This window comes from Heteronotia binoei, chromosome 2 (genome assembly GCF_032191835.1).
Source record: "Heteronotia binoei isolate CCM8104 ecotype False Entrance Well chromosome 2, APGP_CSIRO_Hbin_v1, whole genome shotgun sequence".
NCBI classification, from domain to species: Eukaryota; Metazoa; Chordata; class Lepidosauria; order Squamata; family Gekkonidae; genus Heteronotia; species Heteronotia binoei.
In genome coordinates, this window is record NC_083224.1 from 133,002,352 (window position 1) to 133,944,869 (window position 942,518).

The following is a 942,518-nucleotide window of genomic DNA, read 5'->3' on the forward strand; positions in this document are numbered from 1 at the left end:
AGGTGCCCTTGAATGTGTTATTGGTGTGAGGATGGGGGTTAATATTCAAAGGACAATAATCAAAAGACAAAGCTAGAGTTGCTTATTGGACCCTGGCCAATATGTTTGTACACCAGGCAATGTGCTAGAATGTAGACAGTGTATCAATTTCTAATACCTATAAAACATTGCTCTTCGTATGCACACCTGTAAAAAAAATAGTCCCCAAGAACTGAAAATTCTTTTTGGAAGTTGGTTAAAACAATTAAAGTGAAACAGAACTTAGCCAATGTGAACACAAAATGTTCTTTGGGAGGCCACAAAAGCCTTGGATGCCAGCTTGAATCCATTTTCAGAAGATCTTAACCCTAACAATGCTAGGCGTTAGTGTAAGCAAACAAAGCCATAAGAATTAAGACGTGTTCCATTCCTGCAAGTAGATCAAAGAAACTTCAGGGACTCGGCCAGATGGCACTGCTTTCTCCAGATTCCAGCCTGTCGTCATAGAAGCAATACCAAACTATCTGTCTGAAGGTCTGGTGCTGCTTCGGTGATCAGGCGCTCCCTTTCTCAGCAGGCATCGCAGGACTCCGGACAAAGGAAAGTTTGTTCTCCAGGCGAGTGAAATCAGGCGTGGCATGCAAGCAATATTTGGAGACTTTTAAAAAAGAACCTGATAATAGAGAAGAAACTCTGGCGTGTCCTTGCAGAATGACCAACGGGAGAGAAATAGCCTCTGGTGGTTTTCTTTTCCGATTTGAATGCAAGGAAATACATGTCAATAAGCAACGCTTATTTTAAGCCATTACATATTTGCATGCTTTGTCACTGAAATCAACATCATCCACGATTTTCTTCTTTTCTTTAAAACCTCTTTCTCAAAAATATAGCTACAGCCATGAATCAAAGCCAGTCATGTGATGAAGGGGAGGTGCTGAGCTGGCTCTCAGCCAGTGGCAGAAGCTGATGGGTGGAACAAACCGGGCATGAAAAGACTAACGTGACTAACGGATCTTAGAATTGTGGTTCCTTATTTGGATCTACAGGAATGTAGACTCTAGCTGTTTTGCATCTCTTCTGCCTCAGACTGGATCTGTTACAAAGCAGAATCCTGCTGCTTTGAGGGGTACGAAAGAACATGGCCTGCATTTTGAAGGTAAATCTCTATCTGTTGCTTGAATGGATTGTTAAAAAAGCGAGAGAGAAAAAAGACCCCGTTCGCTGCTCTGAGTCACTGTGGTCCGATTGCATCTTTAGCTGTCTTGATTTCCCTCCCTATCTCTGGAAAATGATGCCAGGAGATTCCGAAATGTGCTGCCGTGGCTCATCTTCCCGTTTCTGCCATTCTCTCTCTGCATTGTCAGAATTGCAGGCTAGCGCGGGTGAGGGGGAAAGGGCTGTGTGCTGCATAATCGGCAAGGCAGGAAGGGGGAGGGGAGCGGGGCTTTTCCTTTGGGACTTTTTTGGTTTGGTTTGTTTAATCAAAATGCCTTCAGGGTCTACAGTGGAGAGCAGCAACTTTAAACTGTACAAGAGAGGCATCTTTTCAGGAGTGAAAATTGGAGACATTTTTCTTTCCCTCATCAAACGGTGTGCAGAGCTGAACTGTCTTTCCGATTTGTAAACGTCGTTCAAGTTGATCCATAAGCACACACAGAAATCTTCCCTCCCTTTATTCATTTGTGAGAGCCAAACTCCATCCAAGAGAAACATTTGCTAGCTGGCTGCCTCACTGTAATGGGATCCCTTCTGTTGCATGAGCACCTTCCTGACTGTGGCACCTCCCCCAACTCAGTCCATCTCCCTGCTTCCTTCTGATGATAAATACGTATAGAGATCCACGGGACCTTGGCACCCCAAAAGTACCAGGAGAGAGAGAAAGCGGAAGTGCCGGCATCAAAGCATGAGCAGTTCCAGGTCTGCTTCCGTGCAATATTGTCGCCAGCCTCCAGTCCCTGCTTTCAAGTCCCACACTCTAAAAGATACATCGACCAAGGGATCTGAGTCACCAACTCTTTCCTCTCTTATTCCCGCTCTTTGTTTTACATCCAAAGGCAAACTTTCACCTCCTTCAGCAAACTTGCTATGGTGCTCTGGAAAGTCCCTTTACTTTATCCAAAACTGGAGGTAATGAAAAAGAACTCTGGTTCAGCTCAGCAAAACTGTTTGCTGAATTATCTGCGGTGTAGGCTGAAGTCCAAAATATTAAAACACCCTCTGATTTTTCTTAAAAGTGCATAGATACGTTCTGCTGGCAACCACATATATTCCTGTGGTCCGCACTGTCCTGTTTGCAAAATTTGCCATAGGGTAAAGGCATCATTACTTCGTTGAAATCCACACACCTAAAGATGTCTCAAAATGTACTTGGCAAAGAAGAAGAAACAATATCCTGCTTGAAAGCTTATGGCAATAATTACACCACAAAAAGAAACAATGTTGATAACTAACCATTGAGAAAATGTGTTTGAACTGTACATTGAAAACACTAGATACATTGTATTTAAAAGGTTTCCTGACATTGGGATAAGTAGCTATTGTGTAAGTACTCTACTGATATTATGCATGTCCCACCCCAATGAAAATGTCCATTAGTGCAGCACTAAGCAGTTACACCCTTCTAAGCCTGTACTGGACTTAGAATGGTGTCACTGTGTTTAGGTCGTTTGAATAATTTAGACTCTTGCCTTCTTCCCATCCTCCCTCTGCAAGGCAATTTTCAGGAATCATAAAATCTGCCAAATTAACTAATCCCTTAATGCATTAATGATCTGGCATGATTTAGCAATGTCTGGCTTCTAGGAGGATGTTGACTGATGGGCCAAAGTCACTTGACTAGTCAGTGTGTTAGAAGAAGTTTTCAAATGTTATGAAAATGAATAAAGCAAACACAAGTCTCCTTGTAGATGAACAAACTTTTCCTAGTTTATTTAGGAGACTCTAGGCTTATGTGAGCTTCCCTAAGTTATCACACAGTACCTTTGGGCCTGTCTTCAGATTTGAGAATGCAAGGCCTTCCTTTTAAAAATAAATTTATTACTGAACTATGGCTTTTCCCCAAATGTTCTGCTCCATTACATGCTTCACGTGAAAGAGCCAAACACACGGGAATTGTGTAATTTAAAGAGTACAGACCAGCCTAATGCTTAATCTTGTTAATGCTGGCAAGTTGTAAGGATAAACAGAGAAAGATCTATGGGAAGATTAGGCACACCGTGAGACAGCCTAGGCTTTCCCAGCTAAATAGCTTAGGAAGGGAAGACACTACCTAGGTACATAATTTACATTCATTTGAAGATTCTGGCAATCTCAGCTGTATAAAAAAGGTACCTGTTAAGAATGCCCTGTCTACAAATTAAGTTTAAAAGTATATTTTACTTGTCATATTGTAGCTGCTGAACATATTTTATAGACCAAATACATTCCATCAAGCCTTTGCTAACTATGAGAGACTCCCACCTAAGCTAATTCTTACCTGAGTTCTTTAGAGAGCCAGTGTGGTGTATTGGTTAAGAGAGACAGATTCTAATCTGGAGAACTGGGTTCAGCTCTGCATTCCTCCATATAAAGCCAGCTGGGAGACCCTGAGTCAGTCACCACTCTTTCACTCCCTTAGCCCAAAAATAAATCTAGCTTGCCACTCAGTGGAGCATAATGGAAAAGAGCTAGAACTTCAGATTTCAGACAGTCTTAGGATCTCCTGGCTATACTACACACAGTGCCATACAATAATAATTATTATTAGTAGTAAAATTTATGACCTCTGCACAGTACATTTTTTTGTCTGTGGATGTTAAGAGCATGAGTTAGATGTCTCTGTTAGGTAATTGGATATAATTTCTTACTTTTGTGTTTCAAACTTTCAGCTATGACTCAATCTAGTTGACATAAAAAGGAAATTCACAGCTTGTAACATAAGTCATCAGTGGCAGAGGTAGGGGAAGAGATGGAGCTGTGGTTCTTATTATCTTTCTGCCAAAGATAATGGTATAGAGTAAAAAGATAATTTTGGTATAGAGTAAAAGCTTTCTACAGGCTGTGGTGAAGCATTTCACAAAGACACTTTCTTAGCTTTGTCAAGATAATGCCCAATGAGCAGATCACTGTACTGGGCGCACAGTTTTCTCTGTTTTCCTTTTCCGCTGTGTCCACAATGAAAAATGTTGTGTGCAGGAAACACTGGTCTTCAGTCTTTTATTTTATGGACTGGCGAGTTAAGCCTGTTCCATAGAGTTGATACTTTGCAATAATGTTAGGTTCTTTGCATGTACATAATCAATGCAGGGGCTTGTTGCTGTTCTCACTTGTGCATACACTAAACTGTAAGTGCTCCTGTGTTTCCAAACTAATTTAAAGGTGACTTCTAATGCTGCATTCCCCCACTTGTGCTGTATGTGTTAAAAGCAAATGCCAGTTGTGGTGATTACAAAATCCTGTATCATTTCCCTCCCTGTTTATCTCAAACATGAGACAGGAAATAATTTTGAATAATGCTGAATGTAGTGTAAAGTAAAGGTAAAAGTAGTCCCCTGTGGAAGCACCAGTTGTTTCTGACTCTGGGGTGACGTTGCATCACGTTTTCATGGCAGACTTTTTATGGGGTGGTTTTCCATTGCCTTCCCCAGTCATGTACACTTTATGCCCAGCAAGCTGGGGACTCATTTTACCAACCTCGTAAGGATGGAAGGCTGAGTCAGCCTTGAGCCAGCTTCTTGAACCCAGCTTCCACCAGGATCGAACTCAGGTTGTGAGCAGAGCTTGGACTGCAGTACTGCAACTTACCACTCTGTGCCACAGGGATCTTCTGAATGCAGTGTAGTAAAGGCATTAATTCCGTTTGAATGCAACAGTCCATCTATGATATGTCTAAGTCTTGGGCTTGCTCTGAGTTTTGGGCTTGCATGCTCTTTCATAACCTTCCTCCTTTTCTTTGCCATGGTCACCTTCCCTTCCTACTGTTTGGAGTCAAATGACCCTTAATATTTTGACTGATTTCATCTTGGCAACTGGTGACTTTTAAAGGATCTCTAACTCTCCCTCTTTTGACAATTCATATTTGTTTGGTGGTGCATTGCTCCCCTTTCAGATTGGTTGCACTAAAATGGAAAGATAAAGGAGTGAAATTTGTCATTTCCATGCAGGTAGCAGTTTAGATACTTCTGTAACTGTTTGGAGAGGAAGACGCCTGACCTTGCATTTAAGACTAGTTTCCCTATCAGTTATGTGACAATTAAGGACAGTAGTACTAAATTTACCTCTGTAGATAGTTTCTACAGACATCCGCCTCTCCAAACAAATTACAGTATGCTACACAGTAAGTTTTCAAGTAGTTGTAGTGTGACTGTCACATATCAGAAGCTATTTCTTAATGAAGTCGTTAGAGAGTTTGGATGCAAGTGTATTCTAGTCTGCACAGGTCTATTCAGGCATGCTAGCCTATAATGGTCTTGATGGACGTGACCCTTTCATCTATTGATGTATTGCTGGGAAAGTTGTGCCCTGTTTTCCTCCAGAACCTCAACCATTTGGTTGAGCTCTTTTCATCAGTTCTATATTATGGCTTACAAGGTGCTTGAAAACTTAAAAGCTTGTGTTACCTCTGTCCTTGTAATTCTAGGCAGGCAGGGGAAAAAAAGAGGGGATTATATAACACCTCTGCATACTTGAGCTGCATTTGGCTTTGTGGTTCTCAAGTTGTGCAAATCTTTGTTAGAATAGCTACATTGTCTTCTGTTGTCTTTATAACAATGATGAAGCTGTGATCGCTTCACTTTATCCTGATTGATTCTTCCTGGCACAAATAATCTTTGCTGTTTGCTTCAGTTTATCTTCTCACACAGACTGTGCTTCTCCTAACAGAAACAGTAGCAAATTTTTATCTGCTCTGTCAAAACTTACCACAGTACTAATATGTCAAGCGCTGGTAAAGGTTATCTTTTTAGTGGGAGATAATTTGGCATATAAATGTGGCGATTTCAGCTGGACCCTGATGCTGTTTCTGCTTTGAGTTTGGTGATAATTCCTGGCTTTCTTTGACAAATGCTTCAAAAACAACAACCAGGAATTGTTGCCAAAAACTTGTTCTTTTTCAATATTGGCTTCTAAAAATGGCTTTAGCCACAATAACCAGTTGTGGTAAAGAAACTCAGTTGCTATGATATTGTCCATATATAATAAGGCATATTTTTGTATTATGCTTTTTGTTTTGGCATTTTTCTGCAACTCAGTGCATTATGTTGCTGTTGCCTGGTTTCAGTGTCTCATAGAACTAAAACACAGAATTAAATATTATAATTCAGAAAAAAATATGGACTGTAATCCTTTACATATATATCTGGGGTAAGCTCTGTTGAATGAAATGGGACTAACTTCTGAGGAAAACAAGCAAATGATTGCTTTCTTTAGCATACAACACATAACTAAAGGAATTAATAGCCACAAAATGTGTTGGTGACTACTAGATGGCTTAAAAGTCCGCCTTTTTTCATCTTAGACGGGCGAGGCAGTTAACCCCCTTCCTGGAGCGCAGTGACCTGGCAACAGTGATCCATGCTATGGTCACCTCGAGGTCAGACTACTGTAATGCCCTCTACATGGGGCTGCCCCTGTACCGAACCCAGAAACTGCAGCTAGTGCAAAATGCAGCAGCCAGGCTGCTATTAGGACTGCCTTGGTGGGAACATGTGCAGTCTGGGCTGCGGGAGTTGCACTGGCTGCCAATTGTTTACCGGGTTTGTTACAAGGTGCTGGTTATTACCTTTAAAGTCCTATATGGTCGAGGACCTGTCTACCTTAGGGACTGCCTCTCTCCATATGTTCCCCAGAGAGAACTGCATTCAAGCTCAAAAATTTTTTTGGAAATCCCTGGACCAAAAGAAACCAAATTAAAAACTACCAGAGAACAGGCGTTCTCCACAAAGGCCCCCCAATGGTGGAATCAACTGCCGAAAGAGGTGCGGGCCCTACAGGATCTTAACCAGTTCCGTAGGGCCTGCAAAACTGCCCTCTTCCAATTAGCTTTTTAAGACGGAACTCCTGATAATATCGATAACACCGAGCCATCTTGCACATATTCTGATTGTACTATAATGTTATACTGTTTTATTGGTTTTACTGTTTAAATTATTAATTATGTATTCTGTTTTATTTGTATCATGGTTTACCATGACTTGTTAGCCGCCCTGAGCCTGCCCAGGTGGGGAGGGCGGGGTATAAATAAAAAAAATATTAAAAAAGGATCACAGCCCTAGGAAAAATGACACTGTGACAAAGTGGAGATGTGAGAATTCACAGGAAATGAGAATAATTATGATCTAGACAACATGTACTCCAGACTCATGATATATAGCCTGTTACTGAAATCATCTGTTGACAACATTGCTCAGAATAAGTAGGGCTAAAAATCCCACTTTTTCTGTGTTAAAGGAACAATCCTTGTTTGCCATTGAAAGGGAGCATTCCTGAATGCATGTGAATCTTCAGAACAATTCCTCCTCTGTGAGATCCTTTGAGTCTTAATTTGCTGCTGAAAGAGTAGGGCTGCCAAGCTCCTGCGAGGGGTGGGGGATCCCCCAGTTTGGGGGCCCCAACTCACCTGCACAGAGCAGGATGCTGGGGGATCCCCACCCCCAAAAGAGCCCTATGATTGCGTGCATGCCCTTCATGATGATGTCACCCAGAAGTGATGTCATCATACTGGGCATGTCGTGACAGAGACACTCTAGGATTTGCAGTAAAATTCTGTGGTACTACGCATCCTAGCGTGTCCCAGGTGCAACGTGCCTGGCACGATGATGTCACTTCTGTGTGACATCATTGCACTATGTGCATCTCCCTCCACAGTCGCAGAGGGACTTGGCAACTCCACAAAAGAGGTACTACGGTGGCCAAGACACTGCTGAATTATTGGGAAAGAGAACCCTGGGAAAATTAGATTGAGTTGTGCAGCTGTGTTGGCCTGAAGCAGCAGAACAAAGTCTGAGTCCAGTGGCATCTTTAAGACCAACAAAGTTTTATTCAAGATATGAGCTTTCATGTGCTAGGGTTGACAGGTCTGTGCTGGAAAATACCTGGAGACTTTGAGGGTGGCTCAGGGAGAGGGTGGAGTTTGGGGAGGGTAGGGGCCTCAGCAGGGTACAATGCCATAGAGTCCACCCTTCAAAGCTGTAGGGTACAATGCTATAGAGCCCACCTTTCAAAGCAGCCATTTGCTCCAGGGGAGCTCTCTACCAGCTGGAGCTGAGTTGTAAAAGTGGGAGATCTCCAGACCCCACCTGGAGGCTGGCAACCCTAGTACATGCACACTTCTTCAGATATAATGAAATGGAAGAAAACCATTCAGACATAAACAGAGGTTGAACAGCAAATGAACATATAACATGATGAGGATATTTTAAGATATGCGGAGACAAGCATATTTTAAAATATCTAAATAATGTGTGCTAATTTGCAAGTATGGCTCTATCTATAAGTCTGAATTATTTTCTTCCATTTCATTACACCTGAAGAAGCATGCATGTACCCTGAATAAAACTTTGTTGGTTTTAAAGGTGCCACTGGACTCAAACTTTGTTTTAGGGTCTCAGTTAATTACATTGGGGACCTTTCTGGTAAGGAATGTGAACATAGCTATATGGGGTTGGGGCTCTTTTTAAAAATAAACCCTTGATTTGGTTTGGTTATATTTATTACTATGGTTCTGTTTTAGTTATTCAGTTTACATTTCATTTTCATTGATTTCTATGGAAAAACACAATTCCTCCTGTAATTTTAATGGGATAATACTTTTGGGGATTGTATGCCCCCTCCACAAAGGATTTTCCCTAGTAAGGGGCATCCATTTTATATGCAGAATGGGCAGAGGAAGCTGTTTGGAAAGCAACCTGTCAAAGAAGATAACAGAGCAGAGCAGACACCCATACCATATGCATAATAAATAAATTGGTGTTTGGCAGGCACAGCATTTAGCAGAAGTGTGTCAGGGATGCAGTGAATGGATCAGAGCCATCTAGTTGGTCTCTGCAAAAGACATTGTGCAAGATTAAACATACAATGGTCTGATTCACTGGGGGAATTTTCTTATACTCACAGTTGCTTTATTATATTCAGCAAAACTTTGTCATTCGGAGTAAGAGACATAATGTCGTGTGTGGTTTCATTTCCTGGGACACATGCTACTGACTCCTCACACCAAGTTTTGCCAGTATCACTTAAAATAAAATCTTGTAATGACATTTTTTCATTGTTGCTTGGGAGCAGGGAAAAAAGATAGCTAGTCCCAGTGCTTCTCACTTCTTTTTCAAAGTACAAACTAGTTATGAATCAGTTAGCACAGGTGCTGTACTCAGATATTACATTTTCAGAAAGCACCCGAGATTTTTAACAATTAAGTGAATCCTATTGGATGCCCAACTAATTTGAAGTCCCTTGTGGATGACTCTTATGTGCTATAATCAGGTCTTTTTCTGAGCAGGAATGCAGTTCTGGCTGGCTTGGTGCCTGGGGGTATGGCCTTATATGCAAATTAGTCCCTGCTGGGCTTTTTCTACAAAAAAGCCCAATGTAAAACAATGGTGATATCAGGGGGTGTGGCCTAATATGCAAATAAGTTCCTGCTGGGCTTGTTCTATAAACAAAGCCCTTGCTATAATGAAAGAAGCACACCTATGAGATTGCTTTTGCCACTGCCAAACCATTTAAAACATACACTTTTACATGCTTCTGTCTGTGCAGTATATTCCAATTTATGGACATTTCATTACAAGAATGATAGGATAATACAGCATCAAGGAAGTGACAGGGTATGTTTTATTGGTTCATTATTATGCATACTAATAGGGTGATGAAGCCTCCCTAGGCATGTATGAATAGGCCCATAAAATTGGTCTTGAGTATTAATAGTAGTAGTAGTAGTAATGATAATAATAATTAATAAAAATAATATTTTTGTGATGTGTGAAAATATGAGAATGCCTTTTTCTTGCTGTATATTCCTTGCTTTTAAACTACTCTATCATTCCCTCTGGAAAGAAAAAGCCCTTTTTATTACCTTGTGCTATCAGAGTATTTATGGAGAAGAAAGCTAGTTTGCACTCTCAAGGGAGCTAGCCGGTCCTACAGGATATGCTTGAATGGGGAAGAAGAATGAAAAACTGGAAATAACACCCCCCCCCCCCAAAAAAAAAGATGTTAGGGCTCTGCTCATGATTCTTAGTTCTCCACTAGAAAGCTAATTCTCATTACTGTACAAACTAATTTGTATTTCTTCTCTAATGGGAGAGTAATCATTATTAAATGCCTTGGTATGCTGAGTTCTTTCCCTGACCATTATCTCTAGTTAAATAGACCTTTCAGGTTTTGAATACACTACAAAAATATGTCAAACCTGTTTATTAGAGAGGGGAAACTGGTGTGTGTGTGTGTATAATCATAGTGCTTTTGTGCAAGACTTTCAGCACTTTGAAAACAAAATAAACTGTCTCCAGTTGGAGGTTGCTTCAGTAAAGAAAAGAAGGCACATCTGTAGTATAACAAATTCCTTCTCTTTTTTTGTACTAGCAAAAATGTCAAATTTGTTCTTGTGTCCAGTGGCATCTGGTGCCTAATATTTCATAAAGACTTTTGACCCACATGGCAACTTTTGCATAGCCTGCAAAGCTAGTTAGGCATAGTAGGGAGGTGTTGGATTAAACCTAGGGAGACCCATATGCCAATGCTACCATCCCCTCAGTCATAAAACTGAATAGGTGGCCTATTTATCAGCCTATTCTGCCTCACAAGATGGTTATACAGATAAAATTGAGAAGAATTCTGCACTGGGCTTCTCTAAATGATTAGTTGTTAGGGTTGACAGGTCTGTGTTGGAAAATACCTGTAGACTTTGGGAATGGATCTGGGAGAGGGTGGGGTTTGGGGAGGGAAGGGGCCTCAGCACCCTCCCCTCCTCACCCTTCAACGCAGCCATTTTCCCCCAGGGAGCTGATCTCTGCCAGCTGGATATCAGTTGTAAAAGCAGATCTCCAGGCTCCACCTGGAGACTGGCAATCCTACTTATAGAATTCAAGTTATTTTATTTTAATCATATTTTCTCTGACTACCAAAAATCTGAGTAGAATAAAAAGAGGGATACAGTGACCATTAGGCTTCTATTACCTGTTCTCCAACTCAGTGTAATAATTAAAATAAACCAATATGCCTGTAACATAAAAACGTTATTTTTGCAATAAGCTTCCATTTAACCCTGTTGACACTAGCCCATGTTCACAAGTTACAGTGAATGCACATACAAGAACACTGAATGTACAGTGTATGCTTGACTTTTTCTTTATATGTGTGTTGAGTAGTTCTCATGTTACATTAAATGCATGCAAAACTGAATGTATGATTGAAACTGCACATTTATAAAGGAACTGGTTCCCACTTTTCATTTGTTAGATGAATGTACGTTAGCTCTTTATTACAGACAGACATATGCAGGATGTACCAAGGTTCACTGTATGATGTTGACAGGGCTAGAGTAAATGCTTGGACTGGCCATCACGGCAAGTAGAAAATAATACTAATAATTGTTGGGATACCATAATTTGGAACGCATTGAACAGATGAAAAATAATCATGATTAAATTTTAATGTTTACATGCTGTTGTGGGTATTCTAACAAAACTCCAGTCTGGAAAATGGTGGACTCTTAAAGGAACAAAAACTTCAAATTGAAAGGTTGTCTGTCAGATGTAAATGGTTGTTTTTGAGTGTGGTTGTCATTTTAGTTTCACAGATTAAGATACAATGCTAGATGAACTAATTGTTTTCATTGGCTGTCTGCAAACTTCCTGGTTTCATTCTTAGTGATGTTCAGTTGCCATCTTATCTACTTTAATAGCAGTCTTCTGGTACCTTCACTCTGCCTTTTTTTTGTAGAAAAAGCTTGGCAGGGACTTATTTGCATATTAGGCCACACCCCTGATGCCAAGCCAGCAGGAACTACGTTCCTGGGGATTCCTGCTCAAAAAAGCCCTGCCTTCACTGTGTAAATACTTATAATAGATTTTCATATTCTCATCTCTACTATTTTGAAGGGGTGTTTATGGGGTTTCTTGCCCCACTTGGTGATATAACTCAGGGGAAAATTACAAGAAAGTACAATGTTTTGTGTTTTTGTGGTTGATTCTAATAAAAGGTATTTCATTACTTATGTTTTTGGGCTGAAGTAGAATTACATTTAAACATTGCTTCTAAATGTGGTCATATAAGAAAAAGAAAAGTTAGTTTTTTACCCCTCCCTTCACTAACCAAAAGAGTCCCAGAATGGCTTAAAATCACCTTCCCTTCCTCTCCCCACAGCAGACATTCTGTGAGGTAAGTGAGGCTGAAAGAGCTCTGAGAGAACTGTGGCTGACAAGTTCACCCAGCTGACTGTATGTGGAGGAGTAGGAAATTAAACCCAGTTCTCCAGATTAGTGTCCGCTTCTCTTAACTACTACACCAGACTGGCATTCAGGGAAAAAGTGAATGGCAATATCTAATGTTTGTGTGAACTGCTACAGAGTAATTGGGTAACTACACAACAGTGTTTTTGAAATTTGTTTTAAAAAGGAAAAAAGGCCTCTTTTGCTAAACCTGAGGCAGGCCAGCTGCTGTCCAACCTACTTTGCTTGGTGACCACAGTTTTTGCTTGCTCAAATGAACTTGCAATTCATCCAGAAAGTTCATTGTATTTTCTTTTGTAGCCTCATGCCTCTTCATTATTGTTTCCCCGTTGTGCTCTTTTCCTGCAGCTTGAGCAAAGAGCTTCAGTCATTCAATATAGATGGCAAAAGCTGTCAAACAAACTGCTTGCCATTTCATTTATTCTTCCCCTCATCTTCAGTTTTGAAAACTTGGTACCTCCACAAAAAGGAAGGCGACAATCCTGTGCTAAAGAGTGATTTTTGTTTTCCTAGACATGCTGTGTGCCAAGTAGGTCAAGGACCTCAGGAAATGGAGCATGGCTACTTTCAAAACAGCATGAAAACATTGATGGTAAAAGCCGAAAGAGGAAAATTAAATGCCCTGTTTTTATCTTGTCTTCCAAAAGCTGGCAGACTTCTTCCCTTGTCAGTGAAACTCAGGCATTCCAGTGATGCATCCCAGTCCTAGGAACTATGACTGGCCATGCCCCCCTAATGGCTCTATTAGCACTTCGCTCCAGCTTATCTGTAAAGTGCCTTGTGAAGCATTACATGAATGGAGCCAGAAAGTAGTTTGGGAAAGTTAATCCACTTATCAAAAATAAATGTATCTGTAGGAGGAGGCAAATGGAATGCACGTCAATAGTTCAAGTATAACCTGAGAAAGGTCTTGTATAGAAAACCACATGAGTTAGCCAATTATTATACACATATTTGTACAATGGAAACTAAAAAAACCCAAAAACCCTTTGCAGCTTATGAAGAAGAAACATTACTTTCCAAGAAGTCCTAGAACCAGTGTGATGTAGTGCTTAAGATTGTCAGACTAGGAACCAGGAGACTGGGGCTCAAATCCCCACTCTGCTGTGGAAACTCACTGGGTTGACTTTGGGTCAGTCACGCACTCTCAGGGTGGGATCAGATGAGGTGGTTGCCATGGTGGTATCTCGGCTTTTAAAAAGCTGGTCATGTTTGAGATGCACTGCAGCAATCATGGCACTCGCAACACAGTCACATTCCTGTGAGGTCAGGACAGGCCTCACACATGCTGAAGGAGCAATTACAGAGCTCCTGTGGTTCCTTTGCACACCCTGGCTGATCACATGGCTGGAAATATGCCATGAAAGCGATGCAACAACTTTGTCACTGGGAAATTCCTGGGGGCTGTTTAATCCATTCCCGGGCCGTCATAAGACAAAGTAAGGATGAATGGGCCATTGCGACAGTTGTGTATGTGTAATTACACACATTAAATCTGGAGGTGGGGTGGCTATGGTGGGCCAAAAACTGTCTAATTGCAACCTCAGTCTAATCTACCTCACAGGGTTGTTGTGAGGAAAAACTTGGAGGAGAGAAGAACAATGCAAGCTGTTTTAGGTTCCATTGGATATAAAGGAGGGATATACATGAATTAAATAAATATCTTGTAAACATGCGTCAACTACTTGAAAGCATACTTTCCTTGCTAATTAGCTCTTCAAATACCTTTCTTTTAACCTTGATCAGTTTAATATCATTTATCTGATCACTGTGCTAGTAGAAACACTTTTGGGACCAGGTTTTTAATACCTTTTATTCAGAGTTCTGAGTACTTCATATAACTGTCAATAAGAATTTTAATTGAAGAAGAAATTTTGATTATATAACTCTGTAGAATTATTATATAGCTCAGTAGAAGCAAGAGCCCCATGGCACAGAGTGGTAAAGCTGCAGTATTGCACAGTCCTAAGTTCTGCTCACGACCTGAGTTTATCCCGGTGGAAGCTGCATTCAGGTAGCCGGCTCGAGGTTGTCTCAGCCTTCCATCCTTCCGAGGTCAGTAAAATGAGTACCCAGCTTGCTGGGGGTGGGTGGGTGGGAAGTGTAGATGACGGGGGAAGGCAATGGCAAACCACCCTGTAAAAAGTCTGTCGTGAAAACACTGTGAAAGCAACACCACCCCAGAATCGGAAATGACTGGTGCTTGCACAGGGGACTACCTTTACTTTTCTTTTCTTTTTAATTTTAACCATTTTATTATAACGAAAGTAATTGTCCTTATACAATTCCATAAGCTTTGTAGTAGGCACATACATAGAATCCATTACAGATGTAGAACTTCTTTAACATACATTGTTTATAAAACAATAAAATCCAACAATTCAGGAGGTATCGATTCCGCTACAGAGGCATTTGAATTCACGTATTCCAGATATGGAGACCATTTTTCCAATAAAGTGTTTTTACAGTTAGGTGATTCCATAATTAATATTTGTGAAGACAGTTTGTCTTGAACCATTAATTCTCCAACCTTCACATTCCATTCTTCTGTTGAAGGGGTACCCTTTTTTGCCATTTCTGGGCCAATATTACTTTTCCAGCTAATAACAATAATGAAATGAGGTTTCTATGTAAGGGGGTAGAAAATTTTTCCAGCCAAAGGTTTAATAATATTGAGTCTACCATAAGTGGAACTAGACAACGTACAATTTCTGATATTTTGGCCACTATAAGAGACCAGTAGTTTTGGATTTTGGGACAGGACCACCAACAATGAAGAAAATTACCTTCCAGCCCACATCCTTTCCAGCAGTTGGCATTGTTACTTATTTTACTTCTAAAAATCTTTAACGGCGTTAAGTACCAGCGTTAAGTACCAGCGGGACAAGAATTTGTATTGTTGGGTATGAATATTTACAGCTCTACTCTTCAAGGTGGACCATATTTGTTTCCATTGTTCTTCTGTAAAGTGGATACTGCAGTCTTTTATCCATGCATTTTGTTGGGATGTGGGTTTGTTCCAAATTTTTTCCATTAGTATTCTATAAATTATTGTCATTTGGCCTTTTGTTGTAGATCTTCCTTCTTTTAAGACTTTTTCAAAACCATTCAATTTGGTTTTACCTATTATTGGCAGAATTTGGTTAAAGGCCTGATGTATTTGATAATACTAATCTTGTTTTTTTTCCCACAGCTGTTCTTTAGTTCCTAGTCTTCCCTTAATAACCAAATCATTTAATTTAAAAAGATTTTTCTCCCTCCAATTTCTAAAAGCATTTGGAACCCTTCCTGGGATGAACCAGGTCTGGCCCAAAAAAGTCATCATAAGTGATGCTGGAGGAGCTAGTTGTCCCCTAACTTTATCCCACATCCCTAGTGTGAACTGTAAGTAGGGATTCAGAGTGCCCTGCCATTTCCTATTCCTATTTTCATTCCAAACTACTTCATTGAGAAAGGGATGTGAGAGGGATGATTGTTCGATGTGCACCCAAGATATTTTTTGAGATGGACTTGCATACTCTATCACATGGCATAGATTAGATGCCAAATAGTACATATGTATATCTGGAAGGCCTAACCCTCATCTATTAGAACTTTACCTTTTTTAAATAAATATTTTATGTAGGAATGAGCCCACAGAACTTAATGGGATTTTGTTAAAGAAAACAGAATTAGAATTTGAAATTGATGATCTTAACAAAAAGAATTCTGACACTTCTAGCAAGAGGAAACACCGCCACCTTCTGTGGCAGTGAATTCCACATGTTAATCACCCTTTGGATGAAGAAGTACTTCCTTTTATCTGTTTTAACTTGACTGCTCAGCAATTTCATCGAATGCCCACGAGTTCTTGTATTGTGAGAAAGGGAGAAAAGTACTTCTTTCTCTACTTTCTCCATCCCATGCATTATCTTGTAAACCTCTATCATGTCACCTTGCAGTCGACGTTTCTCCAAGCTAAAGAACCCCAAGTGTTTTAACCTTTCTTCATAGGGAAAGTGTTCCAGCCCTTTAATCATTCTAGTTGCCCTTTTCTGGACTTTTTCCAAATGAGACTGCACCATCGATTTATACAGGGGCATTATGATACTGGCTGATTTGTTTTCAATTCCTTTCCTAATAATTCCCAGCATGGTGTTGGCCTTTTTTATTGCAATCGCACACTGTCTTGACATTTTCATTGGGTTATCTACCACAACCCCAAGATCTCTCTCTTGGTCATTCTCTGACAGTTCACACCCCATCAGCTTGTATTTGTAGCTGGGATTCTTGGCCCCAATGTGCATTACTTTGCACTTGGCCACATTGAACCTCATCTGTCATGTTGATGCCCACTCACCCAACCCCAACAGATCCCTTTGGAGTGCCTCACAATCCTCTCTTGTTCTCACCACCCTGAACATTTTAGTGTCATCTGCAAATTTGGCCACTTCACTGCTCACTCCCAACTCCATATCATTTATGAACAAGTTAAAGAGCATGGGACCCAGTACTGAGCCCTGCGGCACCCCACTGCTTACTGTCCTCCACTGCGAAGACTGCCCATTTATACTCACTCTCTGCTTCCTATTAATTAGCCAGTTTTTGATCCACAAGAGGACCTGTACTTTTACTCCACGACTCTTGAGCTTACTAAGGAGCCTTTGATGAGGAACTTTATCAAAAGCTTTCTGGAAGTCAAGGTAAACAAAATCTATTGGGTCTCCTTTGTCCACATGTTTGTTCACCCCCTCAAAGAAATGCAATAGGTTAGTGAGGCAAGATCTTCCCTTACAGAACCCATGCTGAGTCTTCCTCAATAATCCGTGTTCATCAATGTGCCTGCTCATTCTGTCCTTGATAATGCTTTCTACCAACTTTCCCGGTATTGAAGTCAGACTGACTGGCCTGTAATTTCCCAGATCTCCTCTGGAACCCTTTTTAAAGATGGGGGTGACATTTGCTACCTTTCAGTCCTCAGGAACGGAGGAAGATTTCAATGAAAGATTACATATTTTTGTCAGGAGATCCACAAGTTCAACTTTGTGTTCTTTCAGAACTCTTGGATGTATGCCATCCGGACCTGGTGACTTATTAGTTTTTAATTCGTCTATCAGTTGTAGGACCTCCTCTCTTGTCACCTCAATCTGACTCAGGTCTTTCAACACCCCTTCTGGAGTGGGCAAACACTTCTCGTCTTCCACAGTGAAGACGGAGGCAAAAAATGCATTCAGCTTCTCAGCCATTTCCCTATCCTCCTTCAGTAATCCCTTGACCCCTTGGTCATCCAAGGGCCCCACTGCTTCCCTGGCTAGTTTCCTGCTTCTAATATATTTGAAGAAATTTTTATTGTTGGTTTTTATGTTTTTTGCAATATGCTCCTTTTTGCCTGCCTGATCACAGTCTTGTTCTAATCCTGTTCTTCCTCCAAGTAGTTAGTGTTTTCTCCTACCCATTTTATACTTACAACCACTATGAGATAGGTTAGGTTGAAAGAAAGTGATGGATCTCAGGGCACCAGTAAAGTTCATTGAGTGAAATGAGGACCTTGATGCTGTGTCTCTTCAGTCATCATTCAGCTGTTACATCTCAACTGGCTTGCTTGGAACATATTGAAGGCTGCTTTACAAATATGCTAATGAAGTGGCACACAAAATGCATAGGAGTCTTTGTATGGAATAGAGAAAAGCATTTCCCCCCATTGTACCACTGCTTACTCCCTCTCTGCTTTGACTCTGTATTGGTACAGCCCCCTCATTTTCATTCTTAGTGGCTAGCCACCACATGTTCCATTGTTCTGAAGCCAGTATCCCATGGCACTGATAAGCAAGCTAGCTATACCTGCAGAAAAACTACAGCTATGGTCCTTTCCAGGGATTGTTTTGTAGAAAAATAGGTGGTGGAGTTCATCCAGGATTGTTATGCAGCTGCACCTAATATTCAATGGACAAAGTGGGAAGGAGGAGGTGGAACTCTCACAAAGGTTCAGGAGCTGTGCTCCTGTGAGCTCCCACTGAATCCAAGGCCTGGTTCTTTCCAGATCAGTGGACTGTTCTGTCTCAAGGCAGCAGCCCTACAGTGGGGGCTCATTCATTAATGCACCTATATAGGCAATTAAAACCAATTACTCTGTGGTTGCTCTCTCTTGTAATTGCTTTCTTTTCCATGCTGCCCATTTCTCATGCAGGCCACAAAAGGAGGTAATGAAATATAATAGGTGTCATTCTCTTCTCTGAAAATACAGAAGGAAGTAATTTAATTTAGTTGGTGTTGTTTCTTTGAAGTATAATGGCTGGTTCAAAGCATTGCAGCAGTGCTAGTTTAAAGCAACATATGTTTTGAAACTCTGCTTTCAAAAATCCATAATTAATACCACATTTTTTAAAAAGTGGCTTGTCACTAAAATTTCCTTCTGGAGCCTCTATGATAACAGATAATGAAGTTCAAAGCTGAGTTTAATTCATATTTTAACTACTGGAATACTTCCCCAATTCTCATGGGTTTCCAGGTTTATATTGATGCCTCTAATAGTCTTCACCTGCTACTTCAATTTCCAGACATACATCTTGTTACATGAAGATGATAAAGCAAGCGAGCAGTCTGTTTCTCATGCTTTGTTCCCATTTTATTTTCAGAATTAGGAGTCTAAATAATATCCTCCTGGATATGTTGTCCTAGAAGATTCATACTACAGGGAAGCATCTGCAGTGGATCAGTTTTCACATCTCAAAAAAACTGGCAAAACTTCACTAATTAGCAGAAAATCAAATTACTTTCACTTAAAAGCTGCTCCTTGACAGGTGTAAAGAGATTTGGTGATTTGCTAGGTCTTGCAAAACCTAAGACAACATGATATTAAAAGCCTCATCTACCATGGTTCTGATTTTACAATAAATAAGGTAATTTATGGGTTTTCTTTAGTATATATCTTGAATTGAAATGCACTTAACATTTGCATCATCTTGTCTACTGGATTTCACAGCTTGTTCATGCCATAATTCTTTTGAAAAGCTAATTGTTTTCAACATTAATCTGAAATCCATCTTATCTCTATGTGTTTTGCAGTGCTGTAAAATACTAATTATGTATTTATTCCTAACCTTACAATGCTCATCATAGTAACTGAGTATCTCAACTAGGGTTACCAGCAGGCCTGGAGAAAATGCTCTGTCCCTTTATTTGAGCCTTAATCTGTGGAAATGGGCCATTGAATCTTTTCATAGCAAGGAGGTGAATAACATCATATCAAGCTTCTGTTGAAGTGACAGGGCATTTTTTGGCAGGCCTAATCTCAGTTGAGATAATTTTGTTTCATTTTCTCTTGTTCCATTAACCAAGGTGCACTGTTGTGAAAGAATGAGCAGAATATCTCCAAGCACTTTTTTATTTTTAAATTTTCAGATAAAAATAGTTGACATTTTTATGTATGTGTGTATGTTTAGAGCAGTAGACTTCACCTTCTACCCTTTGGGAATCCTTTCTGTATTGATTTGCCTATTGTGGAATATTTTGTGTGTTTATTATATGCAGTTTCGACTGTGACAAAATTTTTTTGAATGGATTATGGAGCATAGTTAGTTTGTGTAGAGTAGTGGTCAGACTTTTTGGACTCAGCTGATACTTCACATAAACTGAGTATGCCAGAGAATGAGCTTCCCCACAGCTGTACTTTTCAGAGATAATATCCTGTATGGTCATGTTGCCTGGAAGACAGTTCATCCACCATTATGTATTTTCATTTTGCAGTCGTGAGTATTCTGTTTTGGGGGAAAAAGATTGTAAAGTGTCAGGACAGACAACAGAGTGAGAACTGAGGAATGTGGAAGCTATGTTGAAGATCCAGTATTGGCAGCGGTTTTGTTCCCACTCAGCTCTAAATTCAAATATAGGTTTTGAGGGATAGTGGTGAGAAACAAATTCCCATTTGCCCAGGGTCCTGCATTTGGATGTGATTGTGAATTCAGAAGGATTTTCAACCTGGACACTTTCTGTTCTCTGCACTCCTCTCTTTATTGTGATCTTCAAATGCATATATGTGAAGCACATTGGGAACTAAAAGTATGCTATTTATTAAGGAATTTCATTAAAATATGTATGGTAGCAATCTATTGGCTTGGATCCTGCAGTCTATTCATATCACTCTGCTCCTTGGTAAACCAAGAAGCCATATCCCTCCTTGGGGAAGGGGAAGGGTTCTGAGGAGCAACCCTGTCACTAATTTCTGCTATTAGCATTCCATACTGATAAAAGAGACTCCAAGACAGGGGTGGCCAAACTTACTTAATGTAAAGAGCTACACAGAATAAACGTCAGATGCTTGAGAGCCGCAAGACATGAACAAATATCACAAACATGTCTTTATTAAAACTATTATTTCTTAGCACAGAAAGATAAAACACATATGTATGCACTTTACAACACAACCATGCTAGAAGGAGACTTTTTAAAAAACAAAACAAAAGCTGGGAATAACAGTCCTCATAAGACCAGCATAGGGAAAGGTTAGGGAATTGTTCAGTGGGAAAAGGAAATACACATGTTCCATATAAATTACTGATCACTAGGGCTTTTTTTGAGCAGGAATGCACAGAAACGCAGTTCCAGCTGACTTGGCATTGGGGATGTTCCTAATATGTAAATAAGGTCCTGCTGGGCTTTTTCTACAAAAAAAGCCAAGCAAAACAATGGTGTCATCAGGGTGTGTGGTCTAATATGAAAATGAGTTCCTGCTGGACTTTTTCTACAAAAAAACCCCTGCTGATCACCATTTGCATCCTTATGCATCTCTTTGCCTTGACACCAAGGTTAGTAAATACAGCTCCTACAAGAGGTATGAAACTAAGGGGGAACCCTGCGCATCCCTCTTTAATTCTGCCCTCCTACCAGTGGCTTTCTTGGCACTTGCACTCTCTTTCTCTGCTCTAGGTCTCTGGGCGACCTCTGTGGTGGAGAACAGCCTGCAAGTCTGCCTGTTACCCCCTCCTCCCCTGCTTCACACATGATGGAAATAGTTGCTTAGAGGCTGAGGTCCCAATGCTAAGCATGCTTACTTGAGAATAAGCCTGCATTAATTTCTTCCTTGAGCTCCAAGAGCCACACAATATGTGTGAAAGAGCCACATGTGGCTCCTGAGCTACAGTTTGGCCACCCCTGCTCTAAGACATCCTGGCTCTCAAAATTATGTTCTGGGTCATCCAGAAACCAGTTGGATTCATCAGCCTTGGGGGGCGGGGTCAGACTATGGGTGAGATCACACAAGAGATTTGATGTGGCAGTATCCCAGCTCTGAAAAAGCAGGTTCTCTTTGATCCATGCTGCAGCAATCACACAGCTCCCACCCTGCTGCCTCATGCGCATGCTGGACAGGTGCAGGGTTGGTGCAGTGTCTGCCTGGCCATTCAGGCAGCCAGGAAATGTGTTCTGCATATGTTTTAGAGGTTTGCTACTGGGTGAGAACTTCCTGGTAGCAAATAGCTATTTAATCTGGTCCCAGCCCATCCTCAGACAAGATAGGTATGGGCGAGACTCGGGTGGGGAAACGGATGTGCATGTATGATTGTGCACATTAAATCTGGAGGGGAGGCATGGCTATGTTGGGTCAAATCTCTTGTATGATCACTCCTTATCTCTTACCTTTTTGGAGGGAGGGATGCATTAAAATCTACTTGACTACATGAGGTAGCTTAAGCTTTTAATGATGTCATCAAGATGGCCAAAGCCAATTTGTCCTGTTTTTTTTTTTCTAATTTTTCTAATTGTGAACCAGTTGGCCAAATTCAAATTTTAAAGCACTGTTGGAATGCTAATAAATTCACCTATAAATACCTAATAACAATAATGCCTTTGTTCATTATTGTTTTTTATGAAATAAGGTGTAAATCAAAGAAAATGTCAACTTTTACCACATTTTTATAAGATTTATGGCATATAACACTTTACTTAACCCAGGTAGTCACCTGAAGTATACTAGACAATTGTAGTTTATTCCTTTGCCTCTCCAGTGAGCCACAGCATAAAAAAATCTATTTTGAGATACCTCAGTTGAGTGCATGAGAACAGATCCACATTTTAAGTGATTTTTGTCCAGTGTAATTGGATAATAGATACCTTTGTGTTACTGCAGCTGTTCAATATGCATGTTTCATTTACAAATCTTTTATCATTTCATAACAGCTAACACCTAATTTTTTCCAAACTATTTTCAGGGCTTTTTTGTAGCAGGAACTCCTTTGCATATTAGGCCTCCTGATGTAGCCAGTCATCCTGGAGCTTACAGTAGGCCCTATATTAAGAGCCCTGTAAGCTCTTGGAGGATTGGCTACATCGGGGTGTATGGTCTAATATGCAAAGGAGTTCCTGCTACCAAAAAAATCCCTGACTATTTTTAATATTTATCATAATTGAAATAATCTTCTGATTCAAATTTAACTGAAGAGCCCACAGAGGTTTTTTTTGTTTTGGTTGCTACATGTCTGTGATTTACACACAGTGGTCCAGGTAAGTCCATAAGACAAGTATCAGCAGTTTGGCAGTTGACAGAAATTCACACACTTGTGTGATAACATCTTCAAAATTGCAGTTGTTTATTGCGAGTAGTTTATGTACCCAATCAATGACAAGATTGCCATCTCTGTCTGTCATTCATCCATACTCATTTGGGCTAGGTACATTTGGCTGGCTTTGCAAATTCCTGCCTGAAAGTTGGCTGTAAGTATGTGTATGAATAGATAATCTTTGCATGGTGGAAGTTGGCTGGACTCCATGCTTGGCACAAAAAAAATCATAGTATAGTACAGAAGTAGTATAGGTATTTGGAACATATAGATAAATCTAATTTCTCCCCTAGTTGACTGAATATGTCCTGGTAGTTTTTTACTTTTCTCAGTAGTTTAAAGGGGGTAAGAGCCCTGTGATGCAGAGTGGTAAAGCTGCAGTACTGCAGTTGGAGCCCTCTGCTCACAACCTGAGTTCAATCCTAGCAGAATCTGGTTCAGGTAGCCGGCTCCAGGTTGACTCAGCCTTCCATCCTTCCGAGGTCGGTAAAATGAGTACCCAGCTTGCTGGGGGGAAAGTATAGATGACTGTGGAAGGCAATGGCAGACCACCCCATAAAAAGTCTGCCATGAAAACATGAAAGCAACATCACCCCAGAGTCGAAAATGACAGGTGCTTGCACAGGGGACTTTCTTTACCTTTTTAACTTACCTCAACCTGAAAAAGCCAGTGAAGGCATACAATCCAGTCAAGGCAACAGATGCATTTTGTGCAAGGAAATTTCTGAGTTTGCTTATGACACCTATCTAGGCATCCTCCACTATTGAAGGTTTGTTAGATGAGTTGCATAGATACCTTTAAAACTGCTGGATTCTGTGAACTGGTGCGATGTTCTTTGCCTGGTGTTACCCTAAGATGGAGGTGTCAAACATATGGCCTGAGGGTCAGATCAGACCCCTGGAAGGCTCCTATCAGGCCTGCAAGCAACTCACTGGCATCTACTTCCTTCTTTCTATCATGCTTCCTTCTACATCACCACTTGCTTTGCCAGGCTTGCTCAATCACACAGAGCATTTTCTCAATTGTGTTTGTCTATATCCTATTAGCTAGGCAAAGGCTAATAGAGTTTTGTCAAGAGAACAAACTGGTCATAGCGAACACCCTCTTCCAACAACCTAAAAGACGGCTCTACACATGGACATCACCTGATGGGCAACACAGAAATCAGATTGATTATATACTCTGCAGTCAAAGATGGAGAAGCTCCTTACAGTCATCAAAAACAAGACCTGGAGCTGACTGTGGTTCAGATCATGAGCTACCCATTGCAAATTCAGGCTTAAACTGAAGAAAACTGGAGAAGCCATTAGGCCATTCAGGTTTGACCTTGATGACATCCCTTATGAATTTACAGTGAGGTGAAGAATAGATTTAAGGAACTGGAGTTGATAGAGTGCCTGAAGAACTATGGACTGAGGTTCGTGACATTGTACAGAAGGCAGCAATCAGCACCATCCCAAAGAAAAAGAAATGCAAGAAAGCAAAGTGGCTGTCTGATGTGGCTTTACAAATACCTGAGGAAAGAAGGAAAGCGAAAGACAAAGGTGAAAAGGAAAAATTCACCCAACTGAATGCAGATTTCCAGAGAACAGCAAGGAGAGATAAGGAGGCCTTCCTGAAGGAACAATGCAAAGCAATAAATGAAAATAACAGAATGGGAAGGACACGAGATCTCTTCAAGAAAATTGGAGAAATCAAGGGAACGTTTCGTGCAAAGATGGCCATGATAAAGGACAAAAACAGTAGAGACCTAGCAGAAGCAGAAGAGATCAGGAAGAGGTGGCAAGAATACACTGAAGAATTATACAAGAAGGATCTCAATGTCCTTGACAACCATGATGGTGAAATCATTGACCTCGAGCCAGACATCTTGGAGTGTGAAGTCAAATGAGCCTTAGAAAGCATTATTAACAACAAAGTGAGCAGAGATGACAGTATTGCAGTTGAGGTACTCAAAGTCCTGAAAGATGATGCTGTTAAAGTGATGCACACATTATGTCAACAAATTTGGAAAATGCAACAGTGGCCACAGGATTGGAAAAGATCAGTTTATATTCCAATCCCAAAGAAGAGTAATGCCAAAGAATGTTCAAACTATCGCACCATTGCACTCATTTCACATGCCAGCAAGGTCATGTTAAAGATCCTACAAGCTAGGCTTCAGCAGTATGTAGATCAGGAACTACCAGAAGTTCAAGCTGTGTTTCGGAGAGGTAGAGGAACTAGAGATCAAATTGCCAACATTCTCTGGATTATGGAGAAAGCACGGGAGTATCAGAAAAACGTCTATTTCTGTTTCATTGACTACGCTAAAGTCTTTGATTGTGTGGATCACAACAAACTGTGGCAAGTTGTTAAAGAGATGGGAGTACCAGACCATCTCACATGTCTCCTGAGAAACCAGACCACCTCACATGTCTCATTGCGTTTCACTTCTGAACTAAATTAATTCCATCAATAATGCAGGTATATGGGGCTGGTATGTTTTTACTAGAGATAAATTTTTCCAGCACTCTGGCAGGCACACCTTGTAAGTCTTTTGGATTGATTCATCTTGACTTGAAAGTGCCCAAGGCAAAGGCCCCATAAGATATACTAAGACATTTTTCATATGCAGCTGTTTACTTTGGCAAACAAGGACCATATGCCCAAAGAGGTTTTGGTCAACCTTGAATTCAGCTTCCTTAGTTTTACCATAACTGCATTTTGTCCTTTTATTGACACTGGAAGATGTTATTGGGTTCTGCTTGGACATCTTATCATAAGAACTGGTAGTTAATAGAACTTCCAAATACATCTTGAATTCCAAATATGTTGCTTCTCCAATTTCATGAGCCATTGCAATCAGCCAGTTATTCATCATCAGGTGAAGTAAAGCTTGGATATTTGCCGCATCCTTTTTTATACTAGTCAGATGGAAATCTGGGTGTGTCACCTTACTGCTGCATTGACCAGTTATGCCTCTCATCTTCTTCAAAAGCATGCTCTTGCATTCAGATGTCAGAAGGTACTTATGTGGATCTGTTCTGAAGTACCTAACTGTGGCGTATCAAAATGTATTTCTCTATGCCATGGCTTATTGGAAAGACAAAAAAAATTTCCTCTTCCCAATGTTATTTAGCATCTATATGCACCCTGTTGAGCTGGGGTGTCATTGGTATGCTGATGACACCCAGCTGTATCTGTTGATGGCTTTCTGACTGGGACATCTGTGCAGGTGCACATTCAGTCAGTGCTCTGCCAATTGTAATGGCTTCTGGTTGAATACTGGATAAGTTCAAGGTGATGGTCCTAAGCGGTTGGGGACCAACATATGTACCAAACCACTTCTCCCAATAGGTCCTCTGAAGGGCTCTACACTCATCTCAGCAATATCTTCTTCAAATCCCCAGCCCAATAAATAAGGTTGCCAATCCCCAGGTGGGGGCAGGGGATCCCCTGGTTTGGAGGCCCTTCCCCTGCTTCAGGGTCATCAGAAAGCGGGGGGAGGGGAGAGAAATGTCTGCTGGGAACTCTATTATTCCCTATGGAGATTTATTCCCATAGAAAATAATGGTGAATTGATCCACGGGTATCTGGGGCTCTGGAGAGGCTGTTTTCTGAGGTAGAGGCACCAAATTTTCAGTACAGCATCTAGTGCCTCTCCCCAAAGTATCCCAAACGTTTCAAAACGATTGGGCCAGGGGGTCTAATTCTATGAGCCCCAAAAGAAGGTGCCCCTATCCTTCATTATTTCCTATGTAAGGAAGACATTGAAAAGGTATGCCGTCCCTTTAAATGTGATGGCCAGAACTCCCTTTGGAGTTCAATTATGCTTGTCACAGCCTTGATCTTGGCTCACCCCTTATGTCTCCTGGCTCCACCCCCAAAGTCCCCAGATATTTCTTAAATTGGACTTGGCAACCCTACCAATAAATCCATTTAGCCTCAACCAGTGCCATCTGGCCTGGTGGAACATGGTCCCTAGTGAGATCTGGGCCCTGTGGAACTTAGTACAAATCTGCAGGGCTTGCAAAATTGAGCTGTTCTGCCAGGCCTTTGGTTGAGGTGGAGGTTGTCAAATTCTATTGGCCTTCCCTGCTCTAACCTGTCTGTGACTATGCATTATACCATCTGTGCTATCATCTGTGCCTTGGGTGTGGCCTGGTCCCACCTGTCAATATGCCAGGCTTTAAGCTTGGAGGCAATATAAACCCAGTGCCTGGAGACTACTATCATTTATAAATTAATGGTTCGTATTTGTAATGGAATTGTTTGAGAGTTTTATTGTTTTATTGCTTTGGCGTGATTCACCCTGAGCCTGCTTGTGGGGGAGGGCATGTTGGAAATATCACGAAATAAATAAATAAGTTACAGTTGTCTCATATACCTCAGTAAAGATTAAATAAAGTGTCATATGATATGTCGTATAAAATTAGGTGAAAATTGATGTATGCCTTATATCACACAAACAGTAATGGATAGAAGCATCATTGGTATTAGTTATTTATAGGGGGATTTATTAGCTTTCCAACTGTGTTTTAAAATTTTAAATTGGACAATTGGTCCACAGTTTATAGCTCAAATTAGAAAGGTAGGACAAAGTGGATGACATCATAAAAAGCTGAAACTATCAATTAGAATGGGTTATCACATCAAAACCTTTCAGAAAGACATAAAGGAAGTTTTGTCAGCTTACTTGATACAATATGTGTTCTGGACTGTGGACTAGAACCCCTGATAGAAAGCAGAAAAGAAACTTAAATAATTGAATTAAAGGAGTCACCATTCATGATCCCATAGTATGCTTATTCCATTTAAAATTTTTAGCTGACAAGTGGTTGTTTTTTCTGATTCCATCTTATAGCAGTTTTACTCATTTTAAGTAGGACTGAAACAGAATGCTCTCTCTGCCACATGAAACTGCATCTCATCTATGTGCTTATTTTTGGGGTGAAGGAAAAGCTGTTACCTTGCCAATTCAAATACCTGAATTAACATGCTCTTTTGTTTGCCTGGCATAAAGCTTGAAGCATCTCTCCACTGCTCCTCCCCCCTCTCAGAAAAGGGGTGATGGAGCCTAGTGAACATATTACATTTTGTTCCCAGAGTAGGCTGAGTGATTTGTAGCCTTGCTCTGCTTTGATTTTCCCCAAGGTCCTATTTAACATCCATATTCAGGTTGATTAACTTTCACATAGGCAGAATATAGAATATGGCTTCATGAAATTATACAACAGGGACTTTGCATGAGGGAGGCGTGTTGCTCATTATGGATAGACCATTTCTATTATGTTTCTTAAATATAAAGTGATGAATCAGGGAATGCCTTATGCGTAAAATCGTGATGTGAACAGAGCATGATGTACTGGGATGATTGCATCCAGCTGTCTGTTCCTGCAGAAACTGCCTCTGGCCAAATTGGATACATTTTTTTAAAAAAATCCTTAAATAGTTCTAGTTGCACTTTTTCAAGCACATGTGCATAAGTCCTTTGAGCTTTGGTTCAAAGGCTTGTTGTGCCACAGTACCATTTTCAGTTTGCAAGCTAGTTTATGCTGAAGACAAAAATGCCTGATTTACACTTTCAGCTCAGAGCAAGGCCAGCTCAGATGGCATGCAGGCATATATAGGCTACTTGGAAGCCATAAAAGCTCATCCATGATCAAACAAATGCTATATTCTGGATCCTAGATTTGGAAAGGCTAGATTATGAAGAAATAACTGTAATAGAATCATAGAAATGGGAGTACAAAAGGCTACAGAGTCCAGTCTCCATTTCATGACTATCCAATGAATGGATTCCATACAATATTAGATAAACCTGGCAGTTGAGGGTTGTGATTAAAAAATCTAAGCTGATTATCCCTAGGAAATGTTTGAGAGATTACATGTATAATTTATGGATTGGTGGACCACAAATACATGTAGTTGTCCAAATTTAAAACATCAAGATATGATTTAATCTGATGGTACATGCAGATCAAACCAATGATAAAATTCTTGTTTATGTCTCCTCTTACATGGAGGAAAAGATATTCTAGTCACCAATCTGGTATGGAATGAAGAGATAGTGCAAGTAATGCTATGGAGAGAGGCAGTGAAACTGAGGTGCCCCAGTAACCTCCATGTAAGAGTGCTGTTTCTGTTGGAATAGGTGACAGGGCAGCCACATCCACACCATATCTTGTAAAAAAAAGGTAAAGGTAGTCACCTGTGCAAGCACTATGTCATTAACAACCAATGGGGTGATGTCGCATCATAACGTTTTCTTGGCAGACTTTTTATGGGGTGGTTTGCTATTGCTTGTACAAGTAATTGAAATAATTTCCACATAAAGCTTTGAATTTGTTTGAATATAATGTGTAAATGACACTTGATCCCACCCTGTAACCAATCATAAAATTAAAAGAGGGTGTTTAAAAAGTGTTTACTGAATGTATGGAAAAATAAGCTTGCTAAATCACATCATGTTCTATTTAGAGCATCAGACAATTTTGCAATGTATATGTTTTCCCAAAACCCGCATATCACTGCATGCTATAGTGCAGGGGTGGCCAAACTGTGGCTCAGGAGCAACATGTGGCTCTTTTACACATATTGTGTGACTCTCAAAGCCCCCACCATCCCATTTGCTGGCTTGGAGAAGGCGTCTCTTTAAATCTCTTCTCCAAACTAAGCCAGTCAGCAGTTTGGAGAATGTATTTAAAGTTGCTTTCTTTCCACCTCTCCATCCCTCTTCTCTCCTCCATCTATTTTCCTTCCTTCCTTTCTTCCTTCTCTCAAACATCTGATGTTTATTCTATGTGGCTTTTACGTTAAGCAAGTTTGGCCACACCTGCTTTAGTGGAAGGCAAGACTCTTCTCAGTCTTCTTCAGTCTGTATATACCAGCAATCACACACTCTAATGTTAGTTGTTACTCGATTCTGAATAGGCTTGCCAGTCCTCTGGTCCAGGTGGGGGATCCCCTGGTTTTGATGGCTCCTCCCTGCTGCCAGCCAGATGGTGAGCAGGAGGAAGCCCTGCCCCAACAGCCACAATGTACCTGTAATGTACTGAGAACCGAGACGGTTTGAAGGCAACATGGTTTATTCAGTAGCATATTACAAGAGAGAGAGCACGCGGGCCGGGTCCCGCTTATATACATTACCCGGAACTGCCCCCTTGACTGACCAAACCAATCCTGGCCAGTCAAACTTCCCGCCGTAGATCTTGATGGGCGGGGCGTCAGGCGAGCCGCATCAGGGGACCCGTAGGTCGCCTTTAGCAGCGATCGCCATGCGGTACAACAGCTTATGTTCAATTCATAACAGTACCTTTAGATTTCAGGCAGGTTTAGAAGCTAGCAGGCTGCTCGTGTTTTAGAAGGTGTATGTGCCTTTAAATCTCAGCAAGACTAAAGCTTATGGGGCCGGGTGAGCAGGCAGAGCCAGGTGTGTGAGAGAGGAAGAGAGAGAGCCCTCTGTTCATTTGCATTCCTTTAAGAAGCTGTTTATATAGTGAAAGGGATAGTAAAGAGTTAACTAGAACCTGATTATGGGATAGAGGTAAACTCCACCCTCTAGACCTCTCTCTCCTTAGGTTGTTTGAAATGCAGCAGATTGTTACATTCAGCAATTGCACTGAGTAAAGCTATCTATTGCATTGTCCCAGGAGGATCATAAAAATGTGGGCATGTGAGCTATTTATTTTGGCTACTTTGTGCGTGTGTTCATTTTAATTTAGTGGAAGTGCAGCTTCTGGGGAACAAAAATGGGGGGAAAGAGGATCAGGAAATGAAGACTGTATTCAAGGGAACTGCACTGCTATATTTTTATTTTTTTTGGAATGGGAAAGTCTCCTGGCTTCACCCCCAAAATCTCCCAGCTCCACACCCCAAGTCTCCAGATATTTCCTGATTTGGACCTGGCAACCCTATTTCTGAATAACTGGTGTGTGTTAAGTAGTTGTAAGATCTGAACGGATTCCCAGTATTTCTGTGGTTTACTGAAAAGAGATCATTCTCCTGATACTCTTGCCTACTCTGTGTGAGGCATGATTTAGTTTAGTGGTCTTTAACCTTTCCAGACCTGGGGCTTTAATTCCTGGGTGTTACCACAGGACCCACTGAGCTGCAAGCACAGAAGTCACATGAGTGACATCATCCACTTAATGCTGAGTATGAAGCATGCCATTACTATTATTTAGGAATGCTTTAAAAAAAAAAAAGCACCCATAGTTTTATTCTTTGTCGCTAGTTTATCCTCTTCTCATTGTTTATTTTTTATCCTACCATTGAGCTTCCTGATATCATACCTTTCACAGACTTTTCCTTGTCAATTTGTGCTGTTTCCTTTGCCTTCTTGGTGTCTTCCACCTTCTGCCTTTCATAAGCTTCCTTTTCCATTTGTCTGTGTTTTGCCTTTTCTCATTCTATTACAGTCATCCTGTCTTCTCCAGCATGCATGCACCATATTGTCTGGGTGTAGTTTCCACAGCTAATATTGATGATTACCAATACATTTATTTATATGTTCATAATAGGGTTGCCAAGTCCAATTCAAAAAATATCTGGGGACTTTGGGGGTGGGGCCAGGAGACATTGGGGGTGGAGTCATGAGCAAGGTACAACTGAACTCCAAATACAATTGAACTCCAAAGGAAGTTCTGGCCATCACATTGAAAGGGACTGCACACCTTTTCAATGCCTTTCTTCCATTAGAAATGATGAAGGATAGGGGCACCTTCTTTGAGGGCTCATAAAATTGGCCCCCCTGATCCAATCCTTTTGAAACTTGGAAGGTGTTTTGAGGAATGGCATCAGATGCTATGCTGCAAATTTGCTGCCTCTACCTCAAAGAACATCCCCCCCCCCCCGAGCCCCAGATACCCATGGATCAATTCCCTATTATTCCCTATGGGAATCATTCTCCACAGGGAATAATAGAGTGCCCAGTAGACATTCCCCCCCTTTCTAAAGTGGGGGGAGGGCCTCCAAACTGGGGAATCCCCTGTCCCCTCCCTCTCTTTACACACACACTTACTGGGTCTGGTTCCTCCACAACTTTACTTGCTCTGAAAACAAAAGCAAAACAAACTGTGCTCTGACGAAACTGCTACTGACCCTTCCCCATGAAGCCTGTTTCTTGCTCAACTTTAAAGGCACACATTTTAAAAACGGACCTGTTTGCAGGTTTCCAAACCTGCCGGAGCTCTAGAGGTACATGGTGACTGTGAGGGCGGGGCTTCCCCTGTCAACCAGCTGGGGTGGGGGGAAGCCTATAAAACCAGGGGATCCCCCACTGGTTCCTGGGGATTGGGAAACCTAGTTCATTAGTGATGTTCTATACCAGGGGTGGCCAACGGTAACTCTCCAGATTTTTTTTTGCCTACAACTCCCATCAGCCCCAGCCATTGGCCATGCTGGCTGGGGCTGATGGGAGTTGTAGGCAAAAAACATCTGGAGAGCTACCATTGGCCACCCCTGTTCTATACATTAAAGCAAACAAACAAAAAAGCAGTGTCCACTTCTCTGAGGAGCTTGCAGTTCTAAGTTTGGCAGTTTGGAGAGGCAAAATAGAAAAGGCATGATGGAAAAGAAAAAGGCAGTAAGAAAGAAGTGTTGGCAAATGGAATTACATGTAACACAAGCTTCATCTTGTATATGTTTTCTTGGAACTAAGCCCTGTGGTGTTTAATGAGGCTTGCTCTCGAGTAAGTGTGCTTGAGACTGCGCATGGATCAGGACTTGTTGAACGACTTCAGGGATTATACGTTTGCCCCTCCTGTGAGGACTGGTTACTCTTGGCATAGTGGTTCATCACTACACAGAAGCTCTGTACCAAGCTGCTTCCATGTTACTAGCATCCTGGTCAGCCATTTGGAATGTGACTTAATTCTCTACAAGACAATGCTTGGGTCTTATGGCTTCATTAAATAATGTTCAATAATGCATTATTTGCATACCACAAAATGGAAATAGAGTCCCAACTGCAACATTTTGAAGACTTTCTTTTCTGAAGACTTGCCCTAGAACAGGGGTGGGGAACCTCTGTCCTGAGGGCCGTATACGGCCCTCAAGGCCACTTGGTGTGGCCCTCGAGGATCGCTGGACCAAACCGAGCCATGTGGCAGCCTCCCTGCAGGGCCTGGAAAAGTTACTGTCACAGTTCAGTTTGCACTTGATTATCCCAGATGGTGTGGTCTAATATGTTACTGAGTTCCTGCTGGGCTTTTTCTGCAAAAAAGCCCTGGAACTAGGCATTTGCCTAGGGTGGCGGCCGTGTGTGTGTTTGTGTGCATGCCAGATTAGGCTCTCCCCGCATAACTTCAAATAGAAAAGCAATTATTTGCATTTATTTTGCTGGCCTGAATCATTCTCCCTCAGCGGAGCACTGTTTTATAAGTTGATAATTTTTTATGGCCCATGAATGATGTTATAAATATCCATATTCCCCTTGGCAGAAAAAAGGTTCCCCACCCCTGCCCTAGAATAAACACGTCTCAGCTGGGCAAATAGCATGAAAATATTTGCATTGCCTACTAAAAGAGACCAGTAGCTAATTTATTCTTCCCTGATGCTGTTGCATGTTGTAAAAATTGGCAATACATCTTCCTTCCTTCCTTCTGGTTTCTCGGAAACAGCATGATTCCATTTGCAAAAGCTTGATTAATATTCAGTGATGTTGGTTCAGAATTGTTGTTTGCCAGTAGTCTATGAAATTATTATTTTTGAAAATAATAAAAATGAGAGGCGCTAAAATGTTAAGGTAAAGTACCAGTATGGTATGCTGGAATGGACTGGTGGATTTGGACCAAGGAGATCCAGTTCAAACCCCCACTCTGCCAAAGATTCAAGGCTGTTTTGCACACATGCAGCAGCTTTCTGTACTGAGATTATCTCTGTATGGGAAAAACGTTAATGTATGACAACACATTGAATTAACTCAGCAAGTTTATCTATTCATTTATTTATATTTTAGATTTGTGAATTTCCCATCCCTGAATGCACAGCACTCTGGGCGATATTTAACAAATTAAAATATCAACATTGTAACATTAAAAATTATTCAAACAATCATTAAAACAGTCATTCTTACATTATGAACAATCTCAGATAGCATTCTTAATTTAAATTTAAAACCCACTCTGAAACATGCTGCTATCTCATGGGCAGGATGAGGAGGCTGAAGTGAGAAGACAGAAGAAAAGAAGATAAGAGGGTGCCAACCATGATGAAAACCATTGCTGCCCTCAATCATCTCTGCCTTGCAGGCCCTGCAAAATTGCATTAAGTCCTGCAGGGTCCTAATGGTAACTGTGAGAGAGTTCCAGCAGGTTGGCACCAGGGTCAAAAAACCCCAAGGCCTCAAACCAAGATTCAGTTACATATTCCAACGGGCAGAGTGAAAAGCAGTCCAAGGGTTAGATTGCAATAATGATTTCAAAACAGATTAGACAATTGATGGGGTAATCAATACAACTGTAGACACTCTGATCCCACATTGGCTGCAGCCTTTCCGAAGCCTTATATAGGGAGTTTCCCTACAGATGTTGTTGGTTCCCACGTTATGCTCTTCGCTACAAGCTGAGTCAGCTCCTCTGCTCATGAGAATTATTGGGGCCCTGGTCTTGTGGGGATTTATCAGTCTCTTCTAACATTTCCTTAGTAGAGGGGAAGCTGGAGGTTGCCAGCTGCATACTCCTGTACTTGGTCCATGCCTCAGATCTTGCCCTGTGTTTCTGAGGTGCTTCAGGAGACAGTTGCAGCTCTAGTCACAGACAGGTCCATGCATGGGTCTCCAGGCTCTGCAGGCTCAAGGGGTGGCATTCATGCTCTCAGGGTACCTTCAGGAAGGCTCTGAGACTCCTGCCAGACAGGAAAGGTCTGTCATGGTGGAGATGCGGGTGAGTTGTCCTCTTCCTCTGGTGTAGCATCCTCCCATGATACACCAGGGTAATCCATGACAACAGCCATCTCATGTTGCATGAGCATGACCTCAGATTTCCTGAGTGAAAGGGGTAACAGTTGTTTGATAGTGCCTGTTAAATCAAATTATATAACACACATGTTCAAATAGTACTGAAAATATATGATTGTTTTGTTAATATTATTACTGCATGGATGTGTGCCCAAGTATTGCTGTGATATTTCACCATTATATAGAAGACATTTAGTTGGTTCCATAGTTTCTGTCCCAGTAATACTGTGGCACCTACTAGAATAAGACTCTCTCTCTCTCTCTCGGCTTGACTTCGCGAACGAAGATTTAAGAAGGGTGCAGTAGTCCACGTCTGCTGCAGGTTCGCTGGTGGCTGACAAGACCAATGCGGGACAGGCAGATCCGGCCACAGTGGCTGCAGGGAAAAGTCTGATTTGGGGTTGGTGCTGTAGCAGTGCGATTCTTCCTCAATCTCCTTTTGTCCTCAAGACCAGCTATGCGTGCGTTCTCAAAGGAAGAGACAGCCTGGTGGATGGTGTGCCTCCATGCTTTGCGATCTGAGGCTAGGTCAGACCACTGGTGATGGTTGATGCGACAGGTGCCAACGGATTTCTTCAAGGAGTCCTTGTACCTCTTCTTTGGTGCCCCTCTATTTCGATGGCCGGTGGAAAGTTCTCCATACAGAGCAATTTTCGGAAGGCGGTGGTTTTCCATCCTAGAAATATGCCCTGCCCAGCGCAGCTGCGGCTTCAACAGCAGTGCCTCGATACTTGTAACCTCCGCCCTCTTGAGGACTTCAGTGTTGGTCACAAAGTCACTCCAGTGGATGTTGAGGATGGTGCGAAGGCAGCGCTGATGAAAGCGCTCAAGGAGTCGCAGGTGATGACGGTATAAAACCCACAATTCGGAGCCGTAGATGAGGGTTGTCATCACAACCGCTTTGTAAACATTGATCTTTGTGCCTTTTTTCAGATGCTTGTTGCTCCACACTCTTTTATGCAGTCGGCCAAATGCACGGTTTGCCTTTGCCAGCCTGTTGTCAATCTCCTTGTCGATCTTGGCATCTGAGAAGATGATGCACCCCAGGTAGCTGAACTGCTGGATTGTCTTCAGAACTGATTCACCCACAGTGATGCAGGGAGGGTGATAATCTTCCTGGGGTGCAGGCTGGTGGAGAACTTCTGTCTTCTTCAGACTAACTTCTAGGCCGAATAGCTTGGCAGCCTCTGCAAAGCAGGACGTCATATGCTGCAGAGCTGATACCGAGTGGGAGACGAGTGCAGCACCATCAGCAAACAGTAGCTCGTGGATAAGTTTTTCCATTGTCTTGGAGTGAGCCTTTAGTCGCCTCAGGTTGAACAGGCTGCCATCGGTGCGATAGCGGATGTAGACACCATCGTCATCATCTAGATCTACTGTGGCTCTTTGAAGCATCATGCTAAAGAAGATCGTAAAGAGAGTTGGCGCGAGAACGCAGCCTTGCTTTACACCTGTGCCTATTGGGAAGGGCTCCGAGAGGTCGTTGCAGTGTCTGACTTGGCCTCGCTGGTCTTCATGTAGCTGGATGATCATGCTGAGGAATCTTGGGGGACATCCTAAACGTTCCAAGATTTGCCACAGGCCTTTCCTGCTAACGGTATTGAAAGCTTTGGTAAGGTCGACAAAAGTCACATATAGACCCTTGTTCTGTTCCCTGCATTTCTCTTGGAGCTGCCTGAGAACAAATACCATGTCGGTGGTGCTCCTGTTAGCTCTGAAGCCCTACTGGCTCTCTGGGAGGAGTTCTTCTACAATGGTGGGCACCAGTCTGTTCAGGAGTATTCTGGCAAGGATTTTGCCTGCGATGGAGAGCAGGGTTATCCCCCGGTAGTTGGAGCAGTCTGACTTTTCCCCTTTGTTCTTGTGTAGAGTGATGATGATTGCATCGCGAAAGTCCTGTGGTAGTTTGCCTTGTTCCCAGCAGGTGACAAGTACTTTGTGAAGTGTGCTATGTAGTACTGTGCCCCCATGCTTCCAGATCTCTGGTGGGATTCCATTAACTCCCGCTGCCTTGCCACTTTTCAGTTGCTTGATGGCGTTAACAGTCTCTTCTAGGGTGGGGATCTCATCCAACTCTGTTTTCACTGGTTGAAGTGGGGTGAGGTGGATTGCTGAATCTTGAACTACGTGGTTGGCGCTGAAGAGAACCTGAAAATACTCCGACCACCGGTTCAGTATGGATGCCTTGTCTGTGAGGAGCACTTGGCTGTCTGCACTACGCAAGGGACTCTGAGCCTGATATGATGGGCCATATACTGCCTTCAGGGCTTCGTAGAACCCTCTTAAATCACCAGTGTCTGCACACAGCTGGGTTCTTTCTGCAAGCTTGGTCCACCACTCGTTCTGAATGTCTCGAAGCTTGCGCTGGAGGTTGCTACATGCAGCGCGAAAGATTGCTTTTTTCCCGGGACAGGAGGGCTGAGCAAGATGTGCTTGGTAGGCAGATCTCTTTTTTGCTAGTAATTCTTGGATCTCTTGATTGTTCTCGTCAAACCGGTCCTTGTTCTTCCTTGTGGAGAACCCAAGGACTTCTTCAGAGATCGACAGGATGGTAGTTTTTAGGTGTTCCCAGAGTGCTTCTGGAGAAGGGTCTCTGGGGCAACTGGAGTCCTCAATTCTTGACTGGAGTTTTGCCTGGAAGGCAGCTTTAACTTCGGCTGACTGAAGGCTGCCAACCTGAAGCTTCCTCCGAGGGATACCTCCTCTCCTGGGTGTGGGTTTAAAGTGAAGACGGAGATTGCAGCGTACAAGACGATGATCCGTATGACATTCCGCACTGGGCATTACTCGGGTGTGTAAGACATCTCGAAGGTCTCTCTGGCGCACCAGAATGTAGTCGATAAGGTGCCAGTGCTTGGACCGTGGGTGCATCCAGGTTGTCTTCAGGCTGTTCTTCTGCTGAAAGATAGTGTTGGTGATGGTGAGCTGGTGCTCCGTGCAGAATTCTAGCAGGAGGCACCCGTTATCATTGCAGTTGCCAATGCCGTGTTTGCCAAGTACTCCTTTCCAGGCTTCCGAGTCTTTACCTACTCTGGCATTGAAGTCGCCAAGGATGATCACCTTGTCCTCTGTAAGGGTCTTCCGTACGAGGTTGCGTAGATCAGCATAGAACTTGTTCTTTTCTGCAGGATCCGCTTGAAGGGTTGGGGCATACACACTGAAGAGTGTTGCATATTGCTTGTTTTGAAGTGGGAGGTGCATGGACATGATGCGATCTGAGTGACCTGTTGGCAGGTTTTCGAGTTTGGAGGCAATGGAGTTCCTGACCATGAAGCCAACGCCAGAAAGGTGGCTCTCAGCCTTTGACTTACCCGACCAGTAGAGGGTATAGCCAGCACCGTATTCTTGAAGAGTACCTTCCTCAGGGAAACGGACCTCACTGAGAGCTGCTATGTCGATATTCAACCTGAGAAGTTCGTGGGCAACTAGAGCAGAGTGTCGTTCAGGGTGACCACTGTCTACTGTGTCAAGCATGGTTCTGATGTTCCAACATGCAAGCTTTAGTATTTGCACACTTTGTGAGGCAGGTGCATGCCTTTTCTTTGTTGTTATTTTTCAACCGCAAGTAAGGATGCCCATTGACCGCGGCTAGCCAACTCGGGTGGGGGAGACGAGCTCTGTTTAGGCCACCTTTTCTAGGCCCCTCTCCGTGTGGAGCAAGCACTGCTGTCGCTAGATAAGGCTGCTTGGTCGTTCAGGGTGCTGCCGAAAAATGCTTTCGTCTCCGGGTCAGCATCAGGCGACCAATACCCTGAACCGCCTACATGCAGGATCGGGACTGTGGCTTCCAGTGGCATCTTCCACCTGCCGTTTTGCCCCTTGCCCATCGCTGCAGGACTTGGTGCGTTGTGGGTTGTGGATGTGGATATGCCCTTCAGGCCTGCGCAGAGGAATTTTTAGGTGAAGCACAGTGTGCGCGGTACTGGCTTTACCCTTTCACCTTGGGGTCATCTGCCATGGCCCAGTAAGCCGGGATGCCGGCAGCGAGTCCTCCAGGTGGTAGGTGTTACATTAACGAGCTCTATCTGCCCGGGTTTGATGTTAGAGTTTTCCTTCTCTTGGCTGGCGAGGTTGGTGAGCCCAGCCTGCCCATCCGGTTATACTTCCGGACATTCGGTCACACCATGACGTGGCAAACTCTGTGAGAAATGGGGGGGACCAGCGGGAAGGTGTTGCCACGGATGCAGTAATGCAGGAGAGGCCATTGCAGTGACCATCTGCCAGGCATAGCCGGACAGTGACCACGCGGCGTTCACTACACCGGGAGAGGAGAGGCTATGTATTGCGCATACACTTTCCCTGGGGGGGCAGGATACCCAAGAGGGAGCCCACCCCTCCCCCCCCAGAATAAGACTGCACATACCAGATATCCCTCGTGTTATTTCCATGGGTGCAAGAGTGCCCATGTCACCTTTTTTGGCACTCACCAAGGATTTTTAGAAAGTGAGCAGATCCAGGTGAGGCTTTTGCCCATCAGAATTTCTGATTGGTCATTAGAGATTTGATTGGTCGTGCAGATTTTTAAAAAGATTTCATAGGCATAAATTGCCACAATAACATATTGATCTCTACTGCATGATTAAAGAGGTATGCCAGAAAATATTTTCAAACAATATATTCATTTCAAAAGGCATTTTGTTAAACAGAGCTTCTGCTTTAAATATTGTAGAGTTGCTATTAGAGATATGCATGACTTCACTCCTGGACATTTTATTTTTGACTCTGCTTCTCAGGGCTTTTTTGTAGCAGGCACTTCTTTGTATGTATTAGGCTGCACACCCCTGATGTAGCCCATCCTCCTGGAGTTTACAGGGTTCTTTATTACAGGGTATAGTGTAAACTCTTCTTACAGCAACCATTTGGTAGCTACCTCTGTGGCAGCCATTTTGTGTCTTAACCAATATATTGTCCAGTAAGGAAAATTCATAAAGATCTATTTTCTTGAATATCATTTATCTCCTGTGTTTTGCAGTTATTGCCTGCTGTTAATATTTTTCAGACTTAGCTTGGGATACTGTACAACTAATATGCTATGTAAAAGCCTTCTAGTTGTTTTTGGAGTTTCTTTGTTATTTACACTTGCTATTTATTATCATCTGCTTAATTTGCTATTCACTTGGTGAGTAAATTAGCAACTTTGCAATTAAAGCCATTTTTGGTTTTGGAAGCATTTTGTCTATATTTGATCCAGATCCTCCTGGGTTTTTAATTGTGGGTTTTTTAAATATTACAATTTATAATGTAACAATTTTGTTGTATTCTGCTTTGGGAATTTTTTGTTGCAAAAGCTATCCATGCCATTGGAAGGAGTTCCAATTAAGATGGCTACAGAGTAACAACTTGCTGAAGAGGCTCCTATTAATTTTGTTGTAATGGTTGCTTTTTGATATCCAGGCTGCTTAACTGATAGTAGTGAAATTTGGATAAGTCTGTGTGATGAAATGCCTTCTTTGCTGGAACTCACTTTTTAAAAGGTCCCCCCCTTTGGGAGGGAGTCAGCTTATAACTATAAGGGCAGCAGACTTCTCTCTCTCTCCCCCCCCCCCCACTTCTTAACCGCAGAGGAGGGAATCATTTCCTAGAGAAGGAGAACAAAAACTGGAAGTTCCAGACATGCTTTGGGGCTTTTCTTCCCAGAGTGCTCTAGGAAAAGGTGACCAGTTCCTAGGTGGGAAGGAGAGTTTTGAGATATTCCCCACCGAGGGAGAAAGGGGATGGAGAGTGCTGGGCCCTCAAGGAGAGCAGACCTCTAGTTGGGCTGTGCTACATAGCAGCCATTTTGAGAGACCAAGGCAGCCTGTTAGGAAGCTGCAGATCTCTCCAGTGATGTAAAGGGCTACAGACCAAACTTGCAGCTTTCTAAGATTTGTTATGCGTACTCTGCTCACAGCATCTAGCTAGAGTATGTGTTAGAGGAGGGAAAGGAGGAGTGCATTTATTCCAAATTCCTTTTGTTTTCGGTTTGCTGATCTGGTGCTGGGTTTGATTCTGGCAGTGTTCTCTGGTTCACATAGTATCCCCACCACTTGGACATGCTATTTAATTGCCAGAGGGGCCCCCAGATTGGAAGGAAAGTGGTGAAGGCACTTGTTGCTAGCCATCCAGGAAAGAGTTCCAAAGAAGGAATTTGGTCCCTGTATTAACCAGGCACAGGGTAATAGGAGACCAGATGAGGAGCCTCAGGTTGAGAAAGGGGTCAGAAGTCTGTCCTTCCTGGCAGGAAGGCCCCAAAAGGACAGTGGTAGCAGTGATACCCTTAAGTGGCAGGAAGTAGAATAGTTCCCTCCAGAAGTTGACAACCCAATGGAGGGAGTGGGCAGAATGGGGAAAGGTGGGCCAGTTCCAGCACAGGCTGCTATATAAGTGAACAAACAAATATAATTCTTGGACTAGATCCTGATGGTAATTTCCACCACTAGCCTTCCCTAGTAGCAGCCCTCTGCTTTGTTTTTGTGGGTTCCTTGTCCCCCCAGGAACAGTATTTTGTGGAGATGAATGGTTTGAAGTGCGAGAGGTAGGGGAGTTCCATTCCACTAGTGGAAGTGCCCTCCAACAACAGAGACTATCACAAGGATCCAACCCAGCAAATGGTGAGGGGATGGATCATGTGGAGCCTGTCCTGCTCAGCTCTTCTCTGTTTGCTGCCACTGCCAAGGCAGGGTGCCTTTTCTACTTATGCTTCCTCCCAGTCTTGATTAATGTTAACCATAGCTCAGATTTCTGACCAGTATAATATTTCTGAGTGTGTGTATGTGTATACATTGTGTCTTTCTCACTTCCCTCAGTTAGCATTTGTATTATAGCCAATGGTGCTATCAGCCCTTCTTCATTTAAGAGTCTTACCGAAAAAAATGGTATTTACCTAAATGTAAGACTGAGTTTTTTCACAGGCATACCTTCAAAAATAGAGGGAATTGTCTTATATTTGCATTTAAATTAGTTAACATCCAATAATTTTTGTTTCTGTGTAAAAATTTTAAGATGGTCTTCTTACATTCAGAGCTGATTTTTGTTAGAGTAAATATGGTAAGTGGAGAAAGCAAAATAAAGTAAAGCCGGCAAACATAGTAACAGATGCAAAGCAGATCTAGATAGATGTTTATTAATTTACTGACATTTAAAATGTGGATGTGGGTACTGCTATATTGCACAATAAATAAAGCCTTAACATTATGCCCAAATTAAAACAGGAGGCAGCTTCTAGTTACCAGCTGGTACACACGTAATGCACCAAAAGCTGATAACAACCCCTTAATAAAAATCTAATTGTAAGACTTTTCTCGTTGTCTTATATATGATTGGGGTTAAGGAAACATAATGCAAACATTGAGGAAATACTGTGATCCTGCAAGTTTTGTTGTGCGCAACTCAATTTAGACATGCTGGGCATCAGTGCTAATGTCGAAAATGGGAGACAGCACAGTAGTGACTCAGTGGAAGAGTACTTTTATTGCATGAAGAAGTCCCCCAAATTCAGTCTCTGCATCTCCTTTTAAAGAGTAGAAGGTATTGGGAAAGACTTTTGAAGACCTTGGAGAGGTCAGCGGAGACAATGGGTGGGATCAGAAAAGCCAATTGCCGTGGCGGTCTCTTGGCTTTTAAAAAGCTTCCTCATTAGCGATGCGCTGTGGCAATTAGACAGTGCCCACTCAGCAGCCATAGATGTTAAATAATGTAGGCAAGAGAATAGCTCCCTGCGGCACTCCACATATAAGTGGGTTTCACAGGGAAGTCTGCTCACCAAGCATCACCCTTTGTCTCCATCCCCGGAGGAAGGAGGAAAACCATTGTAAGGTCACCCCCCACACCCTGGCAATGGCAAGGCGGTGGGTCAATAGGTCATAGTTGTCCATGTTAAATGCTGCTGATAAGTCAAGAAGAATCAGCAGCTCTGACCCGCCTTGGTCCAAGTGCTTTCTTAGGTCATCTGTGAGGGCGACTAGTACCGTCTCTATCCCATGGCCCAGGCAGAAGCTGGACTGGAATGGGTCCAGGGTGGATGTTTCATCCAGGAAAGCCTGCAGCTGCTCCGCTACCGCTTTCTCGACTACCTTTCCCAGGGACAGCAAATTAGAAACTGGGCGGTAGTTAGCTAGCACACTAGGGTCCAGTGAAAGTTTTTTCAAAAGCGGGCAAATTACAGCCTCCTTTAATATCTCTGGAAATGTCCCACTTGTCAGGGACAGGTTAAAAATATCACCCAGAGAGTCCCTGATACCATCCTGGCAAGCCTTCACAAGCCAGAATGGACAAGGGTCCAGGGAGCAGGTGGTAGATTCACTGCAGCTAGGATCCTGTCTACATCCTCCAATGTGCGTCAACTGAAGCGGTCCGATATTGGACCATATGATGGCCAAGGGGCTTCCAGTTCACATACTGTATCAACAGTGGCTGGGAGGTTCTGGTGGAGAGTCAAGATTTTATCTGCAAAAAATGTCGCAAAAGCCTCAGAGCCGATATCCAATTCTCTATCTTTTTGGTTGCTCAATGGCAAAGTTGTCAGAGACCGAATCATTCTAAATTGGGCTGGGTGTGACTTTGCAGACTCTATGGAGGTTGCATAGAAAGTTTTCTCAGTGGACTTCACAGCCTTCTCATAGACTTTCATAAGCGTTCTATAAGAGGTTCTGGACTCTTCATCGTGAGCACGCCACCACACTCTCTCTAATCGTCTAAGCTGCTGTTTCATCCTTAGCAGGTCCAAGGAATACCAGGGAGCTGCTTTGGTGCAGGAGTGAAGAGGGCGCTGGGGGGCAATGTCGTTGATGGCAGTAGAGAGTCGGGAATACCAGTCCTCCACAAGCTCATCTAATGACCCGGCAGGGGGCATCAGATCCCGCAGGGCCTCTTGGAACTGCTCTGGATTCATTTGGCTCCGTGGGTGAGCATAGACCTGCTCGCCGCCTAAACAGGGTGGAAGTTGCAGGTCCAGCTGGACTTTTAAGGCATAGTGGTCTGACCATGGAACAGCATTTGCCTCCATCAGATCCACTGATATCTCTGCCCCGAAGATCAAATCTATCGTGTGACCGGCCCGGGGTGTGGGAACTGATACAAATTGGTTGAGTCCCAGTGTTTCCACGGATGACACCAGGTCCTGTGCCTGCAAGGATGCTGTGTCATCAATGTGGACATTGAAATCCCCCAAAACTAAAAGTCTGGGGAAGTCCAATGCTCAAGTGGACACCACGTCCAGCAGGGCAGGTAGGCTCTTCGGTGGTGCTTTAGGCAGTCGGTACAACACCCAGATCGCCTAACTCTCCTCAGTTTCCCACACCAGGCTGGTACACTCTATGCCATCGATGTTCAGGTCAGGGAGTGCCCTGAAAGAAAAAGAGTCTTGAATGAGCACGGCAGCTACCCCCCACCCATTTGTCCGAGACTGCTGAAGGACGGCAAACCCAGGTCGAGTAAGCTGGTTCAAGGCGACAGTTTCGCCATCCTGCACCCAGGTCTCCGTCATACAGGCCAGGTCCACTTGCTGTGCTGTAATAAAGTCCTGCAAAGTAGTGGTCTTATTATTAATGGACCTGGCATTTGTCAACACCAGTGAAGGAGATGGGTGATTGATCCTAGCCCCACATCCAGCATGTCTCGGGATGGGACATAGGTGAGAGGGGTCTGAGCATTTCCATATGTCCAGCTCCCTCTCTGTTTTCATAACCTATTCCCACCATCATACTTTCCCCGCCCTGTTATAACTGAAACCCCCGACCCTGACATGGCCTCCCCCACACAGTGCTGTTTGACCGAAAGAGACTCTGCTAGCATCTGCTGACAAAAACCCAAGGAGCGACCTCTCATTCGTTAATCTACCCGCCCACTCCTTTCTCATGCACAATGCTCTTAATTTCAGTTTGGCTCCCTACTATTTGTATTATTATCTAACTTCCCCTAAAAATCAAGCTCATTAGTTGTCTCACTATCTAACAAATCAAATAACATCTAACAGTTTAAATTAATCCTACTACTAATCAGTACTGGCAAGCCAATTAGTAATAATTACCCTCCCACAATTTTCCACCCTCCCCGTCCTACACAACCCAATTAATTAGCTAGGTAAAATATATTCAGTAGCACTTTAAAAGGTCCAATTTAAATGATAAATTCCATTAAACAATTCATTAAATTCCTAAAATCAAATTGATCGTATAATAGCAATTTAGAGCTTGAATTAAAAAGTTAAGGCTTCAAATACAGATGAATGTGCAAAATAAGATGCTAAATAAAGTGCTGAATAAAGTGCTGAGTGCTAGGTCAGTTCTTCCAGGTTTTCCTGAGTCCACTGTCTGTCTATGGTGGCCCAGTGTGGTCTAAATTCATTATGAATGTTCGTACTATTCCTGAGGGTAATCCAGCAGGCCGGCCTTGATACTGCTTTGTATCAAGTCAGACCATGGATTCAGTTGAGCCCAGTACTGTCAAATGTGACTGGTAACCCCTCTCTAGTGTCACAAGTGGTAGTTTTCCCCAACACTTGCTACTTTTTAAGAGGAGAGGGAAGGACTGGAACTGGGACCTGCTACCTACAAAGCAGATCTGTTGCTGAGCACTGTCTTCAACCAGGACTCTTGAAGGTCTTACTTTGATTTTTTAAAAATTGAAAAGGTTTAGAATTGTGTGAGCATCATTTTACAAGTACCACATTTACCCCCTTTATTATTGGCATTTCTCCCTGTCTGTGAGAGTACATGCATGTCTGTTGTCAAGGATAGCTTTCACTTGGCACAAATGGAAGTAATTAGCCTGTCTTCTGTGAGACTTGCTTTCTCTGCATGTAAGAGAGTATCCTGTTTCTTGCAGAATAAATATTCCTTTCCTGGCAGGAACATAATACAAGCAGATCCCCCCCCCCTTGTTTGAAAAGTTAGAAAAAGAGAAGAAAAGCTCTCAAACGATAAAAAGCTATGCAAAATTATTCATGGATGGGAATTGTACTTTAGGAAGATCTCAGCAGTTGCTTCCAAGATACATATACATGTAATATCTTTCTCTTCAGTTACCAAGCTGCTTATGACCCCAGCCTAGGGACACCATTTTGCTTTTAAGTATTATACTAGCCATGAAAGAGTGAGGAGAGGTGTTTGATATCCCCATGTTCCTTTTTAAAGTACAACTTGTTCTCAGAAAAAAAATTCAATTTAAATAGAAACAAAAGAAGATGGTTCAGGGGATATTCACAAACTGGAGCAGAGTGTTTGGTATTCAAAACAGATTATCCTTAACTCTGTGTGGAGGCTTTGGCAAACAAGCTAGAAGATTTATATAAATAAGAACACATTTCAATACTATAAAATAGGCAACAAACAGCACCTTTAAAATCTAAGAGACAAGGTGCTTAAATTCTCTGCTGCTGGAGAGTAATGGGACACTCTTGGAGTCTAAAGTGCCTGGCCCACTGATGTAAATGACAGAACAATAGAGGACATTACACTCACATCTCAAATTAATAACCTAATGCATTAAAGGGTTTTGTGGCAGTAGTGACTGGAAATGTATTGTCTAGCAGTCATTTAGTTGACTGACAATGCCAGCCGAATTAGAGTTACACTCTTATAATCTGCCCGCCACTTGGAAGCTAGCTGATGGTCAATGAAAATGTACCCTCTGTGCTCTCACTGCAGCTAAAATTCTTGTATTACTACATTGGAGAGATAAATGCCCCTCTCTAGTAAATCAATGGATTGAGGACTTTAGAACTTTATCAATATTTGAATGTATGGCGTATAGATGACAATTATGCATGGACTTATTTTAAGTATTTTGAAACCTTTTATAGAAACATGTAGATCTGCTACCATTACCGCTATATTTTTGTCTTACTCTATATATACCTTTTCTTTTTCTTTAAATTCTATTTAGTTGATGGATTTTGAGTTCTTTCCACTTGTTCTTTTTTCTGTTTTTTTTTAAACAAAGCAATAGAAGAGTCACACCCTTCTAAGTGAAGGATATAACTCTGCTCAGGGCTTTTTTTGCAGATTGTTCAAAGCCACCAAGTAATACACCGTCTTTCAGTTTGCAAAAATATATTTTAAGAATTGTGTACAACACATAATAAACAGCACAATAATGATAGAGGCCAGCAGTGCTAGGGCCTTTTAAAGTAACAGAAACCCCAAGTGGCCAAAAAACCCTGGCTCAGTTATTAATCATCATTATTATTATTATCATTGTAGTTCCTAAATAATTGAGCCATTAAACGGAAGAAAGAAATGTCACTGAAATCTAGAGAGATGTCTTTTTAAGAAAGCGGCTGTGTTGAAGCTACACTCCTCAGGAGCACCCACCTTGTGAATTTCAGTTGGACTATTTCCAAGTTTGGACTTACATCTATTTATTTGGGGATGAGGTTTTTTGGCCACTTGGGGTTTCTGTTACTTTAAAAGGCCCTAGCACCACTGGCCTCTATCATTATTGTATTGTTTATTATGTGTTGTACACAATCCTTATAATATATTTTTGCAAATTGAAAGACGGTGTATTACTTGGTGGCTTTGATCAGTCTACTAATTGCACCAAGTGCCATTCAAGCAGCAGGGCTTTTTTTGCAGCAGGAACTCCTTTGCACCCCCGATATAGCCAGTCCTCCAAGAGCTTACAGTAGGCTCTGTAAGAAGAGCCCTATAACCTCTTGGAGGATTGGCTACATCAAGGGTGTGTGTGTGGCCTAATATGCAAAGGAGTTCCTGCTACAAAAACCCCCTGAGGTCTCCACTTAAGGATGGCTCAGTAACAACGCTGGCCCAAGGGCATGTGGCGCCCTAGGCAGGTGCCCCCTGCTGCCCTCCCACAGCATTGCAATGCAGCGCTGCACTCTGTTGCACCCCCCCAGCGCACCGCCTGCCATCTGTGCCTCCTCCGCTGGCCCACTGCCACTGTTGCTGCTGTCCACTGCTGCCTGCCCCTCCTTTCCCTTCCCTTCTCTTATTTCCCATCCCCTCCCCCCATGCGATCACAGTGCAAGCTGCACCATGGCCGGCAGGGCCCAGGCGCAGTGCACTGTGATCGCAGGGGGTGGGGGGAGGTAACGGGAAGGAAGGGAAAGGAAGGGCAGGCAATGGTAGTGGTGAGTGGTGGAGGAGGCACGGGTGGTGGATGGGTGGGCGGTGTGCTAGGGTGGTGCGAATGGAAGGGAAGGAGGGTTTGGCGACGACTGCGGTGGCGGTGGGCGGAGGAGGCAGGCCATCTAGGTGCTTGCCTGGGGCATGGGAGGGGGGACCCCAATTTGGTGCCCCCACTTTCCCGATGCCCTAGGCAACCACCTAGTTTGCCTAGTGGGTGAGCCAGTCCTGCTTAGTAAGAATCACAGAGGGGTTGGCAGGAAGAGCTGGCTCTGGCTGCTGTTTGTTGAGCTGCTCTGATTATACAAGCAAAAGAACTTAAAGTAGATGGATAGAAGAAGTAGGATCTAGGAAAGGAACAGCAGTAGGACCATCAATAAGGCCCAGTTTTTAAAGCTTGCTCTTTGCAACAAGGATGGAACTCCAAAATCCAAATCCAGTGTTGATTTAGAACATCTCTACATGGGCTGGAGTTAATTAATTATCAGAGCTACACTTAAAGTATTTAAGATCTGAACATTGCATTTGTTAATGTGCACTTCAGGAGAAATGTGTTAGATTTAACTGGGTGAGCAGGTTAGTAATATGTGTGCAGCCTTTATATGTAAAGTTACCCATTACCCACAGTAAGCCATTTTGTAAGAATGGAACTCTAGATGTAAATCTATGTGCAGCCTGTTTATGAATGCTTCATTAAGCAGTTGATCAATAACTATTTTACAAATGAATTTACAGCATTTGCTAAAGTTCTAAGGGCTGTCCTACTTCATTATAAGTGACTTATTGAATGTTTATAAAACTGTTTTCGAAAGATGAGCTGCCTTTAAAATGAATGTGTTTCTAGCAATGATTGATATCATAAATACATTGGAAATTACTAGCGCACTGCTTAGCAATTTGCTGTGCATCATCTAAAAGTGTTTGTTTATCAACAGCTCCTTAGCACTCATTACTTGGGAATCTTTTAAAATACCAAAGGCTGTATCCTCAGGACACTTACACTAGAGCAGTGATGGCGAACCTTTTAGAGACTGAGTGCCCAAACTGCAACCCCAAATCCATTTATTTATCGCAAAGTGCCAACATGGCAATTTAACCTGAATACTGAGGTTTTAGTTAGAAAAAACAACTCATAGTGACATTAACAAACTGAAAGAACATTTGGTCTGGATAGCACTTGCTTAGGAAACCAACAAAATAGTAACATGTCAGAATGGGAGAATGATGGTGAGAGTGTCATAAGGCAATAAATGGAGGCTGATCATTGCTCTGTTGCTTGCAGGTCTGGGTTAAACTGAGAACATGCCTTTCCCAGAGGTGTTCCTGTCCACCTAATTTACTTTTGAACATGTAGCATACATTATAAATATCATTCTAGTTTGCCATTAGGGAAAAAGAATACATTAAAATATAATGTGTTTAGTAGGAGCTGGTGGTTAGGGTGTCTAAATCAGATCTGGGAGGTCCTGATTCATATGCCCACTCTGCCCTGGCAGCTTGCTGGGAAACCTTGGACCAGTAATATACTCTGAGTTAACCTGTCTCATAGGATCGTTGTGAGGATAAAAGAGAAGGGGAGAGTGTGTCAAACCACTTCAGTGTCCTTTTGGGGGAGGAAGGCAGGGGATACATGATGTTAGTTAATAAATTAAGTTGATGAAAGTAGTCCACTGATTTATATGGCTAAATCTCAGTCCAGCAGCGCCTTAGAGAACAAGATTTTTGAGAGTCAAAGCTCCTTTTATCTAATCAAAGGAGCTCTAATTCTGGAAAGCTTGTGTCCCATCCCCCAAATCATGTTGGTCTCTAAGGTCTCTAACAAATCTAGTTGTTCTACTATGGACCAGCATGGCTACCCTTGGAAACTTCAGGGATAGTCTGAATTGTATTAACTAGAAAGTCTGATGTGAGAAAGGAGGGCCAGTTTGGTGTAGAGGTTAAGTGCGTGAACTCTTATCTGGGAGAACCGGGTTTGATTCCCCACTCTTCCACTTTCAGCTGCTGGAATGGCCTTGGGTCAGCCATAGCTCTCACAGAGCTGTTCTTGAAAGTTTCTGGGAGAGCTTCTCTCAGCCCCACCCATCTCACAGGGTGTCTATTGTGGGGGAGGAAAATAAAAGATTATGAGCCGCTCTGAAATGCTGAGATTCAGAGTGAAGGGTGGGATATAAATCCAATATCTTCTTTCTTTAAACTAAAACTGCAATCCTGTGCATGTGTAGAGAGTAGGTGCCACAGTGCTCGCTGTAGATTACTTCTGAGTAACCATGGAGAGCAAGCCCAATGAGGAAAGGCTAAGGGACTTGGGGATATTCAGTCTGGAGAAGAGGAGGTTGAGGGGGGAGACACAATTGGGCTTTTGAAGTATTAGAAGGGCTACCACTTAGAGGAGCGCAGGGAGCTGTTCCTGCTGGCAGCAGAGGAGAGGACTGGCATAGGAAAAACTTTTTAACAGTAAGAGTTGTTCAACAGTGCAGTCGACCCCCTCACTGGCAGTCTTTAAGCAGCAGCTGGACAAACACTTGCCAGGGATGCTCTGGAAAACTAGGACAGCAGTGCAACAGTTCAAAAACAGCTTATCAACAATTTGCCTTATGGTCCCTATAGCTTGAAAGAGCTCTGCTCAGATTCTGCTATCAGAAGCATCATATTTGAAAGCAAGGAAGCCTGTAGTTCCTCCCTTTCCACTCCTAAACCAGAGGCAATCCTGGCCACTGTTTCTGCCAGATTAGTGGGATCCAACATTTCCTGTAATAAACCCACATCCCTTCAAAAACACATGCTTGATTCAAGGTCCTGATCTCTCCTCCCCCCCACCACCATCCCTCTCTCTCTCTCGGCTTGGCTTCGCGAACGAAGATTTAAGAAGGGTGCAATATTCTCTTCTTCCCTTTGACTTGGACCATGACACAGCAATTTTGAAATATGAAACGCAACCAGGTCTTGGCCACATGAAAACATGAAGCTGCCTTATACCCATTTCTGTAGTGCAGGGGTTGCCAAACTGTGGCTCTTTCACACACATTGTGTGGCTCTGGAAGCCACCAGAGAAGGCATTTGTCTCTTTAAACCACTTCTTCAAGCCAAGCCAGCCAGTGGCCTGGAGAATGCATTTAAAGTTCAAGTTGCTTTCTTTCCACCTCTCCTTTCCTGCTCCCTCCCCACCTATTTTCCTTCCTTCCTTCCTTCCTTCCTTCCTTCCTTCCTTCCTTCCTTCCTTCCTTCCTTCCTTCCTTCCTTCCTTCCTTCCTTCCTTCCTTCCTTCCTCCCTCCCTCCCTCCCTCCCTCCCTCCCTCCCTCCGACATCTGACATTCGTGTCTGGTGGCTCTCATACATTTGACATTTATTCTATGTGGCTCTTATGTTAAGCAAGTTTGGTCACCCCTGCCCTAGTGGGTCCCATCTAACCCCTTCCCTAAAACTGCAGGAACACTTGCAAGGAATTTTTCTCTGTGTGTTGTGCTTGGGGGCTGTATTGTGGTTGCACCCCCCCCATCAGAATTCCAAAGGTGCCACGAGCTCAAAAAGCACCCTGTTGTCTCTCTGAAGGAGGCCCAGCTAGGGTTGCCAGGTTTGGGTTGGGAAATACCTGGAGATTTGGGGGAAGGAGTCTGAGTTTGGGGAGAGGAGAGGAGGCACTTCAATGAGATATGACTCCAGAGCCTCATGCGCAGGAAGGGGGGGGCAGGGCGAGGGAGTGTGTGTGCCCACAGAGAGGGCTCTGAATGCCGCCTCTGGCACCTGTGCCATAGGTTCGTCACCACTGCACTAGAGTAACTTCTCTTTATTTCAGTGGAACAATACATTAATGAAGGACTTCAAGACTGAAGTTACATTAATGCAATGTCTATCAATTGGTGCAGAAAGGGTAGTTTTTATGACTCGCAGTTATATAATAGTGGTATGATAAGTTTAGGAAAGTGCTTTAAAATGGAAGTTTTTTTCTGTTAAAGTGGGAATGAAGGAGACTGGGTGGGAAATGTGGAGAATGAGGTCATTAAATTGATTTAAAATAAATGCAGATACTATTGGTACATCCATTGAAAGGAACTGCCTACAGTCAGGCCCCTTTACTACACTGAAGATTTGCATCATAACCAATACTCCCTCTAAGCTGTGGAATCTTGTGAGCAAAAGTTCTACTTCATGAGCTACTGACATTAAAGTTATAAGGTACTGCATCGATTAGTTTGCTCTGGGGCCATTTTTCCTGAGCTAAGACAAAAATGTGTGAGCCAGAGGCTAAAAAATTATGAGCTAGCTCACAGTAACTCAACTTAGATCGTACACTGATTGTAACTCATAACAAACTGTTTCTTTGGGTCATACTCCATGCCATACTAGTTACGCTTGAATAGTTGAGTTACGCAATTACCACTAACTCCAGTGGAAGCACACCTCCTGAATACCAGTTGCTGGTCCCCAGCTAAAGTAGGTAGCTTTCATAAATCCAAATGCTCTGCTTCAGCTGGTTTGTTCAGCCACCCTCAGTAGGGTTGCCAAGTCCAATTCAGGAAATACCTGGGGACTTTGGGGGTGGGGGCAGGAGACATTGGGGGTGGGGCCAGGAGACATTGGGGTGGAGTCATGAGCAAGGCTGGAACAAGTACAATTGAACTCCAAAGGGAGTTCTGGCCGTCACATTGAAAGGAACTGAACACCTTTTCAATGCCTTCCCTCCATTAGAAATAATGAAGAATAAGGGCACCTTCTTTGGGGGCTCATAGAATTGGCCCCCCTGGTCCACTCCTTTTGAAACTTGGAGGGTGTTTTGAGAAAAGGCATCAGATGCTATGCTGCAAATCTGGTGCCTCTACCTCAAAGAACATCCCCCCCAGAGCCCCAGTTACCTGCAGATCAATTTCCCATTATTCCCTGTGAGAATCGTTCTCCATAGGGAATAATAGAGTGCCCAATAGACATTCCCCCCCTTTCTAAAGCTTTCTAAAGTGGGGGGAAGGACCTCCAAACCGGGGAATCCCCTGCCCCCTCCCTCCCTCTCTCTCTCTCTCTCTCTCTCTCACACACACACACACACACGCACACACACTTACTGGGTCTGGTTCCTCCACAACTTTACTTGCTCTGAAAACAAAAGCAAAACAAACATAGGGTCTGTGCTCTGTCGAAACTGCTGCTGACCCTTCCTCAAGAAGCGCTTCATGTTTCCTGCTCAACTTTAAAGGCACATATTTTAAAAACGGACCTGTTTGCAGGTTTCTAAACCTGCCGGAGCTCTAGAGGTACATGGTGACTGTGGGGGCGGGGGGAAACCTTTAAAACCAGGGGATCCCCCGCTGGGACCTGTTGATTGGGAAGCCTAACCCTCAGTCATCCTAATGAGATGAAGACATATGTCGGATCTGAATGCTAGTAGAAAGTGAATACTATTTGAGGGGACTTTGTTCCCTTTAGTTGCAGTGGAAGTAGAATACTGTGGGTTTTAAGTTAATTTGTGCCGTCTGTTGAGTAGGGTGGCACCTCTTTCTACCTTTTGCATTGGGTGATTTTTGAGAATACCAATTAAGTTTTTTTTTAGAAGAAAGATTAATTATAATAACTGAGGGAGGTTTTATAAGTATATAAGAAATGTGTTTTTTATTTCTCTACAAAATTATATATATATATATTTTCTTTCTGTTATTAAGATTCTTTTAAAGTTAAGGATATCTTTTGATATTAGTATTTTAAGTAATTGGCACCGGCGGGGGTCAAGATTTGGGGGGAGGGGAGGAGGAAAAAGAGTAATATATGGGGAAGATATTAAGTGTTTACTATTTTTTTATTAGTATAGGATATAATTACCATATAATTGCCATATGTTACCAAATAAAAATTGTTTTAACCTGATTGTGCTTCCAGTTTGCGTACATTCAGACTTCTAGATAATTTTCCTGTGGGGAAGTTCTGCTTTTCTAATTTTGTATATTTATTTGTGTTCCCAAAGTGGTCCACAGTGACAAAGTCTTGGTGTGAACTGAACCATGTGTTCCTTTTTCTGGGCTAGGAAGTATGTATTTTCCAAGAGGAACAATGTGTCACTATTTGACCTATTTAGAACACCTTCCTTCACAGAAACAAGTTTCAAAGAGAACCTGCTGAATCCCACAACCGCTCAGTGCATTTCTTAATGATCTGTGAACTTTTGAAGTCAATTGCATAGTATCTGCCATTTTATGCTGTGTGCAAGGGAAGAATCTGACCATTGTGGAATATTGATTCTTAATTGATCCCAGAGACAGCTGGATGGAAACATGTTCTCTCTTGCTGCTTCTGTCCACGGGGTTAAGCTAAAGGTAGACAGGGCACTGCTCTGATGTGCTTCTCAGTTTTATAATAACCTATTAATCACATGTTTAGAAAGAAACTCAAGAGTATCCTGCAGGAATATTATTTCCAAAAATTCAAAAGCTACAATTCAAAGCTGTAGTTGGATTTGAAGGATTAGAGGAACCAGGGATGGGGGGAGCCTAGAAGGATTTCTAAAAGTTACTTATGTAGGAAACGATATTTAAATGTGTATTGAAGCATTCTTCAGAAATAGATATAAATGTGACTCACCACATGCATCTTATGTCTATGCCCACTTACGACTGTTATGCAAAGACCTTTTCCATCCCTGCAGGGACAGCTTATTAAAACACTATTCTGTCTTTGATCTATTCTTTTTTTTTTTCAGTTGCAGCAACTACCCTCTGAAATTTGGGGGAAGTTCAGCAGGTTACTTATTCACACAGCATGAAAGACTTTTCTTCCAAAAGGCATTCATCCTTCTATTTGTTTAATTCATTTTTGTCCCACCTTTCCTCCAAAGAGCTCAGAGTAGCATACAGCTTTCTTTCCCCTTCTTTATTTTATCCTCACAGCAACCTAGTAAGGTAGGTTAGACTGAGAGAGAGTGACTGTCCCAACGTTGCCTAGTTTGTTTCATGGCAGGCAGAGGATTTGAACTTGGGTATCCCAATTCCTGGTCCAGCATTCTAACCACTGTGACATACTGGCTTTCAATATAATAAATGAGCAGGCTGGCTCAAGGTATTTTATTACCCGAAACAATGTACAATTTTGCTGCTGATCCATTCTAAAGATTCACTTTCTAGTTCCTCAGTCTCAGACTTCTAGGTGCTCTTTTAAATCTCTTTTCTCTCTGTTTTCTGGTACTCATTATGCAAAATATGAAGCTAGTGATGCCTTCTGCTGCCTGATAGAAGCTGTTTACATGTCAGGCTGCTTGCCATGTGGCTCTAATGATTTGTAGCATAAAACTACTACCATTCCTTTTATCCCAGAGTGTGCTATGAAATGTGGGAACTACCAAAGCTGCAAAGTTTGAGAAAGTGTTATACAGTTTAATTTTTCTCCGCATCCTGCATGTCATGGACATCTTATAAGTCTGGAAGAGAGACAGTTACTTTAATCACTCTATCCTTACAAAATGAATGAAAACAACAGTTCAAGAGCCCTCTCTGATTCATGACCCTCAGGTGCATGGGGTGGCTGTAGAGATGATAGCTTTAGATTAAACTTTAGCATACTGGACCTAGCTTTCTACTGTAGGTGAAGTCATATTTGTGTTGGATCTCATCTGAAATTGGAGTCAGGTTCCATCCAAGTATATGCAAAGATATAAAATCTCCTACCTCCTCTGAGTTTGGAAGATCCATGTTTCATGAATATGTTGAAACTTTTCTAGGCAATTGTTAAATCGCTGAGATGCAGCTGCTCGATTGAAATGTGCTGGGCAGATGTACAACTGAGTTTGTATGCGAAAAGGTATTTGTGGCTAATTGCATTCTGATGTGCTGGTTTGGCAACCTGAGATGTGCCTCCATAATGTTTTAAGCTAGTGAATATTTTCAATAAATACTTTTGTTCTGAAGCTGAATAATCTAATTCTCTGAAGTGACAGGAAGGTAACATTGCTGTATACTTTGTGATACACAGTTTGTAGCTGTCAGTCTGATCTATGTGTAATAAAAATGCCTGCAAGTTTTGATTGCTGGTTCCATTTATTATTATTATTTATTAAATATTTCTGTCCCACATATTTCCAAGGTGGCTAACAACAAAGGTTAACCTATAAGGCCCCTTTCAAATTTATGACTTTTATCATTTTAAGGTTAAAATTACAAATCAAGAAATATAGAGACAGTTGGAATGATACTACTGGCCCTACACACAATGAAGAATGGGAGCAGGGAGTATGCTTTACCCTTCCACCCACCTGGTGCACTGCTCTCACTACCAGTGTAGTGGCAAGTTGTCCAACATGCATATTTACTGTTTAGATAATTGAAAACCTAGATTAAAGATAGTGCTTTGGTGGTATGAAGCCTCTACATGTTGGAATTGGCCATGTCCATATATTATGCTGCTATGTGGGCCTCTGTTGGTATTATATGTGGCACTGGTGCACTGTATGAGAGATAGTCATCCTGTGCATGCTTGGAGATATTTTTCTTTGAGAACTCAGCACTGGAATGAAAGGAGCATCCTAAGGGTTTTAACAATTTGCAAGGGTTAGCTGTTGCACCAGAGTGTGTTAGGCACCCTCAAGCTTTCTTGCCATGTTCTGAAGTCTTAAAATAAAGCTGGAAGAAACATCAGTGAAACAGGGACAACTTAGTACTTACCCATCACACTAACGATACAATGTGCTCTGCTGCATTTTTGGAGGATTCTGATTCAACATTCCTAGTGCTTTTTTGCACTTTTAGAGGACTTTGACTACAGTTTTGGATTTGAATATATTTGACTGAGTCCTTCTAAGCAGCTTTGAGATTTATGTCATTGGGTTTTTGCCCCATCAATTGCTGTCCTTTTGTTAAGGAATATACACTGTATTTAGTGTATATTTGGTTTTACTGTGTTTGGAATATATATTTTGTAGTTGCTTTATTTTTGGTTATTTGTGCTATTAATAGAGGCTGGTTTACCATGGTATCTGGGGTTTTTCTGCACTTCACTTGTCCGTGCATTCTCTTGGATTGCTTAACCTCTAGATGGTGGCTGGAGATCTCCTGAAGTTATAACTGATCTCCATCTTCTGCCATCAACTGGCCAGATGGTAGGTGGGAGAAAATCCCCCCCCCCCCGACAGCAATACCATGCACAACACCCTAATGTCGCCTGGAAGTGATGTGAGTGCATTGGTAACATTGAGAGGGACACTGTTTTTTGGCAAAACTCTATGGTTTGAGGCCAGTTGTACCATAGAATTTTGCACAAAAAGCAGAGCGTCACTTCCGGGTGATGTCAGCATGTTGTGCAACAGCCCCATCCATCCCTAGAACACCCCCCAAATCCCCCTGCTGGTGTGAGGAAGCGATCTGGAAACCCTAGTCCCTCCCCAAAACCATGCCCTCACTAGTGTCAGCCCCCTGATATCCAAGATTCCCCCTACCCACAGCTGGCAACCCTATAGCCAAGGGGTGGCCAATGGTAGCTCTCCAGATGTTTTTGTCTACAACTTCCATCAGCCACAGCCATTGGCCATGCTGGCTGGGGCTGATGGGAGTTGTAGGCAAAAAAATCTGAAGAGCTACTGTTGGCCACCCCTGCTATAGCCTGTTTATCAGATGTGTGAAGTGAATATCTGTTTAGCAGGTAAGTATTGTATTTAGCTTCTAGGGGAAAAGTCAGTAAATTCATTAATATTTTTATTTTATGTACCTTTTTGCATGCTGCCATATCTTAAGTGAGTGACCAACAGCTATAATGGGAGTGGAGTTGTGTTGTTATAACCTTGAAGGCTTCATTAAAGGAGTGTGCTTACTGTATGGCAACTATAGTTATACGTGAGGCTTAGAGTACAATCGTTTTATCACTCTCCTAGGAATAAGCCCCACTTGAAAATACCTGAGCAGGATTCTGGGCAGACCTGGCTAGGATGGCTCTCTGTCATAATAATAGAGGAACCATTCATAACTGCCTGGACAAGCTGCTCCCAACAGTATACAGGAAAGAGGCAACAAGGAACAATTGGAAGGACAGCTTAGCCTACCTAGAGCAGTAACCAAAGCAGCTGTTTATAATCATTTGTGCAAAGAACAAGCCCTATGAATGGGTATATAATCCCTCTGTTGGGAACTGTACTTGAGTACTGGGTTTAGTTGGTTCAGTTGTATGTTATCTTATGATTTTGTATCTAAGTAAAAGTAAGTCACTTTGAACACAGAGGACAGCAGGATATCAATCTTTCTCTTTCTAAATTCAGGACAGTCAGAAAGTCATGAGTATAGATGGTGTCACGAAGATACCAGACAGATTCACAGAGAATAGTCCATTGATGGGCACTAATGGGACCATCTGTGTTTACAGGCAGGAAACCTGAAAATGTCAATGGTCAGAGGTGAGATTAGGGGAAAGCCTAGGCCATGCTTGTTGGCCCTTCAGGGCAATTGATTGTCCACTGTATGAAGCAGGATGCTGGGCTAGATGGATCACTGGTCTGATCCAGCAAGGCACCCTCTTATCTTAATATCATTTTTAAAATAAATAGGCATGCCTCCTAAGATTGTCTAAGTGTAGGGGTAGACTTGTATAGCGAATACACTGGTCAGACAGCAGAGTTGTGTATTATTACAGTCACTACTAAAGATTGATGAGGAAATAATTCTTTTATTACCCTATTGGACTTAATATACCCCCTTTAACTAATGCAGTGCTGGTGTCACACAGAACTGATGAAGCATTATAAGAGCAATTGATTGTCTTTCACATTTTTCAAATGTGTATTTGTTCTACTAAATTACCTGTTCCTCACTCTTTAAGTCTTCAAGAGAAACAGTAACTGTGATACTATGGGTATTCTTTTTATGACTACATATGTGATTCTTCTTGGTGCTTTAATATAACCTTCTGCTTCTGACCTCACCTTAAGCTTTCTTTTAATACTTAAAACCAAACATCTTATTTCCTTGAATCCTCAAAATTCCACATGTTTGCACTGACCTAGATTTTGCTGGCTGCCAAGTACTGATAGCTGAGGTGAGTTAAGCTATTTTCTGTTAAAGCTTTACATGTTCTTTATGATAGACTAGAATTAAGTTCCATTTTGAGAAAAAATACAATGGGGTCTAGAAAGAGGCTCGAGGCAAGTGCCCCTCCCACCCTTGCTGTCTTCCCACTCACTCAAGTAAAGGTATTCACTACTCCCCATCTTTCTTGTCTTCCTCCCCCCGAGCTTCTCAACCCCCTCCAACTACCCCCAACCCCCTCTTCCTCTCAACTACTCCTGTGCCCTTGGCACTCCACTACTACCCACACCTGTGCTATTCACTCACCTCGTTACCCTTGCTGTCTTCCCACCCACCTGCAACCCTTGGCATTCACTCACCCCCCCTCACTGTCTTCCTACCCACCCAACAGCTGAAACAGATGCCAGCTTCCCAATTTCTCTCCCCGCCGCATGAGTGTGTGTCTCCATGCCTGTGGTGGCTCAAAGTCTTGAAAAAAGCCCAGAATGGAGAAAAGGAAGAATAATTATAGGGGTCTCAGGGGGACATGATGATGGTCACACAGACACTGAAGCTGATCATTCCTTTTTTTTCAGTGCATTGTTGCTGCTTTTTCCTGTCATATTCAGCCTTGCAGTGTTTAGTATCACTGCGTGCTTGTGGCCTGGCATGGTTGTGTTATGGTATACCATAGAATATGTGCCTCAAGGTGGCCATTTTCTGAAGGGGAACTGATCTGACTCCAGCTTTCTATCTCCTTCCCCCTCCCTGCAGCCTCTACCTGGGAAAAGTATAGTCTTTCTCTACAGTGTAGACCAAAGCAGGAGGGAAGCATCCTCAGCAGGGTAGAATGACACAGAGCCCCCCCCCCCTGCAAAGCAGCCATTTTCTCCAGGGGAGCTGATCTCTGCCATCTGGAGAGCAGTTGTAATTCTGAGTGATCTCCAGCCCTCACCTGGAGATGACAACAGTGGTTCTCTGGGCAGAAATGGCTGGTTTGAAGGCTGGAGTCTATGGCATTGTGCCTGTCTGAGGTCCCTCCCCCTCAAACCCCACCTTCTCCAGGCTCCACCCCTCAAATCTCCAGGAATTTCCCACCCTGGAGTTGGCAACACTATCTCCTTTCCAGGCAACTATTAATTTCCTCCACCCTTCCTGCAGGCTTGACCTAGGAAAAGGACAGTTTTTCTACACAGTGGGGACCAAAGCAGCTTACATCATTCTCCTCTCCCCCTTTTGATCTGCAAAACAACCCTGTCAGGTAGGTTAGGCTGGGGGTCTGTATTAATAGTATTATGGTTATTGTCCCCAACTGGTGCTATAACATTTACATTTTTTACCAAGCTCTGAGCATTACTTGGGACCAAGTCTAGGATCTTATCACCTCTCTGCGCTGTTTAATTTGCAAGTGAAGATAAATGAAGCCATCGGTAAGGCAGTTTTGGAACCAGGGTGCTCAAAATGCAAGTATGCAACTTGCTAACAGCAACTTTGTTAATGTTAGGGTTGTTTGTTTGAAAATAGATTTAAAAAAAAGACTTAGTCATGGCATTTTTTTTACAAAACAGTAGTAGCTATGATTTTGTGTAGGTGCTGTGATCTTCAGAATAGACAAACCAGAACTAGAATCTCAAGGATTTCATTTTAAGAGAGTTAAGAGAAATGGATTTTTAGAATTGCAGACAATAGGCCTTTTATCTTCCTCAGAAGAAGAAAAAATATTGCTCTTGTATCACTTGATGATGCTTTATATTAGTTGAATGGGTTTCTGGAGCCTTTGTTAACTCCTTTTAGGTTAGTATATGGATATTCTGAAAGAAGCAGGGACATATTTTTCTATTTAAATACCCTGAATCTCTGGACAGCTGACCTGAGCCCTGAATAATGGGATCAGTGCAGTGATGGACTGTAATCTCAAAAATGGTGCTTGTGAAATGACTGCCATGCAGAGGAGATGTTAAATTTGTTCCTTTGGCAGCTGTCCTCCTGTGACAAGCCATGTGTCATGTCTGTTGAGGATTTCCTTCTTACTATCACTTTCTGCGTAAAAGATTCTATTTCAGAAGAATCTTTAAAAGTGGCTGATGGCCTGACAATGAATCCTTCTCTTGGAGACTCCGGAAATGATCAGAATTACATTATGTTTTATTTGGACATGGAAACTTGACTGTTATAGTCTCTGTATCACATTGTCTTTCTGTTATGCCTGTTGAAATAACTGATAATCATTGCTAACTGATTCAGCTTTGTAGTATTATAAGGATATAAGTTTCAGCCCAGTACTATTGCTGTTTAATTTTCCTTATTTACAACAAACCTGTTCTTCAGAAGTGAACATTTTTAGACCACAGTTTCCCCCCCCAAGTCAGTTAATATTTGTCAAGGAAGCCTGAGGCTTAACCTTGCAGGTTCCGAGGGCAAGTGCACACAAGAACCAGACTGTTGTTTATAGAATAATATTGTTTAGTTAAATGATATTAATAAGGAAAATTTATTGCCACACCATTATTCAGAAATCATACAGAACAGAAAATAACAAAAGTAGCATCAACTACATAATGCTGTCCAGAGCTATGTTAGGTGGCACCAAACTTAGTTTCCAAACGAAGGCCGCAAATCAGTGTTACCTACATCTCTAGCAATTGCATTTCATAGGCTGGGACTATAGTCCATAAAAATTTTAGCTAGTGTGTCTTCTCTGTGGCCACAGTTCAGATATATTTTTCTGGGCCCAGCTAGTCAGGCTATGATGCTATTCTATCAGAACGTGTGTCAAAGAGAAACTTCTAGAAGATTACCTCATACTCTTGACCGCCCCCTTCCCATCACAGATCTTAAGTTCCCCTGAGAAACCAATTAGCAGGCTCCACCACCCTTGTTGGCCTTGAATATGATAAGAGGTATATAGGCCCACAGAACAGTTTAGGTCCATTGCAATCCACATTAACCCTTTAGGGAAAACATCACGGGGTGGGGAGGAAGATGTTTTACTTCACAATATTGCTCATAGGACACACAGTGGCAGCTAAGCACCAAAGAGGTACTTTCAGTCATCAGGCTGTGTAATGTTTCAGGGCTGCTCAGAGAACCATGAGTGTGGGTCAAGGGATCTATGCGGTTGGTGGTAACCGAATATGATTTTGACTTTACAGAAAGTCAAAATGGTTACTATTGCTACATATACTGTACCATTTGTTCAAACATAAAACAATCCATGCAGGTGGAGTAATAACATGTATTTTGAGAATATTAAAAATTTCCTCATCTGAATTTTTTAGTCCTCATAAATGAATCTTCTGTCACCACTGCATACCAATATACTTCCTTTGGTACAACTTTTTCCTGTGGTACAGCATTGTCTTCCTCGCCACACACACCCCGCCTCTGTTCCCTGATGTGTTTCAGATGTTCTCCTCCTTTTGAATATACTCCTTCACCAAGCTGCCTGGTATGTCTATCTACTCAGTTTTTTATTCTGTTTTCTTAAAGGCAGTAAATGTTCAGGGGAGGAGGCAGGTAATATGACACATCATGATTGGCACCAGAGCCAGGGCCAGCCTAGGGCACATGGCACCCCAGGCAGCCTTGCTGCCCACTGCCCCCCTCAACCGCACCACCTCCCTCTGCTGTGCCTTCTCCTCCCTCCCTTCTTCACAATTTCAATGCCTGGGAAGGGGCGGTGGAGTGCTGCACTTTCCGAGCTCTTTAAAGGCCAGCCCCTGCCGATCAGCTGATTGACAGGTAAAATGCATTGGAGGCTCATGGCTCCTATGCCGGCCCTCCAACACGATCAAGATCAGTGCTGGGTTGAGGGGGCAGCAGTGGTGGGAAGGACGAGCAAGCCAATGAAAGAGAAGCTACCTCCACCTCCCCCCCTTCCTTCCTGGATCATGGGGAAAGGAAGGGGGGAGGAGGAGGCAATGGCAGTGGCCACTCTTTCAGTGGCTCACTCATCCTTCCTGTCGCTGCTGCCCTCTCAACCCTGCACTGATCTTGATCATGCCGGAGGGCCGGCATAGGAGCTGCAAGCCTCCGGTGCGTTTTACCTGTCGATCAGCTGATCGGCGGGGATGCAGCCTTTAAAGAGTCTTGGGAGCACTGTGCTCCACTGCCCCTTCCCGGCTTTGAAATGGTGAGGGAGGGAAGGAGGAGGAGGCTGGGGAGGCAAATAGGGATTTGCCTAGTGGGTCGGCAGGGGGGAGGGTTGAATTCGGTGCCCCCTGCTGGCGTCCTAGGCAAATATCTAATTTGCCCAGTGGGCAGGCCAGCCCTGAGCAGAGCTAACCAATCAGTAATATTTAGATCTGGCTTGTGCTGAAAGCAGTCCTTGGATTCAGTGGAAGCTCACAGGAGCACAGCTCCTGAACCTTTCTGATAGTTCCACCTTCTCCTTCCCACCTTGTCCATTGAATAGTAGGTGCAGCTGCATAATAATCCCTGGATGAGCTCCACCACCTTTTTCCCCTACAAAACCACCCCTGGTTGAAAGCATGAAGAATTAGCTGTTCTGAAGCACAATTTCAATTCAAAATTTTTATACATCTGTCTAAAAAGAATTTAGTGTGGATCCATAGCATCTTTGCCACTCAAAAAGTGCATAGCCTTAAGATTATCTTTAAAGCTTGCTTTGGAATTCCAGTTCTGTCCTGTTCAATACAAATCCTCATCTCCATTGATATTTCAGCAGCCATGCTGTTAGCAGTAGTTAATTATTATCCTTGGTATTTAAAGAAGAATAAAATTACTGTAACTAGGCAACTCTGAAAGATGAAAGTAATAAGGTGATATAACACTTAGAATATTCAAAGGCCATCTTGTGGAGCATAATAAAAGAATAAGAGTGCAGCTCTCCACCTTTCCTTGTAGATTAAGGTGAATATTGGTATGGCACTTGTTATGCTTCATCACATGTTGCTGAAAACATCCAATAAAACACGGAAAATTGTTTAAAAATGGGAAATGCACCCCAGAATTAGTCTTTTGGTGGGCTTTGGGTTTTATAACCTGTCTGGGTGTAGAGGACATTTTATCGAGGACAGTCAATTGAATTGCATATGTAAGGAAAGCTTTTGGAAGAGGCAAAAACTTATGAGTAAGTGAGATGTTGCCTCAGAAACTCATTTCTAGTCTGATAGATTGAGAGGGTGGCGGTGTTGTTCTGCAGCAGAACAGCTAAGTCTGAGTCCAGCACCAACCGAAAGTTCAACAAAATTTGGGGACTATTATTTTCAAAAGTGAAAGTTCCTTTTGTGAGATTTGTAAGGCATCTGATGAAGGGAGCTCTGACTCTCAAAAGCTTATACCCAGAAAATCTTGTTGGTCTCTCTTTTTTTTAATTTTAAATGTATATTTTTATTATTAATACATTATCCGTTTCTCTACATGGTTTCTGATATCCTTTTTACATTTCCCCCCAACCCACCCCCCTTAGTCTATACATCCTTTTCTTCTTCCAGCCAGGGACAAAGGACTCGAAGCTTCCACTGAATGTCCACTCTCCTTTCTTCCTTCGCCCATTTCAGATAGGTCAGCCACTTTTCTTTTATTCTTGATCTTCTTTCTTCCCATGATTCTTCTTGCAACATTATAGCGGCTATATCTGACTGGACAAAATCAAAGAGGTAGTTATGCCAAGTACTTTCCTTCCATTTACTTTTATCCTTCCATCCTGCCGCTATTACCGCTTTACCCGCTGATATCATTGCTTTTAGTAAATGTTGGTTGTTCTTCCCTATTTTTTCATTCCCTAATAAACTCATCTGCATTAGTTCAAAGTTAATTCTTGGCTCTACCTGAAAGAATTTCTTTATCATTCCCACTACCATATCCCATAGTTTCTTGGCCTCCTCCCACCACATGTGGGAATACCATCCCTTTTCTTTCTTACAGTGCCAACACTTAGGGCTCAACCCAGGAAACATATTGGCTAAAGTAGCCGGAGTTCTATACCATTTGGTGAAAAATTTCAATTCCATTTCTCTAACCTTATGTATCTTAACTTTTTTTAAACCTTCCATTATCTTCTCCCCTGTTCGTTTTGTTATTTGGCCTTCTAAACTCCATGACCGTTGAAGGTAGCTTATTGCTCCTTCGTTACCTGAATTCATGCTCCTGTATAGGATGCCTACTAATCCTTTTTTTGTTTTACCCATTCATTTATAAAACTTTTCCATAGGTTCTTCTTCATTTAAGTTACTCTTCTCCACTTCCTTCTTAACTTTAGTATACAATCCTGTAGCCTTAAGCCAGTATTGTATTCCTACGACTTCTTGAAATTCATGTAATGGTTTTAACTTATCTAGTATTAACAAATTTTCTACCCTTCTAAATCCTTTAGCCTTAAGTAGTTCGCTCCACCTATGCTCCTTGTCTCCTTCCATCAACATTTCTAATGGCGTCCATCTAGATACCCGATTCAGCCATTTCGGTTGCCATTTCTTCCAAACATTTAGCCCATTTTTCCTTGGTCCCACGTTTAAATTAAGTTCCTTCGCCCCCATGTTCGTAAAGATGCCATGTTTTCCTACCCCATTATTAGCTTCATTCTCAAACCTTATCCATTTCTGATCCCCTTCCTTCTCTATTTCTAATAATGCCTTAAGCTGAAATGCTTCATAATAATTGACTATATCTGGGACGAAAATCTTGTTGGTCTCAAAGGTGCTCCTGGACCTATTTGTCTCCAATCTGAATCAAATCAGTACTGTAAAACAGATTTCTTTTCAGGCTTTGTCAAGTCTGTTTACAAAAATGTACTGATTTTTTTTTAAAAAAAACTTTTTAATTTTGTTGTCGGTGTTCCTAGTGTTCATTTTTACATTGAAACAAGAACTGGGGTGGAGGGTAAGCTGAACTGAGACAATTTTCTTTCTCAAGATAAGCAATGAAGAGTTGTCTACCTTTGTCAAGCTGCCTAGTTACAAACTTGCTGCCCCCTATCAATAATCCTTATTATACTGCTGCAGCTAGTTGTGCTTTCAGACAGTGTCCAGACATGATATTCTGCCAGAATTTTAGCAACAAAATTTTAGGGCTGGAGTATTGCTCACTGATGAATTGCTATAAAATAGTTAAGTATATGTGTTAGTGATTATTGGTTACTGATCTGTCTGTTCAGATCCTCAATGGACATATCTTTATAGTGGTATGGGCATCTATTTTTACTACCATTTTAGAAACCCCTCCCTCCTTGTGATCTTCCCACACCTTCCCCTTTAGTCATTCTGCCTGTGTACATATACTAATAATTATGGCAGCTTCCACTGACACACAAGCACCTGCCTCCATAAATCTGGCTTTGCTTTTGCCGGTAACAGTTGTGATGCCTAATGAGCACCTGCAGTTTTGAAAGCCATGGCGTTAGTCAATATGTTACCTCAGGGCTAGTGCTGCTGAGCCTTTCAGTTTTCATTTTCCTTTGTGCCAAATGATGCTCTCCTCAGACATCCCTGAGTAAATAGGCCATTATCCTCTGGAAATCGCCCACTGAAACCTGTCTGAGCTGAAGATGGGCAGCAAAATAGCAGGGGAGATTTTTAGTTTTATTTCTGTAGTCTAGTTTCCCCCCTCTGTTTGCAGAAAAGATTTTGCTTTGCACTTTACTGAGACCTTGTACAGGTCTCTGTTTTGGACCAGAGGAAGGAAGGAGGACTCACACAGTACTGAATTTGGTTGAGCTGCCTGCTGTATGAAGTCTTTTGCTGTCATGGGAGTAAGGGAGAGGAACAATACAGAATAATACTTCCACAGATTTTGCCTCTTTCTGTTGTTTTTCATTCATATTAGCGAGGTTGAAATATGTAGTCAACAAACCCAGAAAATCATAGACTAGCATGTCAGAAACAAGTGAAGCTTTGAAATAATAAATGACAAATGAAAGAATAACCGATTATACTTCAAACTTTGCATAGAGAGAGAGACATCCTTCAGTGAGAGAACAGGGTCTTTGTTCACACCAGAGGGCGCTCTTGGAACTTTGAAACAAATATCAAGAAGGAATAATCCTCAGAATTTTATAATAGTTTATTTCGTTTGATGGCAAACTGTACTGATTTCTTATTGGTAATTGGTGTTGTTTCACATTGGTAAGTGGAAATGGACACTTTAAAGCATATTGACTCCTCCAGGCAGTTCGACACTTTTATACTGCAGCAGGTAGGTTTTTTCCTATTAGGATACCAGTCTGTGAAAGCGACATATAGGAACAGAGGTTTCAATCACAAACATAGTTTATATTTTATTTCACTATGACCTAATGCAAATACTTAAAAGGAGGCAGAAGGGGATACAACTCAGTGGTACAATGTGCATGTTGCAACCGTAGGGCCCTAGGTTCAACTCCTGGTGCCTCTGGTTAAAAATTTCTGTCAGCAGAGTTGGAAAAGGTCTCTGCTTGAGGCCTTGGAGAATTGCTGTCAGACAAAACTAAGATCAATGGACAAATGATCTGACTTGGTATAAGGCAACCACACTATCTTACAATGTATGCTTTGATTTTACTGCAGTGGGAATACTTTTCTACAGATATGGAAATATAAATGAGCAATGGGATTTGGGGTTCTACTTGATCACTTTAAAACTCCAAGGTATATTTTAGTTTTGTCAGATAATTTGTCAAGTAAATACACCAGCATGGTGTGAGCAGACAGAGGAGTGGACTAGGATGTGGGAGACCAAGATTTGAATCCCTACTCTGACATGTAAACTTGCTGGGTGACCTCAGGCCACCAAGTCTCTTTGATCTACCTCGCAGGGTTGTGAGAATAATATAGAGGGGAGATCAATTCTGTAAGCTACTGAAGCAGAGAAATAATGAGGTCCGCGCAGACGTACTGGTTTGAAGCGAGGTTTACTGTATGGTACCATAAGCAGAACCCAGTCGGACATGGGCCCCCAAAATGACTGAGTTAAAATCATTCTACATACAGACAGTTTTATTCACACAGAAAACAAGCAGGCAGGCACACAGGCTTATCTGATTTCAAAAGCCCCACCTTCACAGAACTCCTAGTAAATTTTCCATGACGAAGTTACCTTACTTATCTATATACAGCAAGTTGCCTGTAGGAGGCTGTTCCCTTATCTAATCTTACAGCTGGAGCTCACACCCACTGGGCGGTAGTCAGTTTCTAACAGCAGTTTTACAACAGACCCCTTTGTTTGAAGACAAAGGCTATTTTTACTCAATATGACAAATATTATTGGGGGTTATAATTAATTATTCAGGGCTCTCCTTCACTACTTTGGATTCATGTTGGAGAGAAAAGCTGGACATAACTATATAAGTTTTAAAAAATAATTTCTGGCATGAGGACAGAGAAAATGTAATGGGAAACAATTCTGGCTAGTTCACTTCTGGATATGGATGGGGGATTCACAGGCTTCTCTTTCAATCTTTGCAGAATAAGAAAAAATACAGTATAAAAATCGGAAGTGCATCTGATTTCTATTAAAAATGCTAAAAAACATTTACTTGCCTGTTTAAAGTTGCTCTGTTTTTGCAGCATACAGGGACTGAATGTTGCACATGAAAGGGCATGGGCCTTGTGGTCAGTCTAAGACCTTTGAACTCTTACCAGCAACTGCCAAATGCCAAAGGGCACAAGTCATAAGCCTTTCTTATCACAGGCAGTTATCACGGGGCACAAGTCATTGGTGGTTTTTTGTGGCAATGTGTAATTGAAGTGACTGAATGCTGTTTAGGGGCCCCAGTTCCTTCTGTGCCCCCATAGGAGTGGATCTGTTACCTTTGTGCAGAACCATTGCATCTCAATACCTTTGATGGTGCAATGACCCCACTGATAGCTAGTGTGCCTGGATACAATCTAAAGACAGACAATATTGTTAATGCAACAGCATCAATTTTGTGGCTTTGTTATTAGAAAGAGGATCGTAGAATAATGTGGTATGAACTTGTACTGCTGAGTTTCCTGTAAGTCCTTGGAAGCCTTCTGTAGTCTACTTGAAGTGCCACTGTTGAAAACAAGCAGGAATCCTGTGGTGCCACAGAATTATTGTTTAATATATTTTAAAACAATTACTAGTGTTTAAGGTCCCACCCACCCCTTTTGCTTTGTTGTTGCTTTTGCTGCAACAGACTAAAATAGCTACCCTCTGGTGAAATAGCCACTGCTAGCCTCTCCATCAAAACAGCTTCGGAAAAACTCAAGGTATGAGCTTGTGTTGAGTCCTGCTTCTTCAGAAGATAAAAGTCCTGTCTCTGAGATGTCTGCTGTAGAATTGGTACTGTTTTCCAAAACCAAATCTTCACCCAAAGGGTGATTAACATGTGTAATTCACTGCCACAGGAGGTGGTGGTGGCCACAAGCATAGCCACCTTCAAGAGGGGGTTAGATAAAAATATGGAGCAGAAGTCCATCAGTGGCTATTAGCCACAGTGTGTATGTGTGTGTGTGTGTGTGTGTGTGTATTTTTTTGGCCACTGTGTGACACAGAGTGTTGGACTGGATGGGCCATTGGCCTGATCTAACATGGCTTCTCTTATGTTCTTATGTTCAAAGAAAGGAAGATTCTTATATCTCTCAGCTATTAGTTGTTGCTGGTTAGTTGTGGCGCAGAGTGGTAAAGCTGCAGTACTGCAGTCTGAGCTCTCTGCTCATGACCTGAGTTCAATCCTGGCAGAAGCTGGGTTCAGGTAGCCAGCTCAAGGTTGACTCAGCCTTCCATCCTTTCGAGGTCAGTAAAATGAGTGCCCAGCTTGCTGGGGGGAAAGTGTAGATGACTGGAGAAGGCAATGGCAAACCACCCCGTAAAAAAGTCTGCCATGAAAACGTGATGCGATGTCACCCCGGAAACGACTGGTGCTTGCACAGGGGACTACCTTTACCTTTAGTAGTTGGAAATAAGACACGAAAGTTAAAAAAACCCCCTCGTATTTGTTATAAATAATACTATAAAGGTGATGGATGTATTAAAGCCAGTGCAAATGGTACAAACTCTTTGTTGCCACCATGAGAACTTTGGAACACATGTGGTTTATATTTTTAGTTTCTGCTGTGATCCTTGTGCTTTTTCTTGATGTTTTATTTTTAAAATTGCATTGCCAAATCCCACTATTCCCCCACCTATCACAAGAGTTTTAAGCATGTTTGTATTTTAAGTTTTAAAAATAGTATCTTTAATTGCGTTTCTCTGTATCCTTTACAAAGTGTATTTCTCCACTACCTTGCATTACATTTTATGATACGCATGGCTTGGCCCCACAAAATCCCATTTATGTCAGATTCGGCCCTCATAACAAATGAGTTTGACACCCCTGATTTTGAGCATCACTTTACTATCATGAGACATTTATGTGATGGTTTGATAGTTGCTGCAGTCTTTGATGTCTCCTTTATTGGAATTGGAATGCAGATTGAGCATTTCCAATCTGTGGGCTATTGTTCCATTTTCCATATTTGTTACAATATTCCTGTTAAGATTTTGATTAATTTCATTTTTGTGGCTTGAAATAGCTCTATTGATATCCCATCTACTCCTGGTAATTTGTTCCTCCAAATTGCTCTTAGTGCAGTTTGCAATTTACTTTCTAAAACTGCAGATTCTTTTTCAAAAGTTTGTTCATTGAAGGAATCTGCCACCTTTTCCTCTCTATTGTATAGTCCTTCTTTGTATTGTTCCCATCTTTTCTTTTGTCCTGTTCAGTTAATTTTTTGTGTGTCTGTTGATCTTTTAGCATGCATAACTGTGCTATAAATTTCTTCTTTATTTTTTTGGCTCTTGTGGAATAGATCTCTCATTCTTTTTTTTTGTTCCAGTTTGGTGTAGTGGTTAAGTGTGCGGACTCTTATCTGGGAGATCTGGGTTTGATTCCCCACTTCTCCACTTGCACCTGCTGGAATGGCCTTGAGTCAGCCATAGTCTGGCAGAGGTTGTCCTTGAAAAGGCAGCTGCTGTGCAAGTCCTCTCAGCCCCACCCACCTTACAGGGTGTCTATTGTGGAAGAGGAAGATAAAGGAAATTGTGAGCTGCTCTGAGATTCGGAGTGGAGGGCGGGATATAAATCCAATATCTTCTCCTTCTACAGATGGGGTGTATTAGGGATGTGAAAATTTTTTTGATAAAATCCAGATTTGGGACTATTCAGGGGCAAAATATTTGGGAGGCTGAATATCCCTGAATATCAGGGATTCATGAAATTTATTCATGAAATTTCCAGAATGGGCTTTATGTGTATGTGTGTTTTTCTTCAGCTGGAAAATGTAACTAAATGGGAAATCTAAACTGAAGTGGGGCTTCTGTCTTTCTGAAATCAGGCTGACTTCAGTTTTTTAAGGCCTTGCTTACTCTCTCCTGATTGGGTACATCTCTAAGGAATAGCCATGGATCTAATTGAACAACTCTTTTCAATATTTTTAAATACAGTGCTGGACTTCTGCAGCTGTTGGGTTTAAATAATTAGGAGGGTTCTTTTTTTAAAAAAATAGAGACATAAGTTATAAAAATGTACAGACACTGGTTAAGGATCTTTCCCCCCTTCTTTGCTTTGACAGGGAGGTTCAGAGCTAATGGTGAAATATTGGCTGTGTCTTGCAAACTGTCTGCACTTTCATTTATAATTCTGTCAACTATTTATGCCAGCCGCTAATGACTGGCAAAGAGATGGCATTTTGTTACTGAAAAAAAAATCTAAATTATACTCCAGACAGGTTGACACTGATGCCCCAAAGTGCAGGTTTGCAAGATAATTCCTAATCTCAGTAGAAAAGAGGTGTCAAATTCAATTTCATTAAGGGACTGATTGCAATTTCCATTTTATCTCCAGGAGTCTACTGCAGGGGGATGAAAATGGATTGATGTACCCCTCAATGATTTCCTCCACAGTTTCCTTCCCTTCTGTTCATATCTAAATATTCCATAGCTCCCATTGCAAGTGGTTTTGTTGTGCTTTCAGTTTGCTCTTTGTCCTCTGATATTGTATTGTCATATTATATCTATTAATTCTTTGATAAAATCCACAAGTTTACTTTGTAGGCTGCATGACTGAATACAACTCAGTGGTGCCTCATTATGAGAATTATGATCCATTCAGTATGATTTGTTGTGTGTTTGTGAAATAGGTATCCTGATCTAGCACACGCAGAGACACAAGACTGACCCTTCCAGTCTCAAGGGTGGGGATGGTGGTATATATACTTGTCTGTATGCAAAGCCTATTGAAATGAGTGATGAATTCTTAATACATAAAAGTGACCTTGTATTAGAGTGCTTAGTTCTGGTATCTATGGCTTCTAAAGGTATCAGAAGGGCATTAGAATGGCTGTCTTGCTAGTTCTAGAAGAATGAAAAATACCACATGGGGCATAGGGTTAGAAGGAGCTATAGAAATGACATCACTGTTCCAGGACCACAAAAAGTCCTTGGACTGTGTTTGACCATGTCCATGACCTTGAGGATCAAGGGAGTTGCTGAGCCAAACAGAATTGCCTGGAATGACACCATTCAGAATGTGAAGTGGAAGGGAGGCATCCCTACCCCTGTATCCCACTCAAATGAGAAAGCTATATCAAAACTCTGAGATAAATTCCTGTATAAGAATACACTAACACTGTGGAATGGGGTAATGTTCTGTCTGGCACCACTGCTCCTCACTGTCTGTGATGGTGCAGCAACACTGGTGACAGGTGCTGTGCCTGGCATTGCTGGATGTGCTGCCATTTTCATTGTTACCTGCACCCCCACACTTCTGCCACTCCTGGTCTAACATTCAGACCAAGAAAACCCTCAGTGCCAAAGTTAAATCTCATGCCAAAATTTACCATTTAAGCTTGGCACTTATAGGAACTTGTTCCAACATCTCCCCACCTTGCAAACTGCAACAGAAGGAGTTGCCCTTCATGCATCTGAATAGCAACATTGACACATTCACTTATTTGCTGTATGACCTTGAGCAGCTCATTTCTCCCTAATTTGCCCAACTGTGTGTATGTGTTTTTAAAAGGAGGCTCATTGTAGCATTACACTGGTATTGTGTGGGTTGATTAGTTAAATTCTGAACTGCACTTTGAATGGATAAAGTACTATTATCCTGGAAGCTGAAATGTCAGTCACTTTTTTTGAGAGAGAAAGAGAGGAGGTGAAAATTAACCTTTGAAATCTGAAAACCACCTTGGTTACTGAGTAGAATTTTTAGTGTGATAAAAGCTCTGTTCTGTCTAGGGTTGGCTCAGCAGGGACAAGAGAGACTGCTTAATTTTGGCAGGAACGGCATAAATACAAAGTAATTACGTACATGAAGGTAATGCTCTTGTGACATCGCAATGGTATTATAGCATACTTAAGTTAGTGGAGCTTCTCTTGCATAAAGAAACCACAAAACCATTAAAAATCTTGCTTTCCATCAAGGACTTAGTTCTGGGTGCCAGCAGAATGAGATTCAAGTAGGTGTAGACACTAGACATCTTAGAGAAGAGTGAGTGGGCTAGGGTATGGATCCCAGGCAGCCAACCCAAAGGTATGGTTTTTGCTGTTTGCATGCAGCAGGCAAGGGAATGAAACAGAAGGCAGTGAAGGATAAAGGGAGTTTGGAAGCACAGAGAATTCTTCTAGTATTCAGAGACAGAAGGTTGCCCATTTTGATGGAGCATAGCAGACCTATGGGTGATATAAATGGCAGTAGCAGGAGAGTCACCTTACTCCAAAGCTCAGTAGATTTCTGTCCTGTGACATTTTTTTCCTACCTTTACCTTTTCTTACCAACTCAAATTTCCTGGGGAGTGGAGAGTCAGTACCTAACCTAAAGGTTGCTGGGTTTGAATGCCACTGTGCCTGATATGGTAAAAAGAAACTGATAGTCCATTTCTCAGTATTGATTATTTTCAAAAGCCTGCGATATGCATTATTAGTGCTCGTGTTCTATAGTTGTTTGGGTACTGGATGAAGATATGGGACACCATTGTTGAGGGCTTTTTTTTCTGGAAAAAGAGGTGCTGGAGCTCTCAAGAGGGAAATGAAGAAGAAACACATGGATACCCCTCATGATCGGAACTCTGTTCCACTGCGTTCCTCCAGGGAAAAAAATCCTTGCCAGTGTTCAAAATTCTACTCTACTACAAAGACCTCTGGGTGACTGTGGGCCAGTTATTGGCTGTCTCTCTGCTTCACTAACCTTATAGGGTTGCTGCAACGGAGAATGGGATGTGCCACCCCATGCTCGTTGGAGGAAGGGAGGGATAAAAATGCATAGGATATCTTGGTCTTTACTAGGGATACTAATTAAGAACAGGGCTACTATTCTTTACTAGGGCTAATTAAGAATAATTCGTTATCTGCCTTTTAATTTATTAATTCAAGTTAAATACCCTTTCCCTAAGAGTGGGTGTCTTGTCTTGATTTTGGTTGCTAATGTTGAAACTAATGAACCAATATTGAAATAATAACGTGCCTGAATTGAATTAGTGTGCAAAAATAAAACATGTGTTCCCTTAACTGTCAGTCTCACAATTTAAAACTGGCTTTTGCAAATGAATTAATGGAGTATTTTCTTGGTTGATATACAAAGTTCTCAGCTTTTACATTCTGAATATTGTCTTCCTGATGGGTTTCTAGGCTCAACTGAATACCCAGCTATGGTTCACTGCTGAAGATGAAAAATCCAAAGCCATCTAAGTTGTAGCTTGTTTTATGGTGGTGACAGCCACTCTCAGTGTACTTAGTGTGATTACTTTGCCACCATACATCATGCAATAAATACACTGGATGATAACTCATGTCTCCCTTAATATGCTTTGCTGAAATATAGCTCTTGGGCTGATCTACCAGACTTCCTCAGAGGGTATTTCACTCAGTCTTCTGTATATGATAACAAAAAAAAAAAAGAAGTGCCATCTTACTCCCCTTTGTTTTAAGATGCCTCCCTGCCTAATGGTAGAATGCTGAATATCTGGTGCAATCCTGCATCTATTTGAAGTTGCTGGAATTGGTGCTTTGTGTTCTGCTGAGACTTGTGCAAGGCCACTGACCTCCATCAGTATTTTGGTGTCTCAGATCTGAAGGTGTGTCTGTCAGAAGAATTGTGATGATATCACTAACAGCTTCAGATGTTACAAACATGCTAATAAAGGTAGTCTATGGCTTGATTCTTCTTGGGTAATTTGCAAAGTGAGAATTTGCATATCTTCAGTGATACAGATCACTCTCAGATCACTGCAAGGAAACACACACAACTTTCTGATGTGTACATCACAAAAGAAGTGCAAATCAGGATGCTTGTGGCTGATGCACTTATATATTGCTGTTGCAAATTTATAGCTTCCAATGTTGCCTCACAACTTTTATGGGTGCCATCCCTAACCTGTGAAAATTTCTGGTGATCCATGAAAGAGAACAGATGAACCTGCACAGATTCCACAGAGAAAAGAAGAACAAATCCCCACGCAACTAAACATCTTCCCGTTTTGTGGAAATACTTCCCACTCTTCAACTCTACTCTGAAATGCTAACTCAGGAGCCCAGAAACCTTCCTACAAACATACCCAAAATATTCAAATGAGACTCTCATGTGATTTCATCCTTAATGTTCTAGATTATTGTGCTGTCAAATGCATGCATATAAATGTTCTATTTCAGATCACTAGGCACGGGAACAACATCATTCTCTCTCTGAGGTGGAGGACATCTTGCTGGGTGCTGCTAGGTCCCAGCAAGATATCCTCTGCCTCAGAGGGAGAACGGTTATTGGACACTTACCATGAAGGGCCCTTCTCCTCTAAGTACAGAAGGACATCTTGGCCCTCCCAGTGCCATCCCTCTGTCAAGAATCTTGGTTTACTTTCTGTCTCCGTGTTTCTACTTCATCTATTACCCATTAACTGTTTCCATTCAGTGTTGTGTTTCGTTCCATTCCATTACTGTATTATTTAAATAGGTTAAGGTTATGTTTTCTGATTTTGGAGATTCCAGAAGGGTGACCTCCACATTGGAGACAGAATGTTGGAAGAAAATTGTTCTTGCCTCTCTGATTGGATGGTGGGAACCACCCAGAAAATATCCTGTCCTCAGAGGAGAAGGGCTCTTCATGGTAAGTGTCCAATGGCTGTTTTTCACAAGTGGGTCCAATACTGGGCATTTGGATAGATCAAATTATAGTTTAGACCATTACTGAGCATCTGGATAGACCATTATAGTTTAGAGCATGGATACTTCACCTACATTTTAGACTTTTTTTTCTTTTTTAAAATTGTTACTGAAATCACAGCAAAAAAGGGATGCCATATTAGCTGGATTTACTGAGAAATCCTGCTACTGTTACACTGTACCTGTAACTAAAGAAGCATGGGATGTATAGCCCAACCTCTTAGTTGCTGGATTCTTTGGTACAGCAAACTTTAGAACAAGTGAGTGCATGTGCACACGGTTATCAAATTTGGATGTTATCAAAATTGACAAAGCAAATGTAGAAATAGATCATAAGCAGCAGCAAAAAATACAAATGGTCATTTGTACAGTCTCTTGTTAGTTTTCTTTCTATCTCTGCTACATTACCAAAAGTTGGAAATAGTGTCTTTATGTTTGACTAAAATGGCATTCTGAGAAGCATGTGGGCTTATTTTTGTATCCTCAAAGCAGGGCCAGTGTGTCCATTAGGCAGCCTGAGGTGGCTGCCTGGAACATGGCCCTGGGAGGAAAGTGCCGGTTTTGGCCCTTCTGCCCACCCTCACCTCTGACGCGAGGAAAATAGCAAGCTCAGCAGCGGCTGCCATGGTGCTTCCAGGCTCAGCGTACATGCATGGTGCTCACTCCCCATCGCTCTGCCCCTCATGTGTGTGCACGCTGAACTTGGAAGCCCCATGGTAGCCGCTGCTGAGTTTGCCCTTGTTGAGAAGGCAAGGGGTAGTGGGGGCACCTGGCCTGGGGCGCTGCCCTTCCGCAGGCTCCCCAGTGCCAGCACTGCCTCAAAGCAACCAGATTAACAAGAGAGTAGTACCTTAAGAAACCAGTGCATACTTATTTTTCCAAGCTTAATCAGAAGTAGGAGTCTGATGAATACCACTAAATGTAGAACCAATACAGCATGCTAATTTTTCTTCCTACTAGCAAGGAATCCACTGCACTAGCATTATAATGACCCTATCAGTGGGGAATTTGGCTGAGATCTGCTCAACATAGTACAGACTGGGGAATGGGTTCAGGTATTGCTCAGTGTGAATATATTTCTAAGATTAGAGTCAAGGTGAGGATGGATGAGAGATGGAAAGTGAACTTAATTGCAAACTGTAACTGAGAATGTGCTTTATTTATGTGCTTTAAAGTATTTTGATGCTACCCACAAAAGTTTTATTTATTATCCCAATATTCTGAGCCAGAATGGCTCCTGAGGTGGCTTCCATTCTAAACAAAATACAGAAAAACCCATCAAATACAGTAAAACCCATCAAAACTCATAAAACAGCAAATGGCAATGCTATAGAAAAGCTCAGAGGATATTTCAACTATTGTAATAAGAAAACCAAAGCAGGTGCATAAGGAGGAACCTTAATGTAAATGAAAAGCCTGAGAGGTAAAAAAAGAATTTTCCAACTGGTGCAAACAAATGAACAAACAAACAAACAAACAAAGGCACAATTAGCTAGTCCACTCCCTGCCCAAACACTGGGATTGTAATCTTCCTCAAACCAGAGAGGTTTGCTGCTGTGTGTGTTCTGTACTAATTTAAGTTTCTGTATTAATGTGACAATCTTGTGATTTTATTAGTGTTATAATTTTCTTTTATCAGTTATTCGGTAATTGCTGCGCCAAATAAGGTTATGCTTGTTTATTTAAGCAGTGATTACCAAGAGATCTGGTGGAAAATGCTCAGTAAAATCAGTGTTTTCATCTTGGTCATTAACTCTAGGCTAGTTTGATAATCTTTCCCCTTGGCATATTTTTCATTTAGCACTCTCAAACAAATCTTCAACTTTGCATTTACAGACTTTAAAGTAATTCATACTTTCAGTCTATGAAAAGAAATCAAATTTTGAAATATTAAAATAATGAAGATCGCTTAAAACATTATCCATCTGGACTGAGCAGTTTGAAAGGAAACAGCCTTTCTTAATGAAAAAAAATCCAGGAATTAAATTATTATTATTATTTTCATTTCTCGTTCTTGTTAATGATCTAGCTGCCAATTTTCAACCAATTATAGCCTTCTAAAGATAACCTTATAATGACTGGTATGCACAGAAAATGGCTGGAGATTAAATAGCATTGGCCTTAATTACTGCTTTCATTATGACAAATGGCTGATGAGTATATAATATTACCAAAGCCTCAGTTTCTTTAACTAAAATACTGTGATGGTTTCCCAGGCACTTGTATAATTGTTCCATTTAGATCCATCTGTGTGACTTCTTCAAAAAAGGAAAAAAAACCCTTCATGCTGCTCTCTTGGTTTTGGTTTTAAAGCAGAACAATTAATATTTGGGAGAACCACAAGGAAGGTGATCAGTGGTTCATTTAATTCTTTTAGATTTATGTGTTTACTCCTTTTTTAAAAAGTGTGTGTTCATACATTGTTTTTTTAAAAAGGGTAGTAAATGAGCCCCATGGCGCAGAGTGTTAAAGCTGCAGTACTGCAGTCCTAAGCTCTGCTCACGACCTGAGTTCAATCCCCGGCAGTAGCTGGGTTTTCAGGTAGCTGGCTCGAGGTTGACTCAGCCTTTCATCCTTCTGAGGTCGGTAAAATGAGTACCCAGCATGCTGGGGGAAAAGTGTAGATGACTGGGGAAGGCAATGGCAAACCACCCCATTAAAAGTCTGTCATGAAAACGTCGTGAAAACAACGTCACCCCAGAGTCGGATATGACTGGTGCTTGCACAGGGGACCTTTCCTTTTCCTAAATGATGCAATGTTTAATTTATCGGCCTTGGAATAAACAATGACACCATAGGCACTGCCCTTCAAAGATGGCACTTCAGTTAGAATTTAAACTTTTACCTGATGCACAAAAAAACTCACAAAAAGCCGCCCTGAGCCTGCCCCGGTGGGGAGGGCGGGGTATAAATAAAATTTTATTATTATCATTATTATAAATCTTTATTTTCATTGACCCTTTCCAGTTTTTCTCTAAAGGTCACTATGCAGTTTCCCCCACAAAGATAATATTTATAATTTTTGTTCTAAAACAATCTCCATGAAAGGGAAAACATACTGGTTTCTATGGTACCCTGGCTGAGGGAAGTGAAGTAAAGGACTTAAGTAATGAAGATTTTCCCCGTGGCAGTTTATTGCTAGTGCGTTACATTGGTATATAACTCACAGAGAAAGCTTCTAACATAGTCACTTGGCTACTTACTGGCATCTGTTTATTTTACTGGCATGTATTCTCCCAGCAGACTTTCTTATTGTTCTCTTCATTTTAAAAGGGTAGTAAATGTCAGCACCACTTCCTGGTTTATCAGACCAGCCGTGATCATGAGGTGCATTAGAAGTAGAGGTGTGCAAAAAAAAAAAAAGTACTATTCTGATTCGGAAATATTCAGGAGGAAAAAATATTTGGCATAGCTGAATATTTTCAAATACCGTATTCAGAAATAGCTGAATATATGGGAGATATTCAGCTATTCCTGAATATACGGCCCCATTATACCCTATGGGCCTTTGAAGTCAATGACAAAATAGTGTATAATGAAAGGCAGCTGGAGGGGAGGGGGTTTGAGGGAGAGGCCCCAAAATTGCAGGGGAGCTGCAGGATCCTCTCTCACACAGAACCCCCAAGTCCCAAAAAGATTGGACCAGGGGGTCCAATTCTGTGAGCGCCCAAAGAGGCCCATTTCCCTCAATAGTGGGAAAAAAAGCAATCAGTCACTTTTCCCACTGTGATTACAGTGGGAAAAGTGATTCTGGGGAGCAGAGGGTTTTAGGGAGAGGCCTCAAACTTGCTGGTCAGCTGTAGGGGCCCTTCCCCTGCAGAATCCCTAAGGTCCAAAAAGATTGGACCAGGGGTTCCCAGTTTAGGGGCACCACAAAAGGCCCATTTTCCTCTGTGGTGGGGAAAAAAACCAGTCACTTTCCCCATTGTAATTATAGTGCCTTAGATCAAATTGGGGTAGTGGCTTTCTGCAAGGACTGCTGCATAGAACTAGTGTGTTGAGTGCACTATTGTCATGCAGCAGAGATGGGGTATGGTCTTCCCACACATGAAACATCTGCCCACTGAACCACAGCCCCACAGAAGAAATAACTGTGTGCTATCTAGTTTGTCACTGAAAGAAAATCCTGGGTTTTAAAAGCAGCTGATGAAAAATCAAGGCTGCTCAAGTGGAACCTTCAGGAAGACTGCTGAATTGTCCAAGGGTGCAGGTGAGAGTGATGTCGGTCGACAATGTCATCCATATGCAAAAAGATGTACTCACCTTGCATGCTCATTGGTGGGCATGGGAGGAATGCCTGGGCCAAGCAAAGAGGTCTGGCCAGACCACCTCCTTTGTGACGCATTAGCTCAACAGACATATGTCCTGTGAATTGTAGAGCTCCGAAAGGTAGTCCCTCATCATCACAGTACCCATCGCCACTCTCAGAGGGGCCGATGAGCTGCCTGATGACTGTCATCTCAACACTCTTCATGGTGGGAGCTGTCTAACAGGGGACGTTGGGGATGAACAGCAGCAGCAGCAGATCTGCTTTCACCTCCCTCCTCCTCAGCTCCCGGCAACATGCCCCTCTTGGCCCTCCAGCGCTTGAGCTGCCAGGAGATCTTATCTCTCAAGTGATCAAGCTCATTGATCTGCTTGGCAAACTTGCCCTTGATGCATGGGTCACACATGGTCACCAATATGTATGCCTTCTCCTGTGTGAAAGGCTGAAAGCACGCCTTGAGCTTTTCCTGAAACCTAACAACCAGAGCATGCACCACTGGAAGCAAGTCTGCATGGCTTTGAGCTGGCACTAGAAATGAGGCCGGGTCCTCATCGGCCATGTGGACCACCAGTGCCACACTCACCATATCAGATGAGAACATCTTTGTGTAGGTCTTGAAGGGCCCAAGAATGTGCACAGTCTGAGAAATGGTCACCCATTCCTCCTGGGTGAGCGAGTTCTCTGTCCAAAAGACCCTGGTTTCAGAGACCAAGGCTTCCAGGGCTGCTCTCTGCTCCACCAAGAGTTTCAGCATGTGCTAATGTCATTCAACAGGCTATGATCTGGCACACCCATCAGTGTCTGTTTCTCATGCAGCAGATAAGTGTCCTTATTGCCAGTATTTCTGGAGCAGAAGCTGGTACTCATGGGCTGTGGCAATGTACCGGTGCTCCATGCTGGATGCCAGGCCCAAAGTATCCCTTACCACCAGGTGGTGAAGGTGAACTACACAAATGAAGCATTCTAGGCCCTGATGCCTTGATGTTTGAGCCATCATCTGTCACCATAAAGCCCATGGTGACGTCCCTGCCTTCCCACTGTTCTAACTGCTGTGAGATGATGGCTCCCAGATTGTCTGCTGTGTGCAGCGCATTGACTGCTTCAGTGTGCAGCAAAGCCCAGCGATAGCCAGCCTGGCAGCCCTGGTCCTGCATACTGCTAGCACCACCCCCAGCCTGAAGCTAACTGGGTTGCCACCACTGCGCAGTCAGGGAGAGATACTCTTCTTGCACATGTTGGGGGCTCCAGAGATCTGAGGTGAAGTGAACAGGCCCCCCAGCAGCAGGGGACAAATGCTCCTTCACCACGGACCTAGTTGCCCTATAAACAGATGGTACAATGGTCCTGATTATGGTGGTTTGAGCAAGAATCTTGTACCAGGGCACCAGGTACTCGAGCATCCCCAGCACCCCAGGATTCTTTATCATTGTGAAGGGAAGCCATGAAGGCAAAGTTCCAGGCAAGCACCCTCCTGCTGTACCTCATCCCCCTAGTGCCACACTAGTGCCACCTTCACCAACATCTACAGCAGAGATACTTGGCATTCCTGTTCTGTTGCAGAACTCTCTGGGAGAGCTCTGGAGGTGGTTGCAGTAGGATTCACCTCCTGGCTGGGTGGTGGTGGCTGCTTGGGCACCCCAGCAGAAACTGGTATTTTCCCGTGAAGAAGCACAGCCTGGTGGTGCATCTTCAGGTGGTTCTGCATTCCCGCCAGAGCCAGGTAGGAGGGGTCCTGTCCACGACTGATCCAAGCCCTACACAGCTAGCACTGTGCATAGCAGGGATCCTCCATCAGTTGGAAGTGCTGTGAAGGTGAATGGATGCCCCTGATGACCAGCAGCTTGTATCTCCAATGGAGCCATCTCCTGTGAAGGGCTTGGGGTAGATGCCATGTGTCTTGAGGTGGCAAGAGATCGCTGCCTGGGAGAAGGGGGCTGAGATGGCAGCACCTTGTGCATCTCTATTTCTTCCCCCTTCATCCCCTGCAGCCTTCCCTCCTCACCATCCCCATGCTGGTGCCTAGAGGAACCAAAGAAGTGGTCTGGTCATTGTCAACCATAACTGCCATGAGATGATGGCTCCAAGATTGTCCCCTGTTCAGCTCCTCCACCACACTCTGCATCCTCCTTAGGTTGATCTGTGACAGAAGCTGTCCCCAAGCTCAGCTCCAAGGAAAACTGCTCTTGTTGCCCCTCCTGCCACTACTGAGACCAAGAAACATCAGTTGGAGGAGGGACTGCCTGAGCAGCAGACCCATGCCCAGTGCCAGCACCTATGCGCACCTCTGCTAAGGCTGCCCCAGCAGCAGCCTCAATAAAGAGCCCAAGGCGGGGCTTCTTTATTGCACCACTATGGTCAGAGCTTGGAGTGGTGAAAGGTGGCTGTGAAGTGGTCCTGTGCACAGATGGAGGAAAAACCACAGTCCTCCCCCTCCCCCTCAATCCCTTTAGTCTTCTCCCTTGCCTTGCCCCCAGGGCCCTTCTATATCTGCTTCCTGTCACTCATGTTACCTTTGGCCAATCTCTACCTTGTCTGAAAGATGGAGTCTTAACACAACTCACGATGCTGAACCCTGAACCAAGGAGAGACTGACTTCTTTTTAAAAACCCTCCCATCAAAAATCTGGTTTTTATACGTTCCTAACCTAGAAGTTTACCTTGACTTCCAGAAAGCTTTGATAAAGTTCCTTATCAAAGGCTCCTTAGTAAGCTCGAGAGTCATGGAGTAAAAGGACAAGTCCTCTTGTGGATCAAAAACTGGCTAATTAATAGGAAACAGAGAGTGAGTATAAATGGGCAATCTTAACAGTGGAAGACGATAAGCAATGGGGTGCCGCAGGGCTCAGTACTGGGTCCTATGCTCTAACTTGTTCATAAATGATTTGGAGTTGAGAGTAAGCAGTGAAGTGGCTAAGTTTGCAGATGACACTAAATTGTTCAGGGTGGTAAGAACCAGAGAGGATTGTGAGGCACTGCAAAGGGATCTGTTGAGGCTGGGTGAGTGGGTGTCAAGGTGGCCAAGTGCAAAGTAATGCACATTGGGGCCAAAAATCCCAGTTACAAATACAAGTTGATGGGGTGTGAACTGGCAGAGACTGACCAAGAGAGAGATCTTGGGGTCATTGTAGATAACTCACTGAAAATGTCAAGACAGTGTGCGATTGCAATAAAAAAGGCCAACCTCAAAAAGGATATTATAGCATTGGAAAAAGTGCAGAAAAGGGCAACTAGAATTATTAAAGGTTTGGAACACTTTCCCTATGAAGAAAGTTAAAATGCTTGGGGCTCTTTAGCTTGGAGAAACGTCGACTGCGGGGTGACATGATAGAGGTTTACAAGATTATGCATGGGATGGAGAAAGTAGAGAAAGAAGTATTTTTCTCCCTTTCTCACAATACAAGAACTCATGGGCATTCAATGAAATTGCTGAGCAATCGGGTTAGAACGGATAAAAGGAAGTACTTCTTCACCCAATGGGTGATTAACATGTGGAATTCACTGCCACAAGGGGTGGTGGCAGCTACAAGCATAGCCAGCTTCAAGAGGGGTTTGAATAAAAATATGGAGCAGAGGTCCATCAGTGGCTATTAGCCACAGCATATTATTGGAACTGTCTGGGGCAGTGATGCTCTGTATTCTTGGTGCTTGGGGGGGAGGCAAAGTGGAAGGGCTTCTACCCCCACTTGTGAACCTCCTTTTTTTTTTTGGCCATTGTGTGACACAGAGTGTTGGACTGGATGGGCCATTGGCCTGATCTAACATGGCTTCTCTTATGTTCTTAACCTATAAAAAGTAAGAACTTCTCTTCATGAGTTTATTGTCATAAGGAAGGAAACACAACTGAAAAAGTTACAACTTTGAATAATATTGCTTGTAGCAGAAGATTTGATAATGGCATATAGACACAGAATTGTCCATCTTTTTGTTTCAGCAGAGTCTTTGTGCCTTTGAAATTTGTAACACAATTATAGGTGTAATAGCTTTCCTTCTTGTGCATCCCATCCTTCCTGAATGACCTCTGAGCAGTGTACAGGAGATTATACTCTACATCAATCCTTTGAGGGAGGCTAGGCCAAAAAATATTAACAGGCCCTAGGTTACACTGCATCATGGCTAAAATGAGACTCAAATTAGGTCTTAACAGTCTAACTTCATCCTTCTGTTAATACTGCACTATGTTGGTTTTATATAAGTATTTTTAATAAAATTTTAATTAATTTATGAAGACAAAAATAGACACATACCATAATGCAGTGATTAACGGGCATACGCAAGACACAGAAAGTTGTCTTACACAAACAATCATCTTTCATCTTCTACAACTACAGGTTTGATATAGGTGTTTTAGTGTGGTTTTGTCCCTGAAACAAAACATGAAGCTACACTAGTGTAAGTAATTTTGAGAGAACATTAAGACTGAACAAGCAAATTAATTAAAGTATGTGGAGGGCTGGTTATTTCCTGGCTGAAGATTATATGAACATATTTTCAGCATGTTATGCAAATGTATTATTTAATGGCTGCCTTCAGCGACTCTACTTCACAAAGTATGTTAAATTCTGACCCCAAATTAAATATCTGAAATGATGACCTTCAGACCAAGGAGGCTTTTAAATCTGGTTTTCTATCATTCATCCTTGTGTCCTCTTTCTGGCAGAAATACTGTATAAATGCATTATCCATAAGATTGATTGACATGAACATGTTTCATGCTAGACTGATAGTTTTGAGCCTGTAGTGGAACAAAGGGGTTCTTAGTGGAGAAGAGTCTGCAACTGTAAACTCAGGAATAAGTGTAATTATGCTTAACGAACGTGTCATGATTGGGAGCTGCCATTACATTTTTGAGCAGGAATGCACAGGAACACAGTTCCGGCTGGTTTGGTGTCAGGAGGAGTGGCCTAATATGCAAATAATTTGCTTCTGGGCTTTTTCTACAAAAAAGCCCTATGTGTGATATTATTAAAGCTGAATCTAAATTTGAAACCTTTTAGTATAATCTCTCCTGTATTGAAGGTGAAGCTCTTAAAGACATGCAAATTATTATTAAGCCAGCAGACAGGGGTGGTGCGAGTATGAAACAAGACAAGAAAGTATTACTGTGCCAAAAGCAGGAGACAACTTGCTGATACAGATAGTTATAAGCCCATTCCTCATGATTCTAAAGTAATAAAGGTAGTAGTGAATGAAACTGAACAAATGGGTGTCATTGACAACAACTGCACAAGTTTTTGTATAATGAACATCCTAGAGTGCCTGTGTTGTACACCCTGCCCAAAATCCATAAACCTGGATTCCCCCACCAGGAAGACCTATAATATCTAGCTCCAACTCTTTGTTGGAGCCACTGTCAAATACATTGATCTTTTTTTTTTTTTTTGCATCGATATAGGACTGAGTCATGTTTCCATGATACAGGTGACTTCATATCCAAACTGGAGGGCATTACTGTTCCTGCTGAGGCTGTCTTGATGGCTTTAGATGTTGTCTCCCTGTATGCTATTGCTAATATCCCGCTGGAGGATATACACTGGGTACTTGAGGATGTGTTGGATCAGTGCCAGATCTAAACCCTCCCACATACATTTTGTTGGAATTCATTATTTTAAATTTGAGCAGGACTTCTTTTTCCAGATTTTTTTTTTTCTGGGGGGTTTGCAAGGGCAGCAGTTTTGCACCCTGTGTGGCTAATTAATTTATGGCAAGACTGGAAGGTGATTTGATTTGCCATAAAATTAAAAACCCATTTTTGATGTAATTTTAGTGTATAAACGTTACATAGATGATCTGTTTCTTGTCCTCAGAGATGACAGTCATACTTAAGATCTTATAGCATGTTTAATAATATCCATAGTAATATCAAATTTTCAAGCCAAGGGGCCTCCAGATGTATTGCATTTTTGGACAAGACAGTTTACTGCACTGCAAGTAATAAACTAGCTATGAAGATATATAAGAAGGAAACTGACACGAGTTCCTACTTGCATTACCAGTCTTTCCACCTGTCCCACTTAAAGAGAAATTTACCATATGTAGTTGGCGGGGGAGGGCGGGATATAAGAATAAATTTATTATTATTATTATAGTAGTCAGTTTATCAGGGTTAAGAGGAATTCTACTCAGCAGAGTTATTGTACTTGAGACTATAACGATATGGTTGCAGATGTCAGCTGAAGAGGATATCCAACAGATCATTCAGAATGCTAGGGACTGGGCAGATGCCAAAGACAGGACTTCCTTATTTGAGAGAACTAATAAGAATGCACATAAGGGCCTTTCTGTGCCTTTGACTTCACCCTCTTTTCAAATTCTGTGCACAGTATTGTATTAAAGCACTGGCATTTGCTCTGCAATATACCAGGGTGTGAGAATTTGTCTTTTATTTGCCAGTTCTAGGAAGGAGGGGGGAGAAAAACCTTCTCCCATGTGTGCTTTCGAAGGATTAGATGGTGCGTTGCCTGCATCAAAGCCAGTAGGGTCCAGCCACAGCGTGGTGCAGTGTGCTGTGACGGGCGGGCAACGGAGCGTGGCGCTACATTGGCGGTGGGCAGGGGGGCGGTAGGGCAGCGGGCAGGGAGCTTGCCTGGGGCACCACACGCCCTAGAGCTGGTGCTGACTATGGTAGGAATGATCTTGATTTTGGTCACTAGCAACACATCCTTACACTTAAGGGTCTTTGGTAGCTCTTTCATGACTGCCCTTCCTGGTTTGAATCTCCTGCTGATTTCTTCTTGGTAGTTCTATTGTGGCTGGTGATAGAGTCAAGGAATAGAAGATCTTGAACAATTTCAGTTTCTTCATTGTCAGCCTTAAAGTTGTGTAATTCTGCAGTAGTTATTACTTTGTTTTTCTGCTGTTCAGCTGTAATTCTGCTTTGGCACTTTCTGCTTAACCTTCATAAGGAGTCATTTCAAGTTTTCACTGTTTTCTGTCAGTAATGTGGTGTCATCTTCCAGATGTAGGTTGAAGAGATAGGGAGATAAAATACATCCTTGTCTGACAACTGGAAATTATTCTATTCATATTCTGTCCTAACATTACTCTCTTGTCCAGAGTACAGATTGCTCATTAAAACAATCAGATATTGTAGTACACACTGTGGCAGAATGTGTCAACTCTGGCCAGGGCCGGCGTGTGGGGGTAGGCCAAGTAGGAGGCTGCCTTGGGTGCCACTTGGTCTAGGGGCACCGTGAGGTGTGCCTGCTGCTTCCCGGCTCCGTCTGCCTCTCTACGCTCGCCGCCGCCTCCCCGCCTCCCCTCGCCTGCCACTGCTCACCTCCTCCCCACGCCACCACCTGCCATCTTCCCGTGCCCCCAACTGCCTTCCCGTGCCTGCCACAACACGCTTTCCTGCCCCTGCCCGCATCTCCACCGCCTCCTTTCGCTGGCCACCACTCACCTCCTCCCCACACCACCGGCCACCACCTCCCCTCACCTGCCGCTACCTCCCCTTGTCCATCTTCCTGCAGCTGCGGGCCACCCACCCACGCTTCAAAGGGAGCTGGCTGGACTACCACATGGTAGTCATGGACTACCACAATCAGTTCCTTGTTTTAGTCTTGTTTTAGCAGAGAACAGAGCTTCTTCATCTTCAGCATCCAATTATGTAATCTATTTGATTTCTATATCGGCCATCTGGTGATGTCCACATACAAAATTGTCTGTTCAGTAGCCTGAAATGTGTTTGCAATGAACAAATTGTGGTCTTAAACAGAATTTTATGAGTTGCTCTACTGCTTCATCTCATGCGCCTAGCTCAGATTTTCCACCAGTATTTGATTCTGCTTTGTTTCCTACTGATGTATTCTAGTCATTTATATTTATCAGTACATTTGTGTGATCAGTTTCGTCCTGTGTTCTTGCATGCATTCAGTTTCTTCCTTATCAGCCCCTGTAGTTGGAGCATAAATGTGAATGATGGTCACGTTGATACCCTTTCATGAAGTCTGATTGATATTATTCAATCAGACTTTGCATTATAGCTTATGCCTGCTTGTGCTACCTCTTACCTCAGTATTAGATAGGGTTGCCAGGTCTTACCTGGCTGCCCGTGGAGGATGTTCCTCATGATTGCAAAGTGTGTGTGGTGTGATGCTGTCACCCAGAAGTGATGTCATCACATCGGGCATGTCACATTTAGATTTAAAAACTCTATGGTGCCATAGATTAAGATTTAAAAACTTTATGGTGTCATTGTGCTGGGTATGTTGGACACCAATGGAACTTTTTGGGGCGGGGATCTCCCTGCTAGCCAGCTCTGTGCCGGAGGCTTGGAGGCCCTACCAGGGGAACCCTGGCCCACAGCATGAGGCTGGGAACCCTAGTATTAGAGAAACTCTATTTCTTCTGTGTTTGTCATTTCTCAAGTAAAACACTGTTATATTCTGACCAAAAATGTTTTAATGCAGTACATTTTAGTTCACTCACTCCTGGGATTGCAGTGTTTAAATGCTCCATTTCTCATTTACAAAGATACCTGCTAATAAATAGGAATGGAGTTGGGTCTTCTGCTCTAGTGTACTTATGACTCATGCCTATGGGGTGCCATAATTCTTGTAATTCTTGTATTCAGATACAGGGTGAGAATTTGAATTGGAAATTCTTTTCTGTGTCATTCCATTTGTGGTTTGCCCATCATAGACTCCTGTTGCAGTGGAGGCATCAAAATATTGTTAATACAATGACAGTACTTAATAGCTGAATTAGCAGCTATATAGCAGCTATAGTGGTGCAATAGTATTTCAGAGAAAGTAGATCTGAATTAGCAGCTATATAGCAGCTATAGTGGTGTAATAGTATTTCAGAGAAAGTAGATCAGAAGCAACATGGGACAAATGTTTTAATATAAAAAGCTAAAATAGATTTCTAGGACACTGATTGTGCTGTTCCTTTATTATTATTATTTTAAAGATCAGTTGGACAGGTCTCTCTGTATTGCCATGTCTCTTACATTTCTGTATCTCATACTTTGGTAGGTCACAATACTCAAATGGAACTATCACATCTTTTATGTCAAGCTAAATGTTAGAGTTACACAAACTGTAAATTGTAGACCTCATTTTAGACTAGATCAGAAATAAGAAATTAGTAACTCAGATAAACATCTGAGGCAAATTGCATTGTAAAATGAAACACTAGATTATAGGAGTGATCTTTGAAAATTACTCTTTCTAGAATTGCCATATGGCCAGCGACATACTGCCAATATTTTAAAAAAGAGGCTCTCACAGAAATGCTCTCCATTTCCTGTGATTTAAACTCCATTTAAAAAAAAGAAGGGAGCATGATGAAGTCAAGGAGAATTGACTCAGTGTCTATACTTTCAAACAAAATGCTGTGTCATAGAAATAGGTGAGAGGCATGAGGAGATGATGTGAAATGTGCATTTCTAATTTGTGTAATCAATTTTTAAAGCTTTCCATTTTTGAACTGTAATCCTTTGTTCTACTGATGTAAATTGTGCCATCTGATATGGGAGCACAATGATCTGACAGGCATCCCTCCTTCAGTAAAACATTTCAAGAATGTTTATTGAGCAGCTTGCTTTTCACTAATGCCATGGTAGCAGAGGTTGTGATTGTTGTTGTAATATTATAATTCTACCCTCCCTCAAAGGGCAGAGTACTTTTAAAGAACATGAGTGTCACTTCACTTTGCCACAGCTTTGCAGCATAAAGGCAATGAGTGACTCAAGGTTATCCAGTGAGTGCTACATGGTCAAGTGGGTGTTTGTACCCAAGCCTCCCAGCACGCTATCTACTACAGATTCTTCTGGCAATCAAGTAAACAGTTTGATTTTCAATGGGATTAGTCCATCCCCTCCCATGCCTCTGCTTTCTCTATCCCTTGGCTGTCCTGTTCTTAGACTACACATCAGCATCTCCAGTTCAGTTGACCACTGGCTGTATAGTGATGCAGCCACCAACCTGCAACCTGTATCAAGTCAAATGAACGTTGATAAACTGTGGGGCTAAAAGAAGAACTGTGGTAAATGCCCTTCTAGCATCTTGTCCCATGCCACTTTGCCCCTCATTTGGAAGTGAAGAATATTCCACATAACTATGTCCTATTTCTTGATGCATTGTGAAGAAGCAGCCCCTGAAAATGAAAATATATCCTCACTCTACACAGCCTCCCATTGTCCCTCTGAAATATATTTTGCTGTCCCATTTCCTCTTACATAATGATCATTTCATAGTACTGCCTCTTCCATGGTTGACAGTGGGACTGGATCACTAGAGCAGATGTCTCATCCTGCACCTTTATGAGGGGCCCTACCAGGCATCTGATTTTTCCTGTAAGACAGCTCCTTCATTCTTCTCCCCTGATTCAAATGGAGCTTTTATAATATAGTGCCCATAAGATCAGAAGAGAGGAGCAGTTTTGCCTTGGGAACCAGCTTTTATGGGCAGCAGAGCAGGTTGATTTGCAATGCAAATGTGTTTTCTCAGAGTTCTGGATTTTAGCTGAAGCCAGTGTAAGGACTCTTCTGTTTAACAGATCTTTTGAAAAGTCTCTCTCACACATATATTGATTAGGATAGTTCAGTAGCATCGTTGTATGAAGTAGAGTGACTCTGAATCTCTCATATGCATTACTTATAAATCCCAGGTATCTATATTTTGTATTCTCTTGGCAGAAAGACAGATATGTTTGGTTAGTGCATAGTCTAGGATTGCCAGCTCCTAAGAGAAAAAATCAGACTAGCTGCATGGGGCCCTGTGGAGACAATCCCAGCTGGGTTAGGCCTGCAAGAGTCTGAGGAGAGCCTAGCAGCAAAGGGGTAGACCCTGGAGAAAACAACCTGATCTAATTTTATTTCTCATATTGTGAGTTCTGTCTGCCATCAAATGAAACATGCTGCCTAACCTACACAGATGAATATTTATTTATTTAGATATTTATATCCAGCTGTTCTCTTCTAACACAATATAGACAATAGAATGTGTTGCAAGCACAAAGCAAGAACTTTAAGTACATAAGTATTGTGGTGATCCCAGCCACTTAATATGCATTGAATCACATATATTTAGCATGCCTCACTAACCTGTTACATTTCTTTGAGGGGGTGAACAAACATGTGGACAAAGGAGACCCGATAGATGTTGTTTACCTTGACTTCCAGAAAGCTTTTGATAAAGTTCCTCATCAAAGGCTCCTTAGAAAGCTTGAGAGTCATGGAGTAAAAGGACAGGTCCTCTTGTGGATCAAAAACTGGCTGAGTAATAGGAAGCAGAGAGTGAGTATAAATGGGCAGTCTTCGCAGTGGAGGACGGTAAGCAGTGGGGTGCCGCAGGGCTCGGTACTGGGTCCCATCCTCTTTAACTTGTTCATAAATGATTTAGCGTTGGGAGTGAGCAGTGAAGTGGCCAAGTTTGCGGATGACACTAAATTGTTCAGGGTGGTGAGAACAAGAGAGGATTGTGAGGAACTCCAAAGGGATCTGTTGAGGCTGGGTGAGTGGGCGTCAACGTGGCAGATGCAGTTTAATGTGGCCAAGTGCAAAGTAATACACATTGGGGCCAAGAATCCCAGCTACAAATACAAGTTGATGGGGTGTGAACTGGCAGAGACTGACCAAGAGAGAGATCTTGGGGTCGTGGTAGATAACTCACTGAAAATGTCAAGAAAGTGTGAGTTTGCAATAAAAAAGGCCAACGCCATGCTGGGAATTATTAGGAAGGGAATTGAAAACAAATCAGCCGGTATCAAAATGCCCCTGTATAAATCGATGGTGCGGTCTCATTTGGAGTACTGTGTGCAGTTCTGGTCGCCGCACCTCAAAAAGCATTGGAGAAAGTCCAGAAAAGGGCAACTAGAATGATTAAAGGGCTGGAGCACTTTCCCTATGAAGAAAGGTTGAAACGCTTGGGACTCTTTAGCTTGGAGAAACGTCGACTGCGGGGTGACATGATAGAGGTTTACAAGATAATGCATGGGATGGAGAAAGTAGAGAAAGAAGTACTTTTCTCCCTTTCTCACAATACAAGAACTCGTGGGCATTCGATGAAATTGCTGAGCAGACAGGTTAAAACGGATAAAAGGAAGTACTTCTTCACCCAAAGGGTGATTAACATGTGGAATTCAGGAGGTGGTGGCGGCCACAAGTATAGCCACCTTCAAGAGGGGTTTAGATAAAAATATGGAGCACAGGTCCATCAGTGGCTATTAGCCACAGTGTGTGTGTATATATAAAAAATTTTTCCACTGTGTGACACAGAGTGTTGGACTGGATGGGCCGTTGGCCTGATCCAACATGGCTTCTCTTATGTTCTTATGCTGTTAAGGAATGAAAGATTTAGTAAGCATTCTGTTAACTGTGTTAATGACGAGAACATTGAGGTTGAGAGTCTCTCTTCTGAAAGACAATCAGTGTAACCTTTCTGAAAAGAACCTAAATACCACGGTGAAGCAGCAGTGCCAAGCCACAGTGCAAATCAGTCTAGCAGAGGGAATAAAAAGCTCCATGCAAAACCCAACAGTCACAGAAATGAGATAACAGAGTCTCTCTTCCGGTCACACAGACACAGAGCTATTGATGTTGGGTTCATCCTTTTGGGACTGGCTGACAGCAGCCTACAGCAGCAAGCTTGTAACTGATGGGATGCTTCAAGATCAAGAGTGATGCATCAACCAAACAATTAAATGAATGAATAGGAAAATGAAGAAAAATTGGGCTTCCCTCAGTTCAATTATGAAAACAGTAGTGGGTATTGGTAACATTATGGGGTATCCTTTGTCCAAAGCTGGTGAATGCTTGGAGTTAGCTCTTCAAGGTCCTCCTCCTTATACACTAAACCAGACATCTGTTCATCTGTCTTTCCTTTACCTAACAGTAGCTTTTCCTGTCTTTAAAAAAAACCCTAATCTTACCCTTTGCAGCACAGTAGCACTAGTAGTCTCCAAGGCAATTAACAGATTTTATTGTAAATGTGTATCCTGGCTTAGTCAAATTGTAGAGGGACTGATGCTATCCTGACTGTTTTGTCCTAACCAGAAGGACAGCCACTTTATCCAGAGCTTCAGCAAGGGACCTTTATCATATCCATGTGCAGGCACTTCAATCATAGTACGGACATTTGCTGGCATCTGAGCCAGAGGATAATTATTGACTGTTCTTTGTAAAAGCAGTTCTTTGTTAGGTTTTCTTGACAGCATAATAGGACAGAGAGACATAAGGGAGTATCTTTCCCATCAACATATATACACAAAAATATTCTCAGTGAAGGAGCTGCCATTCCAATCAACAGAGGCCCAAACTGTGCTGAGAAAGCTACAGTAGTAATTAAAACTGTCTCCAGCAGCTACTGCCAAAACAAATCACAAGACTGTCCAGCCTGGCAAAAGGATGCTATTCTGCTTCTCAGTCACAAAATACACGCTCTCCCTGAACGTGTGAGAGAAGACAATAATAGAGAATTGGAAGGCCTCATCAAGAAACACTTTGCTATAGCTCACATTCTCTTTGTAAGAGGGGTGCTTCAGACAGTTATTAACAGCATAACTCTTTGACTATTTTTCTGAAATGATACGGGTCCTCAGAATAAGAATATAAGTAAAATCTGTTCTTATGTTAATTAGTACTTTATCATACAGGTCAATTTGGTGGCTTTGTAAACAACAAAAATAATGTAGTGGTGTCATAGTTATATCATAGCTGGTCTAGGACAGATGCAGTCCTATGCATCTTGGAAAGCTCCATTGACTATAGTGGGACTTAGATCTATTTCACATATGCAGGAGAATAAGGTAGTAATTATGTGGGCAGACATCTGTGCTGGTGAATGGATTGCACCACTCTGGACTGCATGTGGTGGATTCCTGCAAATATAAAATTAACATAGCAGGACTAAAAGCTATGCTAGTTGTGCTGATTTTCTAGTTATGAAGTTTTCCACTGGAAAAATGTGGCAAAATGGAACCTTCTGTGATTTTTCACTTGCAATCTAAGTGGTATATCGCATACATTTGTGGATTTTTAAATACAATCCATCACATAGAACAGGTGTCCCCAACTTGGAGCTCATGAGCTACTGACTCTTCATGGCTGCTGCAGAATAGCTTGTACATCCTCAAGAGACCTAGGAAAAGATCATCAAAAGATCTGCTTCAAGCTGCTGTTGCTTCAGAAAAAGCTTTTATTTCACAAGATTTTTCCCTGTGCTTCTTAGCTCATAGCTTAGTTTCTGGCACTCTTGCTAGTCTATGTTCTGTTTGAAACATAGTTTGGGAGGGTTTTTTTGTTTCTTAGAAGTAGCCTTCATTAAAGAAAAGCTTTGTGACCACTAACAGACACTTAATACAACTGAACAATAAATACTTTAGATAATCTGAGATTTTCCAAAAATTTAGAGCACATTTCTCACAAATGAAATATCAGTTCTCTCAGAGCTCTCGCAGCCCCACCTACCTCACAGGGTGTTTGTTGTGGGGAGGGGTAGGGCAAGGAGATTATAAACTGCTCTGAGAGTCCAAGTGATGGGCAGGGTATAAATCCAATCTCCTCTTCTTCTCTTCACAGACCACTGCAAACTTAATCAAAATTAGTGAAAGTTCATTGTGGTTCTTCAATTCATGAACATTGCTTTGTGAACCACACAAAAACCAAAATTTGTGATGAACTTTAGTTCGTCTGTCAGTTCAAGACAATCCCTAGTCCCTTGCTGTATTTCAGCTTTGGTTTTTATAATGTCATAGTCTATTGTGTTCCCTGCTGGCTTACAAACAGCTGCTCTCCTGCTCCAAGTAAGAATCTCCTCTGAACAAACTATTGTATATCTTAAGAGAGCAGATGCTGATTTTCCTTCTTCTCACAGTTATACATTATTAATTTCAGCATGTATTTGTTGACTAGGGCTGCAATTTTCTCCAGGTCTAGTAAGTTTCATGTAGGGAAGGTGGCATGGTACAGCCCTATCTTGTCAGATCTTGGAGGTTGAACAAGGGTCAGTGTTGGATTGGAAACCAAGGAAGGCTCTGCAGAGGGAGGCAACAGCAAACCACCTTGGCTTCTCATTCGCGTTGAAAGCCCCTGTTTTACAAATGTTGTCTAATGTATGTAAATAGTTAATGAAGCTAGTCTTAAAACGTAGAAAAGTCACTATACTCACACACATACACACCCTTTCATATCAGTGTGTTCTAACATTGTGGGTTGCCCATTTGGAGAAGAGAGGATATATTGTGCCTCTTATTAAGGATCTGCCATGTCCAAGCTGGCAGCATGATCTATTGTACAGAGAATACTCTTACATGTGCTTACAAATATATGTACTGGGGCTGGAAGGTAAGAAAAAAAAGCCTATAATGCAGCTAGTGGTGATATATTTTATTGAGATTTAAATGTCACAGTATTTGGAAGCTCGTTTAAGAGGTGAAAACAAGCTATGCTGCTTAGAGACATAAAATTGTGACTGTTGAGGCAAATACTTCGTGTTTGCTGACCATGCACTGACCTTTAAAATCTGCCCCCAACTGCAATAATGTGGCTTATTTAATATCATCAGAAAGGACACTGCTACCTTTTTGAGGTTGTAAGCAAATCTGGTTAGAATTACAATAAATGTCAGAGATACAAAAGAGAATTCTACCTGACCTGGTCTTTGGAAGGCGACACTGACCATATGAGGAAAAAGTGGAAATGTACCTCAGTTCTTTGCATAGCCTCCTTTATATCACACCTATATCTACCACTTAGCAAGGTCTATAGTTGCATCTATACATCACTGGATAGTGTGCTATCTTGGTGCTATTGTTCACAATTTAGATTTTTCTGTGTGGACAAGCCAGTGCATGATTACTATTCCACAAGTTTAAGTGACTTGTAGATGAGACCTTTGGGGGAAATCCTGATTACTAGTGAGAATTGTGCCTTTTGAATCAACACTACCTCAGAGTTAGTGTTGTTATCTAAACCTCCTATGATTATGGTGAAAACTGTCAGTTTAAGCTTTTCCCCAAGCACAGAGAAACAAAAAAGGGAAACTTGTTAACTTTCGGGGAGTAAGGGACTATGTTTCTGTCATTATGAAGGTTTCAGCATTGCTTGAAAAGACATTGTCTTTCCTGTCTCAGTTGTCTGAAAGTATCTTTTGGACTGGGAACCAAATGAGACAGAGAGTCATGAAACTGCTAACATCTTGAACAGTTCTAAATTAAGGAAAAGTATATTTGTATTTATTATGATCTGTTCATACTGGGTGTTGCTAGTTAATCTGTCCACCTGAATGTTCTGTAGAGCAGTTGTAACTTTTGAGTGATCTCTAGCCATCACCTGGAAAGTGGTAACAATGGTTCCCCAGGAGGAAGTGACTGGTTTGGAAGGTGGAGTCTATGGCATTTTATCTGTCTGTGGTACCACCCCAACCTCAAATCCCAACCTCTCCGTGCTCCACTCCTCAAATCTCTAGGAATTTCCCAACCTGCAGTTGGCAACTCTATCTCCTTCCCAGCCAGCTATCAAACAATCAACCATGGAAGGAATGCACTCCACAAATTTTGAGTTTCTAGGTCCAGGGGTTTAGGCTGGGCATTGATGTATCAGTCAGGACACCTGTTCAGCTGTCTACAGTCTCCATTAATTGATTTTTATCTCAGAACACAGAGCTCCACAGTTGACAGGTCCTCTTGTGGATCAAAAACTGGCTGAGTAATAGGAAGCAGAGAGTGAGTATAAATGGGCAGTCTTCGCAGTGGAGGACGGTAAGCAGTGGGGTGCCGCAGGGCTCGGTACTGGGTCCCATGCTCTTTAACTTGTTCATAAATGATTTAGAGTTGGGAGTGAGCAGTGAAGTGGCCAAATTTGCGGATGACACTAAATTGTTCAGGGTGGTGAGAACCAGAGAGGATTGTGAGGAACTCCAAAGGGATCTGTTGAGGCTGGGTGAGTGGGCGTCAACGTGGCAGATGCGGTTCAATGTGGCCAAGTGCAAAGTAATGCACATTGGGGCCAAGAATCCCAGCTACAAATACAAGTTGATGGGGTGTGAACTGGCAAGAGACTGACCAAGAGAGAGATCTTGGGGTCGTGGTAGATAATTCACTGAAAATGTCAAGGCAGTGTGCGTTTGCAATAAAAAAGGCCAACGCCATGCTGGGAATTATTAGGAAGGGAATTGAAAACAAATCAGCCAGTATCATAATGCCCCTGTATAAATCGATGGTGCGGTCTCATTTGGAGTACTGTGTGCAGTTCTGGTCGCCGCACCTCAAAAAGGATATTATAGCATTGGAGAAAGTTCAGAAAAGGGCAACTAGAATGATTAAAGGGCTGGAACACCTTCCTTATGAAGAAAGGTTGAAACGCTTAGGGCTCTTTAGCTTGGAGAAACGTCGACTGCGGGGTGACATGATAGAGGTTTACAAGATAATGCATGGGATGGAGAAAGTAGAGAAAGAAGTACTTTTCTCCCTTTCTCACAATACGAGAACTCGTGGGCATTCGATGAAATTGCTGAGCAGACAGGTTAAAACGGATAAAAGGAAGTACTTCTTCACCCAAAGGGTGATTAACATGTGGAATTCACTGCCACAGGAGGTGGTGGCGGCCACAAGCATGGCCACCTTCAAGAGGGGGTTAGATAAAAATATGGAGCAGAGGTCCATCAGTGGCTATTAGCCACAGTGTGTATGTGTGTGTGTGTGTGTGTGTGTGTATATATATATATTTGGCCGCTGTGTGACACAGAATGTTGGACTGGATGGGCCATTGGCCTGATCTAACATGGCTTCTCTTATGTTCTTATGTTCTTATGACCAATCAGAGACAGGGATGTGGAAGCAGGCAGCAACCTGCCAGCCATACAGCACAGCTTTAACCCATGCAAAAACACATTTTACCCCTTTTACCCCTTAGGGGTGGAATCTGTAAAAAATCTCTTCTTAGTGGGTATCTATGTCAGGGAAGGAATGCACTTCTTGAATTTTGGGTTTCTAGGTACAGGGGTTTGGGCTGGGCGTTGATGAATTAGTCAGGGCACTTGTAGATAGATAGATAGATAGATAGATAGATAGATAGATAGATAGATAGATAGATAGATAGATAGATAGATAGATAGATAGATAGATAGATAGATAGATGGATGGATGGATAGACAGACAGACAGACAGACAGACAGACAGACAGACGGACGGACGGACGGACGGACGGACAGATTGTAGTGGTAAAATGCACAGATTCTTATCTGTGAGAACTGGGTTTGATTCCCCACTCCTTCACATGCACCTGCTGATGCGACCTTGGGTCAGCCACAAGTTGTCTCATGGCTGTTCTGCTCAAGAGCAGTTCTGAGAGAGCTCTCTCAACCCCACCTACCTCACAGGGTGTCTGTTGTGGGGAGGGGAAGAGAAAGGAGATTTGTAAGCTGCTCTGAGACTCCTTTGGCTAGTGAAGGGCGGGGTATAAATCCAATCTCTTCTCTTTTCTTCTCAGTGAGGGGGGGGGAGAGTGAGAGATATTGGCTATTGCTTCATCTATTTAATCTACAATTCTTAGAATTCCTTAAAACACAACTTTTATAAAATGACAAAGCCACATAGGTATAATAAGGTAGGTGATTGATACAGGTTTATTTTCTAGAGACTTTTGACAGCAAATGTTGGTGATAGTGGATACAAATGCTCCATTGCGATTTTTGAGGAATACTATTGTAATATATACATTAGTGTGTGTGTATATATATAGGTATAAATTCAGTAGCACAAGATGGCCCTTAAAATGTCCCCATTCTATCAGTATCTTTTTCAAAGTAATGTATTTTATGATAGGCTGTATTGTGCCCAGAAAACTGCTTCTCATGGATGACCCCCGTTCAATTATTTATTTATTGTCTCTGATTTAATGACATTTTCTTTAGGTTTATGATTTTATAATAGCTTACCTTATGCCTTTGGCAGGTTTGACTGCTGTGATAACAGTATAGGCTGTGCAAACATTTTTTGGTTCTGTAATAACATAGTTAATTACTAGCAGAAATTCATAACTAGTTATATGCAGGCCGCATTAGACACTTGATACAAACAGACATTACAGTTTATCACGGGTGTTGCTTAAAGTCTTGTTGCTTAAGAGGTGGGATTAAATCAGAAGAATATATGTTAAACAGAACAGTCCTAAATAGTTAGGCCTATGACTTTAATGGATTTAGAAAGACTGTAACTGTGTTTAGGATTGTAATGTAAGCGCCACATTCAAGACTAAAGTCCAGTTTTCAGCAGCCATTCCAATACTTCCCATTTGTGTAATTTTCCCCCTGACATTCTTAACACTATAAAAATATATTGACAGATTTAGCAATTCCCTGGGTCCAAGTTTACAAAACATATTTAAGGTTTACATTTATTTATGTCAAATGGGAACACTGATTGGGATCCCAGAACTTTGATTAGCTAGGTTAAAAGCCTTCTTCCTGTAGAAACATTTCTTCCTCTGAAGGAATGCTCCTTTCACAGGTATAAGTCTTCACACATGGGATGTGATAAGATGAGCAGTTAGGTCTGCCATAGCCACTCTCCCCTTCAGATTAAATAGGTGCTATCACACACACACATCTGGCCCCCATGCCCTACTTGTCCTTACCCCATGCTACAATGACTCCCAGATGGATTATATCGCCACCAACAAATTCCTGGTGGCTACCTCAAAAGAGCTTCCATGGCGGATTTCTGAATGTCTGATCACTGAGGCGCACCATGAAAATGCATGAGCAATGTGATCACTCCACTTTGTTTCCAGACTGTCCTTTCCTCCCGCCAACTCCACTCTGAGGAGTGCTTGCACACTCATTTAGTCCTGTGCACACACAACTGGACTAAAAAACCCCATTCTGTAGCCTCCATGCCAGACCACCAACTTGAATAAAGGTGGCACATCTGTGTCTTATGCTACCCTGATATGTTGCACCATATCCTCAGAGGGCACAAATCCAGTGTCTGTGAACCAGAGTGCCAACCATTTTGCAGACATGAGGCAGCCCAACATAGGGGCTCTGGATATCTGTAGTAGACTAAAGAGAGAAGGCAGATCTGCCTGGGCCTGAGGGCAATCTATAACAATTGCCAATCCTCAGGTGGGGGCAGGGGATCCCCCAGTTTAGAGGTCCTCCCCCCCTGCTCACGGTCATCAGAAAGTGGGGGGAGAGGAGGGAAATGTCCGCTGGGAACTCTATTATTCCCTTTGGAGACTGATTCCCATAGAAAATAATGGAGAATTGATCCACACGTATCTGGGGCTCCGGGGGCCCCTGTTTTTTGAGATAGAGGCACCAAATTTTCAGTATAGCCTAACTATTCAGTATAGCATTCAGTCTCTCCCCAAAATACCCCCCAAGTTGCAAAAATATTAAACCAGGGGCCCAATTCTATGAGCCCCAAAAGAAGGTCCCCCATCCTTCATTATTTCCTATGGAAGGAAGGCATATAAAAGGTTTGTGGTCCCTTTAAATGCGATGGCCAGAACTCCCTTTGGAGTTCAATTATGCTTGTCACACCTTTGCTCCTGGCTCCACTATCAATGTCTCCTGGCTCCACTCCCAAAGTCCCCAGATATTTCTTGAATTGGACTTGGCAACTCTAATAACAATGCCCCTGCCTTCTTCCCCCCTCAGGCAAGTATTAACTTCTCAGAGCTTCTAAACTCATCAAGTATGTATAAAGGGCTTAATCAGAAGGTCTAGCACCAAAACGTCTTGCCTTTGTCTCCAAAGGAGGAACACCCTTGCTAGTTCCTGCTTCTGCTCCTGGAATTCCCTCCTTTACATAACCTTGTCAAGATCTTATTGTCTAAACTACAGCTCTGCTTGCCACCTATTGTCAACTCCTCTCTTACTCCAGGAACCAATACAATATTTTTCAAATATCCGCTATTGTTGGGGCCACCACCTTTCAGGATGTGTCCATTATGGAACTATTCACCTTTTGGTTTGAATGGAAAACCTTTTGCTGGGTGTTCCAGACCCACCTTTTTGGGGAGGTGTTCCAGATCCTCCTCTTGCTGGGCATTCCAAACCCACCTCCTGCTCCAGTTTCAACCAATCCCTGTCATTTGCATCAGCACCCTGTCATCAGGCCCCTTCCCACTGCTTTTCACTCCAACATACAGTTTAAATATACATGTCTGAATGCACATCTGTGAGTTCACTCTAAGGGCCCACTTTCTGAGTTGCACCGCCAAGTACCTTGTGCTTGGGCCTCTGAGGTTGTGCACACTGATCATTCACACCTCCCCACTCTCCATGAACTTCTGCACATCTGGATGGTAAATATGCCTGCAACAATCCTCTCCTTTGTCTTATCTCCCATTCCAACCTATTTTCCATTGTGTACTTATATGTATGATTTATAATTTGCTTGTGTGTGTGTTTAAGTTCCTATTTAATGTCTCTTAATAAAATCTTTATATTAATTTGAGATCTGTGTCAGTGAGAAGTTTTGTCCCTCAGAACTGTCCCTGTTATACATAGGTGGTGTTTCCTGCCTGCTATTCTTGTCTGCTGTATTTGAGCTCACGTTAGCTCCTCCACCTAAATTTGAGACATGGCAGTTCAGGTAACAATTCCCCATAGTTCAGTGGTTGCGGTGTGTTGCCAATGTGAATAGTCAACCAAGAGCCTGCAGCACTTTGGTGCTGGCTTAGCAGCCACTATCTGATTGACAGGAGGCAGCGCAAAATTGGGTGGCTTTTTCAGACAAGGGATGCTGCTGTGGCAACCTGCTGATCTGATCGCACCCATGGATTCAATGCAGTATCTTCCAGTTTTTCTTTTAAAATAATATGCCAAAGCAGCTATTTATAATTTATAGCTCCTGACAAATGTAGTCCTCTTTGAAGCAAAGTCATCTCTCAACTTCTAGGTTTTCTGTGCAGCAAATGTAATACAATCCATTCTCCATATATGTGGTTAACTGAAGTTGAATGAAATTCTTCAGCTGATGGAACTTCTGCTTTATTTAACACATATTCAATGCCTATTTGCAAAAATGCTGGGCCAAGATCCAAAGGTCTGTTTTAGATACATCTAAGCAATTAGTAATGTCTATTTTTTTGTTTTTAAACAGTAGATTCCAGTGCCACAAACTGCCCTTGAAAATCTCTTCAGCTTCTGCCATGTAATATAAAATAAGCAATCCAAAGCCCCACTGGCCAAGAGGAACTGCTGTCATAACATCTGGTATATATCTGATACACATTTAATACGAACACTTTCTGCAGTCTGTGGTTGGCTGGAGCTCTCCGTCCTGAGAGCCATTTTCATGTAATGGTTAAGAGTGGTGAACTCTAATCTGAAAAATGGGGTTTGATTCCCCACTCCTCCATATAAAGCCAGCTGGGTGACCTGGGGTCAGTCATAGTTCTCTCAAAACTTTTTAAGCCCCACCTACCTCACAGGGTGTCTATTGTGAGGAATTGAAGGGAAGGTGATTGTAAGCTGCTCCAAGACTCCTTTTGGTAGTGAAGGGCAGAGTATAAAACCAACTATGCTGGAGTCAGACTGAGCACTTAAATACTAGAGTAGGCTCCAATTAGGGCTCCTACTCCTCTTCATCCTTAAATCACCTACTTACATTTGGAGTCTTACACTCCTCTGGCACTCTGTGACCTCCTGTGGGCCCTCTTATGTCTCCCGCAAGGAGGGCAAACAGACAATGATTGTGGTGACCTTTGGAAGGGCAGGTCTGACTCAGGACCAGATATACATGTTTTTTGAGGGGGGGGGGAAATTAAAAACGACGCCCCCTTTTGGGCCATTTGTCTTATGGTCCCATAGACTACAATGGACTCCATGTCCAATTTGGTGCCCCCCCTCCATCGGTGCCTGGGGCAAGCACCCCCCTAGATCCAGCCCTGGTCTGATTGCATGCTTTCCAAAGGTTCAGGTTTTGAGAAGCTACATCCCCTCTCCCATTTATTATTATGGGACTGCTGGTTCTGGCAATTTATATAAGCCTGTACAAGGTACTAGAGTGGAGGACTCTTCATCTCTGTGTGCCTCTGTGTGGCCTTGCAGTCAGCTTCTCAAAGCCCCTCTCCCTTGACCACAGCTGGAAGCAGGAAGCCCAACGAGGTCACATGGCAATTGCCTACTAGGGTAAGGAGCTGCTCCTCTCCTCTCTGGGGAGATTCCCTGCTAACCCCCCCCCCCCGCCCTTAATGGAAGACCACTGACTAATATTTGTGTGAGATGGGAAAAAATTGGAGAGGGAACAGTGCTAACAAGAATGATGAACAGAATACATTTCAAGTGCAAACTCTCTCTCTCCCTCTCCAGGGCCACCCCTATGGGAAAAGGTGTGATTTTTCCTTGGAACCTGAGATTATTTAAATAGTAAGCATGGGAGGAAGTGACATTAGGAGAGAGGACAGGGAAACCTGAAAAGAGTGACCTTGACTAGAAAAATATTTTGTAAAGGTGGAGAATTCACTCTTTGATGAATCCAGCTTACTAGATTCTTTTGATAGCTCCTTTGACTGTCAATAGAAAAAATATGCCTTCTATATGGATGAATATCTTTCATCTGGTTCTTCAAGGTGTTTTTAGAGTGGTTGTACCAACTAAAATGAAAATAGTCTAATCAGTGCAACAGCTTTCCTTAACCAGATGATACTTTCAGAAAGAATGTTTACATTTGAAATTTACTCTGTTCATCGTTCTTTATTGTTAGCACGGTTCCCTCTCCAATTTTTTCCTATCTCATACAAATATCAGTTTATATAACCCAAACCTTTTTTGGGTGATCTTCTATGAAAGAGAAAAGAAAAACCTTCCTGATGTTGTGTGTCAGAAATGACGGATAGTGTTCCAGAAAAAGAAATTGTGGGTCCTTAACCTGCTCCAACTAAAATTAATGGCAATGTTCTGATTGGTTTCAAAGGAAGAAGGATTGGCTTGGTATGTGCTGCGAGGTATCTTGTTAAAGGATTTCTATGCCTATTTTCACCTGCAGAGTCTGATTAGACTAGTTTTTCCACAGTTAGAATAAAGAACAACCAAGATTCCTTCTTGAAATGCCTGTTCTATTACAAAAAGCAATGTTTGTGTAAGGATGCAAGAAAGTTTATGGATCACTTTCACTTGCATGTATAACTGTTCTGCATTATCCTAAACATCAAATAACAATCTGTTTTGGAAATAATTCCTGGATCATTTGCAGTTTGTTTATAAACTGCATCAAGTGCAGTAGAGGGTCAAAATTATTCCATGCTCCATTATATTTAATTCCATGGAAGAAAGTATCTGCTTAAAGCTTTCTCCTATGGTAGCACCAATACAAATTCAGGATTAATTTTAAATGTATCACACCTGAGGAAAAGTACTGAGTCTTCTATTTTGTATCTTTACTACATACTACTTATGTTGGTTTTCATACAGAATGACCTAAACTATTCCATTCTGTACTAGGATTGCCAAGTCTGGCCTGGCAACCAGTGGAAGTTAGTGATAATCATCTCTAAGAATCACTGGAAACTCTGTGGTTTTATCATAGCATTTCCAGCTTGCATGTCATAGAGATGTGTGACATCAATTCTTGGTTTTCTCCAGAAGTAATGTAACGTCATTGACTCAAAATTTTCATCTTGTTGCCACTTGGGAATGGGAGTGGGGGATCCCTTGTTCCCACTACGGACTGGCAACCCTATTCTATACAGATTTGAGCTTGGTTTATACTTTCAGAAGAATGAAGTGGTAATGAGGGAGCAGACTGCTAAGGTGAGTGGACCGCAGAGCTTGAAGTGAAGAGCTGCATATTTCACAATTCCTGGTAAAATGGAAAAACTGGCATAGCATACAAATAACTTTTCTCTTTCATGTGCTAATCTTTATAATTTTTAATATGGAAAGGAATAAAAATATGTTCATCTACAGTCTTCAGTGCAGCTCCCCCACTGGGATTGCATCCAAGCAGGCCTGTCATAGGGAGATTCATTTCAAAGCTAAAGAAATCCTCTAGAGAGTGCCCTTCTCCCTTTGAGACATTGCTTCCTGCCAAAACGGTCACATGGTTGATAGGAGAGGACATCTTCTCACCTTAGTTCCTTTTCTGCCACAGTTGGAGAAGGTTCATTTCAGCTATCCTGGTCTAAAAAGGCTTCTTTTGTTCTAGCATTGATCACCCAAGGGAACAAAGGTATTATTTACTTGGATTTCAGGCAAGGAGAAAATAACAAGCCTAGCTGGACAAAAGGAAGCTGCATGCTCCTCTGCCTTGTGCCTATCATTTAAGGCCGAAGGGTTGCATTAGCACCCTGTATTGTTTTGTAAACTGAGTATTTCTCCCCTGTCCACTCAGGACAGAATGGCTCAGAAAGCCCTATTTTAAAAATGTACCTGGTGCAATATTAAAGTACTTCATTCTGAAAAGTGTAGTTTGTGCTTTTTATGCCTCGGTGAAGAACACAATGCGGGAAACTGCCAGGTATGCCAGCAATTCGCCTCTAAAGCTGAGAATGATAGACTAAATCTTACGGACCCAAGGAAATTCTGATTGACACTTTGGGATCAATCAGAAATGTTTCTCCAAGCCATATTGGCAAGGGATCTTGGAGGTTTTTCTCATCTTCTGGGCATGGAACAGGGGTCATTGGGGATGTCTGTGTGTGTGGGGGCGGTATTTGTGAATTTCCTGCATTTTGCAGAGGGTTGGACTAAATGACCCTGGAGGTCCTTTCCAACTCTATGATTCTAAGCACAATGAGAAGACTAAATCTATGGCTCACCCCCAGTGGTCCCCCAAGTAAACTCCTAAGGATCCAGTGCCTGAATCTGAGGGTCTTCCCCTCTATTCCTCTAAGGACTCCTTTAATATACTCAACATCACCCATCCATTCTGTTTTGGAGGTGGATCTTCTGATGGATATGATGACAGCTTCATATCCAAGACCAATACAGATGGATCCATTGGGTTCAGCAGCTTGGCAGAGAATGGCCCATCCCCCTGGCGCTTTACTGCACCTGTTCCATCCCACCAGAGGAGGAGTAGATGGTTGGCTGCCCTGCTGCTGGATTATGGCCCAGGCTCTTTCTCCCTCCCAGCCAACCATGAGGCGTGCAGGCTTCTCCATCCACAAGACCTCCCGGGTAGGGTAGGGGGAACCAGGAGAGGAAGGGCCAGGGAGAGGGCATGGCACATTCAGGGGCATCATCTCAAGGTCCCCATGGTTATGGGCCTGATCCATACCCTCCATTTCTCTGTTGACCATATTCATACTACATGTCCCAGGCTTATCTGTAGGACTGGTCTGAATGCCCTCCACCCCCACATTGTACTGAAGAAGGGTTCTTTCAACCCTCTCAGTGTCAAAGCAATCACTCAGCCTTTTTATTGATCCCACTGAGGACCATGACTCACTGCCCCCCATAGGCTCCAATGAAGAAGAAGATGACATTGGATTTATATCCCACCCTCCACTCCGAATCTCAGAGTCTCAGAGCGGCTCACAATCTCCTTATCTTCCTCACCCACAACAGACACCCTGTGAGGTGGGTGGGGCTGAGTGGACTCTCACAGCAGCTGCCCTTTCATGGACAACCTCTGCCAGAGCTATGGCTGACCCAACGCCATTCCAGCAGGTGCAAGTGGAGGAGTGGGGAATCAAACCTGGTTCTCTCAGGTAAGAGTCCACACACTTAACCACTGCACCAAACTGGCTCTAAAGTTAATAGGAAAAAAAGCACCTATTGTCAATGAGAGCTGAGACAAGAGTCCAAACATAGTTCAGAGATAGCCTCAGACCTGTCACCCAGTGACCAAGTTGGGGATCTTACACTGATAGCACCCAATGAGGACTTGTGCAGAGCAAATGACCAGAATGACTCAGGCTTTGGAGACTGACATTGTGACCAGGAAACTGAAGCAGAAGAACAAAAATTCTTGGTCAACTGTATTCTGATAATCTGAGCACTTCCAATATTGGAAGGTATTAAAAAGACATTTGGAAAAAGACCTGACTCAGCTCCTGCCACCTCCAACAAGCAAATATGAGGTTAAACAGGAGAATGTGATGTTTCCGTCCACTTATCCACCACCATCCTACTTGATAACTGAAGAGCTGCAGAACAAGTTAAGGCCATCCTTTCTTCTTCTGTTTTCTTTACATAGGGAGCATAATAAAGGATCTCTGGTTACCGATGAAATATGAAGGGAGCATGGTTTAACTGAAGAAAGTTTCTCCCAGCAAACTGGGATTCCAAACCAGGATTTAATCTATGCTTAGAATCCCAATTTGTCTGGGATGGGGAGCAGGCCGGCCCAACACCCTCGAGCGCCCTAGGCAGACTTGCTGCCTGGCGCCCCCCACAAAGCGCCCCACTGTGGCTCCCCCCTGTGGCTCTGCACCCCCTCCCTCCCTTCCCCACGTGTCAATTGCAATGCCAGAACCAGCTCTAATGCCGCGTTCCAGCAATCTAAACACCCCCCCCCCCCGGCAATGACTTGCTCGGCAGGTAAAACTGCACCATGGGGCCTTGCTTGCACTCTGTCTGGACCGGCGTCCTGAAAGGGTGGCCTCTCTGTCGCTGACTCCTCCCCTCCCTCTTTCTTGGATGAGAGAGGAGTCAGCAACAGCAAGGCTGCCCTTTCAGGACGCTGGTCCAGACAGAGTGCAAGTGAGGCCGCATGGCGCGGTTTTACCCGCCGAGCGAGTCATCGCTGGGGGGGGGGGTTAGATCGCTGGAATGCAGCGTTAGAGCTGGTTCCTGCATCGCAATTGACACGTGGGGAAGGGAGGGAGAGGGGGAGGCATGGGGGGAGGCGCAGTGTAGTGGCAAAGGGAAAGGAAGGGAGGAGCGGCGATGGTGGGCGGTGGTGGTGGGTGAGGAGGCAGGCAAACTATGTGCTTGCCTGGGCCACTGGGAGGGGGTGGGGAGCTGAATTTTCCACCCCCAACCTTCCAGCGCCCTAGGCAACCGCCTAGTTTGCCTAGTGGGAGAGCTGGCCCTGATGGGGAGGTAAATCTGGTTAAACTACATGATTGCATTCATATGAGATGGTTAATTGCACTTTTAAACCTAGATTCTTTCATTGAGATCTGGGTGAGAAGGGGTCAATGAGAAATGCATGCAAGCCTGGCAGCAGTCAACTCTGGCTTAATATTGGCTTGATTTATGTCTGAATGCTACCCAAGTCTTCTCCATAGATCTTTCCAGCACTCCCACAGAAGCCGCCTATCTTGCATCAAATTATCTCAATTTCTAAACATCTATATTTATTCCTTGTGAAGGCTAATCAAGCTCCCTTTCTATTTGCTGGTATAAAAGCAGAACAGATGACTTTATTGGTGCAAATATATTTTGGCTGCTCTGACATTTATGTTTTCAACTGTGATAGTTGAATTATTTCAATGGAAGTAAATCATGTGCAAAAGACTAATGGTGTAAAAATGCCACAATAAGGTATTTACTTCCACTCTAGCAGAGGACAGAGAGTTTAAAATCATTTTAAGTTTGACAATAGATGTTTTTTCCCTATTAACTTTAGAACCAAACAGAAAGTATCACTGTGCCACATGGGAAGCTATTGTGTAAGTTATCTCTGAAGAGGATATTATTGCTATCAGGGCCTTGAAAAGGTTATTATTGTGTGAGCAAGTGTCTTTACAATCAGTGGGACAGAAGTTGGACATAATGCATCTGACTTTGGACTGGAAGCACTGTCTGTACGTCCAAATACATCAAGACCCTGAATGACAATGAAGTTGCTAAATCTTACGGTCCTCAACTTTTTCCCAGGAAGGCTATTCTACAAAGAGTGTAATTATGAAAAATCCTCAATTCGTCATGGAGTTCAAACAAATGAGGTCAGCAGAAGATACAGGAAGCAAGGCCTATTGGCCAAATCTAGAAAAGCACTAGTATCCCAGATGTGTGATTTCCATATAAAGGGTTTACATGCAACAACTTGCAGTGGACATTTAATCTGACCCTGCTTCAGTAAATGATGTAATAGGTCTGGCATTGGTGTTTATGTATTCATAGTATCTTGTCCAAGTCAACAGATAGCAATAAATGCAAGTTGTCTTCAAAGGCAGCTACATACATTGCATGGTATAGTAATCCAACCTGTAGCATGGATCCTTGTGCCCCGATCATTTATATCTTGGAGGGAAAAGACATAGGTCCTTTTCACATTACCATTCTAAACCAGATGGTATTTGTTGTTGGTCCAATTTCAAGTAAAGTGACACAGGGATGGGGGTTCACACAGTGAATTTCATTCAGTTAATGAGCCATCTCTGAAGCAATCTGGCAATTTCAAACAGCACCACTTTTTTCCTGCCCTCCCCCCACGCACTCTTCCTCAGAGTTTTTAGATGTTCTGTGTTGAATTCTACTGCTCTGAACCAATCCCACAATTAAGCATTTCACTGACCCCATTGAAATATGGCACTAAATGACATGCAGATTTACATGAGAGTAGCCCCATTGGCTTCAGTACATTTGCTTTTGTGTCAGTAACAGGAGGCTGCCACACCATCACTGCTTTTCCTTTGTGGGATCTCTTGAGAGGCTTTCTATCCTCTCAGACCAAGTTAGCCTCATGTCATCTAAAACAGGAATGTCAATCAATATTGATCGGCCATGTTATCTTTTCATCTTCTGTGTAAATTTCCTACACTAACTCTTTTAATGCTGTTCTTGTTATATTTGCTACCAAACAGAACCATGGGCATGAACAATTAATTACCTGTTAAGAGTGACTGTCCCATGGAACAGCTGGAGTTCTTTGTGTAATATGAGCTTGCTGCCTTTTACTGTTGTTCTCCCTTCCCTCCTGATAGCAGTGTGGTTCCTGTTTAGTGTAGTCGTTAACAGCACAGATTCTAATTTGGGAGAACCAAGTTTAATTCCCCACTCCTCCACATGCAGCTGGTGGGTGACTTTGGTTCCATGATGGAACTTCCATCACAGTTCTCTCAGAGCTGTTATCTCAAGAACAGTTCCTTCAGAGCTCTCTCAGCCCCACCTACCTCACAGAGTGTTTATTGTGGGGAGAGGAAGAAAAGGAGATTATAAATTTCTTCTTCTTTTTCTTCTTCTTCTGTCTTTCATTGTGGACTCTTGTTCTATATAAAAAAAGAGAAGATAATTGTCTAGATCTATATATACATGTTGCTATGAAAGAATTCTGCAGGAATCAACCTCTGTGATTGGGAGCCTGGATAAATCACACAATTTATTTGGAAGCAACTGAGATGAGAAATTATGCAAATAATTTTTGTTTATGAACAATAGTGGGTTTGGGATGGCAAGACATCTCTTTGATTCCAGTAATCTGTCATTTAACAGAAGTTTTTTATATCCCTTACAGTTGTGAATTTAAATGTATTTACCATAGCCATCTAGTATTCAGAAATGTTTGCAATACATATTTAAGAGCTATAAGTTAAATCAATGTGTATAAATATACATATCTTTTGAACAAAGCAGGAGTCAAGTGAACCTTTTAGACCAACCAATTTTTATTTAGAACGTAAGCTTTTGTGTGCTTGTAAGCATACTTTAGATCTAATTTGTTTCCCTAGCAATCAGGTATTTCTGAACTGCTATTTTAATATACAGATGAACAGTAAATCAGGGCTGTGATTCTCTATAGCATGTGGCCAGTGGTAGATTCTTCAACAACACATATCAAGTTTTATGGCCTGCTAGGGTTTTATTTAGGGTTGCCAATCCCCAGGTGGGGGCAGGGGATCCCCTGGTTTGGAGACCCTCCCCTCCGCTTCAGGGTCGTCAGAAAGCGGGGGGAGAGGAGGGAAATGTCTGCTGGGAACTCTATTATTCCCTATGGATATTTATTCCCATAGAAAATCATGGAGAATTGATCCACGGGTATCTGGGGCTCTGGGGGGGGGCTGTTTTTTGGGGTAGAGGCACCACATTTTTAGTACGGCATCTAGTGCCTCTCCTCAAAATACCCCCCAAGTTTCAAAACGATTGGACCAGGGGGTCCAATTCTGTGAGCCCCAAAAGAAGGTGCCCCTATCCTTCATTATTTCCTATGGAAGGAAGGAATTGAAAAGGTGTGCCGTCCCTTTAAATGTGATGGCCAGAACTCCCTTTGGAGTTCAATTATGCTTGCCACAGCCTTGATCTTGGCTTCACACCTAATGTCTCCTGGTTCCACCCCCAAAGTCTCCTGGCTCCACCCCCAAAGTCCCCAGATGTTTCTTGAATTGGACTTGGCAACACTAGTTTTATTCCTCCATTTTGCTTTTTAGCACTGGAATGAAATCATCTCAATTTTGGCCACTTAGCTTCTCTCATATACTGTTGGGAGTATTTGCAATAGTACAGTAAAAGCAGAAAGCAGCATAAGCATGGAGCCAGTCTGTCATGGATCAAAGTAGCTGAGAACAGCCATTGGCATGGATTGTCTTGCTGCCAGATTTTGCCCTGTTGACATATGTTGGTATGAAGTGATGTACATTGTCAAAATTCTGATTGTTGGAGGATTTGTGATGAAAATGACAAAACGGAGGCTCACTGTGGCTGCAGTCAGTCTGGAAGGTTAGTGCAGTTTGGGTGCACCACTAATTACTCCATTGCATTTTTGTGATGGAGATTTTTGATCATCCCACCCTGATCTGGCCTCACCATGTGTTTCTTCTGTGGTTGATCATTCCGATTAGTGCTGCATATCGACCACAGAGCATGCAATCTGGTCTTATTTGTTTAAAGAACAATGTTGATGTTTTTTAAAACAAATTATTGAGAGCTCATTCATGCACATGCACATATATACTACCATTTCAAAGACAGAATGGTGAAAATGGAATTAAAAGTTCACACTTCTGAACCAGTTTGAGCATGCACCTGGGGAGTTCAGACATCCAGAAACACAGGATGAATGCATGAACTTCCATAAGTACTGGAATTTCTCTGGTGGCTGTTTACTGTGTATCCAACTTGTCATTGGATGGAGTATGACTGAGGAATGGGTGCCAGATGCAGCTGCCTGAATGGGCCCATTTAATCCATAAGGGAACAGCAACTATGTCGGGCCAAACTGCCTGCCTGCAGCCAATAAAATGCCAAAAGATTATTCTGTTCTTAATGTTTGAACTGCTGTTTTGTTGCAAATAACTGCCCAGATTTTCTTCATCTTTTCTTTGTGTGGTAATTATGTCTTGACTTTTGTGATAGGTTAAATACAGAGATTACCTTCTAAGTCTTATGTATCACAATATGTCTTTCTTGTCAAGATTCAAAGTACATCAAAAAAATTAAAATCTACATCAAATACCATTAATAAAAATCATTGATAAGCCTTCAACAGACATTACAACTAGGTGCAACAGCATTCCATGTTCATTAAACACCCTCCTAAAATTGGTTTTACACAGTCTGTAAAATAATAACAAGAGGGCCTTCCTGACATTATTAGCAGAAGAAGAGATTGGGTTTATACCCTATCCTTTTCTAGCCAAAGGAATCTTAGAGTGGTTTAAAATCTCCTTTCACTTCACCTCTCCACAACAGACAACCTGTGAGGTAGATGGAACTGAGAGAACTCTAACAGAATTGCTCTTGAGAGGAACAGCTCTATGAGAACTTGTAAGTGACTCAAGATCACATCAGCAGGGGCATATGGAAGAGTGGGGAATCAAACCCAGTTCTCCCAGATAAGAGTCCACACACTTAACGACTACACCAAGCTGCCTCTTACTTAAGTCATTCTACCAGGTGGGACCCACAACTCAGAAAACTTGAATATGGACAGCCTCTGCTACCAGCCTTCAGAAGCACCTGCACGGATGAGTGGGGCTATCCCAGATACAATTATATGCTTCAGATGTAACAACAAATTTTAGTATGTCATTGTATCAATTATCTCAGGATCACGAACTTCTTCCTTTCCACTTCCTAGCATCACTCAGTAATCAGGCTTCCATGCTATTACAGCTAATCTCACACTGTGACTTGTATTCTTCCCTCCAATTCAGGATTTCGGTCTCTGATTTAATCCTCATTTGGAAGGAAGAACAATAACCATAGGTTGTGGTTTGTATATAACAACAAACTATTGCTTATCCCAGAAGAGAAAGGCCGAGGTCAGACGCACATAAACTGATGAGATGGGCATGGATGAAAGCCAGATGCATGTCGGATTTTATGCGGTTGTCCAAACATCAGCATCTGGCAATGATCATTGGCTCATTCGTGTCCCGAACTGCCACAACTGAGAAGCAGACTTTTTTGATAGTACATTAAATCCGGAATAAGAATGCTTCCGACGACTCCCGCGCGTACTTTCTATGTTTGAACGCTCCATTGTAGCCGACTCGTCACAAGCGCACATCCGCTTCCCTGCGAGAGCCCACTCCAAATGATATCATTGCGCCAGCAATTGTTGACTCAGCCTTCCAACCTTCCAAGGTCGGTAAAATATGCACCCAGCTTGCTGGGGGGGGGGGGGGGAAGTGTAATGACCGGGGAAGGCAATGGCAAACCACCCTGTAAAAGGTCTGCCGTGAAAACTTTGTGAAAGCAGCATCACCCCAGAGTCGAAAACGCTGGTGCTTGCACAGGGGACCTTTCCTAAATGGGGCAGGAGGCAGATTGCCCACCTTTGCTGTCTCCCCGGCAGGTGGAGAAAGCTCCTGGGCTTCCCTTCCTTTACGGGTGTTTAAATGGGGGGGGGGGGGAGGAAGATCACCCACCTTTGCTGTCTCCCCGGCAGGCGGAGAGACAGCAAAGAGAGCTCCTGGGCTTCCCCTTCCTTTCCGGGTGTTTAAATGGGGGGGGGGGAGAGGAAGATCACCCACCTTTGCTGTCTCCCCACCAGGCGGAGAGACAGCAAAGAGAGCTCCTGGGCTTCCCCTTCCTTTCCGGGTGTTTAAATGCGCGGGGAGGAAGATCACCCACCTTTGCTGTCTTCCCGCCAGGCAGAGAGAAAGCAAAGAGAGCTCCTGGGCTTCCCCTTCCTTTCCAGGTGTTTAAATGGGGGGGGGGCAGATTGCCCACCTTTTCTGGCACCTTTAAAAAAAAAAGCCAAGCACGATATCCACAGTACTGCGCTTGCGCAAGTGTGGAATGCCATCTCAAAAAATGAGGTCCGGTTGAGACCAACGACGGGACCAATGCTGCTTAGAACTGAAGGATGGAGGGATGTCTGATCAGGAAATTTGTTGTAAAAAAGCTGCAGGGTATAATAGCGACGGGTTAGGGATGGATTTAATGGTGAGTGTGACCGTGGCCAAAGTGTGTTATTTCTGCTGTGGAACCGGAAGGCTAGACTAGATGGGCCTTTGGTAGGAATCAGCAAGGTAGGTAGATTATTTTGTTGAGCTTTTCAGAGTGCAGGAAATCAGACAAACTTTCAGTATTTAGCAGAAGTCTGCCTAATTCGGAAGTATGAGAAGAGGGAGAAGGACCAGAAAGCATCAAGAACAAGGATTCATGAGGTCATCAGATCTGAACTGTTCCTCTGTATTTAATATCCTGTCTTTCCCTCCAAATACTTGCTTGAAATTTTGACCTGATTTTGTGATAGATGAAAAAAAAATGTTCATTAGTAAATACAGAGCAACCACTATACTCTCTCTTCACATATCCATTAAGTGTTCATATGCTCCAGCGGACAAGGCTTTTGGGCAAACAGGCAGGAAGCTAGCAGGTCAAGACTGCAAATTTTGGAGCTGTATGTTATCAGTGGTGCAGGAGGGCCAGGAGGATTTTGGCTGTTGTGAGAGTGTACCAGATGGAATGACTACAGTTCCCATCTGAGAATCTGTGTCTTGAGATGCAGAATTCCTAGTTTGGGGTTTCAGGCCCTGACAGTTACAATACTCACTAAAACTGTGTGCTGCATAGACTGCATAAGTGGGGGAAAATTCTGTCTCTTCCATAATGTGAACATTTGGTGTTATTAAGGGTGGCAGCAGGTTCAGAATACCAACAAAAAGTACTTGTTCGCACAGCATAATTAGCTTATAGAAGTCACTGTCACAAGATGGCTGTTTGTTTAGATGGCTTTACCAATGGATTTGACAAAATCAAATCTGTTACAGTTATTGATTCTGGTACCTCAACAGAACTTCCGTGGTAGAGGACAGTATGTTTCAAACCAGGACTAGGAAAAAACAAGAAAGGCCATAACCTTCTGTTCCTGCTTGTGAATTTTCAGGGGAATATGGCTGGCTGCTGTGGAACCCGAAGGCTGGACTAGATGGGCCTTTGGTACAAATCAACAAGGCTGTTAGTTTATTTTGTTAAGCTTTTCAGAGTGCAGGAAATCAGACTGAAACTTACAATATTTAGCAGAAGTCTATCTAATTTGGAAGTATGAGAAGTCTTCTTAGATTGCTGTCATGATGTATGAAACTTATTTCAAGGCATCACATTAAGATTAAAAAACAAAACAAAACCCTTGTTCATGCTGTTCAAGTAGAAATTTCACAGTGATCAGAGAAGACTGACCTGTGGGAAAGAACGAAGATAATCATCCGGTACCAATGCAAAAGGGGGGGGGGGGGAAAGGAAAGGCCAGAGAACTAAAGCACTTTGCTAAATGTCAGTGAATACAGCAAAGCATTAAAATTCAGAAAATGTACTCGGTCTTTTTGTGTGTGTGCTTGAAAAGAACAGAAGAGGTGCATGGATCTTCCAAGAGACAGAGATCAGTGGGATAATTTTTTCTTAAAAGCATAAGACTAAAAGCCTAATAAATGGCTTTGGAAAGGAAGAGGGAACGGTTAGTAATTATTTTTTAAGTAATGTTTGCAAAAAAAACATATCTGATGACTTGGGGTTTGCTCTTTCACACTGATTTAAGTTTAAGGAAAGTGAAAGGGCATGTAGGTTGACTACTGTGATCTTTTCAAGTGCCACTAACTTCAAGCTAGCTGCTACAGCTAAGCGTTTCTGGATTCCCTAGGACTTTAATTCATTATGATTTAAACATTGAACAGAAGTATATTTTGTGTGCCCCAGTTTGTGGACAACTTCAGTTGGACATCAAGGATTGTTCTTTAGCAAGGATATGGTTTTACTCTTATTTGCAGAGCATTTAATTAAATGGGATCATTCTGTTCTTCTGCTATCTTATCATATAATTGGCCCATCATGGCTTCTGTGAGCAAAGAGCCTCCAACTGCAGAATGTCATAGTCACCCATTTGGTTGCCAGGCTGCCTGGAGATTAAACTCACACACATCTGCCAGAAACTTTGGGTTTTGTCTACCAGAATATAAAGGGACATATGTGAGTACTAACAGCCACAACATTGCAGCAGCATTTCATACATACGGAAGAGTGCTAACCAGGAGAACAGATGGTTTCCAGTCGCTCTGCGCGGTCCCCATCTCGGCCATTGTAATGGAAGAAGTTGCGCCGCCAGGAACTGTCCAAGCAAGCGGTTTTCAGCTCAACGACAGAATCGGTAGGGAAAGGCTAACAGCCCCAGCAACTATCTTTCCATAGTGCCAGACTCCATAACAGTGAAGCCGGAGGCTCACGTACTCAACAGATGTCACCTGTGCAGAGGGCAATCAAGCTCACCCCAGGAGGGGACCCTGTCAGACTGCCTAAACTTTTGTCCCACGGAACCCAAAACAAAGGATGGTGCCAGCAGAGGAGCAACATCTTCACCTAAAAGCCAAGTATCTTTGTGTAGACCTGGCTATCCATTGTCACCTTTTAGACATGTTTAACAGCTTTCAATCACCCTCACCCCAGGAGTTTCCCCCCATTCTTTCCATTAATGGTCCTCCTGGAGCCTCCCTGGAAGACCAATCAGATAACTAAGGCCAAATCTGCTCATTGGCTAGCTATGAGCATCCAATCAGGGACTGCCAATTAACTGGCTATTGGCTACTGCATAAGTCCAGCTCTTATGGTCACTGCAGAGCCTCCCCTTTTTCTGAGGTCATGCACCAGCTGACCACCTGTTATCCGCCCCTGTACCTCCCATCCCCTAAGGGCTCAGGGGAAGCCTTATAACCTCTGACCCAACTTTTTACACGTGCGCATCTAGCAGTACCCCAGTTCTGCTGTCTAGGTACATCCCCGATTCTTGGCCAGTTGAGGGTCCCTTTCCCCTAGTCCTCATTTTTCTGCCATTGGAACCTTCCTAGGAGACTATGATTGGTAATTTTCACCCTATTTGTACATCCCTATGTTATCTCTATATTCTTCTCTCTGTTTTATTAAGACTGTATGTGTGTTGTATAATTTCATGATCTTGTATGTGTGTGTTCTATATTTTTCTGTAATAAAGTTTTGATGGTTTCACCTAATTAGTGTCCTTGGTAAATTTAAGCAATAATTTCTGGAAGTGGAATCCTGTATACACAGATTCAAAGATCCTTTTTAAGCCAGGTGCCCACCTGTCAATTCCCCAACCTCATTTTGAGGGCATTTTGGCTTACACTCCCTCAGCCTCCCACTGGCAGACTCCCCTGGCCCCACCTACTGCAGCCCTGGGATTGTTGAATAAAGCACCAAAACAGTCTTACCTCAGAGACAGCGACATCTCCAACTCATCTCTCTGTTAACTAGCCTAATGAAAGGCATTATCGGCAACAGACCTCTGCTGCTTCCCACACTACTCCACATGCACCTGCTGTGGGCCCACACAGATGGCCTCCCAGTACATGCAGCCTCCGAAGGCCACAGAAATAGCCAGGGAGCTGCTGCCACTGTAATGCAACTAGGTGATAAGGCCTGCCCCCACTAGGAGCATTTCCTCAGAGACCATGGCTGCCATCTCTTTCCTGTCACTCCCTCTTTCCCTCAGCTTCGCCCCTAGCCAAGGCTGCCAGTAAAGAGAGTGGCTTCAGGTGCATAGAATAGCATACAGTCCTCCCTCCAAAGCAGTTATTTTCTTCAGGATGGGGGGAGAGATCTGTTGTCTGGAGGTTTTTTTTAACAGCTGTGTTCAGAAGGGCTTCAGGCTCCACCTGGAAGTTGGCTACCCTAGGCCTGGCAGCACCATGTGGGTGACTTGATGCCACCTGGCTGACATAACTTAAGTAGATCTGGCTGCTTGCACCTGTTCAGCCTATGACAACCAGTGTGACTTAACAGTTGCCAACTCCAGGTTGAGCAATTTCTGGATATTTGAGGGGTGGAGACTGGAGAGGGTAGGGTTTAAGGAAGGATGGGACCTCAGGCAGGTACAATGCCATAGATACCACCCTCCAAGTCTTCCTGGGGAACCACTGTTGGTAATCTTCAAGTGAGGGCTGGAGATCACTCCCAGTTACAACTGCTCTCCAAATGGCAGAGATCAGCTCCCTTTGAGGTGGGGGGTGGGAGTGAATGCCTTCATTTGGATAGGTGGGAAGACAGCAATAGTGGGAGGGCACTCACCTAAGCGTCCTTCTAGAGCCCATTATATTTTTATTCACAACAGGCCTTATCCCTAGTTTACTAATAAAGGGAGAATAAACATAGGGAGAAGACAAACAATATTATAAATGTAATGCAACTACCATGATTTTTCCATGTGAACTGGTTGTGTAGTTGCTTCAAATTGTGTGCAAATTGTGTCCAGATGTGCATTTATTCAGCTCATTAGGGTATTTTGTGGCAAAAGATGTATGTGTCTGAATAGAACTGTTTGGTTGCCAGTAATGGAATAACAGCCCTGCTGGAGTAGACCAGTGGTCCATACCCACAAGAGTCAATCCTATGCTCTTGAACAGTCACAAGCAAGGCACAGAGGCCAAAGTATCTCCTGTTGTTGCCCCAAGGTACTCTACTTTGAACATAGAGGTTCTTCCAACAATCATGCCTAATAGCGATTTATGGATTCTTTTAAAGTCTTCTAAACTAGTATAATAATAGAATTATAGAGTTGGAAGGGACCTCCAGAGTCATCTAGTCTAACTCCCTGCACAATGCTGGAAAATTTAAAGCATTTTTGTCTTGCTTTTCTCCACAAGGAACAAATCTTAAGCACATTACGTAGTGGTTAAAGTTGGACTAGGCTTTTGGAAACCCAGGTTTGAATCACCACTCTGCCATGGAAGCTTTCTGGGTGACCTTGGGCCACTCTCATACTGAAGAAGGAGGAAGAGGAGATTGGATTTATACTTTGCCCTTCACTTGGAGTCTCAGAGTGGCTTAGAATCTCCTTTTCCTTTCTCTTCCCACAACAGACACCCTGTGAGGCAGGTGGGCTGAGAGTCCTCTCTAGGGTTGCCAATCCCCAGGTGGGGGCAGGGGATCCCCCGGTTTGGAGGCCCTCCTCCTGCTTCAGGGTCATCAGAAAGCGGGGGGAGGAGAGGGAAATATCTGCTGGGAACTTTATTATTCCCTATGAATGTGTATTCCCATAGGAAATAATGGAGAATGGATCCATGGGTATCTGGGGCTCTGGGGGGGCTGCTTTTTGAGTTATAGGCCCCAAATTTGCAGCGTAGCATCTGGTACTTCTCTCCAAAATACCTTCCAAGTTTCAGAAAGATTGGACCAGGGGGTCAAATTCTATGTGCCCCAAAAGAAGGTGCCCCTATCCTTCATTATTTCCTATGGAAGGAAGGCATTTAAAAGATGTTCAGTTCCTTGAAATGTGATGGCCAGAACTGCCTTTGAAGTTCAATTGCGCTTGTCATAACCTTGGTCCTGGCTCCACCCCCAATGTCTCCTGGCTCCAAAGTCCCCAGATATTTCTTGATTTGGGCTTGGCAACCCTAGAGTTCTCTGAGAACAGATCTTGAACAGAATAGCTCTCAGAGAGTTATGACTGACCCAGGGTCACTCCTGCAGTTGCAGTTGCATGTGAAGGAGTGGGGAATCACACCTGGTTCTCCCGGATGCACTTAACCACTATACCAAATTGGCTCTCTGCTCTTGGCCTAACCTACCTCATAAGGTAGGATAAAACTGAGGAGAGGAGAAGGATGTAAGCTGCCAAGAGTCCCCATTGGAGAGAAAAGTGGAATACAAATAAATAAATAAAATCAATATATTAAACCAACAAATGGAACTGTAAGAGAAAGATGTATAAATGCAATCATCCATGGCAGCCATTAAACAACCATGAATTAGAAAAGGCTCTTGTATTCTGTTTTACACTGTTGCTGGGTAGCAAACAATGCCTGGGTCTTTCTAACATATACTAGAAGGCCATTCCATAATGACAGGGCATGGCAGAAAGATCTGAAGCCTGAATAGATGTCCTGGAACATACTAGGTGCAAGGCAGGTCAGCCAACTGGAGCACGAGCAAGATGAAGCATGGGCACAATTGGCACAGCTTGGTCAGAGTCTGGCTTCCAGATTGAACACAAATATTTCACACAATTTTTAATTCCTTCCTATGGGAGACCCCAAGAATAAAGCTATATCATTGGAATAAACCTTGCTGTGTAAAAGGGTATATAAAAGGAAACAAGGTATTGTAATAAAATTACTAAAATAATATGAATGGCAACCTGAGCTATGGAATTCACATCATAGACTAGATTGATCTCTGGTTTTTTGTCATACTAGTGCATATCCAATTCAAAATTACAACCACCATAAGGTCATGCTTTGCTTACACATCCATTATACCAACATTAGTGGTATTTCTACTTTCTCCCAGTGTGAGGAGCCACAGATGGCTCTTCTACTGCATCAGTGGAAAGCTCAGTTGCACTGGACTTTGCGAAACAGAACCACAGGAACCAACCCAGTGTTTCATGTTACAGTCATAGGAGTTACCTTGTGCACTGAAAATATGGCAACAGAAGGTCCAGAGACTGCTTTGATTCTGACACTGTTGATTATTTTCTTTTTTTAGAAAACGGGGAATTATAGATTTTTGAAAGACTGTCAAGAAAACTTGCATGTCAGTCTGTTGTAACAAAATTAAAGAAAAGCTCAGTGGCATCTTAAAAGACTAACATTTACTTCAATATGAGATGTTGTGAGTTATGGGTCACTACTTCAGAGAGTTGCATGTTTTATTGCATACTATTTGCAGTATCTCTACTGGATTACCGGTATGTGGAATGAGGCCCAAGCCATTTATGCCTTCTTGGTCTTATTCTTGAAAGGTAGCAGAAGCCTCATACAGATGCTGTAGAGTTCATCTAGGCTTGCCAATCCCCAGGTCACAGCTGGGATCTCCTAGTTTTGCAGGCTCTTTCCTGCCCCCTGCCAGCAGGGGGAAGCCCCACTGCAACAGCTGCCATATGCCTTTCCATCTCAGATGACTTAAGAAGACACTTGGGAACAGTTGCTTTTAGAAAGGTGTATGTGACTTTAAATCTCCAGAGCCAGGCTGAATAGGTGCAGGACGAGCTTGCAAAACAACGTGGCTATTGTGAGAAAGGAAAGGGAAGCAGCCCTGTTCCTTTGTTTGTTTTACAGTCCCTCCAGAACTCATTTGCACAGAAAAATAGAGAGTAAATAGTAAAGTTGAACCTCTGGTTTCCCTGTGTTAGTCTGAAGAACTTGGTTGAGTATACAGCATTTAACAACTTCCATGTTGAGTAAATTGCCCTAGTGAGACCACAAAGTGTGTGTTTCCAAACTGTGTTTATTTTGGCTGCTGTGTGTGTGTGTGTGTGTGTGTGTGTGAGAGAGAGAGAGAGAGAGAGAGAGAGTGTGGAAGTGCAGCCAGCTTCTGGGGGACATGGAAATGAAGACTGTATTCAGGGGAAATGCACTGCTGTATTATTTATTTATTTATTGTAGGGAATGGGAAAATCTCCTGGCTACATTCCTGAAGTTTCCTGGCTCCATCCTCAAAGTCTCCAGGTATTTTCTGGGTTAGACTTGGCAACCTAAATAATTCCAATCCTGGCTGTTTCCACAAATCATTAGATACTGGGCTATTGTTGTTAGGGGCAAGCATAGTGATTTTGAAGCCCTAGGGAAAAGTCCAGTATGGGGCCCGAGAATCACTGTTTCCACTCTGCCAGGGTTGCCCCACATTTGTTGTACTTCTGCCACTAATCATGGAGGTGATTGTGTGTCATACTTAGCACACTGAGGTCATCAGTAGTGTGAAGTTTCTGCTAACAAAATTTATTGCATTTGTACTAAAACTTTATGGCTGGTTTACTGAAGGGCTGCAAATGTCCTTGCTAAAGTCTGCTTTTGATCCAGTAGCTAGGATGCCAGAAGTGTCCCTTACGTAGATATGAACTGCTTTGCTGAATCAAAACTTCTGATCCAGAGCCTTTTAAAAATGAATTTCAACTGGGAATGCCATGTTGCGCTCTCTCTCTCTCTCTCCCTCTCTCTCTGTCTCTCTGTGATTCAACACAAACGGAGCTCAAGCATAAATCAACAAAACAAAGTAGGAGGTCAAGTCACAACTTTAATACCAGCCAAGTTTTATTCAGAATGTAAGCTTTCATCTGAAGAAGTACGCATGCATACGAAAGCTTACTTTCTGAATAAAACTTTGTTGGTATTAACTTGACTCCTACTTTGTTCTACTGCTTCAGACCAACATGGCTGCCCACTTGGATAAATCAACAGAGTTAAACTTTCTGTTTCACAGTCTGAAGTCAATACTCTCAATAGGAAGTAAGATCCAGGAGAGAAAGCTAAAATTATACAAAAATAAAAGTAAACCAGCACAATTAACTTTTGCTATTTAAAATCTTATTTTTATATTATTTGGGAGTGGCCCTTCATTGGGGGTGGGTGAGCTGAAGGATATGACTGGGTGTGTGCCCCTTTACTATGTTAGAAACTGATCAAATCCAGCTTCTCATTTCCATCAGCAGTCAGGCAAATGTCTCTGGAATTTACAAGCCAGTGGAAAAGACAATTCTCTTTTCAGTCTCCATTACTGAAATTCAGAGATATCTCTGCCTCTGAACAGGGTTTCATCATTTCAGAATGTTCATGGTTCTTTATGGAGTAACTGAAGCTAGGGGAATTGGCTCTTTGATTTAATTCCTATGTCTAGGATTCAGAAGAGGGGCAACAGAGATTGCTTTTGGAGGGGGTAATTAACACAGCAATGGTGCACAATCTGATTAGAGATAGGACAGATAAAGGTTTATTTAGGAACTAACATACTTGATATGTTATAGGTTCCTAACTACATCTCTAGTTGAAAGAGAGGAAGACTGAGAGTGCAATCACATGAGAGATTTGGCTAGACCTAGCCATGCCTCCCATCCAGATTTAATGTGCTCGATCACATGAGCTCATCTGCCTCCCATGTTCTGCCTGTACCTACCTCGCCTCAGGATGGGCTGTGACCAAATTAAATAGCTACTGGGAACATCCAGGTAGTAAACCTCTAAACCAGGGGTGGAGAACGTCCATCCCAAGGGCTGTATACGGCCCTTGAGATCACTTGGTGTGGCCCTCAGGGATTGCTGGGCCAAACCGAGTCATGTGGCAGCCTCCCTGGGGCCTGGCTGGCCAGTGAGGATCGTGGGGCCCAGTTGCGCTGTGCAGCAGTCTCCCCAGGGCCCAGCAGGGATCACAGGGCCCAGCTGCACTGTGCAGCAGCTTCCCTGGGGCCTGGCTGGCCGGCCAGGATTGCTGCGGGGCCTGGAAAAGCTACTGTCACAGTTCAGGTAAGTTTCCCCCTCATTTCTTTATTTCCCTTTCTTTCCATTTCTTCCCCCCATTTCTTTATTTCCCTTTCTCCCCTTTATTCCCATTTCTTTATTCCCCTTTCTTTCCATTTCTTCCCCACATTTCTTTATTTCTCTTTCTTCTCCCCTTTCTTTCAATTTCTTCCCCATTTCTTTATTTTCCTTTAATTCCATTTCTTCCACCTTGTTTACCTTTATTCCCCTTTCTTCCTCTCATTTAATTTCCCTTTATTCCTCTTTCTTCCCCCATTTCTTTATTTCTATTTATTTTCCTTTCTTCCAGATTTAATTTCCCTTTCTTTTCCTTTGTACCCCCTTTCTCCCCCCCTTTCTCTCTCTCTCTCTGTAGAGCCAATGCGGTGGGCATTGTGAAGGACTACTGCTGGGGTATGTGGGTGCCTTTAAAGGTCTGCTGGGAGCAGCTGCAGTTTCTGCATTAAGGGAGGGAGGGAGGGGTGGCAGGGGTGGGGAGCTACCACCAGTTCAAGTTGCACTTGATTATCCCAGATGGTCTGGCCTAATATGCTAATGAGTATGTGACCTAATATGCTAATATTAGGGATGTAGTCTAATTTGTTAATGAGTTCTTGCTGGGCTTTTTCTACAAAAAAAAGCCCTGGGCCTATGCATTTGCCTAGGGCGGCGGGCTGTGTGTGTGCCAGATTAGGCTCTCCCCACATGACTTCAAATAGAAAAACAATTATTTGCATTAATTTTGCTGGCCTGAATCGTTCTACCTCAGTGGAGCACTGTTTTTTAAGCTGATAATTTTGTATGACCCATAAATGATGCTATAAATATCCATATGGCCCATGGCAGAAAAAAGGTTCCCCACCCCAGCTCTAAGCCATATGAAGGGCACATTTCCCAGCTGTTTGAATGGCCAGGTGCATGCTGCACCTGCCCACGCCCACCTGACATGTGCATGAGCAGTTTGAAAACTCCTCTTGTGCATATGCAGCTGATGCCTCTCCTGGCAGCCGGGTGGGGGCTGTGTGAATGCCGGGGTATGGATAAAAGAGAATTGTCTTTATTGGAACCAGGATAATGCTGCACCTAATCTCCAGTGTGATTGCACCCTGAATGTGGCACTTCGTGAGAAGAAGAGGAAAATCACCCTAAGAGTAGCGATCTAGAGACAGACAAGGAATGACACAGAACAGAAGAGAGAAGGTGCTGTCTTCACTATCCTATATAATTGTTTTTTTGCTACTCCCATCAGGATCTTCTTCTCTTCTTCTTTGTACACCAGACATTGGCTTTCTCAACAATTGCTTCTTGTTCCTTCCTTGGAAACTCTTTAATTTGCTTTCCTTTTTTGTGGGAAGTCTTAATAAGAGAGCTCCCATGAAAATGTGACCCATAACTTTGCAAGCCCCTGATGGAATGGGCATGAGTGACTTCCACTGAGCAGCTTGCCTAAGTCCTGGACAGGGGAATGGATACTTGTGGGGAAGAGGAAATCTTAATGCCTCTCTCTTTGAGGATTCCTCCACTTCTCCTTTACTCTTTTTCATCCCCTGTGCAGCTCTGTTTTCTTCTTACCCTTCTTCCCTTGTTATCTTTTTCCTGCTGCCTTTTTTTTTCTTTCCCTTTTCATCAGGTCTTTTCATTTGCTATTCCATAGCCCTCATTGTATTTTTCTTTTCCTTCTCATACCAGCTTCTTTCCCCTCCTTCCCCTCCTCATTGCAGGTCTGTGTTGGAAAATACCTGGAGACTTTGGGGGTAGATCCAGGAGAGGATGAAGTTTGGGGAGGGGAGGGGCCTCAGCATGGTACAATGCCATAGAGTCCACCCTTCAAAGCAGTCATTTTCTCCAGGAAAGCTGATCTCTGCCAGCTGGAGATCAGTTGTAAAAGTGGGAGATCTCCAGGCCCCACCTGGAGGCTTGCAACCCTACAGGTTGCCCATTGTTTTCTTTCCTTAAATGATCCCTGCCCCTTTTGTTTTCCTTTTTGAATTGCCTGTTCCCCCCCACTCCAATTTACCTTTCCTTCCCAATCTCCCACTACCTAGCAAACTCTTTCTGCCCAACCCATATAATCACCAAAATTTCCACCCCCACCAGTCTGCCTTTTGTTTTTTCCCTTTTGGTGGACCACCTCCCCCCCCAAGCTTTCGTAGACATAATTTTCCCCCTCTTCTGACATGTGTCCCTGCACAGACGTCACTATTATGTGTGTCTCTGTGTGTGGGGGTATTATTACGCAGTAATGTTTAAAGCATTATTATTATTATTATTATTATTATTATTATTATTATTATTATTATTATTATTATTATTATTATTAATGTAGAGGTTACCCCAGGTTTGGATATATACACACACACAGATTTGGATATATATACGCACGTGTGTGCACAAACACACATTTTTAATTTACCCAGGAGTGCATGTGTTTGTGTGTTGCTCATCACTATTAGATACATGAGACCCGTCAAGTAAGAAAGATCAAAGGGTGATCGCATGTGGTTACAAACTGGAATTAATTAGTGAATTTTACACTGCAGAGATCTCAGTAAATCATTGGAGTGACTAGCTCAAAGAAAGCAATTGTCTTTCTTGTGGTGCTTATTTGCATTATGGATATTGCTCTACTTTTTGACCACCTGAATTGCTAGTCCCAGCTGGGTCACAAGCATACTGTTTGTATCTTGTATTTTCTTGCTTGGCTTCTGTGTCCATTTATGCTCTGCACAATACTTCAATGCACCATTTTGTGCATCTGATGTTTATCTTGCTTCAAGTGTCTGATACTTTTTTACTGCCTTACCTGTGCAGGCAACTAACAGCAGCCCAACACCAATGTCCTTTTTGTTTTGTTGCCCCGCAGCACATTGCTCTCTTCATGCAGTCCACTGTAAAGAGAACACTGTGAATTCATGAAAGTGTATGAGCACAGCTGGTACCTGGCCTGTAATTGGCTTTGCTCTCTTCTGCGCCTTTCCTTTCTCTGTGTTTGTCACAAACTCACTTCCATTGTGAGCCATGGAACAGCACAGTAAGCAGCCTTATAAATTTCACTGCCTTTTTAAACCTTTTGCTCCCCCAGAACTTGTCATAGGAAGTAGAAGCTGCTGTTCTGTTAAGATCATAGATCTTGGAAGCTGCTGCTTTTGTTAAAGTTTTGTGGTTTCACCCTGTGAGGCTCTTCTTTCATTATATTCTGTCTTTTGAAAAATGATTTAACATCTGATCTGCTACAAAAACTAAGGATTTCCTGTATCCCGTAAATGAAATTTCTATGATACACTTGAAAATATGTATATGTACATCCAAGAATTGCTTGTCTTGTGCCTTCAAAGGACTGAATTAACAGGGTATGCCTTTGTGATGCAGAACTAACATCCATTAATCAATAAAAATAATTCTCTTAATCCCAAAGCTATGCAAGTGGAATAGTATTTGCTATAATGTCAACTCAATCACTATTCAGAAGGACCTGCCATAAACCCAATCATTAAAGCCATATCCAGTTAATAAAAAATACAATGTAGAATTTAACAAGCTAAATCAAATATGATGACTTCGTAGATTTAATCCTGGAGATGAACAATGATTCATAAAGCTTATATTTAAAATTTCTTAGATGGCATAAGTTTTATATAACAAGTCAGAGTAGTTTAGCATGGAAGTTAAGTTTGCACTCAGCTCTCCTGACCACAGTGTGTAATAATACTCAAAAGGTTACTGAAATAATGCATAACAGTTATTTGAATATATCGGAAAAGTACATAAAGGTTCAGTATTTCTTAGTTCATTTTGATCTGCTTACTAACAAATGTTTGTATAAGGCAGTTGCTTTGTTTCCATCAGGGATTATCAGAAAGGATTTTTAACATCCTAAAAAGGCAGTGAATGGAACAGTACTATTGGGGGCCAGCATTTGCAATGATGTTGGTATTTTTGGAGAAAAGCTGGTATGTGCTCCACTTATGTCTGATTAACCTTCTAGAGCTACTTTCCCTTTTTCTCTTCATTCTTTGATAGTCATGCAATCAGGTCCACCCACTGCTGAGATCCTCAGTGCCATTCTTGTCTCAGAGTCGGAAGTATTTCCATTTCTCTTTCATTTGTAAAAATCAGTGCTCTTTGTGTTGATATTATTTCCTCTAACACAAAGATCTATAGACCTGTTGGCATTACAGCTTGCAGAGAGAAAAACATATCTCTTAAAGTTAGCTTTTGTAAGGAAGAAAGGTAAAGGTAGTCCCCTGTGCAAGCATCAGTCGTTTCTGACTTTGGGGTGACGTCGCATCACAACGTTTTCACGGCAGACTTTTTATGGGGTGGTTTGCCATTGCCTTCCCCAGTCACCTACACTTCCCCCCCAGCAAGCTGAGTACTCATTTTACCATCCTTGGAAGGATCGAAGGCTAAGTCAACCTTGGGCCAGATACCTGAACCCAGCTTCTGCCGGGACTGAACTCAGGTCATGAGCAGAGAGCTTGGACTACAGTATTGCAGCTTACCACTCTGCGCCATGCGGCTTCTAAAGGTAAAGGTGCAAGCACCAGTTGTTTTCATGGCAGACTTTTGACAAGGTAGTCTGCCATTGCCTTCCTCAGTCATCTACATTTCTCCCCCAGCAAGCAGGGTACTCATTTTACCAACCTTGGAAGGATGGAAGACTGAGTCAACCTTGAGCCGGCTACCTGAACCCAGCTTCCAGCTATAACTGCCCCATTTAATTCAGAGTTGTCAAACCTATGGGCCAGATCTAGCCCACCCAGTGTTTCAATCTGTCCGGCAGCTCTCTTCTCCCCCCCCCCCCCACCTCCTCACCTGCCTATTCTAGAGCCCATACAAGTCAGTTGGCATTCTTGGCTCCCATAATCTCCAATAGGCTTTCAAGTCTCTCCCATCTCAAACCACCTTTTAAAAAGCCTCAGACCTTGAAGAGTGGGATATTTATTGTATATATGTAATGGAACAATCTGCTCTCCCCAGTATCTGTATGATTTAGTTTGGTCCTATTGGGTGGAACTCATTTCAGTTCCCAGTTTTTCATGCTAGCTGTAGTTGTCCCCTTGCAAATAAATGTTTGATATTTTGAGCCAGCTTTTCTCTGCTGAAAATGGGTGTCTGAGTGAGTACTTTAACTGGGGAACCCACAGCCAAAGGGGGACATTCATGGAGAGCCACTGCTACTTTGAGTAGACCTAATGGGCAGGAGAAGCTTGCAATACCCAGCCATTTCATGTTTTCCTAGGCTCAGAACATTTTATATTTTTAGTTTATATTTTCAGTTTCTGCTGTGATCTTTGTGCTTTTTGTTTTTTTGTGCATATGTGAGTGTGAGTGTGTGTGTGCACTTGGAAGTCATAGCAACCTCTGTTGACTGACCCTTACTAGAGGCATGGAGGATATTCAAAGAGGTGGCCTCCTGCTCTGGTATAGCAAGGAGGTCTCCCATCCAAGTACTTCCCTGGGTCAGCCCTGTTTAGCTTCTGAGAGCTGATGTGATCAGGGGCTATGCAGATCAGGGCTATCCTTGTGCTTTTTCTTGGTGTTTTATTTTTTAAAAATTGAATTGGCAAATATCCCTATTTCCCCACTTTTCCATTTTAGGCTGGTATGTTTTAAGGGGGGGAAGGTTTGGGAGATGACAAATATCAAAGACTGTTAAATAAAATATTTCAAAGAGTGTTACTGTTTTAAGCATGTTTGTATTTTAATTAAAATGGACTCAGGTCAGCAGGAACAAAAATTGATCAATAATCACTACATTAGGACGCTGAGTTTAGGAATAGATGGATCATATTTCAATCCAGAGGAAGGCAATAGACATCCCAACAGCTAGAATACAGTTTAAGGCTACCTGAAACTGGATATTATCGATTACCGGTACAGCTTTTCTTCTTTAAGTAGTCAAGTCTCAAGTGGCCAGAGAAGAACATTGTTGGTTGAGCCACACTTTTGGACTGACTTGATATTTACTTCTCAAGAGCAACCTGCTTTTGTATTGATTATTGCACTGTGTTATATTGTATTACTTTGTTGTATATTTTGTAAGTAGAATTCCCTTGTTAGAGTGGAACAAAAATTGAGGCAAAAGCAAAAAAGATTGTCCAGCCAGATGAGTTCAAAAGGAAAAAATATGCCTTCTGTGAAATAGCTGATGTTTGGGAGCATGTGGCCTGCCAGTTTGTGAGACCCAGTTTGGTGTAGTGGTTAAAAGTGCAGAATCTAATCTGGGAGAACTGTGGTTGATTTCCCACATGCAGCTGCTGGGTAACCTTGGGCAAACCACAGTTCTCTCAGGGTTGTTCACTCAAGACCAGTTTTCTCAGAGTTCTCTCAGCCCCATCTACTTCAAAGTGATCCTTGTGACGGTCACCTCCACACTAGATTACTGTAACTCGCTCTACATTGGTCTACCCTTGAGACTGACCTGGAAGCTCCATCATGTCCAGAATGCGGCAGCTCAAGTCTTGTTGGGAAAGCCATGGATGGCACATATACAGCCTGTGCTATGCCAGCTACACGGGCTTTGGGTTAAGTACTGAGTCAGGTTCAAGATTTTGTTTTTTGACCTTGAAGGTCTTAGGTGATCTGGGACCAATGTATCTACAGGACTGTCTTCTCCACCATGTCCCTGGTAGAGCAATGCACTCTGCTGTTAGCAATGCTGGTAATCTCTGGCCCCGAAGAAGCCCAGCTGTCTTCAACTAGGACCAAGACTTTTTTGGTCCTGGCCCCTACCTGGTGGAACTTTCTGCTAGATGACATCCAGGCCCTGCAGGATCTTTTACTATTCCGCAAGGCCTGTAAAGCAGATATGTTCTGCCAGGCTTTCAACTTAGACAATGGTTGGCGCCTTTCTTTTTTGTCCCCCCCCCCATTTTTTTTTTCCTTTCCCCGCACCCCCCTTATGCTCTGACAGTCTGGTAAGAATGAGTGGAAATTAGCAGGATACCATCGGGGTTTTATTGTCTTTAAAATTAACTAATGTGTTTTAATGTTGTTTGCCTTTTACATGATGTACATCACTCAGAGCCTGGCCTGATGTCTGTTGTGGGGAGAGGAAGGGAAGAAGATTGTAAGCCACTCTGAGATTCGGAATGAAGGGAGGGGTATAAATCCAATCTCCTTTTCCTCCTCTGTCTTCTTCTTAGTCCCTTTAAACCCCGAGCTGAAACTTGCTGGATCAGGAATGGATCAGAGAACGTGGTCACTATCGTTGCTTTCCAACTGCTCTTGATTAGAAAAAAGCTGAACATCTGAAGAGAGGGCTAACTGTCTGGGGAGCATATTTTTAAAGGTACCAGGGTAGTGCTTCTCCCAGCCACTCCAACCACATTGGCTGATGCAGCTGGCCTTGTCCCCACAGCCTGCAGGCAGCATGAGGCTGCAAGCTACACTTCTATTGCTTTGTTTACCTCCCATACTGCAGTGAGCATCTCTCAGTGAGTCGGGGCAATATTTGTGGAACTTCTTGACATTTTTTGATTGACATTGCCCCCATGGCATCTATTTAGCAGCAATGTTCACTACACTGTATCAAAATTCCAAAAATGACAACAGGCTTAACAATGTTGAGGAACCCTGCACAAGTGATCTATTAGAAATTGCCCAGTGGCCTGGCAGTGTTCTAGCTTCTGCCCATCCTAATCTATATTACTGTAAATATAGCCAAGACCAGAAATTATCTTCTTCTCTTTTCTCACTTGAATTATTGTGATATTCTATGAAGGCATCTCAAAGTAATTGGTAAATAGTTTTACAGGTTGTATTCAGTTTTAAATTAGATTTTGATTAATACATGGTTCATAAAGCAGCCTCTAATGGAAAAAAAAACATTGCCAATAAAATGTACCTCGGGTAGTTTGTAGAAAATTCAATCACTTTCTTTAAAATGACTGGAATAAGTTTGTGTAATAGATAACTAGCTTTTCTTTACTAAGAATATAATTGTCAGTGGTTGGTAAAATACTAAGAAGAGTTTATGCCCAAGTATCCATTTGTAGTTAATAAATGAATAAGACAAAGGAGAAATTAAAGGTTTAACTGAAAGTTTCTAGTGCAACATAGACTGGAAATCCTCTTAGCTATAGACATTAAAGAAATGAAACTTATCACAGATCAGACCAGACAACTTTCATACACATACACATTAATATCCTCAAATATCCATTAAACAAAAAAAAAAAAGTTCATTTAAATTTATGGGCATTATACACTGGGTATTGAAACAATCAAATAGAAATCAAGGCTGAAAGCTCTAATTAATTAATCAGTGAGATTAAGTAGCCAATAGCTCAATTGCAGCCTTAAAAATTAATTGGAGGTGCTATCTGTGCTTTCCCGCTGATAACATCTTGACCTGATTGTACTTCTGGCTGTTGATTCTTCCTCTTCACCTCCTGGCACATCACTTGCCACTAGAACTGGAAGCAGTTACTGTGTGCCCGTCTTGAATGGAAAGCCACGGACAGAGAAATGTGCATAAGAATGGGTTATTTATTATCATTGCTGTATTTTGGGGCAGTGTTATATTGGTTTACAAAGAGGTCTATGGTGCAGAGTGGTAAACTGCATTATTGCAGTCCAAGATCTGCTCACGACCTGAGTTTGATCCCAGAAGAAGCTGAGTTCAGGTAGTCGGTCAAGGTTGACTCAGCCTTTCATCCTTCTGAGTCTGGTAAAATGAGTACCCAGCTGGGGTTAAAGTGTAGATGACTGGGGAAGGCCATGGTAAACCACCCCATTAAAAAGTCTGCCATGAAAAACATCATGATGCAATGTCACCCCAGAGTTGGAAATGACTGGTGCTTGCACAGGGGACTACCTTTTTTTAAAAAACCTATATTGGTTTTGATGAGAAACTAATGTTCGCTTGTAATTTGGGATAAAATTCTCTGGAACTGTACCATTTGCTGCAGGGATTCTCTGTTTCCACTTTCAGACAAGTAGAACAAAGTTTGTTTATCTGATGGGAAATTAAAATTCTTCATTGCAAGGCAAAATGGCTTTTGCAAGATCTCTCCCCTTCCATTCTGCTGACCTTAGTGAACTGCTGCCAGTAGAAAGGAGTGAGGGCAGATCTCCCGAGAAGAGGAGAGGCTTTTGCAAGAACTCCTCCCTTTCATTCTGCTGTCCTCAGGCAGCTATGGGGAGTAAATGGGGAGGTTTGTGGTTCATATGACCTCACAAACCAAGAATAGGGATGAACCTCCATTTTCCTGGTTCATGCCTATTCCTAGTTTAAGTCTTTTGGCTGGATAGCAGCTCTGTTAGGCATATTGTTAGGCATATATTTGCCTTGTAGCCCATGTAAAGAATAGAGTATCTTGTTGAATTTTTTAAGTAGGGAGTAGTGCTGTAGAGCAGAATGCTTCATGCCTGTACAGTGGAGGGACAGTAATTCAATAATAGTTTTACAATACCAATTCATCAATATGCTTATATGTTGCTTTCAGGCGGTAGCAAAGTTGCTACCATTTCTGATAATACAGAAAGATCTAGGTCCAAAGACAAACTCTGATAAGTATTATACAGTTTCATTGCAGCAGTACAACTTTTTTCTTGCATCATCCAGGTGGTTTTGTAAATAAATAGTTCTGGTTGAAACACTGAGGTGGTTTAAAAAGATTCTGTTCACTGCCCTACAACACTTTTCTACAAAGGAGTAATATTCATCTTGGAAGATGTGTGAAGACAGCCTGAGCAGATTTCATTTTGGTTGATTACATTAGAATAATTGATTTCACTATATACAAATAGTTAAATGAACTGCATTAGGGAAAACAGTGTCTTAAGAGAAATGCAGGTGCTGCATGCAGACATCTCGTTTGCTTTTTTAAAATCTTGATGAACCTTAATCATCTGGCCAGCTATTTCCAAGTATGTTTTAAGGTATATTGCAATGTAAGTTTTTAATGTAAGTTTAGTATAAGTCCTTAATTATTTGTGTGTGTCTGTATAAAAAGTCTTAAATTTAAAGTTTTTTAATGTAACACACACACACGCTATACACACACACACACGTGTACACATACTGAAATATATTTGCAGGTTCAGCTGGACATGAAGTGTAAACCTTGCATGGGGGTTTATACTATAATTCACAGGTTGAGGGTTAAATGGGTCTCTGTCAGCCTCTTAGTTTTTCCATAAGTACAACTGAAATTGAATATACAATAAACGGATATCATTTTCAAATTTTGGGTTCTTTAACTTGGTGTGAATATCTAGTTTTGTTTCTCAAGTGCTCTTCCAACACTCTTGGCTGCATCACACTTCCTGGGTGAGTGTATCTTAAATATTTATAAGATGGATACTTTGGTGCATGGTTATTTTTCACTCTATTTTAATTGCTGGTTATAGCCAAGAATTGCTGGCTATGTAGTAATGTCATTGGGCTGTGAACAACAAAAAAAATCCCCATGAATCTTCTTGCTTTATTATGGAAATACAACTTGGGACAGTTCTCAGAAGGATGTGGCAATGGAATGAGTGTAATTTCATTATATACCATGACCTTGTTTAAGAAATGCTCCTGCTGTGGAACCAAGATGGATCAGCCCAACACTTATAACTGTGGCTTGCTTTGCTTCAGAGAAACCCATGACATCTTGAGCTGTTTGTTTCCAAGCAATTTTCTCCCAAAGGCTAGAACTCTATTAGAAATAACCCTGAAAATGCCAGATTTGATTGCAGCTCTACCAAGAGAAAACAGCTCTGAGGGGATCTTTGTGCACCATCTCCGTTCCACCACCTTGGTTCCAGCCTTGACTGCTGCATTGGTTCCATTGGCTTCAGTGCTGATTCCATGGCCAGAATTTTCTCCTTGCAGCCAATCTGAATCACCCAGAAAAAAACTAAGATCAAGACTATTAACTTGGATAGTTCTATATATGCTAGCTGTTCTATTACATCAAAATCTTCTCAAAAGAAAAAGACCAAATCTTCCATCCCCTCAGTTCTAGAAGACCTCCAATTCAATGCTGCTTCTGAAAACCCTGTCACACTCCTTGGCCAAGGTATCATTCATTGCTCTCTCTTTCTGAGGATAAATGGTAGAAGGGGTGGATGCTTCTATTCCTGTCTTCCCATTGGGTTCTTCTCTAGAGTTCAGAACTGTCCCATGCCCAATTTCAAGATGGATTTCCAATATTCTTCTTCCATATCTGGAACTGCCATCTTATGACTGTAAGTGGTGACACCAAAGGATCCAGTATTCATCCTATAGCATCCCTTTTAATATTGCCATCCTTATCAATATCATCACCATCATCACTTCTATTATCCTGGTTATGATGATTATTCTTGTTCCTGTTTGGAACTAAGAACTGACCATCTTCTGCTTTACAAACTGGGCCTTATGCTGTTGTGAGATCAAGACCCTTCTCTGGAACCATGCACAGAGTAATCATGGTTCTGAGTCAGACATCACTTCCAAACTATCTCCATCTGACTTAGCTGCTGAGGATGATATTGCTTCTCTAAGTGAAGACCTTTGCCACTGGGGAAATGGAGGGTGGAAGGCAGCTGTGAATTTCCTCTATTGTGCAAGGTGTTGAACTAGATGACCCCAGAGGTCCCTTGCTGCTCTATGTTTCTAGATACATGAAAACTTTTACAAAAGGCTAAGTCTTTGGAAATAGAGATCACCTGCTTGGCTTCTACCTCCACAGTCCTTGTGTTTAGTGTCCTGCACTTGGAAGCCATGGGTTCAGTGAACTTTCCTGTAATATAGGACATGCTAACATTACTGAGGATATTTGGTTTAGACTAGCTTCCGTTGCTGCTACTGTAAAACAATAGGATAACATAAGACCAGATAGGAAAGTGCTGCTTTCCTCTTTACTTTTTGTTGTTGTTCAGTCGCACACTTGAGTCCGACTCTTTGCGATTCCATGGACAAAGTCACACCAGGCCCTCCTGTCTTCCACCATCCTCCGAAGTCTGCTCAAATTCGTGTTTGTTACATCAGTAACGCTGTCCAGCCATCTCATCTTTTGCCGTCCCCTTCTTCTTTTGCATTCTGTCTTTCCCAGCATCAGGATCTTCTCCAGTGAGTGCTCCCTTCTCATTAGGTGGCTAAAGTAGTTGAGCTTCAGCTTCAATATCTGACCTTCCAGAGTACAGTCTGGGTTGATTTCCCTTAGGACTGACTGATTTGATCTTGCAGTCCAAGGGACTCTCAAGAGTCTTCTCCAGCACCACATCTCAAAAACATCTATTCTTCTGCGCTCGGCGTTCCTTATAGTCCAGCTCTCACAGCCATACGTTACTACTGGGAATACCATCACTTTGACTATATGGACTTTTGTTGGCAGGGTGATGTCTCTACTTTTTATTATACTGCCCAGGTTTGCCATAGCTGTCCTCCCAAGGAGCAAACGTCTTTTAATTTCATGGCTACAGTCACCATCTGCAGTGATCTTGGATCCCAGAAATGTGAAGTCTGTCACTACTTCCATGTCTTCCCCCACTATTTGCCAAGGGGCCAGATGCTATGATCTTAGTTTCTTTGATGTTGAGTTTCAAGCCTACTTTTGTGCTTATTCTGTCTCAAATTCCATAGTAACAGAGTTACTGCAGGAAAAGTTTTCCCCAAAGGCCTGTCCCATTCTCCACATATAGCAAAGAGAGTTATATAGGAAGTTCCTGCTTCTATTGCAGAGGGTGTTTTTCTGGATACTTTATAGTAGACTAATGATCAGGCAGCATCCATCCAATATTGGATCTTCATTTTCTAAACAAGTTGTTACAAAAAGTTTCCATGAGAGCTTATCTCTGTTATGCATTCATGTTTGGTTTGCAGCAATAGACCTTCAAAATACTTACTGACATATCAAAGACAAGTTTCATAAAGTTTCTTCATTTCCATTGTGGTTGCTACTTATACCTTCCTCCCATTTGGTCTCTTTTCTGCAGCAAGGGTATTTGGAAAAATTTAGTGGTAGTTTGCTACTTCAGGGAAAGAAGTTGCAACATTTTTTCCTATCTGGATGATTGATTAATTACATCACATCTCTGTTATTCTGCATAGCCTTCAAGCCTTAACCCTGGAGATAATGGTCTTTTCTCCCACTTTAGTAATTTCTCAAGAGGCTGGTTTATCTTAATCTTCCCATCATTTCCCCCACTCCTCTACTCTTTCCTTAATTCTTTCAGAACTCATGTCCAGTCCCACCAAACCACTGGTCATCACCAGTTCCTTGTCACTTCTTTCAGCCTAAACTGCCTTTTTGGTAGCTAACACCTTGGCCAGGAGACTGAGCAAGATTTAAATACACAGGTCAGATCCACTTTTCTTCAAGTTCCACAAGGAGTAAGTGGTGCTTCATCCCCATCTTCCCTTTCTACCAAAGGTGTTGTCCTTCTTCCACCTGAATCCAGATATAGTACTCCCTCTCTTTCCCCCCCCTTGTCTAAGGACAACAATGGGAAGACATTACATTCTTTGGATATCCAACATGCTCTTTCTTTTTATTTACATAGGATGTGTCAATTTAGGAAAGACAAGCATCTCTTTGTGGCCTTTCAGGGACCCAAACAAGGATGTAAATTTTCTTCACAATGGCATGGTGGGTTGTTTTTCTCATTGGGTAGCATTATAGGAAGTAAGCATATCCATTCCCTCTCCAAATCAGGCCTCTTCTTCTATCTTGAGATCTGGAGTCCCTGTGCATGAAGTTTGTGAGGCAATCACTTGGTTGAAAGCTTATACCTGGAATAAAACTTTGTTGGTCTTAAAGGTGCCACTGGAATCAAACATTGTTCTGCTGCTTCAGACCAATCTGGCTACCCACAGAACCCATCTACCTTTGTTAAGCATTACATTATTAATATGGATTTCAGTCATTTTGTAGAAAAATAGGTGATGGAGCTCATCCAGGGATTGTTATGCAGCTGCACATACTATTCAATGGACAAGGAGGTGGAACTCTCAGAAAGGTTCAGGAGCTGTGCTCCTGTGAGCTCCCACTGAACCTGAGGTCTGGAGTTCATAGGCAAAACTGCAGTACACAAAGCAGTCCTGCATACGCTTTTTCATTAAGAGATTTACTCCCATCTTCTTTGTAAGTTTGCTCACTACTTTCCCATGTGGGACTGTACAGAAGACACAACAATGAAAATCCTGTTGTACTTATTTATAACTGATGTTCATTGAGTGTTCTTTTGTGCATCTCTTCCTCTTACCCCACCACATCCCTCCTTCTTAACCCACTGTGTCCCAGGAGCATGGGCGGGCGAATTGCAGGTGGGGAACTGACACCAGCATCTTGACTTTGGAGTATAATGTGGCCCCCCTCTCTCGGCTTGACTTCGCGAACGAAGATTTAAGAAGGGTGCAGTAGTTCACGTCTGCTGCAGGCTCGCTGGTGGCTGACAAGACCACAGCTTTATTAAACATCGCAGAAGCATTGGCACAGCATAGGCTCAGTGTAGGTGTGGCTTCTGGTTATATAAGGGAGAGGCAGGAAGATAAAGCCCACCAGGATTTCCTGCTTCCTCTCAGCCCCCCTGGTGCAGATCCATGCAGAGTCCTAACTGCTGTTTATACTGTGGCATCCTAAAGTAAGTACTGTAAGGACGCTGAATTCTCAGACTTTTTGGTATCTTTTTACTAAACTTCTATAATAAAGTTTTCATTGGTAGAGAATGCAGTTCCCATGTACAAATCAGCTTTACAAATGCTTGGTAATTTGACTTTGTTATGAAGTGGGTTATCTATATAACCTATGCTTCACATATGCATATATTACATTCAAAGCTTAGGGCTTTGGGTTGTTGCAGTGAACATGAATGCTGCAATCTAGCGAAGAAATATTGACTCAGCATCCTCTAAAAGGTCTTCCCAGGACTATGACACAGGCGTCCATTCAATTGACTGAAATATCTCCTTTTTTAAACTATGTGAATGACTGTGAGTGCTACCTTCATTCCCATTTACAAGAGAAGTCAGAAAGTAACCAAACAGATAATTTTTGATGAACATTTGAGAGCTTGTTGGCAAGACCTTTATGGGTTCTGTGAACACTATATTTTAAAAAGCAAGTCAACATTTCTGTTGATAGAAACTAGATAGATTGAAACTAGGTAGTATCTAAATAGCCCTGAAAAGTAGTATAGACTTAGCCTTTCAAAAACCTTAGGGCAAATGGTTGTGAGATAGCTGCTGCTAGTGTTCTGTTTATTAACATGTTTCCTGCTGAGTGTCTCAGCAATGAGAATTCAGAGCATTACATAAGAATGTTTTTTTGTATAGACTAAGACATGATAAAGAATATATTTTAAAATAAAACCAACCAACCATAAATGCCATTCCCAAATAAGATTCAAAAAATTTTTTTTTTAAAAAAAAACCCTCTCCACAATTATTTACATGAAAAAAAAAAAAACAGAACATTTTAAAAATCTCGATTAAAACAGAAACCCAGAATGGCATTTAGCTGTTCCTGAAGCCTGGTAGGACTGGTTGGCTTTTATGGATTATTTAGTGCTCTTTCAAAGATAATATAGTGGAGATGGCATTCCACATAAGTGATTCCACTATAGAGAAGATGCTGTTCTGATTCACCAAGCAAGTCTTCTTAAACTGGGGCATAGATCACTTCTTCTCCAGCAGATCACCCTTGTTATGCATCTCAGGTCAAAGGAAGCACTCTTGGAGGTACCCAGTTCTGTTTCATTCAGGACTCCAACACAAGCTTGCATGGTCCCATGGACAGAATTTTTGTGACACAGTCCTGAACTCTGGAATGGGCTGTGGCTCAGTGGAAAAGCCTCTGCTCTGCATGCAAAAAGTACCAGGTTCAATTCCTGGCCTTTCCAGTTAAAAAGTCCAAGGTGGTAGGTGATGTGAAAGACTTCTGCCTGAGACTCTGGTGAGCTGCTGTTAGTCTGAGTAGAAAGTACTGATGATCTGATTCAGTATAAAGTAGCTCCATGTGTGTGTTCATGTGTGTGCTTTTGTGTATACATGATGCCTATTCCTTGTAATGTAGAAAAATAGACTCTGTCTATCTGCAAAGCTGAATTTTTTGAGTTTTCAGTGTCAGGCATTTAGCTGACCCCCACCCACTTTCCTTTTGTTAGATATTTTGGTTTTCGTTTTTATGTAATCATGCTGCTTTGGTAGTCATGTTATAGCATAGTCTTCATATAATATATCCTCTTAAACTGCAAGACGTTTTAATGCTTTAAAGCTATTTTAAATCATTTTATACACTTTTTATACACTTTAATGTCTTTTAAAATGTATTACTATTACTATTTATTACTATTACTATTTTCATATACTTTTATTGTTATACCTATAGATGTTTTATTTTGGGTTTTTAAAAAATGCAAATGAAGGAATAATTTTGGTTGAAGGAGAGAGGTATAAATATTTCACACACATTATTTCAGTCACCCCAAAAGTACTTATTACAGCAATATGGTATTTCCAGGTATGCATGGTGTTCTTCTTCACACAAGTGGTGCACAGTGTGTAGAAGCCTTTCTATGGCCAAATGTGTGATTATTCACATTTATATAAAGAATGTAAGAGAGTGGAACAAACAGAAGAATTCTCACAATAATTGATAGTGAGTGACGGGGGTCAAAGCTCAGGAATAGAAGATGCTGGACCCTCATCTAGAGAAGGTGAGATAAAGAAAAAAGACATGAAAAAAGAAAGAGAAAGAGGAAAAATGAATGCAAAATAATTGCTGTGAACCTGAATGGACTAAATTCTCTCTCTAAATCAGAGGTCCATGGCCTGTTAGCAATCGGTCGTGAGCTGTATAATTATTTCATTATATATTACAATGTAGTAGTAGTAGTAATACTACTACTACTGCCCTGCACTCCGAATCTCAGTGTCTCAGAGTGGCTCACAATCTCCTTTACCTTCCTCCCCCACAACAGACACCACGTGAGGTGGGTGGGGCTAAGAGCTCTCCCCAGAAGCTGCCCATTCAAGGACAACTCTGTGAGAGCTATGGCTGACCTAAGGTCGTTCCAGCAGCTGCAAGTGGAGGAGTGGGAAATCAAACCCGGTTCTCCCAGATAAGAGTTCACACACTTAACCACCACACCAAACTAATAGAAATAAAGTGCACAATTGTATCATCTCAAAACCATTGCACCCCGCACCCCCCCCCCCCGCCCTGGTCCCTGGAAAAATTGTCTTCCACAAAACTGATTCCTGGTTCCAAAAAGGTTGGGAACCACTGCTCTAAATGATCAAAAATCTTTGATCAATTGAAAAAATTCAAAGCAGACATATGTATTCAAGAAACTTACATAAAAAAGAACCAAGAACATATATTGAATTGTAAAATATTGGGTAATGTCCATATTGCCTTTGCTGACACTTAAAAAAAAAAGATGTAGCAATATATATGGACAGCCAAAGCTTGGGAGTTCTTGAAGAATGAAAGGACCAGAATGGAAGATATTTGATTTTGACTACCAGAAGGACAAATTTGGACAGTAACATCAATATATGCACCAAATGATAATAAGAATGCATTCTTTGAAAACTTCTACCAAACACTATTAGACTTCCATGCAGGTGAAATTCTGATCTTTGGTGATATGAATGGGGTCCTAGACCCTAAAAAAAAAAACAACCCCTAAATATGTTGGTAGTAAACTTCTGAATAATGTATTCAGATACATGGGGATGTTAGAAATGGCAGATATCTTGAGAACCCTTTATTCAGATGAAAGATTTATTTTTCCAATAGACATCAATAATATTCAAGAATAGACATGTGTTGGATATCAAAAACTTTAATCACAAAAGTTGGAAAAAGCAGAGCTTTTGCCCAAGACTCTAGTGAACCACTATTCAATAGAACTAACTTGGAAGAATGGAAGTGAGTAAGAAGGAAGATGGAGATTAAATGGCACAGTTCTATTACAAGATGATGTAAAACCAGGGCTTTTTTGGTAGAAAAAGCCCAGCAGGAACTGATTTGCATATTAGGCCATACCCTCTGACATCACCATTGTTTCACACAGGAATTTTTTGTAGAAAAAGCCCAGCACGAACTAATTTGCATATTAGGCCGCACCCTCGGATACCAAGTCAATCAGAACTTTTGTATCTGTTCATGTTAGTATTGGGGAGAGAAATGAGGACCTTTGCTGGAAAAGCTACAAAACTTCAATAAAGAATTTGCCAATTATGAGTTACAGAAGATCTAAAGATAAGAAAATTAATGGATCTGGCAGACATTTTGCATCCTTTTTACTAAAAGAATGATTTGATAATATCAAATGGATGCACACATTTTGATGGAAAAAGAGATTTTACCTTTGGATGGAAAAGGAGACTAGGGGCAAGTAGACTATTTTGTTGCTTCTGCTGACTTACCCAGAAGAATGGAATTCCTGGAAATGAGGATTATCGGTGTGTGTGTGTGTGTGTGTGTGTAATCATTACTCTGTACAATTATGACTAGGTGTTTACTGTCTCTTATCTCAAGTAACGAACTTAGCACTAACAGACATATAATGCCTTAAAATCTTTGAGGTGATGTGAAGCCATTGAAGTGAAAGCAAAAACATAAATGGACCTGATAAAAACCAGATATACAGGTTCCCAAATAATTAGGAACATGGGTAATATGGATTTTTTAATGGATTTAATTGAATCCTTCAAGCCTTCCTTGGTAACAGCAAAGCCCATAGGACACAGTACATGTGACAGAAATAATTGGTACAATTCTGACTGTAAGGCACTCAAAAGATCAATCTGGTGCCTATATAGACAGTTTAAGAACTAAATATAGCAGAGATGCTGCTGAGTATTTTGAAACTGAAAAGCAATATAAAAACTGTTGAAATTTAAGAAGTCTTGAGTCCTGGAAAAGAGATTGGAACAGTCTGCTCTGGGACATAAAAACAAAAATGGAAAGATTTTCTGGATCATAATTGCAAAAGGATTAAACACATTGCTCCCTGTACCCTGTCATACTCTAGTCACTGTTTAGAAGCTTCTTTTACCTCTGTTTTTGCAAATGGAAATAGAGATATCCAGGAAGGTAGGCCTATGTTGCCATTGGGTATGAAGGAATGGCCCCCAGTAATGGCCAGTGAGATTAGGACTTTAATTTTTATTTATTTATGTATTTATTAAAAAGGGAAAGCATCTGGGTCCAACTTAATACCAGTTAACTTCAAAACTGACCCAGACTGGCGGATACAGATTTTGGCTGCTTTTTTCACTGAAGTATGCCCAACGTATGCTCAAAGTCTGGAGTAGCACAGTAATCGTTCCAATCCATAAAAAGAGGGATCTGATTGACCCAATCCATTTAGCTTGCTATCCACTATAGGAAAACTTTATGCTGCAGTGCTTCTTGAAAAGCTGGGATTTTGAGTTGAAAGAAATAACATTTTGGGAATGAACAGGCTGGTTTTAGAAAAGGAGAACGTACCATAGACAATTATACCCTCCAGTTCTTGGTTGATAAATACTTGAGTTCTGGAGAAGGTACGTTTGCAACTGCCTTTGTGGACCTAAAATCAGTGTTTGATATAGACCCTGGCTATGGGAAAAACTGATGTAATATGGCACTGAACCATGTCTCCTCTACTTAATTTAACAACTTTACAACCACCCTTCTGCCTGGGTTAGATGCGGGGAGTTAAGACAGCTATTGGAGCCTTTTACCCTAGATAAAGGAGACAAGCAGGGACTGAGGATCTGATTCAGTATAAGGCAGCTTCATATGTTCATATGAAACCAGGATTCATATTTTCCCCAACAAAATGGATCTAGAGTAGAGAATATTGTACAAATCTCTCTTGGAAGATGACCTACACATTTGGATCTGTCTCTTGAAGGAAGCACATTTATCCAAGCACGAAGTTCCAATCCTTCTGTATGCTGATAATGCAATGATAATGTCTAGAGCAATAATGGGCCTTCACAAGCTGATAAAAATTTTTGAGCTTTACTGTTATTATGAAGGCTTGCCTATCAATGTGGCAAAATCCAAGGTTATAATATTCACCAAAATGAAAAGGGGAATATCTTCGAATGGAACATAGCTGGGCAACCTATGGAACAAGTCACTCAATTTGAATACCTGGGAAGCATCTCTTACATGGAAAATACACTTGGATCTAGCAGGGAACACGGCCTTCAGAGTAGGGAAGACAATTGTAAAATACTTCTAAGAAGTGAATTTGTCCCCTCGGCCTTAAAGGCATTTAATGCTAAGGTTCTACCAATTCCTGTACAGTGTGGGAATCTGGATTCAGGCTGCTTCTGAAAAAATGGATTCCATCCAGTATGACTTTTTCGAGCATTTATTGACTACTCCCAGATATGTCTCAGGCATAGCACTGAGAGCAGAACTAGGCAAATTATCGATGAAAGCCAGGGCTTGGATTACAGCATTTTGCTTTAATGTAAAGGTTTTTTAAATCTGAGGGAGTGTTTGCTCTACTTGGGTTTATCCAGGAAGATAAACATTACAGCAAATGGAACCAACTACTGGAAAAGAAAATGAAGTGCCTAGGAATAACAAATGATATGATTAAGAACACAGAAGCTAAAAACATTATAAGATAAAAAAATGTGTACGGAAGCTGAATGTTGCAAGTAAATCTGTGAGGGTGCGCAGGGTATGTTCATCACTCCATTTGAGAATTGCCCTCCTGATGCAGCTGCCGAAATATTTTTATTAACTGAAAGTCCCAAATCTAAGGTTTATTTGGCAAGAATGAACACTCTTCCTTTGGCAGTTTTGGGAGGCAGATATAATAGTGCATCATACTCTAATGGAACAGATGCTCATATGATAAAATCAAAACTATAGAACATATGATTATGATGGAGTGCCCTACATTTAATGAGTTGAGGGCTAATTTAGTCACCTCTTTACTTAAAAATATGGAATTGCTAAATGTGCAAGTCCAGATGTCATGGCTACTATTGGATACAAATTATCGTGTTGCCCTCTCAGTGGCAAAATTCATAAACATAGTAATCAAATATAAGAGAACTAACACTGAGTAAGGTCTTTTAAAATAATTTTTGGTTCTAACTTTTGCTGCTGCTGAAGAAGAAGATATTGGATTTATATCCTGCCCTTCACTCTGAATCTGAGAGCTTCAGAGCAGCTCACAATCTCCTTTAACTTCTTCCCCCACAACAGACACCTTGTGAGGTGGGTGGGGCTGAGAGAATTCTTACAGAATCTGCCCTTTCAAGGACAACTCTGTGAGAGTTATGACTGACCCAAGGCCATTCCAGCAGTTGCAAGTGGAGGAGTAGGGAATCAAACCTGGTTCTCCCAAATAAGAGTCCATGCACTTAGCACTACACCAAACTGGCAATAACCATATGAGCAGAGATAGATAGATAGATAGATAGATAGATAGATAGATAGATAGATAGATAGATAGATAGATAGATAGATAGATAGATAGATAGATAGATAGATAGATAGATGATGCCATTATGCTCACATTGTATCAATTTTAATTGACTTCACCCTTTAGTAAAAAAAAAAATCTAAAGTAATCCTCAAAAACCTGCCATCAAATCCCATAGACTTGTTACACACTTTTGAATAAGTCTTCTTTGTCTTATTTAACAGTGAATAAACTAAAATGAAAAATGCTTTACCTTAGAGATTGATTAACATAGCAAGAATTTTTAGACATTTTGCAGAGTGAAAATGGTTGATGGTAATTTTTTTAAAAAATCTAAAACTATCCAGCATTATATATCCAATCACAATCTCCTTTGGAATGATAGGCAGCTAGTGAGTTGAATGAAAATGCTAGTGGTTTTAGATGGGATCCAAGGTTTGAAACAAAGTAGAGAGAAAAATCAGTAACAGGCAGAGAAGGGCATTGGAAAATAAGGCTAAAAAACATATCCCAAAGCAGAAGCAAATCTGCTAAGAAAATTGTCAGACAGCAAAGCAGGAAAGAACAAACCTGAGACATGAAACTCATGAGAGCACATAATGGGATAGAGAGAAAACCAGATTCAAAATGAAATCTTGTAATAAAAGAACTGTCAGGCATATAATGAGGCAAACCAAGATCAAGAGAATAAAGAGTCAAGAAAAGGCAAAGCTAGATTCTCTTTTGCAGTCTTGAAATAATCAAAAGGAACCTCAAGAGGCAAAGTGTGAGGGAGCTCCTGATTCCTAATGGCAAATTGCAAGTAATAAAACAAAAATATCAAGACAAATATTTTACAAATTAATGGAAAAGTAGCTCCAAGTGACAAAATGGGAGGCTTCAGGACAAAAGTGTCGAAATCAGGATTGCCAGTTTTTCCTGTGAAGTAGAGTAATGGAAAGCAAACAGAAATTCAGCAGGTGAAGATTTTCCCATTACTGTGCATGAGGAAAGTATTACTTCCTTAATGTTTGCTTGTTATGTTAGAGCCTGATAAGAAAAAAAATATTCAACAATATCAAATGTAGAGCAACTGTCTTGTCTGCTGAAATGGAGGTAGAACTTCACCAGAAATCCTTGCCTTTGAAACTCAGCTCTGTTGAGATAGTATTAATAACTTTTATTTGATCAATGAGGTTAAATGGATATGGATTAACCATTTCTGCTAGGAGCATACAAATCCTGTACTGTGGCTTGCATCCAATGAATCAGGGTTCCAGTAGCATGATATAGTTCTTCTGGGTTGGATTCAGCAAAAATGGGGAAAAAACCCAACAAACCAAACAACTCAGTAGGGGAAGGGTGAGGGAGATTTTTCCAAGTTTTCCCTTCCTGCAGCAGACCTCTGATCCTATCCAGTGACTCCTAGGAACAGCATTTGGAATTGCAGTGGGAGAGGAGAGGCAGAGAAGTCCTGCTGCTCTTCTTAAAGAAATTTATTGAAGCACCACAAGCAGGGATTGGAAAGGGAATGTATGTCCTGGGAAAGTATCATAGGTGAATGAAACCACGGCAACAAGATTTCCTCTCTGTATGCAGGCTGCTGGGCGATGCTGCTGAACAAAACTGGGAATTCTGCAGTCAATAAACTGCAGCTAACACAAACCATAGATAACAAACCAAGTTCAAACCATGGTTCTTCTAACCTCAGTTTAGTATTCATCACAAAGTACCAAATCAGTACCAAGGTTTTGGTTGTCACCTTCAAGGGTCTTAACAGTTTGGGACCAATGTATCTTTGGGACTGCCTCTCCTGCTATATGCCCTGAAGAGCATTACACTCAGCTGATAGGAACTTGCATGTGGTCCCTGGTCTGAGAAATATCTGGCTGTCCTCAACCAGGGCCAGGGTTTTTAGTACCTTGGCCTGAACCTGGTGTAACTCTTTCCACTTGTTCTCTCTGGACCATAATTGAAAGGCATACAATGAGAAACATCTCTCAGCATGTATGCTATTGAATAAGGCATAAGTAGGCTTAAGTAGGCCTCACAAACATTCTTTTGCCTTCTGTAATCTATTCTTGATTTTTAAACTCCTTTTTTTTTGGTCCTATATCAACTTGTATAGTGTTTTCATATATTGCATCAACTATTGTATTTAGGGTTGCCAAGTCCAATTCAATAAATATCTGGGGACTTTGGGGGTGGAGTCAGGAGACTTTGGGGGTGGAACCAGGAGACATTGGGGTGGAGCCAGGAGCAAGGTTGTGACAATCATAATTGAACTCCAAAGGGAGTTCTGGCCATCACATTTAAAGGGACCACACATCTTTTAAATGCCTTCCCTCCATTGGAAATAATCAAGGATAGGGGCACCTTCTTTTGGGGCTCTTAGAATTCGATCCCCTGGACCAACCTTTTTGAAACTTGGAGGGTATTTTGGGAAGAGGCATGGAATGCTATGCTGCAAATTTGGTGCCTCTATCTCAAAAAAAACAGCCCCCCCGAGCCCCAGATACTCACAGATCAGTTTTCCATTATACCCTATGGGAATTGGTCTCCATAGGGAATGATGGAATGCCCAGCAGGCATTTCCCTTCCCCCCCCCACTTTCCGATGACCCTGAAGTGAGGGGGAGGGCCTCCAAACCAGGGAATCCCCTTCCCCCACCTGGGGATTGGCAGCCCTAATTGTATCATGAGTTTTTATGTAGAGATGTTGTTTGACCATTGAAGAAGACATGTTTGGGCCAAAATGTGTCAGGTCACAATAGTTCCCATTTGTATACTTCGTATTTTTATGCTGTAATGAGGCTACAATCGGGCTCATAAGTGTTTTTAACCATTACATAAGAAATGCATGTCTTTTTAAAATAATTTTTAGTTGTCATATATAGTTTTTAGCAATTGGCCCTTTATTAATTCACAACTAACTTTTTTGGTTCTTGATTCAATTTGTTTGTGATAATTTCCCCCCCTCTTTTCCTTTCTTTCCTACTGGAATGCCTGAAATCCAAACTTGCAATTATTTCAGTCCATTTTTGTCTATGTGCAGCATCAAGTTCATGGAGTAGTTAATTTGCTACTTCTGGGTTTTCTCTGTCAAGAAAATTTGGATACAGCTCTGATCACTCCAGCCTGGACTATATCCTTTCCAATATCCTTGAGGAACATGCCTTTTGGCCATAGATATAATATCTCCAATCAGGGCTTTTTTTTTTTTGTAGCAGGATAGGCCAACCCCCCCCCCCCCCGATGTAGCCAATCCTCCTGGAGCGTACAGTAGGCCCTGTACTGAGAATCCTGTAAACTCTTGGAGGATTTGCTGCATCAGGAGTGTGTGGCCTAATATGCAAAGGAAAAAAAAGCCCTGCAAATGAATCAGCAGTAGCACTCAAGACACCTATTAATATCTTCTCTGAAACCTTTCCAGTTCATCCTCAAAGTTCCATCATGGTTTTGGAAAAGACCTGTTAACTGTTATTTGTATTCTTAATTTGAGGATTACAGGTCAATGCTGACTGTGTGGAAAAGCCTCAAGAACATGTCTGGATATAACTGGGCTGACTTTTCTAGTCAGATTAAACAAATGTTAAATGCTGCTGATCTAAAGGTGCCTCTTTCTTTAGCTTTTAAAATGAGATGCAAGCCATGTTCTTCAGCCCAGTTGACAAGTGCCTTACTGTTCTTATCATGAACTGTGTATCTCCAGTTTCCATGGTAGCTGTTAAAATCACTGATGTATACAGCAGGGTTAGGGTAGGTTGATAGGACATGTGCTGGCCATGAAAGTGTAGAAGGTTTGTAAACGGCTTTTTTTGTAGCAGGAACTCCTTTGCATATTAGGGCTCTTCTTACAGGGCCTACTGTAAGCTCTTGGAGGATTGGCTACATCAGGGGTGTGTGGCCTAATATGCAAAGGAGTTCCCACTACAAAAAAAAAGCTGTGTTTGCAAACTTCAACAATGTGTGCTTTCCCAACTTTTACTACGATTGTGTGGATGTCACTGTGGATGTTGGTCAATACCTGCTTCACATTTTCAATGTTGCTTTGGGTATAAGTCACTATGCTTTCAGTATGATGGTATGTGATGCCAATTACATCATATCCACAATTTTCACTCTGTGTGGCAGGCTTGATTTTTGTTATCAAGATGAGTTTCTTGAACAAGAACTAAATCTATTTTATTGTCCAGTAAGATTTGTGAGAAGTATTGCAATTTAGACTTGCTTATATCTTTAGTATTCATTTGGCAGGTTTGGATGCAGTCTCCTATACTCCTTGTCGTGTAGTCCTGTGAAGGTTTGGTTGGTTGATTGTTTAGTGTTGTGTAGCCAGGAGATCCTACAATTGTCTGGCAGCCAGAACTTCTAGCTCTTTAATGTTGTCCAGGGTGCACCATGAGGAGGTGAGCTAGAATTGCATCCCAGGAACTGAATAAGCAGTCTGTAACTCTCTCCTGATTGGTTGACTAATGTGCATCTGAACAACAACAAGAAGAAGAGATTGGATTTATACCCAGCTCTTCACTTACAGTCTCCTTTCGCTTCCCCTCCCCACAACCAACACCCTGTGAGGTAGGGGCTGAGAGAGCTCTTTTGAGAACTGCCCTTGAGAAAGTAGCTCTTTCAAGAACTGTGACACTGACCCAAGGTCACTCAGCAGGTGCATATGGAGGAGTGGGGAATCAAGCCTGGTTCTGGGTTCAGGTAGCCAACTCAAGGTTGACTCAGCCTTCCATCCTTCCAAGGTCTGTAAAAAGAGTACCCAGCTTGCTGTGGGGGGGGGGATGTAGATGACTGGGGAAGACAATGACAAACCACCCTGTGAAACGTCTGCCATGAAAGCAACATCACCCCAGAGTCGGAAATGACTGGTGCTTGCACAGCGGACTACCTTTACCTTTTATGTGGATAAAGGTATAAAATTTGTCAAGCAGAGCAGAAAGTAACCAATGATCAAGGCACAGAGATATGCCTGCATTGGAAGTTATTTTGTGAAATTGCTTCAGTTTTACAAAATCCCTCTTCATGCTCTTTAAAATAAATGTCTCTTACTACCACTCCTAAAAAGATGCTGAATCCAAGGAAGTTATTGAGAAATGCAAACTTTGGGCTCAAGGTGATGTGCGTCATATTTGGAGATGAAAAAGTTAAAAATTTATGCAGTTCTATTGGAGTGAAGCTACCTGGGGTATTGTGTGCTTATAAAGAGGACAAGGGGACTGCGTGAAAAATGATGCCTTAAGGATTAGAACTTTTGATGGCAACAATAAATAATGTACAAAATTCAAATGCTGAATAAAAAACAGACCTAAGTAGGCTACCTCTTGCTGTGATTCCCTTTCAGACACTGCTATTCATGTTTCTTTCTACTGATATGCTTAGAACAACAAGCCCACCTCATGAGAATTTTATTGCAGGGCTGTATTTCAGTGCATTTTCATGTTTTTTGAAAGCAGGTATTCAACTGTTGCCTAAAAACAGGGAAAATGGAGTCTGGGAGGGCTCTCAGTTTTAACCTGGACACCATCCAAGACTTGGGTCTTTACGCAGCAATTGCTTTGGTGAGAAGTCATGTAAAATTAATTGATCACTGCAGCTCTGCTTTTAGAGCACACCATACCTGTTTATCCCTATTTTTTGTATTCCCCCACTGAAGTCTCTTTTTTATTATACCTATCCATTTACTTCCCAGAGCCTTTCATAAACTCATTTATATCATTCTTTCATTTTACATAACATAATGTAGTATATTACAAAACCATTACTGAAAATATCAAAATACAGGCTAATACTGATATAACAAAACTTGCAAAATACATTCATAGACAAACCAGTCCTTGTTCTAGATCTCACATCTTCAGCCTCCTTCAAAGGCAATCCTTGCTTACAATCCAATGTGTAGACTTGTGAGTAATAGTCTCTTTCAGAAGAGAAATAAATCCATTATTCAGAATCAAAAGCCTCTCAAATAAAGTTTCATAACCTTTCCAAATAGGACAAATGCAATCCACATATACATAATAGTGTAAGGAAGGCACTAAATATCTTCTCAGTTCTGGCCAAAAACCCTGTTAACCTGATTGTTCATTTCCCCATTGGCTTTATTCAGGACAGGACCGACCATGCTGATGTACCAGCTTTACATCTTTACAGTGGACTGAATTTCTGCCTTGGCAATGTTATGGTCAGACCACTATGCCTTAAAGGCCCGTATGGCCGTGTCTCCACAACCCTGTCTAGGCGGCGAGCATATTTTGGCTTGCCCATGGAGTCAGATGGACCCTATGCGGTTTCAGATGGCACTGCAGGATCCTTGGCCCTCTGGCAACTCACTAGATGGCCTAGCGGAGGCATGGCACCAACAACTCTCCGTAGCCATTGACGAGATCGCCCCCCGGCGCCCTCTTCGTCACCGTGCTCAGCTGGCACCACGATACACCCCGGAACTGTGGCTGATGAAACAGCAACTAAGATGGCTAGAGAGGCATTGGCGGCATACTCGCGACGAAGTGACAAGAACATCTTATAGGCTGTTTATGAAGTCCTATGAGATGGCAATCAAAGCTGCAAAGAAGGCTTACTTCACAGCTCAGATTGCGTCTGCGAACTTTCACCCAGCTCAATTATTTAGTACGATTCGGTCACTTACAAACTTGCCACAGAGCAAGCCAAATGATAGGAAATTGGATGTAGGCTGTGAGGCTTTTGCTGATTATTTTGCAGATAAGGTCTTGACACTCTGCTGGGACCTCCCCGCCAATTTAGATACAGTACGTGAACTCGAGGCTCCAAGCCCATCACATGTTCCAACGTTGGACCATTTCGCTCCACTTGGTCTGAGGGAAGTCAACAAGATCCTCTGTTCTGTGCATCCGACTACTTGTGATCTGGACCCATGTCTGTCCTGGCTGGTAAGGGCGTGCCGGATGGAATTATTGGTGCCACTTCAACAGATCATTAATAGCTCCTTGACAGAAGGGACCTTCCCTACGCCCCTCAAGGAAGCAGTGGTTCGTCCACTTCTTAAAAAAAAAATCTTTAGACCTGGTCAAATTGGCCAACTATCGACCGATGTCAAACTTGCCCTTTTTGGGCAAAGTCATTGAGAGGGCAGTGGCAGCACAGCTACAGGAGTTTTTGAATGACACTTCTGCATTAGACCCATTTCAGTCCAGTTTTTGCCCGGGACATGGGATGGAGATGGTACTGGTTGCCCTCTTGGATAATATTCTAAGACATCTGGATCAAGGCAGATCAGCAGTGCTGCTGTTATTAGATCTGTCAGCTGCTTTTGATACAGTTGACCACCAGCTGCCGTCGCACTGCCTTGCCAACACGGGGATTCAGGGGTCTGCCCTTCAATAACTTACCTCTTTTCTCCAAGGTCGGGGACAGAGGGTGGCAGTGGGTGAGAAGTCGTCACGGAGACACCCACTAGCATGTGGGGTGCCTCAGGGGGTGGTTCTCTCCCCAACACTATTTAACATCTACATGTGCCCCCTCGCCCAGATTGTCTGGAGCTATGGGCTGGGATGTCACCAATATGCAGATGACACCCAGCTCTACCTCCTGATGGGAGGCCAGGCTGACTGCGTCCCAGAAAATCTGGATTGGGCATTACAAGCCACTGTGAAGTGGCTCAGACAAAGTCAACTGAAATTGAATCCAGCAAAGACGAGGGTTCTGTACCTAAGACAAGGCAGCCTGGGAAGAGACATCCCTTTACCGACCTTCGATGGGGCACCTTTAGTGCCAGCTTCGAGGGTCAAGAGTTCAGAGGTTCTCCTGGAGCTTTCATTAACTATGGAGGCCCAGGTGGCAGCCACTGCCAGATCTGTATTCTATCATCTTAGGCAGATAAGACAGTTGGCTCCATACCCAGAACTCAGTGACTTGGCTTTAGTAATTCATGCAACGGTCACCTCGAGAATAGACTACTGAAATGCCCTCTACATGGGGCTGTCCTTGACTCAGACCCAGAAGCTGCAACTGGTGCAGAATGCTGCGGCCAGGTTGGTATTGGAGCTGCCTTTATGGGTGCACATCCAACCTGCACTGGAGACGCTGCATTGGTTGCCTATAGTGTTCCGAGCCCGGTTCAAAGTGCTGGTTATAATCTTTAAAGCCCTATATGTCTACCTTCAGGACTGCCTTTCCCCACATGAGCCCCAGAGAGCACTTTGATCAAGCTCGTTAAATCTGTTAAAGATCCCCAGGCTAAAGGCTGCCTGGTTGACCACCACAAGGGCAAGAGCCTTTTCCTTGACTGCACCTGCCCTCTGGAATGCCCTCCCTGAGGAGACTAGAACCCTGCGGGATTTATCACAATTCTTCAGGGCCTGTAAGACATATCTGTTTAGTCAGGCTTTTAATAACTAGATTAACATCTAGATTTTAACATCTATGGTGGTGTGTACTATCTGCTCCACAATATCATCACAAATTAATCCAAAACAGACAGAATGCCATCTGAACTGTATTTAAACTGTTTTAATATTTTAATGTTTTAATAATGTTTTATTGTTATAATTTGAATCTGTCATCGAATTGTGACTGTTGTTAGCCGCCCTGAGCCTGTCTGGGGAGGGTGGGATATAAGTGCAATAAACAAACAAATAAATAAAATACTGAAGCTCTTAATTCATGCTGAACACAAACCAGATTGGCTGTTCTGGTTCAACTAGTCAATTCCTTGTCAGTTGCAGTAATTTTATATTGGGGAAATTAGCAAAAAGGCAAAGCTAGTGAGTCAGGTACAAACAAGATCAGGCTACCAATATTTGCAAAGATTGTTTCCTAGAGAACTCTCAAAATTAACCAGACTTTTTTTTAACCAAGAAAAGTTGTTTTATTAAGAGAAAATAATATAAATGCACACAGAGAAACATACACACCAGTTGCAGAAATACAAGGGATGTGAGGGATTTCTAGGAGGAATTTCAGAGGGTTAATAGCTATCTATCCAGAAGAGGCCTCAGGTCTAATGAGAAGAGCAAGACATCCAGCATCTTGGGTGCGCAGTTTGAATCAAGGAAAACACATACAGAGAAAGGGTAAATGCTAGCTCAGATATAGACAAAAATATTACCTTGGGGCATGGTGATGTACCTCTTCACTAAAACAATGCACTGAAGGGATTAACGGGGAGTAAAACAATGTGTTGAGGAATGTTGAATGAGATTCCTAGAAAAAGGGAAAGATGTCATAATGGCATTTGTGTGAGTGTCTCTTGATTTATTTATTTATTATTTTAGATTTCCCTCCTGCCCTTTCAAAAAATGGGCCAAGAAGATAGGTTTGTTAATGTTTGCTGATAATAAATGGCTAGAAAGAAAAGGATGCCCTGTTTGGTGAATGGACCACTGAGTAGGGTGATCTGCTCAGGGAGGAAGGAACCAGATTTTGTGATAAGAAGTGATTTCTTCTTTCCTGTGGGCTCCGTAATAGAGAAGAATGCTTCTTTTGTTTTAGCTGGGGGGGAAACCATTAACCTAACAGATGCCCTAAAGTCACCTTACCAAATAGCAAGTCATACTTGCTTTAGCTGCCACAATTATTTTGTTTGGTTCTCTTCCATCTTGGTTTACACTGTACACATTCAGGTCACACTCTGGCTTACTTCTAACCCAGGCATGGCTGACACTAGTACTGAGAGTATTGGGGGGGGGGGGGGAGGATGAGGGATATCTTGTACCCAGGGTGCCCATAGCAGGGGTGCACAGGGGATTTACAGACTCTATAACATTATACCTCATTGAAGTCCCTCCCCTCCCCTAACCCCACCCTCTTCAGACTCCACCCCCAAAATTTCCAGGTATTTCTCAACCTGAAGTGGCAATCCTAAATCTACACAGATTAGTCCCCCTGTAGAGAATGGCTGTTAGAGCATTACACCCCAGAATTTTCAAGCTCCACCCCCAAATCACCAGCAATTTCTTAGAGTTGATAATCCTATGTATAGTAGACTCACTGGATTATTTTAGATGGTGCTGGGTGCAAAACTGATTTTTCAAGTTGCACTAAATTGGATTAAAGGATAGAAAAATGTGAACAGAGTAGTCAATAGTAAAGTGTCTTTAGTCATAACAATTATATATTCTGAATGCCCTTTTAAAAGTGCCAAAAACATGTGGAAAACTAAAATCAGCAGATCCCTACTTCAATGTTCCCTCTAAGCTGCAGAGTCTTGTGAGCAAAATTTTTTGTTTATGAGCTACTGGCATTAAAATTGGGAGTTACTGCATAAATTATTGTGCTCTGGGGTCATCCTTCCTGAGCTAAGACAAAAATGTGTGAGCTGGAGGCTAAAAATCTGTGAGCTAGATCATGCTAACTCAGCTCAGAGCGAACACTGCCCTGTTTGCAATCTCAAGAACACAGAGCATACAACAATTAACATATTAATCGGAATAGAATCAAAGGTATCACATGTAGCATCAAGAAATATATGTAAGAGAAGAATTTTTTTAAAAACTTTGAGTAGGACCCTGAGAAGTTCCACAGAGAAAGGGAATACTACAGAAAAAAGAACAAAGAGGGCGTTTTCGCACTTAGCGTTTGCTGCCGGTATTCCACAGAGGAAATATGTCCGGATCATTTTCCTCGTTTTCGCACATTGCCTCTTTTGCGCAGTCGCTTTCCATGAAGCCCCGGCTCAAATCGTTTTCGCACTAGCATTGACTTGAGTTCGATGCCCTGTCAATCATTTTTTTTTAAGCGCAAGTCTGGTTGCGTCACTACGTAACAACGTAACAACGTAACAAAGCTTTACAGGCGCTGGAGGTGGGGGGGCGCGAGGAAGAAGAGAGCCCGGCAGCTTAATAAATAGACACCCACTTTGGTCGGGGGGGAGGAGGAGTGGGGGGGGGGCGAGCTAGGCAGCCCAGCTGGATGTGCGCGGCGGCAACCAGGGCAGCTCCTGCGGCGCCCGGCCTTCCAGTGTGTTGCTCTCCTTGGTGCAGAGGCAGCTAACTACGTAACAATGTAACAAAGCTTTACAGGCGCTGGAGGTGGGGGGGCGAGGCAGAAAAGAGCCCGGCAGCTTAATAAACAGACACCCACTTTGGTTGGTGGGGGGAGGAGGAGCGGGGGGGGGGGGCGAGCTAAGCAGCCCAGCTGGATGTGCGCAGCGGCAGCCAGGGCAGCTCCTGCGGTGCCCGGTGTCACGGCTGGGGCCGGGTCAGGCAAAGTCCAGAGGCAGTCCGAGGTCTGTAGCCAGTAAGCAGGAGGGTCTGAGGCGCCAAATCCAAATCAGTGTACAAGTATCGCAGGTCCGAGGTCCAGAAGCCGAGGTCAGGGAGTCCAGAAGTCAAAAGCCAAAGTCAGGGAGTCAGGAACCAAAGTCAAGCCGGAGTGGATGCTAGGATGTCAGGGAGATGACTAGTTGCTTCCACAAAGCCTCCTCCCAAAGCCCACAGCTATATAGTCCTCTGCTGGCTGTTGCCCGTTTGGGCTAATTGCTGGCTCAGGGAGGCAGCCAGGATCCTGTCATAACTCAAGCATCCTTGCTCTTAGGAGGGCCAGAATCCTCTCAGAACTCAGGGCTCAGGGAGCGTCTTGCTTGTGAGCGTGCCGCCCTCCTCCGATCCCTGAGGTCCTGCCGGAGGCGGTCACGCACACGAGCCACCCGAGAGGGCGAGGCAGGGGGGCTGGGATCTTCTCCAGCAGGAGGCAGGGGCACTGGTGCAGGTGGCAGGGGCACAGTTTCCTCGTCAGACTCAACTTCCTCTGCAGGGTCCCCAGCACCCATGACACTATCCCCCCCCCCAGGGCCCCCCTCCGTCGAGGGACCTGGAAGGTCGGGGTGGTCGTTGTGGAACCGGTGCACCAAGTCCGGGGCATGAAGATTGTCCTCGGGCTCCCAAGACCGGTCTTCTGGGCCATATCCCTCCCAGTCCACCAGGTATTGGAGGCCTCCACGATGGTACCGGGAGTCCAGGATCTGGCGCACCTCATATTCTTCCTCGTCATCCACCAACACCGGTGGTGGCGGCGGTGGGCAAGGAGGCCGAGCTGGGTCAGGGGGTGCAGCTGGAACAAGGAGGGAGCGATGGAACACAGGGTGAATGCGGAGGTGGGGTGGCAACTGGAGCCTGAAGGCGACGGGGTTTATTTGGTCCGTGACGGGGTAGGGTCCAATGAACCGCGCATCCAGCTTGTGAGACCGACCAGGCCGGCGCAGGTAGCGAGTTGAGAGCCACACCTGATCCCCTGGCTGGATTGGGGGGCCTTCCTGCCTCTTCCGGTCCGCAGCCAGTTTATAGGCTTCCTTGGCCCGCTGTAGCTGCTCCCGGAGCAAGTCTTGGCTGGCGCGGAGTTCTTGCAGGTAGGCCTCGACGGCGGGGACATTCGTGGGTGGCAGGATCGCCGGGAAGAACCGAGGGTGGTACCCGTAGGTTGCAGCAAACGGGGTCATTTGGGTGGACGAGTGGACCGCGTTGTTGTATGCAAACTCCGCTAGAGGCAACAGACTGGTCCAGTCGTCCTGCTGGTAGCAGGTGTAACAGCGGAGATATTGCTCTAGTGTGGCATTGGTGCGCTCTGTCTGACCATCAGTCTGTGGGTGGTAGGCTGAGGACAGGTGCACTTGAGTACCCAGGCTGGAATGGAGGGCTTGCCAGAACCGAGAGGAGAACTGGGGGCCCCGGTCTGAGATCAGGTGGGCTGGGAGTCCGTGCAGACGAAAGATGTGTTGCAGGTAGAGCTGGGCTGTCTCCTGAGCTGTGGGAAGTTTCGGACACGGAATGAAGTGGGCCATCTTGGTAAATAGGTCGACGACCACCAAGATGCAAGTCTGACCTTTGGATCGTGGGAGTTCTGTAATGAAGTCCATCGAGATGGTGTCCCAGGGTCCTGAGGGTGCGGGCAAGGGCTGTAACAACCCCGAGGGTTTGGCCGGGACGTCTTTGGCCCGCCGACAGACATCACAGGAGCTGACATAGCGGGCAACATCGGAGCGCACTCGTGGCCACCAGAATTCTCGCGTCAGCAAGTGGGTGGTCTTATGCTGTCCAAAGTGCCCGGCGGGTAACGAGTCATGAGTCAGGCGTAGCACTTCTGCCCGCAAGGGCCCGGGCGGCACATAGAGGCGTTCGCGGTGTAGCAAGAGACCGCCTCGAGTCGTGAACTCGCCTGCTGAGTCATCTTGGAGTGCCTGGAGGTGTTGCTGGACCCAGGGATCGTTGGCCTGGCTAGCACGAATGTCCTCCACGAGTGTGGGTGAAGTGGAGGTGGCTGCAAATACTGAGGGCGGCAGGATGGGAGCAGCGGGCGCGGCCTCAGTTGAAGCAGGGGCGTATTCCGGTTTCCGGGACAGCGCGTCTGCTTTCCGGTTCTGGGTATGGGGGATGTAGGAGATCCGGAAGTCAAAGCGAGAGAAGAATAGGGACCACCGGATCTGGCGCTGGTTGAGACGGCGGGTGGTCTGGAGGTGCTCTAGGTTCCGGTGGTCAGTGAGCACTTGAACAGGGTGGCGAGCCCCTTCGAGGTAGTGCCTCCAAACCTCAAAAGCCGCCTTGATCGCGAGCAACTCCCTCTCCCAGATGGTATAGTTCCTTTCCGCAGCCGTGAGCTGGCGCGAGTAATAGGCGCAGGGCTGGAGTGGCTGAGACGGCTCCTCGCGCTGGGACAGCACTGCTCCCAGGGCCACGTTGGAGGCATCAGCTTCCACCGTAAAGGAAAGCTGGGGGTCAGGGTATCTCAGGAGTGGCCCGGTGGCAAAACGGGTCTTCAGGGTGGAGAAGGCGTTATCGGCCTCTGGGGACCAGCAGAAGGGTTCTTTGGGGCGGAGTAGTTGAGTCAGGGGTGTTGTCAGGGAGGCATAGGCCGGGATAAATTGCCGATAGTAGTTGGCAAAACCAAGGAATCGCTGCAGGTCTTTGCGATTCTGAGGAGCCTGCCAGGTCAGGACCGCTTCTACTTTTTTCGGGTCCATGAGGATCCCTTGCGGGGACACAATGTGACCGAGGAACTCGACAGAGCGCAGGTCGAAGTCGCACTTCTCCAGCTTGGCGTAGAGGCCATGGGTTCGTAGGCGCTGCAGGACCTGGCGGACGTGCTCGGCGTGCTGGGCAGGATTGCGGGAGTAAATTAGGATGTCATCTAGATATATGATTGCGAAGCGGTCGAGCAGGTCCCGGAATATGTCGTTCATGAACCTCTGGAAGACAGCGGGGGCGTTGGTCAATCCGAAGGGCATCACCAGGTGCTCGTACTGCCCGTACCGGGTCCCAAATGCGGTCTTCCATTCGTCTCCAGGTCGTATGCGCACCAAATTGTACGCTCCACGGAGGTCCAGCTTGGTATAGATTTGGGCCCCCTTTAAGCGATCCAAGAGTTCAGGGATCAGTGGTAGAGGGTACCGGTCGCGGATGGTGATCTTGTTCAGGGCCCGGTAATCATTGCACAGCCGGAGCTCCCCACTTTTCTTCTTCACGAAGAGGACTGGAGCAGACAGGGGAGAGGTTGAGGGTCGGATGAAGCCGCGTTTCAGGTTCTTATCTAGGAAGTCTCGCAGAGCGGCCAACTCAGGCTCCGACATTGGGTACAGACGCCCCACCGGGAGTGGTGCCCCAGGTACCAAGTCAATGGCACAGTCATAGGGCCGGTGAGGGGGAAGCTGATCCGCTCCCGTCTCTTCGAAGACATCGGCGAAATCTGCATACTTCTGAGGGAGCTGAGGACCACCACTCGGGATGCCAGCTGCCAGAGTGGTGGGAGGAGTCAGATGGGGGCATGGGTCTTGGAAACGTAGTTCCTGCTGGGCCCAGTCCACAATGGGGTTGTGCAGCTTCAGCCAGGAAAGGCCCAGAATCAGTGGGAAGCGAGGCATGCGGGCGACATTAAACTGCAGCTGTTCTTGGTGCTGCTGGACGTGGAAGGTGATGGGACAGGTCTCCTGGGTGACAGGCCCAGAACGGAGGAGGCGCCCGTCAATAGCCTCCACCAGCGACGGAGTCTCTTTTGTCTGCACCGGGATCTGGTGCTGTTTTACAAAGGCGGCATCTATAAAACAGTGGGCTGCTCCCGAGTCCAGCATGGCATACACGAACAGCCAGCGTTCGTCAGGCAGACGGAGTTTGACTGGTAGCAGGAACGGGCCCGGGGTATCAGCCCGCTGTTCGGAGGACCCAGCTAGTCGCCCCAGGCTGGGGGGTCCACTTACGCCTGGGGCTGCCCTTTTGGCGGCGGTGGCGGTGAAGGCCCGGGTATCTGATGCTTAGCAGGGCAGCCAGAGGCATAGTGGCCTGCCGTGCCGCAGTAGAGGCACAGATTCTGTGTGCGGTGTCTGGCCTTTTCCTCTGGGGTCAGGCAGGGTCGAGCAGCTCCAAGCCGCATAGGCTCGTCCTCGGCGCTGGTATGAGCTGAGGATGGGCGAGGAGCCAAGTGGCACGGCGCAGGGAGCTGGCGCCCTCTGGTCTTGGCTTGGCGGCGACTTTCCAGGCGGCCATCGATGCGGAGGCAGAGGGTGATAAGTTGTTGAAGCGTGGGTGGTGGCTCCACCCTGGCTAGTTCATCCAGGACCTCCTCTGCCAACCCCTCGGTAAACTGGTCCATCTGGGCAGCCTCATTCCACGCCAAGTCTTGGGCCAGGAGCTTGAATTCAGTGGCATACTGAGCCACCGAGGATTTGCCTTGTTTCAGTGCCCTGATCTTCCGGTTGGCTGTGGCTGCTTGGACTGGGCTAGAGAAAGCAGCAGACAGGTGGGCCTCAAAACCTTGGTAATTAGTTAGTAGGGGAGAGGATGCGACCAGCAAGGGTGTGGCCCATTTGGCCGCCTGCCCCTTTAACAGACTGATGATGAAACACACCTTTGTCTTGTCATTGAGGAAGTCCCGTGCTCTCAGTTCAAAGTACAGCCGACACTGTGCTAGGAAGGCAGGAAATTCTTCCACGGCACCCCCAAATCTGTCAGGTGGGGAAACTGGGCACTTGGCTGGAGCACTGGCCGCAGGTTGTTGCTGCAAGTGCACTACTGCCTGTGTTAGCTGCTGTACCTGGGCTTGGAGCGCAGCCAGTAGTTCTGTGGTTTCACTTGCTTCAGCATCCATCCTGTGGAGTGGGTGTTTGTCAGGTGGAAGCAATCTGTCACGGCTGGGGCCGGGTCAGGCAAAGTCCAGAGGCAGTCCGAGGTCTGTAGCCAGTAAGCAGGAGGGTCTGAGGCGCCAAATCCAAATCAGTGTACAAGTATCGCAGGTCCGAGGTCCAGAAGCCGAGGTCAGGGAGTCCAGAAGTCAAAAGCCAAAGTCAGGGAGTCAGGAACCAAAGTCAAGCCGGAGTGGATGCTAGGATGTCAGGGAGATGACTAGTTGCTTCCACAAAGCCTCCTCCCAAAGCCCACAGCTATATAGCCCTCTGCTGGCTGTTGCCCGTTTGGGCTAATTGCTGGCTCAGGGAGGCAGCCAGGATCCTGTCATAACTCAAGCATCCTTGCTCTTAGGAGGGCCAGAATCCTCTCAGAACTCAGGGCTCAGGGAGCGTCTTGCTTGTGAGCGTGCCGCCCTCCTCCGATCCCTGAGGTCCTGCCGGAGGCGGTCACGCACACGAGCCACCCGAGAGGGCGAGGCAGGGGGGCTGGGATCTTCTCCAGCAGGAGGCAGGGGCACTGGTGCAGGTGGCAGGGGCACAGTTTCCTCGTCAGACTCAACTTCCTCTGCAGGGTCCCCAGCACCCATGACACCCGGCCTTCCAGTGTGTTGCTCTCCTTGGTGCAGAGGCAGCTAACTTTGCTGCCAGCAACACCGCAGCTGCAGCCGGGTGGGGATGGAAGAGCTCCGGATAAAATGCCCGTCATTATAAGATGCGCGCGCGCCTGGGTGTGCATCCATACATCCAGAGACGCATGCATGCACAGATCGCCATCCTTTGGGATCTCTTCCTGGGCTTGGAGGGGGGGGGAGTTCTACACACTCTTGGGGAGAGGGGCATGACAGTTTTAGCTCTCGACCCCCTAACCCCCCCCAAAAAGAACAGCCACCATTCTCTTCTCTGGTAGAAGTGAAAGGATGTACTCGGGAACACCGCCGGGATGTTGGTGCCTGCGTGTGCGGGGAAGGCTCGCTGCCTGTTCCGTGGCCCGGTTTGCCTTACCTCTTGAGCACTGGCTCGGCCCCCCCCAGATCCCGCCCCTTCATCTGCATAGGCTCGTCCTGGGTTCTTTTCCTTGGTCATGATGAGCTGCTGGGAAGTGGCGTTTCTACCAGGGAAGGGGAAGAAACAGCTGTGACGCCTCATTGTTACATCGCAATAACGCAATTAAAGAGAAGTCGCAAAAAAAATCCAGCAGGCAGCCGCCGCCTAACCGACAATGATGCAGGCTCGCTTCTAACCATGTGTGATCTGACGCATGTGTTGTGTATGCTGTATGGCACTTCATTGATTTTTTTATTCATTGAAATTGCGAAATTTTGTAGCTGTGAAATATCGCTATTACGCAAGGAACTAAAATGAAGAAAAAAATGGCCGTGCGGGCACTTTTGGGAAGTGCCGCGAACGGCTGATGATTGGCCAAGGGGGTGGATGGAGTGGGAGGACGGAAAGGCAGAGGGTGCCGCCCACAAAGCAGTCGATGCGGGGTGGATGGATTTCCCACAGCAAACTCCGCAGAGTGGATCCGGTGTGGATCCGCAGGTTTTTGGAAACTCCGGAAGCACGTGGATCAAGATACTCCGGGGTGAAACCCCTGAAGCCCCGGAGCAAACCGCAGCCGTGGAGCAACATGTGCGAAATCCAGGAAAAGATCCGGAGGTAAATGGGATGCCACCCCGGAGTAAACGCTAGTGCGAAAACGACCAGACAGAAATAGCACAAGGGAATTGTGGTTTAGTAAAAGGATTACTGTTTAATGAATGGAAGGAGGTGTGGATCAAAGCTCCATCTAGTCTAGCATTTGATTTCCCTAACAGACATCCAGATGCCTTTGACATGATAAAAGCGCAGTCTTCTGCTAGCATTCAATGTATACTGCCTCTGCAGTTGGAGGTTTCATTTAGCTGTAATGGTGAATAGCCTGTGAATTAATCCAGTCTTTAAAAAAAATTGTGGCCACAACTATATATTGTGATAGAGAATTCCACAAGTTAATTATGCATTTTATTTGTCCTGAGCCTACGGTCACTGAATTTCATAAAAAGAACCAAAGTTTTGTGATATGGTGAAAAAATTCTCTGTCCACTTTCCCCACACTATTAATAATATTTATAAACTTCTATTTCCATCAGTCATATTTTTTTTCTAAACTAAAAGGCTCTAAATCAGGGGTATCAAACGTGTGACCTGCAGGCCATATCAAGCCTGGAGGGCTCCTATAAGGCCTGTGAACAACTCACTTTTGTCTGCTTCCTTCTCCCTCTCTTGTTTCAGTTTGTTCAGCCCCCAAACTATCCCCAGGACCTCTTGCTCTACAGCACTACATTTTTTTTCTCTGGAGAGTAACTTGCAACTCAAATATACAATAGGATGAAGACACCCATTAGGATCTTGCATTAGAACGGCATCTATGCCTATTCTGTTTGCATCAGTTCTGACTAAAAAAGGTTTGGTATAGTCAGGTGGTCCTTTACCTGAAGTTTAACTTGCAGATGGCAAGAGAAAATGTTTGTTCCACACCAAGGATAGTTTTACTTTCTGATTCTGGATATCAACAGTCAGAGTCTGAACACACAAAAGTGTAAGCAGGAAACACCATGAATCTGTATCGATATCTATGCATAGAAATAAACTGCCTCGTTGTCCCAGTTGTTCCTGCTGCCAGCTGTCCCCCCACATGTCTCTATCTCTATACTGTTGTCAAGCAATAGCGTGATGAGCCTTGTTATCTCACTATTTTAAAGAAATAAAAATAGCACTCAACACTATGCCTCAAGTTGCTATTTCACAAAAACTATTGTATCACCCAAACAGTGAGATTCAGATCTGCTGTTTTAAGCCCTCATCTGTATAAACAAAACCATCATCATCCCTAGAAAGAAATAAACCATTTAGAGCAGGAGTGTCAAATTCATTTCTTATGAGAGCCGGATCTGACATAAATGAGATCTTGTTGGGCCGGGCAATGTGTCGTAAAATGTAATGCCAGGTGGTGGAGATATAAACTTTATAAATGACCGAATGTATGGAAATGTTTAAAAATTGCCAGCTTTGGTAGTTGCAGCTTTTGTTCACAAACCTTTAACTTAAGTGTGTCATGGTCCCTGTAAAAACTTGCCCCATTTGTACTTTTTACACAGGAGCTGCCCCCAGGACTTGCAGCTGCAGTATGGCTGCAAGTTCCCATGGCATTATGTAACATAACACCTAGTTTGGCTCTCAGGTCTTCCAAGCAGCAGGCTGAAATTTCAAAGCTGCTAGATAGCCCCTTTATTCATGACGCTTGTTGGATGCCCTTTGGACAGGCACTCCACACTGGGTTGTTGTCAGTATAAATAGGATGACAGGAAAAGTGTTTATTTTCTTTAAAGGCCCTTGTCCTTGGTTTGGTGTACACAGAGGCCAGTTTTTCATGCATGCCAAGAAGAAACACTGGATATGTACTGTACCTTCACAAAAGGTTTTGCCCCCACAGACGGAAGAAAGAGATGGACACGAGGGTTTGGGTAAACTAAGGGCCACTTTCTTTATTAATACAGTAACAAGGGCTATAAACATTAAAGCAGCATGGCAGGGCCAGGGGACAAAACACCCCTCCCCTGCCGCATAACAGGTGAGCCACCCTGCCCCTAAATATAGCCAAATGAATGGCTTGTACCCGGCCGGCATAGCAAGGGTCATGCCCTGGAGTTCCAACCCCCAGCCACACGGCAAAAGGGTGGATCGATCCAGGCAAATCCCAAGGCAGTCTGCTTCATCACTCAGCCAGTTCGCACGGCCCAGGAATGATTTAGCTAGACCCCATGCCCCAAAGCTGGGGTACATAACTGAAGTTTAGGCAAAACCCAGCCACCGCAAGGCCAAGCCTCTGCTTAGGCCGCTGCACCCACTAACACCCAGTACTTCCTTAAGCCCTTGTCTAAGATTGTCCAAAAAAGCGCCATCTTGCCTGTAAAAATCCGTGCAGGCTGCATGGATTGCAGGGTGTGGGAGAAAGTGACCCAACTCCTCCTCAAGAGCTTTCTTGATCTCCAAGTTAGCTTTTCGCCGAACTCTCTCAATGGCCTGTGGGTCCCAGACCCCACACCACACCTGGCGTGGGATCATGGCAGACTACACAATCAAAGCCTGAGGCCAGCAGCTCTTAATGACTCTAAAGTCATTCTTGGCCTGCAGCACAAGGGCTTTTCCTTTGAGCAATCCCAGATCATTCTCTCCTAGATGTATCACCACAACGTGTGGTGGCAAAACATGAACATTTTCAAACAATAGGGCAACAGACCCGACCACTGGAGACCCCACCGTTCATGCCATTCAATGATGGCCCACTTGCTGAGCCTCAGCTGTGACTCGGCTGAAGTCTTCCTGGCCTGATGGGCAGCCCAGAACACGAAGCTGTGTCTACATATGAGGATGCGTCATCTCTCTCCATAGACCACAACACCTGAGAAAAGAAGAAGTAAATAACATCACCCCTAATAACCTGTCATCAGCTACTGCAGCACAAGAGGGTGAACATAGCCTTTGTAGGCCGAGTAATGCCACCTACCAAGCTTCTGAATGGCCAGTGGGGAGTACCCTAGGGCAGCGGCTGTAGATGCTGCACTTATGTGGAAAGAGTGAGTGCCGAACTTAACCCCCGGCAGGCCCAGCTTTGCGAGGGCTTTGACCATCACTGACCAAAATTGATGCTTCATCAGGGGACTACAGACCCCATGATGGAACAACAGGCCGGCACCAGAACCGCGGGCAGCAAGGTAGTGCGTTAAAGCAGCTACTGGACAGAGCTCTACGTCAGAACAAGAACCCAAACTAATAGTGTTCCCCCACTGCAATTGGTTGGACTTGGAATGACGAACTGTAATATATACAGATCCGTCAGCCAGGCGAATGTCCTGGGCCATCAAGGCCCTGCCCGAAACGTCCCTTTTGGACTGAGCCACCAGCTCGCTCACCCTGAGAGCTCCAAAAAATGGCACAATGGAGGCTGCATGAAGAAAGCAGTGTTTCGTAATCTGACAAACACACCTGGCCCCAAACTGAACCCCTAAGAATCCCGGGGGAAATCGGTTGCCTGGCATCCGGCCTGAGCCCGGCTTTTCTGGACCAGCCTTCCAGCATTTTCTTAATGCAGAAGTCACCGGTATGCTTCCGGTACCCCATGGCCTTACTGCTGAAGGCCAAAGCCGACAGCCAGCCCCTAATGGATTGAACTGCTTAGGCCCCTGCACCTTAAAGACACACTATAGTGGAGTAACTGCTCCACTGGAAGAGGCCATCCCCTGAGGTACCCGACTCTACTTCTAAAACTTTTGAAGTGGCTTACTGCCCTATATTATTTTTTTTTGTGCTGGGAGCAATGGTGAGACTTATCGCTCTGCCGGCCTTGACCTACCAATCATCCATATCTTGGGGGGCATCCCTGTTGGGAGAAGATCTGCGTCTGGGGCAAGCTGGTGAAACCTCAGCATATGTTTGCGAGAGAGAGCATCAGCCACCCCATTAGCCACCCCGGGCACATGCCTGGCAAAAAATAAAATATTAAGCCACAGGCAGCAAAGAGTGAAAGTCCACACCAGTCTCATAACCCTGGGGGATTTGGAAGTGAGGGAATTGATGACATGTACCACAGCTAAATTGTCACACCAAAAGTGGACTGTGTGGTCTGCCAACTCATCCCCCCACAACCAAACAGCAACCAAAATCGGGAAGAACTCCAAAAAGGTCAATTCTCTGTTCCACCAGGCTGCTACCCATTCCAAAGGTCAGTCCTTCACGCACCAATGTCCACGAAAGTAGATGTCAAACCCGAGCGACCCCGAGGCGTCAGATGTAATTTGAAGCTCAGCTTCCAGCTGCAAATCGGTCCTCCAGATTGAGACACCATTAAAGGAGGTTAAAAATTCCTGCCATAGTAAGAGGTCCTCCCTCAAGCTTCTAGAAATCCTAATTCTGTGATGTGGCTGGTGGAGTCTTGCCATGGCAACACACAGCCTCCTCAAGAAAGGACGACCAGGAGCTACCACCTTACAAGTGAAGTTTAGGTGTCCCACCAACTGTTGCAGTTCCCTCAAGGTTGCCTTTTGTCGCAGCAAAAACTGAGCAGCCATCTCCTGGAGACCTAGAATTTTGTCCTTTGGGAGGCGCGATGTTTGCAGGAAAGAATCCATCTCAACCCCTAGGGACGTCAATTACTGGGTAGGGCCCTCTGTCTTCTCATGGGCTAGGGAAACACCCAGCTCCTCAGACTGCACTGCAAAGGCCGCCATCAAGGGGGCACACTTGCCGGAGCTCAAGGGGCCTGCAAACAAAAAGTCATCAAGGTAATGTACCACATTGCTCAAACGAGCCCTGTGGCACACACCCCATTCTAAAAAAGACTTAAAGCACTCAAAGGCAGTGCGAGAAACGGAGCACCCCATGGGCAAGGCTCTATCCATATAAAACTGCCCTTCAAATTGGAAACCCAGCAATTCAAAATCCAAAGGGTGAACAGGGAGAAGATGAAAGGCTGACTTTATGTTGCATTTCGCAAACTCAGCACCTACCCCACAGCGCCTTACCATCTGAACCGCTTGGTCAAAGGAGGTGTTCCACACGGTACATAACTCTTCTAGTAAGGCATCATTCATTGATTCTCCATGAGGATAGGATAAAAGGTGGATCAACTTGAACTCCCCTGGAGTCTTTTTAGGGTCAATGCCCAAAGGAGACACCTGCAATCCTTCCCAGGCTTTTGATGCACTATGTGCTCCATCCCTTTAACTGACTTCAGGTTACTAGCCATAAACGGCTTTCGGGGGCCCTGGAAAGAAATTCTAAAACCAAACTTGAAACCATTTAACAAATAAACTCTATCCTCCACCTTCGGATAATTACGGAGCCAAGCCTCAAGCACTGTCACCCTTATTGGGCTGGGGCCCTTTTCCAAACAGTTTATCTGTGCTGCCTGGGCCCTGCTTGCACTGTCCCCACCTGGGTTTACCTCTGGAATAACTCATGAATGAATGAGACCCCCCGCACAGAGGGCACTCATGCTTATATGGGCAGCTCTTCTTTCCACAAACCCCCTGAGATCCAAACTCCCAGCAGAGCGGGCGGGGTTGAACCGCCTGCCCTGCACTGCTGCGGGTACCAGAGGCAGTGGCTCTGCACAGCACAATATGGTCACTATCTGACCTATCCCCCAGGTTAGGTCTTGCCGGGGACATAACCTGCAGCCATAACTGTGGCTAAATCTGATCCCAATGTAAAGCTGGGTTCAGGGCCGCCCTCATCCTGAACTCCTCATCATACTGGAGCCAGGCAGGGCCAGTAAAGCTGGTGTAACTTTTGTAAATGATATCGAAGTACTGGAAAAGGGAAGTGGCCCTCCAGGGTTGAGACATGGAAATAATTCCTCCGTAAATAATGAACATGGGAACCCAATTTGCCCAGGTCCTATCAACTTTCCGCTGCTTTTCTCCTTTTCCCTATCATCCAGGTCCTCTTTATCCTTTTTCTCCAGCTCCCTATAGAGCAGAGAAAACAGATCCACAAATTCCCTTTTTAGTATTTTGTCCTTGGTGCCTGGCAACAAGTGATCCCCAAGGGGTAAGGCCAGGTCGCCAAAAGGTAAGGCCTTCGCTGGCACCGTAGAATTTGATGGGCCCCAGGGATAAGAAAAACCCAAGCCCCCATAGGGTGCTGAGGACACTCCAGGGATCTGGCCAGGCAGGCCTCCCCAGGTACCCAAAGGGCTAGCCCGGTTAAAACCCCAAGCCCAAGGCTGGGGATTATTAAAGGCTGCAGGTTGACTATTGGCAACTGTCCCAAATGCAGCTGACTGCCCCCACGGCCCTCATGGCCAGGCTGTGTTATTGTGTTGTGCAAACTCACCCCTGCCCCACTGAAAGCCTTGGGAAGTGTCCACATCAGACACCTCTGCTGGAAGAGGTGACACTCCAACCGTCTCGTCCGTGGAAGACCTGTTTTTGAGGGAAGACAAGCGATTAAGGATCTCTTCCTGGAATTGCTTTTTAGCAGAGCGCTCGTCTGCCTTGGAAGACACACCCATTTTTCCCACCACAGACTGCACAGGCTGCCTACTGCCAGAACCCTCCAGAGTGGCTAACTTAGCTAAAACTGATTGCTCAAAAGTGTAATCCTCATCTTCCGACAATGAAGGCTGAGGCCCAGGGCGCTTAAGATTTTGGTGCTTGGGTTTTGGTGCAGGGCTTGGGTTTTGGTGCAGGGCTCATGCCCTTTGATTTACCCTGTCCCTTAGGCATGGCTGCCTACCACTATTACCAAATAGCCTGCTGCCAACTCAGTGGTAATGTAAATAAGCACCAAAAGTCTCCCTCAAAACGGCCGCTCCTACCCGAGTCACAAAATGGCCGCCAATCTCCCCCGGCAACAGTGGGGGAAGAACCACAATTGGACTACAAAATGGACACCGGAGGCAAGCCTTAAAATGGCTGCTATGCCTCTTCAAGGTGCAGCCCTCCCCCCACTGCTAAGCTGGCTGGGAACTGGACTGCAGCCTAGAAAAGCTGCCAGTCAGATGAAAAACGGGAAGGCCTAGGTCCTGGCAAGGCAGCACTAACTGCCGCCAGAGCCTCAAAGCGCACTGTGTGTGTGTGTGTGTTTCGATGCAGGCACTGGGAAGTGCCGCGGCCTCCCGCTACCCTCCCCAATAATAAAGCTGACCGGGATGAGAAGGTAGGTGATGTGAAATGTTAGCTGTGTCAAATGACGAGGCAGGCAGCACCTGAGGAGGACAATGGCCAGCTAGACTGGAAGAGAGAGAGGCAAAAAATGGGGCAAAAAAAGAGGGGATGAGGTGGGCGAACGTCGCAGTAAGCAAGCAAACCCTGTGTCCGCAGATGCGACAGCCGACGCTCCTTCCACTGCATATAATTTAAACCAAGCAATCCTAATAGTTTGGTGTAAACATTGGACACTGCAGTGCTAATTGAAGAGCACAGCCTCTCCTGTTCCCATTTTATTCTTTTAAAATTAGTCTTAACGGCAGGGATGTTTAAGAAGCCTGCTAGTTGAATCCGCATAATGCATAATAGTTGCCCCTGGTGAATTGATTCTGTCCCCCCCCCCCCTTTAATTCAATAGTCAACATTGTAGCATTCTGGTTTCCCCCTTGTTTGAATTAGATCAGCTCCCATTCTCAAAACATTTTAATGCACCAGGTATTTGTAAACACATTATTGCCTTGAAAATACATTTCCAGACATCCATGAGAATGTAAAAGTAGTTTGTTCAAAGTGGTACAAATTTTAATAATAGTAATATAATAAAATGTTTACAGCTGTATTTCTGGCTACATTTACATAATAGTAAAACTCCACTGAAATAAATAGGCTGCATTCATGTACCCATGATTAGAATTGAGGAGAATTGACAGCAAGCTTTCATACATCATATGATTAATATAGCTCTTCTATATTCTAGCAAATTTATAGCTTGGTGTGATGGACTGCACTTTTAAGAAACTTTGAAGTGCTGTACAAACCGTTGAAAGACTGTGAAGGGTTAATTCTTCATAGAAACAGAGAGCCTTGAGCGACAGCCTTCTCCAAGCAATCTGATTGGTTAGCATCTGTTGACCAGACAAAGTCATGAGAAAGGTGCATACTGAGAAGCGATTCAGTCAGATTTCTACCTTAACTGAGAAGAAACATTCAGTGAGACCATCTAAGACTAGCCCTGACGGAAAAAGGGTTTAGCGCTGACAGAGTCAAATTTCAACCTTAACTGAATACAGTCTGAATTCAGCATTAGCTGAAAGCAGTTTGAACACAGACAGAAAGCTGTGGGAAAGTTTGGCAAGGAAGTTTGGGTTATAGAGAAGACTCTCATTCAGATCAAAGGAAAGGAGATAGATCTTCTAGAGAGAGAAAAAGATTCCCTACCTAGTCAAACAGGGAGAATTATCTCTGAAGAACACAGAATTCCATGATCTGGTGTGATTAGAAACTGCCTGTAGATACCTTAAAAGTGAGTGAACAACTCAAGAAGAGTACTGATGTTCCATGTGCCCATTAGTTTGGGTACTGAGAAGAGGGTACCAACCTTCTGGGTACCAAAAGATTCAGTGATTACTCAAATAAGGTGTACTACAGTGTTTGGGTAAACACTGGAATGAAAGCCTCACAATATAAAGATCTAAGTAAACAGGAATAATTTAAAAACCTCTCATTAGCTTGCTGTATGGGTGCTTTGGAGGGTGGCTTTATGGCATTATACCCCTCTGAGGTCCCTCCCATTCTCAACCCTGCTTTTCTTAGAACCCCCAAATTTCCAGAAATTCCCCAACTTGATCTGCTAGGCACATAGCAATGTTATGCTCCTTGCAAACAAACACTCTCACTGCGGTTGATTTTCCACTGCAGAGATTCTCTAGGAGAATCTGATTGCTGCTTGTGTTTGCCAGTTTTTCCCATCATAAGAAACAATGAGGAATTGGGCAATCACTTTGGGATCCCATAGAATGGGACCCCCTGGTCCAGTCTTTTTGGAATGTGGAGGTTCTCTGGGGGAGAGGCTCCTGCAGCTACACTGCAAATTTGGTGCTTCTCCCTCAAACCCCTTCCCCCTAACCCCCCTAGATTACACCTTATTTTGCATTGACTGTAGTTGTCCTTGGTGGGATGGGGGCATCCTCTTTGGGTACCCCTAGAATTGGACCTCCTGGTGCAGTATTTTTGAAACTTGGGGGTACTGTGTAGTATGGGCATCTGCAGCTGCTTGGCAAATTTGGTGCCTCTCCCCGCAATCACCATTCATTATACCCTATTTTGCCGTTGACCTCAATGGCCTACAGTGTATAATGGAGCTATATATTTGGGAATAGCTGAATATCTCCCAAATCAAATTTGGCTGCTGAACCTGATATTCAGGGATATTCTGCCTCCCAAATATTTTGCCCCTGAATAGTCCCAAATCTGAATATTATCAATTTTTTTTGCACATCCCTAATATACCCCATAGGTAGTATATCTGTTTACTTACTTATTTAAAGTATATCCAATTTTCCTCTCCAGTTGGGGATCTTGTCCTTCTCTTTTGCATCTTCATTACAACCCTGTGAGGCAGTTCATCCAGCATGCTTCTATGGTAGAGCACAGATGCAAACCTGAGTCTCCCAGATTCTTATCTTGGAGAACAGAGTCTGATTCCCTACTTCTCCACATGCACCTGCTGATGTGATCTTGAGTCAGTCACAAGTTCTTGCAGAGCTGTTCCTCTCAAGAACAGTTTCTGTCAGAGCTCTCTCAGCTCCACCTACTTCACAGCGTATCTGTTGTGGGGAGGGGAAGGGGAAGGAGATTGTAAGCCACTCTGATATTTCTTCAGGTAGTGAAGGGTGGAGTATAAATCCAATCCCTCCTCATCCACCTTCTAAATTTTCTAAAAAAAGGAACACCAATAAACTAAGATACATTAATTTATACATTCATGCCAAGATTGCATGTCTTAACTATAAATGATGTTATTTCACAAAATAATAATAGAACAATTAAATTTCTATAATTTTTTTCAAAGAATATGTTATATTCATTTTACATTTTTCTTCCCCTTTTACATACAGTAAGCATGATAATTTCCCCATTTTCCCCCAAATTCTTTAATCAGCCTCTTATTTATACAGGTAGTTAATTTAGCCATAGTCACATATTCCGCCATTCTATCTTTCCAGCTTTCTTTATTTGGACATTCCTCAGCTTTCCACTTTGCTGCCCATGTTATTCTGGCTGCAGTTAGCATATATCTAAACAATTATTGAAGTGTTTGTTCTGACGTTTCTGGCAAAATTCCGAGTAGCATTGTCTCAGGCTTCATTTCATATGAACATATGAAGCTGCCTTATACTGAATCAGACCTTCAGTCCATCAAAGTCAGTATTGTCTACTCAGACTGACAGCAGCTCTCCAGGGTCTCCAGCTGAGGTTTTTCATGCCTATGCCTATTTGGTGGACCCTTTTTAGTTGGAGATGCTGGGGATTGAACCTGGGACCTTCTGCTTACCAAGCAGATGTTCAACCACTGAGCCACCGTCCCTCCCCTATAAGATTTATATCCTGCCCTTCACTCTGAATGTCAGAGTAACTCACAATCTCCTTTACCTTCCTCCCCCACAACAGACACCCTTTGAGGTAGGTGGGGCTGAGAGAGCGCTTTCAGAAGCTGCCCTTTCAAGGACAGCTCTGGGAGAGCTGTTTTCTGACCCAACACCATTTCAGCAGCTGCAAGTGGAGGAGTAAGGAATCAAACCCGGTTCTCCCAGATAAGAGTCTGTGCACTTAACCACTACACCAAACTAGTGTTTGATTTTTAAAATTTTCTGCATCTCTTCATGAATTTCTTTCCAGAATTTTCTTGCTTTTTTGCAAGTCTACCACGTGATACAAAGAACCTTCTGCCTCTTTACATTTCCACACCTAAATAACTCTGGTCCATTCTTGATATCTTTAGGAGTTATATACCAATAAAAAAACATTTTATACCAATTTTTTCTTAATGCCTGACAGAAAATAATTCTAATAGCTCTTGTCCACAAATTTTCCCATTGTGGAAATGTTATTTCTGGTCCTAAATTCTGGGACCAATGCACCATACATGATTTAACTTGTTCTGTTTCTGTATCATATTGGAGTAGAAGTTTGTAAATTCTTCCCAGCAAATGATCCTTCTGCTGAGATATTTTTTTCAAAGTCAGTTAACTGATTCAACCTCCATAGTCATGCATAGCCTTGAAGTTAGTTGAAGATATACAAGCCATTTATTTTTCCCTTCTTCTTCTATTTTTGCCACTATTTAATTTCCCTAAAACTGTGCCAGAAATTACCAGAAAGCAGGAAAGAGCTACAGAGCTGAGCATTTGACCTGCTGAGTTATGTTTGCAATTTAACTTAACAAAGTGATTTTGCTGTTCTATTTCAGTATATGTTACTAGCTATTTGTTTTTGTGTATCTTTATATGAGAGAAGCTCACAGTGGCCAAAGGAGAAATTAATTTGGTTCAAAACTTAAAAGTATTGATTATGCACCCTGGATTCTTGTGGTTTGACAGGGAAACAAATCTTGCTAAGAAATGCTTATAAACACCTCTCAGAATATTCCAAAGCATAGCTTATTTTTTCCACATTCCCACAAGGGTGAGCATATATCCCTTATAAATTCCTTTGTCTTTAAGGATTTCTCAAATGGATAGTGTGGTTTCTCTAACATTCAAACCAATACTGAATGACAGCATTGCTGGAGCTGCTCGGGGAGAAAGGCTTTCTGTAGGGGCGGGGGGAGCTGGTCTCCAGCCTCGGATTCAGTGTGCCTGCTCCAGGGGAGGAGTCATGTGACCCAATCATGTGACCCAGTCACCACAAATCCTTCTCTGGCACAGGCACATTGAGATCGAGGATCCTGTGAGAAGAATTTGGAAATTTCAGTCAAGCATGATGATCTTTAATTTTCACCTTTGCATCCACATTTCACAGGAAAGTAATATGATCCACATTCTCATTCCATATCAAATGGGACCCTGAGCTTTTCTTTAAAGAGCCTTCTTTCTAGAGGATAAATTAAGAGCACCCAGTGTCTGGACAACTGGAAGGAGTATTTCTAATGTGGGCTTCTATCTCAAGAACACATGGAGCTGCCTTAACCATTTGTCTGTCCAGGTGAATGTTATCAATTTTGTCTGGCAGTGACTCCCTAGGGTCTCAAATAAAGGTCTTTTATATCACCTGCAATCTCATTCTTTTAACTGTATATGCCCAGGATTGAAATTAACACCTTATGCATTCAAAGCAGATGTTGTACCACTGAGCCATGGCCCCACTTTATGAGCTGCATTTATGGTGGAGAGAGTGGAAGAGAGTTGCACTCTTTATTCCTCCATACAGAAGATTGTGCCACATGATGTGATTGCAGTCTTGATTGGCATTGCTTAAGTACAGTGACACATACCTGGAAGATTTGAAGATAAGGTTATAGTTATCACTCAACCCAAATAAGCACTAGTTCTGTGTATCTCAGGATGGTAACAATATAAACAGTGCTGAAAAAGTAAGGGTGAGCTGTGTAAGAAGCCAGCCAGAAGTGTGCAAGTAAAAAACATGCCTATGGCAAATATCCCATTGGACATCTTCAGTCCTGAGAGTCTGCTTTCATTTTCTGCTTATTACATTTCATGCATTTTTGGAAGGTAATCGGCTGGTAGCAGATAGTCCTGTGTTGGTGCTAAAAGGGTGGTAAACATGGTGGCTAAACATTCAGTTTGTTTTGAATAGGTGTAAGGGTTATTTACCTGTGTATAAAAACTGAAAGGGGACTCTTGCCAACAATGTAGTCTAATATTGCATGATGGTATGTAATATTCTTCTGGTTAGAAGAGTATGTTTAAATTAAATCTCAGCTGGGCATTAAAAACTACTTTGATAGAGTGGTAATTACTTTAAAATCTCATTCCAATAAAGTTGGAAGGTTTATATTTAGGGAAGAGAAATTAAAAATGAATGGCTCCCATGCCGCTAATTACCACGGAGTATCATAATTGAAGCATTGTTCATACTTTAATTTAGCCTTGCAAATAAGGGTTGAGAATAAGGTTGCCAACCTTTCTTTCTGGTCCTGGCAGAGTTCCAGGACCCTTAACAGTCCCTCAACACGCTGAAATTCATCAGGCAATGCTTTTCTTGGTGTGTGGTTGCAAAGTTTAGCTTAGCTTTCCCACCTGGATTTGTGTTGCTAAAACGAGAGCCATGACCCTGCTGAGGCCAGAAAATTGCAACAAAGTTGAGGAGCTGAGTTCCAAGCAGAGCATCTAAGTTTTTCTTGCAGGGCTACTTTCCACCATGTGCTTCTGGATATGAACTAAATTCAGCCTTGGATGGTGAAGAGTCAGAAAAGCAAAATAAAGAGAAAGAAAATACAGAAGCAGCATGAGAGCCAAAGCTTTGAAGTCCTATGCATGTGCAGTACATTGTGGTTAGGAATAGATTTGTCTAAAACAAATGGATCAGGGAGCTGATGGCTTTGCTGATACAGCTCTTTTCTCTGAAGAGAGAGATGGAGGACATCAAAAGTCATCTAATCCAACTCTCCATCCAAAGGCAGGTGCATACATTATAGAATAAATTTACACAATCTACATAAAAATATGCTGCAAGCAAGCAATGCATACACTGCATAAAAGTACCTGTGAGAAAATGGTTCAGGCACATTTAATGTAAATGATTGGGAAAGGACCAGAATATCTATAACAGTGGGAATCTATTGTGCAAGGATGGGAGAAATAAAATTCTTCTCTGATGCCTAATATGAAGGTCAACACAGGAGATACTTATCTGGATCGCCTGTTGGTATTACTTTAATGAAGAGTGGGGGGGGGGGAGGTTCTAAAATGATTGAAACTTTTCCCTCTAGCTCCATTGCTCAGTTGGAATTTGAGGTCTCTTGTGGCAGCATGAAAATGAATTAAACATAACAAACAATAAGCAGACAATTGTTCCACCAACTAGAAATGGGGATGGATGAGCCTGCAGCACAAGCTGTGCAACTGTGAGTGAAAATCTGCTGAAGGGAAAGTTTGTGAGAGACTTTTGGAATACACCGTATCAGAATATTTAGAAGTCTGTTCATGAAAAGATTGATTGTGATGTAAAAAAAAGGAATTGATTCTGTGCTATTATAAGATAATTATGTGCTGTTTACAACTTCATGAAAACAATGTCAGGACCATCTGTATCTGTGTAACTGCCAGATCAAAAGTTGACAGATAAGATACTCAGGCGCTTGCTGAAAAATGGATAGGATTAAAGTGGGCAACATATTGGAAAAATTAATTCTTTATTTTTAATATGCCTAGTTCTTGAGTCTTGGAAATTGGAGGCAATATAGTTTTTCCTTCTTTTGGCCACACAGACTGACCACCCCCCTCATCCAATGCTATAACTGATTTAAGTGCTGACCACTGAGTTTTTCCATTCTTTTTCCTCACACATTTCTTTTGTTTGTTGTTCCCTAGGCCTTTTACTTTTAGTCAAATATCTGTGCGTTGTTTTGTAGCTAATGAATCTCATCACAACCCAGCAACACAGTTTTAAAAAACTGTAACATTTCATGCATGAGGTTTTGGTGTGCCATGTTGAATTAAGATGTATTCTACTATCCAAATGATGAGTCTTCAGGGTTTTAGAAACAAGAGTGTGTATTTTGAAACTATTTCAAAGTTGTGGAAGGGAAATGTGTGAGATTTCCCCCTGCCTTTGGGAGATGTGTGATTGCTCAACACGGTTTGCTATTTCTATTTTTCAAATGTTGGAGGTATACTAACTCTGACTCCTTATTCCCAGTGCTCATATATATTGTTGTTTGAGCAGTCAATCTACCAATCTGAGTATTATTAAACTTTTATTGACTATAAGGAGAAGTAAAACAATCCTTCAAACCCCTACAGAATAATATGTTGCTCAACCTCTCAGATTTAGAGAGCAAATGTACATGAACATTTTCAGAAAGATATTATGGGCTGAAGTGAGAACCTGGCCAAATTCATTGGGACACTTATAATGCCATCCCAAGCACAGTCACATCCTTCTAAGCCCACTGACTTCAGTGGTAGCATCTAGAAGTCATCTGCAAAAGATATGTAGGTGTGGGTATGTATTTACTGGCATTGGTATGCACTGGTGCTGAGACACCTCCATAAAAGCTGTGGCATACATAGTATGGACTGGGACAGTTCCTGCAAACTAATTGGGGAATGCAGGCAAAATGAGGTGAACACATTCACAGTAGGGATTTGCATTTGGCTTGGCTGAGTTGAAAAAAAAATCCCCTGTATAATGCTTATATGGTATTATTAGGGCTCCCAAGAAGCTGGGTCAGATTCTTTGATCTGATTTGGCTTCCCAAAAAGATATTGCTGCATATAAGCCAGTCTATTTGGCTTCTATGCAGCAATTGCTTCCCCAGTTGGCCAGAGAGCTGGCTTGGGAAGCAAATGGGAGGGAGAGATTCACTTCCCTCCCCTTGGAAGCAGAAAGGAGTGAAATGGATCCAGCTCTACTTCCCTTTCCCTTCCTTAGCTGCCGGCTACAGCAGGACAGTTGGGGAAGGAAAGGCAACAGCAGCATGGCTGTGGGAGAAAGGGGGAGGAATTTAAATGCCATCCCCTACCTTCTCCAGCTAGGCTGGGGAGTCACACCACAGCACAACCTCTTCATTGTACCCTTTGAGAGAGATGGGGGTCTAAACTGGAGTCATGCCTCAGCCCTGACTCGATCTCTCCATTGTTCCCTATGTTTCCATAGGGTACAATGGAGACAAAGAAGAAGGTGAAATGATTTAAATCCCTTATCTCTCTACTTACCCACACAACCACCTTGGGAGGGTACGGGGAGGCATTTAAAGGTGCCTCCCCAGTCCCTCCAGCCTTCTCCAGTCTGCTCACTATGGCAGACACACTGGGAAAGGCATGGGGAGCATCTTTAAATGTCTCCTCAATCCCTCCAGCCTTCCCGAGCCTGCTCGCTGTGGTAGGCACACTAGGGAAGAAACGAGAATGCATTTAAAGGTGCCTCTCCAGCCTTCTCCAGCTGGCCCACTGCAGACCAGTGGGAGAAGGGAGAAAAGATTGAGGAGGCATTTTAAAAAACCCTCTCTGAAGTCTCATGGGGGGTGGCAGGCTCCTATCATTAAAGGAAAGGCAAATTGCCTTCCATTCAATGAAGGGAGTGTGCTAGCTCTGCAGTGCAACTCTGGGGCAACAACTAAACTTTTAACCCTCTCAGTCTCTGGAGTCATGCTGCAGAGGTGGCATGTCCCCTTCATTGAAGAGATGGCAATTTGTCCAACCCTTTAATCATTCTAGTTGCCCTTTTCTGGACTTTTTCCAGTGCTATCATATCTTTTTTGAGGTGTAGTGACCAGAATTGTACACAGTATTCCAAATGAGGCTGCACCATCAATTTATGCAGGGGCATTATGATATTGTCTGGTTTATTTTCAATTCCCTTCCTAATAATCCCCAGCATAGTGTTGGCCTTTTTTATTGCGGTTGCACACTATCTTGACATTTTCAGTGAGTTATCTACTATGACCAAGATCTTTCTCTTGGTCAGTCTCTGCCAGTTCGAACCCCATCAACATGTATTTATAGTTAGGATTTTTGGCCCCAAGTGCACTACTTTGCACTTGGCCATGTTGAACCTCATTTGCTACTTTGACACCCATTTGCCCAGTCTCAACGGATCCCTTTGGAGTGCCTCACAATCCTCCCTGGTTCTCACCACCCTGAACAATTTAGTGTTATCCATAAACTTAGCAACTTCACTGCTTACTTCCAATTCCAAATCATTAGTGAATAAGTTAAAAAACCCTGCGGTACCCCACTACTTACCACTCTCCACTGTGAAAATTGCCCATTGTGGATCAATTTTTTGTGGATCAAAAACTGGCTAATTAATAGGAAACAGGGAGTGAGTATAACACTCTCTGTTTCCTATTAATTAGCCATTTTTTTAAATCCATAAGACTTGTCCTTTTACCCCATGACTGTTGAGCTTACTTAGGAAGCTTGATGAGGAACTTTATCAAAAGCTTTCTGGAAGTCAAGGTAAACAACATCTGTTGCGTCCCCCTTGTCCACATGTTTGTTCACCCCCTCAAAGAACTCTAACAGGTTAGTGAGACAAGATCTTCTTTTACAGAACCTTTCTCAATAGTTTTTGTTCATCAATGTGCCTACTAATTCTCTCTTTAATAATGGTTTCCATCAATTTATCTGGAATTGACATCATGCTGACTGGCCTGTGATTTCCCAGATCTTCTCTGGAACCCTTTTTAAAGATGGGGGTGACATTAGCTACCTTCTAGTCCTAAGGAATGGAGGCAGATTTTAATGAAAGATTACATATTTTTGTTAGGAGATCCACAAGTTCACATTTGAGTTCTTTCAGAACTCTTGGATGTATGCCATCTGGGCCTGGTGATTTATCAGTTTTTAAATTGTTTGTCAGTGTAGCAGGAAAAACCCTCAGTAGGCAATTGATGGTTCATTCAGTGACAGATGAGGCCTGAGGCGGGATCAGGAAAGCAGCTTTTTCTTTATTGAAATAACATGCACATGGATCAGGCCTATGTGGCTCATGCCAGAAGGTATGGGTCTGACCCCAATTACAGAAAGAACACAAGGTTTTATACTGCTTAAAGTGATACATCAGCAAAATCAAGCAAATTGGAAACATGTCAAGAGACAGGCGGGGCACAATTCGGCATTTGTTGTACTTTCCATACATGGCATTACATGGCATCATTATTTGCAGTCATAAGACAAGCTAAACCACAGCTTTCCAGTTCAGTAAACAACATCTTTGGGATTCTCCAGGAATTGTCTCCCGGGGTGCAATACATATATGCATGTTTCAGCAAGCTGCCTTTCGTAACATCAGTTTGCTAGCTAGCTAACCACAGTCTCATTTCCTGGGGTCCTTTGGGACTTTCCAAGCAATGAAGCAAAGCCAGCTTTTCGCAACACAACAGACATATTTCACGTCATTTGAAGTGCCTTTTACACTGCCCTTCAAGCCAAGCTTATTTGCTCCTCTTTGGCTCAACCAGTTCGATCTCGCCCTTTTACTTATCAATTACCTATCAATAGCCAATTTTATTTTGATCCTTAATTAACACCTGCCACATCAGTCATAGGACCTCCTCTCTCATCACCTCAATCTGACTCAGGTCTTTCAGCACCCCTCCTGAAATCAGTGGTACATGTCAAGTTATCAAATTCAGTCAATACTGTTTTTCTTTTGTTTTTGCAAAGATAAGAGGGGATGGACTGAAGCCAAAAATGCAGTCTTATTTTTTCAACTGATGCAGAGGCTGGCAGTTCTGTTTTTCTTTCTATGGGACTTTGGGACATTTTCTTGCTCCATGGGAGCATCCCTCCTCTGCCTTACCTTCTTATTTTTTTCCATGGGGTCTTTGAAAGTTCTGCCTAAACTCCTTGGTTGCCATCCCCCTTCTGGAGGCAGGGAATCCTCAATTCCTGCCACTGGTCAGCTGGTTAGTGGGGGGGGACTTACCAGGAGTAGAAGGGAAAGACAGGCTACATTGCTGGCAACGGCAGCAGTATTTATCATGTTGGTGTTCTTGTATTTGGGCTAAAACTCTGTGGTAAAAGCAATTCTTACGATAGAGTGTTTGCCCAAATACCAGAGCATTGTTCGGATGTCTCAATGTACCAATGTAACTTCCAGTACATTCTGGGAGTGATGTTGCCATACTGCCAGAAATGTAATCTGGGGCTTGGCCCTCCCTCTTGCTCCTGGTAAATCCCCCCTTCCCTGTTGGTTGCCCAATCTGAAGGTCATCAAAACAGACAATGTACTCTGCCCACCTCAGCAGACAGAGGTCAGATAAACTTCTCTCTGTTCAGTCCTTTTCTCTTAAAAAAATCTTCTTCCCTTCTTTAAATTCTTCTCTTTCCCTTTGCTGCTTATGGCTGTTCCCTGGTTCAGAACTCTCATTCAGCCAGAGGCTTGACTCTCATTCACTTTCTCGTTTAACGCTTTATACATATATCCTTATGAATATAACAATTTTATTGTTCTTATGCTTGTATATTTTCAATTAATGTATTCCTGTATTTCCCTAAATTACGAACTCCATGGCACAGAGTGGTAAGCTGCACCACTGCAGTCCAAGCTCTGCTCATGACCTGAATTCGATCCTGGCAGAAGCTGGGTTCAGGTAGCTGGTTCAAGGTTGACTCAGCCTTCTATCCTTCCAAGGTTGAACTGGGGAAAGCAATAGCAAACCACCCCATAAAAAGTCTGCCATGAAAATGTTGTGATGCGACATCACTCCAGCATCAGAAATGACTGGTTCATGCACAGGGGACTACTTTTGCCTTTTTTATTTCCCTAAATAAACACTAAACCTTGTTTTGGAAGGTTGTTACTGGTAACCTACTACAGGTACTTTGAACTTCACACTATCCAGGTAAAGGGATCTACACCATATGTTCTGCATCTCATAGAATCATAGAGATGGAAGGGACCTCCAGATACACTGTCTGTGTAGAAGAGTAATACAGAAGAAGGGGTGGGGAACTGGCAAGAATTTAAATTTTTCTTGGTGATGAAATGCATATTGTTATATTGGAAAGAGGAAGACTTTCTTGATGTTTCTTATGCATTTATTTCATTATGATTTTTTTTAGATGACGTTATCATTATGTGTGGTGTCTTACAAGGTCTAGGGCCCTGCCCTAACAAGCTTAGTGTAACATAGGCACACTTCTAGGGTGAAAAGTCAGTGGATTCAAAGGGTGTAACTCTTTTTTAAGGTTGCACTATAAGTGCCAACAATAGGAAAGTGAGAAAAGCAAGACAATGTTCTGAAGTATAAATTGTAGTTCTCCTTCTGCCCAGGAATTAAAATATGCAAGAGTCAGACATGCTTCCTTCCAACTATCAGCTGTGTAGATATAAGTGAAGTATGTACAAATATTTTTATAAAGGAAAAAAAGTTAGAAAATATTGTGTAAAACTAAACTATGAGCGGTTACTGTGCTGTGGTGTTTCTTTTCTTCTCCTGATTGCACCTGATATAACCAGAGAGGTATTTGTCCTTTAGTGCCCAGATTAATTACCATCTCTATTCTTTTTAGTGTATCTCATACTGTTTCCCACTTTTTCACAGAAAAAAAGATAAATCAGCTGTTAACTTTGTCACCACAGATACTGGGATTTGGAAAGTTGACTGGTCTTGAGTAAAATGTTCTGCACTGTGGTGCCTTGTGTACTTCTTACTCTTTAAAAAGCCCCACCTCTTAACTTGTCTTTTGACAGACAGTGGAGAAGATAAATTATTTACTATGGACATTTCTCTTTTAACATATTGCGCTGTGTCTGAAAAGGGGGTTATATAATTTGACATGAACACTGCTGTCCCAGTAAGGCCTCTGCAAGGTTTGTTTTCCCCAAGAGATTTTCAAAGTAACATAACCTGGATGTAGAAAGTGACAGGATATGCTTTCAAAGTACTTTCAAAAGTGGTGAGATATTTAAAGGCAAATCCTTTAAAAAGGTTTTTTTGTGCATTTGACAAAAGCTACATATCTCCTTAAGGAATAGATTTTTCCAAAGGATTTTGCCATAAGCATTCTCAATCCAACAATTATCATATATAGTCACTGGTTGGTGAGTCCTGGCATAATAATGCTTTTTTCCTAGGCTAGTTTATTAACTTTTATGCTAGGTTGTGGGGTAACCTAATTTCATAATCAGAACTATCAGCACACAAACTGCTGGTTTATTAAAAGATGTGTAGTGCAGAAAAGAATTTCCACAGTTAACAGTACTGAATAGGATGAAAGAATCTGCCTTGGAATTATATGTTGCATTTTCCCTTGTAAGTTTACTATAGTAAATTCAAGTGGATCTACTACATATTCTTTTGGTATATTTTTGTTTTTTCTTGAGTTTGAAGCATTAGTTGTTTATTGATTGGAGCAGGAAAATTTGGTGCCATCACATGTGAAAAGCTAAGGCAAATCTATATAAGCTTGATTAGGGTTTGTAGAATCTTTCGGGCTCAAGTGCCGTGTTCTACTGGAGAAAGTTTTTCTTCCAGACGTTTCGTTCTCGGCTGCGGAGAACATCCTCAGTGGCGTTGCAGCCGGAGCAGGCGCTCTGACCTTTTTGGCTGCTGTGCATTGAGTGACTCAATGCACAGCAGCATTGACTCAATGCACAGCAGCCAAGAAGGTCAGAGCGCCTGCTCCAGCTGCAACGCCACTGAGGATGTTCTCCGCAGCCGAGAACGAAACGTCTGGAAGAAAAACTTTCTCCAGTAGAACACGGCACTTGAGCCCGAAAGATTCTACAAACCCTAATGATGTTACCAGCCGTGAAAACCTGAAATCTTTCATATATAAGCTTGGTTAGTTTCTGATCCCGCTAAGGCAGATGCTGAAACAGGCATTCATAAATGAATCCGTGATAGGAATCTTGTGCAAAAACGGACGCTGTGTGCACCATTTTTCTAGTCTGAACTGTCAATCTTGGCTGTATGTCTAGGCTTATAAAACAAATTGGAATTGTACCACTCTGCAGTTTGGGAGGGGAAGCAAAGGAACAGTGTTTCCAGTTCCAACCAAAGACCTGGTCAATACAATTCCATCTTCTTTTAGTGGAGATACATTCACAGTCTGACTCCTGACTATTATCTGACTACACTGTTGCACTAGGGCATTTGTGATTAACAATGGATATTAAGAGATATATTTTTAAAAAAAAAACTGCAAAGAAGAGTGAAATGCAGATCTGATGGTGAAACTTTAGCATCTGGTTCTGTTGGACTTCCCTGCATGTAGGAAAATCACATGGAGGGGAGAGACACTCTGATCACCAACTTATTCATTTGCAAGGTAAAAATACAGGTCTAATGAAAAAGGAAAGCCTCATTAATTTTGCAAGTCTGCAAGCAAATGAAAAATGATCAGCTGATGAGTGATACGCAATTTGTTCTTTAACTGCTCTAATAATATAAGAATGTCACATTACATAATGGTTACAATGATTAAACCAAGTGATGAAATAACAGGATAGATCTTGTGTTCATCCCCTTGACTACTGGACAACTTGTCTCATTAATCTCTCTCAGTGGAGTAGTCTTAAATTAAATAAACAGCATTATTTGCTGAAATTTATGAATAAGAAGAAAGACCCAGTAAGGCAATCTTCACTACTCTGTTTCAGCTGTTGAAGATTTTTTTAAAAAATCGCAATGGCTATTTATGGCACTTCCCCAGTATCAGGCAAGTTTGTGCACTAAAAATTAGTTCCCAGTGAAGACGGAGGCAAAAAATTTATTCAGCTTCTCAGCCATTTCCCTATCCTCCTTCAGTAATCCTTTTACCCCTTGGTCATCCAAGGGCCCCACTGCCTCCCTGGCTGGTTTCCTACTTCTAATATATTTGAAGAAATTTTTATTGTTGGTCTTTATGTTTTTTGCAATATGCTCCTTATAGTCCCTTTTTGCCTGCCTGATCACAGTCTTGCATTTGATTTGCCACAGCCTGTGTTCCCTTTTACTAATCTCACTTGGACTGGTTTTCCACCACTTAAAAGAGTCCTTCTTATCTTTTACAGCTTCCATTACTTTGTTTGTTAACCATGCAGGCCTTTTCTTATGCCTGTTTGTGCCTTTCCTAACTTGTGGTATGTATTTTATCTGACTTCTAGGATTATAGTTTTAAATAGTCTCCAAGCTTCCCCAAGGGTTTTGACCATATTTACCTTTCCTTTCAGTTTCCTCCTCACATGCCTCCTCATCTCAGTGTATTTACCCCTTTTAAAGTTAAACGTGGTTGTGGCGGTCTTTTGGGGCAGCTCCCTATTTATACAAACGGTGAAATCAATAACATTATGGTCACTGCTCCCAAGCCGGGCAATCACTTTTACATCTCTCACCAAGTCTTGGGCATTACTTAGGACCAAATCCAGGATCGCCCCACCCCTGGTAGGTTCTGAGACCATCTGCTCCATAGCACAGTCATTGAGAGCATCAAGAAACTCAATCTCTTTCTCTCGACCAGAACACATATTGACCCAATCAATCTGCGGCTAGTTAAAATCACCTATTATGACACAGTTTTTATGTTTTGCCGCTATCTTTAAGCCTTCCATCATATTATAATCGTCCTCTCTCTTTTGATTTGGTGGGCGATAACGAACTCCCATAGTTAAATTTCCTTTTGGGCCCTCTATTTCAACCCAAAGCATTTCTAAAAGTGAATCTAATTCTCTGACCTCAGTCTTACTGGACCGTATATCCTCTCTGACATACAGAGCCACCCCACCTCCAACCCTTCCCTCCCGATCCTTCCGATATAACATATCCAGGAATCACCGTGTCCCACTGATTCTGCTCATTCCACCAAGTTTCTGAAATTCCCACAGTGTCTATGTTTTCTCCCAACACTAAACATTCCAATTCACCAATTTTACTTCAAACACTTCTAGCATTTGCATACAAACATCTCTAATTTCCCAGGCAAGCTAGGCCCGCCACCTTCCTCCTGCCGCCTCGAGACTCTGGCAGACAGTCCATACTGTTTGTCACCATCACAGTGGACAACTCTGGTTCGTTACCTGGTAGAAAAATAGCAACCAACCCTTCATCTCTTTGAGACGAGTCCTCCCGAACCAGAGACATTTCATCTCCTGTCGGCTTTCCCCCAAGATTAAGTCTGTATATCCAGTTAAAGAATCTCAGGTAGTACAGTCATGACAGGCCTCTGCTTGACACCATGAAAAGCTGCTTCAATGCAAAGGTTTTGTGTGAGATGGCTTTATGACCTCAGTTTTGTGTGAGATGACTCTATGACCTCAGCCAGTATATGGCAGCTTTGTATAGCCATATGATTAAGCAGCCAATAAAGTAATATGGCTGAAACAAGAATGAAACCACTCAAATGTATAATTTTTGTATTGGTTTTTAAAATTAGTATTGAAGATTTTTTGCAATGATGAATGAGATGATCATATTTCAGTATTTATAAAGAGGGTATCTTGATTTGTAATTTGCTAATGGAATTAAGTGTGCAGAACCCATTTCTATATATTTTTTTATTTTGAATTAGTCCATGCAGTGTTGTATTACAAATGTAAAATATATATAAAGCAGATGAAGCTGCATTATACTGAATCAGACCATTGATCCCTCAAGATCAGTACTGTCGACTCAACTAGCAACAGTCTGTACACCATCTTCCCTGAACAAATCAGTAACAGTCCTGAGAACTAGACCTATGGGTAGTAGGAGGGGCAACATGAGACTAATGAATAAACATGGGAACATATAAGTGTTGTCCACATCTCTAAGGAACACTTCCATCTTGTTGCCTAATGCAGTTTCTATCTCTGTGCTTGTATCCTGCCATTTTTCGCAGGAACTCAAGATGGCATATGTGACAGAGTCCATCTGCATTTTAAATTCAGCATCCTATCAATAAGGTCACTTCAATGCAGAGTGGGGATCTGAACCCAAGATTCACAGATCTTAGTCCAAATCTCTAATCCAGGGGTGTCAAACTCAGTTGTTATAAGGACTGGATCTGACATAAATGAGACCTTGTCACATTGGGCCATGTGTGTCATAAAATGTAATACCAGGTAAACTTTATAAAGGACACAAATACAATGAAAGATTTTTTAAAACTTAAAATAAAATTTGCTTAAGAGCACTCTTACAATATTTTATTTATTTAACTGACACCTCTTGCTCTGAAATACTGCATCAAAAACTGGATTATAATTTCTGTGCTGTAGCAATCTTGAGTATGCTGTTCAGGTGTTGTACAGGTGTGTATATATAAATTGCAAACCTACTTTTGTTTTATTGACATTCATTACAGAAATCTCATGGTCAATGTTTTGAGCCTAAGACCCAGAAGAAAACATGAAATGGCTGGGCATTGCGAGCTTTTGTACATAAGTAGCTTCTTGTGCTGGTCAAGAACCTGTGAAGGCACCATGACACAGACTGAGAGCTATGTGTTTGTCTACAAAATGATAGTCTTCCCCAGAGAAATAACTACAACTCCCAGGGCTTTTTTTGAGCAGGAATGCACAGGAACACAGTTCCTTCTGGCTTGGTGTCAGGGGATGTGGCCAAAATGCAAATGAGTTCCTGGTGGACTTTTCCTACAAAAAAAGCCCTGTCAACTCCTATTTGGCAGTGCAAGAATACAGAGACAACCATGTGTATAGTGGTCATTATCAGCCTTCTTATCTGGGAAGCCTAGGTTAAAAATCCCCTGTCTACAGAGGAAATATGTTGGGTGAACTTGGTCTGGATACACATTTTCAGCCAAATGCACTTCACTGGCTTTTTGTTATTCCTCATCTAAATAATTCAGATTGCTTTCCTACTGAGAAAAACTGGATCATGTGGTAATTATTACAGTGAAATAGAGAAGTGGAACCCAGTTGTACTCAGAAGAGCTCAACAAAACTCTCTCTCACACACACTCTTTCTCTGTAGTAAGACAAAAGCTCATACCTTGAATAAAACTTGGTTGGCCTTAAATGTGCTTTCTTTGATCTCTCCCATGCAACTGAGGGAACTGGATAAAGCAAGCTCTTTTGCTTCCTCCATCCCCAAGTGAAGAGCCTCAGTCAGTAAAGAAAATAGAGGCCTTGCTCTGTAGCTCCTGTGGAATTGAGCAAGCCTGGCAAAGCAAGCTGAGATTCAGAAGGATGCAAGAGAGGGAGAAGGAAGCAGACAAAAGTGAGTTCCTCGTGGACCTGGTAGGAGCCTTCCGGAGGCCTGATATGAGCATATATGAACATTATATTGAATCAGACCCTCAGTCCATCAAAGTTAGTATTGTCTACTCAGACTGGCAGCAGCCACGTGTTTGACACTCCTGCTCTAAACATTATACCACATTGCCATTCAGATGAACCAATATAGTTTGCAGTAATGCTGTATTCCTATATAAAACTAGAGAAAGGCCAGTCAAATTCACTGAGTTGTAGACTTTGCTGAATTGGAGGCAAGTTGTAAGAATTCTTCCCTTACACTTGTACTAATGCCTTTCGCTGACAAAGCAAAGTGAACCATATAAAGTAAAAGCATTGCAATATCTGTACACTCTCATTTTGTAACATAAAATGTGCCAGCCAGAAAAAAAAAATAGTCATCTCTAGAAGGAGATGGCCAGGTCAAAAGCCATGCATGAGAAAAATAAAATGAGAAAAATTGAAATTTATTTATCTTATACGTTTATACCATGCATTGGGACCCAAAACATTTTACAACATTATCCTGCCCTCTTCCATTTTATCCTCACAAGAATGAGTATGTTGGTCTGAGGGGAAGTGACTGGCCCAGGGTCACCCAGGAAGCTGCCATAGCAGAGGAGGTTCGAACCTATGTCTTCCTGATCCTAGTCTTGCATTCTAACCTCTGCACCACACCGGTTCTCCTTTCAAAGTTAGTTGCATCAAACAAGACCCACTTCTCTCTTCATAGTCAGGCATAGAAATTTTTGCTTCTCTTTTGCATCCTCCGCTTCATCCTGATGGACTTCAGCCTGCTTCTGTACATGTGAAATGCAGTGGTCTGGCTTGGCAAATGAATTCTAGAGTCTGCTGTTGGGAACTGTTTCCTGGGATGGACATAGCTTTTTCCCTCATGAGTAATGTCACCTGGTAGGTAGTGAGGCAATGTATCTCTCCTGTTGTTTAGAAGAATGGAAGTGGCACCTGAGAAATTCAGTGTGACCAAGCAATGCTAAACTATTAGTTTGTTGGAGTCCAGTGGCATCTTTAAGACCAACAAAGTTTAATTCTGGGTATAGGTTTTCATGTGCATGCACACGTCTTCATGCACATGAAAACTTATACCCAGAATTAAACTTTGTTGATCTTAAAGATGCCACTGGGCTCAAACTTTATTCTATTGCTTCAGACCAGCACAACTACCCACCAGAATCTATTGTTTTGTTTGTTTTAATGTATGACTATTAACAGTCCAACAAAAAGAAGTCAGTTGGATATGTTATCCTCCATAAACTTCACTAGTTGTGTCTAAATTCTTTGGCTTATTATTGTATTCTATTGAGAAGAAAGCCTAAGCTTTCAATCTTGCTTGAAGCAGAATTTCAGTGGGGTAACTCTAGCAGTAAAAGGGCAGCAGGGGAGGTGCCAGAAATTCCCCTGGCTTCCTTCCTTCTCCTCTCTATAGATGTGAGCACCCCCCCCCCCCCAAAAAAAAAATAAACTGGAAAAATTCATAACTGCCCCTCACCCCCACATTTTCCACATTTATTGTTCTAGGACTTTTTTCTGCCTGTTTTTCCAAGAGACAAATTTGGAAATTTGCAGGGCCACTTAAAAAACCCAGCCTCATATGAAACATTTTCTCGTTTAAAATGAGTGAAATGTTTCTTGTAAGAGGAACTTTTTTAAAAAGAAAAGAAATGCATAGCATGAAAAGTCCTCAGACTGTTTCTGTTTTTCCAGTGGAAAAATTGGGAAATTTGGAGAAATACTGAAAAGAACTTCTATGATTTTTTTTTCCATTTTGAAATGAGTTTTACTTAAAGTTTTATTCAAACCAGGACATATAAAAATATTTATGTAATACAATATACAGTATTAGATAGTATTACTGTAGACAGAGACACCATTTTCAATAATATATTGTTTAAATGGAAATAATTTTGGTAACAGTTTTCTGTGGTGTTCAATAATAATACTTTATTAATGTTTTCAATGTTAAATTTAATTTAATATTCAAATATTCTAGTAATATTGCCTATTGTGATGGTATGATAGTGTTTCTGTCCAAAGAATACCTTTGCTTTTGTTTACCACAGAACTTGTGGTAAACAACAAATCAACTTGTATACATACCCTATATACATATACATTTATACATATGCTATGGTAGCAAAGAGTGCAGCAATATGTAACTCTTTCTCTCAAGTACTAGATATACTTGCCATTATTCTTGTAGGAAACAATGTCATTTATACTTTTTCTATTCCACAAATATGCCGAATACAATTTTAAAGATAAACTAATTTTAAAATAATGTATTTATGTTGCTAAGCCAGTAAAAGAGGTTAAATATTTATTATTTTTCATTTTCCCTGCAAATATCATTGGGAGAGTGGAGGTGGGGAAAACTGTTGCCTTCCTGTGGCTTCAAAATTTCCAAAAATTTTACATTCGTCTCTCAGTTTCTTCAGAAGTTTATCACATTAGCTTTTTCTCTGGACAGCTCCTTGGCAGTTTTCCCTATAATGTGTCCCATCATCCCTTCAAAAAAGAGGGTCTAATTTACATTTCATAAAGCCAAAATTAAACAAAACTGTGCACAGTGTAATTGAAGCTAGTTTCTTTTTTTCAGCACACTAATTCAACAGAAATAAAATTCCAGAGTGAGTTATTATTATTATGGAAACTTTCCAGCAAGCTTTGATCTACTTGGGAATGTAAATCTTCTATCTGATTAGATTAGGTCTACAGTGACCTACACAGAATAAATCTGTCTTCCCTTCCTGTGATTTGTCAAGAGGTTACAGCAAGTTTGTCCACACAGCATTCACCATTATTTTCAAGGCAATAAAAGTAGCCATGCAGAAAAGCCACCCATAAAGAAATGTATTTTGTTGCATTCCAAGGGCTTTGAAGGTTGAGTTCAATTCACTTAGCCTGGCCAGGACAGGCAGTGCAATATGATGATTGAATATGTGTTTAGGTGGGATATGTATGTTACTGTTCCTCGACTGCTGTCAGGAATAGTGAGAGATTAGCTTTCACTACCTAATGGAATTTCTTCAGGAAAACTCTATTAAATGTCAGTTTTTTTCTTGTTCTGTGGAAATTGTTCTTAGAATAATGTAATGGTTGCATGATTCTTTACATCTTGGATTTGATGTTTCATTTTTTTAAGAAAAAGCTAATTTATAATGAAAAAACATTTATGCTTGTTTATCACTGAGAAGGCAGACCTTGCTGTATATTCTAAAGTATACTGTATTCACACTGGCATTACCATTATTGTCAAGGAGCTGACAGAGCTGAAGTAGACCCAACTGGAGCAAATCTAATTTTAAAAATTATTTTTGAAAGCTAACAATATTTTTTTCTATCAGGGATCCAACTATGGACCATGAGGCTATTTCTCCTGCCTCCCTCTATATTATAGAGGATTTAAAAAATCTTTTAAAATGACACATTCTTCTGTTTCTTACGCATTTGCTGTGTTTCCTAAAGTCAAATTTACCCATCTGCTTTCCTCCATGAGATGCTTCTATACCTGGAGGCTTATACATCTCATGGGTCTGTGTGTGCCTATAAACAGTATGCTAATGACATCAAGCTCTGTTTCTCCTTGTTGCTGAATCCAAGCAAAGATGATGCTTTTTTTAATATAGGTCCTGAATCAGTAATGGGTTTGACGAAAATTAATAAACAAGCTCAGTCCAGATAGCACCAGTTTGATTATTGTAGTGGTATCAGTGGACTGATTAGCAGGGGAAATAGCTTTTTCAGGATGTGGCCATACTTGCACAAAGAGGTAGTTTGGGATTATTAGTGGGCCTGTTGATGTTTCTGGAAGCCCAGATAGAAGTCATGTTTCAAAGTGTTATCTTCAGATGATAACCAGCTATTCTTGCTGCTGGAAAAAAATCAATAACCGTTTTCGCACACTGCTCACCTTTGAGTCACGTCCCTCTTCACTGCGCAGCGTCTGCTCGGATTTCCCACCATCTGCGCCGGAGGAGCAGGAAGAGCTGCAGCTTCTGCGTCACAAACTGAAACTGGGTTTTAGCGATTTCCATTTGCGACGCAGAAGCCATGACTCTTCCTGCTCCTCCGGTGCAGATGGTGGGAAATCCGAGCAGACGCTGCGCAGTGAAGAGGTACGTGACTCTGAGGTAAGCAGTGTGTGAAAACGGTTAATATGTCTAATTCTCCGTGTGGTGCCATATGTGGACATTTAATTCTGGAGACTGAAGTTTTGCATAGACAAGAGAGATCTTTCTGCAAACTTGAGGAAAGCCCCAGTTTTACAGAAAAATCTGAAATCTAAAAACAACAACACTGGAGGGTGAAGCACCCTGAAAATAATGAAGCAGCTCCTGTATATTTCAAAGATGAATGCCTTCTGTAGTGGGGGCATTGCAAGGCAACCATAACATTATTGCTAGTCTCCAAGTCTTGGTTTCTGTCAGTAAAAAGTGGGGGGAAAGCCCCTTTCCAGGACTATTTTGGCCTTTGAGAGAGGACTCAGTGGGGCCAAGCTCAGCTGCTCATTACTGTTCAACAGTAGCCACTATCCAAAAGCCAGTGTGATGTATTTATTTATTTATTCTGGTTTATATCCCACACTACCCCACAAGCAGGCTCAGGATGGTTCACATCATGTCATAATACAACAGCAGTTTAAAACATTAAATAGTCATGAAGAAATAAAATATTAAATAAGTAAAAACATTAAGCAATCAACACAATAGTCTGGGTTTCCTAACCAACAGTTCAGCATTTGATTACATACTAAAGTATGCTGACCTCATGCTAGAAGGGTTGATGGATCAAGATAGATCAGGTTAGCTGCTCCTGGCTGCAGTTGATATATGAGTGCCATGGGGAGCCAATGCAGGGGAGGCCAATGTCATTGGACATCCACTGCCTCAACCAAAGGCCTAGCAGAACAGCTCCATTTTGCAGGCCCTGAAGAATTGTAACAAATCCCGCAGGGCTCTGATCACAATTGGGAGCATGTTCCACCAGGCCAGGGCCAAACAAGCCCTGGCTCTGGTTCAAGCCGTATGGACATCTCTTGACCAGGGACTACCAGCCAGTGCTGGTCAGCAGAATGCAATGCTCTATGGCGCATATATAGGGAAAGATGGTCCTGCAGGTATGCTGGTCCCTAGCCACAAAAGACCATAAAGCTTAACACCATGACCATGGACCCAGTATTCAACTGGCAATCAATGCAGCTGGTACAGTACTGGCTGAATGTGTGTCTGCTCAGGCATTCCAAGTGGTGGGAATTTTGTACCAGCTGGAGTTTCTGGATTAAGTTAATGGGTAGGCCTGCATAGAGTGAATTACATCAATTAATCCTGGAAGTAACCATTTCATGGATCATTGTTGCCAAGTCATGCAAGGAAAGGTAGTGAACTAGTTGCCTAGCCAGCCTCAGATGATAAAAGGCTGATCTAGTAACAATGGTGACCTGAGCCTCCATAGAAAGAGAGGCAACCAGACTCCTCACTGTTGGTGCAGGGGTCAATGGAGCCCCCATGGTTCAGAAACAGGCCTCTATCTTGACAGGATTGTTTAAACCAGCTCTTTTTTAGCAGGTCAGCCACAGTCTCTAAAGCCCTGGTTAGATTTTCTGGGGCAGAGTCTGACTGGCTGTCCATTAACAAACCCTGGATTAACTGGTTGAGGGGACACATATAGAAGTTAAATAACATTGGGGAGAGGTTTGCCTCTTGTGGGACACTACATACCATAGGGTAACGTGGTAAAATCCTCTCCGCAAGCACCACCCTCTGTCCTCAACCATGGAGAAAGGAGGACAGCTATTGTAAGGCAGTTCCCCGAATCCCTGTTGTGGTTGACCCTGCCGAACACTGCTGTTAGATGGAGAAGCAAGAACAGTGCTGACCCACCTTGATCCAAGTGTCTCTGGAGGTTGTCTGTGGGGGCTACCAATGCAGTCTCTGTCCCATGGCCAGGGCAGAAGCCCAACTAAAACGGATACAGGTAGAGGAGTTATCCAAGGACACCTGGAGCTGTCTAGCCACCATTCTCTCAACTACCTTACTTGTATCTGTCTGTCATCATGCATGTTTTGGTGACTTGCAGTTTTAGAGTACTGTGATGCACCCTGTGAATGGCAGATCTTGAAAATACTTCAGAAGCTAGTGTTGCCATTTGATTGCCAAGAGGTACTTGGCAAAATCTTCATGATTCATGCTTTGTAGACCTCTGTACTGATTATCAGTTTGCTTTGAAACCATATTCAAGATGTTGTTTTTACTCTTTAAGGCCATAAATGTCATGGAACCTAGAACTTCTCCCATATGATGTCCAACCCCAATTTCTGAGAGTAGGAGAGAAACCAAGGTTCTGTGATAAACCAGCTTCAAATTATCATAAATATTAAACACAATACAAAATCATATTCACAATAAGAAAGATTTAAGCAAGATTTGAGCTGCTGCACTTGAGAGTTTGAGGTGCCTTGAAGCATTCTTGCCATGTTCTGATACTAGAAGCAATAAGCTGGGGAAAACATCAGTGAAACAGGGAATATTGAGTACCATCCTGTCACACAAAGGATTCATCATGCATAGTTGTGCACTAAAGAAGACTGATGCATAGCCACACTATGAGGACTTTGTTACTTATTGTGAATATGATTTTGTATTGTGTTTAACACATAGGCTTTTGTCTCATATTTGGGATTCCTGTTTGAAAAATTGTTGAAATATTGTTGGAAATTTGTGAATTGTTTTCTGTTTGTTAAAATTTTTACTATAAGTAATAGAATTGTTTAGTAATTATTTATATTTATGATAATTTGAGGCTGGTTTATCATGGAACCTTGGTTTCTCTCCCGCTCTACTTATCCATGATTTCTCTTGGGTTGCTATTCGTTCCAATTTCTGAGAGTGGCTTATGAAGTCCTGAATTGAATTCCATCATGGAGGCTTGGCATCCCAAGTCTCAGAAATGCACTTTGCGGGAAATTTGTACTGCTCCTTCACTGTTACCTTACCAAAGGACAATTTTCTATTTTGTTGGGCCTCTTGTAAGTAATTTAAGGATTTCTGTTCTGATGACCAGTTGTTTTATTTATTTGATCCAGGCCTCAGATTCAGTGGGAGCTCACAGGAGTGCAGCTCCTGAACCTTTCTGAGAGTTCCTCCTTCTCCTTCTGAGAGTTCCACCTCTTTGTCCATTGAATAATATGAGCAGCCGCATAACAATCCCTGGATGAGCTCCACCACCTATTTTTCTATAAAATTACCCCTGTTGACGTCCTAATTGATTTTATATTTTTTGTGTTGAATGTGTATGGTACATCAAATTGGGAATTTTATATTGCTATCTCAGTATAACACATTTTAATTAAAGTCATCATTTATTATGATTGAGCCAAAAATTAAAATAAATAAATATGTTCATGTACACTCAAATTTGTCCTTCCATGTTAAAGGGATATCAACCAGTGCAGGCATATTCTTGAAGTTTCTGAGTTTAATCACAGAAGGAGATGTTCCTTGATAGGAAAAAATGGAAAGGATGTGATGTTTTGTAATCCAGACACTGTATATTATCAGTACAGTTGGAGCTATGCAAATATTGCTTTCAATTTTGGTACAGAAATACACATTGATTTAGTACTGATTTCCCAGAAGTGGTACGATGGGGCAGCACATCTTTTGCTGTGGGAATGTGAGCATGCTCAGGAGCTGGAATAGTTGTTGATGTTCTTCTGTCATCACTGGATAAACCCCCTCTATATGATGGAGCCCTTTGCCAAAGGGGGATGATGATGGAGATGGGGTACTGAGGGATGTTAAGCCACTCACAGCCTCTTTTTATCTTAAAGTTACAGCAGAAATCCTGTCTTTTCAGTACCAGCAAGAGACAGCACTAGCATAAATGTGCAGTAAATTGACAAGAGATTAAGAGATAAAATGCATAGGATGTTACATTGACTCACAATTGCTATCTTTAAAAAAGGGCTTGTGTTGTGCTCCTGTGCCTTGTAGGGGCTGCCTTCATAACTAATGTCACAATGCCAGTTAGGATATTAGTATTAAGATGAATTAAACCTGTACATTTTTATTTATCTGCAGAGAGTCTTCCTTGGGGCAACTTGTGATAACCTTTAGATCAAACCCTCTGAGAATCAATGAGCAGATTTTTCAGCGCAAAAGAAACCAAGTTGCACACAGCACAGAAAAAGATGCTTTGCATTCGTACTGCTGTGGCATCCTGCTGCTCAGATTATATCAGCTGTTCCAAGTTAAAGAGGTCAGCTGATGTCAGTACATAACAGCCAAGCTCCTGGGAATCTGTGGGAGCATCAGGAAATGGTAGTAGTCCCTTCTCTTTTAGCCTTAGATAAGTGTTAGTGCACACTGTATAGCACAAAGTACTTCCCCGCACATGAAATTGGCCTAAAATGTTGAGTGTATGATTCACTGTTTAAATGTATAGCCAATGTTCAAGTTGTCCTTATCTGTCCCGAACAGGGATATTGCAAACTTGAACATGAATGCAATTGTCACTGGAACTCACTGTGATCAAACTATTCATTTACATGGGAGTCAAGCCCCAGCCTGATGGCTTTTTGCTTGAATGCTATGTCGACAAGCTTTCTGGTTGTGTAATAATTGTTTCTACAGGCTTTCCTGCATAACTTGCATTAAATGTTTATTTATTTATTTTATTCGATTTATATCCCGCCCTACCCCACCGAGGCGGGCTCAGGGCGGGGTTATGAACAGGTCATATCTGGATAAATAAGCCTTATAGTAAGTGTTGAGGCCAATCAAAGCAGCACAGTGTTATGACCCAGGACAAGAGTTACAAAGTTGACTAGGAAATAATATCCTCCCTGTAACTGCAACACTCAAGAGGCAGTGTGAGAATGGGCATTCATAAATCTATCCAGATCTGTAGCGTTTGCCAGCCATTAGTGAATACCAGGTTCATCCATAAGTGGCACAAGAAGGCATGTCAGTAGTAAGTTGCTGTGAAATGTTAACTTTTTAAATAATGTGGCAAACAGCAAATGAGAAGGCAGTGATAGTTCAGAGGGAACCACAATAAAATATGTCAATCGCACAATCATCTCTTTTCATTATCAAACATATTTCAGTTGTCAGAACACAGTGGAACTGTTTGAGGAATGTTCAACTGTGATTATCACAATTTATGAGCAGACTGTGTACTAATGCAGCAAGTGCCTGAGCATCCTTGATTCCAAATACTAGGCACACCTCATTCTGGATGCTACAGGACTGCAATCAATTCACAGTATAATCAGTCTTGTACGTATCATAGAAGATTAGGCTTCTTATTACCCATACTACTCCCATACACTACATATAGAATATGAGTGTAGGGGCCTGCTGTGGGAGACTGTACTGTCAAATCAGTAGATGTCCACAGCAGAACTTCTTCAGCAGTAACTACCAAGCTGTTGAATTCCCTTCCTTTACCAGTGCAACCTGAAGACTTAGTGTGTTCTTGGAGCCCTATTTAAGCTAATGTTTTTTGGGCACCAGTGTTCTCTACTGGTCTTATGAAGTTCTTAGAATGGTGTTACAATATTTGTATTTTTAAAAGAAACTCGTTTAAATTTTTTAAATTGCTACTAAACAATTGTAGCCTGTTAAACTGAATAAAGTATAATTTTATTGTTCCTTAGTATTATTGACCATTTTACCATTATTTAAAAACAACACTCCATAATGAATAATTAATACTTCAGTGAGGCATTATTGATTTTTGTTATTTTTATTTGATCCTTCCATCATCTTTCAAGATAAAGGACTACAGAAATTGGAGATGACAGACAGACAGATAGATGATAAATAGATAGATAGATAGATAGATAGATAGATAGATAGATAGATAGATAGATAGATAGATAAACAATTAATGCCCCAGGAGAGAATAGGCACATAGGATTTTTATCTCACAGATGCTGATTTTCTACCCTCAAGTATTTCTCCTCTGCTCTAATCAAGCTGCTGACAATACACATTGTCCCTTTGCATTCTTTACAGGCATTCTTTATAACATCTCTCCCACCTTCTGTGTGTGTGTGTGTTAAGTGCAGTCAAGTTGCCTCTCAATGACTTCCAAAATGTCCTATTGTCTATACCAGTGGTGTCAAATGTGTGGTCTGCGGGCTCGATCAGCCCCTGGAAAACTCCAATCAAGCCCTGGAGTAAGTCTGCTTCCTTCTTCCTCTCTCTTGGTTTCTTCTCCATCACAGCTTGCTTTGCTGGGCTTGCTCAATCATACAGGAGCTACAGAACAAAGCCACTATTTCTCCCATTGGCTGAGGCTCTTCTCTTGGGGAGGAAGAGGGGGAGAGGAGAGCTAGCTTTTCCAGGCTCTCTCAATCGCACAACAAAGCTACCAAGCCAAGAGACTGTTTCTTCTATTGGCTGAGACTCCTTCCTCTCCTTATCTCCTGGGGGGGGGGGGAGGAAAAGAGTGAGAGCTTGCTTTGCCCAGTTCTTTCAAATCACATGGAAGAGATACAAAGCACCTTTAAGGCCAACCAAGTTTTCTTCAACGTGTGGCAGAACAGGCACCTGCCCTCAGTCCTTGCAACTGTGAAGCTGTCTGAGGCTTGCAAGTCCTGCTGCCGCCCTACCCCACCCCCTGTGGATGTAACCTTTCCTCAGTTTCCTGCCACCACTCACTGAATTTGTCTTAGAAGGACAGTGAGACCCCTCTGGCAGAACCTCCTTGTTTGGAGGTGAAATCTCCAATCTTTGGGGTGGCCCTGGAGAGCTGGCAACTCAAAAAACAGGCCTCTCCTTTCTCTTCCCAGGGTTCCCTTTTCTTTCTTGGTAACGTGCAGAGCAGGGGACACTAAATGGTCAGAGCACAATTCCAGAGTTAATTCCAAAATATAAGGGTTTATTCAAACTATTTACATTATAAACGGGGAACACATATATTGTTTGGGAAAGCACACTACAAGGGAAAGCTTATACTGGGGACCAAAAGGGCACAAATAAAACAGAGGAAAAACACAGTCCTCTGCCCCTACACACCTCCCTAACTACCTCTCTCCCTGGGAGGTTGTAGTGCAGGAGAGATCTCTTCTCCACCAGGCCTCCAGCTCTTGTTCACCTCTCTCTCTCTCTCTAGAGAGAGAAAGAGAGAGAGAGGGCAGGGAAACCTCCAGTCTACCCCAGACTGATTGCAGCTGAATGCTTTGGGGTTCCAACTGACTTACAGGGTTTTCCACCTCTGTGGCCTGGCCAGCCTGCACAGTCCTTCCACAGAAGTCTCTCCCACTCTCCAGTAGAACAAAGATCTCCAGTAGAACAAAGACTACCTGTTTCCTGGTTGGATAGGAGTCTTATAGAGGTCGCCCCACCCCTTGGGGAAGTTCTTTTCCCCACACTTTTTAGATCCAAGGGCTGCTGGACCTTGTAGGTCAGAGGAGGAGGACATTTTACATCTAAACTACAAACAGCAGCCATTTTAAAACCAGCCAACTGCCAGCACTTTAACAATTTCGTTACATAAGGTATGAGCTTTTTGCCTTGCTATAGAGAAAGAGAGAGAGAGAGGACCGAGAGTATTGTTGGGCTTGTTATGTCAGGGGTCTCCTGGGTTCAACTGGGTTTACCTCCCCCTTTTCACTGTATACATGCCTTCATGATCCAGGCTTTCTCAGTAGGAAAGCAATGTGAATTATTTAGCTGAGAATAACAACAAGCTAGTGAGGTGGATGAGGCTGAGAGTGTGTGTCCAGATCAAGTCCACCCTTTGTAGACAGGGATTTTGAACCTAAGCTTCCCAGATAAGAAGGCTGATACTGACCACTATACATTACTGTCTCTGTATTCTTGCACTGCCAAATAGGAGTTGTAATTATTTCTCTGGGGAAGACTATTGTTCTGTACACAAACACATAGCCTTCACTCTCTGTCATGGTGTCTTTACAGGTTCTTGACCAGCGCACAAAGCAAGTTATGTACAAAAGCTCACAATGCCCAGCCATTTCATGCTTTCCTCTGGGTCTTAGGCTCAACGCATTGACCATGAGATTTCTGTAATGAATGTCAATAAATCAAAAGCAGGTTTGCAACTTACAGATGTACATTTGAACAACATACTCAAGATTACTACAGCACAGTCATAGACTCTATATTTTAATGCAATAATTCATAGAAAGAGGTGTCAGTTATCGGAGACTAAGAGTGCTTTTGCTTTAAGTAAGTTTTAAGTTTTGTTAAAAAATGTAACTGTTTATTTATTTATTTAATTTTTATTCCGCCCTTTCCTTCGAATAGTCTCAGGGCGGGGCACAGCATTTAAAACATTAAAACAATTCAGCAATAATTAAAACCATTAGGATTATAGATCAGTCAGTAGAAGCACTTAAATTTCAGTGGAAGGTGAATCCATTAATAAGCCAGAAAGATGTTATAACAGCTTTACAGCAGCATAACAGCTTGACAGCACAGCAAGGGAGGCCAATTTAGATGTATCATGGACGCCTGCTGCCTCAGCCGAAAGCCTGGCAGAATAGTTCTTACAGGCTCTACAAAAAGATAACAATTCAGATAGGGCCTGGATTTCTACCCAGAGCTGAATCCACCAGTCTGGGTTTAGGGCAGTGTTTTTCTGTGCCCTTTATAAAGTTTATATCTCTGCTACCTGGTATTACATTTTATTACACACATGGCCTGGTCCATCAGGGTCTTACTTATGTCAGATCCATCCCTCATAACAAATGAGTTGGACATCCATGGTCTACACCCTTGCTCATGTCTTGCAAACTAAGGGCTATAGCTTCCTTGATTGAATCAATCCATCTCATATTGGGTCTTCCTCTTTTTCTGCTGTCTTCAACTTTTCTTAGCATCCTTACCTTTTCCAGTGATTCTTCTCTCTTCATAACATGACCAATCAATCAATCAAAGTTTAATACGGTCAAAGACCAGTCAATTAAATACAAATAACTTAATAAAATACAATCAGATAAAAGTACTATAATGAAAATAAGACATACATGGTATAAAATATGATTTCCTCCCCAAAACACTGATTAAGTTCCAGAACCGAGGCATTCAGTTGGGTATTTCCCTTAGAAATTGCTTCCGGAGACTTATAGCTCGCGAAGCAAATTTTGCCACACTTAAAGTGATTCCTTTGTTCCTATTGGCCAATAATTTATCTAGCTGAAATCTAATATTTCTTCCAGGGACCCTGGAACAGATCGGGAATATGTAATCGGCCCTAATGCGCTGATATAATTTACATTGGAATAATACATGTTCCCTATCTTCCGGTTTATTGTCCCCACAAATGCACAGTCTCTCCTCGTATAATTGTCCTCTGTATCTGCCTTCAGTAATAGCTGACGGTAACATATCAAATCTGAGAAGAGTAAATGCTCTTCTATACTCTGCTTTGTCAAGATTTTGCGAGTATGGCATCAGTGTTATTTTGTGTAGCTCCTCTATTCCTGGTAGATAACCTTTACGCTGATTCAGATCATGCTGTCTTTCGACATCCAAAATCCTCTGTTTGAGAAAGGGTTTAACCAGATTATGCTTCATATTGAGCAAAAATTGCTTAGATAGTCCATAATAACCCAACTTGGACTCCGTTTCTCTGATCCACGGAGGAACAAACAAATCTCTTACTATCAGCACTGCCAAACTGGTGGGCTGAGTCAATAGTTTGTACCAGTAGAGAATAGCAGCAATCCACAATCTTGCTTTCACTGTAACCATACCCGTTTCCACTCTGATAAGTGAGTTGGGAGCACATGGCAGGACTTGTAATATATGCCTAAGAAATTTAGATTGCACTTTCTCCGCTAGATGCCAAAGATGCTGATATGGTGTTATACTCAAAGGTGCCCCATATAATATTTGGGCGAGGGGCTTGGCCTTAAAGACCTTGACTGCAGCCGCCACATTCTGCCCCCCGGTGGTCCAATAAAATTTCTCTGTAGCTCCTGAGCTTTTTGCTGCACTTGTTGTGACATAGTCCACGTGTGCCTTCCTGGCCCCTGAGGCCTGAAAAACTACCCCTAAATACTTAAAGCAGCATGTCTGTTCAATAGCCCCATAACATGACCAAAGAATGATAGCCTCAGTTTACTCATTTTAGCTTCTAGGAGGAGTTCAGGCTTGATTTGATCTAGAACCCACATTAGTATTTTTATCAGTCTGTCATATCTGTAATCTCTCATCCAGCACCACATTTCAAATAAATCAACTTTCTTCTTGTCAGCTTTCTTCATTGTCCAAATTCCAGACCCCTGCTTAATAGTGCGGAATACTATAGCATGAAGTAACTTGATCTTCATTGCCCGCAACGCATCCTTACACTTAATGATCTTTTCGAGCTCCTTCGTGGTTGCCCTTCCCAGTCTCAATATCTTCTATTTTAATAGCCACTTGTGGCCCCCATCTGTGGATAGCTATCCATGAATCAGAGCCACATGATTAAAGAGATTTTTTTGCAAACTTGGGGCACTCCCTAGCTTTGTGGAAAAATCTGGAAAAAAATACACAGGGGAGTTTAAATCCCTCAAAAATTATCTGAGCTTGCAGAGCTGGTAGCAGTTGAAAGAGTTTTGGTGAAGAACTGAGTAAATGGATTCAGAACATCAGCCAACCCACCTGCAGGCTGATGAGAGACATTCCCCCAGCTGCTGGAGGATAACATAGAACGGCAGTTTGTGGGATTTTGCATGGGCAGAAGCCACAGAGAGGTGTCCCCTGCCACTTGAAAATGAGGATGTCTTGACAGTCCCCAAGCTGGCTATGTCCTCCAAAAGCCCTCACCCAAAATTCTTTAAGGGGAACCCTATAGACAGGGGGATATGGGCATGCAGGCTGAATTCCCCCAAAAATGGATCTGTCCCAATGATGCCACCACTAACGCAAGTGTGACAAAGAAAGCACTAATAATGAAAACCAGCAGGGATGGGAAGGATGGGCGGGTGAAGCCATGAGTGGCCAAACAGTGTGACTGGCCCAACAATATCCTAAGCCCATTGGCTGCTCTTAGGGGTGGCATGTGAGAGTACGCAAGGTAGGCGGCTGCCTAGTGCACCACTTCTCTGCAGGGGTGGGGGCAGGCACTCCCTCCCCCTCCCCATTCATGCTGACCACTCAGAGTGAAGAAAGAATGCAGCAGCCCCTGCTCAGCTCCCTCTGAAGTGGACAGGGGCTGGGCAGGGGGTGTGCTGAGCGTTCTTTCTTCGCTCCAATCAGAGTGAAGAAAGAACATGGCAGTCCCTGCTCAGTTCCCTCTGAAGCAGGCAGGGAGCTGAGCAGGGGATACATAGAGCATTCTTTCTTTGCTCCGACTGGACCCTCTGTTGGACCAGAAGTGGAAATACTGTCAAGCTAGGAGAGAGTAAACATCCTTGAGAGACATCCATGGATTTGGAAAAACAGAGTGGGAATAAAAGAATGTCTGTATTTTAAGTGAAATGTGGCAGTAGGGAAAGCTTAGATTAGGGACAGTTTTTATCCTCAAATGTCTACTAAATCTGGTTGTCTGTCAATGAAATATTGCTCTGCCAGTTCTTTTTGAAGCCATAATAATCTTTTTGTTTTATTTCTTCTTTCAAGTTAAAGATGCCACTAAAATGTCTTTTTTCTCTCCCTTGGCTTCCAGACCAAGCTGCTCATCTGATTGACACTTAAATTGCTGTTTTGCAAGAGTGGCATTGATTGAGAGATATGACAGTCTTAAGAAAAATATGAAAAGTAACCATCTGGTTCTCTTTTCTATGCTACTCAATAACAGCTATGGCCATTCTTAAGGATGAGTGAGAATATCTGAGAAAACCATGGCTAGTTTTCACAATATGTAATTAGAAATATCATACACACACTGGGGCATCAGGCCTTTATATGCCAAGACCATCACTGAATGTAAAATGTGCAACTAGACATGTATTCTACATACAACATAATTGTCAAGCAATTAGATCTCAAAGAAATCAGTCCTTAATTTGAAACAAAGTATGATTTATTGATAATCCAAGATTGAGCTAAGGATTGGAACTGATACATAGTAACAGTGCAAGGTATACTTAAAGGTGGCACATCAAAGGGTTTTCTAAACAAAGTTACATTCTCTAAACAATGCTGTATTCACGTGTGAATCTTCACACAGCCATTCCTTATCTCCCCTGTGGTTTCCTTCCCTGGGATAAGGCTTGGGAACCTGTCCCTGGAGGCGCTTATCTTCAAAGGTGAATTCCTGCATTTGTTAGTAAAAGCCAGAAAGGCAAAAGAGGCGCGAACTACCCCCTAGATATTTTCGGCTTTGATGTGCCCAGCTTGACCCCTGGTTAGTAACAATCATGAAGCTTTACAGATACATCCAGTTGCATTATACTATTAGCATTATATTATTAAAGGAAAGATGTACATTGCTTGACAATAATGGGCTCAACTCTTGTGATCCAATGGATAGAGACTGTGTAAATTGGGGATATTCCCATGCAAATGCATTCAGGTACATTTGCATTACATATCACATTTTACATTTAGTAGCATCATGGCCATGACCACTTTTGATGGCATACAGAATTTCTGGCTGAAAAGTATTCATGATTGGTCTTTAGTTTTCAGAAGTACTAGATCCTCAATGTCACCACCAATGTTTTTGCTGTTTCTTGGAAGAAAAGAAACAGCCTATACCAGTACCTTGCCTGACAGCAAACTGCAGAAGTCTTTTTTTTCTCCTCCTCCTCTTTGAGTGGTTTTTAAAAGGAAAATGAAGTGGTAAGCCAGTTTCTATTGTTAGCTGCAAATCAGACATGCCTGCAAGTAAGCGTATCCAGAATATTTAAAGGAAAAGCAATCTCATGGAACTGGCAATTGGCAATTGAATTTCACTTCTTTGTGGGTTCTGCTTTTCTTCATTTCTTTCCTTCCTTATAAAGTTTCCTACCAAGTACATTAACTGGATGTATGTTGTACAATGCCCAAAGTTTTCCTGCTGTCAAATCATCCACATTATTCGAGCCTCAGTCATTTTATAAATTGTTGTTTTAAGGTATGTAGAGACTATATAGAACTATGGATCCATGCTTAATCTGCCAATGGCAAAATGGAACTTTCTTGCCTCCCTCCTCCCACTGCAGGCCATTGATCTCAATGAAATGCAAATAGGAGAACCTGAGGACTGGCAAGAGGGGTATCTGCAGCATGAAGGGGGGAGCTGGCAGAAATCGCCAAGCTAATCTGGGTCCAACCCTATACATAGCTACAAGAAAATCATGTTCTCATCTAAGCATAATCCAAGATACTGGTTTGAAGAATTTCAGAAGAGCCCTGCTGGATCCAACTGGCATGAGCCCATCAGATGTACCAGGAAGCCCAATAGCAGCATTACTTGCTATCACAGAACAAAGGTTTTCTCTCACCATGGGCATATATTTAGCTATCATTCATAGCTAATATCTATTGCAAGACTTGCTAGACAGATCCATTGATGATAGGGATATTCTCAGATAATTCCATTACTCAGTCATGTGTTACATGAAGCTGCACTCTCATCTTTCAATCTTGGGTCTGTAATTGTTTTATTTTACAGTGTTCATAGTCCACCCCTCCCCCAAAGATTCAAGGTTGTAATGTCTGTATTATACATATCATTTTTTGAACAAATTGTCTTTTTTCATCTCTAAACCAAAATAATTTGACCCAAAATACATTAAAAAAACCCTACCTGATGCCTTTTGCATCCTGCAACAATATCTGAGATCTGCAGCCTTATAATGAAACCAGGATTAAACTGCAACAAAAAAGCATTCTTGGTGCTCATAGAGCTTGTTCCAGATATGCCACAGTCCAAGCCTGATCATTTCTTGAAAGAGCGGAAAAACTTGTTTGAGTTGGCTTTTGGGGCTTAAGGTTTATATTGGCAAAGGGTGCAAAATGCCAATCATATTTTAGTATGATAGAATTATATAATTTAACTCAAGCTTATTTTCATTTTTTAACCCACTCCAAATCTTCAGAATAAGGACAGCTATAAATGTAGTTATCCAAAAATTTAAAGATTTTATATTTGAAAACGAAAATTAGTAAGATTGAGATAAACTGTGTCTTTATGGAGTCATTTCATTTCCTATTATTTTGTGATAAATGGTAGCATTTGGTGAGATGATTCTAAAGAAAAAAAATAAAACGGTTTTTACATACACTAGTTCTTGAAATGAAACAAATTTACTAAGTGCAGCCATTATTGTTTTCAATAGGTATTACACTTGAGTAAAAATCAAATGAAGCCTGAAAACCTGCACCACTTTGATAATAAAAGTACTATAATGTGCAGGAGTATTAAAAAGTGATTGAGTTCTTCATTACAGTCATAAAAATAGATATTGCGAAACCAGTACAATATTATATTGTATCATGTCTAAGAGACTCAAACCTTTTGCATTAATCTTTACCTTTGATTTGTCCTTCTAGGTTTGGTGTTATCATATATTCAGGAAAATACATAAAATAAGGTTCATAAAATCCATATCTCTCTCTCTCTGGTAACATTCCACCCCTTCCTCTTTCAATAATTGCAGTGCAGCTTAAGTGAGACTTGAATAGCTCTCCTTGTACAGGGTTCATAACTGGATTTGAGAAGGCGAAAAAAATAGGGTACAGAAAACTGGTTCCTAAGAAAGCATTGTTTGCACATATTTGGAGACCTTGAACAAGTTACTTAACCTTTCTTAGTAGTTCTTGCATCTTTCTCACACACCCAATCTTTCTTTTCTCTTAACTGGTGCCATAGAGTGGCAAACAGAATGACCCCCCCCCCCATCTATGATTTATCAAACCAGCTAAGCTTAAAAAAGGAGCAAGTTTAACAATTTTCTTATTTCAGTGAATCATTGTAAGAGATTACTATTTTTTTTTAGTCCTCTCTGGAAAGATCAACAGAAGAGCCTGGCTGGATCACACAAAAATCCTTCCTTTCAGTGTCCTTGTCATGAATCTTTTCATTTATACAATAAATTCCCTTTAAAAATTAGAGTGAAACTATTGCATCAATGGTATATTGTCTCAATACATCTTGCAAGAATAAGTAACACAAATAATGATAAAAATATTGGATAAACTATAATTAGCAAAGCAGTTATATTCACATGTGGTGGTCATGCCCTATAGTGTTACAGTCTTGGGGGAAAAAATTTCAGACATGGGAAATATCATTCATCAAATTATTTATGTCACACCAGCATTGACTCTGTTAACAATTTGTGTGGGGGGGGGGGACCAAATGAAAAGTGACATCTAAAGGATTAACAGAAATTATGTTGATGGCAGCCTGTAAGATAATAGCAAAAAGTCGGAAATCTGCAGAATTTTTAACATTACATTTTTGGTATTTTGAGCTATTACAAATAGCCATGGCAGAAAAACTGACCTATCGACAGAGTAATTACAGGTAAAGCCAAAAAGTCAGCCTTTTCAAAATGTGGCGTGATTTTATCGTATATACCAATCAAAGAACATAAGAGAAGCCATGTTGGATCAGGCCAATGGCCCATCCAGTCTAACACTCTGTGTCACACAGTGGCCAATATATGTGTGTGTGTGTATACACACACACACACACACACACACACATATATATATATATATATATATATATATATATATATATATATATATATATATATATATATATATATATATATATATATATACACTGTGGCTAATAGTCACTGATGGACCTCTGCTCCATATTTTTATCCAATCCCCTCTTAAAGGTGGCTATGCTTGTAACAAAGAGGCACTCAACATTTATCCTAGTCTTTCTTCAAACTGTAGGGGGGGAGGGAATTAAGTATGAAGTACATAAAGAATAATGCATAGGAAAATAACAATCCTTAACAATAACAATCAGTATTTTTTTCCCTCTCTCTCTTAGATATACCAGTAAGATAAACTTCCAAAACATGCTGAATATTAAGCCCTCTGTCAATACTTTGATTCAACAATATTTCTTTGTATTATATGTATTTTTCTTATTAATTTCTTGTTCTTTATGTTGGTAATTTATGTTTTGCTTTTGTCTTTTTTGTAGAGTGGTGGCTATTGTTGCTCCCCCCCTTTTGTATCTCATTTAAAACTAATAAATATTTATTTAAACAACAATTAGAGCGATCATGTTGAACTCTTCAGGCAACTTTCACTTACACATATACTGCATTTAAAACCATAGTAGTCAGTTGGTATTCCACCTTTCTGCTTGTGGAAGCATCCAATTCTGCATCTTGCCCCTCCTTCCAATCAGATGAAATGCCATTGACAATTGCTCTTCGGGTGTGGTTCTTTAACTAGTTCCTTGTCCACCTAACCTAGAGTCTAATCTGCAGTCCTCCAGTTTACTCATCAGAACATCGTGGGGAACCTCAATAAAAGCTTTACTGAAATCCAGGTAAAAAACATCAGTGGTGTTCTTCTCATCTAGCAAGCTTATCACATAATCAAAGAAAGAAATGAGATTGGTCTGGAAGGATCTGTTGGGGACAAACCTCTGTTAACTCCCCCAGATCACCAAGTTGTCCTTCAGATGCTTGCAGCATCTGCTTTGATATCTTCCTTAGCACTGAGGTCAAACTGACTGGCTTATAGTTTCCTAGGTCATCTCTCCTCCCTTTTTGAAGACAAGGATAATAGTTGCCCTTCTCCGGTCTTGTGGCCCATCTACTATCCTCTAAGAGGTCTTGAAGATTCTCTGCAAGGTGTCTAAAAAGTTCTTTGTGCACTTTTGGGTATACACCATCTGGTCTGGGGAATCTGCACTCATCCAATGCAGCAAAGTGCCTCTCGATAACCTAGGGTTGCCAATTCCCAGTTGGTAGCAGGGGATCCCCTCCCAAAGTCCCCAGATATTTCCTGAGTTGGACCTGGCAAGCCTACAATAACCTCTCTGTCCATGTCAACCAGCAGCCCAGATACCATGCCTTGCCTACTACCATCTCTAGATAAGCCTCCCCACCAACCAGGAAAGGAACTGAGGCAGTATGCTGATGACACCCAGCTCTATCTATTGATGGGCAGCCGAGCTGGCGACGTCCCGGTAAATCTGGACCAGGCATTACAAGCCATGGCTGATTGGATTAAGCTGAGTGGGCTGAAATTGAACCCAGCAAAGACAGAGGTCCTTTGTCTAGGTCACGGCGATCCAGAGAGAGAGAGATCTCCCTTCCAGCTTTTGACGGGGTGCCATTGGTACCAGTGTGCGAGGTCAAGAGCTTGGGAGTCCTAGTGGAGTCTTCCTTGACAATGGAAGCCCAGATAGCAGCCACTGCCAAATCTGCCTTTTTCCATCTTAGGCGGGCAAGACAGTTGGCCCCCTTCCTGGAGCGCGGCGACCTGGCAATAGTGATCCATGCGATGGTCACGTCGAGGTTAGACTACTGTAATGCCCTCTACATGGGGCTGCCCCTGCACCGAACTTGGAAACTGCAGCTAGTGCAGAATGCAGCAGCCAGGCTGCTAGTGGGACTGCCTCGGTGGGAACATGTGAGGCCTAGGCTGCGGGAACTGCATTGGCTGCCAATTGTATACTGAGTTCGTTACAAGGTGCTGGTTATTACCTTTAAAGCCCTATATGGCCGAGGACCTGCCTACCTTAAGGACCGCCTCTCTCCATATGTACCCCAGCGAGCACTGCGTTCCAGCTCACAAAACCTTCTGAAAATCCCTGGGCCTAAGGAGGCTAAGCTTAAAACAACCAGGGAGCAGGTCTTCTCTATAAAAGCACCCCAATGGTGGAATCAGCTACCGGAAGAGGTGTGGGCCCTGCGGGATCTTAATCAGTTCCATAGGGCTTGCAAAACCGCCCTCTTCCAAGTGGCCTTTTAAGACAGAACCCAGTGATTAACATCAAGCCATTCTGTATAATTGAGATGGTAGCACCACTATACTGCTTTTAGATTAATTATTTTAATGTTAACTTATATTGTATTTATTTATATTACTTGTATTGATGTATACTGTTTTATTGTTATATCATGATATTTTATATCATGTCTTGTAAGCCTCCCTGAGCCTGCCTCGGCAGGGAGGGCGGGGTATAAATAAATTTATTATTATTATTATTATTATAAAATAGGCATTGAGCCTTTTTTGCATTCTCTCTATGCTCTGTCAGAGTTTCTCCATTTTTACCACAAAGTGAGCTTCTTGCCCCCTTTTACCCATCAGCTCCAATGACTGGCTGATCCTTTTCCAAGAGGTGCATGTCCTCAAGCTCCTTCAGGACACCACTGATGTGGTGTTCACCCATCCATCCAGCCTTGGCCAAGTCATCCATCTGATTAAAGGGTTGGACTGGGTGCTGGCCTCCACACTAGAGCTGGCTGTTCTCCCATTGCAGAGAGGTTGAAAATGGGCATCATCATCAGGTTGCATCATTTCTGCAATAACAGAGTACAAACTGGCCTATATAGACTGTGACCCCCAGATAAAAGGAAGCATTTCTCTGCTATATGCAGAACTTTTGCAATGGAAGCATGAGCTCTGCAAAGACTGGTGGCTGCAGGCCAACCGATGTAGCCAGAGGGAACAGCAGGTGGAAGGACCTGGGGAGGAAGAGGACCTGCAGCCCAGCACCTCTGCTTAAAGAGCCCAACCAGGGAGAATCCCCACTAGTGGTTGTTAGTAGTAAACCAGGAGGTCAGCAGTGGTGGGAATGCCAGGCATGCAATGGCAGAGGATTTGGCAGAGGTGATGATGGAGTTCCTCACCATGTCCCCTGAGACTGCCAACGCCAGTCTCCTGTTGTACTGGTCATTCAAGGAGAGCCAGTTTGGTGTAGTGGTTAAGTGTGTGGACTCTTATCTGGGAGAACCGAGTTTGATTCCCCACTCCTCCACTTGCACCTGCTAGTATGGCCTTGGGTCAGCCATAGCTCTGGCAGAGGTTGTCCTTGAAAGGGCAGCTGCTGTGAGAGCCCTCTCCAGCCCCACCCACCTCACAGGGTGTCTGTTGTGGGGGAGGAAGGTAAAGGAGATTGTGAGCCGCTCTGAGACTCTTCAGAGTGGAGGGTGGGATATAAATCCAATATCTTCTTCTTTTTCATCTTCTTCTGGTCTGATCTCTCTTGCATGGCCATGGGCCCTGAGTCAACATAACACCCAAACCCCAAGAGAAGAGAAGAGTTCACAATCAGGAGGGTATAAAATGGTGGGTCCTCACTCAGTCAAAGCAACCAGTAGCTAAGCTCCAGTGCTCAACAGGGGCAGAGAGACAGTGGCCTTCTCCCCTGGACGGTAAATCTCCATTGTCTCTGGCTTGATGACTGAATTGTCTTTTAGAGTTTGTCCAAAGCATTTTATAGAAATTGTTTCATAATCAGTACTGCAGTCTTATTATCTTTATTATTCCTATATTTTAAATGGTAGGTTGAGGTTAAGGAGCCATGGCTTGCTTTTGTTTAAGAGGTCATTGTTTGCTTTTGAAATCATTTGTGTATCAAATAAAGATGATATTTTTCCATTTTACCTTCCAGTAAGTTATCTTGACACTGTAGAAGTGACCATTAATTTCCCATACAACAGATATTTATTGCTGTCCTTGATAACATCTGTTGCACCTTTGAGATTGCTTTGCCATATGCCAGGTGTTTGGTTTTTTCCATGTTAATGATTTCTACTTTCCACTCAGGCTATAACAAAATATAGTCATGTTGAAAAATCAACTAGAAATTATTACACTGAAAAACAGAATTATCATTTATAGTATATATCAAGATTAATTATATAATAATGAATTCAACAGGGCAGCTTCCCTTCCAGAAATGAAACTTCTGAATGATTTTTTTAAAATCAGTTAAAGTGATACAGTTAAAGTGATACAGTGGTTGATAGGATGCTATCCTATTCCCAAAGGTAAAAGCAGCCACTCAACTGAACCTATGGGAGAGCTGCTCCAACATCCAGTCACCTTCAAGAGTGGAAATTGAATGTTGGAGAAAACAACAGGAGAGAGTACAGATCTGCCTCAGGGAGAGGGCAGTCAGAGATTGGGTCTGCCTCAGTAAAACAGCAGACAGTTTAAAGGGTAACTCTGCCTGGTATTTTAGCACAGTGGTTTAACTCTACTTCTGTGAGAGAATAGAGTATCCAGTTGAGAGGTCTGTCTCTGGTAATGAGCAGACCTTGTACCTCTTAGGAAAGCACAGGCTGGCATAGGTAGAATCCTGTGTGCATGACAGAATCCAACCTAGTGGCTAGTGAGTAAAGCCAAAAGTTTCTCCTTTGATTACCTGGAGACCTGTGGTTCTGATCTGTTCTTTAAAACTGACCTGTACATAAATAAATCTTCTTTGTTCTTTACATACAACTACCCCAGTGATTTCCATGTTCTATTTGCTGGCCACAAGACTTACCTCACAGTAGTGAACCCAACATCTTTACACTTGCTAAGAACATCTTGTAGCCAAGGGGAAGGTTTTGGTCCCCCAAAATCATAAGAGGCTCAGTTGGAAGAAAAGTCCTGTCACAGATACATTAAAAAGTCAGCCTATTGTCAGGGGTAGGGGAGGGCTGCTCGTTGCAGAAGACAGTGCCAGGATCAGTCTCTACAAAAATGGCCCTGGAAAGGAGGGAGGGACGGTGGCTCAGGGGGAGGGACGGTGGCAGAGCATCTGCTTGGGAAGCAGAAGGTCCCAGGTTCAATCCCTGGCATCTCCAAAAAGGGGTCCAGGCAAATAGGTGTGAAAAACCTCAGCTTGGGACCCTGGAGAGCCGCTGCCAGTCTGAGAAGACAATACTGACTTTGATGGACCAAGGGTCTGATTCAGTATAAGGCAGCTTTATATGTTCATATATGAAAGGGCTCTGTCCTGGCCCCCAATAGATGGAGAAAGAGGAAGAGCAGGCTCACAGTGGCTACTGCTCTTGCATGGTTTGTGTTTTTGACTTGCTTTGGTGGCTTTTGTTGGAGCTCAGACTGGCTGCCTGGTCTTGACTGCTCAGATCAGCATGCAGTTCTGGTCAGCTGCCTGTTCCAGGCTTCATCCTTCACTGCTGCCAGTCTGCACTGTTCATCAAGCAGCAGCAACAGAGGCCAGCCTAACAAACAATAGCCCTCCTCAGCACTGGAGCTCCTCCCCACTAACCATAGGCAAGGTTGTAACAGATGGGCATAGGGTGGGGGAAGGGTTCACACAGCTGCTTCTGCTTTATGGAAGACTGCCTGTCAGTGGTGAGAAAAGGAGGCTGGAGGGAGATCAGCAATATTTGTTGGTGGGTGGGTGGGTAGAGAGACTACCCTATCCCTTATTCTTGATTCCATCAGTGTCCTCAGCCCCCTTCTGCTATTGACTGCCTCTACTGTTGATTGCCTGAGCCATTGCAGCTTTTTACTCAGGTGCCACAGTGGCTAGCAACAGGCTGCATGGTGGTTGGGGTGGGGCAGCATGGATGTCCCATGGCTAAAGCACCCCCAGAGTTCCTAACTGAAGTAGATAACACATTCAGAAGTCTCTTCTGAACCGGGTTTTGCTCATTTCCCCTTGGAAATATTGCCAGCAGAATAGGGCAGTGTCTGCACTTCTTTTGTTACCTTCACAATACTTATGTTTAGTCTTTAAAAGAGTGATTCATCATGTCTGATGCTTATTGATTTTGATATACATGCCAGGCAGAATGGTTCTGATTGTACAGAACTGAGACAAGAATCAGGGTTATCTTATTATCAAGACTAAATTTTTAAAATTGCTAGAAAAGTAGAGAATTCCCCACAAGGGTTGCCAAAATGTGCCAGATGTGTTTATGGGTTATTGCATTGTATATATTAAGTATATACCCACTGAGTTTTGCCCCTTAAAACAAAATAAGCAGATAGATGCTGAATAAATGTCTACTTTAGTTATTTAGGAAAGGTAAACAAACAAACAAAAAGACTTACCTGTAAGTTCAGTAATAGTTAACAGATTCAGTGGTGCTATGTTCAAGGGATCAAGGTATGAGGAAATTATTATAACTTGCATGTCTTCAAGCTGAAAATCTGCTGAAAGAAATCTCTCTCTAGTATTATCTTGGCAGCTGCAGTTTTTACAAAAGATAGGTACAATTCACTGGACATATTTTCTGACCAAGTTCCATTGAAATGAATGGGAGATGCATCATGTTTAATGTCTGCTTTCACCTTTGTGAAATTGTGCTCTTTTATAACTTGAACACATGCTATACCCAGGGCCAGCACATGGGAGCAGGTGGGGTAGGCGGCTGCCTAGGGCACTACCCTGCCTGGGGGTGCCACCAGACGCCCCCTTACTCCCCTTGCCCCTTCCTTGGAAGGCACCACTTAGCCGCTGCACTCTTCAGAGGCTTCCTTAGAAGCCTCCGAAGAGCGCTGTGTTTTAGCGCCACCCAGCCGCTTTCAAGCCTTGGAAGCCTCCAAATAGCGCAGTGTTTTAGCAGTGCCTGGCGGCTTTCAGGTTGAAGGTGCCGCTCAGCCACTTTCAAGCCAAAAGTGACCAGGTGCCACTAAAACACCATGCTATTCGGAAGCTTCCAAGGAAAATATGCCCAGTGAAAATATGCCCAAGAAAATATGCCCAGTGAATTGTACCTATCTTTTCCAAGGAAGCCTCCAAAGAGCACAGCAGCCGCTTCAGCTTGAAAGCAGCCAGGCAGCATAGGAGGAAAGCGGAGGCATGGCAGCACTCTTGTGTGCCGCCCATCGCTCTCTCTCTCCTCCCGCTTGCCACCCTGCATGATGACATCACTAGTGACATTATCTTATTATCAAGTCTAAATTTTTAAAATGGCTAGAGAAGTAGAGAATTTCCCACATGGGTTGCCAAAATGTGCCAGATGTGTTTATGGGTTATTGCGTTGTATATATTAAGTGATGTCATCATGCCATGCGTGAAATTGACAGTCGTAAGGGAAGAGCAGAGCCCCCAGCACTGGGCCTGGTTATACCAGCCATGCTCACCTGTTAAAGTGAACAAGCATACATCCTGCATGTATATGTATATATGTATTTGTAAGAAAGAGCCATCCTTTGGGGAGGGACGGTAGCTCAGTGGTAGAGCATCTGCTTGGGAAGCAGAAGGTCCCTGGTTCAATCCCTGGCATCTCCAAAAAGGGTCCAGGCAAGTAGGGGTGAAAATCCTCAGCTTGAGACCCTGGAGAGCCGCTGCCAGTCTGAGAAGACAATACTGACTTTGATGGACCAAGGGTCTGATTCAGTATAAGGCAGCTTCATATGTTCATATGTTCATCTCTATGTTAGGGATTATTAGGAAAGGGATTGAGAATAAAATGGCCAATATTGTAATGTCCCTATATAGATCTATGATGCAGCCTCATTTAGAATATTGTGTACAATTCTGGTCACCATATCTCCAAAAGGATGTTGCAGAGCTGGAAAACAGAAGAGGCCAACCAAGATGATTAGGGGGTTGACGCTCCTTCCCTATGAGGAGACTGAAGAGTCTGGGAGTTTTTAGTTTAGAAAAAAGACAACTAAGGTTGGTACATGATAGAGATTTATACCAGGTATGTCCAACAGGTAGATCGCGATCTACCAGTAGATTGCAGAGGGGTCAGAGGTAGATCACCAGCCCCACTTGGTCTCATGGTTTGCTGGACAGGTGTTTGGGTTTTTTTGATGATTGTTTGGTGTGGTGGTATTTGATTATTGGTGCCAGTATGATGAATTCTTATTTTTACTTTTAGAACTGCATGTGTGGTTTTGGCATCATCCAGAGGTCTTCAGTTCCTGTTGATCTTTAATACTTTGGGACAGTGACAGTTTTGGACCAGATTCAGCCAGTGTTAACTTAGCACCCCAACCACCCCAGTATAACAAAGACGAGTGTTCCAAAGAACAGCAAAACCTATCACTTTCATGATGAATGGGAAATGGACTACTTCTTCATCATGGTGAAACACAAGTGTTGTTGTCTACTTTGTAATGCTGCTGTATCCTTGCCCAAAAAGGATAATCTGGAGTGTCATTATAAGGCTCTTCATAGCAATAAGTTTGATGCTGATTTTCCACTCAATTCGTAAACTGAAGCTCAAAGAACTTAAATCTAAATTGGCTGCACAGCAACAGTTGATGGCGAAGCCAAGGTCACATTCGGTCAATGCAACCATGGCATCCTTCAAGGTCAGCAACCTGATCGCAAAGAAATGCAAACCTTTCAATTAAGGAGTATTTGTAAAAGATTGTTTTCTTGATGCAGCAGACAATCTTTTTGAAGGATTTAAGAATAAGAAAGCGATCATAGCTGCTGTTCAAGATGTACAATTGTCAAGAAACACCGTTGTGCGGTGAATAGAAAAGATGTGTGGAGACACAACTGAACAATCGTTGGAGGATGTTTCAGTTTGTGTTGCTTTCTCACTCCAACTCGATGAATCTATAGATAAGAGACATAGCCCAGTTACTAGTCTTTATCCGGATGGTTTTTGAAGACTTCAGTGTTAAAGAAGAACTTCTTGGAATGATTTCTTTGAAAGGGAGAACTACTTGTCAGGAAATATTCAGCTCTTTCCATTCTTTTGTGACAAAGTGTAATCTTTCATTGCATAAACTTGTTTCCATCACTACTGATGGAGCAAGAGGAATGACAGGTGAGGTTAATGGTTTCATAGGCCTCTGTAGATAGCATGATGACTTTCTAGATTTCCTTTCTTACCACTGCATCATTCACCAGCAAGTTTTGGCAAGCAAGAGACTCAATAAAAGGACTGTCATGGACATCACTTTCAAAATTGTAAATTCAATTCGTGGAAGATCACTTCAAAGACAGCTTTTCAATCTTACTCTTGATGAAGGGGTAGCGGAAATCATTTTGTACACAGATGTAAGGTGGCTAAGTAGGGACAAATTTCTGCAAAGATTTCATGATTTGCTGAGTGAAATAAGAAGTTTTTTGAAGGAGAGGGGAGATAACAAAGCAGAGTTGGAAGATGAGGAGTGGTTATGTGATCTGGCATTTCTTGCTGACTTTACAGGCAAACTAAGTGATATGAACATTGAACTACAAGGTAAAAACAAATGCATTGGCGAGATGATGAGTACAGTTTCATCCTACAAGAGCAAATTTGAGCTAATGATGACTGACCTTGCAAACAACACTTTTGATCATTTTCCTAATACGCAGGACCATCTGGGACAATATCCAAATTTTGTTTTTCAGAACGAGAAGTATGTGACAGAAATCTGCTCTGTTATCCAGGAATTTGAAAAAAGATTCTGTGACTTCCAAAGAATTGAAAAAGTTGTGGAGTACTTGCCACACCCATTCAAAGCAGATAAGGACTTTAAGGAAACTGCAGCTGCTGTCAGTAAAAATTATTAATTGAACAAGGCATCTCTTGAAAATGAAATAGTAACCTTTCAAAATGACATTTTTCTCAAGACCCGTGCTGAGCAAGAATTGTTTTGGAAGCTAGTGCCTAGGGACAAATTTCCCAACTTGAGAAGATGCAGTGAAGCTGTACACTCCTGTTTTGGTTCAATTCATTTGTGTGAATCTGCATTTTCCCATCTGAAAATGACAAAGAGTACGCAGCATTCCAACATGACAGATGAACATCTCCAGGATTCCCTGAGACTGGCCCTCACACAATATTCACCCAACTTCAAAAAGCTGGTGGATGAAATGCAGACTCAGACGTCTCACTAATTAGCAAGAGCGAAGTTTTAAAGATTGCGCAAGATCAGCCTGGATCAATACTTAACCTACATTTAACACAAATTACTCAATAAAAGTTAAAGAAAGTTATTAAGACAGTTAAAGAAAGTTATAACAATAAAAATTTAAGAAAAAATGTTCGCAGTTCTTTCTGAATCTTCGTCTCTCTGGGTTTTTTTGCTTATTTTGCTTACCAGTAAATGACAGAAATTGGGGGGGGGGGCGGTGCATTGTAAATGGGGTGGGGGCGGTGGACCCCAACTTTGGTGGGTTAAAATCTAATTTGAAACTTATTTGAAACTTAATTTTCATGGTGGTAGATCACCAGCACTTTTGTCCAGAAAAAATAGATCACAGCCTGTTCGAAGTTGGACATGCCTGATTTATACAATTATGCATGGAGTGGAGAGAGTTGAAAAAGATTATTTTTTTCTTCCTCTTTCAAAATACTGGAATTCAAGGTCATCCAATGAAATTGATGAGCAAGAGCTTCAGGAATGATGAAAGGAAATATTACTTTACACAGAGAGTGATTACAATGTGGAATTCACTGCCAGAGGATGTAGTGATGGCCACAGGAATAAGCAGCTTTAAAAGGTGCTTAAATATATTTATGGAGGATAAGTCTATTAATGGCTACTAGCTATGGTGGCTGAGGGAACCTCCACTTTCAAAGGCCCTAATCCTCTGAATCCTAGAACCAGGAGGCAATAGCGGGGGAAGATTTGGCCTCTATGCCCTATTGTTGGCTGTCCAGAGGAACTGGTTGGCCACTGTTTGAGATAGGACGCTGGACTAGATGGACCATTGGTCTTATCCAGTAAGTCTCATGTTTTTATGTTTTTGTGAGGATTACTTAAGGCACAGATAGCAAAAAATCAAGTGTACACTTTACTTGGACTGTACATGTTTGCTGTAACTTATGGAAAATGCTATTGAATCAGACCATTGGTTCATCAAGGTGAGTTTTGTCTATTCAGACAGGGAGCAGCTCTCCACTGTCTCAGGTGGATGTCTCACACATTACTGACTACCTTATCTGTAGATGCGGCCTGATCCTTAGCATTTTTTTTTTGTTAAGGGGGCACTTTAGCACGGTGATGTCAGTCCAGAAGGAGGAATGAGTGATACCATTTTCTCCCCTCTTCTGCCTTGGCAGCATATGGTAAGCAAAATAAGCAAAAACAAAACAGAGAGACAAAGATCCAGAAAGAACTGCAAACAGTTTTTCTTATTTTTTATTATTATAACTTTCCTTAACTGTCTTAAAAACTTTCTTTAACTTTTATTGAGTAATTTGTGTTAAATGTAGTTCAAGTATTGATCCAGGCTGATCTTGCGCAATCTTTAAAACTTCGCTCTTGTTAATACACTAAACTTACTCCTATCAGGAGTTCATCCTTTTATAGCCAAATTTTATACCAGTAGCAAGTTTCCTACTAAAGGGTAAGACTTTGATTGGAATTAAAATACACATGCCTCTAGGACAACTGGAAAACAAGGTCTGTTGTGTGAGGGAGAGTATAACTCCTCTGCCTGATGAAATTCTTCTGTTGTACTAGGAAGCTTTACATGGGAAACAAAATAGTGGCACTTAACAGGTTAAGTTTTCAGAATTGCAGCTTCTTTTCTATATGACTTAATCCCAGTATGAATTGCAAATGCATACAGGAATCTAAGCACACTTTAAAATACGTTAGATGTCCTCTGTGCCACTAAAGGTATTGACTTACTGATGTTAGATGTCCATGATTTTGATGGCTGTTAGTATTCCAGCTCAGTCTTAAGCATGGACATAATTAGAGTTACCAACTTTTAAATTGCTCCTCTAGCTATCACTTCAGTATCAGTTAGGTCTGCAGCAAATACCAGGTGATGTTATTTAAAGTAATGCCATTAAAATGAGACACTTAGGTGAGAAGGGCGGGGTATAAATCTTAATATAAATAAATAAAATAAATAAATAAAATCTTCCACTGTCTATTTCCATTAGTTAAACCTCTGTTAAAGGGAATGGACATTATTTTTTCCTGGCCAACTAGCAACCTCAGACATAATCAAGGCAAACCAAAAGCACTCTGAACTCCATTGACTACAGTGAAGGAGTCACTCATATATTAAAATCAATAGGAAAGTGGTGTGCTTTACTCTGGGGCTTGTTCAGTCTCACTGAACCTGCAATCTAAGAACTATTTCTTGGGAGTAAACCCCATTGAATAAAATTGGACTTACTTCCAAGTAGATCTTCAAATATGCATATTTAGCAATGCAGCCCCTATTTACCTGCACTATGGTATAGCTCCACAGGATTGTTCATCATCTTTACATCGCATAAAAAGGTCAACTCTTCCTTTTTAAAAAAAAGTTCTAAGGCAATTAGAATATAAACTGAGAGAAAATGAGCTGAGAGCAACGCAGCACCTACAATCAGGCTGCATTCTATAACCAGGCCCGTAGCCATAGGAAACCCCAGGGGGCATGGCCCCCCAACCAACCCCTCGTTTTCTCAGCCCCCACTCTCTCTGCTGCCACTTTTGTCCCTGTGGCTCTGGTGGCCCCAACCCCCTTCACGCAAAACTTCCCCCTCCCTCCCACCCACTTACCCACCAACTGGGCGAAAGAGTAAAGAGCAGGCTCCTGGGGCACTTGCAAGGCGTCCCCCCTGCTGATCTGAAGCTGGCTTTCCAGAGTGATCAGCAAGTTCAGCGCTGGGGCGGCTAGCACTGAACTTGCTGATCGCTCTGAAAAGCCGGCTTCAGAGTGGCTCTTTCTTCTGATCATGTGATCAGCGAAGGGGGCTCCTTGCAAGAGCCCCAGGAGCCAGCTCTTTACTCTTTCGCTTAGTTGGTGGGTAAGTGGGTGGAAGGGAGGGAGGGAGAGGTGCTGTGTGGAGGGGAGCGGGGTCTCCAGAGCCAGGGGGAGAAAAGTGGCAGTGGAGAGAGTGGGGGCTGAGGAAAGGAGGGGCCACAAAGGTCCGAGGGGGGTTGGGTAGGGGGCTCCCCCCGGGCCCTCTGTAGCTACAGGCCTGGTTATAGAATGCAGCCTGATTGTAGATGCTGAGTTGCTTTCAGCTCATTTTCTCTCAGTTTATATTCTAATTGCCTTAGAACTTTTTTATAAAAAGGAAGAGGCACCCCTCCATCCAAAATTTTTTCCCATGCCCCCCCCCCCCCCAACCGAACTATTCTGGCTATGGGCTTGTGACTATAACCCTGCTAGGCCGTGCGCAAAACTTTTCCCCCAGGGACAGGCAGGTGGGTCACTCAGTGCTTGTTGAAATGGCCTGTTTGAACTTCAGCCTGACAGAATGCTGCTGCCAATATGAGCTAAGAAAACAGCAGAAGTTGCCAAACTATGCACCTGGTGGGAAAGCAAAAAAATTGCCTCCTACCCATCTCCTCCTCCAAAAGTGCAGGCAGAGGCCCAGAGTCACAGCACTATTCTTCACTTGCTCCTCTGCAAAGCCATCTGTCGCTCCTTTCCATCGACAGAAGTGGAGGAACCCCTTCACTTGAGCAGTGTAGGGACCCATCACCTTGGCGCTCCTAGCACGGTGCACCCCACCCTGACAGCAGCCATTGGTGGGAACCCCCAGTGCTGCTTTGACTATATCTGTTCTAGCTTTTCACCTGTTTCCTTTTCATTCTGTCTCCTCAGTATGCAACTTGGGTCCCTCCTAGAGTTGCCAGCCTCCATGTGGGTAAAGCCAGATTTGGCTTTATTTACTTCTGAGATTCACTCTTGGCTACAGCCTCCATGTGGGGCCTGGAGATCTCTGGCTTTTACAACTTGTTGTGTATGTGGACTAAGATGGTATATATGTAATGGTGTTCCTCCTAGCTCATTGGAGCCTGCATGACTGAGCTTAGAGACTTAGGAACAATGGGCAGTAGGATCCAAATCCAAATCCCTGCTGCCCTGCTCCAATCACAGGCCCCCTGCTGGTTTGAATGATCCAATGGAGTGCTAGCATGGGAACCCTAAAGTGTATATATGTAGTGTATTGGCAGCCATACGCGCCATGCACAGAGGCGACTGGGCGGTCCCAGGCGCCTCCAGCGCGGGGTGCGAAATCCCCGCCAATCACCAGCTGTGGCGGGAAGTTTAACAGGTCAGGATTGGCCTGACCTGTCCAGTAGGCTGTACCGGGGATTGTACATAAGCGGGACCCGGCCCGCTTGTTCTCTCTCTTGCAACCTGCTCCTAATAAAGAATGTTGCCCTACTCGCGTCTCCCGATCGAGTACGTTACAATATAGTTGGCCCCCTTGGTCAAGTTAGTTAGTCTTTGAGTTCAGCCATTACTATGCTGTACTTAATAAAAGAGCTATGATTACTACATTAGTGTCTTCTCCTTGCATTGAACCCACTATATTATACAACATAGATCTCCAGCTGGCAGAGATCAGCTCCCTGAGAGAAAATGGCTGCTTTGAATGGTGGTTATGGCATTGTACCATGCTGAGGCCCTTCCTCTCTTCAAACACTGCCTTCTCCTGAATTTACTGCCAAAGTCTCCAGGTATTTTCCAACACAGACTTGGCAACCCTAGTCCTTCCCGCTTTCTTCCCCTTTCCTTCCCTAAAAAAAAGAATTTGCCAGGCAGGAGCCCCAAAGCCAGCTAGGGCTGCCCAGAGGGGTATAGGAAAGCAGACCCTATTTGACTTATAGGGGACTTGAGGGAGTGCACTTTGGCAGTCAATGGGCCTTTCAGCTGCTGAAGGTGAACTGTGGATGAAAGTGAGGACAAGGGATGTGTTCTTTCCATGAGGGGAGGATTGCCCCCACCTCAGCTCCACTCTCTCAGGCTCATTCTCCCTCCCTTCACCTTACGGCATTCATGGAGTGCACACAACTCTTCTTGTAGCTGTTTTCCTGTAGCAGCTGCTGGAGGTGGACATTGTAGCTGGAGACCAAGTACAGCAAGCATTTCTTGCTAGAGAGCTTGGTGTTGGGCAGGAGGGGCATCCAGGGCAGGCTAGACTTGAGGAGTGAAAACACCTTGAACAGTGTTCATGAGAGCAGTGTCTTCATTTGCTCATGCAAGCTTGTTGGCTGTATTCTGTTTGTACTCCTTTGTGGCTGTACAGCACCTGTCTGTTATTTTGCCCCAACATTGTTTTTGTTGGTGCTGGGTGCTCCTGGAGCCCAACTCTTCTAGTTACTTGCACCCAGAACAGACCACTCTGCCCTTGGTACAACTGGTGAAGGGACCTCTTTCAAAGCTTTTTGTGGGGTAAGGCATGTTGGGTGGAGTGTTGCCATGAGCCCCCCCTCCCCCATGGCTACCGGTCTATTCAGCCTAACCTATCTGACAGAGTTGTGGGGATAAAATAGTGGAGAGGAGAACAAATGGTCCCCCCTGAGAAAAAGGTGTATGATGAAAGTAGTATGAAAGGTCATTATAGCATTGATCCAGTGATAACCTTCACCATTTGTACATAAAGTTTCTCATCAAGAATAACTTCTGTATGCAGTTCAATGGGAGATATGTACTTATGCTCTGTTGCATGCGTAGACTGGCTTCTACCATGAGAGGAATACAGGATTCTGCCTGAGAGTCTCCATCAAAGCCTCCAAAGAACTATGAATTGAGATGCAAATATTTTTTCGTAGCTGAAAAACACACATTTCTAGTAATACATTTTGTGTGTTTGTTTGTGTTTTCTCAATTACAGCGCAAGACTATTATTCTGGTAGGTACTGTGGCAGCATTATTATTCCTGATCATTATTCGTCTTAAGAAAGAAGTCAGCTTTCCTCTGATCCTCAACTGTTTTGGTCAAACCAGTGTCAAATGGATGCCATTCTCCTACACTCAAAGACGACCTCTAAGGATCCACTATGGATATATTAACGTGAGAACCGAAGAGGTAAAGAATCATATTAAAGAACATAATATTAGTAAATATGGGTGTAATTCTAAGTAGTGTGTGGAATATTCTTTTTCTTATTCAGTAGAAAAAATTATGAATATTAAAATGGTTAACCCCTTGGACATAAACTAGTATGAACTGATCTTCATGCTGGTTTTGAATGTTTGTTTTGTGTTGTGATTCTGTCTCCTTCAGCAGTTAAATTTTAACTAGTGAACAGAAAGAGTGCCCTACTAATTGACCTGAAATGTTCAAGAAAACAGTTGCCCATTTCATATAGTACCATAAACAGCAAAAAATATGAAAGCCACCCTGTGGTTATTTCAAAGCTTTCTAGTTTCAAAAATAGCTTGCCAAAACTGAGGGTCTCCTTAATGAAAAAAGAAGTTTAAAAAACCCTGCTGGGTGCATGGATTTTAGCCTCACTGTTCCCTGGTGTTATGTACATAGTAGATGAAAACCTAGCTGTATAATCAGAAGCTAGCTCCTGCCTGAGCTTTTTTCACTGCACTACTGCAGGATATAGAAATTATCTTTTAGAATACTGAAATGACTATTTTCCTTTCAGGAGGCAGAAAGAGTAAATTACTTGTGGCGCAGCACCTTTATTGTAAAGACCTCTCTCTTAAACAAACACAACCTCTTCATAATGCAATATAATTAAATGTTCATGTTCTTATTTAGTGTAAACCACCAAGAAATGCATGTCTGGCTAACTTTGATTAAAGCTGTGCATGATAAGATGCTGTTGCTATGGCCTCCTGGAGTTGTAGCTATAGCAACAGTTAGGAGAAAGTTTTATGTACAGTAACATCCCATATTTGATGTAAATCAGATATTATTATAGTCTTAGGGCCTACGTACATTTCAAGGTTACCTTGCTCATTTTTTTGATACAATATTCTATAACAACACACCTGGAAATGTTGCATTGCATTAGGCCAGCTTTTTCTTCCCCTGCTACTGTATCTTTTAGCTCATTTTAGAGCAATTGATCTGTGTACAGGCATGATTTGGTTTCCAATATCCTGCTTTCTATGTTGAATATTTCTGGGAAATCTTGTGAAACTTTAGATTTGCAAATAGACTATATCCAACACATTTTCCCAAGTGAGTACTCTGGCTGGATGAGCATATGGGTCTGACTGGCAAGACATTCTACTTCTGGATGAATTTTACTAACTACTGAAGGTGCTTCTGAGGTTTTTTTTTTTTAAATCCTGTGCAAAAACATAATTGTGGGTACCTCTATAAATGTTCCTTTTGAATCAATTAAAAATGATACCTGATTTTATCTGGAATTTGCTTAAAACTATAGTCCCATCATTGAACCACATGTAGCTAAACAAAGCTGTTCTTTTTGCCTGAGTTTGTCCTATATATTTACTGGCCCATTATTATATCTCCTTACCATGTACCCTTTTCTAGACTGAATATACCTTTTCCTTTAGTCTTTCCTCATGTTTTGTCTAAGCCCTTTACTGCCTTTTTATACTCTCTGATTTCATCAAAATCGTATTAATTATTCAGTCACTTGTCATTTTCCCACCACAAAGCCCAAGACAAGTATGAGATGGGACTCATGAATCCCATCACTGGACTGTTGAAGAGTTAATTGGGGCCTGTTTGAAGGCCTGCTTCCCTCTATGGAAAGAAGGAAATGACACACTGGATGTTTTATGCCTTCGTCATCATTTTTGGTGGCCACATACATTTGTGGCAGGAAAAAATACAAAACTCAAACTACAATGAAAAGAAAATACCCAATACAAACTTTTTTGCTTTGTAAATAGTTAGTGGAAAAGGATTGCCATCATCATCATCATCATCATCCCTCTGTTTATTCACTCACTGTTAGCATGTAAAGCATGTATAAACATGTATAACAGTAGCAACACTGACACATGCTTGATCACAGGAAGTTTACAATGAAAAATTGGTGGTGGTGGGGGAGCAATGTGAGAGAAATAAGAGCAGGAAGGGAAGAATGTGGACCAGAACCATTTTACATGCTTAACCATGAATACCTTTAAAATAAAGAAATAAGCCAAAATACATGTGAAAAGGTGGGTCTGCGGGAAATATTCAAAGGCAAGGTGATATACATCTTTAGGGAGGAGCATCTGTACAGGGACAGCAAGGGAGAATGGGTGGAATTATTTAAAAGAAACTCATTCAACTGAGAGTGACAGAACTGGAGGAAAGGAAGTCAGCCATGGAAACTGCTGTTTGTTTACATATTTGCAGTTGCATGTTAGGAGTACGCCTTACTGCCTTTCCTCCGGTTTCCTAGCCTTCAGCTTTTGAACCAGTAACTTTGGTTGAAAGATGGAAGTAGTAAATTAGGAGAAACTTTTCAGCCCCTCCAGTGTACATTTAAACTGCTGCCTCATCTCAATGATGCAAACAGAGGGACAGAGATAAAATTGGTGGGATGGTTGCTTTCACATTGGCACAGTAGTGGCATGGTTACTGGATTGTTTGATGGAGATGCAGAAGAAGATATCTGGGTCAGATACAAGAATCACACAAGGCCACCTAAGCAGTCCCTATTTCCAGCTAAGCTAATTACTGCTAAGCCAACTGTTGATGGAGACCCCAATGTTTTTCATCAACAAGATCATATTGTTATAATCCTAAATGACAGATTCTACAATTATGGTAGAAAGTGTTAAAAAAACACAATAATTGGCTTTCAAAAAACTGTTTGTTAGATGACTTCAGTGTATTCTGTTAGCCAAACTAGATGAGCTACATTTATGTCCTTGCTAGAGTAACTGGTATGTATCAGGACTTCATACCTCAAATGCTACCAGTCAAGGGACAGTAGACCATAATAAATGGGTTTCAAAAAGTTCTGCTTCTGAGGATCTAATACTTGTGTATCATCTCAGCATTTTTACTTTAGAACTAGGAAAACTTCATAGGGTATGCACCTGTATCAGTTTCAGATGTACTGAGAAATTGCTGCTTGTCAGGAGATACTTTCTTTTAAAAGGTAAGATTATCTTTCCAGAAAGAAAAAAATTACACAGTGGGAGAACAAGTGTTAAAATAAGAATATCTAGATTAGAAATCCATAGGTAAAATAGTACAGTAAAAGCAGTAAGTGCTGCAATATAATTGCCAATCAACTGCTAATGTGACAGAGAAGAGATAAATGGGGGTTACTTATACTATGTATCCTAAGCAAATGGGAGGAAAATAATCTAAAATTCTGTGAACAAATCCAGATAGGTTTCTTTTATAACCAACATCTGAGAGTTATAGAAGTAATTACATTGTTATCCAGCAGCAAATGGAACCATTTGTACATCAATAACAACCAATATCAATTCAAGCTAAACACTCGGGGCCAGTTTACATGGTTAAGAAATGGAAATGTTGTGCATGTAGTGGGGCCATAGGACTACGTGCGCATTTCACATTGCTTGTGTGGTATTAGGTGACCACTTGTTCAGATAGGCATCTCTAATGCTTGACATTTTTTCATTTCAAAAATAGATGCATGCACATTGGCCTACTACCTACTACTTGTGCTGTATTCAAACTATAGGGGTTGTATGAGGGCTCTGTGCTGGGCTTCTCCATTGTATAGCTATTGCTTGACCTGCCACCAGTGACACTTTCATCCACAGTTACCTGCTGCTGGATGTGTCACAATTCAAGTAGCTTCTTTTAGGATTTCTACATACATTATAGGCTTGCCTCATTATTTCTGATGCTGCTGCATGGCTATGTCAGATGACACCATTCCTCTGATTTTTCCTCCATCATAGAATCTTGAATTAAGGTGATGAAGCTTGGGCTAACAGTGTTAGTTTATCAGATCTGAGTCAGATCCATCTGACTTGAATGCAAGTATGTCTACAGATCATTTATCAAAAGTATCAGAAACTCCCACTTGTCAGATCTATGGATTATTTTGAATTGATCTTCCCATCATATATAGACAGAGTCCTTGTGGTTCTGAAGGCTCCTACATACAAAGGTGGGTCTGTAACTGGACCCTTGCCATCCTGGTTGATTAAATCTTCAAGGGTTATTTAGCTGAGCTGCTTGCCAGAATTATAAAATCTTCCCTGGTATAAGGGAATTTCCCAAGGTTTTTGAAAAAAGCTGTCACAAAGCATTCACTTGTAAAACAGAGCTTTGGCAAGGGGAGATAGATCTATGTCTTCCATTTGTGGGCAAAACAACTGAGGGGTTGATGGCATACCTCCATGATTTATCTGCATTTATCTGGGCATACCTGTATGAATTTTATCCAGATTTGGTTGCTTCCTGATTACAAATGGATGTAGGCAATATTCCTTTGCTAATTCTTTGGGACACCGACTGTTTGATAGTGTGGTCATCAAATATTGTTGGACTATTTTGGAAGGGAGGTGGAGGTTACCATGACCACCCTCTGATAGATTTAGTCTTTTTTCCCAAAACACTCCGAGAATTTCTGCCAGGGATGCTGCGCTGTCAGTATGGTACTTGATATTTAATGTTCTCCAGGGCTGACCTCTCAGCAATTCTTGTAGACACCTATATAAACCATTACATCATCTATAGCTTGTGTCTGGGTGTCTTTAATACAAACCCAACTGAAGCTTTTATTATCTAAGCACACAGAAGCAGGTGTCTTAGTCTTTGGCCAATGTATCAATGACAGGGCTTTTTTGGTAGGAAAAGCCCAGCAGGAACTCATTTGCATATTAGGCCATACCCCCTGACATTGTTTGCTCAGGGCTTTTTTGTAGAAAACGCCCAGCAGGAATTCATTTGCATATTAGGCCACACTCCCTGATGCCAAGCCAGCTGGAACTGCGTTCCTGTGCATTCCTGCTCAAAAAAAGCCTTGATAAATGATATACCTAAGTATATGAAAGTGAACAATCTGAAACTGAATCCAGGTGAGATGAAGGTGATATTATGAAAGGGATTGTCTGGAAAACTTTAGATGGGATTTAGATGTCACTGTGCAAGCACGTGAGAGTTTTGTTTTGTGTGTGTGGATTGCAAAGTTGGAATTTTAATTAGCTTTTTTTCTGGGTTTCTTGTCTTTCTGTTATATACTGGTTTCTGTGTCCTATAAAATGTTTTCTGTTAACTTACCAGTGTTACCTTTCTGCTGTCTTGACTTTTTATGCTTTTTATATTCTAGTGGTAGTTTTTGTCAAATCCAAAGTTTCAAGTTCAGTCATCTTGTTATTCATTGTATTGAATCTTCAATGAGTCTGCAGTTTTCATTAGTATTTGAAGGGCAATTTGTAACCTTTTTTGATAGTTGGTTCTCTTCCATTTTCTTCCATTAGTATCTCATCTCCTTGCTTATGACTGTAAGTCTAGCAGGGTACTTCTACCTCTTGTGCACAATTTTTCTTGGAAAAGGCCACTGCATTATTATTATTTCAAAGGGACAGGAGTTAAAGTTAACTTTAGATTTCTAGACATGCAGCAACAAAGATGCTATGGTAAGAGAGTAACAGAAGCATTGCAAGACAGCCAGACTTAGGGTTGCCAAATCCAACCCCAGAAATATCTGGGGACTTTGGGGGTGGAGCCAGGAGACACTGGTGTGGAGCTAGGGGGAGGGGGGAAACGGCACTGGGGAGCGTGGCGAGCCGCCCCGCAGCTGTCACCTCTTCTTCGCTCACCGTGGCTGCTGAGATGAGCTCAGCCTGAGCCCATCTTGGAGGAGCAGCCACGGCGAGCAGAGTAGAGGCGGCAGCGGCGGCCTCTTCTCCGCTCGCCGTGGCTGCTCCTCCGAGATGGGCTCAGCCTGAGCCCATCTCGGAGGAGCAGCCATGGCAAGCAGAGAAGAGGCTGCCTTGCCCGTTCCGCCTCTGGGGTGGAAGCGGAGGGGGGGTGGAGGCAGGCCGGGAGCGTGGCGAGCCGCAAGTCTGGGTCCTAGAAGGGCCCGGATTCGCGGCTTGCCATGCTCCTGGCCTGCCTCGCCCTCCCCTGCGCTGCTGCCGCCTCTTGGCTGCTCCTCCGAGATGGGCTCAGCCTGGGCCCATCTTGGAGGAGAAACTGCGGTGGGCGGGGAGGGGGCGGCAGCAGCGCGGCGGCCTCGCCGGCTCCAGGATCCGGCAGCTCGGCGCCGTTTCCCCCCTCTCCCCCCGCTTCCATTTTTTGGGGGAGCGGGGGAAGAGGGTGGAAATCCTGGGGCCCCCCGCCAGGGCGGGAGGGTTGGGAAGCCTAGCCAGACTTGACTAGAAGATCAGAAAGTTTGAAAGGCACAGTGAAGAGCAGAGTAGTTGGGGTAGAGTCAGATAAGGTGAAAAATGGTTCCATCCAGGAATGTCCACTTCCTTTGGAAGTTCTGTCACTGAATGGACCTTGATTCTGAGATAGCTATACCAGACTGAACACTCCAGAAAGACCACCACCACAAAATAGAAAAAGCCAAATTCTAGAATGCAAATTTAGAATACCGATGTATTGATAATAATGTATGTTTGCATGCATTCTTCATCAGGAGAATGGGGAAAGGGAGTAATGTGTCTCAAGAGTAATTATTTAGTGCCTTGTTCCAAAGGAACTACTAACTTTCCAACTACGGAGATAGCTAGTAGTAATCAGCATCCAATTAATTCCTTTTGAAAAGGTATTAAACAAATTAGTTCTCCTTATACTAAATAAGGGGTGGTTACAGACTGCCAGCTTGGAGTGGCATGAAGCCGCCCCAAAGAGCTGATGGGGAAAGGGGTGGACTGGAAGCCTCCAGATGGCATGCAGCCCACCCCCAGAACAGGCACGGGCTGCATGTGCTCTGGAGGAGTTTCCAGAATGCTCGTGCACCTCATGGCCACTCCCCAGGCACTTCCCGGCTGTCCAGTTGGCTGGGAAGCACCTCAAAGCTACCTTGGAAATTAGGCACCACTTTGTAAGTGATGCCTTTTTGAGGTGGCTTTGACCCAGCCCCGGGCGGTCTGCGGTTGGGAGGGGGATGGGAGGCAGATGTGCGCGTGTGGATGCATTTTTTTGGTCCACCTGCCTTCCGTCCCCAGGGCGGATTAAACCGCCTATCTGTTATCACCCAATGAATCCTAGTATATTGGTCAGTGATGTGTCATCTGAAATATTCACTCCTTAATGCAGGCTTTTCTTTTCCCTCTCCCTTCACATCATCTAATGGCCCTCTTCATGAACAATCATAAGCCTGCTATTTACAGATAATGTTGTAAGGTTACTGAAATTTGTAGTGGCATTTTAAGATGCAAATGCCAACTGAATTATTTATTTTATTTATTTATGCAAATTTGGTTTCTGCCATAGAATTGAAGACCCGGGGTGGTTAATAAGCTTTGAAATAGCTGAAACACATAAAGTAAAATAAAAATACTTAGCACATCCAACAATATTAATTTAACCACTGTGGCAGCTGTGCACCACACTGGCTGTTTAAACATGGAACATAGCAATTATTTCAGTTCAGCAGAAAGTTGCTGCTTTGCTTTCCAAATTCCAGAGATCAAACTTGTAAGCAGGCAGCTTATGCCAAAAAGTTCTGCAAGCAAAGTACAGGTAGAGTAGGCAGTGGTTAGGTTTGATGCTTTATTCCACACCGTATTTCTTGTCCTTACCACTGCAAATATCTATTCTTTTGATCCTACATATTCGTGGGTTTGCAGGTTCTTCTAGAATCTATTGTCTTTCAGTAAAGAAATGCATTGTTGATTTTTGTTTGGGCTAAGACACTTTATAAAATGTCACAGCTACCCCTCTACTCTGCTATCCCTCTGTGATGCCTGTTGACAAAGATATCTATCACATATCTGTCCTTAACAGACCATGGATTGGCCAGGAAAGGGTAAGGTGTACTAGTACTCAGGCCTCGGATTCAGCAGGAGCTCACAGGAGTGCAGTTTCTGAACCTTTCTGAGGGTTCCACCTCCTGCATCCCACCTTGCCCACTGAATAGTAAATGCAGCTGCATAACAATCCCTGGATGAGCTCCGCCACCTATTTTTCTACAAAATAACCCCTGCTAGTACTAGCCTAGTACTATTTCCAGCATTGCAAAGCATTAAGCAGCAAACTGGATTTATTTATTTCATTTTACCCTGCCTTTCTCGCAGTCAGGACCCCAAACCACTTTCATTGTTCTCCTTTCTTCCATTTAATAATCACAACAACCCTGTGAGGTAGGTTAAGCTGAGAGCGTGTGACTCTTATTCAGGTAAGATTCCATGGAAGACTAGGGATTTGAACCTGGGTCTCCCAGATTGTAGTCCACCACACTACGCCACACTGGCTCTCCTAGGTGACTCTTACTTTATTCTTTTGATGTGGCCACATGAGGCACTCAAAGTCAAGAGAGACACATGAGGCACTCAAGGTGTTGTGTTCATGAAGTGGAATGTACCACAGAGTTCTTCTGTGTTACTGAAGACAAATCCAGGATATATTCTAAGTATGCAGTCTGTTAAGAGCACCATAGAGGCAAACTGTCTACCTTATACAAAATGATTTGTCCTACCATTTGTAATAGTATAGAGGACTCCCAGCTGGTCTTGCATTAGTCTCCACTGGCAATCTCTGGATAGAATTGAGGGAAAAGCAGTACCTCTCAAGAGGCTGAACTTGGCTCTTAGGCCACTTATTATAGACTGCAACAGTAGTAATAATTTAGAATATCAGTGTGCACAATATGTCATACAGTGGTAGTCAAGCTTAGTTAAGTATAAACAAGATGGCCTATTTTGCCCTGTAACTCTAGGCAATTTCATTGGATAGTTTTTTGCATGCCATTGCATAATTGAGAAGGGCAGGCTCTTTAGATATTTCACATAATCAATACAAACATGTGCTTGGCTCACTTTTATAGAAGACTGACAGAATAATAATGCCTAAAACGCTTTTCTGACATCAATCACTCTACTTCATATAAAATTTTTATCTCTGTTGCTCTTTAAGAACTCTCACACATTTTTACTGAAGTGGAAAATCATCTTTCATAATTTATTATCTTTCATAATTTAACCTCCCATCCCCAAGGCATCTCTACTTTGCGTTGTTCACCCGTCACATTTCTTTATCTTTAGAAATCTCTGCATTATTATAATTGAGACAGAATTCTACATTGTACAACATTCTGCTAAATGGAGTCCTGTGAATGCTTCATGAGTTGCACAGATATGGGGGAACAGAGTGTACTGCATATTGCATAGTGAGTCTTAATAAATAACCCTGGAGATGTTTAATTTAAGAGTAAATTAGCCTGTCAAGCTCAGTGGAGTTCAAACCTCTCTGCAGAAAGCTTGAAGCTTGCCCATCAAGTAGGAAAACCCATGCAGTGTAATTGGATCTGTTTTGAGAAGGAAAAAAAATCCAAGAAGAGGTTAGTGTAGCTCTCTAACGGCAAAAACAAAATGCAACGATTAGCCGGTAAATGAATTTTAAGGGAACAAGGAACAGAACTCTGCATGAGTCTTTGGAGGCAGTGGTTAAACATTGACATTTTGACAGCTTTGACACATTTACCCTCATCTTTTCATAAGGCTCATTTTATAAGGTCTCAAGTGCAAGGTTTACATCACCTAGGGGAAGAATCTGAAGAGGAAGAAAAAATCATTTCCAAGAAGAAATACACTATTTTAATCTTTCTAATGGTCTCCTATAATCTGTACCTAAGAGAGGAACAAAAATAGATCCTTCTGCGGTCTCTCATGGGGAAAATTCACAAAACAGAACCCCAAAGGATCTCCCTGAAACATAAAAACAAAACCTCTTGGAGAGAAGGAGAGGTAGTAACTTTCTTCCCTGATTCCTGAGGATTCTGGGATCAGCAGAATCAAAGGTATGAACAGATGTGATAATTGCACAATTGTTCATTGCTTGGAACTCTGAAGAGGCTGCTGACAGTCAACAACTGTGCTCTTGTGCATCTTCTGTCCGTTTCTTCTCAGCCTATGCAAGGAATATTCCCAAGGGCTTGTATCCTGTCTCTGCTTTGCATCACTTGTCAGATAGAGAGTCATATAGCACAGGTGTCAAATTCATTTGTTATGAGAGCCAGATGTGACATAAATGAGACCTTGTTGGGCCAGGCCATTTCAGGTTGGGCTGGGCCATGTTGGGCCAGGCCATATCAGGTTGGGCTGGGCCATGTTGGGCCAGGTCATGTGTATACCTATTTAAGATTAGGTAGCAGAGATGTAAACTTTATAAAGGACACAGAAAAACACAATTAAATGTTTTTTTAAAAAAAAAAAACTTAAAGCTTGCTTAAAATGTTAGCACTTGTTGGTCTTAAAGGTGTTTTCTTTGTATCTCTCCTATGGGATCCAGGGAACTGGGCAAAGGAAGCTCTGACTCCTTCCTTCCTTCCTTCCTTCCTTCCTTCCTTCCTTCCTTCCTTCCTTCCTTCCTTCCTTCCTTCCCCAGAAGACCTGGAGGGGGAGGAGTTTCAGCCAATAGAAGGAAGAGAGGCTTGGCTCAGTAGCTCCACTGTGCGATTGAGAGAGCCTGGGAAAACAAGTTGTCTTCCCCCCTTCCTCTCAAGGGAGGAGCCTTAGCCATTGGAGAAAACAGAGTTTTTGTTCTGTAGCTCCTGCGTGATTGAAAACGCCTTGCAAAACAAGCTGTTATGCAGAAAGACAAAAAACCAGTGGCGGTACAGTGAAAGCAACATAGAAAAAACTGCACTTCTGCACTTGAAGACAAAATTATTAAATCACTTATAGTAATATTTCTATTAGAATTAGACTGCAGATACAAAAGACATATTACAAAATTCAAACAAATACTTCCAAAGGTCCGGTGTCTCTTAAAGCAACAGAAGGTTCTTTCTGTATGACTCCTCAGAATTTTTCTTCTTTAATAAAAGTCACAAAAGGTCCAAAGTTCAATCCACAAAAAAGAGTCAGTATCCAGAATTTGGATCCAAAGGATAATTTTCCTTCACGTGGTTGCCGGCTAGAAGATCAACGTTCTAGTATACAAAGCTTTTTTGCAAGCTGAATAACATTCTTACTATTTGCTCTCAAAGCATCGCTTTTACACGCCCATTTCTCTAGGCATTTTTTCCAAAGCCGGAGTCATACAGAAAGAACCTTATGTTTCTTTAAGAGCTTTTGGAAGTATTTGTTTGAATTTTGTAATATGTCTTTTGTATTTGCAGTCTAATTCTAATAGAAATATTACTATAAGTGATTTAATAATTTTGTCTTCAGGTGCAGTTGTTTTTTCTGTTATGCAGAAGGAAGCAGATGACAGCCAGTTGTTCAGAGGCCTGATAGGAGCCCTCCGGGGGCCTGATTTGACTCCCAGGCCAAATGTTTGACATCCCTGTCATAAAGTCTCCAAGACAGAATAGATGGGTTATCTATTCTCAAGATATTCTGATATACTTACTACATGACTGTGGTAGTTATGATGATGTTATAGCCCACATTGTGCTATTTTAATTTGGGTATCTAGTCATTGCTTGCTAGATGGCCCAATCTCAGTCAGGATAACATTATAGTCTATGTCATAGAGAAAGCATTTTCCAGTAGCTGTGGAGGCTGGCAATCTCAGAAAATTAGTATGGGGAAAATGTCAAAACAAAAGGATTCTAAGCCCATTCCCAGCAGTGGATAAAAGTGATATTGTATCACACTCAAAATGATGGTCCTGTATTGCCTGGCAGAAAGCAAGAGAAATTTCATGTCAGTAATAGCTGGGATGCTTGTAGCGTGCAGTTTGTTGATTATCACCTGGGAACTAGCATCACAGTTTCCCTTCAGATTGCTGTTAAATGCTTCACTCTTATTCTAGTAAGTGTTAGTTATTATCTTTTTTCATTTCTAAAGAAAGAATGGCCTTGAACAAGGTTATTCAGTTTAGGCAATGAATTTTATAAATGCAACCATGAGAATTATGTTGTAAGCACTTAATACAAGTTTCCAGTACTTTTGTGTATATATTCTCTTAAAGCACACTTCTACTCACAATCTATTTTTGACACTTGAGCAACTGAGATAGCACAGATGCTCAATCACCCACCAGTTTAGTTGGCAGTTCATCCATAAGTTGCAGTCAGCACCATTTGATGTTGAACAAATTGTTTGCTTGTGTCCAAACAGTTTCCAATTGTTTGATCATTAAAAAGTCAAGTGCACATGGAAATTTTCTCTTAGTATCCAAAATATTAATATTACAACAATGCTAAATGCATCCCTCACTATTTATGACATGGGCAGTCCAAATACCAGATCTGGAACATTTTGTGACTTGGAAGCCACTTGTTCAGTAGCACAACTGTGGCCCACCACTAATTCAACAACAACAAATGCTTTCTCATAATTTCTCTTTCTGACTTCTTTTGGGACAGAATGATGGCAGAGGTAGGGGCAAGTGCAGAGGTAATGTAATATACTGGTTGTCTAAAAATGTTATAAAGATAGAAAAAATAAAACTAGTCAATACTGTTACAGAAAAATAGCTTGGAACAGGAGAAGAGGTTGCATACATGAGGGATCTTAAGCAAGGGTAATGTTTGGAGGTCCAAAGGCGCTACTGCCAGTAGAATGGGACTTCCTTGCCTTTCCTCTTTGGCTGCAGCCTCCTAATTTTCCTGAAGTGTTACTTCGGGGACATAGAACATGGTCAGGAACCATAAGAACAGCCCTGTGGTCAAGGCCATAGCCAGGATTCCAAATTTGGTGGGGCACACAGGAGGAATTTTTTTTGTTAGGGGGGCCAGGGGCTGGGTTCTGAGTACTGAAAGGTCTATTCAGGAGTAAGCCTTCCTCACAACCTCCCAGCCTGGTTGCCCAGGGCTCTGGGTGTGTATGCCACAGAGTGCTGTGTGTGTGCATGCTGCAAAGTGAAGCCAGCCAAAGGTACCTACAAGGTAGCCAGCAGCCTCCCAGAATGTGTGCCATGGTGTTGGGGGCTGTGTAGTATGTACAGAAAGTGGAGGTGCACATGAAAAAGTGGCGGTGCCAGCCGTGAGTAGGGGGGCCAGCTGCTTTCTGGAGGGATGAGGGTGGAGGGGTCTGCCTCCACCAGGGTCTGCCTGTGGTCCATCTAGTTCAGCATCCTGTCTCACATAGTGGCCAACCAGTTCCTCTGCAAGGCCAACAGCAGTGCATAGAGGCTGAGACCTTCCACTGATGTTGCCTGCTGGAACTGGCTGCCTCTGAACCAGGAGATTCTCCTCAATCACCATGGCTAGTAGCCACTAATAGACCTATCCTCCATTAATCTGTATAAAGCTGTGGTCATCTCTACAGGAACAGGTGAAGATCTGTAGTAGAATAATTTATGAAAATTGTCCTTACCTGCTGCTGACAGAAAACAGCCTTTGGATTTAACGATGACTGCCTTTTTTCCATCACTGGATTCTATTCTTATGCTTGCAGACTGCAGTGTAGATGCTAGGCTGCATGAGCAGAGTTTGCTTCCCTGGATGGGAAGAGTTGGGGGCACCCGTTTCGGCGTGCAGAGAAAAAGGCGGGATCTGTGCTCCTCGTCGGCTCCTTTGTCTTGGCAGGCGGTCGGCCCTCCCTCCTGCTCTGCATGTTATGTGGGCAATTTGCTGGTTGCCTCCTTGGAGGAGCCGGGTATGAATTTTTTACACCTTGGCTGATTGGCAGTGGCTGGGGTGCGTTTTTTGCCTACCCTACATAGCAATGCAGTGGATTGAGGATTTGGCTATCGGGAGGCGCTGTTAAATAGGCGATCACTTTAGTGGCAGGTTTTTGGGGTTTAGGGCACTATGCGGCTAGGGGAGGACTGTGAAGTATCCCCCTTTTGGGGGATTTGGGGTCTGGCATGATCAGCCTTTGGGTTTGAAGACCTGGGTTTGGAGAATGCAGACTGTCCGGGAGGCTCGGCTAGAGGGTGCCTTTCTGGTGCGTACCTCCCTGCTGGGCCTGCCTGGAGGGAGCTGGGGGGGGGGGCTGGGTCTCTCGCCTGTTAATGGCAGGGGAGCAGTCGCGGTGACCCCTAGCCCTGGCCAGGCCGCTGGTGGGGTACCCTTGCTGTTTATTAGAATATTGAATAAAGTGACCCAATTTTATACCAATACTCTGTGTCTGACTCTTTATTCCGTCCTTGGGGAGCAACCTACTACTCATCTAATGGTGGCATCTTGAGTAAGAGAAAGCACCATAATCAGCTGAATAAAGAGGTAGGATACAACCCTTTGACCAAAATGATAGATTGCATTTCCTGGAGTATTTCAGAACAGTGTATCCTTCATGTCCATATCTTTCAGTCTGAAGAAATGAATAGACAACGATGAGAGCCCTGTCTTTTTAAATGTTCCCTCCACTCAGTCAGAGAAAGATATACTATGTTGAAATATATTTGTATATGCAGTTTGTCAGTACATCATATCTACATGACTCTCCAATTTTTGTGAAGGTATGAAAAGCACATTTGCAGTGCAATCCTAAACAGAGTTACACCCTGCTAAACCCATTGACTTCAGTAGACATAGAAAGGTGTCACACTGTTAGAATTGCATTATTGGTTTCTGAAAAACAACAGTTCTATCGGGCACAGATGTATAATGAAAATAATGCATTTCTTACTTTCTCATCTTTCACTGATTTTTATACTTAAGGACTTTCTGCCAAGTTCTTTTTTTCATTATCATAAATACATTTGTAATTTCTGCTGTTGGGTAGTCTTGGCAGGCCAACTTATATTAGGTGTTAATAGGTGATCATTATCTTGCAGAATATTTCAGTGCTCATTTACACTGGAAAATACTAAAACAAATGATGACTGTGTGTGTATGTGTGTTTTCGCATTCTGTCATGGCTGTCGTACGTGTATGAAAACTTCCTTTTTAGTCCTTAAATTGTCTGAATCCTATGTTTTCATGGAGAGGCCCTGTGTTTTTATGGATTTTGTTGTGTGGGTGAAAAATGCTCTTTTAAAGTAAGATCATTGTAGCAATATACTTTTTTTTAAAAAAAGATTAGTTCTCTTTCTTTGTGTCTATGCTGCTTAACCATATCCAGCACAAAAATAGGCAGCCCTTTTAATTTGAGTGCAAAAAATAATCATCTGTGTCTACCTGTAAAGATTTTAATGTGTGGTCAAACAAAAGGTAGAGAAGGATTATACTTGGCCAGACACACTGGGAGCAAGTCAAACTGCTGTGACATTATCAGCTCCCCGGAGGCCTACCTTGGAACCAGTTGCTGTCTGTGCAGATCTGGAAAATGATGACAAACCTATGCTGTTCCCATTGTTTTCTTGCACATTGATCAATTGACCATGTACATTGTGCGTTGCTGGTTCAAATGCTATTGCCAGTGCCTCAGAAACTTGCTTTGGTTGCTTAGGCAGAGCACTGCACTTACATGCTGAGCGCAATGGTCTGGCATGCAAAGTGTTTGACACATATTCCAAAGGCTTGCCTACACCTGATCTAGCATGTGTACAGTATCATCAGAGGATATCTAGAAATTATCAGTGGTGGCTTTCTAGGTTTATTTTGGAAGGTCTCACTTTCTGATCAACACATTTAGGTCTGATCCAACAGTGTGCAAATACAGCATCTGGGATTGCATGAAGTATGAAGAATATAGCTGTTTGATAGAGAATTCCTTCCAAACAACTGACTGGCGGGATTCAGTTTTCTTTAAAGGCTTGAACACTTGCAGTTGAAGGACAGAACCACAAAATTGCTGTGGATGAACCACAAACCAAACCATGAACCCATATGAACTGGGGTTAGTTCACAAACTGACCCAGTCTTGATCGATTTGTGAGTCATTTAAAGTTTACATGTCTACTTTCTGCTCCTGGCAGCTTTTCATGGAGAACAGAAAGCAGAGGGCCATTTAAACTACTGATTTTTGCTCCCCACAAAAAGCCATAGGGAACAAAAGGCAAACCAAACAGCTGAGTGGTGGGGAGCTCCCTGCCACCCAGCTGTTTTTCATGATGAACAGAAAGCTAGGGTTTAAACCTCTTCATGACCCATCATGATCTGCATCAAAATTCATGAAAGTTTGTGGTGGTTCTTCAGTTTGCAAACATTGCTTCACGAACCATAACCCAGTCAGAATTCATGACAAACTGTAGTTTGTCAGCTGATTCATGCCCATTCCTAGTTATAAATCTATATTTATGCATGCTTTAGTTTATGTAAAAAGATTAGGAAATTTCCATTAAAATTGCAGTCACATTTATCATAAGGCTATTTATCTCTTGATTATTCAAGATAATCAGTAATATTCATGTAGATCCTCCAGTGCTATTTGATGCCAGTTTAATTTTATACCTCAAAATAAACTTGGCATGAGCTTTGATCTTTGTATAATAGTTTCCTGCAGGCTTACTATGTCATTTTCAGTGTAAGTTGAATCTGAGAAGTTGATGCAGTAGCAACTATCTAGAAACCCAGTGTCTTATACAGATTCATTTGATCCTAACACATCTGTAGACTATTGAATGTTTTTGTGATTAAACCCACTAATATCCTCCTGAATGATTTTATAGCTATTTTCCCCATACCATTAAAACAAATGCTTATGAAAAACAATTGTTTTCTATGAAAAGTAGAATATAATTGTTCAGTAAAACAGCAATATTATTGTAGAATTTTAGTATTTTAAGATATCCTTTACTAGAAATTACTACCATGATCATGTGGAACAGCCTATGTAATTTATACAGAACTCTTGTTTTATTCCATTAATGGCATGTGACAGATGTTTCTGCCACCTTGCTGTGTGCTTTTTCATTTACTTTCCCTTAGATTATTGCTGACCTGTTTAGTAATTTTTTATTCCATTTTATATCATGTATTTAATATATTTTTTAATTTACTTTTTATTTTGTTCTTTTTGAAGTAGTCCTATACCCAGCTATAAGAAGGGATTTTTTTAAAGACCATTCCAGAAATGGAGCTCCACCACTAACCCCCCTCCCCAATTACCAGTGAACTTACCTCCATGGGTGGGGGTTTGAGAAAGAAGTTCTTAATGGGGGCAGATGAAAGGAGAGAAAGTTCCCCTTCAAGTACTTCTAAGTTATATGATCACAGCAGTCTACAACAGCCCTAGTGAACATAGAACAAATTTGTATGATATAGAGTTCTTATGGCTCTCATGTAGATTACATATGCAATGGGAATTCTGTGTTTCCCAGGCACAGAGTCTAATTCTGATTGGGACCATGGCTCATGAGAAAAAAGGGGCTTTAGTTTCCCCCTGCTATCTTCCTTATCTGAAACTGCCCCAGGGAGCCAGTTTGGTTAAGTGTGTGGACTCTTATCTGGGAGAACCAGGTTTGATTCCCCACTCCTCCACTTGCACTTGCTGGAATGGCCTTGGTTCAGCCATAGCTCTGGCAGAGATTGTCCTTAAAAGGGCAGCTGCTGTGTCTCAGCCCCACCCACCTCACAGGGTGTCTGTTGTGGGGGAGGAAGGTAAAGGAGATTGTGAGCCGCTCTGAGTCTCTGAAGTTTGGAGTGGAGGGCAAGATATAAATCCAATATCATCATAATCATCATCATCACTATTTGCGATTAGAGCAAATTTATGTGTACTTTAAAAACAATCACAGAAGACTTTTCCAGGGTATTATTGCACACCATATATCCATTCTCAGGTTGTTACTGCACTTGCATACTGACATTGGTTGTTTCTACACTTGACAGAAGATCCTCTCAGTGGACATTTAAAATGTTCATCTACATATAATCATCTGCAGTGATTATAAAATGATGACATAATTTAAGATAGCAGCTAGATGTAAAAACTGTGTCATAATAGGTGATTTTAACTATCTGCACATTGATTGGGTCAATATGTGTTCAGGTCAAGGCTTCCGGTTTGGTTTTCATGGAGGATTGACGTGCTTCTCACAGAGGAGCAGACCACTGTCTCTGTTCTGGGCAGAGAAGGTGACCTAAACATCTGCTGCCTACATCTTCTAGACAAGGAGATGGCCAAGACATGCTCAGGAAATTCTGAGGGGATTTACTTTGGCTGACGAGGAATCCCAGTGGGGTTCCTTTTTGGCTTTGAAGAGTCCCCAGAGAAGAATTGCATAACAACGTCTACAGAGGGCATCTGGAGTCATTCATTCGACTTAAATTCATCATGAGCCAAAGCTTCTTTGGGACTAATTAATATCTGATTGGGAAGAGAACCGTGCTTGAGAGGATCATAACTTTTAAAGGTAAAGATTTTTATCTATCACTCCGGGACTAAAATAAGACTTATTTGGAGAAAAAACAAAGGTCTGGATATATCTATATTACATAAAGAAGAAGGAAGGGGTGAATTTGGGACTAAGAAATTTAGAGAACAAGGTTAAATTAGAAGAAAAACAAAAGTTGTTTTGCATACTTGCGGTCGGACAACCCCTTCAGAAATGAAACAGAACTGCAGATCAACAGGATGTCACAGGAAGTGGCATCACAGAAGTATCGTGAGACTTCTTAACTATAGAAAACGAGGCTTCGTGGCAAGAAAGGAAGGAAATGGCCATTAAGAGAAGGGAAAATTCTTGGACTCCTGGCCTTCTCTAGGATTATAATCATAGAGAAACATCTGCGGCCATTGAAAGAAGGTCAGAAGTTTAAAAAATGTTAAAAATACAATGGGACATTACAATTTAGCAGAGCCGGCAAATATTTCAATTAGAGGATTGGATTATATGATTGGAACTAAGTTCGGAGCATTCTAGAAGAAAAAGAATTTTTAAAAAAAGGAACAGAAAAGCCGCGGATGCCATTTTGAAGGAAATTAAATTTTAAAAAATTAATATCTCGACTTTGGGGCTTCTGGGAACAGTGATTTTGAGCTCATCTGAAAGGGCATGCTCCATTCTAAAAGATTGTACCATTGAAAAGTGAATTGGTGAGGTCAACCTTAAAGCCTATATTTACAATGGGAAGGCAGTGATGTCCACCCACAAGCCAGGAGCAAAGCAAATTGTGACGAGAGCTAAGACATTGGAAGAAGTAAAGAGGTCCAAAACGCAAGAGCAAATGGATGCCATGGAGGCAAGACTGGTTAAAGTGATAAAAGAATCTATAGCTGAATATAAGAAGGAATTAAAAAAAAGATATAGAAGTTCTCTGTAAAGATTTCCAAGCAGTGTCAAAAAAAATGCAGGAAGTTGAAGAAAAAGTAAAAGATCATGATGTTAAAAGTAATACAGTGGATTTCACAATTTAAAAAATGCAGGAGAAAGCAGTACTACAAGACTGCAAGTTAATGGAAAATCAGATACGTTTGAGAGGGGTGCCTGAGTCTGATGAGACTGATTTAAGGACATATATAATAAAAATCATTGCTGAATTCTTGGGAGATGACCCTGATGAAACCAGTTTTTTTTATGACTCCATTTACAGGGTCAGCTCAGACTATGTAAGGAGAAATAAACTACCAAGGGATGTGGTAGTGAGATTTGTGACAAAAGACTTGGTGGGCAGGATCTTAAGCAAACAGTTTGAGCGCAAACTGGAGGTGGATGGTAGTAGTGTAAGAATTATGAAAGAATTGCCAAGAAAAGTTATAAATGACAGAAGATAGTATAAAAAAATGACTGACAAGCTGAAAGTGAAATAAGATACAGACGGATACTTCCAGAGGGCCTGGGTTTTGAATACAAAGGGAAGAGATTTATCATCACAACCACTCAAGACATGACAAAGTTTTTGGAGGAGCATAAAGAATTTGGGAGTATAGACTAAAAACGGAAAACCATGATGGATTACAAATTAATCTCTTGGAATGTAAATGGATTTATTTCACCACAAAAAAGAAGGGCAACTTTTCATTGGATTGGGAAGCAAAACTGTAATATAATTTATCTACAAGAAGTACAAACAATCAAACAAATGGATTACAAATTTTTATGGAATAAGCAACTTGATGTGGAATTTTGTTCATTGGCTAAAGAGAAAAAAAAGACGTGTGGTTTCTTTACGTGAAGCAAGAACTAGACTCAAAGTTGATTTTTAAAGATGATGATGGTAGCTTTATTGCGGTGGAAGTGACATTGAATCATAAAAAAACCTTTGTTATTGGGACTGTATGCCCCAAATGGAGCAAAAGACTCTTTTTTAAAGGATATTATGCAACAATTAGATCAAGTGACATATGAGCAAATTATGCTAATGGGAGACTTTAATGGAACGGTTAAAAATATTTTGGACAGATCGGGGAAAAAAAATAATGAAGGAAAACTACCAAAGTCATTTTTCGAACTAGTTAAACAAGAAAGTCTGGTGGATATATGGAAAGAATTTAACCCTAAAGTACAGGACTACACTTTCTTTTCAGCAAGACATAATTCTTTCTCAAGGGTTGCTATGTTATGGATTACAAAAAATCTGGGACTTACAACAACAAAAATAAAGATTCTTCCTAAAGTAGGTGCTGACCACAATCCATTAATGTGGTCTGCAAAACCCATAAAAAGACTTTGAGGTGGCGGATAAATGAAGACTTGCTGCAGAATAACGTGGTAGTAGAATCTCTGGAAAAGGAGACCAAATCCTTCTTTCAAATAAATGAAAATGAGGACATTCAATTTCAAACGGTGTTGGATGAATATAAAGCGGTAATGAGGGGCATCCTAATTACATTAAATAATAAAGATAAAAAAAGCCAAGGATAAACAAATGAGAGACTTGCAAAATGAGATTGGAAAGAAAGAGAAGGAGCTCAAAAAGAGGCCTGGGAAAAAGAAAATTATAAGGGAGATTACAATATTACAAAGTCAATTGAGACATTTGTTAAACAAAGAAGTGGAATGGAATTTAAAAAGGCTTCAATGAAAATCTTTTGAAGGAGTGAATAAACCTGGAAAATACCTGGCCTGGCAAATGAAAAGAAAAAGGGAAAGTAAAATTATTAATAAAATCATTTTGGGAGACAAGGAACTTGTTGACCAGGAAGGAATTAAAAGAGAATTTTATAAATATTATGCCAAGTCATACGGTGGATAAGGAAAAAATCGATGCATATTTACAGAAAATTAATGTAAATCCCTTAACTGAAAATATGGAGAAGGTATTAAATGAACCAATTGGAAAGAAAGAAATAGAGGCGGCAATTAACTCAACGAAATTGGGAAAAGCTCCCGGTCCAGATGGTTTCACAGCAAAATTTTATAAAGTCCTCATGGAGACTCTATTACCAAAACTTCAAAAACTGATGAATACTACTACTACTACTAATAATAAATTTTTATTTATATCCCGCCCTCCCCGCCGAGGCAGGCTCAGGGCAGCTCACAGGACATGGTGCATACCATGATTACAATAAAATACAGTTAATACAATAAAATACAGTTAAATAAATTAAACCAGTGCTACAGTTCAATACATATATATATAAAGATGGCTAGATGTCATTATCAGGATTCCACCTTAAAAGCAAGTTGGAAGAGGACAGTTTTACAAGCCCTGCGGAACTGATTGCGGTCCCGCAGGGCTCGCACCTCCTCTGGCAGCTGATTCCACCATTGGGGAGCCATTATCGAGAAGGCCTGCTCCCTTGTTGTTTTTAGCTTGGCCTCCCTTGGTCCATGGATTTTTAGAAGATTTTGAGAACTAGATCTCAGTGCTCTCTGGGGAACATATGGAGAGAGGCAGTCCCTAAGGTAGGCAGGTCCTCGGCCATATAGGGCTTTAAAGGTAATAACCAGTGCCTTGTAACAAACTTGGTACACAATTGGCAGCCAGTACAGTTCCCGCAGCCTAGGCCGTACATGTTCCCACCGAGGTAGTCCCACTAACAGCCTTTCTGCCGCATTCTGCACTAGCTGCAGTTTCCGAGTTCGGTACAGGGGCAGCCCCATGTAGAGGGCATTACAGTAGTCCAACCTCGAGGTGACCGTTGCATGGATCACTGTTACGTTCCAGGAAGGGGGCCAACTGCCTCACTCTCCTAAGATGGAAAAAGGCGGATTTAGCAGTGGCTGCTATCTGTGCCTCCATTGTCAAGGAAGGCTCCAGTAGCACTCCCAAGCTCTTGACCCTGCGCACTGGTATCAGTGACACACCATCAAAGGCTGGTAGGGAGATCTCCTCTCCCAGCCCGCCGCGACTTACGCAAAGGACCTCTGTCTTCACTGGATTCAGCTTCAGCCCACTCAGCTTAAGCCAACCTACTATAAGAATAGATGGGAAAATACCTAATACTTGGAAAGAAGCAGTAATCTCATTGATACCGAAAGAAGACAGAGACACCACGAATGTAAAAAATTATAGACCAATTTCATTACTTAACAATGATTACAAAATATATGCCAGAATATTAGCAGAATGCCTGAAACAGCATTTGAACAAACTTTATTAAAGAAGAGCAAGCAGGGTTTCTTCCCAGAAGGCAAATTAGAGACAATATTAGAACGGTGACAGATATTATTGACTATTATGAGAAACATCCTGAAAAAGAAGTAGCATTATGTTTTGCAGATGCAGAGAAAGCATTTGATAAAGTGCATTGGGATTTTATGTTTGCAGTGATGGAAAAACTGAGATTGGGAGAAGATTTTGTAAGAATGGTGAAGGCGATATATACTGAACAACAAGCAGGACTTTGTATAAATGTGGATCTGACAGAAAAAATGCTAATCAGTAAAGGTATGAGACAAAGTTGCCCTCTATCTCCACTGATGCTTATAATGACTTTAGAGATATTGCTTATGCAAATCCAAGAAAAAGAGATAGAGGGACTGAAATTGAAAGGTTTTTCTTACAAATATAGAGCGTTTGCTGATGATGTAATGTTTATAAATGAAATCCAACTCAAGTTACACCATTGCTGCTTCGTAAGATAAAGAATATGGAGAGCTGGCAGGTTTCTACATAAATAAAGAGAAGTCAAAAATTTTGTGTAAAAATATGTCAAAGACTAAACAAGAAGAACTACAAAATATAACAAAATGTGAAGTGACTTCTAAAGCAAAGTATTTAGGTATAGAAATAACAACAAAAATATTGACTTGTATAAAAACAATTATGAGAAGCTCTGGTGGAAAATTGATGGAGATTTACAAAAATGGAATAAGTTGAACTAGTCTATGCTGGGCAGAATCTCAGCAATTAAAATGAATGTGTTACCAAGAATTATGTTTCTGTTTCAAACGATTCCAATAGTGAAAGATAATAAGCAATTCAATAAATAGCAAAGAAAACTCTCAGAATTTGTATGGGCTGGCAAGAAACCAAGAATTAAAATTAAAATTTTGACAGATGCAAAAGAGAGGGGAGGGTTCCAATTACTAAATGTAAAGCTATACCATGAGGCAGTTTATTTGGTGTGGATTAAGGAATGGATGACGTTATTAAACAGAAAATTATTAACATTAGAAGATCATGGAAATGTTTTTGGTTGGCATGCATACTTGTGTTATGGATAAAGTAAGACAGATGGCTTCTTTTTAAATCATTATATAAGAAGTAATTTGTTAAAAACTTGGTTGAAATACAAAAGATTCAGGGATGAGAGGAAACTGCTTTGGATTGTGCCAACAGAAGTAATAAAGTTGTATTCAAATATCAAAGAGGAGAAATGGTTATCATATAAACAATTTTTAAAAATACACGGCGGTAAGGTGGAACTAAAATCAGTGGAAGAATTGGAATATAAGTATAATTGGTTTCAATTGCAACAAATTAAGAGTTTGCTTGAACAGGATAGTAAAAATGATGGAATAAGACAAGAACGAACAGAACTGGAAAGAATGCTATTTGGCGATAACGAAAAATTGATTTTAAGAATTTATAAATTATTGTTGAAATGGTCTACAGAAGATGAAGTAGTAAAATCTCAAATGATAAAATGGGCGATTAACATAAATAAAGAAATACAGATGGAACAATGGGAGTACATATGGAAGAACTCTATGAAGATATCGACATGTCATAATACTTGGTGAGAGATGTAAAAGTGATCGCACCGCTTGGGAGCAGTGACCATAATATTATTGAGTTCACCATTTGTATAAATAGAGAGTTGCCCCAAAAGACGAACACAACCACTTTAAAAGGGGTAACTTCTTGGAGATTAGGAGGTATGTGAGGAGGAAACTGAAAGTAAAGATAAATAGGGTCAAACCCTTGGGGAAACTTGGAGGCTATTTAAAACTACAATCCTAGAAGGTCAGATAAAATATATACCGCAAGTCAGGAAAGGCACAAATAGCTATAGAAAAAGACCTGCATGGTTAACAAAGTAATGGAAACTGTAAAAGGTAAGGATTCCTTTAAGCAGTGGAAAGCTAATCCAAGTGAGGTTAATAAAAGGGAACACAGGCTGTGGCAAATAAAATGAAAGTCTGTCATCAGGCAGGCAAAAAGGGACCATGAGGAGCATATTGCAAAAAACATAAAGACTAACAATAAAAATTTCTTCAAATATATTAGAAGCAGGAAACCAGCCAGGGAGGCAGTGGGGTCCTTGGATGACCAAGGGGTAAAAGGATTATTGAAGGAGGATAGGGAAATGGCTGAGAAGCTGAATGCATTTTTTGCCTCTGTCTTCACTGTGGAAGATGAGAAGTGTTTGCCCACTCCAGAACCGCTAATTTTGGAAGGGGTGTTGAAAGACCTGAGCCTGTTTGCAGTGATAAGAGAGGAGGTCCTACAACTGATGGACGAATTAAAAACTAATAAGTCACCAGGTCCGAATGGCATACATCCAAGAGTTCTGAAAGAACTCAAAGTTGAACTTGTGTATCTCCTGACAAAAATATGTAATCTTTCATTGAAATCTGTTTCTGTTCCTGAGGACTGGAAGGTAGCAAATGTCACCCCCATCTTTAAAAAGGGTTCCGGAGGTGATCCGGGAAATTACAGGCCAGTCAGTCTGACTTCAATACCGGGACAGTTGGTAGAAACCATTATCAAGGACAGAATGAGTAGGCATATTGATGAACACAAGTTATTGAGAAAGACTCAGCATGGGTTCTGTAAGGGAAGATCTTGCCTCACTAACCTGTTACAGTTCTTTGAGGGGGTGAACAAACATGTGGACAAAGGGGACCCAATAGATGACTTCCATAAAGCTTTTGATAAAGTTCCTAATCAAAGGCTCCTAAATAAGCTCAAGAATCATGGAGAAAAAGCACAAGTACTCTTATGGATCAAAAACTGGCTAATTAATAGGAAACAGAGACTGAGTATAAATTGGCAATTTTCTCAGTGGAGGGTGGTAAGCAGTGGGGTGCCACAAGGCTCAGTACTGGGTCCCATGCTCTTTAACTTGTTCATTAAAGATTTGGAATTGGGAGTAAGCAGTGAAGTGGCTAAGTTTGTGGATGGCGCTAAATTGTTCAGGGTGGTGAGAACCAGAGAGGATTGTGAGACACTCCAAAGGGATCTGTCGAGGCAGGGCAAGTGGGCATCAACATGGCAAATGAGGTTCAGTGTAGCCAAGTGCAAGGTAATGCACATTGGGGCCAAAAATCCTAACTATAAATACAAGATGGGGTATGAACTGGTGGAGACTGACCAAGGGAGAGATCTTGGGGTCGTGGTAGATAATTCATTGCAAATGTCAAGACAGTGTGCGTCTGCAATAAAAAAGGCCAACGTTATGCTGGGAATTATTAGAAAGGGGATTGAAAACAAATCAGCCAGTATCATAATGCCCCTTTATAAATCGATGGTGTGGCCTCATTTGGAGTACTGTGTACAATTCTGGTCACTGCACCTCAAAAAAGATATTATAGCATTGGAAAAATTCCAGAAGTAGAATGATTAAAGAGTTGGAACACTTTCCCTATGAAGAATGGTTAAAACACTTGGGGCTCCTTAGCTTGGAGAAACGTCGACTGAGGGGTGACATGATAGAGGTTTAAAAGATTATGTGTGGGATAGAGAAGGTAGAGAAATAAGTACTTTTCTCCCTTTCTCACAATACGAGAACTCGTGGGCACTCAATGAAATTGCCGTGCAGTCGGGTTAGAATGGATAAAATGAAGTACTTCTTCACCCAAACGATGATCAACACGTGGAATTCACTTCCACAGTGTTTTGGGGGTTTTTTTGGCCACTGTGTAACATAGAGTGTTGGACTGTATGGGCCATTGGCCTGATCCAACACAGCTTCTCTTATGTTCTTACACTGCGTACTGCCATCACTTCTGTTCTGCTTTGCATTATCTTAAGTCATCTGCACTCATTTTCTTGAATTGGCACTGAAAGTGGTTTCACCCCAGAGTTGCTCCTCAGTTTACAAGAGTACTTTTGAACAGGAGTTTTCTTCAGTCAGATTGAATGCTCATAAGATCAGAATCTACCCTGAGTGTAGAAACAGCCATCGAAAGCTTAGTGGATTTGCTTAGGCAGTGTGCCAGTTTAGATGGTAAACCAGGCCTGTGCAAAGTCATACAGATAATTTCCTGTGTCCTGCTAGTATTGTATTTAAATAAGGCCAGAATGTTTTGCTTGAGGATAGAACTCTTAAGACCATGAATTATGACTTTACTTGAAGTAAGGCCCATTGTGAAGAATAATACAACAGGCTTTAGAGGGAGGCTCTGAGCAAGTGCCTGCCACACTTGCTATCTTCCCACCCACCCAAGTGAAGGCATTGACTCCCTCCCCACCTCAAGGGGAGCTGAACTCTGCCATCTGGAGAGCAGTTGTAAATCTGAGTGATCTCCAGTTATTTCCCAGTAGGAAACGACATTGTACCTGTCTGAGGTTCTGTCTCTCTTCAAACCCCCTCTCTGCATGCCCCACCCCTTAAATCTCTAGTAATTTCTGAACCTGGAGTTGGCAACCCTATCCTCTTCCCTTTATCTGCCCTTCTGACTTCAGGTTTTCATCACCTTCCCCCTCTCTGCAGCCTCTACATAGGAAAATGGCAGTCTTTCTTCACAGTGTGTGTGTGTGGGAAACCAAAGCAGTTTACATTATTTTTCTCTCTCCCCATGAAGCAGGTTAGGCTGGAAGCCTGTGACTGGTCTGAAATCACTCAGCTTCCACAGCAATATCCTGTGTCTGGTAAATCCACTCTGAAGCCCAAACTCATATGCTCTCCTCAAACTCCACCACAGAATCTCCAGGAATTTCCAATCAACCTGGAAAGGTTCCACTAAAGGCCTCTGGATGAGTGCCATCCCACCCTTGCAGTCTTCTAATCCACCCAGGTAAAGCATTAACTCCCCCCACACACACCTCAAGGGAAGCTGCCATCTGGAGAGCAGTTGTAATTCTGAGTGATCTCCAGCCCTCACCTGGAGATTGGCAACAGTGGTTTCTGGGAGGAAGTAGACTCAAGACACCCAGATAGGGTTGCCAAGTCCAATTCAATAAATATCTGGGGACTTTGGGGGTGGAGCCAGGAGACTTTGGAGGTGGAGCCAGGAGCAAGGGTGTGACAAGGATAATTGAACTCCAGAGGGAGTTCTGGCCATCACATTTAAAGTTTTTTCCATAGGAAATAATGAAGGATAGGGGCACCTTCTTTGGATCCTCTGGGCAGAGGCACTGGATGCTATGCAGAAAATTTGGTGCCTCTATCTAAAACAACAGCCACCCCCTCCCCAGCCCCAGATACCCGCGGATCAATTCATTATTTCCTATGGGAATAAGTCTCCATAGGGAAGAATGGAGTGCCCAGCAGACATTCCCCTCCCCTCCCTCCGCTTTCTGATGACCCTGAAGTGGGGGGAGGTCCTCCAAAGCAGGGGATCCCTGCCCCCACCTGGGAATTGGAATCCTACACCTGGAGGGTGCTACCAGGCCTAGTGTAGCCAACCTTCAGATGGAGTCTGAAGATCTCCTGAGATCAGAACTGAACTACAGACAACACATGTCTCTCCCCCCCTGGAGAAAATCACTGTTTTGGAGAGTGGACTGTATGCCATTCTGTTCACCTGAGGCCTCTCCCTTTGCTGACCAACAGCTTGTGTTGCCTAGCAACAGCCTTTGGCTAGCACTTTACAGATGGCATGCAACACTCCCAACAGGGCCAAGCCTCTCTGGCTATTTTTGTGACCTTAGGAAGCTGAGTGTGCTGAGAGGCCTCTCATGAGGCCACAGTAGCTCTGCAGCCCTTTCTGAGGTCGGTTGACAGAGAGGACACAGAGTAGAGTTGGAGATGTGGCTGTCTCTGAGAGAACACAGCTCCTAGAGGTTGTTCAACATTCCTGGGCCTGAGTAGGGAGGGCAGGGAAGTCAGCCAATGGGAGGCCAGAGGCACTGAGCAATGTGTGATGGGCCAATAGTTTGTTCTGGAAATATTAGCCAATGGCTATCCTTGATTTGGCCACAGTGATAAGAGAATTATTACTATAGACTAGCAGTAAAGCCCGTTGTAGAAAGAAATACAATAGGCCCTAGAAAAATATGGGGGGGGGGGTGATGAATGTGTAGGTGGCAGGAAGGAAAAAAGATAGACAAACAGAATGAAAAAAAGAAAAAGAGAGAGAGAGAGAAAGAATGAAAGAACAATAGAGAAAAGATAGGGAGAAAGGAGACCGAGAAAGAAAAATGAAAGGAAGGAAGGTAGACAAAATGAAATAAAAAGACAGAAAGACAGACAGGCAGGCAGGTAGGCAGCCATTAGAAGCCTCCCTTTCACCCCCTCCCACTTTCAGGCAGGGGAATGACAGGGAGCCTTCCAATGACTCCCCGCCTCTTAAAGCAAGCAGCTGACAGGTGGACCCATTCTGCTGGTGGCTGTAAGAGGCAGGGAGCCATTGCAAGCCTTCTGCTCCCTTCCGCTTGCGGACAGCGGGAAAGTGAAAGGGAGTCCATTCCATCTCTTGGGGCCATAGGACAGAGTGGAATCCTTTATATCTTATGGGTCCATAGGACAGAATGGACTCCATTCTGTGCTATCTGTTCATGGGACAAAATGGACTTCATTGTATCCTATCCCATAGGACAGAATGGAGTCCATTCCATTCTATGGACCCATAGGATACAATGGAGTCCATTCTGTCCAATGGGTTCATAGTATAGAATGGACTCCAATCTGTTCGATGGACCCATAGAGTCCTAGAATAGAGACCTTTCTATCATATGAGCCCACTGTGGCCTAATTTGGATAGAAAGAGTGAAAGAGTGAAGAGTATTTGCATGTAGAAAGGGGACTTGATACATTGTATAGTGTCGGTCTGTTTATCTGCTGCTGTTGAATTGGCCCCTCCCTGCTTTAAATGAATTCCTTTTGTGTCAGTTGAAGAGAAGTAACTGCTAATGTTTGCCTTCTGAACATGTCTCTCATACTTTGCTGTTTGCTTCATTGTTTGCTTTGCGGCAGCATTGTTTGTGGGGTGAGGGGAGACGGACTGTCCCGGACTTCCTACAACAGGCCCTGAAGAGAGGCAGTAGTGATCAGTAAGCCCCCAGGAGAACCTGTCAGCAGAGAACTGTCTCCCTCAGAGATCAGTGGCTGTCTGGTGGGGTTCTCGTCTGATGGGGCCAGTGGTGGGCGGAGGAGAGCAGAATCAGCCAGTGGCATGCCAGAGTGTGAGCCAATCCTGCATAGCCCACATCCAACCAATGAAAATCCTCAGATTTGCCACCATGGTAGGGCTTTTATTATTACTGATGATGGTGCCATCCCCTTGGGACATGACCTCACATTTCGACTCAGCCCATGGATATTCTGGCAAATAGTCAATGATGCTGCCAGTTGTGTGGGGTGTATTCCGTTAGTTTAGTACTCAAGAAGAGAATTGGACAATACATGTACGTTTTTCATGCTCGCCACAGCAACCAAAAATGTGATGCTTTCCCCCATGTGCTTTTTAAAATCTTTATTTTAAATAGCAACATGCTGAGCAGTCAGAATCATTTAAACTAGTATTAAATTAAACTGTGAATACACATAGTATAGGGATAAAAGCGGTTTGTAGACAATGACGGCTGGGGGAACAGGGAAAAGCCAACAAACCTTTGTAGCAGCAACCAACTGTTAGGCTGGTGTATGAAGGAGATATTACTGTGGGAGGGCATGTTGGTGTGTGTAAATGGTGCGGTTTAATGCCTTGAATTGAATGTGTTTGGGAAACTGTGTGAGAAACGGGGGATGGGATATTTGTATGTTAAGCATCTCCTGTGTGTGTGCATACATTAGAATGTGTGTAAATTGGTACAGGGCCAATGAGCAAAAATCCATTAATGAATGTTCTCAGATCACTTGTTGACACATATTTCTGTGCACGCAAGGCAGATCAGCATAAATGCAAGTTCTACACGTTGCTCTCTGTACAGCAATTCAAATATCTAGACCTCAGTGGAGAAGATATTTACAACACTATGGCTTGTGTTCAGAAAAATGAACAGCTGTGCTGCAAACAGAAAACACACATCTTGAGTAGGACAAGCAGGCTGAAAATTATGTGCTGGCAGTGAATGTTTTTAGTTGTACACATTTCTATGTAAAGCTGAAGGAAATATCACTCTTCCAGGATTCATACATTTTGCCACATAAATGGAGAAAATAACCTGTCAACAGAGGAGGCTTTTGTGGATTATAAAGAAGTTTTTTTCTGTTGTCCTTTCAAAGTGACAACAGTCAATATATGGAAGCTTTTGTTGCCAAATTAATTATATTTCCCTGGCAGAAGGTGGTTGTTTTAATACTCTTGAGTACATACATAGATCTGTTTCCTAGAAGAGAAAGACTTAAGTGAAAATAGTGAGTCTTTGATGTCTTATGTTAAAGTGGTAAAATAGAGTGATAACGGGCAGTTTGGGGCAGTTGGGAGGTGTCCCAAATTGGTCCAGCTCAAAAAAGAGCCACCTGGAAGCCTCCACATGCTCCCCAGTGAAGCACCTGTATCCCATCTGCCAGGCGGCCTGGTGCCTCCAGGCACAGAGGCGCCTCAGAAGCCAGACTGCTCTTTATTCTCCCAACAAGTTAAGTGCTCAAGTGCACCCAACAGTATTTAATGGGGGGGGTGGGGGGAAGGCAGAAGTGGCTTGGGGCAACTTGGCACTTTCATATAGTCACCTGGCATCCACCTTGCCACTTCCAGACGCTGACTGGGCAACTGGCTGTCGGCTCGAAATTTGCTACCATAATGAAATCAAGGGAGTAAGGAAAGGTGACATAGAACAGGGGTGGCCAACAGTAGCTCTCCAGATGTTATTGCCTACAACTCCCATCAGCCCCAGCCAGCATGGCCAATGGCTAGGGCTGATGGGAGTTGTAGGCAAAAAACATCTGGAGAGTTACCATTGGCCACCTCTAACATAGAACATAAATTTCCCTATTTGCTGATGATGTGCTAGTGTATATTGCATTCTCTATGAAATCTATTCCTCCCTTGCTTTCCCTTCTGAACCATTTTGGTCAGATTTCTGACTTGAAGTTAAATGCACAAAAATCAGAAATATATCCAATTAATTTACCCCATGATACTGCTCTAACTCTCAAAAAGGCCTTTCCTTTTACTTGGATTACAGAAAGTTGGAAGTACCAGGGTGTTAAAGTGCCAATAGATTTTCCCAAGACCCTTAAATATACAGTAATTATGATGTATTGTTTCATGATATCACTAATAGATTTGCCCAGTGGAATAAACCACATCTATTATGGGCAGATAGACTGGCAATTTTAAAAACATTTGCGCTTCCTAAATTTATCTTAATCCGGACAATACCTATGGAAATTCCAGATTCTATATTGGCAAAATGGCAAAAATCTTTTAATAATTTCTTCTGGGATGGGAAAAAACTGAGGATTCACTTCCATACCTTATGTAGACCCATTCAAAAGGGAGGTCTTTATATGTCCAATTTAAAATTCTATTAGAGGGCTGCTCAAATCGCCCAGTTGATAAAACTCTTGCAACCTTATCCAGAAGATAAATGGCTGGCTATAGAATCTGCCTATGCTTCACCTTTTCCAATGCCAGGAACAATAATAATAATAATAATAAATTTATTCTTATATCCCGCCCTCCCCGGCCGAGGCGGGCTCAGGGCGGCTCACATGACATGGTTTACACCATGATTACAATAAAATACAATCATTACAATAAAAGATAATTAAAATAGTTAAATACATTCAAATTAAGTTAAATAAACAATTAAAATATTATCCGCTACAGATTAAAGTGCTACAGTTTAATATATGTGTAGGATGGCTAGGTGTCATTACCCGGGTTCCATCTTAAACGCAAGTTGACAGAGGGTGGTTTTGCAAGCCCTGCGAAACTGATTTAGGTCTCGCAGGGCTCGCACCTCCTCTGGTAGTTGATTCCACCATTGGGGAGCCATTGTAGAGAAGGCCTGCTCCCTCGTTGTTTTCAGTCTGGCCTCCCTTGGTCCAGGGATTCGTAGTAGATTTTGGGAACTGGATCTCAGTGCTCTCTGGGGAACATATGGAGAGAGGCGGTCCCTAAGGTAGGCAGGTCCTCAGCTACAGAGGGCTTTAAAGGTAATAACCAGCACCTTGTAACGAACTCGGTACACAATTGGCAGCCAGTGCAGCTCCCGCAGCCTAGGCTGTACGTGTTCCCACTGTGGTAGTCCCACTAACAGCCTGGCCGCTGCATTCTGCACTAGCTGTAGTTTCCGCATTCGGTACAAGGGCAACCCCATGTAGAGGGCATTACAGTAGTCCAGCCTTGAGGTGACCATTGCATGGATCACAGTTGCCAGGTCGCCACGTTCCAGGAAGGGGGCCAACTGCCTTGACCTCCTAAGGTGGAAGAAGGCAGATTTGGCAGTGGCAGCTATCTGGGCCTCCATTGTCAAGGAAGGCTCCAGTAGCACTCCCAAGCTCTTGACCCTGTGCACTGGTATCAGTGACACACCATCAAAAGTTGGTAGGGAGATCTCCCCTCCTGGCCCGCCGCGACCCACGCAGAGGACCTCTGTCTTCGCTGGATTCAACTTTAGCCCACTCAGCCTGAGCCAACCCGCCACGGCTTGCAACACCCGGTCCAGGTTTATAGGGACATCATCAGTCCGGCCATTTATCAATAGATAGAGCTGGGTGTCATCAGCATACTGGTGGCAACCCAGCCCATACCTCTGGGCAATCTGGGCAAGGGGGCGCATGTAGATGTTAAACAACATTGGGGAGAGAACTGCCCCCTGAGGCACCCCACAATTAAGTAGGCGTCTCTGGGACAGCTCTCCTCCAATCGCCACCCTTTGTCCCCGACCTTCAAGGAAGGAGGAGAGCCACTGTAAGGCTAGCCCCTGAATTCCTGCGTCGGCGAGGCGGCAGGTCAGCAGCCAATGGTCAACCATATCGAACGCAGCTGATAGGTCTAACAGCAGCAATACCGCTGAGCCGCCTCGATCCAGATGTCACCGGAGGTCATCCATGAGGGCGGCCAAAACTGTCTCCGTCCCATGGCCCGGGCGGAAGCCGGATTGGCACGGATCTAAGGTGGAAGTGTCATCCAGAAAAGCCTGTAACTGCAATGCCACAGCCCTCTATAATTTTGTCCCAAAAGGGCAAATTTGAGACCGGCCGATAATGAGCCAATTCGGCTGGATCTGATGTAACCTTTTTCAGGAGAGGGCAGACCACTGCCTCTTTTAGGGGTGTTGGAAAAAAGCCCTATGAAAGAGATCTATTTATGATGTCCCGTATAGGACATCTTAGCTCCTCCTGGCAAGCCTTAATTAGCCAGGAGGGGCATGAGTCCAGATCACAAGTTGTTGGGCGTGCGGAGACAAGGACTCTGTCGACTTCCTCCAAGCTGAGTGGGTCAAAGCAATCCAAGACCAAACCAGAAGATACGCATTGGGCCTCGAGCTCACTTACTGCATCCAAGTTGGCAGGGCAGTCGTGACGGAGCGACTGGATCTTGTCTGCAAAAAATTTCGCAAAAGCCTCACAGCCAATCTCCAATTCCTTAACATTTGGATTGCCTTGTGGCAATGTAGTAAAATTCTGAATTATCCTAAACAATTGTGCCGGGCGCGAGTTTGCAGACACAATCTTAGCTGCAAAGTATGTTTTCTTTGCGGCCTTGACTGCCATCTCATAGGACCTCATAAACTTCCTATAAGATGTTTTAGTTGCTTCATCATGGGTATGCCGCCATTGCCTCTCTAGCTGTCTAAGACCTTGTTTCAGCTGGTGTAACTCCGGGGTATACCACGGAGCCAGCCTAGTCCGAGGTCGTAGAGGGCGTCGAGGTGCGATCTCATCAATGGCCCTAGAGAGCCGGCTAATCCAGGTCTCCACCAGGCCATTGAGAGAATCGCCAGAGGGCCAGGGATCCTGCAGAGCCATTTGGAACCGTTCCGGGTCCATCTGGCTCCGCGGGCGAGCCATAATGAGCTCGTCGTCTAAACAGGTTTGGGGTGGCATATCTACATGAGCCCTGAGGGCAAGGTGGTCCGACCATGGCACCGCTTCAGCGGTTATATCGTCCACCGTAACCCCGGCCGCAAAGATCAGGTCTAACATGTGCCCGGCCTGGTGAGTGGGGGTTGTAACCAATTGAGAGAGTCCTAGCGTCACCATGGAAGACACTAGGTCCGTCGCCTGACTGGAGGTTGGGTCATCAGCATGGACGTTGAAGTCACCCAGGATCACCAACCTTGGGTGCTCCAACACCCAGCCTGTCGCTGCCTCGAGCATGGACGGTAAGGTGCCTGCTGGTGCGTTTGGCGTACGGTACACCAGCCAGATCGCCAACCCCTCTCCAGCCTCCCACGCCAGACCGGCACATTCAATACCCTTGATCTTTGGGGCCGGGAGTGCCCTAAAGGAGTAAGCCTCTCGTATAAATAATGCCACTCCTCCCCCCCGCCCGCTAGTCCGCGATTGGTGGAAGACTGAATAGCCTGGGGGAGCTATTTGCGAGAGGGCTACTGTATTTCCCTCTCAAACCCAGGTTTCAGTCACGCAAGCCAGGTCCATGTCCTGTTCGAGTAGGAACTTTCGAAGGACAGAGGTCTTATTATTAATGGTCAAAACCATATTTTAAATCTCATACAGTTGCTGCAACCTAATTTTCAGTAATACTCTTAAAATTTTGGATAGACTCAAGAAGAGATTAACTTCCCCACTTCCATCTGTTTCAAGTGTTTAAATCTACATTGGTTTCCTTAAGGCAGTGATTTTAAGTCTCTCTTATCATGGCAACAGGCAGGTCTTGATAAACCTATTCAGTGGTTTAAAGATAAAGCAGTGTTAACTAAGGAAGAGGTGGAATCAAAATTACACAAGTCAGTTCATTGGTTTTGGTATATTCAAATTCGTAATATCATGCTAGGAATTAACCCCAGGAAACTCACCCTTAAACCTTAGACTGCTTTTGAGACCATTATAAATAATTACGGTTCAAAAACAAGAGGTCTCCTCTCTTGCATCTATAAAGGCTGATGCAAATAAACAAAAGTCCTGACGCATTTAGCTATACAAATACCAAAACTCACCACCTACCATTGGTGAGGGATCTTCCTACTGCCTGTTCAGTGAGCACTCCTTCTCTGTCTGCAACCTCCTAGACAGAGAACCTCTCTGCCTGCAGCCACTCCAGGAAAGAACACACCCTGTCTGTGCTTGGCCTTTTAATGCTCTTTCCACAGGTCCCACCCCTTTCTGGGCTAGTTTCAGTCCAAAACCTTACACCCAGTCAGAAGGCCAGAAAGCATCCTGGGAAATATAGGTTTTCTTTAGTAACTCCTAGGCAGGCTTCTCTGGATCCTGTAGGCCTCACTAGGCCCAGGGTCTTGACATATACCTACAGGCAGAGCTTTTTTTCCCTGGCGGAACGTGGTGTAGGGTTGCCAAGTCCAATTCAAGAAATATCTGGGGACTTTGGGGTTGGAGCCAGGAGACTTTGGGGATGGAGCCAGGAGACATCGGGGCGGAGCCAGGAACAAGGGCGTGACAAGTATAATTGAACTCCAAGGGAGTTCTGGCCATCACATTTAAAGGAACCGCACACCTTTTTAAATGTCTTCCTTCCATAGGAAATAATGAAGGATAGGGGCACCTTCTTTGGGGGCTCATAGAATGGGACCCCCTAGTCCAATCGTTTTGAAACTTGGGAGGTACTTTGGGGAGAGTTACAAGATACTATACTGAAAATTTGGTGCCTCTACCTCAAAAAACGGCTCCCCCAGAGCCCCTGAACCTCCAGATCAATTCCCCATTATACCCTATGAGAATCAATCTCCACATAGAGAATAATGCTCAGCAGACGTGTCCCCCCCCATTTCCGACTCTGAAGGGGATGGGCCTTTCTACTCATAAGATCCCTTGCACATGGATCTTATAGCCTTGATGTTGTAGACTTTGCTCTACTTGCACAAGAGGAAGTCAGGGCAATTCGTACAAGTCTCCATCCCTGCAGCAGCCCCTGGTGTCACCAGATATATTGTTCAGGAGGATCTCCCCAACTCAGCTGTGGTTTTTCAAGTGATACAGTGGGCTGTTTGGGGAAGGGACAGAACAGTCAATAAAAATGGCTTCCATGAACTCACTGATTTATTTATCTGGAAGCTCATTGGTGGTGTGTCTGACTTGCCCACTGAATAGACAAAAAGAACTGACAACATTAGTGTGTATAACCTTCCAGTGCCATGCAGTTTATTGTGTGCAAAAACCAAGAAGGCGGGGGGCATATGGAAAAGCTGGATCTATACATTATTGGATATTGCATCTTCATTGCACTACAGAAGTCACTGGCAACTGAATTGTCTTGTTCTCACAGGAAACTTTTGCTAATGATAGCACAATGATATCCAGATGCAGATGGAGTTTCAAATATTTTCAAAGAAAATGTTTTTGAGGATAAACAGGGATTCTAGCCTTGAATGACTAAGCTGTAGGCTTTATTTCAATGGAAGGTAAAGGTAGTCCCCTGTGCATCATCACTGACCCCATGGGTGACATCACATCATGATGTTTTCTTGGCAGAATTTTTGTTACAAGATTGTTTGCCATTGCCTCCCCCAGTCAACTACATTTTACCCCCAGCAAACTGGACACTCATTTTAATTTCCTCAGAATGATGGAAGGCTGAGTCAACCTTGTGCTGCATACCTTAACCTGGCTTCTGCCGGGATTGAACTCAGGTCATGAGTAGAGTTTGGACTGCAGTGAGGGTGAAAGAGGAAAGCACAAAAGTAGGCTTGAAACTCAACATCAAAAAAACTAAGATCATGGCATCTGGCCCCATCACACCTTGGCAAATAGAAGGGGAAGACATGGAAGTTGTGACAGACTTCACGTTTCTGGGATCCAAGATCACTGCAGATGGTGACTGTAGCCATGAAATTAAAAGACATTTGCTCCTTGGGAGGACAGCTATGTCGAACCTGGGCAGTATAATAAAAAGTAGAGACATTACCCTGACAGCAAAAGTTCATATAGTCAAAGCAATGGTATTCCCAGTAGTAATGTATGGCTATGAGGGCTGGACCATAAGGAAGGCCGAGCGCAGAAGAATAGATGTTTTTGAGATGAGGTGCTGGAGAAGACTCTTGAGAGTCCCTTGGACTGCAAGAATCAGTCAGTCCTAAGGGAAATCAACCCAGACTGTTGCCTGGAAGGTCAGATGCTGAAGCTGAAGCTCAAATACTTTGGCCACCTAATGAGAAGGGAGCTCTCACTGGAGAAGATCCTGATGCTGGGAAAGACAGAAGGCAAAAGAAGAAGGGGACGGCAAAAGATGAGATGGCTGGACAGCGTTACTGATGTAACAAACACAAATTTGAACAGACTTCAGAGGATGGTGGAAGACAGGGGGGCCTGGTATGACTTTGTCCATGGGGCCGCAAAGGATCAGACTCGACTGTGCGACTGAACATCAACAACAAAAACTGCAGTTTACCACTCTGCACCATGGGGCTCCTCTATTTCAAAGGAACATGTAAGCAATTAGAGATAAAGTAGTTTCTGAAATAGCAAAGAATAAGTTGATAGAATTTTTCATATAATAAAAATTTAAACTTGATTTTAGTTTGTTTCAGTAGTCTTTGCTATTAATAATTTGTTGCTTTCTCTTCATTTTACGACTCTGAAACCTGCGTACCTCTGCAAGATAATTTATAGGTAGTGAAAATGAATGGCTAATCAAAACAAAAACACCCTACAGTTAAATTTATGTTTTGTCATCTCATTCTTAGGTCTGATGTATTAGATTTTTAGAAGAGATACCGTTAGCATTAGAAACAACTTGCCATTGGACTATCATTTGAAAATGAATTACATTATGGCTGTCTTAAAATTATTGTTTTAACTCTCATGAATTATCAGTTGTTAGTACCTTGCAGTCTCTGGTACAAGATCTGACAGTCTCAGAATGAAATGTATGTTTCAGAAGCTTTTCACTTGCTCTATCATTTTGATATATATGGCAATCCTCTTTTGGACTCCCTTTCTCTATTTTTCTGATATGTGTTTCAGTTTTATAGGTGGTCAGAGTTTATGGGCTCACACATTTCTGAAACATGCTGTTCATGTGAATTAGGATTGGAAAGGTGTTGAAATAACACAGAGATTTCCAGCTGGCAGCAAATTCTGGATAGTAAAAGGAACAAAAGAAGAGGAAAGGCTTTGTAAGCAAATCTAAACTAGCTTCTAGATCATAGAAATGCTTTTATGTTTCAAGCATGCATTTGAAAACTAAAGCATCAAGGTCAGGATCCAAATGGGCATGCATCATAGTCTTCTGTGAACAACCAAAGGAGCAATCCTAAGCAGGTCTGCTGAGAATTAAGTCTCATTTTATTTAATGGCTTACTTTCAAGGAAAATGTCTTTAGGACTTCCATCTAATAGTGTATCTTAAACCAAGTTATAAAGAGTTCCGTGGCACAGAGTAGTAAGCTGCAGTACTGCAGTCCAAGCTCTGCTCGTGACCTGAGTTTGATCCTGGCAGGAGCTGGGTTCAGATAGCCGGCTTATGGTTGACTCAACCTTCCATCCTTTTGAAGTTGCTCCCTGGTGCCCTCTGCGTCCTCATTCTAAGCTGACACCATGGTATAACCCGGAACTGCGGCTGATGAAACGAAGGCTCAGATGGAGAGGTGGTAGTGGTGTACTCGAGACAAAACTACTAGAACATCTTATAGAGAGTTTATGAGGTCCTGTGAGCTGGCAGTCAAAGCCACAAACAAAGCTTACTTTGTGGTTAAGATTGCATCTGCGAATTCACGCTCGGCACAATTATTTAGTATTATTCGGACTCTTACAACTCTGCCACAAGGCAGACCAAACAGTAGGGAATTGGATATTGGCTGTGAGGCTTTCATGACTTTTTTCGCAGATAAGATCTCATCACTCCATCACAACCTCCCTGCCACATTTGAAACAGTATGTGAATTCGAGGCTTCGTGCCTGTTTTCCAGACCAGCTTTGGATTGTTTTACAGCACTCAGCCTGCAGGAAGTTGACAGAATTCTCTCCAATGTGCGCCCAACGACATGTGATCTGGACCGTTGCCCATCCCAGCTGATTAAAGCTTTCTGGATGGATCTATGACATTCTATATGGGATATCGTAAATAGATCCCTCTCTGAAGGGCTTTTTCCAAGGCCCTTAAAGAAGCAATGGTCCGTCCTCTCTTGAAAAAAACCAACATTAGATCCAGCCAAATTGGCACACTATAGCCCGGTCTCGAATTTGCCCTTTTTGGGGTAAAATTGTTGAGAGCAAAGTAGCACTACAGTTACAGAGTTTCCTGGAGGACGTTTCTGTCCTAGACCTCCACCAGTCCGGCTTTCACCCAGGTCATGGGGCAGAGACAGTAGTGGTCACCCTGGTGGATGATCTCCAGTGGCATCTGGATCAGCGGTACTGATGGTGTTGGATCTGTTGGCTGCGTTCGACACAGTTGACCATCAGTTGCTGACCCACTGCCTCAGGGATTCTGGGGTTGGCCTTGCAATGGCTCTCCTCTTTCCTCCACGGTTGGGGACAAAGAGTGGTGATTGAGGGACAGTCATCCCAGAGACACCTGCTTAATTGTGGCATGCCTCAGGAGGCGGTGCTTTCCTTGATATTGTTTAACAGTTATATATGCCCCCTTGCCCAGAGATATGGACTGGGTTGCCATCAGTACGCTGATGACACCGAACTCTTTCTACTGATGGATAGTCGGTCTGGCTGTGCCCCATAAAATCTGGACCTGGTGTTGCAAGCCATGGCAGGGTGGCTTAGAATGAGTTGACTAAAGCTGAATCCGATGAAGACAGAGGTCCTTTGCCTGAGTCGCGGTGGTCCAGAAAGGGAAATCCCCCTAGCAGCTTTTGATGGTGCACCACTTACAACAGTGCCCAGAGTCAGAAGCTTAGGGGTGCTGCTGAAGCCTTCATTAACAATGGAGGTCCAGATAGCAGCCACTGCCAAATCCACCTTTTCCCATTTTAGGTGGGTAAGACAGTTGGTTCTCTTCCTCAAGTGTGGCAACCTGGCAACTGTGATCCATGCTACAGTCACCTTGATATTGGACTACTGTAATGCCCTCTACATGGCGCTGCCTTTGAATCGAATCTGGAAACCACAGTTGGTGCAGAATGCAGCATCCAGGCTGTTATTGGGGCTCTCCATGTGGGAGTACATACAGCCGGGGCTGCGGGAGCTGCACTGGCTGCTGATAGTATACCAGATTTGCTACAAGATGCTAGTTATTACCTTTAAAGCCCTACATGGTCAAGGACCTGTTTACCTTAGGGACCGTCTCTCCCCACATGCTCCCCAGAGGCTACTTAGATATGAGACACAGAATTTATTATAAATCCCCTGGTCGAGAGAGGCAAGATTGAAAACCACCAGAGAGAGAGCCTTCTCAATCATGGACCTCTATTGGTGGAACCAACTTCTGGAAGAAGTAAGAGCCTTGTGGGACCTCGCCAAGTTCTGCAAGGCCTGCAAGACAACATTATTTCAGCTCACCTTCAACTGAACTTATAGTAGTATAAGAGGATACCCAAGAGGGCTGGATGACACCGGAAATTAATGATACTAGCACCAAAATTGTTATTATTACTTATTGTTTAATTTGTCTTAACTGTCTGAATTGTTTAAATGGTTATTGTTTAAATGTTTAAATGAATTGTTTAAATGTTTAAATGAATTGTTTAAATGGTTATTTATTGTTCTTATTGTTTTATTGCTGTGAGCTGCCCTGAGCCTGCTTTGGCGAGGAGGGTGGGATATAAATCCTATAAATAAATAAATAAAAATACTTAGGGTTGAACTGCAGAGATAGTTTGTGCATCTGTGAAATATGAAATCAAATTCCATTATTTTTAAAGGTATCTATTGAATATTTTTTATAGGACTGCCAACAGGCTGGGAAGGTCCTGATTCTTTAATAACTCTCAATGTGTGGAAGTGGCATTGAGGTGAATACATCATCTGGTAAACAACATCCCATTAAGCCTCCATTAAAGGGGAAATATAGTTTACAACTCTAAATCAAGATGTTCCTGCACATTTTTAAAAATGCTTATAGACAACAGGTAAGATAGATAACAGCCCTGGACTCTTAAAGAGGTTACTCACCAAACATCTGATCTAGGTTGAAATACATTAAGTAGTTTTTCTTGTATCATCCTATCCTGTATCATCCTATCCTGCATACCAACCCTTATTCACTGGCTTCACAGAATAGCTTGCTTCACATGCAGGTAAAAATAGTGTGAAGAGATTGGAAAAGCAATGGCAGGGCCACTCATCCATGATGCATCAAGCACCCTTTTACTTTTCTTTCAAGTACTTCACAGAAGGGCTAGAACTTCAGCCCCTGTTGTAGTCTTTGGGCGTTTTTGCACAGGGCTTACCCTGGAGCGACGTCCCTCTTCATCGCGCAGCGTCTGCGCGGATTTCGCACCAGCTGCTTCGCAGAACCCGGAAGAGCCGCAAAGTCCCACGGCTTTTGCGTCGCAAATGTAAACTGGTTTTTTGGCGGTTTACATTTGCAACGCAAAAGGTCGGGAACTTCCTGGTTCCTCGGAGCAGCCTCGGATCAGTTGGTGGGAAATCCGCGCAGACACTGTGCAGTGAAGAGGGACGTCGCTCCGAGGTAAGCTCAGTGGGAAAACGCCCTTTCTGTTTATGACAATGAACTGTTTGAGTTGGATCCATCAGAAGAGTTTACAGAAAGAATTGACAGAGGGGATATTTTCCCAGCTTCTCCTTAAAACAACCTATCATTGGTCTTGAAAGTCTTATGAGGATCAGCAGAACCCTGCAAATAAAATTAGCCACAGGATCTGGGCTGCAGAAACAAGGGGCAGTCAAGTAGATTCACCTCCCCTCCCCTCCCAGCTTGCATAGAAAGAAGAGTGAAAAAAAGGCAATTTTGCTTGATTCTTCTTCCTCACTACAGTTCTCCCTGCTGCGATATATTCTATTGGCAAGGCTTTGCCCGTCCTCAAAGAGCTATTTTGGGATAGATAGGCTGTTTGAGAAAGGGGAAGACAGGGAAAAATCTGTTCTGCCAATTCTTTCCATAAGCTCTTCTGGTGGATCCAACTGTTTTTTATTTGTTTTTGAAAATGTGTGTCTTGCATATTCTCAGAAGAGTTGTCAGCAGTTAAAATTGCTAAAAATATGACTCAATAAAGGTGGGGGGATCATTTTATTCTAGGGAGAATAGCGGAAAACCCTTATATAATCCAATCAGTAAAGCAACAAGAGGTTTTTTTTGTCACCATGTGGCACCCAATCACAGACTATTTATTTCAACAGGGTGTATTACCTGCTAATGAATATTATAAATCTTTGTTGTACTTTTTTTTTTAAAAAAAGGAAAAGGGGAAAATACACTTACCTTAGAACGTGCATACATGTTATTCATTGTTAAGCAAACTTACCTAAATTAGACACAAAAGACTGAGTTTTGATTGAAATAAGACATTGTATTATTTTACAGATTATTTGTAATGCTTTTTTGTTACTTGCTTTTCGTGTGCAAAGATGTTATTATTCTTTGTTTTTTATTATTTAGTTTTTTTGGGAAAAATAAATTATATTTGGAGGGGGGGGAGATCATGTAGATGTAATAGGAAAACAATGACCAAGCTCAACCAAGAGCTTAGGTAAACAGAAACATTTTTCACATGGTAATTAAACTAGACACCAGACAAAAAGCTCTGGGAAGAAGAGAAGCCCATAGAAAAGATCCTGTCTCTGGTAATCACCCACATCACCATGCATATAATCAGAGGTACGCAGCATTGCTTCTGATGAAGATTTCAACTTTGTGATGTTTTCATTTTGTGAAATTGTTCAGGTACTGTTTGGGAAGGGTAACTTTATATGCAGATACTCTGCTGAGTTGGAACTGTATAAAAGATGGGACACCTTATCTTTATCATAATTTATTTCCACTTCCAAGTCTGTATTATTTTGCTTATTTCTCTATCACATTGGAACTAACAGTGTAATCCTAAGCAAAGCTGCACTTCTTCTGAGCCTACTCCTTCAGTAGATTTAGAAATGTATAATTCTGTTTAGGATGGCGGTGCAAGATACTTATGACACTTATCTGAGTGGAGTTCCTAGTAATGCCTTTGAAAGTCAGACTTCGACTTCTGCTAAAGATTCATTGTACAGATGGTTTTTAATGTATAAAGCATTGTGCAGATGGTTTTGATGTATAATTCATGATCACTCCTGAGTCTTCCCACTGCTAAGGGCACTCTATTGTTCATCCTTTCTTTTTATGTTTTAGCTTATATGATTGTTATGGCCCCTCTGCCTTGCTTACAATCTTCTATATTGCTCTACAAACGTCATTTATTAAGACATGAATTATGTCTACCAAAGTGCTGTGCTTTTCTGTATCCCAGCTTGGCTCAGCGACACATGTAATTTAGAAATGAGTGCTATGTAAAAAGCACATTTTACATATTGGATTTTAGAGGGGCTACTGCAGCTTAGAGGGTATTAGTGGAGAGATTTATGATTGCAGAAAGCTATATAGCGTGTAGATTTTAATTCGTAGAATAGGTCACTGAAGCACACAAAAGGCACCTGTAGCTATTTGTATTAATTTGAGGAAAGAGTCCAGTGGGGTGGTAGTCTATGACTGTATTGCCCTGCTTAGAATATTTCACCTGGCGTTACAACTTGTGCTTGTACCTGGGGAAACTGCTTCTATTCTGATTTGCTTTTTACTATTTATTTCTGATGCTAGAACTATGGAAGGAATGGGCATTGATAATGTACAGTAGCCATTAATAATCTCTGAAACGTTTCCTCTGTGTCTTGAGATTTTTCATTCTCATGTATCAAACTTGTCAAATCCTTTTTGCATCCTACATGTACAGACTCCCCCTTGTTTCCACCTAGCTAGATTAGACAGACTCCTGAGCATAGGTTCATCAATGGCTACTAGACATGTAACCAAACAATGCCATTCTAAGCAGGCCTACACAAAATCCTAGTCCATCCAAACAGGACATTGCAAGTGACACAATTTGAGACATGGGTGCCCATTGTGGTTCATATAAAATAGATTTTCTGACCTAAAAATGCTCTGTTGGGCTCTGGCGTGCAGGGAGGGGGTACAAAAGTGTGGTCAAAATGGTATAGTAGGGAAGCTGGAATCCCCTCCATCCCTTCCAGAGTCCACTAGAGAAATGAAGCATTTTTAGGTGAATAAACCAAGCGACGGAGAGAGCAATGGCAGCGGCAGGGAGAGCAGGATGGGGAGAGTGGGGCAGTAAAAGGAGGGGCCATATAGTTGGAAGGGGGATTGGGTGGGGAGGCCTATCCCCCCTGCCACTCCATGGCTACGGGTCTGTGGCTGCTGCATGAAACAGGATGGACCACTGGTGTGATCCAGCAGGGCTCTTCTTGCTGGAGCAAATAATCTGTTTTTCTTGTGCTCATTGTGTTTTTCATGGTCAACCAAGAATATTCTCAACAATACAATCTGTATACCAGTTCAAAACAGCAAGGTCATGTAAACAGGTATCCCTTCTCCTGGAGAGCCCTGAAATCAGACCTTCTTTCAGATGCCTTGCCAGCCAGATCTTTATTCAAGGTTTCATGACTTACCAGTTTATAAATCTAAAATAATTTTACCCACCCTACTTCTGCTTTGACTGTAATGCTTCCTTCTGGCAGTAGCTATGAAATGTGCCTGTGCTGAAATTACAGCAAAAGGGGTATCGCTATAAATACTGCATTTTCCTGGCATTTAGCAGAATAATTTCTATTCAGCTTATGAATATTTTGCATTTCTCTGGAATTGTTATTTCACATTATCTCAGCTATCTGTAAAATGGCAGTAATCCTTTGCCACATTATATTTCTACAATGTTGGTGTAAATACAAAAATGCTTCACAAACTGTTAAATCTGTTACACTGTTAAATATGAGGAGGACTACTGAGGAAAACAAACCACACTACTGATTTTTTTAAAAGTGCCTTTCCAGTTTTTAGTTTTTGCTTTATGGCAGCTTTGCAACCATTTACAATATCAAGTCAGCAGAGACTAAGGTTGCAATCTGCCTGGACAAAAAATGTCCTGTGCCTCTAATAGAAGTTTGATGTGTGGAAATGGACAGCTGAGGCTTGTCATTTTTTATATTCTGCCTTTCTATCCTCAGAAATACCAAGGTGGCTAACATTAAAAACATAACAAAAACACAAAACCATTAAGCCCAAACAAAAACAATTAAATGTACGCTACAATAGAATACACATGCATAAGAATAACAATTAAAAACAGAGCAGGAGGAGAGGGTAACTGTGGGAATACCAGACAAAAACAAAGGAAGTCTTTACCTGCTGGTAGTAAATGGTAACAATAGGGGACAGGCTAATCAATCTGGGGAGAGAATTCCAGAGGTTTGGACCCATGACTGAGAAGGCCCTCTCCTGCATTGTCACCCACCTAACCTCAGAAGGCAGGGGCACTTGAAGGAGGGCACTGGAAAATGACTTTTGCCGTTCAGTAGGATTTATTCATTTATTTAAAAACATTATTAGCTGCCATTCTACCTCACAGGAACTCAAGAAGGCACACAATGCAAATAATAATAAAATACCATAAAATATATGAAAAACCACCAGTTAAAATCAATAATGCAAAACTGCTGGTAGGCAGAAGAATTAATCAAATTCTGTCAAGGATAAAGCTATCTTCAGTTGCCTCCTAAAGATTGAGAATGAGAGGGCCAGGTGCACTTCCTAAGGGATCGTCTTCCTCATTCATGGGGCTGCACTGAAAAGGTCCTCTCTTATGTACACATCAGATAAGCTTCTTTGGTTGATGGAACAGTCAAGAGGAGCCTCTCCTTATGATCTTAGGTTATTCATCCTCGTTCATCCTCATGCATCCCATCACTGACTCCAAGCACCAGTTTAGAACCTCAACAGCTTTCTCAGAATTGTTGGGAAAGAAAGGTAGAACAAGGTATCATCTACATATGGGTGAAACTTCCTAATGACTTCCTAATGACCTCTCCCATTGACTTCATGTAGATAGCATTAAATAGCATGGAAGATAAGATTGAACCCTGTGAGACCCCACAGGCCAATGGCTTGATATGGAAGCTACCAGGAGGAGGGAAAGAAAAAATAGTTTGGGTATGGGGTACAGGTGGAAGTGATGTACTCCTGCAATTCCTTGTGTGTTACCCACTGCACAGCTGAGCCTGGCTCATCCAGCACCACACAACTTGACCAGAGTTTTCTCACAAAGAGGCTTCCAGAAGGAGGGATGGAGGAAAAGCTGAGGACAGATAAAGGTATGTGGCTGGGGGGTGAAGAAGATAAAAGGAAGTCAGAAAAGGCAAGAGGCTGGGAAGGGAAAGAAAAATTACTGGAGGAAGGAAAGTATTTGTGGGTCTCCTGCTTGTATGGTTCTAAAAATGACACAGTGCATGACAACTGGCCACATGAATTTTAAATATCATCCGATTAGTATTTATCTCAATGTGAAAGAACATATTCGGGGGAGTTACTGATGAACGTATTTGGGGAAGTTCCCTCAGTTCAGGGGAGTTACTGATGAAGTTCCAGGGGCGGAAAGTTACATAGCTTAGCATGTTTTTACTTATTAGCAATTTTGTTCATATATTTTAATGTTGTGCTGTATGTTTGGGTGATGTTTGTGTTTGTTTCAATTACTTCTTTTGTCTCTCACCCAAATATAATTTCATGAGATTGTAGTCCTCACCAAATGAACTATTCCTTCAAAATCAGGCAAAAATGTGAAAACCATTTCATGAGTCAGTAAAATTCTACCCTACAGAGCAGGCATATGGAGACTTTGTGAGAAGTTTTTCCTTTGTCCTTTCCTGCCACCAGTTTCCAGAAACTGACATGTAGGGATTTTGTTCTAGTTTTATTGATTTCAGAATTTTTGTTCTCACCTTCTTTCCAATAACCCTCAAGGAGCAAGCATGGAAAAAATCAAATTCTTAAAACAATGGATCACATTGGGGGAAGAGAGTATAGACTTTACATCCTTTCCCTATGAACTCTGCTTTTGTAAGGAACACCCCTTCCACACACACACACACACTGACTTCTGCATTGGATAATCTCATCCCCACATGTCTTCCTTTAGAAGCATAAAGATCTGATCTGTTTATGGATCTCTTATCTGGCCTCGTTTGTGTTATTTAAAAAAAACAGGAAAGCTGCCTATTTTGAACAAAAGAGAACAGAGCATTGCAGAACTGCTTTCTGGCTCTTTGGCTGCCCCTTCCCAAGAGGCATGGCAGCTCTTTCCATCTTACAGAGAACACAAAGTCTTTGCCTCTGTGTCAGGGCTTCAGGAGGGAACTGGAAAAGGTTGTGGAAACTTGTTTCTGTCCACTTCTCCCCATTTTCCAGACCAAAACATTTGCCAGTTTCTGTGGTCAGGCTAACACTTTTCTTTGGGTTACCAACCTCCAGATGTGGCTTGGAATTTTTTGAGGATTACAGCTGATTTCCAAATCACAAAGCTCAGTTCCCCTGGAGGAAATGGCAGCTTTGGAGAGAAAACTCTACGGCACTATATCCTCACTGAGCTTCCTCCTCTCCTCCACATCTCTTCTTCCGCAGGCTCAGTATTCAAATTTCCAAGCCAGAATTGGCAACCCTGTAACCCCACATTACCAGCCCTAGTTTGATAGAATTAAAGCTTTCCCCAGGGGACCAACAATGTCATTGTGGAAAATGCTGTTACACAAAATGCCATTCATAGATGATAATGTATAGTTCTTATATGAGGAATATTTTGTTTGGGTACTGTTTTCCAGCTTTTTCCTCCTGTTGCCCCTTCCTTATCCCTTGCAATTTCTGATTTGCATTATAGATGGGAAGCAGAATACAGCCTAAAGCATTTGGGGTCACCAGAAAAATGTCACAGTATAGCTGAGTCAGTTTGGAGTCAAAAGTTATGTTATTTGGGTTAGATAAATTTCCAAAGGTAACAAACAATGCAATAGATTTCATTACTTTCTGAATGAATCCTAATGAAGAATTAGAGGACCAGAAATGAGTTGAAGGATCACAGGCCAGTTCCTTTTGTGAAGAACTTTTGTGGTTTAAATATGCTGATATTTCCCCCACTAGAATGTCACAAGTGTGCAGGATGCTGGTAATGCTGTACAAATATTGAGTTATATAGAATTTTAATGCTATACAAATATCACCCGTCCTTGACCATTCTTAAGTAATGTCAATGCAACCATGTGTGTCCAGTCCATTTAAGAAACCAGGTAGGCTTCATACAAATAATCAAACTCTAATTTTTGAAAAAGCAGCAAAAGCCTATAGACAAGATTATTGTTTTCTTAGAAAAAGCAGCTAATGCACCACTGTTTTCTGTTAGAAATTGTATTTTAGGTAAAATGTTTTTATCATTTCTTTTAAAAAAACAAATATAACACCAACTGAAATGAAGTGGTTACAGTAGGATCTCTCTAGTATGACAGATTTTTGTTCTCAGACCTTGAGTGTTTTCTTTCTCAAGACAGCTTCAATTTCTTCATTTTGTAAGATGATTTACAGTGCATTCTAGCTGGCCTCTTTCTCAATGCCATGCTTTCTTCTGTTATAAATCAGTTGGTTGGGTGAAACAGTATAAAATTATTTCCTGAAATCCAGATAAATGATGCCCACTCTCCTGTTGGTGTAGGGATACACTCAAGAAATTTAGCAAATTTGTCATACACAACTTTCCTTTAAATAACCTATTCTCACTGACCCTTAACTGTTCACCAATACCAGTATGCTTTATCATCTTGACAACTGATGAGTGAAATTTTACAGTCAAGAATCCCTACAAGAAAGAAACTCTGGTCTGTTTCTCTGAATCAGGGGTTCTAGAATGGAGAGGTATGGGTGGATGGAGGTAGAAGCTTATTGAAGCAATTGAAAGCAGGAACATTTCCCCAAAAATCCATGTATGAAGGTCAGTTTTCACCTTCACTTTCTCACTGATATAGAGAAACTGGGAAGAAGGGAAAAAACTCGCTATCTTTTAAAACTTAAAACTCGCTATCTTACTGAATCACTATAATGACATAAATTATGATCATGGGTTCATGTGCTTTGAGAGGTGTTTCTGTGTAATGGGTCTTAATTTTAAATCTGACCTCTGTAGTGTGCAAAAATGTGGGTGAGCAAGCTGAAATGTTTGTGGGGTTCAGGCTGTTTCTCAGTTTCCCATTTTTAATACAAAAACAGGAATAATTTAGGGTTTTCATCCCTGCCATCCAGTGCATATGAGACTAAATTACACATTTCATTTTAAAAGATGGATATGTTAAAATGTAGGGTATGAATGGAACATGCACATATTTTAAAGCATGTGCTTTACAGAGATTTATATGACATAGATGGGGATATAGAGTAAACTGTGGTATCCCAATATGTGAATCCATAAAGGACATAACATGTGTTTGTAGTTTAGTCTGTACATGAATGAGTTTTAAAAGAGGTCCTCAATTCAAATACCACCTGTACCATGAATTCACTAAGTGAATATGCAAGCCATTCTCTCAACTATAGGCCTTTGGCTGGATACTGATGATGATTTTTGCTGCTGGATGGTAGGGCATTTTTTTACCAATTCCTAGGATTACCAGCCTCCAGGTAGCATCTGGAGATTTCCCACTATTACAATTAATCTCCAGATGACCAAGATAAGATCCCATGGAGAAAACGGCTGCTTTGAAAGGTGGACTCTGTGACATTATACCCTTCTGAGGTCTCTCCCCTCCCCAAACCCCACTTTGCCCAGGCTTTACACCCCCCCCAAAAAAAAAAATTCCAGGTATTTCCCAACCCAGAGCTAGCAACTCTACCAATTCCGCCCCCTTAATGCAGACTTCTTGTTTTCTCCTCATACTGTTCATGAGAATTTATTGCCTCTCAGGTGCAGCATTTCAGAAAATCAATAGGCTACAGTAGGAGGGTGGCAAAAGTTCTGTTTTGCTATGGAAGCATTTCATTAACAAAACTATAATTAGAATCCAACCCTCCATTCTCAAAACCAAGTTACTAATAATGGCCTAATTTAACAGAAAATGTTGAGGCATTAGATGTTGAAGTTATTTATATACTACTTGTTCTTTTGCTCATGTAAATGAAAAGTGTTAAAATGTTTGTTACTGTATAAAAATATGGCATACCTCTACATTCAATTAGGTAGAATACTAAAGATGTTGTACTTTAAATGCCCTGCATTTAATACAGTGCAGCTATTACCTTAATGTAAGTAAACTCTTTGGAAGGCTATAGACAACGGAAACCCTGGATCATTTTCCACTTGGTTGCTACTGGATGCTACTTGGTTTAGGAGTACAGAAGTGGCACTCAGACTCCACATTGAAAGATTATTCTTATAAACAGCTGGGTTTAGGTATTGGGTATGCATGTTAAGATACAAATACCTATGCTACAAAAAAGGTGACAGTCCAGTGTTGACAATATTACTATAATTATGAAATATTAAAGGACCTTATAGCAATTATTGTATGCTGCTTTTTAGAATATAACAAATGTATCTGGGACTCTTGGAACCTTGCAGAATCTTTATCTTACTCCAATTTTCTCTCTCCTCCCCACACTTAAAATCTGCAATAATGCCTCTCCCCACTCCCTCCTCTCCATGCCAGGTCTGTTCTTCTTTCTAAGAAAGTGGAAAATGCACTCCTTTTTGCTTTTTGAATGGAAATTCAAAATTATTTTAGGCCACAGTGTAGCTTGTATAAAATAAATGCTTTCCAGTAATGCTGACACTGTTATAAAGCTTACTGAAGCAATTGAAAGCAGGACCATTTCCCCAAGAATCCATGTATGAAGGTCAGTTTTCACCTTCACTTTCTCACTGATACAGAGAAATTGGGAAGAAGGGCTCTCTGACTGAATCACTATGATGACATAAATTACGATCATGGGTTCATGTGCTTTGAGAGGTCTTTCTGTGTAATGTGTCTTAATTTTAAATCTGAAGTGTTTGGTATTTGAAAATCCCCAGACCATGAGCCACCATGTTTCACAGACTGGATTGGTCTGCTTGGATCATGTTGCCTGAACAGTGACTCCACCCACTTCCAGTTCACTTCCAGGTGAACCAGAAATGGATGAACTTATCGCTTGCCTCTTTGCAAAAAGCCATTAAATTTTAAATCACTTTTGCAAAGCCACATGGTGCAACAGTGAATGCCAAATGGCAAGGGTGGGTGAACTCAATGATTAGCTTCTGGGTGGGTGAACTCAATGATCAGCACTTACTTATGCAAAGCCAGAAAGTGTTCAAGTGAAGAAGAAAAGAAGAGATTAGATTTATACCTCACCCTTCACTACCCAAAGGCATCTTAGAGCAGCTTACAATCTTCTTTCTATTCCCCTCCCCACAACAGACACCCTGTGAGGTAAGTGGAGCTGAGAGCTCTGACAGAAACTGATCTTTACAGAGCAGCTTCTGACACAGTTATGACTGACCCAAGGTCACTTCAGGAGTTGCATGTGGATGAGTGGGGAATCAAACCCGATTCTCCCAGATAAGAGTCCACTCACTTAACCACTACATCAAACTGATAAGTGAGTGAAGTGAATGGCTTTCATTCAAAAAATGGAGGTCCATCTTGGTGTGTGCATGGACCAGACTCATGGACCACAAGCTGGAGCCCCATCTGTGGAAAATTTTCATCTGTGGTCCTGTCTGTGCCTATCCCTAACTGAAACTCTAAAAGACTTCTTTCCAAAATATTGTCTTTGTATCCGCCTTAGCAGGGCTCATTCCACGTAGCAATGAAATGAATGAATTTATTTATAACTGTCATAGACTAGCAAACAATTCATAAAAGTCCAATTCATAACAAATAAAAGGTGATATAAATATACAGTAATTATTATACAATACTAAAATATGATACCACCTAAAATATACATAAAATACAAATACAGACTTTAAGACACTGACACTGAAGATGTACAATAGTGTTAAAACCAAGGATAATCTAAAAACCCTGTCTAGACCTCTTTGTGTCTTCACTTAATAAATAAATTGTTTATTCACTGCCTAAGCCAGCATTTAAAGCAGTAAAATCATACAAAATTAAAACTGATTGACCATAAAATCATACATAAAAGGCATAAAATACTGTTATAAATCTACAAATATAACAAAACATGGCAGTTACAGCAAACAGATTGGCAAAGGTGTTTAGCCTTTTCCTGACTGAATTATTAGAGTTTTCCTTATTCTTGTGGCAAGCCAGCCAAATTTTGCTAATTTGTATGTAACTTTAGGGTTCCTATCATTAAGAAGATTCTTAAGTAGGCTTCCCAACCCTCCCGCCCTGGCGGGGGACCCCAGGATTTCCACCCTCTTCCCCCGCTCCCCAAAAAAAGAAAGCGGGGGGAGGGGGGAAACGGCGCCGGGGAGCATGGCGAGCCGCCCGATCCTGGAGCGGGCGAGGCCGCCATGCTGTGCCGCTGCCGCCCCCTCCCCGCCCACCGCAGCTGCTCCTCTGAGATGAGCCCAGGCTGAGCCCATCTCAGAGGAGCAGCCAAGAGGTGGCAGCAGCGCAGGGGAGGGCAAGGCAGGCCAGGAGCATGGCGAGCCACGAATCCGGGCCCTTCTAGGACCCGGACTTGCGGCTCGCCACACCCCAGGCCTGCCTCCATCCCCCTCCATTTCCACCCCAGAGGCGGAGCGGGCGAGGCTGCCGCACCGCTGCCACCTCTTCTCCGCTCGCCGTGGTTGCTCCTCCGAGATGGGCTCAGCCTGAGCCCATCTCAGAGGAGCAGCCACAGCGAGCAGAGAAGAGGCCGCTGCGCCGCTGCCGCCTCTTCTCCGCTCGCTGTGGCTGCTCCTCCGAGATGGGCTCAGGCTGAGCCTATCTCGGAGGAGCAGCCATGGCGAGCGGAGAAGAGGCGGCAGCTGCGGGGCGGCTTGCCACGCTCCCCAGCGCCGTTTCCCCCCTCCCCCCTAGCTCCACCCCAGTGTCTCCTGGCTCCACCCCCAAAGTCTCCTGGCTCCACCCTCAAAGTCCCCAGATATTTCTGGGGTTGGACTTGGTAACCCTATTCTTAAGGAGTTGCAATTTTTGGCTACTGGTAAAAGGTATGGCCGTGGAAAATGGAAGTACTTCTCGATGATCATTATAAGCCTCACAGTCAAATATGACATGGACTAGAGATTCGATACCATCATTGCAGCAGGGACATAATTGTTCTTGGAACAGCACCTTTTTATATCTCCCCTTCACCACCGCTGAAGGGAGAACATCCCACCTCATTCTCCTGTATTCATTGTTTGTTAAGCAGTAGGGCATCAGGGTCACCTGTTGATTAGTTCTATCGGACCTCACCATTTGGTTGTGCTATTGAGGTCATTTTGTCTGACAAGGTCCAATATTCTCTGTTTCACTATCTCCCTAGCATTATCATAAGTGAGAGAACTGAGATATTGTTTGGAAAGGCCCTAATGCATCTTGGGACCAAGGTATCTTGCAGAATTAAACAGATCAAGCCTTTAGGAAAAAACATAAGTTTCAACCAGAACTGGATGGCTAAAATCCAAAGCCTCGCTTCTACTGTAATTTTGCCAGTTTCAATCCTAATTAATGCATTCGGAATGCCCTTGGGTACCTGGAGAACTGTTCTTTAAAATTTTGATTGAACACTCTCTAGTTTTTGGTAGTTTGTAGTGATGTTGATTGGGGCACCAAATATTAGCTGGCAGAGGGATTTAGCCTTAAACAATCTAATTATGCATTTGCCCCCTTTGCCCCAGTAGAATTTTTGGATAGTCCCCGCACTCCTTTTGGCATTTGAGGTAATCATGTTTATATTGGTGGATCTTCTTCCATTCACTTGAAACATGATCCCCACGTACTTAAAGCATGAAACTTGTTCAATGGGAATAGAATTTAAGTACCAATGGTGTGATCTGGGTTTCTTTTTGCCAAAGGCCATTACTTTGGTTTTAGGATAATTTACCTCTAGATTGTTTTCCAGGCAATATTGAGCGAAAGTTTTCAAGGCTCTTCTGAGGCCTAAGAGAGTCCTTGAAAGTAAAACAGCATCATCAGCATAAAGGAGCACCCCTATATGTTTGTTACCTAGCTTCAGTGGGTGGCATTCTGGTTTATTTATATGTGATGCCAAATCATTGATATAGAAGTTAAATAAGTAGGGGACCATGAGGCATCCTTGCTTAACCCCTTTGTTGATAGAAATGGGGTCTGTCAAATAGCCTCGATGGGAATATTTGACCCAGATGGTTGTTTGATCATAAAGGGCCTGAATAAGAAATAACAACCGTCTATCAATGTTGGTGGCTCTTAATTTATCTCATAGGATGGTCCTAGAGATAGAGTCAAAGGCTGACTTCAGGTCTAGAAATACAGCATATAATGACACAATTGAGTTTGAGGAATATTTTACAATCAAGTGATCCAACAGCATGCAGTGGTTTAAGAAGGCACAGCCTTCTCTGAAGCCAACCTGTTCCTCACCTAGGCAAAAATCGTTCCCAAGCCAGTCTCTAAATTTCCACAGTAGGTATCTAGCATATAGCTTGCTTGTTACACTTAACAGGCTGATCGGCCTATAGTTGTTTGGATCTTCTTTGTTACCTTTTTTATATATGGGGATGATGATAGCTGCTCCCCAGTCCTTGGGAATTTTCCCTGATTGATCAATTTGTGAAAACAAAACTGCCAAAACTGGGGTCCATAATTCTGCATTCATTTTAAATAGCTCTGGTGGAATTAGGTCAATGCCTGGGGCTTTCCCTGGTTTCAAAGTATCACTGAGCTGCTTTACTTCTGTACACCCCAATGGAGGCCAAGGTGGTAAGTTATGGATGATATTAAAATTAAGTGGGCTTGTAATAGTTTCCCCATGTACCATCTTATAATGATGTAACCAAGCATCTGGCAAAATAGGGTTATTAAATATATTTGGTGACCTACATGATGGATCAGAGACTAGTTTCCAGAATAATATTGAGTTTTTTTCTTTAACTGCCTTCCAAAGTTCCTCCCAAGAAGCCATAATGTCTCCCTGTTTCATTCTTCTAATGAGGGCCTTATAGTGGGCTTTTTGGTGTTTTAAAGCTATTATGGATGTTGCTTCAGGGTTAGTTCTATATTTTGCATAGTTAACATTAAGGGTATACTTTGCCCGTTTACATTTTGCATCAAACCATGGTTTGTGTGCTCCAGTTCTTTGGTTTAATGGCCCCGACTTAGCTCTTTTCAATTCCTTCTGTATCTCCCTTGGAATTAGATTATATTCCTCTAGGCAGGTATCAGTTTTGACTGCATTCACCAATCAGTGAAGGGTGTTATTAACAGACTCAGAGGACAAAAAAAAAAAAGACCCATCCTCCTTCCAATGAGAATGTCCATCTAGGGCGATTATAGCTAGGGCCATCTGTTGGTTTTAGCCTAGTGTTATGGGATTTACCGTAATGCATGACTAGCTCTTGTAAATCAGTTTTTAGGGCTAGAGGCAAATGGTTACTATCACAATATGGAGCAACTTCAAAATGCTCTATGTGAGGAACCACCTCCTCTGATACCATGATGTAATCAATGATGCTCATTCTAATGCCCGACCAATATGTGAACTCTGCTGGATGATCGCTAGGCAGGGACCCATTTAAGATTTTGAGGTTAACTCTATTTATTAGCTGGTTAAGGAGGACACCTGCATAGTTAACCTTAGTATCTTTTGAGCACCTTTTAAAAAGCATAGGAATAAAATTTCCCCTTAATGGGTAATGCCTAGTCTTAGGTTTGGAGCAGAGATCATTGGGTCCAATTTGGGTATTAAAATCACCACCCACAATAACATACACTGCTGGATAAGTGGAAATCAGGTGACATATATAGGATTCCAACCCTAAAAAAATTGCCTGAGCTTGATCATTTGTCCTATTAGGAGGTAAGTACACATTTACAACTATGCAATAAAAATCTTGGGAGTTAAGCAAAAGGCCTAAGGCAAAATGATCATAGTGAGGGAGTACTATTACTTTTAATTGGAACAAGATGGATATTAAAATACAGAGCCCTCCTTTGGCTCTGCCATGCTTTGTGGCCTCTGCAGGTAGTGCAAAAGTCCTATACGCATTCAATGATGGTTCCTCTAAATTCTAAGTTTCCTGACCAAGAATTACATCAAACTTGCACATAAAATCAATTGCACTAGGTTCCTTCATTCTACAGTGCCAACCCCTTAAATTCCAAGATACCAGTGATAAAGTTTGACTGTAAGAAGGCTTGGATGCAGGTGACATAGCCAATCATGGCAGGGATGAAATAATATTCAGGTCCCCTCAACATCTGAAAAAATGCATCCATTATTCCCTTCCCCTCTGTGCTGTGGGAGTACATTATTTCCCTCTTTATTTTGAGTCACTATAGTTAGGCAGGACTCTTTGCCATCTGAACTCCATTGGCACCTGGGGATCTCCTCCTGTCCAATGTGCCTGTCATCCAATGTATTAATGGTTGGTGGCCTCTTACTCAGAGGGGCAGTGCATATAGGGGGCTCCTTAGGCACAAGAAAAGTCTTCTTGTAATCAGCCCCATGTGGAAACATTGTTTTCAGAGGTCTTGTTCTAACATCTTCTAGTTTATCGGTAATCAACTGTTGGGCCTCCAAAGAAAGGCCCCTAAAGGAGCTTAACAGGTCATCCTCCATTGTGTTGTCAAGTTGAGGGGGCTCCTCATCATTTAATAGGCTGGCTGACATCTCATCCAAAGTAATCAACTCAGGCTCATCACCCTAAAAGGATGCATCCTGTTGAAGCATTTCAAGTGTTTTCTTAGAATGTCCCTCTGTTGTCGTCTGAGGGGAATGTTGGTATAAATTCGGGAGGAGCAGAGTGTTTTCGGTGTTGACAAAAACTCTGGTAGGAAGAATTCCTTTAGAATGTAAATAAGATTTCTGGGCTAAAATCATGGAAGGGAAAGTTGAACTGCCAAATGAAAGCATAATTATTTGTTAATGCTTAGAAGAGTTCAACATTTCCAACTTGGTAAGATCCAAGGGCTGCTTTATGCCTTTAAGCAAATTCCTTAGATGCCTAATAGTCAAGTGTTTTGTTTCCCAAGATTGTAGGAAGCCTCTGTAAGGGCGGATTGTAAGGCACACTTTGTGTGGTTGTAAAAATAGGTGGAAGAGACTCCTGTGTGCTCTGGCCTTTCGGAAAGATTTCCTTAGCAGGGCTTTTTTGGTAGAAGAAGCCCAGCAGGAATTTATTTACATATTAGGCCACACCCCCTGACACCAGGCCAGTTGGAACTGCATTCCTGTGCTTTCCCACTCAAAAACAGTCCTACTCCTTATGAACATCCCATCTGGCTGAATTAGATTTGGTCAGATTCAGCAAAAATCTACGTGCTGTTCACTCTTTCCTTTGATAATGATATCCAGTTGGTTTAAATGTTATCTTCCTTAAGGAAAACATTTCCCTCTGGAAAAAGGCTTGCAGGTGACAAGTAGATAATGTTATATGCAAATGAATGTACAGTGTAAGCTTTACCAGCATCCCTGGGGAATGTGGTTTCCATTAAACCAACTATACTGGTTAACAAAGATTTTTACTTGATGGCAGTGAAATGGGCCATGGGTCCACAGCATAGCTGCTGTCACCCTGATGGCTATTGCTTACTTGCTGCCACCAGGCTGATTAATCTGCAAGAGTGCTAGAAATTATTCAGTCCTCTCCACTTCTCCTTTTATTATTATTTTAAAAATTTGATTCCAAATTGAAGGTGCAACTTTCACATTATTGAACTTTAATGTGGTTTTAATGGATTGTTTTAATACTGATAATTTTTATGTTTGTTGTTTTTTGTTTTAGTGTTTTTACATTGTAAGCTGTTTCAACCAGGTTTCTGGAATGATGGCATATAAATTAGCTGTCAAATTATGATTCCTAGTTGATGGTTGCTCAGATTGCTGAACTTATTAGGAAACCATATACTGCTCTTTTCAGATAATGTTATGAAGCAGATGTTGCACAAGGCTGACATTTCTCACTCAAAAATGATATTCATTTTTAACAAATGAAATTCATTTTTAACAAGTAATAACATTGGATCAATTTGTCACTGCTGTTTTCATAGTATCAGTAACCTGATAAAGACTTTAAAGAGAGATCATACAGATCTTTCTTATTAAAGATCAATGGATGTTGTGTTTCCATATCCATGATGATGTCATGAGATACTTAACTAAAGGCGCAGAATATGCAGGCACACTTTGAAAAGACAGAGTGACTTTTTACACATACACATACAAATGTCATTTTTTTCTTATAATGATCAATTGTTTTCAAGAATGCACACTTTCAGTCCCAGGGCTCATACTCCCATCTATACATGCAAGAATTATTTCAGTCCCATACCTCACATATGAATTATTTGCCTGCCTTTCCTGTTAACAAACACTGGCTCAAGATTAATGAGTGAAATAATGTAGCCTCAACACACCTCTTTTGTAAGACAAGTATAGGGCACTGCAAGATTATACATGTGTGAACTGAACTGAATCTGGGCACTTTATCAGGCTTTGTCATTAATGATCACTAAACCTAGCAGCAGTAATGTACACAGAGCTTAAACTTGCTCACTGTTTTAGATCCGAGCCATGTTGGTCTGAAGCAACAGAACAAAGCAGACTAATAAAGTATAACCTTTTATATGTATGCACACTTTTTCAGTTACAGTATAACAAGAGATCCTCAACCATTACATATGGAGGGAGGGTAATTGCCAGGAATTGAATTAGGCCCATCTGACAGGGAAAAATTGCTGAAAGAAATGGATCAGAAAAGGAGGCATGATTTCAGTGTCACATTCTTTTCTTTCTTTTTAAACAATTATCACTACCATCACTAAATTGAAAGTAGCCTGTATTTTCTCTCTAAAAACCTGTTTGGCAGGCATTTGAATTGTTTGAACCAAACCAAAGAGAACCAGTATTCGGCTTCCATCCGATTTACACATTGGAACATGGTTAGTACAATTGTCAAACACCTTTGGTGTTAAGTTCACAGCATTTGATCTCATGTGTTCCATTTGACCCAAAGGCCCGTCAGTCTCTCTCTCTCTCTTTCTCTTTCTCTCTCTCTCTGTTGTGAATTGCTGTACACGCTCACTAAGATGGCATGACAAGTGTTGCCTGATGCCAGTGAGCCAGCAGTGGGATTGGTATTAGTAGTAGTTTCCTAAGACAGATCTTGACCTCCATGGACTCTAAGCCAGGAACCAGAAAAACAGCTAGATCCAAAGATTCCAAATACTACAAATGGTCTTAATTTTTCCTCATTCAGATGTAGATAAGCAAGGCAATTTCATTTTGAGATATGATTAGTCAACATCCAAAACAAAGCCTCTTTCTTTGGGTCTAATTTCTTATTTGATTTGAGCATAAAGGAAATTAAAGAAAATTTTAGGAAAAATTTCAAAAATATTTCTGAGGTAAGGAGAACAAAACATGTTCAATATATCCTGTGTTCTTGATTAGTTTTCATATATGAGGTATAAGGCATAGTAAACACATTCTGTGAACTAAAGAAAAATCTGAGAGGGAACTTCCAAGTAGTGCTTCCTCATGTTTTATAACCTATTTATATCAGTCAAGGAGAGAGCAAGGGGGGAAAGGCTTTCATTTTCAGAGTCGACTGATGCTTCTAAGCCATGATTGAAGTAAAAAATGTTCAAATGAAAAAATTACAAAGAAAGGAAATGACCAATACTGTTCTGCAGGATCTGAGGCTTGAATGCTAAAGGCTATCACATGACCATAGTGACTGTAGTGGTCATTAGCACAAGGCATTTTTCAGCATCTTCTGAAGAAACAGATGAGATTATAGAGATGATGACCCAAAGATCTTTATTGGCCATGAATCCTATCACAGTTGGGTACGAACAACCACTAAAAACTGAATCTCTGTTAACTTTGTTAATAGCATTTGCTACTTTATGAGCTGTCCAACTCAGTTATCAACAGACACAAAGTAAACAAATAGTACTGTGTGAATGGTTCTTATTGTGATTTAAGACTTGTAAGCCACCATGAGGTATAAGGAAATGCAGAATATAAATATTTTAATAAATTATTAAGTAAATGGACTACCATATTAGATTCTTATCCACTCACTGTGTTGATGCATTTATTTTATTTTTTATTATTTTTATTATTTTATATTTGCTTGAACAAAGGGATAGATTAATGCTCAGAGCAGATGCAAGGACTCTGGGGTTTCTGGGGGGCAGGGTGTGTGAATAAATAAATGAATTCAGCCTGTATAGTGCAATCTAGCTCTAGTGGGATCTTTCAAAATCTCTTCAGTACTTGGGATCAGATGACACTCCTAGACTATGGCAAATACAAATCTTACTAAGAAGAAGAGCAAGAGAAGGAGGAAGAAAAAGTAATTGGATTTATATCCCACTTTGCACTTTGCATCTCAGAGCAGTTTACAATCTCCTTTCCCTTCCTCTCCCCACAACAGACACCTTGTGAGGTATGTGGGGCTGAGAGAACTCTTTCAAGAACTGCTCTTGAGAGAGCAGCTTTGAGAGAATGGTAACTAACTCAAAGCAGGGGCTTTTTTTTGAGCAGGAACACACAGGAATGCAGTTCCGGCTTACGATGTCAGGGGTGTGGGCTAATATGCAAATGAGTTACTGCTGGAGTTTTTCTACAAAAAGCCCTTTGTGTAACAATGGTGATATCAAGGGGTGTGGCCTAATATTCAAATGAGTTCTTGCTGAGGTTTTTCTACCAAAAAAGCTCTGCACTCCAGTAGCTGCATGTGAAGGAGTGGGGAATCAAACCCAGTTCTCCCAGATTAGAGTCTGTGCTCTTAACCACTACACCAAACGGGCTCTCTGCTTGAGAAAGTTGGTGGATCATCTTTCAACTGGCAATCTGTTGCAGGGTGGGGGCTTTTGTTCACTTCATTCACTTACTAGGACTTTCTCTGTGACTGGAACTGGATTTGTTAACACATCTTTCAGTTATCACATTTTAAAAGACTAAATCACTATTCTTTTTTTAAAGCAATGAGAAAACCTTTGGGATAAGATGTGGTAAAAGGTCAGGACCAACAGCCTCAAGCAGGGGGAAGGCCTCAGAAAGGAGGCAGGACTACTATCCTAGAAGCTCAGATAAAATATATACCACAAGTTAGGAAAGACACAAACAGGTATAAGAAAAGGCCTGCATTGTTAACAAGCAAAGTTATGGAAGCTGTAAAAGGTAAGAAGGATTTCTTTAAGAGGTGGAAAGCTAGTCCAAGTGAGATTAATAAAAGGGAACACAGGCTGTGGCAAATCAAATGCAAGACTGTGATCAGGCATGCAAAAAGGGACCATGAGGAGCATATTGCAAAAAACATAAAGACCAACAATAAAAATTTCTTCAAATATATTAGAAGCAGGAAACCAGCCAGGGAGGCAGTGGGGCCCTTGGATGACCAAGGGGTAAAAGGATTACTGAAGGAGGATAGGGAAATGGCTGAGAAGCTGAATGCATTTTTTGCCTCCATCTTCACTATGGAAGATGAGAAGTGTTTGCCCACTCCAGTACTGCTAATTTTGGAAGGGGTGTTGAAAGACCTGAGTCAGATTGAGGTGACAAAAGAAGAGGTCCTACAACTGATGGACAAATTAAAAACTAATAAGTCACCAGGTCCGAATGGCATACATCCAAGAGTTCTGAAAGAACTCAAAGTTGAATTTGTGGATATCCTGACAAAAATATGTAATCCTTCTTTGAAATCTGCCTCTGTTCCTAAGGACAGGAAGGTAGCAAATGTCACCCCCATGTTTAAAAAGGGTTCCGGAGGAGATCCGGGAAATTACAGGCCAGTCAGTCTGACTTCAATACCGGGACAGTTGGTAGAAACCATTATCAAGGACAGAATGAGTAGGCATATTGATGAACACAAGTTATTGAGAAAGACTCAGCATGGGTTCTGTAAGGGAAGATCTTGCCTCACTAACCTGTTACAGTTCTTTGAGGGGGTGGACAAAGGAGACCTAATAGATGTTGTTTACCTTGACTTCCAGAAAGCTTTTGATAAAGTTCCTCATCAAAGGCTCCTTAGGAAGCTCAAGAATCATGGAGAAAAAGCACAAGTACTCTTACGGATCAAAAACTGGCTAATTAATAGGAAACAGAGAGTCAAGTCAAGTCAAGTTAGCCTTTGTTGGCATAAAATATGTAGATGTATATATCAGAACAAATTGGTTTAAAAAAAAAGATAAAATGGAATGATTGCATACATATACATCAGGAAAAGCATAAACATAAACTATTTCTATGAGATCCTCTGGCGTGCCTTTAAAACAGAATAAAGAAATTTAGCCACTTTCTCAGTGACACTAGATGAAGTATCGTTCAAAAGATTATAGACCTTAAGTGCATCAGAACAATCAACCATGCTAACTAAAAGAGGATGTAAATACTTGTGATGAAGATCTGTATACAAATTACAATAAAGAAGAATATGAGTAACTGACTCCACACATTTTTGCTTACACAGTATCTGACTGAGTAGGCTGTCTTGTTAAATCTGCCATAAAGAATGGCAGAGGGCATGGCGTTGCATCTGGCAAGGGAAAAAGCTCTACACTGCTGTGGCACCTGCAAGATGGATAGATATGGGGCCATTTCCCCAGTTCTAAGAGAGATCTCAAAACTCAGTGGGGAACAAGTTTTCTTAGCCAGACTGTATAGGTTTTGGCACTCAATATCTAGCAACCTGTTTTTAATTTGTTGGACTGCAGTGGTGAAGGACAGCATGGACAATAGTTCTAGGGATAAACCCATTGCTTTTATTTTTCTCTCAATTTGCGCTGACCAATTTGACAAATTAAATTCAGAGAGCATTTGTGAGATATAGCTCCCTGGTTTAGTGTTGTAGTGCAAGCGTAGCCAGAATTTGAAGGTCATGAGCCATGCACTAGTAACCATTAAAGACATGCCAGTTTCTAAGCAGATAACTTCATATGGGACACATTTTGGCATGCCCAGAATTTTACGCAAGAATTTGGATTGGACATGTTCGATAGCACCTTCATATAATCCAATCCAGATTGGAATGCCATACAGAAGTTGTGAAATCACTTTGGCTTTGAATATTTTTATGTCAGCTGGCACAAATTGGTTACCTCTGCCATAAAAAAAGCAAGCTATGGCAGATGCACTGATGTTAGCTATCTTCACCTGCGATGGGTAGACCAAGTCACATTATATTGAAAATAAACACCTAAGTATTTAAAATACTTGACTTGCTCTATCTCTTTACCATCAATAACCCATTTGTAAAGTCTCCACTTTTTTGAGAAAACTAAGATTTTGGATTTCTCATAATTGAGCTGGAGCTTATTACTAGTAAAATACAGAACACAACGGGACAACAGATGTCTTAAGCGCACTCTAGAGCAGGACAACAGCACCGTATCATCAGCATAAAATAACAACGGTACATGAAATGCACCGAGTTTTGGACTATGGCAGTCAGGACCAGACAACTGAATAGCCAGGTCATTAAGGAAGAGATTGAATAAAAAGGGAGCCAAAATGCAACCCTGTTTGACACCCTTATTGGCAGCAATCTTCGATGTTAGGTTGCCTGCTAATGAGCATTTGATCTGGCAGGTGGTAGAAGTGTGTAATCTCTTAATAAGCATAAGGAGTCTTTTATCCATGTTTAGTTTATCTAGCTTAATCCAGAGGAGATCCCTGTCAACTGAATCAAATGCGCCTTTTAAATCTAAAAAAGCAACAAATAATTTCTGGTTATTATGCACAGTGTACTTGTTGATTAGATGGGATAGGGTAATGCAGTGGTCTAAAGTGGTCTTCCCTTTGCAGAAGCCCAACTGTTCAGGGCCTAGAATTTTTTCCTGCAACATCCAGAGATTGAGCTTGACTAATAGATGTTTGGAGTAAAGCTTGCCAATGATGGAGAGTAGGCTAATCGGCCTGTAATTGGCAGGGTTAGTATGATCACCTTTTTTGTATAGCGGGACCACTATTGCATTCAACCATGCCAAGGGAATTATGCCAGTTCGATCTACAATTGTAAACAGAGATGCAAGGGGAGAAGCCCACCAGTCTGGATCTAATTTTAAGATTTCGGAGGAAATGGCATCCGGGTCAGGAGCCTTTCCTAATTTCAGTTGTGTAATTAATTCTTTTATTTCCTCTGGAGGGACAGGAGGCCAGTCAGGTAAATCGGCTAGAGGAAAATCAGATGGTTCAGCACAAGTTAGATCTTGATGGAACAGAACTGAGAAGTGCTTAAACCAAACATAAGAGGAAATGACAGACATAGATGGGTCATTGGCCCAGAATGCACCTGAGACTATGGCCCAGAACTTATTAGAATGTTTTAATGCAGTAGCATGGTATAGCTCTTCCCATTAATATAATTGTGCCTCTTTTTTGTGATAAGGTGGTGCAAATGAGTCTTAAGCACAAAGTATTGTGATGGCAAGGTCAGGGCCTTTGAATTGTGGTATTGGTTGTAAACTTTACACAGAAGAGTTTTTGTTTCTTTACATTCTCTGTCGAACCATTGGTGTGTAGAATTTACTAGAATAGTTACACCTCTGTTTAGGCACCCTGAACTCAGTGATTCAGAGATATAAGATGTTAAAGAACTGTAAGTTGATACAGATACATTAGGGTCAGATGCGCATATTAAAGAGGATCTGTATTCTACAGCAGCCCCTTGTATTACTCCTGAAGGCTGGGAGGGAATAGGACTTGTACCCTTCAAGTTGGATCTGGTGTGGAGTCCAGGTTTCTTGTATTAGTATAACATCAAACCCCTTATAAACTCAGCATCCTTAGCCTTATTCTGCCAGCCGGCCACAATCCAGGAGAAGATCTTAATATCCAGAATGGTGAAGGGTTTGGATGGCGAGAGTATGAAAGGGCTGGTGAGTCAGTCTTCTTTAGTTAGTTGTTCAAGGGTGCTATTGGTATCATGAAACACAGATCCATTATCCAAGGCGCTCGAGATGTTCTTAATTAGTTGACTTGTATTTGGCCACACGATCTCACTACTGCTACTCAGAAGGGGTTCTCAGCCATTACTGGAGATGTATGAACTTCAGCTTGTGTTGATGACTCAAGGTTCTCCTTGAGATCCAATTTGCCTTCTGTGGTGGAAATTAAATCAATCTTCTCTTCAGGATTCACTTGTTGGAAGGGTGAGTGGTTTACTCCGAAACAGAGAGTGAGTATAAATGAGCAATCTTCATAGTGGAAGATGGTAAGCAGTGGGGTGCCACAGGACTCAGTACTGGGACCCATGCTCTTTAACTTGTTCATTAATGATTTGGAGTTGAGAGTAAGCAGTGAAGCGGCTAAGTTTGCAGATGACACTAAATTGTTCAGGGTGGTGAGAAACAGAGAGGATTGTGAGGCATTCCAAAGGGATCTGTTGAGGCTGGGTGAGTGGGCATCAACGTGGCAGATGACGTTCAGTGTGGTAAAGTGCAAAGTAATGCACATTGGGGTGAAAAATCCCAGCTACAAATACAAGTTGATGGGGGTGTGAACTGGCAGAGACTGACCAAGAGAGAGATCTTGGGGTCATGGTAGATAACTCACTGAAAATGTCAAGACAGTGTGTGATTGCAATAAGAAAGGCCAATGCCATGCTGGGAATTATTAGGAAGGGAATTGAAAACAAATCAGCCAGTAGAAGAAGAAGAAGAATTGCAGATTTATACCCCGCCCTTCTCCCTGAATCAGAGACTCAGAGCGGCTTACAATCTCCTGTGTCTTCTCCCCCCACAACAGACACCCTGCGAGGTGGGTGGGGCTAAGAGAGCCCTCACAGCAGCTGCCCTTTCAAGGACAACTCCTGCGATAGCTATGGCTGACCCGAGGCCATTCCAGCAGGTGCAAGTGGAGGAGTGGGGAATCAAACCCGGTTCTCCCAGATAAGAGTCTGCACACTTAACCACTACACCAAACTGGCTCTCAGTATCATAATGCCCCTGTATAAATCGTTGCTGCGGTTTCATTTGGAATACTGCATACAATTCTGATCATCGCACCTCAAAAAAGAATATTATAGCATTGGAAAAAGTTCAGAAAAGGGCAACTAGAATGATTAAAGGTTTGGAACACTTTCCCTATGAAGAAAGGTTAAAACGCTTGGGGTCTTTAGCTTGGAGAAACGTCGACTGCGGGGTGACATGATAGAAGTTTACAAGATTATGTCTGGGATGGAGAAAGTAGAGAAAGAAGTACTTTTCTCCCTTTCTCACAATACAAGAACTCATGGGCATTCAATGAAATTGCTGAGCAGCCAGGTTAGAACGGATAAAAGGAAGTACTTTTTCACCCAAAGGGTGATTAACATGTGGAATTCACTGCCACAGGACGTGGTGGCAGCTACAAGCATAGCCAGCTTCAAGAGGGGTTTGGATAAAAATATGGAGCAGAGGTCCATCAGTGGCTATTAGCCACAGCATATTATTGGAACTGTCTGGGGCAGTGATGCTCTGTATTCTTGGTGCTTGGAGGGGGGGCAAAGTGGAAGGGCTTCTAGCCTTACTTGTGAACCTCCTTTTTTTTTTTTTTTTGCCACTGTGTGACACAGAGTGTTGGACTGGATGGACCACTGGCCTGATCCAACATGGCTTCTCTTATGTTCTTACTACAGAATCCTTTGACAGCTACCACCCCTAGCAGAAAGGGATGATAACTATTTCATGAACCTTCTCCCAGCTTCTCTTCACAGCTTTTTTATTGTGCTCCTTTCCTCAGCATTTAAAACTCCTTAATCTCTGGTTCACCATCCTCAGATGTATTATTGTTGCTATGGTACTTGGTTTCTCCTGGGCCCCAGATGTCTGTTGATTCCTTCTACCCCCAGCATCACTTTTCATCTGACTCTTTCTTCCAGTAATAAGCTCCATACCATACACAGCTCTGCTTCTGTTTTTGGCACCACAGCCAAAGGGGTATATTTTAACAACAAAACAACCTTTAATGGCACATGACAGCATCACAGATAGGCAAGGAAACAGCAGTAATAATTCATTGACACTTATTAATACTGTGTCTCCTCTTGGTGGCCAGATACAAAAATTTGGCCACCATTTCCATAGTCACTACACAACAGAGAGAGTAGAAAAAGTGTCTTCCTCCCTTCAAATTTATTTTTTTGGTCTCTCAGTAACAGCTCCAAAACGATGGATATGGCGGTGATCTGGCTGCGACATCTGTCACCCCATGGATCGCCAGGGTTGATTTGGCTGATCTGGCTGGATAGGCAGGTGTCCCCTACCTCCCTTACTACTCCATGTGCATCCCTCCCAAAGCTGCATGCTTGGTGGAAAAGGATAACCATCCCACATAGAAGGAGTGTACCATTCTTTGGTCAAGGGTATACAATAGCTGCGCTCCCCTGCTAGAACCTCTCCTCTTGGTGGTCAGATACAAAAATTTGGCCACCATTTCCATAGTCCTTGTGATCTTTGTGCTTTTTCTTTATGTTTTGTTTTAAAAATTGCATTGCCAAATCCCACTATTTCCCCACCTTTCTATTTTAAACAAAAAATATTGCAAGAGTTTTAAGCATCTTTGTATTTTAAGTTAAAAATAATATATTTAATTGTGTTTGTCTGTGTCCTTTATAAAGTTTGTCTGTGTCCTTTATAAAACTCGTGGGCATTCAATGAAATTGCTGAGCAGTCAGGTTAAAATGGATAAAAGGAAGTACTTCTTCACCCAAAGGGTATTTAGGGTTGCCAATCCCCTGGTGGGGGCAGGGGATCCCCCGGTTTGGAAGCCCTCCCCCCGCTTCAGGGTCATCAGAAAGCGGGGGGAGGGGAGGGAAATGTCTGCTGGGAACTCTGTTATTCCCTATGGAGATTTATTCCCATAGAAAATCATGGAGGATTGATCCGCAGGTATCTGTGGCTCTGGGGGGCTGTTTTTTTAGGTAGAGGCACCAAATTTTCAATACAGCATCTAGTGCCTCTCCCCAAAGTATCCCCCAAGTTTCAAAATGATTGGACCAGGGGTCCAATTCTATGAGCCCCAAAAGAAGGTGCCCCGTCCATTATTTCCTATGGAAGGAAGGCATTGAAAAAGTGCCGTCTCTTTAAATGTGATGACCAGAACTCCCTTTGGAGTTCAATTATGCTTGTCACAGCCTTGATCTTGGCTCCACCCCAATGTCTCCTGGCTCCACCCCCAAAGTCTCCTGGCTCCACCCCGAAGTCCCCAGATATTTCTTGAATTGGACTTGGCAACCCTAAGGGTGATTAACATGTGGAATTCACTGCCACAGGAGGTGGTGGCGGCTACAAGCATAGCCAGCTTTAGGAGGGGATTGGATAATAATATGGAGCAGAGGTCCATCAGTGGCTATTAGCCACGGTATATATGTGTGTGTGTGTGTGTGTGTGTACACACACACACACACATATATTGGCACTGTGTGACACAGAGTTTTGGACTGGATGGGCCATTGGCCTGATCCAACATGGCTTCTCTTATGTTCTTATATCTCTGCTATCTCACATTACATTTTATGACATACATGGCCTGGCCCCACAAAGCCCCATTTGTGTCAAATCTGGCCCTACTAAGTTCAACATCACTGGCTTACAACATTGTTCTCCCCTGCTCTATTTTATCTTCCCAACATGAGATATGAGATATGCTATGATGTAATGAAGTAACTGCCCCAAGGTCACTGAGAAAGCTTTCATGTCAGAGTGGGGATGTGAACCTGGAGACCCCACAAGCAGGACATGAGGCAATAGTCTCCCCCCCCCTTTCTCTCTGCCATACAATGAGCGCTCTAAAGCACAAGACTCTGAACATAAAGATTTCATTTAGATATTAATGCTGATAGCCCTTGATTATCCAAGTTTCCTGGAATGTCTTTTGTCCTCTTTTAAATAATAATAATAATAATATAATAAATTTTATTTGTACCCCGCCCTCCCCTGCCGAAGCAGGCTCAGGGCGGCTAACAATACGGTGACCAATGGTGCACCAACAATAAAACAGTTACATTAGAAACATTAAACATTAATTGACCTTAAAAACCTGATTAAAACAATTAACTAAAACATATTATAACGCTATCCTTGACGCTCTTCTAGTTGATGCTGATGGCGGATTTTCTTCTTATCAGTATAATTCAGTTATTCATAAGCTAATTTAAAAAGGGTGGTCTTGCAGGCCCTGCGGAACTGATCAAGGTTCCGCAGGGCCCGCACCTCCTCTGGAAGTTGGTTCCAGAGATATGGGGCTGCGGCCGAAAAGGCCCGAGAGCGAGTGTTCTGTAGTTTGATTTGTCTTGGCCCAGGGGTAGTCAGTCTGTTCTTTCCTACTGACCTCAGTGCTCTCTGGGGTTCATACGGGGAGAGACGGTCCTTCAGGTAGGCTGGTCCTCGGCCATATAGGGCTTTAAAGGTGATAACCAGCACTTTGTACTGGACCCGGTATACAATCGGTAACCAGTGCAGTTCGCGTAGCCCCGGCCGTACATGTTCCCATCTTGGGAGACCAAGCAACAGCCTGGCCGCCGCGTTCTGCACTAGCTGTAACTTCCGGGTCCGGCACAGAGGCAGCCCCATGTAGAGGGCGTTACAGTAGTCCAATCGTGAGGTGACCGTCGCATGGATCACCGTTGCTAGGTCCCGACGCTCTTGTTTCTTTTTGTGGAAGCGTTTGTATAAATGAAGGATATGCTGAATTAGGAAGAATTTCCTTTTGTTTGTCTTGACTACTTTTCCAGGTAGTCCTTCCCTCCCCTGCCTTGAAATTCTTTGGTAGTATTTTCTGTGACTCTGTTCTTTCCCCCCAGAGCAAATAATATAAAATCAGCAAAGTAAACAAAAGTCTTTAAAATGTTCTTTGTTTCAGTGGTGAATGTGGCACTAAATAATTGTGACAATAATTATCTTTTTCAAACATGACATACTCTGTAGTAAACTTGCTGAAACACCCTGGTGATTGCCTTGGCTAATTACATTTTGATTTGAAATAAGTATATCTGCATGGGAATAGAAAAGTAACATGTTGAATAGTTTGTCACCCTATCTGTGGAGCCCAAACAACATTTAATCCAGTTCGTGTCAAATGGCTACAAGTAGAGGTATCATGGGAATAACTCGGTCTAGAAAGATAAGAGCCATGCTCTCTGCATTTAGCTTATTAATGCATAGGTAAGTCAGAGAGGCAGGCCTTTGACTATTCAGGTTGCTAAGAGCAGCTGCTGGGTGCTTTGCCCTTTTCAAATGTACTCTGAATAAGAATGAAACCACACTACATGTTTTGGCCATTAGATAGCATTATCTCTATGGAACGCCAATTCATATCTCTTCATACGATGTGTGGTTCTCACATATGGGATTTTAATAACCTTCATGCTGTGCTATGAATTTGTAAGTAGGCCTGACAGAGGAAAAGCACCACAGGATTTTACTTTTTTCATTATTGCTCTTTTGAAAACAAAACACAAAAACACAGCTGGTGTTTCAGTAAGGATTGTGTGATGGAGTTCACAATATTTCTGCTACCAGAGTCCATTTGCTACTCCAGAGAGTAGGATAAGCACAGTTTTTGTTTGCGATATATTTTCATCTAGGATCGATTCTTTTTCCAGATCCTCCATAACAATCTACAATGTTACAGTAGTAGCTTCACTGTTCTGATTACATAAGATATATATTTCTGTCTTCTCACAATGTAATACTGCTGCACCTTGATTTCATACTGAATACATTTTGCTAACAATGCCTTCTGATTTCTCAAGTGTGGAGCGTGCTATTATGATAGATAGTTTTTTGGATTATTTTATTACTTCCACTTTTACTATAGAAAGAACTTGATCTTGGAATGTGCATTAATAATACTGACTTGGTAGGAATCTGGTAAATGAAACAACAGCTGTTGACGTTACACATTTACAAATAATAAACTTTTCTCACATGCATTTTACTCATTTGATAAAAGAATTGCCTTATATTTGCAGTATATTATCAGTGTATTGTTTCCAATGCCAAACAATTTATATTTTAGCATAGTTAGGCAGGGAAAGCACAGACTTGGATGGCTGTGGCTAGCTCAGTCTCATCAGATCTTGGAAACCAAGCAGGTCAACCTTGGTTAGTATTTGGATGGGAGATCACCAAGGAAGTCCATGGTTGCTTTGCAGAGGCAAGCAACAGTAAACCACCTCCATTAGTTTCTTGCCTTGAAAACCCTATGGTATTGCCATAAATTGACTGCAACTTAACAGCACTTTCCACCACCTTCTAGCAAGGAAAATTCTTACTGGTCGTTCATAAAAAATAAAAACAAAACAAATAAATAACAGAGCACTACATTTGTATATAACATACCTTTGGGCACTAAGAACACTCAAATATTTTTCATTTATAAAACAAAAGAGATAATATTTTGACTAACAATATAACTTCTGAGCCATTTTTGCAAAAAGTGGGATTATGTAGTATATGTTTTAAGTGATTATCAGTGCAGTCCTAAATAGGGTTACACTTTTCTCAGTCTGTTGAAGGCCATGGGTTTATAAAGGTATAAAACTGTGCTTTTGAAGACATTGCAGTGCAAGGAATGTGTCAAGAGACTGGCTTGTCTAGCCATCTCTTTTCTTTTCAGAAATAGTGGTTCAGGCTTGAGACCCTCCAAAATTGTATAAGGTTTAGAAAACTTGAGGTCATGTTGACTGCAGTTTCAGAGAGTAAAATAAGGAAGGGAGGGAGTTTCACCTGCACATTAGCACAAAGATCCGTGAACGAGAAAAAGTGCTTTGCTTAAATAGGCCCTGTGCAGCTGCAGAGTACATGCTCCAATACACCTGATTGGATAGTACCCCTGTTGGAGCCACCTTGATTGGATAAGGTCACCTGATAAGGTCATCAGCTACGTGATCTTACAAGAAACATGAAACATAACTGTGATATGTATAGGCTACCATACTTTTACTTATGAATTGCACAAAAAGAGACAGTAAGAAACCATTTTCAACAGAGCTTATTGTTGTTTAGTCATACAGCATACAATTAACTAGTTACAATAATAGACGTGTTTCATGTTGCCCCTTCATCAGTATTGTTAATGTCTTCTTGCTGAGCTGTATGTAGTGAAGGAATAAGCCAGTATCTTTTTAAAATCTGATTGCTGGCCAAAACACTCTCCATGAAGGAACCACCTTAAAAATACAGATAACAATGCTCTGGTAAAGTTTGTTATCACACTAATATGGTGCATTTTAAGGACCCTGGGATGAATTCAAACCTTTATCCCCAAATTATTCAACTTAACTATTACAAGGAACATATTCTCATAGGATTCACCCTTTGTTGCAATATACTTTTCTATATGGAGCAGCCAATCATTTCTCTTTTATCTGGTTCAAAGCCTTCAATTCTAAAGTTGGCACAATGCTCCCAAAATGCAAGCAATGCAGTAATGAGACCTCCTGGATGAAAATATTTGCGAACTTCTTATAAGCCATTCTTCATTTTAAGCAGGAACAAAGCCTTTTCTTCTTATTTATGGCCAAAAAGCTTTAAAGATACTACCAAATACTGGTCCTTCTTAAAAGAATGTTCCCTGTAATTACATGCAGCTGGCCACATAGTCTCAAGGCCCCAAAGGTGCACAGACCAATCGAAACCTTAGTCAAGGCTGCCAAATTACTTATTTACTATGCTGATGTAACATTATGGCAATTTAATATTTTTCCTTTTTTCCTTTTTTTCAAAGGCAACCTCACAATTTATATATGGTCCATGTTTAATACAAAACCCTCTCTCTCCCCCCTATATATATATATATATATATATATATATATATATATATATATATATATATATATATATATATATATATATATATATATATCCCTGCAACATATATGTAACATATGTGTTACAGTATATGTTATGAGTTATGAGTATATGCTCATAATTGTTTTTCTTTTCCTGTATTCTATCCTCAACTTTTAAGTATGGATTCTTACTGCTGCTGTCCTCCATGTAAGACACTCTGGCAACTGCTAAAGTAAATGAGTAAATACTGTGAGAAGAACCAAGAATCAAGTCTTTGGTTTCATGAAATATTCAGCATTGATTCATGCTAGGGTTGCCAAATCCAACCCCAGAAATATCTGGGGACTTCGGGGGTGGAGCCAGGAGACGCTGGGGTGCAGCTAGGGGGGAGGGGGGAAACGGCGCCGGGGAGCGTGGCGAGCCGCCCCGCAGCTGCCGCCCCGCAGCTGCCGCCTCTTCTCTGCTCGCCGTGGCTGCTGAGATGGGCTCAGCCTGAACCCATCTTGAAGGAGCAGCCACGGCGAGCAGAGTAGAGGCGGCAGCGGCGCGGCGGCCTCTTCTCCACTCGCCGTGGCTGCTCCTCCGAGATGAGCTCAGCCTGAGCCCATCTCGGAGGAGCAGCCACGGCGAGCAGAGAAGAGGCCGCCGCGCCGCTGCCGCCTCGCCCACTCTGCCTCTGGGGTGGAAGCGGAGGGGGGAGGCGGGCCGGGAGCATGGTGAGCTGCAAGTCTGGGTCCTAGAAGGGCCTGGATTCACGGCTCGCCATGCTCCTGGCTTGCCTCGCCCTCCCCTGCGCTGCTGCCGCCTCTTGGCTGCTCCTCCAAGAAGATGAAGAAGATGAAGAAGATATTGGATTTATATCCCGCCCTCCACTCCGAAGAGTCTCAGAGCGGCTCACAATCTCCTTTATCTTCCTCCCCCACAACAGATACCCTGTGAGGTGGGTGGGGCTGGAGAGGGCTCTCACAGCAGCTGCGCTTTCAAGGACAACCTCTGCCAGAGCTATGGCTGACCCAAGGCCATGCTAGCAGGTGCAAGTGGAGGAGTGGGGAATCAAACCCGGTTCTCCCAGATAAGAGTCCGCACACTTAACCACTACACCAAACTGGCTCTCCAGGTTCAGCCTGGGCCCATCTCGGAGAAGAAACTGAGGTGGGCGGGGAGGGGACGGCAGCGGCATGGCGACCTCACTGGCTCTAGGATCCGGCAGATCAGCGCTGTTTCCCCCCTCTCCCCCCACTTCCATTTTTGGGGGGAGCGGGGGAAGAGGGTGGAAATCCTGGGGTCCTCCGCCAGGGTGGGAGGGTTGGGAAGCCTAATTCATGCACAGTTAAAGACACTGGAAAAAGAAAGAATAGCACCTGTAATATGCCCAAACAATAGCATATGTAATAAAGTCAACACAGTAATATATCCAGACTCAAATGTTACCTTTGTTTAGGACTTAGCAGGAAACCCCCCCATCAAGATGATCAGAGGAATCCTATATTAATTGATCTCCTTGAGGAACTTAATGGTATGTGTTAGAGTCTGGCTGGAACATCTAGAGATAGCTTTGGCTTTTTTACTGTTTCTTGGTTCCTTTAGCATGAAAAATTGTTATCAGAGAGGGAAGACAGAGTGGGGATGTTTGAGATACACAGAGAATTCTCATTGTCACACCAGCAGGGGACCAGGGAGGGCCTTCTACTGGCTGCCACCACCCTGGTAAGGGTCTAGAGCACACACCTGAGCCCTGTCTTCCTGCTCAACAAAACACCATCTATCCATGACCAAAAAGATGTGAGGACCCAGGCGGTTTATTGTAAGTGCTCAAAAGTGTATTGTAAGTGCTCAAAAAACATGTGGCTTTTATTATTAGTGCAACGGTAAAGGTGATATGAAGAAATAACAGCCCTGACATAACTAATTAAACGTTCCCTTTCTCTAATGCCAAAAACTTACCACCAACTTTACTGAGGGAGCCCTCCTCCAGCTGCAGCCTCTCTCCAGCCTAGCCTTTTCAGAGGAACACACTTCCCTCTTTAGCTGGCCTTTTATTGTTTCCTTCCCCTCTGGGCAAGTTTTCCCTCCCAAATGTTTGCTCACCATGCCCACATTTTTTTATTTATAGCCAGGCCTCATATTCAGTGGGAGCTCACAGGAGCACAGCTCCTGAACCTTTCTGAGAGTTCCTCCTCCTCCTCCTGAGAGTTCCACCTCCTTGTCCATTGAATAGTATGTGTAGCTGCATAACAATCCCTGGATGAGCTCCACCACCTATTTTTCTACAAAATGACCCCTGTTTATAGCTTAGTACAAAATGTATTTACTGTGGATGCTTGTAATATACATTACTAGGAAGTTGAAACTTTTGGATGGGGTGAGGTTGGGGATAATCCAAGCACTTAAATTTGGAGAGGGAGGGAAAAGCTTTAGATTCAAACTCTTATAAGGCAGTTTGACTCTTGGGTCTAGACTATAAACAGCGATGTATCCTGAAGCTAAATTTTTAGTCAGTTCTTAAATATTTTTAAAGGATGATTTTAAAACTCAGGGCATGATGTTGCAAATGGTGTTTAAGGAAACTGAGAAATTCATGGCCAGAGGTATGTATATGTTCTGAACTGATAATGTTTCCAACAATTAAAAACTCAGCAGTTCAATACGTTATTAACACTTTATTTTCATAAAATACATTTTAATAATACCACTGGCATAATTTTACTGTAATAATCCTTATTGTTATTCTTAACATGGATTAATTTTGTTTCAGAAAAAAATGGGTAATTAACATTTTAGCTTATCACTTTCAGTCCATGGATTCAAAGCAATTTGTTAGTTGGCTTTCTAAGAGTGACTCTCTAATAATGGGCCTAATTAGAAATAGAGTTCAAGTGAATTGGACTTTCCACTTTTCAGCTTCTTCACTGGGTTTATATTCCACACTCAGCTGAAAACTGCATGGTTTAATTCCTTGTTTCTTAGCCTACAAGGGCTTTCTCAAATCAAAGCACAAATTCTGGTGCTGCTGCTACAAAGTTTTTCTCGAAACTAGTTTTGATCTGGTCATTTCTCTACAGGCATTTCAAACTTGTATTGTAGAAGTTTTCATGCGTTTTAAAAGACTCCTCCCAAAGCCCCAAGGTGCAGTAATTTGCATAACTGACAGCACTTGAAATTTTTACATATCATTGCTTGCCTCATCTTGTAATTTAAATTTGTATTTTTTTTTCATTGTTGGCATGATTTCCAAGGAATCGTATACATTTAACTAAACACTGGTATTCCGTCTGCCCTCTGATCAGAGACCCATCCCCCCACCCCAAATTGAAATGCTTTCAGCAGGAAATATAGAAGTTTGGCTATTCAAAATGAGCAGAGCAATTCCCAAATGTAAAAGGAAAATAATTAAAATGGAACGGTGGCAGGCGATTTGAAGACTCTAAAACTCTGGATCAAACTGAATGTAAAAACACCCAAAAGTTCAGACCTCTCAAGATGTTTGACTTCACAAGAGAGGAGTTCAGACATCCAGGAGCACAGGATGAAGTTACCTGAGTTACTACCGTTTCATAGGGCCTGCAAGATAGAGCTATTCCAACAGGCTTTTGATTGAGGCAGCGGGCTTCCTATTCCAGCCACTATTCCATCAGTTGGCCTCCACTGTTGTGACATCATGTTTTACAGCCTTATTATGGTGCTGAATGTTATTATCAATACCATCACTTTTCTTGGGTCAAAAAGTGTATATTTGGACTGTCTTGTCAGGTGTGTGGTTGATACAATGTAATTTGCTGTGTGAGGCTGGATTTGTGCTCTGTAGGATCCTGCTTTACGGAAATTGGATGGCATTACGGTCCCTTTGAATTATGAGGGTATGAAAACTGCAGCAATAGTGTAGGCACTGACCTTTCCTTACCTAGAGCCTGCTGAGCAGGGTTGCCAACTATCCTGTCCCTTTAATAAATGCTTTATGTTTCAAAATGGACAGTTGAAGCTTTTCATGTCATGGAATAAATATACCTGATAAATAACTGCCCCTAAACTACTATTCTAGAGATAGGTTTTTTCCCTCCAGGTAATCATCAAACCTACCTCAGAGATGGATGCATTTTCAGTTGTTTTTCCCTGTTAATTAGGGGCATATTGCACCTCAGTGGACAAAATGAGCTTTGCCAGATTTGTGTGTCAAGTATCTAGAAGCAAAGTTCAATATTTCTGCTTCCCAGGATATGGTTTAGAAGCAGTAGAATCTGGTCTATTAGAGAGCACGGGGCAGTGCCCCACCTGCTTGTTTGGTGTAGTGGTTATGTTTGAGAGCCAGTTTGGTGTATTGGTTAATTGTGCAGACTCTTATCTGGGAGAATTGGGTTTGATTCTCCACTCTGCCACTTGCACCTGCTGGAATGGCCTTGGGTTAGCCATAGCTCTGGCAGAGGTTGTCCTTCAAAGGGCAGCTGCTGTGAGAGCCCTCTCAGCCCACCCACCTCACAGGGTGTCTGTTGTGGGGTAGGAAGATAAAGGAGATTGTGAGCCACTCTGAGATTCAGAGTGGACGGCAGGATATAAATCCAATATCTTCTTCTGCTGCTGCTGTGGTTGCCAGCAGCCCTGGGGGGCGGGGGGAGCAATGTCCCTTTAATAGAGGCTTAATGTGTGGATATTGACTGATGAGGCTTTTCATGGGACAGAGGTACATAGTCTTGCCTAGTAATTAACATCCTATTAAACCTCTATTAAAGGGGCTGGATATTTTTTCCTTCAGTAACACTGCCACCAACTCAGACTGCTCCCAGCTGCCTCCTGCCTACTTTCTTATTCTCCACACCAGACAGGCAAGAGAAGAACAATCTCTTGTTTTGTTTTTGTGTAGTTCAATACTGCAAGCAAGCAAATTACTTCCCCCTTAAAATAGGCCCATCAACACCAATGCCCTAGTTCCCTTGGGGCTCCTTCTGAGCCCCTAATTGCTGGTTAATAGATCTGTTAGAATCTGTTGCCCAGAACTACCAATGCTTCTTTTCCAGCGAAGAAGAGAAAAAAAATGACACATCAGGGACACTTATTCATTTTTATTTAATTAATTCAGCTTATATCCTGTTCCTTTCTCCACAAGCAGGGCTCAGGGCAACTGTCCATCTGTCCACTCTCAGATGGACACCTTTTATGGCTACCCAAACCCCAATGAATGAGTGTTCTATTTCTTTAAAGCCTCCATGCACACTCCTCCTGACCAATGTTCCCTCTAAGCTGCAGAATCTTGTGAGCAAAAAATCTACTTTGTGTGCTACTGGCATTCAAGTTTTGAGCTACTGCACAAATTAGTGTGCTCTGGGGTCATCCTTCCTGAGCTAAGACAGAAATGTGCGAACTGGAGGCTAAAAATCTGTGAGCTAGCTAATGCTGATTCAGCTTAGAGGGAACACTGCTCCTGACCCTGCCTTATACAATAAAATTGATGAATTGTTGTTTTTACCAGGGCTTTTTTATGTAACAGGAACTCCTTTGCATATTGGGCCACACACCCCTGATTAGGCTTCCCAACCCTCCCGCCCTGGCGGGGGACCCCCGGATTTGAACCCTCTTCCCCCGCTGTGTAAAAAAATGGAAGCGGGGGCCGCCGCCGCGCACTGCCGCCGCGAGCGAGTCCTCCGAGTCCTGGCCTGCCCCCGCGAATTCTGCGAATTTGATTTTTTTTCCCGAGCGAGCGGTTTACTCTTCTCATCACCTCTAAAAACTCCGTTGGTCTAAAGGTGCCCCTGGACGGAGACTTCGTCACACCAACCCCCCACATTTGGCATTCTGGTAAGCTCCTTTGCATCAGAGCGCCAAGCCGCGCTCCGTACGGAAGCCGGGAAGGTCGCGCCGCCTCTCCAGTCTCCTGGGTGAGCGCCTGAAGCTCCTCCCCCTTCAGCTGCCTGGCACTGTCATCAGCGCTGCAACCTGGAGTCGGCCGGGGTGAAGGCGGAAGCGGCCTGAGGAGGAGACCGGAGGGCAGCTGTGGGTAGCTGCCGCCTCAGCCTGAGGAGCCTCCGGCCATGGAGAGGACCTTGGAGAACGTCAGTGCCGGCTTTGGATGGCTGCCTGCCTGCCTGCAAGGGGGACCCGGGGCCTCGTGCGTGCCAGGGGGAGAGGTCATGCCAAGGAATGAGGCAGGGAGATCTTTGAGCTGGACAGCCTAGGGTGGCTTTTTAATGGGCTCTTTTTCCATTTGGAGGGCGGTGGGGCTTGATGGGGGAGATGTGACTAAAGTGAGATGCATGAAGGACCATTAAGAATCAGGGTGGGGGTTAAACAAGTCAATAATCTATGAATTATATGAAGTATTATTGGTTGTTATGGTGATGAGGGGCTCGTTTATAATTTTGAGTATGGTGGTGTTTGTCATTTTCCACCACCCATTTTTTTTTCCTGGTATGCTCAATGGTCAATGGAAGCCAGCTTGAAAAGAATGTCAGCAATTACATGCAATTTGCGTGCTAGATTTAGGTTGTTTGCCGTGCATGGGCACATCCTGAAACTGGATATTTCACAACAGAATCTTGTGTCCAAAAACGTGAGTGTGGGGTTGTGCCATGAAAATACTGTTTGTAAAAATGAAGAAAAAACAGCCTCTAAGCACATTCTTTAAAAAAAAAATAGCCTGCATTTAGGGGTGATTTTAGGGAACTACGACTGTTCTCCAGACTACCAAAAAATCGTTTTCCCTAGAAAAAACAGATGCTTTGGATGGTGGACTCTATGGCATCGAACCCCGTGGAGGTCCCTGTCCTCCCCATACTCCACCCTCAAATCTTCAGGATTTTCCCAATTTGGAGCTGGCAAAAAGGGGTCTGCACCAAGGCAAAACAAAGAAGAAACAAATTGGTATAGAGGGAAATAGAATCTTTAATAATTGAACAGTTATTCCCCTGATGAAGCTACACATGAGATGTGTAGAGGCTGTACAATTATTAAAGATTCTATTTCCCTCTGCACCAATTTGTTTCTTCATCTTCAATCCCTGCTGATGACTGGGAAGGACCTGGAAACTCTAGCCTGACTTGTAATTGTTTTAAACAATTATACTCTCTTTTTAAAAGTATGTGCTGTGTTGAGGGGAAATCCTTTTGTGCTTCTAGGGGCAGGAAAGGCTCTCTCTGCTTTTTCCTTAGAAGAAGAGCAATAGCAACAGTAGAGCTTGGAAAGGATGGGTGTATTTTGAAGTATTGTGATATTTTGACCAAGTACCAACACCTCTAGAGTCCTCTGTATCCCATGGGTATGAAGCAGAAATGATGCATTTGACAACTTGGTATTATGGCCAGATTCTGCTTTATTAGCAACGTTCTGTGTTTTTTTTTTTTAAATAGCAGTCATAATTGCTAAAACAATTTCAAGTACAAATAGGGCTTTTTTGTAGCAGGAACTCTTTTGCATATTAGGCCAAACCCTAGGGTTGCCAATCCCCAGGTGGGGGCAGGGGATCCCTCGGTTTGGAGGCCCTCCCCCCGCTTCAGGGTTGTCAGAAAGCGGGGGGAGGGGAGGGAAATGTCTGCTGGGAACTCTGTTATTCCCTATGGAGATTTATTCCCATAGAAAATCATGGAGAATTGATCTGCGGGTATCTTGGGCTCTGGGGGAGCTGTTTTTGGGGTAGAGATACCAAATTTTCAGTATAGCATCTAGTGCCTCTCCCCAAAATACCCCCCAAGTTTCAAAAATATTGGACTAAGGGGTCCAATTCTATGAGCCTCAAAAGAAGGTGCCCCTATCCTTCATTATTTCCTATGGAAGGAAGGAATTGAAAAGGTGCGCCGTCCCTTTAAATGTGATGGCAAGAACTCCCTTTGGAATTCAATTATGCTTGCCACAGCCTTGATCTTGGCTCCACCCCTAATGTCTCCTGGCTCCACCCCCAAAGTCTCCTGGCTCCACCCCCAAAGTCCCCAGATATTTCTTGAATTGGACTTGGCAACCCTACCCCTGATGCAGCCAATCCTCCAAGAGCTTATAGTAGGTCCTGTAATAAGAACCCTGTAAACTCTTGAAGGATTGAGTACATCAGGGGTGTGTGGCCAATATACAAAGGCGTTCCTGCTACAAAAAAAAAGCCCTGGACACATGCCCATTTCATTCCAAAGGAGGAAGCCATTTCCTGTTAATTAAATTATCAAGGTAGATCTTCCGGTTCCAATGACAGTCAGCAGATGCAGAGCTCTGCTGAGTGAATTTTTTTAATTTAATTTATATTAGGATTTTCTTTTCTCCCTCTGTAGTGTGGTATAGTTTGTTGCAGCCTAGGAGAGTAGATTTTTTTTTTCTTTTGCAGTGGCTGACCTTGGTCAGCTGGAATGATTTTTCCTCTTACTTGGAAAATGGAGAACCTAAGTAATCTGTTATCTAGGTATTGGTAATTGGGAGGGAGAGTTTTGGCTCTCATCTCTCTCCCCTTCTTTTCTAGTTCTTTTTTTACTATTATATTATATTTAATTTAACATAGGTTGTGGCAGAGGCTGTGTTATGTGTGTTTTACATGTTTGATTTGTTGTTGTTCTTTTATTTCTTACAAAACTGCCCTTATAGGGGCAGTTGTGTTCTGGGTTTATGCTTTTATGGTGCCAACATGTTAACACTCTCAGTTCTATTCTAGATGTTTTATCTATTTAGCTGTACCCCAGCCACTTTGTTAGCAGCATCTTTGAGCTGTAACTGTTAAATTTTAGTTTTAGTTTTATAGCTATTTTAGCTATTGTATCACTATTGCATTTTGTCAGTATTTATTATATTTTAACACCATATATTTTATATTCTACTCCTAGGGTTGCCAAGTCCAATTTCGGAAATATCTGGGGACTTTGGGGGTGGAGCCAGGAGACACTGGGGTGGAGTTAGGGGGAGGGGGGGATGGCTGCCGCCGCCTGTTCTCCGCTCACCGTAGCTGCTCCTCCGAGATGGGCTCAGGCTGAGCCCATCTCAGAGGAGCAGCTAAAATGAAGCCGAGAAGAGGCGGCCCTGCTCTTCCGGCAGTTTCTGCAGGAAACACTGCTGGGCAACTGGGCCTCCGAGGACGGTGTGCGGCCGCAGAAGCCGCCCGCCCCGTCTCGGGGAAGCCGCGAAGGCAGCAGAGAAGGGAGGGCGGCAAGGACAACCCACCGGGCCTCGGCAGCTCCATCCCCCCGGCCTCCCTCCCTCCCGTGCCGTGGCGGGGCAGGGCAGGGTGCTCACTCCCCTGGGGTTGCTGGGACTTGGGGGGGCGGCGGCGGCTGTGCTGCTAGAGGCAGCTGACCACGCGGTCGGTGTAAAGGACGGGCTTGAGGGTGCGCGAGCACTACGGGCGCAACGGGCGGGGCGTGGAGACCTTCTGCTATGGCTGGCCGCAGCGCTCGCGCACCCTCAAGCCCGTCCTTTACACCGACCGCGTGGTCAGCCACCTCCAGCAGCACAGCAGCCAATGAGGAGCACATGGAGCGCGAGCGCAGGCGGCCCCCTCAACCCCCGCCGGTGATGCTGTTTACCCCCAGCATCCTCCCCGGCAGCCCCCGACGCCGCCAGCAGCAGCAGCAGCAGGAGGACGCCGCTTCTCCCCCCGCTTCCGTTTTTTGGGGGAGCAGGGGAAGAGGCTCGAAAACCTGGGGTCCCCCGCTAGAGTGGGAGGGTTGGGACCCCTATCTACTCCCCATTAGAAAATATCTCTGTGGGTTTTAATCTGGGGGGGGGGATTATTAGAGTCATATTTTAACTTAATAGTACCTTTATTTTGCAAGCTCTAATTTAAGTCCTTAATTTAACAAGAATTATTTCACATTATTTGTTTGTTTGTTTTTATATAGGCTAGTGTCTGGTAATAGATCAATAATAATGGGGGGGAGGTCTGTTCCTTATGAGTGGGAACAAAGCAAAGTAAGATAGAGAAATATCTTCAGCAGCTTTCACCAATTGTACTCACCAGTAGGCTTGACCCTTTACTAAATGAAGTGCCAGCCCTACCTAGTTTTGAGGAGTCTATACCCTTCCAGAACCCCCCATTGACCTGAACTCTTTTGATAAATTATTAAAGGGGAATACTATCACTGGAAGAGTTCCAAGGAGCTGAGGGAAATTCTTGCATATCATACTTGATTGCAGGGACTTCCCAAAAAACATTAACTTTTTAATTGATCAATTTCAGGTCTTGGCTAGTCTGCAGGTGTGTGTGGGGGGATTAGACACGAGAGTGGGGCAATTAAAAGAAATACAGTTGATACCATGAATGAAGTGCAAAGAATATCAAGTATACCAACAAGACAACAAAGGCTTATCAGAGATGGCCTCTCTTACAGTTGCTCTAAATAAAAAATAAATAAATTGGTCAACAAAGCAGATAGCAGAAGAATATCTTGCATTTCGTCTGTGCCACCACTTTTTCATCAATTGATTTTTTCCAAGGGCAAGGAACCCCTTTTATTTTTCAATGACATCTATAAAAAATGAATTTAGACATGGTATAGGGGGGCTACAGACAGGGCCGTCCCTGCCACTAGGCAAACTAGGCAATTGTCTCAGGCGCCAGCCTTTTGGGGGCACCAAATTGGGTTCCCCCATGTGACTTGGCGAAGTTTATTTTTATGGGTGTGTGTATCAAAGGGTGTGTGTATCAAAAGTTAGCCTTGCCTAGGGTGCCAGGCAGTCTAGGGCCAGCCCTGGTTACAAACAGAGCAAATCATGCCTGAGGGGTGACTAAGAATAATTTTCAAAGTAAGCTATTTAATTCTACCACCCTCTTACCAGAGAATCAGGAGATGTTAATTGATTTGACCTCCCCTTGCCCTGAGGCAAACAGGACTGCTCTGCTGGCTAGCGCTAATGCAAAGAAAAGTGTGCAGGCCCACCATGAGGACTTTGAAAGCAATCTGTTGGCACCCTTTGGCCTACTTCCCATTTCTGAGCAAAATGATATATTTTCCAGATTGCAAAATTTAATAATCACTCTGGAAAATATTAGGACACAGAAAACTCAGGATAGTGAAAGGGACCTTTTATATGTTAAGGGACAGCCATCAATTAATCCACAAAAATTTATTTCATACAAAGCTTCTGGCATTTTGAGCCCTTTTGGCCTTTCCTCCTGCTTCCCAGCTGAAGATAGAGAAAGTGAACCTTGCCACTTCTAAATGCAAGAATGGCTGAATAAATAAAAAGAAAATACACTTTCTCTCTTGGAATATGGTCTGATGGAATAACATAATGAGTATGAAGGAAACAGGGGAACTCCTGAAAAGCTATCATATAATCTTAGTACAGGAGACTTGGTAAATGGAAAAAATATATATATCTTTCAACCTATTCTCTCAAGGCTGTAAAGGACAAGAAGAGGGGACACCCCTTGGTTGGCATTGCTTATATCAATAAAATTAGTTGTAGAAATTACAGCATTATCTAATTATTCCCCCTATGCAATAGCCTTGTTCTTGAAATTTCAACATCTCTCATTTTATAGTGATTAATGCCTATATTCCACTTGTTGTGCATAAAACGGATCTGTACAAATGCTGCAGTAAATTCAATTAATACTTTCAGTATATTAATTCTTTACATCTAGGGGCTATGTTTGTGTTGAATGGTGACCTGAATGCATGCAATGGGTCTTCCAATGAAGATTTTTTTCTTAAATAGTTTGGTGACCAATCTGCAGTTAATTTCCCTGTCAGGGTAAGAAAGTCAAAGGACATTGACATAAATTGAGCAGGGGGAAAATTAGTTTCTCTAATAGCTAATAATGGTTTGAAGACTGTTAATAGTTGTCCTCAAAAACTGTGGGGATTATTATCCATCCCAAGAGCCCTTGTAGTTTAGGCAAATACATGGTAAACTTAGGCATTTGCACTAGAGCCAAACTACAGGGATGAAAGTTGAAGAATTATGAACCTATTCCAGAGCAATTAACCTTAAGACTTTGATGTCCACTTGCCTCAGATCTTTTAGACATTTTAAATTATTTGATTTATTTATTTTGACCAACATATACCCTTATTGTTTGCTTAATGTTCTTTTGGTGTCCCAATAGGAAGCATGTGGTTTGATGCAGACTGTAGCACATTAAAGCATGCAATATGTTACATGTCTCATCAGGTTAAAAACTGTAACTCAAGGCAAATGCTACTGTATCTACTTCTGAAGCAGGACTATAAAAGTGTTGTTAAACTTAAGAAAAGGAAGGCCCTTGTAATTACTGCCCTATCAGCCTGTTGTCAGTTGTGGATAAATTATATGCATCCCTGCTGTATGATAGATTGGTAAATTGGTCAGGAACCAAGACAATCTTGGGAAAAGAACAATCTGTGTGAGTGCAATCAATCACTACCATGTCCTACAGATGATGATGATTGATAAATATACTGATAATAAGAGGGGGTTCACTAAGTGCATGGATTTCAGAAACACTTTTGATACTATACCTAGAGATAAACTATGGGCAAAATTAGGAAAACTATCTATGGATTAATGTCTCTTATTTCTTATGACCATCCAACAGCCCAAGTTTAGTGTGGCCCTTCAGGAGTACTGCTACTGACAGATCCTGTTTGCTAGATAAAGGTGTTAAGCAAGGATGCATTTTGGCCCTTCTGTTATTTAATTTATATATTAATCTCCTGCATGCAGATGACACTGTCTTGATGTCTAAATGCATGATAAGCCTGCATAAACTTATCTATTTTCTAAATACTACTGTTGGGAGGGTTTGGTAATTAATGTAGCAGAGTTTAAGATTGTTGTTTTTAGTAGAAAACAAAGTAAGGGATTATAAATGGATAATGGCTGGTCTGCCTATGCAACAGGTCACTCAGTTTAACTACTTTGGAGTACTGGTCAGTGCTGATCTTTCATGGAGAACTCAGAGCATTTTTTCAACAGGAACACAGCACCAGGGGTGTAGCCTAATATGCAAATAAGTTTCTGCTGGGCCTTTTCTACAAAAAAACCCTGTGTGAAACAATGTTGACATCAGGGGGTATGGCCTAATATGAAAATGAGTTCCTGATGGGCCTTTTCTATTTAAAAAAGCCCTAGGAGAACTCATGTGACATTGGGAATAAGAGCTGTGAACAGCATTGGGAAAGCAATCACTAGAATTTTTTTTATACTTCAGGGAGACAATATGTACCTTCAACACTCAGTATTTAACTCTAAGGTGGCTGGTCATTTGTTATATTCAGCTGGTATATGGATAGAAGCTGTTACTGAGGATATTGATGAAGCACTAACAAAGTTTCTTCACAGTATACTGGGGGGGGGAGTGCAAATGTGTGTCTGGTGTTGTTCTAAGAGCTGAAGTGGGTGAAATCTCTTATGAAGCTAGGGCATTGAGGGAGGCATTTAATGTAATGCTAAAGATCCTGCAGTCAGATCGAGAGTTAGGTTTGCTTGGTCTTATTAAATTAGAGAATCATAAGAGCAACTGGGAAACGTTGGTGAATTATAAACTAACACATCTAGTGATTTCTACAGAATTGATGGGGAGAATAAATGTTGATGAGCTAAGACATCTGATTCAAATTCATTTGAAATATGTGGATTATAAAAGTACATAGATAAGGCCAGGCAACACCGTCTAGACTGCAATTTATACACAGTGCTCAAGAGTGGATTCTGTTGACTGTATATTTTTCTGATCAAGCAGGCATGAGATTTCACCATTAAGGATAAATTAAAGCACTCTACACATGCAGTCAATTATTTTGTTACCAGAGATTTTGAAATATGTTATAATAATAATATTTTATTTATATCCTGCCTTCCCCACCATAGCAGGCTCAGGGCGGCTCACAAAATATGGCACAAAAACAAGTTACAATAATAAAACATTATATCCAGCAATATACAGTTAACAATATTTGCTATTACATTAAAATATAATTAAAATCATCAATTTAATTAGATTCTAACATTTCCAGGTGCTATATTCTAGATGTTCTCCTCTTGCAGTTTATGATGACCGGATATAATAGACTAGGATCCACATTACAAGAAGGCCAGCTAAGAGAGAGTGGTCATGCAGGCCCTACAGAATTGAGCACGGCTCCACAGGGCCTGCACCTCATCTGGTAGTTGGTTCCACCAGTGTGGAACTGTGATCGAAAAGGCCCTTTCTCTTGTCTTCAATTCGGCCTCCTTCAGCCCGGGGATTGTCAAAAGATTTTGTGCTCCTGATCTCAGTATTCTCTGGGGCACATATGGGAAGAGATGGTCCCTGAGGTAGGCAGGTCCTCGGCCATATAGGGCTTTAAAGGTAATAACCAGCACTTTGTAACAAATCCGGTATACAATTGGCAGCCAGTGCAGTTCACGCAGCTTCGGCTGTATGTGCTCCCACTTCGGAAGCCCTAGTAACAGTCTGGCTGCTGCAGTCTGCACTAGCTGCAGTTTCCGGGTTTGGCACAAGGGCAGCCCCATGTAGAGGGCATTACAGTAATCCAATCTCAAGGGGATCATTGCATGGATCACTGTTGCCAAGTCATCACACTTTAGGAAGGGAGCCAGCTGCCTCGCCCGCCTAAGGTGAAAAAAAGTGGATTTAGCAGTGGCTGCTATCTGGGCCTCCATTAACAAGGAAGGCTCCAGTAGTACCCCCAAGCTCTTGACCTTGCACACCACTTTCAATGGTGCACCATCAAAAACTGGAAGAAGAATTTCCCTTCCAAGACCGCCCTGACTCAGCCAAAGGACCTCTGTCTTCGTTGGATTCAACTTCAACCTACTCAGTCTGAGCCAACCTGCCATGGCTTGCAGCGCCAGGTCCATATTTTTTGGGGTGCAGTCAGGCCGGCCATCAATTAGTAGATAGAGCTGGGTGTCATCAGCATATTGATGACACCCAAGCCCATACCTCCAGGCAATCTGGGCAAGGGGGCGCATGTAGATTCTAAACAACATTGAAGAGAGCACTGCTCCCTGTGGCACCCCACAATCTAGCGAGTGCCTCTGGGACAGCTCTCCCCCAATTGCCACCCTTTGTCCCCGACCATCAAGGAAAGAAGAAATCCATTGCAAAGCCAACCCCCGAATCACTGCGTCAGCGAGGCGATGGATCAGCAACCAATGGTCGTATTGAACGCAGCTGATAGATCCAACAACATCAGTACTGCCACACCGCCTCGATCCAGATGCCTCTGGAGGTCATCCACCAGGGCGACCAGGACTGTCTCCGTCCCATGACCTGGGCAAAAGCTGGACTGCTGAGGATCTAAGACGGAAGCGTCATCCAGAAAACTCTGCAACTGTAGCGCTACAGCCCTCAATGATTTTACCCCAAAATAGTAAATTTGAGACCAGCCGATAATGTGCCAATTCGGCCAGATCTGATGACACCTTTTTCAAGAGAGGGTGGACCTCAGTCTCCTTAAGAGGTGTTGGAAAACGCCCCTCTGAGAGGGATCTATTTACAATGTCCTGTATGTTACATCCTGGAGGGGAAAATGTTGGGACTGCTGAAAGTCCCATTTCTGAAACCAACAATCTGGTCTGGGCTGGTGGAAAGCCTTTGACTTCTACATGTAGCTAAAGGCTTCCTAGCTTTGTGTTGCAGTAGCAGGCAATCTTTTTTGTCCTGTACGCATGTGGGATTTGAAAGGTTGTTTTTATTATATGGATGCAAACTATGTGAAAGGCTGTAATGTTCATTGAAAAGAGTATAAGAGGAAGGAACCATTAGAATCTGAAAAGGAAAATAGAGTGTTTAACCTTTCCATCGCCAATGTTTTTTCATTCCTGAAACTCCAGGCCTATTTATGAAGTATACATGGGTGCAGGACACCCATGTGTCCTGTATGGTGGAGAAGGGTGTAAGCACTCTGTTCCCTTCCAGCTTTTCTCCAGTATGAATTTGTCACTCCTGAATATTCTTTGCAATTGATGGGACTCTTTTTTGCATGCAGCTGCCTACAGTATTCCATGTAATTTTTCCTTTAGGGAAAGTTGACATTTTATTCATTGTCTTGTAACTGAGGGTAACTATTCTGGACACCATATAAAACCAATGAGGATTAGAACTTCCTTTTCACATTGCAGTAAAAGGGTGGAAGAAACCACCTTGTACTGCCTTGACTGAATATGAATGTGGTTAATATTCATTATTAGCTACAGATAGCTGTATCCATCATGGTGCTACCTATTTGGGGGTTGGTTTTGTTATTTTGTGAACATTCCATTTTAAATCTTCAGTAATCAGCTTTTTTGTACTTCTTTCACAATATTAGAACTTGGCAACACTCAGTACAGCTGATGGGTAATAGATTTAGAATAGGCAAACAAAAATAGATCTTCATTCAATATGTAATTGAATTGTGGAATTCACCACCAGTGGATGTGGTGATGGACGTTTGTGTGGATGGCTTTAAAAGGATAGTCAGAGGCAGCAAACATCTGAATGTCAGTGCTATGATGCAAGGGACGGTGGCTCAGTGGTAGAGCATCTGCTTGAGAAGCAGAAGGTCCCAGGTTCAATCCCTGGCATCTCCAAAAAAGGGTCCAGGCAAATAGGTGTGAAAAACCTCAGCTTGAGACCCTGGAGAGCCGCTGCTAGTCTGAGAAGACAATACTGACTTTGATGGACCAAAAGTCTGGTTCAGTATAAGGCAGCTTCATATGTTCAAAATCAGGGAAGCCTTTGGCCTCTATGCCTTATTTGTTAGCTCTCCAAAACAACTGGTTAGCTGGACTAGGTGAGCCACTATGATCCAGCAGTGGTCTTTTAATGAGTTTAACACCTCTTCCTTTTTAATAAGAATTTTTTTCTCCCTGGAAATACCATTACAATGTTCAGTATAGTCTTAACAAGTGGGAACCTGCAAAAACCTGTGGGAGGCATTTCACTTCTCCCTCTCCCACTATTTCCTCTTTCCCTTTCCTGAAAGCCCCTATAGTATCCTCTTTTCCTGCTTTCACTTCTCCTTCTAGGGTTGCCAGCCTCTGGCTGGGGGCTGGAGATCTCTTGGAATCACAATAGATCTCCGAACTACAGAGATCAGTTCCCCATAGGGTTGCTGGATTATTTATTTATTTTATGGGCTTCTATTCCATCTTCTCCCATAACCAGGCTCAAGGTGGATCACAACATATAATAGTAACGGTACGAAGCTATAGAACAGAGTTAAAATACCACATTAAAATTAAACAGTAAAAACAGATTGAGGTTGGAAACTCCCTGGAGATTTGGGGGTGGAGCCTTGAGAGGACAGGGACCTCAGCCATAATGCCATAAAGTCCGCCCTCCAAAGCAGCCATTTTCTCCAGGGGAACTGATCTCTGTCATCTGGAAAGCAGCTGTACTTCCAGGAGATTTTCAGTCCCTACCTGGAGGTTGGCAACCCTAGTTTTCCTGAAGGAACTTGATGTTCTGGAGGGTGAAGTCTATCTATCTGTCTAGTACTGCTCATACAACTATTGCCTTAAGCAGAAATTAAAAATTCAAAAAGAAGAGGCCTTAATGTTATTTCCCTGAAACTTACTTATTGCTCCTGTAAATTTTGCCACCAAAAGGATGACAAGATCATTTGTGTCTGCCAGTGTCCACTAGTAGCCACCTGGGCTCCCGTATTGAGCAACCCTGCATTTTCAAGCAAAGGGGTGATCAGACTAGCCTTTAACTTGTTGTATATAGCAGGGGTGGCCAACGGTAGCTCTCCAGGTGTTTTTTTTTGCCTACAACTCCCATCAGCCCCAACCAGCATGGCCAATGGCTGGGGCTGATGGGAGTTGTAGGCAAAAAAACATCTGGAGAGCTCCCGTTGGCCACCCCTGGTATATAGTGCACTCTATAAACATGCTCAATGGTTTTTACTTCATCATATGAACATTTACATGTTCTGTTTGTGTATGGTACTTTATTATATATGCCCTCCAAAACTGCTGAGGGAAGACACTCATTCCTGCCAGACTAAAAGCTCTTTTGAGCTATAGTACTGTCAAATGAAAAAAAAAAACACCTTTGGCAGTTGCATTGGGAGGGCCAATGTGTAGATAAAGTGTCAAACAAACCCTATGTGTCCTGATAGATGAAGATGGTGGAGTCAATTGCATTATACTCTACTGAGGTCCCTCCCCACCTCCAACTCCACCCTCCTCAGGCTCCTTCCCCACACAATTTCTAGAAATTTCTTAAGCTCTTTCCCTCCTCTTGGCAATCCCCATATCCTTTCTCTGAGTTATTCTCTCCTTCTTAGCCATTCACTGACTTACCTTTTATCTGCCTCCCATCTTCAGCTATATTTATTATTTCTTTACTTCATTTATACCTCATCTTTTCCACAGCGGGGACCAAAACAGCTTACATTATTCTCTGCCACTCCTTTTTATCCACATAACAACCATGTGAGGTAGGCTAAGCTGAAAGTATGTGACTAATCTCAGTTAGCTTTCACAGTAAGATGGAGTCTCACAGAGTCAGGTGGCATCAAGTCACCCAGAGGTTGCTGCCAGGTCTAGGATTGCCAGCCTCCAAGTGGGACATAGAGATTCCTCAGAATTACAACTGAACTCCAGACATCTGTCTCCCTGGAGAAAAAGGCTGCTTTGGAGGGTGGACTCTGTGGCATTATACTATGCTGAGGCTTCTCCTCTCCTCAAATCCTGCAGTCCTCAAACTTCATCACAAAATCTCCAGGAATTTTCCAACCTGAGCAGGGAACTTTAGCCAGGCCTGGCCTCAGTGAGTTCTCTCTCAAAGGACAAAATAGGGCTAGAAAGGGCCTTACACTTCCCTTGTCTTTTACTGACAGAGCAAATCTTGGAATGCAGTGGTTGTCTGGCAGCCTCTGCAGAGGGAATCTGTTACTTAAAGGGCCTGTTCAGATGCAGTTTAATCAGTTGTCACTGCTGTTTCCTACTGGATTAAAAGTGGCTGATCAGACAGCAACATCTGCCTCCTGGTAGTCAATCGTTGTCGCCCTCCCAATCCTTCTCCAAACTGGATTATTTTGTTACCTGCTCCTTTGCAGTGTTTTTTTTTAGTTGTCTGGTTTCACCTCATAGTTTTCTCCATCTGGTTAGTTCTGTGATATTAACCAACTTCTGGAAGACTGTCCCAGAGCAAAAGGTGCTTCAGACATCCCGTTTACGGTCACCATTTTTTTTTTTAACTACTTAGCGATATGTGCATAACCACATAATATAGAACTGCATGGTGCCGTCGTGTGGATGGCAGAAGACTGTTTCACTGCGGAGTGATTTGAATTGCAGTATGGCAATCTGATCGATATTATCCGGAACAAAGATATTCGGAACAGAACCAGGTCAGTTTAACACGGACTCAACACGCTGTGTGAACAGGGCCAAAATGTTCTTTTTATTATTTTCAGATATTTTTAAACTGCCCCGTGTAGGGTTTTTTTTTCAGATTTTACATTTTCCTAAAAACCTGGGGAAGGCAATGGCAAACTACCCCGTAAAAAGTCTGCTGTGAAAACGTTGTGAAAGCAACGTCACCCCAGAGTCAGAAATGACTGGTGCTTGCACAGGGGATTACCTTTACCTTTAGAAACCTGGGGCTCTTTTCAGGTTTGTAGAAAGGTCTGTGTTGCCTGTTCACAGCTCCAGTCACTGGATTTAAGTTCCCAAAGATATTTGGATTTGCTATTAGAATATACCATTATGTAAACTAAAACCTGGGGTAGGGGGAGATCCCAAAGGCCTGGGTAAGCATACTTGCTGGGTTACATTGCCTTTACAGCAAGAATATTATTTATTTAGACATTTTATATTGAAGTTGAGAATGCAAAATAGATTCCAGGAATCTTGAGTTCTGAATAATTCATACATATATTAATTCATATGTGAACTATTCTGTTGCATTTTGTTGCACATAGAAATGTCATTTTTTTTTATTTGTGCTGTTTATAGCGAGTTGGCTATTGTCCAGAGGAGAAAAAGAGAATCCAGCCATAGTACTGGGTCTTCAGAACATAACATACTTTCTAAGAGAGGTTTACATGCTATATATTGGAAACATATTGTGCAGCACTGTGAGACATTAGAAGTGAGAAACTATTTTCGTCCTTTCCTGTTGAGAATAATTCACAATTCAGCCCATGTACTTATAGTGTGTTCCTTCTCACCATGTACCCTTCAGCAGCAACTGACATTTTACCTCCTGGTGATTTCTGCTGTTTGTCAACCTGTGCCAGGCACAGGGAAGAAAGAATTCCTTTCATCCCTTCCTGATTGCTAAAGTATATTTAATTCTGTTTCTAATAATCAACTGAAAAGCAGTAAGGATTTTCTTTTATAATGCTCTTATAATAAGATGATTACACAAAATGCTGCCTTAAAAACTGTTTTTAAAAGTCTACCTAAAAATTACTAATTGTAAGCTGGACCCAGCATGCTATTGTCTAAGTAGCAGTAATTATTTTAGAATAATATTATTGAAAACAAATGGAAGAAAGTAGCTAAGAATCTATAAGTCTTTTTTTTGGGGGGGGGGGACATTGGCTGTCTCATTTCTAAGGCTAGTCATGTTTACTTAGTAGACATAGCCCAAATGGTGCATTATTTTTGGCTTTTCCTGAACACCAATACAAGACTAATGAGGGGCAGGTGAGAAACATAGTGGTTTTAAAGATGAATGGCCTTTTGGCTTCATCATTCAGCAATTGTTTGGAACACCTCCCAGGTCCTGAACTAATATCTCAATGCCAAAACTATCTAAATGCTATACATGCTTTGGTATTTTGCGGATGTACTGTACACTTTTACTGTGTGTTCTGATCATTTAGGGCTCTCTAAAGAAATTAGACATACTCCAGAACAAGTAATTTGTTAGCTTTTTAGGAGCAAGTAGATTACATGATTTTTTTCAAAAAAGGTTTGTCTGCTAACTGTATGCTAAACCCATTGTCTTGAAATAGGCTCTTGTACACAGATTGTGCTGTCAATTGTGAATTGATATTATTGTGGTACAGTTTGGGAAGAAGTCAGCATAAATAATATTACACTTCAGTGGGTTTCTTCAAAATGAGAAGTGCAAAATTAATATTATCTGTATCTCATTTCCAATTTTAATCTGCCTCTATGTGAGTTACTGAGAACAATAATTAAGAATTCGATCAAGATATAGAAATCGACTAGCTTCTGCATGCAAGACTGTGTGTTCAAAATCTTAGAGGATGAGTAGCTTTATGTATTGCACCTTGAATTTTGTTTCAAGGAGATGCTAACCCATTTCTTCTGAGAAATGGTAGATAATGATCACTGAAAGATAAGTTCAAAAAGATACTTTACTCTCATGTGAGAGAAAACTTTTATTTTGGAAACATCCCTCTAGCATTGAAAGCACTGGTTTATTTAACTTTCATCTACTTTGCCAAAATAATATACACATTTAGAATAATAGAATCATAGGGTTAGAAGGGCCCATTTAGGCCATTTAGTCCAACCCTCTGCTTAATGCAGGATCAACCTACATCATCCCTGATGAGTGTTTGTTCAGCCGCTGCTTAAAGACTGCCGGTGAGGTGGAACTCACCACCTCCCAAGGTAGCTGATTTCATTGTTGAACAACTCTTATTGTAAAAAAGTTTTTCTTCTATCCAGCTGGTATAGGGTTGCCAAGTTAAGCTCAGAAAATATCTGGGGACATTGGGGATGGAGCCAGGAGACGTTCACATTCCTTAAAATAAAATATACAGCAGTGCAGTTTCCCTGATTGTTCTCTCTCTCTCTTTCTCTCTCTCTCTCTCTCTCTCTGTCTCACACACACACACACAGAAACCAAAATAAACAGCTTACTCATGAGTTGCTGAAATTCCAAGTTCTTCAGACTAACACAGGGAAACCAAAGGTTCTGTAGCAGGAAAGACCCCTGCCATAGGCAAGTGATGATTGGTTCAGTGACAGATGAGGCCTGAGGCAGGATCAGGAAAACAGCTCTTTATTGAAGTAACATGCATGCATGGATCAGACCCATATGGCTAATGCCAGGAGAGATGAGTCTGATCCTGATTAAAGGAAGAACACAAGGTTTTATACTGCTTAAAGTTACATATCAGCATAATCAATTGAACTGGAAACACGTCAAGACACAGGCGGGACATGATTGGTTCTTTTAGGTACTTTCCATACATATCATTACATGGCAGCATTATTTGCAGTCATAAGACAAGCTAAACAACAGCTTTCCTGTTCACTAAACAGCATCTTTGGGATTTTCTCCAGGAATCTCTCCCGGGGTGTAATACATATACTCCTATTTCATCAAGCTGCATTTCATAACATCAGTTTGCTAGCTATAACCACACTTGCACTTCCTGGGTTTCTTTGGGACTTTCTGAGCAAGGCCAACCTTACGCAACACAACAGACATATTTCACACTACTAAGTATGCTTTTACACTGCCCTGCAAGCAAGCTTATCTGCTTCTCTTGACCTAATCAGTTGGATCCCAATCCTTTACCAATCAACAGCCAATTTCATTTTGATCCTTAATTAACACCTGTTCTAGTTTACTCTTTATTAACACCTGTTCTAGTTTACTCTTTATTATGCAAACAATTTCTGAAGGGGCTGTAAAACGAACAGAGGGTCTGGGCTGCTTTCACAGCTACTGGGAGTAGCCATGTTGTTCTGCTGGCTCACCACATTTCCATTCAGCCTGGTCTTTACAGATTTAAAGGCACACACAGACTGTCTAAAAGGTAAGCCTTTCCAAGCATCTTCTTAAGTCTTCCAAAGTGGAAAGGCACATGATGGCTGTTGCGACAGGGCTTCCCCCACTGACCAGCTGACTGGGGGCGGGAAGGAGCCTGCAAAACAGGGAGATCCCCTGCTGGAACCTGGGGACTGGCAAACCTAAACCAGTACCTTCCCACCCTTAATTTAAACCCATTATTGTGAGTCCTCTCCTCTGCTGCCAACAGGAGCAGCTCCCTGCCTTCCTCTTAGGGTTGCCAGGTTTGTGTTGGAAATACCTGGAGACTTTGGGGTTGGATCCAGGAGAGTGAGGGATTTGGGGAGGGGAGAGGTCTCAGCATGGTACAATGCTATAGAGTCCACCCTTCAAAGCAAACATTTTCTCCAGGGGAGCTGATCTCTGCCAGCCTGAGATCAATTGTAAAAGCAGGAGATCTCCAGGCCCCATCTGGAGGCTAGCAACCCCACCTCCTATAAGTGACAGCCCTTCAAATACTTAAAGAGAGAAAAAATATCTTCCCTCAACCTCCTCCTCTCCAGACTGAATATTCTCAAGTTCCTCAGCCTTTCCTCATAGGGCTTGGTCTCTAGGCCCCTGCTCATCCTCATTGCTGTCTCCAGGCCCCTGCTCATCCTTCAGGCCCCTGCTCATCCTCTGGACCCACTCTATTCTTTCCACATCCTTCTTGAAGTGCGGCCTCCAGAACTTTATACAATACTTCAGGTGCTGCCGGATCAATGCAGTGTACAATGGGACTAGGGCATCTTGCAATTGGGATGTTATGCCTCCAAATGTGTAATTGAGTATGCTCTTCCTAACAAATGTAGAACAACAACAACAACAAAATTTTATTTGTATCCCGCCCTCCCCGCCGGAGCAGGCTCAGGGTGGCTAACAACACAATTTAGGTTTAGTTATACAGAAATAGATAAAAATACATTTAAACATTGTAAACATTTTAATTAAAATTCTACGTAGGCTTTAAAAGTTGATTAAATTAAAATTAATAAGTGCTAATGCTATGTTTGCTGTTTATGTTTATGATGGCGGTTTCCTTAGCAATTTCCGTTTTCATCAGCGAAGGCCAGTCGGAAGAGGAAGGTCTTGCAGGCCCTGCGGAACTGTTCAAGGTCCCGCAGGGCCCGCATTTCCTCTGGAAGTTGGTTCCATAGGCTCGGGGCTATAGAGGAGAAGGCCCGGTTACAGGTACTTTGCAGCTTCACCTCTCTCAGTCCAGGGATAGTCAGCAAGTTTTTCCCGGCTGACCTCAGTGCTCTCGGGTTCATGTGGGGAGAGACGGTCCCTAAGGTAGACAGGTCCTCGACCACATAGGGCTTTAAAGGTAATGACCAGCACTTTGTAACGAACCCGGTATATGACTGGCAGCCAGTGCAGTTCGCGCAGCCCAGGCTGTATGTGCTCCCATTTAGGAAGCCCTAACAACAGTCTAGCTGCTGCGTTCTGCACCAGCTGCAGCTTCCGGGTTCGGTACAGTGGCAGCCCCATGTAGAGGGCATTACAGTAATCCAGTCTCGAGGTGACCATTGCATGAAGCACCATTGCCAGATCTTGGCGCTCTAGGAAGGGAGCCAACTGCTTTGCCCGCCTTAGATGGAAAAAGGCTGACTTGGCAGTGGCTGCGATCTGGGCCTCCATTGATAATGCAGGCTCCAGTAAAACTCCCAGGCTCCTAACCCGGTGCGCCGCCTTCAGCGGTGCACCGTCGAAGATCGGGAGAGGTATTTCCCCTCCCCGAGCGCCCCGACCCAGGCAGAGGAATTCTGTCTTCGCTGGATTCAGTTTCAGCCCGCTCCTCCTCAACCAGGTTGCCAAATCCTGCAGAGCCTGGTCTAAGTTCTCTGGGACGCAGTCAGGCCGACCGTCCATTAGCAGATAGAGTTGGGTGTCATCTGCATATTGATGGCACCCAAGTCCATGTCTCTTGGCAATCTGGGCAAGGGGGCGCATATAGATATTAAATAAAATTGGTGAGAGAACTGCCCCCTGAGGCACTCCACAATCCAGTGTGCGCCTCTGGGACCGCTCGCCCCCAATTGCCACCCTTTGTCCCCGATCCTCGAGGAAGGAGGAGAGCCATTGTAAGGCAGACCCCCTCACCCCTACATCAGCGAGGCGGCGGGTCAGAAGCCGATGGTCGACCGTGTAGAACGCGGCCAACAGGTCCAACAACATCAGCACCGCCACACCGCCCCGATCCAGATGCCGTTGGAGATCATCTACCAGGGCGACCAGTACTGTCTCCGTCCCATAACCCGGGCGAAAGCCGGACTGGCAAGGGTCTAGGATGGAAGCGTCATCCAGAAAGCTCTGCAACTGTGACGCCACTGCCCTCTCTATGATTTTACCTAAAAACGGTAAATTAGAGACCGGTCGGTAGTTTGCCAATTCGGCCGGGTCTGCTGTACTTTTTTTCAAGAGGGGACGGACCAGGGCCTCTTTTAGGGATGGTGGAAAGCGTCCCTCCGAAAGGGATCTATTTATGATGTCCCGTAAAGGACATTCAAGCTCCCTCAGGCAAGGTTTAATTAGCCAGGAGGGGCATGGGTCCAAATCACAAGCTGTAGGGCACGCAGAGGAGAGGAGAACGGCATATTTGTTTAACTAAACAAAACATGAGAGTTGATACAAGAATTTCTGGTCCTTCAATATCAGCTATGATCATTAAAACTTAAAAATGGACCACAGCCATATGTATGGATAAAGTATAGAATGAAAACATAACGTGTAAGTATACCTAAATAGCCCAATTAAAGCCTGCACTCCTCAAATACTTTTAGGCCTTTTACCTACATGCATCCTGCTAAGCTGAGACTCTCTGCCCCACTTTCATATCATATCAACTGAGATGAATTTTCCTTTTGCTTACCCAGTAGTGATGCACTGTCTCACTGAACATTTCAGGGAAACTGGCTTGCAAAGGACCATCATGTTGTACTTGTTTTGGAAACTAAGACCCATGATGACCATTTGCTTATTGTTAAATAATTTCCAAAGTTTAAATTTTGATGACTCTTAACATTAAATTTTATGAAGACAAGGATGCTTCCTGCAGTGTGAGACTCTGAGCCAACTTGCTTGCTATAATTTATAAAATGCAGGAGGAACTAGGGAATGAAACACATACAAGTAATTGCACACAGATGTGTGCGTGCATGTGTGTGTGTGTTTCATTATGGTTACAGACACTGATTTATATATGGTATTCCTGAGTGCTGCATTACATTGACACTTCTGGATTGTGAACACACAATCAAATACCCATAGCCTGTTATTTCCTTTTTAAATGTGCTGAGCTTTCTCTCTAGCAAACTTGAAAAGCTGTTGTTCCCTAGCTGAAGTCTTTACAGAACAACCATGTGTGGATGAAAACACTTTGTTCATTATTACTGAAACAGAGGGAGATATATATATATGCTTATAAAGCACAGAAAGCAATAAAAACAATCCCAGACAGTTAATGGATCTGTTGTACCTTTCATCTGCGAGACCTCAGAAGAATATCAGGAAAAATAAAGGCAAATGCAATTCCCAAATGGTATCATTAAACATGTTGTATTCTCTAAAATGAAAAATGCTGAAAATACTTTGAAAGAGCTGCAAAATAAATAGTGCTAAATTGAAGTATGCAGAGCTTTGGTACCTGCTTTGTTACAATGCAATCAAATTGGATAATTACAAGAGAAGCTCAAATTAGAGGGATAAATTAATGTGTAGTATGAGCTACTAATAACTCCCCCTCTGAAATGTTAAGAGGATTAATAGTCTCTCTCTCTCGGTTTGACTTTGCGAACGAAGATTTAAGAAATGTGATAAGGGAGAAATTTTTGGTGCTATAACAGGTCTCAACTTGTCCCAAACTTTAATAGTATTTACTATAAAAAAGATTTTTTCTAATGCTGTTTGGCCTGTTATTTGGTATTTCCCATATAGCTGCAGCTTCCGGGTTCAGCACAAAGACAGCCCCATGTAGAGGGCATTACAGTAATCCAGTCTCGAGGTGACCATTGCGTGAATCACTGTTGCCTGGTCCTGACGCTCTAGGAAGGGGGCCAACTGCCTTGCCCGCCTCAGATGAAAAAAGGCTGACTTGGCAGCGGCTTCTATCTGGGCCTCCATTGATAATGAAGGCTCCAGTAGGACTCCCAGGCTTCTGACTCGGCGCGCCGCTTTCAGCGGTGCCGCGTCAAAGACCAGGAGAGGTATTTCCCCTCCCAGAGTGCCCCGACCCAAGCAAAGGACCTCTGTCTTCGCCGGATTCAGTTTCAGTCCACTCAGCCTTAATCAAGTTGCCATGGCCTGCAGTGCCAGGTCCAAGTTCTCTGGGGCGCAGCCAGGCCAGTCGTCCATTAGCATATAGAGCTGGGTGTCATCTGCATACAGGTGACACCCAAGCCCATACCTCCTGGCAATCTGGGCAAGGGGGCGCATATAGATATTAAATAGCATCGGCGAGAGAACTGCTCCCTGAGGCACCCCACAATGTAGTGTACGTCTCTGGGAGAGCTCACCCCCAATTGCCACCCTTTGTCCCCGATCCTCAAGGAAGGAGGAAAGTCATTGTAAAGCCGACCCCCTAACCCCAACATCGGCGAGGCGGCGGGTCAGCATCAGCACCACCACACCGCCTCGATCCAGATGCCGCTGGAGGTTATCCACCAAGGCGACCAGCACTGTCTCCATCCCATGACCCGGGCGAAAGCCGGACTGGCAAGGGTCTAGGATGGAAGCGTCATCCAGAAAACCCTGTAACTGCAACGCCACTGCCCTCTCTATAATTTTACCTAAAACCGGTAAATTCGAGACCGGCCGGTAATTTGCCAATTTGGCCAGGTCTGCTGTACTTTTTTTCAAGAGGGGGCGGACCAAGGCCTCTTTTAAGGGCGTTGGAAAACACCCCTCCAGGAGGGATCTATTTATGATGTCCCGTAAAGGACATCTAAGCTCCCTCAGGCAAGATTTAATTAGCCAAGAGGGGCAGGGGTCTAAATCTCAAGTTGTTGGGCGTGCAGAGGAGAGAATTCCATCGACTTCCTCCAGGCTGAGCGGGTCGAAATGATCCAGAATTAAACCTGAAGACAGGCACGGAGCCTCCAGTTTGTATACTGTATCCAATGTGATGGGCAGGTCCTGGCGGAGTGATGTGATTTTGTTTGCAAAAAATTTCGCAAAAGCCTCACAGCCAATTTCCAATTCTCTAACATTTGGCCTGCCCTGGGGCAGTGTAGTTAAATCTCCAATTATTTTGAACAATTGTGCCGGGTGCGAATTTGCAGACGCAATCTTGGCTGCGAAGTAATCTTTCTTCGCAGCCTTGAGTGCCATCTCATATGACCTCATAAGCGTTCTATAAGATGTTCTTGCCGCTTCACCACAAGTGCACCGCCACTACCTCTCTAGTCGTCTGAGTCCTTGTTTCAGCTGGAGTAACTCCGAGGTGTACCATGGAGCCAGCTTCAAACGAGGGCGCAGAGGACGTTGAGGTGCGATCTCGTTGATTGTCCCAGTTAGCCGATCTTGCCTGGCATCAACTAGGGCATCAAGGAAATTGCCAGGGAGCCAGGGGTCCCGAAGAGCCGTCTGGAACCATTCCGGGTCCATCAGGCTCCGCGGGCGAGCCAAAATAAGCTCTCCGCCCTTACAGGGTTGGCGTGGCGTCTCCATACGGGCCTTGAGGGCTAGGTGATCTGACCATGGCACCGCCTCCAAATAATATAAAACATGAGAACAAACTTGGCCCCATCGTGCATTCTGTGGGCACCATACACAGACTGTACACCTTGTTACTCTATGTAATGGGGCCACTTCGACGTAATGCATGTCCCCATCTCCATTTTTTTCTGCATGGATGTCTGCACATCTGAACAGGTAAATATCACCTCTGTAATAATCCTGAAAGTTTATATTCCTCGCCCCTAATTTTCCTAGCCTCTTGATTGGATGTATTTTGATTGCTTATATGTGATTGTACTTCTACATGTTTTTCTAAGTAGACATTTTAAACCATTTAAACTGTAGTCTTCTTTCTGATACCAGACCTTTGTATTACTGGTGAGAGAACCCACTCTAAAATAGTTCCACCTATGGTCTATCTCTTGCTAATTCCCCCATCAAAAGAGTAGACCCAAGCAATTCTTGTAACACCTAACTGCATGTTTAGGTCATGGGGCTGTTGTGTGCATCAGGCTGCTGTGGCCCATCAATTGTGTGACTGATCAGCTCTGACCAATCTTTTTGTTGTTGTTTTTATTGTAACATGTAATGCTTGTGGAGAATTTAAAATCTCCAAGTAGATACATTTCCTTCTTGTGTGTTCAGGGAGAAATTTAGTCCATGTGGGTTGGCTGCTTTAGGTCAGATATAGATTTGCATAGGGCATTCTAAGTTGTGTATCTGATCTCAGAATCACAGCTGATGATTAAAATACTCACTTTCACCTTTACACTTATAACCATGGAACAAGTACAGTAATTCCATACAAATACAAAGTGTTGCAGTGGGAGTTATGTAGCAAGATGCTTCAATTCCAAATGGAAGCTGGTATGTGCTTGCTGATGAGCCATTCCTGAAGCCAGGGAGAACTTCAGTAACAGTCTAGTATGTAACAGGAATGATTGGAAACAAAAGAAACCAACTTATGGGCAGAAGTATTTGGACATATGTAAAGGATTCTTTGAACCCTGCCAGAGTCTAGAGTTGAAAGTGGTACATTTATTTTATTTTATTTTTATTTGATTTATATCCCGCCCTACCTCACCGAAGCGGGCTCAGGGCGGCTCATAGCATAAAATTCTAACAATAAAATTCAGAATTAAAATACAATAGTAATTTACATAATTAAAACATTAGTATCGATACATAAGTCCATATCAGTGTGCTATCTATAGACTTCCTTCAGTATTTCGGTGCCGGTCAGTTATAAGCCAACCGGAAGAGGACTGTCTTACAGGCCCTGCGGAACTGAGGATACATCCATGAGGATAAGTGAGGTAACATGGTAAAGTACATTGCAAAATAAAAATATGAGAACCAGAATAATCTCTTTGGTTAAGTAAAACATAACAACAGGTAGTAAACTGAACATAAGCAAATTTTACAAGATTGTGTGAATAATTAGTGCATTTCCCTTGAGATAAGAAGTGACTGCATATTTTCCCTCAGTTATAGAAAACTGGTTAAAGTTTTTAAAAATCATATTTACTTCTTCTAAGATGAATAAAAGTTAAGTCCTTAAATCTAAATGATTTACATGTAAAAGATGATAATTACTTGAATGGCGCTGCAGAAGATGCAACTAATTTTATGCAAAAACACTACTACAATCACTACTACAATCAAAGGTACTGCACACCCTAGAAAAGATTTCAGAATGACTCATCCAAAAACTCAAAAAATAATGAAGGGATTTGATAAAGTGAAGCAGACTGCAAGGATCATAACAAAAGTGGGAGAACAGCAGAGGTTCAAATTAAAAGGCTGAGATACAGCAGTTTATTAGGCAGAACTGCTTTGCTGGCAGAAAAGGCAACATGAAATCAAATTTCCATGGAAGGCTGTTGGACTTAATGGAAGGATTTAAAGCAGCCATAGATTTTAATGGAAAAAGAAACAGAAAAATTATAAAGTTGAAGAACAAAAATACTTGAATGGAAATCCAGACTGCTCAAAGGTAGAAAGTCTAGGCTGAAGGTCTTCAGATAAATTGTTATGGCTGCCAGCTCTGGGTTGGGAAATACCTGGAGATACCATGTGCCTTTCCAGCTCTGGAGGCTCGAGTCTCTACTTGAGAAAGGCTTCCCTCTTGGGATGGTGTGTCTGTGTTACTTTGAAGAAACTGGCAGCAACTTGTGAGTAGAGAGGCCAATCCTTTGCTTCAGAGTCACCAGAAACGGGGGGGGGGGGCGTCTGCTGAGCACTTCATTATTCCCTACGTGGAGATTGATTCTCATAGGGTATAATGGGGGATTGATCTGGAGGTTTCGGAGGCTCTGGGGGAGCTGTTTTTTGAGGTAGATGCACCAAATCTTCAGTATAATATTTAGTGCCTCTCCCCAAAGTACCCTCCAAGTATCAAAATGATTGGAGCAGGGGGTCCAATTCTATGAGCCCCAAAAGAAGGTGCCCCTATCCTTCATTATTTCCTATGGAAGGAAGGTATTTAAAAAGGTGTGCTGTCCCTTTAAATGTGATAGCCAGAACTCCCTTGGAGTTCAATTATGCTTGTCACGCCCTTGTTCCTGGCTCTGCCCCCAATGTCTCCTGACTCCACCCCCAAAGTCTCCTGGCTTCACCCCCAAAGTCCCCAGATATTTCTTGAATTGGACTTGGCAACCCTAGTTGCCAGTGATACAGGTCTAGGCCTAATTTTTCTGCCTGTAAATCTCCTGCTGGTTGGCCCCTATCCCCAGCTAAAGTCAAGCAGCTGTAATTGACAACCATTGGGGAGGGAATAACTGGGCTTAGAGCAGGGTGATGATGGGAAGAGAAAGAACAGGGAGGTGCAACCTTGGAAGTTTCAGGAGGAACAGAGAGGGGGAATTAGAGAGCATATCCATGGCTAGTCAGGAGAGGTAACAAGAATGGAGGTGGAGTCTGTTTCTGGGGGTTGAAGAGACGTCATTTGATTAGAGCGAAGGGAAAACAAGAAAGTCATCAGTAAGGATGTAGGTAAACCAGGCTGAGAGTAAGAACAGCTTGAGGAGAGATGGAGATTGAGAGATAGCAGCTTATACATTGACTGATTATGAAACATGAGCTTTGTCAAGTCCTGTAATGAAACTGAACCTAAAATGCTGGGCTAGAGAGGGATCCTTTCAAATCCAAATTTGTACCCTTATCTATCAGTGGCAAAAACAGTGGCAGGTTTTCTTCTTACTCGTGTCACTTAGAGATGCTAATGGGAAAGGAGGTGAAGTTATTCTATTGACTAAGAAGTTGATTTGTTCACTGGACTGGTCTATATTATTTTGGACTCTCCTTGAGTGAAATTGAATTAACATTAACATTATTGTCCTGAAAGTTCAGTTTGATCTGGGTATGGGGAGAGCCCATAAGGTCACAAGACAAGTCTTCAGTGACAGGGTGTGACAGTTTCTCTTTTCCTTTCATAAAGAGTGGAGGATAACATCCACACTTTTGTCTGGGAAAATTAATGTTATGTCCCAAATGTCAGGAATTCAATTATGAAGTAATGCTTTTTGGGAGAAAGCATCAAAGTAACATCTCACAGGAAGGTCACCTCATCAGGACACTGGGATTTCAAGCACGTGACAGCCGAAATGCAAGAAGAGACAAAGTCAGATAGATTCACCCTTTCCCTCTTCCTGCTGCTGATGTTGCTTTGCCCATAGATCAAAATGGACAGAGAACTATGCCTTTCTCCTCCACCTTCCACATTGCCATCTTAATTGGTGTCATGGAAACACTGCTGCCTTTCAGCCACCTACTTTTGTGGGTTTCTGCAGTACAAAAATAAGCTGAGCAATTGGTAAGGCACACAGAGCTGCCCTGTTAGCTAATTCTCCCTGGAGAGATGTATGTTGTTGGCTGGAGTAAAATGGGTATTTATGTTAGCCGAAATGCCCTCCAAACGAGGTTGGGGAATTAGTTAGGTGGGCACCTGGCTCACTAGGGATCTTTTCACCTATGTATACAAGATTAACCAACCAGAGAGTGATGCTTAAATAACGGACTCTAATTTAGTAAAACCAATTATAATTTATTAAGAAAAATATAGTCTTCCATACAAGATAAAAATACACATCCAATCACACATACAGTCCTGGAAATATAGATAGATCGATAGGGGAACATAAAGGGTAGACACACAGGGTAATATTACCTATCATAGTCTTCGAGGAAGGCTCCAATGGCGACAAAAGAGGGAGTGGGTAAGGGACCCGAAACTGATCAGGAATCGGGGATGGATCTATGCAGCGGAAGGTGGGATACTGATAGAAGCACACCTGTGGGTAGCTAGTCCACAAGTTATAAGGACTCTCTTGAGCCCTCAGGGGATGGGAGGTATGAGGGAGGAGAAAGGGGAGGCTCTGCAGTGACCATGAAGGTTGGGCTATTGCAGAGCCAATAGAAAGTTCCTTGGTGGTACCTAATTGGGTACCTGCTCTTGACCAATGAACTTCGCCTAGGTCCTGTGTACCTGAAAGAATTTCCAGATTGCAGCAGGGCCTGGGGCGGCTCCAAGGTGTCAGTCGGGAAGAAGAATGGAAATGGCTACTGGGTGGGGAAATACTTAAGATTAGATGGGCTTATCTGGGAAGGTGATAATAGGGAATCAAATATTGACCTAGGTATCCCCCGGTTTAGACAAAAGACTTGGCTCTGGCAGGAGATGGTCTTCCTCTTTTCCTATCTTCTCCTGGGCAGGAGTCTTTGTCCAGGGTTTTGCTAGACAACAGGGATGACATTTGAGTTGATAATCCACTCATGGGGCAGACGGGTTGCTTGCAGGCTAAAAGGTGACATAGGGTGTGTACGTGAGCCTTCCACTATGAGAAGATGAAGTCCAGCCTGGCAGGAAGATGGCTACGAGTGGTGTTAGCGTTACACGGTGGATTCCATGTTCAGCGCTTCATAACCGATCGCCTGGATAGCTCCGTGGCGGCGCAGACTCTTCCGCTCCATGGCTGGCCCATGCAATGACGGGGAAACATCCGTTTGTGTTAGCAAGCACTCTGTACCCATTTAGAATGCCTGTATAACTTGTGGCTGCTTGTACACATAAGTCCCTTTATATTCCTGGATAGTTTTGCCCACACTCTCTGGCCAGACATGTGTGAGCTCACTTCTCCAGGCGCCCTGGCAACCATACTGGTGACTACGATGTTTGGAAAAGGGGGCTTTTCCTCACATTTAAGAAACACTACCTTGTATGAGATATATCACTGTTAACAAATATGATGTGCTTATATGGTGTGTTTTTTTAAAGCATGATTATCACTATCCCAATTTCCTTGGAGACTATTACCATGACTCCAACGGTTTTATATGGCCATGGGAATACCAGTGAATAAACTGAGTACCTGCACCTGCAAGGATTAACTCATTCATTTAATTTGTATACCCATTACCTATTGCTTGTGTTGAAATTAACTAAAATTGCAAGAGCATATATTGGCACACCCAGAGTTCTGTCTTCAGATCCAAGATATCCAAAATCAACTACTAACAAAGACTTCAATATGTTTGCTTGTAATGCTTCATAATATATAACATTATTAAGACATATTTACAGTTCTCAAAGAGCATGAAACTTGCAATATTAACATCACTAACTGTATTGTCAGAGCTTATTTGATAGATCAGTTACTCTCCCTAATCATTATTTAAGCTGCTAATGCTCATATATCCTGACCTTGATAGCCCAGGCTAGCCTTATCTTGGCAGAACTTGGAAGCTAGGAAGGATCATCCCTGGCTAGTATTTGGACTGGAGAGACTACCAAAGAATACCACGGTTACTATGCAGAGGAAGCCAAAAGCAAACTACCTCTGAATGTCTCTTGCCTTGAAAACCCTATACATATTGGCTTCAACATGATAGGAAACAATGTCCAGATATCCTTCCCATACACATACAGATATAGCTAATCTCTGAAATATAAACAGTTCAGCACATCCCTTCTTTTTTGATCCTTAATAACCTCAGTCTCCAGTATTAAACCAACATATTTTTCATAGAAACTGAACTCCCCAGAGAACAACTTTTCTGTATAAACTTGCTTGCCATGACTTTATTTTACACACACACCTACACACAAACCATTAGGGTTGCCAAGTCCAATTTTAAAAATATCTGGGGACTTTGGGGGTGGAGCCAGGAGACATTAGGGGTGGAGCCAAGATCAAGGCTGTGACAAGCATAATTGAACTACAAAGGGAGTTCTGGCCATCACATTTAAAGGGACAGCACACCTTTTCAATGCCTTCCTTCCATAGGAAATAATGAAGGATAGGGGCACCTTCTTTTGCGGCTCATAGAATTGGACCCCCTGGTCCAATCGTTTTGAAACTTGGGGGATATTTTGGGGAGAGGCACTAGATGCTGTACCAAAAGTTTGGTGCCTCTACCTCAAAAAACAGCCCCCCCCCTCGAGCCCCAGATACCTGCAGATCAAATCTGCATTATTTTCTATGGGAATAAATCTCCATAGGGAATAATAGAGTTCCCAGCAGACATTTCCCTTCCCCCCCACCCCCCGCTTTCTGACGACCCTGAAGTGGGGGGGAGGGCCTCCAAACTGGGGGATCCCCTGCCCCCACCTGGGGATTGGCAACCCCACAAACCATAGAAGAACAAGTGGTAACAAAGATGGAAACAATTATTTTATGGCTGACTTGGAATTGCTGAGAAAAGGTACACATTTTACACAATGTTCAATGATAGTACCAGTAGGAGAAAATCTCATTCTGTTCTCATCATATTATTAATAGTTATATCTGCTTTCCCATGTGGGAGGTAACTCCTTTTTTTTTCTTGCTGCCACATTGTTGTACTCCCCCCCCTTATTCCCTTCTCAGTGTTCTCGTAACCATTTACTACTAATGCAAATGCAGATTAATACCAATATGCAGTAGTTTTGGACTTGTGACAATGATGATTGTAGTATAATGGGCTTAGTTGTTGCCACTTATCCTCCTCTGGATTCCATTGCTTATCATTATTAGTATATATTTCCTACCATTGTTAAAATTCCACAGTTTTACTTTCACCCTTTCCTTCTCTTATTGATAGACTCATCTTTATACAGGCTGACATATCCTGGCATGCAATCCTGTGAGCTCTCTAGCCTCACCTTCAATACAGCTTTTTCTTTCGTCTTAACTTACCATTATTTCCCCCCTTTTATTTTCCCCTTGCCCTACGCTAACTCCATTTTTTTCTTCTGGCCTGTTGTGTTACCCAAATGTGCCACACATGTCAGGGCTGTAACATGCAAAGACATCCCTTTGATAGCATGGAGCAAACCCATGTATTTGAGGTTCTTTAATATACTTGAGCTCTGAAGCCTATGTATGCCAAGGTCCAGATTCAGATCAACACTGGGGAATATGGGAGGGAAGACTCTTAAACAGAAAAGTTTGTTATTTGGTAAACAGAAAAATGGACCAAGTTAATTTGTGCAAGTAGAAAAATGGCAATGAAAATTACAGAAAGGAAAAAGCAATGCAGTAAATGACACAAAAAACTTTTCCATAGAAAACTGCCTACCTATTGGGAAATAAAACTAAAAGGGGGAAAACAAGATGCACAAGGCTGCTTCTGGATAGATGGAGAGAGAGTTTATTTATTAGTTACATTTTAATCCTTCCCATCCCTGCACACAGGGTTCAGGGCAGCTCACAACAATTAAAAATACAGATAATAAAGCCTTTTACAATGCTAAAATTTTGTTATGTATTAGATTTACCAAGATAGCCCACAAACCTAGGAACACACTAAATCTATAAAAGTGCCCAAAATTAAATAAGGCAGTCGGTGATCACTCCCAGTAGTCACAGAACATACCAGGTCAGGGGGTGGAGTAGGGGAGGCTAGAATAACAAGACACTTGTTGCCTGAACCAAAGTCCAGTGGAACATCTCTATTTTTCATGCCTTGTGGAACTGAAACAGATCCTGCAGGGCCCTGATCTCACACATGAGTGTTCCACCAGGCTGGAGCCAGAGCCAAAAAAAGGCTTTGAAGGTTAAGACCATAACATTGAACTGGATTTGATACTCCACTGGGAGCCAGTGCAGCTAGCAGAGCACTGGTTGAATAAATGCTCTAAGAGGTGCCCCCTGAAGGACACATGCTGCTGCATTTTGAGCCAGTTGGAGTTTCCAACTTGTCCTCAAGGGCAGCCCAGTGTAGAGTGAGTTACAGTAATCTAGTAATACAGTAATCTGGAGGGGACCATTGCATGGATCGCTGTACTTAGGTTACAGGAAGACAGATAAGGAACAAGTTGCCTGACCAGTCAAAGATGGTAAAAAGCTGTTTTGGGAAGGGCTGTGATCTGGGTCTCCATAGAAATCAAGGAATCCAAGATCAAACCCAGATTCCTCACCATTGGCATCAATGATGCCTTACCAAGGGTTGGGAGCTGGGGGCTGGGAAAACTGCTGGGGTAACAGGATGCATTCCAAACTAGCAACAACAAGTGGGGCTGAAAGGTGACTCTTAACTTTTTGCTGACACTGGGGTGATTGGTATCAGAATGTGGGTATGATAAACATGTGATCTTTTAAAGGTAAGCTAGTGTAAAAAGAACTGCTTATATGGTAAAGAGTTTCTTCCTTTTGCATGGGGAGTGTCTAAAGCATTCCTCTAAGGAGATCTGGAATTTATGATTGGGAAAGGCCAGGATTTTTCCTGTCCAATCACTTACTCTAGCCTAGTGTTTATCCAGCTCTCAGCCCTTGATGGTAGAATCTTCATGCCTTTTGAAGCCTCTGCCAATATGTTTTGTCATGAAACAGCAAAATTGCACATCTCTTTCCAGGTTTGTCCAGGCCTATAGTTTCAGGCAGCTACTAATGGTTTCTCTCTGACTCAGCTTTGTGTCAGGCTTTTCATAGCCTAACAATTGGGCAAACTAGACAGTAATTGAGGCATCCTGGAATTCCCAAGTTATGCTGCAGTTCTTCCAGTGAGACAAGCTAACTATGTGAATGCCACTGAAATAGCAGGCTTGTGGAATATCCTATCTTAAGGATGGATATTCCAGTTCGTGTGTCAATTGAGGTAATGGAAGAAACATGATTGTTACTTTGTTCTCTTTTCTTTTTTCCGCATAGCCTTTACATCTGGACTGTGACATCTGTGCAATTATTTCAAACTCAGGACAGATGGCAGCACAGAAAGTGGGATACGAGATTGATCAGTCATCATGTATATGGAGGATGAACAATGCTCCTACTAAGGGCTATGAAGAAGATGTTGGGAAGAGGACAACAATCCGAGTTGTCTCCCATACCAGTGTTCCTCTTCTGCTTAAGAACCCTGAATATTTTTTCAGGGAAACCAACAGCACAATCTATGTCATCTGGGGACCTTTTCGAAACATGAGGAAAGATGGCAATGGCATTGTGTACAACATGTTGAAAAAGACGGTGGACAATTACCCTGGGGCCAAAATCTATATAACCACAGAAAAGCGCATGAGTTACTGTGATGAAGTGTTTAAAAGTGAAACAGGAAAAGACAGGTAAGTCCTACCTTTTGAAGTGCAGTTTGATATATACATTTTCAAAGATTAAAGATCTTCCTGCGATACAGTTCTATCCTTGCCAAATGCTATAAAACCCCCTGACCAGCTTTTAAAATAGATTATTATATGTTTTTGACTGCTTGAAGCACTTGGTGAAACATCAGCTGGATATTCTTTACCCCAGTGCTGTTTCCTTCTGTTCTTTTCATTTTTGTTGGCCTGAATCCCAAACAACAATGGATGCTTACCTGAAGCATTTGCATCACTGTGTGCTGGTTTTCAGCTGAGTTTACTCTTGAGTTGACACTTCACAGATGAGAGGAATAGTATATTACTTGTGCTCATCTTTAAACAGCATTTTTCTAATTCTTCTGTTTCTAAATTATATTATGAAAATATTCGGCAGTGCACCTTCATGATTTATATTTGACCTGGATGTGGACTATCTATATTATGGATAGCAACCACAATTGTGTTGGTCATGCAGAACTGGATACAACATAAGGACATCTGTAATTAACTGTTAAAGGTTTTGCAAGTTTTCATACTTTACAAGATGCTGCAGTAAGGATAAGAGACTGTTAACCCAACCTCAGCCAATTCAATCCATTTTTAATTTTTATGTTTGGAGACATACATCAGTGTTTTAAAAGCCTTATAAGGTTTAAGCACAGGCAGATGGCTTAATCAACAACATAGTCCAATTTAGGAAGCACTGCCATGTACTAATACAGATGCATAATTTTTATATACCTCATAATGAACTAACTGCTTTAGTAGCCTGTGTTTTCTCAGTCCTGTGGGGCAAACTGTGCACCACAACCAAATGCATGTAACAAAACCTGAACACCGTTTTTCTTTGCAGAAAAGCAGGTCTGGGAAAGAGTGTGTTTTGATTACAGACTACAACACAATTGTGGTAGCCTGCTATATGGAATATAGACTGTCCACAGCCATGTAGACACTTGCCCTATATTTTCATCATCTGGGCTAGTATAGGAGAAAGAAGAGGGCTGTGTAACCATTTTCATGCTGACAATTTTTCTGCTTCCGATCTTCCCTAAATATGCATATAGAACTTCAGGGAAGATTATTTGAAGTGAAAAGTTATCCTGGAAAAAACTACATTCATCCACACTGCTTTAAAGGTCAATTCAAGATCATTCAGGAGAGAAAATTTATGTTTGAAGTTATATTATTTCCATGTACTCCACCATTGGTCTCTGGACTGAGACTGAAGAACAGTAGCTGGGTATGGGTAAAACTACCACAAAAAGACCTTGAGAGAGATGAGAAGAAGTTAAAGAAACTTATGGCCCCTTGAGTTAGAACCCTACTTAACCAATGTCTGATCTTGTACCATCAAAGCAGGGCTTTTTATGGGTGACTGGCTAGATTTTTTGTTCAGTGTGTTGCACCTTTTATTAGCAAAGTTACAGATGAAGCTAAAGCATTGGTTCCAATTTTATTGCCCCCACAGTGGGAATAAAGGTATGGACACAATATATGGAATCAACAAGGGTCGCTTTATTAACTATTTTAAACTGGTTAACAGTGAGGGGATGCCTGGAAGTGTGGAAAAGGCAGGGCAGATGTCTTCACATGACAACCTCCCTTGCCTTCCATAAAGCAAGACACCTGCCCCAGTCTCAAGACTACCTTATGGCTCTTAATCAGTAACCTGGCAAATTTGGCAGTACACCTGGCCTGCCACCCCAGAAGTTGCCTGGCCTGCTGCAATAAGCCAAACCAGGGAAACTCCAAAGCATAACACCCCATTCCCAGTCCTGAGCTGCAAGGCCCAAAGGCCATTCCTGGTGACCCCTTATTCCAACAGGAAGTGCCTGGTGCTTACCATTTCTGCTTCCTTACCATGCTACTACATTAAGTGACCAACGTAATTGTCCACCAAAGCCAATGTCTGAATCCACTGCCATCAAATGCAAGTTGGCAAAAACACTCCCCCTCACTGGCCAATAAGAGAGGAAGTGAAAAATTCTTATCTGGCCGCAACAGATTACCAGCATAAGGGTTGGAGGGTGGACTGAGCACAGCAAACAGACTGAAGTGCGCTGCGTGATTTCAAGCCTTAAAAGGCTGACCACACTGTGATGTGATGTGATGTGCAGAGCATCACACCAGAACAGTGCCTGGGCCTGTATCCAGCTGAGGGGCAAATTGGCCCCCAGCTTCCAGCAGCAAGCCTCAGAGGCCAGTAAGTACCTGCATTCCTGCATTGCCAAGATAGGTAATTATGCTGTATTCTTCCACCCTGCTCAGCTTAAAGTGTTATTTTCTGATGGTTCAAGGTGCATTACACCAACATAGTAGACTCTTCCATTGGCTTCAGAGACATGCATCTTATTCTGACAGAATGTGAACTGAATGAGTGGCAAGATACAGTCTTTAAGGTCCCAATTTATAGACAGGGATGTAAGGATCATTGAAGAGATTTATAAACATATCAAATGGAGAGGAGTGGAGCCTAGTTTTTGGATCAGATTCCAAGATAGTACTGTCCATAGATTATGTTGATTTTTCTGTCATGTTCCATATGCTATATGTTCAGCCTCCTTTCCATGGAGGGGATTGCGTATGACAGTGAATGGGTTTTTGTATCTGAATCACTGGCTGAAATGTCAAAGAATAATCAAGTTCCATATGTGGGAAAAATGGTTCTGTGTGCCTTGCCAAAAAATTAGACATTTGTTCACTCTTTCAGTTTCTCTCTCACACTTGGTTTCTTAAGCCAAATGTTCTTTTACTTCCTAGGAGAAATAGGAAGGTTCACTTTCAGTTCAGTGTTTGTTTAAATAGTCTTCTTTCCTTGCACAAACCAAGTTAGACAAACCAAATGTGTCACTATTATAAAAAAGTACAGTCCAAGTTGCATCTGTGGATATTTTAGGAGGTTCATTCCTAAAATATTAAATGTGCATACGCTATTCATTGCCAATGTATGGTAATATTTCTAGTTTGTCAAGCCTTTATAAAGTTTTCTGTGACACATCAATGTTAGATAATTTTGAGAAACTAAATATACCCACCACAAGAATATGCAACGCTGCCTTTTGGCAATGAATACTTAATAACCTTGATGCCAGAATGTGAAATTCATTTATTAACATTATGTGATGGAATGGTCAGAGCCAACCCCTGTTAAGAAGCTAACAGCCATCAATATTTCAGGTTTCCAAACAGGTCATTTCTTTATCTTAGATGAGCACAAGCATCTTCTGCTATGGGCTGCTAAATGAAGATTATTGTTCTTGACACTATAACAGTATGAATGTGAAGGCAGGTTTGCTCCTTCTAGAGACCTTCATTAGTGAATTTTCATGCGTTGAAGGCAATCTGAACTCTCATCCTTTTTCAATAATTGTTGTGCATAAATAATAGATGTTGGCAGACACTCACACTTTCGTACTAATGCCTTTTAGTTTGTACTATCTTGGAGGTACTCTAAAGCTGACAGCTTTTTTCCAGTACTTCATTAGCACTTTTCAGTGCTGTATTATGTACACAGAGTCAGATGAAAGGAGAATTTGAAGGGATGTAGCCAGCAACCAAATGTAAAAGGACTCCCCCCCCTTTGAACATTTACCTGAATTTTGATGTTTAAAGACGTAATAGAAAATCATACAGCATCCTTTAATTAGTAATAGCTGGGGAAAAAAGATCCTTGTGTCTCCATTAAAACAAAAAGATTCATTCTAGACTTGATAAAATTCATTGAGCAGCTCTAAATACGATTTAATTAGCTCTTACCAAAGCTGTTCCACCCTCAGGGATGAGTAAAATTAATGAATGCTAGAAGCAAATAGATCAATGTCACCGTATACCCTAGCCTTCTGTGAAGGTAATATGTAGGGGAGTGGCTTAGTTTGAAGGCTCATTTGGAAAACAGTCCCCCCCCCCCAAAAAAATGAGGGGGAAAGTCACTTTTACGAAAGTGATGATAAAAATGGGCACTAAATATTGTTGCTGTCTGCTAGGTAAACTGAATTTGAGCCAATTTTCAGACTCTACTGCTGTTTATCCTGCACATTTCAGATTAACAGCTCAGAGTGGTACACCCTGTTACAGTGCCTCAAGCGCAAACTGATTGGCAGTCAACTGTCAGGGGCCTGACCAATGTCTTGGTTAAGGTGTTTCTATTCAATTATTACAGCAGCCATAGGGACATTGTATTAAATTGCATCCTAGTCCGTGATGGACACATGTGGTCCTGGTTGCTACTACTGGTGCTCAGTAAGTTTCATTATACATAAGTACTGTTTATCAAGAATTTTCTGTTTAAAACTGCAGAAAAACAGTTGCTGAAGGACAATGGTTAGACAGGTCTTAGCATTCTCTAAAAACAGGGTTTACATAATATGATTGCATCCAGAGGATCCCTTACCTTTTGGTATGTTTCCCTTCACATTTGACAGATTACAGGGGGAGGAGGAAGAACTTGTGAGTTTCATTAAGGATGAGCAGGTCTGTGCTTAAGCTTAGGAACATAGATTTTGTCAATTCCTGGAAATAATTTTTGGTGCCCCATTGTTGCTGGTTGAGCCCATGACAAACTGAGTCCCTTTTTAGGGACCAAGAATAAACTAATTTTAGAAAGTTGCCAGTCTACACACACACACAAGCATACACATACACAAAATCAAAAGCTAATGGACAATTTCTGTTGCTGGAGAAGGAAAAAATGGCTCAGGCAGTGGAGACCTAGTCATCTGGAGTTTTAGACCAATGAAACTTTGTATTCATCGGCTATTCCTGAAGGCACCACAATAGTAATGAATATTTTCCTATTCCTCTTCACTTGACTAATAGAGGTGGCCTCTGGAAGACTCATTGGCTCCGTTGGCTTGAATCTTTGTCAAGTATGCCAATAAAAAAACTTAGTCTAGTAGTATATAATTTGGTGCAGTAGTATATAATTTGTGTTCTTATGGTTAATTACCATTCTTTACTCCACCTCACTAATAACAAATAAGATAAGCTGGAAGAGCTTTTAGGCATAACTCTTACATAGAAAACTTTAAAACAGCAATAGACCTTCTCACAGGCTGATTCGTCTCTACAGTCAGATCAGTTTCTTCAAGCAACACAGATTAAAAGATGCTTCAGTTCAACTACTCAACAAACTGAATTATACAAAAGTACTGAAGCTGTCATGCAAATGTAAACAATAGCACTGTAAATGTTAGTAGACTAATAAAATCTTCAATTGATATAGGTTACCTCCTAGCAGATGCAAGTTTCATCAGGAATGCATGTGGAAATTACCTAAATGAAACCAAGAGTAAAGAATCTTTAAAGATAGTGTCATGCGGAATAAATATTGCTTTGCCCATGGCTATTATTCACACACACACCCCAAAAAAATTCTTCAGCAAATGCAAAATAAAAATGTTTAGTATAAATGTGTACTGCCTGAAGGTATGCACCCCGGAGATCGTTACAATCTGCTTCGCAACATCTTTTGACTGTCCCTGGCCCAAGGAACTTGCCTCAACCAGGGCCAGGGACTTTTCAGCCTTGGCCGTGGTCTTGTGGAAACAGCTCCCCATAGAGATCCGGGCCCTGTCTGACCTATTACCATTTTGTAGGGTCTGTAAGACAGATCTATTCCGCCGGGCCTTTGGTTGAGGCAGCGGGCATCCCTATTCCAGCTGCTTTGGTTTCCTTTGCTGTGATACTACCTTACTCCTACTGTTGTATTTTTTGGGCCTATAGCTGTATCAATCTGTAAAATGTGCCCAATTGAAGTTGCTGCCTATGATGTATATTATTGTTTTATGGTTTTACTTTATTGTTATATGCTTTTAATTTGTAATTTTTAATTGGTGTCAAATTTATGTTGTTTTCTGCCCTGAGCCCACTTGCAGGAAATAATGAAATATAAGCCAACTAAAATAAATGAATAAATAAAATAGATAAATTAGTGCATTCTGCCCTTTCAAAGGAGAATATTACTATGTTTTATTAGCACTTACTCCTGGAGAAAACATCTGGAGTTTCCTGAAGATCATAATCTCATATAAAATTTGTATTCCAGGTTAAATATTATTGTGAAAACATGGATATTTATGTGTGCATATAGTTTATATTCTGTTACTCTCATGACTTCATAATGTGGCCAAGTTCCAGTTTATAAATTGGAAGCATCCCAAAACCTTTACTGTGAGCATTCCCTAAGCTATTCCATGGCCACTTCTGTTCTTTGTTTTATAAAGCAACTCCTTCAGAAAAGGTTAATGGTTTTGTCCATCTTCATTCATGAAGTGACTAATAGTTCTATTGTCAGTTAAGAGTTCTTTATTAGTGAAAAAACAAAGAGTATAAAACACAAAATGTTAATGAAATAGATGGATTTTTCATTATAAAGCACTTAAGCCTCATCCTGGATCATTCTTGGGTGCCAGCAGCTCACCTGATAGTTGTTTGGGGGCTTTGTACTTTCTACTGGGAGTTCAGAGTTAACTGATGAAGTAATCAAACCAGGAGCGGGTTAGATTTAATTCTTGTAGTTTATTAAGTGTGCTCAGGCTTTTTGTGAAGCTTTTCTAAATGGATATGAACATTTACTTCTACTTACTCGGGAATTTTACACAGTCCCTGGGCAGTATTTCAGCAAACAAGGCCATTAATCCTAATAGTGTTTTACCTTTAAAAGTACTGGCAAAACTGGATTTCATTTGTATATATAAACCTAAATTAATTGCATGTGACTATGAGCCAGTGTCATTTAGTGACTGAATTTACATGCTAGGACTCACAATCCCAGGTTCAAATCCAGACTCACTTGTGAATTTCACTGGGTAACCTTGGGCAAGTCATAGTCTTTAATTTGCTTGACAAGGTTATTAGGAGAAGGGATGGGCAAAACTGGGAAAATGGAGGTTCATCCTAGTTCATGGTTCATGAAGTGTCATGAACCATGAACCTTTCTGTTTACTGCACTGGTTTGTTTTGTGAGGTTCATGATGCGGTAGAATGGCCCCCCTTCAGGCTAGAGATGCCAAACTTAGCAGCGAGTCTCCAGCTTGCTCGCCTCTTCTACCAAGAGAGATTGCCCTCCCCTTTTCCTTATAACACTGCTATCCTTGATTTCTGGGCCTCCTGGGATGCCTCTTTTTAGCCTAGTGTCATCTGCTGACCTCCCTCTGACTGCCCCATGGGCAAGTTTCCCAGAACTCCTTCAGCTTCCATCAAAGGGAGATCGCCCCCCCCCTTTCCTTCCAACACTGCAGTCCTCAACTTCTGGGCCTCCTGGGGTCCCCCTTTAGGGTTGCCAAGTGGGGGAAGGGCCTCCAAATCAGGGGATCCCCTGTCCCTACCTGGGGATTGGCAACCCTAAGCTCAGAAGGCAAGTTCACCCGGTAACACTGCTTAGAACAGCAGCCTTAATTCAGCATGCCTACTTCAAAGAGGACTCCCAAATCAGCGTGCACAAGGTTGGGGCAGCTCTCTTCAGCAGGAAAAAGAGGCACTGCGATCTTTCTTGCGCTTAGTAGGGAGTAAGCTCAGCTGAAACACTGGGATTTGCTTCCAAGTAAATGTGCAAAAAGAAGAAGATTATGAAGAAGTGGGATGATGGAAGCCTGTGGAATGCAAAGCGGCTGCAAATTGATCCCAGCAGGTTCTCTGTGTAAACGCCGGGATTGGGAAGTGAAAGAGAGGAGCCAGAAAGCGTGGGGGGGCAATCCTACAAGGGCTAGGCAGTATGCAGCTAACTTACCACTCCCCCCTGCCCCACTCCAGGAGGCCCTCCTACCTTTGTATGCATGACTGCAACCAAAGTTCCCTTCAGAAGATCAGACGAAAGGGGTTTTGAATCTTGAAAGCTGTTTATAACCCTAAAAATCTTGGTGGTCTCTTAAGGTGTTCCTGGACTCGGCTTGGCTCTTCTCGTGCAGAGGAACTGAGCTCTCCACCTTAAGCAACTGCTCACAATGGAATCGCTCCCAGACGCCATACCCCCCACCCCGCTTCCAGATTTTTGGAAAGCAGGAGAGAAGGGGGCTAATCCTGGGGTCCCCCGCCAGAGTGGGAGGTTTGGGAAGCCTATACCCCTTTTTGGCTTGGCCTCATCTGCTGGCCTTCCTCTTACTGCCTCATGGTCCAGTTTCCTGGAACCTCTACTGCTTCTATCAAAATGGGATGCCCCCCCTTTTCCTTCCAACCCTGCAACCCAGGCCTCCCAGAGTCCCCCTTTTTGACCTGGCCTCATCAGCTGTTGACCTCCCTCAGACTTCCCCATGGACTAGTTTCCTGAAGTTCCCACCACTTATGTGAAAAGGACAGGCCTCATTTTCGACAGGAGCTCACAGGAGCAGAGCTACGGAACCTCTAAATTTTATTGTGCTCTTTCTTCCTTAACACCCCCCCCCTCCAAGTACTTGCTTCTGGGCTCCATTGTTCAAAACTCCTGTGAGAATTTTGCTGATTTGACAAACTTTATAATATTTCTCCCCACAAAAAAAGGGGAAATAACCAAAACATATAAAGCAAACAGATGGAAATCTTCATCATGCCACTGTGGCCACATAGGAGAAAATAATATAAAAAGTATGAAGGGAGTAATGTTTTATGACAATTATAATTCAGGTAGCATTTGAAGGTAGATGCTGAGCTAATTTAGTACACCTTCCAGTGATGCCAGAGGTGTGTGGCATATGCAAATGAGCTGTGCTAATGAGCTCCAGCACCTCTTTTTCTACAAAACAACTCCTGGAAAAAGAAATCACCTTCCTCTTTCTGTCCCAAGCTTTGGATCTCTTCCTCGACTCTCCTTCACTGCTGCCACTGGTGTGCACCCCTCCTTTGCCTCTCCCTCATCTCCTTCCACCCCTGACCTGGGCTTTTTCATGCTTTCCTCTGTGCCCCACAAGGTCCAATTTTGTTTGGTGGGCCACTATTGATGTTTCGAGGGCTGCAGAAGTCCACACATCCTGTGGCATTGACAAATGATCAATGCCAGCATGTCTGCTGCAGGAACCACCAACACAAACCACACAAATTTCCATAAAAATTATGGAGGTTTATTGCAGGCATGATTGCACAACCCTCAGCTCATAAACCAGGGAATTTTTGTGATGAATTTAGGTTCTTGATTAAGTTCATGCCCATCCCTAATTAGGAGATTGAAACTGGAGAGGACCATGAGTGCTACTTTATAAATTGGAAGCATCCCCAAATCTTTACTATGAACATTCCCTAAGCTTTGTCCTTGGAGAACAAAGTTTGGGGCCGAGGGGTAAAAAGTAGATTGACCAATCTAAAACAAATTGCAGTATCATTCTTCAGGACTTTGCTTGATTTTAGTGAACACCGTGCTGCTTTTGACACTGAGTGTACTCAAAAATGATCTTTGTCTCTGGATATTCAGATTCTTCCCAACCATGCCAGAACAATTTCCATGGACATAGTTTCCTTTCACAGCCAAATCTGAAATTCATAGCCCAAACTCAGAACTACATACAGTCCTGTTTTTTTTTTTTAATTATTCTTATTTTTGTAAGTAAATGAATGAAAAGAGGGCATGAGGACAGCTTTAAGACATTGAGCTATAAATCCAAGAAGTAATTTAGCCTGTGGGTAGTTGAAGGTCAAAAGAGTCCCTAATAAGCATTAGCACACATACCATATTAATAAAACCTACAATTTTTCGGCTTACTTCACATATAAGTAAAGAGCAAAGAGACGTGAGTGCATAATGCCAGAAATAACTATGGAAGTAAGTCAGTTTATTAAGGTTAGAACTGCACTGAGTGTTCATGTGTGTAGATTTGTGGGATGGAAACAGTAGACTTTTTTGACTGGGCAAGCAATATTTCCCTAAAAAACTTTTACTTAGGCAAATGTTCACTAAGCCTTTCAATTTCAATTTCTGTTGCTGTTTCAGAAATATTTTATTTTCCTTTTAAAAATTTCTTTCTGTTCCTATAATGATCTGAGTTAATCAAGGATGACATGTGGAATGTCATAATAACATAGTGATGCTATTTTAACTTGATAGTGAAGGCTACATTCAGTTCTAAAATGTGTTGGAGGGGAGGGAATATTGGAGCTGTTGACCCCACAACTGCCTGACCTGGAGTGAGGATATGCAGCTATAGCAGTGGTTTGGTATCTACAGGCAGCTCTGGACCTTGTTCTGCATCTTTCAAAGCCTTGTGGTTGATCTAAGTCTCCAGATGACCTGTAGTCAGCAGAGAGGCCTCAGGCAGCTAGTTGTGCATTTGGTCATCTGATCTGTGCTTCTGTGCAGGCTTTTTGTCTTCCTTGTTCTCAGGATTCTGGTAGCAACAATAAAGTCCTTGGTAGATTGCTTGCCTTCATGGGTCCTTCAGCAATCTTAGGTTCTGGTGGTGGCTCCTGTTTCTGAATTTCATGGGCTTCTGGTCCAATAGCCACAGCTGGCTGCAAGCTCCCTGACAGTCCCTGGGGATCAGAATGCTCAGGTACCTGAGGAATTATCATGGTTTTGTCCTCCATGGGATCTATCACCATATTGTCTTCATCTCTCTCTGATACGGAATCATCAGGCCCAGTCCTGACAACCACATTTTCAGTGTTTGGATGACTGGTTGTTTTTGTTCAGAAAGGGTGGTATGTTAAATAGCTATGGCTAAGATAGTGGGATGTGTTTCATGTGTAGGAGCTGTAATAGGTGCACATGTACAGGTTGTTGTGCTAGTTAAATGTAAATTTGTACCCCTAACTGAATAAATGTTTGATATATTGTATATATCATGTTTTGCCTAGTTTCTTTCATTTTCAAGAAAAAAGGTGTTTTGTACCAAGTATCTCCTAGAACAGGGGTGTCAAACATGCAGCCCATGGGCCTAATCCAGAGAGCTCCAATCAGGCCCATCTGTAACTGGCTATCATCTGCTTCCTTCTCCCTTGACTGCTTCCTTCGGTCGCCATTGTGTCTTTCTTCCTTGCGATAAACCAGACAGCAAAGCAGCCTCTTTTCACTCTTCCTCTCTTCCCCTTCCCTTTTCCCAAAGGGAGGAGGAAGGAGAAGGAGCCTCAGCCAGTAGAGGAGCTTGGCTCTGTAGCTCTGCTGTGTGATTAAGTTTGCCAAACACAATCAATCACACTGCGGAGCTATTGAGCCAACCCTCTCTTCCTCCTAGTGGATGAGGCTCCTCCTCCTCTTTATTCTTGGGGAAGAAAGCAAAGAGACAGAGCTTCCTTTGCTTAGTGCCCACCATTGAGAGAGATACAAAAAACACATTTTTAAGACTATCAATGCTTTATTGAAGGTATGAGCTTTTTTTGCCTTGCTACACACACACATAGAGTTTTGTTGGGCTGGTTATGGGTGCAGCTGAGTTTCCTTTCTCTTTTTCACTGTATTCATGCCCTCCAGTCTTTCTCAATATGAAAACATGTGAACTATTTAGAGGAGAAATAACAATAAGCCAGGATTAGGCTGATAGTGTGTCCAGCCCAGGTTTACCCAGAAAATTTCCCTTGATTTTTCTTTCACATTTTCCTTTGATTGGGAATCTTGAACTTCCAGATAGTAGGCTGATACTAACCACTGTACATGGCTGTCTCTCTGTTCTTGTGCTGCCACATAGGGGTTGTAGTTATTTTCCTGGGGAAGACTATAGTTTTGCAGACAAGCACATAGCCCTCAGTCTGTGCCATGGTGCCTTGACCAGCACATGAAGCAACTTATGTACAAAAGCTCACAATGCCCAGTTGCTTCATGTTTTCCTCTGGGTCTTAGGCTGAAAGCATTGACCATGAACTCTCTGTAATGAATGTCAATAAATCAAAAGTAGGTTTGCAACTTACAGATGTACACATTTGAACAACACCTGAACAGCATATTCAAGATTGTTACAGCACAGACATTGTCTGCAGTTTTTGATGCAATAATTCATAGCAAGAGATGACATTTATCAGAGATTGTAAAACAAAATACTGCAAGTGTGCTAATGTCTTAAGCATGTTTTATTTTAAGTTAAAAATGTTTAATGTTTTTGTCTACTCCCTCTATACAATTTATATTTTCACTACCTGGCATTACATTTTATGACACACATGGTACAGCCCAACAAGGTCTCATTTATGTCAAATCTGGCCCTCATAAAAAAAAATGAGTTGAACACCCCTGTCCTAGAGAATTTCTTCATCCTTCCAAACAAACGCTTTGGTGTGTGGGTGTCGAAAGTATACAAAAGTTCAGTGATAGCAAGTTGTGGATTGCTTATAGTATACAAATGATCATCTATTCAAGTCCAAAAACTGGAACACTATTATGAATCCTACCGCATTTTTGTCCAGTCTTCCACTAGGGAGGACAGGGTTATGTGTGTTATATTTCCGCTCCCCTCCTTCTTTTGTAACTTACCAATAATGTACCTTACCAATCAGGATTTTTTTTTTTAAGTTGGTCACCTAAAAATTCAGTTATAAAATTAATACAACCCTATGGACTGAAATGGGCTCCCAATTTATAGGTTATCAACCATCTCAGCTTGTTGAACGAGGATGAGTTATTTGAAGAAATAATGGTGAATAATGATGAAAAGTATTGGCAAGGACTATTCAGCCCACACAATTGATGCAAATATGTAAATTGCTAATGTTTATATACCTGGATTTTTTTAAAAAAAAATCTATAATTTTTACTTGGCCATAATAAACCAGATCAAGGTCATGTTCATCTTGGTGTTAATCATGCCTCTGTCTATTCCAGGATTGTATTTGTTCCATTTTAAAATATGGTTTAGCACATTAATTCACATTCTCCGTGTCCGTAGTACTGACACGTACATCATGGCCATGGTTGATACAGAAGCATTAATAATTTGGCCCCTGTGGGTGGGTGGATTATTATAGGAGGCTTTAGAAATAATTGCCCACTAAGGTGAAAAAGTAGAAATATGTACAGTATTATATTGCTCATAATGTAATCATTAAAATAACAATTATGTGATAATGAAAGCACTCATTATGCTTTAGTTTATCTTTACATAATGTTAATAGCTAACACAAACTGAAAAGATTACATCTAATTAAATTGAACAACATTACCAAAGCTCCTTGGTAAAAAGGCGATCTTTTGCATAGAATAGTGCCTTCATGAGAAGTGTCACTCAAGTCTATTTTTTAGGTATTCAAAAATGCAACCATTTTGTAATCAACTGTAACTGATTCTTTTCCATTAAATGAATTGGAAATGCATTCACTCAGGACAAATCCATTAAATGCACTTGAAATTATGTTGATGTGAAGTCCCTGAATAAATGAGAAATAGAAAATTACACGATAATTTGTGCGATTATTATTATGGCCTGTTATTCCAAAACTGCTGCTAAGACCTGATGTTGATTGCCAATAGTTCTTCAGAATGGTAACACAAATCCAGGATTCTTGTATTACAACTCCTCCTCCCACAAGTAATCCATGTTTGGATTATTTTTGTCTTGGGTGCTGCTTGCTAGCCACAGCAAATGCTTATGCTTCACTTTGATTTGAATGATTTCCCAGAAAATGGCATTATCAGATCCTTCCAAGGAAGGAGCATGGAACACTTCCAGGCAATCACTTTTGGAAATAAGCCACAGAGACTGCAGTTTTATTTCCTTGCCTCCTTTTGGGTGTGGAGCCATTTTGTTCTTTGTAAGTACTATGTATGATGTAGGGTTGCCAAGTCCCCTGTGGCCTCCGGTGGGGGACAGTTTTTGCGCGCGCAAAACTTTATGGTTTTACCAGACGCTGTAGCAATTTGGGAGGGAAAACTCTATGGTTTCAGAGTTTTCCATAGAGTATAGTACCATAGAGTTTTCCACCCAAAACACTAGAGCATCTGGGAAAGCCATAGACTTTTCCCGGATGCTCCTAGAGCAGCCAGTGCATGACGTTGCCAGTGCGATGATGTCACTTCTGAGGGTCATCACTGCGCTGGCGACATCGGGGGAGGATCCCCCCCTGCTGGCCCAATGTGGGCCGACGTGTTGGGAACCTCCAGGTCGGGAGAACCCCCACCAGGCCTGGGAACTTGACAGCCCTAGTATGATGAAATAGAAGGCAAGGGCCAATCAAATTTGACCCTTTGATCCAATTTGCTTGAAACCTGGGATTTCTTTAATGGAAAGGCAGCATTCATTCTTATGCAATTTTAGTGTCATTTAGTTGAAAAACAGACTATCCCCTCTTCAAAAAAAGATCCCCCATAGTGCAGACCAACAGTTAGGACACATCTGTCAAGCTATTGCCACTTTTCCAGTAACCAAGTATGCCCTGGTCTTTTATCCTCTGGTCTTTTATATTTGGCATGCCCTGGTATTTCATCTTCATCAGCAAATTACTTGAGTTTCTTTAGCATTATGTCAACTAAAATACACAAACATATCTATTCATATTTCTGCACCTCAATTTTTTGTTGTTTCATCTGCATATGAACTTACACTTGGTATAAGGTACAACTTGGTCTTGGTAAAGCCTTGGCATGGTAGATCATAATGTTGCATACAGACAATTATTTATTATTTGGACTTATAGACCATCCTCTCCTGTACACATGGCTAAGGGTGGTGCACAATATGTCAATAAACATATTTATAATCAAAATTAAAAACAGTTAAAACATACAGTAATTAATTACAATAACTAATTGCAGATGGCATTGGGAACCAATTTGTGTCTTTTTCCAGACAAAAGAAATAAAAAAGAAGAGACCAAGCTCAACCAACCCTCCCTGTCCTCAACCATTGGCTGAACATCTCTGTCTTACAGGCCCAGCAGAACTGCATTGAATCCCACAGGGCACAGATGTCATTTGGGAGAGAGTTCCACCAGGCTGGCGCCAGGACTGAAAAGGTCCTGGCTCTGGTTGAGGACAACCAGCTATCTTTCAGGCCAGGGATCACCAGAAGGTTCTTCCCTTCTGGGAGTATACCAGGAGAATTGCATTAAGCCATGTCATTAGTGCAAGTCATTTATAGTGGAGTTCCATTGATGTCTTAGAAGGTTTTAACTCAGTTTAGGACTGCACTGGTATGGTATGTATTTGCCATCCAATAAGCAAGTAATTCATAATTCCAGGGCTTTTTTGTTAGCAGGAACTCCTTTGCATATTAGGCCACACACCCCTGATGTAGCCAATCCTCCAAGAGCTTACAATAGACCCTGTGATAAGAGCCCTGTAAGCTCTTGGAGGATTGCTACATCTGAGGGGTGTGGCCTAATATGCAAAGGAATTCCTGCTACAAAAAAGCCCTGCATAATTCTAAAAGGTGTGAATTAATTTGGAAAATAATAAACTTACAAGCATACCTGGGAGGCAATCCCATACAAAATTAGAATGCAGCAGTGACTGAAAGTAGTATTATTTCCAGTCTGCCACCGCCCTCCCTCCCTCCACAGCGCTGCAACAAAACAGCGCGCTGAGGCTGGGCCCTGTAAGCCGAAATGCCCTCAAAACGAGGTTGGGGAATTAGTTAGGTGGGCACCTGGCTCACTAGGAATCTTTTTACCAATGTATACAAGGTTCAACCAGCCAGAGAGTGATGCTCAATAAAGGATTCTAATTTAATAAAAACCAATTGTAATTTATTGAGAAAAATATAGTCTTCCACACAAGATAAAAATACAATACAATCACACATTCACACAGTCCTAAGAAATACAGATAGATCGATAAGGAAACATAAAAGGGTGGACATACAGGGTTATATTTACCTATCGCAGTCTTCGAGGAAGGCTCCAATGGCGACAAAAGAGGATGGGGGGAAAAGGGACCCGAAACTGATCAGGAATCGGGGATGGATCTATGCAGCGAAAGGTGGGTTACTGATAGAAGCACACCTGTGGGTAGCTAGTCCACAGGTTATAAGGACTCTCTTGAGCCCTCAGGGAATGGGAGGTATCAGGGAGGAGAAAGGGGAGGCTCTGCAATGACCATGAAGGCTGGACATTCGCAGGGCCAATAGCGAGTCCATGGGTGGCACCTAATTGGGTGCCTGCTTTTGACCAATGAACTTCGCCTTAGTCCTGTGAACCTGGAAACTTCCAAGTTGCAACAGGGCCTGAGGCGGCTCCAAGGTGTCAGACGGGGAGAAGAATGGGGAATGGCTAGATACTTAAGATTAAATGGGCTTATCTGGGAAGGTGACAATAGGGAATCAAATATGGACCTAGGTATCCCCAGTGTAGACAAAAGACTTGGTTGAGACAGGAGATGTTCTTCCTCTTTTCCATCATCTTCTGGGCAGAAGCCTTTGTCTAGGGTTTTGCCAGACAATCAGGAACAACAGTTGAGCTGTTAATCCATTCATGGGGCAGATGGGTTGCTTGCGGGCTAAGGGTGACATAGGGTGTGTACGTGAGCCTTCCACTATGAGGGAATGAAGTCCAGCCTGGCAGGAAGATGGCTACGAGTGGTGTTAGCGATACACGGTGGATTCCATGTTCAGCGCTCCATAACCGGTCACCTGGATAGCTCCGTGGCAGCGCAGCTTCTTCCGTTCCCTGGCTGGCCCATGCAGTGACGGGGAAACGTCCGTGTGTGTGTTAGCAAGCACTCCGTACCGGGTTAGAATGCCTGCAAACTTGGGACTGCTTGTACACATAAGTCCCTTGAGGTTCCTGGATAGTTTTGCCCACACTCTCTGGCCAGACGTGTGTGAGCTCACTTCTCCAGGCGCCCTGGCAACCATGCTGGTGACTATGATGTTCGGGGAAAAGGGGGCTTTTCCTCACAGTCCTACTGGCCTCGATACAGGTGACTCGCCATCTAATCCTTTGAAGCGCATGCAGGAGAAGGCTTCTCACCCCTAAGTGAGGGGGAATGAAGCCTTCTCCCATGCGCACTTAAAAGGATTAGATGCTGTGCCAGCTGCATCGAAGCTGGTAGGGCCCAGCCTTGGTGTGCTCCTCTGATCAAGCTGGGGGGCGAGCAAAGTGCAAGGGAAGGAAGGAGGCAGGTGGTGGCATTGGGAGGAATGGCAGTAGTGGAGGCAGGCAAGCAAACTAGGTGGTTCTCATGGGCACTGGGAGGGGGGATCTCGTTGATGGCCCTGAACAGCCTGTCATGCCAAGCCTCTACCAGGTCATCAAGGGAATCGCTAGGGGGCCAGGGATCCCACAGAGCCATTTGGAATCGTTCAGGGTCCATCAGACTCCGCGGGCGAGCCAAAATAGGCTTGCCGCCCATACAGGGTTGGGGCGGCGCACCCACACGGGCCTTGAGGGCTAGGTGATCCGACCATGGCACCGCTTCCACAGCGATGTCATCCACCAAAATCCCGGACGCAAAGATCAAATCTAACATGTGCCCAGCTTGGTGCGTGGGAGTGGTAACAAATTGAGAGTCCCAGTGTCGCCATGGAAGACACTAGATCCATCACCCGGTTGGAGGCCATGTCATCCGCATGGACATTGAAATCACCCTAGACCATAAGCCTTGGGAACTCCAACGCCCAGCTTGCCACGGCCTCCATCAGGGATGGTAAGGCGTTGGCCGGTGCATTAGGCAGATGGTACACCAGCCAAATCGCCAACCCCTCCCCACATCCCACGCCAAACCGGCACATTCTAAACCATTGATCGTTGGGGCCGGGAGAGCCCTGAAGGAGTAATCCTCCCGTATGAGTAGCGCCACCCCTCCCCCCCCCACCTGTTTGTCCGTGATTGGTGAAAGACCGAATAACCCGGGGGTGTCATCTGGGAGAGAGCTACTGTCTCCCCATCTTGCACCCAGGTCTCGGTCACGCAAGCCAGGTCCATATCCTGCTTAAGCAGGAATTCCCTAGGGATTGAGGTCTTATTGTTTATGGACCTGGCGTTACATAACACCAATGACGGAGACGGGCTATTTCTCTTGGCCCCACTACCTGTCACTGTCGGGATGGGATGCAGGCTGGAAGGGGGCCGAGCACTGTTTTGTCTCTGCCTCCTTCCCTTATCATTCCGTCTGCTCCCACCGTCGTACCTTCCCCTCCCCATGAGCACTGGGATCCCCAGGTCAGACATCCACCTATGCCTGGTATGTCCTCCACCAATACCGAGTTGTCTTCTCCCCCCACCTATATTATCCTAATCTTAACCTCCCTCCCCTTCTTCTACTTCATCCCTGAAATTGCCGGTCCACTATTAATTTAATCCATAGTTAATTAATTTTAAAAACCCCAGCCCTAAACCTCCTCCAATTGATTAGCTAACTTTAAAACATCAATAGCACATTAATAAATAACACCCCCCCCCAATTTTACCCCTCAAAATTAATCTGCTAATAAATAATTAAATAACCCTCAGCGCTAAACAATTAATAATATCACTAATTAATTAACTAATTTCAGTCTCTATAGTTGCCAGCAATATAAACTGCTTTTCTCAGTGGAGAGTGGAAGTCAAAACTACCAATTAGGTAGTAATCTTTCAGATGTAGTTCTTAAAGTGCTAGTGCTCATGAGTATTCTTAACCTGTGGCCAGAGTTTCTGCCGAGGCAGATTGTTGTCCAAGGGCCCAATTCACCCCAATAGTTCAGGCGACCCAGGAAGAGATGGAACTTCCCCTGTGTCCTCCTAGCAGTCCAGGTTGAGCCCTTGTGAGTCCCAATTGAGAGGGGATTCTGGTTCCTCCGTCGCCACCTCAGGATTTAGTGCAGCCTCCTACACCCGGCACACCAGGCTTCCGCACACCATTCGCCCCGTACAGGGCTTCCTGGTCATGGGGCTCCTGGTAGTCGGGTTTGGCTGAGCTCTTGTAGCGACCGCAACCTTGTCACCCCCATGATCCCGTTGACTCCGTCCACAGCGGCTACCAGTCGCACCGCGCTGTACTCTCGTCGTCTCGAGTGTGTTGTCGTCCGTGCTCTCGCTGCTATGCATGGCACTCTCCCTTCGGCCTCCCCTGCTCTCTCCAGCCGCTCCACGCACTTCAGCCTGCGGCCGCGCCCCACCTCCACGCCAACCCGGTCAGCAGCTAGTCGTAGCTAGCAGCAGCGCTCTCTCTTCGGCCTCTCCTGCTCTCTCTGGCCGTTCTGCGCACTTCAGCCCGCGGCCGTGCCCCACCTCCACGCCCACCTGGCCAGCGGCTAGTCGTAGCCAGCAGCACTGCTCCCAGTTCGCCTCTCACGCGACGGGAAGACCACCGCAGTCTCGGTGCGACCTAACATAAGTTGATTTCTTCCCCTTCTCTATCTACTCCAGGCACTCCAGGCACTATCGCCATGATGTAATGTTTACCAGTAGTTTGTTATTCCTGAGTTGTTACTGAGTTAACCAGAGCCCTAGCACCCGGGCTCCCGTTCTCATCGCCATCAAGAAAGAAAGAAAGAAAGAAAGAAAGAAAGAAAGAAAGAAAGAAAGAAAGAAAGAAAGAAAGAAAGAAAGAAAGAAAGAAAGAAAGAAAGAAGAGGCAGTGGAAAATAAAGCAAATAGACAGAGAAAAGGCTGACAGAAATAAAGAATGAATGCATGGGAAGGAGGGAGGGAGAGTTGGAAAGGAAGGAAGCAACTCACCTCAGCTCAGCACAGCTTGGCCTCCTGAATCTTGCCATCGCCAGGAGGCTGTCACATTAGCGCGGCTGGGCCCCTGACCCCCCGCAGGAACAGCGTTTTGGTGCATTCCAGCTCAAAAAAAAAAGCCCTGCCTGTAGCTTATATAAATATTTGAATATCAGTTTCCATATGTTATTTTCATGTGAGGTTATGAAGATAGGAGATATCACAGAGTAGTCTTGTTTGATTTAAAATTATAAAAACTTGCAGTGCAATCCTGTGTTAATTACTCCTATCAGTGGCCATTTATTTCAATGGGCATATACTGGAGGATCTCTGCATAGGATTGCACTGTCTGTTAAAAGATATATCTAAAGTATCCAATATATAATCACTGATTTTTGCTAATTCTGTGTGAGAAAGCTGTTTTCACTTTAAAAAGTTATGACATCCTAGTGCTGAAGTTGTAGAACTGAAGTTGTAGAAAAATAACTATCCTTTTTCTGTTAAAACTGGTCAGATTAAAAATTGCCTTAGCCTTTCTGAATCACAAAGTTTCTCTTAATAATAAGCATACAGGTATTCCCCATATTCTTCCCTGTCTCTCTGATTCCATTATAAAAACAGTGTGTGTGGGGAGAGAGTGATAAATCATAATGACATTGATCTTTTGTATTCTGTGATGCTCTGGCAGTGGGTTCTCTGATGTGATTGCAGAAAAAAGTCAGCAGTTATCTGATGGGAAATAAACAACCTATTTTTCATCACAAGTTAAGCAAACATGGGGTGGGGAACCCAGAATTCTACAGGGACCATTAATTTTACTATCAATATACTAAGTATTTACATGATTCTTTGTATGAAGAATAAAATAGAAAATAACTTTCCTAGCTAATGTTTTTTCCCTCGGATATGCATTATGATAATATAGGCCTCAGGAACATTTTTAAAAAACGTTAATGTGAAATAACAAAATCAAATCTAGGTGTTTCTTCTCCTTATTGCATAACATGCATGCAATAACTGAATTCCTGAGAACTACATTATTATATTATAACTTATTATAAATTATGTGGTTCTCTCTCCCCAGGGAGCTTGTCTGGGTGACTAGTTGTAGTGCTGCTCAAAAACTAATTTGTGAATTGTTTGGATGAAGACTTTTTTATTTTGTCTGGTGTTCCCTCACAGTTGGGTAGAAAGGTGGCTTTAAAATATTTTAACTAAATAAACATACAGTAGTTCATTCAGCTGTCACCATAGCATCAATATTGTGTTTGTACCACTAAACTTACAGTATGCAGCATCAGTCATAGCCCTACCCACCATACTGTGCCACTTTTAAAAATGTTTTCTTCTGGGAACAGCACTGACCTTGCCTAGCAAGCAAAACTGGATTCCTCAGGATATGTGTTACTCCATATCTCTGTGTTACTCCAGTATCTCTGCCTCTGTATTATTTCACACTCTATATGCAAACCCTGTCCCAAACCTCAAAGCCATTACTCAGTTGTGATAGCCAAGACTGTAGGTGTGGTACATCTTTTTAAGTACTATACACCCCAGAAATTGTTTTTCTTTTTTGAATCCCAGTGCAGCAGTCGCCTTTTGCTCATGGAGGTCACACAGTCTCTACATAAGTCCATGACTGGCATGATCACAACTTGCTGCTGTGCTTGTCTACTGCTTGGATGCATAGCACAATTGAATGCTGTCAAGTTTCAGAGTACTTCAGTCAAACTCCAGTTTTTGTGGATGTATCGCCTCTCTCAAACTGGGATTCTGAACTGATTTGTCTTTTGTTGGGGCTCTTTGCCATAGGGTGAAATGAAAAAAAAATGTAATCAATCAATTGCAACCATCACATATCAATAGAAATTAAAACAACTATGAGGCCAATTAAAAGTAATGCTAACATTAGAAATAAAGCCACAAACAGCTCAACTCAAAAGCTTGGCCAAACAAACAAATAAAACAATTAAACAGAAAGTTCTATAAATGTGAAATCATCATGAAAAAGCCCTAGTCCTTTGTTTTGGTCAACCAAACCTCTGTTGGAAGCAAAAAAAAAAAAAAGGCTTAATCAACAGGGAGGTTCATACAGGAGAAGGCATTTCCAAACAAATGGATTTGCTTGAAGTAGCAAAAAATACATCAGTAGATGGCAAGCAGCAGGTGTAATTCACAAATTGATCTTTGAGCAGCAGAACAGTTAGTTAGCCTACTTGTTCTGTTTATGTCAAATATCTGCCCTATCCTACTAATGCAATAGGGTCTGAAAGACAATAGAAGGCCATCAACACCTGCTCCAAGTATTCACCTTCCATACATCGTTGATATATGTGGCAATGCAGAAACCTCAGAAAACAGCGCCCCCCCCCGAACCTCAGATACCCACAGATTGATTCTCCATTATATCCTATGGAGCCTGGACTCAAATGGAGTAGACATCCAGTAGACATCCCCCCCCCCTGCTTTCTACTAACCCTGAAGCAGGGAGAGGGCCTCCAAATCAGGGGGTCCCCTTCCCCCAACTGGGGGTTGGCAAACGTACCCTAATGGGATTATGGTAATTTTATTTCCATTTCTTCACAACCAGCTTGCACTTCTCTGTAAACCTTGGCAATCTCAGCCCCTCTCACACACAGCTGTATTTCACACAGAGGAGAGAGCAAGAAGGCAGAGAAGGAAGTTCTTTCCCTCACTCCAGGTACACTGGAACTAGGTAAGATTCAACAGCAGTGGGAGAGACCAGCCTTCATGCTCAAAGATGGCCTGGTAATTTAAAAGGTTATAGTTATATATTTAGTATCAATAGTTATGCTATGCATGTGTTTGAGGTTTAACACAGCATACAGTAATCATGTATGATGGTGAGTGCAAATGAGACTTCCTTGAGCTGCAGTGTGAGTACCACTATTCTAAACTTGTTCTCACATTTATGAATTACGACTTTTTTTCTTTTTTAAAAAACCCATCCATGTAAGACTTAACTGAGATGCATATTCTAACTACTGCTGGAATGATTTGGTCTTTCCCACGGGGACTTTTTTAGTGTCCTGGAACTGTCTGCTGTCTAGAAAAAAATTAAATACAATTTTATTTTAAGTAGTATAAAGATTGTGTCACTTGAGGCTGTTATTAAGTATCTTGAAAGTTGGGTCCATCTGCACTTTTTGTTTTTGTCAATAAGAATTAGATTTCTTCAGTTTCTACTGAGATTCACTTTGCACATAGTAGGAAAGGGAATATACTTTAGCATTGCTTTCATTGATCTGATGACCAGATGTCTTTCCAGAGCTCTAGCAATAATTTGTTGGCATCTCAAAGTCCTTTTATGCTTGTGTTTATTGCAGGCAATGGACAACTTCTGACCCAAAAATGTAATTTTCGTTGAATGAACAATAATATGCCTTTGTCTGGTGAGAAAACTTGATTCAGTTTTATAGAACAAAGAAGGGAATGGATCTGTCAAATTAAAAGAAATACCTAATGCTTTCGATGTTTTGATTTTGTTTTATTATTTCAGTATTATAATTATTATGTGTTTTGTTTAATTTCTAAATGAAGCAACACCAAATAATTAGTGTTGGTGGTTGCACTGAAGTCATTTCAACTGATAAGATGCAGCCACTTCTGGACTATATGAACCTCCAGTCTAATCTACCAGGCTTTTCTTTTGTTCTATGTCTTGAATTTATTAAATTTTGTAATTATGTACCCTCAAAGATGGTCAGCACCTCTAAGAATCAGGTATCCTAGTAATGAAGCCTTTTCTGAGAATAGAAGAAAGACTAAAAAAGGATGATTAGGAAGATTTTTAATGGTGTATAAATAAAGGTATATAGATTTGCATGCAAGCCCAGGCGAGTCAGATCTTGGAAGTTAAGTGGGATCAGCCCTAGTTAGTAATGTATTAGCAAAAACTGTTAATTAAAAAAGAACCTAGCTGTCCACTCCAGTCTCATCAGAAGCACTGCTACAAGTACCCTTGCCATCTGAGGCTAGATCGGTGACAACCTGAGAAGTGGGCTTCTTGCTAATGCCACTAAAACTTTGGAGCTCCCTCCTAAGAAGGATTTGTTTGTCTCCCACTATACATGTCAGCTGCCAGCAGATGAAGACCTTATTCTTTCATTTGGCATATCTCCAATTGCTCCTTATTAATCATCCCACTAAAACAATCACCCTGTTGTTGCTTCATTGTCAAATATTTCCCTTCAGCAAATGGCACAGTAGGCACAGGCAGAGATTTAAGCAGTTTTTGGTTTATTTGAATACACTGGCAGGGAAGGGAATTGATATTCACATAGGGCTTGGGGATTTGGAACAGGTTGACAAAAAGTTAAATCTTAACACAGAACTGCATTTAAGGTTGCAGACTTAACAAGAGACAGTTTTAGATTTCAAACTCTTTAGCTTTCACTAAAGATGTTACAGATGTTAAAAGGCTTATTCTTCAAAGTTACTTGTTCTAGATTTTCTTTTAAACTTCACACTTGAAAATCACACAGTCTTGAGAAAGTACACCAGTTGAGAAAGAACCCTTTGTCTTCCAACTAGACCCCTTGGTCCAGCAAGATTATTGTTATCTCCTCTGTAGGATAAATAACCTGGGCCTCTGGTGTATTTAGGGCCTTCCAACGCTGCCTCTAAACCATTTGCCAAATCCTTACCTTCCAGTCTGACAGTCTGTTCACACTGGATAGTAAGCTTAAAACTGGAGAACTATTTCCCCCTCAAGATGTGTTTCTTTGTTTTTCACACAGAGACTGTTTAATCTTTTGGGAACAGTCTTCTAAAGAGCCTCTTTTGTAATGCAAACCACTTGACACTGCTCTGAAACAGGCTCTGCTTTATTTGGCTCTCCTCACATTAGAGAGAACCCCAAGCAACCACTCCCTTCTCTATCCACTTTCAAATGGCCTTCTACTTTCCAACTCCTCTCTCCAACTGCTTAACCATCACCCTCTTTTTGACAGCTGCTGTCCCCCAATCGGAGTGAGTTAGCTGTTACTCATGTCAGCTAACTCACTTTGTTCCATGTAGATAGATCCAGGTGGGCAGCTGTGTTGGTCTGAAGCAATAGAACAAAGTTGAAGTCCAGTAGCACCTTTAAGACCAACAAAATTTTTATTAAGAATGTAAGCTTTCATGTGCTAAAAGTACCCTTCATCAGACAATGAAATGGGATACAGTTAGCAGTGCTACATATAGCTTGCGGGTAGTAGTTAAACATGCAAAATAGTACAAAGTTTAGAATCTGATGGCAAAACAGTGAAATTAACACACTGAAAGAATAACAATTTGGTCTGGATAGTATACATTGTGGGGAAAAACAGCAAAAGGCAATATAAACATGTCAGAATTGGAGTGATGGTGAGAATGGCAGTAAATGTGGAATCTTCTCAAACATGGGTTAAACTGATTAATCTAATAGGTTAATCTTTTTCTCAGAGGTGTTTCTATCCTCCTAATATACTTTTTAACATCTAGCATAGCATTATAAATATCTTTCCAGTTTGCTAATACAAAAAAAGAATACATCAGAATACAGTGGAAGATGGGTTTAGCATATGTAATGAGATAAACCAATATCCCTTATTCCAGTTTGTCAATACAAAAAAGACATCATTCTGATACATTATTCTAAAAGAGGAAAACATTGGAATAAAGTGGATGTATAGCTCTACTTGGTGAGAATGGGTTTAGTATATGTAATGAGAAGAAACCAATATCCCTGTGCAGTCCCAGGGATAATAACTTGTAATTCAGCAATTTCTCTTTCCATTCTTGGTCTTAAAGATGCTACTGGACTCCAACTTTGTTATTCTTTCATTTTTGTTAATTTCACTATTTTGCCATTGGATTCTAACTTCATCAGGCAATAGATCCAGGTGGGCAACCATGTTGGTCTGCAGCAATAGAACAAAGTTGAGTCCAGTAGCACCTTTAAGACCAACCAAGGCTGAGAGGTGATATGATCACCATCTTCAAATACTTGAAGGGCTGTCATGTAGAGGATGGTGTGGAATTGTTTTCTGTGGCCCTGGAAGGTAGGACCAGAACCAGTGGGTTGAAATTAAATCAAAAGAGTTTCTGGCTCAACATTAGGAAGCACTTCCTGACCATTAGAGCTATTCCTCAGTGGAACAGGCTTTCTCGGGAAGTGGTGGGCTCTCCTTTCTTGGAGGTTTTTAAACAGAGCCTAGATGGCCATCTGACAGCAATGAAGATCCTGTGAATTTAGGGGGAGGGGTTTGTGAGTTCCCTGCATTGTGCAGGGGGTTGGACTAGATGACCCTAGAGGTCCCTTCCAACTCTATGATTCTATTCAGAATGTAAGCTTTGGTATGCATGCATACTTCATCAGACGAAGGATGAATGGTGTACAGTGAGCAGAGTTACATATAGTTGGTGGGCAGTGGTTAAGCATGCAAAATGGTACAAAGTTGTAATCCAATAGCAAAACAGTGAAATTAACAAATTGAAAGGACATTTGGTCAAATTGAAAGGACATTTGGTCTTGATAGCATCTGCATAGGAAAACAAAAGAGGCAGTTAATATGTCAGAATTGAAGAAGGTGTTACAGGATAATAAAAGCAGTCTATTAATTGCTCTCTGGTTCTTAACGTCTGGGTTAAACTGAGAACTATTTTCTCAGAAGTGTTCTTGTTACCTAATTCACTTTTTAACATGTGGCATACATTATAAACATCATTTCAGTTTGCCAATACAAAAAAAAAAGAAGAAGAATACACTAGAATATAGTGGAAGATAGGTCCAGTGCATGCAATGAGACAAACAACCAACATCCTGGTCTTAACTTTGCCAATATAAAAAACCCAACAATATTCTGATACACTATTTTTAAAGAGAAATGCACTGGAATACTGTGGATATATAGTTATAATTGGTGGAAGCATATGTAATGAGAAAGGAATCCAATGTCTCTATTCAGTCCTGGGGAGGTGTTTGTCCCAAGTTTCATAATAATTTGTAATTCAGCAATTTCCCTCTCCAGCATTAAATACACCATCTCAGGCTTATTCATTTGTTCATCTTCCAACATTATATATTTTCATTTTATTTAATTTATATCCCGCCCTCCCTGCTGAAGGCAGGCTCAGGGCGGTTCACAGGTTACGATCAAACAATGATCAAGCAAAATAAAACAGCAATAAAAACATAAGACATAAAAACAATTATTAAAACATCAGTATCAGTAGGTGCTAGTGCAATAGTTCATACAAACAATTTAAATTTCAATAATGGCAGGTAACTAGCTGGTCGGTAATAGATGTTCCAGAGAGAACCCAGGGTTACCACAGCATGGTAAGTAGGGGTCCCAATCCTCCCGCTCTAGCGGGGGACCCCAGGTTTTCCAGCCTCTTCCCCCGCTCCCCCCAAAAACAGAAGCGGGGGAAGAAACGGCGCGAAGGAGCGCGGCGAGCTGCCCCTTCTCTGCTTCTGGGATGGGGTGGGAAGGGGGCGGCGGCGCAGCGGCATCGCCCACTCCGCCTCTGAGGTGGAGTGGGGGGGGCGGGCCAGGAGCGTGGCGGGGTGGTGGTGGCAGAGAGAGTGTGCCTCTCTAGGCTGCGCTGGGAAGTGCCTCCTCCTCTTCCTACTTGGGCAACCCAAGTCAGATGCCTTAGCTGCCCGCCCGCCACCTTCTGGCGCGGCCTCCTGGGAGGGGGGGGGGAGGAAAAGCGAGAGGGCCGCTCCAGGCTGCGCGCGGAAGTGCCTCCCCTTCCTGCTCGGTCTCCGGGGCAACGCCAAGCAGAGGCTCGCTCGCCCGCCACCCGGCAGCTGCTGGCTTGGCCTCCTGGGGGGTGGGAGCACGGCTCCCAGGGAGGGTGGGTGGGGGTGGCTCCTTGCCTGCCCCCTGGGTCCACTTGGGGTGAGGGAGGAGTCGCTGGTGGGCGGGCTGCTGCCATGGCTGGTCCTGCCGCCGCCATCTGGATCGGGGACCAGCTCATCTTGGAGGAAGACTATGACATCCCCAGCGAGCAAGGTATCCCCTCCTCGCCCTGCCCGGGGGGGTAGGGGTCGCCCGAGGGGGGTCTGGGCCCTCCTCCTCCTCCTCCCACTGTAGGGTTGCCAATCCCCAGGTGGGGGCAGGGGATCCCCTGGTTTGGAGGCCCTCCCCCCACTTCAGGGTCATCAGAAAGCGGGGGGGGGAGGGGAGGGGAATGTCTGCTGGGAACTTTATTATTCCCTATGGAGATGTATTCCCATAGGAAATAATGGAGAATTCATCCGCGGGTATCTGGGGCTCTGGGGGGGGCTGTTTTTTGAGGTAGAGGCACCAAATGTTCAGTATAGCATCTAGTGCCTCTCCCCAAAATAACCCCCAAGTTTCAAAAAGATTGGACTAGGGGATCCAATTCTATGAGCCCCAAAAGAAGGTGACCCATCCTTCATTATTTCCTATGGGAGGAAGGCATTGAAAAGGTGTGTGGTCCCTTTAAATGTGAGGGCCAGAACTCCCTTTGGAGTTCATGATGCTTGTCACAGCCTTGATCTTGGCTCCGCCCCAGTGTCTCCTGGCACCACCCCCAAAGTCTCCTGGCTCCACCCCCAAAGTCCCCAGATATTTCTTAAATTGGACTTGGCAACCCTAATGGTAAGATAAATCTAGAGTGATGTTTAGATTTATGGGCCTAATCCGTTGCTATAGATGTTACCATTATGGGAAAACATGGTGGAAGAGTGCCGTTTTACAGGCCCTGCAGAACTGTAGGAGCTCTCGCAGGGCCCTAACTTCCTCCAGCAACTCATTCCACCAGCTAGGTGCAGCGACTGAAAAGGCCCTGGCTCTAGTTGACTTGAGCCTGGCTTCTCTGATGCTGGGAACTGTTAACAGGTTTTGAGACCTGGACTGAAGTGCTGTCTGGGGCATATGCAGGGAATGGTGGTCCTTAAAGTATGCAGGACCCTGGCCATATAGGGTTTTGAAGGTTAAAACCAACACCTTGAAGCGAATCTGGTGCATTATTGGTAGCCAGTGCAGCACTTTCAGCACAAGCTGAATGTGTTTCCATAAAGGAACTCCCATTAACAGCCTGGTGGCGGCATTCTGCACTAGCTGGAATCGCTGGATTAGGGATAAGGGCAACCCCATATAAAGGACATTACAGTAATCCAGCCTTGAGGTGACCGTAGCATGGATCACAGTTGCCAAGTCATCACATTCAAGAAAGGGGACCAACTGCCTTGCCATCCACAGATGGTAGAAAGCTGACTTGGCAGTGGCCTCCATTTTTAGAGAGGAATCCAAGAGCACCCCTAAGCTTTTAACTTTGGGCATTGGCATAAGTTGCGCTCCATCAAGAGTCGGTTAACAGACCTCCGGTCCCGGACCACGACAGTTTAGATACAGGACCTCCCTCTTCTTCGGATTTAATTTCAGTCTGCTCAGTCTGAGCCACTCTGCCACAGCTTGTAATGCTGTGGACAGATCATCCAGGGTGGAATCAGACTGGCCACCCATCAACAGATAGAGCCACAGATAGATAGATAATATATGCCATTAAATGCAAACAATGCCCTTCAGTTCTCTACATAGGGCAAACTGGACAAACCCTACGCCAAAGAATAAATGGACATAAATCTGACATTAGGAATTGCAGAACTGAAAAACCTGTAGGAGATTACTTTAACCTTCCAGAACATTCAATGGGTGACCTCAAAGTAGCTGTTTTACTGCAAAGGAACTTCAAGAACAGAATGGAGAGGGAAACTGCTGAATTACAAATTATTATGAAACTTGGAACAAACAATTAAATGATGTCTATAATGTATTTGCTATTGGATTATAACTAACATTTTGCATGCTTAACCACCACCCACCAGCTATATGTAACTCTGCTCACTGTACATCATTCCTTCATCTGATGAAGTATGCATTCATATGAAAGCTTGCAGTCTGAATGAAACTTGTTGGTCTTAAAGGTGCTACTGGATTCCAACTTTGTAAGGCAATAAACAATTAATATAGGACCCAAAATGGAATGGTATATGAAGAGATTATATATACAGATAATATTTGATTAATATTATATTACTGTTGCAAAATTCCATCCAATATAATGATGCATATGTTACTGTAACCTAATTTAATGTATTTACTTCCAATCTGGAAATGAATGACACAACAAAAATTCATCAGGAGGCCACAAATGTATCTGGCCTTATGTCAGCAGCAATTACATATACTGGAAATAATAATATTGTTCTTGTTTAACACAACAGTAATTTTCATTCATTGTATTTCCCCCAATCTTATCCAAGCACTAAGCTATACCAGTAGGATCTGTGATGGGGACATTGCAGAAGTATAGAAAACTGTTTTAAAACTGTTGGGAAAAGTAGGGAGGTGTCCTGATGGCTGGGTTCCCTGTCATCGTACATTTCTCAGTTTTTATCAGCCTTTGTGTAATGAATGGCTTATGTTCAAAGAATGATTAAGTGGTACTAGATAAACTGGTCAGCATGTCATTTTCATCGCTAGCAATTTAAAGATGCATGTAAGGGATGGAATTCTAAAATGACCTACCAGCAAATGCTATTTCCACTGATTATACTTTTTTTCTCATTTGCTTCTTGGCAATCAGAAACCAACTGGAATCTTTCAGGGGGTTCCACTTGCTAATACTAGTAGATTCTGTCCATTGACTTACAGTTGGAAGAGTCTAATGAAACATGTTTGTGCATTTAAGTAATAATAGGTCCACAGCAAGGAACAGAGGAGGAGAGTGGAGAGAAGTCACACACCAAAATGAATTGAAACAGGCCTGATTTTATAGCTGTCTGCTTTCAGTGATCTTCAAGAAAACAGACAAAACACTGTGGTATTCTTGAAAACCTACTAACTCAATTTGCCTGCTAGCTGCAGGGACAGGAATAGCTCAGTACAGCAGAAATAAGCCTCTGGCCATAGCTGTCAGGTTAGGTGTCTGGTAATACCCAGTCTCCATAACTTCCCCTTTCCCCCCAAAGCTCTGAAGACCATAAAGGGAAACCCATAGGGAAACCATGTGGGAAGACCTTTTAAGCTTACATTCTGAGCTGTTATCTGCTCCCAATGATCTGGCATAATTGAAAGTGGCTGTCTTAGATTCCATGACTACCTCCAAACTAGTGGGACCTGCAATACCTCCACTAGTACAGATTATATGTTATTCAATTGAATGCCATTGTCTTTCTCAGAGAGGTTTATGCCATCACAGATTCACACTATATTGTTCTCTACTCTGCTGCACAGCTTGTCTCTCAGGCCATGTTCTTTGTGATACCAGTGTCCACACTGACTTCAGAATTAAGGATGAAACTAAAACTAGAGCAATGCAGCCAGTGTTGGGTCATTATTATCCTTTTAAACCAGGAGACCATCATTATCGCAAGACTCTAATATATTGGATACTAGTTGTTGTAGATTTTCCAGGCTGTATGACCGTGGTCTTAGCATAGTAGTACCTGACATTTCACCAGCAGCTGTGGCCTGCATTCTCAGAGTTATAACACAGGAAGATAGAGTTCTCTCTGTGTCAATGTGAGATGAAAGAAAAAGAAATGGTAGGAATTTATATCTACTCAAGAAAGTGGGGTAGGGCTGAGTCATTATCTTGTATGAATTTCCCAGGCTGTGACATGTTAATGGAGGAGCTTTTCTGAGGAGCTTTTTTTATATATGGAGTTTTCCTGAGGAGGTTCTTTGCATATGGGATGGCTGTTGGAATTCTAATCTTATCTGTAGTGCTGTTGTAGGCTATAGAGCATTTTGTGTTTTTCAAGACTGGAAACCATGCCCTATTCATTTTAAAGCGCTCTTCTTTCCTGTTGAAATTGTTTTTATGTTTGTGGATTTCAATGGCTTCCCTGTGTAATCTGACATGGAAATTGTATATGTTGTCCAGCATTACAGTGTCTTGGAATAAGATACTGTGTCCTGTTTGAGTTAGGTTGTGTTCAGCCACTGCTGATTTTTCAGGTTGATCAAGTCTGCAGTGTCTTTCATGTTATTTTATTCTTGTCTGGATGCTACGTTGTGTGGTCCTGATGTAAACCTGTCTACAACTGCAGGGTATGCGGTATACTCCTGCAGAAGTGAAGGGTCTCTTCTGTCTTTTGCTGATTTTAGCATCTGTTGTATTTTTCTGTTGGGTCTGAATATTGTTTGTAGGTTGTGTTTTTTCATAAGTTTTTTCAGCTGACCAGCTGGACTGACATGGGACTTTGGCATCTGTGTGGAAGCATAGGCAAATAACAGCCTTGCCGGAGCACAGACCGGTGGTGGGCAAACTTACTTAATGTAAGAGCCACATAGAATAAACATCAGATGTTTAAGAGCCGCAAGACATGAATGTCAGAAAGTTTAAATACATTCTCCAAGCCACTGACAGACTTGGACTGGAGAAGTGATTTATAGAGAGAAATACCTTTTACAAGCTGGCTGATTGGGCAGTGGGGGCTCTGAGAGCTGCACAATATGTATGAAAGTGCCACATATGACTCCTGAACCACAGTTTGGCCACCCCTGGCACAGACAGATGCCAGCTTCCTAGCTATGTTTTCTGTTTTGAATTGCATTAAGTCAGTTTTGCATCCTTCAGACCCAAGACCCAGCTGGAAAGTTTGACCATTGAGAGTGATCAGTGCAATGCACAATACCCCCAGTAAGACAATAGAAAAAAAATCATTGAAGAGTAGCGTGCTGTATCTTGGTGAACAACTTCCCACTAGGGCGGGGGTGTCAAACATTTGGCTTGGGGGCCAAATTAGGCCCTCAGAGTGCTCCTATCAGGCCCCCAAGCAACTGGCTTTCATCTGCTTCCTTCTCCCTCTCTCTTGCTTCCCTCTGTATCACAGCTTGCTTTGCCAGGCTTGCTCAGTCTCACAGGAGCTACAGAGCAAAGCTTCTATTTTCTCCACTTGCTGAGGCTCCTTCCTTGGGAAGGAAGAGGGGGGTGGGGAGGCAGAGCTTGCTTTGCAAGGCTCTCTCAGTTGCAGAGCAGAGCTACTGAGCCAAGCCTCTCTTCCTTCTATTGGCTGAGGCTCCTCCCCCTCTTGGTCCCCTGAGGAAACAAGGAAAGAGCCAGAGCTTTGTTTGCCCAATTCCCTAGCCTAGATTTTATGGGAGAGATACAAAGAAAGCATCATTAAGACCAACAAGTGCTAATGTTTTAAACATGTTTTATTTTAAGTTTTTAAAAAATCTTTAATTGTGTTTGTCTGTCCTTTATAAAGTTTATATCTCTGCTACGTGGCATTACATTTTATGACACAAATGCCCTGTCCCTACAAGGTCTCATTTATGTCATATTCGGCCTCCATAATAAATTAGTTTGACACCCTGCTCTAGGGCATTTACCAACTATCCAGATAGCCTAAATATCAACCACTACAGTTCATTATATGTATCCAGGATATCATGTTTCTAACCACTCTAAACATCTGACAGAATATGTATGAATATGGAAATCTGTTGAGCATACATAAGAAGATAATTATAAGCAATGTCTTGTAGACTGAAGGGGCTTTGTATAGTATTGCACTCTCCAAATCTTAAGATACTTAAGAGAATGGTCAAGCAAGTAAGGAAATAAATAAATGAGCATCCTGTGGTTTGCAAGACTAACAGTGTGATTGTAAAACAATTACACCCTTTTAGAAGTATGTAACTCTTGTTAGGATTACACTGTAATTGTGCAGTGTGGTTTATTTCCAAATCCCCAAAAGAAAGAGTCATTGATAGTGTTCTCAGATTCTTTCTTCCCACAAAACCATCTCTGCTTTTCATTGCCTAAATGTTTGGGTTAGGTATCCTGGTTTCCTGAGACTGGCCCAGGGTGCCATCCCACCAATCTGCCTGGACTATTCTTAATAAAATGCTGCTCGAGGTTAACAGGTTCAATAGTGAATTACACCAGCTCATTAAAAAAAATTCACTCAATATTTTCTGCAAAAATGGTGCCCTTCAGTAAATTGCTCAGAGATAGACTGCTTTTGAGTGAATCACAGGGAAAACCAATTTCCCACCAACAAATTGCTGGGGGAAAAAACTATTTATAAACTATTAGGAAAAGGTCTGTCCCTCAAAGAGTTGCTTGACAATAACCACCTCTTTTTAATGGAATGTTAATGAAGGAAACCATGTGAAACACTAAACAACATAGCCAGTGGGAATTAAAAGGCCATGTAATGTAAGAGATCCTGTCCATCTGTTACATTTATAAAAAGAGTGACCATTCATAACATAGGGTTGCCAAGTCCAATTCAAGAAATATCTGGGGGCTTTGGGGGTGGAGCCAGGAGACTTTGGGGGTGGAGCCAGGAGACACTGGGGGCGGAGCCCGGAACAAGGGTGTGACAAGCATAATTGAACTCCAAGAGAGTTCTGGCCATCACATTTAAAGGGACAGCACACCTTTTTAAATGTCTTCCTTCTATAGGAAATAATGAAGGATAGGGGCACCTTCTTTTGGGGCTCATAGAATTGGACCCCCTGGTCCAATCGTTTTGAAACTTGGGGGGTACTTTGGGAAGAGGCACTAGATACTATATTGAAAATTTGGTGCCTCTACCTCAAAAAACAGCTCCCCCAGAGCCCCCGAAACCTCCAGAACAATTCTCCATTATACCCTATGAGAATCGATCACATAGGAAATAATGAAGACGTTTCCCTCTTCCCCCCCCCCTCTTTCTGGCCAGTCTGAAGCAGCGGATCAGCCTCTCAACTCACCATTTGCTGCCAGCTTCTTCACAGAAACACACACAGACACACCATCCTAAATGGAAGCCTTTCAAGTCAAGCTTCTGGAGGTGCAAAGGCACATGGTCCTTTGCAGGCGTGGCTCCCTCTCTCCCCCCCTCCCCCGCCAGCCAGCTGATTGGGACTGGAAGCAGCCTGGGAAAACTGAAGAAAGGCTGCTGCGATCGGGGCTGGGTGGGAAGGGCAGGGCAAGGAAAAGTTGCTGAGATCGGGGCTGGGTGGGAAGGGCCGCCATCCCCCCCCCCCGCTTTCCAGAGTTTTGGCTAGCGGGAGAAGAAGGCTTCAAATCGGGGGTCACCAGGCAAAGCGGGGGATTTGGGAAGCCTATCATAACACCAGTAATTGTTTATAAGACAGTCTACGAATTTTTTAATGCAAAGCTGAAATGAACACATAAGACCTAGGCACATAATCCATCCCATCAAAAATACACTGCCATAGGCTAGCAGTGCCCTTCTGCCTTTTTATTTGGGCACATGAGTAAGCCTGTATACAAGAAGGTGAATCAGACATTAAAGATGGTAATACTCAGGTGGTGGTGCAGGAACATTTCAATACTTAGGTGGTGGTGCAGGAACATTTCAATGTCCCTTTAATTCAGGGGTGTCAAACAAACAGCCTGCGAGCCAGATCAGGCCCACAGAGGGTTGTCATCTGCTTCATTTTCCCTTGCCTGCTTTTTTCGGTCGCCATTTTGTGTTTCTCCCCAGACAGGCCAGAGCAGCAAAGCCTTTCCCTCTCCCCCCTGCCTTTTCTCAAAGGGAAGAGGAGGGAGGAGCAGCCTCAGTCAAGTGGGGGAGCTTGGCTCTATAGCTCTGCTGGGTGATTAAGTTTGCCAGGTTCAATTAATCACACTGCAGAGCTACTGAGACAAGCCTCTCTTCCTTCTAATGAATGGCTGAGGCTCCTCCCCCTCTTTGTGCCCCATGGAAGGAAAGAAAGAGCCAGAACTTCCTTTGCCAGTCCCCACCATCAGGAGAGCTACAAAGAGTGCTTTTAAGACTAGCAACGTTTTAGTGAAGCTATGAGCTTTTTGCCTTGCTACAGAGAGAGAGAGAGAAAGGGAGAGAGTTTTGTTGGGCTTGTTGTGGTTGTATGGGTTCCCCTCCTCTTTTTTACTTGACTCATGCCCTCCACTCTTTCTCAATAGGAAAGCATGTGAACTATTTAGAAAAGAAATATCAAAACTAGGCTGAGAGTGTGTTCAACCGCAGGTTTACTCAGCAAATTTTCCTTAATTTTTCTTTCACATTTTCCTTTGATTGGGGGTCTTGAATTTAGACTTCCCAGATAGTAGGCTGACACTGACCACTGTACATGGCTGTCTGCAGGGCTCTTTTTCTAGCAGGAGCTCCTCTGCATTTTAGGCCACACCCCCTGATGTAGCCAATCCTCCAAGAGCTTAGAGGCCTCTTAGTACAGGGCCTACTATAAGCTCTGGAAGGATTGGCTACATCAGGGGGCATGGCCTAATATGCAGAGGAGCTCCTGCTAGAAAAGGAGCTCTGGCTGTCTCTTTGTTCTTAGAGTAGCTTTTTTGGGGGGAGGGGGAGTTGTATTTTTTTTGTTATAGTTATTTTTCTGGGGAAAATTATAGTTTTGTAGACAAGCACATAGCCCTCAGTCTGTGCCATGGTGCCTTCACATGTTCTTGACTAGTGTGTGAAGCAACTTCAGTACAAAAGCTCACAGTGTCCAGCTGTTTCATGTTCTTCTGGGTCTTAGCCTCAAAGCATTGACTATGAGATATCTGTAATGAATGTCAATGAATCAAAAGTAGGTTTGCAACTTACAGATGTGTACACCTGAACAGCACATATTCAAGACTGGTACAGCACAGACATTGTCTGCAGTTTTTGATGCAATAATTCATAGCAAGAGGTGACATTTATCAGAGACTGTAAAACAAAATATTGCAAGCATGCTAATATTTTAAGCATGTTTTATTTTAAGTTTTAAAAAATCTTTAATTGTGTTTGTATCCTTTATAAAGTTTATATGTTCGCTACCTGGCATTACATTTTATGACACATGTGGCCCGGCCCGACAAGGTCTCATTTATGTTACATCCGGCCCTCATAACAAATGAGTTCGACACCCCTGCTTTAATTAATTAGAGTCCAACAAAAAGATATTTCAGAGAGATTCCAAAAAGAAATTCTAGCTGCCGAATCAAAATTAATTTGTAAACACACACTCTGGAATTTGGTTCCAACAGATACCTTGTTGAATTTTTTTGCTGTTTTAACCACAACAAATGAAAATTATCTCCTTTGGATTTTTGCTGTTTTATCCTTAAGATGTTGTGTTGGCTGTTATAAAATGAAAAGCTTCCCCTTACTAGCCCTCAACAAAAAATTTTAAGAAGAAACACTACCTAAATTTTATTAACTATTATGGGCGTTTGACTACCTAGCGATAGCCCCAGTAACAAGCAGAAAGTCCAGTGGTCCTTTTAAATTATACAAAGACTACAGATGTATTGGTGGAAAGTGGAGAATCCCAAACAGGGGCCTGCCCAAGTGGCTGCTTACCTGCTGTTATATCTAAACCCAATGAACTTTGTCAATTATCCTTGTTATGCAGTGGAGAGGGGGCTGAAATGGCATATTTCCAGCTAATGCAACCTAGCAGAGAAAATTGCCAGCATATCTTGTTTCCTTTAGCTTTGTTCTAAATTGCCCACACTCCCACAGCTTACCTACCTATTTAATAAATTGTTCTCCAAACAAATGAAAAACAACTGTCTGCCTCATTCAGTAGCCCCACTGAACTTTAAAGATCAACAGTGGCCACCAGGTACAAGCCCACAGGGATTTCAGCTTCTAAGTATTAAGTGGGAAGAGCACTAAATAATCTTTTCCTTTCAGTATTTTATCTCCACTGAGCTGGTTGAGGTGCTAGCCACCCTTACCCACATGCAGGGGGGGGGGTTGTAGGGGGGGAAAGCCCAGCAGGAACTCATTTGCATATTAGGCCACACCCCCTGACACTAGCCAGTTGGAATTTTGTCCCTGTGTGTTCCTGCTAAAAAAAAAGCCCTGCCCACATGTATTTACCTCCCCACACACAAACACATGAACATACATTCAGATCAACATGGGTTTGTGAAGGATACAGAAAACTAGGATCTTTCACCTAAACAGGTGGCTGTGAGTAGCAAGTTCTCAGTAGGGAAAGGATGACAAAGACCTGATTTAAAAGGAACACAGAGTTATTCAGGGAGTTAGTACAACAGTGTGTGTGTTGGGGGAAATAACTCTTAAGCAAATACTAGGAGTATTAAATCAAAGCAAAGGCACATCCTTTATCCTAATTAATATAGTAACAACAACAATAAAACATTCAGCAGAGCTTCTCCAGATTGGAGCAGGATTTACTCTTGGAACTAAAGGTGCACATGTGACTTGGAAAATAAGGGGGTGATAGATCAAGAGAGAGAACAAAAATTACCTGTTCTATTCTGTAAAGAAATCAGATGAAAGAAGGAGGGATCCAGTGTGTGCGTGTTGGGAATCTGTTGCAGTTGGTTTGGTTTCCAGGATCAAACTCTAATTACTGGCTCTAAATCCAGGTGGGTTATACTGTTTTTGGCCCATAGCATAAAATGAGTTCTTTTCAAGAAACAAAAGATTATGACAGAAGATAATGGAATACTTGAGAGTTGGGTAGTTTATTTGGAAGAACTATAGAACTGACTAAATGGCACCAGGAAAGGAAGTTCTTGATTGAATTATAATTCAGAATTACAAGACTGGAGACATGAAGTTGAGTTATATATTCAATGGAAACTTTGGGAAGATTTGAATTGGAGGCTCCAGATGATCACACAGCACTTAACATTTGAATTGTGTTAATGGCCAGTGATTGCATATCATGTAAAAGGCAATACAGGAAGAAGTGACTTTATCTTTTAGCCTGATATGGCTTAATTGGTGTCCTGCTGTTGACACTCCCTGATTTCCCACCCCGCCCCCTAGGGTGGCCAGATCATCCTGCCCACCCGGGAAAGTCCCGCCCCTGCCCCCAAATGCCCGCCTCACAGGTTGGCTAACCCGGGACCAATCAAATCCCGGGTTCGCCGAAATCCCAGGGCACCAACTAAGGGAGAAGCCTGGGTCCCATGACGCGATCTCCGACGGCACGACGAGCGTCCTCCCTCAGCCACGCAGAAGGCCTATTCCACCCCCCCGCTGCCAGTGACGAGTGTCACAAGAACGCTCCCTCAAGCCGAGAAACTCCAGAGGACTGTGAGGAGGGAAGCAGAGGCTTCTGAAGGCTCGCAGAAGCCCCCCCAAAAGCATGTTAGCTCGCCCGCTCTCTCACTGGAAGTGACGTCACTTCCTGTTTGCAGCGGCGCGCGCTTTGCGCGCGCACACACACATTCATTCCCCCCTCAGAAGTCTGCCTCAAGCAAGGGTAAAGGGCACACCATTCACCTTTTCCAGGCATAGACTTGATCATTACAATATACTCTGCCATTCCTAACAGCTCTTCTCCTAACTGGCTCTCAGTTTGTAAGCTAAGAGGCAGCATGAGAGGCTATAGCTCAGTGGTGGGGCATCTGCTTGGTATGCTAAAGGTCCCAGGTGTAATTCTTGGCATCTCCAGTTAAAGGGACAGGTAGTAGATTATGTAAAAGACCTTTGCCTAAGACCTGGAGAGCTGCTGCCAGTCTGAGTAAACAATACTGACCTTCATGGAGATAGATCAAGATGGGTAGCCATGTTACTCAGTAGATAAAAGAGCAAGAGTCCAGTGGCGCCTTAAAGACTCATGAAATTTTTGACAGGGTATGAGCTTTCACAAGTCACTGCTCAACTTCTTCAGATACAGCTAGAATATCCTAGAATGTCCTATGTTTTGGAGAGTTGAGTGATTTCAGATGCTGAATGACAGTAGCAGATCACACAAGAGAGGACACGGAGGAATACTTAAAAAGACAACCTCATGTTATAGTGACTGTAATTACTAAATGTACTGTACTTCAAATAATAACAGGTAAAGACAATATGATTACAAAAATACATTTACCAATACAGAGAAAAATAAAGTCCACTACATTTGTAGAGTTCCAATGTACAGGAAGTTGACTGGATACTCCTGCTTCAAAAGTTCTTCCTGCAAAGGTGTACTCCATTTTTTCTACAATAAAGCTGAAATTAAAAAACAACCGTGATAATGTCCTATATTCACTCCTTAACATTTCACAGCTGTAATGCTTTACTTACATAGCTTCAATAAATGAAGTAAGTTTCACAATCTTCTTCCTTCATACCCAACTGAAATATAATACCAACAATGACAGTAGCAGTCAAATGACCATAGCAGGTGAAGATAATAGCAGGTGTGATTGGAACGGATCGTCATTCACCTGCTATGGTCATTTGCCTGCTAATGTCATTTGACATCTGAAATCACTCAATTCTCCAAAATATAGGACAGTTGAGCTTCATGGACCAATGATCTGGTTCAGTATAAGGCAGTTTCATGCCTTATATGTATACATGTTCATGTCCTTAGCAATTGAAGGGAACAGCAAACTGTTGAACTGCCACGTTACATAGTGTACCTCCCCCACATTTCGTATAAATGTTTTCTCCACCAGTCATTACTGTTGAATTGTCCCATTTTGATTTCTGTATCACATCCACGATTCAGAGTGCTGCATAAGTGATCTTATTTTTAAACACACTAGAATTACCTCAGCAACCTAAACAAAAGTTTATTCTGTTGAAAGCTTTGCTGAGTGATATGCAAACAGAGTTTGCAAGATAGGGTTTTTTTTAATGAAAACTTATTGTTGTAGGAAAATTACTCTCTCTAGGATTGTCATGCTAACAATGTCATTGTGCCATCGCAGAAATGACTTGGGGCAGTTCTGCCTCCCTTACTCCAGTGTGAACTGATATTTGAAAAGCCATCACAACAACACTGATGTATAATCATAAGCCTCTCTCTACCCTGTTTTATGCTTTGAAAGCAGAATCCTTCATGGAAACAAATGCAAGGTATGCAAACCGAAATCTTCCTTGTGACATCTACCTGTAATTCTTTTGTCCTTTATATAATTATACAGCAAGACTGAAATGTCAAAATGGGCGTTAATGGTGGATCAAACTTCCAGGGTCACCTGTGAGGAAACTGTAATGTGTAAACTCGCTATACTGGTGTGAAATCATGGTACCCTGCATTGTTATGGACGATTGCTTTATTGCATAATCCAGGGCATAGGAAGATTTTATTATTGCCTCAGAGCACTCTATGCTCAATTAATGACAACTGCTTGGTGTACTGCTAATTCAGTACAAGTCAAACCTTGTCAGTTATTTGTAGTAGCACAGAGTCAAGCATCTTACAAATCTTGGACTGAGTGCCCCAATGTTCAGGACTAGGTTTGGACCGGAAATGAATTATGAACTGAAATTTGTCACTAGCAGAGCCTGGTTCATGAACCTCGGTTTGTGCAAGTGGTTCTCCCATGAACTGCCTATAAACCATACCATTTTTCATGGGAGTTCATGAGGTTTGTGGGCAGACTTTGGTGCTGATGAATCAATTATCCAGGCAATCGGGAGTGGAATTCTGCTGACCTGGAAACACCAACAGGTGCCCACCAAAGCTTAATAGGCAGCTCTGGCTGCCAACCAGAGATCTCCCATTCTGTTCTATCACACTAAAGAATCACACTTAAAATTTCCACTGCTCACCCTGATTTCAGTTTCTTCACAGATAGAAATTCATAACTTTCAGGGTGAATCAATTGGGACTGCCTTTCTCCACATGTTCCCCAGAGAGCACTACATTCAGGGACACAAAATCTACTGTCCATCCCTGGACCAAAGGAGGCTAGGCTATGCTCTACACAGACTAGGGCCTTCTCAGTGGCAGCACCAGAAATGTGGAATGCTCTCCCAGAGGCCATAAGGGCCCTGCGGGATCTCTCTACTTTCCGCAGCACCTGCAAAACTGAAGTGTTCCAACAGGCCTTTAATCTCTACCCAGGACTGCCACCCTACATCATTATAGAGCTACAATACTCGCTTATATTGAAGTGGTACAGCACCACATAATGGTTTTAAATTGTAACTTTATTTTATGTTTTTTTTTAAATTGTAAATATAAATGGTTAGCTGCCCTGAGTCCGCTCACAGAGAGGGCGGGATAGAAATGTAAGGTAAATAAATAAAATAAATAAAAATTCTCAAACCCATTTACTATATGTAATGCTTTAAAAGCCCCCCAGCTGTACATCCATAGTAATTGCTTAATGATCTTAAAGGGACCTGACATTTCATAAATATACAGAGTAGTCAATGCTGTGATTAAGACCAAACGACTCATAGGTCTTCAGGTCATAAATAAACCCTACTCCTGCTGTAAAAGAAAATGCTGTGTGTTCTATTTTTTATCAGTATTTTGAAATACATAAATTACACAAAATTTCATTTCATCCACACTATGCCCTATTTTACAATAGTGATCCACCATTGGGGCATTAGCCACTTTATGCGAAAGTCTCAATCTATGTTCAAGGACCCATGTTCTAATAGAACGTGTGGATGTACCTACATACTTAAGACCATAGCTACAAATTGATAAATAAATTATATTTTTAGTTTAATAGGTGGCAAACAAATAATATTTAATCCTATTTCTTTAATCTGTTTCTTAAATAAGTCCCTTTCCAAAAGTTATTTACATTCAAGGCAGCATTGGGGTATTTTATGGTTTGGGGTCTCCATGGGTGTATGTCTGGTGGACTCAGGACTGTGAACCTGACCACCACCTGTCCTTCTGCTACAGTGAATCATAGGCTCTCAGCAAGTGCTGGCTTCCTCACCTGAGGAACCACACCCTCTCGTTGGGATATTTTATGGTTTTGGTTTTATAGTTTTATGGTTTTGGTTTTTATGGTGCTTGGTGGGCTCAGGGCTGTGAGCCTGAGCCACAACCTCTCCTTCTGCTACAGCAAAGCATAGGGTTTCATCAGGTGCTGGCTTCCTCGGTTGAGGAACTGCACTTCCCTTGTTGGGATATTTTAATACCCTTCCTCATGAGTTGTGTCCCCCCACCCAACCCTCCCATCACTTCAAGCTCCCCTTTCTACACATCTCTTCACCATATGTATCGTCCTAAGAATTGTCCCCTGGTCCACATCTGCCTTCTCATGATTTCTGTCCCCCTATCTATCTCTTAGTGCAGCATCTAACTAATGGATCAAGTTCTGTCTCATAGCACAATGCCTCCCTTGTGAACTAGCATCTACCTCATAGTGCAATACTTACCTCATGAACCCAGATCAACCTCATAGCACAACACCTACCACATGGACCAACATCTACCTCATAGAGCAACACTTACCTCATGAACCAAGATCTACTCACAGCACTACACCTACCTTGTGGACCAATATCCACCAATGCAAATGTCTATCTTATCAAACATCCACCCGTACAAGCAAGCTCATTTGGCTGCACCGAGGTTTCCTCATCTACAGCAATAATCTCTACAATGAGGAGACAGGTGGATGACTACCGGGAGGGCCCAAGGAGAAGGGTTGGCCTTCCCCAGAATCCATCATCATGACTCCTGGGCACCATGGAGAGTTGGGGGGGGGGCTAACTCCAGTCACCAAGGGAAGGTGGGCAGGTGATGCCTCCAGGGCCAGAGGGAAAATGTTGTCCACCCCTAGAATCCATCTTTACAACCCAGTGACTGCCACCCAGGCAGGCCATCCCCCACTAGAGGGAGGTGGGTGGGTTGCCACTTCCCAGGGCAGGGGAGAAGGGTCAGCTCTTTCTGGGGCTTCTATTTTGGGAGGCTGCTACTTGCCCCCTCCCTGTCAATCCTCACCAGAGTTCAAGGGCATACAGAGGGACATCCCAGGGAAGTCCTCTGCAAGTCTGATGTCTCTAGCTTGTACGGGGTCCATTTGACACACTCCTAAGAGAGCACTTTCCTGGGAGCACCTTTTTGGGGGACTACAACTTGACCCTCCTAAACCCAATCCTCGTCAAACTTGGAGGCCAGGTAGAGGAGAGGCAGCTGGGGACTTGCTGCAAGTCTGATGTCTCTAGAGGCTGTGTTCCAGAGAACAGGAATAAAGCATTATTTTGAACAGTTAATTGTGTGTATGGTAGGGTTTCTTGTGAACCCTGTAGCATAGTGTGTCACTTTGGAACTTAATCAATTAGGAATATTTGCTTTGTAATCAGTTCCAAGTGAGATTGATGCATCCTGTATTAATTGCACCATTCATGTGAAGCATGACATGAACGCTGTATATACACAGCTGGGTTTACATTGGGTGCTTCATAAGCTTTTAATGGTAGGAATATTTTATCATTTCAATCAGGAAAATGATATGACACAATATGTTTTATATCTTGCACACCCTAGTTAGAAGATAAATGCTGTATGTGATGTATCCCCCTGCTCCTCCTCTTTGGTTCAATAAATGGCAAAGTAGCCCATTTTCAACGGCTTTCTGCTGCTGTAGTGCAAGAGGTATAATTAAATTGTGTCCCAGTAGTGAAGGTTTCTAAATGATGATGAGCCAAAACTAATTGTATTGATTTGTTTATTACTGGCTTAGGAAGCTCATCAAACAAATGGACTGAAACTATTTCCATATTCTTATCTGTTTGCTAAATGAGAAACAAATAACACTTCCATATGTCTGTTGCACAGCATCACAGTACTAATACTGATGACAGATTCAAGCGAAAGAAAGAAAGAAAGAAAGGAAGGAAGGAAGAAAGAAAGAAAGAAAGAAAGAAAGAAAGAAAGAAAGAAAGAAAGAAAGAAAGAAAGAAAGAAAGAAAGAAAGAAAGAAAGAAAGAAAGAAAGAAAGACACCACCCGGATTTTCCACACCATGTGGGGGAGGGCATAGGGCGGGGAGACAGGACAGTGAGCCAATGTGAGACCAGAGGGGTTGATGGACACGTGATGGGCCAGTGGCTCATGGAGTGCAGGCACTGAGTGCAGGCTTAGCCACTGATTTGGCTTCACCAGAGGACTTTTAGGCTTTTATTATAAAGGATTGTCAGACCAATAATAGCCAGTTTATCCAGCCTGGGAAGAGAAGTCAAGCCCCTCCAAGTGCTAAATATGCAGGTGCCTCAAATTTGTTACAGAGCCCAAGAAATCAATTTGTCACTTTGAACGAATGATATGTCAGGTCAGACTGACTGTGCTTAGCAGTTTATAAGGCATAATTTCTGACTTGGTAGAAATAAGAAGAGACTGGTCTTTCATTTATCCCTTAGAAGCATTCTGTCATGTTGAAATTTTCTCTTGACTGGCATTACATCACAGTACTAATCCTAAAGTTGTAGTCTGGTTGAAATGAAGTAGGTTGATGGGGGCTATGCAAAATTGGGAGAAAGGAATACCCTCCAAAACTGACTTCATAGGTATCCGTTGGCATCTGATTATAACTGCATATGAGTATAACCCTGGTAGGAAAAATTATTTGTGAACTACTTTGTATCCTGTGTGTAATGTTTTACTTACTTTGTAGTTGCCAGTTGGCTGTCCTTGCTAAAGACACATACTTTTCCCTCAAGGCCACACACTGATCTGATTGTATAGGTGCTAAAATGTTTATTAGATATTTATCACATTTTTGTTTGGAGCTCAGTACAGTGCACATGTATTAATCTCCCAGTATCAGAGCAAAAGTGAAGAGGTGGTTGGGACATTGTTCTTCTTTAAGAGAAGTGTCATGACACAGATGTCAACTGTACTGTCAAACTGAAACTTCCATCAGGCTGCCATCTGGACTTCTGGCTGCTATATGGGTCGCTTTGTACAGTGACTTTTAGCTTTTTTCAGGAAATTTGTGACATCAGTTTACAGTAATATTAGGAATATGACATAGCATTAGCAAGGAGCTGCTGTATTTGACATTGAACAATAACCCTGTTCAATACATGACAAGAGTAGCAAACAGAAGCAAACTATGTCCAGGAGTCCATTTCAAGGAGTAGAACAAGAGATGACATTTGCAGTCCCCTACCTTGGAATATGTATCCACTGTGACTCAAACAGGACTTCTATCTGTCTGAACAGTTGATTATTCATGTTTTCGGTATCCCCCAGTCTATATAACTTGCTTTTGCTGTAGAATGTATAACTGAAATACTTGTTATTAATTCAGGGCTAATGTTTTGCACATTACTGCACAATACATATTTGGGCAACTTTGGCTCAGACAGCTTGTTCTCCCCCCGCCTCAATAAACCAGAGGCTAAATTATCCTTGCTCCCCTTGAGAAACCAATCCTGCCAGCTTGGCAGGGCTCTCCCCCAGCCGCAGTGTTACACATTACACTAAAAGTCTGTGGATAAGTTAATAACATACTGAAAAGTGGATCTAAAAATTAGATGGAATTGTATGCCACAGTTATTAATCTTTCACCATCAATGTGTTAAAGCCTTTTTAATAAGAGATATACTTAAGACTTTTTTGTAGAAAAAGCCCAGCAGGAACTCATCTGCATATTAGGCCACAACCTTTGATGTCACCATTGTTTTGCACAGGACTTTTTGTAGAAAAAGCCCAGCAGGGACTTATTTGTATATTAGGCCACATCCCCTGATACCAAGCCAGCCAGAACTGCGTCCCTGTGCATTCCTGCTCAAAAAAAGCCCTGGATATACTACATACTGGATGGAAATTGATGGGGAGAAAGCTGCATTTTACTGCAGTGCAAAGTTCAAATTTCAGTGCCTGTTTTCATGTCTGTCTTTCTGTGGGAAGTGACTGAGAAATAGGGCCTGACCTCCTATGTGTTAGCTTCTTTGTGAATGTTTGCCCACAGATTTAAGTGGAAGTAGGAACAGACGTGAAAACTTATTTTCCCCACACTGCAAAGTGGACATGTTTGGAAAGGTTTATCATGGTGTGACAAAAATTGAAGGTTTATTATGAAAAATGGATTGCCATGCCCAGCAGCTTCCAGGGGGTGGGATGTAAAAGTGGCCACTCCCGTGGTTTCTTGGACAGTCTCAGGTGATTTAAGGCAGATGTGATTTTGAAGACAGAGCAAAAACACACAAGTTCTATGATAGCTGTTACATGTAGCACCAACTGCAGTAGGGTCTTGGTATTTTTAAAATATATTGGGGAAGGGACAGTTCTATGGCATTGTGGTTGGAAATCAATACTGCAAAAAATATTCTTTGCAAGATAATGTAAACAATCTCAATGGGGTTGCTTGACTAACGAATCTTGATCATGCTTCATACATTACCAAGGTAGCATGATACCAACAACAAAACCCTCTGATTTCCTGTGTGAGCTTTACATTAGGATGGTAATATATGGATGCTCCAATCATGTCAGCCTGATAATACTTTTCTTGTATGTGTTTGTGTGTGAAAAACAAAGATAAAAAATAAAGTTCAAAAAAGGAAAATGATTACATATTGTAATTGTATCAAAAGGTGATTTTATATATATCAAAATATATGAAATAGAAATATTTCTCATCACCCCCTTCATTGCATTGAAAGGTTTATAGGTCACTGAGGTGGGGTGGGACTCCAGACAGGTACAATGTCATAGACTCCACCCTTCAAGTCAGCTATTTCCTCCTGGGTAACCACTGTTGCCAATCTCCAAGTGAGGGGTGGAGATTGACAGTATCCCATAGCTTTAAGGCTTATTGGAACTGCAAACATGATTATGTAACTCTTGCAATACAGGTGTTAAGGTGGAAGCATGTGAGTAACATGTGTAGGCCATTCATCAATAAGCAATGTGATTGGTTGATGGGGTTATAAGAGCAGTAGCCCATTGTCTATCTGGTGTGGAGGAGAACGGACGGATAGAGGGTTGCATGCTGTTGGATTGTTGAAGGATTGATGTTAAAGAACTGTGACGTGACTATTCTACTTGGACTGTGTTTATCTGTACTTTTGCCTGGCTGGACTGATTGTAAGTGAATGACTCTTGGGCTGTGACTTGACTATGATATATGCCTAAACCCCAATACAACTCTGTTGAACTGGCTGTCTTGTGAGAGTCTTCATTAGAGCAACAGCTGAGACTGGTCTGACCAGAGTGGCCCTGAAGGACGCTTCCACTTCTACTCTGTCATCGGTTAAGGGCCCAGAGCGTCCTACCTGGGAGTAACCTCTAGCTGTTCCAGTGCTTCAGTGTTCTGTGAAGGAAACTTACTCATGAGTAAGACAGCTGCAGCTGTGGGTGTGGCAATTTATCTTTGTCTAGGTCCATACGATGGAGTCCAGTGTACAAGCCTTGAGTTTTCTTATAACCAGGCTAAATGGAGGCAATTATGGTATGTGGTCTGAAAAAGTCACCATGTTGTTAAAGTTCCAAGGCCTGTGGGAGTCGGTGGCTAACCCGCCTGATATAACAGCTCTGCATGCTGTGGATGACGCTGAGCTGATTATCAAACTCCGCAGAGACGATGATAAGGCTTTTTCCATAATAGGGCTTACCTTGGAAGATTCCCAACTTGTCCACATTAAAGGTGCCAACAGTGCTAAAGGTTGCTGGGATGCTTTAAAAGCAATTTATGTGTGAGAAAGTGTTGGTTCCCAGATATACCTGATGAAAAAACTCTTAAGAGCCCATCTGGAGCCAAGTGGAGATATGCAAACTCACTTGGAATTTATGAAACGTACTATGGCTGAGCTTCAGGAGAAGGAGGTAATATTTTCACCCCTACAGCAAGCCTACATCATTTTGTGTTCGTTAGATGCCAGTTATGATCAGTTTGTTGACAATTTGGATGTTGTGCCCAAGGCTGAATTAACTGTGCCTAACGTGGTCCACCGTTTGCTGAATGAGGAGGAAGGAAAACGCCCAAATCCGGGAGACTCCCGCCCATTCTGCAAGTAATTATGCCCTGGAGAGCCTTAAAGAGGCCAAGCATGAGCATGACGCAGCAAAGGCATATGCAGTGAGAAAGTGCTGCTCGTGTGGCAGCACTAAGCACTTAAAGAGACAGTGCACTATGAAGAAAGGCAAGAAGTCTACCACTAACCCTGGAGGTGGGTATGCGAATGTAATCATAAATGAACATTCTTCCCGCAGTGCTCACCAGTTCCTGGTAGATAGTGGAGCGACTGTTCATATTGCCAAGGACAGAAAGATGTTCGAGACATTTACTCCTGAGCAGGACCAGTGTGTGTCACTGGCTGATGGTGTCTGTGCAGAAGTAGCCGGGAAAGGAACAGTAAATATGGCAAGTCTTGGAAAGGAATTGAACACGCTGAATGTGCCAAACCTTAACTACAACCTACTCTCTGTATCATCTTTAACTGACCAAGGTTTTAAAGTTTCTTTTACAGCAGCCGAATGCAGGATATGTGCAAAAGGGCTGACTGTAAAGGCAAAACGGCAAGAAGACCTGTATCTCCTGGGAATGGAGAAGAGTGTACAGGCAGTGAGTGCAAATCAACCACCCCATGACGAATGCATCCACATGTGGCATAGGCGGCTTGGACATGCAAATTTTCAGGCTGTAAAGAAAACTTTGCTGTCAGCAGGAATAACGCCAAGGCCGTGTAAATGCTACATCGACTGTGAGGTCTGCAAGGCTGTAAAGTCTAAGTCTGCCGCAACAAAAACTCCTGGCAATTTCCAAACCAAGGAAATATTGGATGTGGTGTTCCTGGACCTGATCGGGCCATTTCCTAAGAGCCTTGGAGGGGCTAAATTCTGTCTGTATGTAGAGGATCATCATAGCAGGTATGGTTTCTGTTTTCTTCTCAGATCAAAGGCAGATACCCACCAGGCTGTATCCAATTGGCTCTGGTTTGTGAAAAGGAAAACAGGAAAATTGCCTAAATGTATTATCTCTGATAATGGAGGGGAATTTGTTAACGCAAGGATGGAAGCCTTATTCCGGAGATATGGAATAGAGCAGAGGCTGACAGCTCCTTATCGTCCTCAGCACAACGCGTTTTGTGAACGTCGTAATCAAACGCTAGGAAACATGGCATTCTGCATGTTAAAAGACAGTAATCTACCCATGCACTGCTGGGGTGAGAGTTTTATGTGTGTGTCGCACAATCTCAACTTGATTTGGTCCTCAGCTACAGGACAGATTCCAGCGAGTGTATGGTACGGCAGAAAACCATCACTTAAGCATATCAAAATATTTGGAATATCTGCCTATGTACATATACCGAGTCAGATGAGGAGAAAGGGGCGAGATAAGGCTAAAAGAATGTTGTTTCTAGGTTACCAAAGCAACCACAAAGCCTATCGTTTTGGTCTGGCTGGAGAGAGGCGAATCATTTCCAGCTATTCTGCAAGCTTCCTGGAAAGGTCCGTGGGATGGGAACGAATCTCTAGTCCCACGTCTTTGTTTTTACCAACTTCTGACAGTCTAGAGCAGCAAACCCCCAAGGTCGGAAAGGGGAGTGCGTTGCCTAGTGACGGAGGAGTAAAGGATGAGAGACAGGAGACAATGTTAACCCCAGAGTCTCCAGCTGCACGTTTGCAGCAACAGATTGCACCACAGCAGCCTGCTACAGGGGAGACTGCGGAGCCAACTATCCGCAGATCAACGCATGAGTGAAGACAACCCGACTGGTTCGTTCCGGGGACTGCATGTACTGTATTGGTTGAGCCTCCCAGCTATGAAGGAATACAGCAGCTGTCTGAGGAGGAACAAACCAAGTGGCAAGTAGCAATGAAGTCTGAGTTAGACTCTCTAGCACAGCTACAAGTCTTCGAAGAGGCAACTTTACCACCTGGGCAAAGACTGATTGGATCCCGCTGGGTCTATAAAATAAAGAACTGTACTGATGGGAAGGTGCAATACAAGGCCCGCCTGGTTGCACAGGGATTTGCCCAAAAGAGCTGTGATTACGATGAGACTTTTGCGCCTACTTTGAAAGCAAGCTCATTTTTATGTGCTTTGGTGTTAGCTGCTAAACAGGGCTGTCATGTAAGACACTTAGATATAAAAACTGCTTACTTACATGCACCGCTAAGGCATAACATTTACCTTAAAAGGCCACTAGGTGTTTCTGGTGATAATGGGAAATGCTGGCTATTGAAAAAATCTTTGTACGGTTTGAAGCAATCCGGATTCGAATGGTGCAAGCATCTAACAAATACCCTGAAACAGCTTGGAATTAAGCAAGGGATTGTATTCCTGATCCCTGCTGTATTGCTGATCCCTGCATATTCATTAAGGGGAAGGAGGAGCAACAATGTATCATACTTATTTTTGTTGATGATTTAGCTTTGATTTGTAAATCATAAAATGTTATGAATGATGTTGTGGAGACACTGAACAGTAAGTTTACTGTGAGGGATCTTGGTGATATAAAACAATATGTCACCTCAAGATTGGTGATATAAAACAACGGTCACCTCAAGATTGGACTACTGTAATGCCCTCTACTTGGGGCTACCTTTGTGCCGGACCCGGAAGTTGCAGTTGGTGCAGAACGCGTCGGCCAGGCTATTATTGGGGCTCTCGAAATGGGAGCACATACGGCCGGGGCTGCGCGGACTGCACTGGCTGCCAATTACATACCGAGTCCAGTACAAAGTGTTGGTTATTACCTTTAAAGCCTTATATGGCCGAGGACCAGCCTACCTAAGGGACCGTCTCTCCCCATATGAACCCCAGAGGGCACTGAGGTCAGTTGGAAAAAATAAATAAATAAAATGACTATCCCTGGGCCGAGAGAAGTCAAGCTCCAAAACACCAGAGCACGGATTTTCTCAGCTGCGGCCCCTGCACTGTGTAACCAGCTTCCGGAGGAAGTGCGGGCCCTGCGGAACCTGGACCAGTTCCGCAGGACCTGCAAGACCGTCCTTTTTAAACAAGCGTACACTGATACCGACTGCTGAATTGCTGTGAATAAAGGAACTGCCATCTATATTACTATGGAACTATTTAAACTGGCAGAACCAGCACCAGAATATCTTTATGGCTGCCAGATATATTTAATTTAACTTAAATTATGTATTTTAACTCTGTTAACTGGTTTTTATATGTTTTATTTAATTGTTAAATTTAGAGTTTTATCATCAATGTAAATGCATAAAATGTTGTTAGCCGCCCTGAGCCACCTAGGCGGGGAGGGCGGGATACAAATAAAATCTATTATTATTATTATTATTATTATTATTATTATTATTATTATTATTATTATTATTATTATTATTATGTTGGTCTGGAGATCCAAAAAGTACCTGATGGTTACAAGGTGTCTCAAAGGGCTAAAATTACCCAGCTGCTCAAGCAATACAATATGGAACAATGCAAGGGAGTGGGTAGCCCTATGTCCCTAGAATTCGAGAAAGACAGTTCAGAAAGTCCTATGTTTGATCCAGAGATATATCAATCTCTGATAGGAAGCCTCATATACTTGGCTAATTGGTCCAGGCCTGACTTTGCCATGGCCAGTAACTTGTTAGCCAGGGCTACAGTTCAACCGCAGCAGAAGCATTGGCTAGCTGCAAAGCATATATTGAGATACCTAAAGCAAACCATTGACATGAGTTTGTTTATAACTCCAAAGGGTAGTCTCAATCTGACAGCCTATGCTGATGCTAGCTTTGCAAACGATCCAGCAACTAGACAATCCACTTCAGGCATTGTAATATTTCTGGGCGGGACCCTAGTTGGTTGGAGGTCGGTGAAACAAAAGCATGTGGCACTGTCAACGTGTGAGGCAGAGCTCGCAGCACTCAGCAGTGTATGCACAGAGTTAACCTGGTTCAAGCAACTCTTGGTATATCTAGGAATACAAAGTATCCAACCGATAACAGTAAGGGAGGATAACCAGGCAGCTATTCAGCTGGCTTCTTCACTGGGCGTGAAGGGGAGGTCTAAGCATACAGACGTACGCTTCTATAATGTGAAGCTGTGTATACACAATATTAGTATTGTGAGACTAATACTAACCTGGCTGATATGCTCACCAAAGTGCAAACTCCAAACAAGCACAGGGAAAACTGTCTACTACTGGGAATGAAGTGAAATGAAACTGTATGAAATAAAATGAAACTGTATGTTGCAAGAATGTTCCAAATGGGGGAGGATGACAGTATCCCATAGCTTTAAGGCTTATTGGAACTGCAAACATGATTATGTAACTCTTGCAATACAGGTGTTAAGGTGGAAGCATGTGAGTAACATGTGTAGGCCATTAATCAATAAGCAATGTGATTGGTTGATGGGGATATAAGAGCAGTAGCCCATTGTCTATCTGGTGTGGAGGAGAACGGACCGTTAGAGGGTTGCATGCTGTTGGATTGTTGAAGGATTGATGTTAAAGGACTGTGACGTGACTATTCTACTTGGACTGTGTTTATCTGTACTTTTGCCTGGCTGGACTGATTGTAAGTGAATGACTCTTGGACTGTGACTTGACTATGATATATGCCTAAAACCCAATACAACTCTGTTGAACTGGCTGTCTTGTGAGTGTCTTCATTAGAGCAACAGCTGAGGCTGGTCTGACCAGAGTGGCCCTGAAGGACGCTTCCACTTCTACTCTGTCAGAGATCACTCAGGATTACAACTGCTCTCCAGATGGCAGAGATCAGCTCCCCTTGAGGTAAAAAGGTAAAGGTAGTTGTCTGTGCAAGCACCAGTTGTTTCCAACTCTGGGGTGACGTCGTATCACAACATTTTCACAGCAGACTTTTTATGGGGTGGTTTGCCATTGCCTTCTCCAGTCATCCACACTTTATTGCCAGGAAGCTGGGTACTTATTTTACTGAGCTCGGAAGGATGGAAGGCTGAGTCAACCTTGAGCCAGCAAGCTACCTGAACCCAGCTTCCACCAGGATTGAACTCAGGTTGTGAGAAGAGTTTGGACTGCAGTGCTGCAGCTTTACCACTCTGCACCACAGGTCTGCTTCCCCTTGAGGTGGGTGGGGGGAGTAAATGGCTTCATTTTGGTTGGTGGAAAGACTCTGGGGGGGGCACTCACCCAGAGTCTCTTTCTAGAACCCACTATATTTTTCTTCACAACAGACCTTATTCTTAGTACATCTATATTCAACATTTTACATTACAAATTTTGTAACTTATCTGTTTTTCAACTTAGTTGTTAATTTCATTGTTGCTGCATACTCAATACTGCATTTCCCCCCTCCATTTCTGCATACTCGCATACTTTTGGCAAACAGGTACTATAACAAAAAGACAGAAGGAAGGAATATTGTATAACTTTTCAATGTTGCATCAGCATCGCCTTCTCTAGTGGTAAGGTGATATTGCTGTGGGAATAAATATTAGATTTATCTGTGTGAACTGAGCTTCTGTGTGTTACTGAGGCAACTGGAAATGGTCTGTAGGCCAGCATATTTTCAGGGCCAGACAGATCACCTCAGTAAAGTATGCTGACAATCTGAGCTGCTGGCATATTACTGAATTAAAGTATTCTGTGTTTCTTGTTGCTTATTTGAAGAACAGTGTGTCACAGTGCTGGATCACTTTTACTTGAAGCATGGAACAATCTTTGTTACTTGGTATATCTTTATATGTAGATGGACAGATTTAATTGAAAATTGTGACAGAAGAATCTTTAACAAAAATCTTTAAAAAGTCACAATTTGGAATACAAATATTTAAATATTCATAAAATTGAAATTTCAAGAAAGGCAATATTTTTATGTTTTCAATCAGGTTAAATATGGAAGGCATAACTTACTATGCTTGGGGAATCCATTTAAATGGGATCTGAAGTAGATACCCCTCACCACAGACCCGAATCTGTAGCCCCTGATTTTCTATTTGACTTTTCCTATAACCTCTTCTTCCTTTCGAAGTTCTCTCATTAGCTCCTGGTTGGAAGTAATTCTTCAGCTTTCAGACCCACCTGTAACGTTTACTCAGCAATATTAACCCTCATTCTTCTTAGTGTGAACCTATGATGACATAACAGTAGAGCTCTTTATACAGAGCCTTAGAGTCAGCCACCTGGTTACAGTCAAGAACACATTTGATGAATGGCTGCAGAGCAACAGGTCAATAACCAATTAAAGAGAACCACAGAAGTCAATCCACTGATCTAGAAAAGAGAGAAATTTATACTCTTTAACTTACCTTTCTTAAAACTACAGAGACATAACAGAAAAAAAGAGTGGGGGGGAATCTTGATGTCTCGATAAGCTGTGAATAGAACAAAATCAGCAAGCCTCCATGAAAAACACAGAGGTCGTGAAAAGGAATACTTTACATAGGATCTGTTTGGCCTCTGGTTAAATGTTCAATATTCCTTAGAGCCAGCTGACACATGGTCATGTCACAGAAGCAGACATCACCTGTGCAGTGAATGATATGTAAAATGGCGAGGAGATGTTTGTTGTACAATGTGAACTGCAGCTAGTGCAGAGTGTGGTGGTGTGCCTTTTGACTGTGACATCTATGAGGGTGTGCATTCAGCTGGTGCTGCTCCAGTTGCACTGGCTGCTTATTGAGTACCAGATCCAGTTCAAGGTTTTGGTATTGACCTTCAAAGCCCTTTGCAGCCTGGGACCAACATATGTGTGGGACTACCTCTTCCCCTGTGTGCCCTGATGAGCTTTGTGCTCTGCTGAGCAACATTGGCTGTAATCCCTGGCCTGAAACATGTCTGCTTAGTCTCATCCAGGGCCATCCTGGCCCCAGGCTGGTAGAACTTATTCCCACTCAAGATCAGGGTCCTGTGGGATATAGTGCAGTTCTGCAGGCCCTGTAAGATGGAGCTGTTCCTCCAGGCCTTTGGTGAGGCAGCAGATGCTTAAAGACCTTGGCCTCCCTTGCTCATACTGCCTGGATGAACTGTCCTCAAGGAACATCCTGGCATTGGTTTAATGGGCTCTGCTGTTAGTTATTATGCCCTGCACCAGTGGATGACACTGGTGGGCTCCAGAGACAGGTATGTTTTGTGTTTTTAAAATTTTAGTCTGCTTTTGTGTGTATTCTAGCACATGTCCAACAATCTTCTGCAATTCAGTGGAGTAAAAAGGAAAATAACAAGCAAAATACCTGCTAGCTATCTTGGTCTAACTGTAGTGAAAATATGTTTTATTTTTATTTATATTTGGATTTATATTCCCACCCTCCCTGCAAGTGGGTCGCAGCAATGACGAAATAACAATAAACACAATAAAAAAGATAAAGGTAGTCTTCTGTGCAAGCACCAAGTCGTTACCAACCCATGGAATGATGTCACATCATGACATTTTCTTGACAGACTATTTACAGGGTGGTTTGCCATTGCCTTCCCCAGTCATCTACACTTTACCCCCAGCAAGCTGGGTATTCATTTTACTGACCTCAAAAGGATGGAAAGCTGAGTCAACCTTGAGCTGGCTACCTGAACCCAACTTCCACCGCAACCTGAGTTCGATCCCACAGGAAGCTGGGTTCAGGTAGCTGGCTCAAGGTTGACTCAGCCTTTCATCCTTTCAAGGTCGGTAAAATGAGTACCCAGCTTCCTGGCAATAAAGTGTGGATGACTGGGGAAGGCAATGGAAAACCATCCCATAAAAAGTCTGCCATGGGTCGATAACGACTCGGTGCTTGCACAGGGGACTACCTTTACCTTTTTTATTGTGTCTATTGTTATTATTTCATTGCTGCGACCCGCTTGCAGGGAGGGTGGGGATATAAATCCAAAGATAAATACAAATAAAACATATTTTAGCTGCAGCTTGACCAAGATAGCTAGCAGGTATTTTGCTTGTTATTTTCCTTTTTACTCTCAGAAAACCCTTTCCATATTAAAATGCAGCCCTCCCACAGAACTCCAACAAATTGCAGAAGATTGTGGGACACATGCTAAATATATACTCAGTGTATACAAGGTGTTGACCAGCCTGTGAAATTATCATGCCATGTGAACTGTGTATACTATAAAACAGTATATATTATACTGTTAGTTTTCTTTTTTCTCTTTCAGAAAAAGCTTATCCACCATTTCTGATTTTCTGGTTGAGAATAGCTCCTGAGAAATGTCCAGGTTCTTTGGACCACATTTTGAAAAAAAAAAAAACACCTTGTTGTGGCGTGACAAGACATCACCTCATATAGAAAGAAGCTAGGTGGTATGCAGGATCGACCCTGCCACTAGGCAAACTAGGTGGTTGCCTAGATTGCCAGGAGGTAGGTGTGCTGAATTGGGCTCCCCCCCTCCCTTGGCAAACACCTAGTTTGCCTCCTCCCTCCTTCTCTCCCTGGTCAATTTCACTCCCCGGCGGGCCATCCAAAACAGCCCCCGCCCGCCAAACACCTGATAAAGACTCAAAAGCCCTGTTCACACAGCGTGTTGAGTCCATGTTAAACTGACCCGGTTCTGTTCCAAATATCTTTGTTCTGGATATTGTCGATCAGACTGCCATACTGCAATTCGAATCACTCCACGGTGAAACCATCTTTTGCTGTCCACATGATGGCACCATGCAGTTCTTTTTTTTTTGTTTCCTGCACCATTAGACGCATTATGTGCATGTGCACATAGGTAAAAACATGTGGGTATGTGGCTATGCACATATCGCTAAGTAGTAAAAAAAATTGGTGACTGTAAACCGGATGTCTGAGGCTCCTTTTGCTCTGGGACAGACTTCAGACATCTGGAAGTTGGTTAATATTGCAGCAGAACTATCCAGATGGAGAAAACTACGAGGTGAAAGCAGATAACTCAAAAAACACCACAAAGGAGCAAGTAACAAAATAATCTGGTTTGGAGAATTATTGGAGGGGGGCGACAAAGATTGATTACCAGGAGGCAGATGTTGCTGTCTGATCAGCCACTTTTAATCTGGTAGAAAACAACAGTGATAACTGATTAAAATGTGTGTCTGAACAGGTCCAAAGTCAGTGCTGCGAGGGTGGCCAGCTGGCCGGCCACAGTGGGAAGGAAAGAGAGTGTGCCGCTGCTTCCTCTTCCCACTTCCTTCCCATCCAGGAAGTGGGAGGCAGTAGCAGCGCGCGCCCTTTCCTTCCTGCTGCGGCTGGCCGGCCGGTCGGCCCCACAGCACTGATTTTGAATGAGTCTTTGAGTCTTCATCAGGTGCTCGGCGGGGGGGGGGCGGCTTTAGATGGGCCGCCGGGGAGTGCAGCGCTCAAGCGCCGATTCCCTGGCACTGAAATTGGCCAGGGAAGGAAGGGAGGGAGGAGGAGGTGCAGCCCCAGAGGGGGAAGGCAGGGAGAAGGTGGGGCGCATCAGCCCCGCAGAGGGGTGGTACTATGGAGGGGGGCGGGAATTTGCCTAGGGTGCCATTCACTCTCAGGACAGCCCTGGGGGTATGGAGCTTTGTTTACATCTGACTTCTGTTATAATACTGTATTTGACACTGGAATGGACTCGCTAGAAATTCTAAAGATTTTGTTTGTTTGCATCAGCTTATTTTCTGCTTACAGAAACCAGGCTTGTCATTTGCTATTTTGCTTTGCTGGTAACTTTTCTCAATGCACCCGCTCTCAGTTCAGTACATTCTGCACCTAGATTAGGAACATGCATCCAGAATTCTGCTAGTTAAGATTTTACCAGACCTATGCCCATTCCTAAATACAGTAAATGTTCTGAATCCAAACAGAGTTTATAATATGACTGGCTTTAATTCTAATACGATACAACATAGACCCATCCAAATCTGTCCATTTCATTTTCACACCCTAGTCTAGACTACAAACATTAATCTTTGATCAGGAAATACAAGTTATTTCAGCCATGAGAGGGATATGGCTATTTTATACCTTCCATCCATGAGTTTATAGAACAGCCTTTATTTTCTTGGGAATATATTCTCATTGTTCAATAAATAAAATGCTCCCCCCCCCCCCAAAAAAAAGCACTCGGCTTTCTTTAGAAATTTCTGCAAACTTGATTTGCAATTTAAATTGTTTATAAGTATAAACCTTCTTGTGGTATATGTGTAAACCCTCCACATTTCCTTCATATTTAATTGCTGTAGACACTTTGCTTACTAATTAAACTTTATTGTTTATGACACTGCATTTGATTAATAACTGTGATAAAACTTGTGTATTCTGGCATATACCCTGCATGTTAATACAGAACTAATGCTCACCATTTGGTTTACGTGCACCAGCCTTAGGTATGTATGCAATGGACAGAAGTCGATCCATAATCATAACTTAGAAAAACAGTCTGAAATAAGGTTGCCAAGTCCAATTCAAGAAATATCTGGGGACTTTGGGGGTGGAGCCAGGAGACATTGGGGGCAGAGCCAGGAGCAAGGGTGTGACAAGCAGAATTGAACTCCAAGGGAGTTCTGGCCATCACATTTAAAGGGACAGCACACCTTTTAGAATGCCTTCCTTCCATAGAAAATAATGAAGGATGGGGGCACCTTCTTTTGGGGCTCATAGAATTGGACCCCCTGGTCCAATCCTTTTGAAACTTGGGAGGTATTTTGGGGAGAGGCACTAGATGCTATAGGGAAAATATGGCACCTCTACCTCAAAAAACAGCCTTCCCAGAGCCCCTGACACCCGCAGATCAATTCCCAATAATTCCCTATGGGAATCGTTCCTGGAGGTGCATAATGGCTGTGGGAGTGGAGCTTCCCCCGCCAGCCAGCTGGCTGGGGGAGGGGGAAGCCTGTAAAACCAGGGGATCCCCCACTGGGACCTGGGGATTGGGAAGCCTAGTCTGAAATAGAAGCTCAGATGTAGGCCCTTCTCTGGGCTTCCTCTGACCTCAGATTCAGGCTATTTCAGCTGAGCTTCAGAACTGATGGCAAAAGTAGGACACAGTCCCATATAGGTTAAAAAAATCATTTAAATCAGAGCTTCTGAAGAAATACAGAATGACATGGCTTATTCATGACATTTGCTAAATGGAGATAATTCCTATTGAGGAGCAAAAAGCCACAGAAACATAAGGTGAGTGTTGTTGAAACATCAAGAATCTATGTAGCAATGCAACTTGCTCCCAACACTGGAAACTAAATGCTTCCAGGAAACCCACATGTGGGTCACAAAGGACAAACCTTTTACAGCAGGGATGTCAAACAGATCTGGCACCTACAAAGCTTGTATGCTGCCTGCAAGCAACTGGCTATTTTTTGCTTCCTTCCTCCTCTCTCTTGCTTTCTTCTGCATCACAGCTTGCTTTGCCAGGCTCTCTCAATTGCACAGGAGTTACAGAGCAAAGTGTCTCTTCCCTCCATTGTCTGAGGCTCCACCCTTGGGGAGGAAGGGAAAGAGCCAGAGCTTGCTCTCTCAGTCTCATACAGCTGAGCTACTGAGCCAAGTCCCTCCATTGGTTGAAGCTCCTCCCCCTCCTCATCCCCCTGGGAGAGAGGGAAGGAACAAGAGCTTACTTTGCCCAGTTCCCTCTATCACATAAATATATATATAAAGAAAGCACCTTTAGGGTCAACAAAGTTTTATTCAGAGTATAAACTTTTTGTGTTGGTACACACAGAGAGAGGGAGAGGGGAGAAAGAATGTGTGTGTGTTTTGTTGACTCATTATTCTAGGGTTCTCCTGAGTGCAGCTGGGTTTGCCTCCTTCTTTTCACTGTATTCATTACTTCGTGATCCAGTCTTTCTCAATAGGAAAGAAATGTGAACTATTTAGATGATGAATAACAAGAAGCCAGTGATATGGATTAGTCTGAGAGTGTGTGTCCAGATCAAGTTCACCCAGCTCATTTCCTTTGCAGATGGGGGATTTTGAACTCAGACTTCCCAAACTGCAGGCTGATACTGACCACTATACATTGCTGTCTCTCTAGTCCTGCACTGCCTCATATGAGTTGTAATTTCTCTGGAGAAGACTATAGTTTTGTAGACAAACACATAGCCCTTACTGTGACATGAAGCCTTCATATGGTCTTGACTAGCACATGAAGAAACTTATGTACAAAAGCTCGCAATGCCCAGCCATTTCATGTTTTCCTCTGGGTCTTAGGCTCAAAACACTGACCATGAGATTTCTGTAACAAAAGTCAATAAATCAAACAAAGGTTTGTAACTTACAGATACGCCCTTGAACAGCATACTCAAGATCGCTATAGCACAGACATTGTTTTCAGATTTTGATGCACTCATTCAGAACAAGAGGTGTCCGTTATCAGAGGCTGTTAAATAAACAAAGTATTGTAAGAGTGATAATCTTTTAAGCATGTTTTAAGTTTAAAAAAATCTTTAAATGTGTTTGTGTCTTTTATAAAGTTTACATCTCCGCTACCTGCCATTACATTTTGTGACACACATGTCCTGGCTCGACATGGCCTCATTTATGTAAGATCTGGTCCTCATAAATTAGTTTGAGACCCTTGGGTTAGAAAGTTCCATTCACTAGTGGAAATGCCTTCCATCGGTAGAAAACAACTTTTGGATTGAACACATTGTTCATTGCAATTCTTCTTTCTCTCTTATTGTTAAAAAAGCTCATGTGCTTTATGTCCAGCATGTGAAGGAGGCAGACAGAATTCACTCTAATTCATAGTGCCCTACTAAGGGGGTATTTTGTTTAAAGTTCACTTCCTTCCATAAAACGTCATTCCTTCAAATAAACTTTAGTCTTCTGTTGTCTAGCAACCTCTATAATTCCCATGTGTTTTTAAAAAAGCTTTTCTTTTGTTTTTTAGCTGAGAGCAAATTCCAATAGATGTGATAACAGCATCACATTCAGCATATAAAGATCATTGGATATAAGCCTAGAACCAAATATATTTCTGCTTCACAGACAATTGCATTTAGAGCTGGTTACTCTGCTTCCATTGTAATAATGCTTCAGTCCCAGGGCTTTATGTTCAACATAAATATATTGGTGTTTCACTGAAAGGATTCCAAGAACATTTGTTATTTCCCAATAGCTAAGGAATACAGAGGGATGCGTAAAGAGGATGGGTTGACTCCACAAAAAGGAACACAATTTAAGAAAATTAATTGGCTTTCTGAGATGATTTCATACTTATTTTAGCCACAAACATGAAAAGCCTCAGATCTGACATGGGGTGCTAATATTTTATCTCTGTGAGCTACAGCTCTCCAGAGAAGACTGACACATTCATTTTTGCAATACAAGATGACTCTTTAAAACTATCATATTGTAGCAGGTATCTATAAGAACCATCCCCATAATTCTCTGTAATACTTAAATTCTCTTTAATACTTAATTCTGAATGGTACTATTTATGGGTGGACTTGTTCCATTTTACAGTTTTCCTCAGTAACTTGACTTAATGCTCTTTTCTATGCATCTCCTTTCTGTGAACACAACTTTACTGAAAGTAATATCTAAATTGAAAACTCAACTGAAACAAGAACTTTGCTCTCTTTCATATTTCAGTTTTCATTCTTTTATTTCTTATACTTTATAAACCCAATTTATTATTGAATTTGTATTGTATTATTGAATTATTGGCCTTTAAAATGCATGGTGATGTATACAGTGTTCTTGTGAATGCAACTGTGTAATATTTTAGATTTTAAAATATTGGAGCACATAAGTCAGGCCATATTAGGGAAGTGAGAAGCACTGTGAAATCCTCCCACTGTATCTCAGATCAACACTACATGCTACATACATGTGTGTATAACAAAGCTTTTTCTGAGGGAAAAGCAGGCTTATAGAGAAAAAACTAAGGCGGTGAAGGGGAGCACTTTAAACCTTTCCGTACCTACAACTTCTCTTCATTTCTACAGGCCCCTTTTCAGATACACATGTGCTTTCAAATACATTTGGAAACGTGTGTTTGAAAGAGAGAGGCCCTCAGTGAAAGAGTACAAAAGCATTTCTTCCTCATATTTGCTCAGCAGAGTACTAGCCTGCTTGAGAATTAGAACCACATAGGTGATTCAGAGCATGCAACTCTTTTAGCCTAATCGAGGGGAAAGGCCATTGAAAAACTTAATTTCACTTTTCAGTTCTCTTGGACTCCACAAGAATATGAATCACCTCATTACTATACAATGTTTGAATGCATCCTTATATCAAAGACTGATGTTTGCGTCAATGAGAATCATAGACTGTATGTAAAGCCTAACTAGCCATTATCCCCATATACACCAATGGTCAAGGCCACCTCGCCCACTAGGCAAAATAGGTGGTTGCCTAGGGCACCAGGAGGGTGGGGGCACTGAATTGGGCTCCCCCCTCCCAGTGCCCCAGGCAAGTGCTCCTCCTTTCCCTTCCCTTCCCTTCCTGTCCCTTCGCCTCCCCCCGCATAATCATAATGTGCCACGCCTGGGCCGTTCCAGCCGTGATGCAGCATGCATTGTATCTTTTGGAGAAGGCATGCATTCTCTGAAAGATAAGATGCATTCCGTGTTGTGGCTGGTATGGCCCAGGTGTGGCACACTATTAAGAACATAAGAACATAAGAGAAACCATGTTGGATCAGGCCAACGGCCCATCAAGTCCAACACTCTGTGTCACACAGTGGCAAAAAAATTTATATACACACATACACTGTGGCTAATAGCCACTGATGGACCTGTGCTCCATATATTTATCTAAACCCTTCTTGAAGGTGGCTATACTTGTGGCCGCCACCACCTCCTGTGGCAGTGAATTCCACATGTTAATCACCCTTTGGGTGAAGAAGTACTTCCTTTTATCCGTTTTAACCTGTCTGCTCAGCAATTTCATCGAATGCCCACGAGTTCTTGTATTGTGAGAAAGGGAGAAAAGTACTTCTTTCTCTATTTTCTCCATCCCATGCATTATCTTGTAAACCTCTATCATGTCACCCCGCAGTCGACGTTTCTCCAAGCTAAAGAGTCCCAAGCGTTTCAACTTTTCTTCATAGGGAAAATGCTCCAGCCCTTTAATCATTCTAGTTGCCCTTCTCTGGACTTTCTCCAATGCTATAATATCCTTTTTGAGGTGCGGCGACCAGAACTGCACACAGTACTCCAAATGAGACCGCACCATCGATTTATACAGGGGCATTATGTATATACAGGGGCATCACTATTATCATGTGAGGGAGAAGGAGAAGAAATGGGAAGGGAAAGGAGGGATGGGCGGTGGTGGTAGCATGCTCTGATCATGTGTGCGAGGCAATGGGAAGGAAAGGAGGGGGCAGGCAGGTGCTGCACTGTGCCACCCTGGGGGGTGCAACAGAGCACAGCACTGCATTGCAGTGCTGCGAGAGTGGTGGTGGCATGGGGCGCCTGCCTTGGGCACCATGTGCCCTTGGGCCAGCACTGCCAATGGTCTCTATTTGCCATGTACAGTCTCTAATAAAATATGTCTCTTTTGTCTTTAACAAAGGTGTAAGGATTAGCTTTTATAAATGCCACTAGTGTATGCAGATGTACAGAACAATAGTTCAGGTTTCAGGATTTTGGTTGGTTCTTAGGACTGTTGAATTCCCCCCACCCTACAATTCATCTTAACCTATCATGTCCCATTAAGTTGATCACATAACTTATTTGCATACTTTACAGTTTTTCTTTCGTTTTAATGATTATATATGAAGCAAACTAGTTCTGCTCTTCGTGGGAATCAATAACATCTAGACATCCCATGTCTAGCTTCTTTGACAGTCTTTTTGCAACTTGCTGCACTGTTGCTCCCTTACCTTCTGGTACATAATACAAACCAAAACCAGAACAATGATTGTCAAATAGCATTTCACTATTATCCTTGTGTTCACTTCTGACAATACAGTATTAAGCAGACTTACATCTCTCTTAACTAACCAAGTTCTTGTCAGTTGTCCTTGGTTTTGTTTTCTTTTGTTTCTCCATTCATAAAATATTCCACCTCTTAGTCAGTGGTCTTTCTTTTCTGTTGTCTGTTGCCTGCCTGTTTTCCTAAGGTTTCTTATGCCTCTCATTTTATTTTTCAAGCCTCTTCCCTTACTTAACCCTGAAAAACTTTCTCTTGGAAAACCATTGAAAATACAGTTAGAAGGAAGCCTACACAATAGTTAAACTTTCTTTTCCTGATTTTAGGTTTAATATTGTGTAGGCTTTAATCCTGAATTTCTCTTTAGCCACAGCTAAATAAGAAGCTCCTGTATTTCTGATTCCTCCTCCTTCTCTCTCTCCCCCTCTCCAGTTCATAAGGCTTGTGTATTTTAATAGATGTGCAGTACACTTCTACAAATAAAGAAATTATGATGAATATTTGGAGCACTGTATTTCCTTTGTAACCTGACAAAGAATGCTCACAACTTCATGCCAAAGAATGTGTGTAATTCAGTTAACTATAAGTCATCCTTGGAGTGCATTATATTCCCTTTTCCCAAGTAATATGGCAACGGTATTGATTACCACTTTGTTACAAGAGGTACATTTACAAATTATTCCCAAATGCTGCCAAGTTACCCCAGCTAGTTCAGTATATCTATATCTTCCTGTCTGTATGTTTGCAATACAGTTAACAGAAATCATATTGCAGGAAGCCATTGCTTTTTTATTCTGTACTTTATCTTTGCCATGACTGCATACAGTGAATTTTACAAGGATTCAAATGTGAGCTTGGAAAGAGAGGAGGGCTCTTATCAGAGAATGGCAGGTAGTAAACCTACTTCAGTGCATCTGCTAAGATGAAAGAGAACTGCAGGTTCCGTTATAATAAGCACTGAGTTGCAAAAACAATCTGGAAATGACAAAATAGTTCTGCTTACCTTCACTGGATTATAAGTACCCATCTATGGCTGCATATAATGTAATTTTTTTGTGTGTGCCTTGAAACAAAATTCACAAGTCATTGCTCTCAGTAACACTTCCAAGCCTTTTCAGTGTTCATGAATGGAATACGTATTTAGAGTACATCTCACTGGGTCTTGAAATATTACTAATTTCGTTATTGGACCAGCACCAGTGGGAAATCATATAGCAGTGCTGAAGACAAGTGGATTTATGCAAGGGGATGGCTGGGATGAATTTCACATTTGTCATTTGATCTTACAGCATTTCTTTAGAACTGTGATTTCCACTGGGAACAGTAAATTGCAGTTGGCTTTAATGGGTGCTCGCTATAACAGCAGATTCTTCTGTTTATTTAAATTTTAAAATCCCATAGAAATTTAGGGTTCAGAATGGTTTTATAAATGTAGTAGCATTTTGGACTACAACTAATACTGGCCTTCCTTCTGGTGTTGTTTATGTGTTTTGATTGAATTATTTTATTATTCTAAATGTATTTTAATTGCTCAAATGATTTTAATGGTGGTTTTTTTTTACCGTCACCACCTTGTGGACTCTGATCAAATAGAAAGGCAGCCTGACAATGTTTTAGATTAATAAATAAAAAAAATATTTTCCCATATTGATTTGCAGCCCCCAAATAGTGGCTTTTTGTATGGGGGTTAGAATTTAGAAGGGGAGTCAGTCAATGGGAGGCCAGAGATGGTGACCGACATGTGATGGGACAATGATGTGTTTCCACAGTAACTGCCAGAACTAAGATTGATTGCATTTTACTGACAGAATCAGCTTTGCTGGCTAGCAACAGCCACTCGGGCGGGAGAGAGGAGCAGACTCAGCCAATGGCATGCAAGTACTCTTGATAGATAGTTTGGCGGGCCAAAGGCTGATACCCCACAGTCCCACTGAGCCCCAACCAATCAGGATGGTGAGATTTGCCACCACGACAGGATTCATGCCTTTGGCAAGTGGAGAAGCTAACAATGGGGGTAAATAAATACTAGGGTTGCCAATCCCCAGTTGGGGGCATGGAAGCCCCTGGTTTGGAGGCCCTCCCAAATTTCAGAGTTAGCAGAAAGTAGGGGGGGAGGGAAATTTCTGCTGGGCACTCCATTATACCCCATGGAGACTGATTCCCATAGGGTATAAAGAAGAATTGATCAGTGAGTACCTGGGGCTTTGGGGGCGCTGTTTTTTGAGGTAGATGCACCAAATTTTCAGCAGCATACCCTGGGCCTCTCCCCAAAACACCTGCCAAGTTTCAGTTTGGTGTAGTGGCTAAGTGTGCAGACTCTTATCTGGGAGAACCAGGTTTGATTCCCCACTCCTCCACTTACAGCTGCTGAAATGACCTTGGGTTAGCCATAGCTATCACAGAGCTGACCAGACAGACTTGTACCAGAGTGGCGGCAGTCTGTAGAGGCCCTCCCTGGTCCCTTGCAGTGTGACTGTTACAAATAAGTATGTGGGTAACTAAAAATAGAAAAAATTAGATATACAAACAGAATGTAAAATAAAATACTTTAGCATTATTAAATGTATATTGTTCAAATGGATGTAACTAATATCATAGGATGCAGTTTTTTATCTGCTGTTTTACAAAATTTTATCTATTTATATCTTTGGCTGCTGCTTACATTAATTAGATAAATCAGGATATTCTAGTACTCTGTGCTTTTGAGTTGCTTCATTGTTGAGCTTATTGAGCTGGTTAATTTGATTCTTAATATTGTATTTGCTTGTAAAGAAGACAACCCCAGATATCAGATGATCCCCTTAAAATGTTATCTTAAAAGTTATTTTTGATGGCATACTTGAGGGGAAAGAACTAGTCTTTTATTTCAGAAAATGCTATAATAATTTCAACTGTGGTTAGATTTTTAACTTCTAGACTCAAGAGATGAACTGCATGTTCTGATCTATTGTGATTTTCCATAATTAATTAAAAGAAAGTTAACTGGTTTTCTGAGTTCTAGCAATGTTTTCTCCTCAGAATACAGAAGCACTGATATCAATAATTTTGACATTTTATTTAATCAAGATGTGATCTCCTCCAACCCAACTGAACCATTGTTTACATTGCAGGCAGGCAAGAGTTTTTTTCCCCTTCAGAATTCCATTAAACATTTAACAAGTGCTCCTAAATAATATAATACACCCAACAGTGCTATGTTTGGATACAAATAGGAAATCAATCCATTCCGTCTCTAGTTCAGTCTAAGGCCAGACTTCTGAGCTGTGTTCACAGAGAAGGAAACAAACTGCACTTTGAACAATAGACAGAATCAGATCAATAGATGCATGTTCTTTTTTGTTTGTTTTTAAATTGCCCTTGCTTAGTGTACACCAACAGGCAAGTTCAATACCAGAGCACAAGCTCTGGAACGACAACTCCTCAAGCTGCTTCTTCATGTCTGCAAGTCTGTCAGTCTTTTTTAAGTGTGAGGTTTGGCAAACCAAAAATTTCACTCAGATAGCTAAAAGAGCAACAGGAGCTGCTGTGTTCTCTAGAGATATTACCAGATCTCATAAGCACAGTGTTTCAGTCCTCCCAACCATATTAACAAAAACTGACCAAATTATAACTGTTAAAATTTTTGCTTGTTTTTGCATCAGTGGTATAAAAATGGCCGATATAGCATATAAATGGCATATAAACAGTGTAAAAGAAACTAACAAACCAGGAACACAGTCAGCATTATTGGGCCAAAGGAAGCTAGCGTGAGGTCTTAGTCATACATTTCTACTTTCATAGCTTCAAATCGTGCCCAGGAATGCAGACCAGAACCCTCTCTAATGCTATGTGATTCAATTAAGATGTCCCTTAACCTTTACCAGACCTGTAACAAACTGGCACTGTGAGGGCTTACAGAAGCCTCTGGATGCTGATCATAGGTTGAGGAAGATGAAAAAAGCACCAAGATGCAACTCTGGTTCTTAGAGTCTTAACTGTACAATCTTAGGGTGAAACTGTACAAGCTGCTAGAATTCCATTTAACAGTTTCAATGTTATGAATTCAGGCCAAAGTATTCGGGAGGGTGAGTTAGCTCTCCCCACTGATCCCCATGCAGTTTTGCTGATGGCTCATATAAGAAGTTTGAAATCCATGTGCGAGGGAGATACACACCTACTTGGACATAAAGCAACACAGTGGGGCATCTCCAAATCCCCACTCTGATATAGAAGCTTGCTGGGTGACCTTGAGCCAATCACATGCACTCCGTCTAATCTACCTTCCAAGGCTGTTGTGAGGATAACATGGAGTAGAAGACAACTTTGGGTCCCCACTGGGTAGAAAGGCAGAGTATAAATTACATAAACAAATAAATGTTTAATTTTTTTATTTTCTGCTTTCTGTAAACCCCCAAAGTGGATTATAGTTAACTTTATAGTCTGAGTCTTCAGATCTGATATCCTTTCTCATCCGAGACCACGTGGCATTTAATGCCAAATCAAGGGAAAAGAGTATGCACTACTCTGCCCTGGCAGGTCTGCATGTGGAACCTATTTGTATATTTATTGTATTTGCTGGATCAGCTTGCCAAAAAACAATTTTGCACACTTCTGTGTATACCTTCAAAAATATATATTATTTACAAGATAACCAAAATAGTTATAAAACATTTGATAATCTGCTATGTAATTGATCAGAGGCATGTTTGGTGCTTAAAAAACACAAGACAACATAAGCCAACTTCCTAAGCAAAATTGGTGCCAACTAAATTAATGAATTTGTCAAAAATATTCTCCTGGACATTGTGCTATTTGGTAAGTTTAAAAAGGAAAACAGATAAATACAAATTCAAGAAAAGACAATTTTCTCTAGTACTACAAAGTTAATGTAATCAGCCTTACTGACCTGGGAAAATAAAGTCATGTTGATGCTTTGTGCTTGCTAAAAAGGGGTTGAAATACAATAATTAAGATTGTCTCTTTGGGATGCAGTTTCCTCAATCTGTTTCTTCCTTAATCTGTTTGTGTGTGGTAAAAAAGATTCCACTAACTAACACTAATCACTTGCAGTGAACATGTTAAAGACAGAAATTATAGTACTGTAATCTTGACACAGTTGTGCCTATATGGAAGCTCAATAAGGACCAGTCTGGATAAGCTTAAATCCATGGGTTCAATACATATTCAGTGCATCAATCTAGAAAAATCTTCAGTGCATCAATCTAGAAAATTCTTCTTTGAACATAGCTCACATTCATTTAGGAGCCCCGTGGTGCAGAGTGGTAAAGCTGCAGTACTGCAGTCAAACTCTCTGCTCACGACCTGAGTTCGATCCTGGGGGAAGCTGGGTTCAGGCAGCTGGCTCCAGGTCGACTCAGCCATCCATCCTTCTGAGGTCGGTAAAATGAGTACCCAGCTTGCTGGGGAGAAAGTGTAGATGACTGGGGAAGGCAATGGCAAACCACCCCGTAAAAAAAGTCTGCTGTGAAAACGTGAAAGCAACGTCACCCCAGAGTCGGAAACGACTGGTGCTTGCACAGGGGACTACCTTTTCTTTTTTTTAACACATTCATTTACACTGCATTTAAGAAGTGGCCAACAGGATTCAAACCACCCCTGTTATAGTCTCCTGCACTATTCAGAACATGAAGGTTCCATTTAAAAGCCATATATGGGTCTGTTCTCCATGTTTTTGTCTAATTGTCTTCAAAAGCAGCTAAAAAAGCAGTCAGCTCACCTGCAGCAGCAAATTCCACAAGCCAATCACCCTTTTAGTGATGTAGCAGTTCCTTTTGTCTCTCCTAAATGTGCTTCCAACTGTTGCCAGAGTGTAGATATGCAGTAAAGAGAGCACAATTTGTTCAAAGAATTAAGTCAGTTTATTAAGATGAAAACAAGCTTTGTAGGAAAGAGAAGAAAATGAAGACTGCCTAACTAGTTAGGAAGGAGTCAGTAATGAACAGTTCTCAGCAGGAATAGAGGTAAACCCTAATTGAGCCAATCAGGAGGAAGGAAGGAGACTATTTGAAAATAGTAGGAAGTCCCTAATTTGACTATGCTGACTAGTCCCCTCTGCTGCCTCCTGTAGGATGTTCTTGTCATTTTCTTTATCTCGGCATGATAGACCTTGCATATTCCAACAGCATCAACTTCTTTGGAAGTCTATAAGTTCTAGCATTATATATCCATTTTCTCTACCTGGTGTTTGATTTTAGAAATATTTATAATGTGCCCACTACACATTTTCTAAAATCTCACTCATTTGTGGAATGTTCATAGTGTAAGAAGTTTGAACCAAACCTCCATTTTATCTGAGCTGTGTGGCAGATTCCAGTAAGCAAAACACATGGACACAAATCTGAACAGGAAACAATATTCTGAACAGGAAACTGGAACTAATAGTCCGAATAGGAAACCATGGCAAGCATGCTTACTTGCATCACAAAACCGTATGACCAACACTTCTCAAAAACAGTTATAAAATAAGTCATAATATGATGTGGAATACAGTCACTGCCCCTCATTCCTCTGCTCACAAACAAATAGGATATTCAGACAGCAACTGCTTCTTTTAAAAAATACAAATCAGAATGGGAATGAACTGCATTTCAGCCATGAACCAAGCCACAAACCAGTACACCAGTTTGGAAACTGAACTAGTTTGTATTGGTTTATGAGCCATATAAAGTTTAAACCTCTGCTTTCTGCTCCCAATGATTTTTCAGGGGGAACAGAAAGAAAAGGTTTAAAGGGGTCTGAGCAGCTGTTTTTCAAGAAGAGCTCTTCTCAAACCATCTAGATGCATGGAAGTTTGTAGCAGTTCTTCTGTGTATGAACACTATTTCATGAACCACAAACCAGCCAAAATTTGTGATGAACTTAAGTTCATCAGCCATTGGTGCCTATCCCTAAATAAAAGTGGAAACCTGCAAGCACTTTCCCACTCCCCCATGATTTCATCGTTCCCTTTCCTGAATGCCTTCATAGTCTCTCCCTTTTTCCTGCTTCCTTCTCTCGTTCCAGGGTTGCTAGTCTCTGAGTGGGAACTGGAGATCTCCTGGAATCACAACAGAGTTCCCAGTTATAGAGATAAGATCCCCAGGGGTTGCCAGATCAAGGTTTCACTTCTGTTAATATGGAAAGAGCAGCAAAGCTAAGTCCCACCCTCACAGCAATACATTATTGTTTTATAAAATGTTACTGTGGCTTTTCGAAAAGCAACACTAAATAAAATTTCAGATGACTCTTCCTTTCTTGTACTGGAGAGCAGACTTAACCTATATTTGGATTGTAACATCCTTGAGACAGAGACCTTTATTTTTTTTCTAATGGTTTTCTGTGAACATCATGTACAATTAAGACATTACAAAAAGGATTTTACAATAGCACAGGTATCCTGCAACACAGGGCTCCCCACCCCCATCTGTGTTGCCTACAGATACAGTATTGTGCTATTGCCACTGAAAAGAGACTCGCAGAGAAATTCCATGAGATGTTAAGTGTTGTGGCAGCACATTGAATGATTGTGCAGAAAGACCCCCTATGGTATGTGGAACTCAGAAACATTCAGTGCAGTGTGCAGAACTGAAAGTGCTGCTCTGTTTTGTGTACTTAGTTCCTCGGTCCATCTCTGGCCCAGCATGAACAATGACTATAAACTTGCTGAAACTGCATCATAATTTGGATCTCTCTACAGGAGGATGAACTCATATCACTACAGTGCTTCAAACTGATATATATACATCAAACCCGCACAGCTACACACCACATTCAATTGTTCTAGGGTGATGCTGACAGCTTGCAAGGAAATGGATTGATGAGAGCAGAGGAATATCTTTCTATCCTTGAATGAATACAAGAGGGAAAATAAAGAGCATGTTAGTCAGTTGGGAAGCCTAGCAGCATATTGACATAGAACTACACTGTTTAGACCTAGTTCTTTCCAGGGGTCATTTTGTAGAAAAAGTTGTGCCAGAGCTCCTTAGCATAACTCATTTGCATATACACACCCCCTGACATCAGAAGGCAATGCCCACCACTCAAGCTCCACCCCCCAAAAAATCTCAAGAATTTCCCATCTCAAAGCTGGCAAGCCTACCTGGAGAAAATTGCTTCAAAAGTGTGAGGAAAACCCCCCTTACAGAACATCGTAATCACCAACTTGGTTGCCAGAGCACCTGGAGAAGTGACTCACACACGTCTGGCCAGAGAGTGTGGGTAAACCTATCCAGGGACGAAAGGGACTTATGCAGTACTAGCAGCCATAACACTATGAAGGCACTCAAGACCGGTACAAGAATGCCCACCAGGAGAACGGATGGCTTCCCGTCGTTCTGTATGATCGCCATCCCAGCCATGGAGCGGAAGAGACTGTGCCACCCAGAGCTATCCAGGTGAATGGTTTTGAAGCTCTGACCATGGAATCCACCATGGAGGGCTAACACCACATGCAGCCATCTTCCTTCCAGGCTTGATTCCATTCCAGCAAAGCGGGCGGCTCACGTACTCACCAGATGTCACCTGTGTCTGCAAGCAATCTACCCACCCCAGGAGTGGCTAATCATCCAGCCACCACTTTCTTTGTCTAACGAAACTCAAGACAAAGACTAGTACCAAGGAAAAGACAGAAGAAGAGGAAGACCATCTTCAACCAGAGCCAAGTTTCTTTGTATAAACCGGGTGTTATCTAGGCCATGATTTGGCCCTCTATTGTCACCCTTTTTGATAAGTCTAATAGTCTTATGTATCTCCCCACCCAGTAATCTCCTCTATTCTTCTCACCAACTGTCATTTTGGAGCCTCCCCCTGGTCCATTTCAACCTGAAAGTTCACTCAGGTATCCAGGATCCAAGCCAGTCCATTGGTCAAGAGCAAGCACCCAATTAGGTGCCACCAATGAACTTTCTATTGGTTGTCGCAGTAGTCCAGCCCTTATGGTCACTGCGAAACCTCCCCTTTTTGGGAGGTCATGCATCAGCTGACCACCTTCCTCCTCCCTCGTATCTCCCATCCCCTAAGGGCTCAAGAGAGTCCTTATAATCTGTGAACTAGCTACCCACAGGTGTGCTTCTATCAGTATCCCAATTCCGCTGCATAGGTCCATCCCCGATTCCTGATCAGTTTCAGGTCCCTTCTCCCACTTCCTCGCTCATCGCCATTGGAGCCTTCCTTGAAGACTACGATGGGTAAATATCACCCTGTTTGTCTACCCATGTGTTCTCCTATCCCTCTATTTTTCTTAGGACTGTGTGTATGATTTTATGAGTATTTTATCTTGTATGGAAGCCTATATTTTCCTTAATAAATTTTAATTGTTTTACTTAATTAAAGTCCCTAATATTCTTAAGCATTACTTTCTGGACGTGGAATCCTATATACACAGGTAAAAAGATCCTGACTAAGCCAGGTGCCCACCTGACAATTCCCCAACCTCATTTTGAGGGCATTTTGGCTTACAAAAGCACAAAAAAACCCCCAATCATGATGTTAAATGGCTTAAATATAACAAACATGTATTATAAAGTCAACAACTCTACAATTAACAATAAAACTGGATGATAATATATCAACATCTGATGAGATGGGTACTCAGAACAAAGGCATTTTTTGGCAACATTGCACATGCTAGCTTTAAGTCTTCACTTTGAAGTCAGAAAAAGTCATCTCTTGCTAAATTAAACCCTAATCACAGGTGAGATATACCTTGCCTGATTATTTGAATAAGACCCCCAAATACACACAGAACAAAGCTGATACAGGGCTCTGGATTCAAACTTTAGTTCTTTTAAAGAGTGCAAATGACTTTTAAAAAAAGGCACATGCATGGCTACTTTTCTCAACCACCCCATTAAAAAGTCTGCTGTGAAATTGTTGTGATACCCCAGAGCTGGAAATAACTGATGCTTGCACAGGGGACTATCTTAACCTTTTTAGTTTTCCCTAAACACTAAATTAAAGCTTCAGTCTGTCTGAACATGGGGTTTCCCTTTAGTCACCATGGCTAGTAGATATTGATAGACTAGTCCTCCATGAGTCAGCCTCAAGACCCTCTGCAGGAAAACAAACTGTCTTGGTGTCCTTTGTCCTAGGTGCTTGTAAGTTATGATGTTCCAAAACCATCACTGCACTTTTAAATTTAAAATTAATACAGATATAACATACACCACTTCAGGCTAACATCCACAAATCACATAATGCATTGACAAACTCTCCATCTCCCTTTCTCTGTTTCCCACTTGAAAGCTCTTTTACTGTTGTTTTACTGCAGACTAATAATTTATTCATTTTATTTACATCCCACTGTTCTCCACAGTGGAGACCCAAATGGCTTATACTTTTCTCCATTTTATCCTTACAACAATCCTGTGTGGGAGGTTAGGTTGACAGTATACATGACTTGCCCACCGTCATCCAGCAAGCTTTCATGGCAGATTGGACGCATGAACCTGGGTCTCCCAGATCCATGTCCAACACCCTAACCATGAACAAATGATAGTTTTCTATTTGCAAAAAAATTCCCTTTATACTCTAAACTTGGGCTGTTCTTACTATCGTCTTATTCTTCTGCAGATGTGAGCTAGGCTGGACATAAGAACATAAGAGAAGCCATGTTGGATCAGGCCAATGGCCCATCCAGTCCAACACTCTGTGTCACACAGTGGCCAAAAAAATTATATATATACTGTGGCTAATAGCCACTGATGGACCTCTGCTTCATATTTTTATGCAATCCCCTCTTGAAGCTGGCTATGCTTGCAGCTGCCACCACCTCCTGTAGCAGTGAATTCCACATGTTAATCACCCTTTGGGTGAGGAAGTACTTCCTTTTATCCATTTTAACCTGACTACTCAGCAATTTAATTGAATGCCCATGAGTTCTTGTATTGTGAGAAAGGGAGAAAAGGACTTCTTTCTCTACTTTCTCCATCGCATGTAAACCTCTATCATGTCACCCCGCAGTCAATGTTTTTTCAAGCTAAAGAGCCCCAAGCGTTTTAACCTTTCTTCATAGGGAAAGTGTTCCAAACCTTTAATCATTCTAATTGTCCTTTTCTGCACTTTTTCCAGTGCTATAATATCCTTTTTGAGGATGACACCACACCATCGATTTATACAGGGGCATTATGATACTGGCTGATTTGTTTTCAGTTCCCTTCCTAATAATTCCCAGCATGACGTTGGCCTTTTTTATTGCAATCACACACTGTCTTGACATTTTCAGTGAGTTATCTACCACGACCCCAAGATCTCTGTCTTGGTCAGTCTCTGCCAGTTCACAACCCATCTGTACTTGATAGGAACTTCTGCTAGGGCCACTTCAAATGCAGGTCCTCTAATGCCTTTTATGGTGTAGGATTTTCCAGGCAAATACTGACGACTTTGTACTAAGCTTTGCTGTATCAAGGAAACTTGTGCTCCTGTGTCTCTATAAGCCTTGACTTCTTGGTCATTCACAGTCATTCACTGTCACAGTCTCAGTATACTCCTCACTCAAGCCTTCCTGCACCTTCCATACTTTTAGAACACTGGTGGGTCTTTCTGGTGGTGTGTTCTCTGGAAGTGAGGGGTTTGTATCTACTTCTTGCTTTTGACACTGCACCACTTTAACTGTCTTAGCTGGTGGTGTCCTTTTCCCTTTTTCATTTCTTGGGCAAGATCTAGCATAATGCCCTATTTCTCCGCATTGGAAACAAGCAGCCTGAGTCTTTCTGTATGGAGGTGGACTGTACCGCTTTGCAGGGTTGTTGTTACCTGCCCCAGACTTTTCTGGAGAGTTCGAGACTCGGGGTTTTTTATTTGGAGCAGTGCACATTGATCTCCCTAGATCTGATTCAATCTCATCTAGAATCACTGCTGCTTCTTCTACTGTTTTCAATTTCTTATCTCTCAGAACCCACCTATACTGAGAGGGGACTTGGTTATAGAACTGTTCCAAGCCTACTAAGTTTTTCAAGTCTTCTAATGTGGAAACTTTACTCCCTTCTACCCATCTGTTAAGGGCTCTGTCTAACCGACAACCTAGTTGGGAGTATGTTTCTCCAGGCTTTCTTCTGATTTCTCTGATTTTTTTCCTACTTTGCTCTGCTGTTAAGCCAAAGTGGACTCTGACTCTTTCCTTGTATAATTGCTAGTCAGAGGTCTCCTCATCCCTCAGTTCAGAGTATATTTCACTCAACTCTCCACAAATCTGAGGTCTCAAATAAATCATTCTGTCCTCATCAGCAACTTTTAAATCCTTACAGGTCCTTTCAAAATTAAATAAAAAAGCTTCTACATCATCCCCTTTTTGGTACTTGGGGAATTTCTTTTGTTCTACTGTGAGGCGCCTTTCACTTCTAGTGTCACGTTGAAACTCTGGCCTCGCCTGAATCTCCTGGAGTTTCTTTTTTTTTTTTTTCAGCATTTACAACAATAACAACAACAAAAAATATGTTATTCATAATCCTATATACATTTTATCTTCTGGAGCGAATATACAAGAAACTAAATATTTGTAATATTAATATCTCTATTCAAGACCATTCAAATCCCAATTTTTTTGCCCATTCATACATTGGATACCACGTTTTCTCACACTCTTCCATGTTCCCGTCATTCAATCTACATGTTAACATATCCATTTCTGCAGCATTTAAAAGATTTAACATAAACTCTCTTTTGGATGGTATCTGAGACGTTTTCCAATATTTAGCAAATAAGGTCCTCGCTATTGTAATAATATAAAACAATAACTTTTTCGCTGTTTTAGATATAGGGATTTTACATATGTTCAAAAGGTACAATTCTGGCACATGCGGGATATTAATCTTTAACATCTTTTTACACCAAAGGGAAACTTGCACCCAGTATTTTTTTGCAAGGTCACATTTCCACCATATATGGAACAAAGAACCTTTTACTTTACCACACTTCCAGCATTTATCCGATACATTTGGGAAGGCTTTGGAAAGCCTTTCTGGGGTAAAATACCATCGATGAGCCATCTTATATAGATTTTCTTTTAGCTGGGCAGATTTTGTCAATCTTAAATTCTCTTTCCATATTTTCTCCCATTCGCTTAATTCGATGGTATAACCAAAATCCTGTAACCATTTAATCCAATTTTCCTTCACATTTTCGTCTTGCATTTTCAAATCGAGTAACCAGTTATATATTTTTGAAGTAAGCTTCCGGTCAGTTCCTAGTATAATGCAATCAAATTCATTTAACTTTTTGGAGAATCCTACTTCATTGTCCTTTTTATATCTTGATTTAACTTGCATTTTAAGCCACCAATCCATATCCACATTTTCCTCGATTTTCAATTCGTGTTTGGGATCCAGTAGCGATTCATAAGTAAGGTGGTTTCCCCAACAAAAAAGATTGGGGTACACTGAAGCTTCCACTGGGGAGAGCCATCTGGGAGTATATCTATATACTTGTTTTTTAATTTCAGCCCAAATCTTGAACAAAGACTTTCTTATTTCGTGTCTAAAAAAGATGCTCCCTTTTTTGGGGTCTTCGTACCATATATACGAGTGCCAACCTTTAACAAGGTCCGCACCTTCCAGAGTTAAAAGTCTTTTATTTTCTAATAACAGCCAGTCTTTGATCCAAGTCAAGATGCACGCTTTGTGGTAGATCTGCCACTCTGGTAGGGCAAACCCACCTCTTTCCTTCTTATCTTGTAGGACTTTCAGTTTGATCCTAGGTTTTTTGTTTTGCCAAACAAATTTTGCCACTATTTTGTTAAGTTGTTTGAAAAAGGATTTTGGGAGGATGATAGGGATCATCTGAAATAAAAACAGCACTCTCGGCAGTATATTCATTTTGACTGTTGCAATCCTTCCCAGTAAAGAGATTTGCAGTTCATTCCATTTTTCTAAGTCAGTTTTAATTTCTTTTAATATTTTTTCATAATTATCTCTTACCAGGGTTTTCAGTTCTGCTGTTAAATTTATACCTAAATATTTAATTTTTTTTTCATAGGCAAATCCTGATTCAACTTCTAATTCAGATATTTGTTCTTTCGTCATATTTTTAGCTAAGAACTTAGTTTTTTGATAGTTGACTTTGAAACCTGCTACTTCCCCATATTGTTTTAAGGCAGACATCAACTTTCCAATTGAGGAGTTTGGATTTTCCAACGTAATTAATATGTCATCAGCAAAAGCCTGCGTTTTATAGATTTCCTTTTTAATTCTCACTCCTTTGATTTCCGAATCTTCTCTGAACATTTGCAGTAACGGTTCCAATGCTAGAACAAAGAGAATAGGGGACAGCGGGCAGCCTTGCCTTGTGCCTTGCTCAATCTTTATTGGGTCCGTCAGGGAGCCATTAACATTTATTCTCGCCTTTTGGCTTGCATAAATAGACCTGATCAAGTTTACAAAGTTTTCTCCACAGCCAATTGATGTTAAGGTTTTGAAAATAAAACTCCAATTTACATTATCGAAAGCTTTCTCTGCATCCAATGAAATTACCGCAAGTTGTTTATCTGGATGTTCTTTATAGTATTCCAGAACACTCATTAATATTCTAATGTTTTGTCTCATTACTCTTCCGGGAATAAAACCAGATTGATCTTCGTGTATAATATTCGGGATAATCTTTTTAAGCCTGTTTGTTAGTATGGTCGCATAAATTTTGTAATCCACGTTCAGCAATGAGATCGGTCTGTAATTTTTAATGTCTGTAGGTTCAGTCCCACCTTTATATATTAATGTAATTAACGCCTCCAGCCATGATTCAGGTATTTTAGTTGTCTCTCTTATTCCTTCCAAAACACGTTTATATGGTATTAAAAGCACCTCTTCAAAACACTTATAAAACTCAATCGGCAAACCATCTAAACCAGGAGTCTTATTATTTTTCTGGCCTTGAATCGCTTCCACAATTTCTTGCATTGTTATCGGATTTTCCAGAGATTCCCGTTGCTGGTTTGTAATTTGTTTCATCTTGGCTTGTTTTAAATATTCATCTTGCTGGGGCTCAGATACTTGCTGGTTCTTATATAGCTTCAGATAAAATTTCCTCACAATTTCTTTCAATTGTTCCTCTTTGACCATTTCTATTTGGTTCTCATCCTTCAATGATCTGATAACTTTTTTTTCTCTTTCTTTTCTCAGCTTGAAGGCTAACCATCTACTAGTTTTATTCGCGTTCTCAAAGTAATTTTGTCTAGTCCATTTTAGTTTCCTCTCAAGCTCCTCTGATAGCAGTAGATTTATTTGGTGTTGCAAAGCGTGGATCCTTGTTTTAATCTGTTCTGTATTATTTACTTTTTGGATGTTTTCTTGTCTACGTAGTTTGTCCAATAGATCATTATACTTTTGGGTTCTTTGTTTCTTTTTTTTAGCTGAGTAGGAAATTGCTAAACCTCTAAAAAAAGCTTTAAAGGCGTCCCATATTATTTGGATTGGAGTATCATGTTCCCGATTTTGTTCAAAAAACACTTTTATCTTTTTTTTTGAGTCCAATACAAATTCTTTATCTTTTAAGATTTGCGTATTTAATGTCCAACGAGTCCTGGGGGTTGCCTTTCCCAGAGTTATCTGTATTGGGTTGTGGTCAGCAAAAACTTTTGGAAGTATATCGGCCTGTTCCACTGCTATTGCCACTGATATTGACATCCAACACATGTCCAATCTGGACCATGTATCATGCACTTGAGAATGGAAGGTAAAGTCTGACGTCTGGGGATTCTTCATTCTCCAAGTATCCACCAGGTTGAGTTCATCTGCCATCTTAAAGAAGGTTTGGGGAAGTAGGCCACGCAGCCTTTCCCCCCCCCCCTTTCTTCCCAGTTTTTTTATCTTTAAGAACGTCATGTACAGCATTGAAATCTCCCAGGATACAATAACTTGTATTTTCAAATTCAATTAACTTCTTATACAATTCAGCAAAGAATTTATCTTGGTTGTTATGGGGAGCATAGATGTTTCCTATAATCATCTTTTTACCTTCCACTTCGACTTCCACCAACACAATTCTGCCAGAACCATCACAATAGAGTAGCTTAGAGTTAATCCATTCTTTCACATATATAGCTACTCCTCTTTTTCTCCTGAGATCGGAAGAATGGTAGAGGGTACCCAATTTCTTATTTTGTAGATATCTTTGATCTTCCTTTTTGATGTGTGTTTCTTGAATACATATTATGTCAGACTGGGTCTTCTTGAGCTGAAGAAATATCTTACTCCTTTTATGTGGTTCATTTAAGCCATTGATGTTCACTGATATTATCTTTAGTCCCTTCTTATCCATTGTTCTGTCCTAGATTACTATCTAATATCTCTCTTTTCTCTTTCGATGCTTGCGATCTTGTCATTATTTTTCCATTTTTCTTCTTCTTTGTACTTTGCCTATAGGTGCTGCTTGAAGCTTCTTCTCTTTCTTGCTCTTCTTCCGTTTCAGTCTCTTGATTATCAATATATTCCATCCAGAACTCTTGCACTTTCTCCGAGGATGTTATGTTGAATCTTTTACCTTGGTACACGAAAAAAATTCCTTCTGGTATCAGCCATTTGAAGGAGATGGATTGGTCAACCAACCACGCCACTAGCTTCCTGTAGCCTTCTCTTCTTTGTCTTACCCTCCAGGGAATATCTTTCATGATTTTAATCTTGTTTCCTTTCCACATTATCTCATTTCCTCTTGAAGTTCTCAGGATCTTCTCACATGTGGAAACTCTCATAAATCTTACGTGAATTTCCCTTGGGAGGTTGTTCTTTTTTGTATATGCCGTTGCTATTCTTTTTATCCAATCAATTTCTAGGCCTATATCCTTCATCTCCTGTTCCCCATCTGGGTTCAAGATCTCTTCAATTATTTTATGTAAATCTTCGCCTTTTTCTTCTTGCACATTTTGAAATCTCAGTTTATACATCGCTTGGTCCATTTCCATTTTATCCAGTCTATCCTCTAAGTCTGATGTGGTGTTTTTAACTTCTCTCATCGAAGCAGCCATAGTTTTCCCCTGCTCCTCCAGCACATCAACCTTAGCCGTCAACTTATGTGCTTGTTGTACATTTGCTAGGACTTGCCTTTGAAATTCATCCATCCTTTCATTTGTTTTTCTAATATCTTCCTTTAATCCTGCCTGAATCTCTTCCAAAGCCTCCTGGTTCTGCTTAAAACCCGCCAACATTGTGGCATGTAATTTTTCAACAGCATCCTGATTCAATGCTGAAGTAGCAGATTTCCCTAGGCCAGGAGGGGTAGCTTGGGCTGGTGGTGCTTTCTTAATTTTAGGATCCATTTTAAATGCTGATTTTATCTCTCTTTATGTTCTCCAGTATTATCACAAATACCCCTTTTATGCTTTCCCTTAAATTTGCTAAAGCTTTATGAACCCAAGCAATATTAATATGAGTTCTATAGTCAAGCTAGGATTTCAATACTTAATTATATCAATAACACAGACAGTATACTGTGGTGGTCAATTTAACCAGAGAGCTCAAAACCCAGAAAAATACAGCAAGGTTATAATCAATTAGATCAAAGTTGTTAGACCAATCAGTTCAATACATTATAATAAGCAGCAAAGAAAACAAGAGAAACAAAGTGGAGCCAAATCCGTCTAACTGAGAGCTTCACCTTTGCTCAAAGTTCCAGACTACAAGTCCCAATGAGTTCAGCATTCAACAATTTATAACAACATTCATGGTATCAGTATTCAAATCACCAGGGTAGGAGAAATTAATTCAATTAGTTCAGCGTTGTGTCAAGCAACAAGAAAAACAAATAAAACAAAGTAACGTCAGTTCAGTCTAAGCAGATACTTCACCCTTGCTTAGAGTCCCGGACTACAAGTCCCAGAAGTCTTCTCTCCCTTCTTCCTTCTTCCTTCTTCTTCCCAGAAGCCTCTACACCTTTAATGAGTTCTAATCAAGCTTTCAGTGGCGCCATATAAAGCCCAAGTAGTTCCAAAACGTGGGCGCAAAGCAAGAAGGCGGCAGTCAAGAGTCTCAAAATGAAACAGGATAATCACCCACTCTTCAAGGAGGAGGCAGCCGCGGCAGGAGCCACTAAGAACCACCTCCCCCTCCTTTCTTCCACTCCGTCCTCCGTTGTCCCTCTTCACATGCTACCAGCCTCCGCCATCTTTCAAGCCTCTGCACTCTCTAGCTCTCCAGCTCTTCCCTTTCTCTCTCTCCGTTCTCCACTCTCCACACTTCCAAAGTTCTCATTCAGTCATTTCTTTTCATCTTTTTATTTATGTCCATCTTTACCACTTCCCCCTCCTTCCTTTCAACCTCCTCCTTCCTTCTTCACGTTCCTCAGTCTTAATTAATTTCCATGCCTTCTGGCCGTCCTCCCCTCTATTACCACTTCACCAAGATAAGAGGGTAAAGATAAAAGGAAGTCAAACAAAGCTATCGCGTATCCGTCTCTTCAGAGAAAAGTAAGAAGGGGGGGGGATCCGCTCCTCGCTCACCTCGTCGGTTTGCTGCTATCCGTTCCGCTTGGATTGTTTTCGGCTTCTTCGCTTTTCAGCCCTGAGGGGAACTCGTCTTCTCAGCACAGGTATTTTGCCCCTTATTCCCGGTCCAGGCTGTTTCATACAAAATCTCTCCAAACCTCTTTTACTTAGTCTTTCAGGGCTAACGTTTAGAGTCGCTGTAGTTTCAGGCGCTCCTTTCTCCGGCGGCCCAGTTTGAGCTATAGAGCAGTTGTAAGCCTCGGCCCAGGGAAGACAGAAGTTGAAAAGAGAAGCCTCCGCTGCTCCCTTCAATCCTCTGTAAGCTCCCTTTGGCTGCGGGGGTGTCCCCAGACACCTCCTTAGAAGGGACCCAGCAGGGGGTCGCTCCCTAAGGCTTGCAACCCAAGTGTCATCCAAGAGCACCTGGACAGGCACCTGCGTTACTCGGCCATCTTGCCGGAAGTCCCTCTCCTGGAGTTTCAAACTGTACATTTTTCCCTCATGTTCTCTCTCATTTTCCTTTTCTCTGCGTTCTCTGTCCTCTCTCTCTGCTTCTAGTCTAGCCATCTGTATTTCTCTTTCTCTGTGTTCTCTCTCTGATTCCAGCCTAGCCATTTGTATTTCTCTCTCTCTTTCTGCTTCCCTTTCTCTGTGTTCTTCTTGAATTTTGGCCATTTGAATTTCTTTTTCTGATTCTATTCTGGCCAATTCTAACCGCATTTTCATAGCCTCCATGCTCTGACTAGGATTCTCCTCAGGAATTTCTTCTTGCATCTGCCCATCCCCCGTCGCTATGGTAGTTCTTTTAGGAGGAGCCATTTCTGACAGGAATTTTTCAAAAAACTGTTTTAATTCCTTTACTGCAGGTGTCCCTCTACTTTCTGTGTGTCCTAATGACACTTATTTTGGGGTTTTTCTTCGAAATCCCGACACTGGCAACCAAATATAGCAGCACCCCGCCTCACAGTCCCACTGGATCGCTTCTGTGTGCTGTTTATGGCTACCCCAGCCCCTCTTTCTCCTCAGTTCTTCCTTTTAAAACTTTCACCTCAGGACTATAGAACTCAAGGGGTGGGTATGATGGATTTCTCTGTTCTAGTCTCTTCGGGGGGTTTGCTTTCAGATGGGTGTATAATTCTAATCCGTAGGGGACCACAGCAGCTTTGACAGTTTTCCCAAATTATAGGCTCCAGAGAACTTTAAAATAAACCACAGATCTTTAATTCAACACAAAGTCTTCAACTGGGGATATGGGAGATATTTACATGGGCTACAAAGAATCTCATACAGTTAACAAGTTGCTCAGTTGTTTCAGGCTTTCTAATATCTTCTTTTTCTTAGGTCTCTCAGATTCATAGTTCCTATATATAATACACTCTGCACCACTAGTATAGGCTGGCCTCTTGGGTGTAATATGCCAAGTCTCTCAAGTCGACTGGAGCCTCTACTCCCAGCCCTTCAGACTCTTAGACCCACATATATTCCCTCAACCACCTCTCTAGCTCTTAAGAGACATATATATATATGTGTCTGTGACTGTTCAGGTCTTCACAGTGACTCTCCTTTTAGTCACACACACAGCCCCTTGGCTGCTTTTATAGAGCTAGCAGTCAGTTTTGCTTCTCATGAAGACTCTCCTTAGCTACTGCCCCAGCTCCCTCAAAGACCAACTCTCTCAGATTCTGTCAGGCACCAACTCTCTTCAGCCTCTGTCAGACACTAACTTACTCCCTCAGCCATTAGCTGTCAATCTCACACTCTGAGTTCCGAGCCCTCTGGCCCCCACCCGCAGGTCACCTGACGCAGGCTCTGTGCGTCTTCAGTTTTCTGTTTAACCCATACCTTACCATCACACATGCACATGAAAGAATGCTGTCTGGTGGGGTGGGGGTAGTGGCATTTCATTTAGCTCTTTAGGACCAGGAATAGAGAGAAAACAGGAATACAGGCTACTGGCAAACTATCTGCCATGCCTATTCCAAACATCATCAAGTGACTAGTCAGTCTGCCAACAGTAATTCAACACTAAACTGCTGCTGGCCAAGTAGAGCTATCATGGCTCAGTGGTAAAACTGCAGCTTGCATGCAGAAGATCCCGGGTTAAATCCCCAACATCTCCAGCTAATGGATCTGAGGTAGCAGTTGTTGTAAAGACCCTGAAGAACTGCTACCAGTAAGAGTTGACAAGGCCTGACTTAGCAGCTCCAGACAGGAAGGGAACAATGGCTCAGTGGTAGAGCTCATCTATTGCACGCTGAAGGTCCCAGATTCAATCACCAATATATCTAGCTAGAGGGCATCAGGTATTGGGACAAAACCTTGGATCGGATGCCTGTCAAAACATAGACAATACTAAACTAGATGGAACAGCTCCAATTATGACTTTCTGTTGGTGGTTTCTTTCCATTTCTAACAAGCCTGTCCTACAAAGCAGAGTTTAGGGTGCAGCTAAATCCCACCCCCCTGACTTTAAATCTCCCTGCCCCCACCTTTCTGCTGTTAAAAGAAATGCACTGATCTAAGGTGACTGGGGCCGGACCAGGCTCTGGGACAGAGGTATACTCAAGTCCACCTCAACTCCCTCTGCACCATTGCCACTCCTCCAGTGGAGGAAATGGCCACATCTCTCCTAGCCAGTGATGGTAATGGCTACTGTGTGGTCTCTATCCTGGCAAGACCCCAAGCTCAGCTGGGCAGCACTGAAGGCAGTGCCAGAAGAAGCAAGAGCAGCAGCATCCTCTGGTTCATGCCTTGGTATGGTGGCTGAGGAGCCTGAGCCACCCACCTGTGCCAGGAACATCACTGGCTGCTGCCATCACTGCAGCATGGAGGAGGGGGGCAGGACTGGCAGGCACTCTTGGGAACATAGTGGGTGGGATGAAAGGAACCAGAGGCAGCTTCAGGATCAAGGCCAGAGGGAGAGGCACAACCAGCCATCTACTCCAGAGTCTCGATGGCGGCAGCAGTGGGGAGAGTGATGCTGGCTTAGGGGTCACCAGAGGCACAGCAACAGAGAAGGTTCTGTTGAGCAGAGAGGCCATGGCCCTGTCGCTGTATCTGACAGGAATGACAGTTAATAGCACATGCTGTAAAAGTGAAACTAGATCTGGAAGCTAGATCATCTAGATGACAGCAGGTGGCTGGGTGCCAGAGGTATTGCATCAGCCAGAAGCTCAGTCAGCATGACACAGCAAGATGCTGATTGGCTGGACAATGTATAAATGTACAAAGTCACTATGGTGTGTGTGGGTTAATGGAGTTGGAGTGGTTTTACAGCTACTGTGTACAACCTTCATTCTTGCGTCACTAAGAATCACCCTCTTGGACTCTAAGCGCATCGACAGGCCCCACCACCACCACCAAGAAGGAAGTACCTTGAGTGGCACCCCACTGTACCAATGGTGAGCTGCACACCCTGTCACAGATCCAGAACCACTGGGAAGGAGTCTGCTCCCTGCCCTGCAGCAGCCTATCACCCCAGGAAGCTCCAGAGGGGAGCTCTGGCTACCCAGCTGCACTGCTGCCACTGCTGCCAAAGTGGTGCCTGGCCCAGCAGCTCCAGACAAGGGGGAAGCAGGGCTGGACTGCTAGCTGAGGGGGGAGAAGCCCTTTCATAAGCTTCCGGAACTCTGCTCCAGGCAGTTCTACCCCCAAATGAGGCCTGGTTCTTTCCAAGGTGGTAAATCAGTGTCTTTGGATGCAGGTAGGTCTCCCAAATATTCAACTAGCACATAGGAAATGTAATGGGAAAGAACTGTAGTCTGTTGATGACTATTTTTCCATATGCCACTATTTTTTTTTTGTAAGGAGGAACCTTACAATGGAGTGCATTGCCTGTGGCAACCTGATTAGACCTGATCAGATTCTTACCTCATCTTCTGATAGATTCAGCCACAATCTGTCTTCCAGATTCTTTTAGGCTTCCCCTGCTCCTTCGACAGTCTTCTTCTTGATGGTGAATCCTTGTTGTCAGACTCTCACTTATCCAGCTCTTGGAAGGCCATGGCTGGCAGCTTTCTTCACTTCTCCCTGACGATGTTCTACCTCCCATCTGCTCTCTGCAGCCCCTTTATGAACCTTTTCAGGAAGATTCTGCTCAATCAACTGTGGATACCTAGTCAGGCCTTATTATGACTGGTATAGAATTCCATCCTTCCTAGTTCCTATTCGGAGCTTGAAAATTCTTCACAGTGACCCTTTAACCTCCCCTTTGCAACAGTTACTTTGAACCCCCTGCTATCACTTTCCAGAACCTACATACATAAACAAAACAAAGATAACAACATATATTGTGAATGATTATAAACCATATTTATTCCCCTTATTAGAGAATTCATTTCTCCACACTGCCCACCCACTGTTTGCAGCCCAGGAGCATGTTTACCACTTCCAGCCTTAGTGTGTGGCTGCATTAATGAACCATTCCTTCTAAATCCTCATATAGATAAATCCAAGTAGGCAGCCGTGTTGGTCTGAAGTAGTAGAACAAAATAGGAGTCAATAGCAGCTTTAAGACCAACTTAGTTTTATTCAGAATGTACGCTTTTGTGTGCTCTAAGCACACTTCATCAGATGAGGAATTCACTGTGATTCACTGTGCCGGATTTATCGTCTGATGAAGTGTGCTTAGAGCACACGAAAGCTTACGCTCTGAATAAAACTAAGTTGGTCTTAAAGGTGCTATTGACTCCTATTTTGTTCTAAATCCTCAGTTAGCCGATACTACCAACTAATAGTTTTGTCAAGGCAAAGTGAACAGAATGCTGTTTATGAGAGAACTACTCTGTCCTCCTTGCCTCCAAATATTTCTGTGGGCCCATGACAACATCTTTATGTTTAAATTGAATGGATTTCTTTTTACAGCTGGACAGAGCAAGGCCAGTGTTTGGAGAACAAATGGTGTTCAAACCTCCAAGGAGTCTGACTTGCTTCAGTAATGAGTGGGACTTTTTCTTAAACCAGATGATGTTCTTTTAATGAGTGCTGCTTGTCAGGGATCATTCCAGTAATTGGCTCTATAAAATAACAGTTTGCTGCAAATTTATAAAGCAGTCTTTTGAAATGGGTGAGGCACTATGCTAGTCTCAGGTGAATAAAACAAACTTACTGGAGCTGAAAGAGGGACATTGAATGATAGATCACCACTACCACTGCACTTATTTGTTAGTTGGTTGATTGGTTGGTTGCTTTTTTGTTCTCTGACAGGCCTGTTGAGTTTGTGTACAACACACCTAGTCACTGGCTGGGAAAAAAAAACATATTAGCTGTAAAATGATGCTAGTAGAGGATCCTAACCAGAGTTACATTCTTTTAAGCCCATTTACTTCAGTTGATTTAGAAGAATGTAACTCTGTTTGATAAGCGAAAAAGAGATCTGCCTACCAAGCACATCTTGCTCAGCCCTCCTCTCCTGGGAAAAAAGCAACCTTTCGCGCTGTATGTAGCAACCTCCAGCGCAAGCTTCGAGACATTCAGAACGAGTGGTGGACCAAGCTTGCTGAGAGAACCCAGCTGTGTGCAGACACTGGTGATTTAAGAGGGTTCTATGAAGCCCTGAAGGCAGTATATGGTCCATCATATCAGACTCAGAGTCCCTTGCATAGTGCAGACGGCCAAGTGCTCCTCACAGACAAGGCATCCATACTGAACCGGTGGTCGGAGTATTTTCAGGTTCTCTTCAGTGCCAACCGCGTAGTTCAAGATTCAGCAATTCACCTCACCCCACTTCAACCAGTGAAAACAGAGTTGGATGAGATCCCCACTCTAGAAGATACTGTTAAAGCCATCAAGCAACTGAAAAGTGGCAAGGCAGCAGGAGTTGATGGAATTCCACCAGAGATCTGGAAGCATGGGGGCACAGTACTACATAGCTCACTTCACAAAGTACTTGTCACCTGCTGGGAACAAGGCAAATTACCACAGGACTTTCGCGATGCAATCATCATCACCCTATACAAGAACAAAGGGGAAAAGTCAGACTGCTCCAACTACCCGGGGATAACCCTGCTCTCCATCGCAGGCAAAATCCTTGCCAGAATACTCCTGAACAGACTGGTGCCCACCATTGCAGAAGAACTCCTCCCAGAGAGTCAGTGCGGCTTCAGAGCTAACAGGAGCACCACCGACATGGTATTTGTTCTCAGGCAGCTCCAAGAGAAATGCAGGGAACAGAACAAGGCTCTGTATGTGACTTTTGTCGACCTTACCAAAGCTTTCGATACCGTTAGCAGGAAAGGCCTGTGGCAAATCTTGGAACGTTTAGGATGTCCCCCAAGGTTCCTCAGCATGATGATCCAGCTACACAAAGACCAGCGAGGCCAAGTCAGACACTGCAACGACCTCTCGGAGACCTTCCCAATAGGCACAGGTGTAAAGCAAGGCTGCGTTCTCGCGCCAACTCTCTTTACGATCTTCTTTAGCATGATGCTTCAAAGAGCCGCAGTAGATCTAGATGAGGACGATGGTGTCTACATCCGCTATCGCACCGATGGCAGCCTGTTCAACCTGAGGCGACTAAAGGCCCACTCCAAGACAATGGAAAAACTCATCCGAGAGCTACTGTTTGCTGATGATGCTGCACTTGTCTCCCACTTGGTATCAGCTCTGCAGCATACGACGTCCTGCTTTGCAGAGGCTGCCAAGCTATTCGGCCTAGAAGTTAGTCTGAAGAAGACAGAAGTTCTCCACCAGCCTGCACCCCAGGAAGATTATCACCCTCCCTGCATCACTGTGGGTGAATCAGTTCTGAAGACAGTCCAGCAGTTCAGCTACCTGGGGTGCATCATCTCCTCAGATGCTAAGATCGACAAGGAGATTGACAACAGGCTGGCAAAGGCAAACCGTGCCTTTGGCCGACTGCACAAAAGAGTGTGGAGCAACAAGCATCTGAAAAAAGGCACAAAGATCAATGTTTACAAAGCGGTTGTGATGACAACCCTCATCTACGGCTCCGAATCGTGGGTTTTATACCGTCATCACCTGCGACTCCTTGAGCGCTTTCATCAGCACTGCCTTCGCACCATTCTCAACATCCACTGGAGTGACTTTGTGACCAACACTGAAGTTCTCAAGCGGGCGGAGGTTACCAGCATCGAGGCACTGCTGTTGAAGACGCAGCTGCGCTGGGCAGGGCATATTTCTAGGATGGAAAACCACCGCCTTCCCAAGATTGCCCTGTATGGCGAACTCTCCACCGGCCATCGAAATAGAGGGGCACCAAAGAAGAGGTACAAGGACTCCTTGAAGAAATCCCTTGGCACCTGTCGCATCAACCATCACCAGTGGTCTGACCTAGCCTCAGATCGCAAAGCATGGAGGCACACCATCCACCAGGCTGTTTCTTCTTTTGAGAACGCACGCATAGCTGGTCTTGAGGACAAAAGGAGATTGAGGAAGAATCGCACTGCTACAGCACCAACCCTAAATCAGACTTTTCCCTGCGGCCACTGTGGCCGGACCTGCCTGTCCCGCATTGGTCTTGTCAGCCACCAGCGAGCCTGCAGCAGACGTGGACTATTGCACCCTTCTTAAATCTTCGTTCGCGAAGCCAAGCCAAGAGAGAGAGAACTCTGTTTAACATTGCACTGTAAGTGAATTAACCAGATTATGACAGGGAATTGCAAGCTAAGTAGACAATTAGTTTTTATGAGACAAGGTATCCCACCTAGTTTAGACTCTGCTAATGAATTCTCCACCACCAGGAAATCTAAAAGAAGCTCTACTGCAAATCAAAATGACAAGTTCAAAACAAAAGCATGCTAATGCTGAGGAGGGGGTGTTTTGAAAATGTTCTTTCCTTTGACAAATGCAGCTTTACTAACATCAAGTTTGACAAACACAGCTGCTTTTTGAATATGTTTTCTGAGAGTGTAAACTTAATTACTTTCAGCTGAAGTAGTAACTCTTTAGATTACTCACATTCTAAAATCCTGCTACAGGTAGTCTTAGGACAGCACTGCTGTCCTAATAACATTTTCCTGGAAATAAGCACCATTGAATTATCTTAAGACTCTGAGTAGACCTGCTTAGAAATGCTCTCCATGTAACTTTCTAGTGCAAAGTCAAGGATATAACTGAATCTCCAGCAATCATAAGTAGTAAGAAAAGCTACAATAAAGCTTATTTTGCACCAGAAGTAGTACAAAGCTATCCTTTTCAAGAACCCTGTTGCAGAAGTCCATGCTGTTTCCTTACACTGGGGGCAGAACAGCAGAAGATATGGGAAGGCAGCAGTTAGTTGCTGTTCTCTCAGGGCAATGAAGGACCATATGACGATTCCTCCCAGGAACCCTTTATTTTCTTCTTGACTGGTCAGCCCTTTTTTCTTTCTTCTTTTTTTTCTGTCTGTCCCACCCAGTTGTTCAAGCATATATAGAATTATGCTGACCCAAATTAGGGATCAGAGGGACTGACTAAAATCCTTCTTTTATCTATTTGAAGATGGCACATGAGTAATAAAAATTCAAAACAGTTTTAATTTACTTATGAGGGGAAATTGTCAAGTAGGAATCAGGTTTAGGACTCAGAGAGTTAACAAGCAACAGGAATGAGGTAACACTGTATAAAAAACTACAATAGGTTGTCACAAACATATAACTTTTTAGTTGTACAGACAGATCCTTAAACACCAGGGGAGAAAGATTTCTTTGCAGTTTTTGCCTTGATAAATAAACATAAGCTTCTTTGTCTCCAAGACCCTTATGTGCATGAAGGCAAGAACATTCACACAAGTTCCAGTGTCCTTCCTTTCCCACTTGTCAGGGATCACACATACCCCTTTACTAGGAGCTATTTCCTTAGACCAGATAGGGTTCTCACTCTCTTATCCTTCCTTTCCAGTCAATTCTTGGTTGTTCACTGTCCTTCTTAAGTGTTATTCTTAACTGTAGAATTCAGTTTGACTAACATTTCACTCAAGCTTCTTAGACTGGGTTACTGTCCATCACAGACCATCACTAAAAAAAATCTGTAAAATCAAGAAGGATGGGCACTTAATAAACAGCATTCACCATATGTTATCAAAAGTCCAAAGAATATTTCCAGAGTCTGCTTCTCTAGTCCAGTAGGATAAATATAAGTAAGAATATTCAATAATATCATACAGAAGTCATGTTAATCATAAAGAATCTTCAACTGTTTGGACAGATGTCAGTCACATGAGAAATCCTAGGTAATGCCCTTGTATAAATCGATGGTGCGGTCTCATTTGGAGTACTGTGTGCAGTTCTGGTCGCCGCACCTCAAAAAGGATATTATAGCATTGGAGAAAGTCCAGAGAAGGGCAACTAGAATGATTAAAGGGCTGGAGCACTTTCCCTATGAAGAAAGGTTGAAACGCTTGGGACTCTTTAGCTTGGAGAAACGTCGACTGCGGGGTGACATGATAGAGGTTTACAAGATAATGCATGGGATGGAGAAAGTAGAGAAAGAAGTACTTTTCTCCCTTTCTCACAATACAAGAACTCGTGGGCATTCGATGAAATTGCTGAGCAGACAGGTTAAAACGGATAAAAGGAAGTACTTCTTCACCCAAAGGGTGATTAACATGTGGAATTCACTGCCACAGGAGATGGTGGCAGCCACAAGTATAGCCACCTTCAAGAAGGGTTTAGATAAAAATATGGAGCACAGGTCCATCAGTGGCTATTAGCCACAGTGTATGTGTGTATATAAAATTTTTTGCCACTGTGTGACACAGAGTGTTGGACTTGATGGGCCGTTGACCTGATCCAACATGGCTTCTCTTATGTCCTTATGTTCTAATGATTATCACGTTTTGGTCCCATTCTTCAGTGAACTACAGAGCAATAATGTATTGTATGATATAATATATAGACCAGGGGTCATTTTGTAGAAAAATAGATGGTGGAGCTCATCCAAGGATTTTATGCAGCTGCACATAATATTCAATGGACAAGGAGGTGGAACTCTCAGAAGGAGGAGGTGGAACTCTCAGAAAGGTTCGGGAGCTCCCACTGAATCTGAGGCCTGCTATAGACTATTGCAAAAACATAACAAAATAATGTCTGTCTTACCTGACTTGAATGTGATATGTCTTACTATCCAGATTATAATACTTCTTAAAGTTATACTACTTCATTAAATCTGCCTCCATTCCTGAGGTCTGGAAGGTAGCAAATGTCACCTCCATCTTTAAAAAGGGTTCCAGAGGAGATATGGGAAATTACAGGCCAGTCAGTCTGACTTCAGTATTGGGAAAGTTGGTGGAAACCATTATTAAAGAGAAAATTAGTAGGTACATTGATGAACAAAAGCTACTGAGGAAGACTCAACATGGGTTCCGTAAGGGAAGATCTTGTCTCACTAACCTGTTAGAGTCCTTTGAGAGGGTGAACAAATATGTAGACAAAGGGGACCCAATAGATGTTGTTTACCTTGACTTCCAAAAGCTTTTGATAAAGTTCCTCATCAAAGCCTCCTAAGTAAGCTCAATAGTCATGGGGTAAAAGGACAAGTCCTCTTTTGGATCAAAAACTGGCTAATTAATAGGAAACTGAGTGTATAAATGGGCAATTTTCTCAGTGGAGGGTGGTAAGCAGTGGGGTACTGCCAGGCTCAGTATTGGATCCAGTGCTTTTTAACTTGTTCATTAATGATTTGGACCTGGGAGTAAGCAGTGAAGTGGCTAAGTTTGCAGATAACACTAAATCATTCAGGGTGGTAAGAACCAGAGAGGATTGTGAGGCACTCCAAAGGGTCCTGTCGAGGCTGGGTGAGTGGGCATCAATATGGCAAATGAGGTTCAGCGTGTCCAAGTGCAAAGTAATGCACATTGGGGTCAAAAATCCTAACTATAAGTAAATGTTGATGGGGTGTGAGCTGGTGGAGACTAACCAAGAGAGAGATCTTGGGTTCATGGTAGATAACTCACTGAAAATGTCAAGACAGTGTGCAACTGCAATAAAAAAGGTCAATGCTATGCTGGGACTTATTAGGAAGGGAATTAAAAACAAATCAGCCAATATCATAATTTTTTGTTGCAACCCCATGGACAAAGTCACACCAGGCCCTCCTGTCTTCCACCATCCTTCGAAGTCTGCTCAAATTCGTGTTAGTTACATCAGTAACACTGTCCAGCCATCTCATCTTTTGCCGTCCCCTTCTTCTTTTGCCTTCTGTCTTTCCTAGCATCAGGATATTCTCCAGTGAGTGCTCCCTTCTCATTAGGTGGCCAAAGTATTTGAGCTTCAGCTTCAGCATCTGACCTTCCAGGGAACAGTCTGGGTTGATTTCCCTTAGGACTGACTGATCTGATCTTCTTGCAAGATTCTTCTCTCAAGATTCTTCTCCAGTACCATGTCTCAAAAGCATCCATTCTTTTGCGCTCAGCCTTCCTTATGGTCCAGCTCTCACAGCCATATATTACTATGCCCCTATATAAATCGATGGTGTGACTTCCTTTGGAGTACTGTGTGTAGTTCTGGTCACCACACCTCAAAAAAAGATATTACAACATTGGAAAAAATGTAGAAAAGGGCAACTAGAATAATTAAAGGGTTGGAACACTTTCCCTATGAAGAAAGGTTAAAATGCCTGGGGCCCGTTAGCTTGGAGAAACATCAGCTGAGGGGTGACATGATAGAGGTTTAAAAGATTATGCATGGTAGAGAAAGAAGTACTTTTCTCCCTTTCTCACAATACAAGAACTCATGGGCACGCAATGAAATTGCTGAGCAATTGGGTTGAACGGATAAAAGGAAGTAGTTCTTCATCCAGAGGGTGATTAAAACATGGAATTCACTGCCGTAGGAGGTGGCGGCAGCAACAAGCGTAGCAGGGATTACATAAACATATGGAGCAGAGGTCCAGCAGTGACTATTAGCTACAGGGCATTGACTGAACTCTCTGTCTGGGGCAGTGATGCTCTGTATTCTTTGTGCTGGGGGTCAACAATGGGAGGGCTTCTAGTGTCCTGTCCCCACTGATGGACCTCCTGATGACACCTGGTTTTTTGTCTACTGTGTGACATAGAGTGTTGTACTGGATGGGCCATTGGCCTGATCCAACATGGCTTTTCTTATATTCTTATGTTCTTAAATGGATGGCCATGGCTGTGGCTGTTTCAGAATTTGAAAAGTTGTGGGAGGTGGGAAACAAGAACACCTTAGCCTGCTGTGGTAGACGCCCGATCAGAATTGAGCTCTTGTGGCTTTTTAAAAATCCCTTTAAAATGGTGGCAGCCATGAACGCCATCATGTCTAGTTTGGCCCTGATACTCTTTAGTAGCTTAGAGAACTTTGCCTACCTATGATCTATGGTTCGTGAGATCCATGCAAGTCACCATATCTGCCACTGAACACATACCTAAATGCTTGATTCTTCTGATGAGCATGAATCATCATGCATTTTTTCAGATGTATTGCTGTGTACAAGAGAATGGAAGGCATTTTAATACCAGCACCATGTATCATAAGCTTTTCATAAGAAAAAAGATTGTGTGAATTTTGCTACTGTTTTTAAAAAACTGCAGGGAATCAGTCTTCAGCTTACTATTTTAAAGATTTATTTACATTTGGGTAGTATTGGCAACATGGCTAGGGAAGAAATAAGCCTGGTGAATATTAAAAAAAATGTTTTTAAAAAGTCTATACCAGTACAAAGCAGCAAGAGAACTAATACTTATGTTCAGATGGAGAAAAGACCTCATAGTTCTTTTATTCATCAAGTTATTTTAAATTTTTGAACATTCGTACTGTCAGCAAGTGAAGCAAAGCAACGTTTGCTTTGGCAATGAAAGAAGGTTATATGGACAGATCAACTGGACATTAAATCTCAGCACATCACTATCTGGGAGCGACATGTTTAGTTGTCTCATGTGGACATTTTTAGATGACTGTGTGGTGTGGTTAAAAAATTCTAGGTGACATCACTGGCCCTTTTTTCTTCCTTCAGCAGCTTCAAAGTCTCATATTGGCAAAAAGTCTTTGATAGTAATCTGGAGGTTGCTGAAACTGTTTCTGGAAGTTTTGCCTTGACCTGGTTTGACATGTCTACAGCTAAATGTAGAGGCTTAAATTCTTTTTTTCTACCCCTAGTTAAAGGTAGAAGTAATTCTCTGAGCAAGCATTGGGTCATTACCGACCCATGGGGCGGCATCACATCACGACATTTTCTTGGCAGATTATTTTTTGTCACTGGGTGCTTTGCCATTACCTTCCCCAGTCATCTACACATTACCCCCAGCAAGCTGGGTACTCATTTAACTGACCTTGGAAGGATGGAAAGCTGAGTCAATACTGAGCTGGCTACCTGAACCCAGCTTCTGCCAGTATTGAACTCAGGTCATAAGCAGAGCTTGGACTGCAGTACTGCAGCTTACCACTCTGTGCCATTAGGTCTTTTCCTCCATGATAAAGGATCAGGCATAGTTAAAAAATTCAAGTTTCCTGATCCAGAAAAGAACATGAATATTGAATAGTGAGCAACATCACTAGCATAATTATGTAGGAAAGGAAAGGTCCCCTGTGCAAGCACCAGTTGTTTCTGATTCTGGAGTGACGTTGCTTTCACAATGTTTTCACGGCAGACTTTTTTTTTTACAGAGTGGTTTGCCATTGCCTTCCCCAATCTTTTACACTTTCCCCCCAGCAAGCTGGGTACTCATTTTACCAACCTTGGAAGGATGGAAGGCTGAGTCAACCTTGGGCCAGCTACCTGAACCAGCTTTCACTGGGATAGAACTCAGGTTGTGAGCAGAGAGTTTAGATCACAGTACTGCAGTACTGCTGCTTTACCACTCTGCGCCACAGGGCTGCTTATGTAACATGGGCAAAAATTAGATAAGCATTTGAATTGAGGATGATATCCAATTTCAAAAGTTGCCTGATCCGGTTTAAATATCCTCATTTTGATGTTTTGTTTTTGTTTTATTGCCTTGTGAGGAAGGACCTTTTTACTCCATTTTTTTCATCTTTTTACTCTATTTTTGTGCCATTTTTTTTATTTTCTAAAACTGAAAATTTCTTAGTAAGGTAAATGCACTCACCAAAATTTTTGTCAATTGCATATATATGTCATGTAACATATAATAGGCACAAAATGATGTAAAATTGCATGCATGCAATGTAGAAATAGAATAAAAGAAACCAAGGAATCATCAGCATGGAAAATGAGGCAAACCAACACAGCTGACAGTGTCAAAGAGGCACAAAAGAAGCCCAAGTCATCTCACACCTAAGTTGTATGCATATTTGAAGTAAGAATTTGAACATACCACATTGCATTCAATGGGTAAGTGCTTCAAAGTGTATGTATATTCTTGTACAACTACAATTTTACATATAAATACTTTTTATTCATATTATTTTATTACAACTATCTCACCTTTCCTTATGCAGAAGTCAGGGAAGCATATGTAGGATACCTAGGAGGTTTCCCATATAGGTATTAACTAGACACACAATGATCAGCCTCCACAATGTTGTTGTAACATCTAATTAGCCTTTAGTCATCCCCAAGAGCATCATTTCTTCAAGAGCTGACTTCAGGGATTATCCCATTTTTGCAAATAAGGCATTCAGAAAGTTGAATTTACCTTGCTTGTAATTCCTGCTTGCTACAGCAGCCAGTGTGGTACAGTGATTAGTTTCAGACTAGGATCTGGGAGACTTGAATCTCCACTCTGCCATGATGCTCATTGGGTGACCTTGGGCCAGTTACATACTCTTAGCTTAACCTATCTTACATGGTTTGGGGCAGGATCAAACAGACAAGAGAATGTTGTAAAATGCTTTGGTCCTCATTGTGGAGAAAGGGTGGGGAAAATGAAACAAATAACTAATATATAGCTGAAGATGGGGGCAGATAAAATAGCTCAATTGGTGGGTGGGAAAAACAGAAGGAAGTAGAGAAAGGAAAGTATATTGGGGTACTTGGAAGAAGGGGAAAAGGAAATAGTATGGGGAAGAGAACAGAGGGGAAAGTGAGGTGCCTCCTCACAGCTCCTTGTGGGTTCCCCACCATGCAACTGGGTCTGATGGTCACCACTGCACAACTGAACCATAGTTTTCCTAGGCAGAGGCTGCCAGGGGACTGAAGGAGGGGAAGATGAAGATGGGGATGGGCAGAAAAAGATAAGTGAGTAGGAAAGAAGATAGAAGAAGATGTTGGATTTATATCCCGCCCTATACTCTGAATCTCAGAGCAATCACAATCTCCTCTACCTTCCCCCTCCTCCACAACAGACAACTTGAGAGGTAGGTGGGGCTGAGAGAGCTTTTTACAGCAGCTGCCCTTTCAAGGACAACTCCTGTGAAAGCTATGGCTAACCCAAGGCCATTCCAGCAGGCGCAAGTGGAGGAGTGGGGAATCAAACCCAGTTCTCCCAGATAAGAGCCTGCACACTTAACCACTATACCAAACTGAGAAGGAAGCCAAAAAAGGAGGTAGACTTTGGAGGCTTTTGGGGAAGGGAAAGAGAAAATAGTGTGGGGGGGGTGGAATTGAGATGCCTGTGCAAGTCCTTGAGGATATGATTCTATTGAAGACTTGTTCTCACAAGGAAATTTAGCATCATCGCTATCATACGTTCCCAGCCCAGGTTTGTGGATATCTACTCAGATATATCTGTTGAGTTTGCTGGTATTTGCACTCAGTTAGGTGTACAGCCACGAAATGTTGGCTGTTAGATATGACTGTGGTGCATATACCCTCTTAGGAAAATTAAAAGACATACATCTGGCATTTTACCCTGGCTTTTAGGGTGACTGAGTATAGATTGGGGAGTACGTCTTTCCTTTGAAATGTTCCCTGTAAATGTAATTACTTGGCACTGATCTCCAATCAATTCTTTCTCTTTCCCTGCTGTTCTTAGACAGTATTAATCCACTGGCAATGCACTTCTGTGAAAGTGAAGAACATTCCAAGGAAAAAAAATTAGTCTCATGAAATATTTGTCATTTTTGGCTTACAAAAGAATCATTGATAATGCTTGTGTTTTGAATGCTTTCTGTGCTGTTTTATGGGCCTCTTTAATAGGAAATAATGTTGGCCAACATTAGCTACCCTCATAAAAAACCACGGAGGTGATCTGGGCCATTTTCATGCCATCCAAAAGTGGCTACCCCCTTGATAAACATTCAGAAACTACTAAAGGGACTCTGGGCATTCTTTTATCACCGTAATAGACAACTTTAAAAACCTTTTTCTTCCTTGGTCTCATGTAAGTGCTTTCCAATGGCAGGATTGTTCCTATTGTATACTTGAGTAATAGAGGCTGAAAGATGATTTCTTGAAGGCTCCTCAATAACATCTACTTCATATATCTACTTGATACAAATATGCATTTAAAAAGAAGGTACGGGGCTTTTTTTGAGCCAGAACGCACCGGAATGGAGTTCCGACTGGGGTCCTGAGTGTTCCAGCTCTGCCCCCCCCCATAGTGCTGCTGCTGCTCCCTGCTGCCTTCTTCCTTCCAGCTCTGCTGTCGGGTGTTACCATGGGTGGTGCCAGGAGGAGGAGCAGAGGAGCTCTGTGGAGTTGGAGGCAGGGTGGGGCAGGGTAGCCATCCACAGCAGCAGCTGCATAGCCCAGCCCTGCACCCTGCAACCCTACATATGGATGATGGCACTGCCACCACTTGGAGCCTGTGAGTTGGGGTGGCGGGTGGCTGATTTTCTATGTGGGGGAAGGGAGGGGGCAACTGAAGAGCGCCTGCACTGCGCAAGGCCTGTTGCAGTTTGGGGGAGCCTGATGCAGCCGGGCCTCTCCAGAAGGTTAGCAGGTGGGCTTTTGGCCTGGTGGGGCTGGGTGTTTGGTGGCCTGAGAGCACCCATGCTGTGCAAGGCCTGCTCCCACTACCCAGAGAGAGATTTTCTCCGGATGGCCTGGTGAGGCCTAGGTGCAGCAGGGCCTCTCCAAAGGAGCAGCGGGTGGGTTTTGCAGCTGGTAGGGGTGGGGAGTGGGCGGCCGAAGAGCGTCTGTGCTGCACAAGGCCTGCCACGCCCCAGGGCTGTCTTAACGCATGGGCCTGATGGGCACTTACCCATGGGCCCCATGAGCATAGGGGCCCCATACCGATTTTGTTGGAAGTGCCAATAAAATAAATAAATATTTAATTTTATTGACCATTTACATTTTTATTCCTGTGAGTAGTTGTTGTAGGGGCCCAGTACACTGCTCTGCCTCGGGCCCATAATGCTGTTAAAACGCCCCTGCCCCAGCCGCCCAGAGGGAGATTTCCCCTGGGCAGCCTGAGGAGGCCTAGGCACAGCAGGGTCTCTCCAGAGGGGCAGCGAGTGGATTTTGCGGCTGGCGGGGATGGGTGGTGGGCGGTCGGAGAGTGCTTGTGCTGCGCAAGGCCTGCCCCAGCTGCCCAGAGGGAGATTTCCCCCGGGCAGCCTGGGGAGACCCAGGCACAGCAGGGCCTCTCCCCGGCTGCCCCAGCTGCCTAGGTGCAGCAGGGCCTCTCCAGAGTAGCAGTGGGTGGGTTTTGCTGCTGGCAAGGGTGGATGGGTGACGGCCAGAGAGCACCCGTACTGTACAAGAGGGAGATTTCCCTCAGGCTGCCTGGGGAGGCCTAGATGCAGCAGGGCCTCTCCAGAGGGGCATTGGGTGAGATTTTCACCTGGTGGGGGTGAGTGGTGGGCAGCTGGAGAGCGCTCATATTGTGCAGGGCCTTCCCCAGCTGCCCAGAGGGAGATTTTCCCCGGACAGTCTGGGAAGGCCTAGATGCAGCACAGCCTCTCCAGAGGGGCAGCAACTGGGGGGTGGGTGGGGGGCAGCCAAAGAATTCCTGTGCTGTGTGCAAGGCCTTTAAGGGCTTGGAGAAGCCTCGTTCAGCCAGGCCTCTTTGGGTGAACAGCAGGAGGCCAGTTGTCCTTGCAGTGGTGGAGAGGGCGGGGGAGCGGCTAGAGGGATGTCCCCAGTTGGAGAAGCTTGGCACCGCATGGCCTCTCTTGGTAGGTTTCTGGGAGGGGGGGTCTCTCTATGAACGTTTTCGCACTGACCTTAATCAGCAGCGACGCCCCTCTTTACCACGCAGGATCGGCGCGGATTTTGCACTAATTGCCGTGGAGCACCCGGAAGAACCGGAAAGTCCCGCGGCTTTTGCGGCGCAAATGGAAACTGGGTTTTGGCGGTTTCCGTTTGCGCCGCAAAAGCCGCAGGACTTTCCGGCTCTTCCGGGTGCTCCGCGGCAATTAGTGCGAAATCCGCGCTGATCCTGCGCGGTGAAGAGGGGCGTCGCTGCTGATTAAGGTCAGTGCGAAAACAGCCTTTGTTTTTTTCTTTCCTCCACTTCTTTCTCCGTATTTGCTTCATTTCCAGCTCCTTTATCTTCATCTCTTTCTTTCTCCCTGTCTAGTTTCCCACTCTTCCTATTTATTTCTGTCCGTTTGCTTCATTTCCAACTCTCTTCCCCTCCCTCTTTCATTCGTTTTGTCTGCCTGTTTTTCTTCCTGTCTATTTGCTTTATTGCCAGCTCCCTCCCCCTCTTTCTCTTTTTCTCCCTATTTTCCCACTCCCCCACTCTTTTTTTTATTCACGTCTGTCCATTTGCTTTAATTCCAACTCCCTCCTCTCTTTCTGTCTTTCTCCATATATTTGCTTTATGTCCAACTCCCTCCGCCTCCCTCTTTCATTCCTTCATTTTTATTTCATTCTTTCTGTCTGTCTTTCTCCCTGTCCATTTGCTTTATATCCAACTCCCCCCTTTCTTTCTCCTTGTCTGTTTTCCCACTCCTTCCTCTCTATTCATTTCTGCCCATTTGCTTTTTCCCATTCCTTCTTTCCTTTTTCTCTCTCTCTATTTGTTTCCAACTCTCTCCCCCTCCTTCCCTTTCATTCATTCATTCTTCCCTTCTGTCTGTCTCTCTTTCTCTCTCCCTGTCTATTTGTTTTATTTCCAGTTCTCTCTCCCCTCTATCTCTCTCTCCCTATTTTCCCTCTCTATTTATTCATTTCTGTCAATTTGCTTTTCCTTCCTTCCTTCCTTCCTTGAGTGGTGGGCATTGTCTTCTGCAGGACTGTTGCTGGGGTATGTGGGTGCCTTTAAAGGTCCAGTGGGAGCAGCTGCAGATTCTGCATGGAGGAAGGTGGGCAGCAGCCGGCTACCAAAAGTTCCATTTGCACTTGATTATTCCAGCTGGTGTGGCCTAATATGCTAATTGTGTGACCTAATATGCCAATGAGTTAATATGCTAATATTTGGGGTGTGATCTGATATGCTAATTAGTTCCTGCTGGGCTTTTTCTACAAAAAAAGCCCTGAGAAGGTATATACATAGGAATGCATACTGGTCAATGGTGAAAAATGCAATGTGAAGCAGCAGTTTTAAGTAAATGACTGAGCCTTCCTGTCGTGTCTGCTGAATCACATTTGTTGTCTCAAAAAAAAAAAAAACCCCATTCCTTAATTACTGAAATACATTTCAGAAACAGTAAATTCAGTCCAGCTCACCTTTTCATTTGCTATATCAATAACTAACAGGGTTTGAATTTCCACATACATATTATAATTAAAAAGAGAGAATAATGTTGCACAATTTATAGCTGGCAGCTTGATGGAGGTTCCAAAGTATAAGCATTGGCAGGTGCCACCAAAGAAGTATGATGGCTCAGTTATGTGCAGCATCGGCACAATCTATTCCTACCTGTATTTATGTTTATCACTTATCATTCACATCGGCATAATGTTGCAGCTCCACATGAGTCAAGTTGACAATTGTGCAGCATGTAATAGCACAGAATAGGGAATGGTCTTCTAGCTATCTCTTTAAACACCCACTTTTTGTAGAAGGATAGATTTGCTAAGTTATGGATCTCTTCTGAACTGAGCATGTTTCTACAAATACTAAAGTAACTCCATCAAACCAGGTAAAACCTGTATTCCACCTATCGTCTTCTAGTACAACCTAGGAAATCAGCAAAAAAACAGGCTTACCTTCCCCTCCTCCATGAATTATTGATAGTAGATGACATGGGATCTGAGCTGGCAGGCTGCACCACAGATCAGTAGCCAATGGTGTAAACTATGCTTAAGATTGCACTGAAAATCATGTAGGTCACATATTGTTCCTGTAGGGCATGTTCCAGAGCATGCTAGAAAACTCCCAGCATTTTCCCGCCTTACATTTCTGGGGAAAATATAACTAGTGATATGTCTGCTAATACTGACCGTCTTATTGAGGTGTACCTATATGTTTTCAAAGATCTAGTGCAGAGATTTTCAACAGGTAGGTATCAGCTCATTGGCAACTGCAGATAAGTTTGTTCTTTCTCTAGAAGACCTAGGAAAATATTGTAAAAAGATTTGCTCTATACCTTTTTAAAATAAATAAATAAATAAAAGTTTTTATTTGATAATTTTTTTCTCTGTGTTGCTCAGCTAACACAGGGGTGTCAAACTCATTTGTTACAAGGGCTGAATTTGACACAAATGTGACTTTGTGGGGGCGAGCCATGCATATCATAAAATGTAATGCCAGGTAGCAGAGATAGAAACATTATAAAGAATACCAAGAAACACATTTAAATATATATTTTAACTTAAAATACAAACATGCTTAAAACTCTTGTGATATTTTGTTTAAAATGGAAAGATGGGGGAATAGTGGGATTTAGCAATGCAGTTTTTAAAATAAAACATGAAAAAAAGCACAACGATTACAGCAGAAACTAAATATATAAACTAAAATATAAAATGCTCTGAACCTAGGAAAATGAAATGGCTGGGCATTGCAAGCTTCTCCCCCCACCCACCCCATCTGCTCAGATTGGCAATGGCTCTCCAATGTAATACCCTGCTTTAGCTGTTGGTTTCCAGATTAGAGTACTCAGTTGTCACCAGTTCATTCATCAAAGTATCAACCCTTTATTTGCAAGGCGTTTCAACTAGCCGTAAAGGCTGCAAAAAGTGAAAATGACTTCCCTCCACTCCATTGAAATACATTGCAGTACAAAATTGCAAGGAAAACACGGAGTGAGGACAGGGACAGAGGAGGGGGCAACTGCTGTAGGCCTGGTTGAAGCATTGGGCGAGCCAGGTGTAGCCTAAGGGCCAGGAGTTTGACAGTCCTGAGCTAACAGCTTCATTTCTGGAGATCTTTTTAGTCCATATTCTGCCTTGGTAATATTCTGCAGGAAGCAGTAGCTCAGGATATTTTTAAAAAATTCTCAGAAATAGCTCTGCATAAAGAAGAAGTTAGTGGATGTAGTATTTCCAGGAACATAATATGAAAACCAATGCATTTAATGCATTGGACAATCTCCAACCAAGAACAGGACATGGAGATATTTTTAATAAAGAGGAGGGAAATCATATAGACTCTCAACAAGAAACTGGGGAGAATCTTGATCATTTCAACTCATATTTAATATGAACCTGTACTATGTTCTCACACTTTTCAACTCATCTCACTTTACTTTCTCATTATTCAGATGCTAACAAATATAGCAGTTCAGTATATCTTCAACCGTAAAATTGTTTTTTAAGAACCACTTCACTGAAATTAAGTTTGTGCTCAATAGATTTTCCCAGGGCTTTTTTTGTAGGAAAAAGCCCAGCAGGATCTCATTTGCATATTAGACCACACCCTGTGTTTCCAAGTGAGCCGGAACTGTGTTCCTGTGTGTTCCTGCTTGAAAAAAAGCCCTGGATTTTTCCCATAGACTACTTCCTTAAAAAGTGTTTCTAAAGAGTTAATAAAGGACCAAAAGAACTTCTGCCTGAAGTCCATGCTTGAAGTAATGTGAACAATATTAAATTAACTGGTGCTTGCTTTAGCAATAAATCTTTCCTTTTTTTAACAGCACAGGAAATATAAGCATGTGATCTCAAAAGAATTTCACATATGACAACTGAGGCTGGAAAAAAAACACCAATTACTAATTTATACCATGTTGGCCAAAATTAAAACATTAAAATTTCATAGATGCAGTAATATAATGAAAAATGTTCCCTTTCCTTTAGAGCTTAGAAGTCAGATGCTTCTCCTTGTTACATATATTGATTTAGGCTTCTGTGAATTTTGCCTTCATTTTATGGAGAAGGAACTTTCTGAAAAGTCAGAGGACATAAAGTATTAACTGGACAGAGCACTGGGGATTATGCTGTAGGGGAAAATTGGCTTGGGCAAAGACCCCAGTGTAGGCCTAATTGGCCTTTTCCAACTCTTCATTCAGTGACATAATGATGACTGTTCCAAAGTTTATTTTCAAGCAGACAGGCATATAAATAATGTCTTTGGGAACCATGGTAATATAGAAAAAGAAAATAGATCTCTAAAGAATAGAGTCAAATAAACCATGTCATTCTGAGTTATCAACTTCCTCATATTTCACGTTCTCAATCAACCAGTCTAAAAAGTTAAGAATATAAGAGAAACCACGTTGCATCAGGCCAATGGGCCATCCAGTTTAACACACAGTGGCCCAAACTCAGGTGCCATTGGGAAGTCAACTGGCAGGGCCAGAATTCCAGAAGCCCTCCTACTGTTGCCCCAAAGCCCCAAGAATGCAGAGCATCACTGCCCCAGACATAGTGTTCTATTATATACAGTATGTCACAGAAGTGAGTACACCTCCTCACATTTTGTAAATATTTAAGTATATCTTTTCATGTGATAACACTGAAAAAATGACACTTGGTTATAGGGTTGCCAAGTCCAATTCAAGAAATATCTGGGGACTTTGGGGGTGGAGCCAGGAGATATTGGGGGAGGAGCCAGGAACAAGGGTGTGACAAGCATAATTGAACTTCAAGGGAGTTCTGGCCATCACATTTAAAGGGACAGCACACCTTTTTAAATGTCTTCCTTCCATAGGAAATTATGAAGGACCTTCTTTTGGGGCAAATCGAACTGGACCCCCTGGTCCAATCATTTTGAAATTTGGGGGGTACTTTGGGGAGAGGCACTAGATACCATACTGAAAATTTGGTGCATCTACCTCAAAAAACAGCTCCCCCAGAGCCCTCAAAACCTCCAGATAGTGCATGGTTAACAGTGCATGGTTAAACAAAGTGCATGGTTAACAAACAAAGTAATGGAAGCTGTAAAAGGTAAGAAGGACTCCTTTAAGCAGTGGAAAACCAGTCCAAGTGAGATTAGTAAAAGGGAACATAGGCTGTGGCAAATCAAATGCAAGAGTGTGATCAGGCAGGCAAAAAGGGATTATGAGGAGCATATTGCAAAAAATATAAAGACCAACAATAAAAATTTCTTCAAATATATTAGAAGCAGGAAACCAGCCAGGGAGGCAGTGGGGCCCTTGGATGACCAAGGGGTAAAAGGATTACTGAAGGAGGATAGGGAAATGGCTGAGAAGCTGAATGAATTTTTTGCCTCCGTCTTCACTGTGGAAGATAAGAACTCCCCCCCCCCAAAAAAACCCCATTAATTCTCGAAGGGGTGTTGAAAGACCTGAGTCAGATTGAGGTGACAAAAGAAAAGGTCCTACAACTGATAGTCAAATTAAAAACTAATAAGTCACCGGGTTCAGATGGCATACATCCGAGAGTTCTGAAAGAACTCAAAGTTGAACTTGTGGATCTTCTAATAAAAATCTGTAATCTTTCATTGAAATCTGCCTCTGTTCCTGAGGACTGGAAGGTAGCAAATGTCACCCCCATCTTTAAAAAGGGTTCCAGAGGAGATCCGGGAAATTACAGGCCAGTCAGTCTGACTTCAATACCAGGAAAGTTGGTATAAAGCATTATCAAGGGCAGAATGAGTAGGCACATTGATGAACACGGGTTATTGAGGAAGACTCAGCATGGGTTCTGTAAGGGAAGATCTTGCCTCACTAACCTGTTACATTTCTTTGAGGGGGTGAACAAACATGTGGACAAAGGAGACCCGATAGATGTTGTTTACCTTGACTTCCAGAAAGCTTTTGATAAAGTTCCTCATCAAAGGCTCCTTAGAAAGCTTGAGAGTCATGGAGTAAAAGGACAGGTCCTCTTGTGGATCAAAAACCTGCTGAGTAATAGGAAGCAGAGAGTGAGTATAAATGGGCAGTCTTCGCAGTGGAGGACGGTAAGCAGGGCTCGGTACTGCCGCAGGGCTCGGTACTGGGTCCCATGCTCTTTAACTTGTTCATAAATGATTTAGAGTTGGGAGTGAGCAGTGAAGTGGCCAAGTTTGCGGATGACACTAAATTGTTCAGGGTGGTGAAAACCAGAGAGGATTGTGAGGAACTCCAAAGGGATCTGTTGAGGCTGGGTGAGTGGGCGTCAACGTGGCAGATGCGGTTCAATGTGTCCAAGTGCAAAGTAATGCACATTGGGGCCAAGAATCCCAGCTACAAATATAAGTTGATGGGGTGTGAACTGGCAGAGACTGACCAAGAGAGAGATCTTGGGGTCGTGGTAGATAACTCACTGAAAATGTCAAGACAGTGTGCATTTGCAATAAAAAAGGCTAACGCCATGCTGGGAATTATTAGGAAGGGAATTGAAAACAAATCAGCCAGTATCATAATGCCCCTGTATAAATCGATGGTGCGGTCTCATTTGGAGTACTGTGTGCAGTTCTGGTTGCCGCACCTCAAAAAAGATATTTTAGCATTGGAAAAAGTCCAGAAAAGGGCAACTAGAATGATTAAAGGGCTGGAACAGTTTCCCTATGAAGAAAGGTTGAATGCTTGGGACTCTTTAGCTTGGAGAAACGTCGACTGCGGGGTGACATGATAGAGGTTTACAAGATAATGCATGGGATGGAGAAAGTCGAGTAAGAAGTACTTTTCTCCCTTTCTCACAATACAAGAACTTGTGGGCATTCGATGAAATTGCTGAGCAGACAGGTTAAAACGGATAAAAGGAAGTACTTCTTCACCCAAAGGGTGATTAATATGTGGAATTCACTGCCACAGGAGGTGGTGGCGGCCACAAGCATAGCCACCTTTAAGAGGGGTTTAGATAAAAATATGGAGCAGAGGTCCATCAGTGGCTATTAGCCACAGTGTGTGTGTGTGTGTGTGTGTGTATAAAATTTTTGCCACTGTGTGACACAGAGTGTTGGACTGGATGGGCCATTGGCCTGATCTAACATGGCTTCTCTTATGTTCTTATGTTATGTTCAGATCAATTCCCCATTATACCCTATGAGAATTGATCTCCACATAATGAATAATGAAGTGCTCAGCAGATGTTTCCCTCCCCCCACTCCGTTTCTGGTGACTCTGAAGCGAAGGATTGGCCTTTCTACTCATGAGTTGCTGCCAACTTCTTCAAAGTAACACAGACACACCATCCCAAGAGGAAGCCTTTCAATCGGAGACTGAAGTCTCCGGAGGTGGTCAGGCACATGGTCCTTTGGGGGCAGGGCTTCCTCCCACTGGCCAGCTGTTTGGGGGTGGGAAGGAGCCTGGGAAAGTGGAAGAACCCCCACTGGGACCTGGGGATTGGCAAGCCTACTTGGTTACAATGTAAAGTAGTGAGTCTACAGCTTATATAACAGTGTAAATGTGCTGGCCCCTCAGAATTACGCAGCACACAGCCATTAATGTCTAAACTGCTGGCAACAAAAGTGAGTACGCCCCTAAGTGATAGTGTCCAAACGGGGCCCAAAGTGTCAATATTTTGTGTGGCCACCATTATTTTCCAGCACTGCCTTAACCCTCTTGGGCATAGATGATCCTAGAAGATTATTCAGAGCACTGCTTGTGTCTCTAATTCAGTCCTATATGTGTTGTACATGCATTCTACTGGCCTATCTTGTGTCAAGCATGCGGGTTCAATGACGAGTCGAAGTTGATACAAAGACTATGTTTATTGATAGACCGATACTTTCTGTAGAACAGGTTCTTGAGAGTAATGCTAACAATACATTGATACAATACTTTTAAGGCTTACTTCAAAAGAATTCCAAGGGATGGGGGTGCGGGGTAGCACTCACACATAAACTATCATAAATGTCTACATTCCCATAGTGTTATCAGGACTTCGTCCTTGCTTTCCCCAGATGTCTCGTACTCCCTTACAGGAATGTATGGGAAGGTGCTGATTACTTAGTTTCAGTTCTCACTACTTCTAATTTTAAGCCACAAAGCAAGACGGGGGGAAGGGAAAGAATAACAAAGCTAACAAAGTTGGATTCTCCTTGACATTTCACAGACCAGGTTTAGGCAGGACCCTACAACAATCAATTATCAATGGAATTTCACCATGCTTGACATCTTGAAGGAATGTTTCAAGGGTAAACAAGAATATTTCTGCTTTAAAAATGCTCTACTGAAGAGAATTTCAGAAGAGTACAATGTTTTATGGCCTCTGGTATGAGGAGGTTGCAAAGCCACAGCTATTGCACATTTAAAAAGCAAGATATCTCTTTTAAGTATCAAATTTCTTCATTTAAAATGCCATAGCATGGTTTCTGGTGTCCATGGTAGATAGATACCCTTCAAACAGTGCAGAACTAAGCATGTGTAGTCTTACTAACAGTATTAGGTGTTTCTTGGGAAAGGATGCATTGCTTTTTCCAAACATATTCAGCATGTTGAAGAGTTCAATATTTCACAGGTGTATCCAGTTTCTTATTCAGGTGATAAATACTGTAGCTTCTAAAAGAGGGTTTGTCTGTTCTTTTAAAGGCAGCTGTACTGGTTTTTTAAAAGCAGAATTCCAATTTATACATGCTTCATATAGTGTATTAATATTAAACACAACTGGAGTCTGTCTCTTTATACCTCTGCAAGGTTTCATTTTTCCTGGCATAGCCCTCGTCATGGTTTTAATTTTTCTTCAAAGTGGCTCTCTTTTATGTCTCCTATTTACTTTCCTGGGCAGAGTCATTGAGCACAGGATATACAGTATCTGCAAAATGCCGAAACAACTTTCTTTTTACTGGTTCTGTTATTACAGGGTGGTTTTAGGAACAGACCTGCACTCCGTGCCTTACCTATTCATGTGTAGGATTTTGATTTTATTTGAAATGAAAGGCGTAAACCTCAGGTCTGAAAACTAATAGAATTTCTGCGTTTACCTGCTGATCCATAGCCTTCGGGTTAGATTGCGTGTCAGCCAGAAGTCAGCTTGTAGAATGAAGAATACTTCAGCACAAAAATGAAAAGATTTCTGTTAGATGCACCAGCCACCAGATACAAACTGAGATTCCTGTGGATTATTATTAGAAACATTTTCTACTCTTTCTGATTGCTGAAGAAGCCACAGGAAGACTTATTCAGATAATGCTGACTTGAAAAGGAGAATTTTTCTTTTGACCAAAAGTTATGTTGTTACTTGACAAAAGTTAAGGCAATTGAAAAAGGAAAGTGCTCGCATCATAGTGTAACACCATATTCCATAAGAAAGGTTGGCACCATATTTTGCTTTACTAAAAACTGATACTATGCTTGGTGTACTGAATGAAGACGCCATAGGAAGAGATAGAATAGTCTTTACCCTGGTAATATTTACATAAATCAAGAGTTCAAGAGTAAGATACTCTTTCCTGGTGAATCTAAATGAAATTCCTTTGTCATTTGCAATTTAGCTTCTTTTTTTTACTGAGACCATGTTCTAGGATTGCTGAAATGAATTAAATTGACTAACATGATTTCAATAAAAACAGGTTGCAGCATGTTGCAAGTTTGTTGTACACAAGTAACTGCTTGTGGTAGGCTATAGCTGGCTCAGATAAACTAACAGTGCAGTCCTGTGCAGAGTTGCAGCTTTCTAAGACCATGAGGGAAAACCTTTTTAGGATTGCACTGAACGATATTATTTTGCTTTCGTCAGTAGGCAGAATTCATACCTGATTGATAAGCAGAGCTCAAAAGAAAAATCAAATGAAATGTATTTATATAATATACATTTTCTACCTGATTTCATCTGCTATAAATTTCAAAGCCCTTTGGATGCTATTCAGAATCTATTTATAAGTGTTCAAGATATTTCCACTTCTGAAATTTAAACTTGCTTGCCATTAAATAATTTGTAAAACAAATATTAACATCTATGTTCACCCCATAATCTACTTCAAGTGGTTTGGATCCCATGGAGGACTTGCATGGAAGGAATGGAATTCCAGATGCCAAGCAAGAATTTGCTGCCTCCTGTGCCCATTGGAGCCTCCAGTTAGCCCCCAATTAATGCTCAGGGGTATTGAAGATCAGCAGAAAGCTTGGCAAAGGCTATATATAATAGGTTGGATCCAGAGTGTAAGTGAGGAGTCTTGAAGTGGCCAGAGGTGACATGTTTCATCTGAAGAATTCTTGCTGTGTTGGAGCAAGGTTCCTTACACAACAGAAGGGAGTTGTTGGATCGAAACCAATATACTTCAGTGCATAAGGTGAAGATGCATGACTCAGATCCATAATATTATAACTTGAGTGCTATTATTTAAATGCTAGATGCAATTTAAAGGTTCTGGGGAAAAACACTGCAGTTCTAGCTTCATTCTTTTACGTCTCATGTTTGAGCATTGTAGAAAGCAAAATCTGGATATAATCTTGGTAGGCTTCCCAACCCTCCCGCCCTGGCGGGGGACCCCCGAATTTTCAACCTCCTCCCCCGCTCTTAAAAAATCTGGGGGCGGGGGGAGAGAGAACATACCTGTAGGCATCATGTTGTTTTACAGCTTGGGATCTGTTTTTAAAATGTGTCCCTTTAAGGCTGCACAGGAAACAGGAACGCCCCCTCCCTTTCTTTTCCTGTGCAGCCTTACTTTCGTTTTCACAGCGAGCAAATTCTGCTGGAAGAAGACCAAGTACGGTAAGTATTTGTGTGTGTGAGAGAGAGAGGGGGGGAGGGGGCAGGGAGGGGGGATTCCCTGGTATGGAGGCCCTCCCCCCCTTTAGAAAGTGTGGGGGGGGGAGGGAAATGTCTATTAGGCACTCTATTATTCCCTATGGAGAATGATTCCCATAGAGAATAATAGGGAATTGATCCATGGGTATTGAGGGCTTTGGGGGGGGGCTATTTTTTGAGGTAGAAACACCAGATTTTTAGTATAGCAGCTAGTGCCTCTCCTCAAAATACCCCCCAAGTTTAAAAAATATTGGACCAGAGGGCCCCCAAAGATGGTGTCCCTATCCTTAATTATTTCCTATGGAAGAAAGGCATTTAAAAAGGCGTGCTGTCCCTTTAAATGTGATGGCCAGAACTCCGTTGGAGTTCAATTATGCTTGTCACATCCTTGTTCCTGGCTCCACCCCCAATGTCTCCTGGCTCCACCCCCCAAAGTCTCCTGGCTCTGCCCCCAAAGTCCCCAGATTTTTCTTTAATTGGACTTGGCAACCCTAAATCTTGGACTAGTGGCAAAAATGCTATTTAAAAAAAAAAAACACCTGGAAATTAGAGGTTTACTTGAATGTGGATTAATAAGGTTTGACTAATGGCTACAATTATGAAGTTTAAGTTTCTGGTAGACAACAGAAATCTTGATTTTAAAAAATAATATGGCAGCGCTTTTTAGTTTCTTTACTAGGGATGGGCACAAACCTAAAAAAGGCCGTTCAGGAAGGCCCATGAACTGAACTCCAAACCAATCCAAACAGGCCCCCTCCAAACCAAACTTGTCTGGCATTCAGTTCCCCCTTTCATAGAGAAAGGGTCAGGGGCCATCCTAGAAGGGACTTACCTTGCACCTTTTCCCTAGCCATGGCTCACCAGGCCCAGGAGAAAGGGGAAGGGATTGCCCAGGAAAGGGATTCCTTTCCCTCCTTTTCCAGGCCATGGCTCACCTCAATTAGGAAAAAGGGACAGACCCTGTGAGACTCAGCTGTTAGGTATAAATAGCTGGCAGCCATTTAACCATCTGGTTTTGCTCTCTGTCACTTCCTGGGGGGAGCAAAATTTAAGGGTTAAATTGCTTGCAAGGGGTTAAATGGATCACAACCATTTAAACCTGAGTGGTTCTGTTACTGAGCTGTTGGGTTTAACATCTTGGTTTTGCTTCCCCCTGATCAGGTCCACTACTAAGCTGTTAGGTTTAAATGGCTGTGAGCCATTTAACCCTTTGATTTTGCTCCCCCCCTATTGAAGGGAGGAGCAAAACCAAAGGGCTAAATGGAACACAGCCATTTAAACCTAACAGCTCAGCAGGTCTGCTACTGAGTTGTTAGGTTTAAATGGCTGCCAACCAACTATTTAAACCTAACAGCTGAGCAGTGGACTCTGCACCATTCTGCTGTTAGGTTTAAATGGCTGGCTATGGACAGCTGAACCAAACCAGGCAAAAATCCAGTAAATGTTCAGGGAAGGCACTTTCCCTGAACATTGGTTCTCAAGGTCTGAACTGGTCCAGGTTCATGTGCATCACTATTCTTTACTTCACAAGTTAAATTTAGATCTGTATTTATAGGTATGAAAGAATTTTTTAGATATTGAGGTATTTTAATATTTTAAAATTTAATATTTTAATAGAGCCAGTTTGGTGTAGTGGTTAAGTGTGCAGACTCTGATCTGGGAGAACCAAGTTTGATTCCCCACTCCTCCACTTGCAGCTACTAGAATGGCCTTGGGTCAGCCATAGTTCTCACAGCAGAAGGGGCAGCTTCTGTGAGAGCTCTTTAAGCCCCAACTACCTCGCAGGATGTTTGTTGTGGGGCAGGGGGAGGTAAAGGAGACTGTGACCACTCTAAGACTTTGAGATTCAGAGTGAAGGGTGGGATATCTTCTTTTTTATAATAATAATAATAATTTTGCATCTATTTACTCAATTAATTGGGATTTATCTACTGTACTATATCTATACTGTAAATTATGTGAATTATGCCTTGTGTTGGCTTATGATCATTTTTAATAAAGACTAATTGATTGATCTATATGTGTTTAATTGTTATACTGTGTAATAAACAAATGTGTCTTACAGTATTGTAACATTTGTACCTATCTATATAGTCAATTTGTATTTCTTTGTAATATTGGTATCTTTCAATATATATTAATTTACAAAATAAATAAGAAAAATGGAATGTTAGACGATCATTAATATCCTGATACGATTGTAATATGTATCATTAGACTTCAGCCCATTACTCTGCTGAGGTCACAAACTAAATATATCTTGATGGGTCTTCAAGCCTATTTGCCTTATGTGATAATCTTAAAGAAATCTTGCCAGGGTGTGTGGCCTAATATACAATATAATGTGAAGTACAGCCTCCTATCTCAGGACTGATTCCAGTGATAGAGCACCCTTGCATACCCTTCCACTAAAGTATTTTTTTTTTTACTATCAAACGTGCTCATCCATACTTATTCTAGTCTCGTGTTAATTATGAGAAAAAAGAAAACTCCAGTATTTGCAACACTTTCCCTTTTGGATAACTGGAGGCCACATCTATAGATGATATTTACAAGGCTATCAGTCCTATCCTAAACAGAATTACACTCTTCTAAAACCACCAGTTTTACAAGAAGAGTATAATCCTAATTCAAAAATTCTAAATTAACTGAAGCAATTGGGTTTAAAAGAGCATAACTCTGTTAAGGATTGTCCTGCTTTGCATTCACAAGGCCATGTTAATTTGTAGTGTGCAAATGGTGATGTCCTATTTCTTTTGAAACGAGGATTGCAAGGCCTGACCTGAAAATCAGTGGTATCGTTTCTGGAAAAATACCAGAATCATGTAATGCCTATCCAGGAATCTCCAAAAAATTCCATAGTAAAACTTGTATGGAAACTTTGACTGATTTCGCATTCACCTTACTCTGCTGTCACGTTCCTCTTCTCACTGCAGCATCCTTCGGATTTCCCACTATCTGTTCCAGGGCTGCAGCAAACATCACGGTTTTCGTGAAGCAAACAGAAACCACTAAAAACCAGTTTCCATTGCTGCGCAAAAACTGCAATGTTTGCTGCAGCCCCAGAGCAGATAGAGGGAAATTCAAAGGATGCTGCTGTGAGAAGAGGAATGTGACAGCAGAGTAAGGTGAGTGCAAAATTGGTCATAGTGGTTTCCCCTGGAAGTGATACCAGTCCTCTCTTGGAATTGCTGAAAAACTCTTATTACTTGACATTGAGTTTCCAGGGATTCCTACAAAGCTGTTTTCAGGGCTTTTTTGAGCAGGAATGCAGTTCCAGCTGGCTTGGAATCAGGGGGTGTGGCCTAATATGCAAATGGTTTCTTGCTGGATTTTCTCCCAAAAAATCCCTGTGTGAAACAATGGTGATGTCAGGGGGTGTGACCTAATATGCAAATTAGTTCCTTCCGAGCTTTTTCTCCAAAAAAAGCCCTGGCTGTTTTCCTAAAAGTGATGTCAAACCATTGCAGACAGAAGATTTTGTTTGCTTGTTTTAAGCACACCTTTTCCCCACTGGGCACTGGAGTGCAGGCATGTGAGGCCAACTGGAGTTGGGAAATCTCCCATCCCCAGCAGGCACATGGCAACCTTATTTGACACAAAAATATTAGCTCAGCAACAAAATTTTAGGTGCACCAAATAGTTTCAAAGTTCAAACCACTAGTGTCTTTATAGAATAAGTTTGTTCTTATTGCCCCCTGCTGTGGGATGGGGCGCTAGTATATCCAATTTATAATTATTTATATCCTCAACCAGAATCTGTAAAATGACTGTGGTATAGTCTGGTCTGGTGCTTCCATTTACTGTATTCTTTAAATGTATTTTAGGACACAAAATGAAGGATTATTTCTGCAAGGTGAAATCAATAAATCATTTATCAGTTGTCCCAGTATGTGTAGTAGATTGTAATTATCACATTCCCTTTGCTGGCACCGGTTTATCAGACAAATAGGATCCAGGATACAAGAAAAGGCTTCCTAAACAACAATATATTTACGTAATGTCAATTGTGATGCTGTTGCTGGTATCCTGTGTGATTGAATTGTTAATTTTTAATCTGGTGTCTCCATTAGTGCTTACCTTGGCTTCCTAGCAACAAGACTGGATAATAAATTATTGTGGCAATACTTAACACTTCTGAATTCAAAATACTTTCCTATGGTTGAAAAGACATTTGAAGCTATTTTCACAAAGACCAGGATGCTTTTTTTATTTATAGTTTGAGTCATATATATAAAAAGGTGTGGGGTTGTGTGCAGTGTTCACTCTGAGCTACCATGAGCTAGCTCACAGATTTTCAGCCTCCAGCTCACACATTTTTGTCTTAGCTCAGGAAAAATGGCCTCAGAAATAACCAATTTATGCAGTAGCTCACAACTTTAATGCCAGTAGCTTACAAAGTAGAATTTTTGCTCACAAGACTCTGCAGCTTAGAGGGAACATGGGTTGTGTGTCCATCTGGTGTGCACATGGACAATGTAGGGTTGCAAGCCTCCAAGTGAGGCCTAGAGAGCTCCTGTTTTTACAGCTAATCTCCTGATGACAGAAAACAGTGGCCTGGAGAAAATGGCTGCTTTCCCTCTCCAGGCTTCACCCCTTTAATCTCCAGGAATTTCCCAACCCAAAGCTGGGAAGCCGAGGACAATGACTTTTGACTCTTAAAACAAAATTTGTAATTTGGCCAACATAGCTCAGCTACTGTCTAATTTAAACTTTAAAAGGTTATTACAATGGCCAGCAATTCTGCAACATTCACAGAATTTGTTTGAATAATGGTGTGATTATGATGATGTAGAAATTATGAGCACAAACCAGCTATGCAATGCCCATTGATAAATTAGGCAGCTATTTCCTTTACATTTAGGATATTTTGACTACATTTAGACATCACTTTTAACTGATGTTAAACCAGGATGTGCATGAATCCCACCCCCTTTTCTTCAGTATGCATAGAGGCTGCTTTTCCTTACTTCTCCCATTTCTTCTAACATAGTAAATCCCATTTAGAAACTAACTCCGGTTACCCAGAAATACAGTTGCCAGAACATAGATTAAGCTGAAGTAGCTCCCCCCATCCCAAAACTGGGATTCTAAACCTAGATTAAACTCTATTTTAGAATCCCAGATTCATGTATATCCTGATTTGATGCATGTCAGAAGTGACATGAAATTCATCCTGAAGGAGCAATCTTAATCAGGTCATCTCAGATGTAAGTCCCATTTTATTCAATGAGGCTTATTCCTGGGACAGCATTTTTAGGACTGCACCTTTGGTGCATGAATATTGTGTTTCTAGCTTTCAGTTGCTGTGAGCAATCAATAAAGATGATGAAAAAGACCGATTTTGCACTCACCTTACACAGCTGTCACATTCGTCTTCTCAGCGCAGCTTCCTTCTGATTTCCCACTATCTGCCCCGGGGCTGCAGCAAGGATCAGCGTTTTCATGCAGCAAACAGAAAACGTGTGAGCAGCGTAAGGTGAGTGTGAAATTGGTCATAAACATAGGTTTGGGGCAAGGGCACACCTGTACATTGAGGGAAAGTACCTTCCTTTATATTGTTCTCATTGAAGTAGGCTGGAATGAATATTTTGGATAACTAAACTGAAATTGATGTAGAGAAGAAAACAGGACTTTTCCATTATTACATTAATGTACAGTTTACATTGCTATGATCAGATGGCTTTTAATCATTTGAAATATTGCACTAATTTAGTGATGAATTCAGCAAGGTAATTGGCTTTGTCCGATAGCTCATTCCTCATGAAAGATTATCTCATTGATAATTTTGAGCCAAGTGAATAGTGGAAGTCTAAATGACTTTCAGGGCAATTCTGTGTGTGAGAGAGGAAAGAGGGTGAGATTTTCATATTTGGTGGCAGGGAAAATCCTGTGTGTGAGAGAGGGAAGAGGGTGATATTGTCATATTTGGTAGCAGCATCGTTATATGAAAATAAAACTCACAACTAGTTTGTCCCACCACAAATAGAAACTAAAATAAGAAAATATTGTATTAATTTGGGAGGAATTGCCTCAGAATTCCTAGCAGAAATGGCACCACGACACAGACCCAGAGAAAGCCACATGGGGATAGTCAGGGAGAGGATGAAACTACAACTGGAGAAAATCCTAGGCAGAAGGTGGAAATTATGAGAATGAAAATTGAATTGGCTAAAATAGTAGGGGGGGGGGGGAGGCCAGGATTGAGGCAGAAAGAAAACAACAAATATAGTTAGTGAGGGTGGCACTGCAGGAGAGGGAAGCTTAGAGACAACATGAAAAAGAAAATACTGTTAAGGCAGAATTGCCACCTACACACAGAAGCAGAGACTGTCCCACAGTGGAACGAAAGACATTTCCTCATTAACTAAAAGGGGATGATGTGGAGGGTTTTGAATGAACGTATAGAGACTTTGGGGTTCCAGATGAGAACAGAATTATTTGTTTGCACCTACAAATTTGTGGAGAACTGAGTAAAGTTTACTCAGATATGGATGAGGAAACCTCTAGTTATTTTCTCTTCAAAGAAAGAATGAGAGTGACTCATATACAAACAAAGCAAGAAAGTTTTGGAGAAATTAGAAGAAAACAAGGTGAAACATATGCACAGCTAGGTTGATGTTTAGACACAGCCTTGGCCATATGATTTCAGGGGAACAAAGCAAAGACATTTGAAGAACTGAAGCAATTAATTGGTTTGGAACAGTTTTATATACTAGTTTCCACACAGTTGAGACGGTACTTAAGAGATGAAAAATTAAAAACTGTAGATGAAGGGCAACAAGGGAAGGGCAACAAAAGAAAACTTTAATTGAATTATTCAGGATTACAAAACTAAAGACATGAAGCTGAGTCATATATTTGACATGAACTTTGGGGATGCTGGGAAGATTTGAATTGAAGACTGTCACACAACACTTAACATTTGAATTGTTTTAATGGTCAGACAATATCAGAAAACACATCTTTGTCTTCTAGGCTGGCATGGCTCAGTTGCTGTTATCCTGTTGGTACTCAATGATTTCTCCCCAACAGGCTTCCCTGGAAGCGTTTGCTGAATCACAAGTTCCTCTACTGTGTTTACTGTTGCAAAATTCTCTGTGAGATCAAAACATGGTAGTTGCATTGTGGAACTTTCTCACAACATTATAAATGCTGTACATACATTCAAGCTGGAAAGGAGGGTGTGCAGATGAAAGGGGGGGCGGGGACTGACAACAGATTGCTTGGTAACCTGGGTGGCCAGTCACACATTCTCAGTCTAATCGAATTCACAGGATGAAACTGAAGTTGGTTCCCAGTTGCTTATTCACATTTCCTAGTTCTTTATTTGTAACTGAAAATAATTTAAAAGCTCTGAACCCCAAACTAAAGTTTGGCTGACCACGCATCATAGATTAATGACAAAATAAATAAAACCCTAATAAACTCTTATAAATGATATGGAGGGCTGTTAGTGGGGGTCTGCTGGGGGGGGCACTGGAAATAATCAATTTGGTTTGAATCCAACCCTATGAGATCAACATTTCCTGGTTAAAGCTTATATACGTCAAAGCTGTGGTCTGATTGGCTGCTAAATTATCCTCCATTTTTGTGAGTGGACAAGAGAGAGGGAGTTAAATCTGTGCTGTTCACAAGAGCCTCCCTCCTATCCCTGATGTCTGTATATGGAGAAAAAGAAGAAGAGAGGTAAAAGCTTGACTTTTTTGACTACAAAGGAGGTAGAAAAGGCAAGAAATGAGATGCAAATCAAAACACATTCATTAGTCAGTGTCAAAACCTGCTACACATACCCAAAACTTTGTACTCCCCCCCCCCTTTCTTTATGGTACTTTAAGAGCTTCTTTGATCACCTCCTTTCTTGCAGTATTTCCCAAGCATATGTTTAGTCTCCTGCTTGGGAATTAAAACTGTACTATTCTCCCTTTTGCGAAATACATCCCAGACACTCTAAAAATCTGAGCCAATGCTATTTCCTCAGTCTTTGGGTAACTACCAAATAGGACCAATGACTGAGGTGGAGCTTTTTTGGATCTTATGAATGTATGTTACTTTTGAAAATTTGTACCTCCCTTTCCTATTTTTTTTTTAAATGCTGGATTTCTTATGTTGAAAATTTTGACCGAATATTTTAAGAAACTAATATGCTATATAGACTTTTTAATTAAGTGGAATTGGCAGTGACAGTGCCCAGTTCTACTTATAGTTCGTTCTACTAAAATCAATCTGTGATGCAAGTCCACTTACAATGCCCCAAGCCCAACCAGCAGATGGCAACCAGGGAAGGAAGGGCTGGATGGGGGCCAGGGTGGAAGTGTCTAGGGTATGAGATGGTAGGGGCTGAACCACAGGATGAAACTGGCTGGATGCACAGAACATAGGACAAGGCTGGTTGGCAGTGTTTGCTGCCTTGTGCAGAGCAGGAACAGCTGGGGATATACAGCAGGACAGTGAGCCTGACCTCAAGGATGGGCCCAGAAATTGATGCAAGCCTTCAAGGCCATGGTACTCAGGAAGTCTAGGCAGCAAAAATGAAAGCAGGAGCTTGGGCAAGGTCTCTGTGAAGGGAGTGATGTTGGTCTCTTGTGTGGGAGAGGGCTCTGTGAGCAGATGAAGAGCAAAGAAGAGGTATTTGTTGCTTTACCCATCCCATGTGTGTTCTTTGACAGAGCAGCCAGGATGGAGTCCTACTTTCCCCCTAGTCTGCTACAGGCACTGGTGCTGCAACTACCTCAGATGGCACCCATGGTCATGAACAGGACCGTATTTTCTGTGAGCATTCCCAGAAAAATCCTAACTATGAAGGCAATGGGAGGTTCAGAATCGAAGTGGTAAGAGAAGAGAAAATAGTTGGGAGGAAGTATCTGAAGAATTTAAAGTGAAGTCTCTAGCTGCAGAGCAGCCAACCAGGCTCTGGAGAAAGAGAAGAGTTGAGGGGGAGAAAGCATGTGCATACCAAGGGAGGAGGCTTATGGGAGATGGGCAACAGGCTTGGCTGAGACAGTTGAGGCAAAAGACAAAAAGGGGGGAGAACAGGCTGTCTGTCTTTTAGAACAAGCATGGCATTGTTGGGCAGCTTAGAGATGGTGAAGCTGAACCCAAAATGCCTGTCTGAGACTGATCTTTTTTTCTCTTTAATCTGAGCAGGAAAACAAGTTGCCACTTGAGGGTCATTCTGGGGGCCATATTAATTTCAGAGATGGTCTTAGCTTTTGGAAATTCAGTGAGGAGAGCTCCTTGATGAGTGGCTCTATCTGATGACTGGGCATTATTTTGAACATTTGTTAAATATTTCTGGGCCTGTTTAGTGATATCGCACAAATACTGACAAATACTGTCATTCTGGAATATAGAGTGATTTCATGAAAGCCTCTAGGCTAGGCTAGGAAGCCTCCTCTATAACCCTGTGCATTGTTGTGCCCTGGGTTTACAGATGCTTGGGAATGTAGGATTGCAAACTGCAGGTTAGGGTGGAGCTTGGGGAGGAACCTCAACAGAGTTCACCCTCCAAAACCCCATTTTATCCATGGAAGCTTATCTCCATCATCTGTATATCAGTTGTAATTCCAAAAGATTTCCAGGTTACACCTGTGAGAAGACATATTGCATCCATGTTCCTGAGACCTGCATTTCAGGGAGCACAGGACTATACTGAGAAGGTGGATCGGGGCGGGGGGGGGGGAGAGACCCACATTTCTTTGTATCTAAAAACCTGTATTTTTAAAATAATATTTTATAATAGGCTCTAGTGAGCCTAGCAAGGCCATACAAGCAAGAAATAAACAAGTCACCTGGCAAATTACCCTATTTACCTGAAAGAAATACAAAGCTTTTTGCCAGGGATTCTATCAAGAAAAAGCAGGTGTTGTTTTAAATTTGCATGTTGGGTTACAGGTATGTACAGTAATAAAGAATGGATTATGTATAACCTTTGTGGGGGAAGGGTCTTCTATTCAGTGGCGAGTCAACATAAAAGCTAAGGATGGAATTTACAGGCAGTATGCTTTTGAGTACCTAATACTGGGGGATGCAAATGATGGCTTGCTCCTAGCAACTCTGGGGTACAAGGTAGTACATAGGTGTAGTGATTTTAGTTCCATCAAAATCACTAGTAGGAGTAGGCTTCCCAACTCCCCCGCCCTGGCGGGGGACCCCCGATATGGAAGCCTCCTCCCCCGCCCTCCCAAAATTCGGAAGCGGGGGGGGGGAAATGGTGCCATTTTGGTGCCACTCGCTCTTGGGGCATTTGGAGGCAGAGTGGCCTTTTGCAAATCGCAATGGCAAAAAAAAAAAGTGCCAGGGAGGCCTTGCGAAGAACAACCCACCCCCGCCTGGTGCCCCTTTTGGAACAGCCTTGAGCCTTTCTGCTTCCTTTCCTTCCCTTCCCCGCTCTGCGATTCCTCTCCCCACCTTTAGAAAGAACTACAACTCCCAGCATGCCTAGCGCGGCAGCTTTCCAGGCTTGTAGTTCTCTGGGCCGCTCGCCTCCCATTGGCTTGTGGGGATGAGCTCCAGACGGGGAGCTATGCTTCCCGCCATGCCCCGCAGCAGGACCCAGGCTTCTGTGAGTTGTCTTCGTTCCCACACGGGGAACAGCTGAGGGAGAAGCGGAAAATGGCTGCAGGCGGCGGGGCGGCTGATGCAGGGCGGGAGCGAAGGCGAGCGAGCTGGGAGGAGATGGCAGGTAAGAGAGACCCCCCCCCGTCCAGTAGGGAAGGGGCAGTGGGGCTGGATCTCACCCCCCAGTTGCAAAAGGGGAGAGAGAGAGGGAGGCTTGGGAATGCCAGAGGGCAAACGGGGATCGTGCATGTTGCTGCGCTTCTCCCATGCCCCAGAGGGCGACGTGTGAAAAAAGCACGTAGGAAGAGTTCAGGGTCTCCAACGGCCCGCCCAAAGCCGGTACACCTGAGCATGGAGGTGCTACTGCTGATTGGGTTGCCAATCCCCAGGTGTTTAATTATGCTTGTCACAGCCTTGATCTTGGCTCCACCCCTAATGTCTCCTGGCTCCACCCCCAAAGTCTCCTGGCTCCACCCCCAAAGTCCCCAGATATTTCTTGAATTGGACTTGGCAACCCTAAGTAGGAGTTCTTGGCCTATGTGTCAATAACATGGTCAAGAGGCCTGTCACCTTAAGACTGTACATTAAGGCCTCTTGACTGGTGCCTAAGTGTTAGTGCCGCAAAATGGGGCCTGCAGAAAAGGGTTCAGCTGGGGAATTGGTACTAGTTTGTGTTGTCTCCCAATTACAGAACATTCTATGCAGCTGTGGAGGTGGGAAGCAAGGTTATGCTAACTTATCTGACTAACACGTTAGCTCAGGGAGTGACTTCATCATTCTTGGTCTGGATTGGTTGCCATGAGCCCAGCAGCTGGTCCAGACCAAGCATATAGTTGGGCTATTTGAAAGCCCTCCTTAAGTCTGATTACCTCTGACTTCCATCTGGTTGCTACGCTGTGATCCAGTGGGCTTGGCTGATTGCTAAGAACTTGCTGCTACGTCTGTATCTGCTGACTACGTTTGGGTAACTATGTATAGATATGCTGGTGAAGCCTAGGGTTTGTTATTTTTCTTTCCTTCCTGTAACTGTGTTTTATACTTAGTTGCACTCAAATAAAATATTTCTTATACTTCATCACAGTGGAATTCTTTTGCTCTGGGGTTTCAAAGCCTTAGTCTAGTGCCTAAGACTACTTGCTACCTTTTTAAAGCGATACTCTGTCTGTTCTGCAAGCTTACCATGCAGGGCTTTTGTGTTAGTCTCCCAGTAAGGGCTGGAGACTTCACCCAATCTCCAGTCTAGGGAGTAGACTCAGGTATGATGGCAGACTACTGAATCAGGCTGGGTTCCTGTGGGTTTGAAGGTACTTTGGAGCCCAGGAGCCCAGCCTGAAGGGAACTCCCTGCCAGGCAGTGAGTGACTGGTTGCTGTCTGATAGTGGCATTCTAAGACAATAGGCTAGAAGGGACAATCCAATAATTATTTTTCACACTTTTGTACAAACCTTAAATTGAATTAGAATGCTATTTGACAGAATGCTTCTATGCTCCACATACTTCTATGTTCTGCATATTCCAAAAGCCATTTTCAATACATGAAGTTACATTCTAGATTCATTAACCAGCACCTGAGAGCAAACATTAATTACACTGAGGGTGCCACAAAGATTTCCATCATTTCCCTCCTGCAGGTACAGAATAAGGAATGTACCAGCCAAAAACTACTTGTCTCTTCCAGGTCAGGTGGGATTCATGGCTGTGTATCATATACAAGTTTTGACCATGAAGCAAGCCTATTTCCAGGAAGCAATGACAAATTGTGGTGCTATTCCCAAGCAGCAAAAATGTTCAATGTCTTTCAAAGATTGCAGGAAAAAATAGCTATTTATCCAGTCACCAGTGAGAAGAACTGCCTGTGAGAAAGTGATTGCACTCTTTTAACTCGTATGACTTCATATTACTCTAGAAAGAGACATGATTCAAATAGTAGCTTTTCATCAAATGCCCCCTTTGTGCAGCATACCATGATATCTAGACCATATCTGAAGATGCTTTGTATGACAGTACTAGGCAAAAGCTATCACTGGGCCTGTTTCCTTTAGGTACTTCCTATCAAAAGGCAAAAAAAACCACATTTATGCTGCTGTTTACAATTTAATATCTCCAAATGAGGTTTTACCATTTCACTGGTAAGGAAGAAATCTGCTTAAGACAGAGACTGACTTTGCTCTGGTTGTCTGGACTCCTGAGAAACCCTGGGAACATTTTGAAGTGAGTTTGGCTGTTCCAGATCTTCACAATTGGGTACTAGGTAGATAGGTCAAAGAGGGTATTGATTACTGTACAGTTCTAATGAATTACTAACTTATTTTTAGAGACAGGTGAAACCTCCTTAGGTTCAATTCAGAAAAGGCCTGCCAATTTACAAATAGCATTAGAAAAATATCTCAAATTCTTTTTTCCCCCAAACAAAGGTACCAGTTGCTCACTATTACCCAGTCTTTATGTAACTAAGAAATAACCTCTCTAACCATCCCTAGTTCCATTTTTTAGGGAGTCTTGTGGTGGCAGCTAATCAGGATTGCAGATGGTAGAGTAGACCACTTCAGGCTGCTAATAGAGGATGCACCTTTTTGAATACTTGTTGCATGGAAAAAAATACCCAGTGAGTGAAAAGTAAGAACATCAGGACTAAAAAATATCTCTCATCTCCAGTTAATTCTGCTTCACATGAAGATAGGAGAACTCAACAACAAACTTTTTCTGTGCATATTAATTGGACATAAGAGGAGCCCTGTAGGATCAGACTTAGTCACCTAGTCCAGTATCCTGTTTCACACAGCAGTCAACCAGTTGTCCTTGAGAGGCACAGAGGACAAGGCTTTCCCTTGATGTTGTCTCCTAGTACTAACGTTCACAAGTTTTCTGGCTTTGCAGAAGGGTCTTTTTAGTCTATATGAATTATAGCCACTGTTGGACCCATCAGTCCTTTTAATCCTCTTTTAAAACCACCTGTGGTCATCAGGGCTGGATATAGGGAGGCAGAGGGGGTAGCTTGCCACAGGCACTGCCTGGGGGGCACCACATTGGGAGCTCCCCGGGGCGGGTGGGGGGAGCAAGCCAGCAGCCCCACAGAACGGCTACTTTCACCACCTCTCTCTCTCGCTGGCTGGCGGGGGGGGGGTCTATAAATGGGTTGGGAGGGAGAGGCAGTGAAAGCAAGGTGGAGAGGTGGTGAAAGCAGCTCCATGCCTCTGATCTGCCTCCACTCCCATTTAAATGGGGAGGGAGGTGGATCGGCTCTGCAAAAGCAGTCCCGTGCCTCCGATCTGCCTCCCCTCATTTAAAGACCCCACTGGACAGCTGGCCTGTGGGGTCTTTAAATGGGGAGAGAGGCAGATCAGCTGTTTTCACCTCCTCTCCCCAAAGCGGAGAGGCGCAAAAGCAGTCGCAAGGTTCCCCCCTTCACTGGTGGGGAGGCAGCACTCTAGCACTGGTGCTGCCCCCACCACCATTTTTTTTAGTGTGGGCACATTTTTTGTTACTCTTTCCCCCACTGAAAAATATGTAGACCCAGCTCTGGTGGTCATGATCACTGATATGTACTCTGGCAGTGATTTCCACAATTCAGTTATGCATTGAGTAAATAACTACTTCCCTTTTCTGTCATTAATCTATTTCCCATGAACTTCACTAGGTGCCCTCAAGTTCTAGGATTATCGAAGAAGGAGAAAAGTAGGAATTCTATCCACATTCTCCACACCAAGATTAATGCTATAACCCTCTATTATAAATGTCTACTTTATAAACCTCTATAAACCCCTTATATCTAATTCTCAATTGTCCCTCTGCAAGCCGATACTTATTTCCACAAAAGAGTGCACACTCCCCCTCAACAGGTTTTTCCACAGACTTAGGGGACGATGTGGGTCTGTAGAAAAATCCAAACAGTTTTTTAAAAACTTCAGGAAGGGTTGAATCCCCCAATAATTTGCCACAGGAATCTACTCCAGGCCCTGCCATATTGACTGTGAGACAGACTGGCTGATGATAGCCAAAGAGACCAAGACAGAGAAAGAAGCAAAAGGAGGACTGGAGTTAGGATTGGGGAGGATTCCTCCTGCAGTATGAATGGCTAAATAGCAGGAGGAATCCTCACCAATTCAAGCTCCAGTTCTGCTTTTGCTTCCTCCCCTCTTCAAATAGTTTAAGTCAATCCTGGCACCTCTACAGTTAAAAGTTTACTGAAACCATTCAAGTAAAGCAATCATCCACCTATACAACACCTTTCTTTTAGGCATATGTTACGTGGACATCCTGTTACATTCATTCCACTTCTGCAAGTGGGGAGTTCTCAGGACTAGCGCAGGTCCAAGTTAGTTCCCTTGGAGGGAAAGGGTATGTCTTTGTAGCATTTGTTTTGTTTACAGATATACAGGCACATGATAGGTGGGGCCAAAGAGGCATTCCTACAGGCAGGGGTCATTTTGTAGAGAAATAGGTGGTGAAGCTCATTAGCATATGCTACCACCCCCACCAGCCAAAAGCAACCCAACACAAGAAAGGAGAGCCCTGGGCGAGCGAGGACTGCTTGGGCTCACCTGGGGCTCTCCTTGGATATCCCCTCCCCCGTCAAAAGGCCAGCAAGCCACCCAAAATCACATTAGAAGTGGAGAAAGGGTGGCATGGGTCTCTCCAGGGGTTGCTGGGGGTGTGGCAAAGTTCTTGGTGACTGGCGGGCTGCCCGCCAGTTGGTTTTCTGTAGACCTTGTGACCTAGTTGAAGGTTAGTTTTGCATATGACCATGATATCTAGAAATGGGAGTTTACTCTTGATTTCTTTTTCCATGGTGAACTGTATGTTCAGGTGGTTATTATTCTAAAGCTGTTTTTTCAAAATGTTCCAAATAAAGTTTGCTATAACTGGGTTGAGAAGGCTTTCCATGGCCACACCATCCATTTGTTCATAGAATTCATTATCCCATTGGAAGTAACTGGTTGTCAAACAGTGGTGGAATAAGATTATTGTGTCCTTCGGAAAAATCTGATTAACAAGTGCAAGTGTGTCTTTTAATGGAACCTTGGAAAACAACAATACCACATCAAAACCAACGAGTATGTCTTGTGGGTTGAGTTTCAGAGGACTGATTTTACTAATGAAATGTGCTGAATCGTTGATGTATGTTGTGGGTTTTCCAATGCGGTTCTGTAACAGGTTGGCCAGATATTTAGCTAATTCAATGGCACTCACTATGGGTTGAAGTAGGACTGAGTCCTTATGAATTTTCAGGAGCCCATATAGTCATGGTGCCTATTCTTCTGTCTTGCATAGTTTTTTATGCATGCCAGGATGAATTGCAGAATTTTTGATCAGTGAGCTCGTTTGTCTGGTGATTTTGCCAGTTGGATCTTGTTTTAGTTTTTTTTATGTAGAGGGGTCCTGAAGTTCTCTAATCTTTCTGTATTCTCCTGTTTTCATAATCACTGTGGCATTGCCTTTGTCAGCTGACAGAATAATGATTTCTAGATTTGCATTGAGGGTCTTGATGGCCTCTCCTTATGTGTTATATTGCTGGTAGGTAGTTTTGCTTTTCATAGAATCCTTTCTGTCTTCCCTCCTATCTTTTCAGCTTCCTCTTCAGCTAGATAATGAATGGCAGCTTCTACATTTGTGATGTCTTCCACAGGAATTCTTGTGGGGTAATGGCAAAGTTACCTCCCTTGGCTAAAATGAAGCTTTCGTCTGGTGAGAGTTGATAATCTGTCAGATTGATGACAATGGGTGCGTTGTTGAGCATTGATTTGTCTGTTTTTATCCTGGAATTGTGAAAGCTCCCACAAGATAATGACTCAGCCCTACTCCACTTGCCTGAGTAGGTATAAATTACCTGCCTACCAACTTCTTCTCAGTTTGACCCAGAAAGAACTCCAGTTTTCTGGGTTACACCTCTGAGGATGCTAGTCACAGTTGTGTCGATGCGCTTAGAGTCCAAGAAGGTGATTCTTAGCGACGCAAGAATGAAGGTTGTACACAGTAGCTGTAAAACCACTATATACATTTATTTACACACCACTCACTCTTCTCTCCAACAGTATGCTCCGCTGCAACACCAACTCCATTAACCCACACACACCATAGTAACTCTGTACGTTTATACATAGACGAGCCAATCAGCATCTTGCTGTGTCATGCTGACTTAGCTTCTGGCTGATGCAATACCTCTGGCACCCAGCCACCTGCTGTCATCTAGATCATCTAGCTTCCCAATCTAGTTTCACTTTTACAGCATGTGCTATAAGCTGTCACTTCTCTTATATACAAGCAACTGTCACGGCTGGGGCCGGGTCAGGCAAAGTCCAGAGGCAGTCCAAGGTCTGTAGCCAGCAAGCAGGAGTGTCCGAGGTGCCAAATCCAAATCGCTGTGCAAGTATCGCAGGTCCGAGGTCCAGAAGCCGAGGTCAGGGAGTCCAGAAGTCAAAAGCCAAAGTCAGGGAGTCAGGAACCAAAGTCAAGCCGGAGTGGATGCTAGAACGTCAGGGAGATGACTAGTTGCTTCCAGAAAGCCTCCTCCCAAAGCCCACAGCTATATAGCCCTCTGCTGGCTGTTGCCCATTTGGGCTAATTGCTGGCTCTGGGAGGCAGCCAGGATCCTGTTACAACTCAAGCATCCTTGCTCTTAGGGGGGCCAGAATCCTCTCAGCACTCAGGACTCTGGGAGCGTCTTGCTTGTGAGCGTGCCGCCCTCCTCCGATCCCTGAGGTCCTGACGGAGGCGGTCATGCACACGAGCCACCCGAGAGGGCGAGGCAGGGAGGCTGGGATCTTCTTCAGCAGGAGGCAGGGGTACTGGTGCAGGTGGCAGGGGTACAGTTTCCTCGGCAGACTCGTCTTCCTCTGCAGGGTCCCCAGCACCCATGACAGCAACACCCCTCCTCAGATTATAGACCGATGCTGTAATCCATACATCACAATATTATACATTCATATTGTTCATTTCTTAACATTAATCAATCCAGTTACATTTCCTCATATATACATTGGTTACAGTTCAGCATTTCACTCTCTGAACCTCTGCTTGCTAATTACCCTGTAAGCACATTCTTATCAGTTGGCTCACTTCCCAGACTGACCATATCTTATCAGTTGGCTCACTTCCCAGACTGAGCACTCCCCTTATCTCTGCTGGCTCTCTTAGAAAAAAATACCGTACTTGTCTAGTACACAGCCACATTCTTTTTTAGTCCACACATGTTACAGCTTTGAGGATTTTACATTTTGGCTTAACAGTTACATTTTGAATTGTTTACATTTCAGCTTTACAATCACCTTTTAGTTGCAGCTTAATATACATTTTGAAGCAGCAAGTTTGTTTTAATGTTACAGCATTTCCTTTACATTCCAGCATTTGCTCATTTGCACATTGAACCCTTTTAATTTAGTTACTGCTTACAGCCTCTCTTTCCAGGCTTTTGCTTATATGTCTCTCTGTTCTTTAGGAGACTTGCCATACAACAGTTCAGCACACTAGGATACGTTTTAGGCTTATCATCATACACATATGTATAACCTCCTTCCTCCTTTGTGAAAGAGGTATCCACGTTTAAATCCGGTGCACTCTCACAGCACCTGGGCTTCCCATCAGGCAAACAAACTCCATTGCCTAGATAATTTATTTCTGTATCATAGCCATATCTTTTAGGAGGCACACCTTTATTTTCTCTTGTAGAGACCCTGATTTCAACCGGCTCACTTTTTACAGCCTCAGAAGTCTCCTGCTGCTTAATGCTTTCAGAACTGCCTGCACTGTCTTCCTCCTGCTTCAGTGAGGGAGCCTGCTTGCTTTCTGGCTTTTGCCCCTCCTCACTTATCACAGACAGTTGCAGCTTAGTTTCTTTGGGCATTTCTTTGGCATGTATTTTGGACCAATTCTCATCCTCACATAATGAGGCAGACCTACTCAGCTTTATCATACCGTTCCCGTCCACAAATCTATAGGACTTCATGCCATTCTGATAGCCCACGAACACTAGTTTTCTGGCTTTAGCACCTCCCTTCCTCCTTTTATCTGGAGGAATGTTTACCCATGCCTTAGACCCAAAAATTCTAAGGTGATCCAGGGTTGGCTTTCTCCCATACAGGACCCTGTAGGGTATGTCATTTAGAGCCTCAGTCCACAAACGGTTAGAAATATAACAGGACGTTTTCAAGGCTTCACCCCAGTATGCCAGCTTTAAACCACTGTCCTCTAGGCAAGCGTGGCAGATATTCTGGAGTACCCCTGCTCTGCGTTCAACCACCCCGTTCTCCCACGGAGAGGAGACGTTGGCAACTCTGTGCTTTATGCCCTCTTGCCTCAGATAGCTGGCAAAGTCTCTGCTTAGGAATTCACCTCCCTGATCCGTTTGGAGTGAGGCTATTTTGGCATTTAACTGCTTCTGCACCCTTCTAGCCAAGTACTTAAAAGTTGCAAACACATCGCTCTTATGTTTTATAGCATACACCCACGCAAACTTGCTGTGGTCATCGACCAGAACCAAAGCAAACCTATTTTTAGAAACACTAGGTGCATACAGCCCCACAACGTCTGCATGTATTAATTGGAGCGGTCTCTCAGACACATGCTCACTCTTTTTAGAAGCTGGATAGGACTTTGATTTGGCTTCCTTACAGATATTACAATCTAGGAATGCATTGCACTTATCCACTTTCTCACCTTGCAATATTTCCAAGGTCTTATTAATTGTGTTATAGCTGGCATGACCGAGCCTTCTATGCAAGCGGTGAATGCACCTGCTGTGTGGCTGTTTATTCCACACGGTTTGTGCCTTTCCCACTGTCTGCACTAGCTCATAAACATTTGCTTTTAGTATTCCCTTAGCCAGCCTTTTGCCCTTCCTTAAGATTTCACAGCCCTTATTATCAAACATTACTGTGAACCCAGCTGTTGCCAGGACAGAGACACTCAACAAATTGGTCTCTAGCTCTGGCACACACTCTCTCTCTCGGCTTGGCATCGCGAACGAAGATTTAAGAAGGGTGCAATAGTCCACGTTTGCTGCAGGCTCGCTGGTGGCTGACAAGACCAATGCGGGACAGGCAGGTCCGGCCACAGTGGCTGCAGGGAAAAGTCTGATTTGGGGTTGGTGCTGTAGCAGTGCGATTCTTCCTCAATCTCCTTTTGTCCTCAAGACCAGCTATGCGTGCGTTCTCAAAGGAAGAGACAGCCTGGTGGATGGTGTGCCTCCATGCTTTGCGATCTGAGGCTAGGTCAGACCACTGGTGATGGTTGATGTGACAGGTGCTAAGGGATTTCTTCAAGGAGTCCTTGTACCTCTTCTTTGGTGCCCCTCTATTTCGATGGCCGGTGGAGAGTTCGCCATACAGGGCAATCTTGGGAAGGCGGTGGTTTTCCATCCTAGAAATATGCCCTGCCCAGCGCAGCTGCATCTTCAACAGCAGTGCCTCGATGCTGGTAACCTCTGCCCGCTTGAGGACTTCAGTGTTGGTCACAAAGTCACTCCAGTGGATGTTGAGGATGGTGCGAAGGCAGCGCTGATGAAAGCGCTCAAGGAGTCGCAGGTGATGACGGTATAAAACCCACGATTCGGAGCCATAGATGAGGGTTGTCATCACAACCGCTTTGTAAACATTGATCTTTGTGCCTTTTTTCAGATGCTTGTTGCTCCACACTCTTTTGTGCAATCGGCCAAATGCACGGTTTGCCTTTGCCAGCCTGTTGTCAATCTCCTTGTCGATCTTGGCATCTGAGGAGATGATGCACCCCAGGTAGCTGAACTGCTGGACTGTCTTCAGAACTGATTCACCCACAGTGATGCAGGGAGGGTGATAATCTTCCTGGGGTGCAGGCTGGTGGAGAACTTCTGTCTTCTTCAGACTAACTTCTAGGCCGAATAGCTTGGCAGCCTCTGCAAAGCAGGACGTCATATGCTGCAGAGCTGATACCGAGTGGGAGACGAGTGCAGCATCATCAGCAAACAGTAGCTCTCGGATGAGTTTTTCCATTGTCTTGGAGTGTGCCTTTAGTCGCCTCAGGTTGAACAGGCTGCCATCGGTGCGATAGCGGATGTAGACACCATCGTCCTCATCTAGATCTACTGCGGCTCTTTGAAGCATCATGCTAAAGAAGATCGTAAAGAGAGTTGGCGCAAGAACGCAGCCTTGCTTTACACCTGTGCCTATTGGGAAGGGCTCCGAGAGGTCGTTGCAGTGTCTGACTTGGCCTCGCTGGTCTTCGTGTAGCTGGATGATCATGCTGAGGAACCTTGGGGGACATCCTAAACGTTCCAAGATTTGCCACAGGCCTTTCCTGCTAACGGTATCGAAAGCTTTGGTAAGGTCGACAAAAGTCACATACAGACCCTTGTTCTGTTCCCTGCATTTCTCTTGGAGCTGCCTGAGAACAAATACCATGTCGGTGGTGCTCCTGTTAGCTCTGAAGCCGCACTGGCTCTCTGGGAGGAGTTCTTCTGCAATGGTGGGCACCAGTCTGTTCAGGAGTATTCTGGCAAGGATTTTGCCTGCGATGGAGAGCAGGGTTATCCCCCGGTAGTTGGAGCAGTCTGACTTTTCCCCTTTGTTCTTGTATAGGGTGATGATGATTGCATCGCGAAAGTCCTGTGGTAAGACATCGCGAAAGTCCTCTGGCACACACAATACATTACAAAAAGTATAATTGAGTCCAGGAAAATAGACCGTGCCTTGGCAAAGCACGTCTGCCTGTCGCCCGTCAGCCAAGCTTACTGTTTTCTGCTCAGCTGGTCTGCAGTCTTGCAGCTGTTCTTCCTGGCAGCAAAAAATCTGCGTAGCCCCAGAGTCAACAATCCACGGCACACTCTCCAGTCCCGGACCAGTTCTTACCAGAGTTGCCTGTGTCCTTGAAGACTGCTGCCGGCTCCTCCTCTGTTGCTGCTGTGGACAAGACCTTCGCAAATGCCCAAGCTGGTTACATAAATAACAACGTTTTCTCCGCACTTGCAGGGCTCTTTCCTCTTCCTTGGATTGCCAGCTGGAACCAGCCCCCACCGACCTCTGCTTATCTTCTTTGCGGTCAGTCTGCTCTTTCCTGCTCTCCAGCTGCTTCTGTTCTTCTGCCAGGAGTTTGCCGGTCACGTAGGGCAAAGTCAGCCTGTCAGCATCCGGCCCTTCAAATGCTATCACCAGCATATCATATCTCTCGTCCAGAGAGCTCAATATTATGTAGACTTTATCTTCCTCAGCCACCGCTTTCCCTCTCGCTTCTAGCTCTTGGAAACAGATAGACATACCGTCGAGGTGGTCCCTCTTCAACTCTCCGGTCAGCATACGTTTCCTGTAGAGCCTCCGAGTAAGGGATATCAGCAAACCTGCTGACTTCTGCACATACACAGCCTTGAGAGCTTCCCAAACCTCCTTTGCTGTCTGGTGCCCACGGACATGCTCCAGCTGGTCGTCTGAGACGCTTAGTATGATAGTGGCTAGAGCCTTTTGGTCCTGAACGGCCTCTGCCGGCGTGGGATCAGCGGGAGGAGCTGACACACAGTCCCAAAGCCCCTCTCTCTTCAGGAAATGCTCTAACCTTAGCGACCAGATGTTGTAGTTGGTAGTGGTGAGCTTCTCCACCAGCATGGTAGCTGCTGCTGTAGCCATCCTGCTCAGACTCCTTTCAGCCACTGCTGGTCTCACCTCCTAGGCAGCCTCTAGAGCAACTCAGCGTCCTTTCTTTACCACCTCTCTCAGGTCTTCTAGGCGCAGCGGAAGCGTGCTGGGCCCATAACCCTGTCGATGCTCTTAGAGTCCAAGAGGGTGATTCTTAGCGACGCAAGAATGAAGGTTGTACACAGTAGCTGTAAAACCACTATATACATTTATTTACACATCACTCACTCTTCTCTCCAACAGTATGCTCCGCTGCAACACCAACTCCATTAACCCACACACACCATAGTAACTCTGTACATTTATACATAGACCAGCCAATCAGCATCTTGCTGTGTCATGCTGACTTAGCTTCTGGCTGATGCAATACCTCTGGCACCCAGCCACCTGCTGTCATCTAGATCATCTAGCTTCCCGATCTAGTTTCACTTTTACAGCATGTGCTATAAGCTGTCACTTCTCTTATATACAAGCAACAAGTTGCTGGCAGCCAAACATCAGGTCTCATAATGTCAAGACCATGGCCATGCAGCCCAGAAAATCTACAACAACTAATGGACTCCGGCTATGAAAGCCTTCAACAACATATTGCCATCCAGATGATTGGGTCAGGAAACAAATACAACATCCAATTGGATCCATTAACATATATTAACATAACCTATTAACATATATTACTATCTAGTGATTACCCCAGTTTGGTGTAGTGGTTAAGTGCACAGACTCTCTTCTAGGAGAACCAGGCTTGATTCCCCACTCCTCCACATGCAACTGCTGGAGTGACCTTGGGTCAGTTATAACTCTGTTCTCTCAACAGCAATTTCTATCAGAGCTCTCTCAGCCCTATCCACCTCACAGAGTCTGATGTGGGGAGGGGAAGGGATAGGAGATTGTAAGCTACTCTGAGACTCCTTCTGGTAGTGAAGGGTGGGGTATAAATCCAATCTCCTCCTCCTCCTCCTCCTCTTCTTCTTTTTCTTCTTCTTCTTCCATCTATTATGCATGGTGGAACATTTCAAAGAAACAACGTTGCCATAACCTTCAATTGTCCCTGCTTCCTGAAGAGCACCCTATTTTCAGTATCTTTCCCTGGTATATTATTGTCCATATTTTGTCTCAAGTTTTATTTTTTATAAAAAAAATTGTTAGTGTAAACAGCTGTTCTTTGAGGCTTAACTTCCTTACTATGTTCTTTGGGTAGGGGAAAGAAGCATCCTGACTATAATTAATGAACAAAAATGTATTGTATGGGACATTTTCTCCCATTCCACATGCTGGTGTGGCCGCTTTTCAACAGTCAAGAATTAACTACGAAAATTATGTTTTTAATAGAACTTTTGAATCTCAATGAAATCTATAATCTAAAGTACAAACACAGGCATCTTGAAGAGTATAAGAGAACTTTAAATATTACGTAATACAAAGAAATTTGAGAAGTAATCCTTGTTATGAGAAGCATGTTCCCGTTTCATCTGAGAAATGTTGGGACGGTTTAAGTTCACATAGCTTTGACCTGGATAGCCAGGCTAGTTTGATCTCCTCAGATCTCAGAAACTAAGCAGGGTCAGCCCTGGTTAATATTTGGATGGGAGATCACCAATGAGAGACAAAAATCATGACACAGAGGCAGGCAATGGTAAACCACCTCTGAACATCTATTGCCTTGAAAACCCTATTGGGTCACCATATTTCAGCTATGATTTGATGACAAAAACAACAACATGAGTTAGCACATAAATTGAAGAGGTCTCCGTGCACTTTATTTGCACAATTATAGATACTGACAGAGTGAGGTCTATATAACAAACGACACTAATAGTTGATAATAGATGGAGGGAAGACTTCTTGTTTGGCTTGGAAGACAGGCTGCAGCTCCCTAGCAAAGGGGATTTTTTTTTTCACTGTTCAGGGTATTAAAAACCTCTCTGGGGAGGTCTATGCCCATTAATCTTAGTCAAAGGTTAATCCAAGACGACGTTAAATTCCTTTAGCTGTTGATTTCGACTAAGGAGGAGGCAGGGAGCTGCCTTCTTCAGATCTTGATATTCAACGATAGAGGGACCGTCAGCCATGCGTCTGCAGCGGAATTAAAGTCATTAATTTGACTTAAGCCTGTCGAAATCCAAACACTTAAAGACTGACTGACTTTAATTGCAAGATAACAAGTGGCACCTTTGACTGAGTATATGAAAAAGACTTTAAATGACTCAATAGAGAAAATCGAAATAGAAGCAGCAATAAAAGCAATGAAAGAAGGCAAAGCCCCGGGGCCAGATGGATTTACATCAAAATTTTACTTATTACAAATTACAATTACAAAATCTTAAGGATAAGATAACACCCAAATTGATGAAATTGTTAAATACGATAAGAGAAGAAGGGAAAATTCCAAATACTTGGAAGGAAGCTGTAATTTCTTTGATTCCTAAAGAAGATAAAGATATCAAAAATGTAAAGAATTATAGACCAATTTCATTGTTGAATAATGACTATAAGATTTATACAAGAATTTTAGCAGAACGATTGAAGCAATATTTGATCAACTTTATAAACGAAGACCAAGCCGGATTTCTTCCCAAAAGACAAATAAGCGACAATGTAAGAGCTGTTATTAATGTTGTGGAATACTATGAGAAGCATCCAGAAAAGGAAGCGGCCTTATTCTTTGTGGATGCAGAAAAGCCTTTGACAATTTGAATTGGGACTTTATGTTTGCGGTAATGGAAAAAATAAACTTAGGGGAACAATTTATAAAAATGACGAGAGCAATATATATGGATCAACAAGCAAAATTGTGTATAAATGCAGATCTTACCAAAGAAATGAAAGTAAGTAAAGGAACAAGGCAAGGGTGTCCATTATCACCATTGTTGTTTATAATGACCCTTGAAATTTTGTTACAACAAATACAAAAGGATAAAGAAATAGGAGGACTAAAAATTAGAAGATTCTCTTATAAATATAAAGCTTTTGCAGATGACATAGTGTTCATATTAGAGAATCTGACTCAAGTGTCACCATTGCTGTTAGCCAAGATAAAAGAATACAGAGAGTTAGCAGAACTATATATAAATAAAGAGAAATCGAAATTCTTATGTAAAAACATGCAACCAAATAAAATAAAAGAATTGCAAAAGGTGACGGGCTGTGAGGTCACTACTAAAGTCAAATATCTTGGAATAGAGATAACAATGAAGAATATTGATCTATTCAAAAATAATTATGAAAAACTGTGGTGTAAGATGGACAAGGATTTGATTAAATGGAACAGACTTAACTTGTCTTACTGGGCAGGATAGCTGCAATTAAGATGAATATTTTGCCAAGAATAATGTATTTGTTCCAAACCATCCCGATTGTAAAAGATGCCAACAATTTAACAAATGGCAAAGGAAGATTTCTGACTTTATATGGGCCGGAAAGAAACCAAGGATTAAGATGAAGATTTTAATAGATGCCAAAGAGAGAGGTGGTTTTCAACTCCCGGATTTAAGATTGTATCATGATCCAGTTTGTTTGACATGGATCAAAGATGGGATAATGCTGTTAGATAAAAAAACCTTTGTGGTTAGAGGCCCATGGGAATAAATTCGGCTGGCACGCGTATATGTGTTATGGGAAGAAAAAAATGGACGTTTTTTTCTCTCACCATTATATCAGAAACAGTTTACTAAATACTTGGATAAAATATTAGAAATATGGAGACGAGAGAAAACCGCTGTGGATAGTGCCAGCAGAAGTAATAAAAATAACAGCTGAATCCAATGAAGAAAGAGAGATGTCATATAATCAACTGCTCAAGATCCAAGGAGACAAAATTGAATTAAAATCCTCAGAAGAGCTAAATAATAAGTACGATTGGTTTCAAATGCAGCAAATTAAAAGCTTGATGGAAAATGATATTAAATTGGAGGGAATTAGACGAGAACAAACAGAACTGGAAAGGGTCCTGCTTGGAGATAATGAAAAATTGATATCGAAAGTATACAAATTATTATTGAAATGGTCTACAGAAGATGAAGTAGTAAAGTCTCAAATGGTCAAATGGGCAATAAATGTGAACAGAGAAATACAAATGGAGCACCTCTGGAAAAACTCGATGAAGATCTCAACTTGTCAGAGTATCAAAGAGAACTGTTTTAAGATGATGTATAGGTGGTATATGACTCCGAAAAAGCTGGCCAAGATGAGTAAAAAGATGTCGGATAGATGTTGGAAATGTAAAAAACATGAAGGTTCTTTCTTTCATATGTGGTGGACTTGTGAAAAAGCAAAAGAGTACTGGAAGATGATACAACAAGAAATCTGCAAAATTTTGGGTTACGACTTTAAGAGAACTGTAGAGACTTTTTTGCTTGGATTACAATTAGAAAAAATTCCAAAGGAAGACAGGACTTTAATTTGGTACTTGCTCTCAGCTGCTAGGACATTGTATGCGCAGCTGTGGAAACAAGAAAAAATACCAGAGAAATGGGACTGGATTAAGAAAGTTTTATCGTGGAGTGAAATGGACAAACTAACTAGAACTCTAAGAGACTATGATTTAGATATATTTAAAAAGGAGTGGAAGAAATTTAAAGAATATATGGAGAAAGAGTGGAATGTAAAAAGACATTGGACAGTTTTTTAGTATTAATGAGAAAAATATATATATTGAACTTTGATCAGTTAGTAGTACCTTTAGTATAACTTAGTATTGAATTTATAACTTCGGGGAAGTCAACATTGGAGGGAGGGGGGAGTGAAATACCATATGGGTTAGTACAGAAAATGTATAATTAAGTTTTGTAACCATATGTTATCAATAAATTGTTAAAACACGATACTAGATGGAGGGAATAACAATGTTTCATAGACTGCTGATGACTTACAACAGATAAAGTGGTTTTTTTTTTTCTTTTAATTACTGGAAAGTGGAGGAGAGGCTGGCATTCTTTTTTATAGATCTAGTTTTAATATGTTTGCTAATGTTTTTAAACCGTTGTTAGCTGCCCTGAGCCTGTCGGGGGAGGGCGGGATATAAATCTGATAGATAAATAAATAAATAAATTCTTGCTTGGAATTTGTATTTTAATTATATTTTAATGATGGGGTCAGTGTACCTGGCGACAAGATTTAGTCTTTTTCTCATGTGAATATTAATCATTCTGACTGTAGTAACTCTGAATGTTAAGTTCTGAGTAACTGACAATGTCATCCTGGGACAAGTTACGCCCTTCTGAACCTACTGATTTCAATGGATTTAGAAGGGCATAACTGTGCTTAGGATGGCACTATTTAAGTCATATATCTTAGCCGAATATTTCATAACTTTATCATTTAATACTTAACTCACATTCATACTATTAGGATCAGCCCTAAACCAATGGTTGCCCCAAGCAAGGAACCTCTTCAATATTCTCCCTTCATTTCTTCAGCTTTAGAATATACCCTGCGAGAGGTGCCACATGCCTGGTATCTCAAACAAGCACCTGGATCTCCTGTCCTACAGTCTGCATACCATTGTTTTCTTCTGGTCTTCACTAACAGCATGCTGGATCCCAGTCAGTCATGTAGGCACTCAAATGACTGCGAGTTGTTACATACTCTTCTCATGGTCTTCTTTATGGGACAGTATTATCTCCCGGTAAATGGAAGTGGGGAGGGGAAGTAGCTTGTTTGAAACTGATTTACATCCAAATCGCCTACCACTGGGCAATAAGAAGTGGGGGCTTGAGTCAGCACTTTTGTTTTAAATGGGACATAATATTCCTTTTCTTGTGGTTGATTTGCTATTCATACTTGAATATGCCAAGGAAAGGCAGATGTTCCACAGCCGGGTGAACTAGATTCTGTGACTAGATTCTATAATAAATACAAGTGTCTGCATTTTAAAATTCCAGATTTCTCCATAAAAATATGGATGTACCAATAACATGCCAGCACACATCCTTTCTTCATTTTGTGCTTTAAACCCCCCTCCCCCGATCTCAGCAGCTGCTCTTGGTAAACAAAATTGTTTTCTTCCTTCTTTCAGTGAGCTCAGCACAGTCTTTTAAGCAGCCTTGCTACATTTGGATGAAGTAACTGTGGCCTCTTGTCACTTGAGTTCATGAATGAGCAGGGATGCATCAAAGTCAGGTCAAGGAATCACAAATGAGGAAACTATGCAGCCATAAAGAGCAGGAGCCAGTTCCTTTGCCTGCACATCCTCTTGAGAAAACAAAAGGATATTTTATTCAGTACATAAGGACAACAAAGAGAAATGACTGTACAGAAAGAAAGGTATGCAATCATGCAGTGCAATATTGAGATTTTTAGATATTCTCTGGAATGTATAGTATCTGCTTAGTTGCTGTAGCAGTCAGATGCATTTTCAAAGCTCTTGGAGAAGTTTTTGCTTTCTTATATTTGCGAAAGATTTGTGGTCTGCTTACTTGCTATTGCTAAGAGGCAGGGCTTTTTTGTAGAAAAAGTCCAGCAGGAACTCATTTGCATATTAGGACACACCCCTTGATCTCACCATTGTTTCACACAGGACTATTTTGTAGGAAAAAGCTCATCAGGGACTCATTTGCATATTAGGACACACAACCTGACTCCAGGCAAGCTGGGACTGTGTTCCTGTGTGCTCCTGCTAAAAAAAATAATTTAAAAAACCCTTATTAAGATGCCTATTGGCAAAAGGACTGAACCCTGAATTAATCTTCAACAAGACCAAAGAATCTATACACCAACAAGAAGAAACCCACAATGACTTGCAGGAGGCATCTTACCTCATCTTCCACCACTATTTCCTCTTTCTCTTTCCCTGAGAGCCCTATAGTCTCTCCCAACTACAGAGATGAGTTCTCCTTAGGGTTGCAGCTCAAAGTTAGAAAATTCCTGGAGATTTAGGGGTGGAACCTTGGGAGGGGAAAGTTTAGGAAGGGAAGCAACTTCAGCAGGGTATAATACCATAGAGTCCACTCTTCAAAGTAGCCATTTTATCCAGGGGAAAAGATCTCTGAGTTCGACACCTTTGATCTAACCACTGCACCATACTGGCTTCCATAGGGTGGCTGCTGTTGAAAAGTAGCAAGCAGCCAGACCTAGCTGAGTCATGCAAGCTGGGTGGTATCAAGTCACCTTATCATTGCTGCCTGGCCTAGTGCTGCTGGCCCCCTAGTGAGACTTGGAGATCTCCCAGAATTACAACTGAACTCCAGATTACAGAGATCAGAGCCAGTTTGATGTAGTGGTTAATGTGCGGACTCTTATCTGGGGGAACCAGGTTTGATTCCCCACTCCTCCACTTGCACCTGCTGGAATGGTAGGCTTGCCAATCTCCAGGTCCCAGCAGGGGTTCTCTCGCTTTCCCAGGCTCCTTCCCACCCTCAGTCAGCTGGCTGGTGGGTGGAATCCCCGCCCCCATAGCCACCATGTGACTTTCCACCTTTGGAGGTTTCAGTCTCCAATTGGAAAGGCTTCCTCTTGGGATGGTGTGTCTGTGTTACTTCAAAGAAGTTGGCAGCAACTCATGAGTAGAGATGCCAATCCCTCATTTCAGAGTCACCAGAAACAGAGGGGGGGGGGAAGGAAATGTCTGCTGGGCATTTCATTATTCCCTATGTGGAGATCGATTCTTATAGGGTATAATGGGGAACTGATCTGGAGGTATCGGAGGCTCTGGGGGGGGGGCTGTTTTTTGAGGTAGAGGCACCAAATTTTCAGCAACCCTAGTCCTTCAAAGTCCAAATTAGGCCTGAAAAGGAACCTGCCCTGTCTCCCTGCCTTTTTACTCACAAAAACCAAGCCTGGAATGCTTAGGTTGTCTAGTAATAGCCATTGAGGGAATCTGGTGTCATAGAGTTCTCACTCAAATTTCTAGGGTATCCCCCACACAATTTACCCATTGCGATGACAGCACTTCTAGGTGAGGTCACCATTCCACACACACTTTGTGCATGTGAGGCTCATCTGCTACCCAGAGCCTGGTAGGACCTGGCAGCCATATGTATTGAGGTATTAAACTGAAACCCCTGAAGGAGGTTTTTGTCGCTGAAACATGTCTGGTCCAATTTAATTGGTTTATTGTTTCCAATCAGTGCAACTAATATTATGCTGCGTAGTATGTACTGTATATGACCTTTATGGCTAGAGGCCTATTTTGTTTTTAATGAACTTTTTGAGTGCACTGTAACATTAAAGATATATTTTGTTTAATCCTTTTTTTTACATGTTTGTACTGCCAACCCTTTAGATGTTCAATTTAGACTTCCCAATCCCCAGGTCCCAGCTGGGGATTCCCCGTTTTTACAGGCTTCTCCCTGCCCCCAGCCAGCTGGCCGGCGGGGGAAGCCCCGCCCCCCACAATCACCATGTAGTTTTAGAGCTCCTGCAGGTCTATTTTTAAAATATGTGCCTTTAAGGTTGAGCAGGAAGCATGAAACAGGAAGAGCTTCAGAGAATGGCCCCTCCCTTTGTTTTGCTTTCAAGTAAAATTCTGCAGGAACAAGACCCAGTAAGTATTTGTGTGTGAGAGAGAGGGAGTGAGCAGGGAATTCCCTGGTTTGGAGGCTCTCCCCCCGCTTTAGAAAGCATGGGGGGTAGGGAAATGTCTACTGGGCACTCTATTATTCCCTATGGAGAACGATTCCTATAGGGAATAATGGGGAATTGATCCACGGGTATTGGGGGCTCTGGGGGGGCTATGTTTTGAGGTAGAGGCACCAAATTTTTAGTATACCATCTAGTGCCTCTCCCCAGAATACCCCCTTCCCAAGTTTCAAAATGATTGGACCAGGGGGTCCAATTCTATGAGCCCCAAAAGATGGTGCCCCTATCCTTCATTATTTCCTATGGAAGAAAGGCATTTAAAAAAGGTGTGCTGTCCCTTTAAATGTGATGGTCAGAACTCCCTTGGAGTTCGATTATGCTTGTCACACCCTTGTTCCTGGCTCCACCCCCGAAGTCTCCTGGCTTTGGCCCCAAAGTCCCCAGATATTTCTTGAATTGGACTTGGCAACCCTAGTTCAATTCCATTTTGGGCTTGGGCTTTTGCCAGTTCTTTTGCTGCATGGAGTCCGTCCCCTCCCAAAAAAAAAAGCCATTTCCTGAAGGGGAACTAGAGTTGACAACCTCCAGTAAGGGACTGGTGATCACTGAGAATTATATCTGCTGTCCAGATGACAGAGATCAATCCTCCTGGAGAAATGGCTGCTTTGGAGCATGGGCTCTATAGAATTATACCCTGCTTTGCTCCTCAAACCCTGCCTTCCCAGCCCTAGTAAAAGAGAAGCTAGCAGGAAAAGGGGAGGGGCTGTGGACGTTTTTAGGAAAGGGAACGACAAAATAATGGGAGAGGGGAAAATGAGATACCACCTGCCAGTCCTTGCAGGTTCCCGCTTGTAGTTGACTCAATCTTAGTTTCAGTAATTAAGTTTCTTTGGGTGTGTTTCTTTTTGTTTGTACAATTAGCTTTCTTACCCTTCATGTAACTCAAGTAAAAAGTAGATAGATGCTTCTTGTTTTGAACTGAGTCCATTTTCATGAATGTTTTTGAATTCTTCTGCCACCAGCCCCTTTGACAACTTTTTGGAATGCTCAAAGGACATAAGAGTGCCCTCACACTGTATGCAGGAGGAGAAAGGAAACTGATTCCTATTGCCATTGCAAGTGCTAAAGCTTTCTATGTTCCTGGTGCTTCAGTAGTTTCAGTGTAGCATAGGGCAACAAGTCCAGGAACATCAGTCTGGGTGGCACAACAATAACATATTTCCAACAAAATCCAAGGAGAGCACTGTAACCTCTTTGCTGTCAGTGATGTTCCTGCACACACAGTGTTAATTGTAGTTGTAGTCTGCTCATCTGGATGTACTGGGTTGCATCCTAGTCCACTCCAGTTAAAATAATCTCTGGCAGTACACAAAGCAACATGTGAGTTGCTTCTTTAACCTCTCAAGGTCACTATTGTCTACTCTGACTGGCAGCAGCTCTCACATTCTAAGGTAAATATCCTTCACATCACCTACTGCCTGGTTTCTTTAACTGGATATGTGGAAATCTGAACCTGGGACCTTCTGTATTGAAAGCAGATGTTCTAACATGCCCCTTGCATAGGGTTGCCAAGTCCAATTCAAGAAATATCTGGGGACTTTGGGGGTGGGGCCAGGAGACTTTGGGGGTGGAGCCAGGAGACATTAGGGGTGGAGCCAAGATCAAGGCTGTGACAAGCATCATTGAACTCCAAAGGGAGTTCTGGCCATCACATTTAAAGGGACGGCACACCTTTTCAATTCCTTCCTTCCATAGGAAATAATGAAGGATAGGGGCACCTTCTTTGGGGGCTCATAGAATTGGACCCGCTGGTCCAATCCTTTTGAAACTTGGGGCGCATTTTGGGAAGAGGCACTAGATGCTGTACTGAAAATTTGGTGCCTCTACCTCAAAAAACAGCCCCCCCCAGAACCCCAGATACCCACGGATCAATTCTCCATGATTTTCTTTGGGAATAAATCTCCATAGGGAATAATGCAGTGTCCAGCAGACATTCCCCTCCCCTCCCCCTGCTTTCTGCCGACCCTGAAGTGGGGGGCCCCTCCGAACCAGGGGATCCCCTGCCCCCACCTGGGGATTGGCAACCCTACCCTTGCAGCAGGTGTTAGGGAAGAACTTGCTGTTCCTGAAGTCTTAGAGGACTGCTGCCAGTCATAATAAACAATACAGGACCACTGGTCTGACTCACCATAAAGCAGCTATATTGATGTCCACAAAAACTTTGAAAAGTTTTTGGTGTGTCACACCTTTGTAAGTCTTCCTTTTGAACCCATGCACATTTGGCATTGAAATGTTCATGGAATGAGTGTACTGAAACCAGATTAAACAGTTAATACATCCCACTGATTTAAGTATGATAATTAATCACAGTGCTGAATCATGCTCTATTTTTTTTCTTGACTTTCATTTCCTTTTAGGTAAAGATTTTCAGAAAAACAGAATTTTCATGGCCCTGTCTGTCTCATAAATATAATGCAATATGAGATTTTTATGCAGTGCCTATTAGATCAGAACTGCTGGTAAACAACACTAGGTAATACGTAATAAGGTGATCCATTTATTTCTTACTTAGGAATGTTTATGGGTACCTTTACTGGAATGTATCATTCTTATCAACAAGCAGATTCTATACAAAATCTGCAGTAATTTAATCCTATGACAGGACTGTAGTATCCCAGTAACTGAATCTTTACACACGCCCTCAGAATCAGGCCACAAAATGGCAACTTTCAATCCAATTGCTATAAATAATCCACTGATTTTGGCAGGTTATTCTGAAGTAAATCAGAACATGGCAGAGACATGGTTGTATCTCTAGCCTTCTCTATTTTAAAAAACTTGTTTTAATCCTGTGATAATATCTGTTCCTTTGATTCAGGGAGGCGGTTATATATTTTCCTAAAATGAAAGCATTAGAGTCAACAGGATTCATGCATTCAGCTCTTTCTGGAGTCTTAAATCCCAGGAGGAAAGTGTGGTTTTTTAAATAGAAAATGTAGATTTTTAAAGTAAAAATATATTAACTGAAAATTATGCTAGGAGAATAAGAACACATTTCAGTGCACGTATTTTGAGAAATTATACCATTTTCTTTTGTTGCTCTGAAATACCTTCTTCAGTAAATACAGTCTCATTTATTTCAGAACCAAATCTCTCTGCTCACATACTCTGAGCTATTGTTGCTCATAAAATGCTAGTGTATATTGTGACAGCTTTGCCTGTAGGAGTTTTGGCAAGTTAATCTTGACAAATACATGTTTCCTTATTGTTGCAGTATACTCCTATAACAGTTTTTGTCACATTTCTTATTGTTTTTAAATTCCTCAGTGTGTTTCCTAGTGAGTGAAACACTCAGGCAAAGTCTATGACTTACTAGAAATTACTTTATAAAAAAATCACCTCTACCAATCTATATTTCATTATATCAGGGCAACAGATGACCAGGGATTAAGGAGTCAAGTTGTTCTGGATGGGGTCACATTCGTCCTTAAAGAGTAAGCTTGGACCTTGGAGATAATATTTGATATATATCTACAGGTGGAATATCAGGTCCCTTTTGTGCTGTGTAGTACCTTTTTTCAAATAAGGTTGGTGCCCCAGCAGCAGCCTTTCTGGATTAACAGGATTTGACCATGGTCTGCTCACCTGCAGATTCATTTATTGCAATGCACTGTATGTGGAACTGCTGTTGAAAAATATCTGGAAGATTCCTTGGGTACAAAATGCAGCAGCAAGGTTGCTTTCTGGAATCTTCAAGAATATACCACTGGTGCTTGCCACTGGTTGTCTGTTTTCTTCCATGCATAATTAAAAATATTGGTCACTAATTTATAAAGCTGTAAACAGTCTAGATTCTGGAGTGGCTCCCAGCAAGTTTTTCACTCAAACTTGCCCAGTTCTCATCCTTAATACAGCCCTGTTTCACATGGCTTTTGTCCATGGCGCTCGCACAATCCCCAGCATAGCATTTTGGGCTGGTCATTGAGGATTGCAGAGATGCTAGTCATTTTTGGTTTTATTAGGATCATTTTGATCATAAACTGCTTCAGAAGCTGGTAAGCTGAGAATTGTAGGGCAGAAATGTATTAATTAATGAAAGAGATTAGATACAGAATCTTAAAAACTTGCCACATTGTCAGGAAGAGTCATGCACTATGGGGAAATAAGCTGTTCATTTCAGCACACCAAACAGTGAGAATGTGTCCCAGAACAGTGGCATCAGTAAGGAAAATATGCTTGTTTTCACATGTTTCCACTGGCTCAAGGGAACAGTGACATGAATTAGAAGGAGCACATGCTTCATTTTTGCTTCTGCTGCCCAGTTCCTACAGGCTGCAGAGTGGTTGTGCAATCCATTTGAGCCCAGTAGCAACAGAAGAAGAAGAAGAAGATATTGGATTTATATCCCGCCCTCCACTCCGAAGAGTCTCAGAGCGGCTCACAATCTCCTTTACCTTCCTCCCCCACAACAGTCACCCTGTGAGGTGGGTGGGGCTGGAGAGGGCTCTCACAGCAGCTGCCCCCTTTCAAGGACAACCTCTGCCAGAGCTATGGCTGACCCAAGGCCATGCCAGCAGGTGCAAGTGGGGGAGTGGGGAATCAAACCCGGTTCTCCCAGATAAGAGTCCACACACTTAACCACTACACCAAACCAGCTCTCCAGCATGAATGAGGAGAACAGCATGAATGAGGAGAAATCATACACTCCCACCTCCACTTGTGTTGCCCCAAAATGTTTCTGCAGCCCCTTGAAACCAGGCAGCAACAAAAGCTGGCACTACTCACTTTCTAAAGACACTTGGCAGGCACTAGGAAAGGTGCTTTTAGGCACCATGGTACCCATAGGCACCATGTTTGAGAACCCTGGAGTAAGGGTTGAACAAGAGCTGAAAAAAGTTTGAACTATAATGTTTTGGTTTCTTTCCCCTCCCTCTCATTATTTCTCTCTTTGAGAAAGTTCTTTGTTGGAGGCACAAAGACCCAATTATTTTTATCTTCTTCTCACTGGTGGGTATCTTTCCTAGGGTTGAATATTCTATTTATAGAATTTGTATTCTCTAGGAGCCAAATTCATACTCTCCCAAATTTCATAGGACTATGCTTGTATCATTCATATACTTCCTCAGGTACCCCCCCCCCCCCAAAAAAAAAGAAAAACCACTTCTCCCTAGTGTACATTGCTGAAGACTATTTTATGCTGTATTCATTGCAATAAGCTATTCTCTGTTGATTTAAAAGCCTTGTGTTACTGACCAAGCCAAGATTGCCACCCAACCCAAGCCTTCTTCTCTGGAAAACCCCTCCCACTTGCCTTATGTGGAATTATTCCCAGGATTCTGAACCACTCCTTTCTGCCATTTCACACTCAAGGTATACACCTGAGTCCTACCTAGGTCTGTAATTTGTCCTATAACTGGAACTGTGTGGGTTTCACTGTGTTTTGCTCAAACACAACTTCCTTGTTGAAAATTCATCTTGTGCAAAGCAGTCCTTATCATTGCAATTTAGCTGAAGTTTCTCTCCATTCTACTTCCATATCATCTTGTTTTGGATTATATTGTAAATTATATTTATGGGTTTATGATCTTTTGGGGAAGTTAAAATTGTGTTCATATGTCCAGTCCTGCCTTTGTTAGTTTGTAAAAATATGTTTACAGAAACAGAAATGAATTCTAAGGTATTACAAATCTTCTGTTATTTCCATTGTTCCATAGTGGTCCTTCATTAGTTGTGTATCCTCAGGATAAAGAAAAAAAGAGGAGCTTTGTTTTAAACTCCATAATCTGTATTCTGTCATGTCTTCCATTTCCCAGGGAAGATTTCTGAGAACTTACTTGACTATTTTTATTTATCCTACCAGTGGAATATATTGATGAGTAGACTAAGGTCCAATGGTGTTAAAACAAGACATGAAATATTGATTAATTCTTTTTTAAATCCTTTTACTCCTGAGCATTGCAGTTTTTAGAAGCTACTGTCAATATAGTGCTCTCCAATAAACCCCATTATCAGAAGAACTCTCTTTCTTCATAGTACTTTGGTAAATGGCTATTATCATTCCAAATTAGTAGCTGTAAAAGCTCAAGGTAGCATGTTTCTGCTGCTAGAACAGGAAGCCAGTTAGCAAGAACTGCAACTCCCAATATTAGCTAGCTGTGTCAGATGGTAACTGCTTTATATACCCACATTCTCTGTCTGGTTGAGAACTGCAGGTATAGCTAGCAGTAAGTATTCCAAGTGGCAGGAAGGAATGGTTTTCTGAATTACCAGGGTAACTAAAGGGACAAATAAATGAGAAGGGTTAAGGGAATAGGATGGAGCTGGCAGTTATGAACAGTAACAAAATGCTCAGCCTCAATCTGGTTTCATCATCTCATAGTGAAGAACATTTTTATCCTCCCTTACAGCCACCTGCAGCCATGTGGGTAGTTCCTGGGGAGGTACTCTGGGAGTCTGATGCCTGTAGCTTAACCAGGTCCACACTGCAGTGTCTCAAAATGGTGCAGGACAACTCCCCCCAAAACAGTTTCCTAGCCTCAGCCTAGACAAAAGAACCACGGACAGCTACCCAAAGCTAATATAAAAACTTTTCATATCCCTTTTAATTAGCAAGGAGCTACAGACTTTTTTTTCTATGTGAGGAGTATGATAAACTGCGTTTATTACCACCCTGACAAATCTCAAGTTTAATGACAGCTGCTTGTGATGCCTGAATGTCAAATCTCTTTGATGCTCTTTATCCTTGCTGCTTATTCTTTTACATGGGGACATTAGGAGGGCACTAGAAGTACTTCTGCTTGCAGCACCTCCATAGAAAGACTATAATGTTTGAAAACTACTAATCTGATGGACATTTCCAAAAACATGGATACTTGCTTTACTCTATGGTACTGGAGGGCGTCCATAGGGAAATCCATGGAGGCAGCTTTTTCAAGAATTATCGTTTGCATCTAGAGTACTGCTAGTATGTCCTAATTGTGCCATAAGGGATTCCATGCCCTTTCCCCCAAACTGCACAGGTGGGAGGGAGAGCTGTTAGAAAACAGCAGGCTCTCCTTTGCATGAGTAGCAACACATTCTGCGGGTACTAGGGGCCCATTGGAGCCAAGCCTATATTACTATGCAGAGGGGTTCCAACTGCCTCCCATATGAGAACCATAACATACAAATAAGTCCGTTTGGCAGCGGTTCTTTGTTAAGGGACAGCAGTTTTCTGGAGCATCAGATAGGAGGGGGGCTCTTTCCATTAGGTGTGTTGCTGGTTATTCATTTGCTCCTGGAGCATAAAATAGTGAGAGAAAGAGCATTTGATACTGACAAAGAAATGTGAGCCTGATTAATCATTTGGGAACACTTAATGCTGCAGTACTGTTGGAATAAAACAAGTGTTTGCACCAGATTGGTCCTACTAGTGGTCCACATAAATGCAGAATATTAATTTTGGGGGTTTTTTAAATTGAAAGAGAGAGAGAGAGAGAGAGAGAGAGAGAGAGAGAGAGAGAGAGAGAGAAAGAAAGAAAGAAAGAAAGAAAAAGAAAGAAAGAAAGAAAGAAAGAAAGAAAGAAAGAAAGAAAGAAAGAAAGAAAGAAAGAAAGAAAGAAAGGTAGGTTGGCAAGGCTGGAATCCAGCAGATTTGACCTAGATATAATGCACTAGTAGATGAGAACAGTCCTCCTTACTTTATGACCGTCAACTCTGAAAGTTCAATTAAGGATATGTATGACAATGAGCAACAGCTGCTATGTCTAGAAGTTGCTAGATCCTGCATCAGCAAGGCAGCAGAAGAATATTATTTTATTGTTCTGTTTGGGAATTCAAGTGATGAAGTCACATACTGATTATATATGTATGTATGTATGTATGTATGTATGTATGTATGTATGTATGTTCATTCCCTGGAACTTACAGGTAAATGACACAGATTTCAGATATTAGCATATACAAGGCTTTCTGCAGGCCAGAGAATTCAACCATGCCAGAGTGAAAGGGCAACTATAAATAATTCAAAATAATTATATATTTTTGACAGTTTGTCAGCTTACTGGATGTCTTTGTGCAAGATAACAGATGATATGTCTTTGAAAAAGTGTTAGCAATTTCTCAGTGCAGTCTGTTGTGTGTTGCTTCTTTTACAGAGTCCAGTCTGGATCCTATCTCAGCACTGGCTGGTTTACCTTAATACTGGCTATGGATGCTTGCTACAGCATACACGTCTATGGGATGATAAATGACACCTACTGCAAGTAAGATCACAGAAAATTATTTTCATGCATCTACAATTCTGATGCCTTGTCAAAATTTCACAATTCATTTTAATGCCATAAATCCAAAATATGGATTAGGCAGGCATTCCCTAGCATTCTGTATTGATGTTGCACTTTATTGTCAGTGTATTTAGTCCCCATATGGCATGTGGTATTGATTAAATAAAAGCATTTACAAAAATTTAATGTCAAACACCATAAAGAACTTTTTAAATCAAAGATGTTCTACCAAATCGGAATGAAACTAGAGGAAGAGAAAGCATTTCCATTTGCTTTTTCACTTCATAGCCTATAAGAGAGGAGACAAATTCTATTTGTCAGGCGCTCCCCTCTTCCCAAAGTAGTGACAAGTCCCAGGCATAGTGCAAGATGGGTATGATTTCTTATGTACAAAATGGCACTGTAAACTTATGGCTTTTTTGTGATATCTGCTTTGTTTAACAATGTACAAACAGAACAAAAGAGGAGGAAAGAGACATATTGACAGCAATGATAGAAGTGCTATCCCATATCAGATACCAAGAGACTTACTTTACTTTCAGTCAGCTAACAGCTTCTGTGAGTATGTGTGTCCTGAAATGAAATGGGCTCAAATACATAACTCTCTACCTCTGTGGGTAGTAGCGTCATGTCTTCCAAGCACTGATAAGTATTTAAATAGAACTATAGGAGACTTTGTCCTAAGAATTGAGGGACATTCTTCTAAGATGTCCAGGGCTTTTTTTTTAGAAAAAGCTCAGCAGGAACTCATTTGCATATTAGGCCACACGCCTTGATGCCAAGCCAGCTGAAACTGTGTTCCTGTATGTTCCTGCACAAAAAAAGCCCTGAACGTGTCACTTTAGGTCAAATCTATCCAAAATATTCAGACATCATTTTTGCAACACTGCTATCTCCTAGAATCCAGCATACTTTGAAAATAAGATGAAATGATTAGGTCTTACACAGGTTAAGAGATCTAGGCATGCATAAGCTTTTATAGTCCTGTACAGATTACTCATCTACATGTTGACTGAATGTTGCGAGAGGGAGAGTGGGAGCAGGTGTACTGGTCTTGACCCCTGCCTCCATGCAATTGCTGGCTCGTGAGCAAAGATAGGCAGGAACCTCATCATGATCCCAATTTCATGACGAACATCTCCTTTTTGTGGTTTGCAGACTGGAGGCTTGTGGCCTATCCCTATTTACCACACTTCACATGGTTTCAGGCAGGTTTTGTTTGTTTATATATTCAATTTATGAATCACCTGTTCCTTAACGGTTTAAGACTCTAGGCATTACAACCAATAAAACCAGTTAAAAACAGAAACCAAGAAACAACTACATTATTCCAGATGGTGTCAGATATTTACAACCCCACTTTGGACTGGGTCATAGACTAACACGTGGGTGAGGAGTGGGCCAAAGTTTGTGGGGTTTCATGTTGAGAAGCAAGGGAGAGTGAGAGGGATCACTGAAATGGCTTGCATCTGTATCAGCCTAAGAGGCTGACATGGATGCAAGCCAATTCAATGATCCCTTCCCCCCCACACACACACACACTTCCAAGCGTTCCCTTTAAATGGTTGTTGTAAGCCACATGAGTATGAAGTCCAAGCAGTGCTTAGACTGGACTTGTGCATTACACCTGCTTGCAAGAGCCATTTAAAGGGAACATTCCCTTTTAATGGTTTTTGTAGCAAGATCTCCCCTTCCATTCTTCTGGCCTCAGGGAGCTACTACCAGCAGAAAGGAGGAAGGAAAGATCCACAAACCTCACAAACTGAAATGGTTTGGTGAATGGGAACATTTGGGAATGTTTATTGTTCATGTGACATCATGAACCATGAACCAAGACAAATCTCCATTTCCCCAGTTCGTGCCCATCCCTACTTATGCACATGACACCTACGTATAGAGAAAGTGCTTGTGCATACACTCCTTATCTGTAATCAGCAACATTCAGAAAGCAGTGTTGTTGATGAAGAGGGAGAATATGCAAAAAGACTTTCTTCATAGATAGACAACACAAGCTGGCAATCACACTAAGGCAGATGGCACGGCCAATGCACTCATGTCCACTCTCTTTCTCTGAGCATTCAATCAGTGTGAGGATGGATTTATCTCTATTGTTTGCTGGATCATGAACTGCAGTTCTAAGTTAGATGCAAATTCAAATATGGATTGAATGGGTGGTGTCTGCCTGCATTGTATTGCTTTCAGTTGGCTACATATTTGACTGTATAACCCAATTTACATTAGAATCATAGAGTTGGAAGGGACCTCCAGGATCACCTAGTCTAACCCCCTACACAATGCAGGAAACTCACAAATACCGCCCCCTAAATCACAGGATCTTCATTGCTGTCAGATGGCCATTGAGCCTCTGTTTAAAAACCTCCAAGGAAGGAGAGCCCACCACCTCCATAGGAAGCCTGTTCCACTGAGGAACCACTCTAACAATCAGGAAGTTCTTCCTAATGTTGAGCCGGAAACTCTTTTGATTTAATTTCAATCCATTGGTTTTGGTCCTACCTTCTGGGGCCACAGAAAACAATTCTACACCATCCTCTATATGACAGCCCTTCAAGTACTTGAAGATGGTGATCATATCACCTCTCAGCCCCCTCCTCTCCAGGCTAAACATCCCCAGCTCCTTCAACCTTTCCTCATAGGACTTGGTCTCCAGACCCCTCACCAACTTCATCGCCCTCCTCTGGACCCACTCCAGCTTGTCTATATCCTTCTTAAAATGTGATGCCCAAAACTGAACACAATACTCCAGGTGAAGTCTTACCAGAGCAGAGTAAAGCTATACCATCACATCATGTGATCTGGACACTATACTTGATACAGCCCAAAATTGCATTTGCCTTTTTAGCCACCGCATCACACTGTTCTTATTTCCAGGGTATGGTCCACTAAGATCCTTTTCACACATACTACTGCTAAGACAAGTCTCCACCATCCTACAGCCATGCATTGGATTTTTCCAATTATAGCACATCTGGTCACATGTATGCACCATGTAAACATCTTTAGAAAATGCCAGTAGAGCTAGACTGGGCAAGAATCAGAGGCTACGAACTCATGATTAAAATTTCTCTTGTTATAATCTTATAACCCACTTTGACCACTTTACAGTTTACCTAGCAGCAAACTTGATGAGTGTATGTAAATGATGCCTGTGTTTGTAAATATGTTCCCTGCATACATGTTTGTATGTAATCTCAAGCACACTTAAAACATTATTGGTGTGAAAAAGCCTGTGACTGTAATCCTGTTCACATTACAGTGGGCACTTTCACACGTGCTAAATAATGCAATTTCAATACACTTCAGCAATCATTTGCAAGTGGATTTTGCCATTTCACACAGCAAAATCCATTTGTAAAGTGCATTGAAAGAGTGTTATTTAGTGTGTGTAAAAGCACCCAATGAATGTGTGTTCATTTGTTTGTGCATATACTCTACAAATGAAAATCAGGGACCAATACATGAGTATGCGTGGGATTTAAATCACACGTTCTGCTCTTCTTGTGTTGAATGTAAAGTGAGAATCACATAATTCATGTAAAAAGAAAAATCAAGTGTACACTGTAATATGGTTTCACTGTAAGTTGTAAGCAAGACTTGTGTAAGCAACTTATAGAATTGGATTCCATGATTCCCTTACACAATTCTTGTTTAAAAAAACCAAGCGTACACTGTAACGTGTTCAAAGCTTGTAAGCAACTTGTAGGATTGGATCCTATTAGTCTCTTCTACTAAATGAGGAGTCTTGGTCCAGGAAAAGGAGTTCTGTTGAGAAAGACTTCCCTGCTATCTAGTGAGCAAGGCTCCTTCCCTTCAAACAAGGCTCCTCACTTAGCAGAAGGGACTCATAGGATTTAAGAAGACCACAGATTTATACCCCATCCTTCTCTCTGAATCAGAGTCTCAGAGCAGCTTACAATCTCCTTTATCTTCTTCCCCTACAACAGACACCCTGTGAGGTGGGTGGGGCTGAGAGAACTCTCACAGAAGCTGCCCTTTCAAGGACAACTCTTGTGAGAGCTATGGCTGACCCAAGGCCATTCCAGCAGCTGCAAGTGGAGGAGTGGGGAATCAAACCTGGTTCTCCCAGATACGAATCTACACGCTTAACCACTACACCAAACTGGCTCTCTATTAAACCTATAGATTGTAAATTTGGGAATTAAAAGTCGTTAATGTACTGTAAAAATTTTATCTGGCACCCATGGAGAATGGAGGTTGCTGGTTAATAAAATGTACCAGTTAATAGAGCTTGACTCTGATGATTGTTGAATTTATCTCCATGTGCAAAAATGAAGTGGACAATTAAATATTATTAAAGCAGTGTATCTACCATTTATAAAAAACAAATAAGATACTGCAGCAGATGTGCTTTATCTTACTTTATTCCCTGACATCACAAGAAGGGAACAGACCCAGTAAAATATTGAGGGAAAGTAGGGCTGACAATCTGTGCTCACAGTTCATCTCCATAGGTCGTCTGAAGGATGCCTGGCTCAGAGCCACATGGCACCAGCAAAGTTTCAGCTTGTTGCTCAGCAGAAGCTGAAGCACTAAGTGAAGGAGTAGATCTGTGTCTGTGAGCTAGCTAAACAAGGATGTCCTCCCTGTTCTCTTCAGTGACTGGTAAGTGTCTTGATGGGCCTTCAGCCCTGGACGTATTGCTTGCTGCAATTTTACAGAATTAATTTCTGCAGGCACCAGAAAGAATGCTGGATGGTTGTTGAGATTTTTCTTGTTAACTAACAAAGGATTTGTGTTGCAGTTTGTTGACAAATGCCAGTTAATGGATTGTCTAAATAACAATAATACAACATTTACTATATTATTTTGAATGCTTATCGGTTTATACTCTGCATTTCATTTTTTTTACTGTTTGTTAGATTATGCTTTGCATAATGAGATTTTCCCACAATAGCTTTTACTGTTTCACATGTAAAGCAAATAGCAAATCCATTCAGATGGTACAGAAAATTTGTTTCATGGACATTTGTGCTTTATCTTCATTCTAGGTCAGAAGGCTTTCGAAAGGTTCCTTATCACTACTATGAACCAGGAAGAGATGAATGTGATGAGTACTTTCTACATGAAAATGCACCCTATGGAGGCCATAGGTTTATTACAGAAAAGAAAGTATTTGCTGAGTGGGCTAAGAAGCACACTATAATATTTACACATCCTAACTGGACATTGTCTTGATATTGGATTTCCCAGCCTTTCACTACTAGCATAGTACTATACATAGGAAATTCCTCAGTAAACAATGATATGTGCAACTGTCTAGATCTTCTCAATGTGGGTATTTATATGAACGATAAACAAGATAAAGGATGGCTCTGCTGTGGGATAAGGATAGAGTTACCAATCTGTGGAAGACATACAAGATGCTTATTATATCTCTTAAGGTTGTACATCACAAATGCACTTTACTCTTAACTGGATTTTTAATTCAAAACAGCAGCAGTTTGGTTTAAAGATACAGGTTTTAAGGGATACAGCACACTCTTGTGCAACCAAAACATTTGGATTGTTTCGGCTTTCTGTTATAATTACTTGAGGTTAGGTTGTAAGTTTTCATTATTAAGGTAACTCAGTTTTTGTCTTAAACATGACCAGACTAAGGACCAGCCCAATAATGTGTTGGATTTTTTAAACTATATACATAACTAAAAACTCAGTGTTCCAGTTCAGACAAACTGCAAAAAAATCACAATTTGCTATTCTGGTTTAGATGGAAACTGCAAAGTGTAGTTTGTCTGTTTGCATATAACAGCAAATTATGGTGCATTGTGAAAGGGAGAAAATTGGAGCCCATACAAAAAGGAGAAAGGGAATGTGCAAGCCAAAGGCTTACTCTTGTGATGCCAAAGCATGCACATCACATGAAACAGTTATGCAAATAAGACAATTAGAAATGTGCTAGGAAAGATCTGTGAACTCCAGATTGTCTGTACACATGAAGATTTTGTATGTCTAAGGCCCAAGGGTAGTTGAAGTGCTGTGACTGATGATCTGCTTTCGTAGCAGTATTATTTTGAAAGATCCAGGTTTTCTGGACATTGTCTAGTAGTGATGTGGCACTGATTAACATTCACCTAATTTTTGCCTTCAGTTGCATTCCCTTTGTGGAACAGCATTTCTATAAATGCTGTTTGAGATGTTTAAAAAAGACTCTAGTCTTGAATGTGGAATTTTAAAAGTCCAGTGTTTCATACCTCTTATACAGTTTTGGAAAATAAATCCTTTGTTCTTGAACAGTTTGGCTCAACTCTCTGCCTCAGATTCTCCATATTTAAAAATGGGGATAACATCTACCTCACAAGGATATTGTAAAATAAATAAATATGCATATTCAGTGCTTTTTAAATAAATGATACTTTGCTTGTAATTCTTATAGCTACCCATGGGCATTTGGCACACATTCTTCTGTGCTGGGTTATTTGAGGAACATCAAACCAAAAATGTGAGGTCAGTGCTATAATATGCTGAATATCTCCATTCCTTCACTATACATTTTTTAAAATTCTCACTGACTTATCCGTTTAATGGGTATAACTCTGGAATGTTAGTACTTGCCCATTTCTAATTGAAGTAAAGTATAATTTTATTTATCTAGCTCAAGGGTCTCCAAACTTTGTTAGCCTGTGGACACACTTGGAACTCTGACTTTGCATGGTGGGCACAGCAACAAAATGGCCACATAATGATTGCCACAGCTTAATTTCAGAAACACAGTACAGATCCTTGTGGTGTGATGGCAACATTTAAAAACATTTTAAAAAAAATTTGCCCAGCCCATCAAATCTCCAATTTGATCTTTCTGGACAAAAATTCCACTTGGCCCCATCCACTTCCTAAAAACACTGGTGCCAGAAAAGGTTTTGTTGGGCAGCATAGTGTCCATAGGCACCAAGTTGAGGACCCTTGATCCAGCTGATATGGGAAGCATCTGCAGTGCTAGATAGCTATGCTAGTTGTGTTGGTTTATATGAGAACCAGGGAAAAAGTGTAAGGTAGATGATGAATCAAAGTTTGAATAATGTGGCTTTTACTGTATGGCACCTCATTATGAAATTATCTCAGTTACCACATAATGAAGGTGACATATTCTATCACTCTGTTCAGCAACATTCGAATCCTTTCTCTTGTCTGAAAAACCCTCATCAATTTAAATGGCTTTTCCACTGGAGGAAGAACCACTTCAGTTAGAGGAAGACTTCAAATTTTGCTTAGTGATAGGATACATGCAGGTAGTTTACAATCACAGCAAGTGTTTTTAAAAAACTATCTAATATAAGTGAAGTTCCTCATCATGTCAAATGTTGAATACCTGGAATATCAGTCAAATGTTGAATACCTGGAATATCAGAACTACAACACTGTAATAATTAATACTGTTGAAACTTGAACAGAGGTTAAGTGACTGTTATGCATGTGTAATTGTCAACAAGAATATAAACAACCCGATATTTTGTACTGCTTTACTGAATCATAAAAATACAATAGCAAAATCATGTTTTTTACATGTGTTTGTATAAGGATTGTATTTCCTATTGTATATTTGTATATAGAGATCTATATTTTGTATGTTCATCGCATATACAGTCTTGTAATCACCATTATTAAGTGCCACCTTTTTACGCTGGGAAGGGGAGTTGTACATATTGTACAGTTGTGATTTACCCTAGGACAGTTGTCTTTTGTCCCCACATGGAACTAGAGGTAACTGTTTCCCTGATAGTTTTTTACTTACCTCTGGTAAATTACCTCAATTCTCTGCTTTAGTGGCGGGCTTGCAACTAACTCAGGGTAAACACATCAGATTTGTCTTGGTTCAGTAGTCAAGGGTTATATCAGAATGTGTGCATAGACCTTAGAAGAAATGATCTACCAACAGTGCTTTGGGATACCTTATTATTTTATTGGAGTTCCTGTTATCTGTCTTGCAGTTGTCTTGCAATTATGTCCTTGTTTTCTGAGTCTTAAACTCTTCTTCCTGTTGTTGTTTTTTTAATTCAGTGTTCTAATTTTTAGTCTTCATGTGACTCTATCTAAGTATACACGGTACTTGATAGGCATGGAATGAGGATAATGCTGTTCAGATAATAAGATGGGAATAGGGGGACTATATGCATCCAAACTTCCATCTGTTTTATACCAGTTTTGGGCCATAGATTCCCCCAGAGCACAGTAGTTTGGTGCAGGTGTTAATAACTAGCCTCCTTCTAGTAGTTAGCTAATTAATTAATTATTGTATGGCAGTGTAGGTAGTATAGCCAGGAGATCCTAAGATTGTCTGTAAGTCAGAAGTTCTAGCTCTTTATAGCATTATGCACCATTAGGTGGTGAGCTAGACTTATTTTAAGAAACATTTCAGAGGTGGTTTGCCATTGCCTGCCTCTGCGCCTGGTATTCCTTGGAGGTTGCCCATCCAAATACTAGCCAGAGTTGGCCCTGATTCGCTTCCAAAATCTGACAAAATCAGGATAGTCTGGGCTATCAAGATCGGGGCTAGTATTTAGCTTTCCTGGGATAATGGAATGACAGTAAAACTTCTTTATATGTATAGGGTAAATTCTCTTTTAAATAATCACACTAATATCTTTCTCCAGTGTTGTTTGGTTTCCTTAGCACTAAACCAAAATGAAGTCATCTGGACATAAACATGCAAGATTGGGGCAGCAATTTGTGTTGTATAGACTGGTCTGTCTCTACTAGAACTCTGGACTTTGATTTGGCACAGGTAGTGAACCAGCATACATAGAAGGAGAAATCACACCTGACTGGTGGTTTTTTGATGAATCAACAAGACTGACTTTAAAACTTACTTTCCAGGACAGCATGAAAGTTCAGAGACAGTGCTGATGAGTTTTGGTTCCTTTGGATAAGGCAGAACTGAAGGTTTAAATTATTAGGAACAGGGTTTGTTTGTTTCATTGACAAAGATGCAAGCAGAGCACAAGTAAATGAGAATAGCAGCAGATCCTCTGTCTTCAGTTCCCAGAGAGAAGGTCTGGACTCCAATGAGTTTACTTTCAGCCAACCTGCTTCTGTCTCTACTCTTGTCTCTGCCCATCCAAAATTGCAAAAATGCTATTTCTCACACACATTATTTAAGGATTTGTCTGAAACTCGGCCTCTGCAGGCAAATTGTCAGTTCAGGAAATGTTCACAGTCATTAAAGAATACTAACATTCCTTTGTATCAGCTGCTTGAATCTCATCCTGACTCACTCTCGACAAAACTATTGTCATAGATCTATTTACAGAAATCAGATGGTGAACTAACCATGCTAGAAAAAAATACTTCTGTACATCCATGAAATGAGGATTAAAGTATTAACTTGTTCATTACACGTTGTCTAGTTTGCTTCATTGTACAATATTATCTTTCATTGCAATAACCATTTGCATTTTTCCTTGTACCTGTTCCATCTCCATGTTGTACCCCATGTTGTCCCCAAAGATCCAGTGAATATAATAGGTTTATAATATGAGAAGTTCTGCTCCATGAGCACTGCTGTACTCATGAGGTTTAGGGTTCAATCCTATATTACTTGTATGATGTTACATCTGAAGATGGCAGTTTAGACAAAAATCCCAATATGGATTTAAGCAGAATTGACTTCCAAGTATGTTGAGGTCAGAATATGAGATTGCAGTACTCAGCATTCTCACTTACAGGTGGATCTCAGTACAATCAATTCTATTTACAGCCACAAAACATAAAGACATATTACAAAAGTTTAAAACTTGAACATATTATTTTCCAGTTTTTGCATCTTCTTCACAATGACTGAAAGAACTCAAAGTTGAACTTGTGGATCTTCTGACAAAAATTTCATTGAAATCTGCCTCTGTTCCTGAGGACTGGAAGGTAGTGAATGTCACCCCCATATTTAAAAAGGGTTCCAGAGGAGATCCGGGAAATTACAGGCCAGTCAGTCTGACTTCAATACCGGGAAAGTTGGTAGAAAGCATTATCAAGGACAGAATGAGTAGGCACATTGATGAACATAAGTTATTGAGGAAGACTCAGCATGGGTTCTGTAAGGGAAGATCTTGCCTCACTAACCTGTTCCATTTCTTTGAGGGGGTGAACAAGGAGACCCAATAGATGTTGTTTACCTTCCAGAAAACTTTTGATAAAGTTCCTCATCAAAGGCTCCTTAGTAAGCTCGAGAGTCATGGAGTAAAAGGACAGATCCTCTTGTGGATCAAAAACTGGCTAATTTAATAGGAAGCAGAGAGTGAGTATAAATGGGCGGTCTTCCCAGTGGAGGACGGTAAGCAGTAGGGTGCCGCAAGGGAGCCAGTTTGGTGTAGTGGTTAAGTGTGCGGACTCTTCTCTGGGAGAACCGGGTTTGATTCCCCACTCCTCCACTTGCACCTGCTGGAATGGCCTTGGGTCAGCCATAGCTCTGGCAGAGGTTGTCCTTGAAAGGACAGCTGCTGTGAGAGCCCTCTCCAGCCCCACCCACCTCACAGGGTGTCTGTTGTGGGGGAGGAAGGTAAAGGAGATTGTGAGCCGCTCTGAGACTCTTCGGAGTGGAGGGCGGGATATAAATCCAATATCTTCTTCTTCTTCTTCTACTGGGCCCCATGCTCTTTAACTTGTTCATAAATGAGTTGGGAGTAAGCAGTGAAGTGGCCAAGTTTGCAGATGACACTAAATTGTTCAGGGTGGTGAGAACCAGAGAGGATTGTGAGGCACTCCAAAGGGATCTGTTGAGGCTGGGTGAGTGGGCGTCAACGTGGCAGATGAGGTACAATGTGGCCAAGTGCAAAGTAATGCACATTGGGGCCAAGAATCCCAGCTACAAATACAAGTTGATGGGGTGTGAACTGGCAGAGACTGACCAAGAGAGAGATCTTGGGGTCGTGGTAGATAACTTACTGGAAATGTCAAGACAATGTGCGATTGCAATAAAAAAAAAAGGCCAACGGCATGCTGGGAATTATTAGGAAGGGGATTGAAAACAAATCAGCCAGTATCATAATGCCCCTGTATAAATCTATGGTGCAGTCTCATTTGGAATACTGTGTGCAATTCTGGTCACCACACCTCAAAAAGGATATTATAGCATTGGGAAAAGTGCAGAAAAGGGCAACTAGAATGTTTAAAGGTTTGAAACACTTTCCCTATGAAGAAAGGTTAAAACGCTTGAGGCTCTTTAGCTTGGAGAAACGTCAACTGCGGGGTGACATGATAGAGGTTTACAAGATTATGCATGGGATGGAGAAGGTAGAGAAATAAGTACTTTTCTCCCTTTCTCACAATACAAGAACTCGTGGGCAATGAAATTGCTGAGCAGTCGGGTTAATCACCAAGGGGTGATTAACATGTGGAATTCACTGCCCCAGGAGGTGGTGGCGGCTACAAGCATAGCCAGCTTCAAGAGGGAGTTAGATAAAAATATATAATTTTTTGGCCACTGTGTGACACAGAATGTTGGACTGGATGGGCCATTGGCCTGATCCAACATGGCTTCTCTTATGTTCTTATGACATTGCATGTGGCATAGTAAATATATAAAAATGGTTTTTGGAATGGATGCAATGATATCTTACCACTGGCCTTAACAGAAACCAAAGTAATTTGTATAAAGTACATGCAGACAGCTATTTGATACCCACTTAAAATGTTTGTATTAGGCGGTGTGCATTTTTTAAAAAATTCTATATTTTTTTGTTTGGGTCTATTGGACTAGAAGAGCACCATGGTGCAGAGTGGTAAAGCTGCAGTACTGCAGTTGGAGTCCTCTGCTCATGACTTGAGTTTGATCCCAGCGGAAGCTGGTTCAGGTAGCTGGCTTAAGGTTGACTCAGCTTTCCATCCTTCCAAGGTTGGTAAAATGAGTACCCAGCTTGCTGGGGGGGGAAAGTGTAGATGACTGGGGAAGGTAATGGCAAACCACCCCATAAAAAGTCTGCCATGAAAACGTTATGAAAGCAATATCACCCCAGAGTCGAAAACGACTTGTGCTTGCACAGGGGACTACTTTTTATTGGACTAGAACAAAGTTAGTATTTTAAAAAAAAATGGATCCCAATTTCAGTACAGTATTCGGACCCAGGATTTTTTTTATCCAATACACCTGATAAGAAAAATACCAGATTTTTTAAAAAGCAGCCTGATACTGGGGCTGGCTTAGCTTCTCCTGCAGTTTGGTTTAAACCATTCCAGAGGAGAAACCTGTTCCAGGATCTGCATGCCATGAGGAAATCACTTCCTGAGGCAAGCAGATCCTGATCCTGACTGGGATGTCTTCTCCTGCAGCATGGTTTAAACTGAACTGAAGAAGCCAGAGTCAGGATCTGCATGTATATGGAAGGGCACTCCCTGAGGCATGCAGATCCTGGCTGGGATGGCTTCTCATTTAAGCCAAGCTTCAGGAGGAGCCAGCTCCTGGATCTGTGTGCCATGGGGAGATCATTCCCCAAGACATGCAGATCCTGGCTGGAACGAGCCAAGCTGGTGGAAACAGTCTGCTTCCCTGGTACAGCCTATAGCAATCCTCAGGCTGTCTTCTGCAGTCCCTTTAAACTTTAAAGGGGTTGCTGTAGAAGCCTGAAAAACTGCTGAGAGACTGAGTTTGTCCCACCTCTCCTCTGTTTTCAGATATGTTTTCCCAAATATATCTGGAATTTTTTGGGGATTCCCCACCCACCCCAGTTTTTCCAAGAAAAGCTGGAGACATTTGAGAAGATGAAGTATACCCCAAAAATTCTGATCAGGTGTTTTTCAAGGATATTTTCAATTTGGGTAGCCTTGAATGCACACCCCTAGTTTGTATATAACACAATAATATACATTTAATTGAAGCAAACAAAAAATGTACCTGGTGACTGAGTTTTGTTAATTTGTTTATTCAGATATGAGACTATGGCTATATAGGCAGGCTGATTTGTACCGATCATAACTCTCTATAGGGGAAACATAGATTTAAGGGTTGAATTGTAAACTTAATTTGAGAATGAAGTAGAAACTTAAAGATTAAAGATGGAAATTACCCTTCTGTGTAGATGAAACATCAAAAAGTCATTTAGTGTGAGACACCTTTTCTTTAAGGAAGAAATTAATCTTGTAGACATGAACAAAATTTTAAAAATTGTCTGATTCCTGTACCAAATGGAGATATAAGATTTTGACATCTATCTTAGCAAAGGACCCAAGAAATTCCTAACAAACTTTGTGTGTTATATTCAAAGGGGATTATACACAAAGCCAATTAAGGAAAATATCACAAGTGTAATTAACCACATTAATTTTTTTAAAATGTGAAAGATACCAGTGATATTTTTGTTTCTTAATACTACATAAGCATTGCTCAAGTTTTAACAATAGGAAAAAGAAGCAACATTTTTAAATATATATATTTCACAATTATATACAAAATGAAGTAAATAAATTAGTGCTCTGTCCTGATGGCAGCACAGTTTTTATTTTTCATCAAAGGCATTCTATGAGATCCACTTGATAACTACCGTATTTTTTTAAAGGGTCAGGTTATAGATATAATCAAGGAAAAACTGATGGCTTTATAGGAAACACCTATGGGTCTTACAATAACAATGGAGGTCAATGGAAGGTATATGCCATGTGGGAGAAGAATGATAATATGTGTCTGTGGGTAGCATTATTTGGAGCTGTGATCCCCATGTAATGTGCACAAAATGCCCCCCATGTTTCTTCCCCAGTATCTCTCCACCAATGCAAAGAGTGAATCTTGGTTTCCATTGCTTTCGTGGGCTTCAGAAAAGCCCAAGAGGCATCACTTTTGAGATTCCAGAATGCATCCTCATAGAAACTTGTAAGGGTCTGTAGAATCTACCGACCTTTTGTAATTGGTGCTATCCCATGGTAGCCATGTTGTGATGATGCTCACTATATCTTAAAATTCTAAAGTGTCCCCAGCTTCAACAGGGTTGGGGATCCCTATCTAGAATACATGAATGGTAATCTAGACCTACTTTTTAACCAGATTCAAATTTTCCTTAATAAGATATATATTAACAATAATATAAAATTTAAGTGTCCAAAAATTAACTTTTTAACATACACAATTGGTGTCCTTCAGAATCCAGACTTATATTACTAGATTTGTGTGGTCTTAAGATCACCAGAGTAAGAAGTAATATGGCATACCATTCTCATCAGAGAGGCATGGGAATTGTAAACATTGCAAAATATTATCATGGAGCTCTGAAACATCTGTCAGTGTACAGAACCTTGAAGGACATTGAACAGCAATGTGTAGCATTCTATTATCCATCAGTTATGTCTTTTTTCCCATCAGTTATATCTTTATCCGAATCATCCTTTTAAAAACCCAGGGAAGCATACATGATTTTCCTCTCCTTCATTATCTTCTTCAACTATATGAATAAGCAGGAACAATGTAAACAGAGATTTGTAAACAATGTTTTAAATCTTATACTAAAGGGGTGGCTAAATGCAGACAAGCCAAGACTTCAGTAACATAAAGTAAGTTGTTTACAGTACTTTGAAACAGAAGTGATTTTAACAAATGGAAATAATATGCTCCTTTGTTTTATAGATGAAAGGTCTATAATGCATAATAGGGTGAGACCAGGGCCGGCGCATAGGAGTAGGCCAGGTAGGCGACCACCTAGGGCACCACCTGATCTGCAGGGATGCCACCAGGTGCCCCCTCTCCCCACCCAACCGCTCTTGCCTTTCTAGGTCTGCACAGACACGGGAAGGTGATAGTGGCACAGTGGGGTGTTGTGTGCTTTCCTCAGAGCCCACCTTCTCTTGCACAGACTTGGGAGGAGTGGCAGGGAGGGGGCACCTGGTGGCACCCCTTTAGGTCAGGTGGTGCCCTAGGTGGCAGCCTACCTGACCTACACACTGACCCTGGTCTTACACTGCCGCCATGCTGCCACCACACTGCCCTGCCACTCTTACCTTCCGGAATCTGTGCAAACCCGAGAAGGTGAGAGCAGCGCAGCGACATGGCAGCGTGTGCTCTCTTCAGAGCCTGCCTTCCCTTGCAAGAAAAGCTGGGCTTTGAGGAGAGTGCACACCACCATACTATTCTTGCATTCCCAGGGCTGCACAGATGCAAGAAGGCAAGAGCAGTGGTTTGGCAGGGCAATGTGTGCAGGCCACCGCACCCCACCACCTTCACCTTCCTGGGCCTGGCTTATTCATTCCTTTATTCTCATCTGCAGATAAAAATTCTGAAGAAAAGAATTGTGATTTATGATCTTGTTTTTACTTGTAAGCTTTCTTTTGGCTCTAGTATGAAGTCTTCTTCCAGACTGGGGAGCCTTCCTCCAACTTAAGTGACTCTTCTCTACCCCAACAGCCCCAGTGGAAAACTTTACATTAAAGGCAAATGTTTACTTGACAAATATCGGAAAGGGAAGGTATGACAACCCTGTCTATTTCCCTGCCTCAGAGGCAATATTTTCCCTCTATTTTTATTCCTGTTTACTGACTGATGTGCCCTAGTAATGTGGCTTCTTCTTTGCTGAAGAACTCTGCCACAGTATGATATTATGGCTGTTGGCTCAACCCAGGAACCTGAGAGAAGGATCAGAAGCCCTCTTTATCTTAAACAAATTAAATGGTGCTTGAGGCATTTTGAAGTTCAAAAATAACAAAATATTTTGTTTAACATGGAGGGGGAAAGTCAGATGAAATCAGGGGTAAAATTTCTGAGATAACTTGAATAAATAACTCTGAGGTAAAACAATATATGTACAGACTTTAATTCATATGCTTTTCAGGCTGTGTAGAGTTTCATAACACTTAGAATCATCAAAATGAGAAGCTTTTGCTCAGGTGCTTCCAAAACATTCCTGTACATTTTCTTTGAATATTCACCAACTTGTTTAGTTTCCAGAAGGCTGGTATACTCTTTCCAGTACCCAACCCTCTTCTCTGGAAACACCAGTACTTGTCTTGAGTTTTTAACTGATTCTTAAGTTTTCTGTGGGAAGTTTTAACTGTACCACATCAGGGATCACTCCACTCTTCAGAGCTAACTCCCTGTTTGAGAGGATAGGGAAATTCTTCTCTCACTAGATCTATTCCGTATCTTTGACCTGAACCTGAGTCTTCACCCAACTCCCCAAATGTCCTTGCCAACTTTTCCCCAGTTCTCCATCTGTGTTAAACTGTTCTCATCTAAGGCTGAAATCAGACTGTCAGTACTCCACTCAGTCAAGGCAGAAATCTGGCTGACTCTCTCCTCAGCAAGCAGCTCTCTCAAGACTTTCTCTGCTTAGCTGAGATTAACCAATCAGATTGTTTGGAGCAGCCTGCCACTCAAGACTCTCTGTTTCTGTGATGAATTAACTCTTTGCAGTCCTTCAGCTATTTGTACAGTAAGCTTTTTAAAAGTGCAGTCTGAAGGCAATGCCTATAGAGGATTGACTAAGAAAATCCTTGAATGAGTTCTGTACTGTGCTTCCAAAATAAGCTATATATTAAATACATCTTCAGGATGGTTCTGTTCAATCAGCTAGGATGTCTCCAGGTACTTGGCATTCCTTTATTTCATGTTGTAATAGGAGGAAACTAATGGAAAATATAAGCAAAGTGTTTTCCTTTGTCTAAGTGGAAGTTCTTTCTGTAGTGCTTCTGTATGTTTGATTGGATCTGCATTGCACTGTGTGAGCAAAGGGCTCTTCTGCTCATTTTTCATGGCCCATCTAAGTAGGACAAGATGCAATGACTAAAATCTGCCATTTAGAATATTGAGATCAAATGACAAATAAATATATTCTAGACATATACTTTGATGATCTGATCATATCCTGGTATGTGAAAGGCAGCCTTAGCCATGGAATTTATATTCATATACCTATTTAGATATTAGATTCTAGCTATGAATGTGACTGTTCTCTAGGAAACCAGTTTAGAATATGGAGCCTGACAAATATGCTTATTAACAATAATATGCATTGGTTGCTGAGATGTCACACCATTCCCCAATAGCCAATTCCAGAGTTATCAGAGGATTCCTTCAAAGCATTGTGAGATGTCCTTTTTCCAAAAGGAATAGATTAATTATTATAGAATCATTTAAAGTATTTTAGATAGATGATTGTGCTGCATTCAAGTGTCTTTGTGTGCAATGACCAGTTACAAAAAAAAGATGCTGAATCATGACTGAAGTGTGAACACCGTTAAACTGTGAATGAATATTGCTGGTTTTCCACGGGTTCCCCAGGCGTCAAAGAAGAGGAATGAACACTAGTATACTATATATATATATATATATATATATATATATATATATATATATATATATATATATATATATATATATATATATATATATCAAAGCTGTTACTTATCACCTGTCACTTAAACAGAATGGACAGGATCTAGAAGAAGGAAAATAATTTAGTTGTCTGCTCTTTTAAAATATTAATATAGTTGGGAGGCATCTACAAAGCATTTCTGCTGATGCAGGTATATACAAAGTTTCAGGGTGTGCTTGCTGTGTATTATGGGGTGCCACACTTGTATCTGCATAGCTGCTGAGTAGAAGGCCTGGGAGTGTCTGTGTTGGCCTACTGGAGACTGCATGTCATGTCAGATGGCTGTTTTTAATGTTTTTTGGGCACTTTGCACTTCTTAACATTGGGAGAAAGAGAACAGAGGCTCATGCTATGTCCTGGCTGTGACTGATTCAAGATGATCCAACTGACTTCAAATGGAGGATTGGGGAATCAAATCTCGTTCTCCAGATTAGAGTCTGCCACTCTTAACCACTACATCAAACTGGCTCCCAGGGAAATTAACATGGAGATGGGGGGTTGATTTGGGGCAGTGTGTAGAAAATAAATTTGGCAGAAATTAATTGAAGAATGTTGGAAATGTGATTAATGTATGAGGCTCAGACCCTGCTTCTACCTTGGCACTGATTTGTCTGTTAATCCTCAGGTATATTTTCTGTGAAATAGATGTTACAGCAGCAATTATGGCGTATATGGAGTGTGCTACTCAGATCCACTACACGTACTTGCCTTATACCTTTGGGCAAGTAATTTGATTCTGTGCCAAATGCCTGAAGGCAACTTATAAATGAAACATGATGACAACATCATCCCACTGTTTTTATTAACACCATCTAATATTAACAAATAGAGCATCTGTTTAGCCACCATGCCTGGGGATCCCATCAACAGAGCATGGATGGAATAGGTAGGAAGGGCTCTGAGTTTGTGGAGTAAAGGGAAGGTGTGTCAAAAGGATATGAATCATTATCAACTTCCCCTCATGTTGAATGTGCATAGTAAATCAATTAACAGTGCCCTATTAAGCCAAGTTATACATTGATATCAATTCACTTAGAACAGGGGTGTCAAATATGCGGCCCAAAGGCTGAATCAGGTCCCCAGAGAGCTCCTATCAGGCTTACGAGCAACTCACTGTTCTCTGTTTTGTTCTCTCTCTCTTGCTTCCTTCTGCATCACAACTTGCTTTGCCAGTTTGCTTAGTTGCTCAGGAGCTACAGAGTAAAGCCTCTATTTTCTCCATTGGCTAAGTCTCCTCCCTTGGGGGGGAAGGAGAGCTTGGTTTGCCAGGTTTTCTCAATTGCACAGCAGAGCTACTGAGCCAAGCCTCCCTTCCTTCTATTGGCTGAGGCTCCTACAAAGCATCTTTAAGGCCAACAAAGTTTTATTCAAGGTATGAGCTTTTTGCCTTGCTACAGAGAGAGAGAGAGATGGCTTGAAAGTGTATGATGTGATCTACTCTGAGCTCATTCATGGAGAGGGTGGAATACAAGCATAAATAAATAAATTTCAAATTCAGTGCTATAGTCAGCATTTTTTTTCATTTTAAACATTTATTTTTAAAAAGAAGAAGAAACAGGGTCTTAATTTACTTCCAAGAGGTTAGTCATGGTTATCTAAAAAAATTAATTGCATTAACTAAGAACCAAGATCTTAGAAGCAATCATGACTCCTTTCTCATTTGAAAACCTGGTGGAGCACATCAAGGTATGTCACTTTCAGATGAAGATTCCACTAAGGTGGATTTTTTTAAAAAGTAAAATGTCAAATGTGCCCTTATACTCTTGCCGCTTTAATTGATGCCATTTTAGCATTTGATGAAATTGACTGTAGTCTATAAAACCTCGTGCTCTTAAGATAAGACAACCTTGTCTTTTTATCTATATGGAATCTGATTCAACCGGGCATCTCCCAGGGTAACTTGAAAGGCACACTGTAAGAAGCCTTCAGTACACCTAGAAATATTAGAGCTTTATTGAGTGCCATCCCCTTCACACATTTTGATACAACTGAAACAGACATGGCTGGTTGCTCCTTCATTGTGTTATTCCTAGTAGTATAAATTAACTCACAAAACCCCATAAAGATGTTATAAATACATTGGCTTCTTAATATAATATAACCAGCTATTTAGTTTAAATCTAAGACCATCATTAGCTGTCTTTAATCCTTCACACCTTTACTCTCTATCACTATATAAATCTCATATGTAGTGCTTTATTTAAAAACTAAACAATTGGAATCTAAACTATTGAAAGTAGCCAGGAGCCAATTACTTAACATGACTTTTTAATGTTTCACCTTGGAGATCAGTTATCATCCCTGTGGCCCATTCTTTGAAAAAGAATTTTGTTATTATTTCCCAGCCATGAAATTGGCCATGTTTGTCTGTGATGGGATAGATCAAGTTGTTTTTATAACACTGGGCACAGTTTCCTGGGATCACAAATACAGATATAAACTGAATGTGCCACTTAAAGTGCTTTTCAGTCCTCATTCTGCTATGCACATGTGGAAGGAGATAAACAAAATTTTAAATGTTTGTGTTAGGTTTCCAAATTAATTCATGGCCATGCAGGAAATTTAGAATCAGATTCCAACCTTCTTGTGGCCACTGGAGATATCTGAAGTGGCTTCCCAAGGGAACTCGGGATGCTCAAACACCTCTGCATATTCAAGAATCTAAGAGAAAGAAGCTGGTTGTAATTTGGAAATAATTTCTTCACTATCCAGTCACTCTATCCCTCTCTAACATATCCTGTTACCCCTCCAGAATCTCTTTGTCAAACTTCCAGAAAGCTTTTGATAAAGTTCCTCATCAAAGGCTCCTTAGAAAACTTGGAGTCATGGAGTAAAAGGACAGGTCCTCTTGTGGATCAAAAACTGGCTTAGTAATAGGAAGCAGAGAGTCAGTATAAATGGGCAGTCTTCGCAGTGGAGGACGGTAAGCAGTGGGGTGCCGCAGGGCTTGGTACTGGGTCCCATGCTCTTTAACTTGTTCATAAATGATTTAGAGTTGGGAGTGAGCAGTGAAGTGGCCAAGTTTGCAGATGACACTAAATTGTTCAGGGTGGTGAGAACCAGAGAGGATTGTGAGGAACTCCAAAGGGATCTGTTGAGGCTGGGTGAGTGGGCGTCAACGTGGCAGATGCGGTTCAATGTGGCCAAGTGCAAAGTAATGCACATTGGGGCCAAGAATCCCAGCTACAAATACAAGTTGATGGGGTGTGAACTGGCAGAGACTGACCAAGAGAGGGATCTTGGGGTCATGGTAGATAACTCACTGAAAATGTCAAGACAGTGTGCATCTGCAATAAAAAAGGCCAACGCCATGCTGGGAATTATTAGGAAGGGGATTGAAAACAAATCAGCCAGTATCATAATGCCCCTGTATAAATCGATGGTGCGGTCTCATTTGGAGTACTGTGTGCAGTTCTGGTCGCTGCACCTCAAAAAGGATATTATAGCATTGGAGAAAGTCCAGAGAAGGGCAACTAGAATGATTAAAGGGCTGGAGCACTTTCCCTATGAAGAAAGGTTGAAACTCTTGGGACTCTTTAGCTTGGAGAAACGTCGACTGCGGGGTGACATGATAGAGGTTTACAAGATAATGCATGGGATGGAGAAAGTAGAGAAAGAAGTACTTTTCTCCCTTTCTCACAATACAAGAACTCGTGGGCATTCGATGAAATTGCTGAGCAGAAAGGTTAAAACGGATAAAAGGAAGTACTTCTTCACCCAAAGGGTAATTAACATGTGGAATTCACTGCCACAGGAGGTGGTGGCGGCCACAAGTATAGCCACCTTCAAGAGGGGTTTAGATAAAAATATGGAGCACAGGTCCATCAGTGGCTATTAGCCACAGTGTATGTGTGTATATAAAATTTTTTGCCACTGTGTGACACAGAGTGTTGGACTTGATGGGCCGTTGGCCTGATCCAACATGGCTTCTCTTATGTTCTTATGTTCTCCCCATTCTCCTAAACATAAGAAAAGCCATGTTGGATCAGGCCAATGGCCCATCCAGTCCAACACTCTGTGTCACACAGTGGCCAAAAAACCCAGGTGCCATCAGGAGGTCCAGGGCACCTGAAGTCCTCACACTGTTGTCCCTCCCAAGCATCAAGAATACAGAGCATCACTTGTCCCAGACAGAGAGTTCCAACAATACGCTGTGGCTAAATAAGAACATAAGAAAAGCCATGTTGGAAGAACATAAGAGAAGCTATGTTGGAAAATATTTTAGGTATAAAGCCATGTTAGGTATAAAGCCATGTTGGAAAATATTGTCCCTTGACATCACCAGGGCAATGACATCACTTCTGAGTGATGACATCATACAAGGACATCCCTGTTGAGTGAGCATAGTTTCCCCTGCAACCAGCTTCAGGCTAGTGGATTGGAGCCTGGCTGACCAGGGGATCCCCTGGCTGGATCAGGGGCCTGGCAACCCTAATATAAAATATCTCAATGGTAAAGAAATATTGGACTGAAACTACATACAAATGGGTTGACTTAGTCTTCCTATTAATTCAGAGCTTGCTATGAAAATCCATACACTTAGATGTGGCAGTAGCAGCCATGGTTGTTTTTTGACATGACTGCCCTGTTCATATATAAAGGGACTCTAATTTTTACATCAAATGGGAGGACATGGATAAGGGGAACTCTGAAAACTCCCTTTCCTTTACCTCCCTGCAGTTTATAGGCCTAGATATTTTTTTCCAGTCTAGCTAATTTCCACTTCTGGTTCCAGGCTGGGTAGGGGGGGTGTGGCATGATGGTAAGTGATGGCAGAGAGTTAAGTTCCATGCTCCTAGACATCCATTTTTATTTCAAAATCTGCTCCCCTCCTTGCAATTCCAGTATTTATATGTTGTGAGATAGATGTCCACTGTTATGCTAAGTCTAGCCAATAGAACTGATTTGTTCATTTTGCAGAAGCATATCCAAACAGATTGAGGTGATCATTTCTTCTAGGAACTGAAGAAAAGCTGTTTTTTAAAGCAAGAGAGTTGCACCAGAAGCCAGTATTGTAAGCAGATATGCCTGCATTTGACCCACTTTATGTAGCTGAGAGCAAACCTAAGCAGGCTTACTCAGAATCCTACTCAAGCCTGTTCATTGGCACTCACCCCCAGGAAAATGTTTGTGTTTCAGACAATTTTATTAGTAACATATGGTAATAAATTTCAATTTCTTACTTCATTAATAATTACTTTTTTTAATCTATCCCATATATTACTTTCTACCCACCCCTCCCCCCGTTACTTGACCCCCGCCGGTGTTATATACTTAAAATCTTAATATTAAAGGTACCCTTAATTAATAAGAACCAAAATTAATATCCTCCTCCCTCTTGTACTTAGTCATTATCAAAAATTGTCCAATGTCCTTTTATTTTCCACTCTTTTTCTATGTATCTTCTGAACTTTCTCCGCTCCTTCTTAAATATTTCTAAATCATAGTCTCTTAAGGTCCTTGTTAACTTGTCCATTTCATTCCATGTCATAACTTTTACAATCCAATCCCATTTCTCTGGTATTTTTTCTTGCTTCTACAACTGCGCATACAATGTCCTAGCAGCTGAGAGCAAGTACCAAATTAAAGTTCTATCTTCTTTTGGAAATTTTTCCATTTGTAATCCCAACAGAAAAGTCTCTGCAACTTTGTTAAATTTGTATCCCAAGATCTTAGAAATCTCTTGTTGAATTATCTGCCAGTACTACTTTTTCACTCTTTCACAAGTCCACCACATATGGTAGAAAAAACCTTCATGTTTTTTACATTTCCAACATCTATCTGGCATCTTATTGTTCATCTTGACATGTTGAGAGTTTCATAGAGTTCTTCCACAAATATTCCCATGTGTCCATCTATATTTCTTTATTTACATTAATTGCCCACTTAATCATTTGAGATTTCACTACTTCATCTTCCATAGACCATTTTAAAAGTAACTTATAGATTTTTGAAATTAATTTTTCATTATCTCCAAGCAGAACTTTTCCCATTTCTGTTTGTTCTCGTCTTATTCCTTCAGTTTTAACATCGCTTTCCACCAAACTTTTTATTTGTTGCATTTGAAACCAATCATACTTATTATTCAACTCTTCAGCAGTTTTCAATTCTATTTTACTGCTTTGTATTTTTAATAATTGATTATATGACATCCCTTTTTCCTCTCCTGTCTCAGCTGTTATTCTTATTACTTCTGCTGGCACTATCCATAGTGGTTTTCTCTCATCACCATATTTCTTATACTTCATCCAAACATTTAGTAGATTATTTCTTATATAATGGTGAGGGGGAAAAAAATCCGACTTTTTCTTTCCATAGTACATATAAGCGTGCCAGCCAAATTTATTTCCATGACCTTCCAACACTAAACAAACTGCTTCATGATATAATTTTAAATCTGGTAGTTGAAATCCTCCTCTTTCTTTAGCATCTGTTAAAACTTTCATTTTAATCCTTGGTTTTTTCCCGGCCCATACAAATTCTGAAATCTTTCTTTGCCATTTATTAAATTGTTTACTGTCTTTCACTGTCGGAATAGTTTGAAACAAATACATTATTCTCGGCAGAATGTTCATCTTAATTGCAACTATTCTACCAAGCAGTGACAAATTAAGCTTGTTCCATTTTATCATATCTTCATCCATTTTACGCCATAACTTTTCATAATTGTTTTTAAACAAATCAATATTCTTCATTGTTATTTCCACACCCAAATATTTTACTTTAGGGGTAACTTCACATCCTGTTAATCTCTGCAATTCCTTTTGTTTACTTACATATTTTTACACAAAATTTTTGACTTTTCTTTATTAACATAAAGTCCTGCCAATTCTCCCAAATCTTGTATTTTGGCTAACAACAAAGGTGTTACTTGCATAGGATTTTCATTTACAGACATTATATCATCTGCAAATGCTCTATATTTATAGGAAAATCCTTTAATTCTCGCTCCTTCAATTTCTTCATCATCTTGTATTTGCATTAATAAGATTTCAAGAGTCATTATAAACAACAATGGTGAAAGCGGACAACCTTGCCTTGTACCTTTGCTGATTATCATTTCTTCTGTAAGATCCGTATTTATACATAACCTTGCAGGTGTTCAGTATAAATTGCTTTTATCATTCTTATAACGTTTTCTCCATTACTGCAAACATAAAGTCCTAATTCAAATTATCAAAAGCTTTCTCTGCGTCCGCAAAGAATAATGCAACTTCCTTCTCTGGATGTCTTTCATAGTATTCTACAATATTTACAACAGTTCTAATATTGTCTCTTATTTGCCTTTTAGGGAGAAAACCCACTTGGTCTTCCTTTATAAAATTTATTAGATATTCTTTAAGCTGTTCTGCTAAGATTCTTGTGTATATCTTATAATCATTGTTTAATAATGAGATTGGTCTATAGTTCTTTACATTAGTGACATCTCTATCTTCCTTTGGAATCAACGAAATTACTGCTTCCTTCCATGTATTTGGTATTTTCCCATTTATTCTTATCACATTCATTAATTTTTGAAGTTTTGGTATTAATTCTTCTTTAAACGTTTTTAAAAATTTTGCCGTAAATCCATCTGGTCCAGGAGCCTTTTCAATTTTCATTGCATTAATCACTACTTCAATTTCTATTTTTTCAATTGGATCATTCAAAACTTTTTCCATATAATCAGTTAAGGGTGCTATTTTAATCTTCTGCAAATACGCTTCCATCTTTTCATTCTTTACTTTAACACCTTTAAATAGTTTAGCATAATATTTAAAAAAATCTCTCTTTATTCTTTCTTGATCTATCATCTTTCTTCCATCAGCCACAATTTTATTAATAATTTTACTTTCTCTCTTTTTCTTCAATTGCAAGGCCAAATGTTTTCCAGGTTTATTCGCTCCCTCGAAAGATTTCTGTTTTAATTTTTTCAAATTCCGTTCCAATCCTTTATTTAACAGATGTCTCATTTGTGCTTGCAATATTGTAATCTCCCTTATAATTTTCTTTTTTCCTGGCCTTTTCCTTAATTCACCTTTTTTCTTAATTTCATTTTGAATGTCCAGCATCTGTTTATCTTTTGCTCTCTTATCTTTATTATTCAATGTTTTTAATAATCCTCTCATTACTGCCTTGTAGGCATCCCATACCATCTGAAATTCTATATCCTCTCTGTCATTTACTTGGAAGTACACTTTTGTTTCATTTTCTAGAGATGTCACTGTTTCTTTATTTTGTAGCAAATCTTCATTTAATCTCCATCTTCTTGACTTTTTCAACAGTTTTGTAATCCACATTATCAGGTTATGTAAGTTTTAAGTAATATTTTAAGTAATATCTCTATTTTCTTTGTTATAAGCCCCAAAGCTTTAGTACCCCACAACATGTCAATTCTAGAGAAAGAGCTATGACTAGCTGAAAAAAAGGTATAGTCCTGTACTTCAGGATTAAACTTCCGCCATATATCTTCCAAACTCTCCTGTTTGACCAATTCAAAAAAAGACTTTGGCAATTTCCCTTCTTTATCATTTTTTTTCTTCCCAGATCTATCAATCGTATTCTGAATTGTTCTGTTAAAGTCCCCCATCAATAAAATTTGCTCATGAGTCACTTCATCAAGACATTGTGTAATATTTTTAAAGAAAATGTCTTTAGCACCATTTGGAGCATAAAGTCTCAACAACAACTTTTTTTGGCATTCAAAGTAATTTCTACCACAATATATATCTTCCATCCTTATCTTTAAATACCAATTTTGGGTCTAATTCTTTTTTAATATGAAAGACTACTCCTCTCTTCTTCTGTTCAGCTAATGTAAAAAATTCTAGTCCAAATTGTTTATTCCATAAAAATGTATAATCCTTTTGTCTAATATGCACTTCTTGCAAACATACTATATTACAATTTTGTTTTTTTATCCAATTAAACGTTGCCTTTCTTTTTTGTGGTGAATTTAGTCCATTTACATTCCAAAATATCAATTTGTAATCCATCATGGTGCAAATTCTTCATTTTATTCATAAAATCTACGCAGTTCCTGTGTATTTGTGATTGTAATCCTTTTCCCTTTAAGTTCAAAGCTCAAACCTTCTATACCTCATTCCATTGTCACATAGTTTTTCTGTCAATTTTTTGTATGCCTTTCTGTCAGTTAACACTTGTCTTGGCAGTTCTTTCATAATTCTTACTCTACTGCCTCCCACTGTCAATGACTTTTCAAAGTTTTTATTCATGATTTTTCCCACCATTTCTTTTGTCATAAATCTTATGACCACATCTCTTGGAAGATTATTCTTTTTTGCATAGAGTGAATTTACTCTATACATATAGTCATACATATTTCTATTCCCTTCAGGATCTTCCTCCAAAAATTCTGTAATTATTTTTATTATGTATTCTTTCACGTCTGATTCTTCATCTTCAGGTACACCTCTCAGACGGAGCTGTTTCTATCAGTTTGCAGTCATGAATTGTCACTTTTGCTTGTAATTTTAACAAGGTGGAGTCATGTGTTTTCACTCTCTCTTCCACTTCTTGTACTTTCTTTGTTATTACCACAGTGTCATTTCTGAGATTCTCTATTTCTTTTTTTAATTCTTTCTTTGAGTCCTCAATATCCTTTCTTATTTCTTTTTTAGAGGCAGTTATCACTTCTTTCACCCCCTTCATTATCCCAGCTTCCATTGCATCTAATTGGGCTTGCATTTTTTCTATTGAAGCAGACCTAGCACAAGTTTGTTTCGGGTCTGACATATAAAAGAAATCAAAAATTTTAATCTCACCAAATTAAATTTGAACCATTAGGTTTGATAAAGTGAAGCTTGCCCTTTCCAATGCACCCAATTTCACTGTCCTCTGAGCCTCCCAGGCTCAGATATTAATGTGTGAGGTTTTTATTTCTCCCAAAATGGAAGTCACACCTTTTGCTTCACTTTAAAAAATTTTCCTTTTTTTCCCTTTTACCAGTTTTTCTTATCTACTTCTTATCTACTATCCAACAGTAGTAATTTTTTAATTGCCAAATCTGTTAACTCCACCAATTTTTAATGTCCCAATCACTTTAAAAACAATGTTAAAACTTAGTCCTCCTAACAACAATGGCCACCGATGTTTCTCTCTGGTATTATAATCCTAGAGTAGGCTGTTTGCTTCATTGACTTCCTTCTTCTTCCTCCAATACTTCCTGCTTTTCTTGCCTTCAAATCTCGTTTCACTTGTAGAGAAATCTCACGATATCTGACGTATTTCCTGTGTTGTCTATGAGAACTGCAGGTCTGTGATGATGGTACTGCCTCCTCAACCACAGATAGACTAAACAATAAATTCCTTTCTTCTTTTAACCCTATCTTTTAAGTTTACAAAGTTCAGATTTAGCCCCTTATCTTCTTTTCCTTTCAGGCTTTCAGTATTTCCAACTCCCCGCTTTTACTTTTGTTTAACTTTAATTAGTCCCTGAATGAAGAGATAGCAAATAGTACCTTTTTCCCGTAGTTTATCCAACTGAATACCAGTCCTTTGCAGATTAGATGTTTAAAATTGTAAAAGAAGGTTTGGGTCCTGCCGAGCTTATGCCAAATTAATGACTCTGGAAACTTCTGCAGATGATGAATATGCAACTTCTCTTCGGAGATCCCTCAAAGCCTCAAAGGAGCCCCCCTCTGGGACTCCCTTTCAGCCAAGGTAAATCTCCTCAAAGTATCTGTACATATCTTGGACAATTCTCTAGCTGAGAAATGTAGGCAGAAGGCATTGATTTGCCTTTTACTACCCTGAACAGAAGTGCCAGCCTGCCCCCGTTAGGAAAAGCAACTCAGATTGCCATTTTCCAACCCCGGAAGTCCACCCCCAGGAAAATGTTGTACAGATTGCACTGCTAGTGGGCAGGGCCCTAACCAATACCTAGACCATTTCTATCTGAAATATGTAAAATATTTGAAAAACTGAAAAATTGTAAGAACATACTCTTTGTTACATGAAGGAACTGCAGGGAACACAAAATGAACTTATAGGTTACAGACCATCAAGATGACCAGGGGGATGTCTTGCTTTGCTAATGGGTTAGTTACTAGGGGTGTGCAAAAAATAATAATTCAGAATTAATCGGATTCGGAAATATACGGGGTCAAAAAATTCGGAATACCGTATATTTCCAAATACAGGTACTTGGAATAGCCACATATACGGTAGATGCGTGGCCATTTCTGAATATACAGCCCCATTATACCCTACGGCCATTGAAATCAATAGTAAATTAGGATATATTGAAGGTTGCCTGGAGGGGAGGGGGTTAGAGGGAGAGCCCCCAAATTTTCAGGGGACCTGCAGAGGACTCTTCCCTACAAATCCCCCAAGTTCCAAAAATATTGGGCCAGGGGGTCCCATTCCAGGGGCACCCAAAGAGGGTGCCCCTATCCCACCATTATACCCTATGGGCCATTGAAATCAATAGCAACATAGGGCATCATTAGAGGCTACTGGGGGGGCAGGAGGTTTGAGGGAGAGCCCCCAAAACTTCAGGGAACCCACAGGGGACTCTCCCCTACAAAACCCCAAAGTCCCAAAAAGATTGGGCCAGGGGGTCCAATTCCTGGGGCACCCAAAGCCAAACCTAACTTCACACCAGAGAATCTCTATAGGACCCAAATGCACTACATCCATCTATCTACTCTATGAACCCTGCTGGCCTGGAACCAATATAAACCCAGTTGCCAATGCCATTGTCACTGCCACACAAAACACAATCTGCTCAAGGTCTGAGCAGACCTGGCTGCAGCAAATCCAGATGCCAGCTCTCCAGCCCTGCCCCAAACAACATGGGGAGAGCTGGCCAAGCACAACAAGCATGCTGGTTCTGGGTCTCTCACCCAGGTGCCAGCTTCCCTGCCACAGAACACACAATCTACAGATGCCAGCTCTCCAGCCCTGCCCCAAACAACGCAACTCTCAATCAAGAGAAGTGGTGGACCACACCTAGCTCCACATCATTCTGTATCTGACACAAAGCAAGAAGCATTTAGACTTACCTTGAGTGATGGATGGTTGGCTGGTTCAGGCTCTTTTGCGTTACCCAGGGTGCACCACGAGGAGGCGACCCAGAGTTGCACCCCAAATGAGGAAGATCACTGGGAGGGCCTCAGATTGTGTGAGAGGAAGGGAACCATTCCTTCTCTCTCAGCTCAGCAGCAGCACACCAGCTATCACTGTCCCATTAGAGGGACCTCAGCATTGGTATGGCTGCTGGCTGCCTGTCATCTTCACTGTCACCTCCCTCTTTCTCCTGAAAAAAAACCCTGGGTTATCCTTGCTGGGCCTGTGGGTGCTGTCGGTTACAGTTGGGGGCTGCAATGGCCCTCTCAGTATTATTAGGCATGTGTGGATAGGGACTGGGGAAATTTGGATTGCTTTGCAGATTTTAAACCAGCATTCACTTTTGGTTTGGGGATGGATGATGGGTGGGAAGGGGGGATGCACTGCCAATCAATTTGTGAGTGAGTTTTTGGGCTTTCTTTGGACTCTAGTCTATTTTTTGTGGGAGAGTGTTTTATAACCACCTTCCAAACGCGGGTCAAGAGAGGATGCAGGTACAAGTAGGTGCTCACTTTATTTACTCTCCAAGTCTTTGTTCGGGGAGCCGAACAGAGGCAAGTTGACCTTCAGGAAGACCAACTGCTCAACTGTCCAGGGTTGCAGGCGATTGCGATGTGGGCAGACAATGTCGCCCATATGCGAAAAGACACGCTCGCTCTGCACGCTCGTCAGTGGGCATGAGAGGAACGCCTTGGCCATGAAGGAGATGGCCAGCCAGACCCCCTTCTTCAAGACCCAGTAGTCCAAAGGAGACGTTTCCTGCGACTCGTTGTGCTCCAAAAGATAGTCCATCACCATCGCAGCACCTGTCTCCGCTCTCAGGGGCCTACCACTCCCAGAGGGGCCAACAAGCTGCCGGATGAGTGTCATCTCAGGACTCTTCATGGCGTGAGTCTGGTGGGAAACACTGCCTAGCTGGGGAGGTTGGGGATGAACAGCAGTGGAAGTGGCAGATGAGCTGCTTCCACCCCCCTCCTCCTCAGTTACTGGCACTGGGCCCCCATTACTCTGCAACACTCAACCTTCTGGGAGAGCTCGTCTCACCAGCGATCGAGCTTGTTTGCCCACTCGGTGACTGTGCCCTTAAGGTACAGGTCTAAAATGGTCGCCATCATGTAGACCATATCCTGGGTGAAAGTCTGAAAGCAGGCCTCAAGCCCTTCCTGCAGCCTAACAACCAGGGCACGCACCACTGGAAGAACATCTGCACAGCCTTGAGCTGGCACTAGAAAGAGGTCAGGTCCTCACAGGCCATGTGGACCATGGGGACGACCAGTGCAATACTTGCCATGTCAGACAAAAGCATTTCTCTATGGGTCTTGAAGGGCTCAAGAACCTCCACAGTCTGAGAAATGACCGCCCAATCCTCTTGGGTGAGATGGTTCTCATCCCGAAAGACCCTCGTCTCAGAGACAAAGGCATCCAGGGCTGCTCTCTGCTCCACCATGGCACAGGTGGAGTTCCAGCGTGTGCTGACGTCACTGATCAGGCGGTGCCCTAGCATGCCTGTCAGTGTCTGTTTCTCATGCAGCAGATACGAGTCTGTACTGCTGCATGAGAAATGACCTGTGATGTGCTGACACTTCTGGAGCAGAAGTCGGTACTCATGGGTCGCGGCTAGATACCAATGATCCTGGCTTTTCGTCTGCCCCAATGCGTCCTTAACCATGAGGTGGAGAAGGTGGGCCACGCAAGGAAGACATTGTAGCCCTGACGCTGAACAGTCGCCTTGATGTTGGAGCCACCATCAGTCGCCACGAAGCTCGTGGTGACGTCCCCGCTGCCTACCCAGCTCTCTAACTGCTGTGAGAGGATGGCTCTGAGAGTGTCTGCCGTGTGCAGCACATCGACTGCTTCGACGTGCAGCAAGGCCCAGTGATAGCCGGCCTGGAGGCCCTGACCCTGCCTGCCACTACTGCCAATGCCACCATCACCCTGCAGCTCTCTGGGTTGCCACCATTGCGCAGTCAGGGAGAGATACCCCTCAAACATATGTTGGAAGCTCTAGATCTCTGAGGTGAACTGAACAATCCCCCTGGCAGCACGGGACAAATGCGCCTGCTAATGGTGGTTCTAGCAGGAACTTTGTACCAGGGCACCAGGTACTCGAGCAACCCTAGCACCCCAGGATTCTCGACCACTGAAAAGAGAAGCCCATAGGTGATCGACCTGGCAAGGTTCCAGGCGATCACCCTCCTGCCGTACCTGATTCCCCCTCTTGGCACACAGGTGCCATCCCCACCAAACATCTCAGGCAGAGATGGCTGGTGTCCCTGCACTGCCACGGAACTCTCCTGGAGAGCTCTGGAGGTAGTCGCTATGGGACAGACCTCCTGGCTGGGTGGTGTTGGCCGGTTGGGCACCCCAGCACCAGCCTGCTTCTCCCCCTTAAGAAGCTCCGCTGGGTGGTGCTTCCACAGGTGGTTCCGCATCCCCCCTGGAGTCAGGTGGGCAGAGTCCCACCCACGACTGATCCGGGTCCTGCACAGCTGGCACTGCACATAGCGTGGATCCTCCATAAGTCGGAAATGCTTCCAGACTTCGGAGGTGTATGGATGCCCAAGCTGACTGGCAGCTTGGGTGTCCGGAACCACCTCCTGTGAGGGGCTCGGAGCAGACACATTGTGTCTCAGGGTGGCAGGAGGGGTTGGATGCCAAGGGAAAGTGGGCGGAGATGGAGGCACCTCGTGTTTCTCCATCTCTTCCCCCTCCACCCCATGTGGCCTCGCCTCCTGGCCATCCCCTGAAGGACTGCTGGTGCCCAAAGGAATCGAAGAAGGGGGCTGGTCCTCCTCAACCAGCTTCTCCTCCAGCTCCTGCACGACACTCTGCACCCTCCTTGGGGTGATCGTTTTGGACAGAAAACTGTCCCCAAAGCTCATCTCTAAAAAGGGCTGCTCTTGCTGCCCCTCCTCCGGCTGCTGAGGCTGAGCGACATCAGCTGGAGGAGATGCTGCCCAAACAACAGACCCCTGCTCAGTGCCAGCACCTAATGGCACCTCTGCTGGGGGCGCCCCAGCAGCAGCCTCAATGAAGGGCCCAAGGCGGGCCTTCTTCTTCCTCACACTCCAACCAGAGGTCAGAGTGCTGGAAGGCGGCTGTGGAGTGGCCCTATGCACAGGTCAGGGGAGACCTGGGTTCTCCCCCTCCCCTCCACCCCTCTAGTCTTCTCCTTGGCCTTGCCCCCAGGGCCCCTCTTCTGCTGCCTGTCACTCATGTCACCCTTGGCCAGTCTCACACAACCTGAACTGAGAGTGGGGTTTTTTACAAACCTAACTCACTGCACTGTACCCTGAACCAACAGGTGCCCTGACTTCTTTTTAAAAACCCTCCCACCAAAAATTGTTTGGTTTTTTGGTCCCTAACTTGTCCTTCTTTGGGTTGGGGTAGTAGTAGTCTTGTAAAGTTTAGGAGACTAGGTGATCCTGCCTCTACCTGGCTACAGTTTTTAAAAGGCTACCTTGAGATGAAGGCAATCCTTGTTATATCCTCCTAGTTAAACTTCTCCTAACTAGATCCTGGGACAAACCTGATTTCCTTGCAAACTAGAAATCAGGTGTCCCCTATAACTTAGAGAAACTGTGGTTTACCCTATGGAAATCTAAGAATGCACCAGCTTTCAGTGGCTGAAAGCAAGATGCACTACAACCCTAGTCGCTTTAAAAGGGAGCCTAATGTGGCCTAGTAATCACGCTGCCTTTTATGAGAAACCTAAAATCTTTTTAAATCACTCCTATCTGGCCTAGTTGAATTTTGATTGAAGATAAAGCCCTAAACTGGATTATTTTTTAAAAAAAAATTCAAAAAACACAATCCCTGAAAACACCCTTATTAGTGGGGCAGCCTATTTAGTGGCCCTAGCCAAATCGAAAGCACACTCAGACTCCAAAAATAACTCTATAAAAACATGAAAGTGACCCATCCCACACAGCCCACACACCAACCCCCACACCAACAAGAGGTAATTTAAAAAACCCAAAACGTAACAGAAAGAAACTTAACTTTTAACCCACTCACCTACCCCCCCAAAAACCAGAACCAGGAAAAGGGACAATAGGACAGGAGGATGCAAAACCCATAGCAACAGAGAATAGATCCAAACAGATCACTGAGAAAAGGCCAACAAACTCAACTGTTAAAAAAGTGACCTTTTCAACAATGAAAATTCGGCCAAACAGCACCCCCCCCCCCCAAAGAACCAGAATCAGAAGAGAAAAGGAACAACAGCAGCACAACACAGCAGCAACAAATACAACACAGAATCATTTTTAAAACAGTAAAAAACTTGACTTTTAACAATACAGGAACTTTACCAAACCCTTCCCCCCCCCAAAAAAAAACCCCTTCACCCTAACCCCAAGAAATCCAAGCCACCCAAATCAGGAAAAGTAAAATGACACCGCACTTTTAAAAGTCTTCTCACTAAAGTAAGATATGGGCAAATTGGCAAAAAAAAAACCCCACCCCAGGCCCCCACCCCCAGCAGAACCCCCTAACCCTAACCCCAAATAAGCTACCCAGTACTCACCCATCCAAATCTGGATAAGTGAAGGGACTCTGAGTCTTAAAAAGTCCTTTTACTAACTAAAATAAAAACAAGAACCCCAAGACTGTCTTACCTTAGACGTCTTCTCTACTCCAGGCAAATCAGGCAAGGCTGAGAGAGAGCAGCAGCAGCTGAGGCCGACAACCAGTGCAGCACAATCTGTCTCTCGCACCAACACAGCAGCAATGGAATGGAGTCCAGACAGACAGACTCCTTAAAAAGGTTCTCTGGCCCTACACAGAGCAGTTTCAAAAAATAGCACTGCTCTATGATTTGCCAGAGAACACTGTTTACTTGGATACCCAAGTAAACAAAAGACCAAAAGAACAACAATGTTGCTGATGGCTGGGGGGTTAGCCCAGCCATCAGCTACACAACAGCCCTGGAAAACATGCATTTGAAATGCATTTTGCAAATGCATGCTTTGGATTGGCTTCTGGGGCTCCTCTCCCCCTCCTTCCCCCTTCCTGATCCCAGGGAGGCTATGAGAGAGGCAGGAAAAGGCTTCCAAAGGTGGGAAAAGAGGCAAGCAGTTCCCCTGAGGCTGCAGAAGCTCCTTTCCCGCCTTTTCCATGGACTTCCGTATACTTCCGGGTCGCAATGTAATGGGTCGCAATTGGATTTGGAAGTATACGGTGCCGTATACTTCCGAATCAGGGGTGATTCAGCGGCTTCCTTGATTCGGCCGAACCAAATGCACACCCCTGTTAGTTACCTACATGATAGACATCTTGCCCCTCCTGAGTTGCTGTGGCTTTTTCTTCTTCTTTTGCTTGCCAGTAATTGTGTGTTACTTGTGTATGCTGCATATGCAAGTCAGTGTTTTTTGTTGTTTTTTAAAATTGCAATTATACATTGTTAACAGAAATTATTTACAAGTCTCAATTATGTTTCCACATTTCTTTCAAGTTTTGCTAGGGCTGACAGATGTATGCATAATAGATTTCCCTCTAGATTTCAGAGTCACTCTTACCATCAGCATTTTAAAATGCGCATTTGACATTTTGCTATTTGTCTGTTTTCTCTGTAAGTCATTTTGCCTTTCATTTCCCAATTCAGTTTTCATATATATTTTGTCTATATTTGACAAAAAAAAGTATACTTGGAATATTTGCAAGCATAAACAATAAATTTATACCATTTTTCCATTTTTTAACCTTTTTCTCTTATTTAAGAGAGCCAGTTTGGTGTAGTGGTTAAGTGTGAGGTCTCTTATCTGGGAAAACCGGGTTTGATTCCCCACTTCTCCACTTGCAGCCTGCTGGAATGGCCTTGGGTCAGTCATAGCTCTCGTAGGAGTTGTCCTTGAATTCGTAGGAGTTGTGAGAGCTCTCTCAGCCCCACCTACCTCACAGGGTGTCTGTTGTGGGGGGGTGGTGGTAAAGGAGATTGTGACTGCTCTGAGACTCTGAGATTCAGAGTATAGGGCAGGATATAAATCCAATACCTTCTTAAATCTTCTTAAATTAATAACATGTTGCAATTGTATTGATTTGTTTGATTATTACTTTTTACAGTAGCATGCAAAACAATGGAAGTGGAGCTCTGTGAGCAGAACAGGACTTTTGTGCTTCCCCCTACCTGCATCACACCCACTCAAATGCAGCCCCTGGATCTCAAGGGACTGCTAGGAACACTGCTGGGGCTGATATGATGGTGTGCAGAAGGTGAAAGGAAATGGCAAAAAATCCCAATCTCTCTACTAGTGGAAGTGTCCCTCCAGGAGTGGAAAAGCTTTGACTGGTTGTACTCAGAAGGAGCTGACTTGTATTGTCTTTATTGTGGAGGAAAAAGCATTGGGGTTTGCCTTTCCTGTGTTTGGTTCTCATATGTAACATTGACCGGCATGTGATTTCTCCATGCAGTCTGCAAAATTTCTACCCCTTACTTATAGCAATAGATGTTAAATATTCTGTACTTGGAAAAATAATTTCATGACAGGCACTATATATTACAGCTGCAGCATGGGTAATCCAACACACAGAGGCCATTTCCGATATTCATCAGGGTTGCTGAAACCCTCATGCCCCAAGATTTCCTTTGTACTCCTTTCCTTTCTCCTCCACCTGACCCACATATAAAAACAAACCACTTGCTACCAGCATGAAGAAGTTAATAATTACTTACCAGTGTGTGCCCCAGACATTCCCATCCCTCCCCCACTTCTAGTCTTCATATTCATGCCCAACCCTTCCTCCAGAAAACCTAATATCCCATTTCCCTTGTACTTCCCCCTCAGGAGCTGCTGAATTTATGGCTGCATACCAGCAGAGCTTCATCTAGTTCTGCAGGACAACCAGTGCTGCCCAAGTTTTGCTCCCCCCTCTGTATCTGGAGAGAAAACATCACAAAGTTCTTCAGCTGACTAAGAAACTGCATCCTTCTTCTATTCTCTTAAATGCCAAGTCATTCCTTCCTCCAAAATCCCAGATAAATACAACATAACAGTGCGCAACCTGCTCTTACTCAATGCAAACCACTCTCTAGGCACTCGTAAATATTACCACAGCACTGAGGGTCCTTCAGACATCATGTCAAGGGATCTGTTAGATATGTGCAGCTTTTCAAATGTTTTTCTTTAAGTTCTCTTCAGGGTCATTAGCGAGCGAGCAGGAATGAATACTAATAGCATGATGCAGTATCAGTAAATTGCATACCTTCTCAGTCTGATCAGTTAGTTTAGTATGTTATTCCTGATGGACACACTTTTTGCAAAGCAGCAGAATCAATGTCAGTCCACACCATCATATCTTATGAGTCCACCTGCTATTTATGTTATGTTAATGAAATGATTTCATGCCAGCAAAAATTACCCTTATGCAAACATGCACAGAGGCTCCTATGCACGCATAATAGTTCATTCAGTCATCATCTTACTGTGTTGGTTTTGAACATGTTCATTCTATCCAGGAGTTAGCTTACATTTCTTGTTAGCTCTACCCTTCCTCTCAATAACAGTTTAACTGTGGCTATTCAGAGCTCCAATCAACACTGCCTTGATCTGTTTCATTTAAAAGTTCCTGGATTTGAATTGAAAGCACAATTCCCCTCAGAATGAACATGAAACAAAAGGTATCAATTTTGATCACTGGATTGCAGTTTGTATGTATTGACCCCATTTCCTTAGACTTCATAGCAAAAAGACACACAAGACAATCAGACGCTACCACTTTTTTTTTCTTCATGTCTATTAGTGAACCAATCAGACAATGCTATTTTATTGTAGGGCTAAATACCATTCCCAGCTGATGAGCAAAAATGTGGCCTAGCCTGCTGTTGGACCCTTGAGAGCAGCTTGATATGAAAAAAATCAGCAGACAATCATTTTTAATGGCAAGAAAATATCACCTGTTAATGTCTGCAGGTGATCTTAAAGGCACAGATGCCAGTAAAAATTAGCAATCTCTGCTGTCCAAACATACCAATTGATCAAAGCTATCTCAATAATCAAAATGTATGCTATCTTATTACTGGTATGAATTTAGGCTATACTTATTATTCTTGCATTGAAGAAGACGACAATGAAGATGTTGGATTTATACCCCGCCTGTCAATCTGAATCTCATAGTCTCAATGTGGTTTACAATCTCCTTTACCTTCCTCCCTCATCACAGACACCCTGTGAAGTAGGTGGGACTGAGAAATCTCTCACAGGGGCTGCCCTTTCAAGGACAACTCTGAGAGAGCTATGGCTAACCCAAGGCCATTCCAGCAGCTGCAAGTGGAGGAGTGGGGAATCAAAACCCAGTTCTCCCAGATAAGAGTCTGCACACTTAACCACTACACCAAACTGGCTTGTGTTTGCTGAAGCCTTAGTCCCTATTATCTAACATTGTGATTGTTATACAACTAATTGGATACCTGGTGGTGCTGGCTAGAAAGCCTGAGAAATCCACTGGACCCACTGGCTAGATAAGATCCCCCTTCCACACAGGCCTCAATTTACTTGCTTGACATCCTGTTTCTCAATAATTAGGATCTCTTGAATCCAAATATTCAAATTCTCCCTCCCCCTCTTTTTTGTTTGTTGCTGAAAGAGTAGTATTAGAATAGCTTTACAATGTTATATTAAGGAATACTCTCTTTTAAAATGTTTTAAATGAATATTTTACAAGAAACACAAAACACGTAACTGTGATATCCATAGGCTACCATACTTTTTTTTAACAAAACTACTTTTAAATTTAGAAAGATCATTTTCACAAAAATTGACAGTAACAACCAAACCATTTTCAACAGAGCTCATTATTGTTTAGTAATACAGCATACTAGTAACTAGTTATAATAATAGACGCATTTTGTGTTGCCACTTCATCAGTATTCCTAATGTCTTCTTGTTGAGCTGTATGTAATGAAGGAGTAAGTCAGTATCTTTTTTAAAAACATGTGCAAAGCCTTTCATTTCCTTGCTGGCCAAAACACTCACCATGGATACTGGATACAAGCACTGAGGTGCCATGAAGAACCACCTTAAAAATACAGATAACAATGCTCTAATAAAGTTCTTATTCAACTAATATGGTGCATTTTGAGGACCCTGGGATGAATTCAAAACTTTTTCTCCCAATTATTCAGCTTATCTATTACTGGGAACATATACTCTCATGACTCACCCATTGTTGCAATATACTTTACTACATGGAGCAAGCCAATTATTCCTCTTTTATGTGGTTCCAAACCTTCAGTTCTAAAGTTGGCATAATGCTCTCAAAATGCAAGCGATGCAGCAAGGAGACCTCATAGAGGAAAATATTTATGAATTTCTTATAAAGAGTAAACCAGTCAGGCCTGTAGCCAGAAAATTTCTGGTGGGGGGCCTCAGAGAAAAAAAATGGTGGGGAGGATATGGGGCCGCAACAGCAGCAGCAGGGAGATTGGGTGGGGGCAGGAGCGGCTCTAGGGTGAATAGCACCCTAGTCAGGTGCCCCTCCCATGGTGCTCCACTCACCCACCCACCGCCACCCACCGCCACCCACCACCATGCTCCGCTCACCTCCCCCTCTGCTTGCTGCAACTAAAACTAAGCCCTGCTGCCGACTTCTTCTCGCAGTCCATGCCTGCACGTTTTGTTAAGAGAGTCTCTTAACAAAATGTGCAGGCACGGGCTGCAAGAAGAAGCCGGCAGCAGGGTTTAGTTTTAGTTGCAGCAAGCAGGGGGGACGAGCGAGTGGAGTGCTGCCATGGTGGCTGCGCTGGTGGGCGGCAGTCGGCTGGTGGGGGCTAGCAATGGCCGCAGCAGCGGCGGAGGGGGGGGAGGCAAATCAAGCACTTGCCTGGCAGGGAAAGGAGGGGTCATACATGTTGAGGGGGGAGTTGGGTGAAGGGATCATGCCCCCTCGGCCCCTCTGCCCATGACTACAGACCTGAAGCCAGCCTTCATTTTAAGCAGCAACAAAGCCTTTTCTTCTTATTACCACAAAGCTTTAAAGATACTACCAACTACCGGTCCTTCTTAAGAGAATGTTCCCCATAATTACATGCAGCTGGCCACACTGTCTCATGGCCCCAAAGGTGCACAGCCCAATCCAAACCTTAGTCAAAGTTGCCAACTTACTTATTTACTATGCTTATATAACATTGTGGCAATTTAATATTTTTTCTTTTATTCTTTTTTCAAGGCAACCTAACAATTTATGTGGTCCATGTTTAATACAGAACCAGCTAGCATGAAAAGTTTATTTTTTCTTTATATTTTTCTTTACTATTTATTCTATTAAGCCTATAGTGGAGTCAACCCAATGGTCTATATGCATCCTGAATATCTTATAAATATAATTCTTTACTTATTGCTTTATGGTGCCATAATCCCCAACACTAACTAGTCTGACTTGTTTTCACACCAGTTCCACCTCTTTTTGGTCAGTAGGGTTTGAATTTATGTCACTGGCCATACTGAACATGGAAGAAGAAGAAACTGGATTTATACCCCGTCCTCCACTCTGAAGCTCAGAGCAGCTTACCATCTCCTTTAACTTTGTCCCCCACAACAGACACCCTGTGAGGTAGGTGGGGCTGAGAGAGCTCTCACACCAGCTGCTCTTTCAAGGACTGTTCTGCGAGAGCTATGGCTAACCCAGACCATTCTAGCAGCTGCAAGTGGAGGAGTGGGGAATCAAACCTGGTTCTCCCAGATAAAAGTCCACACACTTAACCACTACACCAATATGCTCTCCATTGACACTAATCTTGTGTGAATCAGCTCTGCACTAGGTCTGTATAAAGGATAGCTTATTGCTAGATACAGCTATGGAACCTAGTCACAATATTATATGACCTATGAACGGCCAGCCCTAGACTGTCTGGCACTCTAGGTCTGGTGCTCCCCCCGCCATGCACTGATAACATCACAGAACCCAACTGCATTCCCCCAGAAAGCTGGTGCCCTAGGCAATCACCTAGTTTGCCTAGTGGCAGGGCCAGCCCTACCCATGAGAGAAATGAGGTCACCATCAAGATGCAATATCGAAATTTACTAGTGGCAAGGAAGTGGTGTGTATTATTTTCTTCATTGGCCAAGTTATATACTTGTGATAAATGAATTAGGAAAGAATAGGTCCAGCTGATACTCATAGTAAAATTACTCAGTGGCATTATCTATGGCTTTTTGCCCTTCTGTATGGAGTTACCAGGGACTGGACATGTGCTTTTCTGGTTAGTATGTACCCTATCACTGAACCATGACCCCTCATCAGGAAATTTTATGTTTCAGTTGGTATGTGATCCAGATGATAAATGTCAAGTTAGTCCTACCTTCTATGAACCTCATTAGTCAGAAATGGAGGTATTATTTGTTAGATATTATCCTGGTCTCCCCCCCACAACCCGCCCCAGGAATTACATGTAGCATTTGTCTTTGCTGTGTTTGGCAACAATCCTTTGAGAGAGTTAAATTAGCATCTGGCCCAAGGTCATCTGTGAGATCCATGACTGACACACAATTTGATACCAAATCTAACATTCTGTCCATTACATTGCACTAGCCAACCATTACTGAGTACTTGGTTGTATACATACTCTTTGGAAATAAAAAGCACTGTTAAATATTGTCAGAGTTCCAACACTTGCATATGAAGAATTGTTGTGTACACACTGAAAGGTTTAAAAATGTAAATGTAATTTCTGTCATCTTCTACTCCTAAGTTGTCCTGTGCACTTTAGGATGTATAAAACAAGACTCAAGGATGCACACTTTGGCATAGACATGCATAATACTAGAATACCATAATGAAATTATAAGCCACTATAATAGTTTGAGATCTCAGGAGCTTTCCTTTCTTTCAGAGGCATCTTTTTAAAAGATTCTCATTTTGCTGCAGCATTTTCTCAACTCTTTATCTTCTAAATGCTTTTGGACACACAGACCATGGGATTAATTTTATATTGTGAGCAACAGTTCATGAATATTTAACACCCCCATTTATTCTTAATGAAGAATTATGCATTTTGACAGTGTTATTTAATGTGTTTTAAGGAAATACTGCTTTCCTTTCAATTTTACCTTTCAATTTTTGAGATTAGTGAATGGAATCAGAATAAGGTGGATGGATGGGACAGTATTTAAATGGCATTGTTCCTATGGTTGTGTTTAAAATCTCTTCTTTTAAATATCTATTCATATTAATGAACAGAAATTTACAGGGTTATGAAGTGTCTGTCTGTAATTTCAGTTTAAATATGGTTATAAATCAAGCATCTCCAAGGCACCAATATGCAATTCAATTTAAATATCTATATGTTTTGCAGCCAAACCGGGTATTCTTCCAACCAGCAAACAGTCAGCAAAACACATCTGGCCCTCTGGTTGATGTCTTAATCAGGAAACAAAACAGGGGTGAGGGACACAGTTTTAGAATTGTTATTACCCAACGGATAGTAAATACCATCAAGGATGGTAATCCTATTCTTTATTCTGTTAAAGGAGTAGGAACGACAGAACAAAAGGACATACCCATATATGTTACCATAGACTGAAAGCAATATAATTATCCAAAGAGAGTCTTGACCTTTCATTTAGTTCTAATGGACCTTTACTTCTTAAGCAGATTTCTCACTGAATTAAATAGCATCACTGAGTTATAAATTTTCAGGCAGGATGCTGGAGAAATATATTAGTGACAGGATCATAACCTGCATGAATACACAACTAATGTTTGTTTCATTGCATTCATTTGTGTTTGTTGTATATTGTAAAAATTCATAATGCTCTAGTTATGACCTGCAAATTTAAACTCTTGTACTAAGTCAAGTCAGTAACAGTTCTGATTTTGCAAACTTATGAAATGCAAAATATCATATTATACGAAAAACAAACCTGGGGAAAGCTTCAGATTTTTTTTTATTCTTATTCTTATTATAATTTGATTTTTAAACTGCCCTCCTCCAAACTTGAGACTCAGGGCAGTGTACAACATTCAAAATTGCAATAGTAATCAAATATAAAATAGTTTAAAATAATAAAATGTTTCCAATAAGCATTTCAGACGGTGTCTAAAATCAAATTTCCCATAAGGGGAGTTAACAGAAAAGGCCAGGCTAATTAAAATCTGATTAAAAACCATCACTGTCCTCAACCATAACCTTGGTGGAACTTCTCTGCTTTACAAGCCCTGAGGAACTGAACTAGGTCCAGAAGGGCATGGATGTCATTTGGCAGAGTTCCACCAGGTAGGAGCCAGGGCCAAAAATGCCATGACTCTGGTCAAGGACAAGCAGATATTTTTGGGCCAGGGATCTCCAGAAGATTTTTTTTTTCAGCTGAGTGCAATGCTCTTCAGAGGATATACCAGGAGAGGCAGTCCTGAAGGCACATTGGTCCCAGACTGTTTAGGGCCTTGAAGGTGAATACCAAAACTTTGGACCTGATCTGGTATTTAACCTGGAGCCAATGCAGCTGGCAGAGCACTGACTGGATGTGCTGGATTGTTAGGGTTCCAGTTAGAACCCATGCTGCCACATTCTAGACTAGTTATAACTTGAAGGTCAGTCTCAAGAGTAGCCCTATCCAGAATGAGTTACAGTAGTATAGCCTAGAGGTGACCATTGCGTAGATTATTGTGGCTAAGTAAGGGCATGACAAGAAGAAAGCAAGTTGCCTGATCTGGCAAAGTTGAAAAAACACCAGCCTGGCAACATTCATGATCTGGGCATCCACTGATAGGGAGGCATCCAGAAATATGTCCAGGCTCTTAATGGTGGATGCCAGTGTTAATGGCATACCATCCAGAGCCAGGAGTTGCCATCCCAATCCTGAGTCCCCCCCCCCACCAGCCACAGAACCTCTGTCTTGGGTTCAGTCTCAGCCGGCTTTGCTTCAATCATCCAACCGTAGCCTCCAGTCCTTCAGCAAAATTATTTTGGGTGCTACCCATCATCAGGTACAGCTGGGTGTCATCATCATATTGATGGCAGCCCAGCTCAAAACTCCACACCATTTGGGAAAGAGGGCACATGTAGATATTAAATGATATTGGGGAGAGGATTGTCACCTGAGGGATCCCTCATACCAAGGGGTATTGAGATAACATCCAAGCACCACCCTCTGTCCCCAAGGCCCTTGGAGGAATAAGGTAAGCTACTTCAAGGCCACCCAACAGACTCCTACTTTGAGGAGGTGATGGGCCCACAACTCATGGTTGCCAGATCAAGCAATAGCAGCAACGCCAACCCACCTCAATCCAGCTGTTTGCAGTGATCATCTGTAAGGTTGATCGGCAAGCTCTCCATCCCATGGCTGGGCTGGAAGCTGGGCTGGAAGGGATCTATGGCAGCTGTATCTTCTAGGAAATTCTGGAGCTACTCTGCCACCACTTTCTCAGTTACCCTGCCCAGAAATGAAAGATTCAAAATCTGGAAGGATCTGTAGGATTCAGGAATGGTTTCTTTAAAAGCAGTACCACCATAGCCTCTTTTAATTCCCCTGGAGAGCCCTCCAAAGCAAGGGACAGATTGATAATGTCCACTAAGGGGGGTCCTGTATTCTATTACCACCAGTTATTACCAGCCATGATGGACACAGGTCTAAGAGATAGATGGTCAGCTTAGCTGCACCCAGTATCCTGTCAACATCAGCTCAGGAAAGTTGGCTGAAGGTGTCAAATACAGAATCCAAAGATGGCTAAGGGGCTTCTAGTTCACACACTGTGTCAACATTGGCAAGCAAATCATGGCAGAGTGACAAGACTTTATGTTGGAAATCAGTCCTAAAATGGCTGACTGACTCCATCTTAGTAATAGTAATGTTGTTTCTGCAATGTCATGCTGAGTCATGCTGCATCATGGCCCAGCTGTTACCTGTTACTGAGGTAAGGTGGAACAACCTCACCTGTAATTAGGCTTTGTGCTAACTCACAGAGCTGATGCAACCTCTGGTGAGCTTGCATGATTGATGTGTGTATTTAGGGAAGCTCAGTGAGCTTCCTCTGCCTGCCTGTAAGGATTGTGGGTACTGTGAGACTCACCGTCCGGGTGGCAGCGAACACTGCTTGTGTTGATCCTGTGCTACTGTGCTTGGATCATGCTGTGTATACTTACTGGTGTATATTGTTATCTACTGAAGTGTGTACTGATTACTGTGTATGACCTTGGCCTGGCAACGACTCTGAATATTGGATACTGTCCTGGTAAATATATTCCACTGCTGAACACAGTTGTCTCTCTTGTCTATTAATTCCTGTGTTTGCCTGTTCCTCTTCTTCAGTGTTTTCTGCTGCGTGCAAATTCTCTAACACTTTACCCACAAAAAAGCTTGCAAAAGCCTCATGGCTAATAGCCAAATCTCTAATTTTTGTGTTCCTTCATCAAGAAAGGTAAGAGACCTAATTATCCTAAACAACTGAGCTGGGTGAGAGCTAGCATATGCAATGGAGGCAGCATAAAATTTTCTTTTAACTGCCTTCACCACCGTCTCATAGGACTTCATAAATGTCCTGTAGGATGCTCTTACAGCTTGTTGTGAGACCATTTCCAAACTTGCTTTAGTCATCTAAGCTCCTGTTTCATCTCTCTAAGCTCCATGGTATAGTATGGGGCTAGTTTGGGTCAGGAGCAAGGAGGATGTCTGGAAGTAATTTCACTGATGTCTTCAGAGAGATGACGAATATTCATTCCTCTGTCATCTCATCTAATGAACTGTCTGGGAGCATTGGATCCTACAGAGTATTCTGGAACCCAATTGGGTTTATTAGTCTACACAGATGTCTGCTTGATGTGTGGGATCTGATGCAATCTGAGAGAATCCCAGTGCTGCAATGGAAGACACCAGGTCTGATGCCTGTTGAGGAGGTGGCAGCATTGATATGGATGTTGAAGTCTACAGCACTAACAGTCTTGGGAACTCCAAGGCCCAGCCTCCAGCAGGCTTTGTAGATTCTCTTATGGTGCATTAGGTGGATGGTATACCAGCCAGACTGCCAAACTCTCATCAATATCCATATTCTGAATGTGTTGCACATACAAAAATGGCTTTATTTGTGGTCGCATGAGCACAAAAGCACTTAGGCTTATATATATATATATCATATAGACCATGGGTGTCAAACCTGTGGCCCATGGGCCATAGCAGGCCACAGAGGGTTCCTATTAGACATGTGAGTAACTCACTGTAATCTGCTTCCTTCTCCCTGTCTTGCTTTCTTCTGCATCACTGGTTGTCTTACCAGGCTTGCTCAATCACACAAGAGCTACAGAGCAAAGCCTCTATTTTCTCCATTGACTAAGGCTTCTCTCTTGGGAAGAAAGCATGGGGAGGGAGAGTTTGCTTTGCCAGCCTCTCTCTCAATCACACAGCAGAGGTACTGAGCCAAGCCTTTCCTCTTTCTATTGGCTGAGGCTCATTTGCATATTAGGCCACACCACCTGGCCTGGGAGCACATGGCTGCTTCAAGGTGGGTTGGGCTGTAGCAGGAAAACCCTATTTATACGTTACCAATTTCGGTGGGATCAATAACGGAGGCAGCAGAGGCGAAATCAGGAAGCAGCTTTCTTTATTAATATACGTAAGTATGGGCCAGATACATACGGGCCAGACCTCCTTGGTGTCAGCCACAAAGGTGGAAGTCTGAGCCCTGAACACAAGAAGCTTACAGCTTTTATATCATTTTAACAGTACTAAACCCCCCCCCCCATAGTACAGCAGCAACACTTCCCCATTTCCACTTTTATTACCATCCCATTATACATCACACATGTCCTCACTTCCTGGTATGGTTCACAGCTCTGACCATTGATTCAAACAAAGGAACTTCTCGGTTTCATTTACTGTACTTAGCTATAACAGTTTATTTGTTCCTCATTTGGGCATCCTCCCAAAGGGGGTTTATGTGTGTCTTACATAATAGTATTGGTGTGACAGTAGGGAAGCATCAGACAGTACAGGAAACACAGAAAGCACGCTTTGACAGTAACTACAGAACACTACCTCAAGCCATATAAGGCCTTCCTATAAGCAAGAGCAGGGACTTTCCATGAGCCTGCCTCATGGACAGCATGGGCCTGTTTCCTTTGCAGTAAACAACGGTGGTTAGATATGTGGTTAAATATGATGCAAGTGATCCGTAGCTTGCTAGGTTTAGTTCCTCTTTCTTCCCTGCTAAAGCCCAAGCTATTTATTCAATGCTAAAAAGCCATCTGTGTTTGCCTTATCAAAGCCTGCGTTTCTGCTTCATACATTGATTCTAGGTCATCAATTCATTTATCTTGGCCTCCTGCCACAGGGCCAGCCAGAGCCCTGGCCAGCCCAGGCAGAGCTCCACTCCTGTGGGCTCCTGGGAAGGAAGGGAAAGAGGGCAAGCTTCCTTTGCCCAGTTCCCTTAATTGACCAGGAGAGACAGAAAGAAAGACCAATTAAGTTTTATTCAATGGAGTGAACTTTTTGCCTTGCTACAGAGAGAGTGGGGGAGGTAGGGAAACAGAGAGAGAGAGTTTTGTTGGCTCATTATGGCCGGACTCTTCTGGGTGCAACTGGGTTTGCCTCCTTTTCACTGTATTCATGCCTTCATAATCCAGTCTTTCTCAGTAGGAAAGCAATGTGAACTATTTAGATGAGGAATAAAAATAAGCCAGTGAGGTGAATTAGGCTAAGAGTTTGTCCAGACAAAGTTCACCCAGCGCATTTCCTTTGCAGACTGGGGATTTTTAACCTAGGTTTCCCAGATAAGTAGGCTGGTACTGACCACCAGTGCTTTTTTTGTAGAAAAAGCCCAGCAGGAGCTCATTTGCATATTAGACCATACCACCTTGCCTGGGAACACATGGCTGCTGCAAGGTGGGTTGGGCCAGCCAGAGCCCTGACCAGCCCAGGCAAAGCTCCACTCCTGTGGACTCCTGTAGAAAAAAAAGCCCTGCTGACCACTGTACATTGATGTCTCTTTATTTTTGCACTGCCTTGTGGGAGTTGTAGTTATTTCTTTGGGGAAGACTATAATTTTATAGAAAAACATACAGCCCTCAGTCTGTGTCATGGTGCCTTCACATGTTCTTGACCAGCACATGAAGCAACTTATGTACAAAAGGTCGCAATGCCCAACCATTTAATGTTTTCCTCTGAATCGTAGACTCAAAGCATTGACCATGAGATTTCTGTAATGAATGTCAATAAATCAAAAGTAGGTTTGCAACTTACAAATACACACTTGAACAACACCTGAACAGCATACTCAAGATTGCTGTAGCACAGACATTATTATCCAGTTTTTGATGCAGTATTTTAGAGCAAGAAATGTCAATTATCAGAGACAGTTAAATAAACAAAATACTGCAAGAGAGTTAATCTTTTAAGCATGTTAATTTTTTAAAAAATATTTTAATCTCCACTTCCTGGCATTTTATGACACACATGGCCCAGTCTGACAAGTTCTCATTTATGTCAGATCTGGCCCTCATAACAAATGAGTTCAGCACCCCTGATATAGACATTGTTGACTGGCAGCATATGGAATCTGTATTCATGTCTGAGTTTACATGACAGATCTAAAATATGCTAACGTAACTGATAACTAAGATATGAAACTTTGGGGTCAAGCATATGCATTTATTTGAAGCTGATTATGATGAAACAACATGATTGTCTGATACTAATGCTCACTTTGGATGTGTAGAAAAGAAAAAAAAATGAAAATCTTTTTTCTTCCATCCTGTTCTATATAAGCAGTCCTTAGCAACACAGCTGAGAAGCAAAATACTATATTAGTGCAAAACCAAACAGTCAACTGTTCAGTTAAAACAGTCAGATCTATATTGAGATATTAGTTTCTCCTTCCTCTCAAGAGTTCTGTGTATATATTGCAGAGAGTTAGTTGTTCTGTTGATTGAAAAGGCCATTATATGCACGTCCTTCACAAGAAATTAAATGAAGGCATCTAATCAAGACAAGTAATGATGCTATAGAGAGAACTTGCGATTCATTTTTTAATCTTATCTTTTGTCTCAAAAAAGAGCCTTCAAAGTGATTTATGCAAAATCCTAAAATACAATTTCGAACTACAAATACAACCTAAAACAACAAAAATAGAAAGTAGCATGGAATGGATAGACAAAGCCATGATATAATAGGAGTACAATTGTCATTATTCCTAGAGAAGTGGAAATATATCTGGGAGCCATATTTCAGAACACTGATTTCCCCTTGGAAATATGGTTGACCTGAAAGACACTCAGCTGTCTCTTTGAAAGAGTAATATGGCATTGGGATTAAAGGATTTTGGATGGATTTCCACCTTTGGTCAGGCTTAGTCAGTTGTACACTTTATGTCATGACTGAATTCACCACCAACATCCCTGAAAGTCATGTTCAGTAAGGGAAATGGCATGTCTTCTGCCTGAATGTTGGCTTGATAGAAGCTCATTGTGGTACAATGGAGTGGAAGTGGCTGGCATCCAGTTTCAGAAGTATCCTTTCAGGTCTGAGACCTAAGACTCATAACTCAAACTTATGCATACTTCCCTGGAAGTCAGTCCTACAATGTTCAGTCAAGTGCACTGGATTGCAGTTCAAAGTCTCTCATACACCGCCCTAAAGAATATCACCATCACTCACAACCAGATGCCCTTTTATGCTACATTCGTACACTGCAAAATTAGCCATAGGGCAGTCAATCTGGTGCCAATTTGTGAAAGTAAACTATTTCCTACATGCAGCCCACAATTTCAAGAAAAGCATGCTCAGGTCTCAATTATGTTTCTGAGGCCATTTGCTGCTGAAATCGCTGCACTCTCTGCTTCCATTTTGATAAGGAAGGGAAGCAATTAAAAAAAATCCAATCTTTAAGACTTTTGCCATGGGGGAAATCTTGAATTTGTGGAAGAGGTGACTGATTATATGCATCGTGAAACAAAATGCATAATTAAACAGCAAGAACTCTCTAAACATAATCTACTCTTATTCTGAGCAGCTGAAGGCAATGGTGTTTCACCATCACCAAGTATTAAAATGCCTTTTTTGCAATCAGCCTGAAAACTTGCCAGATAAAAGGTATTTGCTGAAAAGACATAAAAGAAACTGTTTTATCTCCTTGGTGCCTCACCTCTATATGAGCCCAGAGTAATATCTTATAAAAGAGTTATCTGCATCGTGTATGGAGAGAACAGACAGTGAAATACATAGGGGAATGCACAACCCCCTTGCCATGTGGTAACAATGTGTTCCCTGAATGCTTGCAGAAAAACATCAAAGAAAGATTAAAGTTGTTTTTCCTCGTTGCTGCTTTGATGGTCTGAAGTTTGCTTGTGTATCTTTTCTCCATGCCCTTGGAAGATGAGAATTAATAAACATTTTGGAACAGCAAGTTTCACAGTTTCTGGGCTTACACTGAAAGCAAAAGGGCCTTTCTAGACAGCACCTAGCACTATAGCTTTTTTCAAGGACCAGTGGCACAATGTCATGGAAGTCATAGTAGCTCACTATCTATGGCAGGGTAGTCTCTTGCCACAGTAGAAAGAAGAGACAGATGCATGACAGACAAGAAAGCCAGCCCTGCAGTTTAGAGCCACTTTTCTCAAGCTCAGAGCAATTTCCTTGCTATTTCTAAGTCATCCCTAGGCCTTAGCTGGTCCTCTCTATTGTTTGAAGCACAGCTGCATTGATAATCATAAAGGCATTACTGGGTTTTCTAAAGTACAAAGTCAGTATAGGGTTGGCTTGACCCTCCGGAAAGAAGAGTGGCTTATTGTATTGTATTCTTTATGTTGAGCAAGAGATAGCTAGTATACTGGCTTAACCAGCTTGAAGGTCATCCATTCGTTACAATGGACTCACCAGTGGCAAGGCTCCCTCTAAGTGGTGGAGTCTTACAAGCAAACATTTTACTTCATGAGCATTAAAATTAAAATTGTGAGCCACTGTAGGCATAAATTAGTTTGCTCTGGGGCCACCCTTCCTGAGCTAAGACAAAAAGGATAAACTGTGAAATAGTTCAGACTAACTCAGCTTAGAGGGAATACTGACTAGCAGCAACACTCTCTAGAGAGCATGTGATACCAGAAATTGAGATAAGACTCCAGACAGAGCAATTCCTCTCACCCTCCCCAAATCTAACAACACACAGCAAACATTCAGGGAGCATGCAGACATACATACCCAGCATGCTCAGGGTAATGTAATGTAGGCATGGGGAGGTTGGTTTGAACAACTCACAAAAGATAGACCTTTACAGCAGTCATGGTTGACCCTCTCTCCTGGTCAAGGGAGGAAGTCATTGCTTGCTGGCTTCTGGCGAAACCTAGACACCAGGGAGTGGTATATGAAGAGGACAGGTATATGAAGAGGAGGAGGAGTTTTATACTCCACCCTTTACTTGGAGTCTCAGAGTGGCTTACCATCTCCTTTCCCTTCCCCTTCTCACAACAGACACCCTGTGCGGTAGGCTGGAGCTGAGAGAACTCTTTCAGGAACTGTTGTTGAGAGGACTTGTGGCTGACTCAAGGTCACATCAGCAGGTGCATGTGGAGGAGTGGGGGAATCAAATTTGATTCTCCCAGATTAGAGTCTTTACTCTTAAGCATTACACCAAATCACCTTTCTGTGTGTATGTTCACAGATGCTTTCCTGTCTAAAGAGGAGGAAGGGACTTAGCTTTTGGGAAAGGAGTTGGTCTATTGCTGTTTGGAGAGACGGGAGTTTTGCTGCAGTGCTCGGTCTGTCCTGATGTTGCTCAATAAACTTTGCTTGAACTGTGAATTTGTCTCCATGTTCACTATCTTCAATAGTGCATGATCAAGCTCTCTCCTGTGACTGAGGACTGCCCCCCCTCACCACAACAGAAGTAGCTACAAGAGAGTTCCCCTTGGATTGCAGTGTTGACTGGTGGGGCAGTGTAGGCTACTTCTTCAAGGTGGGGCAGCTGTAGAAAACACCCAAGCCTAGAATCTCGTCTAACATTTTCCTAACATTTGGCACAGAAAGATCTTTCCACCAACTTGTGTACTCCACTGCTAGCTATAGGTGTGCACAGTCTCTACAGAACCAGTGTTTAAAAATAATCAATACAGGGGAAGTTTGAAGTGTGGGACATTGACACAGGCAGCCTTGATACTTTTCCCTGCAATTTTGTTATTGTTGTTTATTTGTTCCAAAAGCAACATGAACTCTTCTGTGCCCTGGAAGAAAATACAAAATAAAAACTTATTTCTAGAGAGGTCTTAAAACATTGGAAGGTAGGAATAATGGAGTCACTTACCATAGATTGGTCTCCCCTCCATTTGCACAGTCTCATTGCAAAGTACTGAAGATATCACAGTAGGCCTGCTAACAAAAGGAGTACATTTTCCCCTTTGATAAACCTAACTTTCCAGGGGTGATAAAATACCATCTTTCCACAGTGCTAATTCATCCTGGATGGCATTCATTCAGATTCCTAAAACAAACTGCACTTTTATGGCATAAAAGACTGGTCATTTGGAAAATCTATTAATAGATTAGCATAAAAGATTTTATTTAGTAACTTGAAAGGTCCCTGTCTCAAACCCTGTGATGTCTACTTAAATCATGGCAGGTAGTAAGTCTGAGAAAGCCCTCAGCCTATGTACTGAGAGAAGGAGCCATGAGTCAAGGAAGGCTGTCCCATGGGCTCCAAGCCAGTAGCAAAGAGCCAAATGGGTGGGACCCCCTGCCACAGTCTGAGTCAGCAAATCAGTACATTTGTAGCCAGGGGAAGGGGTGGAGCTCCAGACAGACCTGGAGTTCAGAGTTTTCACTCTGGACTGTCCCTTCCCTATTTTGCAGCTGGAGCTTTGCCCTTCAGTTGGTTTTGGCTATTTGTTTCACTGCCATTTCACCACAGCTTGGCCAGGTGGTTTGGATATATTTGGGGGGTAGGTTGTGCCTCCATACCCATGTTCCCCATTTTGGAGATTCCATCTTGGGGATGAAACCATTAAACAGCATGCCCAGTTTGGGGGATGTCAGTTGGCTCTCACCATGAGGTGGCAAGAGAACCATGCAGTGGCTTGTGCCCATGAGGGATGCTGGTGCTTGCCACTCCACAGGTTTTTCATCAGCTGATGGGATGGGGAAAGAGGTAATATCAGCCAGCAGGTGGGTCAGCTGATGCAGGATTCATCCCCATGCTGAGCCAAAGCTCCTGCAATTGTATTCAATAAAATCTTCAATCTATTTTCCCCAATCTGACTGTGTTATTGTTCTTCCTTCTTGTCCTTCCCTTGAGGCTCAAACCACTGTTAATATTTGTAAGAATACACAATACTGGGTTGTATTTGTGGCCAATTTCCTTTTGTTTTCCTTTTGTAAGTTTGTTTTGTTTTCCTATTTGTAAATTTGTTTGGAATGTCTTAACTGTGTTCATTGTTGAGATATCAAAATGTACTGAGGTGAAATTTATGAACAGAGTACCAGCTTTGATTTCAAAATACAAGTAGCAGCTTGAGTCCCACACCTGTTTCTGAAGGAGAAATACTAAATACAGTGCAATGTAGTATCTCCCTTGAAAACTGAAATATTAAAATGGAAGTTGATATGAGCACCTTTTTACATTCCAGATAAGAAACTCATCTCATCCCTACATCTATATTCAGAAACAGGTCATGCAACAAAGAATATAATGTAATATTTGAAACAAGACCACTTGAATACTATGCTTTACTAGTATTGTTTTATTGTATCGATTAAAATAAAACTAGCTGTCCTAGTGCTATGTGCAGGATAGAAGTATTTTTAACAAAAAGAATGCATCGGTGGTTTGATTCAACAAAGAAACAGGTCCCTGACTTACAGGGGGGAGGGGTGGCATTTGCACCCCATGGAACCCTTGGTGTGCTGGGCCAAGCACCATCTCCTGGAAACCCACAGCTGTCCTCTCTAGCCAGCCAATTAGAGGGCTTGGTGGTTTGCTCCAGGGCAGGGCAGGTAGACTTTAGTGTCCCAGTCTTCAGTCTGGTCAGCCTTCATGGGATCTATTCAGCTCCCCGGCATGCTGGGATTGCTTTTGTTTTCATCAGACTTCTTAACCCTCTTTTACTTTGGTTTGCATGTGATGTTCATTGTTACTCATTTGCAATGTTTGGTTCATTCTTTGTTATATTGTCACAACTTTAGGTGGGCTGCATCCATTTGAGAGAAGTTTGGGCAAGTGTGCCCATCATTCCAGTTGGGGGGGGGGGTGTCTCATTAAGTAGCCTTGGAGGCAGAGGCTTAGGGAGGCAGGGGGATATTTCCATTTGGGTGCCATCCTAACTTGTTTTCCCTTCAGCTGGCAGACTGAGGAATGGGTTTTTCCACTGCTCAGTGCCTTGGATCCATTGCCCTACGCCAAGCCAAACCTCTATAACTGTAACCAACCAAAGTGAAGCCTTTTGTACCCACGTAAGTTGTCTTTGTTCTTTGCCCAGCTTCCAGCCACCCACTCACCCACTAGGGCCACAAGGTACTAGCTTTACTATATTTCCATAGCCACCACACACCCTTACCACTGTTGGTGACTGCTCATCAATCTTATCCCATCAGACTACTGAGATACAGGAACGGACTGGAAATCCCGTATTGTTGAACTGGAGGATTAATTTTTAATTAAAAATGCATATTTTTATATCAAGATTTGGAAGGTCCAGTGGGTTCGAAGCAATGACAGAGTAATGATCTCTAGGGTGCTCCCCGGTTAGATACTAAATTTCTTCTTAACAAGAAAATAACACTATAGATGTTAATCAGAGTACTAAAATCTCTTAATAAGAAAATGCTGCCCAGGCCCAGGATGATTCTAAGCAGTGATATCAATGAGAAACATCCCCCAATGATTTTTACCAGTGAGTAATGTTCCTGGGGATGCTTGGCAAATCTTTGGGGCATAACTTGTAATCAATGTAGAAGTTTCTAAGAAAGCCACATTGATTTCATCAGTGGATCTTGGAATGAATAACATTCTCAATTATTCATTTGGGCAACATGATGCCATTGTGCTATCCTAGAAAAAGGCCTCATGCAGAAAGCAATATGGTGTTGCAGTTTTATCATAAATTATTTCCCAAAGGAATAAAGGATCAGTAGCTTCTACAATCTTCAGTTAGAAGAACTTCTGGTTGGGTCTTACAAAAAGTACCATAGATTTCACAAGTTCATTTTATATTGCCAGTGTTGAAACAGAGAGTCTTGGATATCTATATCTATTTGCATTAAGTGTAGGAGGACTTTTCCTCTCAACATTATCCACCATTATGATCAAACTACTGGCAAGCTCCTTGCAACACAACAATAAGATGGTAAGGGAGGATGTAAAGGAGAAAGTTAAAAGGTAAGGTTGTTTCATCAGAAACACTGCCTGAGCAGATATTTTTCAAACAGATGGTCTGACTAGGAAATACCAGAAGAATGCTGAAGGAAATGCAAACATTGACACTTCTGTTGTTACCAAATGTAATCAAATAAATGTTAAAGCTGATATATTTTAGATCTATGTCTTATTTATTACAGATTGTACTTATATCCAAACTTGCTTTCAGGGTGGTAAGCATTGGGTTCCCAGGCACTTGTATCCAGGCAGATGACAGCCACCTGCTTAGCTTAAGTTAGGTTGCTGTATCATGTCTCCTCAGGTCATGCTCTGGCTCACTCTGTATAGCTGTCTGCAAGCTTTGAAGGTCAAGCATTAGCAGATCTTCCATGGAATAAACTGTTGTAGCCATATTGCAATGAGATCTGGACTAATTCCCCTGTATACCTTCTAAGCATTGTTGAAACATACAAGAGAAATACAGCAAAGAGCATCAGAAATGCAGTTCTTTGAGTACTCAATTAACATCTGAACTCTTACAGTCCCACAATTAGTCACTGAACTGAAGCCAATACAAAAGACATCCTAGTTACTGTCCATTTTACAGAGTTAAATCTAATTATTCAAATGTATGGAAGTCAATGAAGAATAGAACATGTCAAAAGCTATGTTCTAATGAAGCACGATCTTCTTGGGCACAGTGTCCCAATTGTATTTTGTATTTGACATCTCAATGGAAGTGCTAATGAAGTACTGTTATTTTTTTTTCTGCATGTATTTGGAGTCTGTCTATGTCACCAGTTCCAAATGTGTTAATTAAAGAAGCCATTCTTAATTATGGTTCCAAGAGACAGCACAATGGTAGGGGTACAGAGGTCTGACCTACATGGGATGGGTGCAGCAGGTTCTGAGACCTCTAGGACCCATATATAGCAGGACCTAGATGACTCCAAACCTGAATATAGATCAAGAATTAATCTAGGAAGTCCACAGAGGAATAGGCAGACTTCATTCATTCATTCATTCATCATTCATTCTCTTCTTCTCTCATCTTTATAAATGATTTGGATGAAGGAATAGAGGAGATGCTTATTAAATTTGCTGATGCTACTAAATTGGGAGGGGTTGCAAATACAGTAGAAGACAGAGTCAGGATACAGGATGATCTTAACAGGCTGCAAAACTGGTCTAAAACAAAACAAAATAAATTTTAATGGGGATAAAGTTCTGCATTTAGGTAGGGAAAATCAATTATAGGATGACAGAGAATTGTTTTGGCAGTAGTATGTGTGAAAAGGATCTTGGGGTCTTAGTGGACCATATGCTGAACATGAGTCAGCAGTGTGATGCGATAGCTAAAAAGGCAAATGTGATTTTGGGCTGTCCAGATTGTATAGTATATTGTCCAGATCAAATGAAGTGATGGTATCACTTTACTCTGCTTTGGTTAGACCTCAACTATTCTGCTTTGGTTAGTTTTGGGCACCACAATTTAAGAAAGATATAAACAAGCTGGAACATATCCACCAGAGGAAGTCAATGAAGATGGTGAGGAATCTGGAGACCAAGTCCTATGAGGAAAAGTTGAGGAGCTTGGTATGTTTAGCTTGGAGAGGAGATGACTGAGAGGTGATATGACAACCATCTTTGAGTACTTGAAGGGCTGTTGTATAGAGGATGGTGTGGAGTTGTTTTCTGTTGCCCCAAAAGGTTGGACCAGAACCAACAGATTGAAATTAAAACAAAAGAGTTTTCAGCTAAACATTAGGAAGAACTTCCTGACAGTCTTAAAGTGGTTCCTCAGTGGAACATGCTTCCTTGGGAGGTTGTGGGCTCTCCTTCTTTGGAGGATTTTAAACAGAGGCTAGTTGGCCATCTGACAGCAATGCTGATTCTATGAACTTAGGTAGATCATGAGAGGACAGGAAGGGTTGCATCAGTGTTTTGTTCTCATGGCCCTTTCTTACATGCCCAGGAATATGCTGATCACCACATTGGGATCCTAGGAGGGTTTTTTTTTTTGTCATCTTCTTGACATGGAACAGGGATCTTGGTTATTGGTTTTAAGCTGTATTGTTTTATGGAGTGAAATGTTACTGGTTTTAATGTTTAAATGTTAATTATTTAATTGTTTTATATTTAAAATTGTTAAATTTATGTTGACTAGTTGTTGGAAGCCGCCCTGAGCCACTTGTGGGAAGGGCGGGATACAAATCCCAAATAAATAAAATAAAAAAATAAATCTGTGGGTGTGGGTAGGGCCAGTGCGCCCATTAGGCAACCTTAGGTGGTCACATAGGGCACAGCCCAGGGGCACTGAATGGGGTGCCCCCTGGGAGGGTGGGGTCCACCCCCTCCCTCTTGGGTGATTTAAATCATGCACGAGGGTGCCCAGGAGCAGCCACTGCCCTTCTCGTGCCCAAAAGGGCAGATATAACAGAAAAGCTTGAAGTTCCTGTAGTATACCAAGCCAACAAAACAATAAAGCCGCAATTTGAATCATTGGCAGAAGCAGGGCACCTCCACAATCTGCCCCCACCCCCACTGGTAATTCAAATCGCACAGGAAGAGCAGAAGCAAACACTGCCCCTTCCATGAGATTTAAAGACCCTGCCAACTAGCTGGTCAGCAGGCTCTTTAAGTGGAGGGGGCCAGGCTGGCTGCTTCTACCAGTGCTCCCGTGTGATCAAGAGAGTGCCCAGGAACAGGCACCAGCCTCAGCTGATTGGCAAGAACTTTCCCAGGCACAGGAAGGGCAGCAGCTGCTCCTGGGTGCCCTCCCACACAATTTAAATCACCGAGGAGGGCGGGGTCAGCCCCCACCCACTCAGCCTAGGGCTCCAGCAAGCCTGGCACTGGCCCTGGGTGTGTGTGTGTGGGGGGGGGGGGTATTTGTGAATTTCCTGCATTGTGCAGGGGGTTGAACAATGACCTTGGAGGTCTGTTCCAACTATGAGTTTATGATTCTAAACATATAGAACAATTGTGTATGCAAGAAATTAAATTAATGTGTTCAATATGAAGAGGTAGGGTTTGTACAGGTTCTGAACACTGAAACAGATTTAGCAGAAAAGTTTGAATTCCCTTTAGTATACCAAGCCAACAAAACAATAAAGCTTTTAGAAAAGGTATATGTTGTAAAATGACAAAAAGAATGAAATTTCGGCTTTTATTTGGGCTCTGCTGATAATATAGAATGGACTAGCTTGAGATATGCACAAGGGAAATCCAAGTGGGGATTAAGTTAAGACCTCTCCAATCAGCTACTAAATATCACCAGTGCGACTCAAAGATCTAGATGACGGAGCATTTATTCTGCCAGTTAACTACTTGATATTTCAAGAAAGGAGTTAGAAAATTACATTTTGGGTGTCGGTAATATCTCAAGAGAAGGAGCTCTACTATGAAATGAAAACTCGATATTATTAAATATTAAATTGGCCCTTTGCACTCTGAAATTTTAGCGTGTTTATCAGGAGAATCCAGGGAAGGCTGCACTTGAAGAAGACACATTGAGAGCAATGGGTAGTGAAGGCATTTGACTTTGCACACTCCATTGGCCCATGGAGACTGAGACAAAATTTGTTAAACCTAGAGGATGATGGAAAGCTCATTTTGTTGGTCTGTGTGTCTTCTAAGCACACCCATTTTTCAAAGTGAAAAATGTTGCCTAGCTATAATAGGCTTTTAAATTAGTCAGGAGACAAACTGGTGTTCTCTGCTTGTGGTCTCTCTCTCTCTCTCTCTCTCTCTTGTTTTACTTTGGTACAGTACTCCTGAAAAATAGAAGGTTGGTCCCTCAGCTGAAACTAGAAGGCTCCACTGAAGTGAAGTAGGGATTCAGCCAAGCATATATAGTGAAGCCGACACATCTGTACTTAGAAGAAAGTCTCATGGAGTTAATAGGAGTATCTGATTATGGAATTAGACCTGGAAAGAAAGTAAAATATTTACCTTAGTAGCATTGTAGGCTGATTCTGTATTTCAAGATGTTTATTTGTCTTTTACCATCATGATTAGTGAGAATAAAAGAAAAATCACAACCTTGAGTATGAAAACTTGATTGAGAAACTAGGAATGCGTTTCTTTTCTTATGGATTTTTCTGCCATGCATTGTTCCACATTATTTCCTGGCACTAGCTAAATCTTAACCATGTTCTCACATTCATTTCATTACAATCACCTACATTCTTTGAACTGGATTGTCTTTCTTTAAAATGGTATATTTTTGTGCAGTCCTGAAGAGCAAATGTATTATTGCTTTTATATTCAAATCGCTCCATTATGCAACATGCAATCTGCAAATAGGCTTTAAAGTCAAGCTTTAAAAAATACAAGGCTACGAGTATTCATTTTTGGGGGGGAGATGTGTGTGTGCACATACACACTGATGGAAGTATTTTTCGCGAAATAGTATGATTTTAAGCCAGTTTTAGCTGTCATCTATTTGACATTATTCTCAAGCTCCTTTCCTTCAGAGCATCCCTTCTCTGCAAGTGACAGAGGGAAGCTTGACATGGGGGTTATTCAGCTTACAGTAATATGAAGTCAGCAGGTTTTTAAGAATCTAAGGTTCTAACCCTATATGCACTCTTCCATGGGAGTACATCTCATTGAAATCAGCAGGGTTGTTTCTGGATAAACATATCTAGGATTGGATACGTTGCATGAAAATATATCTATTATTTGTATTTTCAATTAGAGCCTAACTGAATTTCACTGAGCGCTATGGGGGCCTTACAAAGTGATTCTCGTCTTGCAGCTGCAAACTGCTTCCTATTAGTCGTATTGACCCAGTATGCAAATAAGCTGCTGTTCTTCCTGGGTACTTCATCTGTCAGGTAAACCATAATACAGGTTTTCCTGCCCTCTCTCTTTTTGCAGAGATTTCATTTAGTCTGATGCTTTTAAAGAAACATACATTCCAAGGTAATATTCATGCTTGCTTTTTACCATAATTTTTATACTGTGGTTTCAGCATGATAACATATTGTTAGCTCTTTGGACTGCCTCAGAGAAAAGAAAAAGAATGGTGCATATGGTCAGATATTCCTTTAATATTTCTACAGCAGAAATGTGAACTTCTGAAGATGCAAGGGGTTTTTAGAGTGTTAAGCGTAAAATGGATTAGCTCCTCTGAAGATAGCACAATTCCAGTGGAGTAGACAATTATACAGTTTCAGTTGGACTTTGAGGTTATCTAGACCCATTTCAACCTGGATCAAGGTCTGGACTTTGGACAAAAATAGCCTTCTGATTAGTTTTGTTGTTAAAGTGAGAGGCGGAATAAATCTGCTGATTCTTCTGGACATCTTAGCATCCTTTGATACCGTTGACCATGATATCCTTCTGAAGAAGCTGGTTTGGGGGGTGGGGGAATAGGAGGCATTATGCTTTGGTAGTTCTACTTGTACTTGACTGGCCAATTCCCGAAGGTGTTTCTGGGAGGACTGTTACTTGGCCCTGTGGTATTTATGTCATGGGATCCCATGGAGATCCGTCTTGCTTCCATGCTGTTTAACATCTACATGAAACTGCTGAATCATCTGTTGATTTGTAGTAAGATGCCACCAAATATGCAGGACATTCATTTCTTCTTAACAGCAACGTTGGGCATGTCTGTGGAAGTTCTGAAGAGATTCCTAGGTAAGGTAATTGGATGGATCAGGGCAAATAATTAAAGGCTCAGTTGATATAAGACTTAGATGCCTTTTACCAATGACAAAGGATTACTGCTTCAAGATTGATGAGTCAGACTGTTCTGGAGGTGATTACACCTCCCCTGAAGGAGCAAGTTCATAGCTTTGGGTTACTTCTGGATCCTGACCTACAACTGGATGCTTAGGTATCCTCTGTGGCATATACTGCCTTTAGTCAGTTTTGGCTGATACACCAATTACAGCTGTTCCTCAAAAGGGATGTTTAGCCATGGTGATCCATGTGGTAATTACTTCCAGGTTAGATAACACTCTCTACATGGGTCTACTTCAAAAACTGTCCAGAATTGTGCCAGCTGCATTACTGTCAGAGGCAGGTTCTTACCTTTAAGACCCTAAATAGCTTGCAGCTGGCATACCTGAAAGGCCATCTCTTCTCATACTGTCCAGCCAGCCTCCTTTCACAAGCCCTGCAGATGTGTGGTGGGCGGCAATCAAGGCTTCTTTTGGCAACCAGGGCTTCTTTTAGTGGTGACATCTAACCTGGAAACATATCCTTCCCCTTGAAGTTCACCTGGCATTTTCCTTTACAAAGGTTCTTAATTAATGGGTTGATCTTTCAAAATTGCTTTTATTGTCTGCCTCTAGCTTGAGATCTTTCATTGTTTTCTCTCCATGGCTCAAGAGATCTTAAAGGCAAAGTATGCTGCTGAGTTGCAACCAACTCCATGAAGTTGCACCTTGTGGGGTTTTCAAGGAAAGAGATTAGTAGGGATTATATGCCATTGCCATGCTCTGCATAGCAGCCCTTGCCTTTGTTTGTAGTCTCCCATTCAAGTACTAATTCAAATACTATTCCAAGTATTCTTAAATCATTTTTTTGCTTTGTAAACTGCTGCAATCAGATTCTCTGGGGAGTCAGTATAGACATTTGCAAAACAAATTTAAAAATACAGCCTCAGAAACCTTGTCTTGGATGCTGCTCCTTGCTTTCTTGGAACACTTTCTTTCCCTTCCATTCAACATGGCATATGATTCCCACCACTCCAGTATTGGTGGGAATTGGCAGAAAGTCATGCAGTAAGCTTCATGGGTCAGTAGGGATTTTGTTCCTGCTCTTGCCAGTTCATGTCCAGCTCTGTATCCTCTAAAAACATGCAGTCTTTCCATCCTGTGATGATACAATGATGGTCCTGTGCTTTCCATCAACATCTTTTGATATTCAGCAGGTTTGAGTTTTCTCACTGCTGTGATTGTCAGTCTCCCAGTAACAATTTCAGGTGAAGTTAGATAATCAGGGGGAGGCATTATTTATTATTCCAAACCCAGTTGTAGCATGGTCTCGGCAATTATTATACTAAAAGTCAATAGTAGACAGCAAGGGATGCAAATATCAGCAACTTACATTAATGCAGAGGCATGTTCGAGTAATATATTCAAGGTCAAGAAGGTTTGCATCTTGGCGACATGAGAATAGGAATCCTGAAACTGCTTACAAGCCAGCGATAAGTGTCATGATTGATGCTTGTTATGAAAATTAATGTCTAACTGAGGTCTAGGGAAAGTGCCTTGAGCAACAGAAACTATTTCTTTGAACAGCATATCAGTGATACAGCAGACAACCTGAGACCTGTTCCTGAACCTTGAAGCCAACTTGTCTCGATAAATGTTTCAGCTCAGCCCTGCTACTGTTCCACAAGTGGGTGTGACAACTTCCATTTATCTCTGTTTCTGCAGAGGAAAGTATTATTCTGAAATATTCAAAAACAGAGAAGTAGAGCAGGCAAGATGAATGCTGATGGATGGGAACTTTGTTGTTGTATATGAATTTTTATTTCCTCCTGATTGTGGAGGCTGGTGTGACTTGTTCTCAAAAATGTGTATATGCATGAGCATTAGAAACAAGGCAGCATAAACAGGAGCTGCCATTCATATTCATAGACATTCATGTCAGTGAACATTTGGCATTGCTAGGAAATGTGACTCTTCTAGTCTGCTTGAATCTTAGCATCATTCACAGAAATAGCTTTCACAGTCATTAATTGTGAACCTTATGTTGATTAAGAAATATGTTGTGGATTTATGGTTGTAAGATCTCCTGTTTTCTGGCTGAACTCTTCCTCTTACCATTTTATTTACTCCCAAAATCCCTCATGATACATGATGCCAACCATGAAAAGCTGCTTGATTTCAGCTCTCCTAAGATCCTTCATCTATCCTCCAACACACTCTCTCTCTCGGCTTGACTTCGCGAACGAAGATTTAAGAAAGGTGCAGTAGTCCACGTCTGCTGCAGGCTCGCTGGTGGCTGACAAAACCAATGCGGGACAGGCAGGTCCAGCCACAGTGGCTGCAGGGAAAAGTCTGATTTGAGGTTGGTGCTGTAGCAATACGATTCTTCCTCAATCTCCTTTTGTCCTCAAGACCAGCTATGCGTGCATTCTCAAAGGAAGAGACAGCCTGGTGGATGGTGTGCCTCCATGCTTTGCGATCTAAGGCTAGGTCAGACCACTGGTGATGGTTAATGCAACAGGTACCAAGGGATTTCTTCAAGGAGTCCTTGTACCTCTTCTTTGGTGCCCCTCTATTTTGATGGCCAGGGGAAAGTTCGCCATACAGGGCAATCTTGGGAAGGCGGTGGTTTTCCATCCTGGAGATATGCCCTGCCCAGCGCAGCTGCGTCTTCAACAGCAATGCCTCGATGCTTGTAACCTCCGCCCACTTGAGGACTTCAGTGTTGGTCACAAAGTCACTCCAGTGGATGTTGAGGATGGTGTGAAGGCAGCGCTGATGAAAGCGCTCAAGGAGTCGCAGGTGATGACGGTATAAAACCCACGATTCGGAGCCGTAGATGAGGGTTGTCATCACAACCACTTTGTAAACATTGATCTTTGTGCCTTTTTTCAGATGCTTGTTGCTCCACACTCTTTTATGCAGTCGGCCAAATGCATGGTTTGCCTTTGCCAGTCTATTGTCAATCTCCTTGTCGATCTTGACGTCTGAGGAGATGATGCACCCCAGGTAGCTGAACTGCTGGACTGTCTTCAAAACTGATTCACCCAAAGTGATGCAAGGAGGGTGATAATCTTCCTGGGGTGCAGGCTGGTGGAGAACTTCTGTCTTCTTCAGACTAACTTCTAGGCCAAATAGCTTGGCAGCCTCTGCAAAGCAGGACGTCATATGCTGCAGAGCTGATACCGAGTGGGAGAAAAGTGCATCATCATCAGCAAACAGTAGCTCTCGGATAAGTTTTTCCATTGTCTTGGAGTGGGCCTTTAGTCGCCTCAGGTTGAACAGACTGCCATTGGTACGATAGCGGTTGTAGACCCCATCGTCATCATCTAAATCTACTGCGGCTCTTTGAAGCATCATGCTAAAGAAGATCGTAAAGAGAGTTGGCACAAGAACACAGCCTTGCTTTACACCTGTGCCTATTGGGAAGGGCGAGAGAGATCGTTGCAGTGTCTGACTTGGCCTCGCTGGTCTTCATGTAGCTGGATGACCATACTGAGGAACCTTGGGGGACATCCTAAACATTCCAAGATTTGCCACAGGCCGTTCCTGCTAACGGTATCAAAGCCTTTGGTAAGGTCGACAAAAGTCACATATAGACCCTTGTTCTGTTCCCTGCATTTCTCTTGGAGCTGCCTGAGAACAAATACCATGTCGGTGGTGCTCCTGTTAGCTCTGAAGCCACACTGGCTCTCTGGGAGGAGTTCTTCTGCAATGGTGGGCACCAGTCTATTCAGGAGTCTTCTAGCAAGAATGTTGCCTGCGATGGAGAGCAGGTTATCCCCCGGTAGTTGGAGCAGTCTGACTTTTTCCCTTTGTTCTTATGTAAAGTAATGATGATTGCATCGCGAAAGCCCTGTGGTAGTTTGCCTTGTTCCCAGCAGGTGACAAGTACTTTGTGAAGTGTGCTATGTAGTACTATGCCCCCATGCTTCCAGATCTCTGGTGGGATTCCATCAACTCCCGCTGCCTTGCCACTTTTCAGTTGCTTGATGGCTTTAACAGTCTCTTCTAGGGTGGGGATCTCATCCAACTCTGTTTTCACTGGTTGAAGTGGGGTGAGGTGGATTGCTGAATCTTGAACTACATGATTGGCACTGAAGAGAAGCTGAAAATACTCCGACCACCGGTTCAGTATGGATGCCTTGTCTGTGAGGAGCACTTGGCCGTCTGCACTATGCAAGGGACTCTGAGCCTGATATGATGGACCATATACTGCCTTCAGGGCTTTGTAGAACCCTCTTAAATCACCAGTGTCTGCACGCAGCTGGGTTCTCTCTGCAAGCTTGGTCCACAACTCGTTGCGCTGGAGGTTGCTACATACAGCGCGAAAGGTTGCTTTTTTCCCGGAACAAAAGGGCTGAGCAAGATGTGCTTGGTAGGCAGATCTCTTTTTCTCTTGATTGTTCTCGTCAAACCAGTCCTTGTTCTTCCTTGTGGAGAACCTGAGAACTTCTTCAGAGGTCAACAGGATGGTAGTTTTTAGGTGTTCCTGGAGTGCTTCTGGAGAAGGATCTGTGAGGCGACTGGGGTCCTCAATTCTTGTCTGGAGTTTTGCCTGGAAGGCAGGTTTAACTTCGGCTGACTGAAGGCTGCCAACCTGAAACTTCCTCCGGGGGATACCGCCTCTCCTGGATGTAGATTTAAAGTGAAGACGGAGATTGCAGCGTACAAGACGATGATCCGTAAGACATTCTGCACTGGGCATTACTCAGGTGTGTAAGACATCTCGAAGGTCTCTCTGGCACACCAGAATGTAGTCAATAAGGTGCCAATGCTTGGACTGTGGGTGCATCCAGGTTGTCTTCAAACTGTTCTTCTGCTGGAAGATAGTGTTGGTAATGGTGAGCTAATGCTCCGTGCAGAATTCTAGCAGGAGGCGCCCATTATCATTGCAGTTGCCAATGTTGCCGTGTTTTCCAAGTACTCCTTTCCAGGCTTCTGAGTCTTTACCTACTCTGGCATTGAAGTCGCCAAGGATGATCACCTTGTCCTCTGTAGGGGTCTTCCATACAAGGCTATGTAGATCAGCATAGAACTTGTTCTTTTCTGCAGGATCTGCTTGAAGGGTTGGGGCATACACACTGAAGAGTGTTGCATGCTGCTTGTTTTGAAGTGGCAGGCGTATAGACATAATGCGATCTGAGTGACCTGTTGGCAGGTTTTCGAGTTTAGAGGCAATGGAGTTCCTGACCATGAAGCCAACGCCAGAAAGGCGGCTCTCAGCTTTTGACTTACCCGACCAGTAGAGCGTATAGCCAGCACCGTGTTCTTGAAGACTACCTTCCTCAGGGAAACGGACCTCACTGAGAGCTGCTATGTCAATATTCAACCTGAGAAGTTCGTGGGCAACTAGAGCAGAGCGTCGTTCAGGATGACCACTGTCTACTGTGTGAAGCATGGTTCTGATGTTCCAACACGCAAGCTTTAGTCTTTGCACACTTTGTGAGGCAGGTGCATGCCTTTTCTTTGTTGTTATTTTTCGACTGCAAGTAAGGATGCCCGTTGACCGCGGCTAGCCAACTGGGGGGGGGGGAGGAGACAAGCTTTGTTTAGGCCACCTTTTCTTGGCCCCTCTCCATACGGAGCAAGCAGTGCTGTCCCTAAATAAGGCTGCTTGGTCGTTCAGGGTGCTGCCGAAAAATGCTTTCGTCTCCGGGTCAGCATCAGGCGACCAATACCCTGAACCGCCTACATGCAGGATCGGGACTGCGGCTTCCAGTGGCATCTTCCACCTGCTGTTTCGCCCCTTGCCCATCGCTGCAGGACTCGGTGTGTTGTGGGTTGTGGATGTGGATACCCTTCAGGCCTGCGCAGAGGAATTTTTAGGTGAAGCACAGTGTGCACAGTACTGGCTCCACCCTTTCACCATGGGGTCATCTGCCATGGCCCAGTAAGCCGGGACGCCAGCAGCGAGTCCTCCAGGTGGTAGATGTTACATTAATGAGCTCTGTCTGCCCGGGCTTGATGTTAGAGTTTTCCTTCTCTTGGCTGGCGAGGTTGGTGAGCCCAACCTGCCCATCCGGTTATACCGCACGACATTCTGTCACACCATTACGTGGCAAACTCTGTGAAAACGGGGGGGGGGGGGGGACCAGCGGGAAGGTGTTGCCACAGATGCAGTAATGTAGGAGAGGCCATTGCAGTGACCATCTGCCAGGCATAGCCAGACAGGCATAGCCAGACAGTGACCACGCAGCGTTCGCTACACCGGGAAAGGAGAGGCGATGTATTGCGCATGCACTTTCCCTGGGGGGGCAGGACACCCAGAGGGAGCCCACCCCCACCCCCCTCCAACACACTAAAAACACATTAAAAACAGAAATAGCCAAGATACTGGAGACTTATGACTAAATTACCTGACTCTTTAAATTTCTGTAGCCAAAATCTAGTTCAATTGAACTGAGACCATGGTTAACCTTTGGCCCTGGGACATTTCCTCAGTGGACATCTTCCTATTTATAATACCCCTATGGGTACATTTATATTTGCCTTGTTGAAGCAAATAGCAATCATAGATGTGCATTTATTTTGAGAAAATGGCATAGGGGAAATAGCTCAGCAGCCATTCCTCCAGTTCCATAATTACAATCCAACTGAGAAGGAGCATTCATTTGCAGGGCTCAGGAATATATGGGGTGAAACAGAAGAAGGAAAAACACAGAGAGACTATATTTGGGTGAAAACATGGTCACAGCTTTTTATTGAATACCACTGAAGAAGCATTGGAACAGCACGGTAATGGATCCAACATTATGTAACCCACTTGCTACCCAATAGTTGTATCCCCAGACCCCCTCCATAAAACCATGGAGTGGCAAGACCTGAGATCCATGTGGACATGAGCTGCCACATGGCCCCCTTGCCATCTGGTGGTGGAAATCAAACACTGGGATCACAGCGGAGTACAGACGATACAGTAAACAAAAAAACAACATTGTGTATAAATGCAACTACAATATAATTAAGCAATAATAATACTCTAAGATACAATACTCTGTGACATGTTGCTATACATATACTTCCTCAGATTGTAAGCACTTGAACCCTAGTACGATACAATATAAGAACTCGTGGGCATTTGATGAAATTGCTGAGCAGTCAGGTTAAAATGGATAAAAGGAAGTACTTCTTCTCCCAAAGGGTGACTAACATGTGGAATTCACTGCCACAGGAGGTGGTGGCGGCCACAAGTATAGCCAGCTTCAAGAGGGGGTTAGATAAAGATATGGAGCAGAAGTCCATCAGTGGCTATTAGCCACAGTGTGTGTGTGTGTATTTGGCCACTGTGTGACACAGAATGTTGGACTGGATGGGCCATTGGCCTGAGCCAACATGGCTTCTCTTATGTTCTTATGTTACGATGTCATAATATAAAGGTTTTCTGTCATTTCCACCATGTATAAACAACAAAAAACAGTTTTCTGACTCTATTCAATCTCTGTAGTATTATTTTTTTATAATATCCAGTCTTAGAAAAAATTTCAGTTGTGGTATTCACTCAGTGATATGATTCCATTCATTTCAACTATTCTTTCTCAAGAATCATTCACTGTGAGTGGAGTATTTGAGCTAAAAAGGTAACCCTGTGCAAGCACCAGTAGTTTCCAACTCTGGGGTGACATCACATCACAACATTTTCACGGCAGACTTTTTATGGGGTGGTTTGCCATTGCCTTCCCCAGTCATCTACACTTTACCCTCAGCAAGCTGGGTACTCATTTTACTGACCTCAGAAGGATGGGTCAACCTTGAGCTGGCTACCTGAACCCAACTTCTGCCGGGATTGAGCTCAGGTCATGAGCAGAGCTTGGACTGCTGTAGTGCAGCTTACCACTCTGCACCACAGGGCTCTTGGTACTTGAGCTACACTGATATAATTTTTAAAAAACACACAATACAGACAGTATAACATCCTGACTATGTGACATTTAGAACTGGACATGAATAATTCTAATCTGACAGACCAGATAATTCTAATCTGAGAGGCCGGAGAAATGGTAATTCTTGGAACTCTAGCTAAATCCACTTTGTCTAGAAAGATTGCTTGGCACCATTTGCTGACCCGACCTCAGTAACATTCTGGAATGCTGAATATCTGTTGCAATTTCAGTCCTCAAAGTCTCTGATAAGGGCTTTCCAATGAGATGGTCCAACAATTAGGGCTCTATATATTTACAAACTAGCTGCTTTCCATTTTTTAACTGCTCTCTTTTTCAAAGGTGGAACTGCTCCTCATCTGTAATCACTAAAGCAGGAAAACTTTCTTATCTGGACTCACCAATAATATCTTCTGGGTTTCGTCTCATTGTGGAGAGGATGAGATACAACACTGCTGTCTGATGTGCTTCCAAGTAACAAGCTCAAATTAAGTTAAATAGAGACCTTGAGGACATAAGTCACAACATATTCAGCATTGTGGTAAGAAAGAAATGTAACCCTATTGCTTTTTGATATATTTCCAGCAATGTTAAAACTGATGGTTTATGCTACAAACTGAATCTAATAGATTAGAACAAAAATACAAGATATTTCTTCTAGCATTATATTGACACTGAAACTATTTGATATTGTATGTATTTTGAGGGGTAATTTTAAATGTGTGTGAGTGGATAAATAAATGTGGACTTTAATATTGTTTAGTAACTTTCACAGAAGAGTTATATTACCTGATTATATTCCTAGCAAACCTGCTGGGAAGTGTCACATTTAAATGGCATTTTTACCTTGTTAGGTTTGGTCCTGGACTTCATGTGAGGTTCCACTTTTAGTAGCCAGATATCTAGAAAGGCATATTTAATCTAGAAAGTTCATTGTGTGAAGCCCTTTTTCATCATCTCCCAGCATAGACCTGGCTTTGAGGACATTCACCATATAATTGGCAAGATGCCAGCCACGCTGTAGGTAGGTTGAGTCAACTAAGCTAATGTAGACCAAATAGCCCTTGAGACAATTTTGGAAGGAGCACTCAGTGCTGCCCCTGAGTGCCTTTTTTTCTTCTGGTGAGGTCCACTCTCTCCTGGTGAGGGCCAGCATCACCCTCTAGTTTAAGGAGGGCAAACTCATCTATGTAGTATCCACCAAGGACATCCTCATGCATGGCAAATGGATACCTGAAGAGTCTTTGAAGTCCCTGTACTAAGGGGGAGGGCTTGGTCCCATGGGCCCCACATGGTGGCTCAGACCTGGGATGAATGCCCCCACGCTCCAATAATTACTGTTATGTACTGAGTGTTGTTGAGAGTCCATTGCTCTCCAGGATCCTGATGCCTATATTCCAATTGGCCATTCTCTCAGAACCAACCAGTAGGGGCACAAGCATTTAACCAGGAAATGCAAATGAAGGATCCTGGAGAGCAGAATGGGGTTGGCTGGTGCCTGCCAGCAGGGCATGGTTAAACTGTCCCAAACTGTATATAGTTTGCCATGTTGCCTGTGTTTCCTTGTGACTGTTCTTGCTAATAAAGAATTGTGTTGAATGAGAGCTGGCTGACCTCACTATTTAACAATTGCCATCTAAATGTGTGGAATCCTCATCTGAGGATGATTCACCCAAGGAGACACTGCTGCTTGATGCATCCTGTGACTGTGTTGATTTCCAAGTCCTCCACCTCTTGACTCAGTTCTTATCAACGTGAGGAGGGCTCTCCGTAGTAGTTTCCCTCAGTGTGCTTAATGACCTAGACCAATTTTGCACTCACCCTTACTCCACCCTCACATCCGTCTTCTCCGAATGGCGTCCTTCCAATTTCCCACTATTTGCACCAGGGCTGCAGCAAATATCATGGTTTTTGTGCAGCAAATGGAAACCGCTAAAAACCAGTTTCTGTTTGCTGCGTGAAAACTACGATGTTTGCTGCAGCCCCAACGCAAATAGTGGGAAATTGGGAGGATGCTGCGTGGAGAAGACAGACATGAGGGAAGAGTAAGGTGAGTGCGAAATCGGCCCTAGAGTCCACTGGAGACAGTGATCTCCATCTACCCCTAGGTGCAGGGGTCACAAAAGGTTGGTCCATTTGCTCTGATAATTGTACCAACATTTGAGAATTCTCTATAAAATAGCTGTTTTATCTATCCAAGTGACAGGTGCTGGGGCACCCCTGAAATCCCAGCCTGATGAGATGCACCCTGGATGCCATCAGGGGTACCTTATGAGGCATGGATGTTGGCACATGGGGCCGTGGGGGTGGCATTTGCCATTCCAGCTGAGGCTGTGTTATGCTTGGCCATTTTGGGCTGAGACCTACCCAAGCCCTTTAGTATTGGAGGCCCTTTTTGGAAGCATGGCAGCGATGTATGCAAGCCTGTCTAAGTGAAGTGCCCAAGAAAGAACAGAAGAAGAAGAGTTGGTTTTATACCCCACTTTTTATTACCCAAAGGAGTCTCAGAGCAGCTTACAGTCTCCTTCCCTTTCTCTCTGCACAACAGATACCCTGTGAGGTAAATGGGACTGAGAGAGCTCTGAGATAACAGTTTTTGAGAGAACAGCTCTGATAGAACTGTGGCTGACCCAAGATCATCCAGCTGGCTTCATGTGGAGGAGTGGGGAATCAAACTCAGTTCTCCAGATTAGAGTCCACTGCTCTTAACCACACTGGCTTTCAAGCAAGCAAAGAAGAATCCACTTGGAACTCGCAACCTTATTTTATTATTACTATTAGTACTTAATAAAGCAGACTAATTAACTATGAATTTCTATAATATCAAATAACAACTGTATCTAAATTTTGCATTATTTATTTTGAGAATAAACTAATCACAACTCAATAACTGAGGTGTTTAAACTTAACTGTTGTGATTAAAATGCACTCACATGCTTTAAAGAAAAAAACATGAGCGTGTGGCATGGGGGGCAAGGTGTGCTAATTACTACTGCGGCACTGTAAAGTGCCCAGTGACCCAGTTTATGCCACCCAAAACTGATCTAATGGAGTTCTGTTAGCAAGGCTGGGTAGCTAGCTGTGGCAGTGAAGCTGTGCCCAGTAATGCTGAGAGCCCACCCTTGAACCACCCCAGCAGGAGAAGGAGAGAACTGCTCTTGAGAAAACAGCTCTAAGAAAACTTGTGAATGACCCACCAGCAGCTGCATGTGAAGGAGTGGGGAATCAAACCCGCTTCTCCCAGATTAGATGCTGTGCTCTTAACCACTACACCAAACTGTCTCTACCCACCCCCAAAACTGGATTCTACATACCCCAAAAGGAACCATCATTTAATGGCCGCTGACATCAAAACTCCAAGGGCTGGCTATCTACCCACAACCCGCCCCCCCCCCCCCCCGGTAGTATAGGGGCTTGCCAATGCAGGCATCTATGCCACTGCAGAGAAGCAATTTCCCACTGACCAATGCCCACCAAAAAACCAGCCATAAACTCCTCATCTGAGAAAATAAAAGCCAAGGGGGGGAAAAGGAACCCAGCCAGCCAGGCACAAGCCAGCACAAGCTGCTTCAATTGTGTTAAAGGCCATCAGCTCCTGCTGCCAAAGAGCTGATGCCCTAGTATGCAGCTGCTGATCAGCTAATGGGCTTTTAATCCTCACCAGCAAATGACCTGGCTCCTCCAAAAAGCACATAGTCACCAGTCAAAAACCTTGAGAGTATCTGCTCATAAACTGTCAAGGAAGAATTAAGGGTGAGCCAGCCACAGTCAGGATTTTAAATAGCCACTGGGGCATCCAAGCTCCACCCTCTCAGGCCACCTCAGCTGATATAGCCAATTCCATTCCTTCTAGAGCCTGTGGACAGCACTAGACTGCCCAACTTCTTTACTTCTTGTCTTGACCCCTCCCCTAATCCACAAAGACAGTGCAAGGTAAGTTTCGGCTATGCTGATGGAAATTTAAAGAGACACATATCTAATCCTGGATCTAAGTGTACCCTAATCACCAAGAAATCTTCTCTGGGATCTCTGGTAAATGGAAGTATGTCTCTTCATGGGACCAGTTCTCACAGATTATTACAGTGAAGAAAATGACACAGCAAGCCTAGAGACCACTGCAGACATCTCTGCATACTGATTCCCATTAACATTTATACAATTGTTCTTTCTAACAGATATTCAGCAGTTGATTCTATGAAGAGGGTATTATCTTGAAGGAAAGTTGCATATCTGTTTTTTTTCTTGTATCCTTTTTATTTTAATGGTTGTTTGTGGGTCAGATTTTCTGTAAACCACCTTGAACTGTTGTGGTTGGCAGGGAAGCTGACATATAAATATTTAAATAAGCAAATGTTTGCCTGTGGAAATTAAGTCATAGAAGAAAATTACTGTATACGTGAATAAATCAGCTTATGAACTCAGTGATACTTCTCCCAAGAACATCAGAAGGGGACTACAATGATTACACTATTGGTATTGTTGATCAGGCTTAGCTGAGCATTTATCTTATATCAATGACTATCCAAATGCCCCTGGGAGGTGTGAAAGCAAAGTTTCGTTATAATATCACTTTCTTTGTCCCCACTTGTATAAAGCAATGTTCTTTCTGAAACTTGTTGGTGCTTTTGACTATCAACCACTAACAGCCCTAAGAATCACAAACTTCTAGGGGCAACCAATTTAGAACAGTATAATTAGAATTTTACTGTAAAAGCACTATGTATTCATTGAGTTTATCTATATTATTTCAAATATCTTTTACAATTGAATAGTTCAGAAGAGGACTAGGTAGTTTTTGTTGTTTGGTAGCTTACACCCTGTCATTTCACACAATCATTAACCTGTTTGGCTTCTAATCTATCTCTATATGAGACCAAGAGATTTATGTATCACAAATATTCTATGCCTTTTTTCCTCTTTATCTTTGGATATAAATTCCCCAATCCTAAAATTATTATTATTAGTAGTAGTAATTTTCACTGCTTAAATTTCTTTTCATGCTATGTCTAAATTCTAGCAATGAAAACATTTTAAAATTAGATTTTATCTATGTAAATGCTATGTAAAAGCCTTATATGCTGCTTTGCTTCCATACCGCAACTCAGTTCTGGAAAACCAGGACATTTAATGGGTTTTCTTGAAATGATTGCTTTTTATGAATGCCAGAAACCATTCCTTGGAGGAATATTTAACTAATATTCTTTATTAGAGATAAACCAGTAGATAGACTAAACCTGATTATCTCAGGAATAGGGGGCTATTCTTTGTTTTTGTTTTGTTTCGATAACTTGTTTTAAAACAGAGAACCTGAGGCAATGTTTATTTACTACTCTGAGCACAAATCAATTCCCAGCAGATGATAACAAAGGTAACATCCTGCCTTAATGGAAATTTTTCATGGCATGGTTTCTTTTCACTTTACCTTATTAATCACCCTTCTGGGTTCTCTGTTTGTTGCTGGTTTCCAATGCACACATCATTACTAATCAAACAGGTTATGCCTCTCAAGTACACTCAGGGCTATGTCTTCAAACAGACATGCCTGAGCTGAATGTGTAACAAGGACATTGAATGCAGCCAGGGAAACCAACTGGTTTAAGTCACACTGGCAGCATAAATATTAAACAATTATACTTTAACAACTGACATTGGTAAAAATGTGTCCTATCTGCCTGGAGACTGAGGACATTTCACATATTACAGGGCATATAAAGCTGCCTTATATTTAATTCAGCCATTTTGTCCATCAAATTCATCCTGACAGCAGCAGTCTAAGCAGAAGAAGATCCTTCCCAATCCCAACACATAAAAACATAAGAAGAGTCCCCTGGGATCAGATCAGCGGTCCATCTAGTCTAGCATCCTGTCTCACACAGTGGCCAAACAGCTACTCTGGAGGGCCAACAACAGGGCATAGAGGTTCCCCTGATCTTACCTCCTGGCACTAGTATTTAGAAGTTTACTGCCTCTGAATGTGGAGGTCCCCTTTAGTCACCATGGCTAATGACTAAAGGCCTATCCTCCATTAATCTGTCTAATCACCTATTAAAGCTGTCTATGCCTGTGGTCAGCACTACTGGCAGTGAATTCCATATTCCATGTAAAGAAGTTTTTCCTTTTATCCATCCTGAATCTACTGCCCATCAATTTCATTGGATGCCCTCAAGTTCTAGCATTTCAGGACGCGAAAAAGTTCTCTCTGTCCACTCTTTCCATCCCACATATAATTTTATAAACCTCTATCATGTCCCTCTTCAGCCATATCTTTTCCAAATGGAAAAGCACAAACGCTTCAGCTTTAATTATCCTGGGTGTCCTCTTCTGCACTTTTTCCAACTCTGTAGTGTCCTCTTTGAGATATGGTGACCAGACCGGCACACAGTATTCCAAATTAGGCCACATCATAGATCTATATAGGGGGATTATAATTCTGGCTGATTTCTTTTCATTGACCGTTTTCGCACACAGCTTACCTCGCAGTCACAATCCTGTTCCCTCCGCAGTGTCTGTCGGATTTCCCACCATCTGCACCAGAGTTACAGGAAGTGCCATGGCTTTTGCATAGCAAACATAAACTGGGTTTTAGCAGTTTACGTTTGCTACGCAAAAGCTGCGGCACTTCCTGTAACTTCGGCGCAGATGGTGGGAAATCCGACCAGACGCTGCGGAGGGAACAGGATTGTGACTGCGAGGTGAGCTATGTGCAAAAACGGTCATTGTCTTTTCTAATAATCTCCAGCATAGCATTTGCCTTTTTTTACTACTGTAGCACAGTCGATTGACATTTCCATCACTATTTCCTATGACCCCAAGGTCTCTTTCACTATCAGACTCAGCAAATTCAGACCACACTGGATTATATTTAAAGCTGGCAATTTTTGTTCCAATATGCATCATCCTGTATTGAACTTCATTTGCTATATCACTCCATCTGGTGATCAGGACATTCTGTGGTCAACTGTTCCAGTGCATAGCCATTTATGATGTCTAGGAATCTCACTTCTACAGCATGATGAGCATATCTTTACACAGTCAATGTCTCTGCTAATGAGCCTTAGAGTTACCAACCTCCAGGGGGATCTCTCCCAGGGAGATTTCCTGGGGTTACAATTGATCTCCAGGTGACAGAGATCAGTTCACCTGGAGAAAAATGACCATTTTGGAAGGTGGACTCTATGGCATTATATCCAATGAAGTCTTTCCCCCAAATCCTCCCTTCCTCAGGCTCCACTCCTAAAATCTCCAGGTATTTACCAACCAGGAGCTGGGAATCCTAGTCATAGTCCCAGGTTAGAGTGACAAACCCAAAGACAGCCCTTTTTCTTCTATATTTTAGGGTGGCCACTATAGCAGGAGGCCAATCACCCTGCATCCCCACTTCCTTGCCACTGTTTGGTAGAGTAGACAGAGAGAAACTGGGGGGAAATTTGCATTGCAGCAATGACAGATCTCTTCTGGTGCAAACCCAAATGTTATGAATGGCAGGATTCCACAAAACACCATGGTAAAACCATTCAAAGGAATCCTGGAGTTGCACCAATGTGATGACATCACTCCCTGGTTAGTGCCAGAAGTGACACTGTGGCATCATCACAATGCCTATTTGTGTATCCCTGCCCCACCCCCACCCACCCCCCAGTTGTCATTGCTTAACTGGCAATCCAATTTTATTTTCCCAGTGGAATCTATTTATTTCTTCAAGGAGCTCAGGGCAACATATATGGTTTTCTCTTTCCCATTTTATCCTCACTATGACCCTGTGAGGTAAGTTTGGCTGAAGGATAATGACTAGTCCAAGGTCGTACACTGAGTTCTTTGTGGTGGAGCAGAGTTTTCAAACTAAACTTTCAAGACCCTAACCTGGCAGTTGAATTACTACTGATTCACCTGCATCCTTTTACCTAGCTTCTGCTGTTTTGAAAATGAGATGTCTTTATTTTTCCATGAATGAGGCAATAAGTGATTGTTGTTTTCTTTTGTTCTTGCCTGTATTTGGGGTGGGTTTGTTCCTGTTGTTTGCTTGTTTGCTTGCTTTAGCTAAGGTCTGTTCAGCTGATGCTGTTGTAGTTCATGTGGTGCAAATGGGGCAGTGGGGTATCTACAGTAGGTAGTACAGGCATAAACTTCTTGTATTGAGCAACAGAGAAAACAATGCCATTGAGATGTGCAGGTAGTTGTGGACCTGTGTGCAGGCTAGTGATCTGTGCTAAAAAGAGATAAACAGAGCCTTTGGCCTTTTGGAAATTGTCATGGCAATGGGAGAGAAATCCAGCTTCCATCTCTACATGAGCCAAAATTACAAGGTTGTATTCAGTCAACAGAAGGTGCATCACTATACCCAACATTGCCTTGCCCTTAGTAATCACTTATCTCTTTTGAAGAAGAAGATTTATACCCCACCCTCCTCTCTGAATCAGTCTCAGAGTGGCTTACAATCTCTTTATCTTCTTTCCCCACAACAAACACCCTGTGAGGGAGGTGGGGTTGAGAGAGCTCTCACAGAAGGTGCCCTTTCAAGAACAACTGTTGTGAGAGCTATGGCTAACCCAAGACCATTCCAGCAGCTGCAAGTGGAAGAGTGGGGAATCAAACCCACAGCAGACTCTTAGATAAGAGTCCGCACACTTAACCACTACACCAAACTGGCTCTCTTTTGGAAGTTTAGCTGTATGGAAAGGTGGGGAGAGGGATAATTTACTCCTTTCTGCTTTCACACTACTACAACCTCCTGATCCACATGGCTTTTTGTCAATAAAGTCCTCATCTGGACAAATAATCTTTCTAAGTGTCAGAAGGGACAACTAAAGGCAGGGGAATGCAAGGAAAATCCTCATCCACCAATGCTTTCCACTGATAGTTGATTGAATCCAAACCAACAGATCACATTTTTTCATATTTCATGTGTCATAGTTGTGTGATGCTTCACTTATTATGTGTCTCTTATCCCACAATAGCAAATATTTGTACTAATGTATCAAGCTGTCATGCACTAAGTGTTTAATGTTACAGAAATTCGGTATGTCTCATATAGAAGATAGATCTATCAATAGCTACTGGCTATAAAGCCTAATGCAGCCTTCTTGCCTTGCTTGTTTGCGTCCAGAAGAAATTTGCTATCTAGTATTATACATATCTATGTATATAGATTGCTCTGACCTGGATGGCTCAGAATAAACTGATCTCATCAGAATTTGGAAGTTAAACATCAAGCCCTGGTTAGTACTTGACTGGGAGACCACCAAAGAAGTCCAGGGTTGCTACGCAGAGGCAGGCAATGCAAACCATTGCCTCTTGCCTTGAAAATCCTATGAGGTCCTTATAAGTCAGCTGAAACTTGACAGTACTTTGCACCACATGTATATAGATTACAGAACTGTATTAATTTAGTATGATCCAGATTCATGTTATTTTGCCTAGTTCTTTGTGTTTGTTTTCTGTCACTGCATGTGATAGAACAAGACATTTCATTCATTCAGATATTTAATAAATTAGAGAAAAATATATCTGCTTCACTAATTTGAGACACTGTTAAGTTTTGGAATGATTCTGGGTTTGTTATGTCTATTCCTTTGGGGACAAGTGTATTTATACTATAACATGAACAAGTATGTTTATTCAGAAAAAAATTCCCACATACCATTGGCAGTTTCTGCCTCAGTTTTGATGTTTGCTTTCTGCATTGACTTGTAAATCTTCTCCTTTATGCTTATTGGACAGACATAACTTATACTTAGAAAGATGCATCTGAAAATATATTTCTTTTAAATAAGATTCATCACAGCTAAGCTCTCATGTCTGATCACCCAAAAGCTGGGAGAAAGTGTAAGGAAAAGCCCCCTACTTTTCATACACATGGGCATCATGATCACCAGTATGGTTGCCAGGGTGCCTGGAGTTTTGACTCGCACACATCTGCTCTAAGAAGTGGACTTTGCCCACGGTTTCTAAGGCTCATGTGGATACTATAAGCCTCAGCTTTGCTGCAGCATTCTACATCTCTGGATGGGTGATAGCCAGAACTACAGACGAGCTTCCAGCTGCTCCTTGTGTGCCCAGTCTTGGCCGCTGCAGTGGAAGAAGCCACACCACCGTGAACTGTACAGGCAAACAGTTTCCAGCCTGTTTCCATGAACCAAAGGCTAACACCACCAGAATCCATCTTGTTTTCCTGACTCCATATCCAACAGCTGCTTCAACTTCTGCATAAGGCAATTGAGCTTAACTTAGGCGTGGATCCTGCCAGACTGCCTAAGCCTTTGTCTAACGGAACTCAAGACAAAGACTGGTGCCAAGAAGAAGACTGAACAAGAGGAAGACCATCTTCAGCCAGAGCCAAGTTCCTTTGTGTAAACCGGGTGTTACCTTATGTAGCAATTTGGCCATCTATTGTCACCTTTTTAGATAAGTTTGGTAAATTCAGGCACACCTCCACCCAGTAATTTTCCCCATTCTTTTCCCCATTTTGGAGCCTCACCCTAGTCCATTGCAACCTGAAAATCCAACCAGGTACCCCTGGACCAAGCTTGTTCATTGGTCAGTCATGGGCACCCAATTAGGTGCCACCAATTAACTTGCTATTGGCTACTGCAGAAGTCCAGCCCTTATGGTCACTGCAGAGCCTCCCCTTTTCTGAGGTCATGTACCAGCTGACCACCTGTCATCCACCCCTGTGCCTCCCATCCCCTAAGGGCTCAAGGTAGTCTATATAACCTGTAACACAGCTCCCCACATGTGTGCATCTAGCAGTTCCCCAGTTCCGCTGTCTAGATCCATCCCCAATTCCTGATCAGTTTAGGATCCATTTCCCCCATCCTCTATCGTCGCCATTGGAGCCTTCTTAAAGACTACGATCAGTAATTATCACCCTGTTTGTCTACCCATATGTTTTCTCTATATCTCTCTCTATATTTCCTAGGACTGTATGAATGATTTTATGAGTATTTTATCTTGTATGCAAGCCTATATTTTTCTGGAATAAATTGTAATTGTTTTACTTAATTAGAGTCCCTAATATTTTTAAGCATTAATTTCTGGACGTGGAATCCTGTATACACAGGTAAAAGATCCTGATTAAGCCAGGTGCCCGCCTGACAATTCCCCATCCTTGTTTTGAGGGCATTTTGGCTTACAAAAGAAGATCACCTCCATCAGGGTAAACAGAATGCATTATCTGTCTTTAATAACATTTTTAACCATGCTTCTGTATTACTTTTTTCCACAGTTGTATTGCAATAAGCTTTAGAGTAATTGCCAGTTCTCTTCCCTAATAGGTTCATTATTCTTGTGCCATAATTGCAGCCATTAAGCGACCAATTGTTAAATTTCCACTCCTACATTTACTTAGTGCTACATTTTATAATGGGGTTTATCATTATGATACCCCAGTGGCCACGGCAGTTGTTCAAAGTGTTTCTAAAAAGTCAATGAGATCCATTTGAAATATATCAGGACTTCTGATTTCCAAATAATCTTCTCGCCTCTCCCACACCCCACCCCTTTCCCCTTTTTTGTGTAGTTGGTCCTTTTTTTTAGCCCTTCTTAAGACAGTAACTTCATTCAGACAGCTTTTACACAAAGCAAAAAAACCTGACCTATTCAAGAAGACATAATGGTGTGCCTCTAATATTTCTAAAGCACCACTTTCTCACATTTAGGTGATGATTCATATGCAACAAGGTGATAGAGCAACGATTTAACCAAAGAAATTAACACTTATGGCTTAATGGTTTTTTGAGAGCTCTGATTTATCTTCCCCCCTATTAAATTTTCTGGGCTTTCACTAAAAGTGATCTAGCTTCTGGTGTTAGTTACAGTCATGGTAACAAAATGATCCATTTTATGCCTCTTGCAATGTTATTGGGGAGTTTGCAATACACTAAATAGTTTATGCTGGGATCAGAACATGCTTGTGTCACTCAGAGTGAGTTAGATTTTTGAGTGTACTAATAAACTTGAACCTTTGGTTGCTCTGTGTAACTTTGAAGAAGTTGGATGTTCAGCAACTTGTGAGTAGAGATGCCAATCCCCAGATGGGAGCAGGCCCTCCTCCACTTCAGAGTAATCAGAAACGGTGGGGGGAGGGAAATGTCTGCTGGGCACTTAATTATTCCCTATGGAGATCGATTCCCATAGGGTATAATGGAGAATTGATCTGGGGGTATCTGGGGCTCTGGAGGGGCTGTTTTTTGAGGTAGTGGCAACAAATTTTCAGCATGGCATCTGATAACTCTTCTCAAAATGCTCTCCAAGTTTCAAAAAGATTGGACCAGGAAGTTCAATTCTATGAGCCCCAAAAGAAAGTGCCCCTATCCTTCATGATTTCTAATGGAAGGAAGGCATTTAAAAGGTGTGCGGTTCCTTTAAATGTGATGGTCAGAACTCCCTTTGTAGTTCAATTGTGCTTGTCACAACTTTGCTTATGGCTCCAACCCAATGTCTCCTGGCTCCACCCCCAAAGTGCCCAGATAGTTATTGAACTGGACTTGGCAACCCTAGCCCAAAGTCACCCAGAAGTTTCATGGCAGAATGGGATTATAGTCTATGTGATCCTAAGTTACAGTTGCCAGGTCCAACTCAAGAAATATCTGGGGACTATGGGGACGGAGCCAGGAAACTTTGAGGGGGGGGGGCAGGAGCAAGGGTGTGACAAGCATGATTCAATTCTGAAGGGAGTTCTGACAATCATGTTTAAAGGGACTGCATGCCTTTTAAATGCCTCCCCTCCATTTGGAAATAATGGATAAGAGAATCTTCTTTTGAGGCTCATAAAATTGGACCCCCAAGTCCCATCTTTTTGAAACTTGGGGGGTGTTTTGAGGAGAGGCACTAGATTCTATGCTGAAAATTTGTTGCCTATACCTCAAAAAATAGCCCCCCGGAGTCCCAGATACCCATGGATCAGTTCTCCATTATACCCTATGGGAATCAGTCTCCATAGGGTATAATGGAATACCTAGCAGACATTTCCCTCCCTTCCCCGCTTTCTGATAACCCTGAAGTGGGAAGAGGGCCTTCAAGCTGTGGGATCCCCTGCCCTCAACTGGAGATTGAGAGAAAACCGTGCTTGTATCATTCAATGTGCCTGAGTCTAATGTACTAATTCACACAACATACTATACAAGAACTCCAGCAACAGCTAATACTTCTTTATGAACATACATAAATGTTACCAGTCAATCACAAACACATACATAATTACCACCCTGTAAGTCCACAACAATTCACAATACACATAAACAGGAAAGTCCAATATATTCACAATAATCAGTAATTAGGTAAGGTGCAATGAATATATTCCAGAAAAAAATATGTTGGACACTCTTCCGGTAACAGGCATGTTTCGATGGCGTATCTTCATCCGCAACAATTCACTTATTCTGGAACTGAACATAAATATAAATAACAAAATTGAAAGCAATGATGTAACCAATGATTTACACATTGTACATGTTCATTTTTTTTAGCAATAACATACATCAATAACAACATTGACAAAGAAATTTACAAAGCATACTCAACTCAACCGCACTAAGGTCATTTACAGCATGTGCACGTCAGTTTCCAAGACACAATTCTCTAACGCAGCCAGGTGCCATGGTTTGACTTTTTTGTATCTGGAACTGAACAAAAGACAATGGTCATAGAATCAGTCCTCCACACAATCATTAATTTAGCAATATAAATGTATACTAAAACCTGTTTTCAATAATCTTACCCAGTGCTCTGTAAGGCTAACATAAAGTTGCTGCTCAATTACTCACAAACGGCACTATCGGTTCTCAACAGAGCCAAAGCCGCTGCGCCAAGATAACCATTTCTAGCTGGCCATGAATTCCTCCCTTAAAGGGATAGCTCACTTAAAGAAAAGAGGAAAGATCCATCAAAGCATTCAACCCAAAAGGCATGATGGTATGAAATTTATGTATGAAACACTCCTTTTGTAATAATAATTTTTGCACCTCCTTAATATCATGCAGATTGGAATTTTGCAGCCGGTAAACAACACCACATTTCAATTCTTTATGATCATGATTAAATTGGGTCATATGTCCCACAATAGGAGCCTCAGGAACTCTAAGCCTAATGTGAGAAAGTTGCTCTAAGAAACGTGCTTTAAATGGTCTCATGGAAGGTCCGATATAATAAAGAGGTGCGGAACATGGACATTGAATATAATAAATAATACAAATTTTTCACAATTGGAAAAATGTTATAGCCTCCAAGTGAAGTTGTTAATACTAAGAATCTTGGTTTGTATAGTGTGGCCACAAACAACACAATCTTTTCCGCACTTGAAATGCCCCAAAGGCAAATGTGGATCGCGAGTAGGACCCACTTTAAGGTCCAAATGGACTAAAGAGTCCCAAAGATTTCTGCCCCACTTCCATCCAATCACTGGAAACTGAATATTTCCCATAGCAGACTGAACAATATGCCAATGTCTGCGTAATGCTTCACTACCATTTTACTTCTTGGTGAAAAAGTCAAAGGGCAAATAAATTTATCATCAGACTGGGATTTTTTAATGAACAAAGATTCGCTAGGTACAGAATTCACCCTTTCTCTGGCTGCACGTATGATTTCTTGAGGGTAACCCCTTGCCAAGAAGGACTCAGTAAGGAATTCAGTGCCACTATGATAATCCATAAGGGAGGTGGAGTTCCATTTTACATGCAACAGCTGACTAAATGGCAAATTTTTCTTAACGTGATACGGATGAAAAGAATGATAATGTAATAAAGTGTTCCTATCAGTCTGCTTATGAAAAATCTTAAACCCCAACTGTCCATCATTCTTTATATACACCATGGTGTCCAAGAAATTCAAACTATGATTACTACTTTGATGTTCAAACTGTATACTTTGGTGTAAAGAACCGCACCATTCAACAAGAGGTAAGACAATAGAATCATTATCTACAAGACAAAAGATAGCATCAATGTATCTGAAATAAGCAATCAAGCTTCCGGCTTGGGAATCGTGCTGAGCTGACCGGTCCTCTAAACGAGGACAGTCTGAAGCCTCTCTTCAGGGTAGAAAAAGGCTTTCTTTGGCCTTCTGCCTACATTTCTCATTTAGAGATTTGTCCAGGATACGCACAGAAACTCAGAGGAGGTTAACCTTGGCTGATAGGGAGCTCCGTTGGGGGCTCTTTAGAGGCTTTGAGGGACCTCCGGAGAAGAGTGGCGTTTTTCATCATCTACAGAGGCTTATAGAGCCATTCAATTGGCATAAATTTGACAAGATCCTAAGCTCTTTTGGGACTGATGAACATCTGATATTTGAAGAAACCGAAGCTAAGCTGAATCTCAGTGCAGAGGTAACTGATTACAATCTTTCACTCTGGGACTTTTTAAAGGCAAACTAAATAATTTTGGAAGGTGGGAAGAAGTGATCTAGAAAGAGGGGAAGACAAAGAAAAGAAAGATTGAAATTTGGACTTTATTAAAATAAGGACAATGCTAAAAATTGGGAAATAAGTATTTGTTTGAAATACCTGTGGTCATCGACGAAAGCATCAGCATCACAGCTCTGCATTCTCTACAATCAACACAGGAAGTACGTTAAAGATCGTGAGACTTGGATAACATTGAGGACGAGACTTGGTGCCTAGCAAAGCAGGAAGTAACAAGGGAAGTGAGACTAACAAAGACTGTGAGATTTGGATACCATTGAGAACGGGATTTGCTGCCTAGCAAAGCAGGAAGTAACAAGATAAGAGAGACGAACAAAAAGGCCTACTCTAGGATTTTTTACTATAGAGAAATTGCGATCGCCATTTTGAAAAAATAAAACTTTTAAAAATTAATACCTACGCCCAAGAAGGTGGTAGAACGGCGAAATTAGGCTTATTTAAAAGGGCAAGTTCTAAGTTATTGAATCTGCTATTTGGATTTGGATTTTGAGACGTTAAAATTTTCGTAGGCTTGCTTTGATGTCAGAGTCAAAAACAACACGTGCAAGAGCTCTCTCTTTGGAAAAAATGCAAGACCAATTAGAAGCGATGAAAGCTAGAATAATGAAAGGAATTGACAAGATGTTAACAGCCTGTAAAAAAGAACTTTAAAAAGATATTGGAGCTCTTAAAAAGGAAGTGGAAGATTTTAAAAATGATGTGGTAGTGGTCACAAAAAAAGTCCAGGATGTAGAGGAGAAGGTTAAAGTACATGATTCCACCTTGCTAAAGCTACAAGAGAAGGTGACAATAGATGATTGCAGAATGATGGAAACTCAAGTTCGTCTGAGAGGAGTACCTGAAGGGGAGGGAACTGACTTAAAGGAATATATGGTGAAAATAATTGCTGACTTTTTGGAGGAAGATCCTGAAGGGACTAGAAATATGTATGATAACATGTACAGAGTTAACTCATCATATGCCAAGAGCAAAAATTTGCCAAGATATATAGTTATAAAATTTATGTCAAAAGACATGACAGGGAAAATTTTGAATAAAAATTTCCAAAAGACTCTGATAGTAAGAGGAAGCAGAGTCAGAATAATGAAAGAGTTGCCAAGACAAGTGATAAATGATAGGAAAAGAAACTGACAGTACAAGAAACTGACAGAGAAATTGCGTGCTAATGAAATAAGATATAGATGGATAATACCTGAAGGCTTGTGTTTTGAGCTACATGGAAGGAGGATTACAATCACAAACGCACATGAGTTGTCTAGTTTTTACGAACAAAATAAAGACTTTGCACCATGATGGATTACAAATTATTATCTTGGAATGTAAATGGACTAAATTCACCACAAAAAAGAAAAGCAACATTTCATTGGATTAAAAAAAATTGTAACGTAATTTGTTTACAGGAAGTTCATATACAACAAAAGGATTACACATTTTTATGGAATAAACAATTAGGACTGGAATTTTTTTCATTGGCTGAACAAAAGAAAAAGGGCGTGTTTTTTTAATATTAATCAGTAATTAGAGCCAAAATTGGTATTTAAAGATAAAGATGGAAGATATATAGCAGTAGAGATAATGATTAATGGGAGAAAAACGTTGTTATTAGGACTGTATGCATCAAATGGTGAAAAAGATGCTTTTTTTAAAGACATTATCAGACAATTGGATGAAGTGGCTTATGACCAGATCTTGATGATGGGAGATTTTAATGGAACAATACAGAATAAAATAGATAGATCTGGCCAAAAAAGTAAAAATAAGGAAGGAAAACTGCCAAAATCGTTTTTTGAACTGGTTAAACAAGAACATTTGGAAGAGATTTGGAGAAAATTTAACTCTGAAGTAAGAGACTATACTTTTTTTTCACCAAGACATAATGCTTCTTCCAGAATTGACATGTTATAGGGTACTAAGGATTTGGGCCTCATAACTAAAAAAGTAGAGATTCTTCCAAAGATAAGTGCGGATCATAATCCAATATTATGGGCTACAAAACTGCAAAGAAAAACAAGAAGATGGAGAATAAATGATTTGCTGCAAGATAAAGAAATTGAAACATTTTAAGAAAATGAAACTAAAGCTTTTTTCCAAATAAATGACAAAGATGACAGAGAGTTCCAGATGGTATGGGATGCTTACAAAGCTGTAATGAGAGGAATATTGATTACATTAAACAATAAGGATAAAAGAGCGGAAGAAAAACAGAGATTGGACATTCAAAATGAGATAAAGAAAAAAAGAAGGGGAACTAAGAAAAAGACCAGGAAAAAAGAAAATTATAAGGGAAATTACTATATTACAAACCCAAATGAGACATTTGTTGAATAAAGAAGTAGAATGGAATTTGAAAAACTGCAACAGAAATCTTTTGAGGGTGTGAATAAACCTGGAAAGTACTTAGCCTGACAATTGAAGAAAAAGAGAGAAAATAAAATTATTAATAAAATTGTGGCTGATGGAAGAGATCAAGAAGGAATAAAAAGACAATTTTTAAGTATTATGCTAATTTATTTAAGGGTGTGAAGATAAAAAAAGAAAAGATTGAAGCGTATTTGCAAAATATTAAAATAGCACCCTTAGCTGACTATATGAAGAAAATTTTGAATGATCCAATTGAAAAAACTGAAATTGAAGCAGCAATTAATGTAATGAAAATGGGAAATGCACCTGGGCCAGATGGATATACGGCTAAATTTTTCAAAACCTTTAAAGAAGAATTAGTACCAAAATTGCAAAAATTGATGAATATGATAAGAGTAAAAGGAAAAATACCAAACACTTGGAAAGAAGCTGTAATTTCATTGATCCCCAAGGAAGATAGAGATGTTACGAACGTACAGAACTACAGCAATCAAATTTTTTGAGAAGGGCTTAACATCAGGATTGCACAAAAATCTTATTTCAGATTGCTCCATGAACAAATTTGCAATGAATGGAGCTGCAGGGAAACCCATGGCCACACCACTAACTTGCAAAAAAAATTCTGATTGAAACCTAAAGAAATTACGTTCAAAAATAACATCAGCAATGTCTAAAAGAAAATAAGTAGGTGGCCACGGGTCTTGTCTAGAATCCAGATATTTTTCTAGCACCACTCTAGCTTCCTCCAGCAGAAAATTAGTGTAGAGGGAACGGACATCCATTGTCATGAGAGTAACAGGCAATTTGTCCAAGGAAAGAGACTCAAAAATGGTAATAAAATGTGATGTATCCTTAATAAAGGATTTGATCTTGGGTACAAAAGACTGCAAATAAAAATCTAAATATTTTGAAAGAGGTTCCAAGAGAGACCCAGATTCTGAAAGAATGGGGCGTCCTGGAGGCTGCGTTAAAGACTTATGCACATTGGGGGCCAAGAATCCCAGCTACAAATACAAGTTGATGGGTTGTGAACTGGCAGAGACTGACCAAGAGAGAGATCTTGGGGTCATGGTAGATAACTCACTGAAAATGTCAAGACAGTGTGCGATTGCAATAAAAAAAGGCCAACACCATGCCGGGAATTATTAGGAAGGGAATTGAAAACAAATCAGCCAGTATCATAAAGCCCCTGTATAAATCGATGGTGCGGTCTCATTTGGAATACTGTGCACAATTCTGGTCACTGCACCTCAAAAAGGATATTAAACCATTTGAAAAAGTCCAGAAAAGGGCAACTAAAATGATTAAAGGTTTGGAACACTTTCCCTATGAAGAAGGGTTAAAACGCTTGGGGCTCTTTAACTTGGAGAAATGTCAACTGCAGGGTGACATGATAGAGGTTTTCAAGATTATTCATGGGATGGAGAAAGTAGAGAAAGAAGTACTTTTCTCCCTTTCTCACAATACAAGAACTCGCGGGCATTCAATGAAATTGCTGAGCAGTCGGGTTAAAATGGATAAAAGGAAGTACTTCTTCACCCAAAGGGTGATTAACATGTGGAATTCACTGCCACAGGAGGTGGTGATGGCTACAAGCATAGCCAGCTTCAAGAGGGGGTTAGATAAAAATATGGAGCAGAGGTCCATCAGTGGCTATTAATCACAGTATCACTCTGTGTCACACAGTGGCACACACACACATATACATATATATATATATGTGTGTGTGTGTGTGTGTGTGTGTGTGTGTGCGTGCCACTGTGTGACACAGAGTGTTGGAATGGATGGGCTATTGGCCTGATCCAACATGGCTTCTGTTATGTTCTTATGCACCTTCGGCAGTGCATAAAGCACTGGACACCTGGGAAATCTATTTATAAAATACTTAGATGTCTGACTACTAATGTATCCCAAAGTCTCAGCCTCAATAACCATTGTTTGAATAATCCTCAAAACATGTTGTGTAGGATCACTCAGGAGTCTTTTGTAATGCTCTTCAATATTTAATAATTCATATACCATCACACAATAACCAACTTTGTCCATGATGACAGTCGCCCTACCCTTGTCCGCTGGCTTTATTACAGTACTCTCATCTGATTTAAGATCCTGTAGCACCTTATTCTGTGCCAAAGTTAAATTATAATGTTTCATTATACCAGTGCTCTCCATTTTTTCAGAATCTCTGAGGACAAGCTTCTCATATGATAAAATCAACTGATCAGATACATTGGGTATGAAAGAAGACTTAGGTTTAAATTCAGTGAATTTATCATCAAATTCTGTATCAAACATGAATTTCAATTTCAGGTTTCTAAAAAACTTAAACAATTCAATTCTGCCTTTAAAGAAGTCATACTGACTGACTGGTACAAAACCCAAGCCTAAGTTTAAAACTTCATTCTCAGTAGTAGTTAGTGGTCTAGAACATAAATTAGTTACTAAGTCCTGTTCCTGCTCTTTTTCCCCCCTTGTTGAAGATTCATTGCCAAGGGACGCTTTTTGGCAACCCGTTCTAAAAAAGGATGGGATTGCCTACCATTGGTAGATGGTTCCTGTCCTAATTGTTCATTGGATTCTTCCATTTCCCCCTCTGAATTACTTACAGTTAAGTCCGCCAATGATACACATTTTCTGCTCTCAAACCTATACTTAGCATTGGAACCTGAGTTTGAGCACCAGCAATACACCCTCATTGTCTCATAGTCCCGTGCATCACGTTTAAACTTTTTTGCTTTGATTTCCTTATTCTTGTTTTCAAATTCCAACAAAATGCCTTTCAGTTCATTTCATTTAGAGTCAAATTGTGAGGTGTCATAATTATTCCTGATTGAATCCTGTGTTTCAATGATCTCTGCTTCTAATTTATCTATTACTTCTTTAGACCTGTATTATCAATAGCATGAGATCGCTGGAACTTTTATTAATGATAGAAATCCATCTTTGTTTGAAATCATCATTGTCCAGACTGGAGATTGGCAAACCTAGGCACAGTGTGACACTTTAACCACTAACCATATTAAGAATAGATAGAGGTCATAGCCAGCCATGTTGGTCCACTGATATTACCAAAGAAAGACTGCAATTTACAAACCCTGTTAATCTAGATGAGTTCAGCAGACACCATACTTTTTGCATTTACAGTTTAATGTTGTTTACAGTGGCATTGTCCCATTTTTTGCCATAAGCAATTGGGCTGCTATCAACAAACCTTGGACCATTTTTCTATTTGTCCTTTGTACATATCTCCTGTTAAACCTAACAAAACAACTTAAGGTATCCAAGGTAATTTATAAATTGTCATAAGCTCTATTTCATTATTTTAGGTCAAAAATTCTTAATGAAAGGACAATACTACCACAAATATTCTGAGTCTGCCAAAACATGTCCACAGTCCCAACATTTAAAATCAACAAAGTGAAACATCTACCTATTTGTTTCTCAAGTGTGGCCATCATTGGCAGGTATCTAAATTCAGGGCCACACTTACAAAAACAGATAGTTCTTCAAACCTGGGGTACTCCCTCATGTTTGCAAGAGAGAGAGAGAACTTTTTAAAAATACTTTTTAACACACACAAACACACACACCAAAAAACCCCACTTTCATTGCCTGGGCACGTGCATACAAAGAGCCTACCTCCTCCTCTGTTGGATGGCTCGTCACTGTCTTCCCTTCTTGATGGTGGAGTTGTGTGAAGCTTTGTCAGACCTGGCAGCAGAGACCAGGATCCATGTGGGCCTCACTGGCATCAGTGCTGCTGCTGGTGGTCATGAACATGGGACGGCGGGAACTAATAGCATGTGTAGCAACCTGGTATTCAAGAATAAGTTAAGCAAAACCATAGAGCCTCTTATGGATCATTAAAGCCTCTTTCTGGGTGACCAGCTTGTATACAATTTTGTAACAGTTTGGTTCGTGAAAAATAAAGTTTAGTTTTTAGATAATACTGGGAATAGTTACTTAATTTTGTTGTATATCTAAAGGTAATCCAAATTTAGTGTCATTCCTTCAGAAAGAATTCTGCCTAATGAATGAATGAACAGAAACAATACATCTGTAGTTCAGTCTCTAGTCAATCATCGTTCCTCGCCCAAGAAAAGTGCATGCCCACATAAAATCTAGAGTATATAACATTAATCATTCTAATATATTTATTACATACAAAAAACAGTCATCGCTTGTCAAATTGCTGAGGTTTGGCTGCAGTAAGAACCATTCTGGGAAGGTGTTGTGAATATTATCACGTACATGTTGAAGGAAATTTGGAGGACAAAGTATGTCCTCCTTGCAGAGATTAAGAGTAAAGGATGCATTAATTATATTCTGCTGCTTGCATGCTATGGCACTGTTTGGCAAATACAATATAATAAGTATGCTTGCTATAGTCTAGGGGAAAAAATTAGAATGTATGCGAGCCTGCAAACCTTCCAGTGTTTTTTCCATAAAAGATGAAAAGTTACAAGAAGCTAACTACCACAAATGAAAACTAGCACATAAATAGGTTATATCTAACTGAGAATAATTTGTATTCTAGGAGCTTTGGTTGGTAATGCAAGAGAATTGCAATACACTATTGAAGATTCACCTATGCTATGAACTGGGAGTCCCAGCTTCAGGTCCATTCCTGGGTGACTTTGGCCCAGTCACTTGCTCTCACCTTATCTTCACAGGATTATTTTAAAGATAAAATGAAGCATGCAAAAACCATTTATTCCACCCTGAGCTCCTTGGAAGAAGGGTGGGATGAAAATATAATAAATGAATAGAATTCCTGGCTGTTTGGTATAGACTGTGAAAGAAAGAAAATCATGTCAAACAGTTAAAAGTGCTTGTGTTTCTCACCTGACTTTTAATATTCTGGATAAAATACAAGAAAATTACTCTAAACTTCAGCATACATGAACAAAAATGTTTATTTGCAGCTACCTCAAGGACAAGGGAACAGCTTCCCTCTCTCATCAGGATGCCAAGTGTTAGATTCAATTTTCAAAACTATTCCTCAACCTAAGGGAAAGAGTTGACATGGTAGGTAATAGAATCGCACATTTGGGTGGTTGTAATTTAGATAACTTCCATCATTTCCTTGTGCTATTTATACGTAAAGGGGGGGGAACCCTTTGCATTTAAAAATGTCAGATGACTGGAAACAGCTTAGAGACATCAGAGGGAATTAAAAAGTACATCTAACACCACACAGTGGATACTGTGCAGCAAAGCTAATAATAAAGGTGGTAAAAAGAATATATGATTTCTAATACTACCATCCTCCTCCTCCTCCTTCCTTGATTCCATCTCATGTCTCCTTGCCAACTTTTACTTTCTCTTTTTCCTCAGTTCCATTTTGCATGTAAATTGCCTCCCTTCTTGGACTCAACAGATGAGCCAGTCCATGCTACAATACCCTTGAGACTGAATTACTGTAATGTGTTCTATGTGGGGCTGCCCCTAAAAGTAATCCAGAAAGTTCAACTGATGCCAAAAGCAGCAGCTGCTTTGTTAAATAGAGCTAGGAAGTGAAGACATAGGCCCTTTTCACACTTACCTGTGGAAACCGGAAGGGAATTGATATTGTGCCACCTTGCAGTAATCCGAGACAGGGATGGAGTTTTCAGAAACATGGTTTTCTTTCCGGTAGGGTTCTGTGATTGAAGCGAGCCATTTCACACTGTCCCACTTTTATCTCGTTTCCACCAGCGTCAGCCGTTTTCGCACCCTTTTTCGCCCGCTGGCGCACTATCTCCGGCTTATTTTTTGGGGGGAATGCCAATTTAAGAGCGCTATAGCACTATAGTGCTATAGCAACGTCTCACAACAGCAACACCATAGAGATGCCTGGGCTCCATTGAGATGCCAGAGATCTCCACCGCTGAAACTTGGTAACAGGTGCCCCATTGGATACACAGTTCAAGCGGGAGATCAGGGCATCAGGCATTGGTCTGTCACCTGTTGCTATCATTTCCATGCCCACATGGGAGTCAGGGAAATGTGATTCATTTGTAGGTTTCTCTGAGGCACATTTTTTGGGGTTAGGGTTAGGGTTGATTTTTCTAAATACTTCTGTGTTGGCTAGGTACCAGATGGCAATTCCTACTCGTTTTTCCACTGGAATTGCCATCCTCATGTGTGTGTCCTGCTGCTCCAAATGGTGCCTCAGGGTGCCAACAAGTTCAAAGAACGTTGCCTGAGACATCCTTAAATTCTCCAGCCAGTCTTCATCAGTCCAGGTGCCCATTACATTGCTGTTCCACCAGTCCTTCCTCCGTGATTTCACCAGCGTCTAGGCACTGTATGGGCAGCAATGACAGGTAACTGTGCCCTCATAGATGCCCTCCTGCTGTACCTGAAGGGTTCAGGGCTCAAAACTGGCACATTAATTGAAGTTGCTGCCCTCCTCCACCACTTGCTCCTCATAGATAGATGGTGCAGAAACACTTTGGACAAAGCAGCAGTGGCACTGACCATCACCTGCACTACCTCCATAAGAAGTCTCAATACTGTTGTGATGGAAAGCATGACTATTAGAACAATAGAACTAATAGAACAATAGCCTTCCACACAAACCATTTATCAACTACAACCCACAGAAATCTGTGGCTTCCCCCCCTGACATTTATACCTGCTGCAGCTTGGCACAAGTTACTTTCCAGCCAATAGCCTGTGGGCATGGATGGGTGCACATCAGGCTGGGTTAGCAACATTTGTCTCACCAATCACTGTTGGTCTGTTCTCCCACCAAAACCTGCTGCCCTATGGACAACCCCTCTCCAAGTGGAAACAGCGCCCCCCCCCCAAAAAAATGTGCCTCAGAGTCACCTACAAACCAATCACATTCCCCTGACTCCTGTATTGGCATGGAAGTGATAGCAACAGGTGACAGACCAATGCCTAGTGCCCTGATCTCCCGCTTGAACTGTGTATCCAATGGGCACCTGTTAACAAGTTTCAGTGGCGGAGATCTCTGGCATCTCAATGGAGCCCAGGCATCCCTATGGTGGTGCTGTTGAACATATGAACATATGAAGCTGCCTTATACTGAATCAGACCCTTGGTCCATCAAAGTCAGTATTGTCTTCTCAGACTGGCAGCAGCTCTCCAGGGTCTCAAGCTGAGGTTTTTCACACCTATTTGCCTGGACCCTTTTTTGGAGATGCCAGGGATTGAACCTGGAACCTTCTGCTTCCCAAGCAGATGCTCTACCACTGAGCCACCGTCCCTCCCCAAAAGTTGTGAGACATCGCTATAGCGGTCTTAAACTGACGTTCCAAAAAAAAAGCCAGAGATTGTGCTCCGGCGGGCAAAAAAGGGTGCGAAAACTGCTCCCGGATTAGATACTGGACATTTCACACAACGCCCAATACCGATTTCAACCCAGAAGAAGGGGTTGAAGACTGGAAGAAGCTGCTCATTGTTAATAACGACTCAGGCATGCCTCACTACTGGGACAGCCACGGGACTGTGGGAGAAGGTGACAGTATTCCGGTAGCAGCCAGTTACTGAGTCGGTTCTGTCTGAGATGCCAGCAGAAACCCGTTACTGTTCAGTAACTGACCAGCTTCCATACCGGAATACATAGGCTGTGTTTTAAGAACACTGGCTACCATTTTGTTTCTGGATGCAATTCTGGGTGCTGGGTACCTGAATAACATCTGCTTTTTTGACCAGGACCTTATCAGTATTCCCTCCCATGAGCAGGTTAGATCAGCCTCAGTCTGTTTTCAAAAGCACTTTCTAGTAGATAGTACTTTTTTGTTGTTCTTGACTGTTAGTGATAATTGTTTTAAATGATTATTGATTTTTAAAATAGTCTCCTAGTAGGCCACCTTGGAAGGGAAGGAGGCATGGTATAGCACAATCTCAGAAGCTATGCAGTACTTGGAACGAAGACCAACAAGGAAGTCTCTGCAGAAGAAGGCAATGACAAACCACCTCTGCTTCTCACTTGTCTTGAAAGTCCCTTGCTCGGATTGCCATAAATTGGTTGCAACAAGATCACACTTTACACATACACACATAGAGGCCACCTTGAGTTCATTGTTATAGGAGAACGGGTTTTTAAAAAAATGATGATAAGGCAATAAATCCATTGGGGTAGGCTCCTCTCACATTACTAGATTCAGCCAGCAAAATTAATTTATAAAATCTGCACTATTTAAAATGGTCTCTCTGACACAGCTCAGCTTGCAGTATTTTTCATAGCAACAGTTGCATCACATTAAGGCTATGATCACACACTCTAAATAATGCACTTTCAATCCATTTTCTATGCCCTTTCCAAGTGGATTTTACTATGTTATGCCACTGAGCAATATCATCTATAAGACCACTAACAGAGCAACAAAGGAATAGAGAACTGAGATATAGAGAAACCGCCTTTGTTATGAAATCTTTTTATAACACCTAATAATGTAGTTTTTAAATTGTTTATATATGTTTTTTTATTCTTTTATAATTGTAATCTGAATTGTTTTATCATGACTTAGCCACCCAGAGTCCGCTAGCGGAGTGGGTGGCATATAAATCTAAAGTAAGTAAGTAAATAAATAAATAAATATGTGAACTGGCAAAATCCAGTTGGAAAGTGCATCAAAAGTGGATTGAAAGTGCATTATTTAATGTGTGTAATTGCAGCCTAAATCTGTGTAAATGTCCTCTCTCTCCTTTTTTGCATAAACTTATTTTCAGCATTTGCTAAGTAGTTTTCATATTTTACTTCTTGGTGTATCAGATGCTAGAATGAGAAGAAACATTGGGGGGGGGGGGGTTAGAAACCTTTTATTGGCTTGGAAAGAGCAATCAGTTCACACTAACCTGCCTGGTATTTCTCTTCAATCTGTGCCTATTTCAGAAACCATTTTGATATTCTTATGTTTTCTATTGCCCATTTACATGTCTTTATTTCCTAAACCCAGCCAAGGATTCCATATTCCTCTCACGTTCCTTATCCACTCATTTGTTTTCCAATCTTTTCAGAGTTCAGCATGCAGCAGTCCACTTTCCTTTGGGTGATGGCCAATTTCAGTCACTTTTTGCCAGTAAATTTTCAGCCTCCTATTCTTTGTAGGGACCTCACAGGATGTCTAGGTTCTTTTCAAACACATTGCATTGCTGTCTTTTCAATAGTTTATGCACTTACATGTGCTGGCCATGAGTCCAGTGGCACTTTTAAGACCTCCAAATTGTTAGAACAGTCTTATACAGAAATGAATGAATAAAAATAATAAACATTCATCATTGTTGTAATCATAATCAACCTTTCCACCTCACTTATTTCCATTAATGAATAACTGTATTTGCATTATTATTTTAATAATTTTAATTGTATATACGATAACCAGTGTTTTTGCTATGGTTCAGCGGGAACATTACATGAAAACAAATACATAATTTACCCAGCTCCCAGGTGGAATCCCACACACTGCCATTCCATGATATCTCCAGCTGGTGGGCTGGAGGAAGCTACACACCAGCCAGAAGACAGGTCAGCTGATGCCCTGGATCCATTTGCCTCATGCTGTGCCAAGACTCTTTCAGCTGTAATTAATAAAGTTGTGGCCTGTTTTAACCCAACACATGCCTGGTTGTATTGTCTACATGCTTGGGCATTAGCCTAGTTCTCCCTTGCCTCTCCCCTTGGAGCTGAGCTTGCAAACAAATCACATAACTTACCCAGGTCCATGAGACCCAAGCTGACCAGTGCCTTTGGAATTTTATTACCCTAGCTCTGTGTCATGTTGCTTAGATGGTCTCTCAAAATCCAAATCCTGAAGCAAAGTTCTCAAAGAATATGCTGTCCTTGTTTTTACTATCAGGCCAAACGCATGTTCCAACTTCCAACCCTTCCTGACAAGATAGTTTATCTACAAATACAGATTAGAACATAATTAGATACCGATGGTCTTCAGAATCAGAAGTTTGTAGATTTGTTTACAAGGTTAATAGCAATTATTGTCTGTCTTCCTCTCTCAGTTTCTGAAATTGTCTCTCAGAAGGTGACAAAATACTGAACATTGAAACTTTTAGTGAAACAGGTAATTTCTACTTAAATTTGTATCTATTGACAGGTCAAGGGGATTTTCTGTGGATTATCCATCCAGATTTATGTGAACTGTTGGAATTAAATCAGAAGAAAGTTGGCAAAATGAAGAAAGCAGTCACACTTGGGGAAGAGAAGGAATCGTCTCAGATTCCTTCAAAGTCTTGTGAGACTGCTAGTTCTTGTGAGACTTTGGCAGAGCTTACTGGACATGTGTGGCCTGCTGCACTAGCTTCAAAAGGATTTAGAAGCAAGTCAGTGAGGAGGTGGGTAAACTGTCTCTCCAATCTGTGCAGGAGAAATTCATCAGAGAAAATAAGGAACCAGGTCTACAACCTCACTCTGCTGTTCTGAGGCTCTGCAGGCCCCAAACAGGGCAGGAAGGGGTACAATGAACAAGGGGACTTCTGAGGGCAAGGGCACATAATCTCTTGAATTCTACAAATCCCTTGAATACTACAAAGCTCAGCTGTTAAATTGCCAAATTTGACTCTAGTTTATGAAATCTTTAGTACTGTGTATACTTCATGCTGCAGTTATAATTCTATATTTAAAACATATTTATATGCTTTATTGTGTACCAATACAGCTATTTCAATGACTTTTTGTTCTGCATATTTGAAATAAGCACAAGCAATAAAGTGTTCACTGTAGTTGCACAGCAGGTATAGGTAACAGTAGAATGTGGGGGAAAATAGTTGCATTTAATTGTAAAGATAAATTGGCCTTGTAAGTATAGTTAAAAGACTTACATTTGGTAAAATTATCACAGTGTTCTAGAAACTGTAAATATGGCAGAAAAATGCAAAGGTACTAACTGTAGAAATCTCAGCAAAGTATGTGTATACAGATATGATTTTAATAGTTTATAAAAATTGGCCTTATAGTTTACATGAATGGTTAGCTAATTTTGACACGCTCCACAAAAACTCCACAAGTGTAGATACAGCATGTGGAATTGAGAAGTGATTATTTTAGTAGTAATTATTTTAGTCTCTGAAGTGAAAGTAGTAATGCTTGCTGAACCAAATTATTGAACTCTGCATTCACATCATGTTTATTTTAGGTGTGTTTAAAACAGGATAAGAACAGGAAGATCATCAGAGAGATTCCATTCTGTTCTATGGATCATCAGCAACATATTGTCAATTGCACTCATTAGCAGGAAGGAAGAAAATACAGAAAGAATACATCTTAATTTGCTCAGTTCACATTTTAGTTGCTTTCAGTGGAGAAAAGCATTGTCCACATTTGCAAGGCTAGCAGTTTCATAAAAAATTTCTCTTACAACTCACAAGTAACTTCCCCTTTGGAAGATACAAGGGCCATGGCTGGTCAGCCCTTGGTTATCCTGAATACATTATCATTGAGACTTCTGACTGTGAAAGTGTTTTTACTTCACTGTTGAATCTGTCCTCTTAAAGAGATATGCCAGCCAACCCATCATAATCACGTCAGAGAATAACAAATATTAAGATGTTTATGATCTATCTTTAGCATCTGTTTTATGTTTATTGCCATTGTTTTTGGCTTTCACTCTTTCAGGAGTGGGCACTAAATAAGGTTCCGTTTTATTGCTACTTGACAAATAACAGCAGTCATTCAAAACAAGAATTATATGATCTAAAGATGAAAATGTTTTCAGTGATGGAAGTTAGCACGGCCAATTTGCTATCACAGAGGACAGAGGGCAATGCACTTATTTTGTTTCTATGACTTTTGCAATGGCATTGTTGGAGTGAGGGACTTAGCAATGCCTGGACATTGGGGGACACTACATCACTCTAAGTGTGTATAGGTATTATCTCCTTGAACAGGATGCCTGGGAACTACCCTCTGCCCCTTCTCTCTCCCTTTGTCCTCTCACTCACTTTACATGGCCTTCCATGGACACACTGGCCATTTGTGATCAGAAGAGTACTATTTAGATTAGGCTTCTTTCTCTTCTTTTGACTGCAACCTGAATTTGAACTGAATCTACTTGAATAAATGTAAACTTACCTCTCTCTTTTTGCAATATACTCCTTGGGAGATTTATTTACTGCACTCAGTATCATGCTTCTATGACTGGGCAAAATTCTGCTGTATTAGCCAAATATCCCAATAGGAATAATGCCCTGTGCAAATTTTCTCAAGGCTGGAAGTGTGTTGTATTGCTAGCTTATTCTGATAATAATCTGCAATGGACGCAAAACTGAAATGTAAGGACATGAAGTAAAAAGAGACATATTGCTAATACTGAGGGATTTTATCTTTCTAAGTCAGTGATCATTGCCTATTTAAAGTACAATAGGGATACAGGAAATGAGATTCTTTGATTCCACTATGCTGTTAGTGTTATGACAAAGTAAGGATAAAGGTGAGTGACAAAACCCATACGCAGAACAAAAACAAGCATCTGGAAATCATTCATATTCACATGAAATGTTTGACCTACAGTCAGGGAACAAACAGGTGATCTTCCAAAACCACAGTGATGTTTGTTAAGAAAAGGTCAAATTGTTTTGTTAGAACTAGTTAAAGTATTGTATTTGTTTAGCAAAGATTCCCATTAGTAGGTCCCTCTCTTCATTGCTTAATGTTATGAATCATATGTGCTACATGTCCTTCATTCTGACTTCCTCATGAGGCTAATAAAAGACTTAGTTTGGCACCGCAACAGAAGTTGAACATGGAGGTTAGTGATATCTCATGAAATAGTTATTGTCATGTCAGTGCTCTGAAGAAATCAGACTAAAGATGGGAGAAAATAGTGGTAAGAGTCATAGTTAAAACAACAGCAAAAGGATGAAAAGCTGGAACTTTACTAAATGTTGCAATTGGTTTTTATTATGATATTATTGTAATTTTATTGTGATTTTATTACTATCTTGATATACTCCACTTTGAGCCCCCAAATAGGGCAATAAGTGGTATATAAATAAACATAATCATCATCTGTGCCCCAGCCGCACCAATGAAATCTAACAGGTAATATGCCAGAATAATAAATGACATGATGGACTGCTGCAGCCTCTTGAGCCCGTGGAAATTTTATTCTTGGGTGGGGGGGCAGCAGATCTTCAGGAACAGAATCAGAATCTGCAGTATGAGTGGAGAATTGGTGGAACTTGTTGCCTTCCCAAAGACGTAAGTGCTGCAAAGACTATAAAATTGTGTGGTTGTGTTCATGCCAACACAAGTACAATATTTATCAGTTGGTGGGTGCAGAATATTGAGGTTCAAATTGTGAAAATATCCAAATCATAAACTTATTTTAAAAGCAAAACATATTCCAGAGCAAAAAAAAACACTTTTAGAAGATTATGTATATGATGATATATTGAACTGATATAGTCAAACATAATGGTATGTTTTATTTATGTACAAATTGATCTGACAAGAGAATATAGTCATATTGTCACACTGAAAAACAAAGGTTTGCCCCCCCCTCCAAAATTAATTAAAAATCCCGAGCTAGTTGTTTATGAACAGTTAGTAGATATCCACACAATAGGAAGTAGAGGCTCATAATACAGGTCTGAAAAGTTGTCTCATTCTGCTTATAGCTTCATCAGTCACGTGACACTGTATATGTCAGCCAAGGGTCCTATGAAAGTTTAGCCAGCAACTCACATGGCAACATTAAAATGAAATAAACGATATGTTATGTGACACTTGAAAATGTGGATGTCATTGTACACATGTGCGCGCACACAGTGTTATCTGCCATGAATATATGGTATGTTATTCAACCACTCCTATATGATCACTTCTATTGAACCTATGGTAGATTAGAGATCCAAGTGTGGGTTGGAATTGTTTAATTCACCAGAAATTTTATTGTTAGTAATATTTGCCAAACTGAAGATTATCAGTCTCACTCATTGATATGATATGAAATGTAGATGTCATTTCTATTAGGTGAAGTGTGCCAGTTTTGTGATGATCCCAGATCTGGCCATGACAGAAGCTTATAGGAAGTGTTAAGCTTGTATTTTTACTTCAGTTTATCATATAACAAGGGGAACACATGAATAGAATACGAATGTTATAAATCCATCTCCTGTATCAAACAAGAAATATGGCTGGTATGTATAGTAAATAAGGCAAAAGGTCAACTACAGAGCTATCCACAAAATTCTCAGAATCCAACAAATCAATATAGCAGCAGAAGAATGTGAGAAATCTCATTCTATCACCTTCTTAAACACGTCACATTGCCGGAATGACGAGTCGGACACAAGGTATTGGTATAACTAAGGACCACTTTATTAAGTTTAATAATAAACGGCAAGGGCAACCAGAACTGTGGCCTGGTCAGGGCCAGGGGTCTCAACAGACCGCTCCCCTGCCATTAGTGGGTGAGGGACCCAGCCCCCAGCCAGAGCTGTGTGGCACAGCTCCCGCCAGGCCAGCCCAGCAAGGAGACAAGCCCCAGAGGGCCCAACCACCAGATGCACATCTCAATGGGCGGCACCCTCCAGTCGAGCCTCAAGGACGGTCGGCATTCTCCCACCCCGGGTCATCACACCCAAAGGTTGATCCTGCCAGACCCCTAATTCCCCAAAAGAGGGATGTTTTCTGGTCCTCTCCTAGCCGCATAATACCATAAACCCCGTAAAAACCTGCCCAACTAAAGTGATCAACCTATTTAACAGCACCTCCCGATAGCCAAATCCACAATCCACTGACCTGCTATGTAGGGTAGGTGAAAAAACATGCCAGCAAACAGCCAAGCAACTGGAAAGCAAAAAATTCCTACCCGGCCCCCAAACTATGGGGTGACCAGCACTTGCCTACATAACAAACAGGGCAGGTGGGAGGGCTGATCTTCTGCTGGGGACTAAGAAGGGAGTGGGATAGCCTTGCCTATACAATGGCAAAGCCCCGCCCCCTCTTAAGCATGCCCAAACGGGCTGCAAAAATCCTCCCTTCCCTCAAGGGAGGCAAAAACGCTTCTGCAGCCTAGCAGCATTGCTGCTGGCTGCTAGAACCGGATTGCCCCCCAAGTCAGAATGAAGAGTCGGGCACAAGGTATTGGTATAACTAATGGCCACTTTATTAAGTATAATAATAAACGGCAAGGGCAACCAGAACTGCAGCCTGGTCAGGGTCAGGGGTCTCAACAGACCGCTCCCCTGCCATTAGCGGGCAAGAGACCCAGCCCCCAGCTGGAGCTGTGTGGCACAGCTCCCACCAGGCTGGCCCAGCAAGGAGGCAAGCCCCAGAGGGCCCAACCACCAGACACACATCTCAATGGACAGCACCTTCTAGTCAATCCTCAAGGACGGTCTGCATTTTCCCACCCCGGGTCATCAGACCCAAAGGTTGATCCTGCCTGACCCCTAATTCCCCAAAAGCGGGATACTTTCTGGTCCTCCCCTTGCCACCTAACACCATAAACCCTGTAAAAACCTGCCACTACTAAGGTCAAGTCTCTACTTAGGCCTTCGTGCTCCCCAGGAGGCCCAAAGCCACCCGCAGCCCTTACCAGAGATCTCTCAAAAAAAGCATGTTACCTTTTTCAGAGAGATGCACCCCATCCCCTCTGCAGAGGTCAGGAAATTTTGTAGAAATATACAGGTGGGGCAGATAGTGACCCAACCCCCCTTCCAATGCCTTCCAAATTTCTTTATTAGCTTTGTAACGGGCCCTCTCAATACCTGCAGGATTCCAAGCACAGCGCCAAACAAGGCAGGGAAGCATGGCTGACCAAATTATAATGGTCATAGGCCAACTCTCCCTAATGTTCAAAAAATCCTCTTGGGCCTACAAGACTAAAGCCTCACCTTTTACTAGCCCGAGATCATTCCCTCCCAGGTGAAAGATTAGAACCTGAGGAGGAGGGCCTGCATTCCCAAGGAATAACAATGGCAGCAGGCCAGGCTACTGAAGACCCCAGCGCCCCCGGCATTCGATAGTAACATATCAGCTGAGTCCCAGCTGAGAGCTGATGTGCAGCTGTGTCCACAGATGAGAACTCAGCTCCTCTGTCCAGGAACAACAGCATCTAAAAAGAAAAAACAGTCAAACTAGAAACAAGAACCATAACTTTTCAACTACAACAAATGAAGCTAGGAACTGAGCAGAGGCCGAACATAAGATTTATAGGCCGATGAGCGCCAACGGCCCAACCGCTGAATGGAGTGGGAAGGATACCCCAGGGCAACTGCTGTAGAGGCCGCCCCAATTCTAAAGGAGTGGGTACCAAACTGCACCCCGGACAACCCCAGCTTAGCTAAAGCCTGGGAAGCCATGGCCCAAAACTGATGCTTTGTCAGTGGGCTGCTATTAAAGTGACAAAACAAAAACCCATCATTGGTCCCCCGAACTGCCAAATAAGCAGCCAAAGCAGAAACTGGGCACAACTCAAGCTCAGAGCATGTGCCCAGCTCCAACACTGTCCCTTTGCAAAGCTGGTCAGTCTTAGAGCACCAATCGGTAAGGACCACCTTACCCTCAACCAACCTCAGGTCCCGTAGCAACAAAGCATTACCAGAAACATCATTTTTGGAGCCTGCCACTAACTCACTAAGGGCCCCAAAAAAGGCAACCAAGGAAGCAGCATGAAACAGTGTGGATTCAAAATAAGATGTGCACACTGTGCCCCAAACCCCCTTCAGGTCCAGAAGAATCAAAGGGGAAATAGGTTTCCTCATGTCAAGATTAGGCCTGGCCTCTCTGGCCCACCCCTCCAGCATCTTTCGAAGATGAAAGTCTGCTGTTTCCTCTCTTTATCCCAACGCCTTGCTAGCAAAAGCCAAAGCAGACAGGCGTCCCCTAATGGATCTCATGGCCAATCCCTTACCTTTTAGAGAAACACAGTAGCGGAGCAACTGCTCCACCGGGAGGGGCCAAACAATGCAATACCCTACCTAAGCCCTAAAGTCCTCAAACTGCTGCACAGCATGTTCGTAAGACTTCCTGGTGCTAGGCGCAATGGCAAGGCCTATCACTCTGCAGGCCTCGGCTCTCGAATCAGCCATAGCTCCTGAGACATTGGTGCCAGCTCGCGATCGGCATCTGGGGCCAACTGATGAAATCTCTCCATCTGTTTACGAGAGAGAGCGTCTGCCACCCCGTTATTTACCCCAGGAACATGCTTGGCTAAAAACAGTATGTTAAGCCACAGACAGTGCAGAGTAAAGACCATCACCAATCCCATAACCCGCTGAGATTTGGATGAAAGGGAATTAATGACATGGACCACTGCCATGTTATCGCACCAAAAATGAACTGTGCGATTGGCCATATAATTCCCCCACAGCCAAAACGCAACAAGAATGGGAAAGAACTCGAGAAATGTAAGATCTCAGTTCACACCTGCCTGAATCCATAAATCTGGCCATGTATGTGTGCACCAATGTCCGTGGAAATAAACCCCAAAACCTAAAGACCCAGCAGCATCAGACATGACCTGAAGACAACAGCTGTGCGCAACGCCCAGTCCCTGCAGGACCCACAAAGAGGTAGTCATCCAAATAATGAACAACATCCTGCGAGCCAACCTTCTCATGAACAGCCAATTCCAAGAACATGCTGAAACACTCAAAAGCCACACATGAGACAGAGCAGCCCACTGGCAAAGCTCTGTTCATGTAAAATTGCCCCTCAAAGGAAAATCCTAAAAGTTCAAAATCAGCCAGATGGACAGGTAGGAGACGAAACGCAGATTTAATATCGCATTTAGCCAACTCTGCCCCCTTACCGCAGTGTTGTACCATGCCCACAGCCTGATCAAAGTTAGTATATCTAACTGAGCATAAGTGCTCGAAATTCCATCGTTAACTGACTTCCCTTTGGGGATGGAGAGATGGTGAATCAAATGAAATTCACCAGGTGCCTTTTCGGCACCACATCTAAAGGCAAAACCTTAAGGTTAGGCACCAGGGGATTAGAAAACAGGCCCAAAATCCTGCCCTCTGCCAACTCCTTGGCAATCTTATCCTTAACTATGTGCTCTAAACTTTTAACAGAACCAAGATTCCCGGACCAAAATGCGACCCGGGGTCCCTGAAAAGGAATCCTAAAACAGAGCTTGAAACCTTTTAACAAGTCAACCCTTTGCAGATACTTGGACAGCCAGTATTCAAGAGGTCCCACCTTTATCAGACTGGGCCCCTTTTCCAGCCTGGTAATTACTTCCTCACCCACCTTGTTTCTTTTGGTTTCTACGTGGCCAGGCTTTGGGGCAGTTACTAAAGGAGTGAGAGCCACCACTCGTGGGGCATTCATGTCTGAACTGACAAGCTTTTCTACTGCATACTCCTTGGGAGCCAAACTCCCAGCAAAGCAGGAGAGGTTGAACCTCCTACCCCGCAGAACTGCAGGAAGAGGATGACAAAGCTGAAGAAGTCACTGCTGACCTGGCCACCAAATGATCGCTATCCAAGCGGTCACCCAAATTTGGTCGTGCAGGAGACATGACTTGGAGCCACAGCTTCTGGTGAATGCGATCCCACTGAAGGGAAGGGTACAAAGCTGCCCTCATCCTGAATTCCTCATCATATTGAATCCAGGCAGGCCCACTAAACATTGTGTACCCCTTATATATGATATCTATATACTGGATAAGCACAGCCGCCCTCCAAGGCTGGGCGTGTGCAATCATGCCAGCATATATAAAAACCCCAGGCAGCCAATTGGCCCAATTCTGTTCCACTTTGCGCCTTTTCAATTTCTCTTTTTCTTTGTCATCCAAATCCTCTTTATCTTTCTTCTCCAAGTCACGGAACAGGAGGAAGAAGATATCGACATACTCACCCTTTAGGATCTTATCTGAGGAGGGAGATAAACCAGAATTCCCAGCTAAAATGCCAGGTGCAGCAGGAGTGGCAGGACCCCATGGACCCCAAGGCCAAGCCAGCCCAGAATATGACTGTGGAGTGTCACCAGCCTTACCCATGGATCCAATAGGCACCAGCGCCGATCCTGATCAAGCAGCCCCCGTAGATGGACCTGATCCCCCATCTGAACTGCCAAGACCCATGACTCCTCCCGCAATGTTTCCAGCAGACCTGCCCTCAAGAATAGACAACCTGGTTAACATATCTGCCTGAAGTGCCATTTTAGAAGCTTTTCCCAATACTGCACCCTGTGGGGGAGGAATACCAGCCGCTTGCTCCGCCAACAGCCTTTGCATAATAGCTGCATTAACTTCATCCTCACCCTCATCATCAGAAGAAGATAAAGGCGGTGGTGGCCTTTTAGGCGGGGCCTTCTGCACAGGCTGCTTGCCCTTGGATTTCCCCAACCCTTTCCTACTTGACATCTTTGTAATGCTAAGGGTCAATAGGACTACAACAATTTACACCAAAATGGCCCCCTGTGAAACCGCCCCAAAGAAACTGCTGCTCACTACTGAAGAACAGCACCAGAAAGCAGATAGTGCCGGCTTATGCAAAACTGTCTTATACTGACTCAGACCCACGAAATGGCTTCCCCACTACAGCACTTTAAAATGGCTGCCGTCCCACAAAAGAAGAAGGGGAAGCAAATATGGCTGCCGCCCAACAGAAGAAAAAGGGGAACCAAATATGGCCAACGCAGCCCAGGATGACCCCCACCCAACCCAACTAGGGTAATCAAAAGACAAACCCCCTTTCCTCGAAAAGAAGGGAAAGGAAAGGGGAAGACTTGTCCAAGAAGAAGAATTGTGTCTGCTGTGCCCAAAACCACCCTGGAAACTCAATTTAAAGCAAAGGGTGGGGGGGAGGGGGGCGACAGGATTAAAGAACTAGAAAGGAGAAGAGGGGATCAGGCCGTCAAATGGAGCTGCTTTTCCCCCGTCTGAAGTGCTTTGCAGTGGCTGAGACTCAAACCCTGATCTTCAGGCCAACACCTCTGAGCCCCACGCTCCATGTAGACGTCGCCTCCACCCTGTAGCACCGCTCCTTCCCCCCTTATCAGCGATTTGATCGCTGATAAGCAAAATTGACTAGGGCCAAGCAAGAGCAAGCAACAACACTTCTGCAGCCCTCATACTATGCCGATCCGCAGCCTGAGATAGTCACAGGGAATTGCCACAGGAAGACAGGAGGCAGCTCGCAGCACTCCTGCTCTTCCTGATCTTCTGCTGGGGACTGAGAAGGGGGTCAGATAACCTTGCCTATATAACAGCAAAGCCCCGCCCCCTCTTAAGCACACCCAAACAGGCTGCAAAAATCCTCCCTTCCCTCCAGGGAAGCAAAAACGCTTCTGCAGGCTAGCAGCGTTGCTGCTGGCTGCTAGAACCGGATTGTTGCTAACAGGCCCATAATAGCACAAGTCAAGAGCTGACCTTAAACCTGATAGTTTAGATTCATTCTTTAATATCAGTGGCTTCAAATGATTTGAGTTACTGCTTGCATGAGCAAAGATTAGATGTATCAAAATACCTTACAAGCTAGAGCCTGTTTCTCCCTTCCATATCATAGGGAATATTTGGTTATTTGGAAATTTCTTGAAAGCAAATGAAAATTTCAGTGTAAATAAGTAGCAGCAACTGGCACTAGACTCAGCTTCATGAAGTACCAAATAGTATCTGCCTTACAGCTTTCCTTTCTTAGGTGCTTTATTGGGTCTTTAAATCTTGGTTAATTTCAGCATATGTTTAAAATGGAATTGTTACTAACATCAAAATATGTAGCAGAATAAACGTCAATATAAGATTACTTATTTGCTCATTTATTTATTTTTTCACTTACCCATCTACTTATCATTTATTGCTTATTTTATTACAGTTATCATTTATTACCTCATCATTCTTAGTATTGCAGAGGAGTGAGAGGGAAAATGCCTTGAAATAACAAGATTTTTTTATCATTTTCATCATCATCATCAGATTTGGAGTGCAGTCAGACAGCACCACAGATTTAGTTTTTGGGAAAAAAATATTTTGAGCATTAATTTGGTTAGTAAACTTCGTTACACAAAGTAAACTTTTACTCTTGATGATACCATTATGTTGAATCTTTCTAGTTATATTATATAGGATACGTGGTGTTTATATGCTCAGTAACTTATATTGCAGGTTGTTAAAATGTTTCACCTTATATCTTATAAAAACATTTTTGTGAGATGATGGGCAGTTTAGAACTCTCCACATTATTCCAGAGTCAGAGGAATTAAGTCTGATATCAATGCCAAGAGAAGAAAATCTGAGTTCAAGGAATGAAGTTTGTGCCAGGACTAAGGGAACAGATTTTTTTTTAAGTTTCTACTACTTTACTTCAATTTCTAGGATAAATATTAATATCCTTGTAACCCCAGCAGAAGCTGATTTTAGAGATGGATTTCTTTTCTAGTAATCTGCAATATATCTAGCTATGTTCTAATCAGGACTTTTTTTTAGTAGGAATGCACAGGAACACAGTTCCAGCTGACCTGGTGCAAGGGGTGTGGCCTAATATGCAAATGAGTTTTGTAGGAAAAGTCCTGCAAGAAACAATTGTGATATCAGGGGGTGTGGCCTAATATGCAAATGAGTTCCTGCTGGGCTTTTTCTACAAAAAAAGTCCTGGTTCTAATTAACTGTCACACATCTGTGTTTTGGCTTATGGTAGGATTTATGCTTAGTTATTAACAACCTTTTCTCTTAAGGATCTTTAGTGTGCTCTAACCTTTTAAACTTTCAACCAGCTTTCCTATTTGCTTTACACATAGCAATATCAAGACCTAGCAAACTCAGTGAAAGAGTATGGGCTAGAAGGAGGATGGCCTTGCTCAAATACACACACACTATATTTCCTGGTGAACCAGGGCACTGGAAAGGAGCAGAGGAAGAAGACAGGTAGGTAGCAGCTTACAGAAAAGGAATGTTTTAACTTTGAGAGAGGTTATGGAAGAAAGGAGTGAAGTACCTCCACACTTGTTTATTCCGGACCCTCTTGGTGGTGGGGGCAGGTAGGGACTGAGAGAGTGAACACATGGCAAGTATTGTTTACACTAATGCCCATATTTGAATTGACCTTCAAATATACTGAGGAAAGGAATTGTGTCCTTGTTACATGTTTATTAAAATAATGATAGCCTTTCCAGCCAACCACAGCTGTTTAAAGCAGGTGACACACACTATGGTATCCCTAGTCAGGGCATGAAGCAAGGGAGCCTGGGAAAACCTCAAGAATGGCTGCACATTAGTTGTCAAGAGGAGGGAAAGGCAGGGCTAGATCCTGAGATTACCAAACAGCAGGCAGGGACTTTGGTTGACAGACTCCAGGTGGAGCCTGGGTTTCATCCAGGATTGCAACTGATCTCCAGACTATAACGAATGGGCCCCCTGGAGAAAATGGCAGCTTTGAATGGTAGACTCACACCCCATCCATGGTACCATTCCACCACTTCTCAGATATCAGCAGGTAGAGTTACATCCTCTTAACCTCATACCTTTCTGACTGTAATTTAAACCCATTATTGCATGTCCCATCCGATGCTGCCAACAGGAACAACTCCCTGACGTCCTCTGAGCGACAAATACTTAGAGAACAATCATATCTCCCCTCAACCTCCTCATCTTCAGACTGAACAGTCTAAAGTCTCTCAGACTTTTTTTGTAGGGCTTAATCTCCTGGTCACTGATAATCTTTGTCACCCTCCTCTGTACCCTCTCTATTCTGTCCACATCCTTTTTAAAGACCTCCAGAATTGCACACAGTACTTCAGGTACAGCCTGACCAATGTGGTGTACAACAGGATTATGACATCTTGTGATTTAGATATTATGCCTCTGTTGATACATTCCAAGACCACATTAGCCTTTTTTGCAGCTACATCACACTGACTGCTCATATTTAGCTTAAAGTCCACCCATACCCCCAAGATCTTGTTCATACACACTGCTACCCAGAAGTGTGTTCTCCATCCAGTATGCATGCTTCTCATTTTTGTTACTCAGATGTAGAGCTCTGCACTTGTCCTTATTGAACAGTATCTTATTTGCACCTGCCCGCTATTCCAGTGTGTTCAGATCTCCACTGCACATGCTGTTAGGTGTTCTTACTATTGAAGTACCTGGCTTTGGGCCTGACTTCAGAGTCAGCCATTTTTTTCTGTTTCCAAAAACGTTTCTTAACATTTATAGTACATTACTCAGAACTTTATAAACACTTTCATTGTTTGCTTTTTCAGCCTTTGTAAAATCAACAAAGGTTTTATGCTTCCATAGGAAAAGAATTCCAGCCTTTAGAAATATATCATTTTTGTTTACTCCTACTGACTTTCACTTATGAATTGCAAACAAATTCAATTTTAGTTTTGAGATGTGCTTTGATAATGCTGGTGCTGACATAGGAAGAAAGAATCCTATATGTACAAATGGTTGTTATAGAATGGCTTGTACAAGTATCAAGGATTTTGCTTGAGCTATAAATATAAGGTTTTAGTGTAGATTCAAGGCTGCAGGGGTTTCATTTCAAGTGACCAATGAAGGAGTTCTTAATAATTGTTGGAATGGCTGTTCTTGTAAAAGACTGAAATATGCATTTAGTAGACAAAGATTAAACAAAAGCTGATTAAAATGTAAGGGAAGGAGGCAGAGATAAAACTGATTAGTTTACTCCCCATTCCTACTATGATCAGTTATAGTTCTAATGGAATTTCTAAATGCATTTGGTTCAGATTAGAAAAATCTGTATACTGAACCATAAAACTGAAATGAGTCAAAAGATCATGTAATCCAACTCTGTACCACAATTCAGATTTACCTATCAGCTCCATTCAGATAAATGTACATAGTTTACATGGTAATTTTTACTCTGGTGAAATACCAAGAGCATCTAACAAACTAATCTGAGTCAGATTTCATTTCATTTTACAGATACTTACTGATGCCTTTGAGGGGACAACTCTTATCACCCATTTTCACATTTGTACATGCATGTGTATTTTCTGTAACAGAAGTAGCACCATCAAGCTGCAGATTACAGAGGAAAGGCCTTTCTTTTCACTCTGTCACCTTATTTTGCTGTTTCCTTCCATTGCCAATGCTGCTGGCGCTGATTTATTTTGTGAAAACAGGGGGCCTTGCATGCTTTTCAATGAATTAAGACCATTGCATGTGCCTAGGAACCCTGGATGTACCCTGCTACTCTCTACAACAGAAGCAAGGCTCGGCCCTCCCAGCCAAGCCGGCATCGCCGGCGTTCAGGCTGGGGGCCGCATTTGCCCCCTCGGAAGGAGGGAGCAACAGAGAGCTCAGTCCGGCATTTCCGGATCTGTGTCTGGGCGTGGCGTCAGGGTATATATGCCCTGGCCCCGCCCAGTGCTCTTCAGCTCCTTTGGGCTCTCTGAAGGAGAGCCACGCGTGGTGTGCTCGGCAGTGCGAGGCCTGGAAACGTCAGTCGGGGTCCAGTCCGACGGGCTCAAAGAGCGAACGGCGAACGGAGGCGCTGGAGGTGGCTGAGGTGCTTAGCGGCCGGTGGCAGCGCTTGCGAAGGCATCAGTTCTTCGTCCCTTCGGGACTGGGCGTTAGTGCGGCGTTTGATGGGTCGCTGGGTGGGTGGCATTTCCCCCCCCCCACCAGGCCAGTTCCGCCCAGGCTACTTTGTTCTCCGTCCCTTCGGGACCGGGCGTTAGTGTGGCCTTTGAGGGTCTCTGGGTGGGTGGCATCTCCCCACCACCACCACCACCAGGCCAGTTCCGACTAGGCTACTTCGCGCAGGGGCGTGAAGAGCGAACGGCGATGCTGGCGGCGGCAGAGGCGCTAGCGGCCTGTGGCGGCGCGTGCGAGGAGCAACAGTCTTCGTCCCTTTGGGGTCGGGGCGATAGCGAGAGTTTCATTTGGTTCCTGGGGTGGGTGGCATCTCCCCCCCCCCAACAGGCCAGTTCTGCCCAGGCTACCCCCCCCAAGGCAGCAATGGGAGGCGGGAAAGCCACGGCCGCCGCTGTGCACGGCCTGTACTGCGCTCGGCAGCCATTTTACAGGGCCTCTCGTCAGCCATTTTGTAAGGACCAGACTGTGCTTGGCCTGTGGCGCGGGTGGGGCCATCTTGTGCCTGATAGGGCGTATGATTATTGTAGGTGATCGCGTTCGGCCTGTGGTATAAGCGGCGGCCACCTTAAGTGGATCCCAATGGTCCCAGATGGGAGTCCATGCACTTGACCACAACACCAAACTGGCTCTCTAAGATGCTGGTCATCAGAGATAGGCCTTTTCAGCATTGGTACCTCTATCGCAGAATATCCCCTCTCCATTGTAGAATATGCCCCCCCCTTCCACAGTAGCTCATGGGGAGCCTAGCTTGTCCAGCTTTAGATGCAGGTTTTTTTTTTCTTTATATAGGCCTTTGGTTGTTTTAATTCATCCTTTCATTCTTAACCTGCATTATGGGAATTTCTGTGTGTTTTGTTGGCTTTTATTCAATGTTATTTTTAAGGTGAGGTTTTTATCCATAATTGTGATTTTATGTTGTGGGCGGCCCTCCCCAGCCAACACAGCCACACAGACGGGGGGGTTGGAGTGTGAGTGGGGGTTTAGGTTTCAACCTGAGCCCTTGGAAGGTCTTCCCCCCCCACCCCTCATTTTATTGTGCCTGATCGGGACCAGGCCTTGGCTTATCCACCCCCCCACCCATCCTTTGAGGTGATGGGCGGTGTGGCTCATTCAACTCGTTGTAGCATCTTTGTGGTGCGGCCGGGATTAGGGGCTTTAGCTGGCGCCTAAGTAGGGTCTGGTAGTGTTCATGCCCAGCCAAGGACCCATGTCAAAGGGGGTTGGGCCCTGTTGGCCATCATTAGACAAATGGAGGGGATTGAGCTACAAATGGTTTCCACTGGGGCTTCCATAGGGGATGGACGGTGCCGCGCTTTAGGGCGGTTGGCGCAGTTAAGCTCCCCCCCTCCCCTATTTACGCTGTACCAGCTAGCGGCTGGGAAAGTTGGAAGAGTCCTTTAACGCAGAGGGTTAACGCTGCAGTACTGCAGTCCTTTGCTCTGCTCATACTTTGAGTGCGATCCAGGACGGAGGACGGGTGTTCAGGTAGCCGGCTCGAGGTTGACCTAGTCTTCCACCTGGATGCGGATTGGGGTCTTGCCTGATCTGAGTTGGGGCGGGTGGCTACTGGGTAGCTACAGGGTAGCTTAACCTTTCGGGCACCCAGCCACTTATTGTGCCATTTAAGCTTGATGGGGGAACTGGGACCGGCCTGGAAGGGGCCTTACAGTTATTGCTGTGGTCCCGGCTGCGTATTAGAGGTGTCTCGATGGCTCCCGTGATAGAGCCGGGTGGGTTTAAGGGCGATCAGCCCGCCCGCACGGCCCGGGGGCGATGCCTGCAGCCCGGCCCTGTTGAGGAGCCGGGTTGGGGGATGTGGGTCTGAAGGGCCATTGAGGGCCAGTAGAGGCCCTCGAGCAGTAAATAGTTGCCGGGGGTGCTCTCATCTGGGAGGGGCGTCGCCGCGCCTCTCAGCGCTCGGTGCCGCTAACTTTTGAGTCGGCGGTTCTGGCCCGCTTTATCACTTCACGGGGCCTGGGCCCGAACCTCAATTGGAATCGGACCATGAGGATGGCCTGGACAGGCGTTCGTCGGGTGAGCAGGCGGGCGGCGCCGCGTCTGGAGGCAAAGTGCAGCTGACCCCAGGTGGTAGGCTGGCTAGCCCTTGGTAATGGTGGTAAGCTTCCGGGTGTGCCGGGCAGGAAACCCTGCATCTTCAAGCATGAGGGTCTGCTTTGCAGCTTGGCTCACGCCTCCTCCGCCTGTGTTAGGCCGAAGTCATGGCCTGAGGGTCTGGTGCCCTGGAGGCGGTAAGTGGTGGCAACCAGCAGCCCCCCGGAAAGGGGGTCCAGCCCCACTAGACTGAAGGTACTCAATTGATTATTGAGGAAGTTCCCACAGGAAGGGATGGCCAGTATCTGACCAAGGTGTTGCTCTTTGTGGTTTCGGATCCCTTACCAGGGGATCCCTTATCACGGGCCTGGTCCAATCTTCAGTCGGGGCCTGGGCCAATTTTCAGTCAGTAAAGACGGGTCTGGAGCACGCAGTTGGGGTTAAGAGCGACAAAGAGCGCCTGGAAGGCAGGGTCTTGGGACCCCCCGTTGGCATATCGCCGCCTGTACCCACTTTGTGCGTATTTCCCCCGGGGGTGGTGCCTAATAAAGCGCCAAGGGAATATCGCCTCATTCTTCACCGGTCCTACCCGGAGGGGTTGCGGTGATTTATGGAATTATGTTTGGTATGAACTACACTTCCTTGGACCAGTCGGTTAAAGCGCTTTAGCTCATTGGTGGAGTGGGCGCTTTAGCTCTTTAGTGGAGTGGGTGTTATAGGATAGGATCGGGTTCATGACTCGGCGCACTATTGGGGTGCCTACCTGTTGCTGGTCCAGCAGGTACAAGGTGATGCGCCTGGATTTTACAGGCTTTTCATGAGTTGGCCATCAAGCTGGGGGGTACCCTTGGAGTATGATAATACCGAGGGGCCCAGTACGGTCCTTACATTCATTAGGCATTGAGCTCGATACCCACCAGAGGGCATTTGGGCTACCGGTGAAAGTGGTTGCTGACTTTAGGGGCCGGTTGGCTGCTCTTAGTTGGCAACGCAAGGTGTCACTGCTCTGATTACAGTAGGTGGTACGTCACCTTTTTTCCCAGTTCTAGTGGCACTTTGGCTTTGGGGTGAGCTACTCGCTGACCAGTTTGCACTTGTCTGGGGCTATAGCATGGCGGTAGTACATGTTATTAACTCCTTGACCTCTAAGTCGTGTGGGTGATGAACCTGGTAGGTTATTCACACTTCGTTTCCTCCGGTGGAATATTGATCCCTGGTAGGGCGCGTGCCCAGAGGCTTCATTGGGGCGGTGGATGCTCTACCTTGCTGATAGCTGTGGCGCTTTCGGCAGCTCGCCCCGGAAGTTGATTCGCGGCTGACGCGATTCCCCCCGGACCCTGGTTATCTGGAAGCTGCAGCTGGTAGGGACATCCAGCTGGTTTTGGCACCTAGTATCGGGGGGTGTATATTAGGGCGGCTTTCATGGGCCGCGGTGCTTCCGGATTACTGGCCGATTTAGACGGCTCATACTGGCCGATCCAGACGGCTCATATTATGCAATCCTGCGCGTTGCAGAGAGAGAGGGTCGGAGTTGAGGACTATTAGGTGCCACCTGGCGGTGCCGGCTTTTATTGGTTTGCCCATGTGGCCCATGGGTTTGCTGTGTAAGCCCACTAACAGAAGGTCATATGACAAAGCGGCTTCCCAATTTCGGGCACTTGAGAGTCCCACTGGGCCGCATGTTGGTTGGCTGGTTCCATGGCACGGGTTATGCTGTCCTTTTTTCGGGTCCGTGCTGCTTCATGCGGCCACGTTGATGGCCTGTTTTGGGCGCTTTGTATTAGCTAGTAACTATGCAGTCTAATGACTGACACTGCGGGAAGTGCGCCCCAGGCCGGGATTCAACATGGGTTGGCTGCCTGGGGGCATTTTTGGAGGGCGAGGGTTTATCGCCTCTTGGTCATTGCTTGCTCTGACAATTTTCTGTTTTTCAGGTGCTGTGGCGTGTAGTGGGAGGCAGCGTGTTCTCAGCTGAGCGCACAGCAGGGCGTTCCAGGCAGCCCCTCGAGCCAGCGGTCTTCAACAGGCACCCAGCTGGGCTGCAGCGATAGGGCAGTTGGAGAATGGCTGAGTCGCTGGCGGCCGGTGTGGGCCGTAGTGCAGAGAGAGGTGGGGCACCCTCTCCGCACATCTGGGTCTCTCGCTTGGGCGATCTTAGGGGAACACCTATGGCCTAGCACCAGTGTGCAGGTGGTCTGTACGAACCGCAGATGGGCTACATGGCTCAGTGTGGGGACTACAGACCGCTGAACAGCCTCACCGGAGCGTATCTTTCCATGGGGATTGACGCTAGCACAGGTGGTGAATGGCTCGGGGCCTGGCCGCTCAGCAACAACCCGAATCTGGCGGGCTTGTGCTGGGGGCGGGGTGGTCCGCCCTTTGGACAAGGCGGGGTCAGGGTGTGACCCCAGGGGCTTGTCCTTCTCGGCTGGTCCTAGTGGGGACAGCTAGATCGCCATGCAAGACTTGGATGTTCTCCCTTTCATCGGGGGAGATAGAGCGCGCTAGGCGCAAGGCCAATAGGGCCCTGTAGAAAGCCATGTGGAATGGCTTTGGGATTTTCTCCCTCATCCGGCCATATGCCGGATGGGGTTCATCTTTCAGAGTTGGGTAACCGGGCCTTTTTTAGATGAGAGGGCAGGGTTTGCGGTCGGCTCGGGCCCGTCCGTTGGGGCGCTAATGCCTAAGCAGAGGCTTGACATTGGCGGTGGCTGGAGGATGTTTTGGCCATAGTGTTTTCAGGGGAGCACCTATGGCCTAGCACCAGTGGTGCAGGTGGTCTGTAGGAACTGCAGATGGGCTACACGGCTCAGTGCGGGGAATGCAGATCATCGAGAGCCTCACCTGGGGCGGATCTTTCCATGGGGGATTGATGCTAGCCCAGGTGGTGAATGGCTTGGGCCTGGCCGCTCAGCTACAACCCAAATACGGCGGGCTTGTGCAGGGGGCAGGGTAGCTCGCCCTTGGACAAGGCGGGGTCCAGGTGTGACCCCAGGGGCTTGTCCTGTTCAGGTCCATCCCTGCCAGTTATAGGTTGATTTATTATTTAATAAAGCGGCCCGGTTTTATACCCAACACCTTGTCTCTGTCTCTTCATTCCGACTGGGGGGGGGGGGCAAAGGAAGATCGCTGAGGAGTGTGGCAGCAAATGCTGCTTCCTGGCACTTTCATAAGGTTAAATGATTTCTACTGTTCCTGAGAGAGAAGGAATGGATGGAGAGGAAAGCCACCATCCCTCTCCTTCCACACTGGTATGAAAGTCCTGAACAATTTGGGGAACTCTTAAATGAGGATTCACTTATAATCTTGCAGTGCAGCTTCTCTTTTATATGGCTAATATTGAATTAAAAAGTCAGAAATGTCTGATGTAGGAGTTTGACATTCTCAGATTTGTAGAATAAAATGCAATCTCTAACATATTACAGATCTATGACAGATTATAATTCTTGAACATAACATGGTGCTTTCTGTATCTAGCCACCTCAGTGGAAGAACACAGATATTAATCGCATAAGAGACAACCTTACTTCTGCTTCATCTGTTTCAGATTTTAGAAAACAAGGACATCTCATAATGTTATCTGTTACACTTCCAACATAACATGAACTGGGATATGGATGTGAGTTTGATCTGAAAGATTAGAAAAGAGGTCTTCATTCTCCAGGGTTAATAAGCACAGACATTATTCTTTGTTAAACTGGAAGGCTACATATATCTTCAAGCAAAGTTTCTTGTTAATAACATTGGTAAGAGAGAGAGAATTTTGTGACAAATCCTTTTCTTTTCCAGGCTATCAGTTTTGTCTTTCATAAGCTTGAAACATATTAAATGCTATAACAGTGCCAAAGAGGTTAGGGTACAGAGGCTGGCTAGCTCTTGCTGAGGTGTTTTTATTTTGCCTGTGGGTTTTTTTGTAAATTAGTTCACTTTCTAATGAAGATTAGCTGATCACTGATATCGCTCCTTGGAGTGACTGTCATTGCTACAACAACAACAAAAAACCTAACTACTAATCTTAGCCTAACTTCTCCCACATTTCTGAAACTTATTTATTGAATATTGGAGGCAGTATAAAAAAGCAACTTAAGAAATGAATTCATCCACCACCACTGAATGTTCTAAAGTTTACATATAAACAAGCTACGACAAGAACTTCATCCACAATTATTTTTATGCCACACAACAAAACATTACTAAATAAGATTTTGAGAAATACCACAAGAAAATAATTGCTAGAAATACTAAACACCACAGTGAAATTTCTGGAATGTGTAAAACCCTGGTTTAGGGTAACCAGAGACAGGACTTTCTTTCTACTAGTGCAGTTTTTTAAAACACCTCTCCAGATATGTTTACCTGGCAAATACTTATTTTAAGTGCCAGGTGAAGACTATTTTATTTTTGGGTTTAAAGCAAAAAATTTAAAGCTTACTGTTAATGTCGTCCTGCTTTAATGTCTTTTATCTTTTGCTGCTCTGATATTGATTTGTAATGTTTTGATTTTGTTATACTGATTTTTGTTTCTTTTGCAAGAATCTTTGAACATTGAAAACAAAAGTGGGCTATAAATATTTTAAGCCAAATAACTAAATACGTATGTTTGGTTGGAATGGGACAGGAACATTCCTGGCAAGTCACCTTGTTAGTTGATCATTCCAGAGCAGTTTGGCTGGGGAGAATCTGGCACTCTAGGCTAAAGAAACTGGAAAGTACTTCTTAAACTGTGAAAGGAGTGGACATCCCAGAAGATTCCTGTTTCTCTGGGAAGGAGAGCTGCTATCAGCAAAGAAGCTACCAGCCATATCACATCTTGTGATGGCACCACTTTTGAGCCTGTGGAAGCAACTGAGCCCTTCAAATATTTCTTGAAATATTTCTCAAGAAGGCATTAGGGCATTAGAAAAGGAAAGTCAGTCAATAAAATTGTATTGCATGAGACTACTTCTTTCCTATTAGCATCTGAAAATGGCTAATGCACATACCAGAATAACTCTCATGCAACTAGTTCTCACTCTTGGATTCTCTGAAATGTTTTTATTTCAGTAAAAAAAAAAATGCCTGTTGTACATTTGCTTTGCTGAGTGGCATGTTTAATCTCGTACTACATAACTGTGAATATGAAGCCTTTGTTGTTTTATTTTCTACAATAATTTACTTGGGGTGGGGGAGGGAGAGACACAAGTCCATAAGAGCAAAATATAGAAAAAGGTCTGTATTTTTGTATCTTAGACAACTGTGTAAGGTGTTTGCTGTGCTGTTACCTTTCAGAACTATTAGCAAAACATAACCATATATAGTACAAAGGTAGTATTAGGGCTTTTTTTTGAGCAGGAACACACAGGAACACAGTTCCGGCTGGCTTGGCATCAGGAGGTGTGGCCTAATATCCAAATGAGTTTCTGCTGGGCTTTTTTTTTTTAAAAAAAAAGCCCTGTGTGAAACAATGGTGATGTCAGGGGGTTTGGCCTAATATGCAAATGAGTTCCTGCTGGGCCTTTTCTACAAATAAAGCCCTGGGTAGTATGTATACATGCTTCTACCACAGGCAAAGGTGGAGCTGAGCAATGCTTCCAATGTGATAAAGTGCCATTTATTAGCCATCTTTATTCAGGGTCCTTCAAGCAATTTCAAGACAGTATAATTATCCAAAGTAATTCCAATTCATTTTGCACATTATGTTTTAAATAAGGTATTTATAGTTAGTGGTTTCCTAAAAGCCATGTTGTTTAGCCATGGTATTGTGTGTCCTCTGGTGGGATTTTTTCAACTGAGCCAATAAAATGTGCGCTCAACTGCTTCACAAAGAGTTATAGTACATAATATAATAGCTCATTTTAGGGATATAAGTTTAGAGCACTAAGCAGCTGTTCTTACCTGCTCATTTTATTTATTCAAAAAATTAGAAATTTGTTCCTATCTCATTACAATCAATTAAAAATATTCCATTTGCAATACATTAGTGTAATGCTTCTTTCATTTTTATTTTAGGCAGTTATTCTGTTAGGAAGATATCTCTCTGTTCCAACCTGTGTTTCATTTAAAATAGTGATCTGTATGGTAATTATCATCACTCTTCTGTGCCATGTGTAAACATAGAACACAGACAGTTTTCTCTTTTTTTCTTAACACAAACCTTATTCCTTCATCATTTTAGAGTTAGAGCCAAAGAACTGAAAGCAGAGATGCATGGAGGAAACAGATATTTTCTGCTTCTGTCTATTCCAGCCTGTCCTATCCTGAGGACTGGAAATCCTGAAGGCTAATAACAGCATGGAACACAGCACAGGAGCTTCAGTTCAACCAGAAAATCTGCAGAAATAAAGTTATCTCTGGATGAACAGATGTACACTCCACTCAAACATGCTAAATAATGCCATTTCAATCCACTTCAGTGACCATTTGCAAGTGGATTTTGCCATTTCACACAATAAAATCCAGTTGCAAAGTACACTGAAAGTGGATTGAAAGTATGTTATTTAGTGTGTGTGAAAGTACCATTTGTTTATTACCCATAGTTGTGGTTAATCCTTTGAAAAGTGTATTTGAACATCTTGAAGCATAGCTAATGCAAACACAGATCTATGCATGTCAATTTCAGTCTCTGTTTCTGGCTCTCCTATGTGTAGGTAGATGCAGGCCCGTAGCCAGAAAAACTCTCTCTCCCCCTCACTCTCCGTCTCCTCCTCCAGCCAGTTCCACTGAGCCCTGTTTCACCCTGGAAGGTGAGAAAGATCAGCAGCAGGAGGCCTGTCTGAGCTCTTGCCCAGCTCTCTCTTTCCCTCTCCCCCTTGCTCTCTCGCTTTGGAAGCATGGCATGGGTGCCAGGAGTGGTCGGGAGGAAAACCCTGCAGCCCAGAGGTGTGGCTGCTGGAAAGGAGCCCTGGAGCAGGAGCGAATCCGGGGTGAGGGAGACATGGGGAAGGGCCCGGGCGGGCAGAGATGGAAAGCAGGGACAAAGTGTGGCTGCCTCCAGGGGGGCAGTGCACTGGTTAGCTAACCAGGGATGTCCAGCGGCAGCTACGACAGAGAGGTGTGCCTGGCTTGGTCTCCCCCCCCCCCTGCCTCCTTTGCTCTAGCATTGAGTACAGGGTGAGGGGAGGAGGAGAACGATGACAAGGAGGACAAGGATGGGCTGGGGCACAGTGGCAGCACTGGGAAAGTGGCAGCAGACCCCAGAGCACAGCGGGGCGCTGTGCTGCCAGAATGAGGGTGAATCTGTGAGTGAGTCCCTACTGGGCTTCATAAGGGAGGCCGCTCTATCCTTTCCCATGCACGCTCTCTTACTTTCTCTTCCTCCCAATGGATGGGTCCTACAGAGGGAAGGGGGGTTTCAATAGAGCAGTCAGCCCCCCCCACCATAGCTACAAGCCTGGGTAGATGCACTGTGGCTCCAGATATAAAGTTTATGAGGGAAAGAGGCTGAGGAAGGACTGGAACCAAGAAACCATGAGGAACCCTGGGCAGACTGTTCCTTATTCTCATTTGGATGCATAATTTTGCCACTGGGCACTATTTTAACGTTGGAAGTTGCTCTTTCCCCGATATTGGACACATTCTTAACAACAGAGAGGCATTTGTCCTAAATACATCATAATAGACAATTACGAAGCACTTTTTTAGGGAGGGGGAGCAAAAGGCAATAGGCAAATTTTATCCAAGTGTTTTGGTTTTGAGTGTGCATCTGTTGTAAGTTATGAAGAATATAATGAATACATGTTAACAGATTGTACACACTACATTTGTGTGAAGGTATTATTGTTCACCCAATGTATTTGTGTTGAGATCCCCTGGAGAATATGGCTGCTTTGAAGAGTGGACTCTATGGCATTTGTACCATGCTGAGGCCCCCTCCCCTCCCCAAACTCTGCCCTCTCCCAGCTCCACCCCCAAAGTCTGCAAGTGTTTTCCACCACAGACCTGGCAACCCTAATTGGGATCCAGTGTAGGTGGGATAAGACTGAAAAGATATGGATCTGCCAATCCACTCTTGTCAACGTAGTGGCCACATTACTCTGTACCAATTGTAGTTTCCAAATGCACTACATTGTAAATTCTACCACTCCAGGGCTTGACACAAATAAATTCAGAGTGTATGGAGACTTTTCCTGGAACCTTTAGAAAACTACTCTTTATCTCTTCCTTTTCCAAAACTTAATGTAAATCTTAATTTAAAAAACAACACAGTCTAGCTATGAGTCTAGTTGGAAACTTTGGTCTTCAGTTGGGTTTGGTCCAGTCCACTTCTGCTATCATGCCAGAACTGGACAGTAACTGAAGACAGATTGATAGTAAATTCTGTATTCTATTCCTGATATTTTGTTGCCCAGACTTCTCTAACAGAGGTTCAGAATAGGTGCAGTATGTCCCTCCACACACACTTCTTGTGTTGTCATGGAGAGTATTTTACTAGGCCTTAATTAATACTACAGTGCAGCTGTTTACACAGTGTTTAGTGGGACCATGAACTATAAGATAGTTGCTGTGGGCAGGCTCAATTTAGAATGAGAAGCCAATATGTGTTTTCCATCTGTGTTGTAATAAAATTCTGCTGGCGTCTGGTTTTATTTTGCTAACTTGCTGAAAGGGATGCTTTACCAATCATGTTAGGAAAACTATAATGATTACAATATATGATCAAGACAGTAAAAAGATGCCCGTACAGCTCTGAACATGGTTTTCTACCCATGAGTGAAAGAAAATGGTGCCATAGAACTCTTAAATCATGGTCTTGTAATGCTTATGATCCATTATATCACATACTTGATTAAAAGAAGATGAGGTTGTATACTTTTACAGCTACAAATTATTTTATGTTAATGAACATTTTAATATCCTGTAAATACAAATTAATGGAACTGAAAGCAAAATCGTATATTTTTTTTCTTACTTAAGATGTCTGATATGCCTCACTGTAGGAGCTGAACAGAAGATTAGTCATCAATAAATACTGCACCAACAGTGCTGTTTAGAAAAGTGGTGTTGTCATTGGTCAGGACCCAAACATGAGAAACAAGAGGTTTTTAACTTCCTGTTCTTGCAGCATGCTTTGAAAAGTCTCCCAAAGGCCAGAGGAGCTCCAGAGTGCCACTATCTTGAGACATAATAGACTACTGCGAAAAGAAAAAAAAGAATAAACCTTCATTATGTGCATTGAAGCAATATGTATTGCAGTCCCCTATATTTTGATCTGTGTGCATTATTCAAATGTAATTGTTGTGCATGCTTATGCAGGCTTTAGCAAACCATTTAACAATTTTGTTAAGAATTAGACTGCTTAGTTATTCCAAGGGATGTTTCCAGGTAGTCAAATACTGACATAGCCAAAACTGGATACTAATCAATTGCCTGTAAGTTGAGTATTTGGTAGAGGCTGACATGAGAGGCTTTATAGTCTCAATTATTATCTGAAAACCTGCGTGTATTCACAGGAGTTTGTGGGAACTAGTATGCTTTCTGTTTTTTTAGGTTTGCTTTGTAAAGAACTGAATTTCCTCATATGCTTACTTCACTTAGGATGAGTATATTACCATTGGGTAACTGCTTACCATAATGCACAGACAGCTGTAAACAATGTTTTATTTAATGCAATGTTTACTTAGTAAATGTTTATTATATTTGTCTTGGACGTATGAGAAATGTTTCATTTCTGAATCAGATGTAAAATCTGACCTCCTGGAATGTAGTGTACACTGGTTGCTGGCAATCTGTGTATGAAATACCATGATTAAGTCACCATTTGTGATTGCAGTAACTTACTATGTAGAATGGGACAATATAATAAAAGGAGCTGCTAGGTACTTATTTGCTGAGATTCCTAGTGTAGTGTATCAGTAACAACATTCGCCCCGCGCGGAGGCTACTGGGCTGTCCCAGAAGCCTCCAGCGCAGGGCGCGGAATCACCCGCCAATCAACAGCTGCGGCGGGAAGTTCAACAGGTCAGGATTGGCCTGACCGACCCAGTTGGCTGTACCGGGAATTGTATATAAGCGGGGCCCGGCCCGCGTTCTCGCTCTCTTGCAACGTGCTCCTAATAAACCATGTTGCCCTACTCTCGTCTCCGCTTCGAGTACGTTACACTGGTGACGAGGATGGGATTCTAGCCTCATCGGCTACAATCGGAGATCTTGGGCAACGAACGACCGGCCACGACCGCCGCCGCCACCATGGCCAACCAGAGCGGGAACACCGGTTACATCGAGCCTTTCAACCCTGCAAATCCAGAGGGCTGGGAGTCCTACTCGGAACGGGTCAAGTTCTACCTCCGGGCCAACAAGATCACCGACGCCGGATCAAAGAGGGATGTTCTCCTGAGCGTCTGCGGGCCAGCCACGTTCGAGATCGCCAAGGGTCTCTCGGCTCCCGCCCGCCTCGCGGAGAAATCCTACGAGGAGATCATCAGGCTCCTCACGGGCCATTTCTTGCCGCAGCCCTCACGGGTGGCCCGCAGATTCCTGTTCCACAAAAGGGACCAGACCGCTGGAGAGTCAGCCGCGGACTACTTGGCGGCCCTCCGCAAACTCGCCGGGAACTGCAACTTTCCCCAGTTGGAGGAAACCCTGGTCGACCGATTCACGTGGGGCCTCCGCGATGAAAGGCTCCAGCAGAAGCTCTTCGCCAAAGAAGAGCTCACCCTCCAGGGTGCCTTCAGCGAGGCGGTAGCGTTCGAGAGGGCTGCCCGGACCTTTCCCCGGGTCAAGACCGAGACCGCCCACCACGAGGAGCTGGACCCCGAGCACCAGGACGAGGGGGAAGCTTTCCAGACGCGACGCGCCGCAGGACCAGCTGCCCGAGCTCCACAGCGCCCCCGAGCGAACGGCCGAGCCAGCGCACTAACGAAAGGGCCAAATGCGCCAGCTGCGGCGACCCCCACGATCGGAGGGACTGCCAGTACCGGACCTGGGACTGCAGGAGCTGCGGGAAGACTGGCCACATCGCGCGAGCTTGCCGAGCCAAGCACAACCGCCCGCGACCGACCGCGCACCACGAGGCCACAGAGTCCCACTCAACAGCCTCCACCTCACTTCAGGTACTGAGTTTGCCCCTGACCACCCCCAACAAGATAAAGATGGCGGTCCTCATAGACGGGGCCCCCTGCGTCATGGAAGTGGACTCGGGCTCCTCCATCTCCATAATCGCGGAGGAGACCCTGAGAAGGCTACGCCCCGGCCAGGGGCTGCAGCTGCGACCGGCAAATTTCATATTGCGGGACTTCCAGCAAAACCCGGTCCAAATAGCGGGGTGGGCACGGGTGCAGGTGGAGCGGGGGTCCTTCAGAGGCCCCCTAGACATCCTGGTGGTCAGGCGGCCGCTTACCACCCTCTTGGGTCTTGCATGGTTTGGCCCCTTGGGAATCCGAATAGAGGTGGCGCGCACGACCACAGCGGGAGGGTTCGGGGAGGTGTGCAGAGAGTTCCCCGACGTATTTGATGGGTCGCTGGGTAGTTACAAGGGCCCGGCCATCTCCCTACCGCTCGACCCGACGGTCAGACCGATCCGGCTCAAGGCAAGGAGGGTCCCCTTCGCCTTGAAGCCCAAGATCGAGGCAGAGTTGGACCGCCTAGTAGCACAAGGGGTCCTGGAGCCGGTCGATTACGCCATGTGGGAGACCCCCATAGTGACTCCGGTCAAACCCAATGGGGACGTGCGGATATGTGCAGATTACAAGTGCACAACCAACAAAGCGCTCCAAGACAACCCATACCCGGTGCCAGTAGTCAGCCACGTCCTGGCCGCCCTGGCGGGGTCAAAGATTTTCGGGAAGCTGGACCTGGCACAAGCCTACCAGCAGCTCCCGGTGGACGCCAAAACGGCTGAGGCACAGACGATAGTTACCCACAGGGGGGCGTTCAGGGTGAACAGGTTACAGTTTGGGGTCAGCGTGGCTCCGGGAATCTTCCAGAGCATAATGGATGCTCTCCTTAAAGGGATCCCCGGAGTCCAGCCGTTTTTCGATGATGTTTTAATCGCCGCCCCGGACCCGGAGGAATTCCGCAACCGCCTCCGGGAGGTGCTCCGCCGTTTTCAAGCCACTGGACTAAAGGTTAAAAGGGAGAAGTGCATGCTGGGGGTACCACGGGTGGAGTTCCTGGGCTTCGCAGTGGACGCGGAGGGAATCCACCCGACCGAGGAAAAGACCAGAGCCATTGTTCAAGCCCCAGCCCCCACGTGTAAAGCGGAGCTACAGAGCTTCTTGGGGGTCCTCAATTTCTACCACACGTTCATACCCCACAAGGCGGCCCTTGCCGAACCCCTACACCGACTACTGGACAAAAAAGCTCCATGGGTGTGGGGGAAGAAGCAAGCCGCCGCCTTCCAGGCAGTTAAGGATGTTCTGGTCTCCAACGCGGTGCTGCACCACTTCGACGAGCGTCTTCCGGTCATCCTGGCATGCGATGCGTCGCCCTATGGGGTGGGCGCTGTCCTGGGGCACCAGTTGCCGGATGGCCGGGAGGTCCCGGTCGCATACTACTCACGCACCCTGACGTCGGCGGAACGGAACTATGCACAAATCGACAAGGAGGCCTTGGCCATAGTAGCGGGGGTCCATAAATTCAACGATTATTTGTATGGGCGCCGGTTCACAATAGCGACGGACCATAAGCCGCTTTTGGGTCTGTTGGCCCCAGACCGCCAAACTCCCCAAATCCTGTCCCAGAGGGTGTTGAGGTGGAACCAATTCCTCAACTCGTACACCTACGCTCTGGTACACAGGGCGGGCAAGGCAATGGGTCACGCGGACGCACTCAGCAGGTTGCCACTCCCAGACACAGGCCCCGATCCAGCCCCAGCTCACCAGGTCATGTCGATCGAGGCACTCCCGGATCAGCCCCTCCACGCGGCGGAGGTGGCCAAAGCCACCGGAAAAAACAAAACCCTAGCACGGGTGCTCGACTGGGTGGTGAGGGGGTGGCCAGAGGGGGACATGGGGGAAGAGTTCAGACCCTACAAAATGCGAAGGGAGGAACTAGCAGCCCACAAGGGGTGCCTACTATGGGGGAGCAGGGTAGTGGTCCCCCCCCCTACAGAAACGGGTTTTGGAATCACTTCACGAAACACACCCAGGCATAGTGAGAATGAAGGCCCTAGCCAGGAGCTACGTATGGTGGCCGGGGATGGACGGGGAGATAGAGAACTGGGTCCGGAGATGCAGCACATGCCAGGAGTCGCGGCCGGACCCACCCAGCGCCCCAGCTACACGGTGGGAGACCACGAGGAAACCGTGGTCCCGGCTCCACATTGACTTTGCCGGGCCGTTCCAGGGACAGATCTTCCTAATCATTGTAGATGCATACACAAAATGGTTAGAGGTCATCCCCGTAGGGTCTACCTCGTCAGCAGCAGCCATTAGAGCATTACGCAGGGTCCTGTGCACCCACGGTATCCCGGACACCATAATCTCGGACAACGGGACAGCGTTCACATCGGGGGAATTCCAGGCGTTCCTCCAGCGGTACCTCATTAGACACATCCGGTCAGCTCCCTTCCACCCGGCCACCAACGGCCAGGCCGAGCGGATGGTCCGGACAACAAAAGAGGCCCTGGGCAGAATAGTGCAAGGCGATTGGGACCACCGGCTAGCCGCGTTCCTCTTCGACAACCGGGTCATTCCAAACCCAGTCACCGGGGTCAGCCCAGCTGAGCTCCTCATGGGACGCAAGCTCACCACACGGCTAGACCGCCTACACCCCGACAGAGCCTCCGACGTACGAGGGTCCCCGGAGGTCAGAGACGCGGCTAGGGGGTTCTTCGCGGGGGACCCAGTGTTCGCCCGCAACTACGCTTCAGGCCCAGAGTGGGTAGCCGGGCGGGTACTACGGGTTGTGGGTTCCCGCCACTACGAGGTATCCACCGAGGGGGGCCAGAGCCTACGCCGGCACATCGACCAGTTGCGCCGCCGGACTCTCCCAGAGGTACCCACGGAAACGAGGGAGGGGGAGGGGGCCGAGGAGCATCCAATGACACCCGCGCCGGCACCAAGGCCACACCGACCGGCAGAGGCGGACCAACCCTCGGATCCAGACCCACAGCCCCCCGACACTCAAAACCCCAGGGAAGCCCCGGATGCGGAAGGGGGCCCGGCACCACAAGCAACCCCAAGGCGTTCAACACGGGAGCGTCGACCTCCCGCCTACCTCCAGGACTATGTCACTAACTAAGGGGGGAGAAGTGTAGTGTATCAGTAACAACATTCGCCCCGGGCGGAGGCTACTGGGCTGTCCCAGAAGCCTCCAGCGCAGGGCGCGGAATCACCCGCCAATCAACAGCTGCGGCGGGAAGTTCAACAGGTCAGGATTGGCCTGACCGACCCAGTAGGCTGTACCGGGAATTGTATATAAGCGGGGCCCGGCCCGCGTTCTCGCTCTCTTGCAACGTGCTCCTAATAAACCATGTTGCCCTACTCTCGTCTCCGCTTCGAGTACGTTACACCTAGTGTAGTCCAGTATGTGATTCTGGAAATTCCCCACCTGTGGCACTTTGCTTTTCCCCATTAGTTATTTGTACATTCCATGCAAATTGAGCACCTGCTGCTCTCACCTCACCTATCCCATCTAGATGGGTTTTTTTCCTATACTAAGGGTATAGAAATCAGCAATCAAAGTTTATGCAGGTGTAAATATCTCCAGAAGACTTAAGGTAGCAGAAAGTCATGTTTGAAGTCAGCTCATCTATAGTTTGAGATTGTCAGCAGTTTTCATTTATTAGTTTTTAATTGTTTTGAAAACCTGATCTGCCTTGAAGCACCAGAAGCAATTAACTCACAGCATATGCTAATAGCATGACACTTTAGGAAAAGGTTGCAAGAAAACTCAAAACTTTCCAAAATAATCTGATGCAAGCAGATTGCAAAACAACACCAACACAGACATTTTACAATCATATTCAAAGCAGATTTTTATCACTGTTGAGGTATAACTACGCAATGCAGCTCAAGTATGCTGGGTCATGGGTCTGCCACCAGACTTTCAGACAGACAGACATCTGGGGAACTTGTTTTTAAAAACTCTTGTTCACTCAGCACTGCAAGTGAACACTGCAAAGGGAAAAAAAGAGCTACCAGACTCCCTCTCACTGCACTTTTCCAAGAGGAAAAGAGGTGGGGAGGGGCTTTTCACTTTGGCTCCATTTTCCCTTTGAAAAGCCCCTCCCCCTTTCCCAAGGTGAAAATGGCATGGTAGGGAAATTGGGAGCTCCTTCTATCCCATACAGCGTTGAGCAAACCAGTGCTTTTGAAAGCAAGTTGCCCCAATGTCTACCTGTTACAAGTATGGTCATACACTCTTGACCTGGCACATGCTGGTCGTATCATGTGCTTGGCCCTTAGAAATAAGTGCTTCTAGGACAACTAGTGATACACCCTAAAACCATAATGGTACATACAGCCTGATCTAATTAGGTTAGGTCAGCAGGATAAAAACAAATTTTCTGTTCAGTTAGAGCTCATTAAAACAGGTCAAGTGGTCCTGGGTACAGAGTATTAGTAATGGGTAAAAGCTGGAGGAAAAAGTTGTTTGGAAAGTAGGCAGGAATGAAAAATCATTTTACTAAAATATGGGACAATTTTAGAGCCAAAGTAAAGTGTCTGATGTAGCTTAGGGCTAGTGTACATAACATTTAAAAGGCCAATTCTTTCCTCCTGTCCACTGTCCTGACCCTTTCCAGGGCTGTTGAAAAATGTGTGGTAAGAAATGGACATCCTCATTGCACCTGTCAAAACAAAATGTGGCTGACTTTTGTTGTTTCATTCCCACAGTGGGTTCTCTGTTGTTCAAAGCCTGCAAAGCCGATGTCATTGTCTATGTAGTTGTAACTGGCATTTTCTTGACAAGGTGCATAAATATCTTGAAAGATCAGGTTTGCCCTCTTGCTAATCGTTATGTGCTGGTGTGCTTGACAGTGGCACAAGGCTGTGTGGGTGGGGATTGGAACTGTCACTACTTATTAATGCTGATATGGTTGTAACAAGCCTGCTGGAGTTTTTTTAAATTTCTTTTGGTATATTCTTTATCTTCTGCTGTTACCAATTTCTAGCTTTTATTACCTAAAGAATGTTCTTAAACTGATGGCCTCCACAGTCTTCCACAAAAATGTTTGCCATGGCCACCTGAGCTGAAGTGAAAGCTAACAATCTGTGCACTTTTCAGAATATCTCAAAACAACATAAAATTTATGTACCTATCCTGAAAGTAATTTACAGAAGCAATTTTTAAAAACTGGGTAAGATGGGAAATTGGGACATTTTGACAACAAACAAACTCACTGTAGGAACAGGTTTGAAAAGGAGATCAGATAAATGATATATGAATTTAATAAGTATTTGACAAAATGGTGACTGGTTGGCAAGGTGATGGCTCTTTCCTCTAGAGCTGCTGGGACTAAACTTAACCCACATCTTGCTGTTTGTTTGCAAATTATCCCTGTTGTTGGACAAACATGAAACCAATTTGCTCCCTCTAAGCTGCAGTCTTGTGAGCAAAAATTCTACTTTGTGAGCTACTGGCATTAAAGTTGTGAGCTGCTGCATAAATTAGTGTGCTCTGGGGTCATCCTTCCTGAGCTAAGACAAAAATGTGTGAGCTGGAGGCTAAAAATCTGTGAGCTAGCTCATGCTAACTCAGCTTAGAGGAAACACTGCCAATTGGATAAAATGTAAAATTATCTTGAGGACAGGAAATTGCTTTTATTTTAAAATGTTAATAAAAGAGTTCTAAGTTTATGAAATAGACTAAAGAAATGCAAGCCATAGAGCATTCCACTACAGAACTAGATGAATTATTCAGGAAAGTAAATGAATGATGGGTAAATATCCATGGTCATTCTTCAAATCACTTTGCAAAATGGCAGTTTCTTTTAAATTGAGGATATGGCATAGCTTCACCCAGTGTATGTCCCTCACGTTCCATACATCAGTGGTTTGGGGCTATGAGGTGAGTCATGGAGTTCCATTGGCCCCTATAGAGCTGCCACTTGTATTGCTTCTTTTCAGAAAGTTCATCCTGCCAGGGCACATCTGTAAAAATGAGCATGCCACACTTTCTCTTTTTGCATGCACACTTAAACGAGCAGCAGGATGGTGAGACGAGGTCACTCAGTGTTGGAGAAGATTTCTCCATGACTCGCCCTTGGCTTGTTTCTCTCTGTGGTATAGCTCTTGGTGCTCATTTCCTGTCCCTGACTCTTGCAGTTATGTTCCTAGCTTTGAATCCAATAACTCAGAGACAAACTAGACAATGGGTGTGATCAAATGAGCAGTTAGGTCCACCATAGCCACCCCTCCCCTCTGGATTAAAGGGTGTGATCACATGTGCACATCTGACCCTCGTGCATCACTTGTCCTTATCTCATGCTATGACAACTCCCAGATGAATTAAATAGACACTGTGAATTCCTGATGGCTATCTTGGAAGTACTTCCATTGTGGGATTCTGGACATCTGATCACCCCAGTGCACCATGCAAATACATGAATGGTGTGATAGCTCCACTCTGTTTCTGGCACATCCTTCCCCCCCCACCACCATCCCAGCTCAAAGAAGTGCTTGTGTGCTCAAGCATACCGGCAAGATGGCTCTGTGATGCAGAGTTTGTTCACGGAGCTCCGATGAACGCTCTGTTTTGGCAGGCTCCCTGGGGGATACCTTGCTGTATACCCCCTAACAGAAGCGTCTGGGGACGTGTCTCAGTCTGAGGAGCTGGCAGAGAATCTGGGGGGAAGCGGAGGCTTTCCCCGAGAGCTCAGCCTTTCCCGCTGACAAGAGCCTTCCAACGCTGGTGCGTCAAACTGGGCCGCCGGAAAGGAGCAGACAGGGCACTGGACTCCAACTTCTTTTTTTTGCCTATTTGGATAAACGAAAACGAAAACAGATACGGAAGAAGCAGAAACTCAAGCCTCTCTCGTTGAATTGGATTCCAAAAATCTTCAAGTGCAGCGGTGAGTGCGGGCAAAAAGCGAAAAGCCGAGACGCGGTTCGCTAAGCATGAGAGAGCCGGGTGTCGCTAGCGGACGGCCGCCGCGGCTGAGACAGCGAGGCTTGGTACGTTTGATACAAGAAGGGAGAGATCTCAAGCTGGGACTCCCTTTATTTGTTCCATATTTTCTTATAACTTTTGGGAGAGAAGTTTGAGCAGATAAGAGGGGGCTGAAAACGAAGGCGGTGGATGTCTCGGGAATTGTGAGGACATATGAGAAGTGAAACAGAAAGTTTCAGAGAAAGTTCCTTGACTTGCCATCTCTTGGGAAGCCGCGTGGCTTGGCAGTGACTCCAAGAAAAGAAGGGGGGAACAATAAACGAAACCCAGGTTAGAACTTCGGTCACAGTATTTCTAAGCCTGTCAGAAACTCTAAAATAAAAGAACAGGAGACTGTAAGCTGGGCAACTGGGCTTTTGGTGCGACAAACTTGAACGGTAGAGAAGAACCCCCCCCCTCTTGGCATTTCTATAGAGTTAAGATGGCGATGGACGACAGAAAGGGAACTGTGTAAGAAGGAACTTGGAAGGGCACAGCAGACAGCTGATAGCGGAAAGTTGGTTTAGAGTCTGTGAAAGTGAGAGGAGCGGCTAGAATTTGTGGAAAAGGAACGTTGGAGTATTTAGAAGGTGTAAAGGGGGAAGAGACAGTTTTTAGCTGTATTCAGCGGCTGCTTCTTCCCTGAAGAGTGGTAAAAGACAACTCACACAAGAGAAAGGCTTAAGAAGACTAGAAGAAAAGAAGATCTGTAGAAAGAAGAAAGAAGGACAAGGGAGAAAGAAGAAAAGGGACTGTAAAAATTAGACTATTGGTGACTATTGGTAACTATATTAAGACATACATTGTAGAATATATAATTGTTTATTTAAGGAAATTAAGAATATAAGCAAAAAGGGGGGGAACTTCTATTCTATTTTGAACGTATATTATGTAACTATGTTGTTGGAACTGATTGACTGAATGATTAGTGATTTGTAGTTGATTAATTAGACTAAATTAATTTATTGACCTATTAATCTGTTTTATTGAGCTATGTAACCTGATTAACTGATTAACTAATCAATTGACTCATTGATTTATTGATTTATGCCCTGATTGATTACTACTGATTATTGACTATTGACCATTGTTTGCTGAGATTGATATCATTGATATTAATTTGACCTGACTGAATTGTTTGAAAATGAATTTTGAGGAATGGTGAACTGCTTATGGTCTTAGGGCAAGTTTAGGTGCCTAGAATCTAGTAGATTATAGACTAGGAGTGCAGAGCATAGAGTGCACACTAATTCAGAGGTCTTGGGTGCTTTGTGGCCCTCTGTTTAGGTTTGTGCCTCAAGTAGGATATTAGAAAAACTGAGAGCAAATACTAAGCTATCAGGAGGGAGAAACTAGAAATGGAAACTAAAATTAAAAAATTGGGTCAAGCTACTCCCCCCGGTGGGAGTAAAGCAGGCACATCTGTAGGCAATCAGGATGCAATGGAAAAGCTCCAAAATATAATGACAGCTGGATTCAAACAGAATCAAGAAGCGCTGGAAGAAGTTAAGACACAACTGTTAACCGAAATTAAGAAAACCAATGAGCAGGTTGTGGAATTTCAGAAACAGTTACTAGTCAATACCCAACAAATGCTGATGTTGTTAGACCTATCAGCAGCGTTCAATACGGTTGACCATCGGTTGCTAACTTGCCGTCTCGCTGACGCGGGGATTCAGGGGCTGGCCTTACAATGGCTTTCCTCTTTCCTCGATGGTCGGGGACAAAGGGTAGCGACTGGGGTGAACTGTCCCGGAGGCACACACTTGATTACGGGGTGCCTCAGGGGGCGGTGCTTTCCCCGATTTTGTTCAACATTTATATGCGCCTCCTTGCGCAGATTGCCCGGAGGTATGGGTTGGGTTGTCACCAATATACTGATGACACCCAGCTCTATCTACTCATGGACAGCTGGCCTGACTATATCCCAGAAAATTTGGACCTGCCGTTACAAGCCATGGCTAGATTGCTCAGGCTGAGTAGATTAAAACTAAACCCAGTGAAGACAGAGGTCCTTTGCTTGGGTCGATGTGGTTCGGGAAGGGAAATTCCCCTACCAGCCTTTGACGGTGTGCCACTGACAATGGCACACAGGGTCATGAGCTTGGGGGTACTATTGGAGCCTTCCCTGACAATGGAGGCCCAAATACCAGCCACTGCTAAGTCTGCATTCTTTCATCTTAGGCGGGCAAGGCAGCTGGCCCCTTTCCTGAAACACAACAATCTGGCAACAGTGATCCATGCAACGGTCACCTCAAGATTGGACTACTGTAATGCCCTCTACATGGGGCTGCCCCTGTGCCGAACCCAGAAGTAGCAGCTAGTGCAGAATGCTGCCACCTGGCTGTTATTAGGGCTCCCCAGGTGGGAGCACATTCAGCCAGGGCTCTGGGGACTGCACTGGCTGCCAATAATATACTGGGTTCGGTACAAGGTGCTGGTTATTACCTTTAAAGCCCTATATGGCCTAGGACCTGCCTACCTTAGGGACCATCTCTCCCCACATGTTCCCCAATGAGTGCTTAGATCTGGTTCTCAAAATCTACTAACAATCCCTGGGCCGAAGGAGGCCCATCTGAAGTGAACCAGGGACATGGCCTTTTCAATTACAGCCCCTTGCTGGTGGAACCAGCTACTGGAAGAGGTGGGGGCCCTGCGAGACCTTGGGCAGTTCCGCAGGGCCTGTAAGACAGTCTTCTTCTGGTTGGCATATAACTGACCAGTACCTGAAAAAACCCAAAGGAAGATTGTAGGATAGCACATTGATAGATCGTTTTCTTGTTTTAACTGCTGTAAACTATTTAATGTATTTTAATAATCATTAATCTTATTGTTAGAATTTTATGTTGTGAGCTGCTGGGGCCAGGTCAGGCAAAGTCCAGGGGCAGTCCAAGGTCTGTAGCTGGTGAGCAAAGAGGGTCCAAGGCACCAAAACCGAATCACAGTCCAGGTATCGCAGGTCTGAGGTTCAGAAGCCGAAGTCAGGGGGTCCAGAAGTCAAAGCCAAAGTCAGGGGGTCCAGAAGCCAAAGTCAAAAGCCAAAGTGGATGCTAGAACATCAGGTAACTGACTAGTTGTTTCCACAAAGCCTCCTCCCAAAGCCCACAGCTATATAGCCCTCTGCTGTCTGTTGCCCATTTGGGCTAATTGCTGCCTCAGAGAGGCAGCCAGGATCCTGCTGAGACTCAAGCATCCTCACTCCTAGAAGAGCCAGAATCCTTTCAAAACTCAGGGCTCAGGGAGCGTCTTGCTCGTGAGCGTGCCGCCCTCCTCCGATCCCTGAGGTCCTGACGAAGGCGGTCACGCACACGAGCCACCCGAGAGGGCGAGGCAGGGGGGCTTGGATCTTCTCCAGCAGGAGGCAGAGGCACTGGTGCAGGTGGCAGGGGCACAGTTTCTTCTGCAGGCTCAGCTTCTTCTGCACGGCCCCAGTACCCATGACACTGCCCTGAGCCGCCTCGGTGGGGAGGGCGGGATATAAATCGAATAAAATTAAATGAAAATGAAAATCCCTAGTCTGGTTCTTCTTCCCTGGCTGCTCCTAGGCATGTCTTTTAAATGCGTCACCAAGAGAGCCCCCTGGGCTCACTAATCCTCCCTCCCCAACCCAGACAGGGCCCTGAGTCAGCGGATCCTTGCCTTGGATTGGTGAACTCATTGGCCCTTCCACCTAGACTTTAAAGAGCTGGCTGCCCTGCCTGACCTCCTCTAAAAAGGTCAGTGCTGCCTGATCTCCCTGCTCCATTTGTCAGAGTTTCTCTGGGTCTCAGTGTCAGGGTCAACTCTGGTAGGCACTTGGGTAGGTTGGCTTCTGCTGCTGAGCATGCAGCCGAGACCTGGCTCCTTCAAGCTTGCTGACTTCTGAGTAGATGCTGTCAAGGCCATGCCCTGCTGCAATTTGACAGATGACTTCCCCAGTACAGCACAACCTTGGTGGGACTTGCAGTCCCCTGGGGTAAGTGGGGGAGCAGAGTCATTGACCCTGCACAAAAGGCTTTAAAATGGCACTAAATTCCTGTGGCAGACTCTGGGACATAGTATCATTTTGTTTGGCATTCAGTGTGTCAAACGACTTCCTAAAATGTTTTGTATACACTATAAGTCTTATATTCAGCAGATCCTTGGTCTGGATAGACTGAACCCTATTAGCATATGCTATGCAATCTATTAATGTGAGTTCTCTCTCTAGGTCTCAGGTACTTTGTTACTATTATAAACATACAGTCTTCCCACCCATGGATATGGCACCTTTAAAGGTTTGCCTGCTGTTTCCAGGTCTGATAATAAGTGCTCACTGCTGTATAATGATATTTAGAATGCTGTGGTGATATACACAGTGAAAACTTGGATTAAATATGCTTCACTGTTATAGCAAAAGTTTCTGTAACAGGATTTTTGGCCAATTTATCTTATATTTCCTAATCTATCTGGAAATTACAATGGAAAAATTGCAACCCTACCTTCCCCGCACACAAAGGTGCCAGACCTAGAAACTAAATAAGCTAGTCTAACCTACTTCCCAGGATTCTTGGGAACAGGGCTTTTTTTTTTTGTAGCAGGAACTCCTTTGCATATTAGGACAGCACCCCCCTGATGTAGCCAAACCTCCAAGAGTTTACAGGACTCTTCTTACAGAGCCTATTGTAAGCTCTTGGAGGATTCGCTACATCAGGAGTGTGTGGCCTAATATGCAAAGGAGTTTATACAGAAAAAGCCCTGTTTGTGAAGATAAAATGGGGTGTGTGTGGAAGAGTCTGGGCCTCGTATACTTTCTTGAGCGGTGAGAGATAAAGTTAGAACTCTGAGCTTTTATAAAACAGCAGAGTCAAGTTTGCCACTGATTGTATTCTTGATAGACTGACATAACTAGTCTACAGAATGCACACATTTCCAAACATGTAATTGTGAAATTTAAATAAAGGGCCTAATTGCTACCTGTACATCTTTGTGGAGATTAGATTACCCCTACCCCCTTTAGCACAGACACACAGGAAATCTGTTGTGCTGTTACAACAAATGGCAAGTATGCAGTCTTCATGTATCTCCCATCTCTTCCTCCATTCTCAGTTTGATCAAGGAATATGATGAATTCCTTAGCTGAGTATAGAAGGGAGCTAGATGGGATATGGGGGTTCATAAAATCCTGCAATCCAGCCACATTTTTGTAACTTTGTTCAGAAATTCTTCCAAAGGCTATATTGTATGCAGAATTAAACTGCATACAATATAGCTTGTGATTTGCTGTCACATGCAGATTGTGTTCTGTACATGTAACAACAAAAGCTCCAGTGGGGAATATATGGGAATTTAATTAGCATTCATTATTAGTTCATTATGCTGAACTTTAGGGAATATAAAGACAGCCAGTTTGATGTAGTGGTTAAGTGCACAGACTCTAATCTGGGAGAACCGGATTTGCTCTGTGCTCTTCCATATGCAGCTGCTGGGTGACCTTGGGTCCGTAATCATTCTCTCAGAACTGTTCTCTCTTATGAAACATTTTGTAGCAGTCTGGTTTCCAATAGTTGAATATTTGACAGCATTAGATATAATTCCTAGAAATCCAGTATATACACAGATGTTATACTTTTAATGGAAACCATTTAAATTCTTTACTGTTACTATTATTATTGGTATTATTTAATATTACCTTTCTCACACTGTTGATGAGTCATTAAAAATTACTGTAAACTTACCTACTTACCTGTAGTTGAAACTTCTGCCTTCTTTATACCTGTTAAAGAAAAAGAAAAAGTTAAAAAAAAGAACTGTTCTCTCAAGAGAAGTTCTGTCAGAGCTGTCTCAGCCGCACCTACCTCACAAGGTGTCTGTTGTGGAGAGGAAGGAAAGGAGATTGCAACCTGCTCTGAGAGTCTGAGTGAAGGGTGGGGGATAAATTTAATCTTCTTAGTAAGACAAGAGCAAAGACACAGGAAGCAAGCACATACCCGCCTTCAAGGCAATAGCGGGATACACTAAACTCATTCAGGAAGTAAAAAAACATTTCTCTAGTAGCTTTGCTTTTTGATCCTCAAGACAAGTACAGAGAATCTGTGATCACTGTTTGGAGCAGAGTTTCCTCTGGTTTCATAGGCCATTATTATCATAATGGATATTCACCATGTCTTTCTGGAGACTCCCTGTGTGGGATAGCAAGTAACTGTGATGAAAACTGTGGCACTTTTCACAGATCCTCTGCCTAGTTAGTGTGGTTTTGGGTTCTGCATTGGAAAGTTACTAGAAAACTAAACCTAGTTTGTATATTTTTCAAGTCTAAACCAGACTTTACTTGCAAGTGACATGTCATTGGCTCAGCTTTCCCATGTGCTCCTAAGAGGATTGGAGTTGAAAGTGTCTGGTTTTGAAAATAATTAACAAGTCCACAGCAGTCATAGTATTCAGAATTTGTAACTATGTAAAATATCTATTTACTTGTAGGGACTCAAGTTTATAGCTAGATAATTCACTTCATATAAAGCACCCATTAATTTAAACATTAAGACCTTTCAAATCAGCAGGACTTTGGCACTGACTTGAGAGTCAACCCTTCACAGTGGGTCTTTGGCTAGTGTGACTTCACACTGTTGCTTAGCCTGTAATTTCATCATATCTAAAATATAAATATGCTTCTGGATTGATTAAAAATTAAATATTTAAGCATATTGAAAAAGCAATGAGATTTCTAAATCAACTGAAAAACAAATTATGGGTACATTTTAAGGAGTTTCGAAAATGGGAACAAGGTATAGGTAATCATATTCAAATGCTAAAGCCACTGATGGGGGAGCTGCAGTGCTATCCTAAGCAGAGCTGACTCCAATAGACTTAGAATGGTATAGACATTTCTGGGGTACTTGATGCTCAGTGGGAATATAAATATAGTAGACATTTCATAAACCTAGTAGAATGGGGAACATCAATACAATTCTTGGATAGCTGTTCTTGAATATAAGCTATTTAAGAATGACAAGGTGGAGGGGTAGAATAGCTCCATATTCTGAGAGAGTCTAACAAACTCTCCTGTAGAATTAATGTGGGTGAAAATACCAGGTTTGAAAAGTAACTTTATTTTGGGGACAGACTATTGCCTGATTTTGAAAGGCAACCAGAACAAAAAGTTGAGTGAGAGATATTAATCACAGCGAATAGTTCAATGAAAAATGTTAACTTTGTGAGACATAACAGTGAAAATGTAAAATTCTTTCTAGGGATTATTAGGAAAGGGATTAAAATAAAACAGCAGTACATAAATTCCCCATATATGTCTATGCTGCAGCTTCATGTGAAATCCTGTGTACAATGCTGGTCACCATATCTCAAAAATATATATTAAAAGTCTTTTTTATTTAGTTTATAATCACTTACTGACAACATCTTCCTGTAACTGGAGGGCTTTCCCCCTGAATATTTTTATTTTATTTTTATTGCATTAAAATGACTTTGGTCCTACTGCGATCTGGAGACGTTCAGAAGGAGGCAGGAGATGAGAAGAAGTGGGACTGAGGGAAGCCCTGGAGAAGAAAATGACCAGTGGGAGGAAGCTATGGGACAGAGGCAAAGAGGATGAGGGAAGTTTCTTGGAAGAACCTGAATTTACCCTTGGGGCATTCCTGCCCTTGACAGGGGAAACAACAGTTTGACAGTCTGTAGGAGAAGAGCTGGGCCCAGGAGCATTACTCCTGTCCTGGGAGACAAAGGAATGTCTTGGAAAGAGAATAAAAGAAACTCTAAGTAATGAGGCAATATGGAAGAGGAGAAGTTCATTCAAGGATACCCAGAGAGACTGGATGACCCTCAGGCTGAGGCCCTTTGGAACACAAGTCATATGCCCTTATGTAAATAATGTTTAATAAATCATATTTCTCAATATTATAAAGGAATACAAATTCAAGATACAGTTTTGGCAAATTAATATGTGATTCATGCATAATTCTGTGCTGCAGAGCTGGGAGAGAGAGCTGACTTCATGCAGAGTCAGTTCACATTTCCAGATCTTTCAGTTACTTGTTGAAGGTATAACATACTGTGATGAAAACACAACTAAATACAACATACTGTGCTGGTAAACTGGCAGGTACTTGAGTTTTATGTAGCCTATCTTATATATGAGAAAGAGTTGAAAAGCCAGCTGTAGAAATTCTAATATTTTGTAACAAGATGATGGCTTATCCTTGTCATAAGTCAACTAGATTGTTCAAATAAAAGGGAGAAGATAGTTGTCAGGAAGGGCTAGACCTAAAACTTACTGCAGATGGCAGCAATAAATTGTGAGCTTATCTTGAAATGCTGGAGTTGGTGTGCTTGCTGCCAACAACTTTCAGGAATAAGTAAAAGAAAAGGAAAATATTTTCTGAAAGAAGATTGCAGAACTGGAAGACCTCCCCCACCCATCCAGCTACCTACTCTCTCCCACACCTACTTGCAGATGTCAGTGTAAACTAAACAGCAGACATAAACAATTTTTTTAAAAAAGATCCTCCTGAAGAACTGGTGTTAGCCACAGGGCTCTAGTAAGCATGTATGATTTGACTTGTATAAATACATAACTCTTAATCACTTGAAGCTGAACCATTAAAACAAACTAGTGGAACAAGAAAACAAAACCAAGAAGAAAGAAAAAGCTCCACTGCCTCCCATTGCCTGCAGCAGTATGGATTTAATAGATGAATCCCCTGCTCATTTTCATTCTGAGCTAAGCCTGGCTCTCCAATGCCATCAATATCATCAGTGTTGTTACTGCAACTGCTGACTGAAATTGATGCAGTAACAATTAATTAGACCACTCTATCCTTTTGCAAAAGCAGACATAGGCCTGTAGTTTCTTTTGGAGTTTACTCCTTGGCTCTCAGAAGCAGTACAGTTGCAGCCTTTTAAATCCATTGATGCAATACACAATATTTCACTGTCAGTATAAAGTATTCTCAACCCCAAACTGCTTTTGAAACATAAACAGGGCATTTCCAAAATATAAGAGTTCCATTGTGGGATTTAGAGAATTTGCAGGAGGAAAAAAAGCACCATTTATCATATTTTATTTACTTCATATATATCCCATCTTCCTCCCCAGTGGGGACCCAAAGCAGCTTATATCATTCCCTTCCCTTCCATTTTATCATTTTTCCTGGCTGAAAGTGGCTGCGGTCAGATGTGCAGTTTGATCCAGTGTGGCACTGTTTCTAATTGATCCAAGATTTTTTTTTTTTTTTTTTTTGTAACAGAGAGTTTTGATCAGACCTCCCTCTTTAACCCACTTCAATGTGCTTTCACCCCATGGTTGATAGATCAGATTCAGCAGCCACGGAGTGGGGCAGGTTTTTTTAACCATTTGACTTTTGAGCATGTGCATAAGTGCTTATGGGAAGCAGCGGTTCAAACTCCTAGCAGAAAGGCAGCAGCTGGTGGCTGGAGGAGGCAGCTGGGATTGCTGGAGGAGGGGAGAGAATACTCATTCTGTGTCCTGCATGCTGCTTAGGTTTTTATTTAAAAGCTCAGAATGAAGCTGGAGTCATGGGTATCATTCTCAGACTGTCTCCCTCCCTCTCTGAAAAAACCCTCATCTTTTAAATTAACATATTCCCCATTTTGTGTGCTGCAAAGCATAGAAGAAAGCTTAAGTATACAGGTATCTTTCTTTAGAAGTTTTTTTTAAAAAAGAAAACATAGTTTTGAGAAGAGAGAGAGATGTGAATATATAGTCTTGCAAACTACCTTTTAAAAACACCCCAAACTAGAAGGAAATGTTCAGACTGCCCTAGCGGCTTGAGAGCATGATGAATTGATCAGATGCATAGTGAGACTATGGAAGGGCCAGACTTTCCCCATGCCAAATAACGCTAGCTCAAAGACAGGTGAGAAAGATGTTGCTGTCTGGATGTACATTTTACATCTGGATGGGAACAGCAATGAAACCAGGTCAAACAGTGTGTGACTGGACCGAGGTCACCCAACAAGTTTCAGTGGAACTTGGATCTCCCAAATCCTAATCTGACACTATAGCCAGTAAAATACACTATCATTCCATTATTAATTCCCATAATTTCTTCATGGAGCTCAAAATAGAATACATAGTTATCCCAAACCTCATTTTATCCTTGCCATCACAATGTGAGATATGTGAGGCTGAAACAGAGGCAACCCAAGTACACCTAGAGAGCATTAAGGCTCAGTGGGGATTTGAGCCTTGGTGTCCTGAATCACAGTCTTACATTCTAGCTATTACACCATGCTGTATTCTATTTTCACCCAACTCAAAAAATGGTCTTTCTCTTAAATCTTGTACATTTCTACATACAGATTAATAAAATAGTGATCCTCTGTATAGATTAATAAAATGGTTGTCCTCCATCTCACAAACATTGAATTTGAATCATTGAAGAAAATAAATGTATGTATATTTTAAACATGAATTGCTGTGCATTTCATTTTATGGTTATTCCATAAATTGAGATATGCTCATGCTTTAAGTAGAATGAGGCTGAACCAAAAGACAAAATGTTAACTTTGTGGACTGCCTTGAGAAAAATCAAGACAGATTGGAACCCTAAGTTGTGGGAGAAATGTATTTGCAGATGTACAACATTAGTAAGAATCTCTTTACTTTGCATCTGAAGTTTTAAAACAGGATACAGCAATATTGCACTAAGCTTTTACACTGTGAAGGAAAATGAACATTTCCCTTGATGTTTAATATCGACAGAAGAGTCCTAATAATAAATATTAATCATTTGCAGTGACATGGGTGAGTACATTTTTATAATTATCAAAAATAGACATACTGGCTTAGTGTTCAAATTTAATTATTGTAGGAAAATGAGCATTCCACAAGGGAATTGCATTTACACATCAGAGTGAGTTCATCTTGCCTTTCAGTTTACCCTTGTTAAACTTTATTTAGTCTTTTTTATTTAGTTTATAATCACTTACTGAAAACATCTTCCTGTAACTGGAGGGCTTTCCCCCTGAATATTTTTATTGCATTAAAATGACTTTGGTCCTATTGCAAAATCAAAATACAAAAAAAAAACCCTAGAGAGAATAACAAGAATTATTAATTAATGGCTCCCAAAGTGACAGAATACTTCGTGATGTTTAGCACATTTTTAGCAAAGAAAAAATAGGATCTCAGAGGACCTTGGCAGACTAAATTTGGAATTGAGTTTTTGTGAGCTGCTTCAAGATTATTTGAAGATACAAGGAGATCTTCCTGACATCAACCAGATAGAGTGAATTAAAGGTTTGCATTGGATAACTTGCCCCAGGACATATTAGTTCATGTCACTCAAAAAAATGTGAGGCACAATATTTTGATTCCAATTTCTACATATTTGGCTAGGACAGATGTTAGGCTGTAAGGTTCTGCTCTAGATCCCTTTTTAAAAATTGGTGTAACAGTTATACTCTCTAGTTTTCTGGCACAGCATCTGAATTTAGTGATATGTTACTTTTACTTATACATGTTAGTATGCCAACTATTTCACATGTTTATTCCCTTAGAATTTGGGGGTGTATGCCATCAGGACCTGGAGACTTATCAATTTTTAATTTCCACAATAGGTTTAGAACTTTATCTCTCAACACCTTAATTTGACTTACTTCTTCAGACCCCCTTCCTGAAAACAGTGGCTGTGGCATGCGTACGTGTCCCACACTTTCCACAGTGAATGCTGAAGCAAAAAATTAATTGAGCTGCTCTGTCATCTCCCCATCTTCCTTTAGCAATCCTTTTATTCTTTGGTCATCTGCTTCTCAGACTGGTTTCTTGCTCTGAATATATTTAAATAAATGTCTATTGTTTGTCTTTATGCTTTTAGCAATCCACTCCTCAAAATCTCTTTTTGTGTGCCTAATTATTGACTTACATTTCTTTTGCCTGTGCTCCCTCCTGTTCAGTTAATTGTGACAGACCTTCAGCTTCCTTGACTTCTGTTGTTAACCACACAAGCATTCTTTCAGACTTTGCATTGTCTTTCCTAACCTGGGGATGAATTTTATCTAAGCTTCAATTAGTGTGGTTTTAAATAGCTTCCAAGCATCTTCTATAGATTTAAGTCTCTTGTATTTTCTCTTTGACTTCCTTATTACTATTCCCCTCATTTTTGTAAAGTTCCCTCTTTTGAAATCAAATGTCACAGCTTTGAACTTTAGGGGTAATTCAGCATTCAAGTCAGAAAGTTACCCCTTAAATTGAATCTTTCCCTTATATTTGATGTTCTTAGACCTTGCTGTTTCCATAACTTGATGTAAAATCTGATCATGCTCCTCAGAGGTTTTTGGTGCTATGATAATATAAACTGCTATCATATACCCAGTGTATATGATAGAGCCAGTTTGGTGTAGTGGTTAAGTGTGCAGACTCTTATCTGGGAGAACCGGGTTTGATTCCCCACTCCTCCACTTGCACCTGCTGGAATGGCCTTGGGTCAGCCATAGCTCTGGCAGAGGTTGTCCTTGAAAGGGCAGCAGCTGTGAGAGCCCTCTCCAGCCCCACCCACCTCACAGGGTGTTTGTTGTGGGGGAGGAAGGTAAAGGAGATTGTGAGCCGCTCTGAGACTCTTCGGAGTGGAGGGCGGGATATAAATCCAATATCTTCTTCTTCTTCTTACCCTCCTTTTATATGCCCAAGGTTTCCTCACTTTTCTACTGAAGTACTTCACTAGAGGATATAATTGTTATTAGTTTTCCAGAAAAATTAGAGGAATGGGTAAAGGGGAAATAGAAAGTTAGAAATACAAATGTTAATGTTATAATAATCGAATCCGCATGAAAAATGCTTTCTTAAATTACAATATTGTCAACTGTTGTTGTCTTTTTACACTATATCATCCACATCTAAACATGTTTTAGCGATTGTAAGTCTTCATTTAAGATATCTATTTAGGCTTAAATTACCAATATAAATGTCATTGTAATACACATTACAGGAGATAAAAGATAGAGGTTCACACCAAAGAGTCTTAAGAATCTTGAGCATCTAACCAAACATATAACTTCACCCAGTATTTTCTTGCTTATTCTTTAGATTTCCCAGCCAACAACTGGGATAAATAGTCGTTTCCAGTACCTTCCCCATCAAGTCCAATCTCGTGGGAATTTCCTGGAGTTTCCATCTCTGTGCCAGAAGAATTCTAGCTGCTGTATTAACATGCGCCAACAAATGTCTCATCTCTTTCGAGTAATCATTAGGATATATGTTCAATAAAAATAACTCTGGTTTGAATTGAATCTGTGTCTTCAGAATTTTCTGAAATAGTTCATGAACCATCTTCCAATAATCTTTCACCACCTCACAGGTCCACCACATATGATAAAAAGACCCAACATGTTTAGTACATTTCCAACATTTCCCCATGGCATTATTGAACGTACACAAATGCGATGAAACTTCATCCAGTTTGACATGCCAGTATCCATCCTTCTCATCTACAATAATAAAAAGAATTAATTCCAGCTAATCAACTTGAAACATCATCTATTGTAGGAATAATATAATGCTGTCTATGGATTGCTTTATTCAAGTTGTGTGGATCAAGACATAGGTGTAACTCCCCTTTCTTTTTTTTCTGTGATAGCCAAACTATGCACCCAATCTGTAGGCCCCACAACTTTAGATATGACTCATGCACTTTTCATTTGACATAAAGTCTCCTTTAACCCAGAGGTCCTCAACCCCCAGTCTGCGGACCGGTACAGGTCCGCAGCCTGTTGGCAACCAGGCCGCACAAGAACTGATAAGTTTCCCTTCCTCCCTCCCCCCCACCTGCGTCTTTGTTTGCAAAGGAAAGTTGGAACAGAGTGGCACTTAAGTCCCCGCCCCCGGTCTCTGTTTGCAAGTTGAAGCCCAGTGGCCCTTAAGATCTGTTTCCCTTCCTCCCCCCCCAACTCTGTTTGCAAGGGAAATTGGAGCCCAGTGACACTTAAAATCTAGGACAGCCTCTTCAAAGTATGAGTTGTGTCTTCTCTCTTTCTCTCTCTCTCTGTTTGTGTGAGAGTATTTGTCCACACTCAGACCAAGTTCGCCTAGACTGGGAATTTTGAATTTAAGCCTCCCAAATAGTAGGATCATACTGACCATTATGCCTGGCTGTCTCTCTATTATTGTACTGCCTCTTAGGAATTGTAGCTATTTTTCTGGGGAAGACTATAGTTTTGAAGACTCCCTCACTCCAGGCACTGGAGTATCAGCAACAAAGTATTGCAAGACTGTTAATGTTTTAAAAATGTTTATATTTAAAGTAAAAAAGGTGTGTTGTATGTCTGTGTGTGTATTTGTGATTTTCTTAGAAATAAAGTGCACAATTGTGTCATCCCTAAACCATCGCTCACCCCCCATCCCAGTCCGTGGAAAAAACATCTCCCACAAAACTGGTCCCTGGTGCCAAAAAGATTGGGGATCGTTGCTTTAACCTATCAAACACTGCAAAACACTACAGCCATGAATAACTGGGGAACTGATGAATCAGCATGAATATGGTAAAAATATCGAAGTCCCCAAGACCTTAAAAAACATCAGAATACATTGCAAACAGTTGTTCTTGTGACACCAGCTGAATGTATAATATCAACTGACAAACCAAATCCAAGGTCTCACAGGCTACCCTACCCAGTAACAGGAGAGTTGTATCTGTTATGTAAAACAATAGTATAGCTTATTTCCCTCTTGAATTACAACCTTCAAGGACAATAGTCCCTAAAGGCTTTATTCATATTCCACCATAAACTACAAGATTTGTATCACTTTTAATTACTGTTTTCTGACCTGGGAAATCATTAAATATTTGAAGAGGCAAATATTTGCCTCAGCCCCTGTTTCCAACTTAAACTTTATTGCAAGTCTTCTTAAAGTTATATTAGCGGAACACCCAGGGGTTTGAGTTACAGCAGAACCAACAGCATTGTGAGACAATACTCTTATAAACAGACTGTGTACATCCAAGTCATGAACTTGGTATCTTTGTCAACCTTTGACATAGTGGTTTTTTTCTGTCACACTTATAACAAATCTTCATCTGATTTTGACTGTACCCTTCTTTGTGGAGGCATCACAAGATGTTAATAAACTAAACTGTTTTCTCTGTTGGATGCCTGGATGTTACCTGAGTATTCTCTACACCTGCATCAGAAATAAGACTAATACATGGTGAAAGAAGTGGAATATGGATTTTTTCAACCTCCACTCTACCACCACTTGCATTGCTGAATTTGGCTGAAAAGTGGAATGACTTCTCCTGAAGCAGAGGCTCTCCCCAGCTCCTGTTAACTTTTCCCCTGGGATTAGTTTAAAAGCTGCCAGTCAAATTTTTGATATTAATCACCAGCAGTCTAGTTCCCTTCTGGTTCAAGTGAAGCCTGTCTCTTTTGTAGATTCTTACACACACACATAAACATGTACATACACACAAACATGCCAATTACAATTGTATACATCAAAGAAGAAGAAAAGGACAGCACTTCCAGAAGTTATGGCATTTATGTATCCTTAGTTATTTGTGCTTAATGGGCTTAAAAGTCTGATATCTGTTTAGGATTGCATGGTTGATAACCTGACCATGTGAAACTGGTATCATCTTTTACTACATAATCAGCCACTGCAGATCATTCCCTTATTGTCTGAGTGGCTTTTTAGTTACTCAAATGACAAGACAGCATGACTGAGCATAATTGACTAGTATTTTCTCTTTTCATATTTCTCGCCTAAATGTGAATCTGAGTCACAAAGTTTATCCATGCTGAGCTGTATAAACGCTAGATGAATGTGATGCTTATGTATTTCACCATGGTGGAGAGGCATATGGTTTATCTTTTCCCATAGGACATAGGAAGGGTGAAATCAGAATTATGAGATACAATAAGCTTACTTTTTATTATTATATCTAGATTGCCATCAAATAGGTTGAATTAAATACATTAAATGAAATGCATAAACTCTCTCCAGGGACAATAATATGTTTACCAAGATAGATTGGTGCAATGCATCATGGAAGGTGTTGAGTTTGCATGTGGGAGGACGAGGCTGAAATCCCCTGTCACTTATTGTATTTATTGTGTCTCTGGGGTTCCACTGTTTCATAGCCTATTTTACTTCATTTGCTGTTATTGAGCAATTGGGAAATTGGAAAGGAAATATTAATAAAATGGATATAACTATCATGTTATATATACAGAATTTTTTTGTAAGCATAGTATAATGTTCATTTCAAAAGTTCTTTATTTATTAGACTTTTAGCCCACCTTCCTTTGCACAACAAGGCTTAGGGCAGGCAACAACAAGTTAAAACTTATATAACAGATTATTAAAAATGGACTAACAAAACAGCAGATCAAAATTTAAAATCATACGGACTTAGGCACTAATAACAAAATTTTGCAAAGTGAGGTTCTGCTGCCTGTGTGTCCGTGAAGATTGATACAGTGACAGAGTGGATGGTGGAGAGGAGTTGGATTTATAACCCACCCTTCACTCAGAGTGTCAGAGTTGCTTACCTTCCCTTCCTCTCTCCACAGCAGACACCCTCTGAGTAAGGTGGGGCTGAGAAACCTCTGAGAGAACTGCTCATGAGAGAACAGCTCTGAGATAACTGTGACTGATCCAAAGTCACCCAGCTGGCTGCATGTGGAGAAATGGGGAATCAAAACTGGCTGTCCAGATTAGAGTCCACTGCTCTTAACTACTGCACTAAAATGACTCTCAGAAGTGACTGGGGGAGGCCAGTTTGCTGCCTCAGTTGTATGACTGGTGAAACATTTCTGTTTTACAAGGCCCGCTGAATGGAACAGATTATGTTATATTATACCCAGCTAATGCAGGACTATGCCTGGATCTAATGTTGTGCTGTGGCGAGGTATGTTCAACAAGCACTGACAAAGGAGCAACAAACTGTTTATTGGTTGACAGACATGTACATATGATTGCTCCTAATCTGACAGGGATTAGATTTGATTTAGAAGGATGCAATTTTAGTTTTGGAGAAGATGGAAAGTCTCAGGGAAATAGCCTATTGTTCAATGTATTTAAGTTTAATTAGCAAAAACAAACAAACCAAACAGTATACTTTAAGCCTGTATCTCATAACAGGAAATATACGCATTCACTAGAACTAATTGCTGTTTAAGCATGGGGGGACTGCCCCCCATCTTATCTAATTAGTGCCCCCCCATATCCACTTCTTTATGCAAACTTTGCACATTGTATGATCCAACATTTTTCAATTCTGTATATATATATACGGCAATCAAGTTGCAACTAACTTATGGGAACCCCAGCAAGGGGCTTTCAAAACAAGTGAAAAGCAGAGGTAGTTTGTCATTGCCTTCCTCTTCAGAGTCTTCCTTGGTGGTCTCCTATCCAAATATTGATCCTGCTTACCCTTGAGATCTGTTGAGAGTGGGCAATAAAATGCTGTCTTTCCTCTCAGTTAGCTACTCTTATTTCAGTAGGGGTGAATAAAAAGTAGAGTTATGTTATCAGTCAAGCTTTAGGTGACTGGCTGCATGGGATATCTTGCCAATATTACATATGGCCTAAAATCCATTACTGTTATCCCTTCAGAAATCTATGTTGGTCTCATCATCTTAATACAACCATGCTCTCCCTTGGTATGACAACACTGAAATAATAAATAAACACTGAAATTGTGACCTTTCCCCCTCCCTATTCATTCCCATTTTTACTTGAAAGGAAAATACTAAATACTAAAATGTTTCACTGTTGTCTTATTGTAAAACAACACTGGAACTGAACACCCCCCTGGCTATTTGGTAGGGCTGCTCATCAAAAGACTGGATTGAGGGCACTGTTGATGATAGGAATAATTAACATGGGAGGCAGTGAAAGCCTTTAGCCTGTGGCTCTTTTTCTTCATCTTCAAGATCTTTGACTAGGTCCCTTATTTACCTTAATGCCTAGAGTTACCTTACATTTATCATTCCCTTTAGGATAAAACATGTCTCTCCTGTTGTTAGGCATGATGTTAAAAGAAGCATCTTTGTCTTTAGTGCACACCATTCTGGCAGCTCAGATATTATTTCTATTTACAATAGCAGCCTTGGCAGCACTGCAGTTTGGCAGCCTTGGCTTGGTCCCTCTGAAAATAAAAAGTGAAAGAATATTGTGTCATTAGTATGCATCTTTACTCAGAAAACTGTCACTGATGCAATGCCTTTATGGCAAATTTGAAATTTTCCATCATAGTAAAAGAGTAACTGCCATTCAATACAGAGAAATGCTTTCTCAGCGTCAAAAGATGCTATTACCACAGGGCTGGCATCATTTTTCATCTTAAAGAGGATATTAAATAAGCACAGCAAATTCGTGCAGGCGAACCTTCTGCACTAAACATAAAATAAAACCCCATGTTGTTCAGGATGAATTATTTTAATACTTATGCTTTGGCTCAATTGGCCAATAACTTTTCCAATTTATTAAAACCTACATTTAAGAAGCAAAATGGGCAATCATGACCTACATTCGTCTTCCCTTTGTGTACTCTACTTTTAATACTGTTCTAATCAGCACAACAATGTAGCTTGGGCAGCATCTGTTGGTCAGCGCCTGATTTGCATAGTCCAGTGCAACAAAGGTCTGGAGATGGCAGACCTGAGCTTTCAATAAAAGGATCCTTTCTGAAAACTAAAGCTCCTTGCCTAACGATCAAAAGATTTATGAACTGGACAATATTAATAGAGTGGAAAAAGGAGAAAGTAGCCTGTTCACAGATAAAATTAATAAGCTGGTTTGACTAAAATTAGGAACCAGAGAGGACTTTTTGCCATCATATCTGAAATACATTGTCACATTTTGCAAATTATCTTTAGAGGGTGACAAATTGGGCTTCTGTACTATACATATTTTTTACACTCCCAGTGCAACATACTTTCTAGAATGCTGGATTAGACCCTGGGAGACCTGAGTATGAATTCCAGCTCACTAGGCCAGCCACTGTATACTGCTCTAATCGGGAGAATTATGAGATAAAAAAAGGTTAGACAGATACATTTTTTGCATGTGTGTGGAACACATAACTGCATCTCCATCACATGAAGCAGATCTGAGCGTGAAAATTAGTTCTTTGAAGAGAAATGCACCACAGTTTAAAGGGGTTTAATCCATCAATTTGACACTGAATATTTTGATCATTAGACTTAACTTGGGTACTGTGGCAGCTCTGTTGACTTTTGTGGTATTTCTATTTTGATTTGCTGATGTATTTTGATTAAAATTAGAGCCAGCCTTTAAGAAGCTTGCAATCTACCTTGAGTCCTAATGAGAAAGGCAGACTATAAATGAAAAGATTAGACTCAGATGTGAATTTCTTAGGGTCAGAAGAAGCTTCAAGCTCCTTGAATGTGCCTTACATTTTACTGTACAGGTTTACTATTGTTGTCCACTTTCTTATACAGAATAATAACAGAGGCTAGTATTGGATTCCAATGCTTAAACTGGACAAAATGCACATGTCTCTTTTAGAAATGTTAGATAAACATTCTTCATCCAATATATGAAGTATATGTATTCTGAGGCTTCAATGTAAACACATGGGCCAAACTTTACAGTTTGGAGGAATAATTTCTGAAATGTGGGTGATGTTTATATTCCACATCATTATATCCATTGAAACGGAAAGAAAACATTTGACTCTGGGTAAGCATAGATTGTAAATTACATTTGTTAACTTATATAGCATGCAGATAATCATTTTGTAGGGTTTTTTTATACGCCTGCTCAATAATGAGTCACTGATCACGAAAGCTCATACCCTACCACAATTTGTCTTTAAGGTGCTACTGAACAATTGTTGACATGATCAGAAAGAGTAATAAAATCATTCTGCCTCAATACTTGGCAGGATGATAAATGCGCTAGACTTAACAAATGACAGTAAGTTGCTTCTTATTCACATTCACACATTTGTGCTTTGAAAATATGCACTTCTCTCCACCATTCTCCTCTGATTTATAATGTGGCTTCTTTTCATCTTCCCCAACTTGTGACAACAAAGCTTTGAGAGTGGCTTGAAAGGACCAGGCAAATCTGTCTCTAAATCATATCTTTATTTTAAAAGCTGTAGGCTGAACCCTGTTGCTATTCCTAGAATTTCCTATTTGCAGTATACTTGTAAACTATCACACATGGCATCCCAGGGCTTCTCAGTATGCTGCCATCTACCACACTTACTAAATCTCTGTTACCTGATTTAACATTTCAGAAGCCCAGGGCACATGTCTTAGAGCTTTCTTTTCCTCCTTGTGTGACAGAAATTGTACTGTTCATGCTTAATCCTTTTCTAGATAGTATTTTTGACCTTTTGGTCTTCTCTGATTATGTCTAGAACCTATTTTATCCCTGATATACCCCCTTAGACTTTCCCTTCATATACAGTATCTTTTAATGATAATCCTTTCTCTTCCCATGCTGTAAACATTTGCTTTAACATTTTATTTTTCAATAAAGTAAAACAATGTAATAAAGGAACTGTTTATTCCATAACAGTTCCATATTAAAAACATATTCCATATTCAAAGTCTTCACTTTACACTATGAAAAGATTGTAATCATGAACTAATATTGCCACTCATACATAAATTCTGTTATTTTGTTTTAACCCTGTACAACATAGCTTGATCATAAGCGGGGTTTTTTCCCCCGTAAGAGTGTCTAGCTACTTTGTTTCACCCACATATACTGTAGTCTCATTTATCAAAGCGGGCAACCAAATGTTCCTGCAATAATCCAAAATTAAGATTTGTCTCACAGTGCTCTGCCAGAACAGAGGAGACATATAGATCTTAACTGGGCATATTATGGGATTTTCTAACATTACAGGTATTAAATTAGTTTTCTAACTCTAGTAACTACTTATTACCATGTTACTGCTGTTGCAAATGGTTACTCTGAGTGTCTTGTACTCATCTGAGTTTTAGATAAGAATGACACAGATTTTGCTGTATTTTTCATATTTGATTATTTTTGATCCACTGTTTACATGACAGTTTACATTACACTGTTTACATGACAGTTAATGCATCTATCGAAGTCCACACATTTATTATGATGCCACAGGTCTTGTGTGTGTGTGTGTGTAGCATAGAATAGAAAGCAGAAGGAACAGTCCAAGGGTGAACTGGCCTCTGCTTAGCTCTAGCTCAAGCTAATGTATATCAAAATGCCACAGCTGGATACAGTAAACCTACCATTTGAGTTCTTTTCACCACATATAAGTCTCACTGAACCTCCCCCCCCCCTTCTCTTTTGGAGAAGATATTGAAGTTTTTGTGCAAAACAGTAGAAGGAACATTGAACAAAGCCAGTTGCTGATGAGGAACAATCATCATCATCTTTTAGTAATAATTCTCCTGCTGTGGTGGCAAATCTGACCATCCTGATTGGTTGGGGCTCAGTGGGACTGTAGGGTATCAGTCTTTGGCCCATCAAACTATCGATCAAGGATACTTGTATCCCATTGGTTGAGTCCAGTCCTCCATCCCTCCCGAGTGGCTGTTGCTAGCCAGCAAAGCTGATTGTAGATATGTAGGGGTTGATATTACCTTATCTGGGGTTAAGATTTTGTTAATGGGAATCTATGCTCCCAATGAGGACAAAGGGACATTTTATAAACAATTGATGGGTATATTACAAACTTACTCTTATGACAATTGGTGTTTGATTTGGGATTGGAATAGAGTTGTATTCCCAGACAAACTGAGAGGAATATTAAAAGTATACAGATGGAACTTAAAAAAAAATTGTTTAAGTAAATGGAAAAATTGGGTATAGTGGATATCTGGAGACAACTGAATGGTTCATCAAAATAATTTATTCTTCAGAAAGACAAAAAATCTTTTTCAACAAAAGAACAAAAAAATCTTTTACAAGGATTGACTTATTTTGGATTTCTAAAGACTTAGTTACAAAGACAACTAAAGCTAAGACTTGTGAATTCTAGTGTCAGATTTGTATTCATTTATCCTTTGGCATAGAGTTTGCCCTATTTGCCCTATGTAAAGAACTGAAGGGCATTGTTGGCATTTAATGACATATAAAATGTTAGAAGATGAGCAAGTGAAGTTATCTTAAATGGTGTAGTTGATGTTGTTATGTCCAATGATTGTGTTGTCTGGTTTTATGTGGCAGCAAAATTGACATCAGAGTTTACTGCAAGCTCTGGCACCAGTGTCCATGTTCAAATTAGATGTTGTATTATTGTGGGTGAGGAGTTGCTTGAGACTAGGGGGCTGTCTGTGTGCAAGAAAAGGTTTGTCCCCCAATACTTGCGAAAGACAACTGTCATTGTCCACTAGAGGTTGTAAGTCATTGAATTGTTTTGAATTGAGAGTGTAGGGCCATTTCCCCACTGACCTTACTCCGGAGCGACGTCCCTCTTCACTGCACAGCGTCTGCGCAGATTTCCCACCAACTGCTGCGCACAACCAGGAAGAGCCGCAGCTTTTGCGTCGCAGATGTAAACTGGTTTTTAGCGGTTTACATCTGCGATGCAAAAGCTGCGGCACTTTTTGGTTGTGCGCAGCAGTTGGTGGGAAATCACCATCTGCGCGGTGAAGAGGGATGTCGCTCCAGAGTAAGGTCAGTGGGAAAACGGCCTAAGTGAACAATAGTGGTGTTCTATTATTGTCTTTTTTAGGCCTGCCTTGTAACAGGTTTTCTCTGGGTACCATTCTGGCTTTGTTAATCTGTTTCCTGGCTTCATCAAGTGGCTACTTCAGTTCCAAAAACATTTGTTGTAGATCCCTATGGTGGGAATCTCTGTCTGTAGGACTGGAGCAGATGCGGCTGTAGCAAAGAACTTGGCTGTATACAATGTAGCTGGAGACATGTAGGTATGTTTGTCTGTCAGTAGGTTCTGGTATAAGGTAGTGTCTATGCATCCATTGTGTATTCTTACAGTAGTGTCCAGAAAATTTATTTCTTGCATAGATTGGCTCATTGATGGCGGGGTGAAAGTCATTGAATGTCTGGTGGAATATGTCCAGGGTTTTGTTGGGGGTTTTACTATGTTTCCACAGGTTAGGAAAGGCACTGCCAAGTCTAAAAGAAGGCCTGGGTGGTTAACAACACAAGTCAAGCAAGTTATAAAAAGTAAAGAGGCTTCTTTTGAAAAGTGGAAAGTCTACCCCAATGAACTGAGCCGGAGGCACCACAAGCCTTATAAAGGAAATGGAAGTCAATAATTAGGCATGTAAAAAGAGATAGTGAGGAAAAGGTTGCTACTAGTGCACACAGACACAAACACACACATATCTTCAAAGTAGGAAACCAGCCAGAAAAGCAGTGAGGCCTTTGGATGACACAGAAATCAAGGGATTTCTAATGAAAGATGGGGAGATGGCAGGGAATCTCAATTACTTTTTTGCTTTTGTAAACACTGTGGAAAGTTTGGGGCATGTACCCATGCCACACTATTTTCAGGAATAGAGTTTGAAGAACTAAGCAAAATTGATGTGACCACAGATAAAGTTCTAGATCTATCATGGAAGTTAAAAACTGATATGTCTCCAGAGTCCAGATCCTGATGACATACACCCAAAGTACTCAGATGTAACATAATTGATCTACTAACCAGGGATTGATCTACTAACCAGGGATTGATCTACTAACCAGGGATCCAGAGGGGAACCAGGAAGTTACAGACCGGTCAGCCTAACATCTGTTCTGGGAAAATTAATAGAAACGGTCATCAAAGAGAGTATTGTTAAGCACATATAGGGTAAATGACCGCTGAAGGAAAATCAGCATGGCTTTTGCAAAGGGAAATCTTGCCTCATTAACCTTTTGGAGCAATCTTTGCATGGCTTCTGCAAAGGGAAATCCTTACCTCATTAACCTTTTGGAGGGGATTAAATAGATCCGTGGAGGATGTGTATTAATGGCCACTAACCATGGTGACTGAGGGGAACCTCCACATTCAGAGGCACTAAATTTCCCAAAGCCAGGAGGCAACATCAGGGGAAGGTCTCGGCCTCTGCACCTTGTTGTTGGACCTCCAGAGGAACTGGTTGATCACTGTGTGAGACAGGATGCTGGACTAGAAGGTCTGATCCTGAAGAACTCTTCTTATGTTCACCCCACAATGTTTGTTGGTCCTTGCCTCATAGGTAGAAAGAGCTTTCTCTACCAAAATGTTAGGAAAATGTCAGGTGGGATTCTGGGTTTGAGTGTTTTCTAGACTTGTCCCACCTTGCAGGAGTAGCCTGAAGCAGATAGTCCCACCAGTCAACACTGCAAACCAAGGGGAACTCACTTGCAGCTGCCTCTGTTGTGGTGAGGGATGTTCACTGTGTGTTGCAAATGTTTTGAGAGGATGAGAACAACAGAACAGGTCTCATCTCAACTTTTGACGCTGCTTGCTCTCCAGGATGGGTTTTCTGTAGGTCTTATTCCATTGCAATGAAAGGATGACCATAGAGCTCGATGAATGAATCTCCAAACTATCTCTTGGTCAGCATAAAGGATCTTTCTGGAGGGTCAGCCTAACCATGCACTGCCTTTGTGCTGACTTTGTACTTTAGGAAACCGATAAATGCCTACATGTTTCTCAACACGGCTACATTTCAAACAATAGTGAGGCCCAGCTAAGATCTAGAATGGCTCAGAAATAGCAAGGAAACAGCTCTGAGCTCGAGAAAGGTGGCTCTACACTACAGGGCTGGTGTTCTCGTCTGTCATTAGTACTACTTTAAGTATCCACATGCACTTCACTGTTAGAGTTTAAGCACTTTACTATCAGACTGTATGGCATAGGTTTTATCTATTTTTTGCAGTTCAGTTCATGTGTAAAAACCTTTCCTAGTAAGAATAGCAAAATACCAAAATACAAGTAAAATACAAATAGCACAAGGTACTGCTTGCTCTCAGACAAACTTTACCTATCCACAATGAAGGTAGTCATAGAAGTATCAAGCATATGGCCTTCTGTTTGTGGTAGACTTGCAGAAGACAAGGAGAGCAATTTTTTGCTAGTTTTCCACTGTCACTTGAGCAGTGAGGATCCACTGACTTAGGCTGCATAATTTCTATTAACTCCTTCCATATCCACCATCATCCCCCCTCCCCCAATAAACCAATTGCTGGGCTGATGTTAAGATACTTGGTGAGTTTCTGGCATTCTCCACCTCAGATTTCAAAGTAACAGAATCACATATTGTCAGCATTGCGAGTCAGCCTGTCATCATAAGTGATGTTTGTGTTTGTGTAGGTAACAGCAGGAGATATCCCTCTGGGCTAACTACTAATACATAAAGCACTTGAAATGACACCATAATATATTTTTATCTTTTAGTCTTCTGTCATGCTTTATTTGTGCCTTCTTCTTTGCATATTAGTTGGATGAGTCTGTTCCCTTAATGCTAATTTTTCAAGTACAACATTGTTTTACAATATTTTTAGCCAGAGAGGAGGAAACAAATGTGGACTGCAAATCACAATCTGCCACAGTAAACCTTGTTTAGAATTCCTTCTTTTACATAGCATGTTCTTCCCCTAATGCTTAGGAAACAGATGTCCAATCATTTGCAAAAATTGCAGCATTTAAATTAATTTCTACTAATTCTGTAGCATCCCATTCAATTAGTCAATTTTAGGAAGAGAAGTTTTTCTTTCCTATTGTCTTCTGCAAATATATTTAGACTCTTTAAAAAGATGCCCAACCTTTTAATTAGAAAAGTATATTTTCAGTACTGTGCTTCAGTGACATTTATTTCTAAATAGTCTAAATGTTCAAAGATGATGTCCCATAACCAAAATATTTAAAATGTATAGATCATTACTTTGTTAAACCAAGGCTGTATTTTTAAATGGGAAAGAAACCTGCATATTGTATCATGATGGGGGTTTTTTTTCCCGGTCCTACATGAAAGATTGGCTTGCAAATAGCCAGAAGTATACCTCTTATTTTTGCTATTCAGAATAAGGAAATGTAGTAAAATAGCCAAGTCAGCAGGTCTTACCTTGTTTTTCCAAATGTATTTTCATTTGTGCTTTTTCCTTCTCTGCAATATTTCATTCTTTAGCTATTTGCTTCTGTCAGAAAGTTCAAAGACAGCCCAATTTCATAAAAGGGAGACAGTATTGATTAATCCAGTATATTGTTTTTTTTCTTCTTCTTGACCCGTCCTTAATGCACATACTCAGTTTTGAAAAGCATTTCATGAATCAGTTTGCAGTTTGAAAAAAATCTATAAAGTGATCTCATTACCATGCTGGCTGCTGACTGTTTTCCATTGGCTATGTCTATGATGCAAATCTAGATGCTCTAATAATTTATCTCTGCAAAAAAGAAACAAAACATTTCTTATTTAATGTTTACATAAATTAGAAAACACACATGGAGGTGACACAGAAGTACAAATCACAATTATCATGGACTTATTCCCAACATAGTTGAAACTCTTAGTTGCTGTCAACTGTTTTGAAGCTCATTCCTGAGGTTATTGAGAAAGCTTTCTACTGAATGAAGAGGAAACAACTGAATTTTAGAACTTCAAACATACTGATTTAGGTGTGTGACCTTATATTAGAAAAATGTTTTTAAACCTAAAATTCCTGCACTATCAGTTCAGCTGAAAACTGCCTCCTCATGCCTCTATCACCTCATTTTTCTCAAAAGACAAAAGTGTGCTATCATGTTTAAAAAATAATACCTAACACAAATCTGTTGTGTGAGAAATGAGATCCTTATGGTGTTAGAGAAAAGAAACATCCTGATGGATGAAACCTTGTAAATTTTGGCATGACACACAGGATAACACAGAATAGGATTTTAGATGGCTTAAAGGCAGAGAGCCACCAGATTTCATCCATCTTAAAAGCTGAAAATAGCTAAAAGTTAAAGAATGGTCTCCTCATTGAAAAGTACCTGTTGTGTGATCCATGAACTGGATTACTGGAAATGTTTGTTCCCAAACAAAGAGAGTAAATCGTTTCAGAAGCAAAAACCATCTGATTTAGTTGTTTTACCTTAAATTTAATTTTAACTATAAATCTCTTAGTTTCTCATATCTGCCCCCCCCCCCCGGCTTGTTTTCCCCTGGTGCAAGTGATTGATTTCCCACCAGTTGGTCTGTGGGCACATTTTGATGTGTGGCTCCCTCCAGTTCCCCTTGTGGTTTTTTAATTCTTAAAAGACAGCATCACAAAGCTGCAAGGGGAGCTGGAGGGAGCTGCACTTCAAAATGTGCATGCAGAGCAACTGGTGGGAAATCAGTAACTTGCATCAAGGAAACAGAAACCTAGGGGCAGAGCAACACTAGTGAGAAATTGGTCTCAGTTCTTTATTCTTTGGGAGCCTCTCCCAAAGGAATGGCTTAATTGGAAGTGTGACAAAGACTGTGACCCTTCTTGGAGCCTGTCTTGCAGAAGTACAGTTGGATGAAGATATTCAGCACTGGCTGACCTGGAGGCTGGAAGTAGGGTGGCCCAGCAGAATGGAATACAGCAGGGGTGGCCAAACTGTGGCTCTGGAGCCATGTGCAGCTCCTTCACACATATTGTGTGGCTCCCAGAGGTCAAAGAGGAATTTAATGCAGGCTTACTTTCAAGTAAGCATGCTTAGCATTGGGAATTCAGTCAGCATCTAAGCACTGACCAATAGGTAGAACACTATTTCTACTCTGTGTGAAGGAGAGAAGGAGGTGGAAATAGGTAGGCTTGCAAGCTCTTCACCCCCTTCTTTGAGGGGGTGAACAAACATATGGACAAAGGGGACCCAATAGATGTTGTTTACGTTGACTTCCAGAAAGCTTTTGATTCAGTATACAGCAGCTTCAGCATACATGTAAAAATAAACATAGACAAGGATCTTGCATAGGAAATTCTCTTACAAACACATCAATACGAACCATGTGTAGCCCTAAATTAGAATAATAGCATCAGGTTTTTTTACATGAAAAGTAAAATGTTGTGCATTACAGAGAAGCATGAAGCTGTTAAATGTTTAAGGGTGAATCCTGGGTTTGAGGAAAGGAGGACAGCTGTAGACTCTGCATGGCAGTGCCTTGAAGGCATTCTGTATGCAGAGGACAGATGCTGACAAGCTGACTCTGGGGTTATTCTAGGGAGAGCATTTGCATGCATAGAAGTGGAAGCCCCATTTACACAATAGGAGTATTGCAAGCAAATATGCCCATTCAGGTGTTCAAGAACAAATACAGTTCTTATCCAATTTAAACATTATACTCACCGGTAAATATATATCTTGTTCCCCTTTTCCTCACCTCTTAGCCATACATATTTTGCCAGTATCATAAAAGCACTGGAATTAATCCAAAATAGTGTGTTATGAAATGATTCAAATAAATGTCCATTAAGAGTTGAGTAGCACTTTAAATGTAATATTGTTTTTCTGAAATCTTCCCAACTCCAAATATTTTTCCAGTTAGGAAGAATGCTCCATGACACACATTCCTAGCAGCTCCTAGGCTTAGCACTCACAGCATGCTAACACATAACCACAACTCAAATTCCAATAGATTGCTAATTTGTAAATGACGGGGTGGGGGTGGGATTTGCATGTGAGAGGGATAGACAAAACTGGATAAATAATTCATAGGTTCCTGACAGCAGATTAAAGACCCTGCCACATTGAAGCAGCTGCAAATACGTGTGAATTATAGGCTATGCCCTTTCCCCCAACAATAAGATTCTGTATTCAAAATAGACTTAGGCTTGCCGTTGTGATTTGGGCATTATCTATTCCTTAAACTTAAAAGTAGTGAGGGAATATGTCGTTGCTGCTCTACAGGTCACTTTGCTTGCCCTGTGTCACCAAGGAAGACTGTAGTTCTGTTTCACAGAAGGTAGGAGTAGAGGGTGAAAGCACTTGTAAAAAAACATGACAAGAGGCACTGCTTTCTATTTTTCACCCTTCACAGGTATGGTTTCTAGATTGCTAGCAACAGGACTTCTTTGTAACAGGAACTCCTTTGCATATTAGGCCACACACCCCTGATGTAGCCAATCCTGTAACCAGGGTCTTTGCATATTGGGCCACACTCCTCTGATGTAGCCAATCTGCCAAGAGCCTACAGGGCTGTTATTGCAGGGCCTACTGTAAGCTCTTGGAGGATTGGTTACATCAGGGGTGTGTGGTTTAATATGCAAAGGAGTTCCTGCTACAAAAAAAGTGCTGCCTGTAACCCTGTAAGAAGAGCCCTGTAAGCTCTTGGAGGATTGGCTATATCAGGGGTGTGTGGCCCAACTGCAAAGCAGTTCCTGCTACAAAAAAGCCCTGGTTAGCAAACCTAGATACTTAATTCATGTAGTGACTTATCCTAAACAGGTCTACTTGGAATCCTATCCAATGTGGTGTTTATTCATTCTTTATTACAGCCCTTTACCAACCATTTATATGTAAAAAATTCAAGGCATATAATAAACCAGATAAGACTGTTTATTTATTTATCTGCATTGTTGACTGCTCTTCCCAAAGGTAAGCTCAGGGTGGTTCACAACAGTTATTACAGCAATTATAGTAAATAAAATCAAACAAATAACATTAAAAACATTACAATCCCCTAATGGCATCAGATCCTAAAGGTGCTACTTTCTCGCAGAAGGTGTGAAGCTGAAGTGGGAGTGCCAACATAGAATTGTTGCTACCCACAACCAAATATCTGGTGGAACATCTCTGCCTTACAGGATTGCACTGTTAGTAGACTAAGAAAAAAATACTATTGTTTGTGCCTTGAGTAACTTTTGCTGCAGTTTCTGTCTCTCTGGATGATGTATATGCTTCATCCATTTCAAACAAACGTTCATTCAGTACATTCAACTGAAACAACTCTGAAATATTTAATATTATTTATGCTTATAATTATGGCATATGCTAGATGCTTGGGCTCATTACTCTTTACTTAGCTGGTAAACCTGTGTCTGAGCCTTCTGAAAGTAGGAGGAAGACTGAATGCATCTTCCATGCAGGAAACCTACAGTCAGAAATGGAAACATCTAATTTTGTATGTGGAAGCAGGGCATAGCTACTCTTTACAGCCTTGATTCAGATAAGGACAAGGGGATTAAACCTGCCACCCCTGAATGATTTTGTAAATCAAAACTGCTATAGCAGGGGTGTCAAACTCATTTGTTATGAGGGCTGGATCTGACATAATGAGACCTTGTTGGGCTGGGCCATGTGTATACTTACTTAAGATTAGGTAGCAGAGATATAAACTTTATAAAGGACACAGACAAACACAATTAAGATTTTTTTTAAAAAAAACCCCAAACCTTAAAACATGTTTAAAACGTTAGCACTTGTTGGTCTTAAAGGTCCTTTCTTTGTATTTCTCCCATGGGATCCAGGGAACTGGGCAAAGGAAGCTCTGGTTCTTTCCTTCCCCAGGGGGCCAGGAGGGGGGGGAGCCTCAGTAAATAGAAGGAAGAGAGGTTTGGCTCAGTAGCTCTGCTGTGCAATTGAGAGAGCCTGGCAAAGCAAGCTCTGCCTCCCCCACCCTTTCTTCCCAAGGAAGGAGTCTCAGCCAATGGAGAAAATAGAGGCATTGCTCTGTAGCTCCTGTGCGATTGAGCAAGCCTTACAAAGCAAGCTGTTATGCAGAAGGAAGCAAGAGAGAGGGAGAAGGAAGCAAATGACAGCCAGTTGCTCAGGGGCCCGATAGGAGCTCTCCGGGGGCCTGATTTGGTCCCTGGGCCCCATGTTTGACACCCTTGTGCTATAGTATGGTGTAGTGGTTAGAAAGATGGACTGAGATCTAGGGGACTCAGGTCCAAATCCCCACTACGCTGTTAAGCTCACTGGGTTACCTTGAACCAGTGACTTTCTCAGTTTGTTTTAGTGGTTAAGTGTGTCGACTTTTATCTGGGAGAACCGGGTTTGATTCCCCACTCCTCCACTTGCAGCTGCAGCAATGGCCTTGGATTAGCCATAGCTCCCGTAGGAGTTGTCCTTGAAAGGGCAGCTTCTGTGAGAATTCTTTCAGCCTCACCCACCTCACAGGATGTCTATTGTGAGGGAAGGAGCTAAAGGAGATTGTAAGCTGCTCTGAGTCTCTAATTCAGAGAGAAGGGCGGGGTATAAATCTGCATTTCTTCTTCTTCTTCTTCTTCTCTTAGCCTAACCTACCTCATAGGGTTTTGTAAGGATAAAGGGGGGGGGGGCAGGGTAGAATTATATATGCCAGTTTAAGTCCTTGGAGCAAGGTGAGACAAAAATGTACTAAATAAGTAATATTGCTTCATGCCAGGGGAAAAAATAAACTGTGGAGGTTGGTTTCAATTAGTGAAGTGCTTCAAGGGTAGACCTCAAGCCCCATGCAGAAGTCCCCCCCCCCCTCAATTTCAACAATTTTATTGCAAACATAGGGTTCTACAGGAATATAGTGATACGGAAGCATGAACAAGTAATATGCCAGTACAACTTCAGGTTCAAAATTCAAAAGCACATTAATATACATTCACATATCCTCCCCACCTGCCCAAAAAACAACATAGAAGCAGTTCAAAAGTAAATCAGATTCTAGTAATAAGGGTCGATAGGATGAAGAAGTTGTTAGTCTGTTTTAAAATGCTGGAAAGCATTTTGTCGGTCTTCAGAAAGCTAGTCTTTGGTGATCCTCCAGAAAACTCATGCTAAATAGATCTGGTTAAGAGATATTCCAGGAACAATGGTCTGAACTCCTTGGATGGAAATGGTATCAACAAATTTTCTGGTGATTTCCAGCCTAGTAGGAATACAGTTCCATCAGTGTGCCTTATAGATCTGCCTTTTGTATCTGTTAAATGTTAATGTTTGGTTAATATTATCATTTTAAAAAAGATTTATAATCATGCTATAGCTTCATATAGCATATTTCTATAGTGTACATGAATCTTTTAAGTTTCCATTTTTGCAGTTACACAATGCAGGTCTGTAATGTGTACCATTTGTATTATATCATTATAACTGGCCCTGATATTTTTTAAAAAGCAGTTATTTAAGTGACCCTTACATTTTAAAAAGGAAACTATTGCTGTTATGATTCACTTCTCAGTGAAACCAGAAAGTCAGATGAACTCTTAAAATGGTTTATTGACTTGTTTGCAAGTCAATTAAGTGTTTATAAACTCAGCTATACTCCTTGGCTACTTATAAATCCAATTATTAAGAGTATAGTGTAATCTTTTCATTTTCCATGGTGCACATATGTACACAGAAATAATGTAAAACAAACATATACAGAGCTAAAGAGTTTAATTTTTGCAGACCTTAACATTAATTAAGTAACTGGGCTGTTTTCCAATTGACTTTAAAATTTCCCTTGACACACCACATTTACACAAAAAACCGGCTGCAAAATTTACATTGCATTTATTTGTTTATACCAGTTTGGCTGCCAAGAACTGTGTCCATGACCATCATGGCAATCTAATTAAATATCTAGGAATCAAACAACTGGACATGAGTCAACGCAAGCTCAGCATTAAATTGCAAATTTTAGCTCAGCCACTTAATCAATAGCAACTAGTTCTAGCGAACTCATAAGCTTGATGACTTGGTTAGACATACTGTGTAACAGATGTCCAGCATACATCTGTGAACCTTAATCATACACATGTCTTAGTTTGGCATGGAGTTTGCTATGAAGAGTTTGCCAGTTCCAGCAACCTGCTTGCTAGCAGTAAATAAAAAAGTGTTGTAAAATGTATATAAACTCTTCTTTGTAGTCCCTGGTAGAAAGACTTAAAGAGCCACCGTTCATCTATTTCCAATTATTCATCAAGTTGGCCCTTTGTTCCTCTAATTTGTGTCAAGTGAGACTACAAGATAAAGAATTTCCAAGACCTGATAAGATTCTTCTCATATTAATTCTCCTGTATTAACAACGGATGCTATTCAGACCTAAACCACACATTGAATAAATAGCAATAATTTGTTCAGTGACAGTAGCCTTATTTTAGATAATAAAACATGCTTATTGTTCATCTGTTGAAGTAATTGTGCATATCTGACAATCACTTTACTTTCTTCTTTAAAAACATTACTTGTAAGTGCTAATTCTCTGACATACTAGAGATGGCATTTGTTCCACTGATAGTTTATGAGTGAATTATAAAGATGAAAAATGTATCTCAATGACTATTTCAGCCTTGAAAAAGATGGCATTTGTAACCATGGTTCAGCTAGCTTGCTGGTAGTTTTCTTCTTAATATAATCTCTAATGCTATGTTGCTGCTATAAGTTAGATGTGACAGTATATATTACAATTATGTGCTATATGCAATAAGAACAGAATTTTATTCATAAGAAGTACTAATTTAACCACAAGGCAATAGTTTGAAAATGGATTATTTTGAAGGGGCACATATTTCACAGAGAGAGAGAGAAAGAGAGAGAAGAAGAAGAAGAAGATATTGGATTTATATCCCGCCCTCCACTCCGAAGAGTCTCAGAGCGGCTCACAATCTCCTTTACCTTCCTCCCCCACAACAGACACCCTGTGAGGTGGGTGGGGCTGGAGAGGGCTCTCACAGCAGCTGTCCTTTCAAGGACAACCTCTGCCAGAGCTATGGCTGACCCAAGGCCGTGCTAGCAGGTGCAAGTAGAGGAGTGGGGAATCAAACCTGGTTCTCCAGATAAGAGCCCATACACTTAACCACTACACCAAACTGGAGAGAAAGAGAGAGAGAAAGAGAGAAAGAGAAAGAGAGAGAGAGAAAGAGAGAGAGAAAGAGAGAAAGAGAGAAAGAGAGAAAGAGAGAAAGAGAGAAAGAAAGAGAGAAAGAAAGAGAGAAAGAAAGAGAGAAAGAAAGAAAGAAAGAAAGAAAGAAAGAAAGAAAGAAAGAAAGAAAGAAAGAAAGAAAGAAAGAAAGAAAGAAAGAAAGAAAGAAAGAAAGAAAGCCAGTTTGGTGTAGTGATTAAGAGTGGTGGACTCTAATCTGGGGAATCGGGTCCAATTCCCCACTCTTCCATTTGAAACCAGCTGGGTGACCTTGGTTAAGTCCCAGTTCTCTCAGTCCCCCAAATAAACTTAACTCATCACAAAAAGAATCAGAGTTTTAGGCTGCCAGACAATCTTTAGATCACCGGGCTATACTACACCCACTGCCATACAATACTTAATTTTTTGCATGAAGTTTAAGTTAGATTTTATACTTCTGTCATTAGAATGATACTGCATAGGAAGAATTATATGATAAAAAGATATATGAATGATTGCCACAGTCATGATATTTAGAAGAAATTTTAAAAACTGCAGTTAAATAACCTAAGTATCAAAAGCAGAATGTGGATTTAACAAATAAGTTACAAATAAATACAAAAGGCAGTGCAACCAAAACTGTTTACTTAGAAGTAAGTCGTATTGAGCTCATTGGTTCTTAGTACCTAGTTAGTGTTCTTGTGCTTGAAGCATTAGATTAAAAGCACGAACACACATACACATAAATCCCACCTTCTCCAAAAAATTTGATACTCAAAAATTATGGGCTGGTGAATCTTTCAAACCCCCCCCCCTCCCCAAAAGGCTGGGGATTGTATTTCGAATAGGATTTTATAAATACAACTGGTGTCGAGCCCGCAAGGTATACTGCTATTGTATTTTCAAAGTATGTCATTTCTGTTGATCAGAGAAGACCACCCACCGATTAAATATGACATTGTAGAGCTGAGAGCGCAGTGAAATAGGATGTATTATTCTCTCCTGGGGTGATTTGTTTTCTTTCATAAAGAGAAGAAGTAGCTTTCCTAACAAGATGAGATTTTTATCCTAGGAATAAAAGGAACTGAAATAAGAGCAACAGCTAACTCCCAGATACCGTGAAACTGTCTCCGAGCCGGGGAAGATAGTAGGACATGGCGTGGCTTAGGACCCAGAAAGCTTCGGCAGTCGGTAGTGGTGTAGATCACTGGGAGACTCTAAAAGGGTCCGGTTTTAATTCTGTCTCTAATCTCTGCAACAGCCGTGCTTTCTACGGCAGTTCAAGGTTGGGCTGATTCCGCTGTTGATTTTTGTATTTTTCGCTCTCAATCCTGACAGACAGGGGGGGGGGGGGGGAGGGCCGGAAAACAATGTCCCTAGCTCCTTCGCAATGGAAACCCTAGAGGAAAAAGTGGCTTCGGATGGTCAAGCCTGAGATCTCGGTATAAAGAGGTGCTCAAAAATGAAGACGCTGATGGTAAGTCAGTTGTAGGAACTAATGATCCCAGATCACCCGGGGACTTGAAACGAAGCCACCAATCTGACGTGGGTGTTTGCCGCGGGGAGGGCATCTTTTATCCTTTCTAGAGCTGCCTAGGGTAATTCACCCTTACTCAGATGTATAGCTTTGTCCAGTTTGTGGGCTTTTTGCTAACGGGGCTCAGACCTGCAGAAAAAAGCAGATAACTTTCACCCAGCCATTAATTCATGTGCAATGAAGGGGGGTACGGGGTGGGGGGGAGAAAGAGCACAACAGGCAGGGTGGCGAAGCCGACCTGCTTAAAAGGGGGCTGAGGATGGCATAAAGTCTGCCTACAACAATTCCTGCCAGTCGTTTCAAATGCAAAAGCAGAATATCCGCCTGGGGGCGGGGGAGAGAATGTTAGGCTAGAGAAGGAGCTGGGGGAACAGATGAAAGGACTAAGGGGGCGGGGGGAGAAAGTCAGGGGCCGCGCGCGAAGGTGTCGGAAGGGCAATGAGGAGGAGCACTTTTCCTTGGAAACTTGTGCAGACTGTAAAAGGAGCCAGCCGCCCCGATTTCTGAGACACCAGAACAGGGGCAAGAGAAAAAGACCGTTCCGCCCTCCCTCGGCAGGCTTTCCAAAATGTTTCAATGAGCAGGAAGCGTCCCAAAAGTCAAACTTGCAACGGCTGCAACCAGAAGGCGCAAACCCCGCGGACTGGCTTGGCTGGCAGGGATGCGAGTGAACCGCGCGCTGTTGCGAATGAAGCCCCCGCCCGGAGGTGTGGGCACTCCTTCGGCCGCCTAGCCCCGATTGCCAGGCAGGCGACTCTGAGTGGGGGGGAGGCAGAAGACAGCGCCGCTCGGGCTGCCGGTCATCTTTCGGTTCTGCGCCCCGGGTGGCCTAGCCCCTCCCCCTGCTCTCAATGTGTCTCCTTGTCCCCTTTGCAGCGACATGGGCTGGCTGTGTCTTTAGCGCTCACCACCATGTGCACTAGCTTGTTGCTCATGTACGGCAGCATCGGTGGGGGTGGAGGCGGCAGCGGCGGAGGCCAGAAAGAGCAAAGCCAGCAGCAGGTGGCGGCGGCCACAGCCACCGTGGAATCCCAGAGCCCGCGCCCGCCAGGCGGCAGCGGCCAGCGACGCCTACCAGGATTCCCCGCTCGCCCCTTGGAAGGCTATATCAGCGTCCTGGACCATAAGGTGAGTCAGACCACTTTGGAGGGGGCGGGGGGGGAGGGCGACTGGCGGGGCACATGACAGTGACTGACGTGTATGAATCTGAGCTGGACTTCTTGTCCTCGGGCTCTGAGGCAGAATGTTGTCCAACCCACCAGGTGGCTGGACTGGAAATATATTCTCAATCCCACCGCTGATGTTTTGGACTCAGAGAATAAGGGTGTGTGTCTCTGCTGTCTTTTCTTCAAAGTGCGGACGGCAGAATGCCCCGCAGAATTGTGGGATGGGGTCATAGACTCCTTTAAAAGATGCCCAGTTTCCTTTTTTTAAAAAAATTACTGCTTCATGGGATTTCAGAAAACACCACCCTTCTTCAATTCCTTTTGAATGTTTCTGCAGTTGGGTGTTTATCAGAACAACTTTGAAGTCAGGTTTTATCTTGTTGGCCTTTCTATTCATTTCCCTCCTTCCCCCATATCCCCCCCCCCCCAAGAGAGCTCCAGTGAATCTGATTGCTCTGAGAAGTCACTTACAGAAGACTAAAGAGACCCTAATCTAAATCAGGCATCTCCCAGCTGGAGGTTTGTCTATGACTGGCAATTTCTGCCACCTAGTAGGTCAGAGTCTGTAACTCTGTTTTCTGCAGTTCTGTAGACCCTGACATTTGTATGGGTTCCTGTCATCAGCCATGTCTTTTAGTTTTATGGCGCATGTGAAGAATAGCTCTTCATAGTCTTTTAGTATGAATGATACTGAAGAGTTGTTGAAGGGAAACAAATGTCTAGAATCTTTGTACAGCCCCTGAAGAAAGAGTTTGCTTGTTCAAATGAATTCAAGACTGCACTGTGTTATGAATAAAATTGTTATCTATCAAAGGGATGTTTTCAAAATATGATGGTTATTTTGAACATTTAAGTATGGTGTATTTTTGAGAACATTTAAGTATGGTGTATATAGTAATGCAAGACATTTTTAGAGTGTTGTAACAATTGTGAAGTAAATTTTATTTTCTCAGTAAGATAAGGATACAATTTATGTACAGAAACAAATGTCAAAGCCCTCCTGTATGGCTTCTCTGCCTGTTTTGGAACAGACATCCTTTCCCCTATGTGCTAGCTTGCCTCCAGCTAGGATCTCTTTTATTGGTTGATTGTATTTAGGGGTATTTAAACATATAATCTTGATTTTTAAGTCCATAGTTGTTTCACCAAAGAAGGACTAGAACAGCGGTGGCCAAACTGTGGCTCAGGAGCCATATGTGGCTCTTTCACACACATATTGTTTGGCTCTCGAAGCCCCTAGTGCCCCATTGGCTGGCAGCTTGGAGAATGTATTTAAAGTTAAAGTTGGTTTATTTCTTCCTCTCACTCCCTGCCCCAACTTCCTTCCTTCCTTCCTACATCTAGAATTTATTATATGTGGCTCTTACATTAAGCAAGCTTGGCCACCCTTGGACTATATCATGTGCCTTTTCTGTTAAGTTTCAGTTGGCTCTGAAAAGCACATATTCAAGAAGAATGACTGTGATATTGACAATGCATATTGTATTGTGTAGCTATCTACACCAGGGGTGTTGAACTCATTTGTTATGAGGGCCACATCTGACATAAATGAGACCTTGTAGGGCCAGGTTATGTGTGTCATAAAATGTAATGCCAGATGGTGGAGATATAAACTTTATAAAGGACACATACAAACACAAATATTTTTTAAAAAAAAAACAACTTAAAATATGCTTAAAAGATTAGCACTCTTGCAATATTGTGTTTATTTAATACTCTGATAACTGACACCTCTTGATCTGAATTATTGCATCAAAATCTGGAGACATGTCTGTGCTGTAGCAATCTTGAGTATGCTGTTCAGGTGTGTGTGTGTGAAAGCTGCAAACTTACTTTAGATTTATTGACATTCATTGCAGCAATCTCATGGTTAATGCTTTGAACCTAAGAACCAGGAGAAAACATGAAATGGCTGGGCATTGTGAGCTTTTGTACATAAATTGCTTCACGTTCTGGTCAGCCAATGGGGAACATAGAAGCTTTGATCTGTTGCTCTTGTGCGATGAGCAAGCCTGGGAAAGCAAGCTGTGATGCAGAAGGAAGCAATAGAGAGAGAACTTAGCAGATGACAGTGAGATGTTTGCAGGCCTGATCAGAGCCCTCAGGAGTCTGATCTGGCCCTCAGGCCACACATTTGACACCCTGATCTATAATATGATATCCTAATTTTTTAAAAATTGCATTATTTACATCATGAGTTACTGAAATTTCTATTGAGAGACACAGGAGATAGGATATGGATTTAATTTATGAATTCCAAAGAACTCTGTTATGAGGCTATACATACTTATCTAGAAGTGAATTCCTTTTTAAATTAACATCTTTCAAGTCAGTATTTAGGAGTGAAGTGGCTGTGACTGATGGATGGACAGTTTTGGCTAATCATTGGTACCACCTGAGGCCACTGCGTGGCTTTTCCACATGCTAGCCTTGACTCCTTGTCCCCTGAGAGTTCAGGAAGCCTTACAGAGTATGTGTGGCTTGCAGTGCTATGTTTCATAATGCTGGGGAATGGGAGTTAGTTACTCTGGGGTAGGAACAGTTATCAGAGGAAACAGGGGGAAGGGTCACACAGTGAGTCACCCCAAATCTGCCACGTGAGGCTGTTGTCTCACTTTAACTCCTTATAGAGTTAAACTATAAACATTATAGAGTGGAAACTGTGAACCTTCACCTGTTCATTATTTCATTATCAACAGTCTCCCTGTCAAAGCATCCTACATGATTCTCATGTATCCAATCCTGACTGTTATGTCCAAAGACAGAAGCAGTTTTTTCCCAGGAAGCTTCAGTTAACAGTGCTGGTCACGAATGACAATGTTATTATTTGCAAGTTAGTATATTGTTCATAACTAATATATCAAAGAACCAGGGCCAGAGCCAGGATTTTTTGTTTAGTGGGGCACATAGCCATGTAGAAATTAAAAAGGTAAGGGCAGTCCTCTCTGCAAGCACCAGTCATTTCTGATTCTGGGGTAACGTAGCATCACGACATTTTCACAGCAGACTTTTTATGGAGTAGTTTGCCATTGCCTTCCCCAGTCATCTACACTTTACCCCCAGCAAGCTTAGTACTCATTTTACTGATGTAAGGGTGAGTCAACTTTGAGCCGGCTACCTGAACCCAGTTTCTGCCTGGATTGAACTCAGGTCATGAACAGAGCTTTAACTGCAATATTGCAGTTTACCACTCTGCACCATGGGGGTCCTCATATATAGGGATTATTAAAAACCTCTTCCCCCAATCCCAGTCACCAGCTGGGCGGGGCCCCCATGTATGCAAAAGAAGGGACACCTGCATATTGTATTGTGTATTGTATTCACATATGAACCCATCAGCTTTATCTAATGTGAGGGGGGGAATTTGGTCTCCCCCATCCCACTTCCAATGGAACTGCTGTGCAAATGGGCATCCCCTTCTATGACCAGCATGGACCTCCTCCCCACCACCTCCAGTGCCTCCTCACTGGTCACACACCCCTGCTGCTGGCTCCCTCCCTCTGTCTTCCAGTTGTGCCCCTGTGCCAGATGTCCCCCTGGCAGCCATTCACTCATCTGGGCAGCTGTCATCAGCCATCTTCTCTCTCCTCTCCAGGTGGGTAGATCAGCCCCCATGGTGGGTGGTCGCACTGCACCTCTTCATTTTGGCTTCACATCGGGGTGGGGGGGAGGAGGAGGCTGAGGCAGGTGTCTCTCTTCTGAGGCAGAATTACAGGCCTTGTCTTTTCCCTGGGTTTTCCCCCGTTGACTGCCTCAGACACGGCCTGACTCAACCATCATGGAAGGCCGAAGGGAAATGCCAGGCGACCCTCCTAGCACTGTTTCTCTTCCACCTAGCCATCTCCTTGCCCTCCCTTTTCTCCCCTCTGACTCAAAACACAAGGTCCCACGGTGGCAACGAGCACAAGAATTAAAATTTATAAATCGGGAGTGGTAAGTAGTGAGGCCAGGACCCTGGCCTTGCTGTTGAAGTAGTGGGGCTAGGACCTGGCCTATGCTATACTTAACACACGGAAAATAATAAAGGAATTTGATTGTCCTTAAATGTGTTCTATCCCTTGCACCTAATATCTGTTCTGCCTGTGGATGCAGCAATAAAAATGAGACTTTACATACTGAAGAAAAACTGTGAAGTATTCGAGGGTTTGTATTTTGAAAACAAAACCATGCAAATTAGACTCCAAAATTAGATATGTACTTTGAGTTCTTTCCAGTGTCCAAAATTTAAATGGATTCCATTGATGCCTGTGTATATATAAAGAAATGGATTGGAAAGCGGTAGAGTTAATAAAGTGTTTGATGAAGACTCATTCTGCAAATAGTTCTATATCTGTATAATCTCCAGTATAGATAAATATACTCTGGAGCATAATTAGTTTGTTTAAATGGTGCAAGAATGTTACTGGTATTTGAAGGGAAAGAAATGTCCATGCATTCAGTTCTTTAAACAGAACAAATATAGTTGGAAATTCATCAAGAGTTGTATTCTGATACGTGATAAAGGTGTTACTCAGTGAATGGTGATGTCATATAGTAGGAAGCGGTTGTAAACTTTACATTAGTTCTTGAAGAAAATGACTTTTCAAACGTTTTGATTATCAAGTAAATCAAGATTATCAAGTAAATCACAGAGCCTCTTTTTTATAACAGATCCACCAGGGGGAGTCTTTATTCTAGAAAAAACTTTTTTGTGGAGTGGGTGGGGGATAGACCCTTTGGTGATTACAGAACACATGGCAGTTTAACCACAATTCAATAGTAGTGGAGGAGAAACAATCCAGGGCCCTCTGGTAATTTAAACGGGCTGTATTACAGTGGTATATTATTGTATGTCTAGGGTAGTGAGCAAGGCATACAGTATCATGTGGGTCTTTTGATTGATGGGAATTGCAAATGTGGCTCTGTGGAGTGAATACCATTGTAATAAGGTGGTTTATACATGCATTCATATTGGATTCCTCAGTGCAATTAAAAATAACTGTCAGTTTGCACAAAATCAGTTCACAGTGCTGCTGTATATACAGGCATCACTAGCATCCTCTGTTGATAGCTGCAGAACTTTTTGGTATCCCTGATTCCAGAGGTGAGTACAGATCTGTGTCAAATTATTACATGTGATATGAGTTGTGCACAGAGCCATATTGTACTGGTGTCTCTGGATCAAGGTAACTGACACTAGTTACAGAATAGTTTGCATAAAAGACAGTGGCAATTAAAATCCTATTAAAACTTTATAGTTTCAATGCATGATTAATTAATGACTTAATTAAACAGTCAGTGAATACAGTTGGTATTAAAATTATTTCTTCTTCAGACTTGAAGAATAAATCAAAATGGTACAAATTGTATTTGTATCCAGCTAGTCTTACAATGAAATCAAATGACTGAAACAATTTGTAGAAGGCTTTTGGAGTTCTGTGATCTGGCGGAGGATTGTATGTATGTGGGCTAGGGCTACTTGGTCACGCCTGACAACAAGTGGGAGCATAGGGGGCAAGGACATGGGTAGCCATTCCATTGTATGCACAGCTATTTCACTTCTAGGGAAAACCTTGAAATGACGTAGGGTAGCTCTAGGAGCCTAGTTTCTCCCAGAAGTGACATAGCACTCCCAGAATTGACATAGCAGCATACACAGCAGCAACTTAAATTCTCCTGCCAATGAGCCCCACAGGCAGACGGCCTCCTGCCATACCATGTGGGCTGGTCAGGTATGCTGTGAAGTAATGATGACATTGCTTTATCTGGAGTCTGAGATCTGGTTTCTAAATGTTAACTCTATACAACATCACTGCTAATCAGTCTTGGAAATAATCACATTGTTGTTACTAAATGGCCAGACATGCAGTCTACTTATAAGTCAACGTGCACCCTTGCCTTGAATCAGCCCCTGTACTCTTTCCAATGCTGACTGTCCTGGTTATTTTTATTATTATTATTATTATACAGTTTTCCTACAGCAGCATTATCTATTTTTCTCCGCTCAAGGAATTGTATTACTGTTTCATTTCATTTTGATTGTTCTTGTTTAAACTTTCAGTGTGCATTAAGTGATAACATTCTGTCTGCATTACAAAGCAACGGAACAAAGATAGAAAATGGTACCTTTTCCTGCATGCCAGATTGCTGGTTTCTTTGCAAGCAGCTGTCAGTCTTGTCTTGGCACCATTTCTATTTCTAATCACTTGATGTCCTTTATCAATTATTGTTGCTAACTATGTATCAGTCAGCTGAACATGTTATACATGTGCTGTTAAAAGTCTGCACTCTTATACACTGGTTGTATTCTGCATATTCTGCTTTCCTTGTTGAAGCAACATCAGCAAAAGGTCAAAGTGGGGTAGGGCAGGATATAAATTGAATATAATAAATAAATAAATAAATAAATAAAAGTCTGCTTCAGTAAGGCAGCTCCTTTGAAAGTGGTTAGGAACCCAGAGTGCCTTTTAATCATGACAATATGCTATTGCTAAATTTTACACATAGTAAAAAGACATACTGAGATTAGCAGTATGATAATGTCTCTTCAGTATAAGTGGTGGTATGGTAGCACCCCATGAAGCAAATTCAGAGATAAGGCAAAAGGATAAGTACATAGCAAAGAGATACAAACAGCTCTGTCCAGAATAAGTATCAAAAATTAAGCAGGGCTAGCATGTCTTTTTGTTCCCTTCTCATTCAGTTTCACTTTCAGTTTGCTGTTAAGCACTAACTAGTTAGATGTTATTTCAAAATTGGCAGACAATGTAATGCTTTTGTTGTATATTAGAACTGGAAACTATCGTTTCCAATTTTTAGCTTTGAAGGAAACATAATGGACCTATTTTGATGTCATGCCAAATTACAGTTGGTTTAAACTGAAAGTGAAACAAGTCTCCAGGTGTGAAAAGGGATCATGTGGACCTGCAGGTTATCTCGGATTCTCCAAACCATATAGTATGAAAGGTCTTGTGAACTGAGCGATAATGAACATCCTGTAAGTTTAAAATTGTAGCATTAGATTATTCAGACCTAATAGCAGAAGTGGTTCCAAAAGTTCTATATTTCTTCTGCCATATGATGAAAACTTCAATCACTCTCTTGCTAGTAAAAATGACAAGATCTATTCACTCTTTCATCTAGCAGCTGTAACTTATATCATCAAAAAGTCCAGTAATGCTTATATGTGTGAACTAATTGTGTAGATATAGCTATTCAGCCTCTGGCCACATCAAACATTCAAGGCATAATATTATCCTACATAAATTCATAATCTGTGATGTGGCTTACTTATCACTTATACCTGCCTATGAGCCTGAGAACATCCTACTTTATGGAAATATAAAGATCAAAAGGTTTGAAGTGCTTAAAAAAAAAGACAACTCTAAAAATGCATCATAGTTGCAGGATATGTATTTTGCATGATTATTAGCTAGATGTTCCTTTTCCATTTTCATATATATCACAGGTAAAGTAAATTAAGATTGTGCAAAACTTGCTTTTAATGAGATAACTTAAATAGAATTTCTTCATCCAAAATGAGTTTAAACTGTAGGTTTGAACTGTGAGTTTCTTTTGCTTTAACATAGACTGCGCTGCTCAATAATATGAAGATAGTAGCATCTGAGAAACAAAGGTGGCACTGATATTAAGGACCATGGTGTATTAATTTAACTCCTAATTATTATAATCAATTCAGCTGAGCTTTGGTGCTGATATAAGCTGATGTGACAGCACAAAGGCCATTCTCAAGGTGAGACTGAGCATTACATTGTCCTACTTCTGTCCTATGCAATACCTTTTAATTTGCTTTTCTTCTGTACCTGCTTAGCTGCATAATCTTCCTATAAAAATATTCTGAATATGGAAAGCCACCAGTGCATCATCTATGTAATTCAGAGGTAGCCAGTGCAATCCTATACAGAGACATACCCTCCGAGTCCATTGAAGCCACGATATAATGTTGTTTATGATTGCACTGTCAATAGATTAAGGTTTTTCACCCCTAAGGAAAATCCCTTATTTATCTTTTGCTGTTGGTGTTATTTTAGCAGAACAGGTGGGAAAAGAGAAAGAGGGGAGGAGGAGGAATGGGAAATTCTTCAGGCAGGTGTGGGGGGGAGCAGGGGTCACCACTGCCTCCCCCTGAGTCATGGAGATGGCAGCACTGTGCATGGGTGAGCAGGGAAGACTGGAAACCAGCAAGTGGGTTGCTCCTTGAGCAAGGGGGGGGGGGAGAGGATGGAATTCCTGCCCCTCCATGAATCTTGGGTCCCTCCTTGTTCAAACCTAAACTGATATTTAAACAAGGTACAACTTTAATTGGTAAGGTAGGAAACTGAGACTTTTGACTGAAATTTTGTTTGCATAGTTATATATGTTACATGTAAGTCTATTTACCCTCTGGGCCCTGCTTACAGTTGTATTCCAAGCAGGGACAGCACACCCACTAGGCGCCCTTACCTCTGGTTTGGAGGTCCTCCCCCTGCTTCAGGGTTATGAGAAAGGAAATGTCTACTGAGCACTCCATTATACCCTATGGGGGGCTGGGTTTTTTTGAGGTAGAGGACACCAAATTTGGCATCCCCCACCCTGCTGGTGCCCTAGTTTGCCTATTTCCTAGTTTGCCTAGTGGGTAAGCCGGCCCTGTAGATAAGAACATAAGAGAAGCCATGTCCAACACTGTGTCACACAGTGGCAAAAAAAACCCCAGGTGCCATCATGAGGTCCATCAGTGGGACCAGGACACTAGAAGCCCTCCCACTGTGCCCCCACAAGCACCAAGAATACAGAGCATCACTGCCCCAGACAGAGGGTTCGAACAATATGCTATGGCTAATAGCCACTGATGGACCTCTGCTCCATATGTTTATCCAATCCCCTCTTGAAGCTGTCTATGCTTGCATCTGCCACCACCTCCTGTGGCAGTGAACTCTATGTGTTAATCACTCTTTGGGTGAAGATCTACTTCCTTTTATCAGTTCTAACTCGATTTCTCAGCAATTTCATTGAATGTCCACGAGTTCTTGTATTGTGAGAAAGGGAGAAAAGTACTTCTCTCTCTACCTTCTCTTTCCCTTTCATAATCCTGTAAATCTTTATCATGTCACCCATCAGTCAATGTTTCTCCAAGCTAAAGAGCCCCAAGTGTTTTAACCTTTCTTCGTAGGGAAAGTGTTCCAACCCTTTAATCATTCTACTTGCCCTTTTCTGCGCTTACAGAACTCATGCTGAGTCTTCCTCAATAACATTTGTTAATCACTGTGCCTACAAATTCTCTCTTTAATAATGGTTTCCACCAACTTTCCCGGTATTGAAGTCGGACTGACTAGCCTATAATTTCCCGTATCTCCTCTTGGACCCTTTTAAAAGATGGGGGTGACATTTGAGATTCAAGTGTGGGTTGGAATTGTTTAATTCACCAGAAATTTTATTGTTAGTAATGTTTGCCATATCAAAGATTATCAGTCTCACTCATTGATATTATATGAAATGTAGATGACATTTTTGTTAGGTATAAGTGTGCCAGTTTTGTGATGATCCCAGATCTGACCATGACGGAAGCTTATGGGAAGTGTTAAGCTTGTATTTTTACTTCAGTTGATCAGAAAGTGATGCACATTATCATATGACAAGGGGAACACATCAATAGAATAGGAATGTTATAAGTCCATCTCCTGTAACAAAGCAGAAATGTGGCTGGTATGCAGGACTTTTTTTGTAGCAGGAAATCCTTTGTATATTAGACCTTCAATGCCAATAAAGGTCTACTACTACTACTACTTGTATATTAGACCACACACCCCTAATGTAGCCAATTCTCCAAGAGCTTTCAGGATTCGTAGTACAGGGCCTACTGTAAGCACAGGAGGATTGGCTATATCATGGGGGTGTTGCCTAATATGCAAAGCAGTTCCTACTACAAAAAAGCCTTGTTTTCATGTATATTTTTGGTTCAGGTATTTTGCTATTTCCTATGCACACCCATATTTTTATATGCAGTTCAGGTTTTTGTGGAAGATGGGTGGCATCTTTGGGTTGATAGGTATTTTGTCAAGGGCGCTGAAGCTGAAAACAAAATATACTGTATTACTGCTATAAGGGTGGTGCATAGGATTTTATGTTCTGTCTTATTTGAATACACGAGAATCCTAGTAACTTACCTGGTTTAGGAATTTTATACCTGTTAGTGCCCTTTTGGTTTCAGTACAGTGGAAGATGTTGAGAACAGGTCCTTATTAATGGCCTACGTGATAAAAAGACCCAAGAGAACAATGTCTCACAACAAGCAATGGATTGTGAATATGCTTTGCTTTGTTTTTCTGTACTGTAAAAATTGCCTTGTCAGCCATGTCAAAGCAACCTCCAGTATATAGCCAGTTCAAACATGTTAGTATACATTAGATTTGCTGTGACTTCAGTACTATAGAATAAATATTTTTTTTAACATTCCCTCTCTGCCTTATGTTAAATTTGAATATATTTTGCCCTTTGGTTATGGGAAGGTCAGGAGTAGATGAAACCATTGTAATAACACTGGATAGCACATTAGTCGTCGCAGTTTTCTCTGAGGGAAAATAAAATTCAGCACAGAAGAGCTGTGGGAAATGTACATGTATATATGAGGAACAGAGCTTACAGGGAAAGTGTTGTTCTTGGGAAATTGTTTTGTGAGAACTAATTAAGTATAAAAGCACATGGTGCTTCCAAAGAGCATTTTATCAGTAGGAACATGTTCTCTTTCTAATCTTCCACATAGTGATAAAATATTTCTTACACTGTTATTTGAGGCTCACGTGTGTGTGGACTATTGCACCCTTCTTAAATCTTCGTTCGCGAAGCCAAGCCGAGAGAGAGAGAGAGAGAGAGAGAGAGAGAGAGAGTGTGAATTTTTTTTCCCCCTCTTGCCCCTCTCCTCAGTTTTCATTTCAGTCTCTGCTTCTCAGGAACTAGTGAGGTATGTGTTGTTTGGTGGGTGAGAATTTGTTCAGATCTCTTAGTGGTTCAGAGTTGAGGAATGTATGCTGTCTCTTATTTGAATACATGAGTATCCCAGTAACTTGTATCTAAGAGCTTTTCCTGTTCTTTGTTGACCAGCATATTCAGAATCCTTACATAGAGCCCCTCTGTTATGCCTAGAGCATGGTGTCAAACATTTGACCTGTGAGATGAATCAGACCCACACAAGGCTCAAATATGTCCCCTGAGCAACTTCCCTCTCCTGCTTTCATTTCTAGGGCTGCTGCTGCAGCTGCACCATCACTTCCTTTTTCCCCAGCTCCCTTGGTGGCTCTTTGCTTCATGACTCTTAGAATCATAGAGTTGGAAGGGACCTCCAGGGTCATCTAGTCCAACCCCAATGCAGGAAACTCACAAGCACCTCCCCCTAAATTTTCACATGATCCTGCGAATTTTCACATGATCTTGCCTCCCTCCCCTCACCTGTCACACGCAGGCACACAGACACCCACATACAGAGAGAGAGAGAGAGAGAGCTAGCTCCATGGCTGTTTCCTGCTTTATGCAGGAGAGATACATAAACAAGCCTTTCTCACACACTCAGTCACTCACACACAGACAGAGCTTCTGCTTCCTTTTCCTTGCTGCTGCTCCTCTTTGGGAGGAAATAGAGAGAGAAAATAAATTTGGAGTCCCATCATGGCACCTTAAGACCAACAATGTTTTTATTCCAGGTGTAAGCTTCGGTGTGGAAGCACACTTCTTCTTGAGTGGATGCATTCTTCTGATAAGCACAATGTTCATAGAGGAAGTTATTTTGGCTTATTCTGAAAAGTTGGGGGGTTTTTTTAAAAAAAAAATTATTTCTCTGTTCCTATCTGGATTTATTTTCTTTCAAAAACACCCTGATTAGGAATTAGAACACTCGGATTGGCCCTTATATTTTAGAGAGTGATTTCAGATGCCAGATGATAACAGCACACATTGGTAAAGAGACAGGAAAACTAGCTCTTAGTTCAGTCCAGAAGGATGTATGGTCTTGAGCTTCATTATCAAAAGCAATTTAGCAGTCTCTTTCTAATCTTCCTTTGAAATTCCTTTGTAAGAGCACTGTTACTCTTAGGTCAGCAACTGAATGTTGTGGTTTCTAATGTCAGATTTATGTCCATTTATTCTTTGCATCCTCCTCTACTGAATTCTCCTGGATGGAATTGAGACCTAAATTTCCTGTCTCATTACCAACGCTGGTATCTCCACACCTACTACCCCTCTGCATATTGCACCTAAACCAATCAAAGCTGCTATTAAGTGCCATTTATGTCAGATCCAGCCATTGTAACAAATCAGTTTGACACCTCTGGCCTAGAGGCCCTTTATTAGCCCACAGATCTACCAGAAAAATGTTGGGTTGTAGTCTGCATTACTTTTAAGCCATACAACTGTGTTCTTGGTAGACTATGATACAATTATAATCATGCAACCTAGAATGTCACACATTTAAAGTAATCTCCATTAATTATAAGGGTTTTTAAACCATTAATTAAATATTAATAAAAGCATTGTTTTTTGAGAAAGGCAGAGCTTTTGTTTTTAAACAATGCATGCTTTTGTCACAGGGATGTGGAATGGTATAGTGTAGCTTGATCTCATCAGATCTGATAAGCTCAACAGGGTCAGTACTTAGATGGGAGGCAACCAAGGAGATGACTGTGCAGAGGAAGGCAACGACAAGTCACCTTAAACACATGCATTGGAAACCTTATGGGGTTGCCAAAAGTCAGCTGTGACTTGATGGCACTTTACACGAACACTCACACATGCACATGCATTTGTAACAGCAAACACAATTGTAAGAACCATTTTTTAAGATGGTGCTTGCTATCCATTTTTTGTCTGTGCTTGTATTAAAATTAATTTTTAAGAAATCTGTTGCTCATTTAACAGGAGCACATTTTAAATCAATAGCTTTTAATTGATTTACTCTGATTAATTGACTAAACATTTTAGTCCTAATGAAAACTTGGCATGTTTATTAACCTCTTGGTATTATATTTTTCACATATTATCTCCAGAGTAATGTGGATAGCAGCGTGGGAGGTTAGTGCTCATGTTATAACTTTAGTATGAACTAGACAGAAAAGAAAAATGACAAAATGATGAATTCCCAGTACCAACATTTAATGTTTCTGGTGGAGGAATGGCTTGTGCTAAGCTTCGTGTTACATGGATGAGTTTGTTAAATTTTATTAATGTAATAGTAAGTAAAAAATGTTTTAAAGCATAATTCATATTTTAACTTTTTATTGTCTTGGTAATCCTAGAAAATCTGTAACAGATGGGAAAGGAAGATTAAACCACTTGAAAGCCTTCAGTTTAAAGGAGGCCACATTAAATAGTCTTGAAAGTCCTTAATAGACACTTTGAAATATTGTTCAGTATACTGATGTGAAGGATATGGAAAACAGGTGTCTGAAAACAGGTTGTAATTTCAGACTAAAATTTTAGGTAAGATTTTACCAAGGACATATTTGAAACTGGGTCTTACATTCAGATCCAGATGGCCTTATTTTTTTGTAACCAGAAATATTCTTGTTATAGGAAACTACAAAATGTTGTGATCTTATTTTTGCTATATTTTTATCAGCAAAATATTTCTACTACAGATGTAATAGATACATCTTTCTATCTGTATTTTTTCATAAGTCTTACTTTTCCTGCCTTCAGAAACAAGAATGCTGAATGTTATATAATACTGGGTTATTGAAGTTGTTACTTCACACAGTAATGCACGTAAGTTGTTTTATATGCCTTAAGGATAAAGTTAAGCTTCTTTATTAAGCATGTTACTATGGCAAGGGCATTAATCTTTTACTATCACAGCCTATCTTGCTGTGGTTTTACGTCTAAGCAAGATGTAAGCACAAACAAAATAAAAAGAATCAGCCTCTCAGATATTTACATTTTATTACATATCTTACTGTAAGAAGGTAGAAGCTTATACTCTTTTTTTTTTTTGCTGTCAAGTTGCAACCAACTTTAAGCTTTTAAAGGCAAGAGATGTTCACAGATGGTTTGCCATTGCCTTCCTCTGCATAACAACCCTGGTCTTCTTTGGTGGTCTCCCATTCAAATATTAGTCAGGGCCAACCATTCTAGCTTCCAGGATCTGAAAAGGTTGGGCTACCCAGGTCAAGGCATTTATACTTACTGCTTCATAATTCTTTTATGTCTCTATGTTTGAAAGATTAAACTAAATTTTAAGAATCCATGAAAATCAGATGTGAGGTTGGGGATAGGAAAATCATAACGTGTTCTGCTTTTCCCTAATTAAAATTCCATGCAGTCATCTCCAGTATGTTCATGTTTTATTACATCAGTAATTACTCCTACTTTTTCCTTCCAAATTGCACATTATGTCACTAAAGAAGAATGTGCTGCAGTTATACAGTGTGTTTGGACAAGGCAATATGTTAAAATAGTCACAAAAGCCTATACAGGAATAGTGAGCCTGGGTGGAAATGTTAGATAATACAGTTAAGGATTACACTTTCACTTTCTATACTTAACTGGGCATGATATAGTAATATTAAAGGTTTTCTCACAAAGGAGTCTCAAAGTGGCTTACAATCACCTTCCTTTCCTCTCCCCACAATAGACACCCTGTGAGGTAGGTGGGGCTAAGAGAGCTCAGAGAGAACTGTGACAAACCCAAGGTTAATCTGCTGGCTTCATGTAGAGGAGTGAAGAAGCAAACCCGGTTCTCCAGATCAGGGTCTGCTGCACTTAATCACTACAGCACATTGGCTCTCAAGGCAAAGAGTGAAGGCTGAGTGGTTAGAAATAGCAGTGAGTGCTCCTGTGCCTTCTGAAGTGCAAGGAAGCACATGGCTGCAGCAAACCAACAACAGTTCTAGGCAGAGAAAAGAAAATGATGCCAATTGCTGTATGCATAAGGGATGAGCAATGATAAATCCTGAGCCTTCTTATAGTAATATAGAAATATATCCTTCTCAGATAAGTATTTTTATTTATTTATTTATTTATTATTTTATTCAATTTTTAGCCCACCCTTCCCGTAGAACAGGCTCAGGATGGGTTACATCATAAAAACAGTCAACAGTAAAAACAGTAAAAGACCAATTTAAAATATATAAAATCTAAAAATACAAACACTAAGATGGCAGATTCCGCCTCATAGACATGGCCTATTGTCCGGATCCAGCAGGTCTTGTAGCACTGGAATGGAATGTGGGGCGGGGGGGGGGAGGGAGACCGGTAACAAATGACGCCCACTTCCTCAGTTGAAAGCCTGGTGAAAGAGCTCTGTTTTACAGGCCCTGTGAAATTGAAGCAGATCCCACGGGACCTGGATCTCCAGGGGAAGCTCATCCCACCAGGCAGGGGTCAGGGCTAAAAAGGCCCTGGCCTTCATTGAGGCCAGATGGACGTCTCTGGGGTTGGGTATTACCAAAAGTTGTTGGGTCGCTGATTGTAAAAAGACTTGAAAATTTACTGACACAAAGAATAAAACTTCCTCATTAGCAAGGTAGGAGAGAGACGGTAGGGTTGTCCCATAGTCATCGACCTATCAGGCTCTGACTCATGAGGGAGGGATGGAGCCTAGGAGAGCCTTTAAATCCTCAGAGCTCACCAACACAGCGTCATCACTGTCCTCCAGCTTTGCTGCTCTGGAGAAGGTTCAATTTAAGTTTTTAAGGATGGTTTTGGTCTGTTTAGATGTGTTTCCAATGCCAGTTTGCATTTGAAATCTGGCCTGACAACAATAGAGGCAAAGGTAAGTCTCACCTCTATTAACTTCTGGCTCAAACTGAATCACTGTCCCCAATGATTGCCATTCAGAATTGCTTTAGATCCCCTTGGCTAACTGTGGTTTATCACAAGTTGATGACCTTAGGATTTTCCCCATAGTCTCTTCTTGCTATGGGTCTAGACCAGGCAAAAGCCATTATTAAACAGAGAGAGGGTCCTTGACATCAAATGACAAGATATTAGTGGAGCATCTTATTTTTTGGCACTGGACAACAGAAGATATATTGCAATGCCAGTTGCAATACCTCTCATCCTTGGAGTATCCTGCCCACCGCAGAGCATTTTCCTTGGCTAGATGGTGCATACTCTCCTCTTCAGTTTTAGTGGGGAGATATAGAAAGATTCCCATGCTTGAGAGGGTTTGGCCTTGTGGTGCTAGTGCTGTTGAAACAGTTAAACATGTTTTGCTTTTGTGCTGATTTTACCAAAAGATACATATTAAGTTTACTATTCCTTTATCTAGTTACTAGATTCCCAGGTCACTGTGATTCTGAAATCACAAAGAGGTTTCTTATGGAAACTAACTCACAGATTACAGCTTCATGAGCAAGGTTTTTCTCAGCCATTTGTAAAGTTTGCAAACATATTTTATGTACTAAAGTAAAACATTAACATTAATTTGATTTTAAATTGTTTATTATAATAAGTATTATACTTTTACCGTTTTATCCTAAATAGTTTATATTGATCTTACATTGATTATCTGTATACTCATTCAAAAAATTGTTATTCTAATCTCTGTAAATTGTATCAGATCTCTGCTGGTTGTAGATGGCATTAAAATTGAATTAAGCCTAGAACTGCTGTGTTCTCCAGCACACTTTCTCAGCAGGCTGCAGACAAAGCCTCAGTCACTGGTAAGGGACGGGTTTGTATCTCAGCCTGACCTCTCTCTTCCTTGCTCAACTCTGCTCCTCTACTCTTCTCTGTCTGGAAGGTAGAGGTTTGGTCCATCCTCCTTGGCTACAGGATTTCCTGTGGGTAGAGCAGACTTGGGTTCCTTTAAAACCCCATGGAAAAGGGTGTGGTTCTACTGGGTGTGAGTAACAGAGGTGGTTGGGCTCATGTCCCAGGCCTTCCCTTCCTGTATTTCTCCTTCTTCTGCTATGTTAGAGGGACTCTCCTGTGGCCTCTGCTGGCCTAAGAAGGATGGAGAACCTGTCAGCTTCATCTGTAGGATTTCCTGCAGGTGTGGCTTGGTGGTGGAACCCTGCTTCATCTCTGTGCTGCATCCACCCTACCCTTCCTTGCCTGTTCTCAGGCAGGGCTTCCACCAGGGGGGTTGTTGTAGCTTTTCCAGCAGCCAATGGGGTCTATGTCACCCACCCAGGACCTTCCACCAGCTTAGCTAAATTTGATGGCAGACTTCTGAGTCCCAAACAGGAAGTGGAAGGAACTAACAACATCTCAGGAAGCATTAAACACACAAACAAATGTAACTCAAATTTGGCTGCTAGAATATGATCAGGGTAAAAGTGGTCCCCAAAATGGGGGAAATAAAAGGCAAAAAAAAAAGAAAGAAAAGAAAGAAAGAAAATTAAAGGCAAAAACTAATGGCACCAGAGAACGTGTGGAAGACGTGGAATAAACTGAAGAAGTGTGGAACCAGAATCAAAGCAATAATGCCATGTGAAAAATCCCATAGTCTTGCATGGCCTAGTACTTGTTCATGCACATTTTTGCATCTAATTATGCACTGCATTTGTTTATTTCCAGCAATTCAGATGCTTTTCTGATGTGTTTCTTAGTCAGCTTGGGTTTTTTTCAAGAGTAGGCTTTCCCAGTTCTCAATTGCAACACCTACAAATGTTCAGTGCATTAGGAATGCTAGTTGTCGTACCTTTTTCATGCAACATTTCCACAGTACTTTCTGGGGAGATTGTTCATACATTTTAACTTGTTTTCAGACTTGGTTTTTTAGAACAGCAATAACACTGCTGTAGCAGAAAGTAAGTGGTGTCAGGATAATAGCCTACTACTGAGGGACCATGGGATCCCAGCATTTTAATACTTCAAACTAGTGCTGACTTCAACCCTGGAGGTTTACTAAAAGGTCAGTGCTTTCTTTCATAAGCAACTGACCTTTCTCCTTGATTATCTTTGTGAATTGATGCTGTCTTTGGTTTAATAGAACTTTGTAATCAAGAAGCTAAGACACAGGGGTCTGAAGTCAAAATGACAGTTTGGTTAGTTGTGCAGCAAATCAAGCAACAGAAAGCAGTGTTCACATATTCACATAGTAGTAACTAGAAATACAGAGGGGAGTATAACCTTTTGTATAGATAAATTCGGGTCATTTGAGATTTTATGGGAGATGAATGTAATCTCTGATACTAAGTACCATTATGTTGCAATTTCTTTACTCAATTTCCAGATTTGGGGCAAAGAATTCTTTGCATTTAATGAGGCATGCTCATTCTCTGGGAAGAATTTCACATAATGTAAGCATTCCAGTAGGGCAGCTGATCAGTTACTGAACAGTAACAGGTTTCTGCTGTCATTTCAGACAGACCCGTTTCAGTAACTGGCTGCTACAAGAATACTTTTACCTGTTCCCACAGTTCTGCAGCTGTCCCGGGCCGGCACTGAGGTGTTACTGAGTCATTACTGACAAAGAACAGCTTTCTCCAGTTTTCAACCCCAGGTTTTCAACTTCCAGGGTGAAATCACTATGGCAGGCTGTGTGGCATGCCCCGTAGCACTTCTGGGAGTGTTGGCCCTTTTTTGCTGGCCGGCACACAATCTCTGCATATAACAAAGTATCAAAACAGTGAAACAGCACCAGCATTGGGATACCTGAGATTGCTGCTGTGACACTTGGTAATACGTTACCTCATTAGATACACAGTTCAAGGGTATTTCTGTACTGCTAATTTGTCTGGCATATAATGGAATTGTTGAGGAAAGCACTTTAATAAAAGGGACAAGACATGCTTCTGTGCTTCTTTGTGTGGTGTGAACATGGATGGGTGCACATCAGGCTGTCCTGCCTGCTGTCCTAAGGGCAACTTCTCTCCAGGTGGCAATAGCCCTCACCCCCCCCCCCCCAAAAAAAGTGTGCCTCATACTCACCTAGAAACCTATCACTTTCCCCTGAGTCACATGTGGGAATGGAAGGGTTAGCAACAGCTGACAGACCAATACCTGGTGCCCTGATCTCCCACTTGAATTATGTATCCAGTGAGATACTTGTTACCAAGTGTCAACAGCAGTGATCTCAGGCATCTCAGTGGAGCCCAGGCATCCTGTTGCTGATGCTTTTCAGTGTTTTGATGCTTTGCTATAGCCCTATAGCCAGGGGTGGCCAAACTGCAGCTCAGGAACCACATGTGGCTTTTTCACACATACTGTGTGGCTCTTGAAGCCCCCACTGCCCATCAGCTGAAAATACATTTGTCTCTTTAAATCACTTTTTCAAGCCAAGCCAGGTTGGAGAATGCATTGAAAGTTAAGGATGCTTTCCCACCTCTCCTTCTCCAATGATTTGCTTTCTTTCTACCTTTCTTTCAATTTTTCCTTCCTTCCTTCCCTCAAACATCTGACATTTATGTCTTGAGGCTCTCAAACATCTATTTATTTATTCTGTGTGGCTCTTATGTTAAGCAAGTCTGGCCACCCCTGGCTATAGCGCTCTTAGCTGGACATAAAAAAAATTGTGGAGATCGTGCATCAGCTGGCAAAAAAAGGGCACAAAAATGGCCGGTGCTCCTGGGAGCAAGATAAAATGGCTTGCTTCAGACACAAAACCCTACCAGAAAGAAAATCACATGTCTGAAACTCCCATCCCAGCACAATACCAATTCCCTTCAGATTTTGATTGTTAAGTGTGAAAAGCTTCTAGTTCTTTAGGGTTCTTTCCCTTACAAACCAAGGGAAAAGCTAAAGGTATTTGCTTTTAGTTATTTTTAGCTAGAGGAAACAAGAACAAAATTAAAAGTAAAAACTTATCTTTGTAGACTTTTCTTCCTTGAGTGTAGTGCTATACCATAATGGCACGTATGGCTTTGGTGGTCAAGATGTATCTTGGGTGACTTAGAAGATGGCAGTGGAAATAGCAGAAGAGCTTCTACTAAATCAGGAAGTCCACTCAAAGATTGTGAAAGTTGGACAGGAGAAAAAGAACTATTATTAACATCCAAGGTAGTGACTAGCCTCATCTAACTAATCAATGATCATGCAAACCTTAGTTGATTCATGTCATTTGGCACTTATAGTGGTGTGGTGGGAGCCCTGCAGTAACTCAAGCAACTTTTTAAACAGAGCCTGCCTCACCTGACCATTGCCTGTCTTCCTACCTTTGCTTTCCAGTGGTATGGCATTTCACCACAGGAGATAAGTTCTCACATTATGTGTGGAGGTGCCTGAATGACTCTAAATGATGCTGGTGTAAAAATAAAACAGTCTTTCCCATAACTATATCTATATCTGTGTCTGTCTGTCTTTGGAAGTTTTGCAGCTCATGCAGCTGCTAAAAGTTCAGGAGACCTGCTCAGGGGAAGTAACTGTATTATCTGTGTACCTGTTCTTTTATAATGTTTTACATGGTTAGAATTGTTGAGTGCATTCAAAATATAATAGATTCTGATTTGTGTATGTGCAGCAGCAGGTGTAAGCCAGCTATTTAATACATGCTTAGATGTTTCTAATACTATTTACTCTCCCCTTCAGGTCCCATTTTTCAACATTTAACTTTCATTTTCTGAGTTCTCACATTAGGCTGGACTTAACATCCAAATGAATAAATACAGTTTCTAAAAGGACTATTGAGAAACAGCTAGGAAATGGAATACTATCAGCACCTTCATCTTATGGGAAATTTAACTGCTCCCATGTTGAATGCTTATGTTCCTGTCTTAAGCGATTTGCTCAAGTATTCCTCTAAATTCTCACTGGGGACATGTGCTTGTTGGACAGACACTGAATGCAGGACACATCTATCAAAACAATGCTTGCTATAAGGAACTGTTAATAATCAAGTATTTAAAGGAGACAACTCTTATTTTGATGTAACTGCAATGTGCCATCCAGTGGGAACCCAAACATAGATGCACTTGCTGCTGTCTTTTTGAATATTAGACAAATTGAAGGAATGTGATTAATCCTGGCATATATACAGCTACATGGTTCTTGCAACTTAACTGCATTTCTGTTTATGGAAGAAGAAGCAGCAATTTCTATCCCCAGTTGGGGAGGGAAGGTGGCTCAGTGGTAGGGCATCTGCTTGGGAAGCAGAAGGTCCCAGGTTCAATCCCCAGCATCTCCAACTAAAAAGGGTCCAGGCAAGTAGGCATGAAAAACCTCAGCTTGAGACCCTGGAGAGCCGCTGCCAGTCTGAGAAGACAATACTGACTTTGATGGACCAAGGGTCTGATTCAGTATAAGGCAGCTTCATATGTACTGACATATATGTACATATATGTATACATGTTTGTCCTCTGTGATGTTCCTGAGGGTCTATTAACCACCAGGAACAAAATTTGGGAGACTACACTTGGCTGTAGCAATGGGGAAGGCAGGATAGTACCACTCTGCAAAGTCCACGGATGGCTAGAGATAGATGCCATTGATAATACATATCTGTCAGTGTCCTGCTTAAATCTTGAATATACGTAACAATGGTAAGACTTGATATGTTTGTGTGTGTGTTTCATAGAAATAACACCTGTAGGATGTGAATGTATAACAGCGAGAGAATAATTTGTAAATTATCTTCTGAATATGTTTGTTTTCTATATTCTATATTTTGACTTTTATTTTTACTAGGTAGTGTTTATCTTTCACATTTTACAGGCTATGGAGCAATATTTTTCTTTCTTCTTATGCCCCTTAGATCTTTATGAGCTACATCACTAGCAGCTGATCTTTTTAGTAAGTGTGTCCTAAGAAAGGTTCAAAGTGTGACAGATTGCATATTGCAGACCCTTGCACAATTTGTGATTTATCAGGCTGAAAGGCTACATATATGTAGGCATCATTAGGACTTTGATTTTGCTTGGTACTTGGAACTTCAAAAGCAGACGGTTGCAGTGAAGCACCTGGAAGACCACAGTAGTGTCAGAAAATCTGGTAGTTTTTATTTTACTTCTTATTCTTTTCCTAATGCCTTGAAATACTGAAGCCATAGAGGAAGGCTATTGTCTACAGCACATTAAAATCAGCTGTCCTGAATGGATACTGGAATGCTGATCTTTGTACACATTATTGCCCAGGATGCATATGGGGGAATATGCACGTATGGCTTTTGCCATATGTACCTCCTAACCTTGTTTGTGTATACAAGCACGAACCTGGGCAATATTTGGGAAAATACAAGACAGAACTTTAGATTGAACTAAGCTGATCTTTATTAGATAGAAGAGCAAGCAGGTAATGCAGTAAAATGCAATACATTACAGAGCACAAAATCAGACAATCAATAAAAATCAATAAAAAGGCAATGTAAACTCACAGAATCAAGGAATGCAATGAAAATCAAGCAGATCACATTAAGCTAGTTATGTCCTCCAGTGGTTCTAGTAAGCAGAGTCCACCGATGAATGTGCTACAGTGTCCCAGAAGGAGAGGAAGCAGTGGGTAGAAGGGTTATTGTATAGTAAGGAGGGGGGAATTGGGCTTGGGACAGAGAATGAGAGACAGGGAGGCACAAAATGGGGTTGTTGAGGCTCAGCTACATGAAGCTAGGAGAAGAAAGCAGGAGTGGAAGTGGCATGATGTCTAGAAGTGAAAGAGAAAAAAGGAGAAGGTTTTTGTTGTCAGTAAAGGGGGCAGACAGGTCTCTGGAGCAGGGCTCCAAACAAATGGAGGAGAAGAAAGAACATGAGCAAGAAAGCTGCGATCAGGATTGTGGGGGGAACCAGGCTGAGAATGAGGCAGAAAAGAAGATGAAACAACTGGGAGAGATTGAAGAGAAAGGGAAAAGTTGAAGTCATATATTGGCTGATCCTGATGTGTGGGCATTGTGAAGAGTCATGGCAATGAAAAAACCATCCAGGGTAAAGCTGACCTGAATGAATCCAAAAAGCCAGGTTAGAAGGGGCCCTGGTTTACCTAAAATTCATGCCCTTTTCTGCAACTAGTAGGAACTGGTAGGCTAATAGGCCAAGTGAAAAATACTGTTGATTAAGGACTTGATTAGTTTACTGGGCAGATCTGTATTGTAAAGGGTAGCCTTGAGTGGTACTTGCCATAAACCTGCCATGGGTTTATGATTGTTTGGTGTAGAGCCAGTTTGGTGTAGTAGTTGAGTGTATGGACTCTAATCTGGGAGATCTGAGTTTGATTCCCACTCCTCCACCTGCACCTGCTGGTATGACCTTGGGTCAGTCATAACTCTCTCAGAGCTGTTCCTCTCAAGAGCAGTTCTGGGAGAACTCTCTCAGCCTCACCTACCTCACAGGGTGTGGAAAGAGTAAGGGAAAGGGAACTTTAAGCCACTCTGAGTTTCCAATTTCTCCTCCTTTTTTAGAGCACAAGACTATCATGCTTACTACCTACACAGATCTTAGGAAAAGAACATAAAAAATCATATCACTAAGCTACACTTAACAATATAGAAATTTTACCTCCACGTCACTCCTTGGATGCACTTGGAGCAAATGCAAATCCTGACTCCCACCTTCTTCAAGCAAAGGAAACCCATTCCTAAGATTTGGACAATGTTAACTGGATGTTCTAACCTTTTAACCCTTCCTTCTTTTGCTGGCTGGGACTCTTACCCAATCCAGATTTAGGGAGCTCACTCCCACATGGATAGTGAGCCTCTATTTCCCAATCATCCACATATGCACTTTCCTCATATCTCAGTACCCAGATCATGTTATACAACATATTCCTCTTGTCCTTCCTGACAGGTATAGCCAGGGCTTTTTTTGAGCAGGAATGCATAGGAACACAGTTCTGGCTGGCTTGATGTCATGGGGTGTTGCCTAATATGCAAATGAGTTCCTGCCGGACTTTTTCCTGTAAAAAAGCCCTCTGTGAATCAATGGTGATGTCTGGTGGTGTGGCCTAATATGCAAATGAGTTCCTGCAGGGCTTTTTCTACAAAAAAGCCCTGTGTAAAGCAAATGGTTATCTCTTTGTGAAAATCGTCTCCGCTTTCTTTGACTTCTTGGTGCTTTTATGACCCCCTTTCCTTGGAAAGCAAGTTGCTATCTAGCTCCCAGGAAACTCCTGGTGAGTTTCAAAGCACATTACATCTCCAGGTTCATGACAGTGAGGATAATATAAGGTTATTTTCCCACAAGCACCATTCCATTTGGCTTGGGTGTGGGGAGATCCCATAGATAGATCAAGATATCTCTTGATCAAGAGATATGACAGTCTCTCACTGACTGGTTACAGATGGATGGTTTAAACTGCTCAGGGGATGGCAGGCGAGTGGGTCTAAAAAGTACATCCAAGTGCACACATCTGCCTGCTGTCCTCGTCCCATAGGCCATAGTGCTATCAAGACACAGCTGACTTATGACAATCGACCACATAGGGTTTTCAAGGCAAGAGATGTTCACTGGTAGTTAGCCATTGCCTGCCTGTATGTCGCATCCCTGGGTTTTCTTGATAGTCTCACATCCAAGTCCTAACCAGGTCTGACACTGCTTAGCTTCCAAGAACTAAGGAGACGACCAGTACTTCACTACTCCACAGCATTGATATCCCAGCCCAACCCAAACAGAAATGTAATGCACTAAACAACATCCAATAACATCATGGTAAATAGCGCTAATCAAGAACTAATAATACCACCATTTAGGGATTGAGATGTTGTGATGATTTTATTGTGATATTATTGTAATGATTAATTCCATGTTGTTTAACTGTTGTTGGCTGCCCTGAGCCCATCAGGGGAGGGTGGGATATAAATATAATATAATAAAATAAATAAAATAAAATAAAACAATGAAATGGGAATAGCAGGGTGCTGCTTTATTACAGACCAACATTTCATAATATATATTTCCCAGTTCAAACTCATAGCAAGCAAGTAAAAGATTCCTAAGAAGTTTTCAAAGGTTTTTTTTATGACATGATCATTTTTTGGGATTACTCTCTGAATATGATTTCAAGATTGAAAAAAACAATTTAATATATTAAAAAGGGCATTACATTTGATGCTGGAGAGATATTTGATTAACTGGCAGATTTTATATTCTCAGGTGTATGTTGACATTTTTCCAGGTGACTTTGATGTTTGAAACAGTCCCACCCATCATCACCGAAACTAATTTAATTTACAACATTCCTGCAAACACCAGAAATATTGAAATATTGTTGACATAAAATATTTTTTTCTTTATTCTCTTGTGTTTTTTTAAATGTCTGGCCAGATTAAGAGTTTTGGATAACTCAAAAGTTTAAACACAGTTTTGTGACATTTTGATTGGCCCTAGTGAAAGGTATTACAGGACTTTTGTTTTAGGGTTTTTCTGTGGACCAACACAGCTACTTACGGCTTCTGTGCAAAAAAAGAGGCTGTATCTTTATCAGGAGTGTAGTTTAATCACATGGTAAGCGAATACCCAATTAACAACAGCATTAAAGTCTTATTGTAGGTAAGGCCATTGTATTTTTATTATCTTAAATGGAGCAAATCCTATGGTTTGCTTTATGTAAAAGTTGCAGTTTGTCTTGACTGTACTGTAACATTAATTTTAAAATACCTGCTCTATGCTTTTTAACCTTTAGGCATATAGTTGTAAAAGTGGGAGAAGTGCAAATGTGGAAGTAAAAAACATGCCTTGGTCTGTGTGTGTTATGAACAAACCAAGAGGCCCTCAGACACACTTCTCTGTCTCCCCTGTCCTTTTATGCAGTATAGTGATTGAGGACCTACTGGTTTTAAGCTTGCTGTAATTCTGTCCTGAAAACAATAAACTGTTGTTTGATTTCTTGTCTTCAACTAGGATTCTAAATAATAGTTTAGTCCTGATTTAGAAGCCTGGTGAGTTTACCAAGTGCAAGGGGGAGAGGGAGAATCAGGGGAGCAGCAGAACATGTCTGCCTGTTGTCTTCTCCCATCATAGTTGTTGGGGAAATACTACACACATACCCTTGCCTATATGTTCCAATGCATCTTAAGGAATGCACGTACTAAGTCTCTCAGTTCTCATTTGTACCCAGAATTGAACTTTATTTGACTTGTAGGTACTACTGGACTCAAATCTCATTCCCACATCTGCTTGTTAAGTCTTGTATTTATATGTTAATTTGCTGCCATTCATAGATCTTTCTCACATCTAAGCTCAGCTATAATCACCCAGTACTTATGCATCTTTACTCTAAATGGACCTTCCTGAGAACTACATCACCCCCTATAAGTATAGCATTGAGGAATTGTTTCACCTGTATCTGAAGTGTGTGTGCACACAAAAGCTTAATACCATTAATAAAATGTTGCTGGTCTTAAAGGTGCCACTGGACTCAGACTTTATTCTTGTGAGATGTAATTTTGGCTTGTGTTATTGAGAGTAGAATTTTATTACAATTGTCAACCCATTAATAAAAACCTTTTTTACTTGTACTAACAACATATTGAAAACAGTGTCAAAGAAAAGAGTTCTGAAAGGTCATCATCTTTATCTTAATTTGAATTATTTTTAGTAATCTAATTGTCACTCTTGTTTGATCTTGATGGAGTTTGGTACAAGGATGTGATTCATAACACATTTGGAAATCAATGCAACATTTAAAAGTAGAGTTAAAATGTATTTTAAAAAACGGAACAGTTGTCTATTTGTATTCATGTCATGGTATATGTGTTGCATTAGTTTTTAAATATAATTTATCAGACATGGTACACTGCATCCTGTTGAAATCAATGATAAATGATTACAGGTCTGTTTGTTGTGATTATTTAGAATTGTGAAGTGCTTGGGTTTATCGCTTGATACACATTTTACATAGATAGTGATCATTCTTAATAAATAGCAGGAAGTTCCTTGGACAGATAAGGGTTTTTTCACTGTAGTTTGTATTGAGGTCACAAAAGTATTGATGGGTACGAGAACTGTAAAACCTTTTTCTGTGGATAGCTCCTGTATTTAAAGTATTCTGTATTTAAAGAAGTAAGACACACCCAAACATCAGTAGTGAAACATTAACATGACTTGTAACTGAGTGAATGTTTCATTGCTTTTTAAAAAAATATTTTCCCCCAAGTGAGCAGGTATAGCCCTGCTCCACTGTTATGCAAATGATATACATAACCACTGAATTTCTCTATCTGTATTTTGAGCTCTCTTAATAGAGAGGATGTTCAGGTTGCTTTGGAACAACAGGTGTGGCTCAACACCAAACCAATTTGTACTCTACTTTAATTCCAGTTGTGATGTTGGATGTTCTTGAGACTTACATTTGTCATATTTATGAGATTACCTTTCAGCTTCTACAGCTTCAAGATGTAAATGGAATCTTTGGAGAAATGAAATCTGTTACTTTCAAACTTGAGCATTGTCTATCCTAGCTGACTAAATTAGCCTGAAGAAGATTGACCCAGTGGGTGGTGCAAGTAATCTGTGGTTCTGAAAGTTATTTATTCTCATAATGCTGTAGGAGGCAATCGTGAGACTATTATTAAAGAAACCATCCCTGCACTTTATGATTTTAGGAAGAGTAATCAAGGATATGGAAGCAACTGTCAAATTTACAATCCAGATATGAAATGTAAGCCACACAAAGCACTTCAGATGCCCTGGCCAGTCGAAGAATGGCAGTAAAAACTGGGAAGGATCTATCAGCGTTTGATACTATTAGCCATGGCCGGGTAGGACCTGAAGGTTCTGTTTTGCATTTTGGTTCAAATGGACAGTGATTACACTTAAAGCCCACAATGATTACACTTAAAGGATTAGAGGATATGTAAATGGATAAATTTTCATATCAGCCTACTGAGATCTGAGATCTTCATTGCATTTTGTGTTTTGAGTCCACAGTGTCAGGGATGAGAGTAAGTAGGCAGGGCAAGGTGTGGTGCCCAGGCTTTGGAATATGCTGACCCAGCCTCCTTCCCCTTATTTCCTGTCATTATATCTAATTCTGAACATGATGAAACAACCCTGCTGACCCATGAATGTCACACCATTTAAGCCTCTCAGACATTCAGGTGCTCACTGCTCAGTGAACATCCCAATCTCAGCCTGGTACCATGCCATTCTCCCAGCCTAGTTGAACCTCAGAGGGATTTCTCTCTCTTAACCCCCCCCCCCCCCCCCAGTTTGCTGCCATCAACCATATGTTTTAGGAATGATCTGCCAAGAAAGCCAGTGGTACAAAAAAGTTTGGGAACCACTATTCTGGCCTCTGTACCCTCAAGTCTATGTGCCACTGCTAACCATTAGATTCCAGCCAAATTATAAGCCTGCCATTCCATTGTCTGGGGCCAAGATGGCCATTAGTATTTACAGAACTTTGATGGTTGGTACTTGGCGGTACTTGAAAGCAATTAACTTCCCCCTTTCCACTTGACTTTTGCTAGAGGAGGGAAGAACTTTTAGAACTAAATAGGTGGGACTGTGTCCAGCTCATAACATTCATTTATGGCCTAAAAATGTGGATCGAGAAATCCACCGAATGGGGCCATGCACAGTGGAGGCAGAGAATAAATGGGGCTTCCCTTCCCTCTTGAGTTCCTCATGGGGCCTGCATAACTTCTTTCGTTGTATGATAGCATTATTGTCAGGGCTTTTGGGGGGCAGGAATGCAGTTCCGGCTGGGTTGGAGTTAAGGGGTGTGTCCTAATATGCAGATCCTGCTAGGCTTTTTCTACCAAAAAAGCCCTGATTATTGTTATTATAAAATTTATTAATATTCTTTTGTGAAGTATTTGGAAGAAAATACATTTTATAGCTTTTGAAGTTATTGTGCATGCTGTGTTTATGAACTGTCTTACTGGTAGGGTTGCCAGGTCCAACTCAGGAAACATCTGGGGATGGAGCCAGGAGACTTTGGAGTGCAGCCAGGAACAAAGTTGTGACAAGCATGATTGAACTCCAAAGGGAGTTATGGCAATCACATTTAAAGTGACCACATTCTTTTTAAATGCCTTCCCTCTATTGGAAATAATCAATGATGGGGGCACTTTCTTTGGGGGCTCATAGAATTGGATCTCCATTCCACTCTTTTTGAAACTTGGAGGGTATGTTGATGAGAGATGCTATGCTGAAATGTTGGTATTTCTACCTCAAAACACACACACCCAGAGCCCCAGATACCCACATATTGATTCTCCATTACACCCTACCTAGGGATAAGGCCCATTGTGAAGAAAAATACAACAGGGTCTAGAAAGAGGCTCTGGTTGAATGCCACTCCTTTGCTGTCTTCCCACTCACTCAAGTGAAGGCATTCACTCCCCCCCCCCACTTCAAGGGGCGATGATCTCTGCCATCTGGAGAGCAGTTGTAATTCTGAGTGATCTCCAGTCCTCATCCGGAGATTGGCAACAGTGGTTCTCCAGGAGAAAATGGCTTGTTTGGAGGCTGGCATGTATGGCATTGTACCTGTCTGAGGTCCCACCCCTCCTCAAACCCCGCCCTCTCCAGGCTCCACTCCTTAAATCTCCAGGAATTTTCTAACCTTGAGTTGACAGCCCTATCTCTTTCCCTTGATATGCCTCTCTGGCTTCAGTTTTCCATCACCTTCCCTCCCTCCCTGAAGCCTCAACATAGGAACAGGACAGTCTTTCTTCACAGTGGCAGGGGGAAAAACAAGCTTACATCAATTTCCTCTCCCCACTTTGATCTGCCCAACAACCCTGTGAGGCAGGTGAGGGTGGAAGTGTGTGAGTGGTCTGAAATCATCCAGTCAATTTCCACAGCAGAAACCTGGTTCTAGCAGACCCCACTCTGAAGCCCTAACTCCTATTTCCTCCTCAGACTCCACCGCAGAATCTTCAGGGATTTCCCACCAACCTGGAAATGGCAGCCCAAGTCAGGATGGTTCCCAATGAGCTCTCCCTCAGAGGTGGTTAGTGATACCTTTCAGAACAACACACTCTCTCTGATAACGGTGACTGTCTCTTGCTTTCCCTTCCTATCTGTCTCTTTCTGTATCTGGCCTACTGTGACAGGACACCATTTCCCCCCATCACTGGTGTGTTTCCTTCCCAGAGGAGGCTAGGGAGGAATCCTCAGTCAATCAAGGGAGTCCTCAGCCAATTGAGAGAGCCTTCCCTCCTCCTTCCTCCCTCAGCCAATCATGGGAAGGCTTTCTCTATGGCTCTTCTCCTTCTCCTTCATTCTTCAGCCAGTCAAGGGAAGGCTTGCTTTCTCTCCTTTGCAAAGCAGTACAACAGGCAGCTTAGCCAGTGGGAGAGTAGGGAGAGGCAGCAACTGCCAGAACCAAGGTTGGTTGCCTTTTACTAACAGAATCAGCTTGGCTGGCTAGCAATAGCCACTTGGCTGGGAGAGAGGAGTGGAGTCAACCAATGAGTTCTCCCTCAAAGGGCAAAAAAGGCTTGAAAGGACCTCCCCCACCAGCTTCTACTGAGAGAACCAAGCTTGGTAGCTTTTTATTGAAAGATTAGTTGCCTAGCAGCCACTGCCTAGTAGTTTCCCCAGAGGGCCAATTCTTGTCTATATTGGGGGCACCAGTGGGAAAGCAATGCAAGAGCAGTTGATTGATGGTTTGAGAGGCCAAAGGTTGATGCACCACAGTCCCACCCAATTCCAACTGGTGAGGGAGCTTGGATTTGCCAGGATGAAATGGGAATTATGTATGAAAGATGGGGACCAGTCTCCATAGGGTATAATGGAGTGCCCAGTGAACATTCAACCTTGAAGTGGGGGAGGACCTCCAAAGCAGGGGATCCCCTGCCCCCACCTGGGGATTGGCAACCCTACTTACTGGCTGGGTATGGGAGTGGAATGAAGAAGCAGGGCAGTGGTTGTGAAGCCAAGAAAGACACTTCTGGCAATACTAGCAAGTAAGTGAACAAGCAAGTGGGGCAAGAAAATGGTGATGAGGCTAAGAGAAGTGCTGGTGCCAGTGGGTGAGGCAAGTGAGCAGGGGTTGCGGTGTGAGCAAACAGATAGAGGTGGGTTAAAATGGTAGGAAGGTTGAGGGATGTGCTGCTTGTGATTGCTGAGCCAAGCAGGAAGTGGAGGAGGGGGCCATGGCATCAAATACTGCAGGGAAAGTGAAAGACACATTGAAGACCCTGGCGCAACCTGGTGGAATCAGCTCCCTGTGGAGATACGGGCCCTACCGGATTTGTTACCTTTCCGTAGGGCCTGTAAGACAGAGCTGTTCCACCAGGCGTTTAGTTGAGGCCAGCAGACGTCATTTACTTTATGGTCTATACCATCAGCCATCCTCCCCCACAGTGATCCATCATCTGAACTACTATATCTGGGCCACTGAATGATTATACTTCAATTTGCACTATGTGCCCGCCCACCTTTGTTATATAATGCTGTTGATTTTATTGTATTTATTGGTTTTATTGTATGTGACCGGTTTTACTTGAATGTGATCTGCCCTGAGTCCGTCTGGGAAAGGGCAGAATATAAATTTACCAAATAAATAAATAAGACCAGCAGGATGGGATGTCTCCTCTTCCAGGGGTTCTTTGTAGAGCCCTGCTTGTCTTGTACTGTATGAAACTGTTATTATTCAGAAGGCATTTGGCCTAGCAACTATCTTTATTCAGATTTCTTATTATTATCCAGTGGTGCTATTTCTGAAATTTTGAAATAAATAAATTTATTTATTGTAGATTTGTAATTGTTTTGTTGGTAGCTAAGAGATACAATCTGTGATACAATGAGATATTGGAAGTCTTACAAAATATTTTGTCATAAGATTGAATTTTGGTGAATAATTTCATGTATCTGTTCTCTTGTCAGAGCATTCTTACATGAGAATTTTGCCCATCACGTGGCCCGTGAGAGGATAGGGTTAAGTGAAAAGTCTTTAATTTGTAGCTCCCAGATTTTCTATCAAAAGAAGTAGTGACCTGTACTTTTGAGTGTCTCAAGCTGGCATAGAGTTTGCCTCTCTATTGAGCTGGTCTCTATTTAAGAAAAGTTGAAACAAAAGACCAAGTAAAAGGAGAGCACATGAATAGTAGGTGCATTATTTATTTATTCATTTAGTTTATATACTTGCTTTCTTCCTAAAGGGGACACAAAGTGACTTACACTGTTCTCTTATCTATTTTTTCTTTGCATCAACCCTATGAGGTAGGTTAGGTTGAGAATGTGTTACTAGCCCAAAGTCACTGAGCAAGCTTCCACGGCAGAGTGGGGGCTTGAACCAGGATCTCCTAGATGCTCTAACCACTCCACCAAGAGGTTCATATCATGTAACCAGCTCTGTATCCCATTTTGTAGCTACTTTATTTGGTGAAGGGGAATACCAATCAAGAGTTAGTCAAAACAGGAAATACATGAAAATTATTAAGTATTCAAGGTAGTAACTAACCTGCCAGTGAAATGCATCCAGAGTAGGGTTGCCAATCACCATTTGGGGGCAGGGGATCCCCTGGTTTGAAAGCCCTCCCCCCACTTCAGGGTTATCAGAAAGCAGGGGGGGGAGGGAAATGTCTACTGGGAACTCCATTATACCCTATGGAGACTGATTCTCATAGGGTATAATGGAGAATTGATCTGTGAATATCTGGTGGTCTGGGGGGCTGTGTTTTGAGTTAGAAGCACCAAATTTGCAGCATAGCATCCAGTGCCTCTCCTCAAAACATCCTCCAAGTTTCAAAAAGATTGGACCAGGGGGTCCAGTCCTATGAACCCCAAAAGAAGGTGCCCCATCCATTATTTCTAATAGAAGATATTTAAAAGGAGTGTGGTCCCTTTGAAGTTCATTTGTGCTTGTTATGCCTCTACTCTTGGCTCCACCTGTAGAGTCCCCAGATATTTCCTGAGTCAGATTTGGCAACACTAATCCAGAGTAATTCTGTTATTGCTTGATAGTTGTCTTTAATTTGATCCATTAGAAACCATAGAAGATTTTCATAGAATATAAAATATATAGCAGCACTTGTAGGATTATGTCAGTATTAATGAAACTTTTGCATTCATACCTTTATATGAGAGAAAATAGATATTGATCTATGTTCCAGTGTATTTAGACATGTACTATACACTGCTATGCTGACTAAAATAGTAGCCTAAAAATGTAGCTCAAGTTAATGTATTAGTTCAGCCCAAAATGCAGTTAATACATATATTATGTATACTAGGGTCCAGCATTTGATAGACTGCAAGATCTCAACTGCAAATTTTGGTGTTAATAGGAGGCTCAATAGGGTGTTAGTTTGGTGTTAACAGGGGGTTCAATAAAAAGCATTTTAAAAGACCCCCCCCCCTTAAAAATACATTACTATTTCTAAGTGTTCTCAAAATGTCCTAGTTTTCACCTTGTGATTTATAGTCACAGATCAGGGCAAAGTCCATTATTCTTCCCATTTATATCTCCACAGTTCAGCCTAGTGACTCTTGTACTCTGCATATCAATATATCTAATACAATTTTAATCAATTTCATGATTTGTCAGGTCACCTGCTTTGCGTGCATGAAAATAGTTTTGTATTCCATGACTAGTTCATACAAGCTTTGGGTGGGCAGTTCCAGGAAATATGCCTTTTGGGATATTTAATTCTTTTTGGATGAACAGAACTATGGCAAGTACAGGTTTTTCTGAGGAATGTGAGAAATACCAATGAGCCAGATTTTCTGGCTCTGATCTGCACAGTGCTTTTAAAAATGACTGCCTTATATCTGGTGAAGGCCATACAGAGCCTAAACACGCCAGGAGGTAAATCAGTTATCAAGGCTTATGGAGACACACAGCAGGAACTGTGAGAGTGCTCTGGTGCATAAAGGTTATATTCTCCAGGATCATCTTGTTGTGTAGAGAGTTAGATCTGATCACTTCTCAAGCACTTTCCTTTCAATAATAAAGTCTTCTTGCTGTCCTTACTCTTTTGCTGATATATGTGGGTGGGTGTTCTAATCTTCTGTTGTATCTTAAGCTTTGTCTGATGCAGGCAAGCCAGAAGAAAGCTGAACAGCATCCTTTTGCTTTTCATACAACATTAAATACCATCAGCTCTTCTAAGGCATATTGTGAAATAATGCATGCATATACAGACAACTCTTTTCAAAGCTAACCTAAATAATTTCCTTGAATTGAAATTTCTGCTGTTTGATATGTGACTTAGGGTTGCCAATCCCCAGTTGGGACCAGGGGATCCCCTGCGGAGGCCCTTCCCTTGCTTAAGGGTTATCAGAAAGCAAGAGGGGGGGAAGAGAAATGTCCATTGGGCACTCCAATATACCCCATGGAGATCATTTCCCATGGGGTATAATGGAAAATTGATCTGTAGATATCTGGGGCTTAAGGAGGGGGCCTGTTTTTTGAGATGGAGGCACCGCATTTTCAGCATAGCATATAGTGCCTCTCTTCAACACCCCCCCCCCCCAAATTTTGAAAAGATTAGATCAAGGGTTCAATTCTATGAACCTTAAAAGAAGGTGCCCCCATCCTCGATTATTTCCAATGGAGATAAGGCATTTAAAAGGAATGTGGTCCCTTTAAATGTGATGGCCTTCGGAGTTAAGTTGTGCTTGTCATAACCTTGTTCCTGGCTCCAGCCCAAAGTCTCCTGGCTCCACCCCCCAAATCCCCAGAAATTTCCTAAGTCAGATCTGGAAACCCTAGTGTGACTAAGTGATAGTATGTAAAAAGCATCAGTTCTTCATTTTGTTGCACAGTTGAATCTGATTTATCTCTGACCTGTATCAGCAGAAGGTAGGACTGCCAAGCTCCAGGTGGGGCCTGGAGAGTTCCCAGAATTTCAGCTTATCTCTAGAATACAAAGATGAGTTCCCGTGGAGAAAATGGCTACTTTGAAGGGTAAACTCTGTGACATTATACTCCACTGAGGTCCCTTCTCTCCCCAAACTCTATCCTCCCCAGGCTCTACTCCCAAATACCCAGGAATTTCTGGAGTTGGCAAACTTAGCAGAAGAACCAAGTGTTAAAGTCAAGGGCAGTGTTCTAGACTGGATGCCTAACAGTTTAAATGTGCAAGTAATTATAGGACTTATTATTTGTATTTTGTTCGCTCTTCTTCATGCCCTATTTTAGTGCTTTCTTAAATATTATGTAGCTGGGATACTCCATGGCTCACTGGGTTGGCGTATGTGCTCTTTGCAAGTAATGATCATGGGAGCTGAACATTCAACAGGTTATTTCAATGTAGTGATTGCCTTCTGTTTTACCACTAAACATTCCTTTCATGTCCAAAATGCTAATATTCTTTGTGACTTATTTGTAAATTAATACGGAATTTTGATGAGCCGTGTAGTGCTTATTTTGAGTGTATATCATTAATTCTGTTAAGAATGTGTGTTTTTAAAATGATGAAGAAGAAACAGAAAAACACAGTAAATATTGTGGTGCACATTAACTGGATAAATGAACAGTCAGTATTTTTTCAGTTTTTCATGGGAGCCAGAAAATCACACACATATACAGTTATATAGGATATATTTTTCAGTCAGTTTTGTTTTATTATGTATATAACCTTGAGTTTAATCTATGAATCTTTTATTTTATACCATTATATTTAGTAAATAAATGTAGTAATGCAAATTATAGATGGCAAATGTACTATAAATATAATAATCACACACACAAATATATATATAAAAAACAGAACTTATTGTAAACTGCAATATTCTTTGTGACTTATTTGTAAATTAATACGGAATTTTGATGAGCGGTGTAGTGCTTATTTTGAGTGCATATCATTAATTCTGTTAAGAATGTGTGTTTTTAAAATGATGAAGAAGAAACAGAAAAACACAGTAAATATTGTGGTGCACATTAACTGGATAAATGAACAGCCAGTGTTTAGTGTTTTTTTAAACTATTCTAGAAGACAATTTTTTTCTACATGATGAAACATTAATCAGTCCCAGATGAAGACAGTGTTTTTGTTTTAATCTTGTTTTACCAATAAAAACTATACTGTATCTGAAAAAAATATGGCATACCTAAATAAAATTCAAAGGTGCAGCACTATCCTTATGTGTTTGCAAACACTTTCCAGAATCCCCTGTCTCTCTGCACTGTGAGGAAGGTGACAACTCAACTTGCCCATCACCCTTCTAGAAAGCTGAGCCTGGCTATGTCCCCAGCTGATTCCAGACATATCCTCAGCTCTATAGCAAGGCACAAACTCTAGATCAAAGATCGTTCTTGGCAGAGGGTGTCCACCACTTTAACCATGTTGAAAGGGAGCTATGGTAATTTTAAGATTTCATTGGGTGGAAAAGAACAGTTTTCTCTGGAAATGGAAATTGTGAGCTGGGATGAGTCACTAGCATCTTCCAGTGGTGGTCATCCTGTAAGCCGAAATGCCCTCAAAACCGAGGTTGGGGAATTGACAGGTGGGTACTTGACTTTAAAAAGGATCAGAGCCTATGTATACAGGCTTCACATCCAGAAACTATTGCTCAAATATGCCGGGGACACTAATTAAGTAAAAGCAATTTGGATTTATTGTAGAAAATATAGACCTCACACACACAAGATAAAATACTCATAAAATCATACGGGCTAGGGTGTCACCAGTACGCTGATGACACCCAGCTCTATCTACTGATGGACGGCCAGCCGGTCTGTGCCCCGGAAAATCTTGATCGGGCACTACAGGCCGTGGCTGAGTGGCTCAGACTGAGTGGGCTGAAGCTAAATCCTGCGAAGACAGAGGTCCTTTGCTTGGGTCGCCGTGGCCCGGGAGGGGGAATCCCCCTTCCAGTTTTTGACGGTGCGCCACTGACGGCGGTGGACAGGGTCAGGAGCTTGGGGGTGCTATTGGAGCCTTCTCTAAAGATGGAGGCTCAGATAGCAGCCACTGCCAAGTCCGCATTTTTTCATCTTAGGCGGGCAAGGCAGCTGGCCCCCTTCCTGGAGCGCGACGACCTAGCAACAGTGATCCATGCCACGGTCACCTCGAGGTTGGACTACTGCAATGCCCTCTACATGGGGCTGCCCCTGTCCCGAACTCGGAAATTGCAGCTGGTGCAGAATGCCGCGGCCCGGCTGTTATTGGGTCTCCCAAAGTGGGGACACATTCGGCCGGGTCTTCAGACTCTGCACTGGCTTCCAGTGATATACCGAGTCCGGTACAAGGTGCTGGTTATTACCTTTAAAGCCCTATATGGCCTGGGACCTGCCTACCTGAAGGACCGTCTCTCCCCACATGTTCCCCAGAGAGTACTGAGGTCGGGAACACAAAATCTCCTCACTATCCCTGGGCCAAAAGAAGCCCACTTGAAATCCACCAGAGAAAGGGCTTTCTCTATTATGGCCCCTACATGGTGGAATCAGCTGCCGGAAGAGGTGAGGGCCCTGCGGGACCTTGTTCAGTTCCGCAGGGCCTGTAAGACGACCCTCTCCCAGCTAGCCTACACCTAGCTAAGATGAGAACTCAATGTAGCTTGCTTGACGTCTGCTCTATATGTAATTGGAATGTTTACTGGTTTTTAAGGTTTTAACTTTTAAATGTTTAATTGCTTATATATTTATATTGTTTAATTGTATGTTTGACTAATTTCTGGAAGCCGCCCTGAGCCACTTGTGGGAAGGGCGGGATACAAATAAATAAATAAATAAATAAATAAATAAATAAATAAAATACATACTGTCCTAAGAAAATTAGAGAGAGAGATAGAGAAACACATGGGTAAATGAACGGGGTGATAATTACTGATTCTAGTCTTCAAGGAAGGCTCCAATGGCGACGAGCCAGGACGAGGGAGAGGGGACCCGAACTAGGCCTCAGAATCGGGGCTGGATCTAGACAGTGGAATTGGGATACTGCTAGAAGCACACCTGTGGGTAGCTAGGCCACAGGTTATAAGGACTACCTTGAGCCCTCAGGGGATGGGAGATACGAGGGAGGAGGAAAGTGGTCAGCTGGTGCATGACCTCAGAAAAAGGGGGGGCTCCGCAGTGACCATAAGGGCTGGACTTGTGCGGTGGCCAATGGCTGGTTTGGAGGAGACACCTAATTGGCTGCCTGCTCCTGGCCAATGAGGTCTTGGCACTAGTTACCTGATTGGACCTCCAGGTAACAATGGACTAAGGTGGGATGCTCCAGGGTAGCTGTCAAGGGAAAGAAAGGGTAAAACTACTGGGGTGGAGGTACATGGGAGTGGTTGAACTTAGCTGCAGTGGTGACAATAGATGGCCAAATTGCTGCCTAAGGTAACACCCAGTCTACACAAAGACACTTGGCTCAGGGTGGAGATGGTCTTTCTCCTCTTCAATCTTCCATTGGCACCAGTCTTTGTCTAGAGTTCCGTTGGACAAAGACTGTGGCAGTTGGACAGTTGTCCACGCCCGGGATAAGCTTGATTGCCGTATGTAAAGGTGACATCTGGCGAGTACATGAGCCGTTCGCTTTGCTGGAATGGAGTCTGGCATGGTAGGAAGATAGCTGCGTGTGGTGTTAGCCTCCCACGGTGGATTCCATGGTCAGTGCTGAAAACCGCTCGCCTAGATAGCTCCTGGCAGTGCAATTTCTCCCACTTCATGGCCAAGATGGACGTCACACGGAGCGACGGGAAACCATCTGTTCTCCTGGTTAGCACTCTTTTACCTTTTTTCAAGTGCTATAGTAGCGTTATGGCTGCTAGTACTGCACAAGTCCCTTCCATGCCTGGTTAGGCAAACCCACACTCTCTGGCCAGACGTGTGTGAGTTACTTCTCCAGGCGCTCTGGCAACCAGGCTGGTGACTACGATGTTCTGTAAGGGGGTTTTTCCTCACAACCCCTGCTTTGAGGAAGTTGACTAGTGGAATGAGGTTATTTGGCTGAAGCCATGAAATTTGCCCTGTGTGACTCAGAAAGCAGTGCCATGTGGGTTTTGGATTCAAAATCCTGAGCTAAAGAGGGAGAACCAAGAGGACCTTAATCACATGCTGTAGATGAAATACAGGTCATATTGCATTACCATTAACTTCTGCATTCTCAGTTTCTTCTAGGGAGGGGAAAGGGAAAGGAATCTGATCTTGTTATATAACTGTATGCCCCCATTTCTTTTTTTATTTATCCATGAATCTGCAGCAAAGTTCTATGAAATTTGAATTCATAACTATTTCCTTTTGTAATGCTTAGCTGGTCCTAATAAATGTAATTATCATGCCATTCTCTTGCTTGGATTTTGGCATTATTTGTTTCCCAGCCCTTATCCCCAATGCTAATAAAAATAAGAGGCTTTGATGATATTTGTAATGAGTGACCTTAGAATTAGAACACGCATGAACCCATTCCATATATGGAAATACTCTTGATGTGATTATCATATTTATAGTACATATAACATCTTTAATTTGCATTACTACATTTATTTAGGTTAATGTTTATGAAATATTTATTAAAAAGTAAATGCCAGTGAATTCTGGTGTACATTCTGGAAAACATGAAGGCACTAGCATGGAGAAGAACAAGTTAGGCCCTTCTTTTTTTCTGGCATGCCTTGAATGCCACACAGAAGCATCTTTCAGTGGCATTCAAATTGCATGCTGTTTTTTCGATAGTGTGGTTATTGTGCATTCCACTGAGCTTTCTCCCAACATGGATGAGAAGGGCAAGATGTTGGAAATACTGACCTATAATTGTGTTCATTTCCCAGCAGGATGTGCCTTCTCACTATCAGCCATTATTGGCTTCAGTGAATGAACTGACTAGACATTTTTGGATTCTATTCAAGCAGCACCATCAGTTGCACTGAATAGATGCCAGCATAAAGAATGGGCTATAATTACAAGTAAAGTCTCCCGTCTCAAATGATATAGAAGCTAGCAGGTTACCTAAAGCAAATAAATACTTGCACTGCTTAAAACTGTATATGCACTGGATTACCTTGCTGGTTTGGGATTCTAACAATGAGTGATGAGCTATTTGTTATGATAGAATATGTAACCATTGTTTCACCTTCCCATGGTGAGTGTAGATTGACTTGGACCATTTCAGAACAGTTTAAAGGAAGTCCAGATTTTTCATTGGACCAAGCTGCTAATGAGACCTGTACATTTATGGCATTATTAGTTTCCTTTCCACATGGTGAAATACAAAAAGGCAGGTGATAAATTCATGAAGCTAGTGAATTGGAAAAGCTGCAACATAAAATTATCTCTTCTAGCTTTTTGTTTTCCATACATCATCCCAAAGCATGCAAATATATTTAATGTACTCTGTGTAGATATGATCATAATTCATTTTTGAAATATTATTGTAACTTCATACTGAATGATCTAATTCTATTGATCTCAGAGCTGAGTTTTTAATATATTGAATGAAGGTGCAGAATAGAAAGATTATTTCAAGGTTAGTTAAGTTCTGGCTATTGTGATCCAAGACCTTGGGCACAATATAGTTGACCTTTCTTGTTTCAGAAAATTAATGTTATGATGATTAGTAAAAAATTAATGTTTGCAGACCAGCGGACTGAGAACTAATATGACAAGGAGGAAATAAAGCCTCTTAGACAAGCAAAATAAACATAAGAATAGACAGCATCTGATTTTCTGCTTTGATGACTGAACTTCCTTCTATTATGGAGTAAGCAAACACAGCATGCTGACAAATGGCATGCTTTTACAAAAGTAAATAAATAAAGCCAAAGGTAATGGTAGCATTTTTATACACAGTTTTGCTGTGTATATATGCACAGTGGGATGATTGAATTTAGCTCCAAGCTATATTCTGTAATAAAAATTATTTGCAAGTGAATTTGACCAGTCTTCATTAAGAAGTAGAAGGTTGTGTTGTTTTACCCTTTTAAAAATTGAGATTAATTCAGAAAGTGGAATAAAGAATTCAGTGTCTGAAATCTTAAACACTGTCTAGCAATAAGCCCATTGATCTCAGAGGGGATTACTTCTGAGCAAATATGTTTAGGATTGCATGGGGGACATCATTGTAATACAGTCTGGAACAGAAATGGCTTATAGTGTTGTGCTTTAGCCATTATAAACTCTTGCAAATAAAACAGCTTTCACTAGTGGTTGTGTGGACGTTTCTGGCATTTGAAAAAAGTGCAACATGCATAGGTGTGTGACATTCAGATTATCTAGGGCTGCTAAACCCCCGGTCCAGGCAGGGGTTGCCCCATCCAGGAGGTTCCCAACCTGCTGGCCCACATTGGGCTGGCAGGAGAACCTCCCCCTATTCACTGGCGCAATGATGTCACCCAGAGGTGATGTCATCGCACCAGCGACGGCACGCAGGGGCCACTCTAAGCGTTTCTGGGGAAACTCTATGATTTTCCCAGATTCTCTACCCACTTGGGAGCAAAAACTCTATGGTACAATAGGTACCATAGAGTTTTCCCCTCCCAAATGGCTAGAGTATCCGGGGAAACCATAGAGTTTCCCCAGAAATGCCTAGAGCAACTGCGTGCAGAGCGAGCGATAACATCACTTCCGGGGGATGCAGGCAACTTGGCAACCAGGACACAGGAGACTTGGCAACCCTAAGATTATCTGTTGAGCTGTGTTTATATGATTTCTTCCTATGAAACTAAAACTCCTAAAACTGCATTTGTAATCCTCATATACCAAAAGCTGTGTAATAGCTGTCTATGAGAATTCAGAATAGATCAGAGCAGATGTTGAACTCATTTGTTATGATCTGATGTAAATGAAACCTTGTTGGGCCTCATGTCAGGTTGGGCCATGTGTATACCTATTTAAGATTATAACAAGCTCTGCCTTCCCTCCTTCTTCTTGCAGGAGGGGAAATGAAAGGAGAAGGTTACATAAGAGAAGCCATGTTGGATCAGGCCAACACTCTGTGTCACACAGTGGCCAAAAAAATTATATACACACATATTTTTATATATATATATATATATATATTATACACACAATTTTATATACACACATATATATACACACTGTGGCTAATAGCCACTGATGGATCTCTGCTCCATATTTTTATCTACCCCCCTCTTGAAGCTGGCTATGCTTGTAGCTGCTACCACCTCCTGTGGCAGCGAATTCCACATGTTAGTTACATACTGCAAACACCGCTTCATTGGGTTTTGCCAAATTGTCTCCAGATACAGTGCTGTTTCTTCAAGAATTTTCAAGCACTGGGAATATGTACAGCTGCTGTTCCATCCCTTCACTCACTACCCTCTTCCAGCTAGTTTTCTTTAAGTTATTTAAAGGAAGGAGGTGATAGCAGCATTCTTTTCCTGTTGACTTGGAAAAGGAATTTTCCATGGGTAAAAGATTTGACAATTCTAGTTTGAACTAGTATTATACTTACAATGGCTTGGCCTCAGTGTTTCTCTGCAAACTTGAATTCAAGGGCTGCAGTTTAATATGCCTTATAAATTGCAGTAGGAGTCTTAAAACAGAATTCCAGTTAATTTACTCTAGATTTTAGTAGCATGGGGACTGCACACGAATAGTTGATTCAAATGCATGTATATTTATTTTCAGGCTTTTAGCCTATACTCCACAAAAATTAAGTAGTTGTCTGCTGATATGTGACTGATCTCCACTATCCCCTTCTAGTACTTGACAAGCATGTCTGTTGACAGCACGTGTATCCAAACGAAGAGCAATGACAGTTTCTACTTGACTGATGGACCTACATTAGAACCACTACATCACATGAAGCACATAATGTATCGCATATCTATGTAAGATGTAACAGTTTCCAGTCTAAAAAATAATCTTTTTTTCCTATCCAGAAACAGTCTGTATGAAACATTCACAGTGCTACATTAGGGCTTTGACCCTGAAGTAATTGAGTTCTGCCTGAATAAGTAATGAAAGGCCATGGCCTTTTATTGGTGCCAGAGTATGTATTCATTTGTTTGTTTTTTTAAAGAAACCAAAGTATTTTGGGGGAGTTGAACCAAAATCTATCCAATAACAAATCAAATGAAATTCAAGAATGTCTTTTGTGGTTTACAGTGGCATCAAGTAATTATCTCCAGCTAGGATGAAATGAGGGTCAAGCCTTATGCTTTCTGCTTTGTTGAACATACTAATGCAATGCTGTGTTTAAAAGGGATGAGAGGAAAAATATAATCTGTAGTAAATGCAAAAATGACATTTACAAAAATTATTGTTGCAAGATTGGTTCTTTTGCCTCTGCAATGTTTTAAAAGAGTTTTTAAAAATTGTTTGTAGTCCCAGCCTGGTTGGTTCAGCATGTGTGGATATGCCCTTCAGGCCTGCGCAGAGGAATTTTTTAGGTGAAGCCCAGTGTGCGCGGTACTGGCTCCACCCTTTCACCTGGGGGTCATCTGCCATGGCCCAGTAAGCCGGGACGCCGGCAGCGAGTCCTCCAGGTGGTAGGTGTTACATTAACAAGCTCTATCTGCCCGGGTTTGATGTTAGAGTTTTCCTTCTCTTAGGCTGGCAAGGTTGGTGGGCCCAGCCTGCCCATCCGGTTATACCGCCGGACAATTCGGTCGCACCATGACGTAGCAAACTCTGTGAAAAACGGGGGGGACCAGCGAGAAGGTGTTGCTACGGATGCAGTAATGCAGGAGAGGCCATTGCAGTGACCATCTGCCAGGCATAGCCAGACAGTGACCACGCGGCATTCACTACACCGGGAGAGGAGAGGCTATGTATTGCGCATACACTTTCCCTGGGGGGGTAGGATACCCAGAGGGAGCCCACCCCCCCCCCCGGTTCAGCATGTACATGGCAAGTTTTGCTACTTGCCCATTTTCTCAAGTACAACTATGATGCCTCAAGGTAGTAAATGCTGAAGTAATTTAATTTTGCTAGACCCCCTTTCATAGTATCGAATACTTGTGTCATAACTGTACAACTGAGAGATGTAAATTTCTTGCAGCCAACATACAGATTTACAATTTAAGCCTGGTGTGTATTGTAGATTGAGATTTCAAATCCCTTCACTGAATGTTGGCACACCAGGCAAAGGCCCCATTTGGGCAACAGTATGAATCTCTCTGTCTTATGGATAATAAATACAAATTGTGATCTGGGAAATTTGCCTACTTGGAAGATAGCACACAATCTCCACTTGGAGAAATAAAACTATTAATTGCCGACCAGTCTAGTCTTTGATTTCTAGCCTCAGAAGGAATATATTGATAAATTATTTGCGATCCATTTTGATTTTGGAATGTCTTTTTGAATACTAATTTAATCTGTATGCATTCAGTCTTTTTCTTCATAATAGATCTGTAAATCCAAAACTGTTTCTTGCTTTATTTTTCTTTGTCTTATCACACAGAATTGTGCAGTGGAACCCAGATTAGCATCAGTTTAATTCATCTGACTGGTTCAGTTAGGGCAGGACTATTCATATCTACACAAGCAATCTTATGAAACAGAACTGTGAATATCAGTGTACTTCTCATGGTATTTTGTACAGAACAGGAACAGAATAGAAAGTCAGTGTCTCTCTAGGGATCAGTCACTGTATAGGAGTCATGGCTTGTCACATCGGACAACAGTCTGAGCTAGATAATATCTTTGATCAAAATATATTTCTGACAAGTGTTTCCTTTTTGGTGGTCTTTTGAAAAAAATTATTTGTATATCCAAACTCTTTTGAAGGGGTGAATAATTCTGCTGAAATTTCAAAACTGATTAATGGTAATTGATGGTATCATTATAACATCGATTTCTCAATACTGTTTGTTCATTTAGGATCAGTGCAAGGGGGCTGAAGAGTCTGATACCAGCAAAAAATTATTTGTAAAGATGTCTATCCATGGGTATTCATGTTATTTTGGGAATGCCTCTGAATATGCCAGTTTAAGGTCATTTAATATATATTAGATCTAAGCTGAACGTTCCCCTGGTTTATTTGTAGCCTTGGAAGTATCAGTGTTTGGGAGGGGACCATTCATCAATATTTTTAAATGACTGTTCATAACTCATTGCTGTGACTTTTTCACTCCCTGCTGTTGATTTTTTTGGCATTTTGTTACCAGCTGAATGTATCCTTGAGCCCTCAAATCAGAAATCACATACTGGATATAGTGCCATAATTCTACATAGCCATAAGATGGCTGTGCACTAACATGGACCCATTTAAAGTAAGGACAGAGCAGGGTTTTAAAAAAAATCAATCACAAGAGGTGGCTGCACAGAAGCTTCTGGTAACTTTATTGTGGCTACCAAGGTATATTAGGAAGAAATCTTGAACTGAACTGACTGCCATCAAAAGCCAAACTGAACTGGATGTGAAAAGTGAAACTGCTTTTGCTAAAAGGCTGAATTACAGCACTTCCTAATATGTTAAGCAGGGAGGACCAATACAGTGCAGAAACCTCTTATTGAAACTGCCAAAATGATTTAAAAGGCAAGGCTTTAAAAAATGTTCATGAAGACTTACACAAAATGAGCCCCTCCCTTTCAGTATAGCCCTCAGGGGTTCAATCCAGTGATCAGTTTATGCACAAATTATGGATCTTCCCTGTTTTCCCACCTCTTTCTTGCAGTCCCTTCTAACTGTGGGGAGTACTTGATTCCTGGAGTCATTGAACCCATACAAGGCAATAGCTTCATGAGTTGGTGGGCTGAAATAAGGAAAGGAGAGGGATGTATACTTCAAAAGAATTGATATTATTTGGATTTAGATTTTGGGAAGGAGTTCTGTATTGGTATTCCACCATATTTGGGTCGGTCCCCTTCCCCCCAGTGAGTTTTTTTGGTCCATTATTCCTTATGGAGGGAAGTTTTCTGGGGGCTGGACTGGCTGTTTTTGAAACAAATAACACTACAATTGCAGGGAATCTACTCCTGTTTGTCCACTAAAGCCCCTCAAGTTTCAAGTGAGTTGGATCAAGGGGTCCCATTCCACAGGCCTTAGAACAAGATGCCCACAGCCATTCAACTTGTCTTTGTTGTTACCTATGGGAGGAAATAATGTATTTTCCAGGGCAACCAAGCTCATCACCAAACACAGAGGAGCAACTGGTGGCCAAAAGCCTCAAAATATAAATACAACCAACAAGCCCAACAAAACCAACATAAATGGTTGTATGAATCACTATGCTGTGAGCCGCCCTGAGACACTTCGGTGAGAAGGGCGGGATATAAGTCCACTAAATAAATAAATAAATAAATAAATAAAACCAAAGAATCCCAACAGAATCATAGCCCAATGTGGCAAGCCTAACATAATCAGTATCAAGCTAGATAATCAGAAATAAACCAACTGAAGCAAGAGACATTGTATTGCACCCAGCTGAACCAATGTTGAACTACGCAAGCCAAGCATAGCACAGAGCAAACATGGCAAGCCTAACAGAACCAATGTCAAACTAGAGAATCCAAGTCAAAACAAGGGGCGCTGCTGTTAGCCCAATAGAACCAATGTCAAACTACATAAGGCAAGCAAAACCCAAGGCCAGAGTGGCAAGCCCTAAAGAATATGTGTCAAACCAGAGAATCCTGGCCAGATCACTCTGATAAGTCAGTATAAAGGCAGCAAGCCAGATCTGTCAGTCCAGAAGGGGGGGCCACATGACCTCTCCCCCTTCTGACCTCTGCAGCCTATTCCATCACTGATTTGCAGGAGGAGTCCCTGGAGCCACAGCTCTCCTTAATCACCAGCACTCCTGTTCCCTCCCAATCCTGTAAATAGGATGGGGAGGGAGACAGCATACATGAGCTTCATAGTAAGTACTTCTGTGGGCTCTGCTTGATGGATATATTCATTTATTTTCCTAACATCTCTTGTTCCAATAATAGCTGCTAAACTAGGCTACACTGCATTCTGAGTCTGAGCACTTCTTGAACCTGGCTCATTAACCTACTGCCCTTGATTCCCCCCCCCCCGCCCCGTATGCTTATTGTGCTGAGCACTAAGCTGGAATTGCCTCCCCCCCACACACAAAACCACACCACCTAATTGTTTTTTTTTTAATAAAACTATACATTGGCTTGGTGCAGTTTATTTTTTAAAATCTGCTTCTGACTTTATCGCCTAAATGTTTTTTTTGTAGGATCAACTTGTGATAGAGGTATGAAATTCTTTTTTAAAAACATCCTCAATAACTCAATTATTGTATTTTACCTTAAACTGATTTTTCCAAGGCTACAAGCAAAGCCTATTCCCCCTACCCCCAAGAAGTAAGATAATCATTATTCTCTGTGAAAACCTGATTTCATTTTTTGAGGACTAAACCCTATTTTTAACCACTTAGATTCAATTGTTTTGAAGCCCAGTTAAGCCTAAACAATTTTTAGATAGTAACTCTTAGCTCAAAATTTAAAAAAAAAAGGCTGGCAATAATATTTTGCAAGCCTAAAAAAAGCCTGATTATTTTGTGGAAGAAGCCTGAACCCTAATGATTCCTTTGAGGAAGACTAGAACTCTCTGTAAATATAAAGTCAGAGAGCAATCACTAAATATATCTGAAACCATGTAAGTCATGTCAGTTTCCTCAGAGTGCTTGCTTCATTAAATACTGATTCAGTCTTCTCTTGCAATACTGCTCCAAAATGTAGACGTAATCATTACATACTTTCAAACCCAAATTCATCTCCTAAAATCAAATCCTCTAGTCCTCTATGTTCTAGTAATCCTCTTACAATACCAGTCAGCTTTAGGACATTTATCAAAGATGCCAAGACATCGGCAGTAATATCCTCCAATGAGACTTAAATATCTGCCTTACAAAGTGTAGGGCATTAGCAGGAGCTGGAGGACTAGGGGATTTTCTTTTAGGAGAAGATGAGTTGGGTCTAAAAGTATGTCATAGTTGAGTCTACATTTTGGAGCAGTATTGGAAGAGAAGACTGAGACAGTATTTCATGAAGCACAGACTGCAGTATAACTGTCTTCCTGATAGGGAGTTCTGAAAGATGTTGAGGGGACAAAAAATTCTTGAAGCACCCCTCTGTTCTTCTGTCCTTCCCCGCAGTAGCTGCTTTGGGAGTTGCAGTTCCTGGGATAAAACTACTGGAATGTACTAGGCATTTCAGCCTTGAGGGTGGAAGAGGAGAAAAGGAGAACAGAATTTTCTCTCTTCTCACCGCCTGTCATAACTATTCACTCCCCACCAGAAGGACAGATAAGTAAAGATAGTCCCCTGTGCAAGCACCAGTTGTTTCCAACTCTGGGGTGACATCACATCACAATGTTTTCACAACTGACTTTTTATGGGGTGGTTTGCCATTGCCTTCCCCAGTCATCTACACTTTTCCCCCAGCAAGCTGGGTACTCATTTTACCAACCTCAGAAGGATGGAAGGCTGAGTCAACCTTGAGCCAGCTACTTGAACTCAGCTTCTGCTGGGATTGAACTCAGGTCGTGAGCAGAGCTTGGACGGCAGTACTGCAGCTTTACCACTCTGCACCATGGGACTTTTAATGACACTCCTAATGATGTTTCCCACAGTATTCCAAGAGATGCAGGATCTTGGATTCCAGTTCAGATATGAGTGTGACCGTCTGAGTGGGGCTCGAGTAATGTCAGGGTGCTCCTGATGGTCCAGTTGAAAGAGTAGATGGCCAGGCCAGCAGAATGCTGGAAAGCTGTTGGAAGAGTGAGGCCCTCTACAACTGCCTACACCTTCAGAAGAAGGCTGTGGCTGCACAGAGGGAGGCCGGTTGATTGTGGAGGCAGCAGAAAATCTGCAGAAGGAAGATGAGGGCATCACTGAGCTGCTGGGATTGCATGTTGAGCCAGCCTCAGTGTTGCTTGTCCTGTGAAGCAGCCTCTGAAGGCCTCAGGAGAGGCCAAAATGTCAGGGGTTAGGGAAAGGTCCTAAGGGAACAGTAGGACAGGAGCTTTTTGGCTGGAGACTGTGACAGACCAGCAGACTGACAGAGGAATGACCAGAGAAGGTCTGGTGCCAGACAAAAGAAGGGCCTCCAAGCTGCCACAAAGAGAGGTAGAATGGAGAGGTGACCTGCAGCTTGGAGGTGACTCTGAAGCAAATGGCTTTCTTATCATGACAGGACAACATTGGAAGGTATGAGGGGAGGACTAGAACTGAGTGACACAGAGAATGGGAGTGATACCTGAATAGCAACATCCCATTGGCTGAGGAGAAACCCCAGAAGACCCAGATATGGTAAAGTAACCAGAGCAACTGATCTGAGACTACAAGTGTTGATAACACTGAGATTTTTCACGATCTGTTCTCAGGAAGTTCTGTTTGAGATGAGATGTGGGAGAGTTTGCCTATCTCTGCCTCTTGTCTGCAAGGATCTGGCCTGGTCTGGGAATATTACAGAGCCATCTCCTGGGGAAAACTAAGTATAACCTTGGTGCAATTCTTAGGATGTAACCAGTAAACATTTTGGGGGAAGATGCCAGTTGTGTAAATACAGCCTGATGGAGCATAATGGTTTGACAGAGCCAGAAACAAGTATGCTGATGCAGAACTTTAGAACCAGAGGGCCATATGGCAGATAAAATCATCTCATGGTGCAGTCTGACACCGACCTGATGAAATACCATATTTACTTGAAAAGATGAATGTAAGATGACCCCGTTAAAGATATTATATACACCAAAAATATTATCCCATTGAAATTAGCTTTATGTTTAACTATTACTTATAATTTTCCACAAACTTCACCCATACCTTGCACAAGCTTGCTTATATGTTTTGCATCCTCAATGGAACATAGACCACTTTTTATCCTCAACCAGTTTTGCAGCTCTTGTTCAAATCTCCTGAGAACAAGACAACATTCTATCTCCCTTAGGAATGCTAGCAAATGTTTCCCCCAGATAACGGCCAAAAACTCAATTAAACTTAGATTAAAGAACAGAAGGATTTATTGGCTTTTTATGGGATAGAAAGGGAAAGGGGGGGGAGATGGTAGATAATAAACCACCTAAAGAGGAGAAATAGAATATCCTGTTGCTAGCAGTACTGTTTGGCTTATGGAATAATTGGGAGATTTGTATTTGGTTTACTGCAGAACAGTAAATGCTTGGCTGTCCCACAGCCCGAAGCCATATCTCTCTTTTCCTGAAAGCAGAGCAGCATGCCTTCTTATGGTTGTGTATGAACTAAGGTAGCCACTCTCAGTGACTGTGACATGGAGGTGTCCAAGGTGATAAAACATATTTATGTTCTTACTAGGATGCCAAACATAGCACTTGTTGGAGGACATCCTTATTTTTGAATCTTAGACAAAATGTTGATGCTAAGTACTCTAACCTCATATAAACATTTACATTAAATTTTTAATTAATTTGCCACTGTATTTATTTGAAGTTCTCCAAAAGGCCACATTCATTGTCTTTTGATTACTTATTGAAGCAGGCAAACCAAATGACAAAGAGCATTAAACATATAAAACAGCTGGAAACTGCACTGCTGAAATTATGCCACTATTGACCACTAATGTTGTGCATATCAAAAGGCTAGTTTCCAATATTCCACCATACCTTTGCAGTTTGTATTGGTTTTTTATGGCTACTGGTTTGTTAGTAAACCTCTGCAATCTGGGGTGTAATTATGAGAACAAAAAGGTACATGTTGCTCCAAATCCTGGGATTAGCAGAGGAGCAGTTAGCACATCATCAGTATTTCCTATTCCTGCTCTGCCTGGTGCAGTGGCTTCCATGACAGAGAACATGATGAGGGTGAGTGAGGCTCAGTAGGAGAACTGGCCTCCGCAAGCTTATAAATTTGTAGCTTGTTGTGCATATATATAAAATATGTAAAAACTAAGTCATATTATGAGAACCTCACTTTGGATTCTGTCTCTGATATTGTAGGATGATGCCACATGGTTCCTGTGGTTTCTCTATCACTCCAGAAATGTAAAAAAAACCAAAACCCAAACCTTTCATGTGGTTCAACTTTACAGTGTGCATAACAGACAAGCGATGCCCTTCCTTGTTGTACCCAACTATTGTATTTAGTCACAGAGTGGAGGAGTACATGTACTGTTCTTCTGCATGGGATCGTTTTCCTATAGCAAAGAAGACTGAGCTTTCCTCTTCTCCCCTCCCCCAGAACAGATGAAGGAAGAGCACCTGGTGATATTTTCTAGTACAATATGTGTCAGATTTTATCCATTTGCTCCTAATTAGGCACCCCATTGTGTATGATAAATGTTCTTTTGTTTACTGCAAAACTTCTATATTTTTCAACTTTTATTTTTTCATACCTTACAGATGGCAAAGCAAAATATGCATAGAGAGCAGCAGTTGCTGCTCTTTTTCTGTCTTGTATCAGATATATTTAGTTTTGCTGTTTGAGGCTCTCAATATATTATGATGTGGCCAACTGAGCCGCCAAACTGTATTGTTCACTTTTATTGACCTTAGCTGATTTATTTATTTATTTATATTTTGTTTATTTGATTTTTAGCCCAGCCTTCCCTTAGGATAGGCTCAGGGCGGGTTATATCATAAAAACAATCAACAGTAAAAAGCAATAAAGACCAATTTAAAATAAATAAAATCTAGAACTTCAGAGTGACAATAGAGACTAAAATGGCAGGTTCTGCCTCACAGACATGGCCTATTGTCCAGGTCCAGCAGTTCTTATAACATTGGGATGGAATGAAGGGGGGGGGAGGCTGGTAACAAGTGACGTCTGCTGCCTCAGCTGAAAGCCTGGCAAAAGAGCTCTGTTCTACAGGCCCTGCAGAATTGGAACAGATCCCACAGGGCCCAGATCTTCAGGAGGAGCTCATTCCACCAGGCAGGGGCCAGGGCTGAAAAGGCTCTGGCCCTCATCGAGACCAGATGGACATCTCTGGGGCCGGGTATTACCAAAACTTGTTGTGTCACTGCTCATAAAGACCTATAGGGCTCATACAGGGATAGGCGGTCATGAAGGTATGCTGGCTCCTGGCCATATAGAGCTTTAAAGGTTGAACCAGATCCGGTACTCAATAGGTAGCCAGTGCAGTTCACACAGCACAGGATAGATCTGTGCCCGTACAGGCAACGATGTCAGCATCCATGCAGCAGTGTTCTGTACCAGCTGGAGTTTCTGGAGGAGGGTCAAGGGCAGCTCCATGTAGAGAGAGTTACAATAATCTAGCCTGGAAGTGACCATCACATAGGTCACTGTGCCCAGGTCGTGGGGGGCAAGATATGGGACCAACTGTCTGACCTGCCTCAGATGGAAAAAGGTCAATCTGGTAGTGGTGGTAACCTGGGCCTCCATAGAGAGGCATCCAGGAATACCCCCAAGCTCTTCACCCTCAATGTGGGCATCAATGGAGTCCCATCAAAGGATGGGAGCCTGATCTCTGATCCCAGCCCCCTGTAACCTAGGCACAGGATCACCTTCTTCGATGGATTCAGTTTCAGCTGGCTCTGTTGCAATCAACCAGCCATGGCTTACAATGCCCTACCCAGTTCCTCCGGGGCTGAATTCAGGCAGCCATCCATCTGCATATTGATGATACCCGAGCCCATACCTTTGGATAATCTGGGCAAAGGGGTGCATGTAGATGTTGAATAAAATTGGGGAAAGAATTGCTCCCTGTGGCACACCACATTGTAATGGGTGCCACTGGGATAGTTCACCCCCAAGTGCCACCCTCTGTCCCTGACCTTGGAGAAAGGAGACTAGCCATTGTAGGGCTAGCCCCTGTATTCCTGCATCAGCGAGGTGGTGGGCCAACACTTCATGGTCAACTGTATCGAACACTGCTGATAGATCAAGAAGGATCAGCAGTGCCGAACCGCCTTGATCCAGATGCCTCCGGAGATCATCTACCAAGGCGACTAACACCGTCTCCATCCCATGAACAGGGTGGAAGCTGGACTGGAAGGGATCCAGGACATGAGCATCCTCCAAAAAAGCCTGAAGCTGCGTTGCCACTACCCTCTCCACTACCTTGCCCAGGAATGGCAAGTTTGAAACTGGGCTGTAGTTTCCTAGGATCATAGGGTCCAAAGATGGTTTCTTCAGGAGGGATGGACCACTGCCTCCTTCAAGGCTCCCGGGAATGCCCCTGTTGAAAGGGACAAGTTGATGATCTCCCTCAGGTGAGTTCATATGCCATCACCGTAGCCTTTAACCAGTCATGACAGACAAGGATCAAGGGGGAAGTGGTGGGTTTCACAGCAGCCAGGGCCTTATCAACTTCATCTTGGGAGAGCAGGCTGAAATGGTCCAAAACTGAACCTGAAGACAGGCAAGGGGCTTCCAGTTCCATTATTGCATCAATTGTGGCTGGAAGGTCGTGGTAGAGTGACAAGACTTTATCTGCAAAATAATCCGCAAAAGCCATGCAGCCTATATCTGATTCCCTAATGTTTGGCATGCCCTGAGGCAAAGATGTTAAGGACTGAATTAATCTAAATAATTGAGCTGGGCACGATTTTGCAGAAGTGATGGAGGCAGCATAGAACTCCTTCTTTGCTGCCTTCGTCACCATCTCATAGGTCTTCATAAATGACCTATAAGATGTTCTTGTAGCTTCATCTCAGGCCTTCCGCCACACTCTTTCTAGTCATCTCAGCTCCCATTTCATCTGTCTCAGCTCTGAGGAATAGCAAGGAGCCAAGTTGGTACAGGGGCGGAGAGGGCGCCAGGGAGCAACCACATTGATGGCTTCAGAAAGGCGGCTATGCCAGTCTTCTACCAGTTCATCCAGTGGGCCGCCAGGGGGGATTGGATCCCACAGAGCCTTCTGGAACCTAATTGGGTCCATTTGGCTCCGTGGGCAAGCATAAATCAGCTCGTCGCCTAAACAGGGAGGGTTAGGTGTGCATAACCAGGCCTTCAGGACAAAATGGTCTGACCATGGCACTACATCCATTGTAATACAGTCCACTTCAATCCCTGAGACAAAGATAAGATCTAGCATGTGACCTGCTTGGTGTGTGGGAGAGCCCTAGTGCCACCATGGGGACACCAGGTCCTTATCTTGAGAGGAGGTCACATCCTCAGCATGGACACTGGAGTCTCCCAGAACCAATAGTCTGGGATACTCCAGTGCCCAGGTGGATATAGCCTCCATCAGGCCAGGCAGGCCACCAGCTGGTGTGTTTGGCAGTTGGTACACCTCAGCATCCCACACCAGGCCCACACATTCAGTGCCAGTGAACGTGACTCAGGGAGTGCCCTGAGACTGTTTTTAAACTGTTTATACTGTTTTTAAAATGTTGTTATCCGCCCTGAGCCTGTTTGGGAAAGGGCGGAATATAAAATCTAAATAAAATAAATGTAGAAAACATAGGTATTAATACTTTTAAATTTCATAATTATGCCAAATATTATAATTATATATGCAGATAAATAGTTTTGTCCTAAGCTTTGACTCAAAAGGACTTGGGATGAATGTAAGCACTCCATTGGCGTATCCTAAAGTTATGTTGGTTTATGTAGAACAAGTGGCAAGTCCCACCTGCCAGCTCTGTGCCTATATAATCACCATGGCAGCCTACACTGAAGCAGGATTGGGTACATGCCACTGAAGAAGAGAGCTAAATGCAGAACAAGAATAGCCCCAAATGAGCTTCTGATGATAGTGTAAGGTTATGGCAGTGAAAACCCTGGCCTAGTCCAAACACATCTCATAGCAGATCATGGAAGGAAAACACACCGCTTCCTCACACCTCACTCCCTGTCCACAAGCATCAGCTTACCTTAAGACCAAAATTACCATGACCCTGAGGAGGTATTGCCACTTCTACAAAAAATGAGATGATTTTTTAATTCTTGGCCTGAGGAAGAGCAGCTGTAATTCCCAGGGATCAGGCGGGTACTGTGTGGTTGTTAAGTTGTTGCACAGGGAGGACTATCCTCAACTGAACTTGTCTAGGGAAATTGAGCTCCCTTTGCATGGTATTGAAATCATACAAGCAAAGTAAGTTCAGTTGGCTATCATATTTGTTCTCAACATGTCTGGTTTCAACAGGTAAGAGATTTCAACATATAAAAATTGCATTCAGTTGTTATTTTACATCTACTTCTGGCAGCAAGAGATAGTGGCAGTTTTTCCAGTTTCCCATCCCTGTGTAAACTCTGCATGCCTGCAAATATGTTGTGGGATGTCATGAGATGTAGCAGAGCAGGGGGAGAGTTGGAAAAGTCCTGTGAGCAGAGTAGACTCATTGACCCTTGAATACATTAACTCTGTCTTATCATTACCACTATGACTTAAATATGGTAATTTTGGCAGGATTGTGATCTTTCTCATATATTACAAATAACAAGGACATTTAAATTTTATTCACATAGAGCAAAGTTCCTACAAAATATAGTTAAATTAATAGTTTTATTCAGAGCTTTTTTTGTAGAAAAAGCCCAGCAGGAGCTAATTTGCATATTAGGCCACACCTCCAGGCATCACCATTGTTTCACACAGGGCTTTTTTGTAGAAAAGTCCAACAAGAATTCATTTGCATGTTAGGCCACACACCCTGATGCCAAGCCAGCCGGAACTGTGTTCCTGTGAGTTCCTGCTCAAAAAAAGCTCTGGTTTTATTTATTTTAACAGGGTATGTAGTAAGAAACTATTAATGCCTTGTTGAACTCTAGTGTTCTCTGGCTGGTAAATTATGCAGGAATATTTATAATTAATAACACTTTATTAACATTATTAACCAGAGTACTCCATTTGTGCAGAGCTTTCCTGTTTGCTTTCCTGAAGCTCTTTGGCATAATAATCACATCCCTCCCCTGTTTGGTTGTTCCTTCCCAGCAATCTCTTAAAGGAACTTTATCCTCAGATCTCCCGTTTTCTTCTCATCAAACAGAACAAACTATTCCTTTATACCACTATACCTAATAACTACAAATCATGGAAATAAAACTATGTACAGAAGAAGCATGACTTTAAACAGGCTTTTATATATCAAGTTCTGTTGTGTTTTGTACTGCCAAGAATCTTCTTATGACTTTTTTCCCTGTGCCTCACTTTCAGGCTTTTGCTCTAAAGGAATGTTTTGCTTGTAGAGTCCCTGCACTTTGCTTAGGTTTGAGTGGCCTTGTGTCACATTCTTCCTTGTTTATTGGAATGAGTTGCATATGCTCTCTGTTCTCCTTGAACAATTGTTGATTCAATCTGGTACAAAGTATGACTGTGGAACTTCTTCCTTAACAACAGTTGCTGCCTTTGTTCCTGCTAAACCAACATGAATGAGCACTAAATTTTCTGGTTGCAATGCTGTAAGTCCTTTGAAGCCTTATCATAATTGTTGCTTACTTATCATGTTTCTTTCCATTTATGCACTTCCACATGTCCAGCATCTTCTGCTTCTTGTATGCAAGGCGATTGTGTTAAGAACATAAGAACATTGCTGGACAGACCAATGGCCGATCCAGTCCAGCATCTTGTCCCACACAGTGGCCCATCAGTTCTTCTGGATGGCCAAAAACAAGGCATAGAAGCCAAGGCCTTCCTTTGATTTATGCACTTAGGATATTAAGATAAACAATGGCAGGGTTCAAATTCTATCATGTACACATTAAAAAGGTAAAGGTAGTCCCTTGTGCAAGCACCAGTTGTTTTCGACTCTGGGGTGATGTTGCTTTCACAACGTTTTCACAGCAGACTTTTTACGGGGTGGTTTGCCATTGCCTTCCCCAGTCATCTACACTTCCCCCCCAGCAAACTGGGTACTCATTTTACCGACCTTGGAAGGATGGAAGGCTGAGTCAACCTTGAGCTGGCTACCTGAACCAGCTTCCGCTGGGATTGAACTCAGGTCGTGAGCAGAGTGTTCCGACTGCAGTACTGCAGCTTTACCACTCTGCGCCACAGGGCTTTTCATGTACACATTAAGTCCTTTTAAAAATGCTCTGTTCAATATCTAGGAAGTGGAAAGTAATCCTGAAATTTTTCACAGCTGTCTGCTTTTTTAAACTTAATTATGCAGCATGGCCTTCCATTTCTCCATGCAGGGGGGACTGAAACTGCAATGGTTTGCCCCATTCAATACCCATTGTGTGCTGGAGCTAACATTGCACAGGGGTCCTGTATGCTTACAGCCCAATATGCACAAACCATTGCTTTATCTAGTCACACATGACATCAATGTTCCAAAAGAGAGATCTGCTACTCAAGATGTTCTCAACAGCTTTGCTAGGGATAGTATTTCAAGGAGTGAAACAAAATGCAGCTCTAGGTGGACCATTGGTTGGATCCAGCACAGTTGCTCTTATGAGCTGGCATGCATGTGAAGCATGTGCTGTAGTACCAAGCTAGGGGCCCTCTCTGTAAATAAAAGGAGTGCTTCAACCAAGAATTAAAATAATTTGATTGGACATTTTTGCATGAAGACATTAATCAATGCCAATTCCTGTTTTGCATGAATTCATTAAAATCTGATATCATGAATCTGACCTAGAAAAACAAATAAGTACTATGTCATTCCTCTTTGATCCAAAAGTACTAACAGGGGATTATAAACTTCCAGTCACTTTGGATACCAACCAAATGCATCACCAAGCAAAACTATTAAGAAGCTATGTTTTATAAAAATGTTCCAGATTGAAATGCAATCTAAAATGTGATCATGTTTCAGACAGAATTACAGATTTGATATTTCAGTAATTGTCATTATTGCAGTGAATAAAGTAAAGCCTGTGCTCTCAGTCTTCAACTATTCGAAGAGCAGTACTGAGAAAGATGAAGATTTTGAATGTCTGCTGCTTTGTACTGAAGTTCATTAGCTATCAAAAGGCAGTTGTGTGAAATGCTTTTATAATTTTTTAAACACTGTTCTGGATTTTTTTGAAGGCAGTGATGAACTCAAAGAGATCAGGCATGACATTGCTTATTTATCAGAACTATTTGCAAAGTTCAATGAAATGAATTTGCAGCTGCAAGGAAATGAGGTCAATCTTATTAAGGCCAACTCTGTCATCTCTATGTTTATTCCAAAGTTAACTCTATTAAAACCAATATAAGCTGCTGTGAACTAAATCAGTTTCTGAGCCTACCTGATCTAGAAGAGAAGGGTAGGATACAATATGGTGTTCTGCAATTTTCTGACCATTTGGATATGCTTGGATGAAAATATGTCTGAGTAAATTGAAGATTTTCTTTCAATGGAAATTCCAGATTAGATGATAAATTCATTTTCACATACTGAGGAAGTTGGGTGTTATGTACTGGACTTTATGTTTGGTCTCACAAAATCTGAAATAGAAAATAGGAAAGTTATATGTGAACCAGACATGCTGTCAGGTTAGGTGCAATCGAGACAATTCCTGTGGGGTTTTTTACATTTCAGAAAGAATGGTTGCAGTGATAGAACATGCATGTACACATGTGTGTTTAGGGAAGGGGCCGTAGCTCAGCAGTAGAGCATCTGCTTGACGTGCAGAAGGTTCCAAGCAGGGTTGGGCAGCCAATTCCCAGCATCTCCAGCTAAAGGATCTGGCAGTAGGTGATATGAAAGACTTCTACTTGACACTCTAAAGAGCTGCTGCCAGTCCGAGTAGACAATATTGACTTTGATGGTCTGATTCAGTGTAAGGTAACTTCATCTTCACTTGCATGATATTCATTATCGTTCACACGTATGAATGAGTTTTTGATTGTATAAAGCATGGAAACTTTGCAATTAAGGAGTGGTGTACTAATAATGCAGTCTGATCATCTAATTAAATTCCTTATTGTATATCTTTCTTACAAAACATGAAATCACAGCAACATACTTATCAGTGAGTCACTTTGAGGCCCCAGGGCCAGGCACTGAGATGAAAAGGGAACCACATATTCCTGCCACAGCATTTGTCACAATTTGTCACAGCATTACTGTCACAACAGTCCAGAGTCTCCTGGGAAGGGTTGGGCAGCCTTCCCAGCAGCTAGCCAATTATTGGCTACCTGGTGAACATGTCCTGGGGAGTGGGGTTCAGGCAGACCTGGGAAATGTGGGCTTCATTGTGGTCCTCTCCTCCTTTTTGCCCTTCTTGCACGGAGTTTTTCTTTGCTCTCACAGCTGCTCTGCTTTGCAGTATATTTGTCATTCTGCATTCCCTCCCATTTTCACTTCACGGTATATTTTAAAATCTGCAGTGCAGCAGAGTTCCACTCCGCATTTCCGCCGGTTTGGTTTTTGATTCTGCATTGTTCAGCTGTCAGTTTGGTTTCCTTCCACCATTTCCTAAGGTTTTCTGAATGCTGTTTTGACCCCGCTTTTCTTTCCCCTCCCCATAGTATTTGAATGCAGAAACATTTCCTTGGATTTTCTCCCCCCCCCCCTTTTCTGCCCCCCTCAGAGGCCACTCCTTTACCCCCTCCTTTCTGTGTCCCTCCTGTGCTCACAACTGAAGGGAAAGTATTGCATGTGCTTGTTGAACAGGACTTCTTCTCAAGAGATTCCCCAGAGACTTTCATGTTTGCAAACATGAAGAGAAAAGCCAGAATGCTCTCTGCATTTGTAAAATGGCTAGGGCTCTGAGTTGTCTCTGCCTGTTGCACCTGGTGCAGGGAGACAATCAGCAGCATGGTTAGGCTTAAATCTTTTTTTCTTTCTTTGATTCACTTTTTTTGGGGAAAGCAGGGAAGGATTTCTTCTGCAGGTTTGCAAAGATAGGTTCTCTGCACCAGCAATTCTGGTTTCCATTGCTGGGAACTACTGCCTGCACCCCCCCCCCCCACACACACACACATACAGCCAGATGTGAAGCTGGAGGCAGGAGGGAGAAAGTGAAACATCTACTTTTTGTTAGACACCTTCCTGCAAGTTGAAAAACTCTGCTCTCTGGAAGTGTTTCTCCTGAAAAAATGTCTCCCCCCCCCCTTCCCCCTATCCATCAGAGGAACCATGTCCCTAGCAGCTCCACAAACATCACCATGGTGGACTCTGCTGCCATGAAGCTGAACAACAGACAAACTAAATGACAGACCAGCCAAGCTCCAAGTTTGCATCCCTGTATTGGTCACCCATACCCAGAATAACCCAGTGATGGCAAACAGAAAGGGGTGGGGGAGCAAGGAGGAGATAAAGAGGAGGCATTGGTGTGCCACATTGCTTGCATGGCAGCTTAGCCAAGTCAGTGGCCATTTCCCTGTGTCAGTTTCATTCATGGAACCAAACAAAGAGGATTTAAATGGAAGTCACAAGGAGCAAAGGGTGAGACGGGCATGGACAAACAAAATAAAGGGGAGGGTGTGATCGTCAGCACCAGCAATCTCTGGAAGCCTAGCATTAAAATGGCGCCTCCTTTTTAAAAACATTTTTTAAATCCTTGGGACACCATCCCTCCCCACAGACCAGCCAGCCACCGAGCTTGCATCCCTCAGTGGGCGCCCATGAAGGATGGGAGAGCGAGGAGGAGAGGAGAGAAAGAGGACGGTGTGGTGTGCCCCATCCCTTGTGCGCTCACTTGCAAAGTCATTGGCAATTGGACTTTTGATCCAACAAGTTATACTATGGGAATGGCAATTAAAATTGTCAGTCTTTAACACAATGGGAATTACAAGTGTAGTGTTACAAGTGTTGCTGTTTTTTATGATGGAAAGATGTCCTAGGGCTGGTTTACATGTTATACTGTCTCTAGCAGTTTTTTCAAACAACCTGTGTGACAACCTGTAACACTTAAATCGATGGAGCACATGGAATGATTCCATTGTGTTTGAAGAGTCTTTTCATCATAGGAACAGCTGCTGAGGTGGGTTTGGATGCTTGTCAAAGAGGGGTGGCAATCCATAAGGAACATTCCCTAAAGCAATTGCAGACACCAGTGCAGAACGTTCGCTGAGCAGAATTTTTGGAACATTCTCCACGTAAAGAGTGTATCAGGTAGACTGGAGATGGCTTTTGATTTGACTTTGTAGACAGAAATATGGAAGGAGAATACAGATGGACAAAGAAAATCTTCAATAGGTTTATTCAGTGCTGCATTTTCCTCTGACAGGGTTTAGAGCAACCCTTTGCACTACATCAAGTTAAACAATATTACAATGCCTGTCCTGAAGTACATATCACTGGATACTTGTCACTTTTGGGAGCTTGAGTGAATTTCTTAGTGCCAGTGAAGGCAAAAGGTGAAACTTTCTTAGACAGTGTTTTGCAAATTAATCCTTTTTTGTGGGTTTTTTGTTTGCTTTTTGCTGACTGACACAGAAGACAGGTATAAAAAAAAAGAATAAATATACTTGCTGTTCTCCGTTTAAATTATACCTATATTGGGAATTATTATTCAGATTTTATGAATGAAATGTTTTTGCTGTAGCTTTATTTAGGCAGACAAATTGGGATAGATAAAGCAACATTGTTCTCAAGCTAATGCCTAAAGGGTCAGCACTGGCCATTGCCCCCCCCCAAAAAAAATCATGTTTTCAGATTGTATAAAATCAGTGCATAAAAGAATTAAATCAATAAAGTGAACTTTGGTGTAGGGCATTTTGCTAACCTACCTTGATAATCACTCTGGCATTCAAAGGGCAAATTATTTATGGTTATATTAATTCTAACAAATTTAGGTTATATTAATCCTAATGAATTTATTTCTGTACTAGGAATAAGGCCCATTGTGAGAGAAAATACAATGGGCTCTAGAAAGAGGCTCTGGGCAAGTGTCCCCCTCCATCCTTGGTGTCTTTCCACCCACCCAAGTGAAGACATTAGTTCCCCCCCACCCAGGGGTGTATTCTCACCCCCAGCTTCTCACTCCCCCTCAACTACCACAACTGCCACATCCCCCAACCACTACTTCCTCTCAACTATCCCTGCACCGTTGGCATTCCACTACACTCCCCACCCATGACATTCACTCACCCTCTACCCTTGCCGTCTCTCCACCCTAACCCTTGGCCTTCACTCACCTCCTCACCCTTGGTGTCTCCCCACCCCCAACCCTTGGCATTCACTCACCCCCCCCTCCTTGCTGACTTCTCACCCACCCTACAGCTGAAACAGATGCTGGCTTCCCACTCCCCTCACACATGTCTTTGTGTGTGTCGCCATGTCCGTGGTGGTTCAAAGCCCTGAAACAGGCCCAGATGGAAGAATAATTATGGGAGGAGCAGGGGGGCATGATGACGGTCACAAAGACACTGAAGCTGAGCATTCCTTTTGTTTACAGTGCATTGTTGCCACCTTTTTCTGTTATATCCAGCCTTGTGGCATTTGGCATCAGCATGAACTTGTGGCATGATCTGTTGTTGTTTTTTCACCTGGCCTGGTTGTGTTATGGTAGACCACAGAGTATGCACCTCAAGGTGGCTATTTTCTGTAGGGGAATTGATCTGACTTCTTTTCACCTCCTCTCCCCCCTCTCCTACAGCCTCTACCTAGGAAAAGTACAGGTTTTGTCCACAGTGGAGACCAAAGCATGAGGCAGGATATAATGACACAGAGTTCACACTACAAAGCAGCCATTTTCTCCAGGGGAGCTGATCTCTGCCATTTGGAGAACAGTTGTAATTCTGAATGATATCAAGTCCTCACCTGGAGACTGGCAACAATGGTTTTCTAGGCAGAAATGGCTGGTTTGGAGGGTGGAGTCTATGGCATTGTCTGAGGTCCCACGCCTCCTCAAAACCCACTCTCTCCAGGCTCCACCCCTCAAATATCCAGGGATTTCCCAACCTGGAGTTGGCAACTGCTGTCACACTGGTTGTCAAATGGGGGCTGTTGATGAACAGGAGCAAGCAGCTAGGCCTAGTTTAGTTATGCCAGTCAGGTGGCATGAAGTCGTTCTGAGGATGCTGCCAGGCCTAGTGTAGTCAACCTCCAGGTGGAGCCTGAAGATCTCCTGTTATTGTAACTGAACTCCAGACAACAGATCTCTCTCCCCATCCTGGAGAAAATAACTGCTTTGGAGGGTGGACTCTACGGCATTATATTCAGCTGAGGACCCTCCCCAAACTCTGGCTTTCTTAGACTCCACCACAAAATCTCCTGGAATTTCCCACCATTCTGTAGCTGGCAACCATAGTTGGGAGGACTGACCCCAAGGAGTTCTCCCACAAAGACCAAAACAGGCCTAGCAAATGCCTCTTCTCTCTGCCTGTTACTGATAAAACCAAGTTTGGCTGGTTTTTACTGAAAAAGCATGCTTGGTTGTGTGGCAATAGCCACTGCCTAACAGCTTCCCCAGTGGCCCAGCAGGCAGGAAGGAGGAGCAGACTCAACCAATGGGACGTAAGTACAGTTGAGTGATGGTGATCTGCCAATGGCTAATGTGGCATGCACTACAGCCAATGGGAGAGCCGAAAAATGCCAGCATGCAAGGCATATATGTGTGTGTGTATGATGTATGTGGTGGGCAAAGTGTTGTAGTATCACTCTGGCATGTGCCAAGAAGCCATAAAAGAAAGGAAACAATCCTAACATTATATGGAAATACATTCCTCTTAAATAGCTGCTTGTGTCCCCAAAAGGGCTTGAGCATGCATTCTTTCAGTAACACGTTTCATGTTTCTGCTTTTCGCAGGCACATCTTGGATTTAGTTTTATTTTTCTCATGTGGTGCTTGAGCAGAAGGAGAAAAACCCCCTTTTTATGTGTCAGAAATCACAGGAAGATTCTTTGGAACAAACACCTTGTATTTTAGGAGAGGAATGATAAAAGCAGCCAGTGAAGGAAATGGTCTGTACGGAAGTGGTGAAAAAATACTGAAAGCTTAGAGAAAAGATGGAATATGAGAAGTATTGTAGATGAACAATAAAAAGTGGAATTCTTGCTTCAGTGGTTCAAACTTGATGCTGGAGAAAAGGAATCTTTTATTATCCTATATTAATTTTCACACATACTTTAAAAATACTACCTTTATAATTCCTGCCTCCTCTCTGAATGAAAATTGCAGCTCAAGAAAATCCATTTAGTAAATGTTATTTCTGAGCTGGAGACATCCTATGAAACACCTTGGTTTGTCTTTATCCACTCTATCCAGTTTTATCCAGCCTGCTAAGCAAGTGTCATTTTTATAGCATTTGACGTACAGCTTTAGCTGAATGAAAAACTGTCAGTAGTTAATAAAATCATTAGGCAAGAAAAGCAGTGTTCGTGGCTTAAGGAGTTAATGTGTAAAACTATTGAAGGATAATATAATATATATTTATGGGTTTAAATAGATATAGTATAAAGAAATTGTGCACATACAGATAAAGTACTTGTGTGTGATATATTTCAGAATAAAGTAGAAGAACTGGGGGGAAACCTATCCCAGAGGCAAATTTCTTTTAAAAGGCTTGTTGCCCATTGTTTAATCATTATCACTAAAGGCCCAGTAATCATTCTCATAAATGTTATGTTCTTGGCAGCTCTGCTCTTGTCAGATGAGATATATTCAGAGACTTCTTTTTTAATTTGTTCATGTGAGATCTATGTAGTATTTGTCTGGCTCTTTAACCTTTCACTCTAAGACTAAACAAAGTAAAATTGCTATACCACTTCATCAGCTGTACTGGTTATTATATTTGGGAGCTGCAGTCAGTCAAAAGTTGCATGCCTTTTGGATTCCAGACAGAACATTTTGTTTGTCAAAAAAGGAAAGTGAGTTGTCCTACTAGTCTGAAATATTACATGGAAGATTAATGATATAAACTGTAGTATAATCAGACCAACTAGCAGACAAATTCCGCAAAGGCTGACTAAGCTTAAAAGTTGCCTTGATTTTGAAATTTCTGAGGCCCATGACCACTTGTCAGAATATAACTTTGATTAATCTTTTTCTGTTTAACATATATTTACAAAATGCAAGGTAATCACTGTGGTCCTGCCCTTCCTGGTTTGGTGAAAATCTGTTATGTACCTTCTACAGCTAAGACATTTTGAAGTTCCTGTTTTAAAAGTTTCTGGCAAAAGCAGCATATATTAGGTAAAATTTCTTCAGAAAATTAAAATGGCTTTTCTGACTTTAACCTGGGGAATTAGGAGGAGGCAGCCTTCCTTTCTATCTTGCAAACTGCAGAGCAGGTCGCAATTGTCAGCACTCACCTGCCTGTTCTCTGCTTTGGTAACACAATGGCATCATGGCAAGGGCAGGACAAGTGCCTGCCAAAAATAGGCCTGGCCAGTAGCTCCATCAATACCATAATTATTTACAAGGTAAGCAGCTGTTATTGTTGTTGCCACTAATTGACCCCAGCACCTTCTTCCATGCCTTTTCCTCTCCTTGGTGCAGAATCTGTTTTGTCCAGGCTTCGATCTGAAGCCATGATGAACAACTGGAAACAGCTGACCGTAGCAGTGCTCTTGAAATGAAAACTACCAGCAGCCACCTGGTCAGCTACTGCTTCATCATTTCCTCTAGTCCTTACCCCTCTTGACTGGCTTCAAATTGCCTGCAGAGCAGGAAGGCAGCAAAGCTGTTGATGGCGGATGTTCTTGGCTCTCCCATTGCCTGCTCCTAACATCTGCCTGTTCTACTGCCAATATCAGAAGCCTTGCTCCAAAAGCCGTAGGTCCCTCTTACCACTGTATATTGGAAGCTGACTTCAAACACTGCTGGAAGACTGCTACTCTTTTCAATTACGATCACAGTTCTGGGAGTCTAAAATATTGCAAAGATTGCAAAGGTTACTATATCCAGATTTGTTGGGGGGGGGGGGAGGGGATAAAAAGATCAATTGGGGGCCAGCTGACCTTATTGGCAAAAAATCCTCCTCATCTCAACTGCTCTTGATATTTCCAGAACTCAGGTAGAAACCTGTCTTATCAAGTCCCTCCATGGGTTCATCTATCAGTTGGTTCTCCCCTGTGGGGGAGAAATAAGTAAATTCCCTTATTTCCTGGTCTTGTTCATCCCACAGTAAGAAAGTGATAGAGCCTTTGAAAGTATCCCTTATTAAGTTGCCAAGTTCATCAAACATTCATTGTTGTCCATTTTGACACGATCACTCTGTGATGTTTAGTCCAGATTAATAAAAACTTGTCACCAAATGAAATACTGATAACATAATGGAATAGTTGGGCAAAACAGTCCTCATGTAGTTATAGAAAGGTAGCTCTGATATGGAAACTTCTCAGTCAATGTTGTGTTATGATGAACATGCATAAAAAAACCTTTATTTAATCACAAGTTCCTGGGCAGATGAAAGAGATGGTTCTTCAGAGTGAGGCCATGCTGCCTCTTTCGTTCACACAGGTCCCACATGGGCAAAAGGGGTGGCAAAGCTGCTCTGTCTTGCTCCAAGGCTGCCTCCCCTGGTTTCTCTTCAGATCACATAAATCTTTCCCCTGCAAGGCCGCACTGCCTCTTTCAGCAAAAGGGGTGGTGGGGCTGCTCTGCCTCACTCCATGGTCCAGTTGCTAACAGGCCATGGACCAGTACCGGTCCACAGCCCAGGGGTTGGGGACCCCTGCGCTAAGCTTTTAATCTGCTTGGTGGTCCTTTTCTGTACTGCAATATTTCTCTTGAAATAGAGCAACTGGAAATAGTACATGAAGCTGCACTATAGCACTATACGTAGGCATTACAATATTGGCTGCTTTATTTTCTATCCCTTCCTAATAATCCCCAGCAGAGAATTTGCTTTTTTCCCTGCTGCCACACAGTGTTTCCTTGTAGCAGGGTACATTTTGAGGAGAGTTGTGAAAAGACTGACCGTGATTGGATATATCCATTTCCATGAAGCTTGAACTGGGTTAAGAAGCATCTAATCCTAATGGAAATATGACTTTCAGCATGCAGATATCTATCTGTCTGTCTTTGATGTTATAATTTTTAGGGGGGAGAAATTGAAATATCTGTGATGCTTACTTTCTTATCAAATCTGAACTTACATTATTGCTTTAAAAACGTAAAATACATCAATTGTATCTTAAGTGTCTAGCATTGTACTGAAAACTGCTGCAGCCCAGACTACCTATATTTCTGCCATCTGAGGCTTTCTCTTTTGAGGTTTCACTAGCCACAAGTTTTTTTTCTATTCCTTCCCCCTTCTTCCTTCTGACGTTTTTGTCCTCTAAGAAGACAGGGAAATAAGCTCCTTGTTTCCTTCCAGCAGGGTGTATGTGTGCTTTAGAGGAGACAGGTGAAAAGACTGACCATAAGGGGATGTGTCACAAGGACAGCAGATTCAGTGTAGTGGTTTCTAGTATCCACTAAACTAGACCAAAGTCATCAGAAAAAGACAAGAAGCTCTTTATGAAGATGTCATCATCCATTAGGTGTAGAAAGGCATTTTGAATTTATATGGGTCTATATGGAGGATCCCAAACATGGTGCCCATAGAAACTGTGGCATCCATCACTACTTGCCCTTTCACCTGTCAAGCTTTTCAGAAAGGTCTTATTGGCTGCCCTCTTTCAAATGGAAGATTTTTCCACAGCTGCAATAGTACCTATTTTGAGGGTGTCTCCAAAGGTGTTCAAAAAGGTTGGAGAACCTTGGTCTGTACTGTACTCAGGAATGATAATCTAATGCTATATGTTGTCCTGAATAAAGATTTTCATACTACACAGTTCTTAGAAAGCATTTTGAGTGACTGCACCCTTGTCTTAAAAGTATTTAGCAATTACAAAAGAGAAAATATTTCATAGGGGTTTTTTAGGGGGAATTTGTGTGAAAAAGCAAGAAGGGAAGGGGAATTATCTTCTACATACTTTTCTGCCCGCCCGCCCCAAACTTCACATCTCTAAAATACTACCCAAAAGGCAGACACACCCCAGTGTTATATATTGTATAAAGTTAGGAATCAGGCAAAGATATATCTGTGCACTGAGGTTTGTTATTAAATATCTATTTTGTTGGTCAGTATTTTGTTTAAAAAAAATCTTCATTTCTATTAATTAGTTCTATTTTGTTTATCAATTTACTTTGTTTTGTTATTCTGATTCATATGGGTTGATGGATTGCGTTAATCTTTTATTTTATTTGGTTTTGGGCTGCTTTTAAAAAATCTGCTTTAAGATGGTTTCTACTTTGGTTTCACAGTGGGGTTTTCATACCTTTTTTGATATTTTATTTGTTGTTGGCAATCCCAAGAATCTTTTGATTAAGGAGTAAGGTGCCATTTATTAAACTTAAATAGTGCTATAGATTTGGAACTTCACTTTCACTTTCTCATTCCATGTACACCGTTTCTTTATACTTTGATGACAAGACAGAAGAGCTCCCTGAGAGGGAAGGAAGGAGGGGTTTTCTGCACTTGGACCTCAATCCAGGTTTTCTCTTGAGTTCAGCTTTCTCTTGAGTACAGCATCCATATGCCCCAGGACAACTGTGGAGTGAAACCAGGGTAACCTCAATTAAATGTGGAAACATAAAAAAAAACAGCCCTGAGATAAAAACAAGTGTAGTGTAGATGTAGAATGTCAGTTTGGGGACAGGGTTAAACTACAATTAAAGGTCTAGTGTGGACAGGCCCAGAGAGAGAATGCAATCAATGCTGTATAGGTTAGGGAAAAAATGTCCTCTGGTGATGATGCTATGATTTTGCCATATGAAGACATGGTATAGAATATTATTCTCTTACAAGTCTTCATACAAGACCTGAAATACATATTCATTATTGCACTCTGAAGAATGTTCTGTGAAAATGACAAGAGTTGCCATCCTCTAGATAGCACCTGGATTTCTCCCAGAATTACAGCTGATCACTAGACTACAGAGACCAGTTTTCCAGAAGGAAGTGGCAGCTTTGAAGGATAGATTATATGGAATTACATACATGCTAAACTCCCTCTCCAGACTCTTCCAAATCTCCAGGAATCGCCCAAGTTGGAGTTGGCAACCCTAAAAATGACAAGAAAGCACAATCTTAAACAGGTCTACAAGCAAGTGAGCCCCATCTTAATCAGAGTGGCTTAATCCCACAAAACAGTTTTTAGGATTGTAACTTTAATTGGCAGATTAATTTGATACTGTGAGTAGAGAGATCTCGGCAAAGTATCTCTTTGATATACTGGCTTTCTGTGTGCAAGGCACTTTTTGTGGATCAGCAATAAACAGTAGAGTCTTTCCATTTGCAGCTAAATATAGAACAGCTCAATGAAAGCTGTATCTCATGATTACGTTGTATGTGAAGATTAATATGAATAGATGACACTCCAAAATCATATTAAAACATTCTACAAAGGCATAATGGATTACTCTGAGGATGGTAGGATGAACCTAGTTAGAAGTTGTCTACAGAATTGCTTCCTCAGCAGCATGGACCCTTCTTTTAGGTTCAGCAGCTTTTTAGGCTGTGGCAAAATAAATTTGGGAAAGAGCAACCATTCCAGAATGGATCGCCTTTAAGAAAACTGTACTAAAATGAAGAATAATGCATAAAGTATGTTCCTAATAAATCACACTTTAAACTTAACCAAAATAGTGAGTCTGTATATGCATATCAAAAGAATCAAATGAACATTAAAAGTGCATAAAATGCACAGCATATGTGAAAAGAAATTTTAATTTGCCTGTTGAATTGGATGTGTGGGAAACAGTATTGGATCTTTTAAAAGGCAGAGATTATATTGAATCAATTCAGCCAGATTTCCCCAGAAAATATTTTTATATATATAGGCTTTAATGTTCTTAATGGATGGAAGTGTAGGCAGTAGGGATGGGCACAGAATGGGAAAATGATGGTCCATGTAGGTTTGTGGTTTGTTTGATTGATTCAACTGGTGCTTCATTTTGTTTTGTGATTCATATGGTTGCCTGAACTGGTTTGTGGTTCATTGGTTTGTTTGATTTGGGAGGTGCAAAACTCACCAGGAGTCTTCAGCAGGCTGTCCTCCACCCAGCCTCCAAGTTTGACAAAGATTGGATTTGGAATGTCCAAGTTGTAGCCCCCCAAAGCAGGTGCCCCAGGAAAGCTCAGCTTCAGCTCTCACAAGTAACTCTTCTCTTTTCATGCTGCAAAGTGAAAATACAGAGTCAGTTCCCATAGAGCAGAATGGAAGCTCTTTGATTGGCTCCCAGAGCTGCCAATCAAGCTATGAACAACTGCTGTGGGTGTTTCTAGGGCTTCCAGAAGTCCATCCCCAGTGTTGCCTAGGAATTGATTGAATCAGTGCCAGGCTGTCTGGAAAAATGAACCACAAACACAAACCACCAAGGAAAAAAGGCAATTTATTTTCCAGTTTGGGCATGGTGCAAGCAAATAAACCAGTTCATGGATTGATTTGTGCCCATGTTTAGCAGGAAGTGACATTATTTCAGTTGAAAGAACAATCTGCTGCAAGAGTTTCAATAAGGATTATGTTTCTACATGTAATTTTACTTACTTAATTTTATTATTTACTAGAGTCTGCCTTCTCTGAGACTCAAGGTGGATTACAAAATATAAACTATGCAATTAGACAGTTGAAGACATCCAGTGAAAAATGCATTATGATCAGGATTATAAATTAGAAAACAATGCAACTGAAAAAGAATTATGAATGCCATGACTAATTCCCCAAATTCAGTCCAATGGCCAACTGATACTTTTTCTACCATATCCCAAAAGACTCCCTTCATGCTTAATTTGTACGTCATACAATGTGATTGTTTAAAAAAAATGTCATACCACTTTAGCAACAGAACAATACACTTGAGGATCAGAAAATTTCAGCAGACTTAAAAGTATGATGGATGGAGCTAGACATCAAGAACATGAAAACAGAAACTACACTGAAAGGAGGCTGACTATATTAGAGCAAAATGACTGACTGTTGTTCCTCTTCTTGTGCACACTGCACCAACCCATCATCTTCTTGCTTCTCCTCTGAGGAGGATTCAGCTGAAGAAATGTAGGTTAGTGCTGGTAGCTTTATTGCCTTTTAGTGCGATTATTTGGACTACAGAACAAAAGTAGTGCAGTTTTGATTTAGTAAGGATGTCTGTTTGAACTTTTGAAAAGATAAACATTAGGCTATAACCATTTCTTTTGAGCCTGTATGCAATTCATATGATTCTGTGTATAACAGCTCATTTTCATTTGCATGATACATTCCTCCTGATTTTTCCCCAATTCTCTCATTGTGAATATTCTTTCTCTTCTCTGATTGCTTTTTCTCCTTACACCATTACTCTTGGTTGATAGCTTCAGGTTATCACTGTATCCTATCTCCCTCTCCAATAAGCCCATGATTGATACTAATCTCCCTCCTGGGACACATTTGTAGGATGCTGGATGAAAACTACTCTCTAAATCTTAGTGTTATATCTACTGACAATTTACAAGGTTGCACATTATATTACCATGAGGTGGCATTAGGGGTGAGGAAAGCATCACCATACTGCAGTCATACCTCCTTATTATAAAGCAGAAATGGATTGTATGCTAAAAGGGCTTGTTGCCCACTTCTGTACTTTTCCAGGTTGCCAATACCTTTTAAAGATATGGTGACCAGATGAGGCCTAAGCATAGATCTATGCAGGTGTATTATAATATTGGCCATTCTCCTTTTTGATTCCTTCCTAATAATCCTCAGCATAGAATTTGCCCTTTTCATCACTGCCACACAAGGAGTCAATATATTCATTGAACTACCCACTACAGCCCCAGCATTTCCTTCTCTCTCAGCCAGTTCAGACCACATCAGTATATATTTAATAGAGATGGGCACAAACCACTCATAAACTAAAGTTTGTCACAAATTTTGGCTGGTTTGTGGTTTGCCAAATGATATTCACAGATTGAACAGCTCCCATGAATTCCCACAAATTTTAATGCAGTTTATGGCTGTTTGTGAAGCTGCTCAGCTGTTTGGTTTAAATGGCTTGAGCCACTTATTCCTAATTTTGAAGAAATATTCCTAGTTTTCCCATTTTCTTACTCTTTATTTTCCTATTCCTAATTTTGAAGAAATTGTTGGTTTTTTGTCTTGCTTTTTTTAGCAATCTGTTCCTCAGGTTCTTTTTGCTCACTTTACTACCAATTTATATTGGTTTTGCCAGAACCCGTGCTTATCTTTGTTCACCTCAATTGCATCAAAGGTGGAAACTGTAGAACATAGCTCAGTGACTGCTGCAGTCCTAATGTTGAAACCTAAACCTTTTTACAATTTAAATTTATAAACTCTAATCTAGTAAAACAGAGCTGTGTATATTGATACATATTTACAATGTAATCCTCATCCAAGCTCCACTGAACTGGCTAGAGGGATTTTCAATTCAAATGAGGATGCATGTCCGTATCCAAGACCACCAGTTATGAGACTAATTGCTATGGTTGCTGTATTGCTACAGATGTATTAGAACCATCCTTATAATTTTAACCTCAGTATATTGTTTCCTTTATTTTTTTTCTAAATTTCTGAAAATGGCAGCCACTTCCAGGATCTCAGACTTGTATCCTCCTACCCATCTCAATGCAGCTGCATTTTAATTATTCCAGTGAAAGCTTTAAGTAGCAGGCAACCCCTTGAAAAGTTGTTAATGTGGCAGAAAGCACTTTCCTTAAGCAAATTACTTTTCACTGTTTAACAATACTTTTTAAAAAAAGAAAAAGAAATTATTTCATTGAAAAGTTTATGGAGCATGTAATTTTTTATCACTTGACATAAGGGTCATGTTTGGTGCCCAGTAAATATTTGTACTAAGTTGAATCAAAAATTAGAATATGTATTTTCAGAAGATGCAATAATAATTAACCTGGCACTGAAGCTGCAAGACATTCATAGAAGATGAGAAAGCAGCCCTATATATATACCGTATATAAAAAATAGTAATATTGCTGGGTTGAACAAGAAGTTGATCGACAGTTTTATTGTTAGATAATTAAATCAGTGTCCAATAATATAATTAATTTGCATAGCATTCAACAGAAATGAAAAGAACATTTTAGAACATTTGCATATTCTTAATACAGACCCAGACAATCACAAAGAAACATTTTTATCTTTAGAAACATGCCTGCTACATATTTTTTGAGTTTTGCAGTTTATTTGGATTGCTTCAAGATTAGTACTGCTAGGAAAAGCATTACCCCCTCACATCTTCACTTGCCTTGGCTTGACATCTGCTATTGATGGCAAATCTGGCATTCACTTGCCAGTTAAAACAATACAGTTATTTGGAGCAAAATCTTTAGAATCTCAGGACCAAAGTCCTCAAAAGTGAAGAGAACAGATGATTGAAGAATGAATATTCTGATTATAGAGTGCTAATCCCCTAACAATACACTTTGGAAGATTTTGATCAGGTATTCTTCAATGATTCTTTCCATCTGGTTATTGAACATCCTCGTTGGTGGCCTACTTAGAAATATGGGCGGAAATAATTCGTTAATCTCCTAAATCACATCTGCCAGTTGTAAGGATGATAGGGAGGCTTGTTACTACATTGTATTAAAAATAAGAAGCTACTTATTAAAAAGGAATTCCTATTTGACGATCATTATCTCATGAAATATTAGGTAGAAGTTACACCAATTATCAGTTCTCTCAAGGGAAAGAGATAAATAGCACAATTTGTTTTGAAATCTATTTTAAACTAAAAATGCTATCACAGTGCTTCTGAAACTAACTACTTGGGGACTTTGTGAGGCAAAGCACCCGTTTCCACCCAAGAATTAAGGTGAATAGTAATGGGCCAAGGGCTAATGTGAATAGTAACAGTCCAGATTGCAGATGTCAGTAATTGGACCTTCTTGCTTACATAGCTCTTATCATCTTCAAAGCCGGAGTCAAGAATGTGATAATTAGCTCTTGGGAACCTGTGGTCCAATGGATGGGAGGGATAAACAGGTGTAATCTTTCAGAGTGTAATCTTGGTAAAGATTACCAATGGTGTAATCTTTCAGAGTGTTCCACCAAGAACATACCCTGATTGGATTTGGACCATCACCTGACACCAGATGGCAGGAGACTATAACTAGGCTGGAAGCCAGAGAGAGGCCATGCTAACTTCTTGATTTTGGTAGACTGAGGTCTGGACTATGTTGAGCTTGCATTGCAACAACTAGCTACATAGAGAACACTTAAGGTTCTGCTTTGGACACTGAGACTTCAAGATTCTGCAATCTAATACCAGGTATCAATGTATTAGATAGAAAAGTTAGCTTCTTTCTTATTAGCTGTAAGGCTTTTAGAGTTTGTTTTGCCTAGAAATTGATTTATTCTTTAAATATTTAAATAAACTTCATATATTTTCACCAAACTCTGATTTATTGTGCACAGTAGCCCTGGAAACCCATGGAATTCAGACTTGGGTTCCTTAACAGATTTTTATTTTTATTTTAAAACTAGCTTGATACCTGTGTTTTGATATGGTATGTAAGTAATTTTGGCAAATTTCTTTGCTACATCTCTAAATTGCTTCCTCCTTGTTGCATTGGTGTATCCCAGGGGTGACCAACGGTAGCTCTCCAGATGTTTTTTGCCTACAACTCCCATCAAGCCCAGCCATTGGCCATGCTGGCTGGGCCTGATGGGAGTTGTAGGCAAAAAACATCTGGAGAACTACCATTGGGCACCCCTGGTGTATCCTACACAATGCCTGCCAGGAATTTTCTTGAGGGCAGTAAGAGGTGATGACTGTGAGAGGTGTGTGGGGGAGTTGGCCTGAGGGACCAGTGGTGTAGTGGGCACTTTGACATGTTCATGTGAGAGGTTCACTTCCAAACAGGCCCTCAAAAGGTCATGCACTGTCCTTCCCCTCCCCCCGGCAATCATTTGAAAGCTCAGTTTCCATACTGGCTTTTATGTAAAATCCCTAGTGAATTTTTAGATGAAGACTGGAATGTGCATTTTACCTCAGGGCACATTCAATGACTCCCAATAGGAAATGCATACTGTTTAGAACAGGGGTGTCAAACATATGGTCTGGGAACCGAATCAGACCCCCAGAGGCTCCTATCAGGCCCCCAAGCAACTGGCTGTTATCTGCTTCTTTCTCCCTATATGTTGCTTCTTTCTGAATAACAGCTTGCTTTGCAAGGCTTGCTCAATTGTACAGGAGCTACAAAGCTATTTTCTCTATTGGCCAAGACTCCTCCCTTGGGAAGGAAGGGGGCGGGGGAGGCAGAGCTTGTTTTCCCAGGCGCTCTCAATTGCACAGCAGAGCTACTGACCCAAGTCTCTCTTCCTTCTATTGGCTGAGGCTCCTCCCCCCCGCCCCAGTTCCGTGGAGAAGGAATGAAAAAGCCACAGCTTCCTTTGCCCAGTTCCCTGGATCCCATGGGAGAAATACAAAGAAAGCACCTTTTAGATCAACAAGTGCTAACGTTTTAAGCATGTTTTAAGTTTTTTAATATATATATATATTTAATTGTGTTTGCGTCCTTTATAAAGTTTATATCTTTGCTACACATGGCATGGTCCAACATGGCTTAGCCCAACCCTACATGGCCTGGCCCAACAAGGTCTCATTTATGTCAGATCCAGTCCTCTTAACAAATGAGTTCGACACCCCTGGTTTTCAATGTTATGCAACATATCAGGCTGCATATGCAAATGACCTCTGTGTTTCAGTTGTTTTGGGAATGGGTGGATGAGATATGGAATGTTGTCAGCAGTTTCCTGTAACTGTAACTCAGACCAGCCAGGCTCCACAGGAAGAATGGGAAGCCTAGTGAGCTTTAGAATGTTTCAGGTGACATCCAACCAGGTGGGTTATGCAAATGACTTTTTGCTCTAACTGTCTCTATGAGCTGGGGAAGAGACAGCAGCCTCCAAGTCACAGTGTATCTTTATGGGGAAACAGGTTTTGCTCCTTTTTAACCCCTTAGGTGGCAATAGTGTTCCCTCTAAGCTGAGTTAGTGTGAGCTAGTGCACAGATTTTTAGCCTCTAGCTCACACATTTTTGTCTTAGCTCAGGAAGGATGACCTTAGAGCACACTAATTTATGCAGTAGCTCACAACTTTAATTCCAGTAGCTCACAAAGTAGAATTTTTGCTCACAAGACTCTCTACAGCTTAGAGGGGAAAGTGGGTGGCAAATTCCTTAAAATCCTTTCTTAGTGTCATATCCCCTGAGGTAATCCTTGAAAATTGATAGGGCTCTGTTTTATGATAGCTGGGTGGGTGCAAGAGAGGCTATCCTTTAAAAAGACTTACAGACATGGGAGGGTCCTTGACTCTCTTTTGAGAAATGCTATTATCTGAGATCAAAGTTTTAGAAAGTTCTGAATTACTTAAGATCAGGTCAGGCAAACAAAAGGACTTCTTCATACTGTACATAGTTTATATATGAAATCAACTTCCAAAGACAGAATGTCCACCATCTTAGTTTTAAAAGTTTAGAAGTTGGCCATTGACTGTTAGCCATGTTAGCTAAGTGGAATGTCCAGTATCAGAATTAGTTGCTGAGGGGCAAATAGCAAAAAAAGAATAATTGTGCTTCATACTTCCCTTGCAAGTTTCCTGTAGGCATCTGACTTCCTGCTATGATAAACAGGATGCTGAACTAGAAGAACTCTTTTTGTCTGATCTGGCAGGTCTCTTATGTGCAGTATAGAACAGCCAATGAAAAATTGCCAAAAAGATCTCCTGACCATTAGAAGGTTAAAACCCAGAGCTTAACGCAGTGAGAAAAATCCTAACTTTACCTGTGGAATGGTAGGATGTAATAAATCGCAAGTATTCACTCTCGTGAAAGCATGTGGAGACATTATAGCTAACATCTGGAAAGAGAAATCAACTAGTGTTGCAGCTGTAAAAAAAACACTAGAATGCCAAGATATAGCAAGAAAGGCCTAAGAGATAATATGTATAATATCACAGGATCTTTATAAAAGTCAGTGATACTTCAAATGCTGAAGAGAACTCTAAGAGAATTCTGGGCTCATTTAAAGTTGAGAAGAAAAGTATAACATTTCCCCCTCTCTGCTGAATTCCATGCAGTTCTGTGTTTCTATATAAAATGTCTAAATTACAGATCATAAGAGATCAGTGATGATTGTTAGAACAGGCATGAATGATTCACAAAACTCTCTTATTTTCATTGACAGGTAGATAGAGCTAAAGAGAATGGTAATAATCAGAAACAGCCATGATTTAGTTTGCATTGACCTCTAGGCTTGCCAAGTTAGCAGAGACATCTTCAGTTTTCTGGATTTTTATGGCAATAATTTCCACTTCCCTTCATGGAGTAATACAGGAGCTGCACTGGCTGCCAATTGTGTTCCGAGTTCGTTAAAAGGTGCTGGTTATTACCTTTAAAGCCCTATATGGCTGAGGACCTGTCTACCTTAGGGACCGACTCTCCCCATATGAGCCCCAGAGAGCACTGAGATCTATCTCCCAAAATCTCTTAAAAATCCCTGGACCAAGGGAGGCCAAACTGAAAACAACTCGAGAGCAGGCCTTCTCAGTAACGGCTCCCCATTGGTGGAATCAACTACCAGCCGAGGTTCGAGCCCTGCGGGACTATAATCAGTTCCGCAGAGCATGTAAAACTATTCTTTTCCAAATGGCCTACAAGACTGAATCCTGAAATGTTATCCAGCCATCTGATATGCATCGTTTTGTATTATAACACCTATCTGCCATGGTTTTAATAAATCTATTTATTTAATGTGTTTTATTGTATTTTTATTGTATGATATTTGCTGTATGTTATGGCACTTTACATATTTGTGAGCCGCCCTGAGCCTGCCTTGGTGGGGAGGGCGGGATATAAATAAAATTATTATTATTATTATTACAGATCCACTTCACCTTTTTAGATGTGATGTACATTGAGTATGGACTTGAATACACATGGACATGTCTTTTTTTTTTGTCAGCCTTTGGTCTATCAAAGACCGTATTGTTTACTCTGACTAGTTATAGCTCTTTTGGGTCTCAGGAAAAGGTTTTCAGATCACCAGCTACTTGAAGCTTTTAACTGAGATGCCAGGGTTTGAACTTGGGGCCTTCTGCATGCAAAGCAGATGCAGAGCTGGAGCCCCTGCTTGAATTCATGTGATTAACTTGGGAAATGAAATTTGGATTAAAATTCTAAGGCTGGGACTAGTTTTAAAATGGGGAGGGGGGTCAAGAAACATAACATTTGATTCCTTAATTTGTAATAAAGTTTCACATTTAGACACTGTTCTCTACAACACGATATGAGATTACAAAGCTGATATATTGTACAAATACCCTGTAAGCACTGGATTTATCAAAAGGTATCACTTCATAAAAGTTTATAATTCAGTAGTAATCACCTCAGATAATTAATCAGTTTAGATTAATTCTATTCTGATCAATTCTGTTCCCCATTATTGAATTTGTTTTCCTTTCTTCATCCAATAAAAGCTGTATGGCACATTGATCTTGAGCAGTGAATAGTTGTTGTTAATCACTTATCACCCAGTAGACAAAAGGAGTAAACATTTTTTTGCAGCTGCTAGAGTTCTTTTTCAATCCCTGTCAGCAAGTAGATATGTAACTAGGTCATAGGAATACACATCAGAGTGAGCTTGCAAACACAGCGAAATAGTTAGATCTGTCTTCAAACCCTGTATAGTATAGAATGTTTATGGCTTTGATTGTTAGTTTCTGGTTGATTATTTGCAGAAATGTTCTGAAGGTCTCCTCTGACAATGTTGTTTGAACATTTGCTTGTATTTGGAGAGGATTTTTTAAAAAAATATTGGCATTGTTTATCAGAAGTGTTGCCCTTGTTTGCATTTTTGTTTAAGGGTTCTTGGACTTCCGTTTCAAGAAATGTCTTTTTGTTGAGCGGGCAAATAACTAACAAGGATTATTTAGGCAAAAATATTTTGTTATGTACTTATTCCAGCTCATGTTAATGCAGTTGGCAGCTACATTTTCCTTAACCTCATTACTACTTCATCTTGCTTTTCTAAGCATGATGTTAAAGCAGCTAGTTCACCTTTCTACCTTCTGGTGGGTAATTCATCAAAGTGGCATGTGAGGGCTTAAAGAGGAAAAAGGGAAAGGTCCCCTGTGCAAGCACCAGTTGTTTCTGACTCTGGGATGACGTTGCTTTCACAACGTTTTCACGGCAGACTTTTTACGGGGTGGTTTGCCATTGCCTTTCCCAGTCTTTTACATTTCCCCTCCAGCAAGCTGGGTACTCATTTTACCGACCTTGGAAGGATGGAAAGGCTGAGTCAACCTTGGGCCGGCTACCTGAATCCAGCTTCCGCCAGAATCGTACTCAGGTCATGAGCAGAGAGTTCAGACCACAGTGCTGCAGTACTGCTGCTTTACCACTCTGTGCCACGGGGCTGTAAATATGTAAATATTGCATTTGGAGTCTTAATTCACAAACACATGAATATTCCAATCTGTATTGATAGTTCCCTAAGGGATAGTGGAGTGCATATTTGTGAATGAAAATGGACCTGGACCTGTGAGTGATTAAGACTATAAAACTGCTCTGCCAGCATGTAAAGGTCTTAATTCAGCATCACAGATAATTTTTCAATTAAATTGCACAAAAATTCCATTTTAAACATTTCATTCTAAAAACAGGAAACTATAACTTACAAACACATACTGGTAGTTTGTTTTAGTTTTCAAAATGCTAGGGGAATGTTAAAAAGGTTGCCAGTCTTAGAAAGCACGCAAATGCATTGTCTAGACAGAGCTTCGATGTGTCCTGCATTCTGCTCCATAAAGCAATACCAGCTTTTTATTGCTAATTTACACCACAGAACACTGATTTTATAAATAGTTTCACATATATATGTCTCCAATACTAAATCGAAATATATGTCAGCATGCTGAGTTCAGCTCTTTGTGTATTAAGAAATGTAAGGGGTACATGAGATAAATATATGAAGACACGCTAGCTGTGTGTCTAATGGCACATAGATAATTCACTGCCAAAGGAAATTGTGGGAGCTAATTTCATAAGGTATTAAGGGCCTGCTGTCATGCCTAGCACTGAATATTCTCAGTAACTTTACAGGGCCAAGCTTTTAATGCTGAATAGGCAAGAGTAGTTTTCTGTATGAGATATCTAATGAAAATTAGTTGGTGCATTAGAAAGTGCTGCTACTGTGGCAGGACACAAACCACACAGACACTAGCCTGCTTATTTATTAGCCAGCAGAGCAAAATAATAGGTTGGTCACAATGATCATCTGTTTGGTTACTACAGAACAGGTTCACAGTGTTAATATTGTGGTTGTAGAAAAGAGTAAGAGTCCAATAGCACCTAAAAGAGTAACAAAATTTGTGGTAGTATATGAGCTTTCATGAGTCACTGCTCACTTTTTCAGATACAGGGTGGCCAAACTGAGGCTCTTGTGCCATATGTATGGCTCTTGAAGCCCCTACCACCCCATCAGCCAACTTGGAGAAGCCATTTGTCTCTTTAAATCACTTCTCCAAGCCAAGCCAGCCAGTGACTTGGAGAATGCATTTAAAGTTAAACTTGCTTTCTTTCCACCTTCTTTCCTTCTTCCCTTCCTGTCTTGCAGCTCTCAAACATCTCACATTCAGATCTTGTGGCTCTCAAACATTTTACATTTATTCTATGTGGCTCATATGTAAAGCAAGTTTGGCCACCCCTGGCTTATGCCCTACCACAAATTTTGTTAGCCTTTAAGGTGCTGCTGGACTCTTACTCTTTTCTACTGCTACAGACAGACTAACATGGCTACTCATCTTGATCTATCTCCATGGAATATTGTGGCTGTCAGACATGTAGTGTTAGTCATTCCTTTAAGTGCAGCAATCAACATGAATGATCAAAATCTGATTACTAGGAAGGAGGAAGACCTGCTTGCTTGGTACTTGGGCAGCAAAGTGGGCAGATAGATGCTGTTTGATCTTCTTTTGAACTGCCAAAGACTTTATTTGGAAGATCATATCAGTGCAAATCATATGAAACCAGAGAATCATAGTCTTTCAGTCCCTCCATTTCTCTCACCCAGTGGTTTTAAGCTAAGGTCACTTCATGTGAAAAACATAATTTTGGTTTCCATTTACAAGGCTGTTAGAAATTAATTTTCAGTATAAAATCTGCTACTGTGAGCAAAAGTCTCTGGCCGCAGGCCAGGTCAGTGGAGTTAACAGTGGCCGTTTTCGCACTTAGCGTTTGCTCCCCTTTTTCCGCGGCGCAATTATGTCCGGATCATTTTTCTCGTTTTCCCACTAGTGACTCTTTGCGGAGTCGCCTTCCCTGAAGCCCCGGCTCAAATCGTTTTCCCACTGGCATCGGCTTGAGTCCGATGCCCTGTCAATCTTTTTTTTTTTAAGCGCAAGTCTGGTTGCGTAATGACGTACTAACGTACTAACGTAACATCGAGCTGCTGCCTCCCCTTCTTTTCGTGGACAAACCGCATCACGTGTGCTGCTGCTGCTTATGGATTGGCTGCAGCTGTAGAATCCTCCACAGCCCTTTATGTATTAACAGAAGCATTCACAGTGGAGAATCCTAGCACTAGATTCCCCCCCCCCCCAAATTCTGAAGCACTAGATCCCCCCCCCAAATTTCCTCCGCTCTCTTTCCCCTCCCCGGCTGGCGCTTGCAACGGGGACCTGACTGATTCCTGCTGCCAGAGCTCCCCCCCCCGCTCCATTCTCTCCTTCCCCTTCTGTGGCGCGTGTGAGGAGCTCGCTCGCGTCTACTTTCTAACCGAGCGGAATGTAGCCAGGGAGAAGAATGCAGGACTCCAACTTCCCATTTTATACATGGCGATTTTGTGCAGGTCCAAAAATCCTGGTGGCACAGCTGAGGGAGGCATTCCCTTCTTAAAACACACACACATGGACGCTTTGGCCCGCACCGGCACTACATTCCCCCCCCCCAAGCAATGGTCGTTTTCGCATTATCGAGATAACGCAACAGCGGAATAACGCAACTAAAGTCAATAATAAAAAAAATTCTAACGAAACCAATTGAAGTGCCAATTGAGGCTATTCCAGGAGGGTTTTTTTTTTCTATTTGTTAATTTCGAAATATCGCTATTACGCAAAACTGTGAAGTTTAAAAAAAAAATGGCCGTGCCGGCACTTTGGGGAAGCGCCGCGAAAGGCTGATGATTGGCCAAGCGGGTGGATGGGGTGGGAGGACGGAAAGGGAGAGGGTGACGCCCCCAAAGCAGTCGATCCGGCGTGGATGGATTTCGCACAGGAAACTCCGCTGAGTGGATCCGGAGTGGATCCGGATATTTTCGGAAACTCCGGCAACTTGCTGAAAAACATACTCCGGCGTAAAATCCCTGAAGCGCCGGAGCAAAGCGCAGCGCCGGAGCAACATGTGCGAAATCCAAGAGAAGATCCGGAGGTAAATGGGGCGCTACGCCGGAGCAAACGCTAGTGCGAAAACGGCCAGTGTCAACTTAAGCAGAGTTGCACAACCCTTCTAAGGTTGTTGAGGTCTGTTGTCTTAGGAGGGTGTAATTCTGTTTAGGATGACACTGTTAATGATTTGAAGAGACTTGTTAAAAATGAGCATAAAGATTAGAACATGATTCAGCCATAGGTTAAATAATTAAATCCCTGATAACAGTGGAAGAAATTTAGAATACAATCCTAAACAGTTCAGATTACTGGCTCTTGATGGGGTACCATTGGTACCAGCACAGCCTGTCAGGAGCTTGGGTGTGACTCTGGATGTCTCCCTGAGTATGGAGGCCCAGTTCACACACATAGCCAGGCTGGTATTTTTTTTACCTGTATTTTATGCTGTAACCCGCCCTAAGCCTGCCTTAGTGGGATGGGCAGGGTAGAAATCCTAGTAATAAATAAATATTTATTACAAGTGAACTTGAGGCCCAATGCGTGTCTTCTGATGTAATCTTGGACTGCTTCGACCCGCTCAGCTTGGAGGAAGTTGACAGAATTCTTGGCACTGCACGATCCACAACCTGTGACCTGGACCCATGCCCCTCCTGGTTAATTAAGGCCTGCCAGGAGGAATTGAAATGTCCTATACGGGACATTATAAATCGATCTCTTTCGGAGGGTGTTTTTCCAACATCTCTGAAGGAGGCAGTGGTCCGCCCTCTCCTGAAAAAAGTTACATCAGACCCGTCCGTATTGGCACATTATCGGCCGGTCTCAAATTTGCCCTTTTTGGACAAAATTATTGAGAGGGCTGTGGCATTGCAGTTGCAGGAATTTTTGGAGGACGCTTCCACCTTGGACCCATGCCAGTCCGGCTTTCGCCCGGGCCATGGGACGGAAACAGTCTTGGTCACCCTCATAGATGACCTCCGGCGGCAACTGGATCGGGGCGGCTCGGCGGTATTGCTGCTGCTCGACCTGTCGGCGGCGTTCGACATGGTCGACCATCGGCTGCTGACCCGCCGCCTCGCCGACGCAGGAATTCGGGGGCTAGCCTTACAGTGGCTCTCCTCCTTCCTTGAAAATCGGGGACAAAGGGTGGCAATTGGGCGGAAGCTGTCTCAGAGACACCCTCTTCACTGTGGGGTGCCTCAGGGGGCAGTTCTCTCCCCGATATTGTTTAATATCTTTATGCGCCCCCTTGCCCAGCTTGCACGGAGGTATGGGCTTGGCTGTCATCAGTACGCTGATGATACCCAGCTCTATCTATTGATGGAAGGCCGGTCTGGCGATGTCCCTACAAATCTGGACCGGGCGTTACAAGCCGTGGCTGACTGGCTCAGGCTGAGCGGGCTGAAGTTGAATCCAACGAAGACTGAGGTCCTTTGCGTGGGTCGGGACGGACCGGGAGGGGAGATCATTCTGCCGGCTTTTGACGGTGCGCCACTGATACCAGTGCGCAAGGTCAAGAGCCTGGGGGTGCTACTGGAATCCTCGCTATCAATGGAGGCCCAGATAGCTGCCACTGCAAGATCCGCCTTCTTCTATCTCAAGAGGGCGAGGCAGTTGGCTCCCTTCTTGGAACGCGATGACCTAGCAACTGTGATCCACGCAACGGTCACCTCAAGATTAGACTACTGCAATGCCCTCTACATGGGGCTGCCCTTGTGTCGAACGCGGAGACTTCAGGTAGTGCAGAATGCAGCGGCCAGGCTGTTGGTGGGAATACCTAGATGGGAACACGTGCGGCCTGTGCTGCGGGATCTGCATTGGCTACCGGTCGTCTACCGTGTTCGTTATAAGGTGCTGGTTATTACCTTTAAAGCCCTATATGGTCGAGGACCTGCCTACCTCAGGGACCGCCTCTCCCCATATATCCCCAGGAGAGCGTTGAGATCGAGCTCCCAAAACCTTCTACAAATCCCTGGGCCAAGACAGGCCAGACTGACGATAACTCGGGAGCAAGCCTTTTCATTAATGGCCCCTCGTTGGTGGAACCAACTTCCAGAGGGGGTGCGAGCCCTGCGGGACTTGAACCAGTTCCGCAGGGCTTGCAAAACCTCTCTTTTCCAGCTCGCATTTGAACTAGGACCAGACCAAACTGATTAAATTATTTCAACTTTAGCCATCTTATGTATAATTGAAACTTATGTATGATACTATGTAATTGGGATTGATAGAATTTATAGCACCTATTTTTATCTATTTTTAATTAATTTATGTAACTGTATCATATTTAATATATTGTTTATCTGTTTTTAACTAAATCATGGCGTGCCATGTTTGTGAGCCGCCCTGAGCCCGCCTCTGGCGGGGGAGGGCGGGATATAAGAATAAAATTTGATTTGATTTGATTTGATAAAATATCTACATCAGACCCCTTTCCTGTTGTGCCATGACCTAGCCACAGTAATCCACACAACAGTCACCTCCAGGCTAGACTACCATAACTCACTTTACGCTGGCTTGCCCTTGAGAAGCTCCATTTGACTCAGAAGCTCCATTTGATCCAGAAAACAGCAGTGTGTATCCGGACAGGAACGCCATGTACAGTGCAAATTTGACCTTTCTGCACCGGCTGCACTGGCTCCCAGTGGAGCATCGACTCAAGTTCAGGGTTTTGGTTTTGACCTTTAAGACCTTGAGTGGTTTGAGGCAAATTTATCTGTGGAACTACCTCTGTGACGGACTCAGGTCCTTAGCCTGAGTAGATGAGAAATAGGCTTGCAGCGATGGGCTGGAACATTGCCCGAGCAACGGAAAAGTATCCTTTTGAGGTTTGCTCAGCAGAAAATCGCCTCAGGATTTTTAATCTGAGCCAGGGGGTCTTCGAGTGAAGTCTTCAGTATACCATTCTGAAGGGAAGACAGTGCGCTTAGGCCGGGCAGTTGTAAAACCAACTGGACGATGAGCTGAGAGTGGCCAGAGTGGCTGAGCTCCTTGTAGGAGACAGAGCTGAGTGGACTCTGTCTGGAAGAGGGAGTTTTCAGACTGTTTGAAACTCTCTGAGGGAGATTTTGCTGGTGCATCACGCAGTCTCCAAGTACAAACAAGATCACACAAATACACACTGAGGGGAGAACTGGATTCTGGTGGTCAGCAGGGTTGCCCAAGACTCAGACCAGAGGACTAGCTGTGAGGCTGAGATGCATCGGAATTGAGGGGTGCGAATCCTGGAAGATAGCTAGTGTGAAAGGGTCTGTGAGGGAGAATACTGACACCAGTCAGGAGTTCTCTATGCGTGTGTGGAAGAGGGATTGAAATTTGTTATTTATATGATTTGGCACTGCCTAAGTTAGGGTAAAACATCTGAAGAAACAGCATTCTGAGTGCCCAGAAGGCACAGACAGCCTGTGTGAAGTAGAGTCTAGTGGGACTCTGAAACCTGCCTGGTTTATTGTTTATTTTAAGGATCTTCTGCCATAGTCTTGTTATATTTTTTCCTCAGCTTGAAAAAGTCTCTACTCTCTGTAATTATTTTATTCTGCCAACCAGCTGCCAACTGATTTGCCTTTTAATACTGAACAGTTATAATCAATAATATTTCATCCCCCTCCTTGCCTTTTGTTACCTAATAAACATTTTGTGGTTTTTTAACTTTAAAACCATCTGGTGCCAATTATTAAGAGTTCTGACAGGATTCCTGGGAGTGTTACTGAGGGACGGAGGGAAAGTGACCGGGGAGAAATTTAAAGTGGTCGCCTCTCGAGTAAGCCTCTGACTGGTTTCCTCACAGCCTCCTCCAGTATACCCCCGGGAGAGCATTACATTACATGGATAATGACCTACTGGTGATCCCTGGCCCCAGGGACATCCAGCTGTCCTCGACCAGGCCAGGGCTTTCTCAGTCCTGGCTCCAACCTAGTGGAACTCTCTGCCAAATAACACCAGGGCCCTGCAGAATCTTATGCAATTCTGCGGGCCTGTAAGGCAGAGATGTTCTGTCAGACATTTGGTTGAGGGTAGCAATGGTTACATCATGGCTGGCAGCCTCCTTTGATGTCCTCTCAGATTGACTTAATTCCTCTCTCCCATATCCATGAGGCACCCACAGGCTGGAAATGGGAGGAAACTGCACATTTTGCCTCTTGATTTTAAATTCATGTATTATATGTTCTGATATTAACTTTATGATTTTACTGTTTTTATAATGTTGTACATCACCTAGAGCCCCACATCTGTGGGGATTAGGTGATTCATAAATGCAATAAAATAAATACTAGAAATTCTGTTCATGTGTACTCAGTGGGGCTTACTTCCAAGAAGGTGTCTTAGATTTCATTGTTAAGTATGTTCTTAATAAGCTTTCCCACCAAAGTGATAAAATGTAAAAATAGTTAACATAGACTGAGTCTAGCATTGATGACACATTAAAATTAAAATCTCTTGCTTTATGGATCTGCACATAACACACTTGTTCCAGTGTGCCATTATTTAGAAATATGGCATCCAAATTCACCTAGTTTTGTAGAAAAATTCTACAATAAGCAATGCTTACAAAAGCAGCCAGCTGGCACAATAAAAAAAGAAAAGAAAAGAAAAGTGGAGCTTAAAGGCCAGCACAATGTTATCAACATAGTTGCAGGCTTAACTACAGGCAAGGACTGTCACTCCCCTAACAATGAAATACTTGCTCCATATGCTCATGTAACATTGTAAAATATAACATAACAGTTGACAAACTTATTGCTATTTTATCAGCACGACTTAAACTAAGGCATTTGGAATTAGTAATCTTTTAAATATATTTTTGACATTTCTTCTATCTCTGCCACTATACCAGAGTTGGTTATGTAAGAAAATACCAACTGATATTTCAGAACTTTAAAAATATTTAAAGTTGAAAGAAAATACGGACAAGGGTTTTTTTGAGCAGGAACACAGTTCCGGCTGATTTGGCATCAAGGGATGTGGCCTAATATGAAAATCCTGCTGGGCTTTTTCTACAAAAAAAGCCTTGCATTATAATATTTCAACGTACCAGGTTTTATATGCAGTCACAGAGAATATTGGTACCCAATGAATCACAGACATACTGTTTTGAACAGAGATGTATTTCTAGGGCTGGCTCCAATGTTCCACCAGTTTTTAGGGGGGGAATTTCCTTTCTAGAGTGGGTAAAATACCCCACCTCCTTTTTCATTAATCTTATCTGGTGTCCAATCTCCAATCTGATCCAGTTGCTGCACAACTTTTTTTTTTTAATTGAGTTTATCTTCCTGGCAACATTGATTATACCTTATTTAAGAAAATGTGGTAAATGTGATGTAGACATTAAGATCTGACATAACTTCCATAGGCAAAGTCAATTCAGAGTGAGGACATCAAACAGTAGCTGATAGTTTTATATATATTTGAACCTCTTTATTCTTCTGTGAAAAGTGCTCCCTTCTTTACATTCATCTGTCTCTAAACCTTTCCAGTTGATATTTCTGTCATCTTTTATTTAAAACATCCAATGAGGAAAGTTCCACCACCTTCAACTTATTACAGTGATGTTTTTATAGTTAATTTGGGTTTAACTTTTATAGACAATAGCTCCTTATGTAGTCTTTGGCTGATAAGGTGACGCTGAGTGGTGGGCACCAGTCCTGGCTGCTCCTTTTACAACAATTGATCAGATAGCACAGATTCTTAATTTATGTATTTATGTATTTATTTTATTCCATTTATATCTCACCCTTTCCACTGAGGCAGGCTCAGGGCGGCTTACATGGTCATGCATGTGCATGAATTAGGGTTGCTGAGTCCAATTAAAGAAAAATCTGGGGACTTTGGGGGCAGAGCCAGGAGACATTGGGGGTGGAGCCAGGAACAAGGATGTGACAAGCATAATTGAACTCCAAGGGAGTTCTGGCCATCACATTTAAAGGGACAGCCCACCTTTTTAAATGCCTTTCTTCCATAGGAAATAATTAAGGATAGGGGCACCATCTTTTGGGGCTCATAGAATTCGACCCTCTGGTCCAATAGTTTTGAAACTTGGGGGGTATTTTGGGGAGAGGCACTAGATGCTATACTAAAAATCTGGTGCCTCTACCTCAAAAAATAGCCCCCCCAGAGCCCCCAATACCCACGGATTAATTCCCTATTATTCCCTATGGGAATCGTTCTCCATAGGGAATAATAGAGTGCCTAGTAGACATTTCCCCCCCCACGCTTTCTAAATGGGGGGGAGGGTCTCCATACCAGGGAATCCCCCCTCCCTGCCCCCTCCCTCTCTCTCACACACAAATACTTACTTGGTCTTCTTCCAGCAGAACTTTGCTTGCTGTGAAAACGAAAGCAAGGCTGCACAGGAAAAGAAAGGGAGGGGCCATGGAAACTGTTACTGACCCTTTCCCATTAAGCCCTTCCTGTTTCCTGTGCAGCCTTAAAGGGGCACACATTTTAAAAACAGATCAGAAGCTCTACAACAACATGATGCCTACAGGTATGTTCTCTCCCCCCCCTTCCAGATTTTTTGAGAGCGGGGGAGGAGACTGCAAAAGCGGGGGTCCCCCACCCTGGGTTGGGAAGCCTAGCATGAATATAAACATATAATAAGACATAAAACAGTTTAAAAGCATAGAAGATTTACATTTCGGTGCTATGATCTTAAGTTTCAGATTGATGTTCTCTGTGAAGCAGGTTTTAGATGGTCCTCTCCACTGCTGCTATAAAGTAGATTACAAGAGGTGGTCTGTAGGTTATCTAAAAACTGTAGTGGCTGGCGGTCTAATTTACAAATGCCTGGTGTAAGAGTGCCGTCTTACAGGCCCTGAGGAATTGTATGAGCTCTCGCAGGGCCCTAACTGGGGCTTGGCTATCATCATTCCAATATATAAGCCATCCAATTACCACCAGTTTGCTCAGCACAGTGAGCAAACTGTATGTGAGCCACATATTTTGGAAACTCTCAGATTGATTAGACCAAGAGAACATCATATCCAAAGAACAAGTGGACTTTAGACCTAGCCATTTCCACTTTAGACCAATGCCTAGATTTACATCATTTGGCAATGAAATAATAGTGCCAGATCCAGTGGGCCGCTCTAAGTAGACTTTGTCAACTATAAAATGGCCTTTAATAGCATTGCTAAGGCCAGCTATGAGCTAATTTAGAGGCATCACATCAACTGAGTGTAGATTATTTGCTCCTATTCATATGCTGCATGAGAATAACTTTCTGGTAATTATTCAGCAAGGTCAGCTTTCACTGTTAAAAACGTAATGGTCTAAGCATTGACCAAACCAGAATTCCATCCACCAAAGCTGGCAAACAGACCCATACCTGTTTTACTATATGCAGATGAGGCAGCCATCTTGTACCACTCTGAGGTAGGACTCAGAAGAAACCTCCATGCTCTTACAGTATACTGCAAGGAGGAACAATTAATAATACATTTTCAAAGACTAAGATCCTATTTTCATTAGGAGACATTAAACACAAATGGCAGGTTGATGGGCATGAGATAGATAAAGGTTTTTAAATATCTCAGTCTAGTGTTCCAATCCACAGGTTTGTAGAAAGTCCAGCTGACTCAGGCCACTGAGAGTGCCCAAAGAGTGGCATCAGCTACCCTGAGATTTTTCTTTTCAAAGGGAGGCTCACACATTCTTTATGTTATTAGATTTTTCCAAGCCAAAATATTATCCAAACTTTTCTGTGGCTCACAAATGTTTACATAAAGACATCTGCCCCCTAGAAACCATACAGTTCAAATTCCTAAGGAGTATATTTGAAGTCCCTCACTGTGTGCAAAACGCAATTCTTACAATGCAGTCATGGTAGGTATTGCAAGAGGTGCGATACAGCAGCTTCGCAACTCTTGCAATACCTACTGTTGTCTATATGCCTTGGTTTAAGCTAAATTTAAATCCATCTGGATTATCTCCCTTAATTCTTTTAGATATCTACCACTCAGGTTGGGTGAATGCCATTGACAACAAACTATAACTGTATGGCTTTCTCCCCTTAGCAGTTTGCCACATTGGGCCCTCAGGAGCCAAAAAATTAATATAACCAATTTCAGATACATCTCTCCAAGATGATAGAGCTTGGGCATGTCTATAACTGGCAATGGAGAATTGCAGCTGAAACTCTGTGCCAGTTAACTGTATTCCATAAAATTTCCCAAATAGCACAGAGCCTCCTTTCACTCTGGCCTGGCTTAATATTTTGCCCTGAGAGTTATAGAAAGGAGATACCTTTGCATTCCATACTCCTGGCGCCTTTGCCCCTCCCAATATAGCACAGCTGAAACAGCCAAGCATGTGTTACTGCATTGTAAATTCTACAAGGACATGCACTCCATACACCTCACCCCTTCTCTATCTATGTTCCCAGGTAGATTGGGTATATTTTATACATCCCTTCTCCGTGTGCAGATCAGTCAAACAAGACCTTAATTAAAGTGGCCAAGTTCTGTGGTAACATTTTATTCACAAGGAAGCTGATAACCCTGATTCTCAACACTAGTATATGTTAAGGTTTTTAATTTTAATTTTCTTAATGTTTATGCCTATATGTACTAGATGCAGATTCTGTTGTTATAATGTTGTTTGATTATAACGATATATATATTTGAGATAAGGTAAACAATTAACTCTTCTTTTTAAAAAGTTTGTGCTAATCTTTCCAAGAGAGGCAGACAAAACATATGAAGTATATGAAAGTGTCTTCCAGACTATTTCAACACAAATGTTTTGATGTATTTGTATTTGCTGCTGCAGCACTGTTTTGGGGAATAATCTCTAACTGCACTTTCCCATGTTACCATGTTACCCCCTCCTTTCCTGCAATTTCCCCCAAACCTGCCTTGGTATAACCCTTGATAAGATCTTTTAGGAAAGATTGCAATTGAAGTGATTTTTTATGCCAAGTGAATGGGAATGCGCATATTTTTGTAGGTCCTGCTCACATTAGTGCTCTGTTCCTTACCTTAGTCCTTGCAACTGCCATTTTCCCTAACTGAAGGGCTTTTACATGTTTATTTTTTTTAAAAAAAAATCAGTAATAGTCATCTTGCTATAAATTTTTTAAAAATCTATTGCAAAAATGTACTAATTCACAGCTTTTTAAAAAAAGTTAGTCTCTAGCCCTTTTGGTTCTGGAGTTCAGCCAGTAATTTTCTTTTAATGATTCCACAACAAAATGGGCTAAGATTCATTAATATTTAGTGAATGCTAGAGCAATCAAATGAATTTATGTGTGTGTGTGTAAAAACTCCCCCAGTAGCAAGGGTAAATGGCAGCCATGGGGGACTGATGCAAGCAGGCTGCAGGAAAAAACTTCCATATGGATGTATGTACCTTTGCTACTGAAAATGCATCTACATTCACAGCAGTAGTGAGAGCTACACGGAGAATCATCTCTATGTCAAAGCAGTTCAGGTGGTGCAAAACTAGATTAAAATAAAACATCAGATTCTGTGACATATCAACAGAAGAGGCTCACAGTGGCATATATTTCCCCAGCTTCCCCTTTATCCAGTATGCCCAGACCCCCAAAAAGCCATTGCTAGGGTTGTAGAAACCTCATGAACAAAATATCTGAGACACATTGGACTCTATTAAGGAGGGGAAATCAGGTAAAATTGCTCCTTGCATCTACTTTAACTTGCTTTGCAAAGTTTTGTTCACTAGCAAAAAGGTTTCTGAAGAAAAATGTGTTTTCTAGGCTGAGAGCAATCTACCAGCTGATTCTTTAGGAGTAGTGTGTCTTTCATGATAGCAGAAGTCTACCATTCATTCAGTTGCTTATATAATACCTTTAAAATTCTCAACAGATTTGAGTATCTTTCTTCTGAGTCTCATATTTCTCTACAGCCTTTGAAAATGCACTGTACAAGTTGTGCTCTGGTATCAAGCTCAGGACACCTTTTGCGAAGCCAACAAGGCAGCAAGATTGACCAGACAGAGTGTGTGATACGAATGAATGATGCACCCACACAGGGATTTGGAAAAGATGTTGGAAACAAGACAAGTTTACGAGTCATAGCTCACTCCAGCATTCAGAGGATTTTGCGGAATCGCAATGAACTGTTAAATATGAGCCAAGGAACTGTATTTATCTTCTGGGGTCCCACCATCTATATGAGGAGAGATGGAAAAGGGTTAGTTTATAATAATCTGCAACTGATGAATCAGATTCTACCTCAATTAAAAGTATACATGATATCTCGGCACAAGATGCTTCAGTTTGATGATCTCTTCAAACGGGAAACTGGAAAAGACAGGTAAGAGAACTACTATATTTTCAGGTCTGTAATAGAAAACAGTGTACCTTAATTTCATTTTAATCAACGTCTCTAGAATGTGCTTGTCTTTCTTTGGCTTCTACTAACATGTAGTATTTTATGTGTCAAATGTTAGCACTTAGCCATGGCAACATAAGGCATAACTATGCAATCAAATAATTTATTTGCCCATCAGTTTCTAATGCTAAAAATAGTGTCTCTATAGAGTCACCAAAGAGAATTCCAGAGCAGCACAGCAAGAAAGACGACACTGCGTTTAAATCTCACTTTGGGTAATATACCTGAAAGTAGATTTTACTGGTTTTGAAAAATGAGAATTGATGGGTTTTATTTTTATGGAGCCAATGCTGCCGTTCTGTGAATTATAATGGCTACTTATTGAATATAAGCATTCCTGGAACATTGCAGCAGTAAAGCTTCTTGTAAAACAAATACACATTATTCATACATTAGGTGCTTCTGAAGTGCTCATCTTATATCTCCAACTGGGAGAAAGGCAAGTTATTACAATATTTGCCTCTTTATGAGTCCATTTATGGCTGGCAAACAGATCTTCAAATCAAATTTTTAATAAGTGACCCTCTATATGACTAACACATTTCTACAGATAATGTTTGAAACGGCATCTTCTTTTTTCCCCTGCTAAAAGATAAATTTATTTTTATTACTTGTGTACTCATTATGTTTCTACATAGTAAAAATGGGATGAAAGCTCAAGTACCACTTAATGCATTTATGTATAAATTAAGAGCTCACTTTGGAGAGGAGTAAATCTAATGCAAAGTTATGTGCTCTTTCCATTTCAAAGCACCATTATTTTCACTGGAAGCATGTATGCAACATCCTAGGCTGCTATATGCTTTGGAAAACTGATTTTGTCTTCCAATACTTTATAGAGGTCTAAGCATGGGGAAACTGTGGCAATAGCCAGTTGGGAACGGACCTTACTGGTAGGGTAGTCAGTATATCCAAGCAAAAAAAATAAACCCAAACATTGCTGTTTTAGGTCAGCTTGGTTATACCCGAAGTGACTTGGATAGGGTTGCCAGGTCCAACTCAGAAAACATCTGGGGACTTTGGGGGTGGAGCCAGGAGACTTTCCCATTTCCTGAAATAAATACATTAAAAATACAGCAGAGCAGTTCCCCTGAATACAGTCTTCATTTCCTTGTCCTCCAGCAGCTAAACTTCCACTAAATGAAAGTGAACACACACTCTCACAAAGCAGTCAAAATAAATACAGTTAGCAAGCACACACTTTTGTGATCTCACTGGGCAATTTACTCATATTGCTGAATGTAACCATCTGCAGCATTTCAACCAGCTTCTTCAGACTAATAGGAAAATGAAATAGGAAATCAGACTAATAGGAAAATGAAAGAACAGTGTAGGGGGTGGAGTTTTCTTCCAACAGAGGAACTGAAAGCAACATGGACTAGACTGAAAACACTAGACTGAAAGCAACATGGCTATGTCTGCTCGCCCCGCCCCCTATAGCTTTCCTGCCAATATTTAAAGGCACACACACATTCAGAAACACAAACAGTTGCAGCCCTCTTCTAAACTTGCTGAAGTTTAAAAGCACATAGTGGCTGTTGAGGTGGGGCTTTTCCCCACTGGCCATCTGGTTGAAAGCAGGGAGAAGCCTGAAAAACTTGGGGATCCTCCACCCAGACCAGGGGACTGGCAAACCTAGACTCAGAACTCTCCCAAAATTCTGAGAGTAACAGCAATTAATGTCTCCAAATATGGGGAGAGTTTGGGGTATGGGTGTAAAAAGGGAGCAAAGAGGCAGCTTGACCAATAAACAGCTGTTTGGCAGCACCTGGTCCCATTAAATTTTAAAGGTTGTTATTTTCTATGATGGTAGACTTGGGGCTAAATCTACTGTTACAGAAAATAATAACCCTTTAAACTGTGAAGGAACCAGGCACTGCCAAACAGCTGATAGTTGGCTCCCCCTACCCCATCCCTTTATTAAAAGAAAAGGGAGGATCTAACCAGTTTCACTCCAAACTCACCTCTGTTAGGGGCTCTGAAACTTCATTTTGGTCCTTCCCCTTCATCTTCAGCCCTTGCTGCTGACATTGAAGACATCAGAACCGATTCTGATTGTCAATGGTGTGCCAATTGGGAGGTTCCTGAAAAGGCAGTACAAACATTTTCTAAGAAACAATAAATACATAAAATTAACTGCCTAATAAAGGAAGGTAAAATTGCAGAAAACAGAGACAAGCAGAGCCTCTGTATATGACATACCACACTACATAGAATGGGCTTATCTGGGGTAACATTTAACCACACCAATTGCAAATAATATATTATAAAACTCAAATTCCAGAGCTAGAATACCTGACACCTCTGCTCCTATAATAACCGTTAATATTTCTGTTGAAAAGACTAACTGATGCAATATGTCCCATTACAATGTTTATTTTAAAATGTAGGACAACATTTAGAAAATAGTGGCAATTATATGGGATATCTAATCACAGAAGCTGCAAAACCAGATTACAAAGTAGCTGTACTTGAGAATAAGTTTCTAATTGAATAAGGGTCCATTAAGAAAATATGATTCAGAACCAATATTACAGTAATTAGATAAAAGAAGCATAAATGAAATAACTGCAGAATAAGAATTTCCATAGAGATTATAAATGAGACTGTGATGGAGCAGAAAGGTCTTTAATTGTAATTTAGTATGCACCACAGAATTATTGGGACAGTGTGTTACTTCATCACATAAAAGACTATGTGATTTCCTCTAATAAGCACATGACGTACTTTCATTTTTGTTCATTCTAACGTAGAAGTTGTAAAACAAGAATTTTTTGGGGGTAAGAACCTTTCGCCATAATCTAAAATAAAAACACAAGACACTGTTGCTTTCCTGTCAGCCTCAGATGGTTGCATCATCAGCAGAGGCAGAACCATTTTTAAAAAATTTGCCTAACTTTTTCTCTCTAACTTGTTTTGTAAGACTCCTTGGTTTTGCTGCCTAGTACAATAATACTTTTTTGTCATAAATAAAATTCAGTATAATAAAGCTGTACTTACCCACCCACATATGCTCATTCATGTTCTGTAAGCCTACCTCTTTGATATGGTCAATCTCTCATGGACAATTTATGCACAAAAGCAAATTTATGCTTCACCCTGTTGGGTGCAGCCTCAAATGTGGGACTTCTGGGTAGAGGCATTTGGTACCTTTGCACTGTATAAATATTGCCAAACAGGTTATCCTCACTGTTGCCTCTGACAGTGCAAACTACAAATTAGGGAGGGAATCCAGACTCCAGCACTGTCAGAGCTAACAACTCTAGCTATCAGTTTTTGCTTGGAGCAGGAGAAAGAGATCTTTGCATGCGGCCCTCAACCACTGTGCAGGAATATCTCTGAATCAGGGCCAATCCAAAAGTTAATTCCATTTATTTTCATTGAGAAATACAGAAATACCTGTTGTTTATCCCAGAATGTATTCCTCTTCCCTCCCTTTGTTGCTAGGATAGCACATGGAAGGGCCTTCATTGGTTGTTGGCGGCTTTCTCTCAAAGCAGACAAAACAAAAGTATGGTAAGGTGAGAAATATAGGTGAGGAAAATGCAATAAGCCACCTCGAGTCCACTGACTGAAAATAATGGGATTGAAAGATATGAAAACAGGGACAGACTTTGCTCTGTCCATCACAGAGCTGAACTGGAAATTTGGCATACTGTACCCAACACGCAGTGAACATACATCAGTAGGGTTGCCAAGTCCAATTCAAGAAATATCTGGGAACTTTGGGGATGGAGCCAGGGGACATTGGGGTGGAGCCAGGAGCAAGGGTGTGACAAGCATAATTGAACTCCAAAGGGAGTTTTAGCCATCACATTTCAAGGGACCGCACATCTTTTAAATGCCTTCCTTCCATAGGAAATAATGGATAGAGGCAACTTCTTTGGGGGCTCATAGAATTGGACCCCCTGGTCCAATCTTGTTGAAACTTAGGGAGTATTTTGGGGAGAGCCACTGGATACTATACTGAAAATTTGGGGCCTCTACCTCAAAAAACAGGGCCCCCAGAGCCCCAGATACCCATGGATAAATTCTCCATTATTTTCTATGGGAATAAGTCTTCATAGGGAATCATGAGTTCCCAGCAGACATTTCCCTCCCCTCCCCCTGCTTTCTGATTACCCTGAAGCAGGGGGAGGGCCTCCAAACCGGGGAATCCCCTGCCCCCACCTGGGGATTGGCAACCCTATACATCAGGGATGGGCTATATTTTCCATTTGTCTTGTGATGCAAAAAAGAATGCATAGCTCCATTGGTATCATGGCCATTGCAACTAGCTCCTATCTTATTAGTCATACAAAACAATATAGAGCCAGTTTGGTGTAGTGGTTAAGTGCGTAGACTCTTATCTGGGAATACCGGGTTTGATTCCCCACTCCTCCACTTGCAGCTGCTGGAATGGCCTTGGGTCAGCCATAGCTCTCGCCAGAGTTGTCCTTGAAAGGGCAGCTTCTGTGAGCTCTCTCTCAGCCCCACCTACCTCACAGGGTGTCTGTTGTGGGGGAAGAAGAAAAAGGAGATCGTAGGGTGATCTGAGACTCTGATTCAGAGAGAAGAGTGGAGTATAAATCTATTGTCTTCTTCTAGATTCAGGAGAGTAGCCATGTTAATCTGAAGCAACAGATAGAGAGAGGGTGGAGTTGGGGTTAGTTGCCAGAAAGGGCAATTTGGAGTCAAGATGCATAAGTAACTAGGCAGAAATATAGCTGAGATTGGATTAAAGCAGTTGGTAAAACGTATGAATGGCAGCAAATTAGGATACAAATACAAGAGTTAACAAACAGATGTTAAAACGAAAGTTCGAGTCCAGTGACACCTCCAAATCCAACAAAGTTCAATTCTGGGTATAAACAAGAACTGAGAGATTTAGCATGCCCAGAATTGAACTCTTATTTGTATGATAATTTGCTGCCATTCACAGGTTTTACCAACAGCTTTAATCCAATCTCACCTATAGTTATCACCCAGTTACCTTTGCATCTTGACTCTATGTAAACCTTCCTGGCAACTAACCTTCTCCTCTCTCTAACTGTATGTAAGGCTTGAAGAAAACTGTTTCAGTGTATCTGAAGAAGTGTGCATGCACATGAAAGCTTATACCAAAAATTAAACTTTGTTGCTCATAAAGGTTCCAATGGACTCAAACTTTGTTTTGGTCATACAAAACACCTTGTTAATCATGACAGCCTCTGGATACAATTTCCTAGTCATACAACACATTTGACACCAATGGAAAAGCTTTAGCAGATGTCATTTTATCTTAACAAGACAACGACTGGAATAAATGGATTTTTAAAAAAAAAGCAAGGCAAATTTTTAACATTGCTTAAATGGGCAGCAATACAGGGGATCTTCCAGAACTGTGTATCTTTCCAATGACTTATCCCTTGTGCCATTTACCCAAACTAATCTGATGGGAAGCTGTTTGTCCTGTTGTGAAAATCAGTGTTTCCCGTGAGTCTGAAGTTGAGTGCAATGGAGAAAGACATAGAAGTACTCAGCACTGCAGGGCTTAACTAAATGATATTCTGGGCAAGTCAGAAGTTTTGAGTGCACTTTTAAAGTCCTTATCAGGATACTGTCAGTCACCAAAAAGACAAACCAGTCAATTCTAGATAAAATCAAATATGGATTGTCCCTAGAGTTGCCAGGTCTGACTCAAGAAATATCTGGGGACTTTGGGAGTGGAGCCAGGAGACTTTGGGGTAGAGCCAGGAGCAACGGTGTGACAAGTATGACTGAACTCCAAAGGGAGTTCTGGCAATCACATTTAAAGAGATTTCTCTCCTTTTAAATAGCTTCCCTCCATTTGGAAATAATGAAGGACAGGGCACCTTCTTTTGGGACCTGTAGAATTGGACCCCCTGGTTCAGTCTTTTTTGAAAATGGAGGGGGGGAGTATTTTGAGGAGAGGTACTGGGTGCTATGTTGAAAATTTGGTGCCTCTACCTCAAAAAACAGCCTCCCCCAGATCTCCATGGATCACTTCTCCATTATACCCTATGGGAATTGGTCTCCATAAGGTATAATGGAGTGCCCAGCAGATATTTCCCTCCCCTCCCCAGTGTTCTGATAACCCTGAAGCAGGGGGAAGGCCTCCAAACTGGGGGATCCCCTGCCTCAAAGAAGATGATGAAGAAGAAGATATTGGATTTATATCCCGCCCTCCACTCCGAAGAGTCTCAGAGCGGCTCACAATCTCCTTTACCTTCCTCCCCCACAACAGACACCCTGTGAGGTGGGTGGGGCTGGAGAGGGCTCTCACAGCAGCTGCCCTTTCAAGGACAACCTCTGCCAGAGCTATGGCTAACCCAAGGCCATTCCAGCAGGTGCAAGTGGAGGAGTGGGGAATCAAACCCGGTTCTCCCAGATAAGAGTCCACACACTTAACCACTATACCAAACTGGATCTCCAAACTGAGGATGGGCAACCCTAATTGCCAATGGAAACTAAAATGACCAAACTGAGGCTCTCACACTTTGGTCACATTATGAGAAGACTGGAAAACACAATAATCCTAGGAAAAGTTGAAGGCAGCAGGAAAAGAGAAAGACTCCACATGTGATGGATTGACTCAATAAAGGAAGTCACAGCCCTTAGTTTGCAAGACCTGAGCAAGCTTGTTAATGATAGGACTTTTTGGAGGTCCGTAATTCATAGGTTCACCATAATTTGGGGACTTTGGGGATGGCGCCAGGAGACATTGGGGTGGAGCCAGGAGCAAGTGAGTTCTGGCTATCACGTTTAAAGGGACTGCACACCTTTTAAATGCCTTCCCTTCTTTGGAAATAATGAACAATAGGGGCACCTTCTTTTGGGGCTCATAGAATTGGACACTCTGGTCCAATCTTTTTGAAACTTAGGGGATATTTTGAGAAGAGGCACTAAATGCTATACTGCAAATGTGGTGGCTCTACCTCAAAAAACAGCCCCCCCCCCGAGCCCCAAATACCGGTGGATCAATTCGGCACTCTATGGGAATCAGTCTCCATAGGAAATAATGGGAGTTCCCAGCAGACATCCCAACCCCCCTGCTTTCTGATGACCATGAAGTGGGGGGAGGGCCTCCAAACCAGGGGGTTCTCTGCTCCCAATTGGAAATTGGCAACCCTAGGTAAAATAAATGTATTAGTCTATAATGAACCACCAGACTCTTCTTTTGGTGGCATTACTTAGCAGTATTGCGTGCTAGTTTAGTGGTATGGGGTCATGCTGTAATATTCCAGATTTTTTCCAGACAGTCAATTAAATATTTTAGAAATATTGGTGATTGTCATAAAATTAATAGGGGATTCTATTGCTCTAAGAACCCCGTGGTGCAGAGTGTTAAAGCTGCAGTACTGCAGTCCTAAACTCTGCTCACGACCTGAGTTCAATCCCCGGTGGAAGCTGAGTTTTCAGGTAGCCGGCTTGAGGGTGACTCAGCCTTCCATCCTTCCGAGGTTGGTAAAATGAGTACCCAGCTTGCTGGGGGGAAAGTGTAGATGACTGGGGAAGGCAATGGCAAACCACCCCGTAAAAAGTCTGCTGTGAAAACTTTGTGAAAGCAACATCACCCAGAATCAGAAATGACTGGTGCTTGCTCAGGGGATCTTTCCTTTTCCTGTACTGCTCTGGTATATTATCCCCAAGTCTCCTTGAAATGTCACCGCAGTGCAACGGGATCATTAAGTCATACTGAATCAGAGCTAGCAACTCCCATCCAGGAGATGTCCAACTGCTGAAATAAATGTGAATCCATCTCATAATTCTTCATTAACCATGTACAGAGAGAGTCTTTCCTTTAATCAGAAGCTTTGTGCCAATACATAGTTTGAAGTTAACTACTGTTTAACAAAACTCAAGTGACAAATGCCACAGCTGGGTGCAGCATTATAGCAAAAAACAAAACAATTACCCAAAACATTTGCACACTGATCAAGAAGAAAAAATTGAGTCTATTTCATGGTAGAAGAGCATAATAACTGTTAGTTGCCCAATGTTCACAACCTTTCCCATGAATTTTAATAACTTAAAAATGCACCTAACATTGTTTTTTCTCAAGTATTAGTCACCCTGGGAACTTAATTATTTTTGTTTTCAGGAAGATATCCAACACTTGGCTTAGCACTGGATGGTTCACAATGAGTATCGCATTAGAGCTGTGTGACAGGATAGACGTCTATGGCATGGTGCCACCAGATTTCTGCAGGTAAATTTTAATCTGGATTTATGACTAGTTTGCAAAACTCAGAGTTGCACATAAATATATAAATCTATACTATCCATGAAACATAACTGTGGTTTCCCTGAAGCTCTTAATTGGCAGGTTTCATGATTGGGTTCTGAAAACAACAAACAGTATTTAATTACATTGCATAAAATATTAAAAGTTTTTGTTTGCACTGTGAGAAAATTAATCCACATCTTGTTAGTTTCTTCTAGCCTCTGAATATTTATCAGCTAAAAATAATTCTGTAATTGGCATGAAATTAATATGGGTGAAAAGAGGAGTAAAAAACATTAGTTCAAATTATTTTCCAAATAGATTTTTTTTAATCAGTGAAGGAGACTTTAGGTTTTAAACAAATTTTGTATGTTTGCACATATCAGAAATTGGCAAGTTTCTTCAGTTGGATGTGATCTGTCTACGTGGGTGGCTGTTCTAGGGCAGTTTATGTGATCAAGCTGCCATGGGATGGCCACTTCGGATTTCAACATAGTTAGCCATTGGAAGCAGTTTACAACACGGCTTAAATTTCCACAACTGAATACTGCATGGGGGGAAGAGGCATAGTTTCTACCTCACACCTGCCACTTACTACTGTATGTAGAGTGGGGAAACTGCAAGCTTGGTGGATCTCATTCATTACTTATATTTTCAATATTTAGGAAGTTTCTAACAACCTCTATATGTAAAAAAAAATTGGGACTATGTTAAGACAAAAAATGAACTTAAAGACTTTGTGCATAGCCCGAAAGATGAGGTAACAATAGTGTGACACGCCTTTTCTACCATCTGAGAGGACCCACACAGACTCCTATGATTTTGGGGAAACTAGGTTTATTTTAAACCATAGTCCTTCCCCTCAGTTACCAGGTGTTTTAAAGGGAGCAACTGTATAGGCTTTGGGTTCACTGCTGTGAGGTAAGTTTTGTGGTGAGCAAGTAGAATACAACGATCATTGAGCCAGGAATTGTATATAAACAACACAGATGTATTTATTTATAGGATGGTTTCAAAGAACTGATCAACAGCATAGATCTCCAGGTAGTCAAAGGAGAAACCTGGCTTCTATTTTAAGTTCTACTTCTGTTTGGTTATAAGTGATTGGAGGGTTTGAGAACTGTGTTTGAACTTTTTTCTTTTCTTTTTTCTTATTTAGGAAGTGGAGGCTAGTGGGATGGAGGAATCACTGCTTTCTTTTTCTTTATCACAAAGCCTCCATTAACAAACCCAGGTCACATAATTTCATCCCTCATCTGGGGCTGGTGAAGAAACTGAAGTTACATCTCTCTCACTCTACCACATTACCAGGCAGAGTGACCCTTCAAACTGTCCTTTTACTGAGGCAGACCCAGACTATCACGGTCCTTTCCGAGGCAGACCTGAACTCCCCCCCTCTGTTTCTCTCCATCATTCCAGCCCCCCTTTGAAAGGTGATTGGATGCTGGAGCAGCACTCCCACACGTTCAACTGAGGATTCTTTATCCCTTCAGGGCAGGACAGCCTCCTGTCCATCACAAGAAGATCCCATATTTTATAGTTTTTAATTAAAATCTCATTAAAACACCTGAACCATAACATGAGCTAAAGCCTCCAATTCTCCACTGATTCAGCCCTTACCTCTGGAGACTACTTAAATAAAAAAAATTGTCTTGAGATGTTTCTAAAACTTTCAGCTCTGACAAAAATTCAGGATACAGGAGTTCCATATGAATAATACCCCCTGTAAATTCCTCTTGCTTGTCCTGATTTGCCACCCAAATAGTGCAGATGAATGGGTGTCCTTGATTATTCTTAAAAATATAAGAGCTACCATCTTAGTTGGTATTGAAATACAACTGGAAGAGACTGAGATAACAGTTTCTGTTCCCACTTCAAAATCAGAGAGCCTGTGTCACAACCCAGATGGGGGTGCCCCCTGACACTGCCACCGCTGTGGAATTAGGGTCCCTTGGGAAGGCCCAGAGTCCCCTCCCAAGCCCTTCAGATCCCTTCCTTTAGCCAAGAAAATAGGCGTGTCGATGGTTTATTTAAAACAGGTAATCAATAAAGGATAAGTGAACAGATAAGGTGCTTTAAACTACAGTAACGTGGGTAAAGGAAAATAAACATAAATCCCCTAACGTGACTAAACTTAACTGTCCTAGTCTATTAGGTCCCAGGCCTCAGCCTGCTCACTCTCTCCTGAACAGCAGCCTTCCTTCCTGCTTGATCTCTCAGGAGGAAAAGACCAGAGAATGCTTTTAAACTGTTCTCCTCAGAACCTACTTGGACGCTGATTGGCTGAAACCAGAGCCAAGCATTCTGGGGATTGTAGGCTGTCTCTTCCTATTGAAACACTGGCCTCACAGGCTCACTAGGCCTCTCTCTCACAACACAGCACAGATCATGACAGCCTGTGTGCCCCAAAGCACCTTGGCAGAACTAATAAAACAATAGCCCTGCTAACAACCCCAGAGATATTTTTAACATATGCCTAATTCTAAGGGCACAAAATATAAACTTTACTATAGACAAAATAACACACCTTTCATTGCCAGCTAAAACATGTAACAGATTAAAATTATGTGAACACTGAGGGAAATATATAAAAGCAATATATATGTAATTCTTACAGATAAATACAAATAACAACTAAATACAAAATAAGGTAACATTGCAGTTACCACTCTATCACAAGGACAGAGTCTCTGAGGATAGCTAATGCCCTTGCAGTGATCTGACAATTCTGCGTGGTAAAGCATTTACTCTAGTCAAAAACAGTTGACAAAAATTGGGACTGTTGGAAAAGTAAAATAACTCAGCAAAACAGGAAAAAGTTTCTGAAAACCCACAATGAGGTAACAGTTATAGCTTCATTTTACACATTGCTCAGCATAGCATGTTTGGGGGTAGATCAGGCTGAGAGTGTGTGGCTGGCCTCAGTGAGAGCACCATGGTTGAGGAGTGATTCCAACCCAGGTATTTGTGATCCAATCTCTAGCCACGACACCTTCTGAGAGGCCCTTTTTTCCTGGCATGCTTCCTTATTATGTCTACACATGTTCAGTCCTGATAGTAAAGAAAGATTGTATTTCCCTATAGGTTGGCACATTTACTTACTCCCAGCAGTAGTAAGTTAATAGCACAATCCTATGCAGAGTTGTTTCAGTCTAAGCCCATTGTGCATTATATTGCACTGTAAATTCCTCAAGAGTTCACTTCTCATTCAACTGAATAGAATAGAAAAGACTGCTGAGACTTTTTCTTCTACCCTAGTTACCTTACTTCAAACTCTGCTGTTCGTGTAAGTATTATCAGTAGACAAATTGCCTATTGCATATCTTTTCATGGAGGTGTAATGTGTTTTACGAACTGCCATCTATAAATGCCTCCCAGCTGTGATATTAATAAGCATGCTAATTCTGACAAAATACTGATTAATGTCCAGTATCACTGAGTGGTAAAATAGCATCTGTTTTAATATTAATAAATGACTATGACTAGCAATTTTCTGGTATAAATTGCTCATGCATTTCATTTGCTAGCATCAAAATTTAATTGCAGAGAGAAGAGTTAACACACTGTGCTTAATATGCAGAATTCAAACTAGGGACATCAAATTCTTAAACTGACCCTAATTCAATTTGGAGGAGTTAGGACTTTCATCTAGCCCAAGAGATGTAGGATGTCAGCTTAGAAAAAGGTTTGGTTCAGGTGGAACATGAAACAATGGTTTATTGTTACTACTGTTAGTTTTGTGAACCAGGATTCTGCAGCCTGCTTTGTAAGCCACCTGGGTTCCATTGGGACCGGTGGGATGGGGAGTGTACTTCAAAGACTGGCCCAGCCACAGACTTGCACCCCAGTGGTAATGAGACAACAAAAATGTAAGCAGGGCTCTTTTTAAAGCAGAAACGCACAGGAATCAGTTCTGGCTGGTTCGGCATCAGGGGGTGTGGCCTAATATGCAAATAAGTCCCTGCTGGGCCTTTTCTATAAAAAGGCTCTGTGTGAAACAATGGTGGTGTCAGGGGGTGTGACCTAATATGCAAATGAGTTTCTGCTGGGCTTTTTCTGCAAAAAAAGTCCTGAGCGTAAGAGTCCCCCCACCGCTAGGTGGTAAAACTGATAGCGCTTCTTGCTTCATGTAACGATAGAACATTCCATTATTCCTGCACTTTTAAGATAAAAAAGCAGAGCAGTTTCAATTTTGAGCTGTTCTCTATAGCTGGGGATGGTTTGAAGCATTCACAGGAAACAAGCCAGGATACCACATTTGTCTTTAATGTGAAGCCATTGTATTGTATGACTGTGTTGTAAAACGTCCAGAGCCTGGTGTAAGCTGGGATGGGAGATTGATTAAATGTTGTTGTTAACAACGTCTGGTAAGAGTAACTATTAATGAACCAGCTTTAGATCCTTGTTTTATGGATTGCAACTAATCATAGTTAGTGGTTCTTATTGAAATGATAAATTAATTATGCTTAGTCAGATTAAACCATGGTTTCATGTTATATCTGAACTCACCATTGTCTCAGGATTTGAGGTGGGTGAAGGTGGACCTACATTGTGATAGACCTTTTCAGTCTAGTATCATCCATGTTTACTGAAGATAGATGGAAAGTACATTTAGTGGGGCTTATCCAGAAACACTCTTCTTTGTGCACTAAGTGCACATTCATTACTCTCATATTCTAGGATATCTAGGAAGTTTGTGTCCAGGCATTTTTTTTACTGTGTTTTTCCAATAATCTCTTACAAGTTTGAGCAAATTTGGATATTAAAAATGCTCAGAGTTCCTTTTACAGTTTTATTTCTTTCTTCATGGTTATATATAGGAAAAAATATGCAATATCTTACTGTGTTTAGTCTTACACCTGGTGCTGCCAGATAAGCAAGTCAATGATAGGAAAATGTGCAATACAAGGGCATATCATATCCTTTGTTGAGCTACAAAGGAAAAAGAAAGATGCACAGTACAGTGGCATTTTCAAGTTTCTTGTTGTGCGTAGTTCTTCCCTCATATATAGGATGTAGTTGCTAATCATTAGCTGTAGCAATGGAGGAATGGGATGGAATAATGATGCAGGACTCAGTAGCCTGAGAACAGCAAGTACATGCCTAATGATACTTGTGTGGTGTAAAAGCATTGCACCTACACTTGATGGATGTGGAAGTCTATACAAATACAGGCCTCTGAACACACAAGAATTTTTTACATACTGAAGTGTATTGGATTGGAATGTATGTACAGCATCAAATAAATATCTGTAAACAAGAAAAATGTTGTTTTTTACCCTTTCAGCATACAAGCATCTTGGTTATAGGGTTGTCAATCCCCAGAGGAGGTTCCCCAGGTTTCAGGGGCTTCTCTCCACTGCAGTCCAGCTGGGTGGTGGGGGAAACCCCTCCCCTAAATAGGGATGTCACCACCCAAAAAGCAGAGCGTCCCCCACATGATATCCCTGTCCACACCCCCCCCCCCCGGAATGCCCCTCAGATCCCTCCACTGAACCGGCAAGGGAACTTGGCAACTCCACTTTGATATGTTAGGGCTCTTGGTATTTTAAAAAAAATGGAAATTTGACATTCATTTCAAATTTTCATTGTATGTTTGGTAAATCTACATTTTAAAATAATAAACAGCCCATTTTTATTTTAAAATATGGCTTTTGTAGATAAAGTTCTATTTGCACATTTTCTAGAAGAATTAAGTATAACAAGTGCTGAAATGATCATTCAGAAAAGCAATTTTAATGTTGGTATAAAATTAGCATATGTATTAGATAATAAATAGGATGAATTAAAAACACGAAAGTAATTGGAAGCAGCAATAATTTCAGAATATGCATAACAGTAGGAATGGTTACATAAGAAAATGAAGAACTGAATTATACAGGTTAAGTGTCTCGCAGTAGCCAGCCCAATTAATATTAATATTTATAATTATTGTATATATTTATGCAAATGTTATTCATATTTTTATATATTATATTTTTGTAAATGATTTCTTCGCAGACAGTTGTAGACATTCCTCTGTTACATTCAAAAGAAAGTAGCTCTCTTAACTGTGTCCTACAACATTACTCTTTGTCTCATGTCCACTGTAGCCCAATTGAGGTCTAGAACAGTGAAGGCTGTTTCAGACATGTTTAAACTTTTTCTCCATGTGATATGTCCACCCAGAGTTGTAGTCACACTGAAAAGCTAAAATGCAATGCAGCTTCTCTATAGGTACAATTGCTTCTAGAAGCAATTAATGTGACTAAAGGTGGCTGAAAAATGTGGCACCATTATTACAGAAATGACTTCCAGAATTCTGAGGCAGTATCCAAGGTGGGAAAGTATCATGGGAGATTCATATCCTTTGTGGCATGTGGAATGAATTGTGCAAGGAACATTCTGTCCATCTGAACCAGCCATTAGGGAATCTTGAAAAGTATGTTTCTTTTTCAGTGCTGATCATGTAATGACTATGTACAGGAACAGCATGTAGGGGACATTGTCCCACTGAAATACATACAAAAGCCAGAAACATTTCTTGTAGTGATCAAGTGCAGTGATTACAAGTGTGATGGCTGTGGTAGCTGTGGTGATCAGACAGGTATTTCATGACACCCACTTGTTTTTTCTCCAAAGAAAATAGCAATTTGGGCTCTCCTACACTTCATTCGAGTATTAAAAGCTTCAGAAAAAGTCCAAATACATTGTCATTGTGTCTGCTGTTTGACAGCAGCTGCTTCCACCATATGAGCACATTTGGCTTGGAACCTTCTAACATTTTATAATTGGTCCAGAGTGTCTGACAGCCGTTTTGCAATTGCCCCACCTCCTGTTTCTCAAAATGTAATAAGTGTCCACAGGTTCTACAAAGTATCCCGGTCTAATGAACTACTAGTCCTCAATCATTACCTTATCGCATAACAGTCTTCTTGCCTTGCTATATAAACCCCAGTGGAATAAGCATTAAATTTTACAAAGGTCCTGCACTTTCAGTGCATCCTGTAAAATACATGGTCCCCAAATCTCTCTGAAAGGACAAGAGTTATTTCTATGTAAGTTATGTCATCATAAAATCATAGAATCACAGAGTTGGAAGGGGCCATACAGGCCATCTAGTCCAACCCCCTGCTCAATGCAGGATTATTGTGGATTAATGATTTAATTAATATAAATCAAATTAAACATAAACATAGAAAGTTATGTCCATCATTAGTTTTCTAATTTTCCTTAGAGGAAAGAGGCGAGTGGAACTGTGTTATGTTATGACTTTGGAAAATTCCCCTGTAGAACAGAAGAACTATGGTTGATGAAGTCTACTACAGTTCTCACCTATCTACCATGTCTTGTATTTTTTAAATGGAAAACTGCTTATATAATTCAGTTTTTCATCAGTCAGTCTTGGTTTTCACCATCCTACATAATTTTGTATCATCTGCTTGCCCCTAAAAAGTAACTCATTCTCTGTGTGGATGAGATAAAGAGAGATACCTGAATCAAAGTTGCATTGTTAGTAAAGAATACTTCCCTCTCCTGAGTTCCTTAATATAGAGAGGAAAGACCCTTATTACATTTTTTGTAAAAATCAGGGATTAAAAAGCATGCCTGTATCAGAAAGGTATGAGGAAAGAGAGCTAAAGCCTCACTTCTCTTGTGCTGTGTCTCCAGTCCAGATTCCTCATTCCCAATTGCTAGTAGGGCAAAATTAGAAATCAAGAGTTAGTCATTAGTTGAATATCCAGCAGCACATGTAATTTAGCCCTTTGACATATTGTTCAGTTTAGAATCCCTGTAATTTGAAACCAAGCTAGAATCATAACTCTAGAGCAGTTTTCTTCAGTCCAGCACAGTACAGCTAAACTAATGTTACATTTCTGTGGACAGAAACGTTCTGTAATCTTGCCTTGTTTGAGAGATCAGATTGCACCATACATGATGGATTGTTTCAGGTACACTTCTTTTCTGATCATAACAGAGAAGGACAATAAAATGAACAGACTCCACTGCAGTTCACTCAGTATCTTCCCCACACTTCTGCAATTTAAATAAAGATGGTTTCATTCCATAAAGGTACCACTGATGCAGAGATGAAAAGCATTTGTACTAGCTCATGACTAATGTTAACACCAATTGAGACAAATCTTCGAGGTGCTTATTTACCCTGCAGGGTAACATAGGGTGGAGTGTCTTCTGTGACTGTGGTTGATACCTGTAATATTCCAATATATTAAATCTAGCACTATTAAATAAAATGATTCTCTTTGTAACTGAATTTGATTTCATTTTTTAAAAAGGGACAATGGCTGGCTGATAGCCTATAGCTAGGAGTAACAATGAGGTATGCTTTTATCGTATACACCATGCCGTTAGGATTTTCATGTGTGTATGAATCACAGAATCAAAGGGCTGGGATCAGCTTCCCATTTGGAAAGCCTATTCATGCAACTGAATGGCTCGGTAGGTCTTCTCTCAAACACAGGCAAGATACATATCTCTTTCAAACATCAGGCTTCACATACTCTGCGTAGCAATGTGGCACTGCGGTATACTCATCCACTTCCTTTTAGCGTAGAAATTTTTAATTGTATGAGATAAAATTATTTAAATACTGCTTGAAGTGCTATTTTATGAAATTAATTCAGCTTCAGCTGGATTTCTTTTAAAGAAAGATTGTGAGCCCATCAAATGATTAGCGTGTCTCCAATCAGCAAAATAAGTACATTTGTGTCTTCCTTCTGTTTTCTTTTTCTGCAGGGATCCCAATCATCCTTCAGTACCTTATCATTATTATGAACCTCTGGGACCTGATGAATGTACAATGTACATTTCACATGAACGGGGAAGAAAGGGCAGTCATCACCGCTTTATCACAGAGAAACGTGTGTTTGAGAACTGGGCCCGGACATTCAATATTCACTTTTTTCAGCCAGACTGGAAACCAGAATCACTTACTATAAATCACGCTAAGATTAAACTGGTGTTCTGAGAAATGAATGCACAAGGCTGCAATCACAATCACCAACTGTATCAGACTTCAGGGGATTGAACCTCATATCATAGCAAGCCAACCTAAAAAGGAAGGTTAACAGGGTTTGCCGATGAAAACTACAATATTCAGGAAGTTATTGCAAAGGAATACCTAAAAAGGACACCTGGTATCCAGTTGTATTGTAATCAGATATTTTAACTTCCGTTCACCAATATGTGTATGTGGTTTGTTAAAAAGAAGGGGGAAAAGGATGAAGAAACTACAGCATAATGAACATAATTAAAGAGATGTTTAATTCATTATGTTTTTAAGGCATATTGCCACTGGGTTTTCATAGTGACATTTAACAGTTACTTTCTTAGTGGAGGTTTTTAATGCAATCCAGTATTTTTCTATTTCATAATGATAGGTTATTTATCTTTCAGAATCCCTCAAAACTGAGATTTATATTGCTGCTGGTTTAAGGCCCAGCTTCTTGTTTATACGTTTTCTCCTTGAACTATAGGATGATTCTATTTAGCATGTAATTAATATTTGATCTGGAAGTGATGTATTTATTTTATTTATTTTTATTTGTGGGCAGCATTCCAGCATAAAGCCATCCTTATGTGAAGTTCTAGCAGAGGCTTGTTTTTCTTGATATGAATAGGAAGCAGGCCAAAGTACTTTTCAAATATGCTTTGGCAGATGGAGGTTCAATCCAGTGTTTTCCACTAGAAGGTGTCAAAGGCAGGGAAGGATGCCCATAGACATGTGGCATCCTATACGCAACTAAGAGAAATATGGAGTACCTATTTAGTACTGTCTGTACTGCAATGCTTATTGTTAGCCTTTGGTTAACTTCCCACCTGTGTAGCAACAGTCTGATCTTGAGCTGTTCTGATACCTGTTGCTTGTTCTGCCTTACACAAAAGATTCACAAAGTAAGTCTGATATTCTGATTTGTAAAGGGTTTAATGTTTCTCAAATGTTCCTAAATTCTGGGCAGTTGCACAGTTCTTCTGAACAGGAAAGAACTTGAGAGTGATGAAGTGTAGAAAGTCTGGGGAAGTATATCAGCAAGACCTGCCTGCAGTCTGTTTTTGACAGGGGAGGGCCAATCCTTTGTAAATACATGATTTTTGTATAAATTAAGCAGGATTTGAAAGAAGATATAAAAAAATGCAAGGGTAATTCATGCCCCACAATCAAAGTCACACATTTGGTGGTTAGGAGGCAACAGTGGGAGGGCTTCTGGAGTTCTGGCTTTGCAGGTGGAGCTCCTGATGGTACCTGGGTTTTGCCCACTGAGTGACAGTGCTGGACTGGATGGGCCGCTGGTCTGATCCAACATGGCTTATCTTGTCCTTAAGTATGAAGCATAAAAAACATTAGTGGAGCCTGACCATGTGGTTTGGGTTTTGAGGACAACAAATTCTGTACATCTCCTGAATGATGCTCAGTCATTACCATTTTCTTTGAATTGCAAGAGAAAGAAACTAGTTCTTGGCAATTAGAATGACTGGCACTAATAGCTCTGTAAATGGATACTTGCACATTATGTTTTTGTGAGGTTATACCTGGCTTGCAAATAAAGAGGATTCCATTTGCCATGTTGTTTGTCCTTTAACCTTGTAAATGTAACAAGCCAAACTACTTATTCAAAATAATTACTAACAATTACTTGACCTATTGTCCACTGCCATACACTGGTTCAAATGATAACATCCTTCTATAATACAGACTTTAAAAATAGATTGAAATTGTGCCCTTAATGACATCATATTTTAAATTGCTTGACACTGAAAACTACAGAACATAGAAGTTTGGGGAACTAAAGAAATTCCAAACTATTCCTTTTTCTAAGCTACAGTGCAGCATTTGTACTAACATCCCAAGCCTCTGGCCTCCCACTGGCTGACTCTCCTGCCCCCACCTTCTGCATTTCCAGGAATGTTGAACAAACCACCAACAGTCTTACCTCAGAGACAATCTCCAACTCTTCTCTGTGTCCTCTCTGTCAGATGGCTTTTCAAAAAGCATCACCAGCAAGACCCCTGCCACCCATCAATGGCCCACACAGCTGGCTTTCCAGCACATGCAGCCTCTGAAGGTCACAGAAATAGCCAGGGAGCCATCATTGTAATGCAACTAGGCGGCAAGGCCAGGCCCCACTGGGAACATTTACTCACAGGCCATGACACTTTCCTGTTGCTCCCTCTTCCCTTCAGCCTCAGCCCTAGCCAGAGGCTGTTGCTAGGCAACCACTTATAACAGCAAAGAGAGAGGCCTCAGGTGAATAGAATGGAAAACAGTCCACCCTCCAAATCAGTTACTTTTTCCAGGATGGGGAGAGGGATCTGTTGTCTGGAGTTCAGTTATGATTCCAGTAGAACTTCAGGCTGCACCTGGACGCTGGCTACCCTAGGCCTGGCAGCATCCTCTGGGTGACTTGATGCCACCTGTCTAGCATGACTTAACTAGGCCTGGCTGCTTGCTCCTGTTCAGCAGCAGCCCCATTATGACAGCCACAGTGACTTAGCAGTTGCCAGCTCCAGGTTGGCAAATTCCTGGATATTTGAGGGGTGTAGCCTGGAGAGTGTGAGTTTGAGGAGGGGTGTGATCTCAAAACAGGTACAATGCCATAGATGCCCTCCTCCAAGCCAGCCATTTCCACCAGGGAAATCACTGTTGCCAATTTCCATGTGATGGCTGGAGATCACTCAGAATTACAGTTGCTTTCCAGACTGACATCAGCTCCCCTGGAGGTGTGTGTGTGGGGGAACAAATGTCTTCTCTTTGGATGGGAAGGCAGCAAGGGGGGACACTTACCCAGAGCCTCTTTCTAGAGCTCATTGTATTTTCCTCCACAACGGGCCTTATTCCTAATAGCAAAATAACTGCAGTAATATGATATCAAAACATGCTGCTCTATAATCTTTCTATAAAGTTCTAGCCTGTATTTCCTTCTAGAGTGAAGAAGCCAGTATCACTAGAAATCAAGGTAAGAACACATCACTCTACTGAGGATACAGACTGCAAATGCTTGCAAAAGTTGATGAACCTTGTCAGACTGATTTACAGGTCATTTTTAATGTCATTGGCAGAAAAAGATTTAATTACAGATTGCAGTTACTCTGCTGATAGCTAAGAGCTAGGCCATTATGATATGTTATCATTACTTTAATATGAGTAATTGTGACATATGTGTATAGCTGCAAGACATGATTGCTAGGTCTATGAACTAACTGGACTATGTAACTGATGACATGATTGAACTAATAATTTGACCTAATACTTGAGCCTGGTCCCCCCCCCCCTTAGGTGCTTTAAACCTTTGTTTTACCAAGGTATCACCTTTTCAAAACAACAGCCCTGATTCAACAGCAACTACTGGTAAAAAAACAAAAAATGAATCCAATCCAAACTATTTCAGCAGACAAGAAGTGATGCATGAAATTTACTGTCATGTAGGATTATGGGTAGTTTTGCTTTTAAAGAGGGCTTGCCGGGCACAGCCCAGTCATCTATGCAGTGAACACTGACAGAAAGTTAGTATCTGTTTGCATATATAGGGTCTTATGCAGGTACACATGTAGCCCTAAACAAGAAATGGGGAAATTTTCTGAACAAGTTCCGTTTATGAGGAAGCACGTTAATGTAATTTAATAACTATTAAGCAAAGCTAAACATTTTTGGCTTAATGCATGTTTCTGTCATTGAAATTAATGTCATTTTAAAACACCTAGTTTTGGATTGTCCCTAAGTGCACACTTTTATGATTAGCTTAGTTTCTTTTGCCCAGGTGGCCTAGAACATGAACTGGCATCTTTGAAGATCCTTATGCTGCGATCGCAGATGCTGCTGAAGCAACTTTAAAATATTTTTCCAATCAGGTCTCTAATGGCCAGTTAGAAGCCCTGCTAGGCAAAAGCCCTATCTGGCCCCACATACTTTCTGAAAACATTTAGCAGGATCTATGGCAACCAATTGGGGACCCATGAGTTAGGGGCTTAGCATAACTGCTAAAAATGGCAAATGCTATTATAGTGGGAACCAAGAAGTCCCCAGTAGTTGGGAAGGGGCAGATGGTTGGCAGCAGCCTGCAGGTAAAGGGTTTCATCTGTAAAGAATCAGTTACTAACTTAAGAAAAAGAATCTGAAGTGGAAGAAACTCTGCAGCAGCAAGGGGGGGGGGGTGCGAATAGCAATATTCACTCATACATGTGTGTATTGCCACAGTTTGATTCATCTCAGTTATTATTACAGAGTTTGTAAGAGAGGTGTGTTGGAGGTGACACTGGAAAATGAAAAGTGGATTGAATGCATGGGGAAAATCTATTTTCAAAGGTACTAAATATTTGTTTGCTCGGGATAATATTTGTAATCTCAAAGAGACAAGCTTTTCCAGACAGAATAGCATTGCAAATACATTTGTGTTAGTAAGGCAAAGATGCAATAGGGTAGGACACACAATGGAATCTTTTAAAACAGGATTTCCCAAACTTTTTCTCCCCATGGCCCGGTTATTTTTACACTTCTCCTTCATGGCCCACTAAAATTTGGGGCTGAACCCAGGAGACTTTGGGGGTGGAGCTGGGAGACAGGAATTATGTCATTTCCTGTGGTGTCACTTCCAGGTCAAGGGGTAAGTGATGTCACTTCTGGGGCACACTGAACCAAAACTCCACCTCTTCCTGTGATGTCACTTCCAGGGCACTCTCCCAAACCTGCCTCTTCTTCTGAAGTAACTTCGTTTCCAGAAAAATCTCTCTGAAACTCATGCTGAGCCAAAATGGAGGTGGAAAGTGGGCGGTCTGCAACTTTTTCTTACATTCCCAAGGTCCTCTTTCCACCCCCACACCCGCATGCACCTATCTGTTTGTGTGTTCTTCTCCAGCTTGCAAGCACTCCTAATGCCCATGTTCAAATGCCTGCACCACCTACACACCCCTTCCTCAACAGCACTGGCCAGTGTATGCAGTTGGGAATGCTGTTGCCATTGCCATCAGGAATGCCAGTACTGTGTACCACCCACACTAAGCCCTGGCAGCTGCTCTACCTCAAAATATGCTGACACATTTAGTAGGCCCTTCCTTCAGCTGCTACTACTGGAACCCTGCCTCAAGCTACAACCAAGCTTGCTTGGTTTCAAGAAAATCTTTTGACAGCTATTTTTCATACTTTTCCTTGGCTGAAACACTGGGAAATTGCTGTGAAAGGTAGCACAGAATTGTACTGCAATTAAATGAATTAATTTCAAGTTATATAAAGTTCATACAAGCTTTTCTGCAGTTATCCCAAAAAGGATATTTATGAGGGGCTTGCAGCTTTTTATTGGCTGTGTTTCCCATGCCTTTAAAAGCAACCTGTTGTGCAAATATTTAGCCAGTGAACTTCTTTCATCCTTTTTAATATCTACAGGAAGAGTTTAATTTTGGTTACAGACAGCTGTTAAAAGCAGGACCAGTAAAATGGTGCCAAGTTCACAGTGCCATCACTTCCAGTGCTGTTGAGATATACCACAGTAATCTCCAATAATCTCTTTCTGCCCCACACCTCTCTCACTCACTCACACAGAAATCTCATAGAAGGCCAGCTGGCTACAACTGGGGATGCCAACTTTTCATTGGCAGAGCTCCTACGTCTGCAACAACAGTATGATGAACAGAAAAGTTTCATCCAGTAAAAATGGAAGGAAAGAAAGGGAAAGGGAAAGAATGAAATGGAAGGAAAGGAAAGGAAAAGAAAAGAAAAGAAAGCCATGGAAATAAAGAATATAAGAACATAAAAGAAGCCATATTGGATCAGGGCAGTGGACCATCCAGTCCAAAATTCTCTTACATAGTGCCCAAAAAGCACCAGAATGTCCACGAGTGGGGCCAGGACACTAGAAGCCCTCCCATTGTTGCTCCCTAGCACCAAGAATACAGACAGAGCATCACTTGCAGGGAAAAAGAAAGAAGGGGGGGCAAAGAAAAAAAAGCCTTAATCACCATCAGATGACCCCAGCCAGCAGCAATTCTGCCCAGGGGTCGTTTGGTTAAAAAAATAGCTACTGGAATGCTCACTCCCCACCCCTCTTGGCTGGAAAAAAAATCTTCCCCTTCTTTGCCACCTAGGCCTCCCGGGGAAATCTCCCCAAAAGGACATACTGCAAGGCACATGAAAGCTCATACCTTGAAGAACACTTCATGGGTCTAAAGTGCCAGTGGACTTCAACTTTTCTCTCAAACACTGGGAGGGGGGGGGAGGAAGGAGAGGCAGCCCAGCTCCTCTCTGTACAACACAGAGATGTTGGAAAATGGAAGAAAGCAAAATGGGGCTCAGGCTTTGCAGCCTGTGTCAGTCTTCAAGCCTAGCTTTTCTCTGCACAACACAGAGATGCTGGGAGATGGAATGAAGGAAAACGAAGCTCAGGTTTTGTAGCCTGTGTCAGTCTTCAAGCCTTGCTTTTCTCTGCACAACACAGAGATGGGAAAGGAAGACGACATTGGATTTATATTCCACTCAAGAGTCTCAGACCGGCTCACAATTTCCTTTATCTCCCTCCCCCACAACAGACACCCTGTGAGGTGAGTGGGGCTGAGAGGACTCTCACAGCAGGTGCCCTTTCAAGGACAACCTCTGCCAGAGCTATGGCTGACCCAAGACCATTCCAGCAGCTGCTGGAAAGGAAGGAAGCAGAGCAAAACTCATGCTTTGCTGGGGGCGGGGTTAGCTTTGGCTTTTCTTGTGACCTGGTATTGAGGCTTCCGTGGCCCAGTACCAGGTCACAACCCAGCAAATGGGAAACGCTGTTATAAGGTTTGGCTTATGTAAAAAAAACCAACAGCATTTCCAGCAGAGGTTTGGTAAACAACAGTTTAACTTGTATTTGCAATTGCAACTGTCCACTTCCAAACTGGATTTTAGTTAGCCAGTCTTATTGATTTTAATGTAATCTATTTATAATGAATGGGGATTATTTAAGGCAAGACCCAAAGGTTCACAGGTGGAAGAGAAATCATTTCTCATGCAGTTCTGCTTGTGAATGCAAAAATTAAAAGGCAAGAAACAGAACCAGTGGCTGTCACTTCTGATCTGTAGAGAAAGGTCTAGGAACAAGGACTTTTTTCCACTTCAAGTTTGATGAGAAGTTTCTTGCACAGGCAAAAATAGTGTTCCCACAAGCAGCAGGTGACAGTGTGTAAGTAGACTATTTTTTCCCTTAATTGGGTTAATTAGAGGAAGCTAAATTTCAATCTTAGTGTGACATTGTTCAGATCTGAATTGGTTGTATGAGCAGTATCATTTAAGTAAAGTAAAAGAGAACGCTAAAGCTTACATTATTTATTTGGATGTACTAAGCTTAAAGGAAACGTCTGAACCCTAGGAAAATCAGAAGCATTTCCATACAAGTTAAAAAAGAGTAAAGATCAATACCTGATCCAATATTCTTCTGCTTGATATTACTGATTAGACTTCTAACAAGAGCCAAAGGTTTGCTGACTGTGTGGATCTTTCAAGAAAGTTTATGAATATGACTGTGCAGCAATTAGCGCCCCTCTATACTTACAAGAATAGCAGCAGTCAATGGAATGAACAAGAAAAACACATTTGCCATACTTAACATTGGTTGTCAGCTGCAATACTATTGTAACTGCTTAATACAACAAAGGTAGCAGAATTTTGCCAGTTTAGCTTATTTCCTGCTGTTCATCTACAACAGACTACTTCTAAACAACTGTGTTTAGGATTGCTGCCTACATGTATTCTGTGCCATGTAATCACTTTTCAAACTATACTTCTGTGGTAGTGGAACTCAGGGTTGGATTGCTATTCAGTTCTCCAGCAGTACAATGCTATCCACTTAACCGCAGAGCAAACAACAAGATGCCCCTGAACATAATGTTGGTGGACACTGCAAGCATCAGAAGATAATGGATGCAATCTGATTGTCTTCCATTTATGTGTAAAAAGTCTTATCCTCAAACTCATTGAGCATGGATTGCTGCATTTCAATCTAATTGCTTTCCTCACCTCTGCTAATCAGCTTTACCAGCATACTTACTGCTTTTTCCGTTTCATAAATTGCATTTTAATAACCTACCTAATTACCTCTGTTCCCTAAGCCGATTATCTTTTCAGAAGGCATCTTGACTTGTCTCTCATTTGAATCCAACCCAAGTCCACTGTTTTAACTCAAATGGGCATTTTAGGTTGGGCCCCTGATAATGCTTAGGAAATGGGGACAGTAGTTTAATTGCAACTGGAGCAGGGTTCTATTAAATTCATTTTTGCTGGCATTTTAAATGTGACAGTATTTTGAGTTTCCCTTAAGACAAATTCACTGTACAAGAACTTACCCTTCTCTAAACAAGTGGTCCAACTAATGTGTTCAGATGGATCAGGAAACCTGCTGATTGTGTCTGCAGATTCTGCAGAGCCATCATTTCTTTTGCTGCTTTTTGGGATTACCCCCTGCCAGTACATATGTGTAGAGAGCAAAAGTGCCATGCCTTTTGTACTTCTGAGTGTACATGCCAAGAGAAATGGTAGAAGGGACGGCAGTAAGGATTTCTATCCCACAGGCATAGGGACCACCAAGCATTGTCCATCATGACTGTAGTTGTGCCTGATTTCTGAGAAGAATCATTTTTGACCATTGATCATAATTTCTGAACCTTTCAGAGGATTCCTCTAATTGTACCTACAATGATCCAAGTGATTGTGAGAATTCATGAAGTATTTCTAGTCCAGCACAAAAAAATGGACATATCATAACATCCATAAAATCCACCTAGGAATAGTTATTTTCACATTACACCTGAACCAGGTAAGCAAATGTGCACAGAAAGAAAATAGCATCTGAAATAAAGACTGTTCTATGTCTTCCATTTTATTCAGTATAATTTCCAAGTTCTTATGTTCACTTTAAAGTTTCACAACCATATCATTGATACAATGGAGCTAAACACCAGCTGAATGCAGTTAGTGCACTGCACTCCTCTGCAGGGGCTAGTGCAGCACAGTATCTTGGGCCTCATGCATTTTGTTCAGCTTACTAACAACAGTACACTTAGAAGCGTCAGTTACATAAACTGCATGGCTTACATGGGAATTTCCTAATGAAATTTCTGTTGACTTGAGAAACTTCATTATGTATCCAAAAAGTATCCTGGAGGCAAGCTGTTGTCCTTCACATTTTATTTTCTCTGCAAACACATTTCATTCATCAACACCATTAAATACAAATATCTATAACACCAGAAGATACATTTGATTTTGAATGCATTGGCTTAATGACATTTGCTACAATGTCCTCTATATACAAATTGTATATTAATGCACTGGACATTTCATACACTACTCTGAAGGAAACCTTAGATTTTTCAAAATCACTTGTATATCTTCTGCTGAATATGAGGGCGCTGTACTTTTCAGGCAGTTCCCTTATCACGCAGTCAGGTTATTGTTTGGGCCCTTTTTCAATTCTAATGATTTGCAGAATCTAAGAAGCAAAACTGCCCTAGGTAAAACAACTAATCTAAGGGGTCATATTTAACAGAGTAGATCAATATTTCCTACAGTATTTTTGTTTCTGTTGAGTAAGTGTTCAATATGTCATGGCGAAAGTACACAAAGTGACTTAAGTTTCTATTGGCAAAATGACATCTTAAATAAGGTTCAGCATATTGTCTGAACTTTCATTTCAGCAATGATAAGTATTTTGTAAGGCTCACTCAGGAAAAAGAAACCCTTTGGAATTCATAAGATGTTTTAGCATTTAAAATATTCCAGTATTACTTTGTCAGGTTCCTCCTCACCTACCAATTCAGCCACATTCCTTGATCAAGGACACCTACACACAGAGATATCTCAGCACAAGATGTTCTTGTGCAGCGATTAGCCCGCAGAAAGCCAAAGGGTTTTCTTTTTTCCTCCAGAGGAAGAGGGAGGCAGATTTTGTCAATTCTCAGCCTTCCATTGCAGACTTCCATTTGCCCTCCTATTCCTCAGAAGCATGATTCCAAAGAGTTCAGCAGACTATATTACAAGAAAGAAATCAGAGAAATACATGCACCCTCCCCCTATTTTCTGTAACAAGAAGTGCGTTAGGTTAGTAGGAAATGACTCTTAAATTCAACCTAACAATTTTTCCTAACATGATAGACCTGAACAGTTCTGAAGATCATCTTATCTTTTTTTTTTGCCGGGGGGGGGGGGGAGGATAAGGAAACAACTGGACTCCAGCAAATACCAGCAAAACAAGTACATGTCAGCACAAGAAGCCTGAGAAGTCCTCTGAATACTAATGCAGCAATTATATTCTTAGAAATTTGTTTTTAACCCCTCTGTAAAGGAGATTCCTCAGTGGAAATATGCTAACATCTTAGTACCAGTCTGAGTATCTATTTTATTGGAAGGGGAATCTCTTATTGTTAGGGGAACCCCATGTGTACAGTGAGAGGAGCTCACAGGTCAAAGTAAACATTTTGGTATAAAGTTGTGTCCTAAACTTGCCATAAGATGGCTTTAGACTGACATAAAATAAAGGAAATACATGACAAGACCTTTCAGAAGAGAGGACCAACCTTCTTTATCTAAGTAAACAGTATTTCCATTCAAGGATACAGATTCAGTGCTGTTACATTAGAAACTTTAGAAGATGTACTTCATGTGCTTGATTCCATAGGTTTTAAAAAAGACCATGATAATCAGAGCCCAGAGTCCCAAAATAAAACCTCCAGGAGGATGCCAGTCTTTCTGCTTTGGTTTCTGCAAAGAAATAAAATCAGTGTTAATATTCAGCTCTACATACTAAATAAACATGCCTATCTACTCCTGCATTCTGGTAAGTTACTTATTTAAATTATATATCCTGTATAGTTACAACTAAACCAGATTGTACTTCCTTGGAATAATAAAATATTATGCATATATACTCTGTTATTTATTTCTCTCTCCCTTACTCCACAGAGTTTAGGTGGCACATTGGTTCGTCAGTTTATACTCCCAATAACTCTGTGAGGTAGATTAGGCTGAAAGAAAATGACTGGCCTAAGGTCACATAGTGAGCTTTATGTCTGAATGAGAACTTAAACCTATGTCTCCCTCATCCTGTTGCAACATTCTAACTCAGTGATTTCCAATGCGATGCCCAAGGGTGCCATATTATGTTTTATGACACCCACTACGCTGCCTCTAAATTCTAGAAGTACCCACAGACTCACAAGATTAGGGGCCCTTGCTCTAAATAACGTATCACAGTGGCTTTTTTTCTTTTTGACCATTAAGTTGCAGCCAACTTATGTTGACCAAATAGGGTTTGCAAGGCCAGAGATGTTCAGAGGTGGTTTCCCATTGCCAGCCTCTGCATAGGATCCCTGGTATTCTTTAGTGGTCTTACATCCAAATACTAACCAGGGACAACCCTGCTTAGCTTCCAAGATCTGTTGAGGCTGGGCTTGTCTGAGCTATCCAGGTCAGGAAGCTTGTCACATAATACCATTATAAAAGCTTCTTTCAGTGGTGAACAGCTTTTTGGGGTTCTTACATATGTTATTCACAAACAGTATGGACAATCTGAAATGCTGCTTTCAGATATGACAGACTGAACCTATGAATTCTTAACAGTTGAGTCCAAGGAAAAGTTCAGTAATATACTTTTATTTGTACAGGATTTTGCAAATATTTGATTTGTACATAATTCTGCAGAACGCAAAATGAAAAGTTTATTTTCCTCTCCTTTGTATGAGAAAGAGGTCCTGCAAATTGTTCAAAATGACAGCTTAATCACAAATCTTTCAGCATTTCAAAGTTCATTGGTCAGAAAAATGGAACCCTTGGCACAAACCTACAGGAATGTAATTCAATGAAATGTGTTGCAGCTCATTTAAAAAAAATATATTCCCAGCAATAGGAAATGCAGATAGTTTGTTGGTTACATTAATGAGAATACAGCTGATGACAAAAGAATGTATATTAACCTTAAAAATTGCCACGCAAGTCTCATTAACAATAACATGCATGCACCAAAGATTGTTCTCTTCATTGGTATTCACAAGCATTCACTTCCCACTAAAATACTGCAAGAAATCAGAGCCTAAATATACAAGGCTGCCAAGCTCACCCAGTACCAGAAGTAACAACCCCTAATTCACACAACAGAAACTTGCTGGTTTAAATTTTCCTAATTAACCCACAACTTCATATGCATATTGCATTGCTCATTTCATCATGCTCTTTGCGCTATCAATCTTCCTTTGCCTGGATCTTAGACAAATCCTTACCACAAAGTGGCACCTGACCCTCCTAGACAAATGACTTCAATTTACAGCCAGTGACACTAAAAGCCTTTCTTGTCTACTTTGTATAGAACACATAATTTAATTTCTTTAAAGAAATTTATAGGAATAAATATTTATAAGGTGACCTCAGTATAAGGGTTTACATCTTGTTACAGTGCACACCAAAGGCTCTTTTTAATTTTTTCTTTTATTTCAACACCATTGTAATTGCAAGGAGACCTGGCTAAAAAGCATGCTTTTGATATTTGAATTCAACAGTGTGCAAGTAATCTGTTCAAAGCTGAACAGTGCAAGTTTTCAAATGCACTGGATACATTATTAATAAAAAGTATAGGGCAACAAAAAGAAATATAATTGAGACAGGTGAGGCTGAATGTACAGCTTATATAAAGTAAATATGTTGTGGTAAATGGAGTTAGAGATTTACTGATAAAACTTATATGCAGTTGTTATTATTTTGGATTTCTATCCTGCCCTCCCTGCAAGCAGGCTCAGGGCGGGTAACAACAAAGTAAAAGCATTAAAAGCCAGCTAATCATTTTAAAACAACTATACCGTTTAAAATCAATCAACCAGCTGCAGCCAAGAAACAGGCACAGACCTTGTCTTCTGGCTCAGCAACGAGCATATCTGAAATTACCTTAAATCCTGTTCTCCACTATAGGCTAACTTACAATGGATTCTCCACCAGAAAATCTCATTTTCACTCCTTGGGAAACTAATGACAACCACATATTTCAATATTCAAGAACCAATGGATCCACCTATGTTGACCCTTGCAACAAAAATCAAAAGCAGTGGCTTTCTTTGCATTAGACTCAAGAGTCTAATAACACCTCAATGACAGCATGGAAAGGTAAGTTAAAGTCAGGTTATTAACTGGCATGGCACGACCATGATTGCACATGGTAGAAAAAAGTGCATCTGTTCTCATGAAGGTCAACACTGACACTTCATGCATGTGTCCTGGTCTGCACTATTATTTCTCTACAATTTAGCAGTCTGAATGAGCCTCACTCTGAAGTATATTTGTTAGGACACACTTTTAAAGTAGTGGCTGGTTCTTGGAATGCCAACAGATCAACACAATACTGCACAGAGGAAGATGCTGAATCTTAGCATATCTTATGATTTATTCACTTCATTTATACCATGCCTTTCTCCCCAATGGAGACCCAAACCAGTTTACCACATTGTTTTCCCTTCCTCCATTTTATCCTCATGATACCACTCATGTGAGGTAGGTTAGACTGAGGACAGGCCAAGGTCACTGAGAAAGCTGCCATGGTAGAGTGGAAATTCAAACTTGGTCCTGAATATTCTAACAAACATGTCACACTATCGCTCTCTCTCTCTCTGTGTATGCGGAGTGCTGGTGTTGGGTGTTGGTAGTGTACCTTGTGCAAGGAAAGTGTTCAATCTGAAAAGACTTGTCAAATGTATTTTGAAAACAACTCTTTGATCCAACTGATACATCCCTATTAGATGAGAACTGCAGTTTTGTCATTGATCAAGGATATTGTGATTCAGCAGTAAAGTAGTCCACCCAAAGTCAAAGGCAGGTAAATGGATATAGCCTTAACTTGGGATAAGCAAGCTCCATGTCATATGCTAAAACCAACAGATTGTTATTTTGCTCCCCAAACTGTTTTCTAGTCTGACAATTTCAATACTGCAATTTTAGTGAAGATTTCATCTGCACTAATGTACATTTTGGATTTTGCACTCTGCATTAACCCCTTGCTAAATGCCTTCCTTGTCCCACCATAATTGCTGTAACAGGTGAAAAATACAAGAAAATGGCACAATGTGTCATGAACAAATACATTTAGCAGCTTAAGGGCTGGTTATTATTAAATTGGAGGATATTCTGAATTAAAAAGCTAGGTAGCTAAGCAACAGCTGGCTTCCAACTGTGAATAGTTCTCTGTCTTATTCTTTATAGTTGGGATAGAATCATTATTCTGTGGAACTTCAAAACAGTTAAAAGAGCAGAGCTCCACATATTGTAATTAAGGAGAGGATAAAACAGAGTATTTTCAAATTGGATGGGTCTGTAGGGATTCCAGTGGAAAATGTCCAAGTTTTCCAGAGAGTGCTTTTCATAAAAGCACGCAGCACAAGTTGTTATTGGAGTAAAATGCATTTTGTGAAAAGAATGATAAAGAAAATGTACTAGAGATACAGCAGCAATTAAGCATGAAAGTTGTTTTTTTAATATATAAAGAAATGCAATTCAGTATGAAAGTCAGATTATAGCCCTTTACATTCAAGCTTCACAGGCAGAAAAATCTATGCTATAAATTTATTAAAGTCCCAGTACAGATTTTATTTTCACTGATTTAATAGAAAAAGCCTTAACACTGATTAAAGAAGCTGGGCTTTAAAAGACTTGTGCTAAAGATTATATGACTGCAGTTATCCAAAAAGGTCCATATGCCATGCTTAGGCCATATGATATACAACAATGGCAATTTATAATTTTTAAGGTACAGTCCTATCAAGCATATTCTTAACTCTCCCACTGAAATCAACTGAATTCTTTTTGGAAGGACTGTGTCCTTAATATGTCAAAACATTTGCTTTGCTACATTCTAAAGCATTTCTCCTTGCAACAGCACTATAAATAACACTAGCCTATTAACATGGGCTGGATCCAAAGGTGTCCTTGAGTGAGCAAGAGAAGTCAAAGCCATAATCTACCAAATATTGGCACACCAATCCTGGGCTCAGCCAAGTGAAGCTAACAGTTATCCTAGGGGAAGGAGTCAGAAGGAACAGCCCCATGAGAGAAACAATTCACATAATGGAATTAGAATTTTAATAGCTTACAAAGTCTAGTAAATATGAATTATTTCCAGAAAAGAACCTGCCAGGCAAATATCAAGATCTGCACAGACTGAAAGTGGAATTAAAGTTATACTACAATGATGAACACGGACAATCCAAAAATGGACATCTCCCATGTAACCTTTTATCAATGGAACAACAAGAAGAAGAAGACTGCATATTTATACCGCCCTTCTCTCTGAATCAGAGACTCAGAGTGGCTTACAATCTCCTATATCTTCTCCCACAACAGACAGGTGGGTGGGGCTGGCTGGGCTCTCACAGCAGCTGCCCTTTCAAGGACAACGCCTGCAATAGCTATGACTAACCCAAGGCCATTTCAGCAGCTGTAGGTGGAGGAGTGGGGAATCAAACCTGGTTCTCCCAGATAAGAGTCCACACACTTAACCACTACAACAAACTGAAGATGTTTGATTTACATAGCACTAATTACCTGTGTCCATCTGATGTGTTGGCTTGTAAAATAGTGTTAAAAACATCACCCATTAAGTTAATCTAAAGTGTAGGCTTTACACTTTTCTTATACTGGACATGTTAGAAATTCACTACAACAAATTATTTACCATTTTTGTACTGCATATATCAACCACAACGCTAACAGAGAAGAGTTATTTCAAAATACTTAGCAGGTGCTGTGGAACTAGTTTGCAAATATATTATGTCAATGTTAGCATTCAATTTGCATGATTGATGCCAACTATTTTGGAGCACAGCAGTCCCATAGCCACAGAGGGGGCTTCACTCCCTGCTGCCTTTTCCTTCCCCATGATCCAAATTATGCAGGAGAGGTGGCAGGAGCAGGCTCAGGCATCCCAGCTGGTCGGTGGGGTCTTTAAATGGTGCAGGGAGGCTGCGGCTGCTTCTGCTGGCCCTTCCATGTGATCTGAATTGCTGGCAGAGGCAGCATAGATTTTTAGGTGAGAAGGGGCTTTTAAAAAAATCAGCCCCCCCCCCCCCCCTGCTCCACACCTAAAAAAATCTAGGTTCAGCCCTGGAGTAGAGCAAGTTTTAAGTTTCAGAGGTACTTCTGAAACAAAAAACGGTGGGGGGTTTTTTGTTTGCTTTTCATTGCAATACATTTCCAGTTTAAAAACAAAGAATATAATCCAACTAAAGTGAAACCATTTTAGATTTGCTAAAATGCAAGGGTGAATTCCTGCATATATAACCAGGGAAAGCCATGGAACTTGAAAGCAGTGATGGATCAGGAAGTTATAATGACCTGACAACACCACAAGAGCAATTCATCTTGCACTTAGCTGGTGGCAGTGTGGAGAAGGTGACAAGTGAGTCTATCTCCACTACCATCACTATTAGCCTTGAACCAAACACTCCCCCCACAGTACTGCCAGCATCACTGGGACACAGCATGCTGCTGGATCCAAATACGCTCCATGGCAGTGGGTAGCAACTTGGTAAATTAAACTGAGAACCTGCAAGAAGATTAAAAGGTATCTTTTTGAAAGAGCAGAACTTGGGTAGGAACATGCCCATTACACTGACATAAGCATCAGCTGCACATTCTCCCCTGTACACTGCCTGAACTGTGTGAATGATGAAGAAATGGTTATAACTCAAGTGCCAATCTTTGTGACATTTTGGTTAATAAACAGAAATAGAGAGATTATACAAAAATACTCCAAACTGTTTCACATATTAACAAGCATCTTTTATGCTGGAATTCTGTTAGGACTTTAATCTTACTGCAGGTATGAAAGAGATCTAAATTATGACTTGACAGCTGGAATCATTATTTTTTCCCCTCACAAACAAAAAATGTTACAAATTATAAGCTTGCATATTTTACCATAATGCATACATTGACATGTGTTCATTTTGGGGGGAGTTGTAAAGAAACAGTTGGCTTGTGGAGGAGAGAAAATCAAGTCCATTTTCACTTCCATTTTCATATCACAATGAAATATATTGTCCTGCAAAGAACAGCAGCTGAATGATGGGCAGATGTAATGGAAACCCTTGGTTTAGGGGAAGGGATGAGCACATGATTTATGATTTAGCTGGCTGAACTGTCTGCTTATTCATTTACTGTACAATTCAACAACAGCAACTGTACAGTTGTAACTAGAGCTGCACCAGTTTAAATAGTCAAGTGAAGACCTGTGATAATTCAGTGTAGGGGAAAGGTAAGTCAGACAGAGAAGGTATAAATACCAAGGTCTTATACCAAGTCAGACCATTAGTCTATTAAGGTTAACACTGTATACTCTTAACTGACAGGCTCTCCAGGGTCTCTAGTAGTGATATTTCACATCACCTATTACATTATCTCTCTAACTGGAGAAGCTGTGGATTGAACCTGGGAACTTCTGTATATAAAGAAAGCAGCTTACTACTGAGCCATGGTACCTCCCCTAAGGTACCACAGAACAACCAGGGAAAGACCATTTACTCTTCTCTTTCCCTTGCTTTTGCATAGATTTAATGGTAGATCCTTCTAAGAGCTGACTCCATAGAAGTGATGCACTGAGAAATTGAAGAAACTATAGTCTACTGGGTCTAGGATCTCCTCAGGCCAAATTTTCCTGTGACTTCTCTGGGAAGGCAACTTGAAATCGGAATTATTAAATTTAGCGGCCCTTAGAACAAGCTTACTTGGTTAAAAATTTCCCTTGGTTGAGGCTGAGGATTCCAAGCCATCAAGTTATGGTGGTAGCTTGGAGAAAATCCCAAGTTTTGGTCTCCAGTACTGCACCAAGTGCTTTCTTTCCTGGATTACTCCAAGGGAAGAAATGTGGCTCAACTGCACAGGAGGAGCTTTGCTTGCAGTTCTCGGGTTAATTCCTTAATACCTCAAACCAAAGGATCTCAACAGATACTAAAAAAGAGCTTTCTCTGCCTAGGAGATTGGAGAGCCACTGTCAGTCAAAATAGACAGTACTGAGCTACATGGACCTATGTTCTCATGTCGTATAAAGCAGCTTTAGATGTTCCCATTTTCTCACCTGTCTGTCAGGTGTGCCTGTTGGGTAATTCACTGTCTGTTGAGGCGGGGAATCGGCAACTTCTGTACTTTCCCTTTACTTTAACTCTGGTGTATCCCACACTTGCTTTGCTGTCTCATTACTGAGGCAACCAGAGTCTGGCCCTTCCAAGGATGCTTTCCAAATTTCAGCGACCTTGGACTCAACTGAAGAGAGTGGTGGGAATATGTTTTAATGCCTTAAAGGTGGGAGGAATGGGCGCCAGAATTTACCTGTGCAACTGCCCTATATCTACCCCATTGTAACCATTACCACTCATTCCTGGCACTGGACTTTCAGTACTAATAAATTTTATCTATGGTTTCATCAGAGAAGTTTGTTTGACTGATACCTACCTGATCCTGAAATGAAACATTGTGCAGATGCACTTCAACTTGAGTAGATATATACTTTCAGAGCATCTGAGGAATTGTTAAGTTTTCTGTCATCTTTCAGACCATGTGAGAGTACATCTGTAGAGCCTCTGCAACAGTTCTCCTCCAGCAACCCTACCCAGCTCCCTGCGATGAGGCTAGTCTGGAAAACTGCTAACAGGGCCCTGTAAAATTTACCCTAAAGAGAGAGAGAGACAGAGTTCTTCTACCTTCCCTCACGTATGCTGCCACCAAGATTACTCTAGGACACAGGGCCCAGCTTATCCTGTTCCCTACAGAAGAGTCAACAGACCATAAATTAAACAGGAGGATACTTGAGATATTCACACCTTCCAGACACTCCCACCAGAACACTCTTTAGTAGGGCCAAAAGGCAACTGGTCACTTCTGCAAGCTACTGACACAAACACCAGAACAAAGGTTCATAAAAAGATTTATTCTGGGTGTACAGGCATTCCAAAACACATAGTGTTAAAGAAAATTAAAAAATCCTTTACTACTGACTAAATTACCTTGGCATAAAACCCAATTGTAGTCAGATAAAAAGTCCAGAACATCACAGGGCAAGTCCTGCTTGTAGGTTCTATCTGGGATAGAAGCACCACCTCTCATCACTGAGAGGAGCTACAAATATCATGGGATCATCAACAGAAAAAGAAAGATCCTGCCATATTAAAATGTATAGCCCGATAAAATGTTTTAAATGTATTTTATAGTTTTAAAATTGTTTTATATAACTGATTGTTAGCCGCCCTGAGTCTGCTTGCGGGATATAAATTTAATGTAATAAATAAATAAATAAATAATAAGATGTCTGGCAGAGTCTTCCAGGATTCCCAAATGCATCCATATCAATGGCCCTGAGGCCACATCAACCCCTTGCCAGAACAAGCAAGCTCTCCAAGGAAGAAAAGTCTCCTCCTTTTACCATCCTGGATAGCCACTAATTACCGGTACCAGGTCTAATCATATGCTTTGCAGCTGGATGTTATCACCCCTAGACTGTAAATAGAAGTTTCTGCACAGACTTAGGCAGACAAACTAAAACCATAAACCCCGTCACTACAACATCGCAAGAAGTGTGCCCCAATAATGAAAAGGTCACACTGAGGTAACTTTTTCCACAATGTAAATTATTGTATAAATTCATCTGAAGTTATTGCAGTACATGTGTTAAGAAGCATCATCTCACATTGTGCAGATTTTAAGGAGACACAAACAGCTATAGTATGCATGGAATACCATGTACCAAGTACCAGCTCTGAGTAATTCTCAACCACTGATTATACAATGGCTTTGAGGGTCTGCAAGCAGATTACTGTGTAGAAGCGAGTTCTCTTTGGCAGTGCATTCTTTACACCATTATAAATATACAAGACTTCCCATAAATATGATGAAGAGGAAAATGAACGCAATCAACTCTCCTCCTTAGAAAAATTATGTCAGTCAAAGCTACAAAGATCTTCAGGATCCACATTATAAAGTCAAATCAGATTTCTGCGAATAACATAGCACCTCCAACATACAGCAGCATCAAACAAAGCTGCTACTAATCTTTTGGGGGAGTTCACAGAATTAACAAAGCAAAGCACTCCAGTTCTTTTTCTAAATTTCACCAAAGCTAACTACATAGTCCAAAGGATTCAGACCTAGGTCTCTGAGATCCATCTCTCTAACCACACAGTCTCCAACTTTTTCAAGTCTGCAGGCACTTTCGGAATTCTGAGATAGGGTGGTGGGCACAATCACAAAATGGTTACTGCAGTAGATGAAGCCAACCCTACAAAGGCTGCTGCAGGCGATCGAGCCAATCAAAAAATGTTAAGGAGTGAGGCAGTGTTTCCACTAAGATGAGTTAGTGTGAACAAGCTCAGTTTTTTAGCCTCTGGCTCACACATTTTTGTCTTAGCTCAGAGCAAACTAATTTATGCAGTAGCTCACAACTTTAATGCCAGTACCTCATGAAGTAGAATTTTCGCTCACAAGACTGCAGCTTAGAGGGAATACCGCAGTGAGGTCATGCATTACTCTTATAGTAATTCTTCAACATTTCAGACAGAAGTTCTGTTTAACAGAATGACTTTCAATTAACATATTGTTTAAAATATTTTCTTGCATGCATGCACAATAATGCAGTACACATCCTTGTGCTGTATTGGCACCTGTTGTTGAAGAAACTTTTAAAGATTTGCACAGGTAATCAGAAGTCTTTTAGGGCAGTGTTTCCCAAAGACAGGGTTGCGACCCGGCACCGGGCCGCGGAGCCCTCAACGCCAGGCCGCGGGGCTTCCAGTCCCGTGGTCGCCCATTTCCTCTGCCTTCCCCCGCATTGTGCCTCCCTCCCCCAGGTTGCGCGCCTCCACAGGTCAGTTTCATGCTACGTGAAGCCCTTCCCCCACCCACTGATCGTCTGATTGGTGGGAAATCGATGCTGAGCTCATTCCACACTGGGCCAAGCCGGCCGCAGGTTGAACAGAATGGGAAGGAAGTACTGGGGAGGGAGGAGCCATGTGCCCTTTTTGGCACAGTCTGTTCGACCTGCAGGCGCCTTGGCCCAGCATGGAATGAGCTCAGCACCGATTTCCCATCGACTGGGCAATTGGTCGCCCCCCCTGCACTTCCCCCCTGCAGCGTAGCACCCCCGCCTCCTCCTCCCTCCCTTCCCCACTGCTGGTAAATTTCCAGGTTTCTAAAGCTCCCCCACTCCCCCCAACGACCATCTCCTCAGCGAGGAAAATGAAGCTGAGATAATTCAGTGCTGAGGCATGCCACTGGCATTTCGAAGGGACTGCGCCTGGAAAGGGCACATGGCTGATCCCTCCCCCACACTTCAGTGCCTCCAACCCTATCTGGTCCAGTGCTTCCAGAAAATAGTGCTGCAAGACTAACATTCTGCCTTTTAGCCTATGGGGTACCAGAGGTCCCATTTCACTTCTCAAGAGTAACTAGATGCTGAGTTACTTGGAGAATGTAGTTCATCTTAAAAACAAGTGCAATTCCCACCCCCCAACACAGTTCAGAATAAGATGAACCATCTTAAGTCTCTTATCCTTCTTTGGGATCAACAGGATGACAGTTATAGTTAATTTATCTTAATGTCACAATTTGCTACTAATGGTATCCCTCAGATGTCTTCCACAGTAATTGCATGTACCCACCAAACTCCTGTACTTTGATATTACCATTCCTCCCCCACATAGTTCATATATGCTCTTCTTTGGGAGAGCCAGTTTGGTGTAGTGGTTAAGTGTGTGGACTCTTATCTGGGAGAGCCGGGTTTGATTCCCCACTCCTCCACTTGCACCTGCTGGCATGGCCTTGGGTCAGCCATAGCTCTGGCAGAGGTTGTCCTTGAAAGGGCAGCTGCTGTGAGAGCCCTCTCCAGTCCCACCCACCTCACAGGGTGCCTGTTGTGGGGGAGGAAGGTAAAGGAGATTGTGAGCCGCTCTGAGACTCTTCGGAGTGGAGGGCGGGATATAAATCCAATATCTTCTTTATGTCCCTGCCTATTTTTGGTTGTAAGAAACCAGCCATTTCTTCTGCCTGTCCCTCATTCCCATGACACTCCTTTACAACCACTCTTCCTTTCAATCAGGCATTCCAAGCACCTATTTCTGAAAACCATCAACCATGGCTGATTACGTATTAATTGGTATATCTGCTTGGAACTAGGCTACTCCATACCTCACGAAGATAATCTGGGAAGGTAAATGCTACCCCTGTAGTTCCAAGCATTCATCAATTAAGATGGTGAAATGTAAATCAAAACATGCAAAATCATTTACCCTCCCATCCTCCATGGAGTCTCATTCCAATCATCTCTCAAGGTGGTTTGCGTTATTTCTACGTTAGAATGAAAAGACCACCATAATAAATGCTGAGCAAGTGGCATGGAGGGTGTTCAATTTGCTCTCTACTTGAGTATAATTTCTCTTAGATTCAAAGAAGTTCACCTGGGCAAGAATCTGTGAAATCACATAAATCTGTGACCAAGCAAAAACAATGAAGGCCCTTATGTCCCTGGGCCCACAAGCAAAAACAATGAGGGGGAGGGGGGAGGAAAAATAACCTGACATTAAAATCTGTAAATGTTAATGCAAGGATCACCATGATACTGATTTACTCCTTCCTATTCATTCAGAGAACAGAAATACTTTGATGAAAATACAAGCCTTTCTGAATTATTTAGGGAAAACAATGCTAGAGGAAGCAGTCCTGGTGAGCAATCTGCCAATATCGCTCTCCTTCTCTATTCATCAGCTCTGTCAAGATGGACCTTTGTGTCACATGGGCCACAATATACAGCAGTAGAGTCTGAAAGGATAAAACAACAAGGAGTCACTGGCATACTAGCATCATTAAGATTACATGACGGCTGAAGTGTGATTAATTTGTATATCTGCTTGGAACTAGCTCATTCTATACCTCACAAATAGACTCTGGGTTCCAACCATTCCTTAATTAAGCTGGTAAAATGTAAATCAAGTCCGTGACAACAGAGAGGGAGAAAATGTGTGGGTGTAGCAGCACCACTTGCTCATCGATTTGGATTTATTAGTAACAATTATATTTTATTGTTTTGGCTTACCCTCAGGAGAGATGAAATCATTTCTAAAGTAGGGAACACAACAAAAAATAAGACACCTGAAAGGCCCTTCTGCAACTCCAATATATCTTTTACAATGAGCCATTATTGTCTATGTCTGGAAAGAGAATACCTATGAATGCCAGATGATCACAGCACACAACATGGAATCATTGTCACAAGAATGCAGCACCATTATTGAATAGTCCCGCAGCCACAATTTAAAAACAGGGACATAAAAACAGCACTTCAGACAAGGAACCTTTATATATACAGGTATACTTATGAATGATATATTAAAATAACACAGAGATTTTAGGAATACATTTAAAGAGATCGATGTGCCTGATAACTATCAGCCAACAGTAATGTTAGGCTTAATTTTTAATGGCCCGGAAGAAGAATCTAGAACCCGGGATTTTATTCTTAGTGACGAGTGAGCGGTATAAACAACTTCCCATTAGCTGTCAGAAGCCACTGCAAGTAGGGAGAAGGGGGCTGTCAAAAATCCCAAATGCTGTCCATTTGCCCTTCCCCCACCAGTTTGAAGCCCTTGAGATTACAGCTCTCTTCCTGAGGGACATGAATTGCTTCCATTAACAATCACTGTCTTAGACTTAGAAATAAAGTCTGCAGCTATCCATTGGACCACATGAATGTTTCCCTTTCTCTGATATATGACTGACATTACTCAATCTTCTATGAGACATTCTTCTACTGGCAGTTTTAGTATTTTACAGATTTTTCTGATTTTAAAATTTATTGCAAGCTGTCTTGAGAGTTTTGGTGTCTGTAAGCCTGTTTATAAATATACATAAATAAATCCAGGAGGAGGCAGTGAGCCAATCTTCAGATGGTGTTGTCTTCCTGCACCTGCATTAACTTTCAGCTTCCCTTGTATATGAGCTTTTAAAAATGTAACATATAACCCATTGGGTTTTCAAGGCAAGAGACATTCAGAGGCGGTTTGCATTTGACTGCCTCCACATCATGACCCTGGTATTCCTTGGAAGTCTCCCATTGAAAAAGTAGCATGGGTTGATCCTGTTTACCTTCTGATATCTGATGAGACCAAGCCTGGGCTATCCACATCATGGCAATATTAATAATTTTTAAAAAATATTAACATAAAATAATATTTTGTCCTTACTAACAAACTTTCCTCACCCATGTGTAGTAATATATGCAGGCTGAGAATTCACTTCATGCATCTGATGAAATAACTTCTAACCATGAAAGGTGGAACTACATTACCATCCTTGTGTCTTGCATCCAGAACTATCCAAAGACACAGTCACCATAGTAGTAGAGGGGTGGAAGCGGCTCTCCTTCATGGCTCATGGCTCCTGACATTTGAGATCCTAACCTTGTTAGCAAAATTGCTGTGAATCTCCTCTTAGAAGGAGAATTAGCAGAGGAGACCCTGGCAGAGCGTAGGAGAGAGATTTATGGAGGGGTAGTTCTCAGAAAGGAGACTTCAGACTAAATATATTTTAAAATGTTTACTCTGGGAAAAATATATAAATACAATCACACATTCAAACAAGGTAAATAATTCATACAACAATCACACAGTTCCTAAGGAAAAATAGAGATGAAATTGATAGGGGTAACACAAGGGTAAAACATGGACAGGGTGACACTTTATCATCTTGAAGACTTCCCAGTAATGATAGATGATAAGGGGAGGGGTGGCCAGAGATGACCAGCATCACTAGCCATAATGGGGCCCAATTGTGTAACTGGTGATGGCTCAGACAGTGGGGTAGGGATACTAAGCGAGACACACTGAACTGCATACCACACGGCCTTATATTACCATCCTTGTGTCTCCAGGCTATAGTATCGGGTGACTCATGACTAGAGGTCAGGTGACATGACACTGCATGACACCTGTGTGTGTCAATCCTTAGGTCACCAAAAGGGATGGATGGGGGGGGGGCTCCCAGAGGCTTGATGAGATTAGTGGGACTTGATGGGCTGACTTATTGAAAAACTACCTTAAACAAAGAAAGGAAGTTGGTCAATTTAGAGCCACATTGCAATCTACTGTAACACCATAGCTAACACAATGAGGTTGCCCTGCATGATGAGATTAAGTCTTCAGCAACAGGCGCTCCCTTGAGCTTCTCCTCTGTATCCAGTGATCTTTTGTCCAGCTATAGGCTACTCTATTTGCATATGCACTGACACACCTGGAGAATGTGACTCTCCTGCTTTACTTTTATGGTGGCTGAACAAGATGAATCCAGGGTCCCTTCATCATGGCTTCTGCTGAAAACTGTTCTTAGAGGCTGTCTTCCTTGGACAGAAGTGCAGTTGTGTTCTGCATGGCTTGGCAGCTTCTTGGGGAAGCCTGATCTAGAGTCCTTCTATGCAGTGGAATGCATAGTCACAGCAATGGCAGGAACAAGCAGGGAGGCCTCTTAGCTAGGTTGGCGTGCTTGCTGCTTGGCCCCACACAGAGTCAAAATGTTCATATGGAAGCTGGCACAAATGCCAAATGCTTAAGATCAAACAGGATCCACTGCCTATAGACAGTAGGCAAGTGGGTATTTGTTATTAATGTCCATATTGAGTTAGTTCTTATACCCAATGTTTTCTGTTTATCACTGAATGTTCATAGAAGCAGTTTGCCTGTGTTCACACAATATAAGTTCATAACAATAAGTCCTGTATCTCTGACACTAGGCCAGAATAAACTCAGTCCATTTAAAGATGGAGAAAGAGGCTCATGCTTACAGCCTAGCTAGCATGACAACTGCCTATCCTTTGCTGGTTGCCATATCAGGACTCCCTATTTGAAGTGGCATTCACTCTAGCCTTTTGGGGAGCCCTCAGGGGCTGGCAAATTCAAAAATGGACTTGGCTAACTGCCCTCTGTGGGTTCAGGACATTTTGGTAGGCAGGCAGGGGTTTCCCTGACCATCAGGAAGTCCACGGCTGACCAGTGGGCACAGGGAATTCACTTGCACTTGCCCCTCTGCCTGGAGTGACCCATGTATTTCTGGCAATATGCCAACACAAGTCAGGTCCTCTATTCACCCACAAGGACAGCTCTTCCCTTACAAGGCAGAAATTTGGTGGGGTCCTGTAATCTGGCATGGCAGCAATGGACCTTCCTGTGGGAGATTTTGGGCTCCGTTCTGTCCAAATCAGGGCAGCAACTATGGCTGCTAAAATGGCCCTACAGCCTTTGAGCATATGGGCCACTGGGAGATGGTACTCTGAGGCATACCAGACATATATTCACCCACAACTGTCGAAATTTAACGTTGACTCATTTAGCTTCAGGGGGACAGCAAAAGTCTGTTTGGATCTGTGGGTATTGTGCATTGGGTGAGCATCTACATGGCAAAAAGATAACCAACAGGCTGGGCAAGTGCATGGAGTTCATTTGGAGCTGTAGGATTCACCATCCGGATAGTATGCATCAACTGGCGGTCCTGTTTTTGCCTGACAGGGTTCACCTGTCTCCAGGATTTTTTTTTTATAGAAAAAGCCCAGCAGGAATCATTTGCATATTAGGTCACACCCCTGACATCACCATTGTTTCACACAGGCCTTTTTTTGTTAAAAAAAAGCCCAGCAGGGACTCGTTTGCATAAGAAGAACATAAGAACATAAGAGAAGCCATGTTAGATCAGGCCAATGGCCCATCCAGTCCAACATTCTGTGTCACACAGCGGCCAAATACACACACACACACACACACACACACACACTGTGGCTAATAGCCACTGATGGACCTGTGTTCCATATTTTTATCTAAACCCCTCTTGAAGGTGGCTATGCTTGTGGCCGCCACCACCTCCTGTGGCAGTGAATTCCACATGTTAATCACCCTTTGGGTGAAGAAGTACTTCCTTTTATCCGTTTTAACCTGTCTGCTCAGCAATTTCATTGAATGCCCACGAGTTCCTGTATTGTGAGAAAGGGAGAAAAGTACTTCTTTCTCTACTTTCTCCATCCCATGCATTATCTTGTAAACCTCTATCATGTCACCCCTCAGTCGACGTTTCTCCAAGCTAAAGAGCCTTAAGCATTTCAACCTTTCTTCATAGGGAAGGTGTTCCAGCCCTATAATCATTCTAGTTGCCCTTTTCTGAACTTTCTCCAATGCTATAATATCCTTTTTGAGGTGCGGCGACCAGAATTGCACACAGTACTCCAAATGAGACCGCACCATCGATTTATACTATGGCCAAATATCCTCCCCCCCCCCCAAAAAAAAATGAATTCAAAACTTAGCCATGGTTTTGTGTCTTTTTTGTATGTCTTAGCAAAAGGTATAAATGACTTTTCTGGTTGGATTTTGCTTTGGGCTAACACAACTGCCTGCAACTTCAGCCTAACTGTGCACTCCACAAGAGAAGGGAGAAAAGAGGGCAAAACAAAGAGTGTACATGAGAACATCAACACTGTAAAATTCCATTAAGACTCTAATTCCAAAACACCAGCAGCAGAAGTTTACCTTGAATTCCCTTCAGTTCTTAGAGATCCTTACTTTCTAAAAAATTAAATATCAACATTAATACAGCTAAAAAAAATGTTGCTTTCATATCCCCTTTCAGCCTGATCAATCAATTAGCAGACACTGAAGAAGGGCATAAGTAATAAAGATAAAAAAATAAAAATAATAGATCCTGTATTCTGTTTAATTTGTGTACACCTCATACTGATAACTGTAAATAGATGTAATTAACAATAGCATAAATCTGTTCTGTAATATTAATTCAAGGCTATTATGCAACTTTCCCCACCGTTATATGAAAAATGTCAGCTACTTAATTGGCACACCTATTTATCTTAAAAATCGCTAATGTGCTTGGTGCTAAGAGGAAGGGACAACAAAGTTTGTTCTCAAAACAACCATTTAGAAATGTCTGAATAGTTAGGAGAAAAATTACAAAATTACAGTGAAATACCTGACATTCTCCTAATTAAGCAAAACTTAATTCTAACTTTTAGGGTGGGGGTGGGGAATGAACATAATTTATACGTTCTATTTCTGATCAGGAATGCTTAGTTTGTGTTCCAGTGTCTCCATAGACATGGCAGGATACCCCATAATCATCACTGGCAATCCTATACCACTGGGACTCCTTTTGCATTTAGCACAATCCTTTTTCAATGCAAATATAATTTGGTGTACATTAATTTTTCAAATAGTACAGTTAAAGGAAAGCTTTGCAAAATAAAACAGAAGACAATTTTCCTATTTTTCTTTTGAAAATTCTAAAATTTCCCTCTATGGAGAATATTTAAAAGAACAAAAAGGTTTTATCTTACCATTATGAAAAACTTGGCATGATTCAAAACTGAATTTACCATATCAATTGGGTTTTTTGTGGTTTTTTTAAATCTACACATGAGAGACCTTTACACAGATACCAACTGATGTGGTCTAAACTAATATGATATGCGTCTTCATTACTGGTGCCTAATGTTATTCCTGTGGCTTATGCTAGCAAGGTAAATCTGACCTACTGCTGGCTTTAATGCTTTGGCGAAGTACATATGCTACTGACATACTATATTTTCAATGTTGAAGAAATGTAGAGGTATATATCTCTCCAATGCCATGTATACAACAGCACATGGTTTATTAAGATGGTGTCAAAGCTATTAAGGTTATTAACAATTTCTCATATATTTGAGTCTATTCCTGTGCGATGAAGGAGAGCATTATTTGCATATTATTATGCACCAGCAAAGATATTCCTCATATTCCCAAAAGAAACAATTTGCAGGAGTGACCTAAATAGTATTCAGTCTTCTGATTTTTTTTTTAAATGAAGGCGCAGCAAATAAATGAGAAGCACTGCAAACAGATCCAGAGTTTTGGAGAACAGATAAGCAACAGCATGGGTTAATGATGACAAATACAGATGGATATAGCATAATGAGCCTCAGAGGAGCAAAAAATACAGGAAGACGAAGAAGACGACGATGAAGATGAAGAAGAAAGTTTGGATTTATACAAGCCCTTCACTCAGATTCTCAGAGCAGCTTACAATCTCCTTTTCCCTCCTCTCGGCACAACAGACACCCTGTGTGGTAGGTGGGGCTGAGAGAGCTCCCAGAGAATTGCCTTTGAGAAAACAGCTCTGTTGAGAAGTTATGGCTGATCCAAGGTCACACCAGCAGCTGCATGTGGAGAAGTGAGGAATCAAACTTGGTTCTTCCAGATTAGATTCTATGCACTTAACCACTCCACCAAACTGGCTCTCAAAAAAAAGAGAGAAGGGGAATTATTTGACAAATGGAAAAGTTCTACCACAGCAAAGAAACCAATAAGGTATCGAACCAAAGAGCCTCAATCTGCAGTCAAACAGACTGGCATCACAGCTAACGCAGAAAGAATGATTCAATGTAGCCACCAATGTTCCCTATAAGCTGCAGAGTCTTGAGCAAAAATTCTACTTTGTGAGCTACTGGTATTAATGTTGTGAGCTACTGCATAAATTAGTGTGCTCTGGGGTCATCCTTCCTGAGCTAGGACAGAAATGTGTAAACTAGAGGCTAAGAATCTGTGAGCCAGCTCACACTAACTCAGTTTAGAGGGAACACTGGTAACCACCCCTCAATAACTCTGAAAAGCAGAACAAAGATCTCAGAGCTGGAGAAGGTGGGGAAAAGAGCCATATTAGCCAGCATGGTATAGTGGTTTGAGCTGGTTTATGCCACTGGAAGTCGCTGGCTGTGATTGGGGCCATCTTTCTCTCTCAGCCTAACCTACACTCACAGCACTGTGGTTCATAAGGAGGAAAGAATGTTGCTGTAAAGCAGTTTGGGGGCCCCATTTGAAAGAAAAGCAGAGAATAAATAAATAATAAAATAAACATCTTTCTTGGGTGAGTGGGGCCATTTAAAAATGTTACCTTGGCAGCAGCTGCCACCATAGCACAAGGATCTTCATTGTGTGGCTGAAGGTGTCATGGCAGCCATTTTGTGGCTTGCTACACCATCTGTAGCAGCCATTTTGTAGCAGCCTTTTTGTGGTTATGCTCACCATGTAACATCATAATTCCAAAGGAGTCCCTAGGCTTTAAAAAAGTTGGGGGGCCCAATCTAATTTATTTTCATGTGAGATATTGTGCCAACAAATGACAACTTCTTGTTTCCTCTAAGCTGAGTTAGCGTGAATGAGCTCAGATTTTTATCCTCCAGATCACACATTTTTGTCTTAGCTCAGGAAGGATGACCCAAGAGCACACTAATTGATGCCAGTAGCTCACAAGAATCCCAGTATCTCACAAAGTAGAATTTTTGCTCACAAGATTCTGCAGCTTAGAGGGAACATTGGTTGGGATATAAAGAAGTCTTCAAACCCATGAAATGTGAGGGGGGGAGGAGATGGGGGCACAATAAAAGAGTCAAAGGGCTATGCAAGGCTCATTCCAGTAATAATATAGTTTGTCATTAAGCAAAGAATCACAGTGCACTTCACCACCCCTCTTTTATTCCATCATCCTTCTAAGATCTCCAAACAGCTGATACTAGGATGCATAGGAAGCTATGAACAAAATTCTGCACGGCACAGGAGAAACTGAAAGAACTCTCCCCTTCTCACTCTTCCAACAGCAGAGTTCTGAGTGATGCAAGAGGGTCTATCTCTTCAGGAAGGACGTTGAGGCAACACTGATCAATTATACCTCTTCACCATTGCCCATCTTTGCTCCAAAGTATTTTGTTAAGGGAACTCCCTTGGTTCTGAGCATCAAGATGCTTTGGGAGGTCTGCGGAAGATCCTAGGGGGAAGATCCACAACCGCCTTCTGCTCCTAGTTCATAGACTGGTCATGGTCATATTAATTACAACTACATTATGAGATTATAAATGATTGCTCCATTTTAGTTACAATATACCTGTATTTTTAATAACCCGCTATTTTTAAATGACAACAGATATAGACCATAGCATACCTTGTAATTTAACAGTAGCTACAAAAACAAACTCAATAGTAATAATTTGAAACATCTGAGGAGCATCAAATGTTAATAAAGTTTTGTTGGAAAATATGGCATCCATATTTTTAAAAAACTATTGATTTGGCTTTTTAACCTCAGGAAGTTTCATTCAAGATTATAAAATTAGCCTCCTGTTATACAAATGTATTAAACACTGCATTTGACTTACCTCCTTCTCTGAGAAAGCCTTCATACAGTTTTTAAGAAGCTGGAAGAAGAATTGTTTTATAAAATAGAAATCTAATTTGAATAGACTTGGGAGTGTGTTCCAGCTTTATTGTTCAGTGAAGGACAGCTCCAACTGAAAGATGAGCTAAGAAAAATGGCTACATAGGAGACAGGCATGAAAGAACAAATCTGGGGAATAGAACCACAGCAGCTTATGTCTTAAAGACAAACTTTCCCTGGCTGTAACTCTAAATTATTTGAGCCCTGGAGTCAAGCTGGAGTATTTCATATAGCTGACATAACTGAAAAAGGGGAAATTATAGACAAAAACAAATTGGAAGCAAAACTAAATTTCCAAATTCCTTGGTTTACATACCTCCAATTAAAACATTTGACTGAATTACCTGCAATGCAAAATACATTAACTGAACCCTTAATGGAGTTTGAACAATTGCTAAAATCTAGCAATGCATACTCTAAAGGCCTTTTGTCACAAATATATAAAATATTAAATAAAGCCTCAGAAGAAAAATTATTGCCTTACCAGAAACAATGGGCTAAAGATTGCAAACTAGATTTTTCACCTGAAGATTGGGAACAAATATGGTCTTCTCCAACCATAAGCTCCAAGTCTAAGGTATTTATAGTAAAATTCCAGACAATAAAAACAATGATGCATTGGTATTTACCACCCACTACAATGCATAAAATTAACCAACATTATGACCCAAACTGTAGGGAAAATTGTGGAGACACTGCAAATTTCCTTCACTGCTGGTGGAGCTGTCAATATATTGCCCAATTTTGGAAACAAATTGCACTTAAAATATCACAGATAACAGGTTGTGCAATTCTACACTAGAAAATTATTACTAGAAAATTATTTATTGGCTAAGTGGTTAGACTTAGACATTAGTAAAAGAACTAAAGAACTGATATCTTAGTATCTACTGCTAGATTAGCAATTGCTTCAAAATGGATTGACAAATCTCCGCCCACTATAGGCATCTGCCAAACAAAATTATAGGAACATTTCATTTTGAGCAAAATTTCTTATCAAAGATCAAATGCTTCATTATGAATCTAAATTTGTAGCAATTTGGTTCCCTGTATTAAGTTATATGACAGTAAACAACATAATACCAGAGAATCCGCTGTATAAAACTAAGATTTACTTTTAAACATGACTACTTGCAACTTCTGTGTTTTACAATTGAAAAATCACTACATTGTAATATCATTTTTATATTACCTATATTCGAAGCATAGCAATGAAGAAGTAATATATAACAAACTACTATATACCATTTATTATTTGTAATTGAACTTTAAACTGCAATAAAGTATTACATTGTGTGTGGGGGGGAGAGATAAACTTGAGGCAATGTTTGCATGTGTGTAATTTTCTCTCAACTTAAACTTTAAAGAATGAAAAATGAAAACTTGTACACATTTCAATTTGTATAGCAGCAGGGAGAAAGGGGTCATCGGCTCTCAAGCTGTTTTTCCTACTAAGATTGCCTGCTTCAAGCAGTTCTCCCTTCCTAAGGAAAAAGATAAGGGGGGGATATTTGTCAGCTACTTTCTTTTCTATGAGGGAAAATATATGGACTCCTCTCATAAGACAAACAGCTGAGGAACATGGCATGCATGACCAGCAACAATATAGTTACATGTCTCCTCCCCACTTGCCTGCCTCTTCCTCCCATGAATCTGCTTTTCATTTTAAATTGAGAGAAAGTTATGTGCATCTGTGTATTACATCTAATTTCACTTTTAATCTAAGGTATGTTTACAAAGGAAAGTAAGGAAGAATCTGGATGCAGAGGAAAATAGCATAATCTCAGCATTAGGCAGTAAGGTTGTCTCGGAGGAAATCTACCCTAGCCATTTCTCATTTCTCTAAATTAATTACTTTGTGTATGAAAATTCATACAAAATGTATGAAATGCTTTGGAACAGTTTCTTAATGGAGCAAAGGGCTGCATGATCAGAAATACCACCAAATTTCTGAGAATTCTATGAAGTGCAAACCAGTTTTAAATATGTTTAATTTTTTCAGCTTCCTCAGAACATACTGGAAATTCTATTATATTTCTTTATATTATATAATGCCTTGAGAATCTGCCTGAATAGAAAATCTAAGAGAATATATATGTGTGTATATCTGTGTCTATGTACACACACTATCTTTTCAGATCAGAGACTACACTTCAAGGAAAATAAAACTAATTAAATAATTATTCTATTAAGAAAAAAATTTGAAAGGATCAACACAGTTATGTATGTTCCCTGGGAATTTTGTGTTAAGCAGCAAAATTAACTATACAACCATTGGTATGCACTGCAGCACACAAAAGCAAGCACCCCAATTTCCCTTAGTAATAATAATACAGTTGCCATCTCACAGAGAGTAACAACTACTGACTGACATTGATCGATGCCTATAATACAAGCTACATTAGAGAGTTCGCTTGTCATCTTCAATGTATATTTGAGCATCTTTGGCACCAATGAAGACAAAAGCACAGGAAGAAAGGCAACAATGTACCTTGGGAGAGCATGACCTAGGAATGATGGATGAGAAGTGCATTCAACATTTCTAGCTCTATAGAAGAACCATCTAAGACTTCTAAACTTTTTGAAAAACTGGAGTAGATCAAGACAAAGTCAGCCCATCTTCCTTGCAGGAAGTATGTGATACTCCACTGCAAAAAAGTTAGAAATGTATCACTCAGAAGAGCCTGTAATTTAATACATATAAGTCTGTTTTTTATAACTCTATCCAAGGGATTAATAATCATTGTATTGAGAACTGTAGTGGTTGCTGGACAGGAAACTGACTAAATCTGTGAAAATGCAAGTCACATATAAGTCTCCCTTTCTAGTCCCTTCAATACCATGATTATTCAATTCTCTGGCTTAGTAAAAATGAAAAAAATGAAAATGAAAATGAAAGACATTATGCTAGATATACTTGTGCAGTAGAAGCATAAATTGACTGCAGCTGTTCATAGTTGGCCTTTAGCTAGCCACAATGTTTAAGGAAAGTGGATGTTAGAAATTATGATTTGATGGATCTGATATATTTTGCAGGTATAAGACTTGATTGTAATATTTATGCATTACTCATAATCTCAGAAAGAATGCTACACAGGAAAGTTATCCTCAGATATCTTACATAGTTTTCTACTAGGCAATGTTTTTGCTTGATTTTGCATGCAAAAATGCATTCTAATTTCACATCCCCTCTCTTACCAACCCTTGTGTAGTATTTCCTATTTGTACAAAATATCCACTGAACTACGTGAACTGAGTAGGAGTCTATACACTGGGCCTCCTTGCTGTTGACAGGAAGTTTGTTCTGCTGCTCTTGGGCACAAATGAAGCTCTTGGGCTACAACCCATTAGAGGAGAAAAAGAAAAGGTCAACAAATCCCACATAAAGCATAGCAATAAAGTCAAGTGTACATCTCAAGAAGCAAAAATGTCTGTTGTGTGTTCACTTATACACACGTTTACCTGCCATAAATACCTCCCACCAAAGTGGCTTGGAAACAATTTGCACCAACGAAGAACCACAGTGCAGAAACAATTACAACCCAGACCAGGGGTGTCAAACTCATTTATTTTGAGGGCCAGATTTCACACAAATGAGACCTTGTCGGGCCGGGCCATGTGTGTCATAAAAAGCAATTCCAGGTAGCAGATATAAGCTTTATAAAGGGCCCAGACAAACACAAAGATTTTTTTCACTTAACATAAAATACGAGGAAGTAAAAAAAAAAAAATAGCACACTTGCAATATTTTGTTTAAATGTCTCTGATAACTGACACCTTATGATGGACCCCTGCAAATTCCTTCTATTCAGGAATGATTTTCCTGTTCCTTTCCCCAGACATAGCAGAAAAGGCACTGGAGATGTTAATTAGAAAATTAAATAAAATAACAAAATTTATTGGAAATAACCAAGTGGAAATACTTTTTGGACATTCAGGTGGATATTGTGTTTCTGCACCACACTCTCTCTGGCACTCTCCTAGACAGCTTCCCTGAGACACCTTCCCCAAGTGTCTCTCTCCCCAGAATCCTCTTTTCTCTCCCCCAACCATCACAACTGTCAAAACCCAATTCCCCCTTTAGAACTCTTTGGGCTTGTTCCAACCAATGGGAGAGAAAGGAAGATAGCTGTCAATGACAGCCACTCTTCCATCTCTGCCTCTCTTCAAACAATTCTGCAATTCTGCAAAATCATCTTTTTATTCTAGTCTGTCACACATCTCTTGCTCTGATTTATTGCATCAAAAACTGGAGACAATGTCGGAGTTGTAGCAGTCTTGAATATGCTATTCAGGTGTTCAGGTGTGCATCTGTAAGTTGCAAACCTACTTTTGATTTATTGAAATTAATTACAGAAATCTCATGGTCAATACTTTGATCCTAAGACCCAGAGGAAAACATGAAATGGCTGGGCATTATGTTTTGTATATATAAGTTGCTTCATGTGCTGGTCAAGAACATGTGAAGGCACTCTTTCCTAGAAATATAACTGTAGCTCCTATGAAGCGGTGCAGGAACAGAGAAACAGCCATGTATAGTGGTCAGTACCAGCCTACTATCTGGGAAAGCTAAGTTCAAAATCCCCAAACAATCAAAAGAAATCAAAGGAAAATGTGAAAGAAAAATCAAAGGAAATGTGCTGGGTAAACTTGGTCTGGACACACAATCTCAGTCTAATCCCAGAACTGGATCATGAAAGCATAAATAAAGGGGGAAGCAAACTGAGTTGCACCCATAACAAGCCCAACAAAACACACTCACACTCTGTCTCTCTGTAGCAAGGCAAAAACTCATAACTTGACTAAAATGTTGCTGATCTTAAAACTGCTTTCTTTGCCTCTCTCCAGTGAGATCCTGGGAGCTGGGCAAAGGAAGCTTTCTCTCCCCTTCTCCAGGAGATGAGGAGGGGGAGGAGCTTCAGCCACCAGAAAGAAGAGAGGCTTGGCTCAGTAGCTCTGCAGTGTGACTGATTGTGCATGGCAAAAAATCACACAGCAGAGCTACAGAATCAAGTTTCTCCATTGGCTGAGGCTCCTCCTCCCTCCTCCTCTCTTTGGGAAGAGGGAGGGGGAGGAAGGAAAAAGTGAGAGGCTGCTTTGCTTGGCTGCCTCGCCACAAGAAAAAAAAATGGTGACCGAAAGAAGCAGGCGAGGGAGAAGGAAACAGACAATAGCTACTTGCTTTTGGGTCTGATTGGAGCCCTTTGGGGGCAGGATCAGGTCCATAGGCCACACGTTTGAAACCCCTGACCTAGACAATAAAATCACAGCCACAGAATCATAACCCATAAATACCTGGGTGTTGTCTGATGGCCTCGGCTAAAGGTTCTAGCGCCATTATGAATAACAGAGGGGATAATGGACACCCTTGCCCGGTCCCTCTTTGAATTTGAATTGGGAAAGAGGAGAGGCCATTAATTTTTAAAGACGCAGAAGGATTTTTATATAAGGCTTCTACTGCATTTTTTAAAAAATGGGCCAAAACCCATCCTATCTAAGATTGTCTAAAGGTATGGAATCGCAACACTGTCAAAAGCTTTTTCAGCGTCAAGTGAGAGAATCAACGAGTCGTATTTTTGTGATCTGCCATATTGAATTATATTAAGTGCTTTGTGGATAGTGTCAGTTAGACTACAGTTAGGGAGGAAACCTGTTTGATTTATATATGAAGGAAAAATTTGTTTTAGCCTATTTGCTAATATTTTTGTAAAAATTTTATTATTTTATTATCTGAGTTTAATAGGGAGATTGGACGGTAAGAAGAGGGGTATAAAGGATCTTTATTAGGTTTGGGAATCACTATAATATTTGCTTGCGCCCATGTTGAAGGCATCTCTCCTGTACTTAGAATATCATTACATAACTCTCTTAGTGGTACTATGAGCTCTTCTTCAAATAACTGAAAAATTCAGATGGAAAACCATTATTACCTGGGGTACTCTGCTTCTTGAGCTCTTTGAGTACTGTTTCTAATTCTGTTAATGAGATCTTGGGATATTGTTTTAATGACTTTTAAGTTTGCAAATAATTCCTTATTATACCTTTATCAAGAAAAGAGGACGAATAAAGTTTAGAATAGTATTCATTACAATTTTGGATAATAGATTGAGATTGAGTATGAATCACATTTTTAGAGTCTTTAATAGAATAAATATGTCTAGCATTTCTTTGTTCTTTGGCTTTCCATGCTAGGTATTTTAAAGATTTCTGTGATCTAATCCAGTATTTTTGTTTAGTATAAATAAACTTTTTTGAATATGATCATTTTTTAAAGCTTCCAATAGATTTCTTTCAGCTGTTAGTTTTTTGTAAATAAATTTACTACCAGTTCTTTTATGTAGGGCTTCTAAGGATTTAATGTTGGTCATTAGATGTCTGATTGCTGCTTCTCTTTCTTTTTTAAGGTGAAAAGTAATCGAGATTACTTGTCCTCTGAGGGTAGCTTTAAATCATCCCAACGTACTGAAAATGTAGCGTCTTGTGGAGAATTTTCTTTAAAAAAAATTAGAAATGCTTTTAGCAATTTGCTGTCTAATGTCTTCGTGTTGACAAATTCATCACCCACTGTCTTTCTCTAGTTTGCTGTACAATAAAACAGGTCAACGGGACAATAAAACAGGTCAACGGGAAATAATCAGACCAAGCTCTAACCTCGATGTCTGCCTGCAAGATTTTATCAATCGGAGATTGAGAGGTTAAAATGAAGTCGATACGAGAGTATGAATTAAATCATTGCGAAAAGAATGTGTAGTCTCTAGTTAATGGATTTTTCAACCTCCAAATGTCACAAAATTCATACTTTTCAAATAAAGAATGCAATAAGGTTTGAGAGGACTGAGAGTGGGTTTTTTAATCTTTATTTGAACCTGATCTAACCAAGATCTTATCTGCAATATAATTTAAATCACCTCCCAAAATTACCTCTCCTTCTTGGAAGTCCTGGAAATTTTTTAGAGTAAGTTTCAGGAACTGAATCTGTAAAATATAAGGGGCATATATTGAACCCAGAGTTACTAACTGACCATCAAGGAGACCTTTTATAAAAACAAATCTACCATGAGGGTCAAAAAAAGTATTTTGGAGTTCAAATCGGACTGATTTTGCAGTTAGAATGACCGTACCTCTCGATTTTGAGGAGCCCGCCACATGAAACTGGGCACTAAAACATGAAAATTTCAATATTGGGAGATCGTTAGATTTAATATGAGTTTCCTGCAAAAAAGTTATTTGTGGTTTAAATTTTAGAATATGGGCCAGTATTCTGCGTTGTTTTACACGATTGTTAAGACCTTTGACATTTAATGAAAGAAAGTGGTATCCGTTGAACATGTCTACAACAGCAGAACTAATTATGAACCCTATAAACTAATCTAGAACTCTAGATAATATCTTGCTAAGATTAAACACTTAAAATGTGCCTTTGACTAAAGAAAACTAGAAAATTTAATGTCTGTATAAGCACCAGACTACTAAAATAACTCACCAAAGTACTAAACCAAAAAAAAACTGAGACCAACTATCCCTTTAATCATGCCCCCTCTATCCCCCCCATAACCCCCTTCAGTCAGCAAACACTTTACGTCTTGAACCAAAAGCACTTTCAAGAATAAGTATAATAGCCTACCATTTAGCCTATTAAAAAACACCAAACAGGTTTTATATGCTTGTGGACAAAACATCTACTATCCACGAAGTGTCACATAAAAGCTTGGAAGCATAATAAAGGAAGTAATGTCTATATGTACCCACTATTAGGCGCAAACTATATCGACCTTATGCTGAAAGAACCAGCCTCACGTGCTAAACAATAAGGGCTATGGCAATATGCAAATGCTATTACAAAAGGGACCATAGTACTAATACTAATAATGATAATAGTAATAATAATTATGTCACCTTAGAAATACTGGGAGATGCATATAAATAGCTTGGAATTATTAAAAACGTCTTTCACAATGTGTATTAGTGGCTTAAATTACAATACAGGTAACAGTGGAAAGGGAGCTTTCCTGATCTTTTCATGAAGGCTATTTAAGTAGGGCACCACCACTACTAAAAATGTTCATGATCAGGCAGAGGCAGATCTAATAAACTGGAAGTGTTGAGCAGACAGGAGAATATACTGAGAATATTAAGGCTGGTACTTAGGTCCATATTAGGAGACACTGAACCTTAAGCATATTTTATTTTCTCCATATTTTGACCCATTATAATTATAATAATAATATTTATATGTTAGAATTAAATTTTTCAATATTAAACCATTTATACTGCACCTTAAGAAAAATAATGTGTTACAATAAATGGATATAGGGGTATGATTTCAAATTACTTAGTTTGTTGATATTATTGTATATGCAGTGGGAAGTTTGATCTGTTTTTAGTTTTTCTCCTCTACCTTGCCCTTTCCTTCTCTTGGCCAACCAGCTCAGCTGCTATCCAGTAAGCTGGAATGTGTTTTAAAATGTCTATAAATAAAAGGAAGTATGAATGGCTGCAGGGACTCTGGCTGGATGTGAGCAGTCAGATCATGTACTGTAGCTCCCAGACTTGAAAGGAAAAAGGCTGATCTGATCTGGAGTCTTGGGTTGGATGCAAGTGGATAGGTAGGTAGGCCTCAGCCCTTTCTCTAATTGTCTTCAGTATATCTCCTCAGATGATCTCTCTACCTTCCTGTCTCCAGAGATTTACTATGATTTATTGGCACCTATTGGACCAATTTACTTGCTGGCGGGCCTGACTGGAGTATTGTTAGAGTATTCTCATGGGTACTACTTCATCATTAAATCCAGGTCATGTAACCAGATTGGTAAAGAGGAATGAGGTTATAATACTCTAGCTTATGGAATGATCCTTCAGTGATTTGACAGTTTCACATGAGATGTTACAAGGAGGACATGCCAGAGCACCATAGCTTCAACTTTTTCTAGGAAAATAGGTGTGGCTGTTTAAGGAGCAAAAAACTTCACATGATATCCCCATTAAGATGCCCCATTAACTGTTATTTTTAAAAACTATGAACCTAATATACACTATGACTTTTTACTCACTAATTCCTAATTCTTCAGAGTATTTGATTAGTCTTTCAGTGTGCTTTCACCCTTAGAATAAATGTTCTAAACAAAGCATATCATATTTTCATCTGACTTAAACCTTAACTGCTTTTGTCCACTAAAGCTTTCTGCATGCTTGATTAACATTTTAAACACCCTTAACTGATTCTATAAGAGATGAACAAAAATCTATAGCGTGCTAATCATCCTTTTATTTTCAACAAATTAAAGTGAAATTAACCTTCTAATATGTACACAAATGTAATCTGACCCATCTGCTTGTCGTCATTTAACAAAGTGGGACTCTTTTCACCACAGAAAGCCTAAACCCTTTATTTCAAATTCACATTTCCAAAAAGAGACTGAATAGCTCTAATGGAAATCAACTTCTCTTAAGAAGATGCAAAATATAACTTCTTAAGAAGTCTGCTACTTTTCTACTTTTGCTTCAATCACCACCCCCTTCAAACATCAGATTGTGCTGCTGACATAGGCTTCCCAGTAGATAAACAAAGCAACTGTTGACAAAGTTAAAATGACAAGCACTAATGCATTCATGCAAACATGATGGGCATCACGTCCTATTCAAGTGATTTGTCCTTTTGAGATAAGATCACTTTGTGTAGAATGCCTAACTTTAATCTAATAATAAAAAACTAAAGTTTTTCTTTAATCCACTTAGAATACGTAGGTATTACTAGAAACTAATTGAAAATAAGTCATTCTGAAGTCTATGAAGATGGAAAGACTTTGCTTCACAAGAGAACAATAAAACCATGTCACATGCCATATGTATAGCATACTGCTTGATCGGTCATATCAGGAGAACAGTTACAGACTTGAAGAAACATGGAACCAGACAGAGGATAGACAGGTTGCTTACCTGTAACTGTAGATCTTCGAGTGGTCATCTGTGCATTCACACTCGTGGGATAGAGCGCCTGCACCGATCCCCCAATCGGTACCTGAAAAGCCCGCGATTTTTCCATGCTCGGCGCCAATGGGCATGCGCAGGCATCCCAGTACGCATGCTCACCGGCACCAGCACAGGGATCCCGCCAGTTCCTTCCTGACCGCTGGAAGCCCCTACTGGAGGGAGACCATCAGCAGCGGGGAAGGAGGGTAGGTAGTGCGAATGCATAGATGACCACTCGAAGATCTACAGTTACAGGTAAGCAACCTGTCTATCTTCTTCATGATCTCTGTGCTTCACACTCGTGGGAGATTATCAAGCAAGACATACCTGGAGGTGGAAAGACGGCCAACCGAAAGAAACAGCTTGCAGCACCACAGTTCCCAACCGAGTCCTCTACTGAGCATGCACATCCAGCACGTAGTGCTTCATGAAGGCATGCGGAGAAGACCAGGTGGAAGCCTTGCAGACATCAGCCAGGGACACGCCGCTCAGGAATGCCACTGACGTAGCCATCGCTCTTGTGGAGTGTCCACGAATAGGCCCAGGCAATGGCTTCTTTGCCAACAAATAACAAAGTTTAATAGTCTCAGTAAGCCATTTTGAGAGTCTCTGAGACGAAATCCTGGGACCTAGCTTGGGAGCAGCATATGAAACAAAAAGCTGCTTGTCCTTGCGAAAACTCTTTGAACGGTTAAAATAAAACAGCAGAGCACGCTTTACGTCCAAAGCATGCAATCTACGTCCAAAGTATGCAATCATCCGAGGAAGGTGTAGGGAAAAAAGAGGGCAACCAAACCTCTAAGTTGAGGTGGAACTGGGAGACCACCTTAGGAAGAAAAGCAATGTCCGGAGCTAAAGAAACACCAGCCTCCCGAAAAACAAGGTAGGGATGATCACAATGCATTGCTGTGAGCTCCCCTACACGACGTGCTGATGTGATAGCAACTAAAAATGCAATTTTCCATGATAGGAGCTGCAAAGAGCACGTGGCCATCGGCTCAAAGGGGCGACGAGTTAGTTTGTCCAGCACTAAGATTAAGTCCCACATTTGCGGGGGTGATCTCGATGGCGGATGCAGCCTAAACAAACCCCTCAAAAACTTTTTGGAATGGGGGTGCGCAAAAACAGAATATCCCTCCACTGGGTTATGAAAAGCAGATATTGCCATCAAATAAACCTTAACGGAGGAAAAAACAAGACCAGCATCCACTAAGGATTACAAAAAATCAAAAATTACCGACAGCCCCACCCTACTAGGTGAGACTGAAGGGTCAACTATGAACTGAGTGAATTTCCATCACTTCCTGTCATAGGAAGCGCGGGTGGAAGGCTTCCTACAGTTCATAAGGACTTGCTGGACCCTGTCAGAGAACCCCAAGGATCAATGAGACACGCTGTCAGCTTCAGGTGGGGCACGTTGTGATGGAGTACGTGGCTGCCCTGAGCTGACAGAAGGTCCGGTTCTGCCGGGAACTGGTAGAAGACCCCCCCCCCCCGACAGTTGAAGCAGGATCGAAAACCAGTTCTTGCAAGGTCACCAGGGAGTCACCAGGATGCTGCACGGCCTCTCGCTTGCTATTTTGTTGACCACCTTCGTCAACAACGGCAGAGGTGGGAACATGTAGAGGAACCAGCCCTCCCAAGGAAGCAGGAGCCCGTCTCCCAGAGAGGCTGGATCCGCTCCCCCTCTGGAACAGAACATGGGACATTTCTTGTTCTCAGCCGTGGCAAACACATCCAGCTGCGGGTACCCCCAAAGCTGGAATACAAGCTTCAGAAAACGCCACTGCAGTTCCCACTCATGTGGGGAAGCCCCACCCCTGCTGAGGGAGTCTGCCTGTATGTTGAGGACCCCCGGAAGGTGTGCCGCCTTCACAAAGATGTCGTATTGGAGACACTCCAGCCAGAGGTCCATCGCCAATGCGCAGAGCCGACGAGACACTGTCCCTCCTTGCCTGTTGATATAGCACAGGGCAGTGGTATTGTCCATAAGTAGCGCTACAGTCTTCCCCGCCACTAAGGGGCGGAAAGAGCGTAGGGCAAAGTGAACCACCAGCAGTTCTAGGTAGTTTATATGGAACTGAGTCAGTTTTGGCGGCCACTGGCCCCCCACACACAGGCCTTCAATGTGGGCCCCCCAACCCCACAAGGAAGCATCTGTTGTGATAGTCACAGTAGGAGTCGGGAGATGGAAGGGAGCTCCCTGGCAGATATTGTTCTCTGACTCCCACCACTGTAGCATCTGGAGAGTCACAGATGGGATGACGAACCTCTTTCGAGGCGAGTCTCTGAGTGGGTGAAACTGGCAAAGAAACCACAACTGTAGGCCTCTCATTCTCAGTTTCGCGAAGAGTAGCACACTTGTCGTCACCGCCATCAGCCCCAGCATCTGCTGAAGCTGCTGCGCTGTGCCCCACTTTCGCCTCTGTAGCAGTCGTACTAAACCGATAATGTCCCTCGCTCTCTGCGGAGGCAGGTATGCACGATGCTGGTTCGTATCCAGCAAAGTCCCTATGAACTGCACTGTCCTTGACGGAGTAAGTTGAGATTTCTCCAAATTGACCAGAAACCCCAAGGGGTCGAGAAGACGTAGAGTGATGGCAATGTGTGTTGACAAACTTTCCCTCGACTTCGCCACAAGGAGCCAGTCGTCGATGTATGGAAAAACGACAACTCCCTGGAGACGGAGATGGGCAGCCACAACGCTCATCATCTTCATAAACACCCGAGGTGCAGTGGACAGGCCAAACGGAAGGGCTTTGAACTGGAAGTTTTGGGAATGCACTGCAAACCGGAGGAAACGCCTGAACGCCGGATGGATGCTGACGTGGAAGTAGGCATCCTTGAGGTCCAGGGTCGCCATCCAGTCCTCTTGATTGATGAGGGGCAAGATTGTTTGCAGCGTGGACATTTTGAACTTCTGGTACAGAATAAATTTGTTCAGGTTCCGAAGATCCATAATTGGTCTTAAGCCCCCATCCCTCTTGGGGACCAGGAAGTAGCGAGAGTAAAAACCTCCCGTCCTGGCCTCCATCGGAACTCTTTCTATTGCTTGTTTCTGTAGGAGGTTGTTCACCTCTGCCAGCAGAGGTGGGGAAGGGGGAGTGGTGATCACCACGGATTGGTTCGGAATCTGAGCAAACTCTATTTTGTGGCCCTCTTCTATGATGGACAGAGCCTACCTGTCTGTAGAGATCAACTCCCAGGCAGGTAGGAAAGGGCGGAGGCATTTAGATGTTGAACCAGTAGGGACGATGACGCGTGCCACGAGAAAGTCAAAGGCCCTGCTTTTGAGGGCGAGCACCCTTGGATTTGCCAGTGGCCTGAGAAACATAATGGTTCCTGTTGTTGCCTGAGTATGATGGTCTGTCAGGCTGGGTGGAGGTCGCCATTGCTGTTCTGGCGAGAACTTTAGATAAGGCTTCTTGGCCCATGGTTTGTGCCACTGCTTCGCCTTGGGAGCCCTGGAGGTGGCCTGCACACCCAGGTTCCTGGAGGTCTTCAGGCTCTTATCAATTTCCTGCAGTGCACTGTCTGTGGTAGTGCTGAAGAGGCCATCCCCCTCAAAGGGCAAGTCCTCAACAAAGGCCCTAGTATCTTGCTGCAGGGCTGTTGACCGTAGCCAGGAGTGCCAACGAATGCACACAGCAGACGTGATAGCCTTTGCTGACACATCCACCATGTGCTTTGCTGCAGCCAATTGTTGCTTGGCCACAGCAAAGCCTTCTTTCTGCAGCTTCCTAGCAGCAGCCTTTTTGTCCTCGCTCAGGGAAGAGAGGAGAGGGGTGAGTTGTTAAGAACATAAGAGAAGCCATGTTAGATCAGGCCAATGGCCCATCCAGTCCAACACTCCATGTCACACAGTGGAAAAAAATTATATATATATACACACACACACACACTGTGGGTAATAGCCACTGATGGACCTCTGCTCCATATTTTTATCTAAAACCCTCTTGAAGGTGGCTATGCTTGTGGCTGCCACCACCTCCTGTGGCAGTGAATTCCACATGTTAATCACCCTTTGGGTGAAAAAGTACTTCCTTTTATCCATTTTAACCTGTCTGCTCAGCAATTTCATCGAATGCCGAGTTCTTCTATTGTGAGAAAGAGAGAAAAGGACTTCTTTCTCTACTTCTACTTCTCCATCCCCTGCATTATCTTGTAAACCTCTATCATGTCACCCCGCAGTCAACGTTTCTCCAAGCTAAAGAGTCCCAAGCGTTTCAACCTTTCTTCATAGGGAAAGTGCTCCAGCCCTTTAATCATTCTAGTTGCCCTTCTCTGGACTTTCTCCAATGCTATAATATCCTTTTTGAGGCGCGGCGACCAGAACTGCACACAGTACTCCAAATGAGACTGCACCATCGATTTATACAGGGGCATTATGATACTGGCTGATTTGTTTTCAATTCCCTTCCTAATAATTCCCAGCATGCCGTTGGCCTTTTTTTATTGCAAACGCACACTGTCTTGACATTTTCAGTGAGTTATCTACCACGACCCCAAGATCTCTCTCTTGGTCAGTCTCTGCCAGTTCACACCCCATCAACTTGTATTTGTAGCTGGGATTCTTGGCCCCAATGTGCATTACTTTGCACATGGCCATATTGAACCGCATCTGCCACGTTGACGCCCACTCACCCAGCCTCAACAGATCCCTTTGGAGTTCCTCAGAATCCTCTCTGGTTCTCACCACCCTGAACAATTTAGTGTCATCCACAAACTTGGCCACGTCACTGCTCACTCCCAACTCTAAGTCCTCAACAAAGGCCCTAGTATCTTGCTGCAGGGCTGTTGACCGTAGCCAGGAGTGCCAACGAATGCACACAGCAGACGTGATAGCCTTTGCCGACACATCCACCATGTGCTTTGCTGCAGCCAATTGTTGCTTGGCCACAGCAAAGCCTTCTTTCTGCAGCTTCCTAGCAGCAGCCTTTTTGTCCTCGCTCAGGGAAGAGAGGAGAGGGGTGAGTTGTTAAGAACATAAGAGAAGCCATGTTAGATCAGGCCAATGGCCCATCCAGTCCAACACTCCATGTCACACAGTGGAAAAAAATTATATATATATACACACACACACACACTGTGGGTAATAGCCACTGATGGACCTCTGCTCCATATTTTTATCTAAAACCCTCTTGAAGGTGGCTATGCTTGTGGCTGCCACCACCTCCTGTGGCAGTGAATTCCACATGTTAATCACCCTTTGGGTGAAAAAGTACTTCCTTTTATCCATTTTAACCTGTCTGCTCAGCAATTTCATCGAATGCCGAGTTCTTCTATTGTGAGAAAGAGAGAAAAGGACTTCTTTCTCTACTTCTACTTCTCCATCCCCTGCATTATCTTGTAAACCTCTATCATGTCACCCCGCAGTCAACGTTTCTCCAAGCTAAAGAGTCCCAAGCGTTTCAACCTTTCTTCATAGGGAAAGTGCTCCAGCCCTTTAATCATTCTAGTTGCCCTTCTCTGGACTTTCTCCAATGCTATAATATCCTTTTTGAGGCGCGGCGACCAGAACTGCACACAGTACTCCAAATGAGACTGCACCATCGATTTATACAGGGGCATTATGATACTGGCTGATTTGTTTTCAATTCCCTTCCTAATAATTCCCAGCATGCCGTTGGCCTTTTTTTATTGCAAACGCACACTGTCTTGACATTTTCAGTGAGTTATCTACCACGACCCCAAGATCTCTCTCTTGGTCAGTCTCTGCCAGTTCACACCCCATCAACTTGTATTTGTAGCTGGGATTCTTGGCCCCAATGTGCATTACTTTGCACATGGCCATATTGAACCGCATCTGCCACGTTGACGCCCACTCACCCAGCCTCAACAGATCCCTTTGGAGTTCCTCAGAATCCTCTCTGGTTCTCACCACCCTGAACAATTTAGTGTCATCCACAAACTTGGCCACGTCACTGCTCACTCCCAACTCTAAATCATTTATGAACGTTAAAGAGCATGTGACCCAGTACCGAGCCCTGCGGCACCCCACTGCTTACCGTCCTCCACTGCAAAGACTACCCAGCCAGTTTTTGATCCACAAGAGGATCTCCTCTGGAACCCTTTTTAAAGATGGGGGTGACATTTGCTACCTTCCAGTCCTCAGGAACAGAGGCAGATTTCAATGAAAGATTACAGATTTTTGTTAGAAGATCCACAAGTTCAACTTTGAGATCTTTCAGAACTCTCGGATGTATGCCATCCGGACCCAGTGACTTATTAGTTTTTAAGTTGTCTATCAGTTGTAGGACCTCCTCTTTTGTCACCTCAATCTGACTCAGGTCTTTCAACACCCCTTCCAAAATTAGTGGTTCTGGGGCGGGCAAAAAGTTCTCGTCTTCCACAGTGAAGACGGAGGCAAAAAATTCATTTAGCTTCTCAGCCATTTCCCTATCCTCCTTCAGTAATCCTTTTACCCCATGGTCAGCCAAGGGCCCCACTGCCTCCCTGGCTGGTTTCCTACTTCTAATATATTTGAAGAAAGTTTTATTGTTGGTCTTTATGTTTTTTGCAATATGCTCCTCATAGTCCCTTTTTGCCTGCCAGATCACAGTCTTGCATTTGATTTGCCACAGCCTGTGCTCCCTTTTACTAATCTCACTTGGACTGGTTTTCCACCGCTTAAAGGAGTCCTTCTTACCTTTTACAGGTTCCATTACTTTGTTTGTTAATCATGCAGGCCTTTTCTTATGCCTGTTTGTGCCTTTCCTAACTTGTGGTATGTATTTTATCTGAGCTTCTAGGATTATAGTTTTAAATAGTCTCCAAGCTTCCCCAAGGATTTTGACCGTATTTACCTTTCCTTTCAGTTTCCTCTTCACATGCCTTCTCATCTCAGTGTATTTACCCCTTTTAAAGTTAAACGTGGTTGTGGCGGTCTTTTTGGGCAACTCCCTATTTATACAAACGGTGAAATCAATAACATGGTCACTGCTCCCAAGCGGTGCCATCACTTTTACATCTCTCACCAAGTCTTGGGCATTACTTAGGACCAAATCCAGGATCGCCCCACCCCTGGTAGGTTCTGAGACCATCTGCTCTATAGCAAAGTCATTGTTCCCATACGGAGTATTGGTATCTAGCCATGCAAGCCGCATAGTTAGATACCTTTACTCCTAGGGCCCCTGCAGAGTAGACCTTTCTTTCCATAATGTCCAGCTTTTTTCCCTCCTTGTCAGGTGGGGATGAGTGGACCTTGCATGCTTTGGAGGAAGAAGAGACGACCACTGAGTTCGGTTTCGGATGGGTGAAAAGGAACTCAGCCCCCATCTCCTGGACCCTGTACATGTGGTCCAGCCTCCTGGATGACACCGGCGTCGAAGATGGTTTCTTCCAGGGCTCCTTGACTGCCTGCAGAATCACTTTGGTGACCGGCAAAGCGATTGCTGTGGATGTGTCTCTTTGCATAATGTCAAAGACATTATCATCCACAGGCAGGGAGAGGGAGGTTGCCATCCTCTTCACCAGGTCGCCATAGGACTTCAGATCCTCCGATGGCGAGATAGGAAGATCCTCGGCCATATGGGACCCTGGCAAAGGCTCCAAAGCACCTTCCTGGGTGTCGGTACCGCTCTCCGAGTCCGATGAGGAAGACTCCCGGTGTACAGAGTGCTCAGAGAGGATCGGCGTCAATTCCTGGATGGGAAAGCGGGTCGATGTTGATGGCCGCCGCTGAGTCTCAGCCTCTGGGGCGGTGTGCCTCTCCGAAGGGATCGATACCGATGCCGATGCCGCTGTCTTTGAGAATGGTGTGAAAGCCTCGACATGCAGGATGCCTCCGACTGTTGATTCCACTCCGCAAACTCCCTCAGTGCGAACCACTGATATGGAGGGTAAGGATACGGATAGGTGGGCGGCCACTGACGCTGCTCCCACAATGGTAGCGGTGGGAAACGGCGTGGTGCCATGGAGGGCTCTAGCTCCCGTCTGCCTCTAGGTTCCATCGGGGTAGACGGGTCCATCGGCGCCGTTGCCTCTATTTCGGAGATCGAACCACTCCTACTATGACGCCGCAACTTGGATGACGAGGATCGCTGAGTGAGATCGATCTCCTGCTCAGACATCGAGAGACGGGGCTGTTGAGTACTGCCTCTCGATGCCGATGGGCTGTGGCACGGGGACGCCAGGATCTTCCTCGGCAGAGCAGAGGTCATCAGTGCCAAAACGTCGCGAGAAGGCGATGGAGTGCAGGACCTCTTCCACTTTTTCTTGGACTTGGCCTTCTTTGGAGCGGATGCTTGGGTCCCCGAGCCATCCCGATGCTTCTTGGGGGCGTGTCCACTGATCCTTCATGGGATTATTTTGTGGAGGAGCCTCGCTCGATCGGCATTTCGGTCACAATCGGGGTCACATCGGCCGATGTGACCGTCGGGGCCAGAGTGTCTGCCATGGTCGATGCCGATGGGCCCGATGCCGATTTCTGAGGGCGGAGTGCCGACTCAGTTAAAGCCACCAAAAGCCGCGCCGCCCGGTTCTTCCGCGTTTGCTTGGAGAAGCGGAGACAGTGTGGGCAAGACTCCATGCGGTGCACTTCACCCAAGCAGAGAAGACACAGAGAATGGCTGTCTGGGGGGGCAATCTTCTTTCCTCAAGAGCCGCAGTGTTTGAAAAACCACCAACGTCTTTCCATAGACACCAGTCGCCAAAAAACCCACTCAGAGTGCTCTGAGGGGGGAAAAACTTTTTGGGGGAAAACAAACGGGGGAAAGGCCCTGAAGGGCAGTCCAACAATACATACACAAACTTTTTTTTTTTTACTATCTAAACTAACTATCTAACTATCTTTGCTAAGAAAACAACAAACGGCTATATACAATGATATCTCACCGACCGGGGACACAAAAGGCAAACCTCTCCGCGCAGCAGTCAGAAAGGAACTACAATAGAGCAGACAGGTTAAAACAGATAAAAGGAAGTACTTCTTCACCCAAAGGGTGATTAACATGTGGAATTCACTGTCACAGTAGGTGGTGGTGGCCACAAGTATAGCCACCTTCAAGAAGGGTTTAGATAAAAATATGGAGCACAGGTCCATCAGTGGCTATTAGCCACAGTGTATGTGTGTATATAAAATTTTTTGCCAGTGTGTGACACAGAGTGTTGGACTGCATGTGCCGTTGGCCTGATCCAACATGGCTTCTCTTATGTTCTTATGTTAACTGGCGGGATCCCCGTGCTGGCGCCGGTGAGCATGCGTACTGGGACGCCTGCGCATGCCCATTGGTGCCGAGCGTGGAAAAATCGCGGGCTTTTCAGGTACCAATTCGGGGATCGGCGCAGGCGCTCTATCCCACGAGTGTGAAGCACAGAGACCACGAAGAAGATAAATGGCTTCCCAAAAACATATGTGTAATATGCTTACAATAGATAATTTACCCTTTGCCTAAAATGTCCTAATACTTCATACAAGCACAAAGTTGTACAGAAAAGTTAACATGAAAACCAGCTTTAGTCACCAGGCATTTGTGGAGGATGCCAGTGCTGAAAACAGAACAAACCAGAAAAGTCAGATACAGCATGAAAGTGAAAGTTGTTCTTATACTGTAGTTATGCAATCTCAAAAAGAGAGCTCAGATAGCATGGTGGAAATACCCAGCTTCCGCCAGGATCAAACTCAGGTTATGAGCAGAGCTTCAACTGCAGTACTGCAGCTTTACCACTCTGCACCACGGGGCTTCAGTGGAGAAACTAAACAGCCCAGCAAAAGCACTCAACAGTAAAAGACAATCTCTGAGAAACATCACTTTAAGAACTTTCTGAACACAGATAATGATAAGAAAGCATAATCATCCTCAGGAACAGAATTCCAATGAAGAAAAAGGATAAGTATGAGAATGAGCAGGAGAGAGATTTGACTTAACAAGGAGAAAGATCAAAAAGAACAAGAAGGAACATTTCGCTTAGGAAGAGATACAAGATGGTCCAAGAAGAGAATGTGATTTTAAATTGAGAATTTTACATTTAATGTGGAAGCTGACATCCACAAAACAAAAGAGTGCTACAATAACAAGTGGAAAGAAGAGAAATTATGGTTCAGTGATCATTCCAAAACCTGATCTGCCCCTATGTCCTGGAGCTTTGGGCTCACTTGCTCCCACACCCTCACCTTTCATACATATAGCACTAATTAGTTGTTTCATTGTTTAAGAATTTTCTGTTGTATCCAATCCAGGAAACCATGTAGAATCCTGTAAACCTGAAACAATCTATGATTTGTTATTTGGGTTCACAGAGGAAGTACAAATTACAGGTTTTTTAATGTGACCAGCACTAAACATATTGTTCATGTATGGCCTTCAGCTACAATGCTATAGAAATTAGACCCACAAGTTATTTCATAAAAGTAACTACCTCTTAGATCAGGGGGTACCAACCATTTTGAGTTTGTGGCACCTTTGGAATTCTGACACAGTGTGGTGGGAACAGTAAGGGCTAGCCCTCCTGCTAGGCAAACTAGGCAGTTGCCTAGGGCGCCGAGAGGCGGGGACCGGCAAATTGGGCTCTCACCCCCCCTCCAGTGCCCCAGGCAAGCACTTAGCTTGCCTCCCTCCCCTTCCCCTATCCCATCCTATTGACTGTCTCTACTTATACCTCTTGAGCCTCAATAAAATAGTTGGACTATAAATAAATAAAAAGGTAGAAGGTTCCAACCAGGTGTTTTTTCAAAGTGTATGAGTGCAGTCTGTCTGTCAGACTAGGATCCATAATGGGTTCATTGCTGGTTGACCTTGTGCTAGTCACTCTCTCAGCCGAACCAGGTTTTGAGGATGAAATGGGGAAGGGAAGACCATGTATGCTGTCCTGAGCATTTCGCAGCAAGGACAGGATAAACATACACTAAATTAGATTAGACTGAAATGTTTGTTCAGTAAATGTGTGAACTGCATGAACCCATGTTTCTGATTCCGTTCAATGAAGTATTCCATTGTAGCATGGCACAAAGAAGCAATTTTTTCTGTGGGCTGTAAAAATATTACTGTGACATTTCATTGGGTCAGCCAGCTTAAAGGTTAATTCTGTTTCCTGTATCAGATATTCCTTTAGGTGAACTGCTCTGAGCAGTTCCTATTTACCTATTCCAAAACAGTCTTCAAACTGTTACACTGCTCAGTCTCACTGTTAAGAACATATTGACTTACTGCCTGCTCTGCTGTTTAATTCATTTATGCTGAGAGTCAGGCATGAAGACAGAATTTTAAATGTGACATTTGCAGACTGCTGGGTCATTTGAAGCTCCGACAACACCAGGGGAGTTCCTGACATACAAACTGGTCCTGATTTCCAATCTTCCATGTTCTGAACACATCAGATATTCTTCCCGGAGGTGCAGATTTCAGCCTAAAGTTTTAAATTTCCTTTGGGTTTAACATCTTGCAGAAAAGGTCTGTGCACTTGAAAGTTCTAAAATAAAGCCTGTGTTTCCTTTAAGCTATAAACTGGCATTGCCTCCAGCAAGCAAACTCAACTGCAGTAAGCTCCTTTGATTGACAAAGATACTTGGAAACACTTACAATAATAATTAATACCCAGAGGATGGTCCAAACAACTTTTATGCTTGGTGGACTTCCATTTTTCCTGTTGATCTAGCCTCATTCAAAAGCAGCTGCGTCTGAAGGCCTCAGCTGTAGATAATGGGCCATTTAGACAACAGCAGAAGCATCTGGCTTAGCACGCCAGCAGTTAAACGTGGCCACAATTAGAATGAAATACCTACGCATAAAATACAGCTTTTTGCTGCCATAACAACTGAGCTATAAGAACAGAACTGCACTAGTTGGAAACAGCATACAATTCACTTAGAATTATATTGCTAGAAACTGTTTTTCTAGTTCATAACAACTATATGATAAAACCAACGATTCAGCATTTTTAATGATCACAAAGCAGCACTTGGCATGATTTTACTCAGGGAGCAAGTTGGAAAAAGTAGGGGGAAAAGCAAATGGTAAAGGAGTATTCAGATTAGAGAAGCACACTTTCTAGCCAAGAACAACAATACAAACGGAGCCCACCCTGTTTTGTTGGCTTTATCTCTTATAATTCACATCAGGAAAGGCAGGCAGCATCATATATCTAATTGTATGCACAGTCATATTCTCTTGCCCTTTGCCCCTCTCCAGCTGGATCCATCCATGTAACCTGGAGACAAAGACTGCGTATGCAACAGGGACAAACCAGCACATAACAAGGAGAAGTAGAAGGAAGTAAGCTGGTGACATCCCTGTTTACAACTCAGTGTTGGCCCTGATGTTCTTCTGGAATACACCAGCTGGAATACAGATGTAGCACCTACAGACATATAAACTGTAGGTGCTATCCCATATTTAGAAACATTCTGAAACAGTAAACCTGTTCACAGGGATAGAGACAATGCTCAAAATTTTTGCATAGATATGTTTATATTTTGGAAAATGCACATAAATGGAGTCTGAATGAAAGCCAGGATGAACACTTGCCTTCCATCCTATGCACACTGGGCTTTCTCTGCATATGGTGTATTATACAGTGTCTACGTTGTCTATTTGCTACATGAATTAGATTGACACATTATCAAACAAGAGAACTCTGCTCTGGACATCACATAGTTCTTGTGACAGTCAGGAATAATCCATTATTATACTGTGAACTATCTGCTTTGCAGTACTAGTTGCTCCTATTATACTAAAGAATATTTTATTTAATTCCTTTACAGCCTGGCTTTCTCACTGAGACTCAAGATGGATATAAAACTACTCAGTTAACTGCTAACATTTATTTCAAAGATGAAAGCCCTTGCCTATTCTTGAGACAAATAAGAAAAAGAAGAAATAGAATTACCTACCTGGTGTATTATTTCTGCTACTGGAAGTTGTTCTGTATATTTTAATGGCTCTGCTGCTACTTCATCTATAGGAAGTCTGGAAAAGAAAACAATTTTAAGTATTATTTATTCTGTACACTCATCTGGCATCATCAGCAGAACACTTTTGAGGCAGCTCCCAACAGATTTAAAAGTACTTAAAACATCATAAATACCACAGAACAGATCCAAGAAAGTCAATTGAATAAAAATGTTTTAAAATCACTTTAGAGCAAGAGAGATCAGCAGAAGCCAACAAGGAAGAATCAATAAAACCACAAGGGAGCAATAAAACCAACTTTTGAATAGGTTTTCCCTGTTTAAAAAGGGGAAGTCAAGTGGAGAGAGAGAGAGAATAAAAGAAAGAAAAGGCAACAAAAATATTAGGGGAAAAAGAAATGTTTTCATATAGTGCCTAAAGCTCAACAACCTTGGGACTACATGACATAAGAAGGAGAGATGAAACACAGTGAGGACGATCCAGCCCCTTGCATTCATTCCACCTGATAGGGCAACATGTACATCTTACAGATTGAAGGTGATAGGCAGGGCTATATGAAAATAGTCCTTAAAATACCCCAGGATTCTACACCATTTAGGGCTTTACAAGAACCAGCACTTCATATTTTCCAGAAATGAACTGCCAGCCAACATAAGTTTCAAGCAGCAGTGGCACATATTCCCCGTAATTTGCATTAACAAGTAAGCTTGCTGCCATATTCTGAATTAGTTGAAATTTCTGAACAGTCAATGGAGGCAGACCTATGTAGCTATAGAGTAACCCAAGATGGATGTGATTACAACATGGATAATTATGACAAAGTCATGCTTTTCAAATAAAGGCCAAAACTGGCAAATTAATCAGAACTGGCAAAAGGTAGTTTGTGCTGCAAAGGAGATCCCTACCTCCATCTGAAGGAGCTAGACCTAATAACACTCCTAACCTATGAACGTGTTCTTTTAGGAACCTGTACCAGCTCTACAAACTTCTTATTCTTTGCCCAGCAATTATAATTAGCAGCACTAGGGCTATACATCAAGCTTCAAAACCACCCTTTATCTTTTGTTATCATAGTCAAATGATGTTGTAACTGGATTAAATGCCTTATCTAGCTTTCACAACAATAGATTATTCCACATTTTGGAATGCTTTATATTCCTTGTAGTAGCTTTTTTGAGTCTCAGATACAAATCTGTAAAGGTCATAGCCTCTTAAATGGTACAGGTACTTGTGGGAGGAAAAGTGAGAGAAAGAGGTCAGGAAAGCTCTAACTACATTTCATTCTATTTCTTTCTCTAAAAAGCTTCTGTAAAACATAATGGGTGTGTTTTGTGCAATAACATTCAATGCACTTGAAAGCTGATTTCTTTAGTTCATAGAAATAAACATCTAAATATATTTGTGTAATGACAATTGCTTTCTTCCCCACGGATAATGTCAGATAAGTGTTAAAGATGAGAACAAATGTTCTCAGCAGCAGAGAACATAAGAAACGAAATGCCTGGATGGTAAATATGCTGGACTTGAAATATCCCTGAGGACTGAATTCTTATTTACCTACTGAACTACCGAAGCACCCAAAATCCTTGCTTAAACTTCTCTACAGCATTTCAGCAATGGAATTTACCAATGGCCAGCTCAAAAGGGTAGAAGGAGAATAATTCAATTGCTTTGCTTCCTCTTCTGGGATTGACATTAAGAATGAATTCTTAATTAATTCTGGACATGTTTGGAATATGACAAATCCTCAAATATCAAGACAGGACCACAATAGATGCTTCTATGTAAATACATTGGCAATTTTTCAGATTAATTGGTCTGAAAGAAAAAAAACTAAGAAAAAGCACATTTGAAACAGTTTCAAATGGGGTGAACAATTCTTAATTCAGTCATTGACCTCTGTTATGTCAATGCCTTTGGGCTGTGTTTTCATTTTTTTCTCATGTATAATTTTGAATTTACTTGTTTTCTCTTCAGGCCAGTTATGGATTTTAAATGCACAAACCAATCAGGATAGAGGAATTACAGTAATCAGAGTAATATGACTAACCACTGTGTGATTTCAGAGTAATAACTTCTATGATTATAGAAATTTTTGTACTCTGATTGGTTGCCAACCACTAATAGCCTGCCAGGACAACAAGATCTACATTTCATACAGTTATTAAGAAACAACAGTTGAGTGATTATGTAAATCAGGTGCTCAAAGGCAGGGTACAAGGAATTTCTACAGCTGGAAAAAGTGAAAAGTAAAAGGGTAACTGTGCAGCATTGTCAGCTACTCTGAGTCAGAGCCACTGAATCAGAACTTGAAGGGGTTTTTGGGGGGGGAGGTTGCTTTTTTATTAAACCATGCTATCCTTACAAAAAATATTGTTGGATAAATACTATACAGTATAGGATTATCAACACTGAATAACAGCTCCAAATGTTAGCTTTATATTCTTGACAATCTCAAAGACCCCTGCATAAAATCCTCACTTTGAATAAGGAGTTAATTCAGAAGATTTCTGGGTATGCTAACCCGACTGCTCAGCAATTTAATTGAATGCCCACGAGTTCTTGTATTGTGAGAAAGGGAGAAAAGGACTTCTTTCTCTACCTTCTCCATCCCATGCATAATCTTGTAAACCTCTATCATGTCACCCCGCAGTCGACGTTTCTCCAAGCTAAAGAGCCCAAAGCGTTTTAACCTTTCTTCATAGGGAAAGTGTTCCAACCCTTTAATCATTCTAGTTGCCCTTTTCTGCACTTTTTCCAATGCTATAATATCCTTTTTGAGGTGTGGTGACCAGAATTGTACACAGTATTCCAAATGAGACTGCACCATCGATTTATACACAGGCATTATGATACTGGCTATTTTGTTTTCAATTCTTTTCCTAATAATTCCCACCATGGCATTGGTCTTTTTATTACAATTGCACACTGTCTTGACATTTTCAGTGAGTTATCTACCACGACCCCAAGATCTCTCTCTTGGTCAGTCTCGGCCAGTTCACAACCCATCAACTTGTATTTGTAGCTGGGATTCTTGGCCCCAATGTGCATTACTTTGTACTTGGCCACACTGAACATCATCTCCTTTCTAAGGAGCCTTTGATGAGGAACTTTATCAAAAGCTTTCTGGAAGTCAAGGTAAACAACATCTATTGGGTCCCCTTTGTCCACATGTTTGTTCACCCCCTCAAAGAACTGTAACAGATTAGTGAGGCAAGATCTTCCCTTACAGAACCCATGCCGAGTATTCCTCAATAACGTGTTCATCAATGTGCCTACTCATTCTGTCCTTGATAATGCTTTCTACCAACTTTCCCGGTATTGAAGTCAGACTGACTGGCCTGTAATTTCCCGGATCTCCTCTGGAACCCTTTTTAAAGATGGGGGTGACATTTGCTATCTTCCAGTCCTCTGGAACGGAGGCAGATTTCAAGGAAAGATTACATATTTTTGTCAGGAGATCCACAAGTTCAACTTTCAGAACTCTTGGATGTATGCCATCTGGACCTGGTGACTTATTAGTTTTTAATTCGTCAATAAGTTGTAGGACCTCCTCTCTTGTCACCTCAATCTGACTCAGGTCACCTTGACCTCAAAGGTACGAACTCGTTCCCTGAGTACCAGGAGCTCCTTGCATCGAGCACACACCCAAGACTTCTGTCCTGTGGGCAGATAGTCATACATGTGACACTCAGTGCAAAACACTGGAAAGCCCCCACCCCCCTGCTGGCATTCTACCTTCATGATAACTTTTAAAAAATATACAGTCCCCTTTTAAATCCTGTTTGCTTATGTGGCTCTCCTTCTAGAAGGTCGACTTACCTTATTGGATACACAAGGAAAATAGGGATCTGAGTTCCTGGTCCTTACACAGCCCCCAGGCTAAGAGCCACAGGCCAGGAGCCATTTAGCTCTCGCTCATGCCTCTGGCAAGGCGCAGCTTAATAATGCAAAGAGGGTGGGGCCTCAGTCTGCCCCAGGAACACAGCCACTCCTAATCAATCAGCAACAATCACCTTCAGCCCACTCAAACCAAACAAACAGCAGTTCCCCAGAAACCACAAACTCAGAATTTTCAGCAATCACACAGTCACACAAACTCAGAAATTCTCAGCAACTCCTCCAGCTGTTTAGAAAGCCAAACCTCACCCTTATAGGACTTCTTATCTGCTCTCTCTCAGAGCTCTTTGAAATGTGCTCAACCTCTGGCAAGGCGCAACTTAGATCTCTTAACTGGCAAAATCCAGCTGGAAAGTGCACTTAAAGTGCATAATTTAGTGTATGTGATCACAGCCAATGTGTTACAACTGAATTAAGCAGAGCTATAAGCTAAACTTAGACTTTGATTCAGATCCTTGCTAGCCATAAAACCTACTCTGTGTCCTTGGCCAGTCATTCTTCTTCAGCTTAACCTATATAACAGGGCTGTTGTAAGGAAAATTGGAGAGGGCAAGAACCATGCCCTGAATTCTTTGAAGGAAGGGTGTGATAAAAAATACATTAAATATACAATCAACAAATAAATTATGGCAAAGGTGTAATGAAGGGCACAGGATTATTCAAACTGAAAAGAAATGAGGTGAGGGCTCAAAAGGAAATGCAGGAGGTAAACTATTCAGGAATTTCCCCTCATCCACAGGATGATAGCCTACATTCTCAGATCTCTGAGTAGGTGAATTTCTCCATCCATTATTTTAGAAGCTCTCAGGGGTTTGAAAAGGTTCTCAAAATTTTGTACTTCCCAGATCAAATTCAGTTCTCATCAAACCAGTGGTTTGTTTTGTTTTTTAAGGATAGGATCTTTCTCTTTGTGTTCAGCTCATGAAGTCACTTTTCTATATACCTGAAGATTCTGAACTTGTGTTTGGTAGGTTTCCAGGTTGTATGTGAACTACCCAGCTGGCTATTAGATATTGTGCTGGGTATAATTAAAAGGGGAGGGGTTTTTTTGGGGGGAGGGTGTTAGGTCAGTGAAACGGGAATGAAAGTTTTAAACATTGTGTTCTGAAATGTTGTTACTTTTTTGTGGACACAGAATGATGAGTAGGGAGCAGACAAAAAAACATTCACAATATCATTTTCTTCCCATAGCATGACCTTTTGCCAGTCATAAGTGGATTTCTCTCTACTGAATGGTTTCAGGGTATGCACTCCAGTGCTGAGCAAACAAAAAATGAGGAGGAAAAGCAATTCCCAAAGAACACACTGTTCCAGTAATAAGGGAAGAATAAGTATAATCATCATGCTACTAAATTCAACATTGTTTATTACATGCAGCACAAGGATACCAAGGATACAAGAATCACCCTAATAATCACTGAGGTTTTGAATGGCCCATTACAAGCACAGGCCACTCTACCCAGAAACACTGCCTATGCATGGCAATGAACAAAAGTTCACCTGTCCAACTGGCATGCTTGTTTTACCTCTAATGCCACCAGCAATAAGTGAGTGGATACGATGTTTGAATAAGGCATGTGCATATAAAATCCATGGCTCACAGGCTGATTTCATTGTCAACTGTCAGATTTTGTGTGGAATATTGGCCACAGGAATTAGGCCCATACACAATTATTTTTTTGCATGATTATGGCATATATAAACACTGCACCCGCACAATTCTTGCCACTGGCATTGGGCACAGAACAACATCTTCTCGAATACAGTATAGCCTGCCCTCTCTGGTTTGAATTCTTCCTTTTTTCCTCTTATTCCAAGTTGAGATAGATGGAGGGAGGGAGGGAGGGAGAGAGAGAGACGTGCAGAAATATAACAGAAAGCGGGAGGGAGGGAGGAAGAAAGGAGCATATCTTAATAGATGTGCAAACTTCATAGGAAGAGGTGTGCTTTTTGCTCACCACTTTGTACAGGAAGCAGATGCGAATAAAAGCAATTGATTATTTTCCTTTTTAATTGTTTTAACATGTTTTTGTACACTAAATCCCCTTTTCTGTAAATCTAATCCTCCGTATTCATTTCAACATCTACTTTCATTTATACCACCTAAGAGACAAATTAGCGCTGCCCCACCTGAGAGCAGCGGTGCCTGAGGGCTGATCCCAAGTGTTGGTGGAAGTGCAGCGGAGCGAGGCACTCTGGCGCAGGAGGGGGTGGAATCGGGGGCACGGCCAGGCTTAGGCGGCTCCTTAAGGAGTTCGGGCCATGACACGTCCCCCCCCCCAAAAGGCGTAAAGTTACGTCTGCAAAAACAGCAGCATATCCTATAGGCACTCACTGAAACTGAAAACGAAGGTTGCCCCCGCCACTGTGGGAGCTCGCAAACCCCTTAGGGAGTGGTGTAATTGCCTCATCAATCCCCTCAAGCCCCAGTCTGACGAGCCCCCTCCTCAACAGCCAATCACCTCCCCCCCCCTCCTAGAAATACTTCTGCTCTGGCCTCGCACAACTCAGTTGTTAGGGACAGGCGCACGTGGCAAGGGGCTCTGCCGGGGAGCTCCTTGCCACACAGACTTAGAGCGAGGGACAGGCATGTTGTGACAGGCTCTTCACTGTGTGATTGCTTTGACAGTATCTCTGACTTGCTAGGGGGAGAGCAAGGTCTCTCCCATGGGACTAATTGCTCGTTTCCAGGTATCCACAGGTTCCCGGCTCCCGGAGGTTCAGTGTGCGAGGACTGTCGCCCATGGCTGGGTAAGTGCAATTGTGCATCCCCACTGTCCTCCCCCCCCCCTCGCTCAAGACTGGGTGGTGTGCGAGCATCTCCAGCACTTGAACCAGGCAGTGGGCTGAGGCAGGGGGCTTTTGCTGGCCCCGCTCCCCTGTGCTGCTGCCTGCTCCCTTCCCTTGGTCTGTCCTCTACTGCGGTCCCACCCCTGGCAGGCCCAGGGGAGGTGTCTGCCAGCTGCTTCGATGCAGGGAGGTGGGTCAGAGACTGTCCCTTTAAGAGAGCGCCCAGTTGAAACGCAGCCTGCTCCTCCAGCTGCCACCACTGCAGGTGCTCCTGATCTCTGTTTCTGTTTTGCAGGTGGGAATCCAACACAGAGTGCTCCACCCCCCCCCCCACTCCCTCAGCTGTTTCTGCCCACCGCTCTGAATGGATCCCCGCCCCTGGCGAGACTGCCCAACATGTACCGGGGAAAGCATTGCGCTCTGTTCCAGAACAATAAAGTCTGAGCTGTGCCCTCCGTTGTCTCTCCTGCTTGGCATCTGCTGCACATCCCCTGGGCACCTCCCCCCACTACTCTGTCAGTGGCCTCTCCAAGGGAATGTCTGGGAGGGTGGGCACACTTGATTGGCCAACGTCATGCTGGGAATTATTAGGAAGGGAACTGAAAACAAATCAGCCAGTATCATAATGCCCCTGTATAAATCGATGGTGCGGTCTCATTTGGAGTACTGTGTGCAGTTCTGGTTGCCGCGCCTCAAAAAGGATATTATAGCATCGGAGAAAGTCCAGAAAAGGGCAACTAGAATGATTAAAGGGCTGGAACACTTTCCCTATGAAGAAAGGTTGAAACGCTTGGGGCTCTTTAGCTTGGAGAAATGTCGGCTGCGGGGTGACATGATAGAGGTTTACAAGATAATGCATGGGATGGAGAAAGTAGAGAAAGAAGTCCTTTTCTCCCTTTCTCACATTACAAAAACTCGTGGGCATTCGATGAAATTGCTGAGCAGACAGGTTAAAACGGATAAAAGGAAGTACTTCTTCACCCAAAGGGTGGTTAACATGTTGAATTCACTGCCACGGGAGGTGGTGGCGGCCACAAGCAAAGCCACCTTCAAGAGGGGGTTAGATAAAAATATGGAGCAGAGGTCCATCAGTGGCTATTAGGCACAGTGTGTATATGTGTGTGTGTGTGTATATATATATATAATTTTTTTTGCCACTGTGTGACACAGGGTGTTGGACTGGATGGGCCATTGGCCTGATCTAACATGGCTTCTCTTATTTTCTTTGGGGTGGGTGGGGAGAGGGTTATGAGCCGCCATGTTACCTCCGCGTGGCTGGACAGAGGAGGGGGGTTGCCGCCCCTCAGCCTGACTGGGCTGACAGCCTACCTGACCCTACAGGGCTGTTGTGTGCAGGGCACAAAGGGGGGGCTATTGAAGTGAATGCATGCCCAGTGGCTCACACTCTGAGTTCTGTGGCCCCTGGGGGAGGTGTTCCATGCACATAGCGGGGGGCGGGGTCAGGGTGACACAGGGGGTCTCTGGGTGGGGGGGTGTCTGCTGGACTTGGTGGTCTGCTCATTTCCAGACACACATTCCAGCCGCTGTCTATGGCAGCGAACTCCTGCACTTTGTGCTTCTTGTGTGTCTGCACATGTCCGTCTGCCTGCCACTGGCAAAGTCTCTGACAGCAGGAGGGCGTGAGGGGATTGATGGCCTCTTAGGCACAGGCTTTCCACCCCCCTCCTGGTCACATGCAACGGGCTGACCAATCCCGTGGTCCCGCATGACCCTGACTCTCTCCCACCCCCACTGTGGGCCAATGGTGTGAGCATGGGCAGAATCACCATGGCGATGGCTTCTGTCTCACTAATCCGCCCGCACTCCTCCTCCCCTTTGGGAGCCGACTGTGGCCGCCTATACTAGTTCTACACTTGAGCGCAGCTACACAGTGGTTCTCAGAATTGGGCTGCCTATGGGTCTGAAAATTTTCTAGGGTTTTAACTTGTTTTTAGATTGAATTGTAATGTTGTAATTATGAATTGTAAACCACCTTGAGCCACAATGGGAGAAGAAGGGTATATATATTGTAATCAGTAAATAAATTTCATTGCCATAATTAAGATTTCACTACCTCGATGCCTCCATTCACCCACCCCAATACTGTAAGTATCTTTTAAAACTAGAGAACTATTATTCTCTCCAGTGAACTTTGATACTGGCTCATGTAATAGGAAGCATTTTCTGTCCATGTAGTATTGGTAGAGAAGCACTCCCCAACCAAGGTAAAACATTCATATGCACAGATTGAATTTCACATATACCTAGCACTAAGACCACGCCAATTTGATATCAGTTAGCCAAACCATTTAATACATTTGACCTTTTCTTTAAAGCCATATTTTTACTCATTGCATTTACAGAAAAATATTAACCAATCTCTCAAATAACGTTCTTGTGAGCTTTAAAAGGCCCCCTACAACCACGGGGTGGGGGGGGAGGTTACATTTCATTCTGAAAACTGCAATTGTTACAGTTGTCTTAACACATAAAATTGTTATAAACTGAAAAGTATGGGAACATTCCCCACCCCCCAATTAATGTTGCACAATTGCCAGCGTTTAGGGTACAGTCAATTTCCCCATTTTCCTGAACCACTGGCTTTCTGAACCACTGCTAACATACATTGCCAGTAAGGGGAAAGTGACTGACAGTGGTTTAGAAAGATGGGGAAATTGGTTGTACCCCAAATACTGGCATAATATACTCAGTTTCAAGACACAGGCAATTTTACAGGAAACTTATGTCAGTATCAAGTTTTTTTTCCATTTAAAGTACTTAATTAGCATGATAGCAGCATTTCATTTATCCATTCTCATTCTTGTGCAGCATTCATAAAACCTAACTGTCACAGTTTCCCTCTTAAAGTATGTAATGCTGCCACCAGGAATTTAATTCCAAATACTTTATTTAACGTTCCCAACTAAATTGTGCCCAAGCTCTAAGGCTTTTTCATTGGACTATGCGGCCCATGGGATGATACTCTTATAATTTAATATCATAGGATTCCAGGATAATATAAAACAAAATAAAACTTTATTTGTACAATAAATGTATTGGTTTCAAGATGTTTATAGTTTAATTCTTCAGTGAATAATAACTTCTGACTGAGGTGTCATTCTTTCACTTCATTCCTCCCCTCTCAAATTCTCCTTTCTCTTCCTAACTCAACTTTCTGACAGCTTCTGTCTCCTGCACTCCTATAATACTCTGACAATATTAGGTTTTTGTTTCCTATATAGCCTCTAGTATGTCCTCTAAAGTATTCTATTTTTCTTCCCTAGAATCTTAATGCCTTTCACAGCACCAGGGCTTTTATTGAGCAGGAACGCAGTTCCGGCTGGCTTGGTGTCAGGGGGTTTGGCCTAATATACAAATGAGTTCCTGCTGGGCTTTTTCTACCAAAAGCCCTGTGTGAAACAATGGTTGTGTCAGGGGGTGTGACCTAATATGCAAATGAGTTTTTGCTGGGCTTTTACTACCAAAAAAGCCCTGCACAGCACTAGTATGGGATTCTAATCAGAAGATTGCTTCTCAGACTCTGTAGACTGCTAACTGACCATGACTGACTATTAACTGCTGACCTCTCTCTCTCTCCACACACACTTCTTAGCTCCACACACACACTCTCAGTCACCAACCAATCACCTCACTCACTCAATAAAATCTTATTGGTCTTAAAGGTGCTACTGGATTTCAACTTTGTTTCATTCTCTCTCTTTCACCCCCTTTCTTCACTGCAAATTACCAATAATTAAAGGAGCACACACAGCATTCATATCATTACACTAACTATATAATTTACTTTCAAGATCAACAGAAGGTGCATAGTTCTAATGCAGAAAAATATATGTAGTAAAACAAGGTCCATTTATTTAACTCCAGTATATTTAACTTTCTAGATTGGCGTGTTAGTCTCCTAACACAAGCTTGTATAATACCATTTTGAACTGATAAAAGCAAAATGTAACTAAACATTCTAATGCATGAGGCTTTTCAGTCTCATCTTAAACAATGAAGTTGCACAAAAGAAACAAACCCTCCCCCCACTAACCTTGGAAGAAATTCCATAGCCCAAATGTTCACATTGTTTCTATAAACAATGGCGGGACATTTTGAGAGCAGAAAGTGCCTGCTATCACCAAGAGACCTATTACAAGTTTATGAAATTTGAGAACATCCAGAGACTAGATGAACTGTAATTCCTCAGAAGGCATCACAGTTCATTTGGGCAACTGAAACCTGGTTTTAATTATTTAGGACAACCTCTGCACAATACATCAGCAATCATTCTGTGTAACATTAAAATTAATGCTCCTTTATTTACAGCATTTCCAGAACAATACAGACTATAATGAAATATAGTATAGAAACTCTCATCAATGTTCTGTAATACAGATCCAGTCTAAAGGGCATCTGGTATTTCCAGTACAATCATTTTAATAAGAGATATGATTTGTTTTTAATCTGGTATAGACTGCCACTCCCTTTTCCAAGCATGTCCTCATTCCTACTGCATAAATGCTAGGGGTCTGGAGTAAAGATCTCTATATAAAGAATTTCTCTAAAATTAGAAGCTCAAACTATTCGGTACTGCTTAAAACTAAGAAAGCAAGAAAGAACAAGAACAGCTATCAGGCAAGGATTTCAGAATAGGAATTTTCTTCTTTACCTTATTATAGGTTATCATTGGCATATAGGCAGTGTCCCACATTCTAGGCACATTATAGTTGAAATTAGAACTGTTAACCTATTAAAGGATTTTCAGTTGCTTAGCTGTCTTGTTTTAAACAGATTAATTCAGTGATGATGCATGTCTCTGACATGACCTCCAAGTTCTTTCCCATCTTTAAACAGAACTTTGAAGGTACAGGAATAGTCTGGAAGAAAGTAGAAAGGGAAGAATTTTTGAACTGTAATTTTTTAAAAAAATATCTGAAATAGATTATCAAAGAAACTGGAATCTTTACAGTCCCATGGATGGATTTATTGCCATCATTATTTATAGTTTGGCACTACAAACACTTTTCTAGGCTCCTTAATTCCATGTTTCTTTTAACAACTGGTTGGTTCAGGTGGGCAGCGGTGTTGGTCTGAAGCAGTAGAACAAAGCAGGAGTCAAGCATCACCTTTAAGACCAACAAAGTTTTATTCAGAATGTAAGCTTTCGAGTGCTAAAAGCACGCTTCATTAGACAATAGGATGGAATGGCAAGCAGTCCTTAATATAGAGAAAGTGGGCAGTGAATTAATATACAAAAGCATGGAAATGTTTTTTAGCAGAATAAAAGAATCACAAATTGGGGTCTGGTGACTGCTAGTTTAGGTTGACTAGTTTTAGCCCATTCAACCCAAACTAGCAATCACCAGACCCCAATTTGTGATTCTTTTAATCTGCTAAAAAACATTTCCATGATTTTGCATACTGCCCACTTTCTTTATATTAAGGACTGCTTGCCATTCCATCCTATTGTCTGATGAAGTTGCTATTCCATTCCATTGTTTGATGAAGTGTGCTTCTAGCATACAAAAGCTTACATTCTGAATAAAACTTTGTTGGTCTTAAAGGTGTTACTTGACCTGCTTTGTTCTTTTAACATCTCATTAACTTTCAGCAGTTTAGTGTAAAATTGTTGCCCTATGGTTCCATTTTTGTAAGTAACTGTGAGTCAAGCATGGGGCAAGCTACTATGTTCAATAAAATACGCAAGCAAATGATCTGAGCCCTCTATATCTTCTGTGGGGCAAGAAACATTTATAATATTGAGAGCCACTTGATTCAGTAACAGCAGAGATGGATCAAAAAAGTCAAACATGAATGTGTTTCCTTATCTAGTTGACATTTAAGTTAAATGCTTTCTATCCAGGCTACATTCAATTTAAAAACAATTTCACAGATCTTTAATGACAGAGAGCAGGAAATGGAGCTAAGTACAGTCATACCAACATAAACCCTAAGGAATGAATCTGATGTCCACTAGGTCTCCTCTTGATCAACCTTCGTGAAGACAATGCTTATATAAAACCTAATTGTAGAGATCTACAGATGGTATATTCAAGAACTATCCACAATGTTCAGGATTTTTTACACATATTTACAATGTTGTCACAAGGTAATTGCTTATAGAAGCTCTAGTTCAGCAGTGGAAGGAATCTTGACCCATCATAAATAGCTGTTTTGTAGTAATCAACCAGAAAAGGCCACTAATAAATATCTGCTATTAATTCTTTTTAAACACTATCATTCCCTTGTGCCCCAATTTAGCTCTCCCAATCACTTATCTCCCACCCACCCCCTGCCCCCCCTAATGCTCAGGCACAATCCAGTTTCAGTTCTGGAATTTTCTATGGTTTATGTTCTGGAATTTTCTATGGTTATGCCCAACGCATTTTTTCTTTCATACTTAGCATCAATCCATATTTTGCTGCTATTAGTACAAATGAATCTGGAATAATTGCAATTAGCAACAAATGAACAAACCCAGTATGTACGTTACAATGAACACATGTAGCTCCAAATTAAGAGGGCAATGAACACACAATGCAAATCTGTGGGTACTCTAGATAATCTGGTTGTGATTACATTTTTAACAAAGTTTTTTGAGCTTATATTTGGACTTAAATACAAACTATGAATGGGTTCATAATGTTGTATGTTGGTGGAAGGTGCGCTGTCAAGTCACAGCCAATGCATAGTGACCATGTAAGGTTTTCAAGGCAAGTGACATTCAGAGGTAGGTGGCCACTGTCTGCCTCCTTGTAGTGACCCTGAACTTCCTTGGTGATCTCCCATCCAAGTAATAACCAGGGCTGACACTGAGATCTGACAAGTTCAGGATCGCCTGGGCCATCCCAGTAAAGGCTCAAAATACAGTATACCAAGGAATAATAATATAATCTAACTGCATAGTGTTAATCAGAATACACTACCAGCAAAACAAGAATATATGACTGTGTACTTCAATTTATAATATAGGATCAACAAGAAAAATAATTTTCAACCAGAAAATTGGAGGAGCAGGAGAAAACTGCCAGTTAAGAAAAATAATGGAACACAACACCACAATCCTGTGTATGTTGAAAGTAAACCGCATTGGTTTCAATTGGACTTCTGAACGCCAAGATTTCTTTTAAGAATACATTTAGGACTACAGGTTAAAATGGCTCAAATTATAAATGGCACAGAGGGGGGAAGACATTCTTAAGAGCATCAAGGATTATCTTCTTCTAAGAGGAATGATTAGATGGTAGTACATTTATTCCTGTAGTGGGGTGACCTCACCACCAATGTTCCCTCTAAGCTGCAGAGTCTTGTGAGAAAAAATTCTACTTTGTGAACTACTGGCATTGAAGTTGTGAGCTACTGCATAAATCAGTGTGCTCTGGGGCCATCCTTCCTAAACTAAGACAAAAATGTGTGAGCTGGAAGCTAAAAATCTGTAAGCTAGCTCACGCTAACTCAGCTTAGAGGGAACATTGCTCACCACTGTTATAAGTGACACTGTGAACTCTAGGTTGGATTACTATAGCACCATGTACCCAAAAATGCTTTAAAGATTGCCCAGAAATTCAGTTCAGACCCTACCAGGCCCACCAGCGTCAGGATTTCACTGGGAGAAGCACTGTGTACTGTGAATAACCTACATTAGGTCCAAGTCATTGTCTAACCATAATAATGCTTTGCCCTTGATAATAATTTTGGTTGTCCTTTTCGGTACCTGTTCTGCTTTGTAGCCCCATTTTAGGAGGGGTGTGTGTTAATACTAATATTTCTGTAGTTTACAGAACTCTATAGTTTAACTGTGGTTGGTTCCAAACCTCCACACCTTGTCCTTAAAAGATGCCAGCCTAAAATGGAGAGGTGGGGGAATAGTGGGATTTATCAATGCAATTTTTTAAATAAAATGTCAAGAAAAAGCACAAGGATCACAGCAACAAAACTAAAGATATAAACTAAAAATAGATAAAATGCTCTGAGCCTAGGAAAACATGAATTGGCTAAGCATTGCAAGCTTTCTCTCCCCCCACTCCCTGTCTCCACCTACTCACAGTGGCAGTGGCTCTCCAGGGAAGGTCTCATGTTTTTACAGGGTAGTTTAAGATAGGAGAGGCTTGAAGGCTCTATAGAGATAATGAGAAACAAGAATGCCAATTGACTTGCATGGGCTTCATTGAAATACACTGCAGCACAGAAAAAGTTTTTTTTACTGCGCACTCGATGCCTAAGTTATATCTGAGGGTAAATAAAATGGTTACTATTGACTTTGTTCCTTTAGGCCATGACAGACAATAACTTCAAGTGGAACAAGATGCTCATTTAAATTTTATATATATTGAGACTTGTCTTAAAAATGGACAATATAACATTTGATATTGCAAGACACTGTTCATTAACAAAAACCCCTTCAACACATGTCTGTGGTTAAATCTGGCATCTGATTACAGATGTTCCAGATAGAAATGTTTACAACATTCAGTGATATTATTTTTAAAACTGTATTATAGGCACATTCTTAAAAAAAAAAAATAGTAATGGTACACAGTATCATTTATTACAGTTCTATAACAAATGCACTTTCATCATAGTTTTTTTTTTTTTAACACTGGTATATCTTGTTGGTGAAGTCCTACTAAATGTATTACTCTGCATTCTCTCTAGCATGTTCCAATTATCATTCATGAGGAGAAGCTTACTGAGTTAGAGAAGTGGCAAAAACATAATAAGGAATCTTCCCTGAATGAACACAATTCTGACCCTTTTGGTCTGTGTTTAAATAAGTGTTGCCAAAAAGCCACCAAGGTATCTAAAAAAATAGTCATTTATACAGTTTTACAATAGACCAGACATCACCTGGAAAAAATATTACAGCTGTTTTGAAAACAAACTAAGTTAGAATACAGTACAGTATAACTAAGTGTGGCGATAGTTTCAAATATTTGAAAATTAATACTATTAATGCAAGTTTGCCATTGTGCCATATCAGAATGCTCACTGCATGCTGTACACTCAATGTCCTTTCCCCCCATGATACTAAGCTCAAGTCACTTCACAGTGGAAAAGACTTCCATGCATTCCCCTACATCTTCTTGCTCCTACAGCAGAATTCCCCCTTTCTTTACACCCTTCTTCATGTGGCTCCAGTCTTAACCCGGCAATTCTAATTATTTAGCCATAATCTTGAATGCTACATAATTTGCAAGCCATGTATGATAAAAACAGAGCAAAGGACAGCTTGCCAAAGGATGAGATATGCTGATAAAGATGTCTTTCTATAACAGACTGAGTCTATTTTATTTTAATAGTTATTTATCCATTCTATTTGATTTATTCTAATGGAACAACTCTCACAGCAGTAAAACACAGGAGAAATTGAATGATACAATGCTACAAGCCTCGGAAAATGGTACAGTTTTATGACAAGAGTCAAGATTTCAGAATAGACATGTGGGGCGGTATTTAAATTATTACTTTATTAAATTCTTGTATACTGCTTTTTCACTCATAAAAATGTTTTTTTATTGTGGCTATTACAAATACTGGCACTAAATGAGAAAATGCCTTCAAAGTTTCCCTTAAAGTCTGAAAAAGGTTTGTGTCTAGTTGGAACAAACAGGTGTTTTTTAAATATATATATATATATATATATATATCAATTAGAAATTAATCTAGCACAAACAGACTACTAGAGATTAGGAACTGGCATTAAACCAAAGCTCAGTTATACAGAATATTGCTGAGTGCTAGCTACAAGCATATCTAAAGTGAAAGGTTTGCATATCAAGATGGCAAAACATTTTAAACAGATTTTCATGCTTTAAAAAAGCAATACTGAAGGGGAAAGTATATGCCACTACATAGATTCTTACCAATCCCCTCACTTTCCGCTTTCCAGATGCATTTAAATTTATCTACTGATTAGCTTTATGATGAAAAAAGAGAAACATTAAGTCATAAAAAACATGTTTAAGAACAGCCATTTTAAGAATTTCAGCATTTTTACACACTAAGACAAATATGAACTGTGATAAAATAGCCAGTGTTAAGAAAAGTCACACCGTAAACAACTGAAATTTTGCTTCAGCTATTAGGGAGAGTAATTTCAGCCACTTTCCTGCATAGTGCAATAGCAAAATGGACAGCTGGCAGCCTACCTCAGATGACCTTGGATGACTGTCTAGCAGAATGTTAATTGCATCTTTTGCAAATCATTACAGTGGAGCCTGAAAGTCATGTCTTTAATGTGCAAACAATTATCTCATATTCAAAGATGAAGGGAGGAGGGAGATATATCTGCCACAATAATACATAGGCTTTTCTCATTCCATGAGAACAGCCAAGCATACCAAGTGCTGCTTGTATGACTATCTGCAACAACCCTTCAGGTCTCAGACATCAAACATGGACCAGAAGACATATTTAAAATTCCTTCAATTCAAACTGGAAGCTGATGTATATCTAGAAAAATAATCAAGTACAATGAAAGAATCCTATGTAAAACAAAGAAGGAACTGTTATAACTGTATGATAAATTGAGACAGTTATAGTTACCCAGTACAGATAACCATTACCATTTCTGCACAGGTTATCTTCCCCAAATTCATGGCTTTAGGGAAACATCCCCCCCCCCCGCACTTACTCACAGCATCATGCTGCATTCATGCACCTCCAGTGTTTTCCTTGCCAGACAGACCCTTACCAGAGTGGTAGCAGCCAGCAGAAGGCCCTCCCTCGTTCTCTGCTTGTGACACCTGTGTTCAAAGAACACATTTGCCCATCTGTTTCTGGCCAGATTCAAAGGGTGGGTTTAAGACCCTCAGTGGCCTGGCAGCCAGGGTACCTGAAGGATCTCCTCCTTCCGTACTGTTCAGCCCAATAGTTAAGATCTTCCTCACAAACCCTCCTATCTGTGTCCCTACCTTCAGAAATGACTAGACTGGCTACTAGGGACAGGACCTTTACATTGATGGCACTGCACCTATGGAAAACCCTCAAAAAACAGGGGGCCCCAGAGCCCGATACCCCCAGATCAATTCTCCATTATACCCTATGGGAACCATTGGTATAGAGCCAACAAAAAACTGGGAATCCCAAATATTTACCAAATCCAAATACCATATCAGTATTGGGATTTGGGAATTTCAGGAAATATAGGTATTTGGGGGTGCAATATATATGAACCCAAAAAAATACTGGGTTGATGGTGTTTTTTGCACACTCCTAGTACATACACTCATTGTGGAAAATTGATTGAATTCAATTAAACAATTAGAAGCAAACCTGTTGATTTTTTTTATTTTAAAAACCTACACAAAATACTGTATCTATATTCTGGAGTTCTAAAGCCCTTTTGAGGAAAGGAAACATGATATCCTTTTTGGAGTGCGTGCATGTTATGTCTTCCAGAGTACACTGTTGACTAATGTGTGGTACTGGAAATAAATCAATATGTAGAACATTACAAGAAAATATGAAGTGCTGCGCCAGCAATCAATTCAGTACATGGGCAAAAAGTTTACAGAATTCATTTGTGCGGTCTTTGTGCTTAAGTGCTTCCTTTCCTGGGATGTACAGCTTCAAAACACAGAAGAGGAAATGACCTTTCACAAGGCAGAAAAAGCATTTAATAATCTGAAGTACACCTACCTATAAAGCCACAGCATGCAATTTCTAAACATCCAGGCTCAGCAAAATCAAACCCAAGTAGTCTTCGGGAAAAAGTTACACACACTGTCTAAACGCAACAATCAGACTAAATTACATATATTCAGACTTCAGCCTTTTCAGGTAGAAATAAACAAGGCATTCTCTTTAAAAATACACACATATACATTTGAGAAGAATCTGTTGTCTTATTATCCTCACCCTCAGAAAACAGCTTGAGTGTCAGTTCCCTAAAACTCAGTCCCTCTCACTACTTAAACAAAGCCCAGGGAAAAAAATATTGAACAAGAATGTCAAACTCACTTATTATGAGGGCTGGATCTGAAATAAATGAGACACTGTGCAGCCAGGCCAAGTGTGTCAGGTTGGGGAGATATAAACTTTAAAAAGCACAGACAAACACAACTGAAGATTTTTTTAAACATAAAACATGTTTAAAAATTAACACAATTGCAATATTTTGTTTAATGGGGTCTGATAACTGACACTCCTATAAGGCAGTGCAAGAATAGAGACAGCAATGTATAGTGGTCAATATCAGCCTACTATCTGGAAAGCCTAGATTCAGAATCCCCAGTCTACAAAGGAAATATGGTGGACTTGCAGCCTTCTTGTTGATATTCCTCATCTAAATATAGTTGTTATTCCTCATCTAAATAGTTTGTTACTCCTCATCTAAATAATGTGTTACTCCTCATCTAAATAGTTCACATTGCTTTCCTACTGAGAACGCCTGGATCAGGATGCTGGAGGGAACCCACCTGCACCCAGGAAAGTCCTGGCAAAATGAGCTTAATAAAACACACACATACACAATAGGAAGACGAAAAGCTCTTACCTTGAATAAAACTGTGTTGGTTTTAAAGGTGCTTTTTGCATTTCTCCCCTGCTACTGAGGCAGCAGAGCAAGCAGCCTCTCCTCGCTTTTCCCCTCTTCCCCCCTCCCTCTTAGAGAAGGGAGGAGGGAGTAAGAGCCTCAGCCAATGGAGGAGCTTGACTCTATCTCTGTTGTGCAATTGAGAGAGTCTGGCATAGCTCTAGCTTTGATTGATCGCACAGCAGAGTTATAGAGTCAAGCTCCTCCATTGGTTGAGGCTCCTCCTCCCTTGGAGAAGGAGGGGGAAAGAGGTAAAGAGCCAGAAGCTAATTTGCTTGGCTGCATCACACTGAAGAAATAAAAAAATGGCAACCAAAGGAAGAAGAGATAGAGAAGGAGGTGGACAATGCCTCATAGAAGCCCTGTGTGGACAGATCAGACTCACAGGCTACACATTTGACACCCCTGGTATAGTACATTTGACCCTGAGTAAGAACTATGGATTTTTAAAAATACATACATAGGGTGAGCTCTTCACTCTAACTGCTTCTGCCTCATGTACAAGTAGTTCTAAACTCAACATTTATCTTTTTCTGATAGTAGCTCCTGCCATTAAATGAAATCATACTCTCTTGCTAATATAGTTGGAACAGTTTATAGGCAGACCTGAATTACAACACTGCATGTGAATATGAATGGATTTTAACACCACCAAAAACTGGAACCAACTCTATGGCCCCTATGTCCATCAAGTGTTGAATGGCTTTCAACATCAGTTGGTGAGCTTCTATGGTTCATTTTCTGGGCACATCAGAACCGTGGAGGGGGAAAGGAGTCCAATTCTAGTGAATAACCATGCATCAGAGTATCCACCACCCATTTGTCCATCACTGATTGTTTCTATTGGTCCACAAAGTAGTGTAGGTGGCCTCGCATCCCCTGTGTCTCTGAGTTGCCGATATAGTCATTGGGACCCTCCTTTATTTGGAGTACTCTTAGCTCCCTGGTCCATCTTTCCAGAATAGGACTTAGACTCACAACTTATGGACTGCCATTTTCCCTTGAAGGTCTGGAAACTGGAAGCTCTTGAAGACTTTGAGTCTCGAAAAGACTGGTAATGTTTCCTCTGCTTGGTGTCTTTTTTCTTGGAAGGCAATACCTTCTTTTTGTCTTTGTCCTCAATAAGAAACCTCTCCAAGACATCTCCAAAGTTTCACATCTGAGAATGGAATGCCCACAACCTTGCCTTGTGCTGCCATATCCACATCCCAGCTCCTGAGCCAGATGTTTTGACAAGCAGCCACACACTGCAAACCATGGCCCTGGCTGACAGTTGAACAGCACTGAGAGTTGCATCTGCTATACATGCCATTGCTAAAGCAATTTCTTTAGTTCATCTTTAAACTCATTTGGCACCTCACTCTCCAAGGCCAAACTGGAGGCCTAAACGTGCAAATAGTGATCCTGTGGTGGATGCTCTAAAAGTCTAAAGGACCATAAAGAGTACTCAAAGTCCTTTCACAGAACCTGTTCCGCCTGTCTATCACAGGGATCCCTGGGAAGACTATCCCTGGGAAGACCATTGGCAGTACTGAGCTGGAAAGAAGGCTACTAACTGGCTCGTCAACCACGGGTAATATAAGCCATTTGGCGGCTTCTGAAATCAACCTATACAACTTAGAAAACCATTGTTGGTTGGCCTTGGGTTTCGCTGTGTGATCCCATTCAACTTTTATTATACTGAAGAAGGACACTGATAAAGGAACCCCCACCTGTGTAACCCCCAGCTTAGACATCATTTTCTCAAAGCCCACTGGGAGATCTGGATCTAAGTCCACTTGCTCTTTGGAAGTGGGGACAAAATCTAGCTCTCTAAGCACTCTGAGAAATAGTTTGGCATAGTATTCCAACGAGAATGGTTGAGACTGTACCATGGGCACTACTGCCTCCTCTTCAGATAATTCCCCCTCCTCCTTTTCCAATGATGGATTAGAGGGATCAGAGCTATCTTCTTCGTGCAAACTAACTATAGGGGAATCAATGCCTAATGCCAGTTTGCTCTTTTTTGGTTTGATAGTACCTTGTAAGGCTTGCATCCGTTCCCCTCTTTTGTTGGATTTGACTGTGCCTGCCTTGGGAGGATACAGCAGAGTCTGAGCCTTGGGAATGCCCTAATTCTTTTAAGAATTCCCCTTTTAGCCATTCTAATAGGCTAGCTTTGGCATCATCCCCCATGAGATCCGGCTCTGTATCCTCAGCAGAAGCCTGAACTCAATGGGAGTCAGAGTGTTTAGAAAGTTCAAAGTCATTGGGTGAACTCCCTTTTCTGCCCATATTTCCCAGACCCTCTGCTATCATGACTAACCTGGAGGCTGGGAAAACTGGCATTAAGGAGCTTGGACTCCCAAAATGGCCCACCATGTGCCTGCTCCTTACAATCTGCCCCAAAGGACACCCCCCTATACACTCTCATACCAGTAGGGAGATGCATTAGGCTTTATTTCCAAGGCTAAGGGCTGTTTCCCTGCCAGGTCCTCATCACCATGGTGTGAAAATAGCCGGTTTCCCACTTTACCACCAAAGGGCAGCCATTTGAAGTTCACCACACACAAGGAAGAAGTTGCCACAATATCTGACTCTCTCCTCTTTGCTGGGGCCCTGGGCACCCGTTGTCTGCTGCTCACACCACTTACTACTCTCATCGCAAGTTGTGCACTCAGTCGAACCACTGGTTCCCTTGGTCTGTTGCAGACAACCTGAACCACACAGTAGAAGACCGTGCATGGACTCTACTGCTTCCTGCCCTGCAAAGGTTCAGGAGAGGAGGTCCTACTCCATGTAAGACACTCTGTGGGAGTCCACTGCATGGCTGCAGTTGTCAGGGCCAACCCTGACATAGGCAGCTGTTCCTTCTGTCGATTGTAGTCTGTTGTCACTGACAGGGGTCGTTATTGACTTCTTCTGGCCTGGATTGCTGTGCTCTACTGAGTGCCGAACACATCCTGTTCTTGCAGCAGGCCAGCAAGACTGGGAAGTTCCCAGGAGATAGACAATTCCTTTCACTGGATCGATTAAAAGAACTGACCTTGTTCCAGAGGAGGAACCTATACCCACTAGTGAGGGAAGAAAGAAGATGATGATATTGGATTTATATCCCGCCCTCCACTCCAAATCTCAGAGCTGCTCACAATCTCCTTTATCTTCCTCCCCAACAACCCTGTGAAGTGGGTGGGGCTGAGTGGGCTCTCACAGCAGCTGCCCTTTCAAGGACAACCTCTGCCAGAGCTATGGCTGACCCAAGGCCATTCCAGCAGCTGCAAGTGGAGGAGTGGGGAATCAAACCTGGTTCTCCCAGATAAGAGTCTGTGCACTTCACCACTACACCAAACTGGGACCGTCCTACTCCTGGAACCATCGTAGAATGGCTGAAATGCCAGGCACACGCATAGCATTTTAAATACATAATGTGCAACTGATTTGTTTTATACACGTGCAAAAATGTGCAATAGTAACAAACAGAAAGTTAACAAAAATGTAAGGGGGTGCTTTGAAGTCCTCAAGAGATGAAAAGAGTGGAAATTCAGCTAATTGCCAATAGACAGGAGTAACCCTTGTACCTGGGGAGGGGAGTCAGAGGATGCTGGGCATTTGCACCTCATGGTAGCTCTTAACTGAGGGTCCTTAGCTGCCATCCATTGCTCCACCTCACCTTTTGGTCCCTTGCTGTGGGACACTGAGGGCAATGGAACCACTAACCTTTCCTCTGTTCCATGCTAGCTACTATGAAAATCATAAGCATATGAAAAAAGTGGAAATTCATATTCTCCAATACATACAGCAAGACTATCAGACTGTACAAATAATGTAACAATTGGAACTACATGGCACATGTGTTTAGGAAAAGATCCAAAATGAGCAAGCACAAAAGAGAAAACATATCTAAAAATGGATCTTTCCTACTAGATAGAGAATACTAGACATTATGGCACATATGGAACAAAGTAAAACACTGTAATGTTTCCTACAGTTTGGTTAACAAAACTACTTTCAAATTAACAGCGTTCTTAATTTGCCATCACCTTATAGTCCACACAGAACTGTTTCATCTTCACTGCTGAGTCTCCTCAACTTTTAGGTTTTTGGGAAATCCTAATAAATAAATTGTTTAAAAGATAAATTTGACAGCTACTGTACACTGAAGTAATAGGCCTGTGCTTTTATAAGCAATGCATAAATTGCATACTTATGGTAAGCCTCACTATAACTGTTACCTTAACACTGATAATTCTATAAAGACAGGTTGCTTACCTGTAACTGTAGATCTTCGAGTGGTCATCTGTGCATTCACACTCATGGGATAGTGCGCCTGCGCCGATCCCCGAATCGGTATCTGCAAAAGCCCGGGATTTTTTCGCGCTCGGCGCCACCAGGCATGCGCAGGCGACCCACTGCGCATGCCCACCGGCGCCCGCGCGGCAATCCCGCCAGTTCCTCCCTGACCGCTGAAAGCCCCTTTCTGGAGAGAGAGAGACCGTCAGCAGCGGGGAAGGAGGGCGGGTAGTGTGAATGCACAGATGACCACTCGAAGATCTACAGTTACAGGTAAGCAACCTGTCTATCTTCTTGGTGGTCTCTGTGCTTCACACTCATGGGAGATTAGCAAGCAAAGCATACCTGGAGGCGGGAAGACGGTCAGCCTGAAGACACAGCCTGTAGCACCGCAGCTCCCAACCGAGTCCTCTGCTGAGCATGCACGTCCAGCGCGTAGTGCTTCATGAAGGCATGCGGAGAAGACCAGGTAGCCGCCTTGCAGACATCAGAAAGGGACACACCTTTCAGGAATGCCACCGACGTGGCCATCGCCCTAGTGGAGTGTCCACGCACAGGTCCAGGTAACGGCTTTTTAGCCAACAGATAACAAAGTTTGATCGTCTCAGTAAGCCACTTGGAAAGTCTTTGAGACGAAATCTTGGACCCTAACTTGGGGGCAGAGTAGGAGACAAAAAGCTGGTTATCCTTACGAAAACCCCTTGAACGGTTTAAATAAAATAGGAGGGCACGCTTAACATCCAGTGCATGTAGCCTCCGTTCCTCGTCCGAGGAAGGACTAGGGTAAAAAGTGGGTAACCAAACTTCTAAGTTAAGGTGAAACTGGGAAACCACTTTCGGGAGAAAAGTAATGTCCGGGGCCAAAGAAACTCCGGCCTCCCTAAAGGCAAGGTATGGGTAGTCACACCGCATCGCTGTGAGCTCCCCCGCACGACGTGCTGACGTGATGGCAACTAAAAATGCAGTCTTCCAGGACAAGAGCTGCAGGGAACATGTTGCCATGGGTTCAAAGGGACGGCGAGTTAACTTGTCCAAAACCAAAGTCAGGTCCCACAACTGTGGAGGGGATCTAGAGGGGGGATGAAGCCGGAACAGGCCCTTTAAAAATCTTTTGGAATGCGGGTGTGCAAAAACAGAGTAACCCTCGACCGAAACATGGAAGGCAGAAATAGCTGCCAAATAAACCTTGATGGAGGAAAAAACTAACCCCTCATCGATCAAAGACAAAAGAAACTCAAAAATTGCCGGGAGTCCAACCGAGTTGGGTGGCACAAGAGAGTCAGCCATGAAGTCACTGAACTTCTTCCACTTCCTCTCATAAGAGGCACGGGTGGAAGGTTTCCTGCTACTCTGGAGCACCTGCTGAACCCTGGTGGAAAAGTCTAGTGGTCGATGAACCACGCTGTCAGCTTCAGGTGCGGCACGTTGTGATGGAGCACGTGTCCGCCCTGGGCCGACAACAGGTCCGGTTCCGCCGGGAACTGGTAAAAGATCCCCTTCGACTGCTGGAGCAGAATCGGGAACCAGCTCTGACGGGGCCACCACGGGGTCACCAGAATGCATCGTGGTCTCTCCTGCACTAACTTGTGGACCACTCTCGTCAGCAGAGGTAAGGGTGGGAACATGTACAGGAACCAACCCTCCCACTGAAAAAGGAGTCCGTCTCCCAGGGAAGTCGGGTCCGCACCCCCCCTGGCACAGAACAAGGGGCACTTCTTGTTCCACGCTGTGGCGAAAACATCTAGCTGCGGATAGCCCCAAAGTTGGAATACTGGTTCCAGGAACTTCCACTGCAGTTCCCATTCGTGTGGGGATGCTGCACCCCTGCTGAGAGAGTCCGCCTGTACGTTGAGGACCCCAGGCAGATGCGTAGCCTTCACAAAAATGTCCCACTGGAGGCACTCCCTCCAGAGATCTAATGCCAGTGAGCATAGCCTGCGAGACACTGTCCCTCCCTGCCTGTTTATATAACACATGGCAGTGGTGTTGTCCGTCAGTAATGCCACGGTCTTCCCCGCTAACAGAGGGCGGAAGGATCGAAGGGCAAAGTGGACCGCCAGCAGTTCCAGGTAATTTATGTGGTACTGGCCGAGTTTCAGTGGCCACTTGCCCCCCACACATAAGTCCTCCAGATGAGCTCCCCACCCCCACATGGAAGCATCGGTGGCGATGGTCACGGAAGGGGTTGGTAGATGAAAGGGAGCCCCTTGGCAGATGTTGCTCTCCGACCCCCACCATTGCAGGGATTGAAGAGCCTCGGATGGGATGGTGAACCTCTTCCGAGGTGAGTCTCTGAGGGGGCGAAAATGGCGCAAGAACCATAGCTGTAGGCCCCTCATGTGCAGTCTTGCAAAGCGCAGCACGCTCGTCGTCGCAGCCATCAGTCCCAGCATCCGCTGGATCTGTTGTGCTGTGCCCCATTGTCGCCTTTGGAGAAGCTGTACCAGAGTCATGATGTCCCTTGCTCTCTGAGCGGGAAGAAACGCTCTGTGCTGATCCGTGTCCAACAGAGCCCCTATGAATTGAACTGTCTTTGACGGGGTGAGATGAGACTTCTCCACGTTGACCTGCAACCCCAGGGTGCCGAGAAGACACAGAGTAATGGCGATGTGAGAAGTTAAACTCTCCCTCGACTTCGCTACAAGAAGCCAGTCGTCGATGTACGGAAAAACAACGACTCCCTGAAGGCGAAGATGAGCAGCCACCACACTCATCAGCTTCGTGAACACCCGAGGAGCAGTAGACAGTCCAAACGGCAGGGCCCTGAATTGGAAGTGACGAGCACCCACTGCAAATCGTAGGAAACGCCTGAACGCGGGATGGATGCTGACATGAAAGTAAGCATCCCTGAGGTCCAGGGTCGCCATCCAATCCCCCTGATTGATGAGGGGCAGGATCGTTTGCAGTGTAGCCATTCTGAACTTCTGGTATAGAATGAATTTGTTCAGACCCCGCAAGTCCATGATAGGCCGTAGACCCCCGTCCCTTTTGGGAACCAGAAAGTAGCGGGAGTAGAAACCTCCCACCCTGGTCTCCGGTGGAACAACCTCTATGGCTTGTTTCTGTAGGAGGTTGCTCACCTCCGCCAGCAGAGGTGGGGAAGGGGGAGTGGTAACTACCACGGACTGGTTTGGGGTCTGGCTAAACTCTATCTTGTAGCCCTCTTGAATAATGGACAGAGCCCACCTGTCTGTGGAGATCAACTCCCAGGCAGGCAGGAAAGGGCGTAGGCGAATGGAATGGTCGACAGTGGGGGCGATGACGCGTGCTTGCGGGAAGTCAAACCCCCTGCTTCTGTGGCCGAGCCCCCTTAGATTTATTAGAAGGCTGGCCCCCATAACGGTTTCTGCCGTTGCCGGAGTAGGGTGGCCGTTCAGGTTGCTGCGAGCGAGGACGCCACTGCTCAGGGGAGAACTTCTGATAGGGCTTCTTGGTCCAAGGTTTGGACCATTGTTTTGACTTCGGAGACTTGGAGGAAGGTTGGACCCCCAAGTTTCTGGATGTCTTGACACTCTTGTCAAACTCTTGCAGCGCCGTGTCGGTCGTAGTGCTGAAGAGCCCGTCACCCTCGAAGGGTAAGTCCTCGATAAAGGTCTTGGTGTCTTGGTGCAGTGCCGTCGACCTGAGCCAGGAGTGTCGCCTGATGCAAACTGCCGATGTAATGGCTTTGGCTGAGGCTTCCACCATATGTTTCGCTGCAGCCAGTTGCTGTCTGGCTACAGCGAGACCTTCCTTTTGCAATTTCATTGCCGCCGTCTTCTTGTCCTCACTTAGTGAAGAGAGGAAGGGGGAAAGCTGTTCCCACACGGCATACTGGTACCTAGCCATGCAGGCTGCATAGTTAGATACCTTGATGCCGAGTGCCCCCGCTGAATAGACCTTGCGGCCCATCCCGTCGATTTTCCTACCCTCCTTGTCCGGTGGGGAGGAGTGCACCTTCCTTGCCTTCGAGGAGGAGGAGACCACCACAGAATTCGGACGTGGGTGGGTGAACAGAAATTCAGCACCTGCCTCCTGAACCCTGTACATATGGTCCAGGCGTTTGGAGGAAACGGGTGTCGAGGAAGGCTTCTTCCAAGATTCTTTGATGGCCTGAAGAATCACCTTGGTGACTGGAAGGGCCACCGCAGTGGACGTGTTCCTCTGCATTATATCGAACACGTTGTCATCCACTACGGGTTCCGGTTAGGTCACAGGCAGTCTGAGGGTGGAAGCGATGCGCCTCACGAGGTCGCCATAGGATTTTAGGTCTTCCGACGGCGAGATCGGAAGATCCTCCGCCGTGTTGGAACCAGGTGAGGGTTCCAGATCAGGGATCTCACTGTCCGACTCCGATGACGAGGAGTCACGCTGAGTGGAATGCTCGGAGAGCCTCGGTGTCGACGCTCGCGGTTGAAGTTGTACCGACGATAGTCTTGGAGGAGCTTCGACCGGGACTAGCTGTCGATCCGGGGGGACCGACGCCGACGCCTTTCGGGAGTGATGCGAGACCCTCGACATCGCAGAAAACTCCGAAGCTTGCTCCCAGTCTTGGTAGTCCTCCGGGTACCACCGACAGGATTCGTATCTGGAGTAGGGAGGCTGCCACCGCCGTTGCTCCCATGGTGGTATTGGGAAGCGTTGCGGGGTGTAGGATAGGTCCCGTCTGGGTCGGGGCTTGAAGGGCGGGTCTACGACCGGTGCCGAAGCGTCTACCCCCGACGTCGATCCGCTGCTCGACCGACGCCGTGAGCCTGAGGATGAAGACCGTTGGGTGAGGTCAATTTCCGGCTCCTGCTCCGACGCCGACAGGCGTTGTTGGGCTGTTGGGCTCCTGCGCGGAGAGACCCGAATCGATTTCGGCGGTTTTGCCGACGTCGATGCGCCTTCCGACGGAGAAGGAGTGCGGGGTCGCTTGCGCTTCTCCTTCGATTTCGCCTTTTTCGGAGCTCGGGTCCCCGAGTCCTCTCGGCGTTTTGTAGCGGGCGCATCCACCGAACCCTCGTGGGGACGCTTCGTGGAGCCACGCTCTTCCGGCAATTCCAAAGTCAGAATCGGAGCAGCATCGGCCGATGCAAGCTCCTGTGCCGGGGTGTCGGTCGACTTCGGTGCCGAAACCTCCATCGGTCGATGAGGTCGAAGCGCCGATTCGGTGAGCGCTGCCGATAATCGAGCCGCACGGTTCTTCCTGGTCTGTTTCGAGAACCGAAGGCAGTGCGGGCACGACTCAACTCTGTGCGCCTCCCCCAAACACAGCAGGCACAGGGAATGTCCGTCGGGAGGGGCAATCTTCCTCCCACAAGCCCGGCAGCGCTCAAAAAACCCCCAGCGACTTTCCATAAGCGGTCGCGCGGGAAAAATTTTTCCTTCTGCTCAGAAACGCCTGAGAGAAAAGGGGGGTAAAAACGGAAACGGACCACCCCAAAGGGCGATCCGCCGGACAACAAAGAAAACGCTTCTTCTTCTTCTTTTTTTTTTTTTTTACTAACTATCACTAACTAACACTAATAACTAGCTAACTAACTATTTACAAGACCAAACGGGCTGGAACGAGAGAAAAAATCGCTCTCACCGACCGGAGAATCAGAAAGGGAACCTCTCTAGCGCAGCGGTCAGAAAGGAACTGGCGGGATTGCCGCGCGGGCGCCGGTGGGCATGCGCAGTGGGTCGCCTGCGCATGCCTGGTGGCGCCGAGCGCGAAAAAATCCCGGGCTTTTGCAGATACCGATTCGGGGATCGGCGCAGGCGCACTATCCCATGAGTGTGAAGCACAGAGACCACGAAGAAGATCCAGTAATTCTATAACCAGTCAAGTTAACTATAATTTTATACATTTGTTGTGCCACTGAGCAAACCTTTCAAATGCTCAAATGTCCCAGAACCAGCCAGAATATCATGCCAAGCCATCACATCACTCCTTCCCACTCAATTTTTTTTGTATCTACCCACCACATCAAAGTTTCAATTCCCACTTAACTTTCTCATTTACGTGGGTTAATCTACTTCCTTCAACGAGTACTTTCACAAATAAATAATACTGGCTAAAATTACCATGAAATGTATATCCAAGTACCCAATTCCAATCCATTAGTGGATTAGGCCATATAAAAAGATCTACAAAATATAACTATATCTTAACCAGTGTCATATCCAAAGGGGTGTCCTACAGAAAGCTAATTTTTGTTTGCTCCTTCAAATGCTGACATTGTTGGGAGACTAGCAGCAGCTAGGACTTTGCAAAGCCAATTAGAAAAGGCAGAACATCTCAAATGAAAATAAATGCATGATGTCCCTCACAGTATAGAACACTTGAGAGATGTGAATATAACTGCATTTTATTAGTAAATCTGAATCATTTCAAGAGGTCAACAAATAATAACAGCATTTCTGTAATGGGAGATGCATTCTGAACATTATCAGCACACAGAGGAGCTCATTTTAATACTTTCATAAATAAGGTGGCTACAGAAATAACTGGAGTAAGAATTGGGTAGCTGTGTTAATCTACTGCAGCAAACATAACCAACCTAGAGATCCACACAATTTTATTACAGCAAAACTACTGTGAAATAATTGCCCTCTTCTTTAGATGCAGTACAGTAGCCCCTCACTGGGCAGACATTTTATATTAAAAGTATGGACGGGGGGGGGGGAATCATTGGGGTCAAGAAGCCATGAAATGTAGAAAGTACACAGTGAAATGTAATTGTGAAAAAAAATCCGTGAAAGAACAGAGACCCTTCACTAGTTTCACCAAGACATTTAACACTTCTAATAGGTAGAGAATAGGCATTGGCACAAACCGAACCACGAACCACAATTTGTGTATGAATCAGGCTTATTTATAGAATGTTTAGAATTGCTTCTGGCCATAGTGCTTTGTTTGTTTCATCTTTGCAGTTCATTTCCCAGACACCTGGCACTGTTTCAGTCAATTGCTAGGTAATATGAGGGTGGACTTCCAGGAGCCCTAGAAATACCCACAGTAATTGTCCATATCTTGACTGGCATCTCCAGGAGCAATCATGGAGTTCCCATTCTGCAGTACAAAGAGTTGTCAGTGAGAGCTGAAGCCAAGTTTTCCTGGAGGCACCTGCTTTGGGGGCTATAACTCAGATATTCAAAATCCATCTTCACCAAACTTGGAGGGTGGGTGGAGGACAGCCTGCTGAAGACTCCCAGTGAGTTTAACATCTCCTGAACCAAAAATACCAATGAACCACAAACCAGGTCAGAAATCAAACAAATTATGAAATGAACCACCATTTCCCCTAGTTTGTGCACATCCCTAGTGGAGAATACCAGGTTTAGCATTAAAAAATCTGTACTGGTCCTGGTTACAACAGTATTATTTGTGATGCTTCAGTAGGAAGCAATGGGGAACTATTTAGGTTATAAAGGCATGAGATTCTCTAGCATGGTAGTGAAGAAGGGGGCATAAAATATTACATTAGGCATATTACTTTATCTTTTCTAGCCAAGAGATTGGCTGCTTCAGAAGACATTTAAAAGAGTTCAAGCCGAACAGCAAAACAATAACAGAAGCTATACAACTAATAATAACAATAATAGTTAACAGAAGCTATACAACTAACAACATCTATATCATCTCTTAGTCTGACTTCTCCATTCTACGTGAAGAATAATATGACTAGTACCGCTATCTGCTGGTTCTTGACTCTTCAACTCTAGTAACAAAAATGTATCAGTTACTCAGAGCCTACACAGAGTAGCATATAGAATTGCTATGCCTTAAGGTGTACTTGAATCACAGTATCGCAGTCAGGGTGGGGCAACAGTGGCAAAGCCTGTGCAAAAGGCCATACAGTGCATTAAAAGCTATTGATGTCATTAAATTGTCATGTTTTCTTCCCATTTGAAATTGTATTTATTTATTTCAAGGTGACAGATGAAAAGCGAGGGAGTGTGTGAGATAAGCAGACCAAACAGAAAGGTACCATTGCAGCTTCTCATCGGCTCTATGCTAGTATCCACTGGAATGACTCTAGACAAGGAAGAAGAAAAGCTGAGAGTCCAGTTTACTGCTACTAACTGGACAGCAAAAGCTAGCAGATTTCTGCACATGTAATTTTGGAGTGGATTCACTCCAGACAGCAAGGAAAGTATCAATAGAAGTCTACAAGTACTCTTAACCCCCTCCAGATCTTACCAATTACTTTTCATAGGGGCAATATACAGCTCGTGTCTTTTGCTTATAATCACACAGACACACATACATCCCAAATAATCCCCCTCATTCTGTTGTGCCAGACTCTAGAGGACAAATTATAGAATTAGGAGTCTGATTTCAAAGAAAGCAATCTTTTTCATTTTATTCTTAACTGATCTCAACCATTTAAATTCCTAGTGAAAGTGCCTGAAGTTTTTCAGAATTATAGGTGCACAGGAGTAAACATTAAAGCAACAAACTCAGTCTGCAGTGAGGGATTAAAGAAAAGGGTTCAAATGGCAAAGGACATCCTGCATGTTCTTCTAAACTTGAGTGCAAAAAGTAAGCTGTGCCAGTGTGCTTTCTAAGGAGCTTCGACACTAATGCTTCTTAAATCTGTGCAATAAATAAATCCAGGAACAACTCTGAGTCCTTGTACAGAAGATTCCCATGCATAATTTGGTATCAAAGGAAATCCTTAAACTGAACAGAACCCATGTCACCGTTTACTCTCCACATGTGCCACTAATAACTAAGCAAATGCTCAGGTACTTATAAAGACAGAAAAAAATATGCATCACTACCTTCCACTGAACCATTTACTGCAAAAAGTGAGCATGCAAGCACAGGCAACAAACTTGGGAACCTCCTACATTTTTTATCATCTAAGGGTGTAATAATGTCTACTCTACTGAATTTGCTTTATTTGTATTAGTTAAAGTTAACACCAAATGACTGTTTTTTGTTTTTAACTCCTGTGTCCAAAAGCCCTCCAGTTGTTCGGTTGTGCTTCAAGAAGCAGTCTCATAAAAGCCCTTTTCATCTAAGCCCTGGAAACCAGAAGAAAATGTGCAAAAGCTCCCAAAGGATATTTTGTTAAGGTTCAGTGGTAGTATGCATACCCAGAGGTAGCCAACAAAGGCACAGCTCAGGGATGTTTTGTGGTCTCATGAATAAAAGGAGCTCTGCAATTCTTAAGCTTGTCTGACCAACCTCAAAGCATATCCTGGCTGACTAAGCTAAACTTTAGACCAGTGGTGGCCAAACTATTGCTTGGGAGTCACATGTGGCTCTTTCACACATATTATGTGGCTCTTGAAGCCTCCACTGCCCTGCTAGGTGACCTGGAGAAGGCATTTGTCTCTTTAAATTACTTCTCCAGGCCAAGCCAGCCAGCAGCTTGGAAAATGCATTTAAAGTTAAAGTTGCTTTCTTTTTCCCTCCCTCCCCTCCTCTATTTTCCTTCCTTCGTTCCTCCGGCTCTCAAACTCTGAGGTTCAAGTCCTGTGGCTCTCAAACATCTTACATTTATTCTACGTGGCTCTCTTGTTAAGCAAGTTTAGCCATCCCTGCTTTAGACAGAGTCTCTTTACTCCATTTCTTTCTCATCAGTTATTGGGAGATAGGTTAGGCTGAAAGAGGATGATCCATAGTCACTTAGCAAGTTGCCATTAAAAATTGGGGATTCCAATCTCTCTCACAGATCCTAATATCTCTAACCATTGCTCTCACTAATCCTTTATAACAACCCTGCCTACAGCCACACTGACAGAGGGGGAGTTACAGAAAGGAAGCTTTAGTATAGGTGGGTCAGGGATTTTTTCTGAGTCTAGTGAGACAAGCTCCAGGATTATACAGCTTCCTTCCTCCCAAGCCTTGGAAGAAAGCCCAGCATCCATGGAAAGATCCCAGCTCCATGGAATAGCATGGGGTCTTCTTGTATGACTTTGTCTGAAGTAAACTGGACTGCAGTGGCACCTTGAAGATGAACCAATTTTATTCCAGCATAAGATTTTGTGAAATCAGAGCTCATTTTATCAGATGATGTACATGTGCAGGATTTCACATTATTGTTGTATGATTTTTGCTATGTTGTATCAGGAAAGGTCCTCCCTCAAACTGAAAAAAATCTCTACATCATGTAAACACCTTCCCTAACCTTCCTCCTCCTCCTATTTCACAGCTATTCCAGAAAACCCATTTTTATTCGGAACCTGTTCCTCACTGATCTCACTACCCTAGCATAAATCTAATAAAATAGTATAATAAATAATATTATAATAAAACTGCAGGTTCCTTCTGTTCTTTTAAACATTTAATCAGATTGTTCATATGCATTTTACAGTCATATTTCCTTTCCTTTCAGATTTTTTCCTCAGGTTTTCTCAAGCACTAGTAGTTGCTATGGCAACTTCAGCTCTCCTCCCCCTCCCCAAGTTCATGCAGGTTTTCATCAAAACCAATAACTATTATTTCTGCAAAATCTCATCTAGTTCAGAGCAGTTGTTCCCTGGAAAAGGTACACTATCTATCAATATCTTACTTATTCACTTTAATGAAAGGGAGAAAGAATCATGCATTTTCACACAACAAGAATTAGCAACACAATTTGTCCAAGAAGAGATAAACTCATCTGATTACTTAATTCGGATTTGCTGTGATTTGTAGCATTGCTATCAAGGGCACAACAACATAATTTACAAAATGCATGTTATCTTCTACAGAGATGTAAATGACAGTGATATGAATCCTGTAATATCCTCAATTCTGCCAAAGCAGAATAACCAAAGCATTTGACAGAATTTGCTCCAGATAGAACACATTGGTATAGGCTGCACATATGAGACCTTGGTTACTAAACAGCAATTTTATGAGAAGAAATAAAACCAGAAATCTTATCAGCTTTTTCAGTAAGTCATACAAAAGGTGAGCAATGATGAGATAGAGATTAGTAGCTGCCAAGTACAAATGTTTAATCCTTCAGTCATCCCTGCAGATAATGTATAGTGTTCCTGCCTTTCCAACTGTAGGAAAATATCAGGCTTCATCATTCTAATAAACTGCAGAATTTCTTAAGAATGATAGTGCAGACTACATTGCTATGAATGACTTTAGAAAAAGGCAGCTAGTCACACTTATCTACAATTTGCTCAGGATGTGATAAATCTGCTAAGAAACCTCTAAATACCAGGGCCATTCATAATGTTTCTTTTTCAACTTAATTGCAATTTAAAAATGCCTCCCCTTCTCAAAATTCTGACTATAGTATACAAATGAGCAGCGGCTAGAAAAAGCATGGCTTTCATGACCTTAATTCATGAACTTTCCACTGAATCTAACACAGCTCTTTAAAAACAAAAGAAACCAGAGCTCAAGCTAATAACTAATACTTGCTCATATGAAAGTCCATGAGTCCTAATTTCAGAACATGCCAACTCAATAAATGGACAATGCAATGGCTTCTGGAGTTGACCTCTAGTCAAAATCCAACAATGGATAAAAATGCCTAATGTAAAGTCCAATTAACATTTCTTTCCCTGACCCACGGAATTATTTACAGTGTTGACTAAATAGGACAATCTGATCCCAGATTGGCATTCTGGTCTGACTAGTACTGGCCAAGAGCAGCTTCTGTAGCAATTTAATACTCAAGACAGTGCAGAGACCACAACATTTAAGAAGAGTCTCCAGCCCTGTTGATCATAGACATTGTTGAATCTCCTGATTCCACCCCATGTCATGCTTCTATACCTCCAATATCTGAATAGTGCACAGACAATGCATGTATCATATTGAGCTGAAGCATTAGTGCAACATCCCAGGAAAGTTGCTACATTAGTGCATCAGATGATAAGATCAGGCTACAACAGAAATGTGAATGTATAAATCAAAAGAGGAAACTGAAAATTCTTGGCCACTGCACTTTCCAGTCAACCCAAATTTAGTGACATTAGGGTGTTCTTTTTTCATTTTCTGTCACTCTTTTTGTTACACTAATCTTCTTCTGTTAGTGTCCGACTTAGCTTAGAATTAGGAATGTGCATTCGGTTCGGCCGAACCGTATCTACAGCCAAATCAGCACTAATTCGGCTGTATGCGGAATAGGCTGAAGCCAATCCCCATAGGCGCCCATTATATGGCAGCCGAATACGGCTCGCCGCATACTTACGAATAGCTATTTGTAAGTATGTGGCTGTCAATTCAAAAGGCGGCAAAGTAGCTTCTGCAGCTTCAAAGGAGCTGCTTGCCTACTCTGGCGCCTTTAGTGGCCTCTTCCCGCCTCTCCCTGGGATCAGGGAGGGGGGAGAGGGGGAAGAGGAGCCCCAGCAGCCAATCCAAAGCATGCATTTGCAAAATGCATTGCAAATGCATGCATTGAAGGGCTTTTTAAGGAGTCTTCCTTCCTGGCTGGATTAACTCCTCCATTGCTGCTGTGTGTGAGATTGTGCAAAGGGCTGGCTGCCCCTTGTCTTAAGCCTGCAGCTCTCTCACTCAGCCTTACCAAGTTACCAGACTTCCCTGGACTAGAGAAGACAAGGTAAGACACTCTTGGGGTTCTTGTTTTTATTTATTGTTGGTAAAAGGACTTTTTTTAAGACTTAGAGTCCCTTTACTTAACCAGATTTGGGTGGTGGTGGTGGTGGGGTAGCTTATTTGGGGGTTTCTGCTTGGGGAGGGGGCCTGGGGTGGGGGGGTTTGCCAATTTGCCCATATCTTAATTTAGTGAGAGGACTTTTAAAAGTGCAGTGTCCTTTTACTTCTCCTGATTTGGATGGCTTGGATTTCTTGGGGTTAGGGTGAAGGGTTTTTTGGGGGGGAGGGGGTGGCAAAGTTCCTGTATTGTTAAAAGTTATTTTTTTACTGTTTTAAAAGTATTCAGTCTTTGATTTGTTGCTGCTGTGTTGTGCTGCTGCTGTTACTCTTTTCTTTGGGTTCTTGGGGGGGGGGTGCTGTTTGGCCTAATTTCCATTGTTTAAAAGGCCACTTTTGTCCCCTTTTTCCTGGTTCTGGTTTTAGGGGGGGGGGGGTGTTGTTGACTTATTTGGCCTGAGCTTTCTTGTTGGTGAAAAGGCCACTTTTTTAACACTTGGCCTTTTGTGATTCTGCTGGTTTTGTTTTGGTTTTTTTAAATTGCCTCTGGTTGGTGTGGGGGTTGGTGAGGGTGTGTGTGGGCTGGGTCACTTTCTTTATAGAGTAGATTGTGTGTTCTGTGGCAGGGAAGCTGGCACCTGGGTGAGAGACCCAGAACCAGCAGGTTTTTTGTGGTTGGCCAGCTCTCCCCATGTTGTTTGGGGCAGGGCTGGAGAGATGGCATCTGTAGATTGTGTGTTCTGTGGCAGGGAAGCTGGCACCTGGGTGAGAGACCCAGAACCAGCAGGTTTGTTGTGGCTGGCCAGCTCTCCCCGTGTTGTTTGGGGCAGGGCTGGAGAGCTGGCAACTGGGTTTGCTGCAGAGCAGACCTTGAGCAGATTGTGTTTTGTGTGGCAGTGACGTTGGCAACTGGGTTTTATATTGCTTCCAGGCCTGCCCTGCAGGGTTAGAGTAGATAGAGAGATGTAGTGCATTTGGGTCCTATAGAGATTCTCTGATGTGGTTAGGTTTGGCTTTGGGTGCCCCAGGAATTGGACCCCCTGGTCCAATTTTTTTTGGCCTTGTGGGTTTTGTGTGGGACAGTGCCCTGAAGCTGCACAGCAGTTTGGGGGGCTCTCCTCAAAACCCTCTGCTCCCCAGAGCCGCTTTTCCCACGACAATTACAGTGAGGAAGTGGCTAATGGGCTTTCCCCATCATTGTTAGCAATGGGCCTTTTGGGGAGCCCAAAGACAGGGACCCCCTGGCCCAATCTTTTTGGGACTTGGGGGGGTTGGAGGGGAGAGTCCCCTGCAGGTCCCCTGCAAATTTGGGGGCTCTCCCTCAACCCCCTGCCCCCCAGTAGCCTCTAATTATGCCCTATGTTGCCATTGATTTCAATGGCCCATAGGGTATAATGATGGAATAGGGGCACCCTCTTTGGGTGCCCCTGGAATGGGATCCCCTGGCCCAATCTTTTTGGGACTTGGGGGGCTTGGAGGGGAGAGTCCCCTGCAGGTCCCCTGCAAATTTGGGGGCTCTATCTCAAACCCCCTCCCCTCCATGCGGCTTCAAATATACCCTATTTGCCATTGATTTCAATGGCCCATAGGGTATAATAGGGCCGTATATTCGGTAATAGCCGTGCATCTACCGTATATGCGGCTATTCCGAATGCGGTATTCAGGAGTATACGGGGATTCCGAATTCCCGCCCCCCCCCCCATATACTTCCGAATCCGTGTCAATCCGAATTTTTTTTTTTGCACATCCCTACTTAGAATCTCTGATTGCTGTACCTTATGATCAAGGGAAGCAGACTGTCTTCACAATTGCTTCCAAGACCATGAGAACAGCTTTCACGTGGCACAGTGAAATGCATCTGAACAACAGCCATATAGATGGCGCTGGTCACAAAGGACTTTCACATTCCCGTTGGAGTGCCAGTTCTTTGGGAAGAGACCTATGCAATCATATCCACACAAGTACATACATGCACCATCATTGAGAGATTGAACCATGCTGCAGCAGCTTCCATGCTACTGGAGCATTTATGAAGAGGATTCATAATTAAACTTCCCATGCTGATAGATCTTCATTTTCATATTGTTGGTCTGAATTAGAACTAGATAGATTTTCTAGATTTATCTAGAACTTGATAGATTTATACAGGTCTACAATGGAACCTGAGAAACATACACAACTTGCCAGACAGGGTCAAGTTCTGGAGGAAATTAATAGTTCTTCACATTAGGAGACAACAGAAGGTTGGAGTGAAATGAGGGAAGAGTAGAACAACACCAGAAGAGCAATTTGTACTTTGAAACAAAGAAGATAGAAGATATTGGACAAACTAAAGGATCTTCCAGATTTGAAAAATGGCATGCACTTTTTAAAGTTTAGCGGTGGAAAATGCTTCCTATTCAGGATGACTGAATTATGAATTATGAATGATTGCTGAATGGGTTCAGACTCATTGTGCCAACAGGTGGGAACTTCCCCAGACAGGACGTGAAGACAATGCCACGACCAGGTGGCATTAAGACAATGTGCATCACACTTGGCAAGTTCTGGAGAAAGCCCAGGCAGATTAACAATAATGCACCAAGAAGAATCATGGGCCAGTGAAGACAGTCCAGAAGATGGTGACATGAAATCCCAGTTAACTGGCTATAGTCACCAACAGAAAATTCAAGACTGGTGCTGGCCTAACTTAAATAAAGAAAATATAAAAATTGCAACGTAAAAGCCAACAAGAATCCGAGGAAGAAAGAGAGCCATGCTTTCTAAGGTGCTAGCTGACGAGTCCATATTTGGGCCAAAGTAATCTACCCTTTTCCATTTTCCCTTTTCATTTTGCAAAATCAAAAACACATCTAAAACAGTAAAATAATCTGTTGTCTTTTCTTCCTCCTCCAGCTGCTGTGTTCTCAGCAGCTCCCACTTCCAAAAGCTGGTTGAGTGTCACAAAGCACATGCCTTGGTCTTCTGGCAGCTCTTCAAGAGAGACCTGGAGTGCTTCCATAAGTTCAGCTCGACCCTGAATAGCAACCATGAGAACACCTTGGTAACTATTCCAATAAACTGATTATATACATAGTAATGAAGCTGTTTATATAATTGGAAAATTAAAAAGATACTGAAAGTGTTGGGGTAGGGATGTTCAATGGGAAAAAAATCAGTTTCACAGAGAATAAAGTGGTGATCCAATACTCTCATACTCTTCAGAGTTCTGATCAAGGCAGCTTACAATTAAAACCACATCACAGTTTCAAAAACAAGCAGTTGACTAACAGCCAGGGCTTTTGTTTGAGCTGGAACACAGCACAATGCCATTCCGGCTGGCTTTGCCAACATTCCAGTTCTGCCCTGGCTCCTCCCAGCACCTGGGTGGTGGGCCACACTCAGGGGGCCAAGCTGCCTTGCAGGGTGGCCTCCAGGGTCACCAGTTGTGCTCAGGGGGACTAAGCTATAATCACGTGGCAGCCTCCCAGTGCCCAGGTCACCTGCTGTGCTCGGGGGGGGGGGCATGCTGACCTCGCATGAAGACCTCCAGGCACATGGGTTGCCTGCCGCGCTTGGGGGACTGAGCTGCACTCGCTTGGAGGCCTCACGGTATGTGGGTTACTTGCTGCACTTGCGAGGCTGAGCTGCACTCGTGTGGAGGCCTCCTGACAAACAGGTCACCTGCCACACTCAGGGGGCCCAGCTACACTGTGGGGCAGCTTCCTGAGGCCAAGTCATGCAACAGCATGTGGTGATGCTAAGAAGGTTCTTTCTTTCTTCCTTTTTCTTTCTCCCTTCTTTCTTTCTCCCCTTTGTTCCATTCCTTCCTTCCTTTCTCCTTCCTTCCATTTGTTTCCTTCTTTCCTTCCTTCTCTCCCTCCCTGTTTCTCCCTTATGTTTTTCTTTCTGTCTCTCTTTCTTCTCTTTCTGCTTACATAGGGTGTGAACAATACCACAGATTCTGGAGTAACTTTCAGCTTGTAATTCTATTAGGCAAAGCCTTGGATTTAAAAAAAAAAATCCAGTTTTTAATGCAGGCTAAATATATATTGTCAGCATACTTAGAGTGGTAATGTTCCCATTCTGAAGATTCAGAACAAATTGGATAATGGAATGATAACTTCTAAATGAAAAAGTGGCAGGAAAATGCATGTTTTAACAGGGTGGTTTCATGTTTGTGAACTGATTTTTTTTTAAAAAATAAAACTGTCAGGGGGTGTGCCCTGGTGACATCAGGGGTGTGGCCTAATATGTAAATGAGTTCCTGCTGGGCTTTTTCTTCTTCTTTTTCTAAAAAAACCCTGCTAACAGCATAAAGATTATCCACAAGAAGCACACTATTAAAAAGTTGGTAAAATGAAACCTCTAAATAGCAGCACATCTCTGCAACTAATTTTCCCAGCCTGCCTTCCAAACAAGCTTTTAAATTAAGAACCTTGTACATTGTCCTTCAAAATGCAAGACATAACCTATACTAGGCATGTCCAACTTTGAACAGGTCGTGATATTTTTCCTGGACAAAAGTGCTGGTGATCTACCACCATGAAATTAAGTTTCAAATTAGTTTTGAATTTTAACCCACCAAAGTTGGGTTCCACCGCCCCCCTCCCCCCATTTACAAAGTACCTTCTGTCATTTACTGGTAAGCAAAATAAGCAAAAACAAAACAGAGAGACAAAGATCCAGAGAGAACTGCAAACAGTTTTTCTTAAATTTTTATTGTTATAACTTTCTTTAACTGTCTTAATAACTTTCTTTAACTTTTATTGAGTAATTTGTGTTAAATGTAGGTTAAGTACTGATCCAGGCTGATCTTGCACAATCTTTAAAACTTCGCTCTTGCTAATTAGTGAGATGTCTGAGCCTGCATTTCATCCACCAGCTTTTTGAAGTTGGGTGAATATTGCGTGAGGGCCAGTCTCAGGGGATCCTGGAGACGTTCATCTGTCATGTTGGAATGCTGTGTACTCTTTGTCATTTTCAGATGGGAAAACGCAGAGTCACACAAATATGTTGAACTGAAACAGGAGGGTACAGCTTCACTGCATCTTCTCAAGTTGGGAAATGTGTCTCTAGGCACTAGCTTCCAAAATGATGACGTTCATCTGTCATGTTGGAATGCTGTGTACTCTTTGTCATTTTCAGATGGGAAAACGCAGAGTCACACAAATATGTTGAACTGAAACAGGAGGGTACAGCTTCACTGCATCTTCTCAAGTTGGGAAATGTGTCTCTAGGCACTAGCTTCCAAAATTATTCTTGCTCAGCACGGGTCTTGAGAAAAATGTCATTTTTAAGGGTTACTGTTTTGTTTTCAAGAGATGCCTTGTTCAATGAATAATTTTCTACTGATAGCAGCTGCAGTTTCCTTAATGTCCATATCTGCTTTGAATGGGTATAACAAGTACTCCACAACTTTTTCAATTCTTTGGAAGTCACAGAATCTTTTTTCGAATTCCTGGATAACAGAGCAGATTTCTGTCACATACTTCTTGTTCTGAAAAACAAAATTTGGATATTTTCCCAGATGTTTTTCATATTAGGAAAATGATCAAAAGTGTTGTTTGCAAGGTCAGTCATCATTAGCTCAAATTTGCTCTTGTAGGATGAAACTGTGCTCATCATCTCACCAATGCATTTGTTTTTACCTTGTAGTTCAATGTTCATATCACTTAGTTCGCCTGTAAAGTCAGCGAGAAATGCCAGATCACATAACCACTCCTCATTTTCCAACTCTGCTTTGTAATCTCCCCTCTCCTTCAAAAACCTTATTTCATTCAGCAAATCACGAAATTTGTGCCTACTTAGCCACCTTACATCTGTGTGCAAAATGATTTCCGCTGCCCCTTAATCAAGAGTATGATTGAAAAGCCGTCTTTGAAGTGATCTTCTATGAACTGAATTTACAATTTTGAAAGTGATGTCCATGACAGTCTTTGTATTGAGTCTCTTGCTTGCCAAAACTTGCTGGTGGATGATGCAGTGGTAAGAAAGGAAATCTGGAAAGTCCTCATGCTGTCTACAGAGGCCTATGAAACCGTTAACCTCACCTGTCATTGCTCTTGCTCCATCAGTAGTGATGGAAACAAGTTTATGCAATGGAAGATTACACTTTGTCACAAAAGAATAGAAAGAGCTGAATATTTCCTGACCGGTAGTTCTCCATTTTAAAGAAATCATTCCAAGTAGTTCTTCTTTAACACTGAAGTCTTCAAAAACCATCAAGATAAAGACTAGTAACTGAGCTATGTCTCTTATGTCTGTAGATTCATCCAGTTGGAGTGAGAAAGCAACACAAACTGAAACAACCTCCAACAAGTGTTCAGTTGTGTCTCCACACATCTTTTCTATTCGCCGCACAACTGTGTTTCTTCACAATTGTACATCTTGAACAGCAGCTATGATCTCTTTCTTATTCTTAAATCCTTCAAAAAGATTCAAGAAAACAATGTTACAAATTCTCCTTCATTGAAAGGTTTGCATTTCTTTGCGATCAGGTTGCTGACCTTAAAGGATGCCATGGTTGCATTGACCGAATGTGACCTTGGCTTCGCCATCAACTATTGCTGTGCAGCCAATCTAGATTTAAGTTCTTTGAGCTTCAGTTTACGAATTTCACTTTGGGGTGGAAAATCAGCATCAAACTTATTGCTATGCAGAGCCTTATAATGACACTCCAGATTACCCTTTTTGGGCAAGGATACAGTGGCATTACAAAGTAGACAACAACACTTGTCTTTCACCATGATGAAGAAGTAGTCCATTTCCCATTCATTATGAAAGTGGTAGGTTCTGCTCTTTTTTGGAACACTCATCTTTGTTATACTGGGGTAGCTGGGCTGCTAACATTGGCTGAATCTGGTCCAAAACTGTCACTGTCCCAAAGTATTCCAGTTTTCAAAAGTTTTTATTAGTTTCAGAAAAGTTTAGAAAATAGGGAACAGAAAAAAAAGGAAGGGGTAAAAGCACAATACATTCTGGTCTTGTTTTTATGAAATACTTTCCAAAATCAAAAGGATAGTTCTACCATATTGTCTTAACATATGTTCTCTCTTGTTGTTATTTTAATCTAAATTATATATATATATACACACACACACACACACCGTTTTAAAGTTGTATAATATAGATCTTTAGTTATATTCTAGAAGTTTGCCAGTTTTTCCAAAGTAAATTTGAAAGCTCACTTAAAGGTATATATTATAATATAAACACAGGAAAAAAGAAAAAGAAATCAGATCACACCAGAGAATCTTAAGAAGGACAGGTTTCTTACCTGTAACTGATGATCTTCGAGTGGTCATCTGTGCAGTCACACATATGGGTTTATCCACCAGGATCGGGCCCATCTCAGAGAATTCAAAGCAATCCTTAAGCGTTAATTTTGGTGCGCCTTTCCCCTCGTCCTGGGGAGGGGGCAGCGTCTGCGCATGCCCAGAAGAGGGGGAGGCGCCCAACCCACTCAGTTTCTTCCCGCCGCCGGAGAGGTATAGTAAATGCATTGATATGATAGTCCAGCAGCGGGGAAGGCTGGGTGGGTATGTGTGACTGCACAGATGACCACTTTACAGAAAGTAAGAAACCTGTCCATCTTCTTCGTGGTCTCTGTGCAGTCCCACATATGGGTGACTGGCAAGCTATTTGTCAGGAGGTGGGTGCTGGATCTGTAATAGAAGCACTGTGAGTTATTAAAGAGAATAAACTTGTACTCACAAATAGGTAGCAGAAGGCATCAGTCGAAGATTGATCTCAGCACAGCCTGCCCAAAGGAGGTGTCATGCCGGGCACGGACGTCCAGAGCGTAATGCGAGGCGAACGTAGATGGGGACGACCAAACCGCAGCAGCGCAGATGTCCTCCATCGGAATGCCCTTGCAGAAGGCTGTTGAGGTTGCGACGGCTCTCGTGGAATGAGCTCGCAAGTGCTCGGGTATAGGCTGCTTTGCCAGTTCATAGCATAGTGATATTGTGGTAGTAATCCACTTTGAGAATCTCTGGGTAGAGATTCTAGCACCCTGATTGTGGGTAGCATAAGACACAAAAAGTCTATTGTCCTTACGGAACTGCTTAGTTCGCTCGATGTAGAAAGCCAGAGCTCTTCGTACATCTAAGTTATGAAGGGTGCGTTGACCCGTATCTGTAGGATGTTGAAAGAACGCAGGCAAGACAGAAGGCTTTCCTAAATGGAAAGGTGACACCACCTTAGGTAAAAAAGCGGGGTCAGGGCGTAGCACCACCTTGTTGTGGTGGAAAACTGTGTACGGAGGGTCTGCTCTGAAAGCGCAGATGTCGCTGGCTCGTCTGCCGGTAGTAAGGGCTACTAGGAGGGCTGTTTTCCATGTCAGGAGATGTAAAGAAATAGAAGCCATGGGTTCGAATGGTGGCTTCATTAACTGACTGAGGACCAGAGACAGGCTCCAAGCAGGTTGTATTTTGCGGATGGGAGGGTGGAGGTGAAGGATCCCCTTCAGGAAGGCTTTGGTGGCAGAATGTGAGAATACAGTGGAGCCGTCAATACGTGGATGGAATGCAGAGATAGCTGCTAGATGAACCTTCAGAGAAGAGTAGGACAGTCCAGTATTGGAGAGAGTTAGGGTATAAGTCAAAATCTGATTGATATTGGCTGTTTCAGGTCGAAAGCTATGTAGATCAGCGTATTTGGAGAAGCATTTCCATTTGAAGGCATACGATTTTCTAGTGGCAGGTTTCCTGGCATTGATCAAGATGTGTCGGACCTCCGGAGTGAAAGTCATCAATTGATCCTCCATGCTGTAAGGCGGAGGAGGGCAGGGTTGTGGTGGAGAACCTTGCCGTTCTGTTGAGAGAGTAGGTCCAGAGCTTGAGGGAAGCGGTGAAATACACCGTGCGACAGTAGAAGGAGAGTGGTGAACCACGGTTGACGGGGCCACCATGAGGTCACTAGGATGCAGTTGGCATTGTCCAACATAATTTTCTGTAGTACTCTCGTAATGAGTGGTATTGGAGGAAACATGTAAAGCATTGGTCCACTCCAAGACTGTAGGAAAGCGTCTCCTGCAGATAGTGGAGACGACTGGCCGCGCGTGTAGAAGCAGGGACATTGTGCATTGTCTGGTGCTGCAAATGCATCTATCTCCGGGGTACCGAACCTCTGAAACAGAGGGAGAAGATAATGAGTGTTGATGGACCACTCGTGGTCGTTGATGGATTGTCGACTCAGAGCGTCCGCTTGAGTGTTCTGAACTCCGGGTAGATGCACTGCAGATAGGAAAATGCCGTGGGCAATGCTCCAGTGCCATAGGGTTAAGGCTCTCTTGCACAATCTGATGGAGGCAGTACCTCCCTGTCGATTTATGTAGAAGACTGTGGCTATGTTGTCTGATGTAACTTGGACATGTCTGTTGTGAAGCGACGGAAGGAAGGACCGCAGTGCCCTGTGGACTGCCAGCAACTCCAGGCGATTTATGTGGAGAGACCTTTCGTATGCTGTCCACTGGCCTTGTACAGTGAGCTGTCCTAAGTGGACTCCCCAGCCCACTTGGAAGCATCTGTAGTGACAATCACTGAGGGAGGAGTCTGAGTGAAAGACATTCCCTTGAGGAGGTGATGGTCTAAAGTCCACCATTTCAGAGAGGGAATGATGTGAGCTGGAATGGTGAGTATAGCGAGTTGGTGTTGACGTTGTGGATGAAACGTCCTCACGAACCACAACTGAAGAGGGCGCATGTGAAGTTTGGCAAATAGAAGGACGGAAGTGGTGGCAGCCATCAGTCCCAACATCCTTTGAAAGGTGAAAGCTGTCTGAGAGCGATGTAGAATGATATCTTTGGCCAGAGATTTGATGTGCTGTACTCTGTCTACCGGTAGGTAAGCTTTGCATGTCACAGTTAAGAGATGTGCCCCTATAAACTGTATGGATTGAGTAGGGGTCAGATGTGATTTTGTAGTGTTGACCTGGAGGCCTAGGGTGGCCAAGAGGGAGAGGGTCACGGAGACATCGGACTGGAGCTGTTCCTTGGATTGGGAGACAACTAGCCAGTCGTCTATGTACGGGTAGATGGAGATGCGTTGTTGTCTCAGAATTGCTACTACCACCTCCATGCACTTCATAAATACCCTCGGAGCTATTGAGAGGCCAAAGGGAAGGGCGCGGAATTGATAGTGTTGATTCCCTATGGCAAATCTGAGGAACCTCCTGTGATGGTGGTTGATGGTGAGGTGAAAGTAGGCATCTTGGAGATCTATTGATGCCATCCATGCTTGTTTTGGGATCAGTGGAAGGATGGATTGAAGTGTAACCATCCGAAATTTTTTGTGATGGATATGGAGGTTGAGCTTCCTGAGATCTAATATGGGGCATAGGCCCCCGTCTCTCTTCGGCACCAGGAAGTAACGGGAGTAGAATCCGGTGTGTTGGTATTGAGGAAGAACTGGTTCTATAGCTCCCTTGTCCAGCAAGGTTGCTACTTCTAGGAGCAGATGGGGTGACGGAGGGGTAGATATGAACCTGTGGTGTTTTGGGGTCGAACTGAACTCTATTGAGTATCCGTTTTGGATGATTGACAGTACCCAAGAGTCCGATGTTATGGCTTCCCAGTTGTGGTAGAACGGCTGCAGTCTGATGTCTGGGTGGTGATGCAGTGAGAGTGGAGCAGGGGAGTCAAAGAGACTGTTTGTTGGTCGGTGTTGTCTTCTTTGTGGTCTGAGGGCGTGCCCTCTGTTGGAACGGCTGTTTAGATTGAGGAGGCTTGCGTCTCCAAGGTTCGGTTTGGCGAGGAGATCTGGAGCGTTTGAAATAGTTAGGCTTCCAGGATCTTTGTTTTATGGTAGACTGAGGCTGGGTGACTCCTAGTCTTTTTGCCCTCTTCCTGCTGTCATCAACATTGGTGAGGATATCATCTGTCGTGGCGTTAAATAGGCCTTGGCCGTCAAACGGCAAATCCTCAATTTTAAATTTGATGTCTGGCTGCAGGGAAGAAGATCTGAGCCAGGCGTGTCTGCGCAGGGCGATAGCTGAAGCTAGGGTCCTGGATGAGCATTGGGCTGCATGGCGAGTGGTGTTTATCTGCTGCTTGCTGACTCTAGAAAGTTCCTGCAGCACGTGAGTGGCTTGCTGTTGAGTAGCCTCAGGAAGGGCTGTGACCAAGGAACTCAGCTGGGTGGTAAGATTCTAAGCATACGCAGAAAAGTATGCCATATAGTTATGGATCTTGGTAGTGGCAGTGGTGAGGGAGTAGATTTTCCTCCCGATGGTGTCAAGTTTCTTGCCCTCTCTTTCGGGGGGGACAGGATGTCTAGTCTGTTTAGACTTCGATGAGGAGTGGACTATCATCGAGTTAGGAGCCGGGTGGTTGAAGAGGAACTTCGACTCAGGAGCATGTACTTTGTAAAGTGCCTCAACCCTCTTAGACGTTGGTGGTACAGAGGCTGGTTTGTCCCAGGCTTCCTTCAACGTCTCCAGATGGACTGGAAGCATGGGAAATGAAGAGCCCGCAGGGAGGTCTGCGTGTACTAGGTCATAGACCACGTCAGAGACTCTTGGGACATCTGTTGTCAGCTTTACATTGAGGGAGTTAGCCATGTTAGATAGTAAGTCTAAATAAGACTTAGGCCCTTCAGACGGAGATAGGTCGGCGGGTTTGGCTATGTCCGAGTCCGGGGAATGGAGGCCGGAAGCTGAAGAATGAGAGGACACAGATTGCTCTGCCTCTGAGTCATCGAGAGTCTCCACTTCTGGAGTCTTCCTGATCTGTTCTGGCCCTGAGAGCTGGATACGTTTTGAAGGCTCTATAGCCGTAGAGGCAACTGGAGAAGGTGGTTTTGGTAGCGAGATGTATTCACGGTACCGTTGGTGGTCGTCTTGGAATCGTTGGTGGTCGTCGTGGTAAGGTTGCTCTTGATGCGGAGAGATGTCTCGGTATCGAGGGCGGATATCCTCGCGAGAGTGATCCCTGTAGTAGGCCCTTTCTAGGTGTCTAGAGTCGTCCTGGGACCGAGAATGCTCACGGGTGCTGTGTCTGTAGAAGCCAGGAGAGGGCGACCTTCGATACCTATGGTATCTGCGAGGAGATGGTGATCTCGACCTCGACGGAGTGTAATAATAGTAGCGGTCTCTGTGGCCACTTCTGGATCTTTTTTCTCGGAGGCGTAGAGGTTCTCTCGGAGTCGAGAGAGCTCTGATTAGTGACGGGGCCATGATTGGTTGTCGGAGATTCGGTACTTCTCGGAATGAGCGGTCATCTAGAATGTTGAGGTGTTGGTTCTTTGTCGAAGTCGGAGACTCGGTACCGAGGATTTGTTCCGGCAGCGACTCATGCACCGAAGGTGATCTAGAGCTGATGCGGACAGTTTCCAGTGGCGTGATGGCCGGAGTCGAGGTGGATTTCGATGCCGGGGTGGTCTGTATCGAAGCAGCAACAGTTGTGGCCAGACGAGGCGTTGGAGGTCGAGTCACGGCAATGGGGTCGAGGACCTTATGGCTAGACTTCGGCTTCTTGGGAGACTTCGGATTCGAGGGGTCTCTCGAAGTCGACTCAGTACGGTGCCGCTTCTTGGATTCGTCAGACTTCTTTAGGTGTTTGCTGGATTTATGCTTGCTGGGAACCTGTGCCACGGAAGCCACCGGCTGATTCGTTCCCTTATGGAGCAGGGAAGAAGGAGAGGTCTGCGAACCCGATGCGTGCGACATTACTGGGCGCAGCGATGACTCTAGCAAATGGCTTTTGAGTCTTGCCGCGCGGTTTTTCTTCGCCTGTTTGCCGAACTGGCTACAGTGCACGCAGGAGTCTGTTCGGTGTGCCTCACCAAGGCAGAGGAGGCAGAGAGAATGTCCGTCGGTAGACGGGATTTTCACAGCACAGCGAACGCACCTTTTAAAAGTTATTTTTTCCTTCCCTTCCATCCGCCCGGAAAGGGGGGGGGGGAGAGGAGGACGAAAAACGAAGTATAGAGAAAGATTTTTTTTTATACGATACCAGAATGAAGAGTGAAGAGGAGCGAAGGACGACGAAAGGACGGAGAGAAAAAGATTTCAAGGGACTGCAATGAAAGCGGGAGATCAGTGAGATAGGTGTTTTCCGGACGGCGGTAAAGAAGAAACTGAGTGGGTTGGGCGCCTCCCCCTCATCTGGGCATGCGCAGACGCTGCCCCCTCCCTGGGACGAGGGGAAAGGCGCGCCAAAATTAACGCTTAAGGATTGCTTTGAATTCTCTGAGATGGGCCCGATCCTGGCGGATAAACCCATATGTGAGACTGCACAGAGACCACGAAGAAGATTCTTGAGTGTCCAACCAAACACAAAATTCCATCCAGTTTTTTCTCTCTTCTTCTTTAGATTTCCCAACCATCATTTGGGATAGAAAGTCAAGCTCTGCAGGCTCCAAAACTTTCCCCACCAAGTCCATTTTCGAAGGAATTTCCTGACATTTCCATCTCTGCGCCAAAAGGATTCTAGCTGCAGTGTTAAAGTGTGCCAGCATGTGTCTCATTTAGTTCTGGTTTAAAATGTATCTGGGTTTTCATAATCTTCTGTAACATTTCATGTACCATTTTCCAGTAGCCTTTCACCACCTCACATGTCCACCACAAATGGTAAAAAGTACCAGTTTATTTGGTGCAGTTCCAACATTTATTAGAAATGTTAGTATAGATCTGGAACAATTTCTATGGGGTCAGGTACCATCTATAAAACATTTTATTGAGGTTTTCTTTGAAAGTTGACAGTGTGCGTGGGAAGTACCGGTCTGAGTAACCTGATATGTGCAACTCCAGTAGCTGTGCAGGAAAGACAAAACTCCAAGCAGCCAGTCAAACAGATATATTTGGGCAAAGAAGACAGAAGCAGTGTTAGGCAGTCCAAGGTTCATTCACAGTTATCAGTTCAGCCGAGTATACAGTACCAAAACAGTTTCCAGTTAGAATAGTCAGTAAGCCAGCCCATAAATTACATCAATAGCCAGTCTTATCCAATCCTTCAGAGTAACAGTCAGATAGTCTAGATGTTGCTCCTCTCTCACGCACAGTTTTCTCCTCTCCTTGTATCACCCGACGAAAGCTGAGAGGTAGACCTTTCCTGATATAGTGCAGCCAATCCCCATCATTGATTGCTACACAAGCTGCACCTGTTACTCTTGTGACTTGCATTACCCTGTATAGCATGTGTTACATAACACTTACTCAGCAGTTTTGTTTCTTAAAGAAACCTAACTCTGACAAAAGTCATTGACCTTGTTAGTTTAACATTAAGTTTCCACAATCTTTCCCACTGTTCTAGAGTAATGTTGTAACCAAAATTTTTCACCCATTGGACCATGCAATCTTTTACAACTTCATCTTGTGTCTTCATTTGAAGTAGATATGCATATAGTTTGGAAATTAACTTTTCCCATGGTCCCAATAGAATTTTATCAAATAAGTATTGTTCACTAGTAAAACCTATCGCCTTGTCTTTAGCATATCTTGATTCAACTTGCATTCTCATCCACCAATTCATTTTAATATCCATGTTTTCTATTTCTTCTTTGGTTTTCAGTTGATTTTCTTTTCCCAACAAATTCTCATACCTGTAATTCTGGTTTGTTTTTAAAAGATTTGGGTTAGTAAATGCTTCTACTGGTGAAACCCAGCTTGGAACTTTTGAATAGAGTTTAAGCTTTAACCATGACCAGGTATGATATAAAGATTTCCAAAACCAATGGTTCTTAAAAGAAGAGTGGCCTTCAAGTCTTTGATACCACAAATAAGCATGCCATCCCATAGTCAAATTGTGTCCTTCTAACAACAATTGTCTTTTATCTTTCAACAACATCCAATCTCTTATCCACAACAGTACAGATGCTTTATAATACAATTGCCAATCTGGGAGAGCCATACCTGCTCTTAATTTGGAATCCTGCAAGGTCTTTAATTTAATTCTGGATTTTTTTGCCTTGCCACACATCTTTGACAACCATCTTATTTAGCTCTTGAAAAAATCCACTGTTTAGGAATATTGGAATAGTTTGAAAGAGAAATAATAGTCTTGGTAAAACTTTCATTTTTATAGAGCTATTCTTCCCATTAAAGATAGGTTCAGATCATGCCATTTTTCCAAGTCTTTTTGAATTTCTTTAAGTAATTGATCATAGTTGTCTGCTTTTAAATTGCTACATCTATTTGAAATCACCACACCTAAATATTTAATTCTTTTTTCATGAAGAAATCCTGATTTTTGCTGAAAAGCCTGAATTTGTTCTGCTGTCATGTTCTTGGTCAGAAATTTTTATAGTAGTTAATCTTTAATCCTGCCCAACAACCAAATTGTTTAATTTTGTTTATGAGACAGTCTATAGAATCCATTGGTTGTTCTAACGTAAGAACTAGGTTGTCAGCAAATGCTCTAAATTTGTATTGTTCATTTTTTATCACAGCACACTTTATGCTTATGTCTTCTCTTATTTGATTGTTCAATACCTCTAATGATAAAATGAAGAGTAGAGGTGACAGTGGGCAGCCTTGTCTTGTACCTTTTTTATATTAATTGTTTCTGTTAGTTTGCCATTCACTGTCACCCTAGCCTTTTGCAGAAAGTATACGGCTTCTACTGTTCTCAAAAAGTTTTCCCCACATTCCATACTTTTCAATTGCTGTAACATAAACCGCCAACGAAGATTGTCGAATGCCTTCTCAGCATCTAGGCAAATTAAAGCTAATTGTTTCTCTGGATGGCCTTCATAATATTCTAAAATGTCACAAACTGTTCTGACATTATCTTTCAAGTATCTTTTAGGCAAAAATCTTGCTTGGTCATAATGTATTGTAAATTGCAAAACTTTCTTCAAACGTTGTGCCAATATCGCAGCAAAAATTTTATAATCCACATTTAAAAGGGCAATTGGATGGTAGTTTTTAATATCTTTCAAATCATTATCTTCTTTCGGAATCAAAGATATCATAGCTTCTTGCCATGAGTTTGGAATTTGGCCTACTTCCTGTATCTTTTCAATGAGATGTTTAAATGGTAGAAGTAAAGATTCTTCATAGGCTTTATAGAACTCTGCCGGTAGTCCATCTGGACCTGGTGATCTGCCATTCTTTTGGGCAGTAAGTGCCTCCAAGCTCCCTTATCATTATCGGTTCATTCAAAAAAATTTTGTTGTTCTTCTGTAAATCTGTTAAGGTTATTTTGTTTAACGTATTCTTCTAAGTTTGTTTTATTAACTTGTTTGCCTTCATATAATTTTTTATAAAATTATTCTGCAATTTGTCGTATTGCTTGTTTTTGAGATTTCTTTTTACTGTTCTCATCTCTCAATCTTGTAATTATTCTTTTAGCCTTCTCTTTTCTCGTCCTATAGGCCAACCACCTTGCAGGTTTATTGCCATGCTCAAAAAAATTTTGTTTAGCATATCTTAATTTGATCGCCACCTCTTCCATAAGAATTAAATTCATTTTGTGCTGCATTTCTTTCACCTTTTTTTGAAATTCATACTTTGTTGGATGCTTTTTACAATTCTTCTCATCTTCTCCCATTTGTAACATTAAATTTTGATAACTTTCAGCTCTTTCTTTTTTTTAAATGCAGTATCTAATTGCAAGGCCCCTGTACAAAGCTTTTGCAGTATCCCAAACTGTTTGCATCTTTACTTCTTGTGTTATATTTTGTTTAAAGAAAGATTCCATTTCTAGTTTAGTTTCTTTAAGAAAATCTTTGTCTTTCAAAATTGCTATATTTAACTTCTATGGTCTTCTTATCCGTGCACCTTTTAGTTTTATCGTTACAGCGCTGTGGTCTGATATAACTCTTGTTTGAATCTCTGTGTCCACTAAGTCTTTAATCAAGCTTGTAGTAAGCCAACACATATCAATTCTTGACCAGGTTTGGTGACTAGGAGAATAGTAAGTAAAATCTCTAGAGTTGGAGTATCTTGTTCTCCAAACGTCTACCAACTCCATTTCTTCTGCTAATTTCCAGAAGCTTATCAGAAGCTGTGGACTTTTAGTTTTGATCTGTTTGTGTGTTTTCTTATCCAACTGTCTGTCAGACACCGCATTGAAGTCTCTTATTAGACAATATTCCACATACTCCAGATTTGATAATTTAAGACGCAAATCTTGGAAAAATTTCTCTTGATGGTCATTTGGAGCATAGATGTTTGCAAGCAGGATTTTCTTATTGTCCACCGTGATTTCCACTAATAAAATTCTACCATCTTCAGAGGCAAATTGCAGTTGTGGATTAAATTTGTCTTTAATATAAACTGGCACTCCCTTTTTCTTTTTGTATAAGTCTGTAGCTGTAAATAAATTGCCAAGTTTTTTGTTCTTCAAAAAATTTTGATCTTTGGTTAAGATATGAGTTTTTTGTAAGCCAATTATATCCATTTCCATTTTTGCCAAATATCTAAATTTCTTTCTCCTTTTAGCAAGAGAATTAAGTCCATTTACATTAATTGAAACAATTGAGGCCATTATGGGTTTTGTTTATCACTATCTTACCTTTTTAGATTGTTGTCTTGCACGATATCTCAATGTTTGGTTTGGATCTTCACCACCAGAACCTTCTTCTTCTTGCTCCTCCTCATCCTTTTCTTTTCTTTGCTTTCTTTCTTCTTTATACTTTCCAAAAAAATTCTGAGCTTTAAAAGTGGAGTTGATGCTATATCTATTATCCTGGTACGTAAAAAGAAGGCCTTCTGGCATTAGCCACATTTAGGATATCTCTCTTCCTCTCAGAAACTCTGTTAGTGCTTGTTATTCTCTCCTTTTTTGTCTGACTGGCCAAGGGACCTCTCTTAAAATTTTCACCGTATTTCCAGCTATCACCAGGGGTCTGTCGCTTGCTTGTTTCAAGATGTCATCTTTAATCTTTTTTCTTGCCAGCCTCAAATGAACTTCACTAGGTAGTTTGTTTCGTCTTGTGTAGCTCAATGGCACCCTTCTGACTTGGTCAAACTCATCCTCCATCCTCTGAGGAGTCACCTGTAAAATTTCAGCCAAGGCTTCACTTATTTTCTGTAAATCTTCATTTTTCTTTTCTGGTATGTTTTGAAACCTCAACATGTAAGCTGCTTTGTCTACTTCCAACTGTAGGAGTCAGAATCTTGTAAGGTCTGTTCTTTTCCAAGATGTTCCACTTTTTGAATATTCTCTGTCACCTAACCCTCTAATGCTTTTAAGGATTTGTTGGTCTCTGCTGTCTGTCTACTATTCTCCCTAAATTCTTGTTTGATCTCTGTCATCTGTTCATCTATATTGTCTATTTTACTTGCCATCCGTGTTATAGTAGTCATTAAAGTAGTTTGCCATTTTTTCATGTCACCTTGCATAGGTGTGAATTTCCCTGGGCCCAGCTGGCCACCAGGTGAATAAGATGGTTTCCCTTCTTTGATGTCTTTTTTGGGGGGCGGTTCCTTGGGAATGGCCCCTGCTTTACTATCCATTGTTGTTAATGTAAGCACACTCAGAGTCAGCAGTTCAAAAAGGTCTCTTCAATGTTTGTTTTAAAGTTCTATGTTCTGTTTTTAACAAAAGAATAATCTTCTCCGAAGAGTTCTTATTGCCAAATAGTTCTAAAAAGAAAACAAGCTTCTAGCTTCTCTCAACAATTTGTGTTAGTCAAAATAGCACTGAAACTATTGACAAACACAACGTTCAGCACGGTAGATATTCAACAGACAAAGCAGCAGACCACAGTTCACTGTCTAATAATTTCCATCAACATTAGTTTAAAGGCAAGCCAACTCTCCATCTCGACTTTCAAATATCTTCTAAGCACCACAGTAGGCAAGTATAGTTTTGTAATCCAGGGCTGAATACCCTATTTATAATCACAAAAATCGGTTGCAAAACAATAATTCAAACTGAAAAACAATAATCCCAACAAGCAAGCAAGAAAAAAAATCCAACAGAATTAAAAGGAGAAAAAAAACTCCAAAAGTAATCCAACCAGTGTAATGAGAGAGAAAAAATCCACAGATAAAAGGTAATCCACAGGTAAAAATAATCCAATCACAAATAAACCAAGGGAAGAAGAAAAAGAAAAAAAAAATAGAAAACAACTCTGAGATCTATATCCAAAAGAAAATAATTACATCCTTAACATCCACAGATAAAAATAAGAATAAAAAATCTTCTTACAACCAAAAAACCTAAAGTATATTATCAGGTAAGCACCAATTTGTAGGCACAGTTTAAACACTTCAAAGCTTCAGCTTCTGTTACAAAAAAATCTTCCAGCCAAGCCTCTTAACATCCATACACACTTATCAATAGGAATCTTTCTCCAAAATCAAAGCTTCTTCTTCCTTCCAGCAAATACAATAAATCACTTAAGTTCAGGCACCAAGTCTCATATATAATACAAATTAGTGTAATCTCCTGCAAGTAATTTCAGTATTCAAAGTAGGCAGAAACTTTTGCAAGCCTTGAAGGAGGAAGAGGGAGGGTTTCCCCCCCACCTTTCTCAGTCTTTTGCCTCACAAAGTCTGCAGGTTCTTTATTCCTGCATCTCTGACACACATCCAAAGGAAATATAATAGTCAGAACTTACAGTAGTAGAAGAATCCATGTCCTTTGTCTTTAAGTTGATTGAAGATCCAGAATGCAGAGTGTAGAAAGAAGAAGTAAAGCCGGTGGCTGACTTTTGGCCATTTAAAAATGGCGATTGAGATGCTGAGGCTTGGGAAGAGCGGGATCAGGAAGCAGCCGCCTCTGCTGGCATTCCCGATCCACCGCTCCGATTCCCCTGCCTTCTAGGACCCTCCCTGGGCCCCAGTCTGCCTTCGGGCAGCAATTTGAAGGCAGCTCAGGACGCGACAGTCCGAGCCGCTTTCAAAGGCAAGCCGCCGAAACCGGAAGTCCACTGTCCCAAAGTATTAAAGATCAACAGGAACTGAAGACCTCTGGATGATGCCAAAACCACACATGCAGTTCTAAAAGTAAAAATAAGAATTCATCATACTGGCACCAATAATCAAATACCACCACACCGAACCATCATCAAAAAACCCAAACACCTGTCCAGCAAACCATGAGGCCAAGTGGGGCTGGTGATCTACCTCTGACCCCTCAGCGATCTACTGGTAGATCGCGATCTACCTGTTGGACATACCTGACCTATACCAACAAGCCATGGCTCCAACAATATCAGTTCAGGGCCAGCAGTTGAACTGTTGTTAAAAGATGTTCCCCTATTCCTCCTCCACAAAGCTTTTGATCTACAAAATGGTTAAGTTCCAGGCACCGAGATTGGAAGTAATTTGGGATTCAGAGTCCGCAGCTCAAACAAATCCTTTCATTTTATAAATGACAGGAGAGGTAATTTATTTGGTGATGTTCATTGGCACTACCTTTCAGGGCTTTTGAATACAGACATAGTCATGAAATTCTCACTACAAGAATCAGCAATATTTTGTCTTGTGGAAATTTATTTATTTTCAGCTTAATGAGACTGCTTTACTCTACAGCTGCCTACCTCCACAGCTGCATTGCCCAAGCAGAGACACTTCCTAACTTCCAACTACTGAAACCTTTGTTCAGTGGTTTTTGGTACAGGGATGGTATGAGGGTATAGCAGCGCCCGCCTCACGGCCTCACTGGATCTCTTTTACTCAGTCTCTTCGGGGTATTTTACTTCGTTATTTGATGGAAATAGAATTTTCTTCGTAGGGGACCACAGCAGCTTTGTTAAGTTTTTCCCAAAAATATAGGCTCTCAAGAACTTTAACTCAAACCACAGATTTATTATAACACAAAGTCTTTAAACTGGGGATATGGGAGTATTTACACAGGCTAACACGTTGCTCAGTTGTTTCAAGTTTTACATTAACTTTTTCCTTCTTTTGAGTCTCTCAGTTACACAGTTCACAGTTTCCCTATAACTCACTCTCCACCTCTAGCCAAGGTCTGGCCTCTTGGGAATGATGTGCCAAGTCTCACCCCTCGACTGGAGTCTCTCCTCTCAGCCCTTCTGGTGTCTCAGACCCACATCCACTCCCTCAACCACCTCACTAGATCTTCAGAGTTGTCTATAGGTGACTGTGACCGATCAGGTCTTGACTGACTCACACTTGTTCCTCACACACAGCCCTCTTGGCTGGTTTTGTCGAGCTTGCAGTCTCTGGAAGACTTTCCCGTCACTGTCTCAAACTCCTTCACAGGATCAGCTGCCCTCCCAGCCTCGGTCAAGCACGAACTGACCCACTCAGTCTCTGTCAGGCCCCAACACTGACAGACTTCTGACAGGCACCAACTCTGTCAGACACCAACTGACTGAATGACTGCCTCAGCAGTTTCTGTCACTCAACCACTTTCCCTCCCTGAGAGCTCCGAGCACTTTGCCCCCACCCTCAGGTCACCTGACGCAGCCCTGTGCGTCTTCAGTTTCTGGTTAACCCCTAGCTTTCCGTCACAGAGGGACACCTGCCTTTCCAGGAAATCTAACAACTCTCAATTCTGTACTGCATGACAAAGATTATACATACATTTCCCTAATTTAAATCAAATATAACTATCTGCAGCAAACACAGAAAGAGTAAATGTTACACTTTGTTTGTAACACTGGACATACTTTAATTATCCCAGTACTTATTCATAGACTTTTCATTTCAATAAGCCTTTTACTCGTTGTACCAAAGTATCAAAATAAGTTATTACTACTTTCCATTGTCCCAAGGTATTACTGTGTCAAAAGTAATCTACTCTGGAGATCCAAATATAATGCAGAACTACTATGTAATGTACAATCAAATCCCAAAGAACATATAATTAAATATGACAAGATGGACAGGTTTCTTACCTGTAACTGGTGATCTTCGAGTGGTCATCTGTGCAATCACACATATGGGTATTCCTCCAGAATGGCCCTGACCTCGGAGAGTTCAAAGCAATCTTGATCGTAGATCTGGCGCGCCTCCCCCTCGTCCTGGGGCGGAGCCACCGTTTGCGCATGCGCGGACGAGGGGGGAGGCGTCTAGCCACTCAGTTTCTTCCCGCCACCGGACAGGTGGAAGACGTGCTAGGTGAGTGTCCAGCAGCGGGGAAGGCTGGGTGGGTCTGTGTGATTGCACAGATGACCACTCGAAGATCACCAGTTACAGGTAAGAAACCTGTCCATCTTCTTCGTGGTCTCTGTGCATTCACACATATGGGTGATTAGCGAGCTATCCCTTCGGAGGCGGGTGCTGGATCTGTAAAAAGTATGCAAGGTTAGACCAGAATGTAATGAGAGTGGTACTTACGGTGGTCAGTCGAAGATGGAGCGAAGTACAGCCTGTCCGAAGGAGGCATCACGCCGGGCACGAACGTCAAGAGCGTAGTGCGAGGCGAAGGTAGACGTGGAGGACCAGACCGCTGCATCGCAGATGTCCTCTATAGGGATGCCCTTCGTGAAAGCTGACGAGGTGGCGACGGCTCTAGTAGAATGAGCTCGTATGTGTTGCGGGACTGGTTGTTTCGCCAGTTGGTAGCAGAGTTCTATGGTGGCAACGAGCCACTTAGAGAGCCTCTGAGTAGATATTTTGCTGCCCTTATTATGGGTGGCGTAGGTGACAAAGAGTCTCGGATCCTTACGGAATTCTCGAGTTCTGTCTATGTAGAAAGCTAGCGCTCTGCGCGCGTCCAAGTTGTGGAGAGCCCTCTGGCCTGCGTCCGAGGGGTGCTGGAAAAAGGCTGGTATGGTTGATTGTTTCCCTAGGTGGAATGGAGAAACGACCTTTGGTAGGAAGGTCGGGTCGGGGCGAAGGACCACTCTGTTACTGTGAAAGATTGTGTAGGGTGGGTCCGCCCTCAGGGCACAGATGTCGCTAGCCCTCTTGCCTGTGGTGAGAGCCGTGAGTAGTGCTGTTTTCCACGATAGCAGGTGTAGTGGAATAGATGCCATGGGCTCAAAGGGTGGTTTCATGAGCTGGCTGAGCACTAGAGAGAGGCTCCAGGTTGGAAGGATTTGTCTGACAGGAGGGTGTAGGCGAATGATGCCCTTGAGGAAGGCCTTCGTGGCATGATGAGAGAAGACTGTTGTTCCCCCGATGTGGGGGTGGAAGGCAGAGATAGCTGCGAGGTGTACCTTCAGGGAGGAGTATGAGAGGCCTGTTCTTGAGAGTGCTAAGGTATAAGTTAATACCTGAGAGATGGTAGCGCAGTTAGGGTCAAAGTTGTGTTGAGAGGCGTAGTGGGTGAAGCGCTTCCATTTTAGTAGATAGGCTTTCCTAGTGGATGGTTTTCTAGAGTTCAGTAGGACTTGGCGAACGTCCGGGGGAAAGTCTAAAAACTGATTCTCCAGGCCGTCAATTTGAGGGATGCCGGGTTGTGGTGTAGGACCTTCCCGTCTTGTTGGGAGAGGAGGTCCTGTGCTTGTGGGAGGATTAGGAATGTCCTGTTGGACAGGGACAGGAGGGTGGTGAACCAGGGTTGGCGTGGCCACCATGGGGTTATGAGGATGCAGTTCGTGCGGTCTGTTTGGATTTTCTGCAGGACCCTTGTGATGAGTGGGATGGGGGGAAACAGGTAGTGTAGTTTTCCCTTCCAGGTTTGGAGGAATGCATCCCCTCTGGAGAGCTGGGATGGTGGACCTCTCATGTAGAAGTGGGTGCACTGGGCATTTGATGGTGAGGCAAATACATCTATGCTCGGGGTTCCGAAGGTTTTGAAGATTTGTTGGATGTATTGAGCGCTGATAGACCACTCGTGGTTGTTGGTCGAGTGGCGGCTCAGGGCATCCGCCTGGGTATTCTCGGTCCCTGGTAGGTGAACGGCCGTGAGGAAGATGCCCTGGGTGATGCTCCAATGCCACAATGCCAGGGCCCTCTTGCAGAGTCTGATGGAGGCGGTGCCTCCCTGTCTGTTGATGTAGAAGACCGTGGCGATATTGTCGGAAGTGACCTGGACGTGCTGATTCCGTAGCGATGGGAGAAAGGATCTCAGCGCTTTGTGTACTGCAAGGAGCTCTAGGCAGTTGATGTGGAGGGACCGCTCGTAGTCCGACCATTGGCCTTGGACTGTGAGGGGTCCTAAGTGGGCTCCCCATCCCCACCTGGAGGCGTCCGTGGTGACGATCACTGAGGGAGGGGCTTGTTTGAAGGGCATGCCCGTGCGGAGGTGATGTTCCATCGTCCACCATTTGAGGGATGTTACGATGTGCGATGGGAGGGTCAAGAGTGTGGATTGGTGCTGTGTGTGAGGATGAAAGGTCCTGACAAACCACATCTGCAGGGGTCGCATGTGAAGTTTTGCGAAGCATAGGACTGCGGTGGTTGCTGCCATTAGGCCTAGCATCCTTTGAAACGTTAGGGCTGTCTGGGAGCGCCGGGCAATGATGGTGTTGGCCAGAGATTGTATGCTGAGTACTCTGTCGTGCGGTAGAGAGGCTGTTTGGGAGATTGTGGAGATGTCTGCTCCTATGAACTGAATTCTCTGAGTGGGGGTTAGTTTGGATTTTGATAAGTTGACCTGGAGGCCGAGTGTGGCCAAGAGGGAGAGGGTAGTGGAGACGTCCAGTTGGAGTTGTTCCCTTGAATGGGCGACGATCAGCCAGTCGTCTATATATGGGTATATCGATATGCTTCGTTGTCGTAATGATGCGGCAACCACTGCCATGCATTTGGTGAAGACTCTCGGGGCCGTCGATAGGCCGAATGGGAGAGAGCGGAACTGGAAGTGTTGCTCCCCGACGGCGAATCTGAGAAATCTTCTGTGATGGTGGTTGATTGTGATGTGGAAGTAGGCGTCCTGTAGATCTATGGATGCCATCCATGAGCGTTCTGGGATAAGCGGAAGGATTGCCTGGAGTGTGATCATACGGAATTTCTTGTAGGTGATGTGGAGGTTTAGTTTGCGAAGGTCGAGGATCGGGCGGAGACCTCCGTCTCTTTTCGGCACCAGGAAGTAGCGGGAATAGAACCCGGTGCGATGGTATTGGGGTGGGACTGGTTCTATCGCGTTCTTGTCTAGCAGGGACGCGATTTCTGTCTGTAGCGGTGCGGACGATGGGGTGGTAAGAAATCTGTGATGTTTCGGGGTGGATGTGAATTCTATTAGGTATCCTCTCTGTATGATGGTGAGGACCCAAGCGTCCGACGTTATGTCTCTCCAGGCGGAGTAAAACTGTTGTAGACGGGTGTGGGGGTTTGGCTGAAGGAGGGAAACTGGACGTCTCGTGGCAGGGTGGTCAAAGAGACGGTTTTGAGGTAGCTGCGGTCTTTTTGGAAGTTTGCGTGCGTGGTCTGTATTGAGATGACAGCTTGGACTGGGGGGTTTTCCGTCTCCATGAGGTTTGCTGTCTGGGGGACTTGGTACCCTTATGGTAGGTGGACTTCCAGTTCCTCTGCCTGTTGAACTGGGGTTGCTGTTGGGAGACCCCCAAGCGTTTCGCCCGTTTCCTGCCGTCATCGACTGATGTAAGGATGTCGTCTGTGGCTGCGTTAAACAGTCCAAGGCCGTCGAAGGGTAAGTCCTCAATCTTATATTTAATGTCCGGTTGGAGTGACGAGGACCTAAGCCACGCATGTCTGCGTAAGGCTATAGCTGAGGCCAAGGCTTTGGAGGAGCACTGTGCAGCATGGCGAGCTGTGTTAATCTGCTGCTTGCTCAGTCTTGCTAATTCCTGTAGGGCGTTAGAGGCTGGTTTTCGTGATTCCTCGGGTAAGGAGGGTATCAGGGTGTTGAGATAGGTGGTTAGGTTGTATGCATATGCTGAGAAGCATGCCGTGTAGTTTTGTATCTTTGTTGCAGCTGTAGTGAGCGAGTATATCTTTCGCCCTATAGTATCGAGCTTCTTGCCCTCTCTTTCCGGGGGTACCGGGTGTCTCGTCTGTTTCGATTTCGAGGAGGAGTGAACTATTATGGAGTTGGGAGCCGGGTGGGTGAACAAGAACTTTGCATCGGGTGCGTGGATCTTGTAAAGGGCTTCGACTCTTTTGGAGGTTGGAGGTACCGATGCCGGCTTGTCCCAGGCTTCCTTGAGTGTCTCGAGGAGGACGGGGAGCATAGGGAGAGAGGAGCTTGCTGGGAGGTCTGAATGTACGAGGTCAAAGACGACGTCCGAGACCCTGGGTGCGTCTGTGTTAAGCTTCAGATTCAGCGAGTTCGCCATATTGGAGACTAAGTCAAGGTAGGATTTCGGACCCTCTGATGGAGACAGGTCCGCCGGTTTAGCTATATCGGAAGCCGGGGATTGTAGGTCCGACCCCGAGGAGCGGTCGGATTCGGAGAGTTCGGCTTCGGAGTCGTCGTCGGATCCGTGCTGTAGGTCTGGTTGGGTTTCTACAGGTGGCAGCTGTTTGTTTGTCGCAGTGTGTATGGAGCCTGGTGGTGAGGGCAGTTTCGGCTCGAGGTCGAGGCGACTGCGTTCGTCATGGAGCTGAGCGAGTGTGTCGTAGTCGAGGTGGTGTGTGCGCGGGGACGCTTCGTAGTGTCGGGTTCGATCGTGTCTGTCCGCGCGGTCTCGGTACCGAGGGGAGTCATGGTAGCTGTGGTAGTGGCGCCCTCTCGAATCCGAGCGGTAGCGGTCGTGAGAGGGGGATCGTCGGTGCCCTCGTCGGGTCCGGGGAGAGCGAGATCTAGATCTCGACGGGGAGTAGTAGGAGTATCTCTCTCTACGGCGGCTGTGGGAACGGTGACTGCGGCGGCTGCGGGAACGTTGGCGGCTGTCCCTACGGCGGCTACGGGAACGTTGCCTACGGTGGCTGCGGGAGCGTCGGCGACTGCGTGAGCGTTGGCGGCTGTGAGCTCTTGGTGTGGGTTGCCTTGGTAAAAGGACTCTCGGAGTTGAAGGTTCCCTGGTCAGGGATTGGGCTTCCAGCGGCTTAGAGAGATCTATGAAGGCGCGGGGGTCGAGTGGTTGGTGGCTCTTTGCAGGGGAGTGGGCCTCGAGTATTTGGTCGGGTGGAGAGGTCGTGATTGACGGCGACTTGGAGGAGATGCGCACAATCTCCAATGGTGTGATGTTCGGCGTCGGCGTCGATTTCACTGTTGGTGTCTTTGGAGCCGAGGCGGAACTCGTGGTCGGGTTCGATGTCGATCTTACTGCGGTCGAGCTCGTGGCCGGGTTCGAGCTCGTGGGTTGGCCAGATTGGTCGGAGGGTCGATGCGCAGACTTGGTTTTCTTTATGCTGGCGGTGCTCGTCGGATCCACGTGGGCGGACTCGGAGCGGTGACGCTTCTTGGTGCCGTCCGACTTCGTGGTATGTTTGCCGGACTTAGGCTTGCAGGGACCTTGAGCCACGGAAGCTGCCGGCTGCGCCATTCCCACGTGGAGTGGGGAAGATGGCGGAGGCTGGTGTTGCGCGCCATGCGGTCGGAGGGAGGCTTCCATTAGATGGCTCCGGAGTCTCGCGGCGCGATTCTTGCGGGCCTGTTTGCCGAACTGGCTACAGTGGACGCAGGAATCCGTGCGGTGGGTCTCCCCGAGGCAGAAAAGGCAGAGGGAGTGCCCGTCAGACGATGGGATCTTGGCAGAGCAGCGCGTGCAGCGTTTGAAAGTGACCTTGTCCCTTCCTTCCATCCGCTCCCGGGGGGGGGGTGAGGGAGAAAGTCCGAAAGATAGTGAGGAAGGGTTTTTTTTTTTTTTTTTTTTATACGATACCAGGTGAAGATGAAAGACTGAAGTAGGTTTGAAGAAAGAGGTAGTTGCTGAAGATTGCAATGAGGAAGTTGGAGATCAACGAGGTAGGTGCGATCGGGTCAGCGGTAAGGAAGAAACTGAGTGGCTAGACGCCTCCCCCCTCGTCCGCGCATGCGCAAACGGTGGCTCCGCCCCAGGACGAGGGGGAGGCGCGCCAGATCTACGATCAAGATTGCTTTGAACTCTCCGAGGTCAGGGCCATTCTGGAGGAATACCCATATGTGTGAATGCACAGAGACCACGAAGAAGATCTCTAACATACAGATCTCTAATGTACTGATCACATACAGATATCTAACACAGAGATAACACTCCATTTTTAAAATCAAATAAATACATGCAATATTCTGAAGGGGTTAACAGTGACAGCTCTGAAGATATAGTGTAATTAATTACTGTTGATTAATTGTCTGTTTAAAACAAGACTTTTTAAAACCTGCAATTCTCCCAGAGGCTTCCTAATTCATATCACTTGTTTCAGACCAAAGGCAGCATCTCTAAAGCATTTGTCCTTTTCCCACAGAGTGTTTGCAAGAATGTAACCTTAAGCACATTTATATAGGTCAATTTCCAACAGAGCTAACTCTCAATCAAGTATGTCAGTGACTGCAACCTAAAAATGTAGAGCTGTCCCTCCTAAGTAGAAACTAAATTTGGGAACATATGTTTGATATATCATTCAAATACATAAATCATACAATAAAGACCCTATGACAAAGGGCGTAGTTTATATATTTTGCTCATACCCATGACAAGTGAACCCTGAACAGCAAGGCAGGGCAAAAAGAAGGAACCACCCCCCCTCAATGTTCCCTACCCATGTCTACCCAGACTTCCTAATATAAGCTAGATAATCAGGTCTGCATGTCACTTACCAGATGAGGAACTCTGGACCTAAGTTAGATATACACTCAAACACATATCCAAGGATGGGTTGTTTGTCTACACTGCACCTTTGGGTATGCATTTTGAACACCTGACAGCAATGTTCATTTTTAGACACATTTAAATGTACATTGAACTGTAACCAATGCACAGCAAATATACTGTACTCAGAAGTACCCATAGATGTGAATTCACTTTACCCAAAAGTATCACCCTGGCACAGTAAAGAATCCTATTGACAGAAGACACTGGAGAAGGTATGTCAGGGCCATGCCCTCTGAGAAGAGGTTCTCTGTTCCCATTTGCAGTCATTTCAGCAGCAAGAAAGCCCTGAGCCATAAGGGAACAGGCAAGTTGAATGCTTTCCTGCCATCTAATTCCCAGTTCCAACTCTCCTGCATGCTGCTATTAGTTACCAACTGTCACTAACAGCAAGAAACTTACATGTGTGCACAGTCCTGCTCTCCATTGGTTTTGGAGGGCTTGTGAGGAAACAGTCAGGGTCAGCTTGTGAGGGTGACCACTGTGAATTTTCCCTGTCACTTTCACCCAGTACCTCAGGCACACAAACTAAAATCCTGTCAGAAAAGTAACTAGACACCAAACGTTTTTAAATTCAAACCCAAAGATATATTTATTGATTTACAAAAGGCAAGGAAGAGAGTAAAGTAATAGTTATTGGTTGGTATTAAATCAGTTGGCAGGCATAAATTCAAATGAACAGACATTCACACTGAGGACTATCTGACTTGTGCCAGAATTATCCCCACACATACACTAGCATACAGGCACACCCCAGATCTTAGAGTAATGCCACAAGACTCACACCCTTGAGTGCTATCTCATAGTCCCTCAATCCTGTGTGTCTTAGTCCCACACAGCTAGCGTTCCTGTCTGTGTTCTGGCATTTCTTCTCATCCACAAGGAACTAGTCTCTCCCTCAGCGTGTTGCCGTGTTCTTAAATTAGACCAGGAGTCTGCCCTGAAATTCTGACAGATCTCAGCAGAGCCTTCAGTTTTCCTCTGCTTCCCTCAGAGAGTTTTTTCACACAGAAAGAGCCTGGTGTTGCCCTTTCTTCCCAATAACTAACTAACTAACTCTCTTTCCATTTTTTTGTAACCATGGCTGAGGCTCAGCCAATCACAGTGAGCTGTTCCCTGCTCACCAGGCTAAATGCCTTAGTTTATTACAGGGCCATCAGTAAACATCCTCTCCAGCTCAATCCCTTCTTCTATTTTTGTGTTTCGCACATCTATAATAATAATAATACGTTTTTATTTATATCCCGCCCTCCCCACCAAGGCAGGCTCAGGGCGGCTAATGTATGCGAGGCACCCATTTTACTAACAGGGGAGTGATTACAAGGACATTTACAAAAGCCTTTACTAACTAACTAGATTAAAAACTACTTAAATTGTTAATAGCACATTATCTTTCAGCAAAAAAGAATGACAAAGAAGTAACATGCACAATGAAGAGGGGGCAAAGAGCTCTCTACCACTTAGTTTTCTTTGATGGGTGCCGGCCCTTTTGAATCACAAAACAACCAGATGACAGAAACCATTATTTAGCTTTCTCCCTTACATTCTGTTTTTCTATGTGTAGGAATGTTTCTTCATGAAGGAGCATTCTATTATGTGAGGCCCTACTGGCAGAACCAAGAGGTTTAATTGCAACACAGGTTTACCAATTCATTGAGGACTATGTCTCTGTCTGATAACAAAGGAAGAAGCTTAGATTATGGCTTGGATGACTGAGACTCAGTCTCAGTTAGTGGCTGTTCTGCTCCAATTCCCCAGATAAAATTTGCCAGCAAACTCCATGCCTATTCTCTTCTAGCAGAATGCTCATAGTACAGATTTTTAAGTAACCAACACAAAACATTCAGTTGGGAGCTACAAAACCTACGTATCATATTACAACTAAATTGAGATAAACCATATAGTTATATAGATGTTATTACAGAGTTTCCAAACTAGAGATAACCCATAAATTGCTAGATACATGAAGACAGAAAATTGCCTCCAGCCAATTCAAATAGATAAACAATATTACTTAGACATGTAAGTTTTGCAATGTGTTACCAATTCTTTTGAATGCAAGACAGAAATAGAGTAAGTTGTACACTGCATCTTGTGTGTTATTGCTTTCTTATTCTGCTCAGGCTGCTTATATGCACATATGCACATCACTCAGTTTAATCTGATTAAACAGAGCTTCAGCAGTTTGCACATCCCACTCCATCACCTTTTGTATGATTTACATATAAGCTATCTTACATATAAGCTCTGGCCACTTCAATGCTTCAATTCAATGCTGATTACTTTTGGGTTCCTAATTTAGACTGCAATGTGGAGCTAGTTGTATTCAATATGTATCCCTCAGCAGCTTCTAAACATAAGTCTACTACATAACAAGTTTACCTTTTCAATACCAGAAAGGGTTTATATATTCCTTTGTTCTCCCCAAAACAGAGTTATCTTGTTCTGAAAAAAGCATTAAAGATATAGCAGGGATCCCCCAAAAGGTGCTCATGTACATCATGGTGCCTGCTGACACCTTTCCTGGCACCCACTTTTGGAATGAGGCTCCTACACAGCAAGGCTTCTAACTGGCCACTGGAGATCCAATTGGCTGAGCAGATGTTTTAAAACATAGCTTTGGGAATAGCTGCCAACACAGCACAAGAATCTTCACTGAGTGATGGAACGTAAGCTGTTTGTATGAAAGAAACTTTTTTAAAACAGTATGTTCATTTTATAAGGAATCCTGTTAAACACAGTTTCTGCTCAAAATACTAAAGAATTATTACTTTAGTTAAGCGTAACCTCACTACCTGACATTTTTGTGGTTGGCTTCACTTCCTGCAGTGGCCATTTTGTGGTTGACTCCCCTTCCTGCAATGGCCATTTTACAATTATGCCCACCCAGCATGTTAGAATTATAAATGTGCCCAAAGGCTCAAAAGGTTGGGGACCCCTGAGATATAGGCTAAATTAAATTCACCTGACCTTTGGCCATGGAATATATTTGCTGGCTGGGTCTACTAGTAATTTATTTAAATAAAAAGGTATACATACAAATTAATGGCTGTGACCCAGCAAAAATGATGATTGATGTTAAGCATGTGAGCAGATCAAAGCAAATACTAAAGCATAACCTATTCCTCTTCCAGTAGAAGTAGTAAGCATGATCACTAATTATAAAATGGCAGAGTTCCAAGTATTGAGATAGTCCAAAAAGAAAGATGACAGCACCAGATGATCACCAAAGCCTTAATTTAGTGGTACTCTACTGAGACCAATGGAATAAAATATTTTTATTTTATCGCAAAGAAAAATTATTTTACTTTATTAATGGTCTGATTACAAAATGTCATACCTCAGCAATGCTGCATCTAAGTTCTCTACTAAATACAATTCTACCTGTCAACCGACAGCTCTAGAGGATTTTCCTGTAAATAGTGCTCCTTTCAATGCCCTGGCTGACCTCTGGAATACGAAAATGACCAAAGCAGTTGACATGATCATTCCCACGCTTCCTCTCTCGAGCATCAGAGCACAAGTAGCCCCTTGGTTTACTGAGGTGCTGCAGGCAATAAACACCCTTCAGTGAAGGAAGAACAAATCCAGTAACTGATGAAAGGACACTCTGTGGCAGTGAAAGCAGCAAAGAAACACTTTCCTGCCACCATTGTATTCATATAGTGCAGGTCAGTGGAGCTGTTAAGGTTTGTCAAAGGCCTGCTAGGATCTGGCCTACAGAGGGAGGTGGCCTGCTGCTCAGTGGCCTGCTGTGACTACAGCACTCTCTCAGAGGTGTCAAACTTATTTGTTATGAGGGGCGGATGTGACATAAACGTCACTCTGTCGGACCAGGCCATGTGTGCAATAAAATGTAACACAAGGTACCAGAGAAATAAACTTTATACAAATTATTTCAGATGCCTAATGGCAATAGCAGGCTTGAATGGATTAGGTGTGATATGCAGAGGGGTAGCAGGAATGGAAATATCAGCATTAGAAATGAGTCAAGAAACCTAGCTCTCAGTTTGGTACAAGAAGATTCAGTCCAGGAGGGTGAAAAGAATAATTGGAAATAAGCCTGAACAAGTGAACAGTGACTCATGAAAGCACATACCCTACCACAACTTTTGTTAGTCTTTAAGGTACTACTTACTCTTTCTACTGTTGTTAGAAACTACAACATGAAAAAACTAATGGATGACATTTTAACATCCCAGGACTTTCAGTTGCTGATCTTAGAGTAGCGGTTCTTTTACAAAGGAATTTCAAAGGGAAATCAAAAAGAGACTGCTGAATTGCAACTGATAACAAAGCTCAAAACAATGCATGCTCCCGGACTGAATTAAGATCTAGGTTTCTAGGGATCTACCAACGCCTATTGTCATTTGGCATCTGAAATCATTTAACTATCCAAGACATAAGGACAGATGGACTCATATTCTAGTTGTATCTGAAGAAGTGAGCAGTGACTCATGAAAGCCTTGCCACAAATTTTGTTAGTTGTCAAGGCGCTATTGAACTCTTGCTCCCCCTTCCACTAATAAAGAATGAACGCTGTGGTCAGGTTTCTTTCCCCCTCCTCATCTGTTAAAACTGGAAAGGGAGATCTCTCCAAGTGCCATGGGATGGATCTCTCCCCGCCACCCCCCGGCATGCTCTCTCTTTCCGGCATGCTCTCTCTGGCTTTCTTTCCCCCCTCCCATCCTCTCTCTCTGAAAAAATATACAGGCACACAAAAGCTTATACCTGGAATAAAACATTGCTGCTCTTCTTAAAAGTGCTATGGGACACTCACTCTCTCTCTCTCCCTCTCTGAAGAAGTATGCAAGCACACAAAAGCTTACACCTGGGATAAAATGTTGCTGGTCTTCTTTAAAATGCTATGGGGCTCTTTCTCTAGCTTTTTCCTTTCCTCTCCCTCCCCAGATCTAGATCTAGAGACTTCACACTAAGAACTCACATTTAACCTGCACTCTATAACAAGACCCACTTTTAATTTTTAATTGCAAAGTCCCCCTGTTTAAAAAACAAAAACATTGTTAATGCAACTGACACTGAGCACAACCTAATTTTGGCTCTCAACTCTCTGGCTGAAGAACAATGTCCTAGGACCAAGGGTGTCAAACATGCAATTTGGAGGCCAAATCAGGCCCTCAGAGGGCTCCATCAGGCCTCAGAGCAACTAGCCGTCATCTGCTTCCTTCTCCCTATATCTTGCTTCCTTCTGCATAACAGCTTGCTTTGCAAGGCTTGCTCTATTGCACAGCAGCTATAGAGCAAACTCTTTATTTTCTTCATTGGCTGAAGCTCCTCCCTTGGGAAGGAAAGCGGGGAGGGAGAGCTTGCTTTGCCAGATTTCTCAATTGCACAGCAGAGCTACTGAATCAAGCCTCTCTTCCTTCTACTGGCTGAGGCATCTTCCCCAGTCCCCTGAGGAAGGAAGGAAAGAGCCAGAGCTTCCCTTGCCCAGTTCCTTAGATTCCATGGGAGAAATACAAAGAAAGGATCTTTAAAACCAATGAGTGCTAACATTTTAAGCATGTTTTAAGTTGGGTTTTTGGGTTTTTAAAAAACTGTGTTTGTCTGTGTCCTTTATAAAGTTTTTATCTCTGCTACCTAATCTTAAATAGGTACACACATGGCCCGGCCAGCATGGCTTGGCCCAATCCAACATGGCCCCGGCCCAATGAGGTCTCATTTATGTCAGATCCGACCCTCATAACAAATAAGTTCGACACCCCTGTTCTAGATACTTTCTTAATAAATAACAGGCCTCTCAAAACATTGGTATGAATGAGGAGGTCCTATCTAGAGAGTGTTCATGGAATGTCAGTTTATGTCATCACATTAATAATACGCTGCTCACCTGCACAACATTTGTAGGTAAACAAATTCTAATTAACACTTGTCCATAAAAGTATGCATATTATGAAATTCTTTCAAAGTTCTATCATGTCATTGCAAGTAGCCAAGTCTGACATACCAGTTACATCCAAAGTAAATAAAGGTTATTTACTTTGTTATTTTGTTCTTTTCATGCATATGAAAATAACTTAAAATTTAGTTCTGCTAAACTTGCAGAAAACTGTAATTAGAGCTAAGCATACTGTTCAGATTTATGGCCAGTGAAATTCCTATGTACCCTAGATTTTTGTTCAAGCATGAATAATCATCATTGCCACTTATAGCATTTGACATTTAACACAAAGCCTCACCTGAGACATATGCTCCATAGATTAAGTTTGACCTTTCATCTGAAGACAAGAAACACTGCACCCACTCTGGAGTATTTGGACTGAATTTAAAAGATTATTAATATAGCCCAGTTGGCCATTAAGTGAATTGCAGGCCAATTGATCCAGATCTTTTAAAGACACGAACAGTGCCTATAGAGACAGCAACCCATCTTTAGCATAAATGCTAATGATTCTGATATTAGTCTGGCTAACTATGCTTTCATGCCCTTGGTCATAAGCACAGTTAACACTTCCCCTATGAATACAGACAACACAACTTTAAAAGAGCTACAGAAGTTGACTACTAAACTGGGTGCAATTTAAATGGTTCTTCTGCTCCAGTGTTTGTAGCAATTATCTATTCAAGTCAAAAGGACCACCACAAATTCCATGCTCAATGCTCTGAATTGGAACTTGTGAATTAGATATGCCAAAATAAGCTCACAAGGCAAACTCTAACTGCTACAAGTCTATTTTTATTACTATTAATGCTGTGCTATCTATGCCTTGCAGAATTTTATATGCAACACAGGCAAATCTCTCAAAGAGCTTATATTCAAAAACAGATAATGCAGGAAAATGAGATAAGAAAGGAAAGGCAGGCTAGAAAGAGGAAATATAGTCAAATGTTATTATGTACAGCTGTATTTATGTAGTGGTTTGGACTTACTAGTTTTAGAATGAAAAATGAGTAGCTCCTTTCAAAATCTGTAAACAGCTATCATTTTTCACATTATGTTGAAAGCTGAGGAAGAAGAAGAAGAATTGCAGATTTATACCCCGCCTTCTCCCTGAATCAGAGACTCAGAGCGGCTTACAATCTCCTATAACTTCTCCTGCCACAACAGACACCCTGTGAGGTGGGTGGGGCTGAGAGGGCTCTCACAGCAGCTGCCCTTTCAAGGACAACCTCTGCCAGAGCTATGGCTGACCCAAGGCCATTCCAGCAGCTGCAAGTGGAGGAGTAGGGAATCAAACCCAGTTCTCCCAGATAAGAGTCCACGCACTTAACCACTATACCAAACAGGCGTGCCTGTTATATAGAACTGGTATATAGAACTGCACAGAGAACAAATCCTTTAAATTAATCCACAAATCACTTTGTTTCTATCAGTAATACCATTGGTTCCATTACCCTCTCCTGATTTTGCTTATAGTTGTACCTAGCTAGAACCATAGTGACAATCTAACTCAACCTTCAGGACAGGTTTTAACATCTGGACTGTCATTCAGAAGCTGATAGAAATACTTTGGAATAGTGATGGCTCAGCTTAGCAACCACCACTCAGCACATGGTTCTCCACAGATGGAGAATTACAGTAAGGGTGATCTACATAATATGGCCATCATGTGGTTCTGCATCTGTGCAGAAGTGTTTCCAAGAGCTGCAATGCACCAGAGTGTAAGCACTACAGATGGGCTAGTAACCTGTACCAATTGCCCACCTGAAAAACTACAAAAATGTAACTTCTGATTATTAAGTTACCAGCTTATCCCATCGTTTGTCAGAAGGCTCTCCAATCAGATAACTTGGATACTGCTACAGTAACCAGAACTAGACAAGGTGAGAGGGGTCAGCTATCACAAGGTGTTTCTCCATGCCAAGGCAAATAAGGTGGTTGCTACCATCAAGAAGAAATTAGTGGCATGGGTAACCCAGGAAAACTCCATGGGTTATATGATGACTGACAGTAGCACAGATATTAGGACAACAGCACAGGCTGTGGGCCTGATGCACATCTATTCTGTGACCCAGGTCTTTCACCTAGTGGTAAGGAATGACCTCAATTTGGTTTCTGCACAGAATCCCAGACTGGATGCTGTGGCCCTTGATTTCTAGGGCTCCAGAATATTACAAGTCACTTCTTACACAATGTGAAGGTGATCCACTTGCTGTGCCAGAAGCAGACACATGGATATGCCAGAGCACTGCCTTTTAAGAATGTCAGCACTCAGCAGAACTCCACTGATGCCATGCTAGGCAGTCTGGTGAGGCAAAGAGCACCTTGAACAAGGTTACTTCAGAGACTCTTCAGCGGAGAGACTGTTCAGAATGCTACCGGAAGAGCACTGTGCTCAGGGAACAAGAATTTACTGGTGGTCCTTGGCCCGAGAGAGATCTGGCTGCCCTCAACTAGCGCCAGGGCTCTTTTGGCCCTGGCCACCACCTGGTGGAACTCTCTGCTGAAGAACATGCATGCCCTGAAGGATCTACTATCTTTCTGCAGGACATGTAAGGCAGAAATGTTCCACAAGGCATTTAGTTGAAGACAGTGAAAGGACAGCGTACAGTCTGGCACTCTCACTCTCCACCACCACCTGGAAACCCCCAAGGGATTCAGAAATTGTAACTTTTTTGCTACCTTATAAATAGGATCTTTGCATCTAGATTGGTTTTAATGTAGGTTTTAATGTAAATGATTTATTATTTATACACTATTGTAGAATGGATTAGACTGAACCCTGCTTGCAGGGAAGGCTGGTTAAAAAAATTAATGAAATAAATATATAATGAGTGGCTGACTTTCTCCCAGGCAGTGGATGTCCCTTTCAAGAGCTCTCCAACACACTCTCATTTGACCTGGCAAACCTGGGTCTCATTATTCCCTTGACCCACACACTTCCAGGAAAGATGGCTGACTTTCTGGACCCAGGTACAGGCTGTGCAGACATTGTTATAGCAGTGCATGTACTGGTACGGAGGCTTTAAAAGGGCATCAAGTTCTGCCTGGAACCACTCACCAAGAAAACTGTCTATATGTTGGGGACTGTGGAGAAACACCATCTTAGTTAATGGTGGTGCTTGGTTGGGAAGGAACATGAAACTGCTAAGGCAGGCTTTGCGGCCTAGCCTTCCCTTCACTCCCGCCTCCCTTCCGGAGTTAAACCATCAACTCTAGGGGGAAAGCCTCCTAGAGGGGCAGGAAGTTCTTTTGTTTTATTGGAGTGAGGTGGGAAAAGGTCAGTTCTCGGCTGGCCCTCAAGGAGAGAGGTTGTCAGTCTGTGGCCTCCTGACTGCGGGAGAGGCCTTCTCAAGAGGGAGAGGACTCCAGGCAGTCAGACCGAGTAAGTCATCCACAAGGCAGGGCAAGTTTAGACCAGGGACGGGAGGATGCGTTTAAATCCACCTTTTATTTGTCATTCTGGTTGCTGTGCGGGTGCTGTGCTAAACTGTTACATGCAACTGCTTTTGTTTTTGTTTTTGTTTTTTCTTTTCTTTTTCTCTTCTAATTAAATATTTTTACTGTTTTGAATGCTGGCAGTCAAACTTTGTACCACATAGATCCCCAACCGCTTTAGACCACACTGCTTTATGAAGGGGGCCCCAGGGGAAGGGGGAAGGCATGTAGTTGGATAAGGTGCCAATCCTCCAGGGGTTCCCCGAAGAAGTGCTGTGGTCTCTGTGATACCCAAGTACAGGGTGGTAGAGGACCTTGAGGCCTAGCCTCAGAGCTGGAGAGAGGGATTGGGAGTCCTGTTCCTCTCAATCCGAACCCCTAGACTGAGCAGGTGGTGGCAGCGAGCCCAAGTGGCCGGGGGGGAAATAGCTCCCTCCAAAAAGGGGAACAGGGACTGCTAGGCAAACCAGGGCCGTTCCATCACAGGGACCATGTGAAATCCATACATCAACAGCAGCCTTCTGAGTGTGCCAGTAAACTCATTCACTGGAGAGATGAGTGGATGCAGCATTTGCAGACCAAGAGGAAAGAAAAGGGGAGGCAGCAGTTCTGCAGCTCCCTCAGCTTGTTGCTCTTGTTTTTGCCACCTTATAAACTGTCATTGTTGTTGTCATCATCTAATACCCCATCCCGCTGTTATTCAGGATGGGGTGATTAGTAAACAATATACATCAGTAGTAAACATCTGCAGTAAACAATAGACATCAGCTCTGGGCAATATACATCAGTAGTATGGAAATACATAAATTTAAAACCAATAAAAATTCAAGCTAAAATATCTTACATCTTACAAACCCCCGATGGCACTCTATGAGGCACACATTTCTAAGCCCTATGAGTCATGTGCCAGTGATCCACTGAGCTACCAGGCCAGGAAAGAGATGGTATGGCTGAACCTCTCTCATGTGGCTCAAAGGCTCCTCAAACTCTCTTTGACAAGTGTGCAGAGTGATCACATTTTTCTCAACGTGATCAGCTTGCACTACTCACATCTGCTCCACTGGAGTGTTGAGCAATTACTCTTTCTAAAAGGTCAACTTGCCCCTCTTCAATTCAGAAGTACAAAGAAAAGGCAGGAAAGTTATCCACTTTGACTGGTATTATATAAAATCCACATTCCAAAATGTATTCAAAAAAACTATTAAACGGACGTTCAACTAAACCCTGGTGGCCACGCAACTTAGGAATTATGTTGGTGGGATCCAGCACCTCTCAGAATGATGCTTTGCAGAAAATAAATACAGTACATCGATTTAGATTCATTGACAAACTCCAGCGAATCTTAAATATTCCACTCAATCCACAGGAGAATACTAGACACTGACTCCCAATTAATAATTGCCAGAGTAAAGGGCAAATGCTCACCCCACTCCTTGGGCCTTCCCTCTTCCCAAATTTGTATGGCTCAGTACTTCCTAAATTTAATAAACTCACACCAACACTGAGTTTTTATGCTGGCCAGACTCAACGTATTTCCTTCATCCATGGTCTCTGGTAGGTATAAGAGTATCCCTTAAGAACACAGATGGTGCAGATGCAGAAGAGAACCTGATTCTATACAGCACATTTTATTAGACTGCCTGTTACTTACCTCCCACTGATGCCACTTGATCAAGTCCCTTCTTCTAACCCATGATTTGATGACAAACAAATGGACAGAGTTTTTGTTGGCTGACAAATGTCCCTCAATTACTGAGCAGGTTGTGGAGTTTTTGGCCCTAGCAGTGATTGACAAAGAAATTAAAAATGGAGCCAGATAGAGGAACACCCTGTTCCACTTTTCTTAGTTAAGTTTTGTTTGTAATCATGTATCCCTATGTTGCCTGTGCTGGCAAATTACTGTGGTCAGTCCTACTGTGAAGTTTCTTCAGATCTTGCAGGGGTGGTCAACGGTAACTCTCCAGATGTTTTTTGCCTACAACTCCCATCAGCCGCAGCCATCAGCCATGCTGGCTGGGGCTGATGGGAGTTGTAGGCAAAAAACATCTGGAGAGCTACCATTGGCCACCCCTGAAATCTTGTATTTTTTTTCTGTTAAGCCAATAAAGGTTATGTCTGTCTGTCAGTGCCACAATGCTGTTCTTCCTACTCTCATGAAGAACAAAACATACAAATCTAATTGGAACAAGAGATGTTAGTGAAGTAGAAAAGTATGTCAATTAAAACAAGCAGAACCCACAAACATGCAACCATGCTGCTGTGGCTCTTCTTTACAGGCGTGAGAGGGAACAGGAGTGGCTGTAATGAAGGGCATCTGCAGCTCCTGAGGCTCCCCTGTCAGTCAGAATAGGCTGCAGAGAGAGGAAACACAAGTGCTCAAAACTCCTTCTCACACTTTTTGAGGCCTTCTCAGGAAAGTGACATGAGTGCATGTGTGTCTGCATCAGTATCTTACCAGGTCTGGCTGGCTGCCTAAGTATCAACTTGTCAGGTTGGTTTGGCTTGGATTCTCTGGTTTGACATTGGTTCTCTGTTCGGCTTGCCACATTGGCCATAGTTTCTGTTTGGCTTTTATGGTTTGATGTTAGTTTTGTTTGGTTTGCAACAGTGTCCCTTGCTACTGGCTTCTTTCCCCAGTAGAAAAAATGGAATTTCCCCCCATGTAATAACGACATGTAAAATGGCTGGAAGCACCTTGTTCTCAGGTCTGTAGAACTAGACTCAAAAGTGGAGGGGGAAAATCAGTTGGACACACAATACTAGGTCCTCTGCACCTTTGGTATCATTTGCTTGAAAACAGTCAATCTAGGAACCCTCCCATCATAAAAAAAAGAATCCCCCAATAAGAGAAAATGACCCCAAAATACTTGAAATCCAAAATTGTATTGATGATCTGAATAATCCATAAAACTGGTATGGAAACCTTACCAAAATCTGAATCCCCAAAATCTGAATAATCCAGAAAACTGGTATGGAAACCTTACCAAAATCTGAATCCCAAAATATCAAATTTTCAAGTGCACATCTCTTTAAACTGAGCACTGATAATTTCAGTGGCCTGATTTTTTATTGCTAGAAGGGAAGCCCTTGGGCAGGGATGGCCAAACTGCAGCTCAAGAGCCACATCTGGCTCTTTCATACATGTATGGCTCTCCATCTGCCAGCTAGGAGAAGGCTTTTTTCTGTTTAAATCACTTCTCCAAGCCAAACCAGCCGACAGCTTGGAGAATGCATTTAAAGTTGCTTTCTTTCCACCTCTTCTTTCCCCATCTATTTCCCTCCCTCCCTGCATGTCTCAAACATCTGATGTCCATGTCTTCTGGCTGTCAGACATCTGATGTTCTATATGGCTCTTCTGTTAAGCAAGTTTGGCCACCCCTGCCCTAGAGTTTTATTCATGGAATTAAAGATATTTCCTAGCTTGATATTCAGACTAGGAAGAAGTCATCTTTTGTGGTTCCTATTTATTAAATTCAATACAGAGAAAATGGAGCTCACAAATTTGTGTAAATTTTAATAAGTGATGAAAGTTTCCATGTATAGATTAATCTATACATTGTTTGCAAAACCTAAAAAACAATAATCACAATATGATGTGGATGTTTTTAAGAGGTGCTTTGCTACAAAATCAGACTTTCCTTCCTGTCCCTAATGGATGAGGAAGAGATTGAAATCTAAAATGGAAGAAATTTCTGACCATCTGGAATGTAATCCTTTAGGCACTCAAAAAGCAGAGCGTAAGCTTTTCCACAGTTCTGAGACAGGCAAAGATTGAGAGCACTTGCATATAGTTTAATGGCAAAGAGAAAAATATTAAGGTTGCCTGCACCCTGCAGCTCTCTAGAATTTATGACTATGTGCTCAGCTCCATTTTCTTTTGGCATAATGGCATAGCATAACACACTGTTGATTGCTAAAAAGCCACGGACTGCAAAAAGAAATGGAACTCCACCATCTTGCTGTTTTGCTTTCACTTTATAGTGTATATGTTCTTCTCAAGACGATGAGCAGCTCCAGTTAGAAAGACATGGTTGGTACCTGCCATAACCAAAGATATGCATAGACTGCATACTGGCAACCAAATGACTTAACCTGGCCATCAGCATCCTTTTTTAATATGCACTTCTGCTGCTTTCTAAGAGCCTTTTGAACAAATCTGCAGCTGATGTTCATAAATGAAGAGGGAACTTTGCCAAGACCTTAGGCTGGGGAGGATGGGATCAAAAGGATATTTGCCTAAAACTTGCCCTGTTTAGGAAGGAATCTTGATCCTCAGTTCTGACTCAAAAGAATGGCCCCTGTTTAAACCTAGTTGCTGACAAAGTCTTTATAACTCATTTTTGCAACTGCAAGTTGTGATACATGTGATCAATGCTCCCTCTAAGCTGTGGAGTCCTGTGAGCAAAAAATTCTACTTTGTGAGCTACTGGCATTAAAGTTCTTAAAAACAAAAATGTGTGGGCTGGAGACTTAAAAACTGTGAGTTAGCTTACACTAACTCAGTTTAGAGGGAACACTGCATGTGTTATCACTGTCTTTTGAGAGCCAGTTTGGTGTAGTTTGAGAGCCACTGTCTTTTGAGAGCCAGTGTGGTGTAGCTAGAAGCATGGTCTCTAATCTGGGAGAATTGTGTTTGATTCCCCACTCCTCCACATGCATTTGCTGGTGTGACCTTGAGTCACTCACAAGCTTCAAAGCTGTTCTCTCAAGAGCAGTTCTTGAAAGAGTTCTCTCAGCTCCACCTATCTCACAAGGTGTCTGTCATGGGGAGGGGAAGGGAAAGGAGATTGTAAGCCACTCTGAGACTCCAAGTGAAGGGTGGGGTATAAATCCAATCTCCTCTTCTTCTCTTCCTTCAAGTGAATGCTTTAGATGATCATTTCATTCATTTTTGTTTGAGGAGCTGCAAATGTAAAGGCCTTAATTATAGCTGCAGCCCAGTATCTTGCAGTCCTTATTTAGTATGTGGACAATATATCATGTAACAATTTTAGTGCACAAACATAAATTAACTCTCATGCAAGAAACATTGGTACCTGTACAGCCTTATGAGTTCGGCTCTATGAAATAAGAATATAAGAACATGAGAAGCCATGTTGGATCAGGCCAACGGCCCATCAAGTCCAACACTCTGTGTCACACAGTGGCAAAAAATTTTATATACACACATACACTGTGGCTAATAGCCACTGATGGACCTGTGCTCCATATTTCCCCTTGAATATAAAGAATTACCATATAGGAAGTAGCCTCATTTCACAACTGCAACTGCAAAAGGTGGAGCTCTAAATTTTGGTAGATAAGTGGGTTCTGTCTAATAAATAAGAAAAAAGCACAAGAATGAAAAAGTAGGTATCAAGAGGCAAAAAAAAAAAAATCCTACAGGACTACAAAGTCTAACATATAAGGACATAATGAATGACCAGAGTGCACAGGAATCTTTATTTTGGTATATTAAATTTGATATATGAAATACAGACAATGTAACAAAGGAACGAGAGAGAAGATGGCTGTCTGTAACTGTCAAAACCCCAAGCCTTCTGGCTCCTGAGTAAGGCCTTAGACAGTATAAATGGATTGGATCCCTGCCTGGCTATACTTCACATTGCCCCTTCCCAGGCCTTGAATTCAGCAGGAGCTCACAGGAGCACAGCTCCCAAATCTTTTCTGATGCCACCCCCTCATCCCTACCTTGTCCACTGAATAGTAGTTGCAGCTACATAACAATCCCTGGATGAGTTCCACCACCTATTTTTCTACAAAACAACTCCTGCCCCTTCCTACTGGGCAGGGCCGGCGCATGGGAGTAGGCCAAGTACGCAGCCACCTGGGGTGCCACTTGACCTAGGGGTACCATGAGACGCCCCCTTTCCCAGTGCCTGCCGCCTTCCTGCTCCTGTCCACCTCTCTACGCTCGCCACAGCCACCTCCCCGCACCCACCTTCCCTCGCCTGCCACCGCTTACCTCCTCCCCCACCGCCACCACCTCCCCTCCCCCGTTGCCGCCTCCCTGTGCCTGCCACCGCACGCCTAGGCCCCAAGAGGAGACTGGCATGCAAATGGGGCCAAATCCGGCCTTGTTTCACCTCCTCACGCTGCGTAGAGGCAGAACAGGGTCCGGCGTTTGTTCGCCAGGTTCCCTGAGAGGAGCCTGGTGTGCAAACGGGGCCAAATCTGGCCCCATTTCACCTCCTCGCACTGTGGGGAGGCGGAGCAGGATCGGACGTTTGCTCGCCAGGTTCCCCGAAAGGAGCCCGGCATGCAAACAGGGCCAGATCCAGCCCCGTTTCGCCTCCTCGCGGTGCGAAGAGGCGGAGCACGGGCAGGCGTTTGCTCGCCGGATTCCTCGAGAGGAGCCCAGCGTGCAAACAGATCCCAGTGGCTTTAAAAAAAACTACACTCTTTGGAGGCTTCCAAGGAAGCCTCCAAAGAGTGTAGTGGAGGAGAAAAGTGGCCTCATGATGATGTCACATAGTGATGTCATTGTGGCACGTGCACACAAAAAAAGGGGGGAGCTGGGAGGGTGGGGGGCGCAGAACCCTTAGCGCTGGCCCTGCTACTTAAGATTTGATCCACCCAACTTATCAGTCTATTTACCTAATGACCCACAACCACAGATGTTTCATCATCCTCAACCAAGAATCACTAGGTTAACCTCACCCGGCCAGTGCCATGTCACTTGCAAGCTGGCTGTCTTTACATGTAGCCAGGTCATCTGTTTTGAAGGGAAGTTATGCATATACTGAGGCACTTTCAATTTAAGAGTCAGTTCTGTGGCATGTATATGTGAACTCATTTCAGAACTTAAGCTGCTACGTGGTATTTATTTCTTTTTTAGTCTCCCTTGTAAATGGATAGACATGTTATGCTAGTGCTCATATGTGAAACTCTGAATTGGGTCTTAAATGTGTGTACAAAAATGTTAATGTCCATTAGAGTTACTGCACTACAATACAATTAGAGACAATGAAAAAATCAACCAAAGCCCATACTTTGCTTTTTCTAGAATGCTCCATTTATTTGCCTGTACCTGCTTTCTCTCTTTTGTTCACCAAGCAATGAATGACTACTCCAAATTCCATAATAATTAATGGCACAACATCTACATGAAAATCTTGTGTGTGGAATTTTTAATATGGTATAGTAACTTTACCAGGCTTATACAGTTTCATCAGCTAGACTAATAAGCTTCCAGACAGAGTTAATTGAGTATTTCTCTAGTGAGCTGGGTGCATACATAACTACACTGATAAATCTTAGGTGCAAAATTGTGTAATCAGATACTTTTGTCTTATTCACATATATAGAGACCCACTTCACCAAGAAAAAAGGTAACAGCTGACTACAAACAAAAAAAACCCTATCACATTATTCCAAATATGTTTGAGGATAACTCATTTTCAAGGCATCATCTTTGAGCGGTGGTTTAAGATAAGCAGATTCCAACTGCCTTGGTTTATTTGTAAAGTTTATATCGCCTGAGAAGGTGCAAGAATAAAAGGACATTTTCCGTACACAGCTGTCACCTTAGTTTTCCTTGCATACTTTTTTCAGCCAGCTGGTATCTCCTCTTGTGCCTCATTTTCCCTGAAATAGTAGAGTTATGGGCACCTAACACTTCTCACAACGCTAGAACTATATGCAGGTGCCAAATGAACAGATGCAGAGCCAGTTCACACAACCATTAGGATTATGGCCAATGCTTGAAACTGTATCAGCTCTACAGTTACATGGTTCCAATGTATATTTCAGAAGAGAACAAAACAGATACATTGATACTGTGATTGATTGTATTAGTACATCTCTTAACTATACACACTTTCAAAGATGAAAAATGATTTTCTGCTAAATATCATGACACAAGATTTATGTAACTTTAAAAACTTCCTTACTACTGAAGAAAGTTGTTCAAATAATCCACATCACTTCATGGCCTGGAGTGTACAGGCTGTTTGATGGGGAGCTGGTAAATGGCTGTCCCTGCATTCCACAAGATGGTATTTCACCACTTCCTTCTAATGAGATAATTTTCTAATATTACAAGAAGAAAGAGGTAACAAAAGCAGAGAGCCCTATGCAAGAATACAGAGAAACCCTGGTTAACAGTGATTGCTGAATGCGTCATTTGGAAACAAAAGTATTCCTCAGCACCTCCTTCTTAAGGAAGAGCAGGTCTGTTACTTTGACAAGCAGCACCAGTTTCAATGAGTATATATATCAATTTTCCTTAAAAAAATAAAAAACTATCTTTTTTAATTTTTATTTTAACAACTGTGTCTTTGATTATTTTCAGATTGGCCACTATTGTTTTTTCTTCACTATGTACTACAACACCATCATATACGTAAATGATACTTTTCTAAATTAAGAAGAGTAGCAGTTATCTACAATATAAAAATGTATGCAATGCCTTTTTAAAGCTCTTGAGGGTACTCTCTATCATTCTTATCCATTCATTTCCCATGACATTTTGCTATGCAAATTCTGTTCCACAGTATTAAATTTTGCAATTGTATTTGTTCTATTGATAAAATTGTTGCTCCCTACTGAATTTATCTCAATTTGCCATTAACACGTGCGGTGCTTTTTTCAGCAGTTTTGTAAAGCCAATTAGCTGCTAATCAGGTGAACAGAAAAGACATTCTATAACAGATTACAAGAAAGTCAAGCAATATTGCCAATGCTTAATACATGCAAATTCTTAAAAACAATTTTTTCTGAACAAACATTTACAGCATAGTTCTCAAATACTGGGTTACCAAAAGTTTCATGGTATTTAACCAAATTTGCTCCAGGAAAAAGAAAGCATAATGAAAGAAATCATAATTATGAAAAAGATGGGAAAATGAAAAATACAGAAGACAAAAAGGACTATAATATCACAACAGCAGTTCACAGGAAATATCTCAAATTTAATCACTGAAGGGGTAACGGATGACCATACCCTTAGCAACCAGTGTCAGCGACAGCTACAGAGCTGCTAAAGCCATATCACCATAAAGATGGCTAGCAGAACCAAGTGCAAGAAATGTCTGATAATGGCAACAGTCCAGCTTCACAGAAGTTAAAATACAATTAAACAATGGGGTGTATTGGCTGAGGGCCAAAAGAAATTCATTTGTATGAGAAACCCATAACCACTATTTTTAAATATACTTAGATTTATTTATTTGCTTCTTAAAATATTTATATCCCACCTTTCCTCATGGTTCAAGGCGGCTTACAATAATAGTTAAAACATCCCCAGCTAAAACCAAAGATAAAATAACAAGTCCCCAAACCCCCCACTTAAAAAATGTCTGCCAGAGATTTTGAGGGGTTCTGAGGGGTAAACAGGCAGATCTGGCAGTGCCTCCTGAAGATCTCCAAGGAAGCAGCGCCTCTTTCCTCTTTAGAGCCCACTCCACAGAGGTGGAGCCATTATCAAAAAGACCAGGCTCTGGTTGATGCCAGATGAGTCATCCCAAGAGGTAGAATAGCCAAAAGATGGCTGCCTGATTACTGTAGTTGGCACAAAGGGACATGGAAGGAGATGGTCCTTCAAATATGTTAGTCCCAAATTGTAATGGACTTCAAAGGTCATAACCACCAGCACCTTGAATTGAACTCAGAAACAGACTGGCAGCCAATGTAGTGGTTTCCAAATGGCCAACATGTGTTTCCAGTGGGCAGCCTCTGACAGCAGTGACTGCTACATTCTGGACCAGTTGTAGTTTCTGGGTTGTCTTTGAGGGAATCCCCACACAGATTATGTTGCAGTAATCCATGGATCAGCATGGTCAGAATCAGCTGAGTCTAAAGAATGAGAAAGTTGGTGGATCAGATGCAGCTGATAGAAGGCAGTCCTGACCACCATGACAACCCACTTTTCAAACAGCAAGGCAGCATCCATGAACACCACAAGTTGTTAACCTGCTCCAAAAAAGCCAATGTTACCCCATCTAAGACTATTCACTTTCCATAAAATATCAGCCTTCCCACTAGCATTACCCTCTTGACTTGTCTGCATTTAGCTTCAGTTTGTTATGCCTTAGCCACCTGACCACAGCCTGAAAGTACCAGTGCAGAACCAAGAAATTTGGATAATGAATTACAGAGCTAGGTGTCATATTTCAGTGGCCTCATATACATATTAAAGAGAATGTGTGAGAGAATAGAACTTGGAGGCACACCACAAAATAAATGCCACCCAGCTGATTATGCACCTCAGGAGGAAACTCTTTGTGTCCGGTCAAAGAGTGAAACTACCAAAGGGCTATGCCCTTAATACCAACTCCACATTCAAGTCAGTGGATAAGAATAGAGTGGGCAACTGAATCAAAGGATGCTGAAAGATCCAACAGGGAAGACAGGGAAGACTGTACCCTACCCAGTTTTAAACAAAGATCAACCACCAATGCAACTAAAGCCATCTCAGTACCAAACCAGGCCTGAAACCAGATTGAAATGGATTAAGTGTATTTCAAGAAAACCACCTTCCTAGAAAAGGTAAAATAGCCTATGAAGGTCTTTTGAGCAGGGGTCTAATAACTGCCACTCAATCAAGGAGGAATTGATAATTTTCAGTAATGTAGGCCCAAAATGGAGCAGGCCATCAGGGGGCTTAGCTTGTTTAATCTCAACTAGATTGAATATTGGGCCTTGCATTCTTTTGATGGCAAACGATTTGATTATTGCCTTCCTCTTAAAGTTGGATGATGTGACAGTTATCCTTTCCTCTGTTTGACTCATTAACCAACTACAGTCATACATTCATTCCTCCATACATTCCTAGTATACAGGTCCAGAGATGGGATCACATGGGTAAAACTGTTGATGACTTGCAAGCCCTTCTCTGGAGAGACCTTTAGTACTAGCAGAGGACTTTAATGCAAAGATTGCCAGAGATGGTTATATGCTTTTATTTAAATTATTAGGCTCTGATAATGATGAATTTCTTAGCCCTGCCTGGCATAATAGAAAATCTAAGAAGGGTGTAATAAACAGAGGTAGTTTAGAGCTAGCTAAATTTGCAGTTCAGAGAAACTTTACCCCTCTGAATGGCTACTATAAGATTGATGGAGCTGGTGACTTCAGTTATGTGAGTCCCAAAAGAACCAGTGTAATAGATTATATCCTGGCGTCACCTGAATATCTCCCCCATTTTAAGTTCCTAAAAGTTGGAGACTTCTTGGGAAGTGATCATTTCCCAGTCTTCGTATCGATAGACCTATCCTTACAACACTATTTTATTCTGGGACAAAGTTTCCCTCTGTCACAAAATCAAAATAAAGTCTGTCAATTTTCACTAATGGCTCCAATATCTTTTCCCAGAAAGATTTTAAAGCCATGATGGGCATGAGTCCAGAGCACAAGTGGCAGTCCTCACACTTTCAAGGACCCTGTCAGCATCCATGGGCAGGATCAATCTAAAACTATTCATAACAAAAGGATGTTTCTGACACCTCAGGTACTGGATCTGCACTCAGCTTGGTCTCTGAGTAAGAATAGATTAGATTTTTATTTGTTTTATTTATTTAGAATAAACCCAGAAGTGGGCTCAGAGCAGCTTAGAACACAAAACCATCAATCAATAAAAACAGTAAAACAATAAATGGCAGCAATAGATAATAACAAAACCCCATGCCTAATTTCAAGCAAGAATAACAGGTACCCCAAGAGACCCCAGTGGCAAAATAATATCCAGAACAGCAAGGGCACTGGATGGGGGCCATGGACAGGGAAGACCAGAATGGTTGAATGTCCACCACCTAGACCAAAGGCCTGGTGGGACCGCTCCATTTTACAGGCCCTGTAGAACTGTAGTAAGTACCACAGAACCCTGATCTTAAGTGAGAGCACATTCCAGTAGGCCAGGGCAAGGCCTGAAAAAGCCCTCGCCCTGGTCAAAGTCAAATTGTCATCCCTCAGGCCAGGGACCACCAGAAGGTGCTGGTCAGAAGAGCATAAAGTTCTCGGGCTCATATGGAGAGAGGCAGGTATGAAGGTCCCAGGTCGCATTTTGTCAGCAAAGAACCTTGCAAAAACATTACAGTTCGGGTAATTTTGCTGTCTTGTTCTATTGCCATTTTGCTTGCCATTTTGCTGTCTTGTTCTATTGCTGATCTGTGCTGAAACACCTGCTATGCTACTGGGAAATCTGGGCCCTCTAACACTGTCTGCCTTTCAAGGCCATCACTATCTGTTAGAGTGTTTTGCTAACAAATATTACAGAATGAGAATGTCTGTTTAGTAACAATTTAGTGTTTTGAACTTATCTCGAGCCACAAAGTTAGGCCCGCATGTAATGGCTAACTGCTTCTATATATTCACCTGCAACCTGCCTTAATTTCATCATTGGCTTTGCCAGTGGTACTATCTTGTCTTGCAATAAACACTAATCCTGATGAAATGGAGAGTTATTATTGAAGATAGTCATAGACCTGACATCAGGGGTGGGGATTTTCATCACCTGCAGGATCAGACTTGGTGTTATCAATTCACAAAACACTTTAAACAACTGAGTTGGATGAGATTCTGTTGACGCAATGGGAGCAGAGAATAAATTCTTCACTGCTATCATTGTCACCTCACAGGCCTGCAAATCAGCTTTACAATATGCTTCTTCCCAAGTCTTCCACAAACACTGCCCTAGTCACCTTCCAGTCTGCTTCGTGTCACCCAGCTCCCTGATAAACCAAGGAGGTAGGGACCTCACAGTGCATGGAAGAGGCTGCCAAAGAGCAGCTCTGTTCATGGCTCCATCATTCCATGTAAGCTACAAGGGCCTCCACAGAGTCATAGGGGAGGCTCCCAAAATCCCACAGAGATGCCTGGAAACCAAATGCAATACAAATTACTGTATAATACAAAATGCTGAGAGTGAACTAACAGGTTCTTTTATTTTAAGAAGATACCCAAATATAGATAACTTGAATGGTGTTTGGAGTTACAAGATAATAAGCCAAAAATTAGCATCTTTATCAAGTGGGACAGTTAGCTGTTGTTGGAAGATTGTAAAAACCTCAACACACACACCAGAGTCTGATTAGGAGCTTCAATGACAGTAATGAAATGAGTCAAACAGGAACCAATTGATGGTGGGAAAGTGCCATCAAGTCACAGCCAATTTATGGCACCCCACAGGATTTTCAAAGCAAGAAAAGAGGTGGTTTGGCATATCCTGTCGATGCAAAGCAGCTCTGTACTTCCTTGGCAGTCCCTCATCTAAGTATTAATCAGGGCTGACCCTACTTAGCTTCAGAGATCTGATGAGATCAGGCTAGCTAGGGACATTTGGTCAGGCAGAAACAGATTACTACATAAGAAACTTTTTTAAAACACCGTTTCCTATACCCCTAGTTTGTTATTTGAATTATTTAGTTCATGATTTTTTACTTCTTCCATTTTCTACACTGTTGGGGAGTTGATTAGATAAATACAAAAATGTTCTATTACTTGGCATAATGTACACTGCTACACTTCAGGCTATTTCTTCCAGAAAGCCTGAAAAAAGGATCAACTGAATTTTCTGCTTGGTATAAGCACCATCTACTGGTAAAACAAAGATATCTTTGTCATATAGTTTTTAAAATAAGACTGAAGACATCCAGAAAGTAATTCCTCCTCTTACCAAGTACAACGAATGTACTCTTTAGAACAGGGGTATCAAACATGCAACCCAAGGGCCGGTTCAGGTCCCAGAGGGTCCCTACCAGGCCCGTGAGCATCTCACTGTCATCTGCTTCCTTCTCTCTCTCTCCCTTCCTTCTGCATCACAGCTTGATTTGCCAGGCTTGCTCAACAGCACAGGAGCTACAAAGCAAAGCCTCTGCTTTCTCCATTGGCTGACCAACACATGAAGGAACTTATGTATAAAAGTTCACAATGCCCAGCCATTTCATATTTCCGCAGGTCTTAGTCTCAAAACATTGACCATGAGATTTCTGTAATCAAAAGTAGGATTGCAATTTACAGACACACACCTGAAGAATACCTTAACAGCATACTCAAGATTGCTACAGCACAGTCATTGTCTCCAGATTTTTATGCAATAATTCAGAGCAAGAGGTATCAGTTATCAGAAAGTGTTAAATAAACAAAATATTGCACGAGTGAGCATTTTAAACATTTTTTATTTAAACTATAAAAAAAATCTTTAATTGTGTTTCTGTGTCATTTATAAAGTTTATATCTCCACTACCTGACATTACATTTTATTATACACATGGCCCAGCTTGACAAGGTCTCTTTTATGTCAGATCCAGCCCTCATAACGTTAAGTCATCAAATTTTAACTTGCAGATTCTTTGTGGGACTTTTTATAAGGTACTTTTAAGGTTGTTCTAGATTACTAAAATGTTCTGGTCAAGGACTGTAAGAAACTGAACTGAACAACCCTCATAACAAATGAGTTTGACACCCCTGCTTTACAATATATGGCCAACAAAACCCCACTCTGACTCAAAAAGCCCTATCCTCAACTTCATACACACACAAAATGCTTGATCCAATTTAAGCAGAATTGTATTTTTAAAGGAGTGACACAGTTATAAATTACTTGGTTTGTAGAGATTTGTTCTTGTCCCTCTTTTGTTTTCCAGTCCTCACTTGGATAGCCTGATCTTGTCACATCTCGGAAGCTAAGCATGGATGGCCCTGGATAGTATTTGGATGAGGCACTGCCAAGGAATATCAGGGCTGCTATGCAGAGGCAGGCAACAACCACTTCTGAATGTCTTTTGCCTTCAAAACCTTACAGGGTCAGCTGTGACTTGACTGCCAAAAAAGGGGGAGGGGAGAAAACCCACCCCAACGGCATGATAATTTACTAGATTTCTAGAGATTTGATCTTGTCCCTCAGTTCTATTATGTCTGCTATCCTTGATCTTTTCAAACATAAATGCTTATCCTCTGACTCGCATAATTACCAATTACACATATCTTTAAAAGCCTGCCTCCTCCAATTCTGTTTCCTCTTTCCCTGGCCTAAATTTGGCTACTAAATAGTATTACAGAGATTAATAATACACCACAGCATGACAATTCATATGAATTTTACAGTTACATAAAACTCAAAACACATAAACATAAAGTGCAAGGCAAGTCAGCAAATATTTATGTGATAACATGTTAGCTTTGCCAAGCATCTGGACAAGTATCTTCTTACCACACTGCACTGGTGAACTGCCAGAGTAGAAAGATAGGGAGCACTGGTCAAATCACCTTGGCAAGATGTTGATGCACCTCCTCCCATCCGTTCAGTGTAGAACTTGATAAGTGTAGAACCTTCAGTGGCATCTCCATATTTCTGACTTGGACCCTTAAGTGACACTAATGCCAGCACATCAGCTAATGAACACTTACTGGTTTGGATCACCTAATTAGCAGGAAGATTTGTTTAGGGGCAACATGGTGCAGAAGCAGCTACTATCAGGGACAGGGAAAACACACAGAGAGAAGCTAAGCTTTTGGGGGAACAGGGACACTAGCACTCCCAAAAGCCACTCTTTTGCCATAGATTTGTTTGGCATGGATTGTAAGAAATATTCCGGGAACTACGTAAGTAATTGTAATGTACCGATTTCAATGCAAAACTAAACAGAGCTGCAAAATAAACATTGCAAGGGGATAGTGCACTTGCAGTTAGCCTTGCTATTATCATATGGCATTGTGTGTAGAATAGCCAGGAGATACCAAGACTGTCTGTCAGCCAGCTCTTTCAGCATTATGCACCACTAGGTGGTGAGCTAGATTGGTTTTTAAGGCAAAAAACATTTCAGAGGTGGTTTGCCATTGCCTGCCTCTGTGTCACAACTCTGGTATTCCTTGGAGGTTGCCCTTCCAAATACTAGGCAAGGCTGACCTTGCTTAGATTCCAAGATCCTACAAGATCAGGCTAACCTGGGCTATCCAGGTCAGGATGCAGTTAGCCTTCCTACCAATTAATGGATGGGAGATCAATATTTTTATTTTATTTATTTAGTTTATACCCTGCCCTCCCCACTGAAGCACTTCCAAAGCAAACTCAAACACAAACTCCCGTGCCTCTCCTTTTTCTCCTACACCCTGAACAAGGGTGAAAATTTCTCACTTAGCTGCCTGTTATGCCTTTACACCTTCCCCGTTTTTCCTCAGGAGGAAAGATAGTATGAATATGGTTAGTTATCCTGAACATGGTACCCATTACTTCATATTCTCCAGAACAAAGTACTAAGCAGAGAGTATTCTGGGTCAGGATAATGCTCAAATTAACCACAACTTCCAGACATCCTGGTAGAGAAAAGCAGCTTAAGAAGTTAGTGCATTCTCAGCTCTAATCTGTGAACCTATTTCTTATTGCCTGGCTTCCATACATTTAAAGTTTTGCCAATCTGGCAAACTAGCAATGAAGACTAAGGCGTTCTAATTTCTACTCATATACAGAAGACTTAAGTCTTTGCTAGATAGTTACTTTATCGGAAGGCCCTCTCTGTTGCCTGTTCAAAATTCTGTATAAATGTATTTTAATTTACTGTAGACCAGGAAGAAACAATAACAATTTGGGGAAACTTAACTAAAATATTTTTCCCCATATACCTCTTTAAGAATATAAAATGAAAAAAGAAACATCATAAAAATCAGTCATAGCTTAGCAAAACAGATTCCACAATTCAGATACTTGAGATTCACCACCATCCTGGCACAGAATGTAAGTACATCTTATAAATACCACTGCCAATGAATAGGCCACTCATGCTTGCAGGTGTACTCCTCTATACCTAAAGTCTGATATACAGATATAGGAAATATTGGTACTGAAAACAACCCCCGCCCCCAAAAAATGACTACATCAGCATTTAATTGAGTAAACCTGATTGCTGCCTTTTAACCTAATTCTAGCGCACATGCATAAAGAGAAGGGGTACCAAAAATCCTCCCCTTAAGCAGGACAATGAGGCAAGGTCGCTCAAATGGTGCAGAGAATTCCTTTTTCACACAGGAAAGTTCAAAGACCACCCTCCCTGCAAATACTCTTTCTTGCCTTTTTCTCAGTCTGCACCTGATCCCCCACCCTCATCAATACTCTATGTGGTATGGAAGTCCCTCATAGCATTGAGCTTTGGGTCCTCTTTTTCTTGTAAAATTACTGATGTCATATGACTGCTATCTCATTCTTGCAGACCACTGAGTTGTATGCTGCCTCCTGAGGTTTAAAGACCACTGCACTACAAAATCTGGCTACTGAAAGAATTTGTTCTTTCCAGTGCAACAATCTGAGACAGGCCTCCCTTCGTTTACTATACAGCAAAAGACCATATGTTACTGAAGCAACATACTTTACCACAAAAGGAAACTGCTGCCTAGCTACTGCTATTACAGGAGAATACAGAATTTGTTTGGGGAAACTTGGCCAGAACTTCAATAAAAACCAATTAGAAAGCAAGTAGAGCTCGCAAATACAACTCAAGTATCACTATGGGAATACAAGCTCCGTGCATATTCAAAATTAAATGAGTGAATTATTTTTAAAACATTCACCAGAGCAATATATTAACCTCTTCTCTCAAGAGTTAACCTAGTTTATTATTACCCCATTCATCATACTCATAAATCAGCTGTATTATACTGCATGACATTATACACATACATACCTTAAAGTCGGTTCTTTTGCACAGACACAAATACAGAAACAGTGATGAAAAATTTATGCAAGCAGCCTACATTAATGAACAGCAGTACCCTGCAACACAGTGCCATGCAGAGTGATATGCACTTTCTCCAGCAGTTACAAATTTATGGGATGCAGTAACAAGGTGCAGAAATGCAACATCCCAAGACACAATATTAGCACTTTAATGAGTCAGAAGTTAGAGTTGTAAACAATCCAATAATTGCCTTTAACACAGATTTGCTGGGCTGCCAGATCTGTGTGCCTCTGAGAGAAACTCTGTGCTTATTCTTCCCATGAGGAGCTCAACTACTACTTCAACCTTCTTAGCTACAGCAGTATTGCTTTGGAGGATCAATAACAAAGTCATTAAAATATTAGTAGCCTCTCTTTCTGAGGAGCTCATTCTTGCATTTAGGATTTGCAAAAGGGAACTACTATCACAAAAACCATTTTTTTTAAAAAAAATTGAACTCTTACAGACTCATATTACAAGCAAGCTTAAGGTGAAAATTTGTCAAAGAATTGTGTCTAAAAATTACAGTGACATTTCCACCTCACGGTGTTTGTTTTTTTAAAATCAAAGCAGATGTTTTGGATTTTTCACAGTACTGCTCTTTAAAAGAATATTAATATGTCAACTTGCCTTCTAACATGATGAAAAATTTTTAGGATTTACAAGCTGTATTATGTACAAGCAGAAATGGCTAATTATAGGCAAATCCCATCACATTCTGATGTACCTTTGTTCTAGGAAACTGATACTTTTACTGTTGAAGGTTCTGGCTTATATCGTGTTTAGTATGTACAGAACAGCAGTCTCAGAAAAAAGCTTTTCAACCTGTTTTCCACCACTGCTGTTCCCCTGGAATCCTATCTCCAGATCACAGGCTTCCTAGGAATAGTAATAAAGGCAAGAGGGGAAATTAACAAATGCAGCAAAGCATAGTTAGCACCCAAGGATCTGTCTGTACTTAACTCTTTGGGGGGACTGTTGCTTGCGTTCATTTTTCACAGTTTGAATCTCCACACACCACAGTTTAATTATGATCTGGACCAAGTGTGTGAAAAAAAGAATTTATATAACACAATTTGTAGCCTTCTAAGGAGCTATGGGTGACAGCATGTGATTTACCACACACATACCTGACGGTGTTTACCATTTCATTGTATCTGTTCTGGAGTGGCTACAGGTGGGAGAAAGGAAGAGAAGGTTGTGCCTGGTCAGGTTCCTGAAGAACCTAATGGAGAAAGGCTAATTTGTTAAGGCTGGGCACAATCAGTGGGACAGCAAAGTGGTGGGCCACAGTTTTATCAATACAATAATCTGCAGAACTGCTTATATACATAGTTTCTTTCTACATAAAGATGCAACCACAAGAGATGCTGGAAGAGCCATTGTGCCTCTTCTGTCCCTACCCACAATGAACATTCAGTTGTGATCAGAGATAGCAGTTTTATATATCATTCACATGACAAGCAAGTTTCATATTAATTGCAATGTGAAAAAAAATGTAACTAAAAGGATTGTCATCAGTTGCCACTGTGACAGACCACTTCTAGATCTGCCCTCTGCATATCACAGCCCATTCCTGACTCCCTGCTGCATAAGTGTATCCCTTTGGTATTAACTGGTCTCCCCATCACCTTACCATCATGGTGACTGAGCTGTGTTGATAGATATCAGCCTATATGCTGTTGTTTGGCTTGCGTTTGTGATGTTGTATTGTCTTTGTTTTTATACTATTATGTTTTTATGATGTTTCATTTTTAATCTGTAATAGGTGTCTAAATTTCTGTTGTGAGCCACCCTGAGCCCGCTTGCAGGAAAGGGCAAGATATAAATCTAAAAAATTAAATTAAAAATTAAATCTCTAGTTTCCAATCAATGGGAGGCTGTGAATTTGTCAGACAGAGAGACTGGAGGGGGAATGGAAATACCCGTATAACAGCAAAAATCATCAAATAGGGCTCAGGTAATTACAAGGCAGAGAGGTCTCAAGTGCCTACAGAGAGACAGGATTAGGTTAGGCATCCTGTGTTACGCAGGTTAATGTTACCTCTGAGAAAAAGCCTGTTAGTGTTAGCTTCTGTCTCAGGATTTTCCCTTCAACACCCTCACAAGTCACTATTTCAAGAGCCTGAAATTATTGGGTTTAGTGAACCATTTCAAATAAAAGCTATCCATCTCTCTCAAACAGAAATAGCCTGGTAATTTCGGTAACCTTGAGTGTGCGATACTGTAACCCTTCTACAGCAGAGCTTCATAAAGAGTTACCACATGGGTTCACATCTTTTCTTGCCCACCTCCCCAATCTTGATAAGCTCTTCTAAGGAAATGGGCAACAGAATTAGTCTTCGGTTGCTGAAAGAAGGTGTCACTGTGCTTCACTGTGATTCACTCCAAGAAAGGGGAGAGAGCAGAAACAATCTCAGATACTTTGTGTTCCTCTATGTCCCATTTGGAACTGCCACTTGTTATGCAGCACCATTAATTTTATATTTAGCCTTACTGACCACTTGCAAAAATGCCATAAACTGAAACTATATTGGTCGCTGTTACTGGGGGTGTGACAGATGGGAGAAGCCTGAGGCAGCACCCTGCCATCACAGCCACACAGGACACCAAATTTGGCTATTCTGAAGAGAAAGGTACAAAACATTTAAAAAAAAATACAATACCATGAATCTTCTGTCAAACCATTACAGGAATTAAAAATTTATTCTGTAGCATTTAACTATTTGCAGGTAGTATTATACTGTAAAATACCTGCAACCAAAAACTTGTTTGTTCTCAGTCTTTCCAGCAGATGGCAACACAACACTACAAATAAAATCACATATTTGGTAGGAAATTTCAAAACAGAGGAATCTCTTCCCAGTAAATTTGTTATATACTGTCACATAATCTAAAAGAAAAAGTGAACAAAATGCAGCTGACAGAAGGGACTCTTGGTCACTACAACAACCTACTTTTCAAACAACAAGGTTGGATACCTGAGCACCCGTAAAATGTTACTATTTAAAACCAATGGAATAAAATGTTACTATTTAAAACCAATGGAATAAAATCCCAGATACCCCCAAAGATGCCTGCATATTGGGCCAGATGAAGTTTCCAGGTTGTCTTCCAAGGCAGTCCCACAAACAGTGTTGCAATAGTGTAGCTTCAAGGTTACCATGTCATGAATCAGCCTACCTAGGTCAGCCAAGTCTAGATAAGAAGCTAACCATTACGCTAATTGACATCAGGGAGAAAAGAAAACAGCTTTAGCCATACGTACATGTTCCTCCACCAGAGGAGCTGGAACCAACAAAACACCCAGACTTATTACAGAATCGGGCAAGTATAAATCAACCCCTCCAAGAACAGGCAACAAAATCTCTTACCATCAACCTTGCCAAACAGAAACCTCTGTCTTGCCCAAATTCAGTTTGTTCTCTCTCTCAGTCACTTTAGTATAACTGACACACACTAACAAGCAGCCTCCACTGGAGAAAATCTTAGAAACCACTTGATTTAAAATATTGGAAAGCAAGTGCTTGCGTCCCATCCCTAACTTAACCTAAATTAGGGATGGGACACAAGCACTTGCTTTCCGATATTTTAAATCAAATGGTTTCTAAGGAATGATGATCAGAACATCATTCACATGAACTTGCCAAAAACAGACGTGATATTAATTGATCAAAAACCCAGCAGGAGTTATTTGCTGAACATATTAATTTTCTTTGGACTTAAATGTCAAGGATCAAGAACAACACTGACTGCAAAAGAAGACTGAGATGGTCTAGACAGAGTTAGGCTTTCCAAATCTTGGACTGTTTTTTCCTATTTAGATTTTAAAGAAGCATAGCTAAAAGTCATATATAGACAGGTATCTTATTCCTGATGTCTGAAGAGAACGTACAGATGCACATAGATAGGTCAAGAAGCCAAATTACATTCTTCTACACTGATAGTTTATCCAGGGAAGAATATAATACAATACCTGGTGTCCACCATTTCTACATGAGGATCCAGAGGAACAGTCTCAGTTGTAATCTCTACTTTCCGTACACTTCCAAAGAAGTCAGTTATCAGGACATTTTCAGGATCTCTCTGAAACAGGTCTGTCCGATGGCCAGGAGTAGAGACACACAAACTTTTAGGACACACCTGAAACTTTAAAGGAGACAAACATACATTAGTCCTGACAAGTGTTTGTTCAAATGATATACTAGGAACAGTAAAAGAAAAATTAACAGTTACATCATTAAAATACTTGAATGACTAAGCACAGTGCCTGGAAAGCATGACCTGCATCAAGGCCATGCAAATTATGAACACTCAGTCAAACTACTGACAGTCTACCTTTTGTTTAAGTTTCTGGTTTTGCTACCTGCCTGGAATTACATTGATGGGGGTGATTGTCCAAAGGGTTGAATTAAAATTTGATCTGAATTCTTTAGATCCAAAGATTTTACAGACAAAACATAGTGGAAAACCAGGGTCAGTGTCAACATACACTGAGGTGAGGCAGTTGCCAAGGTCTAGGGTTTCTGGCAGGGGCCCCTGCTACAGAGTCCCCGAGGAAGAACCTGCAAGTGGTATACAATGGTGGCATTCCTATCTATGCTCTTCACCCAGCTCCATCAGGGAAACACTGGGTCAGTGGGAAGGCTGACAAATGGGATGGGGAAGGAAGGAAGGGTGCACTTTTGAAATAGATACAACTTCCATCATGTAAGGCCTAGATTTGATAGTCCTTACAGGCCCAATGACAACAGCTGGAACCATGCAGTTATATATTTAAATTATGTTGTTTTTAATTGAATTTTAATAAATTGTATTTATCTGATGTTTTAAACTTTGAGGCCCTGAGCCCATTTGGGGAGGGTGGAACATAAATTAAAATAATAAATAAATAAAATTAATAATGAAAATGAATGTTAAATTTAGCCCTGTGTCAAGATATTTTACTAGGAATATGTTTTGTATTCATTCTACATATGAACATATGAAGCTGCCTTATACTGAATCAGACCTCGGTCCATCAAAGTCAGTATTGTCTACTCAGACTGGCAGTGGCTCTCCAGGGTCTCAAGCTAAGGTTTTTCACACCTATTTGCCTGGACCCTTTTAATTGGAGATGCCAGGGATTGAACCTGGGACCTTCTGCTTACCAAGCAGATGCTCTACCACTGAGCCACCGTCCCTCCCCAACATAGTTCACAACAGGCATAGAATTCAGTATGTAAGTACAGAAATTTTTAAAGCTACACAATATATAAAGCTCTGAGTGTTAGTAACTGGACAGCTAACAAATGTGTCTATTATCTACAGCTTCTACCCAAAAGCCACTCTAAAATATATCTACTGCTTTAGGAATCTGGACTCTCTCCTTCTTAAAAGAGAATCACAGCATTCAACTGAAAATATAAAATACATGTAAACTTCTTTTGCCTAACTTTTTAGATTTATTTAAGCCATTACAAGTGACAGTTTTCAAAATCTGTTGTATCATCAGAAAAGTCTAGACAAGAGGTAATGAACTCATTAATTATGAGGACCAGATTCGACTTAAATGAGACTTTGTTGGGCTGGGCCATGTGTGTCATAAAATGTAATGCCAGGTAGCACAGATATAAACTTTAGAAAGGGCACAGACAAACACTATTAAAGGGGATTTTTTTACCTAAAATAAGACATGCTTAAAACATTAGCATGCTTGCAATATTTTGTTTAACAGTCTCTGATAACTGACACCTCTTGCTCTGAATTATTGCATCAAAAACTGGGGGCAATGTCTGAGCTGTAGAAATCTTGAGTATGCTAGTTGTTCAGTTGTTCAGGTGTGGATCTGTAAGTTGCAAACCTGCTTTTGATTTATTGACATTCATTACAGAAATCTCATGGTCAGTGCTTTGAGCCTAAGATCCAGAGGAAAACATTAAATGGCTGGGCATTGTGAGCTTTTGTACATAAGTTGCTTCATGTGCTGGTCAAGAACATGTGAAGGCACCATGGCACAGACTGAGGGCTATGTGTTTATCTACAAAACTGGTACTCTTCCCTAGAAAAATAACCGCAGCTCCTATGAGGCGATGCAGGAAAAGAGAGACAGCCATGTATAGTGATCAGTACCAGCCTACTATCTGGGAAGTCTAAGATCAAAATCCCCAACGGTGACTCAGTGGTAGAGCATCTGCTTGGTAAGCAGGAGGTCCCAGGTTCAGTCCCCGGGATCTCCAACTAAAAAGGATCCAAGCAAGTAGGCGTGAAAAACCTCAGCTTGAGACCCTGGAGAGCTGCTGCCAGTGTGAGTAGACAATACTAACTTTGATGGACCAAGGGTCTGATTCAGTAGAAGGCAGCTTCATATGTTCAATCAAAGGAAATCAAAGGAAAATGTGAAAGAAAAATCAAAGGAAATGTGCTGGGTAAACCTGGACACACAATCTCAGTCTAATCCTGACACTGGATCATGAGAGTATGAGTAAAGGGGGAGGCAAACTCAGTTGCACCCATAACAAGTCCAACAAAACACATACTCTGTCTCTCTGTAGCAAGGTAAAAACTCATACCGTGACCAAAACATTGCTGGTCTTAAAGCTGCTTTCTTTGCATTTATCCAGTATGATCCAGGGAACTGGCCAAAGGAAGCTCTCTCTTTCCCTCTTTTCCCAGGAAACACAGAGGGGGAGGAGCCTCAGCCACTAGAAGGAAGAGAGGCTTGGCTTAGTAGCTCTGCAGTGTGATTGATTGAGCCTGGCAAACTTAATCACACAGCAGAGCTACAGAGCTAAGCTCCTCCATTGGCTGAGGCTCCTCCTCCCTTTAAGAAGAAGATGGGGGAGGAAGGAAAGAGCAAGGAGAGGCTGCTCTGCTCGACTGCCTCGTCACTGGAGAGAACAAAAAAATGGTGACCAAAAGAAGCAGGCGAGGGAAAGGAAAAAGATGATGGCTACATGCTGGCCAGCCTGATTGGAGCCCTTTGGGGGCCGGATCAGGCCAGCAGGCCATATATTTGACGCCCCTGCTCTAGACATACTATAGATATTAGTTTGTCCTACTAATAACAACTGTATAATTTGTGACAAGCAACAAAACCATTGTTTGTGAAAATCAACTCTGATTTATGGATCTTGTCACTGCACTTGTTTCCCACCAGAATCTCTGGACGTTGTACAGACAGGGTGCAATGCTGCCTCAACCCATGGTTTGATTATTTCAAAACAATGCTAACTTGTGGATAGCTAACTATGGTTTGTCGATATGTGTAAGCCGTATCTGGCACTGCTAACTGGCTTCTCCATTTTGTATTATTCCTACAGTCAAGCATGTCAATGCAATCCATACCTTACAGAGAAAATACACCAGAAAAACTCATTCAAAACTGCAAGCAGACATTATTTGGGTACATGTCTTGTCTGAAATTCTTTACAGTACATGCTTGTGCCTTGTTCAGGCAGTATTCTGCTACATTTTAAACTAAAGGCTTCATTCTTTTAGCAGCAAGAACACAAACATTAGTCACTGACTCTGCTCTATGTCACTACCCAACCTGTCAGCGTGGGCTGCTTATTGCAAAATTAATACCATCTTATCTAGCAATACTGTTACACCAGCCTCCACCGCCAAGATGCTGGGAACAGCATTTTAACAGCAGCTTCATTTTTTAAAAGCCTCTAATGGTTTAATATATATGCAGCCATTGGCAACCCATACCTTTTGAAACATAAATTAGGCCCTGCTGATAGGTTAAGGACAATCACTGGAATCTGCACAGCAGGATATGTAGTCTTCTGACCATAGAAATCCTTCCGGCTAATATTCCCTCTAAGCTGTTCGCATGAACAGCCGCTGATTAACCCAGGAAGCCCCACTCAGAAACAATCTGGAGCCATGCAGGGTCTTGCACTGCCTGTCAGGTTCCCTGACAATAAGTTACATCCATGTATTTTCATGTATTCACAAATCTATCCAACAAGTATTGTAGTATCTCCCTTATGTGCTTGATGATGCTACAGAAGTCCCAGACAAGAGGCACTGGGGCCCCCGGGTTTCCTCAGCAGGGAGGGAAGAGGACTGCTGTAAGCAGGATCACTGCCAACGTAACTACTATGGAAGCGGTGCCATCCCTGAAAGAGCCAGTGCAGGGTGCTGGCACAAGGGTGAGGAATATGGATTTGATTAACAAAATAGGAGTCAAGTTGCACTTTTAAGACCAACTTAAGTTTTATTCAGAACGTAAGCTTTCGTGTGCTCTAAGCACACTTCATCAGACGAGGAATCCGGTACAGTGAGCAGAGCCACACATAGCTGGTAGGCAGTGGCTCAGAATGGAAAATGGTACAAATTTAAGATCCAATGACAGAATAGTAAAATTAACAAACTGAGCAAACCTTTGATCTGAGTAGCATGAGCGTGCGAAAGCAATAAAACAGTAATATGTCAAAATGCGAGAATGTCTGTTAATAACTCTATTGTTATAATCCAACTAATTTACCTTTTAACAAGTAACATACACATAGTTTGCCATCAGGAGAAAAATACATCTTCCACTATATTTTAATGTATTTTTCTCCTAATGGCAAGCTATGTGTACGTTACATGTTAAAAGGTAAATTAGTTGAATGGCCCAGGCTTGTAACAATAGAGACACATTCTCACATTTTGACATATTACCATTTTATTGCTTTCGCATGCTCATGCTACTCAAATCAAAGGTTTGCTCAATTTGTTAATTTTACTATTCTGTCATTGGATCTTAAATTTGTATCATTTTGCATTCTAAACCACTGCCTACCGAATAATTTTACTATTCTGTCATTGGTTCCTAAATTTGTACCATTTTGCATTCTGAGCCACTGCCTACCAGCTATGTGTGGCTCTGCTCACTGTACTGGATTCCTCGTTTGATAAAGTGTGCTTAGAGCACACGAAAGCTTATGTTCTGAATAAAACTAAGTCGGTCTTAAAGGTGCACCTTGACTCCTATTTTGTTCTACTACTTCAGACCAACATGGCTGCTCACTTGGATCTATCTACATGGATTTGATGAAGCAGACTACAGTGATACTGAATGCCAAGCCACGTCGAACATGGACCCACCTACTCAGGCAGAAATGGCTGAATGGCAACAAGAGCTGAGGCAAGAGATGCTTGGCTTCATGTAGTTTATCCAGCAGGTGGTACAGACAGCGGTCACAGGGGGACAGCGCCTCCTCCCCAACCACCAGCTAGCCAGGGGGTCCCGGATGGGTAGTGACCACCACTGGAACAGAAGGGAGCCCCTGACAGGAACATGCTGGCACAGCCACCAGTGGTGCCAGCACAGCTGCCTGCAGTGTCAGTGCAACTACACTCTTCTGGGCCAGCACCACAGGTCCAGTTCCTGGACCCATGGGGCCGATTGCACTGCTGCAAGGTCCAGTAGAGCACCAAAAGCTAGAACCAAAATTTGAAGGTAACCCAGAGGAATTAGGCTTCTTCAGAGTTCAAATCCATGAGTTCCTGCAAGAGTGGGGACATATCTTCCCATCAGACGTTAGCCATGTGAACTACCTGGGCTCCCAGCTGGGGGGGAGGGGTGCACTGCTAAATGGCACATCACCTTATATAAGGCCAAAGCAGTTGAACTTCAGACCATGAGAGGGTTTCTTAAAGCCCTCAGAGAGCCGTAGAAAGACCCCATGGATGGAGAAAGAGTCCACACCAAGCTAAAGAGAATACACCAGGGAAGTTGGTCAGTGCATGAATACTCAGCAGAATTCCAGGCATATGCAGCCAAAGTGCAAGACCAGTCAGAAGGCATAAAAATCAAATTCTATACAGCTGGCCTGAATCCAGACCTGATGGCAAAGGCTATGGTGCAAGACAACCCACACACCCTTACAGGATGGATACGGATGGCATGCAAAATTGAGAACCAGGAGCATGTGGTGAAACTCCTACATCAGCAACACTAGGCCAGCCATGGGAAGAGTAGCTGGGAATTCCAGAGGGAATAGCCCCGGCCCAAATGAGACAGAGAGAGATTGGAGAAGGAAGCTGAGTTTGTGCCTGAAGTGTGGGGCCGAAAACCATTTTGCTGCAAATTCCCTTTCTGGAGCTAAAAAAAGGATGTGCCGTAGGAGGGCAGGTCGAGGACGAAGCCTGGTGGGTCAGCAGCTAGTTCCCTCAAAGGGGCACGGTGGCCAGACCACAAGATGAGCTGATGAACAACCAAACTAGCTCTTCTTCAGGGAGATTACCACTGTCAGGAAATGAGCAAGACCTGTTGTGAATGGCTTGAAGCAGGTCAAGGGAATAGATGCACCACCTTGGGTGAGAAATAAAGGAACTCTGTTTTATATCCCCATCACCCTAATCAACCCCAGGTTGGGGACCCATATCAGACTGTGCACTCTGTTAGATTTGGGGTGTAGCTGGGACTTGATTACACTTATGATAGTTACTGGGCTGGACTTGGATCTGGTGAGGCTCCAAAAGCCTATTAGGTTTGAACAAATGAATGGCATCCCAATGAGGGGGGACTCTTGCACTCTAGAGACAGAGTCAATGCCAGTGGGGATGGGTCATCACTGAGAAACAAGAACATTTGTGTTTACTCCATCTGCTAGTTTCCCAGAGGTGTTGGAGGTGCAGTGGTTAGTGGACCATGCATGCCCTCTATGTGCAGTGGAGTAAGTAAAGACTGTGTTTACCCAATAAACTATGCAAGACCTACATTTGGAATACTGACTGGGGGCCAGCTCTACCTCCCATACCTGAGGTCATCTGTCTGACCAGAGAGGATCTGAGAAACATACCTCCTGAGTACCTCGATTTGAGTCAAGTGTTTGAGGAACAGGAAGTGGATGAACTGCCACCCCACAGGACGACAGACTGTGCTACAGAACTGATTCCTCGGTAATCCTTGTTGAAGGCAAAATTATGTTTGATGAGCCCAGGGGAGAAGTCAGAGTTGTGGAAATTCATGGATAAAATCCTGAAGAGGGTGTTTATCTGTCGAACAAACTCCCCCCCATGCGTCCCCTGTCCCATTCCAAAAAAAGAAAGGAAGGGGTTTGAGACTGTGTACTGACTACAGAGGGATAAATGCAGTCTCCACCTCAAAGGCCTATCTGATCCCCTTCATTCGGGATTTATTCGGAGAGGTGGCCAAATGGAAGATATTTACCAAGCTGGATTTGCAGGACGCTTATATTCAAGTCCGCATTAAAGAAAGGGGAAACAGCATTTAATGCCCCCCTAGGTCAATTTGAATATCTGGTGATGCTGTTTGGACTATAGGGAGCCCCTGGAGTGTTCATGGACTTGATTAATGAAGTAGTACACAAATTCCTTTAGAAGAAGAGGAAGATATCAGATTTATATCCCAGTCTTCACTCTGAATCTCAGACCAGCTCACAATCTCCTTTATCTTCCTCTCCCACAACAAAAACCTGAGGTAGGTGGGGCTGAGACAGCTCTCACAGAAAGCTGCCCTTTCAGTGACAACTTTTGTGAGAGCTATGGCTGACCCAAGGCCATTCCAGTAGCTGCAAGTGGAGGAGCTGGAAATCAAACCCAGTTATCCCAGATAAGAGTCCGCACACTTAACCACTACACCAAACAAACTCTCTCTTTACAAGGGGGTGGTCATTTATTTGGATGATATGTTGATATACTTTAACGACCGCCCCTCCCGCATGAAATTGGTCTGTGCAGTCCTAGAGACACTGTACAAGCACAAACTGTTTGCCAAACTGTCAAAGTGTGAGTTCCACCAAGAGGAGCTAGACTTTCTGGGCTACTGGGTGTCCCACTTAGGGTTGAGAATGGACTCAGCCGAGGTCAGAGGTGTCTTGGGCTGGAAGGTCCCCAAGACCCGGTGACAGCTACAGTCTTTCTTGAGGTTTGCCAATTCCAACCACCCCTTCATAAAAGACTTTGCCCAAGTAGCCCTGCTCTTGACCGATCTTCTCAAAACCAAGGGAAATGGACAAGAGGGGAAGCAATGAGTAGCTAAGTCAGAATAGTCAACAGAATGCCAGCAGACACTCCAAAAACTGAAAGAATGGTTCACTTCCAAACCTATTATGGAACCCTGATGAAAACAAAAACTTTACTGTACAAGTTGATGGCAGCAACATGGTGATGGGTGGGGTGTTGCTACAAGAAGAAGTGGGTGCAAACTCCACCCTTGTATGTTTCCAGGAACAAAATTGGCCGGTATGGGACAAAGAGGTAGCGGCAGTAAAGCTCGACCAATATACCTGGTACTATTGGGTGGAGGGGGCAAGGGTGCCATTTGAGATTTGGACTGACCATTAGAACCCTGAAGTGTTGCATTCCCACCAGATTGGGAACTAAACAAATCCGTTGGGCTGAGTTCTTTTCTAAGTTCAACTTTATGCTAAAGCACCCACCTGGGAAATCCAACTTTTTGGCTGATGCCCTCCCCCCAGTTACCACAGCATGAGAGCATGTAGGAAGAAGTCACTTTCTGCTTGCTCAGTTTGTGGGGCGGGGGCTGTAACAATTCGCAACCAAACCAAAAAATCAGAGAGTGATTCTGCCCTGCCACTTGGATCTGTAAAGTGAAAGAGACTCTGGAAGTCAAGTGGGACTTAGACTTCAAGAGTGACCTCCAGAAAAGGGAGGACAGTTGCTTATATAAAGGCAAGAGCTGTATATATAAAGGCAATAATCACTCAGGGGGGAAGTATTACACCAATGCCATGACAATCTGCTAGCCAGACATTTTGGGTTTGTAAAGACTCTGCACTTAGCCTGACAGCAATTCTGGTGGCCTATCATTAGAAAAGACATTTCTCAATATGTGGTTTAGTGCTCAGTTTGCATTATGGAAAAGAAACAGGGAGGGAAGCCACCAAGACTACTGAAGCCCCTAGAGACCCTATCATGCCCCTGGGCAACAATCTCCATGGTCCATCACGGATTTGCCCCCTAGTAAAGGGAAGACCACCACATTAGTGGTAGTGGACACATTTTCTAAACAGGCACAATTTATTCCATATTCAAAGATCCCAACAGCTAATAAGCTGGTCAAGCTGTTCATGAACCACACTGTGAGACTGCATTCTTTCCCAGCAAAATAATCTCAGATCAGGGCTCACAGTTTTCTGGCCAAATTCTGGAAAGAGTTTTTAAAGTTGACAAAGTCTGAGCAGGGGCTTGGCTCACTATATCATTCTGAAACAGATAGCCAATCAGAAAGGACCAATCAAATTCTTGAACAATTTTTGCATTGTTATGTGAACTTCCAGCAGGACAATTGGGTTGAATTCCTCCTGTTTGCAGAGTATTGTTACAAGAATAGCTACCACAGCTCAGTAAGGGCCTCCCCATTTCAAATTGCACATAGATTTGAGAGGAAGCCATTGCCAGGGGCTTGGGGCGGGGCATCTGAAACACCAGGGGAACTCCACGAACATTGGCCTAAGCTGGCAGCCCAATGGGAACCCATTAAAAAAAACTCTTGAAAAGGTGAAAGAAGACTACAAAACACGAGACAGAGGTCTCCTCCTTGGGATGTTAAGGTGGGAGATTCATGTACATCTCTACTAAGAACCTGAAAGGGACACAGCCTACCAAAAAGCTGGGGTGGAAATATCTGGGGTCGCTAAAGTAATGAGATTGATAAACAAAGTAACTGTGGAAGTGGAACACTATGAACACCAGCCACACTATGAAGTGGAACTTATCTTGGACTCACAAATTAAACAGGGTGTTCTGTATTACCTTGTCAAATGCACTCATTTCTCAGAGGCCCACAATGAGTGGGTCCATTCAACAGATTTAAATCCACCTAAACTGATCTGGGACTTTCAGAAATAGTTCTTGGGCAAACTGGGAGGGGTGAAGTAGAGTTCCAGGGCAGCAGCATGTCAGATTCCCAGACAATATGTTACATTCATGTATTTTCATGTATTCACAAATCTATCCAACAGGTGTTATAGTATCTACCTTGCATGCTTGCTTGTTAACCACAATTTTCCAAGCTGTGCAGGAGGGTGGCTATCACAAGGAGCTGGCTTATCTAGTAGTTATAGCAATGACTTAGAATACCAACAGGATGAATAACAATAATAATAATGCATTGTAACCTTGAAGACCCAGGGAAGATGTCTCGTGTTTACACCAAAGTCTGCGAACAATAACAGACACTTGGGGAGCTCAACTTTTGCACACATTTTTTGCTTTCTATAATAATCATTGATTGTATTCAAACAATTTTTGGGAATGGCCCTTTGGCAGGAGGACATTGCTATGTGCCTGATTTCCATTAAACCTTGACCATATCTATATGTGCTTGGATGCTTTGGGTCAGCAACTGACAAAACCTTACACTGCCCATTGCCCATTTTAAGAGTACAGTAGTTATATTCTGCTCAGGATATTAACTGTTTCAATCAGTAGGGAGAAGGGAATTAGAGGGAACAGGGAAGGCAATTGTAAGCCACTCTGAGACTGAGTGAAGGGCAGGGAATAAATCCCCCCTGCTCCACTTCTTGCCATGCTTCACAATCAAGATGGAGGGTACTTATGTCAACAGCTGACTTTCAACAGAATGCAGCAAGGAAGCTGCTGCACTACATATAGAATCTTGACACAGGAGCATGTCTGCTTGCTTCTTGTATTTTTAAATTTTGTATTTTTTTACTTCTCTTATATTGTGGCACGCGTTCAGCATGCCACCTGGTTCAGCTATACTCTGAAACATCTACAGAAACAAGAGCACAAGATCCTTACACCCGTGTTCAACCGCATTTCTGCTTCCTCATCTAAATCTATTCCTGACAACTGCTGAGCTGGTATTAGTTTCTGTAGACTATGCAGACACGACCTCCTTGTAACTGGGCAGATGTTTCCTTTTATGCCCTGTCCATTACAATGCTGTAAACTGGTGTATTTTTGGTACAACTGATACATGGATATAATAAACCTTGCTCAGAGAGAGAGCAGAACTTTTTCCTCTCCCAATACCCATATCAATTGATCATTCCTACATAATTTCTTACGTTAAGACAGCAACAGCCTCTGGACATAAATAATGCTAACATACAATCCAGACATATTTATGTGGCCAAATCACTGTCCAGAGAAAACAGAAATCCCAAATCAAGTAAGCGAATTTCTTTTTAGATGCATTGTCCGAAATTTTTCAGCATCTCCTTACTGCCTTGACATTTGTACTTCCGGGCATGTACAATATACCCTTTCTCAAGAACTAGTCAAGAATTAGCGAGGCCTCATCCATTTTAGAAAGACTTCAATCAGAGGGTTATGTGTCCAAAATGAAATCGTAGCATTTAGTTAGCATTTAACACTGCCAAATGTATATTCATAGCTAAGAAATTGGCAGCACACTTCCTCTCCCCACCCACCTACACTCCCCTTCGGTATATAAATTCTTGATTCATATAAGCCTTACATGCAGCTGTCTTATGTGGCGTCAGAATACTGGTCCATCTTGCCTATATTGCCACCTGAGCTCCAGCGTCCCTAACACAGATTTGCCCAGCTGTACTAGAGATGAATAGGTAATGACTAAATCTAAGACTTTATATACATTGAACCATAGTCACTTCTCCCAAATGAATTTAATCATTACAAGACCAAAGATAACAATTACTGGGGCTAATCAATGGTCCTGCTTACTCACAGAACTGAAATAATCACAATGAGATGGTATAAAGTCATGTGTACAATCTTAATTCAAATCAAGGACAGATTTGCAACCTCCAAAATTTCAGCCCCGATTCAAGAGACTGCTTTGTATCTGAGGTATAATTTCTACACATGCAAGGAGGAGCACATGTTGCCCATTCATTCCCACCCACCCCTAAAAATAGTAGTCACTTACAAGCCAGGGGTGATGCAAATATGGGAGAAAAAGAAGCTGTTAAAGTGTTTGCACATCTAAATATTTCTATACCTTCACTTCATAGCAAATATGGAAATAGTTGCATAAAGCAGCAGCTTATTTGCACTTACAAGATCATTCATATTGGTCTGGCTAGCTGGATGAATTTCTTCCAAGAACTCCAAGACATAAAATGTATACCTATCCATCAAATGGACTCCAATCCCAAGATCTGGCTGATGCTGGAAAATTAAGCATAGCATAGATATTATTGAATGTGCAACAGAAACAGCATTTAGCCATAAGTATTGAGCAAAGAGCACCATGTAATTCCCATGCTTGTATGCTACTCTCTGTGGACAAGCAAATTATCCAAGACATGACAGAAAAGATTGCTAACTATTAAAAAACCATCACAAGAACTCAAATATAAATTAATCAGCATCTTGTACAACAACATGCTTACATAGCTGGCCTGTGATTGGCCCTATTTAATTTTCCCACTGCCTAAACATGCCAATGACTCAGTCATGACAGGGGAGTAGCACCCATATTTTAAATCTCTGCACAGCTGGAAAAAACAGTATCCTTCTAACTAAAGTAAAGGATGCTGTAGCAATCAGAATGGCACCCAAAATATGTAATAACAGGAAAACAAAGCTGGATACAGAGGGGAAATGAAGCTGGAGCAAGGGGGGGGGGGAGCCCTCTCTAGGACAATTCTCTACATGTCTCCTGACACAGGAAAATGGTTCCTGTCCACCTCAACTCCAGCAATACATGGAAAGCTAGGGTGAGCATAGAAGAAACCCAGCAACCTCTGAAACTGTCTTGGCAGAGATAAGAGGCAGCAGTGAGAGGGGCAAATAGAATACTGAGATTGCATTAAGATTGCATTATGAATGGATTGGCTGGAGGGGGTGTTCTGATAGGAAACAAAAAGGTGCGGTAGTGAAGGGGGAGGAAAGAACAAAGTGTGAAAGTTTAACATGAGCTAGGAGAAGAGCAAGAAGAATGGAGAGACAGTGGGAGTTTGAAGATGAATGCTGTGGAATGATCTAAGGCAGTAAAGGGGTGCTACAGAGGCAGATGAGTAGTAACAAAAGGGGAAGTTAAAGAAATTGGATATAAGAGGAGAATGGATGCTGAGGTAAAATATGTAAGGGATACATTAGGAGAAATGAAGATTGTAACGCAACAGAAATCTCTGGAGACAGGAAAAAATAGTACGCTAAGAGATGTCACAACTGCTCATAGAAGGCACTCCCCATTAATTATACTACCATTTGTTTCCAATGCGGACCCACAGCAGCTTATAACATTGTTTTCTCCTATTCCAATTTATCTTAATATATTCATGAGGTAGGTTAGGCTGAGTGACCAGCCCAAATTGGGGCCTTCTCACTCTTAGTATGACACTCTAGCCACAACAACAGCTGGTAAACTTTCTGCTTCCCTCTCCCCACCCACCAAATCCAGCCCTGCTGCCTGGATACAATATCTCCCTGTGCTCAATTCTTCATGTCTCTACAAAAGGCCCATTTTCTTTTCTTCTTTTATCTTAGTTTCATAAGAATCTTAGCATTTGCTAAAATAATAGCTTAAAACCATTTAGAAAAGTCTGCCTAGTTGGTAGAATTTATTCTTAGCACATAATTTGGAAGGATTCTGAGATTCTCATTACGGAAATCTAAGCCCCACAATAGAACATAAGCTATATACTTACTGAAAGTGAGTCTTCTCCCACCTGGCTACTAGCCAAAGCCATTATATTAGGAGAATAAAATCGTTCATACATGGAAGCACCTTGGCATGTATCAATGATAAACAGCAATTCGTTGTATCTGGAAGGAAATAAACACCTTTTCTGTCTGTCCTGTGTCAATTCTGAGTCTCTCTTCAGACGGTTAATTCTGTACCAAGACCCTCAATAAGGAGCCAGGTAGTAAGCATTTTAAACTTTCTACAATTATCAAGCACCTATAGATATTTAGAAAGTGAAGTCCTTTACAGTAAAGGAGACAATGGATTTCTTCCTCTGAAAAGCCACAGGCAGTTTCATGCATCACTGTGAACAAAAAGCTACTTAGCTATAATAATTCAAGTCAAAGGCCATCCTGAGCCATATGGCATTATGTCATTAACAGACATAATTCACTGTTGCAAGCACCCATTTTAGTGAGACTGAAAATAACTGCACAGATGGTTCAAGAAATTCTAATTCCTGAGGTAGTCAGAAAGACTCTAAATAATATGCTCCATATTAACATGTCATATTAACAGGAACAGCATTTTGAAGACAACAGGTGATTTTCTGATAGAGCAAAATTAATCTACTGAATTATGAATGTAATCATTGGAAATTAATTAGTGTCATTCAATTTTACTTAGATTAGAACTATTTGAAGAAAGAAAAGCAGTATAAAATAAGCTTGTAAATAACCACTTGCTTGTTCACTTCTGAAAAGCATGAATTATCTCTATCTAGCCAGGAAGGAAGACACTTTAAACCAAGAGAAGTTTTTTTCTTCATACCAACAGGGTGCTACAAGTGATACCATAGGTTGGTTTGGGTAGCCAGGTTACAAAAAAAAACATAGCCAAATACATTTGAAAGGTTGGAATAAGAGACTACCTTCTTTTTTGCCACATTTGTTCAAAAGCATCTGCAAGTTCAACATTTGTGATTTCTTCAGAATCCTGAAATTTCAAGAAGCCATTCCCACCATGACCTTGCAAAGAAAATTAGATTGTTTATTATTCAAAAACATTTTTAAAAACTTAAGCATACTTCAACCTACACTGAAACAGTCATAAATCACTCCCTCCCACCATACAAAGTATTAAAGGGGATAAGAAACAGGGGAGCATGAAACTGCCCAAGCTGAAGACAATCCCACCCACAAGAACCCAGTCCTTATAAAGTCTATATATTTAAATGTATATATTTAAGAATTAAGGTTTCTGTGTAACCAACTCATTTTTCTCTTCTCTTCTCCTAAATACAATCACTACCACTTCACAAGCGCAGTTAAATAAATTTTCCTTGGGATCCAAGGGAATTATTCTTCCTCAGACTACTGACAGTGTAATACAAGTAAGATTTTACAGGTCTAGATCTCAGAAAATCTCTCATTGTAAAACACTGCATTTACACACATTTTACACATCAGGATTAAGAAGTCCATGTTTTTCCAGAACAGTATAATCCTGAACACACTTTTAACTCCATTAACTTCAGTGGATTTAGAGGCCTGTAACTTTTGCTTAATTGTACCATTAGTGTTCTAGTTTCCCATTTCAACCTTCAATCCCACATCAGTCTACTCCATTATACTCATGCAACTCCGAAAGTGCTTTACACAAAGCCCATTGTTTTAAAGAAGTCTACGAATTCTCAGTGCTTCTCAGCTCAATTCATTAAGGAAGCCCCTTTACCCCTCCTACAGGACTTCTGGGAACGTCTGCTAAACCAGAGTAGGAAACAGGATGTTGGACTAGAAGGACTCATGTCCTGATACAGTAGGGCTCTTCCTACATTTTATGTTAAATCAGCAGCTATTAAATGTTTTCAGAAAGAAGAAAAGATTTCAAGCCTTAGAAGCAAAGCCTCTGTACAGTCATAAACCATCCATACCAACTCTCCCTCCCCCATACATACAGGCTTTTGGAAGGCAGAGGCAGTCCTACAGTAATGAGTCAGGCCTGAAATTCCAGAATATTCATGTCTGATGTATAAATGCTCCCAAGCTGAGGGAGCTCATATCCAAACTATACTGTCCACTTCCAAATTCTGGCATTACTTTATTCTAAATATATTCTGGAGATTACTATAAAGAGTGCTTGGGGGAGGGGGCACAATTACCTGTCATATATATGAGAATGTTGCTTCTGTCATCAGAAAGGAGACGTTTTGAGCGAGGTGCACTTGCTGGGATTCTTCCTGTCAATACTCGCAGAAAATTCTCCACAGTAACCTAAAGAGATAGCATTCTCTATGAAAACTATACTGCATGTGCAGATAATGCCAATAGACATTTTCCACCCTTCCATTCTTTATAACACATTTTCATCAATTTGAAAACCTGTCACACTGTGTAGCTTTATCTGTGTGAACCTACTTATGCTTGCTTACCCAGCAGCATTATTATGTGTTACCATGGCAAAATGTTAATACATTTATTTTAAGGCATATAATCCCTATGAGACTCTTGGAAAACAAGATACCAGTGGTAGAAACATCTGACCAGAAACTGTCCATCTGGCCTGCAAATGAAAAAACTCTAAAATATCAGAACTGCTAGTCTTGAATACAGATTCATAGCAGCTCAAACATTAAAATAATTAGGTTCATGACAGCTGTTAACTAAAACTAAAGCCTTAGTACACATCACAGCAGATCAATTCTGTTTTAAGAAATCAAATTACAAGATCAAGACTCTAGCATTCAATAATTTCTGAAAAGTTTCTTCTTTTATACCTCTATCTTTTAACATGGGCATTGGGAAGATGCTAATGGGTCCCTTTAAGAAACGCCTAGAGTTAAACCTTAACCAACATCTGTAGGACAAGGAAGACATACATTCAACATACATTCAACATTTTTCTACAATCATTTGGCATGCTAAAGGTTTATTACTGGATCACTTAATTAAAAAGTTACTGGAGTGTTGTCATTACTAAATAGATCTCACATCTCATATGTAATAAGCCTATTCATTAAATCTGAAGGTAGGTCTGAAGCACACGGGCTAGCATTTTTGCACAAAGAAAAGTAAATTCTTTTATAAGAGATCCCCATCCCATGCATGCGCTCTTTCTCTCTCTTCCTGTAACCACTGCAGCAATAAGAATTTTGCTGTGTGAGCAGCTTGGTGTATGATGTAATATACTTGGCATAAGTTAACAGGCCTAGCCTGCTAATTTCTATAAATTACTCACCTGGCCACCCATTACAAGAAAATTTCTGCCAGATGACTAAACCCATCCATTTGCCACAAATAAATCTGTGTGTGTATGCATGCATGTGTATGTAGCATACCTATACACACACACTGTGTGGGAGGGGAATTTTTCTGCCTGTACTTTCAAAGTTGACACAAGTTCTCTGAAAAACAGCTCTTGGTTCTCAAACCCAATTATTCCCAGCTAAAGTAGTGAAATACCAATATTACTTAAACAGTTCAACTATCAATATAAAAACTGTATTTGAAATATAATTTCTAAAAATTTAAACTGAGACTTTCATGGGTTTAGAATTGTTTTTATTGAATTCCTTGAGGGAGAAAAGTGGCTAGCAAATGTTTGAAATAAGCATCCCCTAAAAACAATTGCTGAAGTTTAATGTATTCTCAATGTTTCAATGTTATAATGGTGGTAAAAAGTGTAAAGTTCCAGCAAACATCAATTTTCAAGGCAAGAGACATTTCAAGGTGATTTGCTATTGCAACCTCTGCATAGCAACCCTGGTCTTCCCCAGTGGTCTCCCATCCAAATACTAACCAGGACCAACCTTGCTTAGTTTCCAAGATCTGAACTATGAAATAAAAATACAGTCATATTGTAGTGCACACTTTCAAAGATGACATAAATTGCAAAAACACAAACTGATGGAAAAAATCAATTCAGTTTTTACAGTAGCTTCTGAACCACTGCAGGGCAAAAACAGATTTTTATTCAGTGCCCAGATACCAGCTTCACCCTTGCATCTGGAAGCAATTCCCATTTAGCTGTTGGGAGCACAGTGACCACACATGCATAACAGATTGTCACTTTATTGATGGGCCTTAATCCCCTAAACATCAAGAATTCTATCCAGGATTTAGTTAATACTTAACCTCATAGCTTCTATAATCCACTTCCACGTCATCACCATAAACATTCAGTTCCATGTTTTTGTGACTGAACACAGTAGCTGGTCTTGGATTCCGTGGGTTGCAGGCCATATCATCTGCGAGCATCAAGACTATATGGCTAAGAAGAAGAAAATAAACTTAATTAGCTTCAACAGAAACAAGAAATTGCCAAAAATTAAAGCCCTTCATGAACTTAACTTTACCTGCCAACTTCAAGAAGCCTACTCGCTTTCAGAAGCACTTTAACTATATCGGCCCTCTTTTGGAAGAAAGTTTTGCAGGTTAATCTAAACCAACAGAACCTTTAAAAAGACAAGGGTAACCTTATCTAGACACATTTTCATCTCTATTCTGTTCACAAAACTAAAGCCCTATTGATACAGTTTATATAAACCTTTTCAAATACAAGGTAAATGGTAACACTGAAAATAGATCAGTGAAGACTGATTGGTAGCATTTGTTCTGTTTACTGGGTTCAGCTAACTAAACCATTGTGTCATCATCACTGTGGTACAAAAGATGGTGCATCAGAATTCAACCCAGAGGAAGATCCATGGAAAATACTATTGGCAAATCACTATTTCCTTTACTTTAACTAATATTCCAAAGCATAGAGAAGAAATATATCACTCTGTATTCTGAAAAATATTATGTTTGTATTGGCTATCATCAACCCAACTAGGAAAAAAAATTGTGGGCAGCTGTTAAGGCTGACCCTGCCTTGGTGCAGTAACCTAGCTAAATTATATCTGGGTTCGGTTTCAGCAACTCCCTGAGTAACACACAAAATAAAGCAAAATAGAGCTTGACTGAAGATATTCAATAAAAAAGTTTAAAAACCAAGTATATAGTTCAGTGGTAGTAAAAATGCACAGAAAAACAAGAAACCTAACTAGCTACTTCTTACTTGAGTCCTAACATAGCTCAGTTTGTTCTGGAAGCAAACAGTCCTTGAGCATAACACAGATGTCTTCTTCATAGCAGGGATGCATGGAGAGGAAAAGGTAAAAACAAAACTTCTTCTCACTTATATTTATAGAAAACTGTAGGCCATAACCTCCTGACTCCTGCAACCAATCAATGGACAGTATCCTTAGCATCTTCCACATGGGAGTGAGTTCCACCATCCTGTACCAGATCCACAGCTGAAATAACTGAGCCTAATTAACAGGCCTGGATGGACAACAGTGTGGGGATGACTAATAAATCAAAACTATGTAGAACAGCAGAGTTAAATCAGGGAACTGTGTTGTTTCAGCTGGAAAAGTCTAGAAGTTTCCTGTAAGATTATCACTATTTTGACAGCAACCCATAGGTGAAACTAAGGCCCGATATCCGTCAAACTAGCTTATTATCATAATTTGTTTATCATCATGATTTGCTCATGTAATAGAGATCCAGCAGATGATTTCCACAAATGGAAGGGGAAGAGATTTTGCCTATTTCCCCTCCTGTTGCCGACTTCTCATTCCCCTTCCTGTGGCTTCAAGGAGCAGCACTTTACAGACATTTGGGGCTATATCAGAAAGTCTTGCTCTGCTGACAGAAAACCCTACATCAGCAGAAATTACTGCAAAATCCAAGTCATGGTGTGCTGCTATCCAGACTAATTTAATGAGATTGTTCTTATCCCTTCCGCCTTTACATTTTATTGACATTCTGGAAACAGTTGCAGGACTTTTATTCCCAATGAATTCTTTTATAGAGATTAAAAACTCCCATCCCTCTTTGAATTTAACCCCACTCTTGGCAAGGACAAGAATATGAACTATTATATCAGCCACCTCTATCTCAAGCTGGCAAAACAAAAAGGCCACCCTGCCTTAAGCAAGCTTCTGAACAAACACACCACATTCAAGACCCTCTGTGCTGAATTATTAACATAAAGAGCATTGGATAAAGGCAGGTCATGTTTCTGGGTCCTTTGGCTTGATCAGACTGCAGAAATTTAGAAATGCAACAGGAAGATATTTGCACTAAATGAATTTGGGTGAAGATGTTCCTCAAGTATGAAGCAGCTAAACATATAATCCTAGATATTCTGCATTTAGGGAAATACAATGTATTGGAATTTATTCTGATGAAAATTTGCCCAACATTATGCCATCCTATTAGCTTTTCAAAGAGTAGTAATTATTATACTTTATTTCCAGTGATTAGAAGCAAGCTAATTTTATTATGTCTTCTAACAGAAGAAATATACCCTGGAATGTGGGAGCACAATGCTGTTCATCAACAAGAATCTTAGAAGATTGTGCTAAGAACTAAAAAAAAATTTCCGTAATTGCTTTTATGGTTAGATGACAAGTTCACTTTGAAGCTGTGAAAAAACCTGTATTTAAGATGAATTTTTTTCTTTTAAAAATAAGAAAAATTGTAGATGATCCAAATAAATTCTATTTTAAAAAAAGAACACTGTCATTGTTTCCCACCCAATCTTCAAGCTTTAAAAAATGTATACAGTTAATATACATTAAATTCATCCTTGGTGGCAGGAGCCACAGAGATTCACAAGCCAATCCTATCAGGCTTGGAAACATATTACAGGAAGTATATTCTTAGATAAAGGAGTGTCACCTTTTTACTCTTCTCCCCTAATAATATAATATAGAACATGGTCCCAATGTTCATCAAAAATAACCACAGTTTTTACATGACTGGAAAGAAGAGAAGAGGAGCAGAAGCAGGGTTGCTCTTTCCAGTTACAATACACATCAGTCATTTTCGCACTCACCTTAATCAGCAGCGATGACCCTCTTCACCGCGCAGGATCTGCGCGGATTTCACACTAATTGCCGCGGAGCACCCAGAAGAGCCGGAAAGTCCCGGCGCTTTTGCGGCGCAAACAGAAACTGGTTTTTGGCGGTTTCCGTGTGAAGAGGGTCGTCGCTGCTGATTAAGGTGAGTGCGAAAACGACCATCTCCTCTAGTATCTGAGACAGGATCTTTTCTGACCCTGTGGGCACCTTCAAATTCTGACACACTGTGGTGGGCACAGTCACAAAATGGCAGAGCCAGAGACACAATGGCTGCTGCAGTTTACCTTCAGTCACGCACTGAAGATCATGGTGCTGTGATGGCAGCTGCTGCCAAAGCAAGGGGGGAGGGAATCTTTACAGCCATACAAATCTCCAGTAGCCCATCATAATCATTGCTTGGGGGAAAAAAACCACCAGGCTCCACCCACTTTATAGAAACAATTGGTGGGTACCAGGAAAAATGTCAGTGGACACCATTGCACCCATGGGCAGGCACCACACTGGAGACCCCAGTCTAAGAACATAAGAGCAGGCCTGCTGGATCAAACCAGTGATCCAGCTAGTCCAGCAACCTGTTTCACACAGTAGCCATCCAGCTGCCCTGGAGGCCACAGAAGACAAGGCAGTATATATGTTAGTTCTCATCTCTTTTTACTGTTAAAGGTTGTCTTTCTGAAAACAATGGTCTCTGTACCCATGTTTCCCGTTTCATTGTGTCATGAAAGCAACTACCATTTTATAACATTTGTTACTTCAGTACTAAATTTCCAGCATTGTGCAGGGGGTTGAACTAGATCAGGGGTGGTCAACAGTAGCTCTCAAGATGTTTTTTGCCTACAATTCTCATCAGTCCCAGCCATCAGCCATGCTGGCTGGGGCTGATGGGAGTTGTAGGCAAAAAACATCTAGAGAGCTACTGTTGGCCACCCCTAAACTAGATGACCCTTCCAAACTCTATGATTCTACTACTGTAAAGCACTAGCTTAGCATATTGTTTTACGCACAAGCAACTTGGCTGTTGAGACAATTCCAGACATGGAATTCTGATTTTTACTGACTTCTGGTTTTACTGATCATTCAGTCAGTAACTTGTGCTTTGGGACAAGGTAAAATTCGGCTTCTATGTAAGCTTCAGCTCCTGAAAAAAAAGACAGTTCTTCACTTTCTTGCCTTGAGAATTCAGAGAATTAGAAATTAACCAAACAAAAATGTATGCTCAACTTTACAACTTGTATGACTTCTGGCATAGGCTGGGTGGCAGTGTTGCTGTTTGCTCTGTGAATAATTCCTTCTTTTAATTGTTTTTAATCTGCTTTACCTTCTAGTTTTATTTTCAGGGTTGCTGGCTTGATTTGGTTTATTTTAGCAGCCTCAATGTGGGGGGAAGGTGTTTTTGCCAGCTGAGTATGAACAGGCATTAACAGCTTGTGCTCCACTTCTTTAGTTGATTCTAGTTGATTTTAGCTTCCATTTTAAATAGCTCTTCTTTCTATTCTGTTTTTAACTTTTTCCCTTCTTCTAGTTGGGGGAGGTACTCTTTTCTTTCTCTTTGAAGGTGAGAAACAAAAGTTCTCTTTATAGCCTTATCCGGTTTGGTGTAGTGGTTAAGTGTGAGGACTCTTATCTGGGAGAACTGGGTTTGATTCCCCACTCCTCCACTCGCACCTGCTGGAATGGCCTTGGGTCAGCCATAGCTCTGGCAGAGGTTGTCCTTGAAAGGGCAGCTGCTGTGAGAGCCCTCTCCAGCCCCACCCACCTCACAGGGTGTCTGTTGTGGGGGAGGAAGGTAAAGGAGATTGTGAGCTGCTCTGAGACTCTTCAGAGTGGAGGACGGGATATAAATCCAATCCCAGGCACTGCCAGCTGCTATACACATAGTGTGGATAAGTTTCTTTACCTTAATTAACTAAACCTGCTACTGTAGCTCCTCATCTGATGTGTAGTTAGGGCTTCTGCTGCTTCATTTTACTTTCCTTTAATTTTAATTATTCTGTGTTAGGTTTACTGGCTTTTGGCTGGGGGTAGAATGGGGTCAGGAGGCCAAGAGGATAGCTCTGTCTCACCTCTTTGTCACCTAGTGACAAAATTTGCAAAGGAAAAAGCACACAAAGTGAGATTTTGATGTGATTGAAATAGAAATATTCAAGAAATGTAAATTGTAAAATTACAATCCACAAGATTATTCAAAATGATTTGTGATTTGTGTGCTAAAACAGTTTTCTGTTTAAGAAAATGGATTGTTGTATTACTTGTCCTCATAATTGTTTAAAAAGTAGCAATTTTGGGTTGCTTAATTCAGTATTTTATGTGTGTGCATTCGTGTGCAAGCATGTTATGTACCTGACAGTCATGTCAACCTCTGGTGACTGACCTCTACTGGGGGCCTGGAGCATATTCAGACAGGAAGCTGAATAAAGCCTGCCCTCCCAGCTTTGTTATTCCAAGGAGGTCTTCCATCCAAGTACTTGCAAGAGTCAGCCTTGCTCAGCTTCCAAGATCTGAAAAGATCAGGCTTGCCTGGGCTTTCCAGGTCAGGGAGCTATTTCAAGTTTTGCACTTTTCATTTTTTTCCACAATTCATCTGTTTTTTCAAAATTGAATATCAGTGCAGAGAGGGGAGTGCGTGCCAGAAGTTAGTCTTGCCTAGGGTGCCAGACAGTCTAAGTCCAATCCTGGATGGGGCCCCTGAGGCCCCAGCCCCCCTACTTCCTCCCAAAGCCCCCCAGCTTCCCATCCAGTCCAGGCCTGCTAGACATTGTCTGGTGGCAGCTGGGCTGTGGTGGGTGTAGCAGAAGACACTGCCCTCACCAGCCACATGCTGACCCTCCTCTCTTGGTGCACCTGTGGTCTAAAGCCAGCATTTGCAGCACAATCATAGCCAGGCACTGCCTCAGCTTGGTCCTGCTGCTGCTGTGGGGCTGTCTTCCATTTCAAGAAAAGGCAGAGTTGCTACAAGCCACAGCCACACAAGACCCCCAGAGTTAGGTGAAGCTCCCTGGGGGTGAGCCTCAATTCTCCTGGCAGGCTCCATGCTCTGATCAACAGCAGCTCCTCCGGGGTCCTTCTTCCACTAAAAAGTCCCAGCAGAGCAGCAGAGCAAGAAAGGTCAGCTGCTGAGCTCTCTGCCTCAGGTTGCCAGCCAGCACACTCGCTTTTGCACATGGGTTTTGTTGGTGGAGCAGGGCAAGAAGAAGAGCACCTGCTCTGGCTGGGTCTGCTGCAACCTAGTTCCCAAGCTGATCAGCCTGCAAAGCAGGCTGGATGGATGGCCCCAGGTGAGTCATGTGCCCCTTCTTCCCAGCAGAGCCAGATAGAGGAAAAGCTATAGAGAAGCTCAGCAGGTTGCACAGAATCCCGTTCTTTGTATTTCATTTCTCTTCCTTTGGATCCTTTCAGGAGCAGGCGAGGGAGGGCTGCAGATGCCATCCCCTTCTCGCTTCAGGGGGGGGGGGGAGGAGGTTTCAGCTCAAACGGAAGTTCTGACTCCAGTCTGGGGAGTGACAAGGGTTCTATCCAGTCTGACTGAGCTGGAACCAGAAGCTGGTGTTAATTAAATTAAATTAACTTTAATGTAATTGACTAAGTGTCCCATAAGAAATACCCTCCAACAAAAAAAATCCTGGCTACCTCCCTGCCTAAAGCTCTCATCCTGCCACAAATTTTGCTGCTGAACTCTTGCTCTTTTCTACAAGGCACATGTGTAAGGGTTGCATGATAAAGTCTGAATTATTCAGAACAAAAGATCTGCTCTCTGTCAAGAGCCTTGCCATGAGTTTCTACAATGCAATGTATCTTTTTGCTGCTCATTACCACTGCTTTGTTTCCCCATGCTAGGCCTCGCTTATCTGTGAAACATGTTACTCAAAGCCTCTTCCACCGACTAGAGCATGGTCTCAAGGCCAGTTGCCTAACTAGACGCTGATTAGAAAACACCTGTGTTCCCAGGACTATGGGGGGCGGGGAGCCCACCAAAAGATCCCACTTGGCGTTCCTGCATTTTACTTTAAAGTATAACGGTTATGTAACCCATACAAGTGGGCCTCTGACTGAAGTCTTAGCAAAACCCTGTTTTGCCTCCAGGTCTGTCTGTGAAATAAACCCGCCTTTATGAATGGACTGTGTGATTTCCTTAACTATTGGGGGGTCTTGAGCCCTACCCAGAGTTCAGAAACCACAGTTTAAGAATTGTAACCAGGATCCTTATGATGAGCTCACTTAGGATTTCTTGCACTGGCATGTGTTTAACCTTCATATACTGAGGGTAACCCTGAAGTATTTTGGCCTGACTATTGTCACTATCATTAATAAATGCACTTTTATAGTTCCAAATAAAACCTACATTTTTAATCTAGCAATAGTGAATTTATTGACACATCTAATTAACTACATCAGCCTACTCATAATGTAAGCATTTATTGAAAGCCAAGTTTCTACTTACATATATTTACTTTTTATATTTTATCCCACCTTTCAGCCATAAAGACAAGGCAGAGAAAAATTCTGCAACATCTTTATGGCCAGGGTCATAGAAGCTGGGCTTCACCAGGTATCTTAGAGCATGAATAGAGGCAGGAAGATAAAATGTGAAAAAGGCACTCCCCAAATACCTTTAAATTATCTTGCTTCAGCTAAGTACTATGTCTTACTGCATTTTAACAGTATGCTTTACAACTACTTTACACAACTGTCAGCACTATGGTTCACAAAGAGATGGACCACTTTTCAGTTGTCAGCCAATTGCTGACAGAATTGGAAACTATTTCTTTGTTGAGTTATTCCATGGATGTTTTCTGGCTTCAAGGTGATGTGTAGCTTATAATGTTCTAAGAACAACACAAATACATATTTATGTTTAAGCAAGAACTATTAACCCAGGAAAGCCAAAACCAGGAATCCAATTAAGCTCTTTCCAAGTAGCTGTAGCATGCTTTCCTCCATTACTCTATATCTATAACAACCAGTTCTCAACCAATGTTTAGAACATTCCTCAGGCTGCCTCACGTAGAGCACATCACAGTAATCCAATCTAGAAGTTATCCAGTCACAGATAATGGTGATAAGGGCAGAATTTTACAGCTTATGCAGACAGAGAAAAGAGCAATGGCAAAGATGTATGTTATAAAGGAGATTCTGCATGATGAACTGAACCTCCAAGTCCTGAAAAGTAGACAGCTGTGAGGGTCATACTAGCATTGCTAATTAAGCCTAAGAGGAAGAAGCACACAAAAAAGGAAGCATTACTGCTTGCTATTATAGCCCTAGATACTTCTGTCACTTTTAACTTCAAGTGCACTTGATTGCCCACTGCTGTTTTTCATGAATTGTAACAAAGAACACCTGCCTTTTTTGTCTCCATCCCACAACCATGGATGGATCTAAACATAGTAAGTACTATGAGACAATGAAGGACTATAGATAAATAAAGAAGAGCTGGAGGAATAATCTGCAAAAGCAAGCAACAGAATTCAAACTGAGCACAACTTCTCAAAACCTTGTCAAATTGCATGCTTTGGCTCAGTTCATGGAATGGAAACAAAACATTCATGTGTTTTCTCTCCCTATTACTGTTGCATTTTCCTTCGCTCTTCTTTTAAGAACAAACAAGAGGTTCCAGACAGGTCTGATCTGGCTAATTATGGGATTGCATTTTAATTATAACTAGAGTCCAAAGTCACAGGCATACCATAAGCAGAGATGCAAAATTTCCAGAAGCCTTGGAGGGGCATTTTTTCTCAGGGGGGAATTTTTTCAGGGGAAATTATTTTGAAAAAATGCAACCTTTCCCTATTGCAAGTCACTTCGTTAGCATGGGAACATATAAAATACAGTATATATAAATTGGCTTAACATAAAACTATCATGTTTGATATATTAAAAATACAGCTTATTCAGAAAATAATAACAAATTGAATTTACTTTCTTAAATTTTATTTTTATTACAAATGGAACTACAAAGTCCAGAAATGTAAAGAATACCTGAACTATAAGAAACCTATTTTGCCAGTTTATGAGAACAGGCAAAAAAAAAACCAAATAAAAACCAAATAAATGATCAACATAACAAAACTAAGAACATTATTTTATCTCCTCTGATCTTCCTACTCCTTCATTGTACAAACAGCTGAGAGGATAGAAACAGATCTATCAACTATGTCAACAAGATGAAGCCCACAAGGAAAAAGCAAACTGAAACAGAAATGCATCTTTCCCTTGCATTTGAGAATTGTATCCTCAGTATTTTCTCAGTATCTGATTTGTATTCCAGAATTTGCTTATCTTCAGTAAACAGGAATTGCAATGATTTGATACTTTACATAGTCTTACAAAAAAGTCTTCATGTTACATAATTTTTAGAAATACTGGAGGGTTAAATATATGAACACCTTGTCAAAAACATGCTACTTATCACTGTAAATAAAAATTCTATAATCCATTTCTCCCCATTATTCCAGAAAAAAACAGCTTTGGGGGAAATGGGGAAACCCTCCCCCCCAATTTTTCCAGTTTTTTTCTGGGTCTTCCGATCTTTAGTCATAAATAGCCTCAAAACAGAATGTCAGTTCTTGATATTGTAGTCTTGCATATGTTTTCCTCTTTCCAAAGGAATGAGTTCATGTCAACTTCGAAAAGAAAGCTCTGTTTCATTCTCAGCTCTACATTCACTATTTAGTTTTGTGATAGAATCCAAGTTAGTAAATTACAAGACAGAGCAGGCTACAGATTTTTTAAAAGACTGTTTTTATCACAGGCTTCTTAAATTTTACAGATACATTTTAAAAGGAAAAAAAACTAGCCCAGAGAGGAAAAGCATAATTGTAAATACACCTACAGTACATAGAAGTAATAGCCTGTTAAAATTCCCTGCAGAGCAATTGAAAATTCCACTAGGAGAACAAGCAGTCACACCACGGTACCACGGAATTTGGAAACCACTCTAAATAATATTTAGAACAAATAATAGGATTTAAACACTAAACAATCATCAGTCTTCAGTTTACTTTGACAGATTTAACTGAAGTCACATAGCTGCACAGAAATTCTTCCAGTTTTTCTCTTGTGAAAAGGGAAACCGGAAAGAAGAAACAAGCAGCACACCTCGGTAGCATTCTCTATTTCTGCTACATTCCATTTTATCTCAGCCTTCCTCCTAGGATCTCAGGATAGAATATGTCGTTTTCCCTCCCCACTTTTACCCTCACAGCAACCCCATAAAGCAGGTAAGGCCAACAGAAAGGCAGACTGACCCTAAGTCACCCACTGTATTTCATGGCAGGAGGAATTTGAACCTAGGCTTCTCCAGTCTGTTACTAACAACTACAGCACATTGACTTGCTTTTAAAAGCTTTCACAATAAACACCAAACTAAATTCTGAAGCCAGACGAGTTTGGTGTTTTGTATGTATAATGGAGAGAGGGGCAAGTATCTGAAAAGTTAAATATTGATAAAAATGAATAAGCCAAATAAGGACCATACAAATGTTGCAATTGTGTCAGTATCAGGTAAAAATGGAAAGGATACAGATTCCAAAAACACCATTTATACAATAGCTGAGCCTTCAAAGTGCATTGGACGCATTCTCAGTAAACCTTACAACATCCCTATAAGGCAGGTCAATATTATTAATCTCCTAGCTGCTAAACATGACCGAGATACACCAACTTTTCTAAGGTTACCTAATGATTTCATAGTCAAACCCAGATTGTAAAGAGGATTTCCAACGTCACAAATCACCCTCTTAGCTACAATATTAGCCCTTACAAACCACCTAAAATCAGTTTTCACTATCCATGTACAGTGCTTTTGAGGGTGACTGACAGGCTGGCATGTGATTACTGCAGACATCTGTATACTGAATAATGGCTGTGCTTTCCCATCACGGTGATCCAAATGTGTTGGAGAAGGAGAAGCAGAAATGGAATAATAGTGCAAAAGTCAAATACAGGAAAGGAATTAATAAGTAACGAACTGAAGTCAGGATCATAAACAGTCAGCAGAAGTGCTGTCAAAAAATCAAACAGCAGTAAATACTGAAAACACGTTCCCCTGGAATTTTCAAGTGAGCACTCTTAACTTAAACGTTGTTTCTGAATGCACTTTTATATTCTCACTAGGAACATTACAGAGCAAATGCTTCAGAAATGCATCTGTAACTAACTGCACACTTCTAAAAATAGATCTTGCACTCCTTAAAATAGCTTGCAAATTTCTTTGCTAAAATCCAGCATTTTAGACAGTCATGTTCCATTTAGTTCCTGCCAATTATCATTTGACTTTGTTCATTCAGATGAAGCTTTTTTTCTAATCAAGGCACAGTAAAGGTAAATTAGTTTTGTGAGCAGTTTTAACCCACTACTGTGCAAAAAACATTTGGTTGTGTGGTACATCCCTAAAGGTGCATCTTCACTGCAGCATTACTAAAACAGCACCATACATCTGAAAAACAGGACAGCTAGCCTTAAAAAAAAAAAAAACCACTAAAAAGCCTTCTAACTTGATCTTGCTTTCCCTTAATTCTAGCATCCCAAAGACCACTAAGGACCTTTGAAAACCACAGTACCAAATATTCAGCCTTTGTTAACAGATCAGGAGTAGACCACTGGTTTACATACGGCTTTGCCCTTCCTGGATTAAATCTTCCCTTTTTTTCCATCACCCATGCTTCAGTAAATTAAAGCATAAGGCTGAAAAAGAACCCTAGAATTTCTTCAGGAAATGAAAAGAGAACAGAGTTCACAAATTCACAGCCTGCTCCCCATTTCTTGATCATGATCAAGATGTTAGAAAAACAATGAATAGGTACCTGGCTAAAGAAAACCCCCAATATTTGGAAATTTATTCTTTCAAACGTATCATTTGCTCTCAATTTAGCTAGCAGTATACGTGTTGCATTACTGTTCTGATCCTGCTCGTCCGGGGTCATTTTGCAGAAAAAGAGGTCCAGGAGCTTATTAGCATAACTCATTTGCATAATTCATTTGCATATGTCACACCCCCTGATACCACCAGAAGTGTGTCAGAAGGCAACACCCACTACTCAGGCTGCACCCCAAAAATCTCCAGGTATTTCCCAACTCAGAGCTGGCAAGCCTACCTGGAGAAAAATTGTTTCAAAAGCACAAAGATTGGGGCCCTTCCACCCTTCTGTTGTTTACTTGAGTAGGACTGCCAGGTCCTCCGCCGCCTAACTACTTAGCTCTCTGATGTAGGTAAGGCTAAGACATGCCCAAAGTCATCCAGTGTATTTCCACAGCAGAGTGAGTATCCAAAGCTGAGTTAACCAGATCCTAGTCTGGAAGCCTAACCTCTATACTGGTTTTCATGAAGTGGCTACTTTTGAACAACAGTAAGCAGCCAGGTGTGGGTGTGTGATGGAAATCATGTGATTGCAAGTCACCTGCGGGCCTAGCACCAATGAGTCCTCCAACAGCCCTGGAAAGGGCACATTCCCTTACTCCCTGGTTTTTCCTGACACAAACCAAGGCTTGAATACTGTTGTGATTGCCTAGCAGTGGCCACTAAAGGCTCTGTTTCTTAAAGCTACAGGCGCATTTATCATTTAGGACAGTTTAACCCATGCATTTTTAAAAGATATCAGATTTTTCTGCAAACCTGTCTTGCCCATCCATAACTCCAGCCTCTAGATCGGAGCATTCACAAATTGGACCACGTTGAGATTAGCAGCAAATAATGTGGGTGGTATAGGCACTATTATTATAGAGCCCCGTGGCGCAGAGTGTTAAAGCTGCAGTACTGCAGTCCTAAACTCTGCTCACGACCTGAGTTTGATCCCCGGCGGTAGGTGCGTTTTCAGGTAGCTGGCTCGAGGTTGACTAAGCCTTCCATCCTTCCAAGGTCAGTAAAATGAGTACCCAGCTTGCTGGGGGGAAAGTGTAGATGACTGGGGAAGGCAATGGCAAATGGCAAACCACCCCATAAAAAGTCTGCCGTGAAAGCATTGTGAACGTCATGCCAGAGTCAGAAACGACTGGTGCTTGCACAGAGGACCTTTCCTTTCCATAGGCACTATCACCATTGAGATTACAGGTGCCCTCTATGGTGACGTCAATTTCTAAGGTAATGACAAAACTGATAATTGAATGCCAAAGGAGATGGTTACTACAGCATGGCAATCCATTGTCACAAGTAGGATCATCTCTTCTAACATCCCTGAATGAAAATAGCAGGACTATTTTCATTTTCTTCTCCTCTTGTCTCATCTCATAAGCAGGGCACTCAAGCTGGCACCACAATTCCTTTGGTTGCATAGTTATGCAATATCACTAACTGTTTCTTTACTTTGACAAGTAAGGAGGCAAATACCACTTATGCCCTGTTATGCTACTGCAGCAGACTACAGAATTAAAACATTAGCAATCCATGTGCTTTACAAGCATACTAACAAAAAAATAACCTCTGCAGATTTTCTTACCTATCAGGGATACCTAATCTCTTGACACTCCGGTAAACTGAAAGGGTATTGGCCACATGACGATAGTTAAACCAGAATCGAGAAGTACATACCTAAAGATAAAATCAATACATACATGCATCAATAGATATTAAGAAACAGCAGATAAATAATTTCTACAGCAACAAACCACAAATGTTGTATGAGACACACAGGAAAATAACGAACACAACCCAAAGCTTCTTTGAAGTTTCCACCAAGCACTTAAACAGCAAGCTTCATTTTAAAACAAAAAGCGTCTTACAGCTTTAAGCAATAGATGGACACACAGAGACCACATGCATGATTTCCCCAGCTTACTATAGGCACATAACTTCACTGGACTACAGCCTAGGTTAATTTACTGAAAACAAAGCTTCTGTATTATTTCACCAGATTGATCTTCATTCCATCTATATTAAGGCAACACAGGAAGCCTCCTGTTGGACACATACCTTAATGTGGTGAGGGGGCTTGTGCATGTCAGGGAAGCTGAGCGCAATACCTTAAGGGGTCTAAACTCCTACCAGAACCACTCAAAGCAGAATGGTCACAGCTGAGACACCAGACTAAGATTCATCCAAACTCTTTGGGGAGGGATCATTGGCCACAGCATCAGAAGAGAGCGGACAGTTCCAATAATGATGGGGGCAAAGGAATCTTCGAAGGGTAGCTACTGGACAGCAGCAGCTGAAGGAGGAGGATCTTCCACAGACAATGGTAGTGATACTACAGTAGTGATACCCAGGTAAGTACTGAGCAGAAGAAAAGCCTCAGTGGATAAGTGATAAAACCCTTAAAATTGCTAATGACAGACAAGAAGCAAAAGTAAAGATAACAGAAACAGAATCAAAAGCCTAAATGTAGTTTCCAGTGACTCACATGTAGAGACAAAGAGAACTATTATAATAACCAGTGTAAAGAAGTAGAATAGAAAAACAGAAAAGGAAGAACAAGTGATACCTGTTCCACAAGATCCAAGAAATCAAAGGAAAATTTAAATCACAGCTAGGGATTCTGAAAGACCAATGCAGAAATACATTACCTGAACAAAATGAACTCAAAAAAAGATGGAATAATTACTAAGAACTATACAAAAGAGATTAAAGGATGACAGATTCCTTCCAAGAAA

At 42.3% G+C, this 942,518-nt stretch overlaps 3 protein-coding genes and 1 non-coding gene across 6 annotated transcripts in view; 3 read left to right on the top strand and 1 right to left on the bottom strand.

Annotated features, from left to right (window-relative positions):
- Nucleotides 1-913: 913 nt before the first annotated feature.
- Nucleotides 914-492,380, top strand: ST6GALNAC3 (ST6 N-acetylgalactosaminide alpha-2,6-sialyltransferase 3). 2 transcript variants are annotated; one of them, XM_060232039.1, is made up of 5 exons: nucleotides 915-1,135; nucleotides 223,827-224,021; nucleotides 334,621-335,030; nucleotides 484,726-484,833; nucleotides 489,882-492,380. In XM_060232039.1, exons 1-5 carry the CDS (start codon nucleotides 1,118-1,120, stop codon nucleotides 490,066-490,068), a joined length of 918 nt encoding a protein of 305 aa, XP_060088022.1. In that variant the 5' UTR covers nucleotides 915-1,117; the 3' UTR covers nucleotides 490,069-492,380. The 2 variants fall into 2 exon arrangements, with proteins under 2 accessions (XP_060088023.1, XP_060088022.1); XM_060232040.1 differs by lacking the exon at nucleotides 223,827-224,021 and having other exon boundaries at nucleotides 914-1,135.
- TRNAL-GAG (transfer RNA leucine (anticodon GAG)) lies at nucleotides 313,569-313,635 on the top strand. The gene has a single exon. It is a non-coding gene; the product is annotated as a tRNA-Leu (tRNA).
- A 157,802-nt stretch (nucleotides 492,381-650,182) lies between the features above and the next one.
- On the top strand, nucleotides 650,183-761,133 carry ST6GALNAC5 (ST6 N-acetylgalactosaminide alpha-2,6-sialyltransferase 5). The gene is made up of 5 exons (XM_060232042.1): nucleotides 650,183-650,485; nucleotides 651,422-651,673; nucleotides 743,229-743,638; nucleotides 751,800-751,907; nucleotides 760,659-761,133. The coding sequence occupies exons 1-5, from the start codon at nucleotides 650,471-650,473 to the stop codon at nucleotides 760,888-760,890; spliced, it is 1,017 nt and encodes a 338-aa protein (XP_060088025.1). The 5' UTR covers nucleotides 650,183-650,470; the 3' UTR covers nucleotides 760,891-761,133.
- A 9,207-nt stretch (nucleotides 761,134-770,340) lies between these two features.
- Nucleotides 770,341-942,518, bottom strand: part of PIGK (phosphatidylinositol glycan anchor biosynthesis class K) — a 174,927-nt gene continuing 2,749 nt past the window's right edge. Inside the window, exons 3-11 of one of the 2 annotated variants that reach the window (XM_060232043.1) lie at nucleotides 941,369-941,460; nucleotides 928,162-928,297; nucleotides 926,190-926,301; nucleotides 924,960-925,056; nucleotides 924,051-924,168; nucleotides 922,456-922,566; nucleotides 910,457-910,629; nucleotides 814,976-815,051; nucleotides 770,341-771,633 (exon numbers count right to left, since the gene is read on the bottom strand). In XM_060232043.1, the coding sequence (XP_060088026.1) occupies nucleotides 771,517-771,633; nucleotides 814,976-815,051; nucleotides 910,457-910,629; nucleotides 922,456-922,566; nucleotides 924,051-924,168; nucleotides 924,960-925,056; nucleotides 926,190-926,301; nucleotides 928,162-928,297; nucleotides 941,369-941,460 (1,032 nt within the window). In that variant the 3' untranslated portion in view covers nucleotides 770,341-771,516. The remainder of the gene's footprint in view (nucleotides 771,634-814,975; nucleotides 815,052-910,456; nucleotides 910,630-922,455; nucleotides 922,567-924,050; nucleotides 924,169-924,959; nucleotides 925,057-926,189; nucleotides 926,302-928,161; nucleotides 928,298-941,368; nucleotides 941,461-942,518) is intronic. The other variant, XM_060232044.1, reaches the window with a different exon arrangement.

Bases quoted from the DNA above. Each gene is read 5' to 3' on its own strand.
- ST6GALNAC5 (XM_060232042.1), top strand. The intron at 651,674-743,228 runs GTGAGTCAGACC...ATTTCTCTACAG, and splicing joins TCAGCGTCCTGGACCATAAG to CCTTTGAAAATGCACTGTAC. The intron at 751,908-760,658 runs GTAAATTTTAAT...CTTTTTCTGCAG, and splicing joins GTGCCACCAGATTTCTGCAG to GGATCCCAATCATCCTTCAG.
- ST6GALNAC3 (XM_060232039.1), top strand. The intron at 224,022-334,620 runs GTAAAGAATCAT...TTTTCCGCATAG, and splicing joins TTAACGTGAGAACCGAAGAG to CCTTTACATCTGGACTGTGA. The intron at 484,834-489,881 runs GTAAGATCACAG...TCTTCATTCTAG, and splicing joins ATAAATGACACCTACTGCAA to GTCAGAAGGCTTTCGAAAGG.